Raw genomic sequence first — 1,057,385 nt, 5'->3', positions numbered from 1 at the left:
GCATCACAGCCACAGCAGCGCACTCTTCCGCATCAACCCCAGCAATCGTTGCCGGATTCGCGTCATTGACGCCACCAAACAGTGGCCACAACACTGTACTCACCAAGGGCAGCACTTACCCCGCGCACATAGCAGCCTTACTTAACGCTACATTCGGCCATTCCCTTGACTTCGACGATACCCACGCTTCATCGACGCTGCATCCAGGCGTAACAGCTATTTGGGCGGCCTTTGCCCAAGCCGAAGCAGCCGACATCAAAGACATCGACCTGATCCTCCTCGCCATCAGCGTCGGCTACGAGCTCACCTGTCGACTTGGCACAGAGCTCGGCTACTCAGCCTACGCACGTGGATTCCACAATACGTCTACAGCAGGTGTTTTCGGAGCCGTTGCGGCAATCGCAGTCCTTAAGAAGCTTGACGCCAACATCATCGAAATGGCTTTCGGCCTGGCTGGGTCGCGAGCAGCGGGTAGCATGCAGTATCTCGACAATGGTAGCCACAACAAGAGGTTGCATCCTGGCTTCGCGTGCCATGATGCATTTGTATGTGTTGCGCTGGCTGAGCAAGGCGTTATTGGAGCGACCAAGATCTTCGAGGGCAAAATGGGGTTCTTGAATGCTTACTCGCCGAACGAAGAGAAGGATCTGAATCGCCTTGTCGATGGCCTGGGAGAGAAGTGGGTATTCGTTGACACATCGCTGAAACCATTTCCTGCCTGCCGTATGACTCATGGCAGCATCGAGATGGCCGAAGCTGCTGCTGAGAAGCGACGAGCGAAGGGCGTAAGCAGCGCGTCGGACCTGGTAAAGGAAGTGAAGAGCATTGAAGTCCGACTACGTGGTCCCAACATGAGCCTGGTCGGTGACCGCACGCCAAACAAAGTCCACCCAGAAGCCGAAGTCGACGGACAGTTCTCTGCGTACTTCCAGGTCGCGCACAGCTATCTCTACGGCAGCCAGCAAGGCGTGAAAGCCTACGAGAGACTCGACGACAAGGATATCTATGCACTCTCTGATAAGATTTCCTGCGTCGTGGACGACAACGATCCAGCGCTGAATGGCATGGGTAGTCGGGTGATCATTGAGTATAGCGATGGTGGTAGGGAAGAGATGGTAAACAGTTATCCTCTGGGCGAGCCCGAGCACCCTTTCAAGCGGGAGGATGTGGAGAAGAAGTTCCGTGGGTGTATGGAGCCTGTGTATGGCGCGAAGAGAAGCGAGGAGGTGTTGAAGGCGGTCAACGAGATGAGTCTGAGTCGAGGAGATATCAACAAGTTCATGGCACTACTTGCGTGATCGTAGCAACGTAAGGCCGCTGAAGAAGAAGAATATGTAAATGTATATAGTGTTGAACAGCCGATGTCCATGAACATGAGGCGAGAGCACGATTGCGCGGATCTCTACTGCTGCTGATGGCGACAAGCAGGTAGCCTGTACTAATGAAACGTATTGTGTTCAAAAAAAGGGCAGCCCTTCTACCAGGGAAATATACATGCTGAGGCCCGAACCACGCTGCACACAGCGATAAATTGCAGCAAGTCCGTAGATGCCAATTGGACGACATCCCCAGATATTCGGAGTTACTCTACAAGTATGTGTTGCTCTTGTGTTGGTCAAGTCAGTCGAGATTAGGGAGGAAAAGCACTGTTTAGGTGCAGTACATGGTCGTCCGGTTCCAACTAGAGCCTGTGGTCATCCGGTCTAGGACATAGCGGTTGGTCATCCGGTCTCGATCGAAAGTCTTGTCATCCGGCTCGAGCTGATGCCAAAGGCAACGTCCTGCGTCTGATTGGCCAACAAGGTTTACAAAAGAGGCAACCACGTCGACAGCGACTCCTACAGTGCAAACTTTTCGCTATATCTGAAGTGCATCAGAGCATGCTACATAGATCGGCGCCAGACTTTGCGGCTGGCGATCTTGACGCATAACTTGAGATAATACAAGCGATTCGATTGGTATTGTCAAAAGATATGCAGCCACAAGCATATCATTCTACATCACCAGAGGCTAGATTTCCCATGCCAAGTCAATGACGACCAAGACCAGCGTCGCAATAGTACTGATCGCAGTTGCCCTTTGAACCCACCTCATGATCTGACGAAAACCGACATGGCGCCATCAAATTTCTTTTCGAACCTTTCATCCTCATCAGCAACTTCACCCTCACCAAAACTGTATTTCACGATCGGAGACCTACCAGATCACGTCTCGCCCGACAACCCGCCATCCGCTTCACGACCGCCATTCCGGCAAATCCACGCAAATCAATACATAGCCAGCGCCACGCTCCTCCTACCACCTTCGCTAGCTGCCACATTTCCTCTATCTCGCACCACAGCCACCACAAGCGCCACCACAAGCCTACCATCTTCAGCTTCCTCCCAGCACTCACTACCCACACCTCTCCTGACCGGAAAATGCTACCTGACCCTCAACGACCTCGTCGGGTCCTCCTCCACGCACCCAACCACGCTGCTCCCTCTAGTCCAGACGCCCGGTCTGAACATAAACCTGCTGACCACAAACCCGCCTGGGACTGCCACAAGCCTTTCGCTCCACAACGGCATTCTCAGCCTCACACTCCCTCTCGATCTCTATGCCCGCGCAGGCATCCCGAATGGCACAATTGTTAAGTCTGGCGCGCGGAAACACGGGAAGGGGGGGGAGATGCGGCGGGTTGAGATCGACTTGAGGGGACTGACTGGGAAGAGTGGTAGCAGTAAATTACTGGGCAGGTGGAGAAAGGCGGCGGCGGAAGTGTGGACTGAGCGGGTAGAGTGTTGGGTCTGTGTGGAGGGGGGAGATGAGAGGCAAGAGCAGCAAGCAAGGGAAGCGTTGGGAAGGATAGGAGCTGTTTGGGCTGAGGGTGATGTGCGGAGGAGGGTCATGGATGGGGTGAAGGTGCCGAGGGGGCTGTTGGCTGGAAGTCGTCAGCCGTGGAAGGACGAGGATACGCTGTGGTCGCTGGTGGAGTGGTCTGACCTGGTCGCCCTCGGCAGTGGACGAGTGAGAGGGGGCGACAGGGTTGACGATTTTGTGGCGCACTACGAAGTCCCTGACAAGGACAGCGCAGATACTGTGACACAAGCCGTCGTGATATTGCAATGGGAGGGACTGTTCTCCAGTAGCTGGGTCACTAGTTTGTTACTTGGCCTGGTTAGGGCATCCAGGGCACGAAAAGGTGCTGAGGTTGAGAAAAGGGAGCCGCCTTGGGCAGTCTTGAGTATCTCTGCACACCATACGCAGGCAGTGGCAAACATCGACGGGAGCGTTATCTTGCTGCAGCCAGACTCTGCGACCGGGGATGCTACAGGCAACGGGCATCAATCAGATGAGGAAGACCAGGAGATGACTGACGCGGAGGAGGACACAGCTGACGTTGACAAGGCTGCAAACGAGGGCAGACACGGGCGCGACGCCTCGACAGATCAGGATACCAGCCCAATGGACCTCGACACAGAAACACAGACACAAATGAGCAGCAGCAGCAGCCCCAAAATCGGTCTCAGACGATTCATATGCTGCCAATTCGTCGACAGCAGAATCAGTACATAGCTCTCAACCCTCACAGCTTCAGAGCGGAAGACGTGACCTCGCTTCGGCCTTTCTTCCCACTCAAATCCTGCAACTCCCCTTTCTTACCAACCACCTGCACGTTGCCCCTCTTCAAGTCTTCTAGAATCCCCTGCTTCTCCTCTTTCTTCTTCTTGCCCAGCTTCTTCGCTTTCCCGCCCCTTGCCTCCTCGTCCACCACCTTCTTGACAGGCTCGACCCCCTGCCCAATCCTCCCTTTCCTTCCCCTCTCCTTCTCCCTTCTCCTCTTCCGCCGCCTCTCCTCCCTACTCATCTCCTCTTTACTCACTGCCGCACCACCCGCTCGCATGACTTCTCCCTTGACCTTTCTGTCGCCGGCCTTGTACACCTCCTGCGGCGCCAACGTCGTCTCCTCGCCCAACGTTCCCTCACCGCCATCCGGTCGGGCGTCCTCCATTGCTATTCGTGGCTTGTCTTCGATCACTGTGACCTCCGCTTCTGCCCGCTTGGGCTTGAAGTGCAGGTTACTCAGCAGGTCGAGCTGGTTGGAGACTTCCCTCCACAGCTTCTCGATCTCCGCGTGTGCTTTCTTAGTCTGCTTGCTGCGCGTGTCGACGTAGTTGGGATCCGTCGCCTTCAAGTGCTCTTGCGCGTAGACGTCCGCGAGACCGGTCTGGGCTTTACTATCGTCCAACTCGATCCTTCCTCGCCTGGTCTCGGAGGCACCGCCAATGGAGTCAGGGTGTCGACGGACGACTTCGTCGAATTCGCGGGCTAGGATGCGGCGCTTGATGAGGGTCTCAATCTCTTCGGAGGTTTCGGCAGTGACGACGGGGACGGGTTTGCCAACGCGCTCGAAGACGAGGTCTTCCTCGATCAGGGAGTTGAGGGGCCGGGAGGCGGAGCTGGCTTCGCCGGATAGGGCCCAGTCGCGTTTTGCGACGGAGGCAGCTTCCAGGTGGCGGATCTCGGAAGCGATTTTGGCGCGTTGCTTTTCGTGGGTGGACATGTTGCGGGTGTTGGTGTCTGATGCGGCGTCCGAGTCGTTGGCGGACTCGTTTTCGGACTCGCTGGCGAAGATATCGCGGTTCACGTCTGCCATGGCGCGCTGCATTTCTGCTTCGATGTCGTCGTCGCCGGCTTGTGGTCTGGATGGATTGTCTTGGGGCTGGGTCTTTGGCAAGGCTCGCATTCTCTTTGTTTTGGACAGCTTTTTGGGTGGTGGCTCGAAGAAATCGGCGTAGTTGATTTCGTTGGTGTTTGTTAGTCCCGGCATGGCGTTGTCGAGGTCTGCTTCGTCGATGTCTTCGTCCTCCTCTTCGTCTGTGTCGGGAGCATTAAGATCGGCGTTACCAAAGGTAGGGCCGTCTTCTTCGTCGCCATCATCACTTTCTGGATCTGACTCGTCGTCGTCCTTTCTTTTATGCGGCCCCATAGCTGTAGGCTGCTGAAGCAGTGGGTCGGCATCCCAATCAACATCGTCCTCGTCACTGGGGTTGTCGTCTTCGCCTCGTGCGTCCATCTGCTCCAGAAATTGAGACTGCCGATTAAAGTCATCTATCGAGAAGAAGCCGTCGTTCAGACCGTGCTTGTCTGGGGCGTAGACTTCTGATTGCTCATTCACGTCATCGGAGAGGTCTCCGTTGAGCGCATCTTCTTCGGCATCTGACATCTCGATGTCCTCTTCTTCTTCGATGCCATTCTCAAGGCCAATCTCCTCGTCATCGATGTCTGAGCCCATCTCTTCGTCATCTGTTATGTCGGCGCCACTCTCGATGGCGTCCTCCTCGCCCAGCACCTCAGCATTTTCGTAGATATCAGAGGCGTCTTCATCGGCGCTGTCAGGACCTGCATGCTCTTGCGGCTGCTCCGGGAGATACGCCTCGACTTCTGAGCATGCAGCATCCAAGATGCGGCGTGCCTGCTCCCATACCTGCTTTACGGCCAAGTTATTGGTGTATAGTGATCGCAGCTGCAGGACTTCGCCCACGGGCTCATCGGCGCCACGCTTTCGTTTCCGCCTGTTCTCATCTCTCCGCTGTGCCTGGGTCCGCACTACGTCTTCGGCCAAGGTATCGAGAATGGATTTTGTGAATGATATCGCATTCGCTGGCGTGTCTGGTGAGGGTTGCAGGAAGGTATGTGGTGCCCGTTGAATGGTGTCGATCAATGCAGCACTCGCCATCTTTGCTCCCAATGTCAAACGATCGTGTGTCAGCGAACGTGCATAGCGTCGGGCTCGAATCGCGCTTCGTCTGCAACGTGTCGGTCCAGCAGCGTGGTGACATGAGGCTCAACCTTTGAGAAATTTTTTGGAGACCGAACCCACACGCAATCGGAGAACTTCCCAAGTCGCACGGACTCGCACCTAAAGGACCGCTAAAAACTGCTACCCATGCTCGTAATTGCAGCTAAGACTGCTCCTCGGAGCTTTTGAGCGGTGCTTCTTATTCAATTTGATGTCTTGCAGTTTTCCATGGAGCACAAGGACACACGACGCAATCATGATCCTTAAAAACGCCCGTGCTCGCCGCAGTGATTGCAGATTGGTGGGTCAAGCGTCTGGCATACCTCGCTAAGTACGCATGGTTCATGACTCGCCATGACTGATAGACCTCCTCGGAGTCTTTGTATAAGATTGGAGCACGCGACACAGGCGTTCTTTCGAGCTGCGGTCGAAGTGATCGGCCTTGCGCGACATGTGGATGTGAACGCTTCAAGAGCACTGGCATAACAGAATCTTCACGTCTCCACTGATATCGCTACTACTGCAGACGATGGATAAGCAGAATGTGACTTGATTATTCTGCGTAAACGTATCAGCCGCCATCATCCTCGGAATCTGACCCGACGACGCAACTTCTGGCAGCGTCGGTCTGGTCATTGACCAGATGATCTACTCGAGTTTTCTCGAGCCAGCAGCAAGGCCTCGGAGCTTACCTTATAGGGCTACCCATTCAGCTGCATATACTGTATGAATCTCTGGGGAGCGCCTCGTATTTGCGGGCAGCAATCGGAAAGGATATGCTCGCACCGGAGCACTTTGCCGTGGGATTACCTGTTCAAAGCACTGGCAAATTTTTTAGAAGGAACAGATGAGTGGTTGCAGTGAAGCGAGCCATGACATTCACCAGACTGGTGTCAAGCCTGAGCCGTCAACAGACGCTGTACGAAGGTCCTAGACCCGCACCTGTCCACAGAACATGAGCAAGGCAAGATGCCTCCCCGTGCCACGCGACATCCTGTCGCTGGTGGTTCCTGAGCTGGGAAGCCAAGCACTCCTCGCTTAACCAAGTGCCGAATTGGCTTCGGACAGGGTGGTTGGACCGGGCTGTTCAAACGGGTTTCACAAGATCGATTCTTCAAAGCTGAATGTCCATGTTCTTGCGTCCCTTGAGACTGCAAATCTCTGGCCGCGGACAATTGACTGCATATATAGCGTCGCAGATTGTCTAGCCAGCACATGGAGTCTGCTAGCGCAGTATTGACCGAGCTTTGAATGGTTGAATACTGTAGTGGGATCGATGCTTGAAGGTTTTGAAGCAGGAAAGATCCCAGTAGGCGCGTCATTCAGGGTGGAGTGTCGTTGAGGGAGGCGCCATCATGCTGGACATGCATGGCTGTCGCCCCTCATGAATCAAGCGAACGGCTGATAATGCAGTCTCACTTTGATCAAAAGCCAGAAATTTTCGTAACGCTGTACCTGTGTAATCCTTCGTGCACATGTGTCAGGCACATCGACAACTTGTCCGACCGTTAAACTGTTCGAGTCGGTCATCGCTCCTGCAGCTTGTTTTAACTAGGAAGTTTAAACATTCCATTCCCTAAGCCACGGGCAGTTAACGTTGAACTCTCAACTCTCAACATCGAACTCGATCAGCTGCGACGCCCTATCACTTATCGAAGTCGCTGAACGTCCCAAGGCACAGGCCTACAGTCTGCTGAACGGGACAGCCTGTATGCTATTTGACTCTTTGTTCCGCGAATTCCGAGCCCGTCGTCTATGCATACGCTCGAGCGCCGAATCCGTCAGTCCTCGACCGCTCAATAGACCTCGATGAAGTTTGGCGACACCCTCTTCGAGAGGTCCGTGCCCAAATACGCACCATACAATGTAAAATACAACGAATTAAAGCACTTGATAAAGCAGCGCACGTCTGTCGGAGCCGCACTACCTGTATCTATCCCTTCAGCTTCCACCAGCAGATGGCACGATCTCGAGACCGAGCTACTCTCCGTCATCAAGCGCGAGTACGAAGATGTTTCGTTGTTCCTCAGAAGCAAACAGGGAGAGATCGACCGACGCCTCGCATACCTAGAGAAGCAGGTCAACGCCGCAAGTCGAGCTATCAGTGCTGATATCGATCGACCTGTGACACAAGCCAGGAAATATCAGAGGCTAGTCAAGGATGCGGACGGGATCGGCGATGAGATCGAACTACTCTCCCGCTTCACTGCGGTGCAGAAGACAGCCTTTCGGAAGATCCTCAAGAAATATCGCAAATGGACAGGTTCAACAGAATTACAGACCCGGCTGGATATCGAAGTCTTCTCGTCCGGGGCGCTTCAGGTGGACTATGCCGAGTACCTGAACAGGCTGGCTAGCTTGACCGCTACCATATCGACCAAGCTACAGGCGCCCATGCTGACGGGTAACGAAGTGCAGCGCACGAAGCGAAGGACTGGGAGGACTCTGAGCCAGTCCAATGCGAAAACTATCAATGATATGTGCTTGAAGGGATCATTGCAGTTCGACACAGCCCTCGATCAAGTGCCATATGGCGAAAGTGGTGGCAGCGCCTATTTCTGGATTCATCCCGAAAATTTGGAGCAGGCCGAGACTCTTCTACTGAGGCATATGCGTTTGCAGCCCCGATCTTCAACATCACGCCAGTCACCAGCGCAATCAAGTACTGATCTAAGCAAAGTCAGCTGCTCAACGACAGCTGCGGCCTATCAGGCCATCTTTGACAATGCGCAGAGGTTCGTTCGTGATAGCTCCTCAGTCAAGCCATCACGAGCTGCACTGGTCAGTCGTTGGGATGAAAATACAGAGGCTGTTGTGACATTGAACAACTTGACCCACAACTCGGAGCAGACGTCGACATTGTCTGTGAAGCGGAAGCGTCTCGATGGCTTGATGCACTCATCAAAAGCCAACGGTCATGCATCACCGGTTCCGAAGAGCGAGGCTGACAAGATACGAGACTATCTTTCCGAAAACCGAGACGTAAAGCCACTTGCAGTCGCCGTTTCGGATCGTGCACGTTTCTCGGGTCCCAACAACACCAAGGATGTCGGCACCTGGGCTGCGTTAGACACTAGTATAACATTTGCAGATCCCGCAACGATATCTTACGGCCAGATCGGTGCTATCAGTAGCATGGAAACGTTTCCACATGCAGTACTGCATTTGAGATGGGAGTTCACTCGCCTGCCTGAGATCGTGCGTGTGCTCGAGGCTTCTCATCTGGCGGAAAGGGTGCACTCATTCTCGCTGGAGCAAGCTGCAGTCGTCAGCATCAACAAGGATTTGCCTCAGCCTCAGTGGCGTGAACTCCTGGTCAACGACATCCGTCGTGTTCCTGCTCTTGTGCAAAGGAAGTCTGCTACTTCCACACGTCGCAAAGACTCACAACTTCAGGTGCCATCATCGTCAGGACCCTCCTCAACCGGCGATAGTATCTTCTCTGCCGGACAAGGTGGCCAATCTTCGGCAACTGAAGTCGAGAGTAACCGAAGCCCGACAAGAACTGGTGCAAACGATGACGCGACCTCTCCCTCAGCTAAGGACTCCCGAAAGTCAAAAAGAAAAACTACCAGATTCTCAACACCACCGCAGCAGCCAGCGCCCACAAGGTATTGGAATGAATTTGACGATGGCGACTCAGATACGCATCCGGAGGAGCGGTATGCTATCTACATTGATCCCAACGAACCTGTCTTTCCGGGCGCAGAAACTGTTCAGAAAGTCTTCAGCGGCATGTATGACTCCATTAGTAAGGGAGGCAAACGGCTCACATCGTGGATGCCGGTGCGCATGCACGAAGCGAAGACCACATCAGACGGCGAACGCCGTCCCCTTTTGTTCAGCAAAGCCAGTAGAAAAGGAAGCAGCGATGCAAATCTCGAGTCTTCGGGCTCCGACACGGATGACTTCACACCAACGCCATCCAAGCGCAACAGGAGAAGTACCATCTCAAGGCCGCCGTACGCTCCGGGTCGGCGCCTGAGTAAGCGACAGAAGGCGCGCGAAGCGACACTGCAGCAGTCTTATATCGCGTTGCTCGTCCTGGCATATATCTTCCTACTCGTGGCAGGTATCCTGCTCGGGACAGGCAGGAAGAAGAAGCGTCTCGAAGTCGATGCCGGTGTGGTGACAGGTATTGTGGCGGCGTGGGCTTGTGTGGGAATTAGTGTGGTATTGATATGCATGCGACGACAGAAGATTGGCCCCATTCATTGGGGTATCTTTGCGATACAAGTCGCAGTGGTCATCGTTGTTGGTGTAGGCCAACTTGTTCTTATGCTGGGAAACGCGACCGCGGTATGACGAAATAAAGCGCTCCTGAGACACGATTAGGCCGGAGCAGGTGCGTTGTTAGCATTTGTATGATGGTATACGATTTGTGGATACAAGAATGAGGATGAGGTTGAGCGTTATCCATGGGTGGTCAGCGTTCGATCAGGAGTATATCGTAAAGTGCGCTTCAGACAGCCATTTGTTGGCCTAGCAGGGAGTGTCGCAGCACAGTACGTAAGCGGTCACGACGTGCCTTCTTGTACGAAGATTACTCTTAAATCACGACGCTTGCCTGGTAGTACAGCAATGCTTGGAGCCACCGCGACCGGATACTTTTCACCTCGATGATGACCTAAGATGCAACTTCCTCTCAGCAAGGCTCGTTCAGCACCGTACGCAGGCCGCCTCGAACACTATTGCTCCTTCCAAGGTTCCCTTGCGAGCCTCGTACCTTCCTCCGCATCGTCTCACAGTGTCACCCTCCGCGAGCGGTGCACATTCCGCGCATAGATAACACGAACTCAGTAGACTAATCTGCGAGTCAGCATTGCATGGTATCTTCCGTATACCTCGGCCCAAAAACTTTCTGCCGGCATTGGGGTATCCCCAGACCATTGCTCGCAACCCCATACCAAGGTATCTGGACCACCACATCAGGCACCTGGACCTTGCTGGTACAGTAGCCCATGCACGGCGGCTCCAACAGACACCAGTCATGTCAAAAACCACCTCTTCCGAACAGGCTACTGCTTGAGATAGCGTTTCACGAAGCCTTTCGGAACTGATAGTGATCAGAGTGCCTAACTTCGCAGTCTCTCGCAAAGCTACGACGGATCCCTGTTCAGTCAGCCTTGGAAACGAGGGCAATATCGCCAGCAGCTCGTGTCGTCTGGAGCCCGTAGCGGCGTTACAGTGTCCGCTACGGGCTCTTCTGGCCGCACTGGCCTCGATTCCGCCATACTCAAGCTTCGGGGCCTCCCCTCGCACTTGAACGCGGTGGGACCTAAACTTCCGACCCCCGCAACTACCTTCCCTGCCATGTGAAAGCCGGGATGCTGAGAAATGTTCCCCTTTGCTGAAGCTCATGATTATCGCATATAAGCTAATGTACCGCCGCTGACTTATCGCACTGCTCGTTCAACACCCTGCTTTTCGGTCAAGCACGACGCCGCCACACCTATTACTTCCCCAAGACGACTCCAAAACACCGGCAACATGGGCATGACACTATGGGAAGCACTCACTATCCTCCCCGCCTTTGGTTATATCCTGGGCCGCGGCGTGTTGATCGCGTTCTTTGCGCCACTGCGCATGGGCCGGTCGAGGCAGAAGGCATATGCTGTTGCCGTGCAGCAAAAGCTGTTTCGGGTGGTTTTTAACACGTTGAGCGCTGGACAGCTTTAGTGAGTACTTTACCTGTCGCATTGCATCTGATGTGTTGTTCTCGTCATGCAAGAAGTGTTGGAGGAAGCTTGAGAGCGAGATTAAGTGGCTGACATGTGACCCAAAACAGCTGGCTGTTCGGTAATACCGTCGAGACGTACAAGAAGCATCAGAAGTCGTTAAAGAGGAAGGTTGATGTCGAGGTCATTCCAGGCTCAGGAATCACTGGGGTGTGGTTTGGTGACAAGGAGAAGGCAAAGGTCTTGTTGGTGTACTATCATGGTGGAGGTTTCGCTATGCCGGCCATGCCTCAGCATCCGCCATTCCTGGATCGGCTGGTGGAATGGGGTCAGGGAGATTTGGCTGTCTTCCTGCCGGCATATACGACTACATCGCAGGGCGTGTATCCCCAGGCGCTGGGCGAGGTGGTCGAGGCGACCAGGTTCGTCTTGGAGGGTGCTGGCCGAGACAAGGACGTGTTGATTGCGGGTGATAGTGCTGGTGGGCAGCTTGCTGTGAGTTCTTCACTCGCCCTTCCGACGTGGCTCACCGCCGTTGCTCGGATCTTGAGACGTCGTTCGGCTTGTCGACAATATCAGATCATGACTAACAATCATCCTAGCTCGCCGTCCTTAGCCACGTTAGCGGCCACCCACACCCGAACAGCAACATCGTCAAACCACTCGACCTCAACGGGAAGAAATTCAAGGGCGTCTTCCTAATGGCTCCTTGGGTCAGCAGCGACTACAAAAAGTTCCCCTCCATGGTCGAACTAAGCCAGACCGATGTCATCGACTCAAACATTGCAGACTACTGGTCTTCAATCTGGAAGGCCGGCAAGCCCGACGACGAATACATTGTGCCCGAGATCGCTCCCGCCACCTGGTGGAACGGCGTTTCCGATGTCGTCGAGACCGATATCCTCGCGACTGCGGGTAATGACGAGGCTTTGAGGGATGCCATCATAAGCTGGGCTGGCAAGTTTGAGGATGCGTTGGGCAAGCAGAAGTTCAGGTTGATTGTGGGATTTGGCGAGAGTCATGATGAGCCGCTCACGCCGAAGCCTGAGGCGGTTGTGAATAAAGATGTTGCTGGGCAGGAGAAGACGCAGGAGGGTGCGATTAGGAATTGGATTCAGAGGCAGTGTAAGTAAGGTAGGACGGCAAGGCTGAGAGCTACAGGTTGTTGCAGGGGGTCTAATGCCAATCATCTTGACTGATGGTTTGCCTAACACGAGTTTTGGCTGAAGGGAGTTGTCAGGGACAGGGCGTTGCAAGGGTTCGGATGCCGACCCGGGCCACGGCTGATAGCGCCTGTTCGAGTTTCGAGCGCAACGATGTGATGGGTCTTTGCTTCCGTCCCTGAGCGCTCGGAAATCCTAGTCATATGATGCACATAGATAACGCCATGGGAATTGTATGAGAATTCAAGCTACGGTAGCACTTCCGTATGGGCTCCATATCCTGCCGAGCCTGCCTGGCGCTGCCGCCGACAACCCCTCTGCACTTCATTCTGTCCCACGAAATTTCTCCAACATCAACGAGGGGCATGCCGCTCTTAAGCGAGTGCAGCCGCAGCTGGTTTGTACCTGCGTTGTTTCGATGGTGTTGACGCTGGGCGTTGCACAACAGACTTTTTGCTGCGACAACGGCGAGCTCGAGGATATTTGAAGGCGCAGAATCCAGATCCGAGGATTGATCGAGAACAAGAACCATCACTACGCCACCTATCCCGAGCACATACTCACCAGACAGCCCGCGAAGTGGCATACAATGTTTGGCACAGCCTGCAGAACCACCACGCGAACAGCCGTCAACACATACACCTCTACAACAGCATCACTACAACCGATCCGAGCTTTCCACAGCTCGAGGCCAACGATGTCGACCCTCGCCTCCTTCAAAATCCCCGACATCAAGAATGAGCCCAACCAGCATTACGAGAAGGATTCCGCCTCAAGAGCAGGCCTGTCCGCTGCTCTCGAGTCCTTCCAGAAGAAAGGCCCCCTCACCATCCCAGTCGTGATCTCCGGCAAAGAGGTGAAAACATCGAGCATCAAGACTCAGCAGAACCCATCATCGCACGCAACGGCGGTGGCCAACTACTCGTCTGCTTCAACAGCTGAAGTCAACGATGCCATCACGCAAGCACTAGCGGCCAAGCCAGCATGGGAATCCCTCCCCTTCGCCGACCGCGCTGCCGTCTTCCTCAAAGCCGCCGACCTCATCTCCACCAAATACCGCTACGAGATCATGGCCGCCACCATGCTCGGGCAGGGCAAGAACGCATGGCAGGCGGAGATCGATGCCGCCGCTGAGCTGTGCGATTTTCTGAGATTCAATGTGCGGTATGCGGAGGAGCTGTACCAGGGACAGCCGCCGTATAACTCTGCTGGCGTTTGGAATCGGCTGGAGTATAGGCCGCTGGAGGGGTTTGTGTATGCGGTGTCGCCGTTCAATTTCACGGCAATAGGCGGGAATTTGCCGGCGGCGCCGGCGTTGATGGGGAATGTGGTTGTGTGGAAGCCGAGTGATTATGCTATTGCGAGTAATTACTTGGTGTATCAGATCCTGCTCGAGGCCGGCTTACCGGCGGGAGTCATACAATTCGTCCCGGGAGATGCGGTCGAGGTTACAAATGCGGTATTGGGGCACAAGGAATTTGCGAGCTTGCACTATACGGGCTCAACGGCGGTCTTCAGGAAGTTGTACGGGCAGATCGCGAACGGAGTGGCGGAGGGGAAATACAGGGGCTATCCAAGGATAGTGGGCGAAACGGGTGGGAAGAATTTCCACCTGATTCACAAGAGTGCGGATCTGGAGAACGCGGTCAATCAGACGGTCAGGGGGGCGTTTGAGTATCAAGGGCAGAAGTGCTCGGCATGTTCGAGGGCGTACGTTCCCAAGTCGTTATGGCCAGAGTTCAAGGAGAAGCTCGTGAAGAAGGTCGGAGCGCTCAAGGTTGGCCCGCCAGAGGAGTTTGGAAACTTCATCGGCCCTGTCATCCACGAAAACAGCTTCAACAAGCTTAAGGGTGTGATCGATGCCGCAAAGGACGACAAGGATCTCGAGCTCGTGGTAGGTGGAAAGTACGATGACTCGAAGGGTACTTCATCCACCCTACAGTGTACGAGACCAAGGATCCAGGACACAAGAATCTGCACACTGAGTTCTTTGGGCCGATACTGACGGCGCATGTGTATGATGATGCGCCGGTGGATGCGTTTGAGAAGATTTGCAGGACGATTGATGGGACAAGTGAGTATGGGCTTACGGGTGCTGTGTTTGCGAGGGATAGGGCGGTGTTGAGGTATGCGGAGGAGGCGTTGCGGAACGCGGCGGGGAATTTCTATGTTAATGGGAAGTGTACAGGTGAGTTCGATCTAATTGATGGATTATGAGAGGATGCTAACGAAGTCCTAGGTGCTGTTGTTGGCCAACAGCCGTTCGGTGGTGCTCGAGCGTCTGGCACGGATGACAAGGCGGGCAGTGTGTTGCTTTTGCAGCGGTTTGTTACGCCTAGGGCGATCAAGGAGGATTTCTTGCCTGCTGGGACTATTGAGTATCCTTCGAATGAGGTATGATCAGGCTGAAAAGTGCTTTGCTGCATTGGTGGCGTTCATGAGGGGGCCGATGGCGTTCAAGGGGCTTACTGTCATAGCGCGCTCACAGGGGCAGTCTCAAGAATAATGATCGAACGGGTGTAGACGTGCCTAGCGTCGAAGAGATGGAATTGACTCATCGAACCTCCCCTTGAGACTTCATATCATTTGACGTTTCTCGTCTAAGATCGACAGTCGAACTGGTATAGTGGCTGGGCTCCTCTGCTCCAGGACCTTGTGCACTTCTGCGAGTGCCAACGTCAGCAGGACAGCGGATCCTCATATTGCTGGAGGCGTCGGCGGCTGGAAGCCGGAGCTCTTCGATGGTGGACTCATAGGCAATTTCGACTGAAGAAAGTTGACGATCCGCTGCTCTACAGCATCTGTGTAGAGTTTCTTCGCTTCATGGTTTCCCCTCGCTGTTTTCTTCTCCTTCGTCCTCGTCGCGACTTATCTGCTCAGCCTTCTCTGGTGGATCTGGTTGGTCATCCGCATCCTGCAAAGTCATTGGCACCACGGACGCTTCACCGTCTTCTCCAAACACAATCAGCCCATGGCTGCTGGTGCTCGTATTCTCATCTTGCTCCTAGCTGGAACGCCTTCTCGCTCTTGCTCATCCACGATGTTGATGGTTGCTTGTCTCTGGCTTTCGACATGGTCGATGGTAGCCTGCTTGCCGTCACGCTTGACTATATCGATCACCGCTTCGGCCCTCGAGATCCAGGCACGCTTGACACTGATAGGGTATCGGCGAACATCAGTCTCTCGTGCGAGCGACAGATTGACGAGAGCTCGGAGTGCCCAAGGGAGCTGCGGATCGACGACCAGCTCGAGGAGAAGATCGATGCCGGGCTTCGTGTTGCCGTGCACGAGGGACTCTAGTGCGCTGGTGTACTGGGTCCAATGCCATCTGGCTAGGTTTGTGATGGTGCCTTGCCCGCTTGGGCGTTGAGTTCCCTGCTCGGACATGGTCGCCAGTTGGCTGATGACGAGAGTGCGATGGTGTCACGAGTTGGTGCTCTGTGAATTAGCTTGCAGACTTGGGAAGTGGTAAAGGAAATATTAGTGGACGTTTTTGGATTTGCAGATAGTCAACTGTTTGCCTGAACCTCCACCTGCGATCATCCGCATATCACTGGCATTTGAGTCAACAGCCACGGCATCGTCACCGTGGGCAACCGAGTGAGTCAATCGTGCAAGGCTCGGTTCAGTAGATCACTTGAAAGATTAACCTCCTGGTGCAGACATCCCAGACCATAATCCATCAATCTAAACGCGGCCGATCAACAACAGGACGCCCGTCTTACTTGTATCTGCGTGGTAGATGCTGAAACACCGACATCCTCGCATTCGAGCAACTGATCAGAAGTGTTAATGATACAGACTATGTCACATTCAAGAGCGACCCTGTCCCTAAGACAACTGAACAGCGCAGCTGGCAAAGTCTTGCCACGGAATTGGCCGACGCCACATGCTGCTATTTGCAGCACTACCTGCAGCAGAGGTCGGAATACTCGTCGAATGAGGCACTAGAAATAATGTACAATATCAAGTGTATGTGACGCGCCGGGAAAAGTGAACGTCGATGTCAACATTGAATCCCATCTTCGGAAATAGTCTCTTAAATCCTGCGTGTCGAGTGGAGTCCCACTGAACTTAGCGCGATAAACAATCCTCACCGCCGTGACTTCCCCCTGCAACCCAACTACCACCACTGTCCACCTTCTCAGCACTCACGCAGTTCTTGTCTTTGACGAACATCTTCTCTAACTGACGAATCCTGTATCCACCACACAAAATGCGCGAGATTGTAGGTTCACATCCTCGAAGTTCATGTTCTCGACGATCATAACCTCGAATACACGCAGGCGCGTTCGCGCCCCGAACCCCTGCCCCACCATGATTGAGGAGTGATGATACTGACCAGCATCGCGATACAGGTTCACCTTCAGACCGGCCAGTGCGGTAACCAGATTGGTGCTGCCTTCTGGTAAGTCAAAGCACAGCATGGTCAACCTCATCGTCGCCTAACCGAGCGCAGGCAAATTATCTCTGGCGAGCACGGCCTCGATGGCTCCGGCAAGTAAGTTGATACTCGATTCGACCATGTAGACGACATATTACTGACTCGAGACAGCTACAATGGTACGTCCGACCTTCAGCTCGAGCGTATGAACGTCTACTTCAACGAGGTAGGTCAACTATTCACCCCACCAGATGTCTTCGCTGACCACAACATCAGGCTGCCGGCAACAAATATGTCCCTCGCGCCGTCCTCGTCGATCTCGAGCCCGGTACCATGGACGCCGTCCGCGCCGGTCCATTCGGTCAGCTCTTCCGTCCCGACAACTTCGTCTTCGGCCAGAGCGGTGCTGGTAAGAATTACACCCCTCCACAACGATGACAGAAATAACACAAAACAGGCAATAACTGGGCCAAGGGTCACTACACTGAGGGCGCCGAGCTCGTCGACCAGGTCCTCGACGTTGTCCGTCGTGAGGCTGAGGGCTGCGACTGCCTTCAGGGCTTCCAGATCACCCACTCTCTTGGTGGTGGTACTGGTGCTGGTATGGGCACACTGCTCATCTCCAAGATCCGTGAGGAGTTCCCAGACCGCATGATGGCCACATTTTCTGTCGTACCATCACCAAAGGTTTCCGACACCGTCGTCGAGCCATACAACGCCACTCTATCCGTCCACCAGCTCGTCGAGAACTCAGATGAGACCTTCTGTATCGACAACCAGGCCCTGTACGACATCTGCATGCGTACATTGAAGCTGTCCAACCCCTCATATGGTGATCTTAACCACCTGGTCTCCGCCGTCATGTCTGGTGTCTCCACATCGCTGCGCTTCCCCGGCCAGCTCAACTCCGATCTTCGCAAACTGGCCGTCAACATGGTCCCATTCCCTCGTCTACACTTCTTCATGGTCGGCTTCGCCCCTCTCACTAGCCGTGGCGCCAACTCATTCCGTGCCATCAGCGTGCCCGAGCTCACCCAGCAGATGTTCGACCCCAAGAACATGATGGCTGCCACTGACTTCCGCAACGGTCGTTACCTCACCTGCTCCGCCATCTTCCGCGGCAAGGTCTCGATGAAGGAGGTCGAGGACCAGATGCGCAACGTCCAGAACAAGAACACCTCATACTTCGTCGAGTGGATCCCCAACAACGTCCAGACTGCTCTTTGCTCTATCCCACCTCGTGGCCTGAAGATGAGCGCTACATTTGTCGGCAACTCTACTTCCATCCAGGAGCTGTTCAAGCGTGTTGGAGATCAGTTCTCTGCTATGTTCCGTCGCAAGGCTTGTAAGTTGACATTTTCGTCCTGAATGAATTTTACTAACGATTGCTAGTCTTACATTGGTATACTGGTGAGGGTATGGACGAGATGGAGTTCACTGAGGCCGAGTCCAACATGAACGATCTTGTCAGGTAAGCAGAACAGTCCGCGCTGTTGAATTTCGAAGCTAATGTCTTGGCAGCGAATACCAGCAATACCAGGAAGCCTCCATCTCAGATGGCGAGGAGCCATACGAGGGTGAGGAGGACCTCGGCGAGGAGGGTCTCGAGCAGTAGATCACCAAATCTGCTGCAGACCAAGTGTTCGAGTGACACTCAGTCGCCTTCCACTGTGTCAAATATGAGAGCGCCATGAAAAGTGACGACATGCAATCATTTCCTGGCGGACCGGCCTGCACTGTACTGCAAGGGACAGCAAGGCGTGCAGATGGCGACAACGGTTTGGCGGTCAGCGGGAGCAGCTCGGTAATTACCTACCTGCACCATGCCCTTCCTTCACATCTTGCAGAATGAGCGCTGTCTAGACTCTGGAGTCTTGTATGCTCCCAACTGTCCATAGGAATCGAATCGAAATCATTTCCAAGCGTCCGCTTACTGTCGTCCTTACTGCACAACATAATACTGTGTTTCATGTCTGCGCACATGCGCACAAGCCATGATGCCAAGCAAGGGGGTCGGAGCCTTACTTCGATTACCTTACATCCCCTCGCAGTCAGGAATGTACCCCTCCACGATACTGTAGCAGTGGTCAGCATGTCTCAAAGTTATTGTTTCCTTTCGTCGTCCTCGTGGACAGTCTCACCGCGAGACAGCAAATTATCGATTTCCCTCCTCCCGTAGCATTCTTGATAAGCTTGACAGCGGTCCCGAATCTCCTCGACGAGACAAAGCCGGAGTTCTCAGACATCGACTCCGTCTCCTTCTGATAGCAGCAAACCCAGCAACAAGAAGAGGACTGAACCCGCACATCTACACAGCATGTCTCTCCGTCTCATCAAGTGGCAGCTCAAGGCCAGACGGTGCTTGATGTTCCTCGGGGCACCACTGTTGGCGATTCTTCTGTTTCAGATGACTGCTGCTTGACGTATTCGCTCATTACTCATTGTCGCTCCTTTACCTACACTCGTTTGCTGTTTACGATCGCTCGGAGGAGGACTCGAGGGAATTATTTACTTGTTTGGAGGACTTCTTCGGGTCTGCAAGTCGGGCTGTTGTTTGGGCAGTGGGTTGTTCTTGAAGGAGGCTTGAAGGGATCAGGCCAGCAGCAGCACTTAGGAACGCTGAAGTCACCACCATTCGCGAGGGGTAACGATGGTCGCCGCCTGTCGGCCGCTCAGCTTGGTCTTAACAGCACTTCTGCTTCTTTCAACAAGCTCAAGAGCACTAGCCTTCCCACAACTTGTCCCAAAGGCGGAAGATGGACTGGTCGAAGCGCCCCATGAGCCGGAGAAGCGTTCGCCACGGCTACTGCTTCACGCCGCCCCAGTCACCATTGATGGAGAGCCAGCTACCATCCTGCCGGGACTGACACAAGCAGGTGCAGACACGCTGGACATTGTGGTCAAGCACGACCTCAACAACGGTGATGACAGCGATGGCTCCAGCCCGGCTAGGATCACGGTGGCTGTCGCCGCTGATGATACTGGATCTGAACCAGGCGAGGAAGAAGTAGACCACGACAACAAAGACTCGCCACAAAGTCAGCACGGCCACTGGCCAGACTACGATCGAAGCAAAAGCACCAATACCTCTGATAAAGACTCCGACAACGACAACGACGATGACACCAGCATGAAAGCTAAGCGGCACCTCGCCCAGCATACCAAACGCGGCATCCTGAAGCCTAAGGTCAAGCACCACCCACTCACCTCTTTGCTCAGCAGCGATACAATCTTCGACACCACCATCGTCCCATCCGCTTCTCAAGAAAACGATGAGGACTGGATCAAAGTCCAGCGCGAGTATGCCCTCCAGCAGACTTGGCGGCGGTGTACGCGGTTCAGGATAGGGATCTGCCTCCTGGTGGGAAGAAGACTTAGATGCGGATGGACGCTTCTTAGAGGGGCGAGCATGCATACGTCGAACATAGCGTTAGGAGGATGATGTGGAGTCGCGTTAGTAGGAACATCATTGGGGAGAGGGAAGGCGTGGAGGATGGCAAGCCAGTTAGAAGGAGCCAATGCTTCAAAGGGAGGTGCTGACCCGTTCGATAGCACGTATCGAGAGAGTCACTTGGGGGAAGCTGCCAATACTCCTCTGCGATCTATAGAAGAAATTGCGATCGACCGGGCAGTTGCTTCGAGACAAGCAGGAACCCAGGTAACCATCCCAAGCCGGATGACCAGTAGCACTAGCTGAGACCGGATGACAGAAGCCAAGCTCATATCGCTGTAGCCTTCCAGGAACCTCACCGTCCTGCGAACATCTCCAGCATCAATAAAGACATCGTTTGAGGAGAACCCGCGTCCTCTGCACAATCTCTCGCATCATGTAGCAGCACCTGAAAGAGGTTCGGAACAATGTCTTCGATCCATGTGTCTCCAGTAATCGCACAATCGCCTCGCGATCTTGTGCTTCCTCAGGGCTCCCTTCACATGAGTGTCCATTACCAGGAAGCGACTCAATCGAAGTTATAGAGGACATGATGATCATTCTTGCTATGGACGCGCACGCACAAGCGACTGATATAGTCACCAACATGGAGCTTCAGCCGTTTGTGCCCGTGTTGCCTATTTTTTCGGGTAGACAGGGCAACCACGAAGACTACACGATTTCACCCGGTGAGGTGACAAGTCCAGCATTCTGACTAGCTAGTTTTTAAAACGACTTGCGCATCTCAAGGGACCCCGACGTGTAATGTCAGAGCGACAGCTTTGATCCTCGACGATTCTGAGAGCTTTTAGCATCCCAAGCCCAGAGTGTTATTCTTCATCCATTAAGTGCACGCCTACAGACTATCGACTCGTCTTACCAAGGCATCCGTCAAGAGCATGAATCAATTGAGATTGTGTTGTCTGCGGCGCGCTTTTGCCACGGATGGCCTCGTGCTCCCTGCACAGTATGGTAAGTCAAAATCCTCACACATTGATTCCTTCCACTGATGTCCAACAGCGACTCGATCTCACCTCAATTACCCACTCCATACTCCGACTTCACCTCTTCAGAGAGACAGCAACTTCGTATTCGCTAGTCTTTGCGCACGTCTATACGCTTGTGGTCCATCTGACCTTATCAAGGCGGCCGAGCTGATGGAGATGACTCGACAAGACATCTGGACAGCCACTCATGACGGCAGTTTCTTTCATTATGGCACACTCGGGCGGCCTCTGTCCAACGAACACTTGTTCTGTATCCCGCTGCTACGGTCAGAATGCTTCACACTTTCACATTCCGATTCAATCGTCCCCCCTTCCCAGGCGGAGTACAGATTTTGCACGTCGGGTCCCGTAGGACCCCCTCGTGGATACTATGACGACTCCTGCATTGTCAAGCATAATTCACCAACCATCAAGAGTGTCTTCGAGAGATTGTCCATAAACACGGACAAATATCATTGGGACGCTGGTTTACAGGGAGAGAGCTTCAGCGCAGCTCTACAGCCCGGCTACCCAAGTCCCACTGAACACAATCACTGTAAGCGATTTGGTCACGTTGTCTACAAAGGATCTGGAGATCGACATCAGGCTCCTTCCATCGTCCTTCCATTGGGTCACTTGCTTGTCACGGCTCCACCTGTCTTCTCGGATGAGGTACTTTACGATGGCTGGGTTGATTGCGAAAATCGCGACGAATGCGACAATTGCGACAATTGCGACGATTGCAAGAATTGCTATAGTTATGAGGCTCATGAGATTCATCGTCGAAATTGCGTTCCAACCTGGTTCACTGTGGTCGTTGACCTAGGTCATGTCGACAAACCTCTATGGCTTGTGCGAGATCTAGAGTGTGTGAACTGGCAGTCAAAGGCGACTGGTATCGATCTGGATGGTCTCTGCCGCAAAGAGGAAGTCACACTTCTGCCCGACGACAAAGATGCATCTTACATCGACAAGACAACCCTCCAGAACTACTCCCATCGCCCCGAATACCACAATCGCATGCCGGATTTCGCTCAACTTCTCAAGGCTGGCAACGTTGACGGCTCACAAGTGGACCTGATCCGACTGTTTCCTCGCATGTCTGACTGGGCGGACGGCCGTGTTCCCACAAGTATTAATTGCTACACTAACACCCAGCCCCGACTGTCCTATCCTACGACGACGCAGCTGCGAGAAGCTGCTGCTACGTTTCAACGTCAGCGAGTCGAGCGTAGGGGCCGTGGGCGCATAAATCTGAGGTTGCCTGGACCTCGGTCTTGGTGGAGGACGACTGATCCAGAGGGAGGGTTCGAATGGGGCGTCTGAGGTGGTCCGAGTGCGGAGCTGGTATTAGGAAGACGGCATGTACACACACTCTTCAGGAGAACACTATTGCCGGCAGGACCCCCATTTGACTGCTTCAAATGATCGTGGAGCCACAGAACACAGACAGGCAGACATGCCCCTCATCAATCTCGCGCAGAGCTTGAAAGTCCCATCACGATACTCGTCGCTTCACAATGTTGATCGACGCGAAAGATTTAGCAAAATACCACAAAACCTCATCTCCACCTACCATTCCGTGTCTTAAATGTGACCCGCAGCTACCAGGGAACGGGGTTTTGGGCATGAATGATGAACAACATTCAGGTAAGTACTTACTTGTCCTAGCACGGTGGAGCTTTGAAGAGGATGCAGATGCGATCGCTCAGTCGCTTCAATGGGAGCAGCGACGGAGGTGTCAACACAAGCCGGTTGACATTGAGTTTTGTATAGACCGGCTGACACAATAGTTTTAACGCAGACCGGATGACGAGAGGCTACTGCATAGTCGGGAGACCGGATGACAACAAGCTTGAAGAGAAACGCTCGTCGGAACACCACACCTCCAAGACGGACCATCCATGTCCACGGCCGTTCAGAGATCTTTGGCATCCCAATACATTTCTCATTTATCGCCCGAGTGCGTGCCGGTAGTCGAAACACGCAGACTAACTGTACCGCTGCAGTCGGCCTCACGATGTTGTGCCCTCTCTGCCAGCAGTCACTTGATGTGAGCAGGTCGGGCAGAGAGCTGGCATCGTTGAACTTGTCAACTTACCTAGTGAGCCCGTGTAGTGTTTGTTGCCTCGTCTACCCGGCAATCAGGCACTACGGTCAGAGGCGATTATGCAGTTGCCCGTGAAGTGTCCGGCGGTGTCTATATCTTCTTCTTGATTCCTTGTTTGACGATTTCCAACACTCTTCTTTTCTCCCATCATCAACGTGTCTATCCTCTCAACGCCCATCGACTGTTATCAATTGATACCATCAGGTCTATCAGCAGCATGCATCGAGTCAAATCGTGTTTCCGACCGCGATGCCTGGCCGTTGGTACCGGTAGAGCACTTCAGGCACGTGGTAAGTCAATTCATCCCAGAGGTCTTTCTTTGACTGATATCCAACAGCAATGGCATCTGTCAAGCATGATCCTAGGTCACCCCTCTTTGACCCAGTCCAGACCAAGAAACATCCTCCTGGTAGCTGCAATCAGAACTCCTCCACAATCAAACATACATCACCAAGCATCGAGAGCGTTTTCAGCAGATTCTCCATCAGCGGTCACAGCTATCAATGGTCAGAGCTCCATCCATCATTGCGTCTATTCTTCCATGACCCTCCCGATCCAACAGACACAGACAACTGGCTGTCCAGAGCATGGCGTAAAGTTGTCTACGATGGGCCCGGAGATCGAGGTCAGGCTCCCTCCAAGGTCATGCCTTTGGGTCACCTGGTGGTCAATAGTCCACACTGCTGCTCGGACTATTACAACGCATCTAGCGCTGCTATTGACGAGCTGTGTGGACGAGACATCCCAACCTGGTTTTCTATGGTCGTTGAAGTAGGCAATCCCGATATGCCTGTATGGATGATGCGAGACCTGGCGAGTGTGAATTGGCAGCTCAAGGCAGATAAGAACAAGCCTCACGGTCGTCCCCAAGAGCAAGTCACCCTTCTGGAAGAAGACAAAGATAGAGCATACGTCGACAAGGCCACCCTGGAGCGCTATTCTCTACGGCCACGGTATGAGAGCCGCATGCCAGAGCTAGCTGAGGTCCTTTCCAAGGCTGGCGGCGGTGTTGACAGCTCCGAGGTTGACCTCGTTCGGCTGTTCGCTCGTCTGTCTGACTGGGACTTCGGCGCCAACAATCCCACACATCTTGATGTCTACACCCGAACCTCACCTCGACTGTGCAATCCGACCACGAGACAGCTCCAAGAGACAAAGACTAAATATCGTCAGCTCATGGGCACCTGGTCTGCGCATAAGTCAGAGGATTGACCATAAGCATAAGAAGCCATCAGCCGCGCATGGGACTACTGAGCCAGCTCTCATCGCCACCCCATATTCAGGCTTAAAGACAACATCGTCTTCACACCGATGCACTGTTGATGCCTCCTCAATGGTCCAAAGGTCGTCCGATTGGGCCGTCGAGCATTTGTCGAGCAACTCAAGTCGAGCAACCGCAATGCGTCATGAAAAAAGGAGCGGACAAGGGCGGGCTATCGAGCAAACCGTCTTCTGCTTCTCAGCCCTGGGTAACCATCAACTGTACCAACGAGAGTGTCTACTGCGATGCAGCGCGGATCACGAAAGGGGCAGCCTCTGGCTGTACTACGACTCGTCACTTGCTGGTCAGAAGTCCCCAGAGTGACTCGGTAGACTTTCACGGATCCAGGGGTCACAAGCCATATTAAAGAGCGTCCTGGATGGAGTGAGCTGAGCTAGCAGTTGTCCGCGTCGCCATGCTCATCGGTGCGACAAAAAAGCGAATACCACAAAACATATCTTCTCCCACAGTGTTCCAGCGTCCATGACACACGTTCCCCTTCTTGGTGACGTCCGACCCCGTGCCTTCACACCCAACCTCAAAAGTGAATAGACCCTCTTGATGCAGCTCGTATTACCATGTAGAAATATCCGGGAATGCAGCTCCAGCAAGGTCGACCGACCGACCAGAAAGGGCTTGCCATCACATCTCATCTCTTTCGACCGCGATTCAAAGTCACAGTCGAGTAAAGTAGTCGCCTCAAGAAATGGAAGAACATACTTAGGTAGGTAGTAAGGCTAGGCATCACAGCACGCCGGGTGACAGCAGACCCTCTTGAAACCCGGTTGACTTGATTGGCTCTACCTCAGACCGGACGACATAGAGCTGCGCTTGTCGCCGGTTGACTAAATTCCAAAAACTCGGCCGTGCGTTCTCTAGTCCATGGCTTCTTATGGCACCTTGATCAGCCCTGGCCGGCAAAAAAAGCGGCATACATGTGGAGAGATGTTTGTTCTATCTCTAGCAGATCGCTCGCCTGGGCCAAGATTGACTTGCCGCCGCGGGCATCGATATCGATATTAAAATCGCGCTTCAGGACCAATGGACGCGGCTTTCGAAGCACTTATATTCCCAGTCTATCGAAGGTGCACATCGACTGTGACCACCCTATCCCATTCTGACAGAGCTATGCCTACGCACTAACAGGCGCATGATCTTGCAGGAACGCTCGGTTTGAGCGGTAGCATTGAGGAAGCGGTCAATCCGTAGTGATAATATTGCTCGAACGCTCAAAAACTTCAAGATTGCCCTGGCCACTCTGTACCTAATACTCAACGGTACCAATACTGCTCGCCTCATACCCAAGTCGTGGCTGAGTAGTTGCAACGTATCCTCTCGAACTGCTTCCTCCTGCGCCGTCACTGGTCCCCTTCCGTGACCTCCCATTATTGCTGCCTCGACTAGCAGAACTTTGTGATGTCAGCTGTGTCTGTGGTGGCTGCTGTGCCCGACTTTGACTCTGACTCTGGCTCTGACTGCTTCTCGCACGCCGATGTCCCTGTTGTGATGCTTGCCGCGAATCTTGCTGAGCTGATTGCGCTGCTGCTGCGCTTCTACTACTGCTATTGCGACTAGCAGTCACGGTGCCTCCTCCACCACCTCCCACGCCCCCACTTCTACTACCACCAGTACTATTGCCTCTCGTCCTCGAATCCGACGCCACCGGTGCAGCCGAGGCCGGAGCCACAGCTGTGGCTGCTGAATGCTGCTGTACCGAGCCGCCACCACCGCCACCAGGCCGACTCGTCGCACTAGCTCCGCTGCCACCACTGTCTGTGCTACCTAGTCCTCTTTTCATCATACGGCCAAGGATGCCGACGAGTTCTGCTGCATCTTCAAACGACTCGTCGTCCATTCTGCGTCACAACAGGTCAGTTCATGGTCCAAATGAGAGAAAAGAGTGAGCTTGGCACGACTGCATGCGCTTGAGAGCAGATCTTACCCGGCAGTCTCCTCATACACCTCCCTCACAGCCCTCCTCGCCAACTTCCGACTCGCTTCCCGATCCTTGACACAATCATACATATAAGCTACATACTCCACCTTCACACTTAGCCTCACTGGATGACTGCCTGGCAGCAGCCGCTCGGCAAGTATGTCGGCTTCCTTGAACGCCGTTGTGGCTGCTGGCCGATAGTCGGTCAATGGTAAAAGATATGTTGCAGATGCTGAGGATGGCAAATTCGCGTAGCTGTATGGGTTATTGGAGTTGTTCGGAGGATACGACAGACCAGGTGGTGTTCTTCCGAGCGAAATGGCCGGGGAGCGCTGCCGTGCTGTTGGCGGCGAGGTCGGCGAATTTGAAGAGCGTGACTTGGGCGATAGTGGTAATGGGAACAAGGACGACTGTGATGGATGAGAGTTGATCCGATCGCTGCAAGGTAGGTCAGTCGATGACGGGCAACTGTTACGCTTGCTGGAGTCACTTACTTGACTGCTGGCTCGTTATGAAACTAATATTAGCTTCGTTAGCACGATGAGTCTTGCCAAGCCAGCACGACCAGGGGTCGCCGCAACATCAGACCGCTGCGCTTCACTCACCAACACGAATATGTGGTACAGACTGGCTATGGAACGTCAGCACAAGGTTGTAAATTAATCGTATCGGCCTTACCCTTCAGCTTAAGCACCAGCACTTGCAGCTCTGCCGGTAGACGTTTACCGACCCTGCCACATTTAGCATGGTCCCCCAGAACGCATTCGGATTCCTCACATAGGCTGAACATATTGTTCCATCATGACCAGTCCCTCTCGGGCGAGCCATAGGATGTGATGGACGAGGCGCCGGTGTTGTGGATCGCGGATCGGGTCGAGCCGCTTGACTCTCCTAGCTTGCTGTTGCGGTCAGTGGATTCTCACCACAGGTACCAAGTAGGGCTGACCAAAAGATCCTCGCTGAGTACGACCGACAAACCAAGTATTCGGAAAAGAAAGCTGAATACATGTCAGTGAGAGCTGCATCGGGTCTGAACATCCGTACCTGGACAGATAACCATGATGGTTGATGGTAGATTTGGCGAAGTGCTTGTCGATGTCAGCCGAGCTCCAAATCTGCTGAACCGTAGCACATACACCCAGAAACTTGCGATCAACTTCGCTCGATGCCATGAGCCACTGTATAGTGGCAACCTTCTCCTCAATTTCCACTGTCGTTCCACGCTAGTTAGCTCTGTCACGGCCATGTTCGCGATTCCAGTCTAACACGATCTTGTATACGGTGGTCGTCCTCCCTCTGCTACCGATGCAGGTAGATGAACGTTTTGGCACAGGATTCTGCGAGGCCCGTGGCCTTGACTTGCTCCGGGAGCACGCAGAGAGCGCAGCCGAGCAGAATTTGGATGTGAAAATCTTGAACTGACCCTCTCTCTATCTCTTCCGCAGTGGTCTTCTGCATGCGCCTCTCCGTTCTCCTTGCGGATCGTGTATTATTTGGTCGCTTTTATACGTCGAGCTCTTGGTCGAGAGCCTGGGAGATAGTGATACAGTATTGGTACAAGGTATACGTGATCGATGTATATGTGCTCGAATTTTGGCGGTGTGCAGCAGAAATGCGCGCGGACGAGTAACGAATGTAGGCGCAAACGACAGATCTCCGGAATCGGACGGCGCAAAGACACGACAGTATTATACAACACACGTAGCGAAAGGGAATGCTGGCCGAAGCAGTGGCCGAGAGACCTGCTCTGTTGGCACCGTCAGCTCTGTGTGTGAGATCACGACGACTTGGAAGTACCTACACTCCAATTGGGCACCCAAAATACCGAAGCAGCGGATTCGCCCAGCCTCTCTGCGATCTATAGCAGATCTACGCGAATGGGGCCTAATGCCCAAGAGGTGCTTGTGGCAGTGGGAGGAAGTGAGGCTGATGTAGATCCACAGAATTTCGCTATTCGCATCGTGCCGCATCCATAAGAGGGCACGTGGCGTCCTGGTCAATTGACGAGCAGAGCAGGTCCGGGTGTAGTTGTACGGCTGTGAAGCGCGCTCGGGCACTGCTAGGCCACGGCGGCAAGGAACAGCAGCGCCTGGAGCAGATACGAGTGGCTGGCAGATGGGCCGTGGAGACTGGAGCCGTACTTAGTGTCCGATTCTGCTATGGGTAGCTCTAGGAGCTCTAGCAGCTCTAGGTGAGGTGTAAGGCGAAAGTTTCGGAGGTTTGAAGAGAGTGTATGGACCAGACAGGCCAAGTGGGAAGCGAGTGCGGCCGGATAATGGTCAATCGGTGGGACGAGCGTTGCTAGAATGAGTGAATGAAAGGCAGCCACGTCAGAGGTTCCTGCAGCGGTGAGAGAGGCGGTGGACACGGTAAGAGCTGAGGAAGAAGACTGATGCGTTGTCATTGCAGCTTCGGGAAGGAACGTCGCGTCCGGCCGCGCCTTCCTTGTTTGGGAAGTCTTCAAACTATACCTACCTGCTAGTCACTGCATTCTGGTCGATTGCTCTTGAACGAGAGCGCATAGAGATTGATATGTCGCATAGCGTAGCAAGTAGATGACGATGTAGGTCGACGACACGAAGATAGGAACAGGTAAGCGCCATGGGGAGAGCTCTGAGGAATGTGATCCGTTCTCTCATCCTACTGGGCCTCCAGGCGCGTCAACAACCACCAATCGCGTCGGTGATCCGCCAGATAATTCTCCTACACCCGTTCTGCCCAAGATACATAAATGTATTGCTCGACTGCTCTCTTCGCTCGCTCTGCACTTCATCCTTGGTCAAAACTCTGCTATCTCCTATACGTCGCTTCTGACTCGATGTTGTCCTCCCACACGCACCTGGAATGGCTGTGCATGGAATAGACCGACTGCAAGCCCACGTCCTCTTCACCTCATTGTCCTCATGAGGCGCGGGACTGCAGTTTCCCGTCGTCAGATCTGCTTTGAGCCCGCGTGGCGTCTCTGAAATACTACTCAGCACGCAGGTGCTTGTGTTTCAAGCGCGCGGGGTTGCCGCTAACAGCTCGCCATATTTCTGGTCACGAACATCTCTCAAGCACAGGACTTGCCGGAGGAGATGCATTTGCATCAGTTCATCGACGCGTCGCTGTAGCAGATATGTGGCGAGCGTCCAAGTCACCCTCTTATGACTTCCTGCTGGAACACAAAAGCCTCTGCGCGACATTGCGAACATGGTGCTGCTGGTGTTGGACCCGTACAAATGCTGTGACGAATGCTCGGTATTGATCATCTCTGCAGGATGTCGTACTTTGGCATTCATTTGCCCTCATCTTGACCAACATTTCCATGTTGCATGTGCATCATTTTGTGATGCGGCACCTGTCCGTAGCTACCCGCACGCTGCTGCGGATATGGCTGCTGTGGACTGCTGCCGTACTGTGGCTGGTTGTAACCACGGTACATGTTCATCTGCCCTTGCTGGCCGTACATAGGACCTCCCTGCGCAGATGCAGAGTACATCATCGGTTGTCCATAGCCTTGCTGCGAATTTTGTTGTGCCATCATTGGAGCTCTCCCTGGACTTCCGTAGCCGTTCTGCTGAGGATAAGCATGGCCGGGGCTTGGGGAGTACATCGGTTGCATTTGTCCACCGAATTGTTGGGGCATGTTCATGTATGGACCGCTCGAATGTTGTTGCATCATCATAGGTGCACTTCCCTGTCCGTGCGGCGCGCCAGGATACTGGCGCATCTGCATTGGGACCTGTCCACCATAGTAGGGCTGCTGACCGTATGCTAATTGAGCAGAGGGATTCATCGGTGACGCATATGATGACGGCTGTCGTGATTGAAAGCTCGGAGAAGCATATGGTTGACCCTGAGGCTGCATCATGTGCATGCGCTGTTCATCGTAGGTGTGACCGTAGCTTGGAGGCATATGATGTAGTCCGGGCATGGCAGGCCCACCCGGAACGGGAGGAGCCTGCTGGTGATAAGGTACAGCCTGCGCAGAGCTAGTCCTACTAACTCCAGGCGAGATCGTGGTAGGGCGTTCGAAGGCCGAGAGATATGTTTTCTCCTCGTTGTCGAGGGTGACCGGCCACCTTGGTTGCGAAAGGTAAGCAGGCACTATGCCGCCAATTGAAGAGTAATCTTTCACCGGAGGACCCTCGCCAGGTTTCTGTGTCTTGCTCTTGGCAAGTGCTTCGGCATAATCTTGCTGCAATTTCTTGATGGTCTGGAAATTTGCCAACACCGTCGGCCGTTCGCCTTCTGGCTTGGGCTTGCGAGCTCCAAAGAATGCCGAAGGACTAGCTGCACGTGACAATGTCGAGCCCTTAGCGATCGACGAAGGGCTCGACGGTGCGTTCGATCCAGCAGGGTTGAATGCTGGTGCGGTAGGCTTGAATTCGGGAGCATTGAAATTAAATCTGGCAGCCGATGTGGCAGACAACGGAGTCTGCATAGTGGACTGAGCCGGGCTTGCGGCACCCGAGGGCCCCCCTGGCGGTCCACGAGAATCGACTAAAGGAATTGGAGCAGGCACGACCTGTGGTCTATCAACCTTTCCAGGGCGCTGGCCATTGGCACCACGAATCGGCATAGCGTTCTGCTGTGGTAGCCGCATGCTCGCAGATGGGGGCAAACCACGACCGCGTCCGCCCTGGAAAGGTGGGATCTGTGCAATGTCGGCCTTACGAATGGTGGGCAGCTCTTTAACGGGAGCTGCTTGAGGAGTCGCTGTCGGGCTGTTGACATCTTCTTTAGACTTTTGCACAATGGCTTCCTGTTTGGCTGGATCTTTTGCGAGAATGCCAACCAAATCCTGTGGAACGATCGTTTTGAGCTTAAAGCCCTTCGAAAATTGCATCAATTCATTGAGCTTCGCTTTCTTCTCCTCAAGGGCTTGAGCCCGCTTCTTGTCGAGAACTTTCTGTTTCTCGATCTCTGCGAAAGTATGATAATCTGTGAGGAGGCGAGGCATGATAGCGTCAGCACCGTCCGCAGTGGTCTGCTGAGATTCCTTGCCGGACCCAGGCTTAGCCGCGCCGGCAGGACCGTCCGTCGATGTGGCAGCTGGCGACACATGACTTTGGCCAAGTGGGGAGGGCTGTCTGGGCTGTACTTGGGTCGCTGGCTTGCTGTCTGGGCGTTGTAGCTGCGCAGAGAGGATGGCGGTGTCGTATGGTGCACCTGGCACGGTAGGTGCCGCGGTTGGGGCGCGCCTTGCAGGAGGAGTATACTTGTCTAGACCTCCTTTGGGCAGTGGTGGGAAACCCTTGGTGCTGGTATCGCGCTGAACACCGCTGTATTTTGCCTCCTCATCTTCAGTCTCAGCCTGAGAGACCTGGCCACGTTCTTCCCGAACGTGCTGCAGGTTGGATTGTGAAGATTCGATTTCTCGCGCAATCCTGTTGGCACGCGCTTCTCGCTGGCGGTAAGAGTCTGACGACCTGTCGAGGTTGGTCGTGTAATAGCTTTCGTCGTAAGAACTCTGGGTTCCGAAGAGCTGCTGATTTGCTTTGAATTGGTCCCATTCTCCTGTTTTGCCTGACTCCAACGAGAAGTCGGCGTCGTCGCTGGCATCAGGCACCCACTTCTGGAGCGTACGCTCACCCCGAAGCTGATTACCAGAGATGTCGGTATCTGTCTGAAACTTCGACGACGTACCTATATGTGTTAGCAAACCGTCACAAGTCCGAGCGGGCGAAGTACCATTGGCCGCTTTGGCAGCCTGAGGCGCAGTGAAGGATCGAATTTGTAGGTCTGCCATGTCTCTCATCTCGAAAGTCATTGCGTAGTCAGGACTCGAGCCAGTGAAGGCCGCTTCATGATTGGCAACAGTGCCTTGGGAGGTTTGAGGTAGCTTCTTTGTCATTTTGAGTGTGATCTTCGTCACAGCGCCTTGCAGGCTCGAGCCAGCGAAGAGGCCATCAAAACGCTCGCCTGATTTCAGAGTCAGGAGGACAGAGCAACCCTGTATTATTTAGCTTTGGACCACTCGGTCGATGGAGATGCCATACGACAGCTCCTCCTAGGAGATATAGTGTCCGATCGTGAGCATGCCTGTCACTCAGTCCGCCGTCTTTCTGGGTTGGGGTCCTGGGACCCGGGCTCGATCTCGGAGCATGAGCGACACCGTTGGTCTGATTAGAGGATGGACGACCAGTCAAAGGATTCGAGCCTCCTGTCCAGGCCTTCTGTGTGGGAGTACGCCTACGTTATTCATGGTCAGCAATGTTCTGAGGCGAAAGACCCAAGCGGGGGGTAAGGAGGTCTTCCGGAACAATGATAAGTTGTGGCCTACTGGGAGAGCATACCTGTTGCTGGGGTCGTTCGAACTCTGTCGCTTGGTGGAATCACCATTTTTGGCTGCGGTGTTGGACCTCATGCCTGATCTCGCAGTATTGTTTTGTCCGCCTGGAGTCGCCGGTGATTGTGATGCAGTCGCTCCGCTTGGTACCAGACCAGCAGAGGTTGACATTGTAGGCGAGAAGAGGCGTGAACAAGGTCACACAGCGAACTCAAAAGCGCACTGGGCCGATCGGTGGCGGCCAGAATTGCATACAGGCAACTCCTCAGGACCTCAAGAAACTATTCTGAGCCACTCGAGGTGATTGTCTGCCGAAAACGAGATCTTTCGCAAAAGAATCGAGAAATGAGGGTAATTCGCAGGCTGGAGAAGGAGCAAACGACTAGTAGATGCTCAGGGCCGTGCCGCGACAGGCTGGAAATCCAAGTCAACAAAAGAACCAAAACACCTTCTGTGATCCCAACGAAGCAGCAAACAGATCTGCCAACGCTGGAGTCGTATGGAAGATGACAATGATGAGGTTTAGGAAGCAACGAGGTCGTTGGAACAGTGAGCGTCTGGCACTGCAGTGCCATCGAGGGAAGGCACGTCCGAATTTAGTCTAGACGTCGATCATCGAGAGTCTTGGCTCCGGATGTACAACAAAATGTCCCGGCATAGTTACCTAACTAGCTGTTCAGGGCATTGGTGGCTTTACGACGTATGCCCTTACTTGCTTGCAAAAGGTTTCCTATGGATGACCTGAGCGGCGATTAGATGAATAGCATCATCGTCGTGGGAGCCTACTACGGCATGGTCCTTGCCCATTATTACAACCTCATGCCCAACCACACCACTCTCACACCTCCACCATCCGATTACAACCTCAATGAATTCAAAATTGTGCCAGTCATCGACCGATACTGATTCATCCCGCCTTGGACCTTCTTGAACTGAATGCCATGTAACGAAAGCAATGGGATCTTGACGATAGCGATCTCAAACTTCAGCACTAGCCGCTCACCGGTATCGTCTTGGACACGTGTAGTAGTGGCACCAGCATCTCGCCCACCATCTTCTCGTCTTGTGTGCAGATATTCCTCCGAGCCTTCCGAGTTCGTCACAAAACTCTGGTCGGGATGGCGTCTGCGAGATGCGCCACGTCGAAGACCCTTTTCGTCCCGAAGGTCTTCGCGGTCTTTACCACGGAATGCACCGCCAAAGGAGATACGGCGTTGATGGCCACTGGCACCTTGTACGCGCCCGCTCTTCTCCTCTTCAACATCACGAACATCGTCGAGGTTGATGCTGGGCGCATGTCGGCAAGAAAAGCCTCCACGAATCGGCGTATGCTCCACACCCAGTTGCTTCAGCACACGGATTAGATCTTGACGTATGAATTCGGGTGCTTTGCTGCTGGTTGTCGATGTTGAGAACAAGCCCTTGAGACCAGCCGGCTTGGTGACCGCAGTACCCGGTGTTTCAGGCAAGGCAGGAGTGTCAAGACCATCGGCCTCGTCTCGCAGCTCTGCGTCCGTTTCCTCAGGCACATTTTCGTGGCGGTCTCTTCGGCTGTCTTCCCATCTCTTCCGGCGAGCTTGGATACTCTCTTGTCTTGCGTGACCCAGAGACTTAGTCCGAGCCGCAGTAGGCTTTGGCGGGTCGCCGAGATTGCTGCTCTCAGGCGGGTCAGTCAGCTGGACACTCTTGCCTGTCTTCTGGGCACTGTGACTAGAGTGATCAGATCCGCTGGTCTGTGGGGGCTCTGGGTTGAGTAGAGGAGAGTCGTCGTTTGTCATCCGTTGCAGCAGTCGCCTCGGCCGGTAGTCCGCAGAATTAACGCTCGTGGACCGGCCGAGGAAGTTCCGGGCTTTGTTGGTGCCTGCACTCAGAAGACCTTCGTGCTGAGGCTGACTGCCGCCGGCATGATGCGTCCCGGTAGCTGGAGAACCTTCGCGACGCCGAGAACGACGAACAGAGAACGACTTCCGAGGCGCTGTTGCACTGTCTGGCGGTGGCTGAATGTTGAGAGTTGGAGGTGTAGGTCGATCAGTGTCGCGATCGCGAACACGGCGTGTGCTAAAGCGCCTCAACAGACCGAGTGCAGTGCCTTCCTTCTTTACTGGCTGATCGCCAGTGGTGGGAGTGTTGATCGCGGGAGATTGCTGTGGTCTAGACGGAAGCTGTTCTGCGGCCTTGGAAGATGGCTGATCGTCTTCTCCATTTGTGCGAGCCCTCGGTCGGGATCGCCCACCTGTGACGCGTTCTCCCGGGATCTCTGGAGAGTATGTGTTCGTGTAGACCGCTTCGGGCGACGTCAGCGGTGCTGCACCGTTCGCTGCCTCCGGCGCCGTGGATGATGTTCCCAGAGCACCAGGGTTGGGGTCTCGCTTCTCTTGTTCCAGCTTCTCTCGTGCCAAATAGTAGATAGAGATCAGTGGACTGTATGCATTGATGGGATCGTAACCACGGATGGCTTCGGTAGACGGTGTGGTCAGACCTTCTCGGCTTATTGAATTGCGCCGACGATAAAAGTCGAACATCCCTCGCTTTTTCTCGCCACCCGAGGGCGCGTTGGTCGGCTCGTCTCGATAGTACCGCCGCACAGCAGTCTGATATTCGTCGGAAGACAGAATGTTGGTCAGCTGTTCAGTAATGTAGGCAGTGGAGCCGAAGTCGAAGCCTTGCATCTTTTCTACTACCAGAGGGTCAAGAGGAAGCTGCAACGGCTCTCTCTGTGGTAAGAAATTTTCGGGCGCAGTGTTGAAGCCTTTGGTCATCCAAGGATGGTTGAGTATCTCATGGAGGGTAGCCCGATCCTTGGGATCAACGACGAGCATGCGTGATATTATGCTTCTGCATTCTGCCAAATATTAGTTGTTGTACCAGAGGAAGGACATGGAGTTACGTACCAGCTGTTAGCCACTGTGGATAGTCAACGACACCGCGTTTGATCTTTGCATGCAATTGAGGCATGCTCTGATCATCGAATGGCACTTTGCCGCATACTAGCACGTAGAGAACGATGCCGAAACTCCATACATCGACTTCCGGCCCTGTGTACTGTCTTGCCTGAAGCAGCTCGGGTGCTGCGAAGTAGAGACTGCCACAGAACGTCTTGAGCAGTGAGCGCGGAGCGAAGAGATTGCTCAGACCGAAATCGATGATCTTGATATCACCGTTCTTACTGATGAGAATGTTCTCGATCTTCAGATCACGATGGACAACATTGTTGCGATGACAGTAATCCAGGGCGCTGGCGATTTGCCGGCCGAATTTGCGTGCCTGCTTCTCCTTCAGACGGCCGTGTGCAATGATGTAGTCGAGCATCTGCCCACCGTTGACGTACTCGAACAGCATATACCAATGGTAGTTGGTCTTTTGCACATCAACCATCTTGCAGATATATGGGTGGTAAAGCAAAGACACCAGCGCAGCCTCTCTGGCAGTGCGAACTTCTTTGGAGCGATCAGCTCGTTCATCTTTGGGATTGCCGTGCTCGTCGAGCGTCTGTCGTGGCACAATCTTGATGGCGGCGGTCTCACCACTTTCCAGGTTTTTGGCCAGTTTCACTTTACCCATGCTACCTTGTCCGATTGTCTTGCCCAAACCCCAGGTGCCAGAAGCGCAAGTAATCGACGTTCGTCGACGTCCGGTGCTCTGGTATGGTGCAGTCTGACCAGCGTAGGGAGGAGGATTGTTCGAGGCAGTGGGTGCGAGGGCGGGTGTACCGTTGGCTGAGGCAGAGGCTGCGCTAAAGTCCTGGCTGTTTCGTCTTGAATTCGGCCTGCTCGAGGTTCGGCCGTGACGCGAATCGGCGGCACCGTCGTTTCGGCGTCCATCACGAGAGCTGCGACGCGAGGACTGTGGCCGTGGTAGGTTTGGATCTTCAAAATCGCGTCTAGCAACATTGACAAGGCCTACGGAGTTTGGCGTGGTGGGCATGTCCTGTGAATATGCTCGAGAGCCTGATCGATGATGCCGACTGGAGGATGAGGTCGTTCGCTGGCTCGTAGAATGGGCTCTGGTGATTTGGGCAGGAGTATTCGTAGCGTAGGCCGAAGGTGGATTACGAGAGCCGGACTGTGAACGAGGCACTGATGGTGACTGACTCGACGCTGTCGTTGCCATGTCTGCGTCTGTACTGTGGCGGCCTCTGACTTGCACTGGCGTACTAGCACTTGCTATGGTCAGTTGCAGAGCAAATGCGACAGCGATTCGTTTGTAAGGCTCGGGCTCCGTCAAGCAGACCGGTTGTTTGGCGAGAATGCCCTCTGAGACCAGTGCTAAAGCGACAGCTTCGGGCTGAAATTGGTGCGACGATAGCAACTGGCAGGTGCCCAAGGCCTAGGACCAATGCCTCTGGCGTATGGCTGGCGGGTGTCGAGATGTAGTTGTCATCTGGAGAGCACAGTAATCTGACGGAAGGGTGGTGGACACAAGCAAGCTTGCGCGCGCAGGGGCCGCTGATGACAAAATAAGTGAAACCACAACGGTGCTATGTGATAGATCAGTGCGCAATAATCAGATGTATCGGATAAGTCGCTCAATTCTTCGCAGTCGCCGACACGCTCAAAGGCAAACTAGGACAGGGCAACGGTAGAGGCCGGCGGCAGCGTGCTACAATAGGGAAGTCGCATTCGAAGCAAGCAAGCCTTGGAGGGATGGGGAGGGCTGCGCTTTGGCTGCAAGCAGCGAGATAGTTCAACGGCTCCGGTGGAGCATGGCCGCCTACCATGACGCTTAAATCCAGGCTGCTTTCAAGACGACTCTGACTTGAATTTACTTGTATGCCTAATGTCTCCCGTCAACTGTCCGTCTCTGCCATAACATCTGCCTAGTCGTTGTGAGCGGAGGCCCATCTGGCCGGATATGGCCTACAAGCGCTCGCGCAAAGACTTCGAGGCAGACTTGCAGTCGCGCGAGTCGCCGTATGTCTTTTATGGCACCCCTCTTCCACCTCTGGACGATAAAGTCCGAGATGACGGATCTTTCGTTCCCGTCTGGAAGCAAGAGGTAACAGATGATCGAGGCAGAAAGCGTCTTCACGGCGCTTTCACAGGTGGGTTCAGCGCCGGGTGGGTTCCCGAGGTCAAGTATGTGGAACGAGAAGACTAAAATGACTGCGACAGATACTTCAACACCGTAGGCTCAAAGGAGGCTGGACGCCATCGACATTCGTGTCATCACGGAAGAAGGACAAAGATGGAGGCCAGCAACTCCGCCAACAGCGCGTCGAAGACTTTATGGACGAGGAAGACATGCGTGAGGCGGAAGAAGCCCAGACCCTGTCGACTACCGATGACTTCGCCGGCTTTGGCACAATGAGCGATCCTTCTCAACGTCGAACGCTTATGGACATCTTCAGGCCAGCCGGGGAGTCTGTGGGGGTAAAGCTGCTGAAAAGAATGGGCTGGAAAGAGGGTCAAGGCATTGGACCACATGTCAAAAGAGAAGCCGACCTAGGCGAAGGTCAGGTAGCTAGAGGGAAGATCCACAGCTTTGCGCCAACAGATGTTCCCCTAGTGACTTTCCCTGTGAAGAATGATCTGAAAGGCTTGGGCTATAGCGATGGTGGAGATCCCATAGCCACCAAATTTGGTCCTATTCAGACAGGGACGAAGCCAAGGTCTGTACCTCTTGGGCCTGGTGACTTAGAGGACGACGGCGATGAGCTCTTTTCACCGTCGTTGACTCGAAAGCCCGGCGGGCCCATACCACGCAAAGGTGGGTTCGGCGTCGGAGTTCTCAACGACACTGGATCAGATGATGACGACCCCTATGCTATGGGCCCTAAGATGTCCTACAACAAAACTATCGGCGCAGACAAGCCTTCCAAGAAGAAGTCGGCCAGTAAGAAAAGCATGGCGAATCCTTCTCTTCACAAAAAGCCCATCCTGCTATCTCAGAAGCTCAATGGACTGGGAGGCACCCTACGGAAATGCCGTGATGGGACGCTGCCGATGGACGGTTTCGAGCTCGGCGACGAAGTCAACGCAATGGCTACCCTGTCGCTGGACAGCGAGAAGTACAAGCCACCATCAGTACCTCCAGGCTGGACATCTGCATTGACTCCTGCAAAGGACGCGACGGTGATCAACGACTACAAGTCCACCTCAGACGTGGCGAGAGCATCACAGCATACCTCGAAAAGTCGAGCATCGGCACTCGGCGAGGCCGCCCTTCCCGGAAAATCCGTCTTTGATTATTTGTCTGCATCTGCTCGCGACCGCCTTGCAGCTGCGAGCGGAAAATCGAATCTACCTCCCGGCTTAGGTGAGGTGCCCGACGGCTATGCCACGAAAACGAGTGCTCAAGAGTCTCTGCAAGACCTCGTCCCCAAGTTGGATCAGGAAGTGGCCCTGCTGGCTCTGAAAAAAAGCACCGAGCGTGGCGAAGGGTGGATGCCGTACGCCGAGGACCTGGACAAACGCGAAAGGTACAAGACTTTCTTGGAAATCCGAGCTGGAATGCGGCCGACTGAGCAAGGTGACGAGATCCCACCTCGTGCAGTAGGTGTGAGCCAGGAAGATTGGTTGCAAGAGCTACAGGAGTTTGCCAGGGCAGCAGAAGTGTTCAAGCCAGTCAGCGGTTTCATGGCGAGTCGATTCACTTCAGCTAGGTCCAGCATGCCTGGAAGCACAGCAGATGCCGACGCCTCTACGTCGGACTTGCTCTCCTACAAACGACAGAAGCCCGAGGATCCGCAAGAGGCAGCCGCCAAGATGGGTATGTTCGGGCACATGACAAGGAGTACCACTGGCTTCTTTCCTACACGCCTGTTATGCAAGAGGTTTGGTGTTGCGATGCCCGACATTGGTGCCCGAGCGGAGCCCACTACCATGGACGCTGGTGCGGGCATGGGTGCGGCCTATTCGGCCCCACCATCTTCTGAAGTCCCTGAACAGCCTCAAGAGAGTCGGCGCGATGCTGACCAGGCAGGCCGCGTCACTGAACCGGTAGGATTCTCTCAGCTACCGGTGACGCCGACAGTCGGTGTTGAGAAAGTCGACCCTGATCGGAACGAGGCTCTGGAAGGATCTCGGCCGGGCATGGATTTGTTCAAGGCTGTCTTCGGCGACGACGAATCGGATGATGAGGTCGAGTAGATAGCTACATAGGAAGAAGCATATAGCAACTCTGATGTTATCCAACAACGTGCAAAGCAGTCACAGCGGGTTTCCGTCAAGGAAGGTACGAAGTCCGAGACTCCGAGTCAATTGCAGTTAAGCATTGCGGGAGCCGGGATCGCGTATCACCCCTGTCCGCGGTCGGCGCGCCATGTGTAGAAAAATAGAGAGAACACGTTGCGCTCCAGCAAGTTCTCGTTGACTCGGTTCCATACTGAAATACCATGCCACGCTAACTTCAGTGAGAGTCTGTCTTGACTCAGAATTTGCCATGGCTCGGCGCAAGCAGGTCGCGCCGATGCAGCGCATCAACTCAGGCGAGATCATGCAGCCGCTCCCTGACAACGCAGAGACACCCGCAGCATACACCAACGGCCAAATCGCAACAAAGAGGCGACCGCTCCTCCCAGATAGTCCCTCGTCGAAGCCTCCCGCCGGCATCCTACAACTCCTAACCTGCGTCGGCGGCATCTACGCCTCCTTCCTGACATGGGGCCTCCTCCAAGAGCGCATCACAACCACCGCGTTCGAAGCACATCCCTCAAGCCTCCTCCCTGGTCCCGCACACGAATACTTCCGCTTTCCCATCTTCCTCAATACCATACAATCGCTCTTCGCCTTCATCTCCGGCAGCGCTACCTTCTCCTCACCTCCACCTCCACCACCAACATCCTCCCCTCCCGCGCGGCCCTCTCCCCACTCCTCCTCGTCGCGATCACCCAAACCCTCGCTTCCCCTTTCGGCTACGCCTCTCTCGCCCACGTCGACTATCTCACATTCGTCCTCGCCAAATCCTGCAAACTTCTCCCCGTCATGTTCCTCCACGTCACCTTCTACCGCAAACGCTACCCTCTGTCAAAATACCTCATCGTGCTGGCCGTCACCGCGGGCGTCGCGATCTTCACCCTCTACCACCCGCCCAAGACCTCTTCCTCGAAACTCAAGGCCTCTAAACCCGCCAAATCCTCCTACTACGGCCTCGCCCTCCTAGCAATCAACCTCCTCTTCGACGGCCTAACCAACACCACCCAAGACCACATCTTCTCCTCCCCGGCCAAATACGGCCGCGTCACCTCCGCCCAGATGATGGCAATCACAAACTTCTACTCCACGATCCTGATGGCAGCATACCTCCTCGTCACCCCGCACCTGCCTATCACCCTGCTACCAGTCTTTGCTCAAACGACCAACACAAACGAACTCACAACCGCTCTGTCCTTCCTCCAACGACACCCCTCCGTGCTCTATGACGTCCTCGGCTTTGCGGCCTGCGGCGCTATCGGCCAGCTCTTCATCTTCGCGACACTCGAGCGCTTCTCGAGTCTGTTGCTGGTCACAGTGACCGTCACGAGGAAAATGCTGACTATGGTGCTGAGTGTAGTCTGGTACGGCAAAAGCCTAACCGGAGGGCAGTGGAGTGGTGTGGGCCTCGTCTTTGGGGGCATCGGAACGGAGGCGTGGTTGGGTGCGCAGGAGAAGAAGGCGAAGAAGGCGAGGGAGGCCAAAATCAGGGGAAAGGAGCTGTAGATGTGGTGGTGTAAAATGTGTAGATATCTACAGCCTCACAAGCCTGTTTGATTCCGACTACTGTATAGGACGTGCCCGCTTGCTCTGATCACCGACCTGCTTGTACAATGGGGTATCGTGCTATTGGAAATGCAAAAACCCCAGCCTGCCTGCCCTCGAGGCAGCACAGCACCAGTAGACTCCAGCCGACCTAATACGGGTCCAACAGATCAAAGCAACTTCCTGCCCCCAACACCATCAATCTTCCTCCCCTCAGCCTTACAACTCGCACAATACTCCCTGAACCACTCATCCAACTCCCCTCCAGCGTCAGTAGCGCCACTCAAACCCATATGCTCTACCACAATCTCTGTCTCGTTACCACTGACAGTCCCTTTCTTTCCCTTTTTGTCTTTTCCCTTCCTCACTTTCTCGAGGAGCTCGCCCACCTGTCCACATTTCCGCCTCTCCCCCTCCACCCAATCCTCCCACTCGCTCCTCACAACTTCTCTTTCAACGCTATTGACCATGCGCATCGCAACGAGCAGGTCGTGGCGGTATTTGCCCAATTCCCGTCTCGTCCGCTGTGTCCTGATCGCCGAGGACGAACGAGACCTGCTGACCGCTGATGATGGCGCCGATGAGGAAGGCACGGAAACGAGCTCCGCTTGCTCCCCAAAGCCAGCGTGGTCGCGCACGAAAACTTCGTAGCACGTGTTGGCACCACCAGCAGCGCCGTCGCCAGGATCGGTGATACCAGCAACAACATTGAGATGTTCACCCATCAACTCATCCAAATCTCCCAAGTACACTGCCTTACTCATCACAACCTCCGGCTTGACCCCCATCCTCCCCATAAACCTCACCGCGCGGCGCTCCTGCCACCACATCCACCCTTCCCTCTGCACGTACCATGTGTTCCAGAGTGCGCTGAATAGGAGGGCAGCTAGGATAACTTTGTTGGCGACGATTGTTTTGCCGAGCCATTGCACGACCGACACGATGCTTGCCAGGAGCATGCCCAGTGCGCTTTGCAACCCGCTCTCGACGCCTTGTTTGAGTAAAGTGCCGACTGTGCGCCTTCCACCTACTCTGCGCAATTCGAGGGACTGGCCAGCTGCACCCTTGTCTAGTTCGAGGCTGGTGGTCTCTGTAGAGCTCCAACAGCGCCAAAGACCTGCACCGCCCTCTTCGTCCTCGAATGCACACCCAACTTCCTCACCTGGTCCCCCACCAAATCCGCCAGATCCGCCGCATCCAGCTCCAAATCATGCAGCGCTTGCCTCCCCAGCATCCCCTTCAACGCCCATGGCTCACCCAACCACTCTACTTTGACGAAGATGGCGAGCTTGCATTTCGCTTTCGCCACGTGCGTTATCACCACCTTGCTGACAAGACGGTACGTGTTGGGAAAGGGCAAGTGCCAAGGTGTAGCTTTATCCGTAACGACGTAGCAAAGGTGGTCCGAATTGACGTCTATGATTTGGTAGTCCCGCACTGTTGTCGCGCTCTCCCGACCGAAGAGATTGGCGGTGGTGACCTGATACTCAAAGTCTCGTCGGAGACGGCCCTCGCCGACCTCCGTCCACGGACCCTGCTTGAGGTTGCGTGCGTGTTTCTCGTGTTGTAGGAGCTGCCAGAGCGCGGAGCGGTCGCCGAACATGACGTGAAAGAGGGCCTTTGGGGAGACGTCGAACTCACGTTCCGCGGCGAGGGTGAGGTTGCCGGGCGGTGTGTACTTGACGGGTTGGGCGGGGAGCTTGAATTTCGTGGCGGCTTTGTCGTATGCGGAGGTGGAGTAAGGATTGAGGGCGGTGGAAACGCGCATCGGGGCGCGCAGCTCAGATTGTACAGTGTTGGAGCGACCACGTCGCTTGTGGCCCTGTGCGTCTGCCGGTGTGTCAGGAGGAACGTCTTCCCAGCTTTCTAGGCTAGGAGTACGGTCTGGCACGTCGGTTTCCATTTTGAGAAGAGCCTTGATTAGTGACTCGAGAGACTGAGGCTGTGTGGCCGTGCTGTGGGTGACGAGGAAGTTGATGCGGCGTTGTAGGAGGCGGAGAGGCTCAAGGAATGTCTTGATAGTGATGCGGGTGGTGGAGCCTTCTGGGCCGCCTTCTTTCATGTGTAGGAAGAGGAAATCGCATTCTCGGCCTGGGGCTGCGGTTGCTTCGTCGATGGATGATAGAGATACGGTGGATGTCAGGACCAGGCCGAGGTGGTTGCTGTAGAAGTATATGCTGCTAGGGGTGACATAAATGCGGCCAGGGAAATCTTGCTGGTCGTTCGGGCTCCATGTAGCACGGAACACCAGCAGTAGACGCTCATCTCTTCTGACAGACGGGAACAGTAGCCGGAACTGGGCATCCTGGGTCTTGAGTTGCAGCGGATAGTAGTTGGGAAAGTCCGGTATGGTGTTATCACTCTTCAATTGGGCTGCGCTGTTCCCTTCCGTCCTTCCTGCGGCATTACGCTTCGCTGGTGACTGTGATCGTGCTCTTCTCTGGGCTGGTGGACCTAGGTCGAGTTGTGGAACAGTCCCGTGACTGGTCGACTCTGCTTTGGTGGGAGAGTCTTGTGATGTTGTAGGCGCATTATCTTGGGTTGCCATGATAACGTCTGGTGCTGGTCTGGCTTCCGTTCGGTCGAGTCTATTGACGTATGCAGTATTCGAACTACCCCACATGTTTGCGAGTAACGAGTTCGGTAAGCCACTCTTGTCCAGTGCACCGCTCAAGCCACGCTCGCCCGTTACGACAACTGCTGCTTTGCTCATGTTCGTCGGCGCTGGGACGTTAGCCAAGGTCGACGGAGCAAGAGTGCTGGGTGGCATGTCTCGCAATGCCAAGGCAAATGCCGCTCTTGGTTTCTCTGGATCACCAGCGCTTGGCAGCATCGGAATGGTGCCACTGGCGTTGATTGATCCATGACTAGCGGCAATCAGACTAGCAATTCCTCCTGTTCCTGGGCCAGTCGGCGATTGGATAGAGGGTGATGCTTTGCGGTGCAGATCGAGCTTCGAAATTATGCGAGAAGCGTGATCTCGCTGGCCCCCTTCATCTGCAGCTGTAGCACGCCGAGCTATGTCCATACTTGCAGCACGGTCGTAATCGGCTCCAGGCGCTGGCAGTGTTCCAGATCGATCCAGTGATCCAACCGTGTCTTCCGCTGGTGCGCCAGGCTCGGTCGCAGCAAGGATAGAAGCACCGAACTCCGGTATGGGCGGATTCGATATTGCGAATGCTGGGTCTGAATTGGAGAGACCAGGTGAACCCAGTGAGGCTAGTGATGCAGGATCCTCCAAGGCTTTGGACTTGGCTGTCTCAAATGTGCTAAGCCAGTCTTGCAGCTCATTCTGTGACTCTGCCTGGAGGACAATAGTGTGCTTCGTGGTCTTGACCTCGAAACAGAAACGCCGCTCTTCGTTCACCGCCTGTCGCGCACTACACAGCAAGACACCGATTCGTTCGCTCTCTTCCACGCCACCAGCCCGGCTACTCTGAAGGAGCCAGCCAAAAACGCCATTTCTCAAGAATGACCAGCGTTTCACCCACACCGTCCTGGTCGGTCTGCTGGCATATGTTCGCAAATACAGCCAACCCTGTTTCTCTGGTGTTTTCGGACCTACTTTGCGCGGTGATCGAGGGCCACTAGCGACACTGGTCGAATGCCCATGGGCATATTGAGAGCCGAGCGTTGTGCTGTAATCTTCGATCTCTCGAGATGGCCGCGTCGCATTCTCCGCTGACTCCTCCAATTGCTTGCGTGCAGCGTGTAGTTCGCGCCTGAAGGCCTTCTCGCTCTCCTCCATCGTTGTCAGCCACCCTTTGACGCGATCCATGTCACCCGCACCTCGCTGGAAGATTGCTGCAGTTGTGTCGCGCGAGTTACGCATCTCTTTCCATTGATCGCAGAATATTCTGACGAGAAGCTTGTCCACCGAGAAGCGGAATTGAGGTGCGATGGCAAAGAAGTCGAGGCTGGCTCTCAGGTAGGCTCTTCGGGCTTCATGCAGCTGAAATGCTTCCTCTCGCAGGAAGGACGGCTCTTTCGTCTTCGAGAGAGAGGCATATCGGGTACTTTGGTTGTCGAAGACCTTCTGCGCAGCATCTACCGACCGGCGTGCTTCTCGAAAGGCCTTCAGATCGTGCTGCAAGAACATCCGAATGGGCTCTACGACAAGATTCGACAGACGCTTGACAACCGAAACCATGCTCATCCAATAGTCTTTGGCACCTTCTGAGTATCGCTTCATCGCGAGAACGTCATAGTCGTGGTCGAGCATCGCCTCGGAGATGGTTGTAGGCACAAGCGCATGCGACGTAAAGCTGTTCAATATGCCTTCGAGGGTGGATGACTCGGCGACCAGACGATTGGTGACCCGCATGTATTCCTCCAGCCATCTTTCCAACAAATCCACCTGTTCGCCATAGTGGACAATGGTCGCTCTGGCGGTGGGAGAATCGATCGCTGCCTCTTTCAAGCCGACCGGTATCAGGTTGATCAGTCTTCCCACCTCAGCGCTAGGCAGAAGAGCCTCCGCCATCGCCAACGCGTATTTGCTGCCTCGATTTAGGTAGCCATGCTATGAGAGACGGCGTAGGCCCTGGAGGCGCGGGAGACTGTCTGCAGTAGGCTATGTAGGCGTCGTTGTTGGTTGGATTGTGGACTCTTCCGAGCAATGCTGGCGCTCACCGAAGTGTATATAGTAGATACAGGTAGTCGACGCGTCCAGACAGGCGCTGACTTGTGGCTGTCAGTCTATGGGAAGGCACTCTGAGCAGTTCACCGATCTACGTCAACTCTGATGCCGCGGCGGACTTCAGAGCGGAGCGGAACCATCTTGCCGGAAAAGGTATCCGCGTAAAAGTGTGGGGTGCGCAAAAAAGTTCACACCTGCAGTGCAACCAACTTCATCTACTGTACACGTCGCCGTGACCTCCGAGCGCAGCCATGGCGAGCAAGAGGCTCCTAGAAAGCGACAGCGACTCATCAGAGTCCGAAGGCGGCGCTGAGATCAAGGTCAACCAGGACTATGCTAAAAAGTTTGAGTACAACAAGAAGCGAGAAGAAAAGGCTCGCCTGGAGGACAAGTTTGGCAAAAGCACTGGCAAGCGAAAGAGAGACTCCGAGTCTGCAGAGTCGTCATCAGAGGAGTCAAGTTCGGAAGATGAAGATGAGGGCGAACTTGCGACAGCGGCCAAGGACGCCGAAATCATGGCTACTATCAAGGCCATCCGTTCCAAAGATCCCAGGATCTACGACAGCAAGGCCACCTTCTACTCGCAAACGGACGACGCCGAACAGAATGGAGACATAAAGGCGAAGAAAGAGAAGCCATTGCATCTGCGAGACTATCACCGGCAGAACCTGCTGAATGGTCCTTCACATGCCGAGGAACAAGTTGACGCAGTCATGACCTACGACCAAGAGCAGGAGAACTTGAAGCAGTCTGTGATTTCAGAAATGCATGCCGCTGCAGAAGACTCAGATGTATCAGAAGATGGCTTTCTGACAGCCAAGGACAAGCCCAAGCGTGTCACAAACGAGGTTGAGCTCGATGTCGAGAATGCCGACAAGGACCCCGAAACGTTCCTGTCCAACTTCATGATGTCCCGCGCATGGGCTTACCCCGACACCCAGCGTCAGCTCCAGCCGTTCGAGTCAGACGATGAGGAGGAAGACCGAAAGGCAGACGAGTTCGAGGAAGCATACAATTTGAGATTCGAAGATCCCGACAAGTCCAATGAGACATTGAGATCGCATGCTCGAGACACGGCTGCAAAGTATTCCGTGCGTCGCGATGAGACCAATCCGCGGCAACGTAAGCGTGAAGCCGAGAAGGCTGCGAAGGAGGCAGAGAAACAGCAAGTCAAGGAAGAGAAGGCTCGCCTGCGCAAACTTCGTGTAGATGAGGTTGAAGAAAAAATTCGCAAGATCAAGGATGCCGCCGGCCTTCATTCCAAAGACCTTCAGCCAGAGGATTGGCAGCGATTTGTGGACGAGGACTGGGACGACGACAAGTGGGAGGAGGAAATGCAGAAGCGCTTTGGTGACGACTACTATGCCGATGACGACGCTCTTGTGGAGGAGGAAGGCGATGATCAGGCCGGGAGACGGAAGCCCAAGAAGCCGAAATTCGATGATGACCTTGATATCAAAGACATTATACCAGACTTCGAAGATGACGACGAACGACCCGAGTTCAGCCTCTCTGAAGAAGACATCCCGGCGCCGAAGAAGTCCAAGAAGACCAAACAAGACAAGAAAGCAGACGCCAAAAGAGACAGACGTATTGCTGAGCTGCTGGTGGATGATCAGCTCCAGTTGGACCTCGATCATGCCCTACCAAAATCGACCAAGAACAAAAGCGCCTTCAGATACCGCGAAACGTCACCTAAGAGCTTCGGGTTGAGTGCTACCGATATTCTGTTGGCAGACGACTCTCAGCTGAACCAGTTTGCTGGCCTGAAGAAGCTTGCAGCCTTTCGAGATTCAGAAAGGAAGCGCAAGGATCAGAAGCACCTAGGCAAGAAGGCTCGACTGCGACAGTGGAGAAAGGATGTCTTTGGTCGCGAGGAGGGCATAGCGGTCGAAGACTTGGTACCGTCCAAGAACCAGATTACAGCCGGTCTGGATCCGGAGGCAAGTGATGGAGAAGATGACGGCGTGAATATCATCAATGGCGAGAAGAAAAAGAAGAAGAGGAGAAAATCGAAGAAGCAGAAAGTGTGAAGTATCAGAGCGCAGGAGCGATCCGAGCCCCTTGGGAGGATGCAGGCAGCCCGGGGTTGACTGTCCACTCGTGCAGGCATCGTCGATTCTATACCTTGTGTGGTCGGTTGCGTTCATGTGCTACGCTTCACCACCTTTCCACGTGAGCATCACAACCTATCAAGGCTATATGTGGTCCTTTTGATGATGGTGCGTGCCATCCAGTAGTATACTACAGAAAATAAGATCCCGCCGTGGTGCAAGAAGGTATTGCCGCCTCGGCACTTCTGCCGGCCTGCCGTGTAGAATCCTACTGGAACGGAACGAAAGCTACGCCGAGAATAAATCACACAGGTACCAGAGTCAAATGAAGACGCCGGCTCCTGCATTGATTCCACCCGTGATTGTTCGGCACACGAGCAGTAATTTGGACGGGGTCCCAGTGAGGGTTTTTTCAAAATTCAATGTTCTCGGGGCAAATCGGCACCATGATAGGCTAGCCGTTTTAGCCCTAGCCTGAGCCGGCTCAAAACTTGCAGGTGAAGCTCTCATATCGACCTCCTTCTCTGAAAATTCATCCAGCGTCGACGTTCTCATCGTTCATCAACCTTGAGCCCGACTACTTCATCTCCACTCCCTATTCTCTTCTCACACAACCGTCAAGATGGTTGAAGGCGACGTCAACCAGGCGAAGAAGTCCGTAAGTGCGTTCCGCGCAGTGAGAACGAGATAGCTCTCAGCATTACTGCGCTCCTCAATGGAACAAGCTCAGATGGCTAACACCTTTCTAGGTCTTGGGCAGTGAGTACACCTCGACTACCGCATAGCATCTGCCCATGCGTCCATGGCTGCCGGCACACACGCGTTGCGGTCGGACGATCGGGCTTTCGGCCTACCCTACCTGCTATGCCATGTGCGATAACAACAGTCACTGACCATTTTTGCGAATAGTGCCTGGCTTCATGGTCGACTTCCTCATGGGAGGTGTTGCCGCTGCAGGTTCGTGTCTCTCGTGGTGCTAGAAGTCGCTTTCACTGACACATCTCTAGTCTCCAAGACCGCCGCTGCTCCTATCGAGCGTGTTAAGCTGCTCATCCAGAACCAGGTACGTCGAACTCCCCTATCTCGATCATGTGCTCTGTCACTGGCAGCGGTCAAGCGGAGCTAGTATATTTTGTTGGGAACAAGATAGCTGACAGATAGCTCTACAGGATGAAATGATCAAGGCCGGCCGTCTCGACCGCAAATACAACGGTATCGTCGACTGCTTCAGCCGCACAGCCAAGGCCGAGGGTGTCATGGCTCTGTGGAGAGGCAACACTGCCAACGTTATCCGGTGAGTCTAAACGACGAGATACGGTCCAACATATACTGACACCGCTGTGCAGTTACTTCCCCACCCAGGCCCTCAACTTCGCTTTCCGCGATACCTACAAGTCGATGTTCGCCTTCAAGAAGGAGCGTGATGGATACTGGAAGTGGATGGCTGGTAACTTGGCCTCCGGCGGTATGGCTGGTGCCACCTCCCTCCTCTTCGTCTACTCCCTCGACTACGCCCGTACCCGTCTTGCCAACGATGCCAAGTCCGCCGGCAAGGGTGGTGAGCGTCAGTTCAACGGCCTGGTCGATGTCTACCGCAAGACCCTCGCCTCTGACGGTATTGCCGGTCTCTACCGTGGTTTCGGTCCCTCCGTCCTCGGTATTGTGGTCTACCGTGGTCTCTACTTCGGCATGTACGACTCCATCAAGCCCGTTCTCCTGGTCGGCTCTCTTGAGGGCTCCTTCTTGGCTTCCTTCTTGCTCGGCTGGGCTGTCACCACTGGTGCCGGTATCGCTTCCTACCCTCTTGACACCATTCGTCGTCGCATGATGATGACGTCTGGTGAGGCCGTCAAGTACAAGTCTTCGTTCGATGCTGGTCGCCAGATCATGGCTGCTGAGGGTGTCCGCTCCTTCTTCAAGGGTGCCGGTGCCAACATTCTCCGTGGTGTTGCCGGTGCTGGTGTGCTCTCCATCTACGATCGTAAGTTCATTCCGCATTCTTCAAACCTACCAGTGCTAACAAACATACAGAGGTTCAGCTCCTCCTCTTCGGAAAGAAGTTCAAGGGCGGTTCCGGCTAAGCGCTCTCTTCGACGCCTACCGAGATGGCCTTGGTTTCGCACAAGCCAACGGTTTACCGAGCCAAGAGATTTGCATATCCAGATATCCAGCAAACAGACAACCAGAGAGCATTGAGGACACGCGGTCCATTGCAGAACATCCTCAACCTGCGCCTCCAGTGGTGACGAAGGGGAGTTTGCATGCAGATAGACACGACTTGGTTCATGGCTTAGACGTCATAATCGGGTCTAGTAAAGCAAAGGTCGGGTTTGCACGTCTTTGAGCGATAGTCAATGATGGGTGATGGTTCTTACGGGTTTCATCGAAGCGGGATCTGCGGACACCACTCTCCCATAAATCCTCTGTATTTTAACACAACCTAGTTTTGCGCCCCTTACCTCTGCTTTTCGCTTGCTCAACACTTCATGTAGAGTTGCAATGCTTCCCAATAGTCAGTAGGACAGTCGTCGCGGCTACTAGGCTACGGATGTGCCAAACGGTGACCATGCAGAGTCCGCCGCGGGCGTATATATACCTTGCCAAACGGCGTGTCGCGAGGTTCCGGTTTCCTTCCACCGTCCCGTCTTCTACGCGGCGTCTGTCCCGAATCTGAACTACTTCAAGCACGACAATGTAGGAGTGTGCATGCGATAGAGAGTTATGCTGGTAATAATGCTTGGATTCTAGATGCGCATCATAACACCACTATACTGCTGTATGACTGACAGACCAATGCTGCTTCCTACCGATTGTTCATTCTACGGTCATCCGACCCCCGATACATAAATCGAACAGATCCGTGGCATCACCGCTCGCCACTAACAACCCGCCAAACCCCCTCCTCCGCCTCCCCCAGCTTCCGCCACCCCATCTTCGCCCACTTGCCCGCCACCTCCCACACATTCTCATCACCACCATCAGTCCCTTCATGATTGACCCCATCCAGATTCTGGAAAAAAATCTCCCCGTTGAGAATTCCTGGACCGCCCGCATAGCTCTTCCGGTGCCGATGCCCGAATACGTCGTTAGAACTCGGCGGCGCGTAGAATGGGCTGTGTACCCCACTGTTATGGAGAGCAGAGTATGATTGTCGGAGGGGCGAGCGCGGGAGGGAGTAAGTCTGTTCCTCGACGTCGGCGAGGGGCCGGTCTTCGAAGCTGTCGCGGGTGTTTTGGACGTAGCCGGGTGGGTTGTTGCCTGGTGTGGTGGGAACTGCGTGGGCGATGGGGGTGGAGAGGTAGGGGGAGGAGAAGCCGGAGATGGCGCTGATGGAGGAGATGTTGCGGGCGTGATGGGGTAGGTGGGGTGGGCTGTAGGTTGAGGAGACTCGGGAGACGGGGCTGCCCATTGCTGAGGCACCTGTGTATGGGATGGCGGTAGGGAGCTTGGGGGATGAAGAAGGCGTGCTGGGAATGGAGAGGCGAGTCAGGGAGGGCGGTTGTGGGGAGGAGGTGCCGCTGCTGTTGTGGGAATGCGTGCTGTAGGCGGGTGTTGTGAAGTTTGTCGCTTGGCTGGGTTGAGCTTTCATAGGCGTGGGTGATGTTGGGAACGCGTTGGAGGTGTGTGCAAGCGTGTTGGCTCTTTGGGTGTTCTGCATTGCTTCTGGCGAAGGCGTTACCGGCTTTGAGGGTGGCAGCGGGACTGATGTAGCTAGGACTTCGTCTAGTGCTTCGGCTGGTGTATATCTCATCGCGAATGTTGAGGGACTGGAGGGAAACGCGCTTAGCGGCACGTTTGTGTTGATTGGCGAGGCTGTATAGAGTGGGACCGCCATCTTGTCGTGTTTTCTGGCTGTTTGTTGAGGCTAGTAGATTTGTTTGGGTTGCTGCGAAGTCAATTTTGCTCAAGTGTGAGAAGTGTGGTCAACGAGGTCACCGTCGCTCGAAGTAAAGGATATAACAGAACGCACGAGCCGTTTGCGGTCATTTCTCCTTTGTCGCGCTCGAGCCGCTCTAGTACCGAATCAAGGGGTCACTTTCCTGTACGTCATGAGAAGAACGCGTCTCCAGGGTCACGGTAAGGGCATGCCGCTGTCAGACACTGACGGCAGCAATGAAACGGCGGACATGCCAATACTCCTGATGTCATACTTGACAGCGGGCTCTTCTTACTCACGAAAAGTTTTTCAATAATGAGTTGTGGAAGGAGTCCGGCGAGAGGCCGGTTATGGTCAATGCGCTGCGAACGGTCAGACGTACGCTGGGATGGCTGGCTTCGACACGGACCATCCGAGAGTCTTCTGCTGAGCAGTGATCCGCGTTGGTGGCAGTTTCCTTTGTCCGCGATTGACTGGAAGGCGCTCGGCAATCCTACCTGCAATGTTCTGAGCATTGATGGCGTCAGGGTCCTTATCGATGTCGATCTTACAGTTTTCGGATGACCGCAGTGCCGCCCACTGCATATTCGATTTCGCCCATGTCTTCGTGACATGGCAATGTTTTGATAGAGGTACTTAAGTACATTCCTGTCGCCGTTCTGAGGCTGAGGTTCTGAGTGCTGCAAGGCTTCCAGCCGGCCAATCAGATCGAATTCTCGCTCTTATTAACGTCGCGTCAACATGATGTCTGTATCTCCTCCTCTGGGGTCGTTCGCTTGCTGTGTATCAGATGACTCGTCCTTTTCGTGCTTCGAGCCTCACGCAATTTGCAGCTTGAGCAGCGAGAGACTCGTGTTCGTCTCTGCAGCACTGTTATTGCCGGCCAATCGTTGCCCCAGGACTCACGTGGGCAGTTGATTGGTTCCCGACTCCCATGGTCACCATTGGCTTGGCATCAATTCTTCAACACCGCGAAAGGCCGTGCTATCGAACCGAAGCAAATCTCGAGGCATTGTGATTGTACTGTGTTCTTTCACAGATCTGCTGTACTCGTTCGTCGGGACAAGAACGCCGAATATCGTCAGCTTCAAGGAAGAAGGACTGCTGCAGACTTGACAACTATACTCCCTCCAGCGGCTTCTGCGCCGTTTCGACCGAGGTGGATGAGTATGCGACTCTCGACAAAAGCAATGCAGTCTGACAGCCGATCCGGCGCAAGCGGACAGCCTTGATTCGACAGTCTGCTCTGCGCCAAGATCTCCTACCCTACTGCCTCAGCAATACTTCAGCCGTAGCATTCTCGGTTTCGTTGCCTGAACTTTCAATATGTATGTATGGATCTGGCTCCTCGTTCAGTCCTGAGACTGAGACAAGCAGGAAGTTCGGCAAGCAGATACAGCGACAGCAGCTGGACCTGCCCGAATATGCTGCTAGTTTCCTCAACTATAAAGCGCTGAAGAAGGTACGCCCGGAGCAGCCCCGATGGGAACGTGGACCTTGCTGACTTTGCTGCGCAGTTAATCAAACAGTTGTCTGTTACACCGACAATCATTGCGCAAGGTGACTCGGGCACGACAGACCCTCAAGCTGCTTTGCGTGCAAACAAGGAGGTCTTCTTCTTTCGTCTAGTACGGGTCATTTGTTCTTCTGACTTCTGTCAATTTTAACGTGAACAGGAAAGAGAGATCGAGAAAGTCAATGTGTTCTATCTGCAGAAGGAGGCTGAAGTATGACAGTCACGATGGTCCTGGGCTCGTTGCTGACACCGTGCAGTTCTCCTTGCGACTGAAGACACTACTGGACAAGAAAAGAGTGATACAAGCACGCATCAACGCCGGCTCGCGATCTACCGCCAACTTCGTCACGCTAATAGAGGGCTTCCAACAGTTCGACAATGACCTCAACAAGTTGCAACAATTTGTCGAAGTCAACGAGACTGCCATCTCGAAGATCCTGAAGAAGTGGGACAAGACGTCCAAGTCGCGCACCAAAGAATTGTACTTGCAACGAGTCGCCGAAGCTCAGCCATGCTTCAACAGGGATGTGCTCAGAGACTTATCAGATCGTGCAACAACTGCTCGACTTGAGCTGGAGGCCCTCTCAGAAGGCGAGAATATTACGACCACTGAAGTTAACAGGCCCACGATAGGCCAAAGAGTTGGCACAGAAGAGAGCGATGTTGACCTCCAGGTGCTTCAAGCTGCCGCGGCCGGCAACTTGCCAGCTCTAAGAGAGTGGCTCAATCGCTTGTCTACCTCTCCCAACCCTACGGAGATATTGACCAGGATATTCCTCGCATCCATAAGTGATGCTCCTGATGATTCCTTGCGCATTCTCTTGGAGTCCAAATTTGTCGACATTCAGGCTGAGGACGATATCAACGAACGCAATTGCTTGCACGAAGCAACCATTTATGGTAAGGAAAGTGTACTGGACTATGCTCTGGAACGAGGCGTAGACCCTAGCCGCCTCGACGCTTATGGTCGTGTACCCCTACACTACGCCTGCCTCAAGGGACGGATGTCAATGCTCGAGAAGCTCATCTCTGCAGCGCCACGCACTATCAACCTCAAAGACCACGACAACTTTACACCGCTAATCCACAGTATCGTTCGAAAAAGAATAGATTGTGTCCAGTTGCTTCTCTCACATAATGCTGCGATCGAGCCAACTTCGGAAGCCGACCACATCCCACTCAATCTTGCTTGCCAGCATGAATCGATTGAGATCGTACAGATGCTGCTTGAACGTCGAGCTCGGTTTCTGCCCGATGCAGAAGGCCTGTTCCCTCAACACCTCGTGGCTAGGTCAAGTACCACGGCCGATCTATTAATCACGCTCCAGCAGGCAGGCGCAGATCTCAACCAGAGAGACAAGCTGTATCAGTGGACACCGCTCTTTCATGCAGCCAGTGAAGGCCGCATAGCATGTTTGCGAATGCTGCTCGAGCATGGCGCCAACGCCGCCGCCTTGGATGAGAAAGGCCTGACAGCCACTTACTATGCTACGTGGGAAGGCCACCTGAGCTGCGCAGATCTTCTGTGGGAGCGGCAGGTCGAGAAGAGCGTACAGAAAGCAAATCAATCAGTCCTACAGCCACAAGACTCTCTTGCTGGTGCAGCAATGGACCTCGGCGAGCCAGAGCTGATAGGCGAAGCGGACGGCATACCAGACTTGTCGTTACCACCACCTATCATACCGTTGCGTCGATACGGCCACAACTTCCTCGACACGAAATGCTTTGTGGCGATCAATTTCGAACGCAGTGCAAAGGCTATCCAGTTCTTCAACGAGGCTAGGTATCCGGCAGCTCGCATAACGATATCTTCCAAAACATCAGATCTCATACCGCGAAACATCATGTTGCCGATACAAGAGGATTCCCGCTCGGTCCTGTTCCAAGTAGATAATCTGGCTACCTTCCAAGTCGATTTCGAGATCTTTCCCACATTCGGATCAAAGGTGATCGCTAAATCAGTCGCTTTGCCTGATGTATTCCAGGCCCTTGACAGCAGCTCCGGTACGTGTTGCTTGCCGCTCTTCGACCCTCGACTGCGTTCGGTTGGTCAGATCTTCTTCAATTTCCAGGTCATCAAACCATACAGCGGACGACCTTTGGAGATTACGCAGTTCGCCACTTACTGGAAAGCCACGAGCGCCCTGGAAGATAACCCTACACTCATCACCGGGTCGAGTCTTTCAGGCGATTACTTGCGACTGTGCGTGCAGCTGACGAGTGACGCTGTGCCTGTCATCTATCCGTCATACTCGTTAGGCCACGCTGGCCTCGATGTGAGCATCGCTACTCTACGTTACGGCGCTCTGTCCGCTGTGGCAGATAATGCTCCTGGGATGCGCTCGACATCCGAGACGGCCAACATTCTCGAATGGCGAAAACAAATCTCAACCGCAGTAGTCGCGCTAAAAACTGTTCTTTCAACTCTGCCTGCGACTATCAATCTCAACCTTCACATCCTCTACCCATCAGCAATCGAACAACAACACGGGGTCTTTGCCTCTAATATCGATATCAACACCTTCGCCGATGCGATCCTGACAGAAGTCTTCGATCATGCGAGAGCACTACGCGACCAGTCAACGGAGCTGAGCCGCTCGATAGTCTTCACATCCTGGAACCCACACATCTGCACTGCACTGAATTGGAAGCAGCCCAACTTCCCAGTCCTGCTTTGCAACGGCCTTGGTTCGAGACCTGGCTCGGAGTCAGCATTGAATAGTACTTCAATCAAAGAATCAGTGCGCCTAGCGCAGAGAAATAATTTCATGGGCGTCACCTGCAGTGCTAGAATCCTGAAGATGGTGCCGGCCCTGACAGAGACGATCAAACAAGCTGGTCTGGTATTGGTCTCGGATAACTCTGACAGTGAGCCGTCGGAACAGAGTGTTCCAGCGGCGGGCTTTGCGCCTATGCCTGAGGGAGTTAATGGACTAGTCAAGCCGAATGGGGTGTTGAGATTCAATGAGAGTGTTGATATGTGATTGAATAGAATATTGTTAACCGCCCCGTTTGCGTATCCTCTTTTGAGCGTCAGAGTCTTGGAACACTTCGTCTTGGATCTCCTCGCCAGGAAGTGCTCCAAGGGTCCAAAAACTTTTGTCAATAGAATCGACAGGCGTCAGATGAGCCTCATTTGAGCGTCAGGTTGTAGAAATGAACATTCATGACTTTTCTGGCCAGGGAGGGCGCTGTACCCTTCAGCATTCTTCATCATGTAAAGCGGAGAAATAACGCTCCCATCCAGCTTCGTCTTCCGTTCCAAAGCAAACTCTCCGCTTGTGTTTCGCGATCTCAACACGAGCCGCGGAGAGTCCTCCCAACGCGCTCCTGACCTCTAGGCGTTCGATGATCAGATCCTCCGCAACTTTCTTGATGGTCTTCGATTGCAGTCTGAAGCTGCAGGCCCACTGGTTCCTGCTGCAGTCCTCCTCGCTGATGAGGTGAGTGGCGAAAGGCTCGTATTTGGTGGGTATTGTAGTCGGTAGTACGTGTTCGAGAATTTGCTCGAGGACCTCGACGGGCATGCTGGCAAGGTTTGGTTCTGGTTTCCGCTTCGAAGCAGTTAGTTGGGAGCGATGCAACAGGAGCGCGAAACATACCCATGCTGGCAGCTGTTGCAAAGCCTCTGCCATGGTGAGTCTTTCTTAGGTGAGGCTGTAGCGTCCATGTTGACGTACAGGCTGGAACAGCGTTGTGTAGGACTGCTAGAGTGAGGACGGTGTTAACGGAGTTAATTGAGCTGAGCAACAGAGGACGCACTATTCACAGAGGTCTGAAGGCCTGGCAACGCTTTGTCAAGCACCATCTCAAGGATTCTGGCTGCACTTAGCCTGACTCAAGAGTTTCTTGGACTTCACCCACAACTCTAAGGAGAGGCGGATCCCATTGGAATGTCTTTCTTCAGAGGGATGGCGCAGATGGTCAAGGACGAGATCATGCTGCCACAGAGACCTCCCTGCCTGAGGAGCTCGAGATTGAAGTTGCCACAATCATCATCGTTGAAATCGTGCCAGGGAGGCCTGAACCCTCGATAAACTGCAAACACATCAATCCAACACAGTCGAATAAGTCTGGCAGGAAAACTTTAGAGAGAAGTGGCAGCCAGATCTGGGCATCACTCATGGCCACAGGGCGACCTCGTCGTCAGTAGCCTGGGTATGTTAATGACACTATGCGATGGATGCACCTCTCACTAAGTGTCTTCTAAGCGTCACGGCCCAAGACATTGACCATCGATCTCTCATCTCATGCCAGGGACTCTGTGTCCATGAGGTGATGATATCCAACGACAACCTATACAAGCATGCTTTGACAGCATGCACTGCTTCCAGACCACAGGACACTATCACTCACCTTTCGCTGGCCTCTGCTCTTTGTGTTCCTGTACTATCAAGTGTTCGTCACAGACTTGGTTCCTACGTGGCCGAAGCTGGTTGCCTGTTTGCCTTGTTTAGGCGTCTGCACATTATTCGACCCCCCTTGTCCACGTATCGATCCAGCTCAGCAGAAATGCCTGCAATATGAGGCGCCATCGGCATCGTTCGAAGCAGATCGCGAGCTGTGGGGCAGAGTAAATCGGCGCCTATTCCAGATATGCAATACTAGCATTGCATGTCCGACATAGACTGGTCACGTCGTGTTGCGCTGTTTGCAGACCAGGGAAAGTGCGCTGAGGGACGCAATACAGCGCCTGAAATCTTTATTGAGCTCCGGCGTCCGACATGAGGCTTTCATGATACTGCAAAGCTCTGAAAGAAGTAGACTTCAACGACCGTGAAGCGACTTGAAACCTTGATAGGAAGCCCTGAGCATGCAGTATAAGTATCTTACTTGGCGCCGCGTCAGGCTGAGCAGACAAGGCTGAGATATCGAAAATGACATAATTTCCACGATTCTGCAGACAAGATCAGAGACACCAAGCACGACCTCCACCCACCTTTGTTACAAGCTCGTTGAATTCACACCAACCTATCGGGTGCGCGCCACTGGACTCATCTGTCACCATACCCGCAGCAACCTCGAAAATACACCTGCGACCAGTCACTCACCTCGCTCCCCACCGCAGCAAGCCCTCCCACCACGAACCAAGCCCACCACGCTCATAAAGCCACACCATGTTCAAAAAAGACTCCCTAACACCCGGCTCCAAAACAAAAATAAAATCCTCCGTCCAACGCTCCATCCGCGCCCGCGTCCTCGAAACCTACCCACTCCTCGAACCGCACCTCGAATCCATCCTCCCCAAAAATCCCAACTCGACCTCGTCAAACTCCCCGACCGCGTCTCCCTGTACTCCCTCGACGACATCCCGCTGTTCTGGCAACACATGGACGACCCCATCATCCCACATTTGAAAATCGTGCATCAATACCCGCAGTGCTTCAAGACGATATGGATTGATCGCGGCGCGATTCGGTTTGTGATGAGTGGGGCGACGTTGATGGTTCCGGGGTTGACGAGTCCCGGGGGGAGGTTGCCGGATAAGGATGAGGGCTTTGAGAAGGGAGAGGTGGTGGTGGTGGGTGCGGAGGGGAAGAGTGAGGCGTGTATGGTGGGCGTGTTGGAGTTGGGGACGGAGGAGATGAAGGCGAAGAAGAAGGGGCCGGCGATTGAGAGGGGGCATTATTTGGGGGATGGGTTGTGGAGGATGGATTTGAGCTGATGCTGGAGGTCGAGATCAAGAAAGAACTCAGGGGGTGCATTGGTCAAAAGCCAATAGCTGCGCAGCGCAGGGAGTAGGGGAAACCTCTTGGTTTGCAAATACTATGGGTGTAGGCTGCAGACGAAGCCGGGCTTTCTGTCGCCGAGAGTGAAAATGTCCATGCTGCTGCTTCGTCTCGAGGACGAGTTGCCACATGTCATGCTGGCTGAATTCGATGACCACGTGGAGGCGGCGCCGCGAAGCCCTGGCTGGCAGACAATCGGGCTATTGAATCTGTCATCTCTGATGACAAGGATAGGAACAGCCATCATGGGGTAGTCATTCTGGCAAGCACGCCGTGTTCACGGTATGAAAGGGTCGTTGCAATCTCGCACTTTTCACATCTACAACAATTGAGCGGCAATCATATGAAACAAGAATTCTTCATACCACGCTTTCATCTGATTTTCATTGTGTACAAACTTTTCGAATGTGACTGCCGAACGGAACGCAATACTGGTTGATGGCCATGTCTAGTCGGGCTGCTGATGCTCGCCCCATCGTCCTTGCTTGCTTAGTCGAGCGATCGAGCACAAGCATAAAGACAGACACTATCACTGTGGTGTCCGTCCATGACGCAAATTGTGCGTTGTCGTGCATTCCCGCTTCAGCATTTATTCCGCAGCCCGAGCAAATAAGTCAGCTATACAAGCCATGGGCAGAGCTTTTCATTTATTGCGGTTTCGCTTTTGCGCTTTCGACCTGAGGCCCATCCTTTGTCCTTCGGCTCCGTCAGCGGCCTCTCTGAGAACATAAAAGAAATGAGAACTTTCGCCACTCCATGCACTGCCCTGGCCATGCTGTAACTCAATGAGTCGAGGGTATGATGCTGGTAGGAAATATCGTTCGTGATGGTGGTAGTACCGTTGAACGAGTTTTTGTAAGTAGTATGAACGAGGTGAAATCAAACTGGTATCACGGCATCTTTCGTGATGGGTCGTCAGAAACTCCGGGCGCCTACCATGACTGCTGTTGACCAAGCGAGATATGCAGCAAGCCTGGCTATGCTTTCATGGACAATGCTGTGAAAATGGATGTGCAGAGATGACCAGCATCGATCTCGGAACATTTAAGTCCTGTCAAAGGTCTCCTGGGAGATCTCCAGCAAAAGATGATGATGCTATCTTTCCTAGGAACTGAGATGCGACGTCTGGCTCGATATGCTGATAGCTGAGCTTTCATAGCCAAGCATGTGTAGGATTTGTAGTTGGTGAGTGGTGAAGGTCCAGCTCAGCCAGCACGGTCCAGCTGAGTCTTCTCTTCAGTGGTGAGGTTGTCCTGAATACGCTTGCGCGACTTCAGGTTGAGTGCGCCGTCGCGCCATACTTGACGTAACAGCTTGAGAATGGGCTTCTCAGGACCAGTCTCCTTGCGGAGCAGATCGACAAGGTCTTGAGCCACATGTACTGATATTGGTGAAGTCTCCTTTAGAGCGCCTTCATAGTATCGGAACAAAGCCTTCGAGCCTCGTTCATCGCCACGATCGGTGTCCTCCTTGGCTGATGATTTAAAGTCATTGTACAAAGTCAAATTGAATTGACTGACTAGAAACGACGGCCAGAATGCGTACATGCCATCCATGGCGTCTTCGATGCCGTGTTCGCGATCTTGAATTGCCTCCGCGTATGCGACAGGGTAGGGTTGGGTATAGTGGCCATCTGACGGCTGGTCGGGCAAACGCATCTTCTGACCATCCTTTGTGACCACTGCAGGAGCATCTGTATCAGAGCCAAACTTCAAGCCTTGCAAGCGAAGACCAAGTCTGTAAAGTGCGTTAGAAGGACGAAATCGTTGTGCGTCAGAAGGACTTACTGTTCAGATGGCTTGCGACCCATGCCGCCACGCGAGTTCTGGCTTTCGTTTGACCGGACAGGTGCAACAGTGGACATGCCTCTATCTTCGCCAGCTTCAGGGAGCGCACGTTTCAGAACGTGCACTGTTGAGATCTGCTCGTCGGGGAACACGTTCTCATCTGTGAAACTTCGGGAGACGGTCCGGCGGTGACCGTTGACGGCTGAACCGTTCGGGTGCGTGGCTGACACACCGCGTCCTGACTCTTGTCGGCGAAGTGGCTCTTGGCCAAAGGAGGGATCGCGTTGATCGAAGCGGGCGCTCTGGGGCATTTGGATGCGTTCATCTCCACCCATACCGTCGAATGGCGGAATCATGCTGAACGCCGGAGGAGAGGAAGGGCCATGGTACATACCATTCGTGCCTGCAGGAGGACTTCTAACCTGATTGGGCACGAACGGCGTTGCATCACCGCTCCCATAAGGTAGCTGTTGATACTGATGAGGCGCAAAGTCAGCCACGAAGCCAGGGCCGTCGTTCTGGGCTGCAGGCAGACGCTCGGGCATCGGAAGGACGAAGTCTTGCCATCCTTCCTTGCGCCTAACTAGCTCATCGCCGTTCTGGGTGACGGTGTATTCAATGTCAGCACGCAAGTTTGACAAGACGCCGCGAACGACTTCTAAAGAAGACTTGTCTTCCGTCAGAGCCTGAATTCGCTTGAAACCAGCAATGACGTGCAGGTGTACCCAGCCTTGTGAGTCCATGTTCTTGCGGAGAAACATGTCCTTGCACAAGTTGTCGATGGAGAAGTAGTACGCGACTTGAGTCGCAACAAGAGACATGACCGCATATGAGCTCAAGCTGTCGTTGTACGGCATCGCGCTCATGATGCCCTGATGCATGGGCATCGAAGGAGCCATCCCATAGGGCTGCATGTCGGTCTGCAAAGGTGCCATGTTTTGCTGCGGCGGAGGAAAGTTGGCATAGTAGTTCTGTGGAGGGTACATTTGCGGCATGGGTATCGATTGCGCACGAGACGGGTTGCGACCTTGAGATGCAGCAGTCTGAACGTAGGGCTGCGATGACTGTCTTGACCGAGATTCGTGTTGGGACTTCGGAGCATCGAAACCTCCTTGCGGCAATGGCGAGGTGTATGACTGATTCCCTTGGTAACCTGGGTTGAAGGAACTGCCTCCTCGGCCACGATAACCACTACCACGACCACGCTCACTTCTGTTCGAGCGCGGTTGTCCATCGCCTGAATACTCGCGATCTCTCCACGACTCTACTTTTTCTCTTGCATTTTCTCGGTCTTTTCGAGCGGTGCTGCCGCGTTCGGGTCTGGGATAGTCATTCGAGCGATAGCTTGCCTGAGACGGTCTGGCTCTCTCAGACACGTTGTTGTGACGCGCTGTACCTTCAGTCAACTGAATTTGGCTCAGAGCTTCCGTAGATGATTCGAGGCTTTGAGAAGCAGCATTATTTGCAGCTTTCGGCGAATTGTTGCCTGTGCGTTTCTGGCTTGATGAAGATCTCGAAGGGTCCTGAGACGTGACGTTGCTGTTGATGGCTTCTGAGGCAGGAACAAACGGTGCTGCGGCGGATGCTGCGAGTGGAATACTATCTTTGGTCACGGGAGCCGAAGGTTTTCGACTCGTAGCCACATTGCTTTCCCGGCTTGCTGCTCTAGGATTATTTGCTGGCAGAGAACTTGCTCGGCCGCCCCGACTGGCATCATTCTTACGCCCGCGATCCTCGCGTGGCACCGGCGGTGGAGCCATGGACCCAGCATTGTCAATGCGATCAGTGTTGTTAGTCTGACCACCCCGCCCGTTGGGATCACGACCAGCGCGACTCGATCGCCCGCCGCGTTTGGCAGCCCCTGCTGGAAGCTGTGTCTCGAATTTTGCAGTTGGCACGAAAGGCATTTGGACCCATTGCTTGCCATGTGACTTGTTGTTACGAGACTCCGGTTGTGGCGCGCCTCTTTCCGCTGTCACAGACTTCTTCCGGTCGTCAACAGTGACAGTTTCGGGAGTCGGCCAAGCGGTCGTATCGGCGACAAGTGGTTTGGCATCTGGCCTACCGGCCTGAGATGCTGACTGTGCAGCTGGTGCAATCGACTCCGCACGCTCGTTGTGTTTGTTGGCAGCTCGCGATGAGTCTCGGTCAAGTACGGGCTTGCGTTTGGCATCTTCAGCCAATTTGGCAACGGGCGCGCCAGTAGTACCGGGCTTCTGAGCCGCAAGCTCACGGTTCTTGGCTTCCTGCTCTTCCCTCCGCTTTTGCCAGATATTAACCACCGGAATGGAGGCAGGCTTTAGCTCCTTGTCTGCGGCAGCGTTTGAGGGTATGGAGACCTTTTCCCAATCATCGTCGTTCTCCTTATTCTTGCCCTTGTCGCTAGCATTGGAGTCTCGGTCAAGGATTGCGGGGCTCTCTGGCAGATCGACAGGCGCAGATGATACTGTGGTCTCCTTCCCGGACTCATTGGCGGCAGGTATTCTTGGAGAGGCCACACTGGACCCTGATGACTTCTGTTGAGGGCGTCGAGCTGACGCAGTGGTGTCCTTGTCTTGTGGCACCTCGCGGTCCAGGACTGTTGATTTCTCGTCTTTGACTGGTGGTTTGGCGTCGTTCTGTTCCGTTCGGCTGGCACTGCGGGACGGCTTGTGAGCAGGCTGCGTTGGAGTATCAGACTTCGGCTGAGGATTTGATGACTGTTGTTGCTCGACTGAATCAGGCTTGACTTCTTTGACCGAAGTGGCAGCTGAAGGCGCAAGGCCTTTGGCTGCTTGAGCATACGAAAATGCAGGCATGGCTGGACTTGTCGCTGCAGACATTTCACTGTCACTGTGTGTGCTGACCACCCTTCCTATCTGCTTCCTTCCTCTTGCTCACAAGAGCGCTTCTCTCCCCAGCTCCAAGCCGGTCGATCAAGTGGAACCTTCACCAAGCAGCAGAAGATGCCCGCAAGGTATTCGTCAGATTTGCGAAGGCTCGCCTTGCTCACGCTCTCGAACGATCCGAGATATTGTTCGCGCTAGGGACTGGCAAGAGCGGACAGTGTTGCGCGATCGCTACTGCGAAAGGCTCGAGAAAGGTACTCGCTGCGGTGCGGGGTGGCAGATTATTTTGCCAGGTGAACGTGTTGAACTTCGTGTAATGAAGAAGTCGAAGCTGTGGCGCAATCGAGTGCGTAGAAATGCTGTCGCAGAGATGGGGAAAATTGATTGCCGTGGAGGCGTTCCTACAACTCTCAAACGCGCCTGACTGGGTCGAGGTACTCGACTAACAAGTGATTGACCTGTGTTCCGAGAAATGCCTCTTCTTCGTGCGTCAAGTGGCCCAAATTCACAGTTCGTGCGGTTTGGATCGATTTGTCGTAAATCCCGAATAGAAGGATTTGGAACGTGGGACAGGCCAGGCACGGAGTGATCGAGGTCAGAACTAACAGGTCCGCTCGGGCGACGTTGCCTGCGCGAATAAAGTCCTGCCGTAAGACGAGCGTCCGATTGGTTTCGAGCGTGTACTCGCGCCTCGACTGCGGCGGGACCGATCACTGGCCAGGTACAGATACAGACAAAGAATGCCCAGAATATCTGCGGTAGAGAGAGAAATCGTGGAAGAAAGTGCGAACGGAAGAGGTTGCGAGTTAAAGCTGCTTTAGTCAAGGACGAATTTTCTAAAGTTGTCAGGGCCGAAGGCTTTCTCCTCATGTCCGCCAAGCCTGCCCGTGCCGAGTTCAGTGCTGCCCCACTGCAACCCGGGCATCACATTTAACGTGAAGCTGGGAGGTGACTGCCTTGAAACTACTGCATGGTTTCGTATCTGCCGTCAGGTGAGTCACAGTGTCTCTCGCCTGGGTGGTCGTGCCTGTTGTACGTACGACATCGAGTCGAGGAGGCCACGAACTCGGGTATGTGCCCGCCTGGAGCGGTTGTAGGCACCCGAAAAGTAGCCCCAAGGAGTTCTTCTTCTTGATGGCTGCTGGCCCGAACCCATGTCTTCTAGGTATAATACTGGTGGCACAGACTCGTGCAGGAACAGGAGCGCAAATTCTATTTCACTACCCACCTGATCCATTAGCCCAGGATGAGCAGCATCTACAGGACGCAGATCAGGTAGTTGCAGACGATAGCTCCAGCAGTGACTCAGGCAGCGAATCGTCCAGTGACGATAACATCTATGAAATCACAACTTCCAAGGCCACAGACATTTCTCATGGCGAAGATAATGACGAGACCTATGATGAGTTGAGCCGTGTACGCAGCGATGAACACTGGAAGCCTTCATGGGAGCCTTTGCTGGGAATTGGCGAAGAAGGTCTTGTTAGCTTGCTGGCTCCTGGTCGCGCATGGCATAAGCGCAAGTTCGAACTGGGCATCAACGACTTAGTCTTAGTCGGGCGTCCGGTATACGTGCGTGAGAGTGGGCGCTGGAAAAGACGACGCCGGAGACATCACAATCGTCTAGAAGAGCATACTGAAATCGATGAGGAAGATGCTGGAGGTACTGACCAAGACCCGACTTCGGAGGCGGAGGACCAGCCGCCGCCAGATGAGCAGGAAGCCGAAGTCGACGCTTCCTCCGACAAGAGCGCGCTCACCATGTTTCACTTGGTCTTCGTGATGAATCCTCCAGCCCTAGAGCACACGCAGCGATCAAGGAGATGTACGACAATGTCATCAAAAAGCTAGCTAAAGTCCTCAAATGGGAGCAAGCCAATAATGACTATGTCTGGACGCAGACCGACTTAGTACACAGCATCAAAGCATCTCATTATGCCCAGCGGTCATCGACCAATGTCCTCTACAACGACCTACTGAAGCAGTCCTCTTTGGCCACGGCAATTGCGACCATCTATCGGACGATATCCACATCTCGTGTAGCGGCAGTCACTTTCAGTCCAGATGTTTCCCTGTCTCTACAAATTCCGCCTGTCACATCCACATCGTATCTACCATCATTGACTGACCCACCCATACCGCCAGGTATCTGGCTCACGACAGCCAACGATCCTATCTCCGGGCAGTCTGACCTCGAACTCGACGCCGCCAAACCTGACAATGCACTCCAACTGGCCAAGTCCTTCACGTTGCTGCTTCGCGATAATCCTCATAAGATTCTCAAAGATGTTCAAGGCACCTCGGGGCCGCTGGCTCTACCGTTAGCGAACTTGATCACATCTCTGACACCGACAAAGTCCTTCTACAAGATCTCTCAGCGAACTGGCCTGCCCTTGGGTGACATCCAATTGCTATCTCGGCACCTGATCAGCTGGCGCCGAGCAATGGCAATCCCACCTCTGCATCATCAGGATACGTATATTGTGTCTCCGAATGCCGACCTATCCCAGCTAGCGACCGCTATCAAGTCTTTCGAGTCGACCTTTCCAATGCTGCCGTCTCTACCACGGTTCCTCGCCCTACTTTCAGGTACGCCCGCACCTTTTGGCAACCTCATTCCATCATCAGACCACAAAGAGGAATACTATCGTGTCTTAGCCTGGCTTCTCCGAGGTGGATGGGTCACTCAACTCCGCACTTTCGCCTACGTGCGAGTCTCTGCAGCCGTCAAGAAAGCCGTACGCGAGCAGGACAAAAAAGAGAAACACGATGCCGCTCAAAATAACCTCGAAAGACTCAACCTGCAACCACAAGCAAAGCGCCATCAACGACAGCACTCTCAGCCAAAGCCTTCCACGTCTGTACCGTCCACTTCTGTTGCCTCATCTTACAGCAGCAGCAATTACCTGCGTAACCGTCCACATCTGTCTCGCCCAGGGTCGTCCTCGACCAACACCACCACCACTACAGCGACTCGTGTCACACAGGCCGGACCTCAGCACAACCCTGCACACGCGTCCCTCGTCGTGTCCCCACTTCGTGCCTCGGCGCTCGAGACCAAGTGGCTGAACCATATCCAGGCATCACTCGTGCCACATGCCGCGCCCGTGGTAGACAAGTCTCCATCAGACCCGGACGCACCCACCAATAGCGAGCCTGCATCAGCAGATAAAGACGCAGATCGCCAGCATCCCTTTGATCCATGGCAACACCTCACCCTTGAACAACGCCAAGAATTGCACGACGCCTGGCCAGGACTAACCAAGTACTTCAACGGCCAGGAAGCGCTCGAGCGGATAGCTATTCGGGAAGGCTGGAAGCGAAAGAAGACTGTTGAGCTGCTGGACTGGGTGAGCGATGCTGGTGCTGCGGCGACGGGAGTGCACGATCGAGGCGCGACAAGCAGTCAAGACGCACACATGAGACAAAATGCAGATCCTGCAAGAGATGCAGTTGTGGTCACTGTGCGGCATTGGTGATGGGTCTTTGGGCGACCTGCAAATTTGTAGCATAGACCGTCAGAAATGGTAGAATATTCCTCGAACGTAAGGCTACCGTGTGCATGGCCTCGAAACCTTGAACGCCGCCCAATGAACCAAATGTCCTATCCAACACCAACGTCAACCAGTGCTCACTTCGAGAAGCGCCTCTACCGTACGCGATTCGCTACCTGATCCCCCGGCACCGCACAACCCACAACAACCTCCGGCCTCACTCTAAACTCCTCCCCGCCCACCACCCCATCCACAATCCTTACTTCCCTCTCCACCACCGTGACGCCCTCCGTAATCGTCCTCGTCCTCCTGAACACTTTCGCCAGATACCTCAACATCGCCACCAACGCTCTTACCTTCTCCTCCGTCGTCCCACTCACCGTATTCCCCAGCGCTTTCGCCAACATTGCCGGCGCATACGTAGGCTGAATGGCTGGTTCTTCCTCCGAGCCATCGACATTGAGTCCGTGGATGAGATCAATGCGGTCGGGTTCAGGCATGCGTTCGAGGAATGCGATGCGGAAGATCTCGGCCGTGGAAGCGCTGTTGGTGTTGCCGAGGCAGAAGAGGCGGGCGAGGGCGCGATGTTGTGGGTTTCGGAGCGTTAGGGCGTTGGCCAGGGTGTAGCCTGCGGCCTTGAGGAGGTCGAGTTTGCGCTGTAATATGAGGTCAAAGCCTTCACGTAATGTGTGTTTCCCGGCGATGATCCCGCTAGCGACGTCATAGACGCTGCGATAGCTCTGAAAGACGGATTCAATCATGACTAATGCAGCGGTCCAATCTTCATGGCCCTTCGCGCCAGACACGTCGAGGACTTGCTCCATGAACCGCATCTGAAACGCGCGGTCTTTGCCGCGCATATCCTCGAGACCAATCAAGGCGGCGGGCGCGTTCTCCGCTTGCGCCAGCTGGCCAAAGTTGAGCTCGGAGCCGAGGCGGATGCCATCCATGAGCGTGTCGCGGTGGGATTGGGAGAGCTTGTCGAGGGCGGGGACCATGCCAGCTTCGACGGCGCAGAGGAGAATCATGTCGTGGTTGACGTTGGAGATGTCGGTGCCCGTGAGGGCGGAGTAGTCGGTGGCGAGGTTGGGGTCTTTGCCTAGGTCATTGATTATCATGGACAGGATGAGGGTGTAGGCGTCTTCGGGGGTGTTTAGGTTGGTCCAGTAGAAGTTGTGGAGCCATGTGAACGATGAGCGTTTTAGGCGCATGTCGGGGGGCTGGCCGTTGGCGAAGCTGTCGTAGTCGTTGTTGACGATCCAGCGGAGGGCTAGGATCCCCAAGAGGGTTCTGTTGATCTCGTCGTAGTTCTCGCCGTCGTATAATCTTTCAGCGATAGACGGGCGAGACGGCCGGGCTGTGCCAGAGTTCCGCACTGAGTATGCGTGCTTGAGACGTTCCATCTCATTTGGAAACTCGTTTCTGATTAGCATAATCACGTCGTCTTCCGGCAGCTTCCAGAAGGACTCGTCCGAGACAACGCTCCACAGATTCGAATCTGCCATAGTTGCTAGTTGTGAGTCTGCTCCGACTGAGTGGGCTCGTGAGCGTGAACCAGGAAGTGTTGTTTCTGGTGGTGGTGTCATCTGGTTGGTGTGCTCACCTTGTGACCTTTGCGATGTTATAGGCTTGGGCGGATCTGTTTGCGCCATTGTCAAATCCGGTTGCCGTGACTGTCTCATAAAGGACAAACAAGTCGAGTATAAGCGTGCTATCGAACCCTGGGCATGTCCAGTGCCTGCTGTGGTGACCATTTCATTTTCTGTTTGACGACTGGTGGCTGATGGCAACAGGTCGTATACAGTGTTGCCAGACAAGTATGCAGCGACCGCAAGCGCGAGAACAGCTGCTGTTATGCTGAGAGACAGACTCGCAGGACTCGGGCATACTGAGCGCTGACGGGACTGCATGTGCAGCTCAGCCTCTCAGCTGACTTCACGGCGCTGGCTCCCCTAGAAATCCGCTACCACGGTCTGGGGTTTGGGACAACATAGATTCACAGATGCCGAAGTCTCAGATCTTTCAACAAAGGTCGAGAAGTCATCATTCATAGTCCAACATAAGCTCGAGATTATCTGTAGTGCAATGTAGGTTGAAGTTGCCTTGTCGACTGCCTTGCAGTACAGGGTGCAAGGATCGAGGACGAATTTGGCAGGGGCATGGGCCAATGATCCGACTGTGGGGGAAGCAGCTAATGGGAACTTTGCTTCTGAAGTGGTCGAAGCATGCAGTTCCTCATCATTGTAATCTCTGCTAGTTTGCGGCAAGTGTCGTGACTGCCTTGCGACAATCCAACGCCGTGAAAGTAAGCTCCAGGTCGCTGCAAGGCCGTTGCTGCCTTCGCTAGGAGCAGGCCGTCTTGGGGACCGGCTTCTTCTCCTTTTTGCCCGGCACTCTCACAGTTGGCTGAGAAGCAAGATGAGCACCACAACTCGCAATATCTGACAGCTTGTACGGAAGACATGTTCAGAATATGCAATAATGCTTGTAAGTGATACTTGTGTTGTACATATATATGAGATGGAGCCATTTGCTCTGTGGTATCATGTCGTCAGTATGCTATCGTAAATGATGCTATTATTCATGCCTCATCGGCCACTTCCCCCAATATGTTCACATGCGTCAGATAGATGATGTTCCTGAGACGGTAGTCAGGACCTCGACATCACCTGCCAGACAACCGTTCTGTTTCGGAGCACACTTAATCACTGTCCAGTGAAACTGAGATAGCTCCTACGTTTGTCCTCCTTATCGGCCAGCTCGAGCTCAGCCTTTTCGTCGGCAGTAAGATCGCTTCTAGCTTTCGGTATGTCGCCCCAAATAGCCATCAGCACGAGACTGAGGGCCGCGCAGGCAACTCCGAACCAGAACGTATTTTGGTAGCTCCGACGGATGCCTTGCGATTCTACAGTCCACGACTGTATGATGTCGCTGAATCCGAGGATGATGGCAATTCCGAGGTGCAGCACTGAATTGATGAGCCTCCTGCAAGACCTTGTCGAGCAGATGGGAGAGAGGTCGTCACGAAGACTGTCATCACTGTATAGCTGATATCGATGGCGATGGTGCCGCAAATACATGCTGGGAAGACATAAGCCAGTAGTTGCCGCCCACTGGTATAAGGGCCGGCAGAAGTTGCGCTCCTATGCCTCCGATGCCGGATATGATCAACAGTAGACGGCCTGATACCAGATGGAGAACGAAGCCCTCAACAGCGGTAATGACCAAACCTCCGACGATCATCGGTGTGTACCAGGCAACGACTTGAAGAGGTGTTGCGCCCATGACGTCCTGGAAGAGCAATGTGCCGTACAGCAAGAAGATGCCCATTGTGCCGTACAGGAACATAAGCGCGACAACCAAAGGGCCAAGTGGTCCGACCTTGAAGATGTCCGGAGGTAGGATAGGCAAGCTTGAAACCAACCTCAACGTATACTGTCGCTATGAGCGATAGACACCCAGCAGAGAAGAGAGCAGGGATATATGGTGTGCGCCAACCGTCTGCGGCATGCGCTGACTCGGTGACTGCAAATACGACAAGTACGACACCACAGATGATCGTTACTGCGCCCCAGTAGTCCATAGTGATGTTGCCCCGCTGTCTCTGCTCGCCATCGTTCGGAATATAGAACACCGACGTGAGGAGTGTGACACCGCAGAGGATGGCCCCGATAAAGAAGTACCAATGCCACTTCAGATACTGCCCAACAAGGCCTGCCACGAAGATGCCGATAAAGAAGCCGACAATCGCGCAAGCTCCGTACAAGGCGAATATGACGTTCTTGCGTGGACCAGGTCGGTACATAGAGCCGATCAGCATGACGCCAGTCGGCAGGAACGCAGCCGCGCCCAGGCCTTGGATCGCACGACAAAAGATCAGCATGAGCGGATTGATGCTGAAACCGGTGATGATACTCCAGACCAAGAGCCAGGCGATACCGGCAACGAAGACTGGGCATCCTCCGTACATATCTCCAGCGCGACCAAATACCAACAGCGTACTCGCGATGGCCAACGAGAATGCTGTTGCGGGCCAGACACTCGAGTTTTGCGGGATGTCCAGCTCCTCGATCAAGGTAGGTACAATGACAGTGAAACCTGACACGAAGAACTCGGAGAGGATTTGGCTCATCAGGATCGAGAAGCAGAACATGACCTCTGCGAATGCTGACGTGAAGATTGGAGGACGCTCTCTTCCAAGGCGAGCGAGGCGAGCTTCCATGGACTCCTCTATCATCGGATCGATACTTCGCACCGTGGAGTCGAGTCTCTCATGTCGGTGTACCTCATCCTGGCTGGCTGGCTGAATTTCGTCCTCCCGAAAGGGATTGAACCGATGCTCCGGGGGAGGCAGCGCCCATGGCTCGTTGCTGGGTGGTCTGATGAGCATGTCGCTGTATCTTTTGGGTCTCATTGGGGTTGGCTGTTAAGAGACGTCCGAGACCGCCGTCGAAGGCACCCTGGTGTGCTCTTGTTGTCAGGGTTGTCGCATCACGCTGTAGTTCGTCACGCCACTCCTCTTTGTACTACTCAGCACATGGCCTGTGACTGTCATGACATATCGAGAATGCTTCAGGCTTGGTTGTAAAGCATGAAGATCGTGACCAGGACTCGGAGAAGATGACCAACAGGATATCGGAGAAAGATATCCACGGATGGTCATGGATAAGACATTCGTCGAGGTCGACGTACCCCGTCCGCAGCACCGGACCAAGACTTACTGTATCATGGTGCTGACTCGCTTCACAAGTATGATGATGCATTATCGATGCAGGGAGTCCATCCGCAGCAACGCCGGTAGTTTAGGAATTTCTTGACTATCGATTGCTAAAATGTCGAATGGCGACGCTAAGGGTAGAAGCACTGACCTTTCTGACCTCATGCCCATGCAAACCCCCATGCAAAATGGCACCCAGCGTGTCGGAATTGCCCATGTTGATCCGTAGAGCGAATCATGATTGCGCTTGCTGGTCAGCCCAAGTGCGTAAAAGAGGAGAAAGTAGGAAATGGCAGCCGTTGACGATACACTATCCCTTCGCTTACGAGACACCAACCTGAATTCGGTGGCCTTGGCGGTGTCGGAGTGGGTTTTTGACCAAATCCTTTCGGATCCGACTCGAGCTCACCAAGCGCTCCTGACAAAGATTGTGACTGTCACTGTGCGCGCGGATCTTTGAGTGACTGCGAGTCACGCCCATTACATAGCAGCCGCAAGGACACCGTCCATGTCATCCCCCACGGTGCTGTGACGAGAGCATGAGCAGCACGCACAGCTACATCACCGAAGGACGCATTCAGGAGCTGGGTACGACGGGATGTGGAGAATTATAGATTGATGATCACCACTGGGACCTGCATTAGCTCCATACCGATATCGATTATTCGGACTAGCTATGGACGATGAAACAGATATCGGGCCTTGACGAGTCTTTGATAAACGTAGGGCCGCATTTTCTACCTAAAGGTCCCCTCTTCACTAGCCCTTAAGACACGACAAGGTCCGCCGGAGGTAAGGCATCAGCTCGCTTCACTTCCAACCATCGTAAGACTATGAGACTATCAGACTAGACTGTCAGCACACCCCAACAGAGGTGTCTTCTCCGTGTCGATCTCTTCCCCTTCTGCTACCGGCATCCAGAATCGGCTTTGTACTCCAGATGCACATCGTGCGAGCACTGAAGATCGTCGTCCATTTACCCAAGCTTAGACGGCACTAGCAGTCCCAGCCGGCTGGTCAACACTTTTGGTGCTCGCGGCTTTCTCTTCGGCGGGAGCGGATGCAACGGCTGGAGTTGCTGCAGAAGTGTCTGCTTTGAAGGTGAAGGGCTTCCCCGCGACGCGATGCTTCTGCAGTCCAATGCCGAAGAAGGTGAGCGTAACCACAAAGAGCACACTGTTGCGACTCGTTAGCGTTCAAGACTCCTCATGTGCCAGTTTCCGGAGCAAACTCACAATTGTACTGCGCCCAAGCCGGCCGCTGTGCCCATAAGGGCGACTGCTGACTTCCACTTCTTCTCACTGGCAAGTGCTCTCTTGATCACAGGAATGCCACGGCTCTGTAGGCCTATATCCTCAGGTCTGAAAGGTGCGTTCCAAAATCCATAGTTGGTGGCAGTGGAGCTTCCATGCGTCCACCACGAATGGTTGAACGTAGCAGTCCACTCGGCGCAGAGCGCGAATGAAGTAAGCCAGAAGATGACGCCAAAGATCTCGAGGCCAAGTACGGCCCAGGCGGAGTAGAAATGTGGCCAGCGACAGAGCGACAGGGTGTAGTAGGCGAAGACCAACAGCGTCGCTGATGCCTGTGTTCGCCAGTCTGTTAGCAAGGGCTCCTTTCAAGCAGATCCTCAAGCAAGCTTGTTCCATAGTACGTACCGTGAACAGCGTTAGCCCAAAAGCCGCATACGAAGCATCTCCCCATAGCCCGGCTGCCGCTGCGACGAAAGCGAGGACCAGCACGGCAAGCACGAGGCGAGCGATGCCAATGATGGAGCTCCATCGTGGCATCGGAATCACATGCGGAGTGCCGCTGGTGTTGGTAGTGACCATCTTCATGACTGCTGTTGGTGGCACAAGCCGGCTTGATCGATAGCACTGGAGCGCGACAGGAGCAGAGCTATGCACGCGAAAAGGATGCGGTAGAAGGAAAAGGTATCTGGAGCAAGTAGAAAGACTGCTTGTTAGTCGTCTCGACCAGCGCGCCGCGTGATGCAGGCGCTTTCATTGTGTTGAAGTACCCGGATTCGACACTTTCCGACACGAGAGGCGTGGTAGATTTTGTTGACAAAGGCCTCGATTCGTCTGCGTTCGTCAACGCACAGACATTGTTCATGCCTGGACTGTATCTAGGGCGACAACCTGCGCACCGATCACCCAGAGGCCCCACTCTCCATAGCCACGTGGTCAGCTCATGCCTCGACGGGCGTAAAGACGAGGTGCAGGGGAGCACAGGTGACCGTGAAGACATCTTGGCTCTTGGTCAAGATATCAGTCCCGTCTTCTCCGGGTGCGAAGGTCATGTCAAACCCGAGCACAAGCTTAGAAACCACGGTCCTGAGCTCGTTGTATGCTAGTTGCTTGCCGATGCATCCCCAGCTGTTCATACTGAATGGGAAGAATGCTTGCTTATTGAGAATAAGCTCCGGCTGGGTTGTCCATCGTTCAGGTATGAATTCGTCTGGCTTCACGAAGGCTCGGATTGAGTGCTGGATTGAGTGCGTGGGTGTCAGTACTTGGATCTCACCAGGAATATAATGATCGCCCAGTCTGACGCCCTCTGGTGGAGGTTTTCGATGAAGTCCGCCGGGAGTAGGAGGATGCATGCGTAGTGCTTCGTCAATTACAGCATTCAGGTATGGAAGTTTGGCAACCTTCGAGACCTCGAACGTGTCATCGTCGCGTATGCCATTTTCGACGAGCTCTTGCCTTAACTTCTGGACACTGACTTATCCTTGGCTAGATAATAGGCAACGAATGATAAGGTCGTGGCAGTCGTGTCTGCGCCAGCAATGATGAGTAGACGAACATTGCCTTCTAGTAGCAGGTCCTCGTCCTTCGCGCTACTCATGAATCTGTCCACCTTCAGGAGTGAGCTCATGATGTCTGGCAAGGCTGGCTCGTACGCTTTCCGGTCTTTGATAGCTTCTCTGCTATAGAGAAGCATTTTGTTCATAGGTGTCCATTCCTCAGGGATGAGAGCCATAACGGTGTGTAAGAGCCAGCCGCACGAGCCGAAAACACCGAATGCTCTGCCGTTGGTATGAACAAGTTCCATGTATAGATGTGGCTTTCCGGTCTCCAGCAGACCGAAGTGCTTTCCGAAGCTGAGATCACCTGTCTTGGCTTAGTAGGAACTGCATCAACGCATCGTAGGACTCACCCATAACATCGAAAGAGAAAAAGCTCATCCACTGGGTCGCATTCACCGACTGACCTGACGTATTTCGCAGGTGGGACATCAATTTGTTCGCATGTTTCAATATTCGTGGATCGTAGTTACGTAGTGAACTCGCGGTGAAGGCTGGGTCCCAAGCGCTCTTGCGATGTCTATCGTGCATGTGCTTCTCTCTCATTTGTTGGACAGTGGTCAATGGCTTCGCGACGTCGTACCATTGACCCTTGGTGAACCTAGTCCCTGGAGCATGTATAGGCTCTACCATGTCTGGGTCCGCAATCGACAGCAAGTTAGGCCCGATCCTCACATACTCTCCGTACTTTTTGTGTAGTCTGTCGATGAACCAAGCGCTATCTGCGCGCTCTGACACGTTGTAAGGAAGCCAGAATTGCGTAATTCTTGCCATGAAAGGCCCCGGGTACTGGCGAAGCGGGTGAAAAAACGCTCGATATGCCGCAATGCTACCAAAAAGACCGGCCACGAACGAAAGGTAGTATACGGCCGTCTGCACGCACGCCTGAGTCCATGACGTTGCGTGGCCATATACCAGATACGACCATATCAGTGTAGGAGCCGTCGCCGCGCAGACTACATAAGTTGGCGATGCTCGTAGATGTTCACCGTTTCGAAAGTATAACAAATGGGAGAAAGCCCCGGCAAATGCTAAGAACCCACACGTTTGCGAGACCGACATATTGTATGATGTGATGGACACAGAAGCAGAGACTCACATGAACAAAATCATCGCCCTTGACTGTCGACGCGCTGCATAGAAACTTATACTCACACTCGAAATGCATCGCTCTGGGGCGAGATGCGGCCGCTCGCAGGTCGTTGCTGACATAAATCAAACGATGTGGTCCGCATGATTGACTCCTCCCAGGCCCCCAAGGTCCAGGCGTAGCGCTATGTGGGAAAGGGAACTGCCACTAGTCTACGATGCGCTACTGGGGCAAAGCATTTGACTTTGGACCTCCTGGTGTAGGAGGAGCATGAAGCTCGATACTCATGGATGAGATGATGGCAATGCAGGCACTTGGCGCGAGGTTGACCCCTGTTCTTGCCCCAAAGTTTCGCCTGCCCAAACGAGAGGAGCTCTGCTTGCGCAAGCGCCCGTTGATTGGCCGGAAGAGCAACCACAACGATGAAGTCATCCTCAATCTAGCAGAGACCATTTCCTCGGCTTGAATCTTGCCATGATGGCGGGCTCCTGAGCCTGGAATTTTCAAGGCGGACACAACTTGCTTCGTCAGAAACATCGGCGCGGAAGCACTTACAAGTTCCGGAGATGTGGCGTACTCAGTGCCGCCGGCAAGTTGCGAGAGTCGCGAACACGAGCATTTTAGGCGCGCAGAGATATCTTGCGAACTATACGCGTACTTTACTTCCGTTGAACAACGATACGAAGATACCTGCACTAGGGTTCGGAACATGGCAGGATAAGGATGCCCAAGAGGACGCCGTCTATCATGCCCTCAATGCTGGTTACAGGCATATCGATACTGCACGTGTTTACGGCACTGAGCCAGCTGTCGCCAAGGGCATTGCACGCGCCAATGTGCCACGATCCGAGCTGTACTTGACGACCAAGTTGTGGAACAATTCTCACCACCCAGACGACGTCCTGCCCGCCCTTGACGCCAGTTTGAAAGATCTGAAGACCGACTATGTCGACCTCTATCTCATGCACTGGCCAGGTGCCTTCAAAAGCGGTCCTGTGCTCAGACCCACCAAAGACGGAAAGGTTTTGACTGATAACATCGACTATCTTGACACTTGGAAAGCAATGGAGTCCCTACTCAGCACAGGCAAGACCAAGTCCATTGGCATTAGCAACTTCTCGAAGACCGAAGTCGAACGTCTGCTCAGCAAGTCCAAAACGCCACCCGCTGTCCATCAATACGAATGCCACCCCTACCTAGCGCAGCACTCATTTGCCGACTTCCACAAATCAAACAATATCCACGTGACCCAATACTCACCCTTCGGCAACTCAAACACCGTCTACTCCAAGGGCAAGGACATCGCCAAGCTCATCGATGACCCAATGCTGGCAGACATCGGCAAGAAATATGGCAAGAATGGCGCTCAGGTTGCGCTCGCTTGGGGTATCGCCAAGGGCAGGAGCGTCATTCCGAAGTCGAAGACGCCGTCAAGAATCAAGCTGAATCTCGAAGGCGACTTCGTGCTTGAGGATGTGGATGTTGGGAAGATTGATTCGTTGGATCGGAAGCTGCGCTTCAATGATCCAAGTGATTCCTTCGGCTACAACTTCTACGTGGGACTCGATGGGAAGGAGTAGCAAGAATGATCGAAGGCCTCCCGAGTACGTTACTGGTCTTGTTGCACCAGGTTCTTGTATAGACATGTAAGAGAGGCACCGAGTTGCCAGTGCGACTGTGAACACAGTATGCAAAATTCTAGCAGCCAGCTGAAGCTTTTATACCAGCTGGACCACAACTCCTCGCAAGACGAATCGACTTGCCGTAGAATACGCCACTACCTATTGGCGATGGATGCCTGGCCGCCAGAATGGCTCTTCATGATACCGGTTGATCGTGTGACAAGTAGCGCCGGATGACCGGGTATCGCTTCGAGGCTTTTCGCGAGACCGGATGACCAGATCGTTCCAGGAACCTGGGAGTACCTGCTGAACAACGCTGCTGGCTTTCTCGATCGTGCATGCCACGCCTACGAGTCAGCTAGTGATATACTAGGTCATGCATGCCGATCACAGAGTTCGTCACTACGACAAGGGTTCGCTTGTTCGGCAAGGGTCGAAGGACAGGCGGAGACATGGCAGGCGTTGCACGCAAGTATATTCCCACAGCAATTCTGGTTCATCAGAATGAATCAAGTCTGTCTGATCCATGCTCGCAAACCAGGAGACCAAGAAGCTAACGCTCAAACCCCCACACCGCGCAATACCCTCGTCACCCGAATCCATGTTCCATCCAAGTTGCCCAAGCAGATATTAAAACGCGAACTAAGCCAACAAATCGAATCGCATCAAATTCCCACCAAGCATGACACCTTTCTCCTCACAACCTGTGTCAGCCGCGCAACATCACCCATTCGTAGTCATTTGTAGTAATGACTGGTCTTGCAGCCTCCTCAGGACTGTCCTCTAAACGTGATTCGGATGCCCGAGGCGGTATCTTGCTGCGGAGACCCTTGATGGCGTCGTCGAAGAGTCCATTTACGAGATGCTCGTCCGCAGTGATGGCATGGCTTCCACCTTGTTCGGCCCCGTGCTTCATGCATTGCGCGAAGGTCTCGGGTATCATCTTGTAGCGAACACTCTCGTGCTGGCCGCAGTGTCCCTCGAAAACATGGGTTAGATCACCCTGTGAGTCGTACACCGAGAACTGGCATGCCCAGGGAGGCAGCCATGGAGGTCGTGAGCGAACCCAGGTGGCACGGGGATGAGGTGTACTCTCGGCGTCTGGCGAAGTTGTGTCAGCGTCGATGTTGCGGGCGGCACATGTTTGGAATTGGGGTGCCGGAGGATCGACATCAATGGCTGGCGAGAAGAGGAGAGCTGCCATATCCGATGGATCGTTATCGAGAGGCTCCTCCACTTTCATGGCGCTGACGTTCTCCTCTGTCGGGGCCTTAAGAGGAGGCGGCATTCCTGGATTGTCGTAGCCCCAACCTCTGAAGAATTTGACGATTCGCGGCAGAGTGCGGAGCGCTCTGCCCGAACAGAATTGATCATGCTTGCTCAAGCGCGGTCGAATATCCTTCAGGATCTCGACAATCTCCTCGAGTAACGATGCAATCGAAGCGCGTGACTCGTAGATCTTCTGCTTGATATGAAAGGCCGGCGCGTCTCTCTTTTCAATGCTTGCTCTGTACAAGCTGAAGTCGATCTCTTCTAGCTGGAGGCTGTTGTACTGTGCGATCAATTCATTGTGACGGACAGTGGCAGTCTGAAAGTCGGCGATGTTGACTCGTAAAGTAGCAAACTGTTCAGCGATGCTTGAGAGGTTGACGCAGGTTTGGTTTGCCCAGTCCAGTCTAGCTAACGCGAATTCATCCGCAGGAGAGATGGCCTGGTTGAACGTGACCCAGGACCAGAGCGCGAACAAGACAATAGCAACACTAGCCCAGAACTTGCACATGATTGGGAAAGTCGATACAGGTTACCACAGATGTCACTGACACGGTTGTCCTCAGACCAGCTGCCATCTCCTATATAAACTAGAAGAGTGCAAACCTGCATTGTCAGCTCACAAACACATTGGGAGTGCTCCCGTATGAAAGAGCACAAGCAGCAGCATCAATGGCCGCGCGCTTGCCGTCGTTACTGGTATTGACTTGGGGCATTCCGAAAAAACAACGCGTTATTATGTGCATTGTCCTGGGGAGAAATCTGCAAGCTGGTGTCGTCGCTTTCATCCCACATGAAAAGAGGATAGGTGTGTCCATCGACATGATCGTCGAAGTTGAATGACATGACAATGCGGTACGCACCAAGACCTACATGTTTGCGCCATCGTCAGAGTACAAGAGCATACGACATTGCTCTGCTTCCTGAGACAAGGACGCTTGGTGAACGTCGACACTCGCGCCTTCGTCAAAAGACAATTCGAATCTTTGAGCGGACGTCGGTCCAATCGTGCTGACGCGACCTATTGAAGTCTCCGTAGATATGAAGCAAGAGGTCCGAGGTCTTACTCCTTGAGCCACGAAGACATGCTAGGGCTTGTAATCCGTGGGCCGTCAATGAAGCCAAAGCTGTAGTAGCAATACATAGACAATTATCCCGACGTCCGCCACGAAGGTACGGACGAGGCTGGACTTGCCATGAAAAATGGCGGAAAGGTGATGAAATCGGGAAGCTGTGCATTGGTACTGTAGGCATCTGTGTTCAAGCGTTACGCCTTGGAAGGGTTCTTCTCAACTCCATCCTGACACAAATTCCCTCGTATCAGGACAGTGAGGAAGGACAATCGTTTGTGACAATCTGAGTTGATGACCACTGTGATCACGCAGCCTGCACCTGTGTTTCGAGGCGTTGGTCTCGTTGCCGTCCCAGCAGCGCTAAGCTCAATTCGCGCCTAGCACCAGACCCCGTGCTCTGCACAGTGGTCATCTCGCTGTTGACCACCCACCGACTCCAAACGTCCAGTCTCCCTCTGAGCGTCACATTCGCTATCTGCCACCGTTGCGACCATACTCCGTACCATACATCATGTCCAACAAGAAGACCGGTCCCAGTGCCGATGATCTCCTCGCCCAATTCGACACCCTCAGCACCACAGCCCGCCCACCCAAGCCCTCTACCAAACCCCGAACCACAGCCTCCACAACAAAGACCTCTCAAAGCGAAAATGACCTCCTAAACTCCCTCGGCGACCTAGCACGCCCCTCCAGCCGCCCCGGCACCCCCTCCCTACGAGCCAACCCCACCACCACAACAGGCGCACGGTCCCCAGCCGCAGTTCAACAGCCACGCCTCCCCCAGGGCGCAGCAGCGAGGAGAAGACCGCAGCCAGCGCAAGTCAGGCGATAGCTCGCGGTCGACACAGCCGGCGTACACGCCTGCGACGACTACGACGGAGGCAGAGTCGCCGAGCCTCAAGAGGCGCCTACGCCTGCGGCGGGCGGGGGCTGGTGGGGAGGGCTGTTGTCTACGGCGACGGCGGCGGTGAGTCAGGCGCAGAAGGCAGTGCAGGACATACAGAAGAATGAGGATGCGCAGAAGTATTTTGAGAGCGTGAGGGGGAATGTGGGCGTCATTCGAGGATTTGGTAGGTTTAGTTATTGTGAGAGTGATGGGCAAGATGCTGACATGTTGTGATAGGCGGTGACCTAAGGTCGATGGCTATGCCGACGTTCCAGAATATCCTCCAGACGATTGCGCCGCCCATATCGCAGCACGAACGGTTACAAGTCCACATCACTCATGATTTTACCAATTATCCCACGCTCGATCCGCTAATCTACCAGGTCTTTTCGCGGGTTATGTCGCAGGTCGAGGGCGGTGATCTGATGGTGGTGCAAAAAGGTCAAGAAGCCACAGCTCGACGAGGCTCAGGTGATCGATCACGAGATTTCGGATCGTGGCACGATGGGCCGTGGTGGCGGAGCGGCGAGCAGCGCAGTATTAATGCTGTCAAGGGCATCATCGAGGGTAGCAAGCTCGCTCGTGCCTCTGCTGAGTCGTATGCTTCAGATCACATGGCTGGCCGTGGCGGTGTGGAAGAGGTTGCGAAGAAGGCCACTGAGACGCTGAACACCAGCAACCCAACTCGTGACTCGGAGATCTTCCTTGCGATCCAGGCGATATCGCAGGCGAGGCCGGACGGTTTGTTCGCAGGCAGCTCGGCTAAGGAGGAGGAGTCGCAGGTCAAGGAATCGCCCGACCACAGATACTCAGAGGAAGTGCTTTTCGCCATCTACCTGCACGATCCGATACACGGGATCGCTCTGCAAGCGCTCTCACAAGCCGTCCCAGCGCAATGGCTCGAGTGGCTCGACGCGCCAAGCGGAGGTGAGGGGACCTTGCCGGAGTCGATTGAGGAGATCGTTGGGTCTGGAGGCGTTGATCCCAGAGAATGGGTCAGTGAATGGGTAGAGGAGACATTGACCCTGGCCATCGGTGTAGTTGCACAGCGGTATGTCGCGAAGCGGATGGGGGTCGGTGAAGGTGGCGCCAGGAAAGGTAAGGAGATTTTGAGGCCTAATGCTGGCCAAGAGGATGTGATCGAAGCTGGTGGCGGTGAGGCATCGAGAGCAGTAGCTGGCCTGTGAGATTTCCTTCTTCCGTTTGGCGTAGCATACAGGACTGGTGTTTTGTGGAGCCAGGCCGTGCTCAGGAGGATGACCTTCGCAGACAGACGTATTCGTAGTCTGCAATCACTTATCGTTCGACCATTCAGCACGTATTCCTGTCTGATGAGCGAGAAGCTCGATTCTCTCGCGTTTCGAATCTGGCCTGCTAACAGCTCAGCCATCGAGCTCCATGAACAAGGCGCTCCATTCGCCGATGGGTGCCTGTACCTCGACTTATCCCTTCCGACCCTGCTTCCCGCCCTTCCCACCACCCTTCGCTTTTCCACCTTCCTTCCCCTTCGCACCACCACCGCTCTTGTCCCTCCCCTTCCCCAGCAGTTCCAGATGTCCCGCCTTCTCACCCAACATGCGCTCCGTCTGCGCCGTCAGCCCGCTCGTCAGCTTCTTGCTGAGCTTCGCCTGCTTTTGGAGTCTCGCTTTGCGCGGGTTCATCTGGAGGGAGCCCTTCTTTGTGATGCCGGACGGCGTGTGTTTGGAGGATTTTGCGCCGGACGAGGGCTTCGGTTTGGCTTTGATTGCGCCTTGCGCCATGGCTGAGTCGGATTGTGTAGGACAAGGGTGGACGAGGAGACGGCTGCTGAGAAGATAGTGCGCCTGGTGCTAGGGACGATTTGGGCTGTAGGCGAGGTTAGTCGTCGACTTGGTGTACTTGACCGTGAAATCAGTCGTCGATCGCAAAAAGTTCGCAGCCCCCAAATGTTTTTCAGACTTTCAGAATTTGGGGCCGTGGCGCCCATCAATTTCTCCAATTCTAAACCTCGCGGGGTAGTAGTGGGGTTGACGCTCGAGAGATGCTGCCCTGGAGTGCAGGACACAAAAAGCGGCAGGAGGTATGCGTCCTGGGCACAGAAGCAGCACAGGAGCGAACGCTCTTTAAGCTGCCACGGAGGCAGTCGCTGTATGCTGAAAAGACCATGTAATGCACATGCACTTTCCGCTCTTCGCTGTGTAATAAATCCTGTCTACCTGGCTTTCTGTTATTACGCTGTTTGTGACTTCTGCTGTGAAGGCCTTTTAGTAGTGCCAGCACCGCTGCAAGGCAGTCGTGAGCATGGGACAATGTGTACACGTCGACTTCGAATCAGTACTGACTTCCTCGGTCGGACCTGTCCCAGAACGAGCATTTGTCGCTTTCGTCGACAGGCCATCTCAGCCACTCCCCTTTCCCGTCATCGTCTTCTCTCCCCTCCCCTCATACCCCTCCGCCGGCACCTCCTCCTCCCAACTCGTCTTCCCCAAACTGATCGCCAAATGCATCATCATACTACCATCATCCGCCCCATGCCAGTGCCTCGTCCCCGCCGGACACACCACAATATCACCTGTCCTGATCCGCCTTGGCTTCTCTCCCGAATCACATACCCATCCAGAGCCCGCCTTCACTTCCAGGATCTGGCCGCCCTCGTGCGTGTGCCAGTAGGTGCGAGCACCGGGAAGAAAGGTGACGTGGTTGACGTTGAAGCCTGTTGCGGGATCCTGGTGGACTTTGTCTTGCCAAACGTCGCCTGTGAAGGTTTTGGCGGCTTTGATGCTGGAGGGTTCCGAAGGTTTGGTCGTGGAGGCCGTGGTGTTGGCTATGACTGTGCAGGTCGGCATGTTTGGGGGGTCTTTGTACGAGTCTTGCTGGTCGGGTGGTGTTGGCCTGATATGTGCTTCCTCGATGGATACAATGTTCCTGTACAGGTGATCTAAAATGCGTGATGACCTCAGAGGAAGCACAGCACGATAAGGTACAGTACCTGACTTATGTAGTCTACTCCCTTCTCCAAAGCCGTTGTCGGCTGCAGGTGGTGGAGATTGGGGATGCGTGTGTTCTCCAAGCTCTTCCCCCCTGGAAGTCGCAGCCTGCTGGAGAAGTTGACCCAGACGTCTCAAGTCAGGAAATATCGATGAGGCTTGCAATATAGTGACAGACGGCGACGGGGGAGAAACGATGGCATTGGATGACCTATGTACTGGCAACCTGATCTGCTCCACGAGTGTGCTTCAGAGCCCGCCTATTATCTTCAATTCCCTGACTTCGGGGTCAACTGCGACGATGAGTGCGCTTGGCAGGCTAACGAGCCAGAGGTCGCCCTGTGCTTCGATCCCAGCAACTGTGACGGTACTAGAGACCTCATAGATCGAGAATCAGGAGGACGAACCTCGTGTGCTGCGTCTTGAGATGCAGACCAAGTCCTTCTCCTGCTCGTGTGGCTTCACCTGAGGTTCCGGTCTGTTTGTGTGCGCTTGACACTGTGAACTGGCCTGGTCGTGCTGGGTGACTGCTGCCACCCAAGAACAAGGCAACTTCTTCTCTCCGCCTATCTCCCCAGCACCATTCCTCTTCCAGACGCGTGACTGTACTCTGTGATGTTGTTTTCGTAGACTTAAACAGCCCGCCCACTTCTGATCGTCAAATTCCTTACCACTCTTTAAAAGAAAGTCTTGCGCCTATCGTTGCACCACAAAGACCAGACTCTTGACACTATCTTTGCCACTTCACAACAATCAAACAATGGCCAACTACACAGGCAACCACACACTGCTTCCAAATGGTGAATTCATCATCTGCCACCACACCTACCTGACTGGTCAAGGTTGTGGTCCCAGCAACGTCCGCTTCGTCAACAGAGAGGCAAGAGGTAAGTATTCACAACCATGCTTTCCCTCAGACAATAGCTCACGCGCTCCAGAAATTTCCAGACACTATGCCAACCAGCATACTGCGGCGCATATTGCGGCTGGCAGAAAGGTAGACTACCAGAACTGCAGAGTCATCACCAGAGCAGCAGCTCTCGCCTTGGTTGGTCCGGCTCGGTAAGTCTCTTGTCACTTGAGTCTGTTGCTTTGCTTCTTTGCGACTTGAGTTTGCCTTGCCTATCTTTTGTGTTTGTTGCCGCTGTTGCTTCAGATTACCTCTAGTATCTCTTCAACATACTTAAGCCATTCTTCCCATCTGTGGCATAGAATCTTTAGCCCCGCCTTATGGTGGACTCACATATATATCTAACCACTTCATAGTTTGGCTCACCACGAGCGCAGAGGTGGAGGTGTCTGGCCGGAGGCGCCGTTTCCGAACACGCCCCGCGATCCGAATTGGATGCCTCCTGCTGCAGCTGCTGCGCCGGTTGCCGCTCCAGTCGTGGCGCCCGCTGCCCTGTCGCTCCTGTCGCTCCTGTCGTCGCTCCTACCGTCGCCCCCGGCCCGCAACCTCCAACATCGGCCTTCGCTACTGCGACGATCGGTATCGTGACCTCAAGTGCCGTGGCTCCTGCCGCGCGCCTGCCTTCGGCTGTTGTTTTGGCGTCCTCCGACAATGATGAGGAGGAGGATGATGCTGACGGAGAGTTGGATGTAGAAGTTGACATTCAGCGTAAGTCGCCCTACTTCTTCGCCTTACCGTTGAGACGAGACTAACGCGTATCTACAGTCAAAAGCTTCGTCAACCTGGCCGTCACACACATGTCCCTGGTCAATCCCCGCCTCAATCGCGAGATCATCCTGTACGTGGAGTCGAGCGAGGATCCTGCAGCGCGATGGGAGGACATGAGCAACTTCCGAAACCTGGAGGTCCTGGAGCTTTTCAGAATGTGTCGGAAAGCGTTCGACTGGGAAAGCTTTCAGGCATGGTGGGAGTCCTGCGAAGACCAGGAATGGTCTAAAGTCAAGATCAAGCTGAGCGATGGCGACGAATTGGTGAGCCGCGTCGAATGGTATACTGACGCGGAGCTCATGGCGAAGGTCGCATGGTACGTGGAGGAAGGAAGCGAGACTGAAGAACAGGGTCAAGCTAAAGAGGACGAGACTAAGGATGCAATCTTCTCCTTCAAGATGAGACGTGCTTGAGTTCATCATCTGCCATCACACTTGCCAGACTGGCCAAGGGTGCGGCGCAGGCAAACACCATCTTCATCAGGGGAGAGAAAGGAGAGTGGCAAGAGGCGTTGAATTTGACTCGGTCGATCGCCTGTTCTTGGCAGATCTGCCTCGACCCCGAAAGAGCTTCATTCGATGCATGCGTCAACTGTACCACTCATCATAGCATTGCGACAGTCTTCAAACGTTTGCGAGTGCGCCCGAAGACATGCATTCCACAAGGCGAGCGCAGTCAACACTGTGCAACAGCTTCTTCGCACTGCCAGCATCGGCGCGCGCTGCAGTCTGGCGTTCACAGTTCGTTCATAGCAATACTCTGTACCAAAACATACCACACCGACATGCTACCACCTCCGCGCCAGCCGAGCCTTTCCTTGCAGCACCTCGTGAAGGCTCCGGCCCTCTCCTGTCCCGGTCAGCCAATCGAGACCTGCCCGACATCAACACAACGCGCAACAAATGGCTATACACCCTCCCACTCTTCCTCCTGGGCGTCACCGGCACGGCCTTCGCATTCTTCAACTACCAGAAAGCTTCCTCGTCGACTGTGTCTTCCATACTCTACGCCCTACGAACTAGTCCGACCGCACGAGACCTGCTCGGCGACGAGATCTACTTTGCCAGCCAGGTACCGTGGATTAGCGGGCAGATGAATCAACTACATGGCAATATCGAGATCGAGTTCTGGGTCAAAGGATCAAGAGCACAAGGGCAGACTAGATTTGTGGCAAGGCGGAGAAATAAGCAGGGTGCGTTCCAGACGGAAGAATGGAGTCTGAAGATGGGCGATGGGACGGTGGTTCATCTGCTCAGTGAGGCGGGCGAGGGCGGCAAGCCTGAGGTTCATCAGGTCGTCGAATAGACACAATGTTATCTGCAATGACGGTCTGAGAGTCGGAGTGCTTTGTTCATTACGTGCGTCTCCTTGATATGAGGGAGGATGTGCGGTTCGCTCGAACATATCGACGGGTGGACTGCTGTCCTACTAATCGTCGCTCTTGACCTTCGAGCCTTTCGTGTTTACACCCGTCTTCGAAGACGACGCGCTGGCGCCTTTCTTCGGCAGCTTCCCGATATTCCAGCCCCAAGAGCGAAGTGTTTTTACAATTTTAGGTGTAACCGCAGCCGTGAGCGGCACCCGCACAAAGATGAACGACTTGTGGATCGCATATGCCAACGCCAGCTGTGTCCAAATGCCTGTCCAATCGTCAGTCGTGCTCTCTCCCTCAAAGATGCATACTCACTAGCATTGGCGCCCATATTCGCCTTCTCCGCCTCCCGATACCCATGGTCCACAAACGTACTATCCTCCTCCAACACCCTCTTTTCCTCTCCAGTAGCATCTTCAACGGCCACCTCAACCTTCTCAACCGCATGCTCCGCGCCCGCCTTCACCTCATCCCCAGCAGTCTCTGACACTGGCCACGACACCAGATTCTTGAACCACGTCACGATCTCATGCTCCCAGTGCCCAATAGTTTCTACCCCTACCCATCTGACCAACAGGTAGCAGAATGGGAAGTCCGCCGCGCTGAGCGCAAAGTACACGCCGACCGCTGACCAGCCATACTCTCGCGACAGCTTCTTCATGCGCTGCCCGAGTGACAAGTTTTCGGTTTCTGTCGAGGTCGAGGCGAAGCGGCGGAATGTGAAGTTGCGTTTCTGTTGGCGCCAGGGAATTGATTGGTTCAATGGCTGTGTCTGTACCGGTCTCGTGCGGAACTGCTGTCTCGAGGTCTGGTGAAGCTGACGGAAGCTCTGTTGCAGGTGTGGTCGGCTGCGGAAAAGCTGTTGGAGGGCTCTCCGCTGCATTATGTGGAAAGACTCCATGGATTAGGAGGGTAAGTGGGCTAGTATTGTTACAGGAAGGAAATCACCAAAGCAAGAATCATGAAGACATATGTGAACAAGAAGGCAAGATGGCGCAACAAGGTGCCTGGAAGTGTTTCCTTAGATTCTCGGGTGCGATGTCCTTCGGGCCCGGAAAAGACACCCAGCTAAACTCCGGCGCACCTCAGCCTTGGTGAGGGCTTGTCCTCACACGTATTCACATGAAGCAGCACTGTTATACCCAGCCCATATAATGCCTCATAGATTATAGCAACAGTTGTAGAGCCGCTTCTGGCTCAGCAGCACAGCCACGATGGCTCCGATTCGAAAGCCCGTGGGACGTGATAAGTTCGGAGCCCAATTCGGTGCCTTCAAGACACAAGTTTACAATGACCCTCCACGAGTCAGGTAATAATACTCCTTCCCTACACTTATTCACAAACTGACGCAACAGCCACCGAACAATATCATGGAATGCCTCCGGCGGCCTCGTCGCCACCGGCGCCAATGACAAGACCATCCGGATATGGAACCCAGAGCGAGCATCCACCAAATCGCAAACCGAACTTCGGGGCCACAGCCACTCGCCCGACAAAGTGCTCTTCAATCCAGTACGCGAATTCGAACTAGCATCATGCTCCTCCGATGGCGTCCGCTTCTGGGACACACGGAGTCGGGCCTGCATCTCCAAGCTCGCTGTTGACGGAGACCCATTCACTCTAACCTGGTCATCTGATGGCAGTGTCTCATGGCTGGCACCAAGGTCCGTTCACTTTTCCCCTTTTCACACCACAAGCCCCATGAAACCACCTCTGACATGCTCCGACCATCCAGGACGATAATCTCATCCCCATCGAAACCCGCTCCCCTAGCACACCAACCCTCCTCCCATCACACAAACAAGACCGCCAAACCAACCAAACAACCTTCTCCAACGCCTATCCCCCTTCCGATCTCCTCATCACCCAAGGTGACGGCACCATCAAGATCCTCGACTACCCCTCCTTCCATCCTATCCACTCCCTCAGCGCACACACCTCATCCTGCCTCGCCATCGCTTACTCCCCGGCAGGCAATTACGTCGCCGTGGGCGGCTCGGACGCGATGATCAGCCTTTGGGATACGAAGACGTGGGTTTGCAGAAGGACGGTGAGTAGTGCAAGCAGTGGGCCGATTAGGGGGTTGAGCTGGAGTTGGGATGGGAGGTATATTGTTGGGGCGAGCGAGGAGGTGACTAGTTCGGGCGGAGCTGTGGGCGGTGGTGGTGGCGAGGCTCAGGGGCTCGAAATCTATCATGCCGAGAGTGGTGAGGTGGTGCACACTGTCCCTACGGGTGGAGCGGGTATACCAGCTGTAGCGTGGCATCCGAGTCGGTATTGGCTGGCGTATACGGTCGTAGACGAGACAAGGAGTAAGGCTGGCGGCAGTGGGCTGAGGATCGTGAGTGGACCGAGCATGTAGGAACTTGGCAAGGTCTGCGCAGCAGCGACGGGAAGCAGAACAGGAAGCTCAGGCGAAGAGGAAGACGACTCCCAGCGACGGAGATTCGGCGAGCATTACGGTCTCAACCATGGGCTAGAAGACCTGTGTGATGTGCCAGTACGGCAGTGTCTTTCTGGAATAGATGAAGAATCATGTGTGCGGCGTTGGAGGTCAAGGATAGACAAAACCTGCCAGGAGGATCAGGTCAGATTCCATTGAAAGGCCTACGAACAAAACTTCGATACAGACACGTGTGCTATGCGGACTTTTCCTCCTACATGTACCCAACGACTTCGTCAAGGCCCAGGCGACGATACGATGTGTCATTACCCCATCTCTTGCCTTCCAGCGGCGAAAGGCCGTATCGAGCCACTGGCATCAAAAAACACTCTTCTCACCGTGCTTTCGTCACAGTCCCGTCCCGACCGTTTGCTTGAGTCCCAAGAGCAGCCACATCGGCAAACTGGCACAGTCCTCGCAACACCTACTCACAGCCCGCGCTCCCTCGACCATCAATGAAACTGGTCCTCTGCACAAAATTCGTCAGCGTACCCTCCAAGCCAAGAACACGAAAGGAAAAGCAAGACTCACCAGTAACGCCCTTCCCCATAGCACTCGTACTACTAACCCCACCCGTAACCATCTTCAACAAGTTATCCACATAATTCGCCCCAGACCACTTCTGATGCGTGACCAGATCGATCTTCGCATCCATCTCCGGCTCCTGGATCAACTCTCCATATGCCCTCATCCCGCGCTTCGCGAACGCTCGCGCGAACTGGTCGCTTATCAGACCCGTGGAGTGCAGGCCAGCGAGGGTGATAAACTGCCAGCAGTAGCCGAGCTGGCCGAGGCGTTGGATGTAGGTCTCTTGCTCGGCGGAGGGCATGGCTGCTTTCCACTGTTTTGGGCGTACGATGTCAGTACGGAAGCAGGTTCGAAGGAGGAATCGGAATCGGTAGGGTTAGAGGAATGGAAGACACATACGTTGAAGGAAGGCGACAAATTATACGCCAGCTTCTGCTCCGGCCACACAGCGTGCACGCCCTCCGCAAACTCCGTCGCTTGTGCATAATCCGGCAGCTTGCTCTCCATCCAGATCATATCCGCGTACGGCGCATACGCGATCGCACGGTTGATAGCCGCAGGACAGCCGCCCTGGAAGCGATAGTACCCCTCTCGCGTCCGAGGTGCATCCCAGTCCCAGTGAATATCCACGCCCGTGAGGCCCTTGGCGATTGCGCGGCTCTCGGAGTTGGACTTGCCCTTCACGGAGGACTTGTACTTCTCGATCAGGCCCGCCTTGTCGACGTGTACGCCCAGCGTTGATGCCGGCGATGACGGCGTCGTCGAAGAGCATCAGGTTCGCGGAGTCCATCCACGCGGACTCAATGGCCTCGAGGTCGGCGCCGTTCTTGCCTTGCGCCTCGGCGGCGATCATCAGGTCGTTAAGGGGCTGGAGGTTGGCATTTGTGCTGCCGAGGATGAAGCCGTGGTCGCGCGGATCGATAGTCGTGGTGATTAGTGTTGCGGCTTCCGAGTCTGTTCGAGCCACGGCGAGGAGGTCGGTGCCCATAATGTCGGCTTGGGCGCGGATTGCGACCAGGCGGTTGATGTGTTCGGAGATGGGGACGAGGACTTTGCCGGCCATGTGCCCGCACTTCTTGGTGCCGGGGGCTTGATCTTCGATGTGGATGCCTGCGGCGCCCTTTTCGACGAAGAGTTTGGTGAGTTTCATTACGGCGGTCAGGCCGCCGTGGCCGGTGTCGGCGTCGGCGACGATGGGGCGGAGGTAGTCCACGTTAGCGACGTTGGAGCGCTGTTCTTTGGGTGTGGTGAGGCGCTCTTCTCGTTGTTTGCGGTCGTGGAAGAGCTGGGCCATGAAGAGATGTTGGACCTTGTTGGGTACGGTGTTCATGGGGTAGTCTGCCAGGTCGGGCGAGGGTTCATCAGTGGATGAGGCTGTCGAGGACGATTGCCAGCCGGAAACGTAGACTGTCTCTAGGTACTTGTTCATCTGGGTGAGCATCGTGGGCTCGAGGCAGCCGTATGTTGGGCTGGCTTCGCGGGCGGCGAACTTCTGCTCCATAATATTCCATAGCTTTTTTGAGAGTGCATTGCTGGGGTATTCGATTTTGATGGTCCCTCGCTTCTGGACAATCTGTTCAGCTGTGTATGGTCGTTTTGTGAAGCGCCATCTGCTGTCCTTCCACCAGCTCTTGACGGCCTCGACGTCTTGCAGGTATTTCTGCTCCTCTTCGTCGATGTGACCCATGTTGAGCTTTTCTGCGACTTTGCTCAGTAGAGATGTCATAGGATAGCTGTACAAGCTATGTGGCTAAGAGTGAGGCCGGCGAGATCAGGCTGCTTTTTGCTATACCAGTGGCAGTAAATTGGTCAGTCCGCAGCAGAGTCTTGCGCAGGTCGGAAGATGGTCGTAGTATAGCACATGCGAAGAAATGGTTCTGATTCATTTCACATATAAGAAACGAACCTCACGATGACATGTGTCCTAACTCTCCCGGCACCAGCCCGACCTACCTGAACCAATGACAGATCAATGTGGAGAGAAAGGCGACACTCAGGGAGCCCTTTGGACCGGCATGACTGTAGAAAGTGTAAGCTCATCACACGATGACAGGTCTGGCCTCGGCGAGAGGAATTTCGCGGGGAAGGGGCTCTTCAGCTTTTCCGCTACATGTGCTTGACGCGTTTTTCTTAGCATGACGTTGTTCCTCACGAAATGAACGACATCTCCATTTGTCCGTCTTGATTGTATCTTGGAGTGTGCTTGGGTACTTGTACGCTCCGTTAGCTGTACTGCATACTGTATGCTTCACGCAGTTGCCTGAGACCTATCGCGCATTGTGCTGGCTTAGGACCTTGGAAGGGATGCTGCTCACATGGATCGATGGACGTGATCAATATTTGCCGAGGTTCAGCTGAACCGTGTCTTCCCCAGCTGCTTGGCGGATTCAGAGGTGTGGGAGAAGCCGGGGTGCGGCAAAAGTCGGAAACACCATCCACGGACATTGACCGAGAGATTCACATCGAAGGCTCGAGGCACCTATGCAGTATGGTCAGGATGGCCAACAGAGGACTTCCTATTGTCGTACACATCGCGGCCTTGCCGGTGGCACTGCATGCACTGGCAAGCCGCTCCTTCTTGAAATGGCCAGCACGCGAAAGACGTTGTCATAGGAAGGAGTTGAAGTGAAATTAAAGATGTCGACCATTCGAGGACTAAGAATCCTGTCCAAGGACTATGAAGTCTTCCCTCACCAGAATTCTCTATCGCCCCCAACTTTCATCCGTATCCTGGGTCTTTACTGGTTGTCCTGAACAGCTATCGAGTCGCTGGTGCCGCGATAGCCAAATTCTTCCACAGCAGCTTCGGTACGAGCAGACTCCTCTGCAGCCTCGTCGATCGTCATGGCACTGAACCCATCCAACTTGACCTCTGTTGCCTTCGCAAAGACGTCCCACTCGGTCAAAGTCCCTAGAGCTCTCCGCATGTGCGAGTTGATCAATGTCAGACCATAAACGTACGATGCATTGACCCACTGCTATGGTGTTAGCTGATGATATTTCGTGAACCTGAGGGTCACTTACGCCAAAGCCTTCCAATGGAGCGCCGCTAAAAGACTGGTGTGTTGTTAGTAGAGTAGGCAAGCCACAGCATATCGTTGACTTACAGCTCCCTGGTTCCCATATTCAGCATCAACCCGATGCGCAGCTCGCTTGGCTGTGACATTATACTTCTCAACGACAACTCCATTGTGGTCAACGAACGATGTCAGAATCATGTGTAGCCACTTGTAGACCAACCGCTGGCACTCGTCATTGTATCCAAACTGCTTCAGACCTCCCCAAGCTAGCATCTGCTGAGGTGCCCAACCACTGGGCCAATCCCATTGCCTGTTCGGTTCGTGTAGGTCAACGGTACCCAAGGATGCTTTTGTGCCAGCTGCCAATCCACCACGCTCTTCCAACTTTGGCAGGGCTTTCAGCACAAGGGACGCGGCCTGTCGCGGTGTGGATGCACCTGCCCACATGGCCCAGAACGTTGTGGCTGATTCATATGTGCCTTGTGTCTTCCTCACCGTGTCGTAGTCAAAGTACATGCCTTTCTTCTCATTCCAAAGATACTTGTCCATGCGGGCCTTGCGGGCTTTAGCACGACGATCCCATGTAGCACTCGTCTCGAGTGCGTCCAAGCGGTTGGCGCTCGTCTGGAACTCGACAGGAATGGCTAGTCGATCCTTAAAGTACCGCTGAATGCACCAGGAGATGTCGATTTCATACTTGTACAGGCAAGAATTTAGATCCACCGTTGCCAGGTTCGCAGCAACCTTCTCGAGTCTGTAGGTCGTGTCGTGACCACTTTCTCGTACGGCTCGATCGTGCAGAAAGTACTCGTCGAGGTCTGGTTCGTCGACTTCGTCACTATTGTATGCCTCAATGAAGGCATCGAAAGTCATGCCGTGCTTGTCGGCGTATGGTTGAAGTAGGTGAGTGAAATGGGACGCCTCGGTCTCGGGTGGAATCCCGATGCCAGTAGGACGATAGCGTGAAAGGCCAGTGACGGGGTCGTAACGAGGTTCTGATGTCCATACGTTGTAGTATTCCTTTATCGCAGCAAGAACAGCGAGACGCAGGAAGTCCAGAGCGCCTTCCTGATGCTTGATCTTGTCGTATACCTTCAAAGCCATGTCTGTCAAGAACGGAGGCTGCGACCGAGTCAGATAGTAGGATCTGTTCGCATTGAGGATTTTGCCGTAATGCTTTATGCAGAACGCAAAGTTGACGACCATCGACTTGGCCATCTCGACCTTCCCATCTTCGATCAGCCCAAGAGAAGTCATGTAACTGTCCCAGCCATATAGCTCGTTGAAGCGCCCTCCAGGAACGATGAAAGGCTCTCCTTTGAATGTCTCCTTCCCGTTCTCCTTGATCACGTTCATGGAGAGCGCTAGAATTCCAGGCTGAGTGTTGAGCGAGCGTACAAATTTGGGATCGTCCACGCCATTTTCAGGTAGTCTGATGACGTCCAAGTTGATTTCAGGATTCTCAGCCGATACTTTACGGTAGTAGTCATACTGCTCCGGACAGCCGAACGGAACGTAAATTCGTGGTCTCGGTTTCGCTGTACGATCTTTGGGGTCCTTGCCAGCCTTCGCGATAAGGTCGCTGTCAAGTCGCCGTTCGAGGTTCTTCCAGAACTCTTCCTTGATGCGCCTGGACAGCCGGTCGACCGGATTCTCATTGAGACGAGAACGATGGATCTTGACGATGGTCTTGCCCAGGGCTTTTGCCAGTGTCAATTCCTGGAGGAGGTTGCTGATCATGTAATTCCCCCGAATGTCGGCACTCTTGTAGCCGGCAGATGATAGGGTGCCGAGGGCGATCTGCTTCGGTCCATGATCGTCGACGGTGATTTGATGGTCGCCGTCGATGTCTTCCTTTTCCAGCAACTCTTTCAGTGTCTGGTCGACTCTCACCAGTAGCTCCTGGTTCTGCTGTGTGTACTCATCATGACTAGCACGTCTCGTGTGCTTCCAGTCTTTTGTTGCGCTGAAGGCACGAGGGCGAGCAGGCTTGACGTAGGATGAGATGTTCCGGTTCGAAGCACCTAGGAGTTGCTCGCGCACATCTTGTTCGTTGTCGTAGTATTCGGCAGGGCTGGTGTAGGGAGCGCGGCGTTCTGCACTAGAGGTTCTTCTGCGGCGTTGCCCGTCTGGCGAACCCATGCGCGGCAAGATGATGAATAATGATATCTGATGAAGACAGGACCGGAGCGGAAATCAGAGCCTGCTGATTAGCTGCTGCTGAATCCTGCTGTTGTGTGCTTGAAGGGGACGTCACTGCTGAGGAACAAGAGGGGCAGCGACTACCAACGCAGGTGCGGATCCCCTCTTCAGCACTTGACAAAGAGATCTTTCCAGCCAGCTGCGAAAGACCTCGTCTTTTGCCTTATATCGGCACGTAAATGAGCAACGCCCAGTAAATCACCCTCAGCTTTTCTTCCACCGTAGCATTCGCATTTGACGGATAGGATCCCTCTTTGAGGGCCCCCGCCGCGGGTCAGATGGCGTATTTCTCGCTTTAATCCTTGCCTTCAGGGACCATGGTCAAAGCTTAGGTGTCGGTTTTCATATCCGATGCCGCTAGGTCGCATGGCGCTTCCCGAGAAAGAAAAGTACATCTGGGACGCCAATGGTGCCCAGCGCACTATGATGAGCGCACATGGGCTGCAACATTATGCTGTCCGCGCGGCCGAATGGTAAGGCGTCAGCGTGGCTTCAGGAAGTCGTTAAGGTTGTGTTAGTGGGATGCTACATGTCAGAAACAACCCCGTCATATGCTGTGTAACACCCAGTGTTGGAGCTAATCTATCCTCCAATCTATGTACACCACATAGTAATCCAGCGTGAGAGTAACACAGAGGCGCTCGGAATACATGCTCAGAGACGCCACCGACGATCGGACGAACGATTCAGTCCTCCTCCGATCCTTTGGCGTGGCCACCGTTACGATTCATACGATCCCCCAAGTTCATGTCACCGGCCTTCTTGTGATAGTCGTTGACAAAGGAAGCACGGCCTCCAAAAGATTTCGCATTCCTCGCCCGGGCTGCATCGTCCTGGTCTCGGTCTTCTCTGTCCTTCACAGCTAGATCTGCGAGGCGCTTCTCTCGTTGTTGATCCAGTTCTGTAGCAGCCTGCTGCATGGCCGCCAATCGAGCAGCTTTGTCATCCTCTTTCGCTCCGTTGTTCTGGTGACTAATGGGAGATCTGGGCCGCGGCTAGATGAATGCCAGCTTTGCATCTTTCGCACAGGCCCTTGACCATTACCGTTTCTTGAACGATATGGTGATCTCGACCGTGATCTGTCCCGTCTCCGGTAGTCGGGCGAGTCCGATCGCCTCCGTCGGTCTGGAGACGGGGATCGTCTTGTTCGGCGAGGAGAAGGAGACCGCGATTCAGAGGGGCTAGAAGAGTTCCGCCGCCTGCGGTCTGACCGATGTTGCCTTTCTGAATCGCGAGGCGCCGGACTTCGCTTTATATACCTACTCGATCTGTCATCGTCGTAATCCCGATCCCGCGATAGATGTCGTCGATGTCGACCTTCGTCGCGGTCGCGTGATCTGTGCCTTCTCCGCCGGTCACGGTCGTCGTGGTGACGGTGATGGTGCTTCCGGCGCTTCGCATCTCTGTCCGCCGATGATGGTTCACTCTGCCCAGCTGCCTTCAGCAGCATCTTTCTCTTCACCGGATCGTTCATCATAGCTTCGTAAGCTGCCTGCTCCTGCCTCTTTATCGCCAGCATCGGATCTTCCCGAATCTTGGAGGCTGTATCGCGCAGGGTGTTCGCGTTCTGAGCCATCATGAAAGAATCCTCATTGGAGTTCTTCTCAAGCTTCTGATTCTCATCGCCCTTTAACAGACCATCTATGCGCCTCTTTCCCAATAGGTAGCCCTCCATCTCCTCGGTAGTCCCAGCCTGGCCATTGGAGGGTCCGTTGTACATCCATTCGACTCTGTTGAGTCGCTTCTTGCCGCCGGCTGCCTCCTGTAGGTCCTGCAACTCTTGGATCTGTCGTTCTTCTTCGCGCTCTTTCTGGATCTGATCGATCTTCTTGCGCTCCTCCAGGGCCTTTTGTTCTTCTTCCCAGACCCGTTTCTGGTTGCTCATTAACACCGGGTGCCATGATTTCTTCAGGTTGAGATCGCCACCCATCTTGGCGATCGCTCGACTGGCCTGCGCAGGGGTTTGTGAGGGTACTCGCAGGCAGAGTAGTATGTGTATGCAAGTCTTGTAGTCTACAGTGGTGATGGCTGCGTGGTAGAGTGAAGTCTAACGGCAAGAAAAGTTTAGGCACCAAAGGCCTACTAGTGGCTCCGGGCAGGGATCTTAAAGCGATGGCAACAGGCTGGAGCTTATCGATAATGGCGGTTCAGAGGGTGCCTGGTAAACTCCAGTGCTGGCTCCGCAGGCGAAGTCCCACCGAGATAGGTTTAGCGCCTGCTCGCCATTCTTAACATCTATAAAGGCCCCTTCCCCCTAGCACTGTCTTCTGTTGTTGCGTTCCCACTCCCTATACACTACTTGAAGCATCGTCTATGTTTTGTAAAGCGTACAAGCGCTCAGAAGGGCTTGACTGGCTGGCCGGCCCTTATCGTTGCAACCGAGCCTTGATTTTTAGGGAGGGCAAATTCCATTACTCGGTATCAGACTTCACCAGCGATCTCAATGACAACCTTCTTAGCTGAGACACCCTTCCTGACCATATCGATACCCTCTTGCACCCTTGTAAGGCCACCCTTGAGTACATGCGGATCAGGCTTGGCCTGAAACTTTCCAGACTCCAGTGCTTTGGGCATGAAGTCATGCCAAAGAGCTGTGGCGACATCAGATGCATCACCTACTGCCCAAGCATTGGACAGACTGGCTCGCTCGATGGCCGAGAAGGCTGGTGCCAAGCCAAAGACTGTGATTATGTCAGTGATCGAGTAGTCTGACTCTGAGCTTACTGACCTGGTCGCACCTCCACATTGCCGGGCAGGTCCTTTTCTGCTTTCAGGACCGTTGGTAGAAGAGTGCCACCAATTGATGTGAGAATCTCAGCGCATGCGGACTGTGCGCCTGGCATGCTAACGCAGTCGAAGACAAGATCTCTCTCCCTCAAGGCGGCCTTCAGCTGGTCGACAACATCCGGTGAGCGGTAGTCGTATGCCTCTGATGCACCCAAGCTCTTGACATAGTCAAAGTTGGTCTCACTGGCAGTAGTGATGACACGCCACCCACTGGCTACAGCCAACTGAATGGCGCAGCTGCCACAAGATGATGCTCCTCCCCAGATCAGGATGGTCTTTCCTGTTGATATTGGGTTAAGCGACGGTAGTGGAAGTTTGAGATCGTAGTATAACCCTGTAGCTGCAGTATCGACGGCCAGGGGCAGCACAACGGCGCTGGCGAGAGGTAGGGAGTCTGGCACCGCAGATACGACACGTTCTCGTACTGTGCTGTAGGTCTGGAAGCCAGCATGTGTGACGTTCAGAGAAACGAGGGCGTCGTTGTGGCCGATCACTCGCTGGCCGATCTTGAACTTTGTGACGGCGCTGCCGATCTGCACGACTGTGCCTGAGACATCGTTGCCGAGGACGAACGGATAGGGGAGCTTCAGGAATGGATCGTCCTGGATCTGAGACGGGTCAGCTTTGCGCAGACTGCAGCGATCGTACTGACTCTCCAGTCTGATGGGTTGATAGCAGCGTATGCTACTTTGATGACGACCTCATCAGCTGCTGGATCTGGTGCTGGACCTTGTTTCACTCCCATTTCTTTGGCCTTCTCGACCATGATCCAGGCGGCTTCGTTCTTGAAGGCAGACATTTTGAAGATGGCGGTTTGGTACACTGTGGTGAGTCAAAGGCTTCTGACCTGCTCAGATGTTCATGAAGTCCCATTGTGCTCCGACGACCTCCTCTTTATACCTGTTGTAAGCAGATTGTGTCGTACACTAGAGCTCCATACCTTGAGCGTTCTGATGATGAAGAGCGATTAAACTTGGGTGGAGAGCACTTGCGGAGCTCCGTTGGACGATTAATGCAAGCTGGTATCGTGAGGTTCAAAATATCATAGCTGGAATTACACTTCTCAGGCGCGCTTTATGGCTACAGGCTGAGATAGTGCGAGTATAGTCTTGGAGGAATGCCCTCGCTCAGAGCTATCTTCTCATACGAAGTTCGTCTATCTTTTGGCTTCTTAAGAAAAAGCGCCCGCAGGCCTTCCTGAGTTGAGATACCAGCTTAATACCAGGAAGTCCTCTCAAGTGAAAATTTCGTGAGAGGCCCTCGTGTTGATGCTGTGCACGCCCGCATTGTGTACTTAGGCCTTTTGAGAGAGAATCAGTGAAAGTGCCCTTTCAATTTACCTATGAGATTTTGACCGTCAAGATTGATCTTGACATGTCGATGGACCTCCGGGATAGCTCGTCAGCTGTGAAGGCGCATAAAGCTCACATACGCGAATGAGGCAAGGGCCAATAGTGTGGCTCGGCAATATGCGGTCACAACAGAATGCTACGGAATTCCGTAGGACTGCTTACGAGACCTGCTATGTCTTGATACTTCGTCCAGCAGAATCCCAGTCACCCTTCCCTGCGTGGAACTCAGCTACCATGAGAGATGCGAGAGATCCCATCTGCCGCCACAGCTCAGCGCTGGCACCGCTGTACACCACAGATTCACATCTGCTAGTCGCTGGCGATGAATAGTGACCTAACCTGTCCGTCGTGCCGCAAAATCTCCAACAACAGTGAGCATTGTGATTATCAAGCATGAGCGTTAGGCTGATTGACGGCAGAGAGGCTCATATTCGCCATAGCAGCTATTGTCGCAAGAAGATCGAAAGACCTACGAGGCCACGAAAGCGATCATGCCTGGCATGCATCAAGGCCAAGACTCATTGCGATGTTGCATCGTTCCCATGCTGTACAAGATGCACAGGCAGGGGCATCGAATGCAAGCTCGCAACTGGCCGGCAAGGGGAGAGGCCTGTCACCACCATATCTGAATCCGACCTTACAATCGAAGCGACCGACGTTTCCTTAGCCCTAGTGAGCCACTCGCAAGGCGACATCTCGCTTGCTGACTTGAGCGACGCATCGATTGGCTTTTCTTCTATCGACAGGGTACAGAGTCTTGGTCTGGCGCAATGGTTTCCTCCTCGTAACGACCCAGATGAGTGGTTTTGGATGTCGAATCCCCATGCGCTGGGTCCGCAGCTGAGTCTACAGCCCGTCAGGGCATTTACTCCCAGAGCGGCGACCTGGGGATCACTGTCTCTGCTCGGAAGGTGGGTAGCACAGACGATACGGCAATATCCTTTCATGATGCTATCATACACGACGTTGCCGCCATTCATACACTACCAGTGCCTCAGGAACAGCGAGCCTGGACCACTTACTCGATGCTCAGGTATAGTAGAGCTATGGCAGAGCAAGACACCCAAAAACGCAACCTACCTCTGGAAGATACTCAGAATGGAGCAGGAGCGCCTGATGCAAGACATTCCTACTTATGGGGACCTAACTGCCGTCAATGCACTACAAGCTGTCACAATTTACTTCCTCCTTCGAGCATCCTCAACAGATGATGAGGGCACAGACTTTGATGTTGCGCTCATTCAGACCATGACACAACTGTCGCTGAGAGTCAGAGACATTATCACAGCATATTGTGATCCTGCCTCTCCAGAGAGACCAGATCCCTGTGGCTGGATCATCGCTGAGTCTCTGCGACGAACCATTGCCACGCTCTTCATCGTCGAGCTGCTCTTCGACATCAGCCCTGGCATGATCCATGGACGATGCAATAGCCTGGCTCTGTGGAGCGCAATGCTTTTGCCATGCAGCCAGCAACTATGGGAAGCAGAGACGCAACTTGAATGGACGCAGCGCTACGACACGTTGGGCGATGAGCGACCATACTATGGCGAGCTGCTTCACCATGAGACTCTTGATTGTGCTCGATCAGGTCTGCTGGAGGGATGGATGGCAAACGTTGACGACTTTGGCAAATTGGTCATCAACATTGCCTGTGTAGCAGAGGTAGCCTGCTAGCCAGAGTATATGCTCTGTCAATACCAGGTTCTTGGCAGTCTACCGACCAGCTCCTATCTTACAGAGTGGCTCAAAACTGGCTGGGAGGAGTCGGAGGCTCAGAACGCCTAGAATGCCGTGCATCGGCAGGCAGACACGTGCTTCGGCAGTGGTGTCGACGGTGGTGCCGTTGAGGTTGAAAGGCTTCCCTGTGCCGTTGTGTATTGGCACAAGCTCGGGGCAAGCTACCTGTAGCCAGCGGGATCATGCCAACTCGTCCTGGGCTGGTCATTCTATGCAACAACCAGGTGCGAAGGATGCTGAGACCGGCGCCAAAGAGCACCGAAAATCGCCACCCGCGCACTGGAATTCTTCATTCTATCGGTAGCAGCGTTCTAGTTGCAGAGCGTCCTTGATTATAGAGTCTCCAGGAACGACATCTCGGTGGACTGAAGCGTATCATTCGGGACTCGATTGCTATATGCCATTTACTTACCACGGAGCGGTGTATACATGTATGTATATATACGGTTCTATCCTCTGCATGCGCCACTCTTCAACGAAGGAGAATGAACCCTCAGCACACACGTGCAAAGATACATTATATCCGCCCGCTCCTCTCTTCTCAAAACCTCCCGACCCTACCATACCATCATCAGCTGATCGCCCGCTTGAGTTCGTCCAGGTCAATGGAATTTATTCCGATCAGCAAACTCATCGTTCTCCAAAAAGACCTCGATGGTATTGTCCATGCGTGAATCGATATTCTGACAGCACAAGCATGCGACGATGCCGATACAGCCGAACCCCAGACTCGTCAGCGCAATCAACTTGATGCCATGCGCAATCGCTAGCTGCTGTGCCAGCCCGACAGCACCAGCCACACTCTCGCCAAACTGCGAGGCCAGCTCCTTCGGCGTGGCCAGCAGCATCAGCAGATCTGGGATCTGCGACGCAGACACGCGGCCGCCTCGGCGGCCTTGGTCACGTACGCCGGCGTCTTTGATTTCAAGTCGTTCTGGAAAACTGTTAGGTACACGGCCTGGGCAACGGTGCCGCCGGCGAAGCGCACGCAGCCGCTCAGACCGCCGCTGATGCCGAGATTCTCCTGGTCGACACCGAGCTGGGTGAATGCGATGGACAGGTAGATGGCCCAGCCGTAGCCGAAGAGGGAGAGCACCACGAAGGTGCACATCAGGCCCATGTTGGTGGGCGTGGCCAGGGCGAGCAGGGACCCGAACACCACCATCATCGTGACCGATGCCGTCTGCTGCCAGTGGTAGTGCTTGATGAGCGGACCGAGGAATGTGAGGCCGATGGCGCCGCCGGTGATGGCGAGGCCCTGCGGTAGCGAGAGCACGGCTGCGCGCTCCCATGGCTGGCCGCCGGCCGTGTAGAAGGCGTTGATCATCGTGGGCCAGATGATGGACGAGGAATAGTAGAACATGTTGATGATGGCGAGCGCGATGCACGGCGCGGTGAAGTCTCTTCCTCTGCCCTTTCGGAAGATCGCTGGCGGCGTCAGCGGGTGTCTGGCGTGGCCGAAGGTTTCCCAGACGCCAAACAGTACGAGGATGATGAATCCAGCAATTAGCGTGCCCAGAACCTTCGGGTCGGAGGCAGGCACGGAAGCGGTGTACACGATTCCTACCATAACCGGTACCGCGCCAGCAGTGAACAGGAGCATGCCCAAGTAGTCCAACTGCTTAAACGCCGTTCGGAATGGAATCCCAAGCGGGTGTGCGGGGGGATAGTAGAAGAAGTAGAGGCCCGCAGCTGAGAGAGCTTGGAGGCCGGCTGCCGAGTAGAAGTTGGCTCGCCAGTCTCCGACAAAGTAGCCGTATCTGGCTGTGACTGGAATGACCGTGATGCCTATGGTAGCATCGGTTAGCATTCGTGCTCAACCGGCATACTGTGTAACCCATGATCGGAATATACGTACACAAGTATACGGCAAAATCCGCCAGGACAACGCCAATAGCCCGCCATTTATTCGGCAGTAGCTCCGGTAGAGCGAATGCAGCCATTTGGCACAGTGCAGCACCGAAGCCCTCTATCGTCATGCCAGCAATGATCTGCGCGTTTGACTTGGCTAGACCCGTGATGAGATGGCCCACGAAGCACACGACTTGGCCTGTGATCAAGAACCAGCGTCGACCCAGCATATCGGTGTTGGATCCTGCAATCATGAATGCCGTCGTGATGGAAATGATCCACGCGGGAATGAACCACGCGCTATCGCCCGCATTTCCTAGATCTGTGGCGATTTCTGTGCCGACCGCGGCGAATAAAGGAACCGGGATGAACGAGAGGCCATAGCCCCATGACATCTGTGCAAGCGTTGATCAGCGATGGTGTTGTGAGAGTTCGTGAGAGGAACACCTACAATGCAGACGACAATCCACACCTTGAACGTGACATGAGCATCGCCTTGAGGTACTGCATGGGAGGACTTCTCGTTAGGGGTAGTGACATGGTCGTGGTGGTCGACCTCAGCGACGACGTCGCCACCTTTTTCGTTGGCAATGTTAGTCATGGTGAGCAACGACTATAGCTGGCTTGCTGTAGCGATGGAAATGAGGCGTTGTGCTAGTATCCGGAAGGAGAGGGCTGCTTCGAGTTATATCGACATCAGTCGCCCTCTTCGTGACCCCTTTAGTGCGAAGCCTTCTCTGTGGATTGCGCCGAGCTGTTGGTGCGCAGCTCCCCAGAGTCCACCCACGGGGTAGAACTCTCCTGTAACATTCCATTCCCAAAGTGGCGGGCAAAGTTGGCCTGGAAAACGTTTTCCAGACAGCTGGAAATAAACCTTATACTGATCAGATTTGGTACTCGCTCTTATTGGTGGGCTTGTAAACCCTGGCAGCAAATAGGCATCTTAAGGGTCTTTGGAAGTATCATCTGACTTTCTTTGTGCTGTGAATCCCCCAAAACATCTCACTGAATGTTAAGGCGTGTCTCTGACTTATCAGCTCGATGCAGCCATCCTTTACCGTTAGGAAAGTAAGTTTGACTCTCCATACTGAGTATTTCTTCTTTCGAAGACATCCAAAATTCGAGCACGGTCGGATGCCGTGCCAGAGACGAGGAGCCGTCCCAGTTTCTGAAGCGTTGAAATATGCGCACGCCTTGATCATCGTCTAGACCTTTGAGAACGAAGAAAGTGTAAACGTCGTCTGAGCCGTCGCTCTTGATCTTTTCTGCTAGCGTGTTGAGCCTCGACAGAACGTTGTCTCTGGCCTCTGCTTTACAATTGATGCGCACATCGGTCATGATCTCACATTCGCGCTTGTCGTTGAACCGGTCCAAGAAGCCGCCCACGTTTTCATAATGTCGCAAGTCGAGACCGGTTGTCATGGTGTCAGGAATCGCGGGGAGAAACTCTTTCATCGCCGGAGAGTTAAAGTGAGTCGTGTACAGGTCTTCGCGCTTGCCATATATTTCAAAAGCAAACATGTGATTGGTATCAGACTTGTGAGTCCAGTACTGTAAGGGCAGACCAAAATAATATGTCTTGGTCGTGTGTTCGTGCTTCCAGACGTAGTCCCCTAACTTGTCGTAGGCCGCTTGCCACTATAGTATGTTAACGATTGTACACATGCGATGGAAGGTCGGCCTGCCGGATCATATCCTCCTGGTACAAAATTGACATTCGCAACCAAGACGAAAGACGACATTGCTGACGATTTTGCAGGAGGCAGTATCGATGGCGCTATCCTGGATAACTTTCCGCTGCACTGACTGAACTCGTCGGCGGATGTTGAGACTAGATATTACTAGCTGAGACTCGAGGGCACTCCGACCACCTCGTTGAATACCGGATGACTTGCATGTCGTTCGCCGAAAGCGTAGAGCCCACACTTGTAGCCATCATTTCTGGCTGTGTGGCGACACGCGGAGACAATGGAGCGCTTGACACCCCTTTCATGATGCGCGACTCAGTCATGGCCAGCAATGGGGTATCGAACTTGGGTCAGACTTTGGATGGCCCTCTGCTTCGTTGATGGATACCCAGCCGGACCGGGGTCTTGCACAGGCTGCACATTTCCGGGGTCCCCATCAATTCGGAATTGTTCGAGTCAATAAACTTCAGTTTCCCCGCGTTTCGTAGTGCCGGGTCTGTCGAGGTTGTGATGTTTCCGCCAGTTCGTGCCGTCTAGAAGTGCACCTTTCGAGGTATAAGCCACGGACAAAGCTGTGCGGCGAGGAGCGGCATGTCGCCAGGCAGGCTGTGGACGCAACTACTTACTGGGAGATTTCTCCAAGTCCATTGACACCTGTATTATTGTGTCGAGTCCTCTCAGCGCCCTTCCTGGCCAGGAAATTGAGAACCGATCTTTTTACTAACTGACGCTCAAACAAGGCTCGTCTCAAAATCAGCCGTTTGATCAGCGAATCAACACCAGAACTTGAGCGCCGTCCCTGACCTGTAGTGGAAAATCATGAGCACGTATTAACAACGTCCAGTATTTGTATCCACATCCTGCTGGGCTCTCAAATTTCAGAATCTAGGGTCAGTAAACCGATCTTGTAAGTTTGACATGTCTAAAGATTCTCTCCAGATAGAGATTCGGCTGCTCCGGAACGATTGTAACCATCGCTTGATCAATTGCTCGTGATCTCCGTGACCTTCTAAAAATCAGCAGCATGGGAAGTGTTGGGCCAGGGACAGGCAAAGTCGCGATTGTGACGGGGGCGGCGGTAAGTCCAGCACTGCTCAGTGATTGCTCCCAGGCTCATATCCGGGTAGTCGGGGATGGGCACGGATCTCGCTCGCGACTTACTCAAGCAAGGCTGGAAGGTCGGCTGCCTTGACCTGAATGAGGCGGCGGGCCAGAAGCTCGTCTCTGACTACGGCGACCAAGCACTATTTGTGAAATGCAATGTCGGAGATTATGACAGCCAGGGCAACGCATTCGCCGCTGTGTTTGACAAATGGGGCAGAATTGATGCCCTCTTAGCCAATGCTGGCATTGTCGATCGCAGCTCGGTTTATATCCTCGGACATCGAAACAGCAAAGCCCTCCCACCGGCGCCGGACGTCTCCACAACGACTGTCGATTATCTCGGCGTGGTGTATGGCACACAGCTCGCAATTCATTTCATGCGCCAGAATCCAACTCCGGGAGGACAGATCGTGGCGACAGCAAGTAAGTGGGCAGCTCTCGATCTTATCGGAGTCCTTGCCATCGCTAGATGCTGACGGTAGTCCAGGTATAGCGGCGGTCCATCCGCACAGCACCTATCCAGAGTATTGTGGCGCAAAAGCTGCAGTATGTGCCGCCTTGGAAGGACGCGTGAGTGAGCTAATGATCACATAGGTCCTGCAATTCTGTCGAACTGTCGCACCAGTCATCAAGGACAAGGACAATATCTCCATCAACGTCGTATTGCCAGGAATTGTAGACACGCCAATCGTCCCTCAAGAAATGAAAGATGCAGTGAGCCCGGATTGGTAAGTCCGGAACGATGAATTGTTGGTTCTGAACCGCTAACGAATACCCAGCATGACGCCCTCGGCGACGATTGTGCGTGCGTACAACATGTTCCTTGATGATAAGTCGCGTACAGGACAGGTTGCTGAGTGTTCTGTGGACAAGGTTCTCCTGCTAGAAGATCCGCCACTGGCAAATGGACGTTACACGAAACGTGCGTGTACCGTCTGGGACCCGCTCTTCAAAATGATGCATGGCGAGAACTCAGGACTAGGAGAGGCCATTCCATAGCGATATGCCTTCATACTTATGGAGACATAATCACGTCCCCTCGTTTCGAGCAGTGTTAGCCGTCTGTCATGCCTTGAGATGATACGCAAATCACCCGTGTGAAGTGGTGATAGGCGGAAGGCAAGGTGATGTCTGAGATCAAGAAAAGTTTAAGCCCCAGACGCCTGGTGCCTCCGGGGAAGCTTGGTTGACCCTTATCGATAAGAATCGCGCCCATCATGGGTACAGTCACTTGAGGTCACGAACAACCAGGGCCTTGTAGACTTCGCTCAACACCATTGATCATTGCGCATCTTCCGTTTTTTCTCTCTCTCTGCGTTCTTCACGTGTCTTGCGGTTTCGGCGACCCAATTTGCTTGTCTTTCCTTCTAGAAGCATAATCTCGGAAAGCAGGCTGCAGTTTGTCCGAAACACTCGATCTCATAGGGCATTCTTGAGGCAACATTCAACATGTCCGACGACGATGATTTCATGCAAGACTCCGATGCCGAGTAAGCCTGACACTTTTGAGCGGAGGCTGTGCTAACGTGCCTAGGTATGACTTCGAGTACGAAGACGACGATGAGCCTGAGGGTGGTGATGTGGATGTCGAGAACAAATACTACAATGCCAAACAAATGAAAGCCGACAACCCTCAAGAAGCCATCGACGAGTTCCTAGGCGTGCCTAGTCTAGAAGATACGAAAGGGGACTGGGGTTTCAAGGGACTCAAGCAGGCTATCAAGCTCGAGTTCGCCCTCGCACGATATGAAGATGCAGTCAAACACTACAAAGAGCTACTCACATACGTCAAGTCGGCTGTCACACGAAATTACTCGGAAAAGTCCATCAACAACATGCTAGACTATATTGAGAAGACGGCATCAGATCGGACAGCATACCAATGTATGGAAGAGTTCTTTTCGCTTACACTCGACACCTTCCAGGCCACCAACAACGAGCGGTTGGCTCTCAAGACCAATGTCAAGCTTGCCAAGCTGTATCTGGACAAGAAGGAGTATCAACAGCTTTCTAAAAAGGTTCAAGAAATTCACAAAGCATGCTTAAGAGACGACGGAACTACGGATCCAGGCAAAGGCACCTACTCGCTAGAAGCATATGCCCTGGAGATTCAGATGTACGCCGAGCAGAAGAACAACAAGCGACTGAAAGCGATCTACCAGAAGGCGCTGGGTGTCAGATCTGCCGTGCCGCATCCAAAAGTCCAAGGTGTCATCCGAGAATGTGGAGGCAAGATGCACATGAGCGAGGAGAACTGGAAGGATGCACAGAGTGACTTCTTCGAGTCATTCAAGAACTATGACGAAGCCGGCTCCATGCAGCGCATTCAGGTCTTGAAGTATCTGGTCTTGACGACCATGCTTATGAAGTCCACAATTAATCCTTTCGACTCACAAGAAACCAAGCCATACCGCAACAATCCTCGCATCTCAGCAATGACCGATTTGGTCGATGCGTACCAGCGAGACGACATTCATCGATACGAATCGATTCTGCGGGACAATCAAGACCTGCTCGACGACCCCTTCATTGCCGAGAACATCGATGAGGTTAGCCGAAACATGCGAAGCAAGGCTGTCTTGAAGCTTATAGCACCCTATTCCCGCTTTACGCTGCAATTCGTTGCGAAGCACATCAAAGTATCTGTTGGAGAAGTCCAGGAGATCCTCGGCGTTCTGATCGTCGATCGGAAGCTTAAGGCCCAGATCGATCAGAGTAACGGCACAGTAGAGATCGCAGCTGAGAATTCAGAACGACTGCAACGCCTTCGAGAGTGGACGTCAGCTGTCGACAGTCTTGCCACCACGATACTGAATGACGGGGACGGCTTCAAGATGGCCGACAGTCAGGTCGGTCCGACGTCAAGCTCTTACGATGCTCTCGGCGGACCAATGGAGCAAATGGTGAGTCGAGGTCAGAAACGAGTGGGAGGCGGCGGTCGTGGCCGGGGGAACTTCTTATCAAAAGGCTTCGGACCAATCTGAGCCTTCCGTACCTACGGATCTCAGACAAATTTCAGTTCAATGGTATCGTCGTCAATCGAGTCGCCCGAATGAAGTCAAGTCGACGGTCATGAGGCGTCTGAGCAGGGTGTTTGCTCGCTGTGTCATGGCCGATTGCCTCAATGCGCTGTTGACTGCGGGCTGGCTGAGCCAAACCTTCTGGTCACGTTCTCTCAGGCCTGTGGCTGTTCAGATGCACGACCCTGTCCCTTGGTTGAGAATGAGACCACGTCAACCTTACACAGAGTGCGGTCAAGGTTCGATGCAGCTGTCATATGTGACATACTTCAAGGCAGTTGCTGAAGAATTCAAGAACAAGATAATGGAATTTCAAACCAGTCTGAAGGGGACTTGTGACACCACGAAGGCAACCTAGTATTTTTAGGTGCCCTAAGTCGTCGGCAGTGGCTTACATATTTGCAAGGATGGCAGCAGCAGGGACGACAAGCGACTGGGAATGCCTCTTGGCTGTACGTTCTCATGCGGTGGTAGTGGCTGAAGCAATCGTCATTGGTCTTCGACCCTGCAGGTGGAGATTATTTTACGAGCCATCATGTTTGCAAATGTGACAGGTTCGATTTTCTCTACGAGACCGCACCTCGACATTTCTAGCATGCCTGTCATTGTCTGGAGCCCCGACGAGCTTTCGCGGCAGGTCGAATTACAATACTGCCAATGTCTATCCTTTCAGGGAATTCTGGCCACTGCCGGTTCGAGATAACGTGCAAGTTCAGAGACGTCGGTAGTTCTCTGAGTTTGCCGCCAGAGCATGGTTGACGCATCTGGTCTCGCGACCGACGCGGTGAGAAGTTGTGGACCCAGAGAGCCTGCTGCCCAACGTGCTCTTGAGCTTGAGCCAACTTGCGACGTCTCAGCAGAGTTCAGGCCATGGCAACATCCGAGAATTTGGCTGCCAAAGAGTTCGTGTCAGAACCTATCCGGTACAGACGAAGTATGGATTCAACATGCCCAAGCCACTACCTCTCTTGATGTAACAACTTATGACGCCTCTCCGCACGCCGAAAAGAGTAGATCGAGATTCGGAGGGACTGTCGTGCGTCTGGACCATCGCGCTAAATAAGTTGCAAGCGATGTGCGCTGAGAAATGGTAATAGCGCGCGTCTAAAGTTGCAGCAGTGAGCCCTGAACACGAGTGGTTCCAATCCAGACGGGTCTCGGACGGGTAGGTCTGTTTGATACCTGTCATCTGCGCTTGTGACAGTCGGGTGTGCAACGGAAGCAGTGACAGAACGGCAAAGTGCGCACAGTGCCCGTCGTATGTGATCGTGCTCCTTCTGCAATCATGACAAACCGCCAGTAATTCCATCACGTCGCCCGAGTACCATCCTCGCTAAAGAGCAGACACTTCAAGTTACCTGTCTATTGGGACCGGCTGTGGAGCTTCTGCGCCTCCTTAGTTCGCGTGTATCAGAACTCGACTTCTTTCGTCATTCATAATTCGACCCTGTTCGCACTAGAACTTCCGCCAGCTGCCCGCCGGTCAGTCGATCAATGGCGGAAGAATAGGCGTAGCCACTGGCAAGGGATTGCAGCACTGGTTTACTTGCCGGCCAGCGTAGGCAGCCAATCGGACGAGGATCCCTCAACCCTTGAACGAGTCGGACGGCTCAGCATCCTCTCTGCATTAGAAACAACCCACTGACAACCTTCAAAATCGTTGATACGGTCGCACCTACTCCTCTCTGCTTCCGGCACTTCTCTCGTCAGTCCACACACCACACCTCGCTACTCCTCGCTAATACTTTCAAGTTGCGCTATCGCGTCAAGCATTCCTCGACCGGAGAATTGAACTTCACCTCACACTCGCACCTCACTAGTGTTTGCTCACTACACCCAATTCACCCTATCGCTCACCATCACGCCTGTCCATCCAGTTCAGGCGTACGCCGCGGGGCCGTGCGCGGATCCTTGACTTCACCGACACGACTAGAGCATCTGCCGCTGGATAGGCTACTCAAGGTTTAGTTGGCTGGCCCTTTCCATACCCCGCGGCAATGGTTCAAGGCAACTTCCAGTCATCGATGAACTAGCGTCGTGCCTGTCACTTACGCCTCCCGCAAGCCGCAGACCGACAGCCTTGCTCTTCTGACGCTGAATCCCCACAGCTGTCAAGTCACCCACCCTGCAAGTGACGCACGATTAGCGAGGCAAACCCTCCAAACCAGACCTTTCACCGTTGCTGGCGGTCAGGCTCGACCTGGCTCCGGTGCAGAGCACCACCATACCGCGGCAAGACAAGGCTCATGGTTTCAGGCTCACGTACTTCGAGCCATCTGACTAGTGCTTGGAAGCTGCGTTCCTGCATCGAGATCAGAACACGACATATTACGTCTGTCTCAGGTAAGTTTTGTATATCATGTCAATCCTCCCGGGTCGGCGGTTCACATTGCGAGCCCAACCCGCCTTACTTGAATCAACATGTATTGTCGATCATCGAGCATAGCGAACCACATCCCAACAAATCGCTTTGCCGTCCTTGACGACCACCCACGCAATCCCTCCCGTCGCAATCCGAGTCCCTTCTACGCAGCCCCGCACCATTTCTCGCCTCAGCTGCAGACAAGTGTTAATTCGCATCATGTCTCACAGACTTTCCTGCCAATACGCACTTCGCAAAGAACATTCTCGGCAAACATGGGGTCGACAAATGCTGAGGAGATGGAGGAATTCCAGAGGTTATCAGACAGATATCAGCCTTCATTGGAAGTGGGTAGCAAAGCCATTGATACCAAGTCCCAGTACACTGACATCGGTAGGGTCCTTTGATTGGCGACAAGCTACCAATGTCCGCACTCGTCACTGAGTACTCTCAAGCCGATCCAACTTACGTTGCCAAGACCCATGTGCGATCTTTCTCGCAATGTTTCTGCCACACTGCTAATATCTACAGGCGCTTGCCAGCAGATACGTAGCCTATCGACGGGTCAAAGGCGATGGACAATGCGGATGGAGAGGTATGAGGCATCAGCTTGAACGCTTGGCCCTGCTGATCGTGCTTAGGCGCTGTGTTCGGTTACTTTGAAAGCATATGGTTGTCTGGAAACCGCGACTTCGCTCTGCAAGAGTTCACTCGCCTGAAGTCCTTCGCAGATACCATGACGATGGCCGGCATAGACTACAGTCTTGTTGAGGAGATGTTCGACGAGACCTGGACGCTATTCCAGGAGATCTTGAGCGCTTTCGAGCAGAATCAGAGGAGCAACGACGTTGTCACCAGAGCATTGAACGACGAGAATCGGTCAAACGCTATAGTCTATCACTTCAAGATGATGACGAGTGCTTACATGGCTCTGCGTGCGGAGGACTTCCAACCATTTCTGGAGATGAGCCTCGATCAATACCGACAGACTCGCATAGATCCGACTCAGCAAGAGATCGATCAGATTGGGCTTCAGGCATTGACACTGGTGTCATCGCTCCAGCTGGTCTAGCGGTCGAGGTTCTATACCTCGATCGAAGTGCTGGCGACGAAGTCACACCACACGAATTCGTTGAAAACGCCGCCTCGAAGCCTGCTATTCGATTACTATACCGGCCGTGAGTACTCCAGCTGATCACAATTAGGAAGCTAACAATCGCCAGTGGCCACTACGATCTCATCTACAAAAGAGACGAAGCGTACACAGTATTACTTGCGAACGACTTGCCAACGCAGGACAACTTCCAGCAATTCGGGAACTACATGACAGACGACCAGTCAAATGCAGAGGATGTGATTTCGTACCTCTTCTCGAATCAGTTCAGCACGGTTGACACCACAGCTTCTCAATACGATCAGCCCTACAGCTACGCGACGACAACCTCGCAGAGCTTTCCGTACACGTCCGTCCCATATACTGAGCCTGCAAGCTACGATACCACATATGTTCAGGAGCAGTACAGCCCGCAACACTTCCCCAATCAACCAATATCTGCCCCATCCGACCAATTTTCAAGCCATCAGATGTCCTCAGCCAGCCGCCACCCTTCCACAGAATCATACGCAACGCCGGCGTCCTCACCAGCCAATACGTCCAGCCTTCCTCCAACATCGCTGAACCAACCCTATCTCCCAGCAGCGCCACCATCCGATAACTTCAAACATAGCGAGTACAGCTCTGCCATCCGGGCTCCGATGAGATACCCACATAGCACTCTGATACCGCTTGATCAGAGCGCTTGGGGTCCGGCATCGCAAGACTCAGCGCACTATTCACACAGTGATTTTACACCACACATGTACCAAGGGAGATGATCTACATTCCAGGCTCCTCGCTATTTTGGGCGAATCAGCGGCTCTTTCATTTCCACCATGAAAGCCTGGAATCTGTCCGCTCGGAGTGCTCCTGACTCGTTGCCAAAGAGCGCGGGTATTCTACGCTGGACGTTGAGCTCGGACCTCGTCGGATCATTTCGGACTAGGCATTTACGGCATCTTTATCAACATTTAGGTGATACTGCCCTGCATAAGCACCACACTAGTTCTCGGGGAATACGGACATCATACTCAAAGAATGAAGCGCGTCGATCCTTTTTTCCGCATTCGACCATGTACTTTTGGCCCTTATCATGAGGCCTCGTCACCACATCACCGCTCGCGTGTCGCTAGTCACCATCGGCGCAGTTCAACCAATTTTCAGGCCGCCAAGGTAGTTGGTCGGCTTTGCAATCCGACGCCTGGCCACGCACGTGGCCTATCCTTGCTCGCTCTGTTGCTTCCGCCGAAAGGCCGCCACGCCCTTGACTATTGCTTGGAGTTCGCGGCAGTTGCATTCATCCGTTTTCAGAAAATTGTATGGAGATCCTAGCACGACTGCGCGTGCATGGGAGGGGCATGGAGACAGAAAGGAATGCGACACTTCTGACCTTGTCTCATGAAGTCGTCGCCATCCAGCTGTCCGAGTCCTCGCAGGAAGGCATCCTGTCACTCTGTCGGAGGACTCAGATCGCTGCATCAGTCATCGGTCGTCTTTCCGGTCAATGGTTGGCTGCATCAACGCGTCGTTTTAACTACCATAGACGCATTTCGGGAGGCTTGAGCGATTGTATGCTTGAGTAGTCTTTTACTTTATTTGATGCACATCGATGGACCGATTCCTGACTACTAGCGATACTGCCCAATCAAATTGTAGGGCTCGTCATGCAGCCATGTTGGCCGCCTCGTAGACTGGCTGTCTCTGACCATCACCCCGTGACTGCTTCCCAATGCACCGTTGGCACGTCTTGGCTTGCGGTTCAGCAGCTGTGCAATGCACTTCAAAGATGACACCAAATGAGGAGGGCCTCAGTCCTACGGAGGCTTTCACTCGACGTCTTGCTGCTTCGCAAGTGTTGATAAGTGACAGTGATTATTGTCAGCCGTTGATTATTTTTTGACCTCACAAGAGAAATGCTGGTGATGGTGCTGCGACTCTGACTTCGCATGGATAGTGTGATTAAGAACCGGCTTGGGCTGGCTGTCCCGGCCGCTGCGAGTGCACGATGCTGTCTGCCTGCCTACCTACAGTGACTTTGACCTCGAATCTTTTACCCGCAGTGAATTTTTCCTCTTTCGAGTCAGTGAAGCGATTGTTTCGGTTTGCGCCGGGTCTGCGCTCTGAGGAGAAGGTACGAGTATCTGTTCTGCCCCAGACTTCTTCTCTTCTTCCGCGTCCAACAACCACCAAGGCACTCGCAGAGTCCGACGCCTTCCATGTTAGCAACCGCTGCTTAGTGGTGGGGCGAGCTTGTATATGCTTGACTGTCTGCACGATGACCGGTCTTGGAGCTTGTCCCACCTGGATCTGCACGAGATGTGTAGATAATCTCAACATGCTAGAGAAAGAAGCAGTCGTGTTCCAAATGCAAGCCTCCATCACTCCGACGTTGACTCGGACCTCATCGGAACACCCTCACCGTCAGACCTCCTTACCAGACTATGGCCGTTGGTCACCTATTGCGCCGTAACCCAGTCTTGGCACTTACCAACAACGGTCCTTTATATACTGATATTCCACATTTTCGGTCAACAATCGACCACAAAAGCGATTGCTCAGCAACCGAATCGAGTTCTTAAGCCACCGCCGTCCATGTGGGTAGCAGGGTTGGGTACCACCATAACCCTTTCAATCTGGGCCACCCTGCTATGTTAGGCATCGAAGAACACCTCCTCATCCTCCTCACGATCGATCGATAGCGTTAAAGGTGTGGTACTTAGGAATAACATAACCCATAATCCAAAAAACCTATTCAGTTAGGTTTCCAACAGGCCCTTCGGGGGTGTTGGTTTTTGCTTTTTGGGCGATGGGAATGACTGTGCGCTGAATGTCTGAGGGGATTCCGTTCAGTGAGTTCGGTCTACTGAGACCTCAACTTGCTGCCAATTCCGTCGCAACTCTCGTTCGATCGTGGATAGCTCCCCAATCTGAGCGCTTCCCGACTTCAGCGCCTCAACGTCCCCCCTGCCCAACTCGACAGTCTCAACACCATCAACAAGCCCCTTCTTCTCGCCCGTCTCCTCGATTCCGACCGCAATGTTTTCCGCCAGTTCCCTCGCTACACACGGCACGTTCACGTCTCCAGCATCTACGCCTTCGCGGCTCAGCCACGTAGTGGATTTGCCTTCAAGGCCGCAGGCGACGATGCGAGAGAAGCCGTAGGAGAGGTAACCTGCTCTTCTGTTCTCGGTCATATCTTCTGTATCGTAGTAGAGCTTTCTCAGACGTTTTTCGATAGCCTGGTCTCGCACATTGAGACCGACGCCGTGCGCGGTGACGCCGCGTGTGACTTGGACGCCTAGGGCGCAGATTTTGCGGTCGCTTACAGCCGGTAGTGCGCTGTCTGCTTGTTCTTCCGTGCTTGGCTGGCAGCTGTTGCTGTCCGATCGAGGCTGAGCAGCACCATCTTTCAGCATCCAAACCCCCGGATCAGTCGCACTCCTCCCCGTCCTCGCCTTGGCTCCCGCCCGCTCAAGCACCCCATCACAGGTCCTGATCACCGCATTCTCCAACAGCCGCACATAACACCGCGCACTCAGCCCGAATCTCCTCAGATCAATGATCGGATAGGCCGTACACTGGCCCGGACCGTGATACGTTAGCAGCCCGCCGCGTGAGGTCGGATGGAAGGCCGCAGCGTCGTTGGCTGTTAAATAGGAGATCTGTGAGGAGGAGAGCGGATTGGTGAGGAGGTGCCGGCGGCCGACTGTGTAGGTTGGGTGGGTAGAGAAGGAGAGGAGGATTGGTGGTGGTGGTGGTGAGGATGGGCTGGGTGTGGATGATTTCAGCGCGGCGCGATGCTGCCAGTGGAGGTTGAGAAGCTGGTCTTGGATGAGGAGAGAGGTCGTGTATGGGATGCGTGGGGTGAGGTGGATGTGTAGTAGTCTTGTCCGCAAAGGGCCGGCTGGCATGTAGACTAACGTAGTCGAGATTACTCCGAGGGAGGCTTGTGGGAGCGCGAAGAGTGTGTTGCAATAGGTAAACAGCAGAGGTGTGGAGGGTAAAAGGGAACTGGAGCAGGAACGAGAACCAACAAACTGGAAGGTGCGAAACATTTGAGCTTTCGTTAGAATTGAAGTTCGGGGACAACGCGGGGCGGCGGGCCGGCGCCTACATGCGAGCCCTATTTTCTGGGGCCGTTTCAGGCGGACGCGGCTACTGAACCAATGCGTTGATGCTGAGGTTCAAAGTTGCAAGGGCTGTTATGAACTGCGGTAGTCATCTGCAATTGCCAGCATCCTTGCAACAGCCGAAGGCTGCTCTGTGCTGCGCGAACCTATGTCTCGTCGAAACTCGTGCGAGGCAGGAGATGCCACGACTCGAAGGTCGCATTACTCCGAGGCGCCGTACTGGACAGTAGGAGGTGAAATAGATGGAACAGATTTAGACACTGAATATTGTACCACATTTAATTCGATCCTCCAAGGGTATACATCTCATCAAACCAACTGACCAAGCTCTGACTTACTCCTCCGAACGCCATGCATTTGCGCGTTCAACATCGTCACCTCCTGCCGCTCGTGGTCATCGTACCGGGCAGAGGTCGGTTGCAGTAAAGGGCAAACCCCAGCGGCTTAGCGCTCGCGAAATCATGGACATCAGACACTCCTGCCTCATCTGTTCGCTGGCAACTCCTGTGCGAAGTCTCTCGGATTGTATCTGTATCCCCCTTGCCCTGGGTGGGATTCGACTCGCGGGCTTGAGCTGGTCTGTGATCCGCCCCAGCCAGAACTGATCTCTGTGCCCCCTCCTTGCGCCACGCTTGAAGGCCGGGAAGCGTGGCTATTGCCTCCTTCTCCCGACAATTCTGAGTATGTTGACTGTCGAGGCGCACCCAGACCCGGCGAAGGCTGTGGAGACCGCTTGAAGTGCGTATCACCTTCCATTTCTATGGCCAGACCTGGGTTGCTGTAATTATTGTAAGATGATTGTGACGATTGCCTCTGCTGTGATGGATGAGAACCCATCATTTCTGACATGTTGGGGTGCTGCAGACTAGGGCTTGGTTGTGGCGCGTACCCATTGCCATACATCGCTGCCCGCATGGCATCTTCTCGTTTTCGCAAGACATCGGACCCTGCGATCATAGTATGTCGCTTGAATTGATCGGCGCTTGGGTTTGGGGAGAACGGTGTTCCACCACCACTGCCGACGGCCGACAAGCCAGGTGAGTTTGGTGGTTGAGGTGAGTGCCCACTCATACTGCCGCCTTTCTGACTGTCGCTGATGCCGTGCGCGTCCATCATCTGTCGCAATAGTTCTGCGTCAATGAGCTCGGCCTTTTTGATCAGTCGGTCGATCATAACTTTCGAGGCGTCCTTCATGCCCTTCTTCACAAATCCAACCATTGTGAAGTTGCATTTGATCTCAATATCCTCACGAAGGTACAAGCCTTCAGCCGGGGCAGCACTTCCCAGCTCTCGTGGCTCCGGTGGCTCTCCCGGCTGATTTCCTTTGATCGAGTACTTCACACGTAGGTCAATGCCGCCGGGCGGATATACGTGTGTTTGAAGTCCCCATGGCATGTCATGGTACACGCCCCTAAAATTGATCTTCCCTGATCCCAGCTTCCCCAATCCTGGTACCATTTGTATCCTTTCTGTGATTTCGTACCAAGTAGAAAAGAACTCGTCCGCGGGCGCATCTCGAGGAGGTTTGATTTGGTGGTATTCCAACACCAGTGGATTTAGTTCTATGAGTTCGCCATGACTGTGCAGAAGGTCAATGCCCATCTGGCGAGGTATGTGCGACGGGATTGGCGTGATCTGAGTGTATGCGACTTTCCGCGGCATCTTGACGGATGAGGGTTGTCTAAGATGCCAATAGCAATGTTTCAGAGACGCAAATTTGGTGGACGACCAGATATCTCGACTTTGTCAGAACTGCGGTCGCAACGGGAGGGTCCTCTGGCTCCAGGGAGCCACGGATATGATGCAACCGCCAAGCGGTGATCAGTGTTCGAGTACAGCGGGGCCGGATTGATCAGGGTCGCTACTACTAGATTCTGGTAATTCTTTGCGCGAAAAGTTGATGCGCTGTGAGAAGAATAATGGATGCTCCTTCTACTCGTCGACGGCTGCGCAGGACTTGAAGAGAGAAGGAAGACTCTAGTGGCTGACCGATCGTACTCTGTAATAAGCAGCTGACGGCACTTCGCTGCGAAAGCGTTCTGGGCATAGTTCCAGAGTTTCCGCTGAGCCACGATCCTTGCAGTGGCCGCAGAGAGTGCTTGGTCTGCGTCGTCACAGCGGCCTAAGAATACTAAAACTCCACAGAGTTTCGGCAGCTCACTGGCCCGGATTGATCCTCTCCAGGTGCGATTGGGTGCTTGGGGCCATCTCGGTGTTCTGGTGGTGTTGCCTTGACTTGGTTCTCAAGGAACACGAACAGCTGAAACGGGCTTGCATTGTGCAATATTTCACCAGTCCAAGAACCGTATATGTAGACGGGTAGTTGCAGTGCTCACAATCTAGGCGAATGAAGATGGCATCGTACTCTGTTCGACGCCCCGAACAGCGCAATCTCGTCGCCGTATACTTTTATGGTTTGTCGGGGTTTGTGTGGACTGCTTTCCGTCCGCAGATCCTAAGCCAGGTAATCCAAAATCCCGTCAGATCTGCAATCAGTGGAATGCCTGTCGCCTTCTTCGCGAAGCCTTGCATCCGGATCTCAAGCAGAGATCGACTTGGCTAATTTGGGGAGTCGTAGCTTTTTCGCAATACCGCGACCACCTACAACACTGCTGATACTGGATTCAAAAGATCCCTAGATACCCTAGATACTCCAGCAGCTCCGGAGTGCGGCAAAGGCCGCCAAGGGATGACAATTCCAACCTCGGCTTCTTGCAGACCGGAATTGAACCCTGATCAAAGTCACCTTCGAGCAGGTACTTTCAATAATGATAGAGCTTCGCAAGATCTTGATGTACTGTAGACGATAATCAGCCTACTGTTCCAGCTCGTCCAATACCTGTCAGAGATGGCGGCATCGACTCTGCCAGAAACCTTGGCGGAATCTTTCGCGGTAGAAAAGATTGCCGAGCATGAATTCATGTCGAAAGTACCACCTGCCTCCATGGGCAATCGTAGTAAGCAAGATTTCAGGCTCTTTCTGTCATTGTGTCCATACTGACCATGTGTAGCGCCGATAGCATATGGTGGGTGCACTACTGCGGCGGCCGTCAACGCTGCATGTCAAACTGTGAAGCCGGGCTTTTACATGTACTCCCTGCTGGGCTACTTTCTGGGACCGGCTGTCACCGATAGGCGCGTGAAGTGCTTCGTTTACCACAGTCGAGACACCAAAACATTTGCGACGCGGCGAGTCGTCGTATCGCAGATGCTTGACAATGGGACGGACCGCAAATGTCTGGAGCTCATCGCAGATTTTCAGGTTGCAGAGCCGGCCAGTGCTATGGAGTTCTATCCGCCGCCTGAACGGCAGTATAAGAGACCTACTGTCACCACGCAACAGCTTCGCGACCAGTATGTCGAAGAAGGCAAGATCGACAAGCAGACTGGAGCTCTTTTAGACACAATGTTTGCCTTGTCAGGCAAATACTTTGACCAGATCCCTGCTCCAGAAGGGGTATCCGGCCAGAACTGTATGGGCTTCGCTAAGCATCTGAATACGGACCAGGACCATCTTCACATTACGGAGAAGTTCTCCGCAGAATGGCACAGAGCGAAAGGAAGTCTGCCGACAACAGCAGACCAGATGGCCTCACTCGCGTGGGCAATGGACGGTGGACTTTCCTTCATTCCATTGATACACGACCACAAATACCTCGAAGATGTTGGTGCGTGTAGCAGCTTGGACTTCTCCTTACGACTGTTCACCAACAACTTCGACTTCACGAAGTGGCACATAAAAGAGCGTAAGGCGATCGCCGGTCAAGGAGGGCGCACATACTCCGAAGCTCGCCTCTTTGATGAACACGGTCAGCTGGTTGCTATGGAATCTCAGCAGTCCATAATGAGACCACTGCCTTCAGGCGTCAAACCGAAGCTATGAGCGAGCAGCGCTTATACCCTATTCAGTCGCGAGTGATCACCCTGAGTTAGAATAGAGGATGGGGTGAGCGAGGTAGCGAGTAATCGTGAGGTGGATGGCCTAAATCCCGATGACCAGTAAGACTTATTGTATACTGGGTACAAATATACCTGACCTCCCCAGCCTTTCATCAACTGCTAGTAGGTCGACCTTAGATCCTCGAAACATACAGATATTGCTTGAAACTTCGGCTGTCAAGTGTTCTTTTGTTCCGAGACTCAAATGCCTGCACGTCACCAAATGTTCACGCTTTGCGATCAATGCCCAGCAGTTTGACCTGATCAAGAGACGCAATATGGCCGCCAATGGCGCAATAAGTCCTCAACGGTTTTGTGCACTCGTACGTACGCTGTCGGTAAGTCGGCACATCGCTGTCAGGAGGCATCAAGATATAAAGCATCATCAACATCCGGTTCACTAATCTGGGGAATGGTCCACACGCAAGCGCAAGCTCAGTGATCAGTAATCGGTGCTGCCAAGGCCATTGCACCGAGGACACTAGCGGTCGCAAGGACCTACCGCGTCATGTCACGGACTTCTCATTTGTCGACACTGATGGGCTTGCGAGCTTAACACGCGCCACGGTGCTTTGCGACGTTGTCTGGTGTTGATTGTCGGACTGTTGACTTTCTTGCGGACGGCTCGTACATTATCCAGGAATTCCGTGTGGCAGCAGATGATCTCTCCTGTGGGCGTCCTTGTTCAGATCACTAATTAAGCTCGGCAATGTCGAATCGTCTGAGAGGGGTCCGACGGTGCTTTAAAGTCAGTACTTTGACTCATGTCGGCTCGTTTGTTACATTCGCTGCGATCAGTAATTAAGGCAAGAGCTTGCAAGAGGCCAACAAATACATCAAATCTTCATTTCGTATGCGACATATAGCTCTCGTTTCTCTACTTTCATGCGATTCCCATCTGGCAGTCCTCGAGCACGAAATACTGGTTGATAGCAACACCCACGCTTGCCAGACATGGGGTCCACCTCTCCTCAAGCGCCTCTAACCACGGCGTCTAGCAACGAGTCGGAAGCTCAGACTCCAACAGATATCGAGAAGAATCTCGAGAAAGCCAAGACGGATGAGCATCGAGACTCTCCCGACAGTCCGTCTGTCCATGCTGCGACACCCGGCCTTGAGAAAGTCTACACATCAGCGAAAGATTGGGATGGACCGGACGACAAAGGCAACCCACGCAATTGGCCTCTTTGGAAAAGGGCGTACCATAGCGGCGTGACCGCGCTCCTGTCCTTCGTCGTCACATACGGCACCAGCGCATACTCTCCAGGTATATCAAAGGTGGCGGAGGACCTCGACGTTTCCGAAGAAGTTGCCATTCTGGGTCTCAGTCTGTACGTCCTTGGTCTATCATTTGGCCCGGTGGTTGCAGGCGGGATGTCGGAGACCTTCGGTCGCAAGGCGGTATACATCTGGTGCACGCCAATATCGTTGTTGTTCACATTAGGTGCTGGGCTGTCGAAAAACATCACGTCGCTTCTGATCACGAGGTTCTTCGCCGGTGTGACAGGATCGGGACCACTTGCGGTCGGCTCAGGAACGACGGCAGATGTGTGGGAACCCATCGACTGGGCAGCTGCGGCCTCGCTGTGGATCCTTGCGCCCTTCCTAGGGCCTGCCTTGGGCCCAGCCACAGCCGGTTATCCTATTCAGAAAGGGACCTGGAGATGGGGTCAATGGCTCTTACTTTGCGCAGGCGGCTTCGCCTGGCTGTTTGCATTGTTTCAACAGGAAACATACAAGAAAGTCATCCTGCGCAATCGAGCAAAGAAGTACGGTCTTCCTCCACCACACGATCCGTTGCCTCCTGGCTTTGCCAAAGTCAAGGCTCTGTTCAACGTCACGGTCCTCCGTGCGCTTCGCATGCTATTCACCGAACCGATCTGCACAGCATTTGCAGTCTACTGCAGCTTCACGTTTGGCGTGCTCTTTGCATTCTTTCCAGGAGTCACGTGGGTCTTCCGCACTGTGTACGGCTTCAGTGTTGGCCAGGCAGGACTGGTGTTCATCGCGATTGGCGTCGGCTGCATTTTGGGCACAGGCGTCTTCATATTCATTGATCGTGTCACATACCGACCCCAGGCGCTACGACTGAGGAGCGAAGGCAGCGAGAAGTCAGTGCCACCAGAAGAGCGCTTGTACGCTTCAATGCTTGGTGCCATCATTCTGCCGATCTCCCTCTTTTGGTTCGCGTGGTCTGCTCGAAGCGATATCCACTGGATCGTTCCCACCGTCGCATTGGCCTTCTTCGGCGCTGGAAACCAACTCGTTTTTGATACAGCTGCGACATACTTGACATCGGTGTACGGACCTATGGGCAGCGCGAGTGCAATGAGTGCGAACAACCTAGCTCGCTATGCGTGTGGTGCAGCATTTCCGCTCTTCGCAGTTCAGATGTTCAGGGGCCTGACGATTAAATGGGCTGGGAGTTTGCTCGGCTTCGTTACAATAGCCCTGCTTCCGATTCCATTTTTGTTCTACAAATATGGCAAGAGCATCCGAAGCAAAGGAAGTATTCCGAAAAGCGACGCTTAAGGATGCTTGACGTCCAACATTATTATGTCAGACCTCTCAAGGCACACGATCTCTGATTCTTATCAGTAAATACGATGCCATGGCTGCTAGCCTGATAGATAGCTTATATGTTTTTGTTGATTGGAATTGCGATGATAGACTTTCGCTTCCAATCCCACGCTGTGAGCCTGTGACGTTCCTGTTCCCTTCTTCTCGCGTTCTCTCTTTCAACCCAAACTCTCGCCGATCGTGTGCTTTTATTGACAGGTACAACCGCTCAGCAAGGCTCCAGTGCTGAGGGTTGCAGCGCTGCTCAGCACGTGGACTTCTCCATTGTCCGAAGTCTGGAATTCAGCTACTCGCTACCCAAAGGTGTTCTAAGACAGCCACCAACCTTGGCGAGCCCTAGCTTAGCGAACAGACTTTAGCTGACACTTCGCAACCCTCTTTCATAGCTTGAGTCTTCCTTCTTTACATCACACGCGATAGCATAGTACAGCACGACGTCGCCGCAGTCTCCGATCACAAGCATGGATTCGCGCCGCGCCTCTATCCAGCAACATGCTGTGCGCTCTGGCTATGACACAAAGGCGCTGCCGAAGCGCCTGTCCATGATAAGCGTCCTCGGCTTATCTTTTGCGATTATGGCAGTTCCCTATGGTCTCTCAACGACTTTTTATGTCACGCTGCCGAACGGACAGTGTGTCTCGATCATCTGGGGCTGGATCCTGGTGTCTCTCATCTCGCTGTGTATCGCCGCCTCCCTTGCAGAGATCTGTGCGGTGTATCCGACGGCTGGTGGCGTCTATCACTGGTCCGCGATCCTTTGCACGCCTAAATATGCCGCCGTGGTCAGCTTCGTCGATGGGTGGTTGACACTAGTCGGGAACTGGACCGTCACATTGTCGATCAACTTCGGTGGAGCACAACTCATCCTGAGTGGTCTCACGATCTACGATGAAAGCTTCATCGCGACGCCATGGCAGACTGTGCTGATGTTCTGGGCCGTGACTCTGCTGTGCGTGTTGGTCAACATCTTTGGCGTCAGGTGGCTGGACTTCATCAACCAAGCATGTATTTGGTGGACGGGGGCATCCATGGTTATCATCCTTATTACGTTGTCTGCCACCGCCGATGTTGGAAGACACTCTGCCGACTATGTCTTCACGCATTACGATGCATCCGCATCTGGATGGGGTGACGGCTGGTCATTCTTCGTTGGTTTGCTTCAACCGGCCTATGTTTTGACTGGCTATGGCATGGTTGCATCCATGTGTGAAGAGGTGCAGCATCCGGAGGTACGTAGCCCAAATACCCTGAGCCAGGCGCAGACACAATTTCTTTAAATTGGCTGTCCCAAAATACATAAGCACTGACAGTTCAAATAGCGCGAGGTCCCCAAGGCAATGGTACTTAGCGTGGCAGCTGCTGGACTGACTGGCATCGTCTACATCCTCCCGATTCTCTTCACCCTTCCAGACGTCGAGTATCTGCTCGGCTTTTCCCAACCGATCGGTCTACTCTTCAAAGAGGTCACCGGATCAAAGGCTGGCGGAGCTGGCTTGCTCGTCCTCATTCTCGGCATCTGGCTTTTTGCCGGCATCGGCTCCTTGACCGCGGCTTCTCGCTGCACCTGGCTCTAGCTCGAGACGGCGCCATCCCTGGACACACCTTCTGGCTAAAGTTCATCCCAAGCTCGAGCTTCAAGTCAACGCGATCATCCTATCTGCCCTAGTGAATTGCGCCCTAGCGTGTATCTACTTTGGATCCTCGGCAGCTTTCAACTCCTTCACAGGCGTCGCCACTATTTGCCTGTCTGCCAGCTACTGCGTCCCGATCCTGGTCAGTCTCATCCGCAAGCGCGAACTGGTCAAGTCGTCGTCTTACTCTCTCGGCAAATTCGGGCCATTCATCAATGGCGTGACGATTGTTTGGATATTCTTCGCCATTGTGATCTTCTGTATGCCAGTAGCGATTCCTGTCACACCCTCGACGATGAATTACGCCAGCGTTGTCTTCGTCTTCTTCGCTGTGGTGGCTGCAATCTGGTACATCGTCTATGGAAGGACTCACTTCAAAGGACCTGGAAGTATGGATCTTGAAGGGGAAGCGCCCATTACTGGCACTCCGGCTGGTGATGGTAATGGCATTGTCGAGAAGGGAAATGGACATAACTCGAATGGCACGGATAGCTCCGAGGGTATCTCAAAGACTGTCTAGTCAGAGAACTAGCAGTTGTAGAGTTACGTCGTGAGCTATGTGGATGAAGCGACCTTTGCTCCACGTCGTGTTGGATAGGTGCCAGACACCTGGGCATCTATCCTTGCTCTTTAGCCATAAACCAATATCCTTGACGATCGTCAACGGAGAAGCATTATGCAGTATCTTCAAAGAGAAGCCTTGCGGGCTGCTGCTTCTGTGATAACCACTCTTCCCGCATCCGCATGCAGCAAGTCCCGCGCCAGGTACTTGCAGGTGATCATCGTGTCAAACTATAAAAGGCGCAACCCAAGCAGGCAGTAGAGGCAGCTCTGATCCTGCAAATCCTACGACCTACAGATACACTACGCACGAAGTCATTACACACAGCCAGCTTATGCTAGCTGGAGCCTCATAATAGATCTCACGCACTGCCTTTTTACCATCATTCCGTCGGCTACTGGCGTTCAGACCCGGGGGATCGACGCCACATCTGACTCCACACGATAGGCGATCCACTCGTACGATTGGCTTGAAAGCCGACGACAACACTGTGGCTGTGTCTGTGAGATCTACGAGAACCCTTTGCTTACCTTTCTCATTACCCTTGAAGAGCACGCGACTTTTCATATTACTATCAGCTCCTTCGTCAGCGTCCTCCCAAGTCATCGGTCTTCTTGGATGTCCACATCGCGCGTACCACGATACTCGACTGAGACTCATTGGAGCGCATGCCTTCCAGTGCACCATGAGATCGGCTTGAAGCCTTGGACTTTGCCACTTTCAACAAATAGATCATATACACGGTTGCTTGAAAGACAGCGGTATCTCTTCGACGAGCGCATGCTAAGGAACTGCATCGGCAACCTCGCCGGCGCCCCAGGATGGCTTCCATCACTGCTCGGATCCGTCAATTACCCTGCCGCCTCATCCTGAGCTACGTTCTCGATTGGATAATTGTGTTCCTCATCCTTGGCCTTGCTGGCGCATTCAACTCTATTGACGCAAAGAATACGCGCCATGCATTCTCCCTACAGGATCCGAACATATCATTTCCACATAAGCCAGATCTGGTCTCTAATGGAGTGCTCTACGTTACCTCTATCATTCTTCCGGCAATCATCATCGCGCTGATCTGCGTCTTTGCTGTTCCTGGATGGTCAGCCGCTCGCAGCTTTCGCTCGAGGCAATCGCTCTGGCGCCGCAAGGTCTGGGAATTGAACGTTGGGTGGCTTGGTATATGTCTGGCGGTCTTCAGCGCTATCACAATCACCGAGGGTTTGAAGGCGGCTGCAAACAAACCAAGACCACATCTGCTGTCGGTCTGCGATCCTGATCTCAGCTCAGATGCCATCGAGAAATGGCGGGTGGGCGGTCTAGGCGGCACAGATCTAAGCACAGCCACTGCTCCCATCATCGTCACATGGCAGATCTGTAGGAATGAAGACAAGGACGAGATGAGAAATGCATTCGCAAGCTGGCCTTCCGGCCATGCTAGTACCAGCTGGGCAGGACTGCTGTACCTAACGCTGTACTTCTGCGCCAATTTGGCGTCAAGATTCCCACTGTGTGGACATCTCTGCTCAGTCGACGAGGAGCGCCGGCTACTGCATTGGTGCCCGAGTCGACTCTTCCCACCACTAATGCCGAGCGCGGCGTACCGCAGGGGCTTCGCCACAAAGCTGCTGCTCCTCCGATGTATCTAGTCCTCTTGGCGGCCGTACCAATCGGCACTGCCTTCTTCATCTCACTCTCGCGCTGGTTCGACTATCGGCACCACGGCTTCGATATCATCTCTGGAGCAGTCATCGGTATCTTCTGTGCTTGGATCAGCTTCGGCTTCTACCAAGTGCCGATCAGCTTGTCCAACGGGTGGGCATGGGCACCTCGAAGTCAAGGGCATGAGTTTGGACTCCTGGTTGGCGACGGCCGCGGATATGGAGAGTTGACGGAGGACGAGCGCCAGAATGTAGGCAGTACGGGAGAAAGCGTCAGCTTGGGCAAGCTCACGCCAAGGACTGATATAGAGAGTCAGTCTCAGAGTCAGGCCTCGTCCGGATCATCGCAAGCCAACCGTGGCGTAGTCGGAACAGTAGGCACTGACGGCCAGCATTGATTGAATCAGCATGAATATTGCTAGAGCATTGCATAGCGTCCATAAAAATTTCTTATGAACGAGAAAGTATCAATAGCAAGCATGCCGACTACCAGTGAACACAGCTTTGCCAATTGGGTTCGTGTTCTCGCCATTGGCAGAAAATCACTATCTATTTACACAATCTTGTCGCTAATCTTCTGAGGGTAAGGCTTTGTATCCTTGAAGCTTTCCCTCTCTTCCAGGCGATCGCTATACTGCTTCAGATTTGGGTAGTCCTCCTGCCAGTCCTGCGTTGGATACCGGACTTTCATGTAGCCCAAAACAGTGCCCGCGGCGATGTCAGCTAGCGAGAGTTCATCGCCTACAATGAACTCCTTGTCTCCGACCCACCGCGACAGTGCTTTGAGCCCGCCATTGACCTTGCGCTCCTGCCGTGCGATCCACTCTTTTGAGGGTTGGTCGCGCTGCTTTTCGAACTGCAGGGAAAGCGGTCATTAGTACGCGATGCTCCGGGGAAAGAGCAAGTGTCCAAAGCCAAGAATCACTTGGGACGGCAAGTGCTACTACTCACAAACATCAAAACACAAGCATCAGCAACCCCATCCGCCACAACCTGCACCTGCTTCGCCAAAAGCTCATCAGCCTTCCCTTTGGGCAGTATGCCCTTGTAGCCTTGATCCGGGCCGTAGTACGCCTCCAGCCATTCGAGGATGAAGTGCGACTCGTACACGGACGTTGGCTCTCCCTTCCCGGAGTCGTCGATCAGAACGGGAAGCTTCTCCAGCGGGTTGTGCTGGGGTGTCTGTGTGGTCGAGTCCCAGGGCACTTCGGTCTGGAGTGTGAATGGGATGCCTTTCTCGTGGAGAGAGATGCGGACTTTGCGGGCGTATGGGGAGCTGTGCACTGATTTTGAGCTTGGGTGAGGTGGACTTCTGCTGATTGGGATGCTTTCGGGAAGAGCTGGGCAGGAGGCGGGCATCCACCAGAGAGCAGCAACTTACGGCGTTGCAGAGATCAATGTCAAGCCCATGACTTCGCTGTCTTTGTCCGGTCTTACCCTTTAGAAACTTCGAGGAGTTCTGATACGATTGAATATAGACTATGGTCGTTGCATTTGCCTTAGGGACCATACCTGCCTATGATTTTGATCATCTCCAATTCTGTAGGTGCCTCATGCTTTCTGACGTCTTCTTCCCCCTCCCCTCCACCCATCTGGCCGGGCGCTGGGCTTCTTATTTCCGCGAATCGACGTAGCTCAATGAACAGATGGTTCGAATAGTCACGCTGACAGCGCTGCCTACCAACTTCGGGTTGGCCTGGCACCCGTGGTCATTCGGTCTGAAATGAGTACCCCTACGTGGCTCCAGTCATCCGGTCTTCCCAATTTTGTCATTGATTGAGTCGTGGCTGCGGTGATAAGTTACTGATCGGACGCAAACACACACCTTTCATGTTCAATCCCTGAGCAGTTTTATCCGGTTTGTCAGTCTACTTCTGGTTTGCGAGATGCCCTGAAACCGCAGATCACTAGACTGTACAGAGGAATCTGGTAAGCATATTTGTTATTTTCCTCCAGGAACGATCAATCTCGAGACCTGTCCGCTCTGATAGCATTTGACAAGTATGGTCTGGGGGACCACGGCGAAATTTCTCCATAACATTAGGCTGTCGGCGTCGTCGTTGCGCCTCCTGCCTGTCGTGCGGCATATCCGAACAATGTGCGAGCGTCTCCTTGGTATCACCGAGATGATGGAGAGCTGCCGATCGGACCAGACTTTGCAGGTGGACTAACGATAAGTGCAAGCCCAATTTTTCTATCAATGTCTCGAGCTAGCAAACAAAGCGACGAACCTCAATCTTGAAACACTTCCTCAAGATGCCGTTGATTGTCTCATGTACGACAAGAGACCACAGAACCTGGCTGCTAACAAAAAAATTGTTGCATCCCTGCTGCATGGAAGGACGGCAAGTTCTATCCAGAATCCGGGTTCCGCACGACGATCATGCCTAGCGGGTTTGGGTGGAAAGTGGACGCGACTTTCTCGTACACTAATAGCCGCGATAGTCCTTGAACCCTGTATCTACTAATGTTGTCAGCAATAAAGTGTGGATGACTTGACTCGTTGCAAGCCGTGTTCTTGGTGCTTTCCCCTGCGTCGGCATTTCTCACAGTCTGGACAATATCCAGAAGGAGCGATGTGACTTTTGAAGAAATCGTGCATGCGCGAGGACGAGAGCAGAGATGTGATGAAGCACGCCTCGCGTGCTTCCGCGATTGGCTGGGAAGAGTGGCTGTTTCAGATTACGAGCTACCAACATGTCGTGTTCTTGGCTATTTTCCGCGCGCAGGTGCAGGGCACTGATGCAGCCGTTAGTAGCGGCATATCGAACGCCACACGTTTCAGGAGAGGTCTGACGGGTGAACGGCACCTCAATGCATCAGTACTATGGTATATACGTCCAAGGCAGACTCGCTTCTCCTGAGCACGAGATCTGAGAGTGATTGTCGTTTCCAAGGCTCAACGAATTGCACGTCCTCGAATGTAGTTGACAGTAATAAGGTGCTGACATCCGGGCGGGCAGGCGCTTCCCATCTGAAGGTCCACTGAGGTAGCATCAACATTCTGCCTTCCGAGGGTGCAAGCTCATGGTCCCGTCAATCTGGATCAAAGGTGCGGGATGTGGGACTTTCCGTTGATGAATTTGGACGTCAACTTCGTTTTGTCCATGCGAATGTGGAGAGACCTGCACCGCGTGGGACAAGTTGCTGGTGCGCATTGTCAGACAACAGAATGGCCCGTCCATCACAGTGAGAGATCGTGCTGCTACCGGGCAAAGTAGCGATTGTTCTTGATATGAGGACAGACCGGTCTGACTCAAGGGATTGCAACGGCACGGAGAGTTCCAGAGGTACTAAGTAACGGACTTCTCCCCCGCACTAAGGAGTGCTCTGACTTTGCCCTCCGGTCCAAACGGATCGACAGATGCTCATACTGTGTAGGGGTTATGCATTGATCCTCGTACATACTCGATCACACTGGTAGCAGAGAACAACGACGGCCATTTGCCGAGTCAACGCCATAGATCAAGTGCAGCGCTGTGACCTTTGTGCAGAATGCAACGATGATAGACTCTCCGTCGGGAAGCAAATCAATCTTGCACCACAACGATGGGATTGTCTTTCCAGCTATGACACATGATAGAGCGCGTCAATGTCAGTACCTGTGGCGCTTTCCGCATTTGCTGGTGTAGCTTTCGGTCGCGAACGCACCACTCTCGCTTGTCGAGCAGATCATCAATATTCATGGGCCGGGACCACGCTGTTACGGCAGTAGCGACATGGGATCGACGGTCTGCTGAAGAGCCTCCAGGATAGGCATTCGATGGTTTCTGTGATCCTACTGCACAATAACGCTGGCGAAATGGAACCGAATGATGCCCACAGGCATCACAGGCAGGTCGACGCGCTTGTCGCAATTTCGATCAGGCCACCCATGGAGCTTTGAGATACTTTCTGCCAAGCACAGGAATTTTGGGTGTTCCCCATGCCTACTACTGCACAAGGGAAAGCGCGCCAGGCACGACTGCATGTGGCACAGGGGTGGACGGAAGTCGTGAACTCGTGTCCACTTTTGGGTAATTCGGCATCTGGCGCTCTTGAAGAAGAAAAGTATCGTCGAGCTTAGTGCAGTTGCTAATCGTGGCTAGTGGCTTTCTGGTTGCAACGTGCGATGAGGGTTTAGTACAACGATGCATAGCGTTGAGTTTCACAGATGAGGCGCATGAAACATTGTTGAAGTGCGTGACTGTAGTGTGGTAATGCTTGTATGTGACTTGATTCTGTACAATGCTGCCCCTGAATTATGGACTTGGCCCATAAGCAAACATTTACATGTAGTCTGGGGCCATGCAATGGTATCTCTCCACTGATGAGAACCGTGATGGTAAAACGCCGGTGAATCATGCTATGTCTAATGCCCCTCTGGCGACCTTCGCCAGACCAATGTCGAAGCTGAGTGGTATCTCAAAGAGCAAGTGAAGAGGACAAAGCCTTGTAATGTTGTGATCGTAAAGGTCGTAATCGTATCAAATGGTTGGTCGTAATGCAATCAGAATTGCGAAAGGTTGCTTTTGCCCTCCACCAAGCGGTAGAGAACTCGTTCTGCCTCATTCATGAGACCTCCTAAGAGCGGTTGAATCTTGTGGATGCGAACCATTTCCAGGAGACCGTGGAAATTGCCCATCATGGCAGGATCGACTTGTGCCAAATCCGTCGGCTCGTCCACGTCTGTAGCTTGCAGGTATATTTTGGCATTGTAAGATGCCTCTACATTGCTGAGTACCTGCGGATGCCCAGATGTATGGCTGGAGTGTGAATGATGTGACCCGCTTGCGCTTGCAACCGATCCGGCTCGGGACCGCTGATGAGCCGCAATGCCGGAAGAGATAGATGGCCAGAGACCATGTGCCCAGCAGATTAGCGCAGCCAGATACATCGTCCATGGTTGGTGTAGCATTGTTGTTGGCGCAAACGAGAGATCGGTGCTTGGTCGACGAGGTTCGCTAAGTGATAACCCAAATTGACCCCTGAGGATTTTCAGAGCATGCCAGAATGCCACCAGACTATCCGCGCCCATGTTCACCCAAGCACGGAGCTTCTGCTTGGACTCCTGGAACTCAGACTCATGCTCGAGCTTCTTGCCAAAGATCCACGACTCGCCGCTTACAAGCAGCAGAGCCCTCAGAGGCGTGTGCTTGGCCATTGTCAGGGCATGTTTGTTGAACACGACTCCATCCCTGGCAGGCCCTTCTCGAACGAATGAGGCAGATCTGAATCACTCTCAAAGCAGAACTGTTGCAAGGCCGGTCGGTCTGACTGCAGCCAGGTGTGTGCTTGAAAGTAGTCCAGCTGTCGCTCGCCACCGGAGTTGCGGCACAGGTCGAGATTGGATTGCTCTAAATGCTGGTGCACGTTTGCGAGCTCTTTCCAGTCTTCGATGGGACTGCTGGACCACAACTCGTCTCCGCAGGGGAGGGACATGGTAAGCTTGGATACACCAGCTGCTAGTCGCGTGCGACTGTGATGTACTATCGTCGGCGTTTGCTCGAAGATAATGGTCTGCTGCATGTCCATGACACAAAATGCCTGGAAGATTCGTCTTCGCGTTTCATGATCGACCAGAACTTGTGTGCCTTGCTGAGCTCTTCTTTGGTGGGATTTGCTTTCAGCGTACGGAACACTGCGAGCGAGCTCGTGCCCAATGTTCTCTTGGCTTGGTCCAGGCTTGCGAATAGCTGTCGAAAGCGAGCAGACATATCGACCTCGATTCGCCGTGCGCAGTACTTGCTGAGCACCTCGAGTAGAAACACTGTCTGCAAATCTGCAAGCCGGGATCTGCTTGTGATGGTGTCCCGTCGCCGAAGCAGTCGAGTCGCAAGTTCCAGCAGTATCATCGAATACTGCTTTGCGTCCTCTCTGTCATCGAATTGGGACCCAATTGCGACCATAGCACTTGCTAGCAGCGGGCTTGGTTTCGTAGGTAAGAATGTCGATCGGTGTACAATGGGAAAATATGGATCAAAATGTTGCCAATAGTGTTCCAAACAATCCCATCTAATGGCATCGCGTCTTATACCACCTGGTAGGTCACTTCCTGGACTTGTGGATATGATCCCAGGAGCATTGGATAGTTCTCGTCGTATGTATTCGAACTCGTCTCCATCCAGGTTTGTGAGGGGTATGGGTACTGAAGACTCTGCATGGGACTGATCAGTCTCAGTAAATATGCAGGAACAATATGAAAGATCGCTTACGGTCATATATGTCTGGTCGTCAAACATGTTGTTGGGCAGAATGTTTGGAGGGGCAGAGGAAGGCACCCAAATATTGGCGCCATTGACCATAGGAGATGTTTGTACAGTGTCATAAGCGACAGAAGAAGAGGATGAAATGCTTCCACGATGTGGATGGTGTCTTCCGTACTGATCAGAGACTGGGGACTGACTGCTTTCGGGAGTCCAGAACGTGGAATCGTCAGACGTGGAAAAGCCATTCACAAAGGGAACCGCAGGTCGGTTGAAGGAAGGATACAACGCTGGTGTGCCCATGCGATCATAGCCTTGACTCGAGGGATGTACTAGCGAGCCAATGGACATGCCTGCAGAAGCACGCCCAGCAGCACCGGGTTGCGGGCTTGCGAGACTTGACGGCGGCATACTTGAAGGCATTTCGTTTTGGCTTGGAAGTGGGTTGATGTGATGGCTCTGAGCCGTCTGTGATTCTAGTTGATGCTCTAGTTCACTGCGAGTCGTCAGATCAAACGCTGTTGTCTCAGGGTATCACTCACTGTCGCTCCTGGTGTCGCTGAAGCAGATCTAACCGATGGAATGCTTTGCGACAGCCCGGGCGATTGCAATGAAACATTGCATCTGGGTTATGATTGAGCTCATGTCTTCGTTTATGCTCCGCTCTGGTGAAGACCTTTGAGATATTAGTAGAGCATAAGAGATCCAAAGCTGGCGCGACCAACCTTTCCGCAGCTTCGTATGAGCATGCGTGCACTCTCTTGCCCTTCTTCGCTTTGCTGATCCGTCCTGTTGGTGTTGAGGTAGGACCGCCCTCTAGAGGCAACGAAGAAGTGCGCATAGTGGAAGATGTGCTTTGTCTGCGAGAAGTGCTGTCGGGCGCAGTTCCCTCAGAAGAAGGAACTGGTGAACCGGCAACGGGACCTTGGGCTGAAGAGCTGGATCTACGGGTGTTGCCTGATAAGAAGAGTGAAAGAATGTCGAGGTGCCTGGAGGGTTTCTTGGCTGCCGGAACCCTGAAGGATCAGGTACTTCGGCAGGTTGCTGATGAGCTGAGGATATGGTAGAAGGAGTGTGGTGATCCAGGTAGTGACGTGAAGTTGAAGTTGGTGGTTGTTGAGTAGAGAGCGGTGATGACCTCTTCTTGGGAGCCATAGCTGATCGATGGCCAGATGTGGACTATAAGAAAGATACGAACGAACCAAGTGATGGAGTGGAAGTAGCCAGGCAAAGGTTTCACGGTGGAGCCTGTCGATTGCTTGGGTGTCTCCGCCCCCTTCTGAGCCTCAAGCAAAGCTTAGATTTGTTTGAAGATGTCGATGCATGGGTCTTGTCGAAAAGAATAGAGTGAATGGGAAAAGGATGACGAGGAGAGGGATAGACGAGAGAGCAGTCGAAATCCCTATTGGCAGGGCTGAGTTCTTGGATGTTATTGCCGGAGTTATTCTGGGCCAGTAGCAAGTGGTCCGGGATGCAGTGCTAGACTGGAGATGCAGGGGAGAGATTAGTCGATTAGGAGGCGTAAGATACTCCTTGAGGATATGGTGACAAAAACAACAGTCGATCCAAGGCGAATGAGCATAAGGCGGCTGTGTGGGCAGCCTTGTGCAATCCGGTATAGCGTGGTCGGCCGGAGACAAAATATAGACCTCCTTTGATCAAGGAAGATAGAGCGGAGCTCTAGCACCGAACGCTGACTATGGTGTCTTTTTGGAATGGATGTAGCGACAGGATCGAACAGGCCTGTTGAAAGATGTGAAAGGACATGTAGGAAAAGGCGTGCTGTGGTAGGCTGCGAGATCCATGTACTTGGATCGCGTTGCGGGAACTAATGCAAGCTTCGTGCCGGCACACAGATCCTGGTCGTGGTGATTTGGGAGCTCGTACAATAACGTAAAACACAGCTATTACTGCCTACAACGTCTTTTGCGACTGCCAACCCACCAATATCCGTCCGGACCAACGTGTAGAATGCAGCGTGGGCTTACACGGGACAGGAACACTATCCAAAGATCGTGCTTCGCCTCAAGCCAATGTGTGTCAGGATACTGGATTTAGCTGCGGCGATGTGGTCAAATCACACTTCTTGCAGAAGCGTTCTAGCGTAGTTTATTTTGGGTGCTGTGCTAGGGGTTATCGGGGAAAGTGCTGGAGCTTCCACACGGGCTTGAGCCAATCACGCAAAGCTGACCCGCCTCCGAGTTGGGAAGGAGCCGTTGGGGATCTCCTTCACGCGTTCCTCGAGATGCGACAAGTGTCTGCCTCGAAATCACCATGCTAACATGGATCCTTCGTTTGATACTCGTGTGTCCATTATTTGATCGGGCAATCGGCAATTACCATTTCTTCACTTTCTCACTAGCAAGGATCTGACCCAGCTGTCCGTAGATCTTCCGTGCTAAAAGGTCTTCTGTTGCGTGCGGACGGAGCTTCCCCTGCAGGTACTGTACCTTGGTACCTTGTTGCCTCACCATGATGGCAGGATCTGTCAAAGACGTTGAAATGTCGCAAAAATCCCACCGAAAGGTCCCGAGTCCTCCCCAGCCAAGTGGCTTGTACCGTACACCGCCATAGAACAGGGACAAGATCTTCAGCATGGAGATCATGAAGGTTGCCGTTCAAGGTTGCGCTTGGTCAATACCGGTGTGCTGTCAATTGGAGATTCTGCCTTACATCTACGTTAAGCAAGCCCCGAGCCTCCGTTAGCTCATCGCGCATACCGAAGATACAATTCGCAGCTAATTACGACACAAGACAGTCCAATGTCCCTTCAATCTCGATCGCTCAAACCTGTTGTCGGTTTTGCCGATGTGTACACAGACTCGCTGTGTGTCCAGGTTTTCTGACAGTCCCAGTAACAGGTCATGGCACAAAGAAAATCCGATGCCCACACTTTAGCGAGACGTATACTAAATATAATCGCATAGGGTATTACACAATTCATTTGTCTGGGGGCTCTGAGGAAGGTGCACAAGCGACAATGCCAACTGTAGCATACAGGCGAATGTCATCTTAACGGTCTTCATGCGCGATCCGGAGTAGGCATCTCGCGACCCACGATGCTCATGCGAGAGGTCAATTACGGTTTACACAATCAGAAGCACTGTATTTGAGAAGTCGGGCCTCATCTTTGCCCATACAGGCTGCAGATCGTAAGCACTCAGCTTGGATGACTTGCAGCATCAGATCGCTGACCAGAGCCTCCAATACCATCAGCAGGTGCCAGAGAGCTGACCGCATTCATCCGCTGTATGATGCCCTATCAAGCAGTCGTGTGTACACATTTGGACGTCAGGCGGTTGCTGCGCCTCCTTCATGCTTCTTTCGGACGACAACTATCTTGAGTTCACAGCACCGACGCTATGCGCCGCAAAAGTGCATTCCTTCTATATCATCATGCTCCCGTCGCAGGCTCTTGGTCCATTCGCATCGGCTCCTGCTGCACACGCGGCCTGTGTTACTGTGTTCGCAGCTCGCTCCTTGGGCCAAGCGTCTGGCGCTGCACGGGCATGACACTGCTTCAGCCTTCTGTGCCGCGTGCGTCCCCAGATTTCGGACGCGCGACTCAAAACGGCAGTCTGCACCGCGGTTGGGTCCAGCGGGCCGTTGAGCGCCCTGGAGCTCTTCAAGCATCTCTGAGACGCTGACGCTGGCAGCAAGATCCCGATCGGATCACATTCTCCGGGTCCCTCTCTTCGCGTGGCATCCTAGCGTGTGCCCGAGATTTCGTACAAACGTGTTCTGTGTGGGTGGCAGAAAGTCTCTCACGGCTTACTCATCCACACGTGCCCCTCAATTCTTGGACCCTATGACGATGTTCATCCCTCTAAACCACTCAGAACAGACATTAGCAATTCTCTTGTAACTGTTCCGGGTCACTTGCTATGGTTTGCAGAGCACAAAGTTGTCTGATTTATGCATCATTTTCTCCCGACGAACCCTAAGATGGTTGTGACGAGGATGAGTTGAAACCCCCGACCCGCGATGGCTCTGCCAGAGTCGCTAAGCCGTTCCCGCCATCCATCGGGGCATAGATACGGAGGAACCAGCTCTGTCAGGAGCCTTGTAGTATGTGTCAGCAGAAGTGTCGAACCGCTTGCTGTTTATGAGGTAGGATCTGCCCATCTTCCGGCTTCTGTTCGCAGGTGACATGTTACTTCGATTATCCCTCAGAAGGTATATACACTTCTACCCCGGACTTACACAGGGTCATGGAAAGCACGTCCATCGACATCTGAATGTGTATCGGCCCAGCAAAGCAAGATCGTATACAAACCTCACCGACCTAACGACTAGCCATGGCAGCAACAGACCACAATAAGCACGGGTTATTCTCACACCAACCCCACGGTTCAAATTATTCGGACAACCATAAACATTTTCACGCCAACTCATCAGCGCCCGCTGGCTTTCACCTGCCACACCACGCCTCAACGACACCAAATCTAAGCAAGGTTGACTCGATATCCGACGATGAGCCAACATTCCCGCCACACCCACCACAACAACACCAACGATCGCGTCACAACAGTCATACTGCCCATGATCACCCAGAACGCTCTCACACCATACCCTTCCCTCACCCTCACCTCGAAAACTATGTCTCGCACCACCAGCGTGAAATGAGCTTCGGCCACGATTCACGCCACGCGAAACACGATGCCGCGAGAGAGCACACTTCCTCACCAATGCCAAGCTACGTGCAGGAGCCCAAGATCATGAGTGAAGCGGAAGAGATTGCGCTCTTCGCAGAGCAAGAGAGGGAGCGTAAGCGGAGAGAGGAGCAGGCAGCGCAGGACAAGAAGAGCTGGGAGGAGGTGCTGCGACGGAGAGAGCGGGCGAGGCGGACAAGTGGTGCTTTTGATGATAGGAAGGCTTGGAATGCTTCGCAAAGGGACTGAGAATGGACTGACAGCAATCAGACGCTTTCTGTCCTGACCCTTTCGGGTTCATTGTATATAGCGATTGGGGATAGGCAAGGCCATGGGGAATTTTAATGACACTTCTTGCCAATTTGCAGCCACTCCTACGATCATGACCCTTTGTTGCTCGCAGACTGACCGATTCATTACAATCGGCTCGTGTCATGCACCTTGGGCTCATCAACAGAGTCTCTCGCAACACCAACCATTTCCCGTCAACTCACAGACCTCGCTACCCTGAGCCACTCGCACACCCCAGCTTAAGCGCCCGCACCCGTCCCAATACAGCAACAAAGATCTCGTTCACCAGCACTCCACGGCTCGCTCGCGATCGATCACAGTAATATATACGAGCCAATCCACAACCCTACCTAAGTACAATGAAATAGTTAGCAAATGCGAGATACGGCCCCCAACACAGCCAGTGCGCTGGCAACTCCTCGGGGGCCAAAACCTTGGAACTCATGCTCGGGCGGCCTCATCGTTCGCTCGCTCGCTCGCGCCTCTCGCAAACCGCGGCTCTTCTGTCCCACAATGATCAACGAGCCACAGCTCGCAGATCGCATGCATGATCACCGCCTGAATTTGGAAGTGTAATACGAGCATTGTTGCTTCGCTTTTCGTACGTATGCTAGACAGATCACCGCAACACTAACATAAAAAGTCTCGTTACTCGTATATCCCAAGTCATGGCCTAAATGAACGACGATCATCAGAAACGATCTTGTTGACGAAACCTCTCTTATTAGGAATTATCATCATCTCTGCCCCGGAAAGCCGTGCTATTCCTGCTCCTGCGGTGCCGTACAGAACCGCCGTCGCACCATCGTTCAATCTATCCTACTCTCATTCTTCCATAATCAGAGTCTGCTTGCTCATCATGCAGCAGACCACTTCCCACTGCGCCTTGCTTTGCTCTTCGTAAACGTCGTCGCTGTCATGCCGTTCGTCACAGCCCTCGTGGGCACTTCCGCCTCCCTCGCTAGAAGCTCTTTTGTCTCCTGTCTTCTTTGATGGCCTCGACAATTGCTAGAAAGCATTCCGTCGTCATCATCACCATGGATCATCACTACCGAAACACACCACTCTTCGCCATCCTTCCCGGCTCAGCAGCCTGCACCGCCTCAACCCATCCATACTGACCCTCGGGCCCCCGCTCCTCCCACCCTTGGAAATATCCCAATCCTGCATCTTCTTCATGAGCTCTGGGTCTGATTCGTCGCCTATGAAAGTCCACGTTTCTTCTATCTCTCCCTCTTCGTCGTCGCCCAGCGGCATGGGTTGGCCCTGGAGTTCTGCGCGTGCTTTGATCAGCGATTTGGCGTAGTCGAGGTCGCGGTAGATGGCGCGGATGGCGGTTTGTACGCCGTTTTCCTGTGGTGGTGGTTAGTAATGGCAACGTGGAGTGAGGGGAGTGTGAGCACGTACCTTGTGGATTTTCTCGCCTAAAGCACGCGCCTTGACGATCATCCGCTCGCTGTTGACGGCCTCCCACAGGGCCCGACTAAGGAGACTGACGTTGACCTTCTTGAGGCAGATGCCTACGCCGAGATCTTCAACTCGACTGCCGAAGAAGAATTGGTCACCGAAGAAAGGCTTGCAGATGGTCGGGATCCCTGCTCGTAGACTTGCACCTGTCGTACCTGCGCCGCCGTGATGAAGGGCGGCATCCATCTGTTTGAAGAGCCAGTCGTGGGGAGCTGCTTTGATCTGATGGATCTCCGGCGGCAGAGGGACTTCGGCTTTGAGTGCTGAAGGGTCGCCCAGACGGTCTGACCAGCCCTTAGCAAGCACGCACCGCACATCGGCTTTTAGCACGGATTCCACGACGGTCTTGGTCAGACCTGCTGGATCAGACACTACTATCGAGCCAAACCCGATGTAGACGAGCTTCTTGCCGTCAGCTCGAGCCTTCTCAATGAAGGCCACTAGGTCGGCTGGGGGCGTCCACTCCGTGGCTTCGTCGAGGAACCAGTAGCCGGTGACTTGTACCCAGTCTGAATAGTCCAGTGGTGGCGGCACAACCGATGGTGAGAAATTGTACAGGAATGGCACCTTGTTAGGCTGCATCTTGTCCAGTGATGTCGATCGGAGACCGAGCTCTTTCTTCCGCCACCGGTTGACTTGCGACGCTATCGCTTTCCAGAACACGTTATCGAACATGACGTATGAGTAGTAATTGTAAGCGCCACCAATTTTGTGATCAGGAACGGCAAAGGCATGAGGGTACGCCCTGGTCCTTGTCCAAGGCATCGTAAAAGCACGGTAGTACGGTATCCGCAACGACTCGGCGATATGAATGCCGGCCATCGCGCTTGGAGACTCGATCAGCATATCAGACTCTTGACATGCTTCCCATGCTGACTGTAGCAGCTCATCGATCCAGCCTCGGAACTTGGTCGAAGCTTCCCGGAGAAAGGAGTACGTGAACATGCCGTTCTCGATACAGATGCGCATGAGCTCAGCTGGATCGCCTTCCACAGGTCTGAAGTCGATGCCGTGGGACTCGATCCACGGCTGAAATTCGCGGTGGGTTGCGATTCGGACTTTGTGGCCATCAGCAAGCAGACCTTTGCATAGGGCAATGTACGGCTGCACATCTCCCCTTGAGCCAATAGTCAAGCATGTGATGCGCAACGCCGTGGGCGGTCTGAAGTTGATGATTGACACTTTGGGATCATCGAAAAGTATCGGCTGATCATGCGAATAGACAGTCTCGTTGGTTTCTGGCACCACAACATTGGCGTCACGTTTGCTTGTGCTCGTCCGTGCTTCTTGTAGCAGTCGATGCTCGTCTTTCGCAAGTGCGGCACTGTCCTCGTCCGTCGGAAGGATGGTACTATCATCGTCCAGATATTTTCCAGCCTCAAGGCTCTGCAGCAAGGTGATCGCGCAGTCATCTCGATCTTCGGCAGACATGTACTCGAAGAAAAGCTCCTCGTAGCCACGAATAACTAGTACAAGGCCGTGGTAGCCCATGCGGAAGCCTTTCTCCTTGTCGACATTCTCAACGTCTTTCAAAGGCAGAATGAGCTTGGTCCTGGTTCCTGGCACCATGCTACGGAAGCAGAACTTCCGGTTGCTGATGTAGACCTTGCCATACAGTGGGAGCACGCGATGCATCCAAACGAAGTACGTAGCCTGGAGCTTTTCTGTTTTCGGAAGAGCGAAGTGCATGCGGAAACGATCTCCATGTGGCACATTTGATTCTGCATCCTCAGGATCGACGTCTCTATCATCAGACAAGACGTCTTCGTTGGCGCCATAGTGCTTCCGATTGCCAGCCCACATGCCCGAGACCTTCTCGAAATAAGACATGGACTCGGTTGCCAGAAGCTTTGTCATCTTGTTGGACTTGTTCTTGAGGTACCCAGCAAATGCTCCAGCTCGCTGCAATGGGTAGGAGCCGGCTTTGTACAAGTCCTGTAGGGTCGGTGACCCTGTCTGCTTCCCGGCTTGTTCTTGAGCCTCAAAGAAATCGGAATCTTGCGACAAGACACGCTGCCTGATCGAAGGACGTGTTCTGATAGGTATAGGCGGCGTTGCTTCTTGCTGCGGTGAACTCGTCGACTGAGTGGTCTCGATCTCCGAGGACTGTCCAGTAGGCTCTGTGGACATAGAAGCCACTGTGTCCATTCGATTGACCTTTGCTGGGTGGAACACGTCGCTTCTGGTTAAGATCTGGCTTGCTGACATATGTGCTTCGGCTTTGGGTGACAGTGGAGGCACCGATGAGTCGGTCTCCTTGTCGAAGGATCGAGCATGCGATTCGGGAGACTCTTGAGTCCTTGCCAGAGGCGACTTTCCGCTTCGTCGCTCACGTGCGACGTCAAGGCCGCTGGTACTGGGACTCCTCCGACCTCGATCGAAGCTTGCCCGACTGTAGTCTCCAGTAACCTGATCGAAGCTCTGACGCCCCGGACTTTTGCTAGGCCGGGAGAACTCGCCGCTCATCCGTGGCGACATCTTGCCATCATCACCCAGAGCGTAGGGCTTGAGCGTTGCTCTGACGCTATCCCGAAGTGGCGTGGTAGATCGATCTCTGGGAGTGTGTGAGAGCATGTCCAGTGATCGCCGTGCACCAGGCGACCGTGCTCTTCGCTCGTCAGATAGAGGCGAAGCCAGATCTTGAACGCCCGGTGTGGCACTGCCAGCACCGAGACCCGACAGCACATTGAGCACGTCCGACCCGTGTTCAAAGAAGGAGAAAAAGTACTCATCGATCGCGTAGGACTCATCGTTTTCGATAACGCGAATCTTCACTGTCTCGGCGAATTCAACGACTGGACTCTCCTCAATGTCAATGATGTTCTCTATTGGCAGAGAGATCTTCACGCTGTCTCCATCATTATGCGACCTGAAGATTGTCCTCTGTAGCGACTTCACCCATTCCTTCGCACTCTCTGGCGTATCAGCACGAAAATTGTAGGTCCGGTGATCGGTCGTGACCGAGAAGTCCTTGCATTCTTTCTGCTTATCCTTCTCGGCAGAAAGCGTTGCAGAGATCCCGTAGCGAAGATCAATTGTGCCCTGAGGAAAGTACTGGGCGGACGGGTCCGAGTAGTATGACAGCACGTCGCCTTTCAGTATCATATAGTATCGGTTGTAGCGAGGATTGGTCTTCCCTCGCTTCGCCAAGTAGCCGTTCTTCGCAACTGTATTTGACTTCTTTGGCAGATATGCGTAGAAGCAGATGTGTTGCCGCGTGATGTATAGATATCCTTGCAGAAGCACACTCTGTAGCAGCCAGCACGGGTATTCCGCGACCACCTTTTCGGGCGACTCAAAGCCAAATATCTGCATCAAGCGACTGGCCAGCAAAGTCGCAGGAGATGATTCACCTCGACTCCTTGACTGTCCAAGGCCTTTATCCTTGTCTAGCTCTGCCTCCTCGAGTTCAGCCTCGGCCGTCAAGAGCCGTGTCATGACGGGCGCATCTCTCGGATTGCTGCGATCGCTTTTCGAGGTGGCATCGTCCGACGAGGGCGGGCTTCGGTGGGACGATTGCTTTCTCTGTTTGTTGATGCTGAGTGACAATTTGGGCAGGGACTGCATGAGTCTGTGGTCTGAGAGGCGCTTCTTCTTTTTCTGCTGTTTGTCGTTGCTGTTGGCAACAGTGCTCTTCTCTTCCCGCCAGGCCACGTCGCTCGATTGCTTCGGTGCAGGGACTTCCTCTTCCGGTTCGTTGCCTTCCGGCAAGGCATCTTCATCGCTGTCGCTTGAGTCGTCGAAGCGCGTGTTGAAGTCTGTCCTGGAGCCGGCTGCCGCGATCATGGAGAAAATAGACTGGTTCATGTACTGCCCTGGCACCTGCGTGCCTCGAGTTGGCGCTGTCACATCGTCTTGCGCATCGTCACCTAGCCTGAGCCTGTCCGGCATCTTTGATGAGGGTAGTCTGTTCATCTGTGGCCTACGTTTCTGTAACTTCCGGCTGCCGCTCTTGCGGGGCAGCGACTCTTGGGTTGACATGCTGCTGGTACCGTAGTTCTGGTTAGCCGTGGCGGGCCGCACTGGTGAAGTTGTGATAGATGCGCAGCACGTGTCAAGGCTAGGAGAGTGGATCGAACAGTGACTCAGGCGATCATGGGTCCCGTTGGCCTAGCGAGTGCTGCTCACCTGACCGTTGAGGTCTCAATGATACACTAGAACGCGGTTCCATGGCTACGTAGTGGCTGACTCGAAATCAGTCATGGGGAGGCCTCTGGCGCGGTAATTATGATTCCGTAGGTACTCGCAGGCACACTTCGCGTCGTTCCAGCCCGCGATCCCTGCATGACCCCCACCTATCGAAAAGACCCACAGAGGGCGCCCCAACCAGAATCCTATTCAAACTTCATCATTTCTCGACCTCTGATTCCCGTTTCGTTTCCCTTTCCCAACACCACCACTCCGGTTCGAGCTCCACAAACCCTCTACATCTGTCGACGACGCCCGTGATGATACAGCTGCTGCATGCTGAGCTCATCAGATGCCACCTTGCGCAAGGCACGACGACGCTCAACCAGCATCGCGTCCTGGGAGGGGCTGACATCAACAACCGGGCTTCGCTGGCTGTTCAACGCGTCGAAAGCGATGATGCTGCGGCGCAGGGCCTCGCGATCGCTGCTTGTAGTGCTTGATGGGGCTACAGAGTCCTCCTGGGAGGCTTCTGTAATGCTTGTCAAAACACGGCGACCTGGATCTGGAGTAGCAACAACAGCCGGAGGAGACGGAAGCGGCTTGTTGCGATCTTGAGAGACAGCAACCGGAAGCTTAGGCACCTCTGGGACCTCTTCGGCTCTAGGAGGAGTGTCGAAAGCTGGAGCGAGGCGGAATGGATCGGACAAGCGACGGTTGTATACAGGACGAGCCATGGTAGAGGACTGGATCGACGCGACCTCGGCTTGCTGGGGAGCGGCAAGAGTAGCTGGAGGCGCGACAATGCGGTAGGTTTGCTGCGGACGACCACTGGGAGCTGCAACGCGTGTGAGGTTCTGGACACCGAGAGCGAATGTGCTAGCGCTGGCAGTCATACGAGGAGGACCCTGTCGCTGGACGGCACCATTCTCACCGGACTCTTGCAGCTCGCGCACTTTGGCTTGACTCATGGTCAATTTGTACTCCAGACTCTCGAACTCCTTGCGCAACTCGAAGATAGCGTGCTCTTTGGCTTGGATTTGCTCTTCGTTGTCTTTGGCCATGTCAGCGTACTCCTTGGCGAGATTCTCAAGTTTTGCGCGATCATTCTTGGCTTGCCTAAGGCTCTGGTTGTAGCGAGCAGCATTATCGCTGAGTTCCTTGACGCGCTGACCGAGCAGCAGAATCTCGTGATCCTTGGCCTTAATCTTGTCCTTGAACAACTCGATGACTCTGACATTGGCATCAATGCGCTTCTCTTGGTCGGTGATGATCCCTGACTGCTCCTTGGCGACTCCCTGGAACTCGGTCACAGCATCAGTGGCTTTCTGCAGGTCGCTCATCTGCTGGAAGTACTGCTGTTGCGGAACCGTGACGGACGGACCAACTTGCGAGGCTCCATTCTCGTTCTCTGGATAGTCTCTGAGTACCTGACGAATAGCTTGACGCTGGACAGGCGAAAATTGGTCTGGAACATTGAGCGAGAATGCCACAGCTGGACGAATCGTTTGCATCAGCGTCTGGGTGGTGTACTTAATCGTGTCAAGCTGAAACTGCAGCTGGTCGCGCTCGGTCGTTGTGTCTACGATGCGCTGCTGGAGTTCGGCGACCTGAGCACGGGGATTGCGAAGTTCTTCTTCGCGTATGATCTCTGCCGATTCGACAGCGTCGCGGTAGATGCCGGCGATTGTTCCTGCTTGCGTACCAATGATGTTGAGATTCTAGGGCGATTAGCGGACGAACGCACGTTCTCATTATTGACGACGGCTTACCTGGTTCAGCTCGTCAAGAGCACGGCTACCCTCATCAGCATTGGCCTCTTGCAACTCAATGACCTTCTGCTTCAGTTGTGGGAGCCAAACCTCGACCACGAGCTCGTCGCTCATGGTTGGGAGGGCGTCAAGAAGCTCTTCGATCGACATGGCTGTTATTGGCCTCGTGATCGTGGTTCTGGCGGTCTGGCGGCCTCTAACGAGGTTGCGAAGGAAGTTGGGCATCGTGAAGGCCTCCCAGGGGGTAAACGGAGATAGTTGTGAAGTCAGGAGTTGGTATGTAGATCACGTGAGCAAAATTATTGTTGGTCTACCAAATTTGAGGTCTAAAAGGCTTGGGGAGGGCACTACAGTGACTGTGTACAGTGACTGTGTCCAGAGCAACAGGTTGCTTTGACCCTCACCAGTCACAGTTGTGTGAAGACCAGGCGACACAGTTCTCAGGTACAGCTCAGGGAGTATGCTGAGTTGAGCCTCAGTTGAGAATGACCTGGGCTTCTTCAGCACCTCTAACAAACAGCAGCGTCGCATGATTTGTTTGTCACTCTGGAAGCAGCACAAGTACTCAGGCTGTAAGCTCTTGGTACTCAGAGGCCTCCCTGGCAGAGATTCTTGACATTGAGCTTGCTACCATATTTATCGTTGCCATACCGTCAGGGAGGTCTTTGCTATTCGAAACTCAGAAGCACGTTGACCGCTATATATGACCCAGAGCTACCATCGGCCGGCAGAGCTTCAACTGTAGCATGCCAACACAAATTGTTCAGGAAGCGGCGAAGTGCTTAAGGCTTGAGTAAGTCAACCGGTCTTGATTAGAGACTAGGGTAGATGCCCAAATATAAGAGTCAGGTGCAATAATTTCATCGTCGCGCTTGCTAGGATCCGACTCAACCGCACATCATTCGGTCTCAGCAGGATCTCCAGCATCGATCGCTGGTTGACTATGAGCAGTGTCACGCTTGCATGGGAAGGCGATTCAGGTCGTGAGAAATATTAAGAGGAGTTGATTTCGCTATGTAGTCTGAACTCTTTGGCCATTGAGTTCGACCATGTTTTGGAACCCTTGCTCATCCACTAAACAACCTCAAAGACGCCGTACATGCATTTTGGATCTCGCAATCTTCGTTTTCATATCCGCTGTGCCTGTGATCTCGCCCATATGCGCCGTTCGCTTGCGTAATTTCGTACTGGTCATTCTGGTCTACTAACGCCGAGACTTCGCACCTCCAGGCTCAACTTGCTCAAGGGCCCCCAGAAGCCTTCCGCTGCAAGTCCATAGACGGTCTCGGTCGTATGCCCAGGTCAACACTCGGTCTTGCACTCGACGAACTCGATCGTCTCCGCCGGGCTCGAATGTCGTTCGGATCCGCCGCGTCTAGACCTCCAGCGCGTGCGAACAGTATCAGGATGTCTGTCAAACTGACCACGCCGACGAGATGGCCACTGATGCGGGCACCAGGCATTGCGCTGGCAGAGATAGACGGACCTAGTGGTGAGATGAAAGGTGTCTTGGGAGATGCATCTGCAACGTTGCCAGGATCCGCGGACAGTGCTGGCGGAGCTACGACAGGGTACGATTGACCAGAACTGGAACTGGGTGACGAGGAGTGTGATGATGTTGGGACCAGAGTTGCTGTGTGGAGTGATGGTGTAGGAGGACCGGAGGAGGACGGTGAGATTGGTTCTGTTACCCACAGACGATGGCTCTTGGTTGCGACGAGCTTGGCGACAATGTGCGCGAGAGTGTTCATTGGTGTGACGTGGAAGACTGGAAAAGAGTCTTTGCCGTTCTCCATGCCTCGATTTGAGAGGATGTACGAGACGAAGTGGATGCAGGTGTTGCGGAGTAAGGGTAATGAGGTAGACTTCGTGAGGAGCTTGACATCGACTACAGAGATATTGCCAACCACGTTCGATGAGTTGTCGACAACGGCCAGCGATGACACGCCTTCGTTGTGGAGGAGTGAAAGTGCATCGCGGAGCTCTGTGTCCCCACTGCCCATCGAGTTAGCCTGAACATGATTTCGGGTGCAGTCGACTTACTTGACTGATATGACCGCATTGGAGCCAATTTTCAAATCTCGCAGATAGTAGCCATGGAGCTGCTCCAACATTGGGAAGTGTCTACCTTCCTCCCACAGGAAGCGGATCAGTCGAGATTGACTCAACAGACCAGTCACTCCTCCCGCGTCATCGGTAATAACAATGCGGTGTAGCCCCTTGCCAAAGACATCGATGGCACGAACAAGGTCGGCATTGCCCGAGAGAAACGTGAGTGGTTCTTTCTTGCCCCAGTCCTTGATGTCTCGTAGCGGGATTGCCTTGCCTTCGCGGGCCTTCTGCACCATTTCGGCAAAATCGGCGATGTGCTCTTCATCAGGCTGAAGACGGCCAATGTTCATCAGCAAGTAGGCATTGAGATCTCTGTAGTCGAAGGTGCCAACGACTGGCCCATCTTCCTCGTCTCGAATCAGAAGTACGGGAGCCTCGCATGATATGAGAAGCTGGTCTATCAGTACATGTGCTTGCTACACTGTTGGAGCACTCACATTCGTCGCCGCCTCCACGGGAACATCACTCTGCACGAATCTCAAGTCATGGGGACTGGTCAGTTCCTGGACCTTGATAGTCCGCCAATCTCGATTTGCGAAACGAGGATCAGGATTGCCGCGTTGCGGTGGGTTGTCTATGAGTTCTTGAACGGCTATTGACGAAAGCGAGGGTTGCCTCTGAGATCGCGGACTACCCGGTGCGCCCCTCAGCTCGTTGAACGACTGCCGATGTTGTGAAGCCGCGCTAGGCATATGCGATATTCGTAGCGATGGATTTCTTCTGGGAGGAGTTTGTGTATCGGTTGCAGAATTGGGACGAGAAGAGTCGGAGGACCCGGCTGGAGAAACGTGGCTCAGGTTCGGCGATGCCATGACTGCGGTATGCTCGATGAGCGCATCAGTACCTGCGTGCTAAGGTTCAAGACCTGAAGTCTGATTATCGTGGCTTTTGGTAACGGTGTGTCCCCGATGCGGCTCCGCTGACCACAGAGGCGATGCTGCTGCACCGAGCAGACCGCGATGGGAATGAGGGATATCAGGATTGATCTGCTGGTCGTGCTCCAATTGAGTACCGCGGCAAAGTTGTTACGGACGTGTGCTTAGGAAATTGTATTTAGGTAGTCACATGGGAAAATAATGCGAATGGCGGAAGTGACGTTAATGGTCGGCGGGCGGGAATGGCACACCCCGAGCTCAAGCATGAAAAGCGGGACAAAATAAGGCATCGACAGTTCGACACGCTACCACGAGACCATGCTTCCCGTTCCGTTCATTACTGATATTGCATATCCTTGAGACTATGAGCAAGCACCAAAGTCACTCACTTGCACCATTGTAACGGGGTTGTAGGAGCACTAGTCATGAAGCGTTCGGTCTATGCTAACTCTTATATCACTGTCTCGGATGCTTCTATCCAAGAATTTCTGCAAAGTCAATGGCTCTCTGGCGTGCTTTTGAAGCTTGTCTCGGCACCCGCTTGTCGGAAAGAGAAGAAGACCCAGGCGAGCGTTCCGGATGTAGACTTCGCTTGCTAGAATCACTTCCCGATGAGCTTAGAGGACATCGTGATTTGTCGACCACCTTCACCCGCTCGAGGTATATTGTCCTTGACCCGGGAAAATCGTCCAAAATGTGAGCCCACTTCTTCGGCATGCCCAAACAGGCTTCGACCACAGGCAAATCGCTCGTCTTCTGTTCGTTTCGAGGCAGATCCTCGGCGTCACTGTACTGAGACAAGATTCCCGAAACCGCAAATCTGTGGAAGGCCGGCTCATCGAATACTGGTCGGAGCGACTTAGCACTCCTCTTTGCATGCCGAGCCTCCCAGCCGTAGTTCAGAGCGACAGGCTCCCATGACTTCCGATTCTTCTGGTGGAGATAGGAGCTGTCTGTGATCACAAGTTTCGTCAAGGCTGGGAAACATGGCAGGTACTGGAAGAGCCACAGACCCAATTGCTCCCAGCCAAGCATGAGAGCCTCCAGACGCACAAAAGCTTGACCTGTGGCGGCAAGTTCTGCCCAAGATCTGAGTATACGTTCATCGAAAGGCGATTTGACATTGTCAGGGCCGAAGCTGACCTGGCCATTGGATAGATCTAGCACTGCGAGGTTGGTGATCTCGCAGATATTGATCAAGTCGGCTGTACGCGTCTCCTTGGGCGACAGGCGGAGGCAAGCCAACCAATTTCGTGACGTGAGCCCGGAGAAATAATCTGGAAGGCTCAGCGAAGGCTGGCGTATTTCGATGTGATACCTGTGATGCTTCGCGGACATCTGCTCTGCATACGTGCTTGCTAAGACTCTCCAAGTATGAAAGCTTTCTCGATGTGTTGCTAGGACATGTTGCCAGACCCTCTCGGCCAGATTCCACGGCACATTGAAAAAGTGTTCCTCTCCCAGATCTCGAAAGAGCTTCTCTGCCACCATGATAACAGCCGCATCAACAAGAGATCGAGCGCCAATCTGTTCCGGTGTCCCAGCTTTCTTTGCAAGAGACGGAGTTCTTAGCTCACCGATCCAGTCTGAATGCTGCCTTGATCGAACCTGCACGGAATGCTCTGTGAACATTTGACCACTTTCTGCATCATATGCAGCCAACGATGCCTGTTGTCGAGGCTGGCTATCCAAGCGACCCTGCTGGCGCGTGCCGAGACGATAGCTCCGCATCTTGTTACCTACTCGTGATGAACGTGAATGAGTTGAAGAACCCGGCCCAGGGACCGGTGTTGCCACAGCCGTCTACCTGAGCAGCTTTGTGAGTCGTGTCAGAGTATCTTTGTCCATCGTGGCGAAACCCAACATCAGATTCGGTGCAGTTCAGATCTATGCCCAATTTTCATCCACAATGAAGTTTAGCTGGGTATAATGGTAGCTGATGAGAAAGGCGAACAGAACGGGAACATCGACTCGGAAGTCGAGAAACTCAAAGCTTGGCAAAAATCACGTGCGATCATGGAACCTGGCACCTCTACCAGAATAATTTGTGGTCACAAGAGTATCGCAGCGGCGAGAAATGGTTGCTCAAGACTGCAGAAGAGACAGTATGCCTGTAGATCGCGTGTGCCGGCTATTATGGGCAACTACAACAAAATCAATGTCCGCAAAATTGCCTGGCAGCCCATTGGTCCAGGCATCGCGGGCACCGTTGCGTCACCAACACCCTCGCCCTGCTGATGACTGTGGCAAGTCCACGCAGACAGCATACTCGTCCTATGCTGATGGAGCCACATAACCCGTTTCTCGTCCCACTTTCAGCGGACAAGTGCATGGGAGCCTCAAGCGAGATGCAGTTGATTAGTCGGTGTCGGCTGTTTTGAAACAGTTCAAACAGACCTGCAACAGGCTTTTTATCTGCGCCTCAAACTACTGATCCTCCAACAACTTGTCAATTGGTGCGGCGGTGCCTGCTGCTCGATAGCGCCCGAAGACTCCTGCAAGCGCGGGTTGCTGTGGATCGTCTACGGAGGTGGACTTTCACTGACAAGCAATCGCTAGAGCGGACAAGCGATGGCAAGCTTTTAGCAAGGTCTGGATCCTGCACTACGTCGACGACCTGTCAATCTGTCCCGCTCTTTCTGCGCCACGTCCGCAGGTGGCTTCGTCACCATAAAGTTCTCAACTTAGTACCCATGGCATCACGAAGCAGCTGAAATCGGCTTTGAATTCGCCCCCGGCGCCTTCTTAAACGTGTCGCTCCAGGAAGCGCTTGCGCGGTGTGTCATGATCCGTGGTTGCCGCAGCACTATGCAAGATTTGATCGATATTGTATAATCGACGCTACTTCCTGCTTGAAGCTTGCGAGTCAAAGTGAATCAGCTCCAGCTTCCGTGACGTTTCCCTTCTTTCTCTATTTACTTCCTATCTCTGGTCCTGCTCTTGTATCTCCTACCTGGTCGTCTTCCGCAATTGCGCGCTCGCGAGCATGTTGTCACGTACCTCAATCCTCGCAATAGCTCCTCTGTTGTCACTACTACACACCGCGCTCGCCGTTCCCGAACCTGGCACGCTCGGCTTTCAATTTCACAAGCGTACTGTCAGTGGCGAGCAAGCTCTAGGTCTCAGACGAAGACAGAGCGGCACAGTCCTCTCAGGTCTCGACAATGAGCTTTCTCTTTACCTGATTAATGTCACTGTCGGCACACCTGGCCAAGACTTTTCCTTGCAGCTCGACACAGGCTCGTCAGATATCTGGTTCCCAACCAACAATGCCAACGTCTGCCGAGAAAGCGCAGACAACTGCCCAGTCGGCACATACGACGTCCAGGCGTCAAGTACATACAAGGATCCACAACTTCCTGAATTCCAGATCGAATACGTTGACGGCACTCAAATCACTGGATCATACATTTCCGATACTCTCAGTCTCGGCAACACGCAGTTGACAAACATGACAATGGCAGCTGCGACAAATCTCAACAGTCTGGGAGTGGGCATTATGGGCGTAGGTTTCAGGGCAGACGAATCAGGCGCTACTGGCGCTCAAGGCTCGCAGGGTTTCACTTACCCAAACATAATCGATGTGCTCCAGAGCGAAGGGTTCATCAAGTCTCGAGTGTACTCGCTGTGGCTCGATGATCTGGAGTCGAATACTGGATCAATCCTCTTTGGCGGTGTCGACAGCGACAAGTACACCGGCAACCTTGTGGCGCTTCCGATTCAGCTCGACAGTCAGTCCAACAGCATCACTTCGTTCACTGTGGCATGGACAGGTCTTCAAGTCAATGGCAGCGGCAACAACCTCGACGCGTCTCCCTCTAGCCCAGCCCCGGCGATTCTTGATTCGGGCACCACCGATACCCTTCTACCAGACGACATTGCCGAGCAAATATTCAACGGTGTGGGTGTGACCACCACAGAAAAGTTTGGAAATGTCGTGCCTTGTGAGCTGGCCAACGACGACCTTACCTTCACATTCACCTTCGGCGGAGAGGGCGGACCATCTATTCAGGTGCCACTCTCTGAATTCGTTGTCCCTCTGGAGACCTCGGATGGGCAAACGCCAAAATTCCATGACGGCAAAGACGCTTGCCAGTTTGCCATGGAGGCTGCTGGTTCGGCTCCGATCCTCTTCGGCGACTCCTTCCTCCGAAGTGCGTATGTGGTGTACGATCTGGAAAATCAGCAGGTTGCGCTCGCTCAGCTGAACTCGAAGGCTCAGCAAGGTAGTGGCAACGTTCAGGTGGTAGGTTCCTCTAGCGCGATTCCGGGCGTCAGTTCCACAGCTACTGCGGCGTCTGTTGCTCAGACGATCACCGGAATTCCACGAGAATCGCAAGAAGCCACAGCCACGGGTGATATCCAGTCCGGACAGCAGACATCGAGAAGTGCAACATTCAAGTTTTCGGCGACTGGGTCAAGTTCAGGCTCAAGCTCTACCTCGAGTGGTGCTGCTAGTAGCAATGTGCAGGCTCGGCCAATGCAGTGGCAAGGTCTTGCAAGCTGCGCGGTTGTGGTCTTGGGAATGGTTTTCGGTGGAGGACTGCTATTGTGGTGATTCTAGGGCCAGGCGGGAAAAATCGAGGATACCGGGCACTTGGTAGTGGCCCCGGGACGCGAAGTCGACGGCGTATATGGATATCACTGTCGCGTCACGACAAAGAGCTGTATTGAGCAAAAGTATCCAGCGTTAGAATGAACATACTTGAACCATCTGGTATCGACACGGCTGATATGACGTTCGATAGATTCCTTGTTGAGCGCCTCGTCTTCCAAGGGTTAGGCTTGGCGTTCTTTGCGGTGACTTCCCTCCATAGGGATCGTAATCGTCTCTCCGCGATCTTGAAGATGACCAGACTTGACTTGCACATGCCTATGCAGCCAACACATCGACGCCCAGACGACTTCGCTTTTGCTCGACCACTCCATCCATAGGCATCACTGGCCTGACGGAGAACGATAGGACGAATAGTTTCGCTTGTCTGACTGCGGGCACAAGACACAAGCTTAAAGACCCACCCATCCCTTCCTGCGTTTCTTACAACATATTTCCTGCGAACGTCACCGCGTGCTTGATACATGGCCAGTCAAGGAGGCCTTACACGACGGCGCGGTGCAGGAGGAGGCGGCGGTGCGGGAGGTGCTGAGGATGACACAGCCAGTCGCGTTGCATCACCAACAACCAAACCCAACTACACAGATCGGACACCTGAGACAGCGTACGAGGCCAGCGAGAATGGCCACAAGATCGCATACGACCCCAGAGATATCTCTGAGAATGCCGAGCGGTCGAAACAGCCCAAGTTGACGTTGATGGAGGATGTGCTGCTGCTGGGTTTGAAGGATAAACAGGTATGACATGGTCAACTCCTCGAGATGTGAGACACTAATGCAGGAAGGGCTATCTGTCATTTTGGAACGACAACATATCGTACGCACTACGAGGCTGCATCGTCATCGAGCTGGCCCTGCGCGGCCGGATAAGTATGCAGAACGATTCAGCCCGACGACGATTTCCGCTCGCCGACAGGACGATCGAGGTGATAGATGACACCTTGACTGGCGAGGTCCTCCTCGATGAAACACTGAAGATGATGAAGTCGAGCGAGAAGATGAGCGTGAGCTCGTGGATAGATTTGCTGAGCGGTAAGTCGCACGCGGTTGCAGCCTCGACAGCGTCGACAACGAAACAACAACTAATTGTAGGAAACCAGGCGAGACGTGGAATCTTATGAAAATCGGCTACCAGCTCAAACAAGTCCGCGAGCGCCTCGCCAAAGGCCTCGTGGATAAAGGCATCCTCCGCACCGAGAAGAAGAACTTCCTTCTCTTCGACATGCCCACACATCCCGTGGTCGACACCGCAGCAAAAGACGAGATCCGCAAGCGTGTGCAAAGAGTGTGCTCCCAGCGGACAGTCGTGCTCCCGGCTTCACAGTTCCTGCCGCAAGAGATGGACTTCCGATACCTGCGGACGATAAGCATGGTGTGTGCCGCGTATGCGGCCAATGTGCTGGAAAACGCGCTGGTTACGATGACGCATGAGTCGAGGGAGAGGGCTTTTGCGCAGGTTGATGAGCTGCTCGCCGAGTACAGCCAGTGGCCGTTCGGTAAGCGTGCTGGTGGGCAGCAGGGGATTGGGGCGAATATTGGGCAGGCGATTACGGAGGAGGTTGAAAATAACAAGGACAAGGAGTTGCAGATTGAGGTGTGTATCATGCTGAAATGTTTGATGATGATGCTGACTATCACAGGTCGTCGCTGCTTGCCTGAGCGTTTTCACACGGCTGGACTCACTTCTATGAGCGATCTTCAGAGTATGCGTTCGGTCGCATATGGCACCAGGATGTGCATTACATGTTTCCTACTGTTCCAGACAAGACACGAATGACTCCGACACTGATATGAGGTCGGGACAGCGCAAGAGGCAGGCTGTCTACCGGATGGAAGGCAAGCTTCTGGACCTGCGCCAGCCAGCCACGGGAGGACGCAAACAACGCATGTCGGTGTGTGAAATCACTCACGCCGCTGGGCGAGAGCACACCAACGCTTGATTAGGTGGAACATCACGACGTTGCTTGAATATATCTCACGGCCACAAGAGCTGAAGCAGAGACGTGTTAGTAGCAGCAGGAGATGCCCAAGAACGGGAAACGAAGGACATGAGGCTGCGGCGCCACTTGGCGAGGTCTGCCGTGTCGGGAACGATGGGTAGGTCAAGAGAGTCGACGAAGAGATATCCCAGGACATATTTGCAGGTTGGTGCCGCATCGTTGGAATGGGAAAATGATAACATCGTGCTCAAAACGAATGAGGATGTCGTTGCCAAAAAATTCTTCAAACCAGCCCAGGTGATATTGCTGAACAGCGGCACACGACAGACCACCTTCTATTAGTCGTTCCACTGCTGTGGCACTTCCGCTGTACCGTCAACGCGAGGCCTCATGATGCAGTCAAGCGGTACGAGATGATACAGGAAGATTTCGTCTTTGGGGAGTACGAGTACAATGTACATAACCATCTTATGTACAGCTCGCTTTTACGACCCTTGTCTTGTCCAATTTGTCCATCTGTCGTCTCTTCATCTCCATTCCAACGTCACAACGATGACCCACAGTCCCTGACCGAAACACATACGAATTCGCCCAGCTTCCAACCTTCGCCGGACGCTAAGATGCGGCCATCATCGCAATGCACACTCAGCTTCCGCCAGCACTCACTGTTAGAACCTCACGCATCAGTATTTCCCGCTCATGAGCCGAGGTCAGTCTCTGCCTTCCAGTCACATGGAGTCAGTCCGCCGGGGAGCGCGGAAGCATGTGCCTCTGTCGTAGAGCGTCATTGACTTGTTCGGTGCACTTAGGGTGACTTATGATGAGCTATGTCGCGAGTGCTTGTTGCTGTCGGCGTATAGTGACGTGATGCGGCCATCCTGGCTGGAATCGATGTTTCTCGACGTCGTTGGTACGGATAGGCGGCGCTGGCTCGCCGGTCGCTCTGTGAGGCCGCTATCAATGCCGGCGGTGCGAGGCGACACTGCTTCAGTGTCTGTGGGACCGGCACTTAGTCGGCCTCGAGCCAGCGAGGCAAGTTGCTGCCACATACTATCGGCTCAGCGAGCTCCAGCATTGCATTCCCATGCGCGCGAATCTACCAAGCAACAGTCGCCTGTCTCTCGACTAATGCTTGGCCCCCCCGAGCGCGCTGGTAAGCTATTTTGTGAGCCACTCCCGAGATTTGGAGTCACAGTGAGATGCACGGCACCGTCGTGCTCTCCTCACGCCAGACTCCGCCAAAGGCTTTAGCGTTCGACATCTGCCATCCTCCGTCGTTCGATCTCTGCCACCCTTCCGCGTTCGATGTTTGCCATTCCTCGACGTTTGACATTTGCGATTCTGCAGCGGCAGTATTCCTCCAGCGCTGAATTTCTCCAGCTTCGAGTACTTTATGGTGAGTCTGTGGGCGCAGCCTTGACAGCCACTCGGGAAACAAAATCCCCAGGTCCAATGCTTCCTCAAAGTTGTGGTCTCTAGCGATGGTCCCACTGCCGCTCTGAACCCGCTGTCGTGTGCGACAAAGCTGGTGGCAGTCTGGAGTTGGGAAAGCATCCAGAGTGGTTGTCTCGATCTCGAGACTCGGCCATGGTTCTCCATCGTCCTACATGTCATGAAACCACGTCTGCCTCACAGTCTCTTGTGAATGGTCGACGAGCCAGCTTGCGACCGTTGTCACCCAAGTCTCCCGCGGCCTGCGTCGGGGAGGTATCCTACGCGATTGTCGTTCCCGTGCACCCACCCCTGGATTCGAAGATCTCTCCACTCGTTATAACCGTTTTGTGGAACTAAATCAGAAATCCACCTGCGCGCTTCATGCAGGGGAATCAAATAAAGCCAGCCATGCAGAAGAGGATATATTCGGATGGCCCTGATGTACATCCCCTTGACACTGGCGGCCTCCGAGTATTTGGGTCCTCGGGTGGTCGACAATAAAGGCCACGCGTGCCTGACGCTTTTGGGTTTAGTATGTCGGATACTTCATTGTACGAACATGGAACTTGAGTTGATTGGGCCCTATGACAAGCTGCTGCCTGCCCGGCTCTTCGCCAGCCAACTCATCTTTGTATTCCTATGTCCTGTTGTTGTAGTTGTAGTAGTTGTGTTGCACCACCGACCGGGAAGGATTCCGGATGGTGGTAGCCTCCGAGGTACATAGTCCTCGGGTAGGTCCAGGCTGTTTGCCTGGATTATTTTGTGTTGGCCTCTCTTCTTTATAACGGGCAGCCCTGATGCATTACGCACGAGATCATCCTGGATGGGTACAGGTGATCGTTTATCCGTGGCTCCCTATTTCCCTGCAGGGACGTTTGTCCCCGTGGCGTTGAGGCCTGGGTGGGAAAGACGCCATGTTTATTGATTCGGATTTTCATTTGTTTTGTGGAGGTGATGGTGGTGTGAGTGTTGGAGCGATAGTGATGGTGGTATAAATGTTGGAGCGATAGTGATAATGTTGGTGGACTGTGTCGATTCGTATGATGGACAGCCTGTAATGAATTGGCTCGAAGATGTCGGGCATAGGAGGTGTTGGTCCTGGAGGTAGAGTGGTTGCAGACCAGCTGCAGAAAGAGTGACAGATAGGGGGCGGCTTTGGACGGAGGAAGCCGCCCCGGAAGAGAAAAAAAGATCTGGAAGGTGAGGGCGGGAAGGCTGCTTTATAGCCAGAAAGAGTTGAGAAAAGGATAGCTGGACTCAGTTCCGATGACTCGAAACTGGATATCAGGCTTGTTGAGAAACATCAGCGGAAACCTACAAGCGAGTAGTCACAGGCGGAGCGGAAAGTATGTGAGCAGCTTGAGCATATTTCTTGACTTGCATGTGAAAGTCGATGGGGCGAGACGACGGTCGAAGAAGCGACCAGCTGATGTTGACTTTTCCGGCTGGAAGTGTGTGGCAGATGAATGGCACGTACGTACGGCGCACCCAGCAATGGAAACAGGAGCAGATGCCCTTCTCTTGGGTGTGTCTGCGTGCTTCGCCCAGAAGCGTGGCAAGAGTGGCAGTGCATCAAGCGATCTGTTGCAGTCCGAAGAAGGTCGTAGATTGTGTACAAGTACATAGAGTACATCCTAACGTGTCGTCAAGTGATTTGCGAAAGTCGGCACATCAATCACTCGTTGGCTGTTTCCTAGTCCCGGACTGATCTTCCTCCTGTCTACCGACGCTCTCACTGACGTCGATCTCAACCAACTCTTGCGTCCTCGCGAGCCAGTCCCGAACGGGCCCCGTACTGTATGTCGCTTTTTGAGTTGCCTCTGCCTCTGCCAGCCTATTCTCCTGACCTTGCCTTGCCGCCTGAGATAGGACGCCGGCGATCAAGCTGACGGATCTCAAGCTGTCGTCGTTGGCCGGGATCGGATAGGTCACCCACGCAGGGTTCGCGTCGGTATCGATGATGCCGATGGTCGGTACAGTGTTGAGCCCACATTCGTGTAGACAAACTGGGTTCTCGAGGGGATTCAGGCAAACGAGGAGATCGGGACGAATGACGCTGTGTTTCCCCTTCGAAATTAAGTCATCGTAGCTTGGGATTTGCTTGTCGTTGACGTCGACAACTTTGACTGCACAGTCCCGCAGCAGTTGCTGGCCGTTTGTCAAGGTTCCGGGCACCCAGCGGTCAAATATGTGGTAGCCCTTTGCTCTTTGCGCAGCTCTGGTGACTATCGGGGCAAAGTTATCTCTCGTGCCGATGAAGAGGATTAGACCACCGCGGTAGGCCACGTTCCGTATGACTTTGGCTGCGCGCTGGAGGTACGCGAATGTTTGATCGAGACTGATGATGTGTATTCCATCTCGAATGCCGAAGATGTAGCTGCTGTTACCGGGATGCCACAGAGATGTGTGGTGGCCGAGATGGGTCTGGTGAGCGAGAAGATCGGGTAGTGTCAAAGCCTCTGGTGTCGGAGGACGTTCCAAGATGTCGCTCGGGTTATACGTTTGGGTGAGATGGCTTCCCACCCGGTTCGGGGCAGACGCGGCACCCTTCTGCTTTTTGATTGCTTGGAGCGCCTTTCGGTTTGTTCTACGGCTGCTCTTGGCGGGAGGTGCTTGGACCAGAGCGGTTGGATCTGCGGTGACGCCGCCTGTTGCAGCCGATACGTAGGCACCGACTTCGCGCTGTGTTGCTGATATTGAGGATTGAGATGACTGCAGGCTTTCGAGGACAGCTCTTGTTCGAGGGGTGGGAGGAAGACCGGTGGTATCTAGCATGCTTGAAGCCTCATCTGGATGTCCAGGGAAAGTCGTCTGGCCCTGGTACTCGCCGGCTGGAGGTTGCAAGCTCCTCTCGTTGCCGCTGATGGTGGTCGCATAGCAGGCACTCTTCGGTCTCCATGACTTTGCTATAGTTGTTCGCCCTTCGAGGGTGTCAGTAAGCCTAGACCTTGAGACCAAGAGGAACTCACCGTGACGGGCGCAAAATTGTCTGATGATCATGATTGCGGCTGGATGAGAGGAACCAAAGTCGACCTCTGCAAAATGAAAGTCTACATCACCAGCTTCCAAAAAGCACTCCACCAAGTTTGGCGCGGGACAGATAAATGTCCTAAAGAGGAAGCTACGCTAGCTGCTTCGGGCATGGGTACACGCCTGCCCTGTCCCGACATTATCGAAGTTCTCATTGCTCTGCACTAGTATGTACACTGCACACTACCTACTCTAACTCTGCGAGATTCACTATTGTGAGTACTGTAAGCATTCAAGCCTAGGAACAGGTCTTGTGATTAGCCTGAGCTGTGCGTGAACCTGAAACTTTGCTTATCAGGTCCGAATGGTAAGAAACGGTAAGGCTCGAGGCGGGGAGTACCATGTCTCCTGTCAAATTCATGAAGCAACCAATCCTCTTGACCAATACCTCGGATATGACTTGTCATTCTTTGCTTCTCTGCACTGGCCTTGACCCTCAGATGGCAGTTTCCTCTTGATTCCTCGAACTACATATTCACTTTTTCAACTAGTCGTAGCGCCTTCTCCCAAGCACCCGCAACACCGGCATGTCGGAGAGAAGACTATAGTTACAGCTGCATCGACCTTGAGAGCACAAAGCTGTGCCCGCCATGGGCCGAGTCAAAGCAACAACACCAGTGAGTCTCTCAGGAACTGCAGTGCAGGTCTCGGTCACTAAGACGACCAGCCACGTCGAAGCTTCAATCCCAAAAAACAGCACGTTATGGTCGCCCTACGCTACCAGCAGACGAACTCGTCAAGTACAGTCCGAAGTTGCGACATGAAAGGCTGATGAACTTCCCGTACCGAGGGTCTCACTTACGGCCTCGAATGAGGTCGGTTGTAGTCTCGGTCCACGGAGCCTGTCGTGGCAACAACTCATCTAATCCCAATTCTCGCGCATCATTTGGTGTCTTCTTCGGCAACAACTGTGAGTGGAACTCTTGCGGTGTGTTGGACCCAAGGGATCCTCAAACAAACTCCCGGGCTGAGCTCGAAGCCGTGCGGAATGCCATCGTCATCTTTCTGAAGCGGCAGGCCAACGGCGAGTTCGACGGATGGCGGGAGCTGGTCATTCAGACCAACAGTGAATATGTTGCGAAGGCATTTAGTACTCACATCTGGAAGTGGGAAATGAATGGAGGGCGTAAGTCAGACGGTAAACCAGTCAAGCATCTTGACCTCATTCGCGATATTCATCGCGCCATATCTGAGATGGAAGAGTACATGGCCGTCCGATTCTGGAGGATTGTCCGTCGATAGATCTCTGAAGCAGATGCTCTTGCTCAGCGAGCCCTGGACATCACTGTCGATTCAGGGTATGAAGACAATTGAAGACACGTCGATTGCGCGGTTTCTCAACGCTCGCCTAGTGTGCTTGGATGCCGTTCATTTGTGATCAGCCGATGCTGTTGTTTGACATTACTGTAACAAGTTTATAGCGAGATCCTGTACATTACTGTTCAAGCTGTCTAAGACAGCGCCGCTCTTGCGCATATCGACCACTTGTACCTGACGACGGCGTGCTCTCTCTCCGCGAGCCCGCCTTGCCGAACATGCGGTAGGATGAAACCCATGTCGAGCAATTTGTGGTCGAGACCGACGGCGCAGCTCAAGCTGGAGGCCAAGAGAAAATAGGAGATTGCCTTGGTAGCTTGCCCTCACTGATTGGCCCCGGAGCCCCTGGGAAATTGTTGCGGGTCGCGCTTTCCACCATATCAAACCGCTCTGCAAGCACCTCGTACAGAAGCAGCTCAAGCAAAATGGGTGAATTGCAGGCATAACGAGGTGCTTTCGCTAACCTCTAGCACGTTAGCAACGTGAGGCTTTGCGCCCCAAAAATGGCTGCTAGGGTTCTAGGTCTCTCGCCTGCCTGGCTACCGCCCCGGGTCTCCCAAGGAAGGAACGTTTGTCGGTCGTTCTTTCTGTAACTTCCCCTGTATCAACCTCCCTCTTCCCTTTCGTCTTCCTCTCTACCAGCACTTCTGTACTCGCTGCCACCAGTCACTCGTTCATTCCCATTCCAGCAGCAGCGTCGTTCTGCTTGATTCCTTCAGCACCCAACGGGCTGTCCACTCTCTTTTGATCTGCATACCGCACGAAGTCAACTCGCATTCCAGCCCTATACCAAGCCTCCGAGCAATTCAAACGCGACACTTTCCGCTCACAACAACTCCCGAGACCTTCACGTAGAAGTCTCGCCCACGAACCCTCGAACTCTCACCACAAGCACCAACACCCAACCGAACCACCAAAATGCGCTTCTCAATCACCCTCGCCACCGCTTCCCTCTTCTCCCTCGCGGCCGCCAACGTTCAACTCGGCGCTATCCCCATCACCAAGCTCTTCGCGCGCGCCGACATCACCTGCGAGTCTGGCGACATCGTCTGCGGCGAGACCTGCATCCCGGAGAGCTACACCTGCTGCCCGGACAAGCTGGGCGGGTGCAAGGCAGACGAGTTGTGCCAGAAAGGCGACAATGATGAGTACGGCTGCTGTCCCGAGGGCGAGATCTGCTCTGGGGATGGTGGAGCGGAGTTCATTGATGAGAAGGCTAGCACAACCAGTACCGCTTCCAGCAGTTCAGCCACTGGGTCCAGTAGCGATGAGCAGAAGGCGTCTGGCGCAGGTGCCCTGAGGGCTGGCAGCGTTGTTGTGGCTGTTGCTGCTGCTGTTGCGATGCTGTAAATGTGTGACGGTTCCATGCGAACGGCCAGGCATGGACGCTTGGATTCCCGCACAGACCTCATGTCGACCAGAGATACCCCTTCACAACCTCACAAATCTCACCACGATCTATTCGATCTCAAAGCCGCCATTTCTTTGAGAACATATTTTGGGTACAGCTGGGGACTTACATGTATGATTCGGAGGCACGAAAAAGAGAGAAGAGGCGTGTGCCAGGATCGTGTAAAGTGTCATAATACCAAGCGAAGGCGCCTATGCTGGAGCAATTAGTCGGAGTTGGAAAGCGAGACAAAGCTGTCAACACGGACAAATGTGCAGATCCTCTTGTATTTATTGAAGTCCCTGCGCCCCGTTCTAGGCACCTGGAGAGTAATGCAAATCTGTTCGTCCTGTACTACTCCCACCAAAGCTTCCAAATGTCTTCGTGCTCGGTGCTCAGCTCGCTGCCATCAGCCTCATGTCGTGTCCTGTCTTGCTGGGACAGCTTCGATCTCACCATAGAGGCTGTGCCTTAGCCCTTCTTCTCATGGTGTGGACGCGACGTGTTGTTTGAAGCGTCGGTGGTGCACATCAGCGCATCTGCTAATGTTGGGTCCTCCCGTGGTGCAATGTAGCTGACTGATTAAATGGCACCCTTCGCGATAGTCTGCTTGGTAGCCTTCGATGCGGCACATCGTGCTGCGTACCAACGGTCGTCATTATCGTCCAGCACAGGGGGACCTTGGACTTCTAACATGATTGATGTCTAGCATTTTCGCATTCATTCGTCCAGGTTGATTTCACAAGCCTCAGCTGCGTAGCAAATCTCACCCGCCAGCAATACCCCGCAAAGTCTCCCAGTCCACCCCGTCGAGCTTGCTGCCCTTGTACCTAGAAAGCGCATCGGACCCGTTCACAAGTCTACCGTAAGCCAATCGTCGCGCCATGATCGAGTCCTTCGCGCCAGGCGTCTTGGACGCCTCGCCGTGTAGGAGGGCTTCCTCGAACCACGCCTCCTCCTCAGTCGTGAACGATAGGCTGATCAGCTGCAGAGCTGCAGATGTGCGCTCGTCGCTTGCTTTTGAGGTGTATACGTGCGCTATGAGCTTCTCGAAGAGATTCTTATGCTGTGGATGCGACTTTGCGAAGTAGTAGGCCTCGGTGGTGTTGGTCCCAGCGAGGAGATCGAAGTAAGCGTACAGCGCGCTCGAGTCCGTCAAGGGCGGACGCACGGTCAAGTAGAACGCCATAGCGAGCGCGTTATCGCATTTCGGGTGTTTGAGCAGCACCGTGAGAACCTCATCGCTAAATGTAAGCGGAATCAGTGACGGGTCAGTCAAATACTCCAACGCCTGAGGGAAATGGCACTGATCGAGCTGCCATAACCCTGTGACCAAGACCAAATATTTCTGCGGAATAAAGCTTCGCTCTGCGAATGTCTGCTGCAGGGCTTGCTTGCGCGTGTCGAGGATGAGGTAGTAGAGGAGCGCGAGTTTTTGCTCGTCGCCAGCTTGTGCTTTGAGGATGGCTTTCCACGTTGCGCGGAGTTCGGCGTTGGATTTTGGTGGGTATGATTTGGTTGGCTTCGGCAGACGGAGCGCCGTCCACATGCGATCGAAGAAGAGCTCGCCGCCTAGTTCTTTGCGGTGCTTGAGGGCGGCTTCTGCATGCTTCTGGTCGGGGGACTGGTCGGGTTTGGTGTGGAAGACGGCGTCGAAGTTTTGCCAGTCGTACATTCCGGCGACTTTCTGAGACCGCAAGATCTACACAGACGGTCAACAACGTGGTCGCCGCTGAACGATATGGAGGTGTGCAGCACCGGCGCAGTGATCCAGGCACTCTGCAGCGTCTGGGGGAGTTTCGTAAAGGTAACGGTCGCAACTGACTGAGCCAATCACATACCGCTGATGCGTCAACTGCTGACTCCACCATGACCTTCCCTTTTGAGCCGCGGTACAAACATTGCCTCCATCGCATGTACGAGCGCACTCAACAACGACAGACTAACCGACAGCAACCACTCGCCATGGCGTCGGCCTCTCCAGCTCGTCCGACGCGTCGAGCTGCGCGTAGAAATGTGGTAGTGGAGGAGGACTCGGAAGATGAGCTGAGTATGGTGCAAGAAGAACCAGATCAAGAGTTTGCTCCAGTACCAAAGCGTGCCAGCCCACGAAAGTCAACGCGACGACAGACCTCTGCAGAGGCAGCGCCATCGCCTAAGAAGTCTACGAGAACACGTCGAACGCGTGCCAGCGAGGGCATCGAACCTTCCCAGATATTTGACGCCGAGGAAACAGTCCCAAGCATTGAACCACCTTCTCCCACAAAGAAAGTCGCTTCACCGCGAAAATGGAAGAGCGCGGCGCCCACGCGAAGCAGACGATCGTCTGCGGTGCCGTCAGTCACGCCCGCACCGCAAGATGATGCGTCCGAGATTGGCATCCAGCTCGAGGCACCTTCTACACCGCTGGCCGATATCACCTCCAAAGCACTAAATCGGCCTCCTCCCTCCGCTACGAAAGTGAAGCCGGTCCAACATGTCGAGCCCGAACGAGTGCTGGAAAAGCCTATGGATATCGTTATTCGCGCCAGATCACAAGTTTTGCCAGTGGTGGAGGAGCCAACTGGACCGAAGTCACGTATGGTCATCCGCCAGCTCGTCATGACCAACTTCAAGAGTTACGCTGGCCGTCAAACCGTCGGTCCGTTTCACGCTTCGTTCTCTGCTGTCGTGGGCCCCAACGGCTCAGGCAAGTCAAATGTCATTGACTCGCTGCTTTTCGTGTTCGGCTTCCGGGCGAGCAAAATGCGGCAGGGCAAGATATCAGCATTGATTCATAGCTCAGCAAACCATCCAGATCTCGATTTCTGTGAGGTCGAAGTTCATTTTCAAGAGATCGTTGATCTTCCCGGAGGCAAGCACGAGGTAGTTCCTGACACTGCTATGGTTGTATCACGACGAGCTTTCAAGAACAACTCTAGCAACTACTACCTGAACGGACGCACGACCAACTTTACAACTGTCACGACTTTGTTGAAGGACAAGGGAATTGATCTTGACCATAAGCGCTTCCTCATTCTGCAAGGCGAGGTCGAGTCAATTGCATTGATGAAGCCAAAGGCACAGAACGAGCACGACGATGGTCTTCTAGAATATCTGGAAGACATCATTGGCACATCAAAATACAAGACTCCTATCGAGGAGGCCGGTGTGGAACTTGAGAATATGAACGAAGTCTGTATCGAGAAGCAAGGACGTGTTCAGCATGTTGAGAAGGAGCGCAACGCTTTGGAGGACAAGAAGAACAAGGCCCTGACCTTCATCCGGGACGAGAACGAGCTCGTAGAGAAGCAGTCGACTCTCTATCAGATCTACATCGCCGAGTGCGAGGACAATGCCCAAGTCACAGAGGAGGCAGTCGAGCAGATGCAGGCTCAATTGAATGCTGAACTTGAAAAGCATGCAGGCGAGGAAGACGGCATACATGAGCTTGAGAAAGCCTTCAAGAAAGGCTCGAAGGAGTTCGAGGCCATGACCAAGGCAACGCAGGAGTTGGCCAAGGACAACGCAAAGCACGACAAGGAAAGCGTGAAGTTTGACGAGAAGCGCAAGTTCATCGCTGGCAAGCAAAAGAAAGCGGAGAAGACGTTGTCATCCAGTCGGTTCGCTGCCTCTGATGCCGCGAATTCTGTCGAAAAGCACACCGATGATATCGAGCGCAAGTCAAAGGAAGTTGCAGAGCTCGAAGCAAGTATGCACAAGGAAGAACAAGAGCTTGCAGTCATCCGTGAGGGCTTGAAAGGCAAGACTCAGGGATTTTCAGACCAGATCGCTGCAAAGCAGAAGTCTCTGGAGCCTTGGAACGAGAAGGTCAACCAGAAGCAGTCGCAAGCTGCTGTTCTTCAATCAGAGCTCGATATTTTACTTGAGAAGGGAAAGTCTGGCCAGAAAGCCATTGAAGAAGCCCAAGCCAAGATTGAAAGCATCCAGACTCAGCAGAGTGAGAAGGCTGCAGAAATCGAGCAGCGTCAAAAGGAGAAAGCCCGCTTGGAGAAGGACATAAGGAAGCACCAGGACGCGCTCCAAAAGCTGGCAGCCAGTGAGCCCGAGGTCCGATCGCAGGTGTCGAGTGCTCGCCAGAAGGCTGAAGAAGGTCGTGCCAGTCTTCAGACAAGTCAGAATCAAGGCAACGTGTTGAAAGGCTTGCTACGCTTGCGAGACACGGGTCGCATTGATGGCTTTCACGGTCGCTTGGGTAATCTTGGAACGATCGATCAGCAATACGATGTCGCAATCTCGACCGCCTGTCCAGCTCTCGAGAATATGGTCGTCGACACTGTCGAAGCCGGCCAGCAGTGCATCGAGCATCTCCGGAAGAACAATCTCGGACGAGCAAATTTCATTCTTCTAGACCGACTTGCCCAAAAGGACTTGTCCCCGATCAAGACACCCGAGAACGTGCCTCGACTGTTCGATCTCATCAAGGCAAAGGACAAGAAGTTTGGGCCTGCCTTCTACAGCATTATGCGCGATACACTCGTTGCCGAGAACCTAGAGCAAGCCAACAGGATTGCTTACGGCGCCAAGCGCTGGCGCGTTGTCACTCTGGACGGACAATTGATCGACGTTTCAGGCACAATGAGTGGCGGTGGCACGCGGGTCGCTCGGGGCGCAATGTCTTCCAAACTCAGCTCCGATACGACGAAAGAGCAGGTCCAGCAGTACGAGGCTGAACGAGATGCAATAGAACAGCAGTTCGATGCCTTCCTGGAACGCCAGCGTGATCTGGAAAATAGCCTGAGGGAAAAGCAAGAAGAGCTGCCCAAGGTGGACACGGCTATACAGAAATGCAACCTGGACGTCAGCAATCTTTCACGTAATTTGGTGGATGCTGAGAAACGCGTTCAAGACCTCACAGCTGAGCTCAACAACACGTCCGCAGACGACGCCCAGATTAAGTCTCTTGAGAAGCAAATCGCCAACACAAGAAAAGAGATTGATTCGCTGAAAGCGGAGACCGCCATGGTTGAAGGTGAAATCGAAGCTCTGCAGAACAAGATCATGGAAGTTGGCGGACTTCGGCTCCGTAGCCAGAAGGCTACTGTCGATGGTCTGAAAGAGCGCATCGACCTGCTTAACGAGGACATCTCTACTGCTGAGGTGGGAAAGACAAAGAACACCAAGCTCCACACGAAGCACGAGAAAGCTCGGGCGGACGCGGAGAAGGAGCTCGAGACTCTGGCTACCGATCTGGAGAAGCTTGAAGCAGACGTCGCTGCTCAGGCGACAAACACATCGGATTCGAAACAGCGGCTTCAAGCTGCGCAGGATGAGCTGAGTGTCAAGAAAGATGAATTGGCTGAAATCAAGTCGAGTTTGGACAAGCAAACGGCTCAATTGAATGAGACTCGAGCAGCGGAAATCGAGATGCGCAACAAACTGGAGGAGAACCAGAAGATACTCGGCGACAATAGCAAGAAGAATCGATACTGGAAAGAGAAGCTCTCGAAGCTGGAGCTGCACGACATTGCCGACCTGGAGGTGCCCGTAGAAGCACCTGCTGTGCCTGACGAAAACGCTATGGACGTTGACCAGGCTGAGGAAGGAACTACCAAGGCGGTCGAAGCACTCGGTGCTGATGCCGACGCTATGGACGTCGATGGGGCGCCACCTACTTCGCCTTCTCAACACGATACCAGCATACAGCAGTCACGCAGACAACTACCAATCTACACTCGAGACGAACTTGAGGACAAATCGAAAGACCACCTGGTCGCATCAATTGCTGCCTTGGAGGAGAAAGTCTCCAACGCCTCTGGAATCGATCTGTCGGTTATTGCAGAATATCGACGTCGATGCCAGGAAGTCGCGTCACGAACACTGACCTCAACGCCTCATTGAAGTCCAGGGATAGTGCGAAAAATCGCCTCACAGATCTTCGGTCGATGCGTCTCACACAATTCATGACTGGCTTCACCACTATCTCGCAGCATCTCAAGAGCATGTATCAGCTCATTACTTTGGGTGGAAACGCCGAGCTGGAGCTGGTCGATTCTCTCGATCCGTTCTCGGAAGGCATCCTATTCAGTGTCATGCCGCCCAAGAAGAGCTGGAAGAATATTGGCAATCTCTCTGGAGGGGAAAAGACGCTGTCTTCGCTCGCCCTTGTGTTTGCCCTTCATGTATACAGACCGACACCACTGTATGTCATGGATGAGATTGATGCCGCTTTGGATTTCCGCAATGTAAGTCTATCCCATCCACGTCCTCCCCTCAAACATACTCCTTTTCCCCAGACCACGAGTCTAACACGACGACAGGTCTCAATTGTCGCCGGTTACATCAAAGAACGCACCAAGAACGCCCAATTCATCGTCATCTCCCTACGCAACAACATGTTCGAGCTCGCTGAGCGACTAGTCGGTATCTATAAGGTCAACCACATGACGAAGAGCGTCACGGTGGAGAACAGAGACTACCTGGGCATGCAGCGCGAGGAGCGCTTACGGGCTGCGAGGGCCGCACAAGCGAGAGCATTGGCGTTACAACAGCAGACGCAAACGCAGAGACCGGGCACGGCTGGGTCGTTAGGCTCGAGCCAGGTCCCGCAGCAGAAGACGCAGCAGCAGAGCTCGCAATGAGAGGACCATGTGGCGCAAAGGATCGTTCGTGTGTAATGAGACCATGATCAGAATTTGGCTCCAGGGATATGGCCACGCATTGGGTAGAGGCTGGTTGTTGTATGTACAGAACAGAACAGTGTTCCAGCGCCTGAGTCCTTTTCACACGATCTTCAATCTTCGTCTCTTCATCTCGCACCAGAAATCGGAGCCGCTGACATACAGGCATGCTCGAAGGCTGATAGTGATGGTCTACTATGGGCAAGTCGGATCAGAGTGATCAAGACATTCACATGTTTTCTCTACTATATCCTAGTCAACCGGCCCTGCAAAAAGCATTTGTCAACCGGTCGTGCATACGTCTCACTTGTGCGATGGGTCGTGCCTGTATCGCCAAGGTGTACCGGGCCTCATCCCTCGCTCTTGTCTTGAACAGACAGTCGCGCTCGCCGTCTCGGAGCATTCGCGTTGAGGTCTCCCTCGCACCTGCCGGTCCCGTTGCCTCGCTCCTGCCTGTTGACACTGTTTACCTTCCTGCGTCGCACCTTCTTCCCGTTCTGCTGAAGCCATCGCGCCTTCTCCCTCTTCACGACGACTCGGTCGCTCTTCCTTGCTCGGCAGACACCATATTGCTTGCGAATTTCTACGCTGGCCTTGGCGACTGAGGTGTGATTTCCGACCTACACACCTGCCTGGGTGCAAGGTGAAATGAGTGATGGTCGATGCTGATGCCCACGAGCCGCTAAGAAGATCAACCCCTCCTCTTATGCAGCCTTGAGCCAAGGGTGCCCCAAAGCCTCACGCGCGGTGATCCGGCGCGAAGGATCCATATAGGTCATGCGACAGACGAGGTCCCGGAACTGCGCGTCTACCTGCTGCCACCCAACAAATGGGTATCTCGGCTGTATCTCGTTGAAATAGCAGAGCAGTTGCTTGAAACGTAAGACGCATGGGTTGTCGTCTCCGCCATAGGACGCGGCGAAGCCCTCGAAGTCCTTCGTGTCGGCAGCAAAGTATGACAGGTGGCGATGGAGGATCTGGTCGTCCTCGCCAAGATGCTTTGGGGAAGCGTGGATGGCATCTTTGGGAGTGAAGATCATGCGACCGGTCCATACGAAGATTGCCTGTTGGATGGTGTTTAGACTCATGTAGCCAATGTGATGTCATGGACTTACCAAGATGGCGAAGGAGTAGACATCAGATGGAGTGTTCTGAATACCTCGGGCCCAGGCCTCGGGCTTCTCCAGAATTTGTTGCCCGACAGAAGGTGCCCTAAGCCTTTGGCATTGGGTGGAAGCACCACGGCGCCCTCCAGGTCGGTGATTTGGACATCGCAGCAGCCGGGCTTGCCGTCTGGCCGTGTAAAGGCGTTCATAACGACGTTTGTGGGCTTGATGTCTGTACATCACGTCAGTGTCCGGGCATAGAAAGCTTGCACAGAGGATAATATTGACCTGTGTGTAGTATGTTCTGGTCATGCAGATCAGCGAGGCCAGTGAGGGCATCCCTGATGATCGCCTTTCTCGCGGGCTGATCAAGGGCGATAGTGCGGACATGATGAAGTACGTGCTTGAGGTACGGGAAAACGAAGATCTGCCGCGCAGGAATGCTGTCCACTGCTGTTCGTACGTGAGGAGAGTGCTCGACGAGTTTCTGCAGCTGAGTGATGTCGTCGAAGTCGCCAGGGAGGATATCCTTGAGAATGAAGTTTTTGCCCTCGAGTCTATAGTTGAATCAGCTTCTCAATCGCCTATAGCAAGTCTTGAACAATGTTTTAAAGGCATGTAGACTTACTTTGCACGATACACACACCAAAGCCTTCCCGCCGCAGATCGCTGTTGGAGAATCCCGTCAATTATGTAGCGCTTGCCGAGCACTGAATCTAGCGATGAGCCTTTGGCCAGTGGCTGCGGTCCAGTGGTGGCAGTCTAGCGCGATGGCCGAAACAGTTTCTTTACCCAAGAAAGGGACGATGAGCAGCGAGTTGCACAAGTATAGACTGACGCAGGCCGCAAACAAAGCGTCCGCGCTGACGATTGGACCGCGCGGGTGGCCATATGGATAGGGGATGGACGAGTCGAAGTCTTGACAAGTATTCGAAATTTGAAGCCTCCGATCGTAGATTAAGAATATGGCTAAAGTGCTAGTAACGTCCATGTGAAGGAGCGAGCCAGGTGATACCTCATCCGTACATCCCGCAGATACCAAGTTTTCAGTTGAAGTGTCGAAGATATCGTGACAGCATGAATCTGGAGATAGTGTAAACCTGACATAAAGCCTTCCCTGTTGTGTGCTCGATCCATAGGGCACCTGCCCGCTCGAAGCATTTAGATAGCGAGAAGCGATGGCCAACCGATAGCTTGATTTTCCAATACAGATCACTCTCCCAGTGAAATCATACCCGCACTCCTCAACTTCGCCGCCAGCTCAGTATTCATAAAATCATAGTGCGGATCCGGTATACAAAAGTCGCTGTTGTTGAGCAGTGTAGCCGCTGTTGGTCGGTCTTCTGGTATACTATAGCAACAAGTCAGCATCTCTTCATCACTGATCACAGGAAGGGGTCAACTCACATCTCAAAACAATTAAACATAAAATTCAGCCCCTCGGTACTCGCCGAGTCCCTCACATCATCTGGGATAGGTGGCGCCTGGTTCAGATTTCCCAGCTTGAAGATTGCCCCAATCGCCTCCTCCCGACTCCAAGGCCGCTTGCCTGCAAACATTTCCAGCACCACACAGCCCAGCGACCAGATATCGATCTTCGCGCTGTAGCCCTGACCTTGGGACCGAACGACCTCAGGCGCCATCCAGAACACGGAGCCTTGCATCGAGTTCGTCACGTCGTTGCCGTAGATGTTGTCTGACTTCTTGGAGATGCCGAAATCCGTGATCTTGCAGGTCCCGTCTGTGTCCAACAGGATGTTGTCAGCTTTGAGATCGCGATGCAGGATGCCCTCCTCGTGGAGATATGCCAGTCCCTCCAGCGTCTGGCGAGTGAGCGACCGCACAACAGACTCCTCGAACTTGCCGTGCTTGCGCAGACAGGAGCCGACAGAGCCACCAGAGATATACTCGAGGTAGATCGAGATACTGAACTCGCGACGGTCACAGCCCAGGTACTGCACAATGTTAGGATGTTCAAGATCCTTCATTGTCTCGATCTCAATGTCCAGGGCCGCGACCATCTCCTTGATGCGGTCCTTATCCCCGCCGGAGACCTTCTGGTTGACCTCGACTTGTTTGACCGCAAGAAAGTCGCCTGTCGTGGCGTTCATGCCTAAGTACACTCGTCCGTAGGTGCCCTTACCGATGAGCTGACCGCGAAGGATCTTGAAGGTAGTGGAGCGCTTGGGCGGCTGGTCTTCCTTGGGCACATCTTCTTGCGGGATCGGGTCGAGTGTGCTTAGTCGAGCGCCGGCCTTAGGCTTGATCATCTGGATGTTCGCGCCCCAGAGCTTGGTGGACTTCCGGCGTTGAAGGCCGGAGGCTTGTGCTGCAACGGGCTCGACGGCAGGGCCGGGTCTAGCGATTGATGATGCACGCTGAACGCCGTCTACGTTCCGCCGTTGAGCGACTTCACGAATGGACTTCATTCTGCCGAGTCCGCCAGACTTCCCCAGCTGCCGCTGAGCAATGCTTGTTACTGTCTGCTGATCTCTAGCCTTCAGCGTAGACTCGTCTGAGCCGAGTGTGTCCGACTCATTTCTCCGTTGTTTCGAAAAGTCGATGTTAAGGTCGTCCGATCCGAATGTTACTCGAGTCCGTAACGACGGTGTAGTCTCTACAGGCGTCTGACCCTTGCCTGCCTCCTCCATGAACGGCTTATCGAGATCGACGCCCGGGAAGAACTCATCGAGGTTCTCCACGACGTTCTCCACAGTCGGACGACTAGCCCAGATGTCACTGTGCAAGAATGAGTTGCGTCGCCCGAGACCACCTCCTGGCGAGTATGCTGACGCTGATGCCGAAGCAGACTCTGAGAAGCTCCCATCAGAATAGCTTCGTTCTTCGCCGGCGCTGCCATTACCATCAGCCGAGTTGCGTCCCAGTGACACGCCGCCGGACGATTGTGGCGTCCTGAAGGCGACTTTAGGCTTAGGCGCATGAGTCTGGTCAGTGTCAAGCTTCAACGTCGGCTTCTCGCCCGCAGGCAGGGACTTGTTCGTTAGAGGTATGGCGAACAGGCCATCATCGGAATCATCCGAGCCATCATCTGTAACTTGCGGAGGCGGGTGAGGAGAGTTCGCAAATGTGACGTTCGTCTCCTGAAATTCAAAGTCCGGACCATACGACTTTCTTGAATGCAAGGCCGGGCGTTGGAAGTTCTCCGTGGCTGGGCTGATGTCTGGCGATTGACCATATGTGTTCTGTCGTCTTGGCGCGGGCTGCAAGCGGAACTTGGGTGCGAAGCCTGGACCGACATCTTCTTCTCCCTTGAACATGCCCGGAGAGCCAGCCATCCGTCCCATGCCAGCTAGAGCTGCACCAATGCCAGGCGATGACCTTCCGTCCTTGTTGCGAGCATCCTCCTCTACAATGGAGTCCCGATTGCGCTTGAGTGCCTCTAGAGAATTACGAGTGCCAGATCCTCCACGCGCCATGCGAAGCGAGTTGACTTTCGTGAGCGTGCTTGACTCGGATGGCGCTGTTGGCGCTCTTCGCACCGGCACAAACGAGTCGGTCTTCTTTTCTTCGAACGGAGAAGCTCGAGGACTGTCGAAATCGTGAACGTTGGTCTTGCTCTGCTCCTTACGCTCAAGACGGCTCTGCAGGTAAGCTCTTTGCTTGGCTTCGGTCTGCTTCCTGTATTCTTCCTGCGCCCTACGTAGTGAGTCTGGGCTTGGCGTCCGATTGTACGTATGTGCCCCTGTAGCAGAAGCCGACTTCAACATCGCGGTGCCACCCTGGTTCCGCTGCGAGAATGACATGCCAAGACCGTTCGCTCTGTTCGGTGATGCTGGGAAGTTCGGCGTTGCGACAAAGATCCTGACATTGGCTGTGCTGTCTGATCGACTGTGCGCACTCATCAAGATTTCATCTGAGCAGGCGTAGTCATGATCAGTTTGACCTGGCTCCGTGAGGTGGAAGGTCACCGTATCTCCAAGCGAGACTGCCAGCTCCTCGCAGATGAGCTTCTTGAGCGACTCTGCAGAAGTGACCATGGTGACATCGATGAGGCGGTAATTCCAATTGTCCGGCGTGACGAAGATGTATTTCCTGGCTGCCCACGTTGGCCTTCTCTCACGCAGAGTCGGGACAGCGCTCTCGGATGCAGCCGTTGACAGTGGCCGTTGTGCAAGGGCTGAGTCGCTGTTATTAGCAGCAGGCTTGCTGAATATCGATCGCAGCCCTGGGCTAGTGGGCGATTCAAGCGGATGGTCCACATCTTGATCGCGCTCGTGCCTATTCTTGCGCATGAACTTGCTTAAGAAACCCTTGCCACCTTCTTTGGCACTGACGGGAACCTGTTCATTACTGTAAGTCCGGCTCGTATCCAGCATTCCAGGTCTGGGCATATCGTGACCATCTCGGCGCGTCTGCTGCTCATAGAAGCGCTCAGTGGGAATCTGAGTGTCGGACATGCTAGGTCCTGTGAACCCCAAAGCCGATCGATTATTCTTTGCCGTCGAGTCAGTGCTGAGAGTCTTTGCATGCTGAGGTCGCTGCGGATCTCCAGGTCCTTTTGCTGGCACGGCTTGACCCAGGCCAGGACTGCTGCTTGGACTCGCCTCGAACTTGGGTGCTGGAAGGCCATTGTTACTGGCATCGCCGGACATTTGAGGACTATGCCGACCTCTCCCAACGCCGACATTTGACAGAATGCCTCGTGTATAGTCGCCTCTGCCATCTACTGGAGTTGAGGTTGATGAAGGCGCTCTTGGCATAACAGGAAGCGTGCTGCTTCGCCCTTGCGAGCCCCTGGGACCAAAGCTAGTGGCTGAACCTGGTTGCGCAAAATCACTTTGTGACAGATGCGGCGAATCTTCGACTGTGCCCTCAGTGGATGCACTGATCAGGCCAGACTCACGTCTCCTGTGACCAGAGCCCGCACTCGGCGGACCGTCATCTCCGATTCGAGAGATGAGCTTCCTGAGCCTTTTGCCTTCTTCACGCTCACGCGATTGATCCCAGCCAGTCTTGCTCTCGGAGCATACCCTCGCCAAACGAGGATAGACCCGTGAGTGCATCATGCCCAGGTTCCCACGTCCGTTTGCAGCCTTGCCAAGATCGAGGAAGTCCACGCCATCCATCTTCAATTGCCTGAACGCCTCTTGCCAGTCCGGCGAGAAATTGTTGGCCGCGAGCCATTGCAGGACCTTCTCGATCGGCCATTGCGCAGCTAATGCACTCGATACACTTGACCCTGTGGTAGCACTTTGAGCGCGGGCGCGTGTCGCATTGTCCTTGGCATTTTCGATCTGCGGATTGATCAGGGTTGCAGTTGGAGGACCTGGCGAGACTGGCTCAGAGAAATCGCGCTTCGCTGATGGATATGCTGGCGGCATTTTCGACGACGCAGAAGCAGCGCGGTTCTCTCGATTGGCAATATCTGGATTCGGCTGGGCGGGATTAGGGTAGCTATAGCTATGGGGATTATAGGTGCCGTCGGAGTATCGCTGCTCGGTTGGCTTCCGGGTCGAGGGCTCGGTCGTCATGGGGACATCGTAATATGCAAAGGTAGAGAAGTCATCAAATGATGGAATGCCAACTCCAGGGCCAAATGAGCCTCCGCCGGTAGGTATAAATGTTGCGCTGACGAAGGGTTGATCACTCTGACTATACTGTCGCTGCTGTTGTGGCGGTGGAGGCGGCACATTCATGGCTTGCTGGCGATTGGCATTGTAGGAAGCATTTTGATTGAGTGGAGGAGGAGGCGGCAACGTGCCTGCTCTCGCCCAGTTGTTCTGAAATGAGTTGGGGACGCCATATACGGTGCCGGGCGGCAGGGAGGAAGGATGAGGTCCCGGCGGCGGGGGAGGGAGATTCGAGGCATTCTGCTGCGGGTACGATCGTGGAGGCGGAGGCGGTAGATGTAGAGTGTTTCCTGAATTCTGCTGACCCAACGGCGGCGGAGGTGGAATGTAGGGCTGGTGTTGGTTGTCCATCGCGGCACCGCTCGAAACCATGACCTATATGTGTGGTCCGCTACTTCTACAACTGTCTGGCGCCCGTGCTTATCGACCTCGGCGGATTTTGTCGTCGTTCAGCCAGCCATATCTCAACAAAGCCTGAGTCGCAGGCAAGGGTGCGCCTCCAGTAAGGAGGACAGGGCGATTCGATGGCAATAAATGACTGCTGCGCCGCCTGTCTACTACTGCAGTGAAGCAGCGCAGACGTCCCGACGAGCGGTCCCTTAATCGGAGTGGTCCCAAACCACGTGCGCACCACGTTGGAGGGTACCGGAACGCAGGAGATGATCGACGAAGCGGCTTAGGCAATGGCTGGTAATCGCGGAACAAGGTTCAGTATCCCCGCGAGAGGCGAGTCGGCATAGGCTAGGACGTTCGAATGGATACTACACTACGCCGCCTGTGATTGAATCACGACTTTGGAAAGTCGACGTGCTCGACGGAAATTCACCTACAAACCTCAACTGGCCAATGCGCAATATGGCAGATACGAGACGCTGCTGCCCGCCAGAGGGTGCGACATTCCACAGGGAAGGGAACTGGAACGCGAGAGATGCCAGTGGGGAAGCCACGACCCGCAAGAACATGATTGGCAGGAGCTAAGCGAGGGACCGACAGATGAAGCTGCTATATATAAACATTGACCTCCTCCCCTGCTTACCCGCGTATACTATTGCTACAGTACTCAATCTCACCACATGATCACAAAACATTTCAGAAGCTCCTGCGGACCAGCTTGCCCTTGGCCTTGCACGCTGCAATACATGCCTCTGGTCCGGCAGCCGCACCAGTTCCAACAGCCGGAACGTTACCACCCAGGGCCTGAAGGTTCGCGTCTGGACCAAGGATCGTCTGGGTGAAGTTCGCTGGCAATGAGAAGAACGCGTTGGCCAAGTTCATGGTGCCAGTGTCGTCCGAGTTCAGCGCTGAGATCAGCTGTGCGTTCTCACAGCCGACATTCATCATGGTATGAACCGACGCAGTGGGGAAGATGGTCATCTTTCCTGGAGTCAGAGTTGCTTGGACGGTTCTGGCACCGTTCTCATTGATCATGTAGGTCTGGGTCTCTCCCGAGATGGCGACCACGTAGTTGGTAGCTCGTGGGTGCAGATGAGGGGGCAGCATTGAGCATGGACCTAGGTTGAGCATCGCCTTGAAGTTGGTGTTAGCTGACCGGCTCAACTGCAATGATTTGAGAGCGATTTCTTACCATCGTCATGCCCTGACCAACGGTCGCCGGGAAGGTCGCAGCGTTGGCGTTTATCACGCCACCAGGAGCATATGTATACTTGTCTGACTTGGTGAAGTCGTACACCCAGTCGTCATCGTTGGGCAGGAGCGCCATGCGATCAAGGTTGGTGTTAGCCATGCGGAGCTTTGCAACCAAGTCTTGGTCCACATCCTTGTCCACAGCCTTGACTAAAGCAACAGTGGCCAACACCACCAGAGAGAGGAAAGCAAACACCATGGCTGCTGTCTTCCTGGCGCGATGCTGTTAGCCTCTATCGAGATCGGTGACAGGAAAGAACGACTCACCAATTGAAGCAACGACGAGATGTCCTCTTCTTAGTCTGACCAGGCTGTGCGGCAGCGAGATCGTGAAGCTTGGTAAGTGCTGCCTGCTTCTCACCCTCCGGGAGGTCGTCGAAGAGAGTGCTTTGACTGTGCGATTGGTAGGTTGGCAGTGCTGCTGTGTTGGCCTTGTTAGATCGAAGCTTGGAGATGATCTTGCTGAAGCTGGCAGGCAGGATGATTTGCATTGTGCTCAATACCTGGACATCTCTTAGCTGTCGAACTGCTCAAGGATGATCCGGCAGTTCGTCAAGGCGGACGCTGGGGGCCTTCTTATAGAACGAAGACACGGACCAGGACCATCGGCAAGTTGGGCACTTCTCCGGCAAGTCGACGATAGAGGCCATAGACATCTCTCCTGAGTCGCAGTCGCATCCCAGCACGCTCTATGTTACTGGTCACACCATTGGCCCGATCGAAGAGACTTCGCACGATCTCGCCTCGTGTAGAAACTTGGCCATTCTTCAGTCGGCAGTGCGTGGTAGCTTCGGCAGACCTTCACCATGCAGGATCAAGGATAACGACCAGGTCATGCTCATGCAATAATGGACATTGTACTGGTCAGCAGCAATGGGAAGGCCTCAGCCCCCATACAACATGCATGGTCTTACCAAAAGAAGCAGTTCTGGATTCAGGTTGTGCACGCTAGAACGGTCCATCTGTGGTCGATCTATGGTGTGGCAGTACTCAGGCCCACCGGCTCTTCTGCACGAGCACAGCAGCGCAGTAGTCGCTTATCTGTTTCGTGCTGACCAGAAGGCTGGCGTGGCCGCTTGTGGATATAGAGGCGAGATCAAGGCGCAATGAGATTCGCGAAGAGGGTGTGAGCCGTTGTGCGTATAGGTACGAGGCAGAAAGTAATCCAGTATCCCAGGCTAGCGCTATATTATTCAGACCGATGCCCGAGCCGCTGTTGCATGTAGTCGGCGAATAGTATGGTGCGTACAGAAGTATAGCGTGTGCTGCAGAAGCGCCGACCCCATCCGCTGGGTTGGGGGCTGAGTTCAACGGTCTTTGAGACAGCTTTGCCATATGCAGAAGGCACCGCATGGACAAAAGTGCACGAGCGGGCCGTTGATATGCTTTGTCGAAGATATGGGAATGAATGACTTTAGCATGCTAGTGCTTCGATCAATGCTTTTCTTGCCCGACTCAGTCACTCGTAAGTTAGCACAGGTCTGAATATATCCCAGCTCACTCCATGAGTGACACATACCCTCCGTCGTTACAATGCTTCTCCGGCTCGAGCAAGTGGTGTCCGCAATTCATATTCATCAGCCCCCACCAGGCCAACTCGCCTGCAGTCCGGAGGATACCCACGCCAATCGATAACGCACAGCCCTGTCATTAGGGAACGCCTCCCCGGGATGACCTGGGCAGATCTGGGATAATCTAGGCGACTTCGCCTGCGCGACCATACGGTTCGCAAGACTACATGCACGCCTGCCGCTTCCCTATTCGCGGGTATTTTGATTCGAAGGCTCGAATGTGCAACGGCGCTTCTCATGCAAGTTCCAGAACTTATGTCAAATGAGACAACGGCACCGTAAGCAAAGCTTCTAGGTACCGCCATGGTGAGTGCGGCAGGTTGCTGTTGGTGACATTTAGCCACAATTCGCCGGTGCTCGTGCACACAGAAGGACTCAGTATCAATGCAGCTTAAGGCCTGGCTAGTGCTGGCTGGCTCGCTGCTGCGTTGTCGTGAGGCGGGCATCGCGAGAAGAGTAAGCACTTGTGCTCCGTCTATCTACAGTATTCGCTACGACGATAGGCGTAAGATCGCGACCGTTATCCCGCAATGGTCTGGATCACGAGTCAGATTACACACCAGGTGCAGAAGCACGAGGCGATTTCCAGGCCAACAATCATCCTTCGAGCCACATTCAAAGTCGAAGAAGCGAGAAGCCAAGCAATACACCGTGCTCTCAGGCCGTCCAGCCGGGGATCTGGGGTCAAATGTATGCAACATTCATCCAATGGATGCCAGGTAGGACCGAGGAAGGATGATAAGTGCTGTTCATTCAGTTTACTCGCCACAGGATGGCGGTAGCCAGTTTCAGGTCTCCAGAATGCCCGGCAGAAGCAAAGACTGTAGCGTCTGCCCAACATCGAACGTTGCTTCCACTTCTGGCCTCCCTCTACGGAAACCACAACCGCTTGGCAGCACGGAAACAGCACGTGCCTGTTCGCGGTAGTCGAGGCCGACGCTCCGAACAAACGGCAGCTCGCCACTACTAGCACCACTGGCCTTACCGCCGTCGTCCTCACCACAGATCTGTGACAGCACCATGACTAGCATCACCCACCAACCTAGCATATTTCGCTAGCACTCCTCTCGTCACATCCTTCGCCTTCGGCATCCACTCTTTCCTTCTTCTTGCCAGCTCTTCCTCACTAACGTCCATGCTGATCTCGTTCTTCTCGGCATCAATCACTATTCGATCACCATCCTTCACCAGCCCGATTGGCCCGCCTACGGCCGCTTCCGGACAGACATGCCCAACGATAAAGCCATGACTCGCGCCTGAGTATCTGCCATCAGTGACCAGGGCCACATTCTTCAATCCGGCACCCATAATCGCTGCACTCGCTTTGAGCTGCTCAGGCATACCAGGACCGCCTTTAGGCCCTTCATATCTGACGATCAGGACCAGATTCTCTCCGTGAGGGACTTCGCCACGGTTGAGTGCTTCATTCAGCATGTACTCCTTGTCGAAACATCTCGCTTTGCCCTCAAATTTCAGCCCTTCCTTGCCTGTGATCTTCGCCACCGCACCTTCAGGCGCAAAGTTCCCCTTCAGAATCTGAATGTGGCCTGTTTTCTTGATCGGATTGTCCAGAGCCCGCACGATCTTCTGATCAGGCGGCAGGCTGGGCCACGACGCGACGTTCTCAGCCAGCGTCTTGCCCGTCACCGTCGGGATACCACCGTCCAACAGGCCCGCCTCAATCAAGAACTTCTGCACCGACGGAATCCCACCAATATCGTAGAGATCAGCCATAAGATACCGCCCCGAAGGCGCCATGTCCGCAAGAAACGGTATCTTATCGCTCACTCTCTGAAAGTCATCCAGCGTCAACTCCGGCACCAACCCCGCCGTATTCGCCATCGCCAACAAATGCAGCACCGCATTCGTACTCCCTACCAACGCCATCAACATCACCAGCGCATTCTCAAACGACCTCTTGGTCAACAGATCCCTCGGCTTAATATCCTTCTCCAAACAAACCCTCACCGCCTCCGCCGCCCTCGCACACTCCCTCATCTTCGCAGGACTCGTCGCCGGCGTCGAGCTGCTCCCCGGTAGACTCAACCCCATACTCTCAATCGCCGTCGCCATACTATTCGCCGTGTACATCCCTCCACACGCCCCCGCCGATGGACACGCGCTGACCTCCAAATCCTCCATAATTTCATCCTGCGTCGCGTTTGTCGGCCCCCCATCATCACTCGGCTGCTTCAGATTATTATACCGATACGCTCCAAACGCCTCATAACACGTCGCCACATTCACCGGCTTCCTCAACAACTTACTATACCCCTTATCAATCGTGCCCCCATAGATCATCAACCCAGGCCGATTATGCCGCGCCATCCCCATGATACACCCCGGCATGTTCTTATCGCAACCCGGAATCGTAATACAAGCATCATGCGCCTGTGCGCATGTCACCGTCTCCACTGAATCCGCAATTATCTCGCGAGTCTGCAGACTAAACCGCATGCCCTGATTACCCATAGTGATAGCATCCGAAACGCCAACGGTGTTGTACTGCCATCCCAACATATCCCCGTTGCGCTCGACATTGCGTTTCACTTCCTTGCCGAGATCGTAGAGGTGCATGTTGCAGGGGTTTCCCTCCCACCAGACGCTGGCAATGCCGACGTGCGGTGCGTTTTGCATAGTGGTGCGGTCGGGGATGCCGGCTGCGAAGAGCATGGCCTGAGCACCGGGGAAGTCATGTTCGCGGGTGAGATAAGTGCTGTAGCGATTGAGCATGGGCTTGCCATCTGTGCCATTGACTTCGTTCGAGCGTGGGAAATCCAAGTAGCGAGTCTCGCCGGGCTCATCGTTGGTGATGTCAATCCCGCCTTTGGCCTCGATGCGGTCGACTGCTGCCATGTTGAATCAATGGGCTGTGCTTTGAGCTGCTGGTAAACCTGTGTCAAGCAACTATCACGCCAGAATGATCGATCAATGAGAGTGGTCTCGGTTTCGCAGATGGATCTGAGAAAAAAAGGGTGATCAGATGCTTGACCCGTAGAATCTGACTCTGGCGGAGTTCGTGATTGACTTGAACGGTAGACGACTCTCAAGATCGCCCTGAACTCATTGATATCAATTTGACACGACTGGTCCTTGAGGAGTGAAGGGTCATAGGCTCAACAACAAGGACAAATATTGAACGTTTCACAGTCATCGTTGAACCGCACTACGCCATGCCTTACTTTTGGGCACAGCAAAAACGCGCCTGGAACTCCGCCATATTCACCACTGAGCCAGTAGGAAGAGCAGAATTGTCAGGCTTGCAGGAGTATTCGGAGAGCTCGCGTGCCTCCCCGCGAGCTGTTCAAGTGATCGCGGGGTAGCGATGCAGGGATTGGAGATTTGGAGGGGCAGAATGTAGATGGCATCGGCGTTGTAGCCGGTTCATGCGGGCGTACATGTGTTGTTATTAGCTACCACCAGCTCACGCGCAGCTGGGTCACTAGGTGTGTTAACAGCGAATAGGCAAGATGTCTTCGAGTCCTCCTCGATGCGCAAGCTGGCGGATTGTGAATGGGAACCGCAACCACGGTTCTCTGACGTCAAGTTCTGGTAGGCGCCGCTCTTGAGTCCCCTAGGTCCACGCAACGAGGCACAGGAGCCAAATGCCACTTGTGGCGACCTTGTCATTGTCTTGACCGCCGCTGTGCGACGTCAGTAACAATGGTTAAAGCTGCTCGAGTCACGCAAACGTTGATTGTTGGAGCCCGTGGCGCAATACGAAGTTGACGTTCAGGGACCGGGACCAGGTTTGCGGGACTGCAGGGTCTCAAGGTTATCCCACCATGCCCGTACGCCGTTATGTTTCGATCGCATGGAACTCTTGTGTAACACTTCGCTTCTTTGTCGGGCTTCAAATCCGTGGCCAAGGCTTCCGTGAAAATCCGTGTGGTGGGGGCAGGTGATTCCATCACTGCAGGGGGTCACGAACGTTCCTTGCGATTACGAGGCGGGTCATCATACCCTTGGCTCAGCTCTGAGGCAGGCGACGTGACTTCTGCGAGGAGTACAAGAGCGTACGCACAACATATGGCGAGAGCAAAATGCGAGAGAACGTGGCGGTGTCAGGAAATCCACAGCGTGAATCGCCGTCAGGGCTCAGAATTAATGGTGAGGTCGTTTCGATAGGCGCAGACACTTCGGGTAGATCCTGGTTCGGGGTGCCAAACCCAAGCATGTGGCGCCAAAGCAAGAATTCATGAAGGACCCGTACACTTGGAATACTTTCGTGGCATTTTTTCCGTTGTGATAAGCGCACAATCATTTTGGGATTCTGGAGCACTGAGATCTGCGGCAGGGACGATCAGGTGGACCTCGTGGTTGAACAGAAATGTCAACCTTCCGCTTGTGGACGGTGCTCAGCTTGCATGTTCTCGTTCTCTGTGCTGATCAGGGCCAAGCAGCTTTGCGGCAGAACACCTCGCGGCTGACATCTCCGCCGCATGGTTTGCTCCGATTGGATTTGAGGCTGCTTGGGCGCAATGCTGGACATGTCGAGACCACAGGATCGTCGTCGCGGCACTGAGTGTGTCCATTATTATTCCTATACCAGACCTACTTTTTTCTGAGGGCGACTCAATGCCTGGACATGCTAGGCGCGCAAGCAGTGCCGATCTCAGCGTATTTTGCTAGGTCGAGAATGGACGGAACCACTGGGCGACTTCGTGGGACGATGCGTCAGCCGAAGGTTCTCATTACTTGCATTGATCGTAATACCCATGGCCTCTGCGTGAGCCTGTCATTTCCGAAGCCACGGAGATTTTTTCCCGGTGTCTTTCAGGCTAGACCTGTCCGGGAAAGCCTGTTCCGACCGAGAACGGGCACGAATTTCGTCTGATGCAACTCTTTCGCGGGTTTTCGCTTACCGGAAACCCTCCTTGTGAAATGTGTGCAAGAGCCGAGGGTATCATTGCAATTTTTGCTTTTTCGTGCCTCTCTCTTCCTCGCGGCCCCCACCGGAGTCTAATGATACCTTGGATGCGGGACAGTACCGCAGGGTTCTTCACCGGGCGTCCTCTATGGACCTGGGCTGGCTGATAGACCCAGCCAGATGAAAGTCCAGAAGCTCTAGATCGTCTCTTCAAGTGCTCGTCGCACTCCCAGTGAGCGTCTCAAGGGACAACAGCTATGTGCTGTAACGGCACGTGCAGACTGTCGAGGACAGGCTGTCATTAGTGGATGTCCAGTAGTAGAGCAGTGGTGCGTGAGCGACCGCAACAATGCTGTGTCGACGTTCTCCGTGTGAGTCGTCGACTTCTGTAGACATACTTCTGCCTTCAGACAGCCGTAAATAGAATTGCCATGAACGAGTGATTGGTATTCGATCAGAAGGGAGGTAGAAGGCCCGGTTTTGTGAAGAGCTCTTGACTACCAGAGTGCCGAAAGCGTCTCAAGATCCCATTCGCATCCGAGTTAGACAAAGTGCTGTATCGAGGTCACTTTCCGCTTGCTCCTACAACGCCGTCAGGCCCTTATTCGTGATCAGCGGGGAATCTCCTGAATCTGGAGGCGGTGGATAGTGCGAAGTTTCGGCTTTCATCTGTGGTAACATGGAAGGACCGTCGCCGCCGGCTTCAACTAAGAGACCATGAGGTGTGATTGAGGGCAGCCGCATAAGAGGATTGTCGTCGGTCGAGGCAGAATTAGGTCGCATTGGACCACTGGCTGTGTGGGATGGCGACATGGATTCGAAAGGCCTTGCGAGAGGTGGTGGGAGAGGAGCTGGACCTTGACCTCCAAGAGAAGTTGGCACAGGAAGTGGTAAGGACACGCGAGGAGTACCTCCGCTGCTCGTTGATGCATCAGCGCTGAGAGGTGGCATATGTCGGGGCGTGTCCATTGGCTCGTTGGTCTCTGAACCTCCGGAGGAAGCAGCTGCGTCCTTTGCAGTGGTCAGCGAAGTCAACATTTCGATGAAGTGGTTTGCGCCATACCTGTTCGCGAGCCTCCTCGATCATGGCTTTGACATTAGGAGGGACATGCGGCATGATGTCGTTCAGAAGCGCCTCATATCGAGCCAGTCGCCGTGACGTCGCCGTGAGATCTTCAGCAGTCCTATCGAGAGATCAGTACCTAATCACATTTCGAAGGCACTCAACCATACTTTCGCTTTCTCCACCCTTTACCGTAGCCATAATGACATCCAGTGCCAGTATGAAGGCAGCGACGACACGATGGCCGTTCGCCGTCGCATTTGGTCTTGCGCTCTCTGCAGAACAATCAGCGATGGAAATCTCGGAAATTTTAGGATAGGACTTACCGACACGGCTCGCAGGCGTGACTAGTTCTGGCACGTTCTGGTCGTTCGTAAGGGGTGCCAGCTGAGCGCGCGATAGGCAGGGACGGTTTGGGGCCAGCCATGGACGTCGGCGGTGGGTCTATGCCTTGCTGATTCATGGCGACAGCAATATCGGGATACCGGTTGATGATAGAAAGAAGCGTTGAGATGAAAGCAACCGGAATTTAAATCCAGATCGGAGTGTGGGAGTGGAGGAGCAGTCGGCAGTACAGAAGCGATAGCTCAAATTTAATGTGGAAGGAGAAATCGGTCCAGGGCGCGCTGAGTCGGTCAAAGCTGGGGGCCAGTCTTCACCTGAGGTACCTGACCTTATTGTTTCTCTGCGGAGGGTGAAATTGTGAATACGAGCTTGATCGGCATGGCAAAAGAATGCAAATGCTTCTATAATCCTGTTCACGCATACCGTAGCCGAGTGGACACTTGGAACTCTTCAGCTTAATCGAATGATGCGGCGGCTAGATCCCCGGGCATATAAAGAGCTTTCATGATCGCGGAGTCGCGATTGCCTTTACAGTACTGCCAATCTTTGAAGATCGTTCTTACCTGCGTACACCAACCTAAGATTGGCAGGGGCGGCGCAGGCGCAGGTTGCCTATGGTCGAAACTTCCCGGGTCAGACACGGACTGTTACCGCGAGACGCCCTGGTGGTCAAAGCCCTTCATATTTAAAAGGATGTCAAATTGATGTTCTCGAGCGAGATTGCTCTAGAATCAGGTTCAAGCTGCGTTCGCTCGCTGGGCGCGCAATGCGACTGCGACAACCGTTCGTTTCGGAACGTTGGTGGGTGAGCTCGCGTGCTTCAATGCGGCCTGATAGTGAAGAACGGCAGTCGATGCAGTGGGGATGCTGCTTTCATGCAATATGATGGATCACGCTATGGAAACAGTTTCCGAGCACTTCGCAAAGCCTGCATGTTGTAGCACCCCGAATTCACTGATATACGACAGCTTGGGTAGCGCTGCGATCACACGATCGTCGCTTGAGGTCTCTGGTGTACAAGATCCTTCTGACAACGACCATAGCAGGGAGACCGGGTCGATCAGCTCAAGTTGTGGGCTGTGATGCCTCGAGATTTATGAAGGTAAAGTTTTGCCTGCCCAGGTGGGTGTCAGGGAATCTATAGCTGTAGTCGTTCCTGTCGGGTTGTCGTGTCACTCACTGCGCTGCGAATGCGCACCGCGACATCGAGGGCATACGTTGTTTTGTGAGAGAAACGATCCGCCTAATAAAGAGCAAAGATGCAGGGTTCAAGACCTGGTAGGGCGGAGGAAAACCGCAGCTGGCTTCAATGCTCCACCTGCTACGAAGTATGTAATTCGGAGAAAGTGTCCCGCCGAAAAGTTTATACTTTTTTTGACTGACGAAGTTCAACTCGAAATTCAGCCATCCCGTTCACGACGATCACAACTAGTAGTATCCCCCGAATAGCAGGACTGCAAAATCAGTCAACACGGTTGATATTGCTGCATTCGCTCAACATGAGTTCATTAAATGGAGTGAAGGCGAAGCGGAAACGAACGGACACTTCAAGAGAGCCTGCCGCCGCTGCACGACCACAACCCAGCAGCCACAAGCCCGTAATACCTATCGAGAGCAAATCGAAGAGACGGAAGACGAAGCATGAAGAGGATGCCTCCTCTGATGTATCTGACGCTGAGGAAGAGGCGTCGTCATCAGAGAGCGACGCTGAGTCGCAAGCCGACGACGATTCGGAGGCAGGCACCGACCTAGAAGAAACCGCGAATGTGCAAGATGGCAACGGGCCCGAGGAGGAAGCCAATGATCTCCCTACAGACACGACACCGTCACTGCCAGGCATCGAATCAGCACCACAAAAGTTCTCAGAGCTCAACCTATCAGAAAAGACCATGAAGGCCATCGAGGAGATGAAATTCGAAACCATGACCGAGATACAACAGCGAGGCATACCGCCTCTTTTGGCCGGAAGAGACGTCCTAGGTGCCGCGAAGACCGGCTCCGGCAAGACTCTGTCCTTCCTCATCCCAGCCGTCGAAATGCTGTCCTCCCTACGCTTCAAGCCTCGAAACGGCACAGGCGTCATCGTCGTCTCCCCAACCCGAGAACTCGCCCTGCAAATCTTCGGTGTCGCCCGCGAACTTATGCAATTCCACAGCCAGACCTTCGGCATCGTGATAGGAGGTGCCAACCGCAGCGCCGAAGCCGAGAAACTGACGAAAGGCGTCAACCTCCTAATCGCCACACCAGGCCGCCTACTCGACCACCTCCAAAACACCAAAGGCTTCGTCTACAAAAACGTCAAAGCTCTCGTGATCGACGAAGCAGACCGCATCCTCGAAGTCGGCTTCGAAGACGAGATGCGCCAAATTGTCAAAACGCTCCCCAGAAGAAGAGCGCCAAACCATGCTCTTCTCCGCCACCCAAACCACAAAAGTCGAAGACCTGGCCCGCATCTCCCTCCGCCCCGGCCCCCTCTACATCAACGTCGACCACAAGAAAGAGCACTCCACCGTCGCCGGCCTCGAACAAGGCTACGTCATCTGCGACACCGACAAGCGCTTCCTCCTCCTCTTCACCTTCCTCAAAAAGATGTCCAAGAAGAAAGTCATCGTCTTCTGCTCCAGCTGCAACTGCGTCAAATACCACGCCGAGCTCCTCAACTACATCGACCTGCCCGTCCTCGAGCTGCACGGCAACCTGAAGCAGCAGAAACGCACAAACACGTTCTTCGAGTTCTGCAACGCAAAGTCCGGCACACTGATCTGCACAGACGTGGCTGCTCGAGGGCTCGACATCCCCGCCGTCGACTGGATCGTCCAATTCGACCCGCCGGATGACCCACGAGACTATATCCACCGCGTCGGCCGCACTGCCCGCGGCTCAAACGGGAAGGGCAAGAGCCTGATGTTCCTGCAGCCGCACGAAGTCGGCTTTCTTTCGCAACTAAAAGAAGCCCGCGTCCCCGTCGTCGAATTCGACTTCCCCGCCAAGAAGATCATGAATGTGCAGTCCCAATTGGAAAAACTCATTAACCAGAACTACTATCTCAACAAGGTATGCCTCTCCTCTTTCCCTCCGCCCCCAACCACAAAACACTAACCACCTCTCCCCGCTATAGTCAGCAAAAGACGGCTACCGCTCCTACATCCAAGCCTACGCATCCCACTCGCTCCGTTCCGTCTTCGACGTCCACAAGCTCGATTTGACCAAACTCGCCAAATCATTTGGCTTCAGTTCGGCGCCACGCGTCGACGTCCAGCTCGGCAGCTCGATGCAGCGCAACAAGAAAGTCCAGGGCCGGAGAGGATACGGGAGTCAGCCGCCGAATGGGCGGCAGGGCTATGGTGGTGGTGGTGGAAAATATGAGAAGGGAGCACTCAAATTTAAGCGGAAAGGCGGCTTTGACTGATCAGAGAACAAAACAGTCAAGGACTTGAAACTTCTGAAGACCTCAATTTCGAAACCATCTTCATAGTTGAGCAGTGTATTGCCACCTGCCTGTGTGTTTCTCGCTGAACGACTGATATGCTATGCATCCCTCGTAACGCCGTACTGTGCCCATTGTAAAAAACTACTAGCTGGACCTCTGTCAATTTCCTGCCCACCCTTGCTCTTTCGTTCCGCATCTTCGCCTGCGGAGTCGGTTCTGCCCGGCTTTCACTCTGGCTGCCTCCGACGACCCTTGATGAGGCCTGTGGTAAGCTTCCGCGACCATTTCGCAGCTCCTGCTTTGATTCTGTTCAGACGCTATCTCGCAGTCTCTGTCCTCGTCCGCGACAAGAAATGCTGCAAAGCCGAATTCTCGGCGTCCATCCGGGCATTGTTCGTGCTCAGCTCTTCCACAAGTGTCGAGAGCCTAGCTCGATCCCGATCAGTACTCGATCTCGTTCGTGGTCTTGCAGTACTGCTAGCAGGCGTTTGGACATCTCCGAGTAGATCAGCCGTATCAGCTGTGATCCTAGCACTAGTGGTGGCTAGCTCATCCATGGCTTCCCTGAGTCGATGGTACTGAGGTCCCAAGGAGGCCGATGTGGGCGGTCTTGTTGTTGATGCGGCGTGCTCGTCGATCGGCGTAGCTGATCCGATTGGTAGTGGTTGTACGCCGGATGAAGTATTCGGAGGCACTGATTGAGATGGGCGACCTTGGCTCATGATAGTTCTCATGGTTTCCGGATCCAGCTCGTTTCGCTCGATAGCATCCTTCATCCATTGCTCCCACTGTGCATCAAGTTGAGCCACGTCGCCTACTTCTCGAGTCGCTACGTCTTGATGAGGAGCAATTTGAGCTAATTGAACTCCAGCACGGTCATCAATGTCCTCCTCGTCAGAAGCGTCCACCCCTTCGTAGTTGTTTGCAGGTGTGCTAGCCGGCGTATGCGCACGTTGTGGTGTTGACTGACTAGAATCGTTCCAATCGTGTAGTATGCCACGAGGCCCACCACATGCGGGTTCTGAGTCCACACCGTCGAGCGTTGTGGAGGTTATGACTGTTTGCTGTTCTCTTTCGAAGCGGTCCTTGGCTGCCTTGGTACCTTCCCAGTTGCACAAGCTCAATATCTCATCCCTTGTCAAGTTCAGACTGTCGAAGGCTCGGAAGAGTCGGCGGTGCCACTGGAAGCCAGCTAGTCTCCTTCGATGGGGAGCAAATGTGTAATCGAGTCCGGGATATTGTGCTTCTACACAGTCTATCCTACCGAAATATCGCTGTACTGCAGTGAGAGTTAGTTTGCATCCGCAAGTTGTGGTGAGTGCGAAACTCAGGCAGGCCATAGATGGGTAGATCTCGATCTTTGTGAGGACTCACCTTCTTCTCTGACTTCAGGTACTAAGTTGCGCTGAACATGCTGGGTCCATGTCGGGGCGCCGTTCTGTTTGCTGCTCGGAGACAGTGTCTGGAACACAGTCTCTGCGACCGAGGGCTTCTTCATTTTGTAGGATCCTGCTCTAGCACCTCATGCAGGCGTGCGCTGGTTGTTATACTGTGATATGTAGTGTATCCAATTATCGCGGCACCGACAGGTGGTTGACGGACGTTCAGTGAAGTACGCCGCAGGATGTTGAAGTGAATGTGGGCTATGCTTGTGTCTATAACGGATCGAGAAGAGATGTGCTGGTGGAATGTGACGGGCTTTCGGAGACTGCTGGACTGAATAGATCTGAGTAGCGAATGGCAGATCTGGTAGAGCTCGCCGCCAATGCTGATGCTGAATATGGATGACAGAACGGAGCCGCCGGAAGAGTGAAGGCCAACGGGCAAGCGCAGGGAGCGGTTTCAGATGACAGCGAGTGAATGATTGCTTGGGGGAAAGTGCGATCTAAGCGGTAGACGAGTTGGTTTCACCTAAGAAGTCGGCAGTCGAATCCGCTAAAATGCTGATGGAGTAGAAAGGGACTTTCAACGAGGGCGATGTTGTTAGAAGATAGTTGTCAGTATGGTGGGTGGAAGGTTGAGGTATATTGGTGAGCAAGGAAGGGACATTCGTCGGTCGGTCGCTGCTGACTAGAGGTGCGACCTGACGGCTTCTCAATCCATTTTTATTATCTAGAGTTCATCATCGGACAACGCAGCGCAGGTTTCAATGTGCCATTCAGCCACTCAGCCCAGGCGCAAACTAGCACTGCAGGTACCCACTAAACCTGATGTTGGCCCCTTGATCACACTGCGTCGCCCGTCGTTATAAGCTGCGTGGGACCCTGTCTTGGGCTTGAAGTGACGCAGCAAGCGGTCCCAACACGGCAACCTCGACACAAGGCAGCTGTATTATTCTGCTTCTCGTGGCAACACCATCAATGTGCTAATCATGCCAGGTGTGCAGCACTACAGGCCACCGCCTTTTACGTCTTCGCCTTGGCCCGAACTAGAGGACTACGAAGTACGCGGTGACCGCCCGCAGGCAAACACGAGACCTGCGTCTTCGGATCATCGTCTTCCAATCATTGAAGCCACCATATTCCGAGATGCAGGCGATCAGCACAGTAGACCCTGCCTAATCACGCAAGTCTATCCTGCGGGCTTTACCGCTTAGCCTAGAGACCTGGTCCTTGTCAAATTACCCAGGTTCTCGATAGGCGGAGCTGAGAGCCGCGTTGCCTAATCCAATGCCTAGATCATGAACTTGAATTGTGCATATCTATGGAGGTGCCTCCGATATTACAGCTCTATCTCTGGCTCAGAGTGCCCTTTCGAACCCATACTACGAATCCCCAAGTCGTCCCATGGACCGCTATGACTACTTCGAAGGCTCTGACGAGCTCGTTCGTATGCATCTTTGCGATGTAAATCAGCTCTGGGTGCTGGCCGAGTCGACGCGGCTCTCTCTGCGTGATCCGGAGCTCGCTCTCGCGGTCTAGTGTCTTCATTTCGCTGGGACGCGAATGCTGAAGTTGTCAGAGAGACTTGAGACTCTCCTGCTTCGCCGCCATCTGCAATGGAGCCGTCGTCGTCGTCGATGAGGATGAACTCAGAGCCGCCAGATTTGAGCTCAAATTCTGCCCGTATTGCCCACACTCGTGCGTCCATATCTGAGACTACAGACTCGGTCTCATCGTCTGCTATATGATCGTCTCGTTCCTGAGCGAGATCCACGTTAGCATTTGTCCCGTTCTGACTAGGTCTCAGTGGCGATGATGGGGCGCTTCGAAAGCTTCGTCGTGCTGTGACGGCTGGCTGCCATGCCCCGGACTACTGTCACCTCTCTTTCGTTTCAGGCTCGCTGCCTTTCGGTAAGCTGCGACCTCCTCGCGAACTTCGACATCGTGGTGGAAGATCTGCTCCGAGCATAGGTCTCCAAAGAGAGCCTGCATACTGCATTCCTCTGTCCACGATGGCAATTCGACCGTACAGGCGTACAGGTCTTTTGGGCGAAAAGCCTGAACCAGATGACGAAGCTCACCCAAAGATGAATGTCGTGAGAATGGGAAGGTTATGGTAGAGCCTTTCCATTTGTACTTCCTTTCTCCTGGTCCTGGCCCTCGTTTCGACGCCCAGTCCCCACCCTTCGAGAGCAGTTGAATGAAGTCCTTCAGATTCACTTCAGAGTCGTTGTCCAGGCCTAGGCCTTCCAGCGGCAAGGTCAGATCTCCAGCATCTCTTGCGGCTTGGATTGCTTTGCGAAATCTTGCAAGTGTGTCAGGGTCAGAGATGAGCTCTGCTGAGATCAGGTCAAGGTCTTGAGTGAGCTCAAGCTCTGATGTCTGGTATAGATCTCCGCCACCACCTCCAGCGCCAACTTCGAGCAGCTCCGTTCCGTCGGATAGTCTGCAAATGATAGGAGTGACCCAAACAATGTCCTCATGAATTAGCCTACTGTGACAAGGCATGCCAGGCTCGCAAGAGTGTACCAGACTGGTCGTATCTGTCGACAGGCATCCTTCTTGGATCTTGTTTCCCACCTCGAATCCAGTAAGGGACGGTCCCTCGAATGTGTGGTAGCCCGGAGCGTTGGCGACCTCGTCGCTCTTTGAGTCGAAAAGCCGCAGCTGATAAGGATCGACGTGGATTGTGGTTCCCAGTGTATTTGCTAATGTCAACCAGACTTGTTCGTAGCCCAGTGTCCAAGCGCGGAAGTAGTATGTTGGTGGCTTCCCACTCTGTGCTAATCGTTCTGCTTGACACTGTTGGACCTTTGTTATAAGCTCTCGAAGACCCTCGGCCTTTGTCTGGAAATGTCTGTACTTGTCATCGTGAGGCGCGAAAGTCGTGTCGAGGTATATGCAGTCCAATCGCTTGAGTCCGCAATTATACGGCAGCAGGCTTGGGACTTGTACAAGCGAATTGACCCACCACGGTTCAGCTCGCACATCTCCCGTATACAGGATGGCTTTGCCGTCACCTTCGATGAGAAACATAACGGCGCCCGGACAGTGATTGGCATCGATTAGCGTTACGTTGATGGTGAGCTTCGGCGATAGCTCTATCATCGTGGGAGTATGCAGAGGCAGTGCTCTTAGGAGCTTCTTCAAGTGCTTCCAGTGTTGTTTGCGACTCTCCAGTATGCCTTTCTGAAAGTTGATGCGATGAGGGTACTTCTCCATACGTAGTAGTAGTCTCCTCGTTGTCGCTGAGCAAAATATGAATGGCATCTTCAGTGACTCCAGTCCCAGCAGGTGGTCGCTGTGAACGTGACTGAGGAAGCATGCTGCTGGATGGGGCAGTGATGAGTCCGATCTGAAATAGTCGATCCTGATCGTAGGGAACTCTTTGACGTAGCCGTCGAAGGTCGACATGATGCCGACGAGAGTGAGGAACCCGCGGTCGACAAGTCATCACTTCCTTGACATTGCAAATGTCCCCCACGGGTCAAGAAGGATAGTCGAAGTCCTGAAGTGTTTCGCATATAATGGCAGTCTGTGACCGTGTTCTTCTCAAGACGCGCTGCAGGTGCAGGGCTTCGTTGATGAGGCAGAGGCTGCAGGATCACGGGTGGCTGTGCGTTGGGTTAGCACACGAGCATAACGCTGCCGCGTGGCAAGGAGGAAATGACAAGACAGTCCGAGCCATCAATCTATAACATATGGGCATCTAGGTCGGTCGTGGTTGCCTTGTCGCCTACTGGTCTGCCTGAAGCCGCGACTGCCGGCACTTAGACGGAATTTTCCCGGCGCTAAGTCGTGCTCATCGGTGACGCCATTGAAAGACGCCCATGAAATCGGTACCTCGAGTTACAGCGACGAAGCTCCAGATGAATTTCTAAGCCTATCCTGCTCGACCTTACTCTGCATCTCCTTCAATCACAACTGTTCCGCGATCGCAAACATGTTTGCACGTTCGATCCTGCGGATCTCTGGTCCTGCGCGCCAGGTAAGCTCTGTTCACCCCCATGTCGCAGCTCCCAAGCTCATGAACTCCCAGAGCGCCCGCTCGTATGCTAGTGAAGCAGCTCCCAAAAGCGGCTCATACACGCCGTGGATAGTCGGCGCAGCAGCAGTGGGTGCCGGACTTGGAGGCTATTCCTTCCTCGGCAACAAGAAAGTCAGCGCCGAAGCTGCACCCACCACCGACAAGCAGCCCGAAAAGACCACCAAGCCAGCCTTCACCGGTGGTGACCAAGGCTTCATCGACCTCAAGCTGAAAGAGGCAAAAGACTACAACCATAACACCAAGACCTTCATCTTCGAGCTTCCCTCGCCTGACCACATCTCCGGTATGAACACCGCTAGCGCCGTCATCACGAAGTACAAGGCCGAGGACCAAGAAAAACCCACCATCCGGCCATACACTCCGACTAGCCATCCTGATGAAAAAGGGACAATTGAGCTGCTCGTCAAGAAATACCCCAACGGTCCCATGTCCGAACACATCCACTCTCTCAAGCCCGGCGACACCCTCTCGATGAAGGGGCCCATTCCAAAGTACCCTTGGTCGCCCAACAAGCACGATCACATCACCTGCATCGCCGGCGGTACAGGTATCACACCCATGTACCAGCTGATCCAGACCATCTTCAAGAACCCTGAAGACAAGACGAAGGTCTCCCTGGTATTCGGCAATATCTCTGAGGACGACATTTTACTGCGAGAAGAATTCGACAAGATCGAGAAAGCAAACCCTAAGCAATTCAAGGTCTTCCATATGCTGGACAAGCCGTCGGATAAGTGGGAAGGTGGAAAAGGCCATGTCACGAAAGAGGTGTTGAAGGAAGTGGTGCCAGATGCGAAAAGCGAGAACATCAAGGTCTTTGTCTGCGGTCCTCCAGGCCTGTACAAGGCTGTTAGTGGCCCAAAGGTCAGCCCGACTGATCAGGGTGATCTGGGAGGTATCCTGAAGGAGTTGGGATATACGAAGGAGCAGGTGTACAAGTTCTAGAGGCATCAGGAAAAGCAAGACGTATGTGATCTCTGGTTACTCTAGATAGACCTTGTGTACACATAGGTATGGTAATCGACCTGGGCGCGCAGCTAGAAAGGACGCCGGGTTCGTGATAGTGATCTCCACAGTGCACGACTGCGCTTAAGACCTCCTGAGGAATTGTGATGTAGCGAAGTTGCTCGTGTGCCCCAGTGCTGTACCTGGCATTGGACCAAGCGGGGGCTACTGTTTCCAGGCTCCTGCTGGACATCTGGAATCACCAGAATGGAGACACCTCCAAAAGCGCTGCCTCAGCACGGCAGCTGTAGGTTCCAGACAACACGGTCAAACATGGATATGTACCTGTATTGGAACCCCGTCACGGAAGGCCGAGAGCTTGACCAGACGATCTGGTTGAGAAAGGGAAACGAAACCGAAGAACTTGGGACAGGTGCAGGGCTTCTGAAAGATTCCCGTTCACGAGGCCATTATTTGCAAGACGGTGTGCGTGATGCCGAAATCGATGACGCCTATAACCCTCCGGCCTACAAGCACAGTAGGCTTCAAGTAAGTGATTCAAGGGCATGCTCTAGGCGGGCAATTAGGGGCAGACGAAGGGCAGAATATAGGTGCGCCTAAATTTCGGCACGATTTGACACCGAGAATAATTGTCGCCGTCGAAGAAGCAGCAGCCAAAAGGGAGGATGCCGAAAGCCAAGGTTGGAACAGCTCAACGGGCAGCTCCAAAGTAGTGGATGGGACCAAAAAGTTCTCGGCACGGCTAAGCAGTTGTCTACCTAAAGCACACTGCTGCTTTAACCATTTTCTCCCACCTTCGTCGGCATGATCGTCTGCCGCAGCAGCGACAGCGGAGGTGCAAACACGCCTAAAGTTTAGGCCATCAAGCCACTAATGTCAGCATCAACAACAACATTGAACGCGTCGATTTGGCACAACCATTGAAGCTATGTACACAGCAGCTCGTTGTCGCAAATAGAAGTACTCGTGCCTACAACGCCGTATGTTGAAGACCTCGTCAAAGTACACAGCCAGAGTGCTCTTGCGAAGACCATGCAAAACAGCTATATCAATGACGTTCGGTCGCAGCAATCGTAGCTACTGTCGCAAAAGCTCGAGTGTGTAGAGCATCCGAGCAAGCCCAGGGAACGACAGATCAAGCGCGTTCTGAAACACGGATGGCCATCTAGGAGGTCAGTAGCAAACATTCAGGCTGCTTTAATTAGAGCAAGTCCGAAGGGCAAGTACGAAATGGGCTGTCAGACCGTCCAAGAGCACCTGAAGACTGCCAGAGAGGCACGGAAGTCGAGGGCATCATCACCGATCAGCTTTCAATCATAGTCGTACTGGAGGCAACCTCCCCCGTAACTACCTGGCTAAGTTGCAGCAAATCAAGCAATAGGCGTCGAAAATTAGGCGTGCCTGCAGCATGAAGTGGAGCCTAGTCAGCTAGTCATCAGGTTGATTTTTTGCAACGACGCCCGGCGCTTCAGGGTTAAAGTGTCGCCCGCCTCGCCCCTCCTGCCGCCGATTTTTCTTCTTTCTCAGCTTCACTTCGTCTCCGACCTCACCTGAGCTCCAGTTAAACCCTTCGACGAGCTTTAACTAATTCGCTTCGGGTGATTCCCAACGCGTTCGACAGTATTATAGGCATACCCAGTATTCACTACTCTTATTCACCATGGCAAAGAAAGCTGCTGCATCAGCTCCTGCTGCGGCCGACGAGTCTGGCACAGTCGATGTGAACGTGGCCGACTTCAAGCGCACCAGAGACTCGGTATGTTCAACCATTTCCTTCGCGCGTCTTCACAACAGTTACCCCTCCATGCACAAACACCTTGCAACCTCCGCGAAAGTTCCGCCCCTCGGCATCGCAACCGCAACCCCAACAGTCTCGCCCATCATCATCGCCTAGCAACGCCTATTCTGCCGCTGCAGAGGCGACATAGTCTCCCACATGTCGCAACGCGTCATCGCAACCCCGTATGAGCGTGTGGCCCAATTCATTCGCGATCACACCAACTACATCCTCGCTGTCAATGCTCTGTTCAGTCGTTGTGTTCAACTCACTTCCCTTGTCAATGAGAGAACCAGTCAAGAGACAGCTGCTGAACGATTTTCCCAGGTCATTGTCGCCCTAGCAACTCTGCAGACCTCAGTCCAAGATCTTTCTCGAGCATACATCCAGCATGCCAACACTGTGTTGGCTCCAGGAAGCGGGGGCACACTCGATGCCAATCTCACCAACATCCTCACCGAGTCAGGCCTGCTCGCCACTGGAAGCACTGCAGCCCCTCCTGCTGGCGCTGCTGTCGAGGAAGGCGGCAAGAAGAAGCGCAAGAGGACCCCTCATGACCCCAACGCTCCCAAGCGCGCATTGACACCCTACTTCCTCTACATGCAGAGTGCTCGTGCTCAAATCGCCAAAGAGCTCGGCAGCGAGGCAAAGCCCAAGGAAGTCGCCGATGAAGGCACACGCAGATGGCAAGAAATGCCTCAGACCGACAAAGGCGTAAGTCTCCCGTACTCACATACTCTTCTTGGCTCGACTGACCTTTTACAGATCTGGGATGAGCAATATCAAAAGAATCTAGCTGCCTATCGCGTCAAGATGGCCGCTTACAAAGCTGGTCAGAAGGTCCCCAGCGATGAGGAGGCTGCTTCACTCGTCGAAGCTGGCAAAGCCCCAGAGCCTGCCGCAATTGAGGATGCCGCTGCTGAGACCGAAGAGGAGGACTCTCCCGAGCCGGTCAAGGCTCCTGAACCAGCACCAAAGGCATCAAAGCGCAGAAAGACCACCGACACCCCAGCTAAGGCTGAGGCCGCTGCTCCTAAGTCGCCAGAGAAGGAGAAAAAGGGCAAGGGCAAGAAGCTGCCGCCGCCGCCGTTGCTGCACCAGAGCCCGAGAAGGTTGCTCCAGCATCTGCCACAAAGGAGAAGAAGAAGAAGACCAAGAAGGCCTAGGCGCCCCCAGCAGCCAAGAAACCTCGAAATCTGAGGGCCAGCCCGCGGACTGATGTCGTGGAGTAAATAGGGTGGTAACTGTTCAGCGCTCAATGGGTTTTGTCGATGTGTACTGTACCTACATTCATTTGCACATTAGCATTCACGTACTAGCGCTGGGGTACGATCACGGTTGCGTCGAGGACGGCACTGTGAGTATTCTACGGCACGTCTCGTAAATGGCGTTCACGGCATTCCAATCAATACAATCCTGTCACTGCTTGTCTCAAACTGCCTTCCACTATCGTGCCCTGCGAAGCATCATGCTGCACTTGTTTCTCATGTCGCTGACTATAGCACAGTGACCAACGTTGACCTGCCCCTCGTTGCCTCAGCCTGACGACCTCGCCGCCTCTGATTCGGGCGTTGTTCCCCACACCGTCATCGCCCCGAAACACAGAATCCCCGCAATTGGTTTGACACATTTGATTCGCTCATATCCAACGACGAGATAGTGACTGCCGGAAGGTATATCAGCCGTAAGACGAGTTCGCTTTCGAGATGGAGTGGTTCCTGTGCGCTTTGTATCAGATTGATGTTATATGCCAAGCTAACGTAACGCACTTCTAGCAGCCATGCAACTCGTTCCACGAGAGGTTAGTTGCTCGCTGCGTACCTGGCATCCACGCGGATATACCAGCTGACGCTACTAACCACAGCTAGATAAGCTCGTTACTTCACAGCTTGGCTTTCTAGCACAGCGGCGGCTGGCCAGAGGTGTCAGGCTGAATCATGTTGAGGCTTGTGTAAGAGCACTGTTGTCTATATCACGTACGCGGTCTGATTGAGATTCTCGCAGGCATTGATCGCGAATAACCTCCAAGAGGTACGTCTACCAACTCTACAACGAATACCCGGTCGGGATATATACTAAACAAACGTTGTATCCTAGCTCATTCGCGATGGCAACCACTCCGTCGCCGAGCTCATGTCCATTGGCAAGACGATGCTGGGCCGACGACACGTGCTTCCCTCTGTGATCTCGACCCTCACCGAGCTCCAGGTCGAAGGTACCTTCACCACGGGGACATATCTTGTCACGGTTCACCACCCGGTCGCTTCGGACGATGGTGACCTGGAGAAAGCCCTCTATGGCAGCTTTCTGCCGGTTCCCAGCAAGGATGCCTTTCCCCCATTTGAGGCTCACGAGTCTGTTCACGCCGGTCTTCTGGTGATATGGGCCGGGAATGCTGACTCTTATGCAGGTACGAGGAGAAGAAGATGCCGGGAGCCGTCATAGTAAAGAAAGGCCCTAATATTCAGCTCAATGAAGGTAGGAAGAGGATCCAACTCAAGGTCACCAGCAAGGGAGATCGACCGATACAGGTAGGGAGAGGCAGTCCACTCGTACATGAGCACTGCTCATCATTGATTCTGCGCGTAGATCGGATCACACTATCACTTCATCGAAACCAATCCACTACTCTCCTTCGACCGCATTGCGGCATATGGCTATCGCCTAGATATCGCTGCAGGAACCTCGGTGCGGTTCGAACCCGGTGACACCAAGACAGTCACACTGGTCGAGATAGCAGGACACAAGGTCATTCGTGGCGGCAACGGACTCGCCGACGGACCTGTTGATCTCTCACGCGCGGATGAGATCCTCCAAAAGCTACAAGCTGCCGGCTTCGCCCACGAATCCTCCCCTCAGACCGACAGTTCGCGCCTCTCTACCTTCAACATGACACGTGCAGACTATGCGGGCATGTTCGGTCCCACCACCGGTGATCTCGTCCGTCTTGCTGCGACCGACCTATGGGTCCGCGTCGAAAAGGATCTCACGGTCTACGGCGAAGAATGCAAGTTCGGCGGCGGCAAGACCCTGCGCGAAGGAATGGGCCAGGCCTCGAATCGCCCGGACGCCGAAGTCCTCGACACGGTCATCACCAACGCTCTCATTATCGACTGGACTGGCATCTACAAAGCCGATATCGGCATCAAGAATCAGCTCATCGCCGGCATTGGCAAAGCCGGCAACCCAGACGTCATGCCAGGCGTGTCTCCCAACATGATTGTAGGCAACGGCACCGACGTGATCGCCGGCGAGCACATGATCGTCACTGCTGGCGGCTTCGATACGCACATCCACCTGATTTGCCCGCAACAGGCCTACGAGTCAATCGCTGCCGGCATCACGACCTACCTCGCTGGCGGCACAGGCCCCTCCCAGGCTCCAACGCCACAACCTGCACTCCCGGTAAACAGCACATGTACCAAATGCTGCAAGCAATCGACACCCTTCCTCTCAACTACGGCCTCACAGGCAAAGGCAACGACAGCGGTCCAATCCCGCTCCGCGAATCTATCGAAGCGGGCGCATGCGGTCTCAAACTCCACGAGGACTGGGGCACGCACCCTGCCGCCATCGACGCCTGCCTGAGTGTCTGCGACGAGTACGATGTCCAATGCATGATCCACACCGACACACTCAACGAGTCCGGCTTCGTCGAATCCACCGTCGCGGCTTTCAAAGACCGCACCATTCACACCTACCACACCGAAGGTGCCGGTGGAGGACACGCGCCAGACATCATCAAGGTCGTCGAGTTGCCGAATGTGCTGCCCTCCAGCACGAACCCCACGCGACCGTACACGAACAACACATTGGATGAGCATCTTGATATGCTCATGGTCTGTCACCACCTATCTCGCAACATCCCCGAAGACGTCGCGTTCGCCGAATCGCGCATCCGCGCCGAAACCATTGCCGCCGAGGACGTCCTGCACGACTTGGGAGCCATCAGCATGATGTCCTCTGACTCCCAAGCCATGGGTCGGTGTGGCGAGGTCATCTTGCGGACGTGGCATACCGCACACAAAAACAAAGTCCAACGAGGACCACTGCCGGAGGACAAAGAAGATGGGGAGGCGGATAATTTCCGGGTCAAAAGGTATGTGAGTAAGTACACGATCAATCCTGCGCTGGCGCAGGGGATGGGGCATTTGATTGGAAGTGTGGAGGTGGGCAAGTATGCGGATCTGGTGGTGTGGAAGCCGGCTAGTTTTGGGGTGAAGCCAAATTTGGTGGTTAAGGGGGGAATGATTTCGTGGAGTATGATGGTAAGTTGTTCTGCTTTCACTTCTGCTTCTGCTTCTCTTGTTCGTCTTATGCTATGATTGTGGCGATACCGGCCTATGCTTCGTTTTGACGTACCTGCTGTACGCGGGGCGTGAAGATCGTCTGCGCACCAAGCCAGGGATTCCAACGACTCTGAGCGACCTGAGGATGAGCACATCTGCTCCGGTGGCGACATCGCTCTCTCTCTCTTCGTGCCCCCAGGGCTGAGGCCTGTGTTCCCTGACTCAGCCTCCATTGCCTTCATCTGCATGACCTCGACCATCGGACCTGGTACTAATCCTCTTCGCAGGGCGACCCCAACGCCTCAATCCCAACAATCCAACCAGTCCTCTCCCGCCCCATGTTCGGCGCCCTTACCCCGGCAAGCACATCCATAACCTGGACCTCCGCCGCCGCCGTCAAAGCCGACCTCCCGTCCAAGCTCGGCCTCAAGAAGCGTATTGAAGCTGTGAAGGGATGTAGGAAGGTCAGTAAGAAGGACATGAAGTTCAATGATAGCATGCCGAAGATGAAGGTCGATCCGGAACGGTATGTGGTTGAGGCGGATGGGGTGCGGGTTGGGGAGGGGCCTAGTGAGAGCTTGCCGTTGAGTCAGGCGTACTTCGCCTTCTAGGAGAATGGGCTTGGAAAGGGGAGGAGCTCGTGGATGTCGCAGGGGTCTAGGGGTCGGACGAAGATATTGAATTGCTCCTTGGATAACGTGGTCGACGTATGTACAGCAATTGGAATCCAGCTGGTCTCGACTGCTAGTCCACCTTCACACGTTCCCAGACATCGGTTGCCGTGCTTGTTCCACGATGAAGCGAAGTCCACGTAAGCTCAGTCACGAAGAGCATATCCGATCCAAGTGAATATAGAAGGCAGCAACTAACGTTGAGTCACTCAAACATCAGTTAATACCTCCCATCCTAGTCAGTGAAGCGATCGTGTCAGGTTGCCTCGGAGCGTCCCTTTGTCGAAAACCTGTAAGTAGTCTTCTTGCCCCCGTGCTTCGTCTGCTTCTCTTCTACCGTCATCTAGCTATGACAGCAAGTCCACCCACCCATTGTCATGCCTTGGTCGCACCTGCTGCTACCTGGTGGGACGAGTCGGCATGGGAGGCTGTATGTCTTCGCTCGGAGCCTGCTGACTAGGTGAAGAAAGGGCTGCAACTGGACTGGAGGCAGAGGGTATGTATCCAGTCAGTGAGTATGTAAACATGATGGCGAGATTTAGATACGCTGCTGCTTGGATGCCTTCGAGCAAGAACAGAGTCATCTGTGTCGACGCTGCCGTCTCACATGTATGTTCATGGCCAAGCTCGGGTACTTGTTCATGCTACGATTCATGTGCTGTGCTCAGGGCAATGGCGAGTGAAGGCACGGCCAGCTATAGCAACACACGAGTGTACCGTTAGCAAAACCTGACGTCGAGCTTGATGTGGACGCATTGAGAGCCGCTTATCGTGGCAGTCAACGAGCCACAGATAGCCCTCACTGCTCTTGCGCGGGAGTCATGCTCGCGGCGGTGAACACCCCAGCCTGTGGACCGACTAGCTTATCAAAATGAGTAGATTGATATCTCAAAGTATGTCTAAGAAGGCTGAGCTGATGTCAATATCGCTGTCCTGGAAAAACCATCATTTCGTCAGCCACCATCTCGCGGCTTCAGCGCGCTTGCTGTATGTATGCTGTTGGGGCCAGAATTGCCCTTTTGAGACTGTCGCACGGCGTGTGCTACTCGCTGCTGTGCCACCCGAAAGGCTCCATCATCGACTCCGCATGGTTGAAGGCCCATGAAATCGATTGCCGTTCCCAGTTTGCTGTACCTGCATCACGTTCTGTACAACAATGCCAAGGTAGTCCAATCCGTCATGGTTCTCGTGTGCGCATCGTCAAAATTCTGTTATCGTTTTCGTTACATCATCTCACTATCGTCGGCGCGCTGCCTCTGGCACGAGTCGGAGGCGGGTACACATCCTGGCTGGTGGCTCAGGGTATTGCCTGCCACCCACGCCACTCACCGTGTGGACTCGAGAAGGAAAGCCTGCTTTGCGCTGGGCACGGTCGAAGTCTGAGGGGTGCCTTCGGTCGCTGCCGCTACTGCTGTCGCGGTTTGCTACTTGCATCGAGGGATCTGGATGATGCATAGGCGAGCGTGGGTCATGATGTGTTGAGCGTGGGTCAGGATATCGAGCCGGTGGAGTGGGTGCCGTGGTGGTAATGGGAGGTGGACGGTTCGTATTGTCGAAAATGTGGTCGCGAAATCGCACACCATTTTGGCCGTTCTGGGGACGTTGGGGAGGAGCAGGATAGACTGGTAATGCCGAACCATATGGGACTTGTGACAGTGTTGGTTTGCGGTGATAGTATTCGGGCCGGAGTGGCACGGGGACTGGTGGTCTTGGTGGAGCCGCTTCTATCTTTTTAGTGCCAGCGTCCGAGGAGTGGCGTCGCCTGTGCGACTTGAAGAATGACGGAGGCCATAACGAGCTCTTTCGACGTTAGGCGATTCATCTCGCCGCGACGGTCGTGATTTGTGGTCGCTGTGCGACGTATCAGAACTGGCATCGCTGGCCGAAGTGTTCCGAGAGTGCGGGGATCGACCATCGGATATTCGATGTCGATGTGAAGCAGCCCACTGCTGTGAGGGTGGCCGAAGATCACGTTGTGGTGGTTGCCGCGGGCTTTTGTCAGGCGTGGAGGTGGTGTGCGACCTTTGACGGGTGTGTTGGACAGGCCGTTGGTCTGAGTGACTTCGTGCTTTTCGACCTTGCCGGTTCTGACGATCCCAATGCGAAGACCTGTCACCGGGTGTTGGGACAGGCATGGGCGACACAACGTCGGGTACGCTGCTGCGGCGCCTGGCAGCAGCAATCCGGGCCTGGTCGTCAGAAGAGCTGTTTCGTGACGCGTGTCCGTTGTGGAAGTAGCCGTCGATGCGGTCATCGGTATGGGGAGACTGGTAGGGTGAAGCCTTGAGGCGGCGCATGTAATTATCCTGGTTCAGTGTGCCAGAGACGGTGGTATACCACTTCTCCATCTCTTCGTCGGCCTCTTGTGGGAAGCATGACCGCGGAATCGGCCCTGGAAAACAGCCGCCATCTTTGCGGGGGATGCGATACAACTCCACCGACTTCTGTAGAAACTTGACGCTCTCATCTGGCGACAGCAGTAGTTGTAGTGTCTGCCACCGCGCAAAGCCATTCAATGTCAGACATGGTATGCTGGGCATCTCGAACGGGTTGTGTGAGGGCTGCAGGTTGTGATAGCAGCCAAAGGTGCGATATGTGAAGGACAAGCCATGGTCGCCGGACTTGAGGAAGAGACCGTCGTAGTTGCCGCCGACGCGACGGTAGAAGGCAGCGAGCCTTTGAGGTGTCAATTCAGCGCCAACGCCGGGCTCATTATCGATCTGAAGGCGCGGTCAGTGGTTTAATCACGAACGGCAGCAGCGATGGACCTACAATGCATTTTGCTAGTCCTAGACACAATTCCTCGAGCTGTGGTGTCGCAGTCTTGTCAGGCCTAATCAAGTACTCCCACCGAAAGCCAGGCGTATGGCCATTCGTTTCCATGTCGCTCTATAGCGGTGTACTTTGGTGGTGTAGACAACGTTGCGCGATCATCGCCATTGAGCCATTGAGGCGGAGCGCAAGCGACAATGCGATTCTCATAGAAGGCCTCAAGATGTAGAGCACGATAGCGCCATGCAGGACAGTGAGTGAGGAGAAAGCAATGCGTGCAGGTCGCACATGGCTTGATGCTATCAATCAGTCGACAGTCTATCACTCCCGTCAATCAGATGGTTAGCATAATGTGATCGAAGCACAATGGGGTGCATGCAGGTGACGCTACACCGCTTGTTCAATCCAGTTGGCATGGCAGAAACGATGCAGGCCATACAAACTCTACTGGACGCTGCATGCCGAGCCCCAAGCTTATTCGATCCGGTACTGCTGTGGCTTTCGCTCGGCGGCCAGTCCAGAGCATCCTTCCGTCTCTAGCACGAGCTCAACGAGCCCATTCAAGCGCTCCAGTGACTCCTTCGCTATTGGCAGTCGCTGTGCCGGATGAGAATCAGCTGTCTTGGCCTTGAGGAGTCTCCCACACAGCCCACTTAGGGATGTGCGATAGCTGCTCGCTTCTCTATCTAAGCTACAGATCTCAGATCTCGCCGTTACACAGCCACATCTACCGACGTCTTTCGACACAGATGAGCCTCGAGAGCTTTGGAAGAGAAGAGATGGCACTTGTGCGTCCGTTACCGTCATCGCCATCCCGACTACTGCTTCTCGATGGATTTGGCAACGTGCTGAAGTGACGAGTGACGAGATTGACAGGGGCACGGACCACCCCAGGCAAGGCAGCCGAAAGCATGGTTCGCCCTGCAACGTATTTTCCAAAGCTACGCCCGACTTCTTAAGGACGGATCTCGGATCACCAGGGGCGCCAGGCCAGTTGCCTTGCAGCGGACCATGTCCATGGGACAAGGGGTGTATGAGGTCGTGAGCTTGACTCATACACAATGCTATTACCGACACGAGCTTACGATGCTACCTTCTGGCCTGCCTGGAGGACTCTGTCGCAAAGCTGCAGATGAAGTCCACGATCTTCACCCTGCCAGGCGATTTAGTCATGATGTCTTGATGCAGCGCACCACTAACGACCTGTCGCTGGACCGATATGCCCTTAGCGACGCATAGTTTTTCGAGAATACGAGCTTGCCCCTCTGGAACAATCTCATCATTGCCAGCTTGTAGCAACATCATCCTGATGCCACTTCTGCGATTGCCGATCTCTTCCAGCGCTTTACCGCTTTCCCATGTGGACCGCAGAAAAGGTGAGAGATATCGATAAGGCAGCCACTTCTGTGGATACATTCCAAGCAACAACGCTCTCATGTTTACGAACGGCGTCTCCAGTAAGAGTCCGGATATGCGTTTGAACTGCTTGGGATCATTGCGACAAAGCCGGGCTGCTGCAAGGTTGGCAACGCCCGTGCCAATCGACTGGCCCCAGATGATGATCTTATGGTCCTCGCCATACCGTTGCAGCACCCATTCCAGAGCTGCCTCCGCATCCAGCTCAAGTCCAGGCTGTGTTGCTCGGCCACTGGACGTCCAAAAGCCACGATATGACAACGCAACCAATGTCAGAGCCACCCGATCTGATGCTTGATCTTTGACTGAGCGCATGATACGCGAAAGGTATGGCAGCCGCGGAGGCAACGACGAAGCATTGCCCTGAAAGTACAGCACGACGATCTTCTGTCGCTCCTGCTCAGGTTGAGCATCAGAGAAAGCGCCTTCCAGAAGTTTGATCTGGGTCCCATCGATGGATCGAACTCCGTGCTCCTTCCAGACAACAGGTTTGCACTTTCCCTCGTAGTCGGCCACTTTCTCAGACCTCGAGAATGGCGGCACTGAAGGCATATAGATGATCTTGTTTTGAAATGTGATCATCATCATGCATTTGTACGTCCAAAGCGTCACAAGCAGGCCGACAAATACGGTTGGCGGTGTCAACACTGATATGATAGCATCTGCGCTGATCTGACGCCGCGCGGCTGCACGCTGAAGGGGCCACGACCGTCGCCTGTCCCTGGCGGGTGTCGAGGCCCCAAACAATGCATATCTGCTCGCTAATTCGGATGCAGAACAATGATTCGACGTCGACCACGATGCCGATCGTAGCACAGCATTCCTCATGGACTACGCCGGTCTATCTCAACGACATCGAAAAGACTACTGAGACGAGAGTGAAGGCTTTCGGGACAGTGAGAAACGTCACGAAAGTCCTTGAAGTCCGGGGAAATTGCGGCTATGCCTTTCTTGGTTTAGCTCATTTGGTCATCGAGCGAGGCTTCGCTCCTTTTCATTAGCCTCACCATTTCTGGTTCTTGGACAATGCATCGACGCTCTTAGTAGCATTCCAGTCGAGATGTCGAGCTGAGTGAATCATGAGTGAGCTGGCCGCGTGAGATGGTCGCCACCCTCCCAGAGGAGCCAGGCTTCGCTCCGTTCGAACAAACAACATCGTTTCTGGTTCATGAACAGCGACACACGCATCGACAGTCTCAGAACTACTACAGAAGGACAAGACAAGTGAGCCATAAGTGAGATGGCTCTGAAGGTGTTCGCAACCATCGCAGGACAACAGTCACTGCATCGAGCAGTCTTCACGTCAAGACAGTGCAGCGGCATGATGTCCTCCCATATCTTCTGTCGTCCTTACCCTTCGCAACCTCTCCTCTCTTTATATCCTATCACACTCGAACTCTCTTCCATCTTTACATTATCCCTCTCAGGGTTGAGTACTGTCGTACTCCTGGCCTTACTGGGTGTGCCGCGTCGTCAACTAACTCCTCGGCGTGGCCGCTGGTGCACGCACTACGCTCTTCCGCCAACCAGTCTTTGCCACCGCTTTGGTCGGAGATCTTAGTCCTATTGTCGTTCTGCCGCGTCGAGTCACTAGCTTGAGTGCATAGCGTCTGCACTAGGATGGTCATTCTGACGACATCTGCCTTTCGTCTGTCAATGCTTTTTTCGGTTCGTTCTTGACTCGCTGCGAACAGACTTCAATCTCAATTCGTCGATCCGTCTGATCTTTGAAATCAGATCTGTTCGATCCAAGCCTCTCAAAACTGTTTCCAGGTCCGCCTTAACGAAGCGCTTTCCTTCTCTCTCACCGAGCAGTCCCTTCATATTACTACAAGATGGTCCGCATTAAAGAGGAAGACCGAGATGGAGAATCCACCGCCTCCTCCAGCCGGCACATGTCCCACGATATACCCCCACATCAAACACCTGAGCCAGGTGAAGTTCCGACCGAGCCCGCGGCACTACGACTTCCTCCATGTCACCCCCTGTGGATTCTCCAGGCAGCATTCGCAGAGAATGATCGGGTCAGTCGGGCTGATATGCGGAAGGACACAAATGCGGAGAATACCAGCATCTATGGTGATTTCGAAGGGAGGAGGAATCCGCGGACCAGAAGACGACCAGACGATTCCCACGCCAGTACAGGCTCTTCTCACTCATCACGATCTACAGATGAGGAGAATATAGAGTATATCTCTGAACGTCGTCGGTTCCCGTCCCTGTCTCCCACTCGCCATAGCTCGCGCACGAGTTCAGCCTCCTCAAATCGTCGCCCAGACGGTCGTGCTTCCGACTGCCGGCCTCCTAATTTAAGCCCTGCTAAGTTTCCACCACCGGTACCAGATGCAAAAGCCCTCGAAGGTCCCAAGAGATGCGAATGCCCAATTCATCTTACTTGCGGCGTCAGAGATGATAATTGGATTGATTGTCGAATCCTGGTTCCAATATGGGAGAAATGGAGAAAAGCTCAACGCGAAGTTGACCCGTGGGCGTAAGTTGAGAAGTCCCCTATTCTTGAGCTGCACCACTGACTTGTTGCAGGCAGATACCAGAAGACGAGATTGAGAACTTCGCGACCCCGGTAGCGATCAGAGCCATCTGCCCGTTACTGGACGAATTGGCCAACTTACTTGGTACTCCTAGATCCATTGACGCTGTCTGCAACGATGTTAGAGTCTGGCTATGGAACATGCGAATGTTCTCGGTTCGTGAAGATGACATTAACGCCGAGGATCCAATACAGCGGATCGACGACTTCCTCTCAGATTACGACGCCATGACGGGTCGTGCCAAGCGATTGCCGGATGACATCAAGGAGGATTTGACGATCCAGCTCCGAAAATGGCAGCGTGGTGACTTCGGTGTCCTTCCACATCGTGCTTTTGTGCGCGACGGCAAAGGTCGCTGGATCAGAAACGCGAATTGGAACCATCGAGACGGCAGATTCTTTGGTGACGGTCACCTTGTCAATGGACAGACGTTCAAGAATCGCAGAATCATGGCCTCTGAAGGCGCGCATGCACCCCCACAAGCGGGCATATCGGGGAACACCAGAGACGGCGCTTATAGTGTCGTCATGGGCCTTCATGAGCCGTCAAAGCAGATGGTCTATGCAGACGTCGATTGTGGCGACACCATTTACTACATCAGCACGGCTCTCCCATTGAAGGAGGACGATCAGGACCCGCCAACTAATCACTTCGACCCCGAGGATGAAGCACTGTACGTCGATCCCGAGACTGCAACCGTTGGCGCGAGAGCTTTGATGATCAGCCACGAGACCAGACAGCCCGTCAGAGTCTTCAGATCATATAAGGCTGCACCGATCGTTCCAAATAAGCCAGTCAAGGGCTTTCGCTATGATGGGCTTTACCGTGTGGAAGACGTGGTTTGCTTGAAGCAGAAGCGCCAGATCTATCGCTTCAAGATGGTGAGACTGCGTGGGCAAGGAGCGCTAAGAGGTATGCTCGCTGTGTCGTCGAATCCACGAACAGCAGGGACGAAGAAACGCCGAGAGCCATCTGGCGGCGAGAACGCAGGTTCAAGCCGTTCGGTGAAGCGATCGCGCAAGTAGTGGCGACGAGTGACTACTGAAGGCCAGCAATGTTGAGCTTGAGCGACAGAGACCTGCGACTACCTTGGGAAGGCAGAAACCGAACTCAGAGCTCAGTAAGCAGGCGGGAAGCACGAATCCGGCCATATCAGGACGTTTCCGTTCAGAACAGGTCAAAGCCGATGAAGGGACGCTTTGCGCTCATACGAGAACTCCTTGGGGTTGGAATTACCTCGAAAGTCGGAAAAGCTGGCTGGAGCTCAGGGCATTCAGAATTCAGACCGTTGCTAAGCACTGATACCTCCAAATATTGGACGAGCACCGAAAGTTGGAAGGACTGGCGAGAAGCTCAGGGCGCTCGAGGTTCAGGTGCTCTCACAGACTTCAAATGGAGCTCAAATCCGGGATCAGATGACACAGTCGACAGCTTCATAGCTTTGCCAGCATAGAGAAATATTCTTACCTTTCACCTTTTATGCTATGTCGGCACGGATAATTGTTCTTGCCTATCACCTTTCGACTCTTCGAGGCTCACTCGCCCTTACGAGTGACAACCAAGTATCGACGACTTCTCAGTCCAGATAAAATGCTAGTACCAGACCGTGCCTTCACATTCGTGACTTCACCTTCACTTTGCCTTGAGCCTGACATTCCATTCCATCTTGGTTATGGACTTCGTCTTCTGTCTGGGATCGGAGATGAGCTTCGTGGTATAGCGTCTTGAGATCTCAGCTCCAAGAACTTGACAAAGCCATAATTCATTCCGAGCTAGTCGTCGTTGCTAGACGCCTCGCAGAGCATGTCATGATGTGCATCATCACATCGGGCGATCTTCAGTCGTGCTGAGGATTTGTGTTGGCGATCAATGGCTGTGTTGAGCTCAGGAAGGGCAGCGGAGGAAGTGTGTAAGATGAGGCTATCGCAAGTCGTGGTCATTGATCTTGAATAGCGAGACTGGATGTGGCCGTCCGCCTCCGGACTTTAAATTCAGGGTTCCTGGCAGAGGCAGCGAGCGGCGAACCAAACACGTGGGTCTCATGAAGAGCTTGGTGGAGTGACAAATGTTCTTACATATCGTTGACCTTCTTGCTGCTGTGTACCCTAGGCCGCGAGATTGACATATTTTACACCTCCCTTTTGTACAATCACCTCTTCTTCTGTGCCGATCGTAGAGCTTGCCTACGCGATTGGAGCAGCCTCCTCACCCACAATTTGACCATGAGCAGCAGCTTTCTCCCACTTCTCCGCTCCCCTTGTCACAGCCCGCAAGCTCCCAAAACTCAACACATCCCCAATCCGATCCATCCCTGTCATCAACATGACCAGCCGGTCAATCCCACAACCCCATCCGCCAGTTGGCGGCATCCCGTATTCCAGCGCACGAATGTAGTCCTCGTCAACCTTCATCGCTTCGTCATCCACAACTTTATCATCTGCCGGATCGCGCGAATAGCGCTGCTGGTCCATGAACTTGCGACGCTGCTCAATGGGCGAGTTCTCCTCTTCGTAGCAGTTGACGAGTTCCTTGCCATTGAAGAAGAGCTCAGCGCGGGCGGCGACGGGCTGATCGTTGGGGGCGGTGGGATGGATGAAGGACTTTGATAGAGGGGACAGGCATTCGGGGATGTTGGTAATCCAGGTCGGACCAACGCATTGCGGTTCGAGAAAGTGGGAGACAGCTTGTCAAGCAGCCGGGGAAGTGTTGGCGGGTGCGGGATGGGAATGGAGTGGTGCTCGCATATTGCCAGTATCTCGTCGCGCGCTGTTGAAGATGCTAGATTTGGGAGGGGCGTGTGAAGCCGTTCGTTGATGCCAAGGACGAAGTCGATTCTGGGGTACCTCGCTCGCCAGCTGTTGCCGAGAGAGCCGCCCCATTTGCCACTTGCACTTTGAGAAAATATGTCGAGCGTGTCATAGTCGATATATGGGGTTGGGGTACCTCGTTTGCGGCTGTATCTGCTGTAAACGGCCATTGCTACTTTGCCGAGGATCAGCTCGGTGTAGTACATCAGGCGATCAATATCGAGGTAGGTGGCATAGAATTCGCAAGTGGTGAACTCTGGGTTGTGCGTCCGATCGAGGCCTTCATTGCGGAAGCAGGGGCCTATTTCGAATACGCGATTCATCCCGCCGACTATCAAACGTTTCAGCCACAGTTCTGGGGCTACGCGCAAGGCAATCTTCCGATCTGGAAATTCTTGGGCGGAAGTGATGAAGGGGCGGGCCGTAGCCCCTCCAGCATGAGCGCTGAGGATGGGTGTCTGAACCTCAATGAAGTCGTGCTCAACTAAATGCTTTCTGAGACTGGTCAGAATGATTGATCGCACTTCTACCGGTATGGTCATAGCAGGCCAAGTAAGCATTTCGACATGACGGCCTGCTGTGAACTCCTTGTCCGTGTCGCGGTGCTTCGGGTCTTTCTTTTCTGGCGGCGGCTGCTGTGAGGTGGTGAGGACGACTGGAAGATCACGAGCAACTAATTGTACTTTATCCTCGTCCTTGGCGTGGGTCGCTCGAACGCCATGGACATAGATATGGTCGTTACGCCGTAGCCGTCCGAATGCGTGTGCGATGTGCTCTTCGGTATACTTGGCGGCTAGTTGCTTCCGATTGAATTGAATCTGCAGAACCACGTCGCCAGATGACAAGACGTCTTTGGTGACATGCCTTGTGCCGATGGACGACCTGTTGACGATATCTACAAAGGCGAGATGAGCGCCGCTGCGACGAATGGCATGGACCCTGCCTGCAACACGGAAGATCTGACTGCCTTCCTTGCTGTCCTCGGGTGGATTAAGCGCATGCTGCTGGATCTTTGCAAAATCGTGCAAGGGCACATTAACGCCAGGTTCAACCTGGACTTGTGCGATTGTATTGAGCCGATCTTGTGCCTGCCACCGTGGATAGGACGGTACCTCCGGCACTGGCTGCGCCTCGACGCCGTTTTTTGCGTTCTCTACGAAGTCTGACACTTCGAACGCTATCGATTCGGGCGGTGCTGCTGATGTGGCATTGTGGTTCCAGCGACAGCAGACCGGTGGAGGTCTGCGGCAGAAGTGCTGAGCTGTGCTGTAGTTACCTCGTCAGCCAGGGTACATTCACAATACTGTTGAGTCGTGCATTTACAAGGGCCGTCAGTCTCATGGTTAGAGTGGTCGTGATCAAGTGCTCACTCTCGAGGAGCCAGCATCACTCGCAGCGGTTCTTTCTCAATTCGTCTCTTCACGCGGCAGAATCCTGGACTTCGGGAACGTACCTCAAGGCGAAGAGATCATGACTCTGTATGCGGGTCCGCCATCGTAGTCTTGACAGCATGGAGCCGCATACAGTCACAGACGTAGCAGAGTAGAAGCACAGCGCAAGTGACTGGTACCTAGCTAGATATACCTTGCGGAGGTACTGCGTTGTGAATTTGAAAAAGTTACGTTACTGGTCTGCGTCGGCCGCAGAGCTCGAAGCTAGCAGGTAGGTCCTGCCAAAGCTTAACTCGCTGCTTAAGCGGCAGCTACGGAACCGTGCCGGTCGATCCAACCCCATCGATTCAAATGCACCTCATCAGACTCAAGCTACCGTCACCAGCACTCAGCATGATGTTGGCAAAGGCATCAGCGCTGAGTCTGCGTTGGTCATATCAGTGGCGGCTACAGCACGCCAGGTTCGTCGCGTGATCGACGTAATTAGAATGCCTCATATTAGGAAGCTGTGGCAGATAGACCCGCGCGTCCTCGGCAAGCGCTCGATCATAATGTGAGAGAATTGGCCTTATCTGCTCCTACATCCACCATGATGGGTGAGATGAAACTCAGACGAGCCTGTGATCGCTGCCACAACATCAAGGAACGATGCCAATGGATCGGGTCCGACGCCTGTCAACGTTGTGTAAGACTAAATCACGAATGTGTCACTCTTCGACCAGTCCAGAAACTAGGCCGGAAGCCCAGAGGCCGCTCTGGAAACCATTCTATCACGCCCGAAGATCCTCAACCAAAGACTTTGGGAGGCTTTGGCAACACATCAGTAGAAGCATCGTCGTCAGACCCTTCTGATCAGAGCTATGCTTCTCACCCACGTCCGGTGCCTGTTGGGCGTCCAATCTCCGAGGACAAACTGAAGGAGCTCACCACAAGCGATGGCGTGGATGAACGGGAAAGCGAATTGCTAAATATTTGCTTCCATGACACTGATGCTGCTGGCCAGTGGACTCTAGGACCAACCTTCTGCAGGCGACACGCCGAGGATCTCTTCTATCGTCTCAAGAGTGCACTTCCACAGCTCAAGGACGCCTTCATCTCGGTCGCCTGTTTGATGCACAGCAAGTCAGAAGATCGAGCTGCCGATCTGATTCAGCAGATCCAACCATATTGCAATAACAAAGCCGCACTAAGTGTGTCCGCACTCCGGTCACTCAAGGTCAATGGTCGTGAAGATGTCGCTACAGCTCTTGTTCTTAGTCTAGTCATCTCAACCTTTGGTCTGTTCGTGGCGGATGGTGATTCGGCTGCTGTCTGCGCATACACGCTCGATGCTATCGCACCATTCTATCGATCACCAGATGTCGTCTTCGCTGCGGACGAACACGCATACCTCATTGCACTCTTCTATACCGAGTTGATCGATTGCGTACCGCACTCTAGAGTACCCATCATGAGATATGGTGCGTTCTCAAAAGCCGCCGGGCACGTCGATCGATACATGGGCCTAGCTGCGCCTCTGATGTCAATCTTCTACGATCTCTGCGTATTTTCTCATCACTTGTCCACGAGTCGGACACCGAATGCGGCTGACGTCTGGCGGCGATCCGAGGAGCTCGAGCACGAGATTCGAGCCTGGAAGCCAGCTAAGCCGGAAGGATTTCCGGACTCGTACTTTCCGGTCGAGGTCATTCAGATATTTGCGCAGCTCAAGGGCTTGAAGCAGGCTGCATTGATTATGCTGCACCGCCTACGCTACCCATATGGCATCCAAGATGAGAAAGCGCTGGCCTTGTCTGACAGCATCATCGACGAGAATGCTTTAGTGCTCCAATTTTTGGACCGCGGGGCTGCGATGGGAATGGACCTGGCGTTCCTGATCGCATGCTTTGAGATTCGAGACGCTGCTAACCAACGCGCCATACTGCAACAGCTTTCGAGCCATCTGAGATTCTCAGAACCTGCCCGCATCAAGATCGGGAATCAGCTTCAACAGGTCTGGCACGCCAAAGCCTCTTACTCCGGCGTATACTGGTACGACCTAACGCGGTATCTGCATCGTCGTACGTCCTTTTCTGAAACCTCGGTACCTGGCTGAAAGGCCATATCAGCCTTTGAGACAGGCATCAATGACCTTCGCAGCTCGCAGGCACTCCTCGTCCTGCATTCGGTTCGCGAAAACCTGAATGACACATGGCGCCCCATCTGCGGCATCGACGTCGTACTCTGGACAGAATTGCTCCGGCTTCACCACGAAGGGCTGGCCGTCCTTATCCCTGGAGCCTTGCCCAAAGGGGATCACACACGCCGGATAGTCCAGACAATTCAGGAGCACGGTGTATGCGGGGAGAGAGAAAGTGTCGTGGAGAGGCGCCGTGCATTGCGCTGCTGGTGCGATCACCACATCGAGATTGTGTAGATTCCACAACTTGCGCCAGCTTTCCTTGAGCGCATCTCGATGGACCGTCACTGCAGCAAGACGCTGAAGGTCGGTCATCGAGCTGTCATATTGCGGTCGCGGTATCGCTTGCTGCGCCAGCTTTGAAGCGAGTGCTCCACCAGCCTGCAGAGACTGAATGAAAGGCTCTCCACTGGCTCTCAGTCGAGCGAATCCGTCGCTCATCAGACCGAACATTGCCCATGACACTACAGTAGCCTCTGCTATCCTTGTTTTGTCCGCTCGAAGTGTGACCAGCGTGTGACCTTGTGATTGGAGACGAGCTACAGCCTCATGCAAGGTCCGCTGTACGGGCGGCTGTAGTGGAAAGAATGGATCAGGCTCCAGAACGCCGATCCTGAGCTGTTGCTTTGGCTGTAGCTGCCGCCATGGCACATCCAGAGCCGCCGCATCAAACCTAGCGGGTCGAGCACCGATGACCACCTCCATCCAGTCAGCGATGCCCTCAAGATCGTTTGCCAATGGTCCCGCAGCCGCAAGGAAGAACGAGTTGCCAGCATCACCCGCACGAGCCTGTCCTCCATACGGCACACGTGATGTTGTCGGCTTGAACCCGTACAACCCATCGCATAGCGCAGGGATTCGAATTGAGCCAGCGACGTCAGTGCCAACTCCCAGTATTGAGCCACGAAACGCCACAAGCGCTCCTTCGCCACCAGTCGAGCCTCCTGCCGTAAGGAGCGTGTTGTGTGGGTTCAGCGTCCGCCCGAAAATGTTGTTCTCCGAATCTGCTGTCATCATCGTCTGGGGGACGTTGGTCTTGACATAGAGGATGGCGCCTTGCTGGAGCAATAAGTCGACCAGCGCGGAGTTCTCTTCTGACTTGCGATCGAGATAGGAGACGTAGCCGATCGTTGCCTCGGAGCCGGCGATTTGGAAGGAATCCTTGAGGGAGATAGGGAGTCCGTGCAGAGGACCGAGTGCGTCACCTCTTTCTCTCGCGAGATCCAGCTCCCTCGCTCGACTCAACGCCTCATCGTAGTATGTCTCAGTCAAACAGTTGGTAAGCTGCCCAGCAACGCAGGCCCGCTTACAGAAGGCGGTCGTCACTTCAACGGCAGATATTTCTCCTGAGCGTAGCGCTATCAGGAGCGATCTCACTGTGTACTTCTCCGTGATCTGTAGCTCGCGCTCGCTGAGCAGACCGGAGCGTCGTGGGATGTCGAGGTCGATGAGGCGGTTGGGGTGCTCTGCCAGGGGTAATTTGAGCAGGGATGTGATTGATTCTGGCAGGCGCCATTCTTTAGGAACTTTTGCCTGTAGTGATGCTTGCTTTCGAGCGACCTTCGCTTTCCAGTCCTCTTCCGTAGACGCCATGTCCGACCTCCCAGGTGTCGCCTAACAAAATTTTGTAGAGATTCCTGGCTTTGCTCGACTTACCTTCACTGCAGTTGATACCGTAGGGTTCTGGTCTTTGTGCCAAGGGGATCTGAAGGGGCGATGGCAATACACGCACTTATATTGCACGAATCGCTGTCACATTAGGATCTTCGAGAGGTGTTGCAGAAACGACATATATGATTGAACGGCAACCGTGAACGAGTGTCGGATACTTCTACATAAGAGCTTTCCTTAGCCGTATATCAGTGCCGAGACTTACTCTCCCTGGCCGGGCACTTCTACAGCGACGAACGTACCGGCTGGAATTGTGGATCGTCCGGCGGGCGATTCTGGTGCGAGATGCGCCTAAGAATGCGCCGGCTTGCAGTGATGGGCGACAGATTCAGGCTTGCTAGATTAGTAGCAAGAGGTCAAGCGTAGTCAAACACTACCTGTGGACCATTCTTGTGGCCGTATAAAGACAGGAGCTCTACCTAATGCCGCAGCTGACTGCGTTGATGCTGCCCCGCGAGTACAGCCGTGAGATCGGCAGCTGCGAACTCATAATTCATATGCTGTGCAGCTGCGAACTCCACGTCGCCGTCCGAGAGAACGATAGCGTAACCATCGAGGCTCATTTGTGCAAGCATGATACTCTGCGAGGCCAGCGTGCCATAGACTTGAATGCTCCTGGTCGAGGGCGGAACAAGCATTCCGCCGCCTGGCCTCGCCTAACTTTCCGCTCTCGGGACCCATGACCTCTCATGGGTTCAAGTTGTCGCATGCCTAAACTTTTTGGATGCCAACGATCAGAGCATCGAGTATCAACCTCATAGGCCGCGTGCTACAATCCTCCTTTCCCCTACCAGCGTACTCACTGCCCAGCATGTCAGGCTTCTTCGGCATGGGTCGACCCCAACAGTCGTCAGCAGAGCGCATCGCCGCTGCGGAAACCGAGATCGAGCTCTTCACTGACATGTTCCAACGGTACGTCCTGTTGCTTCTCTTTTGGTCCCGCGAGGCGTCATAGGATCAATGTGCTCCGTAACACGAGCGACGTACACACCATGCTAGCAGGCCTCTACGATAGCCTCTGCCTCTGCATTGCCGGCGTACGCGATCGATGCATGCTTTGACTTCGACGTCTATTTCCTGTCCAACACCACTTCTGACAATCTCAACCTACAGACTATCGAACTCCTGCACGAAGAAATGCGTCCCCGCCGACTACCGCGAAGGCGACCTAAACAAAGGCGAGAGCGTGTGCATCGATCGCTGCGTGGCCAAGTTCTTCGAGGTGAACATGAAGGTCAGCGAGAAGATGCAGAATGCGGCGCAAGGCGCGCAGGCTGGTGGCGGTGGTGGGGGCATGTTTGGGATGTAGAGTGCGATTTCAACAATGATGAGCTGATGTTTCGGTGTGGAAAGAAGTGAGCGTGGTCGAGCCCGTGAGAAGGATGGGGATGTGTAGCGGGCGCGATGCGATCTGCTCTCGCGAAGGGACTGGCTATGTCGCTTGCTGAATTCCACACGTGGAGGAGAGGCAGACAAGACGCTTTCGTGACACGGCTCCCTGGTCAAGAAGTCGATCTGGACGGCACATTGTGCTGTCAACTTCTCGGGATCACAAGCAAGCGTGCGTGGCATACAAGAGCAGTCTGTTGCGGAGGAGAAGCGCAACATGAGCGGCAGATCGCCTCTCTGCGCACACAAGCTGGATTGAAGCAAGAAGTACAGCCAAGCGACTGTATCATTATCAACATTCGAATCTAACCGCACAAAGGATCACTCGGCTGGACTATATGTGCACTCACGAGAATGCATATATAAGTGAACGGTTTGTAAAATAGTCAACAACAAGACCAAGATATATCTCCTCCACCAACGCCTTGCTGTATTCCCTAGACGTCCCATGAATCCAAATCCGGACAAGATCATACCAATCGCTATGCAAAAGCTCCCCAACATCGCCGTCTATCATTGCCGCTGCAGCCCAGGCGTCGCACCTCCCACAAAGTTCACCACCCGCTGCCACCACGTCTCGCCGGTCACGCTGCTGTTATTGATGATGGCAGCCCCGCCATCACTCTTCACCTGGCCCCTTCCGTCTGCCCCGTCAGACCCTTCTGCCCCATCGTCACCTGCATCGGATCATACAACCCCCCAACCAACTCCCCTACCCTCGCCTCAACCCCCCTAACCCGCCTCTCAAAGTCCTCGACCCCCTCCTCCACCTCCCCGACCCGCCCCACTAACCCCTTCAATTCGTAATCCAACTTCGCCCCCAACACTCCAGCCTACGGACCACTCTCCCCCAACATCCCCTTCTCGTTACTCACTACATCCCCACTCGTCGCTCTTTGTGTTTGGTACTCCTCGAGTTTCGCGTAGTAGAGGGTATTGAGATCGGAGAGGTTGGCGCCCGCGGCGCGGTCGAGGGATTCGACGTGGGAGACGCAGTCTTCGGTGTAGGGGATCAGGCCGCGGGTGACCTGGGTGATGCGGCGGTGGCGTTTTTGGGCGGAGACTAGGAGGGGAGTGCGTGTTGAGAGGGCGGTGAGAAGCTCTGCTTTCGTTGGTGGTGGTTTGGTGGGTGCTGCGGAGTCTGCTGTGGTCGTGCCGTTCGGTTTGTTGGCTGCGTTGGTGTTGTCGTTGGGTTTCTGCTCGTTCAGGGCTAGGGGAGGCTCGGCGAGGATGACGTCGGGAAAGGTGAGGACTGAGGTCTCGACGATGGAGGAAGGAGAGGGTGGCGTGGGAGGGCGGTTCTGGCGGGGGAAGTTCTCGAAGATTGTGCCGACGGTGTGAACGGCGGAGCGGGAGCGGCGCAGACCAGGTGCTTGAGGCCCGGAGTAGTTCTCGAACAGGTTGTTCAGCTCAACATATTTGGGAGACTGCAGTTCTCTGCGGATGCGCTCTAGACTGGACGCGATTTCTCTTTTGCGCGGTGATTCGGCGAGAGGCGCTGGGGCGAGCTGTTTGCGATAGCTGGGGACGCGGTGGTCGGTTGCTGAGCGCACCATACCTGGGCGCAGCCCTGTGGCTTGTCGCGGACTGACCTGGCGGGCAGGACCGAATGATGAGGCTTCTTTGAGAGCTAAGCCGAGGGGAGGTGCTTCTTCATTTGCTGGCGTGGTTGGGCGCTGGTAGATATTCGAACTCACCGCAGAGATACTTGGTGTGGCGTTGTTAGAGTCGAAGTCAAGTGCTGTGTCTTCTCGCTCGTGACCGGGTCTTTGGTTATGCAGCTTTCCACCAACGGCTTCACGTATCCGGCCAAGGCCAGAGCGGCCTTCGGTAGCACTGTGCGGCGCCAGACTGTTTGCTGTGTCGGACCTTTCGAGGCCATGTGCAACGGAATCTCGTTTGTTGCTCGTCCAGATAAAGCCACCTTGGTCGTCGGTGCTAAACACTTGACCTTTTAGCTCAGCGCCTTCATTTGCTTCTCGCTGCACTTCCACGGGCTTCGACTTGCCAAGCCACAGCCACTTCATTCTGGGTCCAACGACAAGTTGAGCAAATCTGTCGATGTCGAGGGTCTCGACTTCCGAGATGCCGGCTTTGTCCTTGCCACCCACAATGCCCATGACCATCTCGCCGCCTTTGCCGCTCACTTCGGCCAGCGTGCCTTTGACCGCGCGTGACACAGTCCATCCCTCTCCACTTGCTGTTTTTGCTGTTGCACGGTGGAGCTTATCTAGAGTCTTCAGGTCCAGACGTCTTGTGCGTTCGAGCTTAGCTGCTTTCTGGAATGATCCAATTGCCCGCTTCATGGAGGGGATGTCGAAAATGTCCTTTCCCACTGGGGCGCCGTAAGCTTTTAATCGGTTGTTGGCACCGATGAGCAAACCCAGCAGAGCTGCAACCGTGGTCGGGCCGAGTATCCCATCTCCAGGCTCGATGTTGTAGAAGTAGACCCCAACCTCCGTCCACCAGTCAGCTATGGCTTTCTCGGTAATATCGCACAGGAGGCCGTCAGTATAGGCCTCCTGCAGGCGTCCATAGATCAGCAACGCTTTCTGGCACAGCTTCACCAGCTCCATAACAGCTTGATAGATTCCGATGCTCTCACTCGTGCGGTATAACTGATGAAATTTGGCCACTGTGCTTTGCTGGGGCGGCTGAACGTTCATTGCGCCTCGGCCGGCACAGTTCATTCGCTTTAGGTCCTCGTTAACGATGAAGTCCTCCCTGTGCTTCCGGACATCACCATCCGGAACAGCAATCACGGTCAGTGTTGCAGGGAAGCCAGCTAGGTTGGTGACCATGATATCGCCATAAGGTGTCTCCTTCGGCTTGGCATGGTATTGAGACATGGCATCAAAGTAGAGCCGGAGTCGAGGCGACCATGTCGCTGAATCAGAAGGTACACTCAGCACGTTAATTATGACCGACCGCGACGTGTCTCCAGTATAAGTACAAATGAGGAAAGTTGGGTGAGTCCGTGAGCAAGCCCATTGCTCAACAATGTACAGCTCATAGCCCTCCAGCCGTCGCCTTCGGTCCAGCACGATGGTGTCTGGATCCTCCTCCAGATATCTAAAGGCTACAGGATCCGTGAAGACGAGTTTCTGACGGCCTTGGGTTGTGCCGCGCGGCCGTGTCGTAGTGGTGTCGGCGGACGTTGGCGCGTTTGTAGAACTTCTAGATATGCCATTCGTGACGGTGTCAGCGTCGCCCATGTCGTCAGCTTCTGGGAAGAAGCGTCTGAACTCCTGGGGCGACGGTGTCAAGTAGTGAGCATGAGGTGTGATCAAGGGCGCTGTGCCCGCCATTTTGATGGTGGCCGCCCGGAAAGGTTGTTCTGAACGACGGCTACGACTAGCTTTCACATTGAAAGTTTGTAGGGCTTGAATTACATCTTTTGGGTGAGCATCTCGCTGGCGGCGCTCCGAGCGGACCCAAGTTCCAGGTGATCGACCATTAGAGGTACCGCCTGTTCCACTAGACGCGGGTAAGCTAATGCTTAAAATGAGTGCCCCTGTGCCCCTCAAGTACAAGCACGCCAGACCTGGAGGTTGGCTCGGCAGATCTCATCACGGATCTGACCGCTGATCATGCGCCGCGAATGCACGATACCATCATGTCACCACACGCTCTGGTATCAGTCTATCTTGCTTTCGTTGCACTCAATTCACTTGCATGACCATTATCAGCATTCATATCTCCGAGTGAAGACAGGGATGGGGGCTACCAGCGCTATCTGCCGGTGACATATTCATGATTGCTTTGTCGATTGATGACCGCCACGATGGAGAGCATTCAGAAGGACCACGATAGGTTGTGGGCGAATGCCCGGCAGTCCAAGTTTCGAGGCCAGGCTCAGGATGTCATCGATGCCCTTCAGCGGGCCCGGGATGCCATCGCTGAGGATCCAAGCAAGGCTGCTGTGACACTAGCGAAGCTGCAGAACCCCATCAAGACCACGTTCGACGCTATGGGGCAAGGTCTGAAGGAGAAGAACACCGCACAGCTCAAGTATGGAAGAGCTCTCGATCGGATCTTCAGGGACAAAGACAGACCTGGCGATGAAGAAGAGGCTATTGCCCAACATCCTGCCCTGGTCAACAGAGCAATCTACCTGCACATGCTACGAGAAGGACTCTTTGACGTTGCTGCTACGTTTGCGGAAGAAACAGATGCAAAGCATCAGGCGCAGCAGGATACAGCAAGGCGACATGGTACAGATGTGCCTATGGATCATCCTCTCGGACTCGACAAATCGTTTCCGGCGGGCATGGAGCAACAATTCATCAAGATGTACCATATCCTGGTTGATCTCAAGGAGAAGCACAATCTGCAACCTGCCATCGACTGGGCGCGACAGAACAGCAAGGTGCTCGAAGACAGGGGCAGCAATTTGGAGTTCGAGCTGTGTAGGTTGAAGTACACCATACTCTTTGTCGAGCAAAGCCCAGCTCATGCTTTAATCTACGCTCAAACTGACTTCCAGAACTTCCGAGGGCGCTATATGACGGAGATATCACAGATGTTGGCTGCTCAGGCTTATGCGTCCAATCTAGCCGACTCTCCGTATGCAGGACGCTTCCACAATTCAGCATCATTCGACGAAGTCGCGCAGGCATTCTCCAAAGAGTTCTGCTCACTGCTGGAGTTATCAGCTGATTCACCATTGTACCTCGCAGCTTCAGCTGGTGCGATTGCCCTTCCACAGCTGCTCAAGCTGCGCCAGATTCAGAAGTTGAAGCATACCGAATGGACGTCAGTGGGCGAGATGCCGGTCGAGACGCCTCTACCACAGGCTTATCAATTTCATTCGATCTTTGTCTGCCCGGTGTCGAAGGAGCAGACCACTGACGCGAATCCTCCGATGATGTTGCCCTGTGGTCATGTCATTGCACAGGAAAGTATGCAAAGACTGAGCAAAGGCGCCAAATTCAAGTGTCCCTACTGTCCGGTAGAGAGTCACCCAAATAATGCCAGACGAGTCTTCTTATGAGGGCAATATCTGATATGCAAGTTGAGGGCATTAGCGATATACCGCGAGCTTCACCGAAACTGGAACTCGCAAGCAACCCACATACCATCGTCGTAATACAGTACGGCATTCCACCTCGATCGGGACGTCAACCTGGGCAAAAGCTTGCGATGGTCATGGACAAGCGTTTCAGAAAGCATCCCACACTAGTCAACGTGGATGCTGACGTTGGGCAACGCTGAATGGCTATGAGTTTGGCGAGGAACCGAGCAGTCGGAAAGGGAGTCTGCTGATGTGTGACTCAAGGGTCTCGACTGACAATATTTTTCCCGTGGAGGAGGGTCGCGGAAGATGGAAGAGGCTTGGGGCCAGGCACGAACCTTGGAGGAGTGGCAAATCATAGATAAACGCAGCTCACGCTACTATCATTGAGGGGTCGGAAGCCGCATGTATGCAGGAACGGACGAAGCTAGCAAGCAAGACAGGGAGTCTGAATCTGAGGGAGAAGACTCCGAGTCGAGATGTTTGATCGACCAACTCCACTCTTGGTGGTGATACATCAGCTCAGTGCCTCAGGCAACAGTCCTGGTGAGCTACCTCGCAGTACGAAGACAATGGTTGCCTTGAGTAGCGCCAATGATCTTTATTTCAACGTCCATCGATCTAGGCTGTGAGTGATGGCGCATTCAGCTTCAGAAGTTCGCACTGTCCGATCATTGATTCAAGGCAGAATCCTGTGTTCGATTGTGCCCCGAGGATCGAGTGCCGGTGGCGATTCGAGTCACTTCCGAGATTCTCAGGCGGTCCAAATGACAAGCTGCAAGGGTTCTTTGACGGCTCACCAGCAAACCTGCCGCAAAGCCGGCAGTAGCGGTAGGTCGCCTAGTAGCCTATTAGCAGCCCGGGAAAAGTGGTCTTCCGGGCGCTGATAGGCTTGAAAGTGCTCCACTGATCACATGCTAGCGTGGGCTAAGCGTGTAACTTTCACGCGTCTGACCGCGTTCTTGCTCAATTCAGCCTGGACTTCGAATTTGAGACCAGACTCCAAGCCCCGATGTCCATCGCTGCAGGCATGATAAGCCGCAACCACTACACCTCTAGGATCCTGGCCTGGTACTTCCGATGACTCCTAAGCTGCCTGCCGGCCGCAATCCGAATAAAAGCACCTTCGCCCGGCTGCTCTGTGCTCTTGTCTCCCCTTCTGATGTGACGGCCATTCTGCCTAACCTGAGCTGCCAGCGTCAGGCAGTAACCTCATCGCCAGCCTATATCTGCTCACTGCAATCAATGTAGTTGTCGTTCATCTATCTCTTGAATACTACTTACCTACAGGCTATATCGCTCAACTCCCGAATCTTCCGACGGCTTCCTCGATCCTGCGGCGTCCTTCGAAACAGCGAACGTTGCACACAGCTGCATCCGTCGGCAGAAGTTGATCACAACTCGACAGCCCAAATCATCATGTTCGGTCGAAGACCTGCACAATCTGACAGCTTCTCGTCTCGATATGGCGCAGGCAAATCTCAGAAGCCAAAGAAATCATTCAAGGAAACATCCTTCCAAACAGGGCTCAGACGTGGTGACTCTGTGAGATCGCCGCCGTCGAAGCATACCACAAGTCCGTCTGCTGGGAGGTGAGTGTCTCAAGAAGCAAGCTATACAGCATCGCTGACTATCCAAGCACGTTGACTTCACCCATCGTCACACTTTGCGTCGGTCCACAGCAGCGCCTATTCGCGGGCCACGAAGACATACTTTGTCGCTCGCCCTACTTCGAGAAGGCTTGCCGTGGACAATTCTACGATGGGTCAGCACGACGCATCAATCTGCCAGACGAATGTCCTGAAGTTTGTATGTGACAATTCTGTGCACCTATGTTCAACTGATCTGACAACTTACAGTATCCGCCGTCCTTGAGTTCCTCTACAAGCAAGACTACTCCCCCCGCCTCATTCACAATAAGCGTAAGGACACCTGGGAGATCGAAGATGCCGACAAGTACGAAGCTACCATTGTCCACCATGCCGTCAAAGGCCCGCTTCTCAAAGACACCGCAATTTAGTAAGCCCTGATCAATACCTCTTCACCTCCAGACACATTCTGATTGGCCCCCAGCTGCTCAGCAGATCGCTACGGCCTCTCCGAACTCAAGCGCCTCGCCCTCCGCAAACAAGGCCTGCAATCTAACGTCACCGTCTCAACCATCCTCGCCTCCGCCAGATGGGCATATATCCACACCCCAGACGACGACTCCAAGCTTCGTGGCCACTACCTCGCTCTGATAATTCGCAGCCGCAACACGTTCAAGCGCAGCAGTGCCATGAAGACCGAGATGGAGGAGGGAGGGAAGCTGTTCTTTGACTTGTTTGTTGCTATGTGTAACCATATCGTAGGTTGTTGCTCGTCCCTGTTGTTGATGGCTGAAGCTGACGGCGGATCCTGCTCTAGGACGATCTGCAGACTGTGCGATCGCCCTTCTCTCGTTGAGAAAGATGGGTAACACGACCGCGAGAAGGGTCTAACATGCCGTCACCGTCGCTGCTCGACCTCGAAAGAAATTGCTCAACTACTTGCTCCCCTGACGATGAATGGGGGTGTACGCACAACGGCGAGTTGCGTTTATCTATACATGCCCCAGACGGAAGCTCACGGCCTACATGCCTTATTATTTGAAGAGATCTCTTCTGCAAGCTTCCAAAGTGTACATCAGAACCAAAAGAAAACCACGCCCAGTTCTCAGACATGGATGTCGAGAAAGAGAAAGAAAATGCAAACTCCAAGCGAAAATGTTTGATCAATTTGGAAACAGGGGAGTTCAGGATGCTATCTTGTACAGTATCTCGGGAACGAATTTGGTGCGAGGAGAAAAGATATCGCCCTCGCTGCGGTTGCTGGCCAAAAGATGCCGCTCATACTATCTGCTGAATGTAACGGCTGTCTCATTGACGTCTCTTGTTGTCTTGTTGCTAGAATGAAAAAGACCTTGACCTCAAGTGGCGCCTCTTGTCTGACGACTTCTCTTCCGCTGCCGCGAACGATACTGTCTCGGGATGTGCTTCGCCACTGTTTCATTTCCAACTACTCGACGTTGATATTAGCATGGGCATCTCTCCGCATCATGTACTTTATCACGTCTTCTCAATGGGCCTTGACATTCGACATGATATCGCATGACCTCCTCTCCCCGACTTCTGCCGATCTGTGTCGAAAGTTCCAATTGCTGCCTTGATGCCTTGGTGCCTGGTTTAGAAGCACACCTTGGGTGGCTAGCTGACTCGGCGAGATGCATGTGCTCTCGATGCCTAGTACGATGTACACCGCTCTTGATGCTTACCAAAGGCAATGGATGCCTGAGTACCAAGCTTGATCATCCCTGGGACGCTCAGGCTATTGTGCGAATGAGCTCAAGCTGGTTCGCAGCATACCCTCCCCCAGCTAGGGCTCGCTTCATACCCATGGGGATGGACCGAGCCGCTGTCGGAAATTGCCTGTTCCGATGTGGGCGTGACTCACAGGCAACATCTGGGGTGCTCCGCAGTCTCGGCAGAAATGGCTGCGCAGCTAATATACTGGCCGTGAATGGTGATTTCTGAACAAGATTGGCTTCGTACGCACATTCCTGCTCGTAGTGGTGTCCTGCAAGGGTGGTCTGCCTATTGCATTTGTTGAACGTCTCCCTGAAAGGATGACTCATATCACACGCCTGTCCCAGGGAAAGCGCCCGCCTTGCTGAGCACCACAATCCCGCGGTCCCGGGCAATATACCCCTTGATAAAATTCTTGTAGATCATGTTAGCTAGGAAGCACTCCACCTCGTCTCGCTCGATGAGCGTGTCTTCCGAGCCACGATACGCGACCTTCACTGCAGCCTCGAACTCCTCCATCTTCAGCCTAGTCCGCCGAATCGGCTGGCCTTTGGCATCCTTGTTGTCCTCGAAGCCGGCGCAGAGGAACACATTGCGGAAGAGGTTCCGCATGCATAATTCGCGTGTGCGTTCCATGGTAAGGTAGATGCGGCGACGGACCAATTCGCCTTCCGCTTCGGAGAGGGCGACGTCGAAGGCGTGCAGGTTGCCTTGCTTGATTGCTTTGAAGAGGGGTTGGAAGAGAATTGAGATGGTGGGCTGTTTGGACAGGAAGGCTTTGGTCGGGAGCTGGTTGGTGTTGATGACGTGGGCGGGGATGAGGTAGGTGAGAATCTGCTCTCGATTATGGGTTGAGTGTTTGTAGCATAGGGAGAGGGCTTGTGTGAGATGCTCCTCGGCGTCGGCGTATTTCTCCTGCAGGAAGTCGATTACGCCGCGATAATAGCGGAATGTGCATTGCTGTGGGCGGGGGAAGAGGTTGATGGGTGGTAGATCGGGTGCTGCGACGTCGAGGGCTCGGATGACGTTTTTGTTGAGGGAGATGGAGTTGAGCTTGAAGTAGGTTTTGAAGAGGAGGTTAGTGGTACTGTAGATGCCCCATTTGCGTGACTCGCTGAGGTCGGAGCGGTCGCTGAGGCAGATGGAGAACATGCGGTTGATGACCCAGGCGGCTTGCTCCAAATATTCGTTCTTCTGTGTCTTTATGATGTCGTCGGAGAGGCCGTCTGCGATGTCGTTGCCATCGACGTTTCGTGATTCGCGGTCTGCTCTGATGGCAATTCTTCTCAGGTACTGGCCTGTGGTTTGGAGGCATGGTATCGTCCAGGCGGGAAAGCCATTGTTGGTATACCCTCGGACAAGATGGTTGCAGAGGTCCTTGTATGCGTTGAAAGCCTTCGACCAGTCTCCTCCTACGCCGGCTTCGATGCTTGCTAGTTCCCGGATACAAGTCCACAGATCCACGAAAATATCCACCCACGCACTTCCTTGGTCCTTTGGGAGCTTAACGTTACTTGAGGCTCCGAGTAGGTACTGTCTGATGTCTGACTGAACGGATTGCCAGTTTGTGAGCTGGGAAAATGAGGCTAGTCGACGCGGCTGTTGAGAAGTATTGATGGGTGCCAGACATCGTGCTAACAGGATGCCGTTGCCGGCCTTCTGCGCGTCCCGGAAGTCGTAGAAGATCTCGGCCATTTGATACGAACGCTGTCGTCTCAGACGCTCTCCATCACAGAGCCCCAAGTCTTGACATGTAGTAGGGAACATCGTCGTCGTTGCCATTGTAAGGCTGGAGTCTTGGCGCAGACAAGCCCCTAATCCCGATTGGTACTAAGGCGAAATCTTTTCGCCAAGACCACACTTTGGCTGGACTCCGTGCGATGCTCCTCAATCACCTGCGCTTAATGTCCGGTCTGTATTTTCGACATCAACTCGCGACCACACCATACCGGACACTGTAAGTATTATATTGTGACTACTAGAGGCTGGCGTGTTACTGACTGGCGATACAGATGGGTAAGCTGCTCCTTCACTCTGCGCACTGGGCCCCGAATTTCTTCCACCTCGCAAGCGATACATAGTTGGTCGGCAAGAAGAGCAAGGACAATAGCAAGAGACGTTTGTAGAGGCTGGAGTATCCCGCATATCGGTCGGAAGAGGTTGTAACGAGTGGCAATGCGTATTGGGCCTATGAAATGCCGAATCGAAAGCGAGGTGGACTTTTCGCATGCCGGAAACGAAGGGACGACATATGAAGATGCACATCAGCTAATTCAGCAACCATAGGTCGCTTCCAGGAATATCAGGTCATCGGCCGCCACCTGCCGACTGACGCCAACCCGACACCCAAACTCTACCGCATGCGAGTGTTTGCTACCAACGATGTCGTAGCCAAGTCCCGATTCTGGTACTTCTTGATGAAGCTGCGAAAAGTCAAGAAGGCCAACGGCGAGATCGTCGCTCTCAACAAGATCCACGAGAAGCGTCCTCTCAAGGTAAAGAACTTCGGTATCTGGATTCGATACGATTCTCGCTCCGGCACACACAACATGTACAAGGAGTACCGGGAGATGACGAGGGCCGATGCTGTCGAGGCGCTGTACAAGGATATGGCGGCTAGACATCGTGCTCGGTTCAGGACCATCCACGTACGTCGAGCACAGCTTGCAACATGCTATCAGATTACTAAATGCCTCTACAGATTCTCAAGGTCGTCGAAGTCACCGATCTCAACGCCATCCGCCGCCCATACATCAAGCAACTCGTCACGAAAGATCTCAAGTTCCCTGTTCCTCACCGCGCCGCCAAGAGCAAGAAGTTGTTCTCTGCCACGAGACCCAGCACGTTCGCATAAAGCTGTTGTCGAATTTAGCGAAGGTTCAGTCGTGGGCATGGGGGAGTGCTGAAGTCTACACGTCGAGTGCGCGGAGAGGGACGACAAACCTGTCGTTCGACCGTCACGCCATGCGCCAGCGGTAGCTGCTTGACAGTCTGGTCAGAGAGACGAGCGTAGAGCATTATGACAGGCATTCGAGGTTCATTCGATACTCTGAAAAATCCACACATTACCACATCCTTCGCATCTTTGAACTGAAACTTTTCTGCTGTGCCATAAGTAGCAGCACAACCTACCCTCACCCATTTTCCGTTGTATAGTTGTGTTTTTTTGAATCTTGTTTGTAAGCAGCACACCGACATAGGCAGAAGTCGTAGGCTTTGAAATTGCACTACCTAGTTAGTATCCTGAAGGCCGCTTCTCCAGGCAAAATTTTATATCAAGTACCTTCTTTCTGAATACGACTATCACAACGTCTCGACCACAGCCTCTGCTGAATGACGAACGCCTGACTAATTGGTAGGTATGTCGCGATCTTTTCAAAGTGTTGCGCAGTGTAAACCATCCTCGCAAGCAGATGTCTACATCTACAAGATAGTGCCCGTCACAGATTCGAAGATCGCGGGCATAACTTCTGCGGACGAATTATTCTTGGTCGATGGACAGCTCGGAAGCGGGACCGTCATCCAATTACCTGGACCTCCAAAGACTATCTCAACATTAGTCACTACCTCAGATGGCAACGGTTTCATCTGCGCTGGTGGATCTGGGGATGTCTTTCTCTACGATGTTCGTACCAGAGAGCGAGCTGGCAAAGTCAATGTTGGAAAAGGAGTGACAGCCATGTCACTGTCGGGCTCTGCTCTGGCGGTAGGCACGGAATACGTCAACCATCAGGCCGTCGTCAGTGTTTGGGATGTCCGGCAGCTGTCCAAGCCACAGTGGCAGAACGCCGAGAATCACGACGACATAACAGCCATTGATTTTCATCCAAGCAGAACCAACCTACTTCTCGCCGGGGGAGACGATGGACAAGTGAGCATCTTCGATTCAACTGTCGTCGAAGAGGAGGACAGTCTGGTCCAAGGACTCAACCAAGGCCCAGTCCACAAAGCAGGCTTTCTCGATCAATCCTCATTCTACGCTCTTAGCTCCGACCAGAATTTGGCATTGCATCCTGTGTTCGATGATACACGCACCGAAGAGCCGAAGCCGATTGATATGGGCGATGTGAGACCACTCATCCCATGTGAGTACGTCGTGGACATCGTCAAGTCAGGCACGGCAGCAACCATTGCGACCGGCTCGCATAGCAAGTCGCGGGTCGATCTTGTTGCAATTCAGCCAGATGGCAATTTCGACTTGCAGAACCGTATTGTCCTCGAAGGCGCCCATAGCGAAGAGATTGTGCGCTCAATCTTCACCTCAGATGAGACCGGCCTCATCTACACTGCCGGCGAGGATGGTCAGATTCAGGTCTTCCGAGAGGCCGCTGGGACTTCAGAAACCTCCTCGAGGAAGTCGAAGAAGGAAGGCGGTCGCTACAAGCCATACTGACCCTGGTCTGTCCTCGCTACCATCACGTTGGGACGACTCAGTACTACCGGGTGCCTGCCTGACAGGAGTGAAGCTTTTGTACGGCTTCCTGGGGCGCTCCTGCCCTTTCACACTTGCACAGCTGCTTTATCCCAAATAAGCAAGCACATTCATCAGCAGGCGCATTCGACTCCTGGCCGTCAAACACTTCGATCTCTCTCTACCTCGAGGTGGGCTCTGACATACATCTTCTAGTCAACAGAAATTCTCAGCAAGCTTTACCAGACAGAATTATCCAGCATGGCTAGCCTTGTATTGATGCTCCTGTCAGTCATCACATTCGGCTCTTTGGTAGCTTCGCAGTCTGACGAGTACACCCACTCCATTGTACATGACTTCAGCACCTACAAAGACAACGTCGACAAGCTCTTGACCGATGACAAGGCTAAAGACTTCCGCAACGACTGGCAACTGTATGACTACTGGCAACGAGCCGATAATCCTACCATTCGTGTGGATGCGAAGTACGACCACGAAAATGTTCGAATCAAGGATGGGGCCTTGATCTTGGAACAGAAAGGCTGGAAAGAGGGAGATGACAAAGTCAGCATGGCAGGCATACAAAGTCAGCTCCTGAACATCGGCTACGGTACCTTCACTACTGTCTTCAAGGTCACTGGCGATGATGGAGGATCGGTGGCGAGCTTTTTCTGGTACAGAGTAGGTCTCCTCGTACCCATAAAGCGTCCAGGCCGTATTCGGTGGCTATCGAAACACAGTCGTACAGACTCTAGTCGAGAAATCTTCACCAGACTCCTCTCCAGGCCACCACTGCTTTCAATGTTGCGATTATGCTGACCTGCTATCAGGATGACCGTGCTGAGATTGATGTCGAGATCGTGACCAGAGGCACCTCGCTGGTCAACGACACCATGAACTGGACTACACATCCTTCCCTCGATGATTTAGGTAACCCGATCTTTGGAGCGACTGTACGTGTCCCCTTAGATCCCAAATTCAACGGTACCAACATCCGTGAATACCACGAGTATCGATTCGATTACAGCAAGGACAACGTCAAATACTTCCTTGACGGCACACTCGTTCACGAAGATCTTCGTCCTCCACTTCCGGGCGGCAACCTACAGCTTAAGTTATGGGCCGATGGCAACATGTGGTGGTCTGGAAAGCCTAGTGCTACCACAGTGACAATGTCGGTACAGAACATCACAGCCCACTTCAACCTCACTGAAGAGCCGAAGCCGATGGCTGCACGGTCATGGTGGACGGGGTACTGGTGTGATTATGATGGACTATGCGCCTGAGGCGAGGACGAGGACTGCAGACGTCGCATGATGAACGTGGCTCCAAGAGACACATTCTTAATGCTGGACGGGGATCGAATCGTTATCTGAGTCAGCCAGAAAAGTAGTACGAGTCCAACCGAGGTACTAGTCCGCTGGCGAGCACCACCATAGAAAGCTCACCGCAACTGAAATCTCCTGCCTCAACTTGAAGTCTGCTTCATCAACGCCTCCAACGTCTCCGCCACAGCATCACCAACCTCCTTCGTAGAGCTCGTCCCGCCAATATCCCTCGTCGTGATCCCCTTCTCAATCACCACCCTGACCGCCTGCTCCACCAACAAACTCTCCTTGGGCATGTTCAGACTATACAACAACATCATCGCCACACTCAATATCGCCGCCACAGGGTTTATGACCCCCCTCCCCGCAATATCCGGCGCACTCCCGTGAATCGGCTCGTAGATTCCATTACATAGCCCCTTCCCATCCGGCACACCACTCAGACTCGCGCTCGGGAGGAGGCCTAGACTGCCTGGGATGACGCTCGCTTCGTCGCTGATGATGTCCCCGAAGAGGTTGGATGTAACGATTATACCGTTGAGTTGGCGCGGGTTTTTGACCATTATCATGGCCGCGCTGTCGATCAGTTGGTGCTCGAGTTGGAGTTGAGGGAATTCGGTGGACATGATTTCTGTGACTACGCGGCGCCACAGTCTTGACGTAGCCAGCACATTCGCCTTATCCAAACTCCACACCTTTGAAGGCGGATTCTTGGCTAACGCCAAATGTGCTGCCAACCGGGTGATTCGTTCTATCTCTGCGCGGGAATATGGTTCGCGGTCTTCGGCGGATTCGTCGGGGCCGTCTTTGGCCGGGTCGGCTTCGCGGCGCTCGCCGAAGTAGATGCCGCCGGTGAGTTCGCGGACGATGGTGAAGTCGACGTCCTTGCAGACGGACTCTTTCAGGGGCGACTGGGAGGTGAGGGTTGGGGAGGCGAAGAAGCAGGGGCGGAGGTTGCCGTAGGTGTCCATTTCTTTGCGGAGGCGGAGGAGGCCTTGTTCTGGGCGGATGGGGCCGGTGCCGTACTGGAGAAGAGGGTGTCAAATGGTGTTGTCGCGGGTGCTGGTGTTGAAGTTCGGGCTGAGGAGGGTTGGGAGGGAATTATTGTTGGACGTTGAGGGAAGCACAGAAGGGACACGGCGGCTTTTCTGAACATACCTTGGGACCGCCGACAGCACCGAGGAGTACAGCGTGGGCATTCTTTGCGGCCGTGAGGGCTTCTTCTGTGAGTGAATTCTGATGTGCGTCGATAGAGGCCTGTTTGGTCATGTGTGTTAGCGATATAATTCCCACAGATGGGTTAGATGATCGAGAACGAGGACTTACACCGCCGAACAGATGATCCTGGAAGTTGAATGTCGTGTCTGGCCTGTTCTTTTCGATCACTTTGAGTGTCTTGACTGCTTCGGCGATGACCTGGCGGGCGAGAATGTGTCAGCAGTCTGTACAAGTAGATCAGACCCTTCTCGCGTGCCGTATGGACAGTGATCGAGTGTCGTCTTCTGCCGGAAAGGCCCACCCAGGCCACTCCTCGCGCAGCATTGAGCATGAGCTCATCTTCGCTCGCGCCAGTGACCTCAGTCATACCCACGACGAACAGCACCGTACACATGCCACAAGTTGGAGGTCGCACACATTTCAGACATGACCCGGTCACCACCTCATGATTTCTCCTTCCAGATCTGGGATGATGCAAATTAGGGAGACTTACCTCAGGACCGGCGTAGTCGCCACCAAAGACGACTATATTGTAGGCCGGCATATTGATCGGCAACTTTATTCAAGCCCACAGATTCTTCAACGTAGGATGAAGGATCTTGGTAATGCGAGTCGAAAGGGATGAGGGCTACGTGCAGTCACACTGTATGCAGTGATCGATGTATACAGAGTTTCAATCCGATGTCGGGATTTCATTTGGAGAGTGTGGGCAAATTGGCCGCCTCGACGCCTGATCATCAATCACTGATCGTGTCACAGTGGATCCATTCCAGCTAGGTGTACAGAATCGTGCTACGAGGTCCGCACATGCATGTTCACGATTGCTGCTAGCAGGAAAGATAATTGCGTTGTACACACTAGGTGGGATCTCGCTGTCCGTCTCTTCTCTTTGGACTCCGTCGCTTTTCTTCGCTTCTGATATTCGTAGAGCACGTCACTTCATAAGCCGTAAATAATACGCATAGACTTGATCAGCCATGAACGCCCGTTGCCCACTCTCTAATCCTTTGCTCCTGCTCTTCTGGTGTTGCCTGATGTCGACTATTATTCCCAATGCCATTGACAATTCCCTGAGCTTGCGCCGTCCTCCTTCTGTTCACAGCCCGACTCCGTCTCGGTGGGCCCCCATCTGCTTCGGCAGCATCAGGTAGGGCAGCTGCTCGCCTTTGGCTCTGCTGACGCAGGATCCGAGGTAGGTCGTCCAGATTCATATGCTCTGGAACGTCCGGCATGCGGTTCTCTCGACCCATATACCAGCCGTTGATCAGCCCTCTTGCCGCTTGCTCTGCGTTTTGGTAGTTCGCCGTCAGCGCCTCACGTGCTTGCTGGATAAAATTTGCGTTCATGTGATGGCCAGCGCCATTACCCAAGCCGAAAAAGCCTCCTTCAGCCTGTTCTGCGTCTATCCCAAGGACCTCCATCCGCTGTGCGAGTGCTTCATCTCGTTGTTCTTGGTCACGTCGCCGATCGAGCTCCTCCTGATATCTTCGTGGGTTGCCCAAATGGGCGTCCGCGGCTTCGTAGTTGAACCACGGACAGTCACAAGACTTCCACTTCAGTCCACAGACCATGCAAAACTCAGCTTTACAGCGGCAGGTCATGTGGTTACAACCTTCCTTCAGCTCGACCATGGCAGAGCAATTGAAGCATTTCTGCCAGCCTTTCTGCTTGGCAGTATCGATGAACTGCTTGGTAGCAGGATCTTTGGGGCAGTCTCGGGACAAGTGAGCCTTGTTATTGCAGATGGCACAGACCTTTGTGCCGCACTTTTTGCACTTGCCTACCTTTCGGCCATGCTCGACTGTGATATGACTCGGCTTGATCCATTCGCCACAGTTCCTACCGATGCAGTAGACTCGGTTCTTGGTCTTATATTCGAGAAACTTTCGATTCCAGTTCTTCTTGAAGTCTTGGTTGAAAAGCTTGTCCACGTGCTTCAGATCGATGTGATCATCCGTGCAGCACCTTGGTGGCATGTGAGCAGGATCGGTGATTGACATCTTGAAGACTCGCTTCAGACACGAGTGGCACATGCGGTGCTTACACGGTAGCCTCGCCGACTTAGACAGCAACACAGCGTCGTCGCCGCAGGTCAGGCATGAGACCTTCTTTTCTGGCGACGGCGGCTTTGACTGGAAGAAGGACGAGAACACAGACGGCGCCTTCTTGTCCCCACGTGTAGTGGCAGTGGATTTGGCCAGACTCACTTCTGTCCTCGCTACAGCTGTCGTTGCACTTCTTTTGAGTGCTGGTCGGGCATCGACTTTCGAGCCCTTTGTTTGTAGATCAGTCGAACTCAGGCTCTTCTGTTGCGGGGGACATGGAGCCTCGTTCTCGAGCGTTGCGGCAACAGTGTGCCGTCTCTGTGGGGCTCGTCGCTCAGCAACTGATCGAGGCTTCGGCGCGACTTTGATTGAAGGCCGTCTAGCTGCATTCTTTACAGACTTGCCCTTCGCAACGCTACCAGCGCCGTCCGTCTTTCTGGTCTCCGTTCGCATGACATACACCTTATCTGCGTCGCTGTCGCTATCGGTGTCGCTTTCGTGTTCGCGAGCATGCTTCTTCGCATCACTGTTTCTGCGCTTCTGCTTCCTTCGAGGTGACTTGGTCGCATCGACTCTTGACTCATGCTTTGCCACCACCTTCTTCGGAGTCGCTACTGGAGCATCGTACACATACTTCATGGTCCTCCGGTGCTCGGTCGCTGGGGCCGAGAAGTATTCGACTCGAGACTTCCGCAGTTCGTCCAAGGTGGGTAATTTTGTGTCAGTCGTAGATTTCTCCTCGACCACATATTCTTTACGGGACTTGTGACGTCGATGCTTCGACTTGGCATGGCTGCGGCGAGGTCTGGCATCGACGTCGTCCTCAGCCATGTGCTCGCGCCGGCGACGCCAGATCTCGCAAGTGGCGAGGAAACGGAATGGCGACAGCAGAGAGTTTGGGCGCTGGTGAGCTTGTTACTCACCAATCAAGAGTGGCCTCAATCAGCATCGCACAGAAGCATGGGGTCCGTCTGGCCCTATTGGTTGCGTTATCGAGGTTCGACCGCATCTGAAAGGCCAGATTCTGGTAGCGGCCAATGGCATGAGTCAACGTGGCGAGGTGCAGGCGACTTGAAAAGCCGAGTAACAGCTCTCTTGGGTGTCAAACCGATCTCGAATAGTATACAATGAATGAAGCAGCAGCGCCACTACCTCACTAGCGACACTGTTGTGGTGGCAATTGCAGCGGCTGGGAGCGTGCCAGGCACGCATGCCAGTAGCCCGGAGATTACTGGAAAACGATGGCTATCTCCCGAGTGCCAAGACATCGAATCAAAAGGCGTGTCACAGCTTCCATTCAGGTAGACAGACGTACGTCAAGGTACTCCTGCCGTAGAATCCATCGCAGTCGCCGCTTGCGAGGTGGTCGCCTCACAAGAACACTACCTCGGACCATCCTGATGTCACTTTGTTGAGTAAGTAAGGCGCTGGAGACGCCCTTCCACGAGACTAGAGTCTCAGGGTCTCTCGACCTTCTAGAAGGTCTATAAACTTGTCGCATCTACTACTTCTCACACGTACTATTGTGCAAACCGTTGAAACTCACTGACAGCTACTCACACTGCAAGTACTGGAAAGATGGCAACAAAGATCTACGCAAACCCAGCTGCCAGGAACTGGACCTACGACACTCCACCAGACTTCACACTCGTTCAGAACTTTCACAAGACTCTCCCAGCTTACAGACCCACGCCCCTCGTGCCCCTGGAAGACATCGCCCGCGAGCTCGGCGTCAAAGCCGTATTCGTCAAAGATGAAAGCAACCGTCTCGGCTTACCTGCTTATAAAGTTCTGGGGGCGTCCTGGGGTGCCTTCAGATCGGTCACGAAGCGTGCAAATCTTTCACCTCAGTCGAGTATAGAACAAGTCGCAAAAGCCGCCCAAGGATGAAGGCTCGTCTTTACACAGCCACTGCGGGCAACCATGGACGGGCCGTCGCACGAATGGCGAAGATACTGGGTATTGGTGCGAACATCTACGTGCCTGGCGATGTCACAGACCAGCCGGTCAAGGACAACATTGCCAGCGAGGGCGCAGAAGTCATCACTGTTCCAGGAATCTTTGATCAGGCTGCAGAGGCAGCCGAAGAAGCATGCAAACTTGATCCATCCGGCTTGCTGATACAAGATCTGCCCACAGAAGGCGACACCGATGTCTGGCAATGGATCATTGAGGGCTACTCGACGCTTGTCAATGAGGTGGAATCTCAGCTGGCTGAGTCCAATCTGAAAGCATCGGTTATTGCGACACCGATCGGTGCTGGAACACTGGGACACGCGGTTGCTACATTTTGCAAATCCTCTGGTCGAAAGATTAAAGTTCTCACAACAGAGCCAGAATCGGCGGCGTGCTTGAACGACAACCTGAACAAGGGGAGGCATGAAACAATTCCGACCAAAAAGACCATCATGGATGGCATGAATTGCGGCACAGTCGGCGTGCTCTCGTGGCCCGTCCTCAAGGAGGCGGTCGATGTCAGCGTCACCGTGAGCGACAGACAGTGTCATGAAGACGTTGTGTACCTTCAGAAGCAAGGCATCAATGCCGGTCCGTGCGGTGCTGCACAATTGGCAGGACTGCGAAAAGTCGTGAGAGAAGATCCGTCATCTCTTGAACTTGACAAGGACTCCGTCGTTGTACTGCTGAGCACGGAGGGGAAGAGATACTACGCGGTGCCAGAGTGACGGCTCGTGACCGCCCAGCGATCGCGATGTCGGCCATGCGCGCCACTGAGAGCACATTGCTTCTCGCAGAAGTTGAGTCGAGTCATTGTGAACATATGCGCAACCAGTAAGCAGCAGGACCGATTTCCCGGAGTGCCATGAACATGCCGTCTTGGTATTATACTCCAAATGTGGGTACCTGCGATCGGAGGGCCATGCACCTTCTCCATCTTCAAAACTTATTCCGAGGTCGGCTTCTACGCACATCCATATAAAGTGTCATTTACTTCTGAGCATTCTCGTATACTTATTCATTAGGACTTGAAACATATTACTCTTCGGAGTTCCTGCATCTGGACTCGCCAGCTTTGCGTCGGGCGCTATCAGCTTACAACTCTGATATACCCCATACAGAAGGAACAACCCCACCCGGATAACATTTAGTAGTACCCCAAAGGACTTCCCCGCAGTCTTCGCCCACGTACTACAAACTCGGGATAATACCGCAAAAGTACACATACCCAGTCACTCGCCTCAAGCCGTACACTCGACTCACCCGGAGAACTCCAGCTATCATGGCTCCCACCAGTGACACCAATGGCGTCAACGGCCACAGCGGCACCAACGGCACTCATGCACCCACATCACTTCAACGCCCTACCTGCAACCCTTCTCCGGCGCCGCTACCCTCCGCAAGCAATTGGCCAGCCCAGACTCCGTCGTCTTCGCCCCCGGCATCTACGACGGCCTCACCGCCCGCCTCGCCCTCTCCACCGGCCACACCGCCCTCTACATGACCGGCGCCGGCACCTCCCTTTCCCGCTTGGGCTGGGCCGACCTGGGCCTCACCACCCAAGAGACCATGCTCTCCCAACTCTCCATGATCGCTAGCTTATCTCCAACCACCCCCATCATCGCGGACGCCGACACGGGCTACGGCGGGCCCGTCCAAGTTAGCAGAACGGTGGCTGCTTACGCAAGGGCCGGGTGTGCGGCGCTGCACTTGGAGGACCAAGTCGAGCAGAAGCGCTGCGGGCACTTGTTGGGGAAGCAGTTGGTGGAGAGGGAGGTGTGGTATGCGAAGCTACGGGCCGCGGTGAGGGCGAGGGATGGGGTAGGGAGCGAGATGATGATATTTGCGAGGACGGATGCGAGGCAGGGGATGGGGTTTGAGGAGGCGATGCAACGGTGTGAGGGGGCTGTGCTGGAGGGTGGTGCTGATGGGGTCTTTTTCGAGGCTATCCAGTCCAGGGAGGAGGCAGCGGAAGTTATCGCCGGGATTAAGAAGATTAGGGAAAAGGCGGGGCGGCATGTTCCTGTGTTGTTGAATGTGGTTGCGGGAGGTGCGACGCCAGAATTCTCGGTGGAGGAGGCGCAGGGGTTGGGGTTTAATTTGGTCATCTTCCGATGGCGTGTATGGATGCGGTGATTGATGAGTGTGGGAAGCGATTGGCAAGGTTGAGGGAGACGGGGAAGGGGGATACGGGGCCTGGGGTGAAGAGGGCTTTCAAGTTTGTGTGCTTTACAGGAGGCGATGAGATTGATCGGTTGGCAGGGGGGCAAGGCTTACGATAGTGTTGGTAGCAGATGGGATACACATGTTGAGGCTGTCGGTGTTTTGACAAGACGATGGTTGTGGCTCATGAAGGCGTCGCACTACTTTACATATATATTTGGGAGCACACGAACCGAGTCGTGTCATCCGGCGTTGTATTAGGATTTCTCAAGCTTGTCCTGGAGCTGACACACACATTTATGCTACACTTTTACCACGTGCCCTACTGGAACAATCAGTATCGGTCACTGCATGCTGAATCTCTTCGTGTTGAGCTGCCCATAGCAGGTCGGTTACATTCATTGAGCCTAGCCTAGCATCTGCGATATCCTGACACTTCAACTATGCCATCTCGTTCCGACAGGAGGACGTAGCCCCATGGCATACAAGCCTGACACCAGCAGGCCTGATCAGAATGCGATGAACTTTTGTTTGCACGAATAGCTGTCTCCACCTAGTGTACCCAAGCCTGACCACCTAAGGGGCCACTCACTTGGTGTGCCTTCCAAACGCACCTCAAAGGCTTCCAAGTGCTGCACGAATATTGTACAATGAACTCGTTGTCGTGTTCCTCCCACCCTGTTGAGCACGCGAGAGCCACTCCGTAAGTGATCAATACTGACGAGCCAAGTTCTCATCACTATCGATCTGATTTGGCGATCCTCTGAATCGCGTTCTCTTAACGGAGTTGATATCTCCGTTGTAGCTCTTGCTGGTATACTGTCCTGACGTAGACAGTGGTCGAGGACCAGATGGCTTCCGTGCCTGACCAGGTGAGTTCCTGATAGCCGCAACTGGGGACTAATGAAACATCTTGTTAGCTTGTTATTCCTTCTGGAGAAGTCGGGGTGGAGTGCTTACCTTATCGAAAGCCGGACTGCCAGCTCGCGCAGCGGCGACATGATCGACATAAGTCGGCTGTCGGCTCCCACTTGGAGGCTCATAACGACCTTTGGAGGTCGAGGAGGTACAAGAGGGTCGTCCTGAGGCTCTTTCGGTGGACGAGGTGGTCCTTGTCTGCTCGATCGCTGACTGGTACCGTCGTCGAAAATTGGACTGAGCTGTCCGCCATGTTGGTACCCCTGGTGAAGATCTGCGCCAGGCATTCCTGTCATAGCAGCCTGTGCTTCCCATTGCGAAGACGACACGGACCCCGGCGAGATTGGATCGTTATTGTCGTAGTACTGGGCTACTGAATTGAGATGATTCTGATAGCGCTCAGTCGGACCAGCGCGTGGCTGAGGGTGCTGAAGATTGACGCTGTTGCGGAAGCCTTGATACTTGGGGCTACTGTCGGACACCTGACTTGGGATCAGCGGCGACGGCGGTCTGTTCTCTTGAGTGCGGTAGCGCTCATCGCTGGTTAGGAGAGCGTCCTCGCCAGCCGGGTCGTAGTCATAGCCTCCAACGTTTGAGCCGGACTGAGAGACTTGAGAGTATGAACGTGGCTTTTGAAGGGTACTCGCACGGTAATCCCCAGAAGAGGCTGTCGTCTTCGACCATCTTGACACCATCTTAGGCAGCAACGACGAGGCAAAAGACTTGTGCTTACGTCCCGAAGATGTGTCGTTCGAGAAGCGTGGAGTATGCTCGTTACTCAGCGTGCCCTGTTTCGCATCGTGCATGGTTGGTGGGGTATGTACCGGCTCAGACGCGCCTCGGGTGAACTTGGCCGCAAGCGGTGTTCTCTGCTGATCCTCCGCATAGGCATCGTCGTAGTCATACTCTTCCTCACGCTCCATGACTGTGCTGACTCGGTTGCCGGGTTCATGGCGGATATTATAGCCTCTGTAGTCTGCTTGGCGGGACGAGTTGTTGGAGTGCATACCAGATCGATCGCCGGTTGAAGACGTCCCGGCCTGTCCTTCTGGTTCATACCCAGTGTCCGTAGGTGCTCTTGCGTTATCAGCAGAGTGAATGCTTGTCAGGCGTGGCTCAACCACGTGACCGTTCTGTTGAGCTCGCATATCCTCAAAGCCGTCAAGCAGTTGAACAAGCATTGATTCGATGTTTTGCAGCTCTTGAGTATTCTTATTGCCCAAGCCCATTACTCGCCGGAACACGCTTCGCCGCTTGGTGGAAAGCTCTTCTTCATCCAGCGTCGGTGTTCGAGTGACTCGCGCCGATGCAGGCTGAGGCCGTGGACCACCAATCGCCTTTTGTGTCTGCTGATGCTGCTTTGAGTTCTCCTCGAGCATGTTTTCTCCTTGTTCAGCCATTAGATTCTTCATATCTTCGAAGGAGTTGCGCATTTCAGCTGCCGTGCGAACCAATGTGATCAAGATTTCCGTGTCTCGGGCATTTCGCTGAGCATCTCTGACGGTCAAGTGATCCATCAGAGCTCTGATATCCTTGTCATATATCCGGTCAGTAGCACGACCTGTAGCGTTATCGTATAGCGGTGACATGCCGTGCGAGAGTCCACTAGCATATTGATCGCGCTTCTGGGACGTGAAGGGATCATTGTCGAGCGCATCATCCTCGTAGGCGAGTTCTTGCGAAAATGGCAGACCTTTCGGCACGAGTTGCTGCTTGCCAGGAATGATCGCAGGCGAGGGAGCGTTTGCGCCTGTCTCGTAGCCTTCGTCTTTAGCACCTGGCGGTGTCATTTCCATGGCTCGATTGATGTAAACATCACGCTTCTGTTCGGGGCCATGGCTCATTGACAGAGGCTCAGGCACGAGTTCAGGAGCAGTAACGCCAAGTGAACGGCCCGTTCCTGGAGCCAGAGGCGACTCTATGGGAGGAGGTGTGGGACCATATGGCCAGTGACTGGTGTCGCCTGGGGTATAGCCCATTGGTCCCTGAATGACAGACGGATTCGTTGTGATCTCGGACTCTGGAGAAGTTGCATCTTGAGCCTCACCGTTGGTGGCTTCTGCGGGCAGGGACGTCTTGACTGGGATGACTGCAACTTTTTCAGAGCTTCTCGGATGCGATTGCGCAAAGACGACTGGCGGCACAATGCCACGTGTAACATCTCTCGGATCGCTGTGTGCTGTGACATCGTGTTCATGTCTCAAAGGACTGCCGCTTCGTCTGCCAGTGCCGGGGGTCATCACGCCACGCAACTCGGGAGATCCCTTGTAGCTTGTTGTCGGCGAATAACCTGCTCTTGACTCTAGCACAGACGCTTCGACGAGAGATGCGACAGCTGACTCTGGACCTTCGGAGCCGTTAATGAATTCTGGGTTAGCAGCAAAGCCGTAGCCAACTTGTTGACCTGCTGTTACCTTGTCGATGTAAGGAGAGTCGATGCTGTCATCTGTTCGGATGGATCGAGCCTGCGAGACTCTAGCGTCGCTGCTAGCAAAAGAGTCGCGATTCGCATCTTCGAGCGAGTCTAGGCCCCCAACGTCTCTGGTCACTGACGTCGATTCCTCCTTGTACGGCTGTAGGATCTCGCTTCGATTCTCGAGCTTAGGCCATGTGGGCGATTAGCTGCCTTGATCAAGTCAATGCTGTTGGCCGACGAGTAGGACACCTCCGAGATGTCGTCTACACGTCCTACATCTTTGTTCGGCGAGGACAGTGTTTCGCGGCTCCGCGCTTGGATAAGTGAGTTTCGTGTAGGCTCTGTGGTCGCGTAACTAGCTACACTCTGGATCGGACTCAAGCCGCGGCGGATTGGATGCTGCTGATGTAGATTGCGCTCATAGGCTCTGGCGCGCTCCGGATCTGTGAGCAAACCATGGCCGACGAGACCATAGCCACCACCAGTGAAATGACTGTCTTCTTCATCGTCCTCATCCACATCGACGTCTTCACGAGACCCTGACAAATCGCGGTTAGAGAAGTTCCCGTGATGCGTGCCGAGCCCCGTCTGTATACTCTGAGCTGGCTGTGGGAGATCTTTCTCCACTGGTGTTTGCGATGGGGAGTCTGACACAGGAGACTGTAATTCGCCAGGAGAGCCACGGGCAACCCGCCGGACATCACGACGAGTGGGAGTCATTGTACCAGCGGTGTTCGAAGACAGCAGTGAACTGCGAGTCAGGGTCGAGTCGACCTCGCTGCGGAATGGCATCGGCGGTACATTATGCTTGTAGAAGACTTCTTCGTCCTCGGCGATGCTCTCAGTCCGTGTACTCCGGCTCTTGCTTCGCTTCTTTCGTCGCTCGCGATGTTCCACACTCGAACTTGAATCATGATGCTTCAGCGCAGCCGCAGTCAGAGCTGCTCCAGCAAGACCTGCTGCTGCTGCATCTCTGGCACGGTGGCTCTTCCGTGACTTTCGGGCTTTCAGATCTTCTTCGACACTGACGCTGCTGATAGATTCGCTTTTGTCGTAGCTCCGCTCGGAAGGTGTGTCGTCGACAGTTTTGTGACTTCTTTCATGTCTTCTGGAGCTGGAAGATACACGGTGCTCGTCCTTAGTGCTGCTCCGCCGCCTAGACTTGCCAGAGCTCTTTCGCTGTGAGAGTTCTTCTCGAGAGATGCTGCTCTCAGACAGATCTGTCGGGTACTCCTTTCGATGCTTTCGATGCGTCGCGTGCTTTTGTTCGCTTCTTATTTTCTCCAACTCAGGTATAATCAGTTTGCGAATGGCATTTTCGACAGTCTGTATGAGTCTAGGATTAGTGGAGGACACTTGGGATTGACCGGAGCGAACGGATCGGCCATCGTTGGATTTCGGCATGTCTGAGACAGCTGAACCGCTGATCATGCTCGAGCCTGTGATCGAGTCATCCTCGATGTGTTTGGCTGTTCTTCTCCGGGGCCGGCTTGCATCGATCTCGTGGCTGGCAGATGATCGTCGGCCCTCCGACGTAGTCTTCAGCCCGCTTGATCGTGGCTTCGCCGCCAATTTCTCAATGACTTTCTGGGTAAGCAGCCGGTCGCTGATAGGGTTGCGATCCGTTGGCTTTTGGTTCTCTTTGCCGGAGGTTCGCAATCTTGTCGCATCGATGGCTGTGTTGGACACACCCAGCATGCTATCGGCTGGCATTGAGGATACATCAGATTCTGGAGCCATGAATCGAGTTGGCGGTGAGTCACTCAGGACCGAGATCTCGCTTGGTTGCTGAAACTCCGGCTCGAAAGGCCTCGACAACCGCTGTGTCGTCATGTTGTAGCCTTCTGAGTCGTCTGAGCCCAGTCGGTGTAAAGAAATGCTGTTATGTCGCAGCGTGGCCGGTAGCGAGATGTGCTCTGTCGGCGTCTGCTGCAGCTTCTTCGATCCAGAAGGAGCAACTCTTACTCTTATGCTAGGTTTTCGTTCGGGGTCGGAATTGTTCTCGAAGTATTCGATCAGTAACGAGGCTTGGGATTGCTGCGCAGGATTTCCTTTCCCAAGGTGCTTCAGTGATGTCGGGATGGTGATAGGAGTTCCGTCGTCTGGAATGGTGTGGTGGGTACGATCGGTGAGCCTCGAGAGGTCAGTTGCAACGTCTTGCTCCGGCGATGGTGGTGCTTCGTCGGCTGCGCCGATTGAAGAGTCTGTTGGAGCAGGCAAAATTGGACGTCGGTCGCTCAGGCCCATGTCTGGGTGAGCACTAAGTCGTGCTCGTCATTGGAAGTGGTCGGGCAGGAGCTCTTGAGAGTCTGCGATGAGAAAGATATCGTTGAGTGCGTCGAGTCAGGGGCGCAGCGGTATTACCTGCGAGTCTTGACTTTGATGTATGCAGGCGAGAGGAGTAAGGGAACTCGATAGCAAACGGTCGAGCCGATCTTTGACAGTCCAACGTAGTCGATCTCGCTTGTGGTGGTTGAATGGTGGTATGAATAGTCGAGGTTGCAAGCAGTGCCTGGCGGTGTCACTGCATCGATGTCTACGATATTTCGTGGTCGTGAATATTTGTGAGGCTGGTGGGGCTAAGTGTAGAAAATCCCAGCCACGCGGCACTGGGTGCGATGAAACAAACGACAACGCTTGCAATTTCGGGACGAAGAACTCGGCCTGAGACGATGATGAACTTGTGTCAAAGAACGTTCACCGCAGTCGCTGTCGTGAAAGAGATGCAGGCGACTGGGGCAGATGGAAGATGATGGGAGCAGTTCAATTGTACTGTATGACCGCTATGCTCTCGGCTCTCAATCAGGCTTCGCGGGCCTGCCGCCTGCTCCACAGAGGGAGTAAGCGCCTCTAAGTGCTAAGCTTAACTACTAGTGAACTTGTCCCTTTCCAACCTTTTCTTGACAATCGCTTTGTATCGCAAGATGAAGAAGTCATCACTCTGCGCTGCGAGCACCTATACATGAAAGCTTTCGTTGACTGACATGGGCCGATATATTCTGTAGCATTGATGTCGATCAGGCTCTGACGTTCTTGAGGAGAACTTGTACCAGTGCCGACTCGAGCTTGCAACTGGAAGTTTGCTCCTCCTGGCCGTTTGACTTTGGCTGTGAATCGAACCGTTCCGCAAAGGCCAGAGCAGCTCAATGCCATTTCATTGGTACAACACAGCACGCAAAGCGCGGACAGCTACTTGTCGCAAATAGGGACCACATCTATTTCGATTGACCGCCCTTCTTCGTGCCCAAGACGTATGCATGACAAGCATGCACGATAGCGATAAGAAGCTGATCTGAGGTTCTGGTAGGTCGGACAGCCACGATATCCTGGCCACTCGTGAGTCTGGTTAGGCTTCTCACTGGTCGCCCCTAACTGCGTCCGTTGCTACTCCCTGGGCTGCTCGCTAAGCTCCAGATGGCCACAGCTGCTATGGATGCCGTCCCACGGACGGATATGCTGCGATGGCGCCAGAAAGCAATGCCGCTGCGACTTGAATTCGACTCGGATAGAAGTCCTGACAATCACGTGACAAATCCATGTATGCGGGTCGCGGTTGCCCTGCCGACTCGATCTCCAAACTTTGATTTGATCTTCCCCAAACCTCATCACGAATCAGCTTCGTCCATCGAGACGTCTTTGTAGCATTAATTTCATAGGAAACGATCGGGTAGGTACAGGATTGATAGAAGACGACATGGCACGTTTGGCGGTTGCGGCGAAGTTGGTTGCGGGAGGTGAACACAATGACAACAGCGCTGGGTTGCGCAGATCGCCTCGCAAGAAGGCAAACACTGTACGAAAACAGACCAGAGAGCTGTCGCCAGAACCGACTCCGCGGTCAAGTGAACCGGCAGCTCGGAAAACATCGCGAACCACCACCAATGCTGTGAGGAAAACAGCAAAGTCGGCAGCCACTTCAGGACTCCAAGAGATTAGTCTGCCGTACACCAGCGACGTGGAGGAAGTCGAGACAGTCATCAGCAGTGCGCAGCGACTGAGAGCACGGCCACCGCCGAGCGACATTGATGCGATTGCTTCTGAGCTGGACAGCCTTTCTCTTACAAGTAGGGACGGCCGCAAAGGACATTCGCAGCGACGTGGCGTCCAGGCAGTGAAAGTGCGGTCACAGCAACACTACACTAGCCGCTTTGTATTGAAGGAAGCAGATTGTGTGGACGACTATTCCGATACAGCAGAGAATGAAGACGAAGACACAGACCTCAGTGGGTTCATCGTCGACGATGATGCTGAGCTGAGCTTTCACCAGACGGCTGAAGACAGTTCCGACACTGAATACCAGGCAAAGCCACCAACAAAGCCACGACGTCGTCTTCAGCGTGGACGCCGGACGATCATTGACTCGGAGTCGGATAAGGAGAATGACTCTGAAGCGGAGCTGGCAGGCGCACTGAACAATTTACGTGTTGGCGAGAATCGGAGAACAAATGCTGGCAAGGCAACGCCGGAAGTCATCGACCTGACTTCACCGTCGCCAGTGATTTCGAAAGTGGGTCCTGGCTCCCGACCCCCTCCTATGGGCGATCCATTTTCTTCCGATAGTGGAGACGATGTCGAGGCTGGTGGCGACTCGACCTTCCCACAGAAGCTGCCCTCCCTTTTCGATTCACTTCTGCGACTCTCGCCCCCAAAATCTTCAGATTCTGCTGTTCCTTCTGCCCATCCAGAATTGTCTCCAAAGAGGCATATGAACGATAGGACTGGTAGTGCCATTGTAGAACAGAGACCTCATACGCCGACTGGGCCGCGAACACCACCTCGCCTGAAGTCTCCATCAAAACTTCTGTCTCCATCGAAGAAGAAAGGCAACCTCCGCTCTCCACATCGTCAATCCACCGACGCATTCTGGGACTTGCATACAGTTAACGACTGGGTCGACATCAACAGCCCTAAGAAAGCACCAATCGATTCACCACGAAAGAATCCTCTTGCTCGTTTCGCAATCTGGTCCGACGGAGACGAGATGGTTGGCTACAACTCCTCCTCCTCTTCTCCTCCGAGCCCATGCGCTTCACCTACTAAGCCTCTTGCGTCACCTGAGAAGGCGGCTCAAGCAGCACGACTTGCAGAGAAGCGAGCTGAGAAAGCCAAGCGCGTTGCCTTTGATGCAATCAAGGATAAAGTCGCGAATGATCTCCTAACTTACCTCGACAACAATATCACGGGAGGCAAGCTCAAACAAGCGAGCGCTTCCACAGGCGGCGTCCGCATCATTTGGTCAAAGACTCTGCGCACATGCGCAGGTCGCGCCAATTACCTCAAAAAGGTCCAGCCTGGCATCGCGCCATCGCCACCATCAAGTCCGAGAATGGGCGCCAGAGTCATCACCAAAGACGAAATCGTCGCAGCTTCCCCCACCAAGTCAGTCGTCCACTATCATCTCAACATCGAGCTCGCTGTCAAGGTCATCGATCGCGAAGAACGCATTGTCAACACTCTATCTCACGAGTTCTGTCACATGGCATCCTACATCATCAGCAAGCAACTGCAGGATCAGCACGGACCCGACTTCTGGTTCTGGGCCAATCAAGTCGTTGCATGCCTGCGCAACGCTGTTGTTCCTGTCCCTGACACCACCAATATGTTCACCATTACCAACAGTTCCGACTACGCTCCCACTCCACGCCCCTCCTGGCGCGATGTCGAGATCACTACCTGCCACAACTACAAAATCGACTACAAATATGTCTGGGTCTGCATTGGCCGCGATCCGCAAGTCTTTTCTGCTGTTCAAGAATACCTCAACATCACCCCCAACCCGGCTGCGCAGGGATGTGGCGCTAAGTACGAACGGCACAGCAAGAGTCTCGATACCGAGAAGTCGCGTTGTGGCACGTGCAGAGGTTTCTTAGTTCAGGTCAAACCTTTCCCGCGCAAGACGAGCCCGAAGAAGAAGATGGTCGATAACTTCAAGATCACGAAGAGAACCGAGAGCAGTGGTAGCGAGAAGGAGCGCGGCCTCAGCGGCAGCAGTCAGGGCAGCTTGGGAGGTGTTTTGGATGCTATGGTCGACGTGATCGACCTCAGCGACTGAAGCATTACAGCTCAGTTCAGGACACTACTGTTCAAAGAGACATTCAGTGACTGAAGGTGCATCTCGCAGCATACTGCTGTCCACGAAACGGCCTTGCAAGCCTGTCTGCAGCACACAATGAGCAGGGAGAACCACCCACTGCCAGAAAATCTTTGTGCGTCCAGTCTTGGCAGTATGTTTGCTTGCTAACGTTCAGAACAGGAGGTGTCTGCCTATTATGGGCGTTGGTCTACCACAATAGGAATTTATCCCCATCACCGTGGCGAGCACAAAGCTTATTGAGACCTCACTTGTTCAGATTTGAAGCATACTCTGGTGTTGTGGAAAGGGATCAAAATGGGCATACTGGCATACAGAACTTGAGCAATCGATTGAGCGAGGGCGCAGGCGACGGTCACGATTTGTACGGCTCAGGAGGCCTCTGCAGGTGTGGTCTTGAAATGTTTGAGTTGATCGAAATCACTGCAGTCTAGCTACTGTGCAGGAGTCCTTCAGACTGCCTATGATTGCGGCGGGCGAAATAACGAAACTCCTGAGACCTGTCCTGTCCTGCCTGCCTCTGTGCCTATTTCTCGCTCGTGTTGTGTGCTTTGTCGAGAGGCAGTGAGCGACTGATGCATCATGAGCAGAGGTCTGCCGATGGGATGCGACTTGATCCTCCGGAGGACATGATGTAATCATGCGAGATCTGGGGTGTGCTCATGATGGCGTGTCGTGCTTCGGGCGATGCTTTTTGACAATTCGAGATCGTTGCCAGATGTGCGAGCTGATGTCGCTGCTCTTCAGGCATCGTCCACGCTGTCCACGATCTTCTCCAGCTCCTCCTCAGATAGCTTCGGTCCGTCGCTGCCCCCCAGCTGGTAGCGATACTCGAGTGAGTCCACATCGATTGTCACGTCGTAGAGCTCGAGATCAACGATCCCGGCCTCGAATCGAATCTTGAGCGCAGTCCCGTCGTGGTACTTTGGCGGTTCCTCCAGCCATACTTCGGGCACGATGAGAACGTTTGAACCGTCTGAGACCTTGTCCGGATGACAGTACCAGAAACCTGCTGAAGCAACTACGCGAACATAGTACCCCGGTTTCTTTCCCGCCGCTATGACATAGCCCAAGAAGTGATCGTTCACTCCACGAACGTTATCAAGGACAAGAGCCAGCTCGCCGGGCTTGTAAGTGTCAATTGTTGCGTTATCGAGGACATCATAGCCGAGCAATTCCAAGGCTTGAATTGCCTTTTCAGTGAGGCTGCGCTCATATGTCAGTGGCATTCGCGCTCCGAAGATAGTGTGATGTGAGAACCTACGACTGAGGAATATCGACCTTATGATAACTGCTTGGGGCCATAATCTCCGCGATGTCGCCTAGCTTCGCGACCGTCGTGGTCCGAGAAGGGTTGGGGATGGAAGTATCTGTAGATGAACTTCGAGAGAGGGGAGATGCTGAGATATATATAGACTTAATTCGATCAGGCCCTGGCATCGTGAAGCCCGCCAGGTCCTGCTGTTAATAGCGAAAGCAGAAGCAGTGAATAGCTTTTGCAAGGTAGTGAGTTATATCTGAATGTGGTCCAGTTCTTGAACTTGAGTTTCGGCTCAATTGAGAGTTCGATCTGGTCCGAGGCGAATGTCGTTGTCTCAATCAAGACTCCCTATCAATTATCACGATGCTGTCGTTCTCCAAGTCTGCTGAGCTTATCTCAGCGCCCTCCTCAGTCGAGATCTGTCGTCGATTTGATGCCGATCCGTGCTGGGCAACTGGACAAGCGATGCTCCGCGGCCCACTGACATCTCTACCACTCATCGACACTGTCCACGATCGCCGCAAGATCATTCTCAGCCAACTCTCCCTCCATACGCTCCAAGTGATAGTAATACCGTTCGGTTCGGTCGTCATATCGCAATCCGTCCACACTCAACTCAAGCTTTGTTTTGGCGGTGAACTTGATGGTGAGACTCGTGTCGACGAAATACTTTGGTGCCGGGCGTACTTCGTCCGAGTCCGTGACGAGAAGGTATGTCTCAGACTCGTTCAGCCGTGGCGGGCCGTTGTCAATGAAACCTGCGTAAGCTAGAACATACACGGTTCCATCGAGGGTGTCGCTGTAGCCTGCCAATACTATGTAGCGATGCGTCATGTCATTCTGCGCCGGGTTCCCCATGACCAGGTCACCTGCGGTAGCAGTTTCCACGTTGTAGCCGAGCGCCTCGAGAGCTTTCTTGCCCTTGTCTTTGAGCCTGCGAACTGTGAGTATTGGACGTCGTCAAGATCAAGACATATGAGGCGTCTTACACTTGGGGAATCTCGATCTTGTGCAACTTGCTAGCCATTTCGGTATTCGAAAGAGCTGGGGTTGTCCTTCGGTGTGATTTAGGTGGGTGAACTGTGTCGTGATAGTCAAAGATAACCTGCAACATCGACGGGCGGACGAGCTATTTATGCTCAGTCCGGCCGAAGGAAGACATGATTATCATGAATACCCAACAGTGACAGCACAGTGACAGCACAATAAGATGCACTGAATCAACTGCAGGACATAGTGAAGTTCATTTTGGTCTCAAATGAATTCCATTGTCTTTCTCGTGAGAGTCCAAATCGACCACCGTCCATCCGCCGTATCGAAAGTCACGTAGTCGTGGCGTTACAAAGGGCGGCCGACTGCGGACTGATTTTAGTGATCGATCTGATGAGCTCCTACCTCAGAGTCCTTTCGTGGCCGGTCGAGTGCTGTAATTGCGCTTCTGCCAGACGGTGCACCGGCTCCTCCCGCACATCTCATGAATCCCGTCAGAAGTGCCGGCAGCCGCCGAGGAGACCACTCAGTAGCTGATGACATGATCCACAATCTCGTCGAGCTCCTTCTCGGATAATTCTGGGCCATCACCATCGTGTAGCTGATACTGATAGTCCATCTTCTCAAATCCCACAGAGTGTACAATGGTAGGCAGTAACACCGATCCTGCAGTCTTGATGGCGAGTTTGGTTTCTGCAAAGTACTTCTGTGGGCGCTGAAGGTCGTCATCGAAGACGACAAGAAGATCAGACTTGTCGTCCAAAGAAAGTGGATATCCATCATCAGAGCGACCTGCGTAGGCAACCACCACAACGGCGGCGCCACTCTGCTTACTTTCTCCTGCGACTATGACATAGTAATACTCTTCGGGTGAGATCGAGCGTAAGACACCCGAGTTCCAAGTGTCGCCGCTCCGGTCGGCAAGGCTGCGATCGTCGACTTTGTACCCAAGGTGCTCGAATAGCGTTCTTCCTTTGCGGATAAGGCTATGTAATCGTCAGTTCAAGCTTCATAGCGCTGTACATGCCACAGAAAGTGTCAGTTACGTACGCTGGTGGGATATCAATTTTGTGGTACTTCTTCTCCGACCCATTGGCAACGATTCTGTCGGCCATATTCGTTCAAGTCTTCTTAGTCGACAACGCAATCTCGGTACTTGGATCGATATCTCTCATGTGTATGCGACTAGCGTGACGATGATTTGGGTGAGAGGATGGGACGTTTCCAGTGGCGTGAAAGAAGAGATAATTGTTCGCAGACGAAACAAGGCAAGGTCGGTCACGATCGGTGCCAGAAGAAGACACGGTGAATAATCCAGCGACAACTTGAAGCGGTCCAAGTCCTGCTGAGGTTGTCAACTGAGACTCAAAAAATTTCGCCTCCGGTACTATGGTTGCTCCTGACGACCATACGACCACACCTTTCTGTCATGGGTGAGCTGCACTGTCGTCAAAGCCGCGCCATCCTTCTGAACGAGGCTTACGGTGTTGCAGATCGAGCATGAACACAAATAAAGCACGAAGCTGGAAACTCGGCAGCTGAGTGTGGCATCGCGTGCTGGTATACCAAGCCTGATTTTTGCAGACAGGTGGGAAGTGAGCTGATGAGTTGAGATCTCAGATGGTCCTTGATTGCCACGAGGCCAAAAGGGCTGTTCTGTGAAGAAGGAAGCGAGTTTCCGAAACTCATTGCTCGCCGAAACCCGAGTCCTAAGGTTGTAGGAAGTGGCGTCAGCGCCTGAAAGCGTCGAACTGAAGTTCCATTGATCCAAGCCGGTCCAAAGCCACCACAGTGTCATCGTCTGAGGGGCATGTCGCTGCGATTCCAGAATCCCTTGGTGATCCAGCGAGTGAGCTATCCGTGCCATCCAAGCGCCAATACTTCTGTGACTTCGTGTCTGCGCGAAGCATCACAGCATCATCACTCTGCCCACCATACGATCGAGCTGCTCCTCAGAGACCTGTGTGCGATTGTGATCCATGATCTCATACACCCACTTGTCACCGTCCTCGTCGCGCCACACGTTTCGTACTTCGATACTTAGCTCCACTCCCGCCACGTCCATTGCTAAGATCGAGCCATCAAAGTACTTCGGTGACTCGACCCACTTGGCACCCTTAGAAGTCCGTAGTATGTTCTCCTTGGGAATGCGGTACGATCCATCCTTGGTTTTGGCGGACTGTGTATAGACGTAGAACTCATCCGTTTTGTCATCGTCTCGAGTACCTCCTGCGACAACGAAGAAGTAACTTCCGCTATGCGATCCTGGCTCGTCTTCCTTCAACACGAGATCACCGGAAGCCCACTTCGTTGAAGAGCTCCACGTGTAACCAAGCGCCTCCAGAGCCGTGCGAGCTTGATTCATGAGACTGTGTCTAGGTCAGTATAATGAACGATAACCGAATGCTAGGTGGTACCTCTTCGGAACGGGGGCGTTGTGGTGACGCATGGTTCCAAAACATTCGTTGAGTCGACGCCGGTCAGTAGTCGTGTGATATGGATCGAGCAAAGATGTTCGTATGCGAGACGGAATGTTGAGATGCACGCCGAGGAAGGTGGGAAGGTATATATAGGACAGAGGCGAGTCTTATTCAAGGCATGCCAGTGAATAGCCACGGCCGTAAGCGCCCTTGAGATGAAAGCCATCCAATGAACCAGATGTCATCTAGAATTCGAGAGGAGAGTGAGCTTGCAGTGATTTGATGTAGGGAAACTTTTCTTATTCGATACCCGGACCCGACTCATGATGATCGGAGCCTGTGAGGATCATGGCATGGGTTTGTATGGCCACGTAAGTCTCATGGTCTGGTCGGAAGCCAGGACACAGACAGAGGGTATTTCGCCAGTGCCGGATGTTGTTCTCCGACGACAAGACGCTCAGAGCAGGCCGTGACTTTGCTTGAACACCACCTATTGGCACATCAGCCAACAACAGTCGCCGACTATTCCTCATCATCATAGATGACTTCTTTCGCGATCGCGAAAAGCTTCTCCTCGTTTACCTCTGGCCCACAAGCAGTTCCGAGAGTGTAGACATAGGAGTCGTCCCGAGTCTTGATATCATGGACGATCATCGGAAGCTCCACACCTTCCTTTTCAATGATGACCGTCGTGCCGTGAAAGTATTTCGGAGGCTGCCGCAGAAGAGCGCTACCAACGACGTATGAGTCGTTGCCTGCATTGAACTTCGGCTTTCCATAGTCATATCCCTGTGACTCAGTTGAATTGTAGTATGCTGTGGTCACCATGTACATCTTGTCGTCGGCCCCGTGTCCTGCAGCTATGATGTAGCAAAACTTCATGGCCGGGTCATCCGCAGAGCTAGCTCGGCACACGCGAAGATCGCCCACCTCGTCCTGGTTCTCCCACCCCGGAAAGTAATTGAAACGGTTGAGGATGTCGCTCCATACTCCCACAGACTTGGATTCGCCTTAGCATATTGACACAGGAGAGCAGGGGAGGACTTACCCGTCAGAGATATCAATTTTCATAGGGTTCTGCATATTGCGATAGTCGGGAAACTGACTAGATTCTCGAGGAAGACGTATGAATCTGAAGGCCGGGACTAGAAACAGATATATACCTCTTCTGCTGCCGCTTGAAAGCGGGTAGCATGAAGGGTCTTATCCAGTGAAGCTGTCTTTCTGGAGGCGTGAATGCTGAGTCCAAGGACTTGAAGGAGAACGAGCGAATAGGCAATGTCATCGGAATGCCATAGTCTAAACTCGTCGCAAAATAGGCGGTGTTGCAACTGCACCCAGCAACTCAAGGAAAGACGCTCACAGAGGTGCTTTCGAGATACTGTCACCAGATCTAAGCCAATGTTGCCTGCGGCATGTCCTATCGAATGGGACGGAAGTTTGCGCTGCGTTGCACATCGGTGGGCGAGAACGATCAGTGTTGTGTCATCTCAGATACGCCGGATGACGTGGCAGATTGTGATACTGTTCAGTCAGCAGAGACTGCTGTGCTGCTATCGTTGTTCTTTTTGACGGCTCCGGCGGCGAGGGCTGGATAGCTAGTCCAGTGGTGAAACGCCCGATTTGACGGCTCACTCCATACCGAAAAGGCCAAAGTCCTTGATGTCCAGAGTCGCCACAATCTTCTGCAGGACCTCCTGCACCACCTTCTCCTCCGCATCCACATTCTCCTTCTCGACCAGCTCCTTCAGCGGCATGTTAAACCGAACACAAAAGTCAGTGCCATACTTCTCGAGCCGGACGACCAGCTGCCAGACTTCGTGACCACTTCCTTCATTTGTGGCGTCTCCTGCCACTCGACCGGCAATGCACTCGGCGCCTTCTTGTCGACTTCGGGTGTCACGATGCTTCCCTCTACCAAGTATGCCGGAAAGCTAGACAGGCTCTCCTTCGCAAAAGCCGGCCTGGGAAGCGCATTCAGCTCTCCTTTCAGTCGATCAGGTGGCGCAATGACATCGTTGAAGTGGAAGTAGAGGGCAGCTGGATCGGGTTGCTGGACGTATTCGTTGATTTCGAAGATCAGTGAAGTCAATGTCTTATTCGAGAGGAAGACTTCCTGGTGATCGGGGATTTGGCGGATGTCACTGGCGTCGATGTATGTGGTTGGAAGGTCGACTGTGATAGCGCCGCCGTAGAGGTCGTGGGTGGCGAAGGAAGTCATTCTGCCCCGAGTATCTATGCTTCAGGTAGGACAATGCCCAACACTCCCGGCGCAGTCGTAGGACGAGTTATATGTCCAGTCTGCGATAGGCAGCAATACCAGAGGACCGCAAAAAGGATTTAGTCAGCCACGAAATCGACTCATGCACTTGATCAGTTGCTCATCGTGCTTCTCTACTGGCCAATGAGAGTTGGCGAGCGTTGCCTACTTAGTACTGAGTCAAAGGGCCAACAGAAAAGCACAGTCTCGAAAGCATGTGTCTTGGCGCCTGCTGCCTAGCAATTTGGGATTCTGCTAGCACATTGACAGGCACTCCGAGTAGGTAAGAGTTAGCAAACAGCTTGTAGAGGTGTGCTGACAGGTCGTCCGCGCTGAGAAATCGACCTCCCCAGGGTTCGCGAAGGCAGCTCAGGAAGCGAGGATTGCAGGCGAGGTCAAGATGCCTTGCTGCGCTTCAGGCTCCCGCCGCGCGCCGTAGTCAGTCCCATTCGGGCCAGCCTCAGGCACTGCATTGCAGTGAACTTTCCACATGCTTGTCCTCGAAGCTGCACCCACAACACGGACTGCCACGCAGCTCAAAGAACTGGCTGTGCTGCTCTGCCATTGCTCAAAGTTTACAGCAACCTGAAAGGTAAGTTCGTGATGACCTACCGGGTCGGGACGATGATGCCGCATCCCAACCACCCGACCATGGGAACAACCTGGTGGCTGGGCTGCTGCGCACGCGTATCAGCAACATGGTAAGATCCTGGGTAAGACTCATCTTGTGCTTCGTCGTCCTCGAAACCCCAGCACACTCGATTCCAAGCATATTGTCGACATCTCCAGAGATAACAGCACCACTGCAAGCGACATCACTTACTGCAGTTGCACTACAAAACACCCACTTTGAACCACTCGGCCCTGTTTCAAACTCCCCCAGAAAATCAACACACCGCAATGCCACTCGCACTCGCCCCCGACGGCAAAGGCTGGGTTCGCGTCCCACCACCGCGCCGCCGCAAACCCACCGCCGTCGACACCGCCGAACTCATGAAGACCCCGCTCGCCTACTTCGCCTGCACGCCCGTGCCATCCTCAAAACCGCGCATCCCAAACATCCCAGTCTACACTCTCGACCCCAACGAGCACACGCCTCCGGGCTCTGCTGCCACTGGCAATGGTCGTCCACGGAAGAAGGCCGCAGGGCAGAGGGCGGCTAGTTCGCCGCATCATGGCCATCCCTACGACGAGGAATATGGGTACAGCGATCACGACGATAGCTATGATGTTCATCCACACCATCAGCAGCATCAAGGGCGCCGCACTCGACCACCACCGCAAAGCACGATCTCGCACGAGCGAGTCCGGCCGCGTCACACGCCCGGCGCGGTGATAGCGGCGCAGGCAGCTTCTGCGAGATCTGGTGGGTTGGGATCGTCGCCGCCGAAGCCGAGAGCGGCGACGACAACGAGTGCGGCGGGAGGAGGAGGGTATAGCTATTGGACGGGGCCGAGTAATAAGGCGAGGGCGCCACCGCCGAGGAATTATGGGGGTGATGGTGGGAGTAGCGTTGGGAGTGGTGGGAGCGGGAAGAGCGCTAGGTGGGCGAATGCTACGGCACCTTTGGCGCTGTAGGGTGGTTGGGACGCAATCGACGATGGGTGTTGGTGTTGGCTTCAGCTTTCTGCGAATTGACAGTGCTGGTGGTGCCAGGTGCTTCCAGTTGTGGAAAGATCGCAACGGAGGAGTGTGCCATTTGCGTTTGCTTCAGCTGTATATATGTTCTGTGCATAATTCGTACGTCAATCTACATGTACCACCATGTTCAAGTTTCGGGCAGCCCGTGTTCATGTAACGATTGCATAGAGCCACGTCGAAGAAAACGTGCTGGTCAACCGGTCGGTCGAATGCCTCGAAATATATTCGCAACCAAGCCCGCACGTCAGTGTGCTCTGCCTTCCCAGGCCAGACGGATAGGTTGCGTCAACCGGCTTTACTTTGATTCATTAGTCGTGCGGTATGTATCTCAGACAGCCTCAATGCGATACATCGAGTCTACTAAACAGAGGTGCTGGCAACGGAGCAAGAAGAAATGCGCATTTTTAACATACTGCGAAGTCGCTAATGAAGTGTCCTAAGGAGACCTGTCCAATCCATGGCTGAAAGCTCAAGGCCCAATGCTCCCTTCCATGCACAACACCATCCATCTCTGGCGTATTCTCAAAGGATCTACAGCATGATCATGGCCATGCCAGACGCAAATGCAACGCCCAGGTACAGCGCAATCGGTGTGAAGCCAAATGTGCTGAAGTGCGAAATGCTAGCTGCGCCATTGCCACTGCCGCTGCCTGAGCCAGAGCTACCACTGCCGCCGGAGCCACCGCTGGAGCCGGTACCCGTAGGTGCCGAAGTCACGGTGGCCTTGGCCATTCTGGCCGGCTTGAGAGACCAGCGCAGCGCAGTTTCCGGTTGGCTTGGTCGCGGACTGAGTAGTTGCGGAGCCAGAGAAGTCGCAAGCACTGGCAGCGTTGCCCTTGGCGCCTTGCTGGTTGTAGTAGACGTTCAGCGCCCAGCCGAGCTGCTGCTGCGGGTTGCACATGCCGTATGCGCCATAGTCGCCGCTTGTAGCGTTGGCCTGAATGCCTCGCAGACAGTATCGCCGAGCCCGCAGACGATTCCGAAGAGTTCGCCAATCTTGTCTGTGGGAACGTTGTTGGGCACGCAGGTCAAGGCCTTGTACATGCAGTCACACAGCTCCACGTTAGGGGTTGGTGGGAGAGCCGAGGCTGCTTGCCAATCACTGCCCACTGCAGGACATGAGGCAGCAGCGGTGTTAGTGGGAGTGTAGCTGGCTGAGTTGATGCCCGTCGGAGAGATAGAGGCGATCTCAGTGGCGAGGTTGTTGAAGTCGTCGAGAGTTGAGACAGAGTTGCCGTCAACGGTAACAAGACCTGAAAAATATTAGCTTGGGAACTGCAGAGGATTTGGAGATGCTTACCGTAGTTGTTCGCCTCTTGGAAATACATGTAGACAATGCCACCGGACCACACTCCCTCCATCTCAGGTCCATACAGAGCCGCCACTTCAGTGAACATACGAGGCTGAACCTCGTTGCAGCCATACTCAGCGAAGAAGACAGGAATGTTGAAGTTCTCGAACTCTTTGGTACGCTGGTCATAGCCAGACTCGGTGTAACTGGAGTCTCCGCACCATGAGTAGATGTTGTAGCCCCAGAAATCGACAGCATCTTCGGGAGAACCGCAGTCGAAGTAGTTGGCCAGGTCCTCACGGATGCCAGCATCATCGTTGGTGGCGTAGCCAACTCCGATAGTGCGATATCCCTTCTGCTTGATATACGCCTTGGTGTCCCGGACGGCAGCCTTGACAAAAGCACTGGCATCGGTGTTTGTGTTGTTGTTTGAAACCTCATTGCCGGCAAAGAAGCCCAAAGTGTTTGTGTACTTCTGCATGTTGTCGACTACCGAGGTGTATCGCTCGTAGAGGTCATCGTTCCACGAAGGGCTATCTCGGATGATAGAGTCACCCGGCGCGGACAGATCAGCGATGACATAGATGCCTGCATTGGCCAAAGCAGTCATACATCCGTCATGGTCTGCGGTCGGATCAATGGCGTAGACACGGATAAGGTTGGTGCCGAGCTGGACGAGATATGGGATATCGCGGTTGCAGGCGTTGGTATCGGCGAGAGGGTCGGTGTATGTGCTCGCGTTCGAGCTTGCCGCGTTAGTAACGTTGGCAATGTAGTCTTGCTGGTAGGCGACGCCTTTCATATAGAACTGCGTGCCATTGTTCTCGTAGAAGAACTTTGACCCCTGTTGCCCAAGATGTCAGTACTGCTAAGCGTTGGTGGAACCGAAGCTTGGGAGGCATGGCGTACCTTGATAACGATAGATGGAACATCTGCTGCGACGGCCGACTTGGCGAAGAAGGCGGCGGCAGCCAGCGCAGTTGATAGAACGCCGGCGATCTGCATTGTCGAGACGTAGCAATTTTATTGTAGTACAACCTGCAGTCGGTTGAAGGTTGAACGAAGTTGGTAGAGACAGGGGTTCAGGGACGCGCTCAGGAACACGTTCCTTCCGTTATCAAGTGAGAGACTTCCAAGACAGTCTAATCAGTTCTAGACGCAGTGACGACAAAATCAGCGATTGTAGTGTTGCAAAGCAACAAAGTCCGTGTGCAAGACAAAGGTCTGAAGTGAAGTGCAGGAAACACAAGATGATGCGCAGTCTGTCAGGAATGTCAGGCAAGCCTTCGTAGCATTTATTTTCTCGCGTTCAATATTATTGAGAGGCTACCAGCCAGCCAACTAGCTTTTACTCCGCCGTTGGTTCCGTTCTCCTTTCTGTGTTGGGTCTTTCTGGAACACCATCGTTGTCCTTTCCCTGCATTGCGTATTACTCGAGGGCTGTGCCACGCTGCTCCTATCGCCACAATCTATCGACTGTATTCAACCTGCACGAGACCCTGCGCTTCTGCATACTATATACCTGATCATGCAGGTGCTCGAGGAGCCAAGGATCCCTGCCAAAAAATTACGAGAACAACAAGAACCTCAAGTATTCAATTGAGATCTTCTCAGGTGTAACTCGTCATCATGCGAATTGTTCTATTTGAGGCCCATTGACGATCGTGTCTTATCGCGCTATCAACTACGCTCGTCTTTGTGCTTGTCAATGCTTGGTAGGACTTGGTTCGCTCGGACCATCTCTGGTTCGAAACAGCCTTGGCGGGATTCGTGTCGCAGACGCGTGGACGGAGCAGCCGGAAATCATGATATCGAATTTTTGCGTTGCTCGACATTACTTTGGGCATTCGCATGCTTTGTGGTTTCTTCGTCCTGTGCGATCGGTGCCAATTTTACCGGCGTCGAAGATGCTTGCGCAGAAGTTGATTTGCGATTGGAGGTGTGAAGATGGGCAGGCTTCCCGATGATCTTGCCCTGTCGGCTATTTTCGTGATGTAGATGATGTTCTCGCGCCTCTTCCTCAACGGCTGCTCCGGAAGTTGCTCTGCCTAAACAGCATCGGAACATCCACACCAGCGGGAACCCGTTGTCGCGTACATAGTGCTGAGCCGTGTAGGTATGCTGCTGGCGCATTCTGAGACATACGCCGGCTTGCGAGGCGATCTGTTAATGCGTGTCCCGCAGTATGGCCCGCGAAGCATGTAAGCACGTTCAGGTACCAGGGACTCAACGAAGAAGTATGGCTCTTGAGTCTTGCATAGTCGGGCACTTTCTGCTATGCCTCGTATGCTACATTGCTATAGATGGCTACATGAACCGCTTGAGGCGCGAAGCGAGTCTCGGCGGTTACTAATGGTTAAAAGATCTCGAACAACGTGCTGGCTAAGTATCTGACACTCTTTGCACCACGTTCTCATATTCTGTACTGTGGTGAGAGGAAGTCCTGTGTACTTGTTGTTTTCAACCTGCCGCTTCGTCCAATGTGTCCTCGGGCATGTCCACGTTATCATGAGTGCAATGCTGCCACGAGTGCACTGAGTGCACTGAACGTGATGTTATGCATGTCTCGAAAATGGAGCCCCGCGGCGAGCAGCGGCACGAGAACGGTCATCTCATTTGCTGGGATTTGGAAATTTGGTTTGCGGTGCTTGGAAGTTGTTGAGAACACTCATAGGCTGATTAGCCGGACCAGCTTGCCCCCTATTTTGCTGACCCTGTCACTCGTTGAATATGGAAACAACCTTAACCAGACACTCGCCACAGTCAGATCGTCGATATGGTCCCACCTACGGAGTGCTAGGTTTCACCAGTGTTCTTCATCTAACGGCTATCAACCGCTGGTTAGGAATTCCATGAGCCACAGATGAACAGATTTTTGCTGTGCTATCAGTGTTTCCAAGCCTTATGCTGATAGGAAAACATCGTCAACGCATCATCGATGCACGGCAGACCACCGAAGCGGCGAACACGGAACAAGAATCCTGACGATCAAGCAAATTTGGTGCATTTTGCTATCGCAATGCAGAGGTCTCGCAGCATGAACACGGAATTTTGCAGAAGTCGACCTCCGCGAAATGAACGAAAAGGATCCACAATGCCGATGTCCGAGCGAGCACAGCCTCACGATTCGACGTAGGCACTGATAACATAGTCCAAGAGAGGCGTCTACGATGCCTTAGTGCTTAAGCGCTGTGAGATCGCCTGCTGGGCAAGACGAGTATTGGTGACCATGATTCTTTGCCCCGCGCGAACAGAGACATCTGGGCTCATCATATCTGGTTTTGGGTGGCTCGTAAACCTGATAATGATGCCCGGGAATTTTACTCTGTACGGCAAATAGAACAAGATCGCCACCATCTTCCTGCACCTCCTCTTGCGTCTCGGGATGTGACCATGAGAAGCTATGCGTGGTCGCTCAGCAGTCGAGTCCACGAGCGACTACTGGGTACCCAGGTGCTTTTGACTGCGTCGTGCACTGCGAGTCTGCGAACATATGGTCGTTGATGATGCTCTAGAATAGTCGGTGGAATGCAAGTTTGTCCGTGAGAAATGCATGTTTGAGTTGCAGATGGAGCAAAGCTTAGCCTATCACTCGTCTCGCTACTGGTCGGCAGGCTCGGCTGGCTGCAGAACCAGGCACATTGACTCTGCGAGAACAAGCATGGGTTGCATGGATGCCATGGATATGGCCCCGACCCCTTGTCCACACCGAGATCAACCCATCATCTCCCGTGTTCTCCCCTGGAACTGCTCCTCTCCAGGCGTCCACCTCGTCCGTCTCATCGAAATTCCCGTTACATTTTGCACCTAAACTCAATCAGTCGGTTCCTGCCTTCTCCTATCCCAGCTTTTTCTGTCTACTCAACTTTGGTTCCCTCCTCTACCAGCCTTTCGTCTCACGATCGCTTGTCTTTGTTCTTTGTACCGGCCTCCCCTCTTCTTCTACATTCGTTTGAAGAAGGAGGAAAACAAAGAAAGACAGAAACTCGTGGCACCGAGTGACCAGCCTTGCAATTGAAATCTGGTCTGCACCTGCCGCGCAGTCGCGTCTTGCACCACTGCGCCTTCCGCATTGGCTGAGCAACCAGCTCCCTCACCCCTTCATTCGTTTCACAACAACAACCTGCGACCGCTTCAACCTCACCCAACACCTTCTTACACACCTCTCCGCTTGCAAGATTAACTTGCAGACATTCGTGTCTTGTATTGTGCTCGGAACATTTGGGCAAAGAGTTCGATCTTCGCCTGCAGCTTGACGCTCATTCTTCCGACTCTAATCGACTCTTACCAAAATACCTCCTAATATCTCACCTGCCGATCAAACGATTGGCAGCCTGCATATTCCTGGAAACAAACACCAATACTTGCATATACTCATTAATTGGCTTTGATGGGTAGATCTTGAGGTAAATTCTAACCATGAACCAACGTAAACAAAGCCTGTAAACTGACTCCTATCAAGTGTACAGTCTTCCACTCTCATCATGTCGAATCATCCTCAAGGCGGCCATGGCGGCCAGCAGTATGACGATGGTTACGGTCATGATGACTATGGCCGCGATGGCTATGGCCAGCAGCAGCAACAGCATGGAAACGATGCATACTATCAAGACGGCTACGACGAGCGGTACAATGACCAGTACTATGACCCCCGTCAGCAACAACAGGGCGGTGGTCGCGATGGTTACTACGATGAGTCGTAAGTGCTGATTGCGTTCTTCCGGCTGTTGCTTCTCGCTAACATATCCAGTGGCTACTATAACGCTGATGCCTCGAATCCGTATCATCAAGATGGTGGCTACTATGAAGGTCACAACGGTTATCAAGATGACTACTATGACAACCAGTACTACGATCAGAACGGCCAGCAGCACAATCAGGGCCGCGGTCGACGCCGTGGCCACGACTCAGAGGAAGATTCTGAGACATTTAGCGACTTCACCATGAGATCCGACATGGCTCGTGCCGCTGAGATGGACTACTACGGACGCGGCGATGAGCGTTACAATAGTGGGTACGACCAGCGCGGCTACCGTCCTCCCTCCTCCCAGATCAGCTACGGCAACCGATCTTCTGGTGCATCGACACCTGTCTACGGCATGGACTACAACAATGCTCTACCTGCTGGTCAGCGATCCCGTGAGCCTTACCCAGCCTGGACATCAGATGCTCAGATTCCACTGTCGAAAGAAGAGATCGAAGACATCTTTTTGGATCTCACAGCCAAGTTTGGTTTCCAGCGCGACAGCATGCGCAACATGTACGACCACATGATGACACTGCTCGACTCGCGTGCATCTCGCATGACTCCCAACCAGGCGCTTCTGTCTCTGCATGCCGACTACATCGGTGGTGATAACGCCAACTACCGTCGTTGGTACTTCGCAGCTCACCTCGACCTGGACGATGCTGTTGGTTTTGCCAACATGAAGCTTGGTAAGGCCAACCGCCGCACCCGCAAGGCCCGAAGAGCGGCTGCGAAGAAGGCCAAGCAGAATCCTCAGAACGAGGAGCAGACACTCGAGGCGCTTGAAGGCGACAACTCTCTCGAGGCTGCCGAGTACCGTTGGAAAACACGCATGAACAGAATGTCACAACACGAGCGTGCTCGCCAGATCGCCCTCTATCTTCTCATCTGGGGAGAAGCCAACCAGGTCCGATTCATGCCTGAGTGCCTGTGCTTCATTTTCAAGTGTGCAGACGACTATCTCAACACCCCGGCTTGCCAGAACCGTGTCGAGCCAGTTGAGGAGTGCACATACCTGAACAACATCATCACGCCTTTGTACAGCTACATCCGGGACCAATGCTACGAAATAGTGGATGGCAAATATGTCCGACGTGAGCGCGACCACAAGAACACTATTGGCTACGATGATATCAATCAGCTCTTTTGGTACCCTGAGGGCATCGAGCGAATTGTCATGCAGGATAAGAGCCGCTTGTGCGATTTGCCGCCTGCCGAGCGATTCCTGAAGCTTTCCGAGGTCAACTGGAAGAAATGCTTCTTCAAGACGTACAAGGAGACTCGATCATGGTTCCACTTGGTCACCAACTTCAACCGCATCTGGGTCATCCACATTTCAGCTTTCTGGTTCTACACTGCCTTCAACTCGCCCACTCTGTACACGAAGAACTACCAGCAGCAAATCAACAACCAGCCCAATCCTGCAGCCCAATGGTCGGCTGTCGCATTGGGAGGCACCGTTGCAACTGTCATCCAGATCCTCGCTACACTCTGCGAATGGCTGTACGTCCCCAGAAGCTGGGCTGGTGCTCAGCATCTGACCAAGCGCCTGTTGTTCCTGATTCTGGTCCTTGTCGTCAACGCTGGTCCCAGCGTGTACATCTTCATGTTCAAGCAGACAGGAAAAATCTCCTTGATTATCGGTGTTGTACAGTTCCTCATCGCGCTGGCAACGTTCTTGTTTTTCTCAATCATGCCGCTCGGCGGTCTCTTCGGAAGCTACCTAACACGGAACTCGAGACAGTACGTTGCATCGCAGACGTTCACTGCTTCATACCCTCGTCTTACTGGCAACGATATGTGGATGTCCTACGGTCTATGGGTCATGGTTTTCGCTGCCAAGATGGCCGAATCCTATTTCTTCCTGACACTCTCATTCAGGGATCCCATCCGCATTCTGTCATATACGAAGATTCGTCTTTGTGTCGGTGACGCGCTGGTTAAGGACTATCTTTGCAAGTATCAACCTCAGATTCTGCTGGGAATAATGTTCTTCACCGACCTGATTCTGTTCTTCTTGGATACCTACCTGTGGTACATCATCTGGAACTGCGTCTTCTCGGTCTTCCGGTCATTCTACCTCGGTGTATCTATATGGACACCATGGCGAAACATCTTCTCCCGACTTCCGAAGCGTATCTACTCTAAGGTGTTGGCCACGACGGATATGGAGATCAAATACAAGCCGAAGGTCCTCATCTCACAGGTCTGGAACGCAATCGTCATTTCGATGTATCGGGAGCATCTTCTTGCCATCGACCATGTCCAGAAGCTTCTCTACCACCAGGTTCCTTCCGAGCAGGAGGGCAAACGCACCTTGCGAGCACCGACATTCTTCGTTTCTCAGGAAGATCACTCTTTCAAGACCGAGTTCTTCCCATCTCAGAGCGAGGCCGAGCGTCGTATCTCCTTCTTTGCTCAATCTCTCTCTACGCCCATTCCTGAGCCACTGCCAGTTGACAACATGCCAACTTTCACGGTCCTGATTCCTCACTACAGCGAGAAAATCCTCCTTTCTCTGCGCGAAATCATTCGCGAGGATGAGCCATACTCCCGTGTCACCCTTCTGGAGTATCTGAAGCAGTTGCACCCTCACGAGTGGGACTGCTTCGTTAAGGATACCAAGATTCTGGCTGACGAGACCTCTCAATTCAATGGCGACTACGAGAAATCTGAAAAGGACACGGCAAAGAGCAAGATCGACGACCTTCCATTCTACTGCATTGGCTTCAAGTCTGCTGCGCCTGAGTACACTCTGCGAACACGTATCTGGGCTTCGCTTCGTTCTCAGACGCTGTACCGTACTATTTCTGGGTTCATGAACTATAGCCGCGCTATCAAGTTGCTGTATCGTGTTGAAAATCCTGAAGTCGTCCAGATGTTTGGTGGCAATTCCGACAAACTCGAGCGTGAGCTTGAGCGCATGGCTCGCCGCAAGTTCAAGATAGTGGTCTCCATGCAGCGCTATGCCAAGTTCAAGAAGGAGGAGCGTGAGAACACCGAGTTCTTGCTTCGCGCGTACCCCGACCTGCAAATTGCTTACTTGGATGAAGAGCCGCCTGCGAACGAGGGTGAGGAGCCCAAACTTTTCTCTGCTCTCATCGATGGTCATTCGGAGCTTCTCGAGAACGGTATGCGCCGTCCGAAGTTCCGTGTTCAGCTCTCCGGCAATCCTATCCTCGGTGACGGCAAGTCTGACAACCAGAACCATGCCATCATCTTCTACCGCGGCGAATACATCCAGCTTATTGATGCCAACCAAGACAATTATCTCGAAGAATGTCTCAAGATCCGAAGCGTTCTTGCTGAGTTTGAGGAGATGACAACTGATAATGTCTCACCGTACACTCCCGGCCTGGCTCCAGTCAAGACCAACCCAGTCGCCATTCTCGGTGCTCGCGAGTACATCTTCTCTGAGAATATTGGTGTGCTTGGTGACGTTGCTGCTGGCAAGGAACAGACTTTCGGTACTCTCTTCGCTCGAACATTGGCTCAAATTGGTGGCAAGCTCCATTATGGTCATCCTGATTTCCTGAACGGTGTCTTCATGACCACTCGTGGTGGTGTCTCTAAGGCTCAGAAGGGTCTGCATCTCAACGAAGATATCTACGCTGGTATGAATGCCCTGCTCCGTGGCGGTCGCATAAAGCACTGCGAGTACTATCAGTGTGGTAAGGGTCGTGATCTTGGTTTCGGATCGATTCTCAACTTCACGACGAAGATCGGCACTGGTATGGGCGAACAGATGTTATCTCGCGAATACTACTACCTCGGCACTCAGCTACCACTGGATCGGTTCCTGTCCTTCTATTACGCTCATCCCGGCTTCCACGTCAACAACATGTTCATTATGTTGTCTGTCCAGATGTTCATGATAGTACTCATCAACCTGGGCGCCTTGAAGGCCGAGACAATCACCTGCGACTACGACCGCGATAAGCCGCTGACAGATCCGCTCAAGCCAAACGGCTGCACGAACTTGGTGCCCGTTATGGAGTGGGTCGAGCGTTGTGTCCTGTCTATCTTCATTGTCTTCTTCATCTCTTTCTTGCCCCTGGTGGTCCAAGAGTTGATGGAGCGTGGTTTCTGGCGTGCGGCAACTCGTCTGGCAAAGCACTTCGCTTCAGCATCTCCAGTTTTCGAGGTGTTTGTCTGTCAAATCTATGCCAGCTCGATTCAGCAGGATCTGTCGTTCGGTGGTGCTCGCTACATTGGTACTGGACGTGGCTTTGCCACAGCCCGCATTCCATTCGGCGTGCTCTACTCTCGCTTCGCTGGTCCGTCCATCTATCTCGGTGCTCGAGCTCTGATGATGCTGTTGTTCGCAACGATGACAGTTTGGTTCCCATGGCTTATTTGGTTCTGGATCTCTATCATCGGTCTGGTCATCTCACCATTCATCTTCAACCCCCACCAATTTGCCTGGAACGACTTTTTCATCGACTATCGCGACTACCTTCGCTGGCTGTCTCGCGGCAATTCGCGATCACACGCTAGTTCTTGGATTGCGTTCTGCCGTCTGTCTCGTACCCGGCTGACAGGTTTCAAGCGCAAGGTTCTCGGCGCTCCTTCTGAGAAGTTGTCTGGCGATGTCCCGCGGGCGAGATTTACTAGTGTCTTCTTCGCCGAGATCGTGGGACCCTTCATTGTTGTCCTGGCTACTCTGGTGCCTTACCTCTACATCAACGCTCAGACCGGTGTCCAGGATCCTCAGCCTGCGACTCAATCGCTTCTTCGTGTCGGCATCATCGCGTTCGGTCCCATCGCCGTTAATGCCGGTGTTCTTGGTGGCCTGTTCGCCATGGCTTGCTGCATGGGTCCAGTCCTCAGCATGTGCTGCAAGAAGTTTGGTTCCGTCTTGGCTGCCATTGCTCACGGCGTGGCTGTCTTCATGCTCTTGGCTTTCTGGGAAGTCATGTTCTTCCTCGAGGGATGGCAATTCCACAAGGCGTTGTTGGGCATGATCGCTGTCGTTGCCATTCAGCGATGGTTCTTCAAGCTCATCATTGCGCTTGCTCTCACTCGTGAGTTCAAGTCTGATACCGCCAACATTGCTTGGTGGACTGGCAAGTGGTACGCCATGGGCTGGCATTCGATCTCTCAGCCGGCCCGTGAGTATCTCTGCAAGATCACCGAGTTGGGTTTCTTCGCTGCCGACTTCATCCTCGGTCACATCATCCTCTTCATCATGTTGCCGGCTCTTTGCATCCCCTACGTGGACAAGTTCCACTCGGTTATGCTTTTCTGGCTTCGTCCAAGGTATGTTTCATTTGTTGCTCTCGATCAAACTCATGCTAATTGTCACACAGTCGTCAAATTCGGCCACCTATCTATTCCATCAAGCAATCTCGCCTGCGCCGCAGACGCGTGATCCGCTATGCGGTGCTCTACTTCGTGCTTCTGGTCTTGTTCTTGATCTTATTTGTTGGCCCAGTCATCGTCTTCAAGTTCATGGATTCACCTACGCTCGGTGGCATTCCAGCTGGTCTCCTCCAGCCAACAGGACAGAACAACAACGACACGCTTCCGTCCGTCACTGGATCTGTCCTCGTTCCCGGTCTCGCCGGTGCCGACCCTACTGGCAGCAGCGGCGACAGCACTGGCGGCGGCGGTGGCGGCGGCGGTGGTGACTCCACTGCTACTGCGAGTGCGGACGATGCATTCGGAACTGGCGCATTTGGCCTGGGAGGTGGCGGCGGCCGCTTCGTCAGATGGTAAACATGGCGAAGTTGATATCAATGATCTCAAAAGAGATCATCACGCTCGGCTAGGGAGGAAAGCATGTGGCATAATGCCCAATATATTAATGACTGGAACGGATTAGAGATTCGAGGCCGCTGAGGAGGACTCCCATGAATGTCACTGGGTGACTTCTTCGGGGCACTTATTTTTGAGCAAGTATCATAGCACTGCTGGCGTTTGCAAAGGGACGGATGGGGTATTCTCACACAGTAGACACTACAAAATATGTACATGATCAATCAAGCATTGAAACGAACACGAATCTGCACATCTGCTGTAAGAATTGGATCCTTCGCCGCATAGCCCTCGAGAACTGGATGAGGACGATGGATATGGAATTCACGATTTCGACGCGCGAGCACGTGATCCAGCCAAAGGGCGGCGGCCCTGAGTAAGACTGGAATGCACCCCGGAAATCTGTCCCTGAGTTTCCTGACGTGCCTGACTGAACGTCCCGTACCTTTTTGCGACCGCAACAACTTTCCCTTTCATTGACACCGAGACCTCGCCGCCATCACAGCATTCCCTCCTCCGACCCTCGCGTATGCCCCCAAATGGACCCAGCGACCAACAATGCCACCGCCCTCATCACATCCTCATCTTCCATCATGAACACATCCGACCTTCCCGAACACTTCTGGACTGCACTCAACACGGCCTCTGAACAGTTCCACAAACTTCCTGGCTCAGCCATTTTCCTCAGATATGTGAAGTCATCCTACCAGAATGATCCGGTGCGGTCAGCGGTCGAGCTGTTCCTGGTGCTGTTCGCGATTAGATATTTGCTGGCGCCGAAATACAGCACCAAGCCGGGCTTGGTACGCCTTTCGGAAGAAGAGATTGATGACCTCGTCGAGGAGTGGCAGCCGGAGCCGCTGGTCGGCAAAACGACTGCGTTCGAGGAGGCGGAGCTGGAGAAGCGGCCTGTTATTGTTGGGCCGACTGGGCCGAGGGTCAAGCTTGCGAACGGGCGGACTGTTACGAATCTTGCGAGTCTGAACTTTTATAATTTTTCGGCGAATGAGCATTTGAAAGAGAGGGCGATTCAGACGCTGAGGACGTATGGTGTGGGACCGTGTGGACCGCCGGGGTTCTATGGGACGCAAGATGTGCATATGAAGGTTGAGGCTGATATTGCTGCGTTCTTGGGAACGCAGGCGTGTATTATCTACGCGCAGGCTTTCAGTACGATTTCGAGCGTGATACCGGCGTTTAGTAAGAGAGGGGATATTATTGTGGCGGACAAGGGGGCGAACTATGCGATCAGGAAGGGGATACAGATCAGTCGGAGTCATGTGCGGTGGTTTGAACATAACGATATGGAGGATTTGCAGAGGGTGCTGGCGAAGGTGACCAAGGAGCAGGCGAAGAAGCCGTTGACGAGGAGGTTTATCATTACGGAGGGGCTGTTTGAGAATTCCGGGGAGTTGACTGATCTTCCGAAGATTGTGAGTATTGTCTTGCTACGAAGCCCCTAACAGTGGACGACTCTGTGCTAATGCGCGTGTGCGACAGATCGACCTGAAGTCCAAGTACAAATTCCGCCTCATCCTCGACGAAACCTGCTCCTTTGGCGTCCTCGGCCGCACCGGCCGCGGCATCACCGAACTCCAACACGTCGACTCCGCCGAAGTCGACATCATCGTCGGTTCCATGGCGGGGGCGCTCGCTGGCGCAGGCGGCTTCTGCGCGGGCTCCGATGACGTGGTCGAGCATCAGCGCATCACGGCCGCGTCGTATACTTTCTCGGCTGCGCTGCCTGCTATGGCGGCGGTGACGGTCAGTGAAACGGTCATGATGTTGCAGACGCAGCCGGATCTGCAGACGCAGCTGAAGGAGAATATCAAGACGATGTGGGGACAGATTGATCCGAGGAGTGATTGGGTTTATTGCATGAGTGCGAAGGAGAATCCGGTCATGTTGTTGACGTTGAAGCCAGAGGTTGTGGCGAGTAGGCGGTTGGGGGATGGGGAGGTGCAGGGGTTGTTGCAGGAGATGGTTGATGAGGTCAGTATCTCTATGCAAGTCGGGATGAGTGAGTGGTATACTGACAATTGAGACAGGCACTTGCACAAGGCGTGCTGATCAACAGAGTCAAGTTCCTTTCGCCTGACCCGAGTGGCTCAAGGGGCCAGATCTACGTTCAGCAGCCGGCGCTGAAGGTGTGTATGACCATTGGGCTGACGAAGAAGGAGGTCGAGAAGGCAGGGACTACAATCCGGCATGCTATTACAAAGGTCATGAACAAGAAGCGCTAGCGGCAGAACGAAGGTCGAAGTAACATGTTATGGCAACCTGTATCAGTGTACAAAATGGACTTTTCGGTCGAGCACGGCTTCTTTGTATAGATAGTTCGGGACATAATACTAATTGAATTGCTACGACCATCGAGTCGTCATCAACGAATCAAGACAAGGGAGATCATGCAAGTTGTATGTTCAAAACATTCTCATTCGTCAACTTTGGACATGACTGTGTAATCATCGCCATCAGAGGCATTCCCATTTCCAATGTGCTTGCCAGCACGAACGCCATGCTATGCGCGAAATCCAATTTCCATCACTTCTTTTTTCTACAGAAGTAGAGCAGCAACTCCTCCAACAAGACCCATGACCGCACCAGTCCTCACCACGATCGTGTTCGCGGCACCCTGGTATGGAGTGCTCGTGGCCGTACTGGTAGCAATCACGAAGCTACCAGACTGGCTGGATGTAGCTGAAGCCGCCGACGACTCTTCACTAGTAGTTTGCGTGCTGAGCGTTGTCGACCCATAAGCAGAAAGCCACGAGCTCTGATCGGACAGTACGCTGGCTTGTCCACCCGCGCTCGTGGCTTTGGGCGGCATGCCAGTGATAACACCGTTGCTGTCCGTCTCAGTGAGGTAGCTTGTGAATCCGTTCGTGTAGTTGGGGTCGGAGCTCCATGTGGCAGGCGCTTCACTGATGATGGCGGAAGCTGGGCATGGGTTCGCCCATGATTGACAGCCGGCGGGCCATGTGACGCTGCGGGGGTAGGTGCGACGCCGGATGTTTTTGCGCCAGCGGGGCAGGGGTTGGCCCAAGATTCGCAGCCTGCGGGCCAGGTCACGACGGTGGCCCAGTCGACTGGGGCTGCTGCTGAGGGAGATGGAGTGACTTCTTGGGCTGTGATGAGGGAGGACAGGAGGGAGATGCTGAAGATGAGTCGTGTTGTTGAGGAAGGCATGGTGATGTGGGTAGGAGTGTTGGTTGTGATGGAGATGCTCATCCTTTCTGGTTGCGGTTTCGTAGGAGAATGCTTGCTGTTGCTGAGGATGTGATGGTTCGATGGCGAGAAGACATTCTGAGTGTTGCTACGACGGGCTTATGTATCAGACAAGTCGTGCAGCAGCTCGTGTAAAATCATAGAGGCGGACACCTGCCTCGCCAATTTAGCAGTTAGCTCGTGTTTGCCTCGCCAATTTCCAAGGGTTGGTTAAACGTCATTGGCTGTAGCCCTGTGGCGTCTCGTACCCGCCACTTTTCAGCCACCCGAATCTGGCGCGCCTGCCCCAATGAGGCCAAGTGCCAGATCTCGAGCTTCCCGAAAACCTTCTTTTCGCCGGCCTTCGATTTTGATGTTCGAGAAACCTGCCTTTCTCGAAGGTTGGGACTCTGACAATCGCGTGTCACTGTGGTACTACAGCAATTGAGCATGGTGACGTAGGTGCTAGAGAGAGTGTGCGATTCAAGTCAGTCAGGAGATAACGGTTCTGGAAAGGAACTTTCATTGGGTTGCAAGACGAAGCCGGCTGGGCCTGAGTAACTATAGTCGACGATGGGACGAAGAGCGCATCTCATTCCCTGGGCGACGAACGACCTGGTACGCGCGACGTTGCGCCCTCTCCGACCTTATTGTCGCACCACCTTCACAGGACCCGAACCTAGCTTCCCAGCGTCCGCCATAGGCATCTCAACCTGCAAGCCCGCAAGGCGCGGGACTCTCTCCTCCAACGCTGCACAGGGAGTTCCGAAGCTCGGTGTCGCAAAGGCCATGTGACTGTCGCCACGAGCCAGCACGTGATATTGATTTGCTGGTCTCCCTGCGTCCATGCCGTCCCACTTCTCGCCGGTATTCCATGGCACAAAGCTTCTCGCATCGCAGTAGTGGCCAGCGAAGGCGCGGCGCGAGGTCGTACCTCTGTTTGGGTCCGAGCGATGCAATACGTTGCCTTCAAAGAAGATCACATCGCCCGGATTGGCGGGACACGCAACTTCCTCATAGCGTTCAGCAACGGCTGCCAGCTGGTTTGCCGCCGGGTCCTCGAACGAGGCCGTGGAGTTGTCGAACACACCCGCCAAATTGCGAGATTCGTGCGTGAACTCGTTTTCAGCCTGTGGGTACAGCGGCTCGGACTGTGAGCCCACACGAAAACGCAAACATCCGTTCTCCTCCGTGGCTTCGGAGATGGCAACCCAGGCTGCGATGAGCGTGTTGGGCAGCGTGGGGATGTAATAAGAGTCTTGATGATACCTGAACAGGTTTGTGTCAGTTCCAATCCCTTATTCCAATGCCCGCCTTGATACATGATATTGGGAAAGAGAAGTTGTCTGGCCAAAAGGAAAAGGATTACTAACCCCTGACCGGGCTGTCCGGGTTGTTTGAAGAATGTCATGCTCTGCAACGCCAACACATCAGGGCCATTGAGCTGCTCGATAGCATCGAGTATGCGAGGGTGGAGTAGGAATCGCTCATGCAGAGCGTGAACACGATGGGCGTTGTGAATCCGTGAGAACCTGGCTACACGCTCTGCCTCGGGCATATCTGGGTTGATGGCCGGGAAGCCCGGGGCCGTCTCTGCTCCTTCGATGACCCGGTTCATATGAGTCGACATTGTGCGAATGTCCTCCTGTGGGATTAGACCTTCTACCTTGAGGAAGCCATCTCGCTTCAGCTTCAGGTAGTCATCGACTAAGAGCCGAACTGGTTGATACGAAGATCTGGTGAACCCGGCGTTCTCGCTGGTTCTGTACGATGGTTGGACTGACCCGATGCTGATCGAGTTGGCCGCCCATGGCTTTGCTTGGGTGACAACTGTCGTGCTGGAAGTCATTTCGAGATATAAGGACTTGAAATGGGCGATGAAGATGTGATCAATTCGTTCCAGATTCAGTTCTAATCACATCTTCAGACATGACTAGATATACTGCCACGGGATGAGGCCTGGCGAGCGCCACTTGGCGCCACTCACTACTCACTCATACGACTATCCCCTGGACCCAGCGGCCACTGACAGCACGCCACTGACGATCATAGACATCTCTTGCCAAGACTCCGTGGGATAACTATCCACAAGCAGTTAGAGCTCAACATGAATGTTCTTAGGCCCTCGGCAGGCATGACCCACTACAGCTTATAGGCCGCAGGCCTACATCATGCTACCTGCATACTCTTGACCATGCTACGACATCACCACTCCGATGTGTGTAGGTCATATGACGGTAGCGTCGTCTGCCAAAGTGACAAGGACCTAGGTAAGTAGCTGTCATCCCGAGACCGTCGAATTATTCCGTGGACCTCTTACCTCCCTTCCTTGGTCTCGAATACACCCAAGCAACGACAACAGACCGGTTTACTGCAGTTTACGATGTATGTTTCGCGTGCCTGCGATGCTTGCAAGCAAAGAAAGGTGAAATGTGACGCCGCAAAGCCCTGCGCCAACTGCTGCATCTCTCAGTTGCGGTGCGAGCACAGCACCTTGCCTCGGAAACGAGGCCCGAGGGCCAGAAACAATGGCAATGGCCCTGGGATGATACAATTTCGTCTGCGGATGCAGCCTGCAACGCATCTTAGTTGCGCTCGAAAGTAGAAAATGCCAGATCCTGCGCAAAGAGGCGCCGTGCTTACCAGTCCGCAGTACGCCTTACACAGCTGGACCGTCGAAACGGGCCAGTTCGGAGCGAGCTAGAGGGGCTTTACCCCATGATGCGAGAAGGCAAAGGGGATCATCGCCTGAGCAAACATCCTTGATGCTGCCGGGTCCGGAGTTGGCAGCAGCGCACAGCAATCACGCGGCCGGCCCAGGGATGCTCGTCAACAGTCTGAACCTTGGATATGACGCCGAGGAGATTCGCTCGAAATTAGTGGCTAGGGTTGTGAGCGTCGTTGCTTCGGGGGATGCAGAGCTAAGTGTGACGGCTGCTGTCGATTTGGTCAACAAATGCATCGACCTATTTCTACAGTATATGTTTCCAAGCACACCAATCGCCCACGAGCGCACACTCCGCGCTGGAGCCTCACTCTTCCTCTCAGAGCATAGTCTACGCGCACCGGAGTCCATGAGACCTCGTGATGGCCAGGACCAGACGTCCTTCGCGAAGAATTTCACCCTCATCACTGCGCTCTGCGCCTTCGTCATGTCTGTAATGCCCAACTCGCTGCTACCTATAGGCAAGGAGCTTGCCGGGCCGTTCTACCAGGCGTCCAAAGCGATGTTCCGACTGTATGAAGAGCATGATCTGCAACATCCCGACTCAACTTCACTGACCATCCGCATATGGTACTCGAGCGCAATCCAGAACATGACGGGCAAGGCCGGCGCGGCATGGCACTATCACACCGAAGCCTCCGTCTTGGCGCTGCGCTTGAGACTGTACGACGAGCAAGCCATTTGTCGACCTTCAGCGGTAGAATCGCGGCTGCTACGTGCGAACTTCTGGCTACTCTATCAGTCAGACAAGGCCGCAGTGGCCCTGGAGAACCGTCCCTCAATTCTGGGCGAGCACCTCTTCGAGGACGACCTGACTCTGCTCGAGCAGGGCGACCAGCACGAGCCTCTCCTCGACGAGACAAAAAAGCTCGCGCAAGGAGCGCTAGAACAGCGAATTGTGTTTGGATTTCATCTCAAGGCGCGTATATGGACGGCTGCCGGAAAGTTGGTCGCAGACATCAAGTCATACTCGCGCTGGCGGAAGCAGTTGGGCTCAGATAACACCCGCAAAGACGTGGATGCAGCGTACAGGGCTATGATTGAGGCGAACCTGTGTTTCTCTACACTCACATCTAACCTCGAGCCATGGTTACAGGATCCCGACAGCATCGAAGCTGTTGATCCAAGGGTGGCGGCGTATCAGAAAACGTCCTTCTGGTGCCTAAGAAGCAATATCATGACGACGTATCACTGCCTTAGGCTGGTGATCCTGCAGAAATGCATCGACCACGATCTCCTCGAGATCGTAGGGCTCAGCACACAGCCGCTCTCATGGGCGATCAAGAAGGTTGACATCGTGCAGGATTTCCTTTATGAGCTTCGGACCGTACCTTTCTTATGTTACAAGGTTCAGGGCGAGGCTGGGGTGAGTTTACATTTCGTCCCTCGAAGTGCTCCGAGCGCACAATGCTGATCGCAGTATTTTAACGCCCATCCAGGTCGAACGTATCCGGCGTGTCGGCAGTCTGCTTCTCGAGCTTGCTCAAAACGTCGAGAACGAGGTCATACGAGACCGCGCAAGATCGCAATTCGAGCAACTGTTGGATTTCTTGGCCAGGTTAGATTCAAAAGCTTCGGATGATCTCGACAACAGACACCTAGTGAGTGTGCCATGACAGCTCATCCGAGAGATGATGATCGATTGGGTCGCCAGCATGACTTAGCATCAGGAAACGTCATTCGCAAATACAGACATCCCAACTTCTCGTCTCACTCACCACCACCCACCCATCAAAAGCTTCTCTTCCCTTTACTCTCAAACGGTAACAACAAGCTCAACACGATCAACAACGCAAATAGCCCCGCACACACCCACAACGGCGCCGTCGTCTCAACATTCGCATAGCTTCCAATGAGCACGCCCGCTATGCCACCCACCCGATTGACCACCACACAGATCCCATAGCCCGTCGCACGATGCGCGCTTGGCAGGATCTCCGGCGTGTACGCATAGATGGTGCCATAGTAGATATTGCTCGCGCCCGAAATCGCAGCACTGACACCTAGATTCTGCGCAGGGGTCTTGATCTGCGTGTACCCGAACTGCAGAGCCGTAGTGGCCGCGGCACCGATGGCGAGGGTGCCTCTGCGGCCGATAAAGTTCGTCTCCACGAGAATGCCTGCGATGATGGGTCCGGCCAGGCCGGCGATGTTGTTGATGGCGTAGTCGCGCCAGACGGTGTAGTTGGAGGTTGACCCCGTGACGTCGTGGCCGCGGGAGGCGAGGTAGTAAGGGAGGAAGACTGAGTAAAGGGGGGAGACCATGCCGATGACGAACCAGTTGAGGATGATCATGACGGTGGAGTAGGCGAGGATCTTGCTGCCGAAGAGACCGGTGATGTGCTTGCGGAGGCGGAGGGCGGACCAGGCGCTGCGTTCGGTGTGCAGGACGCGACCTTGGGAGGTGAGGTCCTCGAGGGTGAGGGTGAGTGGGCGGTCGTACCTCTCGGAGAGGCCGAGGAGGACGCCGTAGACTTCTTCGTCTTTGTTCTGGGCTATGAGCCAGCGCGGGGTTTGCTTCATGCGGATGAAAAGGACGCGGGCTAGGGAGGCTGCTAGGACGAGGCTTCCGGCTGTGAAGTGGAGGTAGCGCCATCCCCAGTTGTCGGACTTCTTGCAGGTCTCGGGTGTGGTATCGGGAGCACAGGTGAAGTTGGACATGTAAGCCCAGGCGAAGAGTCCTGTGATGGTATAGCCAACGGCCCACCAGATAGACATGAACGTCACCAGCCAGGTGTGAGTGACTGGCAAGAACTCCAGGAGGTTGGTCGCGTCCAGGATGTAGTTGCCGCCCGCGCCTGCGGAATAGATCGCAACGCTGTGCATCGTCAGCAGAATTCTGTCTGCCACGGAGGGACTCTGCCTTACAGAGCTGCAAATGAGATATAGCTTGGCATACCACCAGCAATCAAGACAGCCGAAGCACACAGAAAAAGACTGGTATTGAACGCCAGCTTCCGTCCGATAATATCGGCCGAGAAGCCCCATACAGCAGCGCCCACGAGTAGTCCGACCTGGGAAGCCAGAGCAATGCCAGCGATCTGTTTGTTCGGTCTTCCATGCTCGCGATCTACCGCGGGCTGAGCGATGGACTGACAGACGATGAGCAGCTATGGGCGTTCTTAGCAGCAAACACTGGACGAAGCCCTCCTGGTACATACCGAGTCAACGGCATATCCAAACCCATTGAAGAAGAACAGCTTCCACTGAAAAGGAGTCATGCCGATCTCATCGATGGCATTGTTGACCAACGCCATCTTCTTCGCCAATATAGGGTCGATGAGGCTGCTGTCGTACACCTCCCGCTTGAGGGTGATCTCCTCGGAGCTGCTATCGCCGTTTCGGTATGCTGCTGCCGTGTCTTTGTCGAAGACGACACCATGCACAGCGGCGACCGGGTCTGATATTGCGGCCATGCTATCTGGCTCGGTGTATAGGTATACTTCCGCCCTCGTCGAACACGTATACAGCACGCCGCGGTCCACGAATGTTGAGAAATCATTCTTGCTGTCGTCCTAGCTATATACGCGTTGCTAACGTACCGGATGTAGTAATTGTGACCAAGCCGCTGGGTCGTGGCATGCGCCAAGTAGCGAGCCTCAGGGGACTGGACCCTTAGTAACGGTCAGGCCACCCAATCACAGGTATGCTTTTGGCTATCATGCCATAGATACAGCTATGGCGAACACGCTGATGCCATTCGATACTGAGGATGTCGTGCTCAAGGGTCGCGTCCCACGCGGATTTCGTGGAAGTATGATCGGTAAGCACGGAGTAGAGCGTAGGACGCTGTAAGATCCTCGGCTCGTTGAAAGGCATGAAATGAGCCTCTCGCTCACACAGGCAAACTTCCTGAGCAGATGAACATCGACGCACCATTGCCAAACATGTCCATCCACCACACCGGCTTGACCGATAAGGTCCTGGAATATCGAGCTCCTCACGAGCAGGTCAAAGAATTCAAGCCCGAAGCCGACCGCGCAGGCTTCGCAGATCCTGCCAAGAAAAGCCTCTTGGAAGCAGCCACAAAGATCACCAAGTTGACGCCCTATATCGGAACTCATCTTGAGGGCGTGCAGCTCAGCAAGTTGACGGATGCGCAGAAGGATGAGCTGGCTTTACTAGCGGCCGAACGCGGTGTTGTCTTTTTCCGTGATCAGGACATCACCATCGACGAGCAGTATGAGTTGACGAGACATTTCGGTCTTCAGGACCGAGATCCGAATCAGGTTGACCCTCGTCATGTGACGATTCTTGGTCGCGATGGGTAGATGCTTTCTTCGGGCCTTGCATCTGAACGTCTGACCGCTGATGTTTCTGCAGTGATATTCGTGCTGCCGCCAACTTCGGAGCAGACTTCCATTCCGACCACTCTTTCGAGGCAAACCCACCAGCGTACACCATGCTTCGCCTTGTTCGAACTCCGGAGACGGGTGGCGATACCATCTTCTCATCTCAAGCGGCCTTGTATGACAAACTCAGTCCCCATTTCCAGAATCTGTTCGAGAAGCTGGACGCCGTGCATACCTCAGAGCACACCTTCATCAACTCGATCAACGGTGGAGGGGCGCCATTCCGTGGGCCAGTCAGGAGAAGCCATCCTCTAGTCCGGACACACCCCGTGACGCGGGTGAAATCCTTATTCTATAACCCATCCTTCGTGTTGACCTTGGAGGGCTTGAAGGGGGCGGAGTCGCACCATACCTTAGCGTTTCTCAGAGAGTAAGCTGTCGCTGGAGTGGTGCCCGGCTTTTGCTGACATTCGATAGACATCTCCACGCCGCAGACGATCTGACGGTGCGCTGGAAATGGGAGCCAGGTAGTGTAGCGTTTTGGGACAATCGTGTTGTCGCCCATCGTGCCGTTCCAGGCGGCTATAATCCTGCCGAGAGGGAAGGCAAGCGTACCGCGGTCTATGGTGAGAAGCCATTCCTCGATCCGACCAACAGCGTCAGCTTGAGCCAGTATCTAGCTGGCGAAAGAGCATCGGCCGATGGCGGTGACAGCAATGGGCACGCCAACGGCAAGTCTGGCGAAAAGGATGGCTACGCTGCTGATGCGAACGGACACTGAGGTCGTGAGCCTAAGCCCTAGGTTGCGTCACTCTCGTATTGCTTAGAACTACCTACTACATGAAGCCGCTCCGCGATCCCGCGCACAGGAATGACTGAGCAGAGAGAGTCTGAGCCTCGATCTGGTACCGTAACATTCGTTTCACCATTTCTCAGTGACATCTTCGCAACGTCTGTCACACCATCTCTCTATGCTAAGGAAGACACGCTTTGGATCTTCAGTGTAGCAACCATGTCCTTTCCAGGAAGGTTCCAGTCGCGCGCACTCATCCAACGTGTCCTCCGCCTCCAGGATGGGCAGGACCCATATCCCAGCCAACACCACTCGCGGCCCCCACTCCCAATGTCGGCCCCGTTGTCGTCCCAAAAAAGTTGTCCCACTGTGCCCAATCAACTACCTGCCCGTTTGGCGTGTCCAGAGAGTATCCCTGCGCAAGGATCGCGTCTGCATCGAAGTAGGACGCATCTTGCATCTCAGTATCGATACTCATGCTGGGCTGTAGGCCTGGGTTCATGAGGAAATTGTCATTGAATTGATCAAAATTTTGAGGCTGGCCAGCGGTGGCACTGGCGAGGTCTGGCCAGGGACCGGTGTCGAAGGATGTCTGTTGCATGAGTGAGCCCACAGAGTGCGCATTGTAAGCTTGCCATGATGCCGGATTTGGGTTGCTAGGGCCCATGTTGGTATTCGTGGAGCTCGGCGTCGAGTCCGGAGGAGTCTGCAGTGGTCGCTGTGGGATACTGTAACTCGTGCTGGGATTGTTCGTTGGCGGTCGCCTGGAGCTTCCATGCCTCCCGCAGCGCTAGTCTTGGGGGCGTTGCCATATGCTGGGTTCGTAGCCCTCGCAAGTTCGTCGAGCGGCATCGGCTTGCCATCTCTTCCTTTCGCTGTGGTAGCGGCTTCTCGCCGCACTTTCGCTGCTTGACGCTGCTGGCGCAGTTTATCCACATAAGCGGGCCATCTCGCTTCGGTCTGCCCTCCTTCTCCAAGGCCTGCTCACGCGACTCGACCGCTTTCAAACAGAGATTACCTACAGCCATGAACACCGGCCGATGGGTGCTCAACATCATGTGAGTATTGAGCTCGTAGATCGAGTCAATCAGCGTCCATGCCTTTTCTGCGCCTTCTCGCATCGGTGTTGTTCGTAGTGTATCGAGCACGTGGATAACAGCATGCCATTGAATGAAGTACGACACAGTCCACTTGAAACGCCGTATGCTCGGATTGGTCTGCATTGCGTGATAATATTCCAAGATGCCGTTGGTCAAATCCCAGATGAGTTGCACTTCCTCTTCTGGGACGTGATCGAGATGAGCCCATCTTCGAGGATGATGGCACATGAATTTCATGAGTTTGATGGCGCCTCGTGTACCCAGCAGGGTGAACAGATGTAGTGGTTGTGTCGGATCACAATACCGCAGATATCGAGTCTCCATGACCTCCTCAACCTGCTTCACCAGCCGATCCTTATGGTCGAGGTCATCCATGATCAGGAACTCTTCTGGCGTGACATCGTCCTTGATGCCCGCCTTCTTCATCCGAGCTATCTGGCCTTTCGCGAATCCCGACAATTCGGTTCGGAACATGACCCATAACATCTCAGTCGCTCCCGTTGCGTTTTCAGGTGCATGCGTCATGCCCGGCCAAAGTGCTGAGTCGTCGCAATTCGTGGGTGGCTCTGGCGCGCCCTTATCAGCATCGACAGATCTGAACTTAGCCTGTCCGGCCATTTCAGCGCACCTAAAATCATGGACGGAAAGCTGCCACCATAAACGGCGTCGCATCTCGACTTCAAATGGAGGCAGGCCGAGCTTTTTGCCATCAATGCGCATGCCCATACCTTCTGCTATGCGGATCACTAATCCTGTCAAGTTCCACACAGCTCTCGGCTCAGAGGATTCTCGAATAGCTACCAGGTGTAGCAGCAGCGCTTGTAGAACGACCAGGCTCGTCGTGCCCATGAACTTCGCCCGGAGCAAGGCATTCTGAGTGGCTGATACGTAGCGATTGATTAGACTAGTTTTGCTCGCGCCAAATTCATCTCTGCAGTCTTCGGCTGGAAGAGAGATAACGGCCGTAGCGTAGATGCTGAACATGAGCGCCTCAAAGCCGCGAGGAACGCGATCAATGTTCGCAATAGCCTTCTCAAGAGCTTTCGAGAAGGTAGGATTGTGGATGAACTTGAATATTGGATTGACGTTTTCGGCGAAGAGCGTCCATAACCGCCGAATTTCTGGAGGCGATGGATGAGTCGGGGCCACGACCGGGGAGGCGTGGCTGAAAACCGATATGAAATCTGGATGAGGCGCTTCAGTATCGCTGCCCTCATGTGAAGAGTCGGAGTCGTCCTCCAGTGAGACTCCACCATCCCGGATCTCTTGAGCAACTCGAGACCACAAGCTATTGTCGACAAATTTCATCCCATTCTGGCCCTGCAGCAACTGTGGCTTGAAGGAGGACCTCACATCGGAACTCACGGATGCCGGTGTGGGCATTTGACTGATTGCCTGCTCAACGGATTGAGGGGAGACCATCGGCGGCGATCCATCCTTGACGGAATCCTCTGAGGTCTGGTGTGGACCTAAAGGATGATCTTTCAAAGTTGGATCTATGCCGTTAACGCGAAGTAATGTCTCGTAACGCTTCAGTTGCTCTACAGTTTCCTCCTTGGAATAGTTCTTCCGCCGACGTGGCGGTTTGGGCGCTTTGAAGATACACTCTGCGCTATGGCGCACACAAGCAACGCAAGGCTCCTGACGATCGCACTTGACCTTTCTCTCCGAGCAGCGGACGCAAGCGAAAGTGTGGGCCTTCCTCGTCGGACTTGCTGGTGGTACTGGTTCTTCTGTTGCCATGCTGCTTGGCGTCGACACTTTGCAGAGGGTCGCCACGCGCAACTGTTGTGGCACAGAGGTGAGATACCAGGTTCACGAAGTCATGCTGTACGCAAAGCAGCGATGCCAGAACACAGATGACGGGTCTTTGGACTATGAATCCAAGACTTCAATCGTTGTTGAGGATCCAAGTTGGCGAAGTGTCCGGATTTAAGACGTTGTTGACTTTGCTCGCAGAACCGACGGATGTCTCGCAGCGCCTGCCGTGCGAGTCTTTGACTTATGGCGAGCGTTTGACTTATGGAAAGAAGGATGGGACTTCGAGTTGGAAGGCGCGACACTGGCACGAGGCACGGCGGTGACCTAAACACTCGACACTGTGCCGTCCTTTAGCTTCTTCGAGTACGGGAAGGAGATGCCATCTCCATCTGTGACTCGGGCCAGAATTTGGGCGCCTGTTATTGGCCTCTTGGCCGGTCATGACGGCGAAGGCAGAACTTGAAGGCTGCTCGGTAAAGTTAACTCCGGCTCGGGCCCGAACACGACTGGATTGATCTAGTCCAGACGAGAAATACGCGTATATAGAGTCATCTTCGTACCTGCATTGCCTGTGAGCTCGTAGGCAGAAAAGGTTACGTACTGCAGCAATGAGGTGAAGGGCCCAATCAATTGTAGAATGCGTAGTTTTGCAGCAGATCGAGGAGTGAGAGATCTGCTTCAATCGCCATCAAGCTTTCCCTTGGCGATGCAGCGCTAGATCCCACCCAGTTGGTTCTACGCTACCTAGGCATCAGGTACACATGCTACATCGCTTCTTCCCAGTGTGCTTCATAGGTTGGCGTCCAAAATGTCCGCTCTGATTCATCGGCAAGACAGCTTCATGATCAAAGCCCGAATTGCTTCCCAATATACCCCATAGCAGCCTGCCGCTTCTGCTTCGCGACAAACTTACTGACTCCCTGACTCCAATCTTCGCTGTCCTTCGCGGCTCGATCCATACTGCTCTCCGCAAAGCCCAGCTGCTCCGTCCGCTCCTGTATTTGTCTTGTCATATATTCGCCCCATCCTTCGTTCCGTGTTCCAGCTGTGCGGTTTCTACCCGAGCTGCCAGACATACTATCAGGTGTCCCACCTCTCCGCCTGCCGATAGCGTCGTCTCTAGCGCGCTGCATCTCGGCATCCTTCTCAGCGCGCATCTGGGCTAGCATTCGTTTCGAAGGCGGCCGGTCTGGTCCGCCGATCAAGAAATCTAGATCTTGTGGCGTAATGTATTGTGTTCCTGCAATCCACTGCAGGTTGCTAATTGTCGGCCGTGGAGGGATGGGTTTCGCCGGATCGTAGATTACGTCCGAGCTCAATGGCAGTGTCAGTCCGGTTCCAAACACATTCAGCGCAGCAATCTCGCTTGGTCCACTGAAGCCTATGATGTCGCCTGTACCTGTGATGATGGCATCGCTGAAGCGCTTCGTGTCCATGACATGGTTGATTCTTTGGCCATTGATCTCTTTGAGACCAGGCAGCGAGAAAGCGCGGACCGTGCCATCACCAAACAGTGCTATCAGGGCGAAGCCCTTGGTTTCGAACTGCGCGACATTGGCGGAGTCGCAGAACCCGCCGTCGAAGGTCTTGCTTGCGCCTTTGCTCGAGGCGGGCTTGAAGATGTGTGCTGAGCCCATGGTGCAGACGACGAGAGAGCCGTCGATTCTGAGTCCCTGAGCAAGGCCGCCGACCGCATGGCCCGTGGCATACGCGGGGCTGCCGGAGCGAGCATCTATGGCGCTGATGGAGACGACGCGATCGTCGGAAATCTGAGCGACCCCAGCTTGTGCAGCTGAGTAGCGCCCAGACTGGGAGGGCAAGATCTTGAAAGTCAGTACTCTGCCTCGAGACGTTCCGGCGAATAGGCATATCGAGGAGTAGTCTGCGATGATCGTCAGTCACGTTGTCGGCATTGAGGCGCAAGGCTCAACTCACCATCATGCTCGAGCGTCATCACGCCGAATTCAAGCGCCGTAGCATATTCTGCAGATGATGGCTTGTCGCTGTTACTCCTTCTGACACTCATTCGCTTGTTTCTCTCGTGCTTGACATCTGACAACATCTGCGTGTGAATGATCGCGGGTCCTCGTAGATCAATGATTGTCAAACCCCCACTGACATACCCGACCGCCACAAAGCCCACATCTGACTGCTTTATCGCCGTCACTGGTCCTTGTTGATCGTTGCACATCGTCATGGGTAAGAGTCCTGCTTTCAATGCTGGATCGACTCGTCGCGAGACATCCTTCATCTGGCCAGGCGGAGGACCCTGCCTGTCCTCGTCTATAGAGGGACGACCGGCGTCCTTGTTGTTGCCGAATCGGAAGACCACTAGCTCTCCTGATCGTAGACCTACGGCGAGCTCACCGGACGCACCGGACATAGACATCGCTGCGACGTCCAAATTGTCCCACCTAGCGAGAGCCCGGCCGAGGTCCGCCTGAACGATGATACCATTTTCGATCGCATCGCCGTGCCCAGCATCCCAGACTCGTATCGTTCCGTCCGCATGAGCAGTCTGTATCACGTTCCGGTTCTCGAATCTCTTCATTGGTCTTGTGCCCTCCACTCCGCCCTGCAAAAACAGAGGGCCATGCTGTCGTGACTCCCTCGTGCCCAACCATCTAGTCCGGTCAAACGACGCCAATGCTATTTTGGTGACAAAAGGATGCAAGAAGCTGAGATGTACGCTGAGATGCGTCGTCGGATTGATAGGATGTCCACTAGGAAAACTCATCGTCAGGAGCTCGCCACTTGTCATGGTTACCAACACCGCTATTGGATCATGCCCACCGTTGTAGTATGGACTCGTTCTGGGTATGAGGAGGTAATCCACCACTTCAGCATTTGGTGGCGTGGGCAAAACATGCACCTTTCTCGGATTGCGGAAGTGATTACTCAGCGCATCCCAACTCGATGTCTGATACACTGGCGTAGCTCCGAGTTCGATGAAGCTCAGACCCTTGGTAGGACTACTCCCCTGCGAGCCACCAGCAACCAGAATGCCTGTGTCATCTGGGTTCTCCTTCGAGCACCACACTATCCGCTTGTACGGATCTCTCAGCAGACTTCCGCCAGGACTCGTCGGCTCCAGCGGACTTCCCGGGATCATCGTTGGGGCGCGTCTGCTACCTGGCACATTGATGTCGATGTCTTGTATCGTCCTGGCGGCCAAAAGTCGCCCACTGCCAGGCTCCCAAAACACTAAGCTTCCGTCATCGTGCGCCGTCAGGACAAACGCGCCCGTAGGATGCCAGACCGCATGCGTCAACCTCGGAGACCTGACGTCTCTTCCAGAATTCCCGTCTCCACCAGGAGCGCCACGCGGCACCTCGTACTTCATGAAGACCTGCGCCTTGTTCTGCTTGAAGCTGTACGTGCATGCCCCATCGCTATACCCAATCAACACTTTCCCTATATCCCTCGGATGAAACTGTATTGTCACCACCGGAACGACCCCTCTTGCCCGCCGTGGATCCGGGCCCATCATGCCTCCCTCCCTCCATAGATTCGGTATCCTATACGCGGTCATGCCCTCCCTGTCCAGATCGTATGCCACCACCTCGCCATTGCTCAATCCCGTGAAGCAATAGTCCAGACTTGGATCCGTGACCATACATGTCACATGCCCCGGAGGCGCATACGTAGTCTTCAACTTCTTCTCCACTAGACTGAAGATGCTGATATCGTTCTTGTTGTCCAGCACCACGAGCTTCTCGCCGCAAAACTGGATCTCGCGGACAGAGGCGCCTTGACGTGGTAGAGGTAAGGTGACGCATACTCGGCCTCGACCAAAGATGTAGATCTGTCCGCGACCGAAGCGCGTGTCGTTGGTACCGACCGCAAGGAGAGAGTGTGTAGGGTCGTAGGCGAAGGTAGAGACTTGGGAGTTGATGCCATAGCGCGCGAAGTCGTCGAGTTGGATCGTGGAGGGGTCGATGCCGAGGGATAGGTCGCCGGAGATGCCGGCTTGCTTGCCACGGAGGAAAGAGGTCATGGTTGCGAAGGTATGTCAGCCAGCACGTGCGGACTTGCAGCGGAATGTGCCTCTTCAGTGGACGTCTAGGAGATAGTGAACTGGCGGAGGTCCCGCGGAGTTCGCAGCCATCAGAAAGCGGACATTCGCACACACTACGCTGTCAGGCTGCGCCAATTCTCTGACGAGATCCTGCGACAGTCAGAGTCCCAGCGGAGGCCGGCGGGGTGACCACGCGTGAGGCTCCGCTTCAGCCTTGGCAACAGATGACGTCGATCTTATGTGTGGCGGAGCGGGCGCTTGGGGATCAACGTTCTGAGTCACAAAGTGGCCGCAACTAAGGGACATACTACGGCGCAAGCAACACAGTGCAAAACGGTCTACATTCATTTGTACACATACTCAATCTTGACATCGACTGCGTCTGTGAGCTGAAGTCAGCTGAGCCATGGTCACAATTCTGCTCTATAGCACGTGATGCTTGGGGGTCTACAGAAAGCTGGTATGTGAAGACATGAGCTTTATGTACGAAATGATCTGGGAGGTGTGTAAATTCGTTGTTGCTTTGGAGCGTTGACTCTCTACCGGTAAACCACGGTTCTTGCGAATATCCGCTTGCGACGAGCGTGACCACCGATGTGAAGACCGTAACCACAATCACAGACCTCGTCGGGACAGGATATCCGCATGAGCCAAGTCCAGTCGCAGCTCTCCGCTCGAACTGGGTCGATACGACGAGCCAGCGCACTGAGCTGGGTATGAGCAGCTTTGATCAGTCCTTTGTCATTTTGGCCCTGCGCCAGATAGTCTGCCGTTGGGATCAGCAATTTCTCCTCCTCGTTTTCGTCCAAGAAGTCGAAGATCTGACGCCGGAGCCTAAGTGCAACATATGATTGTGGCACATGTGGCAGTAAGAGCTTTGACTCCTCTTCGAGACATGGAAACAGCCATCGCGGAAAGACTATGTGTTCTAGCTGTGGGAGCTCAGACACGTCGAGTGCCATGAAAGCAGGCTTGGCTGTTCCGGTAACGAACTCGAGTCTTCTGACATTGGATATCATCGATGGAGGCAAAAGTCCGAGTCTGATGGGGTAGGCCTGATGCGACTTGACGTCAAAGGTCAAGAGGCGTGGTTTCAGATCGACAGCAATTGTGGTTGTGGCTTTCGATATGAGCCATCTCGCGATGCCAGAGATCTCCTTGTCGATGTGCAACAGATCCGAAACCTCAGCGGGGCTGAAGCAAAGGCGTCGCTGCAGCTGCCGATTGTCGGCGTCGATCTCTTCATCAGAAGGTTGTTCGTCTGCCTTCCGATATTCTGCTATGAGAGTGATGCCATCATCTGGTAGCGTGAGACTGATGATTTTGGTCTTGATTTCTACGGGGAGATCGGCCCAGGACGACATCTCGGCCGCTTGTGGTCGACGACTTCTGAGCGACAGTTTCTCTTGCGGGGTTTCCTTCTCTTCAGTCAGCAGGTCAGTGTCGTCGTTTGGCCTCCGACCTCAGATTAGGTCAAGCAGAAAGCGAGCTAAATAGAGAAATTGATTGAAGGCCCCGTAATCAATGGCCGCGAGACAAAGAACCTCAATGAAGTTTGAGCTTGAGTTGAGCTGGTCAAAGAACCGACAAAGGGACAGACAAAGAACGTCTGATCCAGTGTCTGAGGTATGGACCTTCGGGACCTCGCCAGCGGCACGAGTGTAGTAGTGACAGTGCGATGAAAGCGCTTCATAGCGGTGACTGCCCAGAATGGTGTTTCATTTGATTCGACGAGGATGACGCCACCCTGCAATCCGAAATATTGCTACTTCGCTTCGAATGTGGCTCACCAGCGGACTTTGTTCATCGCATGCTTTGGACCGTTCGCTGCAGCCTATTGCTCAGCTGTCGGCATGTCTCAACTCACCGACAGGTCTGGCTCACTTCCCCAGTATTGTCTGAGTATATCGCGTCGAAGGCTCCTTATCCTGTCGATCAGCCCCCAGGAGCACCTGCTGCAGTGACCTGTTCAACGACATGTCGGACCGAGCCTTCCAATGATATACCGGGATGTCGATACCATCCTTACTGCAAACATTCTCCAGCTTCACGAGCATGTCGAAATCGCTCGTGTATGATGAAGTGTCCGACACCGAGACCACGTTTCCCAGTCCCACAGTGACCTCTCGGAGACTTGCGAAGCGGTCGAGCTCGAGGAAGCTCAAGCTGCGGGCTGCTCGCTCTGGCTCCAGGGCCTCGATCACCAATGTTCTTGCGCGCAACGTGATCCAGGTGGGAAGGCCTCCAAGTCTGATATTCGGCAGCTGCCCAGCCCAGGGAACCTTATTTTCAATACGACGGTCGAAAATGGAGAGCATACCAACACCGCTGGTGGCAGGCTCTCGAACTGACTGTTCCGAGACACGAATCTGCACAGTCTTGCTGAGTAGCGACCGAACAAGAGGCGTGAATGTTTTGCTCACAAACGTGAGCTCAGGAACCCAGCTAGGTTCCCAGGAAAGTCGATAGGCGGCCGTGTATAGCTCACGTACGTGTCCAGTACCACTGTAGCATCCAATCTTCGTAACGACGTCGTTTCGGTATACTGGACGTTGCTGGGTGTTAGCTAGACCCTCTTGTGCTTCCGTCGTCAGCTCATGCACCACATTGAGGGTTGTATTCGCGGGTATTGCGAGTGCAAGTATCTCTAAATGAAGCTCAGCTGGAAGGCTAAAGAAACGCATCGTCGAAGTCTGTCTGATAATGGGCACCCTCTCTTATCTCGTCTCAGGTTCTCATTTGTGACATAGCAGATATTCACTTGAGTATCAGGCGCTGGAAAATATCTATGCTGCAAGGGAGTTGAGTAGGATGAGGGACTCGAAGTTGTCCTACCGTCTGATATGCATTGGTGCGGTAATAATAAGGCCCTGCCGACTAGTGCAGGTTGTCAGCGCAAGGAAATCCGATTACTCTTCATAAGCTCCTGACAACGTCCTGGTGTCCGTAAAGGATCTGCTAGCCGAGCTTCTGTGCGTATAGTTGCGCCTTTTGCATGGCAGTGATCTAGAGCGCTTCGGAAAGTGGTTGCATTGATACAGCGTAGACCTGGTTCCGCATTTGGCACAACACACGAGCTTCCGGTGTAGAAGGTGGTGGTCATCTTGGCGCACATTGCATGCGACCTCGAGGTCATCGGGGTTGCGCCAAAGTATTGAGCAGCCAGCAAGCCGCTGAGCTTTCAATAGCCACTTTGTTCGGGAGAAATGTAGCAAGTGAGACTTGCATACTAGGTAGGAAGGCGTGTGCCCAGAAGCAGCTTCGAAACCTTACAATCCTACGGGATGCTTATGTAATTGCGTTGTTGATTATTCGATCATCGAGATTGATGGCTAGCTTTTTGGTTACATAAAAGACTATCTCGGAGTACTGTACTTTCTAATCATACTCATTCTATGGAATGGAATACTTGTGAATACGCACATTCCTCTGGCGCAAGTGTTAACAGAGCAAAGCTTCTTGACGAGAATGGGCGTGGCCTCTGCCTATGTCCCTGGCTCGGCGGTTTATCGACAACATAACACTCGTACTGGTTTGAATCCAGACGGCGACTGTTGTTGTCTTAGGCAAGCGCGTTGCTGTCGCGATAGATTCTCTCAACGACTTCTGCGGCCGCGGCACCTTCGCCTCGAACCTTGTCCACCACATGACGAGCTACGAGTGCCTTGACCAGACCTTGGTCTTGCTTGATCCAGTCTGTTGTAGGAACAGCGCAGCCGAAGTTGTCATCGCTGGTCTTGAATACATTTGCATGAACACTGTAGGCGCGAGGTGTGCCGGGGTGTGGGCGAAGTCGGGCGCGGATCTCATCCATGCACATCCTTTGCATGATTTGAGGCGAGAGCATAATTTCTGTGAGTCTCGAGAACTCTGATACGTCGACGAAGGCGAACGGCAACAGCTCGGGATGAAGATTGGAGCGTTCAGCCAAGTCTTCCATGTACAAAGTCTTGATGTTGGATCGAATCCATCGCGGAAGAAGCTGCAGCTTCACAGGAGGAATTTTTCGAGCGAAAACGTCTGTTCTCCGAAGGCGTCCCAGGCGTGTTCCTCCCATCCGAGGGCTGTGCTCCCATACGAGGCTCTCGTCGATCACAACCGCCACAGCCTTCACTATCAGCGACTGTGCTTGTTGTGCGGTAGATCTGTTGATTTGAGCAAGTCTAGGCACCCAGTGCGGTGTCCATACAAGAGTGTGGATGTGGTTCAACCTTCCCTTGCTTCCGAGGCTGACCATCTCCTTCTTGCCATGAACGATAGGTGTTTGTCGTAGAGCTTGTACTTCACGGAAAGCCGTCTTGGGTTTGCTCTTATAGTGATCCTCACGCTTCCTAGCATAGACATGAGTCTCGATATCGTGCCGCAGCTTCAGCTGAATCTCATCGGGTAACGCCGCCTTTAGGATCATTGTTTGGACTTCAATTGGGAGGTCGTCGAATTCCGCCATGAGGACTGAGTACGTGACAGGAATTGAGAATTGCTCGAAGCTCGGCGTAAAGTCGTTGACTTAGGCTTCCGCAAAAGCTGCAAAGCTGTGGGTTTCGCAGTCCATTCAGGTGATGAGACCGGCAGGACTAAAATGGGATGAGTGAGCAGACTAGGGCCAGAATTGTTTTGCACGAATGTGGTTGAAAGCGGCAGTTGTACCTGACGTCCGGGTTGCTCCTTCCCTTGAAATTGCGGCGAACACGTCAAGGCTTGCTGCAGCGGCTAGTGCACAGCACTGTGAACTTCCAGTACTGAGAGAATGGCGAAATCCACCTACAGTCAATATCGAAATCGTTTCTCCTCATTTCGTCACCCGACAAATGGTCTGACTACCATATCGACGATCACGCTCGTGAGCTCTTTCAAGAACACTAACCCCGTGCATCACAACCCAAAAGCCCCTCAACCCACACTGGTCCCATTATTAGAATTCGTATAGAAGCTGACTACGTCCGTTGAGTTCGAATATGTCGCGTTACACCTTTCCGTAAAGCCGCCAAACATTGCCGCCCGTTCACTCAGATAGTCTTGCAATCCAGACGCCGAACAGCTCTCCAACGGTCCGTCGCTACATCCCGGCAGCGTCTGCGGACTGGCGTTGACCATGACGCGATAGTACGTGGAATCATCCGAGTCCTCGAACTCTGGTCCACTACAATTCATGCGCTCTATCGCTATGTTGGTGAGGAACGGCAAGATGTACGATGACACCCAGGCCCTGTTGTAGTTGATCTGATCCAAAGGCATAGTGGCATTGACGTTGTTCGCGCCGGAGAATTGACTGTTGTTGAAGAGACCCATAGCTACCAAGACAGTTGGTGGTAGCTCACGATGCGTGAACGAGACATAAATATCTTGGTCTGCTTGATCCGCCGTCAAAAGACCGAGGCTGGCGTTGACCCAAGGGAAACCGATGACGCCGCTGTTGTCGTTTCCATAGCCAGTGTTGTAGTGGTAGAAGATGTCGTTCGCGTACTCAAAGCTGAGCCATTCGTCAGGCGAGAAGATCTCCGTCGAGCAGAATGGGGACGACCCCCGAATGACCGTCTCATAGCCACAAATGGACTGCATGGCGAAGATGTCGTCTGAGGTGAAGTTGAATGAAGACGCATTCGCGTTGAATCGAGCAATGATTGGAGCAGTGTACTTGTCAAGGTAGGTTGCTTCCTGATCAGATCCCGAGCTGGACTTGTACTTCGGACAAGACTCGTACGTGGTCAGCGAATTCGCACCGTCTTCCTCGCCCTCGTAGATCTCTACCAGATTGATCGTGTCATCTTCGACCTCCAATCCACGAATGAAACTCTGTGCAGACTTCACCGTCCTCTCTGCAGTGGAAGCCCAGACACGTTCAGGCAGCCGCAAGCCTGGATAGCGATAGGACACCGTCAGGCCAAGTTGGGCGGCTTCCAGCTTGCCGGTCCTCGTCAGTTGTTCTTCTTCGACTATAGTTGGCGGTATCCAGTAACTCAGAAATGAGAGAGCAGGTGACTTAGACCAGTCTACTGACTTGTTGCCTAACTTTTCAAGGAATGGGTCGATGTATTCCTCGGAGTCGAAGTCATTGGCGTTGATAGCAGCATGGCGGACAAGGTAAGCAGCCCTGGTCACTGTGCATCCTTCTGGTGGATTTGGATCCCGCGGTGGATCTGCCGGCTCGAAGTACGGCGCTACGCCGCTCAGATGCTGCAGTGGGTTGAACTCGTAAGTGCTATACAATGGTGTGGCTGCTTTGGCTGTGCCGGCGAGAACCAGGAAGGTCAGTATCGATGGCATCTTGGCTTCGTGGATGCTTGGACGTGAAGCAAGATACTCTCTACCTGGCCGGCATTGGACCTTTAACGGCAACTGAAATCTGATCCTGTACCTGACGCCATGTCTCGCTTAATGTGCCGGTCTTCCTACTCCGAACAAGCTCATTCGCAAGCTTTGACCGAGAGGAGCTTGAGGTGCCACCCTAAAGCTAAAAATGTACTGGCCTGCCAGGTTTTCTTCAGGCACAGGTAATCCTGGCAGTGGTCGTGATCGAACCTACACTGTTTGCAGTAAGACAACATCGGTGCTAGACACACAGTACGTCATGGCCTCCGCAACTGCTTCTTGTTCGCATCTTTTTTGCGGATATTAAACGCGTGTCACGGTCTTGGGAGATGCTTCCTCGACGAAAAGACGTAGGTGATGTCATGTCATGTCACCTCACGATCAACAATGCCAAGGCCGGGCGTTATGTCTGGGGCTACTACGAGCACAAGTAGTTGCAAAGTACACCGAGAATGCCTGGGAATACTCGTGATTATTGCCCGGATCGCCAGCCTTACACGTACACCAATATAAAATCGTCGAACGGCTGTCTGCTCGTTGCGATGCCCGAGCGGCGCAAATATTCAGGGCTGGCTTTCTGAAGTCCACGCTCGCGGGTGCCTCTGTTGATGGCCATATGGCCGTCAAAGACCTAGTACCGTGTCAATCTGTCAAGCCTCGAAGCTCGCAGCCCAAGTCCTTGAGATGAGACCGGCTGTTTCCATGCTTTTCAGGTTAGAAGCTCCCGGCCGAGCAGGCGTACTTCCAAGTATAAGCTCTCGTTCACTCAGCATCTTCGGCCATTGAAAGCGTAAAAATAACAGTAGCACCGAGGAGTGAAGAATTGAACGCGATTGCTGACACATCAGGAATCACCAGTCGGATATCAGACCATCACAAGCGATAACCATCGATGCTTCGGTTGGCATTGCGGTCAGCTCCGTCGTCGGCGCTGGCCATAGTTTGCCTGTCAGATGCCTGCCCATGTCAATGACTATAGACCTACGCCTGGTCATTGTGAAGCTCTTGGCATTGATCCGTGTCTGGCCAGGTCACCAACACTCAATTAGTGTAACGATGAATAGGTCTGGTCGACCCAACAAATGCTCAGCCAGCTCACTGTACAAGGTCCTTGTTGTCGATGTCCTTGTTGTCGAGGCCTTTGTTGGCGGATGCGCAGCCTAAATGCAACCATTTAATGTCGTCTTCATGCAGCAGTCCGCACCGAGCTTCCTGGTCGTTCATTCTCATGACTAAACACTCATCACGATGCCTGTACCACCTAAGCCTGCCATGAAACGACCAATGGGTCGGGTGGCGCCCAAGCAACAGAAGGCCACACCTCCAGCAAAGCAACCGAAAGCCGCGCCTGTGCCCGAGGAACAGAAGGAGGTGCTTGTGCCTAAGCCGATGATCATGTTTAGTTCTTGTCCCCACAAGTTCGAACAGCCAAGCGGTCCAGCACCACACAATCCGAACACGAAATTCAACGAAGAAGAACATGTCTTCAACCAGCCATCTCTCTGCTGGGACTGTGATGTCCACGTTTACAACAATCGTCAAGAGCTGCTCATGAGAAGTGGGCCACAGAGAAGAACAAACAATTCGAGGAGCTTATTGCTACAGCAGTACAGGAGTTCGACAGCGAGCGAGATCGAAATGAATATCTGCTGATCCACAAAGCCAGAATCCAGGCTGATCTTAGACTTCAACGCGACACGGAGATCCTGTTGAGCTGGGGAGAGTACATCCAAACCTGGCTGAACTCAACTCGGGTCAACAACGGTCAGAGAGAGATCCTGAGCATTGATCTCCAGCGGGATATGTCAGGTGTCAGTGCCAAGCTCGTTTGGAAAGTCGAAGGTGCCGATGAGGTACCGCCGCCGCCAGCGCCGCCAAAGCCGGTCGTCAAAGGTCCACAAAAGCCTGGAAAACCCCGTCGCTAGTTCACGACCCTGGGCAGACGGCGAGGAATTCTCATCTCTCCGGCATGGATGAAGACTCAAGCGCGAATTAGGCGGGAGTCTTCTAGCATTCAATTCTGCAGTAAGTCGCTATTCGCTGAGTAGCTGATCAGCGCGACCAATCTTTCGACATCTTTGGGATGGCTCGGCCCAGGCCATGGCCCACGAAGGTGTCAGGGCAGGATAAGGTAGGATCAGGGCCCAAATCAGGAAACAAAGTAATAATGTAATAATGGCAACTATGTCGTTACGAATGGGACTTAGCAATCTGAAAGATCTTCTCTTCCGATAATCCTCCAATCTAGACCTCACTCCTACCTTTCATAGTGATCACGACGCGGATTGAATCGCGGCGCACATTGTCCCTTGACCAGAGTATTCTCTGCGCGAGTTGAAGCTGAATGTAGCTGGTCAGCGAGACGAATCAAGCCAGAACTTAGGAATCGGAATCTCTTCTTTGTCGTGATCTTCTGTAAGGTGTCCGATCATGCGGCGTCAATGCTCTCGTGGCCTTCTCGACGCCAGACTGTAAATGCAGGCCTACGACTAAGTGGCCTTGCGAAGCGCAGATTTTCGATTTTCTGATGTATCGTAAGGTATCTTAGATCGGACAGCCTGATCAAGTACCAATATGTGCGAGCGGAGTTAGGTGTGCTAAGTCCGTGTGCGACATCCCTCAATATCAACACGTTTCATCTCATGGATCGTGCCTCATGAATCCCAGGATGGTTCATTCATCTCAGAAACACGCGTAATTATAGAACGCTCAAAGCCAATTGCTCGCGAACACTTATTCTGGTGTGCTAGATTTAGATTCCTGGTCGTCAAGCAGTCCAACACAGCAGCTCGCCCCCTTGGTGAAGGATGACAGCGACGGGGCGGTGACGACGGTATAGGAACAATGGTAGTCTGCAAGTTCTTCTTGCAAGGTCATTGCAGGTTCGGACGTAAGTACGATTGAGCCGTTTTCTGATTACAACTCTGATGGTGGACTAGAAAATTGTCGCAATGAACATCCAGCGTCGGCTAGGGGTGGTGGCCAGAGCAACAACAGATTCGGGGCATTCAATGGCTCGTCCGGAAACGATGCCAACAGTAACCGTGCTGGCAGCACCGCAGGATCAGGTAAGCAATTTGGCTCGCGTTATCAGAGATATACATCGCGGCTCCTCGAGAAGATTCGGGGATGGCTTTACAGAGTTAGCAAGTAATGGCCTCTGAGTGAACTGTCCTTTATCGGCTCTATTCACTTCTTCACTTCACAGCTGTCTTGGCGCTTACGAGCCTCAAGACTTTCCGTTGCATCAAGGCTTCGAGTGTTGCGCAATGCCTTGAGTTCTTCTCTCGATCATCCATCCGCTTTGTACCATGAAGAACTTTGCAATGGTTGCTAATCGTTGTGCAGACATAAGCACGATAACGAGAGATGTACCTGTCGATCTTGACGGCAATAAGGCTCGACCAAAATGGATCTTCTCCGCGTATGCGCCAACGAAAACAGCGCCAGCATCGCTCATGACCGACAATGAATTCAGCACAGAAGAGATCAGATTGCGGTATTACCTCGCCGCGTCTACTGGACAAGGCACCTCCGCCGATCAGGAAGCTATGCAGATGTTCACCAAGATCGAGCAAGACTATCAGAACATCTTGAACAACGTCAGTGATGTCTCAAAGTTCATGGATGAAGCAGAGAAGAAGCGACCGAATCGGCTGGATCTCTCAGATGTGTCGATCTTCGACGGCCGCAAAAGTCGCGAGGAGGTCACGAGAACGTTCGGTGGCAGTCAAGGGAATTCATTTGGAGCGGATCCTTCACCGTTTTCCACAGGCGCTACGAATAGCACCGGTGGCTTTGGACAGAATCAGAACACGAACTCGAACCCATTCAGCAAGCCTGCAACGTCGACGTTCGGACAGCCAACAGGCCCTTCTGCATTCGGGCAACCTAGTTTTGGGCAGTCAGGGTTTGGAGGGTCGAATTCCGCACCGTCGTTTGGGCAGGCAGCCACACCATCATTCGGCCAGTCATCGACTCCTGCCTTTGGTGCTACCGCATTCGGCAAGCCGTCCCTCGGTGGTAACAGTGCACCTTCCTTTGGCACCCCATCCTTCGGTTCCACAGGGTTTGGACAAGCCCAAGCAGAAAAGAAGAATCCGTTCGCAGCATCATCCGCATCTAGTGGATTTGGTCAGAGCACGAGTGCCTTCGGGCAGACAGCACAGGCTACGCCCGCCTTTGGCGCACCTTCACAACCGACTTCAGGACTTGGCCAGGCCGCTCAGCCTACCACTGCCTTTGGCCAGCCTTCACAACCAGTCTCTGGCTTTGGACAAGCGCCTCAGCCTACAACTGCTTTTGGCCAGCCTTCACAACCGACGTCTGGCTTTGGACAGGCCTCGCAAACAACACCTGCCTTCGGTCAAGCGTCACAGAGCGATTCTATATTCGGGCAAAAGCAGCAGCCTCCAAATCCGTTTGGCCAAAATACGCAGAGCGCGAATCCTTTCGGCCAGCAAGGCCAGCCGTCCAACGCCTTTGGCAAGCCGGCGGGTTTCGGTCAATCGAGTCAGCCAGCATCTCCGTTCGGTCAACCTGCTAAGCCTTCTTCAGGGTTTGGAACAGCTTTCGGGCAGCCTGCGCAGCCAGCGGCAAGCCCTTTCGGCGGCACGACTGCCAGCACTGGGTTCGGTCAAGGCGGCTCAGGCTTCGGCGCGTCAACGACTCCAGGTCAGACCTCAAGCGCGAAGGTCACGCATGAGCCTCCAGCAAACCCATTCGGCCGACCGTCTTCAAGTTCAGGACCAGCTGGCGACGCGACGCTGGACACCCTCAACCCTCCGAACCCACTTACAGGCAAACCATCCGCGCCACTCCACGTAACGCAGTCTCTGCCGCCAAGGCCACCACAAACAGATTCTAGTGGCAGACTCTCCTCCTACCGTGGACAGCGCGCAACATACGAATCACAACCCGACAAGTCCATTGACGGTAAGGCCGTGCGACAGGAACCAATCCTTGCTTATACGCGTCCGGACACAAGGCAGCCGGAAAAGATCTGGCACCCCAAGGCTGGCAATGATCCCGCGCTGATTGCGCTCAGCGCCGAGCTGAAGAAGTTCGATATCCAAGCCAAGGAAGAGGACTACACGGAGACGGTAGTGGATGAGTACAGGCATTTGTACGAGACGGGTGGTTTCAGGGATGGGAAGCTGCCGCTGGTGCCGCCTATGAGGGCCTGGGTCGCTTACGACTTCTAGGCCCAGTCGCAGGAGGATTTTACGGCACGCGCACGATGTAAGATCAAAACGGAGGCATTGTACCAAGACCTTGCTCGATATACCCAAACAGATGCCACGACAGGGTGGCAGCGCGAGTGCTGGACAGCTCTTGAAGGTTGAGCTATACTTAGACAGATATTTCACCAATCTGACAACGGTTCATGTGCAATAGATGTGATTGAGAAGCCGTGATTTTCATTGACAAATGTTCTCGGCAGTATCGTGGCTCCTGCGTCTTCATGCCTCCATGAGTACGTGCTACCCCGGAAACGAAGTCGCGACTCTCGTAGCGTCGGTCAACATGCTGGGTGAATCTTCTGTGGCGTAAGGTCCCAGTTCCATACAGGCTGCGCTTATGCAGCGATCGTGACCTCAACCTCAACACCAGCCTCAATATTGATAATGATCTGCTTGACAACCTCGGTCGGCGCAGTGAGATCGATCAGGCGCTTATGGATGCGCATCTCGTAGGTATCCCAAGTCTTTGAACCTTCACCACAAGGCGTCTTGCGAGTAGCGATCTAGCACAACCAGTTAGCAAGGTTTTCCCCATATGCGCGCCTGCGAGCGCTTTCACCATCTCAGCATACCTTCAAGACCTTGGTAGGCAAGCGAACGGGGCCCTTGACACGCAGGTTCTTGGACTTGGCGCGCTCGAGCAGCTCGGTGCAGACCTTCTCGAGGGACTGGACCTTGCGCGAGGTGAGGGTGATGCGGATCTTGTGGGTTTTGGGGCCCTCGCCGCCGAAATCCTTCTCGGGTTTTTGGTAGGACATTTTGACTGGTGGTGTAGTTTATGTGGATGATGGAGGAAGATCGGATGAGTTCGTCGGATGCGCCAACACGACTTGAGCAACGGTGTTACTCGGCAAAGTGATGAAGGCTGAAGAGAAGAAACAAAAATGGTTCGCGCAGTTCGCACAGATATTCATGTCGGAGTGGGATGCCAAGATTTCGATGTGACTAGTGACTAGTCCCAATTAGTACAATGGAAGATCTGGTCAAGGCTGCATCGTAGCCTTATGACTTTGAGGAAGAAATAACGATGACAATTTGATGTTGGAAGTGCCTCAGTATCGCTAACTCGAAATATTGGTGGGAGTCGACAGGGAACGGGTGGACAGGATGGCTGATGATGAGAGGCTGAAACGACCGCTCATCGCCTTTCCCAACATCCAGACATGGAAAAGTCTGCCGCCAGACGAATGGCAGGCGTGTTTAGATGTTTGGCTGCTCGGTTTAGAGTATCGACTACGGCTGTCCGATGATGTCTTTCGCACTCTGGAGGCAAGCTTCGGGCAAAGCGACCTCGACTTCGTCAAGTCGTACTTGAAAGCCCGCCCAGAGCAAGCCAAACTGGAACCAGGTTCGAAGGAAGCACGAGTCCATCAGAGAACATATTTCTTGCTCAGGCGCCTTTTGCTGGGCACCCAAATAATTGTTGATGGCGGTTCACAGCTTTTCATTGACATTGTCATAGGATCGAGTTCCACATTCAATGTCAGCGACTTTCCTCGACTGGTGGCGGCCATAGCAAAACAATACCCGAAACAGTTTTCTGCCGGAATCGAGTCATGGAAGATCAATGGTATCAAACGATTTACGAGTCGCAGCAATGAACCGGAGTCTATGCATGCGCTGCAAGAGATCAGCGGGCTTCTTCGTGCTAATCCCGAAAGCGGCCTCAAACTCATGGCTGGGGCCGACTACCTCGAGGCTGTAATGGAGCTGTATCGAAACCTTACAACATCTTCAGAGGCAGACACGCACCGCCGCATCATAGTCGAACACCTCTTTCAGTGTCTCAGAAGCCTGATGTCAGACAAGACCAGACATCCGGCGCTTCTGATCGATCAGCTGTACGTTATGAGGACGGATGCAGATCAATTGGGTGCGAAGAAAGCAGAAATCAGAACTCTTCTGAGTGAGCTTGTCTGTACGACAAACTTTCTGCGTCATCTCGCTGGCGATCCGGCGGTGATGGATACTAAGCGGGGGCAAGATATGTTGGATGCTCTTATGGCATACCGAGAACAGACACGACAGCTCTTCCCGGTGCCGCCTCGACGCAAACGGCAAGTTGACAAGGGCAAAAGAAAGGCTGACCACAGTGAAGAGATGCACATTCATCAAGCTGCGCAGGTCTCGCAGATAAACGAGCTGTTCCCTGACTTGCCTGCGGCTTACATCATGCGATTGCTGGACCACTTCAGCAATGACGTTGAAATGACTACTGCTGCACTACTGGAGCCGGCATCGTTGCCACCTCATCTTCAAGACGCAACAGCCGAAACCCCGGAGTTGCCTGTAGCCCAGCCGTCTCAAGCCAAAACCAAAGCAATACCTTCACACGTTCCAAAGAGACAGAACAAGTTCGATAATGATGACTTCGACAGACTGCAAATATCACCTAGACAGCTGCACAAAGGCCGCCGGAAAGTGGACCTTGACGGGTCATTGCCAGACGAGGAAAACCGGCGCAAAGCAGCGACCCTCGCCGCGCTCGCGGCCTTCGAGACTGATGACGATGAAGCAGATGATACGTATAACGAAGTTGACGTTGGAGGCAGTGTAGATCAGAGTGTCGATACAGACGAGCGAAAGGGCCAATTCGAGGAGATCCTGTATGCAGCATGGAGAGGCAACACCACGATCTTTGCCAGGGACAGCAAGACACGAATCAGTCCGGTGCGGCAGGACCTCAAGCGACAAACCGGCATGAGTGACGAGCAGATCGAGGGATGGGCTATCATGCTGGCTAGGGATCCGGCCATGCAGCGACGTTTGCAGCAGAAGTATTCGGCGGTGAACACCTTCCGTGGCAACCAGCGCAAGGTCGATTCGACTAGCTGGCGCGGGTCAGCCTCGGCAGAGAACTCGATGGACGAATCGGATGATCACAAGGTAGACACTGGCGATGAGAACGCCGGCAGCGGAGGAGTCTCTCCGAGCAACAGTACTAGAGGTCGTGGGCGTGGAAGAGGCGGCATGGCGAGTCATGGTGACACACCGACTGATCGAGGCAGAGGTCGAGGACGGGGTCGAGGAGGACGAGCGAATCACAATCGACGTGAGGGCCGAGCACGGAAAATGGGGCGTGGCATGGGAGGTGCTGCACCATGAGAGAAGACTATTGCAGTCTCGTTCGATATAGCCTCGCTCTAGTCAGACCGTTTTCATGACACAACGTTCAAGACGTGTTATTGACAACGAAGTTGCTGGAGACTGGTTCAGTGAACAACAATATTCCTTTTTGCCGAAGAGTGAAGGCCCACTTACGCTACACATCATTGCACTCCATCGTGTCTCCTTCGATCCTCTTTGATCGTTCGCATGGTCACTCGATCCCGCGACTGAAGCCGAGCCGGAGCGGTATCGAGCGTTGCCTCAAATACAGTTGCCTACTTCCAGCCTCTACCTTTGCCTACGCTAGTCCACAAATGGCCTAGCGCTAGCTGTTCCTGCCTTCTTACCATATAAGCGGTGTCTAACCCAGGCAGCATCACTTTTACAAGGCAACATCTGGAAGTCGACGCGTTCTACAACACTTCGGGTAGCCACTCTCCGCCGAAGCTTGAGGCACCGCGTCCAGGCTATCCCTGACCATACAGCAGTCACTTCAAAGAAGAGATCGAGTGTCGCGCGATCAAAGTTCTGCAATCGCAAAACAGCATCTTTGCAAGCAAACAGCTTCGCAGCAGATTGTGTTTTTTTTAGCAAGCACACAACTGATTCATACATCTGGGCTCCGCTTATACCCGACACGTGGGCAGGGTGGACTCAAAAGATCTTGTGGCTGATAGATGAAGTCTTCCAGCCACTTCGAAGTTGTCCTCCGTCAAGTTGCGATCTGCAATGAGAAGATCTCGTCGTAAGTCTCGGGCAGGATAAATTGGCAATGCAGGGCAGTGGCGGCCAGGTGCCATCCGATTACAGCACTTCGAATGTTCTCCAGGCTCTCGAATTAATCCACACCCCTACTACCAAGAACGAAACTCGGAAAGAGGCCTCGAAATACCTCGATGGCCTGAGATCAAGTGAGCATGCCTTGCAACGCGGCTTGGAGCTGGCGGCAGAGCAGTCGCAGCAACCACTTGTCCGACACTTCGGCTTGTCCTTGCTGGAATATGCGGTCAAACACCAGTCGCACGAATTCGATGATGCCCGAAACGACCAACTACGAGCATGTATAATTGATCTTGGCCGGAACATCAGCAACGACGACCCGGTGTTCATTCGAAACAAGATCTCAGAACTATGGGTCGAATTGGCGAAGAGAAGCTGGGCACTGGACTGGCACGATCTGGACTTCTTACTATGCGAGTTCTGGGAGCAAACGTATATCTACAAAAGCTTTGTTTTGGCGGTCTTAGAGAACCTCTCGGAGGACTTGTTTGTACGCGAGGATCCTACCGCCGTTCTACGAGGAAGTGATCTCAATACGGCACTGGTCGAGATCTACACTCCCCGATCGAGCTACGATGGCGGCATCAGGATAGGGAATACTGTACATCACATGCGACATGGCGATGAAGGCTGGCTGGTACGCATAACCAAGTTCCTTGAATCATCTCTAGGCAAAACGACACACGAGGCCGAAGAGAAGATCACGATATCGAAAGCCATAATGACGCTTCGATCTGCCTTCGGCTGGATAATGGCTTCTGCTATCGAAGAAGCAGGCTGTCTTCTGGTGGTCTGCAACTGTCTCGTCAAGAACGATGAAGACATCATCATGGCGGCCGTCGATGCTCTAATCGCCTTGTATAATCGACAGTCGCTTCAAGACGGGGAGATTCGTAGTCTCGTCTACCCTCTGTGCCAGCCAGGAAGCGTCAGCATACTGCGCCAAGTCTACGAGTGGTCAGTCGTTGGATTCGAAGAGGTCATCAGCCAACAATATGCAATTTCGAAGAAAATGGCAGAGCTGATATCGCTATTGTCGGACCTGTTGACGAAGATTGCACCACCCGAAATGTCCAGCTTGGACGTCTCGTCGTTCTTGGACTTCCTGATAAGCATTGCTAAACACGACAGTCTGATAGTGTCGATCGCAGCCATGCATTCTTGGGATAGACTGCTCAGTATGAAGTCTTGGCGGCGAACAGATGTTGTCTCGAACTGCGTACCGGCTTTGCTCGACGTCGTTCTCCCGCGGCTGATCCAGTATGATCAGATGCCGGACGATACCGAAGAGCCTGCTGTGCTCTTTGTGACGGAAGAAATCGAGATTTTCCCCGAGCGTCAAGGATTCTTCCTGAACTACCGAAGATTGTGTGGATCCATCATCGAATGGATCTGCTATGTTCATCTTGAGCAAGCCGTTGACTTCATCCTTACACAGCTGAACAACAACATGAGCTCCATAAAACAAGCAGATGCTGGACTAGATTTCTCCACCTACAAGAGGATCACTCCGCTCCAACTTCGAGCCGAGTCTCAGTGCTCCATCGCAGAAGCTATGCTGAGAGGCCTGGACAGATATATGTCGGGACACAGCACCGCTGCAGAAGAGCATCGTGCCACTGGCGAGCGTGGTTTGGATAAATGCCGAACATGGCTGCTGTCCGTGCTCTTGGAGCTCCGGTTCAATGATCCCTCAGTTACACAACGACAGATCAAGTTGGCTGTAGAAGTGTCGAACAAAGCTCTACAAAGCGACAAGGCCTTCGCTCTTGGCGTAATGGAGCTCATATTGAGTGCTTTCACGCCCACTCGTCCAGAGTTTCCGGCCTATTCGGATGCTGTAGTGGACTTGTATGGCTTCAGTATTCAAGAGCTTCGGCGTCTTGTTGTGAGCCATACAGAATACTTCGCGACGTTTTACGACCAACTAAGCAGCAAGTTCGGCGAGCTCGTCGGCAGGATACAATTCGAGCCACGGATCCGGACCGACATGAATTCGATATTGTTCTTGATTGTTCAACGCACACCTTCAGCTGACATTGAACAGCAGCGAGATCGGCTTTGGAGTTTTCTAGAGCCAGTGTTTGCGGCATGGAACAGTACAGCAACTCAGAACGCAGTATCATCGTTCGAGCATTATTGTCATTCGCAAGGCTTTGATCAAATCGGGTCATTCCTGTCAGCTGCTAATGCCGCACATATTGAGGACTGGACTACCGTTTCCACGAGTCAGGAAGGCCAGAGATTGCAGCAGGAGATGGGTGACGCCTTTGCTAGCCTGCCACTCCGGGAGACAAGGGTGCTTCTAAGCGCTTCAACTGATCGACTGGAGCAGAATTCTGTCACGCATAGGATCATCGGCGATCTCTGGACCCCATTGATTTCACAGATCCTGCATGGTGTGCTTCAGATTATGAGCTTCAATCATAGATTACACGACCCATCAGCGTGGCCGAACATGCCGCCTGATCTGGGACCAGTGGTACGACGGTTGATGCGTGATCGCTACTGGCAGTCTGGCATCTCAGAGGGCTCCATGAACGAGTTTCACTCCAAGGTCAAGAACACGAAAACGACTTTGGAGGGCTTTGCATCGTCGGTCAGGGGCAAGGTGCGGACTAATCTAGAGCAATGCTATAGCATTGTGCACACGTTAGGCAGGCTCGGTGAACGGTTCTACAGCATGCCACAGATCCCCGAAAGCATCGCCGAAGCTATGCTATCAACAACTGGACCTCTCAGTCCACACCACTTTTCGACACTGTTGCTGATGCTGCCAAAGCTTATTGAGGAGTGCCCACCAGAAAATCGCCAGCATTTCCTTACTCCAATCCTTGCGTCGCTCCTCCACCAAATCACCTCGAAGCTCTCAAGCGAATGGGACAAGATCGATCATCGCAAACAAAATGCACAAGAGGGGGAGAACCTCAACGACGAGATGCGTGAAGACTCGGTGCTGCGTCAGACAACCTACAAGGCCGTCAACATGGTCTCACTATGGCTCAGCCCACGCAGGGAGCTGCAGCTGAGCGTCAAGAAGTCCATCGTCAATGGCGCTCACCTGACCAACGGCAATACCTCACAATCGATGGCCGACTTCATCTTGTCCAACCAACAAATCCTTGAGCACTTGTGCTCTTTACCACTCGCTCACTCACCTTCAAGGACACCAAGGCCACTCAGACCATGATCATCACCGCACAGCGACTGGTCGCCGCCTTCGCCACCGACTACCCTCTCCCCATTGAGACCACCGCGCCGGTACGTGAATATATCTCCGAGGAAATGCTTAAAGCCGCCATCACGGCCGTCAACGACGGCTACTTTGCGGACTATCAGCAATACTACGCCCAACTGGTTGCCATGATATGGCTCTCATACGGCCTGCCAAGCCATATTCCCGCCGCCAATGGCCAGCCAGCATACGAACGCCCCGCACTCACACAGACGCCGCGAAATGTGCTGATGAGCCTGCCCAACATGTCCGAGGAGAAGGTCGACGCTGTTGCGGCGGCACTGGTCAAGGAAGGCCTGAATGCGAAGCCGAGGAAGCTCAGATCAATCGTGATGCACTTACTAGAAGGGGTCAGGGGCGTGAGGATCAGTGACCTGGGAAAGATCGATACAAGAGCCCAGCAAAGTAGGATTCTGGAAAAGTATAAGCAGCGGGAGAGTCTGAGCATGCAGGGCGTGGAGGAGCGGGCTAGGGATGATGGGGGCGGGGTGGATTTGGGAGGCGTTGCGGATATGTTTGGCGCAGCCTAGAGGGCATGGACGATGGCGCGTTTCGAGAAATTGCATTAAGCATGGGATACGCCTAGTCTTGTGCATGGTGCAATGAGGTGGTCACAGTCACTGCTGCCCGTCTCAGAGCCTTCCTCGTCGCGCACGCGACCATCCTACCACTTCTCGATACTCGTCCTGATATCAACCTCAAACGTGAAACTACGCTTACTCTGCTTGTGTAGACTCCAGTAGGTCTCCGCGATATCCTCTGGGTCGATCTTCGCCTCTGTAGCCAAATGCATACGGTAATCAGTACGTCCTGGGATATCGATCGGGCCATCGATGTTCGCCCATGAGACATGGACACCTTCCGGGCCGAACTCCTTTGCGAGAGAGATTGCAAGAGCCCTTTTGGCAAAGTTCGAAGAAGCAAAGGTAGCCATCTTCGCATTCGCTTTGACTCCTGCGGTCGCGCCAGTGAAGATGAGTGTCGGCGGATGTTTTGCCGAGGCGTCCTTTGCGTGGTTCAGTAGAAAGGGGAGGGCCTGCTGCGAGAACAGAAAGCCGCCCTTCCTGTGGTCAACGGGTCAGCGTTTGCAGTGCGCTCTCTGCTGGCGAAGAAGCACGTACTGGCTGACCTCCCACCCTGAAGCAAACTCCTCCTGCGTCACCTCCAGGAATGGCTTGCGGACAAAACCGCCTGCAGCATTGAATACCGCAGCGGCACATTGACTGCCCAGTTGTTTCTCGATCTCGGTGAAAGCTTTCTTGAGGCTGTCTTGGTTGGAGACATCCGCGCTGATGCCGATTGCCTTGCCGCCGTCCTTGTTGATCTGTTCTGCGAGGTCTTTGAAGTTCTTCTCGTTGCGAGCGAGGAGGACTACGGGGTATTCCTTGGCGAATCTACGGGCGACAGAGGCTCCTGTTCCGGGGCCGACGCCAGCGACGACGGCGAAGGGTTGAGACGCATGATTGTATGCGTGTGATACTTCTGAATGAATCGAGATGCGGACGGTGTTTCTTACATAGTAGGAGGCATATTAACGCTTTCGTCATCCCGAGGTCAGGAGCTGATTACAAATGAGCTTTGCGGACTGATCACGACATTGCATCGTCTTCGTGTAGGTCGGGCCGCCATTGTCACTTGTTCCGCAACGATATGTCACACTATTCAACATGTCCTTGGGAGCAGTGGATGGTGCACTCTGGCTTCGAAATAACAAGGAGTCTGACCGCTGAGTTTGATGTCGCTGTTCACGAACACTACTCAGCTCCCGGTCAAGATTGACATGGTCGCTATTTTTCAGCTTGATACTGCGAATTGATGCATGAGTTTCATGAGATCCCTATCTTTGCGCCATGATCAAATGAGGTAGCCACGGTCACTGCTGCCGTCTCTGAGACTTCCTTGTTGTGTATAATTTTGCGTTCGCTAATTCCACCACAATGCCTTCCTCAGTCCTGCGTCCTTGCCGGCGCAGCAGCGAACGTCGGCCTTACAAATCTGTAGCACACGCATGTCAGCAAGTTATGTCCAACAATGGTCCTCTCAGCCTCTCCCAGATGTTGCAGCTGTGTACTGTAAACCTCTTTGTCGAAACCGCGGCTCTGCCTTCTCCCAGGACCACGCGTGTGACCCTGCCCAACGCAGAACCACCGAATTCTCCGGAGGAAAATGATTTGGCACCCTCCTACTTCCCTCCATCACACCCAACACAACATATTGCAACACAGCAAAGGAAACCAGACGTACCGATCCGAGTTGTAAACCTTGGTATTCCCACCCAACAACTCCCTCTCCCGCTTTTGATCCGCATAGTACCGTCTGACCTGATCCCGGTCCTCTTCTGCTTGTAGCACTGGTGTCAAATGTATGCGCGCCCAGGCCTTTTCGCGGCCGTACTCGATCTTCTCGCGCTGGCCGTGAAAAAGATGGTACCAGCCGTAGGACATGAAGCCGCCCATGATGGCGAGGTACCAGACTGGGCGGAGGCCACGGGTTGGGATGTTGCGCTGTAGAATGTTAGTGAGAGGCCGCTGCTTTGTGTCGTGGGAAGGTCGTGGGGTGTGGGTAGGAGGGGGCTGCATCGGTAGGTCGTACTTTGTACTGGACGGCCTCGTAGCCTCCGGTCGGAGGGAGGTCCTGAGGCATGGTGGACGATAGTTGTCGAGCCTGCGACGACGACGGAGGGAGGGAGGTCGCGCGTCGAGCTTCGTGAGGTGCACTTGCTTCACTCCGCGAGTGCAGTGCGTTGGAGCTCGAGGTTCACTGGTCACGTGAATTTCCCCAGATCTTGTGCCAAGCCGCTAGTATGTTCAATGTCGAAATGTAGTACGGTTCTCTACGGACATGAGGTTCGTACTATGAGCATTGCCCAGCGTTACGGATTTCAGCAACCCGGTCATTGGAGTTAGAAATAGCGGCCTGGCTTGCAGGCAGCCTCCCGACATGGAGGAAAGGGATGTAGCCGAGGAGAGCGAAAGGCCGGCAAAGATCAGAAAACGTTCACACCCATCTGGAGCAGAGCAGCCGGCAGCGTTACGACGAAACTCATCGAGCGACATCGACTCACAGGAGATCATTGTCTCTGATGAGGGCAGTTCTCGAGATGGCGAATCCAAGCAAGCAGAGCCACCGACAGTAGCCCAAGACTCAACACCCGGACCAGAGAACGGCACGACAACCACCACCAAACCCCTATCCAAGAACCAACTCAAGAAACAAAAACGCCGCGACGAATGGGAAGCCGGACGAGACTTCCGCAAAGCGAAACGAAAACAGAAAACTAAAGAGAAACGTCAACGCAAGAAACTCGCCAACGAAGAAGCCGCCCTGGCCACAGCTAATGGCACCTCACCTCCTGACCCAACGCTCTTCCAGCCCAGGAAACCGCGTAACCCAGTCCAGCTCCCAATTACACTGATTATCGACTGTGGGTTCGATGAGCTGATGATGGAGAAGGAGTACATCTCCTTAGGCTCGCAGCTGACGCGGGCGTACTCGGACAACTCAAGGAGTACATTGCAGGCGCATTTGGCGGTCAGCGGATGGGGAGGGAGGCTGAAGGAGAGATTTGATACGGTGTTGAGCGGACACTATAAGCAATGGAGAGGGATGACGTTTCATGAAGAGGGATTTGTGGAGGTTGCGGAGCAGGCTAAGGGGTGGATGGAGGGAGCGGATGGTGCGAAGGGGAGGAACCCGTTGAAGGGGGCTTTTGCGCGGTATGCTGTGGAAGCAGAGGCCGCTAATAAGGAGGACCCGAACGAGCAAACGGGCGTGGACAGCGAAGCATCCGGTGAAGTGAATGGGCACGAAGAATCAACCTCCACTGCTGGTCCATCGGTACCACTTCCACCCCGAGAGACGATCTACCTGACAGCCGACTCCCCACACACCCTTACCCACCTGCACCCCTACAGCACCTACATCATCGGCGGAATTGTCGACAAGAATCGTCACAAGTCCCTCTGCTACAACCTCGCGCTCTCCAAAGGCATCAAGACAGCGAAGCTGCCGATCGGAGAGTTCATGCAGTTGCAAAGTCGGTCTGTGTTGGCGACGAACCATGTGGTTGAGATCATGCTACGGTGGTTAGAGAATGGCGGGGATTGGGGCGCCGCGTTGCAGCAGGTTATGCCGAAGCGGAAAGGGGCTGTATTGACGAAGAAGGAGAAGCGAGCGAAGCGGAAGGAACATGGGTCGACTGGTCCTGCGAAAGCCGGAGGTGCGGTCGAAGATGACGAAAGCAACGATGAGGGTGCGGACGAGGACAAGGGCGATGTTGTGAATGGGGATAGTGATGCCGAGGATGATGAACAGGAGACGGAGGAGGCAGACGCTCACGACAGGGCAGGGAGTCATGCTGCTGCTGGCGGTGTAGAGAGCGCCGCGAGCATCACCGTCGACCAACCCGAAGGCACTATTGATAGGACCTTCAGTAGTAGTAGTTGAGGGGTTCAATATAAATGCACACCACCAGATGTCCCCTACCCACCATTCTCTTCGTGTCTCGTGTGCGTCCTCCTGTTGAAGTCCATCCACCGCATGCCTCATGGCTCATAAGAATCTCGAATGAGCATCACGGCTGTCATGTTGGTAGAGTCCCCGATCAAGCTGGTGATCAAGGCAACATGCAAGATCCCTCTAGATCGGCACTTTTCCCGAAGCGTTCCTCGATTGCGATTGGACAATCTGGCAGATCTCCAACTCCACCACTCGGCAAAAGCGCAGACGTCATGCTGCGATTTGCTAGCGGGAATGCTCATGACGCCTTTTTCGGTGCCATTTGCTGCGGCTCTCGTGTGTTGTACCCAGGGGCTAAGGACATCTGTCTGGCTTGGTATTTTGGGTAGCCAATCGCAACCTACCAAGAGTTGTTGCTGCCACGAAGGATGGGCGTTGTGTTATGATGTAGCTATCGTGGTCTGAGGATATTGAAGGATGTAGATGTGTATATAGAGGAAGCTCATGTTCCCGAAAAAAAGATACTCCTCTTCATCATAATCATACAATTCATCAATAGCACTCAGAAGTACTGCCGCAAACTCCCCAAGCATCGAGGCAAACCCTGCTGAGCCAGCACACTGCCGTACACATATATGTCATAGCCGACCCATCAAGATGTCTACCATCGAACAGCCAGGTTACGGCAATTGCCACGCCCTGAGCGACCAATGCTCAGTCGAATACACAATCTACGGCGCCCTTTTCAATCTCCCCGCCATGCTCTTTTTCAGCATCCTCTTCTTCCTGATTTTCCTCGTCCAGATCTACTACTTCATCCGCTATCGCACAACCTCCTTCTCAATCTTCATCTTCCTCGGCTCCGCGTTCCAGATACTCGGCTCGGTCAGCCGCGTCGCCATGCACTTCAACCCCTGGAACATGTTTACTCTGTCGCTCAACATTTGTTGTTTGTTGTGGGGACCGACGTTCGTGGCTGCGGCGATTAGTATTTGTTTTAAGAACATGCTGCACTATGCGGGCACACAGTACTCAATCCTGCGGCCGGGTTTGATTCCATGGGTGTTTGTGGGGACCGATATTGTGAGCATTTGTATTCAGGGTGTTGGAGGGATTATTGCGGCTGTGACCTCGGGCAGCTCCAACTCGGGCTCGTCGTTGTCGAAGGTTGGCGAGGGGTTGATGATTGGTGGTGTGTGCTTTCAGATTGCGAATATGTTGGTCACCGCTGGGATCATGCTGTCGGTGTGGCGGCGGTATCAGGCTGCGAAGAAGAGCGGAGATGTTGCATCGTCAAGGTATACCCAGGACAAGGAGGTGGATTCGGCGGTGCAGAAGAGGTTCACCTGGTTTGCTATTGTCGCAGCGGTGGCGTTTCTGTGTGTCATTATCAGGTGCTGCTATCGTGTGGCGGAGATGGCTGGAGGCTGGGCGAACCAGATCATGAGAAATGAGGTTGCCTTTTTGGTGTTGGACGCGACTATGATGGCCATCGCTTTGTTGGCGGTCACGATCTTCCATCCCGGGAGGTCCTCCCCAGAGATGCGAAACAAAAACAAGCAAAGCACCGGCGATGTTCTGGCGCGCGAAAAGTCAGGGAATGAGAGCAGCGACTCGGAGTTGAACGTTGTGGCGGGTGATGGGCGAAGCTTTGTTTGATCTGTCTTCCAGCGGGAGTAGTGTTAGGTCTTGCAATGTTGTATAAATTGTACCATTACCTGTTCGAATCTGACCAGTTTCATCGTGCATTCATTGTTCACCTCAAATTCGGCTTCGCGAGAGGGGCTTCAGGAGCACAAGTAATACCGGCGTCGAGCTGTAGAGTAGCCTTGTGGTCGTTGAGCCCATAGCGACGGACAAGTTCTTGAGGTCGAGCCTGAGCATTTCAATGAGTCTGACAAACTGCCTGTTGGTAAATGTGAAATCGCCCTGGCATCACGACTACATTCAGGGGTGGCCGTCACGTTCAGCATGCCTGCCGTGACCGGTAGTACCCTGAGTTGATCAGAAGTGATAGCCAGGAGAGTCGATCCAACCTATGAAGCCATCGTCGTGCATCACGTCGCGGGTATACTTGGATTCGACCTCAACGGGCGTTAGTCGATCTCACCCAGTGACTTACAGCCCGACAGCTCGGTGAAACCCATTGAGTCGATTACAGCTGACACGGATTCGAGATCGGTACGACGCGACCTCACATGCAGGTGCAACATCCACCTGTCCACAGCAGTCTTTCCGTGAACGCATCCAGGCTGATGTTGCTTGCTGGCGCATTGAAAAGGCGGTGCCAGGCTGTTAGATGATGAGTAGGCACTGATCGAGCATGGACACGTAGGATGATAAGTCAACACCCTCCTGCTTTGGCATTGCCAAGTTGCAGCAGCCGACGATCCCGAAGCTTCACTGGCTGAGCTCCACCTTAGCTGGTGAAAAGCGGGGCCAGCGGTGTTGACTGACGTAGCAGCCTCTTCTTTTCGTCTGCTACACCACAACCACACTGACACGACCAGCTGCCATGTGATGCAATAAACAGGCCATTCAGTCTTGGAAGCTCAAAGTATCTTTACACCATCATTACGCCAGTCCAGGTTGTGATCTCATACCCTGGCTGGTCTTCAGCTGCAGGCATATCCTTCTTCCGAGTCCCCGTCAGCCCAGCTATTCGCATCTCTAGCTCATCTCTTTACATCCATCGTCAACATCAAGGGCAGCTCGTCGCCATTCCCTGTCACATCTACAGCGTCGCCAAAGCATTAGCGTCATGGCAGGCAGTGCGTACATTGCGACTTGCGACAGTCCAAAGTGCTAACATTTTTACTAGGAGGACTATTTGGGCTTGCGTCCCTCATCCTCATCGCAGGCGGTGTCCTGCTGATGCTCTTCATCCTGCTCGCCGGAGCCATCGACGGGAATCCGGTTAATCGCTGGTACCTCCTCGAAGCGGATGTGTCGGGCATCCCGAATGCGCCGAACGGTATTGCAAGATGGTCATACTGGAACGTCTGCCCCGTTGACGGGGACCGAACGGCCTGCGGCGACGCAGACTACGAGAAGGTGCACCCTGCCTTCCCTCTGGATCCGGCTAGCCACAGGACTTTCGACACGACTGTCAACGTTCCCCAGAATTTCGTTGACAATCACGGCTACTACTTCTACCTGACGAGGTTCATGTTCGCATTCATGCTCATCGCGCTGTTCTTTGCTGTCATGGCCTTGTTCACTGGTCTGCTGGCCCTCTGCACACGCATCGGCGCATATCTATCTGGGCTTCTTGCTTTCATCGCCTTGTTCTTCCAGCTCATCCAGGCATCCCTAATGACGTGGGTACTCCAGTCTATCAGACAAGGAACGAATACTGACATCGATAGTGCCGCCTACGTCAAAGGCCGAAACAACTTCCGTGATGCCGATCGGAGCGCGAAGATTGGTCAATATGCCTTCGGTTTTGAGTGGGCAGCAGCAGCTTGCTTCCTCCTTGCAACGATCCTTTTCTGCCTTGGCGGCCGAGGCGACAAGAATACCAAGACCTATTCGTCAGGGCGCCGCAACTTCTTTAAGGGCAAGCGCAGCACCAGCACGCGCAGCCGCGGAAGCTTCATCAATGGCAACAAGGAGTACTCGACATGAGCCAGCAGCTCTGAAAACAATCAACCAACCCAGTCATCATGACTGTCATATCCCTCCACGACGATGTGAGGGCAAGCATTGGCAAGGTCGACATCACGCGAACTTTGTCGAACGGTCTGTAAACGGCCTTTGAGCCTCAGTGCGACCACAGGCGTTTATGTTTCCCACGATTTCAGTCGGCGTCTGCTTGTATCGACTTTACGCAAAACCTGATATCCGGATTGTGTATAATTTGCATGAGTATATATAATGTAAAACTTATAATCTCTGGAATCATGGTTCCCTGGCGTGATATTTGCAAGTGCAGTGTTGCAGATCGCCTAGCCTCGTGAATCGCATACGAGATCGCGTGGATGCCTTTGCCGAGGCCCTAGGTACAAGGGATCTTGGCCAGCATTGCACCTCAGAAGGACCATCGTTATAGCCTGCTGCTGAACATCTAACACGCCGCACACATCCAGTGTGTGTGGGAGCGGTACGTGGAATGATAAAGTGGCCAAAACACGCACGGCAGGTACGATCCGTCTGCATACCTCTGATTCGTGCCATGCGAGCATGTGGCGGCACTAGCGTGCTGAGTCATTGCTATGTCGAGGATCAGGGCTCAACTATTTTACACGGGTGAACCTTAGACATCTGTCTGGCAGCATGCCGGGCTCAAAATTCGGCGCCGTCGACCTTGTATTCTTAATACCTGACTGACTACTTTGGATTCGACAGGCCTCTCTGCCACACAACACTTTGGACACCGAATCAAGTGCTGTTTGACACCAAGATGCTGTCGATGGGCATTGTCTGATCCTGGCACTAGGAGAGGCGTCCGTAGTCCCTTTTGTTCGACTCTCAACGGCAACACCGCAAGAATGGCGGATAGTCAGCAGCAACCCAGCCTGGCGAAGCGATCCAACATCGCGATTCGACTATGGAAGAAGCTCGACATAGCACCGGTCATGCTTCTCCTGGCCGCAAAGGGTGCTCTGCCGGCGACGATAGCACTGGCAGCATATCAGGGAAAGGGGTGGGCTGAGATTTATACCACACTGGGCTATCTTGTTGCGATCATTGGCACTCTAAGTCTTTGCTTTCAACCAAGGGCGAAGTACCTTCAGATGCTCATCACAAATGTATTTGCGGCATGTTTGGGAGCGGCTCTGGTGTTGTTACAGGTCCGATGTGTGGTGTCTGCTCGAGCCTCTCATCCTGCCGGTAGTACAGGCCAGTCAGGTGCACCGGAAGCGCCAATTTACGATACATCAGCAAACACGACTTCTGCCGTCTTTTTGATGTTTTGGGTGTACCTGGCCAACACGTTCAAATCTGCTCGCCCACAGCTGATGATTTCAATGATACAGTTTTCTATTTTCGTGGTTGTAGGCTCGATCTACGCGCCTAACTTTCCAACCATGGAAGCTGGTCTAATTTTTGTTCGCCGACTGCTCATCACTTTCCTGACCGGGTACGCCTTAGCCACTGCGGTCTCATTGTTTATTATCCCAACAACTTCGAGGGGCATAGTTACCATGCAGATGGGTGGGTTCACCAAGTTGCTCGGTGGCTGCCTCCAGGCGCATGGAAACTACATGAGGTCCGTCCGTAACACTATTGATTTCAAAGGGGAAGCAAGTCCAGAAGAGAAAGCAGCAGCTGGGCAGCTCAAAGGCTTGCTGGGAAAAACAAACGAGCTAATGGGCAAGATGAAGCTGGAGTTGACATTCGCCCGTCGGGAGATGGCATTTGGGAAGCTACGGCCAGAACACTATTCAAAGATCTTTGCAGACTTACGGGCTGTGTTCTTGCCAGTCAACGGTATGACGACTTTCCTGGGCATTGTCACATCTCTCCGAGAGCACACAGTCACGTATGCCGACGATCCATCTTTGAAAGAAGCATTGGCAGTTGTCAAGCGCCTAGAGGCTGATGAGTGGGAGGAAGTTATCGCTATCTCAAAAGATGCATATGCCGACTACCAGAAGGCTTTGCTCGCAGGGCTCAAACACGCCGCATTACAGCTCGAGTTCGAGAAGCGCCCAAAAGTGAAAGGCAACGCAGACATCGAGAAAGACGCAGACCAGATTCCGGCGCCCGGCACCATGACCTTTGCTAGACATCTCGAGGATGAGCTCTCCAAGTTCGCAGAGCATCGGGTTGCGATCATCCAAGACTGGGCAAAGGCGAAGAATTTGAATATCCCAAAGCATTTCTGGCGCAACGTCGTTGAGAGGCCAGGGATAACGAGAATGAAGACTACTATGGCACGGGAGAAGATCAATCAGCATCAACTATACATGATGCTGTATCTCAATTTTCTCAACATCGCAGTTGGACGCGCTATTTTGAAGCTCGTCCGCACCGCAGATGGCTTAGTGGAAGACGGCACGATGAAGAAGCGACGATTCATCTTCCCAAGCTGGACGCGAATCAGGGAGCTCTTCTCAGCAGCTGTCTTGCCTCAAGACGCGCAAACACTGGCAACCGACGACAATGGAGGTAACAACATCTACCTTGCGATGCCTTCCAGAAAAAGAAAAATCCGGAGCACCTTCCGCCAACAAACTTCTACGAGAAAGCGACCGATCACATCAGAAAAATACCAGCCTTTCTCCGCTCCAGCCACTCCCAGTTTGGAATTCGCGCTGCCCTTGCAACGATCTCAATCGGTATCTTGGCCTACCTCCGTCAGACACGTCCCTTCTTCCTTGAACAGCGTGGTCTCTGGGCACTAGTTATGGTCGCCATCAGTATGGACCCTCATGCTGGCCAAGGTGTCTTTGGCTTTGTCCTCCGCATTGCCGGCACAGTGGTCGCAATGGTCGCATCCATCGCCATCTGGTACGCATGCGACCACAAAGCAGCAGCCATAATCCCTGTCTTCTGGGTGTACATGACCTGCTGGAATGCGGTCCTGCTCAAGCGAATGGACTTATCAATGATAAGCATGATCAGCAGTATAACTGTGATTCTCATCATTGGCTATGAACTCCAGGTTCATGTCATTGGCTTGAAAGCCGCGACAAGTAACGGTCAAGCATTTTACTCGATTGCCTTGCTGGCCGTGTATCGACTTACCGCTGTCTGCGCCGGCCTGTTCGCTGCATTCGTGTGGACATACTGCCCCTACCCTATCACCACACATGGAGCTCTGCGCAAGGACGTCGGCTCTACGCTGTACATCCTTGCCAATTACTACTCCTGCGTTCACACCACTATGGACGCACGCCTCCACCTCGGTCCTGCGGCGAGTGGCTTGCCTCCATCTCACCCAATATCGAAGCTCGACGCAGCACGCCTCAAGGTCTTTGGCAAGGTCCTCTTGATGATAAATCGACTGCATACGCACTCGAAATTCATAGCATTCGAGCCACCCTTTGGCGGCAAATTCCCCCGCAAGGCCTATGCCGACCTTATCAGCAGTATGGAAAGGATATTTGCCTACATTTCACTAATCGAGTACTCTTCGAACGCGTACATCCGCACGGCAGACGAGATCCGCCTGTCCCGCGCACCGACCGAAACTGGCACCGCCGCATCAACGTCTATCTCAAATGCCGTAACCCCAGAGGCCAGCCACGAACAAGCCCCAGCCGCCGACAAGGACATCCTCGAGAAGAACGACAAAGACTCTCACTCCTCCCAAGACACAGCAGGCGGCACAGCACCACAATCACAGTACGCCTCATCACCAGAAGCAGAAGAAGCCTGGCTCCGCTCCTTCCGCCACTTCGCCGCCTCGACCTTTCAGCGCGTCACCTCACATAGCCTAACATCCACCCTCTGCCTCCTCTCGGCCGCAATAAAGGATGGCCAGCCCCTACCACCATACTTCAAGCCGCCGAAACCGCTTGCCTCGACCGCGTTTCCGGACATGATTGACCAGGGTGGGAGGAAGGTCAAGACGGTCTCGAGAGAGGGCAGGGAGGAAGAAGAAGATTTACTGGATATTCAGCATGTCAGTCATCCGGCGTTCGCGGCGTTTGCGGTGGGAGAGGTGGCGAGTGCTTTTGTGAGTGCAGAGCTGAGGAGGGTGGTGAGGGAGGTCAGGGGTTTGGTTGGGGAGGGTGAGTCTTTTCCGTTCTTTCCCGTACAAAGGGAATGGTGTGCTAACGATGTTCTGCAGTTGACTTTAGCTTCCATGTTGTCGGCACGGAGCATGACGACGAAGAAGGCGAGGGCAAGCCGAAATGGTGGGAAGCGATGGAGGGGAAAGAGAAGCATGCTTGACACGAATTGTTGAAATTGTAGGGTCTTTCTAGCGGTCTTCGTTACGCGCGGATTGTATCAAAATTCGGGCTTGATGAAAAGCGAGATACTCATCCAACTTGATACGCTCGACCATGATTACTTCAGCATGCTCGACTGAGCCGACCCCGAGTTCACGAGTCCAGAGTCGCCCAGGTCTGCATGACACTTGACGGCTTGGCCCGTGGACTGAATTAACCCTTGTCAGTATCGCCTGCAGACAGGTCACTCCACCAATTAAACAAAGCCCGCGCCAGTAGCCTGCCTTTCGCACTGTCACTTTGTCACCGCGGCTGCCCCAGACAGTTGAACTGCCTTGTTGCCTCCAAACATCTTCTTTCACAGTGACACTCTTGGAGTGCCTCCAAGCAGGCATATAATCCCCACTCCCTCCCCAATCTTCCTTCCTTCCTCCTTTCCTCAAACCACACCCAACACCCAACCACATCTCCCCCCCTCAACTCCTCCCAACAGTACACCCTTTAGCACATAGCGTGCACACCATACTCACACCTTCCTCTCCGCATACCACCACCACTCCAACCACCAGTCCTCAGAAAGCTACCAGGCTTCTCTCCGCACACGTTTCGTGTCTCGGCACCCTTCCTCTCCTCAGTCTAACCCCACACACCTCACAACCTACTAACACAAAGCGTCGGAAGAAGATGAAAGAACCACTCGGCTTGGAAAGAGCAAGGAGGCTTGAGGTCATTTCGGAGACCGAGACAGCTGAATATAGCCTGGCTAGAAGGTGCGCGCCGCTCGTTCTTGACTCTTTTTTTCGGTGTCTGCGTGTTGGGCGGGCTCTGGGGGCGTGTGTGGTTTCGGATTAGGGGTACCAAGGGAGTGCCTTTTTGGTGCGGTTGGTTGGGGCTGGCGGTGGTTTTTCGGTGGAAGGTGTAGGTTTGGTGGCGGGTTTTCATCTGGTGAGTTGTTGAGGGTGTGGGTGCGGTTGGGTTTGGGTGTGGTGCCGGCTCCCGATCCAATACTGGTCTTGAGGAAGAGATCGTCCCGGCTCGCGTTCGTGGTATACTCGAGAGGCAAGCGGATTGGCTTCGTCCAATCTACCGACCTTGATGAAGAGATCGGCTCGGCGCGGGCTTGCGGTAAACTCGAGAGATCAGTGGGCTGGGTGCCGGTGAGCAGGTGTCTCGAGGACGAGAGAGGGCTGCATTTGGTGCTTTTGCGCTCTGCCAGAGAGACGCTAGATTCCTCTCTGAGGGTGTAAGGGTGCTGGCTGTGGCTGTTCTCCAGAGATACCTGCTCCGCTGTCGTCTGTGTTGATGACGGATGGTGGTCTTCAGGGCTTCCAACCCTCGCGCTGTCCAACAGTGCATCAGAGGACCGCGTATTCCTGAGACGTGGACGACAGCCCTTTCTTTTTCATTGTTGCTTCTGACATGCTCAGAGCACCGGGGAAGAAGTTCATCCGCTTGCCATTGTGAGAAAACTCCGTGAAGAAACCGAGATGTCCTGCCGCCCAACCCTATCCATCCAATGAACCAACTCCTCACTTCGCATAATAGCTAAACCACGTGCCCCTAACCGCCCCGTCGTCCATCACCGTCTTATAATTAAACACCGCACAATCAACATGATTCCCCACATTGAAATCCGTCTCCGATCGAACCAACGTCCCCTTCGACGGCGTATCCCCACCAATGCCCGCCCGATGCACGCTCCACTCCATATCCTTACACTCCTTCAGCAAATACTCCCCCGTAGCCTCATTATCCTGATGCTGCCCCTCAAACGCCCTCGCGATCGTATACCTCAAACACCAAAGTATCGGACTCAACGAGCCGCCCGCAGGCCGCGTAAACGCCCCAGCCTGGTACAGCACTCGCTTCACACCGTGCTCACGCATCGCGGGCACGAGCTGCTTCATGAACTGCGTGACGGGTTGGTAGCCGTTGACTTGGATGGATTTGTCGCCCAGCATGACGACAACATAGTTGACGTCTTTGACTAAGGCGGAGAAGTTGATGTTGGGGAGGTCGGTGATGGAGCTGGATCACTTCGTAATTGGGCGGGAGCGGGGAGCGAAGTTTGGAGGGGTTGCGGACGAGGCAGCGGACGGTGTGACCGTGGGAGAGGGCGTGGGCGGTGAAGTGTGCGCCGGTGCCGCCTGTGGCGCCGAGGACAAGGAAGCGCGCCATGGCTGGCTATGTTGTGGGTGTTCTGGGCTGATTAATCAGTGACAGGTCAAGAGTTAAAACCTCTGCGTTGAGTTGTACTGTCATAGAATGAGTTCTGTTGTCAAAGTCAGTGGCGAGCAGAAGCTCAGACATCATATATGTTCTTTAGCACGGTAGCGAACGGCTGTGGGATGGACAGTCATTAAGCCGACCGTTTGAAGTCATGCTGTGATCGGGTCTCAATACGACGACACCCGAGACATCGAGACGACTACCTACATTCCTGGACGCAGCATGGTGCCATTTACGGCTTTTAGATTTGCGCATGACAGAGGCCGCCTCAGAAAACACACCACGGTTGATTGGCGTACCTGGGTTCTGCAATGAAGTTGGTTGAAGCAATACGCCCAGGGGACTAATGCAGGCTTTGATGACGTCCGAAGTGCTTGAAACGAGTATAGCTGTCGGTAAATCCGTGGTTCGTGCTGGGTTCAGGGCACTGAAATACGAGCGGAAGGAAGGTGGGTGCTTCATGGTTTGAACTCTAATTTGATGGCGGGCGTAAATGCCATCGTGCTCCCGATGCTAATCGACAACGTTATAGACATGGCTAACCGCATGAGTAGAGTCTAGATGAGTAGCAGCGCGCTCGCTGTACCTATGTAAAGGGTATCAAATGCTGTGAGCGCAACAGCAGGCGAACATAAGAGAAGGTGAGAGTGCTGTACATCAGGCCCCGAGCAATACGCCCTGTTGTCGTCCGGCTTCCTCGACGACCTGTTCCTTTGCAGTTGTCCTCCCAGGACTGTACCGTCTTGACTCGAGACACCTTTCAAACACCCCGCCTAAACAAGGACATACAAACTGCACATCATAGCCAGTCCCAATACCATGCTACACCAAAAAGCGGCGTTGTTGAGCACCCAATTCCCCTTCAGCAATGGACTCCGTTGAACAGCCACGATCGGTAGCTGCAACATCATCGCAAAGAAGCCATAGCCTCTCAACTTTTTGGTGATACAGCCCATAATCAACTCATGCCCAAGCGCCGAGACCAGGAAAGTCACCGCCATTGCAACGCCATTCGAGGTGTAGTTCAACATACTGAAGTAGACATGCCGCCGAAGGAAGTGATACACAGGTATGTTCCATTCTCGGGAGAACTCCAGCCAGTCTGTGCTGTTCCACCAGTCCGAGTAGAAGTGACGGTCGGCGAAGCAAGTGAGCTCCGCGAAGGCCCCCAAAACATATTCCCAGATGACAAGGAATACGAGCAGGAATGTGATCATGAAAGGAAAGAGGAGTAAGCTGACGGTTTCCGCCAGAATCAGAGACCGATCACTCAGTCGATCCGTGGTCCTAAGGCGAATGGCACTATCCGCCAAGATGGGTGTGATGAACTCTTCTGAGATGATTGTCATCAGGAAGATGCAGCCGAACACAGCGAGAGTCTTCCAAAAGACCTCCAACCACCGGATGCCGGAAGTGCGTGGGTATTCAAGTTCGTAGCAAAGCGTCGGGCAGAGGGTGTAGTCGGCATAATTCCATACAGTAAGGTTCTGTGGAAAGGTGACTTGTCCCATTGGCGATGTGAGCTCGAAGGCCAGGTCTTTTCGCAACTTTGTCAATTTCTCGTCGGACTCCTGCTTCTCAATTATCGCATCGTTGAGTTCCACAATCCGGTTAGGAGACGATGGGTACTTGTAAGCGGCATCGTATTGCTCGTCTGGCTTAGGCTCGTCCAATGCGTGCAATCTGCGTTCGGTTTCGGAGAGATGGCCATTGTAGAATGCGTACGAGTGCATTTTCATGAGAAAGGTCAGCGTATGCAAGGCGAAGAAGACTTGAGCTGTCCATGTCCAGTTGAGCAGGAAAGGCAGTTGTGTCCACAGTGCCAGCCACCCAAGCTCGTAGATCGACTGTATCCAGAAGCCTGCATTGCGCCATTGCAGTACCTTCGGACCGCTGCGGAAGAGCCTCTGGAAGGGCAGAGACAGTCCAGTGCTCACGACCATGGCAACATCGGAAAGCGCCAACGCAATGACATTCTTGGACAGTATGCGGTACACTTGCACTCGTAATGGGTAGCCAGTTTCTTTGATGTTCCGCAGGACCGTTGTGCCGACCAGGATGGTCAGTCCGACCCAGAAGAGCACGAAGAAGCCGCGGAAGTCTGCATGTTCGCTCTTCGGGTCGAAGTGTGAGACCCGCGCCGTGTATCTTATGTTGTGGAAGAGTCGGCCTGCTTTGGCCTGCGCACGAGCGTGCTTGCGTGCAGATGAGATGGACTGCTTCGACGGAGGAGCATCCTGTGGTACAGGTGTCGACCGTCCACTAGACACTCCGGAAGGCGGATGATCTATGTAACCATTCGAACTGTTGCCGTTGACGATTGAGGTCTCGCCAGGTCGCTTCGGACGTGGACGGAGGATCTGGTCGGGGCTAATATCGCGCCCTGAGGACATATTCTCTGGGGGGCGACGTCGAGGTCAGTGGTGCAGAGACAAGGAGGTCATAAGCTGACTTGAGATATGAATACTAGCACCGCGCCAACCGTGGAGCGAAGCGAGGTAGTCATACATCATTCGGGTCTAGGCATAAAGATTACTCTCTTGACCTGTCCTCGAGTCGTAAGGTTCCCGAATCCAAGAGAAAAGTCGCCAAATACGTCAATTGTGAACCTTGACAGCCCCGAACCGCCGGCACTCGACCCAACGGGCCTTGCGGGCTTGGAGCGTGACCTTCACCCTACGGTGCGGCCTCTTTTGCGAATCTGGGGAACGACCAACTCAATTTAAAGCACAACGACAAAGGGATTCAGCCAGGACACGCAGGCAGCCATCATTTTACGAACATTGACGATAAAGCTGAGTTGGTCTCCTATGGAATGATGGGGACCAGACAGATTTACGCCGCCCTTCTTCGCTGATTCAATAGCCCTCCCCCTGCTCAGTCATCTCACGAGCCCCTCCGAAGCATAGTCGGCCAACATGAGTTCCCTAAAAGCATTCATCCGCAATGTGCGAGCCTCCAAGACTATCGCCGACGAGCGAGCAGTCGTCCAGAAAGAGAGCGCCGCCATACGAGCCAGTTTTCGAGATGAGTCGAATGATTCGAACGTCAGGCGAAACAACGTCGCAAAACTGCTTTACCTCTTTACATTGGGTGAGCGGACACATTTTGGACAGATCGAATGTCTCAAGCTGCTCGCCTCCCCTCGATTCGCCGATAAGCGACTGGGCTACTTGGGGACGATGCTTCTGCTGGACGAGAACCAAGAGGTATTAACACTTGTCACGAACTCGCTACAGAATGATCTCAAGCATTCGAACCAATATGTTGTGGGACTTGCGTTGTGCACGATGGGCAACATCGCTTCTGTGGAGATGAGCAGGGACCTATTTCCAGACATCGAGAACCTAGTCTCTACCGCAAACCCATACATTCGCCGGAAAGCTGCGCTGTGCGCCATGAAAATCTGCCGGAAAGTGCCAGATCTCCAGGAGCACTTCCTTGAGAAGGCCAAAGCGCTACTCAACGATAGGAACCATGGAGTACTCTTATGTGGCCTGACGTTGGTGATCAGCATGTGCGAAGCAGAAGAGATGGAGGAGGGCGACGAGGGTGTCATCGAGATGTTCAAACCAGTCGTGCCTTCGCTCGTCCGCATACTCAAGAATCTGCAGAGCTCAGGTTATACTCCAGAGCACGATGTCTCGAACATCACAGATCCATTCTTGCAGGTGAAAATCCTGAAACTACTGCGTGTGCTCGGCCGAGGCGACGCGGAAGTCAGTGAACAGATCAACGACATTCTGGCCCAGGTTGCGACCAATACGGATGGCTCGAAAAATGTCGGCAATGCTATTCTTTACGAGGCGGTTGTGACCATTCTCGACATCGAGGCAGATTCCGGCTTGCGAGTGTTAGGTGTCAATATTCTTGGAAAGTTCTTGACCAACAAGGACAACAATATCCGCTATGTTGCGCTCAATACGCTCCTGAAAGTCGTGGCCATTGAGCCAAACGCGGTGCAGAGACATCGCAATACGATTCTGGAATGCTTACGAGACCCCGATATCTCGATCAGGCGGAGAGCGCTGGATCTGAGCTTCACCCTCATCCGCGAAGACAACATCAGAGTACTAATACGCGAGTTGCTTGCATTCCTGGAAGTCGCAGACAACGAATTCAAAGCTACAATGACAACCCAGATCGGCATTGCCGCAGACCGATACGCGCCCAGCAAAAGATGGCACATTGACACCCTACTCAGGATTGTTAAGCTGGCGGGCAACTACGTCAAAGAACAGATCATTTCGTCGTTCATTCGACTGATAGCTACGTCACCTGACCAACAGACCTACGCTGCGCAGAAGCTATACTCTGGCCTGAAGGCAGACATCACGCAAGAGGCCCTGACTCTGGCTGCGACGTGGTGCATAGGAGAATACGGCGATCTACTTCTCCGTGGCGGTTCCTACGAAGACGAAGACTTAGTCAAAGAAGTCCACGAATCCGATATTGTTGACCTGTACACGACCATACTGGATTCAACATACGCCTCACAAATAGTGACTGAATACATTGTCACATCATCAATGAAGCTGACAACGCGGATGTCTGACCCATCTCAAATCGAACGAATACGGAGGTTGATGGCGTCACGGACTTCCGACCTCAGCATCGAAATACAGCAACGAGCGGTCGAATACGGCAACATGTTCGGCTACGATGGCATTCGACGCGGTGTCCTAGAGAAGATGCCTCCGCCAGAGATCCGAGAGGATCAAAGAGTCCTCGGTGAAGCGACCAAGCCTGCTAAGGACAAGCGGAAAGCTGCTTTGAAGGACAAAACGAGCAAGCGCGCAGCAAAGGCTCCTGAGCAAGACATGCTCCTAGATTTGATGGGCGGCTCAGACGCGCCTACATCGATAACAAGTCCCACGAACGGACAGCAGAACACTGCCGATCTGCTGGCAGATATTCTTGGTGGCGGCAGCAGCAACGTTGCTTCACCTCAGTCGCAGACACGATCGCCTCCACCAACTCAGTCCAATACTGATTCGATCATGGATCTATTCGGCAATGGTAGTGCGTCAGCACCGAAACCACAACCAACAGCCAGCTCCGGATCGCCGTCTCACTCAGTGTACAACAAAAATGGCCTCCAGGTAGAAATGCAAATTTCTCGAACTGCAGCAGGCGCACAAGCACTTGCCAGGTTTCGGAACACGACAGATCTGTCAACACTTTCTGGTGTTGGCCTACAAGCCGCTGTGCCAAAGAGCCAAAAGCTGACATTGCAAGCCATCAACAAAAGTACACTCGGTGCTGGAGATGAAGCGACGCAGGGTATGAGAATCGTCGCTGCGGCAGGGGTAAGTCTTCACCACGTTCATGCTTTGGCTCAGTGCTGATTGATATAGGCTCTCCCACCTAAGCTTAGGCTACGTCTGAAGATCAGCTACACTGGCGATACTACAGGCGCTGTCACAGATCAGGTCGACTGGACTGAGCCGTAGAACTGCTCCAAATTCCTCGGATTTCTACCTAAGCACCATACCTAGGTAGCTACTAGGTAGTCATGCCTCGAATATGTGTTCCAGCACAGACTCCAATCACTCGACGGGAAACATGAAGTTCTCCTCCCACACTTCCTTTCCCAATGAACGCAGTCAATTTTGCATAATTGCAGTATAACTGCTCTTCGTGCAAGTCGTGTTACAGGATTTGTTCCTAAAGTCTTACGCTATGTACTGCATGCTACACAGTAAAGAAATGCTGCCCCTGGACGTCCCCCCCACGCGCCTCGGTATTTGGGATTCCACCCCACCGGATTTAGCGGTAAACCCATCGATGACGGGATTCCAAAAGCGGGACCATTCACTTGGAGTCCGCAAGTGATGATTACTACTCGTGTAGATATCCTGAGCATGTCTTGACTGCTGGCCGGTCCAGCTGTCACTCGAAGAGTTTCTGTATACAAGAAGACCACAAGCATGTCTCGACCGGAGGATGACCGAGAAGGGCTGAGCCCCTCCCCAAGCAATGTACTGAACTACCTCGACGATGACGAAGACGACGAGGACGACGAGAATGACCTTTACGAGCCCGCGGAGGAAGAGACCGATATGACTGCCTCAACGGCCGAGGACGAGGAGGAAGTCGAATTCGCAGGTTCGCAACGCCTCCACAGGAGCATTCGCTGGGTACTGATCGGTCGCAGATGCACAAGAACAGCCTGAGATCGAAGTGATATTTGAAGGTGTAGACGAGAATGGCGAGCAAGAAGAAGGCGAACAGACAGAGACCGAGGCCAATGCGGGTCAGCCAACTCGTCAAGGAATACCCAGTATGCTTGCCATGACAAAGGCTCATGTTTGCTCATTCACTTACACCTCACAGTGACGATAGCCCAACTGTCTCGCATACTAGGCGGTCAAGGCCCTCTCCGCCGTCTTCTCATGCAGTCCTACCAGAACCAGACCGGCGGCGGTGCACGGCACCTGATCATATCCGACGACGACGACGACGAAGAGGACGAGTCCGAGCCTGACCACGCATACCACCACGCCTACCGCCGCAGACACCGCCGCCGACCAGTGAAACCTGCCGCTGATCGCTTCCCACCAGTCCCTAACCCAGCCGGCAAAGAACTCATGACTTCCGGCCTCTATGGCTCCCGAGACTCTTTCATCGACATCCGTCGAAAGCGAAGACGAACCATGTCCGAACGACTCATGTGGCGGCGCCTAGGCCTCGACCCCGGCCGCCCCAGCATGCGCCGCCAGAACAACTTGATCGCGCAAGAACTCACCCCCAGCACTTCCACCGCCGACAAAATAATCCACTACGACTCGCGTGCCTACTCCGGCCAGTTCTCCGACGACGGCAATTTCTTCTTCAGCTGCACCCAAAACTTCAAAGTGCGCATGTACGACACCTCAAACCCCTACGAATGGAAATACTACAAGACCGTCGACTACCCCTTCGGCCAATGGACCATCACCGATGCCACCCTCTCCCCAGACAACAAATGGCTCGCCTACTCCTCGATCCGACACACCGTCTGCCTCGCCTCCACCGACCCGATGGACACCTCAGACTATCAACTCCTCGACTTCACCAACTTCGCCCAGGGCGCCACCTTCACCGGCTCCCGCTCCCGCCCGGGTCACCTAGGCTATCGCGGCCACGGTGCTTTCGGCATCTGGTCTTTGCGCTTCTCCGGGGACGGGCGCGAGATTGTCGCCGGAACATCCGACCACAGCGTTGTCGTTTACGACCTCGAAACCCGCCAATCCACAGTCAAACTCTCCAACCACGACGACGACGTCAACGCCGTCTGCTTCGGCGACTCCTCCTCCCCACACATCCTGTACTCTGGCTCCGACGATCAAACCCTCCGCGTCTGGGACCGTCGCTCAATGGCCGACGGCCGCGAAGCCGGCGTCTTCGTCGGACACACCGAGGGCCTCACCTACGTCGACTCCAAGGGCGACGGGCGGTACGTCCTCTCCAACGGCAAAGACCAGATGATGAAACTCTGGGATTTGCGGAAGATGATGTCCCCACAACAATTCAGTCAGATCAACCTAGCGAACTACACGTCAAACTTCGACTACCGCTTCGCGCCGTATGATAGCGATGACTACACGCCTAACCCACACGATTGCAGCGTTGTGACTTTCCGTGGGCACAGCGTACTCAAAACACTCATCCGTTGCCACTTTTCGCCGCCTACAGCCAGCAACTCGAGATACGTGTACTCGGGAAGTGAGGACGGGAAGGTGTACATCTGGAATCTAGACGGAACGCGCAAAGCAGAAGTCGACGTCTGTAAAGCAACACGGGGTTCAAGACCTAGAGACGGTGCGCGGGAGGAGATGTTCATGTATGAGATGGGGCGGAGGGGCACGGAGGGGTGGAAGACTTGTGTGCGGGATGCGAGTTGGTGTCCTACTGCGCCTGTGCTTGCTGGTACGTTGTTTCTTTCTTTCTTTTCTACTCTCCTCGCATATACTGACACACTGCGCACAGCGACGTCATGGAACGGCTACGGCATGTCCACCGGTACTGTCTCGCTGCACTCGTGGTCAGATGGTGCGGAGCAGGATGATGCGGATCCGCCGATGGGGTCGAACTATAACGCAAGACTGGATAGGAAGCAAGATTGGGATCGCGGTAGAAATGCCGGAGGGGTGAGGAGTCATGCGGTGCCGTCTGGACCGAGGAGAAGTGCGCGGCATGCTATGGATAGGGACGTTGAAGAAGGTGGCGGTGGTGGGGGTTGGTAGCAATTACTGAACAGGGGGATGGGGGCGGTCGGGTTGGGACGGCGGTAGTGAAGCACATTGATTGCGGCCGAGAACGAGAGCACGATTCAAACGAGAATAGAGAACGGTTGGTCCCGGGGAGGCACTTGTAAATTCATGAGGGAGATTGGCATAATAATGTCCTCACGAGACAATGGAAGGGAAGCCTTTGATGTGACCGATGGTCATTTGCATTGTTGATACAGCAAAGTTCCAAGAAAGTTGATCATGCAATACTTCCGGACCTCCAGCAATAGTAGTTTCTCGGTCCTGGCAGTCCAGTTCTGCAGATTTGTTCTAGCTTGGGCAAATTCCGTGAGATATATTGTACTTTTCGAATCCTTGGCTTTGCCCTGGAACTCCTGTATGCTTTCTGGACGAGGTTTGGCGTTTCGGCCGTTGACTGTCTCGGGACGAAGCTCAGTCGGTCCAATGGTGGCATGCTGATCAGACAGGGATAAAGGAGGATGGAGATTTGTATTTTTGAATCGACTATCCGACTAATACGTTGTTCACAGGGATGTGTACTATTGTATGGGTTAGCCAGTTGATCGCCCCATGGTCGTGTGCGCGCAATCGTGCCGCTGAAGTAGCAGGTCGCGTTGCTTGCGCAAGGTGTGGACGTACTCAGCTTGATGAAGTAGCCAATGGCGCCCATAATGAGGAAGCCCATTCCGACGGCTTGCGAGATCTTCATGAATTCTCTTCGGTCGGCTGTGGCATTTATGTTAGCGGATGGAATTCTGAGAGGTTCGACGTGCAACGAAGACAAGGCTCAGAAGATTGCAGACAGTGATCGCACGTTGCCTTCCAGTGCTTTGCTGCGACGAGGCTGCTGTGACACGTTCTCGTCAAGCAGTTGTGTCTTCTCAGACTGCTGTCCCGCGGACCACTTGGGTCGACGGAGTGACGCTCAGGTTCCCGGCTCGCCAGAGCCGAATTTGGTGCAAGGAGATCTGATGAACAAATTGATACTCTCCTCCGCAACGCAGCACCGCCCTCGAAGCCAGGCTGCAGCAACGATCCCATGAATCGGACGGTCGTATCCTCCTTTACGGCTGGGCAAGGGCTGATAGGTGTAGGGACTCCGATGGCGGCATGCCAAAAGCGCGCGCGAGACGAGGTATAGAAACGTATGGAAGTGCTATCTTACGTTTTGTGCATCTGTTGATGAATAGTGTGCCATCTCTGATGAACTCCTTTGGCACATCGGCCAGCTCTTTGAAGGTGCCGGCAGCGTCCGACATTTTTGACGGAAGAGAAGGTGCTCGTTCGACTCGTTTGATATTCAAAAGGTGTGTGGTGCCTGTCGAAGTGCTATATAGAGGTCGCGTATGAGGCTCGAGATGTGTGGTAAGATGATTTGTTGCGTGTTCGGGAGCAGCCGATGGCAATGCGACAAAGTGAGGTTCAGGAAACGTCGCCATAAATCTGGCTTGGCACTTGGAGTCACTCGAGCCCAATTCATTCGGGGCTAGCCTGCGCCTAGATCAAAGCCCAAGCATACCTGGAGCTTCTTCGCTCTAGGCTGTGATTAGCTAAGTAATTCTACGAAGCGTCAAGGTTCCAGGGTTAAGATTGAGCCCGGGAGGTGGAATCGAATGGGGTGAGGAGCGTGCCGATATCTGCAGGTACGGCGCAAGAAGCCTTCGCGTCAATGACGGGGCGCGCCTTCGCAGGCACTCCCTCGCGTGATCCTGCAGTAATCGAGGCTCGCTCTCTCGCACTCGTGACTTCCCCTCCCTCGTGTGCTTCTGTTGGGGAGTGTCAGCATCAACCGGACTCGTGTCATTCTTTCAAACACCCATCTCACCCAGGATAGTACGGGCTTAGCAAAGGCGCCCTCCTGAATACATCACTCTTTTACATTGGTACATTGCTCTTTACGGCCACTCTCGCTCGTCGACGTCGATCGTTGCGCCACTCCCAATTCACCTGCGTATATCGACAACCATTCGCAACGGGATCGCCTGCGCGTGTCGTCGCAGCATCATCGCATCAATCATACGTACATAAAATATCCTTCATCGCGACATATTGACCTAAGATCCGCAACCAACTACCCAGACTGCTCGCAAGAACACGATTGCGACCAGTCTCAATAGCATCGCCTCCGATCTGACACGCCCGACTCCGCGTAGAAGATAAGACAACGACACCTCCCGGATCTGCCATCTCTCAAGGCCTGCAGATGATGTGACAGAGCAAATCCAATACCTGTTCCGAGACCCTCATCGCAAATAGCCTGCAAGCACTTGTATCTGCGTCATGGGTTCGGAACAAGATAGGTTCGAGCCAGCCGCGGCAAGTGACAACCTCGAACAGCATGCGCCAGACGTAATTCAGTCGGCGGACGACTTGGACGATGATGAACACACTTTCACAGTGGACGAACCTGAACCTGAGCCACAGAACCAGCTACCCTCGCCCATGTCGCAAAAGGGAACGATGCACAACACTTCTCCTCAGCTGAGCCTTCCCGAGCGGCCGCAAGGGGTGAAAAGAAAGAGCACGTCGGACGAGCGAACTGTAGATCCGGAAGCGACGACTGCTCTCATAATTTCCGACTTACACTGGTGGACAACTGAAGACGAGATCCGTAGCTGGACTAACCAGGTCAACGCAGAACTCGATCTCAAGGAGTTGTCCTTTTCCGAGCATAAGGTCAATGGCAAGAGCAAAGGTCAGGTCTACCTTCTCTTCCGCTCAGCGGGCGCGTCCACAGCTGTCAAGCACAAAGTCGAGACTCTCACAGACGGGACGAGCCAAAACCGCAAATTCAGTGTCTCATTCAGCAACCCTTCTTCAAATCCGTTTAAGACGCTGCCCAAAGACGCGCCGGCTCGCTCAAAGGAGGAACGATCGTCACGAGGAGCGTATAACAACACAGGCCATTCGAAAGGCGACTATTTGGATCGAGGGTCATTCCGTGGCCGTGGGCGAGGAGGCTATGATCGAGGCGGCGGTAATCGCAACTTTTCGGGTCCATCGACGAATGGAGGATTCAACAGCAACAACAACATTTATGGTAATAACATGAACGCAGGAAGTAATTTTGCATTCACCGGCAGAGGTGGAATGGTAGCGGGTAATATGCGTGCGGGCACAATGAATATGCGCGGAGGACGAGGCGCAGCTATGAATAGTGCTATGATGATGGGCTCCATGGGGATGCCAGCTATGGGCATGAATCCAATGATGGCCGGTATGGGCATGCAAGGTATTTATCCATGATAAATCTCTGCATCAATGTCGTGGAGTACTAACTTCTTGCCAACACAGGATTCCAAGGCCACCAGTTCGGTGCTCCCATGTACCAGCAGGCTGGTTTCGGTGGAGAATGGGCACAACCTGGTGCCAAAAGACAGCGACTGGATTGAGGTGCTGCTCAGAGGAATGATCGTCCACGTTGTTCTCAACAGGCGTTCTTTGGTATTGCTTGCATATGCTTTTTGGATACCCAGCTCACATTCTGACATCGACTTATTTCATTTTATGACTTCTGTTCAGCTATTTAAGCCTCTACCAACACAACGACCGGCATTGCGGCATAAGATAAAGGGCCTGTCATTGGAGCGGATGCAAATATCCTTTGCGCTGACAGTCGTGTGCTAAGCCGGAAGGGCCCCATCGATATCGTGGCTCCCCACATGCTCCGGACTACAGCAGTTCCAAGTCGACATTGAAAAATGGCATTGACGAGGGCAACGGGAAGTCTTTTAGCGCTATACGATTGAGCCAGTATGGACATCGGGGCGGCCACCATTTCGAGGCACACAGAGCGAATGCCAAATGCATGGAGCGACGAAAAGAGCATCATCAGGAACCAAATGTTCGAAGATCTTCGCGTGGCTCCGCCGATGATGTTATGCGCCTAATCCACCATGTTCGAGGCCACGCTTTCGGCTTGGGGCACGACTTTTACGCAATCTTTGGCCATGTCATACTGCATAACGGTTCCATGCTTTGGATGCGCTTCTCGGCTTTCGTGGCTCCTGTATAGGCAGGCAGACGGCACGGCGGAGGAGGGGAAGCCACTGCAAGGATGTCCAGCTTGGTTCGAGGCTGGAAAGTTCTAGCTGGTGCAGATATTACTGCACAGTATTGCTTGAGTTTAAGATAACGACCAACCAAAGTTGAAATGATGCCAAACCTATCTCTTCCCAATCGGAGATCCAGTTCCTTCATGCAGTACAGCAGAAGGCACGTTGCTCAGCACAACTTCACATGAATATTCCTGCTTTTCCCAATAAAATTTGCACCCCGCTTTCACTACGCGGCACATCTGTAGCGGACCTGACTTATCACGTTGACCCTCCTGCAAAAGCTGCTTCAGGTTTACATTTGTGTAGTCTTCGCCACCTACGCAAGGGCTTATTAGAGCCAAACAGACATTGGATGTCTTGAACCAATATCCTCAGCCACGATGACTGGCCGGCGCCCATCCACAAAATCCGACAACGACCAACAAGGAAACGGAGCACGGCCTGCGCCACCTGGTGGCCACCCCTCGAGATCGACCTCCTCCTCGCAATTTGGGGCTGATACCACCGACCCTTCGACTGTAGCGCCAGATTTCCAGTCGCCGAGTATTCAAACCACATTCCGAGTACCCGAGTCGCCATCACAGCGAGCACAAGATGCCTCAAAACAAGCCAAAGTCGCCATCCCGAGGCTCAAACGTACCGTAGACGATCAAGGGGAAACCAGCTCAAGAGTAGGCGGCAGACACCGAGTGAACCATGCCTGTGAGCCATGTCGGCATCGCAAGACGAAATGCAGTGGCGAACGACCGGTGTGTAGACACTGTCAGGACTTCAAGATCGCGTGCTACTATGCCGATGGCAAACGTGATCGCGTCAAGAAGCAGTTTGGGTCTATGACCGAGAAGGTGGCCGACTACGAGAAGCTGCTCAAAGATCTTGCCACCCGGGTCGGTGAAGCTGATGCGAAGCTCATCAGAGGCACGCTGGAGAAGGAGACGTCATATGAGGCCGATGATCTCAATAGCCTACAAAACTCGACATTGCAGTCCATTGAGCCGGTGCCTGATGGCGAGGAGTCAGGTGCTGAGTCTGAGGCTTCGGGCGACGCTGGATCGACTGGCGCGCTAGATCGAACGGATGAAGACTTTACGAGAGAGGAGGCGAGGCGGACGGGCTTTATGGGCAAGAACAGTGAGATTACCTGGCTGCAGCGGCTGAAGTACGAGAATCAGGCTGGCGACGAAGCCCAGTCACTGTTTGGGTCTAAGAAGAACCCTGGAGACGACTCTGCACCACTCCAGGAGACCGAGACCGGCTACAAGGTCGGCGACACTTCGTATCATCTCGATGACTTCGCTGTCACCACCTTCGAGGCGGTCGACCCGTACGAGTACCCTACTCCGGACGTCGCTCGTCACCTCTTCAATGCATACATGACACGCGTTCATCCTACCTTCCCAATAGTCGGTAAGGCGAACCTGACTACCCAATTCAACAAGTTTGTCTCTGGCCAGGTCCAGAGACCGCCAGAGAAATGGCTAGCAATCATCAACATGATCTTCGCGATTGGAGCCAAGTATTCACACCTGACGCAAGCAGAGTGGAAGGGCGACGAACGCGATCATCTCATTTATTTCACAAGAGCGAGGCTGTTATCAGTTTCCAGCGACACGCTTTTTCAGCATCCAGACTTGCAGTCGATTCAAATCATCGGTCTGATTTCTCTGTATCTCATGTGCATCAGCCAAATCAATCGCGCTTGGAATATGATTGGTCTGGCGATTCGATGGGCAACTGCTTTGGGTCTGAACATGCGGAACGATAGTACTGAGCTGAAAAACTCTCTGAAGGAGATTCGTTATCGAGTATGGTGGGCGCTGTACTCACTTGAGCACCGATTATGTTCTATGACTGGCCGTGTCAACTGCATATTGGACGATCATTGCACAACGCCACTTCCTGTACCATTGGAGGAGCATATGTTTGATACGGATGAGGGAGCCGGCCTCCTCAGCAAAGAGACACAGCAACGATCCCGCGCACCTGCTGCCAACTCCCACTCCCCGAGTAATGGCGGTAGCAGCAATAACTCTGCTTCTCGATCACGGTCCACCACGAAGGGCAAAGGCACTCCATCAGAAGGACAGTCGCCGTCTAATAAGGAAAAGAATGGTGATCTACAATGGGCCAGTCAAGTCCAGCCGAATGCTTCGTTGTACTTTCTGCATCTGGTACAGTTAATGCGATTGACACAAAACATCTTCCAAGAGCTGTACAATCCCACAGCCATCGAGGGCACCTGGTCCGACATTCAGGCCGTTATTCAAGGCCGAGACGAGTCGCTCGAAGCCTGGTGTCGCAATCTGCCTCCATCTCTCGATCCAAAGCGTAACCAACGCGACCGCGAGTTCTACGAGTACCGCTTGAGTCTCGGCTTCGCCTACTACAGCAGCAAGATGATGACCCATCGTCCATGTCTGTGCCGTCTCGACCGCAAAATCCCTCACCAGTCGAACAAGTCTCTCGCTTTCAACCGCAATTCGGCCACTATGTGTGTCGACGCCGCCAAAGATATGTTGCGTCTCATTCCAGACGAGCCCAACGCGGTCGGCCTGATCAAGGTCGGACCATGGTGGAACATCCTGCACTGGCTCGTACAAGCCACAACCGTCCTGATGCTAGAACTATCCTTTCGAGTCCACCACATGCCCGAAGAAGCACACTCGATCCTCGAGGCCGCCAAGAAAGGCGTCCGCTGGCTCCACGCCCTCGGCGAAGACAACCTCTCTGCCCGCCGCGCATGGAGCATGTGCAACCGAATGCTGCACGACGCCGCCAGCAAGATCGGCCAAGAGATCAACGACCTCCCACAGAACCCGCCTGGCCATGAAGAGCAGCTCCAAAACCACGACTCGGCGATGGGTGGAGTTAGCCAGCCTGCTTTCAGCGGGAATTGGGGCGGTGGACAAATGTTTCAGACGAGTGGGCCGAATCAGTATCCGACTTATCCGCTGGATCAGTTGATGCATTTCGACCAGTTCTCGGGGATGGATCCGAATATGCAGTTCAATCCAAACATGAATATGAACTTTGGGGCGACAGATGCGGAGCTGGAGTTTATGAGCAATGCGTATCACCAGGGGCAGGATCATGGAACGGATCATGCAAGGAGGGAGACGAGGAACTAGGAGTTCCATGACCTGCAAGGCTTGAAGTCAGAGCAGTGGATGTGGCATACGATTCACGAATGCTTCAAGATCATGGCTATACTGGAGCGAGATGGGTACCATCTGTAGCCAAGAGCCCGAGATACGGCTGTCTGTTGGAGGCAGTTCTAGCGGTCCCTGGTGGTCCCTCCAGAGGCCGTTAAAATCAGGATGCTCTCGTATGCGATGCTTTCTGGGTCGTGAGAGCCAGCCTCACCTTGTCAACAGTCGATGGCCAAGGCTTTATGGGCAAGAACGCCCTTCGCAAGCATATCTGCCTAGATATCTTATGCTGAACCCATGAGAAAATGTTCACCAAAATCTGGTAAATTCCTCAGGCGGTTCCTATTTTAACCGCAGTATTGTGAACCCACAGTGTAATCTTCGTACAGTGTCAGATGTGGCGCACTTCTAGTAAACATCTCGGCCGTGTAGACAACCTGACCTGTAATAAGGCGTCCACTTACACATAAGGCAACAAGCATCTTAGCGCGCTTCGCCAAGAGTGGAAAAACGTGTGATGTGGACAATTTAGTTCAGACTCGCTCCTGCTTGAGGTGAATGCGATAAAGATGGGAGGAGCTTACTGTGAATTCAAAAACACCAGGCTTTCCATGGAAGCTACCTGAATCCAGCTTGCCTCGTGCCTGCCGCGAACATGTGTACTGCAGCGCCAGATTCACAGGTTTCGAGAAGGAGGTACAGCCGGCATTGAACTACTTACAGGTAGAGGCATCCCCTCTGTCACCCTGCTACCGATTCTTTCGAGGCACTTAGCACCAATAGCATCAACACTATGTCCGCCCTCTCAACGCAGCTCACCACAGCCCTCCAAACGCGCTACTCCCTAACGCCAGCTCCAGCCTATCTGACGACTTTCCTCTCCAGCACTCGGCAGCCCCTGCCGCCGTTGCCTGCTTTGACATCCACACTACACTTCCGCATCCTCGCCTCAGACATCACCACGTCTCTACTCGCGTCACCGTCGACGACTCTTCCGCCAGGTACCTCTTCTACCTCGACGAAGGAGTTTCGCTTGACGCACGCTGTACCGTGCCAGGTCCTCGACATCCGCGACCTCGGCAGCTCGAAATGGAGCCAAGTGGAGGCGATCGAGCGAGTCGAGCGCGGCGAGGAGGTCAGAGGGCGAGAAGTCATTAGGACTGTGCCTGGACTGAACGACGATGGGGAGCATGACGGGTCAACTACTGGTACTGCTACGAACGGCCACGCCCCTACCATCGGCACACGTGGTTTGCCCACGCCAGCAGCAACAGCCGCCTCATCTACTGCTCCCGCCAACAGCGCAGCAACACCAAAACGCTCCCAGGGTCCCCACCAACTCCTCCTAGCCGACGCAGCAGGCACGCAGATCCGCGCCTTCGAGCACACACATCCTTTTCCGCGCTTATTCATCACAAACGACCCGACAAATAACAATGAGGGAATCAGCATTGGCGCCAAAATCCTCCTGCAGCCAAACACGTTGGTGAGGAGGGGGATGGTCATGTTGGATCCACAGACGGTAAAGATTCTGGGCGGGAAGATCGAGAGTTGGGATCGTGCGTGGCGGAGGGGGAGGAAGGAGGGGCTGATCCGGGGGGTTACAGGCACAAACCCGCCTGTCAGAGCAGGAAGTTGACGTGATGAAGGCAGCAGGGTGGGGAGTCGCAGCGACGCTCGCTATATCGGGCGGGAAATGAGCAGCTAAGTATGTGTGGGCCGAGAAGGCACCTACGACTTCCGACGGAACCATGAATACCGATCCGTCGATGTGGTCTTCCAGCATCCATACGCCTAGCAATTGGACAATAGTGAAGCCAGTCGGACGACGAGGCTGACCGTCAGTCACTACCAACCCTGCAAATCAGCAATACCGCGAATCGTCCTCAAGATCGCGTCGATCTGCCGACTGGTGTACAACGGATCACGGATGGCGCTCGCGTTCCCAACAGGTCCAACAGGGCCAATCTACGGCCCATTGTCAACCTCCTGCTCCGACGCATCTGCCTCAGTATCCAACCAAGGCGCGAGCATCCTCCCAACCTGCTCGCTCCCTTCCACGCCTGCAAAATCTTCGCCACATCCTCCGCCCGCATGTCCCCACCAGGCGGCATGCCCCTCAGTGCATTGCCCACCGCCATCTCTCCTGCAAACGACCTCGACTCATCATCTTCATCATTTGTTGCTGTCGCACGATACAGCTCCAGCCACCCCGCCGGCTTCCACGGCGCAAGCATGATATCCGCCGTGGCTTGCGCCGTCATCAGTTGCTTCCGGGTCGCGTCGTATGCGGTCGTGGATTCAATGTTCTGTAGCTGGATTGCGGCCAGCAGCTCACTGACGCGCGCCTGATCTGCGTCCGACACGGCGTTGTCTTTCTGCAACGCATCGAGGTCGTCGACTACCGCAGCTAGCAGCTCGGTGTCGTTTTCTGTAAGACCCGCGACCGCCAACAGGCAGACGGACTGCACATGTCCCGGGTGCGCGGAAACAGCATTAAGCAATTGTGTCCGGGCCGCCTCCTTCTCAGCAGCGCTGCCGGCGCCCTTGGCCCAGAGCACTTGCGCGAGCATGCAGATGATGTCTGGGTTATCGGGACAGACCTGGAGTGCAGCTTGGAGGGAAGCGATGGAGGCGTCGACGACGCCGCTGTGACTCTGCGCGAGGCCGGTGGTTACATGCGCCGATAGGCGAGCGCGGTCGCGTGCTTCGGCGGCGTGCCCAGAAGGGTCGTCGGCTTCCTCTGTGAGGTCCAGCACGACGCTGGCGTTCTCGATCGCGGACTCGAATTGCTGGGTGCCGAGTTGCACACGAGCGAGGTCGGCTTTAGCTTGGACGAACCGAGAGAGGTGCTCGTCGGATTCTGACTCTTCGTATGCTGCTTCCATGACGTCGCAGACTTCTCGGAGGGCGCTTTCCGCGGAGCTGAAGTCGCCTACGCGCTCGGCGTAGAGCGCCATGAGGTGTGTGACAGTGATGTTGATTGGGTCTAGGTTATGCAATTGTCGGACAGCGAGAAGGGGCTGAAGGAGGCCAACCAGATCGCTTGCTTTGCTTGCGTGCGTGGAGATGAAGTCGAAGATCGAGGTCGAGTACAGGCCACGCGATGCGTGGAGGCTACCATCTGAGATCTCGAAGGCGTGTGTGAACAAGTTCCGGGCGTCGTGTGAATGACCTGTCAGGACAGCGATGAGACCTTGACCGAGCCATGCCTCAGCATACTCTGGATCTGCTGACTGTGCTCTTGTGAATGCCTGATTTGCTAGCTCGGTGTCGTTGTTGAGCAGGTACAAGACTCCAAGATTCGTCCATGATCGAGGACTGTTGTCGTTCAGATTCAGGCTGCGGACGAGTGAGTGCTGGGAGACTTTCGGGCTGAGAGTCATAGTGACGACGCCGAGTGCGTTCCAGAAGTCTGGGTTGCTGGCCTCGAGCTCGATGGCATGTTTGAAGCACCGCATGGAAGCTCTGAGGAGTCGCTTGGGCTTCTGGCCTTTTGTCTGTAGAAGTGGGCCGGCGCACGAGGCTGCCCGATATTCGGCCCAGCCTAGGTTGTACCAGGATACTGCTTGTGCGTGGACATCGTGAGAAGCTACATGTATTCCGCGCTTGTGAGCTAGGATTGCTGCAACGAGGAGTTGATCGGAGACAACTCCTCGCGCTGTTGAGGCTCGAGACTCGACGAAATCTATGGACAAGCCGTCGTGCTCGTCAAAGAGCTCGAGCTCACCGTTCGAGGTTTTGCATTGGAGCAGCGATTCAAGTTTATCCATGACCTTTTCGGCGTAGACAAATGCGTGGACGTGCGCCAAAGCTGAGCAAGCGTCTGCAACAGACTTCCAGAGGTTGAAGATGCCCGTTTTCTGATCCGAGATGTTCATGCCAACGTCGATGGCGCGAAGAGCTAAGTCTCTGCCCTGTTCATACAGACCCTGAGATATCTTGGCCCACGCATTGTCGGCGAACGACTGTAACAGCGCCAACAGCATACCAAGCTCGTCGACCTTTGTCTCGAGAACACCCTCGTACGATAGAATCGCTGCATCGAAGTCGCCCACTTCCTTCTGCACATTGGCGAGCATGTACTTTGCGAACCATGTCTGATCTGGTGGAAGGCCATGATCGATGCTTTCAGCCTTCGAGAAAGCCCTCGCAGCAGACACATATCGGCCAGAATGCAGATAGCTTTCGCCCAGGCCCACCCACGAGTGGTAGTCGCTTGGATTGATGCGTAACGCTGCTTGGAATGAGATGATACTTTGTGAGTACTGCTGCTTGTTGATGTTGGCGATGCCCAATGCGGCGTGTGGCCAGCTCGGGGCTTTCTTCTTGGATCCTGGCCACACTTTTGCGGAGTCTGAGGCGATTACCCTGGACGCCACAAGTTCCACCAGATCCCACTGACTGGTGTTTGCGTACTGGCTCGCCAGTCGTTCTGCTGCTGTGAGCTCCGACGCAGAGAGCTCGAAGGCCATTCGCAGGGCGTGCTCGGCATTTTCTTTGTTCTTGGATGTCTTTTTGGTGTAGTCTTGGAAGTAGACTCCTAGGTGCGTCCAAGCAGGAGCATACGAATTGTTTGCTTGAATGGCTGCAACAAAATCGCTGTAGGGTCCGTCGCGGTCTTTCCGTGCTGCGTTCGAGCTGTCGATGTGCCATTTGCAAACTCCGATACGGTAGTGTAGTTCGGCCAACATTTTCTTATCGTCTGGTGCATCATTTTGAGCAGCTGTAAGGACGTCTTGCAACATTGAAAGGCTGTCAGAGTATTTCCCAGTTTTGGCTTTGCACCATGCAAGCTCAGACTGTATGCGAAGGTTTTGCGGGTCTCTCTCGAGGGCTGGCTCCAGAAAGCTCGTAGCTTCTGCGTATTGTTCGTCCTCTTCGTATATCAATCCGACTCCAAGAAGAGCTGCGGTGAGTTTGGGTTTCCTCAATAAAATCTCCTTGAAAACGGCCATAGACTTCTGGTGATGCCGTGGGGATTGGTAGTGGATAAGAGCGTTGGCTAAGGTCAGCCGAACACCATCAAGACTGTTTTGCATATCAAGTGCATATTTGTTTTGGGCATCCAGATACAATTGCTGAGATTTCTCTGCTAAAGTGACAGCGTCCTGCCACTCACCGAGATGTAGATAAGTATGGGCGACGATCCGATGCGCAAATGCGGAGTCTGAACAATCGATGAGACCTTCGTTCATCATGATGACTTGCTCGGCTTCCGAGAGCTTTACTGTTGGTGCCGCTTCACTGTCCTTCTCTGGCTCTGGCTGCGGAAATGGCGAGGCATCGCTCGCAAGAAAGCCATTCAACACTTTACTCAGACCGTCGTCCGGGAAGTATCCAATGTATTCGTGGAATAGACTTGGATCCCAATCGAATAAATCTTCTGCATCGACCCATTCCAGCGCCACTTTCCAACCAGGACAGTACTGCTGCTTTATGATGACGATCCCATTCGCGGCTTGGACTACTTTGTCCCTCTGCGTCGGCTTTTCTTGAGCTGGTAGTGCAAGTAAATTGTCATACATTCGTTGAAACCGTTTCTGTTCAAGTTCATGGCGTCTATCATCGTCTTGGGTCCAGTCGATGAGTGCGGTCAGTTTGTCCTCGATCAAGAATTTCGGGATGGCTTCGCGCTTGACTTCGAGAGTGACTTGATCAACTCTGGCACCAATGCGGGTTCTCCGCTCGGACACCTGACTTTTGATCCATCCCTCTTCTTCGGCCTCTGCAGATTCCAGTGTTCGCTGATATGCCAGCGATGGCTTCAACACTCGTCCTTCGAGTGTAGGATACAGTGGTGATGATGGCAGTATCAGCTCAAGAGCATGACGATACTGCGGGGGTGAGCCATGTCGTTTTGCAAACGTCTCATACTTGTCTACAACGTTTTGACACTGCTCCCGGTCGTCCTGATCGGCATAAATTTGAGCGAGTACAAGTGTGACGTGATGATATTTGTCTAGTTTGGCATGATCCTGCTTCTCATAGAGCGTGACGAGGCCCTTGTAAGCTTGAACATCTTGTGGTCTCAGGGACGCAGCGGCCTCCAGAGCGGATTCAGCGGCGTTGAGATCATTCTGCTTCTCGTAGGCGAAGCCAAGGAAGAGAAATGCTGTATGATTTTGTGGGTCTTCTTTGACCAGATCTTTCGCTTCTTGTACGGCTTGTGCGAATTCCGACTTGTCTATGTGTGCTTTGATGGACTTGAGGGCCGATTTAGGCGGCATGACGAGTGTTGTTGGCCGCCACCATGGCAGTGTTGAATGGGAGAAGGTTTGCTAAAGAAATTGTGGTCGCCTTCTAGATCTCAAGACGAGGCAGCCACGCTAATTGCACGCGACGGAGATCCTGGCCGAGCCTGGTACGGCCGCTGCACATTCCGTTTGGAGCACCAGGCTCGGTCTTGCACAATCGACCGTCTAGCGAAAAGCCTGCCTGCTTCCTGCTATCGACGTGGCTGGTGCGATTGAACGCTGCATCTCGCATGGTGTTCGCATGTTGAGGCCGGAACAGGCTGCCGGGGTGCTTCGATCGCCCCGAAAATGCAGGGGTACGAATTTAGGGCCTTTAGAGGAGAGGCTTAGGTAGACGTGTCGGCATGCGCATGACCTCATTGAATGCTGGTGTACACTCATCCTTATCGAAGCGGAACGCGAGCTGGATGCTCGTCGATGTCCCTACATAAGTGCTAGACACCTCTAACAGTGGTCACACAACACCATAAGACCGCCTCTTAGCGATGTCTTGAGGCCCTTGTAACCCGAAGCTTCTACCGCCAACACCCGGACATGGCGAACAAGCCGATCACCATCGATGGGACACGCCTGAGGGACTCGGATGGCCGAGAAGTTACTTTCCGGGGTATCAACGTTGACGCTGGCTGCAAGCTGCCTCGCCATCCGATACAGACGTCTCACGACCGGGACAATTTCTTCGATCCTAAGGTTTCATTTGTTGACCGACCGTATAATGAAGAGGAGGCACATGTACATTTTGCCAGGCTAAAGAGATGGGGCTACAATGTCATCAGGTACATCTTCACATGGGAGGCATTGGAACATGAGGGACCTGGCATATACGACCACGACTTCATTGCACATACCGTCAAGATACTGAGGATAGCCAAAAGCTATGGCTTCTACGTCTTTATGGATCCCCATCAGGACGTCTGGTCGCGCTTTACTGGAGGCTCGGGCTCCCCGTTATGGACTCTCCATGCCTGTGGGCTCGATCCAGAGAAGTTCCACTCAACACAGGCTGCGGTCGTGCACAACACCTGGTCGGACGTCACCGACTTCCCGAAGATGCTGTGGCCTACCAATTACACTCGCCTGGCAACGGAGACAACATTCACCCTCTTCTTCGCCGGCCGAGACTTTGCCCCAAATGCGATCATCGATGGCAAGAACATACAAGACTATCTGACTGACCATTATGTGGACGCTTGCGTCGAGTTGGCCAAAGGCATCCACGCGGCAGGTGACCTCGAGGACGTCTGTGTCATTGGGTGGGAGACCCTGAACGAGCCTCATCGAGGCCTGGTCGGCTGGGAAGATCTGAACGTCCTGCCAGACGACTTGAAGATGCGCAAGGGGACGATGCCTACACCGTGGCAGTCCCTGCTCACAGGCTCCGGGCGAGCAATTGAGATCGATGTGTACGACTTTGGAAGCTTCGGACCTCACAAGACGGGAACTGAGCTTGTGGATCCTCAAGACACGTCTGCCTGGGCCGATCCAGCCATTGACGATCGGTACAGCTGGAAACGTGACCTGAATTGGAAACTCGGTCAATGCTTATGGGCACAGGTAGGCGTTTGGGAGCCAAGCCAGGATCAGCTGCTGCTACCGAACTACTTCTCTAAGATACCTAGAACAGGAGAGAAGGCAGATTACGATCTCTTCACCAATACCCACTACATGGAACATTTCCGGAAATACCGAGATGCTATCCGAGGGGTTCACAAGGACGCTGTCATTCTCATGGAGGGACCAGTGCTAGAGATACCGCCGAAGATCAAAGACACCAAAGACGACGACAAGCGGTTGATCTATGCATCGCACTACTACGATGGGGTGACGTTGCTCAACAAGCACTGGAACAAATTCTGGAACTTCGACATAGTTGGCTTCATGCGCGGCAAATACTCATCACCAGCTTTCGCCGTGAAAATAGGCGAGACCAACATCCGAAACTGCCTCCGAGACCAACTCGCGTACCTCCAAAAAGAAGCCGTCGAAATGACAGGCCAACATCCTTTCCTCTTCACCGAAATCGGCATCCCCTACGACATGGACGACAGCTACGCCTACCGCACCGGCGACTTCAGCAGCCAAGTCGCCGCTCTAGACGCCAACCACTTCGCCCTCGAAGGCAGCGGCGCCAACGGCTTCACCCTCTGGACCTACGCCGGCCACAACAATCACCAATGGGGCGAGAACTGGAACGGCGAAGACCTCTCCATCTTCTGCGAAGACGACACTGTCCCCGTCAGCCGCGTCTCGGTCCTACCACCATCCATGTCCGAATCCACCATCTCCCTCGATAAAACCAACACCAATGGCGGCGCCCCTACATCGACCCCAACAACCTAAATCAACACCTCAAGACCCGCACCTCTATCTCCGCCTCCTCCGCAACCGAAGCTGCCGGCCAGGTCGCCACCAACTCGTCCACAAACACCAAGTCTCCCGGCCTCCGTGCTGCCGAAGCCTTCATCCGCCCCTCCCCCCACTTGACCGTCGGCGATGTCCTCTCCTACGGCTTCGACCTGCGCAATTGCATCTTCACTTTCACGCTGACCACCGAACGTCCCTGCACGGACGATCTCTGCACCGAGGTCTTCCTCCCCGAATTCCACTTTCCGGCGGAGAAAACACACGTTGAGGTCAGTGGAGGGAAGTGGGCGATTGAGTTGAGGGATGTGCAGGGTGAGAGTATGCAGATGTTGAAGTGGTGGCACGGGGAGGGCGAGCAGAAGATAAAGGTCACGGGCGTGCGGAGGAAGTTGGGCGTGCCGCCGACTGGGCCGAATGGGGAGGTTGAGGAGCAGAGGAGCCGGGATACTTCGAGGTCGTGAGTCGAGTGGCGCAGAATTGTTGTGTTATGTGAGAAGGGGGGATTTCGGGGTTGAGCGGTAGTTTGGGCTATGGATGGGGAGAAGGTATTGGACTGTGCTCAAGGATTCGTACATTGGCAATGGCCAAATGCCGCATGAGAAATGCTGGAGCCGTCATGTCTGGATTCGTCGAAGGTACGGCAAGGTCAGCCCGTCCATGATGTCTCGAGCTGCCATCCGTACCGGCGCACGCGTAGTCGGATGGTACAATCGCCGACAGCCGCATGAGCCTGTACCAGGGACACGGGAGCAACAAGTGAAAATGATGATCGCTGGTCTGGATCTGATACTGAAAGGATATCAGAGCTTTTCCAACGAGCCATCGGCACAGATTGACAATGAGCTTCTCGGATCGATAGTCTTGTGTGAATAGTATTGGCTGTGATTGCCGTACATGACATAGTAAAGTATCTAGTAATGGACGAACAAAGGCGCCTACAATAGCAGCCCAAGGGGTCTTTGTTACGGATTGGATGTGTTCACCCGGTGGCTATACCTCTGATACCGATGGCTACACGCAGAAGGGAAAGTCGATGCCGCGACTGTATTGAACGTTATGAAATGTTTCGATAGCTCTGTGTACTAATGAGAGAGACCCTCCTTCTAGCCGCGCACATCATCTATGATTCGACTATTGCAGCTTTTCTGCCTCACCTGTTTATCAGCTCACCACCGTTCGTTCCGTATAATGTGCCCGTGCTGTTCGCATCACGCATGGACGCCAGGTACTGCTCGGCTGCATCCTCGGGTTTGGGAACGCGCTTGCCGAGAAGGTGCTGTGCCATGTACTGCCGGGTTTGTTCGCGTTTTTCATCAGACATGCCAGACCAGAGCTCGGTGTCAGTCCACCCGAGGTTGACCATATTAACCCTAAGAGGCGCCAACTCCAATGCCGCACCCTTGACCAGTCCAAATAGCGCGGCATAGTAGCCTCCATATACAGTCCACTCTCTGTTGGGCTTCTCGGCGATCACGGCAGTCGTGACAGTAAGCGAGCTCTTCGCGCCCGGATTCACGTACTTGGGTAGATGCTTCGCGAGCATGAAGACACTGAAGTAGCGCACCATGCCGGCTTGGATAATATCGGCTGTGGTAGTGTCCTTGATTAGGCTCAGTTTGAGGGAGTCCCCAGCCGTGTGCACGACATGGTCGAGGAGTTTAGTGCGGCCTTCGGTAGCGGATTCGAGGAGGGCGATGATGTTGGCTTCGAGATTTTCGGAGTCGTTGAGTTGAGTTGTGTGCCCAGTGATCTGGGTGGACTTGGATGGGTATGCTGCCCTAAGGCGGGAGATGCCGTCTTGGACTTTCGGATCGGTGCTTGAAGAGATGATGAGGGACGCAACGTTGGACTCGATTGCACCTTCGGCGACGGCGTAACCTATGCCGGAGGAGCCGCCGAGGATGAGACACGGGTCGAGGCGAGCTTGTTGAACTTGGTCTGGTCGGGCATTGTGAGTGCAGTGTCGATGGGTCGTGGGCTGGGTGGTTTTGGAAGTACTGGCGGGTTGGGAGTTGAGCTCTGGAAGTCAGTAATGCAGATAAGATGTGCTGTCTGGCTGACTCTCTTGGAGACAGATGGGCGGCACCTCCTAATATAGCATGTTCAACAGACCGTGGGTATAAGCAAAAGCATGCACTTTGGTACAGGAGAACATAGCCTCGCACCATTAGCATCAATGTCGTCGGCTTACCAAATGCTACCTACCCTTGGGCAGGCCGGCGCTTCACTACAACCGTCGTGCGTCCAACAGCATTTGGATTCAGTTAGCACCGTCTCCGATAATTCGAGAAGACGTCGTCCCACGGCGAGGTCTGTGAGCCTACGATATTGCCGCTTTGGGTATTTGCAATGACGTCCTCATCTACTTGACCGCGGAGTCGTGTTTCATTGCTTATGCAACACACTAGCTCCTGTAGAGTTCGGAAGCGATTCAGATAGCTGAAGACAATTAGATCCAGACGGAGAGGGATGTGATTTGGAAAGGCACAGCTTTGTTATAAATCGAATGCTGCGAAGTCACGTCGACACAGATGAAAAAGCGCCGGGACATGATCTCGGCATGAAAGTGGTGTGCGGCAGATAAATGGCAGGAGTGAAAGGCAGGTCGGACGCACCACCAGCCAGATCCCGCGATTGACGCTCCTGACAAATCTGCCGCTACAACCAGAGAGGCGGTGGAAGGAGCGTTGGAGCACAACCCTTCGCAGCTGCAAATTGTTGGTGAGTCTCAGGCCTGGTGTACATAGGAGAGGCTGGACGTGCCATACTAAGAATGATACCTCGAGACGCAACGCTTGAATGCATTGCTTCGACAATAATGAAAGATGTGAGGTGAACGCTGGAAAGTCGGCAATCCATTTTCGGCCTGTTTCCTTGGAATTTCTGGGCGCCTTCCGAGGTGGACCGCGGAAGGCGTGCCCCAAAAGCTTCCCCACAGAATGCAATCGTCCACGAGGTCGAGCTGCAGCTTTGGCGCACACTTTCAGGAACCAAGCCGCGTTTCTGTCGGTCATCTGATGATATCGCGTGAGCTGGCTCGCGCATGTTAGTGTTGGTATAGTTATTGGAACTCGTTCCTTTGATGTTCTTGGAAGACAGCAACATCATTAGCATACACTACGTCCTCCATCCTCACTATCTGCAGACCACTGCGGGGATTTCAAATACAACAACGACGTCTGCAGCGCGCCCTCGCTTACCATGCGGTCGACTTCGATCCTGGTAGCACTGGCTGCCGTTGTGCTACAGGTAGCCAACTGCAGCCGCTTGACTCCGCCAGTGCTGCCGTTGATGGTCCGGAACCCATATCTGAGCACCTGGCTTTCACATGCAAGAGACGATCCCTGGGAGCACTGGCCGCAATTTTGGACCGGGGCGAGCGTTGGTTTCTCTGTTCTGGCCAGTGTACCTGGGGACAGAACGTCATATCCTCTTTTGGGACGGCCGCAGGACTCGTTGAGGGGCGACGATGATGGGTAAGCGGGCGAGCCGACCTGGGCTTCGGAGGCTGACTTGCGCAGGTATCGGATTTCATATCCAATCTACAAGGGAGCACAGTATGACGCCTCGACCACCAACTTGTCGTATGTGCTGCCTTCGCCCTCATACGCAAACGAGAGTATCGAGATTACGCTGTCCTTCTTGTCCCCGATCACACCAGACTCAACGGTGCGACAGGCTATCCCAGCTTCATATTTCACTATCTTCGTGTCTGGCCCAGTCGATGTTGACATCTACACTGATGTTAACGGGCAGTGGGTCAGTGGCGATCGTGGAAAGAGCGTGATCTGGGGCTTGGACGACCACCACCTCGACGGCAAGCACGCACTCAAGAGTCTATACATGAGAAGGGAGCATGAGGAGGTTCTCAAGGAAATTGAAGACCGGGGCGAATGGGGCACCCTGTACTTCACAGGTCCAGCAAACGTTCGCCATGAGGTTGGCACATCCGCTGAGCTTCGCCAGAGATTTTCGCGAACGGGTACCTTACAGAACGAGATCGACTCCCACTTCCGTGGCATTATGGATGAGGAGCCCGTGTTGGCATTCAGCGAACGGTTCCGAGCAAACGAGACCAGAAACGGCAACCCTCAGTTGGTCACATTCACATTCGCTCATCTTCGCGACCCTGTGGCCAGGTTTGCGTCAGCTCGGGGCTCGACTTTGATGAGACCTCTTTGGAAGTCCTACTTCCCCAGTAACGCTGATGTTTTGACCTTTCACTATGCCGATTTCGAGCATGCCAGCATTCTAGCGTCCCTCTACTCCGACAGACTGGCCGACGATGCTTTTGAATCGGGCTCTGACGACTACAGGGACATCGTGGCAGTCTCGGCTCGACAAGTGCTTGGGGCCGTCGAGTTTTCTGGTACTCCCGATGATCCGATCCTGTTTCTCAAAGAAATCTCATCCAACGGCGACTTCCAGACCATCGACGTCATCTTTCCGGCATTTCCTTTCTTCCTTTACACACAACCGAAATGGTTGGCGTACCTGCTTGAGCCGCTCATCGAGCACATGCTGAGCGGACAGTACCCCAATACATACGCCATGCATGACCTGGGCGTGTTCCCGACCGCCGATGGGCATCCAGACGGTAACGACGAATACATGCCAGTCGAGGAGTGCGGCAACATCCTGATCATGGGCCTTGCCTTGGCCAATGCAATGCGAGACGACACACATCTTGCTCCGGCTAACTTCCAGACTGTCTCCGTTCCTACAAATCTCGGATTCACGCCACAGCAAGAAGGAATCGTCTCGCTCAATGTGGGAGATGCCGGCGGCATGCAATTCATCGACGCACCTTGGCGGGGAGGCGAACTCGGCAAGAATCAGGCCAAGCAGTGGATCTCCAGAAGTTACAAATTGTGGAAGCAGTGGACAGGCTATCTCGTGAATTATTCGCTCCGACCAGAGAATCAGCTGTCCACGGATGACTTTGCTGGTTGGCTCGAGCTACAGACCAATTTGGCCCTCAAGGGCATCATCGGAATCAAAGCAATGGCTGGACTGGCTGAGATGATTGACGAGGATGTAGATGCGAAGATATACACGAATATCTCCTCGACCTACATTAAGAAATGGGAAGAGTACGGTATCTCCAGGGACGGTACCCATGCAAAGCTGTCTTACAATTGGTACGGCTCCTGGACCATCTTGTACAACCTCTACGCCGACAGCCTGCTGTGTTTCCATCTCGGCGATGGTAAGAGCGATGGCAAGACTGAAGCAGGCTGGACCGATCATACGCCCGCCGTCGTAATTCACGGCGACAAGCAGAAGCCTCTTAAGCCGAGGCCAAGCCCAATAAAAGGTGACCATGACGGCTTTGTGCCTAAGCACATCTACCAAATGCAGTCAGATTGGTATTACACAGTCCGCCAGAAGTACGGAGTTCCACTCGATTCTCGGCATAGGTACACCAAGACCGATTGGGAGTTCTTCGCAATGGCGGTCACGGCACCGCGGGTACGCGCTGAGATCCTGCAGTCGAAAGCACTATGGGTCAACGAGACCGCTAGCACGGACCCCCTGACCGATCTGCACTGGACCAATGGAGATGGTGGCTCGTTCCAGCGCTTCATGGCGAGACCCGTTATTGGAGGCCATTTCGCATTCTTGACTCTGGAGCGCGCTTGTGATGGCAGAGCCATGGACGGCCTGAAATTCTTGAACGACACCATTGTTGACACTCTTGGAACGCAAGACTTTGATAAGGAACTTGCGACGGATGAGCATTTCGACTGCAAAGTGCAGCAGCCCGAGAAGGACCCACGTGAGGAACTCTAGAAAAGACCGAAGGGTGTTCAACCTGTTGAACCTATTGAACCTGTTAAACCTGTGGAACCTGTGGTACCTGTGGTACCTGTGGATCCAGTGAACACTGCCTTTTCGGCATCGTGTACGATTTGGTGGGTGCTGGTCTGTCACACGTGTGGAGTGCTCTAGTTCAGCATGTGAGATTTGATTGGGAGAGCAGCAGCAGTGGCTGACCCACCGGCAGCGGTCACTGAAGGACTGCACCATACTGCGTTTTGGTTGCATATGTATCTGTATCAGCGGCAGGACCGACTGTCTTGACACTCTGTACAGACTCAGGTATCATTATGCCCTCAACAGATCAATGTTTCGGAGCAAGTCCTGTTCTAAAAAGCCACATTTGCGCGATGAGCATATTGCTTGACTGACGTGGCAGTAGACGACTCTTCTGCAGGACGGGAGAGCCTGTATGCAGTGCAGCTGATTGCTAAGAACACGCAGAATTGATCCAACTGGCATGGATGAGCCGGTCGCATCTCAGCATGCGGGAAATGACATCTTGCCTGCCAGCGAAGCATGCTCTGACGCACCGAGATAGGGATGGAGGAGGTATGGCATCCCAAGTGGTTGGTTCAACAAGCAAATCTCGATCTCCTTAGTCGATGGACATGCGGAAATTGCATGGTCGGCATCGAAATCGCACGTTTTGAAATGTTTGCTCACTTGCATCCCGGAAAGGGCCAGCAAAAATCATGGATTACTTGGCGAAATGATGGGTACATCTTCTCCCCGCTGAACACCAACTTTTTCGTCTCCTTTTTCACACCTCGAGCGCAGCTCCTCCTGGCGGCAAGAACTTGGGAGGCGCTGCGCTCGAGGTGGCCAGGTCGTCTAGGTATGTCAACCTATTGCCTGCTCCTTCCCATGCTCGGCTCTTCCTATGCGTTCACGTGCCCATCCACTTGCCTCTTCATACCCTCTTCTCAGATACTTGCTGAGTCATTCATAGGTATCGAAACGACATATATATATATACACATATTTGCACGGGTTAGGGCACTAAGCGTCGCTTGCCCAATTGTGCACAGGCGTCGACCTCGTCATGTTGCTAGGCTACGGCTTGGTTCTTCGGGCGGCTCTCTTGGCTTGATATTTGATGAGAAGCTCAAGCTGGCTTCGCTCTGCTCTGTGTGGTGGCGTACTTCGCTGAGAAGCGTACTTCACATCCAACAAATGCCCTGAATTGCGCTCTCACAACGCCCATACTACCTCGCTAGCCGCTCCAAAACAAATTCTCACCATGGATCATTCTTTGCCACCCTCGAGCTCGTCACCAGCGAGCATCGAATCAACAGCACCATATCCTGTACTACAACGACTCTTGAAGGCCTACCAATCCCAATTCGATCTGTGGCCGACTTCGATTTTCCTATCAAGTCAACGGTGTGCACAAAGTTCCTCACGCACCTAGCGACCCGTCTTCGGTTCTTTCTGGTCTCCTGTCGAGATCGGTCTTTCACGCTGTTCTCTGCTGGTCCCTGGACTTCAAGCTGGTTTCTCGGCATGTGCTGCTTCCGCACGCTGACATCCTGTTGCACAGCCTGCTGTTATTGCTGATCAGCATGCACCACCCTACTGCGCTCTTTGGGTCCTCGCGGGCAGATTGCAACGTCTTACCGCCAACCACAGCGATGTCAACGCTCCGGCAGTCACGTCGGCCGAGCACGAGAGGCAAGGCGTATCGGAAGTGGGTCAATCAGAGCGAGCTCGGCAAGGCACCTCGGCTGCTTGCACTCCTCGCCGTAAGCGTGGGACCGCACAACACTCTCAAGCCAGCGACAAGCTTCCGACAAAATTCGGGTAGCGATCGACGAGCTGCTCAGCAACCTCGGCCTCTCAGCTCAGCTTCTCCTGAGTCGTCTACGCTACGAGATGGCGTACCTTTCCCAACAGCTCAGACACGTCAGCAGTCGAGCAGCAAAGGCCACCTTCGCTACGGTCTGGCCCCTCTTGTTCTGATGAGCTTCTGAAGTATGTTCAGAACAATCACCCTACCTACAAGACCGTGCAGGCATTGCTTCCCGTCATCGATGCCGCCAACAAGCTCGAGCCGGCCTGCTTCAGGTCCGTTAGGCGTTCCGCCGCCTCCTGGCTAAGCGATTACGGCAGGGCATTCAGAGAGGTGCTGAGGTCGATGTTACTCTCATCATTGGTACAGACCCCGTCGGTTCCACGGAATGCGACGCACTACTAGACGACAGAGCCACGCTCGATCGCACAGTGGCCGGCATTTCCAGCGGCTTCGAACAACACGCATCTGCCATGGCTGCGGTCACCCGACAGACACTGAACAGTCTCATCACAATCCCAAACTACAACATTCACCTCCTCAACATGTCTATCTATACAACTGCTGCTGATATCAGCATGGGAGCGTCGGCTGCGATCAAAAGATGTTCTCTTGAGATTCCTCACCGGACGATCGCAAATCATCAAGAAGCAGAGCGCCGAAACCTGGGGCAGAGTCCTTGATCTCATGTCTGAAACGACGAGCTCCCAACAGAGAATCACGACAGAAGCTACACCGCACCGCAATACGACCAAGTCTTCGGCACAGCACGCTTTGGCAGTCTCAGCCACATCTGGATACTCGCCGCCCTTGACGACGACCGCATTGTCAGCAGTCACAGCGACACTCAGCCTGCCCTCGTAAAGGCCTAGGCAAGGGTGGGCGTAGTGGCCGAAGAGATTCAGCGATCGTTGTTCTTCAGTCATCCCGTGGTCTTCTGGACTATTCTATTCACACCATTGAAACTGCGCATCCCTCAGCACGTCCACTGTTGGGATCACGGCCCCGGTACAATGCTTGAGACGACGGTTGGGCTTCATCCACCAAGCCGAATTCTTGCAACACATTGATCGGGAACATCCGAGATGCAACATCTTGGAGCTTCTTTGGACTCGCTACTTACACGTCCACTGTCTCGGGATGACGGTAAACTCGCCCAACTATATATATACACAGATGCGTCCATGCGATCGGGGGGTTTGTCTGCTCAGCGAGCAACTTCCCCACCACGCGCTTTGCGGACTAGTCCAACATTGCTCGATCACATGCAGCAGCGACTGGCATCGATAGCATGACAATCGCCGTCTACCGCAGCCTAGCTGGCTTCATGCAGTTCAACGTTTCGAAACCCATCAGATCGCGACGCCTTCTTGAACGCAACATGCGGAGTGAGCTCACTGAGAGCCCCATCGATGCCGGCCGGTCTCGTGCGAGCAGGGCGAATTGAATTGGTAGGCACAAGCAGCTGGGTGCCAGGAAAACTTACGGCGACGTGAATATGCTTGATCGTCTGGGTTGTCTGCAACGGCTACAGAAATACGCCAATGGTCGCATCAACGGTCTGAGGCAGCAGACACTTAGACGCGCGGACGTCAAGTCAGACACTTCCAACCAGTGGAGGCTGCCTCCGATGTCATCGCCATATTCATGAGTGGGGTTCCAGATCTCGACAACAACTCTGATCCGTGGAGCGCGATCCTCCCGGTAGGCTTGCCTGTCGCAGGAATGCGCACAGACAGTGGCAGTGACGCCCTCAGCCAGGATTCGGAGCACTCGCCTCCACGCCTGCCGAACGAAACAGTCGAGGTCGTCATTGCGGGTGAACAGAGTGTCGGAAAGAGCTCAGTGTTTGACGCTGTCGCCCGCATGAAAATCACAGATTGGCGAAGGTACCACGACACGACATGCAATCCACACAAACTTCTCCAACCATCCTGGAGAGTTCGAGGCCATGTACGTTGGTCCATAGTCTTACTACAGCCTGCCTAGACCACCGCAATACACTCTTTGTCACCATCATCGACAGTGCTCTCATGTCACCAACAGACACCGTGCTCGACCGTTACCTCGATGCCTATTTTGGACGCCCTCGGATCTCTTTGTTCCAACGAGGCAGCGCCGCCATGTCAGGGCGATCCACAGCCGGTTCCACCATCACACACACACACACACACCTTTGTCACCGTCACCAACAATGCTCCGTGTACGGGCATGTCACCAACAACAATCGCCTTCGAACGTTGCCTTGATGCTTCTTTTCGGGCGCCTTGGATTTCTTTGTTCGAACGAGGCAGTACCGCCTTGCTTGTTGCGTATCACTCTGACGGCTGTTTGTGCCCTCGTTGCCTTCGCTGGGCTGGCAAGTCGCCTTGTGGAAAGTGATATATCCCGCACCACTTCCACAAGCTCTTCTCATTCTGGTGACCATCCTCAACTCGATACTTCTCGTCAATAACACTGCTCGTTACCAGTCCTTCCTGTCACCAGTCCTTCTCGTCGCCAACCTCATCATCGACACCGAAACCATGGCTGCCTACCATTACAACGAAAGCTTTGCTGAGTGGACACACGATCTTGATGACTTCATCAGAAGCGGATATGGGTACGTTGCCAACCACGAGCAAGCCGAAGCGCTGCTGGCTGGCCAGAGCAATCCTAGTCACATATCAGGTGCTGCTTCAACATCAGGGGAACCCGCCATGTCCGAGGCAGACGCTTGGACACTGTATACTGCAACATACGATACGGGCTACGGCCAACTCCCTTCAATCGAGAACGTCCAAGAACACGGCACGGTCATGGTTCCTTCTCAGAACAATCCCGCCATTGATTCTGTCGCCACTCGTACCGAACCACCATCAGAGGCACATCAAAGCCTCGTAGTCTCGTCTTTCACTGGTCGGCCAATTGCCAGATCCCTCGACCTATCCAACGGCAACCCATGCCCCTTGAGCTGATGCTCCGATCGATCGGGGCTGCGGCCAATCTTCCTTCTCGGGCTGTGTCGAAATATGTTGCATCGTCTAGCATCGATCAACTGGCCGCTCAGCTCGGTAACATCAAGCTGTCGGTAGAGACCAAGGAGAACCCGCAAGAGGAAATTGCCCTTGTCAAAGTCAAATATGAGGACTTCTTGGCAAAGACCCTAGGTCAACTAAGCCTCGATTCTGGGTTTCTCCCGCGGATTGACCCTGTCTTCAGCTACGACAACCATTATGGCGAGCTGGAAGTCTTCGCTAATCGTCGCACGCATGCAACGACTCAGGCTGCTGCTGACGCCTCAAACTTCGTCATGATGCTCATGATGAGAGAGCGGTTCGATCTGTGTGATCTAGTCTACACTATCGAGAAATGTTGCGCCGACCTTCAAGTCGATGCAGCATGCTTTCACCAGCTGGTCTTCGACATGAAGAATGAATCGTGGATGAAGCAACAATACCTCAATCTCGGCGGTGCTTTCTTCAACAAGCTGCACCACAGCGCACTGACTGGCATCGCTGAGGCCCTGGACATCCAGAAGAATCTGGTATTCCTGTGCAACTGGATCCCGGAAGTCGATGATTCGAAGGAGAGAGCAGAGCGGGGTTGGCAGCATGTCCACGAGTCTCTGATCTCGTACGTCCAAGAGGCTACCAGCAAGTACACTCTGAAGACGGAGGTGAGAGGTCCCTACTGAGCGAATGGTGCAGAAAGGCCACGGCCTTCACAACGCCATGTTTGGAAGTCAGGGTCGGACATAGGTGCGAGCACAACATACACGATCTAGAAGTGGAGTGCAGTCAGCCAACAATGGTCACGAAACATGACCTCGGCCAACGCCAGAAGGTCAAGGCGAGGGACGAACGGCGCCGCAGGAGTCGGGAGAAAAAGACGCGTCTTCGAGAACATGACATGGAGAGTCGGCTCGGAGAAAGCGCCGTCGAAGCCAGCCAGTCTCGTGAGCAAGAAGGCGAAGCCAAAGGCCACGAGAGCTCGGGTGTGTCAGAGGGAAGTGCCAAGGCATTTAGGCGGTCGAAAGCGCCAGTACAGCACGCCGTGATGAACATAGCAGTGCAGATCCAAAGCGTCAGCAACGAACAGCGAGCAAAACGGGCAGTTGCTGAGACATAGAATCAGGAATGGAGAAATAATTACCTCGACCACTGTCTATTTGCATCATCATTGCTTGCGTGACATGTTGTACTGGTAGCCGCGTCCGCTCGTAAACGACATCACGGTGCGAGTGGCATCTGCATTCACCATAAAACTGCACATATCGTTGGCACCACAGTTGCTGAGCCCCCAGCACGACTGTGGACACGTACTTCGTAGGCGCTCCTATGCTAATGAGATCGTGAGAAGGGAAGTCCGCCTGAGTACGTGTGAAGTTGAACGCAACGTTCCCGATTTGGAAGCTCTCTTTCCCAAAACAGGTTCTATCTGTTCATCCGGCGGCGCCTGGTCGCCAACCTTCGATTCTTCGCCTTCGCATCGGCGCCCCGACACTGAAAATACGTCCATCTTGGGCGGTGTGCTACTGCCCCGCTTTTGACACAGGGGAAGCTTGGGGCAGTGCGAGATGCGGTAGGGGCGGCCGGGTGTAGTTTTGTATGGTAAACACTCCTGCAGTCGTGATGTCTACAATTTCACGCTAGCCTGATTCGGACGGGAGGTTCTCTGGTTGGCATCATCGAATCGTCTTCCCTGTCTTTTGTGTTGCCTTGGCATATGGTGTCGACTTGCAATGGATCTGACGAGCTGTCATGCGTCTGCTGATATCTTTCGTAGGGCTGCTGGCAGCTCTGTCGTCCGATGCGTTAGGCATCGGGAATTTGGGATCATTCTTCCACGCCGGTGATACGAGGCTCGAGGTTGCCGCCCGGCACGGGCCGATCCCGCTGGTACCAGAAGGTAGCAAGGCGCTCAAATGGCGCGCGAGCATGGTGCACAACAACCCAGGTGAAGGATTGACACAGACGAAGTACTCGGATCCGGCAGTGATACGCGATCTTGGCTTCAACGTGATGGTAAAGAACGATGGGCGCCCTCCGCATACTGCAATCACCTGGGACAGCTTTGACTCCGACATCTTCCCCAATGGCACTGATGGTCGCGCTTGGGTCGAGCAGCGAGCTGCTGAGATTGATGAGGAGATCAAAGCCATTCATCAATCGGGAATGAAAGCAATGTACTGGTCCGACGTCTTTGTGCTGCCCAAGTCACTCATAAAGAAGTACAGCTCGATGCTGAAAGACGATCAAGGAAGGTGGTCTTTAGACTCACCTGAGATGATCGCCATCACGAAGTACATGTTCGACGCTGTCTTTGAGCGCTTCCCAGATCTCGATGGTTTGGTCATTCGCACGGGCGAGATCTATACCCATGACGTGCCATTTCATCGCGGGAGAAGCCCGATCACCAATGGTACTGAAAGCCACATACAGCTCCTGAAGATCTTGGAGGAGGTCGTGATCCATAAGCACAAGAAGATGGTCTTCTACCGGACGTGGAGTTTCGATGGCTTCCACACAGATCCTTACTATTATCGTCAAGTGACTGATGCGATCAAGCCGAACAAGCGCCTGGTCATGGTCATCAAGCATACGGCGGGTGATTTCTGGAGGACGCTGCCTTTCAACCCTACTCTCGGAATTGGTAGTCATGATTTTATGGTCGAGATCCAATGCCAGCGGGAGTACGAAGGAAAGGGTGCCATCCCAAACTACGTCATGAAGGGCGTCATCGAAGGCTTCGACGAGAATGTGCTCGATGATGGTCCCAAGAGCTTGCGAGACTTGCGTGGCAATGAGCTCTTCCAGGGCGTCCTTGCATGGCCACGTGGTGGCGGCTGGCATGGTCCGTACCCTGCAAACGAGCTCTGGATCGACATGAATGTTGAAGTGCTGGCCAGATGGGCGCAGCGACCCAACGAGAAAGAGGAAGATCTGTTCTTCTACTGGGTGCAGCGCAAGCTGGGACTCGACTACGAATCAGCTCGCAACCTACGAGAGATCGCATTGCTTTCAGCCCGGGGAACTCTGTTGGGGCACTACTCTCTCGATCACCAGATCATGAACCTGCCTTGGACACGAGACTTCTTCATTGGCGGTGCGGACGCGGCTCTGAAGGCGGACTTCAATGCTATCATCAACGAAGGGCTGGTGGATGCTGTGTTGTCCGAGAAAGCGCTGGCGGTATACCTCTGGGAGATGCTGCCGGGCCCAGCGCGATATGTCCACTTCAAGGATCGGAAGCTGCGTGAATTCGTCGATCACAGCATCGAATACGCCATCCTACTCTACACCATCATCTGGCGCTCGTGGATCGTGCAATTGAAGGGCATGGAGGGAGACCGGACAGGCAACCACGACCAAGAAGCGATGCAAATCGGCATTGAGGCGTACGATCTTGCGCTGTCGAGGTACATGGCATTATCTGGAGAGGCTAACGCGACGGATATGGTATCGTCTCTGTACACGCCATTTCAGTATCGCAACACTGATCCAGATCCTGTGTTTGGGGTCAATCACTCGATGAACATGTGGAGATGGGTTATGGAGAACAAGACACAGGTCTTTAGGGAAGAGCTGTGAGGCTTGTGATCGCCTTTGCGGCCTTCGTGCAGCGAGCTCCTCATGCCAGATAGCGAAAGATGATCTGTGTCGTGCACGGGAGAATCCATTTAGATAGAAAGCTTCAGCAGTCGGTGACACCGGAGCCGCACCTCAGATGATGTAGCTTCCTGTCATGCACAATCCAGGACGCCCCCCTCCATGAAATGTGTTTGCGAGATCGGATGACCAGAGCTCTACGCAAGACCGGTTGATATTGCCGCACTCGCAGCAGCGACTGCCCCGTTGGGCCTCCAGGAGTTGTCCATGGCAGGAGCACGTAGCGGTCGCTCCATCCTACCGATACTCCTGAACGACGCCACAAGAGGCAGGTGTTATGCCTGGCACCTTCCGCGAGTGCCCAAGCTGTCAACCGGCTTGATAGGGACTCCACGTGAGACCGGCTGACAAAAATCATCGCTGTCAACCGGTCTCACTTTGAGTGTTGCTGCCGCCAAGCATCATACTTCTTTTCCACCTCGCAATGTGTGATCAAATTGGGTTCAGATTGATTCCTGCTGTGCAAATCTGTGTAGCCGACGTTGAAAGCCAGAGTCCAGATGTACTAGTATGCACCGTGCGCCGACGTCAATGTGGTCCCTTGTTCTCGAGCATGCAATATCATGCCAAAATTAAAGTCAACGAATTCAGCACCCATCCCAGAGAAGTGGCCTTCTCCCCTACCATACCTCACAACACCCCAAATTGGACCATCACTACCACGCAACATTCTTTCATCCACGAATGTCACTCAGTCGCCGTCTCTCGAGGCCAATACCCCGACTATGACATCCCCAAGCACGCCATACAATAACATTCGTATCACACCCATCAGCGATCCCACCCACCCTGCCTGTGGTCAGGCCGGCTTGTTCACCACAAGGCTTCACGCTCCTGGGGAGTTTGTTTGCTTGTATATGGGTCTAGTCCATGGCACTACGGGAGATCACGTAAGTGAGAGCGCCGCGGAGGTGAAATCAGACTACGACCTCTCCCTCGACCGCGATCTGGGCCTTGCCATCGATGCGGCGAAGATGGGAAACGAAGCACGCTTCATCAACGACTACAGAGGCGTGGCTGAGCGGCCGAACGCGGAGTTTGGGGATGTGCTTGTGAAGGTTGGGAAGGGGGTGCTTGAGAGACACGTTGGGGTGTTCGTTAAGCCGGCGAAGAAGGAGAAGAAGACTGGTAAAGGGAAAGGTGGTTACAGCAATGTTGTGCAGGGGATAGCCAAGGGAGAGGAGGTTCTGGTTAGTTATGGGAGGGGGTTTTGGAGTGCGAGGAGGGTGGAGGCTGAGGCCGGGATTGGTGAAGTAGGCTGCGCAGTTGATGAGTTTGAACGTGGCTGAATGGTCACAAGACGACGGCCCTTTCCCTACGGAGTAATAGGCAAGGTAAGTGGTTGGTTCAATGCATTGAACTATCTGAGGACAACCTTATCGGAACCAGCCGACTGGACGCCTCCGGATATTTGGATAAGGAGCGTCGCCACGCTGATCTTATCATATTCCTGATCTAGCGGGCATTTTGCCTCTCAGGCTTCGGCACCAACCACCATCGGGGTCGACCGTCGATCGTCCGGATCATATCGTGTTCGTGACCAGGAGTTCCGTCGCTGAGAAGACGAGACTTGGATGGTTCGGGTTTGAGCAGCCCATTACAGCTTGCTTGGGCGCTTCTCGGGAGTGTTTGAGGGGGCTTTGGTACCGGAGGATGACATCTTGGATAGGTGGTCTGGGTTGGTTTTGGTTTTGGGTTTCGTTTTGGGACTTGAGGTTTATTGGTTTGGAGGCTTTGAGGATGGTCCTTGGATGAGGAGCAAATCCGTTCCTGGGGGGGCAAGGAGCCAGGTACTTATGCTTCTGAGGGCTCTCCTGGAGTGAACGAATCCTGAGCGCGGCCGATGGGCTATGTCAACAGAGAAGGGCCGTCAATGCGGCCAGAACACCAGGTCGTTTGTGTTCCATGAGGCCAGACCAGGCTACGCAAAGGCCGATAGAAGGCGCAAGGATGGTCACCAGGTCTGGACTCGGGCCCGTTCGATGTAGTCGTGCAGGCGTCACTTGCCAGACTCAGAGCTTGGAAGGAACGAGTCGAGACTTTCTCGTGGGAAGGCACAGCCTGGGCAGCTGTTGGCGGCAGCATAATGGAAAGAGCTCTCGAAGGCAGGTGCGCTACTGCGGTCTGGCTCAGGAAGGGACAAAACTAGCTCTGATCGTTGCAATGGCTCCTCGACTGATAAGAGTGACTTGACTATCCAGCCTCCACGACTGCAGAACTGACATGGTAGCGTTGGTGTCCATCAGACCTTGGGCTTCTGCCCGTATGCAACAACCAGTGGATAGTACGCATGAATAGTATGGTCCTTGGCTTCCTTCCGCGCTCGTGCTAAAAGTATGTCCACCTCGTCCTTCGACCAGCCAAGGAAATTCATCTGAGCAGGAGCGATCAGTACACGATCATATCAGGTACGACTCAGTCGCTATAACCAAAGCAAGCAGTCATGAACAAGGAAGGAAAGGAGAGGGCTTGGAACACGTACCAAAGGTCGGTAGGAAAACGCCTCAAGGCCCGCAAGCACGTTCACATATGTGATTTTGCCAAGCATCTTGTATTTCGCGTCCTTCGGCCAGCCGTTCATGGGCCATTTCATTGTTGTTTGTCTGACCTGTTCGACTCAATCTCATCAGTACCGTTCCGATCATACAGTGCGAACAAGATTACTTCACACTCACATTCGTGAAGCCGACCTGCTCCATATATTCCCCGTAGTGCTTCGACCAGTCCCAGTCCTTACCAACGGTTTTCATGGCCTTAGCCATGGCGGTACACCATTGCTGCACAGCGCTGTCCTCAGGGATTGTACCGTCATCGCTCTCTATCGGAAGAGTCGTGTCTAGCATCTCAAACCACCCGCCGGGCTCTAACGCGTCAAAGGCCTTTTTGAAGAAGCCGGGTGGCTCATCGAAGCTCAAGTTCAACATCCGGCCGTGGATAAAGCTGAACTTCTGCGGATGCAGCCACTCTTTGGTGAAGTCGTCGACAATGAAGCGACAGTTCGGAGGCGTCAGGGTCGGCTGGACAGCGCTTAGGTCTGTACCGGTCACATTGGCGCTCGGGTGGGCGTCGGCAAAGTCGATTGCCCAATGGCCTGGGCCGGTTCCTAGGTCCAAGACTTCTTTAATGTCTTTAGGATCTATTGGCGCAGCCTGGAGTTCATTATTCAGCGTCAGAAGAAAAGCGTGGTGTTGTAGCTCGAGTCGTTCTTGCTCGTCCTGGTCTTCCGGCATGAAGTAATTCGTGCTTGATTGATAGCTGTGATATTGGCGACCATGCTCTTTGACGCCAGCGAGCACAGATGAGCGAAGCGATTGTGTCCAAGTCGATAGGTCATCGCCATAAGCAGAGTCACCGTCTTCAACGTCTCCTGGGACTATCTCCTCGGTCGTCATGCTGGAGTTCCTGTCACTGGGAAGGGGCTTTAGGAAGACAGGTCAAATAAGCAAGGTCCGTCAGAAGCCGGATAGGTGCCAGTTATGAACACATCTTCGTCCATCGAGTAGAGCCACCCGACCAACGCGGCCGCCTCGGCTCAATTCCGGTGGGGAGTATGCCATAGGCAGATCCTGTGACACTTCCGCACGCTAGGATGCGGGTGAGGTTGCAGTAGCATGCCTTGCATGGCAGATCGCTCAACGGGGACGAACTCCTGTTCCTTAACTGTAAATTCGATCTCCTACCCCATCATTTAAGCATCAGTCCTCTCGCTGCTAGTAGTTACACGATCGTCGTCAAACAGCGCAGCCAGATCTCGTGTACAGTGCTTCAGTTCTGTGAACTTTGGCACATCGTCCACTCTTGATCCGGCGATGATCTGCATTTTGTAGTCTTGGCGTGCAGAGGCGAGGTACATTTGATGGTTCCGTGCAGTAGCGCGACCATGAGATCCAATACTTTGCGATCCAACGGCACGCGCCGCCGGATTGCTGAAGTGCCGGCATTGCGTTTCCTCTGTAGGCGACTATGGCGGCGGTGAGTGTCTTCAATCGTCCTTCGACCACAGTGTGACTTTGTGATACTTGCCAGTTCGCATTGTGACCACAGATCGTGTTCTTACGGGCCCGCGGAAACAATGACACTGTATGTGGCTCGAACTTGCACATGATCGAGCGCATGGGACATTGATCGGTGCAGTACATCAGAGTAATGCTCTGATGTGCTCCTCATTCGAGCCCTGGACTCTCTTGAGCTCCTTAAGCAAGGCTCCTGCGCGCTGCTCTGTCAAGAAGTATGGCCGAGGTAAGTCGACCTGATCGTTCTTGCCAAGGACCATCATAGCCAGCGCTTTTCCACACAAAAACGCATTGACCATTCCATAACCCCCATAGCCTGCGGAGATCCATTCCCGTGAGTCGCTTGTTCCAAGCGGGCGATCCAGCAAGGCCTCTGGAAGCGGTCCAACGAATGGCGCATGATCAAGCGAGAATCCCATGATACCTGTCCAGGCGGCTTTGACTCGTGGCTTGCCGATTTGGTCGCTGCCCCAATTCTGAATCCCAAGTGCCGTCGGCAGGACGCCATCAAGATGTGCTAGTGCCCCCAGCTCATTCTCAGCATCCGAAGACACACCAGCTGAGTACTTTCTATTCTCCGGTTCGCCGCCTCCGATGAAGATTTCTCCAGTCTTCGCATTGGCAGTGCTGTAATCGAAGACACCTTGCATGTAGAATGACCATGACTGGAGCTTGTGCTTAGGAAAGTCTTTGCCAGGATTTTGGACAGTCATTTGGCCTCTGCGAGGCACCAAAATGCCCCCGAGTTTGGGCACGAGGTGCGCTGTATGTCCTTCCGTGCAATGAATAACATGCTTTGCACGAATCGCGCCATAGGCAGTACCGAGTGTATACGGAGGCGTCTGGCTGTCATCACGACGAACAGTAAACACCGGAGCATTCTCGTGGATCCAGAACCGTGACGGAAATTTGTTCTTGAGATGCTCAAAGATGCCTGTCACCATTCTGTATGGCCATGCGGCCCCTGCCATTCCGAGCAGCCCACCTACAGCGTTACCAATACCGTAAGTCGTTCTCATTTCTTGCTTCTCAACTATCCTCCATTTGTTTCGCACATCCGGAAACGACGTTTCGAATGAAATCAGCATTCTTCGCAACTCGTTCAGCTGATCATCTTCAAAGACTGCTAGTAAAGCGCTGATATATCGGTATTCTGACTTCTCTATCAGCTCAGGTCCAATGCTTCTCACGAGCTCCCACATCTCCCGCCAGTGAGCTAGCTCGAAACGAACGATCTGCATGGCGTGGTCCCGTCCAAAGATCTTGGTATACTTGTCAAAGTCCTGTACTGCGGTAGCATTGATGCGCCCACCGTTTCGACCTGTCGCTCCCGAACATACTCCTCTCGCTTCGACGATCGTGACGTTGAGTTCAGGTGACTGCGTCAGAAGATGCCAGGCTACGCTTGCGGCTGTAATGCCGGACCCAATGATCACAATGTCTCGCCCAACAGCTTGGGCTGGTGGTGATTTACTGTTCGATGAGAATGTTGTGTTAGCTGGTTGCTGCCAATACGAGGGAGTTGGATTGTCGACCGGTAGGCCTGGGTCCCGGCAGAGATCGCTAGCCATGGCTTCGGAAGGGAAAGAAACGCGATCTTCGAGCCGACGCAACGACTTGTCAGCAATGCGAGTGAGGCTGCACTCAATGGAAAGCTTTCGACATGACTTCCGGCCTTGCAGTGTTCGACCGATGCGATGTGGTAGGACAGAACACCTATCTTGATAAAGCTCAAAGTTTCAAGGGAGGAGTCAATGCTCGGCCTTGGCACGTGGTTTCCGGTCACTCAGTGGTATCAGGCCTTCGAGCATTTCAAAGCAAGTCGGTGCCGACTGGCAACGTTGCCTCTTTCGATCACCGCAACGGTCGCGCGCCACTGGTGCAGACATTGCCTGATTGCTCGCAACACTGAAATCTGATGTAGAAAATGGCTTGTCCGTGCCTCGGCCGAAGGGCGACTTAGGGGCCCCCCACAATCCAGCTTCCGCTACCAGAATGTCAGAATGTCAGAAAGCTCCACACGAGAGCTATGCTTCCAGCGAGCACAGTGATATTGAACGACGAACTCCTCGAAGATATAAAGTCACACAGGAAGCTCTTCTGAGTACATTGCTACAAGCCATCACATCCAGGCAGCGAGACCACAGAAGAGAATACTCCCGGCTCGACTAACAGCATTCCAACAGACACAGCACGCTGGTATGGGGTCCGTCGGCACAACACAGCCAACGCTGCTCCTCGTCACAGGCTCTTTCGCCCTCCCGAGGTTCTATGACCCAACCTTGGAGCTGCTTCCCAAACATGTCGACCTCGTGCTCCCACATCTCCCAACCGTCGGCGAGGACACCGACAAAGGCCGCCCTGGCCCACCTCCCACCATGTACGACGATGCCAATTTCATCATTGAGCAATTACAACGCTTAGTCGTCGAGCAAGGCAAGGACGTAGTCCTGATCGCGCATTCGTACGGAGGCGTGCCTGCCACTGAAGCCCTGGGCCTCGCAAAGGAGAAGGGCCTCATCAAGTCTGATCGAGAATCAAAGGGCGAGAAAGGTGGCGTCATCAGAGTCGCTTACATGACGGTGTTGGTGCCTGAGCTTGGCAACGCTGCTGCGACGGCGTTGGATGGCGCGCCGGAGGAGGATAAGATGCATTTTGGCGTTGATGTAGGTGCTCCAGCTGCGAGCGTTTAGTGTCTGCCTGTCTTACTCCAGCGCACACTGCATTTGTGAGCTTTCATACTGACCCACTTCCACAGGAAAACGGCTGGATGTACCATCTCGACTACCCCAGAATGATGCGGATCTGTGGCAGCAACATGACCGAAGAAGAGCGCAAGCCCTGGGAAACCAAGTTCCCCCGCCATTCGGCTGTCAGTTTCAGCAACGAATTGCATTACGAGGGTTGGAAGCATGTACCCATCTCGTATCTGGTCTGCGAGGACGACAAGTGCATTCCTGCGAAGACTCAGAGGGCGGAAATTGAAATGTTCGAGAAGGCGGGATGCAAAGTCGATGTGACGAGTATAAAGGAAGACCATGTGTTGAATGTTAGTGCTCCGCAGGCGCTGGCGGACTGGTGGACGAGCTTGGTAGAGAAGGCTTGAGATTGTGCTTTGATCTGTCGGAAGGTCGAGAAGACAATATGATATGCTAGGTGTTGTTTGCGGAACGGTCGCGACTGGAGATCGAGTATCGCATCCGGGAAGGCCTCTCGAATGATGATGGCGGCGCATTCGCGTCCGATGTCTGATCTGTGGTCTCTGCGCCATTCCTACCTGAATGAACGTCTTGTTGCAGTTGGTGCATCGTTGCCTCGGCGTCTTGCACAGGCTCCTCAAGCTGCTTCTCGGGTAGCGATGTTGATACTGATGACCGTGGCATCGAGGGCGATCTAGCTAGGACTCCGTCCAACTTGGCGGGCTCGAGTCTCTCCTCGTCCTTATCGTTGACTTTATTCTGCGCGTCCTCTTCTGGATTCTTCGGCATGAACCTCTTCAGGTCGCCCAAAGTAATCCACAAATCCGGGTAATTGGCACTCGCCTCCGCCAGAGCCTCGTTATACTGCTTCACGATACCCTTCGCGACCTCCCTTGCCTCCTCTGGACTCATCCCGACCAGATCGTTCGCATTGTCGTCGATCAGATTCCTCACCTTCCTCAGTGCTTCCCTGAACTGCCTTGATCTGTTCGGCTGGTTGCGGGATTTGAAGTACGTTAGAAATCCCGATATTACTGTGGTGGCTGCTCCCAGGTAGATAGTCGCTGTTTGCGCATTGTGCGAGTGTGTTGCGCCCAGAGCTGTTAACGCGGCGCCGATGACTATTTGTGTCCAAAGCATGCCATTGGCAAGTGAGGCGACGAACCAGTACTGGAGGGTGTGGAAGCGGTACTCTTTCCGAATGCGTTCGTCGAATGATGTGGTTCCTTTCTCTGGGTCGATGCCAAGAGCTGCGGCGTAGGCGTTTTCCGCTGGTGTGTGCTGTTGGACTGTATTATTAGGTGCCCTTGGGGTTCCAATCGCCTTGTTGCGTCGTAGGAGGAAGCGGCCCATCGTGGACTGAGATGAACCACGAGAAAAGTTTGAGCAGTGGACGGATGACCAATGTCTTGAGATGCAATAGTGATATGTCACGGGAGTCCCGAAAGCACATAACAGTGTCGTAAAGGACGTCAAGCTGGGTTGCAGGCATTGTGATGAGCGTTCAGGATGTGAAGTCGAGCTTACCTAGATAGTGCGATTCGTAGTTACTTACCAGCACATAGTAAGCTGGTGAGTCTCACCGCCGACCCTAGACCAGCCGGTGGTTGGGCATGTCGACAAAAGGGGATCGCTTATGTGCGCTCACCATCGCCTGCCTGATATTTCGCATTAGTTTCTATTGCTACACCTACCCAATGAAGGCGGTGCGGTGCGCAGAAGGTATTCCGAACAAGCCGCAAAGATCGGTCATATTGGAGATCGCACTTCCGCCGCACCTATATGCTGGTACGCTGCTTCCGATGACGGGTGAACTCGAGTGCGCGAAGCTCTCGTCGGCCAGCCACGCCCGCAGTGCGCAATACAAAGTGCTGACACCCAGGACTCCGTCAGGCGGGCCAAGCGGGCTCAAGCTTTAGCGAAGCTCGTACAACACGATGACACGTCCGTGCAAGTGACAAGGCGCGTCGACGAGGATGTAAAGTGTGCATTTGGCGTTATCAATATGTCTCCCTCTGCTTGAGGAGGTGGCAGCCGAAGTTTCGGACGACGTCCGAAGAGCCTCTCCTGGAGCTGTGTTTGACAACTTGAATCGACACGTAATAAGCGACGTCACGTGAGCTGCTCGCCGAGAGCCGGCAGAATTGTGGGCACACATACGAGACCGTTGAAACGTTTCAAGTGCGGCACCAAGCGCAGCGAAGAGCACTCGAAAACAAGGGCGAGACATGTTGTTGCCTCACGTGTCGCCGCAGATGGGTCTTTGCCTTGTCTTCGTAGCCTCGAGCTGCCCACAATGATGACGCCCCTGTCTCGTCTGGGTATGACGGCAGGAAGACCCGAAGGGCACTCCATGCTTCAACGGCATCGTGCGTTGTATATAAAGCCGCTGGGTCACGACAGATCGGGTTTCTTTCACCAGAGCAGTGCTCCGATCATAAAAGAAACACAACTTCCATTTCCTTTCCGCAGGTCCGGATCAGTTCATCAGCCCTCCTATTTCGCCGTGAAACCCAACAAGCTCTCATCAAGCACTGCCGTCAACATGAAGTTCTCAATCGCCATCATCGCAACCCTCCTCACCCTCACCAGCGCAGTCGTGCTGCCTCGAGCACCTCAGAATGGCAATCGCCCAACGCCCTCAGGTCAATGCTGTGTGGCGAATACATCGCTGAAGCAGGATACATGCACTGCCTCGAACGGTCAAACCGGAAGGTGTGTGCCAGGTGGCAATGCATGTGAGTGTTGGAGCGCCTTTCGTTTATTCCTTACGACTGACCCTATTAAGGCGGCGGTTCTCTGTCCTGCGTCGAGCAGTCGAATCTGGAGTGCGACAACAACGTCATTGAGCGTGGCAAGTCGCTTTGCCGTGCCATCGCAGGAAATGGAGGCTTGTTCGATGGTGCCAACATCATCCAAGACCTCTCACAGGCGACGGTGAACTAGCTAGCACCCCATAGGCTGATGAAACTGATTTCGTTCCTGCCATGTGCTTCTGTGATCTTCGTCCCCTCATGTAAAAGTTCCGTTCCAACGCAGACCGCAAAAAGTAGACCGGATGCGATAAATTGACCATTAAAACATGCACTATCGCGACATCCACGCAGCAGGTCTTCTAACAGCACCAACACAGCCAAAAATCGAAAAAGACAACCGAACACTCACCAAGTACAGTCAGAGAACCCTACTACTCGCCTATCAAGTACTCTACACCGAAGTGAAGGGCCTCGGCATTCTCGTTGCTATTGATTTGTGCTCGATTGTCGAACCAAAATTGTTGAACAGTAATATATAACGCTCGAGCGAGTGCTGCCAAGACTTTGTGCTTGTTGCGGTGGGTGACGACGGGTTGCATGTGACTTTCGATTGCCTACCTCCCTACTTTGCGAGTGTCACTTCGATGTCCTTGATCTTTGAACACTTGCCGCTTTGATGCATGAATGTCCTGTTTCTGCCACGGTCAACGCCTTGCGGTAAGCATGAGGAAGGTGCCACCGGCTCAGATACATCATATTGATGTGCGCCACTTCGTAATTCTCTCATCCGCGTAACACTTGCAACCTCAAACTCCACCACAACTATTCGGAACTCGCACCTGCCTTGATCTCGAGCTTACTTGCCTCGCGCGTTGAGCGCCTGAGTAAGCCTCGCGCCTTCCTGTACCGTCCGCAAAATGCTGTGGCTCGCTGGCAAGCTTGACCGAATATTGACAGTTCTCATCAGCCACTCTTCCAATTGTGAGCTATATGCATGGTGTCCATGAATTGAGCCGCCGCGATGATCCAGCTCTTACCATTAAAGCCTATAGCAGAAGTCGACATAAAGCCCAATGGCGCGTTCACAACAGCTCTTGCTGGCATGAACATAAGATACAGATGAGGACTTGACCAGTCAGACCAGGAGAAAGAAACGGAAACGAAACCGACATCGGCGCCAAGCTTCGGAACAGCCACTATTTGTCCTGCTTCACTCTCAACTTTCTTCAGACGTCCCGAAAGTTTCCAACGGCGATGGGCCGAATCGAATCGTGCATCAATCGTCATATGATTCCAAATGCATGATGAACGTCTTTCGAGGTATGCGCTGATTGGATCGACATGAGCTCACCCTCAGGAGCCATACAGCGAAATGCGGAGAGGGCAGCAACTCTATGGTGACAGCATCCTTCTCGATTGCGGGGAAATCGATGCTGTCGAAGCCTGGACGCGACATTGCCATGCATAGACTTTCCATATGCTCCCAATCCGGCGCGCATCGCCATGATGATATAAAGGTAGGCCGGATGTCAAGATGAAGCAGTACTTCAAAACGGCTCTTCGACCACGTTGACCCTGAACTATCAATTGATCACATCTTGGATATCCAATTACAGTCACAATGTCGCGCCCCACACCCGAAGTCACCCTCTTCCACTATCCCTTCTCGCCATGGTCCCAAAAGATCACCCTGTACCTTGCTCTCCGTCAGATCCCCTACATATCATGCGAACAGCCTGTCACCCTACCACGCCCAGACCTGAAGAAGCGTCTGGGCGTAAACTACCGCCGCATTCCAGTCATGAGCATCGGACGCGATATCTACTGCGACACATTGATCATGCTAGAGAAACTGGAGGAGCTCTTCCCGTACAAGGACGGCGAAGTTCCGAGGAAAGGCAAAGACGGGAACAGCAGGGCACTGGAGAAGTTATTGGAGAAGTGGACTGATGTGGTTGTCTTCAAAGTGAGTCTCACTTCCACTGCTCCTTACCAGAACCGCTCTCTCCGAGCGACCTCGATCTAACCAATTCCTCACAGTACGCAGCAGACGCGATCCCGACCTCCCTCGAAGCAATCCGCGACAAGAACTTCATCGACGACCGCACCGAGCTCTGGGGTCGCGACTGGGCCGTCAGCAACCAAGACGCCCTCCGGCCCGCCGCCCTCGTCAGTCTCCGCGCTAACGTTGACTTCCTTGAGCACGAACTCCTTGAGGACGGCCGCGATTGGATCCTCGGCGGCAAAGAGATGACTCTTGCCGATATCCACGCTGCGTGGATCTTCGTCTGGCTGAGTGAGATGCCTGGCGCGTTGCCAGAGGATGTGTTTGGGAAGGGTGTGTACCCGAAAGTTCACGCTTGGTATCAGAGGTATAGCAAGGATCGGGAGGCGGCGTTGAAAAATATGGAGAGTTCGGGGTTGAGGAAGGAGGAGGATGCTAAAGTCGCGATTCCTAGGATCCTCAAAGGTCCGTTCGGTGACAAGGAGCCCAAAGTGGATGAGCTGGATCCGACGGGATTGAAGCGTGGGGAGCAGGTCAGGGCGTATCCGACGGATACGGGGTTTAATCATAAGGATGTGGGGAGATTGGTTGGGTTGACGACGCAGGAGGCAGTGATTAGTAGTGAGGGCGAGGGTGGCGTGGAAGTTAGGATCCATCATCCTAGGTGGCAGTTTAGGGTTGAGCCGGTCAGGGGAGGGGATGTTAATGGAGCGCATGGGGAGGGGTTGAGTAGGGAGGAGACGCATTTGATCAGTGAGGGAAGCTATGTTGGGAGTCGGGAGTAGTTGGGAGGCAGAGGACTGTGTTGTGGGTGATGCATGGCGGGTGTCGTGGGGGCTTATGGCAATGTTGAGCAAGACGCATTTGTATGAGCGCACACCCTTCAAATTCTTGTGGATTTTGAAGTCTTGAGCAGATTTCCGCAGTCGTTGTAGGGCCGCCGTCGAGAAGACCGGTTGACCAAAGTGTGCGAGGGCACTTACTACGACTCTCCAGGCTTGCATCATGAGATGTGACTCATTCACAGCAATTATATTTCGAGGCTTCGTCACGCCGGTTGACAACATCTCGCGTCGCTCTCACAACAGTAGGAATATGCTCTTTGTCTACGACTGCATAGCCTTCGGATCTTGGCTCACTCATCAAGCGTAGTAGCACAATTCGGCAAGACTAGCGCAACCTGGCGTTCTGCGAGGCAAACATGAGATGCACTCGTTGCCAAGACGTCAGGCAAACCCAGTGAGACGGGCTGTCTATAGTCCGCGACTTCGTATGATACGATGGCATGACAGAGGCGGTAAAGAAGCGAAGGGCTGTAGGATGAGATTTGTATAAAGCTATGGCAGATGCCTGACGAGGCTGACGTTGGCCTGAGAACGTTCTTGCGCTGCTCACTTGTGTTGAAGTATTCGATCTCTGAGTGCATAGTATCCTATTTTGTGTGGACACTGAGGCTGCTGAGCTTCTTGTCAAGTGGCAACTGGATTTTCGGAGAGACTGGAATAGCGACACAAGGCGTAGCTGCAGAGTAAAGCCGCGGACAGCCGCTGCAACGTGGAAAGCCTTGGGCACCACTCACATGAAGTTCAAGATGGCCTGGCCGGTGCACCACGCATCGAAACAGATGAGGCTGACCAAACCTGCTGCTGGAGCCACAGCAGCCGCACGGCTGGCGTCAGTGCATGACCAGCGCGAGAAACGGAAGACCACAGTCGAACAATTGCTTCAAGAGCCTCAATCCAGTCCTGCATTTGCGCATTCGGACACCGCTGCTGTTGAGACCATCAAGGAGACGTTGGCCATCGCACAATGTAGTCCATCTGTCACGAATGCCAAGCTGCGTCAGGTCACACTCGTTCATGACACAGCACTCGCAGCACTCAAGGAAGCCCTCGCAAACTTCTCGGACCAGGCCCAGGAGAGCGCAGCCTTACCGACAGGTTTCCTGGACGCCACGGTGATCGCTGTCGTGGCCAGAGATACGATCTCCAAGGAAGGCGACATCTTATCGATGGGCATGCAGATTCAGAGCTGGGTGCTGCTGTTGGAGGAGAGGGGCTTATTGGCCAATGTCAGTGGGCTGACTTTTGAGCAGCAGCAGGTTGTTGAGGAAGCTCTGGGGATTGGGAACCGTCTCAAGGTGTTGTGCACCCTTCAGATCGGGTACGAAGGTGGCAAGAACGGTAAACAACAAGTCAACGGGTTGGAGTTGAATCGCAGAGAACGTGCTGGTTCAGTTAGGGTCGTGTCTGAATTGACGTCGGCCAATTCTTGATCCTGATGAGCAATATAGAGATGAGGAAGGCACATCGTAGCGTTATGCGTTGCTTGGAAGTGGTGATCAGCATGAAAGTCGAGATGAAGAGGCAAGAACGATGAAATGTCTCGTCGCCTAATCTTGAAGCAGTCGGGCAGCACATGCCCGCAACTTGCTTCTTGAAGAGCTTAGCGCGGCCGGAGCAGCTCCGACCTCCTCCAAGTGTTCCCGAGTAAACGGCGCAGCTTGCTATCTGCTCCTTTGTGCCTACCACTCCCTCACATAGCCAGCAACGATGCAGGCGCTCAAACATGGTGCCTCATCGGCGCTCCGGCAAACACAACGACGGTCGTATTCGGCCGCGAGCTCTCCCTATGCTTCGACCGCGAAGAACCTCATGATTGTAAGTTTATCTTCAGGTCCCGCAACCATGCGGATAGAGCTTGGTACTTTTGAGCTCGTGGCATAGCCATGGTCCCGCAACGTGGGCGACGGCTGCATGCCGACGTTCGATCACAACACAAGCTATCAAACCACACTCATGCTGATACCTCCTCTCCCGATCAATAGGGCGCAGACACGAAGCTCCTCGTCCAAGGCTTCACTGGCAAGCAAGGCACATTCCATGCGCAGGGTGCGATCGACTATGGCACGAACGTTGTCGGTGGCACAAACCCCAAGAAGGCCGGCACGACACATCTCGACCGACCGGTGTTCGCTACGGTTGCAGACGGCATAAAAGAGACGGGTGCAAATGCATCGGTCATCTTTGTGCCACCGCCGTTGGCTGCGAAGAGTATTGAGGAGGCGGTCGAGGCGGAGATGCCGCTCGTGGTGTGCATCACCGAGGGCATCCCGCAGCACGATATGGGTGAGTCTGATCAGAGCTCAAGACATGACAAGAGACGAGTGCTAATCTACTATGACAGTTCGAGTAACAAGTAAGTCCTTTCACCATCTCCGAACCTCGAACGCGACCTCGAATCGATCGAGACTGGCTGCACAGGTGTCGAGTCACGGCTATCGATCGAGCAAAGGACAACAATGCAGGGGAATAGCTGGTGCAGCTTGCTGACATCGCCCGCAGACATTCTCAAGACCCAGAGCAAGACCCGCCTCGTCGGTCCCAACTGCCCCGGCCTCATTCGCTCCGGCATCTGCAAGATCGGTATCATGCCCGGCTTCATCCACAAGCAAGGCCGCGTCGGGATCGTCTCCCGCTCCGGCACCCTGACCTACGAAGCTGTTAACCAGACCTCCCAGATCGGCCTTGGCCAATCCCTCGTCGTCGGCATTGGCGGCGATCCCTTCTCTGGCACTAACTTCATCGATTGTCTGCGTGTCTTTCTGGAAGACGACTCGACCGAGGGTATCGTCATGATCGGCGAGATTGGTGGCTCGGCGGAAGAGGATGCTGCGGAATTCTTGAAGAGTGAGAATAAGAAGAACAAGCCGGCTGTCGCATTTATTGCGGGCATCTCGGCACCGCCCGGACGGAGGATGGGTCACGCAGGTGCGATCGTGTCTGGAGGGAAAGGAGGAGCGGATAGCAAGATTGCTGCGCTGGAGGGCGCCGGTGTCAAGGTCGAGAGAAGTCCAGCGGCGCTGGGAAAGAGTTTGTATGATCAATTCGTGGCGAAGGACTTGATATGAGCTTATTCGACTGCCAAATTCTATTATTGGGGCATTCGAGCGAAGCGCGTATTGATGAGGAGCGTTTAGGCTGCTCGTCGTCGATGTCAAGCCTTGAGCTGGAAGCACACCATTCTGATCCGCGCATAAAGGAGACCTTTCTCAACCTTCGTGTGCATATTTCTTAGCTAGCGAAGAATGCTCATAACCGGTCCAGCTTCAGACGATCATCGCGTGCAGCCTCCATCAGGTCGCCACACTTCGGTGCGACGGCTTGACTGACTTAGTATTTCATTGCTCGTCAGCGTCTGGTCGTGCGAGTTGGTTTCTATCTCTATTCATGTCTTATACGTTGCTCCTGGTGCACCGAGTCAGAGCTGCTAACGGCTGGCTTGCCATGCTTTGTGTACCCTGGCCGCAGTGGATATCCGTTGAATGTGAAAGGCGATGCAGTCTTGATTCTTATGCTGGACTGCTGCTAGGGAAATGGAGACTACCTTGCCGTCACCATCGTACCGGCTCGCACCCCGGGCTGTGCCACATCCATACGTAGATTATTTCCGAATCTCCGCACCACGTCCACGCCTACTTCCGACGGGATCGAGGCGAAAAGCACTATGGTCAGGGCGCGCCTTCTGCCATGAACGTAGATGTGCATCCTTATGCCAGGCCGCAAAGGGGGTAGTCTTTGGAGCGCCGTGCGTGTCCTGCTTCTTTCCAAGTCTGGTCGAATTTACTCAGGTTGTCAGGACTACTCATTCGTCTGCAAGGCTGCGCGTCCAGCTCGTAGACCTTGTCGAGGGAGACTGCTCACAAGTGGTCCTATGGGTGGCCATAATTGTGGTCTACTTGTGTTGCGATCCAGACTCGTGTCAGTACGTAGATGCGATCGCAGTGCCGCCATTGTTTACCTGTGAAGAGGCTCGTACTCCCTTGCTGCCGAATTGGCCGGTTCCCCAGGGTCCACGTGAGTAAATAGCCGCCCAGGAGGTAGACCATGCCCACCGTGATTGGTCTGTACTGTATTGTCTCGGTTATGGCACGAAGTCAGCATGGGTCTTCGATATCACCCTGATCAGGCCATGGGTCTTCGGTACCGTACTGATCCAAGGGAAGGTACGCTGCCCGAAGAAGCCGGTTGGCACCACCAGGGCCGAGTGCTGGCGCGGATGGCACTGCGACAGTCGGACGATCGGAAATGTTCTGTAGTTGAGCATATTGTGCTCCGAACACTGTGCCGTACTCATCAGAAGGTGTGATGAGTATGCTCACATCAAAGGGTGGACTCTGTTGAACGTCGACAAGATGGGTAGACACCGTATAGTTGTGTCGTTGATTCTCATGGATCATCCGCACGCTTTTGTCCTCCCGTCCCCCGGGACTCAGCACAGAAAGGCTGAAAGGATCTCCCAGCGGTCCGTACTGATCGATATTCCGAAAGGGATCGATGAATCCCGCTGGCGCCGGGCTAGACTGCAAACCAGTCTCCGCGTACAGACTCGTGCGAAGACTATTAGAGCCACCGAGCTCGCAAAACAATATGAATCGTGAGCTCTTTTCACTAATGGCACCGTAGGCTAGCTCCGTTGGCGATGTCCGGGAGGTGACTCGGAAACGCACAAAGCACCGAAAATGTCGTAGACCCTCATAGGAGAAATAGTGCCCGTCCCCCTGCCAGTAAACTTCGGGAACAGCCCGTACGTCGTCAATCTTATAGCGAGGGCTGTTCTTAGGAAACGTCAACTGGATGTGTTGTCCCCGGTCATCAGCCATTCCCGAGGCTAGTGCGTTGTCGTCCGTTTCAGTGCAGAGATATATCACTTGACCATATCCGGTAGGCGGACCACCGCGTTCGACGGTTTGATTTGCTGAAGCACGAACGTAGACGTCCATCACCCGCTTCAACAGTATTCCCTGTCGTGCTTCTGAACCAGTCGCGTTTTGTTTATAGCAATGCAGGTCCATGATATACAATCCACTAGACGTATTTTGAAGCGGGACTCTCACCTTGATGCCTTTATTGGTCCTGACGATCTCATCACGGAAGCGAAATTGGTCATCACTGGTGACGATGTCGTTGCAGCTGCGAAAATCGTAAGGAGATTGCGCAAGCACGCCTCGAAAAGTCGCGTTCGGGCCTGCATGCCACGCAAATAGTGACAGGTCGGTTGTTGTCCTCAGGATTTCCTCTTGAAGACGAATGAAAGCTTTTGAGTCTTCTCCGTAGATAAGCGGCAGGTTGACGTCAAAAATGCCCAAAAGGCTGTAAGCCATGTCCTCTACGCGAGTAGTCTGACGATTCGCTGCCCAAGACATGCGCTTTGCTAGAGGTACAGTCGACAATGACGCGGATGAGACCAGCACCCACGCTTCGATGCCTGTAATGGATTGAATCGCGTCCACGAGTTCTGTCTTCGACCCTCGAAGCGTCCATGCTTCATCCAAAAACAACACCTCGGCGGGGGCGAGCAGCTCCTGGAGTGTCCATCCCCGTGTCCACCATCTGCAGTCGCGGAACCCGGCAAGGTCCTTGCCTTGCTCTGCGATCTTGAGATCCGAGAGAAATGCAAAGCAGACTGAAGCATCCTTGTACCATCGAAACATCGAATTTATGGCCTCGGATAGCTCGGCACTGGAACTCTTGTCGATACAGCATGTGTCGATCCAGATGTACTTGACGCCGTGATCGACGCTCATCGCTGCTGCCGCCTCGATTTTGGCAAAACCAGCCTTCGTTCTTGCGAGCGATAAATCCTTCATATCTTCGAAGGAGACCTCATCGTTTTCCCAGGTGTGAGACAAGATGGTGTAAGGCGTTTCCCTTGATACTGATCCGGTGAACGATTCGATCTCAAGTGTCTCCGCATTGAGTAGCCGCATACCGCCGTTTGTTCCCTGCCTTGGCTGATAGGATGTCCTTCAGTAGTGACAGTAGATGATTTGCATCAGACAAACCGACCATCACACTTCAGGTCAGTGGCATCGAGCGCCGACCTTGACGGAGATGAGCTTTATCATGTAGTGTCGAGTGTATATCCATCACAAGACCGAGCATCATATCGAAGCGGTCACTGGGTTCTGACGAATGGGAGCGAGCAGCGGTCAAGGCCGAGCCGCAGCCACACCAAAGTACCGGCAGACCAAGCATTCTGGAACACGAGACCTGCGGCTAGCCAAAGTCCCCTGGCCTTGCAGCGAATGAGGAAACGCTGTGGTCTAGCTTGGTTAGCAACCTTTATGTCAGGACTCCTGTATCGAAGAGATGCGACGAGGATATTTACTACCACTCTAGCTCGAAGTCTGTGGGAGAAACCTGATGCCTTGACTTCAAGCCGATGGGTACAACCTTGTGGCCACGTTTATGCTCCTGGCGCGGCGAGCAGGCACTGTGTCGTACCAAGGTCGCAGACTCGCTGAGAGGCAGCGACAATTTGATCTGGACGTTTGGACATCTGTTCCACAGAGCAAGCGCAAAAAGTGGCGCAGGAAATGTACAATGATGATATCAATACTTGCAGGCTAGCATGAGTATCTTGCATTCTCACCAAACGCCGCGGGCTCTTGAGGCTTCGAACGGGCTGCTCAAACCGCCATCTCTTATAATGAAATTGCTCCCCTGCGACTTGCCCGCAGATGTAGCCAAGCTTGTGAACCGCAAAAGACAATAAAGGCCTGCAGAAAACCACACATTAGCTTCGATTCCCGATTATCGGCAATTAGATCAGAGTCGTTGACCGCTCTGACCTGGAACATATAGTCATGCCCCCCAGTGCACATGTGGAGCGCCATAGTTGCAGTTGTGAGGCTCTCGTGTTGATCAACGGAACGGGGACGAGGAGCACATACGCCATAAACCGCGACCGCAATAAATATACTGCTCGCTACCGCCTTGCCATCTGTGGGATCTTCCTCTGTGCCCATCATCGTATGGTGATTTCTCTATCGCGCCTTTCTGTCAGCAACTGCTTTTCCGAGTCCATCAAAGATCCGCTGCTAATTAGGATTCTGGGGCCATTTCTCGAAATCGGCCAGCGCTTGAGGGTGAAGGTCATACGTACGGCAAACAGCGAGCCTATGATCGACAGGATGATGACGGCGAAGATCGAGATAACGGTACTGCACATGCGGTCAGTACACGGGTCTGCATTGGGTGACACGTCGAGCCGAGCTAACGCACCACGACCACGCATTGAACGCCGATACGACCTGTGCATGTCAGCAACGTCCTCGCTGATGGTATCAAAGCAGCTTACGGGCTTCATGCTGGGCAGTATCTCCTGCGTTGTCTCGAGGATGTGTAGGTAGGCTGCGGCGTATGGTATTGCCGGGTTCAACTGGTGCGACGATCTTTGTATGTCGAGACTAGGCGGATGTGTGGAGGTATAATACTGGTGTTTCAGCTTGGTCGCAGCTGCTGGCAATCGCCTTGGTTGCGTAAGGGCAGTAGGCCTTGGTGACCTCCAACTCGCAGAATGGCATCGACCGCCGTCACCATCGACCAGAGGTGGATCACTCGACTCACCAAGGCTGCAAAAGGCTGACCAATCAAAACAGATCAGCCCCAACTGCATGGAATCGACCTGCCAAGGACAACGGCCGAAAGTCGCGTACGCCTGACTTGGACACCTGATCTCCTAATCAATCAGACTCACATCATCCTACAGGCCACCGATACCTTCAGCAGACGCTATATATCACAAGTCGTCGATCAAATCGAAAAGGACCCCTCGACATTCAACTCTTCCGCTGCCATAGTGAAAAGGTTCCTCGAACAGAACGAATCCGCAATCTCCCGACGCTTCTCACCTTCTGACAGGCACGACCAAAGTGACTTGCGACAACATCTCACCCGCGCGCTCGAATGCCGCGCCGCGGGTCACAGTCTGAGGATGTCGTTAACGAACAATCACCACTTATAAGCCCTCGTCCCGTACCCTCCTCTATCGAAGGGGTGGCCTTGGCAGGTCCAATCTCACCCATATCGCCTATATCGCCAATATCACAGCTATCTGATCCACTCTCCGAACATGCGCTCGCCGTCGATGAGCCCGCGGTGGAGAGCAAGAGCATTCCTTACTTGATCCTGCTCACCCTTGCCATAGGCGGTTTGCAGATCGTATGGTCTGTTGAGCTCTCCAATGGCACCCCGTTCTTGCTCTCACTAGGCATGAGCAAGGCTCTAATCGCCATAGTATGGGTAGCGGGACCAGTCACCGGTGTCCTTGTACAGCCGTACATTGGCTTGAAAAGCGACCAATGTCGAATTTCGTGGGGTCGAAGGAAACCGTTTATGATTGGCGGGACTCTTGGGACAATAGCGACGTCTCTCTTGCTGGCGTACTCGAAAAGTATCATGAGCGTTTTTGGCGGTCTGGGCGAAGACGCCAAGTATGAGGGCAGCTGGAGAATTATGACCATCATTTTCGCGACCGTTATGATGTGGTGTCTGGACTTTTCGATCAACGTTGTTCAGGCAGCAATTCGAGCATTTATCTGCGATGGTGCTCCAGCACATCAGCAGGAAGCAGCAAATGCATGGGCGTCGCGCATAGTGGGTGTCGGCAATGTATTTGGATACCTGTTCGGCTACTTGGACTTACCGCAGTACTTTTCCTTCTTTGGCAACAGCCAGTTCAAAGTCTTGGTTACGATAGCATCGATGTCACTGGCTACGACCGTTGGTATTAGCGTCTTGTTTATCAAGGAGCGCAATCCCTTGCTCGACTCTCCGAATAAAGGGCCTTCAAATCAAGGCTTCTTTGCATTCTTCAAACAGGTCTTTAAGGCTGTCCAACGGCTTCCGCCTCAGATTCGTAAAGTCTGCGAGATCCAGTTTGTACAGTGGATCGGTTGGTTTCCTTTCCTGTTCTACATTACCACATACATCGGTCAGCTCTACGTCAATCCGGATTTGCATCCAGGACTGTCTGACGACGAGGTCGACAAATTATGGGAGAAAGCCACTCGCATTGGCACTCTTGCGCTGCTCGCCTACGCCATTACCTCCTTTTCTGCGAACATCATCTTGCCATTTTTGGTAGTCCCGAGTTACAAGAGGCCCGACGAGGGAGGTGAGGACATTGCACCCACTTCGCCCATCGGAATAAGCCGTACGTCATCTCATGTTGGCTTGACTCGTGGCAGATCCAACAGCTTGATTCGAGCAACAATGCACGGCGACACGCCAAAGCCATCCTTCATCAAGCGTGCTCTGAAAATTCTCCAAATACCGGGACTCACGCTACGGCGAGCATGGCTCGGATCACAGCTCCTCTTCGCCCTATGCATGTTCAGTACTTTCTTCATCTCATCCTATCAGGCAGCCGCCGTTATGACCGCCATCATGGGCATAACCTGGTCACTCACTCTGTGGGCGCCTTTCGCTCTTATCTCCGCCGAGATCTCCGTTCGCGACGAAGCGCGTCGTCGGAAAGAGCGACAGAAGAAAGTGCTTCCCACCGAAGAATGGCATCATCACGTCGATAGCAACGGACAGGATGGTAGCGATCAGGCCGGGATAGTGCTCGGCATACACAATGTTGCGGTTAGTGCACCGCAAATCCTGTCTACCTTGATATGTAGTGCCGTATTCAAAGCACTGCAGAAGCCACGAGACGAGCCTGGTGATGCTAGCGTGGGTTGGACACTGCGTATTGGAGGAGTTGCTGCCCTGGGTGCGGCATTTATCACATGGAGAATGCAGGAACCTGGTCAGCAAGAAGATGATAACGGTAGATACGCACAAGTGAGTGCGGGCGATCAGTAGTGATAGTCGTGGTGTTAACAGGCAATCTGTGGCATATCCGTACCCTATAGACTCACGCTTCAGTATACCTGTGGCCTAGAGCCAAACGGGTAAGCCGACGAATCCGACGTATAGCCAGAATGCGCCCGAGTACCTAGGTACGCTACCAGACAATTGCTTACTCGGGGACAGAACTCGCAAGAGTATCACGGATTGTATCTTGGCTGTCTCGTACGGTATCATGTGAGCGATCAGCAGACAAGTCGCTCCTCTGCAGGTAGTGCCAGTGATTAGTATGTAGGTAGGCACGTCGAAGTCCCATCTGTTACCGGAGGTCGTTACTGCCGACCCAGCTGAGTGCACGGCGGAGTAAATACTTCGTCGAACTGGACTGCGCTTGCCACGATATGCAGAAGTCGGTCTAGATCTTCACAACCTTGACCCTGCAATGGACTTAAGGATATACACCCTCTGCTTACTCCATCGGCCGTCCGACTCGAGTGTGATTCTTCACAAATGGAACGTTGCCCGGCCACATCCGCTGTCAAAACCAGTTTAGCCGGACATCAACCAGATCTCCTCGAGCAAACCTTTACAGGATCGCCTCGACAGTATACAAAGACCTTTCTCGAAGATCTGAATCGTGTTCCAATGCTCCTCAACTTGAACTGGCGGCCTCTACTGATGATCTGCTCGTATTACCCGCATTTCGAGCAGTCCTCAAAAGCATGTAGGAAAGAAGGACAAGACCAAAAGCCGTCCATGAGCACAGATACCCCTGTTCCGGCGAAGCAGGCTAAATATCGGGCGACAAGGATCCGACGTGGAGGCCTTGCCACTCACCCCACAGATTCTCGACCTCTTCCAACTCGATTCGTGCTCGGATTCGTCCTTCGGTATCAAACAGGGCTTACCTCCACGGAATACCCGACCGATCGACTATGCACGGGTCCTTGACTCAACGACAGAGGTTTGTGTTCACTGATGTTCATTCGAGTTGACCAAAGCGGACTATTCTACCGTCGTTGAACCGTGACACTGGAAAGCGGCTCTTGCAACCCCTCGTGCTAGCCCCCTCCTGGTACACTCTTTGTCTTTAACGATTTCCAGCCAGGAGGAAACTCTGCCCTGCTTCCATAGTCGCCACGTTTTTGGCTTAAGCCCATCAAGATTTATCCTATTGACCAGTACTATCCGCGGGATCCCTGTGTGTTGGTCGGCACGAAGCAAACTATCATCGTGACTGCATCGGGGCTACGTTGAGTGTATCACTCTAGCGTGCAGGTATATATACACAAGAGTTCCGTGCTTTGCAAGAATGGCTTCCGGAGGTGGTACGTCTCTGAACTCTGTGCAGACTACTCCCACAAATTCCTTACCTACAGCCTCATACACCAACGCCAAGTATCCTAATCGAAGTCACGTCACACTAACAGTCATGGTCAAAGATCCATCAGCCCAGCCGGGCCTTCCAGAAGACTTTCTCTGGGGCTTCGCAACAGCAGCGTGCGTCTTGCTTGTCCTGAGAACTCCGATTCAGCATCAACTCATTACATCATAGGTATCAAATCGAGGGCGGTGCAACAGAAGACGGCCGTGGTCCCTCAATATGGGACACTTTTTGCAAGATCCCCGGCAAGATTGCCGATGGCTCGTCAGGCGACGTTGCTTGCGACTCATATCATCGCCACAAGGAGGATATCGAGCTCCTCAAGAAGACTGGTGCCATGGCCTACCGCTTTTCCGTCTCCTGGACCCGCATCATTCCCTTGGGTGGGCGCAACGACCCAGTCAACGAGAAGGGTATCCAGTACTACCGCACGCTAGTGAACGATCTGCTAGCCGCCGGCATCACACCTCTACTGACACTGTTCCATTGGGACTTACCTGATGAGCTGTACAAGCGCTACGATGGCTTTCTCAACAAGGAGGAATTCGTGCTAGACTTCGAAAGGTACGCACGGGTAATGTTCGAGGCGCTACCACAGGTCAAGCACTGGATCACTTTCAACGAACCATTCTGCAGTGCGGTATTGGGTCACAACTTTGGTGTCTTTGCGCCAGGCCACACGAGTGACCGAAAGATATTCCACAGAGGCGACGGGAGCACCGAGCCGTGGATTGTGGGACACAGCATCTTGAATGCACACGCAAAGGCGGTGAAAGTGTATCGGGACGAGTTCAAGCCCAAGAATGGTGGTGAGATCGGCATCACATTGAACGGTAAGCAAGCCCAAGCCCACCAGCTCGATTTCACGTTACAACGTACATCTTCACCCGCTGACTGGATTTCGCAAACAGGAGATTGGGCCGAGCCATGGGACCCAGAAGATCCAGAAGATGTTGAGGCAGCACACCGCAAGATCGAGTTCGCCATCTCTTGGTTCGCCGACCCAGTCTACTTCGGCCATTACCCTGCCAGCATGCGCAAGCAACTCGGCTCGCGTCTGCCGGAGTTCACACCTGAAGAGGCCGCCCTCATCAAAGGCTCCAACGACTTCTACGGCATGAATCACTACTGCGCCAACTACATCAAGCACAAGCCCACATCTGAGCCGATCGATCCCAATGATCACGCCGGCCACCTGGAGATCTTGATGGTGAACAAAGCCGGTCAGGAGATTGGCCCTGTGACCCAGAGCTTCTGGTTGAGACCAAGTGCAATTGGTTTCAGGAAGCTCTTGGTATGGCTGAGTGAGAGGTATGGCCATCCCAAGATCTACGTCACGGAGAATGGTACGAGTATTCTGGGCGAGAACGACAAGACCAGAGATGAGATCCTGAATGATGAATTCAGAGTGTGGTACTTCTCGGAGTACGTAAAGGCGATGGCCGAGGCGTGCAGTATTGACGGCATTGATGTGCGAGCGTATATGGGCTGGAGTCTGATGGAGTGAGTTTTCCTCCCGTTCGATCAATCTACCAACATGGTGTGAACTGACATCCACCACTAGCAACTTCGAGTGGGCAGAAGGCTACGAGACACGCTTCGGCGTTACCTTTGTCGAGTAAGTGCTCTACTGAGATCGCGGACGACCCTAAGCTAAGCATGTCCAGCTACGAGAACGGCCAGACTCGCTATCCGAAGCGCTCCGCCCTCGAGCTCAAAGGCATCTTTGGCAAGTACATCGGCAAGCTGCCTGCTGTCAATGGTGTAAGCGAGAACGGTTCGCCAAGCTGAGGCACTAAGATAGTGACAGCGGTGCCTGTCGTGAGGTCTGGCAAGGCAGACTCTTGTAAAGGGAGCGGATGCGCGGGTCTGTTACCCCTGTGGATCCTAGCGAGCGTCAAGGTGGCTTGGCCGCCAGGTGGTAGCTCTGAACGAAGTTCTGAGTTGCGCCGTTAGGCCGACGACGAAATAGGAAATGCATATTGTCCCAAGCGTATTGGTCGTTGAGCCTGAACCAGTCGAGCGATATGCAGATGTTAGACAACTGGCCCGTAGGAACTCCCAATACGACGTATCGGAATACCCTCTGATTTCGCCAAGAGCTGTTGCGATCAAGCCAAGCCATGAAGTACTTGCGTGCTTGATCAAGCGGCTATATCGATATCTCCAGCCTTATGACCGGCGTACCTTATCAAGGAGTGCTTAATTGTATCTCATCAGCCGACGTGAGTCATGTTCGACTATTGTATCTCATCAGCCGACGTGAGTCATGTTCGACAGCAAGGTATCCGTGCACGCAATGAGGGCTCATTCGCGATGGGTGGCGACTATGACACGCTTCCAGACTCCAGAGTGTTGCGCTGATTGTGAGAAGGCCGTCGGTTGGCATCCTGGTAATTTCCTCTCTCGGATAGCCTCCTGACATTGATCGCTGGCCTTTCTATAATGCAGGCTGTGCCAGGGTCGGATACAGGGATGGTGTTCGCGATCAGCTCAGAGCAGAAGACCTTGTAGGTACCGTCGGAGTAAATCTGGAGCATGTACTAGTTGTGATGACGGCTTCACCCTGTGTGACGGCTCAGGCGTAAATATCGACATTACATTTTCGGCATCCAGCATCGTATCATCGGATAGTAGTACACCACTGAGTGACAGGATATGTGTCGCTTTGCCTTACAGTTTCTGTGTAGGTGTCGGCCGTATAGAGGGTTTGAGCAATGGCCGTGCTTCGGACGTGTATAAGAGATGGTCGCGGAGCCTTTTGGTAGCTCGGCAACAGCTATATCATCCATTGTCAACCAACAAGGACTCCGAGTCGATTCAGCAATTCAGTGTGTTAGCAAAGCCCACAGTACCACACCTCTCACGCTCTTACCGCGACAATGTCCACCACGAAAACCGCCATGCCAACCACTCCAGAAGCCACCGCTACCACCATCAACTCTTCAACAGCGCACGACAGGCTCACCATCATCCTTTCTATTCTGGCGGTAGTTATCACCACCCTCGTCATCATCACCGCCATCTTCTGCGTACTATGGCGTCGCAAGCGCAACAATCATAATCATCATCATCGGGACCTAAGCGGCTTCCACTCTCCGATCGAAACCGGCCAAAACGGTATTCCCCAACAGATGAAGGAGTTCTGACGGCCTTCCTGCCACAGTCCCTGTGGGAACAGGAGCCTTGTCGACGCAGCGGAAACAAAACGTACGCCACCGTTTCTGATCACAGAGTTGCAGGTCCTGCATTCACCTACCAGTCATCATCTGTCACAGGGTTTTTGAACACTTGGAGAAATAGCGAACCACGGAACTACCGACACAGTGTACGTGCCTCTCGTCAACCATAACGTGTCAACACCACCTTATCGGGAAGGAAGATTTCGCAGGCAGCTGCATTGTACATGCGACAACCATCTGTCGCTGAAGAGAGGCCCAGAATAGGGTGCTTGCTCGCACGCTTTCCTTGGATTTCACTCTCGTCGTCTCTTCAACGGGGCAGACGGGTGTCATATGCACAACGCATGATAAGCCGTTGGGACTGATGCGCCTGTAGATTGGGAAGATCTCGCCTGGGGAGATTGCCCTTCGAAAGCTGCTGTCAGTAGCTGCATAAGGGCTGTGGTCCATCAGGCATTTCTCATAGCACGTTGTTATTCGGTCTTATCAACACGATCCGTGTTCAGTATTCCTCGTAGCTCAAGCCACCAGTTGAAACGGCTGTGTCGCTTGTTGCTGGTGATAAGACAGTTCCTTCGCAGTACATACGCTTTGACTTATGGTAGAGCCAGCGTTGAAGTCTATCCGTCAAAAGCAGGGGGAACCGCGCATCAATGGTTCGAATGCTTTAGGCGTTCGGTGACGAGGCAGCTGCCATTGTGGGACACACCAATGACGTCGAATGTCGCCCATCATCGTTGGCAGCTGCCACATGGCAGAAAATTGTCGACGTCGAGCGATGAATCACTCGACCGAGACCTTGTGTGACATCACCAGGAGTTTGCCTTCTTAATCCCGGGCCCAAGTCGATAGCACCGACGACAGGAACACCGAGACCGAAGGACACTTGCTCGCATGGCTAGTAGGCCTGATCTTTGATGATCTGAGGTATAAAGCAGACGTACACGGGAACTTTCATCAGCCTTCTGTTCACCACTGGCAGCCCCTCTGCTTCCGTGCCCGATACTGTACACGTGGAGGGCTGAGTTGCTCTTGAGGCCCTGAAGTACAAACCTGCGAAAGAGACCGATATGGAGACACCAAATGTACCAGGTGAGTATTCACTGCAGACGTCGAAGTCACCAGGTCTTGGAAGTCCTTTGTGCTGGAGCTGGACTGTCAAGCTCGAGGCTGGACGCTGATGTAGGTCTTCGAAAACCGAGCGGTCTGCTGATCCGTGTCTCAGTGAACTTTGTTCCTGCTAAGGCTGGGGATATTCTACATCTGGGGACGATCACCATGCGGCAAGTCCACTCGCGTGGGCGCTCCCTTAGTACACCGGGCTAATGAGCTTCCCAGCGTCATTGAAGATGGCTCCCGGACAGATATGAGGATCGGCGTAGCAGAGCTCACAATTCCGCCCCGTACATCAGGACCACCTGCACATTGGCGTGAGTTCGGGAGCCTCGCGATGACCCTGTACTCATGACGGACCAGATGAGATGCATGATGAAGTGTTCTTCACGACCAAAGGCACGGTGCGTTTTCATGCACTTGATGGCCAGACCATAGACGCCAAGGTTGGCGACACCATGACCGTTCCAACGAGAAGTCCACATACGTTCAGCAACCCTTTTGACGAGGAGGCAGTATTCATCAATACCTATACGGTAAGGTGCTATCGATCGTGTGCAGCGAAAGCTAAAATTGCAATTAGCCTGCACATTACATCAACTACTTCAAGATGCTGGCCACCATGGGTGCACAAGGGAAGCCGATGAATCCCGAGATGAACCGCAAGGCCATGGCTGTATGTTGTCCGCTTCCACGTCTGCTTTTGTCCGGACATGTTCAAGACTCCTTTACGGACCAGTGGTCATGAAAGATTCTTTTGCAACTCGCTGACAGTGTGATGCAGTACTTTGCCACCATTGGAGTCTCGGACGACGAAATGAAGATGAAGAAAGAGCCATGAAGCTTGTGGAGAGTCGGTATATACACAACGGTCACTCATCTCGAAATGCGAAGACTCAGGCCTCGTTGACGAAAACACCGGCCATCTGTGCGCCATGTCAGCATCACGGTCTCCGCAGCGAGGAGCATACTTACACCCATTCCAGTCCCAACACACATGCTAGTGACGGCAATCTTCTGCTTCCTCCTTCTCAACTCGCTCAGAGCTGTGACGACCTGTCTTGTGCCGGTACAGCCCAAAGGATGACCCAGCGCAATGGCACCGCCACGGACGTTGACCTTCTCTCTATCCAGCTGTAGCTTGTCTAAACAGTAAACGTACATCTGGGAACAGTGGTCAGCAAGTACCTTCCACCCTGGAGCATGGCTGCTACTCACCGAAGCAAAAGCCTCATTGATCTCAAAAATGTCCACATCGTCCTGCTTCAACCCCGTTCGACTCAGGATCTTCGGAATAGCAAAGCTTGGGCCAATGCCCATTATCCTAGGCTCGAGACCAACCGTCGTGCTCAACACATACTTGCCAATGATCTTGACACCCAGCTCCTGTGCCTTGCTCCTCCTCATCAACACAACGCCGGCCGCTCCATCAGTAATCTGACTCGCATTGCCACCAGTCGTCGTCGCCGGCTCCCATTGCGGGAAGGCGGCCTTGATCTTGCCCAAGCCTTCCTTTGTGGTGCCGCTTCTTACTCCATCATCCTCTTTCACAACAACATCTTGCCAAGACCCACTCTTCGCGTCCTTCACTTTGGTCTTCACCTCGACTATTTCGTCCTTGGTCCAGCCTTCCTTCTTCGCCTTGTCTGCTCGCTGCTGGCTCATTGCTGCAACTTCGTCCTGCATTTGGCGAGTAATACCGAAGTCCTTCGCCACATTCTCACTCGTCCAGCCCATCGGCATCTTGTTATCCCGAGCTATGGGATGCGCCTCAATCACATCGCTGGACGTGGGCGGCTTGTCCTCATTCTGAGACATGCTTTCCACTCCCACTGCAATGCCGACATCAATCGCGCCAGCCATGATGGCAGTGGCAACGTTCTGAATGCTCAGCAGTCCAGAGGAGCAGAATCGTGAGGCCACATTGGCAGACGTCCCAACAGGGAATCCTGCTGCCAGAACAGCATTCCGGGCGGCGAAGCCTGGAGCAGGTTGGAGGACATTGCCAACGCAGACGTCATCGACTAGAGCTGGATCGAACCCGAGACGCTCACGAACAGATGTCAATAGACTGACCAGCAGAGCATCGACTGGCGTGTCCTTGAGTCCGCCTTTTCGGGCTTTGGTGAGGGGTGTGCGGATGGCGTCTGTGATTACGATGTCGTCTGGGTTTTGAGCTAGCAGGCGGTCTTTGGCAGACTGAGCGCTGGCAGGTGAGAGCTGTGAAGAGAGTGCTCCGAGGCGTTGCGCCGCTGGAGAAGTCATCGTTTCAATACTGTAGCGGTGCGAAGAGCTGGTCCTGCGTATGCTGTCTCTGTCTGGTCGGTAGAAGCCTGCGCGCTCTGCTTCGAGGTCTGGTGACAATACCTAAGTATGTTCGAGGATTTTCTCAAAGCTGCTTTGCTTTCCGTCTTGTTGTCACGGACGCCCGTGATTGGAATAATAATCAGCTTTTGCCACGCCTACGCACGAGAACCTGGTTGGATGTGGTCCATCGGAAGCACGCTGCCGTGTCATGGGCGCTTTTCAAGCCTCGGTATGTGGTCTTGGCGTAGGTATACCGATCTCAAATGCCGTTATGGAGCTCCAGGGCAAATTAAAGGCCTGTTCTAAGCTTGTGGGGAGCTTCTTGAGCTCCTGCGGCCCCGGATGTGGGAGTGCAGCCCCCATATTGGGGCCGCCGGAGCTAAACCTCCGCTGTTGGTCACCGTTCATGGATATCAAAGAGCAACGCGTTACCTTAGTATGTCAGTTGTGTCTTACAATTTAGCCAGAGCCATTTGAGTGTCAGTAGGCTCTTTGCATACAGTGTGAACTTTTCGACCAACAGCTTCAGTCAGCTTGTACACGTCAGGAAGGAAGGCCTGAAGGCACATCATCTTACACGAGAGCGGACGCGACTGCCGCTCGTGGCTCCGGATCAGACACCTAGCTAGACTCGTACGGCCGTGTGCGCAAAGTTTGGTGTCTGATATTGTTCTTCGACTCCCAACAAGAAGATCACGAGCAGCTCCTCTTGGTCGACAGCAGGAACATGGCTTCGTCACAGGCAGGCCAAGTCGCGACGGCGGCGGCAACTGCCCTCATTGCCGGACTGGGCCTCAACTCCTACTTCGGCATCAGCAAAGACATCACGCAGATTCGCTTCAACAAGCAATTCAACAAGCTCCTGACCGCCCACATCCAGCGAGCTGGACCTCAAGCAACATGTCTCTACCGACTGCTCGAGCTCGCCGATCCTCATGCGGACGCTGTCTTTTTCGAAGGTCGCAGCTGGACCTATGCCGCGATGAAGCGTGAGGTTGCAGCTATTGCGCTTGGCCTTCGGTCTCAAGGTGTCAAGAATAACGACGTAGTGGGCGTCTTCATGACCAACTCGCCCGAGATGCTGTTCACCATTCACGCTCTGTCCAAACTTGGCGCGATCCCTGCTCTCATGAACAGCAACCTCCGCGACGACACTCTGCTTCATTGTGTGCAGGTTGCCGACAGTAATATGGTGATCAGCACACCAGACATTGCGACACATGCTGCCAACGCTGCTTCCAGGGTCAAGTCTGGCTCCGACCAAGTTCGTGTCTTCAGCTTGAACCTGGGCTCCTTTACTGCTGGAGGGGACACCGGCTCCGCCGAGATGTTCCCATATCCTTCTGGCCCAATCATCGACGACATCACAACACCTCCCAAAACGATGGCCGACCGTGCAGCCTTCATCTTCACCTCCGGTACAACCGGCAAGCCGAAAGCTTGCAGCGTCAAGAATGCTCTCATGATGGTCACCTCGTGCCCCTCACCCTGGGACCAACCTGGCGAGTACGGCGTCAGAGACTCGAGGTATCCACCAATGCGTGTCTTTTCATGCATGCCGATGTTCCACGGCACGACGTTCTTCACAGGCGTGAACCAGGCTGTTGGGAGTTCAGGCTGCTTCTGCATCTCACGCAAGTTCAGTGCGAGGAACTACTGGCAGGAAGTCACAGCGGCGCGTGCGGACCGGATTCTGTATGTTGGCGAATTATGCCGGTTTCTGCTGGCCACACCGGAAGGCGAGTATGATCGGAAGCATAACGTCAAGGTGGCTAGTGGAAATGGTCTGCAGCGGGATGTATGGGTTGCATTTCAGAAGCGCTTTGGCGTGGAAGAGATCAGAGAGTTCTACCGGAGTACGGAAGGCTTGGTCAAGTATGATAATCGGCACTTCCAGAGGCAGGGTTACACAGGAGCGGGACGCGTAGGGTACCGTGGGACACTTTTGAGAAAGCGGGAGGTCAAGGAACAGGCCATCCTGAGATTCGACTATGATTCTGAAGAGCCTGTAAGGGATCCTCAGACCGGCTTCTGTATAGTGGCGGACAGAGATGAGCCAGGCGAAGCGGTTGCGAAGATCGCGAGTATGGCCACCTATACGGACTATCACAACAACGCTGAGGCGACAGAGAAGAAGCTTTTGAGGAATGTCTTCGAAAAGGGCGATGTCTGGCAGCGCTCAGGAGATCTGCTGGTTGTGCAAAATGACGGCTGGGTGAGATTCGTGGACCGGATAGGCGACACCTTCCGATGGAAGGGCGAGAATGTGTCAGCTGGAGAGATCAGAGCGTTTATCTCGGATTTCGACGAGGTCCAGGACGCAGTGGTCGTCGGAAAGGTGCTGAAAGGATATGATGGGCAAGCTGGCGTGGCTGCTTTGAGCTTATTGTGTACGACCAGAGAAGAGGAGGCGCTATTTATGGATGGGCTGTATCCTCGGCTGAAGGCAAAGGGTGTGCCACACTATGCCTTCCCGAGGCTGGTGGCCATCACGGACGAGGTGAAGGTAGGGGACACATTCAAGCACGCAAAGCAGATCGTGAAAGCCTTGCTCTGGTCGGACGTTTCCGATGGCAAGAAGTATTGGCTCGATGTGAAAGGCGAACGATATGTGCCGTTGAACGAGATGAGCTGGGCAGATATCGACGGTGGGAGAGCAAAGCTGTGATGCCGAGCATTTGGGCGACTAGGGCGCTTTCAGTTCAGGCATTAGCTACCTTCACCAGCATCAGCGTTGGCGGAATATATTTGGTTGGGTAGTGGAATGGCTTTGGGGTTCTGATACTTGAAAACATGAATATTTGTGCTATCATAACCTGTATCGAGCGCCGTGTCCCATTCGAGTCTGCTGCTTGCCTGGCTCCGGTTTCGTTGAACCCACGGACCAAGAAAGACGTGCTTTACGCCGCCTGGTGAAGCGCCCTCGACGCCTTTTCTGGTTGCCTTGCCGACTTGAGATCAGTGTTTGGCCATGATGACCCTCACCGCGCCGCAGAGTATGGTGACGGTACTTTCCCGGCCTAGCTCCGCTTCAAGTAGCGTACACACATGTGGATGCCTTCGGGGTCTGTAGATGGTGATCAAAACAATGTGAGGGAGAAGCCTCTCGCTTCATTCGAGGGCGGAAAGGGCCCCGCGCTCCGGTTCCGCTTCCCCACAAGAGCGGCACGTCCTCAAGATACAATGTCGGACCGTCCGACAACGTATAGCTTTCGCTACTAAACAATTTCTTGAAGCGGTCTCCTCTCCTCGTAGGTACAGAGGACATCGTCGGCCCCTCTGACACCAAAAACATTCCACTCGTCCACTCGTCCACCGTCCACCAGCAGTTCAGCATGGCGCAACCAGCCAAAGTCGCCCTCGTGACCGCCTCCTCCGCCGGCCTCGGTGCCGCCATAGTCCACGCCCTAGCCCCCCACTACCGCGTCGTAGTCAACTACTTCTCGCGCCAGGAGAAAGCCGAAGCCGTGATCAAAGCCGCCTCGGAGACCAAGCCCCTTTATCAGCTCAAGGAACCCCGCTTCCACGCAATCAAAGCCGACGCGTCCTCCCGCCCAGCCCTCGAGTCCCTCGTCGCCGAAACCGTCTCCGCCATGGGCCGGCTCGACGTCGTCGTCTCCAACAATGGATGGACTCGACTCACTAACTTCTTCGATTTGGATGATCAGGTAAGGGAGGAGGATTGGGATCGTTGTTTCAACGCGAATGTGAAGAGTCATTTGTGGTTGCTGTATGCTGCGAAGCCGCACCTGGAGAAGAGTGAGGGCGGTGGGGCGTTTGTGACGGTAGCGAGTCTGGCGGGGGTGAGGCCGAGTGGGAGTAGTCTGCCGTATAGTGTGACGAAGGCGGCGGAGATTCATTTGACGAAAGGGTTGGCGATGATTTGTGGGAAGGCTGTGAGGTGTAATTCTATTTCGCCGGGATTGATGATGACTGAGTGGTAAGTTTCTTTCACATTTGCCTTGCCTACTGCAGAGCGCGCACCTTGTAGAGGAATCGTCAGTCCTGACCTGACTGACGCTATGTGCACAGGGGCGAGCGGTTTCCGAAGGAAAAGGTTGAGGCCACGAAAGCGAAGTCGGCACTCAAGGACACAGCTGATCCGGTGGATGTGGCGGAGCAAGTCAGGACACTGGTGATGAGCAAGAGCATAACTGGACAGAATATCGTTATAGATTGCGGAATTGCGATCTAGACAGAGAAGAGATCATGTTAGATTTTCAGGGATCGACATCGGTAAACGCACAGATGACATTAGAAGTTGGGTATCATGTGCTATATCTCCCAAGCAGACTTGGACGCTCTGTCATATCGCTCAGTCATCATCGAAGATCTCGTAAGTATAGTTGAGTATCGTTTCAACTACACGCGCTTGCCAGCCCGCGTCCTTGATATCTGTCGGCCCACCTCCACCAGCGCCGCTTTGCATGAAGGTCGGTCCAAGGCAGATAGCAAGATTAGCAGGCGTCATCCTGTTCTGAGCTGCTTTCGCCGCTATCCGATTGAGATGCAGTGTCAACACGCGTAGTGTCGCGTAGTTGGGATCTGGCAAATTGTTGATGATGGCGTGCAGTGAGTCGCGACGGTGGTCGTCGTTGTCAACTTTGGCAGCTTGGATGAACTGAGAGTAGGCGGCGTTGGTAAAGAGGGGGTCTGGCAGGTCGCGAAGGAAATGCTTCAGGAGGGTTGTGACTGAGGCGATATCGTAATGGAAGTTTGCTTGGTTGCTGAAGTCGACTTGTGACGAATCTGTGGCAGTGTATTAGCAAGGTTTAGTCTCGAGCGGGGTTACATGACATACCATGATCGAATTGTGCCTTCATCTGCATGATATTGGGTGCCGAGCCAGAAGTGCGATAGATTCCTTCAGTCTCGAGGCCGAACATATCTACAGCTTTGACGCATTCGTAGACGATGGTCGGCACAGCACTACCGTCACGGCGGAACAGCTCTTCAAGTGACACACCGAAGACTGGCCGTAGAGGTGGCAAGTTAGGCCGCTGCATGTCTGTCCTCCGCTGTGCGCTTGGCAGCATTGAGGCGCCAGAAGGACCCGCAACTGTGGGCGATGTCACGCCGTTCTGCGGTCCTGAGGCTGGACGAACATCCACAGGGGTCTGCGTCGGAGGCCCCGCTGCAGCTCCAGAGAAGGTGCGCTGATCCTGAGGTGGTGACGGTTGGAACTTTTGTGTAGTATATGCCGGGTGAGTTGCCGTCAGAGGGGCACCTGGTTGCCCCATTGACGGGCCACGACTGCTTGGCAGATCGGAAGATGAGGTAGGACCTTGTGACCGCGACGGATCAAATTGACCTGAAGGGCCTTGCGATGTCCGAGATACGTCCATCGATGGTCCACGCCCACCGGACATCGTAGGAGGCATGCCGGAGCCTTGTGATCTTGCTGGGTCGAATTGAGAGCCTTGAGACCTCGACGGGTCAAATTGGCTGGGTGGTCCTTGCGAAGAGCCGTATGCATCCATGGAAGGACGACCATAGGGCCGTTGACCACCCGGACCTGAGCTGCTGCCGTACGCATCCATGCTCGGACGGCCACCTGCACCGAACTGTTGATTTTGGAGACCTCCGCCTGATGCTGAACTGCTGCCGTACGTATCCATGCTTGGTCGACCAGCTCCACCAAATTGCTGATTTTGAGGCGATCTGGTTGGCGTGCCGTTCTCCGGCTTGTGCTCGTTGTCACCATCCAGCGCTATGGGCGGCAGTTGTGGTAGAGGCGAGTTATTAAAAGGACTTTGCGAGTAGTTCTGGTTGCTGTGTGCTGAGTGAGGCGTAGCAGAAAAGCCTGCTGCTGATGGTGTCACGCCAGACATTTGCTCTGAGTGACTGAATTGGCGATTGTGATCGTTAGGCCCGTTGAAGCCGGTGTTGATCCGATCCGGAGTACCCTGCATTGGATTGCCGCCATATTGAGGTTGCTGTGGGATCTGCTGCTTGGAGCCCATTGATGGGTGCTTCTCATAGCGAATCTCTGGCCCTCGCTGTGAGGCTTTGGCCGAGAAGCTCAAGATGTGGTCGTTAAAGTCTTTCTCGTTGTCGACAGCATGCACAACATCGCGAAGACTTCGTGCTGGACTGCCTGCGTTCTTGAGCGGGCTGACACAAAGACCGTTGCCAAGCAGTAACCGTTCCGTCAATGTGACGTACTTGGCGAACTGCATGCTCAGAGCTCCGTCGCATTCCTTGATGATGGCCTGGAGGGCTCGTGTGGCTTGAGGTCGATGCGTGTTGATCAGATCCTGTCGAGCAGCTTGTGCAGCCTGTACCTTGGCCGCATATTCTCCATCTGCAGCTTCCATTTTCCGGTGCAGATCCTCTTCCTGCTGGGCGGCTGACTTGTGACCCTTGATGCCAAACTTTCCGCCTGACTTTTCGCCCGTCCTTGCCCGATCATACTGATCTGCCAAGTTGTTGTACCGACCTTTCGCCTTTGACATAGCATTCTCTGCCTCAGAAACTCGATTCTCTGCTTCCATTCCGGTATGCTTCCAGTGCTTGCGATTCCGCTCAGTGTTGTTCATCAGCTCTTGAATCTCATTGTATATGCTGTTCAAGCTTTGGGCGAATTGCAGGCCATTGTCGGCAATGCGATCGTGAATCTTGGTCGACTCCTCGAATGCAGTCGCAAACGAGCCACTCCTGCTCTCCGGCCTCCTGACGATCTCATGTGTGCTTCGACTTAGTCTCTTCAAACTTTGAGCGTGCTTCTCTTCCAAAGTCGCACGTTCTCTCAGAAATCCTGAGAAGTCTCGAGCCGAGCTAATGCTCTGCTTGAGGCGGTTCAGCAGCGTCGTCAGGCCGATGTCCGAGTTCAAGACGTGTTCCAAGCGTTCCCTAGCTTCTGAGCTCAGTGGCTCGCTCTTTGGCGGCGTCTGTCCTGCTTCAGACTGAGATTGAGGTGGCTGGGGCAGGTCGTTCTCATGTCGCGAGTCTCTGTCGGCTGCTGGGTTCGAGGGCACGGGTGAGCTACGGCCCTCGAGCGTTTCGCGACCTTGCTCAAATGATGTCGACATGATCGCGCACAAGCAATGACGCCTCCGAAGGTATAAGTGGTTCAGAGAAACTTCTCGACGACATGAAGCTTGGGACGTAGTACACACTCATTTCCTTGTTTGAACGAACCCGCGAGATGTATCCTGCGCCACACAGTGACGAGTGCCAGCCTTCGCTTAGGGTTCGGGCTTGAACTAACTCCACAAGTTGCAAGCACAGCCACAGCTTCACGTTCTTCCGCCAAGTCGTTTGAATGACTCAGCTGAGCACGTGATTTCAGAGGGCTTCAACTCTTAGGTGCGATCTGCGCTGTCCACTCCTTCTGTCCATGCTCAGTATAGGTTCTGCTCAACTATGCATGCTGTCACAGGGACGAAGATGCTCCTCTGTCCAAAGCCACAGCGAGGGCCAACGCGCCAGCCGAGACAGTTCCCGAGAAGTTTGCCCCTGATCGTCTCTGTTCTCGTGTGTGGACGACCATGGACGGTGCCTCAAATCGGCTCAACTATTCTTTGACCTGAAGAATTTACTCCAAGAAATTACCGATTGCTCTCTTGCAAGCTCAATGAAGCAAGAGCTGACTTCAACACTCTGGCTGCTTGTCATCATATGCGGGATCCAATCCTGACAGATATCATAATACTCTTGGCATGGCTACCGCAACCTGACCTCTGACCATTACTATAGCACCCGATTCCTTAAGCTACGAGGTAAGTCAGCTCTGTATACAGGAACGAGTAGCAATCGCAGAAGCGATTACCTTCTGCGAATGCGTACACTCCTTCCACCGGTGCGTTCTCGCAAACTTTTCAAGGCTACCCGTACCCGTGGCCCGGCCTCCAATGAGGTAATCGCCAGAATGGAAAACCTCAGGTAGATTCAACTCAGAATGGTAGGTCACACAATAAGTGCGTGCTGTATACGCAGGTAAGGCGGGCTGTCAGGTATACATAAAGCACGCGGCATGGGTCGAAACACTGCCCTGACGGACACCCACTGACATCCATATAACCAACCTGACATATATCGAAAGCCAAAATGGGTTCTATAGCTGCATTATCACAGCACGGCAAGCGTTTGCTACACGTGACTATTGACGAAATTGCTTGGGATGATCCCGACAGGCCATATGCTTCGCTGCCATACGACGATGACAACCTTTCAAAGGGCTACGAGGACATCACGTTCGCTGTCCTGGCAAATGCTATCAACAAGCTAGCATGGCATATTCAGTCGTGTCTTGGTACAGACTCAGACCTCCACACCTATACCTACATAGGCACGCCCGATCTACGATACCAAATAATGTCGATGGCAACAGCAAAGCTTTCAAAGCGAGTGCTCTTCTCCAGTCACATGCATTCAACGGAAGCACATCTCAACCTGATGTTTAAAACCGACACCCGAGCAATGTTCACTGCCACGGGCGTTGACGTGTCAGACATTCTTGCAGCTCGACCCGTCCCGCACTTCCACATCCCCTCGCTGGAAGAGCTCCTGTCCCCAACCGCCACGAAACACTACCCATACTCAAAGACTTTCTCAGAAGCCGCACTCGACGACTACCTAGTCCTCCACTCCTCCGGCTCCACCGGCCTCCCCAAACCCATCACGGTGAACCACGCCGCCATGGCCTGCCTAGACAACATCGCCTCCCTCCCATCAATCGACCCGCACACAGGCCAACAACGCCGCTTCGCCAACAATCCCGGTCCCGGCACGCGCTTTCTCCTCCCGTTTTTGCCCTTTCATGGGATTTGCTGCATCGTCTTCCCCCCAGCATTCGTCTTCCACGGCGCCGTCTACGTCCCCGGGCTGCGCCACCGCCTCACCAAACCCACCGACATCTTCTCCATCCTCGACCACGCCAACATCACCGACGCCTTTTTATCTCCAGCAATAATCGAAGACATCGTCTCCCACCCCTCCGCCGGCACCTACCTCTCCAAGATCCGCACCCTCTTCTTCGGCGGCGCCGCCATGAACGCCACCGCCGCCACTACCGCGGCAAAGTACACGAACCTACAGAACCAATGGGGCGTCACCGAGAACGGCAAAGCCGTCGACCTCCTCACCTCTGCTTCCGACCACGCGTACAACGCCTTCGACCTCGTTGCCGCAGGCATGCGCTTCCAACCCCTCCCCTCAACCGACCCAACCCAACCTGTAATCTACCAGTTATTCTTCGACCCCACGCCCGAAGCCCTCCCGCAACAAGCATACTTCACGCGCCTCCCGGCACGAGAGACCTTGGAGCCATTCGACACGGGTGATCTGTGGCTCGCACACCCAGACCCCGCGAAAGCGAAGTTCACCTTTCGATTCATTGGGCGGACGGATGATCTGATCAGCTTCAAGGACGGGAGCAATTTCCATCCGACAGATTGGGAGTTGGCGCATGCGGAACATCCCCTTGTAAGATCTGCGGTGTTGGCTGGGGTTGGGCATCGGCAGGTTTTGCTCTTGTTGGAGCTTCATCCCGAGGCTTTGGGAACGACGGATGGGGCGGATGGTGTAGCGGGGCAGCGAAATGAGGAGGAAGTGCTCGAGAAGCTATGGCGGGAGTCGATCTCCCGCGTCAATGCACGGGCGCCAGGAATGGGCGGGTGGGAAAGAGGCATGTGTTGATCGTCAACGATATAAAGGGCAAAGAGGGCGGGTTCGAGCGTAGCGCCAAGGGGACGGTGTCGCGGAAGCCGACGCTGCGGAAGTTCGAGGCCGAGATCGAGGCGCGGTATGCCGAAGCGGGAGATCGGGGGTATAGTGGTGGGGAGGATTTATTTGAGCGGATGAAGTAGCCCATTCAGCGGTTGAGGTGTCATGGAGTTGTGAGTATACTTGAGACAGCATGGCGATGCGTTTTCGAGAGTGGCATGAGAACACAGCAACGTCTAAGCAAGGTACTGGGAAGACTCAGGCGATAGACGTCGCATCTCATGGCGGGTCAATACCAATATAGCGATGCAAGTAGCTATGATAGTACGGAAAGAGTGTTCAAAGCCCCGTTGAAAAAACCAACCAGAAAAGTCTTGACCAAGCACCTATCCAACTCCCACCAAGTCTGGCAAGAATCCAGCCCAATTCACAGGGGCCTAAAAAACCCTGGAGCCCGCCTCCTGTCTCATGCCACATGGGACCCGCGAATGCGTCGATATCTGCATGCAAAAAGAGGCCACCGTCTGTCCTATATCATGCTCTGTTTGCCACGTCCGTCTCCTGGTTCCTCGTCATAGCTCTCAATATGTGCTGTTGTCCAGCTGAAGTCGTCGTGTCGCGCTCATCCAAAATGCTGTCATCACTCGTACTTCATATACATCACCCAGTCGGAATCAAACGACAAGGTGTCTCCTCACATAACACTGCATCCGCCGCTTCTCGCTCTTCTGCGTCCATGCTGCCTTCCACCATTCGGCGTGTCGACACCGGAACTCGTGTCATCATCCTGTCAGTCCCGGGATCCGCGTTCATGTCCACGCCATGCTCATTCTCATCACGCACTCTGTCCTCTGCTTCCCTTGCTCGCCTTCTCCGTCTCCTGGAACTCCAGCCACCACCGATAGAACCAACTTCCTGACTGGCAACCATCCATTCTGCCCATTTGTGTTCCAGCCTCGCAGCTGCTCCCCACCGGGCAGTCGAGCAGCGCTTGTAGTGCTCCTCAACGGTCTGCTGCCAGCCATAAAACGCCTTGAGGTGGATGATCTGTGACGGGTACAAGAGAGTGGAGATCTCGATGATGCGCTTGATTTCTTCGACCTCGGCGCCATCATTTTCAGTCTCGCCTGCTTCTCCTGTCTCAGCGGCTACCATCGTCACGACAGATTTCTTCCGCCCACTCATAACGCGGCAGTTGGACTGTAGGATTTCACGCACACCTGCCCAGGTCACATTTGCGCAGTCGAAGGCCACGAGCTCCAGACCTTTCTTCGGCCGTTGGTACTTCTTGGTCGTGCTGCCTCGCCTTCGTATAAGCTCGGCTGCTTCCATAAGTGTCAGATCTGAGACACGTGTGTTGTCGAGGCACAATGAGCGAACGTTGGTGCAAGCTTTGAGCAGTGGTAGGGTGCCAGAGTCGCCCATCTGTTCGCAGTAAGAGATGTTCAAGTGCTCGAGCGTCCGTGCGCACTGCGAGCCAGCGAGAGCGATCAGGGTTGCATTGGTGAGGTTCTCGACTTCTTCGACCTCGAGGTGTGTAAGCCGTGGTGTCGTTGGGAGCAGCGCGACAAGCGAGTCATCAGTAAGAGCAGTGTCTTGGCACAGACGCAGGCCTTCGAGGAAGGGTACGTTGTGAACCAACGCCTTCAGCCCACGATCTGTGATGTTTCTGCATCGCTTTAAATCGAGATGCCGAAGCCGTCGAGGAGGTACCAAGGGTCGATCACTGAGAACATCTCTTTCTGGATCCTCGCCATGCACCAGCATTTCCAAGGCTTCGTCTGTCAGAGTATCGCAATGCTGTAGAAGCAGACGCTCGAGATTATTGCGCTCAAAGAGTTCCTTCATGAAGGCAAGGTCATCAAAACCTCGAACATCTGAAGCTCTAAGATCTCGCAAATTTGGACAAGACTGTACAACGAGTCGAAGTCCTCTGGAGTCGACTTGTGAGCACCAATCGATGTTCAGGACCTCCAACTGTGTACAGTGCGAGGAGATAATCCTCATGGTGGAGTTGTTGATGTTCTGCATACCCCTCATGTTGATGTGCAGCAATTTCGGGTTTCGAAGTAGGAAGAAGTGAATACTTGCTCGCTCGATCTTGCAGCCTTCAATAACCAGGTTCTCCAGATTTCGACACTCTTGGTTGGTCATTCTCGTTCCCAGACTTAGCCACTGATCTCGCAGCTGCACACAGCCTCTCAGATTGAGGTCTTTCACGAACCCGCCTGCCTTAAGCATGATCTTGATCAGTGCCTCGGATGTGATCTGCGTGTAATACGATTGACAATCAAGACTTGTCCATAACTGCCCATCGAAGCACATGTCGTGCCAGTGCTTGGAGACTGCGGACATTCTGATAACTTCTCTTGGGGTCAGATAACCAAATATCTGTACCCGAATCTCGTGTGGCAGATCCCTCCAGAAGTTGAAGTCCTGCCGTCTGGGCATGGGCTTTTCTGGTATTTCATGCAACGTGGTCGAGATCGGCTTAGAGGATCGGATGTCGATAGGCACAGACACGGAGGACAGCTCGTTCGAGTCGAGTGGTCTCAGCCTGGCATTCGTGTCGAAGTAGGATTGCTGACTGCCAGGCGAGCCAGGCGTGGTCGGCGCCGTTGAGTAGCCATAGGAAAGCTGTGACGAGAAGGAGTTCGGTGGTGAGAATGAGCTCGAGGTATTTGCGGAGTTCAAGGATGTGCATGATATCGAGGCTTTGTGGTTGGGCCGGTAAACCTTCTCAGTCGACCTCGTCCGGCCCAGCTTTGCTAGGGACGGAGAGGAAGACATCCTCTGCAGGCTCTGAATGAGCTTATGGCGGCCCTTCAACTTGGCTGGAGGGCCATCCGCGGCATCGATCTCTGGCGAGACCGGTGTTGCAGGACGAGGTGTATGTACAGGTCTGACAGCGAGTGTAGAATCCATGATGGGCTAAACGTAAGGCGTGATCGTGTATAGCAGTAGGATGAGCGCGTGATTCGAGGGTACCCCCGCACCCAGGCCTATGGCAGGTACTGGGACTCGCCTAGCACATGATCCGGTCACGAAGGAATTCGCTGAGTCGTGTAATGGCCGGGTACTGTGCTGAGCGACAAGCGTATAATATATACGATGCTGCTGTATTCGATGTATCTGAAGAAGTGGAAAAGCAAACAGCGGCCGAGCTTATGCAAAAGTGTAGGATGAGTTTCCGGTCCACAGGAATCCAGCCGAAGAAGTGAACGTGGGCGAGGGTGGGCTGCAATGCTCGCCGGATTATACAACCGACTCGTATGCTGTAGTCCTCCAAAGCATCCGGAGCCTGCCCCGATTATGCGAGCTTGGTCCCTTTGACAGCAGAAGTGTACTGTAGAGGTACAACTCAAGCGACGGACGCCACGCCTCGAGCTGGTGACAGAGCAATCAGGGTCTCTGAGGGGTCTCGGCCCCAAGCACAAGCTATCGCTGTTATCGATACCACCGATAAGATCTTCTTGGGGAACCGAGGAAGGAGGGGGCTCTGCTCTCGAGTTGATGATGCTGTGATATTGTTGCGACTGGCAGGTCATCAATCGACGTTGTGAAGTCACACGAACGAAAGCGCGACCTGCGAGGATATCAGCAGGTATAGTATCTCGGGTCGTTCCTGTCAGTCTCGGTGCTACCTTCCACCTGCCGGCGAATGTGGTTATAGTTCGGCCAAATCGAAGGAGCATCCCACTTGCAGTTCCGTTCCCTCGTTTTACACCCACTCTGCGTTCCACACAACTTATCTCTCCCCGTATCTTCGCCCGTAAAGCTTCACTTATTTTCAGTGGCTAATCATTTCCTGGCGCACTTGCCCATTTCTATCTTGATCCGCGACCAGAGTCCAGCGCATGCAACATTCGGAACGGACTACTTGATCTTGGCTCTGCAGTCAGATCAGAACAGGCGTCGGCAAACCCACCACGAGGATTCGTGAACATGGGGGCCCAGACCCTGCATCTGCCAGTACTCCGCCTGATTCGTAGGCTCTATTCGCTTCAAGCCACCACCGAACCTGCGGGTGCTGGTCATGCAGGGCCTACTTCGGTTCGTCTACAGCATGACCTTCTCGAAGGTCTTCCAGTCGAGGAACCACACAAGTTTGTCAACGCTTGCCCTCATCAGCACCCGTGCGAGACCATATACATCAGCTCACTGTTGCAAGTGACATTGAATGAAGATAAGAATCTGCCGCTGGAGGACAAACTGTGCTTGCCATCGACACGTGCCTAGACCAGCTCCACGGTTGCAGCCCGTGGATCCCATGCTCCATAGTTCGCAACTACCAACCGAGAAGAACGCACCTCGAGGTCTATCTTGCAGTACGCATCTCCCGAGGTCGGTTTCTGCGGTTGACCACGCGGCTGTGTTCTTCTTGCCCTCTTGGTCACGCAATCAGAGACATGTACACGGTGCATGTTCCTGCTTGGTTGAGTGGCATCATGTCTTGAACTTTGGCGCGTACAGCCACTGTCTGTGCTTGAGCACGTCACTACGGGCCAAGTCAAATTCTGGTTTGCACAGTGCTTGAATAATGATGATAGCCACCAACATAGTCCAAGGCAGTTGCTACACAGGATTCGGCGCTCTCACTACTGCACCCCTTCAACGTCCCAATGTGGTGGAGAGTGTACTAATCCTCCACAATTATCCCACGCACAATTATCGCCCAGACGGCACTCTCTTCCACACAGCAGCTGTCAGAAGGCCAACTCTGGCTCCAGCCGAGCTTGTACCTGAGTTCAATGGAGACAGCTCATGTACCCCAGCATTGCTCGACTAGATCCTGCATCCACTGACTCTTCGCATTGTGATTCAGCAATCAAACAATATCTTGCCGGCTCCCAAAAATTATACGTGAGACCTCGAACGTGTGTCATAGGAATCTGTGGTTCCACGAGCAAGCTGGTGCATTCCATTGTCCTCGTGCGTAATCAGATTCTCATAGCTTCGAAGCCACGTCTGCAATTTACTGTCAAGGCTCCCATATTTGAGCATATGACTTGGGTGATAGCCTCGCCTTTGAGATCTGAATCATATCGCTATGATTATGCTACTATGGTCTGACTCTTGCCCTCTCTCCTCTTGCATCTAATCTAGATGATCGTCGCCGTTAAGCGGCGTATGTTTTCTATGGGCCATGCGTCCAAAGATGCTAACATGCTATCATGTTATCATAATGTAGTAATGCATACATGTCGCTCGTAGATGGCTCGCGGACTTCCCTATCCGTGGCGCCCCAAGATTTTCCTCCTGCTCAGCTCTCAACAGCCAGCCAAGGGTGCGCCACAACCCCCTCGATGTCGATTCTCTCGTCGACATCACGATCCAGCATTTTCTGAATTAGGTCCAGGCACTCGTCCGAGTACGGGTTGTAGGGTATTCTGAGAGGATGATCGAGGATCTCGTCTGTTGGAATCATTAGCAATCTACAACGGCCCAGAAGGCGCACGTCGGCCGGCTACTCACCAATGTTGTAGAACGGATTCTCCTTGTACACAATCGTGTACAAGAGAATCCCCATTGCCCAGACGTCTTGCTCTTTGCCACCATATGCCTTACCTTGAAGAACTTCGGGGGCTGCGTAGTCTGAATTTTTGCGTTAGCATAGTGTCACTTCTGTTCGAGGGCATGGGCTGACCGATGGTTCCCACGAAGACATCAAAAGGTCCATTCTTCAGGTACGCTGCACTGCCGAAGTCAATCAGCTTGATCTTGCCCTCCCCGTCCAAAACCACATTCTCGTCTTTGATGTCCCTGTGAACGACGGCAGCCTTGATATGCAAGTGGTGAATCGCACTTGCGACCTGTCGGAAGATACTGCGGCATTCGTCTTCGGCCATATCGCTGCGTAGCTCGATATAGTCGAACAAGTCCATTCCAGGAATGCCATGTGGCAGCATTTCAATGTAGTAATTGACGTTGTCCTCGAAGAAATCGATCATTTCAACAATATTGGGATGCCGAAAGCCGTCGCGGCGAAGGTAGTCCATTACATGAATCTCGAGCGGGACAGTGCCCAAGCGACGGTCGCGAGTCCAGGTGTCTACAAGGATGCGAGACTTGGTGACGTACTTGAGGACGACCTTTCGGGAGCGACCTTTCCTGTACCTTCCGAGCTTGACTTGACCGTAGGCACCACTGCCCATTTCTTCGAGTATCGTGAAGTCTGCGATGGTCTTCTTGTCATGTGGAACGTAAGCGATGTTGGGCGGAGGATGCTCTAGAGGCTCGGAGTCCTCGAGTGTGGTGGTGGGAGAGAGTAGTGACATCTGTGAGCTGTCGGCGGATTTGCTAGTTGGGACAGTGTCTTCCGACGAGGCTCGCGGTGGTGGCGACGGCAGATGATGAGCTGGGTCTGGCCCTACTTGGTGAGGCGGCGTAAAGGGGCGCGACTCGTCTGTTGATGCTTGACCAGCAGCGTGAAGCTGACGTGAGTAGGTGATCCAAAGAGCGAAGACCAGTTCCACGACCCCGACTCCGGCTACCTCCTCCTGCTCTTCTGCGTCGGGCTGCTCCTTGATTACCTGGTCCGATACTGGGAAGACTGTTTCGCTTCGGACCACCCTCATTTGAATATCAACCATGATGTCCGTGCCGTCGCGATGCTTAGCCGGCAGACCAGATGGTCTTAAGAACACATTAGCTGCATTATCAGCTCCGTCACGTAGCGACAAGAGTGAATACGCTCTTCTGAAGCTGTGCTCTGGAACCACGAGACCGTCAGCCAAGTCAACTCCGTTCTCTTCGGTGAGGACATCCAATATATCCTGGAAGCGTGGGACAAGTGTCGCCATAGATAGTCCTCCAGGATGCTCATATCCAAACAATGAAGCTGAAAATACCGAGTTGGAGCTCTTGATGTTCAGTGTTTCAGGATCGAGGACCATCATTCCTGCAATGTGTGGCAGACTCGAGACCCGGAATTCACTTTTGCCGAGGACTTTGGTTATGGTTGTCGGTATATTGACGCCGTTGGCTGTCCGCGCTGTGAAGTGGCCCACTGCTGCCTGCCCGCTTGGTGTCCGCCTTTCGAAGAACGACATCTCGTCCGGGATTGTGGGTATCAACGACTTCACAAGGGTGCCTTCTGGCACTGAAGTTCCCCAAATGGCTTCGCACGCGCCCGAAGCCACAGTCACACGCTGCTCAGAGTCGAGCGAAAGATGCGCAACATCTTCTCGAATCTCTTCGATAACCCAAATAAGACCCCCTTTCTTTTCCATGACCCAGAAACTGGCTGAGCCAACAGAACCGTTCCGTCTTTGTATGGGTATGACATCTCCGCAAAGAAGCACGCCTCTTGACTTCGTCGGAGGGTGGTTCTTGCTTGTTTGCCGGTAGTACCCACCTGAGCCGTCATCTGTTTGCGCCCGCTTGGCAGGCTTTGTGACTCTTGATGGTGCTTTGCTGAGTAGTCGGGCCGTGATGCCTGACTTTGCTCCTAGTAGTGATGACTTAGCAGCCGTTGCCTGTGTCGACTGCTGCACTTGAATTTCAGGCTCTGGAGTTGGCTTACCGAGCTTCTCTTCGAGCCAAGCTCTTCGGTCTTCCTGGATGATACCCAATATGCTTAGTGACCTGACTTCTGCACGAGTCACACCAAAAATGAGGCAAGCGAGATCGTTTGCTGCCAATATCGTCCAAGGCGCTTCACCGCCGGTCCGAAAGACCGCCTGCGCAGCTGGAGTGTATTTGCTGCTGTGGGTGTGAACGGCCGATGCAGCCGTCGAAGGCGCCACTGCAGCAGTCGCGGCATGCATCAACTTCGGTTTCGATCCAATGTGCTCTTCGCTCGAGTAAGGCTGTGCAAGAGCATCGATGAGTCGCTGTTGCAAAGACATGGCATTCAGATCAGTGTAAGTCCTCTTAAGACCAATTCTTCTGGGTGCTGTCGGCGAAAGCTCTTCGTTACTGGCCGTTCTTTCAAGAGGTGGCCTCACCTGCGTCGTGTCTGTCGGTGGAGGTGGAGGCGGGCTCTGTTGAGGCGACCGGGGCAGTGGGCTGAGGACAGCAACGCCCTCTTCTACAGACTCAAGACTCTGACTGAAACTCCTGTCAAAGATATTGCGGTCGACGTCAGCGGGTCCAGTCATCGGCCCCAAACCCAAGCCATGATTTTCCCTTTTGTCTGCTGGTATAATGTTTGCCTTCTTCAGCAAATCCATCATGCCTTGGATTTCGACGTCTCCACTGACGCGTGCACGCGCATCTGCGAGGGCTGGATTGGCGACCCATGCTGAGCGGTCTCTGACAAAATCACCGGCCTTCTGTATTATAGTCTGACGACTGTGCAGGTAATCTTCTGATTGCTTGCTGAACGAAAACGAATGCAGTGATTCGGCGGGGAACCGGTGTAGGTCCTCGAGGACAGGCGAGCTGGGCCCGCTGGCAAGATATCCGAAGGAGGCGGAGCGTGACATCGACCTCGAGGAGGAGCGTGAGACAGGCAGGGTAGATGCATACTGCAACGCAGGCGCAGTCCAGTCCGTATCAACGTCTTCGACGATTAACGAAGGGGTCCTCGAGGGCACTGGAGGACGTCTGATGCGGCGAAGACCTGACATTCCCAGGCCAAGGTCATTCTCGGGTCGTAACGGTCTGCAGTCAACATAGTCAGGTCACGTTATACAGGTCACATGCCACGAACAGGACATGTGCACGCCGCATGTGTCTTACCTCTTCTGATTCCTTACGTCTTGGGTCGACCCGGCGTCGAAAGAGAATCTGGTCCTCTCTGGGCCAGCAGACACGACGTCTCTCACCGCGAGAAGATTGCCGGTGCTTTTATTCTTTGGTATTCGTATCGACAGATCGGGGCTCTGGGAAGGAGAGGTTCCGAAGCCAAGCTCGGGCGAGAGTGTTGCTTTGATTTGGGATTCTGGCGATGTTGCAGTAAGTATACAGAGGCCTCAGATAGGACACGTTGTGGTGCTTTGGATGCCATGCAAACGGTGACGACAGGGCTTACCATTGCTGCCACTCGCGCCTTCAGTCATGGCTCTGGGGAGAAGGTAGTCTTGCAGAGGCGCGTGTGCCTCGCGGGATAAAAGGGCGTCCAAGTCGCTATTGCATTGGAAGTATTGACGCCGTCGTCACTGTGCTGGGTTCTACCAGTGTAGACTGACAGCCAAGCAGAAAAGGCTGAGCAGTCGATTTTTGAGGGTCGATCTCGGGAACCGCACGTGTGAGAACTGATACGAGCCGATCCAGGGCAGGGTAGAGTTAAGCGATGAATGCCGTACCACCGGGAGATCTCGAAGTCGTTCGAGATGTATTGTCTTTTATGCTAGGAGTGCCGAAGTGTATGTGCCACTCGACGACACGTCCTGGGATCGTCAGTCACGGTCACAGCTCGTAGCTACACAAAAATATACGTCCAATGCAAAGAAGACGAGGTCGAAGTTCGGAGGAACAACAACAGCTAGTTGATGACTCGCATGCTTTCAGGCCACGGCAGCGGCACTACGCCCGCACTGTCGACTGCCCTCCTTCGAGTCCAGCTTCTTGGCGCGAAGCTTGCTTCAAGATCTGATCACCCCACCATCAACACCACCTTCGATATGTTTTCGCGCCTTTCCGCCGAAGCGCTCGTCTATCGCAATGTTTTCTACACTTGATAAAACATTCTCGCTGTTGTAGGCTTGTGTCTGTACGAATCAGTGCCGGATCGCACGTTTCAATGCAGTGAATGCACTTCTGACTTACCCTAGCTCCACACCGTTTACCTTCTAACGGTCATCAGAGCAAGCCACTGCCCGCTATAATCCCGCCTAAACCCCGCTGACATAGGTGGCAGTAGCGTAATACTAGTGCAGAGATTCCCGTCGTTTCACAAGACATTGTTCGATGATTCCACATACGAAGGATGGTCAGCATTCTGGCTGACTATGCTTGGCGGATCATGGGCTTATTGAGGAATATGCTGCTATGTATTCAGTTGATCATCCAAGACGAGCTGAACGCCTGGGGAACTGCCAAGGCAATGCCAAAAACAGCGCCTGATGCCTATCTTCAAAATCAGAGTCTATTGACTTACATGGTTCTCGGAAGAAAGTCACTCGGAGCCTTTTCGAACGCGATTGGAACGCGTCGTCATCATGCGGACGTCTGCGCAGATTGTCGAGACCTAACATGAATGGGTAGTCCGAGTCCAACCCACCAAGCTGGCACCAAAAGACACCTTAGCTTGGACTTCTCGATGCCGGCCCGCTAGCTATACTGAATGTCCCAGATCTTTGTAGATCACTCTCTCTCCGCCACCTCTGGTCCCATTTTGGTTGCGCTTCCGCATCTCCAGTCGCACTCGCGCATCTCTCAACGTCGTACTCGACATGTTTGATAATGTGATTGCCACTCAAGGTCGCCCATCCCACCTTCCCACCATCGTGAGTCTCATCACCATTGCCCTTTGACGTCGCTCGCACACCCACCAGCTCAACATCCTCATCCTCCAGCGATCCTGGTGGAGCCGAGCGCCGACTCCTGCTGCTCGGCCAGTACTTCTCGACCTTGCCCAACTTCCCCTGGGAGTCGCCTCTGACCACATAAACTGCTTTACCGCCACCCCTGGAGTCTCCTTCAGCAGTCGACTTCCGATCGAAGAACCGCTTGAAGAATGGCTTCAGAGCAGGAGCCGAGGCAGCATAAATGGCAGACCACAGCTCAAACTCTCCGAACAGCCAAGCCTTCCACAATGTCCACGTGAAGTCCCAGTGTCTGAACAGCGCCCACATGTAGTACGTACGGATGGCGCAGAACACAACCGTTGCAGCGCCAAGACTGAAGAGCGCGTACAGCGCCCATTTCTGTCGTCGAGGTAACGAAAGACGACTAATAAGAAGGAGCGGAAGCACTGTGCTGTATGCGTCTCCGACAACGCTGAACATCCCAGACACCGGCGTGGCTATTTCTTCCCGTCCAGCAGACCAATCTCCTTTGGCGTAGTAAGCAGCATCGAAGGTGAGCCAGTATGCCTGCAGGGGACGGAATAGAAGGCATAGGGCGAGGACGAAGGCTATGCAGTAGAGTATGTTGTAGATGATGCCTACCCAAACCGCGATGAGGAAGCCTCTCGTGAAAGAGACGCTCATGCGGCGGTAGAACAGCAGGACGCTGATCTTGACACTGGTGAGTGCGAGTGTGTAGCATAGTTGCGCGACCCAGACGTTGATTCGATGAGGGACGTATGAGTCTACCGGAATGTCCTAGTGGCTGTTAGTGGTGTAAGAGATTAATGAGGACATGGAAGGACGACATCTGGTCGAACGCACCCAAACATGATACCCGTTGTAGTAGATCTGATTGCCTAGCATGACTAGAATAGACAAGGTGAGGCCGAAGATCAGTGCCAGTATGATCAGAAGGTCATCGATGCCGGGCGCTTTGGTGATGCAGAACCTGGCATACAGACGAGCGCCGACAACGATAATGCCGACTCCGGAGAGAAGCCCTGATGCCACCATCAAGCCGGGGCCGTGTGTCTCGGGATTCACATAATTTGGCTTCGGGAACGTTGCTATGATCTCTGGTGGCGCTGTGCTATTGTCAGAACCTGAAAGACACTCGATCTGAAGGATCTGATCAAGGCATCGACTTACGGTGCAAGGTGGAGCTTGGCATGTTGTGCTGTCATGCAGCCGTCAGTAACAACAAGGTCGGTTCGGGAGTACGTCTGGAGATGGTAGGACGCTTGGTGGTCGACTGAAGAGTGCAAACATGGAGTCTGACTTGTGTAACAATGATACACACATCCCAACTGGAGAAGACTGCGGTTCTCCGGAGCCAGTGTCCACCCGAAGTCACTGTGCACGGATTGGGAGGTGAAGGTTGTGGAAGAAAAGTGAATGTCTCGAGCCTAGACTCTGAGGGTGAGGTGAACGAAGAATGCGACGGGTTAGATGCGGTGCCTTGTGCACCATGTTCGGGGAGGTGGAAACGCTTAACAGGGAGACCAGTGACCCTGCGCATGCTCCTGGCTGTACCTGCAGCAGGAATCTGCCGGCAAGCAGTCGCGTGCGCAGAATGGCTCCGATCAATCTCGTTCGGATGAGGAAGTGATCTTCTCGTTCGTGGGCATCTCGACTTACAGTGATGTGATGATCGAATGACATCCACACCTCTTTGAGGGCACTGAACTGGTGGGAGTCTCCAATTGCTGACAGTGGTCAGGGGGCTCACCTTTCCGCATCGAAACCGATAAACTTGAAGAGAATACCACGTGTCGGGTAGCCGAGTCTTCGCAAGTCATGCCGGGATCACGACAAGGGTCGGGGCGCGATGCAATCGCAACTCGAGCTCAACGGACAGCCCAGGCTGTAGAAAGACACAGCTGGAAGTTGTCGTAAAAGTGTTGTAAGGGAGAGAGACGCTTCAAGCCCTGGAGGTCGCGAAACTCCGTTAAAGCTCCGCCAGAAAACTAGCCGAAAACCTTGTTGGGACGATTGCTCTTCGTTTTCGACCACATGAAACAACAGGTTCGTGTTTGAATGTAAGCACGCCGTCAATATACAAGCGGATTGCAGCCTATAGCAGATGGTTCTGGCTGAAATCATTCGACATCCTCTCATCATCGACAGAGTAGGGTAAGGCTCGCGCGCCGGTTCAGCGGGCCGATGAAAATGATGGTCAAGAGTATGACTGATCTACACCACAATACGCCGAGATGAGTCGTTATTGGAGGTGTTCAAGATCAGTCAGGTCCCGAGGACTTGGATGCCTGAACATTCACACGGTTCCTGACGGTCACAGTGGACCACCCTGCCCACCACGGAAGCTACTCATCCTCCAGCCGTCTTCATCATCACTGTTCTGATTACCCTCCTTCTTGCCCTTCAGTTTGCCCTTGGCGGGTCTTTGGCTCTGCTTACTCGTGTCAATTGTTGGTCCCTTCGAGACCGAATCTTTCGCGACTTCACTCCCACGCCTGCTGCCGGGACGGGCATCCGGCTGATCAATACTTCTTCGTTGGTGCTCCGGCAATGCATTCACGGAAGTCACGAAGCTCGACCGGTGTCGGTTTTCTCCGAGCATAAAGCTGAACGAGGCGTCTTGGAGAGAGGGCCGTGTGGGTGGGGAGGACTTCACATCCAAGCTCGGTTCTGCTGCACCCTTCTCGGCTTGCTGCGGCACTGCGGGCTTTTGGACCGGCTCTGACGATGAAAGAGCCTCCGTGGTCGCTGCTGATGCAGGCTCGCTGATCTGTACTGCTGGTGAGCTAATGTTTTCTGAGACCTTCTCTATCTCATCGGTCGCTGCCATAGCCGTGCTCGCCTCCTTAGGTGCCGTCTGCTTCACCACCTCGGCGGCAGTACTAGTCGAAAATTCTTCTCGAGGGATGGGTATATCGGAGTCCGAAAGGTAAACAGCCACAAATTGTATCTTCGCCAGCGAAACATTGAAGGTCTCGAGGGCACCCTCCGGACTGCCGTTTGATCCCTCGGTCTTCCGAAGACACTCGAGCGCGCTGTCCAACATCTTAGCCAAGGCCTTGTTCCGCTCTTCAAGGCTGCTCAGTTTTTGCAGCAACGCTCTGCCTTCGGTGGTGTCGGCTATTGCTTGTGACGAGGGCTGCCTTGGCACATCAACACTGGCCTCGCGTGAATGATTCGGTTGGTATTGAGCCATGTTTCGCCGAACCTCACCAACAGCCCCACGCACTGCCTTAGAAACGCTTGTCCAGCCCTCAGCCCGATTCTTGATTCCGCCAGAGACATCGTTGAAAAGCGACTCCAGCTGCCTTTGAGGGCCAGAGAACCGCGCAGGGGACAGGTTCGGAGACGGCCTGTACTGTGGTGTGCGGGACCCTCGCCGCTCCGGTGTTCGAATTTGGTCCAAACTAAGTCTTGCTCGGTCAGGCTGCGCCGATTGCACCTTCGGCTTCCGCCCACTGTGTTTCTGGATGAGCTCGGCGCTATCTCGGGCCTGCGTGTCTGGTCAAGGAGCAAAGCGTCGCGAACGAGACCTCGCGTATCATGCTCGGTCTCGGAGCTTGGCAGCTTCACATGCGTCAGTGTGGTGATCGCCGTTGAATAGTCTGCCTCTACCAACGACCATCGCATCCGAAGAAGCATGGCCACACACGTCATGTCGATGATATCAGACCTAAGTTTCTCGGCAAACAATATATCCCATAATCGAAGCACGTCTGCAAAATCAAATTCTCGACCAAAGAGCAGTCTGACCCAGCGTATGGCATAGATCTGCGGTAACACACCTGCTACCTGCAAGTGAAGCGCAAGTTCTGGGTCAAATATGCTGAGCAGATCGTCATGTATCCTCCGACTTCGTGCAATTATCGGCGAGGAGTCCCTATTGTCGCCCATCTCGTAGAAACTCTTAGCTGTTTGCATAACCGCGCAGAACAGGCTGAATGCGTCGGCTTCACGCTGTCGGTGATCAAGGACCTCAATCATGAAGTCGAAACCTTCTGCCTGCCGGTCTTCCGCTGTTACCGTATCATGGTCGACCGCGTCTTGCTGCACTACCCATAGGAGTGGCGCCAAGAGCTCATGCATACCCTGTCTATAGCCTAGATCCGGATTGAGTTTTGCATATATGAAGAGGATGTCAAGCAGCATTCTCTGGGTTTCTGGCTCTCGGAAGAAAAAGTTGTCTTGCATACAGCGCGTAACATCGTTGAAGATCTCCTCCCGCGCCAATTCGTCTTGTCGTAGTGTCGCCCATGGAGACTTCACGTATCAGCGGCAGTCCAAATACAGGCGCAACTCTCTTACCGTATTGTCATCGTCCAAAGGATCTGCGTTCGAATGCAAGTCATTGGGGTTGTCAATGAAACGAAGGAAATGGTCCCTCCACCTTAATTCAGTGCCTAGTCTCTGGAATGATAGACTCGGACTATGCTTACCTCAACGAAGTGTATGTGCTTCGTGAGTCGGCCAGTTGTTTTGGCCATGACGCTCTGCTTACCGGCCCATACAGCAGAAACGCCTTCCAGCAAATTGAGCGAAGACCATCCTCGCAGGGGTCTTTCCCATCAATCCCGTCACCGTCGCGTACGCTTTGACGGAGATCAAGTCCCAGTGATTCCTCGAATATGAGTTTCCAACGTGTCCTTCGTTGTCAGTCTTACTTCCCCAGCAGTAAAGAAGCGACTCACAGTATGTCCTTGCGCATAGCGGTCAGCTGTCATTGCTGTGCGCGAAGGCACGACCACGAAATAACGTTGGAAGGCGCCGGAAATACCAGCGTGGGGTGATCAGCCGGAGAGCGCTAGGCGATAAGCACGAGGTTAACGCCGTCAAGGAAGCACAAACACACTGGCAACTTGACTTCGTCAACCATTTTTATTCACGAAGCATCCCTTTTGATCATGTCTCCAAGAGTATATTCAGAGACAACGCGGAACATGTTGCACTGTAAAGTGAATGGAATCAAGCCAAGAGCATTCTGTGCCTGTGCTTTACTCGTCTGAAGCTCATCTATCTGCTGGCGCCTCAATATCAGGCGCGGTCGCACCTCTGCGCCTTGGGATCCAGATAGCCAACCTGATGCTTATGGCTCGGCGTTTCTGCATTAATGCTTGCGTCTGAGATATGTCGGCTGATCTATTCGAAGCCTTTGGCGGCTCTGCGGCCACGCCTGCCACGGGATCTCCCACGAAATTAGACAAGCACAAGACAACCGCGCGCCCTCCAGCCGCAACAGTTCTTCGTTCGCCACAGCGACCAGAGACTTCCGCAGAGCCCCTGTGGAGGTCAGTGCAAGGAGGCAATGATGTACTTTTCGACGCAGGAGATGAGGGCACCCAAGATGGAATTGACGATGACTTTGGAGACTTTGAGGATGCCAGCAGACCTAGTCCTGCTGAGTGGCCATCAGTCATGACACGGCCATCTAAGGGAATGAGGAATCCTGCTCGGACAGAGGCGTCGATTGACCTCCTCGGACTCGATGAGGGCCAAGTTCAGGGTCAGAGAGCCGACATAGATGCCATAGACACGGGCACAATGCTCGCCGCTCCTCTCAAGAATACGTCCTCAAATGCATTTGTTGACGACTCGTGGGGCGATTTCGAAAGGCCGACCGAAACCCTTGCTACAGATACACGGCATTCTGCCGGTGACAGGGCCCATCACAACGCCCAGACTGTACGTGGATCTGAGACCTTCGGCACTGATTGGGACGCTTTCGAGCATGGACCAGCGCATACATCCGGCCTTCACGCCACGGAAGGTCGAAGACAGCATACAGTTGTCTCAAGCAAGGCTCTCGCGTCTCCCGCTGCTCGCAAGACGGACACACCCGTACAGGAGGAACCCGAAGAGGATGTTTGGGACGACTTCGAAGATCAGCCTGGAGCTGTAAAACAGCAGGCGTCTGCTTCAGTGCCGAAGGTCGTGCCTGTTGACAGGCCGACGAGATCACGTCCGAGCAACGTTCCGCCACCTTCAGTACTTCTTCCATGCTCGCCAAGATCTACTCGACTCTTGGGCCTCAGCAGCCACTCCTGCCACTATCCTTCAATTGCATCGTCTGTCAGGGCGCATTGTCGCCGGTCGAGCTCAACGTTGGCGCAGAGATACTCTGCTGTCCCAATCTCTGCGAATCTCAGACATGTCCTTAGGAAACAAACATTCTGGCATGAAGCTCTCGTCGCTGTCCAAGTCAGAAACGCAAAGAGAAGCTCGCGAAGCTTCTGAAACGGTGGCAGCGTGGAACGCACGTTTCTCATTTCTCACTTCCGCGTTACGGAAGCACAACGTCGTTCTGCCCAAAGAAACGAAGCTGAGGTTGTCCGAGCCCATGGCGGTCAAAATGCTAAAGAGCGAGCAAGGAGGCATGGACGCGAGCTATATTTGTCCGGTATGCGGCCTGAAACGGAATGAGAGAGTGGTAGGAGTCGATGATGCAGGAGTCGAAGATGTGTTCGGTGATTTCTGGCAAGATGGTTGGGGCCATAGTGACTGCGCCGATGCATGGTATCAGTACAATGAGCTTTTGAGCCAACGATAAGAACTCTGGAAGGCTGGAAATTCGGCGATACCTATGAGTGAAACTGCAGGAGCGAGGCATAGGGGCAGGCAGTTCCTTCCCGGGTGCTCAGAGTCTTGCCAAGAGACTAGTCCCACTTGCGGTGCCATTGGCACCCGCAAGCAGGCACGCTTTCTCGACCTCCACTCGTCTCAAGTCATCCATCCTACTTTAGCGAGCTTCGTACAATCGACCATCAACCTGATTGAGCAGTTAGCCAGCTACTCAGTATTGAAGAAGGCGCAAGAGACAGCTACTACAGCTCTCACCTCCACGATGCCGGCAACCAAGAGTAAGTCTCGAACTAGATCCAAGGTCAAAGGCGACTTGGAGACGGCTGACCATAGCCAAGGAAAGCTCGACTCTGTGGCTGAAGACGCCATGGACGTCTCACCTGCCAAACGACAGGAGTTAGAGCAGCTGTCACAAGCAGAGCTTGTTGGACGCGTAGTAACTCTTGAGTTGCAGGTGAGCTCCAGACGAGATTGACTGATTGACTTTTTGACAGGCCTATAGGTGGCCTCCCTCACCACTGAGCTCGACTTTTCGAAGCAACAATCCACAAAGGCTGAGAGTACGAAAGCCCTCAAGCCCAACGGAAATGCCACTGTTCCCGCTACAGAGTGGTCGAAGGAGAAGATCAGCGAGACAACTTCGAAGATCGCAAAGGTAATGTATCGCGAGATCAAGAAGCAAATGAAGTGGCAGGTGAGTCATGCGTCATTTGATTGTTCATTTCTGCGCCCTCTTTTCCCTTCCGTCGCCCTCCCCGTCGTGGCCTACGTTTCAGGACCTTATATCTAATTGTCTCGCAAACAGCCCTCGTGCAGACAAGGCACAAGTCGATGATCCTACACAACAGTCGTACCACACGACCAAGTCCGCGACAAGATCCTCAGACTGCCCGAAGAGAACGGCAAAGGCAAAGCTTGGAAACAGAAGAAGATCCCTCGCGAGGACTTTGAGCGGCGTGTCGGTCACATCGACGCGTCCATTCGCTACGGTAGCCTCAAGGTCACCAGCGCCATGATCAACGCCAAGTGGGATCAGGAGACCCGGATGTTGACAGTCAGTGGAACTTATGGCCTCTGAACGTTAGGAAACGAAACGCGCCGATCGATACACCTCGCCGTACATCTATGACATCAGCAGGAGAACGCCAGCGTATCGTAAGGCAAATACGATCCAATTGAGGGTCTCCGCAGTCGATTGAGGGCGTCCGAGTGTGTGTATGACCACAGCGTTAGCTCTGAGGGCGGAATCATGTGCATCCATTGCCGACTTGAAGAAGATCCAGGCGTCTGACATCGGGAGACGAGGTCATAAGCGCTGTTCGGGGGGTAGCTTGACTCTGTACAAGCAGATTCTACAAACGAAGATGTCCTTTGGTATCACAAACGCCTCGCATGTCATACAGGCGCCCGACGCCGTCGCTGTCTCACCAGTTCATAGGCAGAAATTGCTGGGCGGGATGTACTGGACCGTGAGCAGTGTCTGCTACGATGCAGTGGTATTTCCCTGCTGTCGAGATCCTCCTGCCTCAATGCCACTGGAGGCCTCGGAATTGTGTGACCATCACCAGTGCTGATAAAACGAATCTTTGCCCATCTACGATCAGTTCTAGCTCATCAATCTCAGCAATGTTCTGTGCTAACTGCGGCAAACGCCGAGAGCACAAGAGCGTCCACACGGAATATGTTACCCTACATTTCTGTAGCAGCTGTTGTTTCTCTGTAGGTCGCACCCCTCTGGCTACCGCCATGCACAGATACTGTGCGCATTGCGGAGGGGCCATGAGTGTAATAAATGTTGACTGCCCTGAGCACTGGCATCCAACTCGCAATCCGTCCGCAGGAGGTGGACAAGGGGAAGGGCAAGCACAGGCCGGGACTGGTGGCTGGGACGAAGAAGAGGACGAGTATACTGACGACGATGATGGTGACGGAGAGGACGAAGATGACGATGGTGCGTCAATTCTTCCGGCTCCCGGCTAGCATGGTCTTGGATACTGACTTCCTCCAGACTGGAATGCTCCCACAGTCGCCAATGCTTCTTCCAGCCAGACCTACTCAAAATCCCGCCTCAAGCAATCCGCAACAACTAGACCAAACTACAGCATTGCTGCCAAGAACGATAAATTCGCCAATGACGCGCAGGCTGGGCTTCCAGAAGGCTGGGAAAGGCGAGAGAACGACTTCGGCCGCACGTACTATGTTGATCACAACACACAGTCCACAAGCTGGCGTCGACCAGCACGACGGGCAAAGAATACACCATCAACCTCCAAACCCAGCAGGCCCACCAGCAGTCGAGGCACGCGAACCAAATGCGAGCGCTGCTTCACATGGTTTGAGTCAAAGGAGCGCTACGATCGTCATCGACGTCGCAAGGACTCCGGATGCGATTCTCACCGAGTCTGTTTCCCAGGCATGGAGAACATGGACCACGCCAAGAAACATCACCACAAACGCTGCTTTGTTGAGGGCTGTGACAGTAAATTTGCTAGGCACGATTACTCGGACGAGACAATTCAAGATCATGTGTTCGAGAAACACACTGCTAGACGGCGCTAAGTTGGGATGTTTGGGACGATGATCTGTGATCAGGGAATGGAAGGAACGGACCTCGTGGATCGTTTTTCACGATGGCAGCTTCCTCTGTGGGGAGCTCACCGCCTTCTGCTCTCAACGCCCGCTCCTCCGCCGCCACCGTCAGCACTTCCTCTCCTCGGATCTAATCTTCCACCCATCCCTCGTCCTTGGCTGGCTCCATAGTCACCCACGCCACCCCTCCCCTCCTCACCCTTCACCACCTTCTTCGGCTGGGAGGCAGCCTTCTTCGCAGCAGCAGTCTTTGCTAGTTTGTCACGCAACCCTTGGAAGAAGCGCTTCAACTTGGGCTCCAAGGCCGTCATTTCGCCCAACTCCTTTTCCCAGTAAGCCAGGGAGTCGCTATCCTGAACAGTCATCTGAGTGGGACCGAGAGCGCGTAAGGCGTCGCGATGTTTGCGGCATTCTTTGATCTCGGCCTCAAGCCGGGCGAGTTCATACTTTTCGTTCTTTTCAATGGTCGAGTCTATGGAGCAGAGAGTCAGGACCTGTACCATCCCAGGCAATGGGTTTTCTGGGAGTTCCAGGAAAAGGCATTGTTGTGGGAACGGCTTCGACCTCCAACTTACTGGTGTAGTCTACGTCTTCGAACTTTCTTGTCAGATCTCGTATCAGTGTCTTGGGATGAATGTAGTTCTTAGGAGTTGTCATTGTTGTAGCAGTATTCTTGCCGCTCAGTGACGTTGGTTCTGGGAAGCAGACACGGATCTGATCAGCAATGGGCCGGATTGTATGTTGCTCTACATAATCTACCAACTTCAAAGCTCCAATGCTCTCCGAAGCTATGTTATGTGACGCCAGGCGGCTGAGGTCGGAAGGACGCCTGTGACTCGAATGGTTTCGAGACAACTCCCCATGGCGACCGTCCAGGCGTGGCCTGCCTGAAGCCTAACCGTACTGCATGCCAAGCCTTCGCTTCGAGATGGCATAGCCCCCATCAGGCTGAAAAGCGTGTGGCTTTTCAGAAGATCAGGCATGAATGTCACAATCTCTTGTGGCTTGAGATCTGGACAAATTGAATGCCATAGTACTCATGCGATGCTGAATATGAGCCAAGTTAATGCCTGCTGATTGCCTTGATTTGTAAATGATTCATAAAGTGAGGCTGTTTCCCGCTTGAAAGTAGTCGATCCCAGCACAGTCTGCTTTTCGTCCCACTTGCAATGAGCACAACCCGTTGAAGGCATTCAAAGAGCCGCCAGAAACTGCAGCTACACATTCTCTGGAGAAGTATGCCAGGATCTCATCCCCTTCGTCCCTTCTCGAGCACCTTCGCAGGCACGCTGTCAGACTCAGGCTCCTTGAACTTGTACGTCGCTTTTGCCTCCTTCTCCTCTCCTCCCAGACTCATATGCCTTCGTCTGCGCGCTCTGTGTGTCCTTGCCGCCCTTGTCGCCACCATCGATCTCTATAGCCGCACCACGTCAGCAGATCTCGCCCTCAAACCGTCAAAGTGTCTCCTGATCGCGTCACGCTTTGCATTGAGCTCCTTGAATGCTATATCTCGCTCCTGCATTAGGCTCTTGTGCTGCAAGATGGCAGATTGAGTCGGCTGTGCATCGTGAATCTGCTGTAGCTTGCAGTATTTGTCCTGACATTCCTGGATTTGCTTGTCGATGTCCGCGAGCTCTTTTGCTTCTCGCGCTGCTATTTCCTTCGATGAGGAACACGACTGGGCAGTTACATTGCGGCGAAAGTGCTTGCCTGTGTAGCTTTGCTGTAGACTGCTGGGGTGCATTGCAGCTAGTGTCGGATCGAGCTCTTTCGACTGATATTGATGGCGACTGTCGGGATATGTGTCTTTTTTGTTGTCCATGACTGCCTACCGAGTGAATGCTGCTGGACGAAGCGCAGTACTGCCGCGAGGTGTAGACTCCAAAGAATGGGAAATCGATTATGATGAAGTTTATGTTCATGGCAGGAAGGGGCCCGAGAAGGCCTCGTATTCGCAGCCCCAACTCGGTGGCTGAGTCTGTGTAGCAAGGAAGAGAACACCCAAATGTGTTCGGCCCTCTGAGCGGATTCCGCCAACCACTCACATATGTAGTAGCCACGGGCCTCCGTCCCGCATCTTCTCGTCACTGCAGTCACGCGGGGGTTAGCATGAGGCTCGTCCACGTCGCCTGCAATCGGGCTACTTCAGCTTGTCAGTAAGGCGTGCGAGCCACGATCGACGCTTTGTAGTCTTCTTGCGCCGATGCTGGCTACACGTGTTCCCACTCGCAAGCGATAGCAACCTCTGATTGGCGTGCAGGCATTTACACTTTCCTAGGCGCAAGCCTTTGCCCTTGCACTCAACTCCGCCCGATACAGCCTTACTGCAACATTCGTCTACATGATGGCTCCCAGCAGGCGCGGGAGCATCGACCGTTGTAGTACGTGGGAGTTTCGCGACGCCTGGTGCCTCGCAACGACGACGATACCCTTGTTCAGACATCCTGGATGTAGTGCCAGCAGACGGACTGGATTGAGGTACTGCGTCGTTCTGCGTCCAATGTGCATCCTCTCGGAGGTACCGGAGCTCATCAGTTTCTCTAGCTAGCTCAGCGTCTTGGAGATCGCGGCGATCTTGATCTTTGGTGGTTGGGAGTGAGTATGCTTTCTCGGAAGTGATATACCATAAAGCTTACCTGTCAGATCGAAGCTGCATTCGGAATTCATCGTTGACGCAAAGGACATTGTTGAGACAGGACCTCTCCGCTCGGGTCCATAGAGCCGTGAGGGTCCTTGGGACTGTTGAGACCATGTCAGTCCTTGGACGGGGTGGCCTGGGCTCTTTCGCAGCAACCTACGAAGCAGTATTTCTCTACTAGTCTCTGGTAAGCGTGAGAAGCCACTTGTAGATCTGTCCGAAGGACATCAGCAGCGTCTTTGTGCTCATAGCTCGTGGTGCCAGTTGGATTGGGCCTATGCAAATGGCTGACATGATCGCCGGGCTTTTGCATTTCAACAGAGTGCGTCTTGTCCGTGGCATTTTTTTTTGATCCTCAATTTAGTGGTTCACGTCGTGCACTTGTATCACGTTATATCGCATAATCTGCGGCGACCACGATTGCTACAAACACCCGGCTTGCGGCGAATGAGGCTGAGCCTGCATCAATGACAGGAATACGAGCTCGCTGCATCACTTGGCATGATATGGTAATTTGTCGTTGACTTCGGGTGGTCTTGATCGAAAACCCTGGCCAAAGCCCGAGTGTCGAGTGTGATTGTACTCAATTGCACAAAGCGTTCATCTCTTGTGGTCCACACTCAATCGCATCTGAGAGCTCACACGTTCATCTTCGCGGCGGCTCAGAAGCTCATCACGGGCTAGGCCCACGCTCTGGAGAAGCCGCATTGTAATTGTGTGTCTCACACGTTAGACAAGCCACTGTCATCGTTGTCGACAGATGAGGATTGCTGCTTTTCGGTCCTCAGACGTTCGTAGCGGCGATGAACATCTAGGATTCGTGCCTGCAACGCCTGGACTTGGCTGTGATGCACAGACTTTGCGTTTTCGTGTGGCATGCGAGATGATCCTCGCGACAGAGCCTCCTGATCTCTTCATCGATGGTGGCCAGAGCCGCGTCTTCTTGCGAGGAGATGTCGTAAGCTACGAAGCCTGTCAGTCCGGGACATCTGCGAAAACCGGTAGATGAGTCTCTGCGGCAACACTTACTACTTAACTCACCTCTCGACTGCCGTGCATGGGCTCTGCCTGAGAAAAGATGCCGCAGTCGGTCACGTGTCGACAGGAGGATGCTGCTGATAGCCAGGCTCCCGATTGCCACGCTCCCTACTGCCAAAGTGCCAACGGCCAAAGTGTCAGGCTGCATCATCAAATGATGTTGACGTATTTTCAGTGTGATTAAAAAGTGCCTCTGGGAGGTTTCCGGACGCAGACGCAGATTCTCTGTCCACAAGAGAGTGCTTTGATATGAGAGAGGCATAGTGTTCCTGTATGTGTGCATCTATCCGGGAGGCTCGGCTTGTTTGACCTCGTATTCCGTGGGCGGTGTGGCTGAGGCTGTGCAAGATCATGGGTTGCAATACGAAGTGCTGGACCACTTTGACAGTCTGTCACCGTGGCTGCGCTGCATGTGGCTCGTCGAAAGCGTCTGGAGAGATGCATATAGGCAGGTTGTGGTCAATCATCCGGTTCTGCTCTGCATGCTGGAGGCTTTTCCACCATATTCAGAGAATACCGTCAGAGTCCTTCAGCTTCTGACGCTGCAACTCATGGTCTGCGATGATGCGACACCGTTCTGTCTCTAGCTTACTGAGTCGATTCTTAGCCTTTGTCTCAGCATCGGTATCACCCGCCTTTCTGGACCACTCCAGGTCTCTCACCACCTGGTTAGTCTCTGTCTCAATCGCCGCCAATGCGGCATCCTCGCGCCCGTCGATGTCGTAGACTATGAGCGAGCATCAGCCTTATGTTCGCAATTGTTTCGCATTTTGTGAAGGCACATACCTGTCGATTCGACTGAATACTCATCATCGTCGGAGATGACGAACGATTTTGTGAGTCTGGGTTTGGGAAACGCTTCCCTAGACGCACTTATGGCTGTCAAGAACTCCTGTTCCGCCGCATATACTTGACATAGCTGACGAATCTGGTTGGACGACAGTTGACGACGCTTCATCATATCCTCCTGGTCGATGCGCTTCTCCCACTCGGCCCTCAGGTTTGCGTCTGCTTTTTCGTAATCATAGACAGCCATCGACCAGGAGATCACTCGATCCACGTTGCAAATGGCCATGTCTATCCGGAGCAGTTGATCGTCTGGAAATGTGAGTCAGCATCCGGTTGAACGCCAGCAAGAGCGCAGAATGCGCCCATGCGCCAGCAAGTGACGAGATATACCTGTCGGCTCATGGCCATGGAATGGAGACCCTTCAGACCCAGTTCCCGCTGTCGGATCCCTCTCCAATGGTACAAGATCGACAGTAAGTAATTCAGCAAGAACAATTTGAGCAGAATCATGCGGCAGCTGCACAATTCGTCCATCAGCAAGTTTCGCACGCATCGGACCGCCCGTGAAATATGCGTTACAGCGTACGTTGATAGCATCGTACTCATTTCGTTCGAAATTAGGCCATTCTGGCCATGTCGTAGGTCGTTCTGGAGTCATCGCGTTGAACTCTGATATGAACAATTGGACTATGGACGCAAGTAAGATCTGAAGTAGACCATGGCGCCTCAGATATATGTCGGAATGTGGATGTCTATGATAGTGGAACAGCTGCGGTGTCAGGTCAGGCTGCTCCTCTACAGACGCGTGCCAAGCTCGTATTCATGCAGCATAGCCAAGCTCTGCTTCGCACGGCTGAGACCGTGAAACGAAAGTTCTCTGAAGATGAGAGCTGTCGAATTCACGATGGCGTGAGTACAACCGCAATGTCGAAGTGAGAAGTATTCCGTTCCTCAAGACATGGCAGAGCCACTGAGCATGGCTGTGAAAGGCGATGTGGAGTCTGCCCAACATCTGGACAGGGGACTAGGATTCGCCGGATTGTCTGGGTTCATGAGCAGCGACAAGGAGCGCTCAGGCTTCGTGTTTCGCAGATTCTCGAGTCTTGCAGCCAGGGACATTTTGTATATGCAGAGCGAGCTGCTGGACCTGGAGCAGCAACTAGAGCGCCTTGACAAGGAGGATGCAACTGGTGGAAGTGAAGAGCGACGAATGGCGAAGAATTGGCAGCAACTATGCGATCGCAGTGATACCAGTGCAGCTGGTAGGCCTGGTCAGCCATCTGCGACGCGACGTAGGAACTTGATTCTGGAAATCCGAGAGAAGCTGAAAGAGTACCGTGAGTATCACAGCTTCTCCATGGCGGACGCTGATATTGGGCAGAGGAAGCGGTCTTGAGAAATTCTGAAGTCCTCAAACTCCATCGTGTACCAGGAGACGTCCATGACGCGCTATTGGCATACTTCTGGGCCACGGAAAAGAAGCAAGGCGTTCCGATGCTGACGGGCGTATGTGAGCACGTTTATGGCAAAGATCCGGGCAAGTTGTCAATTAAGGAGAACAATGCACGCAAGAAACGCGAGCGCGATGAACTCATGACATTAGCTCTGCGTCGCTTCGAAGATCCCCTGACAAAGACGCTTCGAGGTCATTTCCATGGACTGTGGCGAAGACGGTGGCAAGCATCACGCCAAGTGGTGTCATTGTCGGAGTATCGGATCAACGCTGTTGTTTCGGCAATCAACGTTCTCGTTGTGGCAGGTCTGCTTTTCGGCGCAATCTTCAACTTGTACTATGTTAAGAACGAGGGAAGCAGACTGGGCATACTGACGGCGTACACGATCGTCTTCTCTGCGTCGATCGCGGTCCTAACAGAGGCGAAACGCGCTGAGATATTCGGCGCTGCAGCAGCATATACGGCAGTCCTCGTGGTCTTTGTTAGTGGCGGACTGGGCAATCCAGGTACCGCAGCCTGAGGTGCACCTGCGAAACAGCTTCAATTAAGTCACTGGGTAGTATGAAACAAATAAGTCAGGAGCAACTTATTGCCGAATCAATGACGAATGGTGAGCAGATGTGCTCCAAGGAGATAGCTGCCTAAGTCCGCCGCGACTGTCTTTCTGAGAAGTGAACTTGAACTCGACGCATATCTTGAGCGTGTACAGGATCATCTTGCACGAGAGTCATGCGGCCGTCAACTCGGTCTGCGAGACTCCTGTGCTGGGGTCATACCCCTCGCACAAGGTTGTCAGCACAGCAGCGGCGTCAATTTGCTGCTGTGGCGGATTCTGTTCCGTATGAGTTCCTGCTCCAATTCCATTGTGGCAGTACTGACGAGGAGCAGTGCGTACGATGTCATAGTCATCGGCGGCGGTCATGCGGGCACAGAAGCCAGCGCTGCTGCTGCACGGTCAGGTGCGCGGACAGCACTCATCACACCTTCCGTTTCGAACCTCGGAGTATGCTCTTGCAACCCGAGCTTTGGCGGAATAGGCAAAGGCACGATGCTGCGCGAAGTCGACGCGCTCGATGGCGTAGCAGGGCGCATAATAGACAAGGCTGGTATTCAATTCCGCATCCTCAACAGAAAGAAAGGCCCTGCTGTATGGGGTCCACGAGCCCAGATCGATCGAGATCTCTACCATAGATATATGAAGGAGGAGATACTGTCCACGCCCGGACTCAGTGTTGTCGAGGGGAAAGTCGCAGATATTGTCGTCTCAAAGGAAGACACCAGTGGCATCTCACAGGGTCGTATCACAGGCATCAGATTGGAAGGAGGACAAGTCATCCCTACTTCCAAAGTCGTCATAACGACTGGCACCTTTCTAGGCGGCGAGATTCACATTGGTCTCGAAGCATATCCTTCCGGCCGCATGGGTGAAGCGGCCACGTTCGGCCTTAACAAGTCTTTACGCGATGCTGGATTTGAGCTGGGCAGACTCAAGACCGGCACGCCGCCACGTCTCGATGCAGACACGATCAACTGGAGCATCTTGGAGGAACAACTCGGAGACTCGCCGCCTGCGCCATTCTCTAACCTCAACGAAAGGGTGCAGATACCTACCGAAGACCAATTGTCATGCTACAGCGCATATACGAATAATAGAAGCCACCAGATCATCCGGGAGAATTTGGACAAATCAATACACATCCGGGAGACTGTGCGTGGTCCACGCTACTGTCCCTCGCTTGAGTCTAAAGTTATCCGCTTTGGACATAAGGAGAAGCATATGATCTGGCTTGAGCCAGAAGGTCTTGCGCCCAATAAGGTCATTTATCCCAACGGCGTTAGCATGACTATCCCAGCGGACGCACAGTATGCTTTGATGCGAACGGTAGCAGGCCTCGAGAATGTGAAAATGCTCCAGCCCGGATATGGCGTTGAATACGACTACATCGATCCCAGAAATTTGTTGCCCACACTGGAGACGAAGCTCATCGATGGATTATACCTGGCTGGCCAGATCAATGGCACTACTGGCTACGAAGAAGCCGCATCTCAGGGCATCATCGCCGGCATCAACGCTGGGCGTGCTGCACTGGGCTTGTCACCGTTCACCCTCAGCCGAAGCGAGGCATTCATCGGCATTCTAATAGATGACCTCATCACCAAAGGCGTGTCAGAGCCTTATCGCATGTTTACTACGCGAAGCGAGTTCCGTATGAGCTGTCGGTCCGATAACGCAGATTCACGGCTCACGGCGAAGGCATACGAGGCTGGAGTGGTCAGCCCCACACGTTGGTCGCGGTACCAGAAAGATGAGGCTGAGATGGCAGACTTACAGACGCAACTCTCCAACAACATCATGTCGAGCCCTCGCTGGAGCGCTGCAGGCTTCAGTGTACGGACTGACGCTAATATGCGATCCGCACTGGACCTCCTGCGTCTTGCAGACATGACTATCGACAAGATGGCCGAAAAGATGCCAGACCGATTTGGCCCACTCATCACCAATTTCAGTCCAGGTATACGGCGCAGAGTCGAGATAGAAAGCCTGTATGCGCCATACGTGGTGATGCAGGCGAAAGCCGCAGCAGCGTTCGAGAGGGATGAAGCACTGCAGTTGCCTTTAGACGTGGACTATGACGACGTTTTTGGCCTGAGTATGGGCGAGAAAGAGGCACTGAAACTAGTTCGTCCACAGAGTATCGGCATGGCGCGGAGAATTGAGGGCGTCACGCCGGCTGGTGCCTTGAGGCTGTTGAAGTACGTCCACGGCACCAACAAGCAAAGACGAGCAGGTGCACTTGTGGAGGAGATGGAGGACGCTCCTCAACTTGATGATCATGCTATCCGGCGGCAACGAGCTCACGACGCAATCGTTGCCACGCCATGAACATGGAACATGTACATACTGTATAATTAATCGGGCTATGACACCTTGGCCTTGGAAGCATTCGCGTCGCTTCCGCTCTCTGCCATTTCTTCATCTTAAACCGGCCAATCCTCTGCTTAGTCATCTCGTTGCGCATGCCAAGACCTGATCACAACTCGACGTCCCATGAAGTGTCGCACCTCTCATCTGTCGTCATCAGACTTTGTGCATAGAGATCGATAGCCTTGCAACATGTCATGGCGACGATAGCAGCCCGTTCTGTAGGCATTGGCCCGACCCGCGCCGGCATTGGTGGAATCGGAAGCATCGCGTGTCCAGGCACGCGTCACGTCTGGACTGGCTCGTTACATCGGTCGTGTATAGCAGATGGTCGCTCTGTACCTGCTGCACGCGCTCTAGCGGCAGCGAGATCGGTTTATCCCGATCGTTCGAGATCTCACCTCTGCACCGCAAGTATTCAGGGGACAAGACTTCGCAGCTATGGCGCGCAATCGATCCGATCATCAACCACAACTCCCGGTACTCGATTCCACCGACCGCGGCATGTTGTGACGGGCATCACTCCGCCATCCTTCGCCAAGCGTCGCATCACCTCAACCTCAATACTATTCGCATCACAACAACAAGGACCTCCGACTCCCATGCCAGCAACCACCACAAGCCCGGAACCCATCAAACAGCCACTCACCTCACTCAAGTCTTTGACTCCAACCCACGAGAACATCTACACCGTCCCCAACATCCTAACATTCACCCGCCTCCTCGCCGCCCCCGCCGTAGGCTACTTGCTCCTGGCCCCTCACATTCCTCACATTTACGCCCTCGCACTCTTCGCTTACGCAGCGGTCACCGATCTCGTGGACGGCTACCTCGCCCGCCGCTGGCAGCAATTCACTGTCGTCGGCTCCGTCATCGACCCCATGGCCGACAAGCTCCTCATGACCATTTCCACCCTGTGCCTCTCCTACACCGGCATCCTCCCGGTTTACGCCGCAACAATCATCATTGGCCGGGACGTCGCGCTTGCCATATCGGCGATCTGGTGGAGGTGGATTAGCTTGCCGCCGCCGAAGACGATGACAAGGTACTGGGATTTCAGTTTGCCGAGTGCGGAGGTGCATCCGACTGAGATTAGCAAGATTAATACGCTGTTGCAGTTATTGCTGATTGGCAACGCAATGATCTTACCAGTATTACCAGAGGTCTTGGTAAGCAGTTGGAATTTGTGGGGAGTGTTCGAAGGGTGGTGTGCGCTGGTGAGTGCGACGACGGTGTGGAGTGGATTGAGCTATATTGGCAATAGGGATGCTGTGAAGATCATAAGGCGCTGAGAAGCATGTAGTCCTCTTTCGGAGCACTAGCCTCGAGTGACTGCGAAAGGTGGGGGTTCCATCGGCTTAGAAGCTTGTATATTATCAATAAGGACTGCACAAGGCACGACTAACGTTCGTTCCCCTGACAGCGCAGAAGGTTCGCCACCTCCCGCTGCTGCGCCGCGATGACGCCCATCGTCTCTCCCCACTAGTCTACCTTCTCCGGCTCTGGCCGCCAGATCCCGCCATACGCCCATGGGCAACTTCCGACGTACGCTCCCTTGTCTTCATCTGACTTGAAGTACATTGCCGGCAACTGACGCGTCTGCGGCAGGTTCATACAAGCCCGACAGTTCAGCCCCATCAGGTAGTGCTGTCCGGAACTGTCATAGAGTCGAGTGCCATTTCGTTACACAAAGTCATGGGGGTCAGGGGAGTGCGACTTGTAAAGACGTGAGGGTGTTGAAGGTAGCGCTGGTGTCGCACCAAGTAGGCTCAGCAGTAGCTGAGAGGCTCGCATGGTAGATTCGACGGGACAAATCGTGTAGTTCCATCCCATTGACCCGACAGTTCTTCAGATATATGTACGCGGCCGTTGATCCGAATACCAATGCTGTAAGGTTGCACTGAAGGAATGTGAGTTCGACCGGACGGCCACATACTTACTAGCGACGTTGGAGAAGCTTCGGCGACGTTGCATATGATCATCCACAGCGATGTGGTAATTCAGAAGTAGCTACGCCATATCAGACTGAGGAGTTGGTGAAGCAGTGACGATCGTCGAGGTGGGGAAGACCGTCCGGGCGAGATAGCGCTTGGCACATGTATTGCAGACGTAGATTACGCGTTGTACTCATCCTCGTTAAGAGGCAGATCCATGCATCTCATATGGCTGTATCCAAGCTGACTTCAGTTCGGGCTACTAGCTACCTCGCAGTAGCACTCTTTTCCGCGGTGGCACCCTTCTCTGGGTCGGCCTGCACGATCTGAAGCTCTTCTTGTTCGTCACTTACCTGTACCGAATCCTCTGCCTCTTGTTTCTCCCTTGCAGCCCTGACATCTTCAGCATTGCCCATACCATTTCTCCTCTTGATGCTGAAGCCACCACTCCAACCGATCCATCCCGGCTCCCATGGACCTCTCATAAAGGAGAGCACAAATATGAATCCTATCAGGCCCACACCGAAACTGCCATTTCCTCGCCAACCAGCCTGTTCGTAGATCTTGTTTCCAGCAGCCGTGCCAGACAGTTGTCCGGCAAATGACATCAGCATAAAAGCCGTGTTCACTCTGTTGCGGCCAGTCGGCTCGACTGAGTAGATGGCGACTCTGTTGGCAATTTGTGTGAATTGCATCCCAACATCCAGACCGAAAGCCTCTATGATTGGACCTGCGACTGTAGTTTCACCAGCATATGTCCCAATCACTACGCCCGTCATGTTTATGGCAGCACCGATGAGGACTGCAGACCAGGGCGTGATGGGCGCAATGATGTATTTAGCATAGAACGGTCCAAGGACCATGCCGAGTAGTCCAATCAAGGAGAAGAGACCAATGACCGTAGAAGTATACTCGTACGGCGGTGACGACAACAGGAAGGTCATAGTGGTCCAGTAGTTCATAAAGGCCCCCGATATGCAGTAAGAGACTGCGCCTGCATAGACCAAGACTGCATGCTTCTTGCATAGAGTGACGATCGTCCAGAGCATTTTGAAGTAATTCATTCCAGACGGATTCGAGGATGGGTAGTCGGGCATCCAGAGCCACAGTGCCGCAAAGATGAGGTACTGCAAACCAAGAGCGAGGAGATACACGTTCCTCCAGGACGTATATTGTGTCACTATGCCGGACAGCACTCTCGCCAGCACAATGCCCAGCATATTTCCAGAGACCACAATCGAAAGCGAAAAAGCTCGTTTGTTGGGTGGGGCCATCTCGCCTACCAAAGGGAGCATGATTTGTGGCGTGACGGTCGTCAGCGAGGTAATGAAAGTTATGCCGAGAAAGGCATTGAAATCGCGGGTGACGCACAGGCCGATCCATAGCGTTGCTGTAAAGAATACCAGGCAAAGCGTGTAAGGTCGACGCGGGAATAAATCCCCCAGCGGACAGACTAGACCCAGGCCGACGGCGTAGCCGGCTTGAGCCAGGGTCGGCACTCGACTGACAGTGTAGTATGGTACATCGAAATCATGTGCGAGAATGTTCAGAATTGAGTGCTATGGCACATCTGGGTCAGCTTTTGTTTGGAGTGCGAGTATCGAGTGGACAGTCGAAGGATGATAATTTTGTGCGCTCTGGCTCATTTAATCGACGTAACTCACGTTATAATATAGATTAGCGACCGTGATGGCTCCAGCAAACCCGAACAGAATGTTGAGACCGAGACTGAACTGTGGCGGGTTTGCTGCATCCCAACGGCACCAGGGCGGCATCCAGTTGATTATCTCCCATATTCTCGACAGAACACCCCCTCTCCGAATCTCCTTGCGAGACTCATGTCGAATGAGGACATCATCAGTCAGAAAGGGCACATCAGTGTGATCAGCGGCTGGTGCGGTGGACGCTGTGCCACCCACGTGAGCATCTTGGCTGCTCATTACCACTCACGCTCCAGCTCAACTATGACCTTCGGGTTCATGTCGAAAGAAGGAGGGAATGAGAGATCATCTTACATTTTTAGACGCTAGAGTTGGAGGTTGTGATAACGCGACTCCAGTCCCTAAGTGGAGGCTTCCAGCAGACACAACCGACCCCTTCGGACGTCCGCCGAGGACTTACTCTAGCACAGCATCATGAGGCACCTTTCAGTCATCTTGGTCCAGGCTCGAGACTCGCTAGGGCGTGCATTCATCATCGCATATCGAGCTCATGCGCCGAATCGTTGATGCGTCGCACGTCCATCACTCTGGAGAAGCTCCGGGGGGGGAACGCAACGGCTTAGACGGCCAAGGAGTCGGAGATAAGTTCACCTCGAGTACATCACGTGATATCGGCGTTCTCTCCATATTTCGTACGGCCGCTTGGTAGAGTTCTTGCCTCTCTTGGCCCATCAAAATAGAGGACTTGCCTACCTTGGTTACCATGACGGAACGGACGTCACCACGTTCTTCAAGTCACCTCACGCGCGCCTTCAGGGATACCCTCGGCTAAGGGCACCGTCCCTTAAATCCAGTACCCCACGGGGCTGTTTGAGCAATTGGATTCCCAGATCCAATAAGCGTTGAGGTGATCATAAGTATGCTCAATCCCAGCACAGGTATTTTCGACTGCTCCGTTCGTGTTTTCACGATCTCATATACGCGGGCGTAATGGGCAAAATATCGGTGGAGGAGTTGTCGAAGCACAACACCGTTGATGATGCCTGGATAGTCATCAACGGAACAGTATGGGACGTGACCAAGTTCGCGCCGACGCACCCTGGGGGTTCAGAGATCATTCACGAGTATCTTGGTGGGGACGCCAGTAATGCGTACAATGAGGTCCATGGTCCCAGCGTTGCTGAGAAGCATCTGGACGCATCAGAGAACAAGGGTCGTCTCGACGAATCGACCGTGACGGATGAGTGGCGCTCGAAGCAGGCCGACCAGCATGAAGGGTCAACGCCACTTCCAGAGGAAGGTCGACCGCCCTTGGACGCCATCATCAACCTCCACGACTTCGAAGAAGCTGCCAAACGGACACATTCACGCAAGACGTGGGCGTTCCAGATGACGGCTGCTAATGATTGCTTCACACGGGACGCGAACGCAGACTTCTACAAACGGATATGGTTTCGGCCGCGAGTCATGGTTGGCGTCAAGAACGCGACGACACAGGCCACTGTCCTCGGACAAAAGTTCAAACTGCCCATTTTCTCATCACCAGCAGCACTGGCGAAGCTTTCCCACCCAGAAGGCGAGCTTGCCATGGCGCGTGGCCTAGCGGCTTCCGGATCCACGATCATTGCATGCGCCAATGCCAGCTACTCCTTCGCTGAAATAGCGGGAGCTTTGCCCGCAAATCATCCAATCTTTTATCAGCTGTACATGAATAAGGATCGATCGATATCAGAAAACCTGATCAAGGAGGTGTCGAAGAACCCCAACCTGAAAGCAATCACTGTCACAGCCGATCTACCTGTGGTCGGCAAACGCGAAGACGACGAGCGGGTGAAAATTGAAGCTACCTACAAGGCAAGCAAAAATATGCAAAGTCAAAACGTGAAACGCGACAATAAAGGCTCAGGTCTGGCACGAGCCACTGGAAGCTTCATCGACCCGGACCTCAAATGGGAAGACATCACCTGGTTGAAGTCGATCACGGATGTGCCTATCTTTGTGAAAGGCATCCAATGCGCAGCGGATGCGCGAAAGGCTCTGGACTACGGTTGTGCAGGCATCTACATCTCGAATCATGGTGGCAGAGCCGTCGATACTGCACAGCCTTCGATACTGACACTCTTGGAGATACAGGCCAACTGTCCAGAAGTGCTCGAGCAGATGGAAGTCTTCATCGATGGTGGCATTCGTCGTGGCACTGATGTGCTGAAGGCGATTTGTCTGGGAGCAAGCGCTGTCTGTCTTGGTCGGCCATTTTTGTATGCCGTAGGATATGGTCAAGAAGGTGTCGAGCACGCTGTTGAGAGTGAGTGATCCCATACCTGACCTGACGACTCGCTGATAATGGCTGCAGTAATACGCGATGAGCTAGAGACAGCCATGCAGATGATCGGAATCACCTCGCTCGATCAAGCACACCCGGGCTTGCTGAACACGAGCGAGCTCGATCCATATGTCTACAGAGGAGATACACATCCATGGGCCAGGAAGATTGTTCGGCGGAACTTGCAGACACGACCTCTCAAGTCGAAGCTGTAGTAGCTCACATTCTGTACAGTCCAGACATATCCCGATCAGCGTTTGACGACGTGGACTTCTTTTCTTGTGACGTGAGAGGAAGTTTGTGCTCGCCCAGGCTGAAAGATTCACCCCAAGGCAAGGCTCAGGAGGTGGGTTGTCGGTCGCACCTGCCATCGCTACTTCTGAAGCCACCCGAAGTCATGGTACACGACTTCCAAGTTCATGCCAGCCGGTGTATGAACGAAGGCTGCGTAGTAACCCTTATGATACACTTCCCTGATCCCTGGTGGCCCATTGCATCTGCCACCCGCCTTGAGTGCCTCTCGGTGGTAGATGTCGACCTGTTCCTGAGCTGTTACAGAGCTTAGACAGATGCTCAAGAAACATCGTAGATCGAAACTCACACTCTGCCGCCAATGCGACATGCATCGCGTCTCCCAGTTTGGTTCTCTTGTTTTCGTCAAGCCCGGACACCCATAGAAACGCCTTCTGACCTTTGCCCAACCCTACGAGATTGTCCATGCCGGGTATTCGGACCAACTCGACGATGTCCAGATGTTTGAGACTTGCAGTCAAGAAAGCAATCTCATCCTTGAAGACCGAGGTCGGTGTGTAGTAAGCTATGTGGTCTATAGACATTGCTTCAGAACTCGGGGGACTTCAATCAGACCAAGTCTACGTAGCTTCACGCTCTCGATAATATTCTGGTATTCGACTGGAAATCACTTGGTCCCGTGAGCTGGGTGTGGTTCAAGGTAATAGGATGTGTCGCAGCCACGGCTGAAGTAGCTGGACTGGATGCGTACTACCTGCCTAGGTAAATAGCTAGGGAGTACTGTATATTTAGGTATACCAACACCTACAGTATGACCGCATTCTAGGGCGCCCCACCCCCCACCAGTGACCGAACTGTGCGGACTCCAAGCGCAAACTTTGTGGCATCGTGCTTGCCCGGCGTATCATGGCAAGAGACTCTGCACTTGTGCACCACGTTTACGACCAGCCCGCCACTGGTCTGAGTCTCGCTCGCAAGACGCAGAGCACCTGCGCAGTCGCTCGGCAAAGATTGCCAAGCATGGCTGCCTTCGAAAGACAGGCGAGCCTCATCCCAGGTCTTCGCGTCTGGCCATCACAAATGCCATCAGAATGTGGCTAATCGACACCACTTCCTTCCAATTGAGAAGCTTCCGAGACAGAGGCTGTCCACCATATGCCATTCTCTCGCATACCTGGGGCAGCGACGATGATGAAGTCGGCTTCCATGAAATGTGCGGACCTACCGCCGCACGCCCCGAACGCGTGCTGGCAAAGCCTGGCTACGACAAAATTGTGCAGACATGTCGGCTATCAAAGCAAAGGGGCATCGACTGGGCTTGGGTAGACACGTGCTGTATTGACAAGTCCTCTAGTGCTGAGTTATCGGAAGCCATCAACTCGATGTATCGGTGGTATGCCAGGAGTGAAGAATGCTTCGTATTCCTGTCAGACCTCGGGCATCTTGAAGCTGAGCCCGGAGTCGAAGCGCTGAGCAGTTGCAAGTGGTAAGTCGAGGCTCCGCGCACGTATTGTAAGGCAGTCAGGCTCATTGATTAAATCGGTTCACGAGGTCATGGACCTGCAAGAGCTGATTGCCCCTGAGAAGACAACCTTCTACGATGGCGCTTGGACGCCCGTCGGCCAGAAGCGCGAGCTCGCTCCCACGCTGTCCGCCATTACTGGCGTGTCAGAAAGCATCTTGACAGAGGAGTCGGAGCTGTCTGACCATTCGGTGGCTGCGAGGCTCTCCTGGGCTGCTTCCCGCAATGCTTCACGGATCGAAGATCGTGCTTATTCCTTACTGGGTATCCTTGGCGTGTTCATGCCGATGCTATACGGCGAGGGGAGCAAAGCATTCCGTCGGCTACAAGAGGAAATCATCAAACGTTCGAATGATCTCACGATATTCGCGTGGAGTAGTCCATACAGTATCTACTCCTACGATGGCGGAATCGATCGTGCCGGCACTGCTCTTCTAGCAGACTCGCCAGACTTCTTCGCCAGTATGGGCAATATTAGCCCATTCAGGAATGACTTTTTCGACTTCTCCTTGACAAACAAGGGTGTCTTGGTGCCCGAAGACCTGCTCATAAGGCTGTTTTCGTTGCCCGGGCGGCCCGGAAAGAAGATCTACGGCATTTATGTAGGAGCCGGCGAGATTCCTGGGGGGATCTACCTGCGGAAGATTGGACCTCACCTTTTCCAGCGCTGCAGATCGCTATCCGTCCTTGGACTCTGGCAGCGATTTCATTGCAATCAGATTGGCGTCAGTCCAGCCGGTCCTCGTACGTATATCGTCGCAGACCCATCTCGTCACACCGATACTCTTTGGCAGGCGTTCAGATCTCGTGCAATACATGTGCCCAAGAGCGACACCTGGAAGCTAATACAGGTCGCTCCCGATGAGCTCTGGGACGTAACTGATCGAGTCCTCCTGCGACGGAGCACATATGACTGGGACACATATCCTATCAAAGTGGCGTTTAGGTTCAAGGCGCGGAATTCGCCTGCCACTATCGACGTACATTGCTATCAAGAAGCCAAGTCTACGAAGCCACTGCTGACGGTCTCACAACACCACCGAGTGAACCCGCTGCACGATGGGAGCTTCCACGACACGCTCCGGGAGGAACCGGTCCGATGGCCATCAGACGAGCACGCCATTGTTTGGCATAACGACGAGGACACAATCGAGGTGCGATACCCCGGATATGATACGGTTCAGGTGCGGGTCTACCTTTACGATGATCGACTCCCTGGCATGGACCCACTTACTACCATCTACTCGTTGAGGATTTGTGATTGAAACATGGATCCCAGGAGATCGGAGCCACGAGCCACAACATTCCTCCTGATGAGATTACTGCAAAGGCGCGCTATGGATGACAAGCCGCAGACACTCTTCCAACGGCTTGAGGACCGCAATCAGAGTGAAGCAGATTGTGCTACAAAGACTTCCCCATGAGGTTTCGACACACTACTAGCGAGTGCAGCTTCATCGATGTTGAACAACATCGCCTGTGTTACTTTGAAGATGTCCGAGAAGGCCAGATCCGAGCTCGAATACGACTCCACCAAGTCGGCCTTGGCGAAACAGCTTTATCGAGCCCGTGCAGGCGGATCCTACCAGTCGACGCTCCACTATCCCAGTCGTACCAGCACATCGATTCCTTTGTGTCGTGCTTGCTCTTGATGTATTCTAGGAGCTTCAATTTCGTCGGATTGGCGTTCTTGATGCCCTCAACACAGGGCGTTACGTCGCTTTTCAGCAGAAGCAGCGCCTGACCCAGAAGTCCATGTGGATCTTCGAAAAGTATCGAGCAGGTGTGCAGCACGTGTATGAGGAGGATGGCGGTGCTAGCTGTCATCCAGAAGAGCAGGGCCAAGAGAATTCCAGCGATAGGTTTCACAACATGAACCTTATTTGTGGCGAATGTCAGTGTACCGCTGGCCAGTCGAGGCGGATTTAGAGGCTTCAGCAGTTGGGTCGATGCCACGGAGGCCCAGAAGGTGCTGTAGGCTCTAATCGTGGCGTTGAGGTACGCCGTCGGGTCAACGTCTGTCCCGGGCGAGAGTCTTTGGGCGTACGCATGCACGATATTACCGAAGCTATCCGCATCAAGGTCAACCCCAATCGCGGACATTGTTGCATAGTGTTCCAGACTTGTATGAAGGGAGCGCAAGTACAGACTCGTGAAAGGGCCCGACGTGGCGATTGCCTTGTCGATGCCCTTGAGCTCGCGAGGGCCGATCGCGTCAAAGGCCACAGTCATTTTAGTACTGGTATTCCAGTATTTTGGCCAGCACGAGATGACTGTCACGTCACTTAGAAAATACTCGCTGTCGGGCGAGTAAGCGGCGGCGAAAATGCCAACACGGTCTTGTGGATCTTCGTCACCTCCGCAGGTCTGGGACCACGTCCTCGAGTAGATCCTGCGATTGGGTTCTGTTGGGTACTCGAAACGGATATTACTACACCCTCGATCCTCGAAACTGACTCCGACCGAACCAAAGCCGAAGGCACTGCTGTTGTATGCTATGATCTCGAGCGCTGTGGAATCGATGATCTGACATCTTGGTTCAGCAGCCGTGACAAGCCCTGTAAAGTTGACTTCTCCAGTCTGAGAGCTAGGCTGAATGTAGACCGGCTCTACGCTGGCGTTACTCTGCATCCAAATGGGAGGAGCCGCACCGTAGGCTAGCATGGCACTCGTCAGATCCAGCGCAGGCTGGAGATCGGCATTCAGCAAAGCCGAAAGATTCATACCATCCGGGCTGATAAGATGTACATCGATCCACGTTGGCTTGGCGGCGAAGACATTGGACACAAGTGGGGCGAGGATCAAATTGGCAGTCAGTTGCGCCAGCATGGCCATACTGAGGTGGTAGTGTCTGTTGCGCAACGCGACCCACCAATTGTACAACGCATGGTATCCAGAATACTCCAACAAAATTGTGCGCCGGACATCGTGTGCCGATCCGACATCATGATTCAGATCGACGTATGGCTGCCGGTCGGCCGCAGCAGCAAGTGTTTCGCCGTACCACATTGCGAAGAACGCCACCAGAAACGGTGGCAAACCTGTCCAGAGTAGACTCTTGTCGAGCGGCACCGTGAGGAACGAGCCTAATGAGCCCTCAGAAGCTTTTGCGAAGCCGTTGTTCCTGGAAGACACCACCATGAGACTGATGATTGTGATGATGAGCCCAAACTCCACGAAGAGAAGCGCCAAGAGAGACGGGATCCTCAGTGAAAGTGGCCTCCATTCTTTGGTACCCGACGGTAGTCTCGACTGCTTTCTGAGCCTCGACAAGGTAGATGCGTACATAGCAGAACGTGGCCGTCCAAAGCATGAGCTAGAAATATGTCTCTTGATGTACAGGACGGCTCTCGAGTCAGCCGAATCTTACCTTATAAACACAATTGAATTGACCGCCACAGGAAGTACGCGCGTGGTGTGCAGGTCAGTGTGGTTGCAGTGCTGCTTGTAGCCTTACTGTCGAAAATTGCATGAAGCGCGGCTTGCGCGTGGGATGTGCAGACATGGAGAACAGGTGATTGGTTCTTCACACGGTCCAGACCAAGCATCGTGATGCGGTCCAGTACGGCCTGCCGCCTTCTTTGCGCCATCATGAATACTGTATGGCAGGAATTTATCTCGCGAGAGCCACTTACTGAGGTCATGACGGTGTCCCTGCCTCTTCATATCTACGACGCATAGTCCCTACGCAGTGCTCGGTCTTCGATATGATACGTGTCACCTTCTTGAGACTGTCCAAGATTGTGATGAATTTGAGCCTTGCGACGGTCACTGATCCTGGCAACCGCCTCGTGGCTCGTTCTGGCCGTCTAGAGTCACAGCTGCGGCTCAAATCAGCCACTGAGACAGAGAATCGCTCGATGACAGGTCAAAGAGATGCTCAGCTGCCCCACATGCGAAGATCGCGTACCAATCGACGAAAATGATCCAGGTTGTTGGAAAGGATTTGAGATTCCACGGTGCAATTAAGCTCCAGGTCTAGATTATGCTTCAGGGTTCTCGTAGCGAGTCGTCCCGGGCCCTTGCTCGTGCTCCACTATAGGTGCTGTCGGAGAAATGGTTAGCCACAAGGCCACCTATCGTATCGTTGCAGCCATATTCCTGTGCTTGACTACCCAGGTGTCCGATCTTCAAGCCGTGTTGTGGGCCGAACCCTCCCCAGTCCACATAGCGGACATGGGCACGACCGCGTGGCTCTTGGATTCGCAGGGAACGTGGGATCGTCGCTTTGAAGTCTTCCAAGTTTGGGCGTTGCGTCAGGTCCTTAATCGACCTTGCCTGTCTCCATCCAAACTTCATCTGCTCTCTACCCAATCTGTCACCTCTTCTGCTAGGCCACTTTCGCCATCTCCTGCTCCAGTTCTCTCAAGACGCCATGCACCTCCTGCTGACCCTTTCCCTGCGCCTGCTGCAAGGCCTGCTGCAGAGTATTCGAGCTTTGATTCACATCCACGCCTTCCCGTGCCTCCCTCCGCACATTCTCCACCACCTCCATATACCCTCCCTCCTCCCAATCCCTCACCAGCTTCTTCGTCCCCTCCGTCAGATTCCGCATGTGGATATCGTTGTGATCATGCAACACTTCCGGATTCGCCCCATACCTCAAGAGCTTCTTCATCAATGTCTCATTCCTTCTCATCGCCGCGTTGAGCAATGGTGCGTAAATCGCATGAGAGAACAGATTGACATCCGCCCCTCTCTTCAGCAACACATCAATCATTTCAGTTTTGTTCGCCTTGCAAGCGGCACCGAGGACAGAGCCCATGGCTGTAGTTTCGTCAATGTCTGCGCCGGCGTCGAGCACCATTCCCACAGCTGGTATGTTTCCGGATGAAACGGCGACATGTAGGGGTTTATGCACGAGGAACCCGGTATAGTCTGTGGTAGCGCCCTTTTCAAGGAGGAGCTTGACGACAGCGTTGTGTTTGCGACTGATGGCCTGGGTGAGAGGGGACTGGCCTTCAGCATTGATAGCCGATGGATTGACGCCAGAAGAAAGTAGGGAGGTAACACTGGTGATGTCGCCCTTTGAGGCTGCTTTGAGCAGGGATTGTTCAAGCGGGCCCATGGTGGATTGCGGGATGTGCTGGGCGAATTCCGCAGGGATGGAGGAGATTGGGACGCCATTGTACGAGGCTGGTTGTGCTGGTGCCGCGAGGACGGGGTCCGGGGCGGCTGGTTGAGGGGCTGGCGTGGACATTTTGGCGAAGGCGGCGAGGAGAGCGTTTTGGGCTTGTGCGTCGGACATCATGTTCGGGCTGGAAGCTGGAGACTGGGCGAGTGGAGGTGGTGGTGAGAGAGTAGGTGCAGTTGATTTGTGGGTTTGAGCCAGCTGTTTGGACCAGCGTCGTAGTTCACCCGCTACCATTACGAAGCCGGGGTCCTTGAGGTCGTCGAACTTGGTCATGTCGATGTGGTTGCCATGGATACCGATGGGCGTGTAGCCTGGAAGGATGGCAGAGTCTGAGGCAACAACCTGATTGACATGTCAGTGAGCTCCTCGTTGAAACAGTCCCAATGCATACCGTTCCCACACCTGGAAGCGGTAATTGCTCGTAAAAGCAAGTGATCTCAATCGGAGGCAACCCGTCTTGAGCTCGAGACCTGATCATGGTGTGAAAGCCATCCTGCACACGAGCAAGCACTTCCGAGTCGCGTCTCAGCACACTCAACATCTCTGGGTTGGTCTGCTTGATCAGGCCGATAGTCTTTGCCAGGCTCTCGGCCCACCGAGCAAGACCACTTCCATGATGAGGAGTGCCGAGAAACACGATGCCCCGTGTGCAGTGTAAGATCTGCTTTAGGTGCTTCTCAGGTCGTTGTTGTGCTATTGCCAAGGCCTTTCTCCTATTAGTTCTCGTTGCCGTGAATTGGCGACAGTGTACTCACGTCTTCGCAAACGAGTCCACCTAGACTATGGCAGACGAATAGGATTGGGCGATCGTTCTGCATTCATCAGTGCGGAGGACCATACAGCCAGCATGATCACTCACAGAGTCATCGTCCTCTCTGTGTGTCGCAATTGCGGTAAGCATGTCCATAGAATGATTACCGATTCTGTTTTCGGATACCATACCACGCCAGTCGCTCACGTTTGCATCGTAGCCGAAGGTCAGGATCCTGGCGTCGGGGACCCGGCTTGGCAATAACGTCGTCGGCCATGGATCAACAGCGCTTTTGGTTTTCCATGTGTCCTCTCGATCACCCGTCAGACCATGCACGCTTCGGTCTATGTTAGCTTGGATCGGGACGTGCGTGGGAAGTGAAAGACTGGATTCGAGGAGGAAACGGAACGGTAGCGCGAGACAAAGGCGTCAGAAACATCTCCGAGACCTTCATTTCCACTTCACTCCCCTTCCAAGTTCGAAAAGTGACTCACAAAATGATGCTGGCGAGCAGTTAGCTATAAGTCGGGTGCAGTTCATCGCATAGCTTACTCGAGAGCGGAATCCTTGCGCTCGTGAAGTAGCTTGAGGCCCGTGTGGAACGCCTTCCTCGATGCTGCTGCTGGTCGTGGTGCTGACAGCGGAACCACATTCTCGAGTCCAGGAGAACGTGATGCGGTCACAGGCGCGGCTGGCTGTTGTTGCAGCGAAGCATTGGCAGTGGCTGGCGGAGCTTGAGAAAGCACGGGAAACGTCGTAGTTGGCGGAGGGAGAGGCGTGCTTGCTGTCACGTTTGTCGGGGGCGGATTCGAGCCAGCCTTGTCCTTCGATCGCCATGACCACTTCTTCATTATGGAGAATGTGGTAGCGTTATTAGCTCGGAGCCTTGTATAGAGACGTGAGCACAAGCATCACGACGCGAGTTTCTTGGGCAAGTCGCGGCAATAGCTAAGCACAACAATGCGACCGGAGACCCCTGAGCTCATGCCTGATCCAGATTTGATAGCAAGCCACCGCGGCTAACCGACATGATCGTCTATGCAGGCGCTTCGAATCGTGCCGCCTTGGCATGTTCTGGCCTCTCCGGGCCTGCATGACGCTTCGGTAGCGCCTCCAGCGTAAACATGCTAGGACGCGAGCAGCAGCTTTTAGTGACTTCAGAAGCAAGTTGTGCGGCAACGTGGACTGCCGTTTTGGTTAATGGCTGATTGCTGGGAGCGCAAACCTGGGCATGGTTACCATTTTTGGGGCCTGCCGTTGTATAGTGAGACTGCTCTCTCTGCAGAGCGACCTCGTAGGGGTTCCAGTGCATTCAGGGCATATGATACATCTCAATCTTGTCAACAATGGTATATGACTTATGTGACGGTATCAGTCGACGGCACGCGTGTTCGATCGCGACATGGTACTAAAGAGCGATGATAGCCTGGGGACGGAGCTTACAGGATGAAAAGTGCACATGTGCGGCCGGGCAGATTCCAGGGCGGGTTCGGGCCGAAAGCTCATTGGTGCAATTGCGGATCTTAACGACGGTCGGTATCCTATCCTACACACCATATTTTGACCTCTACAAAGTCAATGTGTTCCTCGTGAAGCTCACAACCAAATCAGGTCCCCTGCATCGAGTGGTCTCCTGCTTCTGCCCGTATAATATGGCATCCTGCGCGGCGTGACTTACTCATCTCCACTTCCGACGTGCTGGTCATCGAGCTCAGTGCCTAGGAGCCGCTTCTGCAGCTTGGGAAAGCTCGATGACTTTCATGGAACTTCAGCCAGCCACGGCTTGGGGCCATCAAACATTGCACATGTCCTGGACTTAACGTATGGCCGGGTAGCAGCTTGGAGAGCAAGCAAAGTCGTTGGACAAACATCTTTCTAAGCAGCTCCTTCGCTAAGGCACAATCATTTGTTGCATAGGCCTGAGACCTGGTATAGGATATATCAGATCGTCCAACAGGCTGGAGGCTTTCTCAGTCACATTCTGGTCGTTCAGGAAACAATGTGAGGTTGATCCTTCAGGGCTGCCCGTGGGCTGCCAGTCCTTGGACGTCGATGAAACACCATCAGCCAGAGCTATATGATATACAACAAATACTGCCTCTTGGACGGACTACTCGATCAGAGTACAAGGCCTGAACCTGGTTGTTCGCCATGAATCTTTTGGCTCGTCGCTACCTCGGTGTTGCGGGCTGGTATGAGCGAGTTGCTAGCCGGTGACTCTCGAGTGACGGGACTGGCAGGCAACATGGAGCTAGCCATAAGGCTCAAGGAAGGGGGAGCCAGGGGCATCTTGGAGCCAACTATAACGCTCAAGTGACGACAATCAGATGAAGAAGAGAAGAAAGAGAGCAGTCACGTGTATAAGTGCTAGCGTGTAAACTTCACTGCTATGGCCTTTATTGTCTCCGCACTCTGGTTTGCAGACTCTCTCTGGCTACCAACTTCTACTCACAATCAATCGCGAACACTGGTGCAGTCTACTCTGCAGAAGAGGTATGTTTGTGGACAGTTCTCTGGGTCTAAGGAGTCTAACAATCGCATTTCAAGGATCCAAAATGCCACAAAGACTATGCCACGACGGCGCGTTCTTCGCGGCCTGCCACCACCAAGGCTGTTACTTCATTCTCGCCGACGAAGCTGAGTTGAGTCGGCACTACAGAGAGCAACACGGGGAAAAGCGACCAAGGCCAGCGCATCTGGTTCCTGATAGTCTGGTGTGGCAGTGGGTCTTACAGGGACACATCACAAAAGAGTACTACAACCGCAAGATGGATTCCCGGCAGAACCTACGAAACGACATCAAGAAGCTGCGCGACGGTACCAACACGGCAACAAGAAAGCAATACAACCTTTTACCAAGAAGCAATCCAAACCTTCCAGACTTCGCCAAGCGAATGCTGAAGCGTACCAAAGCCATCCAAAAGCGAAGAGAGGAGCGGAAGCGAAGGGAGGAGGACGCGGAGAATGAAGACCAGGGGCCGTCTCTCGACGACTAGCATGACGCTTTCTATCTCAATCACAGCAACAACCTTCTGGCCGAAGGCCTCCCTAGCGCGGAAAGCACAATGAATCATTCTCAACCAACCTTTCCTTGCTTCGATTTCTGCCGACTACCACGCGACTTGGTGCTAGATCCGATGCGCCATCGGCCCTTCTGCATCTACTTCCATCTCTCCCACCCAACGGATCTACTCTCTTTCACCCGTATCACACGAAGCGCCGAGCTGCACCTTTTCCTGTCGCCGTCAATGAGCGACAAAGCAATCGCGGAGGACGGATCGGCTCACAGGCTGCGAGGCAGCTAGCCATGTCTGCGCCCGTCACGGTCAATGAGCATTCCGTCTCTTCCAACAAGAGTACCGACTGCCCTGGGTATGCCTCAAGGCATCGGAAACAAAGAAGCAGGCACCGGTCGCCTTGTCGAGGTCTACATATCTGTACGTATGGTGCGAGTCTTCTCGGCATCCCTCCATCGTCTCTGCGACAACCTATAGACTGAAGCTGGCTTTCGATCTACTTGAGAACCCCGACGAGAAAGAAAAGAGAAAGAGAAGCACTAAGCTGAAAGACAGGATGTCTGTGAGCCCACACCCCTTACCCAATCCTTCTCCCGGAGCAGAGTCTCACTGGTCGTTGCCAGATCCAGGACCTACGCCAGAGGATCTCAAGGGACTGTCGCAAGAGCAGCTCGATGCAATGCATGAGGACTTCAACGAGAGTTCAAACGCGAGAACGTATCAACCATCACCAGGGCGAGTCTCCGCGGCGTTGCGCGAGCTTTCGCAAGAGAACATCAATACGATAGACTCAATCGCTCAGCAGCAGTCCGGCGCCACGCCCGTCCTCAACGAGGATCAGGACGAAGAAAATGCCTCTACACCAAAAGCCAGCCAGTTCTCCACGACACCACGCGGGCCTCCTCCACCCCCATCTTGTGGCGGGCCGGTTCGGGGACCTCCTGATTCTCTGCTCAGGCTGATCGTCGAGCCTCAGTCGACTCAGGTCTATCAATTCTCAGCACTATCGACCTGAACAACAAAGAATTGTTGTCCGCATATTGCCGAGACGCAGGCCTGACTCAAGTCATTGCCACCATGGAAGAGCTCGGAGAGAGTTACTACAACGATCCTAACATCGGTGTATCGGCAAGCGACATGAACGCAGCGTATCAAAACTTGCTAGAGGAACTTGAGGAGACCTACAGACGCTCTTCCAAAGCCGTTCTCAAGCAGGCTTTGAGCCTACCGCCGACTACAGACACCACAATTGCTTCTCTATCATGTCTGTGTGGTCAGCTCAGATCCACCATCGACAACGCTCGCGAAGACTTGGCGAATATGAGATCACACGATATTTTGACGAAGCATACGCCCAGACAAGAGGGTTCCGCGATCTGTCAGGCGCTTGAGGAGAAGCTAATCCCGGTTTTAGAACGCTCGTTGCTGCTGGAGCTGTTCCTCACCGATATGCAGGATAACATACGGCGTTCAGTCTACTGCAAGAAGACCTATGGCTCGAACAATTCGGTTCCTATGACTATCCTGGCACCCATTCTCCGCAACATGTTCTTGTCTGGGCTAGCATCAATGACGAGCATCCAGCCGCGGATACTACGAGCTATCGTGACGTTGGGTATCAATGAGGACAAAGGCTTCGCCCAGCTAGGTGAAGCGGTTCGGGCTGCGACTGCTGACATCGAGAAGACTTGCATTCCCAGTGCTTACGTTCTCAAGGGGCCACGCAGCGATGCAAACGCAGAGTAGAGCGGCAGTGAGATGTCTGACTAGACCTCATGAGACGCTGCTTAACGCAATTTCATGTAGATGATCGAGAGCAGTGCGGGACATGAGGGACAGCATCAAGAGGGTTGTGGAATGCGGAATGTGCAATAGATAGGACCAGCAGCAGCGAGACATCCTCGAATCGAAACAAAATGCGCAGCACTTCCGTCCTCCTTACGAATCGATGTCTGAGTGCTTTCGCTCCATCCGTGCTGCTTCTGTAGGCGGCCTGTGCATGCCATCCGGCTGGTACGCAAATCAGACTTGATATTAGAATTACGCTGTTGAGTGCCACACATGACATCCATAGTCGCGGCCTTAGAGGACGCCCAGGGGATGTTGACCTGTACTCACTCATTCGATGGCTGCTAATGGAAGCAGCGATGTACGTTGCATCTGCATCCCGCTCCTTCCTAGAATAATGGCATCGAGTGTCACTGCCGCTATTGAGCATGTTGCATCAGACACAGTTGCACCTTGCAATGTCCGTCGTCGATTTGCGACTGCCCACTGCCATTACCGAACACTACTGCCTTGCATCTGAACGTGTCGTTGTCCCGTACTTGTCGCTTCCGAGTAGGTGCCAATCCTCATTAATTTTTCCTTTATCGCTTGACAATCTCTTTGTCCACCTAGAACTCATCAAACAAGGACTCCCGACGCCACTTCCTACTTCGCTCGTCTTCGCTGATGGCAGTTTCTTTGTCCGTGACCGAGCCCTTTGTCGTAGCCCAGGCACTCGACGCCTACGTGCCTGTTGCCCGTGACGATTGCCCCATGGCCGATGACGATCGTTGTGAGGCGTCCAGGCGTGTTTTGGGGGACCTTTGACAGCTTCCCGTGTCATTGCCTAGACCGCAACCGGAACGCAGCATTGAGGCGCTCAAGGCAGCATCGTAGGCGTCCGAAGATGCCTCGGGAGGATAGATATAGCTTCATGCCACCACACAAGTCATCCTAGCTTCCTCTCACATACGGAGCCTGGCCAAAACGTCGAAGTATTGTCCTCCGGGTCAGCATCTCAAGCATATCGTCAAATAAGGCCAGCGTAGACCTTCCCCGGCATCTGGAGAATTGATACATTTGTACAAGATGCAGCCGACTGTGGCAGAATTGCATCAAGACCCAGCGTCGAATGCATTGCTTCCGAGCAGCGAAGACCTTCTAGCATCGTATGTTCAGGACTGCGACCTCTCCTGGCCCGAAACATTCATCTCGCGACAGCGCAAGTGGCTAGGCGAGGATGTTGGCTCTGATCCAGCCTCCCTTACCGCGTCGATGGAGTCCACTTTCAGACGGTTCCTCATCGAACTTGAGATCTCAAGCGAGGATTTGCTTGGATGGTCCTCCTCCAAGCCCGGTTCCGACACCACAGACTCCACCACCGCACCCAAGCTCTTGCCCCTCGGTGTCTTGGCCGCTGTAACATGTTTTCGGGTGGAAGACGAGTTCGACTGGGTCCTCGGGTTTCTCGACGCATACATGGATGATACCACCACCCTCGACGACGTCGCTGTCTTCGACAAAGAGCTTCTCCACACGATCGCAGACCACTTGATCCGTCTGCTCACCGAGACACTACTTTGCTCTGCGTTGGTCAAAGACCTCTCGAGTCAAAGCGGTCGACATCCGTATATCGCTGCGAGGTACGATACACCGGCTAGAATGGCTGCGGTGACATCGGCGCTGCGTGAGAAGCTCAGCGAATACAAAGAGGTCACAAAAGACCTGTCCAAGAAGCTGCTGACGATTCATTGGGAGACTGGGGGCAATGTGCTCAATCCGAACAAGACACGGAGAGACATCTTGCTGGAGGTCCTTGCTCGACTTGAGGGACAGTGTGTAGAGTGATGTCAACGGCAGGACCTGCAGATCTTTCGCATGGCCGGACTCACGACGATCAAGACAGCTGATGGCGACACGCAGAATCGAAGAAGCAGAGTTGAAGCACTAGGACTGAAATAATGGGCCCAACGAAGTACCGAGACGAGCCTGACGACACAGAGAGCGTGATTCGACGAGGTGGCGCGAGCAATGCGGCGAGGCATGCAGAGAAATCTGACAAAACGGAGAGAGCGATGTGACGAAATAGCGAGAGTGAGCTCACGACGGTGAAGTCTGCTGACGGCTCGTCCTCCTCACGGTGGCTGTGACTAAGAATTCATCTTTCGAAGATGATGTCTCGAGCGCATTTGAGGCCTGCCACTGGCTTCGTATTCGAAGTCCTGCTGATGCGCGAGTACGAGAAGACAGTGGCAACAAAGAAGATAAGTAAAAGAAATGAACAGAAGAACTTGAGCTTCGGTACAAGAATTCGTGTTGAAGTTGGTGATTGCTTGACGATGTAACACAGATAGCGTCGAGGTCAGAACATTCGAGTGCCATGAAGTCGGGGCAAGTAGAAGGCGGAGCGAGTAACCTTGCGTCTGCTGGGGAAAGGACGATTATGTGTGGGGTTGTCTCGGCAGACCGGACGACACGATACTTTGTGTAAGCTCGCCGCCGAAACCTAACGGAGTCCTGCCTATGTCGCTGGTGTAGTCCTTACCCTATAAGAGCTGCGTCCAGCATCTAGGATGGACGAAGCCCGTCATACCTCTTTACATTCACGAGCCCCATCAAAGTTCATTGACGCTCGTAGCCTTCGATCTTCTTCATGTTCTCCTATAGGTCACATCAGGTATGAACAGTATGAGATGCACGAATCAAACAACGAGCATGAAAGACGGCATGATCGGATCATAAGTATTGTCATTGTCTATCTGCTTTTGATCCTCTTGTTCCATCTATGGTCGGAAGCCCGTCAAAGTGCGTATGAACTCCCAGTGGAAACGAATTGTCTCTTCGTAGGAAACATTTTGTCGTGAAAATGTCCCTTTGCCGTATTTGCACCAAAGATCGCGAAATCTCGGTTATCGGTAGATTGAGGTTGTTGGTATCAAGAATTAAGACAGCGGGTAGAAGTAGCAAAAGCCATGCAGCTCAAGCAATCCTTGCAGCAGACCTAGAGACGGAGTCCCACAGAAGCGCCGACACAGAGGTACTCGAACACAAGCTCTTTGATGACTTCCTCGAGCCGCTTACTTCTTGCCAGCCTTGACAGCGGCCTTGGTCACCTTGCCGCCACCTTTGTCGGACTTAACGACCCTAGAAGAAATTAGCAAACGTCAAGGTGAGGAGCAACAGTGAGGTGCTTACGACTTGATGACACCCACAGCGACGGTCTGACGCATGTCGCGAACAGCGAAACGACCGAGAGGAGGGTAGTCAGTGAAGGCCTCAACACACATAGGCTTGGACGGAACCATCTTGACGATAGCAGCGTCACCAGACTTGATGAACTTGGGAGTAGCCTCAACAGACTTGCCGGTACGACGATCGATCTTCTCGAGGAGCTCGGAGAACTTGCAAGCGATGTGAGCAGTGTGGCAATCCAAGACTGGAGCGTATCCAGCGCCGACCTGTCCAGGGTGATTGAGGACGATGACCTGGGCGTTGAATGACTCGGCACCCTTGGGAGGGTCGTTCTTGGAGTCACCGGCAACGTTGCCACGACGAACCTCCTTGACGGAAACGTTCTTGACGTTGAAGCCGACGTTGTCGCCGGGAACACCCTGAGCAAGCTGCTCGTGGTGCATCTCAACGGACTTGACTTCAGTGGTGACGTTGGCGGGAGCGAAGGTGACGACCATACCGGCCTTGATGATACCGGTCTCGACACGACCGACTGGCACTGTTCCGATACCAGAGATCTTGTAGACATCCTGGAGGGGCAGGCGGAGAGGCTTGTCGGTAGGACGGGAAGGAGGGTCGATGGCATCGATGGCCTCGAGGAGGGTCTTGCCAGTGGCCTTGCCAGCCTTGGACTCCTTCTCCCAACCCTTGTACCAAGGGCAGTTGGTGGAGACATCGATCATGTTGTCGCCGTTGAAGCCGGAGATGGGGACGAAAGGAACGGACTTTGGGTTGTAGCCGACCTTCTTGACGAAGGTGGAGGTCTCCTTGATGATTTCCTGGAAACGATCCTCGGACCACTTGGTGGTGTCCATCTTGTTGACAGCGATGATGAGCTGCTTGACACCCAGGGTGTAGGCGAGAAGAGCGTGCTCACGAGTCTGGCCATCCTTGGAGATACCAGCCTCGAACTCACCAGTACCGGCAGCAATGATGAGAATAGCGCAGTCGGCCTGGGAAGTACCAGTGATCATGTTCTCTGTTTGGTGGTCAGCCCAATTCAGGGAAATATTGGGACCGCGCGGGCTGCGATGGAAGGAACTTACTGATGAAGTCACGATGACCTGGGGCATCAATAACAGTCACGTAATACTAAGCGCTCGTCAGCATGAATGAAATGCAAGAAATCCAGGCTGGCGTACCTTGGGAGTCTCGAACTTCCAGAGAGCGATATCGATGGTGATACCACGCTCACGCTCGGCCTTGAGCTTGTCAAGAACCCACGCATACTTGAAGGAACCCTTGCCCAACTCAGCAGCTTCCTGTAATTGAGAGTCAGCAATGTACACCATAAAGGTCATCGGCGACAGTGCTGGGTGTTTTCTTGGAGGCGGATATTCGTAATCACGTGATGTGTGCCCCTCTCCCCCACCAAAATTTTTTGGACGAGGAAGCGGCGATCAGGACGTGGTAAAATGGCTGCGCTTACCTTCTCGAACTTCTCGATGGTACGCTTGTCGATACCGCCGCACTTGTAGATCAAGTGACCTTGTAAATTGTGAGTATTTCGATACGATTGTAGATGATTCGTGGCAACTTACCGGTGGTGGTGGACTTGCCGGAGTCGACGTGGCCGATGACGACGACGTTGACGTGAGTCTTCTCTTTACTATTGGGCGCTATCGTCAGCGATGCTCATTGCTGGCAGCGCATGCCTCGATTGATGCTGAACTCACCCCATGGTTGCGGTTGTGTTGTGAAGATGTGGTTTTTGATAGACTTGAAGTTCTGTGGCAGATACTTGAAGTTATCGCGATGAATGCTCAGGTACTACAGCTTGCGTAGAGGTGCTGAGAGATGTCAGTACGAGTTGCGATCGATAAATATGTGGGTAGTAGGGGAAAACTCACTGAGCGACAAGGGAGAGAAAAAGAGGTAGATGTTGGAGGCTTGTGCGAATTTTGTAGTCTTTTCGACCGCAGGCAGGCGCTGCGGGGCTTGGCACTCGCAATGATTCACGTCGCCACGGAGTCATCGCGCTTGCCCCACCAAGACCACCCAACTACGAAGTTACGAAGTAGATTTTTTGCGCCCTCGCTTGTGATTTGACGGGCACTTAAGTCTACTGCAAGGCATGTGCGCTGGGGCATCTACAGTGGCTATTTTATTGTTGTCGGTGTTTGTGTCTGAAGAGGAATCGACTTCTTGTAAGTCTGCAAAATTTGCATGACCGCTCCTTGAAGCCCTAGAGTGCCCCGCTACTGCCCCTCAGGACATTTTGGGAGGAATTAAATAGTACCAAAATCGCCTAGGAGTCCTCTGGCCTCCCTACGTGTCCTATCCTGCGATTTCCGGTTCTTCATTCACCGTCTCACAACAACAAGTCTCCGTGACTTCGACTTCGTTTTCTGACTCATGGAAAACAGAATGTCACAGATATGAGCCCGAGCTAGCCTTCGCCCCCACTGCATGTTCCTCAGGCATCAAAACAGCCAAGTATGCTGCATGAGTTACCATAGCATCGCCCGAGTCTATTAAGGACTCAACCCCCGTTATGCGAGGTGTTCTGTCCGGCTTCGGTCTGGCATTTAGCTGTACAGCGAACATGATCCTGGACACAGGGCGGGACCTGTGTCTACGTACCGAGCACTGTACGGTTTTCGACCACTCGCGCAGGGCTGCATCAGTGGGCGTGCTGGCGCTGCCTCGTGGCTGCTACGGCTCTATGGTCGCAGCGACAGACTGCGTCGCCAGAAATGCTTCTGTGCCGGATACCGATGGCTGACGGACTCTGACCCGAGTCGCAGCCTATGTCTTAGGTGTTGAAGACTGCTTTTGAATCGACATTCACGCCGCAGGCTTGATAGGTCTCAGTATTCTCGCCATTGCTTCGAGCACTCGACACACTATATATACAAGTTAGATCGATGTCGAAGCCAGAAGATATGACCGACCTTGTAGAACGACGTAGGCGGCTCATCCGCACTCCTCGTTTGCAGTTGGTAGAAGTATGCCCGCTTCGAGTTGCACTCCTCGTTGGGGCAGCCTCCAGGAACTTGTTTCATGTCAGCGGTCGGCCTGCTTGCCATGAGAATCTTTCCATACCTTCATTGATAGGTAGATCCGTCTGCTCTTCCCCAAGAATATCTGCCTTCTGCTTCTTCTTCATGTATGTCCGATCGAAGTAGGGCTGATCAAGGACGAATTGGTATGGGCATGTGCGACATGTGAAGGCATTCAGGCCTTTCGGTTGATCGGCGGTGGGAGTTGTTCGTGCTATGGTGAGGCAATTGCAACAGTACGGGCAGACTGCTACCAATTAGATATACGATGTCTGAAAGAGAGGATTTGGCATACATGAGGGTGGCATGGCGTCTGAACGTAGTCAGAGTCGTTGCACTGCGCAACTTGGGTTTCCGCGTCGCCTCCACCTCCTCTCCGCGGTCACTCTGCTCGTACGCCGTCAGCCTGCAATTTGTGCGCCGTCTTTTCGAAGACGAGGGAAGAAAGACTGGGTGACCAAAAGTCCCGCCGATCGTTCCGCGGAGAGGGCCGCAAGCTTGGCATAAAACAACCTTGGAAGCAAGCGCTTCCAAGCGGCCGGACGCCGACTTCACGGGTTGCATGCTCCTTCACAATTGAACTGACAACGCCAATAAAGCCATTATACACCTAGAAGCGACTGAAAGTCCGATCTCAAAGACATTACTGTTCTCTTGCCCGCGTAGAAGACATCTCTAGCCACGGCGCATTACCTAGCATCAGACCAGCCCGTCCCATCAGGCACAGCCATTCATCTGACGCGGCGTATCTGACGTTTGTCCTATCTTACACAAATCGGTCTGCAAGCAAAGGGACCCTCTTGAGGTCCTAGGGAACAACATGGCGGAAGTAGACGGCGCCTCGCCGAAAGAGCAGATCCTCGAGGCATGCCGCAGAGACAATGTCGATCTGTTCAACGAGGTCCTGGCGACTGCGTCCAAAGGCACGTCAAAGGAGAAGGTTGCAGAATTCTTCAACTCTGTGACAGACACGATGGGAAACCATTTGCTGCACGTTTGTGCAAGCTACGGATCATGTATGCCCTCTCCGCTTCTCCCTGGCAGTCCCGAGACTAATCCTACACCACAGACGATGTAATGGATGAACTGCTCAACGTCGAGTACCTAGAATGCGACCCTCTTACGAGACGAGACCGTGAAACACCGATCCACAGCGCCGTCAAGTACGCGAACGAGCGAGAAGTCGAGCTGGGCACAGCGATGGCCAAGATGCTCATAGATGCTGGGGGCGATCCACGCGTGAAGGACTCGCATGGCAGAAAAGCGGCCGAGCTCTGCACGCCACGGACGGAGGAGTTGAAACAAGCACTGCGGGATGCTGAATATGTGATGAACGAGGGTCTGAAGGGCGCGCAAGCTGATGACGACGATGATGGACCAACTGGTAGTGCCTCCGATTCGGATTGATGGCCAAGACTGTTGACGACGCCCATGTATGCACGATCTCACAACGACGGCCTCCTTTTGTCTGGACCACGTTTTGCTCTGTTTTGAAACCGAAGATCTTGTCACCAACCAGGAATCCGAACAGCTGGAATCGCTTCCAAACAGGCGAGAACAGAATGTCGACTTCAGCCGAGACGAGGATCCGATCTGGTCACACTTGAGACAAGATCTGTCTCATGTCTGCAAGCATAGGCCATCATGCTGGGTGATTGCGTACGCTCCAAGATTGTCGAAGTAGCACTGCACGACACGGGCCAGACAGCGATGTTGATTCACATATGAGTTTTCGTCGTTTCGACGGTGCGAGCCCTGAAGAAGTGATCACGACACTTAGCCAAGGTGCAAATGAGCAGAGCGGAGCGAACCATTTTCGGAAGTCGAGGCGACCCTTGATAGAACGATGATACAGCCAGTCCTTGGACATGACCAGTATTCATCGTCCGGGCCAGGCCATGCGCTGTAGATACCATCCCATCGAAAGTCGCGAGAATGCTTACTGTCTCTTTTGTGCTCTGAGCACGACCTACCCGACGCGCCGTCGAAGAAAGCGCCCAAGAAGTACTGCTCGGTACCTTCCGGCGATTGTAAAGGATATCGGCCAGTGCATAGACCCGCAAATGATCTTGGACATCATCGTCCAAACCGACGTACGCACGACACTTTTCGCGTAGGATGCATGTTTGTGGAACGGACCACGAGGGTGGTCTTGCACCGTGCTCTATGATACAATACCTCGCAGCCTCGCAAAGGAGACCCAGCACCATCTCGTATGGCCCCGGACTCTCAATCTGCGCCTCTCGCTGCAAGGCTCGCAAAAGCGTTGACATGAACGCCGCAAGGGCCACAGAGTTCACTATGAAACACACCTACAAGGATTTGGCTGGGTCGCATTTGCTGACCATATCCATTCCCCGCTGCTGCTCGAAAACAGCTGCGATAAAACGGTCTCGAGAAGATGCCCAGAGAGTCGTCGACAACAGACTGTGAAGTGTACGTAGTTCTTGTCGCAGAAGATCGTCGTCATCGATATCGTTGTCGGAGGATATCGACGCCCAGCCGTTGTCGTGTGGCTTCGATACGGGAGAATCACCGATAGAGTTTAAGCGAACCGGAATAGTGGTGTTTCATGTCGTCATGTCCACAAAAGACATCCATTCTCAGACACCCGGGTCTTGGAATGCTCGGGGGTCATGTAGGCTATGCCGATGCAGTACCGATGTCCGATGGCACACGAGAGTATCGAGCCTTCATTATTGCTGGGAGCGGCCCCATGCATATGCTGTGGCACAGCAGCTTCTCGGGCTGGCTGACGGGTCGAGCGCATAGCATAGCATAGCCGAAGGTGTAGATCACTGTAGCCAGAGGAGGCCTATAAGCAGACCTATCGCGACGCTCGAGTCCTGCTTGGGTCCAGACCGTCGCACGATGTTCGCAGACGACAGGGAAGCACAAACGAGTGGATGGTCAGTGATAGCGAACAACAACGATGAGCGGACGAGTCGGTTGTTCCTGGCTAATCAACTCTAACTTCGCTTGGCAGGGGCATTGCTGCTTGATTGGTGCCCTTCCGACCTCGTCTGAATTCGTCTCCTGCCAGGTCGATCCCCTTGTTTCTCGCCCTGGCGGTCGGCCATCGCCCCTTTGGTTGTCATGCGATGTTCCTAGCAAAGCCAAAGGACACGCGGTGCCTGCTGCTCCGCTATCGATGCAGGCGTATGCACCATGATGCTCGTCTATCCGGCCTTCTGTGGACATGCAGCTCTCGCATTCCAAACCTGCCTCGTCACCTTCTTGCAAAGACATCTGCATATCTCTGTTTGGACCAGCTTGGCCAGTGACAGTCAAAGACCATATAGAGGAGGTAGCATCGGCACCTGCGCGAGATAGGCCCAGACTTCGCAAGTAGAAAATCGCAAGACCAAGGCTGCCACCCAGCTTCCATTGCTTGCTTGGCTCCTTCGCCTGCCCTTGGGAACTCCACCGCAATCAGCCATCCGCCCACCTAAGGCACTCCGCCCTGCTTCTCTTGCTGCTCATTACTGCTTTCTGTCCCTCACCTCTTCCCTTTGCGTCCTCTACACACAAGGCACACTTCCAGCACCACCTCACCTTTGTCATTCGTTTGGACTGGGAGCCTCTGTTGAAGTGTCGAAAAAGCCAGCCACAGCCAGCTACACTCTTTCGCTGGTGGCTTCTGCGTCAGATCCTTATCGATCCACGGTTTTAGCCGTGCGAACACGAGTTCCGACACAACACACGAGATGTCGCAGATACTTCCGTGGCTCGTTCTAGCGACAACAGTGTCAGCGGCCGCAACTGGAACGTACCAACAAGAAAATTCCGAGACGCAAGCATACCTCACACGGTTAAACAGGCAACTCAGCGAGCGATATGCGTGGTCACTGGCGGCATTCGCGGTAGTCATCTTCATATACCGAAGTGCGGTACGGATACATGCTCATATGAGACATCTGACCAGCTTGTCTGCAAAATCACAAAAATACTTCGCTATCGGCGACGCCAGAGTCAACTGGATTAAAGATCACATTCTGTATGCACCAACATTTCGGCATAAGCGAGCCACAGAGATTCAATTCCACCGATTCCTCAACTTTGGCGCCTTGCTACCAGATTCCAGACATTATTCATTACTGCCGTCATCGTCGTCAATGTCTTTGCATGCTGCTGGGAGGTCCCCTGGAAAGATGAACAGCTTCAAGTATTGCCAATTCTCCGCAACCGAACTGGCACTCTCTCGGTGGCCAACCTAGTGCCCATTCTCGTCATGGCTACCATCAAGAATCCATTGATCGAGCTCCTCGATATCTCATATGATACGTTCAACATGATGCACCGATGGCTCGGACGCTTGTCAATCCTCCAAGCTGTGGCTCATACTCTCTGTTGGACGATCGCCAAGGTCCAGCAGAAGGGTTGGGAGGGGGTGAACCAGTCTCTGCATGGTCAGCTTATCTACAGTGGACTTGCTGCCACTCTCGGCTTCGTCATCATCTTCTTCCAAGCACCCAAGGTTGTTCGGTCATGGGCGTACGAGGTCTTCTTGTACGGTCACATCTTCCTCGTCCTTGTCTCATTCGGCTTCCTTTGGTTGCATCTCAAGGAGTTCCCTCAACTCGGATTCCTCATCGCCACGATCGCTGTCTGGGCCACTATGCGAGCATGGCGCTTTGCCACCCTGGCCTACCGTACATGGGGAGGTCGTGGAAGATGCCAGGCTACTGTGGAAGCTCTGCCAGGCGACGCCATGCGAGTCACACTGACCACTCCTCGCCCATGGAAGTATCGATCTGGCCAGTCAATGTATCTCACCATTCCAAGCATCGGGCTCTTCACTGCTCATCCTTTTTCCATTGCATGGTCAGACGCAGACCATGGCCTGTCAAGATCGAAGACTGTTAAGCGCAGCAACACCAAGGTCTGGAGCGACGACGAGAAGCGGCCTATCGTCAGGGGTCGTGAGCCTGAGGAGATGGAGAAGGCTACATACTCGCTTGTCATCAAAGCTCGGACCGGCATGACTGGCAAACTCTACGACCGTGTAGCTCGCAATGATGGCCCAGACCCGGGCAAGATGACCTTCAATGCCTGCATCGAAGGCCCGTATGGTGGTGATCGCAGCATGGCCAGCTACGGCACTGTCATGCTCTTCGCCAGTGGCGTCGGCATCACACATCAGATTCCGTACATCAAGCAGCTTCTCGAGGGCTACAACGATGGCACCGTCGCCGCACGCAGAGTAACTCTCGTCTGGGCTGTAACATCAACAGACTGCCTGGAATGGATTCGGCCATGGATGCACGAAATCCTCGGCATCGAGAACCGCCGAGATGTTCTCAAGATCATTCTTTACATCACAAGAGCAGGCCTCACCCAGCCAATCAAGTCACCCAGCGAGACAGTGAAGATGGTCCGTGGTCGACCTGACGTGCAGTCTCTGATGGAGGCGGAAGCGAGAGAGAAGGTGGGCGCGCTGGGCGTCAGTGTGTGCTCGGGCGGTGGTCTGGCAGATGAGGTGCGACGAGCAGCGAGAATACTACTGTCACGGTCAGTGAACGTCGACCTGATAGAAGAAGGTTTCGGGTGGTGAGGCGGAGTCTGGCACTTGTCGCCTGTGGTGGTGTTCTTTATGGATCTGCATGATCTGGAGTACGATATATCCGGTCATGCTTGTTTGGCTACGCAGCGTGTCAGCAAGCGGAGATGAAAGACTTTTATACCATTTTGTCATAGAAAGCCTGTGGTTTCGTTGAGAAATGAATGATGTACAGTTCATACTTCTGCTGCCTTCCTCTGCCTAACCTATATTGGCTCCTTGCCTCCGAGTTTAGCGTGACCTCCTGCGACAGTGCGAAGCGCCAGTGTGCCTTTATCTGTGTTATCGGTGGGTCGCTATTTCCATCAATATAGTTCTCTCACCAACTTCCACTTGAACTTGAAGTGAAGGATTCGAACGGTGGTGATTGGTTCGAGCACCTGAAAGTGGATCTTGAGCAGCGTCACTGCCGCCTCGTTGCGACTTCCAGAGGGCTCTGCTTCACCTTGTTGAAGTCATTCAACACGTGTTTGCTACTCTCCACAATCTTTTTCGTTATTCCGATTGTTACAGTAGCTGTGTTTCGAAATTCCCGGCAGCGAGCCTCATGTCTATTTGAACAGTGCGTAGAGTCGATTAAGTCTCCTTCGAAGTGTTCTGTTTGCCAGCGTTGCATCACGAACTCGAGGTTCGATATCCTGGTTACAGCACCTACTTTCTCTTGCGACAAAGGCGCACTTCACGTGAGAACAGATCGAAGTCACCGATTCCTCGCGACCTGTTTGTGCGTGCAGAGCAAGCTTCGATCACTCAACGATATCGACGCCTACCGTGTTGGAGGATTAATCCGAGGCGACGTCCATCATTCAAACCCATCTGTTCTTGGCACATCGGACGCTCTCTCTGAATTGGCTTGGTCAGTCAAATCGTTTTCCAGCGACTGCTGCTAAATCGAGCCGCAGAAGATCCGCTAGCTCTCCGCGACCTCACAGAGTGCTTGCTGTCCGATCTAGACTCGACGTCTGCTATCGCACCACACCTACGTGATGCCACCACCAACCCCTCCAGCAGATGGCACTGCTCAGCCGGCACACGCAGCTACGCCCACAGATACACCCACGACGGCGCCCGCACCCAGATCTACACGAGCACCTTCAACAAATTCGCCCAGTTCCGTCGTCCGCCTCATGTACGCTTATGTCACCGCCGAGACCCTGATTAAGCCTCTGATGTTCTTGACTGCGATCTCGATTCTGATACCTGTCCGTTCCCGGGTTTTGCTGGCTTGGCGGGGTAGAGTCATACCGTGGCCGAAAATCAGCAAATACTTGTTGATGGCGAGCTTGGCTGTGTGGATCACTGGACGGGTCTCTTGGATCTGGCGACCATATCCATGTGGAGTAATGGTCCAGCCGAGAGGAGGAGGGAGTTAGAAGAGGCGAGGCGGGAGCTGGAACAAGCGACGCGGGAGAGGGACAGGCTGCTGGCGCAACAGGCGGAGGAGCGAGAGAGAGACAATGCTGGCGAATGAAAACCGCGGACGAACGTGAACCAGCTTTTTCCGCATCGGATAGACAGGCATGCTGGTTAGCCTCACATATCAGGTCTTCCCAGGCTGCACCCACGATAACGTACCAGTACTCCATCGATCACAACAGCACATGTAAGTGGAGCGACCACACTGGCGGGCTATCACGGAATGAAGACTGCGAGCAGGACGGAGGTCTGACCGCGTCAACACAAGTCTGCGCACCGCTGCAAGGTCACTTCACACTGACTGGAGCCCAGGGGTCCTAGATATTCTTGGAGATCAGATCGCATTACCCACGGCCCAGAAAGTTGGTGAAGACCCGCCATGAGCGCGAGAGGTCTTCATAATAGCATGATACTTCCACGGATACAGCAGAGCTGCTTCACGCCAAGCCAGCCCCACGGATGGTTGACATTGGAAACCTGGCTCGATGCTTGTGCTATGCACAGAGATTGCGGCGACTGTCCGTCGGACTCGTAGAAGCGAGCAACATTTTCCGCTCTGGTACGAGCTGACTGTGTAAGCAATCTGGAGGGCGGAAATCCTGCCAGAATGAGATAACGCCAAGGCACATACTTCGGCTCCTTGAGAGCATTCAAAGCATTCCTTGAGTAACAATTGCTTCCCACACTTCTATGTAACCGTCATTGTAGAGCTGCAATAACTCATTTTCTCGTCTCAGAGGCAAGAAGACAATGGTTTAGACCCGTCCTCTCGGAACATAGTGCAGCTCAAGCCTCAGCTTAAACAAGCTTGGTGTAGCTAAGTTCTCAGGCACGTGCTTGGCAGACCTACGCTATTCGTTCCTTCCCAAGAAAGTTGCCTCTTTTACCGGCGGGAGCTGCGTGCGCTAGTCAAAGTGACCACCCACGACAACGTCATGTTCCCGGTAAGACTTATGCATGGCGGAGATCATCGTGATGGGTCTCGTAAACCAGATGCCGCGGGTCTGCGTGTACATATGTACCGCTTCTTCGGGACTTGATGAGCTCTCGACTAACCGGCCACTGCAAAGCTCGTCTTCGCTGTTCAACATGGCTCGCGGACTGCTACTTTCTGCGTTTGCAGTCCTGACATGCACTTGCCAGCACGCCTCGGCTCAATCTGCTCAAAGCCAGGTAGCTGCATACACAGTCCCGCCAGGCTTTCCCACGTCTCTATTTCCAGCATACTACATCCCGCCGTCACCAACCCAGGAGCCCCAGCCTATCATCCACGACGATGTCCTTGGATACACCTTCCCGTTAGAGCTGACTGACCCTGCTACCATTCCTGAGGAGAGTGATGATCCCATTTACTTTCCTGAGCCGATTGGAGACTTCAAAAATGGTTCGGCGATTATTGCTCAGGCGCGGGCTGAGATTCAGGAGATCTTTGCTAGTGGAGGGAGCAATTGTACCAAGTGTGTGTCGGCGCTGAAGGTTGGACAGTAAGTGCTTCTGCGGACTTCCCTGTTCGGTCCATGGTTCATCGAGAAATGGTTGGCATTGGTTTCGTCGTGTGAGCTCACTCTTCATCGCCTATTGCTGATCACCTGGCTGCAATAGATATGTGGCGCAACGCATACCCGAACAAGTCCCTGACTTACTGGTCGCTCTGTGTCAGAAGACAAAGTTCATGTCCAACGAATCATGTCGAATTGAGTACACGGCTGAGGATTTTGGGTCCATATGGACACAGGTCCTTGGACTAGCGAAGATGGATGAGGACGGCCAAGCTATCTGCAATCGTGTGAGCTCGACGTTCTGTCCCAGGCCCTTCACTATCGCCTCGGACACTTCAGCATACTTCGGACCAAAGCCAGATAATTGCGAAGCACCAAAGCCCAGTGGGCAACTGGTCAAGGTCTGGCACGGCTCCGACTTCCATCTTGATCCACGCTATGATGTTGGTAGTGAAGGCAGTTGTACGGAAGGCTTGTGCTGTCGTCCACAGTCCAAGAGCAAGTCAGGAAACTTGACCAGCAGCGCTGCGCTCTATGGAAACTACAATTGTGATGCTCCATACTATCTGATCACGTCTGGACTACAAGCAATCGGTCCTTTGACCGGCACCACCCACGACAACAAGACATGCGATCATCAATTTGCATGGTCGATATACACCGGAGATCTTGTGTCGCACGACGATCAGAACATGCTCTCTCGCAACTATACAATGTACACAGAGGCCTCTGTCTATAGCATGTTGAAGCACTACATGCCGTCTGGGCCGATCTTCACAGCACTGGGGAACCACGACACGAATCCGGACGCTATCGACAGCCCACACAATCTTCCTGGCCCGCTTGGTCAACAGCAGAGCTGGAACTTTGACCATGTGTCTGGGCTCTGGCAACAGAATAACTGGATCACGCCGGAGGCGGCCATGGAAGCGCGGACTCATTATGGTGCTTACTCCATAAACCATCCAGTATACTCTAAGCTGCGGATCATCACTCTGAACACAGACTTTTGGTACCGCAACAACTTCTTAAACTTCATCAACACAACAAACCCAGACAACAGCGGCATTCTGCTCTTCTTAGCACAAGAGCTCGCCTACGCTGAGTCCCACGGCGAGCGCGTCTGGATCATCGGCCACGTCCTTACAGGCTGGGATGGCACAAACCCAGTGCCCAACCCCACAGATCTCTTCTACCAGATCGTCGATCGATACAGCCCACACGTGATCGCCAATATCTTCTTCGGCCACACGCACGAAGACGAACTCATGATCTACTACGCCAACAACGCCACCAAGCAGACAGCAGACACAGCGCAGACCGTAGGCTGGATCGGACCGAGCATGACGCCTCTCACCAACGTCAACCCTTCGTTCAGGATGTACATGGTCGACACCGGCGACTTCCAAGTTTACGAAGCCTACACCTACTACATGAACCTCTCCTCGGCTCCAGCCACGGTCCCACAGATCGAGTCTTCCGGTCCCGTCTGGCAGTTCGAGTACTCCACCAGGGACACCTACACCCCGTACATCAACAGCTCCTGGCCGAAAGAAGCGCCGCTGAACGCAACGTTCTGGCATTTGCTGAGTGAGGAGATGGAGCAGAACACGGAACTGGGAAGTCTGCAGAACACGCTGCAGGGAAGGCATAGTGTGAAAAGCCCCAACTGTACGAATATCGAGTGTGCCGAGGCGCGAGCTTGCTATATGCGGTCCGGGAATGTGGCGTTGGGGAGGAAGTGTCCGCAGGGGTATGGGAGTGTGCAAAGTGCTTTCTCGCCGCCGAAGAAGTGAGGCGATGGGGCGGCCGCGAGGAGCGGAAAGCTGCCTTGCCTTGGTAGGATTCCGCGAGTTGATAATCACTCCATATTCATAGGAAGAATAGGCTCACGAGCAGTGCTGAACGAGCATAATTACGTTACTTCTCATGCCTACATCAACATTCGCGGCTTATTGATGATTCGTGGGCTTGTGTCAGTCCGCTCACGACTGCGGCCAATGATCCAACACAGTTTCAGCTCCAGTCAATTCAAACTCCCACGTCGCCAACACCGGCACGTCAATCTGGATCCTGTAGCTGCCCGGATACAGAATCTCATTACCACTCACATCATACCTCGCAAGCGCACCTAGCGTGATGTTCAATGCTCCCGTCTGACTCGCGCCGCTTTCAACGCCCTTCAACCGCTGATACGCGACCAGTGATTTTCGTGGGCGTGGTTCTGGACCGTACTCGCCGGCAACGAACGCGAGGGCGACGTAGTCGGATGTGGTGTTGCCTGTGTTGGTGACGTTGACTTCGAGTGAGGATGTCGAGGAGCTCCGCCTGGAAGGAAGGGGCAGAGGTCGACGTGCGTGAGGCTGGATGAGTCGCAGCCCTGTACGAGCTGGGCGATGTCGAAGGATGTTGTCTCGACGGCGATGATCTCTGCGGTAAAGTTGGTGTAGTGCAGCCCAAACCCGAACTCCACGGTTGCATTGTCGTACCATTTATACGTACGCCCAGGATTGCCGGTCTCACTGTCAGGTCGCAAACCCATATCCGTCATCGCAACCTCGTTCACGTAGTTGGTCGGGTACTGCGTGATCGGCATCCTCCCTGCAGGTGCGACTTCACCGAAGAGGGTATTGATGATCGCCTGTCCGCCGAACATACCCGGGTACCCCGCCCACAGCACAGCGCTTACGTTCGCATTGCTGAAGAACATGCTATCGTCGCACTGCTCGCCCATGTGCACCACCACAGTGGGGATTCCCGTTGTGGCGACGGACTCGACGGCGTCAGGCTGCATCAGATCCCACTTGATCGTGTTGCGGTCGGCGGTCTCCTCGGCGCCCTCGTGGGTGGCGTCGATCCAGACGATGACGTCTGGTTGCAGCTCGTTCGCTTTGATGAGGGGAGACTCGTACCACTGGATAGTCTCGATGTTGATGTTGCTCATGTTGTTGAGTGCCATCCACGGGGAGACGAGTGTGCGTGCGGGACCCGCGTAGATGCCTTGCATTTCGGAGGTGGCGTTGAACCAGCCGCCGATTAGGAGGACGGTGAGGTTGCCTTCTGAAGGGAGGGAGAGGGGGAGAGTGCCGTCGTTCTTGAGGAGGACGAGCCCTTCCTCGGCGATTTGCAGGGCGAGGTCTTCGGATTCCGGGGTTGAGACGTTGGACCAGCCGAGTGAGCGCCAAGGTTGGGATTCGGCAGAGTTGAAGTAGCCGGATTTGACGAGGGCGGTGTACAGGCGGAGTAGGGAGCGGTCGAGGGTGGCTTCTTCGAAGAGGCCTTGCTCGTAGGCTGATGGGAGGAAGGTGGGGTTGTAGTAGCCGCAGTCAATATCGACGCCAGAGTTGAGTGCCGCTGCAACTGTTTGCTGACGGTCGGGGAAAGCATGATGATCTGTATAGATGTTCTGGATCGCGGTGCAGTCCGAAGTGATGTAGTTCTCATCGGCAGTCCAGTTCCAGTGACCCCGAAGCACGGATTCGATGGTGTACGAGTTCGCACAACTGGGCACACCGTTGACTGAGTTGTAGGCGCACATGATAGAGCCCACCTTGGTATCTCTTGCGCACTGCTGAAACGGCTGCATGTAATACTCAGCCATGTCCTGTGCGCTGACTTTCGCGTCGTAGCCGTAGCGGGTGTTGCCCTGCCAGAACTCCATATCATATGCTGTGTAGTGCTTGCAAGTGGCGATAATCTTGTATGTCTCGGGCTCGGGACCGCCTTGCAAAGCCGTCACCATATTCTCGATGTACCGCTTGACCACGTAGGTGTCCTCGCCCGGCGTCTCCTGACCACGTCCCCAGCGCGGGTCGCGGAACGGGTTGATGTTTGGCGTCCAATAGTCCAGACCAGATTTGTTCGCGTTGCTGAATGCCCTTGCTTCCGTGCTGATGACCTCACCGATTGAGTAGATGAGCGGATCGTCGAATGCTGCTGCCATCACGATGGCTGAGGGAATGAGGTCGCGTATGACCACTCGCCCGAGTCCTCAAATTGCACACCTGGAGCTGCAGCAACGCCATGCAGAGCTTCGCCCCACCAGTTATAGGTTGGTAGACCCAGTCTCGGTACGCCGGGAGAGTTGTTGTGTGTAAGATTCAGCTTCTCCTGGATGGTCATGGCATCGATCAGAGCTTGAGCACGCTCGCGTGCTGAGAGCGAAGTGTCGCATACTGAATTGTTAGAGAGTGGCTCACTCGAGCAGTCTGGATACTCGTGTGCCAATGCACTGGCTAGTAGTACAGCGAATGTGGTGAGCAGCATGATGGCGAGTTCTGCGTTGCCTCGACCGCTCTTCGAAGAAATTGGGGTAGCGGAGTTCCAACCTACCTTTGCGTCTTATACGAGGGCACTTACATATAGCTGGATCTATACCAAGTCATCAAGCCGCCGGCATAATAGCCAGAATTCATTCTTTACATGCTCGCAAACATGATGTAGGATCCGGTCGCCGACTTCGCCCAGTACGGTAACCGGCTTAATGTGATCATGCGGAGACTGAGGTCGAAGCGGCCGTCTTGGCTCAATAGACCGAGGTCTGGGGTCGAGTGCTGAGGTACAACGGCCTGCCTGATTGAGATAGGATAGGTGTACTAGATGCAAGTACAGTGCACGATGTGTTGAGAGTGGTTGGTTCTTGGTCGTTACTGTGGTGGGGCCGGACTTGAGCCATGTGCCAAGGCTGGGGAAGCTCAGCTTAGGCTAAATATGCCTGGGCATGATCTACCACCATGTTTGATATTGACGTCAGATAAGCACGGCCGGTGGTCAATGCTCGGACGTCAAAGCGGCAGCTGTTCATACATGAACATTTGCACCAGGTAGAAACAAGCGCTTTCTAGCAAGCCGCTTCGTACCATAAGATCCGAGCAAGAAGGTTGAGGGCATCCGAGGTTATATGTACATTGTGATGGTTGTCCGTCGACGTCAAGCCCAGTGCTACTTCAGGACGCGAAAGCGAACCGGACCAGATCATTCTCATCTCACCTTCGTGAAGCTAGCGGCAGCTAGAAACCCCCCAGGCGATCGCCTCTTTGTTCTGATCGGTCTTAGGAGTCTGTTAACCAGGGAACTCGTGGTCTGTCTTCGATTCTGACCTCATGGAAGGTGCCTTGTGAGCCGGCTGGTTTTGGAGGTGTCGAACTGTCCTTAGCGGATCCTCATTTGCGTGCCGTGTCGCTGCTGCCTCACTCGGACGACCTCGGCCACTCAAAATCGATGACCAAGGAGTAGAAGAGCAAAAAGGGAATTCCGAATACGGGAATTGAACCCGTGGCACATGAGGCCTCGCATAACAGCGTGATGAGAGTCATGGATGTTACCACTACACCAATTCGGAAACTTGTAGGTACATCGAAATCGACGAGGATCTCGACGCTTGTGCGCTGATTTGACCCAAAATCTGGTCGTAGAAAGATATAAAGACGTGAATCTCTGCCTGCCGCAAGTAACTAGAGGAAGCTGCCTCGTTCGCTGGTGACTCACATTTGGTTCGGGGAGCATGAAGCATCGGGTCGGTCAGGTATGGAGCCAACGGCGGTCGACTTTCAGTTGCACTTGCTCCTGCCATGTCAGTCATTTCCGTATGTTCATGAGATTCGTAGCAATGACAGTGGCATGGTCCGGCAGCTTCCAACGCCAGGAATGAAAGGCTTGACTAGACCGGACAACCAGTCCTCGAGCAGAAGTCTTTCCAGTCGACCACCGCACGCTTATTTCTTGCCTCTTCAGCGGCGAACACCACGCCGTGGCTTCTGATGATCTCCTGTAAGCCGCATCCAACGTAACGCCACTGTGCTTCACCGACTTCCAAGGTTCCGTTGTCGACCTCCTCAACGGCCCTCACAAATGCTCCAGCTAGACCCCAATCACCACCACCATGAGCTTTCTCAACCTCCGGTGCCTGCTTTGGAATGACATGAGTAATAGTCTTGCGGTCCGCGAAAGTGTATACAGATATACTCTTTGAGTCATAGCTTATTTCGCCTTGAGAGCCATATATTCTCCCCCTGCGGTCACATTGTGCTTCGGTTGGAGCGGTCATATGGAAGACGGCCGTCTTGGGGCCTCGTCCATATCCGTTTTCTGAAGGAGTGCCAGTGACGGGGTCCTCTTCCCAACCAATGACCACCGTCTGATCATCCACAACACTGTTGTCGGACTCGTATACGCAACGACCATACCAGCCTCGTTCTTCAACTTCGGAAGAAGGCATGGTAGTGTCATAGTCCTCGCCCAAACGGGACATCAGCTTTGTTTCTGCGCCGTCCCAACCTGACTTTGCCACTATGTCTTCGATCTCAGGGACGACGATTTTCAGAGGCCAGCCCGTGTCCCGCTCTTTGCGGAGCCAGTGGTCGCGGTACAATTTCTGAGCAGCATACGAGCATTCATCCGCTGCTGGACAAGAGAGACAATTCGTCGCATTGCCCGCTCGCCGGGGCTTGCGAGACTTTCGGAATTGCGTTAGGTGGCCGGTTGATGTTATAGTCGAAGGGAGGTGTGGTTTCTCGCCGGTCAGAGACGATGGCGAAGTGAGAAGCCACATCAAGAAATCAATGTCATGGCACGACTTGGTGAGCAACGAGCCGACTCCGTCAGGCTTGACATGACGCCAGTTGCCGCGGACATAGCTATGACTGAAGTGCCACCATCCGATGGGCTCCGTGTGTTCGATAGACACAATCTCGCCAATCGACTGCTGCTCCAGCAAAAGCGCCCGGAGCACGATGTTGTGTGGTGAGTACCTGAGAACATGGCCAATCGATGCGATCTTGTTTGGATGCTCAGCCAGAGCAGTCGATATGTCCAAGCAGTCCTTGAGCGAGAGTGCCAATGGCTTCTCGCAAAGAATATGCAGGTTCAAAGGGGCGATAGCTTTGATGATATGGACATGACTCTCATCCAGTGTGCATATGAACGCACCTGTGACTGGGACATAATTTGGATCTGCCACAATGGAAGGGTTCTTACGCCGAGCCTGCTCCCATTCCAGCCAGGCCTCCCAACTTGGAAATGATTCGTGATCAGCCGGTTTGCGCTCACCCCAGATGTACTTCTGACCGAACTCCTCCCTCACAAAGGGATTTATCTCCGCTATGACAGCAATCTGGCCATTAGTCGACGCCTGGACGGCCCTGCCATAAGCCGCCCCGCGAGAGCCTCCTCCGATGACAACGAAGCGAGGCTTGGCCGTTATGGCAGGTTGCGAGATGGAGCCCATTGCGCGATGCTGACTGCAGTATCGTATTCAAAACTGTGGTGATTGAACACTATCGAAATAAACACAGACTTCATGAGCGCTTCTCAAAGACAATCGTGTCGCACGGTGCAACTCTGATAGAGGGGCAGTAGTTAGAAACTCCTACGTGTTGATTGGACAGGGCAAGATCCACTCCTGGTCCTATGGGAATGAACGTCTACGGTACGTACTTCAGGCTTGCTCTTCAAAGGTTCCCTTCCTCTATGTCACCATCTCTCGCCTCTCGAAACTATATCAACGCCGCGAGTCTGCAGCCTACACGACCCCTGGTCACGCAGCATCGTCCTGCATTTCTCGATCAGGTAGCTGACAGATCCAGGTTACGCCAATAGCGAAGCCACTTTGTTGGTGACCTGTAAAGATGAATTGATATGGTTCGATAGGCTCTTGCTGCACGCGCGAAGATACATTCATGCTGCTTCATGGCCAAAGGTTGCTTCTGGCGCTGCCAACGACCAGTGTCGTCCAGCACAGACCGCCATAAAGGCAAGCGCACGAGCCATCGCATCCAAAAGCAGTCATCGCCAACATTTCGTGGTCTGTGAGTCTGCTGTGGTCGTTCGCGACCGCCACTGACCGCATGCAACAAAGACTGCTCTCGTATCTGTCCATGACGACCGAATTCTTTCGTTGTTTTGCTACCATCTGCCCGCATCCGTCGCATCGTGCTCTTTATCACCCATCCCAGGTCACGTCGTCTGCCGACGGCTAACAACTAATGTCGTTCCCGGAAATCAAGTCCTGCCCAACCACTTCTTTGATTCAACATACACCTGTGTCGTCTCCCGGACCATCTCCGATTTCTCACCATGTCCCTTACTCGAAAGATCAAGGACATCGAGCACCTTATCGGTTCTGCGAAAAAGCTTCTGGCCTGGTGGAAGAAGCGTCAAGCAAAGAAGTCAGGCCTTCCCCAAGACACTCCAACACAACCTGCAGCGGCATATCCCCAGCAGCCGCAACCAAACGGCTATCCTGTCGGATATACGGAGCATCAGCCTTACCCTCAACACTAAGTGATTTGCGCGCAAACATGGTGGCATTGTATAGCTCCAAGAAGGGCAGATGTCAACTTGCTGCGATAGCCCTGCTTGCTGGTAAGTTGGAACAGGACAAGCACCAGGTCAATACTGACGATATACAGTGTCCGCAAATGCACGCGCAGCAATCGAGCCTAGAGAAACTCTTCTTGGTCAGCCGGTCGCCTTCAACACGTCGGACAGCAACGCGAGACCGTATACGACAGCCGCCAGTGTGACCCATCCCGCGCAAGGCACCTGGCCGGCAGCGACCGGTGCCTGGACAGGCAATGGCGCGGCAGGTATGCCTGCGACTGCAGCAGGTACATGGCCAGGGGCTTCCGCAGGAGGTGCAGCGGGAGGTGCGGCAGGTACTTGGCCTGGCGCAGGAGGTGCAGCGGGCGGGAACGGGGCATGGAATGGTGCCGCTGGTGGTGCTGGTGGTGCTGGCGCGTGGGCCGGCGCCGCGTGGCCTGAATGGGTGGCAACTATTCCCCCCGCAAGGATTGCTCATTTCTCTCTCGGCGCCACGGCCTTCTTATTCGTCTTCCCTTTCGGTGGTATGATCCATCGCGTTTGGTATCACTACCACAACGTCTGGGTCCACGCGGCAGTTCAGATGCTGGGCTATTTGCTATTCTTGGGCGCTGCTGCCATCGGCATCTATATGGGTGCTGTAGAGAAAAAGGTGAGTTTGCCGGTTGACATCCTTGCGTCATGCTAATTGCAAACCAGCTTGTTGGTTTCCACCCGATCATGGGAATGATACTACTCGCCGGCTTCACGTTGCAACCATTCACCGAGCTCATCAACTACTTCCTCTACCGCCGATGGCCGAAGATCAAGTTCATTGGGCACATACACATCTGGAAAGGTCGAACTCTCCTGCTTGTTGGACTGATTCACGGCGGCCTCGGGTTCGCATACTCGGCCAAGCTTGACAAGGAGCTGCCGATGCGCAAAGGTCCTTGGCCGCGGGTCGTTCCTATTTTATATGCAATTATGGCCTGTCTTGTCGTCATTTTGTACACAACAGTGGTCATCCGGAAGGTTTACAGACCCAGCAGCCCAGCTGATATGGATCCAGAAGACATGGTGGAGAATGGCGTCGCCTTTAGTGTCGAGCAACGGACACAATTCAGCCAGGTCAGATCCAGCGTCAGGAAGCCCAGCGACAGCGCACCAGGAGAGAAGCCTGCGTCTGAACCGACTGCTCTCGGCACGGAATCGGTGGAGCCAGAAAAGGAGGCAACGAAGAAGGAAGGGACGGTCTCGCCGGCGTCACCTCATTCGACGCCTGCCGCTGCGACGTCGCCGTCCCGCATGTCAAGTGTGAAGCGCATCTTCCGCTCGGATGCTCTGTAGCGGCGTTGGTAGTCAGACTCATTCTGCAGATAGTTCTTGGCCTCGGCAATCAGCATAGTGATAACTTATTACTGACAACCCAAACTATCCATCAAGAATGTCAGCAGAAGAATTTTTGTTGATCTCAGTAGCAATCAGCGGACGGTCCTGTTCCTCTTCGAGTAGCAGTCACTGCAGCATCGGATTATCGACCACAATGTAGCGTTGGGTACCGATGAAGATGGAGTGAACTGCCCTGTGCAGCTTTGCTTCAGTCTCACCTACAGTCCACGGTAAGTACTTGATTTGGTCGGCGGCTTCGCGGAACACTTCTGTTGCCCTTTTCGTTAGTAAGACGACTGCATCGCGTCTGTCGTTGCAACGGAGACAGGAGCCTCGTGGTCTTGTACAACAGTACTCATGTCGCCTTATGCGACCGACAAGGTTCATCGATGATTCGTCGATGCTAGCGTTCGGACTCATCGTCCCAAAGGGGGAAAGCGCAAAGTGCCCTGCGCCCACGCTCTCCGGACTCCTTCAAAGTCGCCTCATAGAGACAACATCTCTCGTACTGTTCGCTGCCCTCACCTAAACACATGGCGCAACGGCACTGACTGCTTACTTCGTTGTACATCATGTGCTCACGCGCATCGTCGGGTGAGACCTGTGCTTCGGGTATTGAAGCCCTGATGCGGGAAAGAATCTGTGACATTGTTCACGGAGTGGTACAGGAGAACCACCGATGGACCTAAATTTGTCCAGTCCGGGGCTGATCTTGCTGGGATTGGACTCTCCGCCAGATTGCTGATTGGTAGGAAATCTACGACATCTCTGGCAAATCCTCCTGAAATTACTCTATCCGACTCCATCGACTCCTTTCACCTTGGCCACGGACAACCTCTCAATTTCGGTGTCCCAGCAGGTCCTACGTAGCTGCGCCTTTCAAACGTTTACTACTGATTCGGGTCTAATGCTGCGGTATAGCCAACCGTGTTTCGGCTATGCCAACGATCGGGGTCCTGGACTGCTCGAAGCAGGAGAACGTTGTGTGGAACGCCCCTCGCTCTATACTTTGGTAAAGTTTGATATAGCGACGTCTAGCCCTGCCCCTTTCGAGCTTCTTTTGATTGTACTTCATTCATTCTCTTCCTGTCTTGTTTGTTCTCATCTTTCTGGCTGCACGATCACGAACGTGACACCGCAGATCAGGAATCATGGCGGCGTCTATCTCGCCGTCGGTCATCATGACCCAGGTTCATGATTACATGAACTCTCATAATATCTCCACCGACGCGTTGTTCCAACCAGAGACCGTGGCAAACACGATCTTTAGCTACAAATGGCTGATCGGAACCATGATCTTCGCCCTCGTGGCCTCCGTCCGCCTTTTCCATTACTTCTTCATCCATGACCAACCTCCGAGAGGCTCGGGCTTGAAGCTCATGCCCGGCCCACGAAGCACGATTCCATGGCTCGGCCGCGTTCACGACGTCGATCCGAACTGCCCCTGGTTTGCGATGAGGAAGTTCTCCGATGAATTCAACGGCGTCTTCCGAACCACTATCTGTGGTGAGATGCACGTTTGGGTTGGAGACGCACAGGTCGCGTACGACCTTCTATGCAAGAAAGCCAGCATCTACTCGTCTCGCCCACAGGTCCCTGCCGTTCCTGGCAGTGATTCTCAGGGTCAATATCTGCCTCTCTTGGCTCATGACGGTATGGCGAATCGAAGCGAGAGCACGAATGCATATGCTGACCTGACATTTAGACCATTGGCGCAACCAGCGCAAGTTCGCTCACACCGTCCTGACCGCCGGATTCAACCAGAAGTACTACGGTTACGTCTCGCACGAAGCCAAGCGCTTCCTATACAAGCTCTTGATCGACCCCAAGGATCATTTCGCGCTCACCGATCGTTTCTGCGGCCGCATCTCTGCTCGTCTCGGCTATGGACGCCCCGAGTCGTCTGCTGCCCACTGCAAGAGTCAGTACACACTGGAGTCTACAATATCTCATATGCTAATTACATCCAGACGCGGGAGAATTCATCCCCCAAATTTCTCCCTCAGGCTCCGTTACGAATCTCGTGCCACTCCTCGGTAATCTTCCCGAATGGATCAATCCCTCGATTCGCAAGGTCCGCGAGCGCCGTGAGAAGGAAGAGAAACTCTGGAAAGGACTCATGAAGCAGGTGCGCCAGGAGATGGATGAGGCAACGCCCCCATCTCATACGCAAAGACATACTTTGAGCGCAAGGAAGCCGAGACTGGCAAGAAGTCTTTCGGTTTTGATGACCACGAGGCTGCTTATGCTGTCGGCATGTTGGTTACTGTGGCCATCTTCACCATTGGTGGCCCTCTTTACTGCTTCTTCCTCACTGTGAGTACATTAGAAACACCACAGTCAAATCGCAGTACTAATGTTATCATAGATGGTTCTCCACCCCGAATGGCAAGACAAGGTCCGCAAAGAATACGACGAAGTCATCGGCGACCGTGTCGTCGAGGTCACGGATGCACCCAACCTGCCTATCCTTCGTGCCTGTATCAAGGAGTGCGTCCGCTGGCGCCCACCGGTCCCTCTCGGTGTGCCCCGCCTGCTGGAGGAGGACGACGAGTACAAGGGCTACTACCTCCCCAAGGGTGCCGTCATCCACGCCATCGACCTTGCTCTTGCCCGTGACGAGAAACTCTACCCCGATGCAGAGAACTACCATCCAGAGCGTTGGCTCGAGCCCGAATTCCCAACCTACAAGGAGCCTCTTACCGAGCACCCGCGTCTCATGGGTCACCACGGCTTCGGCATGGGTCGTCGTATGTGTCCTGGTATTGAGGTCACGGAAGCTGAGCTGCTCGTTGCCTGTGGATCGATTATTGGTTGCTTCACTCTCGAGCCCGAGAAGGACAAGAACGGCCAACCAATGCCGCCTCCGAGCTACGACTTCACACCTAACTTGATTGGCGGTCCTCTGCCATTCAAGATGGATGTCAAGGTTCGCAGCCCCCAGAAGGCGGAGCGGATAAGGCACTGGTTCGAGGAGTCGGTTGCGGATGAGCAGGCGGGCAGGATCGCTCAGGGATCATAATTTGTGGGCTATTGAGGTGAGGAGATTGTAGATCAAGTATGTGAGACTTATGCATGGCGTTTACGGCACTCTTCAACCAGGAGCAGTATTGGGTACTGGCAGGAGATGTTGGTGGTGGCTGAAGACTTTGGTCTATAAAGCATGTAGCTTCCAAAGTTACTCAGAGATGTGCAACTTCATGGTTTGAGACTTGGCGGGCTTCAGTACGCAAGCATTTACCATCTGCATCAATTGCACCATGCTCGTACGTTGTCGCTCAATTCTTGCAGGATCTCCAATAGCAAACGCGGTATATTGTTTGAGGTATCGCTACGATGTATAGTGCTCGGTGTCATGATCGATCGAACAGTTTCCGCCAAGCCTGCGTTGCTGAAGCTTTTGTTGCCCAACACCGTTGTACGGACTTTCTTCTTGCCTTCTCAAACTCGGGGTCGACAGCAGGCACGCTCACGTTCTGGGCAGTGTCTTACACCCACAAAAATTCGCTCCATCACGATTGACGACGCAGATGATCATCGATATCCCCCGATCGCTACGACCACGTTCGTAGCCAGGGCCACCCCTGCCCATGACGTACCCTCTCCTTCCAACATCTCAGACACCTCCAGTTTCTTGCTTCTTTGCAAAGTTGTTCCGCTGACCAGTGAAAACGCACATGCTCCCAATTATGACCGGCCTTGACACGAATTGACCAGGATGTTTGTCGTGCAAGCCACAGCTTGTGACATCAGCCACTGCCCGCCCATGAACGCATTGCTCGTCTGGGCGCTGGCTGTGGGCAGGACTGCAAGTGGCCCTGCTCGAACGTGAGTTGTGATAAGAAGGAACGCGTCTGCTGCCTGCTCTCAACTGATCTCGTCAAAATACCACTTATCATATCAAATCTATCTACAGCACAGTCTGTCCATAGCGTCCTCACCTCGCCAACGCGGACATCACCACTACTACAACCACCATGCAGTCAGCCAAGAACTTCTACAACCGCCAGTACGAGTCGTGGGTGCCATGGGCTGAGGACAAGTATCTGGCATGGATGGGACAGAACAAGACCAGCTACGTTGCCAAAGGTAAGGCCTGACCTCCGCTTCTGTTCAGCCCACTCGTCGCACTCATCTAGAGGGACTCTCGGCAATCGATGTGCCTGCAAACTGCCCACCTACAGCGTACCCCGACTACTTTCCTACATCATGCTGATACGCCTCCTCACAGGCGAGATGGATAAGACCAAGATCACTGGCGACAAGAACGTCGATGCCATCCAGGATGGCGTGAATGAAGGTGTCACTGGGCAATTGGGTAAGGGCGGTGTGCTTGAGGGTGTTGGCAACTTGACGAGCAAGGAAGTGTTTACCAGAAGCGAGCGAGGTGGAAAGAACGAGAGCGGCAAGCACGGTTTGTGAGATCTGGGACGGCCGTGGCGGACTTGCTGCCTCTGCTGGGCGATGGAATATATTTGCTGGCATCCAGGCGAGGGACCGCCTATGATTGATACCTACCATGTTGTATTGTTCACGAGCGATTTGATTTGAATCAACTTCCGACTCTAGGCGTACATCTCTGTGACTTGATCCATGTGAAGCTCGACATAGAACCATACATTGTCCCCTGCAATGGTATTCCTCGTTACAGCACCGCGGAGTAGCATGCCAAGAAGTCACTTCGTCCGCCGAGATGGAAGCCGCGCATGTTCCGGCTTGGGGCTAAGAGGTCACCCCCGGAGGAGCAGGCACGTTTGAGGATCATCAGCATCCTTCGATCCTCGGATACGAGCAGCTGTCTCTGCGATCCGCAGTTATATTTGATCATTATCTGTACATACCTACAGCGCTGCGAGCGTTATGTGAAACAAAGGATACACCTTCGAGGTACATCACGGCGCTCGTTTGGTCATCACGGCATGCTCGCAAGATAACCGCGACATCCTCCAGGAGCGTGTCCTCAGGGACCGCCTCAACACCCACCCAACATGCCGAACATCGATAGATCTCAATACGAGAACCTCCCCATACCTACCTACGAAGAAGCCGTCTCCTCCCACCCAGCATCATCCCGAACAGGACCCTCAGAAATAAGCAATGACGCCGAAAGGCAAGGCCTCCTCCACCAACAAGACGAAACAGCCTACCGTGCGCCGACCGTCGAGTCCGCACGCTCGAGCCTCGACTCTCTCGATGGCCTTGACTCCGGCCCATCGTCGCCCGCCCAACGGCGCCGCGAGATGGAGCAGATGGACATCGAGGATCCCCTCAATTCCGATTCCAGCAGTTCGACCAACTCCCTCCTGCGCAGAGGCTTCGCTAAGAACTTCTCCTGGACCACCTCCTTCCGAGTCCCTTCACTGAAGCTCCCCTCCTGGCGGTACTTCATACCCACCATCTCCTTCCCACGTATCAACTATGAGTCGATCGATTCCCACCGCGCGATCATTATTGGCCGGCTCTTCGGCATCTTCGTCATCTTGGGCCTCGTCTACGCTTGATAGCAACGGATATACTTGCCTTCGGCCGCAACAGATTGAATGTAGGGCAGATGTATGATCCAGAATCGATACGAGTATTCGTGCAGAAACATGTTAATAACCGCGACATGATGCAAGAGTACCTCCACCACATCACTGAGTTTCCGCATCTGGCTGGGTCGGAGGGAAGCTATGTCCTGGCTGAGTGGATCGCGGAGGTGTTCAAGACGGCAGAGTTGGAGGGAGTGGACATGGAGAGGTTTGATGTGTACATGAACTATCCACGGAAGGGTGGGCGGCAGGTGGCGATCGTGGAGCCAGAGGAGATGAAGTGGGTGGCGCCGTTGGAGGAGAACGGAGAGTCTGTGGGTGTGTTTCACGGGCATGGGAGAGGTGGGAACGTCAAGGGACCGATTGTATACGCGAACTATGGGTCCAGGGATGATTTCAAGAAGTTGAAGGACGAGGGGATCGATGTCAAGGGCGCAGTGGTGTTGGTGAGGTATTACGGCACGACAGAGGACGCTGGTGCGAAAATCAAGGCAGCGGAGATGGCTGGCGCAGTCGGCGCAGTGCTGTACTCGGATCCTGGCGACATTGGCTACGTTTTAGGACAAACATTCCCTCAAGGACAATTCTTGCCCGAGGACGGTGTTCAGCGTGACTCTGTGTCGTTGCAGTCTTGGGTGGTCGGTGATATACTCAGCCCTGGATGGGCCTCGACACCTGGCGAGCCGAATCGGATAGATCCCAGCAACATTACCGGACTCACCACGATACCTTCATTGCCGATTTCCTGGTGGGACGCGAAACATCTCTTCGAATCAATGAAAGGTCTCGGCAAGCAGATGAACCGCGACTGGCAAGGCGACAAGGATTTCGAATACTGGACTGGAGACAAGAACTCACCGGTGGTCCACGTGAAGGTCGAGCAGGATGAGGAGCCTCGACAGGGCATCTACAATGTATTAGGCAAGATCACGGGCTGGGAGCAGCCAGACAAGAAAATTATTGTTGGCAGTCAGCGCGATGCTTGGTGCGTAGGCGCGGGACCCGCAACGGGGACAGCTATCATGTTGGATGTTGTTCGCATCTTTGGTGAGCTACGACGGCTTAGTTGGCGACCGCTCCGAACGATCGAATTCGCCAGCTGGGATAGTTCTGCATTCAACCTAGAAGGCAGTACGGAACATGTGGAGAACAGGATCGAGGAACTACGGCGGAACGGCATCGCTTACATCAACATCGATACCGCCATCACTGGACCAGACTTCACTGTGCATGGCTCGCCTTTGTTGCGACGACCTATCATGGAAGCGACTGGTAGACTCCGCGACCCCTCGACCTTCGACAACGAAGACTCAGCTAAGAGCGTCAAAGACGCGTGGCACGACGCCGGAGGTCATATGATCACTCCCGCTGGCCGCGAAGATACTCTCCCTTTCCAGAGCTTCGCGGGCATGTCCTCGCTCAACGTCGCTTTTTCGGGCAATCGCTCCTTAGCTGGCAGCTGCTACGACAATTACGACTGGATCACCACCGTCGACCCCGGCTTCTCCTACCACAAAGCCCTGGGCGAGATCTTCGCGCTCATCATCCTCGAACTCGCCGACAAGCCTCTCCTACCCTTTGACCTGCAATCCATGGCAGATGAGCTCGGCCGCGCGGTCACCAATCTGCACGAAAAGGCGCAAACCGTGTCGATGCAGCTCGATCTCAAACCCCTCGAAGACGCTATCGCTCTCCTCCAACAAGTCGCCGGACAAACCCGCGAGCTGGAGGAGATGTGGACGCGGCACGTCTTCAACCATGGCGGCTTCGAGGGTGCGCGGCACAGTGTCATGCGAATCTTGCACAATGATCGCGTGGCGCAGTTCGAGAAAGACCTGTTGGACCTTGACGAAGGAGGTGGACTGAAGGGGCGAGAGCAGTATAAAAGTTTGATCTTTGGGGTAGAGAAGTGGGATGCGACGAAGGGGGTGGTGTTTCCAGCGGTTGTAGATGCGATTGATGAAGGGGATAGAGGCGAGGCGCAGTTGATGGTGCAGGCTGTTGCAGATAAGTTGAGGGACGCTGCGGGTGGGTTGAGGCGGCCGCCTGGGGAAGAGGGCGATGAGGTTTGAGAGCACTGGGATGAGGTTGTGTGTATATACAGAGGAGCACTGTCAACAGAGACAGTGGCAACCTCGATAGCATGGCGAATGGCGCTGTAAATAAGGGGCTGCTTGGAGCATTTCGAGCTGGTTTGGAGGTATGTGCATAGTCTACGGTAGTCATCGCAAGTCTTTCCTGCAAGCCGACCTTCTTGGTCTGCGATCGCAACTTGCGCTCTTTCTGGATGGCTGGCCAATGAATGCTGTCCTGGACTCTGGAAGTCACACGTTAGCGCGTTGTCTAGCGACTCGTTTGCAAATCGTGGTCTTCACTTGTTGACATGTTTGGCGACTTTTGTGCTTGGAGCATTGTCTTCACTTGTCCGGTTGCTTGGCCGTCTCAAAAGCTTGCCTTGTTGTCTTGGACTTCCCGACACAATCAGATTGGAGTTGCCATCATGTTCATGGAAAGATCTTCGCTTCTCAATCCAGTCATTAGGATCACTGCAAAGGCTTCGCTCTCGGAAGAATCTTATCACCTCAAGGTCAGTAGGATCTGCCAGTCGCCATCTGTGGACCGCGGAGTGTCTCTAGTATCCGTACTGATGGTCACAGTCTTTCTCGACTTGGTGCTCAACAAGAATATGCCTGAGATGGAAATAGCTGCGCTCGAAAAAGCTCGGATTGAGCGAGTCGCCGCCATCGAAGCTGCGTCTCGGACCCCGGCAAACAAGTTCACCTCGCTCAATGCGCCCAATACAGGACTAGTCGACCTTCTCAAATCAGGCGGACTGAGCGACTTCAAGATCTGTTGCGGCGAGAGAGTCTTCCAAGTCCATCGTTCTCAGATCTACGCTCGATCCGACTATTTCAAATCGATCATCGATGGCGGCTTCCAAGAGAGCGCGGAGAGTTCTGTCACTCTTGAAGACACGACCCCTCTCGCAGTCGCAACGCTTCTGTTGATCATGTATGCCGGTCAGCCCGGGCTGTACCTCGACGAAGTCTACAAGGTGTGGCCCGACCTGAAGCCCGAGGCCAGCAGCACGGACTCGCAAGACAGCAAGGACGCGACCCAAGAGCACTTCAGTGCGGAGCTGCGGAATCTTGTGGACGTCTATATCCTCGCCGATAGGCTTATGATCAACGACTTCCAAGGTGCACTGGCTAAACACATCGTCAATCACATTGATTACGATTACTTCGTTACTGGAGAAGAGGTGCTGGAGACCCATACCGCACCCTTACTAGAGTACATCTTCAGCAACACGGCTACAGAGCATACGCTACTCAGACAGGAGGTAACGGTTCTATGCATGCGTAAACGCTTTCACATCTCGGAATCTCTTGGCAACGTTCTTGAAAGCCACGATCCTTATGGCTGGCGTCTCAGCGGTCGGATCTGCGCCATGGTAAAGGAACAGCACCACATGTTTGTAACAGAAGATTGGGAAGACGCCTGGAAGAGAAGCGGCTGGCCTGATGCTGCGAACTTTAGACATGACTGGTCACGATTTCTCGACACAACACTTTGGAAGTCGTTTGGTATGGAAGAACAGTCATAGGATTGCGCGATGGTCGTGTGAGCGGTGATCACCTGCCAAAGCAGGAGTGTCGGCACGCTCAAACACCCGTGGAAGATGGCAGTTGCCCGCTCCTCTGAAAGAGCTATGCCGTGCAGGTTGCAAGAGCTGCTCTGAGATGGGCGAAGATCAAAAGGGTGGGAGGAAATGCAGACAAGGAGGCTGGCAAATTCCTCAAGCATGGCTCGATCGCTACACTGACAAGAGATAAATGGGCATCTGCTCATTCGTGGTGTCGATAGCGCTGACAGCAGTGTCGGAGACGGCGAGAAAAACCATCCATGGATCGGCTACCGGGGCTGCGTCACGAATTGAAGATTTTACCGACGCTTTAGTACGGCTGGCTCACTAATGCCTGTGCGGTACTAGGACCATTTACTTCTCTGTGTCTGTATGGTGCAGTCACATCGTTAATAGGAGAGCAGTAGCCGAAGGCCTCCTCAGGACCTGTCTATCTCAATGTGTGCGCACCACCCGACAAGGCAGTCACAGCAGCGCTTTCGCTCAAAGTGAACCCGCTGCCACGCTGAACAATAGAATTCAGTATGACCTGACAGCAATGGAAAGGACATCCGTTGCCTGCCGCTGACCCTCATCGCTCTCGCTCTCCCGCACGCAACTCAGGAGCTTCAACCACTGCTCAACATCACACTAGCCGAGCCATTTCGTGGGCGATCTTGCAGGAGCGATTTCCGACTCGGCTTGAGGTGCAACTTCCTCGGACGAGGTTCGTCCTCTGACTCTCGACTGAAAATCGTGGCCGCTTCACATTCCAGTGTGACTTCACTTGTTAATTGCACTGCTTGCCTCTTCGCAAGGTACGATTCACTGTCGACTTCCAATCTATTTCAACGACAATTGAGATCGGTTCTTCTTCTTCTCCTTATCGCCAATGTCGCTCTCCTCAACTAGCTAGAGTTTCATTCTTTGTCCACATCCCAACAAGTGCGAGGACCGCTCCAGACACTGAGATGGACCTCGACACTCTAAGCAAGGCACGAGAGGAGCGTCTCAAATTTCTCGGCGACAATGTGAGGCATCCTCCAAAGCTAGGCCTGTCCGATCAGTCCGCAACAAACGCCAGAGACCTTCTCAGCAGTGGACATTTCAGCGATTTCACCATTCGATGCGACGCTGTCAGCTTCCCAGTCCACAAATCTATTCTATGGATGCAGTCCGGCTACTTCAAAGTGATCACTGGTGGTCCTTTCGAAGAGAGCAACACCAACGAGGTCACCCTGAAAGACACTCAGCCCCTCACGGTCGCAGTACTATTGCTTATGATCTACAGTGGCGACGACGGTCAGAATTTGGATCGGGCATACGAGGTGTGGCCTGCGCTAAAGCTCCCCGTGTACGAAGGAACAAGCGAGGAGCACAAGAACACATACCTGTCCACCCACTTTTACGATGAGCTCAAAACGCTGATCAACGTGTATGTGCTCGCGGACCGTCTGCTCGTTTCGCACATTGCAAACGCGGTCGCAAGATATCTTCTCGGTCAGATGGAAGGGGTTCTCTTTGCCGACTTCAAGCGCAAAATCTTCGGCCCCGGACTTCAAGCACTCCCCGACATACTCGAGCATATCTACAAAGTCACTCAAGCCGAAGACGTCAAGCTCCGAGAGGAGACAACCATGTTGTGCCTGCGGAACCAACACATACTGAAAAAAGCGTCGGGTGCAGTCGAAGTAATCGAGCAACATGATGGTCGAGCTTGGCGGATGGGAAAGAGAAGTGCCAAATTGATTCACGAGGTTCACGGGAAGCTGTTGTCTCGGTGTGCGGGCTCTTTCACTGGGGGCATCTACGTCACCACTGCAGAGTTCGAGAGAACAACGGGAAAGGAGTTGTGGACGCCATGGGGGATTTGAGGCACTGGATCGGACTTTGCGTACTTCGTGCTCCTAGTAAATATGGGTGGATAAGAGGACTCACTGCTGGGCCGAGTTTGAGTAATGGAACCGGCGGTCTAAAAAGACAGAAGGCAGCGGGCGTGCTGGGTTTGGCCAACTTGATCATGCCAGTGGTCTCATGTCGAGCACCACAGCAAAATCACTTTGAACGCGGCCGAATGTGCGTCACTGCTCTGCGGGAAGGCTGGTGAAAACTCTTCATTCTGCCTGCAGCGGATAGAAGGGACGGCACAGCAGAGATCTCGCACGAGAAGTAGCACAAGCAGTCGATTTTAAGAGAGAAAGGCTGTGCTGTCATTATTGCCTTCAAGAATTACGGCCTACACGATAGTCAGGTAGCAAGGGTTCGGCGTGCGAACCTGCTCATGAAGACCAGAATCTGATGTCAGAAATTGAGGCAGAGCACACAATTCGTTGGTTCTAATCAACAGAGCTACAGAACTGCCGCACACCCTGCTTGAAAGTATCGGTATAGATGAGAGCGCTGATCGGCGCCCTGTGTCCACGCGGAATCCTTACACACCTCTCCGCCGCACCTCGACCATGACACTAGGCAGCTTCCCAGCTATCCCACCTTCCCTCCCGCCCAAGCTCTTCCACCCGTTCGTCCTTTCCCACTTCTTCTCCCCATCCAGCCCCGGAAACAGTCCCGCTTTCACAGGTGAGAAGTCCCAGAGCGTGATGATACTCGCAACCGCCAACAAGATCTCGATGATGGCAAAGTTCTTGCCCTTGCAGACGCTCGCGCCGCCGCCCCAGGGGTGCGTTGTCAGGTAGGAGACGTCCACTTCGATCTTGTCCAACTCCTCGGACTTCTCCTCTTTCTCAAATCCAACGTCAGGAGCTGCCACGCCACCCTTCGTGCCTTTCTTCACCCAAAACCTCCGCGCGTCAAAACTCTCCGGATCCTCCCAATACCTCCCATCATAATTATGCAACCCATGCGGAATGACCACGAAATCACCATTCTTGATCGCATACGTCCTCGGATGTGCAGCACCGAACCGCGCCGCATCCTCGGCGCTTTCCGTCACAGTGAAGTCGTCAGTGACGAGCTTGTAGGTCATGCTGTCCTGCTGCATGCGCAGCACTTCGTGGAAGACACCGAGGAGGAGGGGCGTTTGTGTTCGGAGGGACTGGGCATTGATGGCGAGGCGTGGCTTCTCCTGTATGCCGCCGTGTGTTGCGCCGGAGTTGGTCTCGATACTGACGTACGGAGCAATCTCATCACGGACTTCCTTCAGGAGAACAGGATCCCGCATGATCTCCCATACCATCCAGAACACCAACCTTGGACTGTTTGTCTGCAGCGGCTGCACGATCGCCGCATTCCCCTTGGCCGCATTCAAACCTCGCTCCCACTCAGGCTTCACCTCATCAAAATCCCCTTCAGAGCCATACAGCAACACCCGCTCCGCCATAGGCTTACAAGTCTGTCCCACGTTCGCCCACACCGCCCCCGGATCCTCTCCCCTCGAGAGCTTCCAGTACGCGAGTGAGTGCTCGCGCATAGCCGTCACAATCCGATCCCGTGCACGTACCGCACTGGGAGCAAAAGACTGTGGCGGAAACCCCGCGAGCCATTGCTGCAGATACGTCTCTGACAAGAAATCATCCTCGATGATCGTCGGATGATTCAGCGCCAGATCGGGCGAGAAGAACGCGTCAAGCTAATATACGCGACGAAATTCCGTATCAAAAGCGCCATATCCGCCACCGCTGACCCAGCCGAGGTGCTCGTAACATTCGCAGCGCGCTCCCAGGGATGCTGATCAACAATCGAGTCTGAAAATGAGCACAGATCCGCCGTCTGCGTGCTCAACGCCGACGTGAAAGTCGGCACCAAATCATTCAACACGGTCGAGTGCATCATCGTAGCGAGGTACTTATGCAGCGTCTGGTACTTCTCCCGCGGCATATTCTCGTGGTAGCCGCCGTCGAGCCAGAAGTGAGACATGACGCGGAAGACGAAGGGCGAGAGGTCTAGCTTGTCGGCGACGCCTCGGGTGGTGAGTAGATGGTGGGAGATGGAGGGCGAGGTCGTGAAGTGGTGGCGGGAGTTAGCGACGCGGAGGGTGAACATTGCCGCGGTGGGGTTGGAGTGGGTGATAGAGGCGACATTGCGGCCTAGGTTGAGGAAGACGGTGGCGTTTTTGAGGAAGGGGATCGTGTAGGGGATTTCTGGTGGGGAGATGGGGTGGGTGGCATTGGCGATGGCGGTGGTTTGGGTGCGAAAGCGGAGTGTGGTGATTAGGCGGGTGGTGAGGAGGGTCAGGAGGATGAGGGTTGTGAGGAGGGTTGTGCGTGGGTATTGCCATAGTGTCTCTTGGAGGATGGTGGTCATGGCGGTAAGGTCGAGTGAGTCCAGCATGATGTTTGCGGGTGAGGCCCCTCAAAGTACCCAACTGAAGATGTCCTGCACGTCCGCTACGATGCAACTTCGAGACAGCTTCGAAGTGGCCTATTTGCGCGTCTTACAATTCCGACATGTCGAAGCCTTTCCTTAGTCCCTCTGATTCCAAGACATGTGTAAGATGTAGCACAAGAGAGCGACAGAAGCACAGGGATGTGGCGTCCAGAACAAAGCTTGCTAGCAACCCACGGACAGATCTCTTACCTCGTGGCCTGTAAACCTCCGCGCAAAAGCGAAGGAATCCTGCAGGATCTATGCAAGCATGCCTTAGAAGAAGAGAAAGTGCAGACAGTATTCTGTGTGGTCGATTGAAAGGTTTCAGTGGGACGCCTTATGTAGTAAGGTCGAGACCCTGAAGTTCAAGTTGTCTCCCGCGTCCCGAAAGGGATCTATCTATCTGTAGCTAATCTCTAGACCCGTCCGAAGTGTCGTACAGGCTCGTACTCACAAGCCATCCGATCAAGAAGCCATGCAGGCAAGTCGATGTACAAAAAAGTGGTGAACAAAATCCCGTCAGCGCCATCGCTATAAGCCAGATAATTCAGACCCAAATCCGTGATCTTCTTCGACTAAGCGACCTCATCACGACCTTCCACCCTTCCCACGACCGCCCTGAGCCCAGGGTGCCCACTCACCCGCTAGCCACGCCGCTCGGTCCGAGTCCGCCGGTGGCTGCATCACTGGCTCCCCAATCAGCTGAACACCCGCAAGCGCCGGGTCTGCATCTGCATCGGTCGCAGGTTGCGGAATCTCGGCCACGGGTGGTGACGATGGAGATGATGTTGGCACAGCAGGTATGTTGTGCCAGTTTTGCTGCTGTGTTGTACTAGGTGTTGGGCTTGGAGTTGAATTTGAAGTGGACGATGGCGTCGGTATCACAGTGGTGTAGTAATACGTTGTGTGCCACATCCCGTTGTCGTACGGTGTTGTCTGTGGAATTCCACTCGCAGACACAGTATCGGTCACCGTAACGATTTCTCGTGGCGGCGTGACGGTCGGCTGTGCGGGTGCTGCTGCAGGCTCAGTCACCGTCACAACCACCGTTGCCGGTGTCTCTTGGTCCGTTATTGTGATCGTGGCCAAATGCGTGGCAATGAGTGTCTCGGTCTGTGTCGCTGTTGGAGGCGGAGGCGGTGCATTATTCGGTACGTTGGCACTTGGACCGCCGTCGACCGGTACCACTGAGTATGATGCTGGTATAGGCTCTGGGTTGCGTATCTGAAGATCTTGTGGTAATGAGTCGTGGCCGTCCACAGACACGACGTTATATGTTGTGCTTCGGCGTGCGAAGAGGGGAAAGGCGCATGCTGTCGCTGCAAGGTTGGCGTATAGTATTGATCTCATGTTTATTCTGTATATGTATTGAGGTGGTGGGAAGGCTGTCGACAGGATGAGGAGGGAATGTTAGATCAGCAGTTGGATGGTCTAGTCCTCTACCCTCAAGCGATTCACTACGGTCAATGTTGTTGTAAGGGAATGTTGGATGAGCACGAGCAAGGTGGATGGGATAAGCGAGATTCCAACGTTTTTCTCTTGACTTGCCTGTTGATATTCATAACCGTACTGCCTCGCCATCATTGAGAGGCTGGTTGATTGCGCAGTTTGCGCCACTGCGCGCGCATGAACCTGGGATCAGGGTGTCGGAGCTGATGGGAAACTGAGAGGTTGACGCGACGCATCCGGCGGACCTTGGCAGATAACCGGGCTCTCATTGGCTGACTCAGCCCAGCCTTACCAATTTCCAGCCTCCAGCCTCGCCATTTTTCGCGTGAGACGGGACATCGAGGTCTAGACTTATTGCTGTTATTGGATGCAACTTGCACATGTCGATGTTCGCAACGGCCGACTTCCAGGAAATCGCTTCAAGGTCGAACCTTTGGCTTCCGAATTATGACCTTGTCGCCGTCGCGCGCCCAGCCGACATCCTCCGCTTGGACAAGCTCTTCCCAACTCATGTCACTACCGTCGCTACCAGTCGTGCTGGAGAGAATCCATTGGAGATCGGTAGCCATATATGTGCGGCCGATGGCCTTCAGTACAGGCTTGCGGATCGTCTCGGCGTGCCAGTGTAGCATTGCTCGCAAATAACCATCCACTATCCTGCGGGTGCGCCAGAAAACAATCCAATTGTTGGTGACTACAGCGTGGAGAATGGCGTCGACCCTGCGGTTCTCATATCCAAACCTGACGCGACTGTTGTGACGCAGAGCAAAGGCAGCTCCGAGATTGTTCTGACGGGTGCCCAGATCCAGGATGAGATACGATGTCATCTCAAATAGCTCCGACTTGGGGAGTGGGAACTCTTGAGAATGCAGACGCGATAGCAGGTATATCAGAGACGGCAGGTATGATTCCCAATGATGAGCCAAAATCGCCACTCGGATATTGAAGACATGGACTCGCTGTGCCAAGACAGGTGAGCTTCTGGTCGATGACGAACCAAGTATTCCTTCCCGCAGTTTGCGAAGTGCAGTCAAGATCAGCTGAAGTTCTTGCGGCGGTGACGCCCCCCAATGGTTGGCATCCTTGGGTGGAGACGGTGTCAGAGGTCTGCTCTCACCCGGGAGCAAAGCCTTGCGGTCGTTGTGATCATTGTTTGGCGCAATCGAGAGCGACGCAAAGGCTGAGTCTAGATCCTTCGAGTGCTGTGAGCAGAATTGCATATAACGGGCGACAATTTTGTCGTAGAATGACTCTTGCGCCTTGCTGTCCAGTAGCCTGTGGTTCTGTTAGCCGTAAGTCAAGGACACAAGTGACTTGGTTGACCTGTTATCGCCCTTTGACACATAACCCATAACCTCCAAGGGGTCCTGCTTTACTGGTCTTAGGCGATTCCATGGCGCGGATGACTTCCGGCCCAGCGGGGGCTGCGAGTACGACATCGCATACCCTGCCCGCTAGAGGTGATGAGCTCTCCAACAAAGGAAAAGTGAGAACTCCGTAGTTGCTCATATACTCGACATCGTACCACGAACGACAGGAACGACCGTCCCTTGGAGACAGGTGATGAGGCAACCGCAAGGCAGCGGGGCCATACCTGAAGAAGGGACGATCCTCCACAGCCGTATTTCGTATTGCTATTTCCTCGACTTCCAGTCCAGTTCTTAAAGCTCAACGGTTTCGAAAAGCCTATAATGGGAATCTTTTTCTCTGTTGAAATGGATCTACATATCTAAGTCGGCCTTACGTCGCGGTTGATCTCTTGACCTCGACCAGAAGACGACTTTGCGCAAGGACAAATCACTCTGCAATCCACCTTGATCAGAGAGAACAAATTGCAGCGGCCTTCACTCTGGCTGGGCAACGATTCCGCTATGGGGACAAAGACGTCAGGAGCAGACTCCAAAGCTACTAAAGATACACTGCTGGAGGACTCCTGGTCTTCGCTAGTCAGCTGGGAGGACGTCCCAAAATGGCTGCAGGACAACGCCCACATACATTCATCGTATCGGAAGGCGTCCAACAGCTACAAACGCTCATTCGCCAGCATCTTCCATGTACATAACGAGACTGTCAACATCTGGACCCATCTAGTACCAGGTCTGATCAGTCTTCCCTCCGGGTGGGCCCTCTACTCAGTCCTGAAGCCTCGATACGATCGAGCAACCACAGCAGACGTTGTGGCTATGGGCTGCTTTTTCGCAGGGGCCGCCTTGTGTCTGGGAATGAGTGCCACTTATCATACTGTATCGAACCACTCTCCCAAAGTTGCCAGGTTCTGGAATCAGCTTGACTATGCCGGGATTGCCATGCTCATCACAGGCAGCTTCGTGCCGAGCGTGTACTATGGCTTCTTCTGTGACGCGTTCAAGCAGCGACTGTACTGGACCATGGTGAGTCTTCGATCCGGGGCGGCCTCTGTGAATGGAAGTTGACCTACCACAGATTTGCTCGCTGGGCGTAGCCTGCACTGCAGTATCTGTAATGTCCCGCTTCCGAACGCCTGCTTGGAGGCCTATCAGAGCAGGCATGTTCGTTTGCATGGGTCTGAGTGCTGTCATTCCGGTAATTGACGGGCTGCTGTCATATGGCTTTCATCAGATGCGACTCCAGATAGGTCTGTCCTGGCTGGTGACTCAAGGCGTGTTGTATGTGCTAGGCGCCGGGCTGTACGCGGTATGCCTCCTATACACAGATAGCGACTACACATGCTGATCTGAGACAGATGCGATGGCCTGAGAGGACGGCACCAGGCAAGTACGATCTCATCGGCTCGAGCCACCAGATCTTCCACGTATTGGTCGTCCTTGCGGCAACTGCACATCTCATAGGGTTGCTTAAAGCATTTGACTACCGACACAGCATTGCCGGATCCTGTCTGCTTGGCTCATAGCTTGAAATCAATATTAGTGAATATCCTGCCATGGCCTTGTCCCTCATGCTGTTGTTGTGCAATCCTATCGGCTAGCGTCAACTTCAATTCTCTCGAGCGGTCAGTAGTCAGATCATAGATCGTCGCAAGATTGATAGTCAGCGTCTGGAAAGAGTAGCCTTCGTCGACCAAACCCTCCAGAACCTCTCTAGCTTTCCGAATATCGCTCCGATAGAGGAGCGCCACGGCCAGATTCTGCTTCGCCAGCGCCGCCAAGTTGCTGGACGTGTTTAATGGGCTTTGGAGTAGCTCAATCGCTGTGTCGAACTGGCCTTCAGCTACAGCAAGCAGTGATTGTAAGATCGCCTTCTCGGCATCACCACAATGGGCACTGTCAACCGCCTTTTTTGCTTCGCCTAGCAAACCCATTCGGACACACAGTATCGCGTTTCGCATCGTCCATGCAGCGACAGAGCCATTCTCGGCAGGCTTCATCGAGTTGAGCGTGCGTCTCGCACAGTCTAGGTCGCCCATATCGATTAAAGCGTTGACAACCCGGATGCCAAGCTCCTCGAGCCGTGTACCCCAAAGCTGCCGTTCCGCTTCCGAAAGTGAAGGCGATGCGAGGAAATCCCTGCACTCAGTTGCCAAGTCATATAGAGCAGACACGCCCCTCCTAGGGTCTGAGAAGCCTATACTTTGCAGTCGCAATGCTTGTATTCGTAGATGCCAGGGAACAATGTGCTTTGGTAGAGACCTAGCCCCTGACGTCTCCGCATTCTCGCCATCACCTGCTGCCTCGGGCGGTAGATCTGAGTAGTAAAACGTAGATCCCAGATCCTCTAGCGCTTTGGATTCTTGCGCAGCGAGAGCGACGTTGCCAGATAGCTCCAGACAGGAGTATCGTATGGCTAGTAGTCGGAAGATGGATCTCTGGTCCGTGGGTGCTACAGCGCCTGAGATCAGGACGAGACCAGCTAGGTGAGCCGCTTGGAGGTAGTCACACTCCGCCAACAAGTGATCAATCTGCTTGAATGCCTCCGTCAATTTCGCAGTCGATGGGAGCGGTGGCGGCAGTGGCCTCCGGAAAGGACTTGGAATCTCCAGCTGAGATAGTGGATGGTAAATGCTTGACTCAAGGAGGAAGGACAGGTCGCGGTCATCTTGCGGCTGGTCGGAGTCATTGGCGCCATCGAACTGTGTGACTGTTGCTATCGACGGAGCAGTCTCAGTATTGGTAGTGATCGCTGCGGGAGGAAGCGGTGAATGGGACCTGATATCGACTGGCGACCTCACAGCAGAGCTGGCGAGAGACGAGGTTGGTGACAGCGGATCATCTTCGGCGTCAAGCGGACCTCGTGTACTACGTCGAGGGAGAGCCGCTCGCGTTGATGGCTTGCGAGCATGAGACGCCATCTCATAGCATCATCCAGCATTTATGCCATGGGTCTATAGTGCTGAGGATGGTCGTCGTTGTCGACCCATAGGATATGGCGGAGATTGTCGGGGATATGCTCCTGCCAAGTCCAACGCGAGAACCACGTCCCGTGAATGGAATACATGTTCAGCTGCTCCTCCTTCGGCTCTGATCTTTTGCTATTTCGCTGCAGCCACTGTTCAAGCTCATCGGTCAGCGCCCGCAGACAACATGGCGCCCAAAAAGAACAAATACTCGGTAATACTACCAACCTACAATGAACGCCAGAACCTCCCCATCCTGGTGCAGATGCTCGACGATGTATTCAAGAAGGAGTATGCATCCCCCATAGCACCATCCTCCACACCATCCACTAACAACACCCTCGCAGAAAGATCGACTACGAAATCATAATCGTCGACGACGCCTCCCCCGACGGCACCCTCGACCGCGCCAAACAACTCCAAAAAGCTTTCGGCTCCTCGCATATCATCCTCAAGCCCCGCGCCGGCAAGCTCGGCCTGGGCACCGCCTACGTGCACGGCCTACAGTTCGTGACCGGCACGCACGTCATCATCATGGATGCCGACTTCTCTCACCATCCGAAGTTCATCCCGCACTTCATCAAGATCCAGGAGGAAACGAATTGCGATATTGTAACGGGGACACGGTATCGAAGCAATAGGGGACTGATCGGGGGTGTATATGGATGGGACGCGAAGCGGAAGTTGACGAGTTGTGGAGCGAATATTCTGGCGGATTTCTTGTTGGCGCCGGGCGTGAGTGATCTGACGGGGAGTTTCAGGTTGTATAAGAAGGAGGCGCTGGTCAAGGTTATTGAGACGACAGAGTCAAAAGGGTATACATTTCAGATGGAGATGATGACGAGGGCCAAGGCTATGGGAATGAAGGTCGAGGAGTGCCCGATTACGTTTGTAGATCGGTTGTATGGTGATAGTAAGCTTGGTGGTGAGGAGATCGCAGAATACCTCAAAGGCTTGTTATGGCTGTGGTGGACAGTCTAGGGAAGCTGAGACAGATGGTACTGTGTGGCATTTCTGGAGCAGCATGGTGTTCCGGATGGACTAAAACGAACGCATCAACATATCGCTGTACCAATACATTCTTGGCTGGCGGACGAAGCCCGTCCTGCTCATTAATCACCCGATCTGATCAAATGATTTCTGTAGATATGTATCATATTTCTTCGATCTACCCGACTGTTCATTTACCGCAAGCAAGAGTACCGACATCGACCCCAAGCCGGATGACAAGCTTCCTCTAAACCGGGTAACGAGTGGCTTCTACCTAGACCGGATGACTGGGCCTCAACTTTTGGACCGGTTGACTACCCTTCAATCGAATGCGCCTTCAAGTCATCCTGAAGCCGTGGCTTCAACCAAGCTCCACGTACCAGCAATACATTGACATGGGGGTCGGAGACACAGCGGCAAAGAAGGCCAATTGTATGTATATACTCATAACAGATCTACGGTCAACAGAATGTCCGGCATTCTAGTTACTGCAAGCAAGCATGCGTCCTCATACAGTCACCGATGCCCAGCACAGACTGCGTCCACTCCAAACGATTTCTGCCACGCTTCTGAGTCTATAGAAGACCTTAGACCGGCAACTAAGGCTTCACCTTTTCCGGAAAGGCATACAGTCGTGCCAGCACGGACCCTGTTGTAGAAGAGACTCACTGCCTTGGCGTTCTGAGTTGGCAGTTTCGGTGATCAAACCCCTGGTCTCGGTGCATCCGACTAAGTACCTTCAGCCGCTCGATGACTGGCTGGATAGTGTCGCAATTGGGCCAGCCCGTAGGCAGTGAACTTGTTGTGACCAACATGTGTCGAGGCCGCAGGGTGCATGAGATTTGGATCGAAGGCGTATGGATCTGGCACCGTGTTGTCGCCATACCCATTGGCGGAACGGTACTGAGAATGAAGGTATTGGGAAACACCGGGATGGACGTGAGTGGGAGTCCCCTGAGTGCCAGCAAATGTGTTTGACGTGTTATCTGGAGCAGATTCGGGGATGTCGTGGGACTGAGACTGCAGCTTCGGCTTGATTGGGCGGTAGCGGGCGTCCCATCTGCCGTCGGATGTACTGTTCACCGGCGTAGGTGTCATTGTGCGCGATTTGCTGTGAACCTGACGCGGGACGCGAATCTCTGCATTGAGGTGTACAGGAGATTGCTCGGCTCCGTGAGCAGGCGCGTCCCAGAGGGTCTGTCGACGCTCAGCACCATGACTCGTGCTGTTCTCATGGTTGATCCTGGCCTGTCTGTTGCGAAATGCTGCGAGGCAGCCCGGCTCGCGACATTCGTACGGCGTTTCCCCGGTGTGTATATTGTTGTGGTCTTTCAGAGCGGAACGGGACGAGAGAATTTTACCACAGTCTTCGCACTCGCACGGATCCCGTTGAACTTTCGCCATTTCAAGGTAGCGAAATGGTAACCAAGGTATTCAGGTACTAGACGAAGGATCATATCAGAGGAGGGCGCCAGATCGCGTTGCTTCGATGTTTATACTGTCTGCAGAGCGCTGTAATTCCAGTCTCTGAGGGGCCTGTTACAGCACCCAAAACAAACAACATCACAAGATGGCAGTATAGCACGCTTGCAGCGTCTCGTCAGTGCTTATGCTCCTGTCGATGAGACTGTTGGTGTCGTTGGATGGCATGTCTGATGCTGGGGACATGGGGCTGCCCTCGAATGATAGCTGAGCGGTGGACGTCGTAATGGCAGCAAAGTTCAGATACCGAATGCGATAGGTGCCACTGTAGGGCAGGCGAGCGCGGCCAGCCACCCGAACAGGGTGTGCCGTAATTGTCGAAAGTTCTGATTCATGCCTCCGCCGTTAGCCGCATCCTGCGTACATCCCAGTGCGCCTTCTGCGACTTCGACTGCTGAGCGGAGTACCAAGCAAGCAGCTATTATATGGCAGTGATCTGTGCCAGGGCAAGGCTGTACTGGAGAGTGAACTGTGAGTCTAGCTGCGAGACCTAAGAGCTGCTAAATCTGGTTCAGCTGCACCGACTCATAATCCATTGTCTGCAGGCCAGAACTGCGTCGAATGTCACTTCCAACAGTGGGCTGGTGAGTGTGTATCTCCTATATTCAACCGCGTAGCATGTAGAATATCATTGTGACAATTCTGTGGCTTGCTGAGTCACGTGCTCAAACGATGGACCGCCACTCGTGTTCGTGCATAGGCAAGCCTCGTCGGAATCCGACCTGTCGATCCCAGTTGTTCAAAATCGCGACGAGCAAGAAGTACCCGGACCATGGAGTAGCGCGATACATTGCCAGCAACACGATCTGTTAGCTTGTTTGGCTGGCATAGCGTCCACGCAAGTCCCTTGACGCGACCAATGCTGGCTCCATCACAGCTGGGTGTAAGAGGACAAAGAGCCGAGACTACGGCTCGCCGCGACCCGTTGCCAGAACAGGAGTACAAAACTGTCAATGGCGTCAGTTGATTCCTGCTGGTGGAGTTAGCATTGGATGAACGCAAAGTACTATCTTCTCTCCGGCACAAAATAAACGTCGATGCTGTTGCCTCGGACAAGACGCTTTAGATGGTGCTGTTGATTGGGCGGGACGCGTCCATCAGCTTGTGTGTTGACGTCGATCACGCCCGCGAATGCGGTCGCAACACCGGAGGCGCGTCTTCAGCCAATGGAGATCTAGTCAGGAATGGTTCGCATGGCCATTCTGTTGTCAACAAAGACCAGGGGCGTTCGTTGCAGAGACTTGGCGGGAGTTCTGATACGTGTGTTGTCGCGCAAGTACTCAGGCTATGCTTCACACGACAACAAACCGTGCAGACAGGATTGAATCCTTGTTCTGGCAGGGTTCGCTCTCACTCCCCGAGACTTGATCGATCCCCGATGGGGGCTTGGTCGAATTGCTTCATTTTGCAGAGCTAGCCTGTTTGTGCGCACTGCTCGGGTATAGGTGGTGCGCATGTGGTCCACCACTTGCTATCACATGCGTAGATCAAGACCAAGAATGCCCTCTTAACTCCCATCTCATTCAGATAACAACGACCCGTCCAAGCAGCCAGCTCATCCAGCACGGTCAGGAAGAGGAGGTCATTGATCGTCATCCTGTCCCACCTTCCCATACCGCCCTTTGCCTCCGTCATCACTCCGATCTCGCCTCGAGCGCGACACCATCCGACCGATCCAGCCTCCAAGCCCTTCTCCTTCCGCTTGCCTGCCACGGCTAGTGCTTTCCATCGGACGTCCATCTGGGCCAATCTCCAGGTTGGGCGGGTCGATGTCGAGACCAGGAATAGCGTCCTGGGCTGAAAAGCCACCGGGCGCACGTCCGCCTTGTCGAATATCGATGGAAGATGGCGATCCCATTCCCATGAGCGTCGTGCTCTTGCGCTTGGGACACCGGTGTAGGCATCGCAGTCGTTGCATCACCGAAGAGTGCATTCATGTCTTCGAGACGCACGTTCGCAGTCTCTGGATATAGGAAGTAGACTTCATGTGTTAGCTATGGTGTCGTCGCAGGAAATAAGGGACTCTTACCAAGGACAAAGCTGACAGCGCAGAAGAATGCATGCATCAAGTACAAACGCCATTTGATCGCCTCTTGCAGGACTGGCGTCACTTCACCCACCAAGAAATTGAAAGCCCAGTTGCTAGCCGTGCTTAAGCTTGCGCCTTTTGCTCGTATGCTGAGAGGTAGGATCTCTGGCGGGTATAACCATGGGATCGGGCCCCAGCTGGCACCGAATGCGGCATTATATATCATGACGAAGATGACGACGAGAGTAGGCGTTGACGGAATGTCGAGAAAGAGGAAGAATGAGATGGCCGATAAGGAGAGTATCATGGCCACCGCTCCATTGAGCAGAATCGGGCGCCTGCCCCATTTGTCGACAACATACCATGGCGGTATCGTCGAAGCCAGATAAGTGAAGGAATTGATGCCGGTCATGAGAATCGCATCCCGACCATACCAGCCAGCCGACTCGAATACCAATGGTGCATAGTATGAGATGACGTTGATACCGTTCAGCTGTGCAAACGCCTGCGCTGACATGGCGATGAACACGCGCCGGTAGTATCGCCTGAACATGTCTGTGTAACTGCGTTCACCTTCTTGCCGTTGTATGAGGACGTTCATCTTGATCTCACGATACTCTTGGCGAGCCTTGTCGTTGTGTATGTCGCCTTTCCCGTACAAGTTGGCAATGACGATGATACCTTCCTCGTCGTGATCGTTATCAAGGAGCCATCTCGGTGACTCGCAAATGATCAGACTGCCGAAGCCCAGAAGTGCACCCATGAAACACTGCATTAGCAGAGGTATGCGCCAAGCAAAGTCGCTTTTGATGTAGCTGCAGAAGTAGTCGACCCAAACACTGGCAGCATAACCGCAAATGTTTCCAGTGAATTCTATGCACGCGAGTTTACCGCGGTTATGGGGCGGGCTGATCTCGGATTGGTACACCGGTACAATTGTCGATAGAGCACCAACACCCAAACCGGCAATGATTCTTCCCAACATCATCATTGGCATGCCATTGGCGAATGTCTGAAGCATACCTCCAACAAAGAAGATCATGGCTCCGTATAAAATCGTCCTGCGTCGGCCAATGAGATCACCAATTCGCCCGACCGAAAGCGAGGCGATAAGAGCACCGACTTCAAGGATAGCCACCATCGTACCAATCTCGGCGCGTGAGGGCTGGTTGAAGTAGTCCCGGAAATAAGCTCCAGTAATGATGCCTGACATAACACCCTGATCATATCCAAACAGGAAGACGCCTAACGACACAAACACGCTCGTGAAATAGAGCAACGGCTTACCGACCAAGCCCCTCGACCGGGCGGTCTGCGGATCGCCTGGAGACATGATGACTGCGAGGATCTTCTCTGCTCTCGAGATGTACCTCGGTGGAGGTTCAGGAATGCGGACAGCCTCTTTATCTATGCCACCGTGAGCACTTGATGCTCCGGAGCCGGTTTGGCCTTGAAAAGCGACTCTCTTCCTTCGACCTCCACCGGGCCGCCCTGTAAGACTCTGGCCTTCAGGATTGAGCGGGTCAAGCTCAATTCGGAATGGGTCTTCTTCGTTGGCAAGTTGCTCTGCAATATCACCAGTATCACTCCACAACGAGAAGTCGTCTGATGGGGTCGCCGAAGAATATGAACTGCGCCGCAGCTGCTTCTCTTTCTCTGATTCTCTCGGCAGAGACACTGTTGCGGATGCGGTGGACTCGTCTGGATCGTCGTGCGAGCGAGAAGACAGTGACCGCCGATGAAGTGTAGAGGGACGGTCTCGCCGAGATGGACTAATTTTGCCGGAGGTAAGGGCGATCGGCTGACCACCCGTTCAGCAGACCGATGAGGATGACCTGGCGAGGATGAGGAAGTGCAGAAGTTACAAACGGTTACACTCCAGCTCTACAGACTGCAACAGGACCGGTGGAAGATCGGGATGCAAAGGCAGCATCCGATAGTGGAAGTTGGGGACGTCGCCTTGGGGACGTCAGAGCGGCTTGCACGCCGGAGCGAATGAATGGGAGCAGAAGGGAGCTGAGGGCGGACTGCGAAAGAAGTGGGGCACGAGGAATGTTGCTGGCATAAAACTCGGTGCTCCTTGTCGCTTAGGTAGTAGTCAATTGCCCAGATCCAAAAAACGCAGTGACATTGCAATATTGGAAATGATAGAGCAATCCGATGGGATGGATGATAGGGAATGCGGCCTGAACCCGGTGCGAAGCAGGAACAGCCAGCATGGTCATTTCATCTCTCCTATCGGGTGTCGGTGAGCCTTCAAATGACGGCTAAGAACAAGAACGGAAAGGTGTTATCCAAGATCCTGGCAAAAGTTAAGCCTTTTCCAACGACGTTTTGACGTCGTGGTGCATATCGCCTAACCCGAATGCCCCTCGTCTCCCATGAGGCATCAAAAATTTTGTCAGTCACAGTCCTTTTATGGGCGGACCATTCATATCATATGACCACAGTCACGCCGCGAGGAACCAGTATCACACTCCAATCCTCGTGCAGGATGGCCCTGGATGCAGTATGAACACGCTGTCTGGCAAGTCCGGTGACCTGAGGGTAATAGTTTGTCGGTACCATGGCGGCCATTGTTGAAATAATATCTGGCGCTGCAGCTTTCTCGGAATTCCGGAGCAAAGGTCTTGCTAGTCAAATAGGAGCCAAGGACGTTCAGGGCCAGTTCTTGCACTATGTCGACTTATTTAAACCGCTGCAACCGGACGACAAGGCTTTACTCGAGCGACTGCTGACTGATGGGGTGAAAGAGCAACCGCAGGAGGATAACACGGACAACATCCAGACGTTCTTTGTCATACCAAGACCGGGCACAATATCGCCATGGAGTTCCAAAGCCACCAACATAACTCATGTCTGTGGGCTGAAGTCAGCTGTAAGACGAATCGAGCGAGGCATACGCGTTACCGTTACCTTGAAAGACGGAGAAAGCGTTGACAAGTCCAAGCTGGATTTCCTCCACGATCGCATGACGGAAACAATATCCGAGACTGAGCCCAACCTCGAGCTGACCTTCGCTCAACAAGCTCCGGGAAAGCTCGGAGTATATGATCTCGATGGGAATGACCGGACACCCGTCGATATACTGAAGGAGCTCAACGTCAAGCTTGGCCTCGCGTTGGACGCATCAGAGATCCAGTACCTTGTGGAGGCCTATGCAAAGAACGGTCCCGTGGGAAGACCACCTACGGATGTCGAACTCTTCATGTTTGCTCAGGTCAATTCAGAACATTGCCGACATAAGATCTTCAACGCCAGCTGGACTATTGACGGCGAGTATAAGCCCAACACCCTATTTGGCATGATCCGCAACACACATCGAAAGCATCCCGAGTCAACTGTCAGCGCCTACAGCGACAATGCCGCAGTGTTAGAGGGCTTCCAGGGCAGTCAGTGGACACCAGACGAATACTCGTTGCAATGGAAGCCCACAAAGGAAATGGTGCACTACCTCGCCAAGGTCGAGACACACAACCATCCAACAGCTGTATCGCCATTTCCGGGTGCCGCCACTGGTTCAGGAGGCGAAATTCGCGATGAAGGTGCAGTAGGTCGTGGTTCGAAGCCTAAAGCTGGGCTTTGTGGCTTCACTGTCTCAGATCTCCTGATACCAGATCACAAACAAGCGTGGGAGCTCGACTACGGGAAGCCAAACCATATTGCGAGCAGTCTAGACATCATGATAGAAGCACCCATCGGCAGTGCAGCATTCAACAATGAGTTTGGCCGACCCTGTACTACTGGTTACTTCCGAACACTACTCACAGAGGTTGACAATGAGGTCCGAGGCTACCACAAGCCAATCATGATTGCAGGTGGAGTTGGCACGGTGCGGCCACAGCTTGCTTTGAAGGACCCAACTATTGTCAAACCCGGCTCACATCTGATCGTTATGGGCGGCCCAGCAATGTTGATTGGCCTTGGCGGAGGTGCAGCTTCCAGTATCGCTTCGGGCGAAGGTTCGGCAGAGTTGGACTTTGCAAGCGTTCAACGCGGCAACCCCGAGATGCAGAGGCGGGCTCAAGAAGTGATCAATGCGTGTGCAGCGCTCGGTACACATAATCCGATACTGTTCATTCACGACGTGGGAGCTGGAGGCCTGTCAAACGCTTTGCCGGAACTGGTCCACGACTCTGGTCTTGGTGCAACATTTGAACTACGCGACGTCGATAATGCCGACGGCTCGATGAGCCCGCTCCAGATATGGTGCTGCGAAGCTCAGGAAAGATACGTCCTCGCTGTTGCGGACGAAGGCCTGAACAAATTTCGTGCCATTGCAGACCGCGAAAGGTGCCGCTACTCCGTTGTCGGACAGGCAAAGGGCGTCCAAAACTCGGATACTAATCGTCTAGTCCTTCGTGATCGGGATAATGAGCGTAACGATGCTCAGCCGCCAATAGATCTGCCCATGTCAGTGCTGTTCGGAAAGCCACCCAAGATGAGCCGCACGGACACCAGTGTGCAGAAGCGTCTACCAGTATTGGACAATACGCTCAAGCTGTACCTACCCGGCCTGGATGAGAAAGCAATCCTGCACGAGGCAGTGAGTCGTGTGCTCCAAGTCCCGGCTGTGGGCAGCAAATCGTTTCTCATCACCATCGGTGACCGGACTGTTGGTGGCTTGACTGCGAGAGACCAGATGGTTGGTCCTTGGCAGACCCCTGTTGCAGACGTGTCGGTGACAGCGACGTCACTGACATCCGGCATTAAGACTGGCGAAGCAATGGCTATGGGCGAGAAACCGACTCTCGCTCTGATATCTGCTGGCGCTTCCGCTCGAATGGCCGTGGCAGAGTCGCTGATGAATTTGACGGCTGCGGATCTGCCAGATCGACTTCGCCAAGTCAAGCTCTCCGCAAACTGGATGTCAGCATCTAGTACTCCCGGTGAAGGAGCCGCCATATACGAGGCGGTAGAAGCTATTGGCATGGAACTATGTCCTGAGCTTGGAATCGCCATACCTGTCGGGAAAGATTCCATGTCGATGAAGATGAGATGGAAAGACCAGCAAACCCAAGAGGCTAGAGAAGTGACTGCTCCACTGTCCGTCATCATCTCGGCTTTCGCTCCTGTGCTTGACGTGCGAAAGACTTGGACTCCACAGCTTCGCAGGTACTCAGAAGTGGGTGAGACCACGTTGTTCTTCGTTGATCTAGGCCTCGGACATCGTGCGATGGGTGGCTCGATACTGGCCCAAGCATTCAAGCAGATTGGAGATGAAGCACCCGACATTCGCTCGGTTGACCTTTTCAAGGACTTTTTTGATGCGACACAGAAGATGCACGAGCAAGATCTCGTTCTTGCGTATCATGATCGTTCAGACGGAGGGCTCTTCACTACGCTAGCAGAGATGGCGTTTGCCGGTCGGTGCGGATTGGAACTCATGATCAACGAAATCTGTCCTTCACCGAATCTGGAGGACGTCATCCCAACGCTGTTCAACGAAGAGCTCGGAGCTGTCTTCCAAGTCCGCAAAGCTGATGAGCAGAAGTTTAAGGCATGCTTCGCCACCTGCGGCCCGCCGCCAGGGCTCATACATAAGATTGGGCGCGTTTCGACCAAAGACTCGTCCCAGAACATGGCAATATACCACGGCGGCAGGCTAGTGTACAGAGCAAGCCGCACTGAGCTACAGCAACTCTGGTCAAATACATCTTACTGGATGCAACGCATACGAGACAATCCATCTTGCGCCGATTCGGAATACGAAGGCATCCAGAACGATGACGACCCGGGCTTGTCGTATAACCTTGGCTTCAGTCCCAAAGAGAACATCAGTACTTACAAAGCCTCCGCGTTGTCCCTGATCCGACCATCTGCTCGACCTCGTGTCGCCATTCTCAGAGATCAAGGCACTAATGGTCACGCCGAAATGGCCTTCGCATTCGACGCCGCCGGCTTCACCGCCATTGACGTTCACATGTCCGATCTGCTTACTCCACAGTCCAACCGCGCCCATCTCGGCCCTCAAGTTGACCTTTCGAGCTTCTCCGGTCTCGCCCTCTGCGGCGGCTTCAGCTTCGGTGACTGCTTAGGCGCCGGCCAGGGCTGGGCCAAGTCCATCCTCTTCCATCCCACCACTCGAGCAAAGTTCGAGGCCTTCTTCAAGCGTCCTGACACGTTCACACTTGGTGTCTGCAACGGTTGCCAGGTGCTCAGCAAGCTCAAGGAGTTGATTCCTGGAGCAGAGAAATGGCCAAGCTTCGAGAGAAACGAGTCGGAGCAGTACGAGGCGCGGTTCGCCATGGTCAAGATCACTGATCCGCCTACATCTGCCAACATGAGACCCAGTGTTTTCTTTCACGGTATGAGCGGCTCCTCGTTCCCGATCCCAGTCGCACATGGAGAAGGACGAGCTAGCTTCACGAAGTCGCCTTCGCTGCCTACTGAGAAGAAACAATATGATGCAACCCAAGCTGCTGCATTGGGCGCAGAACACCTTGCTCCTATCCGATATGTGGACAACAAGAGTCTGCAGCCAACCACTGTCTATCCGTTCAATCCCAACGGTAGTCCAGAGGGCATAGCCGCTGTGCGCAGCTTGATGGCCGTGTTCTGGCCATGATGCCTCATCCGGAGCGTGTCATCCTGCGAGGAGTGTCCAGCTGGGTGCCCGATGAGGAGAGCAAAGATTGGGGAGACTACAATCCCTGGATCCGGTTGTTCCAGAGCGCCAGACGTTGGGTTGGATGAGCCGACCCACGGCGTTGGGTAGATCAGTAATTTCCGACATGTAATGAAGCTTCGATTAAGCTGAGCAGCAGTCCTTTCTATCGTCGCGGCAGTGCTACAACAACTTGAAGCTTTATCAGCTTCTCCCGATCATCCACTTCCGTCACCACCACCGCCGCCTCCTCTCCTTCTGGCACGTCTTGTTGCCTTCTCGAGCACAATCGCTAACGCCATCACAATTCCCCTAATCACCTCTTCTCCCAGATCCTCGTACAATCTCAACTCCCCAACCTTGGTCAAGCTCCTCAGGTCATCACTCAGGAACACACCTACGTCACTCTCACAATTCTCAGCACCGCTCTCCTCGATTCTCTCCCGATCTAGAATGCGATAATTCCGGAAACTCGCCCACCCCAGCCATCCCCTTACCCCATCGACCTCCTTGCGCGTGCGGCTCAGTCTGAGTTTCCGCCTACCAGTCGGATGCAGTGCTGTAGGCGGGCAAGGAACGGTGAAGTCATACATCCAGTAACCGCAGAAGCCGCTCACGTTGCGACATTCCTCCCAGGAGACGAGACCGTCGTGGGCATCTTTGCCGTTTAGTGCGCTCAACCCCATGTCGTTGGAGGCTGCAGGAGAGGCGAGAAAGCCCATGCGCGCGTGCCGGGAGAAGCGGAAGTGGGCAGCGGCGAGGAGGGTGGCTTTCTGGGAGGATGTTGTGGAGGCGTAGAGGATGATGTCTGGGAGGGTGAAGTTCCATTCGTGGGTGGAGGCGTGGTAGCGAATTGAGGGGTCGGTAGTGGAGGTGATAGTGAGGTCGGAAAAGAGGATGGACCGTGTGAAGAAGACGGCGTGGCGGGTGCGTGACGGGGCGATGCCTGTTGTCATGGTTGTGGTACGATCTGATTTCGGAGCTGGTGAGAATTGAGGTATCGGGCTCTCTTGGGTCTCGACCGAGGGCTGGCGGATGATGTTGTGGGTGGCATTGGACTGTTTTCCACGGCCGCGCCACCGCGGGAGTTCGAATCCTTCGGTCGCTGTTGACGCTTGGGACTGCATTGTTTGGGTCATGATGTATCTTGAAGTTATCGCGTGTGTAGATAAAGGACAGAGGGGCTCCAAGGCCGCAGTGCCCATCCCATCCATTATATAGTCATTGCACCCATTCTAGAGTCTCTGCATCCGGAAAACGAGCATCGCCTCCCAGACAAGCCCAAAGCACCCATAGCGCCGCAAGGCAGCACAGATGTATAGAAGTGGAGGCTGAGTTGCCATCTGGGATTTACAGAGGCGGTGCGCTCGTCTGCTGAGTGGACGTGGTGGATTTTGCCCGACGTATTCAAAAGCGGCCATCGATCATTGGGCGGCTTAGCATTGGCACGATTGGCGTTGAATCGCGCTTGGAATGCCGAGAATTGGCATCCAGGGCTCGGCAGGCGATTAGCACGTAATTCCGCAAATGCTTTCACTCCTTCGTCACACAAGAACGACTCGAGATGTCAAGGCGAACATACGGCCGGCGCGCGGTAGACTTTACCGCGTGCCGCCTTACGCTGGCAGCGATTCATCCAGTTGGTGGGTTTTTGATCGATCTATGCTCGCTAAGCATAGTCTAAACTGTTATGATGCCCCATCCCTGTTTCAGGTGGATTGCAATCTCATGGGGGCCGTATGTACAACAGCATGGTTTGGAGCCGCCAAAGTTGCAGCTTCGAAATCTTCGCTGTCCTCAACGACAGCATCTGCTCTTCGAGGTAGGTGTCGATTAGCTGGTAAGATGACGATCGCACAAAATGAAGGACTTCGGAATATCGCGCTCCTTGCGAGCGCGACCGACTGCGGGAATGATGGCCCTAGCCCAGGAGGACTCCTCGGACATCGAGCTTATACATAAGTCAGGACCGGTCTCGACGACCAGCCTATATGATACATCAGAAATCGGCGCCACGACGGAGAGACTGTCCCCCAAGCGGAACGAAGACAACATCGCGAAGTCACTTCACGCCGACGGATGGCGCTTCGGGGCTGGAATCGCAGCGACCACGGCGTTGCTCACTCTGCTGATCAACTTCTCGATCGGCGTATGGGCCGCAACGCTACGTGGAAATGGCAGCATCTTCAATGCTGGGATTTTGGTCGAGGTCTTCCATGGCTCATGCGAGGAAGCGACGACCATGAACACGTGGTCGCATCTTGCCATCAACGTGCTGAGCACCGGTCTACTGGCAGGATCGAATTACTGCATGCAATGTCTAGTTGCTCCTACCCGCGAAGAAGTCGATCGCGCACACAGGCAGTCACCACCCGTGTGGCTCGATATCGGTCTGCCTTCGATTCGGAATCTCAAATTCATTGATTGGCGCCGCACTATATTATGGCTACTTCTGGCGCTGTCATCTCTTCCGTTGCACTTGCTGTGAGCCGCTGCCTATCCAGAGGAGCAAATACTGACAAAGGCATAGCTTCAATTCCGCTTTCTTCGCATCTATTGGCGCAAATGACTACACCGTGGTGATGGCGACACCGGAGTTCCTCAAACCCGATATGAACATCACGCGAGCAGTTGAGATCCCTGAAAGCGAGCGAAGGTTTGAAGAGATCACGCAAGATGCCTCTATCAGGCTCGTGTATTCAGCCTACACGTCCAACCCTGATAAGTTCGAGAACCTCACCAATACGGAGTGCCTGACCAGATACAACACCGACTACATAACCGATAGACGCAGTCTGATCATAGTGACAGAAGACGGCCGCGAGCCCAAGTACCGGGTCGACGACAATGGTAGCCCGTGGATTGTGTTGGCAGCCGAGCCTGCTAACTTGGTGTCGGAAGGTCTCGGCGGTGACGGTTCCCAAAATGAATGGGCATGTCGCAATTATTCCTACACTAGTGGCGACATCAACGGTGGCGTAAACTGGTACAAGCACATCCAATACGGCAGCCGATACTGTCCAAATGTCATCAACGCCGGCACTCTTTCCGGCGACGCCTGGGAGCCTGCGAACACTACTGCATCCGGGTGCCTGAGTCAGCTGGTCGAAGAACAATGTGGCTTCTACGCGAACATTGCTATCATATGGGTTGTGGTCAGCTGCAACATCGTCAAAGCTGTCGTGATGGCATATCTTGTTTTCGGCAAAGGCGTCGTGTATTCGCCTTTGATGACACTTGGTGATGCAATGGCTTCCTACATCGCTGAGCCTGACGAGGTGATGTCCAGACTCTGCCCAACCTCGATCCACTTGTTTCGAAAGCGGCAGAAAGCGCTTACGACTGCGGCCTTGGGGAACCCTCCTCAGTCCTCAGCTACAGCATACTTGTTGGCACCTCCAGGCGCGCAAAGCACGCCCTCAGAGTCTCAAATAGATTGCGGGCTTTCCACACATCCACCGCTTTGGAAGCCTACGTCCAAGACGATTCGCTTCGTCTCGGCGGCTTCCGGTAGACGATGGTTCGGGACGATGATCTATTTCATTTTGTGCCTTGTGGCAATCATAACGCTACTGGTCTACGCGCTAGACTATTCTCTGGCGTACTCGCAGGACGCAAGTCGCGCACCGTTGTCAAAATCTTTCTTGGCACTCTATAAAGTCGGTTTGGGAAAGATCAACAGCGACCATCTTATCAGTGGCTGGTCAATCGAATATCTGAACTCAGTGCAAAATCAGGTTGTGGCATCCGTTCTCATCGCCAACACTCCTCAACTCGCCTTGAGCTTTCTCTACTTCGCGATAAATACGCTGATCACCTTGATGGCAAGCTCACGCGAATGGACTCGATTCTCGTACTCACGGGCAGATAAGTATCAGCCACGAACGCTGCGAACGAGCGCCCCTGTTGGAGATCAGCAGCGCACATACTTCTTGCAGCTCCCTTTCCGTTTCGCTGTGCCGATGATCGGACTCAGTGCCCTGCTGCATTGGCTGATCTCTCAGAGTATATTCCTGGCAGCAGTGAGCGAGTACGATATTGACGGATCGCTGATCGATGCCTTTGCCATCGCCACTTGCGGCTATTCACCAATCGGAATGATCTTTGTGCTCATGGTGGGCGGCACGATGATTCTGATCCTAGCTGTCGCGGGCTATCTGCCGATGGACAAGGGAATGCCCATTGTGGGAAGCTGCTCGGCTGCCATCGCGGCGAATTGTCGCGTAAATTGGGAAACCGGGGGGTTTGGTGGACTGGACCCCATTAGCTTGGGCCCAGAAGCTAGGCAGGAGATGGTGAAGGGCCCCATTGTATGGGGACAGCTGGTTGATGATGCTGAGAGGTTGAGATTTGATCGAAGGGACGGCAAGTCGCAGCCACAGACTGAGAGGGCTCCGGTGTACGGCTTTGTGAGTGCTACAAGTTCGGACTGGCGGGAAAGGGTTAGAGCGCCGGTTTCTGCGGAAAGTAGTAGAATAAGACCGTCATGAATCAACGGATCATGATAGGTGAGAGAGCCATCAGTGCAAATAGATGTGTTGTGAGAATATAAATGCTCCGGAAAGGCTTCGGAACCAGAGATGCCATCCAAAGACACCGTGAGCGACAACAATTTGCGTGCAATCCTCGGGTAAGCAAGGGAAGAGCCGATTGTTCTGCACATGGGAGCTCCCTTCTGCGTCCGTCGCGCAGGAAGCCACGGGGTCGAGATGGTAACAGTGAAGGCGCGTTCGTTTGAGGCATGGTCATCCGGTCTCATATATGAAGCCCTGTCATCCGGGCTGGGTAGAAGTGTCTTGTCACCCGGTTCTGAGGAAACCTTGTCATCCGGTCTGCGTTGGGGTCAGTGCTCTACCCATCGGCAATTGTCTCTCAAGTGGGCTCTTCGGTCTGCGTCCGTCGCTATGCATTTCCCTCAAAAGAGCGTAATGGGCATTGATGTTTAATCGACTTTATGTATGGACTGGAGTCTGCTCCTTAGGTAGATCTTGAGCTCAGAGAACAGTGATCAAAATGTATTGATTATCTACAAACTACACAATGTTCATGGACGAATAGCAAATCTTGCTGGAATTACCATATAGTCTCCTCCGTGGGTGTGCGGGATTCTTGCGCCTTCCACCATATTCATGCATGCTTGTCATAAACATCCGTTCCGCCCCCTTTGCTGTTTTCTGCTCTTTTTGTACAATATGGCCATCTCAGACCCGGGGTCTTGTGTACTAAGACTGATCTGGGCACGATTGCGACCTGCTCCGGCCCGTATCAGAGCTTCCTCCAAGTCGCCTTCTTCTCCGGGTGTCCTTCCCACCAAGCTCTGGGGCTCGCAAGCGGTTCGAACCACATCTCGTCGGTTGGCAACTTGCGCAAGCGCCATGCCGGAAAGCGGGAGATGGCGAAATCGTCGACCTGATCATAGCTGGGTTCCTAAGCCTTGCGAGATCGGGTGACGGGACCGTTGCTTCGACCAGTAGTCACTGCACCGTTGGCACTGTCCTTCGCGAGGGTACCGACTTCTTGCGCGTCAGCGGGGAAGTCCTTCATGGCGATGAGAGCTTCGCGACCGGTGTTTCTCCTAGGACGACCGGTCTTGCCTTGCTTCTGATATGTGGCGAAGTAGAAGGAGATGAAGAGCAGGAGGTAGGATGAGAGGATACCCATGCCGGCAAAGGCAGCGAATTCTTCTCCGGCGCATTGTCCGGCATTGGGCATCCAGGGAAAGTAGGTGTGCGTGAAGTATGTGTATGAGGCGAAGTAGACGAAGCCGAGATCGATGACGAACTGGATGATTTGCAGCATGGTGATGTATTTCTTCCACCAGATCTTGACACCTCGTGCGGCTTGGAAGTAGTACCAGTACATGACGACGTGGACGGTGAGGTTGAGGGTGATGACGAGCCATGAGACGGAGGTGTGGCCGACAAGCTGGGAGTAGCAGAGGAGTGCGGTTGCGCCGTGGTGGTAGGTGTGGAGGAAGGTGAGGGGCTTCTTCTTGAGGACGAGGAAGACAGTGTCGATGAGCTCGAGGTATTTGGTGAGGTAGTTCATCTGCGGTCGTGTGTTAGCTCGTATACCGCTGGTAAGGCAAAGATGGGCTTACATAGTACAGAATGACCATCTTGTCGGTCCAGCCTCCGTCATGGGAGCAGATGGCGTGGAAGATGCCATTGCGCGTGATTTCAGGTACCAGTTGCTCAATAAAGAGCGCCAGCAGACCGCCAGAGATAATCGTGAGGTACAGGTTGTGCACCATGAAAGGGCCGTTCAAGACAAATGCCGGACGGTTCTTCATCAATTCGCGTCCTCCGAACACTATGATGTAGTATGCTACGAGCGCGACCAACGTCTCCGTCAGTGTTGACAGGACGGTGTAGCCAGGCGTGAAGCGGAAATTCTCGGGCACGTAGCCAAATAGCGTCTTGTAGCATGTTGAGAAGATAGGCCATAGCTCGATGCCAAAGGGCCGGTCGAGCGTGGGTACGCCGACCTTGAGACTGTCCATCTTGGGCTGCTTTTCGCGGTCGCGTTTGAATGTTTAACGCGCCAAAGAACCTGCAAGGACGATAGAAGGAAACAAATCACAGCAAATGCTGATGAAGTCGAAGTGAAGAAGAAGGTCGCTGGTCTGGCGTAAGGAAGGTGGGTGGCACGAGAAATTGGAAGTGATGGGACTCGACAGAAAGGAATGCGATGTCGAAGTTCATATCACAAGTCCACGCAGTCAAATTCCCAGCACAATTTAGGGGCACCGCCGGGACCTGCCAAGCTTGAAGTGCCGGAGAACCCTATTGGCTTGTGCCGCGAAGCCGCAGATTGCCTCGTGAGGAATACGCTGCCGATCGTATTCGATACGGCGCTGAAGTTGTGGCAGTAGGATAGGTGGTGATGTAGATGTGAAAGCCCGGCTGCAGAGGACTACACAAGCATGTCGTCTCTTGAGGGTAGTCTGTGATGATTCAGCTCCTGGAACAGCCGATCTGCACTCTTCCGTACATTGACATCATACCTAACATCCTGCTTGACAGCTGCAGCCTTACCAGTCGTGCAGATCAGCCTCGTCTAGCCCTAACCCTCAAGAGCTCCTCTTGGCGTCGCATTGTCTGAAGCTGTAGCCAATCATGCGGACCTGAAAGCACAACTTTAGTCTCTCACACCACCAGAACACCTGTAGATACTCACGCGCCACATCCTGTGAAGCTGCAAAGTACACGCCGAACTATGGCGTTCCACGCTGTCATCCGCCTGGCAGCTAGACAGTCATCCGCATCCGCCCTCCGATCCGCAGCTCGGCCGGTCTCGAGAGCTTCCTCCCTAGCTACCACAAAGACAATTGCTCAGAAATCAGCATTCAGTTCTTGCGCAGTAAGGAGAAGCGGCAGCGGTCACGAGGAGGAGACATTCGAAGAGTTCTCTGCCAGGTACGACAACTGCCCAGAAAGTCCTGCTTCGGTTGTCAGACAGAGTCAAAGGGATGGGAGCTGATGCAGAAACAGATACGAGAAGGAGTTCGATGGAGTGAATGATGTCTTTGAGCTTCAGGTAGGAAACCGAGCTGACGGAACACTGCGATTCAAGGCTGACTTTGGCAGCGAAACCTGAACAATGCGTTTGCATACGATCTGGTCCCATCGCCCGGTGTTGTTACAGCTGCACTAAAGGCTGCCCGTCGTGTAAACGACTTCCCCACAGCAGTAAGGATATTTGAAGGTAAGGTCTCTGGCGAATGGATCTCGACTGTAGCTAACCAGTTCTGTCAAGGCATCAAAGCGAAGGTCGAGAATACACACCAATACCAGGAGTATCTGGATGAACTTAAGCCATTACGGGAGGAACTCGGCATCAACTTGAAGGAGGACCTATATCCGGGAGATACAGATTCGCCATACGCCAATCAGTAATGCAGATAGAAACGTTCCGGAATGGAAGGGTGACTGGGTTACGGGCGGTAGCGGATACTCCTCGACTTGAACTGTAGACTATCGACACTCTACTACTAGCTGGTAGTAAAATGTACAGATTGCATCCGATCTGCCGCTGTTGCTGGATCTTCTGGACCGACTGCGCCTGTAGTTTTGCTGCTGACCTGGTCATAGGAAGCGAGTGAGCGTCATGACAGGCGATCAGCTTCACCAAGCACAGTCGCACAGATTGATCTGACCAAGCCCTCAGGCACTCAGTGATGCGGTATGTATGTCGACATAACATGGAACGTGGACCATGGCAACTGACAAGGCAATTGACAAGCACCATAGCAACGACTTGATGCGCGTAGACGACAACCGACCACAGCATGAAGACCTCCCGAAGCGACCCGAGAATTCACTTCGAGCCACCACTAACTGACTTCACTTAGCTTGTTCAGAGACATTGACATCACTGCCTCACAGCACTTCAAACACTTAAGGCAGCACCCATCCAGCCAATAATAAACGCGTTCAGGGCTTTGTAGGCAACAATATGAATAACACTATTATTCCACCCATCACTGCACCAGACTATGGCTTCTCTCTGGGCTGGAGGCAATGTGCCGCTTTCGCCTTCGTCGAAACTGTACACGACAATCAGTGGACAAACAGACCGTGGACAACCAAACCAAACGGGCGCATTCCGACCACCAACTTCTGCAAGATCAACGTCGACGGCTTCAGCTACAACGGTTGGTTATTGCTACGAACGCCCAGCAACCTCACTCAAATAGTGTACGACACGCAGTACAGTCAGATCGGCGCAGCGCAGAAGCTCGAGTACATTGCGTCCGAATTGCGCGCCTGGCGCCGCGACGGTCACGAGTTTTGGTCGGAGGCCGTCTTCTTTGCCTATCATGGCTATCTCTGCATGCAAAACCAGAACATCCACGATCTCCTACCCAAGATGGACGCCGCTATTCGTCATGGCATGACGCGTCTGCTTGAGTTGTATCTGTCGCATCTCACCGACATGTACATGACACCGTCGCCCTTCCCTTCCAATGTTGAGGTGCTCAACGACATGGGCAAGAAGCCGACTTTGCAGGAAGCAGCTAAGCGAAAGCCGAAGATCACACTCAAGTTCAAGGGCAATCATTACTTTCCTGGTGACTTGATGGATGCTCTTCCCAACAATGTCAGCTACGAATCGTTTGTAAAATCCGATATCTTCCAGGAGCAGCCTGATGACTTTGTCATCAAGAGCAACATCATCGACTTCGCGCTACCCAAGTATGACAGTAGCACACATTTCGAGCTTCTTGGTGGTACTGATGGAACTTTCGATATTCCCTCTGCATCCAGCAGCTTTCGGTGGTCCGGTAGTACACTGTTCGACTCATGTACCCATCTCGACACCAAGCGCACATGCTTCACTCCAGCCGCATTCACCTTCGAATCTGATGCAAACACCGCAGATTCCGAAGCCCTCCTCGGACCGGATTTCGTGAACGACCCCTCCGTGCTTCCCACAAATCTCAACGGCTTCTCACCTCCTGGCACAGTTTTCACTCCTTCTCCAACCGACAGCATCTTCAGCGGTGCGACTACTGTAGCTCAACTACCCGATACACCCCTTTCAGACACGACATTCGCCGAGGGCGACTTGCCTGAGCCATCATCCAGCGGCGGCAATGCTCCACCACTCCCACTGCCCCTCTCGGCTGACGAGACCGAAGCGCTTTTCCAGCTGCACACCACTCAGACTCTGAACTGGGTCCGCGACTACTTCCTGCACGTCTATGCTCGACTACCCGCTCCGTCACCAAGCACGGCTACCCTTCCTAGTTCAAGCGAAGCCCACTCGAGCGTATTCAGTGCTCCCGCTGCAATGTCGCCCAATGTCCCCGGCCCCGCAGACGACACAGAACGTAAGATCAAGGAGCACAATACAAGAGCCACCTCTATCGCTGCCAGTAATGCATACGACCCCTCGATTGCCGTTCTGCAGCAGTACATCAAGAAGCTGGAGAGCGTACGTGAGGTTTTCAGTCAATGGTTCTGGCTCAATGAGCGGAGAGGCCCTGCGCAGGTCAAGATCGATATCACGGCATGTGGACAACTAGTGACATTAGGTAAGCTGGTTGGCTTCGATATCAGTGTTTCAGCTACTGCTGGTCATGATGCTGGTAAGAAGACGGCACGGCCAATCAAGACTGTGCAGGACGACCACGTCTTCGACTCTAGGACTGTGGTCGGCGAGCAGGAGGACTGGATTATGCGCGGTGCTTAGCAAGCGTGCGCTCTTCCGACAATACGATACGCACGGGCAATGAAAATGTGGGAACTGTGTACAAAAAGGATATTCTCCCCCCCGGAGACTTGCTGCAGACAAGGCGAACGCGCCGAAATTATGGCGATCACGAATACCACACAATACAGCAGGGCACCGAGGACATGCTCATACCAACAAGAACCCACCACGATGGCGATCGAACAGAAGGCATCACCAACAATTGAGAGCGTCACATGCACTGAGTCAGCAGGCATTGCTGTCAATCGCAGACCTGCTTGCTCTCGGGGCTGCCTCGAAGCGAATGACAACTCAGCGCCTCGCTGAAGATGAGAGTCAGCCCAGGAGCCTGGTGCGAAGATGAATGACCACACGTTTTGAAATATGGGCAAATAGATTAATGTACATAGCCAGACTCTCGACGTAGCAGAGCGACTCACGTCGTTACATGGAAGGACTACTTGGAAGCCAGTCAATCCTTCTGCGGCGTGATGTAGAAGAGAACCCAATGAACAAACATGATGAACGGTCGTCTCTCCTGTCCTGTCTCTCCTCTAATACCAGCCAATATATGTGGGCAGAGCTGAAACGTAAGGGTCGGTGAGCGCAAGCCGGGCCGGACACAACAGCCACCTTTCGCCGACTTGCACTTTCCTAAAACGAAGCGGCCGTCGCATTATGGACGTCTGAAGACGCGCATTCGGATGATGAAACGCGTCGTTCGTCTGTGGGTCGTTCTATCTGTCGAAACTTCGGGGTTGCAGGGGCCTGCATGGTTGCCGAACCTGAAGGTCAGGCGCGCATGTCGCCAAGCAATACACGTACCTGCCTAGGAAAACACAAAAGCAGGTCTAGAATCACGAGGATCGTTCCTTCTCTCAAGTCATTGTAACATCGAATGGAAATGGGATCTCGACTCCGCAGGAAGAGCAACTTGACAAACTACCTCATACATTACCGTCCATATCAGCAGCGTCAGCAAAGTCGACATAAGCGAACAAGATCTTGCACTACAAATGTATGTAGGCCTTGACTGTGATCTCCGCCGACCATGGGGAAAGGCCCCACAAAGAACATTCTCAACCCACAGTTCGTCTTCGTCAACAAGGATGCCAATTCGAAGTCCTTGACAAGTAGCGAAGGCCCGGAGAAGCAGACCATTTATGGACATGTGCGCCGTCATATGGTCAAGCCTGCACTCAAGGAAGAGGCAGCTTTCGACCAGACTTATACGCCATCAAAGCCAAACGGTGTCAGAAATCGAACACGGAAGAATGTCAGGCATGACAAGCGTAGCCAAAAAGCTGTGGTGCGTAGACGAGTCGTCGAGAACTCAGACCCGTCCGAAGATGTCCCTGAAGCACAGACGCCAGACACAATTACGCCGGACTCGCCAAATGGAATAGCTCCACCAACAATCATCAGGGAGCTTGACACGAACCGATACGCTCGCTCGTACGATTATTTCCAGCAGATGATAATTGCCGAAAGCACAGGATTTCATGACCAGAAATTCTGGAGGGCGTCTCTGCAGATGAGCAACTCTCACGAAGCTGTCTTTCACGCCTTGACCAGCCTTGGAGCTTACTACGAGAGCTTGACATCCATCGAGCCCACGAACCGTATGGTTGCAAGAGTGACATCTCACGAGCACTATGCTCAGGCTGTCGGAGCAATTTACAAGGCGAGCTACGAGGTAGACTCGAAGCTACGACTTCCGCTCCATCTAATAGCTTTTGTCGTCATCGCTACCATCGAGATCTTCAATAATGCAGACCTGGCATATAACACCCTACAACATGCTCTCAGGTATGCACACGAACAAAGCCAACTGAAGTTCACAAACAGCGAAATGCAAGTTCTGATGATGGCAACGGACATGATGAAACGATACATGAATCGACTGACGTTGGTCCTGGGTCCGATGTCGGTTGTCAAGGACCGCTCCGAAAGCGACAGCTCAGATGAGATACCATTAGTACCCTGCAGCTTCGATTCTTTGCTTCAGGCAAAGGCATGTCTGCAAATCATCTGCGATTGGTCGTTCAGACGGAAGAAGGATGTTGCTTTCATCCCCTCGGTCGATGTCTTGCAGCATCAGTGGCTTAGTGCGGTGGACATGTTCTCTCGGAACTCAGGCTTACATCCATTGTCGACGCGGTCACTGAATCTGCTCAAAATTTCGAGACTCGCCTCAGCATGTCTACTGGCGGCGCACTACCTCAGTGGAGCGAGCGACTACGATGCTTGCTTCACAATCTTCCGGGAGTTGCTGAACATCTACCGCGGCGACTTTTCGATGTCAGGATCACGTACAATCTTCCTGAAGGTCTTCGACATCCACGACAACGTCGCCGATATCGTAGACAGGGCGAAGAGAGATGGCATAGCCGTGGTCCAACAGGCAGCTTATGCCCCTCGACCTCCAGAAGGCGAGAACTGGAGCGACTTCTTCTTTGGCAACTCTGCAGGAGAAACAAATGGCGGCTCATCGCGGCCAAGATTGCCGAGATTGCAGATACATGGCTTAGACTTCTACGCACGCACAGGACAAGTACATGTCCGCTTGAAGCAAGACGGCCAAGATGAGATCACAAATTGGAAGTTCTCGCTGGTGGATCCCACTTATGACGCGAGCACGCCAGGGCCTTGAGCGACCACAGTTCCACAGACCGTCGACGACGAATATCCTATCGTCGTCTACACAAACATTACCCACTGTTGTGCCTGGCGGGCGAGGGCCTGGTTGGTTGTGATAGACTGATTGCAGCCTTCAACTCGGCTTGAGAGTGACGCGTGTATGATCCACCAGCATCGACACTAATTTTCGACGTTGTTGACTCTTTGATGGCTACCACTCCTCCGCTGGCAACCACATCGAGACCTACCGCATCGGACTCCCTCGAATGACCTACCATTCTGTTCATTTCTATCCTTTCGGTCCATATGAGTATGCTAAGTATACACGGACTGGCATTCGATCGACGAGCGACGTCCGACGCGATTGTCTGTTCGCCAGCATTGATGGTGGCTTGATGTGCTTGCGGTAGGCAAAGCTATACAGCCTTCGCTTATGTCAGCAGCTTCCGGCCCGAACCATGTCAATCGCGTTTGCGGCCGGTGGTTGGTGCGAGCCACGGCCTCTCATCGAGACGGCAAGCGTGTGCCGTATCTTCGATGAGACCAAGAAAAACTTTCGTCGCTTACTCACTGTCGAAGATGGAAACTCCATCAGGCCAAGGACTTCCACTAAGGTTGCCTTTTCGAGGGAAATTCGCGGGCAGTGGAGCTTGGTCGTCTGCCGACGCCCTATCAGCGCCCGAGGGTACCTGTGACGTTTGAAATCATATGCGCCTTTTCCGGAACGCCGCCCCAGTCTTGACGCAAGCAAGTCGATGTTTTGCCTGTGCACTTCACATGTGGCAGCGAACCTCGAAGACCTTCATCCTGTCATCGGATAGCGCACGTAGCGTACGTAATGCTGCTCACCTCACTCACCCCAAAAACCTGGACAAGGTCGTCTAATAAGAAGATCGATATTCCGCAACCCTACGTACCTTCTATAGTATCGAACGGAAATGGCCACTACCGGTCAAAGTGACGACACAGAACGACTTGCGCAATTGACTCAACCCAACGAGTCGTTTGCTTTGCAACGAACGACTACTGATCCGTATAGAGGCGACTTGATCAGCGACGACAGCGACGAGAATTCCACGCCGACGAGGGCGTCGTCCAGTCACGATGCTGGCCTTAGCACCTCGCTGTCACGATCAGTGTCAAGATCGAACCGGAGACGAAGGACGCAAACTGTGCTCTCAAGAATAAGAAGCAGACCTCCTGTGGGCAATTTCACGCATCCGCTCGAGCATGAGAAGACAACGATTGAGGAGTTGGTGGATTTTGACGGGCCGTGAGTTACTTCCTTCCGGCGATGTATACGAAACAAGCCTAGATGACGGCGAAAGTACGCATGGTCTGACAGATGTCCATTAGCGCCGACCCTTACCACCCAGTGAACTGGCCACTCCACAAAAAGGGCACGACCACTTTGCTCTATGCCCTCACTACCATGACCGCAGCCTACGCGTCCGCCACCATCAGCGCTGGCACGAACCAAATCTCACAGGAGTTCCACATCGGCTCACAGACCGCCACGCTCGCAACTTCGCTCTTCCTTGTTGGCTTCGGCATCGGCCCGTTACTTTGGGGGCCACTCTCCGAAGTCTACGGACGCAAGATGGCCGTCCTTCCTCCTGTGTTTGTGGCTGCTTGCATGACCTTTGGGACTGCGGTCGCTAAGGACGTGCAGACGTTGATGATCACACGCTTCTTCGCCGGCTTTTTCAACTCCGCGCCCGTCACCAATACAGGCGGCGTGCTAGCCGACCTGTTTCCGCCGTCACAGCGCGGAATCGCCATAGCGAGCTACAGCATAGCGGTCGTGACAGGTCCTGCGATCGGGCCCCTTATCGGGGCGGCCTTCGTCTCCAATGCGTCCCTCGGCTGGCGTTGGACCGAGTATTTCTCTGCAATCCTCACGCTGGCTGTCCTTCTGCTGGACGTCATATTCTGCGACGAGACGTACCCGCCCAAACTGCTAGTATACAAGGCGCGCAAGCTGCGCATCGCGTCAGGCAACTGGGCACTGCACGCAAAGTTCGAGGAGTGGGACATTTCGTTGACGGAGCTTGCGCATAAGTACCTGGTGCGGCCGATTCAAATCATTACCACGCCCATCGGGTTCTCGATATGCTTGTATGCGAGCTTCTGCTACGGGATCTTGTACATGAATCTGGGCGCCATACCAATCATCTTTGGAGAGAAGCGCCACTGGACGCCCGTCACCTCTTCCCTACCGTTTCTGGGCATGCTCGTCGGCGCGTGCATAGCTGGAGGTATTAACACTCTCAATCAGATGTATTATAACCGTCGCGTCGCCCCTGGGACAATCAACCCAGAACTGCGCCTCCTTCCGATGATGGGCGGCTCCGTCGCTTTTGCGGGGGGGCTGTTCATTGTGGGCTGGTGCGGCCCGCCCGAAAATGCACCGGCTGTCGCACCCATACTTGGTATTGGTCTCGTGGGTGTTGGTTTCTCAACCATCTTTCAGAGCGCGATCAACTACCTCGTGGATACCTTCACGAAATACGGCGCAAGTGCGGTGGCGGCGAATACATTTCTGAGGAGTTGCTTCGCGGCGGGTTTCCCGTTGACGGTGACACCATTGTATCATAACGTTGGGGTGCCTTGGGGCACGAGCATATTTGGGTTTTTTGCGATGGCGCTCATTCCGGTACCGTTCTTGCTATATAAGTTTGGGGAGAGGCTAAGAGGGAGGAGTAAGTGGAGTCGGGACAGTGTGGCAAAGAGCAGAACGCGGGCTAGGGATATGCAGAAGGAGCTGACTGGCGGGAGAGAGAGAGAGAAGGTCGAAGCGTGATATTGTACAATCCTGCTGGCTGGCCACAGGTTGGCACTGCAGTAAGTGGACGGCCGTTATGGATCGCGTGCTTCAAAGCCGAGACCATGATACAACAATGTATATTTGTATACTGCCACACTTGTCTCATGCCGCGGCGTTTTTTCGTGGGTCTCGTACTACCGTTTGGAACCAACTAAGGCCGAGGTTCTCGCCAGCGAATATATTTCGTAGCTGCTTAGTGAATTTGATACCAACCCTAACAGCAACGGCCCCATCCAACGGAGGACATTCTCAGGCATGTTGAAATTTTATCCAGTCAGCGGCAGCAGCGTGATAGCACAGCATGAAGGGGAGCGGCTCGTCAAGCACACCTGATGTACTCGGTGCTTGATCGGGCTCCGCCGGTCGACGCCGAATGACAAGGATGACAGGGCACTAGAACGACCGGTTGACGGCTGGGCATACGCTACGCCGGATGACAAGGAGCCGCCGAGACCGGCTGACTGGCACCATATTTGGACGAAGTCGCTCCTTCCCGACCGACCAACAAGCCCGTTCAGCGCGACTGCCTGTTCTGAAAGCAGTGTTAAGGCTACAGGAAGCTGCGAAGGATCGAGACATCGTGCAAGCGAGCAAGCACGTGAGCGCAAGTACTCTCAGGGAAGGAGCGTCCGTCGGGGCTCAACTGACGCCGGATGACATGAGCGAGAGGCGGGTCTTTCACGAGTCCGGGTGACCAAGATGTCTCGCTGGCTAGTGAGACCGGTTGACAAGTTGGCAGTCGCTAGTGCACGCACGCTCTTACTGCGCATGTTGCTCTCGTGGAACGACTCTCCGCCATTGCTTCGGAAGAAGACTGATGGGACCAGAGTGAGCTCCAGTCGCGGAGTACCTGAGATGCTCTTTGTGTCGATCAGACTTTTTTGGATTCTCTGTCGCTGCTGATCGTGTATACAGAGTATAGAATAAGTACCGTGTGCGGTTCCGAAGCCGCCACTTTCATGCTCCTCTTATCTGTTAGGAGGACTTCTCCTTTTCCTGCTTCTCCACTGCCTTCGCCCTCCCCTTCTCCCGCTTCTCTCGCATATACCTCCAGCTCCGCCCGAACCCGCTCGTTACGATCCCCTTCAGACTCTGCGTCGTGGCCGGCCACTGGATCGTTTTGGTAATTACCTGCCTGACCTCTTCTCTCAAACCACCACCCTCCTCGTCCGCCGCAATCCGCTGCTCAAAAGGCCCGCCCTCGCGCCTTCGTATCGACTCCGCGTCGTCGTCTTTGGTCTCCTCCATCATCTTGCGAAACTCGCGTCTATTGATGCGGAATTTGGACTGGTATTCAAAGTACAGCTTGCTGCGGAAGGCAGAAGGAAGACGGCGGACCATGTGTCCTCGTGTGGAGGGGTGCATGTTTTGCTCGAGCTTCGCGTTTATGGTGTCGTCGAGGATCCAGTCTTGATTGCTGCAGCGGGGGTCGTTGAAGGTGATGTTGGGCAGGTTGTCGATCAGAGGCGCGTACAGACGGCGAAAGTTTGTAATCTGGTTGGAGACGATGTTGTTTACTTTGCGGGGGTCGTCGCCGCCTACGGACATGCGGGGGTCGCCCATGTAGGAGATGCCGGCGATCGTGGAGTAGAGGTCGTGTTCGGTGAAGGTGGGTGGGAGGAGCAGGAGGGCGGTTCGCACCGCGGAGATGAGGTTGACTTGATTGGCGAGACGGACGGAGGGGTTGTCTCGGAGGATCTTGACTGGTTTCTGGAGACGGCCGGCGATGTAGAGGGTGTTCCATTCGGAGAGGTCTTTGCAGAGGGTATCGAGGTTGACGACGCCGTATTTTATGAGGGTGCCGTTGACGGTGATGTAGGGGTTGAAGTAGACGCCGGCACCGAAGGCGTCTTGGACTCGTGAGACGGCGTAGGAGCCGAGCGAGCCGAGGCCGGAGTAGTGGTCTCGGTGTTGTTGGAGGTTGAGGGAGTGCCAGTGTTGGCTGTAGGAGACGCCGAAAATGAAGTCGATCATTTTCTGTCCGCCTTTTTGCACTTTTGTGATGGCTTCGGGAGGGCTCGGGTGGAGGGTAGAGGAGCCGCCGCTTGAGGCTGAGGCGGTCTGGGAGAAGACGCCGGATCCGTAGGCGAAAGCATATCGTATAGGCGCACGAAACTGCCAAAGGATTTGCCGTAGGGCTTCCTTGAACTCTTCGTTGATGATCATGTGCTGATTGACGCCGAAGTTCTGGCTGGGCAGCTCAGAGAACTCGGAGATGCTGAGATCAGGGTTGTACTCCCAGTCGGAACTCTTTCGTGAACTGATGTCTGTACTTCTTGAGCCTGCCGACCTGCCGCTGCTGCTGCTGTTATGGGAAGAGCTTCGAGGAGAGGTCGATTGGGAGGCCTCGCTCGAACTCGACGTCGATCTGGCGGAGCTGCCATCGTGCGCAGTATCACTCTTCTTGTCGTCGGTGACAGTCGCGTAAGACCGGTAGCGCGAATGAAGACAGCCTGCGGGATCGACAGGCACACGCACACGCCGAAAGCAGATGGCGGGCAGCTCGGCGCTCCGCTTGCCCAAGATGCTGGGCACAAGCCGAAAGGTCATCGCGAAGGCTTGCGCATGCTGAGAAATGTCAGAAACTCATCGCGGCCAGAGGTAGAAGCTCTAATAACCATTTCCATTGTCATGCGAGCGACTGCTGGCTTTCTAAGGATGTTCGCTGCTCCAACTCCTGCTCCTATGAGGTCAGAAATGCCAAGCCCGAGATTCACGCGTATATTTCATGTCGCGGTCCTGGCTTGCCCTCGTCCTTTCTCATGAAATCATGCCTTATTATCGATCTCCACTCAGACGCGTAGTAAGCCTGGTGACAGAGCTAACTGGGTCTTTCTGATAGCCAACTATGAGGATATGCACCTGTCGCCGGTGGAATCTGCTCCTTACCTGTAGGCAGCACGTGTAGGCCGCTTGACCTTGAGATCTGGAGCGCCATGCGGGTGCAGACGGCGAAATCCTTGCGATGTGGCTCGGCGACGATGGATCACCTCGGCGCAGATCTGGAATCTGGTCAGAGGAAGTAGAGGAAGGTGCTATAGCACGGTAGGCTACTGCGTGGTGCCCAAGGGTGTGTTGCGTTGGTCAGCCAATTGTTGAACTATCGCGGTAAGATTGAAGTGCTACCGACAGATTAATGCATTAACACACGGCGTGTTGAGGGCGATATCTCACCTACTGCTACTTAAGTACTTGGGTACCTGGTGACAGGCGCCTGGAATTGCCTAATGCCAAGACTGGACTCTACTCTACTTAATCGAGTTCGGTTCTCGATTACACCGTTTGTCACCCCATACATGTCAACTTACCGCATTTGTGCCCTTCGAGATTGTCCTGATCATTATCAATCATGGCTCAGAACGATGCTGCCGTCCGGTACCTGAATGAACTGTACCAGCTATTTGTCGAGATGGGCTTCGCCGATGCGCAAGATATAAGCTGGCCGCCCCACGAAGATGGCTCTCTGAATGAGTCGATGTGCCGCACGCATGGCCTTTCAGATAGCACTCTGGACGTTTTGAGGAAGATTCCATGGCCCAAGGGGGATGGCTATCTGCCCATCGACGAAACGACGTACGCCGTCAACTGGAGCAATGAAGATCACGTCTCAACAACGGCTCGTTGGCCTGATGATGGACATCATGGAGACGGGATACCTGACGACGAAGAGATCCCTGCCGGTCGCATCACTGTCTCTACGTTCCTTGAGCGTCCGGGAATGATAGTCGCACTTGACACAGGTACCGGTATGTCATCCTGCTTTTCACTACTGATGGGTAGACTGACCAAGGACAGGAATGCTAGACGTCTACGATTGCGATTACGGTCACTCTGACGTTGCTGCCGACACACCAGAGCAATACTTTGGCGAGCTTCTCAAAAAATATAAATTGCTTGAACACATACCAGCACCAAGAGGAGAGATGGAAATACTCACAGAGGACCTTGGTAATGACTCTGATCTGCTGTAGTATCGGTACCAGTGCTAATAACTTCTCAGACTACCGCGGCAATGTATATACCAGGACTAGGACGATGCTGCTCGATTACGGCTGGCCGACTGACTTCAGACGTGCGGACTTCGTGCGCGACTACACCGAAGAGCTACGTGAGTCATGGGAACACGATAGTCGTGTCGAACAGGACCAAATCCGCCAAGAGCTGAAAGCCGAAGACAGCAATGGAGAGATCGATGGGCTTCGGAGTCCTGGTAGGATTCAAGAATCACGCGCTAGGGCTCGTGCAAAGCAGGCCGACATCGAGCGCGGACTGAAGTTCCTTGAGCTTCATGGGGGGTCTGCTTCTACGAAAGCTTCTAGCTCGACCACATGAAGAGATGGCACAAAAGCGAGGCTCAGGATCTCGGTTCATGAAGCATGAATGCTGTGGTGCTGATCGTGGACACAGTTTGAGATAGGTGCCAGCACGAGCCAAAGCCGACGGCGATCTCAAGTCAAATTGAGACACGTATGAGCCCCTTGTAAGTAGCGGATCCATCAGATTGATCTTGGATGAGACATCACTCTAGCATCAGAACCCCTTATTGAATCCGTCGATCGTGGTCAGCAACAAATCCTTCTCCAAGATCTCCTCCTTCCGACCAGCGAGCTCATTGATATCCCACTCCGCCCACAAAAAGCGATCCTTCAGCCATGCAGCCTCCTCGGTCGCCGCCCAAGCGAAGAACAACCCCGTGAGCTTCCCGTCAGTCATGTCATCGTGCTTCGGCGCGCCGGATACTTCGAAGCCATTGGTCTCGATCTCGCCCGGATGAATCGTGTTGAAGCGTGTCTCTGGGTGCTCGAAGCGGAGGAATTCGAAGATCCGTGCCTGCGCCAGCTTGCTGGTCGTGTAGCCGGACCAGCCTTTGAGAGGGAAGCGCATGACAGAGGCCATGCTCGAGCAGTTGAGCACGATGCCGGGCGCGTTGCCTTTTGCTTGAAGGTACTTCTGGGTTACGTTGGCCGTTCCGAGCACGTTTGTGCCGATGCCGTTCCACCACTTCTCTAGATCTTGATCGAGGAAGAGGCCATTGTCGGGGAAGACGCCTGCGTTGTTGACGAGGATGTCTGGGACGCCGAAGTCGGAGAACATGGCTTTGATGCCTTTCTCGTCGACAACGTCCACGGCATAGGGGGCGAAAGTTACACCAGGGTGTGCTTTCGTGAGCTTGGACGTAGTTGCTTGTAGGCGCGCCCCATCTCGACCAGTGAGTCCGATCTTGGTTGCGCCAGCCTCGACGAAACCCTCCACGATGAAGAGGCCTACTCCACGCGAGCCGCCAGTGACGATCACAGACTTGCCGGCAAGGGGCTTCGACGCGATCCTGGACTGCAAGGCTTCGTATGGCTTGCGATGGATCTTGACGAATGATGCATGATGGTTGTACGATCTGCGGAGAACTAGTTGAAAGGTGAGAATCCGATGGAAGGCTCGACTGATGCTGACTTGTATTAGGACGCTCCGTTCTGAGGACTTTATAGCCAGGCGTTTGAATGCTACAGTATGTCCATGCTGCATCGCTGCAGCCGGCTTTCAAATCATTGCAACGGGTTAATACCTGCTAGCGACTTCTGAGTAGCACGCAAAACCCACCCTTGCTGCCATCTTCGTGTGCAGTGGTATGTTGCCGATATAGACGGTACTCATCAAGACTAAACATCGTAGCTTCTACGAAGCCCGCCTCGCATAAGCCATGACCCAGGTCACCCGAATTGTCGCACGACATTTGCTCTCAGCCAGTCAAGATTCGTCCGAAGGCATAGTGCTCAACCAATCAGACCAGCTCTCGTAGCCCACAAATCACCGGATCAGGGTGCTCGTACGTCAGGGTACGTCGCTTGGCTTCGTGTCTGGACTTCACCACATCCTTCATCTACGTGCAATCGTCTTTGCCTGACAGGAGCAGCACAAAGACCAGCCGCTAGCCGCGTAGTGCCCGGATACTGAGAAAAGCGCAGATATCGATGCTGACAAATGACCGCACCAGGTGGGCTTTCAAGATGCTGTGGGCAGACATCAGCCCAGTGAGGACCCGTCATTATGTTGACTACTGTCAAGAGAACAGCAAGTGGCTGTATTGAGAGCCGCAATGCCGTCCAGATTCCTCTTCGTAACAAGCACGGGCAAAGAAAAGCCAGGGCATACTGCAGAGCGCCGGCGGCATGTCATGCAGCAGCAGTCACCAGCGGACCTAGCTCGTATGCATTGGAAACAGAACGAGAAGCAGCCGACACTGAATAATCATACTGCCGGCAGAATCACATTTCAACTCAATGAGAACGTTCGGCTGCCTACATCTGATGCAGGAACTCACGAATCACGATTGGTCCACGGCACTCGAGGAAGAGATGGTGGTGGGACAGCAATTGCGACCCAGGTTTCGTTGCGGAGGGAGCTGGAAGCAGAGCACGATGTAGAAGAAAGGCATCCCGGATCGGCAAATGGAGCTTTCCAGCTCGACTCTGCCGCCAATCAGATCCCGCGAGATCACGGGGCTGCTGGACGCCGGCTTCGCCAACTCAGGCTGAGCGATATATCCCCTGAAGAGAAACAGCGCTTGCTGACTCTGTCCACATCGCCCCTGCTTTTCTTCGGCGCATCCAGCATCGACCCACTTCACACCCTTCCTGTTTCCCTTACCCCCTGGGACTCAGCGCTCCTGGCCCGTTTCGCACACAACAAGAAATGGCCATGGTGTCCAGTCAGGAGCCAGTCCGAGTGGTCCACTTTCGCCATGACCAACGAAATGCTCTTCTCCGCCACCCTGTACGCATGGAGCATGGCATTCCGCAACCGCCTCGCCTCTCCTTCCGAAGCAGTGACATTCCTCGAGGACAACCCCGAAGTCCTCACCCACAAGCTTAAAGCCATCACTCTGATCAACAAGTCTCTCTCCAACACAGCCGCTTCCCTCAGTGATGCAACTCTTGCCTCCATCGCCGCCCTTGCCAACCTCGAGCTCATCTTCGGCTCCTACCAGGCCGCAACGTACCACATCTCTGGCCTGCGCCGTCTGGTCGTACTTCGTGGTGGTCTTAACTTCAGCACTGCAACAGTCCTGCAGCAACTAATCTACCGCCTGATTAGCTGGACCGGACTGGTCTACTCCAACGTCTACCACGCACCACTCTACTTTCCAGCGTTGGAGCTGTGGGACAAGTCCTGGAAGACACTAGACTCGTTCTCGATTCCAGGGTCGCCGATCTGCTACACTCCGCAAGGGCTATGGTCGGAGGGTGTCGACAACTATGAAGTCGTCGATATTCTCGAGGGCGTTCGCCGTCTGTGCCAGGCGGAGCGGGAGAAGCCGCGGCTGTCACTACTCGATGAGCACGAGAATATGCTGAGAGCGGATATGTGTGCTAGTCTGGAGACAAGACTGACCAGGATCATCACCTCCATTGACGCCCTCGCCGCCGCAGGCAGTGATCTGCTCTCGAATGAGGCTAGAAAGTCAACGTGGAACTCGTCGCTTTGGCAGAGCATCGCCCTCACTGCACTTATCTACATCCACCACTTCCTCCGCGGGACGGACTTGCGAGCGCGGCAGTTCCGCGTGTGGACGAAATCATTGCGCGGTGCACTCGATGCTCGAATGGACGGCCACGGCTCCGAGTCTGGCACTGATGCTGATACAACTAGTCTGAGTCTCCGCTACGCTGCCACAGACGGTAACGTGCCATCACCGGCGGCATCGATGAAGCAGTTCTTCTTCTCGCGGTCGTTGTTGCTTTGGGTACTGAGCGTTGGCGCGACTGCGAGCATGCCGTCGTTGGGCGGGAATGTTGTGCCCAGTGATGTGGTGCCCAACGTTGTGTTGACGACGACGGATCACGACTTTTTCATCAATCAGCTACGATGGGCTAGAGTTCATTACTCATTGACATGGCAGGACTACTTGTCTGCGATACAGGACTATTTCTGGACGGGCGAGGTTGATGAGAGACGGTATTGGGGTGTCTGGGCCGAGCTTGCGGATGTATCGAACGGACAAGGTGAAAGTGAACCAACATCCGGTCCCATCAGGTGACGAAACAACATTCCCGAAGTCAGTTCACGTGTTCATACAGTGACTTCAAGTAATGCCAAGGCTATTGCCTGGCCACCACGACTACATTAATGAGCTTTCCTTTCACAAAATAATTCCAAACAACCTAGCCTTGACAATTCAGCCGCTTGGACCATCGCAATGGTGCGCGCTATTCCGGCCGAGATCGTTGAGATCTTCCTCAAACATGTCATACACGGCAACGGCGAACGCGGCACAAGCATCGTTAACTTGCTCTGCGTCAGCGCTATATGGCGCGACATAGGCCTCCGACTCCTCTGGTCCGACATTGTCGTGGATTGCGACAAGCTCGCTCGCTTCGTCCAAGCGCCTGCTTCGTCGAACTTTGGCCTCATCACAAGCCTCACATTCACTTCCGAGCCACCCAAGGAGACCAACGATGAACAGATACCATCTATTGGAAGCCTCTTTGCTGGTGTAAGCTATCGATCTCCGGATGTCAATAAGTCCTGTCGTCAGCTGAACTCCACGCTGAAGGATCTGGCCACGATCTTACCACTCATGACCAAGATGAAAACGTTCTCCTTCTACATCCAGATCCAAGATGGTCAGCTTCGAGCTCATAGTACCGCAATCTCACGTCACACCTTAGCGGTCGTCGTCAAATCTCTGCCGGAGTCATTGGAGAGTCTCGAAATCGACACCAAGTGCTACGATCGAGCCCTTGATGGCGAGACTGGCGAGCATCTGTGCCACACGATCGCACAGCGAATTCCAAGCCTCATCAACCTGCGACTGAGACTAGCGGTGATGTGCCCCGAGATCATCGCTGCTTCCAAGACTCTCAGATCATGCGTCATCTGCTTAGGTGCAGGTCGCGGTCCTTTTTCAGTCACAATTAGATGCGACGACAAGAACCAAGGCATTCCAATTTCGGGCAATGAGTCAGACACTCGAAAGTTTTGGCACGACCTCATCACCAGTATGTCGACCAAGCTGCTGCCATCCCGCAATCTCAAGAAGCTAGTCGTCGTTGATGCGACAGGATCCTCCGGCATGCAACTCGGTAAATTCGATATCAGAGATCTCCTGACGAGTAAAACCACGTCGTGTCCTGTCCAGACGCTTCGCTACCTCAACATACTCGTTCGATACCCCCAAGGCGCTGATCCCAGCAACATCTGCGACGTGGCAGGCTTCATGGGAGACGTCGAAGAGTTGGTCGAAGGCCAATCCTGGCACACCACCACAACCGGCTCCCGCTTCCCTGACGACTACAAGACCTCCTCAATGGGCGCAAAGCACGACTGGGCCACGAATCGCAAGCATGCGACCCCAGAGAGCTGGCCAGCCAAAATTACAGAGAATGCTGGCGATCCGTCCTTCGCAGACCACTCAAAGTACTGGACAGCTTTGCATGGTGGACCATCCACGCTGTGGGAAGACGAAGCTAAGGCTGGAAGACGCTTAGTGGAGGTCAGAGTCGTTGATGGTGTTGGTGATACAGAGCCCATTATCCGTCTTAATCAGAAGGAGAAAGATAATAGTGTCGTCCTTGAGCAGCAAGCTCAGCAGCAAGCTTGGTCTGCTCCTTCTACATCAGGCTTGTTTGGATTTGCGTCAAGTTCGACTTCGACCGGTGGATAGGTAAGTGATCTCAGGGGTTGCCTAACACACTGTCACTATGCTCTGATTCTGACAGCTGTAGGGATGATGGCACAGCCATATTCCGATTGAATATGCGCATTCAGCTCCATTTGAGACCGACGGCGACAAAGAACGCAACGGGGAGAGTCCTAGCCGAGACGACTTTGCTCTACTACGTTCATGCGACATGAGGCACGATCGCACTTCCACGGTTCAACAGCCACGACAGTGGTACACGATATCCTGCAAAACCGGGCGAGCGGCGCCGAGAACAGACAAGCGCAGACCTGAGGCTCTCATGCTGGTCGCGCGACGACAGAGAAAGACGTGATGATAGATAGAAAAGGACCACAAATCAATTCATTCCAGAACACAGCCACACTCTCTAGTCTCCCGTACATGTGTAGTCTACCGACCTTCTTTTGTCTATTTTTTCGCCATGTCAACTCCTTATCGTACTGGACAGGTTCGGTCCGCTTCCGGAAAAGCTAGCCAGAGGCGCCCGTACGGCAAAAGTTATTGACAAACGTCCTGAAGTCCTGTACCCCTCTACTGCGTCCCTACAGCTGCGACGTAAAATGGGAACATTTTCTCCGCGATTGTTGTCCAGCCCCATACAGTGTACTTCTGTTCTTCTCTTGTGCCGACACCGCCACATCCAACGCCGGATTACCAGTGAAGAAATTGACAGGCTTCAGCCCAACCATCATCTTTTCGTTCGGCATGACCGGCCAGTCCTCGATGCGTGGATTATGAGTGGAGCCGAAGGTATGCCAGATCACAATGTCTGCGTTCCTGACCGGCTTCGCCGTACCGTCCAACTGCCGCTTACGGATACCAGAAGCGATACCATCACCGCCAGACGACTGCATTGTGTAGCGTCCCGCTGGAAATAGATCGTTGTCTTCATAGCGTGTAACCCAGACGGCGTGCTTGGCGAACTCGGATCGCTTAGCGTGGTAGGAGTTTGGGTGGGCGAGGAGCATCTGGCTAGGACATGCGAGCAGTTTAAATCCAACGGGCGAGTTGGTTACTGGGTTCATCTTCTCTTCGTTGATGAACTTGAAGACACGCGCCTTGTTGATGTCCAGGTCGAAGCCGCCTTCTGCTTCTACTATGTGAGATTCCGTGCAGTAGCCTATGCCGAAGGGGTTATGTACCTCCGGATCGTCGATTGGTAGTGCTTTCGATTCTTCGATGACTAGCGAGTTGTCTTGTCCGTCTATGGCAGGATCGATTCGGAGACTGAAGAGGTGCTGATGATAGGGCGCCAGGACACCAGGAGCTACGACTGTCCCGAAAGGAACTTTGTCTTTGCAGTCAATCTGATGAGGAACAGTGGACAGAATGCCTGTAGCACGAACTTCGAAGAAGATGGATGCGTCCTGGGCAAAGTGGAACGCGAAGATGTACTCGTAGTTGCTGACTGTTATGATCGTCTGCAGAACAAGGATTCGGGCTCGGGTCACGACTGCATTTTGTGTTCGGAAGTTGGTGTGCTTCCATAGTATGCCGTCATCCTGCTCGTGACAGCAGATGACGTTGGGCAGGAGCAGTGGCTCGCCTTCGGGAGTATTATGGTAGGCATCGAAGTACTTGATCGTTCCTGCCTGTCATCAATTTGTGTACAGTGGGTCTCGACCTAGGCTTACCGAGGCAGTCACAACCAAGCTGTAAGTTATTTGCGTTGATACCAGCACCGTCGTTGCCCAGATCAAAAGCAGCCTTTCGCTGATATGGCGCACGCGGATCGCCATACGGGACGAACATTTCGGCTAGCGAGAGACGATAGAAGAGACTACGACAATCGTACCGAATATCGTGTAATGTCAATCCTTCGCGGTAGTTGAATCCTACCCTAAATGACCACTTCTCCCACGTGACATGATTTCCATGAGCCTCAAACGACGGGCCCTCGGGCTGAAGAATATGTAACGGCTTGAGAGTCGTTCTCGGCGGTGGTCTAAGGTCTGGGTGATACTCGCTGAGCGACGACGGGTGGACTCTGCGCCGATCGAATGGACGTGGCTCGTTATGTATGCTCTCATTCAGATTAGTCGGAAGCCGGTATATCTTGGTGACCTGTAGCTTTTCCGACACTTCAGCACAGATATCCAGCGGATAGGCGTAATAATTGGCGTCCGGACTGCCCAACACATTCAAGTAGAACCAGCACTGGATACGGCTTCAGCACTCCCAGTCAAAACTCACAGATCATGAGGCTTGGGCTCACCATTGACACACGAGACTTCATGTCGTTCTGCCCATCAGTCGCATACGCCCACGGCTCTACCACGACTTTGGCTCCCTCGGGTAGAAATAGACGCTTGATCTCGGCCTGAACATCGTCGTTGGCAAGGCATGCTTGCTCGACCTGCTTCATATAGGCTGCATCAATGTATGAATGCTTGCCATGCTGATGCTGCTTAGCCAAGATTTTGTCGTTGTCGAGGTCGACAAGTAAGTCAAAGAGTTGGGTGTCTCCTATTTCGTCATTCACGACGACCTCGACGCGTGCACATCTTACTGGTGGAGTTCCTGAATGTTGCCGTAGGCTTTCTCGCTCAAGGAAACCGACCATCTGATCCTTCGGCGGCTCCTGTAGAGTAATGACGCGAAAATTAGGTGCATATCTGCCAAAGTGAGGGCGGGCTACTCGTGCTGCCTATAATGCATGTTATGTCAGAAAATGAAGCCCGGAAGCCGCTCCTCGAGAGTCTTACGCGCGAAATCTCCTCTGGTGTCAGTGGGTCGAATGGATGTAATGTCGAAGCCATGATGCTTTGCAGCTTGGTGCACTTCTTCGCGTATTGGCCTTCAGCTCCGACAGCAGGCACAAACACCCGAACTGACCCAGGTAGTGATGCACTTATAAAGAAAAGCCACAGACCGGCGCGGACATCAACGTGTTCGGTCTTGGCAGGAGATCAGCCTTCCTTTTGGAGAGACAGCGTATCGTTAATCAATGGATTCGACGCCACTACAGGTTAGAATTGCCTTTAGAGATTCTCGGATCGTTGACTTGCGCCCTACCGCAATACTCTACCATATGTTCACCCGACTGGCATTATCGCTGATGTGCCGAACCGGATCGGTCATTGACTTTGAACACGTAGGTCACGAGAAAGGCACGAAACAGCCGGGCAATAATGTAGCAAACGACGTACCCGTATGCAAGAGCTGTAAAGGTTGGACGCGACAAGGCATGTAGTTCATAGTCGTTTCCGGGGTTTTTCGCAGGGCGTGCAGAGACCTGACTTCCACGGGTCCTGTTCTCGCCACTTCAGATGCCGTGTTTGGTTCGGCATTGTCGTGGCATATTCTATGCTATGATCTAATGTCATTGTCGGGAGCTAGGCCGTGACCACGCGTAAAATGAATGGCACTGTAGGTAGTCTTCGGTGCAAGGCAACATCGTATGATTAGTCTGCAGAAGGCGCAGAGTTCTCCGTAGACGACGTAGCGCCAATGCCGGCTTCGTCGTTGTCGTGGCGAGAAACGCGATACAGACAGTGATGCATGAAACGATGCTCAAGTAAATGGTATGGATCGAGGTCGAGTTGGAAGCCCAGTTTCGAGAATGCCAAGCCTTTTGTTTACCTTTCCCGATCCAGCGGCCCGGACGCATCATGATCTGCACTTCGATGTTCACCACTTTCCCAACAGTGCAAGCCTTTTCCACGGATCAGCAACAGCTACAATGGAGTACGCAACAAAGGAATCGCGTCTCAAATCGTTTGAGCCACCCACCAAACGCTCAAAAGCAGGATGGCCACACAAGTCACCCACAGCCGAAGCCGTAGCTACAGCCGGATTCTACTATGCACCACATAAGACTGGCGACGACAACGTCGCGTGTTTCATGTGCGACCGACGACTAGACGGATGGGAGAAAGATGACGACCCAATCCAGGAACATTTAAGGCATTCGCCAGACTGCGGCTACGCGATCATGATGAGTCTGACCCGGGAAACACACTTTGATCCAGGCCAGATGAACGATCCTACGAGCACGGCTATGGTGGAAGCCCGCACAGCCACTTTTGCTATTGGATGGCCTCATGACGGCAAGCGAGGCTGGGTTTGCAAAACCGAGAAGATGGTGGAGGCTGGTTGGCATTTTGCGCCAACTGCAAGCAGCGAGGACTATGCATCTTGCGCGTACTGCAAGCTCAGTCTGGATGGTTGGGAGCCGAAAGACAACCCTTTGTGAGTCTCACCGCTTAGGTACGCGGGGCTCGAGCTGACCATAAAAGTGACGAACACTACCGACGGAATCCAGAGTGCGCCTTCTTCATTTTCGCGGGCACCACAGCACCGTCGAAGCGAGGCAAGGCGAAGAAGGGCTGCGCCTCACGTACGTCAAGGACATCGACAGCCTCAAAAGCTTCGGCTCGCCTGTCAACCCAATCGAATCTCACGGTCCAGTCTGACATCGCCGACCTCGACGATGCGATCGATACAAGCACAACCTCAATATCTTCGAACCTGTCACTGGCTTCCACGGCCAGCAAGACCAAGAGAAAAGCTGCAGGGACTGCGAAAGGTGGTCGGGCAAAGAAGGCCAAGGTTGCGCCTGAACCTGAGCCCGAACCCCAGCCCGAGCCCGTCCTTGATCCCGAGATGATTCAGCCTGCAGAGCCAGAGGCGACAGCTCTGGACGAGACCATAGAGAACAGCGCCGTGTCGGTCATGTCAACCATGTCGACCGCTACCACGAAAGGCAAAAAGAAAGCAGGAAGACCTAAAGCGACCAAGACTAAGAAAGGCAAAACAACACGAGCGAAGACGAAGAAAGCCGAAGCAGAGGCGGATGCACCAGAACCTGAGCCCGAGGCGGCGGTTGTGGAGCCGATTGTAATAGACGATGAGCCAACAATACAAGCCGAGGTTGCTGAAGCCCCGCGACAGGAGCCAGAAACAACAGCAGCGAAAGAGGTCGAGCCTGCAGATCTACCAGCCGGAACACACGAGGAAGAACCCGAGCTGTCATCGGTTGTGCGAGACGAGCCGCCACAGTTCCCAGAGCAGCCACAAAGACCTGATCTCGAACGCGCAACTGAAGGCTCGCCGCTTCAACACAAATCGTCGCCGTACGCAGTCCGCTCTTCACCAGCGCTGGTCGTACACGCACATACATCGCCTCTAGCGGCTGCAGTACCGAGATCGCCGCAAAAGTCGCCCTCGCAGCACTCGCCGGCAAGATCTGACATTGAGAATGCGCCTCCGTCCTCACTACCACCGTCCTCCCGCCCGCCACAGCCTCAGATGACGCCGTCACGAACTCACCTCGCCCCAGTGTGGAGTCCAGTAGACGTAGATCTCGTCTTTGCGGGTACACCTGGCCCAGCAGTTGCTTCGAATTTGTTTGATCTAGCTCAAGCAGAGCGCTTGAGCGACAAGGAACGAAACATGACTGTGCAAGAGTGGATCGAATACATGGCAGAGTTGGCTGAAAGTGACCTCAGGCACGAGGCGGAGCGGGTAGTCGGCGTCTTCGAGAAGGAAGGCGCTCGCGCTATGGGCGTCTTGGAAGCTGTTGAGTGTTTATGATGTTGGAATGTATGTCTTTGGTGGAAACTACGATGTGATTCTATGAGGGAAGCGAGACTTGGCTACTAGAGGGGTCGATGTTCTGGCCGGCGAGGGCGCATTTTTGCGGCGGTGCAAGGGTCTCGCTTCATGACGGGCTGACTGATTCCCTTAGAGAGACGTTATCGGGCGCGTGCTCGTTCAGAAGCACTAAAAGTGTTGACCCAAAACTTGCTCCTGCTTGCGTTCAGTTGTTGTGATTCAAGACGCCCATACGTCATGTCGGGATCTACAACCTCCGTGTTCCACCACTATCAATCTTGGCATCAATCTCAAGCGACGGCGTCGATCCCTTGACTCCTGCAGTTCCCCCATGGCAGTGAGAGAGATGTCACACTACAGTCGGGCAAGAGCTCGACCAAGCCGCTGAGTTGTGAATACAGCTATGGCTGCATCTCGAGCGCTCGTGCAGGCCAGTGCGATCACAGCACATGGAAGGTAGGAGTTCGGACCCCGAAAACAAAAGGCAACCAACCGACCTTTAAAGGCGTCAAAAAGCTTCGCTCGCAGCACATTCCAATTCGGACCCTGGAGCGGGAATACCCCTGACAGGCGCGGCGCGGCAAGCCACTCACTCACGGAAAGACCAGTGATATCATGCGTCCATCAATGTCTCTTGGCCTGGAATGCGATGGTGTACGACGGTGGGAGTGAATCTGCGTAACGTATAAGAATGGCAGACCCTCGTTCAATGGCCCTGTTGGTCTACACACTCATTTTGTGATTCTAGTACTAGGTACTGAAGACTAAAACGCTTCTGTAATCTTGCCACAACATTGACCATCAATCAATTGAAATAGCTCGCTACAGACCAAGACCTAGCCAACACCAACGCTGTTGTCGCACCGTATCAGATCAGTCAGCCAAACATGGCCGCCGTCGCTCCTCCCTCAATCGTTATCAACGATCCCAGCACAGTGGCTAACGGCATCATGAAGCCCAAGGCAACACCGTCAACAGCTCTCGACACCTCCTCGGCCACACCGACTACTACCCAAGCCACCCAGAACCCTTCACAACAACATACACCCACGATCCGCGGGCTTCTGAAACGCTCAAACTCACTTACCTCCACCAATCCCACCAACGCCGCCTGCTACCTCTGCGACGAGCAAAATCCAGGCGATTTCTCACCCACCACCAAACACCTCGACACATGTCTCCTCTGCAGCCGCTACTTCTGCCTTATCCACCATTCGCCTTCACACCCGACCGTAGCGATCTGCAATATCAACCATAGTACTTACTATCATGAGATGTTGATCAAGGCAAAGGGAATGCTGGAGGAGAGGCAAAACGGCAGCAACGGGCAGCAAAGTGGCGCCAAGAGAGATCTGGCGGAGTTGTTGATCCAGGAGGGAATCTATCCGAGTTTGGGTGAGCGGGAGAAGGCGATCTTCGCGACGAGTCCGGTGGATGAGCAGAAGCAGAAGGAGTTGAATAGCTGGCGGAGTCTGGATGCGGCGGTGGCGAATGGTGGGGTTAGGGGGGAGAAGGGGGAGGTTGTGGAGCGGGATGTTGTCGGGAGTGATATTGCCGTGTAGTATCGAGGTGTTATGATGCCAAGGGTCTGCAAAAGCAATGCAGACATTTCATTGTGCATAGCAACCTCAGACCACATTGGCAAAGACCATTGTTCGCATGGTCTGTGCTGCAACCATGCGAAATCTTTGACATGCACTTAATGGTGGCTTTGTCAATTTGCCGGATGCGGTCCTTATCGACCAGAGATGACTTGAAAATCTAGCCACTATGTTTCAAACCTCAGGCAGACTGGTGTTTTCTACCCGTAAGTTTGGCATACTAAAGTACAAACCATATCAGGACACATTGCGTCAGTATTGCAGCCATGGTGGTCGCGCAATCGTGCCTGTCGACATTACTGCTGATCCAGCTGGTCACAGCCGTGCAACTCAAGGCCTGCACCTGGGAGGTCTATTCGACACCGGAGTGCCAAATAGACACAAAAGACAATACGATATGGGATCTCCACGTTGGTGGTGAAGACTCGCTTGGCCAGCATATACCGCTAGTCGATGTTGAGGGCAAGAGTGTCGATCCCAACAATATCCCGAAGTCCTACATACCCTTTGCCTCCCGCTGCCAGTCGACCGTCACTCCGAAAAATCTCAAAGGATTTGGTTACACTTCATTCAAGTTGACGAATGATTCTTGTCTAGCTAATGGCGAGGATAAGTACGAAGTGGTAAGTGAAGCCCCAGCATTCCAAGTTCACAAGCATTGCAAACAGTGCAACGAGATGCTGAGCATGTTCTAGATGGCGGTCCCGACGGCAAATCAGGCATGTCAAGGAGATTCGTTCAACATCACAGCGGACAGAGTCCACGCGATCAAGGATAAGGTCGGAGCATGTTTTGGTAGAGCCGAAGACATGAAATGGTTCTATGGCATACAGCTAGTCTACAAGCCGATACGAACACCGCCGAAGACAAGTCAAAGTACAGTCTCGATAACGTCCACCTCTACGGCGACAACTCGAAGTGCTCCTACTGGAAGCTACACAGTCCGCGCCGGCGACACAGGCTGGGCGTTAGCTAACGCTAATGGCATTGCAGTGGCTGACCTTATGGCAGCGAACCCTGGCACCAATTGGGATTTGCTGCCAATCGGTTCAACCCTGGTGGTTCCTTCCAAGAAGCAGGCCGTGTGAAGGAAAAACTTTGGATGCAGGAAGGGCGCCCTGAATGGGAAAAGCAGTCGAAGATGTCAGAAAGGTCGAGTACAATACAGCTGTGACTCAGGAAGCTGTGACTCAGGAGTGATGGGGTTGTTGACCAACACTGATAGTGCAAAGCCTTTGGTGCCGTAGATGATAGAGCACTGCGACAGGGGAACAGGTTCTTCGTGGCTAGGTAGAAGAGGCAATTTGCAGCCGCCGGAAGAGACTGGACGCTCGCAGCCACGGTAATTCCCAGTACGGCGAAGGACGTCACACGGAACTCTCTCTGATTGCTTGGAGGCCAGACAGGGGACGATCGGTCTACACCTGCCTGTGCGCCATAGGCGTGATGGGCGTTGAAGATTCTACTGTTGGCCGACTCGTACACACCAGCTAAATCTCCCACTACCGCCAGAGTCATTGAATGTCTGTCTCGAGCTTGTGACATCCCCGGTGCGTGCTTGGTGAACGGCGAGGGCAAGTACTTGCCCGTAAGTGAAAACCAGATGCACACATTCAACGGACTTCCAGGTGGTATCACGTACTAACCGAGATTCAGATGTTGATTCTGACGGATGACAAAAACTGTACTACAGTCCCAAGTGACTTCAACATCCCTATACCGGGTGACCAGGGCATGTGGCCTATCAACGGCCCAAAAACGCCGTTCGATACATGTATTGGCAAGGCCCAGGGACTGAAAGGTTTTCGCGGCATGCAGTTGGTGTACAAGCCACTTCCACCTCGGAATACGACGAGTCAAAGCAAAGGCGCGACTCCTTCAACCTCTGCGTCAACACAGACACAGGGTGCGACTCCTGGGAGCTACGTCGTCAAGCAGGGTGACACGTGCTACTCTATAAGTAGCCAATGCCAACGGCATCGCGCCGGGTGACCTTGTCGCGGCGAACAGTGACATCAACTGTGATCTGCTTCCGATCGGTCACACCGTGTTCGTTCCCTCTAAAGGCACGACGGCTCCGACGGCGTGAGGGAGATTGACCGCCGTTCAGAGACTTGCTTGAGTACTGTGCACGTCGTTGGGCAAGCCGGTTGACAAGAATATACAATGCTATGCGATCGACGAATGTAGTTCTCCATTGGCCGCTCGGGGAAAGGTCGCCACGAGACTTGCACGTTGTTGAGAGAATTGAATATCCATTGACGATCATTATTTCCTAGAGAAGTCCTCTGTTCAGCACCTTTCAAAAGAGTCCGCGCGTTGACATCGCTCCCAAGGTCTGCACCTAGGTATACAAGGAGTGAGAGCAGCGAATCAGGCGCTCGGGGACAAGTAAAAAAAATTAGCCTGCTTGTCATTTTACGGGGTAGCTCCTTCCCCGCCTGGCCGGGGGCATCTTCTTTCCTGTCGCCAGTTGCTGGTTCGCACGCTTCCTATACAATCTCAACAAAACATGCTTTGAGGTCCATGGACGTTGCGAACACGGCTGCTGCGAAAGAGCGCGCTTCTGGACGCTCAGCAGCATGTCCGGTCTGCCACAAAACGGTAAGTCGCACCACCTTGTCTCCCCGCGATCTCACTGGTTATATTTGCTCGATCGGGCGAACATCCGGTGTTTGACGCCGAGTATGACAGCTGATGATACCTCTAGTTCGCACGAAGTGATACACTTCTCCGCCATCAGAAAAGTCACCACGCCACCGAGGACAGAGGGCCGCTGCATCGCGTGACCGTCGGCACCTTTCGTGCATGTCTAGCTTGCGCAGCAGCTAGAGCGCGATGCTCTGGAGGTAGTCCATGTGGTCGCTGCAGTGTACGCAGCATTGAATGCGTGTATCCCAACAAGCGTCGCAAAGGTGCACGAGAAGCCAATGAGTACAGTCTCGAGACCAATGAATTCCGGATCTCGACCAACAGCGGATCGACCGCTGCTCAATTGCCATCAACTACCACCTCAGGACCAGCCAACGTCCAAGCAGCTGTCGCGCCATCGTCAGCCCAATCAGTCCGCAGTCATGAGACTCAAGGATTTGCTGGCAATGTCTACAGCGTACAGGACAATAGTCCATCGAATATGCCGACAGCGCAGCAGGAGTCGGCCGCCTTAGACAGACCCGGACACCTGCTTGAACAGCAACAGTATCCGGACGTGTCTACCGCACGCGGCTGGCATGCGCAGCGACAAGAGCCCGCTCATGGCTCTATACCTCTGCTAAACCACGGCTATACGCATCCTGACTTGCATTCGGGAGCGGATTCGCACCAGGATCCTGCCAGCTTACAATATGGATATCCCGCCGCCTGGGACGATTCGTTGAACTGGATTCCGATCAGCGTCTATCCATCGCCGTACGATGGAGAGCTTGAACACGACTTCTCCTTCCTGCTTCCCCCTCTATCGGAATCGTCGAACATAGACTTTGACTATGGTCAGTCAATGCACCTGGACAACACATCACACCTATATCAATTGCCATCTGCTACGTCGACGCACGGAGAGTCCTTGCCGGACAATCGCAAGCTATCCGTAGCCTTCACTGGTCTCGCCCAAAGTCCGACGTCTTCGGCGAGCAATGATCTATCAGGTCGATCGGCCGTCGAGTCAACGTTGCCAACGGCGAGGAAGAAGAGGCGGAAGTCCTCCAGCGCCGTCGACAATTTCTTGCAGCCACGTATGTCCCGGAATCGCTCATCGTTCCCGCTGCATATATCCTCCTCCTCCGAACAGCCTGACTTTCACCCAAAAGAGTACTGCTCTCCTGCGATTTTCGACAATATCCTTAGTGCTTTCCGCAGGCTCTGCTTAGAATCACGACAGCATCAGCCGTTTGAAACGTCCAGTTTCCCCGACCTCAATGGTCTGAACCGGTATATCGACCTATACTTCGAGCACTTCCACTCCAATTTCCCTCTGATCCACAGACCTTCACTTGCGCCCGAGTCGAACTGGCTTCTACTACTTGCAGTTGCTACAGTTGGGAGCAACTTCGTTCAGGCTTCGTACTCACTGGAGTTGAGGAAAGCCTTCCAAGACTTCCTGCGTAGAGCGGTGTCGGAATGTATCGAACAATCAGTGGAGGGCGTAGCGGACGCAGCCGTCGGTCAAGCTCGTATCCTGAATCTTGTAAGTCTGTCGCAGGCCGAAGACGACGGCCTGAGAGCTCTTACAGCCCGCTACCACGCCGAATTATCCCACTGGTGCCTTGATTCTGGTATACTGCAGCGGTCTGCTCAGGAATTACCGACCGCGAACCACAGTAATTCGACACAGATCTTTCAAATGTGGCAAAGCTGGATATGGACCGAGTCTCTCAATCGTATCGGCCTGCTGACCTGGTTGCTTGACACGTCACTGGCTTACACGGCCAATATTCGCCCTATGTGCAACATGGATGATGCAAGAACACCTCTTCCTTGTGCTGACGATCTCTGGGACTGCCAAAGTGCAGACGAATGGCACTTCCAGCTTCCTGAGCATGCTCAGATGCCGTCACTGTGCATGGCTTTGGAGCATCTGTACAACAAGAAAGCGGTGTATCCAGGTCTGAGCGACATCTCCCAGATCTTGCTCGTCAATGCCTTGTTTCAGCGGACATGGGAAGTCGGAACGCACATCAAGCAGCCGCTCAGCGAATGGGTGCCCACTGGAAAAGCAAGAGGATTTCTGAACACGCCTACCAAGGATGATTTCTGGCTGCCTCTGTACCCGCTCTACGCGAATTGGCGCAACTCCGGATGTGACTGCCTCGATGTGATCAATTGGCAGGCTGCTAGCGTTGTCGCGAAAGCATCTGGCAAGGAGCACAGTCTGATGCTACACCTCCACCTGGCACGTATCATCCTTCTCACTCCGTTCCAGGAGATCCAGGACTTGTTGTTCTCTCTGATTGGCCGTGTCGACGACTCATCGAAAGCCAGCTTCTACGTCCACGACGGCAGCTATCAGCCGAGAAACAAGGCGAAGTTGCCACAGATCCGCAAAATCACCTGGCGCTGGCTGCGAGAAGACCAACATAAAGCAAGACTTGCTATGGTCCATGCGGGGTCGGTCTTCTGGCACGTTCGACGATATTCTTCAAACAGCTTCTACGAGCCCGTGGCCGTGTACCTTGCCAGCCTGGTGTTGTGGACATATGGCTCGTACAAGTCCGCTGCCCTCGAACGCAACGCTGCGAATGGAAACGCGAAGCCCGTTGGCGGCCCAAGCGGTCCCGACGCCGATCTGACAGCCGTCCAACCTTCTCGCGTAGAGCGTAAGATTCGCGTACAAGATGTGCTGCAAAGTCAGGAGACGGCGGAGCATGACAGGCGTGGACCTCCTAATGATGCCGACCGCGGTTCAGACAGTTCATCAGAATCCGGATCTGATTCTGCACAGATTGACTTGATCTATCTCGATCGTCCTTGCGACGATGAAATGATCCAGCAATTCGTTCGGAATGGTCACAATATGACGGCGCATATTTCCAATATTGGTGACATCTGCCAGACGCCGCGAAAAGTGCTGCTAGAGGGTGCGAAGCTGCTGCGGTCTAGGCTAAGCTCATGGGGTGTCAGTCGGGAGTACTATGACATCCTCACGAGGCTAGCTGAGATGCGCAAAGGCTGAGATAGTTCCACAAGGCTGCGGTACTCTGTAGCACCTTATTCTTGCGGCTGAACAGGCGCGACAAGAGGACACGGGTGTCCTCGCATGGTCAAGGAACTTCCTTCTTGACTCATCAGTCCACTTCATAATGGAACAGTGCACTGCGGTATCAGTATCATCCTCATCGTCAGCATCACATCATAATCCATCGAAATGACAGATCAGCAGCCGGAGCAGCCAGACAGCGTCTTTCTGCGTCTGCCAAGCGAATTACGCCGGCAGGTTTATCACGATATATTCAAAGTCCTGCGATTTCAGGCGAAACAGGTGCGGTTCTGGACGGAATGGGGAACGGAGCCGACCATGATAGCCGGACAGACTAGTGGAGCAGTCACACAAGCACTGGTCAGATTAGCCAGCACATGCCGTCTGATCAGATACGAGCTACTGTCGATGTTCATGAGCCAGCTCACCGTCGAATTGTCAACTCCAGCGAGTCCTGACAGCAATATCTCGCTCAGATGTCCCTGCCAAAGGCCACTACTTCTCCCCTGGATACGGCACATCGTCGTCGACACACATGATATTAAGTACTCTCAGCCAGAAACCTGCAGTGATGATGGGGAGAATGATGACGAAGTTTCCTGGGCTCGAGCGTATGACCATCCGCACATCCCTGCTCGCTGTACCTCCCACCGCCAAGACTCTGTGGGAGCTTCCGAAGTACGAATTGTATTCGACGACCGTGGTCACCTATGAGACGTGCCGAGATTCTTGGGGGTTCCGCATTGTCAAGCAAGCCTGCAGAGGCCTGTGGTACTCGGAACCAGGGCCGCCAGAGCTCGGCGCAACCGCGGTGGCTGGGCCATTTGTGCGCGTCTACAGGAAGTGTTTGTCCTGGTTAGGTTTCAAGCCGTTTCAACAGCGACGGCCTTGAGCCTTTTGCGCGAGATGAGCGTTGAGCGTCACTCAACAGCCGACAGTGGTCTTGGGACACCTATCATCGGTCCATCCACCGACCTCAAGATGCGCAATTGCATTTTTGCTCCGTGCTTCTGCCACCCTGAGCTCAAGGACATCTGGAATCGAATAATGGTGCTACTCCTCCGCTTCTCATAGGGGAAAGTGATGGGGATGTCACGGGGAGCATGGGAAAGGCGGAGTGAAGTTTTGTACGAGGTGCTGCAGGTCCTGGCATATGTGAGCCACCGTAGTGACTGGACCGTTCTCTTGGTCTGCCGTACTGAGGGAGAGCCGCCCGACCTTTACCAATGAGTGTCATCGAAGTACGTCCTGCTTTAGGAGAAGAGACAGGAGACTTTATGTGCAAGTCAATAAATCCTTGACCCTTGAGGAACCGTGCCACATTCGAACGTCTATCCATACGCTTCAGCATGTTCTCGAGATCCACCGCATACTTGTGCTTTCGGTGACAACGTAAATCCCATGACAGGACCACCTACTTTCTCAGCGTAGACACATGATGACCCACGACACGAGCACAATCACAGCCATGACCTATCACCAACAGCCATCTCCTACTAGCCACACCAGCCAGATCCTCCTCCTGATCTTCGACTTTGACCACACCCTCATCAACGTCAATTCCGACCTGCTCCCGTTCCAGTCACCTGAGACACTCCCCTATGGCACTCAGCTATCAGCACAAATCCCCAAGCTAATCGAACGACTTGGTCCTAAGTCATGGACGCGCATGATGCGGCTCGGGCTGGCGGCGTTGTCTCGGCGAGAAGGGTACGAAAGGGCGGAATTGGAGGCGTGCATGAGGGCTGTGAGGATGGACGAGGAGTTGGTCAAAGCCCTGCAGGTATTGGGTGCGCGGAGTCGGTTGAGTGACCGAAGATCAGCTGCTGGACTAGGAGATCGCGATGAGGAATCGGAGCAGGGTGAGAATGAAGTGACCACGCGTCAGGACTCGAAGTCTTCAGGAGCGCCAGTTGTAGAAATGGTGATCGCATCAGACGCCAACAACGTTTTCATAGAGACGATTCTCAACGCCAACGGGTTGTCTAGTCCGACCATCTTCCAAAATATCTACACCAACCGCGCCAAGTGGGTCTCAGAGCCGAATCTCACGGAAGAAGACGAGGGGATCCTCAGGTCTTTCGATCTCGAGTTGCAGCAGTCAGACGATCAGTCAGTTCGGACGACAGCGAAGCAAGGTGTGCCTACTGCCATTGATTTAGCGGACAAGCCGATACTCGACGTCCAGCCCTACCAAAGCCCCTCAAATCCACACGACTGCACCCGCTGCGCGCCGAATATGTGCAAGTCCACTATTCTGATACAGTCGAAGCTCGACCTTGGCTTGAATGGGGCGTCCAGTCAGCAGTTAAGGACAGTCTACGTGGGAGACGGCTTCAACGACTACTGCCCCGCTCTAAGCCTGGACACCGGTGATCTGCTTCTGGTGAGGGAGGGGTACGCGCTTGAGAAGTTGCTGAAGCGGGAGCAAGAAGAAGATAAGGAAGCTGCGACTGAGAAGGACGCTGCTGTGAGTGATGCTGAAGTGACAGAGGAAGGCGAGAACCGGCAAGGCGCGGAGGTGATGAAGACAGGTGCAGCGCAGGACCACAAAAGTATGAAGCCAAAGGTGAAAGCAGAGATCAAATACTGGAAGACGCAAGCCGACCTAGCTGTCCTTCTGCTCCAGCTGACTGGAGCCAAAGGCACGGCACGACAAAGCGACGTTAATATTGAAAATGTGGAGATCACTGGCCCAAGGCAAATGCCCGGGGAGGCAAATAGTCCAGGAGATCTGGTGCAACATTTCAGCAAGAAAGCCGTACTGTGAGCCGGATCATCTTGTCAAACAATCTGGGGTGGACATCGATATAGAAGCTAAACCCAGGAGCAGACTCGTCTTCCATAGCGCACTACTTTTTGTGAAGCCACCGAACAGCAAGGCTTCAAGTGTGACGAGTGCTGTCACCGCAGAACAAGCCGCAAGTGACGAACCTGCTGCAAAGGTCCTGATCTTGGCACATCACTAGGGTAACCAGGCAACGCGTTACTGCACTTCCCTGTTGGCAAAGCTGTTGAGCAGTTTTACACCACGGACACCCTCCAAGAGCCTTCTTGCGACAACACGGACACGATGTCACAGACACAAGATGTGGAACCAGAGTGGCGCTCTGACAGTGTCATGCCTGCGGAACTCCAAGAACTCGTGAGAAAGACAGGCAAACCCGTTCTCAAGAACTCGTGCTCCGGTTGGCTCCTAGAGAGACACGGTGCGTGGTCCCGAAATCCCGACTTCGTTTTATCCGAGACCGGCGAGCAACTCAAAGGCACTTTCTATACGTGCGCCGCGAAAGGTCATGGACGCCGTGCGCATCTGTGGGGAGTCTTTGTGGTCCAAGGTCCCTCGATCCCTCGAGCAACGATCATTGGCGTTCCACGCGAAAGTGATGGATTTCGGCAGAGGGGTGGCTCCCCACCGATCTGGACGACCTGGCATGGTGTAAAGTCGGGTTACGACATGAGTTCCGCGCGCTACATAGTCCGCAGACCATCCGGGGCGACACCTCCGAAGAAAAAGAGGCCGAGAGTCGCACCTCCAGGACCCATCGTCGCCGACTCAGACAACGGTGGAAGCTTGATGATCTCCGCTGCAAGACTGAGCGATAATAACAACAATAATGTCGGAGATTCGGACACCAACAACGTAAACACCGACGATGCGAAGACCGACATTGCGAAAACTGACGTTGCAAACGTCCACGATGCGGACGTCCACGATGACAACACCGTCAACGCCAGTTCTGGCAAGGTCAACATCAACGACGCCCACGATAGCGAGGGCAACACCGTTGATAGCAACACAATCGACACCAGCGACGGCGACAAGACCGCCGAAGCTGTCAACACCGATGACGCCAGTAGCAGGGGCAAGACTGCACAAGACGCCGTTCCGGTTCTAACAGAGCTTCGCGCGACAGCTGTGCGCTTTCTCAGCAGCAGCTTTGAGCTACTCAGAGAACGACCATGGGACGCATGCAATAGTAGTAAGCTTCTGTTCGCGCATGCCCTGGCTGCGAAAATTGTGAAGCCGCGGGACAATGCTGCGGCGCTATGGGTTCGTATGGCTGGCTTCGAGGACGAGTTCTTGGTGAAGGACGACGAGGAGGATTTTGAAAAACTGCGGAGTCGTGTGGAGGGCACAGCTGTGAAGCCTGAGTCTGGTGAAGAGTCGTGTCTCGATGTCGATGTTTTTGCTACCGAGTGAAGATGATACTGGGTTGTGCCAGGCCACCGATTCAGGCCGCCTCAGTACTGGGAAGCAAACATTGCGCCGAGGATGTGTCCGTCATGGAGATGTATTACATGCGTTGCACCGACTTGATGTATGATTCCAGAATAACCAGAGTCGCTAGGACGCCAGATAACAGTCACAAACAATGTGCTCATTCCAGAGCGCCCGTACCGGTCCGACTAGGCGCAGTCTTCTCCCAAGCCGCTGTAGTAGGATCGGAGAACTTCTTCGGCTCGACATCGCGGACCTTGTAAAGCTCTTCCAGCAACGCTGGATCTGAATCTCGTAGGCCGTCCTCTTCATCTTCGAGAATACCCATCAGATACTTATACGCTGCCTCCGTCATAGACCCCTGAGCATGCATCGCACTTGGCGACGAGGTCTTGAAGGTTCTTCGTGGCCCAAAGTCTAGCAAAGACTGACCATTCAGCCGCAGCTCCTCCAAGACTCGGCTATCGCTCTCGAAGGAAATTCAATGCTTCCATATCTCCGTTCTCCACTACATATGCCAACGGCGACCAGCCATCCTCGTCAACAGCGTTGGGAGAACAGAGGTACAGGAGCAACTCGATCATGTCCTTCCTCTTCTGACGAATCGCTACCGAGAGTAAGCAGTTGGCGGGCGGGACGGCATTGACGACGTCTGCTCCACGAGAAAGCAGTAGCGCAACCGTGTCGATGTGGCCTCGGATCACGGCGCATGCTAGAGACGTCCATCCATTGTGCTCAGGCAAGTTGACATCACTTCCAACACGTATGACAGCAGGGACGTGCCATACGGTGGTCGTGGAACACGATTCCAGATGGGAACGCGTGAGAGAGAAGCCGAGGAGATCAGTAGGCTAAGAGGCACCACCTCCCGCGCTCGCGACGTTCCGATCCATCAAACGGGCCATGGTAGAGGCCACAGACGAGGTGCATCCCACGCAACAGGCTCTCCTCCCCGCAGAGGGCATGTCGGACTGGGACAGCGATCCAGGCCACACAGGCGTTTGTACAGGGACTATAACCGTGAGTGGTCGGACGAAGACACGGAATCGAACGCGAGTGTCCGCATGCCTCGAAGTTCCACCCCCGCTGATGTCCAGCAGCGGGGAAGGGGAGACCCACGTGGTCGGGCAAGGGCATCACGTCGGAGCAGGGGCACCACTGGTGAGGAGTGTGTGACCACGCGAAGCAGTGGACGTGGTCAAGGAAGGCATGCGTCAAGCAGCGATAGCGAAGCCTGATCCCACGACTTCCGTTATAATGCCTGTCGTGCCGACGGAACTGGGACGGGAAGCGATGAATGGCGCCGCAAGACTTCGTCGATGGGCCTTTTACCTAGTAGGCGGCTCATGGAACTGCTTCATGGGCGTGCGCGGAAGTTCGTTTGCATCCGGGTATATGTAAGGAGTTTAGCTTTATACACTATCAACAGTATATGGTCGCGTATGGTTCAATCAGTTCAGACGGTGTGCTCGCTTTTGATTCAGGCTGGAAGTGTTGCAGAAATAATATCCCCAAGCAAATATTAGCAATTTCTAACGATGGTGGTAAGACGCCATGTCGAGAGCGACCGAGCAGGCAGCAGTCGCCACAGTGTTCGGGCAGGCTAGTCCGACTCAGTCCACGGCACCAAATGCTTACTCCTCAGCAGCAGCCTCAGGAGCAGCCTCCGCCTCCGGAGCGGGCTCCGGCATGGCCTCTGGTGCTGGCTCCGGCTCCGGCATTGGCTCCGGCTCAGCCTCGCGAGGGTACTAGAAACATTGTTAGTCACGTGGCCTGGCACAAGTCATGGACGGAGACACAATGACTCACCTTGCCGTAGTTTGAGTATGGTGAGTAGCTGGGCTGCTTGGGATAGGTTCCATAGGTTGAGCTGTGAATAGTCGTCAGCATGATACATCGGCCAAGATGAGAAGGCACAGTGGTACTCACTATGGTGCATAGTTGGCGGGAGCAGCCTCACGACGTGTGTTGCCGTATTTGCCGTACGACGGGTAGGATGCCTGCTTGGGGTAGGAGCCGTACCCGCTGTACGGGGCATAGGATCCGTAGCCTGGCTCTGGCTCCGGCTCCGGCTCCGGCTCCGGCATTGGCTCCGGCTCAGCCTCGCGTCGTTGATACTCTCCGTAAGATGGGTACGATGCCTGCTTCGGGTAGCTACCGTAGCCACTGTATGGGGCATAGGAGCCATAGCCAGGTGCAGGTGCAGCTTCAGCTTCACGCTTCTGGTACTTTCCATAGCTTGGGTATGACGCTTGCTTGGGGTAGGTGCCGTAGCCGGAGTATGGAGCGTAAGAGCCGTAGCCAGGAGCTGGCGCTGGTGCAGCCTCGGCTTCACGTTTCTGGTACTTTCCGTAGCTTGGATATGATGCTTGCTTTGGGTAGGTGCCATAGCCAGAGTACGGCGCATAAGAGCCATAGCCGGGAGCTGGCTCTGGAGCAGCCTCGGGCTCTGGTGCTGCGACAGGAGCTGCCAGAGCAAGAGGCAGGAGTGCCAAGATAGCGAGTGACTTCATGGTTGCTGTGTGTTTGTGTTCTGGTTTGGTGTTGAGCTGGAGAATGACGATGTTGGTGATGAGGAAAGAGATGTCAGAGTGACTTGGGAACACGAGCTTATGAAGAGAAGTCGAGGAGAGGGGCAACGTGCGTGAGGCACCCCGTGACCGTCCAGCATGCTATTCTGAGTCGTGGGTAGCAATAGCGGTGGCGTACTGTTCTCAGCTGTGTCTTGGAGTCCACGTTTCTCCATCCTCTTCCTCGTATGGGGTGCACAGCCTGACCTGGCAAAGTATCGGTGCTGCCAAATGGGGCTTTTTGGTTGCTTCGGCTTGCCCCATCCGGAGTCACACTGTACATGTACGACTCGCAAGCTATCGTGTATGCATGGAGGTCTTTGGCAGCATAGGCCGAGGCAGAGCAGAACTAGCAGCGGATTCACAGAGCGAATGAACTCGAAGCAGAGTTGACCTACCATTGACGGCGTCCAATGGGTTCTCGTACTCGGTCAGCGTGATTAGGAAGCTTCATTGCGTGCTGCTGAGTGTAGCTTCAGAGACAGAACGCCTCGGACCGCATACAGACTGCCAAACGTTCATCCGAGTTCTGAGAGCCCGGAACGGCAATCATACACAGTCTCGAAGCTCTGCGCACGACATCAATGCAAGAATGGCCTTCACCGCGCCCAGAAAAGGCTAGCTCCATAGAGCTCAACACCAGTGAAGCTACTGCGACTGCCCTTAAGCTCGGGCGGGGCAGCTTCTTCAAAGCAACAGTGTTGGTCATTCAGCAACGCCCATACGAAGTGATGCTTCTGGAACGTAAGCAAAATAGAAGTCCGCAGCACCGGTGAACGAAAGAGAAAAGAGTCGGAAAGAACGTGTGTTTAAAGTTTGCCATAGGTTTTCAGGCAATTCTGCGGGGTACAGCAGGGCGATTTGCGATTGGCTGAAGCTAACCAACGACACCGAATCCCGGGGGCTGAGCGTCCTTCGTGCATCCTGCATGACTCTTCAGCTGACACTTTGTGCTCTATTTTGAGCTCACGTGGCTGCAGATGAGCCCGGCCTGGGCCACCATCCTGAATTTCTACGGAAGCATGTCTGAAGAGATGCTATTTGGGCATGATGGCGGGGTTACATTGTTGAATGGCTGACCATTTGGAGCAGCTACATGCGTCCGTGAGAGCACAGCGGATTGAAGCTCTTGAGAAGACCTGGATGACATGGGATACTTCGCATCCTAAAGATCACCAGGCATCCTCGGCCACTCCAGGTACACACTTCAAAATCTTCAGCAAAACATGAAGACATCTAGCGATTCATTCGACAGTGCTGGTGATAGTGAAGCCCTTCTGGGGGCCGAGGCTACGGGCACACGGCGGCCAAAGACTGCTGGCATCAGCAAATGCAACGCAGCATTGTGGTTATCCGCAACATTCTTAGTAGGTGTGGTGGCAGGACTGAGTGCTGTCTACTTCGTGTCGAAGCCAACATACAATCAATGTGTTGAGTCAACGACACAAGCAAGTAAGTTGATGCCCTTGGCTCCCGAGAACTTGTCACTGATCAGCTGTATTGTAGCACCACTGCTACAAGATCTGACAATAAAATACGACACCATTCCTTTCAATGGGTCGTTCATGCAAGAAGACATCTACCGCAGACCAGCCTCACCGGAAGTCGACGCAGCATGGCAAGCTCTTGGCGTCGACTACAGACCGCTACGCATACCGCCCGAGGACTTCAAAAAGGCTGGCTTGAGTGACAAGCACGTCCAGATCAAGGAGAAATACGGCGGCGGCTACCCAGCCAATGTCGAAGGCCTCCACCATCTGCACTGCCTCAATCTTGTCCGCCAGGCCACGTTCTGGGACATCGATTACTACCGCGCCAAGGGCAAAGGTGCCTTCACCAACAGCGACGAGATCGTCCGCCTCCATGTCTCCCACTGCATCGACATCCTTCGGCAGCAATTGATGTGCCAAGCTGACGTTGGTGTCTTCGGGCAGGTGTGGTACAGAGCAACGCCTGAGGACACGCCGGCAGCATTCGTCGACTTCAACACTGATCATAAGTGCCGCAACTATGATGACATCCGTGAATGGGCGAGAGTCCGTCAGCTGCCAGAGGACGCTCCGGAAGACTTCCTGCAGCCTCCACTGCCGGGTCAGCAAGTCCACGCTGGAGTGCCTTGAAGCTTTGAGCAAATTCTGGTGCTCTACGACACACTAGAAGTGCCCCGGCATACGTGTGGCAAGCCCTGCATCTGTGGCAGCCCAGATGCCATGTCTCTGATGGCCACGGCCAAATCGCTCTATTGCTTGTTCAATGCAGCAGCCGGCTTGAGGGAAGAAATTAAGGTCACGGGCATCATAGCACCATCACCACAGCACGGTCCTCACGACATGCTCCTCACGGCATGATCGCCATGAAGTTATCAACAGAGCTGTGGCACCATGGCAATACCATTACGGCGTCATCGCGTTGGTGCAGTATGAAATCCGGCATCTGTATGGGAGCACGGCATTCATGCCCCTGGAAATTTGCGAAACTTGCTTCGCAGACGGCGTCCGGTGGTCGAACATACGAGGTTGATCCGGTCTGGCAGGTAATTGAAGACCTTGCAGGTCAGCGGGGTCAAGCATGTAAGCGAGAGACGAGATCCGGTATTCACGAAAGGCATTGTGGTGGTCGACTAGCGTATTTGGTGGTTATTCGTTAGGCAGACTTTGAAGGTCCATAGCATTGTACTATGTCGCTGCATGTACGATGAAGCCAAATGTCGTATTCAAGCCTTGTTCCAAGGCCCTGCGAGTCATGCCAATCCTTCTTCAGCCGCGCTCTCGTGTTGGTCTCGTATTGAAACGCAAGGCGTCCTTTTGACACGAGTGAAGAAGACCTGTAGCGCCAAGGAGTCCCCAGAGCTCCGCGGCGTCGGTGGTCCAGGCCTAAGCAGCGACATCAGCATCAGCATAGAGCCCCATATCCTTCCATGGCTCCGTCATCGACAGCACCTTCTTCACACTCTCCCGCACAAACATCGCATCCACCCACTTCTTCGCCTCAGGAAAGTTCCCCTCATCAAATCCCATGTCCTTGAAGACGAGTCTCGCGATCAACTGGTACGGCACAAACGCCAGGTCAGCATAGCTACATTTCCCGCCAACCAACCACTTCCGCCCGACCGCATCTGCCTCCGCCTTGGCGAGGATTCCGTCGAGCACGCCAGTCACTCTCTCTGCTTCCTTGATGAAGCGCTCCACGGCGGCGTCATTGGGAGGCTGCGCGAATTTGGCGAAGTAGAAGCCGTTGCCGTAGTAGGGTCCTTGGCCTGAGACTTGAAAGAAGAGGTACTGCGTGGCGTGCCAGCTTTCCGGCGAGTCTGGTGAGAAGGAGAGCTTGTGGTCGGTGTCGTAAGTCGTTATCAGGTATTGGATGATGGCGCCGGACTCCCAGATGGTGAGATCGTTGTTGTTAGGATCACTGAGGGAGGGCATGCGGCCGTTGGGATTCACTGCGAGGTATGGCGGGTCTTTGACCGTAGCGTGCTGTGCAGGGCGAAGGAGTGGATGTTAGTTGCGGACTCAGTCATCACATCGACGGAGCTCATGGGAGATGCTGCCTGAACTTACGCTGACGGGAACGATCTCATATGGAAGGGACAATTCCTCGAGTACGAATGCCACCTTTGGAGGGTTGGTTGCGGCTAAGCCGTACAGCTTGAGAGGCAGCAGCTTCGTCGTCATGATTATAGATGTCGAATGAAACAAGATGAGGACCGGTCTGGGCAGCACGATGATACACTTACGCTGCTGCCATGGCAAACGTCCTTATGTACCTCGTGACCGATTCTGAAGACCGGCATGATTGACACCGAGTTCTGTGTGTTACATCTGGGACATTAGTCAGGTCCTGAGGACGATGCGTGCACGTTGCGACTTCTTTGAAATTGGACAGCGACGTCAACGCAAAGACAGCACTGTGTGCAACGCGCACGTTTTCGGTTGAAAACTCCTCGGACGAAACATCACCGAGTATGCGGTTCCATTGCCTAATTCGGCCGACGGGGGACTCTGTAGCAGATGTATCATTTTATCACAGCAGCCGAACTTACATGATGTCGAAGAGCAAGCACAGAGTATGTCACCCGGCTAGATGGCGCAATCCGGCAGTTGTCTGCAAGTCTGCGAATAACTTGGTCAGCAATCGGGATGAACTGAGGAATCTTCCGGTGAAGTCAGGTCAGAACATTGTCGGGATGACTTGAGAGCTCGGAGAACAGTCCGACGCGGCAATGATGGGACGTTCTCAAGAGCGCCATATGAAGGTCTCGCAAAGCAGACGAAAAGAATTCCAGGAAGACTTCATGAGTGCAAGACCGGGAAGTCGCGACAGCTTGCCACCATGTCGCGCTATTCCGAATGTGAACTAGCTCACTTTGGCTATATTACCTCCATCAAAGTCCAGAGCAGGGCATCATCATCTGGTTGAGAGGACAAGCGATATCAGTGATGCCCCTAGACATCGACCCAGCAATCCTGAGAGCCCTGCAGACTACCCTCAAGATCGATCAGTCCGCTGCGACTCTCTCGAAACATGGCGGATCAGGATTCGCCGAAACGCTCCGGATATCCACTCCGACGACCTCCATCTTCGTGAAGACAGCGACTTCACCAGGCGCGGCGGTGATGTTCGAAGGGGAGCACGCGTCCTTAAACGCGATCCACGACGCTGTCCCGTCACTGTGTCCAAAGGCCTATGCCTGGGGAAAGCTGGATAAGCGTGATGGCTATTTCCTCGCGACGGAGTTTCTCGATCTCGGCGGACGTCGGCTGACCACAGCATCATCCGGTACTTCTGATGGGAGTGGATTGAGCTTAGCTCAGAAGATGGCGAAGTTGCACTCCACACCAGCGCCTATTCCTGAAGGCTACGATATGCCTATGTTTGGCTTTCCAGTAACGACGTGCTGTGGTGACACTCCACAGGATAACTCGTTCCGGGAGTCGTGGGCAAACTTCTTTGCGGAGAACAGATTGCTGATGATTTTGCAGAGGTCGGAGAAGAATAACGGGAAGGACGCAGAACTGCGGAAGGTTGTGGAACGGACAGCTACGGAGGTGGTGCCGCGACTGCTCGGCGAGGGCCACCTGGGTGGAAAGGAAGGAATTAAGCCTGTTGTAGTACATGGTGATCTGTGGTCCGGCAACAAAGGAAAAGGGTCGTTCGTCGGTCGTGACGGAGCGGGTCCAGACCAGCCCGGGCCTGTTGAGGAGGTCGTATTCGATCCTTCTGCGGTCTATGCCCACAATGAGTATGAGATTGGAATTCAGATGATGTTTGGTGGCTTCGGTAGTGCACACTTCAAGGAGTATCATGAGCTCGTGCCGAAGACTGAACCAGCCGAGGAATACGAGGTGAGCGAGGACGCTGCGGGGGCGGCTTGTGCTGACAAGGAGCAGGACCGAGTCGCGCTGTACGAGAGCTATCATCACCTCAACCACCACAGCATATTTGGAGGTGGGTATAAGAGTGGTGCCATGAACATTCTCAAGCGCTTGATCAAGAAGTATGGGAACACATGAACTACTATGAAATACTTTGAAACTGGACGCTGCCTACATGTTCTGTTTGCTTCTCTAACGGCTGATTGCCTGACATCTGCCTTGGAGCTGCCTCCTCACACCGTGACTATTGCCTGAGCTCTGCACAGCAACTCACAAATTCCTAATCTTAGCCAAAAATTGCTGGACGAGAACGCAAAAAGGAATGAACTCTCCTGTTCAGAATCGATCGTCTTTGCTTTGCTCTGCTCATGATTACACTGAGAACCCATTGTTTACTTAGAAGGCGTGTATGTATCAGATGGCCGGGTTATGTGCAAGATCTTTCATCACCACAGGTTTTATTGTTAGCTTCAAGCACCACATGCAGGAAGAAGACTGCCTTTGATCATCCGGTAATCCCAAAAGCAAACCACGCATTTGTGGCTGACATTTGCGCGGATATTCTGGAGGGTGCATTATTTCACGTTGCTAGGGAAAAGGAAATCTACCTAGATACTGATAAAACTTGGCAAGGCTGTGTGGTTCTTTGCTGCCTTCCGAATCCTAGGATGATAGCCCGCAGTATTAATGCTCACCATAATAATATGCCGCCTATGATAAAACGCCCAAGGAAAAACCTTCTCCAGTTGTGATATGCATGCAATAATGATACCTCACTTCAGCCTACCAGTCAACTCTGTTCACCTGCCCTGCCCTCGTCCATGCCAGAACTCCCTATGCCACCCACTCCGACGGTTGCCGTGCTCGTCGTAGTAGTCGCGAGGCGGCTCGCGAGGAGCTGGCTGCGTGTCAGTGTGCCTCGAAGATGCATGTCCTGGTATCGCGATTAGTCTGACTTCAGACCCACGACTTCCATAAATCACTTACCATTACCTCGCCGCGGCGGAGGGCCCATGCGGCCATGGTTCGGACCAGTAGTGGTAGATGTACTGTCGGTAGAAGTGGTTTGTGCTCCATGGCTCCGGGCCGTAGATTGCGTATTGTCCGTGGAAGTGCTTCCTGCCTGAGTGCTTGGTCCAGTAGAGTAAGTACTCTCGGCGCGTGAGCTCTGTGTTCGAGGGCTTGGGACTCGTGGCGGAAGCCTGTGATAATGGTACATACCAACAACCGCGTGACCACCCGTCGTAGTAGCCTGAGAGGTCAGTGTTCGATTGCTTGAAGACGTAGCGCGTGTACTGTCAGAATACGAGCTTTGTGTACGACCGCCTGCGGTGCTAGCTGGCCCTTGCGAGGATGCCTGTCCGTAAGGATTACCAGCATTCGACTGATATGCATTCGCGTAGGGGCCGACAGCTGGCGTGTTGAACCAATAGCGAGGTTCCTGATACTGATAGCCCGGACCAGTGCGAGGTAGCGGTGGCGAATTCTGATAGTTCGAAGCTGTGGTTGACGCTGTGACGTAGGTCGATGGGTCGCTCGTGCCGGTGGATGCAGATTCGCGACGCGATTCACCCGTAAAGCCCTCACGATATGCGCGATTGGCCTCTCTGGCTTGGTCGAGGACATTGTAAGTAGCTTCACGCCGGCGAGCTTGCTCTCTCTGGTATTCGTTGTACAAGAAATTGCTCCCTCCTCCACCAGCGCGAGCTTTCTCATAAAGCCTACCGGCCTTGAGGTGCTTGTCTATGCCATCCTCGTCACTGTCGGACGATGTTTGTTCGTCGCCGGCTCTAGGCAACGTCCTCGGCCTCCCCTGATTGACCCACCTCCGATAACACGCATTACACAACGTCTTTGAGCCACTAGGACCCGGTCTCCACCGTGAAGTTTCCCGCGTTCCACATTTTTGGCACACGCCTTGGGGTTCGGGCGCATGGCGTCCGTGTCCACGGTTGGTCATTGGGCTAGGCCGACTGGCGGCTGCAGGTACGTTAGCAGTCGCACGCGCGGAACAGCTTTGACCAAAGTAAATCTTACTGGTGGGTGCGTCTTCATGGCGCGATCCTCCCCTGTAGCCCCCACGATACGGCAAGGCAGCGCGGGTAGCTTCTCGGGCTTGGTCGAGAGCCCTGTAGGTAGCTTCACGCCGGCGAGCCTGCTCCCTTCGGTCAGCCTCTTCGTCTCGTGTGTCGGCGTGCCGCTCAGCGCCGTCAGTATCTCGGGCTTCTTCGGAAAGCCTGTAGGTGACTTCTGCGTCTCGTGAGTGGTCGTGCCCAGCGTGTCTGGGCAGAAGACGCCTGCCCATACTTTGGGCGTGCTCCTCATCAAACGGGCCAATCGATTCGACTTCGGAGCTGTCATCGCCATCATCAGATGAGCCTCGTTCGTCCGGAGCGGGGCCTCCATGTCTCTTCGCGCGAGCGGCTCTTCCACGATCGTTCGGCATCGGGGTTCGTGGAACGCACGAAACACCATCCTTTGCACACCTGTCGCAGACCGGTCTCTGTCGCCCACATCGTATTTGTTTGCGGTAGCAGCGCTCACACGGATTGTCCGAGTAACCCTCCTCGCTTGGCCTGCCGAGTCCCTGTTGACCAGACGTTCGCGGGACACATTCAGCACCGGCACGTTCACACCACGCACAAGTTGGCTTCTCTTGTCCACATTTGCCCCCCTTCAGATAGCAGCGCTCGCATCGACCCATGATCTCGGAAGACTCACTGATTCCTCGTCAGAGTAGGTGCGACTGCTCTTGTGGTCGAGTATTGCCTTCGGCCTGGTGGGTCGGAAACAGTTCGGGTGATATGGATCCATCGTGGCCAGTGAGCAGCCCGAAATGGACCTATATAGATCAGCAGCAGCATCATCTACCTTGTCGTCAGCTATGGCCGTCATCAGCACAAACAGAAGACTCCCAACCATGATGGGGATGTGACTCGAGGGAGCGTGCGTCGAATTAGATTCGAAGCGATGCGTAACAAAGAACATTGCTAATGCTTTCTTGTTAGCTGCCACATCAGCGTGTCTGTGATTTCGAAGTCAAACGACGTTGGCCCAGAAATTCCTATTCACTGTTCGGCCACCACAAACCCCCAACCCGCCATCACCATCACAATTCCTGCACCTTAACAACAACCTTCCCCTGCGCCCTCCGACTCACCAACCTCTCCAACGCCTTCTTCGCATCCTCAAACGCCCACACCTTCCCACCCTGATCAATCTGCCCCCTGTGCTTCCCATCCGCAATCGCAGCACTCAACCGCTTCAACACCTCCGGTCCAGCACCCGACGAGTCCACAAACTCCCAGTATCGCGGCGTTCCGCCAAGGACACGTGGCCAGGCGTTGTTTTGAAGCAGGTTTGAGATGTTCTTCAGCAGATTCGTGACAGTCAAGCCATCGCCCATGGGTGAGCCGATTGTCAGGTAGGGTTTGCCTTGGGCGAGGTAGGCGGGTGAGTTGTTGTAGATTGCTTGGCTTTGTCCTGTGCCGACTGTGTCGAGAATGGCGTCGAAGGGCTTGCTGCTGTATTGCTGTTTCAGGTATGTAGGCAGGTCGGCATGTTGTGTATAGTCGATGACTTCGTCCGCGCCGAAGGTCTTGACGAGGTCGGTGTTCTTGGCGGAGCAGGTAGTGACGATCGTGCCTTCGGGGCCGACGAGCTCGCGCACGGCCTGCAGGACCGAGAGCCCGGCACCGCCACTGCCACCATTGACAAAGACACGGTCGCCGGTCTTCAGCCCGGACTTGCTTGCCATGAAGAACCCAGTCACGCCGACTGTGCCTAGACCAGCGGCTTCAGCGAAGGAAATGTTGCTTGGCTTGGCCACGACTTCGTCTCTCGAGGCGATGACATACTCTGCTATTGCGCCGCGACCCTGCTTGATGTGGTGACCGCCTTGTAGCACGCCGAAGACGTCGTCGCCAACGCTGACATGGTTGATGGATTTGCCAACGCCAACAATTCGACCTGAGAAATCGGTTTCGAGGACTGAGGGCTTTGTCCGGACGAATGAAGGCACGACCCAGGCGAGAAGCGAGCTGAAGAGATTCAGTGAGGCGTGCGAGACTTTCACGAGGACTTCATCGTCCTTTAATGATAACACTTCTGGGGTGGGGACTGTGGTGAGTTCAAGGGTGGTGAGAGGGTGACCTCGCCGAGAAAATGTCCAGGCTTTCATTTCGGTGGTTGGATCTTGCTGATTGAAATGATGAAAGTTGTTGTGTCTGTTATCGGAATGGTAGCTGATCTGTGGATAGTTTGTCTGATCTGGATGATATGATGAGTAGTGGTGAGGATGTTGATGGAGACTCCATGTATCAGGAAGCACTCTTCAGGTCATATTTATACAACGCCCACCGCGCCAGCAGCGTGGTAGAATTAGGCTATGCATCATGGTCTGAGAGCCGCTAAGGGAGTGCGGGATATTCGCCACCACCCCAACCTCCCAGAGCACTAGCATGTGCTGCAGCAAGCACCGTCGGGGCTCTTCGACAGGGAACCTGCAGGCGCGACATCTTCGAGTATTGTCAATGCCAATGAGCAGTCGGCGTTGAGATTTGGGGTCCGAAGTAACGCTTATCTAAAGCGCATCCCCGCCTGTTGCGAGTGCTGAATAATGGCGCGATAGCTCGGCTTCAGCAGTCGCCGAGCTGGCACGTGATTGTCTTGGCGTTGGTTGTCGTATGTAAGTGCAAGCAAACAGATCGTACTTCGTGATTCCCACGACGTACCTAAGTATGACTTCCCTTTGGCTTTCGACTGCGACCCAGTCTCGAGTTGTGTCGGCACGAGCATGGACAAGCGCTCCGATTATTTTGACGACCGAGCATGACCTCAAGGTGAGTCGGCGACACGCGACTGCGACCGAAGCCGTCTTGCGCGTTCACCCCGGAAAGCAACAATTTCAGACCACAGACGGATGCCATCTTGATCGTTGGTGATCGGAAGCCATAAGAATCCCAACATCGCATCTCTAAATGCTTTCCAGCTGATGATCTCGAGGCGCTCCAAGTATTCGTCCAACATAGTGAGGGCCCACGTGCTACTTCCGGTCCCAGGCTCAACCACAATGCCCGTCAGGCACAAAGCCCACAGCACTAGGTACTGTCTTGCTGTTGGGCATGTGGCTCTTCCGACTGCCTCAGTTATCACAGATCTAATGCGGAAGACAAGTGCCCGGAATGGAGCATGGCCAACCGGAAACACACAGAGGAAGCTGTACACCAAGCTAGCCAGATGGCAGAGCCTGATGAGTGGTGATGTGCTTTCTGGAGTGTCATGTATGTGCATGAGGCTCATGAGTCTGTGCTGAATCATGTTTCGCTGGTCAGCCATCACGTCGAGCGTTGGCGCGGTGCGTTTGCCGGCCACGTAGTCGTCGGCTTGCAGGGAATACAATACCAGATTCTCGAGTGACTTGCTGACCTCAGTAAGAATCTTGCTTGGGTTGGTCTGTTGATGAGCAAGTGCTTCAGTGAATGCAGTGCCCATTGACTTCAGCGGGTGATCTGGTCGACGGCCCTCCGCGAGACTATTCCATAAGTAATCAGGATCCAGGAATGGAACGAAGTCAGAACGAGGAACACGCAATAGGCCAGAAGAGACCGTTGTGTCGCCGCTAATCAGACAGTCAGCTCGATCAAAGTGGGCGTAATGGAGAGTCTCGAGGGAAGCACTCACTAGCAGTAGCTCTGGGCAATGCCGGGGGCACGGATCGCTTTGACACCGCCGCGAAGCTCGATCATCCTCTCCAGCCCCTTTCGATGCTCGTTGCCAGCATCGACATGCCCACCACCAAGTCGAAGTGCCCTCAGGTCGTTCAACGGCCCTTGGTGAACATCCGGCCGAGTATTTCTTCGAGAAGCGCTCGGTGCTGCTGCTCCGTTCTTCGCGAAGAGGTCGAGCGGGTGGGTTGACACGAAGTAGAGGTACATCACGGCCAATATCATCGAGTCGCTGCATGCCACCTCTGCATCTTGACTCAACTTGTCATTGATCTGCCGGATTGCTTGTGAGTATAGGTGGATCATCTGTGCGGAGGCCTTCGCTACGCCAGTCTGCGGCGATGGCAGCTGCCAGACGCGGAAGACGAGCATTTGGCTGTAAAAGACTTCCTTCGCTGTGACGATCTGGTGCATTCGTTCGTTGACAAAGTCCTCGGATGGCATTAGTTGTTTCCAGACCTCATTTACTTATTCACGAGTCAGCAGGGCCCGAAGACAGAAGGACTGGAAAAGGTCCTGAAGGAAAAGCTGGAGACGGCCACCTTTCTTGAGCGCGTTCCATAGCCTTTCGGCTGAACACGGAGGTTCCAGCGGGACCAGCGGGAAGATTGGAGGGAGTGCGTTGCGATCCACAGTATCGAACCAGCTGCTAGTTGCTTTGTGAGCGGCAGCCTCGCAATCGTGGATACTGCTTTCGTTGGCGGTGCAAAATGCCATGTTGGATCGTCTGCGACGTTGCGATGTGATGGAGAGCGCCTGCGTTCTGCCCACCTCGGATCTTGCTGCCGCCTCCTCGGCGACATCTCTGTAGTTCGGCCAGCGATGTCGTGATGCATGAGACTTGATGACTCCTCGGGCTTGGATTTTCTCATCGACACTCATGGGGAATCCGCTGACGAAGCGTACAGGTTTGACTGGAGCGGTCGTGTGATCTTGTCCCCTGAGTGATGGTCAGATTTCTTTGTATGTGGCGCATTACATGCCGGTAGCCATCGACTGGGTCGGAGTGTGAACTCACATGATCTCGATTACAATGGAGGTAGCTGGAAAGGCGGTCGGAAATTGAAAGGTAGCTTTCTGTTCGCAAGGCTGGTCTTTGCGATGAATTTGAGATGTTGCTATTAATCCCACCTCACAACGCCCATCAGATTGGAGTGCTATTCATCGCGGAAAAGAAGAAGCCATTCATACGACTCTCTCGATGCGCACCAGCAAGCTTCTCTTATACTCAGGGCGCGGATGCCGTACTGTACATCCCTTTGTGAGATTTTGAGCACTCGGCCAGCTTCTGGGTTCTAGTACGATTGCACCTTCAATTCGACAACCCGCGGCACGTACGTCGTTCATTGAATCTGGACCGACATCCCATGCTATCGTGCGTGGGAAACAAAAGCAGAGTATACCTTCCGCAAAGGGACAGTGTTCGAGACTTGGCGGAGAAAGGCTGCGATCGAGATGACTCAGTACTTCGCAGTACGCGCGAGGCCAACCTTCGCTTATCGCTGCACTGTGCCCTGATACAGTAGAAGTGCTGAGATATTTGCCATCCCATGTTCGAAGAATGTGTGGAAGTGGCGACTGATCCACTGAGGAACAGTAGTGCCCGGCCGTAGTTGCTTGGCTCAGGCGATCGATGCTTATGAAGTGCAAGCAGCCAAGCTCGCTAAACGGGCGTACACAAGCGTGCGTACATAGATACACATAGAGGCGGCCTGAACGGACATGAGATGGTAGAAAAGAGCAATAAATACCTTTCACGGAGGAGAGCCTGGATCTACAGGCTTCGTCGATATCCGTGTCCAGTGGTGCCACGTACTGGAGACGAGAAGTGCGAGACGTCAAGACGTCACGAGAAGTTTCACAGGATCTGTCGATACTGTGCGAATGTCGGCAAATTCTCAACCGCCATGTCGTGAACCGAGTCACCGGAGCTGCTTAGGTAAGGTGTACAGGAACCATGATTGTCATTCATACATTGAGCATCAGGGTGGGAGGGCAATCGCATTTGTACTCACGCAATCCAGAACGACGATGTCGCATGCTTCAGTATTGATCAGTCATTGCCGACAAGTGCGGGACTGGACCTGCCATGAGGTGTTTCCGGGAGGAGAACTCCTCAGAAATGACGCCATTGGCAGGCACGACTTGGCGCGTTGTGTTGCACTTGCCCCAGGACATTCGGGCTCCCTACCTGTTATGGACGACAAGTAACTGCCAAATCAAGCCACAGCTGCGGGTTTCGCGTGCTGAGATATGGTGTACTTGCAAGCACGGTGCAAGAGCTAATTGCAGGTGGTCAACGTCACTGTATGAACTCCTCAATCAAAGCGTGAATCAAATATAAATGCTAGCAACCCGGACCCGACACGACCGAAGCACTTTCACGCAAGTAAAGCCCAAGCATCAATCCGCGAACCGCTTGGGACGATCGAGCAGACCATAGCCAATCTCTACAAGCGAATCGGCAGACCATATCAGAAATTCGTCTACTACACACAGCGCCGCAAATAATGGCAACACGACCTCACGTCCTCCTCCTAGGCGGGCATGGCAAAGTATCCCTGTTCTTGACTCCCTTACTTCTCGCCAAGTCCTACGCCGTCACGTCAGTGATCCGCAATCCATCACAGCAGGACGAGATTCTGGCACTCGGCAAAAACCAACCCGGCAAGATCGATGTCCTTATTGAGTCGCTTGACGATGTCAAAGAGGCGTCTCAGGCCCAGAAGGTGATTGACCGCGTCAAGCCGAATTATGTGGTCTGGTCGGCTGGTGCAGGTGGTAAGGGTGGCAAGGAGCGGACGAACGCTGTTGATTGCGTTGCTGCGAAGACGGTATGTCACGATCTGCTGCAGAATCTGATTTTTAGATCCGGGAGCCAATTGAAGCTCGTGCCACTACAGCTGACTAACATGATCGGGCCAGTATATCTCCGCCGCAATCGCAACCCCCACAGTAACAAAATTCCTCATGGTCAGCTACATCGCCTCCCGCCGCGGCTACCCCTCCTGGTGGAGCCCCGACGACCGCGCCGCCGCCGACAAAGTCAACACCGAGATCCTCCCGGCCTACTACCAAGCCAAGGTTGCTGCAGATGAGCATTTGGCTGCGTTGGCGCACAAGCGTGGGAAGGGTTTTCAGGCGATCAATCTGAGGCCGGGGACGTTGAAGGACGGGCCAGCTACCGGGAAGGTGAACTTGGGTAAGCTGCGTCCAATTATGCTCGGCGTGAATTGGGGACGTGATTTGTGCTGACACTCTCGCAGGCAAAACCTCCGCCCGAGGAGACGTGACTCGTGAAGACGTAGCGCGTGTCGCGGCAGCACTGCTTGAGCGGGACAATGTCAGTGGCTGGTACGACTTGCTGCAGGGCGAGGAGGAGATCGAGCCCGCCATCGATAGACTGGCAAAGGAAGGGTGGGATGCGATGCAGGACGGCGAAGATTTGGACCGAATATATGCTCTTGCGAACTAAGCTAGGCTGACTCAAGCCAGCAAAAAGTGCAAGGTCAAGCCATATCATATGGAAATGTTCCACCCGCAGTCTACCTGAGCTCACGTCCATGGTCCCGAGCCAGCACCCGATAAGGGCCGCCGCTCAAGGCACGCCCCTCCCACCCCGACTAGCCTTGGCCATCTCACTCTGCGCCGTATCATCCGCATACCGCTGATACAACGGCAAGTAATGCTCCCGCTCACTCATCGTCCCCTTGACACTCTCCCTCTTGCTCACCGCATCCGCCCAAACCCTCCACCTTCCCCACAACTCCTCATCCTCTCCACCCTTCCCTTCCTCCGGCATCCCCAACCCACCCTCCTTGAAATGGTCAAACACCCACAACCGCAATGCCCAGGGCGCCATGACGACATCGCCCATCCCGAATTCCTTGCCCGCGAAATACGGTCCCGTTGGGTCGGCGTCTTTGATCCACGTTAACAAATGGCCCAGAAACTCCTTCCGGGCGTCCTCTAGACTGTATGCCTTATCCGGCGTGTGCTGCAAGAACCGATGATACGCAGGGATGATGCGCGATGTGACAAAGTCGATGCTCACGCGCAGCTTGGCTTTGGTGTAGGCGTCCGATGGGTAGAGGGGGGCTTTGTCCGGGAAGGTGTCGTCGAGGTAGTCGCAGATGATGTTGGATTCGATTAGGGGTTCCTCGCCGGAGGGTGTTGGGCAGCCGAGGGTTGGGACTAGGCCGCGGGGGTTGAGGGCGAGGAACGAAGGCTCCTTGTGGTAAGGGTTGATTTCCTTGTAGCGGTAGGGGATTTTCCTTCACGGGATGTTGGTGAGATGGCTGTCTTGGGAGTGATGGCATGGCATGTCAATGACTTACTTCTCCTCGAGCACGATCCAGGCACGTTGGACGAATGGCTGCAGTTGGTCAGTGAATGTAGGCGCAGAATAGCAGGGCGATGCTTACGCAAAACCATCCGCTGTACAGAACATGCTCTGCCTGGGCGTTTTCGTGGGCCTTAACAACGTGCGACGCGAGCCCAGTCGCAGATGGGTAGATATCGGCATCTGGCATGCCCATCTTCAGGGTCCTGGATGGTGGAACAGGGTACGGCTCGACAAGGTGTTTCTTTGTGCCACTTTGTGTTGCTTCAATGGATAGGTATCACAGAAATATGGCTGACAAAATCGGTGGAGATATGGTGAAGCACTCGTGGGAAAAGGAAACCGACCCGCCTACGCGAGGAGTGACGCCATCAGTACCTTTGCGGGGATCCCCATCTTCGAAGGTGGGGTGGACTTCGACTTCCAGCGTACAACGGGCCTCTAAAGAGATGGCTGTAGACAGCGCACTGTTTGCGAATGCGAGGCAACCGACTCCAATGGTAGTGATGCGGCGTATGAAAAGTAATGGCTGCCAACATGTCATAAGTGTATGAACGCAGGCTGAGCCGGTCTCATCTCCTTAGCCGACGGCAACCCAAGTTTTCCACAGCATCTGGCCCATTGTGGTCGCTGAGCAATGGAGACACTAGCCGGTCGTGGTCGGAGCAGCGTCCGCGTCAGACGACGAGCTGAGTGGTATGGTGGTGACGGTGCTGCTGATCGTTGACACCAACCCAGCTGTGGACGTTGCAGTCGTTGCTACGGAGCTTGCCTCAGGGGTGACAGTCAGGGTCTGCACCACAGTCTGAACGTCATCAGAAGTTGGCCGCACATAGTATGTTCCGTCTGAGCCCAGAGCAGTCGTGTAGTAGAAAATAGTCGTTGTGAAGGTGACAGGGGTGAGGTACAAGGTCTGCGTAGTAGTCCTGAACGCAGTAGCAGTTGGCGAAGAAGTTATTATGATGGTTCCGCCGGACAATGTCGAAGTTCCAGTCGTGTAAGCCACATCCGTATCAGTTGAGGTGACGGTTGTGATTGTGTAAGTGCGGGTTAAAGTGTTGGTCTCAGTACCAGCTGGGGAAGATGTTGGAATGACAGTCCCGCCTGAGAGTGTCTGATCGAAGGTCACATATAACGCAATATACTCAGTCGAGGTAATGGTGGTTATGGTCATGGTCTGTAGGGTAGTTTCGGTAGCGCTCGCGTCTGATGATGGGCTGAATGGCGTTGTGGTGACGGCGCTGCTGTTTGCTGGCTCGGGAACATACACGATGTACAGATCGAGCGTTTGAGTGTTTGGGGAGCCTCCTGGTCCAAGATATACCACATATCCATCGCTTGAATCGTCGTAGACCACAGAAGTTGAAACAGGAGCCTGAGATTGAACGGCTGCTGAACAGATCAGCTGGCCATCGCTTGACACCGAGCACACACTCTCTATGTAATTCGACCTGGATGGGTTGAAAGCTGCCGCATTAGCAGCCTGAGTACTAGGTGAGAACAACATTTGCCATCCAGGCCCATCATTCCCGAGGTACCCTTGCACCATAAGCGTGAGATTACTGCTCGCGGTAAGCAGTGAACTGTTCTGAGTGTCATGCAGGACAAATTGCTGGGCTGCCTGCTGAGTTTCGGACAGTACAAGAACTTGATACCCGCTGTAATTCGCTAGCTTGACGTAATAGCCTCCCGCATAGCTAGGAGCGTATAGCCAGAATGCACCAGGTGCTTCCGGAGTCGGCAGGGGAATGCTGGGAGTTGTGACTGAGCTGATGGAAGATATTGTTGCAGTCGACGAACTTGTAGTGTCGCCACTGCCTCGGCTGGTCTCAGTAGAAGTGATGTTCCCGGCAGTCCCAACGTCCTGCGTCGGTACAATGTGAACCTCTTGTGCCTGCCGACCAAGTCCCGGTGCCCCAATGAACATCGATTGAGAATTTGGCAGGAGTTGCATCTGTGAAACATCTGATCCGAGCTCATACAATGCGCATGCGAGAAGTTGGCCGTCCGTTATTGTGCAATTTGGTTCCACGTAGAATGAAACGTTGGCTAGATTTGAGTATTCCGGCGCGGAAGCAACGAAAGCGATCTCTGCAGATCTCACATCTGGGTGGAACTCCCACTGAAACAAGTCAGATAGCGGGATGCCAGCGGCGCCATAGATCTGTAACTCAGTATTGACTATTAGTCGCAGACTAAGGCTGGATGTGACGAGGTTCTGCCCACTAAGGACAAAGGCCTGTGGACGGAGATTCAATGATCCAGCTGTGGATGCATCAAGAAACTGCAGTCCTGTGACCCGGTCCAGATATATCAAGTCCAGCGTGCTGTCGTACGCGCGTTTACGAACGCCACCTGATGCAGGCAATGCTGAGGGTTGAAGGAAGAAGGTTGTAGCTGTAGATGTACTAGTCTCTGACAAAGATGTCATGCTGGTGCTGCTCAAGTCAAGGCCTGACAAAGTGGGTCCTACAGTGTTGCTTGTAGCACTAGAGTCAGACGAACTCGAAGCGCCGCCATTGCCTGTTAGACTTGGACTCGCTGAGATCGCTCCAGAGCTGCTTTGAGCATCACTGCTCGACCCCGTCACGGTGGAAACAGTGCCAGACAGAGATGAGCCTGTCAGACTTGGACTCGGTGCGGTCGCCACGGGGTTGCTTGGTTGAGCATTGGTCGACCCAGTCGCGAAAGAAACAGTTGCAGACAGAGTTGAGCCAACGCTACTGCCTGTGAGACTTGGACTTGCTGAAATCAGTCCAGAGCTGCTTTGAGCATCACCGCTCGACCCTGTCACAGTGGGAACGGTAGCAGACAGAGCCGAGCCACCGACAATGCCTGTTAGACTTGAACTCGATGAGGTCGCACCAGGACTGCTTGGGCCAATATTGCTCGACCCAGTCGCCAAAGAAACAATACCAGACAGAGTCGAGCTACCGCTATTGCTTGTTAGACTTGAGCTCGCTGAGATCGCTCCAGAGCTGCTGCTTGACGAGCCAGAAGCAGAAGTACTCGTACGAATAACGCTTCCTGGATCAGTAGTCGGACTTGCGACCCCACTAGCTGGAACAGATGGGCTTGTGCTAGTTGAAGCACCTCCACCTACGCTTGAAGAGGAAGTCGAATCGTCAGCAGTTGTCGATGCTGAAATAGTTGGGGCTGGTGTAGCTGATATAGCACTTGAGCCACCACCTTCATTGCTTAGCAAATTTGCACTCGAAACCCGTGTTTCGGATGCACCACTCGATGTGCCAGAAGAAGACCTGCTTATGCTGCTGACGCTACCTGGGTCGACCGTTGAACGGGCGACCTCGCCAATGGCATCAGAGGAAATGTTGCCAGCTGTGTTACCTGCGACGCTTGAAGAAGAACTTGAAACGATAGCAATTGTGGATGCTGACGTAGTGGCTGCTGGTGTGGCGGACACTGAATCCGAGCCACCGCCCGGATTGCTTTGCACGTTTGAATCCGATATCGATGCATTCAACGCATTGCTCGACGAGGCAGAAGCAGGCCTGCCTGCGCCGCCAGCACTGTCTAGGTTGAACGTTGGACTAGCGACCTCATTGACAGCGTCAGATGAAAGGGCGCTGGCTGTGACGCCTCCACCAACGCCCAAAAAGGAACTTGAAGCCATAAAAGCTGTGGGTGTTGCAGCACTAGAGGTTGATGTAGCTGATATCAATTCAGGGCCATCACCTCCACTAATTCGTGCAATCGAACTCAACGTGAGCATCCCCGGCGCAGTGCTTGATGAGTCTGGAGTGAGTCGGCGTAGACTGCTGACACTACTGGGCCCTACAACTGACCCGAAACCCTCGCTGGTGCTATTGGACGATCCGATGTCAACGAAGATGCCGCTGTTAGCGGGTGAAGTGAAAGTTGACTCGATGGTCGCCGTAGTCATCGAGACACTGGAGGGCAGTATGGCTGTTGTAGACGCCAAACCATCGTCAGTATTGGTGGAGTGATCTGTCGACGTCGATGAAATCGGCAGGTTGCCGATCGTTGTTGCTAAAGCATTGTTGAGGCCTGCTGACACAGAAGAAGACGCAGCGGCCGACGACACAGATCCGACAGTTCTGGACAGAGCTGCATCAAGACCTGAAGCTGTTGTTGTAACCACAGAGGTTATGACCACAACCGTAGGAGCATTAGTCACCTGTATGGACACGCCGTCGCCAATGTTAACAACAGTATTAGAAGGAAGATACCCGCTATAGACCACTGTCTGGACGTACACAGTGACAGTCTCGACTGGAGCTGGGCAAGTCGATATACTGATACTTGTCAGCTGACGTCGATGATGTAGGTGGCGGTGGCTCGCAGCAGCTGTCGTAAGAAGCTGATCAGACCTGCCAGGACAGGAAATCGGCGGTACATGGTCCAGAGCTTGATGCCAGACATCTTGCAAGGTCCCGGTCTTTTGTCGCTGACAGCTATTGACAGCTGTCCAAAGACTACTGACAGCCATGATGTGGGACATTGTTCTTTTGACAGTCCCAGGTCCTTCTGTCGCCACGCTAGGGGTTGGTGTGCAGAATGGAGGGCAAAGTATAATTGTACCGCACATATGTGAGCGTGGCACGAATTCTTGATAGAACTCTATGCCACGGCAAGGGTTGCGGATGTCTCCATCCAGACCTGGTCAACTTGTGGTTTAGCCTGAAACTCACTGGGCAGGCCAAGACTACGCAGGTTTTCGACGTCAGAATGTATTCCGATTTCATGTTCGTCATCTTGTTGGAGAACGAGTAGTTCGTGTGTCTATCTGATCAAGTTGTAAATCTGAGGAGTCGAATACAACTCCTATGCGCGACGGCAAGATATATGCCCCCGACTACCTGTCCGCGCTAACTACTATGGGACTAGCGCCGGATACTGCTATCCGGTGCTCAAGGCGTCAAATCCGCGACACGTGAACCCAGGGCGGACTTTGTTCAAGGTACAGTATATCGCATCATTCCACAATATCGACCATTGACCTCCACCAGCACCCAATACATAGAAGTGAGCACTCAGTCTAGCTGCCCAAGCAATTTCATCCTATGTCTCTTGGTTCTTTCACCACCATCCATCTCTGCCATCACTGTGTTACAGCAGCTCAACGTCTGAATACACCAGCCATCCCTCCTAATTCCCACGTGAAGCCCGCCGAGTCTTCTCATTCTCCCTGCCGCGATTCATTTGTCGGTTCTGGACACGTCTATTGGTGCAGCGAACACAGGGGCCCACGAGGTCGATGCCACGATTGATGACATTGCAGCCTGAGACGGAGCGTTTGTGGACCGGGTGCTTGGGCCGATACTGGCAGGAACGGCGGCGGAGACCCATGGAGATTCTGCAGCTGCAGCATTGGGTCTGAACGCGGCACATGTTGGTGAGTGTTGTGTTTGTTGTGGTTGCAGGGTTTAGTGGAAAGCGTAGGATTGATTGCTGATGGCCTCGGTCAAGGTGAGTGAAGTGTTGTTGTGTTGACTGGCGAGGAGATGTGTTGATGGCTGGGAGGAGTGGTAGCTATTGGAAGCTGTTGAGTGTTTTGAATCTTGCAGCTCATGGCGGTGGAAGGACGATTGCTATATACCACTCGAGCCATGACCCAGGCGCCTCCTGCAGGTTGTTGGATGGCTCTACGACACCGGCATGGAAAGACACGATTCTTTGTGCCCTGCCTGAGACCTGCCCGAGACCTGCCTGAGCCTCCAGATCCGGTCCTTAGTTCATCGGCTTCTTCCTCGTTGAGCGTCCTTCGGAAAAAACAGCATGAAGGAATATGTCTCTGCAGTCCTTTGTCTTCAGACTGGATCCTTGTTCGGGCTGTCTCGGCACAGGTCTCTCGGTGACATAGTGCTCTACCCATTGGAGCTCTCTCAGCAATGTCTCGACACAGGTGTCTTGGTTCGAAAGTTGCACAACGTGGTCGGGATGTCCATTACAAGTCAACCACGTCTCAGTTCCATGATTCGGGGACTCAAGACACATTAATCAAGCGAACCTGCAACAAAGTCATCGGGCACCGTGGATCCTGCGTCGCTTTGTCTTCCTTCTGAGACCTTTCGATTCAGTCTCGGCCATTTTTCACAAAAATCTGTTGATAGGCGTTATCATGTATGCTCCAAATTCCCTCCTGGCTTGATCCGATGCCAGCGACAAAACATTCCGTCCTCGGAATTGTTGCACCTGTTGTAGTGTGACAGACACTGCATGTACTGATCGGATGTGGAAATCAAGGAACCTCAGTGATGCTGCAACGACAAGGAAGCGTGACAGGTCTCGCATGGAAGTATTGTACTACACCAACGCCTGCTCAATGAGACCAGAGTCGCTCAAGTCAATCATCACCTACCTACCTTTTCCAAAGCGTAATCAGTACTGCAGCAACTTCTGCCCCTTCCCACCACCGCCGCCTCCACTCCCCTGACTATCCCGCGCATACGCACAATACCGATCCTTAATCGCCACAACCTCATACGTGCCCTCATCACTCGCCCTCACCCGTTTGCTGAACTCCGAACTCGTGTCGTGGCGCGTCTCGAGCACTTTGGCTCTACTGCCCGCGCCTTTCCCTTTCACTCCGACGTTCTCTGAGCGCGTGTAGGTGAACTCGAACGGCGGAGTGCCAGTGAACTCGAACAGTATCTCCACCTCGCCGCCCTCGTGGATATCGCTGACGAGTGTACGTCCGTGACTGATCTTGACTGAGGGGTACGGGTGGATGAATTTCGTGATGTCTTTCCTTGCGCGACAGGACTTCCCAGGACTGGAGCCCCGGCCCATCGCGCTGTCCGACACGCCCGTGATGGTGAACTCGCCTGGACTTTCAGCGATGCGACGGAACTCGCTGCCACTGGAGATCTTGGCCTTTCGCTCTTTCTTGTTAAAGTTGTAGAAGACCTCAAAGGGGGCTTGGCCTGACAGGCTGAATGAGACATGCTCACCGACGCAATAGTCCGTTTGGGACTCGAGCGGAATGATTGTAGGCGGTGAGGAGACGGCGATGCGTACGGCGCTCGAGTCCGACTCCAAGAAGTTCTGGCAATTGTGGGCGTCCTTGATGCCCCGGATCTGCACGTTGTGGCTGCCGATGTCCAGACTGGAGCGGCTGAGGGGCCAGGCGTAGCTGGTGGAGGTGATGTCTCGCACGCGGATGATTTCGGGTTTGGTAGAAACGCCGTGGTGAAGTATCGCGATTTCGAGGGAGAATGGTGGAGTGCCGGTCAAGGTGATAGGAATGGACTCTGTTTCAGGGTTGGTCGTGTCGAAGGATGGGTCGTCTTTGCAGTAGCCGTATGTTTTGCCCGGGCTGGTGAATTTTGCGGTGGGGAGGCCGTGAATGTGCTGTTTCACAGCGATGTCGTGGAAGTGGCGACTGTTGTGAGTGTAGCGGTCGTCACTGAGCTCGTTGAAGGTGTAAGTGTATTCACCGGCTTTGCTGGTATCGAGATTGATGGTTGCTACGCCTCCAGCGACGGATAGTGGTTTGTTGCTGATGGCGGAGGCGCCACGCGCAGGCTCGTATTTCTGAGAGTACTTGAGTCTGAAGGGCGGGTTCCCGGTCAATGCTATTGAGAGGCTGGAATCGTCGCTTGGCAGACTGGCGGTTTGCGGTAAGCATTTGCTCGCTCTTCATGGACGCTTTCATCGGAAATTTTTACGCTCGGTCGTGGAATAGTTGTTACCGTTAAGGTGTTGGCTTTCACGTTGACCACGCCCGGGCATTGATCCTGAACCGACATGATCTCGTAGGTGCCGGGTCGATTGACGTGAAAGATGTCGTTTGGGTGTTTGAACGTCTGCTCAGTCGCACGCGAGCCATCATCGAGGTTCTTGATTTGTACAGTCCAGGGCGCGTTGCCTCGCAGCCGTAGCGGTAGACTGACAGTCTTGCCTTCAAGAGCACGGACTATGCGCTTTCCGTCGATATCACCAAAGGCTGCTTGTGGTTGTTCGGGACGGACACGAATGCTGCGTTGCTCCTGTAGAGTGGTTTTGCACTTCAATCGATCTTCGACACCAGTCAGTACGATTGTGTAGTCTCCTCCTTCTGGCTGTTCCGGCATCTCGACGAAGTTGAAGTCCTCTTCCGAGTGTTTGCTGTGCTTCTTCCGCTTGCCGTTGTGGACGATCTCGTATTCTAGGTCCCAAGGACCTTCTCCTGAGAATCGCACTGGTAACGATGCAGTCTCTCCGAAGCAGATCTCCTGTAGCTTCTTGCCGTCTGCAAAAGCGGCAGTCGATGGAGGTTTGATGTCTTGCTTAAAGTGCATTTCCTGCTCTCTGTTGAGCTCTTTGAGGGAGACATCAGAGTAGACGTCATCCCCGACTCCAAGGAAGCGATAGGCATAGGAACCAGCAGCCTTCTCTTTGAATTCGATCTGACCACGGAGACTGTCAAAGGTCTGCACTTTGGGCGTCACTTTGCCGTTGTGTTCGACGCTGTACCGTACTTTGAACGGCGGTGTGCCCGTAAAGTCGAGGTTGACTGTCATACCAATCGGATTTCCTGCACATTTGTCGAACAGATTCTCAACATTGAGAGCGACCGCAGGCTTAGGCGGATTGTACAATGGGCAAGATGATGGCTCGACGACTTCACCGAGACAGAACTGAGACTCAATGGAATCGAGGCTGTATCTGCCGGCACGACTTATCCGCGGTCGACTGGCCTCCTTTCCATTCGAGAGCTCATGCACGATGTCCTCGATTATAGGGACATCACCGTCAGTCTCCGGCGTGAAGGTGTACTTCAATTTCATTGGCCAATCTGATGCGGGATACTGTCCGATGGGTCGGATTCGAACTGGCAGCGCAACATTGTCCTCTTTCGCAACTCGAAGAGGCTTTTCACTGTTGCAGTTCACCAGATCAAGGATTGGCCGTTGATGGACAGTCAGTGAGCTTGCACGTCTGGCCTTGACCATGTCCTTCTCACTGGTTGTATCATAGACAACGGTATTGCCCAGTCCGTCCTCAACGTCCTCGACGACGTACGTCCAGGTTCCATTCTGGTTCAGTATCTCGTTGATGTCGAAAGAGACGCTGGCCGATTGTATGCGGCCCATCGGTGGCCGCGAGGGGTCCGAGGTGGTGGCAACGGTCCCATCGGAGGTCAGGCCATCCTGTAGCTGAGGTGCTTGGATGCTCTGCACGATCGAGCTGAATTGTTCTCGGTTGATTCTCTTGCTGTACTTGACCCTGAAAGGGGGCACCCCATTGACACCGATAGAGGTCTTACTGAAGTCGTTGGTACAACCATGTTCGGCACTGCTCGTAACGAGTGCTTTAGGGCAGTCTACCACGGCAATGTCGTGACTCCTCCGTCTGACCTCCAATTTGGATTCGTCGATGACTCTTTCCAGTCGGTAAAGACCAGTCTTGTTGACACGATATCGCAAGAGCCGAGGGGTACTTGAGTCTGTCTTCGGGTGACCTTTGTCCGCTTCCTTCTTCAGTGCCCTGGCTTGCTTGTTCCCAATCTCGATGTGCTCGTCGACACCGCCGGCCAAATCGTATCGCATGAGATCGATCAATATGGGCGATGTTTGGTTGATCTGAAGAGGTAGATCCACATATGGAGTGTTTGTATCAATGCAGAATGACAGCTTCTCTGGATTGAGGATAGCAGAGCCTTCTGGGAGGATGTGAATGATCTGCCGCCCCAGTATGATGGAAGAATTCTGCAGGATATTGGCTGGCTTGACCATTTGCTCGGAAATGGAGAGCTCTCGGTCGTAGAACACCTTTGTCAGGCTACCTAGCCAGAAGAGTATTGGTATTGGTATCTTGAACATAAGGAAAGCATTCGCAATCGTATGAAAAATCCATAGCACAGTCGATGTCGTTATCGAGAACTCCAGCCATGGTATTTGAAGCCAGCTCAGCACAATGAAGAAAGCAGCGTCGAAGCCTGACCACTGCAAGAAGTACCAACTCGAATCCAAATCGCTAGTAATATAGTATGCATTGTACAATCGCCATGCCCATAGCAAGATGTATGCTGAGACTATGTAGAATCGTTGGGTAGGCGCATCGACAACATCGAAGGGTATCAATCGCTCTTCTGGCTTCTTCGAGTGCGCTGCTAGCACCCGTATTGGCTTCGCCAGCGGCGATGAAGCGAGTAGTGAAGAACTCGTCCGGTCATGATTTGATGCTCTTCGATGGCGTGGATCAGGTTTGGGCGTATTCGGGAAGGCTGACCGCAGTCGTGGAGTCCCGTTCATGGCGACATCTGTCGGAGACCAAGTATGAAGCAACGCGCTCCTGAAATGAGGCGGAGACTGCTATTTGGGAGATGTCGAGACTTGAATGCGCTCGGCCTGTCTAGAGAACGCGTAAACTTTGAAGGTCGCGACCCAAAAGACCGGAAAGCTTGGCATATGTCACCAACTCAATGGGGGGTGGTCCTAGGCAGTTCCAGGCGGTCTCCGGGGTGACCCAGGACTTTGTTCAAGTGATTTGCCTTGTTGTTGCCTTTTCTTATTCTCTCCAGGTGCATGTCTACTGCGTACACATTTGAACTGTTTGACGCTCTCAGCCTGATCTAGTGGATGCCTTACGCTGCATTTGATGCACAAGGCTTGCGACAATGTGTCACCTGAGAAGTCGCGTTTCTACAGCTGCCTTGCTGCTAGTCCTTCCTTATTGACACGCTAACAAGCTCTTGCTTTTCCATGTCTTCATTTTCTCCCATGGAACTCTTGCGTCCGTACTATTGAAGCAGACTGTGAGCTGCTCGTGCAGTACGCACAGATTCATGAGCATCTGTCAATTATCTGCCACGAGCACAATATGCTCTCCAGCGACACAATCGCCCAGTCCTCCGATCTCTCCTGGCCCCCATCCACTGATTCGGCCAACAAGCGCAGCCAGTCACCAGAATCGTCGCAACCTGAAGTGCCCGACAACTGGCGCGGATGGGCCGAGTTAGAGAATGATCCAGTGAGTGGCAATCCTGAAAACAACGAATCGCACTCCTGACACTCTAGCAGGCCATATTCTCAACTCTCCTTCGCGAATGGGGTGTGCCTGGGGTTGAAGTGCAGGAGATCATCGAACTGGACGATCTGCTGACGAGATCATCGGACGACGTCTATGGACTGATTTTGTTGGCGAGGTGGGTAGCTCCTGAGGAGAACGCTGACGTCGACGTACCCGCCGACCTATGGTTTGCAAATCAAGTCTCGAGCTACTCATGCGCATCGGTTGCCATTATGAACATCATCAACAACAGACGAGACCTCAATCTTGGCAGCAGCTTGAATGAATTCCGACAGAAGACCAAAGACATGACGCCAAAGGACAGGGGGACCGCTCTGGACTCGTTCGACTTTGTGCGTAATGCACACAACTCATTCGCAACAGAGATAGACAAGCTCAATGTAGAGCATTTACTTAAAGACGAGGTAGCCAAGTGGGAGCGCAAGGTCAAGGCAGAGAATAAGACTAACAATGGTCATCGCCACAAGCGAAGACGGGTGACCTTTGGCAAAAAGAAGACAATCACAGCGGATGATTACGAAGAAGAGAATGGGTTCCACTTTGTGGCGTACGCTCCTTGCCGTGGCACGCTATGGAAGATGGATGGCTTGGAAGTACTTCCGAGGAAGCTGAAGGAAGCTGAAAATGAGAGCTGGCTATGGGTAGCGGCGGCCGACCTCCAAAATCAGATGCAAGTAGCTCAAGCATCTGGCTTTGAGTTCTCCTTGATGTCTCTGGTTAAGAAGCAGGACAACCTTGGCGATCTGTCGGAGATCGAAAACATGCGACGTACTCGCGAAGACTGGGGACCATTCATTGCGCACATGGTCAATTTGCATGCGGAAAAAGGCGACATTAAAGAATTGATGAAGTGAAGCGAATTGTGCAAACAAGGTCTGCACGACATTAGGGAGGCATTTTCGCGAAACTGGGGGACAACCGCTTGTTCATGGTTCGGCCAGAAACGCCCCGAAGTCCGCATGGAATCATGTGTCAACTCAGACTTTCAATATTCAATCAAGTTTGGACATTCTGGACAGGGCCTTTACGATCCTAAGGTGTCCATTGTGCTTCAATGCAAGGTTGGCATGGCGTATGGCCTATTCAACGAATTCCATGTTGCTGCTGGAAGGTCGCATCATGTACGACATACGAATGTTCTTCGAGACCTATGAGGTCCTCTTCTGCGGCGCGTGCTGTCGAATATTGCTCCTAACGTCATCATCTCCTCCAGCATCCTGTTCACGACGCTTCAAGACATCCTCAGGACCTTCTCCCGGGGCACCTTGGTCGAAATCCTCAGCCTTCGTTAACTTGCCCGTACCTTTCTGGAAGTCGCCACCTTGCTCAGGAGGGATCGTCCGGCCTGTGACCGTAGATCCATACTCTTCGCGGTCATTAGCAGCTACTCCAATGATGGTCGGTGGAAACCTTTCGGACTTACCTGCCGTGCTTCCTGGGAACTTGTTGGTGACTGACTGGTCGATGCCCGATTCCTCTGTCGAAGTACTTCCTCCGCCAACGGTCTTGCCACCAAATCCTGTCCCTTCTTGAACACCGGAGTTGTGTTTCGGATCGTTGAGGTCTTGCTCAGCGCGAGCGGCGATATCTAACAGGTCTTGTCCTTCGTATTCTTTCGACATTGCGGCGGTGTAGCTTCAGTTCAGTCGAGGTGTCTCTAGTCGGTCAACAGAAAGATACCACTGCAATTCACAAATTTTGTAATTCTGGAACCACTGACATGACATCACGTACAAATGGCGTCACCATGATGTAACGGAGAAGGTATCCGACGAGTGTACAGAGCATCTGGAATATCTGGAACCACGAACAAAGGTTGAAAATTCTCAAGTAGGCATGCACTGTCATGCTCGCCGCGCAACAGACGAGGGGTGGATTCATGCTTCGTCGAAACTTGGGCGCCGCTGGCGTCTTGGCGTCAGCAGCATGTGGACGAAATTCTGTCCTGATGTGCGAACCCAGCGCCGTGCGTGCCGGCTGGGTGGGAAGGAGTACGACCAAAGCAGTCAGGTGTTGTCGAGTAAGCAGGACGAGATGCGGTAGTCTGATGATACTGCACTCAGGTCCTCGGCGTTTGAGGACGCCTTTTTAAGGCATCCAGGTTTGAAAAAGCACCGCCCTCCAGTGGATGGAAAGAGAAGTATACTCGTGCTTCCATGGGCGTTAAGAATCCGTCTAGAATGGTACCTGAATGGAAGTCGCCAGAGGAATGAATGATGTGATGCTGATGGTACCAGCTGGCAAGTGATTTACAAAGATCAGTGACTGGCACACACCGCCACGAAGGTTCCAACTGATCTGGATCTGATTTAGTCCAGCAAACGCGCCCGCACTCTACGCCTCTCGACCTGGCACTGTGATTCAGGCTCTTGCCATATCCGACGGCTACCGCAACTTCCTGCATCACCCGTGCCTTCCTGCGATATTGGTAGCGCCTTCCACTTCGTTCCTTTTACATTGCTTCTCCGCATCGGTTCATTTCGTTGACTAACTAGACGCACCCACCATGTTCGACACTTAAGTGTGCTTCAGGCAACATGTCGTCTACCAATCGTCATGATGGGCAACCACATGACCAACACAACCGACGGCGTTCGCTGATTCCAACACCGTCGACGGGAACCTCTCGTAAAGCGTCACCTACGCTTGCACTCCTCAACAAACCTCTTCCTTCCCTACCACGATCCGAATTAATGCTTCCGTACAAGCAACGCCCTGGAGATGATCTTTCAGGAGTCCGCCAGCAACTGAATGTTCGCAACTTGTGAGGTCAATCAACCACCTTGGAGATTACCACGCTGACGTTGGACAGTTCGATGAAGTCATTGGACGGTCCTGCCGAAGTTGTACCTGCTCAGACTCCAGCGCTGAGCCGTCCTCAGCTGCCCAAATCGAAGACTTCTGTGTCGTTCTCGTCTCAGCTTCGCCGTCAAACAATGCCGGATCGTCATCTGCTCAAGCCTGTACTACCACCTCTACCACATAGTCAGTCTCTAGGCAACACGTCATGCTTCACAGCAGGTAGACCGACGCCATCACCCGCACAGCCCGCAAGGAAGATCTTCTCGAGACATGACAGCGAGCCACGTGTCACGGCAGTGGATGCAATACTCGAAAGCCGGATGACAGCCCACGAGATTAAAGTCCTTAATCAAGTCCAAAAGGAAGCCTTGGTGAATCGAGACAAACTCAGATCACGCCACAGTGCCGGCATGTCAGCTTCGACGTCAACGTTCTCGTTGCATGCAGCCAAAATCGAGCCCGAAAACGTCATGCAGAGTCGCCGGGAGGATTCAACTCCGGTCAGGAAGAAGCAGAACATCAACAGAAAATCATTGACCGTCGATACTGAGCTAGCCAACTCTGCTACCATCCGGCCTGTCCCACAGACTACACACAGCAGCGACGGTGGCAACGACAGCGCTGCAGTCGATCCAAAACATGTGAGTGAGCACTAATGATTGTGACGTCCAACCACTGAAGTGCTCTAGGTATACTTTCCCCAGGATCAGGCGTACTGGCTGGGTCGGTACGTAGCACTGTGTGATCGACACAGGTCAGCAGCTATGACCGCGACGCTCTTCTCGGCAGTGCCTCCGAACAAATCTGCAATGTCAGTCAATGAGTTGTCCTTCGAAGCTGGCGAGCGCAAAATCAAAGCCGCAGTTCTGAGCGAGCTGCGTGACTATTGCAAAACTGCTAGGGCGCTGCAGAGTTTTGAGTCTTTCGCGACGCAAGTCACAACTACTGCAGGAGCATCAGACTGTCGAAGCGAGCCCACAATTTATTCCACGTGTCATGCATCGCAGCAGCAGCAGCAGCAGCAGCAGCAGCAGCAGCAGCAGACAAGTCCTGCATCTCTGCACAGCCCACGTTTGAAGTCCTTGTCCAAACCCACCACGGTCAAAGGACCTGACCCATCACACAAGAAGCGGACGAAACCTGACAATGTGTTGCCCAGCATCCTAGGTCGAATGGTAAAGAGCAAGACCACTGGTGACCTGAGCTCTCTGGATCCTGGTGTTCGGTCCCTGGCCAACCAGTCGGCTACTCGAAAGCAGTCTACAAGGCCTGTGATCACAGTGCATAACCGGCGCAAGTCTTCCACCACAGTTGCATCCTTGCCCTCATCCATCCAATCGAAGGGTAACGCCGTGGTCAGTCCGAGAGTGACTTTCACTCATCAGCATAGTGATTCACACTCGAAAAGCACTCTGGCTTGTGACGCAAACCCATTGAATCCAACAACACCTCGAAGACCATCACCGTGCCACTGCAGAACCCCATCCTTCGGTTCCGAACGACTCCATGAAGTAGCTAGCGGTGCGAATGTATCGGTGCTGGAGAGTGGCCATCCTCGTCCGCCGAGTCCAATCCCGCCAGTGACACCCAGGTATAGGGTCAGCATGCTCGACGACGAGAAATCCTTTACATCGTCGTCAAGAAGAGAGGGGCGGAGAAGAAGCAGTGGCGATGTGATGAAAGAGATCTGGGACTCGACCGTGAGAAAGGTGAAAGGGAAGCGGGTTGGTGGCTCGAGCTCGTACATGAGCAGTGGTGAGGAGCTGCATGGTGTACCAAGTGCGAAATCATGAAGAAGATACCACGAACTTTTTGCAGATGTTCATCTATTTGGACGGGAAAAACGACTCTGTGGTAGCGGTCAGCGATGCTGGCGCTGGGGATGTGTTGTTCAAGATCAGCATCTGTTGATGATTATCGAGCAGAGAACTTAAGAGAGCATGTCGTTCCATGTCTGAGGCTGTTGTGGTGGGAGATGGGGCATAATTGTCAACTCATTGTTAGGTCAGGTCAGGTGGCTCAAGTATATCAAAAGCGCTCATTCCGCCGTATACTTCGACATTCGACGCTGCTCTGTGACCTGAATCAGTCCAGTAATCACGTTGAAGGGTGAGGAATGACGAAGAAAGCCTTACGTCATCCGGTCTGGCGAACGCTCGTGAGTATATATGTACGTCAGCAGGCACAATGCAACATGTCATGCCAATGACTGACACGTGGATCTCGTCCTTGACAGCTGCGAGGATACCTCCTCAACCGGTCTCGCATGCCCTCCATCAGGTAGATGTACAACATGTAGCACGGCCGTTGTGTTACGTTGCAGGTTTCGGCTCAGCTTCAACGACAACAGGATCAGTGTTCAGTGTGTTAGACGAGCCACTCCTCTCACCACTTGTTGGCTGTGAGGTTCCACGGTTGGGTGTCTCTGATGTGGCGGTCTCCCCAGTACCTGTTGGCTGCGAGGCGCCAATACTCGGTGTAGTATGCGGGGCAGTCTTCTCTGTCGCTGCTGGCTGCGATGCACCAGTAGTCGCTATGTTGTTTGCGGCGGGCTTCTCGGTGGCCGCCAGTGGCGGTGCACCAATCTTTCGCGCCTCCGACGCTCGCATAGCGGAGTCTGCACTGTCCGGCACAGCCTTGTACTCACCAGTAATCTTATCCTTGATCCACTCCGGTGCCAGATCGTCCCTCCTCAACCGGATCAGATTCGTCGGCACCTTGACCTCCCACGGATCACCATACTTGGTAGGCTGCTCTGCGCCCTTTCCCAGACTCTCCTGGATCTCCGCTGCGATAGGTAAGAACAACGGTGAACTAATCCCTGGCAGCGGCCCACCCATCCAGACCTTACCCGTTGCGAGGAAATGCTCCAGTGCGCCCTCGAAGCCCGGCCTCACAGGGACGTTTGCGCGAGCATAACCCGCCTGGATGAACTTCTCAAACTCCGGATCCTCGTCCTGGTAGTCAACGCGACGGTACCAGTGATCTTTGCGGCCCCAGAAGTAGGGGTAAAGAATCCAGGTCATTTCCTGCCATTCGAAAGCTTGCTCGAAGAAGCGCACGTAGGGGCCCTGTTGGAAGGCTTTATCCAGATCGATCTCCGACATGGGTAGATTCCCGGGTTGTTGCAGTGTACGGCTTGGCTGGACGGCGCCATACTCGTCGAAGTGTGAATCAGCCATGATAGAGATACAGTTCTTCTTGATCTCATTGCGAATGATGGCGGCGTTCTTGTCCGGATTGCGGCCTTGGAAGGCCGAGTTGAATTTCGCGGCATCAATGGCCGCGTTCTGGTCGGCGATCATCTTGTTGGAGGCGGCTTTGATTTTTGCCCAAGTTGTGTTCTGCCAGTTGCGGAGTGCTTCATCGGTGCGGTCGAGGAAGAGTTCGATGGTCACGGCGAAGTTGTCCATGTAAGCAGCAGTCACAGACCAGGGTATCTCGCCTTGTTCCTTCGTGATGTCAGCCTCGTCGGCGGTGCCGACGCCGCTGAGGGCGCCTTGGCCGATGATCTTGGTTGTGGTTTTGTCTTTGAAGAAGATGTAGTCGGTCGTGACTGTCACAGTGCCAATGACAGCTTTCTTGGGGTCCCAACCCCACTGGAATGAGCCCTGTAGAGAGAGTGTTAGCATTGGGAAGGTGAGTACGGTTTCATGGACGGCTTACACAAGTGACCATGACCCAGTTCTGGTTCTTATCCAGCTGTGATACTCCGGTGGCGGTAACAGAAATCCCTGTGACCATGAACCCTGCCGGGATCACAATCTTGTCCGCCTTCGAGTGAGGCTCGTCTTTCCCAGCAGCGTATGATGCAGTGCTCTCGTCATCTCCTGTGGAGGGGCCGTCAGATCTGCTACGTTGTACTGCACTAAGTACTGCGTGTAAGTCTTGACATCCAGCGACTCTGGCAGCGCAGTAAATGATGGGACCATGACCAGTGTATCCGTTGCATCGTTCGGATCAGTCTGCTTGTCCAGGTAAAAGGCACCGGGTTCGGGTATCATGAAGTCAAGCATGGTACGCTTGCCGTAGTTCCAGGTCTGGGCTTCGTAGATCTTATTCTGCCACTGATATACACCCGCAATGTGACTGCTGTCGGGGCCTGATGTGTTCTTGAATTCGTGGAGATCCTTAGTCGAGGTTTCAGTCCTAATCTTTCTCACGATTCTTTGCAGCATTCTCTTAGTAATCTTGTCGACAGCTTTGGCGGTCACGTCTTTTGAGTACCGAGAAGCCTCTTTGGTTGCTTCAGTATTGCTGCGATCGTTGGAGAAGCTTGCATTGGCTGACACGCTGACGGTCGGGCCGTAGCTCGCTGATACGGTCACTCCGGCCTTCACTGAGGCGTCTTCCTTTATAGTGTTGGCGCTCTCATGAGACACCTCAAAGCGTTCTGCGGTGGTAGTGTCCGTCTCTTGAGACTCTGTTGTCTCCAATTCTGTCGTGGTCTCGGTCTCCTCGACCGTCGACGTATTGACTTCACGGCTTCTCGTCTCACCCTTGAGAACGTTCTCGATATAAGCAACATCACCTCCCTCGTACCGAATGAGTTGTTGCTTCACCACAAGCAGGTCAGCAACTCCCAGAACGTTGACGCGCCCAGTGAGCCGTGGCAGAAGAAAACGAGGGGCCGGCAGAATAGGTGCTTTGAGCCCGGCAAGAAAGTCTCCATACCAGGCGCTGACAGCAGGCTTCTGATATTGAACGCGCATGGCACCCACACTACGGACCTTAGCAATGTTGCTGACGTAGGGCTTGTAGGTCAAGTCCAGCTGCTGCGCGTTGTCTCTGAGCGCTGATCTTAGGTTTGCGACGTTGACATCCACTGGCTTCTCGTCCAGCCTGATTGACAAATCCTAGTCCATTCGTCAGTACATGGCCCCCGACAAGATACCAGTATGCCACAGACAGAATCACAGGGTGGTGAGCAACTCTCTCCTCAGGGAGTGACGGCATCAGATGGAGTAGACACGAGGCGATTGTGAGAAATGCCTTACCTTGAAGACGCTCAGCGTGTCGTTTCTGAGACTAGACACCGCTGTAGGTAGTAACTTAAATGGGACTTCTTGTGTTTCTGGCAGTGCGGGAGGCGGTGGTGGCTGAAATGCGACTTGGCCGAAGGTGTCCAACAGAGTTTTAGACATATTCACCAGAGGGTTGACAATGGCAGATGCTTGAGCTAGGGCTGTGTCGTGTGTCTCGGCTCTCGAAGCAGCTGCATTTTCTCCTAGGGACCTGACCACGATTGGCGATTGCAGACCCCTCTCAAAAGACTTCAGCGTCAAATTAGCCAGGTTTTGAATCAGATCCTGATGTCGTGCAGCGAGCGCTACATGCGTGAGGTCCACAGGAGGTGCGACTGGTGCAAAAGGCTTGGGCTTGATTGTGGTACGCAGGCTATTAGGAAGTCGAATGATATCGTCCAGCGCATTGACGAATCGCTGTCGTTGAATGAACAGGCTATCGATCTTCGCTTGCGCTGCGACACGTGCAGCTTCGGCCGCGCGCTCAGCCTCTTGACGTGCAGTTGCCGTAGAGAGAATTGACTTGAGCTCAGCGAAGGTTGGCGCCACCACTGGCCGGAGACTATACTTCTGGAGATCGAGCGCATCGAGGGGAAAGTTCGGGTCCGCAACGGCCTTGCGGACAACTTCTATGGTACGAAGTCTCAGCGTGAGGATGGCGACCGTCCCAGTATCTGACTCAAATCCCAGCATTCGGAGAGCGACAAGCGAATCTTTGAGTCTCTTCGCGAGATGGTCAAACCACGCTGGCACAGCAGAAAGATCCGGTAAGGACAGAGCAACCTCGATCTGCTCGGTCAGCGTGCCGTGATTCGCGGCCACCACCTCGCCAGTGGTACTCGTCCCTGCAGGTCCCGAGGTTGTAGCAGCTCGCTTGCCTTCGATCAAATCACTGATAGCTTTCGACGCTTTTTCCAGCGATACGTCATTCGCATCAACAGCATTGATGCCAGCGAACTCGGCGGACGCCACATACTGATTTGCCGCATTCTCCAGGCCTTGCCGCGGATCGTTAGGATTGCTACTCACAGCGCTGCCGAGCTTGACCTGAAAGTCGCTGTCTTGGGCCAGTGGAATAGGTGCATAGCGTGGGTTAGGTCTTAGCGGCGGACGAATCAAGCACAACCGAAACAGCTCTTCGGACATAGTGTATGTCTGTTGTTGCCTGGCCAGGAGGCATGAGACGATCGTTCGGATGACGGTGGGCGACGCTGTGCCATGATAAATCTCCCCCCGTGTGACAAGCAGCTCCTAGGCATCTCGTATGTCTGTCTGGGCATGACTGAGGCTGCAGGACAGCGAATGTCAGGTACGGATTGGCGGAGGTCCAGAACATGCATGTCTGAGGTCGAGGATTCGTATCTCTTCAGCTGCCTCGTGTTTAGCAACGAGCCGGCCAATCCATTTCAGCAGTGGCGTTTATTGCGGCCATACCAAAGAAATCACAACGTATTGGACCGAGACACTGTCACTGCCAAGTACTGTCAAAGTCTGCTACGCGACCTGACATCGAGCTGCTTGGTTCATTTGCCTGGCCAGCAGTAACTAGGTTCCTGTGCAAGGCAGACTCCAGACTCTGGGTGAGTCTGCCTTGAGACGAGTCGCCAGCTCTGGCTGCTCCGTCATGCACGGTAGCTCCATGTTGGGCCATTGATTTCCGAGTTTTCAAGATAATCCTCTGATCACCGCAATTGCTTGATGAGAATTGATCAACATGACAACATTGGTGGAATTCGCGACTCCCTTCTTAGGGCTCGATCGCAGCCGGAAGGCCCGCCCCGGCGCCAAGGACTCTAAGGGCAGCGGCGGTCCAAACGACAAATGGTTCATGGACTGTTATTCCCACTCCAACTTAAGTACCATCGGCGTCTACATCACTCACAAACCTATCAGTCCGAACCCAGCATCTTCATACACAGACACGTCGGCTCATGTCGGCAACAACTGGACTAGCAGCTGGCCTGGCCTGCTACAACAAGGTTGGGGGGCTGTCTTCATATACGCCGGGTATACCACCAAGACAATTGTCATCAACGGTAAGAAGGTGCACGAGGCTCGGAGAGCGAACACAACATTCGTCCAACGGACTTCGGGAAACCTGGCAAGCCTGAGTTCTATGGCATTCTGCATGCACAGCATATAAAGACGGCCATCGCTGAGTTCCAAACCAAACATGGTGTTGACAACGATGGAGCGGTCGTCTTCCTGGACAATGAAGGTGGTAGACTGGCGTTGGACACCGACCTTCTCAAGTACTACACCGCTTTGTACGACGAGCTGCGGAAACCCGGGCCGAAGGAGTGCCAGCCCGTTCGACCTGGCGTATACGCCTGGGGTGCCAACTCCTGTGAGCTCTTGAGACTTCATCCTGACCTGTTCGTTTGGTGGCTGGATCATCGCTTGGACGAGGTTGCAGTGCGGAAGAATGACAATGAGCTGTACCCTATTCCTAAGGAAACCGCCGATTTCCTGTATCTTGAGCCGGCGAAGTTCCCGATTCGTTCAGCATCCTTTCGTACGCAATCTGGTGAAGTGATCGGTCTACTTCCCATCGGAATTCAAGGTCTGCTGAATTATGGGAAAGATACATTGGCGGCAAAGAAGCTCAAAGACTGGATCGACGCCGGCTCAAACCCCAAAGCGAAGCCCAAGTACAACAATCTTCCGAATTTGCCTCGGAGGGGTATCACGAGCAACTTTCTCCCAATGACTCCGTGGGATCTGGATATGAGTCTAGTACGTGATCCGAGATACCCCCAAGCAAGCCCAAGGCTCTTCGTAGATCCTGTCAGCGGAGCCTTTGGCCGTGGGAGTTACGTCAAGCTCGAGAAACGGATGTCTGTTGAAGTTCTTGGGACCGGCCTGGCTACCGCCATCCAAGGGGTCCACCTGGAAGCCGAAGCCCCACTGATATCCTTGGATGGTAGGACCATCGTATCAATTGGCAACTCCGGGAGCATTGTATCTTCCATTCGGAGTAATGCCGGTACCTGGTCGCCTTTTGCAGATATAGTATCGATTACACCTAAAGAAACCCCGAGGCGGGCTCGTGCCTTGGCCGGCGCAACCTTGTCGGACCAGTCGACTCATGTCTTCTTCGTTGCTCGCGATCAAACTCTACATGTCGTATCGCGGTCATCCGCGGTCGCTTCGTGGACAGGTCCGACGCAGCTCCATGACAACCGCGTACATGGCTTCACTACACTTGTTGCTGTGCCCGCGCCGGGGTCCGGGCGAACAATAAGCCTCTTCCACGTCTCGGTGGAGGGGCTGCTTTCGCAAAGCGACTTCACACCACAATCTGCCCCAAGCGTAGCTCCACCGGCCAAGTTCTCGTACATCGAGCCAACGACCGCTGGCAACCTTCTCAAGAAGGCCAGGGTGCAAACAATCCTTGGCGAACTCTGTCTGGGAAGCGCTCTAGCTACCATACGGCCACATCCGTCCACGACATTGGTGTTTGGTGTTCACCGGCGCACACTCCTATTGACGCTCTTCGTCCACAGCGTGGCCTCTAACAGATGGATTGCAGCAATACAGCTCGGCACCGTGCCTGACCACAAGGTCTTTGCTCACAGTAGACTTGCGGCTTCGCAGCCGAATCCAAGTAATACACTACATGTACAGATCGCAGCCGTGACAGCCTCAGGCGTGCCTGCTATCTTCAACGTGGTCGGTACGCCCAGTCCAAGACCAAATACGATGCCCACCTGGGGTCTCGCCGCACAACCAGGCCCGATGCCTGCAATGCAGATCTTACCCCGAGTCCGTCCGTCAAATAGAGTGGCACCTGAGCCAGCCGGAAGTGTGTCTGTGCTCCAGTGGAGTGTCAATCCTTTCAGTGACATACATTTTGGAGTAGATCCGACGTTTGATGCAAAGGCAGCCGGAAAAGACGCATCAGCTGAGCGAGTCGTCGCGATGGCGGGAACCGGTCCAGACAGCGCTGTGGGAGTTCTGTTCAGGCGCATTTCTAGACCCAGTGAAGACTGGTTTCGAGCACCAGCGTGGGCAGCAAGCGAACTTTCCCCAACGACGGTGCTCCATTGATGGGAATCAGGGAGCTCTGCCAGTAATGATCGACACCTTGTCTCCTCAGGATTTCAAATTTCCGCCCACTCAACTTCCAGCTGCACTTCTCTCCTCCCAGCGTCATCGTCGGCGAAGATCTCGACCTTCTCAAACCTCCCTGGTATGCTATCCGCATAGAAGGTCGTCCGCCCTCGCCAGGCCAGCACTTCACGTGTGGTGGCGTCTCGTCCATCTTCCGTCGATGTGGTGACATTGATGCCCTCGAAGATCGTCTGCACGCCAAGATCCTTCGCGCATTTGAATGCAGTGTCCTGCACCACAGCACATGGGAAGTACAGGGAGGAGAGGGTGAACAGATGTGGCTTTGGCTCTCCAGGGGTGGTTGAGGACTGGTCCTCGAAATGGGGAGCATCGGTCTTGGCCAGGTAAGTTGCGCAGCCGCCGGAAGCGTACCAGAGGCCGCCACGGATGAGGCAGCCTTTCGTTTCGGAGAGAGCTTGCAAGTCTTGGTTAGCCCCGAGTGCTAGAGGTTGCTGCTCCACCGGAGCTTTGGGCCCAGAGTCTGATGGGGCAGTGGAGATTGGTCGCACAATCAGATGACCACGACCGGAGAACGGCCGACCTGGGGTGCTAGTCGGATTGGCAGAATGGGTAGGCTTGTGCGGCGGGGAAGTCGTGTGCGTAGGCTGTTGGCTATCCTTCGGCATGTAGCGGATCCCAGTGCGTGGACAATTCGACTTCGAGATATCAGGTCCAGTCGGGACGAATATGTCGGTGTTGGACCTGAGAGTGACCTCGGAGGACTCGTCAAACGGCTCAGCATGGCGTAGTGGTCCCCGAACAGAATAGTGGTACCAGATCTCTTGCAGATAGGAGCCGTGACAGCGTAGTGTGACTGGGAAGCCATCGTGTGGCAATGCTAGCGCCGCTTGAATTGCCTCAAGCTCGTAAGTCTGATCATAGCTAGGGACGATGCCGGCAGCTGCCAATGTGTCGTATGTGTTCAAAGTCGCGTAAAGCATGCAGCATGGGTGAAATACGACGTTACAGCCTCATCACTGTCGGCTGCCGAGTCATAGCACTCCTCATTTAGCGTAGAGATACACGTCCCGTGCTTGTTCCATTCGTGTGCCCATAAGTGATTGTTGTTGCTGTTCAACGAGAGCCAATGCTGGTCCATGTACGAACGAAGATTAGGGGATGAGTTCTCAATGATCGCGCCGATATTGGAATGTTCTCGTTCGCTGTCACAGAATTGCTCGAAGCCTCCAGAACAGTAGTCTGGCCAGAGTCCGTGGATAGTCCAATTTTGCGGCGAGCCCAGGGGTGGAGAAGCATCCCAGAACTGTGTTAACAGAAAATGCCCGCTCGGGTGGTTGACGCAACAAGTGTCCAGATTTGGCGGCAGTCTCGCTGGACAGGACAGGCCTGGATGTACACAGCCAGAGGCTGCAGCTGCCTTAACGCCTTGCGCGATAAGAAGCGCGAGGGCCGGAGTTGCTAACATAGCTGCGCGAATGTACAGGCCACCGTCGCCGTGACGAGGACCAGGCTTCTGACCTTGATGCTTCCTACGGTCAGACCTTGTGAACGACATGGCAGGCACGAAGAAGGGTGGTCGCCTCTTCTAAAACCACTACTACTAGTACGGCGCGTCAACAAGGCCTGAACGCCAAGCGCCCCACTGAAAGCTCCTTGACCTGGATGAGAACTTCATGGCGCACGACCGCACATGGACTTGTGCTGGATGCCTTTTCACTCAAGACCTGAAGACAACATGCAGACATAGGCAGTACAACCACCAAAGTTGACATGGTCCAGAGCAAAGGGCCGATGAATTTTCGTTCAAGCCTAATCTACAACCCGGCCACGCACGAGCACCCCATCACAGGGCCATCTAGAGTCAGCCCGCGGCTGATGCGCAGCCCATCTAACACGGTAGCATATCACTCCCATCGAGGTCATACGCGTCCATCATAGCGCCTTGATCGAGTCCATGAAGAAGCGATTCGCCATGAGCTTCTCGTCGCTCTTTACCATCGTCCGCATCAGCTTCAACTTTTCGTCCTTGCTCATCTCTTCTTCTTCAACCTTCTTCTTCCATTCCTTCAGCATAATCTTCAACAGGCGACTGCCCTCCTCGACCTCTTCCTTGGAGAATTCTTCTTTTTGGTCCTTCGACTTGTCAACATGAGAGAAGTCTTCCAACTCTTCTGCTTTCCGCCGGGCCATCTTCACTACCTTGTCAGGAAAGCGGACGAGCTCGGCAACATGAATGCCGAAACTCTGGTCTGAAATACCTGGCTCAACACGGTACAGCAGCGTCACTTCGCGTCTCTTGTTTGAGCTCATGTCTGTGTCGCCGTTGGTTTCCTGGTCGCCGACGAACGCCACCACGTGCAAATTTTGGACAGCATCGGGAAATTTATCAGCCAGTGCGGTCAGCTCGTGGAAATGAGTGGCGAAGCAGCCGAAGGCGCCGATTTGAGCCACAATTTCTTCACTGATCGCCCAAGCAAGCCCAAAGCCATCGTAAGTGCTCGTACCTCTGCCTAACTCATCTATGATGATCAGTGAGTCCTTCGTAGCGCTTTTCAGGATATTGGCTGTCTCAAGCATTTCTGCCATAAATGTTGAAACACCTTTCAGTTGCGAGTCTGAAGCACCAACGCGGGCGAGGATGCAGTCGAAGATTGTCAACTCGGCTTCTGTGCAGGGAACGAAGCACCCAATCTGAGCCATCAAAGCTATGCATCCGATCGTCCTGATGTACGTTGACTTTCCGCCCATGTTGGTCCAGTGATGATCAGAAATCGGGAGCTGTCTCGCTTCAGTTCCACATCGTTTGTGATGAAGTTGATATCGTCCTGGCATTCGAGACATGGATGTCTTGCCTCTTTGAGGATTGTATCGCCCGTCCCACGAGCATGCATCTTCGGTCTGACGTAGCCGGATGGTGCGTGGACCGAAACGTGTGCAAGACTGACGATCACATCGAGATGGGCCAGTATGGTCGCCAACTGCTCCAGAACGGGCACATAAGACGCAGCTACCTGAACAACTTCCGCAACCAAAGATCCTTGCTTGCGGGTATAATTGGCTGCCTGCTGATCGTACTCTCGTCGGAGGTCCATTAATGTGGAAGTGGTGAAGTACACGCCATTCTTCTGAGTTGAGATCTCTTTGTACGCAGACTTGTTTCGAATGCAACTGGCCTCTGTCCGTGTAAGTCGAAAACAGTAGCCATGTACTCTGTGATTCTCCAGAAACAGTTTTTTGTCCAGCTCCTGATCAAGATCATCTCCGGCTCGTCGATGCTCTTCTTTCATCCCGCGATCGATCCGATCCAACTTCTTGCGAATGACCTTCAGCTGCTCATCAAATTCAGGCTTGATGATGAACTCGTGTCGATCAAGAGCATCAAGATCAACAGTCGTTTCAACCATTTCGGCTAGCTTGCCTAGAGAGTTGGACAGGTTCTTCAGCTTCGACGTATATATTTCATCGAGCGGCACTTGATACTGCTCATCAACAACTGTCTCTAATGCTTCGATGAATCCAGGTAGTCTGATCACAACTTGATAGGCGCGGACAACGTCTTCGAGGTTGGCCTTCCCGCGCTGAAACTTCTTCGCCATTCGATTGAGGTCTGGTATCGACCGAAGGTGCTCTTCTTGCATGGACTGCCGTAGTTCTGTGTCTGTCACGAATGCTTCAACCAGCTGCTGCCGTTTCTCAATTGCAGCCAAGCTCATGAGTGGTTGCTTCAGCCATTGAGCCAATAATCGGCCTCCAATGGGCGTCTTGCATTGGTTCAACAAGCCGAACAAGCTCATTGTCTTAGACCCGTCCCTGGGTCCCGGCATCAGGTTGAGAGCTCGTAATGCTGCTGCGTCAAGTTTCATGTATTGGCTCAGGTCGTGTTGATACAGTTGGTATTGACCAAAGTTCGTCTGGTCGTTCAGAGCCCCGATATACTTGATTAAAGCTGCAGCACTTCCCATGGCGAGTTTCAAGTCGGTCTGAGGAAGTTGGCCTCCTGCGCTGTCTTTGAGGAGTCGTGCCAGGTCTTGCTCGACGTCCTTTGTGCCATAGTCAGCTGCAGCACGCTCTGATACAGCAATGTTACAGTTGTCACAAATTTGACGGATTTTGGTCAGCTCGGGGTCCTTCTTCGAGTTGTCGGTCTGAATGAGGCACTCCTTGACGCCCAGCTGGATGAGCATGCTCTCGAAGTTGGAGTACAGGTCGTTGTCGAGGAACTCACTGACGCCTAGCTCTCGAACACTGGCATCTGCAAAGCAAACACCAACGACCCGAGACTCTGATGCCTTCGCGCTGACTTTGACCGCAAGGATGATGGGCGCGCTCTCGCCTTGGCTGTCCATGCCCGAACCAAGCTCGTCTTCCACACCCTGCAGATTGCCTGGACTTGCCTGACGGTCGAGCTTCCATGTTCCCTTTTGCGACAGCCATATCTCTATACGCTTGCCTAGTCGGAATAGAGCCTCTCTCAGTAAGTTACGGAAGACCGTTGTGGTCATCGTAACACTCGGTAAGGCATTATCGCTGCGACCCAGATTTCGAATGACTGCGGTCGTCTTGTATACAGTGCGAGCGATGAAATCCGCATCTTCTCCGTGTGCACTGTAGAAGTCGCCTCGATCGAGCACTCGAATGGTGTTTCCGGGATCTAATTTGGCGGGTATCTGCCGGTACGCCCGAATGAAGCCGCCCTCATCGTCGACCTGGTAGCTGTCAGTACGCGTGAGACATCATTAACGGCAGTCTTACCTTGAGATCGGGCCGTGAGGCCATCCTGCTGAGCCTGCAGTCGTTCCACGGATACTCGACTCAATGTAGGACCATCCTCAAAATCGTGCCCGCAGGACGAAATCCTGGGGTAAACGCGTTCGCGTCGCGTACGTAAATTGAAGCCAGCGTGTGATAAGGACTACCGTATTCTCGGGCTCTGGACGTCATCCAAGGCCAAGAGGCTCCCGCTCGGCATATGTACGTCAGCCACCGATCTCGTGCATCTCATCGAGGGGACGGCGGCATGAGGTAGGCTAAGCATACACGCCTGAGACGTGAGCAGGCTGATCTTATGACACGCATGTTCTGCCTGACAGTCACAGTACGGAGGCTGCGTGCTGATTCTGACTGACAGCAAGAGCGAACCAGGTTCGCCTGCCAGGTGACCTGCTGCGCGTGAGACAGCCTTCGTAGGAGTCCTTTGTCGCTGCCTTGGCTGCTGGTTCTACCTTGACAGGAAGGAGCTCGTGTTGTGTACTTTCCTCTCGGCAAGTGGCACATTCTTGCTCCGGACTTCCAAGGTTGTGATCATTTCTTCTCTTCTCTTTCAACCACCTAACCACATACTCTTTCAGTCAAGCATTCATTGGCCAGCATACCTACGTACTCAGTCTAGACAATCAGCAGAGCCTTTCACATCACACGACACGTCTCTCAGGCGGCCGTCATGGCATCTCCCTTTAAGACTCGCGAAAGCGAGATGGAGGCCGAGTCTCGCAAAGCTGCCAACTTTCCAGAAGTCGAGAAGAGTCTCTTCGAAAAGTATTCGGACGGCGACATGAGCTTGGTTGACAAATTTACCAGTCAGAGCCTACCCTGTAGACACATGTTTAGCAACGCACTGACACATACAAGGCTTTCTAGGCACCAACAATCCTTTCGGCAAGAAGGCTACGCCCGAGGAGAACGAAGTCTGGCTTCTCGACAACACAGCCTACCGTCCAACGAAATCTGGCAAGCTCGAGCCATGGCAAGCCGAGTTTGTGTGTGCCTACTTCATCAAAGGTCGAAAAGACCTCAATAAGGATGTCAGCAAACTCCTTGATACCCTCGGCCTCGATGGAGAACTCGGCAAAGACCCAGCAGTTACCAAGACTATCGAGGAGCGCCTGAAGCCATTTGTCCACGCTATCAGTCCGGCTCACTCCATTGAGTGTCGTATTCCTTCCCCATCAGGCTCAACATCGACCGCAAGCTTGGTCCCAGCGATCCCAACGGAATCAGCAGCCAGGTGTTACTCACTGGCGGTGGTGATGACGCCAACGGCAAGACCGTTCAATGTACATCCATAGAGGGCTACCCTCCGACTACCAATACCATGACCTTCGTGGCTCCCGAAGGATGGCTCATTTGTTCGGATATCGATGATACAATAAAGGTAGGCAAAATATCCCCGAATCTAGTTGTGTGGTATGCCACTAACCATGGTCACAGAGGACGATGACCCCCGATCCATTGGGCGTCTTGAAGTCAACTTTTGTTGATGAGCCCGAAGTCATCAAAGGCATGCCCGAGCTCTATCGAACCATCGACGAACACTTCAGCCCGGCTTGGTTCTACCTCTCTGCATCGCCTTACAATCTCTATCCGTTCCTTCGCAAGTTCATCAACGCCAATTTCAAGCAAGGCACGATCATATTGCGCGACAAGTCCTGGATGTTCTTTGCTGGACTGTTGCAATCCCTCACAGAAGGAGTCCAAGAGTAAGTCGATCACCTGTGTCCTACTGCGTAACAAGCTGATGCCTGAATAGATACAAGACCGACCGTTTGCGGAAGATTCATTCTTGGCTTCCTCAACGGAAGGTGATCTGCATTGGTGACTCTACGCAATCCGATCCCGAGTCCTACGCCGCCTTGTATCGAGAATTTCCTGGCTGGATCAAGGCTATCTACATCCGCAAGGTCACTGACGCACCTTTCATGGACCAGAAGAATCGGGACGAGCGGTTCCAGAAGGCCTTCAAGGACATCCCGTCTTCTGACTGGACGGTGTTCGAGAAGCCATCCGAGCTCAACAACCACTTGAAACATCTGACCGGTGAGGTACACTAGCATGGTGCTAGATTCGGTCTGCATCTTCATATCGGGGAACACGGCACCCACAATTGAAGTGGTGGAAGCAGTTCCAGGAAGGCCTCCGGAATAACGGTCTTGACGAGCTTGGTATTATTACCATCATGCCCCTAATGACTCACGACAACACTATCCATAGCATATCAATATAAGCGTTTGATCACGAATGACTGCTAGGTGTGATTCCGCTCAGCGCCCGCCCTGGTCAGGAAAATTCAGATCAGATCTTTCTACCAACTGACGTCTCGAATCAGCCACATGATCACCGAACTTACGCATCAGCACCTCAGCGCCCTTCCTGACCTGGAACCCACAAGCACGTCCTGAAACGCCTTGTACTCTTAGACGCACCCTTGCAGGCTCCGTTAGCCGCGAATTATATTCGCAAGACCGGTTGACTCCGCCAGCTCAGATGTGAAACTGTAGCCTTCGGACGCGTTTGTCGTCGAGGAGGAAATTTTTTGATCGGGTCAGCGCGTCCGGGCGGGCCCCATACCTGCTTGCATCATGCTTGAGTCAAGATTGCTAAGGCCGCGACCAGGATGTAAGTTGTAAATGTGATGTGAACCTGGAAAAGCTGTACAGAACGAGTTGGAGGTGTACTGTGTACGTTCAGCTCGTGGTGCTCGTCTTAAGAGCCTTGTCATCCGGCTTCGGATCAGCTGCAGCCTCGGCATTGAGATGACGTTCATTATCGTCCAAGTCGCCACCTTTATTCGGGTTTCGATGCATATAAGATGAGATGCTGTAGCCCTCAACGGACGGTGATGTGCCCTTGACAACAGCCATGTCGACTGAGACGCCGCAGGGATTACTATCACTACCCGACGAGCTCCTGCGCTCGGTCTTTGAACACGTCACAGCACTCGAACTCGCTCAACTCCAGCAAACATGCCGCCGCTTTCAGCGCATAGGAGCAGACCCGCTGCTCTGGCAGGACGAGTGCCTGCGCGTTTTCAGGTGGTGGGACAAACATCACCAACTTGAGTCGAAGCGGAACGACCCATCTTACGGTGACTGGAAGCAATTGTTAGCGACCCGCTACACTTCGAGTCGCAATGTGCAAAGAGCACTCTCTGGTTTGATGAGCGACGAGACCAATCGGTTGGATCGCATCAAGGATGTGATGGACCTTGGCTACGATGCAAAGGATATGCTGTTCTCGCAATGGGTAGACGCTGAGTCAAGTGAGATGTTCTTGGCACAGAAGTGAGTCGGACATTCAGCGGACGGCCATGAATGCTCGTATTGATCACATCAGGTACTGGTCTCACGCTGTGCTCGGAAGTCTCCATCGGCTCATGGCATGTGAGGAATGGGCCTATCTGAGGCAAGCCCAGGGTGACATACCGAACGAGACAGAACGTTCGCTTGCCGCATTGGACATGTTCGTCCTGGGCGAGCGGGTGGAAGGCGACGTCGATGATGTACGCGTCTTGCTTCTGCATAAAGCCAGCTGCTAAGTCGATGACAGATATTCGCTCGACTAGATTCATACGCCACCTCAGTCCGCGAAGCAAACCCAGAAATCGACACATTCACGCCACGCCAAATAGCCACCACCGTCGCAGCCCATCTCCTTGAACACAACTGGATCGGCATCTCCGACAACCGCAACTACCACGCCCTAGACCACATGTTCCTGGGCATCGCCCTCTTCAGTAGCAACCGCAACTCTGTCCCTCTCATCTCCGCCATCATCTACTGCTACGTCGTCCGCAAATTCGGCCTCCGGGCCTCCCCAATTTCCTACCCTTTCCACGTCCACGCCCTCATCCAGCCGGCCCCGACTTCCACCACAGACCTCGACGGCAACCCGCTGCCTACTGACACTCCACTCGAACCCTTCTCCCCGCTCACCCACCTCTACATGGACCCCTTCCTCACCGCGGACCCCATCTCCGGCACCTACCTCCAGAACCAGCTGCGCTTCATCGCACCCAACTCCACCCCAGAGCAAATCACCGCCTACCTCTCTCCCTCCAGCGCTCGCGCCCTCACTATCCGCGCAGCACACAACGTCCTCGCCGCCCCGAACCACTACGACGGCGCCCCCTTATTCCCAATCCCCATGCACGCCGCAGCATTCGGCGCCATGCTAGCCCTCATCCTCCTGCCCTCCCCCGCGCCGGGAGCCGCAGTGCACCCAGCCCAGATCTCACACTACCTCTCCATCGTCACCCAACACTTTGCGCACTATTTCGATCGGGACGTCGAGTTGTTTTCCCAACACGTCCTGCCCGTCGCTCGCGGGCTAGCGAACGCGACGTCCTACGGTGCGCTGGTGCAGCGCCTAAGGAATCGAGATGCGACGCCTCAAGTACCGAAGTTGCGGTCTGCCGCGGGGAATGAGGTTGTGAAGTTCAAAGTGGGGCAGGTCTTTCGGCATCGGATCAGGGGGTATCTGGCGGTGATATACGGGTGGGATAGCTGGTGTCGGATGGACGAGCAGTGGATCGTGGCGAATGGCGTTGATGGATTAGGAAGCGGGAGGGGTCAGCCTTTTTACAATGTTTTGTAAGTGATTCCATTGCCTCTGCGCCTAAGCGATTTTGCTGACGTTGTCCGGTAGGGTCGATGACGAGACAACGCGCTATGTGGCGCAGGAGAATGTCATACTTTTGACTAGGGAGCAGCTGGAAGAGTTGGGTAAGCCTGAGGACAGTTTTCCGATCGAGATTGGGATTTGGTTCCGTAGGTTTGACAGGGAACAAGGTGTCTTCGTCAGCAATGTCCGAGAGAGCTACCCGGAGGATTGACGAAGACTAGATACTGAACGTTCATAGACTGAAGTAGGGGATCCTTCAGTTGAGTGCTGCGCTAGACCCATCGGGTCATGGTCCATCTGGAAGATGATTCTGTTGCTGACTGCGTCCACACATCCTGCCAGGGAGGCTTCTGCGGCACTGGCAAGCCGTTGACCGGAACGTAGACAGGTTCATCGATGACTCTGAGGAATATCACCTCAAGCTCATGGCTCGTAGATCTTCGCCAAGCCCACCCGCTCTGCAAACATCTGGAAGTCCTCCCCACTCATGCCTGTCAGTCCACCTTCCTCAATCTGTACCAAAGCAGGCTTGCCGCTGATCTCCGGCAAGCTGTTGATGCGAAAGATATCAGCAAGACAGTCATACACACTCTTCATGACCTTGTCCATCATTGCGTGGTATTCCTCTTGACGATGCGCTAAGTTTCCGACTGGATCAGTGGGCAGCTCGTCGAGGTATCGTTGGCGAATGATGCCCCAGGTGTCCTCGCAAGATCTGAACATGTCGCTGATAGCTTGTTCTTCTTCCATGAGCCAACAATCGAGCCCGAAGTCTTCCGAGATATCCACCCCGCCCGGCTCTTTGAGCTGCTTGAGCACTGGGACATGGTGATACGCAAAGCAGTCAATGATGGTTGGACATACTTGCTCGACACTGTTGCTTGAGTTGGTCGCTGAGTCGTTCAGACCATCGATAGTCTCGAGAGCCGCAAGCTGCATCAGGCTGCCAGCGATTTGCATCCATTCCTCTGTGATAGTCTTGCCCGGAAGCTGCTCTAACAATCTGGCGTTCAGGATCATGAAACGGTGGAGTAGTAGGAAGGTAGGGTGGCGCTTTTGTGACTTTTTCTGTGGTGAAGTGGATGCCTTGGACGGAATCTGGACGTCAGGGCGGGCTTCGGCTGTGACAGCCACCAGGTCCGTGATCTTGGTTCGCCGAGCAATACATTGTCGAAGCTCATCGGTGTCGTCGAATTGTGGCGCAATTACCGATGCACCAACATCACTGAGTTTTGCTGCTTCGACAAGGAGAAGCGATTCGAATAGCATACCGTCGAAAGCCCTTCCTGGCTCCGGCTGATAATCAGGATGTAAACCTTGAAATTTCTGCTGGAATTGCGTAAAGGCCGTGCGGGTACGTGTCGCTGCCCACGCCTTGTCCTTTCCCTCCTCGTCCTCTACTTCATGGGAACCACCACACTCGTCTTCTATCAATTCGCCCATGATATCGTTCGGCTGATGCTGCGCGGCCACCAGGTGGGCTCTGATCGCGTGGTGAAGCAGATATTCGAGCATCAGTACATCAACGTCGAACTGATACTCCGGGTTGGCGCATCGAGTGTCCCCCATAACGTTCAGCGGAGGGACTCGATACTGAGTCAGTCGACTTGTGTGGAGAGCAGTGGACGATTGAGTTGGAATGGCAATGAATTCATGGCAGTGCCAGTGAGTATAGGTCAATAGGTTCACATAAATTCCTTTGTTTGGCTAACGGGGTAAATCACGTCCACTACCCCTCGTGCCTGCCATTGTGGTTTCTATGGCAAGCAGTGACCTACTGGAAATGGCCTTGATCGTTGGTAGTCATTGTTATCGTATACCTGTGAGATCACATAGAAAGGAAAGGGACGAAGAGCATGAATGAAGTTCTTACCAGTGCTAAGACGTCAACTTCAGGCCCGGGTGGAGACGGATCAGTGCCTGTAACAGAAGATGCTTTCAGGCACAACCAATACAAGAGTTTGTCAGGAATTCTTGAGAAGTACTCTGTAACTCGATTGAGATCGACGAGCGGCTGCAAATGGCTCGCGGAACGATCGACGTCGCTACAGTGCTAGATATAACGCAAAGCGAACCTGTTCTGCAGAATATTGAGAAACTTCCTGGAGCCATACTTCCTGCAATCTATCTGCCATGTCTGTCCAAGGTAGTTCAACTCGAACTCAAACGTCGAGACATCTGCTGTCAGTACCTGAAGCTGTCAGTAGTGTACCATAGGTGAGGATAGGGGCAAGAATTGCCTACCATCCAATTATCGAGATCGCCATACGCAAGATTCAGCCGTGGTGGAGGGGACTTGTAATCGCCGACAGGCAGGCGCAGTTCGACGAGATACTGGCACATATGGCTTTGAGAAGCCCCCTGCAACGTACCTGCGACTTCTCGGAGTAAGCCAAATTTATGCATCGGCCAGTGCATTGCTGGCTCGCGAAGAATCAGACTCAACGCGTCGCAAATCTTCTTCGGGTTCTGAGGAACCGGTACGCCCGGATCGTCCTCGTCAACGCCCGTCAGGATCTTGTGCCAACACTTATACTTTATGTGCTGGAAATGCGACCGCCCTTTGATGCACATCAGGCGTGGATTAGGCCAGCCCGAGCCCAGTTGAGGAACCCATTTGAGCACACGGAGGTCTTTGAACTGAGATATGAACCTCGACAGATCAGGCACTGTCGAGTTGCAGTGTCCTACGCCCGCCGACGGGTAGGTGCTGAGGCACAGCTTTCTGCTTCCTCTCAGATCTTCTGGGAGGAGTAAAGTGTAGGCACCAAGCTCGTGCAATTTGGGGAAGCTGTACCCAGTGTAAGGTGTTCGACGCAAGCCGATGAAGATGGATGATGGTATGATTGCGCCGATTTCTTTGAACATTTGCTTGCAAGCGAAGAGCGGCGAAAGAAGCGGATCGCGTGCCAGAGCGGCCAGCGAGAGGACGTTCGTACCGACATAGGTGTCAGAGCTGAACAAGTGTTCCCATATTTGCAGCCGGATCTCGAAAGGGAGACTCGTGAGTTGTGATTCACTTTGCGATATGACGGCACTGGTAAGGTCTTGTTGTTCCTGAAGACTACGTGAGGGCCGCCTCAGCGGCACGATTATGCCGGCTGCCATGATTGCAATATTGGCGATGTTGCTTGCTGTTGCACTCATTCGAGTGCCAGTCGGTGATATCAATCTGCTCTTTATGATCCCTCATGGAATCACAGCAAAGGGATGTGCTGAACTTTTATATCGCAAATATGACTCTGATATTAAGAAAGCATTAATGAGTAAGGTTACTGTACCTATGCCTGCAGATGGGGCTGTGGTTGCCTCGCCTATGGAGCTAGTCCCTTTCAGGGGCCAGGCAGAATCCGAGTCAGAAACAGAAGCCCTTGCTGTTACTCTCAGCACGGTGAGTAAGTCGGTGAAGTATGGGATTGTCATTTGCTGCGAAATTGCTGAGTCCTGTCAATGCTGCCTCGCTATTCACTCCCCCTCGCTTTGGACGAAGGACGCTCTGCCATCATCCATGGTTTCGAGCACTGGAAGGTTGCCTCTTCTGTCAGGACCAACGACTATGCAGACAATCCGGCAATTCGGTCTGACTCCTGTTGCGACCCATGGGACACTGGAGGACCAGGCATCGTGAAGGCCACCTCCAAATTCATTGTCATCTTCCGCCTTCGCGTCGTGCTCTCTCCGAAAAAGGGTCATCAAATGCAGGGCCGACATGAACGTAGTGGCCCTCGTGGGGCTGTAGACTTGCTAAGTCAGACCTCTGCTGGGCCTCTTCTTCGAGATCCAATTTCGTGTAGGATCAAAGAGGCGTGTGAAGAAGGCTTTTTGTTGGTCGAAGTGCATGTAACCTGGCGCCTCTGCATCCCTATCAATATCGGTGACCAAGTCATAAGCCTCACGCCATGGGCGTCTGAGCACTTCCTCATCCTCCACCTGCAGCACTCTTCGCCATATACTGTACAGCTGTCTTGGGCTTAACTCAGGCTCTGCAATTTGGTCGTCCCACGCGCATTCGTTGCAATCGTTGTGGCGATATGCATATAAGATCTTCCCAACACTCCATGCAAGTCTTTGATCCCTAGTCTCCGTGGCATCTTCAGGCTCTATGCTGTTGGCTGATGGGTGCGGTTCATCTGCCATCAAGCTGTACAGTTGTGATGTAGCTTCTGCAGTGAGCTCGATATCAGAGAATCGTTCGGCAACTATGCTCCAGACTCCAGTCTCTGCATCCGAGTTGTCCGAGAAAATGTCTTGTTGGGTCTGCTTGAAGTCTCCATGTTGGTCCTGCTGGAACTCTTCTTGGAACAGAGGCTGTTGTGGTACCGAGAAACAGATGTCTCCGTGCTTTCCAGTGAGTGTCTGACGCTTGGCAGAGAACACAACTGGAATATCGAAGTCCTCGAGATTGCCCACAGCCTCTGGTGAGAGACGGACGCGTGGTAGCCGGACATGCGGTAAATACCAGTTGCAGAGTTGGAACTCGATCTCGATGTTGAGCGCATGAGAAGGATGAGATGCATCGATCACAAGTTTTCTCAGCCAAGCTTCTTTCATCATGGCCTGGCCTCCCGTACCTCTCGAATCAGATAGTTTTCGTGCAACACTGGTCAGCTCTGAGGTGGTCTGGCGTGTCTCCGCAAGCAGTGAGCATTGCGAAAAGGTGAAGTCCACACCAGTTGTGACGAAACGGATCAACCTCAGTCTGGGCTGCTTTCTGATGCTTCTGCTCAGTAGAAGAAAGGGAGGCTCGTGATGTCGTTCATCAGAGATGTCAATCTCAAGCTTCTCTATTCTGTCCAAAGGGTACGTGCCGAGGTCGAGGAGACATAGATCTGTCGGACACCAAGTCCGCACGGTTGCACATTCGCATAAAGCGTCCTGAACCATCCGAGAGTGTGACTTGGACAGCAACAGCATCGCAAGCCGCGACTCATGAAACCTTCTGTCTTGACAATCGGCATTGAAGGCGTCCTGGGACCGGGCCTGTGGGAACAGGACAATGCCATCGAAGAATGCTCTGAAGACCATAAGCAGTATTTCAGCAGGTAGTGCTTCGTTGGAATCGGTAGTCAGCGACATGGAGTTCTCCTGGTCGCCTGTTGATTGTGCTAACGCCTTGTGGCTGTCAGCAATTGCATCTGGTCAACGTGATGATGGCCCCGAGAAGATCTGTTCCCATTCTGCCCTCATTGCTACTGATCAGGTGGTCGTCGAATTGTCTGTACACCATGTGGTTTTCGTGGACAAAGAACGCGCAGAATGTCGCGTTACGTTGGAGAAACCTCAGAGAATAAATACCTTGAGTCTGGGCTAGTGCACAATCTGTTGAAGCATCAAGTGAACATGGAAAGGACCTCACGGTGTCACAGCAATGAGGAGGTCCTTGGCCGTGAAGGCAGACTTCCTTCAAGGTGCCTCTTGTCTGCCTATCCTTCCCCATTATTCGCCTTGCTGTCGTCGTGCTGCCCAGGTGGACCAAGCTAACGACCCATAACATTCGCAAGCAGCAATATGCTTTGATGAAGGCGGCCAAGAGCTGTGTATGCACCATCTTACCGAGTGAAGGCGTCTCGCCATATCTTGCGGCGTGTAAGTGCCTTCAGATCGGTGCTTCCGCCACTACAATTTGTCGTCAGACTCGTTATTGTATAGTGCTCAACGTATGCTAACGTGACTGTGGCCAGACTGTGGCAAAGCTGAAGCGCTGTTGATGACTCTCGAGACACGTCTTTACTAGGCGAGTGTTCACGTTGAGCGAGGCGACTCGAGATGGCTGGGCGGTCAGTATAAGTGACGACGAGCCAGCTTACGTGAATATTAGCGATGATCAGAGGGCAACGATCATCAGTTCGCAATGACGTCCGGGTCGTGTCATTGTCATGAACGTTGGCTCCGTGAGGCGTACTTCGCATGTATATCAGCGATAGTGAGTTCGTGTTGGCAACAGACTACTTGACCCTGTCGTAGATGATGCTCGGAGGGCTTTTCGTGGACTGATTGGGGAATTGTCATCAGGCTTTCCGTGGGGTGTTGCCTCTATCAAGCTGTCTCTCGACCTTTAGCGAACGGGCCAAATGGAATCAGGAATTCTAGAAGGTAAGTCGCTATCGCTTAATGGTCAGTCCACTTCGCCACCATGTTATACCGTGGCCGGTAAATACTGCTCCACCGGTACAATGAGAAAATTGATAGCGACAGCAATTGCATCTCGCGACCAGTAGGATGTGGCAAATGCCGTCTCGGACGGCGATGCCCTTCTCCAGTAGTATGCTGCGCGCGGCCGACTTGGCTGACAGGAATGACAAGTCGATGCGACGATGCACAGAAGCAAGATCCAGAAGTACTGGCGATCATCACATCTGTGCTCTCGGAGGAGCCGCGAGCCGCGATCACCACTGTCAGCGCGTCAGCACGAAGTCAGAGAGGAATGCTTCTGGAAGCCGTGTGGAAAAACACGTATTCGGCTCTCGGGCCCGCTTTCTCGCAGCGAGATAGTCGTGAGGATTATCACTGGACAGTTCGCGCACTATTTGCTGTTTCCGAGCTGTAGTGAGGACACTGAGGAGTCTTGGAAAATGAGCGGCATGATCGATGGTTCAATCACATAGCCTGACTTACCCTCTTCTGCCCGTCCGAATCCACTTGCGTCTCGTAATCCATGCCGGGGGCGAGACGCGCTCGCCTTCATCCGCTCTTGTTACCTAATAAGGTACTTGGACACTGATAGCAGCGGTCCTTGCTCGGATTTTTAATTGTTTCCAGCGAGAGACTGCAGTAAGCTCACTCAATCGCAAGTGGCATATGCAGGAACCAGAGCAAGTATGCCACACGCGACCCAAGGTTTCCCACGATCATGTGGATGGAAATGTTCGATCGAGGCAACAACTCGAAGCAAGAGAAATAACTTCAAGAAGCGAGGGGATTAGGGTATCCATGCTAGCGTGGTAACACTCAAGAGTACCAAGAGGGAGCTTAACCAGGCTTAGGCACACTATTTGGCGTGACTGCAAGCTTGGGGATTCTGTTTGGCTTTGATTCGTGGAGTCGTGGCTATCTCGCTGCCACATCCACTCCACACGATGCAACCTTCTCGCCACTGACCCGCCAGATGGCATGCCAACGCCAGGCCTAATTGATAAGCTCAACAGCCCAGACGTACGAGGGTTGCTTGCACATCCTCGGCAGGCTTGTGGCAGGCTTGGTTCAAGCTTGACGCTTTAAAAGCAAAGTGTGTTCCCGCGTGGCCGCCCGCGGTTCTTGCGTCGCAAGACTACTTTTTCGTCTCACTCTCTTTGCGCCCGCCAACATGAGTGACCAACATTCCGGTTCGGAGAACGAGAAGAAGGTCCAACAGGGCCATCCTTCGGGGCCAGGCGCATTCACTGATGTCGCACCTCAAGCTGGTCTCGCTGCTGAGGCGGACGAGCGCGGCAAGCATGAGCTCAAGCGCAACCTGAAGGGCAGACACATGCAGATGATTGCTATGTGAGTACTCTCGCAAGCAGGTTTCGAAGTTTTGGAGAACTGACATTTCCTAGCGGAGGTGCAATCGGTGCTGGTCTATTCATCGGTTCCGGCGGTGCTTTCCAGAGCGGCGGACCAGGATCAGTGCTTCTTGGCTTCATGATCGTTGGTTCGTTCACCCCCACGATAGACCGTATTTATGCTGACAAGACACAGGTCTTCAAGTGTATCTCATGATGCAGGCTCTCGCTGAGATGTCTGTCGTCTATCCTGTCAATGGCGCATTCACCATGTACATCTGTCGATTTGTGGATCCGTCTTGGGGCTTCGCCTGCGCGTGGGGTGAGTCACGGCTTTGTGATCTCCAACACGGGCAGTTAACTGACCTTATGCAGAGTACGCGATTTCTTGGCTGACCGTCCTGCCCTTCGAAATCTCGGCCGCTTGCAACATCATTCATTACTGGCCCGGTTCCGAGGGTATCACAAATGCTGCATGGATCGTGCCCCTTTTGGTTGCATTGATCGTCATCCAGTACTTTGGCGTTCGAGGCTATGGCGAGGTCGAGTTCGTCATCTCCATGATCAAGATCATTGCCTGCACGGGGTTCATCATTCTTGGCATAATCATCGACACCGGAGGTGTCCCAACTGACGACCGTGGCTACATTGGCGCAAGATACTGGCACAATCCGGGCGCATTCAAGAACGGCTTCCACGGCTTCTGCGGAGTTTTCGTCACTGCAGCATTCGCGTACACCGGTACCGAACTCACCGGCCTGGCTGCCGCCGAAAGCGCCAATCCGCGCAAGGAGATCCCTCGCGCCTCGCGACAGGTCGTCTGGCGTATCCTGATCTTCTACATTGTCAACCTCTTCCTTGTGGGTCTGATCGTCCCCTCCGACAGTGAGCTCTACTCCGCCGAAGGCTCCACCTCCCGCCACTCGCCCTTCGTTATCGCCATTCAACTCGCCGGCATCAAAGTGCTCCCCTCAATCTTCAATGCCGTCATTCTGATCGCCGTCATGTCCGTCGCCAACTCCTGCACCTTCGGCAGCACCCGCACCATTCAAGCCCTCGCCGCGAACGGCATGGCCCCGAAATTTCTCGCCTACATCGACAAGAAAGGCCGCCCCTTGCCTGTCACCATCCTCCAACTCCTCTTCGGCTGCCTCGCTTCATCAACTTGGCCAGCAACGGAGGCGACATCTTCAACTGGCTGCTCGCCCTTTCGGGTCTCTCCATCATCTTCATCTACGGCAGCATCGCCCTCGCCCACATCCGCTTCCGCATGGCGTGGAAGCACCAGGGCCACACCGTTGCTGAACTGCCCTTCCGCGCCGCTTTCGGCATTTGGGGTTCTTACGTCTGCGTCCTCATCTCCGTCCTCGCCCTCATCGCGCAGTTCTACGTCGCGCTTTACCCCGTCGGCGGGCCGAACTTGGATGCAAACACCTTCTTCCAGCTGTACCTCGCCGGACCACTCCTAATTTTCCTGTACGTCGTGTGGAAGGTGTACAGTTGGTTCACGCGTCCCCAGGATCGCCCGATCTGGATCAAGATCAAGGATATCGACGTGTACACTGGTATGAGGGATGAGCAGAGCGTCATCAGCGGTTTGGACGTTCCGGAGGACCAGCGACGTTCTTCTATTACCCAGATGGAGGAGGCGAGGAAGAAGAAGGGCATCTTGGGACATCTTAAGGCTGGTGTTCGCAACGTCATCTAAAACCGACATCATGCGACTTGGTCTGGGGTCTGTTCTGTCAGCAGACTTTCCTCTGAGCAAAACCACACCGTGCAGCAACTAGCGAATGCGGGCATTTTGGCTCACTCCTCAAATATTCTACCAGATTGCATCGGTGACAGCACGAGCAAGTCTTGTTTGTTGCCTACCTAATTACTCGTGCAATGCTCTAGATACACAAAATAAATCTAGTGACATTGCTTTAAACTTCTCGTTCAAGCTGATTGTGTGTGATCCGGCCCGCGCCTACGATTCGTGCGGCTGCAGAAAGCCACGCAATGCATGCAACTCAATGAGGAAGGCAGGCACGTGTTTCATCGCTATCATACTTCGTGATATCAGCCAGCCTCACAGGCTATTATATGGGACCAGGCTGCCACGTGCTGAGGCAACTCCCGCCAGTGCAGCAAACGTCTGCCGATTCCTCATACCTTCCTCCTGATACCCCATCCAACCTTCGCCCACCTCGCCGCTATCTGGAACGCGGCTGCCAACGCCAACATGCATCCTCCGAACAACTGCAAGCCCATGTAATCGCCATCTAGCCTCTCCACCAACGCCCCAGCGATAGGCGGGCCAATGAGCACTGCCATGCCCGCTGTCGTGAAACCCATCCCGCTTCTCACACCCATCTTCTTCGGATCATCCGTCAGACTCGTCAACACCACCGGGAACAAGGCCTGTATCCCGGCGTTGCTTACGCCTTGCACAACAGCCCACGTCCACAACCCGCTCACACTATCCACAGCCAACCAGCTGAAGAAGACGACGGCCGTGATGATCGAGTACGGAATGATGAGGTTCAGTGGTCCAGTGGCCCTGTCAGCGATGATGTTCGGTATGACTCGCGCAACGAGGCCGACGCCGTTCATCGTGAGGAGGAGTTGGATGCCAGTTGCTTGGCTGACGCCCAGGACGTCGCGGCCGAAGCTGCCGATGTAGAAGAATCCGACGTACAGGGCGCAGAAGGAGAAGAAGATGGAGATCAGGAAGAGGGTGTATGGTCCCTCGCGGAGCGCTGTCCATTCGATGATGGGACCGGCTCTTCGTGGTGGGAGGCGTGGGCGCATGACACACGCTGCGACGGTCGCAATGGGTCGCCTCGATGAAGAATATGGTCCGCACGGTCCATGCAAAGCCATGGCGGGGAAGCATTTGTTCAGCGACTGCAGGAAAGATCAATCCGCCCGCGCTCGAGCCGCAGACGACCAGAGCCAGTGCGGCGCCACGTTTTGCATGGCTGAAATAGCTCGCTGCAACGGCTATGCTGGGCACAAAGGCTAGACCAGCTCCGAAGCCAACAGTGAGGGAGTGACAGAGGAAGACCTGCCAGTACTGGTCGCAGAAGCTCAGCGACAGGATACCAACGCAGTAAATCAGACTCCCTATCGCAAAGACTGGGTGAAAGTAACCTGCGTCGGTGGCTCGTCCGGAGAATGTGCCAATCCCGAACACAAGGAAGACGTGGACAGATCCGATCCAGGAGACGGCGGAAGGACTACCGATCTGCATGGTGTTGACGTAGTAGGTCTGGAAGACGCCAAATGAATTCACGAAGCCCCATGTGTTGAAGTTGACGAGGCAGGCCATGAAGGTCATGATCCAGGCGTTGACGCCGCCATCTGGTGGAGGTGTCAAAGGGATCGAGTCGGCGGTGCGGAAGCGTGATAGCACGCGGTTTGCCGCGGTGCGTTGGGATGTGGTGGTTGTGGTTTGTGTAAGCCCCTTTTCTGTTGCTGGCGGGTGGTATGCTGGCTCAGAATGTGAGACGGGAGAGACAAATGAGTCGGTGTGGCTCAAGGTCGCGAATGCTGGAGGAACATCCTCGGCGTCTTTTGCGGTCACCGTGCGTGTAAGGGTAGTGTCCATGTTGAGCTACGGGCTCGTTTTAGTGGCGTATGAGAGTACTGACGTCGATCCATAAATCACTGTGTAGCTGGTCCAAGTATGTGCCCGCCTGCAAATGCTCCAGGGAATAAGAGTCCAACTCGACTGCACATCAGGCGTTGATCAATACCACCAGAGTCTGGCGGTCAGTTCATTTTGTGTCCGGGTAAGGTCTTAAGTCGACATGGAGGCTCAACAACCCGAGTTCGCGGCCGATGAGCCGCCTTGGAGATTGAAATTCTTCTTCTCCGCATACGCGGTGATGGGCGTCATGCAGGGCCTTGAATTTCCATCTTTGTCGCCTATAAAGCCTGATCATTGGCTGGAAGTTCTGGGGAGAACTCCGATGATGCTTTTCATCATGAAATTTGCGCCCTCTGGCGACACTATCGCAGGCGCGGGGGGCACAATGCTTTATGGGGCAGTACGGCTTGCCATGAACGGCGATTGTTGAAGTTCTGCGAGTACGCTGCTTAAATATTGTCTGCGACGTCAGCTCCAGCTTGCAAAGCACCTCGTACGGCCGGCCGACTATTGCGCAAATGCGCGCAATGGCGGTCATATCCGCTAAGTATTGCTGTAGGTCAAATAGGCCGCGCGAAGACTGGCGCAAAGCAGAGGCGTCAACATGTTTCAAGGGATGTGGCGGGCTCTGTGACATCTGGCCAAAGACCTGACGCGAGCAGCGGAACTTCTGACAGTCACACCCACCCCAAATGCTTCCAAGATGCCAGAATGATGCCCCTCCAACGCTAATGCAGGTCCATAGGCTGAGAGGGAATGTGTCGCCCTGTCGAAATGTCACATGTTCTGGTCGTCGTTACCTCGTGCCTGAACTTCTGAACTTGGTCTGATCTCCTTTCGCAGCACACATCTCTGTGACATAGTGAGCGTTGACTCAACGATAACGACACTCCCGAAGATGACTGGGCCTAATTGCAAAAGCGCTGTGTAGAGTGACTCTATGTCGGCTGGCACGAGGAGGCATGACGACAGTGCAAGAGTGAGGAGAGGGAGCAGCACTGGCGAAGGCATAGACTCCGAAGACGAGGACATCTCTCACATCGAATGTTGGATTCCATCATCAAAGGTAGATCTTGTTGTGCTCGCAGCATATCTCAGAGCCTTTATAGACGACACAGCAACAATAAAATCTGCGACAAATCCACAAGATCGACGCAAGCAAGGTTACATTATTGGCGCAAGGAGGACTCTGAATATTGCACAGTTGCAGGATATAGTCCAGGACTCGCAGGCATGGGCCCGAGAGATGGGGAGTGCTGAGTATCGGAACCATCCGTATTCTTTTGGAGAGTCCGACGTGGCGCAGACTCGGAAAGAGCACGGCGCAACTGCAATGACGAGCAGGCAGCGGCCTAGGACTCCACGCTCGCCCAGCGTTGAACGAGCCGCCGGAAGAGCTATCTCGGACAAGGGCGCATGATGACGACCGCGCTCGAGTTTGTGGTGAGAGGTTGCTGGGCATAGGACGGCAATGTAGGCTGAAACTTCATCGATTCGTTTTGAGTACCAACAGCACTGATAGACTTGTCGTATTCTGGTAATCATCTGGACGAACTCTGTCCACCGCCCCTTCTCTCTTGCAGGAAGGTCTTCACCTGTTCTATTCGACTGATGAAGAACAAGCGCTTTCTGTCGTTCTTCCAGATGAGCACGCCGATTTCATCGGCATAGGTCGAGACCGCTCTGTACTCATCGTCCTTGTCGAAGTCTTTCATCAGGAAGCCATTCGTCGCTGTCATTCGTTCGCGCTCTATCTCCCATAAGTGTATCTGGTCGAGTATGGTCGCCGGTATTATGGGAATAGTCTTGCCTTGATCGATGTTGCGTGCTCGAAGCTGAGCCTGTTCTTGTTGAGCTCGTTTGCGCATTTGTGGGTGAGCATGAGAGGTGAGATAAGAGATGATTTGGTCCGCAGTTATACCTCTGAATATGGCACGCTGGATGGAGCCCTTGGTCATCTTTCCCGTGACCAAGTTTGCATGTCGAGAGCGTAGTCTGACGAATTGGCCTAGAAGGGCGATCTGGAGAGGTGAGTCGGTGTACGCGTAGACTCGATAATTGGTTTCGATAATGACAAAGCCTTGGCCTGGGGTAGACGCTGATAGAGACGATCCCAAAGTCGCGTTCGTGGCCGAGATAGTACTCTGGGAGTCGGAAGTCAACGTTGTTGCCAGTCGAGTAGGATAGAAGTATGGTGCCGGGGTTCCATCACTATTGAGCGGCATGAAGACAATCCCCGAAGATTGAAGATCATCAAGACACTGCATTTGAGTGCTGTCTAGGCTCTCTGTTGAGTAGGCCTGACCCAATTCGAGAGAAGATAGGTGCAATAAGAAGCTCAGCACGTCGATGGTGTTCAGCTCGAATTGATCAGCGACTTCTGCATACAGGAACAGAAGGGACCATATCTGTGTGTTGAGATCTTGTAGCACGAACGAGAAGCCTTCCTTCGTGATGTCCTGATTGCCTCTCCCACCCACCAGACCACCCACTCGCAGAAGCTCGATAATTTTGCTTGAAGGACGGCTAAGTGGCTCTGCACTTTCAATCGGATTATCAGACGAGCTGACCATGTAGCCCAGTATTCCTTCCCATTGTCGTCGTGCATACTCATCCAGGAAATCGATGTCGACCTGCTCACCGACAGGCACAGACGTGATCTTGCCAAACGAATGGCCTTCGCCTCGACCAGTTAGTGCCACACGTAAGGACTTTGCGAATTCTGGCGTCAGCGAGAAGCTTCTCCCGGCCGCAGACCTTATTTCTTTGAAGATGTGATAACGTTGAAGGAGATTGATCGCCGTGTCGCGTTCTCGAATACTCCCGTCTTTGACCATAATTTCGAAGTGTTTCAGCGGCATTGGTGCGGGCATATAGAGCATGCCCATGACGAAGGCCTTGGCCAAGGACGAGAGTCTCTTGCGGAAGATAGCAAGTGCTGAGGAAGGACTCTTGTACAAGCGGAAGAAATCTATTCCTGGGAGTGTCTCCAGGAAGTCCCATGATTGCAGGCCTTCCGCCATCCTTACCGATATCGATTCGTGTCAATGAGCAGACTCATTCCCCTTGACTGTGCCTGATGCGGAGATCAGACCTGACAGCGATGCGTGGAGCTTTGCGCTCGGATGACCTTACTGCGATGAAGGTAAAATGCACGATACTGATGCACGATAATGATGAAGACACGATGGATGATTGACAGCAAAGAAGGCAACCGCGTAAAAGCGGAGCCCCGGATGCCTTTTCCGGCCTCTATCAAACCCGTCGACATCTTCAAGTTCTTGAGTCCCGAGTGAGCGTATGTCGAGAAGTGAAACAGCTTTCAAGTCGCTCAGATCCGGACGGCACTGTCGGTCGGCACGTGGATCGATTATCGTACCCTCCAGGTGCCTAGATAGCAGCACAACATCCGTAATCAGGACCTTTGGAAATTCGAAACCGTTTCTACGAAGAGCCTAGAGCTTGGACCCCGAGTGATAGCAGTCTTTCTGTGCCAAGATGACTGCTCTGAGGTTTGTTCGCTCGGTACGATGCTAGCCTGCAGTAACGCCCATCTGAACTGACCACGAAAGGTATGGGAGTCTTTTTTGTCCACATCGGGAGTTGAGCCGAGGTGAGTGCCATAACAACCATGTGTCCGACCGAGCGATCATTGACAACTGTAATCAGATTGATCAGTGGTGTGAGTTGCAGCTCACAAAGTTAGAGCCACTAGCTGAGATCTTGCATAGATGCGTATAACAGCAGCAGAACCAGGCAAGGTCAACTTTGAGCTCCCAATAGAGAAGCAGCACACGAACCGTCTCGGCATCCTCCACGGAGCTACATTAGCCACCATGGTTGATACCAGCGGCTCTCTTGCGCTGGCATCGCGAGGACTATACTCTACAGGCGTTTCGACGGATATAAATGTCACATATCTCAACTCTGGCGGCAAGGTTGGCGACACCATACGAGGTGAGGTAGTTTGTGACAAGTGTAAAGCCAGCTCAGTCTCGATAGAAGGCCCCAGCTGACGGATCTCAGTCGGCAAGACCCTGGCCTACACATCAGTCAAATTTATAAACAAGGACAACGAAATTGTTGCTCGAGGCAGCCACACCAAATACGTGTCCTTTGCATGGAAGGACGAGAAAAACATCACAGAAGAGCTCAAACCCGAAGTACCAGAATCGAAAGTCTCATGAGACATGAATTACCACCTTTTACATTACTGAACACTTCAGGGGCTCCATGTACGGCTCCCCGAACCTGTCGATAGCCGCAGCGATCTCGTTGGCCTTCTGCTTTTCTTTGACCTCCGCTTTGAAGTTCTTTTCGAGAAACGCCATTAGTTTCTGATCAACGTTGTCTAGATTGTCTGTCAGCTTATTTCATTCGTCATTCTGATATGTTGCATGGACCTACCACTATCCGCCTTCAGCACAACGTCTGCTCGACACATCGGGCAGTGACTCTGCTCTTCCCGCTGCATGATGATAAGACACCTTATGCAGAACACATGGTTGCAAGCCAGTCGCACAGGCTTGTAGGTAATACTGAAACAGACCGGGCACAGGTAGTCGTTGACCTGGGGTATCACGCTCATCAGCTCGTTGGCGATGGTGTAACATGTGCCTCGTGCCAAGTCCTGGCTGACCGCAGCACCACTTCTGAGCGATTCTGGGATCGCGGCCCGAGCATGCAGAGCTGTCCGCTTGTCGAACTTCTTCAGAATTTTCGATAGCGCGATGCGGTTCATTTCTTGGAAGCGCATGAGCCGCAGGAGGTCGATGTTGATCTTGAGGAAACGGTCCATGGCTTCGTTGCTTTCCTTCGACACAAGCGCACCCTTCACTCTTTGCTCTTGGACTGACTTTGTGAAGAGCTGCAATTGCTTCTGGGCATGTTCAACATCGCGTGCACCTGCGTCGGCTTCGTGCGAGGACCGGAAGACCTCCGATTCGGCATAGAGCTCAAAGAGTCTGCGCCATTGCTCTATGTCTTGCTTGGACCGCTTCTTCTTGGACGCCTTGAGATCTTGCAGCTGATGAGCGAGGCGCGATATATCGTCACTGATGGTTTGCTGCTCCTTGTGCTGGAGTCCGTCGAGACTTCGCAACTCTCGTCTCAAGATCTGAAAGAATTCCGAGTCAGAGGTCAAGGGTATCTCTACTGTCTCGATCTCTGAATGCTGCTGTTCCTCAGATGCTTCCGTCGTGTCTGTCGCTTCAGTTGCGTCGGTCTCTGAATTATCGGCATCGCCCCCGTTCGGAGCAGAAGGCGAAACTTCCTCAACGTCAACCAGTGGCTTCGAATTCCTCGACAAACGCCGCAGATGTCGCCTCGTGCTCGGACTCAACCATGCATCCATCGGCGAGCCATCCCTGGGATCCAACGCGATAGTCAACTTCGGTACGAACCTGACCTTGTCATTCCCATCAAACGTATAATGCAGCATCCGACTCGCGACATTGTCATCCGACAGCGCCTCCGTTCCCGTGCTCACATGTTGCCACAGAGCATTAAGCGTATCCTGATCCAACCCAAGACCATTGAGTTCCTGCTGCACGCGCTTGATGCATTTCTTAAGCTTCTTGTAAGAGATGGCGGACTCGACCCAATCCTGAGGAAATTCTTCGCGCTGAAGCGCGGCTTGGTAGTCTTGTCCAAACTTCATAATGATCGACAAAAATAATCTCCGATGTTGTGCATGTGCCTGAGCCACTCGTAGAATCTCTCACTGGGTCGATGGGCGTGGCCCATGGTATCGTTAGTAATGTGTAGGACTGCAAGAGTAAATCAACTCCTCTCGCTCAAGAAGGAAGAGGCAATAGTGATATTGAGGAAGGCCTTTCCGGGGTACACGAGTCTCCGATCTGGTGACAAAGAGCATGTTGGGGCACGAAATCGAAATCTAGATCCGAGAAAACTTCGTCGTCCCTCTGCGAAGCGAATGGCAGTCCCCAGATTCGCCACCTGCCCGAATTCACTGGCACGCGGCTCTCCTCAAGGCTGGTACGTTTGCAAAACTTAAGGCACGGTTCGGCAACACGAGCCTCTTGCTTCGGTGCTTGCGTCAGTGCCTAATTCCGTCGAAAGTTAATGCCTACTGGTAGCTGAGAGGTGACGAGTTTGGCCCATGCAAATTCCATGCACATGTTCTCCAGGCCCTTGCGGCTGATTTGCGGGCGAAGCGAGGGCTGCGTCACGCGACGAACCTAAGGTACTAGACGGGACTACGAAAACATTTTGTCGTGTCTGCCGATGGCAATTGTTCTTGAGCCTCAAACCTTCACGCGATCGTACCTTAAAGCCCACCAGCCCGGCCATGGGCCAGGGACAGTCCTCTTCAGGACAGCCGGCGGCTGACGAAGCGGCACCACTCAAGACCGACTACTACGAACTACTCGGCGTCGAGCGCACCGCAACAGAAGACGAACTCAAGAAGGCATACCGACGCAAAGCCCTCGAACTACACCCCGACCGCAACTATGGCAACGTCGAAGAGACGACCAGACTCTTCGCCGAAGTCCAGACCGCCTACGAGGTCCTCTCTGACCCGCAGGAACGAGCATGGTACGACTCTCACAAGGACATCCTCCTGCGTGGGGAGCAGCCCGGGCAGGATGGCGAGGAGTTCTCTTACAACATTCGCATGACGACTGCAGTAGAAGTGCAGCAGTTGATGCTCAAGTTCAACGGCCGCATGGAATTCACCGATGCGCCCAATGGCTTTTACGGTGGTCTGCATGATTTCTTTGAGAAGTTGGCGAAGGAGGAGGATATTGCTTGCCAGTGGGAGGATCTAGATTCTCTAGACTACCCCGAGTTTGGGCACAAAAACGACCACTACGAAGATGTAGTCAGGCCATTCTATTCAGCGTGGACGAGCTTCGCCACGAAGAAGAGCTTCTCATGGAAAGACGCCTACCGGTTAGCGGACGCTCCGGATCGGCGGATACGAAGGCTTATGGAGAAGGAGAATAAGAAGGTTCGAGACGAGGCTATTCAAGAATACAACGACGCTGTGCGATCGTTGATCGCATTCGTGCGCAAAAGGGATCCGAGAGTGCAGGATAACCAAAAATCAGAGGCCGAGAGACAGAAGATTTTACGAGATGCGGCGGCGGCGCAAGCAGCCAGGTCGCGAGCACAGAGGGATGCGCAGTTACGGAATGCTTTGAGTGACATGGATGCGGTACCGGCCTGGGCTCAGTCGAGAGAGAAGGACGAGCATGAAGGAGGTTTCTCCAGTGAGTCGGACATCGAAGAGCATGAGTATGATTGTGTCGTGTGTGACAAGACGTTCAAAAGCGAGGCGCAGTTCCAAGCTCACGAGAGAAGTAAGAAGCATGTCAAGTTGTTGAAACAGCTCAAGAGAGCGATGAAGGATGAAGACGCAGACCTACAAGAGCGAGATCAGACTTCGAGGGCGCAATCGGATGAAGGCGAAGGTGACAATCTCGAGCAGGACGCTAAGACCACGCTCCCGCAGCAACCGACCGGCTATGCAGAGAGCGGAAGCGGAGACGCAGATGATGGCAGACTCTCCGAGTCCCAACCCGGGCCTGACGTACCTCCTGCGAAGCACGACATGGAGTCGTCTGCTTCTGACGACGACTACGCCTCGCGAGACGCCATAGAGGCCCGCCTTACAGGCAACACGACCAATGGCATCTCGTCCACCCTCACAGATCTCTCACTGGAGGGAACGCCAGCAACCTCAGACACAGATGGCACGCCAGGCGCGAAGTCGAAACTCGGCAAAGCAAAGCAAAAGCGAGCCAAGAAGGCCGCACAAGCCGCTGCTGGCGAGTCGAGGGCGGCTGCTTCAGAATTCAGTTGTGCTCGCTGCGGAAACGAGTTTGATTCGAAGACCCAGCTTTTTAAGCATCTGAAAGACAATCCGAGTCATGCTGCACTGAAGGCTAGTGTGCCAGGGAAGAAAGCCGGTGGTGCGAAGGGGAAGAAAAGATGAGAACGCCGTGACAGCAATTAGAATGTTGCTCGCTTACATCGATACCTGTGCTACGAAGTCATGCCATCTCGAGGCAAGCTTCTGTGGGAAGGGACGAAGTGAACGCAGTAAGATCATCTGCAACCACCGGCACCTGTCGGATACCCAAATGTACCGTCGCTGCCACCCTTCAGAAGAAGCTCGCCCCATCAGATAGCATCAGAAGATGCTACCTTGACATGGCGAAGTGTTGGGAGTTGCTCCCGCCGATTGGGAAAAAAAGAAGAAGTCGTCATAAGGGCAAAGCAACTACTTATACTCCATCAACGAAATCGAGATCGGGGCAAACCCCGGAGTGAATCATCCAATTGAGTCGGCCAAGACGCATTCACTGTATGTCGCATGGTTCAGCATGTCGAGTGAATGAAGATATCGACGACGAAGCGTTGAGATTAGCCTGAGGCCAAGTCCCTCTCAGAGCACACTGGACAGCGCTGTAAGGCCTTGAAGTCAGCGGCATCGAACACGCGACGTCAGCCACCTACATCTGAACCGATGTAGACACAGAGATTCGCTGTCACGTACTCACTGCACCAGCCAGGTCCATCTGGAGCAGCATGGGACATTGTGCATTGTCAGCGGTCCAACTTCGTCCGTCAAACTCGAAGAGGCGACCACGACTCTGTAAGTAGAGTGGGCACTAAGAGTCGGTGCCGAGGCATGAACTCAAATTTCTATGCACTGTCAAATTCGCTAAATGCAGGTATCGCAGTCCTTCCGTATCTGTTCGAGTCCTCCCCACAATGCCAATGCCATGTTGGGCCTCCAGGCTCGTTTAGCAGCCATCCATGGGCGGGCCCGGCGGTCTGGATTGTTAAGCTCTTGCGAGCCATGCAGGATTCGGACGTTTTATGCATCGTTTCTTACTGATGGGTCTTTTGGTGACTGCCTGACTTCTAAGATGTCAACAACAAGGCGTAGGTATATCATAGGACGACATCTGCTTACTTTGCTATCATTGCACCAAGCCGGACCACAGAGGCTTGAGACGGTTAACACTGATCACTGACCGCTGAGCCACCAGACTGCCCCATTGCGTACCACTGAACACCTCAGCAACAATCATGGCGACTGTGGAAGGCCAAAGCGACCCAGCCTTCAAGGCTCTCAAAGACTTCTTCCAAGAAAAGCTTAACGATGACTCCGAGCTAGGAGCATCGATCACAGTCAACATCAACGGCAAAGATGTCGTCGACATCTGGGGCGGCTACGCAGATGAGGAAAAAACAAAGAAATGGCAAGCCGATACCATCGTTAACGTCTGGTCCTCAACCAAAACCGTGACCGCCGCCGCCTTCCTCCTAGCTCACCAACGCAACATCATCAACCTCGACGACCCCGTCGCCAAATACTGGCCTGAATTCGCCCAAAACGGCAAGGAGAAGATCCTCATACGGCACGTACTCAGCCACACCTCCGGCGTCTCAGGCTGGGAGGGCGGCATCACCCTCGAAGAGCTCTGCGACGCACCCACCGCCGCCGCCAAACTCGAGGCCCAAGCACCCTGGTGGGAACCTGGCACCGCCAGCGGTTACCACGCCACGAACCAAGGCGCACCCCTCTCCGAAGTCTTCCGACGAGCCAGCGGCGGACAGACCCTGAAGGACTTCATCGCCAACGAAATCGCCAAACCCCTGAACGCAAACTTCCAATACGGCGCCATCGAAAGCGACTGGCCGCGAATTGCCCCCGTCATCCCACCTCCACCACCAGCAGCCGACTTCAAGATCGACCCAGACAGTGTCGCAGGCAAGACGTTCATCAATCCAAGCATGAACGCCCTAGTCGCCAACACCGACATCTGGCGACAAGGCGAGATCGGCGCTGTCAACGGCCACACAACCGCCCTGGGCCTAAACCGGATCCTCCGCGCGATCACTCTCGCCGGCACTCCCCACGACGAAGCCAAACTCTTCACCCCAGAAACCATCTCCCAGATCTTCCGTGAGCAGTCCGACGGCGTGGATCTGTGCATCGGCATGCCGATCCGCTTCGGGATCGGGTTCTCGATCGGTGGCGGCGGTTCAGCAAAGTCGTTTGATTATTTGCCGCAAGAGAAGATGTGTTTCTGGAACGGGTGGGGAGGGAGTTTTGGGGTGTGTGATTTGCATAGGGGGGTGACGTTTACGTATGTGATGAATAAGATGGGGGGCGGGTTGATTGGGAATGAGAGGAGTATTGAGTATTGTCGGATTATTTGGCGGTTGCTGAGGGAGCAGGAGGGGAAGGATGGGCAGTTGTAGATCTAGGGGGATGTTGAAGGTGCTCGGTCTTTTGAGGACGTGTAGTCCGCGTTGGCTAGCTTGCACAATGTTCGGCCCGTAGAGATAAGAGATATAGACAGCATGCAAACGTCTCCTTCAATTGTCGCTAGAGAATGGCCTTATGCATTATTCCCTGGGATTATTTGCTGGCAGGGTCGTTTCACAAATCAGAACAATAGTCGCCCTGTCCAACTGATGTGTATACAAGCAACCTGATGATTGTCATTAGAATACACAGCAATATGCACCGCATGTATGTTCTGATTAAGCATTGTAGAAAGACGGGGATACATATGTGTCTGCTTCCAGGACGCTATTTCGCGCGTTTCATAGTCGTTGCTTCTAAGATGGCTGCTGAATGCGCAAGGCATTGAAAGATTGCTTGTTATTGTTATCATGTGTCCAATTGTTCCTGCTGAAAATCACGGTCGTGCCGTCGTCGCCGTAGAAGTCAATTTGGCTGTAGTGGTCGTCGTCACTAGAACCCCCAGCTGCGCCGTGGTCGAGATCGAAGCTGATGGGATCGGTGGCGTGGGCGAGCTGTAGCTGGATTGGCACGCTGACATTATCGACGTGTTGCCAGGTTGGGTCTTGAGTGGCTCTCATCTGAACGCCCGACGCGTCGAAACGCCCGAATCTGAAGCTTGCGTTGCGTTGGGTCCAAATGCTTGGTAGCGGATTCGGGACGACGATCTTGGTGGTTGGGGCTGGGTTGGTAAGGGTGAAGCTCAACCAGTCGCTCCTGCCGAAGAGGCGGCCGTTGAAGACGTGCGTATTGACTTTGGCGGTGAAATATTTGAGGGCAGAGTCGAGCGAGGCGGCTGCAGTTTTGGTGGTCTTGTTCAAGCGTAGGACGTTCGGCAGGCCCATCGTACTCACGCTCAGGATTTGCTCTCCCGTGCCGTTGGAGGTAGAGGCGGCCCACTTGCTGAACTCTGGTCCTGGCTCACCGCCGTTCTGGCGGTCGGCTGTGCTTTTGGCATCAGAATTGGCGGTCAGGTCACCACCACGGACGTAACAGGTGGATTGTGATTTGCTCATGTAGCTGGAGTAGGATGTTTTGCTCTTGACACCGGCGGAGGCAGACATGGAACCGACGCCAGAGTACTCGGCCTTGACACATGCTGTGAAGTCGGTGTTTACGTCTGCATCTGATTTGTCGCACTGCACAGTCAGAAGATATCGCCATCCAAGCTTGGCGCCTGTAATAACATGTGTACCATTCGACGAGAAGAAATCTTCTGTAAATAATGTTAGCAGCAGACGCTGAGAATCGTGCAGGGGTCACGTACCATATTGTTGAACCACATCGGAGGCATTTTGATCCCAAGCTGGGAGCTCAGAGACGTTATCCACCAGGTCAGGATGAAGCAGATGCTGTGGTTGTCGATTGACTTGAACTTTGTAGCATGACTCCTCCCAGGAATAGAAGGCGTACATGGAGCTTTCCGAGTACTTCTTATTGCTGGAGAAGGACGTGTTGCCTGAGACGGAAACACCGCCATATGAGGCAGAGGCAGAAGCATCCACTTGAAGGAAGGAGCTGGCGGCAGATCCAGAATTGCAGATCTTGAGCTGGTCGGTAAGAGCGACATTGACATCGATCTCAAGGTCCTCAGAGCCGCTGAAGATTCTTGTTTGATCAGTCTTGGCGATAGTGAAGGTCACAGGAGTGTTCTGTTGAGTAGAACTGAGCTTCAAAGCTCGCGCACCAGCCGGTATCGTGTTGAGTAGTTGGGAGACATCAAGTGTATCGACTGTTGCCTCAAGTCAGCCAACAAGTCCACGGTCAAACAGTGTGAAGCTCACCTGCTGCAAGGCAGTTCAAGTTCTTTCCTATGTAGCTTGCCGCGTCTGGATTTACTGCTGTGCCTGTGCTGCCCATGGTGGCGGATATGGTGGTAGTGGTGGCTGTGGCGGTGAGAAGGTTACAATCGTTGAAATTTGAGGTAGTGGTTGCTAGAGATGACTGCTGCTTGGGTGATTGTGGCGAGGATACACCTCGAACATATATCTGCCGACCTCGATGAATTTGATGATCATGTTTCCTCCAGCACATGTGCGCGTGGTCGGTGGCTAGCTGTGAGACTCATACTGACCGATGTAGGCTTGTCCAGGTGCCTGCACTATTCACTTCAGCTTCAAGCCATGTACCATATTTTGGCAGTCGCATGGCTGTCAATATCGACAGCTCTTGCACTATAGCTTCGTCCATCCAAGCTTAAGCTTGGAAGTCGGCAGTCGTGCGTTAGTACCCATAGCGCTGATAAAGGGAGGCTTGCATGTAGTGAAGCTTTTCCTGTGCATGCTCCCTGCAAGAACTAGATCGTAGCGGTGTAGGAATTACCAATCTAGGTTGCCAAACCTTCGATCGTGGTCAGAATCCCAGGTTCTGGGCGAACACGAAGCCGCGACAGTGGCTGTGGCAGACTTTAGGAGGCCTCTACTTGCACGTGCAAGCCACGGACCTTCAGCTGAATGACCCCATGTTTTAGAAGCCACCTGATTCGCGACGATAATCGAGCCCTAAAGGCTAAATTGCATACAACAGATATGCGATTTCGACTTTGGCGGCAAGCTGAGTTATTTCGTATACTCCCAGGAGTTCTGACAGAATCGAGTCGTGGGGCCGATTCGCGTGCGCCGGTTCGACTGTGGCGGCGAGCTGAATTACTTGTCCAGGTGGTATGCACTCAGCGATTCCAACACCATGTTGGAAAACAATGTACCATTCACTTTGAACGAGCTCAACGAGCCAGACAGCGTTGACGCGAGGGCTAAACATGCACCGAGGTCCCGTTTCCAGCATTGACAACCGGCCGCATCTGCAACATAAGTAGCAAGGCAAGACCCAGTCAAGTTGTCAGATAGAAGCACTCACTCAGTCACTCAGTGACTCAGACCCAGGCAACTGTCCCTCTGTCCGTCCACACTGCATCTCGGACAAGACACCACTGCCAAAATGTCGCACCTAGCGCCAGCACCAGCACCAGCGCCAGTACCGCAGCAAATCTTCCTCAGGGATTGCTATATGCGAATCCAGACTCCAGATCCCAGCTTACCTGACGGGTTCAATGCTGCCAAAATGACAACTCTCGTATGGAACCAAACACCCGAGCAAGTCGCGAACACTATCAACAACATGCACAATGCCCATGGCACTAACGTGCAACTATGGCTGAAAGGCGATCTGGTGGGAATGATCTATGCCGGCATCTATCGTCGCGGTTCCATGCCCATTGATGTTACGCCCCAAACCGGCTTGGACGCCGACAACAACGTCATTAGCATCATCCTGCCGTCGGGCGTCGCCAAGCTGGACCAAGTCTCGCCAGATCCCAGCAAAGTGGTGGGACTCAATAAGCAGGTCCAGTGTGTTTATGGAATCCACCTAAAGGATCTCAATCGGCCACTGGTGCCGAACGACTACCTCTATATTCGGATGCAGTATCTCAAGAAGTTTTTGGTCGACTTCTATAAGTTTTCTGGGGGCAACACGAAGACCGCACCAGCACCGAGCTGGACTTACGCTGATGGGCTGGGTCGCGTCCTTGTTATAACCCTCGAGAAGCCGCCGATGTGAGGCTCCCAATGTATGTAGCACGATTAATAGACTGAACGTTAGAAGCACAAGAGTCGCTGGCCTTGAATGCCAGTCGCAATCATGTGTCTTGCCAGTGAGCATAGACAGCACACTAAACTGGCATAACAAACACTTCTGAGGACCTACCTGTGTAATGACTCGACATCGCCATGCGCTTTTAGAGTAGAACGAAGGTCGAAGTCATACTTTGGATACTTACTACTGTAGTACCTAGGTAGGCAGCTGCGGACCGATCCTGTGAGTCATGGTCATTGTAGTATCATACCTAGGTAGGCTGGCGCTTAGGCTGTTGCCCCAAGGCACCAGCATGTCTTGGCAAAGACCCCTGCCCGCCTGCTCACTTAGCCCAATGATGCGTTGGTCAATTGGATAAATACTACTTCACCAAGCCCTCTCTTGCATCTGACCTTCCTTGCAATCGAGCCCATACCTTACAATCTTTGCTTGACTCGAACGAAACCTCACTGTCTTCGACTGCTGTTTGTCCTTTTTGCCCACTCGGCCCATTCAGAAGGTAAACATTGCCCTACCGACGTCATACCGCAAGACCGCAAGTCTCCCAAAAAGATTTCTCAATTTCCTCTGAATCCCCTAGAGTACCTTCTTCCAGGGGCAAATAACCTGACATGTACGTCTTCACAGATCGAAAATAGATAGCGCTCACCCTTACGTCTCGGCGCAGAACAAAGGCATTCCTTTGACCCATCGACCAACAAAAACACCTCTATCTGCAAGACGCCTCTTCATCCCACCTCAACCACATCTTTACACGCACCACCCACCACCATGTCTGGACGCGGCCGCGGAGGCAAGTTCAACAAGGCCAAGCGAGGAGGTATGCCACACCCATTTGCCCCTGCTCGTCTCCCTGTCGTACTGATCTCCCATCGCAGGCGGCAAGCATTTCTCGCGCGACCTCCAACCACTCGACAAAGAAGGCAACCCCCTTGGCATGTGGCGTGATCCCAAAGACAAGATCGTGGAAGAATCTTCCGATGAGGAGTCCTCAGAAGAGTCCAGCGAAGACGAAGGACCATCTACATCTTCCGCAGCAGCCGGCCAAGAACTCACTCGCGAACAGCGCAAAGAGCAAGCTCGCCTAAAGAAACAAGCCGCCATCGCGAAGAAGAACAAGAAAGTCGCTGAAGTAGGCGACCTCCCCACCGACTCCGAGGAGGAGTTCGAGGACGAGTCGGAAGATGACGACATGCCCGCCAACCCCAACCACACCGCCAAAGCCCGCAAGCAAGCCTCCGCGCTGTAGCGCCTCCCGCAGATCCAGCTGCACCCGCGGCACCGACCACAGGCAAGAAAGGTGACAGCAAGAACCTCTCCCGTCGCGAGCGCGAAGCCATCCAACAACAGCAGGCCAAAGAGCGCTACCAAAAGTTGCATGCTGAGGGAAAGACGGACGAGGCGCGTGCGGATCTGGCGCGACTGAAGCTGATCAAGGAGCAGCGAGAGCAAGCAGCTGCGAGGAAAGCGGCGGAGCAGGAGGAGAAGGACGCGCAGGCGGCGGAGAATAAGGAGCGGATTGAGCGGGAGGCGCGCAAACGGGAGGCGGCGATGGGAGGGGCGGCGGCGGGGAAGAAGGTTGGGAAGGGGAAAAAATGAGCGTGGCAGCAGAGAGAGCGTGTGGTCTCAATTCTGGGGAAATGCTACTCTTGAGTGCTGATTCCTGATGCTGGCAAGTGGGCGAACCGCAACTGTCACACGATATCCGGACGATACTGAGGCACGAACGTTGGCTGGAGGTCGCGATGAGTGACATGACTCGAAGATGCATTTGCATAGATACGGTAGAGATCTATCTCGCCTTTTCGGCTACCATTGCTGGGTATCTTGAACGACGACTATTGACATATTGACATACTCCTCGGAAACTTGGCCTGGTGCTTTCCTCTCACATCACGGAAACAATTCTCGATCACGCTTGCCCCTCCCACACATTCCTTTGGACATCCGCAATACGATGTGCCTCATCGTATCTTCCTCTGCTTCGGCCCACCCATCTCCTTGAACATGTCCCGACTACTGTACAAGCTCGCTTTGATCTTCCACTCATTCCCACTGGTCAAGCCCAGATACGTGTACGCATCACTCTTATAGTAGATTGCCTTCGATGTGTCTCCGCCCTTGACGAGTCCCAGTCTCCTCATCGCCTTCAGCACTCGCTTGACGTCATCTATGTCAGAGAAGTCCTTCGTGTACACACAAATCAGCTGCTCTTGTTTCTGGTCGTGGGGATCATACGGCGCGACTTTCGCCAGGTCGCCCAACTCTCCATCCCACGTGGCTTGCGCGACCGTGTGCCAGACCTGATCGACATCGTCACGGTGCGGGAAGAGCATCCACTTCCCATGGACTACATTGTAGCGTTTGCAGGCGTCGGCGATTTCGGATTCCGTGAACTCACGTGGTCCTTTGAGCAGACGAGTTATCGAGCCGGGCGGCTTGTCGGGATGTTTCTCTTCGAGTTTGGCTCGTTGCTGCGTTAGATCCTCGAGGAGCTGGTAGCCAACTTCTATGAAGTCCTCCTTGTTGGTGGCTTCTCGCGGCGCTTCGAGGTGCGGATTTGCGCACCAGATCCAGCCGTCACCGACGTCCATGATGGTATGCGTAGAAGGACGGAGGCGCGAGATGAAGTCATCGATGGATTCAGAGGTCTGCTTGCCGCTGGCGGTCCCTTCGAGGCGGTTGTGGAAGTATACCGCCTTCTTATCCTCGCTGGTTTTCGTGGTCTTGTGCGAAATAGCGTCTTCATTTTTGACACGCTTACTACTTGGACTCAACTTGATTTTCTTGCTCGAGCCTGTCTTCCCGCTGTCATCGTCGGAAGACCGCTTCTTCACATCGACAGCAGGCGAGCCAGCCTTCTCGCGAATCGCGAGGAACTGGTAGTTGACGGCGTGGGTACTCCAGAAATCAAGCACGTTGAACTCTTTCAGTTCCTTCGCATAGGCATTCTTGGTCTCGTCATCACCTAACGTATTGGTACAGATAGTCAACGCAGTGCACATGACTTACCGTAGAAGCTCGAAGCATCACTCAGCAGGTCGTCAGGAGACGGTACAAGTTCTTGTTTCATCATGACGATGACGGCATTGAAGCTGTGTGCTCAGTAGCCATTGGCTCAGCGACGAGGACTTTCATCACATGGTAAGAAGGAGTGGTAGTCGATGCGAAGGAACGCTACGGCAGCCTAATCATAGCTTGGAAGTTGCGACCGTCGGGTCGCGCCTGCCGATCTTGAGGTGTGCCGCAAGGCAACCATTGTGAAAGTGGATCCGGGCAGGGCTCCACAAGGCGATCTGCCAAAAACCAAAACTATTTCACGGCGGCTCGACCTTGTCACGACCTGGCTCGAAAGATCTTAATCCACTATGCCAACGTCAAGGGCTGCCAAAGTCCTACAGTCTCGGCAGAAGGCGTTGGCTCGATACGAACGCGATCGTTGTACGAGATACCAAGGTTGGCTCTGCTATTCAAGCATAGTTCCCCAGCACGAGCAAGAATTGTTTAGTTTGCGATCGGTCTGCCTACAGCGAGATCCCATCATACGTCATATCTGCATAAACCGACAACTACATTTTGAAGCGACCGGTACAGACATAAGCGACTACACATCATGAGAGCCCAACTCACGAAGCTCGAAGTCAAAGACTATCAATTTCAACCACTCCAACTCGACACAGACATCATAGCCATTTGTCCAACAGCACCAGAGTTCTTCATCGCCGGAACTTACTCTCTCGTCAAACGTACCGACACTTCTGACTACCAAGCCAAGTCCGGTATGGCACAATCAGCGTCAAGTCTGTCAATCCATCATTCGAACCTAGCTTTCCTGGTCAGCAGAAGCCTGTACTTGCAAAGTATAGATTGGCCGGCGCAGTCTTGGATATGCACTTCCACCCGAAAGATCTGACTTTGCTTGGCGTTGCTTTGAGCAATAGCGAAGTGCGCTTCTTTCGTTTCGTCAAGCGAGCTGACATCCTTTCGCGGCGGATTGTCACGGAGTTGCTGCCGCTTGGACATGTCAAGATCGCTGGGCCTGATCAACATGGTCTCACACCTCTTGTCACTCAGTTTCACTGGCTCAATATGTACGATGAGCGTGGCTCAGAGTCGCAAGGGACGAATCACATCACAACATGTTTTGCTGCGACTACTTCAGCCTTTGAAGTACTCACGGTCAAGGTCAAGCTGCCGGGCATCCGATCGACATTCGACCACCGTCTAGCACACCAGCCTGCGGCTCTGGCATTTGACGTCGAGAAGATCCACGATCACGAGAATGAGGCATGGACAGTCGCATCGATACCAATGACCAACATCAACAATTCTGGCATAGTCTCGAACGTGCTACTGTCTGGAGGAGACGACTGCAAGCTCATCACAGCCCTTTCCCAAGTCGATACCTCTACACACCCAGAAGATCACTTGCTGGCACCCGTCACGCCTCTCTGGACCGACAGCAAGTCTCACAGCTACGGCGTGACCTCCATCCTCCCACTCCCGCCACCCCTGCCCACATCCGCCCTGTCAAATCCACCTAGCGCCCCATTGTTGACCGGCAGCTACGACGAAAAGCTCCGCCTCTTCACCCTCAACCCGCACACCTACCGTCGCGAACCACTCCAACACCACACCGAGCACGAATGCCGCGGCGGTGTGTGGCGGATCAAGTTGATGGATCACTACATCATCCCCATTGATAGTTCCACCCCAAGCACAGAAAAGATTCCGCTCCACGAAACACACTACATCCTACTCCTATCCTGCATGCACGCCGCAGTCCGCATTGTCCGCCTGACACACAATCCGCTCCGCAACCCCGACAATCCAACCACGATAGAGCGCGAAAAGCTGCTGTACACGACCGACAAGGAGAACACGTCTAACTGGACGATGAGTCTCGAGGCGTACTATCAAGAGGGTCATGGGAGCTTGGTGTATACGGCGGATTCGGGAAGAGATTGGTCGAGTCCCTACAACACGGAGACGGGAGGTGTGGCGGATGATCATTGCGATGGAAGGTGGGGTGTTGAAGAGTCCATCCTCGTAGACAATCTTCTTGACGAAGACAAGGTCCGCGTCGACATCCCATGGGCACGACCACACGAAGCCCAAGACTCGCAAAGACCGAGGACAGCGCACAGCAGCGGAACGGGCTCCTTTACCAGCAGCACTGTGGCGAAGGCAAAAGCCGACACAGCAAGCACAGTCGCGAGAACGTACGACTGGAGAACACACCTAGACTGGCAGCAGAGACAGAGCTGGGAGGATACGGTGGGCAAACATACAATCGTAAGCTGCGGGTTCTACGATCGGCAGATGTGTACGTGGCGATGGAGGGATAGGCGGCGACTGGAGGGGCTTGATGTGCTGGAGTTCTTGGATAGTTGTGCTGCTGCCGGATAGTGACAGGTTATGTTTGAGCTTCTGGGAGAAACTGCAGCATTCAGAAATGCTTTTCGCAAGGCGTTCGAGGGGATCTATCGCACGTATCACGTGAACAAAATTGGATAAAAGGGGCGTGCGTTACTGGATAATGTGGGATCTAGACTCATCAGAGGGATTGTAGCGCTCATATGCGCTTCAGGCATAGTAATACATGTGTGGTCGACAACGTCATTACCGGATTGTGTGCTATGTTGGGATCCTGACACCCGGTAGACTCTTTGAGGAAGCACATCTGCACTTTCGATCCAGTAATCATGGATTCTGGAAGAAAGCTGCCCTAAGATCCGCAGCTTTCGTTCCACAGGACACGCATATGCATGCTGACACCCCTCGCTAATTAGCGGACATGTTTGTCAACCAGTTTGTCGAAGGATGATGGTGTCATGGGACTGTTGAACGCTGGCTCGTCCTTCAAGGTGTAGGCCTCGTCCTTGTCTGACATTAGCGCAAAAGACTGGCGCGCGTGCTGGGGATGATTGTCTGTGTAGTAGAACTTAGTACGGACGCTTCTGTTGGTTTGACTTGCTACACATACCGAAAGATCCAACACACAGTCGAGGTTTCGTGTGAAAACGGCCCAGGGGCTGGCCCAACGCGCCCTAGTCTTGATAGAGCCTGCGAATTGACCCTTCAAGTCCAGCTCCACGCAGAGCTTGGAAGACTTGTCTCGCTGCAACAACAGTTCAAGACTCCCGGCCCAGCTGTTGAAACAGTTTCTCAGCGCATTTTCGATCTCTACCGGGTAAAGGTGTTTATGAGCGGCAAGCTCAGTCATAGCTTCTCCTGATTCACGTAGAAGTCTCCACGTATCTGGCACGTGGTTGGACCAGGTTGGAGGCTTGATCTCCAGCGTCAAGCTGTTCTTTAGTGGTGCCACTTCAATAGCAGGCGGTGCATCCCTTTCGTGAGTGTTTAGGACAATCTGATCGCCCGACCAGTCTAGCGCGAAGGTCTCTTTCCAGATGTTGAAGACTTGAAATCGCTGGACAATTTCAAAATCGGGAGAGAAATCCGGGGGAATTGGCAGCTGGAGTACTGGAAAATACGCATATGGCAGACTGATGGTGGCTTGTTCAAGAAGCGCAATCTTGGCCTCTGCGAAATATGTCGTTGATACCAGGAGATGAGAGGGATATCTTATTAAGACTGTGTGAGTGGAAGGTCGATATTTGCAGCCTAGACGTACGCCACAGAACACCTCTTTGAGGATTTTCTGAAGAAGTTCGGTGGGCAGATCCGTCAGCTGCATGAGTCCATTGCTCTCGATTGATGTTGTTGATGTAGTACCGAGCTCTGTGCTAACATGAGGAGATGAGCTTCGCCGGAGCCAACGATCGAGAGTTCGTTGATGAAGTCCAGCACTCGTGCGTTGTGGCATTGTAGGAGATCAAAGAGCGAGCGATAGAGAGACTGCGAAGAGCAAGAGCGTTGTGTGAAGTGCAGTGGTCTATTGATATAGTTGCATGCCTTCTTAGCTAGTGACTGCACATGTCGAGAAAGTGAAATGTTTCTTGAAGGAAAGTGCCTGTCAAAGCTAGCGGTAAAGCGGAAGTGAGGATGTTCTGAGAAGGAAGCGCATACCTTCACTTGCGATGATGCAGTAGGATGGCCGGTCAGTGTCAGTCCTGGTCGACCTCGCGTGACTTATGCTCTCCGAGACCAATTTTGCGCTCGAAATGTTCTGGTCGATCGATAACGTAAATCGACAGCTCGCGGCAGGAAGACCTTTAACCGGGTGAAACGACATCCTTTGCAATTCGCAGATTTCTCGACTTGAGGACCCCTGTCGTCTAATACCCATTGCGCCAGGCTGTCTTTCCCGTAAATGCATATTCAGATCCTCAGACCACTGCTAGTCTACACGATACTCTCAAGCTCCCTCGCGTACCCCACCACATTGCTCATCATCTCGCGCTCACCCTCCAAGTCCGCCTCCTCGCCCTTCTTCGGATCCTGAGCTGGGAAATACACCCACCCGTCCCGTAGACTCCAACCCTGCTCTTGAGCAAACTCGGTCACAGCACCCTCCGAGTCCAGGAACAGCAGATTCTTCGCCGACGGAATCGGTAACGACGTGTATGATCGTGTAGCGCATGACGCGATCTCTCTTCGGATAGTGTTGATCAGGATCTGCCGCCAGATTAGCACATACTGTAGCACCTACCCAGGCGAGACACTTACGCCAGAGAACAACGCAAACTCCTCCCCCGGCACCTCCTTCCCTGTCGTCCGCCGCCACACCTGATCATAGCTCCCCTCCATCAAACATCTCTCCAACTCAATGGGATACCGTATGTACGGATCATCCTCCACACTCCTCCCCTCCTCACTCTCCGCCACGATCAACCCCTCTAGCAGGGTATGGAAACCCGCGTAGTCGCCCTGGCTCAACTGCAGCAGTAGATACAACCCCGTGATTTGCGACTTTTCTCGTGATTGTGACTTCTGAAGAGCGGGATAATCGTAGAAAGGTTGGAGTTGGGAGTAGTAGCGGACGAAGGAGTCGGCGTCTTGTAAGCGGATAGAGAGGAGGGCGCCGGCTTCGAGGACGGAGCGCGCTGTGGCGAGGGTTTGGGGGGATACTGCTGAGGAGGGCACGAGGGCGTTGGATTGGAGGAGGGCGACTTTGGCTTTGGAGAGGGCGTTGTGTGCGTTGGATTTGTCGGCTTTGCGCAGAGCGGTGAGGGCGGAATCGAGAGACATGGTTTTGTATGTGTATGTCTCTCGCAGATGGGTCAGCAATCTGTGGTGGATGTGGTAAGAGACGTGGTCGCGAGATGTGGAAGAGCGTTGATGTTAGATGTCGTTGCGGCGTGACCTAAAGAGGCAAGCTAGCCGGTCGCGTTTTCCAGGCACCGAAAACGCTGCGCATCCCCAAGACCCCGGTAGAAGTCGTCTCAACTGACATGCGACGTGTTCTCTATCGTGCGGCCATCGTCTTCACGTTTTGGCCTCACCGCCACATACTTGTCACTTCAGTGGTTTACGTACTTTGATGCCGGATGAGAAGCAGTTACACGACAAGAATTTTGAGGCAACAGCAATGAATTTATTGCCGGGTATCTATCTACTTCCTCATATGTCGGATGAGGTTCTCAATAACACCTTCGAATGCCTCTTTTTCTTTTCGTAGCCCGTCTCTTCGCTTTAGCCAATACTCGAGCAGTTCCGCAGTTGTTTCTGTCGTTGCTTTCAGGTTCTTTACATGTGCGTTCAGCTCTTCTTGTGTCAGACCGTCCAGCTTCTCGTCCGTGGTGGCGGCCAGGCGCCTCACAGCAAACAAATCAACATCTGGCGGTGGCGGCGGACCTTTGGTCCTTCTTGTGCGAGCTTTGCCTTCTTTCCCGGATTGATTGCTGTCCAAAGATGCTGTTGAGTCGTTGGCAGCTTGTTGCTTCAGCCGGGCAATCGATCCCGGCTTCTCCGACTCAGATTTCCGTGGAGGCTCAAGGTTGATGTCAGGCAACACCAGCTTCTTCTGCTTCGAAGGTGGTAGAATCTCGTCCAGGTCTACAGGTACCCCTAGGCTCACTAGGAACAATCGCCTGATTCGTGATTGCGTCCAGTTCGGGGGCTGTAGAGGTGGTGGAGTTACAAGCTGCTTCCATAGCGATCGAGACCGTTCGGAGGGAAATATGGGCGATGCGTTGTCAATTGGCGGAGGCGTAGGGAGGTCGGCAAGAGCTTGTTCTGTTGTTGATGGGAACATAGCGTCGAGGTGTTGTTGGGTAGCGACCAAAAGCTCTGGCAGATCAGAGAGAGCGTTAAAATCGATCAAGGGGTATATGTGCTGCGTTGATTCGGGTACGGCTTGTTCCTGCATCCCAGGCTGTTCAAAGTCGTCGTTAAAGTCGTCAAAGTCATCATCGGCGCCAGCCTGTGCGCCTTCCTCGAAGTCGTCAAAATCGTCGCCGAAGCCATCGTCGGCGTCGTCGGCATCATCTTCTTCATGTTGCGAGTCGTCTACTGGCCTGTCAACGACCTCTGATCAGATCAATTGTCCCTGTGAACAATTGTAAAGTGAGGCTTACCTGACTCATGCTGGACCTCTAGGACATCAGGCTCCGCGTCCTTCTCCCGGCGTTCTTTGGCTTTGGTACCGTCCACTTCGCCGTAAGCAGGATTGCTGTCAACTCTGGTGACTATGGTCTCGGGTACTGGTGGACTTTGGCCACTTGAAGGCGAGGTCCCGTGTTCCGGGCCCTTTCTTTTTCCGGGCTCAGGAGCCTTCAGAACCAGGTCAGGAACAGAATCGGCCTTACGGTGAGAAAAGCCTTTGCTGCCAGGTGCCTCGCCGTAGCTAGGAGACGAAGGGTCTACTTTTTCAACAACCGTGCGGGGAATGAGAGTGCCTCCCGGCGTAGTGGGTGGCTCAAGGTATTGGCTCGATCGCCTGCTCAACCTTCCGGTGACTTCGACCTCATCAGGAACGGCATCCTGAGCTCTGCGTGCGTATGCTGCTGTGCCAGGAACTTCTCCGTAAGCTGGGGTGTCATCGACCCTCTCAATTCTCGTTCGCGGGATGGGTGAGGCCGGCGTCTGAGGTCTCGATGCCCGGCGCCGTCCCTCTGAGGCGTCTGAGAAGTATTCGTCTTCCGAAGATTCTTCCACCCCTGTTAGCGAGAGCCAAATGGGAGGGTTATAGAGCCATACGTAGGTTGGTGGCTCCCGGATCTTCAAGTTCAACACTCTTCCTTGGTATCTCGAGTCGTGGGCTTGAAGCGCCTCTTGGTCGAGACATAACGACCGGTGTCTATGCACATGGCAGATGACACGGGTGAATAGCTGTAGGTGCAATGTGGTCCTTCACCTGAAATTCGCTTGGGCACTGCACTGCAGTCAGGCGCGGCCGAATTAGGTTTAGTACGAGACCGGCGCGTTCATTCGCGACTGCGGCATTGAACATTTCCTGCATGCTACCAAGCCATACATAATAAGCACTCTGCGCAACGACTGGTTTGGCTGTTTGAGCGACTCTAAGGATTCTGCCTTCCTGATCCATGGTTGAACGCGAGACTCAGGACTCTCCTCTCCGAGCGCTGTAGCGCAGCACCCTCAAGATGTCCGGCTTCAATTTTGGGTCAAACCAAAACACATCTTCTGGTGCCTCGAGTGGCAGCCTGTTTGGTACCGCGGGCTCAGGCTCAAGCGGTAGTGGTCTTTTTGGTAGCGGCAACACAGGCAGTAGTGGTTTTTCATTCGGCCAGAACACGAACAGCTCAACCTCGTCCGGAGGAGGTCTGTTTGGTGGTTCGTCTACAGCAGGTACCACAGCCACACCGAGCGGCGGCTTCTCTTTCGGCGTAAAGCCAGCAGATACTCCAGCAAGCTCAGGCACAGGCTTCGGTGGCTTTGGCGCAGCTGCAAGTGCACAGAAGAGCGACAGTACAGGCAATGCCGCCGCTCCTACATTCTCATTCGGCACGCCTGCGAAGCCTCCAGCGTCATCCGGTGCCGGGTCTACCACTCCGGCGCAACCAAGTCTGTTCAGCAATCCCTCCACAACTCCAGCTGGTCCACCTCCGAGCTCCTCAGGACTAGGCGCCAGCACGGGTGGCAGCAATCTTTTCGGCAATCAGAACAAGACAGCAGACAATGCTGCGAAGCCTTTCAGCGGTTTCAATTTTGGCAATGCAGGAAGTACGACACCAGCTGCACCTAGTACGACCACATCAGCGGCACCGAGCAGTAATATTTTCGGCGCTAAACCTGCGACAGCAACCCCAACAGCACCTCTCTTCGGCGCAGCTAAGCCGGCAGAAGCCACATCATCTTCGGCAGCACCAGCATCTCAGGGGTCGTTATTCAATCTAGGCGGTACTCCAGCTGCATCGAACACCAACAAGCCATTGTTTGGAGCAGCTCCCTCGGATGGTGGCAACACTACCTCTAACCTCTTTGGAGTTAAACCTGCGGACAGTCAACCGTCTACGCAACAAGCTACACCTGCTCAGTCAACTGGGTCGACATTATTCGGCAATCCTCCGGCCTCTCAGCCAAGTGAGCCCTCAAAGCCAGCCTTCTCTTTCACGGCCCCGTCCGCCCCATCCTCTTCCTCCTCAGCCAACACTGCAAAGCCTGCCTTCTCATTCCCTTCCGCCTCTCCGCAACCACCTACTTCAGCAGCAACTAGCGCTTCCGAGGCTCCCAAATCAATATTTGGAGGTTCTGCGGCACCAGCCACCAGCCAACCAAGTACGTCAGGTGGGTTCACACTGGGTGGTGGATCGGCGCAAACATCGCAAGCCCCCGCCACCACTGCTGCTGCTGCGCCGTCATTGGGAGGTTTCAGCTTCGGTCCCCCGAAGACGGCCGCTTCCAATCCTGCACCGGCCCCAGCAACTTCCACAGCCACAACAGCCGCACCATCATTCTCCTTTGGAGGCACCTCGACTACAACCCAACCCGCCGCATCGCAAACAGCTGCGCCCGCAACCAGCACCATTGGTGCTCAGTCGACTTCAGGTCCAGCACCCCCTTCCCAGTCTCGGCTTAAGAACAAGACTATGGACGAAATACTCACTCGATGGGCTACCGATCTGACCAAATACACCAAAGAATTCAAGACCCACGCCGAGACACTTGCTCTCTGGGACCAGAAGATTGTGGAGAACAGCTCCAAGATCGACAAGCTATACGTCAAGACCAGAACTTGCGAAAAGCAGACGATGAGCGTAGAGATGCAGCTTACTGCCGTTGAGAATCAGCAGGCAGAGCTAGAGAGCTGGTTAGCGAAATACGAGGCCGAAGTCGATGGCATGCTAGAGAAGGAGAGTGGGAATCCCGTGGATGTTGGCGGACCGGATCAGGAGCGAGAAAAGACCTACAAGCTGGCGGAGAAATTGTCGGAGCGATTGGACGAAATGGGGACAAATCTGGAGTCTATGGTTGAAGAGGTCAATGCTGTCAATGCCGGGCTTAGCAAGAATGGCAAGGCTGATGAGCCGGTAAGTCATCTCCTCGGCTGTTGAATTGTAAGCATACTAATACCGTCGCAGATCACACAAATTGTCAAGATTCTCAACCAGCATCTCAACCAACTGCAAGCCATCGACAATGGTGCATCAGTCTTGCAATCAAAGGTGGCAGAGGCACAGAAAGCCGCTCGAGGCGTGGGGTATTTGAATGGTCATCACGGCAATGGCTCTACAGCGTCCGATGATTTCTATCGCAGCTACATGGGAAGGCGGTGAACTCAGGGACAGCCGGATCTCCGAGGCAGCCTCAAGCGCCTTCTACGAGCGATCAACAAAGACTACGAGTCGAGAGTCCATCCCTTCCACTTGCAATAGAGCACTAGGTTCCACCATGCAGTCCATGCTCCGTATCGTCCGTGGCGGCAACTTCAGTCATGTCACAGCGCATGAGAATGTTCATATTCTCATACATCAGATGATCCTGGAAACAAGTTCTCGTTTCATGAGACGTGGGCGAATGTTGAAGAGAAAAGTGATGATCTTTGGAGTTGACTTGCTCGAGTGTAGTAGGGGACATGGGTAATGATGCAGAAACAAAGCGCGCCGAGCGTATTCATGCGTTGGCTCATGGCTGGATAGGGCCTTCTGGCAACCTGTATTCGTATGGAGAGGAACGAAGAAAGCTTTGTATTGATGCTTGCCAGACACTATGCGAGTCCTCGGCTTCGCTTCAAAAGTAGCGCTTCACAGCCATCGCGGAGAATTGAGTAGACTCGGTCGCTTCCTCCAACCATGACACAACGTTCTGATCCGATCGCCCTCCTGCTATCGTGTTGTGGTCCACTCACGAGCGCGAGTTCTCCTGTTCCAGCTCACTGATATGCTTCTCGAGCTCGTCCAGGTGGCCTCGTTGCTGCTGGAGCTTCTCCTTGAGCTTTTTGAGCCTGTGAAATTATAATCAGCCATTTGCTCCAAACGCATTGTCGGGTTGGTGCTTGGGTACAGGGCACCAGAAATCCCATCACGCTGGGGCTGGCGGAACGTGCTATGGGGAATTGGTGGGAAGACGTACGCATCGAGCTCCTTCTGACGAATGTACCGTGACTCCTCTGCTGCCTCGCGCTTGTTGAATGAGTCGCTAGACTTCACACCTCCGGAGCGGGTTGCGCCTGTATCGCCTTCGGCGGCACGGATGGCTGTTACGGTGAGGTTGCGGCGGAGGGAAGGGGTGGTCCTTGCGAGCTTGACGACTTGGATTCGTAGCATTTTGGTGATTGAGGTAGGGGGAATGGGGTGAATGTGTTTGTTTGGATGAGAGATCAAACTTGAAGTGAGCTTGCCGACTACGAGGTACTGAAGTGCAACTTGAAGTGACGTTGGACATGGGATATCGCACGTGATTGGAGCTTGTCCGGCGGGCGAGAGAGACGCACTGGAGTCAGGGTTCACGACTGCCACGAGAGCCCCTCCGGCCCCTCCATCAGCATGAGCAGTTCTGGATGCCATGCGAGAGATCCTGCATTACTTTTGGACCCAGATGATGGGACTGGCAAGTCCATGCTGATGGAGTCAGATCCATCTTGCATATCGCTGGACGAGAAAATTGGCTTGCATATACAAGCAGATTGTTTGGTCCGTACCTAAGTACTTACGGACCAGGTACGCACGCTACGATCTACACGGCCAACAGAGATCAGACAGGTGTTTTGGGCGCAGCAACACGGCCTTGGCCCTTGGGAGGACGGAGTCTGACTGATCTCAATAATGTGAGCACGTCGTCGGCACGACCGCCATCCTTAATCTCTGCCGCGTCGAACCATATTAGGCGTCCTCGCATGACAAAGAACCAGCCACAGCCGCATACGTGACTCTTCGCATGTTGTAGCAGCCTACACCTACATACACGGAATGCTGGCTCAGCCTCAGCTACTTCGCGTGCTTCTTCGCAAGATATGACAGCACTGTCAATGATGTAGAATTGCAGCTCGTCAGATCGAACATGCAAGTGAAGCGACAAGCGAATGGTGATTGATTGGGCGCCACAGGGGAAAATTAGATACTTGATCAGCGGGAGGGCTGAAGATGCGATAGCCGTGTTTAGGCATGGAAAGCCGCAGAAGCGCTCAAGACTCCGAAACAGCTTTATTGGCACCCCAGTGACGCCTGCTCTTCTTGGGGCTTCATCTCTACCCTGCCTCCCTCTCAACACACGCACAACACAATAACATCTTCTCGAGATCCCGCAGTCCCTTACCTTTCCATCTTCCATACCCACCATCCTTAAACCCCATACTCCGAGAGTCGAGCATCTCGCAGCTTGTCTTTCGTTAAACACTACATCCAACGATCACACTCCAGGTAAGATGCGACTTCCCTCTGTAGTTCTGTACTTGTAGCAGGGGTCCGTTGCGCCTGCGCTCCTGCCCCACGCTGCTCCAGGCCTGCTGGACCCAAGTCACTCCTTCCTCAGCTACAACCGACAACTACGGCAAGTTCGATCGCATTTCATCTATGGTCGATTTATCGTCGATGCGAACATGTCGACAACATACTGCTGCAGCCGGATCACCTTGGACACGCCTCGCGTTCGCTGTCAGCCCCTGCAGTTGACGTCAACCCCTCAGCTGGGTACATAGCATACAAAAGCCTCAAAAGACAACACGTGCTCCTCAATGGCCATGGAAGAAGCTCGCACGAGAGTCGAGCACCTCAAGCTGACTGAAGAGAAGCTGGACCCTCCTCCGGACAAGGGCAAGGCCGTCGATAAATCCTCAGTTCGTTGGGCTATGCATCGCTTGTTTCTAGAGCTGTCGCTAACACAATTTTCGTGCAGGACATCGAAGGCTCCCTGCAAGAATTCAAAATGGGCGTCGAGGAATCTGTCTACCTAGCGAAGCTCGCCGAGCAGGCTGAGCGCTATGAAGGTGAGTTCCCACCCAATCCCAACACACTTGCCGACATAGCTAATCACCAATATAGAGATGGTCGAGAACATGAAGGTGGTCGCCTCCGCAGATCAAGAACTCTCCGTCGAAGAGCGAAATCTCCTGTCCGTCGCCTACAAGAACGTCATTGGTGCCCGCCGTGCCTCGTGGAGAATCGTCACCTCGATCGAGCAGAAGGAAGAGTCCAAGGGCAACGAGGCTCAGGTTAAGCTCATCAAGGACTACCGTCAGACCATCGAGAGCGAGCTACAAAAGATCTGCCAGGACATTCTTGATGTATTGGATAAGCACCTGATCGCTTCTGCTCAGACTGGCGAGTCCAAGGTCTTCTATCACAAGATGTAGGTGGTCTCGTGTTCGCAAGGCAGCATATACTTACAACTCTCGCAGGAAGGGTGACTACCACCGATATCTCGCCGAGTTTGCCGTCTCCGAGAAGCGAAAGGGATCTGCGGACCAGTCTCTCGAGGCTTACAAGAGTGCCACCGAAATCGCTAGCACTGATCTTGCTCCCACTCACCCTATCCGCCTCGGTCTTGCCCTCAACTTTTCGGTTTTCTACTACGAGATCCTCAACTCCCCCGATCAGGCTTGCCACCTTGCCAAGCAGGCTTTCGATGATGCGATTGCCGAGCTCGACACGCTCAGCGAAGAAAGCTACAAGGATTCCACTCTCATCATGCAATTGCTCAGAGACAACCTGGTATGTTGATCTCTTTGGGACCATTAGGTCGATCGCTAACCCTTGGATAGACCCTATGGACCTCATCAGAGGCCGAGCCTCAGGAGTCAAGCGGCGCTGGTGCTTCTACCGAGGCTCCCAAGACCGAGGAGGCTCCCGCTGCAGCTGAGACTGCCCCGAGAGCCAAGGCCGAGTAGAGCGCTCCCCTTTCCTCATCCCGCGAGCCCAGAGGCCTTCGCTTCCACGAGCAACTTATGTTTTGAGACACGGAACCAGAATTGGCGCGAGGAAAATTGGGGCATGGATGTATCCTTGATACCATTTTCTATTTCCACCAATAAACCCCACGGCACACATCATTCACGATTGATATCCCACATACGGCCCAGATCATACCCAACCATCGTCCCGACATGTCGATGAATCAGGTAGATAGTACAGGTCGGTAGAAAAGGATCATTGAACCTGCTCTCCTGCTTCCGAGTCTGGGAGTATCAGGAACTTCAAAAGAGCGGATTACAAAACCTTTCGTTTGACCCTCTAGTGGGGCCTTGCGCACTGGTGCTCTGCCGAATCGTGTGAACTCATCGTGGACTGTACAGACCGGAGTGCTGTGTATCTGAGCAGCAAGAGGTAGTGCAAGTCGACATCCCAGGTGCCAATCATGCTCTTGTACCTGCAGTCCTTGTCAACTTGAGGCACACTTCCTGCGCCGGTCTTGCGGAATGATTCGTTCCTTGCTATAGCCTGGCACACCTGCACCTAAGAACGGTTTTCGCCAATAGCACTCTCGAGGTGATCGGGAGGTAACAGCGGCTACTGAAGTGCTTTCATGTTCGCAGCTGCAAGGCAAAAACCTGCTGCCTGGTTTTGGCAGACGTTCCTGGAAAGCGACATTTGGGGTTTCTACTATACACTACAGTATCACAGTACTCAACCTTGCTTGCATACTGACCCATTGCTACCACCCTTTCCCGGTTGCCCGACCCTCGGCGCGGCCTGCTGATCCCGTTTCGAGACCGGAAAGCAGAAACATGCAGCCACTACAACGACCGCGATCAGATCAACAATATGCACCGCCCACCACACATGCTGTACCCCAAGCTTACAAGTCTGGAACTCATACTCCCAATTCCCCTTTTCGAAATCATACCAAGCACTGAGAAGCCCAGCATTACCCCCAAACTCGCCCATCATGCTCCTCAGCGTGATCTCCCTCACTCCAGTATGTGCAGCTTTCGCATCTGCATCCGCTGTCCGCGAAACATGCCATTGCGTCTTCCTATTCGACAGAGGATCTGCTTCTCCTGAGGCCGAATCCCAGGTGCGATTAACGTGAATGTAGTGCCAGGTATCACACCCTTCGTGGTCGTGCCCATTGAGGATCAAGCCGTGCCGGCCTTTACCCTGGCCTGCGGCGGCGATGTCGCCTTTCATGCCGAAGATGGATTCTAGGATGCCGGGTTCGCTGGCGGAGCGGCTCAGGTGGTTTTGTTCTTTGAGGCCGCGGGGGCGGTAGACGCCGCCGCCGTCGTCGTTGGGCCAGAAGTCGAAGTGGGGAGGGTCGACGCAGATGCCGGCTTTTTTGTAGAGGGGGACGTGAGTCAAGAGGAGGGTGAAAGAGGTCGTGTCTTCCACGGGTCGTGAGCGGTGGGTTATTATGGAGTTCATGTAGGTGTATACTTCTTGTTGTAGATCTTCCGACAGTGCTGGTGTGTCGAGGAGGAGGCTGTTCAGGTTGATTAGATGCAGTGATGGTGGCGTTTCGTTGATCGAATTATTGTTGGGCTGGGGAGGATATTCGAAGCGGACGTCCCAGTTTGCCTTGCCGAAGACACGCTCAAATCTTTCCATTCGAGCGGGTGAAATGTCCCCTGCGTAGCCGATGTCGTGGTTGCCTGCAATGTTGATGATCCTGGTCTGCCAGTCGGGATCGTCGATTTGGAAGATGCGCTCCTGGGAGTCATCGGAAAGGGTCGTGATGGATTCGTCGATGCGTTCGCCGCCGGCCATGACTCGATTCCAGTACCGCCAGCCGCGCCACTCAAATTCGTCGTCTTTGACCCATTGGCTGCCGATAAGGTCGCCGAGGACTGTGACGTGGGACGGCATGGTCCACCAGTCCAGGGTTTGGTAGATGTGGGCGAGGTAGAAGTCGTTGCCGAAGAGGTCAATGGACTTGCGGAGGCCAAACAGGGCGCGAGGGATGTCTTCGATGAATATTATCTGTAAGGCGTCGATAGCCAACTTGGTTCTGCCTGGCGGCGGAGCAGGAGGGTGATCATGATGGTGGTCATCTATCTGATGCATTTCGGCCTCTAGATCGTCCGCAGAGCGTTCCGAGTTCTCCTCTGCTTGATCCTCCGACGGTGCTGCATCTGGCTCAGCCGAAGCTGGAGCCTGTGGCGGTGTCTCCGTATCGTTGATGTTGGCATGGTCGGCCCAACCAGATTCCAGTAGCTCGTCTGCCATTGTGGCATTTGCGTCCGTATGCACAGTCAAATCTTCCGCCGCGGCACTATGTTCGCGCAAAATAGAACCGCTTTCCTCCGGATCCTCATGATGAGCCTCAGCGTCGGACCCAACTACATCCTGGGCGACTCCCGGCTCCTCCTCTTCGTGCCAATCAGTCCACCCAGCCTCGTCCGAGTCTTCACAGCTCCCAAGATCCACATGATCCGCCGTCCGCTCTTGTGCCTGCTGACCCTGCCCGGCCTCCTCATCACTCCCCTTCCTCCCCCGCCAAACATCCTTCCAGTGCTCTCTCAACCTCCTCCAAAACCCCTCCTCCGGTTTGGGCAAACTGCTGTCCCCCTCAATCTGCGGATCCGCCAGTACAAGTAGCCTGAATGGCGCTCTCCCTCTTTTCCTCCTTAGCAGATCATCGTCTTCTTGTGCATCCACATCCTTGCCACCAAGTAAGCCCGGCAGGTGCAGGCTCAGCGTATCCCAATAAGTCCTCGCCAACTGCCCTGCTTTATGCGGCGCGTTATGTGGGTTGCGGCGCGGATCTACCCAGTCCGCGGTCCCATCGACGGCTGCTGTATCCGCAACTCCATACTGCTGTATGCTCGGAAACGCGCAGCCGTGGAAGACAGGGTAGAGGTATAAGTACAGCGTCGAGACGATGGCTAGAGGGACAATTATGCGCTGAAGGGAATGCAGTGGACTGCGGAGGGACGGGAGGGTCATCGATACATTGGAGGGCTCCCGGTCGGAAATGAAATCGAACAATGAGAACGCTAGAAAAGTGCGACAGAAGCGCGTGCTGCTATACAGGTATGTTGTTACAGTATATGAGTAGGAGACGAGGTTGTTCGAAGAGAAAGTACCAAGGAGAAATCGGGCGGATCGTTGGTTGCGGTGTTCGCCTTGGCCTTAGCCTGGAAACTAGGTATTCAGGGGCGGTTCACAGTTAATAGGCACGTGCAGGATGAATTTACACATTACGAATTATCTTCTGCGATGTATATTGCTACACTTCCCCGTAACCATGCATCTGGCAAGGATCCGAGCCGACGTCGACCACTAGTCTGACGTTGTCGTGGCTGTATAGGCCGATTGCCGAACTGCTGGCTGCTGAGCGACTGGCGGCAGAGCCGTGTTACTGTCAGCGTCTGGCGTAGACATTTCTACCACCTCCTTCTCATTGACCGCGGTTGGCTGCTCATCGTTTGCCGGGTCGTAGATGATGCCAGTAATGTTCAAGCCATCATTGTCCTCGTTCTCTTCATCGTCCTTGACCTCTTCCTCTTCAGGGACGCCATCATCGTTCTTCAGCGCGGGCGGTCTTTCCTTACGCGCTTTGGCTTTAGCAAGACTGATCGTCTTCTGCTTGTTGGTGGTCTCGTAAGTGCTCAGGTCGTGCATGATGGTCGCCTTCATGATCTCTCCCATCCACTTTCGGCCTATTGCTGCGCTGTCGACCTGGAAGTAGTGGACCGTGGGCTTAGTGAACTGGACAGCACGAGACATGCCTGCTTTCGGTGGGATGAGCTTGAAGAAGAATGGTTGGCCTGTAGGTGACTTGGGGAGTGAAGGACTTGTTTCGCTCGATGTCGGACTTGGCAAGGCCGAAGTCTTTGAGCCGGTGATCGTGGCGTGTAGGGTTGTGATGGGGTCGGAATTGGCGACGAGAACTTTATGGCCGGATATGTCGATGATGCCGCGCTCTTCCTTGTCGCTCTCGGTGTAGTAATATGAGAGTCGTTTGCCGCGAAGCACAAACAGCCTTGGTTTCCAGCTGGTCATCAGAGCAGATGACTTCTTCTTCATCCAGCCATGGTAGTCAGCTGTTTTTCGTGCTTCTTCTGGCGTTATCTTCAGAAGTCCTTTGGTGTATGCGGAGGTTTGCTGCTTGGTTTTGGGTCGCGTCCGTTGCGGAGCCGTCACCGTCAACCCAGAGTTGATTTTATCTGTCGTCTTGGATGACGCATCTGTCCCCTCGAAGTCGAAGCTGCGGGACGTTGCAGATGGTGTATTAGAGCCATCAGCAGGAGATATCGTCGGACTTTCTTCCAAGGGGCTGGTGAGAATGTTTTGCGATGAAGTCGCACTGGCCTTTTCCGTGTCCGTCACAGCTTCCGAGGAAGCTCGAAGACCCATAAGCTTTCTTGCTTTTGCAGGTATGTTCATCTTCGACGCAAACGACTGTTCTGTACCAGTGGAAGGGGCACTCGAGTTTTGCTCGTTCTCCAAATTGGTTACGGTTGGCGAGTGGCCTGTACTTGAGTGCTTCAGCGCCGGACCCTTAGCACTAGCTGAACGGAAACGACCTTTGTAGCTCATGCTGTGATAAGCTTTTGCAGCGGGCGACGTGATGGTCGAGAAGTGATCTCGGCTTGTATCGACACTGCTGATGCGCGAGTGCCTCTTGGCGAAAGGCGCAGTTTTGCGCGGATCGTTCAGGAAAGAAGACTGTCTCGAATGACCGGCGACTTCATGGCTTTCCCGCTTCTTGAGCGTCGATCGAGCTTTGCGATTGTCCACCTCATTCCCACTGAAGTAACCTCGATCCAAGTCCAAATTTGGTCCTGGAGTGAGGAGCGGCGAGTTGGCAGACATATCAAGACTTTCCTGTTTTCTCACCACATTCGTGTATATTGAGGGGCTCGTGATATTGGTACTTGTCGGTGTAGCTGGAACGTGAGGCCATTCCCTGTCGAACGAGGGCTGCTTCTTATGCGGCGACGCCGTGCTGGCAATCGAGTTGGACCCGAATTCGAGGTTTGGTGCCTTGCCGAAATCGATGGACGAGTGGCGCCGCGAGTCGCCCTGGTCTCGAAGCTGTGAGGACATATGCCGACCAGGACTGTCTGGGCCCATCGAGGCTCTCCAGGAGGTAGGAGGTGTGCCATTTCCGCCAGAACGCGCAGGACCATTGGTTGAAGTGACCGGAGAGGTTGGCTGTATCGCGTTCGGAGGACCCTGCTTGGACTGCCGAATGGTGAGTCCAGGTCGCTCAGCTAGAGAAGGTATTCTCGGTAAGACGGAGCCACCCGACAAAGCCCGACTTGGTGCTCTGACAGCACTGTCATGACTTGTGACAGGCGTGGCGCTGTTCTTGCGAGAGGCACCCAGTACCTCGTTCTGAAAGTCCCTGATCTTGTGCCAGGTCTTGAGGCGGCGACCCATTACTCCGAAATCGAATTCTTTCATCTGCAAGAACGATTGGTCCATCTCCATGAGGACATCGCCTGAGATCTCTTGCTCCTCAAATATGTCACAATGGCGAGGATCGACTCCAAGCAATCGCAGCTGAGCAGCAACCTGTGTATGATCCCAGCCAAGGACTTCTTCCTTGGTGAAACGGTCATTATCCTCTTCATCAGTCTCAGGCCCTGTTAGGTATGATCCGCGGTCGAGATGGCTGCTATATTCACTGTCCGAGTCTTCCGTGATTGGATGTGGGGGAGCTAGGCTCTGTCGAGGCGTACTGAGATCCGTGATGTGCTCGTCGATGACGCTTAGTGTCTCGTTCATGACTGGGGAATCCTGTCGATCGTTGAGCGCCTCGCCTATACTCCTTTGCACCATAGGCAACGGCTTGTTGTACATGGACGACATCTGGGGCGCAGACGATCGAGCAGCATTCGACAGTGATCGTTGCTGATTGAAGGACGATGGCTGATCGGAGAGCGGTCTCGCGTCCTGCGTTTTGTAACCAGGGTATTGTTCGTAAGGCTGTGATGGGACAAGAGGATGGCCGTGAACGTTCGCATGAACGTAGGGTTGAGGTTGAGTGGTCGGAGATGAAATGGCGGCAATGTTTGCGGGTAACTTTGCAGTGTAGACTGTCACCTTTAGCAAGTGACTGCGGAAACATGATGGGTCACATTACCTCCAGGGAACAAACCCGTCGCGCCTCTGCCCAGATGCTTCCCGAGGTACCATCCATCTGAGAAGCCCTCATCGAGTTCGACCAGCTCTACCCGCTCGGCTTTGCGCAATGTGAGTTCATCAGGACTTCGTGCATCGAAATCGTGGACAACTACCAAGACGTCTCCCGGCTGCAGAGGGTCCGTCCTTTGCTGCAATGTTTCCGCCATGATGTCCACTATAGATTGAGAGCCCGACTTGCAGTTGCCGGACAACCTTGTCACATGCTACTCGGCTACAACGGTGTTGTTATCCTAGTCATCCGAGACCAGCGAGGGCGGTGACTAGACATTCAAGCAATCGGCATTGTTCGAGGAGTCGACAGAAGTTCTTCGAGAGGTCGGTGGTCGATGCTCTGGTCTCTGGATCAAGGATCAAGGAGGTCCTTGTGCAACCGGGTCGCTGGCGCAGCTTTGGCGAGACAAATGCGAGATTCCGGCAAGATGGCTGGAGCGTATCAGAAGCGAGAGTCGGGGACTATTGGACGATTGGCGACGGGGTAGTACGACGGGAACAGCTCGTCGTCACTCCTCAGATTGAGAACACTATCCAGTATATGGCGTCTCGGGGTGCGTATTATGGACTGCGGACAGGCAAGACGCAGATTTAGTTGTAGTGAAGTGGGTGATGGAGTGAGATGTCATGTCATTATTTCAAGGTTCGCGTGTTGGAGAGCCCTGGAGCACAGATCTCTGCCACTCAGGCTTGTAGGGCCCTTCCTGGGGCCTCAACCTGATTTTAGGCGCCAAAATCATCATCACTTCCACCAATGAAGCACCGCCACAGATTTGTGGCTTCGTGGCGCATGTCCCATCGTTGTCGCTCGCAGCCGGATTGCAGTCGCGTTCAAGTTTCGTCCATGTGCATGATGTCGGCCCCTGTCAAGCAGTCGCGGTGTCAATAGTCAACAGTGCAGGAAGTAGTAGGACCTGGTCGATGATCTTGCTGTGTCGAGCTGGCTTTTTCTAGGCCCTTCCATCCTAGGTCGACTGCGTTCCCAGCCTCTGTATGCTGTATGGTCAACCAATGGTCTTCGGTACTAGACCTCATTGATGTGAATACTTATGTTATAGCCTACTCATGGTGGTCATTTCTTTTCTTCAAGAAAAGAATATTCACCTCGACTCAAGTGACTTCTGGACCTCTCTGTAGCCTCAGGCTCTAGGGTCAGGTGAATGAACATTCGGCTCTTTTGCGACTATAAAACAACTCTATCATCTACACCATGAGCAGCATTACAGACTCGTCAGGTATCGGAGAACGCGTTTCTAACGGCCCGCCTTGGCCCGTACACAAAGCTACTCAAGAATTGTCAATGCAATGCCACGTCCGACGAAGCCAACGGGTGTGCCACGGCAGCGCTCGCAACATGAGACAGTTCAAGACTTTGCCAACGCGAATTCGACTACCAATCTTTTTCTTGGAGGCAAGGCTGCCAGAGTTTGGATGACTGGCAGGAGTGATGGCCTGGCAACGGCGCAGACGAGGCCCCAAACTGCGACTTCTACGGGATCGACGCAATTACGCGCAACTATCAAACCTAGCCCGTCCAAGAGCCCTGGCAGTCGATCAGTCACTCGCGATGATTGGTTTTCGTCAAGTGACGACCAAGCCGTGACTGAAGTCCGGGCGCCAAGACGAGAGACTTCTACTTCTCTGTCATCGACAGTATCAGAGCGGCGTCCGGTCACATCTCCGGAAGCGATTGATGCGTCCACACACACAAGTATCGCAACTGCCGCATCGGCGACAGGCGCCTCGGAGCCGCGAAAGGCAACGGCGCTTGATGTTGCTTGGTCTGCGATGCCATCTGCAGCGTCGAGCAGTGAAGAAACAGCTTCAATGCATCCTGTGACTATTGCATTGGATGAGGTCAGCAGTCCTGAAACTTCGGGCTTGCAGAAGGAGAAGCCATACAAGTGTAAGGTCTGTCAAAAGACGTACAAAAGCCCTGCTGGACTGAAGTTCCACCTGCAACACTCTGTGCCTTGCAGTTCTGGACCTGTCAGGCAAGACCCCGACCATCCACCACCGAGCCCGGAGGCAGAGAAGTCGTACCAGTGCAAACTCTGCCACAGAAGGTACAAAAATGCCAGCGAATTCCTGGACCACAAGAAGTACTCCGTATCTTGTGCTTCTGAATTGCGACAGGGGTCTGCTGTTCAGCCGCCCGCATCTTCGCCACCGAGTGCGACACCGGTACAAGGCGGAGCCGTCGATTCCGTCTCAGCAATAGCGACGGCTCCTACAACGCTACCAATACAGGCCCAAGTAGTCTCAGCATCTCAGATGTCTGGTCCAATCGAAAGACTGGAGGGACTTCTCGCTGTTGCACAACGTAATGGCGCAACAAGTCTCGACCACAGACGCATGGCCTTCATTCGCCGCTGCGCCATCGCAAATGATTTGGAGGGCATTCTGTTGCACCAACTTTTCATGATTCGAACGCATCATTTGTCTTGGCTGACCAATTGCCTTCACTTCAGCAGAAGTCATCTCGACAGTATGGCGCTGCTCGAGTATGTATTCGGCAACAACACTGCCCTGACACCATTGTTCTCGGTCACACTTCTCAGCTACCCAGATCCTTGTGGAGAACTCCTTCATGCAAAATTTCGGCCCAGCATTGAGCAGATGAAGACATCGTTGGACTTGCTATTGCGGCACTGGAATCCAATGCAGCAGTACTGTGCAAAGCGTAACTTACCACCTTCGCCGCTTGAAGTTGGCCAAACTTTTCGCATATCTTCGCCGGAGCTGCAGAAGGCGTTGTGCTCGGCACTCATACAGAGTGTACCAAGCCTTCGCGCGCAGAATACAGATCAAGTAGAAGCAGCTTTTGAGGGACTGCAGAGACATCGCCTCGTACAGAACATCACCATGGATGCAGAGCTTCAGCTATGGGCTCAAATGTATGCGAATGCAATTGGAAAGCATCCGGCAGGCAGTGCCGGCGCTTTGCAGCAACGATCTCTTCCGCCTAGGCGAGTGTCTCACGGCCAGCAGGCTACTAGCTCGGTGGCTGCTACGCCATCTCCACAGAATCGGGCAACACCTGGCCGAGTTTCCTACGGCCAGCAGGTCGCTTCCTCAGCGGCCACCACGCTCTTACCACAGAATAGCGTGACAGCCGCAGTTCAATGGATACAATCACCAACGTTGAATCAGACTAACAGAGCCGTGCGGCCTGATCCACGCCTATCATCGGCTTTGGGCGGCCAGGCCTTCCAAATGCAACAGCAGGTTCCACAGGCGCACCCTTTGCTTCCTCCAGAAGGGGTTCACCTGGCTCAGGCGGTCAACCCGAATCCAGATAGAGTGGCGTTACACCAAGCACACCTGCGTCCAGCCAATCCGCAGCTTAGAGATGACGAGGACAGACCTTGTCCAGACCTTCGATTGTACCAGGTCGTGACGAAACCTGTTCTGGGTCCTGCTCTCCTCACACAGAAAACAAGGTACTTCAAATCATCGTTCGAGATCGACGCACTGTCGCTACGGCACAAGACACGGTTCATAGCCGCAGGGCATTCAGCATTCGACCCAGAGCGACAAGTCTTCCACGATGGCGCTCTTCAGTGGCGGCTGAGATGCATTACCCGCGCACCCGGTGCAATTGCCATCAGAGTCAGAGTTCTATGCTACTAGCACGACCTGGCCTGAACATCTGTTCATCACCTTCAACAATGAAGACATCGAGCTCAGACGGAAGCCTCACTATGGCAGATGCCTTCCGGCTTACCTCACCAAGAACGTCAAAGCCGGCAACAACACTTTTGAAATTTCACACGATCAGACAGAGAAGGAAGCAACAAGCAAGCAGCAATTCTGGATAGCTGTCGAGCTCCTGGAGTGCCTCAGTCATAAGAGGATTCGCGAATTTATCACTCGCCTAGATGCAGACTCGGTTCTTCGGGACATCACAAACCGCCTCAAGCCAATCGACGACGATGACCTTGTGATTGCAGGAGCAACCTTGTCGGTAGATGTGATAGACCCTTTCACTGCACAGATTTGGAAGATTCCTGTGAGAAGCAAGTACTGCCTGCATCGAGAATGCTTCGACCTTGAGACATTTCTCAAGAGCAGAACCAAAGTGCACGAGGGACCTTATTCACCTGACGAGTTCAAGTGTCCTCATTGCAAGAAGGACGCAAGACCAGCGAATCTGATAATTGATGGATTTCTGGAGAAGGTGCGAGCCACATTGGAAGAGCAGGGCAAGCTTCAGTCTGTCAAGGCGATCCTGGTGAATCAAGATGGCGAATGGGAGGCAAAGGAAGAGCTGGACGTTCAGGCAGATACTACTATGGAAGGCACACCAGTAGAGAAAGCGGTCGATGAGCCAGGATCGAACAAGGACCGGACTATTTCGGTGACCTTAGTCCTTGACTTGGAGTAAGGCCGCCGCTGAATAGCATATAGACAGTATTGTCTGTTGCTACGCATGACAGGTCAGTCATCGCGAGGGCTCGGGTGACACAGAATCGAGAATTTATTGCGATGATGCTCGAGCAGCGAAGTCAGGGCAAGATGACGATAGGCTTACCAGCTTTGTCGTCAGCGTCTCGACCTAATCACATTATCAGTAATGAAGGCAGAACAGTACTGTAGCTACATTGATTCACTGAAGGGACATGAAGCACTTTCGTCGATCACTGCCATCAATTCGCATCTCAGGCCATCGCTGTCTTGAGCATGTCACATCGGCAGGCCGTGGCTGTCACTGATCAGCCCGCTCGAGATCCTGTAGATGTCAACATCATGTCAGCGGATATTTGTTTATCGTGGAGTATCTTTGTTTGTCCCACAAGTCGACATCGCGAATCTGCCCGATCTCGACTGAGACCAAATCTCGGTTTCTCTACGTCCACTGCGTATTACAGCGCCAGCAGGGTCAGCGACCTCCAAGGGCAGGCAGACGCGCTGTGCACCGAAGATTAGTAGATGCAGCTCCAGGTACGCCGCGGTCGCTTTCTTGAGGAAAGGAAAATGACAGCCAGGGAGTGCCCTGTGTGGTTTCGAGAGATTCATAAAAGTATTATTTCGGGAAGTCGCAGAATCGGCCCTCGGCATGACGAATTAGGAAAAGTGTCAACAAGACAGTCGCGACTGGGGAAGACGATCGCGACCACCTTTCCTTTTCAATGCTCATGCACTTCCAAGTGGCAGGTGCCTGGCTGTGATTCTTTTCTTGCTCTGGCGTCAATCGCATACACAACTCGCAACGAGAATCTGCTTCTTACAGTCCTTACCCGCCAACAGTCTTCACTTGTATCTGGCATACAGTATCGTCGATATCTTGCCGCCCAAAGAATGCAATCTGCGGACAGCATCTCCCATTCGTCGGAAGCTTCAACGACCACCTACCCAACCCTCAGCCTCGCCAGCAGTCTCCGACCAATGAAGAATGCAACGTTATAGCACATGAGCCTTGGTCCACAGTTCACTGGGCTGTCACCCCCATAACAACAACATTCGTGGAATCAAGATGAACAATGCTCGCCCTTCGCCCACAACATCGCCCCCGGCCCCTGGTTTTGGGCACCCACCTGGCCCGAGCGATGCCCATGACACCATCGCCCCGTATCCATCGCCTTCTAGTCGCCAGCAACGTCTTCTAAAGCTGCGCAATGACAATTTCTCCGCGAAGTCGTCGTTGTCCGGGACAGTCCTCAATTCCAGGCTTTCAGGCCTGACGGCCGAGAACGGATCACCACCACAGAGGAACCAAGAGAACGTCGTCGTCGCACATCCCAGGGTTCAGCCTCGCAAATACCACACCACATCCTCCCTCGGCATACTCGCAGAGATCTCTAATTCGGTTCGAAGCGCATCATTGGGAGTACGTCAACGGGAGCTGCTAGGCCGGCAGGCAATTCCCATATTCCAGGACAATCCGGAGAGGGGTCTGCTTGAGCCCTCGCCAACGACCTCCCCACCTGTGTACAGAAATTCGTTGTCCAGTCCAGTTGATTCCCCTTTTCGTTTCGAGCACATCCAAGATTCATTCACAATGGGCCTTAGAGAGGTCTCCGGAAATGCGCGCAAGTCGCCTTTGACCGACAACCCACTTGGGACCAATGATAGCAAATCGATCCGTCGCCGCAAGACGACTACGACCTCGCGCTTCAATTCAGAAGAGTACATTGATCGCATCGAGAAAGAGCTCGAGCTGGCCAACAACTCAGTATATTCGCCTAACAGTAATCGCTCATGGAAGGACAAATTAAAACAAGCCGAGCAAGAGAATGAGCGGCTTCGACAAGAGCTCGCAGACGTCAAGACGACCTTCGAAACTGAGGTCCAGACGGCTGTACAGCACAAAACCGCCGCAGAGCTCGCTCTTAGGAGGAAGATTCGGGCTCTTGAGGATGAGGTCGAGCAGAAGAATAGCACTATTCGCGAGATTCAATCACAGCGGGTGCATGAACACCCGGATCAAGGCATGTTCGACACTCTGCGAGCTACCATTGAGAGGCTCGAAGCAGAAAACCATAGTCTGGAACAAAGCAACGAGAGTATGTCCAAACGAAACGAAGTTCTGTCGCATCTGCTGGCCTTCTCACCTACGAAACCCCAGCACTTCGACCTCGAGGCTCCGCGCAGACTATCGAAAAGCCAGCGTCCCCAGTCACTGCTGCTACCTCGGGTGGCTTCATCTCCCACACATACACATCCACAACGGCCGCGCAGCCTCATAGGCTCGCCTGCGTCAAATCATGCCTTAAGCTCGTCTCCTGGAGTCCTCCCGAGCTCACCATTGAGTCCTGACCATCACGCCCGACCCCTTTATCGACCCGATCTGAGCAGGTCCCGATCTATGCAGACTGGCGGTAGGTCTCACTCGCGGACATCGACCCTTGCAAGCTATATATCACATAGCCCGACATCCGAGCAACCTCCCGCATCGTCCTCGGTCGACCCCAGCGGCAAGCCAAATCCGAACCGGAGGCGGCGCAGAATGCACGGATCAACGCAGCTGAAGCCATTGTTGCTACCTACACTGACGAGCGAATATGGTGCCTTGAGCACCACGACACCAGTGGTGTCTCCCAGCAAGACGCCGAGACGAGATTTCTCCGAAGAGTCGGCCGATCCGACTACCATGTTCATCTCGCAATCGCCGGCAAGCTACGACTTCGACGGGGAGAGCGTTCTCAGCGATCCATACGCGGAGTCAGCGAGTAAGACAACAGCTCGGAGTCTCGCATATCAAAGCCTTGAGGGTGTATTGGATGGCAGCGATGACACCACAGCGCGTGATACTGATGCCGGCCAGTCGTATTTCGGCTTCATCAGTAACACAGCTCGTGCCGGCTCCTCGGTAATCTCACCGCGCAGCGGCTACGCGTTGGATGGACTGAGAAGCCCGCGCTCGATGTCTTCGGGCGAAGATGCCGATAGTACCCTCATGCCCAGATATCATCAGTCAGCTCCCGGCGACGGCCCTAACGATGGACCAGGGCAATTGATTTTGTACTCATCTCCTGGCGAAGTCTCAGGTGTTGAGATTCCGGAGCCCTTGTTCTCTACATCCATGCGGCAAGCTGCGCCCACCGATGAGCCAATGCTGCCCTCATTGAGCGCCCACGACGATATCGACAACCATGGTCTGCCGGTCTTGGCCGGCTACGCTCGAAAGCGTCGGAAGATGAGCTCAGCCTTCGAGGCCCATGATGAAAGTCATATTGACAAGGACAATGATGTGGCAGCTGAGGCTGAACCGACTGCTCTGCCCGAGACTACGGACAGAGGCACTGATGCAAGATCTTTGAGTGGCACCGAAACACCAATGGTCCGATCGAGGCCGACATCTATGTCTCTGTTGTCGCCACGTCGGTCTAGGACTCCGTTGGAGCTGCTCTCGCGCAAGAACTTTGGCGTCAAGCCAATTGCTGTGGTCACTATCAAGACGATTTACGGGACGCTATCAAGGTGCACGACTATGATGCGAGACTTTAGAAGAGATCCCCTTGCTGTTGCTCGACGGGTAATTGCAAATGCCTGGCGCTGCAATTGGGCGGTCCTTGGCAAGCTAAGCTGGTGGGTGCTGGGCCTGTTTCTTGGTTCTTCGACTAAGGATCGAGAGCAAGACTGGGACTGGGATGACTTCGACGGCGAGGCGATCGCGGACCGACATTGTGGAGCAAGCTCTGAAGCACGGCAGCCTCTCCTCCAGGAGCAGAGTGGTGACTCGCAAGAACGTAGGGTTCACTTTGATGCTGACAATGCAAGTGCTGGTGAGCATGTTCCAAGTCCGCCTCAAGAGAGCCGAAAGCCTGGCTGGGGCAAGACCGTCATGCTATGGGGCAAGTTCAGCATGGCAATAATGCTGGCCGTTGGTGGAGCAGTCGTGAAGGGTCCCGGAGAAATGCTCAAGGAAAGCGATTTGGACTCCGCTTCTAGCAGAGGCCGGAAGGGGCATCGCCGAGTAAGTGTCCACAATGGCGATGATGCTTTGGGCGACGTGTCTGCCACGAGCGTCGAACTTCAGGCAGTCTCGCCAGATTCTGCAACTAGCAGTTGTCGAAAACGGCGGATGGCTAAGCCATCGCTGTTCTCGCCTCCGCCCTCTGCACGAGCCGTATTGTCACAGGAGCTGGACATGGAGCACTTCTCTTCTTCGCCACCAGCGAGTTCGTCTCCTTCGCTTGGTTCGTTCCGCTTCGGCAGGGGCCAGCGTTTCGATTTTGCTATGGACGATGACTTAAACATGGACGTCGAGGTAGAGACACTAAAACCTCGCAGATCTGCTAGATCACGTCTCGACAATGTCTTTGAGCCATCCAACACGACGAAGGCATTCGAACGAGGCAAGCACGGGCACCACGAATATGATCCGGCCAGCGCTGGACTTGGAGCATTCGATTCTACCCGTCCACTCCCGATAGCCTGAGAGATCCTGGAGATAACCAATATGGATGATTGGTGCGGTCTCGTGTGCGACCGAGACTTTGGAATGGGACAAATCAGGAGCCTCTCGAGGCGTACCATTCTTTGACGATGAATATTCATGTTTGACGACTCGAGAAAGTGTAACGATAAGACGAGAGATGAGCTGCAGGAGTAGCAGCGAAATCGTGCAGTTGGTGGAGGGGGACCGTGAACGATTTAATGACTAGCATGTGTAGTGCTTGTGCACACACTCGGTGGCTCTCGATGGGAGGAAGAGCTTTTGATGCCAGTAAGCAAGAAGGCGTACACCGTTCTGCCTTTGCGAAGCAAGCGTTTGGTGGGGTGTGATGGAGATGAAGACCATGATGACTTATTCTCAAATGGCGGCCGGTTGTTGGACTCATTCTTTGCTGGCTAGACTTTAGCAAGCAGGCCGGCGCAGTCGAAGACTTCTTATTCTCGATGAGAACAGCCTTTTCCAAAGACCAGTGTTCTTCATTGCTGTTTCGTGATCCGACGTCTAAGTGCATTGCTATTCACGGCTCATCCACCACGAATATATTCGGGTAAGTCACGGTCACCCATCACGGCAGCTGGAGCTACGTGCTGGCTTCGAGGAAGGCAGCGACGCAGACGACGGTCCAGTGAGTCTGTATGCACGTGTTTTGCACATGATAATGGCGATCGTCGAGAAGGTTGAGGATGGGTCGGGTCGTCTGTCCCCATAGGGGTGCTGAAGTCAGACCGGATGACCACCACAAGTCGCTGTGACTGACGCCGGTTGACTAGATTTGCTCCAAGTCAAAGCCGGATGACGGTCAAGGGTGGTTACCTCGCGCCCAAAGCTGGAATTGCCTTCTTCGTTTTGCAGGGCAGGCACTGCAGTCTACAGTCCACGCATCATCTTCAACCAGCTAATGACTGTGCGGCAAAAGGCGAAGCGGGTTCACATGACCATAGTCATCGAGTTCTGATGCGTACGCTGTCAATGGTCGCGAAGGCATGGTCCGACGACGATGCCCTCGTCTTGCTGGCCCTTGATTGCCTCTCCTGCCGCGAGTACGACTGCGCCGGCGACGGGAGCTACGAGCGACGCGGGAGCTGGAGTATGTGATTCCTCTTAGTGCGAGCGGGCAGCTCGTGGCAGCAATGTTATGCAGGAAGGCTCGAGCGACACCACTTCCTGTGAGTGCCAGCTGTTGCTGGAAGGTAGGTGCGTGACGCGATTCAAGGCCAGTCATCCTTTCCTTGTTAATGCATCCACTCCCAATGGATGTGACATTCCTCGTGATGTATTCAAGCACAGTGAGCAGCGTCATGAAGGGGACGCAGTCGGCGATCGCAGGCGGAGACAAACGCCAGCTCGCCATCCGCCTACATTCAAGTTATGCGTTGTTCGAGCAGCAGCGCCGATATGTGTACTGGGTATGCTTACAACGCATATGTTCGATACTTCTGCGTCAGTCATACTCATAACGCCCGCCCGGACCGCGAGACGGACGGTCCCAAAACCCGCCAGATCGCCGGCGTTCGATCCGGTAGCACTCACATGCACAAGCAAAGATGTGCCACACCCTTCTCCAGCACTACATTCCCTGCCGGCACACTAACCTCCACTTCTACCACTGCCATGTTGACCCCTCAATTCGGCGGTCGCAATCATCATCCTCCACATCCTCCTCCCAGTACTCCAACCTTCCCCAACGAACACGACTCGCGTTCGCGTCACGCACCCGAACTACGTCCCTACCACCCTTCTGGAGAAGGAGACGACCAGGTATGGAGAGGACACGGCGGATTGGCGGAGCCATGATGTTCAATGGGGTGCCGCGCATAGTTATGTAAGGAAGTGTCCGGCGTGTTTGGAGGAGGAGATTGAGGGGGTGATTGGGGATGTGGATTATTTGGAGGGCCTGGGGAGGGGTGTGGATGGTGGGAGGAGGGGAGTGAGGAGGTGGAGGATTTTTGCTGGGATGGAGTTGGCTCCGAGTGATGGGGCGATGGGTGGGGTGGAGAGCAATGGCGGAACGGAAGAGGAAGCTGGTGGGGGAGATAATGGTGTGGATAGGAATGGTGTGGAGGCAGGAAATGTTGCCGACGGGGCAGGCGATGAGGAAGAAGAGGATGACGGTGTTGATGATGAGGTAAGGAGGCAGGTCCTGATCATCGACAATGATCTTATGGATCTCGACGATGCGTTGTCGCCCAACTCGAACGGCCAGGAAGCCACGAGCGAAGAAGAAGGCGGTATTCTGACCACCTTCGAGCGTGGCCTTTTGGAAGAGACACGTAGAGCTATTCGCGAGCTCGAGCGCCGTCGTCGACGGGACGATAGCGGCAGTGACGACGTAACACCTGCAACAGCCAACGGCTCGTCAGCTCAAGCATCCAATCGCTCAATCGTCGTGGTTCGGAATTTCGGAGACGGAGATCAGCCCATAGGCGATATGGCCAGTGGCATGACCCCGGAACAGGCGGAGGAGATACTTGAGCGCGCGAGAGTTGTTGTTGCGCGGCTGGATGAGCGCGATGCCGCAGCGAGGTCAGCCGCAGACAATGCGAATGGGCGTCTCGGCGACTATGCTGTTGAGAGGCGTGACTCTCCGATGAACAGGGATCTCGTCGTTGACGACACGACAATGTCCGGCGCAGTCCAACGCGAACCCACCCCGTCGCCTCCGCAAAGGCCCGTCTCTCGAGAACGAATCAGACCGAGAAGACTGCAGCCGGTGCAGCCATTCCGTCCGGGTCACCTCACCCTCAACCCACCGAGTCTTGGCCCACGTGTACTGGCTCGTCAAGCTCGGAACAGGAATATCATGGTCCAAGCTCGTGAAGCGGAAGAGCGGATCTTGGCACAGGACGGGCAGGGAGGGTTGACACCTGACCAGAGAGGTCTCCTTTTCAGTGGCCAGCCGATCCTTGCGACGATTCCGGAAGAGCTGCGAGAAAACGTCGTCCGAACGCTTGGAGAGTTGGAGAGGCAAGGAGGCCGATGGGAGCCCATTGTTGGGGACTCGAATGGGACGAGGATGTGGATTGATGGCGCAGCTGATGAAGAGGTTGATTGGGCTGGCGCAGCTGAGGGGAGTAGTCCTGGACCGAGAAGAGCAGCTGGGCGGACAAGTGCCTTTGAAGAGATGCTACCTCGGCCGAGGAGAGTTCCAGGGGGACCTTTGATTGGCAACTTGTCGACTGGGTTCTTGTCGATACCAGAGCCAGGACCACCAAACGTTGATGCGGTCGATCAGCCTACCTCACGCTGGAGTGAGAGCAGTTCGGACAGTACGCCGACCACAGAAAACGGAAACACCTCGCCACCACGACAAGACACACCAGGCAACCTCTACCGTTTCTCAACATACAGACGCCCAGGCGACAACCGCGAGGCATGGGAGGTCAACCATCCGGTACAAAGCTCACCCAACCGAATCGGCACCACAACATCCGCCCTCGCAGGCCTCACGCTTGGTCCAAATGACTGCCCCTGCCACATCCCGCGCGAATGGGCCACCGCATCCAATACTCCAACCCACGACGGTATCACGAACCACCGCGCCACTCTCGCCGTGCAGCGCGACTCCTCGGCTCATCGCTCCGCTCGCTTGCCCCGGCAAGTGAAGCAGGAGGAGCTGAGTGGTGATACCTGGGAGGTTGCTGTGCACTTCGAGGGGTGCGGGCATAAGCTTGCTGTTTTCGTCGAGAAACTCGCTTACGCAGATGCGGCGAATGTGACGAGCAAGTGTGGCTGTTATGGATTCGATCGGTGTCTGGTAAGCCAGAGGAAGGCGGTGAGCAGGCAGAAGTGTTTGGTGTGTCGGATGGAGCGGGACCGGGAGGTTTGGGTTGGCAAGGAGCCTGGGAGGAGCGGGGAGGATAGGATGCCGTGGTTTGGGAGGTGGGTCAGGCTTCTCGAGAGCACGCGGGAATGGCATTTATGGCCGTTTGGAGCAAAGTGTGTCGAGGGGGCAGGCGATAGTGGAGGTGTGCATTTCCGGTGACTTGAACGTTTGCTTTCATTGCATTTGGCTTCTACAGATTGGCCTCTTCGAGCATGTGTCATGAGGTAGGCACCCTCTCATACTTCGCACTCCCGCCCACGCGCCATGCGCGTAATGGTAGCGCTTGTAATGAGAGAGCTTTCCGCTCGATATACGTCCAGAACAGAACGGCTCCGATCAGGACGAAGACGATGTTCGTGATGTAGTACCCATCGCGCTCGATGTGCAGGTACCGCCGCCTTTGATGCAGGCGTTCTTCTCGGCTTCGAGAGCACATGAGAAGGCCTCGGTGATGGGCGTGATGTCGGGGTTGGCTTTGATGAAGTCGTCGAAGGCGGATGAGGCGCGGTCTAGGGGTTGGCAGGTTGCGCTGGTGAAGAGGTCGACGGATTTGAGGAGGAAGAATTTGGGGAAGGTGCCTCCGAGGTTTGATACACTAAAGGGAAATTAGTGATGTTCGGTGATGCGAGGGGTCAGCAAGGAAGACTTACGTGGCAAGTAGCGTCATGTATGTACCGCCGATGTTGGGATCTGCTATTCTGGCGTGGAAAGCAGCCGAGGCGACGAACATGATGGTGCTTGTGAATGTCGAGTAGACGTGAGACACGATGACGGTAAGCAAGTACCATGCGGGTACGGCTTCGTCGTGTGCTGTTGGGTAGATGACGACAGTCAGCTGTGCGAAAAGCGCTGCGACAAGTCGAGCGACGTACGCCCAACACCACAGTCGCAGGGGTGTGTATTCTGTTGACCATTTGCCCGCGTAGTAGCCTAGACCCAGCTCGAAGGGGAAGTCGATGAGCACGACCAGGGCTAGATTGGCCTGACCGAAGCCCTTGTCCAGTAGTTTGAGGTTGGTGACGGCCTCGTTGGTGACGAATCCGAGCTTCGAGATCAGGTGTATGGCGACTATCGTCAAAATGTTGGGCAGTTTGATGACTTGCCACATTGAGCGGTAGACCTCCATAATGCCCTCGCGGTCTCTCGTCTTCTCTTCTTTCTTCAATAGGGCCAGTCCAAGTGTGACCGCCAGGTACACCCAGCCCCAGAACTCCATGTATCCGCCAAGTGTGAGCAGTCCGACTTTACTCGGTACGGTTCGAAACCAGTGGTTCGCAAAGTCAGGCGCTTGTAACGCGAGAAAGACGGTGTGCGAGAGAAAGGAGCCAGCTGTTAGGCCAACAGTCTGCGCAGTCGATGCGTAGGATATATTCGCCATTGACAGCAGCGAGATGGCCCAGCCATCTACAGCAATGTCTTGTGTCGCGCAGAGAAAGACGAGTAAAAACCACCAGCCAGTAAAGCCCCAAACACCAGAACCGCTGTCAGCACCAGCCTTTACCATCATTTTGTCGATCTGTCCTCCAAGGTAGATCATGCTGCATCCGGACACTGTCTGGATGGGCAGGATCCACGACATGCGGCGTCCAATTCTGCGTGACCATACTGCGTCCACTATTGGCGACCAGAGCAGCTTTAGACTGTATGGGTATATCGCTAACGAGAAGATTCCGATTTGAGTATAGGAGAGGTAGTTCTTGAGGAGGAATGGCACGGAGCCGGCAGCGAGGCCCATCGGGATGCCTTGGAGGAAGTAGAGTAGACATAACAGGAGAAAGTTGCGCTTGTCTGTGATCGGTAGGGAGGAAAAGGAGGTGGTCACCATGCCCGGTGTCTGAGGGGTCGGTGGAGGAGGCTCGGAATCGAGGGAGAATTGTGAATGCGACATGAGCTCATCGCGATGGGAGTCTTCGTTGGTGACATGCTTGCGTCTCAACTCCATACTGGAGGACGCGCTGCCGTTGGCGTGCCCGTTCAAATGGCCATTGGCTCCTCCGTTGCCGTTGACTTGTATCTTGAGATCCGGATGCGGGCTCTTGCTCTTGTTCCGGCGTGATGCGCGTTTCATCTGGGTTGCTGAGCCGCCGGGCACAAGTCTGTCGCCCTCGTTCTCTCCGATGTCTGACAGGGACGTGTCTGAGTCGTCGTCGCGTGCAGTGGAAGAGAGCGAATTCAGCTCGATGTCAAGGTTTTGCTGAGGGTGCGCATGTGGAGTTCGTGAGTTGTTGATGGTGGACTGCGTTGAACGTGGCAGTTCCTGAATGTTCAAAGAGTGACGAGAGACAAAGAGTGGTTGTGCGAGGGGCTCACCCAGAGAATCAGGCGGCATCCACGCGAAACGATGACCACACAGCGGAACCAGAATAAATTTGTAACGTGTCCTCAAAAAAGGATCTAGATCAATCCGTGCGAGATGAAGTCATTGGGGATTTGCCAGTGCTGATCAATTCATCTTTCGCTGCTGGAGCGTATCAACTAGGTGACAGATGCTGCTGATGTTGAATGACTACCGGCGCATAGATAGGCATAGCAGCGCTATTGATGACCTGTCTTGTATACTCGTTGTCGGTGCTGATGCGTGCCTCGCGCAGGTGAGCGTTGGAGTCTCGATAGGCAACCCCTTGCCTAGAATGCCCTGAAGCCCCAGGATTTCTTGCATTGCCGGAGGCTTGATCTAGTCTGCTTCCGCCCTAGTAATGCAAAGGCTTGGCGGATGAAACGCGGGTCGTTCTCCGAAGCGCGTTCAGCCCGAAGGCATCATCTTGGTCTCTCGTTGGCGTAACAGTCAGAGGCGGTCGACTACCTCACAACGATGGCCCTTGTAGCGTCGCCGCCGCCCGAGGATGCTCTGACAGAGACTCAACAGGCTCGACTGGATGATCTAGACCGGGAGATCGAGGCAGCTCGCTCGGCATTGGCGAACCTCGATCAACGCAACGACGTGCTTGCCGCGTCTTTGCTCGCTTCTGATCAAATCCAGCAACAACTGAGGCAGGAGCAAGGCTTTGCCGATCACATCGAACTTCTCGATAATCGCCTACAACATTGTCAAACCAATATTCATCGCCTAGCATACGGCGTCACCACCTTTCCTTTCGTTGATCCAGCTCCAGATACATCCAATCGTCCACTCCTGGGCATACGCTTCGACATACATCGCCGAGGAGGCTTCTACGGACCAGCCTACTATATTTTCTGCAAAAGATCCGCCCATGACGCTCAGGAGCTTACTTTGTTCAAGCATACGCTGCCAGCCTTTATCCCGGTAGATCGTTATCGCGAACGCTTCTTGCCATTGGCGGATGAAGGCTATGGCTCGGAAGACTCTCTGCAAGGCACCACGACTCGACAGGATGTTGAGGCTTTTGTTGGTCGGGTACGCAGCGACCTCGTTGGTTGGCATCTACGGCAAGACGCCATTGCGGCAACTCGAGAGAAACTCGGCCTCGACGCCGATTCAGCTACGCGAGATGACAACGCCACACATGACATCGTCTCATTTGAGTCAGAAAGCCCGGACGCCAGTTACATACGCCTGACGTGGCTCGATGGACGATTTGGCAGGCTTCGGCTTGGGAACAGTCTTCATATCGAAAAAGCGGTTGTCTTCGCGGAAGTCAATGGTCAACAGCAGAGAGATGACGAGACAGAGACTGCAATCATGGCTCAAAATGCTACTCTTGCCACCCTGGCTGGCCGCCTGCAACTTCTGTATCGCAGAAGAGAGTTGCGAGATACATGAAAGACTTGGCGCTTAGCGAATGAACAGCACACAGACCACGACATGGACGCACGGACGCTCGAGGCCGTCTTTGTTCTCAATGCAACCGGACCAGCGCCTGGGGAGTCCTCACCATGGTTCCAGAGGATGTAATGTCTTTAGTGCTGGATATCAAACACACACGTCCATCGAAGACAATAATCTCTGTCCTGATGCGCAGATATGATCAGCAAACGGCTGACCGCAATCATTCGCCCCGCTTCGGCCGGCATAAATACCCGTGGCTTGCCAACTATCAACGTGTCTGGGACCGAGATCCCGGTGGAGAGCTATTTCCGAGTTCTCGACCTTGCCGGCAGTGGTCGCGGTATCGACGACATTGCCGCCGACATCATACGAGGTCTGAATATAGAGGAACGTGCTTCGCATACCAACTACAATGCACTGGTGCAACAAATTCTCTTAAATCATGAGCTTGCTCACAGCAAACACTCACCAGTCTCCGCGGATTCGTCCCGAACATCTATGGCCGTCTCACGCCCCAAGACCCGAAGCTCGACTATGCTCAAACGGGTCACAACCCACGCAAGCACTTCGGACCCGGGACTACAATCACCGACCTCCCCAGAGAAGGAGGAAACGCTGTTAGTGGCGGGCGCTCTCAAGTTGATGACACAACGAGACGCTATTGGCAAGTCCATGCCCGAAAGCATTGCAAAACGGCGCGCGACGGCCGCCATCGAGCTGCAACTTCGTTCCTCGCTACAGAGGCATCAGGCCATTGACGATGCTCAGAGTACGTTCCCCCAAGACTCGGATCTAGCCAGGCCTGCGCCGGCGAGCACGCTAACTCCAAGCTTTTCCTCCGTCGCGACCATGACCAGGCTGACTCAGTGTAGTAGTGCGCTCATTGTATGAGCAGAACCTCTCCTAGTCCTTTCAAAGCGACTTCGGGTCAATTCTCACAAAGCCAATTCCTATCATTTCCCATCTCCTCTTTGTGCTGACCGTCACTCTTTTGTTGTTTGAAAGACATTCCTTGAACAATGTCGTTACATCGTGGGTCCAGCAACGTCGCACCCGATTCTTCTCATTCCTCAGAACTTTCGACCAAACACCGAATCGCCTTAGATTAATTTGTTTTGTCAGCTCACTACAACATGCAAGACTTATCAACAATTCCAAAGAACCAAAACTTGAAGATCAGGGACTCGACTGAGGTCCTCTCAGTGAAGCAGATCCTGTGGATTCGGGCGAAAGCAGCGAGTGGATGTTCGAAATGTATACCCTGCCACTTTAGTGAGTACTTCCTTCGCGATCTATCTTCCGAACATATCAATAGCGTCCTCGATGGCGAATTCGATGCCACTGACCTACCTAGCCATGGCATTCAGCAAGTACCGTTGGGACGTAACATGTATAGGGAGGTTGCGGATGGAGTCTATCACAAAACGGTAAGTCTGCACCGCAAAAACGTCTCCTCGAGCAGAATTCGATTCTTCCTGCAGGAGAAGTGGAATATTCGTGTGACCGACAGTCACATCTACGCGATCGTTGATCACTATCATGACAGCCTTCCCAGAAACGAGGTTGGCCAACCAGATGTACCAACGCACTCCGACCCAGCGCCTCATCCTGGCAATCGCCTTACTGAGCTCCCAACTGAAGCAGTCACCCCGAGACTTGGACGACCGAGGACTTCATTTTCTAGACCCCCACCTACTTACTCGCCGAGACCTACCTGGCGCGGAGTCGAGCTAAGGCATCAGCGAGAGGTCGTTCCATCTGATGGGCACATGCCTCCGTTCTATCTTGCTTCCAGTGCCCCTCAGCCTCCAAGTTATGAGTCGCCGCCGCCGATGTATTCAGATGCAGTTCCGCATCGCCCAAGCAATCTTTCGACGGTCACCTCATCTGATGGGTACGGCGCAATGATCATCGATGAGCCAATCTCACCTCTGGCGCTCGAGTCGTTTACCAGAAGCCAGGCGCCTTCTCCCCCTGCTCGGCGGGAGTCTCAGGTATTGCCGTCGACCCTGACGCTGCCAACCACCGCCGATGACTTTTCCGCAGCCATCACCCTTTCGGACCTGAGCCAGGGTGAACGGAACGCTATCGCCAGAGTAGCCGACGAATTGACGTTCGCCAACTTTCGATTGCACTTCGACCGTAGCACCGGCGACTATAGACCCGCGCTGTACTCTTTTGCTGCCCACCACAGCACTGGCGCAGCTGCCGCCTCACTGGATACGGAATTCGACGTCAAGTTCAGCTCACATACAGCTTGCTACCGCGTTAGCGGTGGCATTGCTCGCGCCATTCTCAACGAGTACCCTTGGCGATTCCGAGCTTTGACATCCGCCGAGGCTCATGCAGCAGACGCTGAGATCACGCGATTTACGAATGTGTTGCCCGCCACGCCTCTAGCAGACTTACGGTTGCCGACGCCTCATCCGGCTTTGCTTGCCCTGAAAGAGCTCGATCCTGTCCTTCGTGGGATGACCATCCAGACAATTTCCACTATGGCCGACGAGATGAACTTACCCTCTTGCCAATCCCCGACGAGTGATGCGGCGCTCCATCGTGAGCAAGAGGCTTCATTTGTCTTCTCGGCTTTGCAAGCAATGCTCTCGAAAGACCACGTCACAAGAGCAATTCTCGGTGCGAAACTTACGACCGACAACGATAACGACAGATGTCTCACGCTGCGGGACGCGCTATGTACGATCGAACATCGGCACATCCTCGACGCTGTAGATAGGCGGCTGGAAGAGTGGGCCACCATGATCCGGTGGGAACTTGCCGCCATGCTGGGCATTGACCTCGCGAACGTACTGCCACCCTACACTTTGGCGAACTTCTTCACCGAGCTGGCTGCCGGCACTTTCGTCCAAGACCAGGCTTTCACGGTGGACGAAGATGAGCTTGAGGAGTTCCTAGCCAGCCTGCCAGAGGAGCTGGAGATCTTCACAGAGGAGTCTTCGGTGCCGCCTTTCATCTCGGCTGGCGCAGCCCCTGCACTAGACGAGCTACAGACGCGGTCGTGGATTCCTAATCGAACACGTCGTTATCCGGAACGGCACGATGTCACTAACGTTCTATGTCACAACATCGCCGTCGAGATTCTCCAGACTCCACAGGATGACCACGAATTGGCCACAGCTATTCGTGCAATCGTCAATATGCCTGTCCGCCAGGATATTGCCGCTAATGAGTGGACTTTGCAGAGACTCTTCATTCAAATGAGTCATCAGAGGGAGGTCCTCGTCAGAGACCTGCCAATGATTATCGAAGCTAGCCGCCATCCAACCTCCGCACTCCGCGTCGACACCGACATCCCAACACCTACCGCAGCCAACGACGATTCCCACTCCGAAGCATCGACGCCGACATGGGCTCATATCGACCTTCCTTCGCCGTTACCCACGGAGTGCACCGCCGTTGATGATCCCGTCGAACAAGTCAAGGCCATCACCATTCAGTACCCCTTCATGGGCCCTCAGGTACTGTCCCATTTCCCTGCCGACACAGTCTGGACACCTGCCCTCCTCGACGCACTGCCTGCGCTCCTCTTGTTCGCCAACAACGACTTGATCGCGCAACTCCGTACCGTCATCGAGATGCTAGAGGAGAAAATCATGGAACTCGGCATTCTTTCGCGCCGCAGCGTACAAGACCGCGCCGTTTCGCCAGCGAGGCACATGAGGCTCAAGCGCAAAATCACGCGCGCTGTGGACAAACTCCGCAAGATGGCGGTTGTGCTGCGCGATGTCCTGAGCTTCGTCCTCGCTAGCATGCGAGAGCGGTTTTTCGCGCGTCACGAGCAGCGGGGCTCTAACCCGGAAGCTACGATTGCGCTGGTCGAGGAGAGCACTTCTGACGATCAGCAGGCCTTCGCTGACGGGCACCTCTGGACGTTGCGACGGCATGAGCGTGAAGGACTACAAATGTTCATTGATGACGCGATTTTGATGCTGCGAATCGTGGGCGTGGGAAGACGCAGCACGCTCGGGCCGCTCGGGCTCCTTCGCAGCGATAGTGAGGATCAGATGACGCGCTGTCTGCTCTACGCGGCACACGCTCCTAGTATTACGCGGGACAGTGACCAAATGGCTTGGGCGTGGGAAGTAGTGATGGTGGGCGCTGAGGCTGATGATCGGTGCCGTGTGGGTGAGCCGGCGCGGCGGGCTAGGCCGGTTTGGCTTCTGCAGCTGTGGGGAGTGCAGCGTGCGGTGGCGGGTCGGTACAATATGACTTGGACTGATGACGGGGATCGCTACGGACCTCTCGCTGAGCCGGAACGGCTGCTCGTTGATGGCGATAGCGACAGCGACAATGGTTCAGCGATTGACGACGACGACAGCGACGATCTCGAGGAGGGGGAGATACGAGAACTGGACTTGGAATCAGACGACGCGAATACGGGACCGCCATGTCCTCTGTGCGGGGACAATTGGTTGGGCTGTGAGCATTTCGACGTGGACCGAGTCGGAGATATTCCATACTTGTCGGATGATGATGAGGAGGACGACGAGGAGGGCGTCAGGCTCGTTGCCCATGAAGATGATAGTGATCGCGGTCAAGGACTGCGTATCCGTGGCGCCGCGTCTCGTGTGCACGCGAACCCGAGAGATGCGCTGCAGTGGACCGACGAGGATGAGGTTATGAGGGACGTGCATGCCCCTTGAAGAGGCGAGTGTTGCTCTGGGTAGGTAAAGGTAAGTCGTGGATTGGTCTTGAGGTAAGTCAGCTGGAATTTGGTGAAAGGACTGCTGGTAAGTATCTGAAACATCACGGTAAGTCATGAACTGTTAGTCTTGTTTGTATCGCAATAGTATGTAAGTAGTGTGTTCTTTCCACTACAGTTGAAATCAGTCACTTGTCTGCGCATCCAAACGGGCGAATTGTGTGAGCAGTTTGGGACCACAGGCGGCTTTTTGGGAGAGCCACTGGGTCGACTGAACCTAATACGATGTCGCTCGTCCCACCAGGCAGCAGTAGCCCGTACTGCCAAGGCATGAGGAGGTGGTCATGTAGTGGAGCGCATTGTTCGCGGATGGGAGAAGAAGGATTCGTGAAGTCGGGGGCCATGCAACTACTTATACCTTGACTCACGAAGTCAAAGATCGAGGCAAACGCGGAACGAGTATTTCACTGAGGGCGAAGAGACATTCACGGCCTGGGTCCATGCCAGTGCATTCGAGACTGTGATAGTGATCGGAAGATTTATAACATATTGATAAGGCTCTGTAGTGGCGCTATGCAATGCTACCAGAACGGTCCGATTGTGATCACCAAGATGACCTTCACCAGCCCCATGAGAATGAAGACGAAGGAGCAGACAAGGTAGCGCAAGACGTCGTCAGGGTCCGCCCAGAAGATTGCGGTAGCAAACCCCGAAAACTGTTGCCATTGCCACCGTCCAGCCCGGGCGGGCGCTGGCGTTTCCACATCCTCGACGTTCGCGCCACTATCTGCTGTGCCCGCAGAGCCCTCCTCGACAGAGCCATCAAATTGTGTGAGCGGCTGAAGCTCCTAAGCAGCCCGCTCCGGCGACTCGCCCTCTGCTACGACTGGCACGGGGAGGCCTCTGCTCGGGCTCGAACTGATCAGCTGTTCGGCCTTGCGTGCTCGCAGGAAGTCGGATACGGCGCGGATTAGAATGAACCATCCAACAATCATAAGAACATAGGAAACCCAGTCGACTCCAGTAAGGCCGCCGCCCGATAGGTCCGTGTCGGGACCACTTCCAGGTCCGGTGTTGTCAACGTTATTCGGGTCAAAACTATGACTGTTCGGATCGGGCGGGCTCCCATTCGCAAACTGCCCCGGATTCCCCTGATTCGAGTCTGGATTCGAGCGCATGTAGAACCCATATTGCACCAACGTGAGGCCCAATCCCGCGCGGCTACCATTTTTGGCGGCGTGAGTGGTGTGCAGGAGGTATGTGAGGAGGAAGCCGACGAGCTGGAAGGAGAAGGAGATCATGCCGTTCCAGAGGAAGGAGAAGAGGGAGCCGACGGGGAGGCCTTCGACGTAGACTTCGTCCGAGGACATGCCGGGGGCAAGGATTGTGGTTTCCCAGTAGGGTGGGGTGGCGTCGGCTGCGGCTTGTTCGTAGGTCTGTATAACACATGTTAGTTCGATAGATTCAAGAAGAACACAGCGGCCTCCCTGGCCCGGTCCCCGAAATGAGTTGTTTCTACAGCCTGACGCCGAAGTGAGGCTCATCTGAGCGATGGTGAGGAGAGGGTGGGAATGCTTACAGGTGGCTTCTCATCAACTTGTTCGCCGCGCTCGAGTTTTGCGCCGAGGTTGGCGAAGACGCCATCGTTGGCTTGTGCATTGGGCTGCGGTCGTGTGGTGGGTGGCCGGAAGGCGGGTAGTTCTGTTATCCGGCGCTCGACTTGCTGTCTGGGTTCTGTGGTTGAGGAAGATGTGGGTGTGCGTGTTGTTTGTGGTGTGTCTGGGTTGCCTCGCATAAGGCGCTGTCGGTCATCCTCTTCGTCGTCTGATCCGTCGCCGAAGGTGTCTTCTAAATCCCTCGACGCATCAGTCGTCATAGGGTCCTCCTGATCTAGCAGCCGCCTGCTCGTTGGTGATGTGTCGCGAGATCGGAACGAGGGTGGGGGAGATGTAGGGCTATATGCATTGCCGGAGGGCTCTATCGGCGAGTCGTTATCGTCATCGTGTGCGTTCACCTGGTGGGCAGTCAGTTGAGGAGTCGTGTGCTGATTACACATGCGACCAACCGGCTGATAACGCTGAGAGCTCATGGCTCCAGTGCCTGGTTCAGAATGCTACCAGAGCCCTCCTGAAGGGAAAGGTGGATTAGGATCAACAAATTGGACAGAAAAGGAAGTGAAGACGTCGTAGGAGCGATGATGAGGGTGTTATGTGAAGTCGGGATGTTGGTCTATCCGAGAAGACGGTGGAAGCGCCGTCCTCTAGCGGTTGGGTTGTCGCCTGATTCGCCCCCCAAGATCTGAGAGGAAAAGAGATCCAGGGTCCTCCCGGGCGAGATTGCTGGTGGGTGGCGCAGCAACCAAGCCTGGAATCTCTCAACAGCTGTTACAAAGAACAGACAAAAAACCACTATTCTGGTGCGTCCAGATTGGGAAACTACAGTAGGTAGCTTCAGCTCGTTGGTTGATCTGGAAGAGCATGCTCTCCCATGCAGCTCGTATGTGCAACTGCTATCAGCAGTCCTTGTCACAGGCGATGTTCGCTCAGTAACGTATGCGACACGCGGCTTCTCAGTACAAGTTTGTGCAGTGCAATCGTGCTGCTGGGCGATATGTCGGGAGTTATTCAGTCATCAGGCCCCCACCTCCGAGGGCTCGCAACTTGACCATCAGACGCCCCTATATCTACCTCCAGTCGTCCGCGTAGCTGAAACTGAATGATTCGAAGACCAGGTAGGTTCAGCATATATGTGATTACATCTATTTCTTCAATGAACGTGTCAATTCCAATGTATCTGCATAGTCGCAGATTGACCGCGAGGCCATTCCAGTGACTGTCACTCTTGCCTGACGCACGGCGGAGGTACGCCACGGCCATGGGGGAACGAGTCGCTGTCATCGGCCTAGGTAAGATGAGTTCGATCTGAGCATGGAACACTGCTGACCGGGTGCAGGTCTGCATGGCGTTGTAGCACTCAAAAACCTGAGGGAGGAAGGTTTCGATGCTGTAGGATTCGACAAGAACCCATATATTGGTGGACTGTGGAGATATACTACTGACGAGACCACACTCTCGGTCACTCAGCATACCAAGACCAACAACTCGCAGCAACGCCTTGCGTTCAGCGACTTTCCTGCACGCTACACAACCAACTACCCCGACGCCAGGGAGATCGCAGACTACATCGATGAATATGCAAAGCATTTCAATCTTGTACCACACTGCAGGCTAGGTCTTGGCCTGCATCGCTTAGACAGATCAGATAAATCGGAGCATTGGGATCTCACTCTTCAAGGACGGGACGGGTCACTTGTGACCGAACAATTCAGCAGGGTTCTTCTTACAACTGGTTCCCAGAATCGTCTCGTCATTCCGAAGTTTGAAGGCCAGGAGCACTTCAAGGGCAAGATCATTCACTCCCGCGCCTTCAAAGACGCCAAACCCTTTGCAGGACAACGGGTTCTTCTCGTCGGTCTGAGCAATACTGCAGGCGACGTTGCCGCCGAGCTCAGCGAGGTCTGCCCGGAGGTCTTTGTCTCACATCGATCTGGTGTCCTCGTCGTTGAGCGCACGCCCGAAGGTCAGAAGCCTACAGACCACCTCGCGACTCGGCGTGTCAACTCTATCATCCTAACAATCAATCGCAACTTCCCTCGCGTTGCTGGCTACATCGGCAACATTGGTCTCGAGCTCAAAATGAAATATGCAATGAAGGTCAAGCCAGAGTGGGGGCTTCTTCCTGCGCATCCCATCGCCAACGCAGCGCCCATGATGAACGACTACTTCCTCGACCTCTCGCGCAGCGGGCGCCTCAAACATTCCCCGGGCATCTCTTCTATGGCAACCGACGGTCACACAATCAACTTCACGAATGGCACCTCTCTTTCCAACGTCGACACAATCATACTGTGTACCGGCGCGGAGCCCGATTTCTCCTTCCTCGGCCCATCCGCCAATCCGACGCTACATCCCACTCCGGAATGGGATAATCACCGCCACAACTTCAATCATATGCCTTATCCTCGACTATTTCGTGGTGTGTTTCCTCCCTCAAAGCATACCGAGTCTCTTGCTTTCATTGGCGCTTACCGTGGCCACGGCATCTCCGCGTTCATCAACGCTGACCTCGCCTCTCAAGCCATCGCACAGGTCTGGAAAGGCAACTTCGAGCTTCCGCCGCAAGCGGAGCGTGAAGCATGGTGTGATGAACACTACAAGGGCATGTTGAGGCATCTTGAGGCGTGGCGGACAGTACAAGTGGGACAGAACGCGAAGGAATTTGAGCGCTTCCTCAATGAGGCGGCTGGCAACGGGATCAATCAAAAGTTGGGATGGGGATGGGAGGGCTGGAGTTTCATGTTCCGCAACTGGCGATTGTACAGATTGCTGATGGACGGCGTTGATGGGCCGTGGATCCTGCGGCTGTTTGATAGCCCTAGAGAAGAGCGAGGGCGGAAGAAGTGGGAAGGGGCGGAAGCTGAGGTATGGAGGGTAAATGGTCTGGAGCCGCCTACGAGCAAGAAGGCTGTCTGAATCGCTCGAGCTGGAACGGTGGATAGGGAAGGATACCAGATGGTGGCGAGATGCTTGATATCCGCTGGCATTACGTGACGGAGAGACCTTTGCTAGAGTAAACGTATGCATTCAGATGATCAAACGAAGAGCTAATCCTTAAGTCAAAAAGCAGCTAAAATTGCCTGTTCTCGTATTTCCCAATTGGTATAATAGGGAGTATCGGCTGTCGGACGCGGATCATGACGCGCTTGAACTTTTTTGAATGCTATGAGGTAGACGTATATTCAGCTCGTTACATTACCCTCCTTCTCCATGTGTTGAAGGTAGTAATCTTGGAGATTATTGACGCAAAGATGGCAGCAAACTCATCTGTAGGTACTCATCAACACCTCATCGAGCAAATATTGATCAGATCAGAACGCACTGAAGCACTGGGCCCGCATCATCCAGCGATGGCCTGTAGACAAAGTCCGCCCTGAACCGGTGTCCTTCCAGACGATCATGCGACGACGTGTCGAGCGTCTGACGAATCCAGTTCTGGCCACCGAGGCAGGCAAGACGCCGAGCAGTGAAGCCCCGGTCGAGACGCAACCACCACCAACCCTGAACGAGCAGAAAGAGATGGGCCAGGTCAATGCACTTTACTCGCTGCTGGAGAACCGCTATGCTACGGCATATCCTATGCCGGAAACCATGCGGTATCCGGCGAGTCGGAAGACGCATTACGATGATCTGTTGAAGGAGCTCGAGCTGCGCGACCGAGGGGCAGATGGGAGTCATTCATGCAACGGCTTAAGGGTCGGTTCCGTTTGACGTGAGGAGGCTTGTGGCTGCGTTTGCTACTGCATGCTTTTCAACCCGCATCAAGGTTGCGAGCATGGTAGAACACGAGAGTTTCATCGGCAGTAACCACCGGAATCTGACCGAGTGCGAAGCTGCTACATGGCAAACGCGAGGCCCGACTGCTGAATCTGATCCGGACACACAATGGACCAGCTACCATCTGTATACGTGCTCGATCCATACCATCCCGCTGCCATCGAAGTTCTGCGGCGAGCCAGAGGCATTCGGCTTGTGCTGCCGCCCGATGCTCGGAAGGATGAGGCTCTCGATCGCGCAACTGCCATTCTTCTTCGCAGCGACACTCGGCTTAGTGCTGATGACATCAAACGCGCCAGCGCCCGCCTGAAGTGTATCTGCAAACAAGGGGTGGGTGTCGACAACGTTGATCTTGCAGCAGCAAAGGCCCGCGGGATTGGCGTCTACAATACACCAGGAATCAATTCGGAGTCAGTCGCCGAGCTTACAATTGCATTAGCACTCTGTGTTGCGAGGAGAATTACTGAGTTCGATCAGAAGATCCGCAGCGGCGAGAAAGTCGTCAGAAGTCAGATGCTTGGAAAAAGCCTGTTCAGGAAGACTCTGGGCATCATTGGGATGGGAGCAATTGGCCGCGAGGTCGCGAAGAAATGGTCATCTGCCATGAACGGCACCATAATCGGATTCGATCCTGTTGCTACAGAGTCCGCCTGGACTGATTTATTTGACGAAGCGACGTTCACACGGGCTACCACCCTGCCTGATCTACTTCGTTCTGCAGATGTCATCAGCTTGCATGTCCCTCTCACAGAGCAGACCCGGAACATGATCTCAGAGCAGGAGTTTGCTATTATGAAGGACGACGCTGTGTTGCTAAATTGTGCCAGAGGCGGTATAGTCGATGAAGCGGCTTTGCTCCGAGCTCTGAACTCAGGCAAGCTGTACGGAGCCGGCTTGGATGCTATGCTGCACGAGCCACCAACTCTACAGAGCTATGGCGAGACATTACTCAGTCATCCACGAGTGGTGATGACACCGCATATAGGAGCTTCTACTGAAGATATGCAGTCATTGACCGGCCGGACAGCGGTGGAAATCATGCTTGATTTGGTGCATGGACGAGGCAATCACAAGTCTGTGGTATGAGATGATACTGTTTGTAGCGATCTTAGGAAGTCCTGTCATTGACGCTGAACATTATACGTGGGTCGCACCTGCCTGGTGAGATTGGTTCTGTAGCAAAACATCGAATTGAAGCGGCAGCTGCAATGGAGATCACGTGCTCACACACATCTAAGCTTCAAGTTCGGGAAAAATCCGAGCTTCTAACCTCACTTTCGTCACGGACAAGTATTCATTGCATTAGATTATGCGTCATTTGTACAAGCAATACGCCTTGAGACGAGCGTCAGTCATTCATCAGCATCGGGACATGATTCCCATCGGACTGATCAGAAAGGCCCTGCTGATGAGTCCCAGATCAAATATCCAGAGAGATTGATGCTCCCACCATGACCCAAGCAAAGCCAGAGCGGGCGAAAAATGGCGTCGCCAAACGTGGCAGGCGACAAGCATACCATCTGACCTGTTCCAACTGTCGCAATAGAAAGGTTCGATGCGATGGGCAGCAGCCAGAATGTGGAATTTGCAAGGCATACTCTGCCGAATGCTCATATGACAGAGCTCCTCCAATGAGCCAGGTAGTAGCCATGGCTGAGCGCATAACTCAGCTAGAGCAAGCAGCAGGCTTGTCACAGCCAGCTGAGACTCGTCAGATCACACCGAGCTCATCGATATCTCACTCGGCAGTGCCGTCCATCAGCCATGATATCAGTTCTTTGCGGTCACCTGTCGACACAATCAACTCCACAAGTCACAGAGATACTCCTCAGTATACCTCAACATCGGCGCTTGAAGATCCTGTGGTAGCCGAGCAAGATGAACGCATTGCTGAGGCAACGGTTACTGATCAGGTCATGCCCTCGATGAACCAAGACCAGCTAGAGTACTGGGAGAATGCAGCATCTAAAACTTGCTCCGCCATACTTCGTCTGCCAACCGAGAAAGTCGAACACTTACTTAAGACTCATTTCAACTGGATTCATCCAATGTTCCTCTTCGTGCCAAGGGTACCGTTCATGCGCGACGCAGCATCGGGCGGCCGCTTCTTCTCCGAACTTCTGCTGTGCGTCATATGTCTCCACGCAACCCGTTTCACCGACCACTCGCTCAGCAAGGAGTTGCTTGGACGAGTGCGGCTCCTGCTGGGCCATGAGATTCATCGAGCGCCTTCAGTCCCAACTGTGCAAGCACTCCTTCAGCTTTCCGCCCGCGAAATGGGCAAAGGCTTGGTGTCGAGAGCATGGCTGTACAGTGGGATGGGCTTCAGGATGGGTGTCGACCTGGGAATCTTCACCAGAAGTCGGGCACGGGACGTGGCCCTTGACCCCGAACTCGAGAGGGTCCGGCAGCAGATTGCGTGGAGCAGTTATGTCTGGGACAGAATCATCAGTCTGTATCTCGGTCGCTTACCTACCATTCCCGATGTCCCAGAATTCGATCCTCCCATCATGGACGATATCTCTGAAGACTCAATGTGGCTTCCTTATGCGGAGGAGGCCAGAGGCTGGAACCCATTGCCAGCTCGCATTTTTTCGACATTCGCAAACTTCTGTAAGCTTGTGATCATCATCTCTGATATCTTGACGACAGTGTACGCCAGGGATAGACCATCGCAGATCATGGACTTCGTGCACGCAACGAGAGCCAGATTAGAACAATGGCGCGCTGAATCACCTGCTTACCTCCATGTCGATGCCTCTGCTGAGAGCTGTCCGCCGCCTCACATACTCGCTCAAAGCACCTTATATTATACCTCGAGAATTCTGCTGCATCGACCGTTTCGGCATGATCCGCAATGCCAGACCATCTGTCGAGAAGCGGCGCAAGAAGTCGAGGATCTGATCTTGCTGCTTGAGAAGAGCTTCGGCCTCTCGCATTGCACCTATCTGATGAGCTACTCAGCATATACCGCCGCCACTGTTGCCCTTCAGGATTTGCATGATGGCTTAGATGGCGCACAAGCGAAGATCAACACCTGCTTGCGAGCACTCTATGCTGTTAGGTCGAGCTGTCCAGGTATCCAGACCAGCATCAACATCGTGATTCGCAACCTAGATCGGCGGCCAGTCGCACCCAAGCCGCAAGTCGAGCAGCAGCAGCAGCAGTTCTCCTCAGCCATCGACACTGGACCAACTTACACATTTGATGGTGGTTGGGATGAGCTGAACCCGAGTGTGGGCGACTTCAGTACTCTGGCGTTCAATGGCCTGGACAACTTCGCGTATGGCTTCGCGGCAGACTTGGACGATAACTACTTGAACGCATTCTGAACAGATCGTGCCACGATTTCAACCAAGACGAGTTGATTTGCTCAGCCTTGGTGGGATGCATGGTCGCCGACTTTTCAGCGTCACCAATCTGCAGCCTCTTCGTTGCCCTAGGCACCCACCTGTCGAATTTCAGCCGCCCCTAAAGTCCGCCTATACCAGATTGCCCCTCACGAACGAAGGTATATATATTTTTGGTTGGAGATTTGGTTCACAATCATACAGCAGATGCTCACCTTTCATGTTATGTGCGACCCTCTTCGGAGGCAAGCCTTTCGTGACTGGCGACCATCTGCGCATCCCGACTGTACTGATAGCGCCTGAGAGGGGTATTGGCGTACCTAAGTCCTCTCTGGGAGTGGTCCTGGTTGGTCGGGGCAAAATCATTCTGAGCGTCGTCGTGGATCGTTCGGAGTGTTGGGTTCAACTCCCTGGATGCTCCTGATCAGGGATTTTCTTCTTTTTGGATTTCTAACAATGTAATGTGTGAGAGAGGACTTTTTGGTTTTTGGCGACCGCGGAGTCTGTGTGCCTGGGTCGGCTTGTCAGCTAAGTTGGTGGGCGAGCTTGGCGCGACGAGGCTTAGGCTTCTAACTCGAACACCTGGGCAGCATCGCTTGAAGGCTTACACTCATACAAGGTCTACAGTGGTTGCGACAGAGCACGAAAATACCGCAGTGCTTTGAGGCGACTATTGTGCGTCTTGAATCTGGCCAACGTCGAAAAGCCGTTCGCTATCTCTAACAATCCGTTGAAGGTCATCTTCAGTCGCGGAAAGGATACTGCCCGTCCCTATGGTACCGGGACAGACTACACAGCGACCAGTCTGCCGCTGTTCTACACTACAGCTGTTACAGCCTCGGGCTTCGGCCGCAACCCTCTGATCGTATGCGAATGACTGACGAGTCTGCTCAGGGCATGGTCGAGATCGTCAGTACGTACGGACTAGCGACTTACGGGCCAGCCTCCCGGATCAGAGGATCTTCGCGCGACAATCGTAGCCCCAGTGAAACAGGATCTCGCTCATGTAGTTGGAAAAGGTTGAATCCATGTCCAAGAGAACTTGAAAGAATTGTGTATTCCCTTCACACTCATGTTTCAATACCAGACTTGCGATGGAACTTCCTTAAATCCTGAGCACTGCTCAACTTCACGCTGCGCCTGTCGTTATGCCTGTCATGCCAATGCAAGGCGACGAGGCAAATACCTGACGCTGCTATATCGGTTATTGCCCGAAGCAGTAGACGACGATCTCCGCTCCTATGCACGAGCACCCGCCGCTTCCAAATTTCTTTCGAGGCTTGCCTCGCATCCAGACTCCGTGGTCGGCGACTCGGCGTTTGTCTTTGTGCACATCTCCAGATTCTAAGAAGCAGCATATCAATCACGAGAATAGTCGAAGCGGCGACGGCTCACAGCGAAGCTCCTTAAGGAAGACGACCTACGTTGCTTGCAGGAAGGACTACTGGACAGCGAGACTCAACGAACCCAATCCTTCGGCAGAACGCCTGGAAAAGCCATGACACCAAAACCCAAACGTCCCCCAACAGCCAACCCGGTCGAATACACCTACGACCCTCCTCCATCATCGACCACCATGTCCTCCTCTTCCAGTACCAGCACCCCACTCCCATCCATGCCCTCTCACAGCTCAGTCTCAGACTCAATTCCGCATCCAGGCGACTTATCCCGGACCACCGTCCACATAGCCGGCATCCTCACACACATCCACGGCCTCGCCGAGCTCCCGCCCGCCTGCACCGAAGTCGCCGTCCTCTGGCTCCTGCACCCACGCCTGCAGACCGCAGAGTGCATGTGGCCTTTTGCTGCGCATTTGGTTCGGCACCACTACGACCTCCACGCTCGTCGAGGTACCTCCCCAAAACTAGGCTTTATCGCGGTCTCATTCGACCAGCGAAACCACGGAACCCGCCTAGTCGACGCGCACGCGAATAAAGCGTGGCGGGATGGGAATGAAAGGCATGCGCAGGATATGTTCAGCTGCTTTGCGGGGACCGCGCAGGATACGAGCTTGTTGTTGGATTTCTTGCCGGCGTATGCGTTCCCGGATGGAGGGGTGGAGATAGTGCGGAACATGGTATTGGGAGTGAGTTTGGGCGGGCATGCGGCGTGGCAGATCTGTATGAGGGATCCGGGGAGGTTTCAGGGGGTGGTGGTGGTTATTGGGTGTCCGGATTATACGAGGTTGATGGTTGACCGGGCGAGGTTGAGTAAGCGCAAACTGTGGTTGGAGGGGAAGGGGGAGGGGTTTGTGGGGAGTGCGGATTGGCCGCAGGGGTTGGTTGAGGCGGTTAGGGGGAGTCATCCGGCGGAGTACTTCTCAGGGATACTTGGTAGAGAAGGAACAGAGCACGCAGGGAAGGAGGACTGGGCCCATGAAATGAGCGAGGAGGAGGCGGAGAGGGTGAGGCCGGAGATGGAGAGGTGTTTTGGTGGCGGAAAGAGGGTATTGGTGTTGAGTGGGGGGAGTGATAAGTTGGTGAATTATAAGTTCAGTGAGCCGTTTCTAGGGTGGTTGAAGAAGGCCATTCAAAAGCGCGGGTGGTTTGAAGATGGTGGTCTGTGGTTGAAGGACGTCGTGGTAGAGGGCTGCGGGCATGAGGTGCCGCCAGTAATGGTCGGGGAGATGCTGGAGTTCGTGGAGGGGACTATGGGATTGTGGGAAGAGGAGGTGTCCGGAGCGAAGGAGGGAAAGGGTATCAGTGATGAGAAGAGGGAAAGCACAGAGAGCGGCGGCAGTAGGAGAAGCTCTAAGATATGAATCTTGTAGATGATATTGGATGTATGTGCAGAACAAAGAGGTATACAATCTCTACGGACCATGAGCCTGCTCTTTCTCCATTGAGACGTGTTCCACGGCGCCGGAAATAAAGCGAAGGTTTCGTATGGCTTTCTCCCCAGTGCAACGCATAGTACACTCCGTAGTCATCAGTAGAGGCTCGACGTTGATACGCAGAGATGGCCAGCTCCGCGTCCTTAGCGAGGGAAGGACATTGTCAGTAGATACAGCCAAAGAAGCACAGACTCATCAGCGCCTCAATACGGGTCAAATTTGTCACAAGATCATTTTTTTCACACTGGCAAAATTGACTCATGAAATCGAAGGCAGTTGTGGATAGAATGAGATGGGAGGGGTCGCGAAGGCAGGTCGCTAAAAGGCGAGGTGCCGGAATATGCATCTCATCTCACAAGAGGTTGATGCTGGCCAGCACTGTGGCCTTGGAACGGGTTGGCAGAAGTGTCAGACCCGGAGCCATGAAGGCTCGAACATAAATATGCTCATATTTGATTGAATTGTCGCTGCATAGGTCTTATCCACAAGTCGTAGCCGCACGACTCCTTTGAGACGGGTTGAGGGGCTACGCTTGGGCGCATAAGGTCGAGCGCAGACCGAAGATGAATCGTCACGATTCCATCAAAGCCAGGCAGCTGCTTGCTCGACGTTCTTGGTCATGCTGATGAGCATGCCTCGAGTTGGTGTGCTGTTTCGGGAACAACTGATCCTTTATGCGACCAACTCGACGACACCGCCAGCTTCCTTGATCTTGCGCTCAGCCTCCTTGCTGAAATATCTCGCACGGACGACGATTGGGATCTCTGGTATCCGGCCCTTGCGAGAACTTTTGAGTAGCCAAGAGGGAGGAGGTCGAGGACAGGCGCGGTGTCGGTCTTCTTCTTTGAGATGTAGGCCTCGCGGGTCTCTTGAGGGACGAGCGACCAGAGCTGTGTCGCATGTCAGAATTCTCGTCCACATTGTCGTTATTCGCCGGCTTACCTTTTCGAGATTGATAGTGGGCTTCCAGAACTGGTTCTGCGTCTTATGGAAGTATCGCATACCAACTTTTCCGAAGTAACCAGGATGGTACTTGTCGATGTTGGTGCGGTGGTGGTGCTGACCACCGGCCATACCACGACCACCTGGATGCTTGCGGTGCTTGCCGACACGACCGTGACCGGCGGAGACGTGGCCGCGGCTAGAAGAGAATCATTGTCAGTCTTTGCGCTCAAGCAAAAGTTTTCGTGCTCTGTTGTGCGCTGACAGGTCGTCGAGGTCGCTGCTGAAGCCAACAGCGGAGGAGATACTCACTGCTTGCGGGTTTTGGTCAGTCTGGTAGGCATCTTGACTGATTGTGATGGTGTGGACGGAGGAGAAGTCGAAGTCGTCGCATCAAAGTTGGTCGCGAAAGTTGAGGGAGCGCTTGTGGCATTTCGAGCTTGGCAGACTTGGCAGTATACGGCGACCCACACGCACCCCAAGGTCTTAACCTCCGATATTGTACAGCCACAACTGCTCTCTGCGCCACACCTTGTTAGGTGCGTCACTAAAGCCCATCAAATTGCGGAACGTCATAGGCGTAAACTTGAAATTCCAGTGTGTTGAATGCCCATGATGTCCTTACCCCGTGGTTCCCTGTGCTGTTTACCTACTTATTCCTGCATTTCTTGATTCTACATCCCTTGCTGCATCCTTCCTTACCATCTGACGACCTCAAATCCGCACCAACTCATTCATCATGGCCAAGAAAGCCGCCGCCGACTCATTCCGGTCCGAGGAAGCTGGCTCGGACCAGGCTTCTCTGCTGAAGCAAGACCAACAGAAGCAAGCGATGTATCTGGCGCAAGAGACGGGCCACTTCAGTCTCGTCAAGGCCATGCACCTTGCAGACGCCATCACGCTCCTCAACGGACTGTCTGGGTGTGAGTTCTGCCGTCTACATGTTCTAAGCATGTTCTGGGGCCAGCAGCTAATGTCGTCTACCAATAGTCATGTCCATATTACATTCAATGAAGTACAGCGCCGACAGTGCCGTTGCAAGACCAGCCAGCATGTCTAATTTGTGGCTCGCTTTCGCGTTCATCCCGCTCGGCCTACTAGCGGATCTGTTCGACGGCAAGGTAGCAAGATGGCGGGGAAAGTCGAGCTTGATGGGTCAGGAGCTGGACTCCCTCGCTGATTTGGTAGGTACCTCCCGAGCCTGATGGTGCTCTTGCAGCAACTAATTTGTGCTCCAAGGTCACATTCGGCGTTGCACCCGCAGCAATCGCATTCTCTGTCGGCTATCGCACCGCTGTGGACCAACTTCTACTCACCTTCTATGTGCTGTGCGGTCTCACGCGTCTGGCACGGTTCAATGTCACGGTACAGATGCTTCCCAAGGACAAGACTGGCAAGAGCAAATACTTCGAAGGGGTGCCCGTACCATTTGCATGCTTCACGTCATCTACCTTTCTGGCGTACTGGTCGTACACGGGTCAGATCGGCAAGGTGATACCATATGGCACAAGCTTGACAGGATCGATATTGGAGTTTCATCCTACGGTGCTCATTTACGTGGTCTGCGGGATTCTGATGGTCAGCAAGACTCTCAAGGTGCCCAAGCCTTAGCGTCTAGCGTGGCACACATCTATCCAGGAACAAATATCGGCAAAGGCCCATATCCCAGCAATGGGCTATAGAAGTACATCAGGTTGCCATGTACACTGACAGCGCTGTGCCGCGTTTGAGCCAGTCTCAACTTCAAAATCAAATTTGAGTCTCAGTTCTTTCCGGCATCACAGTGCTGCTTCTCTGCTGCACTGACTTGAGTTGACCGTGATCCATCACGATATTCTTTGAGAGTACTCAAAGCTTCATCACACCGGGAAGTCCTTCAGACGCGAGATTTGAGCCGAGACTTTCCGCGTTGAGGTAATGTTGAAGCTGAGGAAGCCGTTACGCTGCTTGCCTTTGCAACAATGTATCTGTCCCAAGAAGTTCGGCTGTTGGAGGTATTTCACAGAACTCCGTTCGAGGCAGATGATCTGTTCAACTCGTCCAGCTTGTCGAATTTCGCCTTCAGCAAGGCCTGTGTCCCGAAGAACAGTGGATAGTAGGTCTTGTCCTTGTACGTTGGATCGAAGTCGCCCATGCAGACTAGTGGTCATATTATCAGTATTATGATCTGCGAGCGAAGTAAAGTACCGTGGGCAAGGAAACTCACCTGCGCCAAGCTCCTTTCCCTTCTCCACCAGGATCTTAGAAAAGCTCTGCGTTTCCTCTTCAAACTCCTCCGGACTCGCGAGCCCCTGAACGAGTCTCGCCAGCCACTCGGCGTCGAAGACTGCCTGCATGACGGCACTTGCAACATGTGGTCTATACGCGAGAGGCTTTTGGTAAGCAGGTCCTTCCACGAAAGCCTCCCCAAAGGAACAGGACGACTCACCTCTGCCCAGCGACCGCATCACCGACCAGCACCACCTTCCCACCACAAAAGCTATTCCCACCCGCATGGCTATCAGTCACAACCTGCAAAAACACATCGTCCGTCTGCCTTATAATCTCCTTATGCACCTCTGGCAGCTCCTCACCCGCTTTCATCTTGATCTTCTCAATCTCCTCCAGCCGCATCTTCCCCGGCGGCAACGAGAACTTATGCTTCTTCCCGTCCTTATCCGTCAACAACTCCTCCATCTCCTTCTCATCCCGAATCTGGTACCACACCCAGTTGATATACCGCCCGATCTCGTCCGCCGGCCCGCCGTTTCCCGGCACCATATAGGAGAGCATCTGTGAGCGTGGCGCCCAATGAAAGGTCGCCATGTCCTGGAATATGGCTTGTGCATCGAGCGAGACTTGCGAAGCCGCGACGATGCCTCTGTAGCAGGCGTACCCGACACTATACCTCTTCACCTCCGGCAAAAGCAATCCCCGAACCGTCGAGCTCGCCCCGTCCGCCCCGACCACCAGATCCGCCGCAAGCTGTTTGGATTCTCCCTTCTCTCTGTAGCTGACAACTACCCTGTCGCCATCCTCCACGATGCTCTCGACCACAGCCTCACACAGATACCTTCCCCTCCTCCCATCATCACTCAACTCGTCAAACCTTCCCCTGAGCACCCGATACAATTGTCCCCAACTCGTGGCCCAGAATTGTCCCTTTCCCTCGCTCTCCGTCGTTACTTTCCCTTCTCGATTGATCTGTCGGTACGCGTGTAAAGGGGCAGCGTATTTCGGGGGAGGGAGGTGGTTGCAGTAGCGGGACATGAAAGCGAGGATCGAGGGGGAGATGGCGATGCCGGCGCCGAGGTCCTGCAGGTTGGATGGGGGAAGGCGTTCGAGGATCGTGATGTTGATCGAGTGGGATGGTTGGGGAAGGGAGAGGAGGATGGTTGCTGTGATGAGGGAGGCGAGGGAGCCGCCTGCTATCACTATGGAGAGGGGTCTGGTTTGGGGGTAGAGGAGGCCATGCTGGAGTGGTGGCGGACAGAGGGAGATGGGGTAGTTCTGGTCCGGTAATGATGGGGTGGCGATGCTGGTGGCGATAACGATTCGATCTTTTCGAGGAATTGCAGAGCGATGCAGTGGTGTCGCCTTTGGAGAATTGTTATGTTCATACCACAACTTCCACCACCCACTTCTTACACAAAGTAAGATACAGGAAAAGGCCGACGGGCAGTCATAGAACACGAATTACTTCCCGGAGGAATGAATGCACCGCGTGTCCCAAAATGCGAGCTCGTTTGGCCTTTATGTGGACTGTCATTGCTTCATGTGGACTGGCAATATAACAGTTCCTGTCCATACGAGGTTTCAGGCGACCACATTGCCTGTTGAGGGAAGCGTAAGGCGGAGGAGACATGGAGAGGCGGAGCGAATGCGTGTCGTTGGCTCGCGTCAGCTAGCGAAGCCGCCGTACTTCCACACGCAGAGGTACTTAGCGAGCCATTGAGCACTGTCTGAACAGCACAAAATACGCCATCCTGATAGGAGGCGTAGAAGCGTATCTGCTCACATAGCCTAGCTCAGCATCCCATATCCCTGCGCAGTGAGCAAGTCTGTCGGGTTTCGGCCGACATAAGATTCCGGATATATATCGTACGAGTCCCGCCCTGCCCCATTTAGCTATACCAGCCAGATTCACCATCTCGTTCAGGGATATACATGAAATGCGTCTCCTTAGATTAGTGCTTGCGACATTCGCAAATGTTGTGTATGCTTCGGAGACATTTCAAGTGGTTCGTTCAGCGGCCCTGAGTGGCGATACGAGCGAAATCAAGCCGGGTCTCGAGAACGGCGACATTATATCCCCCCTCGTATAACCTTGTAAACTCCATGCTTCAACCACCTTGGCGTCTTGATGTGTTAGGATTTGGTGCGGTGTCGTACAAATGTTCTGCTTCGTGAACAGCGCGTCACAAAGGACTTGACGTACAATACGGACGTGAACGATCGCAAATGTCGGGCTCGATGGTCGACTGTAGCAGGTAGCGGCACCGAAAACGTGTCAAGTTCGGGCGCTGAACTCGGCGCGCACATTGGCGGGCAAGTCCTCCGCGTGAGAACACCCAAGGAGCTTTGCAGATACTGCAACTCGACGGCGGAGCGTCCATATAACTCGCAGCTTGGCTTGTCCCTTATGTCAGGACATTTCAAGCCCAAGCACCGATTAGACTCATGCCAGCCGCACCAGCAAACATCACTAGAAAAGCGACAATCCTCTTCTTCCCTTTCAGGGTCCTCCAGCTCTCGTCGCTTATGAACTCTTCCGCAAGTAAATCAACAAGGCTCGTATACGTCAAGAGTCCAGCGCTGATCGAATTCATGATGCCGACCATAATGAGACCCGTCCTGCTGCTGGGACTGTACAAAGTATGGGTGGCAATGCCGATCGCCTGACCAAAGGGCGTGGTGCACCCGTAAGCCAATGCCATCATCAATGGCTGGTAACGATGCCAGCCTTTCGCCTGGGCCGGTGACCATTCAACTGCGGCGATGCGGCTGCCAAGTGCGAGACCTTCGAACGTTTGATGGAAAACAATGGCGAGGAGAAGGACGATGAAAGAATTGCCGACAGCAACGGCTAAAGCCATCCCAATGAAGACACTGTGGAAGAGAATGCCGAGTTCGAGGAGCAGGCACTGGAGTAGTAACTTTTGTCGTTTCTGATCTGCTGTTGGCTTCAGGTCTTTGACACCAGCTTCGAGGTCAGCAAGTCTCGTGAGCTCGGGCGACTTTAAGTTGCTCGAGACGGAAGGGGAAGGGCTTGCGACATGCTCGACGGCACTTGAGTCATCATGTGCCGGGAAATCATCCGTCGCGGTGATGTTATCCTCGTCCTCGCCTGTAAGTTCAGGCACAGACTTACACGTCATCCGTGCCAGATGTTGCCCGCCACTGTCACTTCGGCCAGATCCTGAGACATTATGCCCGCGGAGAGATGGAGAGGCAGATCCAGAGGTCATTCGAGCCAGCTGCTGTCCAGTGCTGTTCCTTCGGCCAAGTTTTGTACGACCATACAAGGGCCCCACGCCAGATGCTAGGCTTGAGTCCTCTGGCGACTCGACGTCTGGTGGATTCGGTCCTGGCTGCTTGTCCTCGAATCGCATTTCATCCATTGATACTGGAGATGCTTCTTGCGCAGTGACAGTGCAGCACGAGCGTCCAGGACTGAACACCATTTCGATTATAGAAATGCCGAAAACGGCCAATAGAGCAATAGCCCCTGCCATTGCAGGATAGTCCTCCGTCCAAAATCCACCGAGACATGGGTCAGTCAGATTCGTGAATGCCGTCGGAAGTAAGTGCACGAACGCAGTCGCCAGGAGAACACCTGTTCCGAAATGGCGAACTGCAAAAAGAAATCGTGGCGGGATCTTCATGCGAGGCACTTTCGTGGCAAGCAATGGGAAGGCACATGCCGATGCGGAGACGAAGAGGATGATGAACACTGATCCGATATGCAATTCGAGGTTGTAGTCTGATCTGTCTCCATTGGGCTCGCCGCAGAGCAGTGGTGACTGCCGCTTGACGAGATAGCGGTCGAATTGGGAAGGGCTCTGATTCCATGCTGGATTGTCTATTCGTGTCATCGTCAGTATGGCGGTTCGGGACAAGGGAATTCCTGGAAAGGGTAACGTGAAGCAGTTAAGCGTCCGCAATATGTTTTTTGTGTGGTATACCACGAATGCTCAAGCTGAAGGCATGTTCGACTCCACCACGACCAGAGACTGTGGACGCAATGAAAGACTACTCACCATTGCTGAATTCCCGACCTGGCCCACTCATTCTGACTGTTGGTGAATGAGATGAATGGCTGCTGATAAGTTAATGCTCACCACATGAAGCGAATCAGGACTGTGATGACATCCATCAACGTGAGTAGGATCAGCGGGGATATAAGCATCCGGAGGGTGAGGAGTTCCGTTTTGTCTTCGTGAAGAAGCGGTCAGCCAAGCCATGAGATGTCACAGAAGTCGATGCTAATGCGGCGGAGCAAGTAATGGGGATGTCATGATTCGCTCGGATGGTCAGCACCCTTCGGGTGTGGCCTGGGCTCAGCATGGCGTGTGAGCTCCTGGTTCATTTTGTAAGCCGAGCAGCATTGATTGTGCCCGTCGTGCTTTCCGTGTGCGAATGTAGCCATAGACACCAAGCAGGAGCGTTTCACAGAACAGCAAGAGAGTTCGAGTTTCAAGTTGTTCAGCCGCGCTGACGGGGGCGGACGGAAAATCTCGGCGTAGATCTATCTCTTGGCAAGCATGTTCCCGGATTGTCAATCGCGACCGATGTCAGAAGAAAGCCTGGTCCTGCGTCTTCTTGTCAGGAGTCACGCTACAGTGATTTGGAGGCTTCGATCATGGCACAGTGAAGCTGACAGCCAACGGGACAGGATGCTGTAGCGAACAAAGTGGCCAGAGTATCAATTACTCTACTAAGATTAACACAATAATTTGGGATATATGTAAGATCTCGACCATCACGAACGTGTGTTCCTTGCCCGATTCCGCCGCAACCTCAGTCCGATTCCTCATCATCGACCACATCGCCTTCGCCTCTCAAAGTCAAGCCCTGGACCTCACTTTCTTCCAGCACTACTATGCCAAAGCAGTCTCGATCTCTTTCGCTCACGACTACCTCCACACTCTCATCCTCCAGAATCTCCTCCACCCCATCTTCAAAACCATCTTCCCCGCCACCAGCTCGCTTCATCTCTGCCCTTGTCCGCTCCCACACCTTTTTCACCTCATCTTCCAGCTTATTCCGCATCGTGCTCCAGAGATAGCCTCTTTCTGAGTTGCTATGGAACAAGGTGATGACGCACCCTCCTCGTTCAGTGACCGCAAGAGCCTCGTGGTGCGACATCTCGCCTGTGAAGATCAGGTCTGGAGGCGGCGAGCATGCCCGCAGTACGGAAGCGCCGCTACCCGGGCAGACTCCGACAGTCGTTATATGGATGTCGTCAACAGACTTGAACTTGGGAGTCGGTAGTTGCGGAATGGCCACCGGGAAGCCCTTAGGTAGACCAATAGCATGTGCGATGCGAGTGATCAGCAAAGTCAACGGCTGTGGAGTGGTAAAGGAGATTAATCGACCAGCGCCAGTATTGGTCGCGGTGTAACCCTGTGGCGTCGAAGAAGATGAAAGCAGCGTGTTGGCAGCTTCGAGGGCAGACGATGGTGAAGGCGTGACAACCTGCCGCGTGTGAGGAAGGACGGCGGAGTGGAACGTTGGGGTCGGCTTCGGGTATGTCGGTTTTGAGTACGTTCGATGACTGAGTCTGGGCCGTTTGGTCTGGGAACTTGGGGTCTTTGGCCTGTTGCTTGCTGAATCGGTGGCATCATTGCCGCCTCTAGGAGATCCATACATCTCAGAGCCAGAGGTCGAGCGATCGGTATCTGACGCTGGCGAGGTAGCTTCTGTCTCATTCTCGGCTTCCTCGGAGTCGACCTTCCCAGTGACTACATCGCACAACCAATCACCCATGCCACCAGGAACGGTGTCGACTGCGGTGTGAGGACTGTAGACAGAGACTCCATGGGCGGCAAGCCTTAGCAGTGACTTCTGCTGTGAGTCTTCGAGAGTGATCGACTTGAGGCCACGGAATATAATTGGATGATACGCGACGACAACCGAGTGCTTGTTCTCGATTGCTTCTTCTGCGACCGCCTTGGTAAGGTCAATCGTGAGCAGGACTGAATTCCGATTCCGCCGTTGTGGGAGAAATGGAGCCTCCAAAAGTAGGCCTGTATTATCGAAAGACTTGTCTGCCAGAGCTTCGGGATACAGCGTCCTCATAGACTTCACCACTGCGTCTGTGAATGGAGACGCCATGTTTCTGGTAGAAGCGGAGGTGAAGCTACGAATCTGCAATGGCGTCCGGGAAAGTAGGCGATGCAGCATGAGGTGAGAGATTGTCAAACAACATCAGTGGCGCGTCTGGCAGCCACGAAGTGACCCGTGAAGCTATGCCATGGTTTCATGATCGAGGATAGCTCATCTCATGCCGCCATTGTTGTCAGTTTTCCAAGTTGAGGTCGCTCGATTTCGTGTTTCAAATGACGTAGTGCCAGATCTCGGAGTTGCAGCAGAATTTATAATGCAGTGATCTCGTGAACATTTCACAACACTACAGGCCTTCTCTTGCTGTTCTCGAGCACCTTCAAGTTACTGGGAAGACGCAGCGCGCTCATGATCTCACGAATAATTCGTCCTGCGCTCTTGCGATCGTTTCAGTTATCCCAGGGTCAAATTTGCCAGAAGCGCCCGAGCAGTTCGGCCTCAAGCGAAGCTACTCCCTCGCCCTCGACGCGCATACTCAGCTAGCGCAAGACTACGATCCGCGCCGATGGCAGCAGAAACAGATACACAAGCGGCCGCCAATGCCGAGGCAGCTGGCGTGACCGCTGATAGCTTGATGGACACGCTCAAGTCGAAGATTAACATTGAGCACATTGATATTGAAGATATGTCGGGTGGCTGTGGACAGGCATTCAACGCGATCATTGTCTCGCCAGACTTCGAAAAAAAGAGCTTATTGCAGAGACATAGCTGGTAAACGGCGCCCTAAAGACAGAAATCGCCTCAATACATGCCTGGACACCAAAGTGTCTGACGCCAGAGCAATGGGAGAAGGAGAAGGCCCGGTGAGATCGAGGCCAGAAAGGCGAGACAGTATGGCATGGTCGGGCTGTTGTCGTGCACAGCGACCGTCACGGTTGCTTTACTCCCGTGTGTGACATTGGCGATGTATCAATCGTCCAGACGCCGAGGCGAAGCACACTGAACAGCTGAGACGAGGAATGAAACCCTTTCACAATAGAGCCGTCGTCACGGTGCCAGCAACACAAGTCCTCTCGACAAGTGGACAATCAAGGCGTCGGCGATACTTGAGTTTCGAATGAATGTATTGCTAGCAAGAGATTCGGCGCATACCGCCGAACATTCACTCCGCAAAGCATGTTTTACGAGAGCATGCGTACCGTTGTACCTTGCAAAATGCCTGAGAAATGCCCAAAGCACGCTGTCAATAATTGATGGAATGGAGATGCCGCAGCCCGACCCATTGTTCTGGGACCCATCTGCAGAAGAAACCACAACGATAACCCGATGCAGCGAACATGCCCACTGATCCTGCAGTGACTGGGAGTCATGCATGCTTGGGCGAAAGTCCTCGTGATGTGCCAGCAGACGAGCCCAGCTGCACCTGTCCAAAGACGTGCTGCTGTATATATTTTTTTACACACTGTACCCCAGCAGAGCGAGTGTAAGCGAGGTAACTGATTTTTGTGGCTTGACTGAATGCTCAAAGCATCAACCATTCCCCCATTTCAGTTAAGAGCCATGCCAACTTGGGCATGAAATGGTGCTTGGAGTCGCGGCAGACCAGCATATCCCTGCCTTGCCGTGCTCATCGGAATGGCAGTTTTGCTTGTGAGCCGACGTCGCTCTTGCTCCCGACAGTGAACGAATATATGGTGGTAAGTGCTTACGGAGTAGATGTGCCTCTGCACTCGACTCAGGCGGCAAGGCCGAAACCTAGAAACCGCGAAGAAAAACGACGTGCCCGTTTGCGAAGCCACTTGCGGGCGGCGATCTGCATGGTGAGATGATGGAGCACTTCGATCGAAGCATGAAGTACCCCTGTCGTCTTTATCACGACCTCTTTAAGCCTCCAATCAATGCTGTGGCTACTCGTTCGCTGCATGCGATCCATGGATGCTGATGTTCTTTTGGTGAGTCAAGACTGACGCTGCACAGTATCACAAAGCAGAACGTCAGGAGCGGCTATACTTGCGGAATGAAGTCGTCCTTTGCTTGTACACGATGGCGTTGTAAGGCCGGTTGACTCTGGCCATGCACCTCAAAAGTCAATGCCGTTCGAGCATCAGCTTCATGAATCGCAGACCCATGTACCTCCGTGCAAGCAGATGAGCTAGTCGCTGGGACACCTGTGACAACACGACGACGTGCAGAGCAGCATCTCTACCTCGTCCCGGTTTCGCAGATCAACAGCATGCACACGACGCTTCTGATCAAGCAAGTGAACGTCTGCGGCCTTCAGTCGGAAGATTTCCAATTGTCAGTGCTGCAGTCGCAGTTATGTACCTTAGCTATGCTCCATACTGACCGCTGTTCCTACTGGCTGCCTGTGCTCTTCCATGCTTCCACATCCACCGCTACGACAGCTCTGCCAATGACTATGGTCGTGAATTAGGATCGATGGGGGTCTCATCATTATTCCCACCTGCTGTCCCACACTTGTCCCCGTATCTTGCTACCGCCAGCTCTCCGCTGATTCAGGAGACCATCATCTGCACTATTGAGCAGTGTCGAACAAAGCTTTCTCTTTACTATCGACTGCAATATACACTTATCAGAGTCCCAAAGGAATACGGCATCATCACCCCTGGCCCTTCCTCCCCTCACGCCTAGCCGAGATTTTCGCCTGCTATTTCGGACGCTGTACCACAACCAGCGCCCACACGTCACTGCTGCAGGTGCTTCCGCCAACTTAACCAGCATCCTACGCCTCAGCCTTAGAGCGTCTGCAATCACTGTTTGCTCGATCACTTGTTCTCTTGCTTCGCATGCGCCGCGGCTACTTGTGCTGTTAGGCTGCCCTTCGAGCAGCGCAGTAACCATTTCCGGGTTCGCATTCCAAACATTCTTGTCCAAGCTCAATCTTGCCGTTGGTATTCGCCTCGCATTATTCACGTCGCAATCGCACAATTGAGACATGGCCAACGAGCGATCCTGATCGGCTACCCACTCCCAGACCTGTACCACCATATCGCGCCCACGGGAACAGGCGTCTGCGCCGCTTGTCTGAACGACCGCAATAGCTAGCATACTACCCAGTTTGAATTGCGGCTCACGACATGGACTCGGCCTCGGTCAGCGGCGCCTCTGCCGCCAACAATTCTTCGGACTTTGTCCGCAAGCTTTACAAGTATGTATGACCCGAAACAGCCCTGATCCATATGCCAATACCTGTGTAGAATGCTCGAGGACCCTTCATACTCGCATGTTGTGCGATGGGGAGATGACGGCGACAGCTTTGTCGTCCTCGAGAACGAGAAATTCACCAAGTCTATTCTGCCGAAGCATTTCAAGCACTCGAATTTCGCATCGTTCGTCCGACAGCTGAACAAGTATGATTTTCACAAAGTACGACAAAACAATGAGGAGGGTGGGCAGTCGGCATATGGCCCCAACGCATGGGAATTCAAACATCCCGAATTCAAAGCCAACAGCAAGGACACTCTTGACAATATCAGACGGAAAGCTCCTGCGCCACGGAAGTCTACCACAGGCCTCAATGGATCGACCGAGGAGATCCCACTTCAGCAGATCGATCTAATGAACCAGCAGATTGCAGCCCAAGCCCAACAAATCGAGTCACTTGCGCACAATAACCAGCAGTTGCAAATGAACAATCAGATGATCGTCCAGGAAGTACTTCGTCTCCAGAAGGCCGTTGTCAATCATGATCGGGCTATGCAGGATGTCATGAGCTTCTTACACACAGTCGACAAACAGAGAAGGGACAGCAAAAGCCTTTTCCCTCCGGCCCTGGCCGAGAGCGGTAACTCCAATCTGACGCCCACCAGCCAGTCAATTCCAATTCCAGAGGATGAGCCAGCAAGCCCGCTTCAACATGCCGCGAAACTGCTAGGCGACGGAGAGATTCAGTTCAATGTATCTGGTCTCGAGCAATTGAACACTAACATTGCCCTCGGCCCGAACGGCCAAGTCAGGGCTGGTCCTCCCTCAGCTTCTTCGACGGGCAGCATGGGCTACTCCAAGATCAATCCCGCAGAGCTTGAGCAGATGGTATACCCCATGGGCGCAAGTAATGGAATTGATCCGATGTATGGCGACCATGTCAACAACATACCATATGCAGTACCGTCTAAGGATGCTGCCAGCGATCCACGCCAGAACTTTGCTGAATCAAGGAAGAAGAGCAACTATACAGATCCTGGCTGGATCAGACAGCCGCGAGTGCTACTGGTTGAGGATGATTCTACCTGCCGTCAAATAGGTGGAAAGTTCTTGTATTCATTCCAGGCCGTAGTCGACACAGCACTTGATGGTCTTGAGGCCGTCAGCAAAATGCAAGAGGGCATGAAGTACGACTTGATTCTAATGGACATCATCATGCCCAACCTCGACGGTGTCTCGGCTTGTCATATCATCCGTCAGTTCGACCGAACACCAATCATCGCGATGACCTCGAACATCAGGTCCGACGATATTCAAATGTACTTCCAGCACGGCATGGACGATGTTCTGCCCAAGCCGTTCACGCGGAAGTCGCTTCTCGAAATGCTGGAGAAGCACCTTATGCATCTGAAGAGGATTCCGGATGAGATGGCTGCGCCCGGGGCTCCTATGGCTCCCGTGCAAGCGGCGGGTCCACGTGGCGATGTTTCGGCAGGCGCTTCGCCTGCTGCGTCATCAGTTGGCACGTGGAATTCGCCCGGAGGGTACTCTGGCGTCTCGCCTGTGAATGCGCAAGTGCCATATCCTATGGCACAGCAGCAGTATCTGGACGCGAACGCTTCTGTGAACACTTCTGCTTACGGAAGCCAGCCACATACGCCTGTTGGCGCGCGGCCGCCCGGACAGAATCAAGGCCACCGTAGAGGACCATCTGAGATGAGTGGCGGTCCGCAGGATCCCAACAGCGCAAAGAGACAGCGAATGAATTGGCAAAACCAGCAGGTGAATCCACCGATTAGGCAATGAGGTGAGCTCGATTGTAACAACAACAACACCTACAAGCCAAATTTCCGGCGTCGTGCAATATGTGCAAACAGCAGCAAATCATTCGTCGTCAAATGAGGGACATTCATTCAGTCTGACCCGCTCGTCTGGCGCGTCGGCATAATCAAACTACGTCGTAACGCTTGGTCAGTATATGCGAATGGACGATGTGAAGCAGTTGCAGAAGCTTGGGACGTGCGTCAATGCTTGGGTCTTCTAGGATGAGCAAGATTGCGACACTGTGCACACGCCTTTCACGGATCTATCGTTCTTGGCTAGCCGGACAGCAACTGCTTCCTTGCGTTGCTCCCTGTCACGACGCCCGAACCAATTGAGCACCATTTTCGCGGTGGTGTCGAGCTGTGTCTTGTTGTACCGACCTGCAGGCCTCTTAGGAACGAGGCTGATTGAATGGACTTACTGCCTATGTCTCTTTTGGCCACTTCAAGGTGCGCTGTTCGAACACGGTAGAGGCTGAGCATCTGCTGCTGGCCGGTGGCTAATTGATGTCTCCCCTGACTACCAGAGAGGGTCGGTTGGCAATGCCTCAGCGAGAAACGACTGGAGATGAGTCTCAGGCGCTTCGTGGCAATGCCGAGCTGTTGAGATCTGCCTATGTGGATGTTTGCTGTCTGTGATGAGATGCACATTTGCACGAAAAGAGTGTCAGCTCCAAACGGAATATGTCAGTCGACGAATTTAAATGGTGGCGGGCAAGCGTCACGGGCCAAGAGGCCCGGATCATTCTTTGTATGGAATTACATCTATGATTGTATCAATTCGAATGCCCTGAGAATCGGCGTCTCACTCCGCGGCAGTGCTGTTGAGAGTGTCATTCATCACTGGCCAGTACTCAAGCGGTCACACGGCGGAACGAGGCGGAGCAGCTGTGCCCAGAAAGGTCACCTCTTGGCATGGTGGAATCCTTCGTCATTCTGTTTCGAATCTTCTTGTTTTATGCGTCGGCCCCCCAAACAAGACGTTCACTAACAGGCAAGAGGTTCTGTTTGCGGGCACAAATTGGGCTTGGGAGATGCTTGACGAGGGCAGCACCAAGTAAAGCTACACAAAAGGAAGCGTAGTCACTGCCACGACGTGCGCGGCATCTGTTGCTCTGACTCTGGGGAAGTCCCACCTGTAGCCTTGATTGCAGTGATCGACCAGCCCGTTATTCGGCCATGCCTCGCAACGGAGCTGCTTGCCATATATACACCACGTGCTTCCCGTTCATGAATATAAAAGAGTCTAGCACGCCTAACACCCCCTTCACTACCACCAGCAGTCCCGCACCCACTCGTCATCCCAGCAGACAATATCTGGACGTCAAGCCCCTTCATCGATTCTACCAACATGAAAACAGCAGCCACCGCCATCGTCCTCGCAATCTGGGTAGCCGCCCCAATCCTAGCCCAAGACATCGACAACAATGATATCCCAACCCAATGCGCCACCGTCTGCTCCAACATCGTTGCTGTCTCCGACGACTGCGATCGAGCATTCGACCGTGACTCCGACGAGCTAGCATGCATGTGCCAGGCTGAGGGCGCTCAGCAGGTCATACCAATCTGTGCGGCGTGCATTGCTTTCTACGACGACGATGAAGACGATCGACGAGAGCAGGATAATGGTAAGTACTTCACCATCGACCTTGGTCGCATTGTATGAGTGCCTCGCTAATACTGGACCATGGACAGATGCAGGTGACCTCCGTCGGGACTGCAACTTCGCATCAACAACCTACGATCCCAACGTCACGTTCTCGCAAGCCGCGATGACGGCGGCAACGAGCCTTACCTCATCCTCTCGCGGCGCCAACGCCAGCTCTGCGGTGGGCAGTGCTGCCACTGCTGCGACATCGGCAACTGGCTCTGCCGCTAGTGAAGCTAGTAGCGCGATTGGCAGCTTGACGAGTGCTGCGGCGACGGCGACTGCTACTGGGAATACTGCTGGTGGTGTTAGCGTTGATGGTGGAAGGGGAGCGATGGTTGCTGGTGTTGGGCTGTTGGCTGCTGCTGCCTTTCTGTGAGCTGTGACGGATTGGGACTAAAACGTAGCACTTCTGTCCCTCTGTCGCACCTGGCCCTTTTCGATGTCAGTAGTAGAGCGATATTTACATGAGAGGTTTGATCAGTGCTACTAGGCATGTGCCGTTCCACATGATTGTAAAGGAGAGCGGAATTTACCGTATGATCGGGGTCAGCTGTCCGGGGCCTGGGCTCCGCCTCCAATTCTCCAAGGCGGCTATCTGAGTCGTCCCGCGTGCTCACCAACCTGGTCTTCAGCTCTCACTCTCGTGTTGCGACCTCTCACTCCGCATTCTACATAACACACGCATCGACAGCCGTCACATCTACGGCCACGCGGCAACCTCCTAGTCCTCAGCCCTTCGTTCCAGAAGTACCTCGGGTCGGCGGCAGGCCGCTCAAGTCAGATCCGTTATCAGCCACCACGTTCCTTGACAAATCCACCATTCGAATACCTCTAGACCACGCCTTCAGTCGAGCCACATCCCCTTCAACCACGTGCCGCCGTCATGGCTGTCAAGGCAGTCATCCCGTTCCTCGTGGGAATGATGCTCCTCACAGGCTGCGCCAACACGATCCTTACCAAATACCAAGATCAGCAATGCGTACGGAACTGCGACGGGAAGGGCAAGCCACATTTGTTTGAACAGCCCGTCATTCAGACCGTCCAGATGTTCATCGGCGAGTCTGGATGCTGGCTTGTGGTGTTTGCCTTCTGGCTCATCAAGAAGCTCCAGACCAGGTTCAGCAAGCAGGATGCTCCGCTGCTGTACCAACCGGTGAATACTGAAGAGGACGATGATGATACTCTGCGACCGAGGACGTCGCAGGATGCCGCGTCTCCCGCGTTGAAACCACTGGTGCCGAATGCGGACGATAGGACACCGTTGCAAGGACTGAAGATTGGCTTGTTGGCTATTCCAGCCTGCTGCGATATCACGGGCACGACGCTGATGAACGTTGGCCTACTATTCGTCGCGGCTTCGATCTACCAGATGACGAGAGGCGCCTTGGTGCTCTTCGTTGGACTGTTCAGCGTCATCTTCCTCAAGCGCAAGCTCTTCCGCTATCATTGGTTCGCCCTGGTGATCGTTGTAACGGGCGTTGCAATCGTTGGTCTAGCCGGCGCCATCTGGAGCGGCAAAAGTGCAGATACCGCGCCACAACATAGTCCAGAGCTCAAGCCCGTTGTGGCGCTTCTGGCCCGAGAAGTGGCTGCAAAAGCTGCAGATCCAGTGGTCGTTCAAACCATCGTCGGCATCTTCCTGATCGCAGGAGCCCAGATCTTCACGGCAAGTCAATTCTGTCTCGAGGAATGGATTCTAGAACATCATGCGATTCAGCCACTCAAGATGGTGGCTTGGGAGGGCTTGTTTGGGTTCGTGGTCACGGTCATTGGCCAGGTGATTTTGCATTTCACGGTGGGTGTCTCGAAGAAGGGCAAGTATGGCTACTTTGATGCGGACGAGGGCTACAGGGAGGTTTTCAACAATCGGGCGATTGGTATCACGAGTCTGTTCATCATGGTGTCGATTGGAGGGTTCAACTTCTTTGGCTTGTCTGTTACAAGGTCGATCTCAGCTACTTCAAGGTCTATCATCGACACATGCCGGACATTATTCATCTGGCTGGTGTCTTTGGGGCTAGGATGGGAAACGTTCAAGTGGTTGCAAGTCGTGGGTTTCGCCTTGCTTGTGTACGGAACGTTCCTATTCAACGAGCTGGTCCGGCCGCCTCTTAAGGCTCTGCTGCCGAGAGAGCAGCGGGAAGGCCAGCGGGCCATCTGGGAGGAACGCGAGAGCCAGAGCCTGTTGCAGGAAGAGCCAATTGAGCATATATGAGATGTTCATGAATTGTACTGGATACTTAGGCGCACTGGTGGATGCTGAGTTGGTGCATATCTTACACAACGAAATATACAATATACTCATAACCTCAGCGGAACAACCTCGATCCTGAGAATATAAAGTTTGGGAGGACTGACATGGCAAGTTCCGTTGCCCCATGAACATCGCCAGCACAAATAATGTGTCTAAGTCGAGGCTCACTTCTACCTCAGTGTAGTAGAGCAGACGATGCTGCCCTCGGGCTTGAACAGTTGTCGGCGCAACTGGTCGAACGGTCTCGGCCCGCCGGTGCCACACGTATCGAGCTCTCAACTGACTACCAGGCGATGTTTCATGTGCTGTTCAAGACATGTTTCGTGGGTAGACGTAGTCGGATCTTCAATGATGATATTGTTTACCTCGATGTCGGGTTGGAATAGGGGAGCGCTTGGCACGCCACGGTGATACAGAAAAGATTGTCCCTCCTTCCAAGCTACCTCGACCTTCCCCTCCTGACAATTCAAAATGCACCTTCCCATGACTTCCGCTTTCGTCGCTTCGTCTTGTGTACGATGTGTCGCCCTTGCGCTGTTCATCATGTAGGTTTTCATTAACGCGGCTGTCGCATCCAGTGGCATGGGTCTTGGCTAGGAAGCAAGGGGGTGGCCCTCATCCAGACCCTCCACCAAACCTCGAGAAGGCTGGGATCAAGCCCTTTCCGCTTCATGCATCTTTGTTCGGGGCTGGTAACACAACGTCGAAGATGTCAAACCCGAGCTCGAACACAATGCAAGGGTTTCAATCTACCCTCTTGCCCGTCAGAGATCCCTTACGGCTGGCCGCGCCACGGGAACGGTATGGCCGTCTACACGATCAGCTGGATTTGCAATTCGCGCCAGGAGTACAATTTCGAGGTTTCGTCCACCTCCTTGCCAAATGTCTTACCCAGAATTCTACTTCACTAACAAGTACTCCGTCCGAGTGTTCTCAGCAACAATGGCTGCCAGTTCTTTCTCGTCATTGCTTGAAGCTACTACCACAGCTGACTCTGCCGCAATGCCAACATTTAGAATGGCACACTGCTTAGCGGATGGTCAGCTGACGCCTCCAGATTCGCCGGACGCACCACCAAATAGCAAAGTAGCATTTCGCAATGGTCCACGACTTCAATTGCCCAGACTTCTTCGCAGAACAAAGACAGACCACGAACAGCCGAGCATGTCAGTACGACGGTCGAGTCCCGTGCGGCCATATGTCGACGGAATGAAAGCGCCTTTCCCACTTCGCCTTCCTGATTCTCCTGTCGACAGTGATTGCAGCTCCTCTTCCAGCGCATCCCCAGTCTTTGCCCAGGAACTTCGTCGAAGGTCACCTACCTATCATGATCTGCGCTCCTTGGCAGCGAGGCAGAAAGAGCAACTCTCTCGGAGAGTTGAGACGCCTCTACTGCCAAGCCCCATTCACAAGGACGACATGATCGCAAGCGACTCTTACTTTACCTTTCAAAATCCTAGGGCGACCAACAGACCAAAGGAATATCACTCTTATCAGGATCTTCACATCCTGTCTTGCTACTACGATAAGGACAAGCCTGATGAGACCTCAGACAGCGTCACACGGCAGCCTCAAGACCACGACGTAAGACCGCGCACACCCAGTGATGATGGCACCGACAGTAGAAGTGTGTCTACAATCGATACCCCGGTGACGCCGGAGGAACAGATCTACCGCATCAGTACCTTGCAGTCAGACGAGTCGGGCTGGCTTGCAAATGAAACCTCGGTGACGCAACGCGAGAAAAAATTCAAGGCTCGCTGCTTCCAGGTAGTACAGCAAGCACCAACGGAGAAGAGCAAAGATGGGGATGTGGTAAGTCTCTCGCTGTCAAATGGGCTCTTCAGCTAACATGCCTAGACCGTTGTTCGCATTGCTGGTCCTGGCAAGCCGAAGCTCGTGGAGATCTCTCGACCAACTTCCATCTCGACTATCTCCACTTCTCATGGCAAGTCCATGGTAGAGAGACCACAAACACCGACTCAGGTCAAGGAGGTATCTGCATTCAGTCCATGGGACACCCCATTCACCCATATCGATCAAGAGACCCCAGCCAGTGTAACTCCGGCGCGGCCACGACTACACATCTCCGTACCCAACGATAACAAGCACAGGTTTTCAACAAGCAGCCTGGTTCCAGCGCCGCTGATGCCCCGAGCAAGTTCGGGCACTCCTGACTCCGATCGTTCATCCAGCACTGTCTTCAGCAGTACACAAGAAAAGCTGGCTGCACTCTCTGACCCGTTTGGCATGTCTCCTCAGTCGCAGCGGACAGAGTCTGTATTCAACTCCTCCACTGCAACAATTTCGACATCAGCATGGCCTGTACCACCCAGGAATGTGCTGCGAAGACTTCGACACCACAATCGTTCGCCAGCCATATCACATCCCTCGCCGAACTTCGACTCGCCGCCTCTTGCGCAGCAGGAAGCGTGTTGCTCCGGGGCTGTTCCACCTTCTGCCTCCGGGACGCCAACACACCGATATCTTACTGGCCTCAGCACACGCCTCAGCCAAGTCCGCCACACGTTAGCCTCAATCACCGCGGCAATCAACGCTTTCCCTAACAACATCTTGCGCCTTGACAGTGCTATATTGTCACCGCTCCGCAACCCACACATCCTTGACCAGACATATACAGAGGCTCTCGGAAAGATCTTCCCTCGCGGCAGGCCAGTGCTGTTGTCTGCTCTGGCTGCATGGCTCATCATTGACTTGTGGTTCGAGAAGAACATTGACGCTGCACCTAAGGAAGTCAGGGACGAGCAGCTCAGTGCTGAGGATGTGCTGAGAAGTAGGCTCGGCGAGGGCTTCTGGAACGATGGTGGTCGAGAGCCTTACCATACTCTCGACGACGCAGACATGTCACCTCAGCTACATGAATCAAGCCCACATACAGGCTCATCAGCGTCGCCGAATACCGTCCTCCCTGCCCTTCCTACACCACGCACCCTGCACTTCAATGCCTTCTCTTCGACATCGGCTTCCGACCTGGCCTGGTCACGCGCCTTGCATCTGAATTCGCCACTTAAGCGGATTCCCACGAAAGCACGCTCTCTGCTTGGCATCTCACATTCGACGACTCAACACGGTCCTTTCCAGGACGCGCAGTTCCTGCGAGCTCAAGAGGCGAGCTTGCGCAAGCAGGAAGCCGATCTTACCAAGAAACTGCGCATGGTACGGCCTGCGGCTAACGTCCTCACGCAGAAGCTTGTGGTCGCTCTGAGGGGAGAGTGGGATGAGGATGTGTGGATGTGTCTGCGTGTCATGGTCGGTGTTGTAGAGGGGAGCTTTGGCTGGAGTGCTCCTACTACTGAAGAGTCTGGTTGTAGTGCAGGCGACTTCAGAAGAGGTTACTCGAGTGGTGTGGCTGGGCCGGGGCCTGCTGTTGCCACTCAGTCTGACGATGGTAAAGGGGATGCAGGCAGGGCATGGGAAAGAGGTAGAGGCTTGGGAATAGGGACTTGATGTCCGACACTTTCGGGTCTTGGATGGAAAACGGGATGGGAGTTCATGGTGACGGTCACAAGTATATACCCCATACAGTAATGATCTTTCCTCCTGTCTTTCGAGTCTACTCAACAGTGCTAGTAAACAAATGGGATAAGCTGATACGGCGTCTCCCTTTCATACCGCACCCATTCAGTCCCGTACTTCTCCCTACAATACTTCTCAAGCCCAGGCATAGCGTTCGTGATGAAGTTGGCCAAGTACATCCCTCCCGTCAAACAAGCATAGATCGGCCCACCAGCAGCCATCCCGTACGACGTTCCTTCGCACAACGTCAGCAACACGATCCCCACCAACACACCACAGAAAGTCGAGACTCACCGTAATCACATTCGCGGTTCAGTTGATATGTCGCGTTACGCCCCAAAAGTCCTGCGTACATAGTTTCCCTCCATTCCTCGGATCGCGCTTGAACTGCCATCGCTGTAGTTCGGCTAACAATTCAATCCAAACACTGCACACATACACCGCGAAACTCGCGTAGAAAACCCGCTCCGACCAGAATGGGTTCAACGCGGTGGTGGTGAAGACCAGGGTGCTGACGATGCCTTCGTAAAGGAGGTTGGCGAGGACGCCGAAGAGCGCGAATTGGGGTGTGAGGGGCTCGCGCACGAGGAGGAGGATCCAGAGGGTGTATTTGATCGCTAAGATGGCGGGCATGGCCGCGAAGAGGAAGGGGATGCGTGGATATTGGTTGCTAAGGAGGTGCATGGGGGGATTTCCCGGAGGCGGAGTGGGGAGGTTAGGGAAGAGGTAGCGCAGTGGGTGGAGGGAGATGCTGAACCAGGAAAGAGGCCCGGGGATGGCGCGACCGAGGAGGAAGAAGAACGTTGTTGGCCAGTAGCGGGCGTAGGTGCCTCGTTGGATGGAATATGGGTCCAGGGTCTGAGGAGGGGGCTGAGCCTTAGGTTTCGTGGCCATGATGGCCCGGAGAAGGCGGTTTGTTGGGAGCTGCGAAGGGGAAAGAACACCCGAGTGTGACTCGAGGAGATGGCTATCGAGAGGTTCTAGGTCTTGAGAGAGAAGATGATCTGAACGGTGGCTTCGTCGTTGGGCTCGGGCAATATGAAGAGGTTTGTCGACACCTTCAGAGCGATTGTCCGAGGGGCCGCATGGTGTCAGCACATCTCACAGACCAAGCAATGCGACTTCCAGATGTCGTTGCGACGCTCGGTTGGATTTTGCATTGTTGCGAGTCCACGAACCGAAGCTTACCATGATGAGCTCGCGACTTGCATGGTCCTTTGGGGCGCCCAGGGAAGCGCATGCAGCAACCTCGTACGGTGGAGGCCTCGTTCCGGCAAGAGGCCTCGTGCTGGAGAAAAATATAAGTGAATCATTACATGAAGAATCTCTTACTGGACACCGCGCTCAGCCCGGCATGCACAGACACACGGCTGCTCAGCTTGGCATAGACGGTTGCATGCTGTGTAGAGACTGACGCGCCATTCATGCATCCCTCGAATCGGACCCTAGACCTTGTCCAATGCCGCCAACCTCTTATTCTGCTCCCTCCTCGCATCATCTTTGTCCTTGTTTGCCGCACCCTCCGCCTCTCCATCGCTGTCACTGAAGTCATCGTCATCGCCTGCCAACTGGAAATACTCCTCTTCCGCAGCCGCCAACGCCGGATCTCCTCCCACTGCCTTTCCGCCCCGTACATCCAATCTCGCGTTCCTGATGTTCGCTCCTCGGATAAACCACACCAGGATCACGACCTCAACCACCATGACGACGAGAACCAGGAAGATAGTGAACCAACCGTAACCGCGCAGTTGCATGCCGGTGAAGATGTTCACGAAGCCAATAGGGAACACGATGCGCCCAAGCCACATGTGTGCCGGACTGAGCCAATTCTTGCGGCGCATCTCGGTCTTGACGAAGAAGACGTGGTGTCGCCAGCCTAGGACAACCTGAATCCCCAATGCGGCGACGATAGCAATGCCCACGAATTGATGCGTGATGCTGATACTGTGGCTGTTGATGTATCCGATGATAGCAGAGATGGCGACAGAAGCAAAGCCCAATGCTTGAAGTGTCCAGTGATAGTTGAAGGACGTTGTCCGGCCTGATCGGATGAAGTAGGTGCCCAGCGGGAAAAGGAACAGGAACGCGACAATCATCAATACTCCGTGGATATGCCACAGGAAGTTGCGAACGTTGAATGGCTGAGAAGCGTAGACTGGTGCACCTTCATCGTGGTTGTGGTCGTCTTCTGAGGTAGAGGCTGGATGGTCCTTGCCTTCAGATTCAAGGGTCCCAGTCGCTGCGGAAGAGTCGGCTGCTGGGGTGCCTGGAATGTTGGCCGCACCGCCACCAAGAAGCGAGATGTATGCCTCTCCGCTAGCGAGTTCCTCATCCGTTGGCGGATCAGGATTGTCGATCTCATTGATCCCGTAGTGGCCTTCGGTATCGCGAATCTCGCCGAAGAAAGGACTGGGCACGAACGCATTCTTCAGATCGACGAATAAGAAGCCGAAGCCCAGGCCAAACATATGCATGTCGATGGCTCGGGTTTCGCTGAAGTCACCTTGAAAATCCTGCTTGAAGTTGCTGCTCCAGATGAAGGGCTGAGATGGCGAGTCCGCAGTGATGTTGACACCATGCCACTTGTCGTAGCCTCGCACAACGAATTCCGATATGGCGACGTGGGACGGCTTGCCCATGTCCGAGTGGTCAAAGCCGCCGTTGTACTCCTCAAACACAGATTTCATGATCTCGACATCTGGCACGAATGGCGGAGCCGAGTCCATCGCAGAAAGAGCAGTTGGTGGATAATGTCCTCGAGCAGCACGGACTGAGGTCGTCAAGCTCGAGTCAGGCGAACTTGGGTCGCCATATAGGATGAACATTAGTGAGCCTTGCATCCAGGGACCTAGACCAAGCGAAGCCCATCCTCTCGCGTTACCCTTGTATCGGAAAGCCTCCATTCGTACCCAGAGATCATTTTCTGAGGTGGACTCATTGTAATGTTGTGTCAGTGAGAACGCCTGATCTGCTCTGCCGGCCTGGGTGAGGTAAGCAAATGTTTAGTAGCGAGCATGACCAAAGACCTACCTCGCCCGTGTGCTTGACGAATTGTACTGGGCGATAGGCCGAAGTGAGTCCAGCGAAGACAGTCGTCGACAACAAGAGGCATTGTGATGCCCAGCTAATTGGAATATGCATCTTGAATCGTGGTTGTGAGGGATGCGTGGAAGAAATTAATAATTTACAGCTGAAAGGGGCCCGAGGCAGCCAAGCCGAGCATCCGGCTGAAATGCAAAAGTCGAATGCGCGACAAGAGCCTGGCGGAAAGTGCCCTCGTCTCTTTGCTGGAGGGCGAGGGTATAATTACGGTCGTTGAAGAGGGATATGAAATGAATGAAGGATGGACAGTCGGATGGCAAAACGTCTATCAGCCCTCAGAAGGAGTTCATCCCTCACTGAAATAGACTGGAGCTATGCCTGACTGGGTGACGCGCGGTGGACGCCTTCTTCTCAGGGGGCTGCACCAAATCGCGGGCCAGCCATTACAAGGCAGGGCATTCTTGATGAGAGCTTATTCCACGCGACTTTCGCTTTCGCAGCCTCGCATAGTACCGAAGCAGCGGTCACGGATGAGGCAGCCCGCAAACCGCACAACTTTGCGATGCAGTAGTAGAATTGTCTGCCTATGAGGCTATACAATAGAAAGGCCCAATGTGACCCTCATCCAGCGCCCGGATTGTACATATGGCATATGTGACAATATCTTTTGCCCCACGTCCCACATGGATGACAGATTGCTCGCCGCGAAAAGTGACGTGTAACAATGTCATCGTCTCCTGCATCACAACAAAATCCAGCTTCGACCAGCGGATCCCGATCTTGTCGTACAGTCCAGATTTGGTCATTAGTACAAAGATCCAATTCGCCATGACGAACACACACACCCGTGGTCACCCATCGCACTCTCAACCCTACCTTCAAACGCATCTCGCCCCATGTCATTCGTGCCTGTGATCATGACCCTGCGGCCTGCCAATATCCACCGTTTGTGCTCATCGCTTCGCATCATCGTCGTCTCGTTAACCATCATCATTGTCAACACTGACCCACATTGCACCTCGCGACACGGTCCCCGATGCTAGCACAAAGTCCTGCAAGTACAAAAGAATCCAGCCCTCCGCATTCCACTGCCTCAATCACTATCATCTGCCGGAGTACACTCTTGAGGGTCGCCGGACGCTGCTCCCGCTCAGACTTGTTCCGCTGCGGCTCCGACTCCTCCTCCGTCTGTGGCTACCGCTGCTGCCCCGTACTCTTTTCTCCACGACGACTTCCCTGCTGCCCCTCCATCTTGGGTCTGTCAAGGCTTGCCAAAGAAATATCAGCAAGAGTGTGCCGAAAATGGATCCGACGATGGACCCGGCTAGCACGCCGCCCGAGTACTGGCCAGGGCAGCCCTGCGCAACGGTGCCTCCCGCCGAGATGGTCTGCGTGGCTTGTCTGGGAACGAGGTGTAGGGCGCGGCGTGGCAGATCGGAGAGGGAGGGCGATGTTGGTGGAAGGAGTGCGGGCTATGCAGACGGTCAGTCAATCTCAGATCATGGAACTACAGACATGCGCGCATACCATTTTCAATGTGTATACCTGCTATCTGCAATGTCGTTGATGTGCTGGCGAGGCTGGCGCATAGGCCGCCGGATGTATTTCCGATATTATGTTGCGCCGGAGCGATGCGCGCGAGGAATTGTAAGTTGTTCTGACTGTCGCAAATGCAAATGCTTCTGGCAATGCCTTGCTCGGCCTGCGTAGACGCGCTGGACGTTTTCTTGCGCAAAAAGGCGCTTGGTGTGCTTTCTCGCTTGTGGATGATCAACGCCGGGCGTCAGGCAGCGATTGTGTACTTCCAGTCCAAATGCGGCGTGTATCCAAAGAACGGGGTGTTCAGAAAGTCAGACAAACGAAAGATATGGTGGGTTGACGGCCTGAATCGCACGACATGCTCTGCCAAAACTGCGACGCTGTTTACAGTGAGACAGAGTGTGCCGCGTACGCTTTTCAGCTCGTCGAAGGGGGGCTGTCTCAAGAAGGAGGGCCAGCCCGCCCCCATACATATGATGCATGTGCAGCGGCATTTCCGGAGGCCTGGATGTAGCGAACGAGTCAGCTTTGGGCTTGCTTACCCGACAGGACAGCCGGCGAATAGGACAGCAGCCCTGGATGACGTGGGGGATGCCACAGCAACCGGCTCTGGGATTTACCAGGGACTGCGGATATTTTATCCTCTGCGAAAGTCAGCAGGCTTTCTTAATAACGAGCATGCAGTCTGCTGCAACACTGAGCACACTGCGGAGGTCGATCAATTTGCCTGTCGTGAGTGCCGTTGGTCGCACAAGCTGGACCTAGAAAGTGTCGAGGCATCAACGTGTGCCAACAACTGCTGACATCATGGATGTGTGAGTGGAATATATATGTTCTGCAATGATTTCCAGTCGCAAACCTGTGGGCAACGCAGACCAGATGAATTGATGGTCGAAGACAAACCCGTTCCTTCTCTAACGTCTGGATGTAATGTCAGCCTAGGTGGGTAGGTACGACCAGTTATATTTTCCGTCGAACTTGCCTATGTTTTAAGACGACCCAGACCGGATGACAAGCCAAGCATCAGCTAAGGCCGGATGACTGGTTCAAAACAGGTTGACCACTCAACCCAACGTTGCGTCGCTTTACGGCGCTGCCTGCCACTTGCCTTCATGGCATGTGTGACGCTGATTGACGTGAGTCCTTAGGTAGATACTGTATCGGATCTAGCACTTGCATCATGGCTACCTGGAGAATTTTGTGATTGTAGCATACGTTTGCACCGAGCTGTCATCGATGAAGTTGATGCAATTCTGAGTCAGCCATTGAACTTCAGTGGCGTAGAATATTTGTGCTTGGATCGCGCACGATGTCTCAATCTTCCTTCGACCATCCCGCAAGTCGGCTAACGCCCAACTAATGCCAACACCTGCTACGTGCGTCTCAGCGCCATGTCACAAGAAGTACACACCCCAAAGCGTAGCACCAGCAATGAGCAGCCCACTCAGCTTCTCAAGCCACGTATGAAACCAAATCGCGGTCATCATGATCATCCACAAGTCCAAGACGACCACTCCGTACAGGAACCACCGAGCATAGACCGTAATCTTCGCAGCTGCTTCGCTTTCCCATCCTCCAACTGCCTTCCGTTCCTCTTCCGTCAACTCATGCGCTAATTTAGCAGCAACCGATGGTGACACAGTCGGATGCTGAGAATGCGCATCAGCCAGGAACGACTCGTAGAGCAAGAACGCGGACGACAGGACCAAGATGAAGACATGACCAGATATGTCGTGTCCGCCGCGCCAGCGTCCGCCTGTCGATTTGCATGTGTAGGCGGACGATATGGTCGGGTACGTGATGCTTGACTTGATGTCGAAGCCAGGTTCGTTCGGCGCCGGCGCTTCGCAGTGGCCGCCTGTGATGGTGAAGGAGCGATCGATCAAGCGGGGCCAAAGAACCACTGCGTGACCAGGTACCAGGAAGTTGTGACGATGGCGTATCGGATAGCTGCTTGTACGTAGTGCTTCTGCTTGGAAGATGCTGGAGGTCGCGTAGTGAGTTGTAGTAACGTGAAGGCGAGTGTCGTCCAGAGCCAGCCGAGCTTCACGAAGTACTGGTTCACAAGGTTTCCTTTGCCAGCGAAGTAGTTTGGTTTGACATTCTGATCCAAACCCAGCGCCTGAGGGTCGAACGAGGGTGATATCACAGACCAGGTTGAACCGAGGGCGAGAATGATGGGATACACCAGAAGAAGGTATGTTGACGGACGGGTCTGCGGGAGCCTCCGTTGTGCTGTAGCCATGATTGCGTTGGAATGATCAACTTTGGATGCTCGACGGATTGAGCAATGAGCAGTTGCCGCCAGTGGCAGGTTCCCTATTTCTTTCCCACGCGGTTCGCCTTCTGGCAGGCATCACTTATTGAGAAGTTGTAGAAAGTCCCATCCATGTGGAAAAGTTCCAAGGTTATGGCTGACGTCATGCAGGCGTACCTGACAACAGGGCTTGAACGGCGCCCCAGAAAACTTGAAGCCGTGCCAGACTGAATTAAAAGGTATCCTTCAGGGGGCTTTAACACGGCTACTAGCGACGAACGCTGGAGGCAGATGAAGACAAATGAGGTGTAGAACGATATTTGAGCCACGAGCTATAACAATTTGTTTCAGATCTTTCGCCCCAAGCTCGGTGAGCAGTATCCAGACGAATGTACGAGCAGAACCACATCCTTCTCACTGCATCTCGAGCGCTCGAAGCACACCGCGTTCGTGAAGCCCCTTCTGCAGCTCTTCGGTCTGTCTGACACTGCGCTTAACAAAATCCTGCTCGAACCTGATCTCTGCCAGCGCAGACTTCGCCCAGGTGCGATGTCGTGTACAGCGATTCCGAATGCACACTCCGCCTTTCTTAGTAGCTTTGCCATCATCTGATTCCGCGTCGCTATCATCCTGGGCGCCGTTGACTTGAACATTACCGTTGGCTGGCTTCCGCGTAACCTCGGGCAGTCCAATTCGTGGGTTTTCTGCGCTGAGAATCTCCTTGCCTCCTTTCTTCTCGTACCACTCAACAAACATATCTTCACTCCACGCCAGCCGCGGATCGAACCCGCAAATCTCTTTCCACTTGGGATTTGTCTTCTTGACCTCGTCCGTGATGCCCGTGCTACGCACCTTTATAGCCTCCAGCAGCTTCTCTCGAGCTTCAAGTATGCCAAGCCGACGAGCATTTTCCGCCTTTTGTAACTCGATCTCACCAAGTTTGTGTCGCTCGAAATCATCAAACAACATGTTGACCTTCTCCGTTGCTTCGTCGGGTGGTGGCGTCGCCGGCTTTCGGCCCAGATTGTGCCATTCCTCCACTGACTTGCACGTACCAGCCACTGCTCGCACCTCAGCGGCTCGTAGGCTGAAACCGCGGTTGACAAGATCGTCCTCATCAGCACTGGAATCAGTCTCATATTCGCTCTTCTCATCTTCGCTGTAGGCCGGTGTGGCTAGGCGGCTGTCAGATTCTTCCATTGCATCAGTGGCTCGCAATGGTCGTTTGTCGGCTTTCTCGGGCTTTCTTCTTTTCCGCAGCTTCTTCGGCTTAGCAGAATCAACAACATATTGATCATGCTTAATGGTCTCAATGTATGGATCACCTCGTCGAAGGAGCTCAACGAAGAACATCCTCCCACACTCCTTGCTGCAATACTTGCTCGGCGGGTCCTGGAAGACTTTCGCAGGCTTACGGCAATCTTGTCTCCGGCACATTCGTTTCCACGTAGTCAGAAAGTCGGGCCTTGTGCATGCCGGACAAATGTACTTGTCGATTAGGTCGCCATCGCGTTCTCTGATGTTGACGCATTTTCCATGGTACCATTCATTGCATACACCGTCGCATGCAATCATCCAGGTGTGATTGTCCCCCTTTCGACATATACAAAATACTTCTCCATCGTCATTGGAGCTGCCAGGCGTCTCTGCAGCAGATGGTGCAGGTGATTCGGGCTCGACAGAAGCCACTCGTGAGGATGCGGGAGATGAAGAAGAAGTGAGCTGCTTCTTGAGCTTCGAAGAAGTCAGTCGGCTTCCAGCCATAGGCGTAGCGCTTGGAGATCGTAAAGGCGTGCTTCTGTCAGATGTCGAATCAACTTCCGCCAGCCGAGGCTTCTTCGCAACATGACCGCCTGTCTTAGGTTTCGCTGTTCCCTTCTTCGTCATTGCTGCAGGCAGGGGCTTTGTAGGTTCTGGAGCTGGACGCTTCTTCCCCGTTGTCGCCGGAGGAATGCTTGCAACAGGTTGAGGTGACTGCATAGTTTCTGCTTTAATAGCCGCAGTCGCTGTCTTACCTCCCTTTGTCTCCTTCTTGGCAGGCTCGCAGGACGTGTTCCTTTGTGCCTGCGGAAAGTCGCCTAGGTCCATCTCCGTGTCTGGTGCAGCACTCTCTTCTGGTTCGGCGCCATCGTCTACGGGCCTGGTGTCTCCGTCATCCTCAGTGGCTTTCTTAGTAGGTTTGGCAGGTTTCGCTGGTTTTTCGGGAGCTGCGACGATCCTCTGGCAATGAGATCCTCCAGTGGCTCCATAGGCTCACCAGTGACAGGATCAACTGTGATTTCCAGACTCTTCGTGGGTTCGAAGGCTTTCGACCCGTGAATCTTGGACATGTGATCTCTGACGGATCGACGTCTTGTAAATAACTTGTGGCAGACGTAGCATAGATACCGCTTATCGGTATGCTGTCCCTCATTTTTGGACGAATGCACGGTTGATCTTGGATCGTTGTCCGGATCATACCTCTTTCGAGATTTCGGTTTCTTCTCTGCCTGCGGAGACGTCGATTTGGCAGGTGTTTGGCCTTGTTGCTGGCTGTCAATGTCCATTGCGTCGTGGCCATCAATGGGCTGCGCTTCGAGACCTTCGACAGGATACTGCGATTCATCGTCAACAGTGCCATTGGCAGTTCCATTTGTCACCTCATCGGGCGCGGGAAGTTGTTCGCTGCCTTCGCTAGAATTTCATCGTCCAGAGTCGATGCCGCATTGGCAGCCAATGCTGCGAGTTCCTTTGGATCGGATTGGAACAACTCCGGCGCAAATATGGCCTCTGCCATGTCGTCGGTCGCGCCGTCTTCAAGATGAGGCGTCACTGCGCCCGAAGCCGGGGCAGGATTGAGCAAATCGTCGAGAAAGTTGGGCATAGCGGGATCGTTATACGCGATTCAGGACGATTTGCTAGGCAACCTTGGTAACGTAGTGAAGGTGTCCATCTGGGGTGAGAAGTGAATGGGCTGCGGCTCAAGTCACTCGAAGGCCATCATCTCAAGGTTAGCGGCGGCTCTCAATATATGGTATAGGACGTGATCATGTACCGATCAGGTCAGCGCAAGGAACCGCTCATGTTCCACCAAACGCGCCGCCAGATCATCGCGTGAGGTTCGGTCAAAGGCAGAAGGCTAGCCGACAGTCACGTGCTCTGAGTTCTCTCGTTGTCATCAAAGTTGCCAATGCAGCACAGATGGCTTACTCGAGTCATTTCCTTCTTGCTACCTAATTCTTTCCATCAGGCACCTTCACGCACAGCAACGCGAGGCCGAGTTGTCGACATTCTCGAGTCCTGTGTCATCATACGCGTTGCGCTCGCTGCCACGATATAAGCGGGCATCGTCTCCTTTGCCCGAATGTGTAACCCATTCAAGACCTCGCCATGTCTTCTGTTATACCGGTAGGTACAGCATGTCAGATTTTGTCGTTGCGAAAGAGTCACAGCAGATCCGTCGCAAGCGCAATCATGTAACCAGTTGAACGATTCTGGAATGGTAAGGCTGCGGCATTGTCACCCTAGACGCCACACGATTTCCTCCGACTGCCAAGTAAGCCACCGTTCGATCTGTATGGTGAGGAATACTTGACAGTTTTGATGTCCCGTGTCATGCAGCGGGAAGTGTGAAGCCCGCCTTGCACGTACAAGGTGCTATTTTAGGAATCAGCGAAAACAGCAAGGAAGCAGAAAATGACTCTGACGGTAGTTGGCCTTCTGTAGCATAGAGAACTATATAGGCTGCATCATCCAATCTGGCAACAGATAGACCGACAACACAAATAGAGTCGGACACCACCAAAGAAGACACATAAGTACATACATCCATCGTATGCACGATGCTCGACTATCTCAAAAGCTACTGGACACTTCGTTGGACACAACAACGTCAGTTCCACCCTATTCCTTCCAACATCACCCGCCACTTTGTCAAGACTGCGGCAGGCGACATCGAGCTCCTAGTCGCTGAGCCGACTCGAAGATCACCAGAAGCTGCCCCAATATTCTTCGTCCACGGTGGGAATGGCCACGCAACCGTCTGGTTGGAATGGATGACACACTTAGCAGAGACGTATGGCGCGAGAACCTACGCATACTCGCTACGAAACCATGGGGCGTCCTTCTCGGTATCATACTTTCGCATGGTATGGCTGACAAGCTTGGACGATCTGGCTTCGGACCTATCAAATGCAGTACTCGAAGCGACAAGCCGAGAAGGCCAGGCCCCAATCATCGTCGCCCACTCATCCGGTGGCGGGCTCAGCCAATACATCCTCAGCAAGGGCACGGTCAAAGCCAGAGCATTGGCCCTGGTGGGCGCTGTGCCGCATTTTGGCAACGTTCACGTCTACTTCAACTGGTTCACGAGGATAGATAGGTGGTTCATGCTGCGTAACTTTGCGCATTTCTGTCATCCTAACAGCGGTCTGAATACCGATCGACTGGTGTATAACGCGTTCTTTGGCCACGAGTATCCTCTGAGTGAGGTAACAGAGTTTCGAAAATGGATGGCCAACTACGAATGCATGTGGTGGCCATACAGTATGGGTGGTAGTGGGTTTTCGATCAAGACGCGAAAGTGGCTCTCACCAGTCGCCATCCTGCGAAATATCGTGAAGTGGACTGGGGCAGAAGATAAGGTCCTTGTCATGATTGGCACAGAAGATCTCATGATGGGAGGCACGGAGCGGAGAATGGTACAAGAGTTTCAGGAAGGCGTCCGGACGTTGCAGTCCGAAAAGAAGCTTGACATTGATGTTGCGAAGGAAAATCTGGCCATTGAGAAGGTTGACAAGTACGTTACTGAGGCACGGCAGGGCGGAGTCAGACTCGTCGAGGTGCTCAACGCTGGCCATCACACACAGAACGATGTTCAGTGGAAAGAGGCTTGCGAAGCTTTACGGCGCTTTGCCGAGCAAGCATAAATCTACAAGGAGGACGCTGAAGGTGACTGCAAGATGGGCGACAGAAAAAGCAGCGAAAATGCCTCTCATGGTCTCGGTAGCCACTACCTACAACAGCGATTGAAAATGCCCCTGCGTCCAACCTCGGGTCTCTAAGAACTGCTCCTTGGTCCTCATCCTCGTGCCTCAGTATTCTTCAATGGTCGTGCCCGAGAAGACCTTGTAATAGTCGCCTCCCCATGCAGAGAACGGCGTCTGAAATCCTGGCTTGACGGCGTCACCCAGTATAGCCTTCGCCGCCTCCACCGTGCCCATGGCTGTCAGATCGTATCCATTCGCTGTATGGGCGACTGCATTGGTGATGGAACCATCGGAGGATGTGATTTTGAATGCAAGATGATACGGCGTCGCCTTGCGTTCGTTCTCGGATGGTCCTTCTGGAACCGACTCAAGCTCCTCTGTTGGAAACCCACCGCCCGTTTTGACGCAGTATGTGCTGATGTTCGGCACGCCCAAGGCTCTCCACAAGCCGATAATTTGAGGATCGTTTGATGGAAAGCGTGGCAACGGGCCCCTACCATCGCGGAAGTCGACCTCGTGAGGCTCTTCGCCAGGATGTGGGACAAGCTCGCCGCCAACGCGCTTGACTGCCTCGGGCTTGAATCCACGTATGGTCCCGACAGTGCCTCGAGAGACCGGGCCGTTGATGTTCATAGTATGCTCCAGCCTGACTGGATTCTGGGCCTTTTGTAACAGGAGACCTCCTATACAGTCAAGCATGACTTCCATGCCGGAGCATGCAGAAGGGATCAGCATAACGCCTGCTTCCTTGGCGGCAGCGTCGCGAGTGATAGCTGTGTTGAGACTATTCAGCTCTGCCGAAATGTCGGTATAGTGGACACCTTTCCGAATACATGCGTCCATGAACTGCTCGCAGGTGTTGTGAAAAGGTCCGGCTCCGTTGACAAAGAGCTTCAGGCCTGAGAGTGCTTCATCGATAGCTGCCGGTTCATCGTCGGCAGAGAAGATGCGATAAGACACTCCCAGAGCTGCGGCTTTCGCCTTCACCTTCGATTCTGTTCGACCACCGATGATGAAGCTGATCCCTGCCGCTTGCAACCGTTCGGCTGCGAGGCCGAGTGAGTATCCTGCAGCTCCGTAGAGCATCAATGGAGCGGTTGCCATTTCGAATTAATGGTAATCGTTCAGGGCGAGGAGTCTGGACAGTCTGGGGCAGTGGAAGGGATGGGCTCAATGAAGTCTTTGCAACCTACGAGTGCGGACATGCATCTTCCACCTTATACCTCTTCGCCATTGTTGTACTTCTGGTCATGATGCTGGCACGAAGCCGATAGTACATTTCGGGACCGAGGATCTCACGCGCAGAGTCCCTGAATCCGCTCGAACATGAATAATCCAGTGCGCAAACGGAACATCATTAGCTGAGCCCAGAGAGACACCTACTTGATTCTAGAGGAGAAGTATATCCTGATGCTAAGAACTGTCGGACTTAATAGTAAGCCAGATGGTAAGCGGCTAAGTTCTCCGTGGCATCGCATCATTCGGTCGTGGTTAGCAGCTTCCTGGGTATGCAAGCCAAATCGTTGCAACAGGGAGAGGCAGTCACGCAGCAGACCTGTATGTGTCGCAATTACCATCTGAGTCGCGTTCTGGCGATTCTCCTTTCAAGCACGGTCGGGCACAAACCCGACCCTCGACATCCCGTACCTTGCATAGACGTTTATCAGCTGTAGTGTCGGAAGTTCGATTTCTCACCGCAACACAATCGACTGGATCACTCACTGCCTTTGTCAGGAGATCTGGTGGCGTTTTGGAACTTCGTAACCTCAATTCCGATGGCTCGGGCTGCATAGGAACTACGCCGAGTCGTTGAAGACCAGTGCTGAATACGCGTATCGCGAAGCTAATTTTAGGAAACGGAACAATTCTTCGCCTTGGCGATCAGAAAGCCCCGGGACGCGGCAAGTCCTTACCAATAACAACCTCACTGTCGCACGCCACGACATCATTTCTTCTCTGACAAACTTGACTATGTCAATATCATTCAGCATCGCCTGCAGCACAGCCCGTCAATGATATGGGCCGGAAAAGTAAGTCTTGTGTGTAGAGTTGAGCCGGTCTCAAGAATTCCTGATGCCTTGCTCGTGATGGACCCACCCACAAATACTTCACCGTGTACTAGCACAAGGCGCTTCGCGGCAAGGTGGGCGATCGTCGAACCCTCGGCGTATCTGTGATGTGAATACGACCAGATGAAGTTTCTGCCACTGAGAATGAAACATAACACCAGCTCTCAGCAGCTCCTGCTGGCAGGCTGCCAGCTAAGAACTTGTATATACAAGCACCTCTCCAGGCCTGTGCAATGCTTCCCAGTCGCAAAAGTATACAGACGGGAGTCACAGATCTGATTCGATAATGTCTGCAGAGAATTCGACACCAGCGCAAGTCCCTGTGGTCCGAGAGCCATCGCCGCCAGGGGAAGAATCTGAACCCCTCCCAGAATATGATGCAGATGAAACGCAACAAGCGATAGTCGACAATACAGCTCAAGCTACCAGTGAGTGGACACATGCGATATCGACAGCCGCCAGAGGGCTAACTTTCAGCAGATGATGGACGTATAGACGTTAACCTTGACTCTAAAATCGCCTCAGTACTCGCGAGGGTTGTCGACCTTCCAGAACTGCCAGAATACGTCGAAGCTCCACCAGTCTACGCAGAGCGACCGCAATGGACACTGTGTCTGAACATTGTCATACAGGTCGTAGGATCGAGGGGAGATGTCCAGCCGTTCGTTGCAATGGGCTGCGAGCTCCAGAAGTACGGTCACCGAGTTCGCATTGCAACCCATGGTGTCTTTAAGACCTTTGTCCACGACTCCGGACTGGAATTTTTCGACATAGGAGCAATCCTGCCGAACTGATGGCTTATATGGTCAAAAACCCTGGACTGATCCCTAAGCTTAAGACGCTCCGAGAAGGAGAGATTGGGGCCAAGCGAAAGATGGTTTCTGAGATGTTAGTAGGCTGTTGGCAATCTTGTGTGGCCGACGATGCGGAAACTGGCATTCCCTTTGTGGCCAATGCCATCATAGCCAACCCGCCGAGCTTTGCTCATGTCCATTGTGCTCAGGCTTTGTCGATACCACTGCACATGGTCTTCACGATGCCGTGGTCGCCGACACGATTCTTCTCGCATCCTCTGGCCAACGTGCAGAACACAACGACAGATCCAAAGCTCGCCAATTACTTATCATTCAGCTTGGTCAACGCTTTGACGTGGCAAGGGCTAGGCGATATCATCAACGGCTTCCGACAGCAAACCTTGGGCCTCGAGCCTGTGCCCTTGACGGAGGCACCCTTTCTCCTCGAGACGCTGAAGATCCCGTACACATATTGCTGGTCGCCTGGTCTCGTACCGAAGCCCAAAGACTGGCAAGACCACATCGATGTCACTGGGTTCATCTTCCGCGGACTACCAGAGTACGCCCCGTCAGATGATCTCGCCTCCTTCCTCAGCAATGGTCCTGCGCCATTTTATGTTGGCTTTGGAAGCATAGTGGTCGAGAAGCCCGAGGTCTTGCTCCAGACGATACTGGATGCTGTCAAGATAGCTGGTGTTCGATGCATCATCAGCAAAGGTTGGAGCTCGTTAGCGAGCGACGAACTTCCTGACAGCGTTTTCTCAATAGGCGAATGCCCACACGAGTGGCTTTTTACACAATGTTGTGGGCTTGTCCACCACGGAGGTGCTGGAACTACGGCCGCAGGTTTGCTCGCCGGCAAGCCGACAGTGATCGTCCCATTTTTCGGCGATCAACCTTTCTGGGGTGACATGGTGGCCTCTGCCGGAGCCGGACCATCCCCAATACCTCACAGCTCTCTGAATGCTGAGAGACTTGCCGAAGCGATGCGATTCTGCCAGTCTCCCGAGGCGACTGCAGCGGCAGCGAAGGTCTCTGAGACGATGAAAGCCGAGAACGGCGTACAAACAGCTGTAAATAGCTTTCACCGTCACTTGGACCCAGACAGGCTCAAATGCGATCTCCTACCGAACCTGCCAGCCTTGTTCAAAGTCCGGAAGCCGAAGCAGGGCTCGATTTGGAAAGGAAAGAGTGCGTCAAAACCAGCCAAGATCTCTGGTCTCGCGGCAGAGATCCTCCTCAAGGCTGAGAAGATCCAGCAGAAGGACCTAACGACATACAAAGCGAAATCCATCACGATAGAAAACAGAAGATACGACCCCTTGTCAGCACCTACTTCAGCATTGCTCGGCTTCGGTGTTGACTTTGTGACCAACACTAACGAGCTGTGGTACGCCCCATACAAAATGCACCAGCGCCAGAAGACGACGAGTTCGGCAGCATCAGTCAGATCGTTACAGACCGCCACAGCGAGCACCACCGTCGAGGACCGAGACCACGACACACTCTCAACGTACTCTGACCCAGAAGAAGGGTCTTCGAAGCGTTCCACAAGCAAGTTCAGCCGCAACACTCGCTCGACCGCAAAGTACGCTGGATCATCGGCTACTGCAATGGGACGCTTGCTCGGCGTGGCTACCAAGGGCACGCTTGTCGACGTTCCACAATCGCTTACGGAGGGCCTGCGTGCAACACCGCGACTCTACGGCGAGAAAGTCAAGGATCACCAACCGATCACTGACTGGAAGTCGGGGTTCAAAGTAGCGGGCAAAGACTTTGCTGTGGGAATGTCCACTGGAGTGGTCGACATCTTTGTCCAGCCTGTGAAGGGTGCCCGAGAGAATGGAGCAAAGGGCTTTGCTGCTGGGGTTGCTAAAGGTTCTATGGGGATGTGGACAAAGACGGGCTATGGAATGCTTGGGCTTTGGTCCCACTCCGCGACCGGCGTGTGGAAGAGTATACACGCTGCTTCACATTCGAGCGCAAGGAATGACATTTTGAGTAGGAAAAGGGTCCATGATATCTACTTCTCGCAGGAGGAGGGCGAGAGAGTGGACGAGGAGGCCGTCATAAGGGCGTTCGACGCTCTGTGATCTGCAGAGAGACTCATGGATGGATCCTTGATTGAATCATACCTAGGTATTCTACCACGGAGAAATACTCGGCATCTTCGTGAACGTCATTTCTTGGCACAACGTTCTACTAAGTGCCTCGTTTCTGCACGTCGGACCAAACATTCACGAATACGCATCTCTGGTCGAAAGCCTTCGTGAACCCCAGCAATTACAGGTGATCTGGACGCTGCTGAAATTGTGCACACAGTTCAGACATGGCCCCCCTAACCCCAACATCAACCCTGCCCCTGAAGCACACCCCGTCCACGAACCCAATCTCAGTCCCCGTCCTCGGCTACGGCACATGTCAATCCACATCATGTACGCCTCTTGCCTCGCAGCACTACGCAATGGCTACCGCCACATTGACACAGCCCAAATCTACCAAAATGAAGCAGAGACCGGCGCTGCAATCGCCCAATCCGGCGTTCCCCGCGCGGAGCTCTTCATCTGCTCGAAACTCTGGGAGGACATGTACGGCCGCGAGTCAGCTCTGCAAGGCGTGAGACAGTCGTGTCAGAAACTGGGCGTCGACTACATCGACCTGTACCTCCTACACACTCCTCGTCCAGGGCGGAAGCTACGGCACGAGAGCTGGCTGGGTCTACAGGACGCTGTCAGGCAGGGTCTAGTCAAGGCAATCGGTGTGAGTAACTGGGCACCGAAGCATATCGAGCAATTGATGGCTGAAGACGGTGTGGAGTTCTTCCCAGCAGTCAATCAATTGGAGTTCCACCCGTGGCAGCAGCAAAGGGATATTCGGGCGTGGTGCGAGGAAAAGGGCATGGTAATTGTTGCGTACAGTCCGCTCACGCAGGGAAAGAGGCTGGGTGATCCTGTGGTCAAGGAGGTTGCTGAGAAGGTGGGCAGGACACCTGCGCAGGTCGTGCTGAGGTGGTGTTTGCAGAGCGGTGTTGTGGTTATTCCGAAGAGTGATAAGGAGGCGCGGATCAAGGAGAACAGCAACGTTTTTGGTTGGAGTTTAGATGAGGAGGATATGAAGAGACTTGATGTGCTAGATGAGGGCATGAAGGGCAACCAAGGGGAATGGGATCCCCAAGCCTGGGATTGAGTCCTAAGCTGTCGTGTTCCTGCCTGAGATCTGGCTCAGTATCATACGTGAAATTGAGGCAAGTGCGAACTTCAGCTGATCAGTCCGCAGGCGCGACTCTTGGGAGGCGCCGTCAGGCAGGTCCAGCGGCTGCAGCTTCTCGAGCACATCGCGCCCTCTTTTATTGGAAGCTGTCATCGCTGCTGATACCAAACGACTACACATATCGACACACATTGTTCTCCGTCAGCATTATCTCGCTACGACACAGTTATCTTGCATCAAGTCCAAAGCATTCTTAAAGATGTTCATCCACTCATGCTCTTGCCATGTTCCTCTCCGAGGCTTGGACGTCATGGAGCAAGTTCGGTCGACTGAGGCAAACGATGTTCTGCAAAGCGCGATGTCAGAACTATCTGTCCATCCGCACACAGGGCTCCCGGATGGAGATGCCGAACGAACAACCCCGTCCACCCTCGTCGAAACCACACCTGTGCCTTTGACAATCATCCCAGACAAGATACAACGGCCACCGCAGCAACGAGGTCAACGTCAGCTGCAGCTTCTACGCCAGCTCACGCCACGAATACTCAAGTTCATGGATCAGCAGCCGGTCGCTCAACAAGTGCTTACCCAGGTTCGACAGAACAGTACCCTGCCGCTACCTCAGGGCCAGCCTCTCAACTGGCTCGGTCTGAAGCAATGGGCACAGGCAAATCCGCAACCAACTATGCCGATGGCCACCCTGACGCGTTTCCAGGCCATGGTCTTCGCCCAAATGCTAAAGCAGAAGCTAGCCATAACTGCACAGCTACGCCAGCTCACGCCACGAGTACTTCACCTCATGGATCAACAACAGGTTGATCCACCGACACTTACCCAGATCCGACATAAATGTACCCTGCCGCTGCCTGAGGGCCGAAATCTCAACTGGCTTGCCTTGAAGCAATGGGCACAGGCAAATCCTCAAGGAAGTATTCCGATGCCCGCCCTATTGCGGTTTCAGGCCATGGTATTTGTCCACATGCAAAAGCAGCACGTCGCTCAGCACACCAAGTGGGCAGAAGCACTTCGCGATAAGATGGCTCCGACTGCCAAAGCAAGATGCGAAGCTGTGTGGGCTGGGATGCTCGCGAAGTTTACAAACCTGGAATACCAGCAGGACTCATCCGCCGAAAAGCTGCGGGTATACTTGGCTGCCGAGGAACGCGCATTCCTGAAGGAAGACGAGTGGCTAGGCCCTAGGCTGATGCAATCGCTGTCACCCTTGCCGGTACTTCAACCGAATGAGGTGGAACTGCCGCATAGTGTGCTGTCACCATTGCCGGTACGTCAACCAAATGAGGTGGAGCTGCCGCAGATTCTGCCGGTCTCGCGTCGACTCTCTACTCCTGCGGCCGCCCCAGATCCTCGCTCTGGAAGCACACAGGTGGCCCAACATATCTGCAAAGGGCCTCAATTGTGTTGTGCATTCGACAAGCGTACCCGACAGTATGCCAAGCACATGCAGCATAGGATTGATTCAAATGGTAGTCAGTCAGCCACTGGAGGCCGCCCCGTGGTGCGTCTCTGCGCGGTGCTGAACAGTAGCGGATAGGTTGTGGTAAAAGCTCGCCAGGGTGGACTTCGTTGAAGGAAAGTGGATGAAGGTACCTCATTCTTGCTGTACAAAACTTGGAAAAGTTATTGGCTTGTTGATACTGACTGATGAGACGCTCGAGCTGCAAGGCTCCCCACTTCACACACTCCATGCCCTCTACTTCGATCGCCCTGACTTCCGTCGGTATCTATAAGTGCGAACAGCTGCTTCATGCACCTCGCCCGCCGCTACCTGCCAAAAAACAGCGTCAGAGGTCGAACCTCAAACCCTTTCCCTCGTGCTTCCATCTTCCACAGATCAACCACTTAGCACCATGTGCGCGCTACCTCATCCCTCCCAACATCTACGCACTCATCCTCGACATATCATTCCGAATCCGGTTATAATCCAATATCCCCTCCACACTCCCGACCGCACTCAACGCAATATCCTGATCCCATAACTTCTTCTGCGCGAACCGCATCACATCCTTCTCCGTGATCCCGCCTACTACCCTCTCGATCTCCGCCGGATCCATCCTTCGTCCCGTAGTGACGATCTGGCGGCCGATGTCTTCTGCCACGGCGGTCGTGCCGTCGAGGGAGAGGAGGATGGAGGCTTTGAGCTGAGCTTTGGCGCGCTCGACCTCGGCTTCGGAGACGTTGATGGAGAGGCGCGACCATTCGCGGAGGGTGAAGTGGATTAGGTCGTCTAGTTGGGTGCGGTTTTCGGAGACGAGGTAGATTCCCCAGAGGCTGTGTATGTGTCAGCAGGTGCACTCGGAAGCGGGAGCGAGAGAGCAGAGGAAAGACTTACCCAGTATCGCTATAGCTAGTCGAAAAGCTCATGAAGCTGTTGGCGAGGTTGTGGTAGTTCACAAATCCGGCGAGCTTGCTGCCCATGTAAGGCGTCTGGCCCATAGCGCGGTCCCAGTTGCCGACGATAGCTTGGGTGACGAGTGCAGTGAAGTAGTCGTCGTCCTTCCAGCTTACGCCCTCGACCGCGATGGCGATGTGTGCTGTTGGGATGGAGTCGTCTCGGATGCGGACTTCTGAGCCGATGAACTGAGGCTTGCGCTTCTGCTCAGCGGCGACTTCGGCGGCATATGAGGTGGGAGGGGCGGACTGCAAGCTGCCAAAGTGCTTCTCGGCGAGCTTAACAAGGTCTTCGTGGGGGATGCCACCTGCTCCGACGAGAACCATTCGGTCTGCAGTGTAGTTGGTCTTGATGTAGTCAACGAGATCTTGACGGTTGATCGAGAGGATGTTGTCGCGGGGTCCGAGGATGGTGCGGCCGAGGGGCTGGCCCTGGAAAGCAGTCGAGTGTAGGTGGTCGAAGACGACCTCTTCCAGCTGCTTGTCGACCTCTTCTTGCTCTCGGAGGATCACATCTCGTTCACGCTCTACGGCTTGAGGATCGAGTTTCGAGTTCTGAAGGATATCTGAGAGGATATCGACTGTCTTGGGGACGTCATTGTTGAAGGACTTTGCGTAGTAAACAGTGTTCTCGCGCTGGACTCGTCGTTAGTAGCCGTCCTCTCATCTCTTCGTCTCGAAATTCATACCGATGTGTAAGCATTCAGGTGGCCGCCCATGTTCTCGATTTCTAGCTCAAGCTGTTGCTGTGTTCTATTTCCGGTACCCTTGAACGCCAGATGCTCGAGAAAATGAGCTGTGCCATTGGTTTTGTCTGTTTCTGCCCGGCTACCTGCATCGATCCACATGCCGACCGTTGATGTTTGAGCCCATGGTGAGTGCTCAGTCGCGATCTAGCAAGAACTTGTGAGTTACTGTTCTGACACCATGGCTGCGTTACGTACCGTCAGACCATTTGAGAGAGTTGTGGATTCTGTTCGAGAGTTCTCGACGGGGTTTGCGTATCTTCTGACGGGACTTCGGATGCTGTTAAGAGCTTGTCGGCTTCGCAGGGATTGTCGCAGGTTGAGCGCCAGCCGCTGTGTCGCCATGGCGAGCGAGGTAACTGCTGAAAGGACGAACGGGAGCGCGACGCAGGGTGTGAAGAGCTTCGGCGTGAGGTCAATCTCAAGCAAGAGCTAAAAGATCCAATGCCCCGTAGTAGCTCAAAGGCTTGGCATTACGCACGCTCTGATTGGTCGACTGCTCCTGCTGCCGGTGTGACATGTTTACGGATGACTATGAAGTATTCAGGTTGCACGTCTAGTGGTTGATCTCATAAGCGTGTCATATGTCATTCAACGCTCGCTACATAACAGTACTGACATCTCCATCGCTCAGTTGAAATTCCACATATCGTTACCAGACCCATTCTGAAGTGTCGTGCCCTCGAAATCGAAGAACGGCATTCCCAAATTCATAGCCGAGTCACCGAAGTCAAAGGCGGTAGGATCGAGGGTGGCATAGTCTGGAATGCCACCATTGCCGTTTGTGATTTGGCTCTGCGTAGAGCTCATGGCTGGCTTCTCCTCGGATTGTGACGGCTTGCTTATGCTCTTCCTGCTGCGGCGTGTCGGGCCACCCAAGCTCTCAGACATCTTCTCCAGACCTTCTGCCATGCGGTGTATTAAATGGTCCTTGCCTAGGTCGACCGTCTTGAAGTGCTGCGCTAGCGCTCCGATCAAGCGTTGGTAGCGACTTTGATCCACAAACAGTTGTTCGCTATGCCTTGTAGCAATTCGTAGGAGGAACATCGCTGCGAAGGCGACCATGCCGTGAATGTGATGAGGTACATACGCCACGGCGACTTGGGCATCTTTGTCCTCCAATAGTAGATTCACGATGGCTATCGCGGCTTGAACCGCAGCTGAAGCATTTTCGAGAAAGTGTTCTGGAATGACTGCTCCTTGCTCCGGAAGACCTCGGAGGACATACGACTGTAAGTAGAGCTTTGCCCAGTGGTAGTGCATGATGGCGCCTTTGTTGGGCCAATTGCCGATAAGCTGGCTTGGGTCTGTGATACTGTTAGCAGGAAGTGAAAGTACTTGGCAGTCATTTCAACTCACTGTGCCTTGAGAAGCGAGCAATCCAGTCGTCGAGGTCTCGCTCGAAGCCGTTGATCTTGGGCAATGCCGAAGCAGGTAAGACAGCTGTCGTGTCCTCTGGTCCGAGGCTCTCGCGTATCTGGTTTATCAGGTACATCAAACAGATCTGTCCGGCCACCCGCCGATCTGAGTCGGTCGACAAAGAACACGCAAGATAAGCCTCCCAACCTGTGATGTATATTTCGTTATCCCTCATGACTGAGGATCGACCATAGAGTATGGACAGGTGATGATCACATATGTACAACAGGTACAACACTCTGATACCATCCATTGCTTCAGTAAGTTTTGCGGCATCTGCCTTATCAGGTGATCTGACTGAGTCTGCGATCTGCAGATAGTACTGCTTGAGATGGAACTCGCTCGCTCGACGAATCGCATATCCAGATAGCGTCCACGAAATATCGCTGAGCCAGTATGATCCTATGACAAGAGCCCGCAGATACTCCATGTCAATCTTTCGCTCAAACATGGCATTGGCGACCAGACGCTTATACTCCTTGGCGCATGTCGAATAGAGATGGCAATGAGCAGTATCGTGAAGAGCAGCAACAGTGAGAACAGCAGCGGTCAGTGTCGGCGATCGACTCCGAAACGACTCCAGATCTTTATAATCGGCGCATATGTGCCAGATGTAGGGATCAAGCTTCTGGAGGAAATAGTCGGCCAAAGGTTCCGCATCTTCCAATTTGATCACTCCGCGAGAAATAAAGTCTGTGTCTCGAAGCTGCTTGCAGATGCGAGACTGGTCTTCGTTCACCCCTTCAGCCGCACGCAGTGCGCGCATTCCAGTGATCTGATACAAGGACTCGATCGGTACGTGTGACAAATTGTCTGTGACAGGGACGACTTTCGGCGAGTTATCATAAGAGTCATCTTCGTCCTCGTCTTTGACAGGGTCGTCCTGATCGAAGAAGATAGCTGGGTCTTGCGTAGATGTTTGCAGCTGAGGTAGTGGCGGCAGATTCAGGAGTTGTAGCACCTGTTCGACGGAGCCATACAGCGACAACACATCTTTGGTCACCGAGGCTTTCCACTTGCTGTCTTCCGACATCAGAGTCTGCAAGCTTTTGTTCAAGCGACAAGACAGCCCACGTTCTTTGCACCGTTGACAAGGTGGATCGCCTGTCATGATACACTTGATTTTCTGCTTGCGACAAGCCGCACATGCTTTCACCTTGCGCGATATGCCGGGGATCTTTGAGTTATCGACCTGAGCTCCATTGCTCTGGCTTGCGCTGCGTTGACCCCGGGCTAGTGACTTTGGGTCCTCGTTGATGCGCGCTCTCTTCGGCGATGTCAATTGCGACGGCGACTGGAGTGAGTGAGGCGATGTAGAGGAGCCGCCGTGGCCTGGAGCGCTGTGAGGTGAAGGCAGGTTCGCGTCTGTCCAGCTTCGCTTCGGTGCGGCCATGACGGCCAGGTGCGTAGGATAGTGATGCAGTCTTCAGCTTACCGAGCTCGAGTCATATGGTGCTTTGCTGTGCTCACGAGCTATGCATCCAGACTGTTGTGTAGTTGTTCGTCGATCTTAGAGGTCGCATGCAAGGTTTATGAGGCCAGCTACTGTGAATGAATTTCTAAGTTGATTTCCCCACTCCGGATCCCGCACCAGCGGCCAGTAGACGTGGGGTAATTGACGGCGGCATTTCATGGCATGCACGAGGTCGATCATGGGCAAAGGCAATATGTCAGCGGAGTCAAGCAGAGGGAACGATGTGTTGTCATTGAACAATGCTCTGCTATGAAGGCCAAGGCAACTGGAGTTCTTATGCCACATCGTGTCTGCCCATACCGCTGGGTCGGTGTGCAAGGCGATGATGACAAAGTTTCCCTCCATAGAAGCCGCTCTGCATACCACTAAGCACTGTCTGTCCTCTCTGATGGGTTTTTCTTGATTTTATGTTTGTCTTCTTTGCCACACGGATGACAGCCTCTGTCTGTGGAATGCGATTCGGCATGTCTGTGGCTGCGGACGAACGTACCCAAGGATACTGTATCGATGTTGGGAAGATTGTGATGATTCCTCTTAGATAGCCTGTTCGCTCGGGGCCTAGACTCCCTATCGTTCGTCGCGACTGTGCAAAAGATGTGAATTGTTGCGTCGCTCTCGTGCGAGCGCAATGAGCTGCCTCGATCCAGGCGGGCTCCGTGGTAGTTTGTGAGTAAATTGAAGACGTCCCTCCGATGTCATTTACTGATGCCCTAATCCGCCCGTTTCATTTCTCCGACGGTGAGAAATGAGCCATAAGGTAGGTAGCAAACACTGACACCGCCCTCGACACCTTGATCTTGCCTGAAGATGGGCACAGATCCGTTTCCCAGGAGATGTTCCCAGATTGTCGTTTTAACCTCATCCAGAGGCCCGATCCAAAACATGGTGCATCAACAGATGCTCCTAATGCGCCACAGCCTTAGCGATCTATCGCTGGCAACTGCTCCGCGTCCGATAGTAAGAAACTTTTGTACACGTGATCCCCTCGCATGGTGTCGGCATAACGATCCGCCAGCCTCGTGCTCACATAACATCATGCTCAGTCGTTGAAGTCCTCCCGAACGCCTCGGGCACACGAAGCCTGTGCGCAAAACTCCCTGAACGCCGAAATGAAACGTTAACTATGCAACAGATCCGAAGCCATCGTGCGCGAGAGGATTCGTTTATGGCCCAGGAGTTCCATTGTGCTGAGGTTGACCGGTATGCGCAGCGCCACGACCGCCGCGCCCGCCTCCTCGTCCTCTTCCTCTGCCTTGAGCAAAACCGCCACGTTGGCCATAACTTGGGTTATAGCCGTTATTCCGGCGACCCTGCTGTGATGCATCCTGTCCATTCGAAGGCTGTGTTGTTCTCGGCGGAGGCGCTGCGTGGATTGGCCGAGGTATATTCTCTGGGTTCTCATAGACGTAAAGTGACTTATCGATTGATGGTGGGATAGCTAGGATCTCAGTACCTAGCTCCTGTTCGATCTTGTAAAGGTTCAGTCTGTCTTCCCACGTGATCAGGTTAATGGCGAGACCTAGGTGACCGAAGCGTCCAGAACGACCGATACGATGGAGATACGTCTCGGCATTCTTAGGGAAGTCGAAGTTGATGACGACGTTCACTGCTTGAATGTCGATACCACGGGTAAGGAGATCAGAGCACACCAGGTTGCGGGACACTCCAGCTCGGAAGTCATGGAAGACTTTGTTGCGGTGTTGCTGCATCATTCGTGCATGCGAATAAAAGCACGAATAGCCAAGCTCTGTGATCTTCTTGGCCAATAGCTCCACGCGGTTAGTTGAATTACAGAAGATGATGGACTGGTTGATCTGGAGCTTCGAGAAGAGCGTGTTGAGGCAATGGACCTTCTGCTTCTCTTCCACGAAGGCGTAGTATTGAGTGATGCCGCGAAGGGTGAGCTCGTCCATCAGGTTGATCTCGTAAGGATTTCGCATGTGCTTCTCTTTGAAGTCTTTGACAATGATCGGGAATGTTGCACTGAATAGCATGACCTGCCGGTCTTTAGGGTGAAAGCTGAGAAGCTGCTCGACCACAATCGTGAACTCTGGCGACAGAAGCTTGTCGGCTTCGTCCATGACAAAGATCGAGCACTCAGACAAATCGGCGACACCTTTGCTGGTGAGATCCAAGATCCGTCCCGGTGTACCAACTAGAATATGCACTTTGTCGTCAAGCCGGATAATGTCATCTTTGAGTGCTGTGCCTCCAGTGGTGACCATGACCTCAATTCCAAGGTGCTTACCCAAGGTCTTGCATACTTGTGATGTCTGTAACGCCAATTCTCTGGTCGGCACCAACAGAAGGGCTTGAATTTTCGGGTTCTTGGGATTTATTCTCTCCAATGTGGGGATCACAAAAGCTGCGGTCTTGCCTGTACCATTCTTCGCACGGGCGAGGATGTCCCGCCCAACTAGCGCAACTGGAATGGTCTCTTCTTGTATAGGCGACGGTTTGTCAAAGCCTGCTTCAAATATGCCCATCAAGAGTTCTCGCTTGATGTAGAATTCTTCGAAGTCGAGGCCTTTCGTCTTGGTGACATCTTCAGTCTGTTCCCGACCGTCTTTCGCGGGCGCTTTGAGGTTTTCCTTCCAGCTGGAATCTTCTGGTCCATCGTTGAGAGACGTTTGCGCCAACTGTGCTGTCACCTGAGTCGCCATTGTGTGTCTTCGGCGCGTCTGGTAGACAGTATGTGCGCAGTTGAGGGAAGAGCTTGTATACCGTGCCACACAGATGTGCGCCGGCCAGTGGAGGAGGAAGAGGTGAGGTGCTTTAGTCGGTAGCACTGGGCCAAGTCAAGTTCGACGTACAGCGAGATCAGGATCGTCTCTGAACTGTGTTTGTGCGAGGACAAAGGAAGGCGGACGTGTGGTGGGGTTGTCAAATTTCAGTATTGTGAAGTGGGCGGTGTGGAAAGACTTCGATTGCTGGTAGGTTCTGGAGATTGGTGAAATTGAGTGTGGTATTGGAGTGACAGATCGAGCGTGATCGATGCTTCTGCATGTATGTGCTTCAAGTTGATATCTTTAAATCCAAGCAAGTGCAACCAAGACATTGATGTGGTTGCTGGGTACCTGCCCTTGCGACGATCACGAGGCTTGGCACGGAGCCTTTTACTCCACTGGCAGAATGATGGTGATGTCGATCCTAAGGTTGATGGCTTGAGATCTCTGCTTCCTGCTGGCTACTCATCGAACGAGAAGATCCAGCCTCCTAAGTGATCTCGGAAAGCCTTGAAAGAGTCCCTTGACAAGGTCTAAAAAGTCGTCATCAACAATTCAGCTGGACCAAGCTGTCGGGTGGTATACAAGCCTCGGATACCAGCCTTAAGCTCTTGTTCCCTCCTCCATCTTGTCTTGCCACAATGGCTCAGGCAGCGGACTACGATTCGACTGGCGTCAAGTACTACAAGATACCAACCTTCAAGTTCTCTGACGGTACCACTCTCCACAATGTTCAGGTGGCATATCGCTCGATAAACCCCTCTTCGACGGTGGGGGCTATTCTAATACCAACTTGCTATGGCGGAATCATCAACACTACGGAAACGTGGACGACTTCTCCCAATGATAGTCTAGCTAAGTATCATGTCATAGTGGTTGCTATGCTTGGCAACGGCGAGTCTGCCTCTCCTTCGAACAAGCCTATGTTCCCAGAAATTGGCCAGCTACGATATCAGGATGTTGTCAATGCGCAATATGCGCTTCTTACTGACCATCTAGGCATCAAGGAACTAGAGGCTGTTGTTGGGTTCAGCATGGGTGGGCAGCAAGCCTATCACTGGGCAGTGATGTACCCCGACTACATGAAACGAATTGTCCCGATATGCAGCTCGGCACGAACGAGCCCTCACAATTACGCTTTCCTCGAGGGTCCGATCTCAGCCTTAACAAACTCGATTGACTATGTGGCCGTTCAAGCGATGAAAGAAAAGGCCGCACAAGGCGAGCAGATAGGACCTAAGCTCAAGGAAGTCAAGCCGAAACGAGGCTTGAGGGCATTCGCTCGCGGGTATGGCGCATGGCTAACAAGTACTCACTGGTTCCGACAGCAGTTGTGGGGCAAGGTCGAAGGTGGGCTCGGGTTCGACAGTGTCGAGTCCTGGATGGTCGCCAGAGGAGAAGGATATCTCGCGTGGGAGGCCGATGATCTCCTCATCCTTGCTCGAATGTGGCAGCAAGGCGACATTGGCGCGGTCATTCCCGATAAGAACAGTTTGACAGAGCTTGGTGGGAAGCCTTCGAGTGACGAGCAGTTTCAGGCAGCGTTGCAGAGCATCAAGTGTAAGGCGTTGCTCTTACCTTGTCAAACCGACCAATACTTTCCACCAGAAGACTCCGAAATCGAGGTCAAATATCTTCGACATGGCAAGTGTGAGCCCATACCAAGTGTGTGGGGCCATGTTGCGGGCGGCGGCGCTAATCCTGTTGATCTTGCGTGGTTGAACGAACGACTTGCCAAATTCATGGCAGAATGAGTAACAAGGCTTTCCCGGGGCATATGCTGAGAGCTGTCACACAGAGGGAATCTGGGCGCGTGCTCGCGATTGGAGCTTCCACTGGCCCCTGTATGTGCGAGCTTGCAAGCTGGCTTCCTGCATACATGATCTTTGAATCAGCGTCAGCAGATCTTCCGCGAGGCCATGGCTGTAGTGCAATGCCGAGCAGCTGCGCATCGTCGGTCGGACGCACGACGAGGCGGATCTGCCTGATTGGCATAGACCGCACAAGAGACTTGACTGACCATCTTACCGTCCTTGGGACTGCTCGCACGATGTCAGTGCGAGTCACAGCCGTGATACCTGGAATACTTTATATATGGTGCTTAGACGTCTGTGGTGCGTTAGGTACAAGCACGATGTCGTCACCATTGCCCAAAAAGGTAGTGTGCTTTACTCTTTACCAGTACTGTACCTGAGCTATCTCTGGAATGCTGGTCAGCCCACTTAAATCGTAACTCGCCTACCTACCTGCTAAAGGTCATCGATCGTGGAGCGCTGACAATAGAAGGCGACTGGGACGTCTACTGATCTGCTGCATCAGGACCTACTGTCACGAATGTTGCGACCATTTTCAGATGTTCTAAAGCACCACTTCAAACTGACTACTTCATAACGACTGAGGCATCTGACAGCTGAGCTGGCCGCAACATCCTTCTTTCTCGATCCAAGTCTCTTTCGCCGCTTCCTTTGAAACCCAAACCTTTACAGAATTGCCAAAGCACCCTCACGTCCCTCGGTTACATCGTTAGCTGCGTTTCGCAGCAATTTCAAGGCTCTAGCACACAGCATGCCGCCCAAGAAATCTGCCTCGCCCTCGGCACGCTTCAAGAAGCCTGCCGCCTCCAACTCCTCTCCCTCGAAAACCTCAGCAAGCAAAGGTCCCGTAGTCCTCTACTGGCATCGCACAGACCTCCGCCTCCACGACTCGCCTGGCCTTCAGCACGCCTTATTCCTCAAGCCAGCTGCGTTCTACCCAATTTGGACCTGGGATCCGCACTATGTCTTCAAGGCACGTGGTGCTGCCAATCGATGGCGCTTCCTGGTGGAATGTATGAAGGGACTGGACGTAGGGTATCGGCGGATCAGCAAGAAACAGCAGCTGTGGGTTGTCCGGGAAGGGCCGACCACAGTGATTCCGAAGTTGTGCAAGCTGTGGGGCGTGACGCATCTGGTGTTCGAAGCGGACGGGGATTGGTATGCTCGGCAGAGAGACGAGGAGGTCACGAAGGCTCTGGAGGACGTTGGTGTCGAAGTCACGGGCATATGGGGTGGGCGGACACTGTTCGTCGAGTCGGAGGTCGTGAAGGGAAATGGTGGAAAGCCGACCATGAGTATGGGACAGCTGCTGAAAGCAGTGGACAAGGAGAAGCTCGAGGTCAAGCGACCGGTGGATGATGTCGAGGCAGTTCCTGAGCCCGGAATGGACGTGCTGGCTAGTCTAAAGGACCTGGAGAAAGACCCTGGACAAACCAAGCCAAAACAGCAGGAGGGCGGCAAGGATGACCAGAACGCAGAAGCAAGGACCAAGGGTGAAGCTACAGAGTTCGTGAGCCTGCTGGGACCAAATGGTGACTGCGGAGTTCCAACACTAGATGAGATGGCCATGGATCCCAAAGATGCCGAGACCCCTCATCATGGTGGCGAGGAGAACGCGCTGAAGGAACTGAAAAGAGTGCTCGACGATGAAGAATACACAGCAACCTTTGAAAAGCCGAAGACCGCACCGACAGATTTCGAGCCTCGAGCCACCACTGTTCTGAGCGCACACCTTCACTTCGGCAGTCTCAGCATTCGCCGTTTCTACTGGGGTGTGCAAGACATCTTCGAGAAGAGACGGAAAGCTAAGAAGACAGTGGCCGCGGAGCCAATGAATCTGATTGGGCAGGTGCTGTTCAGAGACATGTACTTTTCGGCGCAGTATGCACTGGGTCATGCTTTCCAGGGGGAGGAAGGCAACGAGGTATGTAGAGTGATTGACTGGTACCTGCCAAGCGATGGCAGGGGTGGCTATGAGGTCGACGATGAAAAGGCTGAGGAGTGGTTCATCAGGTGGAAGGAAGGCCGGACAGGCTTTCCGTTCGTCGACGCTTTGATGAGGCAACTGAGGAGGGAGGGCTGGATACACCACCTGGGGAGGCACATGGTCGCGTGCTTTTTGACAAGAGGCGGATGTTATGTGCACTGGGAGCGAGGGAAGGAGGTTTTCGAAGAACTGTTGATTGACCACGAGAGCGCAAGTAATGCGGGGAATTGGATGTGGTACGTTCACCCCTGCCTAGGAGACCCGATAATGGTTGCTGACACTTCCCGTGCAGGCTGAGCTGTACGGCTTTCTTCAGTCAGTTCTACCGTTGTTACAGCCCGTATAGCTTTGGCAAGAAGTGGGATCCAGAAGGCGCCTCGTGAGGAACTATATTCCTGAGCTGGCCAACTTCGACAAGAAATATATATATGAGCCACACAAAGCCCCCATAGCCGACCAGAAGAAATGGGGATGCCAGATCCGAGGCGACGGAACCGAAAAGGGTAATGGCGACATGAAGACATACCCAAAGCCTATGTTCGACTTCAATGAGAGGAGGCAGGCATGTATAGATGGCATGAAACATGCGTACGACATCAAGATGTATGGTAACGACAAGAGGCGGCTGAACGGTGAATGGAAGAAGGTCTTCGGAAAGGAAGATGGAAAAGCTTCAAAAGGTCGTAAACGAGCAAGGGACGAAGACGAGGACGACCATGACAGCGACGATGGGGAGCATGCTGATCATGGCGATATCACTGACGGCGAAAATCCACAGAAGAAGAAGGTTGCTCGGTCCGGGAAGGCGCAGACGAAACTGGACAAGATGGTGTCGAGAGGGAAGAAGTAAAGAGCAGCTCGATCTGTTTATCGAGAGGAATGGTGGAAGCACTTCAAAACGTTGATGTTGTCATGTGGTCCACACAACCTTGATGCCACCTCGTTGCCTCGTTCTCACAGGACAGGGCAAAACTTGTGGCCGTGCCTCGGCTCTGTTTTGACAAAAGGGTGAATTGTCTGGCGAAAGTCGCACTGTTCCAGCCACATGATCTGCGATCTTGTCGATGTGAAGGTCTGTATGCAGAACGTGATCGACCCCGAAGACCGCTCAGACGAGAATGTGTTCGACTCTCCAGTCATTTCGGACGTCGATCTCTGGCGCCCATATGTCGGGGTGCGCTTAAACCGCGCCCGGGCTTCATCTGCCACGGCAATCCGGGCCGGATTGGCGTCTCGTATCTGCCGGTCGTTGTGTCACACGCCCTCGCACGGAAGTCCAACCAAGCCAATTCAACCTGTTCATCTTGCATGAATGCCTTTGCAAGGCGCGTGAACACGCAAAATTATCAGCTCCTGACGCATTTCGCGCACCAAGACGGCAATCGCATCGCAAAAAAAGTCCACCGATCGCCAAGATTTGGCTCACACCTAACGCCAGCCTCTCCGATCTTTGCAGCATCCGAGTCCTTTCTGCAATTCCCGCAAATGCATTATGCCACCTTCTTTCGAAGTATTCGCCGAGCAACCGCAATCTGTATGGTCATCACGCATTATCGTACATTCCCGGTGCCCTAACGAGCTGTGTTACATCGATTTCACTGTCAGCAGGATGGGCGTCCCGTGATTATCTCATGCTTACCCCCATCGAAACCAGCGATTCGATATTTGCCACGTCCTTCTGTGGGCTAGACAACAACAGACAGTGCCGTGTTCAGCATTCTAGGCGTTTTGCCCCTGCATGTTCGCGGTTTACCTCGATGCGACTCAGCTCCCACCGGCTGCTCGCGAGGGAAGCGGCCGACTCGTGCCTGACTACTCACCCAACGTGTGCTTCCTGCAGTCATATGATAACATGGGCTGGCCAGGATCCCATTGGCGACCGCTCAATCCTCAGCTGAACGCCTTTTCGTTTGATATACGATGAAGTCGGCCTTAGTAAGTCCAATGCTTGCCTTAGAGATATATTCGTAACTATTTGGCCGCGCGCCCTGGAACACACCTCTTGAGCAAAGCAACAACTGCTTGCCCACTATTAGTTTTTCGTCCCGCAAGAGTCCATGCCCGGTCGATCAGGGGCAGTGATACTAGGATCTCGACACATTCAATGGCTACGAGCCGCTCGGGGTGGCTTGCCTCGACTTCGCTGAGGAGCAATCGATCGTCACATCCACGCACACTGCATCCGAAGGCAAAGGACTCCTGTGCAAGATCAAGGCCTTCCGCGATACCCTTCCGTCAGGGACGACATACCTGCTCAGCGTCAGCAAAATGAGGATGCTGCATCACTGCTTTCCACTCGAAACCATAACGTCCCTTCTGAGCGTACCCAACACCATAGTCATCTTCCTGGTGCCGATTCAGATGGTCTTCAGTCCGCAACTATGCAGCTACACTCGAGTACCACGAGCGAAAGGAAGCTGTATCCAAGTACAAGCATTCAATCCGGTATGCGACAGGAGGATAAGGAGCTTGTCAAGTGTGTCGCGAAGATATGTAAACAGAGACCGATCAATGGCTTCATGTCGTTCGATGAAGACTGGGAGTCGAGGTGTCGGTTGGCGTCCATTGTGAAGAAGATCAACTGCGATCGGACGTGTAGCGCGGCCTAATGACTTGTTGGCATTACGACCAGGGGTGTTGGGAAGATCGCAGTACTGTAATTTGAGCGAGGAGTTCCGGATTCGATGTACGCTATCCAGATGCATGGCCGATACAACAGTGCTGGTGGCCGTCAGTCTGCTTTCAAAGGTCTCCTATGGCATGATAGCAAAAGCAAGCAGATCTTTCATAAGAACTTCGCATGTCCAAGAGGTCATTGTCAGTCCACATACTGTTGCTTGAGTCTTATAAAACAAATTCACCAGAGAGACTTACAGTAGGGATTTACGAGCAAGGGTCACGAGGGTGGTTCACAGGAGGATAGCAATAGTGAGATTCACGGAAGGCAATTGCAAAGGATGTACCAATTGAGTCCAGTGTTGTCCAGGTGTTGACAAGCACTCAGTGCAGTGGATAAAAATTGTTGTGTCTCCTACGCACCTCACCGTCGCTCATCCCCAAGCAGACTTATCCGCCTCAACGGCGTACTTGCATCTCCTTTTCCAAGCCAAGAATCATGTCTGCACCTTCCTCACCCGCATCGCCTACTCTTCCAACTGTGGCTGCCCTCATACAACGTTTCGAGACCCACAAAGCTGAGCGAATCGCAATGGATGCGAAAGACGAAGCATTCAACAAGGCACTTCACACCTACTATACATTGCTATAACCACTTCTAACGAGATCCAGGACCTGTTGAGCCACATAGAGAGCCTGCAGAAGAAGCTCGACGACGCGCAAACTCGAGAAAGTCATTACTATGATCGGATGATCCAAGAGGCTCAGCAGAGACGGGACCTTGAGTCCAGGATGGTGCGTTCTCATCCGGAGAGTCATGATAACACTGACAATAAGAAAGGAGCGCGGTCGATTCATAGCAGTGCTCATCAATGGGAATCATAAGCTTGTATTCCTTCTGAAACTCCATCACATTTGCATTGCCGCTGACCTGCTGTCCAGTTCCGAAACGATCTGTTGCTCGATGGTCTTTCTGGTGGTATCGAAGCCGGAAAGCAGCTACGTGCCAGCGTTAGGAGCTTCCACGAGTGTAACCCTTTACATCGAGCCCAGGATAAGATTCTGGTATACATCTCAGCGGACCTCAAGCACCTCAGTCAGGTCTGCGGTCGATCAGACGACGCCCACGTGGACCTGCTTCGTCGTTTCTTTGTCGGTCTGAACCAGAGCGATCCGCTGACGACTTTCGTCGACTCAGGCGATCGTAGCAACAGCTGCGACAGTCTGAAAGGTAAGTACCATTCCTCCTCTCCGATGGACGCCAACAGTAACATGACCAGCGATGTTCGAATTCCATCTCCAAAACAAACACTGTCAGCACGTCTTCTTTGCAGGCTTCGCCGGCTGCGCGGACTGCTCTGCCTTCATCGACGCTTTCGCCGTCGCAGATCCAGAGTTCCCAGTCAAGGTCACCGAGTTACGCACAACCAAGGACCGGCCCTGGACTAGCTCGCAACACCCACTGATTGATTTCGACAACATCCTTTGCGATGTACTCGACGTTCGGCTCGGCGCGGGCCCGCTGAAGACAAATATGACACGCGCTGCAGGACACTATAACACAGCTGCCCAGAACCAGCACCCTGAGTCTATCATAAGGATGCCATCCCAACATCGACCAATGAAGAGGCTGCGGTCAGATGACTCTACCGACGAGGATGCCCCACCACCAGCCTATAAAGATCTTGAAGGACTTGCGAAGTATACACGGATTGCCAACAGTCCAGAATATGATCCGCGTCGGCCTTCTATGGTAGTGGAGGATGTTCGTCCACCTCAAGTTGCTTTTGTCAACCAGTATGACCAGCGACTTGACCTCCCTGTGACGTTTGATCGGCAATTCCTTCGATACCTCTTCATTGAGAAACCCAAGCTCTGCAACAATCACTACCTCCGAGGCTTCTGCGGATATGGCAACAATTGCAAGTGGGATCATTCTGTTGACCTGTCTCCAATGGAGATCAACTCCTTGCGACAGAAAGCACGTACATCGGCTTGCTGCGACCCTCATTGTATCGACGCTGCATGCACTCTAGGTCACGAGTGTCGACGCCCTAGTGGCCAATGTCGCATGGAAGACTGTAAATTCCTGCCCGAGCAACATGATCTAGTGGTGGAGGAGGTATTCGAGGTCGATCCTAAGACCATGACGCGACGCAAGGTGAGTGCCGTATAAAGCACACCGAGACCAGCTACTGACAGTGGCCAGAGTTCCATCGCTCCATTCCGGAAGACTAATACTAACGACGATCGGTCTTTCTTGAGGCCAGACGTTACGATCAAGTCAGAATCCTCGAGCTCCAATGGTGACTATAGAAATCTGAACGGCATACGAGCGGCGGATGAGTTCCTGAACGGTTTAGAGCCAAATCCCGAGAGCGCGAGTCGTCGATTTGGTCGCAAGAACGCGAGCGACTACTTTGATTGAGGACACTTGAGCCCATGCTAGACTGTATACAGTCTACTCAGCATCGCCCAACAGCGTCTTGATGTAGTTGAGCAGCTCTGGCCACCATGCATCCATCGACCAAGACAGAAGCCAGTAACAGAAGGTGGCACATCTCGACGTCTTTGATGCGGGAGGTGGCCATGTCCAGGCAGCAGCGGTCAGCTGAGTGACCATTCGTGCATTGACAATGTTCTCCGGTCTTCCAGATACGTCCGGATCCTGATACGCGAAATTCAATCTCTCACGAACGCCATACTCTTCCTCAACTCTCGCTCTTTCTGCTTACTTTCCAATTCCAATCTTTGAATCGCATACACCAACCTCTCCTTCTTCTGCTGTAGCTGCTTCACCTCAAGCGCCTTTGCTGGATCCATGGCCCTGCCCGATGACATGCCGCCACCTCCGTCGCGATCGCCTCTAAGCGCGCCCAACCCACCACTACTTCCCTTCCGCGCCTGACTGACCTCCAACCTTCCTTTCAACAACTCACTTCTTGCCTTCAAGCTCTCCTCCTTCCGCGCTAACTGGTTGACATAGTTTTCGGCAGTGTTGAGCAGCTGGCTAATAGCGGGCGCGATCTCGTCGACGAGTGATTGTTGTGCTTCGCGTAGTTGGTGTTCGGGTAGGAGTTCGAAGTGTTTCTGGGTTGAGAGGACTTTTGTTAGGCGCGGGAAGTCGGAGACGCCGGAGTCGAGGATGCTGATGCTGGACGAAAGGAGGTTTAGGGAGGAGGACAGGGAGGAGACTGCTGGGCCGAGGGTCGCCATGGCTGTTGTAGTTGTATGGCCTGACCGACGAGTGGTTGCTGCAGTACTTGTCGCGTGGCGCCTTTGCAATTGTTGGCGGGCAGGCTTCACATAGCCCAACACACTGCTCGTGGTTGCAACCTCACTTCGTCCTTGATCGCGTTGTGCTGTGAGGTCGCTATCGACTTCGGGCGCGTCCGGTTGACGAGATGTCGCGAATCGGCGGTGCCATCCACCGTATCAAGCCAGATTTGGACTAGCGTTTCAAGCTCAAAGCTCCCCGAACGTCCTCTGGACGAAATCGCATTCACAGGACTACTACCGCCCACTCCTAAATCTGTCGACAACCACCCACCTGTCGACTCTCCGCAAACATGCCGCTCCTTCCCAAGAAGTTCAACGGCAAGATGGGTACGCCACCTTCCTGTTCCCCACCGCGAATCAAGCCCCTGCGACCGAGACCTCTCCAGCATGTTATAAGAGAAGCACACTGCTAACATAGAACGCTCAACTCGCAGCCGAACCCCTGACGCCATTCTTCGCCGCCGGACTGATCGTCGCTTGGGCCGTCAACGCAGGCGCCAACGCCATGAAGGACAGCGACGAGTTCAGATTCCACCAGGTGCGTGACATTTTCCCGGCGGGAAGAGGGTACCGCGCTGCCGAACGAGGCGCCGTAGCGGCGAACATGGAGCTGACGAGACTTTTCACGCATAGACAACCCGAATGCAGCAAAGAACAGAGCAGCAGCGGACGCACCGGGGAAGCATTGATTGGTTTCTGAAGCAGAGATCGAGATTTCCAATGTGTTTGAGCAACAGTCGGACACCGCATCCATGGCGTCAAAAGTGGCAATAGTGTATATGAGGCACGACTAGACAGCGAACGAGGTTTTGGCAGACATCCCGATCTTCCGATTCAATCCAAGTGCACTACAGACCTTCGTCGAAATTGGGACAGCGTGGATTGCCATTGCCAACCTGAATCAGATGTACGGATCCGTTTCTCCGCAATCACTCGTACTCGAGAATCTATTTCAATGCTACTGAATCGGAAGCAAGCCAGCCAGGGCTCAGTGCTCTGTGATTGATACTCACTTATTACACTGAGAGGGACACTGACTCGAATAGAAGATCGAGTTCATCTGCGAAAGTGTCCAACTACGGCGGCACAACAGTCTCGTTCCAGGAATTCCGTGGGCGTTCCGTTCAACAATTTGACGACGATGGCTGGAGCAGAATCATGGGTCATCACATGAAGGGCTATCGTAGTCAGCTCAGGTTTGCAGGAGATCAACAGATTTGGGGGTGTGCTTCGCGCTCCGGTCCACATTTGCTACAAGGTACGACTACTACAGCCCGGGGCACCGCCTTGTCTATCGTCGCAGCGCCCTGTTGCATGATCCCTTCCAATGGGGTTTTGCGACGGGCATCGAGCTCCAGCTCCGGTGCTCGAGAGTCACTCGCACAGAGCGGTCTCTTCCGCGGCCCCTTACTCAAAAGATGCAAATGCCTCCTCGCACAGAGCCTTTGACGCATGTGAACCGAGACCGCCTGTGTCGCGTTGCGTGCCAGCGATAGACTGACCGGAATTTGATGACATGCACGTCAGTGCCGCCGATGTGCTCGGTCTTCACAGCTTATCGAGGCTCGGGGAACATTGCATTGAGACCGCGTAATGATCAGATTTGACCTCGCTGAGATGCCGGTCGACTCAAGGTGTTTCAGGAGGTCAACGGCCAGATGAGCAGCCCGTGAGGCTACAGAGTGATCTCCAATTCAACTTAGCCACCCCGCAGTCACGACTCGGATCTTTGCGCCTCTCGAATTGACCTTGAACCTGCATACATAGTACTCCATCTTGCAACCAACGTACAGAACAGTCCTGCAATTCCGGGGCACTCTTCAGACATATCTCGTCATCGATAAGAGTCGTTGCTCTCAGCTTATGTCGAACGCACAGTGCATCTCCGGACACTGCGAACTAAGACGCGGGGTCGATTGATAGCGCGCCAACAGTAACTGCCACGCCTGACCCAACACTCCGCGTCTGTCACGCTGAGACCCTGCATCCTTTACAATATATAACCGCAGGCAGCACTTCTTGCAATACATATAACAGCCATCGGTCGTCGACTGTCCTGGGTCCGATCTATTCTGCCTGCCGTATCCTGACTGCAACCCTTCCAAGCATTTGATAAGACTCCTTGGACAGAAGCAGGGAGTCCGACGCTTTATCAGCCTTCAATACCCGTGCCTTCACCTAAGGCTTGCTACGCCGTCACTGTCAAATTGAACGTGCAGACGGCCAGTCATTGACAGGCTCGTTCGTCGACCGAGACGGTTACAGGGAATAGATTGAGCAAGAACAGCAACAGCGTTTGAACAATCGTCAAGAAAGCCAACGCCTGTCCGGTCGCCGATCACATCTCACCATACCCGAGAACTGCCTCATCCAGAATCGTGTGTGTCTCCCGCCTTCGTACAGATACTCGGTAGCGTGGCTACGAGCCCACAGCACCATAGCCATGGGTCTCTCCTACAACATCTACCTCAACTCTAACAAGATCTTCGGCTGCAAGGCAAGCATACCCGCCCCCCTTCGCTTTGCCGACCAGCACCCCCGTCTGACTCCCTCCTCCAGGTCTGCAAAACCCACCTAGCCGACTTCGACGACATCATCTCACGCAACTTCCGCGGCCAGCACGGCAAAGCTTCCTATTCTCCTCCGTCGTCAATGTCCGACAAGGCGAGGCCACGGAGCGCAACATGACGACGGGAAGGCATGTGGTGAGGGATATCATGTGCAAGCAATGCAATGAGACGGTAGGCTGGAAGTATGATAAGGCTTATGAGGCCAGTGAGAAGTACAAGGAGAACAAGTATATCTTGGAGAGCGAATTGTTGTGTACTGTTTCTTGATGGCTGAGCCCGAAGTCGGCCGCTTTGGGATGGCTTGTTTGGACGAACAATCATGCCATCAAGGGTATGAATGGTGCCTGAAGGCGTTTCTGGATGGGGTTGGTCTATTGCTTACGAAGTCATGAACATTCAACCAAGAAATAAACATTGTTACCGCTCCTGTTCAGACCAGGGATTCAATCATTCGATATCGGAGAAATCCGTAGATGAAGGAAACACGCTTAAGTTGAGCACTAGTAAAGCAATCCTTCAGGTCGCCGTGAATGGTTCCAGTATAGGTACCTGAGCCAGTCCGGACGAGACTGTGAAGAAGCCCTTGAGGCGCGCTCCGATCGGTCCCATTGGAGACCTCGAAGTGACCTCGGCCAACTCGGAACGCGGGGTCTGGACCACACCACCTCTTTTACTTGCGCTTCTATGGTCTGTTAACTGTTACGTAGCCCTCGAAGGCCCCTCAATGGGCGTTCGACAAGATGTCATCGATGAATGGGGAAGTCACAAGGATATCTGGAGCTGTAGCTACCTGTAGCATGAAGCCGTGGCTGACTCGACTTTGTAGAATATATATGTAAACACCCTTGCTCTGAACCCACGCACCTGAATCACCTTGGGACCCATCTAAGTACAAAGTTGCGATCGAACAGCGCAGAAATTACGTCCTTCATCCGCCCAAGTGATAGTCTGAGTAACACCAGCCAGCCCAGTAGGAGGAACAGCAGCTACACCAGAGGCTAACGGCAGAGAAAGAATCAAGCTCATCGATACCTCCAAAATGTCGAAGGATACAATGCAGGCAGTGGTGTTCAAAGGCAAACTAAAGGTGGCCATCGAGCAACGCCCAATCCCGAAGATCAAGGAGCCTGGAGACATCATCGTCAAGGTCCGTTACACCGCATTATGCGGCAGGTAGGTACTCCTCTCCAAGGACCTGCTCCGCAACGACGACACCGTTGGGACGGTTGCACCGAGGATTCAAGGCTGATGTTCACAGCGAGCTGCACGTCTTCCGCGGCCACCAGCCCTCAGCTACCGACTTCATCATGGGCCACGAGTTCACTGGCGAGGTAGTTGAGACTGGTTCGGACGTCAAGAAGGTGAAGAAGGGTGACTTGATCGTCACGCCTTTTACCATCAGCTGTGGAGAGTGCTTCTACTGTACGAAGGGGTATTCGTCGCGTTGCTCCAAGTGCCAGCTTTTCGGGACCACCATTCTTGACGGCGGGCAGGCCGAGTATGCACGCATTCCGCTTGCGGATAGTACTGTGGTAAAGGCGCCGAGTAATATTGAGGAAAATGCGCTGGTTTTGATGGCTGAGTGAGTGGTTCCCCAGATGTGAATCAGACGCAAGTGGTGGCTGTGTGATCGTCCTTACGATGGCTGTCTGGTCTTTGGCAGAGATTGTGACCTACGACAGTTCGAGCACTGACTGATTGCAGCATCTTTCCCACTGGATATTTCGCAGCAAAAAACGCCTTCCGCGGGTTCGACAAAGATGAGATCGAGAACAGCACTGTGTTGCTCATTGGCTGTGGTCCAGTCGGGCTTTGCTCTCTGGTCAATGCTTTGGATTTCAAGCCGAAGCATTTGCTGGCCATTGACGGAGTGGACAGTCGGCTAGATATTGCGAAGAAGCTCGGTGCTGAGCCGTGGAACTACCAGAAAGACATGGAAGGGCTTAAGGCGAGGATCAAGGAGCTCACAGACGGGCGAGGAGCTGACACGGTCATTGAGCTGGTCGGCCATTCTGATGCTCTGGTGAGATCGGTTTCCCCTCCCTGTCCAGTCGTCCTTGCTGACTGATCCTGCAGCAACTCGGGTTTGAGAACTTGCGGCCATGGGGCAACATCAGCTCGATAGGTGTGCACAATGGCGAGATCCCGTGGACAGGGAATCAAGCGTACGGCAAGAACCTGCGGATTCAGATGGGACGGTGCCCCGTGCGAAGTGAGTTGAGCTTAGCACCGAAGAGACTAACCTACTAACGCTGGAGCAGGTCTGTTCGAGGAGGCACTCGAAGCCCTTGCCAAACACCAGAGCAAGCTGGGATTTATGTTCGAGAACATTGTGCCGATGTCAAAGGCCGTGGAATACTACGACCTGTTCAACCAGATGAAGGTCCAAAAGGTGGTCTTCGAAGCCGATAAGTAGATACCGATGTGCTGGGGCCGAGTTTGGACGTAACAGCAATCGTTACACAACGCTAGATCAACGTCGAACTGTGATATCTGTGAACCTGTGCTGCATTGCATCTGCAAGTCCCCCGTGCCACGATGCAGCAAGGGTATGGAGGCGTCCAAGGAAAGCAAGGTCGTTAACGTGATGCTTGCTAGCACAGGCTTGGCTTGTGTGTGGAGTAGTCGAGGGTCGAAGCTTCTTGCATTTTTGCGGGCTCTCTCTGCGGAAAGCACCACCTGGCACCCAAGCACCAACCCACTGTCGATGACTTGAGAACTCGTTGCATCTCATTCCCTCTCCTCACCTTCACCCTTCCTACCTCTCACCCCACCACCCACATCGCCATCCTCTATCCTCCTCGTACCTCACCCTACCTCCTCACAGCCCACCAGGTAGTTTTTAGACTACGTTCTCCGCCATCTACTTGCGCGACTTCCCCACTACCGACTGTACCCGCCCTATCTACGTTGCGTGCGCCGCGTGTCACCAGACAACACCCCTCCCTGATCGGCACTCGCCTCGTCTCCGCAACATTTCACCATAATGTCGTCAGAACAAGCCACCAATAACCATGCCGATGACAATGGTCTCACTGAGCAGCTGAACCGCGTCGATATCAACGACCGCGAAGACTCTCAGCCCAAGACCGAGGAAGAATACGCACAATCGACCCTCACGCTGAGAGCCATTGTCTCGTCCAAGGAAGCTGGTGTGATCATTGGCAAGCAAGGCAAGAATGTTGCTGATCTGCGCGATGAGACTGGCGTCAAGGCCGGCGTCAGCAAAGTCGTGCAAGGTGTTCATGACCGTGTCTTGACAGTGACCGGACCCTTGTCTGGTATTTCCAAAGCCTACTCCCTCGTCGCAAAGTCTTTGCTGGAAGGCGCTCCTCAAATGGGCATGGGTGGTGTCGTGCAGAATGCTGGTACTCATCGTAAGTGGTGCCCGATGCTGGTAGGTGACTCACGCTGACACGTCTAGCCATTCGTCTCCTCATCTCGCATAACCAGATGGGCACTATCATTGGTCGTCAAGGCCTGAAGATCAAGCACATTCAGGACGCCAGCGGAGTCCGAATGGTCGCTCAGAAAGAGATGCTGCCTCAATCGACTGAACGCATTGTCGAGGTCCAGGGCACTCCCGAGGGAATCGAAAAGGCAACTTGGGAGATCGGAAAGTGTCTGGTAGACGACTGGCAGCGCGGCACTGGAACAGTCTTGTACAATCCGGCTGTACGTGTACAAGTTGGCTCTGGACCACTCCCGCCTGCTGTCGGTGGTGGCGGACTTGGCAGCTTTGGCTCATCTCGACCTTTCAATCGCACAGGCAGTGGAGCCGACTTCACCGATAACCGTGGCTACAATCGTACTCAGGATAGTGCCGCACGTGGGTCCGGTATTCCCATGGTGACGGAAGACGGCGAGGAAGTGCAGACGCAGAACATCAGCATCCCAGCTGATATGGTCGGCTGCATCATCGGACGCGGTGGTTCAAAGATCAGCGAAATCCGAAAGAGCTCTGGTGCACGCATTTCCATTGCAAAGGCCCCCCACGACGAGACTGGCGAGCGGATGTTCACAATCATGGGCAGTGCTGCTGCGAACGAGAAAGCTTTGTATCTCCTCTACGAGAACCTCGAAGCCGAAAAGGGACGTCGCCAGCAGATGTCCTCTGAGTGATTCCAATGCACTCAGCATCCCGTCAACTCTCTTGTCCTTCAGTCTTGAGTACGCAAGACCTCCTGGCTTCATCACCGACACTCCCTTGACCATCTTTCCCCGTCTGCCTCCACACGACTTTACGAACGGATTGACAATCCAGCACACAAATGTCTCGAATTTTGGCCGCTCAAAAAGCACGGGGAGTTCACTTCTTTGGCGTCTGATAGACTGCGGCTTGCGCGAAGCGATTCCTGATGATGCTATGATACCAGACACCTCGCCAAGGCACGCGAGAGTTGACGATTTTACGAAATTGATTTACCGCAACGAACCAAACCTCACGTCCCGATAGACGTGGCCTCGAAGACAACAACCTCCAACCACCGCCTAACTCGACATCGACACGCACTCACAGCACCCATACCTTTCCTTGATATCACCAACCACCAACCCTTGGGACTCCCAACCTATCCCTTACCCAGAACTTCAATCAAGCGTCAGCATCTCCGAAGACTTGGAGTGATCCTGCAACGGAAGTCCACGCGAATTGAAGTAAAGCTCGAATCTTAGGCGCATCAGCTTGTGGCAACTGAAGCCTGATACCTCGATAGCTCAATGATACCTCAAATGCTCTAAGTCTTGGCCCGATTAGGGTTGTAGTTTGCCCGTTTGTCGTGACCGAGCGTCTGCAGTCTAGCAATTGATAGTCCTAGTCAGCGTCGGAGAGTCTCGTCTATTCATATAAATTTACAGTGCGTGCGCATCTGAATCTGAAGGACAGTCATGATTGCCTTATCCGCGCCGAGTGTCCCCCAAAACGCTCTGACCATGTGGATTGCGACAGCTCCGAAGTGGGTCATAAATTCTGGGACGCATGCATTAGTGCCTGTAACCCTTGTCTGCCCACGTTCAACATCAGCAACGAGTTGACGACCTCTATTGGAGAGTTGCGCTTTTCGCGTCAGAGCAGACTTCGAAAAGATGATGCACAGCACCAATTGATCAGAGCCCGCCTGCCCGTATCTCGACAGTAGGCAACTGGCCGGCTCATCACGATCCTACGAGACTTCCACGACACAGTCATGGATGCCATGACTCTCGATGTCGGACGCGGAGATTACACCCGCAGTCAAGCGAACGCCTGCTCGAGAGGTTGAAACGCTGGTCGGACAGCCTGCCGGGCGCCACATTGATAAAACGGTCGATCTCACCTCTATCGGATCCTACGAGTCGCGCGGAGACTGCAAGGTCAGACTACTCTCTCGATCTGGTCACTTTTCTGCTGCTACTGTGTACAAGAACTTGAGGCTTGAGAAATAGGGGCTCCCCATAAGTGTGATGAAAACCTAGGCACGCCTATGGCCGAATCATCGACCGCCAAAGTCGCCGTCACTCGTCTTGAGTTCGGGACTTGTGCACAGAAGAAATCGCGTAGTCCAGTATTCCGCACAGTGCTTCTTGTAGACTTTGCAAAGACGAGAAATGTGTACCTGTACTCTCAAATGAAGCCGTCATCAGCACCTTGTATCGGAAGTCTCGTAGTGCTTCCAGCTGGTACCTGCTGCACGGCGGAGACACCGCTAGCAGGGATCGCAGGTCATCCTGGTCCACGCCCAAGCAAACGCGAGGTCCTTGGTGGCCGTTTTTCAGCATGCGCCCAGGGACTTCAACCCTAGAACAAACCTACTGCCATAGCGACTCGACAATCGACGAAGAAGTGCCTTACACACTTTCTGCTCTCAACACCAGTAACCACGAGGCTTCGAATGGAGCCGTCTCTCGAACTCAGCGCCGAAACAAGCGCGTGAGAACCTCCGCATCAGCATGTGCCGCATATGTCAACAACGACGTGCATAAGCCATCACCACAACCACGTATCCGCGGCACGTCACCTCGCTGTCGCAACGCGTTGTATACATTTGTCGATCAGGCTGCTGGCCAGGAATTGCAAGAGAATGTACACATGAGGAAGTTATCAGGAATCTCGAAAGCCCTAAGCATCCCTAACTTCCACCACTCCCCTTCCCACGACGACTCGAGACCGTCTTCGTCACCTGCCGCAAAAGTACCGACCCCCTTGCTGCGAGCCAACAGCACACCACATTATTCCAATCTACAACACCCGCAAAAGCGGAGACCTCCACCTGCATCGCACAGCAGCTACGGCATCGAAACTAGCAACGGCCCACCTCCCTCGTACTCTACACAGCAGACGCTGTCGCAAGATCGCGCAGTGTGGCCACAACAAGAGCGAGGCCGATCGTCGAAGCCAGTCAGCGTTGCAATAGGCCGGAGTGGCAGTCCCGCCAAAGCAGTGACGGACACGTCTGATGGTGAAATAACTCGAACAATTGCACTACCCACCGCATCTCCTTCACGCACCTCAACCGCACCCGAATACTTGCATGCAAGCAGCGACACTCCACAGCCAACTTTCCCTGCAAAGCCATCCGTCTCGGACATTTCGATACTGTCCGACCAGTCGAAGACCACGAGCCCGGACACGGGAACGCACGGCACTGAGACACACGTTAGCAACGACTCAACACCACCAACGAGCGCGTCAATCAATATGTACGACGACCACAAGTCGTCTTCGCACGGTCTTGAACCACCGGCGCAAGATCTATCGACCAGCTCCAGCAGTGAGAATTTCCACGATCCCAGCAAGAACGCCGATTTGTTCCTCAAGATAGCCAAAGACGCCGCCTCAACACCCAAAGAAAATGTCCCAGGCTCACGACGATCACGGATATCGCTGCCATTTCTCTCATCCTCACGACCCGCAACCTCGATGAAGTCGTCCCCGATTAGTACCAATTTCAATGCTGAAACAATACGAGAACGAGCCAGCACTCCACAACGTTTCGGCAAACGGTCCTCACTAGGGTCGCATGTCCCGGGCGCTTTTTCTTCTACCACCTCATACTACACCGATACAAGAAGTCATCTGGCGCCGCAGACTGATCAGGCCTCGAACATTGATCCCAGCGATAGCCGCTCGCAGTTGAATGGGCGGTCACGTCGTCATTCAAACGCAGTCAATGACTCACGACCTCCCTCCAGACCATATCAGGCTAGATCGCGACTGGCATCAGACGGTCTCTATGGCGAGAAAATCCGGATGCAGGAACAGACTCAGACAGAGTCGACGATTTCGACGACCGCACCATCTACGGTATGGGACGAGCTGGATGATCTGAAATCGAGGATAAAGAAACTCGAGTTGACCGGTAAACTCCCGCCGTCCTCCGCAGCTGCAATGACCAGCGATCGACCACGGACAGCAACGACCCAAGCGACAAACTTGTCTTCATCGCCTAAGCACAAGCCAATAGTCAACACGAACGCCTTGCCCTCGGCAATCGAGGGGATTCCGTCGAATGTGCATCCAACTCTACATGAAGCGCTTATGAATGCCAAGAATACCGTTAGCAACGATGTATACCAGAAGTTGCAGGCGACGACCTCGGACGCATTGCAGCTTTCAATGATGCTTAGCCCGGACTACAGCACCAATAGTTCGGCTGTGATGTCCCAATCAGAACGACAGCTTCGGCGTCGTGCAGAATCGATGTGTCGATCGCTCACCGAGCTGACCATTGCTCTTCTAGCAGAGCAGCAAAACAATGCGAAATCGCCGAACTCCCGGCCTGGCAGCAGCCATCTGTACCAGTCTACACCCACCGGCACAAACTTTCGTTCGCGTCGCCTGTCGAACGCAACAGTCGAGACGCCGGAGCAAAATAGCACTGTGCAGTCTCGCGTAGCGTCAAGGCTTGAGAACCGCCGGACCTCACTAGCAAAGAGCACCCAAGAGCCTTCACCACGACCGATATCCCGTGCAATGACTGAAGCACCAACTGCATATCGGGGTGCTTCACGGGCGAATTTCAGTCGGGAGTACACACGGCAGCATCCTCTGCCGTCCGCTGGCTCATCAGATCAGACGAAGGTTGCATCTAGCACTCCTTCGCAACAGCAGATCGGCAACCTGGTTTCCCGACGCCAAGCTGCTGTCAACGACACAACGCCCGAGGCGATCAATTCTTCTCCAGTGCCATTTACGATCTCGATACAGCGGCCCTCACACCGTCAGTACCCAGACTCGCCAGCGAGTGTAGTCAGCGAAGCTTCGCCAGGTACGCGAGCATCAGGGCGGCGTTCGCTTGGCTTCGCTGCTCGCGTGTCCAGTGTCTCATCGAGGCTCAAGCTTGCGAGAGAGCAACGACTCGCCGCAACGTCCAGTAGGGATGGACCAGCAATGGCGGCTAGCGAAGTTGGCTTCGTTGCCAGTGGTGGCGGCAATGGCGTGTAGAGCGCGCTTCGTAAAATGGCCAAGGATGTGCAGCAGAAGCGGAAGTGGAAGAAAGGCCTCAGACAGTCGGAGCAGGAGAACAGAGCAGAGTTGGCACGGTTCCGTGCTGAGAGGAAGATGAAGGCCTTGAAGGGCCAGGCCGGATTGGAGAGGAGAAGATCGGAAAGGGGCGGCAGTGGTGAGTTCTTTTGGACGGGAAGAATGATGGACCGGAAGATGGAGAGAGACACGACGATGCATACTCTGGATGGGCGTGCTTGAAAGCAATTGTATGTACTATTACGACTTGATATTGACCACGGTCACTATTTCAGCATATCGGCATTGGCCAGCGATGGCAACCTCGGACAACAGAGCATTGGTTGCATGAGCATTGGAGTATGGGCTGGAGTATGTAGCAATGGGCCAAAACTGGCTGGTAGCTCCTTCTTGAACTTCACCTGTTCTCTGGTTTATCTTGCCTTCGAGGTCGCGGCTTCCGACCGTCCAGCAGCAACCCCCTTTCATTGCTCAAGTGAACGCGTGCTCCAACGATTGTACGTGGCAGTGCAGAGTGCCTTGAGAGTTACTTGTCCACGACTTCATCAGGCTCCATGCTATGAAATACACCAACAAGCACACTCGCACACTTTGAGTGGCCGGAAACGCATCCCCACTGCTTTGTCGTCCTTGCATGGCCAAGTCTCAGAGTTACAGTGCACAAGTCATCGAATCATCGTCGGCAGAACCCGATACAGGCATATGATACCGATCATCATCGATGGGAATTCTCTTCCGATGCATCTGAGAAGAAGTCTCCTGAAGCTCCCCCAACAAGCAAAACGTGTCTGCATCATGAGGAATGAGAGGGTACTCCACAGCCTTTGAAGTCCGAACGATTGTCCCCACTGGGCTGCAGGTCTGACTGCCAGGGAAGAGGCGGAAGTTCAGGAACAGGCATGGCCACAAGGAAGACACACCGCCAATCGCCAATCGGCAGATGAGGCGTTTGCTACACGTGTATGAATTGTTTGATGTTGGGCACACACACACGAGTACACATCAGCGCCCGCCTCAGCCAAGGGACAGATGTATAGCCGCTCGGACTATGCAACAATCCAGTCAAACGAGCCCAAGAGTGCTCGGCCACGGACACAGTAAGCACAATCTCGTGGTTCAGCAACTCACATTCATCAAAGGTCTGGCGACTTGTTCCGGACCCCAAAAGTACGTGCATCGATGAGATCGTCAAACACGCAAGGAATGCTACAACCTTGGAAGGCCGTTAGTAGTTACATAGCAAAAACCCACCAATGGCTCCATCACGATGTGCTGGGTCCTTTGTATTCTCGATCCTGGGCTTCAAGCGCCCCGGTTCCCGGTTTCAGGTTCTCTGCAGCTTGGTGAATGCGTATGCATGACTGAAGCTGCAGTGGACCGTCGTGTGAAGCAGCACGGCGGCAGTCAGCATCCCTTCAGAGTCCCCCGCCCGGATGTCTGACGTTTTGCAGCAACCTCGACCGATTGAGCAAGGAGCAAAACACTTCCAGAAGGTACGTTTGGAAACATCATAAAAGCCCAAAGTCCTGCATCGTCACCTGATGTGATCAAAATACTCGCAATCCAGCAACCAAAACACGCCATCGCCGGACGACATATGCGAGTCACACGCAATTCCCTGGTGACCTTGCATCTTTCGAAGGCCCGCAGCCAATAACGAAGGTCTGACCTATCACGGCAAATTCCTGAGGACCTTATAACAAAGCAGCAATCCTACATTACTGCATTGCGATATCTGCTCCTCACAAGACGTCTTTGTTCGACCACCTCAAAGATAGAACGATAGGCAAAATTGAGGACCCGAAATTATTTGTGAGCCAGAAAGGCAAGGAAGCTCCACCGAGGACCTTTTCGAAAGGCGCTGCTGCTAATCACCTAATATTGCGGAGCGCATGCCGACATCATTGGAGGATATGGCAACATAACTGAGGCCTTGCTTTCCTTGGTCTTCCACCATATCTTTTCTCATATATGACTCTTTGGTTGATCTACTTGTAAGATCTTATTCCACCTCTACACGAACGCGATTAAGCGACAGGAATCACTACTTCCTCAATCATCGACGTATATCACCTCACTTCTGGATACTCCTCGCTTCTAATCCTCAGGCTTGGCCAAATTCCAAGCATTTGCTGGATCTACTCCTCGCACTCAATCACTACTGCCATCAGCCCACCTCACCAACGCCACACCTCATCACCGACAGGTTACTGCTGGGATCTCAGAGTTCTCCCACGTCGACGATTGACTCTTTACCCAATCCAGTATTGGGCTTCTCGACCACATCCTTAGCCACGTCCCGGGGTCACTACTGGGACACCCAGATCCCACAACCATGCCGGCTTCAGATAAGCGGTCATCTATCGGCTCCATCTCAACACTCTCCTCGAGCACCTACTCAATGTCCTCATCCTCATCCGCCCATCCCAAACTGAGTCGACAGTCATCGACCTCGTCGCAGCCTCGACAAACCCAGCCACAAGTCCAGCTGATCCCGCATGCCGGTATCCCAACCTACCACGACTCCCCGCTGACAAGAGCGGAAACTGCCCTCGTCCGCGCATCCGAGTCCAAGATCAGTGAATTTGACGACCTCGACCTCAGTTCCGCCGATTTCGACTTCGAAGACGTCTTCACATTCGACCGGCCCGCGCACTCCCAACGGCGGTTACGGCAGGGCTGTGTGGAGGTGTCTGTCCGTAGCTCTGGGCTCCCATCACGGCATCATCGGCATAACTCCCATCAACGACAGCACTCGTCAAGACAAAGCGACAATGCTGTAACGCGGAGGGACTGGTCTGACTTCAGCTTCAGCCACTTCGGCGGCGTTCACGATACCAATGTCAACCCAGTGAGGCAGAGCGCTGGCCACTGGGTGCGGCAGAAGCCTGGCATGGCGGGAATGCAGAGGGAGTTGGGGCTTGATTTCGCAAGGATGGGTATCGGAGCCAAGTATCTGAGGAACCAGCAGTTGTTGATGCAGCAACGACGGTGATCGAAGCTGTACACTTCATGACTTCCAGTTCTTTTGTTGTTGGAGGCTTGGGTGTGATTTGCGTGGGAGCCCAGGGTCGACCATTGGATTCAAAAAGTTCTGATTTATCGAGCTATTGACGGCATATTTCTTATTGCCCAGTGAGGGAGACTTGGTGGAATCAACAGACAAATTTTTCGTATGTCGGCTTGGAGCATGTCGTTGCTGCCTGTGATGAGTACCCTTGAGGTGTGGGACGGTCGAGCAGCGGCGCATCGTGAGGTGTCCAGTAGCTATTCACGGTGAGGAGGTCTGAATAAAACAACTCTTCCCTCCTGCAGAATTCTTCCCTTTACTTTCCAGCTGAGCTCGCCTCCGCCCATCGCAGACATTCGCGCCGCTGCACACTCGCTGCCATCCCACGAACCTGTAATTGGAGATCTCAAGCCACTGCCATGCCGGGACTTTAGACCATACCCTCTCGCCCCAGACTCTCAACAACTTCCGAAGCCGACCCCCTCACTATCACACCCATTCAAACCAACCCATGCTCCCCCCTCCACCCCCTCCTCTCCCCTTCCATCCCCCTAACCCGCACCTCCTCCAACAAATGCTCCAAATGCCGAATCCTCTCCCGCCGCTCATCGGGATCTTTATACCGAAAATCCGTCTTCTCGTAGTCCGGCATCACTTCCAACCGGTTGTGGCGCTCCCACGCTGACTCCTCGCGTGTTTCGGCGTACAGGTCGGTCAGCTCTTCGCGCCAGGCGTGTTCGGTGCTGTTGAGGTAGGCGTTGGAGCGGAGGTTGGTGAGGTGGTTGTTGTAGGACTGCCAGGGTGTGACAGGGGTGGTGTAGGGTTCGGGTTGGTGGAGAGGGAGGGAGTGGGTTGGGGCGTAGTAAGCGTAGGGCGGGTCATAGTAGCGGTAGGGGTAGTAGTAGGGGGGGCCGTAATAGTCGTAGTAGTCGTAGTAGCGGCGGCGACGTCGTCGCGGGCGGTGTCGTCGTTGGTAGATGCATAGCTCGCGGCCATCGTCCATGCAGATGCAGCAACCTTCATACGAGGGGCCCAGGAGGGCGACGCAGGTGTAAAAGTGCCGGGTCCGGCAGCGTTGGCAGGTGATGACGGTCTCGGTGTCGCTGTCGTCGTTGTTGATGGTGATGCGGGTTCGCATTGACGAGCTGGACGGTCGTTTCCGGATGATCAAGCGTCCTGGTTCGGTCACGTCTCTTATGGACACGACTTGGTCTACCCACGACTTCTTTTTGCCGCCGCCGCCGCCTCCGAACAGCTTGCCGAAAAAGCCTTTCGTTTTCTTTTTCTTCTTGTCGAGGACGACGATGGTGCTGACATCGCTGGAGTAGCTGTTGCGGCGATACAGAGGCATGGCTGTGCTGTTGGGGCGGCTCTGTTGGGGCGGCTTTGTTGGTGCGTAGGCTATACTGGCAGATGGCTGATCCGGTGCAACAGGCACGTAGCAAACAAGAAAGACCAGCATCGAACTCGCCTTCGCACTCGATGAGAATGGAAAGTCGGAGCTCTCTCTACTCACTACTGTAGCAGAGCAAACGGCCACGGTGGGTCCTTGTGGCACACAGTGTCGTACAGCAGGCGCCTTGCTGAGGACACGGACGCTCCAGGTCTTGGATGTTCGCTGAGCATACTTCTATGCGTACTTCCAGTGCGCTGCAACGTACTAATCCCTCCCAGGCTGCTGACTTGATCACTTTGTATCATCTTTTTCAACCGGCGCGAACTTCGACAATTTCCGCAGTTGCAGTCCAAATTTCATGAACAGAAATGGCACCGGAAGCATGATCGCCGCAATAGCTCCCAGTAACGAGCACGCAGGACCGACTCCCATATGGTGGAACATTGGCCTAGCAGCCAATGGAAGACCACACGCGACAAAGCTGCGCAGAAAGGTGTTGGCTCCTGTGGCACTCGCGGCATACATCCCGTACGTATCAACCAGAAAATTAAGACACTGCTGGAAAGTCGTGTTGAAGCCAGCACCAATGAATGCTGTGGCTATAACGGGTAGTATCCAGTGGTACTTAGGATCAGCAGTCCATCCCAGAAGGAACAGACCAATGACCATAAGTGTGCCTCCGATCGCCATTGGTGGGCATCGCGCTTCAGGTACAGCTTTTCCCCCAGCTGCTCGTGATATACGTTTGTACCGTGGCTGGTTTCCGATGTTGATCGCTAGTGCCATGACGATACCTGTGAAGGAGCCGAGAAACGGCAGCGAGGAGTTGATTGTTGACCAGCCACGGATTTCTGCGAAGACGATTGGGAAGGCTTCCAGAGTGAGATAGAGTATGCCAAAGACAAAAGATGCGTAGAAGCATATCAGCGTGCACATCGGCTCGGTTGTCAGCATGAGTATTGGTCGGTTGAGCTGTTTTGTGATGATCGAACGGACGTCCACCTTGATTCGCTCATGTGGATGCCATAGTCTTTGGTCTCCGGTCTCCTTTCGCAGCCTTTCTGCTTTCTGCTTCAGAAGGAATGGCGGATAAACTTCTGGCAGGCAGAAGTAGCCGACGAGGGTGATGGCGCCGACCCAGATAGCTCCGATGTACTGTGTCCATCTCCAGTCTAGCCCAACAACAATTCCGGCTCCAATGACGGGTCCTAACGTCGGCCCTCCGACGACGGCAACTGCGTACAGGCTGACAGGGGTCCCACGTGCTTCACGGCTGAAGATGTCTCCTAGGGCTGCATTGACGTTGGACACAGGTCCAGATCCAAAAATTCCCGAGAAGAGGCGGGTGATGAATACTGAGGCAGCGTTCTTGCTCAAGCCAGTGCCCACAGACCAAAGTGCCAGCGCAACCATAGGCGGAAGCAACGAAACCCGTCGACCAAAGACCTCAGACAAGGGCGCCCACAGCAGAGGGCCGATCGCGAATCCCAGTCTGTGACACACGTCAGTACGGGCATGGCCAAGTAGATGTGGGGAAGGTGTCGTACACAAACAGCGAAATGTCGAGCACAACCACCGTGTCACTGACACCGAGGTACCTTGCCAGTATAGGATTGGCCGGCGCAATCATCGAAGAGGCCACGCTGGCCGCAAGGGCCAGCATCGAAAGCTGGAACACAATCCATGATTTATAGGTGGGCGACCAATTTTGGGGATTATCTGGATCGTTCGTGTCCCATTTCACGATGAACGCCGGGTCATCTCGAATCTGACTGGCTGTCTTCGTTACAGCCGAGTCTGCAGGCCTTGAGGCATTGTTCTCAATGCCTTTCTCCTCATCCTTCATTGCTACCCACGACACTCCAAAGAAGGTAGAAAAAGATACACGAGCTCAGAAACATCTTTTTCGGAGGAGTGCGCAATCGCCTTTATGTCGTGACCTCACACGGGCAAATGCCGAGCGGCGTTTATCAGAAGCGAAGTCCGAAGAACTACCTACCTGAGTAGGCATCGTTTTCGACGAAACTTTTGGAGAAACGATCAAGCATTCGAAGCTTTCGAGCCGTCGCGCTCACCAATGCGGAACACATCGTGAGCGCTTAATAATGCTGGTATGTAGATCTTGTGAAATAGACGACTTTGAAGCAGTTGACAGACTGTATACCGCAAAAAGGGTTCTCATGCGACTTATCGCAGATGGATCTATACTGACACTTAGCCAAAGTCGTCGAGACCTCTTGCCCGATTAGGACATGTATCTGTTGCCGGAACTACTACGTAGTGCTATAGCCGATACAGCGCGGGCTCTCTGAATCGATGCGACCAACAATTGTCCTGTTCAAGCGTCCAGGGCGGGCTCTATGCGAGGGAATAAGAATCGGAGGTAGGACATCAGCTTCGCAGACCAAAGGGTCCACAGAGCTCAATCATCGTCTGGTGAGGCGCTTTTGTCAACGCTCCTCCCGTTTGGCTTCACCTTCTTCGCTTCCGCTTTTTGCTTTTTGGCCTCATATGCATCCATATTTGGCGTTTTCCAATTGGGACCACCAAAATCGTCGTCTTTGAGAAAATGTCGGATCTCGTCCGGCACAGGGATACCTTTGGCATCGCACTCAGCAATCATTCTCCGGATGTCCAGGTATGATTCCTCGAGGTAATCGGCCGTCTTGGTGAGTAGCCGCTCCTCGCTTTTGGCGTCGTTCTCGGCTCCAGGAATAAGTTTCGAGAGTGCTTCTTGTTGAATGTGGATGCCTTCTCGGCGCTTGTTCTCAGCGTCGCGGTGGTTGGTGTTCTTTTGTTCTGATGTGAGGCGGGCTTTGGATGGTTTCTGCTTCTTTTTGCTCTGCGTTGGTGCTGTTGATTGTGTTTCCGATGGAGGGCTCCCGGACGCTTCTGAGTCCGGGGTTGACATGGCGCCCGCCGACTCAAACAAGGATGCTTGGCAGCCTGAATGTGAAGGAGAATTTGACCGACGGTCGGATTCCAGGGAGGACTTCGTGGTGCAAAACTCTCAAACGGCGAAACTCGATGAAGCTCGGTCTGTAACAGTATTTTATCTCCTAGATATGTTTACAGGGAGACCTTTGTCGTCTGGTCTGTTGGAATGGGTTCCTGGAAGGGAGTGACGTTGTTACGAAGTGAAGGAAAGACCAAGAGCAACTTCAGCCCACCAGATCTCAAATCCGGGGAAGTCACGGCCCATACCAAAACTGGATTAGGCGCCTTACGTGACGCCGATCGTTCCTGACTGACTGCTGCCCGCATCTCTGACAAACTTCGCGAACAAATTTGAGGAACGTTCCCTACCATCTGCACACGCTCGCTGGCCATCACATCATCATTGAGATCGCCTGACGACCAACACTGAGTCCCAGCCGCATCTCGGCGTTCGCAACATCCTAACCTGCCCCGCCGCATCCACCAAATGAGCCGCCAACGTCCGCTCCGCGGCGCATGCAGCTGCGGCCGCAACATCTACGAAGTCGTGGTCCCGACCTCCGCCAAAGAAAAAGCAACAGTATCCTTCGACGACAGCAGTTCTACAAGACGAGCACAAGCGACTCCGCTGGCAGCGTGGCTCCGAGTCCCAATCACGTGGGTGTCGAGTTCAACTGTTGCACAAGTGCCGGACGAGACCCATTCGACGATACGGAGAGTTTTCACGCCGCCGCATGAGCCGCACTGCAAACGATTCTTCTGTGGGTATTGCGGCACACATTTGTCGTACTGGACGGAGCAGCCTCAGTCGGAGGCTGATTACTTGAGTATTACGCTGGGAAGTCTGCTTGACGAGGACATTCGAGCGCTGCAAGAGCTTGAGTTGCTGCCAGAAGAAGTCGACCCGGAAGAGATCGAGAGCATCCATACAGCTGGGGACAGATCGGCTGGCGATACAGACGTGGCCACTACAAACTCGTCGGCGGCGGTACAGCACAGTGTGCGTTCCGGCAGGCTAGGAAATCTGAACTGGTTCGAAGAGATGATTGACGGCAGTCGGCTGGGAAGGACTCAGACGACGCGGCGAGGTGCTGGGGTCAGTGCAGATGGTACAACGCAGGTGTCGTGGGAGATTTCGGAGTACATCGAGGGAGATGACGATGGTCAGCCGACGACAAAGTCGAAACGGAAGCATGGCGATGTGGATGTCGACGAGGACGTCTCGATGAAACAGCAGTGAACAACATGAGCGAGCACATCGTTCACTACGACTCCCACGATGTGCATCAAAATCAACATGCAGTCCCTCCGCTTCATGGATCGACGGCTGAAGAAATTGTGTACGATCAACAAGAGGCCCTCGCGACGAAGATAGACGAGATTGAACTTCGGTCTAGACAGCCTTCTAATTCTGACAATGTCTATCTAGTCTACTCTATCCGTGTCAATGTGTCACAATGCCATTTCACAAACACGCCTCCCACTATGCACTCACGTTTCACGCTTCTGCAACTCCGGATCTAACCTCGCAACATGCTTCTGGAACAGCTCCTCGGCCTGCACCCACACCCGACTCTCCTTACGATCCTTCAACTGCAGCAGACTCGGCAGCAGTGCATCACTGAAAGCCTCGCTCGCCTCCCTCGGTAATAGACTCGGCAGGTGGTCTATACTGATGACACTCAGCGGTGGATCCGCATACCCCTCTACAGGCAACACTGGATCACTGAAGGTGCTGTTCTCAGTGTAGATCGGGATCGGGTTATGCGGGTTCGTGGTATCGCAGCTGACATCGCACACCACGGAGAGCTTGCGGTTGGGAGAGGAGAGGGACTCCTTGTTGAGGAACGGTGGAATGGGCTCGGAGAGGTAGATGCAGTTGACGAAGATGTCGCTCTCGACGATCTCGGTGAAGGGACCACCCTTGGCGGTCTCGGCCATATCCCACTTGAGGATGTTTGAGTCAGGAATGCCGGCTTGCTTGCACAGGTCGACGGCGCCACGACCGCAGCGGCCGAGTGCGCCGATGACAAGGACGCGGGGCTTGCGGTTGGCGAGCTTTTCGCCTTCCGCTAGGCGGGCGCGGATGTCGTCGAGGAGGAGGTCTTGGTTGGCGTAGGGCCTCACGGCGGGCATCTTGGCTGGGGAGGACGGGTTGGTGAGCGCGTGTGACCACGCTGCGACGGCGAGGGCGGCGCCGGCGTAGCCTGCGTGGTAGCCGAATGCGGCGACGCGGCGGCCTTTGTCGTCGGTGAGGAATTCGAGGTCGAGTAGTGTGCCGCCGCCGCGCGGAAAGCGGGAGAGGACATTTTGCCAGCCGCCTTGGTTCTTATAGCAGTGTGCGAATTGAACGTGGGTGTGTGGGAGGGGGAAGGATTCTTCGGGGAGCTCTTTGAGGCCGACTATGATGTGGTCGGAGGGGACGTTGGGGTAGGAGTATTCGTCGACGAGGTTGGCGCCAATGGCGGAGAACTCGGCGTCGTCGAAGATGCGGATAGGGGAGCGCTCGACGTTAACTGTGTAGCCGGCGTCGATGAGAGCTTTGGCTGTTGTTGGTGTTACTGTAGTCGGTTAGCATCGAGGTTCTGGGAGTATAGGACTAGATCGCTGCATACGAGCGGAGCGGTGTTCGAGAGGCTTTTGCTCTGAGCGCAGATGCAGCACTGGTGCTGGTGCGGAACCCATGGTGGTCAGACGAGCGTTCTGCTGCGACAATGCGGTTTGGTAGGAGGTAGCTATGGTCTTATAGTTGCAGGCACGCACAGATCTCGTGAGTCACATCTCAAGTACTGCTCAATGCGAAATCTTTCCCCAGATTGTCGGAAGGCGCGTTCAAAAACTCCTGGCGATCTTTTTTGGGCCGGACATCGCCCGTGCTCCACAGCCAGAGCCCCTCCAGATTCGGTGATCAATATATCTGACTTCAACGTCATGCATGCCACTCACGAAACAAAGTCTCAGCAATAGCAAGATGTCGCAGCCAAACCTCATGGACGATCCGCCGTCCTACGAAGCGGTGTCACCGAAACCAGACGCAAAATCTACACAAGTCACCTCCAACGGCACTACATCCGCCACAGTTCCGCCGCGCCGTCTGCGGCCACCACCTCCACTTGATCTGCCCGCCTTGAGTCTGGTACGCAACAAGCGCATAATACTTGCCTCACAGTCACCCAGACGAAAACAACTACTGGCTCAGATCGGTCTGACTAACATTGAGATCATACCGTCGAAGTTCGAGGAGAATCTACCCAAGACTGCATCACCATTCGAATATGTCCTTGCCACGGCGACCGCTAAGGCAATGGCTGTCTATCGCCAGGAGGCGGACGATCCAAAGAAAGCAGAACCAGGGTTGATTATAGCAGCAGACACAGTAGTGGTGCACGCAAACGGGGACATCTTAGAGAAGCCGCGCAGCGAGGTAGATCACATCACGATGCTGAAGTCACTACGGGACAGCGGGTTCCACAGAGTCTACACGGCGGTTGCACTGATGGCGCCGCTGGCCAGCGCGCGAGACCCGGGTTATGCACTGGAGACCGCGACGGAGGAGACTCTGGTCAAGTTTGATAGAGACCTCACAGACGAGCTACTGCTGGCGTATGTGAGGACGAGAGAGGGGGCTGACAAGGCAGGTGGGTACGGGATACAAGGGACAGGTGCGATTTTGGTGGAGAAGATAGAGGGCAGCTTCGACAACGTCGTCGGTCTGCCATTGAGGGCAACGCTGAAGTTGATAGAACAGATCGTGGAGAAGGCGGATGATGAGGATACGTTGGAGGGCGAGGCGGAAATGCTCGGCACTGGTGGTGGGGGTGAAGACGACGAATGAGCATCGATGTGGAGTGTAACAGATAGACGCGATGGCTTTGAACTTCTTGCCTATAGACGTTAAAATGCAAGGGTTGTCTTCCTCATGTCAACTCCAGCCCCATCCCCGAGGCCTTGAAGTACGCCGCTCCTCGCGGTGTCAACTGACATCAATCCTCCATAACCACAAGCGCTTCGCTGCTCTAGTTGGTGAGATGCTTGAGTTTTCCGTCATGACCGAGACCCGAGAGATCGGCCTTGCCCACTGTTGCATCGTTGTGTCCCGCATGCCATACTCTTTTGATCATCTGCGTCAGTCCCACGTCGTTGGTCTCAAACTCATAGAAGCCCCACATGACCAGCAGCGTTGCGATGTTGAGTGTCCAGTCGAAGAATTTCCGCAGGCCCGGGTGCTTCCTGACCGAGAAGTAGTCTGTGATACATGATCTGCGGTAAAGTTAGCCCTGACATGTGCCTGTAGACATGTTGCAAGCTCACTGGAAACCCATGTGCGAGTGTATGATGAGGAGGAATACGAGCGACGCGTCGATGGCAGGGCTGATCGAGCCCGCCGCGAACGGCGCGATCGTAAGTGGGATGAGGCCTATCGACACCAGTCTCTCAAAGCTCCAGTGGTAGCTGCCGTGAATCGGGCTCGGTGGTGGGACGGGCGCGGGCTCGTTTACTCCTCCATCGATGACTTGTGGGCCTGGAGGCATGATCGGCCGAAGAGCAGTCGTCGAAAAGGGTGCGAATCGAGGGAGGCATGAGGCCGGTGTTGATCTGAGGGGTGCTGGTCGGAAAGCTTGAGCCACTCTGCTGGTCAAGTGGGATTGGCGACTTGAGGCAAGCATGAGCTGCGAGTGCCTTAGTAGGCCCGCGCGCGCAGTTGAGGCCATGATCGAAGCTCACAACAGTTGTATGCTCTAGGACGGCTAAGTGTGTAGAGTGAGGTGCAGTGCTCGAACTCGGCATCACCACTTCTCCAGGGCTTGCCAAGCTCGGACCGCAGGCTTGACTGCAGGTGACCAATCATGCCATAGCAGTACTAATCCCCATCATAGCTGCAACTTCCGGGCCTTTGCGGACATCGGATGTGGGAGTGTCCTTATCGACATTATCGACCTCTCCCGATGTTCATGAGCATTAGAGAGCTTCTTGTGTTGACGATCTTGTGAGGTCTGGCGCGAACTTCTCAACGCCAGACGAGGCCTTGTCTGTCCGATGAGACGCGTCCGAAGCGGTACGCCGGCTGTTCGAGTCAGGCCCGGAGTCCCTGGAGCAAATCGCTGAAGAGGTTACGGTAGCGATAAATGCCTGATTGCCAGTCCTCACGTATCGACATACGATCGAGATGCGAAGCAGTCAGTTGTGCTCATTCGCAACAGCCCAACGCTGAAGCATCTCGTACTCGTGCCACCGCATTTTCATATTGATCAACGCAGTGAGCTCGGCGTCGGGGTGTGCCCGCTGCTGCGGGTGGCTAATTAGGCCCTGCACCTGCCTATTGTGCTGGTTGGTCCCACCATCTGTTCCAGCCGTTCGACACAGTGGCGGACGATTATGTTATCACTAGCCCTTTGTGCTACTACTATTTCGCAGGTCCACAGATGGAGAGAAGCAACGCCGAAAAGTTATACAGGGTAACATGATTGGCACAAGTTTGGCACGACTGGCCAGTGATCACACTCGCCTGCATAGAGTCTGGCAGGATTTCAGTTGCGATGCAGACCACGACCGCCTGCTGGCCTCCTCGGTCGGTAAGGTTTTGTAAAGGATTAGACGACGGGCCATCGATCTCGCGCGCAGGTATCATAACGAGAGCGGAAGCACGGCCGCTTTCAGGCTGTCGGTGAGTCGTATGTTCGCATCGTCTGGTGTCACAAGCGTTGCGATATCACCGAGATGACAGAACTTGCAGTTTTCGGCCGTCTCTATGTCCGCACAGAAGAATCTGCATAGACTCAACATTCGCCGAGATACGCATTCACTGACACACCGCCGCAGGCCCCAGAAATGTACAGTATTTGACACCGAAGAAGTGGCCCGTAGGGTGCCTGGAAACTAAAACCGGGGTAGGAACCTCCTGCTGACGTAAAAGATGGAGAACGAGGTGAAGCGTCTGGTCTACCCGTCGTGTTATAGTATCCTGATACGGAAATTCGAGCAGCAGCTTAAGTTCTTTGTTAGGACCTGACCTAAGCACATACGTTGTGTGCCTGTCAGCAATGCGAGGCTTGATGCACTTGCGACCGGAACCGACGCGGAGGTTATTCTCAAGGCGCATCAGCATCATGCTGAGGCCGCCTAACAATCTCCCAACACTTGTCTATAAAGGCCTGGCCCGTTGTTGCGTTCTAACAGTGAGAGGCTCGTACCCCGACGCTACACCATCAACAGCGAAATGTCTGCTCTTAAATCAACCACTGTTGCTCAGTACTTCCAACGGGCTCTGGAGGATCAGCATTCCAGGCCTGTCCTAGCTTTCCCCAAAAACCCCGAAGGCTTCTCGGATTTCAAGCGATACACGCTTTCGGAACTCAAGAGCTTGGCGGACGCAGCGGCGGCGTGGTACATCGCAAATGGAATACAAGTCCGCAAGCATGGTCAGAGACCGCTGGTGGTGGCGCTCTGCACTCGGGGCGACATTGACTGGATGGCCGCCTACTTCTCCTTGTTGAGAATGGGACATACAGTGTTTGGTTTGTTGCTCTGCCGAGCTCATCACGCGGAACACTGACAGCGCACAGTCATTTCACCACGCCTACCGGACAGTACCGTCTCAACCTTGGCCGAAAAGGGGAAGATAGATTACGTCGTGTGCGATCGGACCATCGACGCATTGGCACATCGAACCGTTCAAACTTTCACCACAGGTCGTCCGCAGGAGTGCCCAGCAATTACCTACAGAGATTTGATATGCGACCCATCCGTCATCGACGCTGGCAAGGACATCGCGTGGATTGCCCACAGTTCTGGTTCCACAGGTGTCCCAAAGCTCTTTCCAACAACCCAGACTAGTGGTGTAAGTGAGCTCGGTCTGATGCGTACAACGTTCATGCCAAAGAAGACTGACTGGGTGTCTTCTGCACCTTACAATGTGCTGGGCATGAGGTTGACTATGTTCTGCCTGCCTAAGGAAGAGGGTGGAATGACTTTCTTCGACAATGACCGGGTACCCTTTACGGCTGAGACGCTTGCGGAGCTGCTGGTGGACGCCAAACCGAACAACATCTGGGCCACGCCCTACGCTTTGGAGCTCATCGGCGCTACCAGTGACGGTCTACGTATGCTTAAAAGTGCGGACAACGTGAAGATATTCGGCTCGGTTCTGCCAAAGAGTATCGGCGATCGACTGGCGCGATCTGGAGTGTTCTTCGGCAGCGAGTACGGTATGTCAGAAGGAGGCATGCTTATGACGTCCAGTCGCCGCCCTCGCGATGATTTGGACTGGGATTACATGGCGGTCATCCCATCGCTGATGCCAGACCTGGTGTGGTTCAAACCGGTTGACGCAGCAGAGGATTCAGCTGGTCACGAGCAGCTGTGCGAAGTTGTCGTCCGTAACGGAGCTCCCCACGTCCTTGAAGATGTAAAGGACGCCAACGGCGACTTTTATACCGGGGATCTCGCCCTGAAGCATCCCACCAAGGAGAATAGATGGCGAATTGTTGGCCGGAAAGACGATCAGATCAAGTGCTACCAGAACGACCGACAAGTGATTGTCAATGCTTACGAATATGAGCATACAATCAAATGCAACAACGAAGATATCCTGGAAGATGTCGTTCTGTTCGGTCAGGGTAAGAACCGTTTGGGCGTCTTGATCTTTGCGGAGAACGCAGTCGGACAAGGTCGGAACTGGCTACTGGATAGGGTGTGGGCAACTGTTGAAAATGATATCAACAAAAACTTGAAGGTGCCGCTTCAGAAGGACATGATCAAGATCATTGCAGGGCCTGCAGACTTGCCGAGGACGACGAAGCTCAATCTCATTAGGCCGCAGGTCTATATGAGGTATCAGTCGTTGATTGATGAGGCGTATGCCAGCGATTCGCAGAGTATGTTGGCGAATGTGCCTTTGCCGACCTTGCACGCGGTCAAATCGAGGTGAGCGGTGGAAAAAAGGGCAATGCTATGTCAGTATCTATCTGCCTGTTGCGTCGGACTCCAGTGACAATTGCTTCCCATCCAGGTTCTCCCAATTGCCTGCGCAGTGAAGAAGTGCTGCTCGCAGTCTGGTTGTTGCCTTTCATCTAGCCACAAATCGAATTGGTGACGCAGTGTACCAACCAATTCCCTTCTCAAGTCACTGGTGGAATTAGCGACACCGTCCATCATATTCTTCTCTTCACTACCTCTGGCTTATTCTTGCTTGACTCCACGGCATCACCCACTTCCAACTTCTCCTTTTGACAATCAACCAGTCGCATGCGGTGGACAGCTTCAGGAGGCTTGCGCTTGCAAACACTCATCGCCATCTGCGCGGGAGACTTGATCACCGGTTGTGCGGCTTCCATTCAAGTTCGCTGTCTCCAATCTAATCACTCGTTAGTGAACCTGCGCCAAATCCTCGCTAGCAGAAGCACTGACGCTCCACTAGGCTTCAACTTCGCCGCCTTCATCGGGAGATTCGCTGCAAGTCTGTCACATCGAGATTCGGTCAACATGCCGTCATTGCTGGACATGCCAATTGAAGTTCGCTTTCTTGTCTATGAGCATCTTTTCATGGGCGCAAAAATTGCATACATTCCCGCGCAACCTCACAACCTGCGCCGTGGGAAAGAGCGAAGTCAACGTCGATGGTACTGGGATGAAGCAGCTGAGGATCACCGGATGGGCTTGAAAGGGGTCGAGGTCTTGTTGGCATCGAAGCTATGCCGCGCGGAGGCCCTCCAGATGCTCCAAATTCATGCCAATATCAATCTCACCCAAGTCGGGAATCTCTCTCGGCGTTGGGCGACAAAGGAGTTTGCAAGTATTCTCAACCGCGTCCGGTATGTCTCGATCAGATCGTACGAGCATAAGCTGCGTGGCTTCAACTCCTTCTTTAGACTGCTCACGAACCTCGAATATGTTTCTCTGTACCGTCACCACATCATTCATCTCATCAAGGGGTACACCGACTACCGGTACCGGGGCCCGGCTCTTGAGCAAGATGGAAGTCTAACGCAAACGCTGTGCGGTGCGATTATCGCAGCTACTTCCGCCTGGATCGAGAGAAACCGCGACTCGATCTTGCCTCACTTGATCTCACGTTGGGACCTCCAGGGTCGGACATTCGCCATCGATTGTGCCACATCCTGGGGTTATGCGATTGGTAATCTACACAGCTTGCGTCGCTTCCAGGTACGTCTTGTGGTCCGAGCATCTCCTGGTGTATCAAACCACGACAATCTTCCAGATACGCCTATCTCAGTGGAAGTCTATTGGGAGCACGAAGGCTCGCAGCAAACACAGATGCTTCATAGCACGCTGGGCGAGGTGCTTGGGATACCGGAGCGCGGCATGAGAGGTGGCATCGCACATTGATGCTTGGATGATGGAGAACATCTTGGCTTGAGGCACACTGTCCACCCTCTCTCATACGCATTCAATTTCTGGGCGTCCGAATCGATCGGATTAAGTGCAGAAACGGAGCGTGGTAGAGGTCTGGCCACTGTCGATGGGGACCCTGGGATGAGTCGACGACTAGGTCGAGCCGGTCTCGCTTTGAATGAATGCGGTAGCTTGTCTGCGACACTGAAGTAAGCTCATCGAGACATCGCTCTCTCAACACGCATTCAGTTCATCAAGGTGTGCAAGCTGAGACGAAAGTGTATAGTTATAGACACGAGAACTATTCACTGCTCTCTTCATGTCCTCGGCTTCCTTCACGTAGTTAGACTCCAACAGTAGCAAAAGCTAAGGGAAAGCCTGCGTCGGATGGGTAACGACGAGGCTTTGGCGGCCCAAAGTCATTCGACGTCTTCGTGTCACTCACCTCGGACTCAAGCTGTACAATCCACAGTCCAAGACACGGACCGAGATACTCGTGATCTATTAGATTGAACTAGCACGTAAACCTTTCGGGTAAATGTCGGCCTTGGCAGTCCACGGGCGGCATGCGCTCTAGCACAGATTCCCGTAGACCAGCGGGCACTGCGCTACACTAACATCACGGATCTCGACACCCTACGACGCCGTCTACGTCGCGACTGATACCGCAATAGAGCATACAGAGTCGCAGCGCGTTCTACGCCACGCGATAAAAGGAGCCTGCCCCACGCCCACGATCACTCGGGCGCTTGCTATTCTCTCACAATCGCCTTACACATTCTCATTCGAACGTACCGCACATCATGCCTCAAGCTTCGACCGGTGCAAAGAGCGACCGGCTTCCATCGACGAGATCCTGAACGGCCTTAACAGATACAACCCAGAGACGACGACGACGTTTCAAGAATACGTGAGCCAGCAGTGTGAAGAAAAATTCTTCGACGTCTATGCCTGCCTCGCACTGTTGAAACTGTAAGTAAAGGCACCACCCCTGAGTTTGTCGGCCGCATTATGATGAAGAAGTTATTATCACGTTACCTATTACCTGACGCACCCTCCGGGGCGCCATGGAGAGTATTTTTATTAGCTCTATCTGATATGCGGCAACTTGCGATTCTCGCGACACGTACAGTCCAGTGAGCACGACTGACTCTGTCCAGCTACCAATTCAATCCTCACCTCCTACATCCCGAGACAGCGACCAACATCCTCGTCAAAGCCCTCACAGTCTTTCCCTCGCCAGCCTTCTCATTATGCCTGGCACTACTACCCGCATCGTCGATTCCCTTCGGTTCTGACATCGCCTCAATACCCACAACCGACCTGACTGAGTCGATCCAGAAACTCACAAAGTTGAATACTTTGCTGGAGTCAGCGCAGTACGATGCTTTCTGGTCAACACTAGAATCAGATGATCTTTACGCCGATCTGTACGCAGATGTCGCGGGCTTCGAGGACCTGGTCCGCATCAGAATCGCAGGCGAAGTCGGAAAGACGTTCAGGGAGATCGATCTGGGTGTCTTGAGCGGCTGGCTTAATCTGCGATCAGACGCGCTGGTAAAGTTCTGTCACACGGCGTGTGGCTGGCAAGTATCTGGCCAAGAGGTCTCGATACCGGCAAATGCGGAGAACGAAGCGAAGAGCGAGATCAAGGGCGAGCGCGTGGAGGTTGATATGTTTGGGAGAGTATTCCGTCGCGGCTACGAGGCACCTGCATGATTCGCAGTCTGTGCCTGTGACTTATCACATGCATTTGAATCCTAAGGACTGATCGTCCGGTTGGTTGACAACAGGAGTCGGGCATGGCGAGGAGTCAACGAGGTCAAGACTTCGTGGGTCTTCGGCGCTGCAATAGTTTTGCGCGGCGTTCGAGCAACCGGAGAGGCACGGCAGAAAAAGGCGTGTCACAAGCGAACGGCCGCCACGGTCACACAGGCATTTCGACGAAGCCAATGAGCAACGATCGCCCTTTATGACAGGCCCGGGCCAAAGAGGCTGATATGCTAGCGACAGCAAACAACTATCCAGCCGTGAGGATGATGTTCTCAATGTTAAATGCAAAACATGTTGAAGCGATGCATTCCTGCCTCGTAACAGCAGATCGTCATTTGACTCGCATAATCCGGCAGTAGCCGCAACGCTAAACATTGCCTTGCTGTAGACCGAACCTTGGAACCATGTTTCGAACACAGCCGCACTTTACATAAGGTACTTCATTACTGGCACTATCAACACCTAATCACGCCGAAGCGTTCCTCGGTGGCCTGACCGATAGTCAGCATGCTGTCGTGATCACGTCGTACAGACTTGACAACCCATCGCCTCTTCGACGCGACGTCACGATGCTCAACGACGTGCCACCAGAACTGCTGGAACTGGTTCTGGAAAAGCTAGAGACGAATGATCTCAACGCAACTGCGCGAGTGTCCAAGTACTTCAACACATTGAGCGAGCCCCAGCTTTATCGCCATATTGTCGTCCTTCATGGCGCCACTGCACGATGCTTGGCACACGCGTTGCAAGCCGATGGCAGGCGTGTCACCTCGATACGTACTTTATTGGTGTCAGTGAAGCACACTGAGGACGATGGTCTGGAGCTTCTTCCCCCGTGGCTACCGCTCGTAAGTTGTACGTACTATCCAGGTGATCAAGCTTACGCTTTCAGATGTATAATCTAAGAGATCTACGATTGGAAACGCCTGATTGTAACGCACATGAAACCGAGTATCGACTTCCATGGATCGCACTGCAAGACCGATATGAGAGGGCATTTCAGGCGGCTTCTGTGCTCCTTCCAACCAATCAACGACGCCTGCCCAACCTAGAAAACTGTACGCTTGCCCCCTCCGTATCCTCTACAGACTAACATGAGCAGGTACGATACACTTCGTGCATTCCGAGAGTGCAATGATCACACTCAAACGATATCACGCTTTGTTTCTCCATCCGAACCTCAAGGCACTCACTATCTCTTGCGCTAGCACAGACTATGTCGACCGTCTTCCACAGGCACTCATGTCCGATCTTGCAGACATGAGATTGACGCGATCGACCAAACTGGAGTATCTTCATCTCGAAGAGTGTGATCTGGAAGCGAACTCGCTGAGGCGGCTTCTCCGACTGTCGCGATCCCTCAAATCGCTCAAGATCAGCGAAGGTATCCGCTACGCGCATCGTATGCATGGCGAGATCGCGCCGGATGCCATCGTTGAAGCTGTTGCGAGATACTGCTCTAAGTCGCTCAACGATCTATCCTTGCAGCTTGGCTTCATCCGACCAAGGGGCATCTCCATCACGCAGAGAGGATATCATCTCAACTTGACGCCCTTCGACAACCTTCGGACATTAAGCCTCGACTTCAGGACTTCCGCACTCATTAGAACCGTCCCTTGTGATCATGGTCAGTATCGCCGCCTTCCGCCCAGCCTCGAGTCGTTGAGGATTTTCGACATTCATCTTTCCGCACGACCTCGACCGTTTCGAGCCCGCTTCGAGGCGTACATGCCGCTCAGCACATGCTTTGTCAGCGAGAAACAGAAGCATGGCGTGCCAAATTTGAAACGGCTTACGTACTCTTACAAGTACCACGATGTCGACGAGAACGCGAGTATTGCATCTTCAGACGCCAGCAACTCGTCAGTGGAGAACGTACCGCAAGTTCCGCTCGCGCAGAATCAGCTCATACGCGAATGCGTCAAACAGCAACCTTTTTTCAAGGCGGCGAATGTCTGCCTGACGGTCGAAATGGTCATGCTTCCGAACGGCTTCATTCCACCATACCTATACTTCGAGGAGAAACCAAGTACGTCCGTATTGTGGAGTTCTGATCAGAACGGGGCAGATAGCACGCTCGGAAAAGGGCAACTTTGATGCCGAGTGATGCCGAGCCCTTGGTAGTAAGCACCTTGTCGCGAAAGTCACATGACCTATAAGGCGTCCCGGAAGATCCGAGCCTACGGTACTCTTACCAGGGACGAGGCCATATCTCCGCGAAAGCACTATGCTCATCAAACTATCCACGTCGAAGTCTCTCAGCATGACATCATTCAGGCAGCAAACTTACAGGGCTGACCGCTTGAAGTTGAGCAAACGTATCCGTATCAAAGACTTCTTCGACCCATGAGCAAAGTTACTATACATGCCCGCGTACGCCGACGGATTGCAGCCTTATGCAGTCAAAAGAGAAGTACGAGACCAGGCAAATCATAACATCGCTTGTGGTCAGCCTAGTAATGGATGAGGAATCCCGATTTCATTTCCGCGAATATCCACCCCACCGTAAGCATTCTCGAACCATTTCAGGCACTTTTCCCTTGGGATTATGACACAAACCTGCCTGCTTGGGCTATGCGTGCGACACCCGCCATTCGTATCGAAGAGTCATGATTGGTTCCCAGGTCGCGCCACGCGTGCCGTATCGATTTATCAGACGGTGAAACTCGGCGACATGGCACGGACAGTATTTTCCACCGCTCAGCTATACCGTGGCCGGCCGATAAATCTACTGTGTACCGTACGCGGCTCCACTACTACCAGCTGTCTGTCGATCATGCTTGTCACTCGCATAGTAGTTACAAGGGTTCGTATGGTTTCATAGGAGTGCCACGCATGGGACGCCGTACAAAAAGTCTTCCTCCATAACGTACATAAGGAAGTTCGACGCGCTGAAGGTTCAGGTCACTGCCCTGCTTTTGACAGTCCCACTACACGGCAAGTCATCGCCGCGATCATGGCTTCTCTCGTCCATGACACGTTCTATGGCCAGGTCGTACGGTACTTCACCAAAGGCAGACTTTATGGACACATTGAGGACAAGCCCGATTTCGAGCTGCCATGGAAGCGCCTACCCACCGAGACGGCGTCTGAGTCGGAGGCGGAGAAGGTGTTAGAGGCTGATTCGGACAACACTGCAGCATCGACACCTCCAGCTACAGCTCTACCTGAGGAGAAGGCCGAGGACGACGCTTCTGGCGTTGGTAAAGACCTCGAGCTCCAGACGCCGGTTGGAAGGCAACCAAGTCGGGTCCTACAGCCTCAGAAGACTCCTGATGGCGTTATCCTCGTCGACTGGTACACCACAGACGACCCTGCAAATCCTCAAAACTGGTCAAGCAAGAAAAAGTTTATCGCCACCTTCATCATCAGTTGGTACACTTTTGGGGTCTACTCATCCAGCGCAATCATTACACCAGCGCACCAGGATATCGAAGAGAAGTTCAATGTGTCTTACGCTGAAGCTTCACTCGGCCTTGCCATGTATGTGATCGGCTATGGAATTGGCCCCTTGGTGAGTGTTCATCGACTCATCCCACCGCCCTGATCGCGTAGCTAATTACGATAGCTATGGTCTCCGCTTCAAGAGCTGCCTGTGCTCGGCCGCAACACCGTCTATGTCATCACTTACGCGCTCTTCGTCATTCTCTCCGTCCCAACAGCCCTCGTAGATAACTTTGCAGGTCTTGTCGTTCTGCGATTCATCACTGGCTTTCTCGGCTCTCCGTGTCTGGCCACAGGCGCCGCCTCAATGAGCGACTTCTACGCAATGTCACATGTGCCCTTTGCTATAATAGCATGGACTGCGAGTGCTTTTGCGGGTCCTGCCTTGGGTATGTCTGAGATACTTTCCCTCACAGTTCCTGTGCGTGACTTGTTGCTCCTACTAACAGAGCTGGACAGGACCTCTCATCTCTGGATTTGCGGTCCCGGCAGAGGGCTGGCGTTGGTCACTGTGGCCCATCCTCTGGCTGAACGGCCCGATACTTTTGGCAATGATCTTTTTTCTTCCAGAGTCGTATAGCCCTACCGTGCTGTACCGCCGCGCCCAACGCCTTCGCAAGCGAACAGGCAACACAAACTTGGCCTCGCAGTCCGAAATCGATCAGAAGAACTTGACACCTGGGAAAATTGTCCGGGATGCACTGATCAAGCGTGAGTTACTTCCCAAAACTTGGACCGGGAATGGAATGAAGACAGAAGGTCTCAGAGACCACTCTAATGCCATTGTCTACTCCTCCCTCATACTCCCCTCTGTCCCAATTCTTCATCTCCCTTTCATCTCTTGATCCAAGCTAATGAAGAACCTAGCGTTTGAAATCACGTTCAAGGACCCGGCGGTCTTCTTCATCAATCTGTACACCGCCTACGTCTACGGCATCTACTACAGGTACGCATCCCCTCGCACTCCGCCCGATCCCCTGACAGGCTCTCTAACTTTTCCCACTAGCTTCTTCGAAGCCTTTCCCCTAGCCTACATCAACGTCTACCATTTCAACATCGGCGAAACCTCCCTTACCTTTGTCGCGCTCGCGGTCGGCTGCATCATCGCCGTCATCGTCTTCACGTGCTTCCTCAAGTTCTACGCCCTGCCCCTCGCCGCGAAACAAGGTCCGGGCAAGCTCGAGGACAACCTCATCCCGGCCCTCCTCATGTCCATGCTCCTCCCCGCCGGCATGTTCTGGTGGGGCTGGACATCGGGCAATCCGGACATTCACTGGATTGTGGGATTGATTGGGGTGGTCATGTTCACGTTCGGGGCGTTCATACTGATGCAGTGTATCTTCGTGTACCTGCCGATGACTTATCCGATGTACGCGGCGAGTCTGTTTGCGGCGAACGACTTCTTCAGGAGTGCGATGGCGGGTGGGAGTATTATCTTTGCGCATCCGTTGTATCAGAACTTGGGGATTGGAAGGGGGATCAGTGTTATGGCGGGGTTAGGGGTTGGGGGTGTGATTGGTGTTTGGGCGTTGTGGTGGTTTGGGGAGAGGCTGAGGGCGAGGAGTAAGTTTGCGGTCAAGGGTGCGCCGGTGGCTCCGGTGGAGTGAGTGTGAAAAAGTGGTAATGGGTGGTATGGTGTTCAGATGCGCATGTCGCCTAAGAAGGCGGATATCATGCGAGCCTTCTTATCAGGCTTTTCGAGGTGGAGACGGGTCTGTGGCAGGGGTCACATTACAGGCATTAATGATGGAAAGGGGCTTTTGGTGGTTTGGCCAGAGTTCGAGGCCCAATTGTCAGGTTATTGCCTGTTGAAGCAAGGAGTCAACGACGCAACTCAACGACAAAGAGTCGGTCAAGCGACGAAGCTTGGCGAACTTACCAGCTCTGGCTCTGCAAGGTCGCCACCACGCGCCAGGCTTGGGCTCAGATGGTTGCAATGTCCATATCGGTATGATACCATATCTGGTCATAGATAAAATGTATAGATTCCTCAACTCATCCTCTGGCGTCGTAACGCAGAACACGCGGACCTTTCGACTCACCTTCTGGCTACCATCATTGAATTACTGAACAATCACGAGAGTCCGCATCTGTGTTCTCGGAACTATTCTTCCCGGTTGTGGAGGTGAGATGTGTCAGTAAGGTATCGTTTGGTAACGAATGAAAATCGTAGAATGCCGAGCCTTATTAGCGTATCTCGTTCCCGCGTCAAGGGTTGTCTGAGATGTCCCTGGAGCGCTCTCTCAAGAAGGCGACAGCAACCGTTCAAGACAGGGGCTGTGCATGTGATCGGACTTAATGCCAGATCAACACTTCGGGCCAGATCAATTGTTCGGTTGCACTGCCCAGGGTCTGAGGCTGTCGTCGCGGTCGGCTTCGCTGTTCACTTGCGTTCGACCGAAGAGTTTCTGGGTACACTCAGACGGATTAAGGAATCCTGAACGAGGCAACCTTGTTTCTCGGGCGAACAAGAGACATGCTATTGGTGAGTGAGTCGAAGCGCGCCGGCTGAGTAAGAAGTTTGTTCAACTCAATTTTGCTTGCGAGCCAGATGCTGACGCACGACAGGAGTGCTTGATAAAGAAATCTGATGTCGTGAGCGGGTGGAGCCGCTTGGTCGCCCTGCCAAGGACTGTAAGGCATCCAGGGCTGCGGCTCGTTTACGTGCCGAGACCCAGCGCGCCGAACTCGCCTTGTTTTCCTCATCGGCCGTACATGCGCGTGCGGCGTGTCGTGCTCGAGGCTCGATAGATGTTCAGTAGTAGGCCCCTTTGCCAAGGACCGGATGTTGACAGGCTTCCAGTGGCCTTCAGACCACGATGAAGGTCCGTTCGTCGCTTGACGACTTGTCAATGACGAGCGCCGCAATCAGACCGCCACAGACCAAAGCTGCATCGCAGCGCCGAGCACAAAGGACACCCTTACCTCGGATGTGCTCAATCACAATTGCCAACCGCGAGCAGAGCTGCCGTGCTCCAGCAATTGTGTCTCCTGGACGCAGAGCAAAGCACAGCGCGCGCGTCACATCACAGCATGCTGCTCAGTCGTCACTGATGTAGTGAGTCATGTTCAAGAGCCCGAGACGCTCTGCAACTGCTGTAGCTGTCGTTTGCTCCTGCCGATACTCCCATGGTCCGTGCTACATTCGCACAAGTCCAAGCAAGAGTACGCTGTAAGGAAGGTACGGAGGGGACCTGTTCCGAGTTATCCCATCACAGGCACCTTCCCCACTTTCTCCGAGTCCCCACCTGTTCTGCCACTGGAGCGCGCCTATGAGTGCCGCTTACTGTTCACTGGCGCTTGCGCGCACTGTGTTAGGCAACTCTCGCGCCAGGTATTTGGTGACTATTGTGCGTTGTATCATGGTGTCGGGCCTCCTGTAGTCTGATTGTTCTGATCTTGCTTACTTGTATTATGAAAAGCAGTGTAGGAAATCCAGCTATGGACCTCAGTGGCGTCTTCGCCGTCGACGGCGCTGACAGAGCGCATAAGGTAATTGAAGTCACTCCTCAGAAGAGACGCCAAGAGAACGACGTGCTGCAAGTGGCACAGCTAGGCGCCAAACGTACACGGGGGAGGAACGGCTGCCTGAACTGCAGGCGTAGAAGGAAGAAGTGTAACTAGGGGGTCCTCCATTGAACCGCTCGGACTGACCATTTTGGCAGGTGGTGAAGAGAAGCCAACCTGTGGCAAGTGCATTTTCCGAGGAGAGAAGTGTGAATGGGACACTGGTCTTACGTTCAGATTGAGCGGACTCGATGCCGACCACCCGTCAATGCTCCTGGCAAGGCCTACGAAGCGAAGGGCAAATGGTCAACTGAAGGTGATTTTCTTCGGCTGCATATTTGAACTACCTAGTAAAAGGATCATTGGCTAATCTTGGAAGATCGTTGATGTGAGATTCGACGACACTCAAACCCAGCAGGCTCATGTCGATACCGAGAGCCTGTCTAACTCACAGCCTGGTCCTTCGCTGCCTGGTGACAAGCTTGCTGCTTCGCTCGCAGAGCCAGAGAGTTCAGCCTGTGATGCTACGGCGTCCCGTACCTGCTCCCCGTCATGCGTACAAGTCGACAAGAAGCAGTCTGGTCCTACAACAATCGAAGCTGAAATAAGTGGTCGGTCCTGCAAGCCGCAATGTCAGCGCTTCCCCTACGAGTTAGCAAATCCCGTGGATCTTGGTGGTAACGACATCATAACGACAGCAAACGCATCCAACAGTGCCTCAAACCAGCAGGCGCAGACACATGCACCATCAAGCTCCGATTCCTGCAGTTCGGAACCGCTTTCAGGGACCTCACTAGCGACCCGCTCTGGCTCGACCGCGACTTCGTTGTCCTCGATCTCGGCCAAGCACGGTGCTGCACAGCCTGAGCCACATTTGTCCAATCATGACCATGAGATCACGTACTTGGAGTGCCTGGACCATTTGCTGCTGCCCACTACGCGATCGAACGACGCACGCCAGCCCAAAGTGCGATTCTCTGTGCCAGCACACGGAGCCAGGGAGCGGTTGCTGGAGCAGATCAGGTTGTTGACAGTCAGTCCTGGCAGCGACTCATCAGACCCAGGAGCAGACCTTGATGCTCTAAACCTGCTAAGCTTAAGCGGCGCGTATCGTTCCAAAGGTCTACGCCTGGTTCATCAGACCCTGTCGGCAAGACCACTCGGTTGTACAAAATTGGACAAACGACGTCAGCTAGAGCTTTGGCAAAACTACAGCAAGAATATAGCTCCTTGGTTAGATGTTTGCGAGAGTCGAAGACATTTCCAGTACACGCTGCCAATGATGGCGAAATCGAGCGATGCTTTGCACTATGCTGTCCTAGCAGTCTCTTCCCGACACCTGGAGCTTCAGGCTGGGCGGCCTCCGACGGCAGAGAGCAGCGAGCTTTGCCGCGATGCCGAACGCTTGATGCATTTCGAGATTCGGTCATTAGACGCCAGCTCTGTGGCAGCGCTGTTGCTGCTCTGCGTTCATGACATGATGGCAGCTGACCACCGTGAAAGCCAGGACAGCATGGAGGCTTGCGCATCATTTCTGAAGCGTACCTCGATTGACGCCAGAAGCAGTGGCTTTGAACAGAGCTTGTTCTGGGCGTTCGCCATGCTGTCTAACTGGGACGCTCTCGCGCACTCCCGGAATAGCGTCCTTCGATTGTACCAATTCTTTCCGAGCGAGTCTCTGTCGACAGCCATGAGCTACATTCGATCACAGACCTGGGGCGAAGCATACTCGAAATATGCGCTGTACTTGTCCATGATTGTAACTAGCTCAATCAACATAGGCAATTTCAACCGAACTCAAGAACATCATGGTGAAGCGCCTGCCCAGTGGAAAGCACTACATGACCTGCTTGAGGATTGGCACAATTGTCGTCCGGAGGGAATGCAAGCACTCATGTCGTACCCATCTATCCTGGACGACGAGCACAATCGGTTCCCTATGCTTCTCTACAGCTCGGCTGCAGCAGTAATAGGCAATCTACTTTATCACACTGCCTCTCTCCTCCTGCTGGAATGCAAGCCGTCAATGATCGAGCTTCCTAAGAATCACAAAAGCCTGATATGGCATTCGAGGCAGATCTGCGGAATAGTGGCAGAGAACCATGAAGCCGGCGTGCTTCCGCATGCAAGACGACCTTTGCTAGTTGCTGCAACGCACATCGCAGACGAGCTCGAACGAGGCAAGATCACAGAAATGCTGCAACAGATTGAGCGGGCTTCGGGGTGGCTGAGTAGGTGATGTTACGATGGTTTGCGAGCCTTTTGGTCAAATTCTGGTTAGGCGTACGACCAGTGGTTGTATTCCAATTCCAGAGCATGATCCCGTGGGGAAATGTGTAGACAAGGGTGAGATTACGGAATGGTCAAGCAAAAGTAAGTTGGTTGACGAATCTTGCAGGCAGTGAACGAGCGCTTCGGGTGTCCCTGGAAGACCACTAAGCTCTGGTGACTCCCCCTCCTTTTCGGACTTTTTTGACCCCTTCGCTATCTACGCGAATCAGCACCCAGAACGATGGGTCGGATCTCCAACGCGCGGCCTGTCACAGACCGACTTTAGAGGAAGCCGCGCCGATGCTGAGACGCCCAAGACACAATTCGCCACAAGTCTCTGACATCTTCGAGACTCGAACATCTGCTCCCAAGACTCGCGCAGCCGCCAGTCCTGGCGTTGCTTGTCCTTCACAGCCCCAAACTACTTCTTGTCTTTGCGTCAGCGTGTAGCTTAGGCACGTACCGGCACGATTAGCTCAATGATGCTGGCCATGACTTCGAGTTGATTTGCACTTACCTCAGTCTTACGTGCTTCACACCTTCTGTCTAACTGCGCGCGCCTCCCACCGAGTCACGAAGACGTCCCTACAATGCGGTAGACCGAGTAGGGTTGTCCATATCGCACACCTTTTAAACATATACATATACATAGGAGACACAACAATAGTTGAACTCCATCGCTATGGGTATGCAGTCCCGAAGGTTCCGGCAGTGTGGTAGAGTCGTCGCGATCACAGCTGACATGGAGAACAGCCGCTCAAGCAGCGCAAATAATATCAGTCGTGTTCCCTGACCAGCAATATGATCGCTCGTCAGGGTTCACTGTTCTTAACGAAACTGCGGCATATCGGTTCGAGACATCGAATCTAGTCACCACATTAAATCCAAACAACCCAAATAATTGGAACGTCCTACGTGGAGTGCTGTACGTTCCCGACGTGCCTGATGCCGCCTGCCCGAACGACACTCTCTCCGTCATACCTGCGAACGTTACTCGCGGTTCGGACCTTCCGTCGAGTCGCCTTCCACCGTTTGCTATTGCGCCCTGGACGACACCAGAATGTGTACAAGCATTTCTCTCGTCTATGCGAGCAGATGCTGTCGCAGGAGCATACTTCTTTCACCCGGACGGAAGCAACGATGCGCCACCGAATGTAAACGATCCCTCATGGTCCTTGAACGATGGTGGACAGTGGCAGGGCGAGAACCAGTATGGCATTTATGCCCTACCAGGTGCCGTGGGGGCTGGGGTACTGCAGGCGCTCGGTCAATACTCTGGAAACATATCGAATGCGCCGGGCGGACAACAGTTGTCTGAGCAATTCGACCCCCACGACCTCATTCGTCTTGTCACTCAGGTCGATGTATCTGGCTCTCCCGGCATTCCCTCACTATGGGTATTCCTTATTATCGTTTTGGCAATATTGCTTGCCGTCGTACTCACCACATCAGTCATTATGCACTGCATTCAGCGCCGCCAACGTCGACGACTCCAGCGCCGTGTCGAACGTGGCGAGGTCGATCTCGAGGCTCTCGGAATCAAGCGTCTGAATGTGCCGAAGACCGTTCTGGATAAGATGCCCATTTATACATACACATCCTCAGACCCTGCAATAATTGCAGCTGCAGCAAACGCCGATAAGTCTGCCACAGAGGCAGCATCAACGGCAGTCACGACTAGTCGACCTCGCGAGACACCATACTCGCAGCTGTCATGTCCTATATGTCTCGATGATTTCATACACGGTGTTACGCCTGTCCGCGAGCTCCCGTGCAACCATATCTTTCACTCAGAATGCATCGATCCCTTTCTACAGAACAACTCATCACTTTGTCCTATGTGCAAAGCGACTGCACTTCCGGCTGGATACTGCCCAGTCAACGTCACCAACATCATGGTCCGGCGTGAACGGCTTGTGCGACGCATGCGCGCGCGAGCCAATGGCGAGGAAGCAACCGTAGCGGCCATCGATGCTGAGGCCGGTCATGGGATCATGCGATATCTGGGTATTCGGATCAGGGACCGCGTGCGCGGGAGAAGAGCAACCACTGCCGGAGCTACCACTTCCGCCCAGGATCCAGAGCATGGCCAGGCCACGGAGCTGCAACCTACCACACCGGCACCTCCGGCACCAGCTGCCGTGACTAGCTCGGGCGCAAATGGCGAGGTCGTCCGAGAAAGACAAGCAGCGGAGGCCGAGCAGATACCCGATGAAATCCAGGCCCAAGGCGCGAGTGCCAGAAGAGCATGGCTTCGTGACAGGTTCATGAGGCGCGAAGAGCAAAGGTTCGAGCAGGAGGGTATTGCTGGTGCTGCCAGAGAACAGGATCGCAGACGACCTGCTTGTGAGTTTGACCTTCTCCACTTACCTTGAGACTGAATATGCTAACGTATCATGCAGGGCGCAGAGGACTAAACCGGGTCTTTCCCACGAGTGGGTAAGTGCTCACGACATGTCGGCCCTGGACTTTCAGGTGCTCACGACAGCTGCTGTAAAACGTCTTCCAGGCGGGTTCTATCAGGAACGTACAGTCCAGAGCAGGCACACGTTCAATTACGGTTTCCTGCTCTACGTTCTTTACGATTTGTCACCGTCACCCATTCGTCGGGTTGTTCTTCAGCGCAGGCGTCCTCATGCTGGCTTCAAGATAGTGTGTATATAAGGGCGAGGGAATGTGTAGCAAACAGACTACTCTTTTGGACCTTTGCCTTTGCAGTGCTGGAACTATGTCTCGTTCGTCTTAGTCCCTGTGATATCTATCTACCGAGGTATCGGTCGTGCAAAGCGCAAAGAAAATGACCCGTTCTATTTCAGGCAAGGGGCTTGCCCTTTTGGGACACATTCAACTTCTATCCGTTCATCCTGAGCTCCGAAAAATGGTTTCTTGTTCCCTGCAAGCAGACCTGGCGCCCGACCTACAATTTTGTTATGGATGTCTTCGGAGCAGTCGCGCCCCGCTTTCTGTCCAGGGGCGAGTTGGGGCAGCAAGTATATGAGCCGGGCTACATGCATGAAGTTTTGTATGGGAAAACGAGCGACTCTTGGCATTTTGGAAGCCATTGCCAGATTAACAGTCGCCAAACTTGCTCTGCTATAACACGACCGTCCCTACCCATCCACAACGCTCCCTTCATACGATTCTTGCCCGTCGCATTTATCCTTCCGCCGCCATTGATCTGTACACGCACAGTCCGGAGCCACTGAACATTGCCGCATGAGCGAGCAGGCTCCAGAAGCGGCTCTCAAAACTCCAGCTGATTGGCACGGAGCAAGGGGATTTGTGCAACATGTCGTCAACTTAACTTGACCGTCAGGTCTCGCAGAACTGCCAGATACGAGATTGACAGAAACGCTAAACTGACACGTTTCCGTCTCCGGCGGACTTCAGGTTACCTGGCAAGGGACTAAGTATTCTGAACGGCCGAAGATCCCATGCCAATGGTCAACATCATCTGCTTTGCCGCTCGAGCAGAGCAGGTCTCGAGATCCGAGATCTGGATTTCGAGACAAGCCGTCCTGCTGAGACGCTGGCACGCGATTGACAAATTGCTATGGTCTAGACGGGTGCTTTGGGTTCGAGATGGTTGCGAGATCGCAAACTCTATGGTGACGGAATTCTCGCGCACTGCAAGCACGAAACCCCCGCCTTCCCCACACTCACTCATACGTCCCAGCATCGAACTGCGAATTGATGATGAAGTCACCGAAGTGCCCCTCGGGTCTTCCAATCGCTAACAATGGAGCTTCGTCTATCCCTACCTGATACCTGAGTGAGGTGCATCTGAGGCGATCCACATGCTACTGAGTCGATTGACTCTCCGTCCGGCGAATGCTCCGAGATGACCATTAATCGATGCTTCCAGGTCATTGGACGTGGAAGGCAAGTGTTATGTGGCAAGTACCCATTGCCTTTGGCCCGCAATATTCCCTTCTGAGTACCAGACTTTGCCACGCCACACCAGGATTCGCGGTCACCCGGGGTTGAAGGGACCTGGAAACGCGGGGTTCGATGTGATGTGATGCGCATGTCAAGCCCTCGATATATACCTTACTCGAAGGTAATGACAGCCAGATCTACAGACTACCTTTTCTTCTGAGTACCCCTTATCAGCACAACCGACCCTCTGTATTTGCTACTCGCATCACAGACCGCCGAAGATTGTCATCATGCCTTCAGCGAAGGATATTGAGCAGGTCGACGTTCTGCTGGTCGGTGCTGGCTTTGCGTCCTATACACTTCTCAACCGGTAAGCTCGGATACGCGATGTTCAATACATACACTGACAAGTGGACAGCTTGCGACGACTTGGCTATAACGTCAAGATCTACGAGAAGGGTGCCGCATCAGGAGGCATCTGGTACTGGAACTGCTATCCCGGTGCTCGCGTCGACTCTGATACGCCAATCTACCAGTTGTTCGACAAGGAACTGTGGTCAGAATGGACATTCAAGGATCGATATGCTGGGTGGCAAGAGCTGAGAGACTACTTCCAATTCGTTGACAAGAAATGGAAGATCTCTGAGCATGTCACGTATAACAAGCACGTGGACAGTGCAGTCTTCGATGAAGACCGCCATCAGTGGCTTGTGGAGACATCCGATGGCTCAGAGATCTACGCAAACTGGTTCCTGCCATGCATCGGCTTCGCCTCGCGCAGATATACTCCTCCATTTCCAGGGCTTGGCAACTTCCGCGGTGACATTTATCACACCGCTGTTTGGCCACAGCATGGAGTGAACCTGAAGGGTAAGCGCATTGCTGAGATCGGCACGGGTGCCAGCGGCACGCAGGTCATCCAAGAGATTGGTGACAAGGCGAAGGAGCTCACTGTCTACCTGCGAACGCCCAACATGTGTCTGCCCATGAACCAGCGCAAGCTCGATCCAGAGGAGGAGGAGCGAAAGAAGAAGGATGGCACATACGAAGCTGAGATCGAGAAGACTCGCCACACCTTTGCAGGCTTCACCTATGACTTCCTCAAGAAGAAGACTATGGAGGACACTCCGGAGGACCGAGAGAAGTTCTACCACAAGCTCCTGATCGAGGAAGGTGGCTTCCGTTTCTGGCTCAACACCTACGACGACATGCTGTTTGACAAGGATGCCAACTACGAGGCCTACAAATTCTGGCGCAAGAGCGTCCTTGCCCGCCTGACAGACAAGAAGAAGGCCGAGATCCTCGCTCCAGAGACACCACCCCACCCATGGGGAACCAAGCGGCCTTCGCTCGAGCAGCGTTTCTACGAAGTCGTCGACCAGCCACACGTCAAGATCGTCGACATCAACAAATCGCCGATTCAGGAAGTGCAAGAAAAGGGCATCGTCACCAAGGACGAAGGCCTCATCGAGGTCGACGTCATCATCCTCGCTACAGGCTTCGACTCGGTGACCGGCTCTCTCGCGCAGCTCAACATCCAGGGCGTCAAGGGTGGCACCATTGCTGACCACTGGAAGGACGGCACCAAGACATCCATGGGCATCGCCATGCCTGAGTTCCCCAACATGTTCTTCTTGTACGGACCGCAGGCACCGACGGCGTTCAGCAATGGCCCAAGCTGCACTCAATTCCAGGCTGAGTGGGTAGAGAAGGTGTTCAAGTTGATCAAGGAGCAGGGCATTACCAGACTAGAATCGACACAAGAAGAGGAAGATGACTGGTGCCGGCGGATGAGTGAGGAGTGGAACAAGAGTTTGTTCCCCCTCGCGAAGAGTTGGTACCAGGGTGCGAATATTCCGGGTCGGAAGGTTGAGCCGCTGAACTGGTAAGTCGACGTCGACCTCGTCCGTCCGGCGACAATGCTAATATTTTCACAGGGCCGGCGGTATGGTCGCATACGTCGAGACCTTGGATAAGTCAATCTCGAATGACTTCCAAGGATGGCACGTTCAGAAGGGAACCAAAGCGTAGAATACCCAGGTCGCTATCCGAGTCGCTGTACAGTCAGAACCTGGTAGGTTCGTAGACACGGGTTACGGTATGGAAGCATTGGATGTGTTGCTTTCAGAAGGGGTCGGAGATTTCATGGGCATATAACAACAATACATCTCTAGTTCACAGCTCAAACTCGATGTCATGGTCCTGCAATGCAAAGAGGACACCGACATCGATGTCATCGAGCACTCGTTCAGTGCCTCCCAAGACCTAGCTGAAGACCGTCAACGCAGACCGGTTGACTGCGTTAGGTGCAACATGCTCTCACGACGCCGGATGACAATGAGGCTGTGATCAGACCGGATGACAAGATCCTGACCTGGCTTGCTGACGCCGGATGACTTAGTACCCGGACTGCACAAAGTTGTGCTCGAGTCCGTGATCCATGTACGATCCTCGAGCCTCCGCTATCTGTCCCATCCATGCACGCAGGCACTGACGATCTTCGCCAACCCAATCCCAGAGCCCATTTCACTCCCGCGATATCTCGGTGCCACCTGCCTGTAATCTGTATTTCCCAATTGGGCAATCAGGAAACCCACTTCAATATGCTTTCATCTTACGCTTGCTCACCGCGCACTCGCAACACGTTGGGCCTGATGTTGATCGTGGAGGCCAGTCTCGCCCAGCGACACGGATGGCTTCCTGGATCTCGCAAGAGAAAAGATAATCAATTGACTGTTCCCGAATATAAATACTAGAGTAGCCCGTTTGCCTGCCTGTAACTACCTGCCAATCGTAGCATCAGAACGCTTCCACCGAGCCAGAAGACCACCAAACAACACCAACAGCCCAACATGACAGATCTAACCGGCTCCTGCATCTGCCAACTCACCACCTTCCGCATCACCTCACAAATCGGCCCTCTCGCCATCTGCACTGCTCCGCCTGCCACAAAGCAGTCAACGGCGCCGCCTTCTTCGTCTCAAAGTCCCAACTCCAGATCACGTCCGGCGAAGACAGCCTCCGCGAGCACACTCGCCACGGCGATAGTTCTCAAGCTGTGAGAATGTACTTTTGCAGTCAGTGCCCAACAGTGATATATCAGGAACCGGAGATTCTGGCGCCGAATCTGATCTTGAACGCGGCGACGATTGATGATCAGGGTTACGTTAGGGGGTTGGAGCCGATGAGGGAGATCTATTGTAAGGGAAGGTATGGGTGGGTGGAGGAGGCGAAGGGGGAGGGGTGTTTGCGGTTTGAGGGGGCGCCTACGGCGTAGTGATGCACAGAGAGCGGAGAGTCGTGAGTGGGTGAGAAGCAGTGCAGGGTCTGTCCTGATGGTGGATCGCAAAGAAAGATTCGTGATTACAGATGTCATAGATCGCTTGCTTAACATTCAGAAAGATCAATCAAATCATCCGCTCATAACCAAACCAGACAACGCGACACGTATGAAGGATTTTCGGACATCGCAAAACGCTCAGACGTGCATCCACCTTTTCCACCTCCGGCCCCCGCGCCCGCTTCAAATTTTGGACCAGAACAAGGTCGAGGCCAGCACCGGCCTGATAGTCCGCGTTTCAGGCTTCGAGAGACGGCACCAGTACGCCGAGGTAACCAAAACTCAGCTCGCTGAGCTAGCTGTAGCAGTTCACTTCTTAGGCTGCAGCTTAGGTGGCGCCTTCTTCGCTCCTGCCGCTGACTGAGGTGTCGTGGTACCTCCTGTGGAACGAGCATTCAACTTGGGAGGCTTCTTCTTTTCAGCAGGCTGCGCCGACGCAGGTCTCTTCGCAGGAGCGGGTTGCGTCTGCTGAGCAGGCTTTGCCGGTGCTGCGTTTGTGGGAGGCGTTCGTTTTGCGGAGGTGTTTGGCTGCTGTGGTGCAGCCGGCTTCTGCGACGGTGCCGGCTTTTGTTGTGGTGCCGGCCTTTGCTGCGGCACCGGCGGTGCTTTAGCTTGAGTTTGTGCCTGCTGCGGTTTCGCCTGCTCTCCTCCGCCACCTCCCCACGGCATTTTGGGCATATTCGGCATGCTCGGCATTGACATATTCGGCGCCTTGGGCATGTTCGGCATGTTGGGAACATAGCTTCTCAAGTCGGTGACCCACTGCTGGTAATCGTTGCTATCCATAGCAGATACGCCGCCGTCATCTGCTGCCATCTCCTCCAATTCTTCTTTACTGGGTTGCTGCTGCTGCTTAGCACCTATGACCATCTTTTCGAGAGCCGACTTTTGTGACGGGGTCACATCCCAGTCCGGAAGCCATTCTTTGGCGATACTATTGACACCTTTCCCTGCCATCTGCCCCAGATCCCACATTGGTCCGTTGATCGCCCCGTACACAGATCCGATTCCACCAGCGAGGACTGCTCCAGCAGAAGATACAACACCGCCAACAAGCGCACCAGTGAGCTTTCCTATCGTTACACCAGGTTGCACCCCGAGGCCCGCACCAGCTGCGAGACCTTGGAAGGCGCCGGTTCTTGTGTACTTGGCAGCCTTCCCGAATGACTCTGCTTCGATCTCCGCGTTGACAGCTGCAGCGAGTGCGTCTTCGCGGGCTTGAGAGTTGGTAGCACCATGGGCTGCTTGGCGTAGCTGCCAGGCTTTCTTGGTTGCTTCCAGTGCCATGGAGGCGCTCATGGAGGAGGATTGCTTGATCTCCTGCTCTGGGATCTGTTGTTGATTGCTGGGCTTTGGCTTTGGCTTTGCTGCATTCTTGCTGGCTGATTGTTTCTGTCCTGATTGTGAGGTTGGCTCTGCTTTCGGTTGCGGTTTCTGTTGTGCTGGCCGTGGTTGCTGTTGTGTCTTTGTCGCTAGCTTTTTAGGAGGCATGATGGGCGTTTGATCGTGTTGTGTCTAGACTTTCACAATGCACCAGAAGGTCAAACTGTTTCAAAAAAGTATTTCCAGTTTTCCGGTTTCTGGACAGATCAACACCCCCTACGTCACTGTGGCACAGCACATGACGGGTGATGCCTAAAGTTTCGTTGGTGCAGGGATCTACTGGTACGGTTCTTGGGCTCTCGAGAGCCAGTCGTGGAGCAGCTGGACGCGTGATCTCTTACAAGAACATTCTCGTTGTTGATACAATGACAACAATCGACAAGAGTCATGCGTTGGGCAGGCGCAAAGTACCAACAAGATAGATAAGCGAGCTGTTCGAGGCGATTGACGAACACGAGGACTAGATTCTTTCAGGAGAAGCCCGTAAACGCCAGAAACGCGTCCCGGGGCGGACGCCAAGCTCATCGACCTCGAACACGGACGCGGGACTAGCACTGTTAGCACACTGAGGAGAAAGAGAAGAATACGACGCAAGTCTTTTGTATCTGCATCAGCGCACTGACCCGTAAGCTCGATCCCTTGTGTTGACCAATTCTCAATCCTAACGCGGGTCGCGAGCAAGCGCTCGAAGGTGGTTCTGTGACCTTGCTTTAACCATAGGCACGCTGTCGTAGCCTGCAATTTTATAGCGGCTCAAGCTCTTCAGCCCGTGATCCTCAGATTGGTTGATGATAGCCAGACATCTTTGGTCTGCGGCTTCTCTGCTTCAAGCTCCATCATCAGACGGCGAGAGTCGAGCCTAACTCGAGTCCCAGGACGATGATGCTTCCAACTCACCACCACTCCTCTACCTGGCGGCATGTGTGTATCATCCTCCCAGTCGTCTGCCGAGCATCTTGCCGAGCTCGGTGTTCACGGTCTTCCATCGGTGCGAGCCCTCGTGATTCCAGCCAATTTTCACCATGACTGGCGTGCTTGAGAGTTTCGTGGAGGCCTGCGCCCCAGGAGCTGCTCCGACCAACAGAGCCATATGGAAGTAGAAGCTTTTGAGATCTCTGAAACAATATCGACAACCTTCTCCAGTGACGCTGACAGCGAATGTGCGACCTCGAGCGTCCCAGTGTGAAATCAGTCTAGGGAAGGCTGAGTAAGAATCTTGGAAGCATTCGGAAATAGATGCAATCGTGGCATCGCACATCATTTGAGTCAAGCTTCCGTCTGGCGCCAGAGCCGGGCCTTGGCGCGTGGCACGGGTCAGACCTTCTGCATGGTCAAATTCGAAGTCGAAGATGCTGACAATCTCGAGATTTCTCAGGAGTTTGAAGAACGAATGGAAGCCACGTCCCTTGGTGTAATCCGCACTTGTCGAGACGTATCTGATGTGATTGAGGATGTTGGTAAGGCTTGGGCTGGGTGCCAAGCGCCATGAACGATCTTCAAGATATGTCAGACTGATATTGGCGTGGAGATGCAGCATCTGGAAGGCCTCTGTGCGGCATAGCTTTGACACCAACAAGATCTCTACGCCTCTGAACCACAATCGCTTGTTCTCCGCCACTCCACGATTTGTGTACCACCAGCGATCTTGATGCCCGGCTTTCGCGCTGCGCAGATTATAGGGTTGTGTGGGAATGTATGTAATTCTTTGGCCGGCGAAGAGATGCTCGTAGATGAGGAAGCGCACCTCAATGGGCATGTCCAAGAGTGATGGCATGTTGACGGACGCCCTAGATTTGTAGGCTGGATTGTGGAGGTATCCGAGGCGTTCGCAGCTGTACGGCAGGTCAGTGGCTTGTTGTCGAACAGTCAGTATCGTGGCAGTCTTACTGATGAGTGCGTGCAAGTCGATGGAGAATCCTCTTTGCCTGGTCGATGTGGGATCGTGGACACGGTAAGCTGCCGTGCGGTCGTTCGAATGCGGGACAGTGATAGAGACGAGATCACGACGGCGAACAAACTCGGTACAATCTCCCGCCCGACATCTGGTCAGGATGTAGGATGATGCAACCAGTTAGGAGAAGGTGAAAGTGACAACAGCAAAAGATGTCCGAAGAGGCAAGTTCAAGATTTTGGGTGAGATGAGGTGAGTCATTTGAAGTGAAGCACAAGTGCTTGCGAGTTTGCGAGTGAAGTGCGTTTGCAACTGGCACGATCTGGATAGTCCCATGCGGTGACTGCCGTTTGTCACTGATGCCTTGGCAACAACGAACTGCTTCACTTGATCCTGCTCCAAACGTGCGAAAGGCCTCCATTCACCTCAAGCACGCTTCAACTTCATCGGAACACTGATGATCCCCAGTTCCGGCATGCGAGCATACTCGATCTCTCCATCGATATCAAAGTCTGCCGTCATCTCTAGTACCGTCTCCAACACCGTGTTCAAAGCCAGTCGTGCCAGTGCTTCGCCTGCACACCGATGTCTCCCTCGCCCGAACGCTAAATGTGCTTTGATGTTTTCCCTGCCTAAGCGGAACTGGTCTGCATCTGAGCCGAACACGGACTCATCACGATTGGCAGATGTGTAGTGCAATGTTACAGGCTCCTTCGGCCGGATAGTGCAGTTGTGTAGAGTGACATCTCGAGACACGGTCCGAGCAAAGCCTCGGTAGGGGGTGTAGAGGCGGAGGAACTCTTCTATCGCCGCAGGAATGAGTGATGGGTCCGGCGAGCTTGATGTAGGAAGCGAATCACGAAGTTGTTTCTGCAAATCCTTGTCTTTAGCCAGATGCGCAAGAATCGATCCGATCAAGATTGGTGGCGCGACAACGCCAACGACCAGCGACTGGCGAAGACACCCGACGAGGTGCTCTTCGCTCAATGGCTGTCCATTGGCGTCTGTCTCCAGAAGCAGTGAACTCGCAGGGTCGTCCTCTGGATTTCTAGGTTGTTGCCTCCTATCATACATCAGATTCCGTGCAATATCATACATCTTGGTCGAGTTAGCCGTCGCAGTCTCCTTATCCTGTGCTCGCCAGGCGTTCAACCAGGCTGCTGCTGTCCGAGATAGCTCTGGCGCAATTTGAGGCTCAAGATTCAGCCACTCCGCTTCAAGATGGCCGACAAAATTTGCACCGAACTCTGCACTCATGTCGCCATGCCCACGCTCAAGCAACGGTGCAAGTGCCGCTTCTGCATGTCGACGAAGTGGCTCACGTAATCGCTTGATCCGTGAAGGCTTCACTGTGCGTTCCAGTGCTGTCCGGAATGGCGTGTGGGCCGGAGCGTCAAAGTTCAAAGGCGGTCTTCGGATGCCGCGCGGATCTGAGGGTACGACGGCCTTGACAGATGAGATGTACGTGCTGGAATCCGATGCGGCATTCCTGACATCTTCATAGGATGTCAGGAGCCAGTAGCCTCCATACTCATTTGTATAGGCCACGGGACATTTCGCTCTCAGATGCTTGTATTCCTCATATATCGTCGAGATGTCATTGCCAACGACGGCAGCAGATTTATCGTAGACACACGCATCGCGTAGTTGATCGGCGGTAAATGCCATCTGTATAACGTGCTGCGCTCGATCATGGAGGACCAGCAAGTATGCGCAATGTCCAAGACCTTGTGTACAACCGCGCTTACTGCTTGCTTCGATTCGGGTATCATACCTCGGTATTCCCGCACGTGGTCTCTTATCCTGGTGCGGCTGCTGTGGACGGCAAGTCGATATCGGAAGTCGGGCGTCTGTACTTGTGGATGATTCTATAGTGCAATCAACTTGCTAGTGGACAGATATTATCCCACGACTCAAATAGGCTGATTCCTAGCACCTTTGTCCAATCAGCAACTCAGCTAGTGCAATGTAGCCAATGACCGTAGAGCTTCGAGGTGTGCCGGATCTGGTTCTCAGACTCGCGTGTGACTTAGTCGTGACTTTTGAGTTAGACTCTAGTCGATCCCCCAGATGTGCTGTTCGCCTTAGTCCTGTTTGAGTGCGGTCGGTGACTGGTTTGCGGGGTGCCCAGGGTCCATTTCCGAGAGGACACCAGGCTATCAAGAGCAAACCCGATGCAATGACCACTGCGCGATCCCAAAGTACTGCGCAATCCCTTGTCGAAGAGACGCCGCTTTCTCCTCAGGATCGCTGATAGTGACGGATTGAGATCAGGTATCAGAAGACCCATCACCACTGGGCAACCAAGACGAATCGAATATCGAACACCATGGATACCAATACAGCGCCAGCAGCGGCCAAAGAAGCCAAAGAACTGGCGATGAAGGAAATCGAGCTCTCAGAAGGTCCCTCCAGAGCGTCGCAGACATTCTATAAGGCACAGACAGACGAGGAGAAAGCTTTGGATAGGCGGCTGAACCTGAAGCTGGACCTCATAGTCGTGGCGATCCTCGCCGTCCAATTCATTCTGTGTGGAATCGACAAAACCAACGTCGGCTTCGTGGCAACGTCCACGTTCCCGAAAGACGCACACCTGAAGGGAGATGACATTCCGAACTCGCTGTCACTTTTCTCGGCAACGTATGTTCCGCTCCAACCTGTTATGGTAATGCTGGCTAGGCGCATCGGTGTACACAAGTTCATTCCGATCCAGGTCACGATATGGGGAGGTCTGTGTATGGCGCATGCTGGAATCAAAGGATCTGGTGGACTCATTGGTCTGCGAGTGCTGATCGGTGCTGCCGAAGCTGGGTTCACACAGATTGGCATGTACTATATGAGCACATTGTATCCCAAGGCGATGTTTGGGCTGAGAGCAGGGCTGTTTACCGGTATGAAGGACCCCGGCTGGTATGGTTAGTAGTCTGTTGTGATGATGCTGACACGCGTTCCGTAGGAATGTATAGCATTGCCGGCGCCTTTGCTGGCCTGATCGCGTACGGATTACTCCAGGCTCACACTTCGCATCTCCACGGATGGCAGGTTGTCTTTCTGGTCGAGGGCGGTTTGACGATCTTTGTTGGGATTTTATCCTACTTCGTTCTGCCCGGAAAGCTGGCCACAGCTTGGTTCCTGACGGAAGAAGAGAGGCTTCATGCAGTGCGGCGCATGGAACGAGACCTGGCTGGTACTCACGAGGTGGCAGACTCAAATCAAGGGATGGTGACGAGGCGCGATATGCTGGATGTCCTGAAGGATTGGAAGAAACTGTGCACAGTCTTGTGCAATATGACTGCTGTACTACCTGTGACGGCGTTCACGACCTTCCTTCCATTGGTGGTCGCTGGAATGGGCTATAAAGGCAACGAGGCCAGCTTGATGAGTGTGTCGCCTTTCGTTGTGTAAGTCTGCAAGCACAAGCACCATGATGCATGCTGATCCATTAACAGAGGCGTCGTTGGACTGATCATTTTCGTGACATCGAGCGACTACTTCCGCGAGCGCTCCTTACATGTCGTTGTTGGCATGGGTCTCGGCATAGTTGGCATTGTCGTGATGGCAACATCCACAGATCCACAGCTCCGCTACGGGTTCACTCACGTCTGTCTTGCAGGCGTTTTCGTTGGAGGGCCGCTCATTGCAGTCTGGCTGGCAGGAAATACGCCATGGAAGGTACAACCCGTCGAAGCTCCGCAGATAGACTGGGAAGGCGCGCTGACCACTTGAAAGGGCTCTCGAAGCGTCATATTGGGCATCAACGGCTGGAGTAATCTTGCAGGCGTCATCGCTGGACAACTGTTCAAGAAGCGCTTCGCCCCTCGATGTAAGTGCTCTGATGCCAGGTGGTTGTCAAGGGCTTCAGGCTTGGAACGCAATGCTGACTGAAGTACCCCAGATGAGACACCGCTATTCGCGACGATTGGCATCATGGTCGCCGGTATGTGATACTGTGAAACCCCGCCGTTCATGCCGGCTCCTTGCTCCGTTGGAATACTGACTCGAGTTGCAGGAATGCTTGGTTTCTGCATCATCCGCACAGCGTACTTCTTCGAGAATCGTCGGCGACATCGCATTATCCGTGACTGGACCCAAGAGCAGTACGAGGAAGAAGCTGTGAACGAGGACAGACGCGGCGATCAGCGACTCACATTCATTTATGGGTACTGAATGTTGCTGGGAATCATCAATTGTTATCGCTTTCTGACGAACTGTCGTGGCTGCGGTGCTGTGAAGGGCAGCTGAGAGATCAGAACGCTGTGATTAACTATGAAGTAAGTCTATGTCTATGCTGCGTTGGCCACAATAGGCTGTGGACCGATCGCTTGTATCTTGGGTATCGGAATGTCGTTACTCGTCTTCTTAGTATCCTCAGTAAGCTCTCGGAGAACATCAAAGCCAGCGGATACGCTGACCTCGTCCAAGCCTCGGAACCCTTCTTCTGTAATCCATCGTTTGCCGTCGTCTAATTCGTGTAACACTTGGCAAGCTCTCCCAACCACCAAGAGACCTGGTGGGCGTGAGCCTCTTCCTCGATCGCCTGGCAGACATGCTCGAGCGTTGTTCTTATCACCCTTTGATCCGGGCAGCTTGCCCTTTCTATCACAGCGCACGGCGTCGTCTTAGGCCATCTTCTGCGCCGATAATCGGTCACTCCGTCCTCGATGAGCGACTCGACTAAACTCTGAATTCTGTGTAGAGCCATCAAGAACACGACTGTCTTACTCGCCTTGTACTCTGGTGGCTCGGGAGCAGCCCCCTTCCTTCCGGTGCCGGTGCACACAACGACCTCGTCAGCGACCGCGCGATGCGTCACGGGTATCTCAGCGAATAGTGGCGCAGACAACGCACTTGTCACGCCTGGAATGACGCGAGCTCGAAAACCTCGGTCTCGGAAGAAGGCCACTTCCTCCGCGCCACGGCCGTACAAGTACGGATCGCCCTGCTTGAGCCGCAACACATGTTTGCCTTGGGCCAGCGCCGTGATGGCAAGCTGTAACATCTCTTCTTGGGCTGCGTCTGCATTGCCAGGGAACTTTCTGGCGATATGGACCGGCGTGCGACGCGGGATGAGCGCAAGAATCTCAGCAGGCACTAGCTTATCGGCTAGAATGTAGTCGGCGGTCTCTATAGCAGAAAAGGCTGCTCGTGTGAGCAGGCCGGGATGACCAGGTCCAGAGCCAGCCAATGTGATGGTGCCTTTGGGCGACGGCACACCTGGCAGGATTGAGACGTGGTCTGCTGGGCCGATAGCGTTCTGAGGTGCTTTGTATGCATCTAGAATTGCATCCACGTCCTCATCTGATATCGCGGCGAGGCGCGAGAGGGGCCAGTATTCGCATATTTGCGTCAGCCACCTCATCCGCCGTGTTCGCAACGTTGTCGCCGATGTGTCATCCTCTAGTATCAGCTGGTTCAGCTTGTGCGATTGACCCACTTCTTCCTCTTCTAATTCTGGTTGAGGCTTCGCATGTGCTGCAGCTTGTGATCTGTAGTCTTCTTCCCAGATGCGTCTGCGCATGGTCCCGAGCCGGTCAATCGCATCGCCGAATTTTGCCGGCAGGCTAGCAGAGATCTCACGTCTTATACGCGAAGACAGTTTGCAGCCACGACCTGACGTGGTTATACCGATTTGTAGTGGCCCGTCCGAATGCGTTGACAGCAGTGTGAATGTGCATAACGTTGGTGCATCGACAACGTTCACGGGTATACGCCGCCTCTTGCAGAGGTGTGATATGTGCGCCGCGAGCGGGTTGCTAGAAGGCGTCGTTACAAAAACAGCATCGACGACTCCATCGACTTCAGGTCGCCCGAGTGCTTCCAGGTGTCTTTCTTCGAACGTCTCTTCCACTATACACGCGGCGCCTGCACTCACATGTGCTTCGATCGTGTAGTGGCATGTGCTCTTGGATTCGACGAGTAGGACTGGTCGGGCGCCGACCTCGATCGATTTCGTGCAGCGAGAAGCAGCGAGCGGCCCGGAGCCAATGATTAGATGGACATGGCCCGAACAGTCTTGCGCAGTGAGAAGTGCGGGGTGACCCATCGCTGACTGGAGAGCATGCAGACAGCTCGAGATGTTGCGGGCAAAGATGCTGGCGTATACACCGGATCAGGACAACTCGACGTCGTAGGAAGATGCTGGCAGGACGCCATCAAAATATCTCCAGCAAAGTTTCGCCTGCGCATCTTCCGCGGAAACTCAGAACATTGCGAGCTCGGGATAACGCCTCGTCGATAAGAAATTTTCTCCAACATTTCTTTGCCAATGCGCAGCGCCATACATTTATCACCCTTGACCTGATTGGCTGGTGCAGACCATTGACGCAACGATTCACCTGGCGTTCTCCTTGGTACTGTAGGACGATAACATGTCCTTAAATTGTCATTGGCCTTGACTTTCCAGGAGCAACAACTGACATCTCATCGGCGATGGACCGTAGACCAAGGCTCAGTCATCGTCGCTGTCATCTGCAGTATCGAGCATCTTGCTCATGTATGGCCCGTCGAGATGATATCCTAATCGCTCGTAGTAGCTGCGAACACCAACACCACTGATGACGCTCAGCTTTGTGCTACCATGTTCGTCTCGAGCGATCCGCTCTGCCTCTTTCATGAGCAGTGTTCCGTACCCTTGGTGCTGAAACCTGCTCTTTTCTCGACCATGGATCGGAACTGCGAGACCATAAACGTGTAGTTCCCGGACAAGGCTCGTCTGTTGGCCTGTGAGCTCTGGACGGAAAGTATGCGTGGAACTGCATTTTCGCAGCCTCAGTAAAGCAATCAGAATATCCTGCTTGGGATCCTCATAAGCCAGGAACGTCTCCCAGCCTCCATTGGCAGTGTAGTCGCGCCGGACGAGCTCAATCTGAGAAGGACGAATCTTATTCTTGACCTCGTTTATGCCGACCTCCCGGGTCCGCACATCTCGACAAGTGGTACCAAAGTCTTTCATGCGCGAGAGCGCCAATTCTCGAAGGTTGCCATTTTCGACGCCCGATGTCACGAGTGGCATGGGAATATCTCTTTGCACTCGGTATATACGAGTCCAGGGCGGAATTAAAGCAAGGATTCGTGCAACCAGGTCGACCAGACCGTTCGGAGTGTAGTTCTTGTACCGTCCAGTGCGCCAGAGTTCATACAGCCCAGTACCACGTATAACAAGGGTCGGATATATCTTCAGGCCATCAGTTCGAAAATCTGGATTCTCGAAGTACTCCTCAAATTGGTAGATGTCTCGCTCCATGCCGACATTCGGCAAATCGGGCATCATATGCGAGACCACTTTGAAACCTGCATCTTTTGACAGTTTGAAGGTCTCTGCGACAGACGCCACAGTGTGACCTCTGTTGGTGTCCCGGGCAACGTCCTCATACAGAGACTGTACGCCGATCTCTAAACGCGTACAGCCATAACGCAGCATGTCTGACAGATGGGTGTCCAGACAGTAGTCTGGTCGTGTCTCTATGGTGATGCCAACACATTTGATACTCGACATCTCGCCAGCTGCAACAGCTTCGTCGACGTTCTCGGTCTGATACCCTGACAAAGCGTTATGCAGCTGAGATATGAATGTGTCCCGATAGTCTGAGGGGAGCGACATGAAGGTGCCTCCCATGACTATGTATTCGACCTTGTCAACGCTATGACCGAGTGACTTGATCTGGTCGACCCTTCCTCTTGCTTGTTCGAAAGGATCATATCGCGCTCTGATGGCTCGCATGGAGGTCGGCTCGTAGCCCGTATATGACTGCGTTGAATATTCGAAGTCCGAATCTGGGCCACCGGGACAGTAGACGCAAATGTTGCCTGTGTAGGCGATATGTGGGCACCTGTGCGGCTTGGACATGACTGCAACCACAGCAATGCCAGATGCGGTTCTGATCGGCTTTGCTATCAACTTCTGACTGACGGCTTTCTTGTAGTTCTCAGGAACGGCAGCAAGGATTGCAGTTAGTGGAGGCTGCTGGCTGAGTCTGTGCTTCTTCGCAACCTGGCCACGGAGGCTGTTGAGGTTGATGTCTTTCTTCGGCTTCGTGTCATCATGTAGAGCATCGTACTCTTGTATGAGCACATTCGCGATGTCAACGCACGCGGCGGCAAATCTCTCGTTCTCGGGAGGGAGTTTCTCATTCTTCCCTACCTTGACTTGCGTCCGCAGAGTCATGGTTTGGGTCGCCATGATTGCGGGATATGTACACGTCGTCTCGTACCTCTTTATCTGGTCGTAGATGGTATCATGATGGGTTGTGCATGCTTCGCAGCCGCAGTCTCATATTCTGTCAGGACGCAGTGTGCCTGGCGGGACATGTGAGTTGGCCCAAGTTGCAGATTATTTCTGAGGTGAATTCGGTCACTGGCAACCGTCGACTCCCCACATTTTATCCTGTCATTTGAATATTCATGGAATTTGAATGACGTCGAACTGCCTTGCGCTGTCGAATACACCAAGTCTTCTATAATCGACAGCTACTCTTCCCCAGGTCCTGCTTCAAAAGCAGAACGACTGATGAAAAGCGATGTCTTAGCGTCACAAGACGGCAGTGTAAGGTCTCGAACACAATGCCAGAGAGTCATGCACAAGCGCAGAGGACAACTCAAGCGACAGTACCAAAAAGAGAAAAACAGATGGGATATCCTGTCGGATATCTTCTAGCTGTTAAACTAGAAAGAACAGATACTACGTATTGATCTTAGCGAAATTCGCAAAAAGACGTGAAGAGGAAAGAGGGTAGGGTGCGAGGGCGAGCGAGATACTTATAGTCGAGCAAGCAAGCAGGCAGCGACCGGCAAAACAGGGGCAGATGGCAAACTTCACTCGAAGTGAAGCAAGCAAGCAGGCAGGCAGCAGCCGGCAAAACATGAGGATGTCGCAAACTTCACTCAACCTGACTCGGCTTCACCCAGGCTCCAGCGCCCTCGTAGATTTAGCTCAGACACTATGACGCCCATCATGCGACTCGACTTCTGGTTTGTCCACCTGGCTAGAAGCTGAACAGTCCACTCTTCCGTTTCCCATAAGGATACACGATCAAGGCACTCAGGTACAGTCCCACTGATATCCCAATGGCCACTTGTACCATACCATAGCCTACATTGAATATGGTTCCTCCGTACACGCTATTAGGATCATCCTGTGCCTGAAGAAAGCCCTGCGTCCCGTTGTTGATGATGGAGATTCCGGTTGCATTATTCGTGATCTGTTCCGAGCTATTTATGCCCGCAACGAGCGTGCCTGATGCAGCCAGTCCGGAGGGCACCATCACGAAGATAGCCGGGAGCATGGCCGCCGCAGCTAATCCGTGGAACATTCGACTGTAGAGATTGGCGATTGCGCCAATGACGAAGGCGCCAATAGCGTTTGCAACCTGGATGTTCGACGCAAGTCGAGTCGAAACCCAGAAGTTGGCCTGGTATCCAGCTGTTGCGACGAAGGCCATCATAGGCAACTGTTTCCATTTCGCTTGATTTATGATAGCCAAGCAACACGCGAATAGCGGCACCCAGATGAATCGTGTGTAGAGCAGCTTGGCGTTCAGATGGGTCGGATTCCAATACACTGGTACATTGCAGGTGACATCGGTCGTTGCGTTTTTGTCGACGAGTCCGTATATGACGGTGCCGATCAGAAGGCCAAAGCCCAAGAACAGTGTATATATTATAGCGTAAACCATTCTGACCGAACCGCTGAGTAAGTTTTTGGACTGCAGCTCCAAAGCCGCGTTCAAGACGATGTATCCGGGAAGGATGAGAGCAATGGAGGACTGCGCCAGCGCCGAGAAGCAGAAGACGCTCTGGTTGTTGTGGCGAATGCTGCCTAACCCGCGAGCAACGAATGCTGTCAACACGGCGGCGAAGACCTCGAACACGTGGCTGAACTGTGACGAGCGTGGTACGATCTGCAGTTGTAGGAAGCCAGTGACTGCGCCCATCAGGAAGATTGGTCCAAAATCAACTGGCCTGCCAGAGAAGGCAAATGGTGAGACACACACTGCAGCAAGTCCGAAGATGAAGATCCTGAACCAGGTCGAATGTTGGCGTGTGGAATTGGCTATCTCGTCCAGTTGCCTGCTGGCCTCTGCTGGTTGAGTTTTGTCGTGAATCACCATTTTATAGACGTCGAATGCGTCCTTCAAACGGCCAAAGTCCAAGCCTTGGTTGGTTCTGATCATCTCTAGATCTGTGGAATATGTCGTTTCGTCGATGAACGTGCAAATCATCGCACCCGGCCTGCGAACCTGATTAGCCTTGTCTCGGGAAAGGGGCGTACGATAGAAGGCAGGATTGTAAGATTTAAGGGGAGCAGCGTCTCTGTCAACCCGAGACATATGCTCGGGCAGTCTTCAATGCAACGCTCGTTTCCGGACACAAGTTTGACCATGAGGGAGCGACTTACATGTACAGGAATTGCGCATTCATGCAGAGAGCCCGTGCTGAGTAGTTCATATATTCTTCTAGGCGATGGGTCGGTGCTCCATACTCCATGAATGCGCGGCAAAGCTTCGTCAAGTATCGACGTCGTGCGAGAATATCGGCAACGGCATTGATCGTCACAATATGATCAGAGGCCTCCCTGGCTGGTGGCCGCAGACTCGATGCTCCATTTTTGATAATGTTTACCGCCGACGATATCATGCCAGATGAACGACTGCGGGGGAGGCCTGGTCGACGAGACGAATTTGGTGTGCTTGCGCCGGGTAGGCTGGGAGCGATGGAGGACACCCCAGCTTGAGCAAGCAAAGCTGCCGTTGCATTTCCTGGTTCAGGCTTGTCATACCACTTTGGCTTCCGCGAAGGCGTCACCCTCCCGGAGGACCCTGCCGATGAACGTTCAGGTGTCCTTGACCCAGAGGGAGAGGCGGTGTCGCCCACGTAGTCATTGTAGAAATCGCCCCGTCTGTGGCCGTGCTGCTGGAGCTCATTTAGCCGCGATGTGAGAAGCGCGCCGAGAACACTCGGCTTGTACTGTTGAGGTGGTGGAAGGTAATCAACGTCGTGAACGTGTTTGTCAAGTGCTGGAGTTCGGGTGCCTGATCTGGGATCCCTGTTCGAGTTTTTCGGGCGGGCTCTGGTCATTGTTCTCACAAGTCTGGTTGCTTCCTCCATATATTCAGCATTCTGCTGTCGTTCCAAAGGCTTAAGATCTTCGCCATCACTGTCATCGGTATCTTCATCAAGATCATACGGACGTTCAGGCTTGTCGAACGATGATAGCGGCAAGTCGTTCAATCGTATGGGATAGTCGTTGAGGGGACGAAGCGGTGGTGAATCTGGTTCCGCTACTGACTTCTTCGACCGCCTGGAGTACTTCCTGGATGTCCAAGGTAACAATTTCGATAATGAAGATTCGTCCATACCGTCGGTCCTCAAAGGAGCAGTATCGTGCATCGCGCTTTCTCGAGTAGAAGGATTGCTGAGGTCCTCCAATGAGCCACTCCTGGACAAATCGCTGTACAGTTGGTTGGCGTTGTGTCTGGCCTTTTCCGCCGCGGCAGCCGCTGTCGTTGATGCTGGGGCGTCCTCTGGTGGCGATTCGCCTCCGAGTGAGAAATTGACCCTTTGCGGACGAAGTGCCGACTTGAGTCTTGCGGAACGAGCACCCCCATTATCATTGTCCGGTGTCGATGCTGATGACCCCTGGCGACCGTCCGACGCCATGACCTCAACCGTCTGCCCGAGGGTTTTACTTCGCACAATTGGAGGCCGCCTCGGTATCAATTTCAGGCTGTCGACTAGGCAGTGGCCCGCTGATGTCGTCCGCTGATGTCGTCGACTTTGACTAAGGAGGGGCAGTATTCCGTATGAATGGAGACAAAAACAAAGAAAATTGTATCAAAGACGCATTGGGCAATGGACGAGTCTTTCACAAACGTCGTTGTGGCGCCAAAGGACAAAAGGCCGACTTGAACGAGTGTTGTCTCGAATATTCTTCAGAAAGTATGACAGCGATATCTTCTACAATGTAAACACTATACATAGAAAAGACTGAACTGCGCAAATCTCGGTCTCACAGGCCGAGATTTTCATGATGTACGCAGGAATCTGACATACAACACATTGATAAGGCATGTGCAAGCACCACGTGTAACAGGAAAGGACAGGAAGGCGCGGCCGAGCTGATAAAGGTGGAACAGATTGATATGAGGAAGGACAGGAGTAGAAATGTGGAAGGCGAAGTGCTCCAGTTTTGAGGGATAAAATTTCCAAGCGGCAAGCTTGGGCCATGGGCTCCAAAGTCACCTCATTCCGTGCTCACGAGCAGTGTCCTCGACCACATCTGGGTGTCGAAATGCGAAGTATACATCGAGGTGAGTAATGATGAGAGATGACGAACTTGTCTCAAAAACTGGAACTCGAAGGCACGGCCGAATTTTCTGCGAAGCTTCAAACCTTGAAGGCTCACCAGGCTAGACTGGAGCCTTGCGGTCATCGACCAATCAAAGCTCAGAAGCTTTGCTCAACTGCTGCAAACAGCATCCCAACAACTTGATCAGGCCCGATAAGCCACATGCATTTCTGCACGACATTCTTGCGCACGTGAAGTCGATGCTCGGTTGCTGCGGGCTCAGTCCCCTGTCTCAGCCTTGCCCATGAGGCGGCCTCTGTCCTATTAGGTATATTTGGTCTATCATGGTTGCATCCTTTCCGAAGCAGCCCTCCTGTACCTACAGCAGGGCAGAACCAGGAAGCCACCTACTTGTCAACGAGCACCTGGTCGATTGCAATATCGAACGAGCCATCTGATATACGGTCGAACGTACTGCTGCTTAGTCATCGAACATCAGCTACGATGTGCCATGAAATGTCGCTAAGAGATTTTAATGTGGAACGATGCCTGCAGACCTTCCGTACATTGATGTTTGCATATCAACCGGCTCTAGATGCGTTGACCGAGTCCTGCACTCCGTCACAGTACTGGCCTCAGTGTACAAAAACAAATCAGACCAGGAAGCTGAGCTACTCGTGTTAATTGCACTGACTACTTTTTCAAATCGCCCCGCGACCAGATTGTTCTTCCTAGTCCACACAGCTTTCTCCTGATAGCAGGTTTGTAACATGCCACCTGTACGATAGCAGATTGCCTGTACTTGGCATCGATGCTGATGCGAGTCCCCAGATCCGAACTATCCTGTTCGACTGCGACAACACTCTAGTCTTGTCCGAAGACATCGCCTTCATAGGTTGCAGCCAGCTCGGAAACGAAGCACTGCGAAACCATGGTATCGCCAAGCAATATACAGGACCCGAGATGATGCATGAGTTCGTGGGCTTATCGTTCAGGAACCAGCTTGCTGCTCTGCAGCAGAGACACGGCTTCAGCATGACAGATTCTGAGGTCGAGGCCATGGTCGCAAGGGAGCTCGGAACTATCATCGAGAACTTGGAGAAGGGCGCCGAACCCTGTGAGGGCAGCATCGATGTATTGGAGAGACTGCACGACGGCGATCTGAAGGGTAAGTACGACACGGCAATCGTTTCGAGCAGTGCGATCTCTCGGGTAGAAGCCTCGATTCGTAAGACTGGCCAGGATCGATTCTTTCCTCATCATAAGGTGTTCTCGGCCGCGTCCTCGATGCCTGAGCCGTCATCCAAACCAGATCCTGCCATCTACCTGTGGGCATGCGAAAAGCTGGGCGTTGACCCTAAGCAAGCAGTCGCGGTAGAGGATTCGAAGTCTGGGGCAACAGCCGCCAAGCGTGCAGGGATACCATTGATGGGATACGTAGGCCCATACTACGCGGAAGGCGGCAAGGAGAAGGCCGAAGCGATGGAAAAGATGTTGAGACAAGAGTGCGGTGCCATCGCTGTTATGCACAACTGGTCCGAGTTCGAACAGTGCTTGAAAGAGGTTGAAGCAGCGCCTTTGCCCAACTGACCATCTGGTCGTAGGCGGATTCTCAGACATTTCCAGGGCCACAATTCACTATAGAAGGCATCGTCTTGGATTTCATGATGCGGACGTGCGTCGGAGGATCTATTCCCTAGCGAACAAGCTGGAAGCGCTTTCAGACAAGTCTTCGCAAATCGCATGCTGTCTGATTCATGCGCGAAGAGAAATTTCGAGGCATTGAGGATCCACATGGTTCATTTTGCATCCTGGCCGATGTGACCAAGCTCGCAGCTAGTGAAAGATAAGACGAAAGTACTCGAATGGTGCGGCTCGAGTGCGGGTGGCATCAGAGCAAGGGATAGGGGGGCTGACCTTGGAAAGCGTTGCGATAAACTTGCATCGTGGACGGGAACAGCTCGTACCCTGCGACAGTCATGAATCATACTGTGAGAGTAGACAGTTGCTGTGTTTGCAAATTTGCTCGCTCTCCCTTGCTTTGCCGAAAGCGAAGAGATGTGGTGGAGCGATACCAGATTTCACCACGCGAGTTGACTAGCGTGGTGGCAACCGAGATACATCCGCCGACGGTGTCTCGGGTATAAGATCCGGCAGCATATTCGGACCCGGGTTGGTCCAAAAATGGCCAAACGATAGCAACTCGTAATGAGCATTTTCCCCATCGTTTCTGCCACCAGCAGAAATGCCCTCCGTCCCCTGCTCGTTTGGGGCGGAGCATGGCGTGTCGTTCACGAAAAGCAACAAACATAAACCCCAGAATGCCCGCATCCCCATTGACTTCTTGACTATCCTTCAGCGTCTAGTAGGTTCACGACATTCGTTTTTCAAAAAGTATATATCATTCAGACGCGTTTTCTTTGAGCAGACCAGGATACATTCGCAAGCATGGGTGTTCTCACAAGCTCTTTTATCCTTTCATCGTTTCTTTTCGCGGCCCTTCCCATTATTAATGCACAAAGTTCATCAAATGCAACAAAGATAAACCCGCACATCGACGGCATCCCGTCGATCCCGCAGGTGACCGACTGCACGGACGTCCACATCTTCCTCGCCAAAGGCAACAACGAGACCGAACAAGGTCAGCGGCAACTCAAGCTCGTCGATGCCATCTGCAAGGCTACGCCGTCAGGCGTGACATGTGGCCACGAGTCAATCCATTTCGACAACAAATACACGACCGTATTCTGCGTGTCACTCGAAGAGGGTGCACCTGCTGGGCAGAAGCAGCTGCTCGACTACAACAAGAAGTGCCCGGACAGCAAGATTATCGTGGCGGGGTACTCCCAAGGCGCGCAGGTTGTTGGCGATGTGCTAGGCGGCGGCGGCGGCACTTTCTTTCAGGACTGTGTTCAGAAGCCAAATGCCGGCCTCGATCCCGCGAGCAAGGACCACACCTTGGGCAAGCAGATCATAGCTGTATCGCTGTGCGGCAATACTCGACACGATGCCGGACAAAGCTACAATGAGCTCTCGGGATCGCCCTATAATGGCTTGTTCCCTCGAACGGGTGCTTTGTTGGAAGGACTCAATAAGTGGTCCAACGTTCTCCACGATTACTGCGTAGAGTCCGATCCCATTTGTACGAATGGGACAGACGCCGAAGCGACTGGCGAGGATCACTTGTCCTACTTCGATGTGTACTCTGGCCAGATTGCGGGATGGATGATGGAGAAGATGAACGCCGGTGGCGACGAGGGCAATGCAACGAGCAGCAGCAGCACAATGTCGATCTCGACATCGACTCGGTCCTCCAGCACAAGATCGTCCACGGCATCTGCGACCTCGAGCAGTGCAGAGGAGAGCTCAAGCGCAACGAGCTCAACGATCCCCACAAACACGAATGATGCCGCAGCAGCGACGGCTTCCGAGACTGGGGCAGCCGGCAGTGGCAGCGAAGGCATGTTCGTCTCGCTAGGCATGTTGATGCTGCCGCTGCTTGCTATCACGAGTTTGTTGTAGATAGGTGCATATGGGTAAAATGTTTGACGGTACATAGCGTGGCAGCAAAATAGTATAATAATCTCTAATCATGTCCAACACAGTTGCTCCACTGCCTCTCGAGGTAGTCTGTCACAGATATCGGATACATCGCTGTTCTTTGGCGGGCTGCAATGACTGGCGCCTGACTTGCTCAGTCCTTCGTCTGCCAGCCGTCTTGTTTCAAGAGTTCGTCTTTCTGGACATTCTGCTCGTTCTGCAATCAGATCACTCATTGTCCATCCTGTGTTGCGCTTGGACTCCTTCAAATCTGTCTGGCGTTTGGGCGAGGGTCGATACGCGTCAATCCCGTACAGTCAAGCCAGTTCACCGTCCCAGTTGGCAAACCCCCATGTGCGTAGTGCAGGCGAGAGCCACTCTGGACCCTGTTTCAGAAAGATGTTCGAGCGTCCATCGAGCGGGGCCATATGCTCGACGGAAAAGAAGCCCGCGACAATCCTGTCAAGAGCCTGCCGCCGGTCGGTAGCATTCAGCCATACGTCAAAAGTGCCGTCGCACAGGTTCGATAGAGCATCGTCAAAATACGAGGTTCGGACTCGTTGGCCACGGCGGGCCGTTGCCTCAATGCACTTGCCGATATACAGAACCCACAACCGAAGTCGTATGATTGGGTCGACGTCCTTAGGTATTTGAGCAATGTCATCGTCTGGGCAGTTGCAATCGGAAGGAGCATGATACGTCTGGCTATGCAGCACAAGGAGGTCGGCCGAGCCTTGTGAATGGCGCATGAGCGTCTCCATACGTTTCGCTATACTCGGTCCAATGCTCCAGAATCTTTCCAACAATGCTAGACTATTGGTGGACTCTACGCCACCATGCTCACTTCGAGTACGAAACCGGAAGTAGAACATCAAGGCAAGCGAGGCAGCGGCATACTGCGAGCGTCGAAGATGGCGCAGCTGTTCCTCATTGAAGAACTTGCTTGCTGGGATCGAGTATTGCGAGGCTGTGGCGCATAAGTCAAGAGAATGGAGCAGAATGTCGTTGCCAAGCTGAAGGGCGGTCCAAGAGATCTGAAAAGCAGCGGATCGACCGACTGTGTCTGCCAGCGCCAGCTGGTCGAGGATCTGGTCAAAGTGGCGCATGCGTGTGAAGACGTCGACTAATCTGACATCTGATAGAGCTTCATGATCAAAACCTGACGGAGCATACGGCGGGAAGAAAATTGATGATGCCTGCGTGCGTGATGCCTTGAGATCTTGTGACTGATCATGCGCAATCCAGGCATTGAGATCAAAGAGGGGCCTCGAGAACGATGCCATTGAACGCTCAAGCTCGAGTATAATCACTGTGTGCCGAATGCGATGCACAAGAGGTCCCCCGTGGACTGTAGTCCTCGGATCCAGCTCATCTGCGAGGAACTTCGTGTGATGGGCTGCTGTCGAGTAGTCTCCGGCGGCAAATTCGGCGCTGATCAGGCTATTGAGGCTGGCCAGCAGCGGAAGGCTCATTGAGTTGTGTTCGAACTTTTCTCGCAAGTTGGAGACCGCCTGAGCGTGGGATTCCATCTGTATTTGTGTCATTGTATTGTTTCCAGTGAGCGCGTTATAGTAGCCTGCCATCGAAGAAAGCCATGCGTATCCTTTGCAATCATCAAAAAGGGCCAGCGAGCTGAGTTTCATCGCTCGCGTTGATAGGACTCCGGTGGTGCCCCTAGCATCTCGGCTGAGGAATTTGACTTGCCAGAGGTTGATCAGTTCGAAGAGAGTAGAGCTGCTCTTGAAGACGCCGACCTCAGCGCCCCCGAACGAGCCGTTGATAGAGCTGTGTGGGATGGAGACATCAGTCGGATGCGGCGCCTCCTGGAAGCTGAAAGTGTCGGACATAGGCGACTGATGTCGCAAATGGGGAACCGCATAATGGAAGACCTGGATTTGGTCATACCCTGCAGGCCACGCGTAGTCTACCCATGCCCTGGTAGGAAGCTTTAGAGGTCGGATGTCAGGCTCATTGGCACCTATCCGAGGCCCGCTACATGCGAGACCTCTTTTATGACAATTGCGACACCCTGGGCTTGTCAGGTCGCATCGAACCTTGCGCTTTCGACACTGGAAGCAGCCACGAGAAGGTCCGTAGTATACCATGGGGCAGCAATGTGTGTAGAGCCGGTTTAGTATTAGCGAACAGTCGGAGCAACATCTCAGGTCTGTAGCACATGGCCAGTCGAGTCATGGCGGTGCCTTTCAGATATCCGGGCCCTGGCAATGGTCGTCACTGGACTTGCCACAAGGCAGGTGTGTCAGGGTCCGCTGAGCGCGAAAGAAAGCATTTTGTGCAGTTTGAATAAAGTTAGGTCTGGAACAGTCCTTCGCAAGACTTCCCCATGCGGTCTCGTTCGATATCGTGACATGCTTCGGGGGGCTTCGTTCAGCGACCTTGGGGGTGGTCTCCTGTAGGATATTGCTAGTCAGCTATGCCGACGAGCATGTTCGTCATGTCGCCGATTGTCGCTCATCGGCGGTGATGACGAAGGAGATGAGCATAGCGCAACGGTCTTGCCCGCCACACGACGTTTCCCACGGGAAGGCTAAAATGACCCCAAGACGCCTGGAGGTGACGTTCAATTCATGGCTTCGAGATTTGACAGGAAAAGTGGGGTCAGGACGCTGCGAGTCGATGCCAAGCATCCAGCTCGACCTTCGGGCCACTTCGATCAATTTTCGAGAACTCCCTTGCCATCTTCTGCTTCAACGCTCTCAATACAAGATTGTCCAAATTGCGGGTCAGCGCAGGCGCGTGCATAGAGCGAACAGCATGCTCCCCATCCTCGCATACACTACGGAACCAACGTCTGCGGGCAAGGTGTCTGGAACGCGACATGCGAATTGTCCTTGTAGACACCGGGACCGACTGGTAAACGAGGTGGCTCTGAATTCTGCTCGAGACTCCAAACATGAAGTGATGTGACGCCGTTTGGCCTCCTCACGCCAACACAGCCCCCGGTGTCGTTGCAGCACGGTACTCAAAGAAGGTCAGTTCTTCGCGTGCTCCCAGCGATCCGGCCAAAACAGTGTGGAAATGACTTCTACTCCGGATGGGACATGACCGCCATACGTGATTGCAGGATGATTCAGCGGTCGCTGATTGTCCGGGATCTTGACTCGATCTATGAGTCCGCATGACGCGCTGTTCCAACTTGGAGAAGAATGAGGAGCAGTCGATGGCTGAGTTCAAAGTAAGCAAGGATTGGTCTATTGATCACAAAATAAGGCCTGCGCAGGACTCCCAACGCCGACAGTCAGGTTCCGACTACCTGGAGCGAGAGCTTGGCTTTGCTTGGAAGATCACAATCTGACAAGGTTTCTCTGAGCCAAATGGTAAAAGTATCTGTTGCCACTGGATGCAGACCACCGTATAACATACGTATCCCTTGACATGTCGTCAACGACTCAACGATGAGCACATCCAGCATGGATTCTCCGCGTTCTAAGTCTCGTAAAACCATCTCAGTCGCTTGCGGAGAACTTCCCACACTGCATGCTCGACTGCTGTACCAATTTGGCCTCGAAGATAACAACGACCTCGAATCCATCTCTCCCTAACCTAGTTGCGACGACCCGATATCGTCCACCAAGCATCGACCTCAAGCTCAATGGAATTGTTTTCCTATCTATCGATTTCTTGGCTGACGAAGGCCTTGCAGCATGCCAAGTGCTCCGCACATGCCCCGAGACTCCACCTCCATGTCGATCACAGCATATCAAGCCACCAAACGTCCATTGCCTTATCTATGTCCTTACTGTACGTCTGAACAAGCACACCGACATGCTGCCAAATGCAGAGCCGATTGCTTGTTCCCAGCCACTGACGATGGGTTGCTGACCAGAATTGGAATCCAACTCTCCGCAATGACGATGAGCTGCTGACCAGAATTGGTATCCACGCCAAGGGATGCCTTTTCCGACCGTCTCTGACCACTGTGGTGGGCGGAAGAGTCATTCGCGAATGTAAGTAACTCCTCGGCAAGCTGATTCGAACAGTAGTCGTCTCAACGAGGTCATGTCACAGGAATGGGCTATCCGGCAAGGCGGCACCCCTCTCAACCTCAGCACAATCGTCATCCACAGTCCGACCTATATCACATCACCATTTCCCACCCCTTCCCGAAGACCCTCATTGTTCTTCACCAAACAACAACTGAACTATCCTCTTCCTGTGGGTGTCCCCTTACTCAACCAGCATCATGTATAACTGCTACACTCCTGCCGAAACGGCCGAGATTGTCGGCCGCGCGGGCGTCACCAAAGGCAACGAGCGCCTCGATAAGGTCTTCATGTCCTCTGTCTCCGCCGGCTGTCTCCTGTCCTTCGCATGCGCCACTCTCCTCTCCACCAACGCTGCTCCTTGGTACCAAGAGAACGCCCCCGGCCTGATCCGCACCATCGCCGCGCTCGTGTTTCCCTATGGTCTGTGCATGGTCGTGCTTACGGGCGCTGATCTCTGCACCGGCTCGTTCCTCTTCACCACTGTCGCTGTGCTGCAGAAGAGGTTATCGTGGACGAAGATGTTGATTCATTGGTTCATCACCTTCTGGGGCAACCTCGCCGGCTCTTTGTTTGTGGTGGCCTTGATTACAGGCTACGGCGGCACCTTCGACGTCGCTGCCTACACCACAGAGGTACGCACTTTCGCTACGACCAAGCAGATCACCCCTCACTTTCACCAAGTCTTCTTGCGAGGCATCGGCGCCAACTGGCTCGTCACCCTTGCCTGCTTCCTCGGAATGTCCGGCCGGGAGTACTTCTCTAAGATTGTGGGCATCTGGTGGCCCACTTTCGCCTTCGTCTCACTGGCTTTGACCACGTTGTCGCCAATATGTTCTTCGTTCCTACGGGGATATGGCATGATACACCGGGATTGACCGTGGGGTTGTACATTTGGAAGGGTATCATCAGCGCTTTGGGGAACATTGTGGGAGGGGGCGGATTTGTGGGCATGTATTACTGGTACCAGTATTTGCAACGTGCGGATGTGGCTGTTGATGGTGTAGAATTCGGAAGTACGCCCCTAGCTGGCAAGGTCGAGATGGGACGGAGAAAGACAGCTGATGAGGAGACGCTTGCGGGAGATCTCACGCCAAGGGAGGAGAGGGAGAAGAGGCAGGCATAAAGTGAAAGTGAGCATTGTGGACTGAATATCTTTGACCGGTAGTGGAAGGAAATCTTCAGGATGTTACTCTTTGGGGGATGTCCATGCATACCTAAGTCTGCAGAAACGTCGTGGGGATTCTCAATACTCAACAAGATGTTGCCTCATATCAACCACATATGCACCTCCTCCGAATCTAAACTTTCGACTCTGAATAAGGAAAATGTGCATATCATTTACTCTATCTACCTAACCTGGATCCAAGCAATTGCGCCAGTGTCGTGTGACAACGCGAAGCTCCATGCATTACAGGTTTGTTGGAACGCCGATGTGATCGCTCTGCAAGAGGATCCTGCTCGTCGTGTGCTGAGCAGCAGTACAGTAGCAGCAGTTGGCTGCATCTCCTCTCTCAACCCACAGGGGGCGACGATCCCCCAGACCCTCCAGGTTACCAATTCCTGTGTGTTGCGAGCGTGAACTGTCCAGGTCGCGAGTTTGGACCACCATGGGACACCACGCCGTGAGGGTTCTGATAGAAATCGACGATAACACGGTGCTGAGTTGGATTTCGCTGATTCCAAGGTAGGTTCCATTAAACTGGATGTGACGACCATCGTAGTATTGCGCGCCGTAGGCATAATTTGGGTTCGCAGGGTACTCCACAAAGTGAACAGGGTTTCCATCATGTTGTCCAATGACAGGCAAGCCATCAGTGCGAAAGTAAGAGTCGTAGTTCATGTGTCCGTGAGGAAAGACGCCCCGAGGGCCAGCATTGGCGCTGGTCGGGGCAGGCGCGGACTGAATAGAAGCCTGGGCATGATGCGCTGACATCCACTGTGCCTGGTTTGTTCCGGGATATAGGGTATACCCAGCGGCCTGGGTGGAGTAGGGGGGCGGCGCTATGCCAGGTCTCCATCCAGTCACAATGGGAGTCCTATTAGCAGGGTTGGCCGGGGGTGGTCCCGTCCAGCCGTACACTTGGGCGCGGCCGCCATTGTCGCCGCTTGAATAATTCCAAAAGTTTGGGTTCATTGTCTTGGGAATGAGATGGAGGTCTGACTTTCGAAAGGAATAGTTTGGGTTCAATGGAGGTCTTGGTGGTTGTATTAGAGGCGCTCGGGTTGAGAGTATGTCGAGGCTGCTGTCTGCATGGGCACATCCTCGAGGGATTTATAGAGTCTCATGGGGTGTAGCTGTGTTTGCGTGGCGGGCGAAGTTCTGGCAAGGTGGACGCTGTGCCCGAGACGTCCGATCTTGGTTTGGCTCTGCCAGAGGCAGAGAAAGCCTCAATTCAATGGCCGGAGCGAGTCGAGCCAAACACGGGCGGATGTGTGGCCGGAGACGACAGCGAGCGACCTCACGAACAGCATGCAGTCATGCAATTGCTGCCATAGTTGCGCCCTACGCCCGCCTGTATGTCAATACCGAAAGTTGTCAGACGTCAATCATTGTACAGGCGGATCTTCGAACAGAGAAAAGCGGCAGCAGAACCGGGACGAATTTGACTCTCTGTCGGAATTTACTACCATGAACCACTCGCATCAGTACCGTCTACCACGTTCATCGCCCGAAGTGCATCACCAGCCTCTTTGCCCAGATATGAGTCGGCAGCAGCTTCATCCACAACCTGTCTAAAGCCATCTTTCCAGAATTTCCAACGCTCACGACTGAATCTATCACCCCGGAATCGCTGGCCAGTTCGCGTCCAGACCGTGGTGTGATCCCAATCAGTGATGCGATCTGGCTCACTGACAAGGAGGGCGAAAAAATGTGTCGCATTTTGAATCATCCACAGACTTGCGACTCGGACTGTGGCGGTTCGAAGGAGGCCTTTGCCTTTGGCATTGATCTCTTGAGGTCCACGTTGAAAGGCTTGCAGCGCATTGTGAATGCCGGGTGAGTTCGGAACGCTCTCCGGGTGCTCATAGTCCATCTCGAATGCATTCAAGAAATGTAGTACGGCGGTCGACAGGAGGGATGCCGGGAGATGCGCGTCGATTTGGGACAAGAAGGCGTTGTAGTTGACGAATCTGTTCATTTCGGCCGCGAGCTGAGAATTGTCCATAGAAGTTTCGAAAACAATTTCCATATTCTGGTTAATCTCCATCATGAACACATCGCTGTACCAGTTTCCTTTCTGCAGATAGTTGATCAAAGTTACAAGCTTTCGATGTGCCGGGTGGTCGTAAGGAATTTGCTCTGCTATCATGAGGATGAATCGGCCAAACTCCATGTGGTTTCCACATTCCTCGCCATCTTCCGAGGGATTGCCCATCATCTTGAGAAGCTCATTCGATGCGTCTTCAATCGTCATGGACGTCTGTGGCTGCAGTGCAAAGCATGTGATTGCGTGCGCTATGCAAGCGATATATGGAAGGCCATGTGAGGTAGGTGGGAGAAGCGCAGTAGTGCCCCAGAATCTATCGCTGGGCAACTTGAAGTCGATTTGCGAACTCGTGACGGGTCGTGGAGGGAGAGTCATCTTGAGCGGGAAAGGTTTATCATAGTATTGGCGATCGTGTCAGTGGTCGCAAACTGTTCGACTTTTCTTGGTCGACTTATGCCAAATCGATGGAGACAAACGAACAACCTTGGAAGTGTTTGCGATTGCGAAATGATATGCACTGCAAAATTAGGCAACTAGATCCACTTTGAGTAGCTACTGCAGTGAGTGCTTGCTGGTGAGTGAGCGAGGTTGCCTTACGCGACCAACCAAGCTAGCCTTCAAGTCTCTTTCACTTTCTTGTCATTCACCACAAACCTTGGAAAATTAGATTCGCGTATCACCGTTCTAATGACGTCTTTTGTGTTTCGGTCAACTCATCCATGGATCTGATTGCTTGAGGTCGCTATACGCGCACAACCTTTGACCAAGTCGCAAAGAAGGTGCAATCAAACAATGTCGCTGTCAGTCTACCCACCCGTGTCGCCACAAGAACAGCGCCGCGACGAAGTTGAGTGTCAGCGGCTCGAGCTTCAGTGGCTCCTAGGGGAGTTCCAGAAGTCTTTGTCTGCCCTCAAAGAAAGCTTGGAACATTGCGCTGCTTTGCTTGCACCCAAAGAGCCAGGCTCCACACTAGTCCTGTCGTCGCTGCGTAGCGAAAATGTCAAGGGCTTCGTAACGCGCATCGGCACAAAGATGGTAAAGGGAGACATTCATCTGAGGCTTGCGAGTCTGCCACCAAACATGCCAAGAACTCAGACGACCTCCAATCCTTCCACCCACCTTACGTTTGGGCCTTCTCCCAATGCTCCGGACCTCGTCTTACCACAGCTCTTCGCTGTGAGGTCGTTAGTGAACGACTCCCTGGATATAATCGATGCTTCGCGATGGGCTGGCCAATCGACGGACGCCTCATTCATATCTGGCCAATTGAGACTCCTACATGACAACTTAGCTAACGCAAAAGCGTACATGAAGGGTGCGATCCCCGGACAGCAGCATGAGACTATCCCAGGCAGCGACTGGTGGATGTCCAGCGTTGATGCGACCGTCTTCCAGCCTCCTTTACCTGACCACCTCAGCCTACACTTTACGATTCAGGACGCTAATATCGTGCTCACGATACGAACTCTCGCGCCGACATCTCCAGGTGGCACTCCGCATACACCAGCGTCAGATTCAGGCTTCTCTTTATCTGGATTCAGTCTTCGGAATCGTCTACTTGGCCTTGGGTCACGTGTGCCGAATCATGACGAAGCAGGAGAAGTCTTCGAGTGGCGAGGCAAAGAAGAGGTCATCGTGCGTGAGAAGACTCGGGTGGAAACTGGAGACCCGAGTCTGATGAGCTCTGCCGCCAAACTAAGCGCGATAGAGCATGAAGTGGCTCGGTGGCGCTATAATTTGCGCACCGTCATGGGCGAAGAAGATGACTGAGTAGGTGTTAGGACCAGCTGTGCCAAGGCTTCCGATTCACGGCCTGGACGAGACACACTTGGTTATGAGAAGAGCAACTGTTGCCTGCCTCAGCTGTCAAATCTACGATGCTTTTCCAGAGGATATTTGGCGAAGAGATGGCGGCACTTGGGAGGATCGAAATCACTCTAGCCGCTCCGTGGCTTTTACCGGATGGTGAATGCGGCCATGGCGATTGTAGACCGAAGTGAAGATAGTGAACAGCACATTCACTTTGTACGGAGACAATGCAGGTGGCACGATCACAAAGCGAGAATCAACCACAGCCAATGGTATCCCATGAATGACTACGTCGATTTCTTTCTTCCTTTGATGTCGCAGGAACAATGACCTTCCAAGCTACAACATCTACGCCTGGACACCTTACGAGACAATCCCGTCCCAATCTCGACCGTATCCACTCTCGTCAAATGCACAACTACGATCACACTGTCAACACGAGAATAATTGCACCAAACAATATGCCTTCCGCTATGGGACAAGGAAAGGTTGGACCTAGCTTCGCTGAGCGAGCAGGCTCGCGAGCGCCGCTGGTCTATTTTTCTGATGACTACAGTGAAAGCCTACCCGTCTCACAATCCACTGGAGGCTCTCCGGACATTCCTACACAGACTGAGGCCTTCCAGATGGTCCACAGGAGCGATGCAGTGAAGTATTCCGCTTCGAAACGACGAAGTCTCGGCATCGCCAAGACAGCCGCACCGCTTCTATCCATGATTACGAATACACGGAACCCTGCCGGTGACGGAGGTGACCGCGACATCAATAGGTCCGATGATGCAGCTCGATCAGCTTTGTCGGCGCGTCGGCATGATAGCGCAATTGACGTGAGCTATGAACCTGTCTCGCCGATCGAGTCTCGTTACAACGTACCGATCGGTCGTGATGATGGATCGATCTCTCCTGTGTCATCAATGTTCCCAACAGAGGGGCCTCGCCGAAGCTACTACCCGCCGTCAAGTTATCGAATGAATGAAAAGGAAGAGCCTCTGCCAATACCGAAACCTGGCTCACCCATCAGTGAGCAGGAGCGAGCGCGTCTCCTCGGCGAGGCGGAAAAGCTTCGTCGTGAGTCCAAGCCGCGACATTCCACCATCAAGTTGACAAAGCCAGCCAAGCCAGAGCCCCTAGTCGTTCCAGAACTAGCTCATCTTCGCGCTTCAAAAGGCGATTCCAAGAAGGCCGTGAAAAGCCAAGGCCACAAGACAAGGGACCATAGTGTTGCTTATGTTCCAAAGTCTCCTGCAGCCGCCGCTGTCCTCGTCACAGACGTCGCTCGTCACCGGAGCTCCCGCATACAGGTCGAATATGCAGAATCGGTGACGACACTGATCCCGTCTCGGGATGACTACGCCGTACACCCCAATGAACAAGGGGCTGCCGCGCCTCCTGTCACCAAGCGTAGGAGGGCGTCGTTGAAGGATATCGGCCAGAAGGTCCTTCAAGGTGCTCAGAAAGTCGTCCAGGGTGCTCAACAGGCTAGTCAAACAGTCTCAAAACACACTCGACGTGTTTCGCGAGATTTTAAACTCCTCAGGAATTCGATCGCGGTTACGCCGAGCAATCGACGCCAGTCCACGTTCCTTGATCCAGAGCAGCTCAAGCCAAAGGAGGCAAGGATCAAAGCAAACCGACTTTCCGCTCCACTGAACAGCAGTCCTTTAAGGCCCATCCCCGTTCGACAAACCACATTCGAACGGGTTTGCATTCCGCGGGTCAGCAATCCGGTCAAGCCTGTTCCGACTCGCCAACCTACACTCAAGGACACGTCTGCTTCGGCCATAGCCGCTTGCCTCCCACCCGCCAACGAGGTCTATAATTCCATGGCCACCCACTATTTCACGGACTGCTCGCACAACACCAGCATGCCTGGTATCACACTACCCATATTTCCACCTCCGAATGTCGTGGTACTGCAAGATGATACCCTTCGGTACCCTACACTCGAACATCAGCAACACCTCAAGTCCCAACGTGATCACGTCGACCTGAAACCTCACAGCGTCAGTCTCATAGAAGGTCGATGCGCTGGTTGCCACTACCTTCTTTGCCGTACTCTTGAGACCATAATCTTGGATGAGTTCAATGCCAGCGTCGGTCCTGACTCCGAGATGGGAACCGCTCTTGCTGAGCTGCAGAAAGCACCCACCTTGGATGGCATCGCTCGGCCGAGCTTGCGTGGTCGTAGCGCCGGGGCTAAGTCGCTGGAGGCGTCCATCGCCGAGGTGACTGTACAGCGCGACTTGGACGTCAAGAAGGTTTGGAAGGGCTTCTCCGCCGCATGGGGACCTCGGTGTTGGGGAATCATTGGGACTGACGTCGATGCGCCGACAGCGTCTGAGGTATACGAGACTGCGACAAGGGCAGACTTCACGAGGACGGGCTATGGCTATATGCGTACTGGTGAGCACGGTCGGCCGATTGGCGATCTCGTCCATGAAGATGGTCGGATGAAGCTAGATTGGCTTGAGAGGTAAGCAGACGATGCTGTTGAAGGTAAGTCGGTGCGGCAAGAACAATGTCGCTGAAAGAGATGGAAGCATGATCTGTAGTATAGGGTAATACCACTCACATGAAGATCTTCGTTTGATATATTTCCAAGCCTTATTTTCCTGGTATTCGTTAACGCTCGTCTCAACCGGTGACGGATAAGCCCAAGCACTGGTCAACCGGTCTTGTATAGAGTCACGCGTCAGCCGGCGTTCGCAAGACAGACTCATTTGCCTGTCCGAGTCTGGCTACAGCACTCAGCCGGTCTACAAGACTCTCGTCGGCGTCATCTGGTCAGGCGAGTACCTGTGACATCAGCATTCTATCGCAACAGACCTCATCATCGAATTTTCGAACGGTGAGGTGAGGAGCTCTCTGAAAATATATTCATCTCGTCTTTATCTTCCTACTTTGACACCTGTTGCTTCAGTTCCACACATCCCAAGCAATGTCTTCTTTGCGTTCGCCGTCTGCTCCACAAATTTCTCATCCATGTGCTCTTCTGATCCTACGGTGTTACCCGCGCCATTGCTCATATTTCCTCTCCTATGTTCCTTCATTGCCGCCGCACGCTTTGACGTCCTCTTCGCTGGCCCCTTCTCTACAATCGTTTTCTTGAGCGAAGGCCTCTTCAGAGCCTTCGTCATCAGCTTCATTGTCATCGACTTCACCGTCACCAGCTTCACTGTCACCATCAGCGTCATCGTCAGCGTCATAGTCAGCGTCATCGTCTTCAGCTTCCTCATCTTCTGATTCGTCATCCTCATACGGCCAGATCTGCTCGCGCCGTCGCAGGTCAAACGAAGTCTCACCAGATTCCAGCATCTCTCGAACCCATGAAGACGTAATGCCTTGTGTCCAGAAATCCATGCAGCCGTCCACGGCCAGCTCGAAATTCAATAGCAGATCATCAGCTACCTCTTCATCCTCTGTCCGCGGACACAAGCGGTCCAGCTCCTCCCAGTACAGCCGTCGAAGCTGAGTGGTTTCCCAGTCAAAGTAGTCCTCACCATATCTGTCGTTGTTCTTTCCTCTCATGTTGACGAGGTTCTTCATTGGTTTCTCCCACTCAGTATCCTGGCCTGGACTTGCATCTGGGTACTCGTCCGCCACGGGCTCCTCATCGCGAAAATCACTTCGCAGGAACTTCGGGGTGCTGAAAGCTCGATATTTTGGCGCGAAAAGGGTGAACTCCCAATCGACGAGTCCAGTGATGTTGCCTGCGTCGTCGATGAGAATGTTCCCGTGGTGGAGATCATGGTGGGTGAGAAACGTTGGAGCAGCATCGTTGAGAGTAGTGTGTTCAAGTATCAGCTCCTTAAGTGCTTTGCCGTTCGCAAGGTGTTTTCCGGACTGTTCCAGACCTTCGCAATCATCCCAAGTCAGCCTGATCTTGTCTTCTATGAGTGCTAACTCGATCAACCAAGCTCGGTACCAAGCGCTAATTGAATCATATGGTCCTCTCTGTATTGTGCTGTCGGCATGCTCGCCGAAGATGAAGGGCATATGTACCATGGCTCCAACCACAGACTCACGGGTATGCTGATCCTGTTTGCTTGACTCGGTATGCGGCAGCTGCAGACTTCCGATCTTCGATTGGGCATTTTCGCGCTGAAGCAGCTGGTAGTGGTAGTTCGCAATTTTCTTGATAATCCTCTCCTTCTGTTCCAGGCTGAGAGCCCCCCAGCACTGCGATAGCGGCTTGCCTGGAAGCATCTTCATCAGGATCCACTCATAACCCAAGTCCGTCCGCGAAGACGATTCGAATGCCAGTACTTCCGGCACAGGTATAGTCGTGTGTCGTTGTAGCCATCGCAATGTGGCCACCTCGCTCTCAGTCTTGTACTTAGGATATGCTGGCAAAGTAACTCGCAGTAGACAAGCCGGAATACTCGAGTCGAGGAAGTCTATTTTGTAGAGCTTGTTGAAGCATCCGCTGGCGAAGGGGCTGATAGTTACACCACCAGGGCCTCCACAGTTCAAGCGCTCGTCGATGATGGCGGCAATGAGGTCAATGTCTGGCTCACTCGACCATCGCGGCTCAGGACCGAGCAATCCATTGGCCCACTCGATTTTGGCCATGTTGCCGGGATCGCAGGTTGCAATAGGGCCACAGACGCTCAAGTTATCGAAAGTCGGACAGACGCGCTGGTCGGTCGCTCGTTGTAGTAGTGGTGACATCGATTGTGTTTGTTACATTCAGCGGGTCGACCAACGCTGTTTTCGGAGATAACACTAATGTAAAGTGACTATGACTTCAGTGCTTGTGATGATATGCGTCGATGAGCCAGCAACAGAGGAACACTTGGTCGCTTTGTCCTCAGACAAGGCGATTCAGCTAGGCAACACTCTCTAGGAGTTCTATGTCCAGGAGACGAAGCGAGCTGCCTTGTCCGACCCGGCTTTGTACGTGACGGACCACACCACAGCCTTGCGTAGCCGCCTTCAAGTGTTTCCCTGACACGGTAGGTAAGCGGTATGCTGGCAGATGGCGTGAAGCTGCTGACTGAGTTTGTCACTGTCAATGATGTTGTGAACGAGTATACCGCACAGCCGGGTGTTGGGCGACTGAGGCAGCAGTATCGTTGATGTTATCCTCTAGAAAGGGTTCCTTTGGTACTTCCTTGAACTTCTGCATGTCCAGCTTGTAAAATTGACGCCGTTCCCTCCCACCAGTCTTACGCGAAGAACCCGTTTATTCGCAGATCCAACAACAAAGTCCGGAAAGACACAACTATGGGAAAGAGCGCCCTGCAAAGTGTGATCGATCTGATCGACAGCGTCCCACCTGCCAAGCTTGAGCATCTCAGCACAGCTCCTCATCAGCCTTCGTTATGGGTCGACATGAAGGGTAACAACATCCGGATCGATATGCAAGGAATGGCAGATGGAGGAAAGACGTACAGTAAGTGGCACCCTCCCAGCCAGCTGATGCTGGCTCACATGTGGAAGGACTTCCGCTGAGCCGGCGTGTATCTGCAAGACCTCATCTGACTGCTGCTAGACATCCAGGTCCAGGTGAATAAGAACCCATCTATCTCAGGCCTCAAACGAGCTGCGGGAATGAGCATCGCAATGTATCGTGCGCCTCACGGCAAGGATGAGCAGAGTGGTTCTGTGATCATAGCAGAGCTCATCAAAGATCTCATGGACAACCGCGATTTCGAGAAGTATGGGAAAGCCCAACGTGCTGCGCAGAAGTCTGTCAAAGCCAAGCAAGCTCCAACAAATACCGCAGAGAAGGAGAAAGACAACACGACTGAAACCACTGAATCAAAGGGCAGCACTCCCGGCGATGAGAAAGCTGCCACTACTGGTAAGCAGAGTGGTAAAGTCGCTAAGCCTGGCGCGGCTGGCGGGAAGTTCGGTGCGACTGGCGGCAAGGGCCGCGCAGCAAGTGGGAAAGGAGCGCGAAAGAAGTAGGTCCGATGGGCAATCAGCCACGCGGCAGGACCGTTCGACCTCGGTGGCAGGCGCAGGCCTAGCAGGCAAAGCACACGTCGACAGATGGTGCTGACGGATCTGTGTCTGCAGACAGGCCGTTGTCGTGTAGCGGAAGCTGACAGACCGAGTACACCACTGTGGGAGTGAGTGTACTCACACTTGAGGGCAGGAGCCAGTGATGACCATGGTGGCAGTTGTAATCAGCGTCACAGGATCATCGTAGTACAATTGATGGCATAGGCCAGCTTCAGAAGGTACCGTTGCTATCCTGCCGAGAGGGTCACATGGAGCTGCGATACCGCGTACGTGAGCACTGGCTCGGGGTTATGCTTATAATGATCTTCAAAACGATGTCGTAGTTCGACTGCCAGTATTTGTCGGCTTCAGTGCATGCGATCACGTAGAGAGGTAAGTGTGATGTGTGATGAGGAAGGTTGAGAAGAGATGTCGAGCATGTCAGAGGCTCGGAGCCCCAAGAGCGCCCCCCCAAACTGTCCAAGTTGTTTCTCCAAGATTCGCGAAGCGACATCGACCCCATCTTTCCTTCTGACAGACTTGAATTTGTAGCTTCGTTAATTCTCGCGAGCTCACAAGCCTCGACAGTCAACATCATGGGGCCGCCATCCCTACCTCTTCTTGCATCTCGGCAGCTGCCCTGCGCCTCATGCTGCCGTGATGCAGCCCGTCGCGGTGCGGTGCGACCGCGCTCCATCCTTCGCCCGCCAATGCACACCACCCACCGTACCGCGATGACTTTCAATGCGCCATCGACATCGGCATACGGCGGCAATGCAGAGCAGCTACGACGCCGCTATCAGCCAGGCACGCGACTCAGACCGACAAAGCCGTTGCCGAGCGGGCACAGTACATACGGCGAATGCGCTTTGCTGCTGGCGGGCTTGTTCTGTGCACCCTTGGCATGTATGCTGCTGTCGTGTGGTTCGACCCGCCACCTATCGAAGCTAGCGGTGGGAGCAAACCCAAGGCGGAAGAGGGGTCGTCACGAGTCATACATAACGATAGCTCCGCAGCCCTGCCAGAGGTAGGAGTTCTCGAGCAAGCCGAACTCGTGCCTACTGGGACGAGCACGATCCCCTTCTTCCCTCGAACGGTCCATCTCAGTGAGAACACCGCCACGCCAGAGACAGCTCCGACGCCAAGTTTGCCCGCTGGCACGACACCACCTCCAGCTAGCCCAGGCACGCTCGTCCCACCTACCGACAACGACCCTGCAACAGGTGGTACGGAGTACCAGCTCCTTGGCCTCGGCATCCGCACTGTGTCCTTCTTGTCGATTCAAGTCTATGTAGTCGGCTTGTATGTCGCATCCGCCGACATAGCGAAGCTTCAAGAGCGTCTCATTCGCACTGTCGATCCAGTAGCTACAACTCTCGTAGCGGGAGAGATGCAGAAGCTGCGGTCTGTGCTTCTGGACCCGGTCAAAAGTGAGGAGGTCTGGAACGAGATATTGAGAGACGGTGCCATCAGGACAGCGTTCAGAATCGTGCCGACGCGCAATACCGATTTTATGCATATGCGGGATGGGTTTGTGAGAGGAATCACAGCCAGAGTCAACACTATTGGCCTGGGAGAATCTGGCTCGACGCCTGAAGCCGAAGAACGATTCGGCAGCGCAATGAACGAGTTCAAGGCCGTCTTCGGCGGCGGGAGCCGCAAGAAGATTCCATATGGGCAGGCTCTGTATCTGCTAAGAAACGCGCAGGGGCAATTCGAGGCGTTGGTTGAGGACAAGAAGAGCGGAGTGCGGGAGGTTATGGGTACTGTGACCGATGAGAGGGTCAGCAGGTTGCTGTGGTTGAACTACTTGGCAGGCAAGAATGTTAGTAGTGAGGACGCCAGAAAAAGTGTGGTTGAGGGTGCGATCGAGTGGACTAGCCGGCCGGTGGGCACTGTGGCTACGAAGGTCGTCTGATGGGCTTGTGCTTTTAACGCACTTTCCCCACTTCTTGTAAGCATAGTAGGTAAGATACCGACCCATACTTATTTCAAGCATTTACCACATCTTCGGGCTGATGCTTGCGATGTTCACACAGCTTGCTCCCACAATCTTGACATGTATGAGACGATGCAATGGGGGGACAGACTTCGATTGTGCGGCTTTGGACGTCGTGCTGGCGAGGGGCTACGTGATTGGCTGATCGCGACTCGATGGTCCTCTGAAGGTCTATGCTATAGAAGCCGCCGTGCTTGTCCGCGATATCTCTGAAGATGTTACCAAATGGCCAATAATTGGTGTTACCACAATATACAGCACGTCCCAGGTGATCGAGGTTCGCGCTGTCGCCAAGGGTCCGACGGCCACCATGTCAAGATCATTCAATGCGCCACGACGCAGTGAGACGGTGCAGCAACAGGAGTACGAGGCTCAAATCCTAGACCAACACTACCCACTCCAGCAGGTGCACTCCGATGAGCAGGAATTGGTTGCATCCAACGATGCTGAATGCACGCAGCACCTACCTGGACAGTTTCCATCCGGCGAGATCGAGAAAGGAGGCATGAAGGCCAAGATGAAGTCCTTCTGGAACAAGACTGTCGTTCCAGCATTTCCAGAGGCCGTCGGCGATATCTCACTGATCAAGAAAGCCATGCGAGTTGAGGCAAACGTCACCCAAGACATCCAGAATCCCGAAAAGTACCCAGAAATTTCCAAGGTTGCACATGTGCGAACTGGATTGGAGCTCTGTATAGAGGAAAGGAACTGGCTGTCAGCTAGGAAGCAGCGAGTCAAGCAAGCATTCTGCTGCTACATGTCCCTGAATGAGACTCAAGTACACATCGACGATGTACCCATTGTTGCCTTCGGCGGTAGCGGTGGAGGCTACCGCGCCTTGATTGGTATGCTGGGCTATGCTGTTCAAATGAAAGACTCTGGCTTGTGGGACATGTTGAGCTACGTGGCCGGAGTCAGCGGTAGCTGCTGGACGCTCGCCGCGTACTACACCTGGGGCCAAGCAGACTGGCAGCGTGTTGTCGAACACGTGAAGCAGCGGCTCAGCCCATACCATCCGCTTAGTCCCGAGGCAGTTCGAGAAGTGCTTCAATCGGAGCATGGCCCTGCGCTGACTTTAGGTCCTCTGGTCCAGAAGCATCGAAGTGGCCTTGAGACTGTGGCGATGGATTTTTACTCTGTCTTCACCACAGGTCATTTGTTCCTCAATAGTCACGTGGCAGGGCCGAACGACAGTGCTCAGAAGTCATGGCTCAAATGGTCCAGCGCCATTATTTATCTGGAATCTGGGCAAGAACCGCTGCCGCTCTTGACAGCAATCCGTCACGAAAGACCGTGGAAAGATTGGGCAAATGAGAAGCGCCCTTTCAAGAACACCGACCCTCATGATCAAGAGCATTCCAAGGCCAATGACGCATGGTTTCAGTGGTTTGAATTATCTCCATTTGAGGTCGGGTGCGATGAACTCCAGGCATGGAGTCCTATCTGGGCCTTTGGACGGCCTTTTGAGCACGGCAAATCCACTGTGCAACTCCCAGAACAATCGCTCTCGCTTCTCCTTGGCTTATGCACGTCAGCTCCAGCTGGGCCACTAACGTCATATCTGGCTACAATCAAGCGCAGCCTACCTCCTGGGTTCTTGGGCAAGTCGGTGCTTGATGTTTCCAAAGGCGTAGCGCGAATGTGGGGGAAGCAAGGCAAAGAGGAGTTCCAGCAGCACCACCCACTGGACCCATGCAGCGAACATAATTTCATGTTTCATTTGTCCGAGAATTCGACTTACAAAGAGAATGCCAAGCCTATTGAGAATACGCCTACGTTGGAACTTATGGACAGCGGTCTAGACAACAATTGCCCTACCTACGTGTTCCTACATCCAGCACGCCGAGTCGATCTCATTCTCAACATGGATGCCTCAAGTGACGTGCAGAAGGACTCATTCCCACAACGTGTCGACCAGATCGGTTCAAGAAAAGGTATTAAATTCATGAAACGTGATGAGCAGCCTTCTCCAAATGTCGACTCGATGGCTTTTAACAAGTTCGCTGGACAGTATGGTCAAACCTACGACGGCACTCTTCTCAAAGATAAGCCTGAAACTGTCATTGACAGTTATGGCCACGAAGTCTACAACCCCCCGGCACCGAGAGTGCTGCAGGAGTGCAGCATGGTGTACATGCCCCTGCTCCCAAATGAAGATGCTGTCGCGGGCTTCGATCCATCCACTGCCAAATTCTCGGGGTCTTATAACCTCGTGTGGACTGCTGAGCAGGTGGAGATGTTGATGAAAGTCTCACAGGCGAATTGCAAGCAGGCCGAAGCTGCCATAAAGTCAGCGGTCATGGAAGCATATATGCGGAATAAAGCTCAACGCGAAGCGTCATGAAGCCGATCTGCCACGAGCAGCGAACAACGGTCAATGAAGCTGATTTGAAGACGGAGCTGATGGCGTGAGCATATTATGCACATATACGTGCCTTGATTTAATTGCCTGAGATCTGGGCCTTGCGGTAGGAGCAAAACGTCTGGTCTGACATGCAAGGTGTGAGGCAAGGTTGTAAGTCCAGGGCTGCTCATGGACACGAGCTGTGCCTTTTGCAGAAGAGAAGATAGTTGATGGTCGTTTATGCGAAGTTCTCCTAGAAGAAAATATCTTGTCAGCCGGTCCGCGCTCTGGCTGTCTTCGGCCACCGTAAGCCTCGAACTTGCCCTACATCATCGGTGCCTTGATCGACTTCCCATTCACACCCTCTGCATCCCCGTCGCCATTGCCCTTTGACCTTCAGCGTGACTCACACAACGTATCGCTGTCCGCTGCAAACCCGCATCGATCCGGCCCATCAAGGTCCGAGACCACGAGACCGCACCCCATACGCCCGGTGCCTGTCCAGCGACCATGACGGACGCTCCGAAGCCCAGTAGCAGCGTCAAGCTTGTACTACTGGGAGAAGCAGCGGTTGGAAAGGTACGGTCACACACACGACCTTACAAATACACGATCAAGATCAAATACTGACGAGAGTGTCACAGTCATCACTTGTCCTTCGATTCGTCAATAATGACTTCCAAGAGAACAAAGAGCCGACTATTGGCGGTACGTTCCATGTCACCCTCGACTGAAGGGCCTGCGTAGCACTCGCTTCGAGACATCAGTGCACAAAAGAGCTCAGCTGACTGTTCCTGCACAGCCGCCTTTCTGACGCAGAAGATATCGCTCCCAAACCGGATCATCAAGTTCGAGATTTGGGACACGGCAGGTCAGGAGAGATTCGCTTCGTTGGCACCTATGTACTACCGCAACGCGCAAGCGGCACTTGTCGTATACGACCTGACCAAGCCCACATCCCTGACTAAGGCTAAACATTGGGTCGCCGAACTACAGAGGCAGGCCTCCCCAGGCATCGTCATTGCACTGGTGGGCAACAAACTCGATCTCTGCGCCGAAACCTCGAGCGACGCTTCAGGTGATGATTCCGAGGCTGCGACTGAAGACAGTCCGGAAGCCGAGACAGAGGCCGATGCTACAGAAGATGGTGATGCACGAAAAGTCTCCACCAGGGAAGCCAAGCAATACGCTGAAGAAGAGAGCCTGCTGTTCTTCGAGACCAGCGCAAAGACCGGCACCAATGTCTCCGAAGTCTTCACAGCTATCGCAAACGCTATCCCAGAGACCTCGCTGAAGGGTACCCGAGGCGCGGGCAGCGGCACGCAAGCCGCACTTTCAGGTGCCGCAAACCGAGCCGACGAGGCACGGGTGAATCTCACAGACCGTGCCAAAACACAGAAGGACAACTGTGCGTGCTGAGCTCGAGCGCTACCACAATTGAAGGCTCTGCCATGTCTGTGAAGACTTCTGGGTCAGCATGCGGGACGAAGGGAGTGAGGCGTGGGAAGGCGCAAGGTACATGTTTATAAGTGCCCCAGCGGTCGGAACATGATCTGGGGGGCCTTGGGATGTAGCTGGAATGATATTGGACTGTCAATGACTCAAGTCTTGTTCGACCCATGACTCGAATGTTGCCGGAAATCTACTCGAAGATGAGACGCGGCTGAGCCTCAGGTTTGCTGCGTAACTGAGGTGTTTGGTACTCATGTACAAGTCACGAGATCTCAGGTGAGGGCAAGCCTTCTGGAAGTATCATCTGCTGTGAACAGCTTTCGAATTATTGCATCTATGGCAGAGGAAGCAGCAGCCTCTCCTAACGTATTCTTCCATGCTCAAACCTCGGCAGAGAGCCCGCGTTCTTCTTCTATACAGATGCAAGCTCTTCAGTCAGAAAAGCTCCTAATCAGACGCTTCGTCGCGACCACAGAGGATCCTCGGCGCCCTCTTGCCATCATTGTTCACCTCTTCTTATATGTGGCAATGCGCAAGGCGTCACTTCCGAACGCCAAACGCTTTGCCCCAAACCAATTTTTCCTTTCGCGAAACGCCAATACAAATACCAGCAATGACAAACAATGACCTGAGTCGCACAATCTATCGTCGCAAATAAGCTCAGCCGCAGTGAGCCACGAGGTGTAATCCCGGAAACAAGAGATCTATTATGTTCCAGAAAGGGAGGTCTGGTGACCCCGATCCAGGCGCGCAAAACAAGTGATGGTGGTAATGTTGTACAAGGAAGATCGTGCCAAGACCAAGATCGCGGCTCGCGTGCACACGCTGTTGCACCACGCAGACCATTCATGGTCTGGTAAGATGATGCGTGGCATTGCTGTACTCTTCTCTGTGTCGAGCTCTCGCTGATTGGAAGTGCCGCAAAGTGATGACAAAAGCAGAACTCGCTCCAGAAAGATGCGCTGCTGCTGACGATATTTGTACAGGGGTAGTCGAATATGACAAGGTGATTAAAACAGTATGTTGCGGTTCTTCTTAAGGTCTAGTTGGCGAAGTGAACATTGGTCGTTGATGAGTACAGTGGTGGCACAGATCTGACAGCACTTTCGCTGTTATTGGTCGCCCGTCGCGAGCATCTTTGGCTGCTGCGAGAGGACGGTCGATCGAGAGACCTTTTGCAAGGTAGCGTGTCCTCAATGCTGATGATGTGCTGTTGAGTATCATCGAGGTTTCGGCGGTTGTTGTGGCTTCGGTTTGGGCACGCCCGTTGTGTCGTATGCTCCTCGGCCCATGTTGCTGGTTGATGTTGATTTCGATGTGGTTATCATCGTGTTGGATGTCTGTTGTTGTACTGTCAGAGAGCGGTTCGAGATGATGCGACAACCAGGGGAGGCCTTGAAGACACGTCTTGATATATGCCGCCTAGCAGAAAAGCTCGCACTGCTCTGCTCGCCTGGAAGATTGACTCACGTTGTGTGTGTGTGTGTGTGTGTGTGTGTGGGTGGAGTGCACCTGTGTGCTCTGAAGGCAGAAGCGATCAGGAATAATGGTACGTTCCAAGCTCGTCGAGTAAAGTCTTGCAGGTACAGTGTCGATGTCGTATAGGTTACAGTGTTACACAGAGGATCTCGGGAGTCGTTGGAGGGATCGCCAATACTTCGATCTGGAATTCTTTGTCGATTTTCTTGTGCGCTGTCGCAAGGGAGGAATGCGGAGCGAGGGGAGTAGATGGAAGGGAGGGTCGAGAATTTGATTTGAATTGAGTACCCGTCAGAGCGTCTCTTTTCTTTTCTTGCTCGCAAAAGGTCAGATCGTTTGGCAGCGGCAGTGGCGTAGGTGTCGGCCAGATGATGGCTCAGGTAACGCTGATGGTAAGGGTAGATCCCTGTTTCGGACTGTCAAGGGGTCGCCGGGGGAGATGTATAATGATGTATCGCAGACACGGGTGTGAGGACTACTTTGGGGGTATCAGATGGCCCAATATAGTATTTAGTATAGCATAAGCAACGATAGAGCGTTCCAAGCAGCCGAAACAAAAAGAAAGCGGGAATCAAGGGAGGGTAAATAGGATCAAGACGTGTAACTTGTGAGATTTCGGGAGATGAGATGCCCATATACTTTTTTTCCTTCTGGCTTTGTTCTTCTACCGGATTACTGGGCCAGCTAGCAGCTTAGCCTCTGGCCCCTGTCGGCTCGTAGGAACATCAGAGCCTGATTCTTAGAATGCCTCGTTGGGCTCCTCTAACACGGATGGTGGATTTGGCCATAAAACTGAAGTCACAGTCGCGAGACGGGGAGCGGCATCCGATGAGACCCAGGAAAGGGATCTTGCTTGAGAGAACGCGACGGCGCGTTGCTGGAACATTTCTACGGCCAAAGCTAAAGTCGAGTGGGATACGCTAGCAGAGGTTCCCCGAGAGTTATGACTCCATAAGAGGAGGTACCGTGGCTCCCGCGTCTGAAAATGGTCACATCGAAAAGAGCGCATTCGTGAATCGTGACTCGTTAGAGATGCCAGTCTCATCCTTTCGAGCCCAGACCTGTGAGACGTTGCCGCGCAAGACTCATCCATCATCAAATGCGCGGCTGAGTTGGCAAAAGTGCAGATGCTATAGGCCGAGTGTATAAACGAATCCTGTTCTCAGTGTTGATGAGTGCCTGGGATAGACAGGGGTAAGGGGGCCTCTGATCGTCACCAGCCTCTGAGTCTTGCTGGGAACCCAGTGGGATCGCGTGCTACCACACAACGACAGTCAACTCGAAGTGCCGGCCTGAATGTGCTCATCGAAAGGGACCAGCATGCAGGCATGCGACGAAGACATGGACCAGCGTGTGACTAAGAGGATGACTGCGTCACAGACGAAATGCAGTACTCAACCGGCGCAGCGGTGTCACGGCTGTTAGTTTGGCGACTACCAACGAGCCAACGGTCGCAAATGGGATGCCTTCCGGAGCCTGGCAATGCTGGTTTCACATTATTTACCCGGGTCCAGGTTGTCAATCCGAAGTGATGAGAATCGAATGCATCGGTTTCTCAATCGTCTGATGAATATGGGTACAACTTCGTTAGTTATTGCAAGGTCCGAGATACCTGGAGAGGCTGCCGTGAACAAACAGATCCATGGATCACAGCGCCACGGTTTTGCCGCCGGTACACACCTCGTATTGTTGCCTGGAAGATCTCTGGCCATACATTGCTGCATTGATCAATTCGGTTGCTCATAACGTGATGCTGTAGACTTGGAAACCAGATTCTTCTGGTCGGCGCTCCTGTGTCCGTCGGAATATCGTTCTTTCGAGGAATCCACCCAAAATGAGGTGGGCCAGAAGAGCCAGCGCTCTGGAAAGGAACACGAACAAGCGTCTCGGAGCTTCGTGTACCTGCAGAAGTGGACGATCTTTTGGCTTGCCCCTGACCCGCCGCCTGCAAGCTTAGGTTTGAAGGGTGCCGATCCACACCAACCCCAATTTCTACATATTTCATAGCCGTTGCGCCGAGGTGGCATGTATCTTGTCACCTTATGCGAATGCATACTATCAGAAGGCTGTCAACAGCAAACGGTCAAATCTAAGATGCGCCTGGACGGCATGATGATGGCTGTCAACGGCTGTCGCTTCGGCAAGCATCGACATAATTGTCAACGGCAGCTGGACCGGACGGGCTGGAAGTTACGATCCGATGACAGTCATGGTCGGTCACAGCCTCACAACTTACCGCCTGACAGAATCTGACCGCAGTGATGCATTTGGCCTCGCTCAACTGTGCACGCGTGTTCAAATGCAGCTGATCTTTGCTGCCAATACAGCGATCATTGAAGCGTCACTAAAAAGCGCTGAGCAAGTAGATGTTCTGGCGGGGGTCGACTGGACAGCAGTCTGAAGCTCCACGTAGGGCTCTATATATGCAAAGTGATGGCATCTTTGTAGACATCTGACCCTTCCAAGAAGTCCTTGGCCATGCGAAGGCCCATGGAACACTTAGAGAAAACTGCTAGAAGAAAGTTGGCGTCTCTTAGGTTCGGTCTCCAGGCATCCGGCCGCAGCTTAGGCTCCGGGGATTTCGACCATGCTTGCCTAGTAAAATCATCCATCCTTGTCAGATCTGGCAGTATGCGTTTCAATCGTCCATATCACCACGTTGCCTTTGCTAGTCTGTGAACTTCTTATCGATTTCCAAGAGCGCGCTGGAAATCAAGGGGATTGAAGGTGGCCTGCTTCTGGTACGACAGTGATCTGGTCGCATATTCCTTGAGCGCCTCTGTCGACGCAAGTCACGTTGTTTGCTGGTTGTCAAACTGGCTAGGATTTCTGTAGCAATACGGCAGATCAGCATCCTTGTCCCGTCTACCGAGATTGCATGCAGCCACCACATGGCAGGAAGCTCGGAGGACCCAGACCTCGCTTCTAACGGCTCAGCGTGCCCCGTAACAATCATTTCGCGCGGAGTCTTCCAAGATTTTGTTCTTCCAGCGGAACTCATGCCATCTGGACGAGTTCTGCAATGCGGCATTGGTGTATAGTGAGTTGAAGCGCCTACAGTCACGACATATGCTGATTACAGTACTGACCACTTATTAAGCCGTTCATCAAACCCTCCGCAGGGCGATCACTATGGCGTTTAGGAGATTGGCTCACGCCGCTCATTTCAGCTTCCGCTGGAAACCTCGGACGGCAGATCCTTGGTCTTGAATACTTTCGGATAAGACTGATGCGCAGTTTCCTAGAATTACCCGACGAAACCCGCCCAAACGTTTACACAGTGCAGCAATCGCAAAGACTCGCAGTTGTGTGCACATCGATGCCAAGTCACGACACTCATTTCAGCCCATGATGACGACTCAGGGCCTGATGAAGCAAGTTTTTGTACGGCTCGCTCCCCGCAACGCACAGTCTTCGACCAGAAGCGACATTGCCAATGCGTAGCATCCGAGGGTCACCGGGCCCGCGGGGAACAGCACGCGCCATGCTGCGTGTACGTACGCCTCATGGCCTCCGGTAGTGTGTATCCACCGTGCACATTTTGCTAAGGAACCTCGCGCAAATGCCACTGATCTGGCAGACAACGTGGGCAGACAACGTGAAAGCATTATCATCGCTGCGACTCAACATGAACCTCAATTGACCCTCTGCTACGTCGTCGCACCCACACGACCGCAGGTTGCAGACCCCTCCTCACGACGATCGCCAAGTTCCTTCAAGCACGTTGATGTCATGCGTCTCACCCCCGCGCAAACCCCAACTTGCATGCTGCAGTAGCACCGCTTCTCCACAGGATCCAATCCAGGTACCACGTACGAGTAGTGGCAATGACCGACACACTGTAGCTTATAGTTACAAAGTCAAGCCCGGTCCGGCATGGAGGACTTGCAGCTGCTATTAAATTCTGCATCTACGGCTGCCGCCACTGCAACCGCCGCCGCCATGATTGGTCTCACGAAAATTGCTGGGATTGCGGCAGTGGCATCGACTGCCACAGCTGCAGTTGTTGGCGGAAGGGATGCTCTACAGTATGTCAATCATTTCATTGGAACAAACAATGGAAGTGAGTGGATTCACGGCCAGTGTTGGGTCTGAAGCTCACTTCCTCAGTACACGCCGGACACGTCTTTCCCGGAGCAAACCTGCCTTTCGGCATGGCAAAAGCGGTCGCGGATGTCAACGGCGACCACAGGCAAGGTGGCTTCAGCTTGACAGAGGCTGGTGTGACGGGTTTCTCCCACATGCATGACTCTGGTACTGGAGGAGGAGCATCACTGGGCAACTTCCCTCTCTTCATTCAGGCAGGATGTCCCGGCGACGAGCTCAATCGCTGTAAGTTCAACAAGAAAGACCGCGCCGTGAACTACACCGCAGGCACGCCAATGGCTCATCCTGGTTATTTCTCGATTCAGCTCAACACAAGCATCATTGCGGAAATGACGACTACAAACCACACCGCTCTATATCGCTTCACTTTGCCTGATGTGCCCGTGCCGCCTTTCAATCTCACTGGCATAAGCGAGCCAGCTCCGCTGAGTCCAATGATCTTAGCAGATCTGACGGATCTCAGTGACTCCAGAATCAACGGCACAGCAAGCGTTGATCCTACCACCGGCCGAATGACAGGGAGTGGTCAATTTCTTCCCACGTTTGGTATTGGCAACTACTCGCTGCATTTCTGCGCGGACTTCAGGGGGGCCTCTGTGCGAGAGACAGGCGTGTTCGTAAACAATCGAGCAGGCTCAGAGCCAAAGACTATCAATATGGTCGACGATGGGCTCAATAACTCTCCTGAAATACTGCCTGCTGGCGTATATGCTTGGTTTGATGCTCCAGAACAGGACAATCAGATTCTTGCCAGGGTGGGGGTTAGCTTCAAATCCGTGGAGCAAGCGTGTGGGCATGCGGAGCGCGAGATACCAGACTTCGACTTCAATGCAACGTACAATGCCGCAGAGGCCGCCTGGGCAGACAAATTTTCGGTGCTCTCTGTCGATACAGGTGCTGTGAACAACTCACTACAATCGACTTTCTGGTCCGGATTCTACCGGGCCCATATTTCGCCACAGGACTATACAGGTGAGAACTATCTGTGGGAGTCCGATGAGCCATACTACGATAGCTATTACTGCATGTGGGACTCGTACCGCGTCATCCACCAAGCCATTACGCTTTTCGATCCGTGGTCGCAGACCCAAATGATCAGAACCCTCCTTGACATTTATCGACACGAAGGCAAACTGCCGGATTGCCGGATGTCCCTGTGCAAAGGCTTCACCCAAGGTGGCAGCAGCGCTGATATCGTCTTAGTGGACGCCTTCCTCAAGAACATTACTGATGGCATCGACTGGCAATTGGCCTACGAAGCCATCGTTTCAGACGCCGAGGAAGAGCCCCTCAATTGGGCCGTCGAGGGCCGTGGAGGCCTGCTTTCGTGGAAGTCGCTCAACTATATTCCTGCTGACGACTTTGATCCATACGGCACAGGGCTATTTACTCGCTCTGCCAGCAGGACCATCGAGTACGCCTACAACGATTTTTGTATAGCAACGATGGCGAAGGGACTCGGCAATGAAGGCGACTATGAGAAGTACATCGAAAGGAGCACGTACTGGCGGAACGTCTGGAAAGAGGATCAGACATCCTTTCTCAACGGGACGGACTCTGGCTTTGTCGGATTTCTGATGCCCAGGTATCTGAACGGGACTTTCGGCTACCAAGACACCTTCACCTGTTCTCTACTACAGAACTTCACATCGTGCTACCTCAATCCCGATGGCACGGAGTTCTACGAGGGAAGCTCATGGCTTTATTCGTTCTTGGCGGCCCCTGGCGACATGGCATCTCTCATCGCCGCGATGGGCGGGCGGGAGACCTTCATCAAACGCTTGGACTATTGGCACGAAACTCCTGAGCTCGCTTACATGGGCAATGAGCAACCATTCCAGACCGTATTCCAGTATCACCACGCTGGACGTCCAGGCAAGTCCGCCGAGCGAATTCATCAATATATACCATCTCAATTCAACGACTCGATTCCTGTTGGAATCCCTGGAAATGATGACTCCGGCGCCATGGGCTCCTTCGTGGTGTTGTCTATGATGGGAACCTACCCAAATCCCGGGACTGATCAATACTACCTTACTCCGCCTTTCTTCCCCGAGGTAAATCTCACCAATCGAATGACAGGCAACACGGTCACCCTACGCAATGTCAACTTCGATGCAGGGTATACCAACATTTACATCCAAAGTGCAACGTTGAATGGTGAAAACTACACGAAGAACTACATTACCCATGACTTCTTCCTGGAGGGAGGAATTCTAGAATTCACGCTCGGCGCGAATGAAAGTGCCTGGGGCACGCGACAGGAAGACTGCCCTCCCAGTCTGACGACGGACAATGGGATATGGGACTGAGCCGTAGCCGTCCCTTGGGTAGCCCCCACGATCTCGGCAGCCAGGTTCGAAAGAGAATGTGTAGGTTTTCATTCCCATCTCTGGCTTGTCTACTGCCACGCAATGTTACGAGTGGCTCCGTGAGTGGCTTCACACATGGAGATCCAACATCTCGGACTTACAAGTCTTCTATGCGGTTCACCTCGAGGGCTTCCTACAGCATCTCGTAAGTGTGTAGTTAGCTCTAGCTGACTGACCACTGTTCAAGTCGGCCAGCTTGCATTGCATGCAAGAGCTGCGACGATTTGACCTCTGGGGAGTGTGCTTGCATGCCTCAGGTCACCTTCCGTTGTCGAAGTCTCGGCATGACTGCGGTATCTACCATCTAGCCGCAGCCAAGCCTTGACATCAACGCCTTCTCTTTGTGGCGAGTCCACCCAACATGTCTTCCTCGTGAGGGCTCTTCCCTTCCCACGCTCACTTGGTGTGACAGGACTGAACGTGCATGAACCAACGTAGCAAGTGTTCAAAGCGTGAAGCCGCCCTTGGCGATCGTATTGCTGAGAGCCAAGCACCAGCTGCACTTTTGCTTAACACACAAATCCGCAAATCCAACGGAGTTCTCAGTTGCTCCTGTCCATCTGCGCGATCAACACGACAAGGCTAAGGACGGTTCCAGTTGGTTTGCCTAGCCGTCTCGGCCTAGCACGGTATCGCATCCGGCCTTGAACAAGGGCGCAATGCAGGCGTAGGATTCGATTACCCAAATCGTGCATCACTATGTTCACCACAAGGCAACCCAGATGAACCACCAAAAGGACCCGAAGGGCTGAGATCTTGCAACATGCAAGGATATTGCACAAAAGTTTGCCTCGCTAAACAGCCCTGGATGGAGCAATATTACTCCTTCGGGACTACTGCTATAAGAGACGAGTCTGGCCTTACCTTGGCCTGATGTGCAGTTGTTCCCTGCAGAAGCTCCTCAATGGAAATCGACTAACTTATGCGCGCAAGTTTCAGATAGTCCGGGACTGGCTCTTTTGTATGCGGTGTCGTCAGATACCACGAAAAGCAACAGCAGACTAATCATCAGAGTTGTGCAAACTGAATATGTCGTGAAGAAGTGGACCGTTGCTAAGTGCTGACAAACCGTACACGAAGCAGATATCCATCTGCTACGTATTGCTACTGCCGTATCGAGAAGATCACGATCGCCATGCGATCTATACACTCATTTCCGGTGCATGTTCGCGAGTTTGGTCAAAGCGATTGCCAAACTTCTGCCGCCACCGTGAATTCGTAACGCGTGGACTCACATCACCCGGCTGTTGCTGCCGAATGCGCTCTGGGCCGACCTCACCGCCGCTGGCTGCTCCCTCTGGACACTGTGACGCCGCCCTCTCTGGCGAATGAGGTCATCCAGTTGACCTCCTCACCACCACTTTCGTTGTCAAGCCCGCTGAGGTCATCCCCGCCTCCACTGCCACCAACGACGCTACTAGCGTTGCTCCCGAGAGGCACAGCCGGCAGTGCCATACCTTGACTGCCTGCTCTCGATGACGGCAGCCCTTGCATATCCGGATCCAAGAATTCTAAAGCCGGCAGCTGCCCAGCACCCATGATCGGGCCCTCGACCGCCAGCAAGCCCTTGTCTTCACCGCCAGCTGAAGTCACCGCCACTGCGCCGGGCACGTAGCTTACGCCTGTGCTGTCGACGAAGACGTTCTCACGTGTCAAAACTTCGCGTGCAAATCCCGCTACCTGCGCTTTGGCCACTTGTGCACGTGGCCATATCTCTGCAAAGCGACCCAGCGTCGAGATGCCGAGCTGCAAGCGCTCCTTGACGGCCGTAGCGTGCTCAGGCGTATCGGCGATCGCGTAGGCGGGTAAGTGCACAGTTGCTGCGGCAGTAATGGCACACATCATGGTTGGCGTGCAGTAGTTCAGCGGTCTGTGAATGGCGGCAAGACCGATGAGAATGTTTGCGGCACGTAGAGTTTTTGAAGTATGGCTTGCGTAGCTCGTCGATGGTAGGGAATTTGAATTTTCTGGACTGGTCTCTGAACGCGTGCAGATCGTGGAGTAGTGATTGCGGATGAATGTCAGCGAGCTCCGTGGCCGGTGCAGCATGATACTTGACCAGTTTATGAGCATGTGGGCCAGGAGCAAGGGTTCGTCGAGGAGATTCGTGTGGTCATTTGGATGGCACTCGCGTTTTGACGGTGGGAGGGACAGAATGAAGTTGGAGATGGAGGCGTCGATTGCGTCGACTTGAGGATCGGTGATTGCGAAGGTGTCCGGACCAAGTTGAAAGATTGCGCCCATGATGTACATGGCCTCGATGGCGTAGGCGTGCGAGGAATAGCTGAAAGAGTCTTCGGTGAAGGTGCGATTTCGGAATTGGGACAAGGCTCGAGGGGGGTGTGGTAAGCGGATGTTGTTGTAGGCGAAATCTTCGCAGGGCAAGGGAACGTCACAGAAGACATTGTGAAGGCGAAAATTAAGTGGTTGGCCATTTTGGCTCCGGCAATGGCTGTTATGATGCCATCAAGGATGAACAGAGACCACCAAGTGCGCCGAAAAGATTCTTGCAGGATCGGCTGATCGGGAGCATGCGCAGTACTAAACGCGTGCTTGTTGATTCCGAGCTTGAGCGCTAATCGAATGGCTTGTTCGAATGCAGTCGCGCCAGTAGCTTGCTCATATCTGGCGAAGGTAGCATGATGTAGAGCATCAGGCCCTGCAACTTGAAGATATCATCAGGAACACGGTCGGAGAATATGACCTGCGCCGCTTTTTGAAGAGTATGAATGTTGTGGTTGGGGACGTAGTGGGCAGCGATGAAGCGCATCGTGGCTCGCAACGGTTCAGGCAGGAGTTCGGGTCGTTGCTTGGCGAGTTTCTGAGGAATGATGAAAGGATGCGCTGGATAGAAGTATTTGTAGAAGGTCTCGATCAGGTCCGTGGATTCGGTTTTGCTGTTCGGAGCTCTCGACATTGACAGATCTCGCTGCACAGACGCCACTGATGACCCTGTGCTGCCACCTGGGCTGGACATAGGGTCCATCACGGGTGGAAGTGGTGTGTGGAAGCCAGCAGCGCCGACGCCGGCGTCGTACATGCCAGGGACCTCGACGGCCGTGAAAGACGTGCTGAAGAGCTCATCATAGGTATAAGGCTGAGCGGCGGCGAGTTCACCATCAAGCACGAATGACTCGGCGTCAGGACCAACAGCTTGGCTAGGCGCGAAGAAGAAGGAGTTCGGGTCGAATGATTGGGTGTAGCGCTGTTGCTGGCGACTCTCCTCCCGAACCGACGACCGCTCCCTAGGTGGCGTGCTCTGCTTGCGGTGATCTCGGTAGCCCCTGCGGCTCTCAATCCAGACACACTCACGACCGGTGTCTGAGCAGCGACGACAAAGAGGCTTCTGTCCATCGCATTTTAGATGCGACCTTCTGCAGGAGATGCACGCTAGGAGACTTGGAGGCTTCGTTCGGCCTTTATCGTAGCCAGAATTTGTGTGATCCATTGAAATTGCGTTTCGTCGATGACAAGCGGATATAGTCGGCGTTCAAATGGGGTAAGAGGCCAGTTGAGTTGATAAATAATCCCTTGTGGAATTACGAACGGCGTGGGTCGAAGTTATGTACTGCGAGCAGAGGCAAGCGGGACGATCGCTCTTACCTACTCAAATATGATCTTTCAGCCAGGCAAGTGTGCTCGTAGTCGAGAATATTTTCAGGGGCAGTGTTGCCCGTGGAGTGAGTGATGAAGATGTCGCTCTGAGATGACTCGCTCTAGGGTTTCCGTTGCACAGGCAGGGGTCGTTTGGTCATGATGCATCGCCTGGGTATAGCTGCACGTGGCGGCGACCACATCATAGACACTTCCTTACCCAATTCCATCCAGGACACGGCCTGCGCCAATGTCAAACGTGATGAAGCGTTTCCACATACAAGGCAGAGTGACGGTAGGGTGGGAATGAATCGCCGACCTAGAGCCCGTCTAGGTAGGCGGTGGAGTCGGACCCAAAACGAATCCCCGAGCAGATGGACGATTGTCGGACTAGGTGCGTTTTAGAGGTGTTAAGACTCTGCTTACGAGAGAGTTAAATCTGGTTCATTTGGTAAGCAGATCGTCAAGCGAGAGGCTTGAGGTTGTTCCTTTTTCTCCCGCGACATAACTATCAGGTTTTCCGACACCTCTTCTTGACTCACACAAGGGAGAATGTCCCTCTCGTGTTCGTCAAAAGCTTGGCCAGCATGGCGATACCCGAAAGGCGTGTGGCAACATCTGGGCGGCTATGGTGCTCGGTATTCAGCTCCGCTTCGACCGACCTCAGCCGCACCAGAAGTACAGCGTCCGGCAGATTATAATGATTTTGGGCGCTCGAGTCATTTTACAGTAAGGGACCTATCTCACGCCTCGCCAGGGACTGCCACGGTTCAGTTCAGCTCGTGAGCACCTCATCCGCCGAGAAACATGTCAAAGCCAATGTGCGATCCCGCGGCAGGCTCTGATCTAAAGCATCTTGCCAATTCCATGGATTAAAGTCGAACAGCGAATCATTCCACATGCGCCCATGCAAGTCAGCAGCAAATGCTTGACCTTCACAGTCGCGCAGCAAGCATGCTCCGTTGACTTCTAGCCAGATAGAACAGCTAGTACGCCTTCTGTCTTCGACGTTGGCCGATGCGGTAAGACCATCACACTCGCTACCGAATGCTGGTGCAGCATACTGATCGACACGGTAAATGTCCGGCAGTATCCCCATGTACGTCTTGCTATAGCTTGATGGTGTTTAGTCATCTCGTCTATGAATATCGCCTCAGGTACCGATATGTATGCCGGGTCGATTGACCTACATCGGCTGTCGATCACTTGGGGCCAGAGAATGAGTCTTTCATACGCCCTTCGCACTCTTTGTTGAAGGCATCGTACGCGCAGGCAGTCAGGTAGTTTGGCTGTTGTCGGTCTACCTGGACATAAAGTATGGGGAACGAGGCATCCAGATTGGCCGGATCAGGGTAGAGTTCATGTCGAAATAGCGGGTGATGCTCATGTTCACCTCTGTGCCAGAGCTTCTCGAGTCTGCATTAGCAGTCCTACACCGCTTACGGCGCTCAGGTCGGACAATACCAGACACGTTACATACCTGGAACGCTTAAGCTCCATTGGCTGACTTTGGTTGATTCAGGTGGAAGACCTCGACGTAGTTGCCGCATCTCCGTGTGTGCTTCGAGCGAATACAAACATGCTCACCTGTCCGCCGCACCCTTTCGGAGGCATGAATGCCATGACTACGAGCAGTCAGCCGTCGTGCTGTAGTCAGCCGCGGACCAATGACGGACGAGTTAGACTATGCGCCAGTGGCGTTGATTCCAAGTATCGTCTACGGCCGAGAGTGCGCTCGAGGACGTTGGACCTCTTGCCAAGTAGCATCTGTCGACGACAGCTGGAGGCAGCCTTCCCTGAGTATCACAACGAGCTTGATTGTAGGCACCCTTAGACAGAGAGTGATTCGGTGGAGTGCGCCTGATCGTAACGCCAAGAAGGCACACCAACATTGAACAGACATAGACACTTCTGCACGCAGCTGCTGAAATGGGACGATGACCACAGGTAAGCATCATCCGTTTCTGAATCCTCGAGCTGTGTAGTCGTTGAAACCAGGCTCCGCAAGACTTTGAGTGCTGTACAAATCGCCAAGAGACATGGTTGGTCGGGCTATAGGGTGTCGAGGCCAGGTTGCATGAGCTATAGCCGTAACGCTGACCTTGCGTCAGCCCATGATAGAGCCATGGTCGACAGTCTTCGGGAGAAAGATGTTGTGAGTGTCTCTATGCGCGACCTGTATGCTCCGACCGTCGATTGATCAGCCGTCTGGCGACATCTTGCGGGACTCAAAAGCTTCGGTGGCCGCACGGAGAGATATATGGCACCTTCGAATTCGTGACAGCGAAGGTCTCAAGACGTACGTTTCTCGTGGTGCGGTGTGTGGGTAGATACCTCCCTGTCGGTACCTGCTGTGCCAAGCCATTTGGTGATTGGACCGCTAAATTTTCCGGCAAGAAGGAGCCCTTTGAACCCCGAACACGATGCCTGAATTTCAGCCGCGATCGTCAACATCCATGGCTCGATTATCTCACTAAGAACGGTCTCAACATCATTGGAATTCGGTGCTGCGTGACCGACCTGCGCCAGTCATTCATTCGAGCTGTGTATTATTACTTTTCTTGATTTGTATACGCCTACCGAGCCGAGTACGAAGCGCAAAAGGCGTTCTCCCCCTTGAGCTTATACAGCACGACCGCTTGAGGAAAACCACACCATGAAGGTTGACAGAAGGCGAACACCTCTACTCCTCCTGTTGCTCGCAGTACTTGCGGAATGCGCGTCTGCGGCTTCCGCGCCAGGCAGACTGGGTAGAAGAGACCCTATACCAGTGGCCGCTGCCGATAAAGGGGCCTCAGGTCCTATTGGGACAGAGCACGCACCGGTGGATGGCAAGGATGGCATGCCACACAGCGGACCATGGATCGAGACGGAAACAGATCGTAAGAATCAAAAATTGAAGGACACCGCGACCGACGACGATGTTGATTTGCCAGCGACGAAAGACAAAACACCCACCGCAGACCTACCTAAGTCTAACGACGGGGTCATGGACGATCCCAATCGCAAGTCTCCCGTGGAAGGCACACGTGGCGTTGAGGGTGGTGTCTCGTCGAGGCTGAAGGATGGGAAGCCGGTCGGGAAAGAGCCAGAGCAGCCGAAGGAAGCACTTCCTGTTCCACACTCGGAGAAGGAGAAGATGGGCAAACATGTCGACGATGGCTCAGAGACCGCGACAGTCACTGACGAAGCGAAGAAGTCGCAGAAGTTCGATGTACGTCCTTGACGAGAAGTACTGAAGACGCCACTAACGTTGCGCAGGTACCCGCGGACCTTCCTGCTAGGCCACATGACATTCCCCATCCCGAAAACCCATCCTCGCCTAAGGACACCACCATGGTTCATGACTCAACAAGGCCGACTACTGAGCTCCCTGGCTCTGGAACCGCGCCTGGCTCCGGCCATGAGCCCGCTGTCATCTCACCAATGCACTCCATGATTTTGTCCTTTACAATGATCATGTTCTCAGAAATTGGCGACAAGACATTCCTCGTGGCCTGCCTAATGGCCATGCGCCACGATCGCCTGGTCGTCTTTTCGGCCGCATATGGGGCATTAATAGCCATGACCGTCCTGTCCGCCTTACTGGGCCATGCGGTGCCATCCCTCATTTCTCCGCATATTACCAATTTCCTGGCAGCTGGACTGTTCCTTGTATTTGGAGTTCGACTGTTCCTCGAAGCACGAAAGATCTCTCCCGATGAAGGTGTGAGTGAGGAAATGAAAGAAGTAGAGATGGAACTGGAAGAGAAGGAGCACGAAGCCGCGCGAAAAGCTCGCAGACGAAGCTCGATATCACCATACGCATTGGAGGCAGGACGAGGACCCGCACGAAAACATCGATCAGGCGGAGGTGCCACCCGACTCCCTTCGCCACCATCATCACCGTCGTCGACCAGTTCCTCGCGCGACGTGTCGCCTTCCAGGACGTCGACGTTGAAGAACGCCGTTGACGGCCTGTCGAACCTCTTCTCTCTGCTTCTGTCACCAGCTTGGGTGCAGACGTTTGTCATGACATTTCTAGGGGAGTGGGGTGATCGGTCGCAAATAGCGACCATAGCCATGGCTGCAGGCCAGGACTACTGGTGGGTTACAGCCGGCGCACTGGGCGGGCATGCAATTTGTACTGGCGTTGCGGTCCTAGGAGGCAAGGCGATCGCAGGGAGGGTGAGCCTACGGACTGTGACCATGGGTGGCGCATTTGCTTTCTTGGTTTTCGGCATCCTGTATCTGCTGGAAGCACTGTATTAGAGATACATGGAATGGGTGGAAAAGTCCAGATGTCGGCGTGGGTGGTCTTAATCGATACGCATTATTAGCTGCAGGAAAAGCGTGCTCCAGCCCATGAGGCGAGCGAAAGGGCGTTTTTATCATTTGCCTTTACAGTCGACATTAGGAGCTGCTCGAATGTCACGTAAGCCGGCGAAGTATTACCCTTGGAAAAATCTCAGGTGGCTTTTCACTCATGTACTCATGCACTGCACACGGTACTAATTCACGCTCTGAGCAACGTCCGCCCAACAATCTTGCGGCGGCGTTCGCCAGGACGGGCAGTCGAGGATCCTGTGCAGCGTACGCCCGCCCCCAATTCGTATATCGTTTTAGCGATAGGGCACAGAGCAATGGCAGATCCACCTCGGCGGGTGTGTTCCTCCAGACTTCGTGAAGCTCCTACCTCCACCTCGCCTGCCGAGTAGGACAGATAGACCTTTCGACCAATCGACGAAGCAATGTCGGAATACATTAAGTCTTGATTGAATGGTCAGCCACACCAATCGGGAACCCTCGCCAACACATCGGGAGTCAAGGTAGGCAGCAGCAGGAGCGGTATTGTTGGGCGGAGCGTGACAGTGTCCATTTGCCGAGTTCAAGTTGCGAGCGAGTCTGATCGTATGGCATACGACACTGCACGTTAGCTACTTGAGTACACACCAGGCGTCCGTCATACGACCGCTCCGTCCCGAGAAATTGTGATAGATACATATAAGGACGTAAAGCGCTGATGGGCACAGATTTTCAGAGATCGCAGTACATGATCGATAGCCAGCCACAGCAGAAATGACGACCAAGAGCGGTCAATCTGGCTTCAGCCGCGGACCGATCAACTGTACAATCACAGGCCCGAAGAATGATCTCAAGGGAAAGGTAGCCATCGTCACCGGAGGCAGCAACGGAATTGGAGCAGAATATGTGAAGCGCTTGGTCCAAGCCGGAGCTCGTGTCTGTATTGGCGACGTCGACGAGGCTGGTGCGCTAGCTCTTCAGGAAAAGTTTGGCGCGGACCAGGTCTCGTTCTCGAAATGCAGCGTCACTAGTTGGGAAGACCAAGTCGCACTCTTCAGGGAGGCAAGAACGCACACTGGGAACATCGACATCGTGATTGCGAACGCCGGCATCGCGGCTGAAGACGAGATCAACATTAGAGACTATGAACTCGACGTCAAAGTCCCACCCAAGCCCGAGCTCCGCACCCTCAATATCAACCTCATCGGTGTCTTCTATACGACCAAGCTGGCCCTCCACCAATTTCAACGACAACGTCGGACCGATGCTAAAGCCGAAAGCGTGCTCATCCTTCAAGGCTCGCTCGCAGGCTACCTCAGCATCCCCAATGTACCACAGTACAATGCCTCCAAGTATGGCTTGCGCGGTATGCTTCGAGCTCTCGTCCTCAGCAGTCCCTCTTACGGAACTCGTGTCAACTACATTGCGCCCTGGTTCATCTCAACTGCCATTTTGAGCCCGAGAATGCAGGGCGTGTTGGCGAGTACGGCTGATGGATTTGCGACGATTGAAGATGCAGGGTCAGCGATGATGAGGGTGGTGAGTTTCGAGGAGAAGAACCATGGGAGGACGCTGGCTGTGGTGCCGAGAGTGCATTCGAAGGAGATGGGGTATGTGGATTTGGACCAGGATGATTTTGGCCCGAAGGAGAGCTTTCTGGGGTTGATGCAAGAGAGGTTGTTGGGGTTGAAGCCGCCGTCTAATCTGTGAACTTGGGCACTCGCCAATGGCTGTTGGGGTTGTCTGGTGGCGCTTCAATCAATGACCTCGGTGCGCAGCGTTCGTGACGCGCTTAGTTCATAGTTCGCGGCGTGTACCGGGGACGTAAACATGCATAAGATGATTCAATATGTGTACATTTGAGTAAGCTGCTCCAAGCCTTGCTCCTTGCATGCGTATATATGCTACACTACAAAACCAATAAACAATGACTCAACGCTCTAATGCTTGGCGCCACTCCCGCTGAGGACGTTGCCGCTGTGTCCAGGGTTCATGCCGTCATGTCCCATATCGACGCCAGAGTCCCGTGCCTGGTGACCCTGCTGGCCTTTGTGAGAGTGCAAGCCCAGCTTGTCAAAGGTCGTGCCGAGCTTCTCATTGTACGGCCGTGGGCACCCGTCATAAGACTCACTGCTCATACCTTGCTTCTCACCGTGGAGAACACCGCCGCCAGCCTTGAACTCGTCGAGTGACTTCATTGGCAGCTGGCTGATGCCGTGATGTTGCGAAGGCCTGCGAGTCTCGTTAGCGTTGTCTCGGGAAATGGTGGTATGCTCGGAGATAGGATCATGAGGTTAAGAAGCGCGAGTCTTTGTCCGCTTGAGACACAATCCCGGGCAGTATACAAAGTAACCGGACCCGAAGTTGGCCAAGGGAGAGTAGACTTACGCGTGATGGGTCTCGTGGATAGGCTGTGTCGTGTGAACGACCTCTGGCTGGATGGTGCTCTTGTGCACCACGGGAACGACATTTTCGTGGACGTGGTGATGAACATGCTCGCCTACCACTGCAGGTGCGGCGGCCGCGGAGTGCGTCGTCTCAACAGTTTTTGAGGCTGGCTTGAACTTGGCGAGTTCAGCGTCGACGCTGGCTTTGGTGTTGTGAGGATCTTCGTGGTGGATCTCACGTTCTTGGGTTGGTAGAGCTTGGTGAGTGTGCTTCTCCGGCAGCTTCTCCTCATGGGCGATGGGCTGTACCGTGGTGTGAAAGTGGTGCTGGTGAACTTCCTTGTCAACAGCTTGAGTGGTCTCTTCATGTCTGTGTGGCTTGACCGTCTCGTTCATGACGTGGGGATGCACTTGCTCCTCGACCGTGGTCGAATGCCCTTGATGGCTAGTGAATTTCTTGACGGCATTCTTGGCGGCTTCCATAGTGGCGAGATCTAAAGGGTGACTTGGTATGTCTGAGGTGTGTTGACAGCTTTGTGAAATCTGATTGTGAGTGAATAGGATCAATTGTCTGTCCAGCGACAGCTATCGGGGATTATAGCTCTTCGAGAACGAGTCTGACGTACATGTCAATGACGGTGCAGCGTGATATCATCTATGCAGACAGCTCGATTCTGCTTGCCGGCATGCCTCGTTCACGCCGAGTGCTCTGGTACAAAGGCAGCTGGAACCGACTATCATCTCTAAGGCGGGTGAAGTCATATGCAAGATAGCCCGCCTCGAGCCCGCTTCCACACAGTCGGAGAGTGTGCATCCGTAGCAATGGAGCACATACAAGCTGAAAATCGGACATCATTACCGCATCTGACAGGTACAGGCCAGCTAGACCAGCTGGCTCTGACACTCGCGACATGACTACCACATGCCGCACTGCACGAGGTGTTCGTAGACAACGCGAATGGTTCGTCCGTACGCGCCACTTCGTAGTAAGGAGAGAGTTCACGATGACTTGCTTCTGCAGCCCAAGGTTATTGAAGTGACGCGATCCGGTGGCGTAATTGGTTTAGCATTTTCTCAACAGCATTTTTGCATGGATATTAATCAGGTTTACCATACTTTAGCACATCGGCTCTTCGAATATTTGAGATTCTCATGGAACGTCCGGATATGGCGTAGGCAGATCGATCTGTTCAACGTCAAGAGTTGCTAGATCGATTCGCTAGCAGAGGCGAATCTCTGGGCAAGAGCGGGCCACGAATTGGCCAGATCCAGAAGCTGATAGATCCTGGATCAGAGTCAAGGGACCGGAGATCGCGAACTGCGAGTGAGAACAGCCTGAATCCGACAGTTCGTTGCGGTGTTGTCGAGAAATCATCCCATTTCGTCACAGCAAATTTTGCTGTGTCGTCACTTCAAGGTCGCTTCGAGGTCGCTTCCAGCCCGCTTTTAGGCTTGCTTGGCATTTTCTGGGGAAAGAGTCCCCTATTTCGGGCTCCTCCTTCACGTCCCGGGACACCATTGGAGCTGTTAATTCGTCTGTGTGATGTCGATCTTACAAGCCACGTCCCAGCAACATGATCATTCCCGTCCTGCCGTCCAACAGTTCAGCCTGGAGGTTGCTCCCGTGTTGTGGCTGTGATCGCGCCGATTGCATGAGGCAAGTTGAACCCCTTTCGTAGACAGCCATGATGTCTCTATGCATTATGACATGCACCTCTTCCGTTCAATCCGCCCGTTCAACGCGTGTCGAGTGACCCTGGCCCACGAAGTCAATAATGCCGAACGTCGTCGGACTGGTTAGGTCCAGGCTGCGAAGCGGCTCTCGACGCGGGCAGTCTGTTGACGGCATTGATGTCGTGGTAAGCGAAGGCGGGCAACTCGTCAGACAACAAAGCCTACGCCAGCAGGCGCTCGCTGAGCCGACAGGAGATGACATAGCCATTCACACCGTACAAACGAATATGTCAGCGCGAACGCCTACTGAGCTAGACCCCTACATTTTAGCAAATTCGCTACAGAATCGCGAGCCACTGCCGCCGCTCCCTCCTGCGCCCTCACTGCCAGAGACAGCCTTCCCAGCACGACATTCTTCGCTGCACAATACTCGAGCATATCAGATCAGAGCACATCGTAAGGCTGCAAGTCAGGACCAGGGGCTGGACAGCATAGCGCCTCAAGATTTCCACCGCAGGCACTACACAATTTCGTCACCAGACATGCCCGATGAGTACAACGTGGCACCCGATTACTTTGGGCAGGAGCCAAACAGGACTGCACCCACAAGAACCGCAAAGCTATTTGGCACGATCTCTAAGCATCAAAATCGGAAGAGTCTAAACCTACAAGATGACCGAGAACCGTCACGTTCTGTCCGCAGGTCCAGAGACATGAGTACAGGCGAAGATGTTACTCAGCGAGACGAGCCTGTACCGCATCGGTCAGACTTGGGCGGCATCGATGACTTGTCGGGGCTTGAGCAGGCTCTGCCCGACATTGAGCCAACGTCACCAATCAACCTTGACACGCAAACATCTTCACAACAGATATCTGAGCATGTTCGCCTGCCTCCGGGATTCAGGCCCGGTCATACAGAGCACACTACAGTCGAAGAAGTTTGGCATCCCGCCGTGGAGAATCAAACGATCGAGCACAGGAAAATACTGGTCACCCACCCAGAAATTGAACGAGACGTGCACATACACCACTATTTAGAGTATGAACAGCCGGTATATACAACTGAAATACTACCACCTAAGCATTACCGACTCGACGAGAAGACGGGGCAGAAGGTCGAGATTGAGGTTCCCGCGTACTGGAGGATGCCCACATCGTTGTCACCCAGAAAAGCCGACCTTGATGGGTTGATGCGAACGCAACGACATTACTTGGTCGACGAGGCGCATCCGTACGGGGCCATTGAGAGTCCACCTGCGACAGGAGTGACGACGTGGATATGATACCATATCAGTGCGAATTCGACCCAGTGTCACCATGCACCGCACGTGCCCCTCATGCTGGCGACATCGCAACCCTTGGAGTTGTAACACTACAGCAAGTGTGTGCAAATCTTTGGTACACTAGCGATCATGCACCATTACAGACCTGGGCGAGCTCGGCCTGGGGATTCAACTGTACCTGCCTGAGTCCACACAATGGTTGTCACCCGGAGACAGCGACACCACTAACGCGTGGAAACCAGTTGCTAAAGAAAGATCTCGGTAATTCAATATGCAGGCACCGACACTGAGCGGCACGAACGACCAAAAATGGACTAGCCCCATGGCGTCAGCGAGAGTTCGCAGCCACATCAAACTCCTGCTGGTGTTTGCCATTGGGCAAGCTGACATAACTCAGCCCTGCCAATATTTCCCCGTCGTCGTTAGGTTTAAGCCATCTGTTTTGTGCATACTACCTTGCGCACTCAGTACTCCGATGACATTATCTAATGCACGATGGTTCCTCGACAGCCAAGAAAACTAGTCTACGCTGCTGTGCGCAAGCCAAGGCATCGGCGTTTCGATGCCTACACTAAGTCGACATCAGCAAGGCACTGCTCAATTAGATCGCGCTGGCGAGGTCACTAGCCAACTCATTCGGGCAGAATGTACCGCTGAGATCTGGTGCAATAGCGTGGCCACGAGCAGTGCAAATGAGCTTCAGCGAGCAAAGCAATATATACGGTGGTCTTTCGCCGAACAACAACGTCTAATTCCTCCTACACAAAGTTCCATTGACAGTCTCAGCAATGGCTATTATCTTACTCCCTCTTGTTTTGCTGCCCCTAGCATTAGCTATTCCACATGTGTCGAGGGCATCAAAGTTCAATTCAACGATCGAATGGCGATCGTGCCCGGAAGTGAAGGATTTAGTTGATGCTTCGAACGGCGTAGAAGGAGCTCCTTTCGATTGTGCTACGTTACCAGTCCCACTCGATTACGAAGCTAATGATGGGGTCCTCCTCGATCTCGCACTCTTCCGCGTCAACGCTACAAAGGAGCCTGTACTCGGCACAGTCCTCTTCAACCCTGGCGGTCCAGGCGGAACTGGTGGAGAGAATCTCCCAATTCAAGGTCCAGACATTGTTGAGACTCTCGGAGGACAGTATCATGTCGTCTCATGGGACCCACGGGGAACCGGAAACACTCTTCCATTCAACTGCAATCATACACAATTCGCATCAACGCTCAGCAAGCGCGACGAAGCAGCTCACCTCATCAACACCAACGTGACCGAGTACTTCCTTAGCGAAGGATGGGAAGCCTCCGTTGCGTACGCAGATGCATGCTTCGAGCAGATGCAGGAGACTGGTCGCTTGATCGGCACTGCTTACACGGCTCGAGACATGCTCGCAATCGTGGACGCTCTCAGCGAGGGTGGGCAGCTCCGGTACTGGGGTCTGAGCTATGGCACAGCGCTCGGCAACTATTTTGCGGCCCTGTTTCCAGACAGAATCGAACGTATGCTGCTTGACGCAAACATGAACCCATGGGAATATCGTAGGGGTAGTTACGGGCCATACCCACAGGACTCGGACAAAACGTTCAACGCCTTCCTCGATGAATGCATCAAGAATGCCCCTAATTGCAGCCTGGCCACCTCTACCAATGCCTCGTCATCGGCCGACATCATCGAGGCCATCAATGCCAGCCCCAACATTGGATTCGCAGAACTCGCCGCAAGTGCCAGCACGTCTACAGCGGATTATTACGCCCTTCTGATATCCAAGTTTTGGGTTTTTCGCCGACTCTACGATCCCATAGGGTGGCCAACTCTCGCAGAGGACTTGGCGTTTCTCCTGGCCGGCAAAATACCCGAATCCCTTCTGCCCGCCAACACCACGGGAGATGCGCCTCCCAAGTATAACGCTCTTGCTCCGAATGCCCTCGATGGCATCCGCTGCAGCGATGCGCTCTGGTCGGGGACGACTGACCCGCTCGAAATTCTTGACGACGTCGAGAAATCTGCCAACACATCTCTTGACTTTGCAGACACTCTGTTCACTTCTACGTGGGCATGTGCCGCGTGGAAGCTACCAGCCAAAGAGCGCCTCGAGGGCCCATTCGAACACGAGACCAGTTTTCCCATCTTGTTCGTCAATGGCCTGTTTGACCCAGCTACTCCTGCGGCGTTCGCCGTGAACGCCAGTATGGGATACAAAGACTCGAAGGTTCTGCTGCACAACGGCTATGGACACGGTCTTATGGCAAATCCCAGTGAGTGTGTCAAGGGTTATGTGAGTAGGTACTTTATGGATGGCGAGCTGCCGGAGGAGAGTGGTGAGGACGGAGAAATATGCGAACGCGATCAAGGCCCGTGGGAGATGTACGCTGACAGAATAGCGGCTGAGAGCTCGGCGACGGAGAGCGCTGGTAGTGAGACGAGCAGTGCGAGTGGAAGCACAACCTCTGCTGCAAGCTCAGCCACCTCGACTGTGACCAGTGGTGCAATGGGGAGGCATACGCCTTTTATACATTACGTATGGCTGACGGCTGGTGTGTTGGGGTTGGCTGCTTTGTTGTAAATAAGTTATGGCTTGGCAGGTCAGTACAGAATTGTCGTGACATGGTAGTGGAGAATGGGGCCAATTTGATGCCGAAGATCTTACGGCTAGAGGTACCTAAAGATGGGACTTGTTACCTCCGTGGTACATTGTGCCTTCCATCTACGTCAATTGCTACCGAGAACGGCAAGGTTATTCTGGTTGTGATTCGCGAATGGCCCAGAATACAAGCCCCCAGCCGCCTTCGCTAACGCTCGCTTTCCAATAGGAGGCTGCAGTGACCTGACTAATCCTCGCATAGGTATACCTTTTTCCAGGTACCATTCATTGCAGAACATCGTCAATGGATAGACAGACAATAAACATAATGTTTAGCAGCACACGGGTTGAAAGTGCGCGACTCGCACGGCTCAGGCCGTGAGAGGGCATATGTTAAATACGCCATCGCGACACGACAGTAGAAGCAATGATCCCACCGCGGACGTTCCTGTTCATCAATCATGGCCTGCAATCGGATGATGAACGTCCACAATTTCGGGACCTTATGGTCCACATATCCAACTCTCACAAGAAGTGGCTCAAGAAACAGCGCGATAACAAGCTGAAGCAGAAGCCGCTGGCGGCGAGACTAGAATGGCGCATAACAAGTCGTCCACGGTCTGAGGTTGTTTTCCGACTTGATGGCGTTGAAAAGAAGGCGGTGGGCCGCAGATCTGATGGTACCAGGCTCAGGGCAGTCACCGATAACGAGGTCGGCGATGAGACAGGATCAACAGACTCGTCGAGTGATGGTTGCATTCATCGACGGACAGGCGGAAAGGCGTCAATCACAAGTCCCCGGGGTTCTCCAGCTCGCTCCTTCCACACATCGCCGCGCACGTTCAAAGGAAACTCCGACCCGTTTGCGGCAGCTGCGATCGACCTCTGCCCTCTATCTACAGCCGCCATCGCATCATCCGGCATGTTCATCGTCTTCCAGTCTCGACCGTCAGAATTGCACAGCCTGTTAAGGACGCATATCTCCGACTACGCTAATTCAGGCATCGACTTTGCAGCAAGTGTCTCCTCCAGTGCCGAGCTACACGCGCTGATAGCTGCTGGCTTCTACATTCAGTCCAGGGCTTCTCACGATGGGAAGCACTTCAGAGCCCGAAGCATAGGACATACCTGCAAAGCTATCAATCTCTTACGCGAGCAGCTACATCAGAGTGCCTCTCTAGCAGAACACACGAAACTGATCAACTTGATCATGTCCCTGGATTGTGCGACTGGGAACCTCGCATCAGCGGACAAGCATCTGAGGAGCCTAATCGGCCTCTACCAGAAAGGTATCCACATTGGCGACGCGCTCCACAGTACATTGCAAGCATGCGACGGATGGCTCTCAAGCTCGCTGCGGAGAGTCCCTCTCTTCGACCAGGTCCTGCACGATCCTGGTCCTCTTTCTGCGCAATGGTGGTCAATGGATCCACTAATAGCACGAGTTGTTGATTGCAGCCTTCCCGTTGCGAACGCCGACGTCCTCTACGAGTTCAATCCTACCATATACGGACGGAAGATCGATTTTCGACATGTCCAGATCATCAACAGCATATTAGTTTCGCAGCAACCTTTTCTAGGCAGAGAAGAGGCTGTGAATTGGATCGTGCAACGAACTCCGATCGTGGTTCACTTCAACGATTCGTTGTCGCGAAGCTTTGTCAAGCTCGCATCATTGCGGGAAGCAGAACACCGCCCATATGATGCCGCCCGCTCGTACCTGGAAGCCGCTGTGTCCCTGGCTCTTCTTCTTGGATCTTCTCTCGTTTACATATATCACACGAGCGCCTTGGACTATGGGGCTCATCTTACCTACATGGATTCCTTGTTGGACAAAGCTTCACAGCCACGGCAGTCTGACAACATCTCAACTCGACTTGTTTACCTGTGGGAAAATTTTGTTCACGCGATCATGATGGACATCTGTGCCGGGAAGCAGTCGTGTGCGTATTCCGCGCGGTCGCTCTTACGAGTACAGCAGATCTTCATGGACATGAATGTAACGGAACTGGATGCGAAGAGGGCGATATTGCGGAGGAGCGACTCCGTGTTCAATTACATCCCGGACATCGCAGAGGAGTTTGTGGCAACGCTGCACAGCGAGGAGCCAAGAGACAGGAACATGCCACTGCTGAGTGAGCGGAGGTGGGAAGAGGTGTTCAGGAACTACACTGGGCGGAGGGCGGCGGAGAAGGATGCGCAATTGATTGCAATTTGCAGGCGAGCTCTTAAGTGGGGATAACAGAACTTTCTTTATGGGTAACGCGACGCTGCAGGAGATGCAGCAGAAGGCTGCGATTTCAGGCAACTGAAAGCGAGTGTGTCAAGACCCATGAGGAACGTCAACACAGGACATCTAAAAGGAACTGGAGCGGAAGGCAGTTCATCAGTTCTCGTCAGTACCTATGTTCGATCTACAGCATACTTAGTAAGGATCCACTGCAGGCATTGGCTGGCCCCTGTCCGGCTATCGGATTGCCCGATGCAGAAATCGCCTGCGGATCTTCCAGAGTCTTGGCGAAGTCTATGGACTATCAGTATTCGATCGAAGGTCGCAGATGCTTGCAGCACACCTGAGTCTGGCGTAAAGCATTCTTCACGCATAGAGATGTTGGATGGTGCTATTATGTGTTCGCATCGCTCGAGTCGGCATGCGAACCATCCGCGCAGCGAGCAACAGCGATGACCAAGCTCAGTGGCCGGCTAGCATTCTCCGCAGTGACTTCGTTCGCGGCGGCGCTATGCAAAGCGAGGTCGTTATCGACAGCAACGTGATCATCAGTCACCGTATGGGGGTGAGCAGTGTCGGTGGTGGTGCAAAAGGTGTTGCCATTTAGTGCAGGAGAAGCCGGAGAGAGCTCCATCCTGCTGGTAGTGTCATTTGGCATGGCAATGGCTGTCTCGCTGTCGGTACCGTTGCTGTCCTGCCCTGCAGTGAGTCAGTCATTGTCGTAGACCGTACCAAGGTGCTCTTACCTGGTTGTCGATGGCTACAGCATGCCCAGTGCCTTGCACCTTGATAGATACCGACCAGAGCCAATAGTGCCGCTATGATGCCGAAGGCGACGCTAGAGATGAGTTCTGCGCCAGGTTTATCCATTGTGTATGTCAGAAGAGCTCTGCCCAAGCTTGAGCACAAACTTTAGGATAGTTCCCAATATAAGAGGTCTAGGTAGGTGGTTGTGTGTACGAATTTCGAGAAAAAACTGCATCTGTTTCTGAGAGAAATCTCAGAAACGAGCTCGACGAACGAGGTTGGGGAAATCTCACACATGGAGTGTCCTCTTCGAAAAGCCGAGAGGGGCAGTGTTCTTTCTGATTCCGAACATGACAGGGCATGGTGGCTCTTGTTCATTGGCTCACATATACCCCTTGGGCAATTGCAGCGATGCGGTGCGGTCCCCAGGGATGTGATGTGAGCGGGGGAGCCAGAGTGCTTGTTCATGAAACCGCCAATCGACGCCCGGACTAGATGCTTAACCTGAAGCCAACTGCCCGGATAGCCCAAGGCATTCTCTGACCAGCTGACTGCCAAAGAATCCCTGACTGCCTGGTATTGTAGAGGATTGCAAGTATGAGGTGATCGACAAATCAAAGCTCTGACCGAAACCTCGAGATGGCTAATAGGGTACCATGGTGGCCCTGTGCATTCTGCATCCTGGTAGCCGTTCCTTCCCGTTAACCTTGGCAGCGTTGACAAGATTGGAAAGGACGAGACTTGTCAGCAAGACAACGCATGTTCGCGTCGTTCTGTGCGATACACTTGCACAATGCGACCTCAAATGTGCGCATATTGCAGTGCGTTGATGCGATCATTCCTCAGGAATGGGGTATCAAATTCTGCTATGAAACAAAACAGTAGAGAATACCGTCCTAGACTGCAGGTCCGCTAGCCACATCTCTTTCGCCATCTCGACCTGTTCTTCAATGCTCGATCCCCTCGCTATGCTTGAAGACCATAGTGGTTGTACATAGGATAGACAAACGGTACTTCAGCGACTCCGATCGGTAGGGGTCTGCCGCCAGACAGTCTCACCGCTGAGCCGACTCAAGCTGGTCGCAATGATGTTCCGCCAGTTCGCTTGACGTTCAACAGGCTGAGGCAGCAACGGATCATCGATAGTCTGACCTTGCTCGATATCTTCGTCCTCGAGGTCTTCTTCTCGGACCGGAATGGGGATTGCAGAGCTAGGCTCATCGTTGACGGTCTGTGCGACTCTGTTCTGGATCTCGTCACTGGAAGGTGTCGGTTCTTCAGCCTCCTCGGCGCTGGCTCTTGCCAAACTACGGACAACGTCGCCTTTGCAGATCGGACAGGTTCGACGGCGGTTGACCAACCATGGTGTAATGCAGTCAACGTGAAACTCGTGACCACATGGCAATGACATGACACGAGACTCTCCATCGACGTAGTCCTCAAGACAGACGACGCATTCCACTTGTCGGACGTTGTACTTCCTCCGCTTGGCAGTCTTGCCTGGCTTTTCTGACGGCGGACTGCGCGACAGCGATCTCGACGATTCTTGAGCAGGCAACACAGAGCCGGCAGTCTGCGATCTGGGTCGGGGCCGGCTTGAGATGCTGGTCGCAGGCACGAGCAGTGGTGATGCCGCTGCGCTAGTGATGGGACTAGCCACTTGAGACGAAGTTGTCGAGGATGATGTTGACAACGTATGGTAAGTACGGACTGGTAGTCGCTCAACTAAAGACTTGGGCGCACGCCAGCGGCGCCGTCGTATCCGCGACCTAAGCATCAACAAGGCGTACACGACGGTCAGGGTCACAAGAGGACTGATGACCAGTACCAGCAATGTGTCGAAGAAAGGACTTGCTGAGACGCTTGTAGGCGTGAGAGTGACCCACAAGCCATCTGTGTCCGGCTTCTTTCTCGACTGCTCCATGTCGTGCCTCCCTGCTGACTTGTCGGTGACCGAGTTCTTCTTTGACTCCGCACAATTATGCCTCGATCGCAACCACCAGAACCATCGTCGGCCTCGTCTAACGTGTGTGGAATCTTTGTGAGATACGTGACTGCTCTTCTGACGAGACCCATCGCCAGACGTCATCCTTCCGTGCTCTGCAGAATGGTCGTCATACTCGCCACTCCCAGGAGTGATGCTGCCTCCCTGAAGAGCACCATTCGTTGCTTTCGGTCCTTTGACCGAGGTCGAGGTCTCTGCCGAGCTTTGGTCATGCTCTGCATTCTTGCCGGCTTCTGTTGTGGTCTGCTTCGTCTCGAGAACATGCGTGTCTCTCCAGTCTTGGATTCCAATCACAAAATCGTCGGTGGCGGCATTCGTGGACTTGGTCTTCTTGGACATGATCGATGTGGCTGTCTTGTGCGTCTTTGAGGTAGTTTGAGTGAAAGTCTTCCCGTCGGCAAGAGCTTGTTCTTGGCCCTGCTTCCGCTCGTCCCAATTGTCGGCCAAGACCCACTGTATATTGCCGCTTCCTGGTGGTCTCCTTGTATCTTCCTGATGCCATGAGTTCTCAGTCAGCCCTATGGCAGCCAGAGTGTCATGCATCCAGCCATGATTTTCGTCATGTCCATTTGCATCGCTGGCGGTGCGAGTGCTCTGGGTAGCGCTTGTAGTGGAAGTGAAGATCGGTCTTCCACTGTCACCAGGCTTGCCTGGCATCTCGTTCGAGGGGTCTTCGCCCTCTCTTTTCGACGGTACCATGCTGGAGAGCAGGTGCGCAGCGTTCCAGGACGTAAAGATGGACGGTATCGTAACGTTCGATGTATCACCCTTGGCATACATAATCGTCAGAGACGCGCCCTTTTCACGATCGCCAACAATCAAGGCCACACCTCCACGGCGCTGAACCCATTTCACTTTCTCGAGAAAACCGCAGCCACCTCGTGCGAGCAGCACGATCTTGCCAGCAATATCAGCACTTTCCTGTAAGGACTCAATGTCGGCATGCGTTGGAGATTTCGAACGTGTTGTGCCCGCGTTGGCAGGTTCTCCTTTCTTCCCGGGCTTCGCAGGCGATGAGTCCGGGAGAGGGCGATGCAGATAGTCATCTGTCCCGTCGTCGGAAGGCTCTGTCGAAGCAGCCTCATCTGTTTCCGAAGCGCCGCCATCGGGTCCTGACGTGTCTATCGAGCGTTTCGCCGGCTTGGTGTTCGCTGCAATACTATCCAGTCTCTTTCTCTCATCCTCACGCCAACCTGGGACATCTGAACACCCTAGCTCCCACCCAGCGATGTAGATCTCCTCTTCATCGAGCACGGCCTCATCACCGAATCCCCGGCCGACCCAAAGCTCGCCACTCAACCCCTTATTCGGAAGGGCGGGCCCAAACGCGGCAGGCCTGGCCAGGAAGAAGGTCGAATTGTCGTTGGTGACGCTGATCAAGGCTGAAGGTGGAAACAAGGACGACGGGGTCGAAAAAGAGAACAACGCCCTCAAGCGGCCCGTGCTCTGAGTGTAGCCAACGCGCAACCGGTCGGCGGCAGCTTCATGAGCCGAGAGTAATGACCAGCAGGTCAGAAACACGGGTAGTGCGACGAAGAAGGTCAATAATAATGTGAATCGTAGGGGCCTCATGATGATGAGGCAATGATATAATGCGCGGCGACAGGGGTGTCTTGAATTAATGCCGGCTTGCCAAAAGGTTGGTGCGAGCCATCAGCAAGACGTCGAAGTGTGGAAGTCGCGTCTCAGCCACGACAACGACGCGGAAGGCGAGACGAACAGAAACGTCGGTCTATGAAGGTTCGCAGTTCGCTCTAGGCTTCACTTTTCAGGTTCGAGTCAACCCTGAAATGTATCAGTCGCCCAATTCGCAAGAGGGAGGGGCTACTCGACAACGCTAGGCCGCTTCCAACTGAATCTCACGTGACTCAACGACTGTTGCGGCAGCTGCAGCTGCACCCTACACTCATTATAGAGTGGAGAGTCACGTCTTTAATATATGGTGTGCGCATCAGCGAGTGACTATGCAAACCATGTTCTGCACCGGCCTTTGCAGTCCGACCTCGACGAAATGCGCAACGGCTCGAAAGCCAGACCACTCACGCCACCTCACTGACTTCAGGTGCGGCAGTCGGAGTTCTTGGTAGCGGAAGTAGCCACCGATGCCAGAATGAACTCAATCTGCTGCCGTCCAGTAGCGCCAAATCTTTTGCACTGGTCATTTCGAAGTCATCTGCTACATGTCTTCTCCCGTACTCGTACTCTTCTTGTATGTGGAGGCAATGCAGCTGGGATCACCTGAAGCACAATGAGCACTAGTCCGACCTGACGGTGCTCGGCTGTGTGATACGCGTCATCAACTTTTTGGGTCGCGCCCCCAATGCCGGATAGTAATAGCTTAGTGGCTTGTACCCTTACCGTTAGGGGTACCGCTCAGCAGATCTTCACACCGCAAGTCGCCTAGCCTGGAGAAATCCACCACGGACAAGCACATCGCCTAGACTCGCCAAACAGCCTACAACCGATCAACAGATCACATCAGATGCCGTGCAAAGCGCAAAGAGATGTTTTACTGCATCTTCGAAACCGTATGGCGCGTAAAGGTCGATCTCTGATGGGTTGATTGCGGCCTAAGCTGCCGTATTCCGTCCTCTCGTAGGCACGAGCCTTGCAGCTAAGGTCCACATTTGGACCGATCAACCACATTATCGGCGATGAAGTCTCCAGCCTTCAGGACCATACAAATTCTGGGGGCACATCAGCACATTGGCGGCGATCACTGTCTCGTTTCATGCTCCTTGTCGCGTCAAGCGTGTCTGTGCCGCGCCCCATCATTTGACCAGCGCCTTTCAGCCCGCGTTCTGATGCTGGGCGCAGAAAATGTCTCCCAACGACCTCCTACGTAATCGAGGAGGTCTTCGACTTTTCTTACTCCATATCTAATCTGTGACACAAAGCCACTTTGCCCTTTGCCTGCGACTCATCTACCTCGTACCACGCAAGATCTCAGTGAAACACAACCCAAGATGGACAGGCTGTCTAGTCGCAAGGGACTCCTACCAGGTCTACTTGGTAGGAGGCAGCAAGCAGGGCAAGATGCTGCCGCCACAAATGGCCGGGTGGAGAAGATGTCCGGAAGCACAATAACGACAACGGGACATTCACCTCTCAAAATGATACCGAATCGGATTAGAAACCATTTCGTCGCAATGGCGGGCGAATTCGTTGGCACCTTCATGTTCCTCTTCTTTGCCTTCGCTGGCACACAAGTCGCAAACACTCCGGCGACCACATCCGGAAGTGAGTCAACGCAGCTGCCTCAAGGCCCGAACCCTTCACAGTTGCTGTACATATCACTCGCTTTCGGGTTCTCTCTGGCTGTTAATGCATGGATATTCTATCGCATTTCGGGTGGCTTGTTCAATCCCGCCGTCACGTTTGCACTCTGTCTCGTGGGCGCAGTCCCATGGGGTCGAGGTGGGCTGGTGTTCATCGCTCAAATCTTAGGGTCGATGGCCAGCGCTGGCGTGGTCAAAGGCTTGTTTCCCGGACCACTGGCTGTGACGACAACCATTAGCGGTGGCACAAGCGTGCCCAAGGACTGTTCATCGAGATGTTCTTGACTGCACAGCTTATCTTGACAATTTTGATGCTTGCCGTCGAGAAGCACAAGGGCACGTTCCTGGCGCCAGTTGGGATTGGGCTTTCGCTGTTTATCGCCGAGCTAGCTGGAGTGTACTACACCGGCGGCAGTCTTAATCCTGCTCGCTCCTTTGGTCCATGCGTTGCCAACAAAGACTTTCCGGGTGTGCATTGGATCTACTGGTTAGGTCCCCTGCTGGGCGCACTTGTCGCGAGCGGCTTCTACTGGTTCGTTAGGTCTCTCGAGTATGAATCAGCCAACCCGGGACAAGACTTCGATGACCTCGAAGCCAGTGCATTCAACCCAGACGAAGACCTCGCGAGGCCTGTTGTGCAGCCCAATGCCGTTGCGCCCGAACGGCCTGTCTCCGGCGATGGCGCTTTGAGTCCAACGAGAAGCCGCAGAAGCGGGAGTGGGCTGCAAAGTCCGACCAAAGGCTTAGACAGCTACATGCACAGCAATCAGCAGGGACTCGGATCGGAGCCCTACGGTGGTAATGCGGGCGCTGCTCAGCAGCCGTCCAGCCGCCATATGACCATTGGGGGCGACAACCCACATCATCAAAATCCGGAAACAACCACGGTGGAGGGGCCGACCACCACGACCACGACTGCAACTAGACGGTTTTGAGCCACGGCATTTCGTTGTAACAGCAGCCCAGGAATACTATCTGTTTCATCAGCGTTTTAGCGATCTTGAAGGTTTACCCATGTACTAGGTGCAAGGGAAGGTTTGCCTTAGCACAGGAACGAGGTTGCATGACCTCGAGTTTGATATATACCCGGGTACTGTGATTTCCTCAGAGGAATATAATCGTCTAGGTCGACCGAATTTCCCTTCAGCTAATAGGTCAAGGCTGTCCGCGAAGGTCAGGAACGCCTGAGCCCTCGTGACTGGAACTGCTGAGCATTGAGGCGGTAGGCAGTGATAAAGGATCCTACATGTGTGGAGGACAGTACCTACCATTGTGCTGGTCGGTATTTCAAGTTTAGCCAAATTTCAAGAGATGTACTTTTGGTGTTGCTTCGGCACTAGACCTGTCGCTGTAAGCTCAAGATTTTGGGCAGCTTAGTCACGCAAGTCACGATGGCTAAGCTTTTCTCCCCCAGAGTGGCGGCAAGAGCTTGACGTCGGTGTTCGCATCTTAGCCCAGTTGTCGCAACTCAAAGTCCCACGTTCGCCATGCCCTGTTTTCGATTTCACTTTCAGCCACTGCCCAGTAATTTGATCAGTGATTGACTGCGCAGAAGGACTTCCTCCCCTGGCTTCCACTGCTAGAAATACCGTGGGTCCTTGAGGTCAGCGTACTGGCTGTAACTCAATTGTCCATCATGCAATGACACTGGCACTCAAGTGCTCGAAGGATCACCGCGATACCCCACCATGAACGATCCTGGGCTTGACGGACCCATCGGGAATGCAGATGAGCGTGTCAAAGAGGAATACCACGACGAGAGGGAGGACGAGGATGACACAGACCCCGACGAGGACGAGGAACAGAACTATCTCATACCGACAAGATGGTGGTACGCATCGACAGCATGTCCTCTGGCGGCAGGTACATTTGGACCTATGGCCAACGCGTTCAGTATCTGCGCGCTGGTCGAGAACTGGAGGGTCTACGTCCCTCCTGGGGGCAGTGCCGACCATGGCATAGACGTCAAAGACCCAAGATGGCTCATCGCGATCAATGCGGTATCACTGGCATGTGCGCTCATCGCTAATCTATCGCTACTGCTGAACATGGCTCGACGCGTGCCGTTCGCCATTGCGCAACCTATCACTATCATCGGATTCTGGGTTGCCTCTGTACTGCTGATTGCACTCATCTCTGTGGCGAACACCAGCATCTTCGACCTGCCTAATGGCGAGAACAAGGGATTGAGTGGTGCATACTACTACGCCATTTTTGCCGCGGGACTCTACCAGATCATCTCGTACTTGATGTGTGCAACGGTCTATGGGGCGTACACCGGCCACTACAGCAAGGAGTTCAAGCTCACCGTTGCTCAGCGGACGCTCATGCTCCAGACTATCTCTTTCCTGGTATGGCAACACCTATGGGCCCTCGGATACTCTCATATAGAAGGTTGGCACTACCTGGATGCTGTCTACTGGGCCGACTTCACGTCGTTGACCATTGGAGTTGGGGGCACGTTCGTGCCCAAGACGCATACAGGACGGTCTCTTCTGTTCTTCTTCGCGCTCGGCGGAGTTGTGATCCTTGGTCTACTCGTCGGCTCGATTCGATCTCTAGTGCTGGACCGCGGTAAAGAGAAGATCGAGGCTCGGATGACCGAGAAAGCCCGGCAAAGACTCGTTCACCGCGTGGCCAGAGCCATCGAGCGGCAGGATAAAGCCCCGAAGCGCCCACTCAATTTCCTCCACATCCACAAGCTGAACGACACCATTAGGAAAGCTCTGGTTCTGCAGCCCGGCACGGAGAAAATGACGGAAAAGACTAGACGACACTACGAATTCGAAGCAATGCGTCGAATCCAGTACGTGGCATCAGCTCGACGGCGATATTTCAGCCTTTGCATCTCTGTCTTCGCTTTCGCATTTCTCTGGTTCATTGGAGCGTTAGTCTTCTACAAAGCCGAGTACACGCAGAACTGGAGTTACTTCGCATGCATATACTTCTCGTATACCACTCTGTTGACCATCGGCTACGGAGACTACGAGCCCATGAGCCACGCAGGCAAAGCATTCTTCGTCTTCTGGACTCTTTTGGCCATTCCGACGTTGACGATTCTGATCTCTAACATGGGCGACACAGTCGTCAAATGGGTCAAGGACGTGACGATCTGGGTTGGTGAGGTCACAGTCCTCCCGAGCAGTGAATCTACGATCCTCGACCGTCTGAAGTACGGAGCACTCAAGGCCATTTTTGGCAAACGCGTTGCAAGGGAGAGGCACACTCAACGCATATCAGCACGACAAGGCCGTGATGAGGACACCGAGGCTGGTGAGAATGTCGCACAGCCGCCTGGTAGGATACTTGGGCTCAAGCAACTCCGAAAGCGACACAAGCAGGACAAACAAAAGAGCAGAGATACCATGGACCCGAACGAACGCCTGGCCGCAGACTACGCAGAAGAAGAAGGGAATGAGGAGGAAGATGCTAAGCAGCATGGCAACAAAGTCGCTGAGGACGAGCATCATCTACGGCGCCAGCTGCTAGAGGAGATTCGGAAGGTGTACGCCGACTCGAACGCCGCAGAGCCCAAGCAGTATACTTATGATGAATGGGTATACTACATCGCGCTCCTAGGCCAAGACGAGGGAGACAGCAAGTATCATAGACAGCCCAACGCCGCAGACGATGCACCAGGCTCGCATTCAGGAAAGGGTCACGCATCTGGGCCGGACAGCCCAACAAGTCCGAAAAGTCAACGGCATATGGCATCACTGGACGATGACGGACCGCTACCAGATCCTGAATCATTCCAGTGGTCATGGGTCGGTCAACGCAGTCCTTTGATGAACGAGAAGAGTGAGCCTGAATGGCTATTGGACCGGCTGTTCAGAAAGCTCGAAGCTAGTCTGCAGAAGCAGCTTCCCGCGAACGATGGCAGCACTCCCCCACAACGGAATGGAGATACAAACCGGGAGAGACCGGAGTCGGCGCAGAGCTCGTCGACTGAAGCTGCTCTAGAGGTGAGTCCGAGTGATTGGTCTGAGAAAGTGAATGACGAGAAGAAGGAGCTAGGTTGAGGACAGGAATGGGAGATGGATATCCATATCAACATTCTTACCACCACCTCGACGGCTCATCGTCCGTCATCAAGCTGTTCGGCCAAGCAACGGGCGCTTTCCCAAGTGGACTGACCACGGCGTACTGGTGTCGACTTCTCCCTACGCCCTTCCCAGCCAGGAGTTCCACCAAAGATCTTTCCTACTGAGCGACACTCGAGTGCTGGCGATCTCAGCATCATTGCCTTGACAAGTGAGATAGTTTCAGACCTTCGGCGCCCTCCTTGAGCAGGAGACTCACCGACCGATTAACACTCAATGCATGCCCGAACAGACTGCCTGCGCACGGCGTTGTACAGATCAATCCGACATAGTCACATCACCCAGAAACTGCCCAAACACCTCCGCGAACTTCTCCCTCTGTTCCCAAAATGGCGAGTGTCCAGCACCATCAATCACGACCGGTTCTGCCCTCCACAGACTACCATACTTCAACTTCCGGAAGTTGTCCAGCCTCACAAACAAGTCGTTCGCCCCATTGACCACAGCCAAGGGAACCGTTCATCCCTCAATGAACTTCCTCTCATCCAACGCTTCTTCACTCGTCGCCGCCCCGAAGACATGTTTCTTAGCCGTCTCATCCGACCGCCGCGAATCCTCAAGCATCCAGCACTCCTGATGCTCGGCGGAGTAGACATCCTTCACAAACTGCTGCAACGACTCATCAGGCGGCAAAACCTGCCGGCGCAGCGTCGCCGGGGAATCTGTGGCATAGCTCTCCTGGAACTGCTCCCTGCCCTTACATGGACCCGTGCCGGTGATCATGTACCCGGACACCTTGATGTCCAGCTCAGGGTTGGCCGAGGTAAGACGGTGGACGAGCTCAATAGCGACGTGCCCGCCCATGCTGTGCCCATAGATGGCGACTTTGGTGATGTTTAGGTGCTGGAGGACTGCGATGGCGGCGGAGGCGAAGCTGGGGAAGGTGTATGTGGTGGGTGGGTCAGGTGCGTTAGTGGATGAGCCGTGGCCGGGGAAGTCGAAGGTTGTGATGCGGTAGTTGGAGAGGAGGTCAGCGTTCTCGACGATGGGACGGAAGCCTTTCTGGCTGGTGGACATGCCGTGGAGGAGGAGGACATCGGGTTTGCCTGGCGTCCCGTAGGTGTTGATCGAGAGGGTGCCGTGGGTTGTGGTGAGGGTAGATTCTGTCATATTAGGCGAGTGGATGGGGTTTGTCTGACTGGATTGCTAAGTTTGTCGTTGTAGCACACGCGAATTAATCTTTGGTGATAATGAGCAGGAAGGTCGTCGTCGCGGACTTGTATACTTAATTTAACATGCTATATCTGCCAAGTTGTCCGCGGAACTCGGCCTGAAGCAGGACATGTGCTGCTTATCACACCGCTCGCAAGCTCGCCCAGTCCAACTCACCTACCTTGGACGGGGGGACGCCTTTCACCCTCGTACGTCCGTGTGCCAAGGCCGTCGATGCTCGTGCTACGGGGCATAGCATGAGAATCTTCGGAGAGAGACAGCCTTGATCAAGACCCATAGACGTCCTGAGATTGCTGTTCATACTGCAGACTCTGAGCCCGCAAGGCGGCTCATCACGGTGTAGGTAGATGCAAGCCAATTTCGAGTTGAAATGATGCCAGTGCCGCGGGCGGGGTTAAGGCTGTAAATCCCGCCATCCTGAACTTCGAGGTCAACGTTCAATTGCAAGAGCGACTGGAACTTGAAGGGAAACCTCAATTGTCTGGGAACGTCATTCACTGATCATTGTCGGCGTTCGGACCAAGTTAAACTGCGGTACCGACTAGTATACACCGGCTGTCTGGCATCCTTTGCATCAGAAGTCCCGCTGCCATGTGTCCGTGAGACTGCCGATTTCCTAGAGCATGTCTCGCAAGAGTAGAGGGAGCAATGCGCCGGCACGACTACCTGAGTCTACTTTCATTATCGACAACGGTGGGTACAACATCAAAGCCGGCTTTGCGCCGCAATCCGAAGAGAACGATGAAGCGACCATCGCCCGATGTCGACTGGTTCCAAACGCAATCGTGAGAAGTCGAGACCGGAAGACATACATTGCAGCCCAAGCAGATGAGAATATCACACAATGGAGCGAAGCTATCTTCCGGCGGCCCGTCGAGAACGGCCACATCGTGAGTTGGGAGGCCGAGAAAGCAGTGTGGGAGCAGTCATTTTTCAGCGCAAAAGCACCATCAGAGGTCCAGATCAAGGATGTAGAAAGCACGACGTTGGTGCTTGGGGAGTGTCCGAATATGCTGCCTGCTTTGCAGAAGAACACAGATGAGATCGTCATGGAGGGATTTGGCTTCGGCGGGTACACGAGGGTGAATTCTCAATCCTTGAACGCGTTCAACGATCTACACCCACTCTTCGAAGGAACGGCCAGAACAATCCCCGACAGCATATCCGAGTTGCCCATGGAGTGCTTGTTGGTGATCGACAGTGGATACTCCCATACCCATGTCACACCTGTGCTAAATGGGCGACCTGTGCAGCGGGCCATACGCCGTCTCGACTTCGGCGGCAGGCACTTAACTAACTTGATGAAAGAAATCATCTCAACCCGTCAGTTCGACCTCTCCCAAGACACCAAGATTGTGAACGACATCAAAGAAGATATATGCTTCGTCAGCGGCGACATCAACGGCGATCTCGAGAAGACCTGGAAAGGCAACAAGCATCGACCAACACCTGGCACAGATGGCAGCGAAGACATCAGAGTCGACTACGTACTACCGGACGGCATACGTCTCCTCCGTGGCTTCCACCGACCTCACGACCCATCAGCCTCTGCCGCACGGAAACGCAAGGCGAATTCCCTAGCACCCGATTCCGAAGTAGCCATGACACTTGGCAACGAGCGCTTCACTGTCCCAGAAATCATCTTCAACCCCTCAGATATCGGATCGGGGCAGCCTGGCCTCGCAGACGTGGTCATGCAGTCCATGGCGACATTACCGCCGCTCATACAGGCGACCATGCTCTCGAATATCCTGGCCGTTGGCGGCAATGCCAACATTCCGGGATTTGTGGAGAGATTGCAGAATGATCTGCGAATGCGAGTCACGACGGAGTGGGAGGTGCGCGTGCGGAAAATGCAGAACCCCATCCTCAGCAGCTGGCTGGGTGGAGTGAGGCTCGCGGGTCAGCACAGGGAGTTTCTACGCAATTATGCGGTGACGAGGGAGGAGTACTTGGAAAATGGCAGTGGGTGGACTGCAAGGAGGATGCTTTCTGGCGCTACTTGAAGGTCATGGACTCAGGGAATGGGGGTTGTTTCCTGGACCAACCACCAGGCTCAATGATCGTGAAGCTAGAGCTTTCGCTACACGGTATGATCAGACGATGATGCTTGAGAGTCCAGCAGCAGTCGATGCCAGTGGTAAGTGGAGTTTTAGACTCAACCGCTCTTGAGCCAGGTAGGTGCATTTCACATTTTTCCACCTTACGAGCGATACGCTTGGCAAAATGCGATTGTGATGGCCAGAGGCAATATACGGTAGGTTGCAGATGAAGATGCCAGGTAGTCATAGCTTCATGGCTACCTTGTAGCTTGGACATGACGAGCCCAGTGGCAAGTCTGCCCACAAGTTCTGAGAGTAGGAATAATTCTGTTTTTATTTCTAGGAATATCCACTCCATCATTCAAGTCATAGCCTCATGGTGTCGTGCCACTCGTTTTTCCCCGCCACCAAGTCGTCACGACTGGGAGGTCAGTCCTCTGACGGCGGCTGGAATGGCGTGATGAGCATCTCCGAAAAGCTCTCCAGCTTCTTCGGTCCTCTTACTTCCTCCGTCAACAGCGGCATCCTTACCACGTGGAATTCGTCGTATAGCTCATCGATCTGATCTAGATATTTCTTCTGCATTTTCCTCCTGGCATTGCACTGATCGCAATCGAGTCCTTTCTTTGGGAAAAGTAATTGGTTGACTACGATGCAGTGCGTGTCGATCTGGTAGTTCGACAACTCTTGGATCATACGCTCTGTCTCGTACAGACTGAGGAACTCCGCGATGCAGACGCATACGAAGGTCGTCATTTCGGGGTTCTTGAATTGCCCGTTGACTTCGGAGATGGTCTCGCGGAGAGTTTCGAGTTTCTGGACGAGCTCGTCGAAGTTGGCGCCGCCGGGAAGGCCGCCGCTGCGACCGAGGAAGCCCTGGAGCATGGGCCCGAATTGTTGGGAGAGTTGGTGGACTTTGGCGAGAGCTTTTTCGAGGACGCTGGGAAACTGTAGAAAGCGGAGGGTGTGGCCCGTGGGTGCGGTGTCGAAGATGATGACTTCGTAACTGAGACTCTTGACTTGTTTGAGGACTTCGGCGAAAGACATGGCTTCGTCCACGCCCGGTATGCTGAAGGCGAGGTCTTGCATCATGTTCCCTACTCCGCCTAGTCCCGCCATGGCGTCCTGCGCTTCGTCGCCGCCCGACGCAATTAGGTCGTTGATGCTGCCGTTTGGGTCGATCTCCATGGCGGAGAGGTTTGTGAAGCCTTCGACTAGTCGTGCGTCTTTGCCGAACTTTTGCGAGAAGGCATCACTGAGGTTGTGTGCTGGGTCGGTCGAGATGAGGAGGACTGATTTACGGTGTTTGGCCATTTGGATGGCGAGAGAGCAGGAGGTGGTGGTCTTGCCAACGCCTCCTTTGCCGCCGACAAAGATCCATCGTAGTGTTTTCTGGTCGATGAGGTTCTGTAAGGTGGGCTCGAGCACGTCGTCGTCTGCTGAGATGGTGGCAGATGCATGGTGATGTTGTGTTTCTGATATCGTTGAGACGCAAGTCACGAATGGATGATGATATGACGGGGACAGGCCGGGTCTGCCTGCGAAGGTACCTAAGTATGTCAGGTGGACAGCGGTGAGTGCGTAGGAACGCTCTAGAAACAGCTGGCAGTAGAGACAGTATCAAGGCAACCTGGAAACACTTTCTTCAAGCGTGGCCCAGACGTCATTTGATCGACTGGTAAGGTGGCGCATGCCTGCTCGGTCTTGGCAGGTGGCTAGTGCAGCGGTCGGAGCCGCAGTTGGAGGAAGTTCAGCGACGAAGGCACCGCTGAGTACGCGTTTCTTGCAATCATTGCATCAAGCACTCTTTCATCGAAAGCGAATTCTCAATTACAGAAAGCGTTCAACTCTTCAAGCATTCAGGTCTCGGGACAGTATCTTGTTAAAGGTAGATCGGAACACCTGAAGCGCTTGTCATTGGTTCAGGATGTCTGGTTCGTACTTAGAAAGTCACTCGGGTACGCCGAAGCTGACCTTTGGTTCTAGGAAGCGCGGGCTATGATCGACACATTACCATCTTCTCTGACCAAGGTCGATTATATCAAGTCGGTATGTCTCTCTGGGCCTGCCTTGATTCTCTTTTGGAAGTCGGAGTCATGCTTGAGCTTCAATTGTGTCCATTCCAGGATTCCATGCGCCTCGCTCCGATGGCCGCCATCACAGAGCGCTGACAAGGTCAAACAGAATATGCATTCAAAGCAATCACAGCAGCCAACATCACATCAGTCGGCGTACGAGGAAAGGACTGCGCTGTGGTCCTGTCCCAAAAGAAAGTGCCTGTATGCACGCTCACTCCAACTTGCACGAGACAATGATTGACCCGGATCTATAGGACAAATTGATCGATCCCTCATCAGTCTCCCATGTCTTCAAGATCTCGCCGTCCGTCGGCTGCGTCATGACAGGCTCGATAGCAGATGCCAGAGCATCCGTCGATCGCGCAAGAGGTGAAGCGGCTGAGTTCAGGTACAAGTACGGTTACGAGATGCCGTGTGATGTTCTGGCGAAGAGATTGGCAAACATCAATCAAGTCTACACGCAGAGAGTAAGCACTACGGGATCAGCCATGTTGCACGTGTTGACAACTCCTCCAGGCATACATGCGCCCTTTGGGCGTGGCAACGACTTTAATCTCTTACGATGACGAATTCGGACCACAATTGTACAAGTGTGACCCGGCTGGCTACTTCGTTGGCTACAAAGCGACGGCATCGGGCCCTAAGCAGCAAGAAGCATTCAATCATCTGGAGAAGAAGCTGAAGAATAAGGATGCTGCCCCTGGTACGTGGGAAGAGGTGGTCGAGCTAGGCATTTCGACTCTCAGCACTGTCTTAAGTGTCGACTTCAAGAAGAGCGAATTAGAGATTGGCATCGTCGGTGGGCCCAAAACTGACGGCAATGATGGCATCAACCGGGACTTTCGAAAATTAACCGAAGACGAGATCGATGACCGTCTTCAGGCAATCGCAGAGCGTGATTGATCGATGAACGAACGCCACAGCATGTCGACGATTGCAGCAAAGTTTGCATGGGTTGGGAATATCTCGAGCGACATAGCAAGGCGTGTTCAGCTATACAGTGGATTCTCAAGCTTACCTGTTGCGACTCTGGTCTGATGCTTGATGTTTCGCATTTGACCAGGGCTGTGGATGCTGGCGTCAACCAAAAGCCCCATGTATCCGGCAGAGATTCAAGGAGCGGTAAGACGATTTTCCGGGCGCCGCAGCTTGGGACTGGGCAGACCAAGATCGAGGAATGCATATGCACGATGCATCGTGTCAGGAGTACGATACGTTTTCAGGCGGTGAAAGCAGGGCTGTTGGCAGAAGCGAGGGAACAACTTGTCACCGAAGAGCTGCAAGGTTTGAGCAGCGTACAGCAACGCCACAAGTCACGCCCAAGAAGCAGAGGTCACACGTCGCTCAGCCATACAGCAGCCAAATTAAGCCAATTATCAATACTGAGGCTTGAAAACTTCACTCAGCTTGTCCTGCGCCCCACGCAGTGCATACCAGGCTATAATTCGCCTACGCCTGGGATGCCTGTTTGCGGTTCTACTGGGACCTCAGCTCACCCATTTAGGCCTAGTGGGAAGCTATCTGGGTAAGCTAAGACCCCCGGAAAAACGTGCCTCTAAACTTGAACCCACTCATCATTGCTCCCGAGTTTCAGGCTCTGATGCCATCTTTGGCATCTCACTGGTGACATCTTCCTAGAGCTATAGCCTTTGCTAGCGACGGCTCTTGAAGTGGCACTCTGACTTTACAGGCTCAAGTTGCTATACTTTCGAAATGATGTCGCACTCTCGTTTGGCATTGCCCTCCCACAATTGCCATGTGGCTTGCGATGAACTGGCTGATGACCATGGCAGAGCCTCCATACCGGTATCCAATGACTATGGGATAATGCATTCACATGAGTCTGCAAGTTACAGCTAAGTACAGCTTCGAGTATCATGTCTCTGAAATTCCCCCTTGGCCCCATATCTCGCCATCAAACTCGACGACCACACCCACACAGTCAAGCATTCCTGATCCGACCGCCATAACCCAACCGTTGGCTCTGCATTCAACGGCTTCCGCTGCCTCTATAGCATCCACCGCTACGGCCCGCTTGTCCTGGTGTCTTGCCCTGTGCTTACCGCCTTGACTGGCTGCATTGCTATCAGCCACCAGATTATTTACTCAAGGTGGATGAATAGCGAACAGGGGTACCAGCATCGCGATATGGTTGATTTTGTTAAATATGAGCCTCGAGGTCGTGAACTTTCTTCTTGCTTCGCCGCAAACGACATTGCGATCAAGCTTGAGGCTGGACCCGAGACAGTGGCAACATCCTATACGACAAGACACGCATCACCGCCGTGGCATACGCAATATACGAACTCAGCCAATATACCACAGCATAGCCCGGTACACAGAGGTCACTCACCCTCCTACGTGGAAGACATGTCTGACGGCAGTGAGTGTTTGCCAGCCCCGGCCCTCATTCATCAACTGACACGAAGCAGAGAATGAAGCCCGAGCGATGCGTATACTGGAGATCATGAACGACTTCAGAACACTGCAGCATCATATCTCTTCGTTTATTACGCGACCAGAGTCACGACCTCCCAATCAGGAGTCGCACTATCTGGATGGCTATGTGGTACTTCGACAGTGTGCTGCAGAATCGCAAGCAATCCTTGCTTCACATTATAATCCCGGCAACCTTGGTCTATCATCGGGCAACCTCTCTGAGACCGAAGTTGAGAAGGCTACTTTGCAGAGGTACGTTCGGAGCCATGTCTTTGTGGCAGTTCAAGGACTAACTAGTAGCCAGAATCATTCTTGACTCCTCCACAAGGCGCTTTCAAGCCCACAAAATCTATCTCCGGGCGGCGGCGGCGATGCGCTGGATACAGGGCCGCAATCAGATCCTGAGAGGCGCAAGACCAAGCGGACAGCACGAAAATGCTCTACGAAGAGTTGACAGTCAACTTCGACAGGTATGTCTAATGTTCTTTTTTACCTCGTGTTGATCGCCCAACGCTACGATCCTTGGGGCAGCGATCGGCGCCACGTGGGACTGGCTAAACATTTCAGCTTTTGGGGGCCAAAAGTAGATGCAATACGCTGACTCTTCATGATATAACAGGAACTGTCTGCCATCACAGATGAGCACGTCAAACGCGATCTCACAAATGCAGACCGTCGCAAGCATTACTGGATCGAAGAAGACCCTTCGCTCGAGAGGATGCTGCAATGGATTCGCATGCAGCGCTGACGGTACTCCGCGGTCAAAAGTTTCACGACCTTCCCCACCTCAACTCATCAACGTGTACAAAACTACGACTGCGCCAGACTATTGATGCGATCATGTTGCTCTCAAATTGTTTATTGCTTTGGTGGAGCGTTCTTAGCGGGCGATAATGGCACTTACATACACACACACATGGACGGACTGAATCCAGCCAGCGAAAAGTTGGGCCAACATGAAGGCAAGGCATTATCGATGACGGCGAGCAAGACATATGGATCACCAGCGCTGTGCGCTTACACGGTAGAGACAGGCGCTCTATCTCACATTTAGAAATCTAATCCATCGGCGTGACCGTGAGAATGGTCATTGAACACCTCCTCGAACGCATCTTCCTCGAGCATTTGTGAAGCTTTCCCTGCGGTGCCTCAGGTTTACGGGCAACCAACAGCAAAAGCCTGCACATGTCCTGGTGACCGTCTGCATCGATGCTTTGACGAATGCTTCGGGAAAACGCCCATCTCACCACGATCGCAACATCGGGTAGTGATCTCGACGGGTAAGGCTTCGTGCGGCGGCCGGCTAGCAATCTATGGGGAAGGTGCACCCAAAGCCAAGGTATTTCCTCCTCAATCGTAGAATCTACAGTACCACCTGCCACCGTGACGTTTGCGGCAAGTACCATGCTCTCCAATTCACTACTTCGACTGTGGCTGCATCTTGTACCAGGGTTTGATTTGTTCATCTCATCAACGGTCTGCATTGTTCATCATCCCAAAAGGCATTCTCGCCTGGAGTTGACATCCGTTCAGAAAGTTCGCTCCCTTTTGTGCTGTAATCCATACTACGCCCTACAAGTGTGGCTTTGGCACGACTCGAGCATACTCAATACTCGATCTCAGCCCCACTACACAAGACTCACGTCGGGCACTCCGAGTGAACGAATGCTCAAGCTTCCACGAGTAGAACTCTCGCTTTTCTACACAGCCAAAGTGTGACTGCAAGCCGATGTCGCTCATTCCTTACGTACGCAACCTGGAACTTTGGCTGCCACAGTATACCCGGACAGTCGTCGTTCACGACTTGATGCCCTCATGATCACGGAGACATACGCGGCAGGCCTCCACGAGCCTCGCGCACACCGCGAAGCTTCCTGTACTGCCATCAAAGCCTTGACTGCATCAGGTGTGACTTCCAGCGCCGTGCTGCGAAGACTTAACTTGAGGTCGAGCTAAGCCTGCAAGAAAGCAAGCCGCGCCCGCATCTGGCGATATGAGAAACTTCCTCGTATGCATGCTGTGCAGACACGAAGCTTCCAAGCCTCCACAGCCGTCGCTTCTGTCACAAGTGCCAGCCTGCTTCGCCCTGCTCTTCTCGGCTTCCAACACGAACACGAGCACATCACGAACGCGCACTCCTTCAGCCCTGCAGACGTCAAAAGTACCTCTGCGTGCCTTCTGCACCGATCCTGCATGTACGAAGGCGATCATTGACTCCATGTCGATACATGGACGTTGACATATGCAGAGAAGCAATCTCTTTGCAGACATTCTTGTTGTCACCGTGTCAGGGCACTCGTGGCAGCTGCACGATGCTGCATACCTATGACTCCCGTTCATCATGGGTATGTCATGTCTAGACAGCCTGCCATTTCCGACTGCACGATGGTTTTCCGCTTCTGGCGAAACTGCGAACGTGCCAAGGTAATGCAAGCTCCTATGCGAGCATGCTCAACTACTGCAAAAAGTGACGCTGCTTCTCTGGGTCAACAGGAAGCAACAAAGCCATGTCAGGGTGTGCTCGGCCAATGCTATCCTACAACAATGCACATGACAAGCACAATTCCAGATCCAGTGCGCATCAATCTTGCTCAGAATGCTAGCCTTAGGCTCTTCTTCTGCTATTCAAGCCACAGACCTGTCGACCGACAAAATGTTGCGGTCTGCAACGTGCAGTCACATACTATAATGCCAAGCGCAATCGTATCAATGTCTGGAAAGACACATCTGTGCGTGGTATTACACGGGAGAGATGAGTCGTTCCATCGGTTGCTCCTGAATCCAGTCATGGAAGGGCTCGCGCGCTCGACACATGTGCACTTGGTCTTGGTCGGCATGCATCATATTTCCGTTCACAAGCCATCGCCGTGGTATCGGTGTGAGATCCATGTGGCATAAGAACGACTGTCTCATCAGCTCGATACAGTGATCTGCAGCAGTGTCAGTACCTTTGCCTCGCCACAAGATCTAGCGGTCTGATGGCACTCACCTAGGTGCAGTCGGTGACTTGCGTGTCCTGGATGCTCTGGTGCTGTACGATTCACCGTTATATCCGTGTAGTACTCCCAGTCCAGCGCTTTCCTAACATAGTCCTACAAATCATTAGTCTCATACTCACGGCGGTGCAGAGAATGGGTTCCAACGAACCAGACAATGCAGATCATGGTATGTGCTTGGCTCAGTCCGGAACAAGGGCGTTTCATAGCCCAAGCCTGGCTCATAGTCCTCCGGATCCGCTTGCAAGCCGAGCTTCTGGACCTCTGCGGCCGTGTGCCCATAGAAGCGAGCTGGAGAATGCCTCAGTCATAGTTGACTAAGGGGGGAGGGAAGTGCTGACGAGTTTTCAGTCTCACCCAAGCATTGTCCATCTCGCGACTTGGCTTTCCAACATATGTTGCTCGTCGGGATTGGTACTCATATGCCAGTAACCTTGGTCGTCTACGCGGAAAGCACCATGAAAACGCTTCTCCTCCAGACGAATATAGGTTTGGACTGTGACAAGGTCAGTGCTTCGTTTCTTTCGTCGATTGACCAGCTCGGACCTAGCTCTGTCTTGAAACCCTTCTCATACGAGCCCCTCGGGTTTCGCGTGTTGAAAAGTCCACCTTGATGCCATGCATTTCCAGCTAAGAGCAGAGATAGTACAACGACTGCTAGCCATAGCAGCGGCGAGTTGCCTTTATTGTGGTGAAGACCGGGAATAAAATCGTTGTCGTCCTCCGTCCTCACTTGGGTGTATATCGACGACGACCGTGGACCCGCAGGCGGTCGTCTTGACGACATCCTAGCGTCTAGGCATGAGCAGCAAGCAACGAGGTTGCATCGATCTGGGTGAGGAGAGTGGACGCGTGGAGGCTCGAGATATACTTTCGTCTGACGGAAGAGCTTTGTGCTTTTGTAGAGTTTCGACAGAACTCTATGTATTCTACTTGCAGCTTGGTGCCGAGATCCGGTGAGTCCGATGCTCTACAATCGTGAGTATACCGAACACATCGTGGCACGCCTGTGAAAGAATAATCTAGCCTTTCGACTCTTGCTTTGGGATCACCATCCACGCTGCTCTAAACCGACATCTGGTCAAGGAGATCCAAGCCTTATGGTCAGCATCCACCTGCTCTTCCTTCCATTAACGACATCTCGTCCATTAACGACACCCGGATCGCACCCTAGATGCCTTTGTGACTCTCACAGCGTGTCCTTATCCAACACAACCACGACTTGCAATCCAGTTGCATTACTGTCCCTCTTCAATCGACTGAACCCGTTAGCGACCACTCTCACCGCCCAACGAAGTCTCTCCTCTCCACATCACCGCCCATCGCTTCACAGTACTCCCCCAACCCCTTTCCCCAACCCTCGGCCCTCTCCACCCAGTACCTTTTGTACTTCTTCTCCGTCCTGCCTGCCAGCATTCCCCGCCAGCACTCCCAATCCTCATATACACACTCCTCCTTCCCATCCCCTCTCACAACCTTTCGTATCTCATGCACCCTCTGCGCCTGCAGCATCCACTTCGGGTACGATCTCGGCGGCGCATACTGCGTGTTCATGCTCCACACAATACGGTACACGCCCGGCTGTTTGGCGGCCACGTGCGTCGCCATGCGGCTGACGCGACGCATACCCTCTTCATTGACCTCGCCGTCTGGTGTAAGCAAGTTGATCGCGGGATTGCCGCTGTTGCCACCACCTGGGAAGAGGGCCTCCTCGTTGTCCTCTGGACGAGAGACTTCGTTGACGATGACTGCCAGCTCGCGGTCTGTACCCAGACTATTCTGCAGCAGCCTCATACGCAGATGCAGATTCATGCGCGTATTCATCTGGATGCGCACGCTGGGCTCGCCGTAGATGGCATTGATAGACATTTTGCGCTTCGTCGCAGCGGACACACTGGCTGTACGCCTCTGCTGTGTCTTTGCCGCCTCCTGTCCCGCTGGGGTCTTTGGCGCCGGGACCAGAACGTTCGGGTCGTGCGGCGCCTCAACAAGGACGTTGTTCGGTGACTCAGGCCGCTCGCCGCTCGCGATCGAGGCTTTGCGCTGCTCGGTAGATTGCTGAAACTTCTGCGCTGCGGACAGGCGATGCCCGCCATTAGTGCCATCACTCGGCTTCCTCGCGTGATCCTGCCCATTGATACCCTGACTCTGCAAAGCATTTACATTAGCGACTGCCATCGCCGCCATAGCAGCCGCGCTATCCTCCCCACCCCCCGACGCCATACTTCCCGCCTTCGGCCTCCCTGACCCCGTACTGGGCCTCCCTCCCTGACTCGCAATACTAGCTCGCAACCTCACCGTCGTAACTGGCGGCGGCGCCGCCCTCACATCATCTTCCTCCTCCACACTCATCCTCCTCCCGATCAGACCCGTCCCCTGTCCCGCGGCACCATCAGTGATCGCACTGTCCACGCTGCCTGCTACACTCGTGTTGCGCACCAATTCCTGAATCTCGGCGAGGGTCGCCTCATCTTCTGCTTCGGGGGGTTGCTGGATGATGGTGACGCGCGGGCAGAATTTGTTCCAGTCGCGCCAGGTGTCAGTGTTGCGCAGGGTGCGGAAGACGAGGGAGGCCGGGGCCGAGATCTTTGTTGTGGCGTGGATGACGAAGACGGTTTGGGAGGAGGGGATGTCGGGTGTGCCGAGGGTGCTGTCGCGGGCGTGGTCGGTTATTGTTTCGGGCATTTTGGCTGGTGTTTTGTGGTTGGGTCGCAAGTATGTCTCCCAGCGACACAATTAAATATCGCCTCGCGCAGAAAATCACAAGCTAAAATGAAAGACGCTGCAAATGGGTATATTCGTGGCCTGTGTCCTGTATCCTGTTGTGTACTCTCCGGGCTAGTAAGTCCTCTCGAGGTGTCTGAAGTTCTGAAAAGTGAAGGCTTTCTGCGCGACAGTACCCTAAGGGGTGAATTGCGACAACTCGAAGCTCCTCTCGACCAGGCCTCAGGCTTAGACAGCTACAGCAGAAGTTGAGTCTCTGCGATAGTCGCCACACGAACGACACAAGTGTACCTTTCAGGCAACCACAGGATCGAACGAAAATTCTTCGTCAAAGCTACACGCCCTAAAGAACGACATCAGGCAAAATGCCCGCGATGTCGCAGTTGTTCTGTCGAAGGGCGAGCGTTGGGGAGACGATGACTCAGTAAATCTGAAAGTTCACGGAGAAATACTTTAAAGAAATGCTCTGGAGGATACCTAATGATTGCTGCGTGTGATCTGCTAGCTACTAGTGTCGCTCAAAGTGAGGGGTTGCTCGAACGCTGCGTCTCTTCGCCAGTGATGACCCAACCTGAGTGATACGCAGAAAAGAGAGCACATGGCAAAAGAGCGGTCACGCCTACGGGCAGAGAGCCCCTAGGCCTCGTCTTGGGTGGCTGAAATCATGCGATCATGATTCGTCGAACGCCTGTTCACTTCTGCTCCCCAAGCCCGAACGCCTCTGGGCTTTCCTCGGCGTCAGTCCTTTGGGGATACTCCAGGCGGGGTTGTGCGAATGAGAGACGGAGACCATATCCGACTGCCATTCATGGATGCCATCCGCACAGTTGCTTTCCAGCACGGAGATACGTGATGAACGGTGACTACGACCGGACGCTGTAGTGAAGCTCATCTCAAATTCACCAGCTAGGACAACGAAGTATCTCTGACGTTCTGCGCCCGCTCTGACGTACGAAGTGGAATGAGCAACAATCAGGCCCACATCTTTCTGAACCTCGTCTCGAACTCCTCCTGCAGAGCCTTGAACATACGGTGAACGTGGCGCATGTCCTTTTCAAAGTCCTTAACTTCGTCAGAGTCGGAGGTGTCATTTTGGCCGTCGTACTTGTGCGAGGGAACACCGTCTCCGTCGTCCGCCTCCTCATATTCGCTATCCTCATCTAAGTCCATTGCTTCAATGTTTTCCTCGCTGTCTAAGAGAGCCTTCGGGTCAATAAAGTTCTCCAAACTGGTGATGATTGTGGCTAGAGTCATGCTGAAGTCGTTCAATAGGTACCTGAGACAGGTTAGTCATCTAGCTCTTCGGCAAGAAACGACAAACCACGACTTACCATACATCTCCTCGCGGAACACGATTCGCATCAGCGAGAGCTTTGACACTTCCATGGATGTAGAAATCGTACAAATATGCGTTCAGATGGGTTCTGTTGGAAACAAGATCCAGATTCGGTATGACAGCCTTCTCCAAAAAGACGCCTTCTCGCACTCCGTTGCACAAGTCGTCGATCGATGCGAAGTTGTCGGAATGGCCTGACAGTGACACGAATGCCGATCTCATTTTGTTGGAAGGCCACTGGCCCTGTAGCGCAGCAGCACCTTTCTCAGTCTCCATAGATGGCTTGACCTGGACCTTGGACAGCGGTAGTCGATCGTCGGCATCTTTGCAGTTCTGCTCGACGAAAGTCGAAACGTACGAAGTGTAGGTTTCCAATACCTGCTCGTTTTGTGTGACAAGAATTGCTTGGGCTTCCTCAGGAAGAGGCTTAAGAAAGACGACAGTCACAGATTTCTCCACTCTCTCTTTCTCATCCTCCCGCTCGACCTGTCGCATGGGTCGTCGACCAAATAGATTTGCCAGAACAAGCATGAGCTTCCGAAGGACCATCTCTGCACTGCCGGTATTGTACTCTTCACAAAGCTTCGTGAAGTAGCCCTCCTTCAACAACGAGTGGAAAGCAAGTGCGCCTTTCTCGGCGTAGTAGAGATGCGAAACGCAAGACGCAAAGTTGATCGGGTGTCCTTTGGCATTGATGAGGCCTTGAGATCTCAAATACTCGATTGAAAACCGGACGTGGTGTCGCACAGAGGTCTTGAATTCCTCGCTTTCTAGATACAGTTGAGCCCGCGACAGGAGACAATCTACCATCGACATGGCATACGGTGCGTTCTCAGTGCCATGCAGGAGAGTGAAAAGTCGTAGAGCGAAGAGCGTTGGGATTGGAAAGTGGCCCAGGATCGCAGGCAGCCGCGAGCTCATCAGACGAAGAGTACGTTCCGTGGGCATGTTGTGGAATACAACATTGCCCAGCAGATCGAACCCACGACGACCTGCTCGACCGCTGGCCTGTCTGTAGTTGAGTGCGTTGAGATAGACCGAGTCTCCGGCGAATACGACAGTTCTGGTGGGCATATTTATACCCAGACTCAGTGTACCAGTGGCGATGACGACGGTAAGGAAACCTCTCCGGAAGAACATTTCGACGGCTTGCCGATAATACTTGTCCATGCCTGAATGGTGGACACCGATGCCCTGGTTGAAGGCAGATATGAGATACTCTGGAATTTTCACCCGTCCGAAGTGCTCAATGGAGGTCTTGAAGAGTTCACTATCGGATTTCTTGATGTCGGCAAAGGAGAATTGATCGAGAGGCTTATCCGGATCAAAGTGCATCGTAGCCGCCTCTCGTGCATCAAAGTCTGCATGCTCGCGTTCCATTTTGCTTAGCTTTCCAGAGTCTCCCTTCTTGTCCTTGGACTTGGCGGTAACTGCATTGGAAGCTGTGCGGCTGTTGCGAGCTTGCTGGATTTTCTGATACTTTGCCATCTTCGCCTTCCACTCGGAGTTGACCGACTTGAACTGGTCTTCCGCTGCTTCGAGCTGATCAAGTAGATCTCGCGTCATGTCTTCGCATTCCTTGCGGTTGTAGTTAAATAAGATCGCCGGAAGGCTCCATTCGCTCGCAGGTCACAAATCAGCTTCATGTTTCCTTTAAGGAAAGACTTTGTGCGAGGAGCGTCTGCAGCTGTAGGAGCGTCTGCAGCTGTGTCCTCCATTTGTTCTTCTTCGACGTCCTGGTCCTGGTGGATGTTGGAGCTCAGCATATCTAGCACAGCTTTGGCCGGCGACTCGGCGTTGGCCATCCAGCCAGCGAACGCTTCCTTCAATGCGGCACCCCATCGGACAGCGTCGGCCTTCACAACACCGGAAGCCGGGAAGAAGCTAGGAGGACTCAGGTGATGCGGAACATCGAATCCAACAGCCTTATGCTCCTTCATGGTTTCCCACAAAGACAAACAGTCTCGGCTTTCGAGAGTAAGATCTGGAGGAAGACCTCGCTCTGGCCGGATTATGCATGCCATTGGATGCACATTCTGCATACTCTGGACGTTCTCCAAGCCGAGGGAAGCATGCTTGGGAAGCTCTGGGATACCATTTCTCAGGTCAACGCTATCCACTTCCGTTCGGAAGATGTACTTGCGAAGGTCTGAGTAGCGCTGATCGTGTTCGACCAGAGTGAGAGGCGGACCACTACCAGTTCGTGCGAATGAGAGCCACTTGCTGAAGTCTGAAACATTTCCGACGGTTGCCGAAAGCGCAATGATCTGACAAGGCGCTGACATGATTAGCTGCTCCCAGACAAGTCCGTCCTCTGCCTGTGAGATGCTGTGCACTTCGTCGAAGATTATGCTTTTGATACGAGGCACCCAATCTTTATTCGCTGGAGACATCATCAAGACCGACAACATATGTGGCACAGTGACGAGGATCTGGGCTTTGGTAGGCTTGTTGACTCGAGTGTCACGGGTGTAGATCGACACGCATGATTTTCCAGAGCCTGGGTAATAGTTCTTCTTGTACTTGGCCTTGACTTCAGCCGCAATCTGGTTGACCAAAGCTTTGGTGGGCGCCACATAGATCAAAACATCGTCGTCACTTGCGCGAAGGACCTTCTCCATTGCATAGAAAGCAATGTACGTCTTTCCGGAGCTTGTTGGTGCAACCACGAGCAAGGAATGACCCGCATCTAGTTCATCGAGAACCTTGATTTGCCAGCCATCGGGCTTGAACGGCACGCGAGGATCGTCTCGTGCGTCCATGCTCCTATCCAGACTGGGACCGTCGTATCTCAGCACGTCGCTAATGGATCGCTGCCTCGCACGTGTCGTAGCTTTGGTCGGCTTCTTCGTGTCTTTGGAAGCTTTCTGGGAAGCTAGGCGATCTTTGTTGCGATCAATGATAGCGAGTGCCTTCGCAGACTTTGGCTTCGCCTCCTGAGCCGATGATTTCTTGCCGGCTTTCTTCGACCTTTGTCTTTCTCGGCAATGATCAACTGCGCATTGAGAGGCCCTCCGGTCAAAGAAGCAGCGTAATCTGTCAGCTGGGCCATAGCACGTTGTTCTTGTCGTCTAATCTTTCTGTCCAGCCAAGGATCTGCGGGCTTCAGATCATGTTGGACAAGCTTCTTCTTTGACGAGTGCCAGTGGGTCAGTTCGAGAGAGAGCTTGCCGCTATAAACTACCTTGTCGACATCTGTCTCGACGTGTATCGGCGCCAGATGAGCATCAAAGGCAGGATGGGAGAATGGGAGTACTCGAGAGTCGATAGAAGGATGCTCGTCAGAGCTCCGCTTCAACGGAAATTTGCCCTTTGTCGAGATTTGGGCCAGGGGGCTTCCGAGTCGTACGAGAAGGTGCTTGACATCTTCTGCTCGGTCGGAAGGCAAGCCAGCCAGAGCGCCACCGGGATTGCAGAGAATCGTGCGAAACAATCGTCCATCCAGAAGATCGACAACGGTAGCATCGACTTTGAAGCTCTCTGAAGCGAGCTGCTGCCGAATCGCCGCAATTAGCTGTGTCAGGTACTCGTCGACGCTGTCCTCTTCATCCTGTCTGAACTCCAGACCCGCATAGCGACGAGCAGTGATTGGCAGGATATCGAGGTATGCCGCATGGATGAGCGTTGGCAGGAGGTATGGGGATCGATAGAGTGCTTTGCCGGAAGAAGCGATCGCCGCAAGAATCAAGCGCATTCGTAGGGGTCTCGATACTAAGTCATCCGCAACGGACATGCCAACGACAGCCTCTCCAGCCGTAGCATCAGGCTTTGCAGGTACCGTCAGCGCAGAAGCGATCGCCGCTGGGCTTGCTGGGCGCCGCTCGATGACGAACGCGAAGATCTTGCTGTCTTGCCATGTCAGGCCATTGAGTAGTGCAACATCGACCTTCTTGAGGCTCAAGCTGAGAATTATGCTCCGCAGACCAGCTTGACGCTTCAATTCGTGATCGGAAGCATGCGAGGAGAACTCGTGTTCAGCCAGCTGAGCGCTATTGGCTTTCGAGTACGCGTAAGAAGCTCCGTCGGAGCACATGGCAAAGTAGCACCCAGTCTGTAATAGATATTCTTCGAAGCCATGACTCTCGAGGTGCGGAAAGCAGAGGACTTTGATTTGTTGTGCGTGGCTTTTGAGATGTTGGATTAGGACCGACCGTGCTAGGAGATATTTCGTCGGATTGCGAACATTTGGAGGAACACAGTAGTCGGCATGGCGGTCGAAGAATATGATGTGGACATTGTCATTACGTCGGATGAGGTTGGACAGATATTTTTCGACAAGCCAGACAGCGTGAAGGATCTGGAAGCCAGGGTTGAAGTCTAGCTGCTGATTGCTGAAGCACTCCAAGAGCAATGAATCGCCTTCGATGAAGTAGCGCTCGACGCCCAAATCACCAATGAGATCGAGGTATTTCGCGCTTATTCCTGAATACCATGATAGCACAGGATGCGGGAGGGGCGCCATGTTGGTTCGGCAAGCATGGACCAACCAGAGGGCAGTAGCTAGGAGAGAAGGTCGCGACTGCTGAATTTTCAGAGTGGCATCAAAGGGCAGGAGTAAAGGAGTACTTAGTAGACTTTTGTGGAAGCGACTAGTCTTGGCAAAAAGGCAGGCAACAAAACATACAACAAAGGGTTAGCCTTGCACCTCCTCAAGCCCCTTCAAGTGACCCTTCACGTATGAGGAAGTCGCTAGAACTGCCTCCTTGTCTCGGCTTGCGACAGGCGCCCGACAGGCAGCGGCGACGCGTAGAGAACAACATTCGCACCACTGACGCACGTCTGCCTGCTCAGCGACAGTCACCCGCGGTCCGTGACCTAACGAACGGTGACTTACATGGTCCGATATCGCTCCTACCATCAAACACGAACCCCGACCTGGCGGGTGTGATAGACCAAGGATAAACCGTCCGCGTGAGGCGAAGGCCTAATGCGCGCTGATTGAACCTGCGCGTTGCCATCATGGCCCAAGACAGGTATCCCAGATTGCTCGAAGTTGTGTTCGGTCGCTAATCAAGGCTACGTACCATCATGACTCTGACGCATGGTTTTCCAGACGTGGCCCATAATCATGCAAACCGAGCGCCAATTTCACGGCCATGATTCTACAGGATGGTCGTACGAAGGCTCAGGCCTGATCGCGGTCTTGCGCTTGACGCAAGTAGTTACTGCCAAAAGTGTGAGGCACGCAGCATGATCTGGATTGAAGTGGTCTGCGTGTCTCGGATCAAGTGGCGCAGATGGTTGAGCTTGGCCTGTACATCGAGACAGTGCCGCCGAGCTACAACAGCGGGGTGGTGAATGGTGACATGGCTTGCAGCGTCATTCATACTCGCTCTAAGCATGAGATGGAATTCGCATAGCTATGGAAAGGGAATGAAAGAGACGAGAAACAATTCAATCTGAACGGGCTCATGCCAACAACGTGAGTTTAAGCTCCCGGTCTTGGAACGATCACGTGAGAGTAGCCGATCCTAAATCCCCTCACGTCACGGTAACTCCATTGCACCTATGTCCTATGTGGCCTAGAGGAAAGACAGATTCCCACGAAGATGTTGCAATTGATGAATCACGACTCTAGAATATCTGGGCCGCGGCGTCAGTGCAGCGTCACCTTATATTATGTAGCGGAAAGCTGGATGTCTTGAGCTAAGCTCCAACGCTTCAGCCTCTGTCAACCCCTCCAAGATGTGGTCGCGCTTCCCAGCGTCTCTTTGTCTGTTCTCCCACTTGCAGTAGAACAGCAGTCCAACAGCGCATGCCCAGGACCCGCACAAGAAGCTCAACAGAATGGCATGACCCGTGCGATAGTTGGGTGCATCGCCTGGTAAATAAATCCATGGAGCCAGGATACCTCCCAGTGATCCCATGGTGAACACTATCCCTGATGCCGAGGCTCGAACGGTTGCTGTCGCACAGTTGTTCACTGCCCAGGCCAGCCAGATGGGCAAGAAGGAGTAGATACCAGTCGCCGCCAGATAAAGCGCGCCATACTTGGCGGATGGCTGACTTGCGGGCAGGAACTCCAGCATGAAAAATCCTGCAATACCCAGTGGAACCGAGCAAATGATCAACACTGCTCTCGCCTTGTATCTGTCCGATAGCCAGCCAATACCGACGGAGAAGATGCAAGCAACCACGTAAGGTCCGACAGAGAGCAGTTGGGCCCGTGTCGAAGCGTATCCCATGTCTCTGATGATGCTTGGTGCAAAGACGGAGAAACATTGGGCAGCCGTGTTGCCAAAGAAGAAGCCAAACCCGCACACGAGGACGTGTACACTGGATAGAGCTTGTTTTACATGCTTCCATCGCGTTTGTCCCCCCTCTGTGGTGCCAGCGCTATCAACTCTGAGTCGATCCACTGCCACCACTTTCTCCTCCTCTTTCAAAAAGCGAGCAGTTTCTGGGCCTTTTGGTATCTGCCAAAATGCAAGGGCGGCGATGAACAGCGATATCAGACCCTGGACGTGTTAGCTCGGTCTCGGGCGGGAGTTGTGGCGACCTACCTCGAAGAAAAAGATGTTCCTCCACGTATGAATGAGACCCCAGCGAGGAATACTGCTCAGACCGATGGCAAGCAGCCCACCAAAAGCGCCACTAGCACTGGCAGCAGAGATGTAGATCGAGGTCCGGAATCCCAGCTCTTCCCTTCGATAGAATTGGCTGAGCATCCAGACTAGGCCGGGACTGATACCTCCCTCCGCACATCCCAACAGAAACCTCACGGCATAGAGGCCTTGCCTATTTTGCACGACCGAGGTGCAAATGGTAAGCACAGAGAAACAAAAGACCAGGGTTGGAATCCAGACGTGTCCACCAATTTTTTTGCAAACAATGTTCGACGGCAATTCGACCACGCAGTACGACACAAATAAACACATCAGTGCGATGTTGTATCGGAGCCCGATGCCGAGTTCAAGATCTTTCGCCAGTCCCAAAATTCTGGCATTGCCAATGTTGACTCTGTCAATGAAACTGAAGAGATTGATCAGGAGGAATAGCGGCAGGATCCGGAGGTCGTATTTGCGGACGACGCGTTTTGCGAGGGCGTCGTCGATCACAATTGTCTCGCGCGTGGCTCCAAGTATCTCTTTGTGGACATCAGTGTGGACAGCGCTCTCCTCGTGACCGATGGCATCCTTGGTGTCCATTGTGATTTGTTCACTGATCGTATGTGGTCACTGTCGGGTAATATTGGGGTGAAGCGATGTGTTCAAGGAGCGAGGCGAGTGAGCGCGCAAGGCTCTTATAGCCTGTTAGGTCCGAGGGACCAGGGCATACAGACCAAGATTCGGAAGCGGGATTCTCTTGGCAGCAGCTAACTCGGCGACGACCCGGGGAAGGAATGCGGGGAGAGCGGGGCCCCTGGGCATTCAAAATCCAGGTCTCGCTTCCGATTCCGATTTCTCGCTTCCGGATTCACCTCACAAGAGACTCCCATCCACGTGGCGATACGTTCTCAAGGCAACCATAGTGTCGTGGCCGACGATTTGCGGATCCGGTCGTCTGAGATTACGCTTCAGGGGAGGCTACGATGCCGGTACGCAGACAGAACAAAAGTTGTGACGAGTGCCGTCGGTCGCGGATCGGGTGTGATGCCGGCCTCAAGTCGGGACTGCCATGCTCAAACTGTGAGCGTCGCGGCAAAGTATGCAGCACCAATGTACGTCAGGGTGTGGAAGAGCTGTGCCAATTTTGCTGGATCCATACGTACACTACTGACGGTCCCAGTGGCTCACCAAACGCAGAGCGGCTCCAGAGCTCGCCCAGAAACAGAAATTGCATGGCGCTGTACCCATTTCGAGCCACACTCTGCTTCCTGATCTGCTTAGCCCAGTAAGTCCCTCGCAGATAGAGCGTCGACAACAAGCACTCAGGTTGCACCACGTTTTGTGGGAAATCTTCACCACCTTGTTCGAGCCTCAACTTGGGCTATGGATTGGAAACGATTGCAACCCTTTCAAACATATCTCGACAGTCAGTCCGAACTCCCGATGTCATTCGACCCCTACTGATCTTTCCATAGGCCCCCAAAACGCTTGTCTCTCGCTTGATGGTGACCTTAGATACTGCTCGACGGTCCCTCAGTCCCGATCGTGCAGTCATCGAAAGCCTGCGACTGCCAATTGATCCTTTGACAGACCAGGAAAGTCCAGAATCGATCGAGGCTCGGATCAATCAAGCACTTATGAGCGCAGTCCATGCTTTCTCCGCTCGTTGGCTTCCTGCAGATCTTTTTCAGGAGGTAGATCAACGCGACGGAGCGGCTCGTCAGCGACTCATGCAGACTCTATGGAGTCAAGCGAATCAAGATGCCCTACAAATCTTGTCGTTGTCCAGCTATCGCTCTAGCCTTGCCTTGTATCTCTTCGCAATTACTCCAACGGTTGGCCCGACAGGAAGCACACCAATTAGCCAATTATGCTACGAGACGTCCCTGAGGCATCACCTTCAATTGAGACTCGAGTCACGGCTTTCTTCAACGTCACCAGCCGCGGAACTGCAGCTGAGTCACCTGCAAGACAGCGCCTATTGGTTTGGACTGGTGTGTGATTACTCACGGAGCTTGTTGAGATGTCAACCTCCGGTACTGATCTCCGGTCCCAGCTCACAAGCACGTGTGTGGAGACTGGTATCCCAACAGGTCGATGACTACGGCGCAGTTACTATCGATCACAGCAACAGTAGCAGGAACGACCTGCTGACTGATGCCACAGTGCTCAGGATTTTGCAGTTGGGAAGTGCCTGCAAATCTCTATGCTGGGCAGCTATTACGGATGTCCAGGATTCATTATTTTACAATCGCACAAGTCTCGATTTACACGCCGCCCTAGAGTTCTCTTTTACGAAGCTCCGACAATTTGAGCTTGTCTTTGGCCCACGGATGGATCACATTGCAAAGGACTTCCTTTTGCTAGATGAGAAAAGTCAACTTGGCTATAGTAAGTTCCCCGGCCCCTTTGCGTTGTTGGAATACACGGCTTTCACTGTAAGAGTCGTCCGCGTTGCTGGACTCTGGCAAAATTCTGCCTCCTTCCCGTGGCTTGCTGTCAATGAACAGTCGTCTGTGGCGAAGCGAAGGGACAATCTTCGCATGACGCGGTGCTCAATTCCCCACGTGAGCAGAATCGTGCTGACGGCCACAGTTTGGCTTGTGATTCATTTTCACCTAGGTATACTAATCTTAGCGGACGCCCTGGACGTCGGACTAGCAGAAACGACTCTCGAAGAGGACGCGACGATAGCCAAGTATAAGCTTGGAGCCGTTCGTGGAATTGCCAACATCATCAACCTTGTTCGACAGTTCGATAATCTGAATCCTCAGCAAAGTAGTCTGCTACTGCGGGATCCCTACCCCGAACATGCCAGTACTGCCATGCTAAAGGCAGCCGAGTCTGTCGTTGGACTTATGAAGACTCAGGTCATCACGACAGGTGCGGCCTCTGTGTTAGCTAGCTCCATCATGCAAGGATTGCGAATTGTAGCTCAAATCTCCTACAGCGCGGAGCAGGCTCAGAATAATTTACCGAGCATATTTCAGGAGAGCGGCGTACCGCTCGCTAGCAACGGGGGAGCTCATGGTCGTGCGAATCCTGTTCCGACCGTCTTGCTGGACTCCGCTGTCACTCCAGAAATGCTGGGAAATGAAACTCTCAGAGAATTGAGACAGCAAGCAGAATCAGACCCGCGTCTGGTACTCAAAACGATCGAGCGCCACGAGATTCCTGACTCAACGACTGATTTCGGGCTCGACTATTTGCAATACATCGATTTCTCAACTGTGGCAGCAAACTGGGAATTTGATGATGTTTTTGCCGGCAGCTGAGCATCCGGACCGACCAAGAGCGGCATCACTGCGTGTTCCTCCCGTGTCTGTGAACAACGCACCATCAAAGCACCTACTACGCCCATCTTACCATCACAGCTGCTGGGCAGGCAATATCTGACCTCGGCACTCCCCGAATCCGAAGATGGCCTTCCCAGTATCTGGCTTCACTGCCCAGCCTTCAAGCACAACCTCATCGCCATCTTTCAAGAATGTCTGGGCTATGTCTGGTGGAGCACTCCGGAGTTCATTTCCACTTAGCTTCCTCTCATACAAACAGCCAAGTCCGATTTTCTCTCCGTCAGAATTCGTCCTCTGTGGCAGATGTTAGCTGCGGCTGATGATCCTCTGCATGGGGACTAACAGCACTCGAAATGGTTCCCGTTCCAAAGAGATCACCTGTGGACAAGCCCTCTCCAGCACTACCAAGATGCGTCAATTGCTGCAGGGGTGTCCAGTGGAGCTCGTTCAGGTTGCTTGCACCGAGAGCGTAAACTTGTCCGTCGCCTGGGTTGTTTCAGCTGGGTTTCGGAGTTTACGTTCAGTATAACTCACGCAGAATTTTAACCGATACTTCAATATTGAAGCTTGCCTTGCCGGCTTCTGGCAAGGTCAGGTGAGGGAGCGGTGCCGGCTCTTGAGCCGCGTGACGCGGACAGGCAACAGCGTCCAAGGCCTCGATAGGAACGATCCATGGCGAGATTGAGGTTGCTGATCCTTTGGAATGAAAGGGACCAAGCGGCGCCATTTCGAAGAATTGAATACTCCTCGAAGACCAGTCGTTGAGCATAACCAAACCAAACATCGATTCCTTGGCATCTTCGATACGCAGGCATTGACCCCGCGGGACGGGTTTCGACAAGAAGATTCCCATTTCCAGCTCGAAATCCAAATGTGTCTCCGGTTGAAGTGTTGGTGAAGCTTTGCTGCCATCCGATTTCGGTAAGGGGAACACACCGACTGGTCTCGTCACCGGCGTACCAGATACGACCAGACTGGAGGTTCTTCCGTTGTACACAGAGGGAATTGCGAACCAATTGGGGGTGATTGGATTACTGCTGAAGATTGCGGTGCACTACAATTCTCCTGATCAGCACTGCATAATCAGTGAACGGCTTACTGACATTCTTGGTGTGCTCCAGCGAGCAATAGACTTTACTTGATGGTCAACATAGCTCTGGTCCTTTCTGACAGAAGTACCTACAGTCCGAAAAATTCCGCGTGTCCATGGGGAAATGCATCTCCACCGATTCGAGGGGGAGGAAAGCATTTTTTGTCGCGGGGTCCCCGCTGAGATGGTTCATGGACAGCAGATCTGTCAGCTTTGTGCGGACTTGCAGTCGAGTGTTCGTAGGCAAAGCAGCGAAGGCATTGAGAGTGGGCTTTGAAGAGGTCAGCGTGAACCTATGTCGCAGGCATACTGACACTGCGGAAGGTGTTTTGCGGAAGCTCCTTGATATTGTCGAACAACCCTGATCGCTGCAGGACATTCAAGTCAATGGCCCAGTCGTTGTAGGCCACGGCACATCTTCTGACCGGGTTGTCTCGTGTGGAAACGATGCCGTAAGGCAAGTTGTGGATGGTGAAGGGATTACGTCGTTGTATCATTGCGAGAGCTATGTTCGACAGCCTGCAAAGAACACGAGTGCGGATGAAGCAACAGCTGATCTGCCACTAGCCAGAAACCGTGCCTCGACCCAGGTTGAAAGAAGGACGTGCGTATGTTGCTGCTGGCCCCGAGATGGGGATGCCGGAGCCGCTCACGTGATCGCTTCCGCTCAGGATCTCGGATCGCGTCTCGCCTGCGACTAATGCCCGAACCTAGCGCAACGACTGACCTCGGGATGGTTGACAGGGTTTCGCTTGCCAAGCGCTGCGTAGGACTACATATATGCAGGCCCAAGGCGCGGTGTTACAATGCAGCAGCGCTCTACCCAAATATCTAGACCTCAACCTTATTATTATCAAGCCAACTTCTCTTCGTTGTAATGTCAACATCCACGAGCAAACCCGGCGGTTCGCTCTCGGACCTGCCACCTCTCCGACGCCTTGTCACTGGCCACGACGCTTCTACATCTAAAGCTGTGGTACAATCGGCCACAGACTTCGCTTGGCAACCGTATGATGACAACCAGATGGCTTTCTCCGTTGTCTATACCACATCACAATTTCCCGCCGACCTTAACAACGACGCCGATGTTCAGACACATGACTCGTTGATGTCCTCCAGCAAACTTGGTCTGGTCAACCCAAACGGCACAGTGATACGCTGCGTAGACTTCGCGCCAGGATATCGCTGTGGCATGCATCGCACGCAAAGTCTAGATTATGGAATTGTGCTAGAGGGCGAAATCGATATGGTCCTGGATTCAGGGGACGTCGAGCACATGAAAAGGGGGCACGTTGCAGTGCAGAGAGCAACGAACCATCAGTGGGTGAATACAAGTAAAACGGAGTGGGCACGCATGATGTTCGTGCTGCAGGATTGTAAGCCTTTGCAGGTTGGTGGGAAGAGTTTGGGTGAAGATTTAGGAAAGGATCTCGGCTTCTTGCCTGAAAGTGGAAACTAGGGATTGATCCGGTCATGTTAATTAGCGGCTGCCATTAAGTGCGTTCTCTGTCAGGTAGTGGTGGAAGTCTTGCACAGGCACTGGTGCCTCAGATTCTTCTCAAATGCGAGTAGAAGCTACTTGTCGTCCTTTCCGGGCCGACGAGTCCATGATGTTTGCAAGACTCATCGCTCTTTTTGGCCCACGGAAAAGATTCTATCTTGTCCTCAGAGGCGCGCGGGAGCAACACCAACTTCGTGGCTGATACATCTTGCTGCTGCGGAAAAGCTGAAGCTACTGAAATTTCTCGCGTTGGAATGACGTCCTTGTCTCGCATGATGTGTCGCAGATAGCCCTCAGCATCTTCATCGAGGCAAAACTCTGACAATGGGCCAGTGGTGTAATGAGCGAGACCATGCTTGGTGAACTAAGCAGTGTCCGGTTTTGCAGCATCGACGAAGAGGTGGAAGAAGGAGGAAGATATATTTTGGGAGGTGTCCCCATCAACGTGGCTAGCTTCCGCGTTCCATGATCACGTGAAGACAATCCATCTCCACTAAAGGGGCTCAAATTGGGGGCATGAATCATGACTTGCATCTTATGAAGAGCAGAGGAAGGCATTAGTGACCAAGGCGAGCCTACCCATCGAAGTGCACTGCTGCCCAAGACTATCATGTAGCACAAGCACATCCAAGGCGAGTGAGTGCCTCGAAGTCCTCACCAGCAATGTACCACCCATTGGCTCGAGGGAAGAAAATTGGTGGCCTCTTTACTCATCTCTAGACGTCGCCAGGCTGTTCCAGGATACCGTTTATTGCGGCGACCTGCGGAAGTTCTCTTGACTGTGCTCTATCGATGGACCACGGCAGGCCTTCACTGATCGCAGGCAGACCTCCTCTTGCGTCGCTAACAATCTGAAGTCAGCAATACATACTTGACGGAGACCCGGATCAAGGGCGAAGCTTACCGCAGAACCATGTATTCGACCTTGTCCCTCGAAGGCATCCCCATCTTCATCAGACCGTTCTTCTCCCACTTTGCTTGCCGCTTCACCGACTCAAGGTAGATGTACTTCCAGATGCTCACCATCTTGTCTGGCCAGAAGAATGGCGCTCTGAGATCCTTCTCGAAAGGCGCCCACGGTTCATTCTTCGATTCTGGAACCAGGCGTTCGGTTATGCTCAACAGCGCGATATGACCCTTGGTCTGTATCGAGCCGGCTGAGTCCGGGACCAGGAAACAACAACATCCAACCGCCAGAGCGCACCACTGGAGGCATAGATTATGCAAGGATGACTGCAGCTTGCCACTGAACTTGAGGTATAAGAACGCTTTGACAATGCGCTCGAGCGGAGGGTTCTCCACGATTGAAGGCACGCCCTTAGATAGGGAGCATACATCACTTGGTCCAATCCGATAGATCCTCGGCAATGCTATCGCGAGGGCGAGCAGCCCCTGGCAGACCTGCTGCTCGAAAGCATCTATTTCGAGAGAAGCAAGTAGGTCAATCAGTTCTTGCTTCATCACCCACAAATGATGCTCGGTCACATCACCTGTGTCGCTGCCGTCCGCAGCTTCCAACCTTGCCAGAACATCCTGCATGCCAGCCATTAAATTGACAGTTTGGGTGGAAAATGCGCCACCCACGGCCAAATGAGCAAAGCCACTTGGTAGAGCCAGAACTTTGCGGCGCAGGTCATCCGGCAATACGGCTGGGAGTCGTGTTATTGGCGGTAGGTGCTGTGCGGGCTGCAGTGCGCCTTGCCCGAAACCAGTTCTGGACTGTCGATACTCGAAAAGTGGCGTCCAGCTTTTGATCCTACTTGCCACCACCCTGGTCATCTGATCGTCTGCCGTACGATGTCGCATGTAGCTTCGGGTGATGTTCTGCAGCGCGTTGAAGTGCATCTGGAAACTGGCATCGTCAAGTGTCATATACGAGATTGACAGCAGTCTCGAGACTGTGAATACTACAGCTTCTGTGGGTTCGCCGCCCGGCGCATGCTCGACGACTCTCTGCCTCAGCTTCGCCAAAGCCAGCTGTTTGTGCTTAAGGAAGAATGCATCATCTTCTGCAGGACGACTTGAGCTAACACAATATGCTACTCGACTGACGGTAAGGGTTGCGTCGAAGAGCATATCGTCCTGAAGTGCTATGGGCCAGCAGAGATCGATCTGAGTGTTCAACCCGAGGAAGACATCAATTGCACCTCTCTTGTACATGCTCCAGATGTTGATATAGAAGTCGACCGCATGCATGGCCGCCCGAGAATTGTCTGACGGGAACGAATTGAATGGGTCCGCTCGCAATCCATTGTCTACAGCGGACTGGATCGACCCTTCTTCTCGTGGCTGATCGGCTGTCGCTTCGGTTCCTGGCGTAACGCGTCGGTTTGGGACATCGCCTCGTACACGGAAGACAAGCTCTCGCCCAGTGCTCCTCGAGCCATGCGCTGGATCTGCCGTGCGCCAGCCAACCAGACCTCGAGCGTATCCTGCAGCGTTTTTGGCGCTTTCCCTTTGCTGGTGATGTCGCCTTACGGCTTGAGTGCGCCGAGCATGTCCCACACTCCGGGAGAAGTTGCGGCGGCTGTCTTCCCCGTGTACAATGAACAGGTGCTGCTGTTCCGCGTTCTGGGAACCCGATCTGGGCATGGCGATCAACACCGGCTAGTCCGCCTGATACGTGATGCAAGGATTCCAGAGAATGCAACGCATTTGTGCCTCGTTTCATCAGATGGCCTTGTCGTGGCAGACTTGTGTCTGCTTATAAGTGGTTCCCGTCCATCGTTGACTTAGCGCGCGAACTTGAGTCATCGCTTTGCCGCACGACGATCTTGCGGTACCTGGAATTATTGCAAGAATCGAGTGATTTCTCTCTACATCGAAGAGCACTGCGGGGCTCTGAAGTCGCGCCTAAGCCATCACTACCACTACTTGGCTAAGCGTCGGTAGGACATCCTGAATTAGTCAGCCCGCATGATAACAGAACCTCCGAAACAGCACTGATTCTGCACGAGAACATGGCATTGCTGCAGAACCACCGCCGCGACACGTGGTTTGTTTGCAGTCTACTATTTTCCTGGAGGGGCCTACAGCTGCTGGTAGACTTCGTTTGCTTTGGCACGCCATGCCATGACACACTCCATGCAGAAGACCTGCCACATAGCACGGTGGCTGTCGTACGAAATCGGGCAAGCTGCATCTTCGCAAACACCAATTGTATAGTCTTCGAATGTCCTGGAATCGACGCCTTGCGCTGCCGATCGTCTGATTTTGACTTTCTTCGTGCCTTAGCGAAGTCCTGGAGCATTATCGAGACTCCCCACATCCACAGAAGCTATGCCTGTTCAAGGGCACCTTGAAAGTGATGTTATTGGTTGAAGTAAGTACATGGTATAGTCCAACCCCAAGGTCGTGTTCGGTCGGACCAGGAACTTGGATATTTATCTGCGACTGCCTTTGTCATGTACACAACGTGAATCGCAGCAGCGTGCTTGAACGACTTCACTTTTGCGCAGAGAATGATGGAAAATTCCGAGGTGGGCGCGCTCTGCGCAAGTACAAATAAGTTGACGGACAACTGTCAGCTTACTATCTTTGACATTGACCAAAGAAGACTTTCCCTTCCACGATTCTCACCATGTTCTCTAAACGAGCCATTCCTGAGGGTAGCCTCGTGCTTGTGACAGGAGCTACAGGATTCATCGGAAGCCATGTGATCGACCAGCTGTTGCAGCTAGGCTACAAGGTGCGAGGAACTGCCCGAAGCCAGGAGAAAGGTGCGTGGGTCAAGGACTTGTTCGACAAGAAGTATGGTCCCGGCAAATTCGAAGTCGTGGAAGTCCCAGATATGAGCAGTCCGGGCGCATTCGATGAGGCCATCAAGGGAGCTTCAGGTAAGCATGTACTCATCGGTAGAACTTCCTCTCTCTTACTGATCGTTTCCAGGCTTCGTCCACGTCGCTACACCAGTGTGTCAAACAGCAGTCTTGAAGCTGAGTGACTCGTGCTTACGAATTGACAGGTCATGCAGAATCTCGACCCGAACAAGGGCATCCCACTGGTGGTGAATGGCGCCTTAAACATGCTCAACGCCGCCAAATCGGAACCAAGTCTGACACGCGGTGTCCTCACATCATCCTCGACGCCGCGGCCGACCCGAATCCGAATGTCGAGTTGTAAGTAGCGCGAAGAACCACGGTCTCAACGTATTGGGAGTGCTGACCCGGTCACAACAGCGTGATTGACGAAAAGACCTGGAATGACCAAATCCTCGACAAAGCCTGGGCACCTCCCCCGTATGAAGGTGTTCCGCGGAAATTGGCCGTCTATTCCGCCAGCAAGATGCAGTCCGAACAAGCCGCTTGGAAATTCATCGAGGAAGAAAAGCCATCCTTCACCCTGAACGCAGTCCTTCCCAACGCGAATCTGGGTCTTGTGCTCTCTCCTGAGCACCAAGGCGCTCCCAGCACGGTAGGCTGGCTCAAGGCACTCTGGAACGGCTTCGCGAGTGAGGACGAGAAGGCGCTGTCGAAGAATCCGCCGCAATACTTCATCAACGTTCAGGACAACGCTCGCGTGCACGTAGCCGCGTTGATCTCGCCAGATGTCAACAACGAGCGCCTCTTCACGTTCGCAAAACCGTACAATTGGAATGATATCCTGGCGATATATCGCAAGAACTATCCGGAGCACAAGTTCATTGATGACTTGCCAGATCTAGGTCGCGATCTGTCCAAGGTGGCAAACGAGCGTGCTGAAGAGCTGCTAAAGCGGTTCGACGTTCCTGGCTGGACAAGCTTGGAGCAGAGTGTCAAGGATGCTGTGTTCTGGGCTTGAATTCGGCACATAATACCCGATTTGGGCGACGCAGGCTAGCTGGGATATTGAGGCTGGGCCGAGTGTGGTGTTGTTCAGCATACAGCAGATACTGCGAATATCGCTAAATTCTCCCGATATTTGCACGTAGGTAGTCGTAATATCATGACTCCGAGTCCGAGCTTTCACTCGACGAATCGCTGCTCGACTCGCTCTCGCTCTCGCTTGATTCCGAACTGCTGCTGGAGGAGTATTCCACCACTGCGGTTCGATTTTTTCTCTTCTTTCTGGCTGCATCACCACTACCTGCTATTCCTGTCTTGCTCTTGTCCGCGGTGGATAGTCCCGCATTCGTAGCACCAGCAGCAGGATCCAAAGCCCACAGCACCAATGCCGTCCTAGGTGTCCGCTGGAACAGCTTGTCCAGCTCCGACCCTTCCAAAACAACTTCTGTGTCGTTGACGAAGATCTCCACAGCCGCCTTTGCGCCGGGTACAGTCCTTACGTCAGACTCACCGTTTCGCTCGTTGTCCTCATCTCCGAGCTTGGCTCCCTCCGCGATACACCGCATCCGTAACCTATCCCTCGCATTCTGCGATTTGATCCCGTATAAATACTGCGCAAGCGGCAGATTGTATGTCGTTTGAATCGCCGCCGTGTCGAAGAGATGCTTTAGAATCCAAGTCTCCCGATTCTTGTTGAACTTCCAGGTGTCGTTTGAGCGGTAGTACTCAGTAAGGTAGTTCAGTACGTCCTGGGACTTCCCTGGAGACGGGGCGGTGGCTTGCTTTTTGGCTTTCTTCGGCTTCTTGCTTACTGACTTGTCATTGCCATCGGATGCGATTGCTTCGGATGGAGTGATGGACACTGCGGTGTCGCCGTCTGTGGCTTTTGTGTCGGAGGTGAAAGAGACCTGTTTCTTGGGCTTCGGGTCCCTTACGGGTTCGTGACCGTTGATGGGTGATTCAGAGGATCCATTCGCCTTAATGTGAACTGGCGTTTCTGCAGTGCTATTTCTGCGGTCGATGCGTCGCTTCTTTGAGGGTGGCTGATGTGTATTTTGGATGCTAGCCGGTGTTGCTGTTTCCTTGGCGTTCTTGAGCTTTAGACCAAGTCTCTTCCACGCCGGGACGTGCGTTGAGCTCATCGGGTGCCAGGTCAAGATCCCTACTGTCGGTTGATGCAAGTCTGTGGCGAAGACTAGAGTGAAACAGCTACTTTCATGAAGCGACTTGCCAACACTAACAGAAATTCGATAGACTGGCGAAAAGCTGATATTTGACGGCGGTCCGTAGAGTCCAGAAGTGCAACTACGGATTTGTCTTCGTAGACCACCGCAGGGGACCCTGCATTCAGGTACATGTACCTCGCTTTTCGTTCTGGTTCCTGTCCACATCAAACGAAGGTCAACAGATCTACGGCAAAGAGACGCTCTCGTGCAGCTCCTGGCGACCTCGTACCAAGTCTCACACCAAAATGCAGGACCGATAACAGCAGCAGACACCCATCATGGCTGCCAAACGGGCACACAAAGAGCGGATATGGACTCGGAGGGAGATCGAGGGGTTGATCGCGGAGGGACGAAAGATCATAATACTGCAATGTCAGGTCGTCAAGGTCGATGCCTGGATACCATTTCACCCTGGTGGTGAAAAGACAATACTACACATGGTCGGCAGAGACAGCACGGATGAGGTGCTGGCACTACATTCGCCTGAGGCTGTGACCATGATGCAGAAATATGTGATCGGAAGGATAGAAGGCAGGTGGGAAAACTTTGTGCCACCCATACAAGGCGGTGTCTTCAGAAACATCGCCGAGGCAGAGGAGGAATGCGAGAGGGAAGAGTCAGTGCAACCAGAGGCGTCAGAGTCCTCCGACAGCAGCGCCCCTTCACCAGTCTTCGACTCAGTAGAAGGTATCGCCAGACGAAGATTTGCTACAGAGACGAGCTCTATCTCCTCCGGCCCCTCAGAACTGGATCTGCCAGAGCCAGCGACCGAACAAATTCAAACTCCCAAGGCCCAACCCGCATTCATCTGCTCCAACCCTTCCAACGAACTCCTCAACTACCCATCCCTGTCCCCCGCCTCCCAAGACGCCATCTGCACCAAATACCGCGAGCTCGACGCCAAGATGCGCGCCGAAGGCATGTACCAGTGCAATTACAGCGCCTACGCCTGGGAAATGTCGCGCTGCCTCGCCCTCTTCCTGGCCTTCCTCTACTGCCTCCACATCTCCCAGTACGCCCTCGCCGGCGTCTTCCTCGGCCTCTTCCGCCACCAACTCGTCTTCACCGCCCACGACGCCGGCCACAACGGCATCACCCACAATCTCCACATCGACACCTGCATCGGCATCTTCATCGCCAACATCTGCGGCGGCCTCTCCATCGGCTGGTGGAAACGCAGCCACTACGTCCACCACATCGTGACCAACTCCCCCGAACACGACCCAGACATAGAACACATGCCCGTCTTCGCCATCTCCACCAAATTCTTCAACAACCTCTACTCCACCTACCACAACAAAACCATGGTCTTCGACGCCGCCGCCCGCTGGTTCATCGCCCGCCAGCACTACCTCTACTACCCCATCCTCTCCCTCGCCCACTTCAACCTCTACGCCCAATCCTACATCTACCTCTTCTCCGCCCAACCCCCCAAGCGCGGCCCCGCCTGGAGCACTGGTACCTCGAACTCCTCAGCCTCGCAATCTACTGGTACTGGTTCGGCTACCTGATCCTCACCCTCACCGTCCCCACACTCACCTCCCGCCTCGCCCTAGTCCTCGTCTCCCACATCGTCTGCTCCCCGCTCCACATCCAAATCACCCTCTCGCACTTCGCCATGTCCACCGCCGACCTGGGCGTCCACGAGTCCTTCCCGCAGAAGATGCTGCGCACCACCATGGACGTCGACTGTCCGCCCTGGCTGGATTTCGTGCATGGGGGGTTGCAGTTCCAGGCTGTGCATCATTTGTATCCGCGCATGCCGCGGCATAATTTACGGAAGGCCCAGAAATACGTGAAGGAGTTTTGTGCGGAAGTGGGCATACCATACGTAATCTATGGGTTCGGGAGGGGGAATGCGGAGGTGTTGGGGAGGTTGGGGGAGGTCGCGAGGCAGGTCAAGTACCTGGAAGAGTGCCAGAAAGTTGCCGCCAGAGATCTGTTCGAGGGCGAGGGACACCACGTTCAGAGACAGTCGAAAATATAGACAACGAGCAGCATCTAGACTTATGCGTTGTGCCCTCCGCGGCTTATGTGTTGATGAAGAATAGCACAGATGTTAAACGACTATGGTTGAAAGCCAAAAGCCATCTGCCTCTCCTGTCTTGCTGTGCATCAAGGCTTCTTCATGAGCAGACTGTTGCTGCAATAGAAATTGTACCTGGATATGCTGCTAGCACAAGATCGACTGGTTGGCGATTACAACAGCTTTCTGGCCGTTCGGGCGGTTCCGTGACGATCCAAGCTTTCTGATAGATGAACAGTAGATATCCGACAGTGTGTCAGAGAGCTCTAGCAACCATCCTATAGCATCATCCTATAGCAAGGCATCAAGGTCAGTGCTTGTTGGACTTCACCAGTCTGGCAGTCCGGCCCAGTCATCCGTCTGCCGACAATCCCCTTCAAATATAAATAGTGTAGGTAGTACGCCATCGTCCAGGTCAATAATGCACCGATTTGCAGAGAAAGCAGTCACGTAGTTCTCTGACCTCAATTCTTGCATTCTCATCTATCCTAAGTGTAGGTAATCCACGAAGCCTGCGTACCCCCCGGCAGGCCTTGCCTCGTCCCAGGAATTTACTGTGTCAACACTATGTACACACGCTCACCACTCCACCTCGCCAGCTTGCGTGTCTCGCGCCATTCCCACCCGTATAATGCAATTAGCTTTGATCCGCTTGGGGTATTGAGCAGCAACATCGAAAGCGCCACTTGTCGCACATTTCCGTGCTGCATCCTCGACCAGTACGCACATCGCTCTAACATCGGTGCCCTAGCATGTCGACGTCGACGCATGCCACCACACAAAAGTAAGGAAACAACCTTCAAACTCGCCTCCATGCAACAATGCAATGCAGTTTTTCTTGGTCCCGTGGTTTCACAACAATAATTCGTGGTCTCATGATAAGTTTTGTTTCACAGCACATCTGTTTTGGGAGAAATCAGTCTCGTGGTGGTGGCGGGCCGTGATGGTGGCCATATTCGCTCTGCCACCAGTCACGGTCCCAATAGCCAGACCCCATCTTTTGGGTTCTGTCCGAGTTCACTCCCAATGTGTTGTTATCATGGTCCGGGGGGCCCGAGTGTGGCTAATCATAGCCTGCTCCGCGCTGCCAAGGACTTGAGTTGTTGTTTGTCCGATACTGGTTGGGGTTGTGGTAGCCACCGTGCGCGGATCGGGGAGGCTGATAGCCACCAGCTGGGCTGGCGCTGCGATCAAAAGATGGTTGTTGGGGCGCCGTGCCGGGTCTTGGAGCGCCATAGCCAAAATCGCCAGAGTTGTTGTAGCCCTGCCCTTGCATTTGGCGTTGGGCATACGCATCTGGGCCTCGATAAGCGTCATCCCGATACGGCGACGGCGCCTGTTCTCGAGCATGAGCGTAGGGGTGCTTCTCGTTCAGGTCTTGAGGCGGCTTCTGGAGCGAATCCGTTGAGATTGACTCTGTATCCTCCAAACCACGGTTCTGCGAGTATGGTTCCTTGCCATCTCCACGAGCAGTCGCACCCAAGGCATCGAGCTCGGTCGTGAGTTGTTGCTGAGACTTGATGAAACTTCCACGGTCGTCGCGCATTGGCTGATATCGAGTCTCAGGGTTCTTCGCGGTGATGGCGTAGAAGCTGGAGACCAGCACCATGATGAGAAGCACGAAAGCGAAGATCATGTTGTAGAACGCGAAGAAGACGCCGATAACTCCAGAGACCATAGGCGGCTGTCCAAAAGCATCCGAGAAGATGAGGAGGAAAATCGCGTTGAGGAAGTTGACCACCGCAATGCAGATGTTGAAGATGTTGGTCTTCTTGTCCATGAACGGCTTCAGCACGCAAATGCCGATCAAGGCGACAGCTTCGATGATAAGAAGTCCGACAGCCTGAACGACAGGAGCACCTTGTGCAAAGGCGATGAAGACAGCTTGAGAAGGATGTAGGCGAGGAGTACGACCACGAAGTAGTAAGCCGTAGCCTTGTACTGCACGTAGAGGAAACCCCACTTGTTGAGGCACTGAGGGTCCGAGTAGAGAATGTAGGCGGGATTCTTGTGCATTGCCGTAGACTTGCGAGCGAGAGAGATGACCTTCCAAGACGCCCAGAACAAAGCACCGCTCATGCTGGCGAAGATTATGAGGGCAAGTACGATCTCGGCGGGTGAGTCCCGTTCCGTGAACTCCCAGAGGCAGAGAATGGACATCTGGACGTAGCCAAGCAGGACCTGCATTCGATTAGCCAATATTTCGACTGCACCATATGAAGTCAACTCACCAGTCGGAACAAGATTCCCTTGATGACAACCTTCCACCCGGCGCGGAACTCAGAGAACCTATCAGCCTTGATGCGTTGCGCTTTGCCAGAACATCCAGAATGACTTTCGCAAGAGAGACCAGGATTGCGACAGCCAGGAGGATAAAGATAAAGAAAATGACTCCAGTCATGAAGATATTGGTTTGCTCAATGTTGGCACGGAAGCCGACACGCTCAATACCACGGACAATCTTCACTGCGCCAACCTGTGTATCTGAGGTATCGGTGCCATTGGAGGCTGCGACCTGTCGCGCGCCGAGAGCTCTGATTGCGTGAGTTCCGACATGGTTCATTGGCTGCAAGAGGTCGGTGCTCCGGCGGCTAAGGTAGTCCAGGCTTCTGAGGGCCAAAGCACGTTTCTGGACTTGGACTGAATAAGTGCTCAAGGTCGACAGATAGGTGGTAGGCGTGCCGCCTGTTGCACGTTGATACCAGGTAGCCAGGGTCTGCAGGAAGCCTACACGGATGATGCCCATGGACCAAGCAAAGTTCTGAGTCCACGATTGCACAATGGGAGGCATGTGCACAGAGGTCAGACCGACGACTGCCTGAGCCTGGAAAAAGCCGAACAGAGAGACAGCATTGGCAGCGACGTGAGCAGCAGTATTGGTGTGTCCCATACCAGATGTGATACCTGAGGCGACCAAGCCAAGACCAGCAATAACAGCAGTGACCCAGCCGACGGCAGGTTGGTAAACGGTCTTGGTGTTGGATAGGTCAGCTTCCATGCAAGCAATGGGCGCGCCAGTGTCCCTGTCGTTGACCAAAATGCGTACAACGCCATCAAGATCCGGTACAGTATAAGCAACTCCAGGAATGTTCTTCTTAAGATCGGAGGGGACAGGGAAGTTGGTATCGATATTGGGAATAGGACCTGCTTGTAGAGGGCAGAATCCCATCAGGCCTGAGGTACAAGGATCGAATGTTTCGTCGAGAATTGTGAAGCCGTAGGCGATAAGTTGTAGCTTTGCAGTAACATTGCCGCTGAGCGAGGATACACCATTAATTTCCACGGTCAGCGAGTTGTTGTTGGGTGTATAAGCAACATTGAAAAGTGTTGCAGTAAAGTTGGCCGCGCCTGAGCACGAGTTGAGAGAGTTGGACACGATCTGGTCGATGGCGTGTACGGATGGTAGAGACAGGGCGGCAAATGTTGCCAGGGAGGCGAAGGAGAACCGCATGCTGGGCAAGCGGCGGTCGTGATGTGCTTTCTCAGCACAGATTATGATAGTCCCAACCAGACAATGCTCATCTGAGAGACGTCGTACTCAGAGGCGCTCGAGTTCGTCGCGTTCAAGGTCGAATCTGGGGTGCGTTGTTTGTGAAAAACGATCGGAAGATACAGCGAACGGAGTTCCGGATTCGATCGGCAAAAGGAGACGGCGGTGGTGTGTGATAACAAAGAGTCGACGACGACACTTTGCAAGCGATGGAAGGGACTCGAGATACGTAACGATCGTGTGGGAGGTTGGGTGGTGGGTGTCGACGAGGAAGGAGCAAAGCTGCGACAAGCCTGGAAGGGGTAGGGGAGGTTTGAGAAATACCTGGCAGGTGCAGCCCAGGCTGGAACTGGCGCACTGAAAGAGGGCAAGCTGGGATGGGCGGATGCCAGGGGGAAGGTGGTCGGTGGGTGAAAGAAGCCTGAGCGCCGGGAGGACAGGGGAAAAGAGAGACAAACGGTGCCCACTCGAGGTCTATTTGATCAAGTGATTGGTCTGATTACGCATTCCCAGCGTGCACTAGTTCCGCATTTGGCTGGCCTACCCGCTTGTTTAGCCAAGCACTCGAGTTTTGGTGTCGAAGGTGCTGCTTGCACAGCCTCAGGATTCGTTTGCAGCAAATTTCACAAAATGCTACGCTATGCTTAACAGAAAGCTACAGTTGCGCGAAGGATCTCTGCTCATTCATCAGGCTCGTGAGTCTACAACAGATGTTCATACACAGTCGTTGATGCCAGTCTATACACAATGTCGCCGCCGGATTGAATGTTGTTAGAGGCCAGGAACTCATACCCGCCATGTTCCAAGACACCTTAAAAATCCTGGAAAGCCCGGGTATGGCCTCGTGTGCCTGGCTGGTGGTGACGTTCTCGAGTTCGTGAAATCACCGATTCAAGCTTCAAGCACATCTCCATGATCACTCGCGTGTACCTGACTCCAGCATTACTTGGGAACAATCATCGTCAAGCTACTACCCAAATTGCAAGGCAGACTTGCGAAGAAGATGCTCACGGCGAACTGATCTTGTACGCCCGTCGCATCTTGGTCCCGTGTGTCCGTACAGTAAGTGCCCAGCGACAATTTTGATGCTACTTGAGCCGCAAGTGCTCACGCGCTGAGCGCCATAAGAAATTGCAATTTCTTGCCTCCGACCACTCCGGGGGGCCCGCACCACCCGAAGAGATCCAGACCTTTAACCGGAAAGCACCTCCAAATAATGTTCATGCGGTGGTCGGTTAGCCCAACGCTTACTGCAACGGCATGCGTCATTTTGTCTCGCATTGCTGGGATTTTCATACCGGGATGCACTCTCGCCGTTGAACCTGATGCTATATTTGTTTCATCGGCATCGGAACTCGTTGAAGCGCAACGATGAACTTCTAAACCAAGGTAAGGGAACATCAAAACATCAAACTTGTCGCATGTATACAAAGAGACAAATTGCAACCGTCGCAACTTCACATTCGGTGCTCTTGCGATCGTTTATGGAGATTGTTCTTTCTCAGAGGCTCTTTGTCATATCTGTGCTTCTGGCTGTCTACCTTCAAAATCGTCCTACGCAGTCTCGAGAGCGTTAGCGAGCTGTACATTGCGGATGATGCTCTCTGGAATGCAAGCTGGCATGGCCACAAGATCCTTTGATGGCCAGACTCGCGTGCTGCACATTGAAATCGCAGTGAAGTCGTCCTCAACCCATGTCGAATAGCAGACAACTCTCTGATTTCTTCGTTCTAGAAACCAAAACACCAAACATGCCATCAACGCCCGCCTTCCACAAATCGTGCTCCCCATCTCCCTTCCGGCGTACCTCCATGCTGATACCCATTCGCCGCAACACCCTGCTGATGACCACCAGCCAACCCAGTACTAATCGTCCCAAGATTCGTGCTAACAGTAGCCAAGCTCCTCGCGACCTGTTCCTCCTCGCGCTTCCGCCGCGCCCTGGACACCAAATCCCCCCTGATCATCCTCAGATACTTGGTTGCAGCCTCCACATCCTCCCTACTTTCCGGACTCTCTTTCAAAGTCTCCAGCAGCCTCACCAACTGCTTCTCATCCGTCAGGTGCGGACACGTCCTGCTATGCCCCAGATGCGCGATGCCACACAGACCACAGTGCTCGACACCAGCGACTTTGAGACGGCACCAGCCCATGGGGTGGCGCTCGTCGCAGGCCGTGCAGTGATGGGATGGGGGCATGATGCCGTCGCGCGGCATGTAGTCGGTGGTTCCGTCGAGGTTGTAGGGTGGTTGGCCGGTAGGGACTTTGACGCGCTTGAAGGGTCGGGCTGTGAAACGACGTTAGCTCAGGGCAAAGTAAGGAGAGAGGACTGGTGGCTTGTACACACCTTTGACGGTGGGACGCTTAAAGTCGACCTCCGAGTCATCTTCAGTGGCATCGTCTTCGTCTTGCTCTGTGTCCTTGCCAGTAAAGTCGCCATCGCTGGCCACGTCGCCCTTCTTGCGCTTGTCGGGTGAGCCTCCATCGACGCCGTCCTGACCATAGTCGACAATCTGCCGTCTGCGCTTGCCTCGGCCGAAAGTCTGTGCTTTAAGTGCCATTTCTTCCTCGTACGCACGCTCTCGCTCCTTCAAGATCTTGTCCCAGATACCAGGATTTGGTGTGTTCGTCCCATTAGTGTCTTCACTCAGCGGTGCTTCCTCAAAAGCGCCTGTCTTGTTCGCCCACACTCTCGCGAAACTGAACTGCGACTCGGCCGACTGCTCATCGTTGATCTTGGTGTCTTCAACCTGGCTGCGATCGAGCAGCTTGTCAATCGAAGGCGCATCGTAGACGATATCATCTGCTTTGCTGTCTTCGTCGAACAAAGCTTCAGCACCGTGCCGCAAGATTGATTCCAGATCCATGCCAGCTTCGTCGTCTTGATTCATGTTCTCGATCAAGACGTGGTCGAGAGCCATCTTCTTCTTGCCGATCTGCATGATCTTCTCTTCGGCGCTGTCTTTCGTCATCAGCTGGAACACAAGCACCTTGTTCTTCTGTCCAATGCGGTGAGCTCGAGATAGGGCTTGGATGTCTTGGTGAGGGTTGAAGTCTGGGTCGAGGATGATAACGGTATCAGCGGTAGCCAGATTGATGCCGACGCCTCCAGCTCGTGTCGAAAGGAGGAATGCGAAGTATGGTGAATCTGGCGCATTGTACTCGTCGATCCGCTTCTGCTTTTCGAGCGAAGCAGTGTTGCCATCCAAGCGACGGTGCATAAGACCAAGACCATCCAGGAAGTCCTCAATGATGTCGAGGTTGTCGAGAAACTGGCTGAAGATGAGAACGCGATGTCCACGATCCTTGAGCTTGGGCAGCATGAGGGACAGGAGCTGCAGCTTAGGTGAGGCATCGATGAGCCGAACTTGCGCCTCTCCAGAGTCGACATTTCGCTCCTCGATCTCGCGGCTGTACACAAAAGGATGGCAAAGCGTCTTGCGGAGCTGCATGAGGATATTATTGAGAGACACTCGCTCTTTGGTGGCCGCTGTCGGATCGCGAGTGAAGATAGACTTCATGAGCTGTGGATTCTTGGCCAGTATGGATTTGTAGAGCTTCTTCTGCAGGCCTGACATAGAGACTGGTATGATAATCTGGGCCATTGGTGGCAGGAACGTCAACACTTGTGCTTTCGTGCGCCTAAGGAAGAATTTGCGCAGCTTCTCATGCAGCTCTGGCACGTTGTCCTGGGTGAGCGTTGCGTATCTGGCCTCCATCTCAGCTGCGTTGATGGTCCGGTCGAGGAATTGAAGCAGATTGAAAAGCTCTCGCACGTTGTTCTGGAGTGGTGTACCTGTCAAGAGGACTTTGAATGGGAATCGGAAGGTCTTTGTAAGGATGTCGTAGACCTGGTTCTTGTCGTTCTTGAGGCGCTGGCCTTCATCAACCACCAATCCTTGCCAAGGCACATTCTTCAAGCTGTTCCGCGTCTTGTCCTCGATGATGGATTCGTATGAAGCAATGACAACATGAGCCTTGATATCCTGAGGATCGCCTGATCGTGATTTCTTCTTCGTGAACTCCTCTGGAAAGAGCTCGTAGTCATGCGTGATCTTGCGAGCCTGAGCACTGCCATAGTAGGTCACTACTCGTAGAGATGGTACCCATGTCTTGATCTCTCGACGCCAATTTGGAACTGTCGAGTTTGGGACAACGACCAGAAACGGCCAACACTTGTGCTCCTGGACCAGCAGAGCAAAGAATGCCACGAGCTGGATGGTCTTCCCCAATCCCATCTCATCAGCAAGGATGGCGTTCTGATTTTGAAACCACTGGAAATAGAGCCAGTTAAGGCCCTCAAGCTGATACTGCATCATGGAACCTCCTGTGATGCTCGAAGGTTGCTCCTTGCGCATCAACGACTTCTCGAAGTCTAGCTGTCGAAGTGCAGTCAAGGTTCTGTTCAGTGTGGTACGGATTGGGATCGAAGTGTGTAGTTTCAGTACGTAGTCGTTGTAGGCGCTGTTGAAGTCATTCCAACGCTCGGTGTCTCGAAAGCTTGGTGGCGATTCCCAGATGGCGTCTTCATAGCCGAGTCCTTTGTACTTGACGAAAGCACTCTCAACCTCGCGAACGCGGGCGAAGTCGACTTCTTTTGAGGTGTTGCGGACCACACTCGTGTAGCGGACGGCGAACACGATGTCGATCCTGAAGAACTCTTCAGGAATGGCGTCTTTCGTCGTCATGCGAGGGATGTAGTTCTCTGGCTTCTTCATGAACGACATGCGCATATTGCCTGCCGCGGTGCCCCACACCCAACTGCCTGGCATCCAGTTGCATCTGAGATACGACTTGTTCTTCCATTTCACAAGATACTCCTTCTGGGAATCTTGTACCATGTCTGCGTGATAGCCAGGGATGTAAGTGTCTATGTTGACTGGACGCCAAGCGACGAGTGCGTCAATGGCATACTTGTTCTCTATGCAGTCTTTGCAGCGCCAGCCTCGATGGTAAAGCTGCCACCGCTTCTCGGCGCGCTCCTCGTCGGACAGCTCCTTGTCCTCCTCGTCATCTTCGGCAGTGGAGGTGACTGTCTGGCGATTCGGCAGGTGGTGGACATGCCATCCACGCTGACAAGAGAAGCAGCGGAAGAGGACATTCTCGGGCTTGTTGATGTGATGATCTTCAACGATGGTGATGGGATCTTTGCCGCCATTTTCTTCACGTTGTGCCTGCTCTTGCTTGACAGTTAAGCGAATTCGGAACGGAGTAGAGTTGACGCCCATCTCGTTGCAGGTCTCGCACTGACCAAGGTGTGGAGCCAGAGGGTCTTTATCGCGAGCGATCCCAATACAACGACGACACTGGAGCACGAAGTTCTCCTCGCCAATCTTGGTAACCATATGTTCTCGAGTTCCGCGATAGCCCAAGCAGGTCTTGTGGTAGGCGGTCGTGCAGCCTTGACAGAAGACGAGCGGTCCTTTGGTCGGATCATCGCCTCTTCGGTCGCAAGTATCGCATTCTTCACGATGACGTTTGCGAAAGTCGTCGTGCTCGTCGACTCGGCGGAAGACTTCCTTGGTGCCAACGACTTTCATGCCAGCATCGTTGCCGGAGTGCTCTGATATTTCATCTTCCTGACGCTCGCGCATCGAGCCTACTGGCTTGGTTCGAGTTCGTCCCGAGCGACGAGTGCCTTGTGCTGGCTCGGGCGACGATGAGAGTGATCTTGCGCGCCGGCTATTTGTACGACGCCCTCCACGACCTCGCGTCGGTCTTGTAGAAGTTCTGCCGCGTAACCGAGGTGGCGATCTAGTGATGAGATCCAGGTCAGTCTCCAGTGTGTATGATTTACGATTGCCCTTGAGACGAGATGAGCGGCGACCGGCAGGTCCTTCGTCTTGGTCCGAGTCGCTTTCAGAGTCACCATCGTCTTCATTGTCGGAGTCTTGGTCAGTGTTGCCGTTCATTTCGACGTCAGAATCCTCAGCCAGCTGCTGCTTTCGCTTCCGAAAACCGACAACGGCGCCATCTGATTCATCATCGGAACCTTTAGCGACATCGTCCCAATTGACGAAGCCGCTGGCCGTAGGCTTTTGCGCACCAGCGCTTCGTCGTCCGCGCCCTTCCATGCGAAGTGATTTGAGGCGAAAGAATCTCAAAGCAGACTGTGCGTGGTTTCGTTGATTGAGCTGCTTAAGTGTCAACTGCAACAAGGACAGTTAGCAAACTTGAGCGAAACAACGAAGTCAAAGAAGTTGATGTGAGTTGCCGGGGGTTGGAGTGGATAAGAGTGGTGGGTTTGGTCGAATGTTCGGGTTGTCTCGTTTGCTCCATTCACTTCACATTAAGGAAGGCGCAAGTGACTGATCGCAGGCTACTTCGAGACGACAAATCCCGAAAGGGCATGGGCCACAGAGCGACTTGAACACTTTAGCTCGACAGACGTACCTCTTCGATGTCGCCGCTGCCCAGTCGAGTCCTGAAAATGCCTCTGTTGGTCTCTGCGAGGACCTCGCGGACGCGCATATGCCCTGGCGCGAAGCTGTAGCCTGCTTTTTCCTCCTCGGTCATGGCTGGCATATCAATGAAGAAGCGTGATCGGCACTCGGCGACGACCATGACACCTCGATAACATCATCTTCCGGGCTGTGCTCTCGCGCTGCATTTCGGGGACTTGATCTTCGGTGAATGGTGGCCTTTGAGCGTCGTAGTTGACGTCCCCCGCATTGCTCGATGCTTCTGATGTTGCGGCGCTCGACCCTCTCTTCGATCGTGCGACCACTGAGCCCGCCTGAGGGCTACTGTCACCCTCAACAGGGGCTGTGGCGGGCTTCGGAGGTGGTTTCGCAGTCCATAGCGACAAATCCGGGGTATCCTCCCCATCCATCTCTGCTGCGAATATCCCAACAATCGGCGAAGGCGCCGCGCCCCTACTGCACGAGGCTGCCCACAGTAATCATCACATTAGGCATACACACTAAGTTGGCTGGCGGACTTGAGCAAGCTGAACCGTAGAACATGTAGAGGGGTCTGGGGAGTCGCAAGCACGTCGAGGTCTGACGCGCCCACGCGTGAAGCGAAGTTGGAGAATTGAAGAACCCGTCGCCAAAAATCTTTCCCATCGCTGAACGTCACCAACGCACCTTCCTCCACCTGATGCAGTCCACGAAACATGCCCTGAAGATACTGCGCAGGTCGCCGAGCTCTGCTACATGTATCTCGTGCAGACATATTTCACTCACAGGCGCTATCGAGCGCGGACTGCGCCAGAGCCAGCGCTCCACAGAAGGCAATCGCGAGCCATGGCGAGACCGAGATCATGACAGAAGGCCGTCAAGGCAGTCAAACGGCGAGCACAACGATGGTCGATCGACCCGACGAGATAGATGGCAAGCTCACGGCACAACTAGCCCAAGTGATTCCACACACGGGGAGTACGACATCTTTGCCTCTCAGAAACAGGAACAGGGACGCGGACGCCAGAAGGTGAAGAGTCGTGACTTGAGGAATTCCCCTTACGCCAACGACTTCGAAGTCTTTGGCTCTACCAGCGTCACGTCTTCAGGAAAGACGAACCAGCTTCCTGCCAGCAACTCGGTCGTTCCCACAGACCAACAGCAAGACCGCGAACCCGAGGACTCGCAAGATTCATCTGTCCCCATCCGCTATGATCGCTTCTCCACCCCGGACGATGGCTCTCATCCAGACTCCCACCTACCTCGGTCCCAGCCTTACCGTCGCCAATATGTAGGCGCAAGAGAACATAGCCGCGACGACTTCAAAGAGATCCTCCGCGCCAGCATCCCCTACACGACCGCCTCCTCCGAGTTCATCTACGGCTCCTCTGCCGTCAACGCTGCCATCCGGGCTCGACGCCGGAAATGCTACAAGCTCTATGTCCACCGCTCGCGGCACGAAGCAGAGGACCCAGGCTCTGCCATGCTGCGCCGTGCCAAAGCCGCAGGAATACCAGTTGTATCCACTTCCGGCCCCGACTGGAAAGCCGCTTTCGACCGCATGACCCAGAAACGACCACACAACGGCTTCCTCCTTGAAGTCAGCCCAATTCCCGTGCTGCCTGTTGATGCCCTAGATCAAGTCTCCGCACCCGGCGAGACCGTCTCCGCGCAAGTCGGCCGCCTGACCCCCGAAGACGCAGCCATCATCTCGGCCTTCAATGTTCAGCACTCCACCGCGAGACTCCCGATGCGCAGCAAGCAACAGCAACAAGACCGATACCCCATACTTCTCTTCCTCGACCGTGTCACCGACCTTGGCAACCTCGGTGCCATTATCCGCTCCGCTTACTACTTCGGCGTCAACGCATCATCCTTTTGGACCACGGTACTGCGCCCTTGACCGCCGTCACCGTCAAAGCCTCCACCGGCGCCGCCGAACTCATGCCTATCCTGCGCATCCGAGACGAAAGCGGCTTCATCACCACCTCCAAAGCCAACGGGTGGCATTTCGTGGCCGCCGTCTCTCCCGAAGACGTGCCCCTGGTAAACCGTCCGGATGTCATCCCCGAGCACAACATCGACACCGATGGACTAAAGCAGAAGCCGGTAGTCATAATGCTCGGCAACGAAGGCGAAGGTCTGCGGCCACGTATCGCCAGAATGGCGAACAGCTGTCTCACGGTGCAAGACGCCGTGAACCAGCACGCGGGTGTGGACAGCTTGAACGTCAGTGTTGCGGCTGGCATATTAATGCATGATCTGCTCAGGCCTTTCTTGGGAAAGCGGTAGCACAAGTCTAGTTCTTCTAATCAATCCATTCCAGAGAATAAATCTCCTCCCCCCTCCGAAACGGCACGACCACATCATCTGCCATTCCATCCTCCATCCTTACTCCCAGAAAGCTCACCACCTTCTCCTCTCCCGCTCTGACCCTTATCCGCCGCTCACTCTTCGGCACACCATAGAACCTCCGCCCCGTCTCGCCCAAAACCCCTCCAACACCCCCTCCCTCCTCACATCCTCCTCTCGCAAGATGCCCTTGCTGACGGCTTCCTCTAGCGCTTCCAACACAAGTTGGGTTGCATACGGCTGCGTAAACACGCCTGCGGCACACTTGCCGCACGAGTTATCATTCCCTGCAGTTCCGCTCCTGCCTTGTTTGCTGCGTAGTGGATGGGGAGCGCTGTCTGTGCCCAAGAAGAATTTTCGTCTTGGATCGACTGCTGCACGCAATAGTGCGATGCGATCTGAGGGCAGTTTGGCGACGGGTTTGCAGAAGTTGAGCGGATCGCCCGCCCAGTCGTCGACAATGAGGCTGAGGTGGTGTGCTGTGATGGTGCCCACAACGTTAGGCGAGCTGATGCTCAGCACCATGTCCACCGCGGCTTTGGTCGTGCAGTGCTCGAGCACGATCCTCAAGTTTGGGAAGCGGGTGTGCAGGGAGCGGAGGGTAGGAAGGAACGCCGCTTCCGCATTGAGCACCGTGATCTGGTCTTCAGGTGCAGAAGGAGACTGCGAGGGTGGGAGCTCGCCGTGCAGATTCAACACTAGCCCCTCTTCCTCCATGGCGGCGAAGACAGGGTAGAAAGACTCGTAGTCCACCACGCCGGAAGAAGAGTTGGTGGTCACGCCAGCTGGGTAGGATTTGATGCCGTGGATGGCGCCGGTGGCTTTGGCTTCGCGGACGATGGAGGGGGTGATTGAGGGGTGGAGGTAGAGGGACATGAGGAATGTGACGTCGGGCGCGAGAGCTTGTAGGCGGGATTTGTACTCGACGGCCTGGGCAGGGGTGGTGATGGGTGGTATTAGATTTGGCATGACATAGACTGTATCAACACCGCCAGAGGTGATCGTAGGAGTGACCGTCTCCATCATGGCGCCCTGGCGAAGGTGTACGTGGAAGTCTGCTGAGGCGGGCAGCTCGAGGCCGTCGAAGAGGCGTGGCATGATGATGGCGGTCGATTTGGGTGGATGGTAGCACTGGTCCCTGCCCTGCGGCCCTGAGATGCTGCAACCGCAGCGATAGACCTTCGAGTGCCAAGCACAAATATATTCGCAGAGCAGATGTTGATGCTCCACGTAGGCCTGTTACGGGACCGACAGGAGATTTCGACTCGCTGGAGCTCTCCTGAGCGCCGACTCGACCTGTGAGGTGTCTGGCATAAGCTCGCTCGTCGAATTTTGACCTCATGCGGAAGCAGTATATGAAGCAGAGGTGAAATCCACAAGGCAAAGAATCCCCCAACCTCTCCACGCCCACGCCAAGCCCCCTACAAAGCTCCAGCCAGTTCGTTGAAACTTGCGGGAGTATGCGATCTTATTAGAATGTGCATTGTTTTGTCATTGTGTCCGTATCTACATGTACACTGAACAAGTCCCATCGACGAGTCCTTGGTGTCCAAATTGTGTCTATCTGCGGCGTTGTCGCCGCCACAATTCCCATTATGATGCTCGAAATGCCGTTTCGATTTTTCGCCGTTGATTGCTATGCATGTTGAAATTCAGAGTCGCTAATCGGGATATCCTCTCATCTCACTCTTCATATCTGCTCTCATTCCTATAGAGACTGTTAGTTGAGGTTTGCAGCGAGAAGGGTATAATCAGCTTACCTCGTCCGTTAACCGATCCAGTAATTGGATACTCAATATCATGACCAACAATCCCAATGTTACCACCACAAGCAAGCCAAATCCGAACCAGCCCAGCACCATAGCTGCAGTGCCGACGCCAGACTTGACGCTTCCGTTGCCCAGGTCTTGGGCGACGGTACTTGCGGCGACGGCTGCTGTGTGTTGCCACATGACGGAGACGAGCACAAACACCGAGGCGATGAAGATGGTGGCCAAAGCAACTTGTGAGACAGCTCGTGACGGAAACGGCTTGACTTCATGTTCTGACCCATCCGAGCTTGTCGTCGTATGCCAGCCTGGGAAGGTAGCGAGGAGGACGAAGGTAAGAAAAGCCAGGACGATGGCGATGATGAGGAGGTATGGGAAGACGATGGCATCCTTGAATGTGCTGGCGACCCAGATCAGGTTCAGCGGGTCGGTGTCAACACTAACAAGGTCGGCCAGCGCGGTTGCGTTCTGGTTGCACATCCATCCTCCACCGCCTGCAGCAATGCATATTCCGAAATAGCCTACTCTCACATTCAGATCTGCCGAGCCGACGATGTTTGCTATCGCTGTTGTGACGGTGGGATCGACTTGTACACTCGAGAAGACTGGCGGATATTGTTGGTAGTAGAGTGATATGAGGTAGATGTCGGGTATCAGCACTGACGTTGACGAGCAGCCTGCCAGTAATAGTGATAGGAGGATGATGGCAATGGCGATGAAGATCATCAGCACATGGTGGTAGCCGATAGCTGGTATGAACCTCCTCCATCCTGTTGCAAATCTGACTCTTGCCATCTTGCGTCACTGGCCGTGCTCTGTTCTCTTTTCTATTGCCGTCCGAGGGACGGTACTTTCGTGGTGACCACTCAGCACGTGGGAGTTGACAGGAGGTCCGTGGAATGTGGAAGTTTGTTGAGGAATGTGGGTGACGAAGTCGACTGTTTGACTCCGCTCGAGTATTGGATTTTGGAGGTTCGAATTCTGTACAAATGCTTTGATCAAGCCGTCAGTTTGCGGCGAGAATTGTTATGTGATGGATGGGAAGAGAGGATGGTGAGAGAGAGGCGTAGCTTGACTTAGATGTTGCCTTGGGACCCTTGATCGCTTCTTGACACCACAATTCTGCGCGATATCCAATGTCATCGGACCAAAAATCGTGAGGCTGGTCTCATGGCTGGGAGACAATTATTTCCATGATGAAAGTCGATGGCGGGTAGCCGGTGTTATGATTTAACGCTTTTTGGGCTAGCTTCGGACCAGCCCGCCGGGTTCCGGGCGATCAGTACATAAATGCGGGGTCCGCTCCCAACTTGCCGGATCTTTGCGCGAGAATGATTTCACGATCACAGAACTTGATTTGAACGTCATCAATTCGTGGTAAATATTCATCAATAGCCTGCTTACAATAATAATATTCGCTCATCCAGGGGTGTACTCCAGAAGGCAGTGCCAGTGCTGTCCAAACAGGCTCGCAGTCGTCACGACGCCCATATCCGAACATGCCCTTGGCAGGTATCGTTAATGCTCGCAAACCATCGCCTGCTCTCACTTCGTCTTCTGTGATATGCATATATGCACTCTTCGTTATGTGACAATGGTTCAACTTCATGTACACCGGCCGCTCTCGAGGGACCTTATGCGTGGACAGGGCGTCGCTGCAAAGTCCATCGGCTGGTCCAGGTCAGGATCCCACGTAAGCAAATGCATGGAGGTTCATTGTGGCTGGAGGTCCATCATCATCGTCTGAGATCTCATCCTCGCTGTTTGGGATCAAGGCATCCTCGCTACCAGTGACGGGTGGCATCTCTTGGGCAATCTCCTTTAATGACGGGTAAGAAATTTCTGATTGACCAGCATTGTCAGGAGTCGGTTTTGGAGACTTTCGAGGGCTGGCGAGCACAATCTTCGTGTCGCTCGAGGTATGAAGCCTTTGTGCGCTGGCGACCACAACCTTTGTGTCGCTTGAAGCCCGGTCTTCCGTTAGGCTTATGGAGGTACACAGCTCTTTCACTGATCCCGTATTGGGCAGAGCGGCAAGTGCCGCACGCTGGTCTGCTGGAGTCATTGCCAAGAACAATCGAGTCTCTGGCTGGGGTGTCTTGGATGGCGATAGCGTGCGCAGAGCTTGCTCTCGTTGAACGGATGGCTGGTAGGCAAAGGTCTTGAGCTCTCGCTGAATCTGAATGTGCGAGGCCAAGATATCCTCGAACGGCTCGGCTCTGCCAGAGTCAGGGTCATTTTTCGTGTCCGCGGGGTCGCCAAGCGTTGCAACGACCTTGTCCCCATCGGCGTCATAGTATGCGGACACTGGGGACGACTGTGGGATGCTGCTATTGATATCGTCTGACTCTGCAGGTACAATGTGTGGCTCCTCCAGTTTCTCAGGGCTGGCAGTCTCATGAACATCAGGCAGGCCGAGCAAGACGTCATCGACAGAGTCGTCAGACCAGAGCTCAAACCCACCCCGCTTTGGCTTCTTATTGCGAGCCCCTTTGAGAAGGGACGGACTTGGTGTTGTGTCCTGTGCGGCGAAGAACGGGCTTTGTTTGATGCCTTTCGAAGGCGGAGAGTCTTGGTTTTCAGAACACAGTCGTGGTCGTTTAGGTGGCTGGTACGACGACACGGCCGATGCTTTAGCAAGGAATGACTGGCGATCAGTGCGAAGGGGACGGACTTGAGTGCTCGATGCCGAGTTCGTCCGTGGTTGAGGAGCTGACGAAATTAGTCGAGAGTCCCACGAAGCATTGCGATGCCGCGCGAGGAGCCTCTGTTGAGATGGCGAGGGAGTGAGGCTGTTCGGGTCCAATTCAGCTAGCGGCACCCGCTTATTGAAGAATGACTCGATGGACTTCGTTGGCTTCAGAGTCTGGGTAGGAGCTGTCTGGCGTCGAACCTCGCGCAGTGATGGCCGTAATGAACGAGTATCGGGATACGCTTCTTTGCTCTTCGGATGAAGGTCTCCACAGGCGACTCCGATTGCGATATCTGGAGTCACACTTTGCCCAAGGAAAGACATTTGTTCCTCCTTCATGCCAGGCAGTAATTCCTGCATGAACACCATCTTCTTCTGCACCGGACAGAAGACTCTGTGATGACTGAAAGTGAGCTCGGCATCGCGGAAGCGTTCGAGATAATCGGCAGGAACGGACAACTTGTTCTCAAATCGAAGAACCTGAATGACCTTCTCCACGTCTTTGTACTTTCGAACATAGCGATACGCTGTCTTGAGGCCCATCTTGCCGATATTGGGAAGATAATCGCAGCCGCTGAGAATGGCCATCCTTCGGAACATTGTGTCGGTCCAGCCAGCCAAGCTGATCTCTTTGCATAAGGCGAAATCTGAACGTTCGATCTCGACACACTCGGCATACTGATTGAGTTTCGTTATGAGTCGCTTTGCGCCGTATACTAGCATGTCCGAATCCTCGCTGAGAATGCCATCGATGATGCCCTTCGATTCGAGGTACACAAGTTGGGCATCAGCCTCGTACGGGGCAACGACGTATCGAACCTCGACCTTCATGGCCTTGATTGCCTCGATCAATTCTTTCGCCATGTATGGTGTTACAGAAACCGATTTCTGCAGCTCTCGATATGCTTGGGATTGCTTTCCAGTCTGGAGAAGAGCGAGACCTGTTGCTTTGGCTTCTTCTCGCTGCTTTCGACGCTCTGCATTTGTGCCGGCTTTGCTGGGTAGACTATCGCCATCGAAGACAAGGTATGGTATAATGCCGAAGTCTAGAAGCATGCGAACCCTGCCGACAGCAAATTCGACATACTTCTTCGTTGGCTTATCAAGTGCGAGGTCGACAGCGCACGCCGCCGATCCTCTGTGCAGCCAGCCAAAGGCATCAATCCCAAGGGTCTGACCGGCGAACTTTTTCAGAGTACATGGCTTTTGTATGGATTTCAGGAGGGGCAGAAGTCCTGTCAGATCAGCGACAGATTCACCGAGCACGACATATTCGGTGTCTTACCCGTGATGCCCATTGCAACTTATCACTTCTTCAACCAGCTCTGGTTCACCGCCACATCATTGGAAGGTTACTGATCTGATGCAGCAACTCAAGCCTTCTGTCTCACGATAGTAGGAATAGATCAGCTAGCGATCACGGCTGTAACATTTCATTTCGTAGTTTTAGCTGTGTGAATCCGCACTAGAGTTTTGATTGAGTTGTCGTGGTCGACAGAACAGAACGAAGGAAGCCTTCGAGGTCGGTTGACGAAGGGCCTACCCGACGCGCAAGGACGCGCTTGCCGTTAAGCTTTCGAGCCCCACTCGAGGATCTGCTTCCGCCTATCGAAAGTTCTGAATGACGCACCCTTCGTTTTTTCTTGCCATAAAACACTAAATGTTCAGTCTACCACACCGGCACTGGGTCGAATAGTACCACTCGCAAAGGAAAGCAAACCGTCGCACAGGATTTCGATCATCATGCCAGTGTCTCTCAATAAGGTGCAGAAGCACATCAGCAAGAAGAAAGGCGGCAAACTCACAAGTCTTCATCAAAACAGCCGAGATGCCAATCGATTACGACGTGCGGGTGCCAGAGAAGACAAGCTAATCAAGATTTTGGACGCCGCAACTCGAGCAAACAAAGTCTACGTGGACCGCATAGACTGGTTTCGATCTGCTCTTGAGGGCAGCTCGGGTGCACTCTCAGAAGCAGAGCTCCAGGCCCTGACCGAAGGCTACATAGGAAGGAACGACGATGAACTAGCTCAGGCAAAGGCAGAACGTCGTCCAGGTCGTCCTCCCAGCAAAGTTGAGGAGCGCATCACTGAGCACAAAAACGCTGAAGAACGAGAGTACAAAGCTGGCTTCTGGATCGTTGATCTTCGGCAGCCCGAAGACCGCGACAAGCTTGAGAGATGGAGTGGTGACTGGGCCGGCCTGAACACACTCAAATTCATTCGCATCACCAGAGACGGATTTGTCAAAGACTCGAGCTTTCCACCAAAGGGTTTATCGTAACGCTTCAGCTTGTCGGCCGCAGTTGACACAGCCACCAGCTTGTGCCGCAATAAATTCCCGCCTGCCAAGCTTTCCACCTGGCAATTGTTCGGCGCTTGACCTAAACCATGACGGCGCGGGCTGTGCTGGTCGTTACTTCCAAATGGTGACGGAAACATTTGAACAACTTCGAAGGTACTCAGGTGGCCTCTGCTATTACTTCTCAACAACCCAATTGCATTTTCATCCCTCTGTCAACCATAAGGTGTCGAATCCATCTACACAAGTAATACCAATTATTAGAAGACAGAACTAGCATCGTTTACAATGTCCATCGAAGATCAGATCAGAAACGCTTCCGCCAACAACGAAAGATTGCTTGGGATCCTTGCACGGACTGACTATGCGGCGCCGGCCCTGAAGCAGCAAATAGAATACATACGGCAACTAGAGGCTACCATCGCTCGCAATAATGCAAACCTACAGAAATTAGCGAAGCAGCGGGAGAAGGAGCACAAGGATCATCGCAAGTATGTACATTCTCAGTTTCCTGCTTCTTCACCATTGATTGCCTTCAACACTCGTCAAAATGACCTTCGATAATCGTCAGAGTGACCTTCGACACTCGTCAGAATTATCTTCGACACTCGTCAGATTCGTCTTCGACACTCGTCAGAATTATCTTCAACACTCGTTAGATTGGTCTTCGACGCTCGTCAGATTGACCTTCGACGCTCGTCAGAATGGCCTTCGACACTCGTCAGAATGACCTTCGACGCTCGTCAAAATGATCTTCGACACTCGCTAGAATGACCTCCGTGTGAAGAATCTACCTCTGCTTTCTCACTTGATTCAGCAACGGACGATGGCTAATCAATTGCAGGTATAATGAATCTGTAACGCGTCGCTTTCTCTACAAAGCCACCGGACAGAAGGAGAAGTTTGCTGTCAAGGCCGACAAGGAAGAAAAGGAGTATTTCGAAGCGCTCAGAAGCGAGCACCAGGCCCAGGATGAGCGAGAGAAGCTGTCACGGCAAATGGCTGAAGCGCAGGCTGGCAAAGCACAATTGGAACCGGACGCCTCCACGCATCAGACAGCACAGAACGATCTCGATGCGCTCTATCAGTCTGTGTTTGCGGGCGACACGCCTGGCTTCCCCGAGGAGGACACCCAAGAAGGTCTCGTACAAGACGTTCAAGGGCATTATCAGCAGCTGGAAAGCGCACTGAAAGCCGAAGAGCAGACCCTGGCTCTTCTGACCCAAGCTGCCAAGGTCATGGCTATTGCGCAGAATCAGGTCCAAGAAGCGTTGTCCTATTCCACGGGCGACATCTTCGGCGGAGGTGCGGTCTGGTAAGTTGCTCTCCCAACGTCAAACTTGTATCCGGAAACGAGCGTTGCATTGAAGACCGCCCGAGCAAATGTCTCGGGTTGACAAAGAAGCTGCTCTGATTAGCCTCACAATCCTACCTTCCAGCCTACGCCCTTCTCCCGACACAAGGCTAATCAATTTTGCAGGGATTACTTGGAAAGATCGGCACTCGGGCGCGCCGAGATGGCAACCCACGAATGCTATCGGTTGACCCAGCAGGCCCAGGCCTTGTCGTCACTGGTCACGCCTCTGCCTCAGATCAACATCGCCCAGGGTTCTATCATCACTGACGTCTTCTTCGACAATATCTTCACGGATTTAGCATTTCACCAGAAGATTCAGGCCAGTGCCGTTGACCTACAGCGAGCGGCCGCTGTATTGCGACACAATGTGCAGGCTAGCCAACAACGGACTGCAGACTCAAAGACGCAAATGATCCAGATCTCCGAGCGGTTAGCCGAAGAACGTCAGCAGCTGCAGAAGATCAGACGGGAAATCTTCTCGAGACTGGCACAGCCGCCACCAGCATATGAGGGTCAAGCGCCCCCTGGCATCGAACGGGAGGAATAAAGTCTTAGTAGTAGTGTGAAGAGCCAAGCTGTTCGGCCAAGAAATGAGAATTTGCTCTGTCCATAACATACACGCTAGATGTATTCCAGCGGCCTCCCTGGCGGGCAAATTGATGATGGATTGTTTGTGCGCCTTGACGCTCAAGTGAGCCTCATCTCAAAATGCCTTGCTCGATGTGCGAAATGGTTCCAGCCCTCAGAGCCCGCCTTGACTCGGAATCTTGCGATTCCCTGGACATGCCGAAAATGTTCAGCTTATGGCCCGAACAGCTTGGAAACCAGCCCGAGAAGCAGCGGCGGAAATCCTTGGGCTTCTGCGCCGGAGAGTGGGGCCGCATTCGAGGATCTTCAAGTCCCATAGAATTTCAGACTTTCACCTGACGCGCATCTTCATATTTCGTACTCACGACTCAAACCTTTTTGCTGTCATCTAATTATCGAGTGCGACTTTCTTCCTTCCCGATCGCGCTCCTGGTACAGCCTGCTTCAATCAGCGCATTTGTCATCGCCGTCAATATGAATTCTCTTCGGCTTCTCGGCCGCGCAGTGCCCAAATCGGCGTCCTTCCGACCCATCTCATCTCGCTGCTACTCAATCGCATCGAGAGCGTCGCCACGGCCGTCGTGGCAGCCAGTCAAGAAGCTCACATATCCGTCATTCTCGACATCGATAGCACGGAGAGAACCTGCCGGCGACAGTACGTTCAAGGTCTAGATGGAAGCATCGTAGCTAATCGATCGTTTTGCAGATGATCAAGTTCTAGCTGAGAAGTTTCAAAGCGAGTACGAGCTCGAGCGCCAGACCAGCGATCCGGAATCAGAGCCCGCCGAGATCGAGAATTTCAAGGCCAAAGGCATCTGGGAGATCACTGGCAGGCCGGGCACGAATGAGATTATACTCAAAAGAGAATTCGGCAACGAAACGTTAGTAGTTCGACGGTCTGGTAGAGTGCTCCACTGACAAGCAACAGAATCAAAGTCGAGGTGTCGGTCCTGAGCATGTTCGACTACAACGACTCGGCCGCCGAAGAGCTGTTCGATGAAGAAGAAGATAGCGCTTTGGGCGACGAAGACTTCTACGATCAACCGAAGCGGACAATAAATCAGTCAGGTGCACGAGGAGGCGCCATCGATGTCGCGCCGGAGGACTCCATTGCGCCTGCCGATCGCGAAGGAGAAGCTGCGGACGAAGCACCCCGTCCATCATATCCCATCGATCTCGACATCACAATCTCGAAGCCGGACAAGACGAGCATCGAACTTGTCGCGAGAGCCACGGATGGCACGATCGAGATTGAGAGACTCCGCTATGTGTCTGACCCTCCTGCCGATGACGACCACACCACTCCCTACGCCGGACCTCCGTTCACCAACCTCGACTCGGATCTGAGCGTCATGTTGGAGCAGTACATCGCTGAACGTGGCATCAACGAAGAGCTCGCGCAGATGCTGCCCGTCATCATCGAGCACAAGGAACAGAAAGAATATGTTGAATGGCTGCAAAGTGAGTTCGACCGCTTGAAGGTACGAACCTCTACTGACCCCGTTACAGATATGCAAAAGTTCATCTCAGCATAATTCCGGTTAGTCGAACTTCTCCGCGGATCAGGACGGTGAATGACTATTGTATTATTTGCGCCGTTACTTGCGCCGAGCCGGTGTGTAAAGTACTATGCTGAGAATCTGGTGACGGGAACTGCCATCTCAGCAGTATTGTAATGATGGATATCGGCCTCAATCATCCACTCCAAATATGGCGGTGTCAGCGTGTTCGCCGGGCGCTTTGGAACTTCACATACTGGCATGCTGTAGTATACTAGCGCGAAGAGCTGCGATAATTTTTTTTAATGCAGCGCTCCTGGCGACTTGACACTGGATCACCGGGGATGTTATGTCAGCCTTGGCCCACTGGGCGACTCGGCAGCGACGCAGCGTACGCGCTTATCGAGATCACTCTGTACCTACCTAGCACCTTCATGTATCGTGACAGTCATGTCAGTCGAGCCGCATCTGGCCATTTAGATGTCCGCGCTTAATGTCGACGATGATGAAAGCATACTTACTTCAGAGTTTCAGGCCCTGAACTGTCAAGAAAATGTTCGGGAAATGACGACCAAGGCTGCCTCCTCGAAGTGACCTGCAAGTTTTGTCGCGACACGCCGTCGCACTTCCCTGAACAGGTCGAAGCCTGCGCGACGCTAGCCCCCAGCACTTTGCCAAGGTGAACATCGATCACTGTCTCCTTGCGACTAAATGCAGCGAAGAAGGCAGGAGTACCATGAGCGACCGACGATGAGTCCGTGAATCAGATCGGACCCAGAGTGGCTCTGGGAATGACTGCGAGTCTGTCCAATACCCCGCTGACAGGAACAGTGCCTCTTGCGACCTTCATACTGCAATGGGAATGCCACATCTGGAAAATCAGAAAACGGTACTGCGCGCTAAACCTACAGTACCACGTACTCTTATTACAAGAACGGCGATCGAACAGGAAATGTCTTGATTCACAGCTCCCTGCCATTGGTCAACAGATCTGCTTCTAGCATGCCCAGTGGTGAGGTCAAACGACACCAGGCTTGATGACCCCTCCCCCGGGAACCTAACTCTCATTGGAACCCGAGGCTAGTCAAGTAAGTCGTTCGCCTGGACCTCTGTATAAGGACAGCATGTGCGCCACTCACAACTCCTGTACATCGAGGCGTAAGCATGTATTTCCTACTCCCCCTTTTTGGCCTCGTCGCCTTAGCATGGCTGGCGAACAGAATCCTTCAGCAGCGGCAGCGAGCTCGTCTGGCACGCGAATGGAACTGCCAGTCCCCAGCCCGTCGTCCTGCTCGATGGCCCGGAGGCCTTGACTTCGTGCACGGAATGCTCAAGGCGGATGAAGCCTTCGACATACCGAACCACCTCACGCAGGTATGGAAGGACATGCGGGTGAACACCTGGGTTCAGAACATGGCAGGCACTGAGATCGTTGTTACCTGTGAGCCAGAGAATGTCAAAGCCCTCCTCGCCACACAGTTCAACGATTTTGAATTACCAGAGCAGAGACGACTGATTTTCTGGGGCATCTTCGGTGGTAGGATCGATTGCCATCCTCAGATCGGACATCTGCTAACACTGGACGACAGCTGGTATCTTCACGGATAATGGCAAACGCTGGGAGCACTCGAGAGCACTTCTGCGACCACAATTCGCACGGGACAACATTGCCGATCTTGCTGCTCAAGAAGTACACGTACAGAACATCATGCGGTTCCTCGAACCTGGCTCTGATGGGTGGACGCAACAGACTGACCTGTCTCCTATCTTCTTCAGACTCACACTCGACTCGGCTACCGAATTCCTGTTTGGCCAGAGCGTCGGCTCGCAACTCGCTGCCCTGCCCGGATCTGAGAAAGCCTCTAATGGTGCTGATCTGGACTGGGTCAAGTTCGGCGCCGCCTTCACGACAGGTATGAAGGCCATGGCCACCAAGTTCCGCCTACAAGACTGGCACTGGCTGTACACCACATCCGAGTATCGCGAGTCCATCAAAGAGATCCACCGCTTCGCCGATCACTGGGTCAGTCGCGCCTTGGAGTCATACCAACGCGGTGAGAAAGACGTCGAAGACGGATCCCGCAAGTACGTCTTCGCCGAAGAGCTCGCTCAGGCAACACAGGATCCAATCGAGCTGCGCAACCAACTTCTACACATCTTGCTGGCTGGTCGCGATACAACTTCCGGCATGCTAGGCTGGCTTTTCTACGAGCTCGCCTTGCACCCAGACATCTACGAGAAACTCCGCAAAGCCGTGATCGAGGACTTTGGTACATACCAGAATCCGAAGAAGATGGACTTTGCGTCCCTTAAGGCATGCACTTACCTACAAAGAGTCATGACTGAGACGCTGCGGCTGTTTCCTATCGTCCCCTTCAATTCTCGCATGGCAACTCAAGACACCACCCTCCCTGTCGGTGGTGGTCCTGATCAGAAGTCGCCTGTGTTCATTCCCAAGGGGATGGAAGTCAACTATGCGGTCCATATGATGCACCAGCGCGAAGATCTCTACGGTCCTGACGCCGTCGAGTTCAAGCCCGATCGATGGGACAGTCGGAAGTCGGGGTGGGAGTATCTGCCCTTCAAGTGAGTTCCTGCCCTCTCTTCGCCTCAACTTCCCCTGAAGAACAATGCTAACGATTCTCCCTCTCACAGCGGTGGTCCCCGCATCTGTCTCGGCCAGCAATACGCACTCACGACAGCGGGCTACACGATTTGTCGAATAGTCCAGCGTTTCGATAAGATTGCCGATCTCCAAGACCATGGGCCTGTGCTGAAGCACTACTATGACGTTACGACTAGTCCGTTGACTGCGAAGATGAAGTTCCATGTTGCTGAGTGAGTGAGTCATGGCTGGGCGTGCCAGGGGACAAGAGCGAAGGGGGACGGCGCGCTGTTGATTGCCCACGCGAGGGCAGGTCCACGGAGATGTTCATGCTTAGGCTATCTATCTGCCTGACCCGTTGAGGCAATTTGTACCGCCGCATGCGATCCCAGTTGTATAGAACGTTACGCATTGTACAGTATTTACAGCTAGCTCAAAGCTCCTGCCAACAGCGGTCAAGATCGGAGAAGAAGAGGTCCAAATCGTTGCGTCTCCCCTTGGTCGGTAAAACAAATACGGGGATGTAAATGTGGTTACCTCATGACCGTGGATCTCGACTGTTGAACGATGAGCCGCTCGCCTGACGTCCATTCTGATATTTGATCCTCACGATCTCTATCGACTAGCGCTGGTACATAGGTAGACGACTTAATATACGGCAATGTGTATGCATATCCGCTGCGCCAAGAGCACAGAGTATACTTGGAACTCATCGGCATCTGGCTTTTCGTTATTGCCTACGGACAATCGTCTGCAGTAAAGCTATCCAGACCACGGGCGCCATCACACTGAGCTTTACCATCCACATAGCCCCGGCCCTTTCGACATCTGCAGTGTAAGATGTCCTGCATAAGGTATTCTTGATCGGTGAGTGCCCCTCCAACCACTTGCCTGGCAATGACTTAGCTTTGTCCGATCAGCTAGTGTGGTTGCTTGGGCATGTATCAGTGTCCTCGATCTTCTGATCATGCAGGGTCTGTGCATCAATGCCACCAGCAATCACGTTCCCAGTCTCTGTGGGCCTCCCAGGCTTCGTCATTGGCATCCTCGTGTGCAGAAAAGCCCATTTCCTTCAGGGCGCGTCTGGCGAAAGCATTTCTGCCACACAGGTTGGTGTTAGAAGGTTTGCCGTTCCAAGACGAGTTAAAACCAAGGGAATATTCCAAGTCGATCGGACTGAGTAAAGCGTTGATGTACAGCTCTGCAATTCGCCTCCTCTCGCTGTCATTGGGCACGGTACACCTGACATAGTCTGAGTTCGGCTCGGGCTCGTCGGACCATGTGTCAACTTCGATCTCCACGAGCAGCACTCCTTTAATCGAAAGCAATCGTGAACCATCTTTGCGTTCCTCGTACTTGTCGCAGGCAGGGGCATCTTTAAGAGCGGCCATGCGCGCTCTCATGAGATCTGCTGAAATGAGTTGATCTACCTCAGGACAATCTCCCCAACCACCGATTTTGAAGCGAATCAAAGAGGCTGTTGAGCTCTCGGTCATAAACGCTCTGTCCCAGTTGTCGCGGTCGATAGGCAAGTCCGGGAAGGATGAACCCAAGGCCAGGTCGAGAAAAGTTGACCAGGAGTCATCTTCTTTGACAGAGCCTTGTAAGAAGTCTTCCGGGTGTGCTGTAATGAAATCGTAGTTCCTGTCGACACTATTGTCCAACTCCCAGTCGATCAAGTGGTCTCTTCTCGTTGCAAGTTCTTCTTCGAGCCGTTGTCGCTCTCGTCGATCATCCAACAGGTGTTTCCACAGATCTTGTTGAAGCTTCCACGGTAGGTTGGAAATCAGATCGTATGAGTTTGGCTCCTTGAGCATAGCGTCTGCGCTACACTCCAGGGCAACCTGACAGAGACTTCTTGCGCCCTTTGAAAGCTCATTTTGATCCTCATCGGACGCGTTTTGACTCTCATCGGACACGCTACGATCGTCATTGGCCATGCTTTCTTCGTCATCAGCCACGCTTCGGTCGTTATCGGCCATTGGTTCGCCTTCAGCAATCGACATTGTTGCGAATCTTAAGGTCTCGCTGATGTTGGTCTTCGGTGATGGCGATCGTGTCTGAAGTGTGACCGCAAAGAATGTACTGGAAGATGTGGTCTGAAAGGGAAGGAGTCGTCCTCAGTGCAAGCCTCACCTTTATCAAGCTCGTCCCTAGGCAGCTGATCGTCACGTACACGTGAACCTTGATGGCCAAGGCAGCAAACCGATCATGACAGTCTTTCCCGGAGAGCTCACTCATGATCTTCACCGTGGTGAAGCACTGATGGCGGAACTTTGCTGGCACTTCGGGTGACGTGGAGCAGTGTCACACGCAGAAGCAATCGATCTCAGTGCCCATTCGCACTTCGAAGGATGCGACTTCGCTCCTAGACATTTTCACTTCCTCAAGGAAAGATTCTTGACCAAAGCTGTACTTACATCATCCATTTGATTCTCATCAATCTGATTCAAGATGTCCTTCTCTTGAGCAGCAACGAGATTCACATTGCTGACATACCTGGTCTGTTGCGCCTAGTCGACCAAGCGCACCGCGTCCTTGACTAAGGAGGGGGCAACCTCGAGACCTTGCCGCGTACGTCGATCGTCTAATGGATGTGTTAACAAGCCTTGCTGAGGACTTATATACAGCTATGCACACGGCAACCCAAATGCCAGTACAGCTTCAGTCGCGCTTTTGGTCTTTCTGACCGTGAATTTTTTCGATTTTGGTATCGATAAGGAAATCCTCCGCATACTTGAATTGAAACAAGTCCATCAACATCGTAGTCCACGCTCATCTAGGCTTCCCCGTTCTAGCACACAAGATCACCGTCCCAGCATGGCGCACAAGACCAAAAAGCGAAAGACTCAACAGCCGGCCGCTACCACAGGCCAAAATGCCCGCCCGGGCCCCCGACCACCAAATCCATGGTCATCCGGCTGCACGCCAGCGCAGTGGGCCAGTCCGTCTCTCAACTCACCGCCGACTTTCGCCGCCTCATGTCCCCAGATACCGCCTCACGCCTCCGCGAGCGCCGAGCGAATAAGCTCAAGGACTACATCGCCATGTCCGGCCCTCTGGGCGTCACTCACCTCTTTCTGTTTTCCAGATCGAAGAACGGGAATGTGCATCTACGGATCTGTCTCGCGCCGAGGGGACCAACGCTGACGTTTCGCGTGGAGGGATATAGTCTGTGCAAGGATGTTGAGAAGAATATGAAGCGGCCGAGGGGCGGGGACTTGGGGATCTGGGCGAATGCGCCTTTGGTGGTTATGAATAATTTCGCGCAGGCTTCAAAAGCGGGCAAAGACGAGAAGGACACTACAGCAAAAGACCAAGACCCCATACACAAGCAACTCGAGACGCTCCTCACAACAGTCTTTCAAGGCATCTTCCCGGCCATCACGCCCAGCAGTACTCGCTTGGACAGCATAAAGCGGATATTGCTGTTGAATCGTGAGACACCGAAGACCACCAAGACCACTCCTTCGAAGAGCAACAACAATACCACAGAATCCGACCAAGGCTCCAACCCCTTCACGCTCTCCCTCCGGCACTACGCCATCACGACCCGCCAATCCAACATCTCGAAACGAGTCCGCCGCTTCGACGCCGCTGAGCAGCGGAGACGCTCCCAGAAACAGTCCAACAAGTCTTCTTCCGGCGCGGCGCTGCCCAATCTAGGCCGTTTGGAAGATGCAGCAGACTATCTTCTCGACCCCTCCGCCGCAGGCTACACTTCAGCGAGCGACACAGAGCTCGAGTCGGAGAACGAAGTTGAGGTACTGGAGACGGAAACCCACCAGAGGGTGCTGTCGAGGAAACAGCGGCAGAAATTGCAAGATGAGCGGGCTGCGGCTGTGGATCGGAACGCTTCTGTTGCCGACGCTGATGTCAACGACGAAGAGGACGCCTCTCAGCCAGACCGGAAACCGGACCCCTCAACATCGGCCTCACAACAACGACTCCAGAAACGAGCTATAGCCCTCCACGAACTCGGCCCACGCATGGAACTATCTCTAGTCAAAGTCGAAGAAGGCCTCTGTGACGGCCGAGTAATGTGGAATAGTTTTGTAAGCAAATCATCAGAAGAGACCGCGGAGTTGGACGATCGCTGGAAAACAAGGCGGGCGGAGAAGGAGGAGAGGAGACGGGTGCAGAGGGAGAATGTAGCGCGGAAGCGCGGCGACAAGCAAGACGCTGGCAAAAACGGGGCTGGAGAGGACGAGGAAGCTGAAGTGGGCAGTGACTTTGACATCGAGGATTTTGAGGAGATGGACATGAACGGACAGGCAGACGAGGATGGGGAAGGTGAAGACGGGTGGGAGGACCAGGATGGGCACGAAGAAGCGGAAGATGACGAGATGGAGGACTAGAGCCAAAGTCAGAAATGCGGTCGAGTAAATGAATAATCATGACGATGACTGTAGCTACTCGGCATCCGCCATCGCGCAAGAGTCCCTTCTCGCATGACTTTGTCGGGTCACAAAGGAAACGTGGGCTGTGCCTTCGTTACATTCGGCCCACGAGATCTAGCTGGCGCGTCCTGACAGAGTGAACCGTTCGGTCAATCGTCTCTGTATCGTGTCGCCCTCTCCCAAGCTTCGCAAAGATCAGCTCTCTACCTGATGATATGTTTCATCATAGCTAAATCCATTACGTCTGTCCTGATCGCTCTTCTTGCCATCGGACAAACCTCATCAGATCTTCACTGACAGTCCTGTCGTTCAGCTGTGAAGTTGTGTGACGAAACCCGCTTGGGTCGTTGCGCTGGAGGGCATGAGCTCCTCTTCGCTATTCGAGGACGTCCAGTAAATCTACATCTCTTTCATCTGGCAATGGGGCGTTGTGATGACGTCGACTGGTGTCATCAGGCTGATCCGCTTGAGCCCGCTCCCCTGCTAGAGCACGGCTTAGGGCTGAATGGGTTGCGTACCTCTGTGTTAGGTCGACGCGGTGGGGTATCCGACTTTCGGGAGGTGTCCTCGGTCCAGGGCCAGATACCGGGTTGATAGTCTCCGTAAACATCCCTGCGGGAGGCCCTCCGGGAGGTTCCTATTTCTTCCCCTGTCCGGTGGCATAACGCTTCGTCCAGTCCTTAGCCTCTTTCTCGAAAGCTGCTCGATCCGTTCTGTACACCTCTGCAATCTTGGCTTCGACGGCGTCGTCGGGATTGGGCTCCTTGAGTAGTTGTCGGGTGAACTCGAGGACAGCCGTGAGTTTTGTCGATGGCTTCCATTGGTCAGCCTTGAGCATGCCGAGACACATCGTTCCGGAGTTGGGTGGACTATCGTTGGAGATGTTGGGGTGGTAGACTTTGGTTGTGAAGCGGACGGTTGGTGGCTTGAACGGATAGTCGGGTGGAAGTTCGAGGCGAAGGGAAAAGGTGCCGCCCTGTCGGACGTTAGCTTGTTGAGACCGTCAGGCCGACCTTGAGTGATCATACAGCATATGGTGATCCGGCGGGGCCTTCCATTGTGACGGACCATGTGAAGAGATTAGCCTCGTCGACAAGGCTAACAGCGACACCGGACGGCGCTGACTTCGTAAGATCGCCGAGTTCCTAGTGGTGTCAGCTTGGGCTAATGAGCGGTCGTTGGAGTGGGTTACCTTGGAGATACGCTTCTGGGCTGCCATGGCGGGGATGGCGTCGGTCGGAGAGGTGTAGCTGGACGGATATGTGGTCTGTGGACGATAACGTGCAGTCAATGAAATAATCTCGTTGGGAATGCCGAATTTCGTTGTGGATGGTAGATGCGAGTAAGTGGAATTGTTTGTGTGAGGGAAAGGAAAGAAGGCATCTACAGCGTCATGTGGAGAAGATTAAAGGTAGTCGTTGGGGCGGCGTGGTTGCCTAGTCTTGGCAAGGCAGGTGGAACGGTGCTTGTCATTTGATTGTTGAAGGCATGCGCCTGACCGGTCTGCCCAACAGCCGTCTATATGCAAGCTAAGAATAGTCGCTTCAGGATGTCTCAGAGTAAGGCTCAAAGTATGCCTCCCGTCAGGAAGACTTCAGACCTGGGCACTTTGCGATACTGCCAACCCTCATCTATTAGTTTCTGCAAAGGCTCCCCCTTGCGGGCAAGTTTGTTCGTGTAGAACACGGGGTTGAATGAGCCACCACGGCGGCTACGGCACTTGCCGCATGGACACTAGCCATCTGTGCCCGTGGATTTAAAAGCGAGTAGAACTTGTGCATATTCATGCGTCAGATCCATGACATGCTGTGGCAAGGTTGTCGACTGAATGATGCTCCGTATCTTCAAGGCTCCTTCCTCCTCGACCAGTTTTCTCATTGAGTGCAGGAGCTCAGGTGAGAACTAGACAGAGTCAGTAAACTGTACAGCCTGGTCGACGTACAAAACTCACCTCTGAATACCACCTATATTGCCAAGTGATGAGCCTGATCAAGCACGCTAGGGTATTTCGCGTATCATTTTTGCTTTCGTACATTTTGAGCAGGCCCTTCATTGCTTTGGGCGAGAAGCGAATGTTCAGACACTGCTGGTATGCTTCTAGAGCTTCGTTGTTGTGGTGAAGTCGTTCAGCCAGGTCACCCAATATTTCCCATTCGGCGGCAGATTTCTTGTACTGCATTTGTTGTTGACGATACTGGCTCATCTCCGTCCGCCAAATGGTATAGATCCTTAGGTCTTCGTACAGTACCATGAAGAGATTATCGAGCCATCTTTCGCACAATCGTTTGTTCTGGAACTGCCCTTGATCTTCATTCGTACTATCAGGATCGTCGCTTCCAGATTTGACCTCCTCAGCTTTTATGGTCGGCAGAGGCTTTTCCATAGATTCATTCGCGCTCATTTCGGAGTTCTGTTGGATCCGATCCCCATTGAGTCCGCCCTGATGTGACGACTCTGCCAAAGTCTTCTCGTCTTCGTCATCAGATGCACTATTGTCATCGGCTTGGCCATAAGGCTCCCCACCATTAGGTGTGCCTGCTAATCCTGTAGTGCTGGCGTTTCTGCTTGATGGCATCTTCGGCGTGAGCGAAGCATGTCGCTCTGCTCTGTACTCCTCCTCCATCACAAAGACTTGGCTCCTGGTCTTGAGCAGCGCATCCCATCCTATCCTTGCTGCGATGTCTGTCAAGAGACTATATGCCTTTAAGAAAGTCCCCTGATACGTAGCTGCTTGTAGCTTCCGGAGAGACACGTGGACTTGGTCGTAGCCTTCGCCAGCCCGAGGCTGCCCTTCATCGATCTCATCCAGGACGCTTTCCTGCATGACGGGCAGAAGGACTCTGGAAGGCTCTGGCATCCTCGGCGAGTCCTTGTCTTGGTACGAGAACATTGGACACGAATTCAGGGTCAGTAGTGCAAGGCCGAAATGTTCCAGAGACACATAGACCTCGCATAGCCTGGCCCAGGTGCTGAACTCCGAAGGCGCTGCTGTGACAGCACGCTTCGCGCATTCGAGCGCAAGCTCGTTCTCGCCCTTACTCAGGCAGAACTCTGCTTGGGCGTCAAGTAAGGAGTAGTCCATTGGGACGTCCTGCAGTGATTCGTACAGCATTCGCACAGCTTGTACTTCTTCGTCGCCTTCCAGCAGGATCTTCGCGAGCAGTGCTGAGACCTCAACATCTTTCGTCCGGAGTTTCTCGAACAGATTGATTCCAGACGTGTAGCGGCCTGTCGTCTTGAGATACTTAAGCAGTCCAGCCGTGAGATGATTCGACGTGACGTTGGGTATCTGTATTTCCGGATCCGATCCGAGCTGCCGCCCACTGAAGAACAACTTTTCTGCCGCCTCAAGAAACCTGTGCTCGGTCTCTGTTGAGGTGATAGGGTTGAAGCGCCGCACGCCTATGATCTTCTTGATTGTATCACCCGATCCATCATCTGCGTAGAAGTAGGCCCGCAGCACTCCGCAGAGGAATGTCTCTAGCCACAGATTCGCGGTCGCAACTCTTCGATCTCCACGCTCGTCAACGCAGTAGCTTTCGACGCCGCCTGGGATCTTTACCTCCACTCTCATGTCCAGATGAGAAAAAGCATTGTAACAACAGTATAACCCTGACACTACCTTGTTGGACTTGTCCGCAGGGTTGTACGTTAGGGTGTTGATATAGGCGGCGAGACTCGCAGAGGAAGATGCATCGATGCCGGTGACATGGTGGTATATGCCAGTCTGCTTGCTGGTGGCTTTGACACCTTGCTTGACCAGATGGACCAGATCAGGTGGACCAAGCTCGCGCAGCCCAGCTAGACTTTCTGTTCGGGCATCGACAGCGAGACCAATGTCATCGTCTTCTATGATCTCGGGGACCGCCGGCGCGACCATTGCTGCGGTAATGCTATTCGTGCGCAGTCCTTAGATCGTTGGGCTGCTTGCAGATGCCGCTTGGGCTCTACTGATACTTCACGGCAAAGTGCCAGCCATCGAGTCTGTGGCAGCGTGCGTGACAGTGAAGAGTTGACCGTGTTAAGACTGCGTTTTAAGTGTCTGTTTCAATTGCAGGTGATATGATCAAACTCAACAACATGCGATGCCTCCTTGTGCGCGGTGAACACGTCTCGGCCAGGCCGCCGATATTTAGCCGACCTAGACTACACGTCGAGAAGTCGCGTTGTTCTTATGCTGCCTTCCATGTCCAATATTTCTGATCACACTTCATCACCATCGCTCATTCGAAGGGGAGTCCTCGTCGACGCTGAGGAGGGTGCTGTTGGAGTCCGATGGTTGGAGTGACATCGGCTGATCATGTCTGGATTCAAGGCGTTGAACGTAGAGTCTGAATCCGAGGAGGAGATCGACGACACGAAAGAAATTCAGACAGAGGAAGCGTTCAAGCTCTATCAGACTGCGCTCAAGCTTCACTCTCAGGGACCTTTGTACTATGATGAGGCTCGGACAGCGTACGACGAGTTATTTCGATCCGACTTATTCAAGTATCCGGAGGCACTCTCTGAATTCGCACACGATCTGGTCGACGACACCCCAATTTTACCGGTATTGCCCACGGAGATTGAGCCAGTCTTAGTCCTGCCCAGTAATGCAGCAGAGTCATCTGCGAATGCCATCCCACACCTGGTCTATCTGGCACACAAGAATCACGGGCAGTTTGAGCTGGACTACGCTCGACACCAAGCATCTGGGACGTCTGCGGCCAAGATCGCGCAGGATTACTACGATGAGGCTTGCAATATCGGATTGAAGAATTTCGCTGAGGCATTAGAACGCGACGATACGGACATTGATTTGTGGAAGAAAGCTGCCCGCGTCGCGGAGGTCTTGGCCACCCCCAGGATCGCGCGTTTCTGCCTGGAAAGTGTTTTGGCGGGGGACGATGACTCGGCTCAATCCATCGATTTGTCTGGCTTGGACGAAGCCTTCGCAGCCGGAGAATTGAAGGATCTTGTTGCGCTTCTGAAGGACGATTTGTCCCAGCTGAGGTCTGCCGGCGTTCATCCCAAACCTCTATTGCTATCTCTACTCCGGAAATCGAACAACTCGTATCCATTCCTTCCTTCGAGGGACGACATTGCGAATAGCAAGTCTGCGAAGCGAGATCTGGCAACATTTCCGATTCAGAAGATATCTTTGACGTCAAATTCAGTCTTTGGTATGGGCAACGAGATTCATCAGCTAGTAATACGGCACCTCGATGGCGACGAGAATGTATCGGCACACTCTGTGTCCAAGTCAGTCACGCTAACTCAGCGTCATCCTCACCCGACATCAACCCAGACGAATTCGTCGATGCGGCTGAAGACCTTGAAAGAACTCCAAGTGCCGTGGCAGATGGTGGAGATATCGCGATGACTGACGGCAGCGAGCCCCAGGCTCCCATTACGGAAACTGTGGAGTCCCCCGAGGAGAGCGCTGCAGTCGTTCCAGCTGTCAGCGAGCCAGTTATGGCGCCACCCCAGACAGAGCTTCCGAGTCGCAAGAGGAACTCTACTACGGCCGGCAATGATGACAACGAAGGACGTATCAAGAGTAAGAGGCTTCGTGCGCGCGAATCCATGCATGATATGGCAGCTCCGGAGGAGGAACTTGTACCTGAGCCGACCTCACATCAGTCGTGGAACTGGACTGTTCTAAAAGCTGCCGATGCAGACATGCTGAAACAAGCAGATCATTTTCTGCAGCGTTTGGATCTCGCCCAATATGGAAACAGCGACAGTCTCTGGGAAAGTGCTAGTGGCACACATAAAAATTCGTCTGCGGAGCTTGAGACGAGTGGCACACATGGCAGCCCCGCAGCAGACCTCTGTGCAGCTTTGCGTGCCTGGACTGATGAGTGCTCGCAAGCCATTCTACACGGCCACGGCAGCCAAGACTTCACTGGGAAAACAGCTGGTCTGACACTGTTCCAGCAACATCTGAAGGTTTCGCAGCCAGACGAGGTCACGGCAGCGCCTGTGCAGCATTCAGATGATATTGCTGTTCTGATCAAAGAGCTGTCTCAGCCATCAACTACACTGTATGACGCAGTCTTTGCGTGGTTTCTCTCGATTTGCACGTCAATTGAGGAAACGAATGGCAAGAGTATTGCTTCGTCGTATCTTCGCGAGATATGGCCAGCTGAATTGAAACAGCTGGTCGTCCAACTTCTCGTCCGAACGGAGCAGCCTCTCATCAGCATGCTGGAACAGCTGCACACTCGCATATCTGATTCGACTGGTCCTGCCGTATCATCGACGACCGTCGCGAGACTGACTGAATTGGTTCTAACGATCTTCGAGCTACATATTGACATTCACTCGGCAATAACACATCCAAGCAGCCAAGTCAACAACGCGACGCGCATAGAACAGACTGATCGACTGGAGCGCTGGGCGCTCTTGACAGACATGTTCATTCGAATCTACTCTCAGGTACAGCCCGATGCCGAATCAGTCGATGACCTCCTTGTTCGGTTTCTGTGGGCTTCGACCACCTATGCAGCCAAGGCCGACGATGTGGACAGATCATTTGTGATGACCGGCCTGCAAGACTTGCAGCGCATTCTGCAGGAGTTTGAAGTCCGGCCGATTGCTTTGCCGAATAACGCTGCTATGCCACTCATCTCAGCCGAAGCGGCAGAGCAGGAATCGTTCCGACTGAGCACACTTGACTTCTTCATGAGTGTCTTCGACACCGAGAATGACGATTCTGTTGCCGTGATCGAAAGACTAGAGCCAATCATGGAAGCCGACTTGCTCCATGATAGCGAGCTCCTACCAGACTCAGAAGCAGGCAGGCTGATACAATTCCTCAATTCTGGCGATGCAGCGCTCCGACTATTCCTGTGGAGACGTCTACAAAATGCCTACACGACAATATCATATACACCAAAGGTGATCTCGTGTCTATTCCGTGCCCTGGAAACAATCGTGCAGGAGATTCAACGAGTCTTTGAGGCACCAAGCGATGAATCAGTCCGACAGCTGACGTTGCTCAAATGGCTGAAGGACGCAGACGAACTGCTCAGCAAAATTCTGTCCAAGGCTTCGGGCGAGAGTAATGCCATGGAAGCTCTTGACGAGGAGCATCTGCGATCTTCGTTGGTTGCCGTCACCTGTCTCCTGAAGGTCGTCCACGTGCATGCGCTGTACGAGGATCAAGTGCGCTTCGGGATGATGAGTCCACCCACATTCAAGGGTGCAGCATCTGCTAAGCTGTACGAAAAGAGCAAGGATCGTTTCCGCGAGATGCATGTCCACTTATGGTGCGTTCAGTATCTGCTGTTCAAGGAGGCTACAACACAATATGCGGAGCAATTCCCGGACGCTGCCAACGACCTTGCGGACTATTTGTGTACTACACATCATGCGCTCGGTCAGCGGCACTACTGTCGGTACGCCAACAAGCAGCTTGTACGACTCGTCAAGTCCGAGCTCAATACTCTGAAGACGACCAACAATTATCTTGGAGACATGGCGCAAGTAATGTTCGATCTGTACCAGTTGCGCTTTAAGAATACGGAGGGTGATTTCGAGCATGGCTGCTCCGCCGAGAACCTGGACAAGAAGACTGCGATTTCGTTGATCCCAATGGTCACGATGTATGCAAAGCAGCTCCCGATGAAGGACCTGCTGAAGAGCGAACTGCGAAATACCATCGAGAAGGTGCAAGCGGCTTCTGGTACTGTCAAGAGTGGTCCGATCGTCCTTCAGAACAGGAAGCTGATGGGAACGTACTTGAAATCGCAACTAATTCCAGACAAGTTCTACAAGGCATACAAGGGCCAAGGAGGTCTTGTCACCCTGCCAATCGAGGATGATGACTCCATCAAGGCGAAGCACGGCTGGTACTTCTTGCTAGGTCATATCACACTCGCCAAGTTCAGAAGCGTAAAGCGGGTCAGCCCGACGCCGACGGATGACCTTGACACCGCTGCTACATTGCTGCGACAGGATTTGGAGCACAACTCCGAGAAGTGGGAGACCTGGTGGCGGCTTGCTCAGATTTACGAAGCCAAGATCGAGGACGACCTGATATGGAACGCAGCGAAGCTTAATGACTCGCGTGCGGACATCGCATCAATGGAGAGACACTCGATACATTGCTTCCTGATGGCGACGACAATGGCAATGCGCACGACTGACGACGATACGGACACAGCACAAAAGATCCAGGACATGTTCAGGGAGTTCGCTATTCGCCTGTACTCATCGTCTCGTCCACCGCTGAGCATGGAAGCCTTCAAGACAGATAAGACAAGTCGCCACCTGAGCAATCTTATGGACCAATCCATGTCAAAAGTCCCTCTGAACGCCGCCTGGACGCCCTACCAACTCTGGAAATATGCCGCCGGCCTCCTACGCAAGAAATTCACCAACAGGCCCAAACCCTGGAACGCTCACTACTACCACCACAAATGCCTTTGGAAAATCTTCCAATCTCCCGAAAACCAACAATCTCGGCACCCAATCACGCCCCAAGACGTCCTCGACCCCCTCCTCTCCTCCATCGCCGCCCTCCCCCGTGCCCAAAAAGCCAGCGACACAATCCTCGAGCCCCACATCCGCCTCGTCTCCGTCTTGCATAAACTCGTGCGCCTCGAAGCCATCAGTCCTCATTTTGGCGCAGCTACCCTCAAAGAGTCCTCCCGCTTCGCAACTGGCCTTAACATGGCCGAAGACGAATACGGCCCCGACTGGGAGCAATATCTCCTCAACGTCCTCAAACGCCTGACCGCCGCGGACAAAGCCAATTGGCAGCACCGCATCATCAACCGTGCCGCGCATATCATCTACGATTCGGAACGAAACATTGCTGGTGCGCTGGGCGCCAAGCACGAATTCACGCAGCAGATCTTCACCAAGACCATGACCTACCAGGTGTGGAAACCCGAGAATGAGCGCGCGGGACGGCACTATGTGTATACGGGTCAGTATGTGAGCTTTTTTGCGCACTTGTTGGACCAGTTGCAGGATAGGGGGAATTTGGATCAGTTGGTGAGGAGGGTAAGGAGGAAGTATCAGGATTTCATCAATCATACGCAGGTGTGGGAGCACCTTGCTACGACATACGTGCGACTGCTACGACGCGTCGGCAAGATCCCCGAAGGACGCGAGCGAGCGTTATTCGACAATACTTCGTTCGAAGAGTTCTCGAGGCTGAGTGAGTTGTTGGAAGTATGGGCGCTTGATGGCGGTACCAGCTCTGTGGTGCTGGACATCATGCGAGACGCCATCGACCTAAAGAAGCTCAACAATAGTCTGCTCAAAGGCGGCATCATCGACGACCTCATCGGCGACGCGTACGCATGCCTGTACGAGGCTTTCGTGTCGCAGCTGTCCGAAGCAGAGCGTGCGCCACCACAGGCAATTGCCGCCACCGCTGGACCGAGCTTCATCAACGTCACGCCTGACCACGTTGGTCCAAACGGTATTCTAACGGAGCATGGTCTGGGCATCAACACTGCTAACACGAGCCCATCGCATCACTTCGTCACACCTCTCAATCCCATCCACGACAACCAACAAAACCCATCAACACCAGGTCCGGGGCCGATAAGAGCAGTCCCGCCGAATAAACCAGGCCGAGCCAAGACAATCACGCGTCGCGAGGTGCAGCGCAAAGCCGAAGCAGCGATTGCGAAGCCACCACCGATCAAGACGCCCACACTCAGCAAACGACCTGTTATTGAGATACCGAGCCAGAGCCGGCGTGGAGCCATCTCTGAAGCAGGGAGTCAAGTGGGTAGCCGGATCAACAGCGCAGCTTCTTCCCGACGGGGCAGCATCGCGAGCTCGCGGCGGAACAGTGTCGGGGAGGGCTCGGCCGATGGCGATGAGGATGAGGAGCGGGACGGCGATGATGGTGAGGCAGGCAATGAGGCTGATGATGAGAGTGAGTTGAGTGATGCTGGCAGTGATGAGGAAGGAGGTAAGGCCGCACGAGAGCGAATCAAGTCGACCAAGATGTTCCCGAAGCAGCATAACGGACTGCTGGACGGAGCAGGGAGCGATGCGGACGACGATGATGAGGAAGACGACGAAGGAGAAGACGCTGTCGCTGCTCAGGCCGCTGCACGGCGAGACTGGGACCAGATTGACGTTGATGAGCGTGGCAATGACGTCGAGATGGGGGAGGCGGATCGCGATGGCACCCAGGAGCTGGAGATTCCAGAGTCACAAAACATTGGCGACGAGCCAGCGAAGGATGACGGCGACGCTATCTAGGAGCAGGTCCTGCAACTGCTCACCCGACGTCTAAATTTTTGTTCTGGGCACAGTAGCTTTAAGTGGCAGAGGATATGATTTAGTATACATCGTCAGAGTAGTAGTCACTGTCAATACTGCACAGCATCCTTTAAGCTCAGCTTGTGTGTACTTGACTGCCAGGGCAGCACGACAACAACAGAGCAAATCGAAGTTGGGCCAGAAATCAGTCAAAGTTGAGTTTAGGGATTCGTTAGCCAAGTATGTCGATACATTATGGCTGCTTGACATTAATGGTCGTGTTGTCTATACAGGTAGCCACTACCTCGTTACCTCGCCCAGACATCCCTCTTGCTGAGCGCTCCCCTTCCATTCCCTACATGACCTCGGGATATGTCTCTGCTGGATTTAGCGACCTATTATCGCCTACGTGTCTCGTTCTCCTGTATCAAAGTGCTAGTCATTTTAGATGAGGTGAGCGCAGGACAGAAAGTGTAGACGACCGCGACTGAATCCTGAAAAATCGAAGGTATCATCATTTTTGGCTCTTTTTGCCACGGCGCCGACCCTCGTTCTCGAGGGCTATATGCGGTTGGGAGATGTCTAGTATCGCCAGACCTCATTCTACGTCACTCCCCTTCAAGACGCCATCTTCACATTCGTAACGAAGATGTTCCATCGAGGTGCTCATGATACAGTCGTTTCCACACTCCTTGAAAGGCCTTCCTACCATGATCATCTCCTAGCATTCTCCCGCTCCACCTCGTACATGAAATCGAAATACGGCTTGTCGAAAGTGTGCATCCTCACATACCCATCCTCGCCTCCTGACGCATAAGCGATGCCTTGTGGGTGTACTGCGACCGTATTCAATGGACCGAAATGCCCCCTCACACGCCCGATCTCGTCCTCGAAGATCTTGTGTAGAACCTTGCCTCGAATTTTCCTTGTCTCGAATCCGTCGTTGTGACTTTTGAAGCATCTTGACCACCTCCCAGAATCACAAAGTCCTTCTTGGGTGTGATCGCGGCACTGTTGAGGGGTGTGTCGGCAGGGTAGGTCTTGAGGACTGCAAGGTCGCGGGTGGAGATGAGGCGGGCGGTCTTGTCTCGTCCAGCGGTGATGAAATATATCCGATCGGGCGAGAACTGGATATCGACGATGGGTGTGTCGAATTCGTGGGCTTCGGTGCTGAAGTTGTACTCTCCTGTCTTGGCGTCCCATTGTGTGACGGTGCCGTCTTCGTGTGCGGAGATGATGTACTTGTCGAGGTATGACCAGCCCGCAACGGTGGCTTTGCTGTCTTCGCAGGTGATCTTGATGGTGTGCTCATCCGTCTGATCGTGGAGATCCTCGCCGTAGCGGATATCGTAGACAACAATTGTGCCGAGGAAACCCATGCGCTTTTCTGTGACAGCGAGGAGTTGCTTCCCGTCTTCCGAGAACTCGACTCTTTTGACGGCGGTGGGGAACTCCCAGGTCTTGACGCATTCGCCAGTCAAGACGTTCCAGAGTTTTATGGTGTTGTCGGCGGAGCCGCTGGCGAGGAGGCGCGAGTCGGGGGAGATGTCGACGGTCCAGATTGCGCCCTGGTGGCCGTGGTAGGTGCCGAGTCGCTCGCCGTTGGAGGTGTACCAGGCGCAAATGTGCTTGTCTTTGGCGACGGAGAAGAGGAGGTCGCCGTCGCGGTTGTATTTGATTTGTGCGAGGGCACGTTCCTGAAGGGATTGTTAGTGATTGCGATCACATAGTCTTCGTGGAGGGGCATGTAGGCACGTACGTGGCCCTGCAGTAGGGTTGGCCGCATCTTTGGTGGTGTTCTCAGTCCCGGCGCGCTCGGATGTGGTATGTGTCTACTTGAGGAGCGCTCTGAGGTGAGAAACGGGATCAAGACGATGGTTCTGACTGTGTTGGCAAAAGATTAGTGTGGAGGTCGCTGTGGCACTTTCCTGAACGACGTCGATCTTTTGTCGTGAAATGTGGATCGCTATTCGCGGGAAATCTTGGCGAAGAAATTAAGCCCCATAGGCGCAGATGACAGGCGTTTCTTCAGGCACTACATAAGCAAAATTTTAGGTAAACGTCGTGTTACTCCAGGCGTGTGATGGACCTTATGACTTCTTCAGAATTTCGAATGGGCAGTGACATCGGAGACTGTAGGAGCATTGCACAGGAGCGGGTATTCATTGCGGCGTACGGAGCACAAACTACGAAGCTTGAGGCATGATCAAGACATATGTAAGATCGTCTCTTGCCTCTTGAAGAATGCTGCTCTCCCTCCGTCAAACAAGAACACATTCATAACCCATCGCTATGCTTGAAGCCCACGCGTGACTCGCGTACCTGAATTTTTTTTGCTGCAACGGACGAACATCGTGCAGAGCGTCTTCTCCCATAAAAATGCGGAGATCTGTCTCTCATTGCATGTCGACCTCACGCGGGTTAACCATTAGCCTCCGACCGCGACCTCATGCTTCGCTGTGCATTCGTTGTGCTGCTCGGAGAGAATATTCGTCGGTCTTCTCGCCAGACCTGAGGCGGCAGCGCCTAAAGTCGAGGTCATATCCAGTCACTAAAGACCGCTATCGATCTGCCCTTCGCTCGTTCTCGACGGTATACGCAAAGATGACGGCCACCAAGATCGACGGCACAGCCATTGCCAAAAGCATACGAGAGCGACTGCAGCAGGAGATCAAGGACAAACAGAAGGTCAGCCCCCGCTACAAGCCATGTCTGAAGATCATCCAGGTGGGAGACCGCCCAGATTCAAGCACATACGTCCGCATGAAGTTGAAAGCCGCAGAGGAAGCCAACATCGACTGCGAACTCGTCCATCTCCCAACGACCATCTCAGAACCTGAACTGGTCCAGCAGATCAACGATTTCAATAACGACCCCGCCGTCCATGGCATCCTGGTCCAGCTGCCCCTCCCCAAGCACCTCTCTGAGCACACAATCACTTCCGCTGTGCTCGACGAGAAAGACGTCGATGGCTTCGGCGGCACAAATATCGGCGAGCTCGCGAAACGTGGTGGGAAGCCCTTCTTCGTGCCATGCACACCTCAAGGAGTCATGGTCCTGCTCAAAGAGACAGGTGTGGAGCTGAAGGGCAAGAATGCTGTTGTACTTGGCCGCAGTGATATTGTCGGCAGCCCTGTCAGCTTTCTCCTCAAGAACGCCGATGCCACCGTCACCGTCTGCCATTCGAAAACGCAGAACATCAAAGAAATAGTCAAGGGCGCAGATATCGTGGTTGCCGCAATAGGTCAGCCAGGCTTCGTCAAAGGCGACTGGCTGAAGGAGGGTGCCGTGGTCATTGATGTTGGCACAAATTACATCCCGGACTCCACAAAGAAGTCAGGTCAACGACTCGTCGGCGATGTCGACTTTGAGCCTGCCAGCGAGGTTGCCTCTCACATCACACCTGTCCCTGGCGGCGTCGGTCCCATGACTGTCGCCATGCTTATGCAGAACGTTGTCAACTCAGCCAACGCCTACTTCGAGCGATTGAAGCAACGTCAGATCGTCCCATTGCCTCTCCGGCTCCAAAAGCCTGTCCCGTCAGATATTGCTATCTCACGTGTGCAACATCCCAAATACATCACCCAGATCGCAAAGGAAGTCGGCATTGCTCCTCACGAACTCGAGCCATACGGTGCATACAAAGCCAAGGTTGATCTGAAACTTCTACACAGACTTGATCACCGCAAGAACGGCAAGTACGTGCTTGTTGCGGGCATCACACCCACGCCTCTCGGTGAAGGCAAGTCCACAACGACAGTCGGATTGGTGCAAGCTCTTGGTGCTCACCTTGGCAAAGTCGCATTCGCCAATGTACGGCAGCCTAGCATGGGGCCAACCTTCGGCATCAAAGGTGGTGCCGCAGGCGGCGGCTACAGCCAGGTCATTCCTATGGACGAGTTCAATCTCCATATGACAGGCGATATCCACGCCATCACCGCAGCTAACAATCTCCTCGCAGCTGCCATCGAAACCCGCATGTTTCACGAATCAACACAGAAGGATGGCCCTCTCTATCGCCGCCTTGTGCCTGCTAAGAAGGGCAAGCGTGAGTTTGCTCCCGTCATGCTCCGCCGCTTGAAGAAACTCAACATCACCAAAACCAATCCCGATGACCTGACCGAGGACGAGATCCACCGGTTTGCCCGACTTGACATCAACCCCGACACCATAACCTGGCGCCGCGTTCTCGACGTCAACGACCGTCACCTCCGCGGCATCACCATCGGTCAAGCGCCGACCGAAAAAGGCCACACGCGCGAGACCGGCTTCGACATCGCCGTCGCTAGCGAATGTATGGCCATCCTCGCCCTAGCCAACGACCTTCGCGACCTGCGCGACGCCTAGGCCGCATCGTCATCGGCTCTTCTCGCTCCGGTGACCCCGTCACCTGCGATGACATTGGCGCCGGAGGCGCCCTGACCGCCTTGCTCAAGGATGCCATCAAGCCAAACCTCATGCAGACCCTTGAAGGTACGCCTGTCTTTGTTCACGCAGGCCCCTTCGCCAACATCTCCATCGGCAACAGCTCGATCCTTGCCGATAAGCTCGCCCTGAAACTCACCGGCACCGAACCAGATGAAGATCATGCGTCCCGCGCCGGCTATGTCGTCACTGAAGCAGGATTCGACTTCACCATGGGCGGTGAGCGCTTCTTCAACATCAAGTGCCGTGCTTCTGGACTAGTACCAGACGTTGTTGTGATTGTCGCGACCATCCGCGCCATCAAAGTCCACGGCGGCGGGCCCGAGATCTCTCCTGGCGCGCCGTTGGCGAAAGAATACCAAACGGAGAACGTCGATTTGTTGCGCAAAGGCTGCGTCAACTTGGCCAAACACATTGTCAACGCTAAGTCGTATGGCGTACCCGTCGTTGTTGCAATCAACAAGTTCGACAGCGATACCGACGCTGAAGTGAAGGTCATCGAGGAGGAAGCCCTCAAGGCAGGAGCTGAAGCGGCCGTCCCGGCATCGCATTGGGCTGATGGTGGCGCTGGGGCGGTGGACCTCGCGAAGGCCGTCATCTCTGCTTCCACCAACAAGCCAGTCACAGATTTCAAACTCTTGTATGGCACGGAAGACGCCGGACCCAACGCGATTTACAACCGTCTCGAGACCATCGCGAAAGAAATGTATGGCGCTGCGGGCATCGAGCTATCAGACCTTGCGGCTCAGAAGATCGAGACATACACTCGTCAAGGGTTTGGGAATCTACCGATCTGTGTCGCGAAGACACAGTACAGTTTGAGTCATGACCCGGCGCTGAAGGGTGCGCCGACCGGGTTTACTGTGCCAGTGAGAGACGTGCGGTTGGCGGTGGGTGCAGGTTACCTTTATGCGCTGGCCGCTGACATACAGACAATACCCGGCTTGCCCACGGCGCCAGGCTTCATGGGCGTGGATGTTGATCCGGAAACGGGAGAGATTGATGGTCTTTTCTGATTGTAATCAGACTCAGGTATGGGAGGCGTGTTTCAACAAAAGCGAGTGAGCGAGCGAAGACGAGCGAACGAATCGAGAGATTATGATGATACCCAGACAGAATTGTGCTTTCAACAGAGCACGACAATTTCGATAGACTGATAGACTGATCGCCAGATCAGATTCTCTCATTGCGGCCTGGATTTCTTCTTGACGAGCACGAACCTCAAGCCATCGCTATGGCCAGATTGACTCGCGACAATAACGAACCAGGGCCACTTCGCCATTATCCTTGAGCTAAGAATCCCTCTTTATTACGTTCAACCCACTCCTCCAATCCCGTCCCATCTCGTCCTGTATACTTTCTCACATTCTCGATGCCCTCCCTGTTGCGCGGTCGCCTCCAATCGGGGTCACTATCACCATTCCCGCTGTCATCGCTCTGCACCTTCACTAAGTACTCGGCCAACGGCTTCGGCATCTTCTGCTGGACAAATTGCTCCAGCATTTCTTCCTTACTAATCGACGTGACACGCACCGCCTCGGCCTTGTTCGACGCACGGCCAATGACGCCAATGGCCTCCCCCATCGACCTGTTCTCGGGCCCATACAGGTAAATCACGTTGCCCGATATTGCATGTTCATCGGCGTCAGCCGATGCACTGCCAGTCGCCCCCTTCGCGAGGATGACACCGCCCACCTCCCCAATATCCTCCGGGGCAATACAATCCCACGTCAACTGCGGCGCCAGAATCCTCACTTCCCCCTTCGCAATCCCATCCTTCAGCCGGAACAGATTACTCGCAAAATACCCCGGTCGCAGCGCCACACACCCACCTTCCCGCCCGAAAACATCCGCCAACTCGGCCTCAACCATCCCATGCTGGTACGGGATAATCGCCTCCGGCGGTATACTCCTCAAAGCAGTCACGTCATCACGATCGCCTGTATGCAACCCAATACTCGAACTGCTCAAGAACACAACAAACTCAACTCCGTTATCCCTGAGCGCTTCTATTGAGGCCCGCATGTAGTCCTTCGTGCCGAAAACGAAGTAGATGAACGCACGAGTCGCGCCGCTGGACTTCACGGCTTCCGCGACGGAGGCAGGGTCGGTGAGGTCGGCTTGCACGCGAGTGTAGTTGCCTCGCTGCTCTTCAGTCGTGGGCAGGCCTGGGATGGGTTTGGATGGGTCGCGCATGGCGAGGACGATTTTGGCGCCATGCGAGTGTGCGGTGCGGGCCGCGGAGCAGGCTGTTTGGCCTGTTGGGCCGAAGATGATTATTGTTGGTGGTGGTGTTGCCATGACTGGAGAGGCGGGTGGAAAGGGCGGAGCGACGGCGGCCTCGAACATATACTACAAGTCGCTGTAGGTATGTATAGGCGGGTGCCTGTACAGTTTGCTAGTGAGACGATCAGGGAAGGGGATGACGTTGAATAGAGTTCGGCTTTTTGTGAAGGTGAGTTTGAGTATAAGAGGAGGACGCTTTCGGGTCCGAGCTGGTGGGTTGGTCCCGAGGTCTTTAAGCCACCTGTGAGCGGCGACAAGTTCCTTTTTGTGCTCGAGCATGCGTCTAGTGGACTGTCAGATAACGAGTGTATGGACATCAGTCTTCTGGTCAGAGACTAGCGGAGCGCCTCGTGTGCGAAAAGCGCTATAGGGCTGAGTCCCAATGTTATATCCATTGAAGCGACACAACTTGGTACAGCTGCAACAATAGCACTAATACGCACCCCAAAACAGCCTGGCCCGGATTCACACTGTTCGCCCTGGATGTATAGCTCGCCGGCTGCCCCTGCTTGTCAAGCACAGACGTCCTGACATCAAAAGTGACTTCCGGCCACTCCTCCTTATCCGGCGCAGCCAGTATCCGCGGTAGAGGCTGCCCACCACCACGAAAACATGTTCCGAAGAAAGCACCTACGAAGTCCACTAAGATTTGAAGACCTCTTATGCCGGAGAGAGACCGTGTTATTTGCTCCAAGTCACCCGTCTCGTTGCTCCACGTCACACCCATCACCTCGAGCATGAGCGGGAGGTCTGAGAAGGAATAATGCTTCGCATCGTCCAGAATGAGCCACCACTTGTCTGCCGGGATATGGTCCCATACTTCATTCCAACCAGTACCGTTAATCAATGGACCCGCGGAGCTGTTCTGGCCTTCAGCCGTGAAAAGCAGGTACGGCACATTGAACCCTTTGGATACGACGTTGCCCAGATTCGCTCCATTGAGGTTGGCGGTCCCGATAATTCGAGGATCCCCTGTGCCGGCGGCTCCAGCAGCGGCCGCGCCACCAATGGAGTGGCCAAGGGTCCCGACATGGGTGGTGTTGAGGCAGGAGGAGTCGTCGCCGCTGTGGTAGCACGACGGTATCAGGGCGGCAAGATCGGCGAGATTGTCTAAAACGAACACGAAGTCTTGAACACGAGCATCGTAATCGAGGTTGATCCAACTCATTTCATCGGCATCTGCCGACGAATTGCCCTGCATTACGTTAGTGCTGTTGGCTGGGTCAAGGAAGAGGTCGCTGTCGTAAGGAGAATCGAATGCAATGACGACGTAGCCGGCTGAAGCGAGATGTGATAGAAGAGTCGAGTAGAGGTGGCGAGTGGTGAAATAAGCTGGGTTGAAGAGTAGAGTCGGCCAACTGCTGTTGCCGGCCGCTGGAGACGCTATGGAGGTGTTGGAGGCAGCGAGTGGGATTGAAAGCCGCTCGAGCGTACTGTTTGGTATAGACAGGCCGCTTGCTTCAAGGTGCTCTGCGTCGAATGCGAGAGCCAGCGAAGCAGGGAAATATGGCTGGTTGATGGCATCCGCGGCCTTTGATGTGGGATAGAAGATGGAAACTCCAAGCAGTCTAGATGTCGGAATTGTGGCGAATACTGCTTGACGGGACGAGTCAGAGAGGGACGTGACGACGAGGCCAGCACCGTAAGTACCAGTGACGGCGGGCATCGAGTCCGGAGATGCACATTGTATCGACCGAGCTAGCGCCAAGAGAATGCCTCCTATGCGACATATTTTGACCATTGTGATGTTGGCATCCGACTTGACTGAATTTGGAAGTGGTCTACGATTATGTCTACGGGCCGGGGTCTTATTTTCAAGTTGCAAGCGAGTATGCGGGCACACCTCGCAGAATCTCGGAAGTCCGGTGCGGCTGAGGTGCCGAGTCTTCAGCGGCGCGGGCCAGCGGGCGGACTCGGCGTCTTCTTGAGTGCTTCCATGGGATCTAAACGGCGTTAGTGAGATCCACCGTCCTGTGTTAGTGTCGGCGAGACTTCGAGGAACGCATCTCATTTGTCTACACGTTCTCATAATGTGTTTGGATAAATGAAAATTTGGGAGTGAGTTGGGAGAACGGATGGGCGAATCAGGAGCGACATCAGTGATTGAGATTCTTAGGTGACCAGAGTCATGCATACCAGAATACCATAACGAACAGAAAGTGGTCGATGGTTCAAGTCGGAAGTTTGTAGATCTCGAAGAGGTCTGTAGGCCAGCGGGAAGGTGAGGCTCGCGTGAGCTGAGCTAGGCTACTTTGGGAAGTTGCCTTGGCATCTCGGCTGATCTGCCTTGTCTGATCAGCCGCCTTCGCATTTATCACTGATACTAGATCAGTGCCTTACCTTGTCAATCTGTGACACTGGCAATGCCGGATAGGACTCGCGAGACACTTGAGAACAATCCTCGTAGCTCTGTGTGAACATTTGTGTGGCTATCACTGTCGTTGGTAGACTCGTGTTACTTTCATTTTGGGGAGAACACGGATTTTTCTTCATCTACATCGCCATCCCTGGAGGTTTACTAAATTTCCTTGTGTCCCTTTTGCAGTCCTGGGTATCTCGCGTTTGCGCCATCAAAATACTCATTACATCACATCCCAAGCTCAGTCCATGAGACGGTAGCTGACCATTGTATCGACCTGATGGTTGGCTGTGCTGAAGCTCCTCAGCTTGACCTTCTCGCCATCCTTGATCTCCTTCGCATCGCTGTCGCCCCATTCCATTGGTACGTCAGAGTCGGCATCAGCATAGACCAAGACGTTGAATGTGCAGTTCCCATCCAGCACGGGCAAGAAAGTGACCGAGGCTGTGATCTGTCGGAATATAGCCTGGATCTCCTCTTGAATCTGCGATTCCGACTTCTCGGTCTCTGGCTCTGCCACAGCGGGTGCTTGGGGGTTCTCGTTCTCCTTGTCTGCCGTCCGTCTTGATGACCTCTGCTTGGAGTTCTTGTCGAAGACGTTCACGTCGAACTGCCACCGCTCAACATGCTCGCCCGTTTCGCGACTGGTTATGACCACCACCAGTTTTGATATCTTGCCGTGCCGCATCCATTTGTTCAGCTGTGACATGATCTTCTTGATGTATGAGCGGACCTGGTCGTCGGAGGACACCAGCATGTTGAGTCCATATTTCTTGACAGCGGAGAAGTCTTCGGCGGGATAAACGCCCCGTTGGAAGAGGATTGTATTGATTGAGTACTCGAACTGGACCTGTCAGTGCATGCGCTGGGCCGTTGACTTCGGTGCACTCACGAATTCGGCGACTGTCTTGGATGAGCCCAGGAGAGCGACTTTGTGCACTTGCGACCTGTCTTTCGCGCCTGCAGCCATGTTGTTGTCGTTGTAAGAGTGCAGTCGGTGGTGGAAAAGTGAGAGAGACGTTGGCGGACGAATCGGGAAGACGTCAACAGTTGCGTAGCAACGATCATGGCTAAACCTCGGCTAATATTTTCGAGTTCACTTCACCAGATCCATCATTCACACGACACACGTTGATCAGAATAAATGATCGCGACCGATGCGAGGATGGCTGCAGTCTTTCGTCAGAGGGACTTCTGCCCTTCGCGCAGCGACGTTTCGCATACCTCAATACCCTAGGGTCTTCCAAGTTCGGCCCTTCTCGCACACCTCCCCTTTCGCCAAAGCCGCCACACCCACCGAACTCGAGCAGCGCATTGCTGCAATCCCGATTGAGCGCTTTCGCAACTTCTGCATCGTCGCCCACGTCGATCATGGCAAGAGCACTCTCAGTGATCGCCTGCTAGAGCTGACCGGGACTATCGAGCCTGGCTCCAATAAGCAGGTCCTGGACAAGCTGGACGTGGAAAGAGAGCGCGGCATCACTGTCAAGGCGCAGACATGTTCCATGTTGTACAACTACAAGGGCGAAGACTACCTGCTGCACCTGGTCGATACACCCGGCCATGTCGACTTTCGTGCAGAGGTCTCTCGCAGCTACGTCAGTTGTGGTGGTGCACTCCTTCTGGTTGATGCCAGCCAAGGTGTTCAGGCGCAGACCGTCGCCAATTTCTATCTGGCTTTTGCACAAGGTCTAGAGCTGCTGCCTGTGATCAACAAAGTCGACCTTGCACATGCGGACCCGCCCCGAGCGCTGCAACAGATGAAAGACATGTTCGAGTTAGACACCACCAACGCGGCGCTCGTGTCTGCCAAGACCGGTCTCAATGTCCCTGCCATCCTGCCAGCAGTGATTGAGAATATTCCTGCACCCACTGGTGACAGCGATGCCCCTCTCAAGCTCTTCCTCGTCGATTCCTGGTACAATCAATTTAAGGGTGTCGTCCTGCTCGTGCGCATCTTCGAAGGACAAGTTCGTGCCGGCGACCAACTCATCTCCCTCGCCACAGGGTCCAAATACTTCGTCGGCGAAGTTGGCATCATGTACCCCGACGAAACACCCCAGAAGACCCTCCGCGCCGGCCAAGTCGGCTACATCTACTTCAACCCGTCCATGCGCCGTGCCAAAGAAGCCAAGATCGGCGACACCTACACGCGTGTCGGTCTCGAAAAGTCCGTCGAAATGCTGCCCGGCTTCGTCGAGCCACAACCCATGGTCTTCGTCGCCGCCTTCCCCGTCGACCAGTCTGAGTTCGAACGCCTCGAAGACGGCATCAACCAGCTCTGCCTCAACGACCGCAGCGTCACCATCCAAAAAGAGTCCTCCATTGCGCTGGGCGCCGGCTTCCGCCTCGGCTTCCTCGGCACCCTGCACTGCTCCGTTTTCGAAGACCGCCTTCGCCAAGAACACGGCGCTAGTCTCATCATCACTCCACCCACCGTCCCCTTCCAACTACAGTACCGGGACGGGCACACCGCCATCATCACCAACCCAGCCGACTTTCCCGACGACGATGTCGCGCGCAAAGACGTCGTCGAGCTGCGGGAGCCGTACGTCCTAGCCACCCTCACCTTCCCTGACGAGTACTTGGGCCGTGTCATCGAGCTCTGCGAGTCCAACCGCGGACAACAAGTCTCCCTAGAGTACTTTACCTCCGCCCAAGTCATCCTAAAATACACTCTTCCCCTCTCCCAGCTCGTCGACGACTTTTTCGGCAAGCTCAAATCCGCTACCAAGGGCTACGCTACCCTCGACTACGAAGACGCGGGCTACAAGCCCGCGCAAATCGTCAAGCTCCAGCTGCTAGTAAACAAGGAACCAGTCGACGCAGTGGCCCGAATCATGCACGCCTCCCAAGTCCGACATACGGGAAAGCGCTGGGTAGAGAAATTCAAGGAGCATGTTGATCGGCAGATGTTTGAGATCACGATACAGGCGGCGGTGGGGAGACAGATCGTGGCGCGGGATACGGTGAAGGCGTTCAGAAAGGATGTACTGCAGAAACTACATGCGGCAGATATGGGCCGGAAGAAGAAGTTGTTGGAGAGGCAGAAGGAGGGGAGGAGGAAGTTGAGGGCCGTGGGGAATGTTGTTATTGAGAATGGGGCTTTTCAGGCTTTTTTGGCGAAGGATGGGCGGTGATGGTGGGTCATGAGGTAGAGGAGGGTCAATTCTCCCAGGGTACCTTTGTGGGGGCGGAACAGATCGAAGTCCGCTTTAGGCAGTCCTCCTACTCGTTCCAAGAAATGCCAAGGCTTCACGTCAACGTCTATTTGCACATCTGCTGCGTCGCGGCCTTCCTTATGCATCTAGTGGTAATGGTTATCCCGAGCCCGAAGCCTCTGCCACAGAAACTACATCAAGATCCATTCCGAAAGATCCAGCAAGCTGGGTCCACAGGAGACTCCAAAGTGTGAAGCCAGGTGTCACCGTGAAGTCTTCATTGTTGCCCTTTCCAGCTGACAATCAGGCAATACGCCACAAGCGGCCGCTGGAAAGGTGCCTTCGTGTACAAAGATATATCTCCCATTGCAACTTCATAATCATTATTTTATGCTTCCCCCTTACCGGTTGAACTCCTACGCAGGCAGGTGGAGCGTGATGGACCTGACACTGGGCACCAACGCTTTTTTGACCGACCACCACCAATCGACCACAGAACCAACAGATCGACACGCGCCGAGCAAAATCAGATATGGCCAAGAACGACTTCGCCTATGAGGTCGACTTTCCTCCATACGATGAATGCCTCGCTGAAGGCGGATTCGACAGCCACTACAGCATGGAGAACGCCCATTGGTGCCTCCTCGGCGAGATAGTCAGCTTTGAACCCTTTATGCGTTTTCGAACCATCATCCGCGACAAGAACGGCGAGAAGCTTGTTGTGGCCTTCTACCTCGACCGTGACGACAACATCAATCCTGCCAACTTCAAGGTTGGACACACGCTGGCCATAATGAATCCTCAGCAGCGCTTCTTCTTGGATGGCACTAAGGGAGTCCGTGTGGAGGAGTCACACCGTGTTGCTGTCTTTCCTACAAGCCTCAAGAGCTTGTTTGGTATCGGCAAGTCCATCGTGTCGGACTGCGGGGATCGCGATGATGGGAAGAAGATGTGTCACGGCTGCAAGAAGCTGGGCGATACGAAGGACATGATGCGGTGCGGGGCTTGTCACTACTACTATTACTGCAGCAAGGTGAGTCACGAAAATCATGTGAGTGCAAGACTAGTAGCTGACAGCCAATCCAATAGGAGTGTCAGGCTAAGGGCTGGAACGAACTCGGACACAAGCAAGCGTGCAAGGTCGTCGAGCGTGCCAATTTCAAGGCTCTGGTTGAGCTCGATTTTGACAATCATCAGGGAGACTTTAAGTTCGCAGTCGAATAGGCGACTTCATGATCACGACGTGCAGGCAGACAGATCTCAAGCCCACTCGAGCGAGAGTATTCATGTTTGGGATGGTCCATCAGCAGCACATCTGCCTGGGACCGTTGCGATGGCCGAACGATGGCAGGTCTCCGTATTTCTAGCTCCAGATGCTACCTCATTGCCGCGTCGACGGAGCCGCCGCCAGCTCCCCGCTGACGTGACCAGTCTATCCTCCACACCTACGGTCTCAAGGACGACCTCGATACTTGCTTGCACTGCACGCCAACACCTCGCCGTTCGGATTGGCAGTCTGTCGGCTGCCCTGGGTCAATATTCTCACCAAGCATGCCAGCATCCTTCGCACACACACAGTACCTAGCTCGGCAGGGAATACCGAGGTCCGCTTCGGGAAATACATTCACCAGGTTCGAGTGGCGCCAAGACTTCACTCAAACATCTATTCGCACATCTCCTGTGCCGTTTGCTTGTATTTATTAGTTCCAGGGCCAACTAGATCTTTCTCAATTGCACAGAAGGTATTGCAAGGCAATTGAAGTTGTTGATGTGGCACGTGTCCATGTCCGTGTTGTAGATACAAGGCCTTGGTACGCCTGCTTCCAGCGAGGCGATCGTCTTTCCACAGCTCTAGTTCGTTCGCCTTTGCGAAACACTGGAGGCTGCCGCAGCACTCATTCACGTCGAGGTTTCACCGCTCTCTGGTCGTCAAGGTGCGTTGCCGTGGCCTGTTATTGCGAAGCCACGTTGACGGAAAGAGCTTACAGCTTCAATGGAGCTCTTTCCGACCATATTGCTCGGGAGCCAAGATACGGTCAGGTCATTGCCGCCAACATGACTGATCGACAGTCATTAGCCTTGACTGGCGATGTGATCTGGTGATATTCTGTGGTCAACACAGGTATTTAGATATGCAAGACAATGTGGCCATCAGCTATCGTCGACAGAGCGTCAATTAGCCTGCCTAAGGCGGTTAGGGGCAATCGCGTCCATACGCGTGTGGCTCCGCCTGATGACTTGACTGTCTTCTCCGCAATTCGCGTCAGTAGCACAGCGCAAACTTCTGTTCCTTTTTGTGCATGCTACCCATCTACAAGTGTCGATTGTGTGGATAGGTACAAGTGCCATCTCGGCCACTGTCTAGGTTCGCATCAAGGTTTCAAGGTTCCAACTTGTCTGTCTGCTCCGAATCCTTCGGACTGCCACGAAGACCTGGGCCACTGCTATTGGCTAGCAGACGAACTGCCCAATAGCATCAACCCGGTGCCCTGAATGAACGGCTGGCCTTACCTACCGTGCATTCAAAGTTTGCACAGGTTTAACGAGCTGAGCTGGGGAGCAAGCTTGCGGCTTGGGACACAGTCCATGAGCCATGGACGCTGTAGTTTACGATCGCTACACGATGGCGAAGCGTGGGAGAGTCTTCATGCTTTTCAACCTGTTCCATGAAGGCCCTGGTCCGTGTTATATGTTGAAGCCAACGGGCGCGGCGATCGCGTCATGAGCGCTGTCATCGACCGCCCCAATTTCAGACACTAGACTCGTCGAAGGTCCGCGATATCGATGGCCAGCGACTGTCTATGATCTCCAGGTTCAGTCTGTTGTGAATAGGGGATATGACACCCCCAGCAGCGAAGAATCGACAACGAGCCGAGCACACGCGTTCGAAACGAGGATGCAGGATCTGCAGGTATGCCCGTGCCGTGTAGCTTCTAGAGACTATGGCGCGCAGGGCGGCATACTAATGACCCATGCACAGGATGCGTCGCATTCGTTACGATCTTAATAGGCCAGCATGCGACCGTTGCACGTCTACAGGTCGAACTTGCGAGGGTTTCCCAATAGACGCTACTCCCGACCGTAGCAGGACCTATGGTAGACCAGTCGCCGTGGCGCCGCTCAGTCTGCTAGCTCCACGTGCATACCCTGACGTGCACAAGGCTGATCTGCGCCGGCTGCAGTACTTTCAACAGGTGACGGCTGGGCAGCTTGGCGGCTATCTGCAGGACGACATGTGGACCCAGCTGTTGCTACAACTAGCTTTGACTTCAGACCCAATCAGACACATTGCTGTTGCCTTGGGTACACTTCATGAGACGTCTACTTTCAAAACTACCAATGCCGAACCTATCCGGCCGTATGCTCTTGCCATACAGCGCCTGCAGTCTCACCTTCAGACCGACGGATGGCAGCAGCTCGAGGTGACGTTGGTAGCTTGCATCCTTTGCATCGGCTTCGAGTGGCTTCGAGGTAATGCTGAAGGGGCACTCGCGCACCTCCGGTCTGGGCTTGCACTCATTGAGCAGTGGCGGACATCGACGTTGCATATACAGCGTGGAGTTGACTCCCGAAACCCCCGTGGCCACCGCATCGAAGTCAAGATTCTACCACTCTTCGGTCGCCTAGTCATTCAAGCTGCCACGCTTTACAACTTCGACACAATACCTTGGCCACGGATGCCGGCTGAAAGTGTTAACATTGGTCGATTCACCAGTATCGAACATGCGAGGGATAGCTTTATGAATCTATTAGGCGGAATTCTTGTCGACACGAACAGACGGGAGCTACTGAGACAGTACACTCCCGCCGCTGACCAGGAGCACAAGCATCAGAGGGAGCTATTCGACAGCTGGAAACTTCATTTTGACGTGCTGGCTGCAGAAAAACGTTACTCAGACAAAGATGCAGGGCTCTCACCTTCGCCTCATCTCATCGAAGCCATTTGGGCATCTTCAAGCATTATGCTTGCAGGCCTTCGTCCGGACCCTCAGGGTGCGAGGAAACATTCCGAGGATTCAGAGTTAGGCTTCAGTCGTACTGTGGACCTCTGCAAAACTGTTTTAAAGCACAACTCGGTGCACTTCACCTTCGACCTCGGCGTCGTATCGCCGCTCTACTACACCGCCGTCAACTGCGGCGACGCCAGAACTCGTCAGCGAGCTGCAGACCTACTCGAGATGCACCACACACGAGAAGGATTCTGGACCAGCGAGGACGCCCTTAGGCGCGCAAGGCTTGAGAACCATCTGCTCAGACCTACCGGGCCGAGACAGCTCAAGGTTGAGCCCCTGGCTGTCAAGACGAAGACCGGCCTACCTGTGCATATTTGCAGCTCGCATGGAGGCGGCATCGACTACTGCGATGTGTGCTTCGTACGTGGTAAACAAAGACATTCGACTGTTGCTCTCGATGAGACAGACTTCTTGGCTGTCAAGACGAAGACCGAACCTCCTGTACATATTTGCAGATCACACGGAGGCGAAATTGACTACTGCAGTACAATGTGTGCATTTTGTGTGGTGAACGAAGACTTTCGAATGTTGCTGTCAACGGGACAAGGCCAGTGCAGACTTTTGGAAGAAATATAAATTCCGGAATAATTCTGGGTTAAGCGGGTACAATCGAGAGAAACTCCCAACCATGAATAGTGTTCGATCGTCCGCCTTCGCCGCATTTCACCTGCGCTGGCACGCTAGTCACCAAAATGACATCGCCATTTGAAGACTCCGAGGTCATCATGCAGCAAGTCAGAGCCGCCGTGGCTCCCACCAGGTCCAGCTCAAAACTAAAGGAACACTGCACTCATCCTCTTACAGCTGGCCGCTCTGGACCCCATATGTACATACTGTGCGGTGTCAGCTCCTCGCGAGTGACCTCTGTCTCGCTGTTCACCAGATCTCCGTCCGCATAATGTTCCACCTCAAAGCCGCTCTCGTCATACCAGTAGTCAAATATCTGGCTACCCAAGATGTGCCTACCGACACCCCACGACAACTTGTACCCTTTAGATTCAAGGTAGTTGTGTGACAGTTGCTGAACATCGAAGTCGTGCACCTCAAAAGCACTATGCGCGACATCAAGTTTCTCATTCTCCTTCGCCGGTTTCATGTAGAACGAGTGATGATCGGTGTAGCCGAGACCATGATCAATGTGGAAGAAGGCCACAGCAGGCTTGCCTTCAATCGTGACGACATCCGACACCGCAAGTCCCAGCGTGCCTGTATAGAAGTCGTACATCTTTTGGTAGGTCCCGGGGGCGTACGACACTCCGTAGTGCCCCCATTTGTGTACGGGCGCGGGACCGGGCTTGAATCGCTGACCTCGCCCGACTCTAGGCTTCTCATCGGCGTAGTTGATGACCAGCTTTTGCAGGCTCGAATCATTTGTTGGTGCCGCGAGAGCCTTCCTCTCCTCGATGCCCCACACCAAATGCACCTTGTGCCCGACGGGATCCGTCAGCGTCACCATCTCTCCCCCACCTGGACCATCGAGCTTGCTGATGGCTGTTGCACCTCCGACAACACTTGCAGCCTTCTCTAGCTCATCTCGCGACGGCACAAGAAAGGCTGCTCCACCCCAATGAGGCTCGCTGTCCGGTGCTAGACGGGAAACATAGCAGTATGGCTCAACACCGTATCCCTTGTAGTAAATCACCTTGCCATCGTCGCTCTTGGCAGCGACTTCAAAGCCGAAGTCGAGCAAGAACCTCTCGGCCTTTGCAAGATCGGTATGGTAATATGTCACGAATTGTGTTTTCGAGAGCTGAATGCGGTTGTCTCCTAAAGAGCCCATATTGATCACTTGTAGAACATGCGGGAAATGCTTGTATGGACTTTGAAGTCCGTTGATAGTCAATCACACTCGCGTGCCGAGAGTGTGGCTGCTGTGGCAGATAAGATCTGGTGCCGCTCGAGTAGAGAGAGAGAAGAGGTTCGGATTGGCTTTGTAAAGAGCGGCTTTGATGCACGGCGGCCGTGAAATGCCGCTTCCCGGCTTTGCACCCAGTGTCCACTCCTAGCAGTCAGTCACATGTCGCCTACGAAGCACAATTTGCTTTGGATCACGGTCTATCCTTCAGGTGCTGTCTACGCATGCCACAAGATCTTCCGCAGCACAGTACGCAATTCTCCCTCAGGTTCCTGATGCATCCTTACAGACCTCCAGCAGACAAAGTGGTCCGGCCTTACGAGCACGGCACCGTCTTCATCTACGCCACGGACGTTCTGCCAATCCCAATATGCGTCCATGTAGTCCTGTCCAACACCTATGCTGTACGATTTGAGCGGCAAAAGTCCATTTTCAGATATTGCAGCGCAGGCTGTTTTCCAAGCTTCGCCACCAATGCCAGTCAGTAGCGTAAAATGGCCCTTACCAACGAGATCAAGTGTAGAGATGCGTTCCGACTGACCGTCTCTTACTAGCCACACGTGAGGCAGGTGGTAGCCTGGAAACGTAGATATGACCTGCTGTTTCAGCAGGTTGACGTTGTCGAGGCAGGGTGGCGCTGTGTCGCTGTCTTCTCTGATTGTAAGAGCCGAATGGAGGTATGATTGGTTCATTTGTATGCCAAGGGCGTTGAACTCGTCGTCCGTCTTTTCCATAAGCGATCGCAGTGTCTGTCTCAGCTCTGCGCCTTCTTTGGTTTTTTGACGCAAACGCCAATCGATTGCGTCTCTTGCCTCGGAGGTCGAGCCCATCAATGTCCACAATTGGTGATGCACAAGCATCCCTTCATTGGCCCGCCGTACAATACCATCTCCCACAGGCTTCCTCTCTGTCGTGAGAGTCTTGAGTATTGAGACATCAGCAAAGCCTTTCAGGACAAAAGCGAGCTTCCAAGCAATGTTGAATGCATCAGATATGCAAGTATTGCTCCCAAGACCGTTTATTGGCGGATGGCGGTGTACGGCGTCACCTATACACAGCACATTTCCTTTCTGCCACGTTCTGGCAACTTGATCATTGATATGCCACTGATCGTAGCCCAGCAGCTCGATCCGAATGCTATCATCACCGAACAATTGTCTTAGCCTGGAAAGTACTTGATCTCTGGTGGGTGCGGAGTGCTCTATATCAGTCTGGAGTAGAGCACTTGGGTGCATAGACACTATAAACTCATGCCATGGGCGTACCATTCGCACGCATGCGGTCGCTGACCAATCGGGGGCTTCCGGATTGAGGATCCAGCATAAGGAGCCAGGTCTGTGCTTGCAGTACTTTGCCAAATCTGCTTTGATGTGCACGTTGAAGGCGGTAGCAAGCTGTTTGCCATCAATGGGAATGCCAACGCTGTCCAGTACTGCACTTCTCGCACCATCTGCCCCGATGAGAAACCGCGATGTTACACGATAGTTCAGTCCTGTTTGACGGTCCAAAACTGTCGTCTGCACTCGCCCATCGGGAAGTGCTTCTTGGCTAACAAATTCGTGGTAGAATCTGAGATCCGCCCCTGTCGTGGTGGCCTCTTGTACCAGGATGGGTTCCAGTATACTTTGAGGGAGATCAGACATCTGGCAGGGACTAGCGACGGTGTATTCTCCGATCCGGTCTGGTCTATTGCCCCAAGCATACACGCGACCATACTCTTCCCCAGTAAGGGACTGAACCCAGCTGACGTGCATGATGTCTTCCTTGGATGCCGCTAATGGGGTCACCAGTTCCTGTATACCAGCATCCCTCAGTACTTCCATTGCGCGTTGATTGAAAATATGCGCTCTGGGTGTGTTGGCAGTACCCTTATGGCGAGATATGACGATTGCTGGGATCCCATAGCGGGCCAACAACAGGGCGGTGGTTGCACCCGCTGGGCCAGCTCCAACAATGAGGACGGGGACATCAACATCTGTATTATCAGCCATCGGATTCTCAGCGTCAATAGCATACCTACCTCGGAATTGGTATTCGGCGTCCTCGTCGTAGATTTCTCCCATGCCTCCGATGCTGGTGCTACCTGCAACGGATGAGTTTCGGGCGGGCACCCCAGCCGTAAGCGTTGCCTAGCAGAGACATGTATAACTCGCCTAGTCTGAATCCGGACATCTCGTACAAAATGCCTTCCACATGGCAATCACGGATCCCGTCCTCAAAGCCGTCTTTGACCGTCTCCACAAATCAGAGTGTGGGTCACTGACAATGGAAAATAGTCCGGCGCGCGCAAGTCCGTAAGGCTCAACCGAGACACGCCTCTCTGTCTCTTCAATCAATTGGTACTGTGAGTGGTTCCAAACGTGCCAGCCTTTGTATGTGCGGATTGTAAGCAGGAGAACCTACAATTCGAAACACAATGAGCAAACAGGTAAAGACTTCCATCCCAAAGATTCCACACAGCTAATGTGCTTGAAGACACAACGACCCTTGAGAGTGATTGTGGTTGGCGCGGGATTGGGTAATACACTTCCGCGAGGAGCCCTACACGAGTGCTGAAAGCCTGCCAGGTGGACTTGCCGTAGCTATCGAATGTTTGCGGCACGGTCTGGAGGTGAAAATTCTCGAGAAAGCACCTGAGATCTCGCCTGTACGTTTGGGATTGAGTCCGTCGCAAGCTGGCCTAACACTTGGGATAGATCGGTGCTGGAATACAAATCCCCCCGAATGCAGCTCGAGTCCTGCAACATTTCGGACTCGAAGATCAGATCCGCGCGAAAGGAGCAATACAGGTGAAGGGGAACCATCTCAAGCGCTGGAGGGATGGTAAAGTCTTATGTTCACGACGTGGTGGAGACCAGATGATCCAGGACTTTGGTGCACCGTGGTTGTGAGTATTTCGCGCAGGTTTCTGCACATGAGTTGACACAGTCAGCGTTATACATCGTGGCGACTACCACGAGGTGCTGTTAAATGAGGCACTTCGCCTGGGGGCCGATCTCTGGAAGAACTCCGAAGTTGTGGATGCTCAGTTCAGTCTGCCGGACCCACATGTAGTACTTCAGACTGGGGAGAGGATAGAAGGTGACGTGATTGTTGGCGCTGACGGTAAGTATACGGTCCATGTAGAGGCTTGTGCTAAATCTTTGGTCAGGGTTGTGGTCGTTTATGCGCGACATGGTTATCGGAAAGCCATCTCCCCCCGCGCCGACCGGTGACCTCGCCTATCGAGGGACGTTTTCACGTCAACAGCTTGAGGCGTTCAATGATCCACAGATCAACGAATTGATCGGCTCAAGATGCACATACAACTGGATGGGTCCAAACAGGCACAGCGTATTCTATCCAGTGAAGGACTGCACAGCGTTCAATCTGGTTCTTATGTTAGACTTGCCATCTTGTGTCTGAACGCGACTGACCGATTGCACAGTCGACCTGACGACCTCCCGCCGAGTTCCAGAACATCTGCCGGAGACATTGATGAGATGCGGATGACCTATGACGGTTGGGACCCCGTGTAAGTTCTGGGAATAGTCCAAGGCCTCACAAGATTGCTGACTGGAATGAAACAGGCTGCAGAAAATCATCTCATGCCACGACAATGTCCTGAAATGGAAGCTCTGCCACCACGAAGAACTCCCAACATGGGTCTCGGTAAGCTAGTGCTCTTTCGTTCAAACAAGTTGGCTGACTGTTCACCAAGGGCAATGGCGTGACCATCGGCGACGCTTCACATCCAAGCCTGCCGTATCAGGCACAAGGTGCTGCAATGGCGGTGGAAGATGGCGTCATTCTCGGAACTTTGCTTGGAAACCTGCAGAGCTTAACGGATATTCCGCACGACGAGAAACTCGACCGGGTACACGACATGCTGGTCCTATTTGAGAGCTTGCGGAAGAGAAGGACGACCCTGAATGTTCGCGGAGCGATTGCCAATCGTCACATGTTCCATATGGAAGACGGTCCTGAGCAAGAGCAACGCGATCGAGAGCTGAGCGAAGTCGATTGGATCAAGCCATGTCGTTGGCAGTGGGCTGATATGGGCTACCAGAGGAGGATGCTTGGGTTTGAGTCCGTGAAGGAGACTGAAAAAGCCTTCGCGGCGTGGATCAAAGGCCAAAGTACTGTGCAAGCGTCATTGTAGGAGAGACGTAATTGCTGGCGTTTGTCAGCGATAGAGAGTAACTGGACCTAGGTCATGGCAAAGGAAGATGCATAGAGGGTTGCTTGTGACGCGGGGCCAGGTCTAAAGCCGCGCTAGCCAAATCCGCTCTGGCCGGAGCTTGTACAGCATAGGCTTAGGCTTGTTTTCGCTATCTACATCTAGATCGCATAGCTCTGACCGTAGCTGGGAGCCATGATCGCACTTGCCCTCATTGTAGACCATGAGTTGTAGTGACCTGGCCCTTTGTACTTGTCGCAGCGACTGATGCTAAGGCTAGGGACGTCATTGACGACGGGCATCCCAAAACCTGTCCCAATGGCTGACGCGATCCCTATCACGTCCGGCACGCACGGGACAAACCCCCAGATCTCCAAACTTCTCCAGGGTTGCCAGGACCTCCGCATTTCACGAGGGCCGATGAGACAGGAAGTCACCAGCTTTGCAAGACCAACTTGCCTTCACACATACTTTTGACACTAGGGAAGCTGTATTCAGCGACATGGCCAATACTGCCGTTACAGAGCGGACCTCAGTGGGACCTATTCGTGCCTGTGAAGAATGCAAGAGGTATTGCCACTCACACGAGACATGTATAAGGCGGCTGACACCATTCAGGAAGAAGACAAAATGTATGCTGCATGCGCGCGCCAGGCGCTGCCTCATGGCCCGGCGTGGAAGTGGCGACTGCACAGCTGACGACTTATAGGCGATATGGCTAGACCTACCTGCTCGCTCTGCGCTCGAGTGGGAAGCGACTGTATCTTTCCAACAAAAAGGAAGCGTCCGGAAGCGACAGGCCAAGGCACTAACAAGCGGAAGAAATTTGCCAATTCGGCGTCTGTGGATGCGATGCTCGAACGCTTGATGCAGCTGATGCCACCAGCCAAACAAGTCCGACGCCAACGAGTCCTGGCCAATCTGCGACTTCGAATGCTTCCCTCGACAGTCTCGGCAGCCGTCAAGCAGGCGGCATGTCTAGGACCGGACCTGCAGCCGGACAACGTCGCGCCACTGGACCATTGCCTTCCATGGAGCAGCCAGATTACAGCAACCTTGCTTGCGAAGGGGCCCAACCCGAGTCGGACTTCTGGACGACGGTACAAGATAACGACTTTGCGATAGACGACGCGATGGACCACCACCTGACGCCTGAGGAGATCTTACAATGGGCGGCAAGAAGCCCTATGACACAGTCGCTCGTGGGTTATTTGAGGCAGGACGGCAATTTCGCGGCTGAAATGGATGTACCATTCTCTTTCGGAAATGGCTCCACCCCAAATTCTCAGATATACATGGGCGCTGAAAAGGAATACTACTCCCTCGCAGTGCCTGACGAAGAGGTCACTGATCTGTATGTTCACTCGTTGACCTCATCTCCTGTGTCTTCTATTAACAATATTCCAATAGCATTGAGGTCTTCTTCAACAAGATCAATGGCTTTTTACCAATTTTCCATCGGCCACGGTTTCTCGCCAAGTATTCACACCAACGACCTTCCGATGTCCTGAATTACTGCCAGCTGGATCTAGAAGATGCTCTGATATTGAACGGAGTCATATCGCTCTCCGCAAGGTTCTCAAAATCTCCTTACTGGCAAAGTACACCCCCAAGAGATCGTGGCGAAGCATTTGCGCAGCAAGCTAAGAGAATCTTCCTCGATGCGACTGCAAAGGAGGACAGATCGCCGACTCTACCCTATCTTCACGGATGCGTTCTTCTTGCTGCTTACTACCATACGAGTGGTCCGAGCTCCTTTGGTTGGATGTTGTCGGGCGTGTGCGTTCGCCTGGCATACGACCTGGGGCTCAACTACGTGGATGAGGATCTGCAAGGACAGCCCATTACAACTAAGCAATGGAAAAGCGCAGAAGATTGGGATGAACGTGAAGAAAAGCGACGTGCATTCTGGTCCGTCTGGGAGCTTGATGGCTTCCCTTCCACCATGAGCCGAAGGCCATACGCCATCGATCGACAGAAATTCCAGGTCATGCTGCCTGCCTCGGATGAGAACTGGTGGAGTGGCATCCCCATCGCATCAGCCTTCATTGGAAAGTCGCCCGCAACAGCATGGAAAGGGCTGGAGACTTCGCCCAATCAGTGGGAGCGAGCGTGGTTCTTAGTCTCCAACTCTTTACTCGGACTGGCTTCCGACTTGCTCGAGCAGCGCAATGTCTCGCAAGAGGCAGTCGAAGAATTCGAATCAGTCTTGAGCTGCTTCGCGTTGAGCCTGCCAGAGCACTTTCGACTCTCCACCAATCCGCCGACTTTTGACGAGGAGACTTTTGCGCGGAGCAATTGGATTGTGGTGACTAATCTGATGATCACTTGGTAAGTACCGAAGACAAGCCTCATTCGAGTCCATACGATCTGTGCAGTCTGTCAATCTTGTTCGTAGATGCTGCTAACTTTGAACAGTGCACGCTCGTATGTGTGTATGATCGCACCAGCAGAATCTGCTGAAGGACCGACGGACAGAAGTAGATCTGAACGCAATGCTCAGTTGCGGCGAGATATTGTTCGAGCTGTTCGAGCTTGGACTCCCGACTACATGGCATACGCATCTCCATTCATTGCCTGTTGCCTCGTTGGCCCGGCTTCGATGCACAGTTGCCCCGAGGGACAGATATCGCGTGTGGACCGAGAGCTTCTACTTCTAGCCGTGCGCCAATTTGCGCGATACTGGAAGCTTGGAGAGCTCCTGATAGGTGAGTTGAGCCATCTTGCGGTCCTTCCTTACTAAGCGTTTCAGATATTATCACTGGTCCGAATAAGTTCGAATCGACTTCAACGCTCACTGCGCGCGAGAAGGAGTTATACGTCCGGTTTGCCAGCATCATGCCGACCATGAAAACTCGTGTCAGAGCGAGATCAGTGTCGTCATATTGATGGCTCAGCACATTGTATACTATCTTTGGCTTCACCCACTTCTACGGATGCATACCTAGGCACAGGGTAATGCACCAAGGGCATCGCCATCTGGACTACCTTGACAGATCCATCGCTAGTTAAGCATCGAAAACGATTCTGTTCTTGATGGCACCGATCTCTTCGACCTCAATTTCGACAACATCACCATGCTTCAGGAAACCTTTCCCTCCCTCCATGAACAGCGCGACGCCCGAAGGTGTACCGGTCATAATTGCAGATCCAGCCCGAAGTGTCGTACCTCTGCTCAAATGCGCAATGATCTGACGCACAGACCATATCATGTCACTTGTGTTGGTCTTTTGTCTCAGCTCACCGTTCACCTTGGTGGTGTACTCGAGATTCTGTGGATCCTTGATTACAAGTGGTGACACTATTACTGGACCGATAGGTGCAAACCTATCGAACGATTTGGCATAGCCGAATTGACCTCCGGACACCTCTTTGGCCTGAAAATTGCGCGCCGAGATGTCGTTGCCGACTGCATAACCCAGCACATGATTCAACGCATCATCTTCATTAACATCTTTGCAGTCTTTTCCTATTATCACTGTCAATTCGCCTTCGTAGTCAAGCTTCGACTGTGCATCTCGGTGGACGTGCACATCATCATACGGGCCAGCACGAGCATCTGGAGGTTTTGAGAACACCACGGGATATGGAGCGATTGTTGCCTGGAATCGTCAGGCTCTCTCCATCAGCCTTTGGGCGAGGAGGCCTACCTTGGCTTCCTTGGCGTGCTGTCGATAATTGAGGCCTATGCACTGGAATATGTGCACTTCTGCGATCGGGCAGAGCACCTGTACGAAAGCATCAGCGGCAAATTGGTCTTGCAATCATCAAGACACACCTCTTTAACTACAGATTGTTTGTTGACCGATGTGAACCCTGCCTGAGGACTTCCATCCAATGCATCGACCTCCTTTCCAACGATTGATGCTATATCTACGCCTCTCGGAACATTACCATAGCAAGTCTCCCCCCTGTCGTTGATGAAACGAAGAAGGCACTCGAATGCCATAACAAGGGCCACCAGTCCCTTTTCACACAGCCTCGTGTCCGTCAGCGTGCAGTGTCTGAAGCTGTGCAGCGCAACCAGAATTCTGAGCGTCTTCCCGGACTCGTCGAAGGTATGTTGGCATCCACAATATTCGTTCAATCTGGTGAGAGCGTGCTGTGTGCACGAAGTGTAAAGTTGGGTGCTCAGAGCGGACCAATCCGCTCAGATCGGAGACCGTTGCCGGTATACTTTGAGACCCTGAAACGCGGTATACCGCGAACCACCGTGCCATCACAATGCCGTGCAAGCATGTCCGGATGGCCAGGAAGTACGCGAAGACCAAGGCCCAGGGCTATAACGAGGATTTGGATCCGTGCCGATCTCGTTTTCTGGGGTTCGCATCGCCATCGGCTCCCACTGCTTTGACCTGTTCTATCGTCGTCGAGTCTAGAGAGATTCCTGAGGACCTCTGCTGGAGAAGAATTGTCCATCTTATCACCCGAGCATGGACGACACGAAGCCGAACAGCGAGGTCATGTCCGCAGAGTACGCTGGCAGCGAAAAAGCTGCCACGAATCAGCAATCAGTCGCTACCAAGACTCATAAGGATATTGTTCTTGTGCCACAGCCTACGGACGATCCACACGATCCACTGGTGAGTACCTGTGACCATGAGACCACGTGCACCAGCTGACCGTAATGTTGTAATAGAACTGGTCAACGCCACGAAAGCTGCTCGTTCTCTTCATCGTGTCCTTCGCCGGTTTCTCTGGCATGCTGCAAGCTGTTGGGAATGTGTCCAGTATCTTTCAACAGGGTGCCCTTTACCACAAGACGCCGGTCGAGATCACCTACTCGGTATGACACCTACTCCTTACACTACCACGAGGAAGTACTGACGCAGCTGCGAAGATCTCCGCTGCCACTGCCGGGCTTTGCGCAGGCCCATTGTTCTGGGCGCCTGCAGCACAGAAGTTTGGTCGCACTGGCTGCATCCTGTGGGCCATGGTTTTCACTATTCTTTGCACTGTGTGGGCTGCAGTCAGCACATCTCCTGGGAACTATGAGAGCTTCGTGATCTCACGGCTCTTTGGGTGCATCTTCGGCTCAGCGGCCACCTGCTGTACGTATTCCTGGCTGACATGAATGGCGCTGCCACCGATCTGATCACTAACTGAGTGGCACTCAGTGGGCGCATCTTTCATCACCAATGTGTTCTTTCTCCACCAGCGTGGCAAGTGTTTCAGCTTCTACAGTGTCATGGTCTTACTCGGGTAAGTCCTCTCTTCCCAGACCAATCATCTCAGTGCAGCTGCTGACGTTACTTGCAGAACACTGGCAGGACCTACATTCTCAGGCTTCATTGTTGGCCAAGGGGAGTCTTGGACAGTTGAGTACTGGTATAACGTCGGCCTGGAAGGCTTTGTTGTCCTTCTCATCTTCTTCTTTATGGAGGAGACAGGATATAGCCGGCCTGGACGTCCTGAGTATCCCGAGCGGTCACCCACGTTTTCTGGACGTGCTATCGATGCGTACCTGTTCCGCAAGCCCAGCGTGCCCTTAGGACGAACGTGGAGTGATATTGTGAGTCTTGTGTTTCTCTTATGAGTATATGGCATCGACTCACTGCTTGAAGGGAAAATTGGCTATTGTGCCGTTTCGCATTGGATTGCATCCTGTTGGCATGCTCGGGGGTATCTTTATCCTCGTAGTGTTTGGCTGGTAAGTGGTGTCATTTAGTTGGGAGAGGCACAGTACTGACCAAACACTAGGAGTGTGGGCGTCAACAACCTACTTGCAGTATTTGTTCAGTCTCCGGTCGAAGCTGGCGGATACGGTTTCACCCCCACCGCGAACGCGTACTGTAAGTGTCTTGCATGCACTCAATTGAACCAGTATGCTGATTCGTTCTGCAGTCACCTTTTCTGCTTGGCTAGGCTGCATCGTTGGCAACCTGTACGGTCTATTCGCTGCAGACAAATTACCTCTCTGGGTCTGTAAACGAGGCGGCGGTGTCTGGAAGCCAGAGTACCGTCTTCATGCTCTTTGGCTCCCCACATTCTTTGGCCTTCCGGTCGGACTCGGATTATTCGGCGCTGCGCTGCAGTATCATCTGCACTGGATCGTTGCCGCAATTGGCAACTTTATGCTCAACTTCTCCTCGAACGTAGCGGTCCCCGTTATTGTCAACTATGAAGTGGAGTGCTTCACCAAATACCCCGTGGAGGCTGCCACGATCATGAACTTTTACCGCACGCTGTTTGGCTTGGCCATCCCATTCTTCATCGATCCTTGGCTTGCCGCGGTAGGTGTTGGATGGGTATTTGGCATGATGTCATTCTTCTCAATCGGAGCTTTTATGCTGGTCATAGTCCTGATGGTCTGGGGCTCTACCATTCGGCACAAGGTCAGAAGCAGCATAATGTCTACTGAGGAGGGGACCAAGATCATTGATGCAAATGCTTCGCATCTCGATGTGGAGGCACATTGAGCCTCAAGCACGTAACACAAAGAAAAGCACCTGTCCAGGAGTGGAGTTTTGCAAATATATTGCTTGCCAAGCTTTGTTCTCGCAAGTGATATCACGCGATATCATCTTGTTCATGTCGAGTATATTCTGCGCTATCCATGGAAATTCATCCCAGACTATGAGATACGCGTAATCAAGTGCCGCGTGTGCATCAATGCATGATGGTACTCATGCTTTGGTCACGGGCGAGACCGATCAAAGCCGGGACCCAAGCACGGCGTACAAACGAACGCCGCGTCCTCCGTCCCCATGTCGAACTCACCGTTAATGACCGCCGCTCATGCTAGGCACCTCGACCTTGCGTCCAGCACCCGTGAAGAGATCGTGCTTCAGAGACCCGGAACCTATTTACAGCAAGCATAAATTGCCCGGTTTAGAGTCACCGCCGCAGTCACGGTCCTCAGCAGCGCTTTGCGAATTCCCGATCCGACATGAGCGTTCATATGGGGCTTCTGGCCTCTGGCAATCTTGCCATCGCGGCCTTTGTGATCGCATGCATTGGTATACTTTGCTATGTGCTTAGTCTTCGCTTCAAAAGCCATATTCGAACCATTCCAGGCCCTTTCCTAGCATCGTTCACCGACGCCTGGCGCCTGATACAAGTCAATAAGGGCCGCTTCGAACTAGTGAACCAAGACCTGCACGACAAGTATGGCGAGCTCGTTCGCGTGGGACCGAACTGTATCAGCGTGGGTGACCCTCACGAAATTAAGCAGATTTATGGCATCACCAGACTATTCGAGAAGGTACGCCAGGAATAGCCCGTGCCCACCATTCCTGTAGCATCCGCTCATCAGAATTGCTACTGGTCATACTGATGCCGGCAGTCGGACTACTACAAAGTCGCCCAACAGATCGTCAAGGGCAAGCGTGTGGCATCTCTGTTCATGATCACAAATGAGAAGCAGCATCAAGCCGCCAAGCGGCCGATAGCTCATGCCTACTCAATGACTTCGATGCTCGACTACGAGCCTCTTGTCGATAGCACCTCGAAAGTTCTTGTCGAGAAGATTGACAAGCTCTTCGCGGACACAGGCGCCATCTGCGACTTCGGAGAGTATCTTCAATGGTATGCCTTCGACGTAGTTGGTGAGATGACCTTCAGTCGCCGCTTCGGTTTCCTGGAACAGGGAACAGACGTCGAGAACATGATCAGCGTCGTCCAAGATTCCGGGTGGTACACGGCAGTGGTCGGGCAGATGCCATGGCTTGACTACATTTTTGCGAAAAATCCCGTGGTGCCTAATCCATGGGCGAAGAAGAAATCAGCCATCTCGAACTTTGTGATGTCGTTTCTGCAGCCCAGGATAGAGAAGGCCCGACTTGGGGAGGCTGCGCTTAGCCAATCGACCAGGAGCACAGACCTGACGTCCAAGTTCATCGCTGCCGCAGCGAAGTTTCACAATACGATCCCTCCGTCGCAGCTGCTGGGCTGGTCACTGAGCAATATCAACGCGGGATCTGACAGCACTGCGATCACGCTGAGAGCCATCTTTCGTAAGTATCAAGCCTGGACAGCTCACTCCGAGCGCTGATGATGGCAGACTTCCTATGCCTCAACCCAAGCACCATGGCCAAGCTCGTGGCAGAGCTCGACGACGCCAACCTGTCAAACCTCCCTCAGTACCGCGAAACCATCAATCTCCCCTACCTACAAGTAGTTGTCAAAGAAGCAATCCGGCTGCACGCGCCAGTCGGAGTGATCCTCGAGCGAATTGTCCCAGAAGAAGGCGCCACCATCTGCGGCCACTACTTCCCAGCCGGCACGGTGGTTGGCTGCAATCCCGCCGTGGTGCACATGAACCGGGGTATCTATGGTCGGAGATACGATGTCCGCAGATTTGTGCCCGAACGATGGCTCGATGCTTCTGAGGAGGAAAGAGCAGAAATGGACCGCTGCTGGATGGCTTTTGGGAGTGGAAAGCGGTCGTGCATTGGGAAGAATATCAGTATGCTTGAGGTACTTAAATTAGTTCCGTTATTGCTGAGGAAGTATGAGGTGAGTTCGAGCCCTTCTCACAACGTGAGACTCCTGCTGTGCCTGACAGTCTCGTGCAGTTCACTTTAGTCGACCCGTCGAAAGATCTGCAGATCTGGAACACATTCTTCGTGCATCAGAAGGGACTTGAGATGTACATCAAAACGCGGTAGGACATGCATTCATCCGCTATATTAAGTTGGACCTCCTCCGCCGCCGATCATGATCGAGGACGTATACTTCTGTACTGGGGCATCGAGGGCTTGTCAAAGACTTGGTCGAGTGTAGTAGTCGGACGAGCATTCGATGGGACAGTAGCAGAATCTTGGCCAGGCAACCATCAATCACCTAAGCTTGCGTTACATTGAAAGCCCAATTCCCATATCGCGGCTTGTACACTGTGACACTCGACCAGCTCGTGCCGTACACCACCATTAACTTGATGATGCCGACAAGGGCAGATGGAGAAATGAAGCAAGAATGTCTTCTCAAGGCGTGATACGAAGGCTTGCAGTAGTCTCTTGCACTGCCCACCGAAGTCGTGTGACGCGATTGGCCGCCTAAATCGCACGGCGCACCAGGCTTTCCTGTTCATTAGAAGCACTCATCGTCAAATGCAAGAGCAAGATGCGAATTGCCTATCGCAGAGCTGCAAAGCAACATGATAACCGACAAATGAATGCAGCTCATCAGGCAGAGTAAGCGACTGCCAACAGCCAAGCATCTACTGGCAGTTTGCTGCCCTTCGTGCAACGGCTATAACCGACGTTCGACACCGCCCCGTTTCCGCCGACCGATACAATAAGAACAACTTCGTTGCAACTGATTTATCGAACGTAGGGCGCGCAGTGAAAGCAGCTTGCAACAGCGGCATGCTATCTCGTTAGAGCTCGTTAGAGAAAGCCACAGAATGCTAAGTTTGATGCCTGATCGGCCACGGGACTTCTTCGATAAGCCTCAATCGCCTTTCTCCTTACTCGACATCCCTTGAAGCTCCTGCTACTTACCGTTTACAACGCTTTGACACGCCTTCGCCGGTCACCCAAAATTGATGACAATCCGGTCCGCATAGTGTGCATCTCCGACACGCACACCCTCAAACCACCGTACCTCCCGCCAGGTGACGTGCTGATCCACGCTGGCGACCTGACCAACGACGGCACGATTCCCGAGCTTCAGGACCATATTGACTGGCTCGATTCCCTTCCTTACCAGCACAAGATCGCGATCGCTGGCAACCACGACACATATCTCGATGCGCGGACTCGCACATCGCTGCCTGAAGCGTCGCGTATCGGTGAGCTGGATTGGAAGAGCATCCACTACCTCCAGCACAGCGTCGTGACACTCGACCTCCCAAGTGCAAGTCACCCAAGCAAACGTACCCTGAAGTTCTACGGCGCGCCGCAGATCCCCGCCTGTGGTCCATATTCGACGCACGCGTTCCAGTACGATAGGGGCGATCAGGATATGTGGACGGACACTGTGCCGAGTGGAGTTGATGTACTGATCACACACACGCCACCGAAGTACCATCTCGACGTGCCGCTACCTTCTGGCCTGGGCTGTGAGTTCTTGTTGAAGGAGCTGTGGCGCGTGAAGCCGCGGCTGCATGTGATTGGGCATGTTCACTGGGGTGCTGGCGCGGAGACTTGCTGGTGGGATGAAGCTCAGAAGGCGTTTGAGAGAGGAATGGCGGGCGATGATAAGCGCTATGGAGGCTGCCTCAACGTTGGGATATGGTTGAGTATAGTGAAAGTTGTGGTTTTCGGGACTGGGGGGGTGCTTCGCAGCTGGGTCTTTGGGACTGCCTCGAGCGCCACGCAAATGGTCAACGCTGCTCAAATGGTGGGCCATACTGGAAAGCTGGGTGGCCGAGTGGCCGTCGTGAACATTTAAAATGTCTGAACCCGTCGTACCCTGGAATTGTGCCCATTAAGCTTGCCCGACCGACATACTCCTCGCATCCACACTAAATCGATTCCTCCAACCAGTCCAAACCTCCTTGGACGTTCGCTTCCCCAGCGATGGCATCTTGACACCATCAGCGACACTACCCACCAGCCTCGTGTCCAACATCTTCGCCGCAACCTTCCCCTCCGCGTCCGCCAGCCCCGGCTGGACGAACAACCACGCCGAAAACACGATTAAGAACGGCACCGCTATCGCAAAGAACACCCAGAACCGATCTTTCCCCGGTGTGAACGGGTCCGCCATCGACAACAACGTCGCACTCAGCGATACGGGCACAAAAAGAGCACCCATGGCACTCAGCCGTCTCACGCCGCGTGCCTGCTGGTTAGAGGCCAGCGACTCGCGGAGAGAGCAGACTTGCATGTATGAAGACGCCATGTCATCGTAAAGGGATTTGTACTCGAGTGTCTTCTCCCTGATGAGCGCCCACATGCGGGCTTCCTTGCTGCCAACTTTCGAGCGGGTGGCAAGGTCATTGCCGTCGTGGCCCCCACCGACAGAGTGTGTGGACAGGGGCGCAATGTTGAACCCCCGCATAATGACGCTCAGCACCGTGGCCTCGATGTGTAGACGTCTAGACCACTTGACCATTCTGCCCAGTAGCCATTCTTCTACCGTGGGTGCCCAGAGCATGGAGATGGCGGAGCTGAAGTGCGCGTTATCTGGGTAGGGCTCGCCTTTTGTCAGTATCAGGCAGTGCATGGCGTGGTTGAGGAAGTCATTCCAGCTTTGAAGAGCGATCTGGCGGAGTGGGAGTGAGCACATGAAGGGGTCGGATGGAGTGTGGAAGTCGGGTTGATGAAAGTGGTTGCTGACTAAGTCGAAGAAGGCATCGGGCTCGTGTGACTTTTCTAGGGTTGGCCACGTAGTGGTATCGGATGGGAGGACGCGGTTGGGTGGATATTCGGCGATGTATGAGCATTTTCGTGGAGTCCCTATCGAGAGACGCGAGGATGTGTTCACGGCCAGGGCTTCGTTCTTGAGCGGAGGGTCGACTAGGATTACAACTACACCAGATGTCAGCCTCAAAGTTCTGTGGCCAGGGTGACGGAAAGGTACATACCGTCCCAATCATTGTCTGCTCTTGTCCGACACCAGAACGAGAAGCAGTGCTCGACTTCAATGATAGTACCGCGCAGATCAAAAGTGCCATGCGGTTTAGGGAATGCAAATAATCTGGTGGCATTCGCCTTCACACGGTACATCTCCTCAAGCGGCTGGTTTGAGCTGACTTTTGGTGCTTTGGCAAAACGAAAGAATGGTAGGGTAAAGCTCTGGGCCTCGTCGTCCTTAGAATCGTCTATCCGGAAGTCCTCGAGGACACTTTGTTCCAGCAGGTGGCGAGCGAAGAAAGTAGGTGGGATTCTCAGCCTGCTGCCGAGTATGCCCATGTAACTCCTAGATACGTCCTCCATGATGACTATTCTGCGTACAGGCGCAGGATCTGAGTCCGACGGTGGCTTGATGCCAGCAGAGTCGTGGTTCGAATCATCTGGCGTGTGACTTGTCGTGGTGTGATCGAGGAGTGCCCGAAACGCATGAGATGTGGTGGGCTGCTGTTGAGTCCGGTTGCCTTGTTCGTCAATCTCAATGACCTCCACGCGGCTTGCTTCTGCGGCGAACACATCTTGACTCTTGATGTGCTCAGCAAGCCTGCCTAAGAGCCAATTCTGCGAGTTCTGTGGCGGTCAGCCAGGCTCAAACTCATCCTCTCGCTCACATGGTTGGTGCTGGTCGTACCTCAAGCAGATGATAGTAGGCTTCTGTGACTGTGTCTACAGCCTCGAATTTCTGAGAATTGACCAAGAGCTTTTCCGACACATATGGGCCGTTAAATTTGCGCGCTCCACGATCTAAATCCTCCGTGAACGGGTCCATGAATTTGGCAGTGTATTCAAGCGCGCTATGAGGCTGATATCCATATCTCGGTGCCATATCATCAGTCGAACAGCAGCCTGATAGCATATATCTCACCGACAGCCGTTCTGACTAGGGAAGCGGCGCAAGGCAGCCAGTGCGAGCTTATGACTGGCGCTGTCTCATGGTCACGTTGCAGTCTCAGACTGAGGGAAGGAGATCGGGCATATTGTGGCCCTACTGAACGGTCACATCTCAGCCTCATCCCAAAGGACCTGCGAGATGCGGGCTGTCAGGCCACCAAAAGTCCTGCGTGTGATGGCCCCAGGTGTAGCTCGTCGCTAATGATGCGCACCAAGGGGCTCAAGATGCTGCAGCTTCGACTGGGCTATGCTCAGGGGCCAGTGTCACCCGGAAAGGCGGGGCACGCCTAACCAAAAAGCCTCTCATTGAGTGGGGTGTCTGAAGTTCGCACCGTGCCGCACTGCTTGTCCACACCTCATCGGCCTTCCTTCACCCTCCCATCGTGCCGAGTTCCCAGGTTGCAGTCAGTACGTTTCGACATCCTCGCCGGCTGTAAACTGAACAATGTTATCCGCAGCGTAAGTAAGTCTACGGGCCAGCTCAATCGAACGATCGTGTGCCTTTCTTGAGGTCGGACAGGACTTCGTATGCTGCATCGCCTCAGCGTGACAGGCTGTTATGCACCAGCCGGTGGAGGCTGTGTCCATCAGGACGCCACGACCACAGATGTCAAGCATGTATAGTGTAACAGCATACTTGTCTAACAAATTCTCGGACTCAAGGTTGACTGATTCTCAGGCACACTTCAGTCTTGTTTACTCTTATCGTGCTGTGTTGACAGTGAAGTACATAGCTATACACTGACTGCTGAGCGATAATGCACCTCGAGAATCCTTCGTTCTACTTATCTTCCCATCCTTTTGCCATCTGTCTCTTTCACATTCTCAGGCACCGCAACATGATTGAGCGCCGCTCAGAATGGACTACTCGTCGTCAGTCCCCCATCAACCACAATCTCCTGCCCCGTCACATATCCCGCCGCCATCTCCGAACACAAGAACAAAACCGCATTCGCTACATCCTCCGCCGTACCCATCCTTCCTAATGGTGCCATCTCCCCAGTCCTCCGTATTGATGTACACACTTCTCGATCCGCGTGCTTGTCCGAATTTCCTAGATTCTCCACTAAAGGCGTCCAAATGATTCCCGGCACCACTACATTTGCCCTCACGCCCTTGCTCGCGTACATGGCCGCTAAATGCCGCGTGTAGTTCAAGATCCCCGCCTTCGCCGCCGCATACCCGATCTGTGGTTTGCCAATATACCGCAGTGCTGTAACGCTGGCGTTGTTGACGATCACGCCGCCCTTCGGACCATCCCGGGCTGTCATGAAGGGCAGTACGGCACTGACGGAGTGGTGCACGCTCCCTAGATTCAATCTGATCTGCGCGTCAAACGCCTCCGACGACATATTGATCGGATCTCCTACTGCGGTCATGCCCACGTTGTTGATCAGAATATCGATCCTGCCTCCGAAACTGGTGTGGGATACGATCTACTGGACCACGCGCTGTACATCTGCTTCGACGGTGACATCTGCGGTCGTGACTTCCACCAAGCAGTCGTTGCCGAATTCCTCCCGTAGTCGCTGGGCAGTGTGTTCGGCGGCGGCGAGGTTGATGTCGCACCCGAAAATGCGCACGCCGTTGTGGGCAAGGCCGCGGGCGATGGCGGCGCCGTTGCCCCATGTCGTTGAGTTGGGGATTTTGGTTTGGCCGATGCCCATCAGAAGGGCGGTCTTGCCTTTTAGGTCTGGGTAAACTGGAAAGAGGGGTTGGGTGGACATTCTGGTTGATGTTCGCGCGCCGTCGTGTCTGTCAGTGGCGTTCGGCCGATGAAGGCCCGTAGTCGTATTGGTCTGGTCGATATCTGTAGTGATATCTACATGGCAGACGTGCAGAAGGGAACGCGTCCTGACATACATTCCACCTGACCATACTTTCCACTTGTCCGAGGTTGGTGACAATGTGGAGAAACGGGACGTGGGAGAATAGTGCTGCAGACCTACTGCGCAAAGGTGGTGTTGTGTTGGCCAAGATCGATGCTGTTGGTCACTGCTTTGGTGTTGTTACATATTTTCGCTCCTCTTACCCAATCTCAACCACTACATCGTCCCTCACCCCTACGCCTTCATCACAGCCCCTTATCACCATCCCAACTCTGCCCTTCGCCTCCACACGACTCACGCCGTCCCTAACTCCAGCTGGCCAGCGGTCGCCCTGGCTCCAGTCCACGCCAATCGAGAACTTTCCCTGCGCGACCGCCTCGGCACGTTTGTCGCGATCTCGAAGGCACTCTTCTAGACTCATGGCTGGTGCGAAGCGCGAGACAGCGAGGCGGGCGGTTGTTAATGAAAGCGTGGCGAAGGTTGTCCATGGTGAGACGGGTGATGTGTCTGCTGGTGGTTGAGGGTCGGGTGCTCGATTCGCTGGCTGAGGTGCTCTGGCAGGCGCTTCTGGCTGGTAAGCGTTCGGAGATCCACTGGAAGGTGTATGCTGCTGGGTGCTGAATACGACGGCACATTCGAAGCGGGACTGGACGGCATTCAGAGCGGCAATGATGCTGCTCGTCTTTGTAGGCGACTTGGGCCGAATGGCGTAGTCTGCGCCGGCTTCGAGACGGGTCAGCTCGGCGTCGAAGCGGTCTTGATGGCGGAAAGCGGTGGCGGAGTCGAGGATCAGAAGACCCAGTGGTCTCGTCGAGCTGGAACCATGGTCAAGAAGTGGCGTTGGGAGATTTGTGAGCTGCTCAAGGAGTTGAGAGGAGGTGGCAGGGCGGAAGAGGTAGAGGTGTTGGAGTGCTTTCGAGATGTTGGCTTCTGTGGTTGACGACGAGATTTTACGGGCAAGCTGGTTCATGACATGATGCAAACGAGTTGCAGAGAAGCGGCCATCAGTGTCGAACCAGACTACGATGGAGGCTTTGCCGCCATGTTCGGCTGAGAGTAGACCTTTTGCCGTGAGATAGTAGAGTAGTGTCGTCTTTCCAGCTGCGGATGATGAAGATGTGATTTCTAGGACGGGTGGTCGCTGGGTGATCACTGACTCCGCGGAGCCTTCCTCGTATGAGCCAATGTCATCGTGGGTGTCGTCGAAGGTTTGATCTAGTGGTACTCTCAATGGTGATGCCTTGTTTGCGCGGAATACCTCGAAGATCTGATCTATCGCTTTGACGCCCAACACATCTTTCGAATCAGGCTGTAGCTGAAGCCTTAGATTTCTGAGTAGCTATTCAACGTCAGCATATGCTTAGTTGTGGGTACAGTTCAAGCGAAGACGAGGCTGTAGATATAGGGAGGGAGGGGCGGAAGTCTTGGTCGAGGAGCGGAATCGCCTCCAAGCGACGCGCTATCAGATAGAACTAGAACCTACGTCCTCAAGGCTCTCTTCCTGACATTCAGCCAACAGCCGACGTCCATGCTGTTCGACCGCCATCGCGCATCCATGTTGTCTCTGTCGCGATGATAATACCGATGCACATTCGAAGAAGATATCACGAACAATATACGTGAAAAAAGTCACGGCCACTCCAACACCTAAAATGGCGCCTACCGAACACACCTTCCCCGTCTCCTCCCTCCCCTCTCAGGTCCACTCTACCACCAAGAATTTCAAGACCAAATCTCGCAAGCTTCCCACCGACTTTGACCTCCAGCGCGCTTGCGAGCTATTCGAAGTCGTGCAATACAGCTGCACATCCGAGAAAGAGATGCGGGACGCAGTCCTGCGCAACCCCAACGCAAAGCCTTTGCCCATGGAATGCTTCCCCTTCGTGAGGTTATTCAGGCGGTGTGGGCAGAGGGATGGTAGCGTATTCCACGTTGAGACGACTGCGTGGGAAGGGCAGTATAAGTGGGAGGCGCCTACGAAGAGGATACTTGAAGAGGCAACCACTCTGCATGATGACGCGAAAGAGAAAGGCAGGGGCAGATGGTCGTGGTGGTCTGGATGATGGACTGCAGAAGGGGTATCATATTCATCATGCTATGTCCAATGTCAATCACCGACGGCAACTTCGAGCTGCGACCCAGGCACCGGAGCCGGACTACAGCTCCATCACCTCGACACCCGCCATACGCGTGTCAGTCGACCGCCTCGAGGATGAGCCACCTACGTCCTGCGCTTTGTCTGCTGCCGAATCTGACCCACTCCTCCTCGCCTTACTAGGCAGCCCATCATCAGGCATCTTCACCCCCTTCTCAGCGGTAACAATCGGCCCTAACTCAAACCCATCCGGCTCAGCCTTGAGATAGCTGCGCATCGTCTCCTCGAATATCGCCGCCTCATTCAGACTCTTCCGTCTCCGCCTGTTGTTCCTAAAAGGTCCCACCGCGGCGCCAGCAGACGACAATGCCTGCTTGTGCGTCTCATGATCAACTGGGTGCGTCATGTCGAGCTTGACCGCACCGGCCAGCTTGCGCAGGGCCTGCTCGCCGAGCTTGCCTTCTTCGGTTGCGAGCTCTCTAATCCTTCGGGAGTCGTTTTCGCGGGGCGGGACGAAGGGTGTCTTCTTATATGTGTGTGACGGGGGGAGCGGTGGGAGAAATTTAGGGTTTCGGTGAAACTTCTGCAGGCCGTCTTGGGACTCGAGCTCCGGACCGAGTAGTGATGGTGGTAGGACGGCGCTTGTGTGGAAGACATCATCTGGAGGGGGTGTCGGGAGCAGCGGTTGATTGCTGTCAGGTGTGCCGATCTGGTATGCGCGGAGCTGGTCGCTCAGGTCAGGCACGTCGAGGGAGGCGATAGCGCGCTCGAAGTCTGGTGCGATCGGGTAAGTTCGGCGGGCTGCGTGCATCGAGAGGCGGACTATTGAGAGGAACCTGAGCATATCTGTGAGTAGTCAGTCATTAGCTCATGACGGTAGGCTGCCAGCAAGACAGGCCGACGTACACTCCTCGACTGCATTGCGGAACGCTGTGAGGGCGAGCGAGTCGATGATTGGGTCGTAAATTTCTAGCTTCGCGGCTTCCTCCTCGACGACAGTCTTGATAGAACCAGTAGTAGTCTGTCCGCAGTCTCAGGATCGACGAATGCCGGCTCGCGTGGCTCAATTGTTGGCTGCAGTGGTCGGATGGAGTGGTGCTTCTTGGAAGTTCGTCGTGCTTTGAGCGGCGGCGCCGTATAGCCATGCCCTAGCGATCCTCCCAGCTTCATGTCCGAAGCGGGAGCCTCCATCATAATATGCGCATACTCGACTTCATGAATATCTTGTTTGACGTATAGAAAACGTACTTGAGTTCAATCTGAGGCATCAGGAAGGCATTGCGGAGCAGCGCATCCGCCTTGGCGCCTTTCCTCTCCGACTCCAAAGAACGTCAACTCACTGCATGAAGCTCTCACTCCTCACGCTCACACACCCTCTCACCTCCGCCAATACCTCAACTCTGCCGAGCAGGCAGTTTCGTCAACCGCAGAGCTTCAGCGCTCGTCAAAACCCCTCCGCGACCTGCGCCGCCGCAGCAATCCGCCCAGCATGCCGATCAAACCAATCACAGGAGTACGCCCACCCCTACCCCGTCCATTCATGTACAGAAAGACTGACCACAGTACACAGATGCTCCGACGGGGTCTCGTCCTCGATCTAGCCATTGCAGGAGGTATGCCTCACCTACCCTACCCCAGTTTCGAACCACATCACCAATGGCATGACAATCATGAGAGCTCACAAACAGAAAATACAGGACTCGGAACTACATTCGGCTATCTATGGTGGTACGGCTTCCACCTGCCGCGCGTCCGGGCTCGAGATCAGTTTTATGCCAAGTTGGAGGATCAGCGGGCGAGGGATGCTGGCTTTTCTTGAGGGAAGATGGTGCTCTGGGCAAGCTGTGAAGGAAACCACGATACTGAGGCAATGGGACAGGGAGGTGTACAGATGGTTACGGAGTATCCGCCACCGCCTAAAACGAGCGGCACAAGGAAAACAATACATGTCGTTATCGAGTTGCAACCGCAGTCCGTTTTGTGGAAATGGTTCATCCAGGAATGGCGATTAGCACTGACATTCAGCGTAGCTCGCAGGGCGAACTGCCTCATTGACACAGGAGTTGCGCGCTGACAAGAGCGCTTACACAAAGTGATATTATGCTGACTGTCAAAGATGGACCACAGACTAAGCTGTCTTTCCATGAACCATTTCGAGGCGATGAACAACAGACTATCAGTCTGGGAGACCCTCAGGCTGCCAGGTGATCCAAGATTCTCCTCTTCCTATTGTGCTTCTCTGCCATGCCACCGAAAGCGTGTGCGCACTGCGACACCCGACCACCAAATCCAAGCATGTCGTAGACAAGGAACGCAAAAACTCTGCGACAACCACGACTTGAACTGTCGCACAGTTTTGCAATAACATAAGACCCCCGGGATCGGATAAGGCTTCATCGACCGTCGCCTGAATAATGGCCTCCGCCCCTCCTCCGAGGTCCCGCGAGTGAAATCCGCACACGCCTCAGGCACTATCTAATCTACATCCTTCGCTTATCTCGCTCCCTCAATGAACATAGTCGTTAATTGAGAGCTGTCAATTTTCCGAAGACACGGCGATTTATGTGCGGATTTGGAGCAGAATTCACGATCAGGAATATATAACCCATGGCAACTGAAATGCTATATGGGCGACGCTGCTTGTGAGCCTTGCCCAGGCAACAGCGGAGTTAGCATCGCTGGCGACGGCGAAGTGTGTGGCCTAGCAGCATACTGAGATTGAGGCTTCCATTTGCCAAGGTGTCGTGGGACTTCTACTAGCTAATAGGCTTCTACTAGCTACGAGGGAGGTGACTGTAGCAACTTCATGATCTGATCTCGCTTTCCAGCATGCTGAGAAGGCTCCTGCCGTCTCAAACACCTTCCAAGCTACCTGTCACCTCCAGAGTACTCCTACTCACCCAGTGTGCCTCTCCTCCTTTGCCTATTCCACATCCCTCCCCGCACCATCAACTTCCACAGCCACAATATCAATCAACTTATACTCCTCAAAGTCATCCATATTCGCCGCATTAGGCGCGATCAGCCACACTTCCCACCTCCCCGCTTCTCCTTCAACATCACTTGCCTTGACAGCAAGCCAACTATTTGCCCGCACTTTCTCGTTCCATCTCAGCAGATGTCTCCCCGTCATGCCTTCGTCATCAACTACCTCCCAGCCATCCCTCTTCACTTGCCAGCCCATGCCGAAAGTCGAATCATCTGACCGAGCGCTTAGACGGTAGCTCCCTTTGCCAGAGGACCCTTCTAGGCAGTAGAAGAGATTTGTACTAGTAGTGGAGTGTTCTTGTCCAGAAGCGGTGGTTGAGACGACGGCGAGTACGCCTGGACTCGATCCGATAGGCTTGGCAAGAGCGATCTTGTCATCATCTGCTTTAGAGGGAGCTGCTATGTGGATTTTCCCGTCGGATGAGATGCAGAGGTGTTGTCCATGGATCGTGGCGTTCCCCCTGTATTATGATCAGTGGGTTACTATGTGGACCGGAGGTGCTGGGGGAATTTGTCCTTCGTACTTACCCGACGACTTCGAAACGCGTGAGCATGGCTGTGGGTTCGTCTGTGAAAGCGTCTCGGAGGACAGGTTGACTCTCATTTGAGCGGCACTTTACATTGAAGTAGCATATAGAACGATCATACCCACAACAAGCCAAAGTGTCACAGCATTGGGAATCGACGGGAGGTCCTTGGCAGGTACAGAAGGGAGCAAAGCCGGATCGGGCTCACGTGCAGTTCTAATCTATGGAGGGAGGCGACTTCACACTGCATACACTGCACACACTGTACTGCCATCGTGGTTGCAGCATAGTCATCCCGTTTCCAGCAACAGCTCGCTATGGTTGCAGTAGACTCATCATGCGAGTTGCGGCAAATCGGTTAGAAGGGCGACCTTTGGAAGCCTTTCGACCAAGAGAGTAAGTCGGAACGTGATCACACTTCAGTGACTTCACGAGGCGTTCTCCATCCTTTGTTGTCCACGCCCGCAACTGCGACTGCAGTCTTCCCTACGGATTGAGGTTCAGCGGACTCGTACATGTGAAAGCCGTGATTTGAGGATTCTGCGTCACGGTCAGCATTTGCCAAATCCTTGGACTGGAACTCGATTGGGACTCACCTCAAAAGCATCAATCATACCTTGAATAGCCGCGTAGCTTCCCAAGCCGGCCACGGATAGCGCGCCACCAGCCAGGATGGTGTGCCAGACGTTGATATACCACCTTTCAGCATGGAACCCACGAAGCCATCGCTTAAGCCCACGATCTTGTCGATTCGTCTCGCCCGAGACAGGATCAAACCCCTCGTTCAGCGCTGTTCGCACCGCACTCCTTTGCATCATGTATCCCAAGTGCAGGATCGGCGGGAAGCTATAGCTGAACTGCACGATGCAGAACGAGGCGATGACTGACACAAAGCCGAAGTAGTCCGGGATAGCGGCAGCGATGATGAAGGCTGTGATCCAGTACAATGGGACAATAATCCCGAAGAGCACTTTACCCTTGCGCGTAGTCAGAGGGGGCGCCTTGAACAAGTCCATGAGGATATTGTTGTACAAGACCTTAATCCCAATATTACTGTATAGCCCAGCAGCGACGAGGCCACTGATCACAGCCATCATATTGCAGGCTACGGACCAGCCATAGACGGAGAGGCCAAGGTAGGAGACCTGGAAGGCGTACTGTCCTTGCCAATAGTATGTGTAGCAACCGTAGATCAGATACACGCTCCAGATGAAGAACTGAGCCGACCACATCGCCTTGATGAAGTCCCACGGCCGACGCATCTCGGCCATGATCTCAATGAAGATCTGTGCGCCGCCGTACGCGAAGACGCCTTGCATTAGCCCGTTGATTGATCCGAGTAGGGAGTTGGGGTTGGGCAGGCCGTTGTAGTGCTTGATTGGTGGTAATTACCCGCTGCGTCGGGAGTGATTGAGCCATCACCATTTGCTGCCCCAGCACTACCCAGGACGGAGATGGCGAAGTTTGGCTGCGAGTGTGCCATCACACCCATTGAGACGAAGATGACCATCAGGTTCAGTCCAACGGCTACGGCCGAGGCGACACCGTAGTTGCGCAGTGTTCGGACCTGGCCAACCAGGAAACCGGCGATGACGAAGATTAGAATGCAGACGACGTAGCAGAGTCTGAACTTGGACGCTTGCGAGATTCCCTGTCCGTTCTGGATGATCACCTGGCCACAGATCAAGCACAGCTGGATCGACTGGAGGATATTGACGGCATGTCGTGCAGGAGCGCCAAAGACACGAAAAGCAATGTCTCCGTAGTTGCGAAGCGGGAACTCGTAGCTGTCAAGACCCATGTAGAGCTTCCAAAGGAGATAGCCACAGTAGCCGGCTAAGAACCCAAAGACCGTGTACAGCGCTATGCCTGGGCCCCATCCGAGTGTCCCGATCGCGAACCCGACACCATAAGGACCGAGGATGTCCGTAGTGATCAAGTAGAAGCCAGCTCCCCAGCTAGCCGTCCGCATGAGGCGACTCGCGTCCCTCCATTCGTCAGGAGAGATGCGAGCTCGACCATCCGATGCTGGAGTTTGGGAGATGGTTTTCTCGTGATCGCCATTCGGAGACTCTGTCCCGCTGGGAGTCGCTGCACTATCGACGGCCTTTCGGTGGAAGATTTGGCTGAGAAATGAGCCAGATTGTGCTGGGCTGAGTGGTGTGTCCTTTTCCTCTTGGCGAGTCGTCTTGGCATAGTACATGTACTCCTCCAGCGTGACAGATTTGTCGTAAGCTGGTCGGTCACATGGAGCGATGAACGTAGGATGACGTTGTCCTGTCTCCTTGGAGAACGACATCTTGCCGTCTGTTTTGTTAGTGATAGGACTATCCATCGCCGTCAATTGAGCTACGGATAGTCGCTCTGCCCAGACGGAAATGAAAAGCTGTAAAGTCTTCCTGCGAAGCACCGGGCCATGCGCTCTTTAACGCACTCTCAGCCATTACGGATACTGCTGGATGATCGCCCGACAGCTGTACCACCATGTCGACGTCCGGCACTAGCCAGGTCCACGCGGGATCAGGGGTTGAGCGCACAGAGCACGCTGGAAAGCGGCACAAATCTTTCCGAGAGGTACAGAAGGCAAAATAGGCTTCATCTAGCGCCGCTGACGCGACCGACAAGCCCTATCAAGCACTGCTAAGCTTCGTTCAACCTGAAGCATATTTTGCCTCGATGCAACGCTGTTCATTAATCGCAGACGTTTCTGCCTATCATCAAACGCGGATTTGCACTGCAGCTTCTTACATGCCGTTTATGGATTAATCAACGGCTTTCATGCGAGCAGGCTTCGTCAGCCTTTGCACTCGGCCTCAAGGACGAGCGAGCCACGAAGCGTCGAGAATCTGGGACGCTTGCTTCGTACGCTGACGAGCAAGGCATTACATTGACTTTCAAGATAGAAAGGATGCGGTATCAGGCGAGCTGCGTAAACACCGGTGGCATGCCAGCAGCACACAAGCCAAGTGTGTACACATAGGTAGGTCTGCGACTGAAGGGTTTTGCCGCCGAAGGTCAAATCATCCCGGTTCAGCACTCACCTTTGTCGAGGCACGAGTAGATGACGGAGACATTGTCTGCCCCACACGGCGAGACACAAGAAGGCACCTTCACTGTGTTGTCCCTTGCAGCGATCCAACTTCACCAGTGGTAACAACCTTTCCCACCGGAAGATGAGTCGGGACTGATGAACCTGTCGCAAAAAGGGTAGAGAACCGCAACCTCCTGTACTGATAAACTCTCATCACGACAATGGTATTCGAAGGGCCGATCTTCCTCCCAGAGCAACCACGAGAACCCCCCAGCAGTGGCAGGGTACTGCTGGGCTGCTTGAATGTCTGAGACGGTGAGCACAACGCCAGACAAGATGATGGCTGCTCAGGAGAGCCTCCGCTTTCCCCGGATGAGCCGACGATGTCGATCAGCCTGCGAAGCGAGCAGCAGAGCACGAAGCTTAGAATCTTGGCAGCAGCTTCATCCCTCGCCTGTATTCAGCTGTTCTCGTATTCCAGTCCTCACGTATGCGAGCCAAGACCATTTTGACGACCGTCACTGGCCGTTTCCACAGCTGGGGATTGATGGTCGGCCAAGCTGCCCAATGCCCGCAGGACTGTCCAACACACTCCTCTAGGGTGTCCGAGGTCTGCGAATCCGCTGAGCATGCCAGACGAACCACAATAGCTGCCAAGCTCCAGCTCTGGACGAAGCGGAGAACTTTTGCCGGGTGACCTATTCAGTCTCGTGTTTTTCTTGCGCAATTTCACAATGCTTCAGCCAGCCACATCACCGCCTTACCAGCAATGCTGCGCACAGGCATGGTATACCGAGCACTTTGTGCTTGAGCAAAAGGACCACATCTCTTGATTCGTCCAAATTCAGAAGTCATCCCAAAGGTGTGCTCGTAAATATGCACAAGCTGAGTAGCGAGGCTGTACCCGGGCGTGGTTGCCTACACCGCACGAGCATACTTGTGCCGGAGCGTAGGTGCGCAACAAGTATTTTAACCAGCAGACTGCTCAGGATGGTGTTGGGAGGTCCAAAATCTCAAAAGACGGTAGTCGCAGAGACTTGTCTATCAGCCCGCTAAGATGGAGTCGAATAAACTTCTTCACGAAGGCAGTCCTGCAGTTGAGCATCCTTCAGGGGACACAGCTCAGGACGACAACACACATCAATCCGAGGCTTCCGCGAAGGTTGCGACTGCCGCCATCGCCACAGAAGTACAGCCTGTTGAGCAACCAAAGGCAGATACTGTCCAGGGAGAAACGCTGCAAGGCGCAACGTTGTCCCTGCTCATTGGAGCATTCTTCCCATGCATCCCGGTCGCACTTGTCTGCTCTATTCTGCTGTCCATCATCCTCGGCAACCAGATAAAAGCGCCCTTTGTGGTCTTGGAGCAAGTGCATATCGTCCCGGTGACTGGCACAATCAACCAGACCTTGACCGCCATCAACTCTCTCAAGAAGGGAGGAGACGACGTGTACTGGCTGTGGGCAAAGACGGCCACCACTCCTGGCACTCTGCATACGATAGCATCCGTGACTGGAAAGGTCATGCCCTTCATTACATCAAGCACAATGGCCTTGGTCGCTTTCTTCGCTGGTCGCCGGCTTATTCAGGTGTCTCGGAAGGAGAAGAAAGAGTCAATGCCCACCCCGTATCAAATGAGCTTGCTCATCAACTTGCTCAACGGAAGTGGTATACAGCCTCTCTGGAACACCTCGCATTACTGGTGGACTCATCACATTCCGCTCGTGCGTCCTGTAATACTGGCTTTCTGGTCTTTGACATGGATTGTGGTCATCACCCTCCTCATTCAGATCGCAGATAGCTGGTTCGGTGTAGCAGTGCAGCCAGCAACTGTTGATATCGTCCGAAGCGCAAACACCACGAGTGCTTTCGGGCGCCAGTTCGATCCAGCGATCTGCGACACGCTCTTCCATAACTATCCTTGCATAGGCGACAGTTCTACCATCTGCAGCTATCCTTGCAGTATCACGACCTGGAACAGCTCCTCCGGTCAGGCGAGATTCGGGCTTCAACATGCACAGGAGGCAGCCCAGGTCCTGATGAACAACTCTCGAACAGATTTTGTCGTCAATGTCACCACAACGGACCGTCCAGAAGAGAAGTTCTTCTTCATGGGCGATCTCAAAAGCAGCACTAGTCATGATTTCGAGACCGAAACCCTAGCTGTCACCACGGAGTGCCAAGTTGTCACGCAAAACTGCGAGATCGGTGAAGGATTCACCTGCGGCAGCTACAAGGCTCCGTCTTTCGCTTGGACCGGAGCAGTCGGTGTAGAAGAGTCCTCGGCGACAGGACCGACCAATCAGTCCAATGCTGGAATCCAGTACTTCAATGATCCCGGATTGACGGTACCCATCGGCCGCGGCAATGCAACGGACGGGCTTTTCTCATCCCAGAACCCAACTTCGTTCCTCGCATGGTCGAAGGGATTCCCACCTGTCGATACCAAAATGGACCTGTTCACGTACATGCGTGAAAACAACTTCTTAGGAAGCGATGCTTCTGGCGATCCCGTCTTCATCCTCAATTGCTCCATCATGATCTACCAGGCCACTTACAACTGGTCCAACGGAGGGGTCGCCGCTGACGGGCTCTATGATCTTCGTCCTGCGGACCCAGCTTACGGCGCAGTACTGTCAGGTGGGTTCGCGCTGAACACTGCCCTCAGTCACCTTGCGCTGCAAGACGCTGCAGCACTTGCGGCTTACCAGGAGAGACCCGAGGGTCTGGCTCGTGTCTTCGCTGAGTCGTACTCAAAGGCCGCCGTTGCGCTTACAGCTGGCATAACGATTCCATCCAAGAACATATTCGATCAGGAGCGCTGGAATAACGTGCTTGTGACGCGCGTTCCCAAGATACCTCTGTACGTTCTAGTCGCATTCAAGGGCATCTATGCTCTCTTCGCTCTGGTACTAGCCATACTTGCCGTCACTTATGCGGACCCAATGACCAGTCAGGAAGTCAAGGAACGACTGACTATTGACGGTCTCGCGGTTGGCTTGTTCGAAGCTGATGCACATCTGAAGAGTGGTGTGAGAGAGATGCAACAGTTGTTTGATGAGCACAACAGGACGCACGACGGTGTCGGTGATCGTGCTGATGACATGCCGACGAAGGTAGGCATGGTACAGAATGAGAATGGTGGTTGGACCTGGAAAACCACGGCTCAGGTTGCGGACAGCTTCGGATTTGGTGTCGGCGTCGATGAGATCAAAGCCAGGATCGTGAATGCTGTATGAAAGGTTTGAGTATCGGACACCGCATGTGTTCAACCGATTGAGGATCTGCGAGGTGTTGAAGTCCTTTGATTGAGAGCTCTCACGTTGCACCGGGTTGTTCTGGTCCGCAAGCCGTGATTTCCTGTGCTGTGGCTGAAGTGCAATAGTGGGCAGACAGTCGCTTCTGATAGAATTGCGTCGATGTTCTTTACCTACAGCTGCACAGCAACTTTCGACGTGCTCAGCAGTTTTGATGTGGAGGCCCATGCACGCATGAACCGATCTGCGGGCCTGCAGATAGCCTAATCCATCGAGAGTTTGTGATGTAGAAGATGCTCTCATGATCCATGGATGACAATCCAGTTGCGGCGGCTGTTGCTCACGCCCGGAAGACAATTTCCGTCCCCGGGTTTTAGCTTCTTGCCTGTTTCAAATCTGCACCTTCCCTGACATCTTCATGACGTGAACACAACAAAATAAGACGTACCGATATGTCCGCGCAACTCCTTTAGGAAGCTCCTGAGCTGTACTGCCGGTGTTGATCATCGCAGCCCGAGCTCGAGATGTCATCGTCGCACAGAGAGAAGAGCGAGGTAGGTGGTACGGTAGGTCTTTGTCTCTTGCATTCATCCTCAAAACCTGCTCCTAGCTATCATGGTCCGCGTTGCTGTAATCTCTCACTGCCTTGCAGCATGTCTTGCAACCGTGGTCGCCCAGGATATACCTGTGCAACAAGAGCCCATCTCTGATCCTGGCACATATGGCACGGAAAGTCTGGAGATAGCTCATTTGTACTATGATGAATGGCCCACGGGTAGGTGAAGCTCGTTCAATGCTTGCACCGCCCTAACATCAGCAGGTATCGCTGTTTCTAACTCTGGACGCATGTTCTCGAACTATCCGCCAGCTCTCGACCCCAAGAACCAGCAGTACACCGTGGCAGAGATTTTCCCGAACAATACTGAACGACCATACCCCAACGCGGAAATCAACTCACCTCCTGCTGGCCGGATCAATTACACCAACTACCCGCCAACGGGCACAAGCTACACCGATCACTTCATTGGTGTTCAATCTGTTGTTATTGACCCTGCAGACCGCCTCTGGGTCTTGGACACGGGAAGAGCAGCAACTCCAGACGGAACCCAAGTCCCCGCAGCATATGGCGGACCCAAACTGGTTGGCATCGACCTCACCACCAATCAAATCTTCCAGACTATCGTCTTCGAGCCAACTGCGGCGCCAGCAGACTCTGTAAGTTTCAATCACCTGGCAGTCAGCTCACCGTCTGACATTTACAGTACCTGAACGACGTCCGCTTCGACCTGACCATCGGCAGTGCTGGCTATGCCTACATTACTGACTCATCTTCCGAAGGTGTCAATGCCATTGTCACGGTCGATCTCTCCACGGGCAACGCATGGCGGCACCTGATGAACACTCCATACGTCCGTCCAACTCTAGGTTTCGTGCCCATCATTTGGGGCGAACCGATTTATACCAATGGCACGACAAAGCCCATCGGCAATATTAACTTCGGCGCCGATGGCATCACTCTCAGTGCCGACGGAAGCACGCTCTATTTCAGCACAACGGGAGGGCGCGAATTGTACTCCATCGAAACAGCCCTCCTTCGCGATGACGGACCATACTCAGAACTGATTGCACAGTCTTCAGTCAAGTATCACGGCCAAAAGGGCTTCTCTGATGGGTTCGAGTCTGATTCAAATGGTGTGATCTACGTTGGCAACATTGAGGACAACTCCATTGCGATGTTCGATGCTAGCACAGGCACGATATCGACATTGGTGAGGGATCCCAGGTTCAGCTGGACAGACACCATGAGCGTCGCAGCGGATGGGTATCTCTACTTCACAGAAAACCAGCTCTGGAGACTTCCGTCGTACTATGGTGGCGTGGAGAGGAGGGTCAAGCCATACGTGCTGTTCAAGGTGAAGCTACCGAACGGCGGGACAAAGATACAGCAGGCGGCTCCTGGTGGGAATGGCACGCAGCAAGCAGCTCCTGGTGGAAGTGGCACACAGCAAAGTACTGCTGGTGGCAACGGCGCTGTCACGCAGATCTCGGACGGGCAGCCTCAGGCACCGACAAGCACCTAACACGAGCAAGGTTGGAAGGAATGGACGGTGGGCTGACCAAGAGTCACCCACCTCGGCAGTCTGGAAGGCACACTGAGCAATAGTCCGTTGTCAAATATCCTTTACCCATCAGTGACTGCCCATTCCTCCAGTATAACCACTGGTATGTGTATATACACTAAGTATGTGGCTCACTGAATGGACGCGATACCCGGGCTCGAGCACACCAGCACTTGTTGCGCTGCAGGGTCCAAAGCACAATTCCTCCCGACTCCCGTTTACTCCACTATATTTTACAGAATGCATATCCCCTAATTTTCGCTGAACACTTTTTCTCCTCCTTGGTGACTTGCGGCCATGGCAGACCACCCTCATCTGCTGCAGCTGGTGGAGCAGGACCACCCGGTGCTCCATCAACCAACCCAACGCGTCACATTTCCGCTCTCAGCGGCTGATCAACAGCTCATTCTCGACATGCAATATTCCATCCTCCCGCCCCAACTGAAAGCAGCCCGTGCCCCATGGGACGGTGCAGCAGGCATGGCAGCCAATCAATGGGGATACGATCGTGCAATCTTTCTCTGGCACCGTGATGATCAACCTGACAACATCTTTGACGCAGCAATCAACCCATCGTACGAAATTCTCCAGGACTCGACGCCAGCAAGTAAACCCCAAACCCGTATGGAAGGGTGCTTCAGTGTACCTCGAGCATGCGGCAAAGTCGAACGGGTACTGAACATACGTGTCAAGTACCAGGATCCTGAGGGAGTAGAGCATAGCCAGGTTCTACAGGGGGACGATGCTCGGACGTGGATGCACGAGAACGATCACGTGGATGGATATTTGTATGTCAAGCCGAAGTATGGCAAGTGTACAGGGTTTCGACAGTTCAAGAGTAAGGCGGAAGCGGAGGCGCATTATAGGCAGCACGGGGAGTAATGAATGCGCTTGTGCGATGTTCGCAGTGCATTGCAGCGCCGCGCGGACGTCAAGCCATTGGCACCCGCATGCCCTACTCTCGCTGTCTTGCTACGGTGGCTTGAGGTCCTCCTGGCACCCCAAACTCCAAGCTGAAGGATCAAGACATCTCGACGTCCCCATATCCGCCACCAGCACGACCGCCACTCTTCTTCCTCATTCCCCCACTATTCTTCTCGCCAACTTTTTCGTCATCGCCTTCGTATCCACTCGCGCCACCATCATCGTCTTCTTCACAACTGTGACCCTCTCTCTTCATCGCAGCTTTGAACGCGTCTCGCGGAGTCATGGTTCGACCCGCGCCGCTCTCAGCGGTTTGCTGCTCATTTCGCTTACGAGACTGGCGCATCTTTTCCTCGAACGCAGCTACATCGATCTGACCGAAAGGCAAGCTGACAAAACCTCCTTCAAACGCATTGATAGCCGTAGAGCCGCCTTCTGAGGACGAGATATGGGCATCATTGGCGGCCTGCGATGCGTGGCTCGGACTTGCTTCGCGACCACCTAGGTACGGAAAGCCTTTGGTCCGGTTGCTGCTGCCTGGTGTGGTACGAGTAGGCGCGTTCGCGGTTTCTTTGGAGTTGTAGGTCGCGTTTCGAACGGGAGGCATGGTGTGTTTTATGCCCGCAAGAGTGGCTCGGGTAGGTTTGGTTGCAGAGCCTGGCTCTGCAAGAGACCCAACGGTCACACAGGGAACACCGGGAGCGAGAATGGTGCCATGGAGTGGTAGTGTGTGCGATCGAGGTCGAGACGAGTTCTCTGGGTGGTGCTTAGGCATGAGGACGAGATGATGTCTTCTGGCCTTATGTTGTGCTCGGCTAAAAGTTGTAATGGCTACTCCTGACGTTGAGAGTTGTCTTTGGAGCTCCAGGGCATCTGAGTCCGCCTTCACATGTTGGGCTTGAGAATTGCTTTCACTTGTTCACTCAGAGTGAGTTTGTGCAAGATCGCCCAGCTCAAGCAACACAGCATCAGCAAACACAGCAGCAAACTCGCAAATCGATCTCAGGCTAAGCTCATTGCTGCTTGCATATGTTTCCGCTATTCTGCGCCCTCGCAGAACAGTGCTCTTCACCTGTGCAATGACAGAAGTGTAGTAGATATAGAGCAATGGAATATGGTGACAGAAAATCCAAGACACCCGCATCTGCTGGGCAGCAGTTGAATCATGGCAAACACGTCCCCTTTGACCAGTCAACCAATATCTCCGCTTTTAGCCACTAGCACTAGCGTGAGAATGATTGTTTTGAAGGACTCATCTCCCAGCCTTTGCTTACAGCGACTTCGACACCACTCTCACAGGCATCATAGCAACTCATCGTGGCCCAACATGACGAACGCGCAATCCAAACCCATTCACCCTTACAGTGCCACGATCGCCAAAGCCCGCGACGAGGCTCTCGCTCGCGGTGATGAGTACTACACCATCGCGGCTGGTGTCGACCAGCTCAATTGCATCGCTGCCGAAGCCACCGCGCAAGGCGATATCGTCGAAGATGTCGACTACCATCCAGACAGCACCAAAACCTGCCAACCCAACATTCACCACATTCAGACACCTCGTCCCACAGTCGAAGACGACGAGGACTGCCCACAACTCATCGACACCAATCTATCCCAGACCAACACTCAACATGACCGCACACCTGGCTCTGGCCCCGCCCTCAGCAACTTCGACAAAATCGCACTCCAGCTAGGCGAACTCGCTCAGCACAATGTCACCCCAACACCCTTCCCCAGCGACACTGGAATCGTACCACCTGAGGACGCCTTTCGCACACTCGTCAACATGTACCGCCAGTGCAAACGACTAGTCGATAACGGTGCTTCTGCTGAGGATGTGAAGAAGCTTACGGCCCTCATGATGGTCATCTGGGAGCGTAGCTACGGGCCGATCTTCCATGCAGGTCTTCGCGTCTGTCGTATCAAGCTCACGACGGCGATTCTTGCTTTGGTTGGCGCTGCACTGATTGTGAGTCTTTGGCGCTTGTGAGCAGACTGCGGTGTCGATCGAGACGTTGGGCATGAACGCGAAGGCCTGCCAGACCCATGTGGGTTTGGTACCGATGAACGCGAGGCGCGGTGACGAAGAAGTAACAAGATTCGAGGACATGATGGCTCAACCCTTGCTCAGAGAGTCGTTACCTGTGTCTAATGCTGGGATTTGACATGGCTCAGGTGCCGCTCAGGGTCTAGGGTGCTTTGCTGGCATTTCGGAAGTTGACCGATCAGGCTCGGTTATGCATTATCATGCATGACATCCATGGATCCACAGATCATACAGTTAGCAGACTTGTGCAGTAACCCTACTTCTCCTTCTCCCACTGCTTCCCACTCCACAGATTCGCCGTCGTCCATAACCAGTAGTCCCTCTTGATCATCTTGACAGCCCAGCTCGGCAGAGCCCATCCCATCGCTGCACCAAGTCCTGCGTTCTTGCCGATGAGTACCATCTGAGTTTCACGCACGTCCTCTCTGAAGACTCTATCTTGACCGACCGACTTCTCGTCTTGGCCTTCTGCAAGCAGCAGGTCGCGCTTGATATTGGCGCAAACTACGGGGACTTGCTCGAAGATGACATGAATGGCTGGTCGTGCAGCCGATGCGACATCGCCGAGAGCGTAGACACGTACGCCAGCTAGGTCGACACGGAGGGTTGAGGGATTGGTCGTGATGCGACCATCTTCTGCGAGCAAGGCTGGATCAGCGAAGGACGTATTTGCCTTCGTGCCCGTAGCTGGAATGTAGATGTCTGCCTCGAGCGTCTGGTCGTTGTCGAGTTTGATGGTCGCGCTTGTAGTCACTGAGCTGATTCCAGCGCCTTCTGGTTGTACGTGGACGACTTTACTGTTCTTGATCACCTCAACGCCTAATGCAGACAGATACGTCTCTGCTTTGCCGGCTATTGAGGGCCTCAGCGCCGGAAGAAGCTGCGAGGCTGATGTGACGAGCTTGATGTCAACCTTCTTGCTCTTCGGACTCGATCCAGACCAACCACATAACCGACCGTTGAGATACTCTCCGAGTTCTCCGGCTGTCTCAACACCAGCAGGTCCACCACCAGCGATGACTATCCTCTTCGCCGACTTAAGAGAGGCGCGAAACTGAGTCCAGCTGCTTCTAAGTTCTAATTCATCTCCGTTCAGGCCAAGCAACGGTGATGGCGTCGAAGAGCCTGAAGCAAGTACCAGACTATGGTAACTCAGTACCGATGTCTCACCCTGAGCTGAGTGAATAGTGATGTGCCCTTCGTGATGATTCCAATCGACCACTGCTCCTTTCACGAAGTTGAAGTTGGTGGCCGGGTAATGCTTGAACTGCGCGTCGATGTCAACGAACAGTTTAGACTGGTCAAAGAAGTCGTCCAATATCATGGCTCGAGGGCATGCTGGACGACAGAGAGCTTGCGCTGAGGTGCTGACAAGGATGATCTGGTAAGCCGAGGCGTTCGATAGCTTGGGTAGCACATGTTTGAGAAGATAGTGTGCAATCGAGACTCCGCTGTACGCGCCTCCGACGATGATGATGTTTTTAACACCGGTGTCCGACATCGCCTACAGAGGGTAACGCTTGGTTTGCAAGCTTGGTTGCCGGTCCTCGACGGGACACGGGGACCTCCCGCCGTCTTATACATCTCATCGCCAACGGACAGGATCGCGAAACTGGTGTACTGTCGGATATGCCTGCTAAAATGCTTTGTCTTGGCTCGGCATTTGCGTATGCCGACATGTGCAAAACGTGGCTAAATCTCCAGCGCCAAAGGCCTAGTGATGGGGCCTGAAGGTGCCTAGTAATTTCATTGTCCTCCACTGGAAACGGCCAGCCACACGGGTATGTCAACCTACGAGTGTGTCCATGGAGCATGGTCATGCCCAACAGAGATGCGTCATTCCGTCTGCCAAAAGGACCTCGATTGAAATCGATGTCTTATGGGAAATCGTTCGTAGCCCACACCAGCTCAGGTCGTTTTGGACGCCGCGTCACGGAACGTAGTCCTCTCGCCCCAAGCTTTGAAGGGCGTTGTTTGCCATGGCAAATACCGTCCAGAGGCCTTCTGTAGACAATCCGTCTCTATTGATGTCCTGCTCGCCGACAGGACCCTGCAGCAGACCAACAAGCGAGTGGACGATCTTGCGCCTGTAATGAACGTCCAGGAGCTTGTAGATCTGCATCATTCGTATGACATCCCAATTTTTCTCTATGTTGGTGAATTTGACCGCCGTACCATCCTGCATCAGGTAGAACTTGTATAGGCGCAAGTTCTGGTAATATAGAAAGTGCAGCCTCTCGAGGTACAATTCGATGGCAAGTTGATTCGGTTTCCTGAGCAGATGGAGTAGATCCCATGCAATCAGGAACAGAATTGCTACTCGATGGAAGCCCTTCTTGCCGAAGCCATCGCCGGGAATGAACGTGTCTTCAGAAGCCGCGCTATTGCACACGAGACGGGCCAACTTTGTGCTCTTGTGGAAGTACTTCTTGACCAATGCCAGCAGCGGTGGATCCAGCGCGATGAGTCGATTCACCTCGATCATGAACTCAGACATCAACTTGCAATATCCCAGTATCTCAATCAATAAGTCTGGATGCACATGTATTGTTGCGGCCCGCGACGACTGTTGCGAGCCATCCGTGGTCAAGCTCTGTCCTGGTTGGAACCAAGACACTCCTGCTCCATGCAGAACGAAGCATAAGAGTAATTGAGTCCGAGGTATGTGATTCAGCTTCTCAAGTCCGCCATAGCACTTCAAGAGATTGCGAAGTCCATTGAGGTGGATCGCCAGGTTATTGTACTGCCCGCCCACTTCACCCAACGCTATGATCTCGATGAAGGGTTGAACAAGCGTCGTCCAGTTCTCATCGTTCACAGCCTCTAGACTCTCGCGAAACAGGCGGAGCGCTTGACTGTGATGGTAATTGACAAGTAATGGTTCGGGCTGTCCGGTCAGTGCCGCTCGATGTACGCCTCCCATCGCTACGATAGCGTGGAATGCTGCAGGGCACTCCATGGCGGACGTGATGGCGATGTGCTGAGGGACGAAAGGAGAGCCTGGTTTGGTATCGAACTCGACACTAGGCATGTCGATATTATAGTGGTGCAGTTGCTGCATACCTTTATGCGACACATTAATGACCAGAGTGTTAAAAGGGTCTGTGGGTGCGCCGCTGAGCAATGTCTGAGGATGACTGTTGTCGTGGGAATCATCTGCGAATGGCTCAAGTCTAGCCTTCCGAATAAGGGCTCTTGAGGAGATGACGGCACGGACGTGATGAAAGCAACGAATGACCTGCTTGGTACCGAGTTTATCGTCATGAATGCCTTCTTGCTCGTGGTCCTGTGAGATCCCGCTGGTTTCTGTTCGGGCGCTGGACTGTTTCGTACGATGTTCTCGCTCGCGTTGTCGGGCAGTCCTCGAAGCATGTTGGCGCGCCTTAGTCCGTGACTGTGGATCATCGCCGTGGATGAAGACGATTGGCTTCACAGCCATCACTCCCAGATGATGTTCCGCGGCAGGTCTTTACGTTTTTCAAGTTGAGCACTGGCCGGTCAAGTCAGGCCACCGCTTGCTGGTTGCCCTCAAGCGGACATGGCATGAGCAAGCTGAATATCATCACATCGTCCTGGATAAGAGTGAAATCGTCACAAATATCAAGCTATGATAAGTTTCGTCGAAGACTGGTGAGCATCCGATAGAATGAAACAGAATTTTGGGATTGTGACCTTGCCCGTGGCAGCCTCGTATTTCATATGCACGAGCCGCTAAGCGAGTGCTCAGGTCCAAGATATGCAGCGAGTGATGCCACCTTGCAGTTTTGATCAGCAACCCAGGCTCTAGGCCACAGTATTCGATCAATGCACCGCAATAGGTAGTTTCCTGTCAATTTGGTATCTCATAACGCGTAGGAATGCTCCTTCACGGTTCGGCACTATCAATGATTAATAAGGCTGATTGCCTCATCAGGCACAAACCGCAGAGTGGCCAAGGGCATTGGAAAGCCCCGACTTGGCTCTTTCATGCTGGTTCATGTGCATGCAGAAGGCAGATGCTGGGAGTGAAGGACTTCTCAGCTTTGCCAGTATCGGTCAGAGGCCTCCCTAGAGTGCTTTCTCTGCAGTGGGGAAGTGGCTGACGCAGGGCCCGAGCACCACATTGCGAGGTACTGCACCACTGTACCAGTGCTCGATGAGTCTGCTGCTTGCCTCATATTTGCCTCAGCACTCTGCAGTGTATCAGGGAGCTCTCAGATAAATCTTCAGTGGTAAGTCAGAGGGAGTAACAGCAAAGAAACCTTTGGAAGGCAGCAGCGACTGGCTGACGTCATTGTTTGCCTTGCACCTCACGCGTCTAGCGCGTTCTTGCCTTCTCTGAATCTGCTACCAACACTAATTTTCATCTTCCACCACTTGAGAGATCTCTTTGACCACACTCTCCAAGTCAACAAGTTCATTAAGACCAGTCGTCTGCTCTCAGTCACTCTGGTCATTCACCAACCACTAGGGCGGCCCCTGAGACATCTATCGCCTCTCGTCCAGCGCTCAATATGGACGGACCTACATACCGATTTGGTAAGCCTCACTTCTGTCCATCGGGTGGGCCCTGCTGACTTTCCACAGAGCTTGCCAAATCCAACAGAGCAGTATGCCGCAACACAGCCTGCAAGAACGCCGGCGTCAAGATTCAGAAAGGGGAGTTCCGAATGGGCACACTGGTCGTCATTCAGGACAACCAGTCCTGGCATTGGAAGCACTGGTATGAATCTGATGAATATGCAGCTGTCATCGGCTAACCCGTTCCTCGAAGGGGTTGTGTGACGCCAAAGCAGATCGAGAAGATGCAAGACCTGCTCGAAGGTCTAAACATCGATGATGACAAGGACATGGAGATCCTTGATGGCTGGGAAGAGATTGACGCTGGGTCTCAGGAAAAGCTTCGCGAGGCTATCAGAGTGGGCCATGTTGCTGACGAGGATTGGAAAGGAGTAGGCATCCGCGATTCTGCCCCTTAATTTAACAGCACTTACTAACGTTGGCCAGGAACCTGAGCTCAATCGACCAGGCATGAAGGGCATCAACAAGAGAACTCCCAAGAAGAAGGCCGCTGAGGAGGACGCTGAGAATGGCGACGCGGAGTCTCCAGTCAAGGCAAAGAAGACTAAGAAGGCCAAGAAAGCTGATCAGGACGACGACAACACCGCCGAAGCCAAGCCAAAGAACACCAAGAAACGCAAGGCCCACAACGATACGGAATTCGAGCAAGGCGACCCAGCTCCCGTCAAAGCGAAGAAGTCCAAGAAGGTCAAATCCGAGGTCGAAGACGAGAACGTCGCCGAGGAAGACGAGGTCAAGCCAGTCAAGAAAGCAGCGAAGGCCAAGAAAGTCAAATCCGAAGCCCATAGCGATGGCGACGCCGCCGAGGAGGAAGAAGTCAAGCCAGCCAAGAAAGCGTCCAAATCACGCTCAAAGAAGACCGCTGCTCCTGATCAGGTTGACGGCGCTAACGACGTCAAAGACGTGAAGCCGACCAAGGCTAAGAAGAGCAAGAAAGTCAAGGCCGAAGAAGACGACGCTGAGATAATCGAAGAGCCCGCCAAAACCAAAGCCAAGAAGAGCAAGAAAGTCAAGACTGAAGAGGAAGATGCTGCTGAGGTCGTGGCTGCTCCGACAAAGAAGGGTCGTGGACGCCCTGCCAAGAAGTGAGTTCGACTTGACGACGATCGCAACAACATTCGTGCGATGGATGTAGCAATAGCGGAAACCGCGCCACTTATGCGTGGTCATGGGACGTGTCAACAAGCTTGAGAGCATATTTAGCATGGCGTTACGGCATACAGAAACTTATGCAGCGTGTGGGGCATGGGACATGTATCTAGCAAAGGTTCAAGATGTACAACAAGCAGTTCAAACCCTTTCAGAACTTGCACTCTGCTGGTCCTTAATATTCTGCCTTCTCCCCAGTCTTTGCTTCGTCTTCCTCTTCCGTCACGCCCTTGCGCTTGTGGCTCCCACTCTCCCTTTTCCACCGGCCCCACCGTCCCTCGGCCCACCCGTATGCCAGAATGCCCGGGGAGCAAAGCACGACTAACAGCACCACCCCAAGAGGAATCGGAGCATGACATCTCCTTCTACCTCTCTTACGCGCCGCCAGCGAATGCTTGACGGCTACCGGATCGAAAAGGTCTGCATCTGATGATGCGGATGTGGTGGTGAGAATCGATGGGTAAGAGTGCCATTCGTTCGTTGTTGGGTCGCGTGTGCGGAAGGTGTGTTTTGGTGGTGTGTGCGAGTGTTTCGGCGAGCCATGTGCAGTAAAGAGCGTTTTGAGGCGGGTTTTGAAGGGTGCTTCGTCGGGCGATGGAGAGAAAACGTTGTTGCCGGGCTCATGATGATGGACGTCAATAAGCGACGATGTTGATACGTGTCCGCCATAATACCAATCCGTCGCCTGATGCCTCGCAGATAATGTCTGCGGCGACCATGGGTGGCCGCAGTCCTTTTCTCCAGGCCCATCGACCCATTTCAGCGTCTGCGATGATTGTAAAGGCGGCCGACTGAGTTTTGAGTACATGTGAGGGTACAAGTCGATGAAGGGCAAAGACCGTTTGCACCCATCGGGCTCAATTTCATCTGTTATTGACCATTTCTCGTCGTCACAACTGTATGATGGGTTGCAGTGCATCGTTTGGCACTTAGAGCAAAGAAGTCCAAGGAGGAAGCTGTCTTGAGAAGATCAATTGACCAGCTTTGCGATGCGACAGCGAGCTGAATGCTCAGAGCTGGAACGACAATCATCTCATCGAGTCGTCGAGAGACTTTCGTGATGTGTGTTGGGCATCAAAAACGACCAGGTGTGCAATGCACATTTGTGAGCCCAATTTACCTAAAACCTTATCCAGGTACTGGTAGGGCTTTGTCCGTCGACCGCCTGAAGCTTCGCCTGCCTGTTTGCCTGATTCGCGCCTTGTTGGATCAGTTTCGTGCCCAATTCACCCTCTGATTGCTGCAGAATCACGAATTGGCCCATCTGCCACATTCTCATGAATCCTAGGTCATAGATTATCGTACATGGTTTGTTCTAACTCGTGCCCGTTGGAGTGGAGAGGCCGTAATACGTTTGCTGGTTCCTACTATTGCGCCTTGATGCGTGGGTATCGTACATTTCACAGACTGTGACGCACCTAAAACTCCCTGCTTTCGCCAATATTACAGACATCGAAAACGCCCTCCTCCGGTATATTGTGATGTTTGAGTGCCTCCTTGAGCTTTTGCGGCGGCTCCAGGACGTCTTCTTCCGTGAGCACCCACGTACCCCAATGTATTCCCATCGCTCGTTTACACTGCGTATCTCTGAAGATCTCAACAGCATCGCGAGGGTTGGCATGCATCGAGGACATGATGAACCGAGGCATGTAGCTCCGATCGGTATTAGTCCAAGGTCGAATGGTCCTCGCATGGTGCCGATCTTCTTGAATTCTGGGTTGTGTGGCAAGTGCGCCCATTTTTCACTCCAATCGTCCTCGCCGTCAGATTCTTTTGGTACAGCTCGGTAGCCTGTGTCGCCGCCAAACCAGATTGACTTCCCGCCTGACGTGACTGACCAGGAGGACCACAGGGTCGCGCATCGGTCGGTCAATGACCTCGCTGTCATGTGCTGACACGGTAGACTTCCTATCCGAGCTGTGATTGCGCCCTCTGGTTTCGGCTCGTCCGCTGAGGTGACGCTTGGACTGCGATCCTTCCCGCTCTTTGGTGTGAGTGTCAGGTCAACTTCGTCCCACCAATCCAGCTCGGTCACATTGTGAATATTTGACTCCTTGAACCACTTCTTATTGCCTAGTGGCACGAAGAAATGCACATCTGGGTATTGCTTCGAGATCTTTGTGACCGTGGGGAGCGACAGGTGATCGTAGTGGTTGTGGCTGATGATCACGGCGTCTATGGTCGGGATATCTGTGACTTCGCAGGGCGGAGGTGTGTATCGTTTCGGCCCTAGCCATGAGAACGGCGAGCATCTGTCTTCGAACACGGGGTCGAACAGCACCTTCAGTCCGCCTGGGAACTCCACGTAGTAGCAGGCATGACCAAGCCATGTTGCTCGCAACTTCTGATTGCTCGTTCGCTCGCGGTGGAACTCTGGCTTCTGGACAGGCACGGTGGAGGTGTTGTGTCCGGGCTATTGCTGGCTCCGGAGAATCGTCTTGATATCATAGCCTTCATAATGCTTGGGCCTGACATAGCCTGCCAGCTAGGCCACGGATTCTCAAAGCCGCCATGCTTGAGATGCCAGACTTTGTTCTTAGTAAAGTCGTCGTCAGGCTTCGTGCCCGCCACTGCAGGGCTCGCTACTGATGCAGCGTACAGCAGCGCTGACGCAGAGCTTGTAGACATGGCTTTGTAGTGTGTCTGCTGCGGAGGCTTGAACGAGTTTCGTCTTGATAGAAGAAACCTAAGGAAAGAGCGCATGGTGAAGTAAGAAGAACAAAAGAGAGGCAGTCACGACGAGGTCACACGATCTTTCTTATGAGAGCAATGGGCGCACCCTCTCGTTCCCCAAGCGACCCATTCGAGAAGGAGCAAGCTTCGAAGGGAGAACATGTGTCCGGTCTAACCTACGATGCGAGTTCAAGCGTGCACCGAGAAAAGTGCAACGAGAACGAGTTTACGCGACGTCAACATTTTCTGGTTAAAGCCGGACCAATCTCTAGGCGTGGAAGACCCCACCACGGGCACAAATTCGTCCGCGTTCATGCACGCCGTGTACTCATCTGCCTGCACCCCGATACATCTCGGACTTCAAGCGTCTACGGCACCACCGAAACCAGGAGGGCATGCAGATAGGCGGCAGCGATGCCAGTACCGCCGCCGTCCAGCCTAATGCTGCTTCGAAGCAAGAGCTAGTCCAGCAGCTGGCCACCTCCAGCAACACCGATGGAGGCATTATCGCGCAGTTGACGAGCAACCCATTCTTTACGGCCGGGTTCGGGCTCGCAGGACTTGGTGCTGCCGCAACGTTTGCGCGGCGGGGCGTGAAGAGTGGTGCAGCGCTGTTGAAGAGGCGCCTGTTGGTCGACGTCGAGATCACCAACCGCGATGTCTCGTACCAGTGGTTCCTCTACTGGTTGAAACTCCACGAACAGGGCCGACTCGTTCAGCATGCTGTGTCGGCTGGGCGCAAGCCCTCCTCCATGTCTGCGCTCTTGCAACGACTGACGCCGTCTATGCGACAGCTGTCCATCGATACTGAGCTCGAAAAGCTGCCCAACGGCGCCATCAAAGCAAATTTTGTCCTTGTAGCAGGTCCCGGAAGACACTTCCTGCGATACCACAATGCATTCATAGCGGTCAACAGGCAGAGAGAGACCAAGCAATACACAGCTGACGGCAAGCCATGGGAGACCATCACTCTCACAACATTGTACTCCCAACGCCATGTCTTCGAATCTATCTTCACCGAAGCCCATGCTCTGGCAGTAGAGAATGTCGAGGGCAAGACACCCATCTTCATTCCTCGCTCCACTGAGTGGAAGGAATTTGGCAACGCCCGCCCCAAGCGACCCCTCGAATCCGTCCTCTTAGACGAAGGCGTGAAAGAGCGCATCGTCTCCGATGTGCAGGATTTCATCGCGTCCAAGAAATGGTACGCTGACAGAGGCGTCCCATACCGGCGCGGCTACCTGCTCTACGGCCCACCCGGGACCGGCAAATCGTCCTTCATCCAAGCTCTGGCCGGGCACCTTGACTATAACATCGCCCTGCTGAATCTCAGCGAGAAGGGCATGACCGACGACCGCCTGAACTACCTTCTCACTATAATTCCCGAGCGGACCATCGTCCTGCTCGAGGACGTTGATGTCGCGTGGGTCAATCGGCGGGACATGGGCGGGGACGGCTACAATGGACCGAGTGTCACCATGTCGGGCCTGTTGAATGCTCTCGACGGTGTGGCCAGCGCCGAGGAGCGCATTATCTTCCTGACGACGAACCACGTGGAGAAACTTGATGCGGCTCTGGTCCGACCTGGCAGAGTCGACATGACCGTCTACCTTGGCAACGCCAGTGTATATCAGATCCAACAGCTATGGAAGCGCTTCTACGATGATGTCGATCCGGACGGCGTACACCGACAAAAATTCCTTGAAACACTACAGGCACAGGGAATGCTTAGGGTGGACGAAAGTGGTGCAAGTGCATCAGACGTCTCGCCGGCCGCGATCCAGGGGCTATTCCTGTACAACAAAGACAATCCGCTCGGCGCCATTGAGATGGCTGGGCAATTGCTGCCACCTTTGCAGGGCAGTCCTTCTAGCATTTCCGCCGCTGACAAGAGCTGAGCATGTATATTAAGCTATGATACCCCAAAATTGAATGCAGCCTCTCACACCCATTCATCGACTGCTCCTGACACTCCGTCCGTCCCAGGCTCCTCAAATCTTGTTCACCGTTCCCCCAACCTCCGCAAAGCCCCTCGGCACCCCCTCCAACAACGCCTCCCGCCAGTCCATTCCCTTATCCGCCTACCTCCATCGCCCTCTGATTACCCCTCCCTCTCACCCACCCTCCCCAACCACCCCAAAATCCCCTCATAACTCCCCCCCTTACCCTTCAGCTCAAACCCCCAAAACCTCCGCATCGTCGTCACAGAAACACCATCATAATATCCGCCGCACTGAACCCCCCCTCAGGCCCCGCAAGCCACTCCACCCCATCCTCCCTGAGATGCGCATCCAAGAACGCAAGCGCAGTATGCAGCCTCTCCACCACCCCGACCTTGGCTGGGTGCGAGTCGGGTAAGCCGGTACGGACGAGAGTGACGCAGCGCATGATGCATGGCTGTAGGTTTGCATTCGCCCAGTGGAACCAGAATAAGTAGTTGGTGTAGCCTGGTTGGTTGGGGCGGAGTTTGAGGGTGGAGGAGGGGGCGTGGGTGTCGAGGACGTATTCGATGATGGCGCCGGATTCAGCGAGAATAAGGGGACCGTCTTCAAGGACAGGAGCGGCCTTCATCGGGTGGAGGGCTACCAGGGCTGGGGGCGAGAAGTATGGGGCGCGGCGATGAATGATGAGCTCGTAGGGGATGGGTTGGTTGGTGAGGGCGAGTTCGTGGAGGAGCCATGGGATGCGTTCGGATTGGGAGTATTGGAGGTGGTGGACTTTGAGGGGCGGCATGGTGGTGGTCTGGGAAGCCAGATCGTTCTCAAGAGTACTGTGGATCAATTGTGCTGGCTGTGTTTGGTGTATGGATCGAGTGGCGCTTTGTATCGAGGATTGTGTACAGGCGTATTTGTGTTGTCTGGAAGACCCTCAAGACTTCCGAGTGATCGTGCTACAGTTGAATCCGAACGATGATGTGCAATGTCCCTGCTGTCATCCCACTGGCATTTATATTCCACGCCGCAACTTTTTCGAGCCTGCTTTTCGATCTTGATGGACGCCTTAACAGAGCAATAATCTCGCAGCACGCTCTTCCACGAAGCCCGATATCTCCTTCTAGCATCAACCATACGACTGGTGTGGGAAACATTGCTGGGAGAAACTCAGAAGGCCGGAGGGGAAGCAAGGCGATCATTGCCAAATCTGGCAGTCTTTGCTAGCGCGACCATGTCGGCGTTACAAGGTCCGAACATACGAATGTTGTTATCCTGAACCGATCTACGAAAGCTGGCGTCTGAAGTGTCCATCTGCTTCGCTATCACACCGGGTAGCTCAGCTGCAAGTTGCTAGCCGCTCGATAATTCTTAGCTTCACCAAAAATCCCTAGATCCATCACCGACGCGACCATGGCGCGACGAGGTACCAGCAAGTCGGCGCGCAGGAACGCGTCTCGAGCACAACAGAAGAATCCTCTTGTGCTAGACCGCGAATCGCTGGATTCTGCTACAGATCTGGGGGAATACTCGCAAGCACTTGAACGCGCGGTCTACCGTATGTTTGAGTATGCCGATTGCGAAGGCGTCGAGGTCCCGGACGAGATCATAAAGGGCGTAGTGGACATGTGGACGAAACTGGCCGGGAACGCGCTTGAAGCGTACAAGGAGAACCCGGAGGACGCCGTTGATCAGGCAATGCGCAATGAATTCATCCGAAAAGCCGAGCAAACTCTCGAGCGAGCTCAGAATCTGCAGTTAAAAGGGAGTGGTCAGCATTAGGAGTACCTGCAAGGTCGGCGACGTCCTTCGAATCTGGTGTCAACGACCTTCTCAAGACACCAGCAATAAGTTGTTTGAGGATTGTTTACCAGGATTAAGGTTCTTTCAGCTGGAGGGCTCCTCGGTACCACAACAAACCTGAGTACCTTGGCAGGCAGGATTGAGCCACGGTTTCCTCATCGCAGAATGTTATAAGACAGTGGCAGGGGCTTGTGTTGTCGGTCTTGAACCACAGCTTCCGTACCATCATCCTGACCGATCACCGCAAAGAAGGAAGCGACGACCCGCCTGCCTACCAACTTGCCGATCTGATGGAAGACCTTGTGGTTGTTCCGCCTCCTACAAAGCCCGCCCCGGTCTTCATCTCAGACGACCAGGCCATGGGCTCGTATGAGTTCTTGTCGCGCATGTTATCGGGTAGCGGCTCCATTTCACGGCATTGGTATCTTGAAGCTGCCAACCTCGGCAGTCAACCAGAGAAGCCCCGAAAGATTGGTCAGGGCCAGTGTGGCACGATCCTTCTCCTCGGCTGCTCAGAGTGTGTGATCAAAGTACCAAATAGCGTGGCTAAGGAAAATGAGTTGTACAATGATGCTCAAGTGCATGCCGTTGTCAGCAAAGCGTTCAGAAGCGCGCCAGTTGAGCTTCGCTCTGACCTTTATGTAAGTTGGATCGAGCTATCTCTTGCCTCTCCCTACGATTGCTTGTTGTTCAGTTGAGGCTCTCTAACACCTCTATCTAGGTGCCAGAGTACATCGGCTGGATGACGCCCGCTATGAAGGAGCGGTGGACGGCTCTTGCGACCGACTTACCCAAGGAGTATAATATCAGCACGTGCACGTACGGTCTCGTCTCCCAACACATTCCTCCACTCCCAGCTCCAGTCAGATCCGCACTCGCCGACAGATACTGTCCGAGGAGATTTCAGCAAGCCGCGCGGGACAATCCAGAGAACAAGGATTGTCTCGTACGATTGTACCTGGGCAAGCGAGAACCAGAGAGTCATCAAGGCAGCTTCCGTCTCCGGAACTTTCCCCTGCTTATCAACGACATCGAGGAGCTGAACATTGATCCTCGCAACTTTGCTCGCGTTATGGCCGATGCACTTGCTGTCATGCATTGGTCCGCAAACATAGACGGTAACGATGTCGAGTTCGTGCTGGGCTCACCACCGGTGAACGGTATACACTACGCAAATGGAGTCGGGGAGCGGGAACTACAACTGATCACTAAAGACTCTCCTCTACACCGAAACGCCGACGTCGACAGCAACGCGCAAACACTCACTATGTGGCTGCTCGACTTCAACCAGTGCTCATTCTTCGACCCTACGAATTTCGGCCCGAACGAGCTGAAACTGCTTACGGACGCATTCTGGTTCAACGATCCGTATTTTCCACGACCGATTTCAGACATTTCTGCCGACCAAGCGCTGTGGAGGGAGTTTGCAGACCGGTATCTGTACGCGTCGAGCCGTCTTACCGAGTCTAAGGCGCCAGCGCAGTTCATACAGACAATTGAAGAGGAGGGAGCAAAGCGTCGGGCAAAAGTCGCGAAGCATGGCAAGGACTCGCTTTTTGGAGCCTTGGCTGGCTAGACGCTGTGAACCGTCTTCGATTCCCATCATTTGTCGTTGGCTTGGACATCACAGCCAGATCAAAGCTGTCTGCGACACTCGTCTTGTGTCGCTTGCTTCAGCGTCACAGCTAGCTCCGCGGCGCTTCGACTCTCGCCATCCGTCGCTTGCCTAAGCGTCACAGCTAGATACAAGGTGTCTTCGACTCTCGTCATGCTTTGCTCACGTGTGCGGGCGAGGACTTCCAAAAGATCGAAGCAGAGGTCGCCCTGGCGGCGTACATGGACTACTTACGACACGGCTGCGTGCTCAACGATGCGACAAGAGCCCCCGGCTAGCGTTACTGCAGTCGAAGCTTGCTGCAGAATTTTACATACAGCCAGGTAGGAGATGCCAAAGGGTCGAGTTCTTCGATGTTCGAGCTGGGCACGGCTTCGAGTGATTGGACTGACGGACAGAACTCGAGGCATTGTTAAGGATAGAAAGACACCAGCTCAAAGCAGATGTCGAGCCGGCCTATCACTCACAAGGTCTAAGAAGGGCGTCTAGTAGACGATATTGGAACAGCAGTCAGACAAAAGCAAAGCGACGCACAGATTTCTGAAAACACCAAAAATCGTGATCTAGGGTGAACGATAAATCCGGGAGGGACAGATAGAACTTGGAGTACTTCCTAATCGGGAAGGGCACCTACCCAAAGCAAATTACCAACCAACATGCAGCTGCAGCCATCTTAGTGACTTCTAGTCACCTGTGATCTATACAATGGGCACGCAGAAGCAAAGATACACTTCAAGATGAACAATAATCTGTAACTTTGTGATTGTTCCCTGGGTCTCGCGAACAATCCGGGAGGGACTGATAGAACTTGGGGCACTTCCTACTCAGGAAGGGCACCCGCTGGAAGTAGATTCCTCAACTGCGCCCCCCACCCCCTGGTGCCCTCTTCTTGCCGTCCTTCCTCGCCCATCGCAACCCACACGCGTTACACAAGGTCTTCGGCCCGCTCGGCCCCCACCTCCACTCCGGACTATACAGCGTCCCGCATTCCGGGCACACGGACTGGTCCCCAGCACGTCTCTCCTCAGACCCAATCTCGTTCCCCGCTGGCTCCTCATCCACAAGCTCGGGCTCTGGTGGCGGACGAGCCGACTTCATAATCACCTCTATAGCCTCCTTGAGGTCCTACCTCGCCAACTCCCCCCTCGCCAGCCGATACCGCACCGCCTCCTCCACAATCTCACTCCCCCAGACGCCCTCCTTGCCACCTCTCGCAAACTCCAAGCCCGCAACGTCGCCACGCTCGATCTCGCCTAGGATGACGCTGAGATCGCGCTGCTGGCTCGAATACCACTTCCTTAAGAACCCAATCGGATCCCGATTGAAGTTCCGGTAGAAGGTATGCTTTGCCTTGTGGTGTTGAATACCCTGGATGATGACAGCCAGCTGATCGTCAAACGACGCTATTTGGCGGAGGTTCTGTGCTGTTTGGGTTGAGGAGGTGATGGCTAGGATCTTGGCTCGGAGAGGATCATCGGTGACGATTTTGATGTCGTAGACTGTGGGGACTGGGGTTTCCGTGGAGTGGAATTCTTGGTCAACGCGAATGGTGTAGTTCAGGCGGACTGGTGGGAGGGGGTGGAGATGGGGCATGATGCGTTCGGCGACTTGCGGAAAGAGGATTGCTTCGGTGTTGAAGACCTGTGGATGGAGATTAGTCTGGGTTCCGGTGGGTGAGTGGGTATTTGGCTTACAGCTCGAAGTTTCTCGTCGCACCGGACATGGCGACGTTCTTCATCTTCCTGCAGACCCATGGCTTTCACATACTCCCAGACTCCCATAACGACCTCGGCGCGGTCTGCCTCTTCGATATCCAGGACATCGGACAGAGCCTTGGACAGCCGGAAGCGCTCTACTGGCTCGTCTCTGGTCATATTGATTGTGACATTCATGTTCTCGTCGCCTTTTCGATTGAATTCGAAGCTGTCAAATTCGCCAGTCTGCGGAGTCTTCTTCCATTCAATCTGCATCGAGGGATCGATGTTTGGATTGCCCATGTTCCGCGCTCTGTCGAAATCTACTGAAACAGCCTTGAAGTAATGCGAGAACTTCTTTGGCTGCGGCTTTGGTCGTGATTGTTTGGTAGTGGGTTGCTCCTCAGCATCTTCCTCCGCATCTGATTCTGAATCATTAAGGTCTTGATCATCGATGATTTTGCCTTGTATAGTGACTCGATATGTAGCATCTGCACCAGATTCGAAGTCGAATGAATCTGCATCTAACGCCGGTCTCTGCCATGGCTGGCTGTCTACCGTATTCGATATCCAAATCCGCATGGTCTTCTGTCGCTTGACGTTGCGATTGACGGTGTCCTGAATATCCAGCCTCTTACGCATGATAGCATAGTCGAGCTTCTTCTCCATCTCTCTTAGCTCCTTGTACTGTTGAACACCCTCGCCAATTACCACATCCTCGATCCCATCAGGCATATTTCGATCGGTCGGCTTCTTGGCTCTTCGCTGAGCAAGTTGGTGTTCGAGGAGACCATTGCGCTGGGCGTAGTTCTGCTGCTGGAGTTGTTGTTGGTGCTGTTGGGCAGCGACGCTCGGGTGTTGTGGGGGACCTGTTCCAAGCAAGAAGTAAGCATGAGGATCTATCTCGGGAAAACCCAGTGATTTGTTTAATTTGTTGATCTGCTCGAGTCGCATGGCTCCGCGCATCATGTGCTGGTACTGCGAAACTTGGTTCATTGCGTTATATTGTCGAGCAGTGATTTTGGGCCGTGTAAGATGTCGTGACGGGCTGCGACTCAGAGTGGAATGCACGTTGCGGCTACCATCAACAGGAAATGACTGCGACACAGCCTGCGCTTGCCGAGTCTGCATCAGGGCTTGTTGCAGCATTAAGTTCTCTTGCAGAGTGCGCATTGGTTGAATGATTGGTGGTCCAGGCGGAGGAGGTGCATCCTTCCATGGCGGAGTCATGTTTCCAGGAGCACTGGGGGCAATCAAGGGAAAAGAGGTGCTCGTATCGCACTCACCTGGGCGACGCGCCGGCGTCCGGGTCTGAGGTTGCGCATAGCGCTGTTGATAGTTGTGGAGTTGCGGATTCATCTTGGGACGTCTTCACCTGAAGATGAGACGGGACGGGGATCCGAGAATATTGCGAGTTGTTCGATCACCACATCGAAAGGGCCGTGAAGAGCGCGGGATGCTCAAGTGCCGAAGACGTCAATTACTTGTCCTTTTCTCAAGTGATGGAAGGAGACGCGATCGCGACTTTCGACTTCAACTCGCCGCAAAATAGACTACACCTGTCACAGTCTAGCACGAGGCTTCCAACACAAGGCTGCCATTATCACGTGATGAAGCGAGCAGATGGCTCTTCTGAATCTCTATGAAGGTCGCTCTGTCTATTGACCGGAACTTCCGATGAAATCACGTTGTTGGCGGCTTAGAGCCTCCTTTCTATTACGGTCGATTGTCCGAGCACGTGAACGATGTTCGTTGCAACGAGCAGCGCATGCTCAGTCGGTCCCCCACGGCATTTCCCCGCCGAAACCAAGAACCAAGAACTCCAAAAGTCTTCACCTTGGACCCCGCCAAAAGTGCTGCCCTCCACCGGGGTCTCTACCGTGCGAGACCGATCTCACACTCCAGGCTTGCTGCCACCCTACTGATGACCACCGGCCGAGGCAAAATATGGAATTTTTGGGCCCGGCATATGCGCCGATACGGAAGCAGTATTGACCTGGCCGTGATGGGTTGCTATTATCCGGACTTCATATACTGTCGAATGCCGTACCTGTGTACTCGACGTGCATTGTTCATTTCTTGAGTTTTCCGCCGTAACAACTTATACGAAGTGAAGTATCCTGCGACATCTCAGACATCTCCCCTTCACCACGGACAAGCAAACGACCAAGACCTGACTCGACAGCAGACTATCGCTACTGTGGCGTCATAACCCTGCAAGCAGAACCTGTAGGCCACTATCCGAAGGCGACTACAACTGAGTAGCACACCACAAGCATATTGTTAGTTTCGCCAGTCTTTTCACACATCCAAAGCCGACCAACATGGGTTCAATATCGCCAGAGAAGCAGCCCAAAGTGGCCTTCATCGGTCTCGGTGCGATGGGCTTTGCCATGTCAACACACCTCGTCCGCGTCGGCTTCAATGTGACCGGCTTTGATGTCTACGGGCCGACAAATGAGCGGTGGTCAACAGCTTGTGCCGACATTCCCAATGCACGCTACAGCGTTGCCTCATCACCGGCAGATGCTGTGAAGAACGCCGACATCGTGCTCCTGATGGTTGCGAACCACTATCACGTACACTCCGCCCTGTTCGACAAGGAGAAGGGCGGCGCAGTGGACTCGCTGCCCAAGGGCGTGATAGTCGTGGTGATGGCGACCATACCACCCACACAGCCGTCTGAGGTGCGGCGGCGGCTGACGGAGGAGTTCAAGCGAGAGGACGTGAGACTTTGTGATTGTCCGGTATCTGGTGGTACGGCACGGAGTGTGAACGGGACGTTGACAATCATGGCGAGCTCGGACGAGTCCAAGAACTTGGAGGACGAGACGTTTAAGAGCGTGATCGGTAACCTTGCAAATGAGGGCAAGACCTTATACGTCATCCCCGGATCATTGGGTGGCGGCGAGTCGGCGAAGGCTTTGAATCAAGTTATGTGCGGAATTCACATTGTGGCTGCGAGCGAGATCATGGGCCTGGCAGCTCTCTTGAAGGCCGACACCCAGAAGTTCTTCGAGCATTTGACTTCGTCGGACCCGTCGTGGTCGAGCAAGAAGAACGTGGGCTGGACCTGGATGTTTGAGAACCGCGCCCCGAGAATGCTGTCTGCTACGCCGCCCATGTCATCTGCAACATCCATCATCGACAAAGATGTTGGCATCATCCGAGACGAAGAGAAGAGACTGAACGTCGATCTGCCACTTCTGAATCTCGCGAGCGAGCAGATTACAAGAGTGATGGAAAAGCATGCCTCGGCTGACGACAGCATCATCGCCCAGTTTTATCTCGGGATGGATTCGCCTCGACAAAATGCTGTTGTCGAACAGAATGGCAAGGCCACAGAGTCGCAGCAACAGCTCAACAAGTCGATAGCCTATGCAGCAGCTATCATATGTCTCAACTCGGCGTACGAGACCATACAATTTGCCAAGGCACTGGACTTGATGGGTCCTGAGCAGCGGAAACAATGGTTCAGCATTATTGCAGGGGCTGCTGGTGGAAGCACAATGTTCTCGGAGATCGTTCCCAAGGCTTTCGCGGACACCGAGGGCGAGGATGCCGCCTTCAAGAAGTTCGCTACTGAGAGACTGGGCTCGGAGGCCGGCCAAAGCACCGTAAGTCGCCCTGTCATGCCGCCTTGTTTGAGACTTGCTGACCATAATCCAGGAGAACATTATCAAGGAGGCCAAGCAGCAAGGCTACGAGCCAAAGCTGTTGGAGAAGGCCTTCGCTTTCTTCCAGCAGATAACTGCATAGAGGCCATTCCTCGGAGTCGAGCAAAGCAGGATACCCAGATCATAGGTAGTAATATGACATGCTGTCGCGCCAGCGCGTCCTCATCTCACGGCGATATCTGCAAATTTTGACTTATTGGCAGCCTGCTCCTGACCAGCCGCGAGCGCCTCCAATCGTGCAGACTGTACGCGGTGTTTACGAATTATTCGGGCCCATTCTGGTTCCGCTTTCTCATCTTCTGCTATGTCTGGAGATGGCCCTGGCGGTAGAGTCGCGATCATCATGCTAAAATCAGCACCTAGTCTGCCCAGACTGTTTGCAGCATATAACACCTGCATCAACAGACTCTCTCGTGAGGCCGGATCCGTAATATTCGGGAGGTACGTGCGCAGTGTCTCCATCAGAAGGCCGACCAAGTGTGATGGAAAGGTAGCTAGAGCGGAAGGCAGCCGCAACGGGTCGTCGTCTGCGACATCTTGATTCTCATGAGGTGGGAAGATGTTGCGGAACATAGAAATGGTAGAGAACGCTTGTTCGCGGAAGATCTCGATGTATCGCTTGATGTATCTCTCCGTTTGCTGGCCCTGTACAGCATAACTGTGCTGTGATGACCGACGTACTGGTTCCGCTGGACGACCATTCTGTCCAGTCTGATTGCGTTTTGCTGTCTCCTGGTCGGCAAGCTCTCTCAACGGCGCCAAAGCTTCCGCCATGGTCAAGAACGTGCACAAGCGGGCACATAGAAAGATAGCGCCGAAGTCGTCTTCCTGCTGAAGAACAGCGGCATTTGGATTGAGCGAGCTTGGGACAGTGGTAGCTTGAGAAGAATGCACGTCCTGTTTTGAGATCTCTGGGAGAACACGTCGAAGCCATCCTATCGTTCTTATTGCTGCAGCTAGACGAATGTTCTGGTTCCGTAACGAGGTGATCAGATTTGTTGTCATGTCGCGCATCGCCACCTTCGCGTCTACCAGTACCTTCTTCACCATTTCTGAATCCGGGTATAAGATCTGCAGACGCTTGATGTGGGAGAACAAGTCCAGAGCCTGGGAATAATTGACTCCAGTAGAGGAAGTGTTATTCGCGCTGGCGATCGCAGCGCTGAGCAGCATTGGCAGTTCCAGGATCTCTTGGACCTTCTCGGCCTGTCGAGCAAGGAGCATCGACTTCTTGCGGGCGTCTAGGGCAGCATTGGTGTCTGACAGCTTGCTGTACGACGTGGCGAACTTGACAGCACTCTCGTCAAGTTCTGGCACCGCATTGCGAATGTCTGTCGTAGTAGACGAGAGGTCTTGAAGGGATGTGCCAAGCGTTCTCAAATGTTCGAACGAGGATGTCGTGGTACGATATGACCGCGAGCTAAGCGACTGTATGGACACATTGTTGCTGTGTGATGCTTGCTGTAACGACTCCGTCTCCGAGGTTGATAGATCGGACAGGCGAAGAGATAGTATTCGTGACAGATATCGGTCCTGATCTCGTGTGGGCTCCTGCCTCTGTTGATCACCACTGGCGGGCAGGTAGCCCTTCAGCAGATCAAACAACGACTCTGCCATGACCTGCGGTAGTCTACTGTGTGATTGTGGCCCATTAAAGACCTCTCGCACTAAAACGTCGCTCGTTCCATTGTGGCAAGACGGAGTCGAATTACAAGTCGTACGTGAAGGTCCCACTCCTTCTGGAATCTCGAGTCTTGGCAACTCGTCTTCTTGTGGCAGATTACGATACCATTGTTATCCATGGATATCGACGCAAACCTATGACGAAGTCATGATACTTGAGTATCTCAGCCTTTGAAAGGGGTGCTACCCTTTATGAGAAATACGCTGAGAGCTAGACATGCATCCTTCGTGATTCAAGTCCAGCTTGCCGGGCAAATGTGGCACCGAACTTTCTGGCATACCTCACGAGCATCAGTGCTGTGAAAGCCGCTGCCACCAGAACCAATCTGACTTCGCTACGAAGCGGTCCATGGTCTACATCAGCGACGCTTATTGGCTCTTCGATCTGCTCTACCGGCGAGCACTCTCTGCTTCTTCGCAAAGCTGTCGCCAATCTGCATACCATCTCCTCGAGGTAGATCGTCGGTTGCTCGTCGCTTTTCTCTCCTCTTCAGCACGCTATCCTTATCTCGGCCTTTGCCCTCGACACTTCGCCCAATCCGATCGCCCATCCCACCCAACCCGGTCCAGTCTTCGCCGCCAAACATATCTCGTGCTCCGAGCTTGCCTTCCCGACGTTTCTTCTCACGCTTCTCCTTCTTCGTCTCACCCGCCAAACGTGTGAAATTTGTTTCCTCGTACTCCGTACGCTCGCGTTGCCGGGCAATGTCGCGCGCAGACGTGATAGCATGACCGCGCGCATCGATAGTCTGGTTGGCACCTATGGAGGCTTGTGCTGTGGGCGCACTTGATAGCTCCTCATCTATGTATTCACTCATCAACTGAGACTTTCGCTGGCGTGTGGAGGAACTTCGAGCATCTGGATCAGCTGATGGCATAGCAGTTGGATTCAGTCGAGGTGGCCGATAAATTCCCGCCTTCGCGGCGGCGTTCGGTGCCGTAGGCTTCGTTCTAGATGCGGCTATAGCCCCTGCGAGACGAGGTGCATGAATCGTGGTATCTCCGTCGGCAGTAGACTCGATCCTTGCACCAGCATCTCCATCGGACATCTCAGATCCTGAGTCGTCAGATGCATCTGCGTCTCGAATGTGCCCTGTCGACGACCGAACGGCATTTATGCTCTTCTTGTGATTGGCAGCTTGCAGATACTGGTCAATGGTGTACTTGAGCCGCTGCTCGATCGGCCGTACGCCTCGTTCAAGATATATCCTCAACTCCACCAGTCTTTCCACGGTCGCGTGGTAATAGCTGTCATCTGTGACATCTGAGCCCGACTGGGTCTCCTTGATCTTGAAAAGGATCAGGAACGCTAGGTTCTGTAGGTAGGACAATACGAGATCGTTCTTAATGTCCAGCAGAGAGATGCCATCTGTCGGGGGTATGAACCGCTCTGCACTGTCTGTGAGGGCTGCAGTTGCAGCATCTAGCGAGCTTGTGAGAGTCTCGAGAAGGTTGGATAGCGACGGGTCAGTGACTGTCATTTCGTTGGTGAGGAAGCATAGTCCCTGGTGCAATGGAAATATTTTGGAAAATCGCAAAGTCGAGGACCGTATCGATAACAGATTTTCGAGTCATGTATCGATGCTGTACCTGCTGACTGACTCAAGGAACATGTCCTCGGAGGTCTTCAGCGCACGCGGGAAATTGACAACTTACATTTATTGAAGTTTCGCTCCACAGTCCACAGGACATCTGCTCGGTTGCTTATGCTCATCTGCCTGAGGACGAGGGCACCGACTATGCGAAGTGCGATCGATGAGCGGGACAAGTTCAAAGACTGATGACTAGTGGTAGCTCACCTCCTTGCGTTATAGGGGAACTCGAACAACCGCCTCTGAGACAAGCCAAGCCGACGGCATTGCCATCTTGATCGAGGGAAATCTCTGCACATCATCATCTCGCTACCAAGCCGGTGGAGTTTGCATGTCTCGATTTCATCTCCGGATCTGGAGAGTGAGCCCCCTGTAAAAACGACGCCGGATATACTCCTCCGCCAATATTGCATTGAAGCACGCGCAACGTCGCGTGCTCCCGACTGCTCTTGACATCTTAATGTATTGCACGAGCGACTGCGGAAAGACTTGTACTCGTGTCGCGTAGGAGCACAATGACACCAATCGAAGTCGGACGGTTAAGCATCTCCATTGTCGACAACCTCGTGTTCGATGGGCCCCACCGGCACAATGGGATCTGAATCTCAGCCCGCACCCTTCCGCAACAGCCTACATGGATTGCCCTATGCTGAAACAGTCCCCCACCGACAGCCCAAACATGGCACGCCCACCTCGACTCCGCCTCCCATCCCGCAATCAGCGATACAGAACATTGAGAACAATGACAAGGAAGGCTCCGCGCGCAGCCCTGTGTCGCCAGTATCTGCTGTGCGGTCAGAGTGGCCTGACTCTCAGCCCAAGACAGACTCAATAAGACCTGAAAGCGAGCGCCCGGACTCGCAGTCAGTCGCGTCTCCCACCAGCATACCGCAAATACGCATTGGAGAGGAGACGTCGAAACCCAAGAAGTCTTGGTTCACTTCCTCTTCCAACACATCACCTAAGCCCACCGAGGACGGCGCTCCCTCGTTCGAGAAACTAGCGGTGGACTTGTCACCTGGGAGCTTCGGTGACGAATTCGGTGATGACCACATCAAATTCTCGAAAAGAGGCAGTATGCTCGTGGACGGCAGGAAAGTGTCGAATTCCTCCACCAAGCCCAATAACCTGGCGCCCATCGGAGACAGACTAGAACAGACCCAGACCGATGGCGCAAGTTCTAGCTTACCTCAGACTCAGGGAGGGTTGCGCCACAGGCCCTCTGTCAAGGTGCTGTCAACCGACGAGGAGGCACTGTCGGAAAAGGTGCGGTCATACTACGCATTCGGATCGGAGGCCCATCACGACAATGATGCTGCATCATCCATTGCCAACAGGATGGGATTGAGATGGCAAGATGCACTCGCTGGTACGAATACTGAAGCGTCAAGCATGGCTTCTTTGTCACGCGGCACCTCTACAACTGATATACACAGCGATCCGGGCTCGCAGCAGAACGGGTCAAGGATCTCAAGCATGCAGAGAGACTTTCTGCGCGAGGTGACGGAGCTCGCAGGAGGCATAGAAGATTGGAACGAGGTCGACAGTGCCGACGTGGACCGCTATGGCTTCATTGTGCCTAAGCCAGACACAGGACCAAATGGGATCACACGCTCACCGACGACAAAGCAATTGACTCGAGTGAGCACAAGTCTACAGCTGGCGTCCGAGACGCCACGCCGTAAACATACTATTCGACGCTCGCCAAGCAGTGCTCGTTCGGTCCGGTCGACATCGGCTGCTGTGCCATCGTCGACATCGCAGTCATCCTTCAAGCGTCCAATGTCTGCGCACTCATCAAATACGGCACTATCGCGTCGCGGGACGTTCCGTAGCAGAGACCGAAAATTGATGGATGATGCATCAGATATGCTGACTTTACCACGATCGGCTTCGAATTTATCGACGACCGATCCATATGTTTCTGCCGCAGATGACCCTCGGGCCCGATTGAAGGAAGTTGAAAGAGAAGAAAAGTGGCGCAAAATGGCACAGCCAGTCGCAAAAGCAGACCAAAAGCTCGGAGGTGGTATGGCATTCACTTTTGACACATCCTCGACGAAGTTGATTGAGCGGACCTGGAAAGGCATACCCGATAAATGGCGAGCTACGGCGTGGCATGCTTTCTTAAATGCTTCGGCAAAGAAGCGACACGGGTCATTGAGTGATCCCGAGCTGACGACATTGTTCACTGAATACCAGCTTTCATCAAGCCCCGACGACGTACAGATCGACATCGACGTGCCAAGAACAATATCTAGCCACATCATGTTCCGACGCCGCTACAGAGGAGGTCAAAGGCTACTGTTTCGCGTCTTGCATGCAATGTCACTGCACTTCCCAGAAACCGGCTATGTACAAGGAATGGCCGCGTTGGCCGCCACTCTATTGTCGTACTATAGCGAAGAGACTGCCTTCATCATGTTGGTCCGCTTATGGGAGCTGCGTGGGCTTGAGAAACTGTACAAGAACGGATTTGGTGGTCTCATGGCTGCCTTAGACGACTTCGAGTCGAAATGGTTAGGCAAAGGAGAGATTGGGAAAAAGCTTGAGGAGATTGGAATACCTCCCACCAGTTATGGTACAAGATGGTATTTGACGTTGTTCAACTACAGCATACCTTTCCCAGCTCAGTTGAGAGTCTGGGACGTGTTTATGCTCTTGGGAGACGATACAAGCCTGCGACCAAGGACAGCAAAGTCGAATGCAATAGCAACGTCTGCACCTAACGGGAAGCAAGCGGAAGGTACAGCTGTTGCCGACTCGACCACTGTCGACGCTGACCAAAGATTTGGCACTACCTTGGATACACTGCATGCGACATCAGCAGCTTTGATTGATGGCATGCGTGAGATTTTGCTAGAGTCAGACTTCGAGAACGGCATGAAAGTATTGACGAGCTGGGTTCCCATCAAAGACGAAGACCTCTTCATGAGAGTTGCGCGAGCCGAATGGAAACTGCAGCGTAAGAAGCAGGCAGACAAGTAATTCGACGTTATAGCACAGTAGCTACATCTACTGTCGAGAAGTAAAGATATCCAGAGGAGTGTGGTTCCGCGTAATAACTACAGTAATATAATTGCATGACTTCGACACATTCAAGTTCACTCCTAGGCCGAGACCTGTGGTCTAACAACCACGGGTAGTCGCATTCATGAGGTCCTGCCTCTGAATCGATATCGCTCCTTCCTGACTATAAAGGCCGGATCAGCAGGCGCAAATCTGCTACATACTGATTTTGATCGATGCAATCTTAACGTCTCGTGGGAGTACTGCCGCATACACATTCCAGCGCATTGCACCACGGCAACAGGTACGGGCGGCACGCAGATTGCAACATGGCCGTACATGCCATGGACACGCCCTTGCGTAGATGGCTGGCTGTCAGAAAGGGAGGCGTTGTCGTTGCCTACACATCGTTTGACAGATGCATGTCCTCATTTGAGCCACCGGGCAAAGCCTGGCTCATTAAGGGACCAGACTGTTAAGACACCCATTTCCTCGGCCATTTCCCAACCGACGTCGACTCAGCCTGCTCGACCAAGCTGAACAGGTTTGCTCGGTTCGAGTGTCTACGATGTCAAGCGATAGCCGAACCGGACTCATCGTGCTGATCATTGCAGTACATAGTGACGATCAGCACGTGTTTGGTCCACGAGGAAGAAAACGTGGCTGTCAATCACTTTTAGCCGACACATGGATGATAGGCAGCACATGGCTACGAGGATTGTCACGTTTTTCTTGAGCTGTCAAGAATGCGTGTGAGAGCCATCAAGGAAAAATTACATCATAAATGACCCGATCCAGAACCCTCGCGCTCGACTGCCGTGTCGATCTTACCCCAGGTCGCTTCGACCGGCAAGGGACATGCCTGTAACTTTGCCTCCGGCATGACCGCGGAACCATGGCCTTCGTGTTTTCGGACAGCATGGCTGACCGATATGGTAGTCGCTACTTACGACTTGCTGGTTATGCAATCTTGCCTGGATTCGCGAACAAGATGTGTGGGCGTTCACGGCAACGAAATGGTGGTCCGCGGTGTAGCTATACTCGGCACACGCCACTGTCAACTTCGCAAGCCTCAACTTGTGACTGGCTTTACCGTTAGGAGCTCCAAACTGTTCCCAAACTCTACAAGCGAAAACATCGCGATAGCATCTGGGATTCGGATAGTCTAGGCGGGCTCCGGGCTTTTTAACAGTTGGGAGGCAAGGCTTTTCACACGGCTGGACGGCCATTCTGCGTCGACATTTGAGCTTTTGTGGCGTTCATTCAAGCCACACAACGAGTCTATGAGATGAGAAGTGGCTCGATTGACGAGCTCGGTCCCACCGGAGTCGTTTCAAAAGACGATGTCGATGGGCCCGAGCTTTACGGCATGCATGTTATGCGCTCGTAGTGCGGGACGACAAAAGCGCTTCACCATGATCAGCTGTCAACAGCAGCACAATACGGACTCAATAAGTTCCAATCGCAATGACTTGCTTCGCGGTTCGAGCCTCGCATTGTTCGGAGATTTTAGCCTGTGGACATGCCTAAGCGCAGCAGACCCTGCATACACAATATGCTGAAAGCAGCCAACGGCACGGCTTGCGTGCAACTACGGATTCCGCATCTGGGCTGCAAGTCAGTCAGATCTTCGTTATTGTCTTGACGCGATAGGCAGCCCTTTCCCAACTTTCAGCCATGCAGAAGGTCGGCGCAGCTCCAGGTTGAGCTTTGGGAGCTATCAGAATCAGGAGATTTAAGCTATCGGTTCGCACATGGCCGCTGATCTCTCCAACTGCTTGAGCGGGCGATCACTCCTCGGGTGGAGGATGTCTCTCGTTTGATCGAGGAATGCTGCGTTCCAGGCAATAGTCCTTTCGAGACGAGCGTGTGTTTCAGATCTTTGCGCGCACTGCCTCGATCAAGTGCACTATGCAAAGCCCGGTGGCATGCACTGTGCTGATTCCTTAGGTCATTTGTATCAGTGCGGTTCTTACAACAGACTGGTGCAGTCGGTCTGGACTTCCGCTCAAGAGCTCAATTGTCCGAAGACCCCCGGGCAGAAAGCTTACAGAGCAGTAGCTATAACCGATCACTACTACGGAGTAAGTACGCTCTCGACCATAATTTTTCAGTGTTCGTGAATATGCTCCTTGCCTAGACTTGAAGGGGAAAGCTTTTGGCACGAGGTTGGACATGCGGCTAAACCTGCAGCTAGCAGGATTCCCTTGTTGGGGTACGAAGCAGCTTGAGCCGATTCATCCAGCACGTGAGGCTAGTGCAGCCTGCGTATCAGCATGACGCACCGATGAGCACAGTGGCTGTGCTCTGGCAGGAAAATGATCGCCCACAACGTGGCTCGATCCCTGTACCACGCGGTCACAAAGGTGGGCGGAGGGCACTTGCAGTCACGAAGACTTTTGTTCTCTCCAGCGTCTTCGATACCTGAACAGCTGTATTGCTTCTTCGGATTGGGCCTTTGATGCCTATATCGGTGCGCGCGACAGGGTGCTTACAGGCATTCTAGTCCCCGCAGATCTACGGAAGAATGCGCGCTGCTGGGGCCTCTCACGAGTATTCCACGGCACCGTACGATGTGTGTGCTGCAGACACTGGATTAAGGAGAAACGAGCTCCAGAGAGCGTTGTGCTTGTGCTGCAATCAAGTCGTACATTTGCTCTAAGAGTCGAGAGGGGGTAGATTGTTGCCACAAAGGGCTATGGCCTAAGCCATCTGTCCATCGGGACAAAGCCAGGGCTGTACAACCATTGGCCACTTCTTATATGAGGGTTTTGCACTTACACGCTCGTCGGGCCACCCAGCCTCACAGAGTACGAAATCTGAAAGGGAACCAAGTCTTCCAGAAGCATCAGGCTTTCGGGGGCTGATGTCTTCTTCTGGCGTCCATGTTGGAACTTGGAAGCGCCCAAGCACGCTTCCTTGTAGCGGTGACAAAAGGGCCACGGGACACTGCCGTTCTGGTCATCCGGCACCCGTTCTACTATAACCAAACTCATCTTTGACACCCAATCACATGCCGATGCTTCCCGTTTAATGACGAACGGAACCAAGGCTTGTGGCTTGTCCCTGGTTCCCTGTGTCTTTTAAACGTTGGTTACTAGCCCTGCGGACGTGGCGTACACCAAACCATGCGATCTTATTCTATTCAGGAAAGGAATCGACCCTCGCTAGCGGACATGGTATTTTCCAACAGTATTGCCGACAGTGATCCTGTTGCTTCGAGACTTACCAAATATTCTACTCCAACGCTCTTCTCTACATATCTCTCACGCCGCGACGTCTTACGTTGTGCTATACGCCTGTCGGCTCCCGATCTTTGCACAACCTTCCGTCTGGACGAGATCCCTTACACGACTAGGTAGTTGTCCATCCTGTCCTTCCCACTCGATCCCGATCTACGAGCTTTTTGGGTCTGTGCTGGGTCGATTGTGCCTTGACTACCTCATTCATCAACCGTCCGCCCTCTTCAGGCTCAGCTCCGTTCTAGAGCTTGTCGCTGCAAAGTGGCCGGGGCCATCTTTCGATCGATTCTGGAAAACTCTCGCCTGGACCCTGGTCAGACAATCTTGTTCATCCTGGTTGCTACTTTCGCCATATTATCCTCATCACCGGCAAATTCGATGTGCAAATCAGTCGCTCGTTTATAGCTGTTCTATTGTTCTTTCAATATTCCACAGCATCCACAGCATCGGCAACGACGAGCTTCGGATTCAGCGACGTCATCCTGATACATTTCGACGTCGCCGAGGAATTCGCACTACTGCATTGGGGCACGACCTCAAACAATTCCAGCATCAACTCTCTCCATGAACCTGATACATACCTGAGAGCTCAGTCCCGATCCCTCAATCAATCTCCCAATTTTGTCATCCTTACCAGCAACATACTCCACCGGCTCGCCTCTCTCCTCGCCAACAGCCGCATCCATGCTGTTGGCACTAAAGCCACCATCGTTGATGCAGCACGACATTAAAACATCCCCCCGTCTCGGTCATATCCATGATTACTCCACTTCCGCTCACTCATACAAACCAACTCACAATAATACGACCTTCAGCCGTTACTCCCCGCCGGATTCGCCACGCCACCTGCCTTCGTTTTTCACGAACGGCGCTACTCCTGCAGCCGCCACCAACGGCGACACTGCCATGAGCAGTGGTTCTGGCCACGGCCATTCATATACACACCAGCCGCCGCCACCACCGCCAGCCTCATCACATCCACGCGGACTCCCTCCACCATCTTCTGCAGGTTTCTCGTTGCCACCACCCACGCCGGTCTCTGCAGACCCGCACTACCGGTCTTCCTCAGCGGCGCCTTTGCAGCCGCCTGCACAGCCACAATCGCAACATCATGGACTTTCGTCTGGCAGCACTATGGGAACGCTCCCAGCTCCACCATCGTCATGGTCGACTAGTGCTGCAAGCAATGACGAAGCTATGCGCAATTGGTTGCACGCCAAGATAGAGGAGGATCGACGGAAGCAGGAGGAAGAGAAGACTCGGCAGGAAAATCTGAAACTGGACAGGCGTCGAATGGAACGAGACATGCTACACGAATCACTGGAACGAGGCATTCCGCCGGTGATGGTACCTCTGATCTTTGCTGGCATCGGAACCGGCTCGGAGACAACACTCAGTCAAGCCATGGAGTTTGCGCAAACCTGGATGCAGAACTTCTCAATTCAGCAACAAACACCATCCAGTGCGTCGGACGCTCAGCGACTGGCATATGAGCAGCAGCTCCGCCAGCAAGGCTCACTCCTCACTTCCGCATCTTCACCGGACATCCGGAGGGAACGCGATCAGCGAGAACTGCGCGATCGCATGATTCCACCAAACCCATATGGAGCACAACAACAAGCACCACACTCCTCTGACCGAGCATCCTTTCGAGCGTCCTTCTCCGGCGCACAAAGTGGCGCTCTCTCGAAGCTCAACACTGTGGACTTTGCACCACCCGCTCAACACCGGCAGCCATTGCACTCTACTCATTCCGCAAGCGACCTGAGACTGCGCAGCGAGCGCGACGATCTTCCCAGTGCGCCATCTGCATCCACTCTTCCGACAGGCACCACGTCATCCACCACTGGCCAGGGCTCAGCGAGCGGTGGTGGCGGAGGCGGTGCGGCGCTTTTCTTCCACCACTGGACACCCCCGACCGGTGGTGGCGCCAGCAGCACAACATCTGCACCACCTACGAGCGGCACTCAGCAACAGCCACCGACTCCGTCTACGAAATCAATGCAAGGCTCTCCATTTGGCTCCCAGGGCAGCACTTCTGGCGGCCCGACAAACACCTCGTCCACCCATGGCCATCTACGTAAACAAGCCGGCCCTTCGGCGGTGGCGGTCAGTGATGTTTACGAGAACAGCCCGAAGAAGCGCAAGACTGCGCACAACACCCCCGGGCCAAGTCAGCCTGGCTCCGGCTCCAGTGCTGGAGGTGGAAGTGGGCCGGTCAGTCAGGGCGCGTTGGCGGCTGTGAGGGCACAGGTCGCGCAAGAGGAGGAGGAAATGGCCAGACGTGGTGGAGGAGGCGATCCGACCGGGAGGAGGGGCAGTGAAGAAGGAAGTGATCGTGGCCGTGCTGGGCAACCGCAGGAAGACGTCGGACCCCTGAGGCCGAGTTCGAGGCAATTGAGGAGGGAAGAGGAAGAGCACCACCAACATCACGCGCAGCAGTATCAACATCACCAGCAACAAGGAGGAAGTTACCAAAGGTACGAATCTGAGCCTGGGCGACCACCTGATCGCTGAAGCTGGGATGTTGTGTCGAAAGGAAGAGGTAGGCAGGGCTGGTCTCTGGCAAAACGGAACAACAGACCACTCTGCTGGATGGAGGGCTGTGGTAATGGCTGACGGCGTCACGGTCTTGGTTGTGGAAAACGTGAGAGGATTGTGTACACCTTGCCCACGGGCTCGGTGAGATATGATATGATATACTGTAGGTACTTTTTGGTATGTAGTAAAGTTAATGTACAGTACCCGATACAGCATCGCTGCTGAGCAGTCTTCATATGGGTTTGGTTTCGTCTGGCTCTTGTTGCACACGTGTGGCAGTGTGTGTGACTATTTGCTTTTTGTGGTCCCTCTGTTGTCGCACACCATGGTCGTTGGTTCGCGCGCCCTACTGGTAGGTATACGTTCAGAGCGTCAGAACCGTGGTTTGGAGCGCGACGGGGCGGCATGCGAATTGACGTCGCCCGGCGCAGCCTACTGGCACAAAAAACTACACGATATCCATCGCTGTACGGCCTGCGAAGCAGAGCGCAGGCAGAGTACAGCGATTCTGCTCGCTCTTTTACTGCACTACAACTTCCGGAAGAGGCCCCAGGCCCAGAAGATCACCGGCCTTACACCTAGTCCCTGACTCGAGGCCCTGCTTCGCGACAATGACGTACAACCTGGTCTTCGAATCCGCATGTGAGTATTGACGTTAGGACATGTGCATCGTGCAGCCTCTGCACCTGGAGAATCTCCTTACCTTGTTTCGAGAACACCTCGAGGCACTTGTTGAGTTCCGCAAACTCCTCGCCACGAAGCAAGGGGCTGCCCACCTCGTGCAGCATCTGCTCGAGCAGGCGCCAGAGCAGAGCGGTGTGCACTCCGTTCTGCCGGACTGTCAACTTCCGAGCTTCGTGCAGGCGAAAGGGTGTGTCGGATATTGCTGTCGATTATTGAAAGTTTGCTATGTACGCGAAACTCTCTGGTTCAGGAGAAGAGGAGAAAGGCTGACCTGTTTCGCTTGCATTACTGACGATGCACACCTGCACTTCGCAAGAGGGGCTCATGAGCTTCAACGAGTCTATAGAGCGAATGAGGTGATCGGTACGGTGGGTGCCTTGGTCGCGTGCGTCTGCTGCCGCCGTGGCAAGAGCTCCAATACTTACACGCTAGTGATCGTTCTGGTCATGACAGCCGTTGACCCGGTCCCAGACAACCTTGGTTTACATGGAACGTGCGTTTGAGCTTGATATCACAGCCCATAGTGTCGGACCAAGTATCAGGATTGAACGCACCGGATGCGGCTGTCTGTGCTGAAGCGACTTCTGTGTTAGGTGTTTTCACCTGTCGAAAGAAGCCAAATGAAACGGACTCTCTTACTCGAAAGCGTTGGCATGAGATCATTGCTATGCAGAGAGCTCTCTTGTTGGCGTCGGATCCTCACCGGAGTCTCTCAGTGCCGGGGAATCCTTACGGTCCCTGACGCACCGTTGCAAGTTCGGACTCCTGGGCGAGGACGAAGCGAATCTTGACTGTCGGCTTACGAGACGACGGATTTCGAGATTCGAGAAGCAGTAACGAAGTGTCCGAATTTGAGGGCATTGTTGAAACAAACAGGACGTTTGTAGTAATGCCCACACCGTTGCATCGTTGTGTTTGGTGTCATGGAGGCGAAAGTGTCTCAAGTCGCTCGAACAGGCTGCCGTGGTCTGACCACCACAACTCAATCAGGAAATCAAGTTCACTACTCGGGATAGCTGGTGTGCGCAAGTCCAGCGTCGAATCTTGCCGTCATCATGCTTGTCGTGGGGTTGAATAGTCTTAGCCTCGCATTCACTCTCGTGTAATCAAAGAGCAAGTCAGAGGCGACGACTGCTATCTCCGATGTGGAAGCCGACATTCCTGCGTGTATAGGACCTGCGGCTGCTCGCTCAACTGCCGTAGGTATTTCCTGCATGCTAGCTCATTGCTATACTGACCGGCCGGGACACGGCAGATGTTCCCTGAGGTGATTGACCTGATTAGCGGATCGATCGGGGCCATGTATTCGCTTGTGATCGCTTTGTATTACGATCGATACCATCCTAGGAGGCACCAGAGCTCGCTTCATGTAAGACTATCGAAATGCTCTCGGAGATCGAGTCAAGTAGGTCGAAGGGTGAGGAGAAGTCCGAAATGTCTTGCTTGATTTTAACAATCGGGTCGAGCTGGTCTGTGCGTGCCTGTCGTTTCTTCCAAAACGATGTGTAACACGTAAGAAAAATAAATGCCTTGACAGACGGGAATGTGGCTTGTGAATGCCATTCTTCGCCCGGAATCTTGAGTTGTTCTGGGCTACTTCGCCGAAGCCACGAGCTTCTGACAGGTGGCCGACTGGGGAAAATACGAAGCAGGATCCTTAAATACGCGCATTCTGACTGCACACGATCGTGGGCATGGCCAGGCTTTTGAAGTTGAAAGCTTCTTTGGATGTTGTGGGAGGCCCGAGTGCACAGTACTCTTCGATAGCCTCTTACTTCTGTTGGCCATAATTTGTGATGGATTCGAACGGTGGTCAGAGGGTCCTTGCAAGGCTCTGCTGGCAGACCCAGGCCATGTCTGTTGCATGCATTGGACGCTGCAGACCGAACTGTTGGAACGAGAAATGAACGACACTCGGCAGGAGAATATTTTCGCCCATGGCAGTGGCTGCTGGAAGCCGTGATTGGCACATGTAAGATGCACCAGTAAGCGAAATGAAGCGACCACGATAGGGCTGCAACCAAGCCTGTAAGCGGGGAGATCTCATCTCAGGGCGGAGTTTCGAAGATCGGATCTGTTGAGTCCAGCAGCAAGATAAGAACTCCAAGCCGTGGTCAGTAACAAGTCATGATGAGCATGTGCTTGATATCTCAGAGGAAGATGAGGAACAATCACGGGCAGATTCGCTGGCAGCGAAGCAGCAGGGACTGCCTTTTCTTTGGGTTGAAGGCATTGCATGGCAAGTGCGCCTGCCCTGGTGGCGACTACCAGCTGCCAGGAGGCAAGCAGCCATGTGCTGTACAGGCAGTCGCAATACTCCCCACGCTCCATACTCAAGAGCCCATACAATAAGGCAGCACCATGCTACGATCAAAATGTCCATTCGGAGGTCTATACAGGCGATCGCGAGATGCGGCTGCGTTGCGTCGCTTCGGGCTTTGGCCACTTGCGACATCGTCGCTGCAGGCCGGCGTAGGTGCCTTACAATACCATTGCCGTCGCTTGTGAGACGGACTGCCGTGCTTGAGCCAGCGCTGCGTGCTTTCATGCACAAGGCCGATGGCCAGCAGCGAGGCTCGCAGAACCAACGTGATCGCGTTCTCGTCGTAGGATCCGTCAGATTCATCACCACGATACTCTCCTAGGTCGTGTGTTCCGTGGCTAGTATGGGAAGTCACACCTTCGAAGTCTCCAAACTGACTTTTGTGTCTGTGGGTGGCATCTTTGGACCTGGCCGAACCGTCTGGGTCTCTATGATTCTCGCTTGTTTCTCGAGCATCCACAAAGCTGCGAGCACCGCCAGACCAGGAATGATAAAGGTCAGCACGACACCACTCACTGTACCCAGTTAGTCTTAGAAGCACCTCGAACAGATAAAGTACACAAACCTAGGATCCCACCGAGCTTGCCGCCATCGTAGACTCCATCGATTCGCGAGCCGTCGGCTGCGTTCACGTACAGGGCCCCAAAGCTGTCCAGCTTCAGAGCGAACAGAGCTGTCAGAAAAGCCAAGGGTGCGAAGATTATTGTCACAACAGTGAACCCCATAACAGCCGTGCTAAGGAGAAGGCTGTGATGCGCATCCGTGACGCTAGCATGCGCTCGCTTGAGCTCCAGCATGTCTTTGACCGACTTCTCGATTCGTTCTGCGTCAGACTGGATCTTTTTGATGCGCGACTGATAAGCGCCCAGCATCTGGATCGACAACTCGATCTCGTCTTTGGCATCCTCGTTGGCATCAGGTCTGTTGAGGCTTTCAGCAACACTGTGAAGGACGTCTGATTGCTGATTCAGAACGCTTGTGATCATTACAAGCTCCTCCTGAACGTCGGTTACGTCGTGCAGCAGTCGACGCTCCGTCTCCAGATTGAATTCGCTTGACCTTGTGTATTTGGTGTACCTGTCAACTTCCGACACGATGAGCACGACGTAGCTTTCGAATATGTCCAGTAGTGGACGAGTTTTGCATCCTTGAATGGTCCTGGACAACTCGAACGCTTGGACATGCTTTCTTAGCATACGTGCGATGCAGAGCTCGGCGGGCTCTTCGTGATCGTGGTGTGGCCTCCAACGCTTAGTGTCGCTGTCAAAGGTGTAGCCGAATGACCCATCCGATATTGGGTAAGCAGAAATTACTGTTCCGTGAACCTTCCAGACCCAAAGCTGTGATACCACGAGGATCAACTCGCCTGCATAGTACGACCCGTCCTTGAAGGCTGATGAAGTGCTGACTCGGGCTCTCCTCCACGGCTCTTTCGTCACAACTTGGTCCGTGTTCCTATAGGAGAAATCGGATTTGCCCAAACCGGGGTAGTAGTTCTCATCGAGCGTGCGTGGGAGATGTGGTGTGCGTGCGGATCGATATCGACGGAGACGGCGATGGCCATGAAGACGGGCTCTTTGCATCCAGCCACCACGCTCAAAAGTCATGGTCTTGGAATTGTACTCTTCCGTCGAATCTGAATGATTTGATCTCTGCTTCGACCAACTTTCGACGGCATCAAGTGCCAGACACGGAAACGGTATGGAGTCAGACATCGGACAACAGTGACAGGCAGGCCAAGCTTACCACCAGAGTCTCAAGTTCGGTCGACGCATCTTTCCTGTAGCTGGGATTGCGGTAGAAAAGTTCCCTATATCCAGGAACGATACCCGGCGGGGCAAAGGCACCAAGAAAAGCAGTCGTGAGTTGCAAGCTCGGTCCTCTCGCCTCAACACTCTCCAGGAGCAAGAATAGCGCCTGGCAGCCTTTAGCGAGAGTACTCGCTACATGGGAAGGGTATTTACCAAGATTATTGCCCCCTACCTGGTCAGTGGGATCAAGGTGCCGAAGAAGCCAACTTACGTTGTTTGAGAAGAGATGTATGCGCCGATGTTGTGACTTCAAATCGAGCGGCAGCTTCCACGGCCGCTTCCAATCAGCGAGAAAGGCCAGTACGTTCCTGATTTCTCCTCCACCGGGCTCAACGTGACCGCCCAGGGTTCCTGAAGCATCTATCCACACTGCATCGACGGGCTCTTGGTGGCAGAAGTATACGAAATCGAGGAACAAAGCCATCGCGTAGTAACGTTCGTTCAACGACGCTCGGCTTCGTACTATGTCCTCGACCGCCTCTCCGTCAAACATGGGTGAAGTATGAGCGACATTGGCGCCATTCGCCACTAACAGCACAAAGACACCCACGTTCTGCTTGGCAACGGCTTCATCTAAGAGCAGGAGCAGCTTTGAGGAGTTCAGCACTGTGGCGAGCTCGGCCTTCGGGCCGCGGGATGTCTGAATGGTTGTCAAGAGCGCGTGAAAATCCAAGCTCTCTCCTTTCGTCTTGAGACGAGTCTGCAGACCCTTCCAGAACTCCGAGTCCGATTCCGATGGGCACAGATGCGCTCAGGACTCTTCAGTAAAGTGACACCCTCGTTCGTCATCGTCAACACCGAACTGCTGCTGTGCACTCACAAATGCGACACCTGCAACATGTTCGTCGCTGGGTTCAGATTCATGGGACGAGATCTCATAAGTTGGGCTTAAGCAGTCGAAAGAATAAGGCAAAGAAGAAGCAATAGATACAGTCCGAGAAGCCTTTAGAGTCCTGTTGTATGCTAACATTAGTTCAGGCGTGACAAACTAGCCCCATGTCTCGGTGTGCCAAGTGCTAGGCGAAGAAGGCTTTCATCGGTCGAGGACATCGCTACCAAAGGACTGCTTCAGTATGGTCGTGGCAGGTCTCCGGAGGCCGACCACAGTGCTGTGACTGCTCACACTGTCTCGAAGACAGGTCGAATGCCCCAAAGACTCAACTAGCCCATGGTTGCAGTGATCAGTACGCAAGAAATTAAGACGAGAGTATAGCGTGTAAATTGACGAACTGAATCGTTTACGTAGAGGACGACAGGGGCAAAAGTAGGGTAGGGTATAGCTGCCCGATGCGCACGGTTCCTGCGTTCATCGCCTCCAGCGCCACCAGATATCCGCCCCACCAGTGAATCTCATCACACGAACACCACCCATCAACCAACTCGCCCAGGACGACCACCAAACCACAAATCCCAGAGCAATGGGCAAGCCCCGCCTAATCCTCATAATACGCCACGCCCAATCCGAAGGCAATCGCGACAAAACCATCCACCAAACCACGCCCGACCACAAAGTCCCCCTCACCACCGAGGCCAAGCCCAAGCCCTCGCCGCAGGCACCAAACTCCGCGAACTCCTCCGCCACGACGACACCCTCCACTTCTTCATCAGCCCCTATCGCCGCACTCGCGAAACCACAGAAGGTATCTTGAGTGGGTTATGCTCCAACACGCCCTCGCCAAGCCCATTTCAGAGGTCGAGGATCAAGGTGTACGAGGAGCCTAGGTTGCGGGAGCAGGATTTTGGGAATTTCCAGCCGGGGACGGATGAGGTTGAGCGGTTGTGGCGGGAGAGGGCGGATTATGGGCATTTCTTCTATCGGATTCCGAATGGGGAGAGTGGGGCGGATGTTTATGATCGGATTACGAGTTTTAATGGGAGTCTCTGGCGGCGTTTCAGCGAAGACGACATGGCGAGTGTGGCCGTCCTGGTCACGCACGGGCTGTGTTCGAGGGTGTTTCTGATGGCGTGGTACCACTACAGTGTTGAGTTCTTTGAGGATTTGCGGAATATCAACCATTGTGAGTTCTTGGTGATGAAGTTGGCGAATAATGGGAGGTATGTGCTGCAGAACCAATTGCGGCAGTGGAGTGATCTGAGGAGGGAGAGGGCGTCGAGGAGGAGTATTACGGCGGCGGAGACGGCGAGCGAGGTGCCGCAGGTGCCTGTGAGGAGGTGGCAGTCGAAGCATAGGCATGATGCGAGCGGGAGTACTTTCAAACCCAGACAACCGCCGCAAAGGCAGAGCACGAGGGATATGTTCCGGAATGACTCCGAATCGGACTCTGAGTCGGGAGACGATGTAGATCCGATGAGCCATGCTGCGGTTTCAAGCAAAGCGGATGCAGCTACCGAGACGACTGACGGCCCTTCCTCCTCAACGACAAGCACCCTTGCACCAAAGAAATCAACCTCCCGCCCAAAACTAAAAGCCTACCTAGGCCGAGACGGCGGCGGCTCGAAATCAGGCATGGCCTCGCCCCTCAACGGCTCTGACTCCGAATCCGCAGCACCCATCTCAGTTCCAATGTCACTCACGAATACCACCTCCGCCTCGCACCCAACTTTTAGCTCCTCCCTAGCAAGGGCCCTCAGAGGGGAGTTTGATGACCCGAACAGGGTGTTGGCAGACGCGCTTGGCGACCAAAGTGACGCCGAAGTCGATGAGGTGGACCGGGAAGTTGGAACGAAAGCGCGAGAGGAAAGCGAGCAGCGAGAGATTTTGGAGGGGGAACGCCGGGAGAGGAGGGGCAGTGGGTGGTGATGAGATATAGGCAGTGGCGTCGGCTTGAGCTCCATAGAGACCGATGCCGCGGATCGGATTGATCAGGCATCTCCAGCACGGCTATGGAACCTGCTTATCTATCTTCATTGTCTGGGTCGTGTGCACATCTGCCGTTGGCGTTTCCTGGGTCTTCCTGTTCACCGGCACCATGAAAACTGCACTGGCGCCTTCTACAGCAGTATCGCTTCGCTATGTTCCACTCTCGAGAAGTTCCGCGCGACCAAGCTAGCACACAGTTGTAGCCAACGAGCGGCATGCGACACCGAACTTCTATCTGCACAGGATACGACCGACCCTGGCCTGGCTCGGCAGCAGATCCTAGGTCACCACACACAGAGACCCTTCGGTCAAAGTCGGTCCAGGTTGACGTCTGCCTGCAACACGTCGCATTTGCCAGACCATGCTCACGATCTGGCCTCAGTAACAACGCCCTCCCATTCCCGGCCTTTGATATACTCTAGTGTGCGGAAGAAATGCCGTTTCGGATTCTCCAGACTCTGCTGGTTGTTGCCGCCTTCTGCATTCGATGACGAGAGATTGCTGTGGATCAGCTCGATTAAGCCGTTGAGGTATTTTGTCGTTACCTAGATCATTTGTGTTAGCACTTGTGGAGAAGCTGAGGGGGCAGAGATGAAGGCGCAACGTACTGTCTCGTTTTGCTGGTCAAAGTAATAGACGTAGCGGTTGAGAATCTCGACGAAAAGCTCCACAGAGACAGCGGTGTCCATGCAAGCGTCAGCGACCCGGAGAGCGCGTTGTAGGCATTCGAGGACGCGTTTGCCGTCGCGGTAGAACTGATTGAGTATTAGCTTCTAGTTGTCGAGTATGATGATTGTAAAACCTACATTTGCAGGGTCTTCCTCTTTCCCAGGTATCTCGATTGCCCACCAGAGATGACTTGCGAGGTAGACTGCCCGACATTGATCCGGCTTCTTCAGCAGTTTACTGCCATGCAACGCCGCTTTCGTAATGAGGGTGTCGTAATTCTCCTTGCCAAATCCACGGCTTGTCTGGAGTGCGCCAGCGATGATGCATACTGCTTGGAATTGTGCTCGGGAATCACTGATTGAGTCTTCGTAGATTGTGAAAGCTTGAGCGAAAAATTCATATGCGAACTCCTCGAAGCCACACTGGTCAGCTACTTGCCCGCAGCACACGAAAAGCCGTAAGCACAGCTCAGCTGAACCAGGATTGACGCGTGTGAAGAGTTGTGAGAGTGTTTGGTGCATGAAGCGGTACAAGGTGGAGGACTGTGATTGCCAGTTGTCTTCGAAGTGCTCGCGTGCTTTGAAGCGTCGAGCGAGTTTCAGCGAGGCTGTGATCAAGGCCGGTGTCGTGTATTTGATGCGTTCGTTACCTGCCTCGTAGGCTTTTCTTGTCTGTTGAAGCAGCTTGAGTTGTGTGTCATTATCTGCGCCCTGAACCAAGTGCACTACCCGTGCTAGCCAGCCTTGTTCTTCAACGATCTCGTCCGAGTCGCCGCGATTGCGGTTGCCGAGTCCTGAATAGCCAGCTGGCTGTGCCACGCCTTCTTTGATCAAGACTTTCAGAAGCGCCAGCACTCCATCGAGATGCTCGACCGTAGTGATCTTTACACGGTTCCGGAGTACTGTTCTGGCTACCTCTCCAGCGACTGCTCGCCGTGTCGTGTATGTTTGTGTCTGGAAAAGAGGGAGATAGTGAGGTAAAGCGAGCGCGGTGAAAAGTGAGTGGTACGATCGTATTGGCGCTAGTAACAGGTTGAGCATGTTTGATTGTGTGGCTGCTGAATGCAAATCCGCCGAGTCGACGTATTCGGCCGCCTTCTCGCTGGCATACGCCATGACTTGGTTGACATATTCCAGCCTATCGGGGTAAATGTTGAGGGCGAGGTTGACGAGCGAGGTCAGAAGGGCCATTGTGTCCTGTATTGATAGGCCTCTGGTCTTGACCAAGTTTACAACTTGTTCGTAGAAGATCTCGTACAGTTTCACGTCAGCAATTCCTTTTGAGTCACCGTTTTGGGTGCTCTCGACCTGCTCTGGCGTGGGATTCGATTCCTCGCTTTTCGATGGTGTCTCCGTGGTCGCCGAAGTGTCGATGTCAGTACTTTCTGAGCCATTTGTACTTGGAGGCTCCGGCTCTGGTCTAGCCTCTGCCTTTTTGGCCTCCTTCAAGGTGGTTTTCTCTAGTAAGCGGCTGATAGCTTCTTCCTCCGCCGCTTGCTTGTCCTCCGGGGATGAAGATTCGGGCACTTCTCGTTGTGCATATGACGATAGTCGATCCATAAGACCAATGACTATCTTCTTCATGTCGACATGGGGATTCAGTCGAGCAATAGCAGACAGCATTTGATGTAATGTGTGAAGATGGTAGTCATCCGGGAAGACCTTTGTGATGACCTCGAGCAGGTATTCCTGTGCCAAGACATCTCTGCATTGAACGACTTGTTCCAAGAGCGGACTGATGAGCATGGACTGATACATCTCCAAATCGACCAGTTGACTCAGTCTGACCAGATTGCTTCCAACCAATAGCTCGAGCTCTCTACGCTCTTGTGTGCGTTGTTCCCGTTCGCGTGAATGGCCTTGGTGCTGCCACCGTACCCAGAGCTTGTTCATTTCGACAAAATTGGTAAGGATGAAGTTGACGGAATCCTGGATCGTTCCTTGTGGGCCGTCATCTATGCTCTGAGGGAGATTGTCTCGAGCTTGGCCCATGAGGTAGTAGCGCAGGAACAGGCCTCGAATTGGATGCTGTACACCACGGCTCATCTCCATCATATCCTTCATGATCTCCTTGACTGGCGCATCCTCGACTCCCATGTACACCGTGCCCACCGTCATCATTAGATATAGTCGTGGTATTATGTTTCCAGCATATTGTACAAGTTCGTAAAGGTCGGCGAGGTGGTTGACAGGATGGGAGTCGCGGAGGTAATCGGACAGGTGACGGAGAGCGTCAAAGACGGCCATGTAGAGTTCATAGTACTGTTTGGGTCCAACTGCGAACTCAGTGCTCGTCAGCGATGCTTTCCATAGAGCAAGAGGCAGAGACGCAGCATCGGCCGACGCTGGAGCGCGAGACCGCGGTGTTGGCCTCCTCCACAGATGCCGGGGCCGTTCTACAGGCAGGAAGATGGCGACTTACGTGTAGGCGTCCGTAGCTCAGAGACGAGCGTCGAGCCGCACTTGAGGGCATCCATGAGCTTCCCCGGATTCTCCAGGCATCGGCGCATTTGCTGTCCTTGAGTGCGGACGACACTGAGGGCCTCCTCCAGGAGCCTCCCCTGGTCCTCCATGCCGGTAGGACTTGTCGCCATTGTGCTGAAGGAGCAGGACCGCTGCTATCTCGACATGTGAACGGATGTGCAAGAGGTAACATTCACCACAGCCTGCACTGCAGTGCACTGCGTCTCCGATAGACCCACCATAAGGTACGCCTTACCTTATCTAGGATAGCGTGCTGGCTCCTTCCAACGGCTATCAAGACTATAAGTTCAAGCAAGTTAATCACAATGACATTTCTCCCGTGTCACACCGCAGTATCCGGAAACAATCTATCCTACAGTGCACCTTTCTACACCCCATAACCCACGGTACGGTTCGCTGCCACGACTCAATTCGGAGCCTGATTCGCTCCGATCACCCTGCTCTTCATCGTTCTTCGTCTCAGTTCCGGACATCTCATTGTCGGTCCCTTCGTCAAAAGGCAGTGACATGTCCTGCCATGCGCGCTCAGCTTGTAGGTAATGGTCGACGATCTTATTACCATGCCGAGCCGAGTATGCTAAGGTCGACATGGACTCGCCGAATTCGACTCCGGCCAGATTCGAGACATCAACATCCTCTTGTCTGATCTCCAGTTCGGCGTCACTCATATCGCTCATTGACCTTTCGCGCTGCGTTATCGGTATCGGTACGACTGAACGCCATTGCTCTATCCGTTCAGGTTTCAAGCGTCCTAGAGACCACTCCGCCTCTTCATCGACCGCTTGCTGCCATTCCTCGGGATGAGGGTCAGGAAATCGAGATTGCACGCTGTTTGTGTTCATTGCTTGCCAGCGATGTGCTTCTCGCGCAGCGTCTTCGTAATCCAGCTCTCTGTCGATTAAATCGCCTGCATTGTTTGCTAGTCCTTTCAAGTGGTCTCTTTCGATCTCCTCGGACGTTTTGTCTTCGATGCCCTGCCAGCGATATTACTTCAGCCAATTGTCATAATAATTCCGAGACAACTCCAGATTGCGCACGGCTTCCAGATACATTTGCCTGGCATGAGCTTTCTTCTCTTGCAATTCTCGCGCCCGTTGAGCTGACTCGTTCTCAACAGAGAGCTGATCGTCAAATTCAGCAGCACTCTCCGCTTCGTCGGGCCAACTCTTGTCCATTGTAACCTCAGAAGGCACCTCTAACGCCAGATCTGGGTCAGGGACGATGTCAAGTTGGTCATTCTGGACCGAGCTATCACTCGGCTCGAGTGCGGTATTGAGTGGGCCGATTAGCGACGGCTCAGAGGGCGGCCTTTCCAAAAGGGACCGATCGTTCTGGTCAAGAAAGTTCCAGAAGCCAGGCTGCTGGGACCGAGGCTTTATTGCTGTCTCGGCTTCACGAGCCGACCGAGCGACGTTTCGCTGAAGATTATCCTGCTCTGTTCTCACGGCTTTCTCCAGACGCTCTTTTCTAGCCTTCTCTCGCAACCAACGACGTACCGTTCGCCTGTCCTGCACACCATGAGGATCCCATGTCTTGCAAATTCTTTCTAGTGGTATCCCATCGCGCAGGCGGTCGTGATATCCTATATCTCGAAGTGTTTCTTTGATACTGAGCCGCAGGAGCTCTTCCCGGCCTGCCGAGATACCCACATAATACTTCAATATCTCAATCCGTCCATTCGCACGGAGAGTCCGGACCACTGCTAGGCCCACCTTCTGGAAGGCATCGAGGTCATCGTACGAGGCTTTGTGATAATCAGTTTTCACGGTCTTGTCATGCGGTCTCGGTTCAGCGACGCCTGAGAGAGCTGGCTGAGACTGAGACTCTGTCGTTGCTGGCTGCTCCGCAGCATCCGCTTGATGTGTGTCGTCATCAGCGAGACGCTGTCGGTTCGTGACGACATGGGACGCAGGCAGCGACGAGTGTCGCACCGTGGCCCTGCTTTGGGCCGAATGTGTGCTCCTGCGAACGTCACGAGGGATCCCGGTATTCGACACAGCAGAATGTCGGTCGTTGTCTGATCGCCGGCGGTCAATACGATTTGCAGCGGCCGCCTCAAAAGTTCGTATTTTTTTCTCGCCGCTCTCTAGCAGCCTGGGCTCGCGTTCTGACTGGCATTGGTTAGTGTTTTACTTCTCTTATGAGAGAGCGGTTCGGGTACCTTGGGGCGGCTACTCGCTCTATGCTACGCTTTCGTTTTTACTGCTGACATTGTTTGTTAGAACTGGCCGAGACTCGAGAATATTAGACCCAGATCTTTGTCTTTGTTTGGCCTCAATGACAAAGCGTTATTTGGTTCCAAATATCGGTACAAAGCTCATCGCAGCGTGCGGGTCCTTTGTTCAGCCATCCCGGATGTCCACCTCGATCCTCGGAAGAGCTCACGGCAAAGGCTCGTTCTTTGTGTAATGACATGGGCATCTTGCATTGTTCTGTGCCAGTCGATTGCAGCGCGCCCGCGAGTTGTTATTGTATCAGGTTTGAAGCTGGCAGCAGGCTTATCGAGGGCGCTGGAGACCATGAGGCGTTCTCGGCATGGCGACACTTGAGCTCGCCCAGGTGACGGGAGGGCCTGGTCACTTTCACTTTGCCCACCCTAATTCAATGGGCCAACCATCCCCAAATGGATCGTCCCTTTTGCACAAGCTGTCGATGTTCGCACAACTTGCGAGACCTGCCTGTAGCGAACGATCATGTCTCGGGCAACACCTCGAGGGTCAGGAAGTGGAAGAGAAGATCCTGCTCGTGGGTCAAGAAAACGAGACTTCGAAGTCGCTTTCGATGGATGCCAGCTGACTCGGCAACGCGCGAATGACAATGACACACGTCCCAATACGAGAGCCTGCGCACGTCAAGAAACACATGGTTCTCTCACAGCGCCAATAAGCACGCGTGGCACCAACGGCATCTTGATGTCTTCCAACAGAAATACAGCGGTTGATCAACGATCAGAGTCAAATCGATCCTCATCCAAAGTCTCACGGCAGGATACAGCTACAAATGTATACTCTCAGAGACGTCCGGACGGAGTAGATCATCGAGCACAGTCGCGTAGAGGGGATGGCGACGAAGACAGAGACCGCATAAGTCGCCGTGACCACGAGTCACATGACCAGTCACGAGGGCGATCTGGTTCAAATCGCGCTACACGGTCTACTGCACACACAGACGAACAGACATCGGCTCAAAATCACAGAAGAGATGCTGGTCCAGGCGTGCGTCCACCTGCGCCTGGGAGCAGTGAACGACTCGGTCAGGGCCGCGAACCTTCCACTGCAACTCGCACTGGCTCAAGCAGCAAGTCTGGCCCACGTAGCACTCCTGCCAGTAGGATACCGGTGGCCAGTCAGTCCCGTGGAACAGGGTCCACCACTCAGACAACCATAAAGCTCGACACAAGCATCAAAGCTTCCGATGAGGACTGGAAAGCTTGCGGTAAGGACTGGGTGGATATCAACCCGTTTCACCGTCAAGACCTTCGGCCAGGAATGATAATCCGCGTGCGCAGCTATGAACTGCTCCACGATGGCGACAATCTTCGAGCGGCCAAGAATGAGCTCGACTACTACCTACGCAAGAATCCCCACGCTCCCCGATCGGGGGCTTTCATGACGAAACACGGCATCTACTTCTTGGATTACAAACGCTCAGACGCAGTGCTGGCGAAGACGCGACTCGGCGTCGTCATTAGTATGTCAACGCAGAGCATCACCTATCTACCCTGCTACACCAAATCAGGTAGAGGAATCGGCCATCTACACGAGACCACGCAACTTGAATACGTCGGCCTCCGCGACGACCGAAAATATCCCTACGGACGAGAATGGCATCCACAAGGCCGTCATAGAGCGTTGATGACGACGAACATGAAGTCAGCAGACATCATAAAGCCAGAAACCTGCGTGGCTTTGGCCAGCCCAGTAAGTATCAAGCTTGACCACAAGTTGGCTATAGTCGGAGACATCCGCGCAGAAAGCCTCCGCCGTCTTAACAGACTATACCTGGAGCATGGCATGCATTTCGCACAATTCGACCAGAACGCTGAAGTTGACGATGACGATGACCAGACGCCGGTTGACGAGGCTCAGCTAGGTGTTGGATACTACTACGCTGCTATGAACGTTCGCGCCCAAATGGACCCAAAACTGGCTGCAAAGAAGAAGCGAACCCCACACGATGACCTGCGAGATATCTTGGTGTCACATGGTTTCGAACACGATGGATGAGACCTACGCTCGACCGAGGCCCGTATCGCGCCCAAAGAAACTTCCGCTCAGCCGGGCGACCTTTACGTATCGCTCACAAGCCTCGACAGAGCTCGTTTCTTTCGTCGTTGGTGTCGAAGGTCTGGAAGACTCGCCATCGCAGTTGGCGGTATCAACACCATTTCAGCGGATCCTGTGCCAATGGAAGTAGGGAAAGCGAAGCTTAGATGGGGTTCGTTGCGATCATCAAACGCATTTCGCATCGGATGTATCATACCACCAGAGCACACTTAACCTGAAGACTGTCGCCCCAGCATGCGATCGATTACATAGCACGCTCCTGTAGGCTGGCTACATAGAATTCCGAATGCAAACGCCTGGCTTACTGCCTTTGTCCGTCGTCCTTTGTTCAACGCTTGTAGACCCGACTTAGACCTCCCACGCTCCAGGTGAGGACTCGAGCAGTTCGGTAACGCGACTCCTTGTTGCTCCAGACGTCTGGAGCAGGTTCTCGCCCGGCCACGGTCAGCACTCTTGTAGGTTTATCTCCGTTGCGAGCGAGGGGGATCTTGGCGGCCGTGTATCTCCACCGCGCTCCTCACGGCCATTCTCTACCTTCCTATGTCTTCCCGAATCATTTGCGCCGAATCCCCCGTCCATCTCCATGAACTGCAGTGCGGTGTACTGATCGGAACCACATGAACGCATATAAATCGTCAAAGGCGTCGTCGCATGACCACCAGCGCCTCTAGCCACAAGCGAAGCCCTTGCACACAAAACCACTGATCCTGCTCCGATCATCGACGTGCTCCGGCTCTCACTAATCAGGCACAGCCGGTATCTCGACATCCATAATGTCGGCAATTCAGACCTCAACGAAGGCGTCAGCGGGCGTCACTACAGCGACTCTGCCAATACCCAGCAAAACTAACCCGGGCTATGAGTAGCAGCTACTCCAGCTCGTGGTGGAGCAGCGAAGTAGCAGAAGTCTTCTAAGTTGCGCAACACTCCAGCAACGATGCCGAGGATTGACTTCAAGGGCACCAGATCCACGCCTTGTCTTAACTAGTATAGCGTGCTGCCTTCTTCCAAAAGCTGAGACATGAGGTCAGGTGGATCACAATGACATTCTCCTGCTATTATTGATTTGTGTTGTCGCTGAGGGAGGGCCGAGCATACATGATGTGTGCCAGAGTAGGTCAGCCACGTGATGTCAACGCCTCTGTCACGAATCACGAAATTCCTCACTAATCTCTATAGGTCTGTCCTTGCTAATCTACATAGGTTCTGTCCTGGACTTCACCTCTTGGAAACTTGGCAACAGCATCTCGCCAGTCAATCAAACAGTTATTTGGATGGGCCTATCTCATGACCGCAGCATTGTCATGCTGCTGTCCAACCTGGAAACAGTCTAAACTATGGAGCACTTCTGGACACCCCAAAATCCACAGTACGGATCACTGCCGCTACTACTCGCTTCGGACCCTGTCTTGCCTTGGTCTCTCGTCTCTTCATGGTCTGCATCCCGAGCATTAGCATCGTCGATGTCCATCCCTTCTTGGTCCGTCCGTTCGACCTCCGTTGGTTCTCCGGAATGCGACGATATAGTCATCTCTTCCCAGATACGTTCCGCCTCGATCCCCCAATTCATAATCTTATCTCCATGGCGGGTCGAATACGCAAGCATCGAACTTGATTCGCCAAAATACACGCCTCTGAGATTTGAGATGTCATCTTCCTCGTCTCTAACCGTCAGTTCTGCGTCATCCATGTCGCCTAAGGACTCTCCACACTGCGCCTTCAACACGTTTCCACGCCATCTTTCTATTCTCTCAGGCTTCAATCGACTCAATGACCACTCGGCCTCGTCATTAACAGCTTTCTGCCATTCCTCCGCATAGGCGTCTGGAAATCGAGATGACACGCTGTTCGTGTTCATTGCCTGCAAGTGTCGTGCGTTTTCCGCTGCAGCGTCGTATGCCACCTCTCTGTGGATCACAGTCCGTGTATTGTCCGCCAGCGTTCGCAGGTGGTAATTCTCGGCCTCTTCAGAGGTTTGGAACTTGGGTTCGAAGCGATAATACTTCAGCCACCGCTCGTAGTGGTTCCGAGATGCGTCCAGTCTGCTCTTGGCTTGTAAATACTCTTCCCTTGCCTTGGCTCGGGCCTCTTGCAGCTCTCTTGCCTCGCAAGCTGACACGGTCTCCTCGGCCTGTTCTTGGACGGAACTCGCAGAGGAAGGGTCCTCAATTATTTCTTTGGCCACCATCGACGCGTCGTCCTCGAATCCTGCTTCTCCAGGTGCGCCCAGCATCGAAACTTCACTGGGTTCACTGGGCAGTTTGCATCGCACACCACTCAGAAGCGATCGCTCCGGTGGCGGATCTGGCCGGAACGCCCTATCATGCCCATGGAGGTCACCAAGGAAGTCAGACTTCAAGAGATCAGGACTCAGGTGCGAAATGGCATTCCAGATCACATCATTCGCGTCTCGCTCGAACACGTCCTCCTCCGTCTTCAGGGCCTTCTCCAGTCGCTCTTTCCTCGCACATGCGCGCTTCCATCGACGGATCGTTCGCAAATGTCTTGGTTCCTCGAAGCCACACGACTTGCAAATCTGCTCTAGCGAACTTCCACGATTGAGAGAGTCGGCCAGTCCCGCACCCATGAACCAGTACTCGATGGTATGTCGGAAAGAATTTTCTTTGTTTTTCGCTCTGGTCACGTATGACCTGAGCGTTTTGAGACGACTGTTCGCGCTATATGCCCTAAACAAGCTCAACACTCTCTGCTTTTCTGCATCAAGCCTGTCGTTGGTGGTCGATGGAGCCTCGTTGGCGGCAGGTGCACTTTGTTCAATGTGTACCTTGTTCTCTGTGGCATACCACGATCCATACGGTGCTCTATATGTTTCTTGCGCTTCCTCGCTCTGCTTTTCCTGGCTATGGTCCGATCGGGAGTTCGATGGCCCTCCTCCAAGCGATCCAACCTCATCGCCTTCTCCGGAGGCGGACAGAGCTGGGTCAGAAAGAGTGAGCCCGCGACTGGTTCCACTGTCGGTCTGGGACGGCTCTACACCATCGCTTTGGACGCTGGGTTCCCCACTGCTGGATGCACTCTCGTCGCTGGAGTGCCTACTTTCGCGTCCACTCCGATCGGTACCCTGTAGCGTCCGAAGCTGCTCCTCTTTTTCTCGCGCAGCCTGTAAACGCGTCCTTGCTGGCATAAGTTGTCTGTTTCTTCTTGTTGATGTTGCTGTTGAGTTGATCAATATGCTCTGCGCTGTTGGCTGAGGCTTGGACCACCCGATGGGATCGCTTCCGCCGGACGATCAAAGAACGTCTAATTGTATGGATTGCGCTCGTTGAGAAAGGATTCCGGTCATTGTGTGCGCTTTGACCCGACAAGATTCCATTGTTCCGGACTCAAGCGCAGATACAAAGATGACCACGATGTGGTCGTCCTTTGTCGGGTCATGCAAGGTTCCGATCTGGAACATCGGAGACGTTCCAAGACTCACGGTTTCTTTGTACTCAGACGTGGTCCGAGACTCGATTATGACGGTAGGCCATCAATGCTCGAGAAGCACATCCGGGTGCGGACATGTCTTTGTTCAGATCGAGACCACGGGGCTGTCTCATAATGGACACGAACACAGACACAATGAGTGTGTTCGTTCTATATGAGCTTTGCGGCGAGTGGGCGGACCGATTGTCCACTGTGACTGCATTGCGTTCTATCACAGCTTTTCAGATCTTGAGTTGCACCTAATCTGCAAACATACTGAACAGTATGTCGGGAAAGCGGGGTGGGAAAAAGGGTAGCGCAAGCAGTGGTGGATCGAAAAGGCCTCGAAGATATTCAGATGGCAGCGACAGTAAGAGCGAGAACGAACGGGCGCCGAAGAGAGCTCGGGGTCAGTCACGCACGCGAACAAACTCGACTGCTCAAGACAATAGTTCTCGATCTGGAGAGGATGCTCGGCGCGTGTCCAATCAGAACTTCTCAGACACGTACGGGGACGAGCGGCGCAGAGGAAGTTCCAGCCGACAGGGCCGGGCAGCTGATCGCGCTGATCGCGATGACCGACGCACATCCGTGCCCACAGATCGTGCTTATCTAAGGCCAGAAGGCGACAGGAACCAGCCGAACTCTCGTGACGACCGCGCTAGATTGCCTGCTGCCGCTGCCCTGTATGATCGCATACAGACTCGAAGCCAGCCACAACCGCCACCACAACCCCAAGGCGTTGCTCCTAACCAGCAGATGCCGCCGCCATGGTCGCCACCAACGGCGCCTCGAGAAATGCGGGATGGACAGACAACGGATAACTGGTCAGGCAGAGGCAACCCTGCACGAGGTAGTCCTCGAGGAGGCGGTCGTCCACGAGGCGGCGGTCCACGAGGCGGCGGTCCACGAGGCGGCGGTCCTCGCTCTGACACTCACATGGGCGGAATGGGCAGCCAACTCACCGGAGATGGGCCGTCGACCGCTCGCCCACCAAGCGGCCTGGGAACTAACAGCAGTCAGACGACAAATGCGAAGAACCCAGGCATGAAAGCCTTCACTGATGACTGGAGAGTTCCTCCTGCACCGCCCAACCGCATGCTCAGACCGGGCATGATCATAAGAGCATTGGTTTACGAACGACCTTACCTAGAAGGCTTGCGGACTGCCAGGAATGAGCTGGCCGAGTACAAAAGGACGAACGACGATGAAGAGCTGCAAGGCGCTTTCAAGAGTAAGGACGGTGTATACTTTGAGGACTGTAAATCGACCCAGCCCCTCCTGCAGAAGAAACGCTTCCTGGTCGTCGTCCGAATAGGAACAACGAGGATCATTGCTCTGCCGTGCTACACGCACAAAGGCAGAGGAGCCAACGGAACTGGTTACTCGAGGGAAGAAGTCGGCATCCGCGATGATCGAGCGTGGCCCATTGGACGACAATGGGTGAGGCGAGGGGTCCACGAACCTCTGATCACGCGCAACATGACTCACGAGTATGTCATCAAGGCAGAGACGACCGCGGACATGTCGAACCCAATGACGTTCGCCATCGATGATCCTTCTTGGACCATAGTAGGTGACATTCGCAAAGACAGCTTCATCCACTTGAAGAGAATCTTGAGCAGCGATGGTTGGAACCTCATATCTGAGGACGTACTCCCGGATGACGAGGATGGCAATGAGCCAGTCGAACCTAGCAACTTCCAAGGCTACCACCATGCCGCAAGTGTCGTCAATGCTCCAATAGATGAGGCACTGAGCAGACGACGAGAGGATGCTGCCAGACGTGCGGAGATCGATGCAGTTCAGGAATCAGTCCGCGCAAGGGAGGCAGCCAGAGAGGCCGCCCAGGCTGAGCGTGAACGAATTCGGGCGGAAGCTGCGAACGCAGTACGCCGCCCGGCGCCTCAACCCACCCAGAATCGAGAAAGGTCGAGAACCACCCCTTCACCTCCAGGAGGCGGACTTCGGCGGAGTTCACGATTCACTGGCGACCCACCTGCCTCTCCTGAAGGGCTGCCATTTTGACCCAAGCGTCTTCTTTGTGTGCTGCGACCACACTTTTAGTACGAAGACCTGCAGGAAGTACCTACTGTTTCAAAGAATTTGTCTCGATCCCAAGTTTCCTTAATGCCCTTCGACCTGCTGGATTCGGGGTGAGATCTTTGCATACACGATGCTCTGTTGCCGTCATTAGCCATAGCCATCTCTGATGGAGGGTCCGACCGGCTGGGGTTGTATGTCGTTGGTCCATCGCTTGGTGTAGTTCCATTTTCTTCATTTCTTTGTTGACTAAATCCGCATCCAACCTGAGCTTCCCAGTGTGTAGATCGGAAACGGAGCCGCGCACAACGAAGCACTCTCGACTAATTTGAGACTCCTACTTGACGTATTTGCTACGTAGTATAATTTGGCAAGGTGCTGTACCTTTGGTGGTGGGCCAGCGGAAGCTTGGCAATCGTCCCTGGACAAGGACTCTCTACATCTCGGTTCTCACTTTAGCTGGATGTCGCTTGTTCGACTGTGCACTGATTTCAAAATGTTCTTTCTATCAAGGAAAGGATGAAGCTCAGCACTTTCCCGATCGTTTAAGCGTAAGCGCCAAGCACCACGCCAAGCTTCGCGCCTACTGCCACAGCCGTGAGCCGCTTATAAGGCATCGAGCTCTCCGCAGCAAGGCGATTACTCGGTCATCTTACATGCGGTGTTCCGCGACGAGACGATGCACACGCCAGCCATACCACACAATGGCCGACAGCGAAGGCGTAGGAAGAGTACCACGTGGTTCTATGCAGCTCTAGACGCAGCCACGAATTCAAATGGCAGTGGTGCGATCCCGGACGGCATATTTTTGAACAGATGAATTCGACAAAGATAAGCGCAACCAGTGACAAACCCCTACCCCTCACGATATCGGTCCAACAGTGCGTACAAACTAGCCGTCGGCTTGCAGGCCTATTCGAAGCTTATCAGTCCCTACTGCTAGGCTTGACGAGCTCCTTCGCTCTTATCAGGGCAACTGACCAGTAGTAACGCATAGCGCAAGTACTAGCTAGGAATCATGCAGATGAGGCCCTGCGCTCACTGTTTCGACATCCTCAGACTTCGCACAAGTCCGTTGAGCGGCGCCAGTGACTGGTTCAAGGTAGGGGATTTGGCTTTCGTGGGAAGCTCGCGACACGGCACGGCGTCCCTGTGAGACCATGCGATGGTTTGTATAAGAACGTGGCTACCCCTGCCGATTGCGTCTTGAGTCCCTTTCGTGACCAGTTTCGAAGTACTTGAGCATCCGCCTAGGCACCACCAACTAACCGCAGTCCGCCTAAATATCGAAGCCGCGAATATGGCAGACGAGAAGCATGCTGCCGTCAAGGACGCCAGCAGCAGTCCCGAGAGTCCAGCCTCTCTGCACCGCGGCTCTCTGCAGGTCGACCACAACCTGGCATCGGAGGCCGATGCTGCTGTCCTTGCGTCTATGGGCTACAAGCAGGAGCTGAAGAGGAACTTCACCATGATCGAGGTCTTTGGTATCGCCTTTGCGATCATGGGTCTTCTTCCTTCGATCGCTTCTACTCTCAGCTACTCGCTTGCTGCTGGCCCGGTCGGACTTGTCTGGGGTTGGTTCCTGGCCAGCATGTTTATATTCATTGTCGGCCTCGCAATGGCTGACTTGGGATCTGCCATGCCAACTTCGGGAGGCTTGTACTACTGGACTCACTACTTCTCGTCCGAGAAATGGCGCAACCCTCTGTCATTCCTGGTCGGCTATTCAAACACTCTGGGCCTCGTTGGAGGACTCTGCTCTATTGACTACGGTTTCTCGCTCATGTTTCTTTCCGTCATTGTGATCTCGAGAGACGGCGAATGGTCGCCAACAAATGGCCAGATCTACGGCGTGTTCGCGGCCACTGTAGCAACCCATGGCGTCATTGCTTCGGTTGCGGCCAAGGTCATGGGCAAGCTTCAGACCGTCTTCGTTGTGTAAGTTGGCCACCTCGACACAAAGTGATTGTGCTGACGTTCGACAGCATGAACTTCATCCTCATCTTTGCGACCATTATTGCTTTGCCGATTGGCACCGGCTCGAACCGAAATGATGCGTCGTTCATCTTTACCAAGGTGGACAATCTCACCACGTGGCCAGCCGGTTGGGCGCATATGCTTGCATGGCTCAGCCCTATCTGGACCATCGGCGCTTTCGACTCATGTGTTCACATGTCCGAAGAAGCCGCGAACGCCACCAAGGCTGTGCCATACGGCATCCTCATGAGTATTGGGAGCTGCTGGCTCTTCGGATGGATCTGCTGTATTGTCATTGCAGCTTGCATGAACCCCGACCCGGAGACTTTACTCGGCTCGGCCTACGGACAGCCGATGGCACAAATTTACTACGATGCACTCGGCAAGAACGGCGCTCTGGGCATGATGTCCCTCTTAATGATCGTCCAGTATCTCATGGGCGTGAGCATCTTGGTAGCGGCCTCCCGACAATCCTGGGCATTCTCCCGCGACGGAGCTCTGCCCTTCTCTGGCTACTTCCGCGTCATCTCGAAGAGGTTCGGCTATATCCCGCTGCGCACGACTATCGCCTGCGCGGTTTTGGCAGCAGTCCTCGGTTTGCTCTGCCTCATCGCTCCGGCGGCGGCAGCAGCTCTCTTCTCCTTGGCGGTCGCTGGCAACAATGTTGCTTGGGGCGTGCCTATCTTTGCTCGTGTCGTTTGGGGTCAGCACAAGTTCACACCTGGACCGTTCTACACAGGCAAGCTCTCCGTTCCCATCGCGTGGACGGCTGTCACGTTTCTCACTTTCGGCATTCTGCTGTGCATGTTCCCGGTCGGTGGTCCGAATCCGACAGCGCAGACCATGAACTACACTTGTGTCATCAACTCGGCGGTCTGGGGAGGCGCTATCCTCTACTATGCGCTTGACGCTAGAAAGTGGTTCAAGGGGCCTGTCGTCACGGTGGATGTCACACAATTGTCCGCCGAGCAGGAGGAAGTGCTTCGAACTCAGCAGGGCTTGCAGCTCGAGGGAGAGCACCGCAAGAGCAGCGTGTCGAACAGTGTGTCTCGAGCCTAGGTATAATCCGGAAGGACATGCTGTGACATGGCTATAGGACGCATAGGCTCGTTCATATATACACTACCAGGATCTTCACGGGTAATAGTGCATTTATCCCGGTGGTCATCCTATGACGCACCCCAACTTTCCCCCTCTCCAATAGGCATTTCAGCCAACCCACGGATGTATATACTTCAGGTAGCGTTCCAGAAGCGCAGTTCAGTCAAACATCAGTCGCCGTTATATACATATGCGTGCCCCTAAAAGGCTTTAGAAAGTGTTGTGTACGTACCTTGTCTTTCGGCTTCCAGGCGCACAATTAATTTCGAGAACTTTAGAGGTCTTCCGGCAATATGTCCAGCAACGACCCTCCCACCTGTAGATGGGGCATCATCAGTGAGTCCAGATCCGACTCACCATTACCACACCCACCATCTTACTGACCAAGAACAACACAGCAACCGGCCTCATCTCATCCTGGTTCGTGGCCGATCTCGACATCCCCCGGGCCGACGCCAAAGCCAAGCACATCATCCAAGCCATCGGCTCCTCATCACTGGACAAAGGAAAGCAATTTGCCGCCAAATATATCAAACACTCCAAGCACGAACCCAAAATCTATGGCACCTACGACGAAGTCTACGCCGACCCGGACGTCGACTGCGTGTACATTGGCTCGCCTCATGGACTTCACAAGCGGGATCTCCTCGCCGCCATCAATGCTGGGAAGAACGTGCTCTGCGAGAAGGCGTTCACTATCAACGCAAAGGAGGCAGAGGAGGTCTTCGCTGCCGCCAAGGCAAAGGGCGTGTATGTCCACGAAGCGATGTGGTTGCGTCATCGACCTATGGTAGCGGATCTGAGGCAGATGTTGTATGGGGAGAAAGTCATTGGGGAGGTATTTCGTGCAAGCAGTGATTTCCAGAATTACTTTGATATGGCCAAGCTGGATAACTCGAGCCGCATGAAGAACTTGGATCTCGGCGCGGGGAGTCTGCTTGATATTGGGATCTATCCCCTGACGTGGTTGCTGCTGACGCTGGACCCGGATCTGCCCGCGAAGCCGGAGGAGCCGAAGATCCTGGCGGCGCAAGACTTCAAAGACGGCGTTGAGGTGACGACCAGTGCGATCCTACACTTCAAGAAGAGTGGGAGGCAGGGTGTGCTGCTGTCGACAACGGAGAGGGGAAATGGGGGTGACAAGGTCGTGGCGACGATTGACGGGACAGATGGTTTTGTGGAGGTTTGGGGTGGTGCGCCTAGTCATCCGAAGTCGTTCGTGGTATATCCGAAGTGGCAGAAGGGCGGGGAGAAGCCGGAGGGGAAGAAGTATGATTATGAGCAGAAGTGGCAGGGGTTTGTGTATGAGGCGGATAATACGGCATTGGACATTGCTGCTGGGAAGAAGGAGAGTGAGATCATGCCGTGGGCTGAGACTGTGCGCGTGATGCAGATTATGGACGAGATCAGACGGCAGGGTGGAACAGTTTACCCTCACGATAAATGAGAAAAAAAGGCTGTGGTGTTGCTGAATGCCTTGTCCTCCGGTCAATCGATCTTCGCTCGGAGTCCGTCGCCTTCGATACCGACCATCGCGAGAAAACCTGAGAGACTCTCTTCCTTCCTGCAAAGCCTGGTTTTGGGGTCGATGCAGAGTACTCGCAGCAGGCCGAGAGGCTCGTTGCGGTGTCCGGCAGGAGCAGACGTCCAACGTCCAAAAAGCAAAAACAATCAACAAACGGGATTCGCTAATGGTCACCCACTTAACTACTAACCGTTCGGCGTGTGGCTTGAATTGCCTGAGCGGACGGGAAGGCTTATTTTCCACACCCTGTGGTCGATTGCGAAAGAGGTTTGTCCCGCAGTAGTATATGATCTGCTGTCCTTTGACTATCAATATGTTGCTATGGGCGCTCTGTATCGATATTTGCTGGCACTAGCGTGCAACGAGTTCGCGTCTTTACAACAGTAGCTTTCTGCATATTGGAGAAGAACTAATGTTTGAGCGGCATGTTTTCGGTGACGGCACTGCAGCTTTGGGGTTGAGACAACTTGAAATGTCGGTGGGACTTCCCAAGCATTTAGTAGCTTTACTTTGCAATCCTGCCAACCTGGAAGCGGCCGCTCCGTCCACCTTCTTGACAGCCTCATCTTCTTCTGTTGTACGGTAATGCAGGTACTCAGATGACGACCTCCACGACATCACCACGTGGCGAGGCGGCAAGCACCTGACCAGCGCGCTTAAGAGGACCTGCCAATCTGCTGGCTCGGCTCAATGGATGCCTTAGCTATAGCAAGGTCGCGAATTGACTGCCATTGACCCAAACACTGATCGCATGTGCATTCAATGCGCAGTCGTCTTTGACTACCTATGTCGTGGACAAACGGGCGTTGCCGCGCGGATTCAAACTCAATGCGCAAGCTTCAAGGTACGTAGTTAGACAAAGAAAAGTGAGCTGGAGAGGGGACTGGCCGCGTAAGTGAACTCTACCCTCCACGAATGCTGCGACTCGATGCAGTGCTTCCCATCAAACGAAATGATGTCAACGGCTCCGGATCGTTTTTGTGCTCGTCGGACGACGACTGTGATTCTGTTGTTGGCATGGCCCATTTCTGTGCTGTCTAAGCTCATCATTGGAGTTGTCGAGAATTCGCGTCATGTTCGCTGAACATGAGTACAAATATGACCAGCTAAGAGACGTCACGGAGGCAGGTGGTACATCTCCTCGAGACGCGCCTGCGTCGTCCTTCCGACGGCTACGTTCGGCATTCTTTGCCTCCTCCACGCCATGGATCATCTCGACCGTCGTGTTCGCTCTTCTATCGGCATTCCTCGCGGTCGAACATGGCTATCGTCATGCTGATGTTGGGACCTTTGAGACTGGCTTCAGCACAGACATCGGCATAAGCGACCGGCCACCCATCCGCGTCGTGCAACGGCGCTTCGTCGGAACGCCCAGATTCTATGCGAATGGCACAGGCTATCAGACAGCATACTCGAGATTTGCCGGCAAGCCTCGTCCAGAAATCGACCAGGCTTGGCAGGACTTGATCGGTCAGAGATACTGGATCATCCAAGAACAGGAAGCGCAACAAATGTTTGGGCAGACGTACAAGGAGTTCGAGTTGCCGGGAGGCAAGTATGCTGCCGGCATTGACGTTTTGCATCAATTGCACTGTCTGAACACTCTTCGGAAGTACGCAGACGCGGACTACTACGCCAAAGAACTGGAAGAGGAACATGGCTATACACGGTTGCACCTTGGTAAGTTGTCCGACATGGCCGGGCCATGTCCCATCACAGCGACCGTACGTGAGACTGACAGCTGTTCAGACCATTGCGTTGATCAGATCAGGCAGAGTCTGCAGTGCTCGAGTGATCGCACCCCGATTCCGACACGTTGGTTTCCTGGGATGGGCCCCTTTGTCGTCACGGATCGGGTCCATACCTGCCGAGATTTTGACGGCTTGCGCCAGTGGATGATTGACAAAAAGGCCTTCTGATCTCCACCAAAAAATAATATAGGATATACTTGTTCACCTTTTCCATACCATACTTCGTCTTCGAGCGTGGAAGACGGACAGTATGCTGTTGAGATCTGGAGGGCTGTCTGAAGTGACCAATGGCTCAATCATACCAGTTGTGTGACAGGAACCAGTGATGCTAGGTGTCACTGAGCGGAAAACGCATACTAGGTACCAGCTACAATACCTTCCTCTGCAGAAAGAGCTTCAGACCGCACGAGTGAGCCTCCGTGGCCCCATCCTTGGACCCCACGCCAAGAAGGGCGGGCAGGGAAACGAGAACCTTGACTTGACCCACAATGTTGCGGTGTATCTTGCAGGTCGTACGAATAATCTAGAGCGCGCAGCACTCAGAGCAAGCAAGAACGATCTGGAGGGAGACGATGCGTTTTTCTGCACGTTCGAGTGCCGATCGTGAGAACTTCGGGTAATGTGAAACCATGCACTTGCCCCTATTGCCGGCTGTTTCTCCAGCTTTCACCGGCTAAATTCGAATATGCTGTACTGTATAAAGATGCCGTCTGTGACCACGGCGAATACATCTCCTCAACCAACCTGAAGGGTGAGTCTCGACCTCGTCCGGAACTTAGCCCCGGTCGTTATTCACGGTCGTGGACGCCTACCAAAGGAACCCTCCCATCGACAATCATACCGCAGGTTACGCCGCACCAGAAACCGCCCAGGATGACCGTCAAACTCGGCCCACCCTCCAAAGAGCTAGTGACCAACATCTACACCGCCGACCCCTCAGCCCACGTCTTCCCCAGAGACCCCAACACCATCTGGATCTACCCCTCGCACGACCGCGAGACCGACATCCAATTCAACGACAATGGCGATCAATACGACATGACTGACTACCACATCCTCTCGGTCCAATTCGACCCGGAAAAGGACGACATCAGCACCGTAACCGCCACCGAACACGGCGTCTCGCTCACCGCCGAGCAGGTTCCATGGGTGAGCAAGCAGATGTGGGCACCTGATGCCGCGTACCATGCCGCAACGGGGAAGTATCATTTGTACTTTCCCGCGAGGGATAAGGAGGGGAGGTTCAAGTTGGGCGTGGCGGTTGGGGAGAAGCCGGAGGGGCCGTTCACGCCGCAGAAGGAGCCGATGAAGGGGAGCTATAGTATTGACCCGGCGAGTTTTGTTGATGATGATGGGACGGGGTATGTGTACTTTGGCGGCATTTGGGGAGGAGAGTTGCAGTGTTATAAGGCGGTGCAGCCGAAGGAGGATGGGACTGATTTTGATGCTAGCATGCTGGGACCGAAAGAGCCTGCGGGAGCTGGGAAGAAGGCGTTGGGTGCGAGGGTTGGTCGTTTACGGGAGGATTTCTTGGAGTTTGATGGGGATGGGATTATGGATGTCAAGATCTTGGCGCCAGAGACTGGAGAGGAGATTGATGCTGATGATCACGAGAGGAGGTTCTTCGAGGCAAGTTGGCTGCATAAGCGGGAAGATGGGAAGTATGTGTTCAGTTACAGCACGGGAGATACGCACTTTATCTGCTATGCGGTTGGGGATGGGCCTCTGGGGCCATTCACGTATGAAGGACAGCTGTTGCAGCCGGTCGTGGGATGGACGAATCATCACAGTGTGGTCAAGTACAAGGGCAGGTGGTATGTGTTCTACCACGACTGCGAAAGGAGTAATGATGTCAGTCATCTGAGGAGCGTCAAGTTCCGCGAGGTGACTTGGTGAGGTCTGCGAGGGAAGCACCTGCCATTATTTAAGGGCAACATTTTCAAAGACACCGATATATTTGCCTCATTCCGGGCTTCCATCTCTGTCACAGACCGCTGCCATTTGCTTCATGTCCTTTCCCTTACAGCGCCTTGGTCCGATTCATGTCGCCAAAGTCCCTTTGCTAGATGGGAGGGACTACGAGCCCCAAATGCCCCTCGGCTGATCACAATGTCGTCTCTTCGTGCCCAAGCTCGGTCGGCATATCGGCTGATTTCTCGGTTCTGCGTTCGAACTCAGCGACAATGAGTAGAAGAGCATCAGACACCATCTGAAACGGGAATCCCGGCCCCATTCTCGCTCTGTCTGACGACTCCTGCGCCGCGCCAGCAGCCACGTTGCGCAAGGAGTTCTCCAAGAACTCAGACCAGCATGATACGGGACTTGGCTGTGTTTCTTGTTGCATGGGATATCCAGCTCGAACACTGTTCTAGCTGTGTAGACCACTTTGCAGTGGCTCTGCTTCATGATGGCTCAATGTCCGGCTGTTGATTCTCAATGTGCACGTTTGGGCATTGAGCTGCCATTCTCTGCCTTGAGCGACGCGATCGCGGTTGACTCCTGCGTCAGGAAGTCGCTGACGAGCAGAGATCGTCCACGAGCTCAGTCTTGAGACGTGGGCAATGGCGTCCATCAGTGACTGATTTCAAGTCTTTGCTTCTTGAACCTCATCGTTGGCAAGCCGTGGTCCGGCATTGGGTAGCACTTCTTGCAGCGAAGTCGATTCGTGGGCTAGTTCAGGACTTTTTCGGCTGTCGGTGTGCCTGAGGAAGGTCTGATTGATGCAAGTGTGCAATCGGGCGATGTGGCAGAGAGGCGACGACCTTGACGGCTTGCGGTGAACGGGATAGGACCATCGTAGTCGGACAGACGACAGATATGCTTCGCGAATGATCGCTCTTGGCCACTTTGCAGGTCTCGGTCGCATCTGATCAATCACGCGATGATACCGAGCCGATCGTTCATCCAGTCGTCCTCCTCCTTCACTGCTGCCTTCTGCTTCTGGCGCTGCTCATTCCTCTTACGGCGTTTTTCTGCCCGCTCTGCGTCGTCTTCTTCCTTGAGTCTGTTGATTCTCGCTGTCACGTCAGTCTCACCAAGGTGCTGCTCCTCTTCCTCACGATCCCGCTTCCGTTGAATGAGCATGTCTATTCGATCCTTCACATCCTGCAATGTAGCCCTCTTCACCTCACCCGATTGACCGGTGGCGATGAGATGCTGCTTGGAGTTTAGATGCTCAATGTATTGCACATTGTCCTTGAAGGTCAAGTCGCAGGCTTCGCAGTAGAAACCAGCGCCTTTGCCACGTTTGCCTACACCTGCGCCGGCTGGGACAATTGTAGACTTTCCCACTAGGCTAGCAACATCAAGTCGAGAGCTTCGTGCGGATGTGGCATCAAGTGCGGAAGTGTCGACATGCTTGTGCCATTTCTTCCCTTGGAGCTTTGCTTCGTGGCGAGCCTGTGCATCCTCCTTTGCCTCGTCCCGCTCTTTCTTCGCCTTCGCGGCGTATTCGTCCCGGTCCCAGGTTCGTCGAAAGTCAGTATCGCTGGCCCGATTCTCGTAAGCGGACTTGTTTCCGGACATCTTGCTACCGTATAAGAATGCGAGAGTCGGCTTGGTTGTAGAGACGTCTCACACTGATGTGGATGAAAGATGAGTGATCATAGCAAGAAATGGCAGGCACTTTGTCACTGCAGAATCGGAGAAATGCGCCCCGCGATCGCCTACATATCATATCTTTTTTGACACGAAGTGACTCGAAAAGCCAACTCTTGCTTGCCCTTCAATTTGATCTTGCACTTACCTCAGGCATGGCGAAAGGGAGCGCTTTTGATCTGGCAACCTGTGCGCGGTCTAACATCCTCAAGTTGAAGCCATATCGGTGCGCACGAGAGTCTGTCTACCTATTGCAAAGCACTTCTCGTCATGTGCTGACTGTCGTGCCAGTGACTACAAGGATGATGGACATAACATCCTGCTAGACGCGAACGAGAATGCCTTCGGTCCTGGCCTAGCACTCGGAGAAGTCGACCGGCTTCGCAACGGCGATCATGCCAGTCCAGACGTCGACCTTCTCGGCCTCAATCGATATCCCGATCCCCACCAGATAGACCTCAAGGAGAAGTTCTGCAGATTACGAAACACCAAAGTCCACACACAGAAGACACTGAAACCTGAGAACATGTTCTGCGGAGTAGGATCTGACGAGGCTGTCGATGCCCTGATGCGCTGCTTCTGTGTACCCGGGAAAGACAAGATCCTCACCTGCCCTCCAACATATGGCATGTACGCAGTTTCTGCTGATGTGAATGCAGTCGATATTGTGACGGTTCCTCTCAACGTCAAAGACAACTTCTCCCTCCAACCAGATCAGGTCAACAAGGCACTTGCATCAGATCCGAACATCAAGCTGGCATACATCTGCTCACCTGGAAATCCGACTGGTGCGCTCATTCGAAAAAGTGATATTCAACAGATTCTCGAGCATCCTACATGGAACGGTGTTGTGATTGTTGACGAGGCGTACGTCGACTTCTCGCCCGAGGGAAGCAGTCTGGCGGAATGGGTCCTCGAGTGGCCCAACCTGGTGGTCATGCAAACGCTGAGCAAGGCATTCGGATTAGCAGGCGTCAGGTTAGGAGTGGCATACGCAAGTCCTGAGATTGCAAGTCTTCTCAACAGCATGAAGGCGCCCTACAACATCTCGAGTCCGACCAGTGCCATTGCAAACGCGGCTCTCGAAGAGAAGAACATAGCTGTGATGCGCGACAATCGAAGGAAGATCATCGCACAGAGGGAACGACTGCTGAAGGAAATGCCACAGATACCCGGCGTTGGCAGGTTCTTGGGCGGCACTGAATCGAACTTCCTCCTTGTCGAGATCCTCGACGGTGAAGGAGGCAAGCCTGACAACCCAACCGCGCTGGCTGTCTACGAAACCATGGCGGGGCAACGTGGGGTTGTCGTAAGATTCCGCGGCAAGGAACATGGATGTGAAGGATGCCTGCGAATCACTGTTGGCACGGAGAATGAGGTTGAGCGGTTCCTGGCAGAGTTGAGATTGGTCCTGCAGGAGATCTATGCAGGCCGAAGAAGTGTCAATGGCGCAAAGGAGGAAGTCAAGGAGAAACATGCAAATGGTGTAGTAGCCTAAACGTGGTGCCGATCAAAATGAGTGCGGGGTGGGCATTGCAAGCAAATGGCAAAGTGCCATCCATGGATAGGCTATAGCTGGTAGAATATGGTTAAGGTAAGGCCCGGAACACGCCTAGCAGATCTGCAGGTGGTAGGCTCCATCAAGGCTACCACTAGTCTTCCCGGCTCATCAAGCTCAAATCAACGCGCGCCAACACATCAGGTGCATCACGGCCAGTCAACGTCGTTCCAAGTGAAGCACTTTTGTCCTATTGACGACATGGTCGCGTTGAACAATACACCCTCCACGAAGTCCTCCCTGTTACGTCGTACTGTACACCCGCCGTGCCTGACAGGAGCCGCTACTGCACACCTTCAACCAATCCTTCACCTCGTCGAATCGCAGCCCAACTGAAGCCCACCTCGACCAATCTGTGGTTCGCGGTCGCCAGCTAATAGACAACATCCGCTGCAATTTGCTTGCTTCTGCCGTACCAATCGTTCGCATGAATCATCCACACCAGCTCTTACGATACCCGTCGACAAACAATCCCTTTGCCGGTCATCGCTGCAACCACCCGGATCGTACTCCACTCACTGACGCTGCAGCCTCACCACTTCACAACGACTGCCTGAGACGATACAACGACATGTTGACGAGGCGGACTCTGTCACGATAGATAACAGAGTCACTGATCTGCGCTATCAGTCCGCAATCCCCTCGCCGCCGGAGCTTCGCGGCAGCCAGTTCAGCGGACTGCTGTTGACGCAGAGCAGAGAAGCAAAATGGTCAAAGCTGATGCGAAGAGGGACTACTACGCTGATCTAGAGCTATCACCAACGGCTGAGCATGAAGAGATCAAAAGACAATTCCGGCAGCTAGGTAAGGACAGCCGACCCGGGCCTTGCAGTATCTTTGACTGATCTTGTGAAGCGAAGCAGTACCACCCAGATCGCAATCCTGGCCATGAAACCGAGGTAGTTGCCAAGTTCCAGGACTTGCAGACAGCACATGAGATTCTGTCTGATCCTGCAGAGAAGAAGAAGTACGACTCTGCCAGAGCCAAACATGTGGCCAAGAACCCACCCATACCACCCCCACCACGAGCGAATGTTGATCCATATGGCTTCAGTAAGCCACAAAGGGCTGCGACGACGAACTTTGGTGGTGGTCCTCCGCCTAAGAAACCACAGCGTCAGTATACGCAGCAAGAGACGCCTGCCTCTGCCGGAGCAGCAAAATTCAATGCTTTTACACGAGCCGGCAACCAGACATGGGATAGACAAAGCTTTGAAGCTGCCGCGCGAGCAGAGGCTGCCCGAGGCTTCTCACAGATGAGAGGTGGTCAACAGACACCAGAAATGCCGCCACGACCTCCTCGTCCTCATCCTACAGCTGCACGCCCGGTTTCGTCTGACATGCCGAACGGCCTGAACCCCGGATTTCCTGGAGTGTCTCGCACCACTAGCGCCCGGCGACCAGATTCAGGTTATGGTGATGCGCCACGCTCAGCTTATTCTCATGTGTACGGAACCCGATCACATCAAGCGCAACCCCCACCAGATCATTGGTCTGGTCATTCACCCCCAGGCGCGAGAACATCGCATAGCCCTCTGCGGCATTCCAAATCTACAGAACAGCCACAACCAAGTCGCCCAGGCATGTTCGACCGGCAGCCCTCGCGCTACAATCAAGGCGCTACTCACATCAGAACGGACCTAAAGGAAGGTTTATATCGTTCTGCCAGCGTTCGGAATTCGCCGATCGACCCACAGTGGGAGGACGCCAGCGATTCAGGGCCCTTCGGCAAGAGTAGGCCACAGCAAGGGACACAGAGACACCGGAGCGCGAGTCCGAACATGAGACAGACATCTGGCAGTACTAATTACTCTGAATCCGAGTCAGACTCATCTGATGATCAAAGAACCTCAACGACATCGAGAAAGACTGCTCAGCCCGGACGACCACAGGCTAGAGCTCCCGCGCACGATGGTCTAGACTCGCAGGCATCCTTCAAGAATTACACCCGCGTAGTTCACGAAGAGGGGAACTATAACTACCCGCCACCAGAGCCTAAGCAGCCAACAAGAGCACCTTTCCCTGATGTCACCTCCCCGGATGATGTGCGCGATGGGTCGAGCGCGTTCAGGTATGGACTATTCCGTTCCTCCCCAAGAGGACCCCGTATCAATGGACTCCCGTCCTGGGCCGTGCCTTCAAGCGTCCCGATCGTCCAGACTAACTTCTCCAGCGCTTCTCACATCAAGCCAGATCCGGTTTTCAAGGCGTCCAATTTCGATCATGACTGGGCGGAGAAGTTGAGGACTTCCGGCAGTACATCGCCAACAAAGGCAGGTCAAAAGGCCAGAGGAAGGGCCCGGACCAATCCATCTACACAAACCGACCCCATGGATGTAGATCCCGGAGACGCTGTTCCTCTCAGCCCACGAACTAATGGCACGGGCATCAATAATTTGAGTGACCTCAAAACAGCAGGGCCGTTCCATAGCACGGGCCTCAATGGCGTTGACGACCTGAAGAACACTCTGCCGTTTGAGTCACGTGCGTCCACAAACATCAAGACGGAGCAGAGACCTTCGGCACGGCTCAGGCTCGAGGACCTCCCACAGCCGCCCAAGCAACCGATGGCACCTAGAGACTCCGCACTCCTTGCCAACAACAACGAATGGCTGATGTACTCGAAGAAGATGCGCCAATACATGCATGATTGGAAGCTTTTCGAGCGCGCTATGGTCGAGCACTTCAATGCGCGGCAAAGCCAGCTCGACAAGAGCATGGCAGATGATTGGGTGGGGATGAAAAGTGATGGACCGCTCAGCTGTGAGGTCGGCGAAGGTAATAGTGGAGGCATGAAAGCTGGCCTCACAGCGTATATTGAGTGGCTGCAGCATGATGAGATGTGTCATTCTTGGTGGGAAAGAGCAAGGCAGCGGCATGCGGGCTGTGTCAAGGAGCTAGCGCATGTCAGAAGCGTGCTGAAAGGCGAACAGGGTGGTACGGGCACGTTGTGAGTTGGCAGCGTATTTCCTACCAGGCATATTGGCCACGGTTAAGCTACAGATGAGTTTACGATAGATGCAGCGTACATGACAGCATTTCGACCACAGCAGCACACGCAATGAAGCAGTCGATTTCCTCAACCTCTTTCGTGAAGACTAATATCAGAAGATATATGTCACAATTTAAATACTGCCATCCTGAATAGAGAGATCACGCACTGTCAGGCTCGCTGCCAAGTCCAATCCCCTGGCGGAGCGGGACGACGCGGGGCATTGGAGACACGGAAATGGCTTCCGCTGAACATAACCGCGTTTATGATCTGTGCGGTCCCGACGTTTCTTAGGACGCATCAAGCGCAGGCACTCATCGCATGAGCGCGTGTTGGTGACCATGTCGACCGGCACGATCTTCAACCAGCCGAAGGCTGCTGTGCGCCTTCCAAGCGACCTAATCGAAGCAATCAACAAGGCCGCGGAACCCTTCCCAATACCAGATGGCAAGGAGTATGGCTATGGTACAGCTGGCGTGCGAGACCCTCCCTCGGCGATGACAGACTACTGACAGGTTCTAGTTCCGTATGAAAGCGTATGTTAGCCACCGTGCATGCCCTGAAACGAGTTTCACACTGACTTCTACCGCAGCAATGCTGGCTTGGACCATGTCATGTACACCGTGGGCCTGATCGCTGCAGCACGATCCAAGAAGCGCAATGCCACAATCGGTGTGATGATTACTGCATCCCACAACCCGGCCGAAGACAATGGCGTCAAGCTCGTGGACCCCATGGGAGACATGTTGGAACAATCTTGGGAGAAGTATGCCACGACTCTGGCAAACACTCCTAGCGACAAGCTGGGACAAGCGTACGAAGATCTGGTCAACGAAGAGCTTGTAGATGAGTTACGTCAGATACATGACCGGCCAGCGAAAGTCGTCTTCGGTCGCGATACACGTCCATCAGGCGTTGCACTGGTGAAGGCCATGAAGGCTGCGTTGGACGCTCTGAAGGTGGATTACACAGATTATGGCATTCTGACGACTCCTCAATTGCACTACATAGTGCGATGCATCAACACGAAGGGCACGGCATACGAGTTTGGTGAGCCGACAGAGGAAGGCTACTACAAGAAGATGGCCAGTGCGTTCAAGGTTCTGATGCATGGCCGATCTATCCAGGGATCTGTCACTGTCGACTGTGCAAATGGTGTTGGCGGGCCGAAACTACGCGAGCTTCTCAAATATCTGCCTACTGGGCAAGGCGGCATTGATATCAAGGTCGTCAATGACGATGTCTCGAAGCCAGAGATCCTCAACTACGAGGTATGTGGCCTTTTGCTGTGCTATGACGCCAACATACGTGCTAACAGATCGTAGTGCGGAGCAGACTATGTAAAGACCAAACAGCGGGCTCCTCCCAACATCTCGGTTGGTCCAAACGAGCGCTGTGCGTCTCTGGACGGCGATGCTGATCGCGTGGTCTACTACTACACCGACGCCTCCGGTAACTTCACGCTACTTGACGGAGACAGAATCGCAACGCTTGGTGCAGTCTTTTTGGCCGATATGACAAGAACAGCTGGCATTGACGAGAAGCTCAAGATCGGCATCGTACAAACTGCTTACGCCAACGGCGCTTCCACCGAATATGTTGAGAAAGTCCTCAAGCTACCTGTCGAATGCACCAACACAGGTGTCAAGCACCTCCATCACGCTGCTGCACGATATGACATCGGCGTCTATTTCGAAGCTAATGGTCACGGCACAATCCTTTTCTCCGAGAATGCCATTCGCACAATTCGAGGCACCGAACCGAAGTCGCCGGGTCAGAAACATGCGCTCGACTCTCTTTCCGCTTGCATTGATCTGATCAACCAGGCCGTTGGTGACGCCATTTCAGACATGCTTTTCGCAGAAGTCGTTCTCGCACACAAGACGTGGACGCCCGAGAACTGGAAGAACACCTACATCGACCTGCCCAACTATCTTCGCCGCGTGGAGGTGCCAGATCGGCGCATCTTCGTGGCCGTGGATGCGGAGAGGAAGTTGCAGAGTCCGAAGGGCATGCAAGAGCAGATCGATAATCTCGTGCGTCTCTACGTGAAAGGCCGAAGCTTTGTGCGCGCATCAGGTACGGAGGATGCGGTGAGGGTGTATGCTGAAGCTGCTACGCGTACGGAGGCGGGAAAGTTGGCTAGTAGTGTTGAGGAGCTGGTGAAGGGGGCTTAGAAAGTCCTCCCTATGGCGTTGCCGTGGTCAAGACGCAAGCATCGGCGCGTTACTGCATAGCGATAGGCGCCAACGAGATTCAAAGGTGGGCATCAGGATAGGAATAGACGGAAATGACCAAAAGTTTGTTATCAAAATCATCCAAGACCGGTTGACCACAACACCTCGAGGAATATATTCCCTACGCATCCTGTAGCCAACTTCGAGGCCGTGATCTCATTCTTGTGCACCTCCATGCCACTCAACCTCCGTCTCTGCTCCGAAGCCTGTAATGCGAGGAAAGACAGACATCAGACTAAGTTGCGTCGGTAGGCGAACTCCGTTGATGAATATCAGAACGTCATGATTAGATCTAAATAGTTGCGTTCAACGGTTCGTGTGCTCGTGTCAATATTCCTCACAGCGAAGGTCAGGAGTCCTGAGCTACAGACCTGCCAGTCCGTGTGGCCGGCATGGCTGCTCCCAGTACTACATCAGCAACAAGGTTCATAGGCAATGTCATCCTCCCAGCAATTTCTCCCGACGACATTGATGAAACCCCGTCATCGTCTAAACCACAAACCTTCGACATAACAATCGAGAACCACTGCATTTCCTCGATCCAGCCCACCTCCGCATCCGGCACCCCCACCAGTCCAACGGCTCCCACCTCCCTCCTCCTCCCAACCCTCACCCACCCGCACATCCACCTCGACAAACCCTACCTCCTGACCTCCCACAATATCCACGACAACCACGGCTCGCCCCTACCAAACTACGCAGATCTCTGTCCCCAAAGCGGCACTTTCAGCGAAGCCCTTTCCTCCACCGCCTCCGCTAAATCCCGTTTCACTCCTCCGGACCTTCTGCTGCGTGGTCGTCAATTGCTGGCTACGAGCTACACCCAGGGAGTGACTAGCGCGAGGTGTTTTGTGGAGGTAGATGGCACGGTGGGAAGGAAGACGGTTGATGTTGGTTTGAAGCTGCAGGGAGAGTGGAGGGGGTTGGTGGGTGTGCAGTTGTGTGTGTTTGCGCAGGATCCGGTTTTTAGTGGGGAGATTGGTGGGGTGAATAGGCGGTGGGTTGAGGAGGTGCTCAGGGAGGAGTGTGGGAAGGGCGGAGGGGAAGCGGAGCGTCGGAGGGATGAGTTTGGGGGGATCAGAGTGTTGGGCTCGACGCCGTATGTGGAGGACTCGAAGGAGAATGCGATCAGGAATATTGAGTGGGCTGTGAAGACTGCGTTGAAGTATGATCTACATTTGGATTTCCACTTGGACTATAATCTGGATGCGAGCAAGGATGCAGAGGAATTGCTTGTTTGGGAGGTGCTCAGGAGACTCAAGCAGGAAGGCTGGCCGACTACCACGACGCTGGGGAAGAGGCGGACGGTAGTCTTGGGTCATTGCTCTGCGTTGACGCTTCTGTCACACGAACACCTGACAAGGCTGGCGAAAGAGATCAAGGAGGCTAGTCTGCCGGTCTACTTCGTGGGCTTGCCGACCAGCGATCTATACATGATGGGACGGCCACCGGATTTGCCGCCTGCGATGACTTCGTTAGAGTCGTCTACTACCGAGCAGGACAAGATCCAGCCGATGTCACGTCTGAGAGGCACACTGAACATTCCTCTGCTGCGACGGCTGTACGGGATCAAAGGTGTGATAGGGGTCAATAATGTGGGCAACGCCTTTACACCGTACGGCACCGGCGACCCACTGGAACTAGCAAGCTGGTGCGTGGGAATGATGCAGGATGGCACGGAGATGGGCGTGAGGGTGCTTTTCGAGGGCATAAGTGTTGGTGCACGGAGAGCGCTAGGGATAGAAGCGGAACAAGAGAAAAATGTGGAAACTGAGGATTTGAGCACGAAAGACGACGTTGATGGCAGCTCTTCACAGGAGGTGAAAGCGGCAGGGTGGCTCAGGCTCGGAGACGTCATACAGCGCCTGGGCATGCTCTTAATCCGCAACGAGAACACGATAGGACTATCCTCGGACATCGGGGAACTTTCACGAATGAAAGTTCCTGCGAGACAGCGTTGGAGTGTGAGGGACGTGGTATGGGATGTTCCTCGGGTCGAGCTGAGGAGCGTGCTTCGTTGAACCCTGACTTGGGAATACTCTCCTAGAGTCCGAGGCTCTTGACGCCGTCAATACTGCTGGCTCACCTATCAAGTGCCTCCGTTGATATTGGGGACTGGTATCGATGGACTATTCCACGGGTGTACATGGACGGGAACTATCGCGAGGACCTGAGTGTTGTTTCTTCAATTCCAGCTGCGACTCGAATGGGTAGGTCCTTGACAGTTTTTGGGCTGCTACAATGGCAGGTACTGATGTCAGTGAACCATGAACACCAAAGAAGATGGACATCAGAGTCCAAATTTGAGGTGGTTGAGTTTAATTGAGTTTAACGTAGAAGGCTGGGATGTCTACCAACACCTGAATGACAGCTTCACGGAGATAGCAGGGTTTAAGTTTGCTAGCAGATTTAAACCCCTCCAGAAATAAATTTTTGGAGAAACAGTTCTCTCACATTCAATTGTGAGTCCAGTATACCTGAATTCAGATCAAGTGCAATCTGGTCACCAACCCGAGTATACTGTAGTCTTCAGAAACGAGAAGACGTGAGTCAGACCCACAATTAAGCATGCGACAATAACGATCACTCAAAGATCTCCATGTCCTGACATCTAGCACCACGATGCGTGCTCTATTCTCTCGAATATTCTCAAGCTGCTGCCACACTCGGTGACAGTAGAAATGGCGCGAGACGATGCAGCGAGCGACACGCACGTCTATGCGCCAGGCAACAAGCATCAAGTCCTCGAAAATGCGCCAAAGACCATCAAAGAACTTCGCTTTGGCGTTCTGTAAGAAATGCTTGCACGATACGGCAAGAGCGGGACTAATGCATGTGCACCAGATCTGACAGAGACGTCGTCAATCAATCCTACGTAGAACTCGCAGACCGGCGAATATTCGACCTTGACAAAGGCAGAGCCTACGCCGAGTATGGACCTCTCGACAAACGCATGGGCGTTTCGATCAAGAGTGATGTGTGCTCGACTTGCGGCCTTCCACTCCAGACCTGCAACGGTCACTTTGGCAACATCAAGCTGGTTCTACCTGTCTACCATGTTGGATACTTCAAGAAAGTCATACAGATTCTCCAGAGCATATGCAAGGCACGCAGCAATACCGGCACTTCAAGGAACAACGCACTAACTTACTGCAGGATTGCTCTTGTATCCTTCTTTCAGAAGTCGATCGGCGCAGATTCCTAGCGCAAATCCGCCGGGCCGGGAATGATGACATGCGAGTTGCCAAAGCCGTCCGAAATGTCACTGAACAGTGTAAGAAGGCGAAGGAATGCTACCAATGCGGGTCGACGAATGGTCAGGTCCGTAAGGCGGGCTCACAATCGTTGAAGATCATGCATCACAAGTTCAAGACATTCGACGCCTCGACAAGAAAAGACAAAATGTCCAACGTGCCCCTTGAGAAGCAGGCGTTCGACTCTTCCTTCGATTTCGCCAAGAGAACGAACACCGAGCTCGACAAGCACGTCAAGAAAGCCATGGACGATCTAGATGCCCTTCGTACACTCAAGCTCTTTCGTAGAATCTCTCGAGCCGATCGAGAACTCCTTGGCCTTCGAGACACAAAACCGCAGTCATTCCTCTGGCTCCAGATTCCGGCACCACCGGTGGCAATCCGCCCATCTGTCGGTCAAGAAGGCTCGAGTACGGAGGATGACCTAACAGCCAAGCTCGGCGATATCGTACAAGCCAACAACGCCCTTCGGGATGCTCTCAAGAAAGGCGCTCCAGTCCAGTCGCTGATTGAGCACTGGGATTATCTCGGCTTGCAGCTAGCCATGTATATCAACAGCGACGTGCCAGGACTTGCGAAGGCCGAGTTCGGGAAGCAGATCCGTGGATTGGTTCAACGTCTGAAGGGTAAGCAAGGACGCTTCCGTGGCAACCTATCAGGAAAACGTGTGGACTTTTCAGGTCGGACTGTCATATCGCCTGATCCGAATCTCAATATCGACGAAGTAGCGGTACCCGTCTTGGTCGCCAAGAACATGACCTATCCCGAGGTCGTTAACCGGTACAACTACAAGAAACTCCAGGAGCGTGTCAGGAACGGCGCAAAACAGTGGCCTGGAGCCAACTTCATCACCAAGAAAGCGACTAACGTCAAGCACAACCTGCGCTTCGGGAACCGCCAAATGCTAGCCAATAACCTGCAAGATGGTGATGTGATAGAGCGGCATTTGGAAGACGGCGATATTGTTCTCTTCAATCGACAACCCTCGCTCCACAAGCTCAGTATCCTCAGTCACCGCGTTCGCGTCAGACCACACAGAACGTTCCGCCTCAATGAATGTGTCTGCAATCCATACAACGCCGATTTCGATGGAGACGAAATGAATCTACACGTGCCGCAGACCGAAGAAGCACGGACCGAAGCTACACAGCTTATGGGCGTCAAGCACAACATCGTGACACCGAAGAACGGCGAACCGATCATTTCTGCAATACAGGATTTCATCACTGCAGCGTATCTGCTAAGCAGTCTCGATGTGTTCTATGATCGGAAGACGTTCGTTACTATTTGTTGCGGCATGCTAGAACCTGGCGAGAGATTCGATCTCCCTACTCCGGCGATCTTCAAGCCACAAGCTTTGTGGACTGGGAAGCAAGTCTTCAGCGTCATGATCAAGCCCGACCGGCATTCGAACGTAGCGGTCAACCTCGATGCCTCCTGCAGAGACCACAAAGTCTACCACCCGGGTTTGCATCGCGATCTACAGGATGACAGCTTTCTCTGCATTCGCAACTCCGAAGTTTTGTGCGGCAGAATGGACAAAGCGACCGTGGGCGCTGGGAAGAAGAATTCCGTATTCTACGTGCTCTATCGCGACTTTGGACCAGATGCAGCGGCTAAAGCCATGACTCGTCTGTCGAGGTTATGCGCGCGATGGCTAGGTAATCAAGGCTTTTCTGTCGGCATCAGCGATGTCACGCCCCCAGAGATGCTCAGGCAAGTCAAGGACGACAAGATCAAGGAAGTCTTCGACCAGTGCAAGGAATTCACTTCCGATTCTAAAGCCGGGCGACTCAAGCGACGCGCTGGTATGGACGATGCAGCCACTCTTGAAGCGGAGCAAATTCGGGTGCTGTCAACAGTCCGAACAGAAATCGCAGGCATCCTCACTAAACAGCTCAGCAAGCACAACGCTCCCATGGTTATGGCGTTATCCGGATCAAAGGGCTCGAACGTGAATGTGGCTCAAATGGCTGCCCTGCTCGGCCAGCAAGATATTGAAGGCAAGCGTGTACAAGACGGGTTCCAGGACCGAACGCTTCCACATTTCGTCAAGCACGAACGATCCCCAGAATCGAAAGGCTTCGTTTCAAACAGTTTCTTCAGCGGCCTTTTGCCTTACGAGTTCCTCTTCCATGCAGTCGGCGGTCGTGTAGGCCTGGTCGATACTGCTGTGAAGACAGCAGAGACTGGTTACATGAGTCGAAGACTGATGAAGTCACTGGAAGATCTTTCTACACAGTACGACCAAACTGTTCGCAACTCCACGTCGGATGTGATTCAGTTCCGCTTTGGCGACGACGAGCTCGACCCGGTGGACATGGAAGCCAGCGCCAGACCAGTTGATTTCGATCGTACGTATACTCATATCGATACCATCACCTACGACTCGGAAGACCCCGGCCTTCAGACCGCCACGATACTGGGCGTCATGGAAGAGATCCTGAGACCGCAAAGAGCACGTTACCAGCGATTGCACTCTGATGGGACGATACTGCCTTACGACACCCTCGATGATGCTTTAGTCGATCAGCATGAAAGTCCTCGAGCTTTCCTGCAGACCATTTACGATTTCGTCATGGCCAAATGCATTGCCTTTGATGAGGCGAGGGCCGAGAAAGCAAAAGTCACGGCTGTTGCATCAAGCTCTGGCAGCTCGAAGCGAAAGCGCACTACATCGAATGACGTTCAAGAAGAGCCTTCAGCACCAACAACGCGTAGAGGAGGTCGCAAGACTACTGAAACCGCTGGCTCCAACTTGAAGACATCGAAAAAGCAAAAGACGGCGGCTCGCGCAACGGAAGAGGCTGTCCACGCCCTCGCTGTTCCTCGAGCTGCCAAAGACCGCTTTGAACTCACGTCGAAATTGTCACGCAAGACACTTGAAGCTTTCATCAACGCTTGCCTTGAGAAATACAAACGAGCGCAAGTGGAGCCAGGTCATGCCGTAGGCGCTGTCGGTGCACAGTCAATCGGCGAGCCAGGTACGCAGATGACCTTGAAGACCTTCCATTTCGCTGGCGTGGCCGGTATGAGCTTGACAGCCGGCGTCCCTCGTATCAAAGAGATCATCAACGCTTCGAAAACGATCAGCACACCCGTCATCACTTGTCGCCTTGAGCGCAGAAGCGATTTGACCATTCCTGAGGGCTTGGCACAGATTGTGAAAGGTCGAATCGAGAGTCTCTTCCTAGAAGATGTCATGTCATACATTCAGATATCCCACAGCCCTGATCGCGAGAGTTGTCTTTATCTCAAGATTGACCTTGACACGATCGCAGACCTTGGCTTGGACATCACCATGGTCGACATAATCAAGAAGATCAAGGATCATCGCAAGTTCAAGGGCGGCAAGATCTCAGTCAAACTTCGGGGAAGCGATATCATCCGCATTGACTCGTTGACTCCGATCAAATCTGGCAAGCGCGGTGTAGCCGCGAAACAAGAGGAAGCTGCTAACGCCGAATCTCTCCTTCGCTGCAGATGCTACGCCGCTTTCTGCCTGGCTTGCCAATCCTAGGGCATCCCCTTGCGACACGTGCTGTGGTGATGGCCGAGGACGATCCAAGATCCGATGAGATCAAAGCAAAACGTGCGGAGCTCACATCAGGAGTCCCGTCACCCGGCTCACCGATGCAAATCGATATCAAGCCCGAGCCTACTTCTTCTCCGGAAGTTACGAAGAAGACGGCGAAGGTGAGAGGTAAAAAGGGCGCATCGGCCACAGCATCTGAGCCGGCAATCAAAGTCGAGGAAACGGCAGCCCAAGCTCCATCCATGATCCCTCCATCTACAGTTCCCGATACTGGCAAGCCTATTCAAATGCACAAGGTCATGGTCGAGGGCTACGGCCTACAGGCGTGCATGAATACACCAGGCGTTGACCCTTATGCGACACAGACCAACAGCATCATGGAGACAAACCAGTTCCTCGGCATAGAGGCAGCACGCAGCAAGATCATCACCGAGATCCAGGAAGTGACGAAGGGCTTGTCCATCGACCCTCGTCACATGTACCTTCTGGCGGACGTGATGACTTACAAGGGTGACGTCCTTGGTATCACTCGGTTCGGGCTGGCTAAGATGAGTTCGTCGGTGCTGCAGCTCGCCAGTTTCGAGAAGACGGCCGACCATGTCTTTGAAGCTGGTATCGCGGGCAAGGCCGACAAGGTCAAGGGTGTCAGTGAAAGCGTCATAGTTGGCAAGACGATGAATGTTGGCACAGGTAGTGTCAGCGTGGTGCGAGCGATGAGGTTCCTGGATGAAGAAGTGAATAGGGAGCGCAAAAGCACGCTGTTCGAGGAGGCGTGGGGAGAGAGTGCTTGAGTCAGATGTTCTCGCGAGCACAAGGCAATGGGCTGCCACCTTTTCAGGTGAAGCAGCGCAGATGCGGTGGTTCAAAAGCGGCATATCAGGTTTTCTACGGGAGTGCATCAGCTCCAAATCTATTCAAGAATACGATAGCCACGAAATGACGGATGTACTCACCATTACTTCCAAGGTTCTCGTTGATCAATTCCGTGAAAAATAACTCCTTCGCTGTCTGTCATTTCATGGTTCTTCACGAACGCAAGGCTGAAAGGGGCAGCAGCAGGGCTTGCGATTCCGCCCGTGTGCTTTCAGTAAGTCCATCAATACTGTCAACGATCGGTAGAAAGGTCTCCCGAGCCTGACGTGCCGACGATGCCATCTACCCAGACGAGGTGTGGGCGCTTCTGCACACGTGTTGTGGAGCGACGAACGCGATGGGACCATCGCTGCAAAATTTGAGCTGCGGAGGTGTTGCCACCCCCTTGCATGCAGGCGCCGTGAAATGGGGCGTACTCGCGTACCTGCAGCTACGAGGGGGGGCCGCCGGAACGGTTATCCGTACCTCATTGAGCAGAAGGCCGGTTTGACCTGACTGTCGACACTGGTAGAGCGGAAGCCCATCTGCTCAAAGCGCATCGCGGCAAGCTGTAAAGGTAGTGCCGTTATCGTGCATCGACCGCTTCATCGTGTGCCATGTGTTTTTGCCC

The 1,057,385-nt window shown here is 53.7% G+C and overlaps 424 protein-coding genes across 424 annotated transcripts in view; 221 read left to right on the top strand and 203 right to left on the bottom strand.

Moving 5' to 3' along the window:
- The window catches only part of AB675_8697 (uncharacterized protein), a gene marked incomplete at both ends in the record, with an annotated part of 1,479 nt that extends 181 nt beyond the window's left edge, over nt 1–1,298 (top strand). Inside the window, one exon of the mRNA XM_018149164.1 lies at nt 1–1,298. This exon is cut by the window's left edge and continues 181 nt beyond it. Within this exon, the coding sequence (XP_018004702.1) occupies nt 1–1,298 (1,298 nt within the window).
- A 2,270-nt stretch (nt 1,299–3,568) lies between these two features.
- AB675_8695 (U3 small nucleolar RNA-associated protein MPP10) lies at nt 3,569–5,722 on the bottom strand (the record flags this gene model as incomplete). Its single annotated transcript, XM_018149163.1, has 1 exon — nt 3,569–5,722. The coding sequence occupies one exon, from the start codon at nt 5,720–5,722 to the stop codon at nt 3,569–3,571; it is 2,154 nt and encodes a 717-aa protein (XP_018004487.1).
- Nucleotides 5,723–7,594: 1,872 nt separating this feature from the next.
- On the top strand, nt 7,595–10,090 carry AB675_8694 (uncharacterized protein; the record flags this gene model as incomplete). The annotated part of the gene is made up of 1 exon (XM_018149162.1): nt 7,595–10,090. One exon carries the CDS (start codon nt 7,595–7,597, stop codon nt 10,088–10,090), a length of 2,496 nt encoding a protein of 831 aa, XP_018004597.1.
- A 1,185-nt stretch (nt 10,091–11,275) lies between these two features.
- Nucleotides 11,276–12,596, top strand: AB675_8693 (uncharacterized protein; the record flags this gene model as incomplete). Its single annotated transcript, XM_018149161.1, has 3 exons — nt 11,276–11,463; nt 11,574–11,958; nt 12,066–12,596. 3 exons carry the CDS (start codon nt 11,276–11,278, stop codon nt 12,594–12,596), a joined length of 1,104 nt encoding a protein of 367 aa, XP_018004189.1.
- A 727-nt stretch (nt 12,597–13,323) lies between these two features.
- On the top strand, nt 13,324–15,026 carry AB675_8692 (Delta-1-pyrroline-5-carboxylate dehydrogenase, mitochondrial; the record flags this gene model as incomplete). The annotated part of the gene is made up of 3 exons (XM_018149160.1): nt 13,324–14,520; nt 14,577–14,814; nt 14,866–15,026. 3 exons carry the CDS (start codon nt 13,324–13,326, stop codon nt 15,024–15,026), a joined length of 1,596 nt encoding a protein of 531 aa, XP_018004607.1.
- A 564-nt stretch (nt 15,027–15,590) lies between these two features.
- Nucleotides 15,591–16,013, bottom strand: AB675_8691 (uncharacterized protein; the record flags this gene model as incomplete). Its single annotated transcript, XM_018149159.1, has 1 exon — nt 15,591–16,013. The coding sequence occupies one exon, from the start codon at nt 16,011–16,013 to the stop codon at nt 15,591–15,593; it is 423 nt and encodes a 140-aa protein (XP_018004424.1).
- An 829-nt stretch (nt 16,014–16,842) lies between these two features.
- AB675_8690 (Tubulin beta chain) lies at nt 16,843–18,625 on the top strand (the record flags this gene model as incomplete). Its single annotated transcript, XM_018149158.1, has 9 exons — nt 16,843–16,854; nt 16,985–17,034; nt 17,086–17,127; nt 17,182–17,236; nt 17,287–17,419; nt 17,468–18,030; nt 18,136–18,355; nt 18,403–18,481; nt 18,532–18,625. 9 exons carry the CDS (start codon nt 16,843–16,845, stop codon nt 18,623–18,625), a joined length of 1,248 nt encoding a protein of 415 aa, XP_018004592.1.
- A 1,035-nt stretch (nt 18,626–19,660) lies between these two features.
- AB675_8689 (uncharacterized protein) lies at nt 19,661–22,752 on the top strand (the record flags this gene model as incomplete). Its single annotated transcript, XM_018149156.1, has 2 exons — nt 19,661–20,339; nt 21,461–22,752. The coding sequence occupies 2 exons, from the start codon at nt 19,661–19,663 to the stop codon at nt 22,750–22,752; spliced, it is 1,971 nt and encodes a 656-aa protein (XP_018004677.1).
- Nucleotides 22,753–23,875: 1,123 nt separating this feature from the next.
- Nucleotides 23,876–24,748, top strand: AB675_8688 (uncharacterized protein; the record flags this gene model as incomplete). Its single annotated transcript, XM_018149155.1, has 1 exon — nt 23,876–24,748. One exon carries the CDS (start codon nt 23,876–23,878, stop codon nt 24,746–24,748), a length of 873 nt encoding a protein of 290 aa, XP_018004169.1.
- Nucleotides 24,749–26,061: 1,313 nt separating this feature from the next.
- AB675_8687 (uncharacterized protein) lies at nt 26,062–27,905 on the bottom strand (the record flags this gene model as incomplete). Its single annotated transcript, XM_018149154.1, has 8 exons — nt 26,062–26,653; nt 26,740–27,171; nt 27,228–27,250; nt 27,339–27,364; nt 27,412–27,464; nt 27,511–27,632; nt 27,680–27,731; nt 27,778–27,905. 8 exons carry the CDS (start codon nt 27,903–27,905, stop codon nt 26,062–26,064), a joined length of 1,428 nt encoding a protein of 475 aa, XP_018004470.1.
- A 2,105-nt stretch (nt 27,906–30,010) lies between these two features.
- AB675_8686 (PAB1-binding protein 1) lies at nt 30,011–33,178 on the bottom strand (the record flags this gene model as incomplete). Its single annotated transcript, XM_018149153.1, has 4 exons — nt 30,011–32,364; nt 32,410–32,671; nt 32,718–32,910; nt 33,015–33,178. The coding sequence occupies 4 exons, from the start codon at nt 33,176–33,178 to the stop codon at nt 30,011–30,013; spliced, it is 2,973 nt and encodes a 990-aa protein (XP_018004361.1).
- A 686-nt stretch (nt 33,179–33,864) lies between these two features.
- On the bottom strand, nt 33,865–37,117 carry AB675_8685 (Protein kinase kin1; the record flags this gene model as incomplete). The annotated part of the gene is made up of 2 exons (XM_018149152.1): nt 33,865–35,849; nt 35,899–37,117. 2 exons carry the CDS (start codon nt 37,115–37,117, stop codon nt 33,865–33,867), a joined length of 3,204 nt encoding a protein of 1,067 aa, XP_018004457.1.
- A 741-nt stretch (nt 37,118–37,858) lies between these two features.
- Nucleotides 37,859–40,095, top strand: AB675_8684 (G patch domain-containing protein 1; the record flags this gene model as incomplete). The annotated part of the gene is made up of 2 exons (XM_018149151.1): nt 37,859–38,082; nt 38,136–40,095. The coding sequence occupies 2 exons, from the start codon at nt 37,859–37,861 to the stop codon at nt 40,093–40,095; spliced, it is 2,184 nt and encodes a 727-aa protein (XP_018004541.1).
- Nucleotides 40,096–40,387: 292 nt separating this feature from the next.
- AB675_8683 (UDP-galactose transporter-like protein) lies at nt 40,388–41,643 on the top strand (the record flags this gene model as incomplete). The annotated part of the gene is made up of 2 exons (XM_018149150.1): nt 40,388–40,576; nt 40,750–41,643. 2 exons carry the CDS (start codon nt 40,388–40,390, stop codon nt 41,641–41,643), a joined length of 1,083 nt encoding a protein of 360 aa, XP_018004603.1.
- A 209-nt stretch (nt 41,644–41,852) lies between these two features.
- Nucleotides 41,853–46,165, bottom strand: AB675_8682 (putative PH domain-containing protein; the record flags this gene model as incomplete). Its single annotated transcript, XM_018149149.1, has 2 exons — nt 41,853–42,772; nt 42,832–46,165. 2 exons carry the CDS (start codon nt 46,163–46,165, stop codon nt 41,853–41,855), a joined length of 4,254 nt encoding a protein of 1,417 aa, XP_018004687.1.
- Nucleotides 46,166–46,572: 407 nt separating this feature from the next.
- On the top strand, nt 46,573–48,354 carry AB675_8681 (Protein kri1; the record flags this gene model as incomplete). The annotated part of the gene is made up of 1 exon (XM_018149148.1): nt 46,573–48,354. One exon carries the CDS (start codon nt 46,573–46,575, stop codon nt 48,352–48,354), a length of 1,782 nt encoding a protein of 593 aa, XP_018004398.1.
- Nucleotides 48,355–48,997: 643 nt separating this feature from the next.
- Nucleotides 48,998–50,456, top strand: AB675_8680 (ADP,ATP carrier protein; the record flags this gene model as incomplete). Its single annotated transcript, XM_018149147.1, has 7 exons — nt 48,998–49,033; nt 49,125–49,134; nt 49,285–49,332; nt 49,383–49,438; nt 49,545–49,669; nt 49,722–50,356; nt 50,407–50,456. The coding sequence occupies 7 exons, from the start codon at nt 48,998–49,000 to the stop codon at nt 50,454–50,456; spliced, it is 960 nt and encodes a 319-aa protein (XP_018004168.1).
- A 785-nt stretch (nt 50,457–51,241) lies between these two features.
- On the bottom strand, nt 51,242–52,210 carry AB675_8679 (uncharacterized protein; the record flags this gene model as incomplete). Its single annotated transcript, XM_018149145.1, has 1 exon — nt 51,242–52,210. One exon carries the CDS (start codon nt 52,208–52,210, stop codon nt 51,242–51,244), a length of 969 nt encoding a protein of 322 aa, XP_018004701.1.
- A 1,372-nt stretch (nt 52,211–53,582) lies between these two features.
- On the top strand, nt 53,583–56,752 carry AB675_8678 (Ankyrin repeat protein nuc-2; the record flags this gene model as incomplete). Its single annotated transcript, XM_018149144.1, has 4 exons — nt 53,583–53,714; nt 53,770–53,880; nt 53,929–53,979; nt 54,026–56,752. 4 exons carry the CDS (start codon nt 53,583–53,585, stop codon nt 56,750–56,752), a joined length of 3,021 nt encoding a protein of 1,006 aa, XP_018004617.1.
- Nucleotides 56,753–56,968: 216 nt separating this feature from the next.
- AB675_8677 (uncharacterized protein) lies at nt 56,969–57,403 on the bottom strand (the record flags this gene model as incomplete). The annotated part of the gene is made up of 2 exons (XM_018149143.1): nt 56,969–57,322; nt 57,371–57,403. The coding sequence occupies 2 exons, from the start codon at nt 57,401–57,403 to the stop codon at nt 56,969–56,971; spliced, it is 387 nt and encodes a 128-aa protein (XP_018004179.1).
- A 1,694-nt stretch (nt 57,404–59,097) lies between these two features.
- AB675_8676 (Translation machinery-associated protein 20) lies at nt 59,098–59,433 on the top strand (the record flags this gene model as incomplete). Its single annotated transcript, XM_018149142.1, has 1 exon — nt 59,098–59,433. One exon carries the CDS (start codon nt 59,098–59,100, stop codon nt 59,431–59,433), a length of 336 nt encoding a protein of 111 aa, XP_018004695.1.
- A 1,269-nt stretch (nt 59,434–60,702) lies between these two features.
- AB675_8675 (putative HTH La-type RNA-binding protein) lies at nt 60,703–64,082 on the bottom strand (the record flags this gene model as incomplete). The annotated part of the gene is made up of 2 exons (XM_018149141.1): nt 60,703–61,234; nt 61,285–64,082. 2 exons carry the CDS (start codon nt 64,080–64,082, stop codon nt 60,703–60,705), a joined length of 3,330 nt encoding a protein of 1,109 aa, XP_018004325.1.
- A 1,164-nt stretch (nt 64,083–65,246) lies between these two features.
- AB675_8674 (Nitrogen permease regulator 3) lies at nt 65,247–67,591 on the top strand (the record flags this gene model as incomplete). The annotated part of the gene is made up of 2 exons (XM_018149140.1): nt 65,247–65,875; nt 65,908–67,591. 2 exons carry the CDS (start codon nt 65,247–65,249, stop codon nt 67,589–67,591), a joined length of 2,313 nt encoding a protein of 770 aa, XP_018004241.1.
- A 170-nt stretch (nt 67,592–67,761) lies between these two features.
- Nucleotides 67,762–69,258, bottom strand: AB675_8673 (uncharacterized protein; the record flags this gene model as incomplete). Its single annotated transcript, XM_018149139.1, has 1 exon — nt 67,762–69,258. The coding sequence occupies one exon, from the start codon at nt 69,256–69,258 to the stop codon at nt 67,762–67,764; it is 1,497 nt and encodes a 498-aa protein (XP_018004476.1).
- A 1,384-nt stretch (nt 69,259–70,642) lies between these two features.
- On the bottom strand, nt 70,643–71,996 carry AB675_8672 (putative MFS-type transporter; the record flags this gene model as incomplete). The annotated part of the gene is made up of 2 exons (XM_018149138.1): nt 70,643–71,041; nt 71,142–71,996. 2 exons carry the CDS (start codon nt 71,994–71,996, stop codon nt 70,643–70,645), a joined length of 1,254 nt encoding a protein of 417 aa, XP_018004397.1.
- Nucleotides 71,997–73,309: 1,313 nt separating this feature from the next.
- AB675_8671 (uncharacterized protein) lies at nt 73,310–74,161 on the bottom strand (the record flags this gene model as incomplete). Its single annotated transcript, XM_018149137.1, has 3 exons — nt 73,310–73,499; nt 73,559–73,908; nt 73,982–74,161. The coding sequence occupies 3 exons, from the start codon at nt 74,159–74,161 to the stop codon at nt 73,310–73,312; spliced, it is 720 nt and encodes a 239-aa protein (XP_018004707.1).
- Nucleotides 74,162–74,514: 353 nt separating this feature from the next.
- On the bottom strand, nt 74,515–75,906 carry AB675_8670 (Tryprostatin B 6-hydroxylase; the record flags this gene model as incomplete). Its single annotated transcript, XM_018149136.1, has 3 exons — nt 74,515–75,039; nt 75,132–75,439; nt 75,486–75,906. The coding sequence occupies 3 exons, from the start codon at nt 75,904–75,906 to the stop codon at nt 74,515–74,517; spliced, it is 1,254 nt and encodes a 417-aa protein (XP_018004622.1).
- An 882-nt stretch (nt 75,907–76,788) lies between these two features.
- Nucleotides 76,789–77,802, top strand: AB675_8669 (putative oxido; the record flags this gene model as incomplete). The annotated part of the gene is made up of 1 exon (XM_018149134.1): nt 76,789–77,802. One exon carries the CDS (start codon nt 76,789–76,791, stop codon nt 77,800–77,802), a length of 1,014 nt encoding a protein of 337 aa, XP_018004384.1.
- Nucleotides 77,803–78,553: 751 nt separating this feature from the next.
- Nucleotides 78,554–79,624, bottom strand: AB675_8668 (uncharacterized protein; the record flags this gene model as incomplete). Its single annotated transcript, XM_018149133.1, has 1 exon — nt 78,554–79,624. The coding sequence occupies one exon, from the start codon at nt 79,622–79,624 to the stop codon at nt 78,554–78,556; it is 1,071 nt and encodes a 356-aa protein (XP_018004750.1).
- A 1,073-nt stretch (nt 79,625–80,697) lies between these two features.
- On the top strand, nt 80,698–82,259 carry AB675_8667 (Maintenance of telomere capping protein 1; the record flags this gene model as incomplete). The annotated part of the gene is made up of 3 exons (XM_018149132.1): nt 80,698–80,933; nt 81,072–81,256; nt 81,310–82,259. The coding sequence occupies 3 exons, from the start codon at nt 80,698–80,700 to the stop codon at nt 82,257–82,259; spliced, it is 1,371 nt and encodes a 456-aa protein (XP_018004756.1).
- A 255-nt stretch (nt 82,260–82,514) lies between these two features.
- On the bottom strand, nt 82,515–82,832 carry AB675_8666 (uncharacterized protein; the record flags this gene model as incomplete). Its single annotated transcript, XM_018149131.1, has 1 exon — nt 82,515–82,832. One exon carries the CDS (start codon nt 82,830–82,832, stop codon nt 82,515–82,517), a length of 318 nt encoding a protein of 105 aa, XP_018004528.1.
- A 618-nt stretch (nt 82,833–83,450) lies between these two features.
- AB675_8665 (uncharacterized protein) lies at nt 83,451–83,897 on the bottom strand (the record flags this gene model as incomplete). The annotated part of the gene is made up of 1 exon (XM_018149130.1): nt 83,451–83,897. The coding sequence occupies one exon, from the start codon at nt 83,895–83,897 to the stop codon at nt 83,451–83,453; it is 447 nt and encodes a 148-aa protein (XP_018004600.1).
- Nucleotides 83,898–84,798: 901 nt separating this feature from the next.
- Nucleotides 84,799–86,129, top strand: AB675_8664 (uncharacterized protein; the record flags this gene model as incomplete). Its single annotated transcript, XM_018149129.1, has 5 exons — nt 84,799–84,925; nt 84,977–85,100; nt 85,305–85,527; nt 85,632–85,656; nt 85,714–86,129. The coding sequence occupies 5 exons, from the start codon at nt 84,799–84,801 to the stop codon at nt 86,127–86,129; spliced, it is 915 nt and encodes a 304-aa protein (XP_018004371.1).
- Nucleotides 86,130–86,367: 238 nt separating this feature from the next.
- AB675_8663 (Cytochrome c oxidase assembly factor 1) lies at nt 86,368–87,021 on the top strand (the record flags this gene model as incomplete). Its single annotated transcript, XM_018149128.1, has 1 exon — nt 86,368–87,021. The coding sequence occupies one exon, from the start codon at nt 86,368–86,370 to the stop codon at nt 87,019–87,021; it is 654 nt and encodes a 217-aa protein (XP_018004593.1).
- A 123-nt stretch (nt 87,022–87,144) lies between these two features.
- Nucleotides 87,145–87,971, bottom strand: AB675_8662 (uncharacterized protein; the record flags this gene model as incomplete). Its single annotated transcript, XM_018149127.1, has 2 exons — nt 87,145–87,356; nt 87,404–87,971. 2 exons carry the CDS (start codon nt 87,969–87,971, stop codon nt 87,145–87,147), a joined length of 780 nt encoding a protein of 259 aa, XP_018004297.1.
- A 331-nt stretch (nt 87,972–88,302) lies between these two features.
- On the top strand, nt 88,303–89,450 carry AB675_8661 (THO complex subunit 3; the record flags this gene model as incomplete). The annotated part of the gene is made up of 3 exons (XM_018149126.1): nt 88,303–88,397; nt 88,444–88,756; nt 88,824–89,450. 3 exons carry the CDS (start codon nt 88,303–88,305, stop codon nt 89,448–89,450), a joined length of 1,035 nt encoding a protein of 344 aa, XP_018004300.1.
- Nucleotides 89,451–89,983: 533 nt separating this feature from the next.
- On the bottom strand, nt 89,984–91,746 carry AB675_8660 (Isocitrate lyase; the record flags this gene model as incomplete). Its single annotated transcript, XM_018149125.1, has 4 exons — nt 89,984–90,000; nt 90,063–90,372; nt 90,459–90,773; nt 90,814–91,746. 4 exons carry the CDS (start codon nt 91,744–91,746, stop codon nt 89,984–89,986), a joined length of 1,575 nt encoding a protein of 524 aa, XP_018004669.1.
- A 1,051-nt stretch (nt 91,747–92,797) lies between these two features.
- On the bottom strand, nt 92,798–95,221 carry AB675_8659 (Neutral trehalase; the record flags this gene model as incomplete). The annotated part of the gene is made up of 3 exons (XM_018149123.1): nt 92,798–93,034; nt 93,084–93,116; nt 93,167–95,221. The coding sequence occupies 3 exons, from the start codon at nt 95,219–95,221 to the stop codon at nt 92,798–92,800; spliced, it is 2,325 nt and encodes a 774-aa protein (XP_018004366.1).
- A 746-nt stretch (nt 95,222–95,967) lies between these two features.
- On the bottom strand, nt 95,968–97,211 carry AB675_8658 (Pre-mRNA-splicing factor CWC25; the record flags this gene model as incomplete). Its single annotated transcript, XM_018149122.1, has 3 exons — nt 95,968–96,276; nt 96,326–96,501; nt 96,545–97,211. The coding sequence occupies 3 exons, from the start codon at nt 97,209–97,211 to the stop codon at nt 95,968–95,970; spliced, it is 1,152 nt and encodes a 383-aa protein (XP_018004282.1).
- Nucleotides 97,212–97,702: 491 nt separating this feature from the next.
- AB675_8657 (Zinc-binding alcohol dehydrogenase domain-containing protein cipB) lies at nt 97,703–98,867 on the bottom strand (the record flags this gene model as incomplete). Its single annotated transcript, XM_018149121.1, has 3 exons — nt 97,703–97,962; nt 98,010–98,676; nt 98,721–98,867. 3 exons carry the CDS (start codon nt 98,865–98,867, stop codon nt 97,703–97,705), a joined length of 1,074 nt encoding a protein of 357 aa, XP_018004295.1.
- A 1,651-nt stretch (nt 98,868–100,518) lies between these two features.
- AB675_8656 (uncharacterized protein) lies at nt 100,519–101,097 on the top strand (the record flags this gene model as incomplete). Its single annotated transcript, XM_018149120.1, has 1 exon — nt 100,519–101,097. The coding sequence occupies one exon, from the start codon at nt 100,519–100,521 to the stop codon at nt 101,095–101,097; it is 579 nt and encodes a 192-aa protein (XP_018004218.1).
- A 665-nt stretch (nt 101,098–101,762) lies between these two features.
- AB675_8655 (uncharacterized protein) lies at nt 101,763–103,612 on the bottom strand (the record flags this gene model as incomplete). Its single annotated transcript, XM_018149119.1, has 4 exons — nt 101,763–102,094; nt 102,163–102,948; nt 103,019–103,406; nt 103,463–103,612. 4 exons carry the CDS (start codon nt 103,610–103,612, stop codon nt 101,763–101,765), a joined length of 1,656 nt encoding a protein of 551 aa, XP_018004744.1.
- A 401-nt stretch (nt 103,613–104,013) lies between these two features.
- AB675_8654 (uncharacterized protein) lies at nt 104,014–104,753 on the bottom strand (the record flags this gene model as incomplete). Its single annotated transcript, XM_018149118.1, has 2 exons — nt 104,014–104,649; nt 104,718–104,753. 2 exons carry the CDS (start codon nt 104,751–104,753, stop codon nt 104,014–104,016), a joined length of 672 nt encoding a protein of 223 aa, XP_018004664.1.
- Nucleotides 104,754–105,723: 970 nt separating this feature from the next.
- AB675_8653 (15-hydroxyprostaglandin dehydrogenase [NAD(+)]) lies at nt 105,724–106,802 on the top strand (the record flags this gene model as incomplete). The annotated part of the gene is made up of 5 exons (XM_018149117.1): nt 105,724–105,777; nt 105,827–106,226; nt 106,291–106,349; nt 106,398–106,531; nt 106,583–106,802. The coding sequence occupies 5 exons, from the start codon at nt 105,724–105,726 to the stop codon at nt 106,800–106,802; spliced, it is 867 nt and encodes a 288-aa protein (XP_018004590.1).
- Nucleotides 106,803–107,252: 450 nt separating this feature from the next.
- On the top strand, nt 107,253–108,787 carry AB675_8652 (COP9 signalosome complex subunit 2; the record flags this gene model as incomplete). Its single annotated transcript, XM_018149116.1, has 2 exons — nt 107,253–107,293; nt 107,338–108,787. The coding sequence occupies 2 exons, from the start codon at nt 107,253–107,255 to the stop codon at nt 108,785–108,787; spliced, it is 1,491 nt and encodes a 496-aa protein (XP_018004517.1).
- A 2,673-nt stretch (nt 108,788–111,460) lies between these two features.
- On the top strand, nt 111,461–113,060 carry AB675_8651 (Ubiquitin thioesterase otubain-like protein; the record flags this gene model as incomplete). The annotated part of the gene is made up of 6 exons (XM_018149115.1): nt 111,461–111,532; nt 111,583–111,669; nt 111,717–111,780; nt 111,827–112,120; nt 112,174–112,363; nt 112,409–113,060. The coding sequence occupies 6 exons, from the start codon at nt 111,461–111,463 to the stop codon at nt 113,058–113,060; spliced, it is 1,359 nt and encodes a 452-aa protein (XP_018004446.1).
- Nucleotides 113,061–115,127: 2,067 nt separating this feature from the next.
- AB675_8650 (Octanoyltransferase) lies at nt 115,128–116,192 on the bottom strand (the record flags this gene model as incomplete). Its single annotated transcript, XM_018149114.1, has 1 exon — nt 115,128–116,192. One exon carries the CDS (start codon nt 116,190–116,192, stop codon nt 115,128–115,130), a length of 1,065 nt encoding a protein of 354 aa, XP_018004355.1.
- Nucleotides 116,193–116,894: 702 nt separating this feature from the next.
- AB675_8649 (uncharacterized protein) lies at nt 116,895–118,073 on the bottom strand (the record flags this gene model as incomplete). Its single annotated transcript, XM_018149112.1, has 1 exon — nt 116,895–118,073. The coding sequence occupies one exon, from the start codon at nt 118,071–118,073 to the stop codon at nt 116,895–116,897; it is 1,179 nt and encodes a 392-aa protein (XP_018004646.1).
- Nucleotides 118,074–119,259: 1,186 nt separating this feature from the next.
- AB675_8648 (uncharacterized protein) lies at nt 119,260–120,294 on the top strand (the record flags this gene model as incomplete). Its single annotated transcript, XM_018149111.1, has 2 exons — nt 119,260–119,368; nt 119,423–120,294. The coding sequence occupies 2 exons, from the start codon at nt 119,260–119,262 to the stop codon at nt 120,292–120,294; spliced, it is 981 nt and encodes a 326-aa protein (XP_018004415.1).
- A 1,010-nt stretch (nt 120,295–121,304) lies between these two features.
- Nucleotides 121,305–122,882, top strand: AB675_8647 (Polyamine transporter 4; the record flags this gene model as incomplete). Its single annotated transcript, XM_018149110.1, has 1 exon — nt 121,305–122,882. The coding sequence occupies one exon, from the start codon at nt 121,305–121,307 to the stop codon at nt 122,880–122,882; it is 1,578 nt and encodes a 525-aa protein (XP_018004267.1).
- Nucleotides 122,883–123,391: 509 nt separating this feature from the next.
- On the top strand, nt 123,392–125,081 carry AB675_8646 (Amino-acid permease BAT1; the record flags this gene model as incomplete). Its single annotated transcript, XM_018149109.1, has 3 exons — nt 123,392–124,159; nt 124,250–124,393; nt 124,557–125,081. 3 exons carry the CDS (start codon nt 123,392–123,394, stop codon nt 125,079–125,081), a joined length of 1,437 nt encoding a protein of 478 aa, XP_018004643.1.
- Nucleotides 125,082–125,944: 863 nt separating this feature from the next.
- On the top strand, nt 125,945–127,176 carry AB675_8645 (putative lipid phosphate phosphatase 3, chloroplastic; the record flags this gene model as incomplete). Its single annotated transcript, XM_018149108.1, has 2 exons — nt 125,945–126,591; nt 126,648–127,176. The coding sequence occupies 2 exons, from the start codon at nt 125,945–125,947 to the stop codon at nt 127,174–127,176; spliced, it is 1,176 nt and encodes a 391-aa protein (XP_018004427.1).
- A 155-nt stretch (nt 127,177–127,331) lies between these two features.
- On the bottom strand, nt 127,332–128,188 carry AB675_8644 (putative GST-like protein; the record flags this gene model as incomplete). Its single annotated transcript, XM_018149107.1, has 3 exons — nt 127,332–127,634; nt 127,730–128,054; nt 128,160–128,188. 3 exons carry the CDS (start codon nt 128,186–128,188, stop codon nt 127,332–127,334), a joined length of 657 nt encoding a protein of 218 aa, XP_018004193.1.
- Nucleotides 128,189–131,267: 3,079 nt separating this feature from the next.
- AB675_8643 (uncharacterized protein) lies at nt 131,268–131,921 on the bottom strand (the record flags this gene model as incomplete). Its single annotated transcript, XM_018149106.1, has 1 exon — nt 131,268–131,921. One exon carries the CDS (start codon nt 131,919–131,921, stop codon nt 131,268–131,270), a length of 654 nt encoding a protein of 217 aa, XP_018004568.1.
- An 867-nt stretch (nt 131,922–132,788) lies between these two features.
- On the bottom strand, nt 132,789–133,804 carry AB675_8642 (uncharacterized protein; the record flags this gene model as incomplete). Its single annotated transcript, XM_018149105.1, has 4 exons — nt 132,789–132,914; nt 132,973–133,459; nt 133,506–133,628; nt 133,689–133,804. 4 exons carry the CDS (start codon nt 133,802–133,804, stop codon nt 132,789–132,791), a joined length of 852 nt encoding a protein of 283 aa, XP_018004336.1.
- Nucleotides 133,805–137,261: 3,457 nt separating this feature from the next.
- AB675_8641 (uncharacterized protein) lies at nt 137,262–137,864 on the top strand (the record flags this gene model as incomplete). The annotated part of the gene is made up of 1 exon (XM_018149104.1): nt 137,262–137,864. One exon carries the CDS (start codon nt 137,262–137,264, stop codon nt 137,862–137,864), a length of 603 nt encoding a protein of 200 aa, XP_018004725.1.
- Nucleotides 137,865–138,938: 1,074 nt separating this feature from the next.
- On the bottom strand, nt 138,939–143,354 carry AB675_8640 (Sterol 3-beta-glucosyltransferase; the record flags this gene model as incomplete). Its single annotated transcript, XM_018149103.1, has 2 exons — nt 138,939–139,259; nt 139,314–143,354. 2 exons carry the CDS (start codon nt 143,352–143,354, stop codon nt 138,939–138,941), a joined length of 4,362 nt encoding a protein of 1,453 aa, XP_018004494.1.
- A 443-nt stretch (nt 143,355–143,797) lies between these two features.
- On the bottom strand, nt 143,798–145,423 carry AB675_8639 (uncharacterized protein; the record flags this gene model as incomplete). The annotated part of the gene is made up of 2 exons (XM_018149101.1): nt 143,798–145,222; nt 145,274–145,423. The coding sequence occupies 2 exons, from the start codon at nt 145,421–145,423 to the stop codon at nt 143,798–143,800; spliced, it is 1,575 nt and encodes a 524-aa protein (XP_018004224.1).
- A 1,091-nt stretch (nt 145,424–146,514) lies between these two features.
- Nucleotides 146,515–148,197, bottom strand: AB675_8638 (Protein sds23; the record flags this gene model as incomplete). Its single annotated transcript, XM_018149100.1, has 3 exons — nt 146,515–147,268; nt 147,317–147,777; nt 147,823–148,197. The coding sequence occupies 3 exons, from the start codon at nt 148,195–148,197 to the stop codon at nt 146,515–146,517; spliced, it is 1,590 nt and encodes a 529-aa protein (XP_018004454.1).
- A 537-nt stretch (nt 148,198–148,734) lies between these two features.
- AB675_8637 (uncharacterized protein) lies at nt 148,735–149,991 on the bottom strand (the record flags this gene model as incomplete). Its single annotated transcript, XM_018149099.1, has 1 exon — nt 148,735–149,991. The coding sequence occupies one exon, from the start codon at nt 149,989–149,991 to the stop codon at nt 148,735–148,737; it is 1,257 nt and encodes a 418-aa protein (XP_018004625.1).
- Nucleotides 149,992–151,246: 1,255 nt separating this feature from the next.
- On the top strand, nt 151,247–152,818 carry AB675_8636 (putative aspartic-type endopeptidase OPSB; the record flags this gene model as incomplete). Its single annotated transcript, XM_018149098.1, has 1 exon — nt 151,247–152,818. One exon carries the CDS (start codon nt 151,247–151,249, stop codon nt 152,816–152,818), a length of 1,572 nt encoding a protein of 523 aa, XP_018004278.1.
- Nucleotides 152,819–153,339: 521 nt separating this feature from the next.
- Nucleotides 153,340–154,565, top strand: AB675_8635 (Vacuolar protein sorting-associated protein 74; the record flags this gene model as incomplete). The annotated part of the gene is made up of 4 exons (XM_018149097.1): nt 153,340–153,612; nt 153,660–153,906; nt 153,975–154,468; nt 154,515–154,565. 4 exons carry the CDS (start codon nt 153,340–153,342, stop codon nt 154,563–154,565), a joined length of 1,065 nt encoding a protein of 354 aa, XP_018004399.1.
- A 3,354-nt stretch (nt 154,566–157,919) lies between these two features.
- Nucleotides 157,920–159,248, bottom strand: AB675_8634 (37S ribosomal protein MRP4, mitochondrial; the record flags this gene model as incomplete). The annotated part of the gene is made up of 2 exons (XM_018149096.1): nt 157,920–159,169; nt 159,218–159,248. The coding sequence occupies 2 exons, from the start codon at nt 159,246–159,248 to the stop codon at nt 157,920–157,922; spliced, it is 1,281 nt and encodes a 426-aa protein (XP_018004650.1).
- A 2,265-nt stretch (nt 159,249–161,513) lies between these two features.
- AB675_8633 (uncharacterized protein) lies at nt 161,514–161,945 on the top strand (the record flags this gene model as incomplete). Its single annotated transcript, XM_018149095.1, has 1 exon — nt 161,514–161,945. The coding sequence occupies one exon, from the start codon at nt 161,514–161,516 to the stop codon at nt 161,943–161,945; it is 432 nt and encodes a 143-aa protein (XP_018004233.1).
- An 806-nt stretch (nt 161,946–162,751) lies between these two features.
- AB675_8632 (uncharacterized protein) lies at nt 162,752–163,660 on the bottom strand (the record flags this gene model as incomplete). Its single annotated transcript, XM_018149094.1, has 1 exon — nt 162,752–163,660. The coding sequence occupies one exon, from the start codon at nt 163,658–163,660 to the stop codon at nt 162,752–162,754; it is 909 nt and encodes a 302-aa protein (XP_018004425.1).
- A 290-nt stretch (nt 163,661–163,950) lies between these two features.
- On the top strand, nt 163,951–168,566 carry AB675_8631 (Structural maintenance of chromosomes protein 4; the record flags this gene model as incomplete). The annotated part of the gene is made up of 4 exons (XM_018149093.1): nt 163,951–164,850; nt 165,115–167,753; nt 167,834–168,170; nt 168,246–168,566. 4 exons carry the CDS (start codon nt 163,951–163,953, stop codon nt 168,564–168,566), a joined length of 4,197 nt encoding a protein of 1,398 aa, XP_018004532.1.
- A 743-nt stretch (nt 168,567–169,309) lies between these two features.
- On the bottom strand, nt 169,310–175,653 carry AB675_8630 (MAP kinase kinase kinase mkh1; the record flags this gene model as incomplete). Its single annotated transcript, XM_018149092.1, has 6 exons — nt 169,310–169,669; nt 169,765–169,943; nt 170,000–170,268; nt 170,340–170,421; nt 170,947–171,062; nt 171,119–175,653. The coding sequence occupies 6 exons, from the start codon at nt 175,651–175,653 to the stop codon at nt 169,310–169,312; spliced, it is 5,541 nt and encodes a 1,846-aa protein (XP_018004343.1).
- A 738-nt stretch (nt 175,654–176,391) lies between these two features.
- Nucleotides 176,392–177,437, bottom strand: AB675_8629 (Spherulin-1A; the record flags this gene model as incomplete). The annotated part of the gene is made up of 3 exons (XM_018149090.1): nt 176,392–176,829; nt 176,888–177,158; nt 177,214–177,437. The coding sequence occupies 3 exons, from the start codon at nt 177,435–177,437 to the stop codon at nt 176,392–176,394; spliced, it is 933 nt and encodes a 310-aa protein (XP_018004502.1).
- A 2,076-nt stretch (nt 177,438–179,513) lies between these two features.
- AB675_8628 (Dihydroxy-acid dehydratase) lies at nt 179,514–181,373 on the bottom strand (the record flags this gene model as incomplete). Its single annotated transcript, XM_018149089.1, has 1 exon — nt 179,514–181,373. The coding sequence occupies one exon, from the start codon at nt 181,371–181,373 to the stop codon at nt 179,514–179,516; it is 1,860 nt and encodes a 619-aa protein (XP_018004577.1).
- Nucleotides 181,374–183,969: 2,596 nt separating this feature from the next.
- AB675_8627 (uncharacterized protein) lies at nt 183,970–184,913 on the bottom strand (the record flags this gene model as incomplete). The annotated part of the gene is made up of 4 exons (XM_018149088.1): nt 183,970–184,398; nt 184,451–184,571; nt 184,621–184,725; nt 184,777–184,913. 4 exons carry the CDS (start codon nt 184,911–184,913, stop codon nt 183,970–183,972), a joined length of 792 nt encoding a protein of 263 aa, XP_018004588.1.
- Nucleotides 184,914–186,294: 1,381 nt separating this feature from the next.
- On the top strand, nt 186,295–188,204 carry AB675_8626 (ATP-dependent RNA helicase has1; the record flags this gene model as incomplete). Its single annotated transcript, XM_018149087.1, has 3 exons — nt 186,295–187,164; nt 187,190–187,849; nt 187,914–188,204. 3 exons carry the CDS (start codon nt 186,295–186,297, stop codon nt 188,202–188,204), a joined length of 1,821 nt encoding a protein of 606 aa, XP_018004484.1.
- A 338-nt stretch (nt 188,205–188,542) lies between these two features.
- On the bottom strand, nt 188,543–189,723 carry AB675_8625 (uncharacterized protein; the record flags this gene model as incomplete). Its single annotated transcript, XM_018149086.1, has 2 exons — nt 188,543–189,504; nt 189,600–189,723. 2 exons carry the CDS (start codon nt 189,721–189,723, stop codon nt 188,543–188,545), a joined length of 1,086 nt encoding a protein of 361 aa, XP_018004279.1.
- Nucleotides 189,724–190,946: 1,223 nt separating this feature from the next.
- Nucleotides 190,947–193,021, bottom strand: AB675_8624 (Protein artemis; the record flags this gene model as incomplete). The annotated part of the gene is made up of 3 exons (XM_018149085.1): nt 190,947–191,366; nt 191,531–192,085; nt 192,137–193,021. The coding sequence occupies 3 exons, from the start codon at nt 193,019–193,021 to the stop codon at nt 190,947–190,949; spliced, it is 1,860 nt and encodes a 619-aa protein (XP_018004180.1).
- Nucleotides 193,022–193,550: 529 nt separating this feature from the next.
- On the top strand, nt 193,551–194,600 carry AB675_8623 (NADH-cytochrome b5 2; the record flags this gene model as incomplete). The annotated part of the gene is made up of 2 exons (XM_018149084.1): nt 193,551–193,595; nt 193,647–194,600. 2 exons carry the CDS (start codon nt 193,551–193,553, stop codon nt 194,598–194,600), a joined length of 999 nt encoding a protein of 332 aa, XP_018004580.1.
- A 1,681-nt stretch (nt 194,601–196,281) lies between these two features.
- AB675_8622 (Urease) lies at nt 196,282–201,298 on the top strand (the record flags this gene model as incomplete). The annotated part of the gene is made up of 11 exons (XM_018149083.1): nt 196,282–196,377; nt 196,726–197,112; nt 197,164–197,510; nt 198,174–198,199; nt 198,267–198,349; nt 198,403–198,429; nt 198,496–198,752; nt 198,809–198,929; nt 198,988–199,816; nt 199,870–200,666; nt 200,975–201,298. 11 exons carry the CDS (start codon nt 196,282–196,284, stop codon nt 201,296–201,298), a joined length of 3,294 nt encoding a protein of 1,097 aa, XP_018004615.1.
- A 1,296-nt stretch (nt 201,299–202,594) lies between these two features.
- AB675_8621 (uncharacterized protein) lies at nt 202,595–204,241 on the bottom strand (the record flags this gene model as incomplete). Its single annotated transcript, XM_018149082.1, has 4 exons — nt 202,595–203,086; nt 203,142–203,547; nt 203,576–204,078; nt 204,131–204,241. 4 exons carry the CDS (start codon nt 204,239–204,241, stop codon nt 202,595–202,597), a joined length of 1,512 nt encoding a protein of 503 aa, XP_018004428.1.
- Nucleotides 204,242–205,219: 978 nt separating this feature from the next.
- AB675_8620 (Protein bem46) lies at nt 205,220–206,098 on the bottom strand (the record flags this gene model as incomplete). Its single annotated transcript, XM_018149081.1, has 1 exon — nt 205,220–206,098. The coding sequence occupies one exon, from the start codon at nt 206,096–206,098 to the stop codon at nt 205,220–205,222; it is 879 nt and encodes a 292-aa protein (XP_018004521.1).
- A 1,283-nt stretch (nt 206,099–207,381) lies between these two features.
- Nucleotides 207,382–209,120, top strand: AB675_8619 (uncharacterized protein; the record flags this gene model as incomplete). The annotated part of the gene is made up of 2 exons (XM_018149079.1): nt 207,382–208,037; nt 208,088–209,120. 2 exons carry the CDS (start codon nt 207,382–207,384, stop codon nt 209,118–209,120), a joined length of 1,689 nt encoding a protein of 562 aa, XP_018004362.1.
- Nucleotides 209,121–210,278: 1,158 nt separating this feature from the next.
- Nucleotides 210,279–212,414, bottom strand: AB675_8618 (Lysine--tRNA ligase, mitochondrial; the record flags this gene model as incomplete). Its single annotated transcript, XM_018149078.1, has 3 exons — nt 210,279–210,695; nt 210,746–212,168; nt 212,356–212,414. The coding sequence occupies 3 exons, from the start codon at nt 212,412–212,414 to the stop codon at nt 210,279–210,281; spliced, it is 1,899 nt and encodes a 632-aa protein (XP_018004299.1).
- Nucleotides 212,415–212,885: 471 nt separating this feature from the next.
- Nucleotides 212,886–214,239, top strand: AB675_8617 (uncharacterized protein; the record flags this gene model as incomplete). Its single annotated transcript, XM_018149077.1, has 2 exons — nt 212,886–214,162; nt 214,224–214,239. The coding sequence occupies 2 exons, from the start codon at nt 212,886–212,888 to the stop codon at nt 214,237–214,239; spliced, it is 1,293 nt and encodes a 430-aa protein (XP_018004221.1).
- Nucleotides 214,240–214,397: 158 nt separating this feature from the next.
- On the bottom strand, nt 214,398–216,065 carry AB675_8616 (Acetamidase; the record flags this gene model as incomplete). The annotated part of the gene is made up of 1 exon (XM_018149076.1): nt 214,398–216,065. One exon carries the CDS (start codon nt 216,063–216,065, stop codon nt 214,398–214,400), a length of 1,668 nt encoding a protein of 555 aa, XP_018004598.1.
- An 889-nt stretch (nt 216,066–216,954) lies between these two features.
- AB675_8615 (Mitochondrial import inner membrane translocase subunit tim10) lies at nt 216,955–217,452 on the top strand (the record flags this gene model as incomplete). Its single annotated transcript, XM_018149075.1, has 2 exons — nt 216,955–217,055; nt 217,257–217,452. 2 exons carry the CDS (start codon nt 216,955–216,957, stop codon nt 217,450–217,452), a joined length of 297 nt encoding a protein of 98 aa, XP_018004585.1.
- A 913-nt stretch (nt 217,453–218,365) lies between these two features.
- Nucleotides 218,366–220,840, bottom strand: AB675_8614 (Protein STB2; the record flags this gene model as incomplete). Its single annotated transcript, XM_018149074.1, has 1 exon — nt 218,366–220,840. One exon carries the CDS (start codon nt 220,838–220,840, stop codon nt 218,366–218,368), a length of 2,475 nt encoding a protein of 824 aa, XP_018004508.1.
- Nucleotides 220,841–221,316: 476 nt separating this feature from the next.
- Nucleotides 221,317–222,525, top strand: AB675_8613 (LisH domain-containing protein C29A3.03c; the record flags this gene model as incomplete). The annotated part of the gene is made up of 1 exon (XM_018149073.1): nt 221,317–222,525. The coding sequence occupies one exon, from the start codon at nt 221,317–221,319 to the stop codon at nt 222,523–222,525; it is 1,209 nt and encodes a 402-aa protein (XP_018004439.1).
- Nucleotides 222,526–223,965: 1,440 nt separating this feature from the next.
- AB675_8612 (uncharacterized protein) lies at nt 223,966–224,991 on the top strand (the record flags this gene model as incomplete). Its single annotated transcript, XM_018149072.1, has 5 exons — nt 223,966–224,138; nt 224,186–224,355; nt 224,406–224,565; nt 224,620–224,893; nt 224,953–224,991. The coding sequence occupies 5 exons, from the start codon at nt 223,966–223,968 to the stop codon at nt 224,989–224,991; spliced, it is 816 nt and encodes a 271-aa protein (XP_018004350.1).
- A 1,208-nt stretch (nt 224,992–226,199) lies between these two features.
- Nucleotides 226,200–227,564, bottom strand: AB675_8611 (uncharacterized protein; the record flags this gene model as incomplete). The annotated part of the gene is made up of 1 exon (XM_018149071.1): nt 226,200–227,564. The coding sequence occupies one exon, from the start codon at nt 227,562–227,564 to the stop codon at nt 226,200–226,202; it is 1,365 nt and encodes a 454-aa protein (XP_018004285.1).
- Nucleotides 227,565–229,230: 1,666 nt separating this feature from the next.
- AB675_8609 (putative WD repeat-containing protein) lies at nt 229,231–230,262 on the top strand (the record flags this gene model as incomplete). The annotated part of the gene is made up of 1 exon (XM_018149069.1): nt 229,231–230,262. One exon carries the CDS (start codon nt 229,231–229,233, stop codon nt 230,260–230,262), a length of 1,032 nt encoding a protein of 343 aa, XP_018004238.1.
- Nucleotides 230,263–230,541: 279 nt separating this feature from the next.
- On the top strand, nt 230,542–231,566 carry AB675_8608 (uncharacterized protein; the record flags this gene model as incomplete). Its single annotated transcript, XM_018149068.1, has 2 exons — nt 230,542–230,961; nt 231,111–231,566. The coding sequence occupies 2 exons, from the start codon at nt 230,542–230,544 to the stop codon at nt 231,564–231,566; spliced, it is 876 nt and encodes a 291-aa protein (XP_018004322.1).
- Nucleotides 231,567–231,748: 182 nt separating this feature from the next.
- Nucleotides 231,749–233,370, bottom strand: AB675_8607 (3-isopropylmalate dehydrogenase A; the record flags this gene model as incomplete). Its single annotated transcript, XM_018149067.1, has 4 exons — nt 231,749–232,633; nt 232,767–232,865; nt 232,935–233,024; nt 233,320–233,370. 4 exons carry the CDS (start codon nt 233,368–233,370, stop codon nt 231,749–231,751), a joined length of 1,125 nt encoding a protein of 374 aa, XP_018004393.1.
- A 427-nt stretch (nt 233,371–233,797) lies between these two features.
- AB675_8606 (uncharacterized protein) lies at nt 233,798–235,702 on the bottom strand (the record flags this gene model as incomplete). The annotated part of the gene is made up of 1 exon (XM_018149066.1): nt 233,798–235,702. The coding sequence occupies one exon, from the start codon at nt 235,700–235,702 to the stop codon at nt 233,798–233,800; it is 1,905 nt and encodes a 634-aa protein (XP_018004473.1).
- Nucleotides 235,703–236,449: 747 nt separating this feature from the next.
- AB675_8605 (2,3-dimethylmalate lyase) lies at nt 236,450–238,963 on the top strand (the record flags this gene model as incomplete). Its single annotated transcript, XM_018149065.1, has 3 exons — nt 236,450–236,726; nt 236,780–237,543; nt 238,151–238,963. 3 exons carry the CDS (start codon nt 236,450–236,452, stop codon nt 238,961–238,963), a joined length of 1,854 nt encoding a protein of 617 aa, XP_018004620.1.
- Nucleotides 238,964–239,768: 805 nt separating this feature from the next.
- Nucleotides 239,769–244,571, bottom strand: AB675_8604 (uncharacterized protein; the record flags this gene model as incomplete). Its single annotated transcript, XM_018149064.1, has 3 exons — nt 239,769–239,883; nt 239,951–242,494; nt 242,563–244,571. 3 exons carry the CDS (start codon nt 244,569–244,571, stop codon nt 239,769–239,771), a joined length of 4,668 nt encoding a protein of 1,555 aa, XP_018004624.1.
- Nucleotides 244,572–246,018: 1,447 nt separating this feature from the next.
- On the top strand, nt 246,019–248,376 carry AB675_8603 (HMG box-containing protein C19G7.04; the record flags this gene model as incomplete). The annotated part of the gene is made up of 1 exon (XM_018149063.1): nt 246,019–248,376. The coding sequence occupies one exon, from the start codon at nt 246,019–246,021 to the stop codon at nt 248,374–248,376; it is 2,358 nt and encodes a 785-aa protein (XP_018004173.1).
- Nucleotides 248,377–249,158: 782 nt separating this feature from the next.
- AB675_8602 (uncharacterized protein) lies at nt 249,159–249,720 on the bottom strand (the record flags this gene model as incomplete). The annotated part of the gene is made up of 2 exons (XM_018149062.1): nt 249,159–249,621; nt 249,680–249,720. The coding sequence occupies 2 exons, from the start codon at nt 249,718–249,720 to the stop codon at nt 249,159–249,161; spliced, it is 504 nt and encodes a 167-aa protein (XP_018004244.1).
- A 445-nt stretch (nt 249,721–250,165) lies between these two features.
- AB675_8601 (uncharacterized protein) lies at nt 250,166–250,703 on the bottom strand (the record flags this gene model as incomplete). The annotated part of the gene is made up of 2 exons (XM_018149061.1): nt 250,166–250,610; nt 250,666–250,703. 2 exons carry the CDS (start codon nt 250,701–250,703, stop codon nt 250,166–250,168), a joined length of 483 nt encoding a protein of 160 aa, XP_018004317.1.
- Nucleotides 250,704–251,192: 489 nt separating this feature from the next.
- AB675_8600 (uncharacterized protein) lies at nt 251,193–251,781 on the bottom strand (the record flags this gene model as incomplete). The annotated part of the gene is made up of 2 exons (XM_018149060.1): nt 251,193–251,652; nt 251,717–251,781. The coding sequence occupies 2 exons, from the start codon at nt 251,779–251,781 to the stop codon at nt 251,193–251,195; spliced, it is 525 nt and encodes a 174-aa protein (XP_018004408.1).
- A 794-nt stretch (nt 251,782–252,575) lies between these two features.
- Nucleotides 252,576–253,115, bottom strand: AB675_8599 (uncharacterized protein; the record flags this gene model as incomplete). Its single annotated transcript, XM_018149057.1, has 2 exons — nt 252,576–253,035; nt 253,084–253,115. The coding sequence occupies 2 exons, from the start codon at nt 253,113–253,115 to the stop codon at nt 252,576–252,578; spliced, it is 492 nt and encodes a 163-aa protein (XP_018004274.1).
- A 493-nt stretch (nt 253,116–253,608) lies between these two features.
- On the bottom strand, nt 253,609–254,169 carry AB675_8598 (uncharacterized protein; the record flags this gene model as incomplete). Its single annotated transcript, XM_018149056.1, has 2 exons — nt 253,609–254,068; nt 254,135–254,169. The coding sequence occupies 2 exons, from the start codon at nt 254,167–254,169 to the stop codon at nt 253,609–253,611; spliced, it is 495 nt and encodes a 164-aa protein (XP_018004360.1).
- Nucleotides 254,170–254,717: 548 nt separating this feature from the next.
- AB675_8597 (uncharacterized protein) lies at nt 254,718–255,307 on the bottom strand (the record flags this gene model as incomplete). The annotated part of the gene is made up of 2 exons (XM_018149055.1): nt 254,718–254,831; nt 254,912–255,307. 2 exons carry the CDS (start codon nt 255,305–255,307, stop codon nt 254,718–254,720), a joined length of 510 nt encoding a protein of 169 aa, XP_018004503.1.
- Nucleotides 255,308–256,246: 939 nt separating this feature from the next.
- AB675_8596 (uncharacterized protein) lies at nt 256,247–256,924 on the top strand (the record flags this gene model as incomplete). Its single annotated transcript, XM_018149054.1, has 1 exon — nt 256,247–256,924. The coding sequence occupies one exon, from the start codon at nt 256,247–256,249 to the stop codon at nt 256,922–256,924; it is 678 nt and encodes a 225-aa protein (XP_018004589.1).
- Nucleotides 256,925–257,518: 594 nt separating this feature from the next.
- Nucleotides 257,519–259,283, bottom strand: AB675_8595 (1,3-beta-glucanosyltransferase gel4; the record flags this gene model as incomplete). The annotated part of the gene is made up of 5 exons (XM_018149053.1): nt 257,519–257,633; nt 257,686–257,924; nt 257,963–258,240; nt 258,288–259,122; nt 259,188–259,283. 5 exons carry the CDS (start codon nt 259,281–259,283, stop codon nt 257,519–257,521), a joined length of 1,563 nt encoding a protein of 520 aa, XP_018004651.1.
- A 3,479-nt stretch (nt 259,284–262,762) lies between these two features.
- On the top strand, nt 262,763–271,025 carry AB675_8594 (1,3-beta-glucan synthase component FKS1; the record flags this gene model as incomplete). Its single annotated transcript, XM_018149052.1, has 6 exons — nt 262,763–262,800; nt 263,029–268,284; nt 268,335–268,553; nt 269,288–270,215; nt 270,283–270,774; nt 270,831–271,025. The coding sequence occupies 6 exons, from the start codon at nt 262,763–262,765 to the stop codon at nt 271,023–271,025; spliced, it is 7,128 nt and encodes a 2,375-aa protein (XP_018004735.1).
- Nucleotides 271,026–271,339: 314 nt separating this feature from the next.
- On the bottom strand, nt 271,340–271,971 carry AB675_8593 (uncharacterized protein; the record flags this gene model as incomplete). Its single annotated transcript, XM_018149051.1, has 2 exons — nt 271,340–271,706; nt 271,769–271,971. The coding sequence occupies 2 exons, from the start codon at nt 271,969–271,971 to the stop codon at nt 271,340–271,342; spliced, it is 570 nt and encodes a 189-aa protein (XP_018004210.1).
- A 665-nt stretch (nt 271,972–272,636) lies between these two features.
- AB675_8592 (Phytanoyl-CoA dioxygenase, peroxisomal) lies at nt 272,637–273,838 on the bottom strand (the record flags this gene model as incomplete). Its single annotated transcript, XM_018149050.1, has 2 exons — nt 272,637–273,258; nt 273,363–273,838. The coding sequence occupies 2 exons, from the start codon at nt 273,836–273,838 to the stop codon at nt 272,637–272,639; spliced, it is 1,098 nt and encodes a 365-aa protein (XP_018004288.1).
- Nucleotides 273,839–274,811: 973 nt separating this feature from the next.
- AB675_8591 (uncharacterized protein) lies at nt 274,812–276,330 on the top strand (the record flags this gene model as incomplete). Its single annotated transcript, XM_018149049.1, has 2 exons — nt 274,812–276,080; nt 276,154–276,330. The coding sequence occupies 2 exons, from the start codon at nt 274,812–274,814 to the stop codon at nt 276,328–276,330; spliced, it is 1,446 nt and encodes a 481-aa protein (XP_018004352.1).
- Nucleotides 276,331–276,445: 115 nt separating this feature from the next.
- Nucleotides 276,446–278,130, bottom strand: AB675_8590 (putative MFS-type transporter; the record flags this gene model as incomplete). The annotated part of the gene is made up of 3 exons (XM_018149048.1): nt 276,446–277,532; nt 277,583–277,824; nt 277,876–278,130. 3 exons carry the CDS (start codon nt 278,128–278,130, stop codon nt 276,446–276,448), a joined length of 1,584 nt encoding a protein of 527 aa, XP_018004441.1.
- A 262-nt stretch (nt 278,131–278,392) lies between these two features.
- AB675_8589 (Alpha-ketoglutarate-dependent sulfonate dioxygenase) lies at nt 278,393–279,787 on the top strand (the record flags this gene model as incomplete). The annotated part of the gene is made up of 4 exons (XM_018149046.1): nt 278,393–278,477; nt 278,558–278,981; nt 279,038–279,436; nt 279,484–279,787. The coding sequence occupies 4 exons, from the start codon at nt 278,393–278,395 to the stop codon at nt 279,785–279,787; spliced, it is 1,212 nt and encodes a 403-aa protein (XP_018004596.1).
- Nucleotides 279,788–280,052: 265 nt separating this feature from the next.
- AB675_8588 (putative transcriptional regulatory protein) lies at nt 280,053–282,642 on the bottom strand (the record flags this gene model as incomplete). The annotated part of the gene is made up of 2 exons (XM_018149045.1): nt 280,053–280,455; nt 280,529–282,642. The coding sequence occupies 2 exons, from the start codon at nt 282,640–282,642 to the stop codon at nt 280,053–280,055; spliced, it is 2,517 nt and encodes an 838-aa protein (XP_018004231.1).
- Nucleotides 282,643–283,505: 863 nt separating this feature from the next.
- AB675_8587 (uncharacterized protein) lies at nt 283,506–286,657 on the bottom strand (the record flags this gene model as incomplete). The annotated part of the gene is made up of 2 exons (XM_018149044.1): nt 283,506–284,542; nt 284,596–286,657. The coding sequence occupies 2 exons, from the start codon at nt 286,655–286,657 to the stop codon at nt 283,506–283,508; spliced, it is 3,099 nt and encodes a 1,032-aa protein (XP_018004529.1).
- A 560-nt stretch (nt 286,658–287,217) lies between these two features.
- On the bottom strand, nt 287,218–288,042 carry AB675_8586 (uncharacterized protein; the record flags this gene model as incomplete). Its single annotated transcript, XM_018149043.1, has 1 exon — nt 287,218–288,042. One exon carries the CDS (start codon nt 288,040–288,042, stop codon nt 287,218–287,220), a length of 825 nt encoding a protein of 274 aa, XP_018004759.1.
- A 516-nt stretch (nt 288,043–288,558) lies between these two features.
- Nucleotides 288,559–289,362, bottom strand: AB675_8585 (uncharacterized protein; the record flags this gene model as incomplete). The annotated part of the gene is made up of 1 exon (XM_018149042.1): nt 288,559–289,362. The coding sequence occupies one exon, from the start codon at nt 289,360–289,362 to the stop codon at nt 288,559–288,561; it is 804 nt and encodes a 267-aa protein (XP_018004374.1).
- Nucleotides 289,363–290,240: 878 nt separating this feature from the next.
- Nucleotides 290,241–291,125, bottom strand: AB675_8584 (uncharacterized protein; the record flags this gene model as incomplete). The annotated part of the gene is made up of 1 exon (XM_018149041.1): nt 290,241–291,125. The coding sequence occupies one exon, from the start codon at nt 291,123–291,125 to the stop codon at nt 290,241–290,243; it is 885 nt and encodes a 294-aa protein (XP_018004604.1).
- A 443-nt stretch (nt 291,126–291,568) lies between these two features.
- On the bottom strand, nt 291,569–292,942 carry AB675_8583 (Acid phosphatase PHO1; the record flags this gene model as incomplete). The annotated part of the gene is made up of 1 exon (XM_018149040.1): nt 291,569–292,942. The coding sequence occupies one exon, from the start codon at nt 292,940–292,942 to the stop codon at nt 291,569–291,571; it is 1,374 nt and encodes a 457-aa protein (XP_018004226.1).
- A 1,293-nt stretch (nt 292,943–294,235) lies between these two features.
- AB675_8582 (Nuclear pore complex protein NUP98A) lies at nt 294,236–298,191 on the top strand (the record flags this gene model as incomplete). Its single annotated transcript, XM_018149039.1, has 3 exons — nt 294,236–294,545; nt 294,593–294,880; nt 296,336–298,191. The coding sequence occupies 3 exons, from the start codon at nt 294,236–294,238 to the stop codon at nt 298,189–298,191; spliced, it is 2,454 nt and encodes an 817-aa protein (XP_018004459.1).
- A 374-nt stretch (nt 298,192–298,565) lies between these two features.
- AB675_8581 (40S ribosomal protein S20) lies at nt 298,566–298,988 on the bottom strand (the record flags this gene model as incomplete). The annotated part of the gene is made up of 2 exons (XM_018149038.1): nt 298,566–298,733; nt 298,803–298,988. The coding sequence occupies 2 exons, from the start codon at nt 298,986–298,988 to the stop codon at nt 298,566–298,568; spliced, it is 354 nt and encodes a 117-aa protein (XP_018004670.1).
- Nucleotides 298,989–299,337: 349 nt separating this feature from the next.
- AB675_8580 (CUE domain-containing protein 3) lies at nt 299,338–301,366 on the top strand (the record flags this gene model as incomplete). Its single annotated transcript, XM_018149037.1, has 2 exons — nt 299,338–301,168; nt 301,239–301,366. 2 exons carry the CDS (start codon nt 299,338–299,340, stop codon nt 301,364–301,366), a joined length of 1,959 nt encoding a protein of 652 aa, XP_018004301.1.
- Nucleotides 301,367–302,110: 744 nt separating this feature from the next.
- AB675_8579 (uncharacterized protein) lies at nt 302,111–305,883 on the top strand (the record flags this gene model as incomplete). The annotated part of the gene is made up of 2 exons (XM_018149035.1): nt 302,111–305,164; nt 305,284–305,883. 2 exons carry the CDS (start codon nt 302,111–302,113, stop codon nt 305,881–305,883), a joined length of 3,654 nt encoding a protein of 1,217 aa, XP_018004286.1.
- Nucleotides 305,884–306,017: 134 nt separating this feature from the next.
- On the bottom strand, nt 306,018–307,996 carry AB675_8578 (putative oxido; the record flags this gene model as incomplete). Its single annotated transcript, XM_018149034.1, has 4 exons — nt 306,018–306,417; nt 306,475–306,864; nt 307,598–307,857; nt 307,946–307,996. 4 exons carry the CDS (start codon nt 307,994–307,996, stop codon nt 306,018–306,020), a joined length of 1,101 nt encoding a protein of 366 aa, XP_018004367.1.
- A 297-nt stretch (nt 307,997–308,293) lies between these two features.
- Nucleotides 308,294–309,799, top strand: AB675_8577 (tRNA (guanine(9)-N1)-methyltransferase; the record flags this gene model as incomplete). Its single annotated transcript, XM_018149033.1, has 1 exon — nt 308,294–309,799. The coding sequence occupies one exon, from the start codon at nt 308,294–308,296 to the stop codon at nt 309,797–309,799; it is 1,506 nt and encodes a 501-aa protein (XP_018004737.1).
- A 669-nt stretch (nt 309,800–310,468) lies between these two features.
- AB675_8576 (Sphingoid long-chain base transporter RSB1) lies at nt 310,469–311,470 on the top strand (the record flags this gene model as incomplete). Its single annotated transcript, XM_018149032.1, has 1 exon — nt 310,469–311,470. One exon carries the CDS (start codon nt 310,469–310,471, stop codon nt 311,468–311,470), a length of 1,002 nt encoding a protein of 333 aa, XP_018004222.1.
- Nucleotides 311,471–312,572: 1,102 nt separating this feature from the next.
- Nucleotides 312,573–313,438, top strand: AB675_8575 (Protein SUR7; the record flags this gene model as incomplete). The annotated part of the gene is made up of 3 exons (XM_018149031.1): nt 312,573–312,582; nt 312,633–313,131; nt 313,180–313,438. The coding sequence occupies 3 exons, from the start codon at nt 312,573–312,575 to the stop codon at nt 313,436–313,438; spliced, it is 768 nt and encodes a 255-aa protein (XP_018004382.1).
- An 863-nt stretch (nt 313,439–314,301) lies between these two features.
- On the top strand, nt 314,302–317,656 carry AB675_8574 (uncharacterized protein; the record flags this gene model as incomplete). Its single annotated transcript, XM_018149030.1, has 3 exons — nt 314,302–316,095; nt 316,119–317,493; nt 317,553–317,656. The coding sequence occupies 3 exons, from the start codon at nt 314,302–314,304 to the stop codon at nt 317,654–317,656; spliced, it is 3,273 nt and encodes a 1,090-aa protein (XP_018004437.1).
- Nucleotides 317,657–318,418: 762 nt separating this feature from the next.
- AB675_8573 (putative sterol O-acyltransferase 2) lies at nt 318,419–322,277 on the bottom strand (the record flags this gene model as incomplete). Its single annotated transcript, XM_018149029.1, has 3 exons — nt 318,419–318,995; nt 319,189–319,683; nt 320,674–322,277. The coding sequence occupies 3 exons, from the start codon at nt 322,275–322,277 to the stop codon at nt 318,419–318,421; spliced, it is 2,676 nt and encodes an 891-aa protein (XP_018004509.1).
- A 525-nt stretch (nt 322,278–322,802) lies between these two features.
- Nucleotides 322,803–325,337, top strand: AB675_8572 (AP-1 complex subunit gamma-1; the record flags this gene model as incomplete). Its single annotated transcript, XM_018149028.1, has 2 exons — nt 322,803–325,193; nt 325,242–325,337. 2 exons carry the CDS (start codon nt 322,803–322,805, stop codon nt 325,335–325,337), a joined length of 2,487 nt encoding a protein of 828 aa, XP_018004281.1.
- A 477-nt stretch (nt 325,338–325,814) lies between these two features.
- Nucleotides 325,815–328,112, top strand: AB675_8571 (LEC14B protein; the record flags this gene model as incomplete). Its single annotated transcript, XM_018149027.1, has 4 exons — nt 325,815–325,992; nt 326,042–326,167; nt 326,221–327,795; nt 327,856–328,112. 4 exons carry the CDS (start codon nt 325,815–325,817, stop codon nt 328,110–328,112), a joined length of 2,136 nt encoding a protein of 711 aa, XP_018004223.1.
- A 510-nt stretch (nt 328,113–328,622) lies between these two features.
- AB675_8570 (putative protein transport protein Sec61 subunit gamma) lies at nt 328,623–329,377 on the bottom strand (the record flags this gene model as incomplete). Its single annotated transcript, XM_018149026.1, has 3 exons — nt 328,623–328,657; nt 328,758–328,844; nt 329,284–329,377. 3 exons carry the CDS (start codon nt 329,375–329,377, stop codon nt 328,623–328,625), a joined length of 216 nt encoding a protein of 71 aa, XP_018004734.1.
- Nucleotides 329,378–330,398: 1,021 nt separating this feature from the next.
- On the top strand, nt 330,399–331,510 carry AB675_8569 (uncharacterized protein; the record flags this gene model as incomplete). Its single annotated transcript, XM_018149024.1, has 2 exons — nt 330,399–331,350; nt 331,413–331,510. The coding sequence occupies 2 exons, from the start codon at nt 330,399–330,401 to the stop codon at nt 331,508–331,510; spliced, it is 1,050 nt and encodes a 349-aa protein (XP_018004601.1).
- Nucleotides 331,511–332,556: 1,046 nt separating this feature from the next.
- On the top strand, nt 332,557–335,304 carry AB675_8568 (putative transcriptional regulatory protein; the record flags this gene model as incomplete). The annotated part of the gene is made up of 2 exons (XM_018149023.1): nt 332,557–332,847; nt 332,944–335,304. 2 exons carry the CDS (start codon nt 332,557–332,559, stop codon nt 335,302–335,304), a joined length of 2,652 nt encoding a protein of 883 aa, XP_018004623.1.
- An 814-nt stretch (nt 335,305–336,118) lies between these two features.
- On the top strand, nt 336,119–336,964 carry AB675_8567 (uncharacterized protein; the record flags this gene model as incomplete). The annotated part of the gene is made up of 1 exon (XM_018149022.1): nt 336,119–336,964. The coding sequence occupies one exon, from the start codon at nt 336,119–336,121 to the stop codon at nt 336,962–336,964; it is 846 nt and encodes a 281-aa protein (XP_018004236.1).
- A 209-nt stretch (nt 336,965–337,173) lies between these two features.
- AB675_8566 (Superkiller protein 3) lies at nt 337,174–341,555 on the bottom strand (the record flags this gene model as incomplete). Its single annotated transcript, XM_018149021.1, has 2 exons — nt 337,174–337,293; nt 337,407–341,555. 2 exons carry the CDS (start codon nt 341,553–341,555, stop codon nt 337,174–337,176), a joined length of 4,269 nt encoding a protein of 1,422 aa, XP_018004753.1.
- A 561-nt stretch (nt 341,556–342,116) lies between these two features.
- AB675_8565 (putative glycosyl hydrolase) lies at nt 342,117–344,407 on the top strand (the record flags this gene model as incomplete). The annotated part of the gene is made up of 2 exons (XM_018149020.1): nt 342,117–343,817; nt 343,937–344,407. The coding sequence occupies 2 exons, from the start codon at nt 342,117–342,119 to the stop codon at nt 344,405–344,407; spliced, it is 2,172 nt and encodes a 723-aa protein (XP_018004302.1).
- A 689-nt stretch (nt 344,408–345,096) lies between these two features.
- AB675_8564 (Glucose and ribitol dehydrogenase) lies at nt 345,097–346,101 on the bottom strand (the record flags this gene model as incomplete). Its single annotated transcript, XM_018149019.1, has 2 exons — nt 345,097–345,965; nt 346,059–346,101. 2 exons carry the CDS (start codon nt 346,099–346,101, stop codon nt 345,097–345,099), a joined length of 912 nt encoding a protein of 303 aa, XP_018004542.1.
- A 1,046-nt stretch (nt 346,102–347,147) lies between these two features.
- AB675_8563 (uncharacterized protein) lies at nt 347,148–349,739 on the top strand (the record flags this gene model as incomplete). The annotated part of the gene is made up of 2 exons (XM_018149018.1): nt 347,148–347,422; nt 347,468–349,739. The coding sequence occupies 2 exons, from the start codon at nt 347,148–347,150 to the stop codon at nt 349,737–349,739; spliced, it is 2,547 nt and encodes an 848-aa protein (XP_018004539.1).
- Nucleotides 349,740–351,400: 1,661 nt separating this feature from the next.
- On the top strand, nt 351,401–352,241 carry AB675_8562 (uncharacterized protein; the record flags this gene model as incomplete). The annotated part of the gene is made up of 2 exons (XM_018149017.1): nt 351,401–351,511; nt 351,879–352,241. The coding sequence occupies 2 exons, from the start codon at nt 351,401–351,403 to the stop codon at nt 352,239–352,241; spliced, it is 474 nt and encodes a 157-aa protein (XP_018004455.1).
- Nucleotides 352,242–354,083: 1,842 nt separating this feature from the next.
- On the top strand, nt 354,084–355,234 carry AB675_8561 (uncharacterized protein; the record flags this gene model as incomplete). The annotated part of the gene is made up of 2 exons (XM_018149016.1): nt 354,084–354,437; nt 354,473–355,234. 2 exons carry the CDS (start codon nt 354,084–354,086, stop codon nt 355,232–355,234), a joined length of 1,116 nt encoding a protein of 371 aa, XP_018004680.1.
- A 113-nt stretch (nt 355,235–355,347) lies between these two features.
- AB675_8560 (uncharacterized protein) lies at nt 355,348–358,130 on the top strand (the record flags this gene model as incomplete). The annotated part of the gene is made up of 2 exons (XM_018149015.1): nt 355,348–355,534; nt 356,326–358,130. The coding sequence occupies 2 exons, from the start codon at nt 355,348–355,350 to the stop codon at nt 358,128–358,130; spliced, it is 1,992 nt and encodes a 663-aa protein (XP_018004422.1).
- A 641-nt stretch (nt 358,131–358,771) lies between these two features.
- Nucleotides 358,772–359,497, top strand: AB675_8559 (uncharacterized protein; the record flags this gene model as incomplete). The annotated part of the gene is made up of 1 exon (XM_018149013.1): nt 358,772–359,497. The coding sequence occupies one exon, from the start codon at nt 358,772–358,774 to the stop codon at nt 359,495–359,497; it is 726 nt and encodes a 241-aa protein (XP_018004549.1).
- Nucleotides 359,498–360,450: 953 nt separating this feature from the next.
- AB675_8558 (uncharacterized protein) lies at nt 360,451–361,600 on the bottom strand (the record flags this gene model as incomplete). The annotated part of the gene is made up of 3 exons (XM_018149012.1): nt 360,451–360,582; nt 360,691–360,816; nt 360,884–361,600. The coding sequence occupies 3 exons, from the start codon at nt 361,598–361,600 to the stop codon at nt 360,451–360,453; spliced, it is 975 nt and encodes a 324-aa protein (XP_018004463.1).
- A 746-nt stretch (nt 361,601–362,346) lies between these two features.
- AB675_8557 (uncharacterized protein) lies at nt 362,347–363,792 on the bottom strand (the record flags this gene model as incomplete). Its single annotated transcript, XM_018149011.1, has 1 exon — nt 362,347–363,792. One exon carries the CDS (start codon nt 363,790–363,792, stop codon nt 362,347–362,349), a length of 1,446 nt encoding a protein of 481 aa, XP_018004740.1.
- A 630-nt stretch (nt 363,793–364,422) lies between these two features.
- Nucleotides 364,423–365,327, top strand: AB675_8556 (uncharacterized protein; the record flags this gene model as incomplete). The annotated part of the gene is made up of 2 exons (XM_018149010.1): nt 364,423–364,887; nt 364,980–365,327. 2 exons carry the CDS (start codon nt 364,423–364,425, stop codon nt 365,325–365,327), a joined length of 813 nt encoding a protein of 270 aa, XP_018004546.1.
- Nucleotides 365,328–365,373: 46 nt separating this feature from the next.
- Nucleotides 365,374–366,273, bottom strand: AB675_8555 (uncharacterized protein; the record flags this gene model as incomplete). The annotated part of the gene is made up of 1 exon (XM_018149009.1): nt 365,374–366,273. One exon carries the CDS (start codon nt 366,271–366,273, stop codon nt 365,374–365,376), a length of 900 nt encoding a protein of 299 aa, XP_018004411.1.
- A 1,192-nt stretch (nt 366,274–367,465) lies between these two features.
- AB675_8554 (uncharacterized protein) lies at nt 367,466–367,866 on the top strand (the record flags this gene model as incomplete). The annotated part of the gene is made up of 2 exons (XM_018149008.1): nt 367,466–367,658; nt 367,709–367,866. The coding sequence occupies 2 exons, from the start codon at nt 367,466–367,468 to the stop codon at nt 367,864–367,866; spliced, it is 351 nt and encodes a 116-aa protein (XP_018004176.1).
- Nucleotides 367,867–369,297: 1,431 nt separating this feature from the next.
- On the top strand, nt 369,298–370,466 carry AB675_8553 (uncharacterized protein; the record flags this gene model as incomplete). The annotated part of the gene is made up of 2 exons (XM_018149007.1): nt 369,298–369,642; nt 369,717–370,466. 2 exons carry the CDS (start codon nt 369,298–369,300, stop codon nt 370,464–370,466), a joined length of 1,095 nt encoding a protein of 364 aa, XP_018004557.1.
- An 806-nt stretch (nt 370,467–371,272) lies between these two features.
- On the top strand, nt 371,273–371,956 carry AB675_8552 (uncharacterized protein; the record flags this gene model as incomplete). The annotated part of the gene is made up of 1 exon (XM_018149006.1): nt 371,273–371,956. One exon carries the CDS (start codon nt 371,273–371,275, stop codon nt 371,954–371,956), a length of 684 nt encoding a protein of 227 aa, XP_018004323.1.
- A 277-nt stretch (nt 371,957–372,233) lies between these two features.
- AB675_8551 (putative succinyl-CoA ligase [ADP-forming] subunit alpha, mitochondrial) lies at nt 372,234–373,591 on the top strand (the record flags this gene model as incomplete). Its single annotated transcript, XM_018149005.1, has 4 exons — nt 372,234–372,341; nt 372,509–372,809; nt 372,868–372,879; nt 373,026–373,591. The coding sequence occupies 4 exons, from the start codon at nt 372,234–372,236 to the stop codon at nt 373,589–373,591; spliced, it is 987 nt and encodes a 328-aa protein (XP_018004627.1).
- Nucleotides 373,592–374,617: 1,026 nt separating this feature from the next.
- On the bottom strand, nt 374,618–376,450 carry AB675_8550 (Vegetative incompatibility protein HET-E-1; the record flags this gene model as incomplete). The annotated part of the gene is made up of 1 exon (XM_018149004.1): nt 374,618–376,450. One exon carries the CDS (start codon nt 376,448–376,450, stop codon nt 374,618–374,620), a length of 1,833 nt encoding a protein of 610 aa, XP_018004709.1.
- A 1,981-nt stretch (nt 376,451–378,431) lies between these two features.
- Nucleotides 378,432–380,336, top strand: AB675_8549 (General alpha-glucoside permease; the record flags this gene model as incomplete). The annotated part of the gene is made up of 1 exon (XM_018149002.1): nt 378,432–380,336. One exon carries the CDS (start codon nt 378,432–378,434, stop codon nt 380,334–380,336), a length of 1,905 nt encoding a protein of 634 aa, XP_018004435.1.
- A 4,251-nt stretch (nt 380,337–384,587) lies between these two features.
- On the top strand, nt 384,588–386,841 carry AB675_8547 (uncharacterized protein; the record flags this gene model as incomplete). The annotated part of the gene is made up of 5 exons (XM_018149001.1): nt 384,588–384,847; nt 386,226–386,317; nt 386,364–386,536; nt 386,584–386,676; nt 386,785–386,841. 5 exons carry the CDS (start codon nt 384,588–384,590, stop codon nt 386,839–386,841), a joined length of 675 nt encoding a protein of 224 aa, XP_018004657.1.
- A 55-nt stretch (nt 386,842–386,896) lies between these two features.
- On the bottom strand, nt 386,897–388,265 carry AB675_8546 (3-ketoacyl-CoA thiolase B, peroxisomal; the record flags this gene model as incomplete). The annotated part of the gene is made up of 3 exons (XM_018149000.1): nt 386,897–386,926; nt 386,976–387,164; nt 387,219–388,265. 3 exons carry the CDS (start codon nt 388,263–388,265, stop codon nt 386,897–386,899), a joined length of 1,266 nt encoding a protein of 421 aa, XP_018004675.1.
- A 769-nt stretch (nt 388,266–389,034) lies between these two features.
- AB675_8545 (Very long-chain acyl-CoA synthetase) lies at nt 389,035–390,975 on the top strand (the record flags this gene model as incomplete). The annotated part of the gene is made up of 1 exon (XM_018148999.1): nt 389,035–390,975. The coding sequence occupies one exon, from the start codon at nt 389,035–389,037 to the stop codon at nt 390,973–390,975; it is 1,941 nt and encodes a 646-aa protein (XP_018004667.1).
- Nucleotides 390,976–391,642: 667 nt separating this feature from the next.
- Nucleotides 391,643–392,502, top strand: AB675_8544 (Granaticin polyketide synthase putative ketoacyl 2; the record flags this gene model as incomplete). The annotated part of the gene is made up of 2 exons (XM_018148998.1): nt 391,643–392,247; nt 392,340–392,502. The coding sequence occupies 2 exons, from the start codon at nt 391,643–391,645 to the stop codon at nt 392,500–392,502; spliced, it is 768 nt and encodes a 255-aa protein (XP_018004261.1).
- A 120-nt stretch (nt 392,503–392,622) lies between these two features.
- AB675_8543 (RHO GTPase-activating protein RGD1) lies at nt 392,623–395,338 on the bottom strand (the record flags this gene model as incomplete). Its single annotated transcript, XM_018148997.1, has 2 exons — nt 392,623–393,056; nt 393,109–395,338. 2 exons carry the CDS (start codon nt 395,336–395,338, stop codon nt 392,623–392,625), a joined length of 2,664 nt encoding a protein of 887 aa, XP_018004369.1.
- A 1,018-nt stretch (nt 395,339–396,356) lies between these two features.
- On the top strand, nt 396,357–397,946 carry AB675_8542 (uncharacterized protein; the record flags this gene model as incomplete). The annotated part of the gene is made up of 1 exon (XM_018148996.1): nt 396,357–397,946. One exon carries the CDS (start codon nt 396,357–396,359, stop codon nt 397,944–397,946), a length of 1,590 nt encoding a protein of 529 aa, XP_018004478.1.
- A 687-nt stretch (nt 397,947–398,633) lies between these two features.
- AB675_8541 (F-box/LRR-repeat protein 2) lies at nt 398,634–400,898 on the bottom strand (the record flags this gene model as incomplete). The annotated part of the gene is made up of 1 exon (XM_018148995.1): nt 398,634–400,898. The coding sequence occupies one exon, from the start codon at nt 400,896–400,898 to the stop codon at nt 398,634–398,636; it is 2,265 nt and encodes a 754-aa protein (XP_018004696.1).
- A 2,338-nt stretch (nt 400,899–403,236) lies between these two features.
- On the bottom strand, nt 403,237–406,978 carry AB675_8540 (Serine/threonine-protein kinase ppk6; the record flags this gene model as incomplete). Its single annotated transcript, XM_018148994.1, has 5 exons — nt 403,237–403,388; nt 403,449–403,568; nt 403,621–406,580; nt 406,659–406,860; nt 406,951–406,978. The coding sequence occupies 5 exons, from the start codon at nt 406,976–406,978 to the stop codon at nt 403,237–403,239; spliced, it is 3,462 nt and encodes a 1,153-aa protein (XP_018004257.1).
- A 1,185-nt stretch (nt 406,979–408,163) lies between these two features.
- AB675_8539 (uncharacterized protein) lies at nt 408,164–409,601 on the bottom strand (the record flags this gene model as incomplete). The annotated part of the gene is made up of 3 exons (XM_018148992.1): nt 408,164–409,186; nt 409,253–409,515; nt 409,580–409,601. 3 exons carry the CDS (start codon nt 409,599–409,601, stop codon nt 408,164–408,166), a joined length of 1,308 nt encoding a protein of 435 aa, XP_018004447.1.
- A 1,122-nt stretch (nt 409,602–410,723) lies between these two features.
- AB675_8538 (TBC1 domain family member 5) lies at nt 410,724–413,114 on the bottom strand (the record flags this gene model as incomplete). Its single annotated transcript, XM_018148991.1, has 5 exons — nt 410,724–411,902; nt 411,938–412,669; nt 412,715–412,790; nt 412,846–413,052; nt 413,098–413,114. 5 exons carry the CDS (start codon nt 413,112–413,114, stop codon nt 410,724–410,726), a joined length of 2,211 nt encoding a protein of 736 aa, XP_018004220.1.
- Nucleotides 413,115–413,533: 419 nt separating this feature from the next.
- AB675_8537 (uncharacterized protein) lies at nt 413,534–414,564 on the top strand (the record flags this gene model as incomplete). Its single annotated transcript, XM_018148990.1, has 2 exons — nt 413,534–414,301; nt 414,361–414,564. The coding sequence occupies 2 exons, from the start codon at nt 413,534–413,536 to the stop codon at nt 414,562–414,564; spliced, it is 972 nt and encodes a 323-aa protein (XP_018004506.1).
- A 683-nt stretch (nt 414,565–415,247) lies between these two features.
- AB675_8536 (uncharacterized protein) lies at nt 415,248–417,544 on the top strand (the record flags this gene model as incomplete). The annotated part of the gene is made up of 6 exons (XM_018148989.1): nt 415,248–415,263; nt 415,324–415,439; nt 415,488–415,679; nt 415,863–416,039; nt 416,795–416,936; nt 416,994–417,544. The coding sequence occupies 6 exons, from the start codon at nt 415,248–415,250 to the stop codon at nt 417,542–417,544; spliced, it is 1,194 nt and encodes a 397-aa protein (XP_018004404.1).
- Nucleotides 417,545–417,639: 95 nt separating this feature from the next.
- On the bottom strand, nt 417,640–418,231 carry AB675_8535 (uncharacterized protein; the record flags this gene model as incomplete). The annotated part of the gene is made up of 2 exons (XM_018148988.1): nt 417,640–418,046; nt 418,150–418,231. 2 exons carry the CDS (start codon nt 418,229–418,231, stop codon nt 417,640–417,642), a joined length of 489 nt encoding a protein of 162 aa, XP_018004512.1.
- Nucleotides 418,232–418,872: 641 nt separating this feature from the next.
- Nucleotides 418,873–419,396, bottom strand: AB675_8534 (uncharacterized protein; the record flags this gene model as incomplete). Its single annotated transcript, XM_018148987.1, has 2 exons — nt 418,873–418,988; nt 419,054–419,396. 2 exons carry the CDS (start codon nt 419,394–419,396, stop codon nt 418,873–418,875), a joined length of 459 nt encoding a protein of 152 aa, XP_018004691.1.
- A 2,360-nt stretch (nt 419,397–421,756) lies between these two features.
- Nucleotides 421,757–422,697, bottom strand: AB675_8533 (uncharacterized protein; the record flags this gene model as incomplete). The annotated part of the gene is made up of 3 exons (XM_018148986.1): nt 421,757–421,977; nt 422,037–422,348; nt 422,430–422,697. 3 exons carry the CDS (start codon nt 422,695–422,697, stop codon nt 421,757–421,759), a joined length of 801 nt encoding a protein of 266 aa, XP_018004752.1.
- A 300-nt stretch (nt 422,698–422,997) lies between these two features.
- On the top strand, nt 422,998–424,013 carry AB675_8532 (uncharacterized protein; the record flags this gene model as incomplete). The annotated part of the gene is made up of 2 exons (XM_018148985.1): nt 422,998–423,376; nt 423,421–424,013. The coding sequence occupies 2 exons, from the start codon at nt 422,998–423,000 to the stop codon at nt 424,011–424,013; spliced, it is 972 nt and encodes a 323-aa protein (XP_018004666.1).
- A 209-nt stretch (nt 424,014–424,222) lies between these two features.
- AB675_8531 (Mitochondrial translation optimization protein 1) lies at nt 424,223–426,377 on the top strand (the record flags this gene model as incomplete). The annotated part of the gene is made up of 2 exons (XM_018148984.1): nt 424,223–424,332; nt 424,382–426,377. The coding sequence occupies 2 exons, from the start codon at nt 424,223–424,225 to the stop codon at nt 426,375–426,377; spliced, it is 2,106 nt and encodes a 701-aa protein (XP_018004212.1).
- Nucleotides 426,378–426,613: 236 nt separating this feature from the next.
- On the top strand, nt 426,614–427,708 carry AB675_8530 (putative cardiolipin synthase (CMP-forming); the record flags this gene model as incomplete). The annotated part of the gene is made up of 1 exon (XM_018148983.1): nt 426,614–427,708. One exon carries the CDS (start codon nt 426,614–426,616, stop codon nt 427,706–427,708), a length of 1,095 nt encoding a protein of 364 aa, XP_018004697.1.
- A 908-nt stretch (nt 427,709–428,616) lies between these two features.
- On the bottom strand, nt 428,617–430,331 carry AB675_8529 (putative transporter YgaY; the record flags this gene model as incomplete). The annotated part of the gene is made up of 3 exons (XM_018148981.1): nt 428,617–429,909; nt 430,015–430,256; nt 430,301–430,331. The coding sequence occupies 3 exons, from the start codon at nt 430,329–430,331 to the stop codon at nt 428,617–428,619; spliced, it is 1,566 nt and encodes a 521-aa protein (XP_018004332.1).
- Nucleotides 430,332–431,001: 670 nt separating this feature from the next.
- AB675_8528 (Cytochrome b2, mitochondrial) lies at nt 431,002–432,549 on the top strand (the record flags this gene model as incomplete). Its single annotated transcript, XM_018148980.1, has 2 exons — nt 431,002–432,316; nt 432,365–432,549. The coding sequence occupies 2 exons, from the start codon at nt 431,002–431,004 to the stop codon at nt 432,547–432,549; spliced, it is 1,500 nt and encodes a 499-aa protein (XP_018004316.1).
- A 158-nt stretch (nt 432,550–432,707) lies between these two features.
- AB675_8527 (uncharacterized protein) lies at nt 432,708–433,170 on the bottom strand (the record flags this gene model as incomplete). The annotated part of the gene is made up of 2 exons (XM_018148979.1): nt 432,708–432,883; nt 432,936–433,170. 2 exons carry the CDS (start codon nt 433,168–433,170, stop codon nt 432,708–432,710), a joined length of 411 nt encoding a protein of 136 aa, XP_018004237.1.
- A 970-nt stretch (nt 433,171–434,140) lies between these two features.
- On the top strand, nt 434,141–435,373 carry AB675_8526 (Vegetative incompatibility protein HET-E-1; the record flags this gene model as incomplete). Its single annotated transcript, XM_018148978.1, has 1 exon — nt 434,141–435,373. One exon carries the CDS (start codon nt 434,141–434,143, stop codon nt 435,371–435,373), a length of 1,233 nt encoding a protein of 410 aa, XP_018004467.1.
- Nucleotides 435,374–435,590: 217 nt separating this feature from the next.
- On the bottom strand, nt 435,591–437,249 carry AB675_8525 (uncharacterized protein; the record flags this gene model as incomplete). Its single annotated transcript, XM_018148977.1, has 1 exon — nt 435,591–437,249. The coding sequence occupies one exon, from the start codon at nt 437,247–437,249 to the stop codon at nt 435,591–435,593; it is 1,659 nt and encodes a 552-aa protein (XP_018004304.1).
- Nucleotides 437,250–442,548: 5,299 nt separating this feature from the next.
- Nucleotides 442,549–442,989, top strand: AB675_8523 (uncharacterized protein; the record flags this gene model as incomplete). The annotated part of the gene is made up of 1 exon (XM_018148976.1): nt 442,549–442,989. The coding sequence occupies one exon, from the start codon at nt 442,549–442,551 to the stop codon at nt 442,987–442,989; it is 441 nt and encodes a 146-aa protein (XP_018004537.1).
- A 577-nt stretch (nt 442,990–443,566) lies between these two features.
- On the top strand, nt 443,567–444,756 carry AB675_8522 (uncharacterized protein; the record flags this gene model as incomplete). The annotated part of the gene is made up of 2 exons (XM_018148975.1): nt 443,567–443,927; nt 443,987–444,756. 2 exons carry the CDS (start codon nt 443,567–443,569, stop codon nt 444,754–444,756), a joined length of 1,131 nt encoding a protein of 376 aa, XP_018004208.1.
- A 1,110-nt stretch (nt 444,757–445,866) lies between these two features.
- Nucleotides 445,867–446,625, top strand: AB675_8521 (uncharacterized protein; the record flags this gene model as incomplete). The annotated part of the gene is made up of 1 exon (XM_018148974.1): nt 445,867–446,625. The coding sequence occupies one exon, from the start codon at nt 445,867–445,869 to the stop codon at nt 446,623–446,625; it is 759 nt and encodes a 252-aa protein (XP_018004681.1).
- Nucleotides 446,626–447,854: 1,229 nt separating this feature from the next.
- On the bottom strand, nt 447,855–451,117 carry AB675_8520 (Elongation factor 1-alpha; the record flags this gene model as incomplete). The annotated part of the gene is made up of 9 exons (XM_018148973.1): nt 447,855–447,921; nt 447,973–448,987; nt 449,055–449,100; nt 449,151–449,270; nt 449,438–449,496; nt 449,550–449,627; nt 449,685–449,778; nt 450,903–451,003; nt 451,054–451,117. 9 exons carry the CDS (start codon nt 451,115–451,117, stop codon nt 447,855–447,857), a joined length of 1,644 nt encoding a protein of 547 aa, XP_018004311.1.
- A 713-nt stretch (nt 451,118–451,830) lies between these two features.
- Nucleotides 451,831–452,417, top strand: AB675_8519 (Ankyrin repeat-containing protein; the record flags this gene model as incomplete). The annotated part of the gene is made up of 2 exons (XM_018148971.1): nt 451,831–452,026; nt 452,080–452,417. 2 exons carry the CDS (start codon nt 451,831–451,833, stop codon nt 452,415–452,417), a joined length of 534 nt encoding a protein of 177 aa, XP_018004310.1.
- Nucleotides 452,418–455,241: 2,824 nt separating this feature from the next.
- Nucleotides 455,242–456,564, top strand: AB675_8518 (Ferric/cupric transmembrane component 2; the record flags this gene model as incomplete). The annotated part of the gene is made up of 1 exon (XM_018148970.1): nt 455,242–456,564. One exon carries the CDS (start codon nt 455,242–455,244, stop codon nt 456,562–456,564), a length of 1,323 nt encoding a protein of 440 aa, XP_018004474.1.
- A 992-nt stretch (nt 456,565–457,556) lies between these two features.
- Nucleotides 457,557–458,041, top strand: AB675_8517 (uncharacterized protein; the record flags this gene model as incomplete). The annotated part of the gene is made up of 2 exons (XM_018148969.1): nt 457,557–457,772; nt 457,808–458,041. 2 exons carry the CDS (start codon nt 457,557–457,559, stop codon nt 458,039–458,041), a joined length of 450 nt encoding a protein of 149 aa, XP_018004751.1.
- A 1,034-nt stretch (nt 458,042–459,075) lies between these two features.
- On the top strand, nt 459,076–461,281 carry AB675_8516 (Sphingomyelin phosphodiesterase 2; the record flags this gene model as incomplete). Its single annotated transcript, XM_018148968.1, has 2 exons — nt 459,076–459,470; nt 459,589–461,281. The coding sequence occupies 2 exons, from the start codon at nt 459,076–459,078 to the stop codon at nt 461,279–461,281; spliced, it is 2,088 nt and encodes a 695-aa protein (XP_018004559.1).
- A 189-nt stretch (nt 461,282–461,470) lies between these two features.
- Nucleotides 461,471–463,751, bottom strand: AB675_8515 (putative exo-1,4-beta-xylosidase bxlB; the record flags this gene model as incomplete). The annotated part of the gene is made up of 3 exons (XM_018148967.1): nt 461,471–461,848; nt 461,872–463,436; nt 463,490–463,751. 3 exons carry the CDS (start codon nt 463,749–463,751, stop codon nt 461,471–461,473), a joined length of 2,205 nt encoding a protein of 734 aa, XP_018004456.1.
- A 1,393-nt stretch (nt 463,752–465,144) lies between these two features.
- Nucleotides 465,145–466,710, bottom strand: AB675_8514 (uncharacterized protein; the record flags this gene model as incomplete). Its single annotated transcript, XM_018148966.1, has 2 exons — nt 465,145–466,260; nt 466,381–466,710. 2 exons carry the CDS (start codon nt 466,708–466,710, stop codon nt 465,145–465,147), a joined length of 1,446 nt encoding a protein of 481 aa, XP_018004251.1.
- Nucleotides 466,711–467,782: 1,072 nt separating this feature from the next.
- On the top strand, nt 467,783–469,133 carry AB675_8513 (uncharacterized protein; the record flags this gene model as incomplete). The annotated part of the gene is made up of 3 exons (XM_018148965.1): nt 467,783–467,846; nt 467,894–468,456; nt 468,504–469,133. The coding sequence occupies 3 exons, from the start codon at nt 467,783–467,785 to the stop codon at nt 469,131–469,133; spliced, it is 1,257 nt and encodes a 418-aa protein (XP_018004177.1).
- A 1,193-nt stretch (nt 469,134–470,326) lies between these two features.
- AB675_8512 (O-methylsterigmatocystin oxido) lies at nt 470,327–472,197 on the top strand (the record flags this gene model as incomplete). The annotated part of the gene is made up of 5 exons (XM_018148964.1): nt 470,327–470,828; nt 470,881–471,096; nt 471,146–471,303; nt 471,351–471,491; nt 471,544–472,197. 5 exons carry the CDS (start codon nt 470,327–470,329, stop codon nt 472,195–472,197), a joined length of 1,671 nt encoding a protein of 556 aa, XP_018004578.1.
- Nucleotides 472,198–473,152: 955 nt separating this feature from the next.
- Nucleotides 473,153–473,597, top strand: AB675_8511 (uncharacterized protein; the record flags this gene model as incomplete). The annotated part of the gene is made up of 2 exons (XM_018148963.1): nt 473,153–473,264; nt 473,407–473,597. 2 exons carry the CDS (start codon nt 473,153–473,155, stop codon nt 473,595–473,597), a joined length of 303 nt encoding a protein of 100 aa, XP_018004472.1.
- A 566-nt stretch (nt 473,598–474,163) lies between these two features.
- AB675_8510 (uncharacterized protein) lies at nt 474,164–474,676 on the top strand (the record flags this gene model as incomplete). Its single annotated transcript, XM_018148962.1, has 1 exon — nt 474,164–474,676. One exon carries the CDS (start codon nt 474,164–474,166, stop codon nt 474,674–474,676), a length of 513 nt encoding a protein of 170 aa, XP_018004510.1.
- Nucleotides 474,677–474,786: 110 nt separating this feature from the next.
- AB675_8509 (Inactive zinc metalloprotease) lies at nt 474,787–476,778 on the top strand (the record flags this gene model as incomplete). Its single annotated transcript, XM_018148960.1, has 1 exon — nt 474,787–476,778. The coding sequence occupies one exon, from the start codon at nt 474,787–474,789 to the stop codon at nt 476,776–476,778; it is 1,992 nt and encodes a 663-aa protein (XP_018004513.1).
- A 428-nt stretch (nt 476,779–477,206) lies between these two features.
- AB675_8508 (uncharacterized protein) lies at nt 477,207–478,313 on the top strand (the record flags this gene model as incomplete). Its single annotated transcript, XM_018148959.1, has 1 exon — nt 477,207–478,313. One exon carries the CDS (start codon nt 477,207–477,209, stop codon nt 478,311–478,313), a length of 1,107 nt encoding a protein of 368 aa, XP_018004430.1.
- A 989-nt stretch (nt 478,314–479,302) lies between these two features.
- Nucleotides 479,303–480,205, top strand: AB675_8507 (uncharacterized protein; the record flags this gene model as incomplete). Its single annotated transcript, XM_018148958.1, has 1 exon — nt 479,303–480,205. The coding sequence occupies one exon, from the start codon at nt 479,303–479,305 to the stop codon at nt 480,203–480,205; it is 903 nt and encodes a 300-aa protein (XP_018004275.1).
- Nucleotides 480,206–480,762: 557 nt separating this feature from the next.
- On the bottom strand, nt 480,763–482,618 carry AB675_8506 (uncharacterized protein; the record flags this gene model as incomplete). The annotated part of the gene is made up of 2 exons (XM_018148957.1): nt 480,763–481,917; nt 481,965–482,618. The coding sequence occupies 2 exons, from the start codon at nt 482,616–482,618 to the stop codon at nt 480,763–480,765; spliced, it is 1,809 nt and encodes a 602-aa protein (XP_018004389.1).
- Nucleotides 482,619–483,242: 624 nt separating this feature from the next.
- AB675_8505 (uncharacterized protein) lies at nt 483,243–484,004 on the bottom strand (the record flags this gene model as incomplete). Its single annotated transcript, XM_018148956.1, has 1 exon — nt 483,243–484,004. One exon carries the CDS (start codon nt 484,002–484,004, stop codon nt 483,243–483,245), a length of 762 nt encoding a protein of 253 aa, XP_018004576.1.
- Nucleotides 484,005–484,522: 518 nt separating this feature from the next.
- On the bottom strand, nt 484,523–485,542 carry AB675_8504 (uncharacterized protein; the record flags this gene model as incomplete). The annotated part of the gene is made up of 2 exons (XM_018148955.1): nt 484,523–485,378; nt 485,427–485,542. 2 exons carry the CDS (start codon nt 485,540–485,542, stop codon nt 484,523–484,525), a joined length of 972 nt encoding a protein of 323 aa, XP_018004688.1.
- Nucleotides 485,543–485,974: 432 nt separating this feature from the next.
- AB675_8503 (Adiponectin receptor protein) lies at nt 485,975–486,815 on the top strand (the record flags this gene model as incomplete). Its single annotated transcript, XM_018148954.1, has 2 exons — nt 485,975–486,493; nt 486,546–486,815. 2 exons carry the CDS (start codon nt 485,975–485,977, stop codon nt 486,813–486,815), a joined length of 789 nt encoding a protein of 262 aa, XP_018004409.1.
- A 172-nt stretch (nt 486,816–486,987) lies between these two features.
- AB675_8502 (uncharacterized protein) lies at nt 486,988–488,388 on the bottom strand (the record flags this gene model as incomplete). The annotated part of the gene is made up of 1 exon (XM_018148953.1): nt 486,988–488,388. One exon carries the CDS (start codon nt 488,386–488,388, stop codon nt 486,988–486,990), a length of 1,401 nt encoding a protein of 466 aa, XP_018004527.1.
- A 232-nt stretch (nt 488,389–488,620) lies between these two features.
- On the top strand, nt 488,621–489,414 carry AB675_8501 (Dolichol-phosphate mannosyltransferase subunit 1; the record flags this gene model as incomplete). Its single annotated transcript, XM_018148952.1, has 2 exons — nt 488,621–488,724; nt 488,781–489,414. 2 exons carry the CDS (start codon nt 488,621–488,623, stop codon nt 489,412–489,414), a joined length of 738 nt encoding a protein of 245 aa, XP_018004579.1.
- Nucleotides 489,415–490,152: 738 nt separating this feature from the next.
- On the bottom strand, nt 490,153–490,521 carry AB675_8500 (uncharacterized protein; the record flags this gene model as incomplete). The annotated part of the gene is made up of 1 exon (XM_018148951.1): nt 490,153–490,521. The coding sequence occupies one exon, from the start codon at nt 490,519–490,521 to the stop codon at nt 490,153–490,155; it is 369 nt and encodes a 122-aa protein (XP_018004692.1).
- Nucleotides 490,522–492,318: 1,797 nt separating this feature from the next.
- On the bottom strand, nt 492,319–494,267 carry AB675_8499 (High-affinity glucose transporter; the record flags this gene model as incomplete). The annotated part of the gene is made up of 3 exons (XM_018148948.1): nt 492,319–492,697; nt 492,724–492,886; nt 492,935–494,267. The coding sequence occupies 3 exons, from the start codon at nt 494,265–494,267 to the stop codon at nt 492,319–492,321; spliced, it is 1,875 nt and encodes a 624-aa protein (XP_018004277.1).
- Nucleotides 494,268–495,500: 1,233 nt separating this feature from the next.
- AB675_8498 (Phosphoribosylformylglycinamidine synthase) lies at nt 495,501–499,502 on the top strand (the record flags this gene model as incomplete). The annotated part of the gene is made up of 1 exon (XM_018148947.1): nt 495,501–499,502. The coding sequence occupies one exon, from the start codon at nt 495,501–495,503 to the stop codon at nt 499,500–499,502; it is 4,002 nt and encodes a 1,333-aa protein (XP_018004200.1).
- Nucleotides 499,503–499,759: 257 nt separating this feature from the next.
- On the bottom strand, nt 499,760–500,680 carry AB675_8497 (uncharacterized protein; the record flags this gene model as incomplete). Its single annotated transcript, XM_018148946.1, has 1 exon — nt 499,760–500,680. One exon carries the CDS (start codon nt 500,678–500,680, stop codon nt 499,760–499,762), a length of 921 nt encoding a protein of 306 aa, XP_018004351.1.
- Nucleotides 500,681–504,968: 4,288 nt separating this feature from the next.
- On the bottom strand, nt 504,969–506,043 carry AB675_8495 (putative elongation of fatty acids protein 1; the record flags this gene model as incomplete). Its single annotated transcript, XM_018148945.1, has 2 exons — nt 504,969–505,589; nt 505,642–506,043. 2 exons carry the CDS (start codon nt 506,041–506,043, stop codon nt 504,969–504,971), a joined length of 1,023 nt encoding a protein of 340 aa, XP_018004516.1.
- A 716-nt stretch (nt 506,044–506,759) lies between these two features.
- AB675_8494 (Cytochrome c oxidase subunit 6, mitochondrial) lies at nt 506,760–507,439 on the top strand (the record flags this gene model as incomplete). Its single annotated transcript, XM_018148944.1, has 4 exons — nt 506,760–506,959; nt 507,035–507,080; nt 507,131–507,248; nt 507,300–507,439. 4 exons carry the CDS (start codon nt 506,760–506,762, stop codon nt 507,437–507,439), a joined length of 504 nt encoding a protein of 167 aa, XP_018004432.1.
- Nucleotides 507,440–507,998: 559 nt separating this feature from the next.
- On the top strand, nt 507,999–509,738 carry AB675_8493 (uncharacterized protein; the record flags this gene model as incomplete). Its single annotated transcript, XM_018148943.1, has 1 exon — nt 507,999–509,738. One exon carries the CDS (start codon nt 507,999–508,001, stop codon nt 509,736–509,738), a length of 1,740 nt encoding a protein of 579 aa, XP_018004655.1.
- Nucleotides 509,739–510,789: 1,051 nt separating this feature from the next.
- Nucleotides 510,790–512,391, top strand: AB675_8492 (uncharacterized protein; the record flags this gene model as incomplete). The annotated part of the gene is made up of 1 exon (XM_018148942.1): nt 510,790–512,391. One exon carries the CDS (start codon nt 510,790–510,792, stop codon nt 512,389–512,391), a length of 1,602 nt encoding a protein of 533 aa, XP_018004572.1.
- A 925-nt stretch (nt 512,392–513,316) lies between these two features.
- AB675_8491 (putative MFS-type transporter) lies at nt 513,317–515,181 on the top strand (the record flags this gene model as incomplete). Its single annotated transcript, XM_018148941.1, has 2 exons — nt 513,317–513,651; nt 513,735–515,181. The coding sequence occupies 2 exons, from the start codon at nt 513,317–513,319 to the stop codon at nt 515,179–515,181; spliced, it is 1,782 nt and encodes a 593-aa protein (XP_018004280.1).
- Nucleotides 515,182–516,180: 999 nt separating this feature from the next.
- Nucleotides 516,181–517,755, bottom strand: AB675_8490 (Phosphatidate cytidylyltransferase, mitochondrial; the record flags this gene model as incomplete). The annotated part of the gene is made up of 1 exon (XM_018148940.1): nt 516,181–517,755. One exon carries the CDS (start codon nt 517,753–517,755, stop codon nt 516,181–516,183), a length of 1,575 nt encoding a protein of 524 aa, XP_018004202.1.
- A 799-nt stretch (nt 517,756–518,554) lies between these two features.
- On the top strand, nt 518,555–519,537 carry AB675_8489 (uncharacterized protein; the record flags this gene model as incomplete). Its single annotated transcript, XM_018148938.1, has 3 exons — nt 518,555–518,951; nt 519,001–519,153; nt 519,206–519,537. The coding sequence occupies 3 exons, from the start codon at nt 518,555–518,557 to the stop codon at nt 519,535–519,537; spliced, it is 882 nt and encodes a 293-aa protein (XP_018004560.1).
- A 198-nt stretch (nt 519,538–519,735) lies between these two features.
- On the bottom strand, nt 519,736–520,725 carry AB675_8488 (3-oxoacyl-[acyl-carrier-protein] FabG; the record flags this gene model as incomplete). Its single annotated transcript, XM_018148937.1, has 1 exon — nt 519,736–520,725. One exon carries the CDS (start codon nt 520,723–520,725, stop codon nt 519,736–519,738), a length of 990 nt encoding a protein of 329 aa, XP_018004327.1.
- A 571-nt stretch (nt 520,726–521,296) lies between these two features.
- Nucleotides 521,297–523,237, top strand: AB675_8487 (uncharacterized protein; the record flags this gene model as incomplete). The annotated part of the gene is made up of 1 exon (XM_018148936.1): nt 521,297–523,237. The coding sequence occupies one exon, from the start codon at nt 521,297–521,299 to the stop codon at nt 523,235–523,237; it is 1,941 nt and encodes a 646-aa protein (XP_018004331.1).
- Nucleotides 523,238–523,396: 159 nt separating this feature from the next.
- Nucleotides 523,397–524,863, top strand: AB675_8486 (uncharacterized protein; the record flags this gene model as incomplete). Its single annotated transcript, XM_018148935.1, has 1 exon — nt 523,397–524,863. The coding sequence occupies one exon, from the start codon at nt 523,397–523,399 to the stop codon at nt 524,861–524,863; it is 1,467 nt and encodes a 488-aa protein (XP_018004706.1).
- A 560-nt stretch (nt 524,864–525,423) lies between these two features.
- Nucleotides 525,424–527,640, bottom strand: AB675_8485 (Copper amine oxidase 1; the record flags this gene model as incomplete). Its single annotated transcript, XM_018148934.1, has 4 exons — nt 525,424–526,469; nt 526,516–527,038; nt 527,097–527,528; nt 527,587–527,640. 4 exons carry the CDS (start codon nt 527,638–527,640, stop codon nt 525,424–525,426), a joined length of 2,055 nt encoding a protein of 684 aa, XP_018004186.1.
- A 923-nt stretch (nt 527,641–528,563) lies between these two features.
- On the top strand, nt 528,564–530,416 carry AB675_8484 (Protein bir1; the record flags this gene model as incomplete). The annotated part of the gene is made up of 2 exons (XM_018148933.1): nt 528,564–529,072; nt 529,120–530,416. 2 exons carry the CDS (start codon nt 528,564–528,566, stop codon nt 530,414–530,416), a joined length of 1,806 nt encoding a protein of 601 aa, XP_018004552.1.
- Nucleotides 530,417–531,324: 908 nt separating this feature from the next.
- Nucleotides 531,325–531,999, top strand: AB675_8483 (uncharacterized protein; the record flags this gene model as incomplete). The annotated part of the gene is made up of 1 exon (XM_018148932.1): nt 531,325–531,999. The coding sequence occupies one exon, from the start codon at nt 531,325–531,327 to the stop codon at nt 531,997–531,999; it is 675 nt and encodes a 224-aa protein (XP_018004713.1).
- A 305-nt stretch (nt 532,000–532,304) lies between these two features.
- Nucleotides 532,305–533,126, top strand: AB675_8482 (uncharacterized protein; the record flags this gene model as incomplete). The annotated part of the gene is made up of 2 exons (XM_018148931.1): nt 532,305–532,661; nt 532,734–533,126. 2 exons carry the CDS (start codon nt 532,305–532,307, stop codon nt 533,124–533,126), a joined length of 750 nt encoding a protein of 249 aa, XP_018004482.1.
- A 1,438-nt stretch (nt 533,127–534,564) lies between these two features.
- Nucleotides 534,565–537,706, top strand: AB675_8481 (uncharacterized protein; the record flags this gene model as incomplete). Its single annotated transcript, XM_018148930.1, has 2 exons — nt 534,565–534,642; nt 534,749–537,706. 2 exons carry the CDS (start codon nt 534,565–534,567, stop codon nt 537,704–537,706), a joined length of 3,036 nt encoding a protein of 1,011 aa, XP_018004488.1.
- A 1,492-nt stretch (nt 537,707–539,198) lies between these two features.
- AB675_8480 (Pyridoxal phosphate phosphatase PHOSPHO2) lies at nt 539,199–540,500 on the top strand (the record flags this gene model as incomplete). The annotated part of the gene is made up of 1 exon (XM_018148929.1): nt 539,199–540,500. One exon carries the CDS (start codon nt 539,199–539,201, stop codon nt 540,498–540,500), a length of 1,302 nt encoding a protein of 433 aa, XP_018004245.1.
- A 303-nt stretch (nt 540,501–540,803) lies between these two features.
- Nucleotides 540,804–541,934, top strand: AB675_8479 (uncharacterized protein; the record flags this gene model as incomplete). The annotated part of the gene is made up of 1 exon (XM_018148927.1): nt 540,804–541,934. One exon carries the CDS (start codon nt 540,804–540,806, stop codon nt 541,932–541,934), a length of 1,131 nt encoding a protein of 376 aa, XP_018004658.1.
- A 94-nt stretch (nt 541,935–542,028) lies between these two features.
- On the bottom strand, nt 542,029–542,325 carry AB675_8478 (uncharacterized protein; the record flags this gene model as incomplete). The annotated part of the gene is made up of 2 exons (XM_018148926.1): nt 542,029–542,078; nt 542,133–542,325. The coding sequence occupies 2 exons, from the start codon at nt 542,323–542,325 to the stop codon at nt 542,029–542,031; spliced, it is 243 nt and encodes an 80-aa protein (XP_018004290.1).
- Nucleotides 542,326–543,586: 1,261 nt separating this feature from the next.
- AB675_8477 (uncharacterized protein) lies at nt 543,587–544,465 on the bottom strand (the record flags this gene model as incomplete). Its single annotated transcript, XM_018148925.1, has 3 exons — nt 543,587–543,700; nt 543,762–543,822; nt 543,882–544,465. The coding sequence occupies 3 exons, from the start codon at nt 544,463–544,465 to the stop codon at nt 543,587–543,589; spliced, it is 759 nt and encodes a 252-aa protein (XP_018004745.1).
- Nucleotides 544,466–545,748: 1,283 nt separating this feature from the next.
- Nucleotides 545,749–546,642, top strand: AB675_8476 (uncharacterized protein; the record flags this gene model as incomplete). The annotated part of the gene is made up of 2 exons (XM_018148924.1): nt 545,749–545,974; nt 546,029–546,642. 2 exons carry the CDS (start codon nt 545,749–545,751, stop codon nt 546,640–546,642), a joined length of 840 nt encoding a protein of 279 aa, XP_018004663.1.
- A 753-nt stretch (nt 546,643–547,395) lies between these two features.
- On the bottom strand, nt 547,396–548,193 carry AB675_8475 (Glutathione S-transferase 2; the record flags this gene model as incomplete). Its single annotated transcript, XM_018148923.1, has 2 exons — nt 547,396–547,995; nt 548,080–548,193. 2 exons carry the CDS (start codon nt 548,191–548,193, stop codon nt 547,396–547,398), a joined length of 714 nt encoding a protein of 237 aa, XP_018004591.1.
- Nucleotides 548,194–548,958: 765 nt separating this feature from the next.
- Nucleotides 548,959–550,032, top strand: AB675_8474 (Ketosamine-3-kinase; the record flags this gene model as incomplete). Its single annotated transcript, XM_018148922.1, has 1 exon — nt 548,959–550,032. One exon carries the CDS (start codon nt 548,959–548,961, stop codon nt 550,030–550,032), a length of 1,074 nt encoding a protein of 357 aa, XP_018004483.1.
- An 851-nt stretch (nt 550,033–550,883) lies between these two features.
- On the bottom strand, nt 550,884–552,340 carry AB675_8473 (uncharacterized protein; the record flags this gene model as incomplete). Its single annotated transcript, XM_018148921.1, has 4 exons — nt 550,884–551,146; nt 551,191–551,874; nt 551,932–552,144; nt 552,202–552,340. 4 exons carry the CDS (start codon nt 552,338–552,340, stop codon nt 550,884–550,886), a joined length of 1,299 nt encoding a protein of 432 aa, XP_018004493.1.
- A 663-nt stretch (nt 552,341–553,003) lies between these two features.
- AB675_8472 (Zinc-type alcohol dehydrogenase-like protein) lies at nt 553,004–556,337 on the bottom strand (the record flags this gene model as incomplete). Its single annotated transcript, XM_018148920.1, has 4 exons — nt 553,004–554,163; nt 554,814–555,514; nt 555,577–556,087; nt 556,163–556,337. The coding sequence occupies 4 exons, from the start codon at nt 556,335–556,337 to the stop codon at nt 553,004–553,006; spliced, it is 2,547 nt and encodes an 848-aa protein (XP_018004359.1).
- Nucleotides 556,338–558,130: 1,793 nt separating this feature from the next.
- AB675_8471 (uncharacterized protein) lies at nt 558,131–559,095 on the top strand (the record flags this gene model as incomplete). The annotated part of the gene is made up of 3 exons (XM_018148919.1): nt 558,131–558,454; nt 558,546–558,822; nt 558,887–559,095. 3 exons carry the CDS (start codon nt 558,131–558,133, stop codon nt 559,093–559,095), a joined length of 810 nt encoding a protein of 269 aa, XP_018004294.1.
- Nucleotides 559,096–559,218: 123 nt separating this feature from the next.
- Nucleotides 559,219–560,158, bottom strand: AB675_8470 (Glutathione S-transferase omega-1; the record flags this gene model as incomplete). The annotated part of the gene is made up of 3 exons (XM_018148918.1): nt 559,219–559,894; nt 559,958–559,995; nt 560,045–560,158. The coding sequence occupies 3 exons, from the start codon at nt 560,156–560,158 to the stop codon at nt 559,219–559,221; spliced, it is 828 nt and encodes a 275-aa protein (XP_018004217.1).
- A 450-nt stretch (nt 560,159–560,608) lies between these two features.
- On the bottom strand, nt 560,609–562,393 carry AB675_8469 (uncharacterized protein; the record flags this gene model as incomplete). The annotated part of the gene is made up of 1 exon (XM_018148917.1): nt 560,609–562,393. The coding sequence occupies one exon, from the start codon at nt 562,391–562,393 to the stop codon at nt 560,609–560,611; it is 1,785 nt and encodes a 594-aa protein (XP_018004567.1).
- A 400-nt stretch (nt 562,394–562,793) lies between these two features.
- On the top strand, nt 562,794–563,930 carry AB675_8468 (uncharacterized protein; the record flags this gene model as incomplete). The annotated part of the gene is made up of 1 exon (XM_018148916.1): nt 562,794–563,930. The coding sequence occupies one exon, from the start codon at nt 562,794–562,796 to the stop codon at nt 563,928–563,930; it is 1,137 nt and encodes a 378-aa protein (XP_018004337.1).
- A 2,395-nt stretch (nt 563,931–566,325) lies between these two features.
- On the bottom strand, nt 566,326–570,182 carry AB675_8467 (Nucleoporin; the record flags this gene model as incomplete). The annotated part of the gene is made up of 2 exons (XM_018148915.1): nt 566,326–567,553; nt 567,694–570,182. 2 exons carry the CDS (start codon nt 570,180–570,182, stop codon nt 566,326–566,328), a joined length of 3,717 nt encoding a protein of 1,238 aa, XP_018004496.1.
- A 568-nt stretch (nt 570,183–570,750) lies between these two features.
- On the top strand, nt 570,751–571,814 carry AB675_8466 (Ubiquitin carboxyl-terminal hydrolase isozyme L5; the record flags this gene model as incomplete). Its single annotated transcript, XM_018148914.1, has 2 exons — nt 570,751–570,900; nt 570,951–571,814. 2 exons carry the CDS (start codon nt 570,751–570,753, stop codon nt 571,812–571,814), a joined length of 1,014 nt encoding a protein of 337 aa, XP_018004569.1.
- Nucleotides 571,815–572,108: 294 nt separating this feature from the next.
- Nucleotides 572,109–572,582, bottom strand: AB675_8465 (uncharacterized protein; the record flags this gene model as incomplete). The annotated part of the gene is made up of 2 exons (XM_018148913.1): nt 572,109–572,326; nt 572,384–572,582. The coding sequence occupies 2 exons, from the start codon at nt 572,580–572,582 to the stop codon at nt 572,109–572,111; spliced, it is 417 nt and encodes a 138-aa protein (XP_018004639.1).
- Nucleotides 572,583–573,896: 1,314 nt separating this feature from the next.
- AB675_8464 (uncharacterized protein) lies at nt 573,897–574,418 on the top strand (the record flags this gene model as incomplete). The annotated part of the gene is made up of 1 exon (XM_018148912.1): nt 573,897–574,418. One exon carries the CDS (start codon nt 573,897–573,899, stop codon nt 574,416–574,418), a length of 522 nt encoding a protein of 173 aa, XP_018004722.1.
- Nucleotides 574,419–576,074: 1,656 nt separating this feature from the next.
- Nucleotides 576,075–579,932, bottom strand: AB675_8463 (uncharacterized protein; the record flags this gene model as incomplete). Its single annotated transcript, XM_018148911.1, has 4 exons — nt 576,075–577,373; nt 577,429–577,581; nt 577,620–578,618; nt 578,760–579,932. The coding sequence occupies 4 exons, from the start codon at nt 579,930–579,932 to the stop codon at nt 576,075–576,077; spliced, it is 3,624 nt and encodes a 1,207-aa protein (XP_018004192.1).
- A 568-nt stretch (nt 579,933–580,500) lies between these two features.
- AB675_8462 (uncharacterized protein) lies at nt 580,501–582,836 on the top strand (the record flags this gene model as incomplete). The annotated part of the gene is made up of 2 exons (XM_018148910.1): nt 580,501–580,822; nt 580,981–582,836. The coding sequence occupies 2 exons, from the start codon at nt 580,501–580,503 to the stop codon at nt 582,834–582,836; spliced, it is 2,178 nt and encodes a 725-aa protein (XP_018004263.1).
- Nucleotides 582,837–582,889: 53 nt separating this feature from the next.
- Nucleotides 582,890–583,840, bottom strand: AB675_8461 (Ribonuclease T2-like protein; the record flags this gene model as incomplete). Its single annotated transcript, XM_018148909.1, has 1 exon — nt 582,890–583,840. The coding sequence occupies one exon, from the start codon at nt 583,838–583,840 to the stop codon at nt 582,890–582,892; it is 951 nt and encodes a 316-aa protein (XP_018004253.1).
- Nucleotides 583,841–584,792: 952 nt separating this feature from the next.
- AB675_8460 (DNA mismatch repair protein msh-2) lies at nt 584,793–587,636 on the bottom strand (the record flags this gene model as incomplete). The annotated part of the gene is made up of 3 exons (XM_018148908.1): nt 584,793–585,526; nt 585,592–587,566; nt 587,613–587,636. 3 exons carry the CDS (start codon nt 587,634–587,636, stop codon nt 584,793–584,795), a joined length of 2,733 nt encoding a protein of 910 aa, XP_018004340.1.
- Nucleotides 587,637–588,300: 664 nt separating this feature from the next.
- On the top strand, nt 588,301–589,687 carry AB675_8459 (Phosphatidate phosphatase APP1; the record flags this gene model as incomplete). Its single annotated transcript, XM_018148906.1, has 5 exons — nt 588,301–588,436; nt 588,489–588,786; nt 588,810–589,011; nt 589,068–589,336; nt 589,387–589,687. 5 exons carry the CDS (start codon nt 588,301–588,303, stop codon nt 589,685–589,687), a joined length of 1,206 nt encoding a protein of 401 aa, XP_018004733.1.
- Nucleotides 589,688–590,495: 808 nt separating this feature from the next.
- AB675_8458 (F-box only protein 21) lies at nt 590,496–592,467 on the top strand (the record flags this gene model as incomplete). Its single annotated transcript, XM_018148905.1, has 4 exons — nt 590,496–590,917; nt 590,970–591,135; nt 591,183–592,225; nt 592,281–592,467. 4 exons carry the CDS (start codon nt 590,496–590,498, stop codon nt 592,465–592,467), a joined length of 1,818 nt encoding a protein of 605 aa, XP_018004471.1.
- A 212-nt stretch (nt 592,468–592,679) lies between these two features.
- Nucleotides 592,680–593,825, bottom strand: AB675_8457 (uncharacterized protein; the record flags this gene model as incomplete). Its single annotated transcript, XM_018148904.1, has 1 exon — nt 592,680–593,825. One exon carries the CDS (start codon nt 593,823–593,825, stop codon nt 592,680–592,682), a length of 1,146 nt encoding a protein of 381 aa, XP_018004469.1.
- Nucleotides 593,826–594,309: 484 nt separating this feature from the next.
- On the bottom strand, nt 594,310–595,364 carry AB675_8456 (uncharacterized protein; the record flags this gene model as incomplete). The annotated part of the gene is made up of 2 exons (XM_018148903.1): nt 594,310–594,447; nt 594,501–595,364. 2 exons carry the CDS (start codon nt 595,362–595,364, stop codon nt 594,310–594,312), a joined length of 1,002 nt encoding a protein of 333 aa, XP_018004703.1.
- Nucleotides 595,365–596,000: 636 nt separating this feature from the next.
- Nucleotides 596,001–597,332, bottom strand: AB675_8455 (uncharacterized protein; the record flags this gene model as incomplete). Its single annotated transcript, XM_018148902.1, has 1 exon — nt 596,001–597,332. One exon carries the CDS (start codon nt 597,330–597,332, stop codon nt 596,001–596,003), a length of 1,332 nt encoding a protein of 443 aa, XP_018004246.1.
- A 2,227-nt stretch (nt 597,333–599,559) lies between these two features.
- Nucleotides 599,560–601,445, top strand: AB675_8454 (putative amino-acid permease meu22; the record flags this gene model as incomplete). Its single annotated transcript, XM_018148901.1, has 5 exons — nt 599,560–599,738; nt 599,792–599,886; nt 599,934–600,059; nt 600,113–600,743; nt 600,911–601,445. 5 exons carry the CDS (start codon nt 599,560–599,562, stop codon nt 601,443–601,445), a joined length of 1,566 nt encoding a protein of 521 aa, XP_018004174.1.
- Nucleotides 601,446–601,888: 443 nt separating this feature from the next.
- Nucleotides 601,889–603,332, bottom strand: AB675_8453 (putative transporter MCH4; the record flags this gene model as incomplete). Its single annotated transcript, XM_018148900.1, has 2 exons — nt 601,889–602,629; nt 602,670–603,332. 2 exons carry the CDS (start codon nt 603,330–603,332, stop codon nt 601,889–601,891), a joined length of 1,404 nt encoding a protein of 467 aa, XP_018004172.1.
- A 1,583-nt stretch (nt 603,333–604,915) lies between these two features.
- AB675_8452 (RNA polymerase II transcription factor B subunit 2) lies at nt 604,916–606,397 on the bottom strand (the record flags this gene model as incomplete). Its single annotated transcript, XM_018148899.1, has 1 exon — nt 604,916–606,397. One exon carries the CDS (start codon nt 606,395–606,397, stop codon nt 604,916–604,918), a length of 1,482 nt encoding a protein of 493 aa, XP_018004414.1.
- Nucleotides 606,398–607,579: 1,182 nt separating this feature from the next.
- AB675_8451 (putative RING finger protein) lies at nt 607,580–609,033 on the bottom strand (the record flags this gene model as incomplete). Its single annotated transcript, XM_018148898.1, has 2 exons — nt 607,580–607,725; nt 607,782–609,033. 2 exons carry the CDS (start codon nt 609,031–609,033, stop codon nt 607,580–607,582), a joined length of 1,398 nt encoding a protein of 465 aa, XP_018004315.1.
- Nucleotides 609,034–609,684: 651 nt separating this feature from the next.
- On the top strand, nt 609,685–611,334 carry AB675_8450 (uncharacterized protein; the record flags this gene model as incomplete). Its single annotated transcript, XM_018148897.1, has 1 exon — nt 609,685–611,334. The coding sequence occupies one exon, from the start codon at nt 609,685–609,687 to the stop codon at nt 611,332–611,334; it is 1,650 nt and encodes a 549-aa protein (XP_018004716.1).
- A 1,103-nt stretch (nt 611,335–612,437) lies between these two features.
- On the top strand, nt 612,438–613,616 carry AB675_8449 (Beta-lactamase domain-containing protein 2; the record flags this gene model as incomplete). Its single annotated transcript, XM_018148895.1, has 1 exon — nt 612,438–613,616. The coding sequence occupies one exon, from the start codon at nt 612,438–612,440 to the stop codon at nt 613,614–613,616; it is 1,179 nt and encodes a 392-aa protein (XP_018004235.1).
- A 363-nt stretch (nt 613,617–613,979) lies between these two features.
- AB675_8448 (uncharacterized protein) lies at nt 613,980–615,522 on the bottom strand (the record flags this gene model as incomplete). The annotated part of the gene is made up of 3 exons (XM_018148894.1): nt 613,980–614,878; nt 614,930–615,394; nt 615,447–615,522. 3 exons carry the CDS (start codon nt 615,520–615,522, stop codon nt 613,980–613,982), a joined length of 1,440 nt encoding a protein of 479 aa, XP_018004434.1.
- A 1,077-nt stretch (nt 615,523–616,599) lies between these two features.
- AB675_8447 (uncharacterized protein) lies at nt 616,600–617,220 on the top strand (the record flags this gene model as incomplete). The annotated part of the gene is made up of 1 exon (XM_018148893.1): nt 616,600–617,220. One exon carries the CDS (start codon nt 616,600–616,602, stop codon nt 617,218–617,220), a length of 621 nt encoding a protein of 206 aa, XP_018004684.1.
- An 807-nt stretch (nt 617,221–618,027) lies between these two features.
- AB675_8446 (28 kDa heat- and acid-stable phosphoprotein) lies at nt 618,028–618,855 on the top strand (the record flags this gene model as incomplete). Its single annotated transcript, XM_018148892.1, has 3 exons — nt 618,028–618,076; nt 618,135–618,501; nt 618,564–618,855. The coding sequence occupies 3 exons, from the start codon at nt 618,028–618,030 to the stop codon at nt 618,853–618,855; spliced, it is 708 nt and encodes a 235-aa protein (XP_018004452.1).
- A 365-nt stretch (nt 618,856–619,220) lies between these two features.
- On the bottom strand, nt 619,221–620,329 carry AB675_8445 (uncharacterized protein; the record flags this gene model as incomplete). Its single annotated transcript, XM_018148891.1, has 2 exons — nt 619,221–620,224; nt 620,269–620,329. The coding sequence occupies 2 exons, from the start codon at nt 620,327–620,329 to the stop codon at nt 619,221–619,223; spliced, it is 1,065 nt and encodes a 354-aa protein (XP_018004391.1).
- Nucleotides 620,330–623,044: 2,715 nt separating this feature from the next.
- On the bottom strand, nt 623,045–624,085 carry AB675_8443 (uncharacterized protein; the record flags this gene model as incomplete). Its single annotated transcript, XM_018148890.1, has 1 exon — nt 623,045–624,085. The coding sequence occupies one exon, from the start codon at nt 624,083–624,085 to the stop codon at nt 623,045–623,047; it is 1,041 nt and encodes a 346-aa protein (XP_018004689.1).
- A 479-nt stretch (nt 624,086–624,564) lies between these two features.
- Nucleotides 624,565–625,410, bottom strand: AB675_8442 (26S proteasome regulatory subunit rpn12; the record flags this gene model as incomplete). The annotated part of the gene is made up of 2 exons (XM_018148889.1): nt 624,565–624,837; nt 624,889–625,410. 2 exons carry the CDS (start codon nt 625,408–625,410, stop codon nt 624,565–624,567), a joined length of 795 nt encoding a protein of 264 aa, XP_018004230.1.
- Nucleotides 625,411–625,774: 364 nt separating this feature from the next.
- Nucleotides 625,775–627,448, bottom strand: AB675_8441 (uncharacterized protein; the record flags this gene model as incomplete). Its single annotated transcript, XM_018148888.1, has 3 exons — nt 625,775–626,592; nt 626,739–627,311; nt 627,361–627,448. The coding sequence occupies 3 exons, from the start codon at nt 627,446–627,448 to the stop codon at nt 625,775–625,777; spliced, it is 1,479 nt and encodes a 492-aa protein (XP_018004416.1).
- A 319-nt stretch (nt 627,449–627,767) lies between these two features.
- AB675_8440 (Nucleoporin NSP1) lies at nt 627,768–629,900 on the top strand (the record flags this gene model as incomplete). The annotated part of the gene is made up of 2 exons (XM_018148887.1): nt 627,768–629,654; nt 629,706–629,900. 2 exons carry the CDS (start codon nt 627,768–627,770, stop codon nt 629,898–629,900), a joined length of 2,082 nt encoding a protein of 693 aa, XP_018004679.1.
- A 568-nt stretch (nt 629,901–630,468) lies between these two features.
- Nucleotides 630,469–630,890, bottom strand: AB675_8439 (uncharacterized protein; the record flags this gene model as incomplete). The annotated part of the gene is made up of 2 exons (XM_018148885.1): nt 630,469–630,568; nt 630,628–630,890. 2 exons carry the CDS (start codon nt 630,888–630,890, stop codon nt 630,469–630,471), a joined length of 363 nt encoding a protein of 120 aa, XP_018004739.1.
- A 1,406-nt stretch (nt 630,891–632,296) lies between these two features.
- Nucleotides 632,297–633,448, top strand: AB675_8438 (uncharacterized protein; the record flags this gene model as incomplete). The annotated part of the gene is made up of 5 exons (XM_018148884.1): nt 632,297–632,398; nt 632,458–632,548; nt 632,604–632,910; nt 632,960–633,272; nt 633,323–633,448. 5 exons carry the CDS (start codon nt 632,297–632,299, stop codon nt 633,446–633,448), a joined length of 939 nt encoding a protein of 312 aa, XP_018004368.1.
- A 736-nt stretch (nt 633,449–634,184) lies between these two features.
- On the bottom strand, nt 634,185–636,443 carry AB675_8437 (Protein TED1; the record flags this gene model as incomplete). Its single annotated transcript, XM_018148883.1, has 1 exon — nt 634,185–636,443. The coding sequence occupies one exon, from the start codon at nt 636,441–636,443 to the stop codon at nt 634,185–634,187; it is 2,259 nt and encodes a 752-aa protein (XP_018004522.1).
- A 336-nt stretch (nt 636,444–636,779) lies between these two features.
- On the bottom strand, nt 636,780–639,799 carry AB675_8436 (Protein BOI2; the record flags this gene model as incomplete). Its single annotated transcript, XM_018148882.1, has 2 exons — nt 636,780–639,544; nt 639,592–639,799. The coding sequence occupies 2 exons, from the start codon at nt 639,797–639,799 to the stop codon at nt 636,780–636,782; spliced, it is 2,973 nt and encodes a 990-aa protein (XP_018004747.1).
- A 2,335-nt stretch (nt 639,800–642,134) lies between these two features.
- Nucleotides 642,135–644,031, top strand: AB675_8435 (uncharacterized protein; the record flags this gene model as incomplete). Its single annotated transcript, XM_018148881.1, has 2 exons — nt 642,135–643,184; nt 643,258–644,031. The coding sequence occupies 2 exons, from the start codon at nt 642,135–642,137 to the stop codon at nt 644,029–644,031; spliced, it is 1,824 nt and encodes a 607-aa protein (XP_018004364.1).
- Nucleotides 644,032–645,120: 1,089 nt separating this feature from the next.
- On the top strand, nt 645,121–648,528 carry AB675_8434 (uncharacterized protein; the record flags this gene model as incomplete). Its single annotated transcript, XM_018148880.1, has 4 exons — nt 645,121–646,150; nt 646,213–646,364; nt 646,443–646,465; nt 646,515–648,528. 4 exons carry the CDS (start codon nt 645,121–645,123, stop codon nt 648,526–648,528), a joined length of 3,219 nt encoding a protein of 1,072 aa, XP_018004595.1.
- Nucleotides 648,529–649,941: 1,413 nt separating this feature from the next.
- AB675_8433 (uncharacterized protein) lies at nt 649,942–652,528 on the top strand (the record flags this gene model as incomplete). The annotated part of the gene is made up of 2 exons (XM_018148879.1): nt 649,942–650,179; nt 650,214–652,528. 2 exons carry the CDS (start codon nt 649,942–649,944, stop codon nt 652,526–652,528), a joined length of 2,553 nt encoding a protein of 850 aa, XP_018004215.1.
- Nucleotides 652,529–652,705: 177 nt separating this feature from the next.
- Nucleotides 652,706–654,698, bottom strand: AB675_8432 (uncharacterized protein; the record flags this gene model as incomplete). Its single annotated transcript, XM_018148878.1, has 2 exons — nt 652,706–652,964; nt 653,020–654,698. 2 exons carry the CDS (start codon nt 654,696–654,698, stop codon nt 652,706–652,708), a joined length of 1,938 nt encoding a protein of 645 aa, XP_018004445.1.
- A 483-nt stretch (nt 654,699–655,181) lies between these two features.
- Nucleotides 655,182–656,111, top strand: AB675_8431 (uncharacterized protein; the record flags this gene model as incomplete). Its single annotated transcript, XM_018148877.1, has 1 exon — nt 655,182–656,111. The coding sequence occupies one exon, from the start codon at nt 655,182–655,184 to the stop codon at nt 656,109–656,111; it is 930 nt and encodes a 309-aa protein (XP_018004662.1).
- Nucleotides 656,112–656,312: 201 nt separating this feature from the next.
- On the top strand, nt 656,313–660,778 carry AB675_8430 (uncharacterized protein; the record flags this gene model as incomplete). The annotated part of the gene is made up of 2 exons (XM_018148876.1): nt 656,313–656,886; nt 657,321–660,778. The coding sequence occupies 2 exons, from the start codon at nt 656,313–656,315 to the stop codon at nt 660,776–660,778; spliced, it is 4,032 nt and encodes a 1,343-aa protein (XP_018004293.1).
- An 847-nt stretch (nt 660,779–661,625) lies between these two features.
- AB675_8429 (Metal homeostatis protein BSD2) lies at nt 661,626–662,866 on the bottom strand (the record flags this gene model as incomplete). The annotated part of the gene is made up of 3 exons (XM_018148874.1): nt 661,626–662,213; nt 662,357–662,791; nt 662,843–662,866. 3 exons carry the CDS (start codon nt 662,864–662,866, stop codon nt 661,626–661,628), a joined length of 1,047 nt encoding a protein of 348 aa, XP_018004423.1.
- Nucleotides 662,867–663,651: 785 nt separating this feature from the next.
- Nucleotides 663,652–665,309, top strand: AB675_8428 (Dimethylaniline monooxygenase [N-oxide-forming] 3; the record flags this gene model as incomplete). Its single annotated transcript, XM_018148873.1, has 2 exons — nt 663,652–663,682; nt 663,730–665,309. 2 exons carry the CDS (start codon nt 663,652–663,654, stop codon nt 665,307–665,309), a joined length of 1,611 nt encoding a protein of 536 aa, XP_018004431.1.
- A 335-nt stretch (nt 665,310–665,644) lies between these two features.
- On the top strand, nt 665,645–666,104 carry AB675_8427 (uncharacterized protein; the record flags this gene model as incomplete). Its single annotated transcript, XM_018148872.1, has 2 exons — nt 665,645–665,662; nt 665,709–666,104. 2 exons carry the CDS (start codon nt 665,645–665,647, stop codon nt 666,102–666,104), a joined length of 414 nt encoding a protein of 137 aa, XP_018004413.1.
- Nucleotides 666,105–666,278: 174 nt separating this feature from the next.
- Nucleotides 666,279–667,256, top strand: AB675_8426 (D-3-phosphoglycerate dehydrogenase; the record flags this gene model as incomplete). Its single annotated transcript, XM_018148871.1, has 1 exon — nt 666,279–667,256. The coding sequence occupies one exon, from the start codon at nt 666,279–666,281 to the stop codon at nt 667,254–667,256; it is 978 nt and encodes a 325-aa protein (XP_018004571.1).
- A 563-nt stretch (nt 667,257–667,819) lies between these two features.
- Nucleotides 667,820–669,502, top strand: AB675_8425 (Nitrogen assimilation transcription factor nit-4; the record flags this gene model as incomplete). Its single annotated transcript, XM_018148870.1, has 1 exon — nt 667,820–669,502. One exon carries the CDS (start codon nt 667,820–667,822, stop codon nt 669,500–669,502), a length of 1,683 nt encoding a protein of 560 aa, XP_018004645.1.
- Nucleotides 669,503–671,018: 1,516 nt separating this feature from the next.
- AB675_8424 (uncharacterized protein) lies at nt 671,019–672,281 on the top strand (the record flags this gene model as incomplete). The annotated part of the gene is made up of 1 exon (XM_018148869.1): nt 671,019–672,281. One exon carries the CDS (start codon nt 671,019–671,021, stop codon nt 672,279–672,281), a length of 1,263 nt encoding a protein of 420 aa, XP_018004726.1.
- A 744-nt stretch (nt 672,282–673,025) lies between these two features.
- On the bottom strand, nt 673,026–673,639 carry AB675_8423 (60S ribosomal protein L27a; the record flags this gene model as incomplete). Its single annotated transcript, XM_018148868.1, has 4 exons — nt 673,026–673,130; nt 673,175–673,243; nt 673,296–673,494; nt 673,608–673,639. 4 exons carry the CDS (start codon nt 673,637–673,639, stop codon nt 673,026–673,028), a joined length of 405 nt encoding a protein of 134 aa, XP_018004195.1.
- Nucleotides 673,640–674,034: 395 nt separating this feature from the next.
- On the top strand, nt 674,035–674,906 carry AB675_8422 (CDP-diacylglycerol--serine O-phosphatidyltransferase; the record flags this gene model as incomplete). The annotated part of the gene is made up of 3 exons (XM_018148867.1): nt 674,035–674,218; nt 674,286–674,479; nt 674,535–674,906. 3 exons carry the CDS (start codon nt 674,035–674,037, stop codon nt 674,904–674,906), a joined length of 750 nt encoding a protein of 249 aa, XP_018004269.1.
- A 388-nt stretch (nt 674,907–675,294) lies between these two features.
- On the bottom strand, nt 675,295–677,043 carry AB675_8421 (2,6-dihydroxypyridine 3-monooxygenase; the record flags this gene model as incomplete). Its single annotated transcript, XM_018148866.1, has 4 exons — nt 675,295–675,434; nt 675,502–675,653; nt 675,724–676,871; nt 676,975–677,043. The coding sequence occupies 4 exons, from the start codon at nt 677,041–677,043 to the stop codon at nt 675,295–675,297; spliced, it is 1,509 nt and encodes a 502-aa protein (XP_018004339.1).
- Nucleotides 677,044–677,929: 886 nt separating this feature from the next.
- AB675_8420 (Zinc-regulated transporter 2) lies at nt 677,930–679,565 on the bottom strand (the record flags this gene model as incomplete). The annotated part of the gene is made up of 2 exons (XM_018148865.1): nt 677,930–679,356; nt 679,535–679,565. The coding sequence occupies 2 exons, from the start codon at nt 679,563–679,565 to the stop codon at nt 677,930–677,932; spliced, it is 1,458 nt and encodes a 485-aa protein (XP_018004429.1).
- Nucleotides 679,566–680,294: 729 nt separating this feature from the next.
- AB675_8419 (uncharacterized protein) lies at nt 680,295–681,611 on the bottom strand (the record flags this gene model as incomplete). Its single annotated transcript, XM_018148863.1, has 1 exon — nt 680,295–681,611. One exon carries the CDS (start codon nt 681,609–681,611, stop codon nt 680,295–680,297), a length of 1,317 nt encoding a protein of 438 aa, XP_018004633.1.
- Nucleotides 681,612–684,658: 3,047 nt separating this feature from the next.
- AB675_8418 (Transcription factor prr1) lies at nt 684,659–686,531 on the top strand (the record flags this gene model as incomplete). Its single annotated transcript, XM_018148862.1, has 2 exons — nt 684,659–684,729; nt 684,779–686,531. The coding sequence occupies 2 exons, from the start codon at nt 684,659–684,661 to the stop codon at nt 686,529–686,531; spliced, it is 1,824 nt and encodes a 607-aa protein (XP_018004550.1).
- A 1,368-nt stretch (nt 686,532–687,899) lies between these two features.
- AB675_8417 (uncharacterized protein) lies at nt 687,900–688,575 on the top strand (the record flags this gene model as incomplete). Its single annotated transcript, XM_018148861.1, has 2 exons — nt 687,900–688,176; nt 688,244–688,575. The coding sequence occupies 2 exons, from the start codon at nt 687,900–687,902 to the stop codon at nt 688,573–688,575; spliced, it is 609 nt and encodes a 202-aa protein (XP_018004185.1).
- Nucleotides 688,576–689,082: 507 nt separating this feature from the next.
- AB675_8416 (Solute carrier family 35 member F6) lies at nt 689,083–690,414 on the top strand (the record flags this gene model as incomplete). Its single annotated transcript, XM_018148860.1, has 1 exon — nt 689,083–690,414. The coding sequence occupies one exon, from the start codon at nt 689,083–689,085 to the stop codon at nt 690,412–690,414; it is 1,332 nt and encodes a 443-aa protein (XP_018004704.1).
- Nucleotides 690,415–691,872: 1,458 nt separating this feature from the next.
- AB675_8415 (uncharacterized protein) lies at nt 691,873–694,191 on the top strand (the record flags this gene model as incomplete). Its single annotated transcript, XM_018148859.1, has 3 exons — nt 691,873–692,268; nt 692,314–693,862; nt 694,100–694,191. 3 exons carry the CDS (start codon nt 691,873–691,875, stop codon nt 694,189–694,191), a joined length of 2,037 nt encoding a protein of 678 aa, XP_018004329.1.
- A 111-nt stretch (nt 694,192–694,302) lies between these two features.
- Nucleotides 694,303–694,884, bottom strand: AB675_8414 (uncharacterized protein; the record flags this gene model as incomplete). The annotated part of the gene is made up of 1 exon (XM_018148858.1): nt 694,303–694,884. The coding sequence occupies one exon, from the start codon at nt 694,882–694,884 to the stop codon at nt 694,303–694,305; it is 582 nt and encodes a 193-aa protein (XP_018004243.1).
- Nucleotides 694,885–695,435: 551 nt separating this feature from the next.
- On the bottom strand, nt 695,436–697,131 carry AB675_8413 (uncharacterized protein; the record flags this gene model as incomplete). Its single annotated transcript, XM_018148857.1, has 2 exons — nt 695,436–696,971; nt 697,021–697,131. The coding sequence occupies 2 exons, from the start codon at nt 697,129–697,131 to the stop codon at nt 695,436–695,438; spliced, it is 1,647 nt and encodes a 548-aa protein (XP_018004486.1).
- A 3,322-nt stretch (nt 697,132–700,453) lies between these two features.
- AB675_8412 (uncharacterized protein) lies at nt 700,454–700,816 on the bottom strand (the record flags this gene model as incomplete). Its single annotated transcript, XM_018148856.1, has 1 exon — nt 700,454–700,816. The coding sequence occupies one exon, from the start codon at nt 700,814–700,816 to the stop codon at nt 700,454–700,456; it is 363 nt and encodes a 120-aa protein (XP_018004407.1).
- Nucleotides 700,817–701,242: 426 nt separating this feature from the next.
- Nucleotides 701,243–703,691, bottom strand: AB675_8411 (Set1 complex component spp1; the record flags this gene model as incomplete). The annotated part of the gene is made up of 3 exons (XM_018148855.1): nt 701,243–703,035; nt 703,086–703,501; nt 703,576–703,691. The coding sequence occupies 3 exons, from the start codon at nt 703,689–703,691 to the stop codon at nt 701,243–701,245; spliced, it is 2,325 nt and encodes a 774-aa protein (XP_018004635.1).
- Nucleotides 703,692–704,649: 958 nt separating this feature from the next.
- AB675_8410 (uncharacterized protein) lies at nt 704,650–705,735 on the top strand (the record flags this gene model as incomplete). Its single annotated transcript, XM_018148854.1, has 1 exon — nt 704,650–705,735. One exon carries the CDS (start codon nt 704,650–704,652, stop codon nt 705,733–705,735), a length of 1,086 nt encoding a protein of 361 aa, XP_018004551.1.
- Nucleotides 705,736–705,900: 165 nt separating this feature from the next.
- On the bottom strand, nt 705,901–706,899 carry AB675_8409 (uncharacterized protein; the record flags this gene model as incomplete). The annotated part of the gene is made up of 1 exon (XM_018148852.1): nt 705,901–706,899. One exon carries the CDS (start codon nt 706,897–706,899, stop codon nt 705,901–705,903), a length of 999 nt encoding a protein of 332 aa, XP_018004673.1.
- A 1,251-nt stretch (nt 706,900–708,150) lies between these two features.
- AB675_8408 (Sterol 3-beta-glucosyltransferase UGT80A2) lies at nt 708,151–708,658 on the top strand (the record flags this gene model as incomplete). Its single annotated transcript, XM_018148851.1, has 2 exons — nt 708,151–708,292; nt 708,345–708,658. The coding sequence occupies 2 exons, from the start codon at nt 708,151–708,153 to the stop codon at nt 708,656–708,658; spliced, it is 456 nt and encodes a 151-aa protein (XP_018004165.1).
- Nucleotides 708,659–708,900: 242 nt separating this feature from the next.
- On the top strand, nt 708,901–710,751 carry AB675_8407 (Sterol 3-beta-glucosyltransferase UGT80B1; the record flags this gene model as incomplete). The annotated part of the gene is made up of 1 exon (XM_018148850.1): nt 708,901–710,751. The coding sequence occupies one exon, from the start codon at nt 708,901–708,903 to the stop codon at nt 710,749–710,751; it is 1,851 nt and encodes a 616-aa protein (XP_018004167.1).
- A 340-nt stretch (nt 710,752–711,091) lies between these two features.
- AB675_8406 (putative oxido) lies at nt 711,092–711,844 on the top strand (the record flags this gene model as incomplete). The annotated part of the gene is made up of 1 exon (XM_018148849.1): nt 711,092–711,844. One exon carries the CDS (start codon nt 711,092–711,094, stop codon nt 711,842–711,844), a length of 753 nt encoding a protein of 250 aa, XP_018004535.1.
- A 334-nt stretch (nt 711,845–712,178) lies between these two features.
- Nucleotides 712,179–713,420, top strand: AB675_8405 (uncharacterized protein; the record flags this gene model as incomplete). The annotated part of the gene is made up of 1 exon (XM_018148848.1): nt 712,179–713,420. The coding sequence occupies one exon, from the start codon at nt 712,179–712,181 to the stop codon at nt 713,418–713,420; it is 1,242 nt and encodes a 413-aa protein (XP_018004611.1).
- Nucleotides 713,421–713,766: 346 nt separating this feature from the next.
- AB675_8404 (Mitochondrial-processing peptidase subunit beta) lies at nt 713,767–715,368 on the bottom strand (the record flags this gene model as incomplete). Its single annotated transcript, XM_018148847.1, has 4 exons — nt 713,767–714,157; nt 714,219–714,913; nt 714,967–715,170; nt 715,222–715,368. 4 exons carry the CDS (start codon nt 715,366–715,368, stop codon nt 713,767–713,769), a joined length of 1,437 nt encoding a protein of 478 aa, XP_018004385.1.
- Nucleotides 715,369–715,653: 285 nt separating this feature from the next.
- Nucleotides 715,654–717,835, bottom strand: AB675_8403 (Transcriptional activator of proteases prtT; the record flags this gene model as incomplete). The annotated part of the gene is made up of 2 exons (XM_018148846.1): nt 715,654–716,330; nt 716,383–717,835. The coding sequence occupies 2 exons, from the start codon at nt 717,833–717,835 to the stop codon at nt 715,654–715,656; spliced, it is 2,130 nt and encodes a 709-aa protein (XP_018004464.1).
- A 1,244-nt stretch (nt 717,836–719,079) lies between these two features.
- AB675_8402 (ATP-dependent RNA helicase DHH1) lies at nt 719,080–720,579 on the bottom strand (the record flags this gene model as incomplete). The annotated part of the gene is made up of 1 exon (XM_018148845.1): nt 719,080–720,579. The coding sequence occupies one exon, from the start codon at nt 720,577–720,579 to the stop codon at nt 719,080–719,082; it is 1,500 nt and encodes a 499-aa protein (XP_018004232.1).
- A 704-nt stretch (nt 720,580–721,283) lies between these two features.
- On the top strand, nt 721,284–722,396 carry AB675_8401 (Homoserine O-acetyltransferase; the record flags this gene model as incomplete). Its single annotated transcript, XM_018148844.1, has 1 exon — nt 721,284–722,396. The coding sequence occupies one exon, from the start codon at nt 721,284–721,286 to the stop codon at nt 722,394–722,396; it is 1,113 nt and encodes a 370-aa protein (XP_018004306.1).
- An 811-nt stretch (nt 722,397–723,207) lies between these two features.
- On the top strand, nt 723,208–725,293 carry AB675_8400 (Cryptochrome-2; the record flags this gene model as incomplete). Its single annotated transcript, XM_018148843.1, has 3 exons — nt 723,208–724,679; nt 724,736–724,758; nt 724,803–725,293. 3 exons carry the CDS (start codon nt 723,208–723,210, stop codon nt 725,291–725,293), a joined length of 1,986 nt encoding a protein of 661 aa, XP_018004276.1.
- Nucleotides 725,294–726,711: 1,418 nt separating this feature from the next.
- Nucleotides 726,712–729,487, top strand: AB675_8399 (uncharacterized protein; the record flags this gene model as incomplete). Its single annotated transcript, XM_018148840.1, has 6 exons — nt 726,712–726,888; nt 727,732–727,854; nt 727,901–727,948; nt 728,002–728,290; nt 728,340–729,220; nt 729,269–729,487. 6 exons carry the CDS (start codon nt 726,712–726,714, stop codon nt 729,485–729,487), a joined length of 1,737 nt encoding a protein of 578 aa, XP_018004632.1.
- A 254-nt stretch (nt 729,488–729,741) lies between these two features.
- AB675_8398 (DASH complex subunit SPC19) lies at nt 729,742–730,275 on the bottom strand (the record flags this gene model as incomplete). Its single annotated transcript, XM_018148839.1, has 1 exon — nt 729,742–730,275. The coding sequence occupies one exon, from the start codon at nt 730,273–730,275 to the stop codon at nt 729,742–729,744; it is 534 nt and encodes a 177-aa protein (XP_018004406.1).
- Nucleotides 730,276–730,628: 353 nt separating this feature from the next.
- On the top strand, nt 730,629–731,038 carry AB675_8397 (uncharacterized protein; the record flags this gene model as incomplete). Its single annotated transcript, XM_018148838.1, has 2 exons — nt 730,629–730,665; nt 730,773–731,038. The coding sequence occupies 2 exons, from the start codon at nt 730,629–730,631 to the stop codon at nt 731,036–731,038; spliced, it is 303 nt and encodes a 100-aa protein (XP_018004556.1).
- Nucleotides 731,039–733,947: 2,909 nt separating this feature from the next.
- AB675_8396 (S-(hydroxymethyl)glutathione dehydrogenase) lies at nt 733,948–735,324 on the top strand (the record flags this gene model as incomplete). Its single annotated transcript, XM_018148837.1, has 5 exons — nt 733,948–734,081; nt 734,167–734,490; nt 734,613–734,931; nt 734,985–735,120; nt 735,170–735,324. The coding sequence occupies 5 exons, from the start codon at nt 733,948–733,950 to the stop codon at nt 735,322–735,324; spliced, it is 1,068 nt and encodes a 355-aa protein (XP_018004321.1).
- Nucleotides 735,325–735,894: 570 nt separating this feature from the next.
- Nucleotides 735,895–737,030, top strand: AB675_8395 (RNA-binding protein rnc1; the record flags this gene model as incomplete). Its single annotated transcript, XM_018148836.1, has 2 exons — nt 735,895–736,285; nt 736,333–737,030. 2 exons carry the CDS (start codon nt 735,895–735,897, stop codon nt 737,028–737,030), a joined length of 1,089 nt encoding a protein of 362 aa, XP_018004410.1.
- A 1,633-nt stretch (nt 737,031–738,663) lies between these two features.
- Nucleotides 738,664–741,330, top strand: AB675_8394 (uncharacterized protein; the record flags this gene model as incomplete). Its single annotated transcript, XM_018148835.1, has 1 exon — nt 738,664–741,330. The coding sequence occupies one exon, from the start codon at nt 738,664–738,666 to the stop codon at nt 741,328–741,330; it is 2,667 nt and encodes an 888-aa protein (XP_018004175.1).
- Nucleotides 741,331–743,704: 2,374 nt separating this feature from the next.
- Nucleotides 743,705–744,364, top strand: AB675_8393 (uncharacterized protein; the record flags this gene model as incomplete). The annotated part of the gene is made up of 1 exon (XM_018148834.1): nt 743,705–744,364. One exon carries the CDS (start codon nt 743,705–743,707, stop codon nt 744,362–744,364), a length of 660 nt encoding a protein of 219 aa, XP_018004249.1.
- A 514-nt stretch (nt 744,365–744,878) lies between these two features.
- On the bottom strand, nt 744,879–745,730 carry AB675_8392 (uncharacterized protein; the record flags this gene model as incomplete). The annotated part of the gene is made up of 2 exons (XM_018148833.1): nt 744,879–745,172; nt 745,470–745,730. 2 exons carry the CDS (start codon nt 745,728–745,730, stop codon nt 744,879–744,881), a joined length of 555 nt encoding a protein of 184 aa, XP_018004545.1.
- Nucleotides 745,731–746,066: 336 nt separating this feature from the next.
- On the bottom strand, nt 746,067–747,621 carry AB675_8391 (putative transporter; the record flags this gene model as incomplete). Its single annotated transcript, XM_018148832.1, has 2 exons — nt 746,067–747,267; nt 747,323–747,621. 2 exons carry the CDS (start codon nt 747,619–747,621, stop codon nt 746,067–746,069), a joined length of 1,500 nt encoding a protein of 499 aa, XP_018004573.1.
- A 576-nt stretch (nt 747,622–748,197) lies between these two features.
- Nucleotides 748,198–748,686, bottom strand: AB675_8390 (uncharacterized protein; the record flags this gene model as incomplete). The annotated part of the gene is made up of 1 exon (XM_018148831.1): nt 748,198–748,686. One exon carries the CDS (start codon nt 748,684–748,686, stop codon nt 748,198–748,200), a length of 489 nt encoding a protein of 162 aa, XP_018004402.1.
- A 513-nt stretch (nt 748,687–749,199) lies between these two features.
- Nucleotides 749,200–749,952, top strand: AB675_8389 (uncharacterized protein; the record flags this gene model as incomplete). The annotated part of the gene is made up of 1 exon (XM_018148829.1): nt 749,200–749,952. The coding sequence occupies one exon, from the start codon at nt 749,200–749,202 to the stop codon at nt 749,950–749,952; it is 753 nt and encodes a 250-aa protein (XP_018004345.1).
- A 251-nt stretch (nt 749,953–750,203) lies between these two features.
- On the bottom strand, nt 750,204–751,397 carry AB675_8388 (Saccharopine dehydrogenase [NAD(+), L-lysine-forming]; the record flags this gene model as incomplete). The annotated part of the gene is made up of 2 exons (XM_018148828.1): nt 750,204–751,273; nt 751,328–751,397. 2 exons carry the CDS (start codon nt 751,395–751,397, stop codon nt 750,204–750,206), a joined length of 1,140 nt encoding a protein of 379 aa, XP_018004258.1.
- A 286-nt stretch (nt 751,398–751,683) lies between these two features.
- On the top strand, nt 751,684–752,547 carry AB675_8387 (Maf-like protein C3G6.03c; the record flags this gene model as incomplete). Its single annotated transcript, XM_018148827.1, has 1 exon — nt 751,684–752,547. The coding sequence occupies one exon, from the start codon at nt 751,684–751,686 to the stop codon at nt 752,545–752,547; it is 864 nt and encodes a 287-aa protein (XP_018004575.1).
- Nucleotides 752,548–752,728: 181 nt separating this feature from the next.
- AB675_8386 (Succinate dehydrogenase [ubiquinone] cytochrome b small subunit, mitochondrial) lies at nt 752,729–753,244 on the bottom strand (the record flags this gene model as incomplete). The annotated part of the gene is made up of 2 exons (XM_018148826.1): nt 752,729–752,972; nt 753,024–753,244. 2 exons carry the CDS (start codon nt 753,242–753,244, stop codon nt 752,729–752,731), a joined length of 465 nt encoding a protein of 154 aa, XP_018004499.1.
- Nucleotides 753,245–754,929: 1,685 nt separating this feature from the next.
- Nucleotides 754,930–759,782, top strand: AB675_8385 (Eukaryotic translation initiation factor 3 subunit K; the record flags this gene model as incomplete). Its single annotated transcript, XM_018148825.1, has 5 exons — nt 754,930–755,227; nt 755,276–756,586; nt 757,129–758,040; nt 758,738–759,035; nt 759,224–759,782. 5 exons carry the CDS (start codon nt 754,930–754,932, stop codon nt 759,780–759,782), a joined length of 3,378 nt encoding a protein of 1,125 aa, XP_018004731.1.
- A 3,010-nt stretch (nt 759,783–762,792) lies between these two features.
- AB675_8383 (Cycloheximide resistance protein) lies at nt 762,793–764,887 on the top strand (the record flags this gene model as incomplete). The annotated part of the gene is made up of 5 exons (XM_018148824.1): nt 762,793–763,350; nt 763,405–763,669; nt 763,740–763,991; nt 764,148–764,226; nt 764,287–764,887. 5 exons carry the CDS (start codon nt 762,793–762,795, stop codon nt 764,885–764,887), a joined length of 1,755 nt encoding a protein of 584 aa, XP_018004201.1.
- Nucleotides 764,888–766,721: 1,834 nt separating this feature from the next.
- Nucleotides 766,722–771,501, top strand: AB675_8382 (putative RING finger membrane protein; the record flags this gene model as incomplete). Its single annotated transcript, XM_018148823.1, has 5 exons — nt 766,722–766,845; nt 766,946–767,103; nt 767,167–769,018; nt 769,812–771,404; nt 771,461–771,501. 5 exons carry the CDS (start codon nt 766,722–766,724, stop codon nt 771,499–771,501), a joined length of 3,768 nt encoding a protein of 1,255 aa, XP_018004721.1.
- A 1,726-nt stretch (nt 771,502–773,227) lies between these two features.
- AB675_8381 (Baeyer-Villiger monooxygenase) lies at nt 773,228–774,968 on the top strand (the record flags this gene model as incomplete). Its single annotated transcript, XM_018148822.1, has 3 exons — nt 773,228–773,307; nt 773,356–774,822; nt 774,875–774,968. 3 exons carry the CDS (start codon nt 773,228–773,230, stop codon nt 774,966–774,968), a joined length of 1,641 nt encoding a protein of 546 aa, XP_018004346.1.
- Nucleotides 774,969–776,586: 1,618 nt separating this feature from the next.
- Nucleotides 776,587–777,768, bottom strand: AB675_8380 (uncharacterized protein; the record flags this gene model as incomplete). Its single annotated transcript, XM_018148821.1, has 1 exon — nt 776,587–777,768. One exon carries the CDS (start codon nt 777,766–777,768, stop codon nt 776,587–776,589), a length of 1,182 nt encoding a protein of 393 aa, XP_018004540.1.
- Nucleotides 777,769–778,588: 820 nt separating this feature from the next.
- On the bottom strand, nt 778,589–779,434 carry AB675_8379 (uncharacterized protein; the record flags this gene model as incomplete). Its single annotated transcript, XM_018148819.1, has 1 exon — nt 778,589–779,434. The coding sequence occupies one exon, from the start codon at nt 779,432–779,434 to the stop codon at nt 778,589–778,591; it is 846 nt and encodes a 281-aa protein (XP_018004365.1).
- A 543-nt stretch (nt 779,435–779,977) lies between these two features.
- On the bottom strand, nt 779,978–781,219 carry AB675_8378 (5-methyl-1-naphthoate 3-hydroxylase; the record flags this gene model as incomplete). The annotated part of the gene is made up of 1 exon (XM_018148818.1): nt 779,978–781,219. The coding sequence occupies one exon, from the start codon at nt 781,217–781,219 to the stop codon at nt 779,978–779,980; it is 1,242 nt and encodes a 413-aa protein (XP_018004653.1).
- A 661-nt stretch (nt 781,220–781,880) lies between these two features.
- Nucleotides 781,881–783,718, top strand: AB675_8377 (putative transporter; the record flags this gene model as incomplete). Its single annotated transcript, XM_018148817.1, has 6 exons — nt 781,881–782,466; nt 782,508–782,952; nt 783,001–783,223; nt 783,281–783,374; nt 783,447–783,488; nt 783,561–783,718. The coding sequence occupies 6 exons, from the start codon at nt 781,881–781,883 to the stop codon at nt 783,716–783,718; spliced, it is 1,548 nt and encodes a 515-aa protein (XP_018004440.1).
- A 116-nt stretch (nt 783,719–783,834) lies between these two features.
- Nucleotides 783,835–787,730, bottom strand: AB675_8376 (putative uroporphyrinogen-III C-methyltransferase; the record flags this gene model as incomplete). Its single annotated transcript, XM_018148816.1, has 3 exons — nt 783,835–784,058; nt 784,274–785,489; nt 787,461–787,730. The coding sequence occupies 3 exons, from the start codon at nt 787,728–787,730 to the stop codon at nt 783,835–783,837; spliced, it is 1,710 nt and encodes a 569-aa protein (XP_018004206.1).
- An 802-nt stretch (nt 787,731–788,532) lies between these two features.
- AB675_8375 (uncharacterized protein) lies at nt 788,533–791,206 on the bottom strand (the record flags this gene model as incomplete). Its single annotated transcript, XM_018148815.1, has 2 exons — nt 788,533–789,778; nt 789,945–791,206. The coding sequence occupies 2 exons, from the start codon at nt 791,204–791,206 to the stop codon at nt 788,533–788,535; spliced, it is 2,508 nt and encodes an 835-aa protein (XP_018004587.1).
- Nucleotides 791,207–794,282: 3,076 nt separating this feature from the next.
- AB675_8373 (uncharacterized protein) lies at nt 794,283–795,356 on the top strand (the record flags this gene model as incomplete). The annotated part of the gene is made up of 1 exon (XM_018148814.1): nt 794,283–795,356. The coding sequence occupies one exon, from the start codon at nt 794,283–794,285 to the stop codon at nt 795,354–795,356; it is 1,074 nt and encodes a 357-aa protein (XP_018004743.1).
- A 335-nt stretch (nt 795,357–795,691) lies between these two features.
- On the bottom strand, nt 795,692–797,221 carry AB675_8372 (uncharacterized protein; the record flags this gene model as incomplete). Its single annotated transcript, XM_018148813.1, has 1 exon — nt 795,692–797,221. One exon carries the CDS (start codon nt 797,219–797,221, stop codon nt 795,692–795,694), a length of 1,530 nt encoding a protein of 509 aa, XP_018004520.1.
- Nucleotides 797,222–799,578: 2,357 nt separating this feature from the next.
- On the top strand, nt 799,579–800,256 carry AB675_8371 (putative formate transporter; the record flags this gene model as incomplete). Its single annotated transcript, XM_018148812.1, has 1 exon — nt 799,579–800,256. One exon carries the CDS (start codon nt 799,579–799,581, stop codon nt 800,254–800,256), a length of 678 nt encoding a protein of 225 aa, XP_018004291.1.
- A 533-nt stretch (nt 800,257–800,789) lies between these two features.
- AB675_8370 (uncharacterized protein) lies at nt 800,790–801,515 on the bottom strand (the record flags this gene model as incomplete). The annotated part of the gene is made up of 1 exon (XM_018148811.1): nt 800,790–801,515. The coding sequence occupies one exon, from the start codon at nt 801,513–801,515 to the stop codon at nt 800,790–800,792; it is 726 nt and encodes a 241-aa protein (XP_018004661.1).
- Nucleotides 801,516–802,005: 490 nt separating this feature from the next.
- Nucleotides 802,006–802,965, bottom strand: AB675_8369 (uncharacterized protein; the record flags this gene model as incomplete). The annotated part of the gene is made up of 1 exon (XM_018148809.1): nt 802,006–802,965. One exon carries the CDS (start codon nt 802,963–802,965, stop codon nt 802,006–802,008), a length of 960 nt encoding a protein of 319 aa, XP_018004686.1.
- Nucleotides 802,966–803,382: 417 nt separating this feature from the next.
- Nucleotides 803,383–804,360, top strand: AB675_8368 (uncharacterized protein; the record flags this gene model as incomplete). The annotated part of the gene is made up of 1 exon (XM_018148808.1): nt 803,383–804,360. One exon carries the CDS (start codon nt 803,383–803,385, stop codon nt 804,358–804,360), a length of 978 nt encoding a protein of 325 aa, XP_018004602.1.
- A 500-nt stretch (nt 804,361–804,860) lies between these two features.
- Nucleotides 804,861–806,876, top strand: AB675_8367 (uncharacterized protein; the record flags this gene model as incomplete). Its single annotated transcript, XM_018148807.1, has 1 exon — nt 804,861–806,876. One exon carries the CDS (start codon nt 804,861–804,863, stop codon nt 806,874–806,876), a length of 2,016 nt encoding a protein of 671 aa, XP_018004462.1.
- Nucleotides 806,877–807,287: 411 nt separating this feature from the next.
- Nucleotides 807,288–808,971, bottom strand: AB675_8366 (uncharacterized protein; the record flags this gene model as incomplete). The annotated part of the gene is made up of 2 exons (XM_018148806.1): nt 807,288–807,490; nt 807,702–808,971. The coding sequence occupies 2 exons, from the start codon at nt 808,969–808,971 to the stop codon at nt 807,288–807,290; spliced, it is 1,473 nt and encodes a 490-aa protein (XP_018004379.1).
- A 654-nt stretch (nt 808,972–809,625) lies between these two features.
- On the top strand, nt 809,626–812,266 carry AB675_8365 (Altered inheritance of mitochondria protein 18, mitochondrial; the record flags this gene model as incomplete). Its single annotated transcript, XM_018148805.1, has 3 exons — nt 809,626–809,794; nt 809,894–810,308; nt 811,015–812,266. 3 exons carry the CDS (start codon nt 809,626–809,628, stop codon nt 812,264–812,266), a joined length of 1,836 nt encoding a protein of 611 aa, XP_018004303.1.
- Nucleotides 812,267–812,657: 391 nt separating this feature from the next.
- Nucleotides 812,658–814,691, top strand: AB675_8364 (Cytosolic phospholipase A2 epsilon; the record flags this gene model as incomplete). Its single annotated transcript, XM_018148804.1, has 1 exon — nt 812,658–814,691. One exon carries the CDS (start codon nt 812,658–812,660, stop codon nt 814,689–814,691), a length of 2,034 nt encoding a protein of 677 aa, XP_018004228.1.
- Nucleotides 814,692–815,201: 510 nt separating this feature from the next.
- Nucleotides 815,202–816,110, top strand: AB675_8363 (Vacuolar protein sorting-associated protein 21; the record flags this gene model as incomplete). Its single annotated transcript, XM_018148803.1, has 3 exons — nt 815,202–815,270; nt 815,336–815,399; nt 815,494–816,110. The coding sequence occupies 3 exons, from the start codon at nt 815,202–815,204 to the stop codon at nt 816,108–816,110; spliced, it is 750 nt and encodes a 249-aa protein (XP_018004166.1).
- A 5,388-nt stretch (nt 816,111–821,498) lies between these two features.
- Nucleotides 821,499–824,041, top strand: AB675_8362 (putative glycosidase; the record flags this gene model as incomplete). The annotated part of the gene is made up of 2 exons (XM_018148802.1): nt 821,499–821,685; nt 821,733–824,041. The coding sequence occupies 2 exons, from the start codon at nt 821,499–821,501 to the stop codon at nt 824,039–824,041; spliced, it is 2,496 nt and encodes an 831-aa protein (XP_018004676.1).
- A 1,335-nt stretch (nt 824,042–825,376) lies between these two features.
- AB675_8361 (uncharacterized protein) lies at nt 825,377–826,345 on the bottom strand (the record flags this gene model as incomplete). The annotated part of the gene is made up of 1 exon (XM_018148801.1): nt 825,377–826,345. One exon carries the CDS (start codon nt 826,343–826,345, stop codon nt 825,377–825,379), a length of 969 nt encoding a protein of 322 aa, XP_018004609.1.
- A 331-nt stretch (nt 826,346–826,676) lies between these two features.
- On the bottom strand, nt 826,677–827,455 carry AB675_8360 (uncharacterized protein; the record flags this gene model as incomplete). The annotated part of the gene is made up of 2 exons (XM_018148800.1): nt 826,677–827,363; nt 827,414–827,455. 2 exons carry the CDS (start codon nt 827,453–827,455, stop codon nt 826,677–826,679), a joined length of 729 nt encoding a protein of 242 aa, XP_018004533.1.
- A 2,896-nt stretch (nt 827,456–830,351) lies between these two features.
- Nucleotides 830,352–831,946, top strand: AB675_8359 (GCR1-dependent translation factor 1; the record flags this gene model as incomplete). The annotated part of the gene is made up of 2 exons (XM_018148798.1): nt 830,352–830,909; nt 830,957–831,946. 2 exons carry the CDS (start codon nt 830,352–830,354, stop codon nt 831,944–831,946), a joined length of 1,548 nt encoding a protein of 515 aa, XP_018004628.1.
- An 807-nt stretch (nt 831,947–832,753) lies between these two features.
- Nucleotides 832,754–833,689, top strand: AB675_8358 (5'-hydroxyaverantin dehydrogenase; the record flags this gene model as incomplete). The annotated part of the gene is made up of 1 exon (XM_018148797.1): nt 832,754–833,689. The coding sequence occupies one exon, from the start codon at nt 832,754–832,756 to the stop codon at nt 833,687–833,689; it is 936 nt and encodes a 311-aa protein (XP_018004396.1).
- A 230-nt stretch (nt 833,690–833,919) lies between these two features.
- Nucleotides 833,920–834,849, bottom strand: AB675_8357 (uncharacterized protein; the record flags this gene model as incomplete). The annotated part of the gene is made up of 2 exons (XM_018148796.1): nt 833,920–834,211; nt 834,368–834,849. The coding sequence occupies 2 exons, from the start codon at nt 834,847–834,849 to the stop codon at nt 833,920–833,922; spliced, it is 774 nt and encodes a 257-aa protein (XP_018004403.1).
- A 1,478-nt stretch (nt 834,850–836,327) lies between these two features.
- AB675_8356 (uncharacterized protein) lies at nt 836,328–837,323 on the top strand (the record flags this gene model as incomplete). Its single annotated transcript, XM_018148795.1, has 1 exon — nt 836,328–837,323. One exon carries the CDS (start codon nt 836,328–836,330, stop codon nt 837,321–837,323), a length of 996 nt encoding a protein of 331 aa, XP_018004480.1.
- A 788-nt stretch (nt 837,324–838,111) lies between these two features.
- On the top strand, nt 838,112–839,887 carry AB675_8355 (putative hydrolase; the record flags this gene model as incomplete). The annotated part of the gene is made up of 1 exon (XM_018148794.1): nt 838,112–839,887. The coding sequence occupies one exon, from the start codon at nt 838,112–838,114 to the stop codon at nt 839,885–839,887; it is 1,776 nt and encodes a 591-aa protein (XP_018004242.1).
- A 445-nt stretch (nt 839,888–840,332) lies between these two features.
- On the top strand, nt 840,333–842,147 carry AB675_8354 (uncharacterized protein; the record flags this gene model as incomplete). Its single annotated transcript, XM_018148793.1, has 1 exon — nt 840,333–842,147. The coding sequence occupies one exon, from the start codon at nt 840,333–840,335 to the stop codon at nt 842,145–842,147; it is 1,815 nt and encodes a 604-aa protein (XP_018004326.1).
- Nucleotides 842,148–842,529: 382 nt separating this feature from the next.
- AB675_8353 (uncharacterized protein) lies at nt 842,530–843,005 on the bottom strand (the record flags this gene model as incomplete). The annotated part of the gene is made up of 2 exons (XM_018148792.1): nt 842,530–842,834; nt 842,882–843,005. 2 exons carry the CDS (start codon nt 843,003–843,005, stop codon nt 842,530–842,532), a joined length of 429 nt encoding a protein of 142 aa, XP_018004699.1.
- Nucleotides 843,006–843,897: 892 nt separating this feature from the next.
- On the bottom strand, nt 843,898–846,459 carry AB675_8352 (uncharacterized protein; the record flags this gene model as incomplete). The annotated part of the gene is made up of 1 exon (XM_018148791.1): nt 843,898–846,459. One exon carries the CDS (start codon nt 846,457–846,459, stop codon nt 843,898–843,900), a length of 2,562 nt encoding a protein of 853 aa, XP_018004182.1.
- A 1,394-nt stretch (nt 846,460–847,853) lies between these two features.
- AB675_8351 (Aquaporin-1) lies at nt 847,854–849,100 on the top strand (the record flags this gene model as incomplete). Its single annotated transcript, XM_018148790.1, has 2 exons — nt 847,854–848,357; nt 848,405–849,100. 2 exons carry the CDS (start codon nt 847,854–847,856, stop codon nt 849,098–849,100), a joined length of 1,200 nt encoding a protein of 399 aa, XP_018004690.1.
- A 753-nt stretch (nt 849,101–849,853) lies between these two features.
- Nucleotides 849,854–852,187, top strand: AB675_8350 (Outward-rectifier potassium channel TOK1; the record flags this gene model as incomplete). The annotated part of the gene is made up of 1 exon (XM_018148789.1): nt 849,854–852,187. The coding sequence occupies one exon, from the start codon at nt 849,854–849,856 to the stop codon at nt 852,185–852,187; it is 2,334 nt and encodes a 777-aa protein (XP_018004631.1).
- Nucleotides 852,188–852,727: 540 nt separating this feature from the next.
- AB675_8349 (uncharacterized protein) lies at nt 852,728–853,378 on the bottom strand (the record flags this gene model as incomplete). Its single annotated transcript, XM_018148787.1, has 1 exon — nt 852,728–853,378. The coding sequence occupies one exon, from the start codon at nt 853,376–853,378 to the stop codon at nt 852,728–852,730; it is 651 nt and encodes a 216-aa protein (XP_018004262.1).
- A 686-nt stretch (nt 853,379–854,064) lies between these two features.
- On the top strand, nt 854,065–855,447 carry AB675_8348 (Actin-like protein arp6; the record flags this gene model as incomplete). The annotated part of the gene is made up of 1 exon (XM_018148786.1): nt 854,065–855,447. One exon carries the CDS (start codon nt 854,065–854,067, stop codon nt 855,445–855,447), a length of 1,383 nt encoding a protein of 460 aa, XP_018004501.1.
- A 465-nt stretch (nt 855,448–855,912) lies between these two features.
- AB675_8347 (ATPase get3) lies at nt 855,913–856,797 on the bottom strand (the record flags this gene model as incomplete). The annotated part of the gene is made up of 1 exon (XM_018148785.1): nt 855,913–856,797. One exon carries the CDS (start codon nt 856,795–856,797, stop codon nt 855,913–855,915), a length of 885 nt encoding a protein of 294 aa, XP_018004420.1.
- Nucleotides 856,798–859,931: 3,134 nt separating this feature from the next.
- AB675_8345 (uncharacterized protein) lies at nt 859,932–860,748 on the top strand (the record flags this gene model as incomplete). The annotated part of the gene is made up of 4 exons (XM_018148784.1): nt 859,932–859,944; nt 859,994–860,252; nt 860,305–860,470; nt 860,620–860,748. 4 exons carry the CDS (start codon nt 859,932–859,934, stop codon nt 860,746–860,748), a joined length of 567 nt encoding a protein of 188 aa, XP_018004562.1.
- Nucleotides 860,749–862,739: 1,991 nt separating this feature from the next.
- On the bottom strand, nt 862,740–863,783 carry AB675_8344 (uncharacterized protein; the record flags this gene model as incomplete). The annotated part of the gene is made up of 5 exons (XM_018148783.1): nt 862,740–862,930; nt 862,990–863,092; nt 863,148–863,298; nt 863,354–863,492; nt 863,543–863,783. The coding sequence occupies 5 exons, from the start codon at nt 863,781–863,783 to the stop codon at nt 862,740–862,742; spliced, it is 825 nt and encodes a 274-aa protein (XP_018004198.1).
- A 494-nt stretch (nt 863,784–864,277) lies between these two features.
- AB675_8343 (uncharacterized protein) lies at nt 864,278–865,681 on the bottom strand (the record flags this gene model as incomplete). Its single annotated transcript, XM_018148782.1, has 1 exon — nt 864,278–865,681. The coding sequence occupies one exon, from the start codon at nt 865,679–865,681 to the stop codon at nt 864,278–864,280; it is 1,404 nt and encodes a 467-aa protein (XP_018004715.1).
- A 1,011-nt stretch (nt 865,682–866,692) lies between these two features.
- On the bottom strand, nt 866,693–871,518 carry AB675_8342 (putative helicase; the record flags this gene model as incomplete). Its single annotated transcript, XM_018148781.1, has 4 exons — nt 866,693–866,996; nt 867,052–868,677; nt 868,722–870,026; nt 870,053–871,518. 4 exons carry the CDS (start codon nt 871,516–871,518, stop codon nt 866,693–866,695), a joined length of 4,701 nt encoding a protein of 1,566 aa, XP_018004344.1.
- Nucleotides 871,519–872,668: 1,150 nt separating this feature from the next.
- On the bottom strand, nt 872,669–874,204 carry AB675_8341 (putative transporter; the record flags this gene model as incomplete). The annotated part of the gene is made up of 2 exons (XM_018148780.1): nt 872,669–873,514; nt 873,560–874,204. 2 exons carry the CDS (start codon nt 874,202–874,204, stop codon nt 872,669–872,671), a joined length of 1,491 nt encoding a protein of 496 aa, XP_018004256.1.
- Nucleotides 874,205–875,474: 1,270 nt separating this feature from the next.
- AB675_8340 (uncharacterized protein) lies at nt 875,475–876,879 on the top strand (the record flags this gene model as incomplete). The annotated part of the gene is made up of 3 exons (XM_018148779.1): nt 875,475–875,602; nt 875,661–875,995; nt 876,200–876,879. 3 exons carry the CDS (start codon nt 875,475–875,477, stop codon nt 876,877–876,879), a joined length of 1,143 nt encoding a protein of 380 aa, XP_018004500.1.
- A 93-nt stretch (nt 876,880–876,972) lies between these two features.
- Nucleotides 876,973–878,487, bottom strand: AB675_8339 (Fumarylacetoacetase; the record flags this gene model as incomplete). The annotated part of the gene is made up of 6 exons (XM_018148777.1): nt 876,973–877,194; nt 877,244–877,386; nt 877,435–877,954; nt 878,004–878,032; nt 878,084–878,261; nt 878,305–878,487. The coding sequence occupies 6 exons, from the start codon at nt 878,485–878,487 to the stop codon at nt 876,973–876,975; spliced, it is 1,275 nt and encodes a 424-aa protein (XP_018004209.1).
- A 380-nt stretch (nt 878,488–878,867) lies between these two features.
- On the top strand, nt 878,868–879,449 carry AB675_8338 (uncharacterized protein; the record flags this gene model as incomplete). Its single annotated transcript, XM_018148776.1, has 1 exon — nt 878,868–879,449. One exon carries the CDS (start codon nt 878,868–878,870, stop codon nt 879,447–879,449), a length of 582 nt encoding a protein of 193 aa, XP_018004289.1.
- Nucleotides 879,450–880,207: 758 nt separating this feature from the next.
- Nucleotides 880,208–882,083, bottom strand: AB675_8337 (uncharacterized protein; the record flags this gene model as incomplete). Its single annotated transcript, XM_018148775.1, has 2 exons — nt 880,208–880,334; nt 880,396–882,083. The coding sequence occupies 2 exons, from the start codon at nt 882,081–882,083 to the stop codon at nt 880,208–880,210; spliced, it is 1,815 nt and encodes a 604-aa protein (XP_018004438.1).
- A 988-nt stretch (nt 882,084–883,071) lies between these two features.
- AB675_8336 (Aldehyde 2) lies at nt 883,072–884,270 on the top strand (the record flags this gene model as incomplete). Its single annotated transcript, XM_018148774.1, has 4 exons — nt 883,072–883,327; nt 883,380–883,402; nt 883,456–883,613; nt 883,670–884,270. 4 exons carry the CDS (start codon nt 883,072–883,074, stop codon nt 884,268–884,270), a joined length of 1,038 nt encoding a protein of 345 aa, XP_018004204.1.
- A 142-nt stretch (nt 884,271–884,412) lies between these two features.
- AB675_8335 (uncharacterized protein) lies at nt 884,413–885,396 on the bottom strand (the record flags this gene model as incomplete). The annotated part of the gene is made up of 1 exon (XM_018148773.1): nt 884,413–885,396. One exon carries the CDS (start codon nt 885,394–885,396, stop codon nt 884,413–884,415), a length of 984 nt encoding a protein of 327 aa, XP_018004584.1.
- Nucleotides 885,397–885,758: 362 nt separating this feature from the next.
- On the top strand, nt 885,759–887,467 carry AB675_8334 (Delta(8)-fatty-acid desaturase; the record flags this gene model as incomplete). The annotated part of the gene is made up of 2 exons (XM_018148772.1): nt 885,759–886,977; nt 887,037–887,467. The coding sequence occupies 2 exons, from the start codon at nt 885,759–885,761 to the stop codon at nt 887,465–887,467; spliced, it is 1,650 nt and encodes a 549-aa protein (XP_018004349.1).
- Nucleotides 887,468–888,569: 1,102 nt separating this feature from the next.
- Nucleotides 888,570–890,957, bottom strand: AB675_8333 (Flavin carrier protein 2; the record flags this gene model as incomplete). Its single annotated transcript, XM_018148771.1, has 4 exons — nt 888,570–889,349; nt 889,418–889,687; nt 889,738–889,785; nt 889,842–890,957. 4 exons carry the CDS (start codon nt 890,955–890,957, stop codon nt 888,570–888,572), a joined length of 2,214 nt encoding a protein of 737 aa, XP_018004738.1.
- A 1,796-nt stretch (nt 890,958–892,753) lies between these two features.
- On the bottom strand, nt 892,754–897,828 carry AB675_8332 (Chromatin remodeling factor mit1; the record flags this gene model as incomplete). Its single annotated transcript, XM_018148770.1, has 4 exons — nt 892,754–893,283; nt 893,344–897,145; nt 897,390–897,514; nt 897,564–897,828. 4 exons carry the CDS (start codon nt 897,826–897,828, stop codon nt 892,754–892,756), a joined length of 4,722 nt encoding a protein of 1,573 aa, XP_018004507.1.
- A 474-nt stretch (nt 897,829–898,302) lies between these two features.
- Nucleotides 898,303–899,300, top strand: AB675_8331 (rRNA methyltransferase 1, mitochondrial; the record flags this gene model as incomplete). Its single annotated transcript, XM_018148769.1, has 2 exons — nt 898,303–898,356; nt 898,410–899,300. 2 exons carry the CDS (start codon nt 898,303–898,305, stop codon nt 899,298–899,300), a joined length of 945 nt encoding a protein of 314 aa, XP_018004207.1.
- Nucleotides 899,301–899,341: 41 nt separating this feature from the next.
- On the top strand, nt 899,342–899,689 carry AB675_8330 (uncharacterized protein; the record flags this gene model as incomplete). Its single annotated transcript, XM_018148768.1, has 1 exon — nt 899,342–899,689. One exon carries the CDS (start codon nt 899,342–899,344, stop codon nt 899,687–899,689), a length of 348 nt encoding a protein of 115 aa, XP_018004287.1.
- A 144-nt stretch (nt 899,690–899,833) lies between these two features.
- AB675_8329 (Dihydroorotase) lies at nt 899,834–900,847 on the bottom strand (the record flags this gene model as incomplete). The annotated part of the gene is made up of 1 exon (XM_018148766.1): nt 899,834–900,847. The coding sequence occupies one exon, from the start codon at nt 900,845–900,847 to the stop codon at nt 899,834–899,836; it is 1,014 nt and encodes a 337-aa protein (XP_018004606.1).
- A 2,352-nt stretch (nt 900,848–903,199) lies between these two features.
- AB675_8327 (Exodeoxyribonuclease 1) lies at nt 903,200–905,508 on the bottom strand (the record flags this gene model as incomplete). Its single annotated transcript, XM_018148765.1, has 2 exons — nt 903,200–905,445; nt 905,496–905,508. 2 exons carry the CDS (start codon nt 905,506–905,508, stop codon nt 903,200–903,202), a joined length of 2,259 nt encoding a protein of 752 aa, XP_018004376.1.
- A 445-nt stretch (nt 905,509–905,953) lies between these two features.
- On the top strand, nt 905,954–906,493 carry AB675_8326 (Translation machinery-associated protein 16; the record flags this gene model as incomplete). Its single annotated transcript, XM_018148764.1, has 1 exon — nt 905,954–906,493. The coding sequence occupies one exon, from the start codon at nt 905,954–905,956 to the stop codon at nt 906,491–906,493; it is 540 nt and encodes a 179-aa protein (XP_018004610.1).
- Nucleotides 906,494–906,799: 306 nt separating this feature from the next.
- On the top strand, nt 906,800–908,415 carry AB675_8325 (uncharacterized protein; the record flags this gene model as incomplete). Its single annotated transcript, XM_018148763.1, has 3 exons — nt 906,800–907,002; nt 907,356–907,826; nt 907,992–908,415. 3 exons carry the CDS (start codon nt 906,800–906,802, stop codon nt 908,413–908,415), a joined length of 1,098 nt encoding a protein of 365 aa, XP_018004225.1.
- Nucleotides 908,416–908,930: 515 nt separating this feature from the next.
- Nucleotides 908,931–909,991, top strand: AB675_8324 (Mitochondrial acidic protein MAM33; the record flags this gene model as incomplete). The annotated part of the gene is made up of 4 exons (XM_018148762.1): nt 908,931–909,111; nt 909,163–909,337; nt 909,385–909,917; nt 909,966–909,991. The coding sequence occupies 4 exons, from the start codon at nt 908,931–908,933 to the stop codon at nt 909,989–909,991; spliced, it is 915 nt and encodes a 304-aa protein (XP_018004458.1).
- Nucleotides 909,992–911,281: 1,290 nt separating this feature from the next.
- AB675_8323 (Cytochrome 52A12) lies at nt 911,282–912,797 on the top strand (the record flags this gene model as incomplete). The annotated part of the gene is made up of 3 exons (XM_018148761.1): nt 911,282–911,492; nt 911,545–912,541; nt 912,611–912,797. 3 exons carry the CDS (start codon nt 911,282–911,284, stop codon nt 912,795–912,797), a joined length of 1,395 nt encoding a protein of 464 aa, XP_018004248.1.
- A 746-nt stretch (nt 912,798–913,543) lies between these two features.
- Nucleotides 913,544–914,566, bottom strand: AB675_8322 (uncharacterized protein; the record flags this gene model as incomplete). The annotated part of the gene is made up of 1 exon (XM_018148760.1): nt 913,544–914,566. The coding sequence occupies one exon, from the start codon at nt 914,564–914,566 to the stop codon at nt 913,544–913,546; it is 1,023 nt and encodes a 340-aa protein (XP_018004448.1).
- Nucleotides 914,567–915,469: 903 nt separating this feature from the next.
- Nucleotides 915,470–916,918, top strand: AB675_8321 (Ribosome biogenesis protein SSF1; the record flags this gene model as incomplete). Its single annotated transcript, XM_018148759.1, has 1 exon — nt 915,470–916,918. One exon carries the CDS (start codon nt 915,470–915,472, stop codon nt 916,916–916,918), a length of 1,449 nt encoding a protein of 482 aa, XP_018004485.1.
- Nucleotides 916,919–917,597: 679 nt separating this feature from the next.
- AB675_8320 (Ubiquitin conjugating enzyme E2 B) lies at nt 917,598–918,179 on the bottom strand (the record flags this gene model as incomplete). The annotated part of the gene is made up of 3 exons (XM_018148758.1): nt 917,598–917,936; nt 917,989–918,105; nt 918,153–918,179. The coding sequence occupies 3 exons, from the start codon at nt 918,177–918,179 to the stop codon at nt 917,598–917,600; spliced, it is 483 nt and encodes a 160-aa protein (XP_018004758.1).
- Nucleotides 918,180–918,694: 515 nt separating this feature from the next.
- AB675_8319 (uncharacterized protein) lies at nt 918,695–920,840 on the bottom strand (the record flags this gene model as incomplete). The annotated part of the gene is made up of 2 exons (XM_018148756.1): nt 918,695–918,862; nt 918,912–920,840. 2 exons carry the CDS (start codon nt 920,838–920,840, stop codon nt 918,695–918,697), a joined length of 2,097 nt encoding a protein of 698 aa, XP_018004468.1.
- A 420-nt stretch (nt 920,841–921,260) lies between these two features.
- Nucleotides 921,261–927,175, top strand: AB675_8318 (Histone transcription regulator-like protein; the record flags this gene model as incomplete). The annotated part of the gene is made up of 2 exons (XM_018148755.1): nt 921,261–922,122; nt 922,248–927,175. 2 exons carry the CDS (start codon nt 921,261–921,263, stop codon nt 927,173–927,175), a joined length of 5,790 nt encoding a protein of 1,929 aa, XP_018004547.1.
- Nucleotides 927,176–928,044: 869 nt separating this feature from the next.
- Nucleotides 928,045–928,961, bottom strand: AB675_8317 (Eukaryotic translation initiation factor 3 subunit I; the record flags this gene model as incomplete). The annotated part of the gene is made up of 2 exons (XM_018148754.1): nt 928,045–928,872; nt 928,935–928,961. 2 exons carry the CDS (start codon nt 928,959–928,961, stop codon nt 928,045–928,047), a joined length of 855 nt encoding a protein of 284 aa, XP_018004312.1.
- An 818-nt stretch (nt 928,962–929,779) lies between these two features.
- AB675_8316 (C-1-tetrahydrofolate synthase, mitochondrial) lies at nt 929,780–932,616 on the top strand (the record flags this gene model as incomplete). Its single annotated transcript, XM_018148753.1, has 2 exons — nt 929,780–931,469; nt 931,523–932,616. The coding sequence occupies 2 exons, from the start codon at nt 929,780–929,782 to the stop codon at nt 932,614–932,616; spliced, it is 2,784 nt and encodes a 927-aa protein (XP_018004405.1).
- A 265-nt stretch (nt 932,617–932,881) lies between these two features.
- Nucleotides 932,882–933,901, bottom strand: AB675_8315 (uncharacterized protein; the record flags this gene model as incomplete). The annotated part of the gene is made up of 1 exon (XM_018148752.1): nt 932,882–933,901. One exon carries the CDS (start codon nt 933,899–933,901, stop codon nt 932,882–932,884), a length of 1,020 nt encoding a protein of 339 aa, XP_018004685.1.
- A 51-nt stretch (nt 933,902–933,952) lies between these two features.
- Nucleotides 933,953–935,627, bottom strand: AB675_8314 (uncharacterized protein; the record flags this gene model as incomplete). The annotated part of the gene is made up of 2 exons (XM_018148751.1): nt 933,953–934,169; nt 934,330–935,627. 2 exons carry the CDS (start codon nt 935,625–935,627, stop codon nt 933,953–933,955), a joined length of 1,515 nt encoding a protein of 504 aa, XP_018004614.1.
- An 859-nt stretch (nt 935,628–936,486) lies between these two features.
- Nucleotides 936,487–937,215, bottom strand: AB675_8313 (Mitotic spindle checkpoint component mad2; the record flags this gene model as incomplete). Its single annotated transcript, XM_018148750.1, has 2 exons — nt 936,487–937,089; nt 937,138–937,215. The coding sequence occupies 2 exons, from the start codon at nt 937,213–937,215 to the stop codon at nt 936,487–936,489; spliced, it is 681 nt and encodes a 226-aa protein (XP_018004390.1).
- Nucleotides 937,216–937,402: 187 nt separating this feature from the next.
- Nucleotides 937,403–939,385, top strand: AB675_8312 (Translation factor GUF1, mitochondrial; the record flags this gene model as incomplete). The annotated part of the gene is made up of 1 exon (XM_018148749.1): nt 937,403–939,385. The coding sequence occupies one exon, from the start codon at nt 937,403–937,405 to the stop codon at nt 939,383–939,385; it is 1,983 nt and encodes a 660-aa protein (XP_018004466.1).
- Nucleotides 939,386–939,938: 553 nt separating this feature from the next.
- AB675_8311 (uncharacterized protein) lies at nt 939,939–940,630 on the top strand (the record flags this gene model as incomplete). The annotated part of the gene is made up of 2 exons (XM_018148748.1): nt 939,939–940,439; nt 940,496–940,630. The coding sequence occupies 2 exons, from the start codon at nt 939,939–939,941 to the stop codon at nt 940,628–940,630; spliced, it is 636 nt and encodes a 211-aa protein (XP_018004190.1).
- A 1,757-nt stretch (nt 940,631–942,387) lies between these two features.
- AB675_8310 (uncharacterized protein) lies at nt 942,388–943,995 on the top strand (the record flags this gene model as incomplete). The annotated part of the gene is made up of 1 exon (XM_018148747.1): nt 942,388–943,995. One exon carries the CDS (start codon nt 942,388–942,390, stop codon nt 943,993–943,995), a length of 1,608 nt encoding a protein of 535 aa, XP_018004309.1.
- A 214-nt stretch (nt 943,996–944,209) lies between these two features.
- AB675_8309 (uncharacterized protein) lies at nt 944,210–945,199 on the bottom strand (the record flags this gene model as incomplete). The annotated part of the gene is made up of 1 exon (XM_018148746.1): nt 944,210–945,199. One exon carries the CDS (start codon nt 945,197–945,199, stop codon nt 944,210–944,212), a length of 990 nt encoding a protein of 329 aa, XP_018004187.1.
- A 63-nt stretch (nt 945,200–945,262) lies between these two features.
- AB675_8308 (2,4-dichlorophenol 6-monooxygenase) lies at nt 945,263–947,337 on the bottom strand (the record flags this gene model as incomplete). Its single annotated transcript, XM_018148745.1, has 3 exons — nt 945,263–945,418; nt 945,595–947,249; nt 947,295–947,337. The coding sequence occupies 3 exons, from the start codon at nt 947,335–947,337 to the stop codon at nt 945,263–945,265; spliced, it is 1,854 nt and encodes a 617-aa protein (XP_018004418.1).
- A 353-nt stretch (nt 947,338–947,690) lies between these two features.
- Nucleotides 947,691–951,768, top strand: AB675_8307 (3-hydroxybenzoate 6-hydroxylase 1; the record flags this gene model as incomplete). Its single annotated transcript, XM_018148744.1, has 12 exons — nt 947,691–947,702; nt 947,750–947,792; nt 947,842–947,921; nt 947,971–948,161; nt 948,207–948,379; nt 948,426–948,654; nt 948,702–948,788; nt 948,844–948,925; nt 948,975–949,392; nt 950,143–950,272; nt 950,320–950,787; nt 950,844–951,768. The coding sequence occupies 12 exons, from the start codon at nt 947,691–947,693 to the stop codon at nt 951,766–951,768; spliced, it is 2,838 nt and encodes a 945-aa protein (XP_018004417.1).
- A 673-nt stretch (nt 951,769–952,441) lies between these two features.
- AB675_8306 (uncharacterized protein) lies at nt 952,442–953,382 on the bottom strand (the record flags this gene model as incomplete). Its single annotated transcript, XM_018148743.1, has 3 exons — nt 952,442–953,035; nt 953,084–953,161; nt 953,212–953,382. 3 exons carry the CDS (start codon nt 953,380–953,382, stop codon nt 952,442–952,444), a joined length of 843 nt encoding a protein of 280 aa, XP_018004324.1.
- A 484-nt stretch (nt 953,383–953,866) lies between these two features.
- Nucleotides 953,867–955,852, top strand: AB675_8305 (putative MFS-type transporter; the record flags this gene model as incomplete). Its single annotated transcript, XM_018148742.1, has 8 exons — nt 953,867–954,016; nt 954,073–954,219; nt 954,274–954,484; nt 954,551–954,635; nt 954,693–954,945; nt 954,998–955,083; nt 955,134–955,225; nt 955,278–955,852. The coding sequence occupies 8 exons, from the start codon at nt 953,867–953,869 to the stop codon at nt 955,850–955,852; spliced, it is 1,599 nt and encodes a 532-aa protein (XP_018004492.1).
- A 470-nt stretch (nt 955,853–956,322) lies between these two features.
- AB675_8304 (Pisatin demethylase) lies at nt 956,323–959,768 on the top strand (the record flags this gene model as incomplete). Its single annotated transcript, XM_018148741.1, has 4 exons — nt 956,323–956,637; nt 956,719–957,388; nt 957,436–957,840; nt 958,942–959,768. The coding sequence occupies 4 exons, from the start codon at nt 956,323–956,325 to the stop codon at nt 959,766–959,768; spliced, it is 2,217 nt and encodes a 738-aa protein (XP_018004724.1).
- Nucleotides 959,769–959,804: 36 nt separating this feature from the next.
- AB675_8303 (uncharacterized protein) lies at nt 959,805–961,778 on the bottom strand (the record flags this gene model as incomplete). Its single annotated transcript, XM_018148740.1, has 3 exons — nt 959,805–960,850; nt 960,907–961,522; nt 961,584–961,778. The coding sequence occupies 3 exons, from the start codon at nt 961,776–961,778 to the stop codon at nt 959,805–959,807; spliced, it is 1,857 nt and encodes a 618-aa protein (XP_018004720.1).
- A 919-nt stretch (nt 961,779–962,697) lies between these two features.
- On the bottom strand, nt 962,698–963,195 carry AB675_8302 (putative oxido; the record flags this gene model as incomplete). The annotated part of the gene is made up of 1 exon (XM_018148739.1): nt 962,698–963,195. The coding sequence occupies one exon, from the start codon at nt 963,193–963,195 to the stop codon at nt 962,698–962,700; it is 498 nt and encodes a 165-aa protein (XP_018004637.1).
- An 84-nt stretch (nt 963,196–963,279) lies between these two features.
- Nucleotides 963,280–965,218, bottom strand: AB675_8301 (uncharacterized protein; the record flags this gene model as incomplete). The annotated part of the gene is made up of 4 exons (XM_018148738.1): nt 963,280–963,653; nt 963,707–963,729; nt 963,876–965,011; nt 965,156–965,218. The coding sequence occupies 4 exons, from the start codon at nt 965,216–965,218 to the stop codon at nt 963,280–963,282; spliced, it is 1,596 nt and encodes a 531-aa protein (XP_018004255.1).
- A 106-nt stretch (nt 965,219–965,324) lies between these two features.
- Nucleotides 965,325–965,735, top strand: AB675_8300 (uncharacterized protein; the record flags this gene model as incomplete). Its single annotated transcript, XM_018148737.1, has 1 exon — nt 965,325–965,735. The coding sequence occupies one exon, from the start codon at nt 965,325–965,327 to the stop codon at nt 965,733–965,735; it is 411 nt and encodes a 136-aa protein (XP_018004184.1).
- A 93-nt stretch (nt 965,736–965,828) lies between these two features.
- AB675_8299 (uncharacterized protein) lies at nt 965,829–966,937 on the bottom strand (the record flags this gene model as incomplete). The annotated part of the gene is made up of 3 exons (XM_018148734.1): nt 965,829–966,613; nt 966,674–966,767; nt 966,812–966,937. 3 exons carry the CDS (start codon nt 966,935–966,937, stop codon nt 965,829–965,831), a joined length of 1,005 nt encoding a protein of 334 aa, XP_018004570.1.
- A 1,753-nt stretch (nt 966,938–968,690) lies between these two features.
- On the bottom strand, nt 968,691–969,309 carry AB675_8298 (uncharacterized protein; the record flags this gene model as incomplete). Its single annotated transcript, XM_018148733.1, has 2 exons — nt 968,691–969,216; nt 969,284–969,309. 2 exons carry the CDS (start codon nt 969,307–969,309, stop codon nt 968,691–968,693), a joined length of 552 nt encoding a protein of 183 aa, XP_018004449.1.
- A 459-nt stretch (nt 969,310–969,768) lies between these two features.
- Nucleotides 969,769–971,726, bottom strand: AB675_8297 (uncharacterized protein; the record flags this gene model as incomplete). The annotated part of the gene is made up of 4 exons (XM_018148732.1): nt 969,769–969,822; nt 969,879–970,594; nt 970,675–971,589; nt 971,636–971,726. 4 exons carry the CDS (start codon nt 971,724–971,726, stop codon nt 969,769–969,771), a joined length of 1,776 nt encoding a protein of 591 aa, XP_018004504.1.
- Nucleotides 971,727–973,370: 1,644 nt separating this feature from the next.
- Nucleotides 973,371–975,551, top strand: AB675_8296 (uncharacterized protein; the record flags this gene model as incomplete). Its single annotated transcript, XM_018148731.1, has 1 exon — nt 973,371–975,551. One exon carries the CDS (start codon nt 973,371–973,373, stop codon nt 975,549–975,551), a length of 2,181 nt encoding a protein of 726 aa, XP_018004426.1.
- Nucleotides 975,552–976,184: 633 nt separating this feature from the next.
- Nucleotides 976,185–977,650, top strand: AB675_8295 (uncharacterized protein; the record flags this gene model as incomplete). The annotated part of the gene is made up of 3 exons (XM_018148730.1): nt 976,185–976,344; nt 976,390–976,784; nt 976,832–977,650. The coding sequence occupies 3 exons, from the start codon at nt 976,185–976,187 to the stop codon at nt 977,648–977,650; spliced, it is 1,374 nt and encodes a 457-aa protein (XP_018004353.1).
- A 336-nt stretch (nt 977,651–977,986) lies between these two features.
- Nucleotides 977,987–978,571, top strand: AB675_8294 (Peptide deformylase 1; the record flags this gene model as incomplete). The annotated part of the gene is made up of 1 exon (XM_018148729.1): nt 977,987–978,571. One exon carries the CDS (start codon nt 977,987–977,989, stop codon nt 978,569–978,571), a length of 585 nt encoding a protein of 194 aa, XP_018004270.1.
- A 139-nt stretch (nt 978,572–978,710) lies between these two features.
- AB675_8293 (uncharacterized protein) lies at nt 978,711–979,220 on the bottom strand (the record flags this gene model as incomplete). The annotated part of the gene is made up of 1 exon (XM_018148728.1): nt 978,711–979,220. One exon carries the CDS (start codon nt 979,218–979,220, stop codon nt 978,711–978,713), a length of 510 nt encoding a protein of 169 aa, XP_018004730.1.
- Nucleotides 979,221–979,940: 720 nt separating this feature from the next.
- AB675_8292 (uncharacterized protein) lies at nt 979,941–980,603 on the top strand (the record flags this gene model as incomplete). Its single annotated transcript, XM_018148727.1, has 1 exon — nt 979,941–980,603. The coding sequence occupies one exon, from the start codon at nt 979,941–979,943 to the stop codon at nt 980,601–980,603; it is 663 nt and encodes a 220-aa protein (XP_018004358.1).
- Nucleotides 980,604–980,916: 313 nt separating this feature from the next.
- AB675_8291 (NADH dehydrogenase) lies at nt 980,917–982,161 on the bottom strand (the record flags this gene model as incomplete). Its single annotated transcript, XM_018148726.1, has 1 exon — nt 980,917–982,161. The coding sequence occupies one exon, from the start codon at nt 982,159–982,161 to the stop codon at nt 980,917–980,919; it is 1,245 nt and encodes a 414-aa protein (XP_018004652.1).
- Nucleotides 982,162–982,590: 429 nt separating this feature from the next.
- Nucleotides 982,591–984,099, bottom strand: AB675_8290 (uncharacterized protein; the record flags this gene model as incomplete). Its single annotated transcript, XM_018148725.1, has 1 exon — nt 982,591–984,099. The coding sequence occupies one exon, from the start codon at nt 984,097–984,099 to the stop codon at nt 982,591–982,593; it is 1,509 nt and encodes a 502-aa protein (XP_018004566.1).
- A 1,054-nt stretch (nt 984,100–985,153) lies between these two features.
- On the top strand, nt 985,154–986,309 carry AB675_8289 (PARP-type zinc finger-containing protein; the record flags this gene model as incomplete). The annotated part of the gene is made up of 4 exons (XM_018148723.1): nt 985,154–985,178; nt 985,227–985,362; nt 985,414–985,591; nt 985,647–986,309. The coding sequence occupies 4 exons, from the start codon at nt 985,154–985,156 to the stop codon at nt 986,307–986,309; spliced, it is 1,002 nt and encodes a 333-aa protein (XP_018004250.1).
- A 235-nt stretch (nt 986,310–986,544) lies between these two features.
- AB675_8288 (uncharacterized protein) lies at nt 986,545–987,288 on the bottom strand (the record flags this gene model as incomplete). Its single annotated transcript, XM_018148722.1, has 1 exon — nt 986,545–987,288. The coding sequence occupies one exon, from the start codon at nt 987,286–987,288 to the stop codon at nt 986,545–986,547; it is 744 nt and encodes a 247-aa protein (XP_018004335.1).
- A 499-nt stretch (nt 987,289–987,787) lies between these two features.
- Nucleotides 987,788–989,072, bottom strand: AB675_8287 (N-acyl-phosphatidylethanolamine-hydrolyzing phospholipase D; the record flags this gene model as incomplete). The annotated part of the gene is made up of 3 exons (XM_018148721.1): nt 987,788–987,894; nt 988,011–988,720; nt 988,762–989,072. The coding sequence occupies 3 exons, from the start codon at nt 989,070–989,072 to the stop codon at nt 987,788–987,790; spliced, it is 1,128 nt and encodes a 375-aa protein (XP_018004318.1).
- A 365-nt stretch (nt 989,073–989,437) lies between these two features.
- Nucleotides 989,438–990,940, top strand: AB675_8286 (Mitochondrial chaperone BCS1; the record flags this gene model as incomplete). Its single annotated transcript, XM_018148720.1, has 1 exon — nt 989,438–990,940. One exon carries the CDS (start codon nt 989,438–989,440, stop codon nt 990,938–990,940), a length of 1,503 nt encoding a protein of 500 aa, XP_018004247.1.
- Nucleotides 990,941–991,244: 304 nt separating this feature from the next.
- AB675_8285 (Glutathione S-transferase 3) lies at nt 991,245–991,775 on the bottom strand (the record flags this gene model as incomplete). The annotated part of the gene is made up of 1 exon (XM_018148719.1): nt 991,245–991,775. The coding sequence occupies one exon, from the start codon at nt 991,773–991,775 to the stop codon at nt 991,245–991,247; it is 531 nt and encodes a 176-aa protein (XP_018004555.1).
- A 611-nt stretch (nt 991,776–992,386) lies between these two features.
- Nucleotides 992,387–994,352, top strand: AB675_8284 (uncharacterized protein; the record flags this gene model as incomplete). Its single annotated transcript, XM_018148718.1, has 3 exons — nt 992,387–992,744; nt 993,026–993,417; nt 993,498–994,352. 3 exons carry the CDS (start codon nt 992,387–992,389, stop codon nt 994,350–994,352), a joined length of 1,605 nt encoding a protein of 534 aa, XP_018004641.1.
- A 1,164-nt stretch (nt 994,353–995,516) lies between these two features.
- On the bottom strand, nt 995,517–997,315 carry AB675_8283 (SWI/SNF and RSC complexes subunit ssr3; the record flags this gene model as incomplete). Its single annotated transcript, XM_018148717.1, has 2 exons — nt 995,517–996,032; nt 996,086–997,315. The coding sequence occupies 2 exons, from the start codon at nt 997,313–997,315 to the stop codon at nt 995,517–995,519; spliced, it is 1,746 nt and encodes a 581-aa protein (XP_018004314.1).
- Nucleotides 997,316–998,409: 1,094 nt separating this feature from the next.
- AB675_8282 (putative oxido) lies at nt 998,410–999,844 on the top strand (the record flags this gene model as incomplete). Its single annotated transcript, XM_018148716.1, has 2 exons — nt 998,410–999,702; nt 999,755–999,844. The coding sequence occupies 2 exons, from the start codon at nt 998,410–998,412 to the stop codon at nt 999,842–999,844; spliced, it is 1,383 nt and encodes a 460-aa protein (XP_018004553.1).
- An 80-nt stretch (nt 999,845–999,924) lies between these two features.
- AB675_8281 (uncharacterized protein) lies at nt 999,925–1,001,379 on the bottom strand (the record flags this gene model as incomplete). Its single annotated transcript, XM_018148715.1, has 1 exon — nt 999,925–1,001,379. The coding sequence occupies one exon, from the start codon at nt 1,001,377–1,001,379 to the stop codon at nt 999,925–999,927; it is 1,455 nt and encodes a 484-aa protein (XP_018004265.1).
- Nucleotides 1,001,380–1,001,804: 425 nt separating this feature from the next.
- Nucleotides 1,001,805–1,002,926, bottom strand: AB675_8280 (uncharacterized protein; the record flags this gene model as incomplete). Its single annotated transcript, XM_018148714.1, has 1 exon — nt 1,001,805–1,002,926. One exon carries the CDS (start codon nt 1,002,924–1,002,926, stop codon nt 1,001,805–1,001,807), a length of 1,122 nt encoding a protein of 373 aa, XP_018004708.1.
- A 702-nt stretch (nt 1,002,927–1,003,628) lies between these two features.
- AB675_8279 (TBC domain-containing protein) lies at nt 1,003,629–1,006,025 on the top strand (the record flags this gene model as incomplete). The annotated part of the gene is made up of 1 exon (XM_018148712.1): nt 1,003,629–1,006,025. One exon carries the CDS (start codon nt 1,003,629–1,003,631, stop codon nt 1,006,023–1,006,025), a length of 2,397 nt encoding a protein of 798 aa, XP_018004394.1.
- A 3,947-nt stretch (nt 1,006,026–1,009,972) lies between these two features.
- On the top strand, nt 1,009,973–1,011,805 carry AB675_8278 (uncharacterized protein; the record flags this gene model as incomplete). The annotated part of the gene is made up of 1 exon (XM_018148711.1): nt 1,009,973–1,011,805. The coding sequence occupies one exon, from the start codon at nt 1,009,973–1,009,975 to the stop codon at nt 1,011,803–1,011,805; it is 1,833 nt and encodes a 610-aa protein (XP_018004305.1).
- A 3,382-nt stretch (nt 1,011,806–1,015,187) lies between these two features.
- AB675_8277 (uncharacterized protein) lies at nt 1,015,188–1,017,436 on the bottom strand (the record flags this gene model as incomplete). The annotated part of the gene is made up of 6 exons (XM_018148710.1): nt 1,015,188–1,015,351; nt 1,015,402–1,016,488; nt 1,016,583–1,016,753; nt 1,016,801–1,016,815; nt 1,016,859–1,017,287; nt 1,017,356–1,017,436. 6 exons carry the CDS (start codon nt 1,017,434–1,017,436, stop codon nt 1,015,188–1,015,190), a joined length of 1,947 nt encoding a protein of 648 aa, XP_018004465.1.
- A 629-nt stretch (nt 1,017,437–1,018,065) lies between these two features.
- Nucleotides 1,018,066–1,019,408, top strand: AB675_8276 (Phosphoglycerate mutase-like protein AT74H; the record flags this gene model as incomplete). Its single annotated transcript, XM_018148709.1, has 2 exons — nt 1,018,066–1,018,287; nt 1,018,338–1,019,408. The coding sequence occupies 2 exons, from the start codon at nt 1,018,066–1,018,068 to the stop codon at nt 1,019,406–1,019,408; spliced, it is 1,293 nt and encodes a 430-aa protein (XP_018004698.1).
- Nucleotides 1,019,409–1,019,833: 425 nt separating this feature from the next.
- AB675_8275 (Vacuolar protein sorting-associated protein 35) lies at nt 1,019,834–1,022,730 on the bottom strand (the record flags this gene model as incomplete). Its single annotated transcript, XM_018148708.1, has 4 exons — nt 1,019,834–1,020,013; nt 1,020,077–1,020,223; nt 1,020,275–1,022,412; nt 1,022,559–1,022,730. The coding sequence occupies 4 exons, from the start codon at nt 1,022,728–1,022,730 to the stop codon at nt 1,019,834–1,019,836; spliced, it is 2,637 nt and encodes an 878-aa protein (XP_018004613.1).
- Nucleotides 1,022,731–1,026,108: 3,378 nt separating this feature from the next.
- AB675_8273 (uncharacterized protein) lies at nt 1,026,109–1,026,846 on the top strand (the record flags this gene model as incomplete). The annotated part of the gene is made up of 1 exon (XM_018148707.1): nt 1,026,109–1,026,846. The coding sequence occupies one exon, from the start codon at nt 1,026,109–1,026,111 to the stop codon at nt 1,026,844–1,026,846; it is 738 nt and encodes a 245-aa protein (XP_018004171.1).
- A 1,390-nt stretch (nt 1,026,847–1,028,236) lies between these two features.
- AB675_8272 (uncharacterized protein) lies at nt 1,028,237–1,030,051 on the bottom strand (the record flags this gene model as incomplete). Its single annotated transcript, XM_018148706.1, has 1 exon — nt 1,028,237–1,030,051. One exon carries the CDS (start codon nt 1,030,049–1,030,051, stop codon nt 1,028,237–1,028,239), a length of 1,815 nt encoding a protein of 604 aa, XP_018004401.1.
- Nucleotides 1,030,052–1,030,617: 566 nt separating this feature from the next.
- Nucleotides 1,030,618–1,032,360, top strand: AB675_8271 (uncharacterized protein; the record flags this gene model as incomplete). Its single annotated transcript, XM_018148705.1, has 1 exon — nt 1,030,618–1,032,360. The coding sequence occupies one exon, from the start codon at nt 1,030,618–1,030,620 to the stop codon at nt 1,032,358–1,032,360; it is 1,743 nt and encodes a 580-aa protein (XP_018004307.1).
- Nucleotides 1,032,361–1,033,675: 1,315 nt separating this feature from the next.
- Nucleotides 1,033,676–1,036,900, top strand: AB675_8270 (GABA-specific permease; the record flags this gene model as incomplete). The annotated part of the gene is made up of 3 exons (XM_018148704.1): nt 1,033,676–1,034,313; nt 1,034,361–1,035,394; nt 1,035,852–1,036,900. The coding sequence occupies 3 exons, from the start codon at nt 1,033,676–1,033,678 to the stop codon at nt 1,036,898–1,036,900; spliced, it is 2,721 nt and encodes a 906-aa protein (XP_018004544.1).
- Nucleotides 1,036,901–1,038,051: 1,151 nt separating this feature from the next.
- Nucleotides 1,038,052–1,040,625, top strand: AB675_8269 (Xylosidase/arabinosidase; the record flags this gene model as incomplete). Its single annotated transcript, XM_018148702.1, has 2 exons — nt 1,038,052–1,038,658; nt 1,039,433–1,040,625. 2 exons carry the CDS (start codon nt 1,038,052–1,038,054, stop codon nt 1,040,623–1,040,625), a joined length of 1,800 nt encoding a protein of 599 aa, XP_018004672.1.
- A 978-nt stretch (nt 1,040,626–1,041,603) lies between these two features.
- Nucleotides 1,041,604–1,042,254, bottom strand: AB675_8268 (U4/U6.U5 small nuclear ribonucleoprotein component snu23; the record flags this gene model as incomplete). Its single annotated transcript, XM_018148701.1, has 1 exon — nt 1,041,604–1,042,254. One exon carries the CDS (start codon nt 1,042,252–1,042,254, stop codon nt 1,041,604–1,041,606), a length of 651 nt encoding a protein of 216 aa, XP_018004444.1.
- A 227-nt stretch (nt 1,042,255–1,042,481) lies between these two features.
- AB675_8267 (Histidinol-phosphate aminotransferase) lies at nt 1,042,482–1,043,824 on the top strand (the record flags this gene model as incomplete). The annotated part of the gene is made up of 2 exons (XM_018148700.1): nt 1,042,482–1,042,564; nt 1,042,618–1,043,824. The coding sequence occupies 2 exons, from the start codon at nt 1,042,482–1,042,484 to the stop codon at nt 1,043,822–1,043,824; spliced, it is 1,290 nt and encodes a 429-aa protein (XP_018004683.1).
- Nucleotides 1,043,825–1,044,591: 767 nt separating this feature from the next.
- AB675_8266 (uncharacterized protein) lies at nt 1,044,592–1,046,838 on the top strand (the record flags this gene model as incomplete). Its single annotated transcript, XM_018148699.1, has 2 exons — nt 1,044,592–1,044,688; nt 1,044,740–1,046,838. The coding sequence occupies 2 exons, from the start codon at nt 1,044,592–1,044,594 to the stop codon at nt 1,046,836–1,046,838; spliced, it is 2,196 nt and encodes a 731-aa protein (XP_018004534.1).
- Nucleotides 1,046,839–1,047,217: 379 nt separating this feature from the next.
- AB675_8265 (Phosphoacetylglucosamine mutase) lies at nt 1,047,218–1,049,053 on the top strand (the record flags this gene model as incomplete). Its single annotated transcript, XM_018148698.1, has 4 exons — nt 1,047,218–1,047,352; nt 1,047,399–1,047,412; nt 1,047,469–1,048,147; nt 1,048,202–1,049,053. 4 exons carry the CDS (start codon nt 1,047,218–1,047,220, stop codon nt 1,049,051–1,049,053), a joined length of 1,680 nt encoding a protein of 559 aa, XP_018004296.1.
- A 452-nt stretch (nt 1,049,054–1,049,505) lies between these two features.
- AB675_8264 (uncharacterized protein) lies at nt 1,049,506–1,051,134 on the top strand (the record flags this gene model as incomplete). The annotated part of the gene is made up of 1 exon (XM_018148697.1): nt 1,049,506–1,051,134. The coding sequence occupies one exon, from the start codon at nt 1,049,506–1,049,508 to the stop codon at nt 1,051,132–1,051,134; it is 1,629 nt and encodes a 542-aa protein (XP_018004381.1).
- A 660-nt stretch (nt 1,051,135–1,051,794) lies between these two features.
- AB675_8263 (DNA-directed RNA polymerase III subunit RPC1) lies at nt 1,051,795–1,056,693 on the top strand (the record flags this gene model as incomplete). The annotated part of the gene is made up of 4 exons (XM_018148696.1): nt 1,051,795–1,051,904; nt 1,051,958–1,052,189; nt 1,052,270–1,055,797; nt 1,055,851–1,056,693. 4 exons carry the CDS (start codon nt 1,051,795–1,051,797, stop codon nt 1,056,691–1,056,693), a joined length of 4,713 nt encoding a protein of 1,570 aa, XP_018004746.1.
- Between the last annotated feature and the right edge of the window lie 692 nt (nt 1,056,694–1,057,385).

Source organism: Cyphellophora attinorum (assembly GCF_001299255.1).
Source record: "Cyphellophora attinorum strain CBS 131958 chromosome Unknown Contig3, whole genome shotgun sequence".
NCBI lineage: Eukaryota > Fungi > Ascomycota > Eurotiomycetes > Chaetothyriales > Cyphellophoraceae > Cyphellophora > Cyphellophora attinorum.
Note: the sequence above shows the minus strand (reverse complement) of the source record. Positions and strands in the feature narration are given on the sequence as shown.